The sequence below is a fragment of the Cricetulus griseus genome, chromosome 4 (assembly GCF_003668045.3).
Source record: "Cricetulus griseus strain 17A/GY chromosome 4, alternate assembly CriGri-PICRH-1.0, whole genome shotgun sequence".
Lineage (NCBI taxonomy): Eukaryota > Metazoa > Chordata > Mammalia > Rodentia > Cricetidae > Cricetulus > Cricetulus griseus.
The window spans coordinates 180,038,510-181,191,942 of record NC_048597.1 but is presented as its reverse complement, the minus strand read 5'-3'; the positions used below and the strand labels follow the sequence as shown (position 1 = coordinate 181,191,942).

General features: G+C 43.1%; 3 protein-coding genes and 2 long non-coding RNA genes across 8 annotated transcripts; 2 read left to right on the top strand and 3 right to left on the bottom strand.

Annotated features, from left to right (window-relative positions):
* Nucleotides 1-141,084: 141,084 nt before the first annotated feature.
* Anxa2 (annexin A2) lies at nt 141,085-181,793 on the bottom strand. Its single transcript, XM_027411254.2, has 13 exons — nt 181,686-181,793; nt 169,790-169,850; nt 165,983-166,082; nt 156,674-156,768; nt 152,915-153,028; nt 149,787-149,877; nt 149,097-149,176; nt 147,870-147,929; nt 146,430-146,523; nt 145,334-145,429; nt 144,829-144,887; nt 142,851-142,973; nt 141,085-141,435 (listed from the first exon to the last, which is right to left on the bottom strand). The coding sequence occupies exons 2-13, from the start codon at nt 169,835-169,837 to the stop codon at nt 141,376-141,378; spliced, it is 1,020 nt and encodes a 339-aa protein (XP_027267055.1). The 5' UTR covers nt 169,838-169,850; nt 181,686-181,793; the 3' UTR covers nt 141,085-141,375.
* A 7,826-nt stretch (nt 181,794-189,619) lies between these two features.
* On the top strand, nt 189,620-216,822 carry LOC118237904. Its single transcript, XR_004769638.1, has 4 exons — nt 189,620-189,691; nt 214,108-214,240; nt 215,003-215,066; nt 215,609-216,822. It is a non-coding gene; the product is annotated as an uncharacterized LOC118237904 (long non-coding RNA).
* Nucleotides 202,233-240,169, bottom strand: Ice2 (interactor of little elongation complex ELL subunit 2). Of its 3 annotated transcripts, none has more exons than XM_027411255.2 (16): nt 240,022-240,169; nt 238,995-239,127; nt 237,723-237,827; nt 229,068-229,317; nt 227,417-227,536; nt 225,206-225,343; nt 224,597-224,713; nt 224,218-224,377; nt 222,998-223,179; nt 219,760-220,726; nt 219,042-219,217; nt 215,118-215,247; nt 210,398-210,482; nt 209,217-209,267; nt 207,477-207,735; nt 202,233-203,272 (listed from the first exon to the last, which is right to left on the bottom strand). In XM_027411255.2, exons 2-16 carry the CDS (start codon nt 239,033-239,035, stop codon nt 203,144-203,146), a joined length of 2,910 nt encoding a protein of 969 aa, XP_027267056.1. In that variant the 5' UTR covers nt 239,036-239,127; nt 240,022-240,169; the 3' UTR covers nt 202,233-203,143. The 3 variants fall into 3 exon arrangements, 2 of the variants coding, with proteins under 2 accessions (XP_027267056.1, XP_027267057.1); XM_027411256.2 differs by having other exon boundaries at nt 240,090-240,164; XR_003484572.2 differs by lacking the exons at nt 202,233-203,272; nt 215,118-215,247 and having other exon boundaries at nt 207,644-207,735.
* A 20,530-nt stretch (nt 240,170-260,699) lies between these two features.
* Nucleotides 260,700-987,328, bottom strand: Rora (RAR related orphan receptor A). 2 transcript variants are annotated; one of them, XM_035444448.1, is made up of 11 exons: nt 987,163-987,328; nt 445,687-445,716; nt 290,884-290,969; nt 278,529-278,670; nt 275,695-276,090; nt 270,152-270,273; nt 268,265-268,397; nt 267,346-267,453; nt 265,873-265,983; nt 264,531-264,643; nt 260,700-262,687 (listed from the first exon to the last, which is right to left on the bottom strand). In XM_035444448.1, the coding sequence occupies exons 1-11, from the start codon at nt 987,326-987,328 to the stop codon at nt 262,523-262,525; spliced, it is 1,572 nt and encodes a 523-aa protein (XP_035300339.1). In that variant the 3' UTR covers nt 260,700-262,522. The 2 variants fall into 2 exon arrangements, with proteins under 2 accessions (XP_035300339.1, XP_035300340.1); XM_035444449.1 differs by lacking the exons at nt 260,700-262,687; nt 264,531-264,643; nt 265,873-265,983; ... (5 more) ...; nt 290,884-290,969; nt 445,687-445,716 and adding an exon at nt 978,052-978,095.
* LOC118237905 lies at nt 287,225-287,957 on the top strand. Its single transcript, XR_004769883.1, has 2 exons — nt 287,225-287,353; nt 287,745-287,957. It is a non-coding gene; the product is annotated as an uncharacterized LOC118237905 (long non-coding RNA).
* Nucleotides 987,329-1,153,433: the final 166,105 nt, after the last annotated feature.

Here is a 1,153,433-nt window from a genome sequence, read left to right as displayed (position 1 = left end):
GAATTAAAAAGAAAACAAAAATAGAATTACTTTGAATTGCAAGGTGGGTTCCCTTCTGTCATCCGCCTTTTCTTCAGTGTCGGCAGTTTCTCCTTGACAGAAACCATGAATTCATTTCTAACAAGCCCCGTGGAATCTCTGCCAGTTCTGGCCGCTTCAGAGATCAGTAACAGGAAAGAAATGTGCAAACGGCATGGCGGGCGGGCCGGTGCCGGGTTCTCCTTTTGAGTCTTCTCAAAATGCTGTGTCATCATCTTTCAACCGTAAACACACTGGCTCTTTTAGCGTTTCCAGTGAGATCCTCTCCGTGGCCCCCGTGCTACCCACTGCTTGTTCATTACCCAACAGCCTAGACTTTCAGCAAATCCACAATTTCAAAACCCAAACAAACCACAGTTAAATCTGAAACCCAGGCAACACATAATGAACTTTAAATGTCAATTTTAATGAACTTGAAACCACCCATTGCCTGGGATGGGCTGTCCCTCTTTTGATGTGTTGTTGAGCAATTGACTTTGTGGCTAACACCTTGCATTTGCAGTTTGAATGGAGGTGGGAGTTTCCTTTAATGAGTCCTTTTGACAACAGTCCTCTGCCTGTATGCCCAGGCACACACTGCAAATGTCACTATGAACACGCTCATGGGATTTTATGACTATATGTGAATCATTCATTCATTCATTCATTCATTCAAAGACAGTGTTTCCTGTAGCCCACCCAGGTTGGCCTTGAAGTCACTCTATAGCCACAAATGACCCTGAACTTCTGATCCTCCTCCTGCCTCTAGTTCCCAAATGTTGGGATTATAAATCTGCACTACTATTCTGGTCTTTTGTTTTGTTTTTCCATTGCTGAGGATCCAATCAAGAGCTCCAAGCATGCATTTTATCAACTGTACTCACATCCCTGGCCTCTATATGATTACAAATCTGAAAAGAGCATGCATGACCTTCCCTGCAGCAGGTCATCTCTTTCCATTTCCTTAGAAATCATAATTTGTGATGAGATCACCGAGACCTTTGAACACACTGACACTCTTCAACATAGGATCACTGATGAGGCCCCTTGACATGTCCCTTCCCTGCATTTGTAAGATGATCGAACAGGACGCCTAAGTGACAGGGTTGTCATAAAGTTGAATGATTGTAAGTGTGAATTGTGTGGAACATGGGCCAGTCCACAGGATCACCCCGCACATTCCTATCATATTTAGACGTGGTCTTGCACATATAAAGAACTTCAAGAGACATCATGATAGAATACAGAGGTGCTGCTCAACAGGTTTACAGCTGTGGGATATGCATATATAGGCCATAACTTGTAGTACAATTGTGTGTGTGTGTGTGTGAGTGCGTGTGTGTGTGTGTGTGTGTGTGTCTGTGTGTGTGTGTGTGTGTGTGTGTGTGTGTGCGCGTGTGTTGCAGATATGTGTGTTCTGATGCTCATACCTGTATGTGTGCCCAGAGGCCAGAGGAAGACTTTGGGTGTCCCATTTTTTTCTTTATAACTCCAAGACAAGAGTTCCTTGCTGCGTCTGGAGCTAGGCTGATGACCAGCAAGCCCCACTAATCACCCTGTCTCCACTCTGACCTGCAGTGCTGTGGTTACAGGGCATGTGGCCAGCCCAGCTTTTTACATGGATAGGAGATTTGAACTCATGTCTCCAGGCTTGGAAAGCAAGCACTTACCCACTGAGGTAGTGGTTCCCAGACCAAATCACTCAGCTTTTATCTGAAATTCAAATTTAGTACCTTGTGCTCATCTATGGAAACTCAGTGTTAGTGCTGGGTACTGCTGGACCTATCTGGCTCCTGTTTTTTTTTTTTCTCCAGTCTTCGGGATTCAAGCAAAGAGAAGAAGGTTAGCAGTGGCGTGTCACAGTGAAGGTCTTACTGATGCCCTTCACATGGGAGAGACAGAAAGTTTCCACTTTCACCGTGGACGTCCTTGAGGTGTTGTGGCATGCCAGTCAGCGCAACCTGCACGGGCTGATAACTCAGAAGCTATGATGCTCTTGTTTATGGCTCTTTCACCTCCACGGACGTTTTTACTTGACTAATTCACTGTTTCAAACCAGCCTGAGGTGGGGGTGGGGGGTGGGGCAAGAAATCATTCAAACTAAGTGCTACTCTGAAGTTCCGTTGCTTGGCTGGAAAACCGCAGATAAATTGATGGCTGCAAATGGTCTGAAACTTGAATGATTCTTTTTCCACTTCAACTAAATCTATTGAGCACACCCAAATAATTTAAAAGCGCTGAAAATAAGCAGTATCGGGGATTAATGAAAGCAATATGCTCAGTCTGTTGCATTTATTATTTTTAAATTATAGGGCTCCCACTTGAAGAAATGCAGCGAGGTTGAAACGAAGCAATTTTGTTGTTAAATATTGTCGTTTAGAAGAAAATGCCCGGGACCCTGGAACTGAAATTGTCCATGCTGCTGCTGCTGCTTTCTGTTGATCCTTAGTTCTGTTTCTTTTCTTCCTTTCTTCTTTCCTTCCTTTTTAAATAAATGTATTTAGTTATTTTACATCCTGGCCACAGTTTCCCCTCCCTCTTCTCCTCCCAGTCTCCACCCCCATTTCTCCTCTGTTCCTATTCCCCCATCCCCTCCTCCTTTGTTTCTGTTTAGGAAAGGGCAGGTCTCCTATGCATATCAACAGAACATGGCATATTAAGCTGCAGTGAGACTAAGCACCTCCCCATGTATTAAGGTTGAGCAAGGCAACCCAATATGAGGAATAGGGTGCCAAAAGTCTGTAGAAGAGTTGGAGACAACCCCTGTTCCCACTGTTAGGAATCCCACAAGAGGAACAAGCTACTCAACTAACTGTAACATATATGCAAAGTGCCTAGGTCAGTGCCATGCAGGCTCCCTGGCTCTCCATTCAGTCTCTGTGAGCCCCTATGAACTCAGGTTTGTTGATTCTGTGAGTTTTCTTGTGTCCTTGACCCCTCTGGCTCCTACACTCCCGTCTCATCCTCTACTCCAAGAGTCCCCAAACTCTGCCTAATGTTGGGCTGTGGGTTTGTATCTGTTTCTATCAGTCGCTGGATGACACCTCTCTGATGACAATTGGGGCAGGCACCAGTCTGGTCACAGGAGATAGCCAATTCACACTACCTATCTGCCATTGCAAGGAGTCTAAGCTGGGGTCTTCCTTGTAGAGTCCTGGGGGAATTCCCTTGCACTAGGTTTTTACCTGACCCCCAAATGCACTCCCCTTTCCAATAATTTCCTTCAATATTCTCTCCTCCCCAACCTGGCGCCTGATGGCTCATGTTCCCATTCCCACAAGCCCCAGTCCGCTCAAGAAATCTCTTCTAGTTCCCAGATCCTCAGTTATTTTCAAGTGCACAAGAAACACAAGCATAGGAATAGGAAAACCTCTGTGATCCCATGGGGAATTAACTAGGGCAATGATGTGTGGACCATGGGGGTGCAGGAAAACTGAGGTGGCTTGCAGACCCCTGGAAAATTTTTTTTTTTTTAATCAGTATGTGAGCTTAAATGTAATACTCTGAAGACAAAGTAAGGTCTAGTCATGCAGCCAGGAAGATGGGGCTTGTTTGTGTTTGGGGAATGCTCTAATTTCATTCCATTGCTGTAGCAGATTCCAAGATCAAAAGCAACTTAGGGAAGGAAGGGGTTAGTTGAGCTTACAGGTCACAGTCCATCACTGAAATAAGCCAGGGCAGGAACTCAAGCAGCAACTTGAAGGGATTGCTGCTTGCTGGTTCACTGACCCATGCTTAGAAAGCTGTCACGCACATTCCAGGACCACTTACTTGTTCAGGGAATGCTGCTGCCCACAGTGGACTACCCCATTTCCACACCACACTCACATCAGTTAGCAATCAAGACAATTCCCATCACTAGACAAGCCTACAGGCCGATCTGTTCTAGGCAATTCTTCTCTTAGATGACTCTGGGCTGTGTCAAATAGGAAGTCAAAAGAAACTAGAATAAGAAGGTTTAAAAACTTACAACAGTTTATGTCAAATATTGAAAACGGTGTGGAAGGAAAATGGGTTTTGGAGCTGTGTGAATTTAGGCAATTTGCTCATCCTGAGGTTGGGGTTTGTTTCTTGAAAAATGAGTGAGCAAGAGGTAGGAGGGCACAGCTACAGAGAATTTATACTAATGACTCCTGAGGAGCAGAGACAGGAACTATTTATTGTTCTTTTATTATTATTTTTCTGCTCTATTTTTAGAAATGAAAATAAACAAAGTTAAAGCTGCCAGATAAAATAAAGCATTCCTAGTTACATTTTAGGTAATGAAAATAAATGCTGTGGCCTGGGTGATGCCTCAATTGGTAAAGAGCTTGCCATGCAAGCACGAGGACCCAAGTTCAATCCCTCAAACCAGCATGAAAAAATGTCCACACACAATAGGGCAGGCTTGCAATCCTGGATCTGAGAAAGTGGAGACGAGAGGATCCCTGAGGTTCACTGGCCAGACAGCCTAACCCAAGCTCCAGGCCAGTGAGAAACCCTGTTTCACAAAGACAAGGTAGGGGGCTAGAGAGACAGCTCTTTGGGTAAAGGTACTTGCAACCAAGCCTGACTTCAATCCCAAGACCCACATTACAGGGGTGGGGAGGCAGACTTTTGACCTCCACACATGTGCCGTGGCAACTAATACAAAAATTAATAAAAGCTGGATGGCACATGAAAACACAAGGTTGACCTCTGGTCTCCACATGCACACCCCCCCACACACACACACAAACACACACAAGTAAGTCTATACAAACGAACATACACATTCATATACACACATATACACTCACATACAGATATCAAAAATAGGTGATTTTTGTGTCTCTTATATGTTACTGATATGTTACTGTCTAATTTCTAAACATAAAGATGTTCTACACATAGAGGACATAATACACTAATAAATAGTCCTTGTTGCTTATTTGAAATTGAGTCTGAACTGAGCATCAGCTGCAAACAAAAGGCTCTTTCCAGGAAGGCTGTTGAAATTTTAAGATTCAAATTTTCCTGCTTAATGAACCTTTTGTAATTCTGGGGTTTCTTTAAAAAATATTTTCTTTAAAAATTTGTGCCATTAACAATTTTAATTTAAGGAAAGGGTATGCCTCCTGTATTTTTGGGGCATTTCTGTTAGGGACAGAGTTCTATACATGTGAGGCCAACTGAAGTCTGACCTCATCTGGAAAACGTGAGCATCAGGGACAGCCAGCGTGCTTCAGTGATCCTGTGACTCAGGTCTCAGGATGATCCATGGGCATGTCTGTGTGGGATTGTGTTGACTGCCTTAATTGATGCAGAAGACCCAGCCTGAGAGTGGGCAGTGCCATTCCCTGGTTTGGGGTTCCACATTCTATTAAGAGTAGAGAAAGCTAGTTGGGCACTAAGCATGCATGCATATTCATTCACTCTGCTCTCAACTATGGGTGTGATGTAACTGGCTGTCTCAAGCTCCTGCAGCTGTGACTTCTCCACAATGATGTAGTATATAATTTGGAACCAAGAGCTAAAATAAGCCCTTTCATCCCTAGGTTACCTATAGTTGGGTATCCTTGGTACACTGATCACAGCAACAGTAATAGAACTCCAGCATTCTCTAAAAGTGATGACTAACGAGGATGTTACTTGTAAGTGTGATGGAAAGGGGAAAGGTGAAGAGTGAAGGCTATTTTCAGTGGCAGGGGATGGGAGGGATGAAGGTGGTGTCAATGTTTGAGATCTGATTAGGGTCTTCAGTGAAGCTACATAGCATGCCACACAGACATCTAGAGGAAAACATAACAAGAGCAAATCATTATTGCCCAGAAATACCCAGAAACTTAACTGTGGTTTTAACAAGCCAGTCTACCTGGAAAAGTTTGTCCATCCTCATGTGGCCCCCAGTCTCTCACTGTCAGATCCATCCCAAATACTGCTGGCAAGGCTAACTTGTATGTGTTGAGATCTCAAAGGGCCATTGGAGCCTCTTCTCCTTGGGAGCAAACACCACCCACAGCCACTGGCTTCATCTAATAGAGAGTTAAGGAACCAATGACATCCTGCAGTGCCCTGAGGGTGAAACTAAGCCCAGTACTGCTCAGCTCACTTCCTCCGACTCTGATGCTTCATAGTCTCTCGGTTCTTTTCTTCATTTCTACTCCCTGCTCTTTACTATAGTAAATAGCCACCAAATTCCCTCCCTCTGAGTGGCTGCATAGAAGCTGATGGCTGGCATGAGGCTGTATTTTCTGTTACCAGGCAGTGTGAGTAACTTGGTTAAGATGACCTTGAAGAGAAGTGGCACTTGTTGAAAATCTGCTTAAAATGCACCTTCACTGATTTTCTAATTCCTTCAAAATTTCCTTCCCCTAGGTCTCCTGAAAGTGATTTCAAGAAATCCACAGAATTATTTCAAATTATTTGTTCGTAGGATAGCACAACATTAGAGCTGTACTTGGTAACTGCATCTCACTTTTAGGTAGGATAACATCTTTTCATTGAGAGCTTTTTTGCTTTCTGTTTTTCCTTTTTTCTTTCTTTCTTTCTTTCTTTCTTTCTTCCTTCCTTCCTTCCATCCTTCCTTCCTTCCTGCCCTCCTTCCTGTTTTTCTTCCAAGTCTAGCCCAAGCTGGCTTTGAACTCATTATGTAGCCAGGTATGATGCTGAGTTTACTATGTAGCTAAGAGTGACCTGTTTCTTTTGCCTTCACCTCCTGAATGCTGGAGTCACAGCTGCACACCACCACACCCAGTTTTATGCAGTCCTGGGGATGGAACCCAGGGGTTCATGCATGCTATGTAAGCACCCTACGAACTGAGCTACAGCCCCAACACATGTTTATATTATTTCCTTTTGTATAAAACATAAATATTAACTGTGATTTGAATGCATTATACTCTACATATCCAGTGCTCTAAAGGTCTTGCATTTCTTTTAAGTTCTCACTCCTTGCAGATATTTCATCACTGTGGAGGTGAGTACAACACATCTGAGGACATTGTTCCTGTTCCATCCCTACCAGAAGTAGCCATGGTGTTCCCAAGATTCTGGGTATAACAACTCTATGATGGAGTTTCTGCAAGTTTGATGTGAACAAGTAAAGAGCTAGGAAAAAATGTTCCTGGAACTTGCTGTCCAAGACCTGTAGGTCCCATCTTGATGGTTTTCCAGAAAGTTTCAGGGCCATTTCCCAAACTACTAGACACATAAGAGTTTGCTAATGGGAGAGGCTTATGAAAGCTAGAAATTTCCCACACAGAGTCCTTTGAACTGTTGAGCATAGAGAACAGAGAGGGTATCCTTCCATTTTGGTCACTAGCCAAGAGCTACAGCTTAGATCACAAATGTCCCCTAAAGGCCTGTATGCTCAAAGATGGTTGCCAGGATGACACTATTGGGAAATGGTGGGAACTTTAGGAGCTGAGGTATGGTAGGGGTCTACATGTCATTAAAGGGGGCTGGAGGAGCCTGATCCTCCTGAGTTTGCTTCCTGACCCTGAGCCTCATTATGAGCTGCCTCCATAATAGATGCCCTGCCCCAGGTCAGAAAGATACACTAGTCAATCATGGCTGGACCTTCTGCATCCATGAGCCAAAACAAACCTTTTCTCTCTTTAAGTTAACTACCCTGGTTAATTTGTTATAGTGACAGAAGGCCAACCTGTAGTGATATTTTGTTTGTAACCTAACAAAGTTTGCCTGAAGATCAAAGTGCTGAGCTAAGCCACTAGTTAGCCACACACCCACTACCCCACTAGTTAGCCATAGAGGACTGGCAGTGGTGCCCACACCTTTAATATCAGCACTCAGGAGACAGAGGCAGATGGATCTCTGAGAGTTCAAGGCCACCCTGGCCTACATGAGAGTGAATCAGTCTAAAAGAGAAACAGAGCTCACACCTTTGATCTCAGAACTTGGGATGACATGCCTTTAATCCCAGAACTAGAGAGGAATATAAAGCAGGAGCTCAGTGCAGCCTCAGAGAGTCTGAGGTTTGGTGGAGAGCATTGCAGTCTGTAGTCACTCTGAGGACTGGATCACCTACCCCGGCTTTGGTCTAAGTCTTGGTAGAGGTGAGAACTCTTTAGGGGCTTGGCTGCTTTGCTTTTCTGATCTTCAGTTTGAGCCCCAAAATCCGTCTCTGGATTTTTATTAATCCTGCTACACCAACCAACGTCAGTCACCCTTCAGGCAGGTGAGGCCTGCTCTTCTTTTCACTAAGATCTGCCCTTTTACCTCCTTTCTATAGATCCTCAGTTACAGCGTCTACCATTCTATCACCCTGGAGGAATATAACTTGCAGTATAGAAATTGGTCTGGTCTAGCAGGCTTGTTCTATCTGGAAGACTAACTTTAAAAAAAAAAAAACCTTTATACCCCTCAACTATGCTATACTTAAAGCAGCTTCTTTTATTGTTTTATTAATAAAAGTGGTGGAGAGTCAGATATGAGGGTAAAAGCTGATAGACCCACAGAGTGATGGAGAAAAAAATCAGTGACCTCTACTCTCCATGTTTTCCACTCAAAAGGGTGGCGCATCTCCTTTGGGCCCTACTTATTCCTCTTGTGTGTCGGTCTATCTCCTCTGAGTAGGCCAGAAAACTCTATGGTTTCTCTCCAGCCAGCTGAATGTGCACCCCGCCCTCTGAACCAAGACCCGACTCCATTGGTGGTCTCAGAGCAGCAACACAAACAAATCTCCCGAAACATATACTACATTAAATAAGCAACAATTTCTCGTTGTAGTTATCTACCTTAGAATTTTTTGATGGGAAAGGTAAATTCCTACCAAATGCTACACTGTGATATTGAGAAGGAATTCCAACTTCTCAAAAGTTGTTTCTTATGACCACAACCACCACCACCACAACCCAGAAAACCCAAACATCAGCAATGGTCCTATTGTCCCCCTCAAAACTAACTCAGGATTTTAAAAGGGTAATTTCCTAAGTGCAAATACCACGAAAGAAAAATGTGTTTATTAGTAAAGAAAAATCCAGCTTCCTCTCCGTACTGTTCAGTTATCCTTCTCATTTCTTAATAGTCCTACATTCATAAAAGGCCAAAGGACTCTGACCTTGCCAAGCTAACTGAGCAGGAAAAGGCAATCATGTGTATAAGGTTGTCACCCACCCCACAAATTATGATAAAATATACCTCAGCATCAGGGAAAAGAGTTGCATTTCTCGGGTGACATCCACAGTGGTACTTTAAGGATTTGAATAGAACAGCAATTTATTTCACACTAACGTGTTTTATGGCTATCATCAAGCATGATGTCTTCAGAGGCTGAAGAGTGATGTTTTTATGAACTTGGACTCCTGGCTGCATTGTCTCTGCAGCTCAGAAATGATCTCTCCATCTTCTTAAAAATTTCTCCTCCTCACCTCCTGCCTTTGCTCCTTTTTTTTTTTTAAAGTAAAAGGAAAATGGGGGGGGGGGATAAAATGAATCCACATCAGACAAAGGGCACCCGAACAGCTCTCCAGCCCTGCATAGTTTCGGAATGAATGATTATCTGGCTAATTAGTGAAATAAATAATAATAATTGCCTGTCCCTCCTCATTAGAGCCCTTAATAGCAAATGGAACCCCAGTGCTGAGCTCCAGAGAGCTGGTTTAAAACATAGGACTTAACTCTGAGTTGAGGAAACGAGACACAACTCTACACTGCAGACATCCACGTGGGAATGCTACACTCAGGGGGCCAAGACAGACTGGAGACTCCGAGATCTGCAAGGCAGGTGGCTTGGGCTGGAGAAGGAACCCTGATATCTTCCTTCTCCATTAAGAATTTTATTATGTTCTGAACATCCAAGAAGTAACAGACAGCTGAGGGTGATGGCTCACACCTTTAGTCCCAGCACTCCGGAGACAGAGGCAAGTGGATCTCTATGAGTTCAAGACCAGCCTGGTCTACAGAGTGAGTTCCAGGACAGGCTCCAAAGCTACAGAAAAACCCTGTCTCAAAAACAAAACAAAACAAGACAGAATAGACCTTGGGAACAGAGTATGGGCAGACTCTCAATAGTCTAAGATGTATCCTACAGTGCCCATGTTCTTAGAGTCTGGTTCAGCCCACTGCAGCATTTCCTTCCAGTGAGCATCTGAAGATGCCCAGCAACTCTTAAGTTCTGGATTCTAGCCCAGAGTCCACGGTGCTCATCTGGATTCTCAGTGACTCTTCCAAGTACCCACTACTGAAGACCTTCTGCTGCGGCTAAGAACGGGTTAGGCTGGGCCGCTCAGGGCATCGGGCATGCCTTTGCCCAGTGGAGAAGAATCAAGAAACATCATCACCACCACCACCACCTCCCACACATGTATACCCATAATCAAAATTAAACGCCTTAAAATAGTTCCCAGTTCCCTGTTAAGAGAAGCATGTTCTTCAGTCACTAAAGACCAGCCTGAACTCAGAAACAGGACCCACTTGGAAAGATATGCGTTCACCCAGACACTTATTTTCAGAACAAAGTTTTCAGAGTTGTAGGCGTTTCAAAGGATTCAGGGTGCACAGGGAGACAGCAGCTGACAACACAGGAAGGAAAGTGCAGCAAAGACAGAGGTGATGCTACGAGAAGAAATTCAGAGGGGTGAAAGGCTAGCCTGGGACCTGAATCTTCAGGAAAAGAAATGGATGGTGTTGGTAGATCCTGTAGCACCTCGTCTCTCCTTCCATCTAAGTCGTGAATGAAGATTTATGGGAGGCTCCATGCACTCGAGGTCCCATGTGGACCTCGGCGTACCTTCATTTTCTCTTGTCATGCACATGAGAAAGATGGGAAAGAAAAGATATTTTTCTACCTTGGTTTGCCTTGACGTGGTCCCTGGGGAGGGAAAGCAAGACAGCACGCTAGGAAGACCTGACAGCGGCCTAAAGCGTGGGTGCAGGCTGGGTTCATGTGTAAGTGATAGAAGTTTGCGGTTGACTTTTTCCTGTTTTGTACTCCTAGAGCTGGTGATGTCCAAGCTCAAGGTGCAGGGAGGATCTGGTGTCTGGTGAGGGCTGCTCTCTGCTCCATGATGGTACTTTGTCCTTTGTCGCTGTATGCTCACATTATAAAAGAACAAACATCTTTGTGTGTGTGTGTGTGTGTGTGTGTGTGTGTGTGTGTGTGTGTGTGTGCATGCACTGTGTGTGTGTGTGTGTGTCTCACATTGTAAAAGAACAAACAGATCTTGTCCACTTTGTGTGTACATTCGAGCACACACACACACACACACACACACACACACACACACACACACACACAGTGTGCAAGCAGAGGTATGCCACAGCTTAGAGGACAACTTCCTAGGTGTTGGCTCTCCTTGAATGAGGTATAGTCTCTCTTGTTTCTGCCACTGACGCCCCTGTCTCCACTCCCATCTTGCTACTGGAGTGCTGGTATCACAGATGTATGCCACCGCACTGGGCTTTTAGTGTGACCTAGAGGCATGGAACTCAGTTCATCAGCTTTATGTGACAAGAGCTCTTATCTGCCCAGCCAGGTCCATAGTATTCTCAATGGACTCTGCCTCTGAGATCCACCTCACTCTGATGGAATCACTCCCTTTACTAACTTGACCTTTGACCTTGGCCACACCCCTGCATTGACCTTGTCTGGAGTCCTTCCCACCTGCAACAATTTGTCATCAGAGGCTTGCCCAGCTCTGGGCCAGCCCAGCCATGGATCAAATTTAAGTTTTCCACAGCTTGACCTCAGAGTTTATGTGTTTTAAAGCATTGTCTTTCCATTCCCTACCAGTGAAAGAGACTTAGCCATGATTTTATGAACCAAAATGCAAACAAGTTTAGGGCAAGACCTTCTGTCTTCAAGGGAATGGCCGTGATTTTCTACATCCTAGGATGTATTGACTACAGATTCATAACATCTATTTGGGGAGAAAGCAAAATAGTATATTGGGTATATTAAGCATGATCTTATGAATATTAAAGACATCAAGGAACTGGGGCTATAGCACAGTTGATAAATGAAATATTTTGCCTTGTTGTATAAAGCAAGTTCTGTTATATAGCTTAGGTTGGCTTCCAACTTGTGATTCTCCTGTCTCAGCATCCAAAGAGTTGGGATTTCAGGCCTGCAGTGCTACTATGTCTAGTTAGGAATGTTTGTCTTAAAGTGAATTTTTAAATTAAGAAAATTTAATAGTGTCCCTCACTTACCTTCCTGTTGTGAACTAAGATTCTGGTCCCTTCCCTTTGGTATAGCCTGCTCAGTATATTGTATTAAATAGCCATGACTCTAAAGTATGGACAGCTTCAAATATTACGTATTTAACACAAATATGACTTGGAACCAGAATTAGCCTCAATCTCCCTGGTGTTTTTTACACCATCACACACATACCCCTGGGCCATGAGAAGTCTGTCTGGGTACTTTTTCCATGAGATTTCCTGTCCATAGCTCCCTAAACATAAATTATACCTGCAGGAGATTCTTCTGACCATGGTGACAGCAGCAGAAACATGAGCTTTAGACTCGAGGCTGGAGGTTGATGTCAGAAATTGAATCTAACCAAATGACAGCCCAATTTGGTGTATGGACCCTCCCTAGCAGAAATTTCCTAGCAGAAAATAACAAAACATGAATACACTGCCTAATTAACTATTTCAGAGAATCTAATGAGAAGCCTCCACTGCCTGCCCTGATTACCATGTGGCAGCATCCACAGATGCTCAGAAATCTAAGGGCATTAAATTCTCAGGCCTTCACTACAGTTATTTTCTACTCCCTGTGTGGACTTGCCCAGGAAATGAGACTTAATGAGTCCCAGTCCTTCCTGGGAATCACGGGCGAGCTCGTTAGCCTGTTGTCAGGTTCCTACCTACTGGATGTCCACAGTATGACTAGGATTCCCTTTGAGTAAAATATGTCACCGAAAGGGAGAACCCCAAAGAGCATGGTGTGTGAATGTTGTGGACCAGGGGCTGTATAATCACACTTATATGTTGGGAGGCATCTGATACAGAAGGTAGGAGAACAATGAAACAGCCTTCCCCAGCAATGGTGTTGGGAAGTAGATGACACTTCACCACACAGAAATGGGTTTGATGTTTATACATTCACAGTCCTTCCAAATGTTCCCAGATGCCCAGGCTAAGGAAAGAGGGGATGGCAGAAGGAAAGAGTCATGATTCTTAGGATTCGCCAGATTGGAGAGTTCCCAAACATGCTTCCGTGGGTTTCACCAAGGCCTCCTCTCTCACAGCCACCACCAGTTCACTCCTGATTCCCTGGGAAGGGAAGCTCAGATGGAAGCCTCAAGGCCATCCTAGAAGTCAGGTGGGCTTACCTGGCAATGACATCACCCACAGAGTAAGAGTGACATTAGTGGTCTTCAACAGAAGTCATCCTGCAACTTTCTAGGCTTTCTGAATGGTCACTCTTAATTCCCTATAAATATGGAGAGATGGTGCCACTCCAACATGGCTGAGTGTTACAGCCAGGGGGATCAGTGGCAGCCCCTGAGGAATGTCTTCTGAGTTGAGCATGAGCTCTGAGACCTGTTTGGACAACACTAAATTCCAAGAGAACCTTAATTTAAATAAATATTGTTCTACACACACACACACCTTGAATTACAATTTCAGAGAGTTCTCAAATACTTTAATTCTCAAATATTCTAATCGTATTTTAGACTTTCTTTGGGGTCCCTGAACCTAAAATCAACCTTCAGATCTAGACTATGGTGTCACAAGCTGTAATAGAGTGGACTAAGTGCCAGGCATACTTCCATCTAAGTCAATGCCTTTGACAATAACAATAACATCTATTGTTATTCCCGATAATAAAGGTAGAGAACACACTGCCCCAGTAGTAAGGGGTGTTTGGGCTAGAACTCCAAAGAGTGTGGCTCTGGAATCCTGTGCTCTGACCTAGGACAGTGTTCTATTTACAACCTATTGTAAACACAAGTTCTCAGGAAGATGGTCACACCCGTGTAAAGATTTTACAAGACTGACAGACTTATGTCTTCTGTGGAATTGAAATGTGGCATGCCGGGAGCTGGATTACCTTCAGCCACCATTAGCCCCATTATTAGCCATTCATTGTCCACTTCTGAGTATGACCCAGCATCCATTCTTATGCCCATTTGGTAGTATCCTTTTTGGAAACTATGCATAGACCTCTTAGTTTCCATTAGCACCAACGTTAAGGCTATCACTAACTAACATCTGAGGCCTACAACAGACTGCCCACTTGGCTATGGGACCCTACCCGATGTTTCCCTCAATACCGTTTTAAAGTGCCTTGAGGGCTAGTGTGACCGCTTAGTAGGTGAAGGTGCCCACCACTAAGCCTGAAAACCTGAATTCAATTTTCAGGTACCATTTGCACATTCAAGTAAATAAATATGTAGATGTAATAAGATTTTAAAATACAGATTTCATGAAGCTGTTACCACATTGGAACATGGCATTTGCGGTAGCCTGAATCTGTGTTCCCTGACTGCAGTCACTCATATTTGGTTCCAAAATAAACTGTCCCTTACTCCCTTTGAGGAGAGGGTAGTCTTTTTGCTCGACAATATTTTTTCTTTAAAGCATGTTCAGTCCTAGCTTTTTATTTAATCCGGTAACTAGCTCCCAGGACTTAGACGTGGTGGCGAGTTCCACTTTGATGGGTAACAAGGGCATTTGCAACATGGCACAAGAGACTTACACTTTGAGCTGTTCAGACAATGAAATCACAGTTGATGAAATTAAAAATGAAAAGCCACAACTCCGACTCAAGCCGCTCCCCTGCATTAGCCACAGTTTGGGAGCTCTGGGAGCATTTCTGAATCTTTCTTCACAAAGGACCACTGCCTTGAGGGTGAAGTCAGCATGCAGGTGTTCTGAAGCCATGTGCCACTTCCAGCAGACACCTGGCCTCCTGTGGTTTACACAGCAGAGTTTTGCTTCTACAAAGAAGAAGGCATGGAGGGATGAGCGGGAAGGAAAGGTGTGCATCTGTCTGCAGAGACTAAAAGTGCAGCATGCACGTGACCATGCCAGACCTTGGATGCAATGCTTTATCTTTCCACGGAGCTCTAAATCTAACTAACATGTAAAACACTGTAAATGTTTGAACCACTCTCTCTGAATTCTATCTCATTCTTGAGTGATTGACTGGGCTGTGATTAATTCACAGGGGCCATGTCCCTCCTCATAGTCCCTGTCACCCATCCTTCACTATCATTTATTGACTCCTTGTCTTGGCTAACTGTCTGAGAGAAAGGAGGCAGCCCAGACCACCTCTAAAATGACACCAAAATGCTGGGGAAACTGCACAAGCTTTTCCAAGATGCAGCAGACCTTGTAAGAACTAACAAAGAAAGGCACTTCTCCTGCCTCAAGGGCTAGAAAAAAAAAAGAGGTGCCAGGGCTGCCATCTTGTCTGGTGAGCAAGGGGGGAAGGGTGGATAATAGAGATTCTAATGGCAAGAAACTGGGCCAAAGCACCCAGCTATCAAAAGGAAGATGGAGCAGAGCCTCTGCTGGGACCAATGGGAAAGTCAAGATTCTAGAAGACGTGTGGAAGTGTGGTGGTTTGAATGAGAGTGGCCCCCACAGGCTCATAGATTTGAATGCTTGGTCACCAGGGAGCAGCACTGTTTGAAAGGATTAGAAGGTGTGGCCTTGTTGGAGAAAGTGTGTCACTAGGGGTGGGCTTTGAGGTTTCAAGAGCCCAAGACAGGCCCAGTGGCGCTCTCTCCTTCCTGCCTGCGGATCTGGATCCGCAGCTGAAGTCTCAGCTACTCACTTCTCTGGCACCATATCTGCCTGCATGTCACCATGCTCCCTGCCATGCTCACAATGGCTATGCCTCTGAAACTGGAAGGCAGCCCCCAAAAATGCTTTCCTTTTTGTAAGAGCTGCTTTTGTCATGGTGTCTCCTCACAGCAATAGAACAGTGACTAAGACAGGAAGACATAAGCAACTTCAGCATTCTCCAGCTCCATGTGGTAAAAAGTCTGCTACAGGAGATCAAACCCCAAGCTTGCCGGGGTAGAGTATAGAACCCAAATTCACTATTAGAAAACTACACCGAAGGAATAAAATAAAAATTGATGGCAAGCCTACATATCCACTAAGGTGTCCAGCATAAGAAAATGCAAAACTACTCCAGAAACCTTTTCACAACCTTAGGAATGCGAGACCCTGAAGATATGGAAAATCTTGCTGAAAGGAAGCTTATAATTGAAAGTAAATGAAAAGTCCAAGAGGAAACAAGCCCAGTAACAGACTCAGGATGGGATGTAGCTCAGAGGCAGAGCACTTACCCAACATTCACCAGGTTACAGGGTCATTAGCCAGTACAGCGTGTTGAGAGGAGAGACAGGAAGCAGCCATGGGGGAGAGGAGAGAAGGAGCAGATAAAATAAGGAGGTTACAGGACTGGGAAGATGGGTCAGTGGTTAAGAGCACTGGTTGCTCTCCCAGAGGACCCAGGTTCAATTCCCAGCACCCACATGGCAGCTCATAACTGTCTGAAACTCCAGTTCCAAGGGATCTGACAAGGTATACATGCAGGCAAAACACCAATGCACATAAAAACAGATAAGTCTTTTTTTTTTTTAAGAGGCTGAGAACTGAAGACAGTAGAAAAATCTGAAGCAGGCAATAAAGGTATACATGTTTAAACTATTTAAGAGGTAAAGACTGGAGAGACAACTCTACTGTTGCTATTCCATAGGACCCGAGTTTAGTTCCCAGAACCCATGACAGGTAGGTGGCTCACACTCCTAAGAGGATCTGACATCCCGTCTGGCCTCTGTGGGCACTGCACACACACATACACTGAAACAGATACAAAATACGCTTACATAAATATAAAATAAAGGCACTATAAGGAATCCTTATAAAGAAATTATAGGGAATGATGCAAGAACCAAGATACTGCAAAATAAAAAAAAAAATAGATTTGTAAAAGAATGACCTGCTTCTGGAAATTAAACAAAAAATAACATAACTGAAATGAAAAACTAAATTAATGATGTGTTCCATTTCCAAGTTCCTATAACAAAATACCACAAGCAGGGTACCTTAGAACAACAGAATCATATGTCCCATCTAGTTCTAGAGGCTACTTCTCTGAAATTGAGGTATTGGCAAGGTGACACTGCCCATGAAGCTCCCTAGAGGAGGGGTTCTTCTTTGTCCCTCATAGCAAGCACACTTTGACTTGTGACAGTCTCTGGCCTTGGCAGAGCACTCTGAACACTCCCCTGGTCCCCTCCCTGGCTCTCCCTCTGGGTGTGTGTCTACGTTTAAATTTCTCTTGATGATGAGTACACCCCATCACAGTTGGTGAAGGCCCATACCAACCTCATTTTAATTTGATTACCTCTATATACAAAAGCCTATTTCCAAATAAGGCCACATTCTGAGGGGCTGAGGGTGAGTTAGATCTTCAATGTATCTTCTTTTGGAAGTTACAATTTGACTCATAACACACGCTATAAAAAAATGTGGCATTTTGAGCAATCTATTAGTCAGTCATGAAAAGAATGACATCTTGATGAACCTAGACAACTTTATGTCAGGTGTGTATTCATGTGCCTGTCTGTCTGCATGGGCGTCATGTGCGTGCAGTTGACTGAGGAGGCCAGATAAGGGCAACTGATCCCCCTGGAGTCACAGATGGGTATGAATTACCTATTCAATGCGAGTACTCTGAAGAGCAGCCATTGCTCTTAACTGCCGAGCCATCTCTCCAGCTCTGATATTAAATTTTGACCTTGAGAATCAATATTAAAATTCAATGATCGCTAAGAGATAAGGGATAATGTATAACTGTAGTGTAAGTGGGGAAAGAGGTGAAGGTATAAAACAAGCAGTCCTTTGAAATGAAGCCAAAACGGGATGGTGGAGGGTGGCAAGAAATAACAGAGCAAGCATGGTGGTGTGCACCTTTAATCCTAGCCCTGGGGAGGCAGAGGCAGGAGGATCTCTGTGATTTCTGGCCCAGCATGGTTTAGAGTGTGAGTTCCAGGACAGTGAGGACTACTTAGACAGACCTTGTCTTAAAAAAAAAAAAAAAAAGTGATGAGGGTGTATTGAAACAAACAAGATGAGATGCAAGATGGTTGGGAGGAAGCTCAATGAAATCACATTTAAGCTGTGAAATTTAACTGAACCAAAGTGGCCAATTAAAGGGAAATATTCTGCAGGGTTTGATAGTTCAGTTATGTGCCCATCAGAAGAGTCAAGTTTGAAATGCAATACGATACAAAATTAAAATGAAAGGGTGAAAAAAGATCTACTGTCAATGAAAATGAACGCCTTTAACCCAAGTGCTCAGGAGCCAGAGGCAGGCAGATCTCTGTGAGGTCAAGGTCACCCTAGTCTACATAGCAGTTTCAGACCAGCCAGAGGCATGTAATTAAACCCTGTCTCAAAAACATAATTTAGTTTAAAAAAATATTAAGGCTATAAAGGGGGAAAGATCTTTGGAGGAGTTAAGAGGGGTCATTAGTTTTTAACAAAGACAAGAAGTGGATCATGGGAAGCAACTTGGTGACAAAGATTGGATGACGAAAGCACATTTTGTCATACCGAACGAAGCAAATCATATAAGAAATGGATAAACTCTTTACAATGCAGGAGAGTGTGGGCCTACCTGTTTTAGATAAGTAAGGCTAGCCAAGGCTCACACTTCATCTCTGCAAACCACAGTTGTCTGTCTTCTGCCAAACTGGACTTTAGATCCGACGTATCCCCCGAGTCCCAGCAAATACCCAAAGATAGCCAATACTCAGCTAAATAGATGGAAAGCTACAAGCTCTGGGCAAGCACACAGCCTAGAAAGCTTGTGCTAATAATTCATTACTGATAGTGGAGACTTCCCTTTTAACAAGCACAACTATTACAAATGGAATAATTAATGAAGACATAATATAATGGATTGAGAAAAACAGAAAAAGAAAACTATGTCACTGTCCTTCCTCTGCAGTATTTATGAGAGGCCAGGTTCATTTCTTAAATTATTAACTTACTGTGTAAGCTAACTGGAAGATTACTTATATTCATTCTAAATGAGGGGAAATTTACCTAAAAAGATTAAGACTCATAAACAGAATTTGCTTTCACTCTTCACTGAGACGATAGCAGCAATGTCGCCCCCTAGTGGCAGAACCCAGCAACCTACCGTGACCCCGAGGAAGTTTTCTGAACTATGGGTCATTTTCCTAGCAAAAGCATTAAATATAGGCCACAGATTGTGGTAAGTGTGTGGTCAGTGTCTGTTATTAATGCCATTTCCATCATTACCATTTGCATTATGCTCAAGCCCATTGCTAAGTGTCTCTGAGGCAGGTAGCCATTTCCACGTTGAAGGTCAGACCCCACAGAATGGTAATGCATACCTAAGGAACAATCTTCAGCCACGTTTCTCAGAAGGGACAGTGGGACCCTCAGCCACTGTCTTCCTGGACTTGCTATCACACTGCACAAAGAACACCTTGAAGATCAATAATGCTGCCCTGGAAAACAGCCATGGGTACACCCCCTAGTACTCTGTGGCACGGTCACATGACTACTGGCCACAGAAAGTAAGGCAGGTCTCAGTACAATGCAAAAGATGCTGGTGTGTGTGTGTGTGTGTGTGTGTGACAGCTGAAAGTATGTAACGGCATGTTAAAAACAAACTCAAGCCTGATTTCACCATTAGGGCTTCTCTCAAATTGAATGCTATCATCTATAGGGGGCAGGAAGCAATTTTATTATTTCCAGTCTTAAAAAATTTGGGTTTCAGTGGGCAGTGGTGCCACACACCTTTAATTCCAGCACCCTGGAATTAAAGGCAGGAGGATCTCCGTGAGTTCAAGGCCAGCCTGGTCTACAGAGCTAGTTCTAGGACAGCCAGAGAAACCCTGTCTTGAAAAAAAAAATTGGGTGTCAAACTGAACTTGCTGAGAAGGCCTGATATACAGTGTCCAGGTTCGAGTTTCAATTCAAGATCCCCTGGCAGGTGACTGCCACTCAGTCTCTTTACGGATTGGCAGCTTCAGGACCCTGCACATCTTAGCTGGTACATGAAATACCATGGTGTGCAGGTGGGGGGCATTTCTACTTAGTTGTTTTTGACACTGTTATGTGGCTTTTAGACTGATCAGGAATTCTTAACTAGCTAGTCTGCATCTCCTTTCTAAAGACAACCTAGTGGTCTGAGACACACAGACCTTAAAACTTCTTGTTGTCAGTACTGACCTTTTGGACTTTTCATAAAAGGAAATTATCAGCATAAATGGAAACAGCCAGCTGTTAACCAATCTGGTTATTTTGATGGTTTTGAATATTGCTGATAATTAAAACCTGTATGAGCCACCTGTTGTAATCTACAAGAATAGCCAAAATAGAAGAAATGTATAACACTAAGTGTTGGCAAGGGTGTGAAGCTTCTGAACTCACAACTGCTCATGGAAGTATCTGGAAGTTTCTTAAACACCTACCCTATGATCAAATAAGCTCACTCCTTCACACTTAGGATAAAAGAAAATATCTCCCACAAAGCACTTATACAGATATGGCAAAGGCTTTCAACATTTCATGCAGGTTGGGTTTTCAGCTGGTTATTTTACAGTGCATACGATTGAAATCCTTATTTTATTCTGAGTTATGTGCGTGCGTGTGTGTGTGTGTGTGTGTGTGTGTGTGTGTGTGTGTGTGTGTATGTGTGTGCGTGTGCGCGCATGTGCGCACGTGAGTACAGTACCCAAAAATGCCAGAAGGAGGTGTTAGATCTCCTAGAACAAAAATTACAGGAGGGGGTGAGCTGCCATGTGGCTCAGGAAACCAAACTTGCATTTCCTGCAAGGGCGGTAAGTGCTCTTTACCACTGACTCATCAACCAAGTCCCTACTTTTAGTATTGAATCCAGGAAATATTCCTAGGGTTAGGAAGACTCTATTTTCTTCCAGCAGTTTCAGGATGTTAGCTTTGGTCATGACCCATTTAGATTTAACAAAAACATTGGCTTATAAATGTTCACAGCAACTTCATTCATAGCGGCTGCAAACTGTAACTAACGCCAAACAAGAAAATGGATTGATTCAGGGAGATAGCTCCAGGTAGCAGAAACAGAAAGAGCAGCTGACACACATACCAACTTGAGTGCATCTCAAAAACACAATATTGAGCAAAAAGAGCACACTCACTGTGTGTGGAGTGCTCAGCCATAAGTGGGGCACTGATATCAACCCCCTATTTGTTCTGGAACATCTCAGAAGAGAGCGCAAAAGGATGTAAAAGCCAGAGGTTGGAGAAGACTGCTCTGAAGTTCTGTCTTCCAGACATATGTGCATTGCACCCATGAACTTACTGCAGTTATGGTTACTGACACTAGATCTGCACAAGATTAAGCCAACAAAAGCAGTGAAGAATCCAGCAGGAAAGCATTAACTGGATCCAGTGAGCTACCTTAAAAAGTGGGGTGGGAGCATGGTGGGGTGTTGGGTAGTGTCCAGGTGGAGTGGGAAGGAGTTGAGGGTTAGATAAGATCCAGACACATTGTTTGCAGGGATGAAACTGTCAAAGAATAAATAAAACATGGTTTTAAAGAGTAGACCCAAAAAATACAGTGTAATTTCCCACTTACCTCAAGTTTAAGAAGTAGATCCAATGGTGGACATGACAACAGTGGTCACCAGGGCAGAGAACAGGGCATATATATTGGAATGAGTATGGAGGACAGTCTAGATGAACATATCGTAAAGCTTGCTTCAAGCAGTGGTGACACAGAAGTTCACTTGTTACAATACAATCTACACACTTAATAGCTGTATGTAAAGCACGCCTCAATTAAAAAATAACTGCTAATCCTAATTCTGAAATTGCTGTGATTAGCATTTTTTTTTTAAATAATTCTCTCAGTGTGGGAATGTGTGCTCCACAGCTTCAGCATGGAGGTCGTAGAACTTTGGGGAATGAATTCTCACCTTCTGCCTTGAGGCAGGGGTTCTCTTGTTTCTGTTTTACTGCCAACCCCCTGTATTTCCCAGGGATTCTCCCAGCTCCACCTCCCATCTCACTGTAGGAGTCCTGGGATTACAGATGTTAGCTACCACATTTGGCTTTTTGTGGGTTCCAGGGATCCAAATCCCGCAAGCACCTTTACTCACTAAGCCATCTCACCATCCATGTCAGGAGAAATTTAACCCACCAAAACCACTTTCCAAGCACAAAGACTAATCTAGAAATGAAGTGAAGGTCTTTGGAGTGTGGGAGGTCTTATCCATGTATAATATTGTCAGGGACAATCTGTAGAGCAGTGAGATAAAAATTAAGGTGGGTGCAGTTACAAAATAAGTAGGGGGGATGTGCTGAGCCCTTTGCAATACTCCTCTTGAAAAATGATTACTAGGGAGTTCTTGAGTCTCTGCCACTTACCCTCGATAGGAATAGTTAAGTGATAACAAGCAGCGTCCATATTTTTAATTAACTTACCACTAAATGGTTTTATTTTCAAAGCAGGGGCACCAGCCTGATCACAGATCTCATTTTGAATTCTGTATTCTCAATTCATTCTTTATCCACACGCTCTTGGTTTATGATTTTACTAATTTCTTCATTTGAATGATGGCCTTGCGGTCAACAGTGGGCGATATATTTTTCTTATATAAATTTTAAATACAAAGGCAAATGGCATGGAAAAATTAGAATGGATAGCTTTGGGATCCCAGTGGTTAGGTGTCATAGGCAAACACTGTGCTCTTGACTTTAACCTGCGGGTTCCACTTCACAAGGGTTGTATTTTTCATACATCATGGGTTTTTATAAATTTACTATCCAATCCAGCAGCCCTACTTTGTTCACAAAATATAAGCAAAACAAATATGTCAGGGTAATGATGCCAGGAGTCTCCCTTATTGAAAAGAGCAGTTTATTAATACCTTATTGCTACAAGCTAGGTCTTATTATCATCTTGGGTCATTTAGAATCTTATTAGGTATTCTGCTGGTGGATGGGTAATCCTGTGATAAATTCTTTGGCGTGTCCTTCACAGTTGTCATAGCAGGACCATAAACGGCATTTATAACTACCTCGCCTAGAGGAAGTAGCTGACAATGGTCTGCTTAGCATGCAGGAAATATTCAGATCGTCAGGGGCTGGTTAGACACCAACCCACAGGAGACCCTGGAAAGTTTAATGCAGCACAGGTTATTCTGGAGACTTTCCCCTTCGAAAAAGGCACCAGGCCAGGGATGCAGGGACCAAAACCCATTTGGAAGCCACAGTTGATTTCTTCCTGGCTGGTCAAGCAGACAGCAGAGGGAGGTCAAAGCAAGGGTGTTTTATTCCTGAAGGGCTGTTCAGATCTTTGCTCTCAAACACCAGACCAAAGTACCTGTTATTTTATGTTGAGTGATTTAATTTCACAAACAAATCTGTGATTTTTTTTCCTGTATTGATGTCTGGCATCTAATCAGTACATCGAATGAGAAGATGAATCTAAAGGGACTGAAGATTAAGCTGGGTGTTGATGGGCTCACACCTTTGATCCCAGCACTCAGGAGGCAGAGGCAGGTGGGTCTCCATGAGTTTGAGGCCAGGCTGGTCTACAGAGTGAGTTCTAGGACAGCCAGAGCTTTTACATAGAGAAAACTGTCTTGAAATACAAACAAACAAAAAAGAAAAAAAAGAAAGAAAAAGAATGTAATTCCTAGCATAAGCTACCTTGTTCTAAGAAAATTATAGATTTTCAACACTTCTGCAAATCCCCCCCCCAGTGTGTGTGTGTGGGGTGTGTGTGTGTGTGTGTGTGTGTGTGTGTGTGTGTGTGTGTGTGTTCTTAAGTAACTGTGGTTGTGGATACATTCATGCAAACCCACCACTGCTATTCCCAGCACAACCCACCTAAGGGGAAAACAAGACAGGGAGCACCCTCTCAGACCAACACACACTTCACAGTAACTCACAATTAATTTCTTTTAATTCTTTAACAACTCCGGGCTTTTATTAAAAATGGCTGGCTTTGTCTAGAATGTTCTTGCTCTTTTTTTTTTTTTTTCATCTCCCAAGGATGACCTAAGTTAGATCCCTATACAAGGAAACAGAAACAAGGATTTCCAAGGTAATTTTAGACAGGGAAGGGAGTGGCTGTGAACCAGGGAGAAGGAAGATCAGACTATAGGACTATTGAACGGCAGTTTTGCCAGCTGATGGTCAAGCCCTGGGAATCTGCAAGAGAGGGAGACAGGAATCTGGGGTCTTTATCTACTTACTCTCCTTGGTCATTGCTTGTGAGCTGATAGCAATGTATGTCTAGCTAGAGCCTCCAGCTTGCTAATGAAAGAAAACCTCGAGTCATTCGGACAACTGGGTTGGCAGGGTTGGAGGGGTCAAAGTCAAGGAGCTGTAGAAGGCGCACTGATGGTGTCCACTCTGCAGACCGTGTCCCCCAATCTTCAAGGTTAAATAGAGTGCTGTTTTCTCTATAAAAGCTTCCTTGATCACCTAATTCCAAGTTAGATAGATGGTCCTTCATGCTTTATTATAGCCTGTCTTTGCCTCTATCCTGTACATTCCTTTGGGGAGGGGAGACACCTATCTTGACCAGCAGAAGTCTCCACGAATTGAAGAAACCCATCACATTCATATATTCCACAAGTGCCATGAATAAAACCCAGATTCACTGCTCTTAATTTCTGAGCCATCTCTTCAACCCATGTTTGTTTGTTTGCTTGGTTAAAAAAAGAAAGAAAGAAAGAAAGAAACCTCACTCCAAAATTCATACAACTAAATCACCAGGATGGGTACCCTAAGATGATCTGTGTACAACATGAAGCTGTACAAGTTGGGTGTGCTCCCAGTGGGGTTGGGGGTATCTTAGGCTATATAGTTAAGAATGAAGGTTCAGGTGCTCATGCCTTTGTCTTGCAACTGAAGACCTGAATTCAGAGCCTCAGAACACAAATAAAAAGCTATGTATATCACAGGCCTGTAATTCCAGCAATAGCAAGATGAGAGGTGGGCACAGGAAGATCCCCCAAAACTCTAAGGCTAACTAGCTTGGCCTAACATGGCAAAGTTCAGGCCAAGGAAATCTCTACCTCACACAAAAGGAAGAGGGCACCCAAGACAACCTTGACTCCCACATGGAACCAGGCATGTATATACACTAACACCCACATGAGCACACCTACCTGCTACACACACACACACACACACACACACACACACACACACACACACACAAATAAGTTGAAAAATGATGAAAGTTAGAGAATAAAGAAAATGAATATTCATATGACAAATATTAAGTTCTGGGTAAATATGTGCTTTGAGCAATGTTTGATAAATGTTTTATTTGTTCAGAAAACACCACACACAAGACCCAGATCTCTTGATGCACGAGTGTGACCCAGTCCTTTCTTTAGGGATCTCACAGCCAAATGGGTTTGAAATTCACCTGCCACCCACATTTCCAGGAAGACTGGTCCCACCACAGTCATTCTGTCAATTCCTGCCAATTCCCATACACCCTCGCTTCCCTTTCCAAGGCAGCAGGACCTATCTTCATCTTGATAAGCAAGCACATGTAATTCAAACACATTTCCATCAGCAGCACAAGGGTAATCTGCTTCTTCTTGCACCGAACATAGAAAAAGCCTACTACATTTGCCCAGGGGTTCCTGGACACCCATCACCCCAGCCCCGTACAATGTGCTGGTCCACACTGAATGAATGAGTCTCTGCCGCTGAGAAGATCAGTTGCTCCCATAATTCCCAGAGAGCGAATGAGCACTCTTGCTGATTGATAGACTTCGAAGCAGCCAATTAGAGCTTAAACTGTCTAATTAAGCCCAAGAAGGAGCCATTGACTCCATGAATCCCGAGGCCTGCTAACTTTACCTATGCAACAGAATGAGGTCAGGTGCATATCTGCCCTGGAATAACCAGTAATAGCAGAGCAAAGCACTGTGCCAATGTAAGCCACTCAGGGAATGCTAACAAGAGTAAGCAAAGGATACATCTGTGGTGCAAGAGGAAAAGGCGAGGCCTGTCTGCATAACACAACCTCTTTACAACCATCTCTCAAGTGAACATTTCTGAATAGCCCTTGCTGTGTCAATAACAGAGTAAATGTGTGTGTCAGCGTGCATGTGAATGGGTGGCAGGGAGGGAGGGAGGGAGGGAGGGAGGGAGGGGAGGGAGGGAGGGAGGGAGGGAGGGAGGGAGGGAGAATCACAAGTCAGGTGTGCAGGTTGGATTTTTGTCAGTTTGCTACAAGCTTAGGCCATCTGGGAGACAGACTCTCAAGAGAGAAAATGTTGCCATCAGACTGTCCTGAAACAAGTCTATGGAGCATTTTCTTGAATGAAGATTGAGATGGGAGGGCCCAGCCTACAGTAGCCAGTGCTACCCCTGGGCTCCTAAGATGTATAAGAAAGGTAGCTAGGCAAGTCATGTGGGGCAAACCAGTCAGCAGAGTCTCCCACGGTCTCTGCTTCAGTTCCTGCTTTGCTTGAGTTTGTGCTCCGAGTCCCCTCAGTGACAGACTGTGGCTGAGACACATAAGCCAGCAAACCCTTTCCTCCACACGTTTTGCTTTGACACAACCACGGAAAGCACACTAATGCACCGGGTTCACTGACTACACTACAGCCGTTGACGCAGCTCTGCTGTCCCAGTTTAGCCACGGTTTACAATCTCTTCAAGTCATCTCCTCATTCTTACAGGACCACCATGCTCGCCCCCATTTGTTTCCTCCTCTCTGAACAACACAGCTTCTCACCTCGGAAGCCCGTGGCATCCCTCCTCCTGAAGGGACAATGCCAGGAGACATGTCACTGGTTTTCTTTAAAACCAGCGGGCTCATTTCTGACCGCACTCAAATGTGCTTACCCCAAACATTCCTTCTGCACTACAGAAAAGCAGCTGAGTGTGGTACTTCATGCCTGTGATCCCAATGCCTGGGTGGTTGAGGTAGGAGGATTGCCATGAGTCTGAGGCTAGCACAGGCTATAGAGTGAGTTGTAGGCCAGCTTGGGGTACAATATGTACACCCTGTTTCAACAAAGAAAACAAATAAAGCCATAGTAAGAATGTAAAAAAGAAAAGGGGAGGGAAGGAAAAGGGAAAGAAACGGTAAAATGAAAAGTACACCAACTACCCAATGTTGGAACCACATGCCCAGCCAAGCACAAACGTTCTAAGCTTGGCTGCACACAGAGACATGCATCACCCCAGTCTCTTCCTTCAGCTACAGTGGTACTGATCCTGAGATCATATTTAGCAAAGAGGCATTTTAAGAAAGTCAGCATGAGAAAGAGAGAGAGAAAAAAACCTTCTCAGGTATGTGTATGTTATTAATCATAATTAAGGCAGATTTGACAGCTTCAGAGCCGGTGAGTTCCTTTCTCTGACATCAAACTCCTAAAGGAATACTTGTGCTATCAACTTCACTGCTCTCCACCTGTAATACCCATGTCTAGACGAGGGCTTAGAGAACCCTGAGCTTTCACGGTTTCTGGTTGCCCCGATTGCTGACACTGAGGAAGCAGTAGCACAGACCTGCCTGGGACAGAGCTCAGGGAGTCAGACACGGGCTCTGTGCACACCCTGGGAACACACATGGCTCATTCCAGAATGCATTTCCATTGAAGGGGCATCCTTTGACATAGCTAGTTTTTGCCAGTATGGGTAGCTTCTGCCCTTGTGCTTCCCCGTTCAGTGGGGAAGGGAGCATTCAGTCCCTGGGGTGGTGGCATCCTCCCCTGAGAATCGAGCAACGGGAATGGATGCTTATCATGAAATGGGCTCATTCCCATAAAGCCAAATGGGAGATGGCTTCTACTCCATCACACCCCATTTCACAAATTCTCTTGCAAGATGACACTTGCTTTGCATCTCAGGAGGAGCCAGTGCCAGGCAGGGCTTGGAGTCTTCAAAAACAACTCCAAATATTCAAGCTGAAGATTGTCTAGTGGCCACAAGCATCAGCAGCTGCTTTCTTGTACTCACTGGGGAAAGTTTGGCCTGTGCTAGGGAAACATCCTGCTCACCTCCAGCTATTGACTTCCAGGGAAGACAGCAGCTGGATAAGACCTTTGTCTGTTTGGGGCCCTATTTAATTAATGGCAAAGGTGTCTGTACAGTTCTCAAACAGACCATTTCCACTCAGAAGATGGCCAACCATGGGCATTCTCACATCCGTCTTTTTTCTCTATTTCTCTGTTTTTCTGTCACTTCTCTTCTCTTTTCTCCTTTCTCTCCTTCCTGATAGTTTCTTCTCCATGCTCTTGCCTTTTTCACTCTCTCCTGTCTCTTTGTCTTAATTTTGCCCATAGCAATCTAGAGGTGGGATCTGGGTGTGCCACGCTTAGCTGCAACCTCAGGTGGAGACAGATTAATTTCCTTCACCTTGGTAGGACAGCCTGCCCCCTCACCAAAAAAACAAAAAACAAAAAACAAAAAACAAAAAACAAAAAAACAAAAAAAACAAAAACAAAAACAAAACAAAACAAGTGACTCATCTATGACCAGTTTCTGCCTTACCTAACTTGACATGAGACAACGGCAGACATTCAGTAACTCTTTGGCACGTTAAACCAGCCACTGCTGCTGATTTTGGGTTTTATTGTTTATTCTTGGCCATAGCTCATCTTAGTGAGACCCCCTGGGACTCGGCAATTAGCTTGGAGACGGCACTTTGATAAGCAGCAGTAATTAATGGCGTAAAACACAGTTAGCCTGCTTCTGAGGGCTTGTCTGGCGCATCTAGGTCTTCCTGCTTAAAATTCGTGTTTAAAACACAGATGTTACTTCTTTTAGAAAAACCACCGATCACAAACTGTTAATGTTAGCCCACTACCACACAATAGGAAGCGATGGCTCTTGGATGTGTTACAGTGACACAGGAATGACAGTGCCGGAGGCAGTCTTTCCAACCTCACACAGACAATGTGCAACTCGAGAATTCACACCCTTCCTTCACAATAGGCAAAACTGTAAAGCAGGACCCCACCAACTGCTGAATGAAAAGTTAAATAAAATTATGCTTATTATTATTATTTTTTTCTTTCTGAGACCTCATTTAAACATGGCCTAGGAAAGGAAAACAAGGGGCACACTATATTGGACATGTTCAATTTGTCATGAACCAAATGGAAAAACAGTTGCAGGTTCTCCGGTAGGAGAGATTTTGATGTGAGCTTCCCTTTAAACATATCATGACATTCATTTTCTTTCATTAGATAAGACTCACCTTAGTCTTGGTGACTGACCCCCTGTCTCCACACAGGAGAGGTGTGGGGAGTGAAGGTTAGGAAAGAGGAATGGGTTTCTGAACAGTCTCTCCTCTCTCCATAGGAGAAATTTTATTTTATTTTTAATTTGTGTATGGGTGGGGGCTGGTACACCTGAGACTTTCATGGAAGGGGCAGGAACAAGAGCTGTCTCACCCCCAACTGAAATCCCACACTCAGGGTTCAGTCATCACCCTCAAGAGCCCTATGTTTAAGAACCCAATTGGTTTTCTTCCTTCTTTCATCTTCCCCTCCCACCCTCTTAATTTTCCTTCCTTTCCTTTTGAAAATTCTTTCTATTTTGAATTTTTGAGACAGGGTCTTACTATGCAGTCCAAGTTGGACTTCAGCTTGCTCCATGGCCCAGGAAGGCCTTGAACTCCCAACCCTGTCTCTGCCACAGGGAATGATGGGATCACAGACACACACCGCCATACATGGCTCTGATAAATTTCCTAAAGCATGATTTTCCAACCTCTCCCCCCACCCCCCAGTGTGTGCGATCTCAACCAGGTCATGGATGCCATCTACAGTGGAAGGTGCTTTCCACCTCAGTTAATGGACTTAAGGTGACCCTCCATGGGCATGCTCCAAGCCTGTCTCCCAGCTGCCTCAAGAACCTTTCTAATGGACAATTAGCACTGTCACTAGCAGGCTTCTGATTTTCTTTTTGTTCTTGTTTTCAAATGATTACCAGTAGAAGAGTGGTAGGAATAGGCAAAGGACCCTCCAAAGAAACTTTAAGACATTCATTCATTCATTCATTCATTCAACAAACATCTTCTGGGCTCCTATTAAGCAATCGGTCTCTGGGTCTACAGGAGATATGCTGGGGAACAAAAGATTTCCACCTTCATGTAATCTGCCTGAGGATGAGAAAACCATGTGATACAAAACGATTATTCAAACCAGTCAAGCACAGACTGCCAAGTGCTTGTTACGAGGGACAGAAACCCAAAAAGGAGACTGTGAAAGAGAACAGATATTGGGTGGAGCTTAAAGCTGAATCATTAATAAAAGGTGAATGGGCCTAGGGGTGAGGATGCAAGGATAACAAGGTAAAGAGAGGGGAGGAGGGATGGGACTGGGGGCAGCTCTTCTGTGTCAGAACATCAAGGGCCAAGAGGCAGGACCTTAGCCAAGAGGTGGACCACTGAGCCACCAAGGGCCTTGTGGGCTGTCCTAGAGATCTTGTTCTGAAGACAAATTTGAAGTTGTTGAAACACTTGTGATTACTGATGTTCAGGGTCTAATTGAGTTTTTGGACCAGCCTATCACATGGAGGGAAATGTAAGCACAGGTGTGGCAAGGCCAGTGACAACAGGTTTTGAGGTGTGGTTTCCAGACCACTGGCTGACTTGGGAGATAGGGTAAGAGGGAGTCAGAGAGACATGAGTTCACTGGCATGTGCCTCACTTCAGGGAAGAAGCTGATGGGGGGCAGAAGGGAACAGCCTTGAGACCTCAGTGGTGACATAGGAGTTGCCTTGCCCATTCTCTCTGTGTCCTGGAGGAGGCTGCCCTGCAAAATGCCAGTGAGTATGGAAAGAAGTTTCATATATGAAGACCCCCTAGTGCTGTTCCTTTATACTATGTGAATATATGTCACTGTGATGGTTTAATAAAGAAGCTGATTGACCAATAGCTGAACAGAATACCGTTAGGCAGGAGAGCCAGACTAGGAGAAAGAAGGGAAGAGTTTGGAGTTGTCAGTAGATACAGAGAGAAGCCCGAAGGGCAAGTCATACTGGAAAAAAAGTACCAAGCCATGTGGCAAAGCATAGATAAGAAATATGGGTTAATTTAAATGTAAGTGTTAGCTAGTAACAAGTCTGAGCTATTGGTGAAGCATTTGTAATTAATACTATATCCCTGTGTGGTAATTTGGGAGCAGACATTTGGGGTATTGAGGTCAAAAGACCTATTTTAACCCCAGCAACTTTGTGATACTGTTACCAGTTATGGTTTCCTTATGCTAATGAAGAAAAACAAAAAAGCATTTGAAACCATCTTTCACAAGCCCACTGTCTCCCATTCACCATTGTTGTGGCTGAATACTGCTCTCCTCTTAGCTGAGCTTCCTTATCCTCACAGTCTCTTCCTTCCAACATGTCTGTTTCAGGGAGTAAGCATGAGTTTTGACATTCGGTGATATTGCTTGACACTTAATAGGACACTACAGGAAATTATTTTAATGATTTAAAATAAAAACAATGTATAATTCCACTGAGGTGAGATGGTATTAGTTAACATTTTGATCTGTAGTCTTTTCTATTTTGATACCTATCATCTTTCAATATTCTCCATAGAAAATTATATAAATGTGTGTGTGTGAGCACATGTAAAATCTTTTAGGTCCACTTTTGAACAACGAGCAAAATGGATGGAAAACAAATTTACAAAGCTGAGTGTGGTGGTGCACACCTTTAATCCCAGCACCCAGCAGGCAGAGGCAGGCTGATCTCTGAGTTTAAAGCTAGCCTAGTCTACAGAGTTTCAGGACAGCCAGGGTTACATAAAGAAACCCTGTCTCAATCCCCCCCAAATTGATTTATAGATAGTAGATAATAGATTGGTGAATGATAGATTGATAAGTTATGTATTTGATAATGATAAACAGGTAACTAGATAGACAATAGACAATAGATGATAAATAGGTAACAGATTGATAGATGATAGAAAGGTAAATGGTATATTGATAGATGAATAATAGATGATAGATTGACAGAGGGTAAATTGAATGATCACTAGGTACATAGACAATAGTTGGGGATAGATAGATAGATGATAGATAGATAGATAGATAGATAGATCACTTGATTTTCCATGAGTTTTCAGCACTAAATAATTTAAATCCTAGGCTGCATTATTGACAATCTCAAAATTGTTTCTTTCTAACAATTTCTATCAATAAATAATGCTCTTGCTTGCTCAGTCAGGAACTATTGTTTGGTTGAGTGGTAAATGATGCCTCAGAAGTGTTGGGACCCGGTCCCTCTACCTTGTGTCTTGAGAGTATTCTAGGTGATGGAAGACTAGCTACAGGTACAAAGCTAGCATTCCCATGGTCATGCCACGTGCCGCAGACCACACAGAACATTACATTTTAAATTGTTTATATATGAACACCTGATTGCTAGTGGAAATGGCAAATCTCTCAGCTTTCTTGTTTCTAGTAGCAATATGGGAAAAAGAAAGAAAGGAAGGGAGGAAGGGAGGGATGAGTGAAGGAAAAAAGGAAGGAAGGAAAGAAGGGAGGTAGGAAGAAAGACAGACAGAAAGAAAGAAAGAAAGAAAGAAAGAAAGAAGCCACTCCCAGTTAGAGCAAGATAAATTCTGTTCACTTTTAATTGCAAACTAATCTGACTTCAGTTACCAAAGGAAAAGCATAAGCAAAAGCTATTACCATTGGGACTACCTGGTGTGAGAACCTCTCATAGCCATGCCTAGAGCAGGTGCCACTCAGACCTTGTGAACTAAAAACCACCACCAGGTCTGATGGCGCACGCCTTTAATCCCAGCACTCTGGGTGCAGAGGCAGGCAGATCTCTGTGAGTTCAAGTTCCAGGACAGCTAGGGCTGTTACACTATCACACAGAGAAACCCTGACTGGAACTACCCCCTCCCCCCCCCACACACACACACGCCAAAAAACCCATGACTAAGCTGCCTTGTAATCAGATGTGCAACCTTGTCTAACTTTCTCCTGTGATGATGACTGACATTGCACTAAAAGTGCAATCAGTATCTGCAGTCAAATGCTCTACCCTGAGTCATCCATCCCCCAAACACAATATGTAATAGCTCACCTCGTCTACATAGTTGGTGCAGCCACATCGATGAGGCCATCTGGTACTGGAACTCATAGATATGTGTGGTAGTCCTGCTGTCCCCACGCCTAAACTGCAGAAACATATTCAAAAACTGGCACAGTTCTGAAGTAGGAGAGACAAAGGGTTCCATTGCTCCACCCTCCAGTGTACCCCTCCTTTTCACTCTTCTCTTTCCTTCTTCCTTCCCTTGTTTACCTGGGCTCAACATTTTCAGAGTTGTCCACTGAGACTGATGCAGTATTTTTAATTATTAAGTAATTCCTCCCATAGCCTATTGGTGTATACAGACCAAACTGTATTCTGGACTTTGCACAAAATCATCCAGTTCTCTATCTTTAATGTACTCAGGAAAGAATTTCTACTGTAATATTAGCTCAGTTCCATCTACGACACTTAAAAAAACACTTAATTTATAATTTTCTGTATATGTAGAATGGAGGAAGTCCTGAGTGGGTGTGCTGTTGGTATGGGCACAGTCATATCAAGGACCCAATGCCTCAGACCCACTCAGACCCCGGGAGAGGCGGGGCCTTCCTTGGTGAGGCTTGGGGAAACTGGCAAAGCCTTCTTTTGGTTCCATCACAAATGAGGAAAGCATATGTAGACACCAGCAACCACTAACTCCTACTCCTGGGCGACTGCAGCTTGAGCCTGTTCCCCCTACAGAGACTAGCTAAACCCGCCTCCTTGTTTGGCTGTATACAATAACCCTGCCTCCTTGAGTCAGATGTCTGAAATTTTGGAGTTGCTGTTGCTGTTGCAGTTGGTTTCCCCCATCAAACGGCGTCCGGGACCAAGCCATTCAAGACTTGCCAGCACCTGACACAGTGCACATGCTGACATCAGAGGACAACTCGCAAAAGTCCATTTTTCCTCTACCACCCTCCCAAGGATCAAACTCAGAATATTAGGCTTGTTGCAAGCACCCTGACCCATTGAGCCATCTCACCAGTCCATCCAGTTACCAACATTTTATTGAGCATTTAACTTACATAAACAGTATTACGGATAACTAGAACCCCCAGAGAAAAAAAAGGACAAATGCACTCTCCTGACCCTCCCAGTTTAGGACAGGCTTCTTAAACTTTTTCCACTGGTGACTCTTTCTGGCCAAGGAATTTTTACACAACCCTGATATGCAGATATAAAAAATGCAAAAATCAGACATAAGTCACACAGGATTGTTTTTAAAAAATTATTTGCTATACACATACTTTTACTGTTTATTAGATATGAAGGCAAATTTGCATAAGAATGAGGTGGATATACTTGTTTATTTTTACATAGAAACTGAAAAGCTGGAAAGGTAGCTCAGTGGCTAAGAGCACTGGCTGCTCTTCTGGGGGACTCAATTTCCAGCACCCATATCATGTAGCTTACAACCAACTGTAACTCCAACTCCAGGGGATCTGATGCCCCTTTCTGGCTGTTGTTGGAATTACACTTACATGTGCACAAACCCATACCCCACACACTTAAATAAAAATAGATATTTAAAAATTAAATATTGGGTGAATACTTAATACTGCAATATACAGTACATCTTTGATATTTTTGAAGTTGATAAATATTTTGATTTATAATCATCACTGCTGGGAATGCTACCTTAATTTATCATCACTGCTGGGAACTCCACCTTAATTAAACCCATAGTATAAAATGGAAGGTATACATTTAGGACCATTTCAGAAATTGGAAATTCTGTCCTAATCCAAAGTCAAAGTTCACTTAACATTTTAAAAATGAAGCCTATCACAACTCAAATAGCAGCTTTTGCAGTCAAGCATTCTAACATGATATAATCCAGAGACACACTCATCAGATATTTGCATGAGGAAGAATATGATTGTGTGGGAGTAGTAGAAGTCTTTGCCCTCCATTATTATAGACCATCATGTTTCTGTAGAGAGAAGAAAGCTTTGCGTATGGGGCAAAGGCACACAACTCATAGCATACGTTAGTTTTGAATCTGAGCAGAGCTGTTTCAGGCAGCACTGGTTTGCCTGGAACAGAGAGATGGCATTCACAATGTGAGTGCGTACTGGGTGTTCAGAAGCAAGGCTGCAGTGACAATTCTCCGTGAGACCTGGACCAGTGCTGCAGTGGCAATGCACAGTGTGACCTGGACCAGTGCTGCCAGAAGAATCTCAAGAATCACCTCCCCCCATTGTTGTTTTCAGTTTCCAAGTTTCAACCACTAAGTATTCGGATACTTTTTACTGTTGCTGAATGTTCCATATACCCCACATTCAGTTATGCCACCCCAAGGGTTAAAACCCTCACAAACACCACCTTAAGTTACACCACTCCTAGGGTGTCACACCTTCACAAATGCCGCTTTCCATCCTACAGGGTAACAACCTCACAAACCCCACAACCAATTACACTACCCCTGTGGTCACACCCCCACAGTGTAGGAGGCTGTGTTTCAGTAAATTCCTCATACATTTTTATTGCGATAGAATGAGACATGATCTGAATGTCTAAAAATTGAGTGTTTAGTTTCTGATTCACGGTACCTGTGGCTTTCCGAGGAATCTCTCATATGGGCACCTCTGATAATCGAATGTATGACGTGCTTTCAGAAGTGTCTGTCTAGTCCCCAGCTTCCTCTTCAGCGGCCCATATACTCACACACATCCCCTTAAAAGGACTAATGCATTTAAGAAAGTGGATAGAATAACAGAGAATGCTGGTAAACTCCAACGTGTGTTTCTATCCAGGATTCAAATACAAATTTCAGACCTAACACCTACAGAATTGAAATGGAGATTTTAATGAGTTGATCACAATACTAGATATAGCTAAAGAGAAGCCTGAAGAAGTGGAAAAATAACATCCACAAAAATAACATCAGAATACAGATTAAAGGTCAAAGTTAGAAAAAATTAAAACTATTATATGTACAATGATTTTACTGATGAAATTATAAAATTACTAAAAGACAGAGAAAGATAAAAATAAAGAATAGTGAATGGATATGGGGGAAAATTCACTATCACAAATATGTCACTTCCTGCAAAATTCTTTAACCTCAAAGTTAAAGAATGTATGTCTATATATCTGTGTGCATGTCTGTCTGTGTGTATGTGAATGTGTCTATGTATGTTTGTACGTGTATGTGTGTATATGTGTGTGCATGTCTGTCTGTGTGTGATGTATTTGCATGTACCTGTGTGTGATCTGAGACATTGACTCTATAACTCACATGGACATGAGAACTATGAATCAGCTAAAACAATCTCAAAACTGGAAGACTGGGTAATTTACCTTACCAGTTTTGAATACTTATTAGAAAGTGAGGCTTGGGGAACTTCTATAATAAATAAAAATATGATATGGCTTGGGGAAAAATAAATACTGCAATAAAACATGATAGATACATACATGAGAGCCTGGAGATGTAAAAAGAGATTAGACACTGAATGGCTAGAATACCTAGCCAGCCACATGGGAGACACAGTATTTGTTTATGTCACAAGTTGCATTATGCACAAAGTTAAGTTCATTAAAAACTAAATATAAAAAATAAGCTTCCAAGCCAGGCAGAGTGGCTCATGACTTTAATCCCAGCATGAGTTTGAGTCCAGCCTGGTCTACAGCAAATTGTAGGGCAGCCAGAGCTAAGTACTGAGATCTTATCTTGAAGACAAAAAAAGAAAAGAAAAACAAATTTCCAGATAGGGGAAAAAACATGTAGGAGAAAAGCCCTTTTTAGGATCTAAAGCTATAGAAGGAACTGCTTTTAAAAAATGCACGAGAATGAATTATATTGACGGAGACTGAGTATGAGAAAGCCTCTGTTTAGTAGAAATATCATCAGCAAACTTGAAAGACATAACCAATGTTAGTAGGAAATTCTTATAAGGCACAGAACTGATACAGAATGAATATATAAGACTCGGTAGCCAGGCGTTAGTGTCACACGCCTTTAATCCCAGCACTCGGGAGGCAGAGGCAGGTGGATCCCTGTGAGTTCGAGGCCAGCCTGGTCTCCAGAGCGAGTGCCAGCATAGGCTCCAAAGCTATACAGAGAAACCCTGTCTCGAAAAACAAAAAACAAAAAACAAAAAACAAAACAAAAAAAAAAACTCGGTTGTAGCTCAGTGGTAGAGTGCTTGCCCAGCCTGTGCAAGACAGCTACAAACTGGAAATGAATGTCATGAAGAAAAATGAGTGTGAGGACTGGCATGGGTCTGCAGAAAGCTAAGCCTGAGATAAGACCTCTTTTTTTTTTAAGAAAAATGTATGAGGAGCTAGGGCTTCAGATCATTGGTAGAATGCTTGTCCGTTATGTACAAAGCCCTGGGCTTGAATTCCAGCACTGCAGAAAGGGGGGGAAAGCACCTAAAATGACAGTAGTTGGGATAACATCTGCCAAATTCTGTGAAGCTAGACTCAGATCTATTTTTATGAAAGAGATGCCGTTAAACTGAGATCACAAGTTGGAGAGCTTTGCACATTATAAAATAGTAAGGAATTTTGTACAGTTCACAGGCTGGAAGCCTGCATTTGAGTAGCAGGACTGAGAATGCCGATACTATTTTCTAACATTTACTGAGTGCTCAGCGTGCATCAGGTGCCATCCCTGGCTTGATCTCCTTAAAAACTCCTTGCAAAGATTCCATCAGGGCATTAATACCATTTTGCGTAGAAGATCAAATATGTGACTTTTTGAGGCAGGATCTTACTATGTAACCCTGGCTGGTCTAGGACTTGCTGTGCAGACCAGGTTGGCCTTAAATTCTGAGATCTGCCTGTAACACATTTAAATACTGTAGCCCTGGCTGGTCTAGGACTTGCTGTGCAGACAAGGCTGGCCTTAAATTCTGAGATCTACCTGTAACACATTTAAATACCTAATTAATTAATTGAGGCAAAGTCTCACATAGTCCACACTGGCATCAGCTTGCTACATAGTGGGGGATGCTGTTATTCTCATCCTTCTTTTCAGGCCTGGACTACCATCCCTGGTTTTATGATGCTCTGGGAACTGAACGAAGGCCTCATGTTTCCCAGGCAAGTACCCTATAAACTGAATCACATCCCTAGGCCCTACAGGGGCCCCATGTAGATAAATTTGAAAGAAGAAGAAGAAGAAAAAAAAAAAACAAAAAAAAAGTTCAGGTCAGACTCATGGAGTTCTGAATCACCACCTCCATGTGTCAAGTGAGGTGGTAGCCAGGACTTACGGTGAAGCAGAAAGAAAGTCGGTGGAAATTTCTTGCTGGACCGCATGGGGAGTGCTCGATGCCCCCGCCACAGGCTCCTGATGATAGAACTTTAGTTGCTGAACATGAAGATAATTTCAGCACCCTACAATTATGTGCCTAATTAAAATTAAGAAATTAGAACACAGTTAAAAGGAATAATATTTTGCTCACAGCTAATTTCATTAAAGTATTAATGAATGGGGCTCTTTTTATGGCCAGAGGGCAACCACTTTCTGCAGAGTACTTCCAGGCGAGCTAATTTATTCATGCATGTGAAACAGTCCAATGAGAAATGAGGGAGCCGACAACTGCTGGTCCTAATTAAAATATTTAAAACATCATGTCTATTTTCTTCCATCTAGCCAAATACGTAAGCGGGAGCCAGCGTGGTGCCAATTAGCATGGAGAAAGCAAACACAAACACCCACGGTTTCTGATTAAAATGCACATTATTGCACCATGCAATATATTGTTCCGCACATATATGTAAATGTTTAATTAACCTGCATCTAAATCTCAGTCACATTCAAAAATCGATACTTTAATTCCCAAACAAGTGGCAGTCTGTGTAGGGAGACACTGACTTATTTATCACAGTCCTTTATTCAAACCTAATTTGAAGCTGCGTGTTGGAGCATCTCTTAAGGGGAAGGGTGGGAGGAGAGACGGGTTGGCGGACTCCTTCAGACCACAGCGAGATTGTTAGTCGCCAAAGACTTGCGAGAGGAACGAGGTTAGCCTCAGGTGATATGAAATTTTTCATTAATAATGCAGGGAGAAGTCTGGACCCAAAACCATTTGTCAGCCTGGACATCATCAACAATAACCACACACACACACACACACACACACACACACACACACACACACACACACACACACACTTCCCTTTGTTAACTGGAGATCCATCTGTCAAGCCAACTGAGACATCCTTTCGGTGGGACCTTGATGGAGGGAAATGCTGAGAACTCTGAGAAGTCGGGGCTTTGAGAGCATCAGAGTATTCATTTAGAACCCTCTCCATATGTCAAAAGCCATGCTACCCTGAGAGTTAGCATTCTCACTGCTTCTGTCCCCAAGTGTTGGTACATCTGCTACTTTTAACCTGACAATCCGTGAAACAAGGTGGTGAAGTGACATGGGACCCAGAACTTGAGCCCATTTCCTTCAGCTCCAGAATCATTCTAACTAACAGCCTTAAACAGAGATTAATGTCCCACTTAAATAGAACAATGGCAGCAAATTTGTTTTTAAAGACAGGTCTCAAGTAGCCCTGGCTGGTTAAACTCATTATGTAACTGAGAAGGACCGTTCGATCCTCCTGCCTCCACTTCCCAAGTGTTAATATTACAGGTGTGCACCACCACACTTGTTAATGCAGTGTTGGGGACCTAACCCAGAGCTTCGTGCGTGCTAGGCAAGCACTCTTCCTGCAGAGCTACAACCCTACCTGAACATAATAAATTCTTAAGAAAACTACTTGTTAACCTGTTTATCTATTAAAATGATTTCTTCTTAGCCTTTTGAGCATTTTTATTTTGCAAAGTAGGTGGAATAAGAATATATTGTACATACCGAGTAGTGGTAGTTCATACCTTTAATCCCAGCACTTGGGAGGCAGAGGCACGCAGATGTCTGTGAGTTCGAGACCAGTCTGGTCTACAAAGAGAGTTCCAGGACACACTACAAAGCCACACAGAGAAACCCTGTCTCAAAATAACAACAACAACAAGAATATATTGTACAGAATTTTCTCTTTGTAGGTTTTCTTCTTATCTGCAGCAATGTTCTGATGAAGACCTGGAGCACACCATTGTGACCTTGACCTCCAACCATTGCTCATTCCACAGCCCTGGCAGTCAACTTTGATGACAATACCAGGGAAAGTTACAAGTCTAAACAGGAGTGAGACTGTTCCCGAAACTGCCAGCAAGAACACAGGGTGGAAATTTCAGCCAGGAGTCAGGCTGAGGGTGCACCAAGCAGAGCTGAAATCAGAAAGTGAGACCTTTAGGAAGGGGGTGTTGTCTTCCAGTGACCACAGGTGTTGGGTTCTTTCCCCCAGTCCTCCTTACCTGGAAAGGGCATCACTGTTTCCCAAAAATGATCCAGGACAAGGGAGAGCCAATGAATGAGCCAGTATAAAAGTACTTGGATCATACTGTATTTGTTCTCTCTCTCTCTCTCTCTCTCTCTCTCTCTCTCTCTCTCTCTCTCTCTCTGTGTGTGTGTGTGTGTGTGTGTGTGTGTGTGTGTGTGCATGTGGTGTGTGTTTGGGGAGGGGGACCCAGAAGTCAATCCTGGGTGAGCCATCCACATCTTGCTTTTTGAGATACCAGTTTTTCACAGGCATGGGCTCACTGATTAGACTCAACTGGCTGGACAGTAAGCCCTGGAATCTGCCTGTCTCGACCACTCCAGTGGTAGAATGACAAGAATGTGCCACCATTCTGTATTCTTTATTTTATTTTTAATGTGTATGGGCATTTGACTGAATGTATATTTGAGCATATGTGCATGCCTGGTGCCATTGAAGACCAGAAGAGGGCATTGGATCCCCCAGAACTGGAGTTACAGGCAGTTAGTTGTGAGCCGTCACATGGGTGCTGGGAATCAAACTAGGGTCCTCTGAAAGAGCAGCCAGAGCTCTTACCCACTGAGTCACCTCTCCAGCCTCCGCCTCCACTGTATTGTCACTGCTCCTTTGTTGATTTCTGGCACTAGGTTGAGCCTTATTGCCTGATAATGTTTCAATTCCAGTGTCTGTTCATTCTCTGTGTCTGTTTGGAGTTGATGCTCAGTTAATGTTGGATGGTGAGGTTGATCACACGTTAGTGACAATATGTGTTAGGCATAAAGCTGTGCACGGAGCACTATTTAATACTCACAACTACAGTAGATCAAAACTATTGTTTGACCATGCTGAAAATTAAACTGCAAAAGTGACTAGCTTTGGAATCCAGTGTTGTGAACTAATAAATTAGAAAGAAAAGACACACTGCTGTGATCAAAGCTAAGCCCAGGCCCTAAGTACTATTCTTTTACAAAGCAGCAAAATGAGGGTGGCAGTGTTCTCAGTTAGGGAATGAGGCAAATATCCCAAGTGGAGGAACATATAAAACATACTGGATGGGTGGTGGAGAGATGGCTCTCTCGTTAAGAACATTTACTGCTCTTCCAGAGGACCTGAGTTCACTTGACTCCCAGAACCCACATCAGGTGGCTCACAACCCCCTGTAACTTCAGCTCTAGGGGATCCAACTCATCCAGACTCTGTGGGTACCTGCACTCATGTGTACATACACACACACACACACACACACACACACACACACACACACACACACACACACACACGGTATCCACTGAAGGGCGAGAATTCAGAAGCCAGAGAGCTCAGGTCAGGATGTAGAGGCATACACAACACTCAACTCTCAAGATGTTGATCTGAGTCATTGTATCTACAAGAAATGTAGATGCTCATGTCTGTGAAGAGGTTGGGCGGGAAGAAGGGACAGCAAGAATAAGGTGCATCCCAGAGGTCAACAGTTTCTTTGTTCCCATTTGTAAACAGATGTACACTCAGAAAGACTGGCTCAGACAAAGTGTAGATATATATAGTCACAGAATGGAGTGTTGAGAGTCATTGGATAGACACTGGTCCTCTCTCACATGCCCACTTTGAGTCACTGTCTAAATCATCAGTAGAGTCATCGTGGGCTCCTGCAACTTGTTAGCGAAGGAGAGCTGTGGGCATGTAGGTTACACATCAGTTTGCAGGTGTGTATACGGGTGCCTATACACATATGTGAGGCCAGAGGTCCACTCTGGGTGTCCTACATGGCTCTCAACTTTATTTTATTTTTTTTTGAAGTAGTCCTTCACTTAACCTGGAGTTCACCAAGTCAGCTAGACTGGCTTGGGTCATTGAGCCCCATGGATTCTCCAGTCTCTCTCCAGCACTGGTAGTACAGGTGCAAGCTCCCACAACCAGCTTTTTGCATGGGTTCCAGGAATCTGAACTCAGGTCCTTGTTTGCACAGCAAGCACGTGACTAAGACCCTCTCTAATCCCTCTATCTTTGTGGCAGGTATTAAACCTTTGCACAGGCTAAGCATGCATGCTGCCACTAAGATAGATCTCAGCCCCAAATTATCTTCTCAAAGACAAAGTGTCCTGCACATTGGTGGGTTGTTGATTTCATCCTGTGTTGCAGGAAACAGTGGGGTTTTCATATTCTTATTATTGAGTTCATTTCAAAGAGATGGCTAACGTTCCATTATTTTTACCCCTTATATTTTATCTGTCCTCTGTTTAATTTCTCAGTTTCTTAAATCTGAAGTCATTCAGCAATCTAATTGTAAATACATTTTCTTATAATACAACAACATGGAAGTTAGGATTTCAAACATTGGATACAGTAGGGGCCAGAATGAAATAACTTTATATTTCAAAGGATATGTTTTTAAATTGTTCAGGAGGTTTTTTTTTTTTTATTGAAAATAGATTTTTCTCTATAATATTTCTTGATTATAAATTCCCTTCCCTCTACTCCTCCCAGTTCCTTCCTGCCTCCCCTCCCATCCATATCCACCCTTTTCCCATCTCTCATTAGAAAACAAACAGGCTTTTAAGGGATAATAATAAAATATAATATAATAAGGTAGAACGAAAACTAACACATTGGAATAGGACAAAGCAAACAAACAGAAAGAGCCCAAGAAAAGGCACAAAAAGAGATATAGACACAGAGACCCACTCATTCACACACTCAGGAATCCCATAACATCACTAAACTGGAAGCCATAATATTTATGCAAAGGACATATGGGATAAAAAGAGAGAATATGTATATATATAAATATGTATTATATAAATATGTGTTATATAGACTAAAAGTTAAAAGTAAGATAGAATAAAATCAAAGCCCTGGCATGACATTATCAAACAAGAAACCTCCAAAGATGTCATTGAGCTTGTTTTCTGTTGGCATCTATAGATGCACCATATGGTCTACCCTTAAGAGTAGTTTTTCTCCCCAGTGGGACTCCCTTGTAGAAAACTAAATTTTTATTTTCAAGTGATATCAATTGGAGATTGCTTCTGGGCTAGGGTTGGGGGCTTGTATCTACTTCTCCTTTCAGTTCTAGGACCCCAAAAGATTTGTTTTTCATTCTCTTTCCATAGGCAAGTTAGACTTCCTGAAGGTTTCATTTTTAAGATACAAAAAGCAATGGAACAGATCTCCAAGACAAAGCCTGTATTTTTATGCCTCTTTAGTCATACAAACATTAGTCCTCTGGAACTGGAGTCACTATTCTAAATATAAGCCTACTGTTTTCCCAGGATGCAGATAGGCTGTTGTCATAGATCCTCACAGTAATGAACAACTCCTCAATATTTAATAAGGCTGGCATTCCTGTCCCCAGGCAGAGAGCTGAGACAGTTGGTAGCCAGCCACTAACTGACCATTAAAATACAGAATCTTTCTTTCAAATGTACTTCCCAAACAGGTTGCCTCACCTGCAGTGGAGCCCGAGTGCTACCCTCTGCAGGGAGGTGGCCTGAGGAGAAGATGCAAGAACAGTCAGCCAGCTGGCTTAATATTCAAAAGTGCTTTCAACACGTAATCCAGTTTTGTGGCAGGGTTTTTCAAAGCTCTTCTCTCTGCTGTGCTCTTAGCACCAAAAAGTGCCAAACCTGTAGAAGTGAGGAGACTAAGCCATGGGTTCTGCAAACACAGAAGGGATCTGTGGTCTGGGGGCGGGCGGAATGTGCTGCTGCAGCTGGTATGATGCTTTCCTGTGCGCCCAAGACCCTGAGTGGGCTCCCCAGCACCACATATATACTGGACATGGTGTCCCACACTTATAGTGTCAGCACCGAGGAGATGAGCGCAGGAAGATCAGAAGTTCAAGGTCATCTTGGGCTACAGAGCTAGTTCAAGGCAGTCTGGCCTACGAGAGACCTTTTCCCCAAATAAACAGTTAAATAAGAGTCCTGCTTTTGGAATTGTGTGTTTCCCTTCTGTTTATGTTTATTTTCCCATGGCAGTGTTTGGAGCTGCCTTGTGTGTAGATGCATACCCCATTAACAATAACTCTCAATAACTGGCTCAAGACCTCATTGATTCAGAATAGTAATATTGGAGCATTTTAGGCTTTAATGGCCTTTTAGTTTTTAATTCAAGGAACAAAAGAAAAAAGAAGCTAGTGCTAATGGTATTGCATGGAAATCGAGGGAATCATTAATACAATTAGATCGTTATTTTTTCTGAACAACAAAAGCTATCATGAGTTCCCCTTGTTCTTATTAAGAAAAAAATGTTCGGCTATAACTATAATTCCAGGCTAATACAAATTTCCCACGATCTCATTAAGCATACAGTTTAAAATTATTTTTAATTAAAAGATTTAACAATTCTATTTATTTATTCATGGGGTGATGGAATGCATTGCTATTGCATGTGTATGGAGGTCAGAGGACAACATAAGGGAACTGGCTCTCTCGTTCCACCATATGGGGGGTCCTAGGGACCAAATGCAAGTCCTCAAACTTGCCGGTAAGTGCCTTTAACTCCTGAGACAGCTCACTGGTCCCAGTTTATAGACTCTTGAGCAGGCTTTCCCAAAATTCTTGTCACCATTTTTTCGCTCTTTTGACAACAGTAGAAAGTCTTGTACTGGGGTGGGAGCCACCCTTCACACGGAAACAGCAGGAAATGAACCCTGACTTCAACCTTTAAGTAGCAATTTCAAGCCACGTGGTAGCTTTTTCTAATTTTCAAAAAAGATTATTTTATTTTATGTATGTCTCTGTGTCCATATGTATGTGGGTGTATGTATGTAGCTGTATTATGTGGTTGTATGTGCGTATGAGAGCAAAGGTGCCTGCAGAAGTCAAATGAGGGCACAAGATATCCCGGAGCTGGCGGTATATGAACTTGGGAGCTGCCTGATGTGGGTGCTGGGAACCAAACTCAGGTCTTCTGCAAGAACAGTACAGGTTCTTAACCATGGAGCAATCTCTCTAGCTCCTGCTTTTAATATTTGGAAAAATTACATAACATTTTAAATAAAAGCTGTATTAATTTACAGTCCTGCCAATAGGGTATATAGGTTCCAATTTTTCTGTCAGCCCACCATTCCAATGGGTGTGAGCTAATAGTGTGCTGTGGCTTGGTCACCATAGCCATGATGATAACTTCCCACGTACCCTTAGGGTCATTTGTATGTCATCTCTGAAAAATGACTGTTCAAGTCTTCTGCCACTTTTGAAAGATGTGTTTATTATTCTCATAGGTATGTATCTGTGTGAATGTATGTGTGCCAAATGCATGCAGTGCCCTCAGAGGTCAGAAGAGGGCACTGGATTCTCTGGAGCTGGAGCCACAGCCAGTTGTGACTAGGTAGTGTGGGTGCTGGGAACTCTGTGTAGGTCTTCCATAAGAGCAGTAAGCACTTTGAATGCTTATATCTCCAGTACCTTTGATATATTTTTTTAAATCACATTAAAAAAGAAAAACCGTATCTGTTTTGCATGTTGGTCTTCTGTCGGGTAAATCGTTGGCAAATGTTTTTTCCCATGCCAGTCTGCCAATTCGCTCCTTCAACTGTTTCCTTTGCCATTTGAGGTGGTTCCCCCATCTCTGTTTTTGGTTGTGTGCTCTGTGTTATTTGAACTCAGATCTCAGAAATCATCACCAAACCCTAGAAACTCTTTCTCTGAGGATTCTTGAGCTCCTTGAGGACTATGACCACTGCAGGGTTACAGTGAATCTTTGGTCCTTCCTGGGGTGACTTTTGTGTGAGGACTAACATGTGGGAGCTAACTATGGTAGTTTGGATGAGCGTAGTCTCCCATAGGATCATGTCTGTGAGCATGTGGTCCCAGGTAATGTCAGTATTTGGGGAAGTTATGGAAAATTTTAGGACAGGATCAGTAGGTGGCCTTTGAAGATTTATTGCCTCACCCCACACCAGTTCTCTCTCTCTCTCTCTCTCTCTCTCTCTCTCTCTCTCTGTCACTCTCTCTCTCTTTTCTCCCCTCTCTCTGTCTCTGACTCCCTCTCCTTCCTGGGTATGTGGCTGAGATGTACAATCTAAAGCACCAGCATCATCTAAATAAGTAACCTTTTTTGTATATTCATGATATGATAGGCATGAGTTTGAAAGTTTTATATGTATTAGGTCATTCAGATGGCATAAGACCCCAAGATGTAGGTGTGACTGTTACTCCCATACAGTGTGGAGGCTGAGGCTTGTGACTACTCAGTAATGAACCTGCAGGGCTGGGATTCAAACCCTGGCAGATCTGAAGCTGGAGCCCGTATCCTTCAAGAAGCCAGAAAAGTCCCACTGTCCAACAGGAGAGACAGAAGAGCTAGTCTCACAACCCGATCCTCGGGTAATTATCTGTTACTCTCCACTGTATGCAGGGTTTCTCTTAAGAGAAGAAGAAGAAGAAGAAGAAGAAGAAGAAGAAGAAGAAGAAGAAGAAGAAGAAGAAGAAGAAGAAGAAGAAGAAGCAGCTGAGGATCAGCCAGTAAAGGACTTGACAGGCCAAGCATGAGAACCAGAGTTTAAATCCCCAGCAACCATGTAAATGTCCAGGGGGCATGAAGACCCTCCTGTAATTTTGGTGGGAGGGAAGCAGAGTTAAGAAACACAAAAGCACACTGGCTAGTTGGAGTAACCCAAATCAGTGTACTCTTGGTGGGAGTGGGTGACCCTGCCTCTGTACATAAAGGTGAGAGACTGAGAAAGACATCCAGCATCAACCTCTTGCCTCCACCCAATCATACAGGCACATCATGTGCACCCACAAACACACGCTCACCCATACATATGTAAAAAGCACACAGACACCACACATGGAATTTTTTAGCTAAGAAAACGAAATGAAAGAATGAGGCTGAAGAGCAAGAGCAGAGAGCAAGGCAGGCTGGCTTTCACGATGTAAGAAAAGTATGTGGAGAATTCAGATTAGTTCATCAAAAGGTCAAAAGGGACTTTTTCTCCCTTTTGAGAAGATAAAGATGAAATGAGTGAGCAAGCCCCAAGGCTAACGAATAATTAGAAACACGTTCCACAGCTAATTGACGAGTCTAGGCTCAAGACAGGGCTAGAAGTCTCTTGGAGAGCCACTGCAGAGCAGGACACATAGAGGGCCCCTGGCTCACACTCAGTGACTTGTCAGCAATTGACAACCAGAGCAGTGACTTCATTAACCAAAGTCCTAGAGAGTTCTTTAGAACGGCAAAAGCTCCCGGCTAGAGTTCCATCTTTATAAGCGACCTGCCAAGCACATTGCCACTGGTTGCATAGATAGGGGGATGCTGGGAGTACAAGGGCCTCCCACCACACTCAGCATATTTATTTATTTATTTAGGTTTTTTTTTTTTTTGCTTTGTTTTGTTTTATTGTTGTTTGTATGTTTGAGACAGGGTTTCTCTGTGTAGCCCTGGCTGTCCTGGAGCTCACTCTGTAGACCAGGCTGGCCTCAAACTCACATAGATCCTCCTGCCTCTGCTTCTAGGGTGCTGGGACTAAAGGTGTGCACCACCATGCCCAGGACACAGCTTTTTAAATATTAACTCATTTACATATAATGTTGTATAAGAAACTGAAGCCAGTTTACTCAAGGCCCAGTTGCCCTGGCCCCAGAGCCCAGGCCAGCCCGCCCAGCTGCATGAACATTTGCAGAAGGCACTTCTTCCCTGAGCCAAGCCTGCCTCAATGCCCAGAGACTGCTGGCAGAGAGACACCTGACTCACTGACTCCCTGTGCTTCCTCATCTCACCCCCTCCCCCAAGGGGTGTCCAAGCAGGGTAACCCGCAACATAATGTATTTGTTGTTATAGTTGAATTTATAACTTTTTTTGGGGGGGAGGGGAACATGATCTGTCAATTAATACCCAGGTTGCACTTCAATTTGTGATTCTCCTGCATCAGCTTCCCTAGTGCTGAGGTTACAGGGGTGTGTTAACCTCTGTGTGTTTCATTTTTATTAATTATTTGAGAATCTCATACATGTTTTGGCCATATTCTTCTCCCTCTCCCAACTCTTCCCACACTCACCCCTACTTCTCTACCCATCCAACTTGGTGTTTTGTTCTCTTCTGTTTTTCCATCAAGACCAATTTAGGCTGCCCAAATATTCTTGGATATGTAGTCTTCCATTGGAGTATGGTCCATGAACCAGGGGCTATCCTCTTACAGAAAACCATCCCCCCCCCTTTCCTAGAAGCTAACAATTGCCAACAGCTCTATGGCTACAGGAGGGACTTGGGGACCAGCTCACCTCTACATGCTGGGAGTTCATATGTGCAGATGCCCAGTGTGTCCTTTGTAGTCATCCATTGCCTCTGGATCTTATATTAATTCTGCCTCATCTTCCATAGTGACTGCTGAGCCTCAGGAGCAGGGGGTGTGGCACATACATTCCATTTAGATAGAACACGGTTTTGGTGGCAACAAATGAAAGGATCAGAAGGAAAGACAAGACATAGATGGCATGGACGACGGTACCCTCCTGATCACTCAGCAAATAGGAAATGCAAGAGAAGACTTACTTTAAGCCTATAGACACTGTCCTCTGGTCATTTGCCACTTTGCCAGCTTATAAAATGCACTGCCAGCTGGGCAGTGGTGGTTTACACCTTTAATCCCAGTACTCGGGAGGCAGAGGCAGGCGGATGTCTGTGAGTTGGAGACCAGCCTGGTCTACAAAGAGCTAGTTCCAGGACAGCCTCCAAAGCCACAGAGAAACCCTGCCTCGAAACCACCCCCCAAAATACACTGCCTTGATTTTGTTACTCCCCAAGATGTGGGAGTCTCTGTTTTTCACTTTTGAACTCCCAGAGTCTCTGTTTCCCAAGCTATAAAATGGGAATTTTGTTTCATTTTGTCTGTTTTATTTTTCTTCTCTTTCTTTTTTTTTGTTTTTTGTTTTTTCGAGGGTTTCTCTGTGGCTTTGGAGGCTGTCCTGGAACTAGCTCTTGTAGACCAGGCTGGTCTTGAACTCACATAGATCAGCCTGCCTCTGCCTCTGGAGTGCTGGGATTAAAGGCGTGTGCTACCACCGCCAGGCTTTTTGTTCTGTGTGTGTGTGTGTGTGTGTGTGTGTGTGTGTGTGTGTGTGTGTGTGTGTGTGTGTGTGTTTTATTTTTCAAGACAGGGTTTTTCTGCGTAGCTCCTCTGGCTGTCCTGGAACTCACTCCGTAAACCAGGTTGGCCTCAAACTCTTGGAGATCCACCTGTTTCTGCCTCCTGAGTGCACTGCCCGGCTAAAATGGGAATTTTAACAGCCATGCCTCATAAGGTTTTGTGTTGATCAGCAGAAACTGAACAAGTTCATGTATACAAGGAATACAATGGTTAAGAGCACTGGCTGCTTTTGCAGGAGGACCTGGGTTTAGTTCCCAGCTGCAAGTGTTACAGCTCGGGAGGAAAAGGTATTCTGACTGGTGGGGAAGTCAGGCTATACCTGAAGCTGGGTTCCAGTGGGGGATGGTCTCCCCGCAGCCTGTGGCAATTCTGCTCCTCTCCAAGAGAGAGCCTTTTTACAGCTGAGCTCTACTCCACTCCCCCAAGGGAAATTCTCAGCTCTAGCCCAAGTCTCAGCTCCAGCCCAAGTTGTTACCACCTCCTTTGCTTCGCTCTGCTAAGGGGGAAACCCCCACAGCAGAAATGTAGCAATCTGCCCTGGCTCTGGTGAAAAGTTGTTACCACAGTCTTCTCTGTTCCCCTAAGGGAGTTTCCCAGCAGAGGTGTGAGTTGCTTCTCTGCTCCACTCTGCAAAGAGAGTTTCTCAGCAGAGATTCTGCTTCATGCTGGTGAAAGAAGATCTTTACCCAAAACTCTTTCAAGAGATTTAATTTGGGAAAGAGGAATCCAGGAGAGTGGTTGCTTATGTCAGGGTGAAGAAGGACAGCAGCCTACTGAAAAGGTACAGGGCTTATACAGGGCTTCTTAGGGGCAGAGTTTTCCAGGGAGAAGATTTTCAGGAAGGGAATTAGTCAGATTCCAATCTCCTTGAGCTTAGACAAACTCAAATTGGCTAGATCTCATGCTCAGGGATTGGTTGGTTTTTTGTTCAGGGATTGGTTAGTTTTGTGCTCAGTAGGTCAGGAGCAGATTGGCTCTGGTTCCAGAGCCAAAGTGTGTTTCTTTGGCTCCTGTTTCAGGGTCAGGGTGTATTTCTTTGCTTCTGGTTTCACGGCTAAAGTGTGTTTCTTTCAATGGCTCTGGTTTCAGAGTCAGGATGTGTTTCTTTGACTGGCCTTTTTACCCTACACCAGTGCACACACCACAGCCCCTAACTATCTGTAATTCCAGTTTTAGCAGATCTGATGCCCTCTTCTGACTTCTGCAGGCACAGCATACATACGAGATACATATACATACACACAAGAAAACACTCATGCATACAAAATAAAAAATAAATCTTTAAAGAATAAAGCAATGAGAACAGTAAGCATCTTACTCTGAAGAAAAATTGGACTTTTGTTCTGTCCCAGGAATATAGGGAGGCTTGCCCCAAGGTCGCATACTTGTTCTGGGAGACAAACAGAGAAGGAAGCAATACTCTGAGTCACAGAAGAGGGATCATGTCAGCACACTGAATGACTTTTAGAGTAGCCAGAGCTAGGTGCTCCAAGAGAGTGAGTTTGTTTAGAGAAGGTCTCATTATGTAGCCCTGGCCACCTCAAACTCACAGAGATCTACCTGCCTTTGCCTCCCAAATGCTGTGATTAAAAGCATGTGCCATCATGCCTGTGGCTCCAAGATTGTTTACAAGATGAAATCTTTGCAACTTGGGGTGTAGCTCAGTGTCATTACACTTGCTTGGCATTCATGAAGCCTTGGATTTGCTCCCCAGCACACATTAAATTATTAATTAATTTATTTATAATGAAGTCTTTGTTTTTGGAGGCTTTTGTTTGTTTTGTTTTGGTTTTCAAGATAGTGTTTCTTTGTGTAACAGCTCTGGCTGTACTGGAACTCATTTTGGAGACCAGGCTGGCCTCAACTCACAGAGATCTGTCTGTCTTTGCCTCCCAAGTACTGATATTAAAGGCGTGTGCCACCACTGCCTGTCTTTTAATAATGTATTTTAAGTATCAGAGCAGATGTTACAGGTTTAATCATAGTTCTAAATTAATTACCAGTGGCATGATATTTTTGTAAAAACTAACAAGACTCTAAAATACAGAGTTAAAGATTCTCAATTTAAATTCCAGTTCCAGGAGCTGGAGATTTAGCTCAGGGATAGAACAGATACCTAGAATATATATGTTCCTGGGTTTGGTTCTAAGCACTGAAAACCATAAATAAATAAATAAATGTTTCAAATCCATTCCCTACCAATATTGTAACTTTGAATTGAGTAATTTAACTTCTGCATACTTCATTACTATTACTGTTGTTATTTCCTTTTTGAGACAAGGTCTTACTATGTAGCCCAGGCTAGCCTCCAACACATGCTCCTTTAACTTCCCAAGAGCTGGCATTTCAGGTGTGCACCACCATATCTGATACAAACTGGGACAGCATTGCAACACATTTCATATGGTTGCTATAGAGATGAAATGGTGGGATGTACACAAAAGTGCTTTGTAAACTAGAAGATTGCTGTTATAATTATTACTAACTGTGGGGTGTGGAGGGAGAATAAAGAAGTAGAGAAGAAGAAAACGGGAAGAAGACTACACCTACTCAAGCGTTTGCTGAGGTGTCTGGCAGCCAGGAGAAGCAGCCATGAGGCTGGAGAAGAAGTTCTGAGCTATGCAGGACGCTGCAGCTAGCTGGCCAGAGTGGACACGGTGTGGTGGTTACCACTGTCAATATGATAAGATTTAAAATCAACATGGAAACAGATCTTTGGCTATATCTGTGAGTAGGATTTTAAAATGGGTGCACTGAGTTGAGAAGACTCACTGTCACTGTGCGTCACCTCATGTCACCTCATGGGCTGGGGTCCAGGACTGAATAAGGCGGAAGCAAGCTGCATATAGACATTCATTTTTCTCTGCTTCCTTATTGTGAACACAGTATCACTGATCATCTCAAGTCCCTGCTGCCATGATGGACTACACCCTCAAACCCTTCTTTCCTTCCTTCCTTCCTTCCTTCCTTCCTTCCTTCCTTCCTTCCGTCACTCTTATCAAGTATTTTGTGCCAGTAACATATAACTGACTCACACACAGAGGTTTGGGATAATTCAAGCTCTATCCAGTGAGTCCATTCCTCAGTTTCCTTATTCTCTGGTTTTGTAACCTCATCCAAACTCTGGGCATATTATTTGGGGGAAAGTATCTGTGGTGATCTGAATAGGAATGGCCCCTTAGGCATATACTTGAGTGCTTAGTCATCGAGGAGTAACACTACTTGAGAAAGATTAGGAGTTGTGGACTTGTTGGAGTAGGTGTGGCCTTGTTAGAGGACATGTGTCTTCCCGGTGGGCTTTGAGGTTTCAAAAGCCCGGGTCAGGACAGTGGCTCTTTCCGCCTGCTGCCTATACATCCAGGTATAGAGCTCTCAGCTTCTTCTGCAGCACCATGTCTTCCTGAGTGCTACTATGCTCCATGATAATGGACTAAATGCCCGAAACTGAGCAAGCCCCAATTAAATTCTTTTAGTTTTGTTTTGTTTTGTTTTTGGTTTTCAAGACAGGGTTTCTCTGTGCAGCACTGGCTATTCTGGAGCTTGCTTTGTAAACCAGATCTCAAACTTGGAGATTTGTCTTCCTCTAACTCCCAAATGCTGGATTAAAGGCATGCACCACCACACCCAACTGCTTTCTTTTATTAAGAGTTGCCATGGTCAGGTCATGTGTCTCTTGACAGTAATAGAACAGAGACCAAGACAGTATCCTTCCTGTCTGTAAGTACTGCCACCAGAATCATCTGTCCCCTCAGTTTCACTCCCTGCAGCTTCAGAGACTGCCTACTGTAGTCTTGGAGGACCACAGGTAGGCCACCTACCTGCAATGTCTGCAATCTGTTGTTTTTCATTACCACAACCCCACCTGGGGAGGTCCAGCCAAGCAGCACCAACCAAGCCACAAGAAGGGCCAATCTGAGCTTGCCAGTGGACAAAGAAAGGGAGTGGTGTCTGCAAAGCCATAGCATGGGGGAAGACAGTGCCATCAAAGAACCCAGGGCACTAGAAAAGGCAAGAAGTGATCTGGACAGGGAGGAGCGGACAGCAACAGTGTAGCAAGGTTGGCCTATGTCCTGGACAGTGGAAGACCCTTGCTGATGTAGGGTCACGACACAAGCTGTCTAAGAGGTCACCCTGCCATGGAATAGTAGAAAGAAGAGTGGAGGCTGGGGCAGTAGAGACAGATGCCAGGCATCTGAAGAGCCTGTGAGGAGGACTGAACCCCATGCCAGTGCAGCTTATCAAAAAGAGGACTCAAGAGCCCTCTAAGAGAAAAAAGTCAGCAAGACTCAGAGACTAGCTACCTACAGGAAAGAGAAGCCAAGAGTACATGCACAGAGTTGCACGGCTAGCCACACTATCATCTCCCTCCACGCAAGGAACCCATCCCCATTCATGGTCACTCCTCATTCTCTCAACCCTCACAGCGCCAGAAACTCCATAACCCAGGGTGCATGCCTGTTTTAGGCATTTTGAATCAATAGACTCACACACAATCTGGTCACTTACGCCTGGCATCTCTCTCTTAGACATGTTCTGCAAGTTCATCCATGTTGTAGCATGGCTTGGTGTCTGAGTCCTCTCATTGCTAAGTGAGGAATATTCCACATCCTACTTAATGGACTTTTGAGTTGTTTTCATCTTTGGGTCATTCTGAAGCCTGATACTAATGATTCTGGAACAAGTTTTTGATCACTTGTTTTCAATTTAAAAAAATTACAAGTGAACCTAATTGTATAAAATAATGGTTTCCTTGTAATGTTCTTATCCATATATACAATGTACTTTGATCACATTTGTCCCAGTTGTCCCTTCACCCTACTTCCTCCATGTCCTGGTTCCCTTGCTACCCAATTCTATTCCCATAATGTCTTTATTTTATTTTATTTTTTTTGTCCATCTAGAACACATACAACCCTTGTCTTTTCTAGTTTGGCTTATTTCACTTAACATAACAATCTCTAGTTCCATCCATTCTTCTACAAATGACCTGACTTTGTCCTCAATAGCCAAGTGTGGTGGTCTGAATAAGAATGGTCCCCATAGGCTCATATATTTGAGTGCTTAGTCACCAGGGAGTGGCACTATTTGAAAGGATTAGAAGGTTCTGGAAGCATGACCTTGTTGGAAGAAGTATGTCAATAAGGATGGGCTTTGAGGCTTCAAAAGGTCAAGCCAGGCACAGCTTTAACTCTTTAGCCTGTGGGCCAGGATATAGCTCCCAGCCACTGCTCCAGTACCATGCACGCCACCATGCTCCCTGCCATGATAAGGGACTAAGCCTATGAAATTGTAAGCAAGTCTCCAGTTGAATGTTTTCCTTTATAAGAGTTGCCTTGGTCATTGTGTCTCTTCACAGCAACACAACACTGACTAAGACACCAAGCTACACTCCACTATGTATATGAATTATTTTCTTTATCTGCTCATCCACTGAAAGTCACCTGGGTTGATTCTGTAACTTGGCTACTGTGAACAGTGCTGCCGTAAGCAAGGATGAGTTGCATCTCTGAGTTGTGTTGACTTAGCATCCTTCAGTAGACATCCTGGTAGTAGACAGCTGGAATCACTCTGTGACTATTTGCTGCGCTGTGCAGAAGCTTCTCCACAATCCTGCTTATTAATTCTTGCTATTATATCCTGACCTGGTATTTAAAGATTTATTTATTATATATGTGAGAGCATGTATTTCATGTGCATGTAATTGTGTATGCATGGGTGTGCAGGTACCTGTGCACATTTTCACAGGCCAGAGGAGAGCATCAGCTGTCATCTCCTAGCACTCTGCCTTTTCCTTTGAGTCAGGGTCTCTCTCAGAACCTAAAGTCCTGTTTTCTCAATTACCTTGGAAACTAGAAAGCAATAGCAATCCCCTTATCTCTCCCCTTATTGGAGCTGGGGTTACAGGAATTTGAAGGATGCTTGGGAAACTACTCTCTGGGCCCCCAGAACATATTTAACAAGGCTCTGGGAATAATATGGACACAGGAAAAAATAAGTATAATAAGGCTCTCACATATAATTCATAACTTATGTGTGATGGGCCAAAGGGATTGTTTTCAAGCATCACAGTTGACAGTCATCAAGGACATACAGCCACACTGAGGGACCAGAACATCAAATGACACCATTTGGCTAAATGAGGTACATGTGGAGAGTTCTTTACAGAAAAGAAGAGGTTATTGCTGTTGTTTTGCTTTGCTTTTCCTTGGGAGATGCTGGGGATCAAACCTGGGGCCTCCATGCATGCCAGGCAAGTGCTCTACAACAGTGAAACACACTCAGCTCCAAAGGCTATGGTCTGACAACTTCTAGATGTTGACAATCACAACTGAAGAAAATATTACAGACATACTATGAAACATTTCCCCCTATTGGGATCATTTTCACAGATTTGGGAGAAAATAGTTGTTCTTATGAAGAACCTGATTATTAAAATTTTCAGTGGGGGTTGGAGAGATGTTCCCCACAGCTCACAACCATTTATAACTCTAGTTCCAGCCTGACCTCTGTTGGGCATTACATGCACAAGGTGCACACACAAACACTGCCCTTCCTGCTTCTACTTCAATCATCACCCCCGAAAGCAAGCAAGAAAATCACAGACCTGGAGTTCTCTTTACTTTGTGTGACTCTTTCCCTTCTCCTGTGTTGTTTTCTTTTGGTATATATGTGCTCACTTGTGTGTTCGAGGTCCCTTGCTCATGCATGCAGCTGTGGAGCCCAGGAACCAATATCAGCTGTCTGCCTCTATTATTTCCTATCTTATGTTTTGAGGCAGGGCCTCTCACTAAACCTGAAGCTACTAGCTTTGACTAGACCAGTGGAGCAGCAAGCTTCCATGATCTTCCTTGTCTCTGCCTTCTCCTAGCACTGGGGTTGCAGACACACTGCCATGCCTGGCCTTTACATAGGTGCTGGGGATCCTAACTCAGGCTCCACCCCATACACCCCCACACCCCCATGCTCACAAAGCAAGTACTTTACCCACTGAGCCGTCTCCCCCCACTCTTAATGCCACTCTTCACTGTTCAGCCATTCCCCAGGTATCGTTCTTGTTACAACTTGGACCAACTTCCTCTTGAGACTCTATTACTAGACTCCTGGGTAGAAAGCATCTGCCTTTACCAAACTCCACTCAGCCATCAAAACCCAAAAATCTATCAGGCAACCTTCTCCCTCAGAACAAAAGGGCCACTGTGATATTTCCCACTCTCTTCTCATGGGTTTGAAATTATACACAGCAGTGTCAAAGGTAAGGCATTTCTGGAGGTTTTTTTCTTTTTATTACAGTTCTGAGTGTTTTGTTGTGGTTTTTCCCCCCTTTTCTTTTCAGTTTCCTTTGCTACTGTGGCTCTATTTTTGTGGCCTACAGCAATCACTTTAGACTTTTTAGACGCGTCCGGATAGAGATAGATGACACAAGCGATCTACTTATCTTCCTTTCCCATCACCAATAAAAGTGACAGCCCACCTAATTAGGCCTAATAAAGTCGCTGCGGGAAGAGTGGTGCTGCAGCGATCTAAGGAGGGGTGGCATTGACCTGAAGATACAGGGGCTGCCTTAAGGCCTTGCTGCTGTTGCCTCAGCCCCAGCTCCCTCCATCTCTGCTCATGCCATATTCAAATGTGAGGAGCATGTTTTTCTCCTCAATTCTTAGATCAAGAACAAAAAAAAAGTCCTATCTAATCAAAAAAGGCACTGACAATTTTTCAACCCCACATTAAAAGCAAAGAGTCATTCGGAACCGTGCACTCCATATTCTATTTTATAATATTACTTTAAGCTATTGCTTTGAATCTCAGACATTTCTTTGTTAAGAAGGAAAATCAAAAATTCATCAGAAGAAGTTCCTTTTTTTTTCCTTCCGACCCTTCTCATTTTTTTTTCTTTGAGGGTTAGCATGGGGTTTGGAGCTGGAACCAACATTTGTAGAAGTTAGGGGTCCTTAAGCAATTATTAGCGATGAGAGTTTGACATGCCTGAGAGTTGTCAACAACCGCTTTAAACAAAGTGGAGGGAAGAGAAATAAACGGTGCTCTCAGCAAAATTAATATACAGGCCTGCAAATTAATGATGCGGTGTATCTTTTCAACAAGGGGAGAAATCTGAACTTTGCATGAAACGGCATTTTAAGTACCGGCTTTGCAAAAATTATCAGATTGTCAAAGGGCATCAAAGTGAATAGGTCCCAACTATTCATAATATTTTCACATATGTTAAATGCAAAATTTATCTTACTTTATTTGACGGTTCTGTAGCAATTATTTAAAGATATTAGGAAGGGGAAATGTCCCTGGTCTAAAGAACCAGCACTACTGCTCTGTGGCTTTTGTTGTAAGAAACATGAGTCCCCACCCCCAACCTTGACTGCTCTCTCTCTCTCTCCCTCTCTCTCTCTCTCTCTCTCTCTCTCTCCAGTACTTAACACTACTACTACTTAACTCATGCATTCTACCTCACTCTCTCTCTCTCACTTTTCTTTCTTTCTTCTTTCTTTTTTTTTTTTTTTTTTGGTTTTTCAAGACAGGGTTTCTCTGTATAGCCTTGGCTGTCCTGTCCTGGAACTCTGTAGATAAGGCTGGCCTCAAACTCAGAGATCTGCCTGCCTCTGCTTCCCAAGTGTTGGGATTAAAGGCGTGCACCACCACCCAACCCTCCATTTTATTTTTTGAGATAAGATCTCTCACTGAATCTGGACTTTACCAGTTGGCTAGGCTGGCTGGCCAGGGGAGTTTACCAGTTGGCTAGGCTGGCTGGCTATGAGATCCAGAGACATAGTTATGGTGGTTAGTTTTTTTGATGTTTGTTTTTCATCTTGAAACAAGCTAGAGTCATCTGGGAGGAGGAACCTCAATTGAAAAATGACTCCATCAGACTGGCCTGGAGGCAAATCGGTGGGGACATATTATTAATTCATATTTGATTGATATGGGAGGGCCTAGACCTCTGTGGTTGGTGTCACCTCTGGGCTGGTGGTACTGAAAGAAAGTTGAGCAAGCCATAGAGAGCAAGCCAATAAGCAGCACCCCTCCCTGGTTCCTGCCCAACTTCCCTCCATGTTAGACTGTAAGAACTGAACAGCAACAGAAAGCCACTGAGCAGAAACACTGAGTTACAATTGCTGTGCCTGGCAGTTCGTTACATGGGCGCCGGAGATCCCAGCTCAGGTCTTACCCTTCACTGACTGAGCCATCTCTCCAGCTCCCATTCATATATTTGCTTATATGCAAATAAGTTCTCTCAATCATTATTTCTTCTCCATACAAAGTGAAGCCATGTTCTTCCCACCTTGCCTGCCTTGCACAGTTTGTTGTCCATCCCAGACCCACCCTCTGCTGTGTTTTCTACACAAGAGAAGGCTGCAGAACAGTCACAACCACTGCCCCTGGAGCACCCCTCGGTGTTATGTATGGTGACATATTCAGCTCACAGGAGTTCATTTTAGTACTATGGCTAGTCCATTGAAAAAGCTGGGGATTTGTTTGTTTTGCTTTTGTTGTTGTTTGGTTTTTTGGTTGTTTGTTTTTTGGTTGGTTTATATATTTTAACTACTAAGGGAAACTTAAGAAGTTAAGTCATTTGTACAAAACTGCATAACCAGTAAGCTTCCCAACTGAATTAATGCAGCTATTCAGTAAATCTATTAGGAAATATTTTAATTAAACATGGACAGTCTTTCCAATTAGAAGCCAAGGGGTCTCATTTCAGCGTGGTGTCGTCACTGGTACATCTCTGGGGCTGGACATGATTACTGCCATCTGAATCACAGACATGAGATCCACAGGAGGTCAGGTCTCCTATGAGTCCCTCAGGGAGGGAGGGAGGAGGTTCCTGAGGTTATAGAAGTGGTAAACAATTGCTGTGTTGAGTAGATTCTGCAGCTGTGTGGCTGCCTTAAGGTGTTCAGGGGGTCTCCTGGTGATATAGCTGTGTGGTTCGCCCATGGTCCTCCTGTAAGTAACCTTAGGAGACTCTTGTTCACCCAACAGAATCCAGGTAGAATTCTACCTTGGGCAAATGGAAAGACCACCCCCACCATCAGCACCCAGAAAAGTGATACAGTATTCTCAAAGGCATAGGCCTTAATGAGTTTCTCATGTCTAGTTTTCAGTGTGCTCCATCATAGCATGTCCCCTTTCTTGCTGCACAGACTCTCTGCTTCCCTGTGGTGGCCAGAAATCTTCTGCGGATGAATCAGGATCACAATTCACCCCATCCCAACTCTCTTCTCTCTGCTCTTGAATTTGCATCAAAGGTCAAGTGATCCCTTGCCAGGTTTAGTTCAAGAACCCACAAAAAGGTTTTAAAGCTTCTGCCACAGGAGGGAATATGAATGTGTTACTTTGCTGGGTCTAACAATCTTAGCCAGAAGCAATTTGAGAGCTGTTTTGGTATTTGGTTGATTTCAGAATGTGTGGGCATGCCTTTGAGCTTTGAAAATCTCCATACTAACTCACAAAAGGAATCCTTCTGTCCAATCTGAGGCCTATCTGCAATTGGGTGAGTGTCCTCAGATATCCTCAGTCACCACTTGTCATTCAACCCCACTCCTCCCAGAAAGGGGTCACAACCCACAGTTTGAGAATCACTGCTTTAATCCCTAGTCCTATGTGTTGATTACTTTTATGTCACCTTGATACAAGAATCATTTGGAGAGCAGAAAGCTCGAGTGGGAGAATGCCTCTGTCAGACTGGCCTGTATGCAAGTCAATGAGGCATTTTCTTGATGGATGATTGATCTGAGAAGGCTGTTTATTATTGGTGGTGCCACCCTTGGGCTGGTAGTCCTGGTGGCTATAAGAAAGCAGGCTGAGCAAACCATGAGAGCAAGCCAATAAGAAGCACTGGCCCATGGCCTTTCTGTCTGTTCCAGCCTCCAGGTTCTTGCCTTGAGTTCATGTCCTGACTTTATGGACTACAACTGTAAGTGGAAATAAACCCTTTTATCCCCAAGCCACTTTTGGTTGTGGTATTTTGTTACAGCAGCAGAAACCTTACCCAAGCCTCTATTCTTTATTCCTCATGCTATTTATTCATTTTTGTATACAATGTGACTAACACAGAACCAAGGATGAGCAAATACCACTAAGGCAGCAAACTGAGAAATCCTATTGCTCAGTGCTGATTTTCCCCTGCCTGGGGGAGTGTCATTTTTTGATCCTCAGCTCTCCTGGTCATTTATGGCAATATATTAGAAGGTCATACCCATTGTCCAGAAGGCTTTACAGTTCCTGTCTAGTCAGAGACTTCAAGTCTCAAGTCTTCTCTCCATTGTCATCTACTACCTGGATTTCTGTCTATTTCACAGTCCATCTTCCCAGAGGTACCTATACTTATATCTCTCTCATGCTCCAGTTAGATGTGGCCCGGCTGACTCTTAGCTCTGTGACCTTAGCCTCTCCAAGCCTTGATCCCCTTGTGTGTAAGACAGTTCTCACTTCCAGGCTGGACAAATTGCTTTGTCAGTGTGCTGTGCAAGCCTGAGAAGCCAAGTTCAGATCCCCAGAATCCACATAAAAGCCAGGTGACACAGGGAAGAGACAACTGATCCCTGGAGCTCATTGACCAGCCAACTCAGCCAAATTCATGAACTCCACATTCAGTGGGGGAAATCCTGTCTCAGCAAATAATATGAAGAGTGATTGAGGAAAACATCTGGCATTACCCCACACACGTATACATACATGCATGTACACCCACAAATATATAGTCACTCACCCAAAAATGCACATGTTTCACACACATGTACACATACATGCATGTGCACCCACAAATATGTATTCAATCACCCAGACATGCACATGTTTACACACATGTACACGGGGTGGGGGGAGCAAGGGAGAGAGATTGATTCTCTGAATTGCTTCAAGATTTAAATGAGATGACCATAGTAAAGCATGTAAGCATCCTTTCAACAAGTATCCACTCTCATCCTCAGTGCTGGGCATGACAGAAATGAACTAAAACGGCATAGACTCTGTCTGCTGCACTCCTGTATCTCCCCACTTCCTTTTAGATGTTTCAATAAGCCCTTTGCTCTGGGGCCAGCACATTACCTCCATGCCTGTGAACTTGAAGAAGGAGAATGTGTTGGTTAGTTTCAGTATCAACTTGACACAACTGAGAATCACCAGGGAAGAGTCTCAAGGCACTGCCTCCATCAGGTTGGCCTGCAGGGTTTCCTAGGAGGGATGCTTCTTCACTGGGTCAAGTAAGGTGGAAAGACCCACTCTGAATGGCAATGACATTTCATGGGCCGGGCCCTGAACTGTATAGGGGGATAAATGAGCTACAAGCACATGTCTGCTCTTAACCGTTGCTGTAATGACATCAAATATCTTACACTTGTGCCGCTGTGACTTCCTCACAGCAAAGACTGAATTGTGAGCTAAAATAACCTGCTTTCCCTAAGTAGCTGTTTATCAGAGTATTTCATCGCAGCAACAGAAACAAAGCTAAAACAAATGGCTTGAGGTCAACAATGTAGATGAAAGCGCTGTGGGTGTGGATGTGGGCTCACAAGCACATGCCCACATTCACACCCCCACACACACTCACACTCACTTTTGGCACACACTCTCACACACATGCACACACACTTAAACACACACACACACACATGCACACATACTCTCTCACACACTTGCATACACACTTTCACACACATATGCACACACTTTCACACACTCACACACGTGCACACACACTCACACAGATGCACACACACACTCACACACATATGCACACACACTTTCACACACACATGCACACACACATACCACATTCACACATACTCTCACACATACCAATCAATCAGATAAGCAAATGACATAGACAGCAAGCATCTTTTTCTTTGCTCACTGAGCACAGAGTAATATCTGCAGATAGTTCCCAGTACCATCTCTCCATTTTGGGATGAACTTGCAAATTCCACCAGAAACTGGTGCATGCAAGTTTCCCAGCTCTTCAGAACTGCCTCCTCCCCCTCTGTGCTGAGTCCATAAACATCTGTGCCATCTCTACAAGGTAGCAGTAAGTTTCCCTTGAGCCAACCTGTGCCTGGTGCACACTGTCACCATGTCCTATGTCTAGAAATTCCTGATCGCACCTGCTGCAGAGTGGGCACACGAAAATATTTCCTGGTGCGTGCTGAAAGAGTCACCCAGAGCAATGGCTAGGCTGGGCTCCCAGGAGGGCAGTTCACTGTGGTGGGCCTCCCTGGCAACCTTCCCTGTTTTCTTTCTTAAGATCTCTATAAGCAAATAGAAAATGCTAACCATAGCAAATTCCAGCACGAACATTTAGGCATGCGGCAATTAGGTTATCTCTCAGTTATTTATTTCTGCGGCTTGTTATTAGCTCTGTGCTGAATATTATTCTAATTATGTCAGCCCAATCAGCAGTATTGCATGTCCAGGCTCATTTCCATTAGTCTGAGATTTGTCTTTCACACTGTGATACTAATTCAATGAGACATCAAACATTGCAATCGACCCCGATGCCGAGGTCAGGCAGCTCTGCCCTTCCACTCTGTTAGCACTCGGGTGTAATTGTGTTGTCACTCCCTGCATGACAGATAGGATCGGGGTGACCATCGGAGCACAAATGAGCAACGCACCCATATATTATTTTGTTCTGTAATATCAATATGTGTTTATTCAGTGCTAGGGTGAGCCAACTTGAAACAGTCATTTTCATACGGTTGGGTAGACTTCTCTACTCCAAAGCAATTCTTCTGAACATCTGGTAGACATTCAGTGGAATTTGATTCTGGAAATGAAAAGAAAAAGAAATGATAAGAAATGCAACCATGGAGTCTCAAAATTCAGAGGGTAAAAAAAATACAGGAAAAGAAGTAAGGGAATGGAGGGAGGGAGGGAGGAAGGGAGGAAGAGAGGGAGGAAGGGAGGGAGGGAGAAGGCAACTTTCCTTTCTCCTTTGAATGCTTTTGCAAAAACTCTTTGATGGATGCTCTATTAAATGGCTGAAAAATCAAGATGCAGCCCGCAGTACTTAAACAAATATAAACTTGACCCAGGGGTGGCTGGAGTTGTTGATCTCTGTGACTCTGCCTTTGAAAGTCAGGAAATTAGCAAACAGTGAAAATGAAGGATTGTTTTGCTCAATTTGCCTGCTTCGTTTTTTATCTCCAGGATAGTGTATGTCCTCCATAAATGAATCTCATTGCTAAGATTCCAACAGAGCAGTGATAGATCATGGCTCCTGTCATGTGACAGACACTTGCTGCACAACTGGAATTGAATATTAGTATAATAGTGTCATCCACAGTGTCTCATTTTATTTTATATGTGTATGTATATACATGTGTATATGTTCCTGAGTGCATGTGCACATGTGCCTGTGGTGTATAAGTGCATAAGGAGGCCAGAAGTCATGCAGAGTTCAGAGGTCAATGGCACATGTCTTCTTCAATCACTCTCTACCTTAACAGTGGAAATGGAGTCTCTTGCCGAACCTGGAACTCACTAATTAGATAGACTGACTTGACCAATGAGATCTGGGATCTGCCTGTCTCTGCCTCCCCAGCACTAGGGTTACTGGTGTGTGCCTCTGCCTGGCTTTTACATGGTTGCTGGGGACTGAACTCGGGTCCTCATGCTCACATGATGGGCACTTTACTAATTGAGCCATCTCTCCTGCCTCTTATTTCACTTAACAAAAGTATGTGTATGAGTGTTTTGCTTGCATGTAGGTTTGTGTATGCTTGGTGCTAACAAAGGCCAGAAGGGGGCATTGGATTCCCTGGAACTGGAGTTACAGATGGTTGTAAGCTACCAGGGAGATGCTGGGAATTGAACCCGGGTTTCCCCAGAAGAGCAGCCGGTGTTCTTAACCACTGAACCATCTCTCCAGCCTCTCATTTCTCTTTTTTTTTATTTTTTTGATAATTTCATACATGTTGTTACCATATTCAACCCCACTTCCTTTCACATTTTAGTATGTCAAGAGCAACTAAGCTTGGTGAGCTGTCACAGTCGTCATGACGGGATTAGAATCTCTGCTTTTCTGTGAGTACCTCTTTTTGTTATCCCCAGTATCAAGGGAAAAACTTGACCTGAAGAAGTTGCCCTGCTAGCTCAAGATCTCCATGTATGCCCAAGAGCAAAACCAAAGCAAGAGTTCTAGATCCCTGCATGGTCATGAACAGCTCCAGAGCCACAAGCCACCTGCCAATATCCTTAAGTGGCCTGGAGTTTGGGTCACCTCTATCGTGGTGCCATCCCTATGCAGAATCTGTTTCAGACTTGGCGCCAGCACATTCCATCGAGCCTGTGCTTGGCAGGCTGCCCAGATTGGCTTATCTATCTTCTCCAAGTCATAAACTTCTTAAACGAATGCTTGCGTGTGCAAACCTCTGCATTGAGAGAGAAGAGGAGGATAAATTATCCCTAACCTCTGCTGACAGGTTCAATGAATTAAACCCACGTATATTAATTGGAAAAGTGTTCTTTATAAATATAGATAAACTGTAAGAGACACCGTTAAGTATTTTCTAATAGCTTTTGTTAAACTTAACTCACCTATGTTTTAAATGAACATTAGATGTACTTTGGTTCTATTGATCTTACCATTTTAAATACAGGCACATGCCAGGCTTAATGGTCCACACCTATAATCCCAGTGCTCTGGAGGCTTAGGAAGGAGGATAGCAAGTTCAAGGCCACCTTGGGCTGTGTCTAAACTTTCCTTTAATTAAACAAATGAAGACATCTATTTCAGTTCACTCAGGAGTAGCTAGCTGAGGGCTTCTTATCCTCTATTTGGGCCTCATGCTACATAGAACCATAGGAAATGCAGGTTTCATCACAGCTTAGCACTGAGCTGGTGAGATGGTCCAGCAGGCAGAGTTCTTGCCACCAAACCTGATAGCATGCATTTGAACCCCAAGACCACATGATGAAGGAGAGAACCAACTCTTCCAAACTGTGGTCTGATCCCTACATGTGAGTACAGCATGCACACATGTGCACATACACACTTACTAATGATAAACTAATACACACACATATATATATTTAAAGTGAGTGTTATCACAGTATAAGATACAACTCCGATAACCCATTCTACCATGGTAGGAAGTTGAACTTTTAATTTTGATAAATTAGGGCAAAAAAAAAAAAAACCCTAAAGCAAATTCTCAAATAAGAATGTGATGTCATGAGTACTCTTTGAGTGTCTGAATTTGGGAAAGGGAGATGATCCTTAGGCACTCTAGGAATTGATTGACATGTCATACCTGGTCTGCAGAGGAACAGCACAATAGACTTTGGTTCTCGTAGATTAAAACTGTGGAGTCTGGAGAGATGGCCGGTCAGTAGAGTGCTTGCTATGCAAGCACAAGGCTGAGTTCAATCCCTCGAACCAGTGTTTGAAAGAAAAAAGCTGAGTGTGTTTGCATACATTTGTAATTCCAGTACTGGGGAGGCTGAGTCAAGTAGAGCCCTGTCTCAAAGACATGAAGGCTTTGTACCTAAGGAATGGCCCACACATATACATGAGCAAACACACACACACACACACACACACACACACACACACACACACACACACACACACACACACACACACACGAATTAGGATGGAGAGGAAGTAAAAAAAAAAAGATGAAGACTTGAGAGACAAGCACAAACCTCCATAGCCCCTTGTGATGTGGACAGGAGCAGCAAGTGGTCCCTCCAATCTAACATGAGTCTGTGGCGTCTTCAACAAACTGTGCTAGCTGGTCCTGTCTCTGACCACAGCTTTGCAAAGTAGAAGAGGCTGAGCTCCCATTTGCTGATCACTGAGTGGGAAGAGTTGCTGCTGTGCCCAGCCACTGTGTGCATGTGAGCGAGCTCTGAGGATAGTGAACAAGCAAGCTCACCCTCACCAATGTGTCCTTCCATCAAAGAGCAGTATTCACCAGTTTGTTCCAGTTCTACTCTGATAATACAGAAAGGAGAATGAAAGAAAGAGGCTGAAGGCAAAGAAACCCTCACAGACAAGACACCAGAGACATCTATGATGTGCCCAACCTTGGTGCCTTCCTAGAAGAAAAAAAAAATCAAAATGCCAGACAAATGATTTAGTGAATGACTTCCAGATTTTCAGGATAGGCACAGAAAGATAAGAAAAAGATCATCTGTCCAGAATACAAGCTGCAGAAGTAGAAGTTTGTTTATGTGCCCCTCCCATCTGCAAAAGATGCCTGCAGCCTCTGATGAATAGACATAGTAATTGGCACTGCTGGATAGAAATGACACTCTCAACTCAACCTTTTTTACGGAATCCTGCATGTCACTCAGGGAAGAATGGGATATATGCAGTGCCCTTGAGCTTCATGGTGACCCAGGGGTCACAGAAGCCAAGGACAATTATAGCAACTAGCAAAGCAGGAGAGACCCAAGACCAAGGGTCATTTTTAAGCTTGAGAACAATTGCAAAATAACCACAATTTTCTCTATGGACATCTGACCACAGGGCAAATTGTTTAAATCCACACAAGCCAGAAGATGAGAGATGTTGGGGAATGGCAGTACTGAGAGACAACTGTGTTTAAAACTCTGACAATGAAAAATAAATAGAAGTAAAAAGAATTTTATTTCACTGGCTTATGAGGATATAACCCTGTGAGTAATATCCAAGGCTATTCAGCATTCACATGCCAGGTCAGGAGACATTACCAATTCTGGAATTCAAGAATACTGTCACATACCTCTGACCCCAGTTCTTGGGAGGTTGAAGCAAAAAGAAACACTAGTTCAAAGCCAACGTAAGCTGGAGAGTGAGTTCCAGGGCAGCCTGAATAGCACAACAAGAGAGATCTTGTTTCAAAAACATCAAAAACAAAAACCAAAACTAGGACATTTCAAAACAGAAATGTCTGGCTTGTGATACAGCTCTGCAGGTAGGCACCTGCCTAGCAAGCAGGGAGCGTGGCTTCTACCCTCGGCACAGCATAAACAGGTGGAAATCCAGCATCTGGGAGGTGGAGGCAGGAGGATAAGAAGTTCAAGGTCATCTTCAACTACATAGCAAGTTTGAGGAAAGCCTGGGCTACATGAGAGACGGCTAAAAAGAAAGAGGGTCAGGATGAAAGGCAGTCAGGGAAGAAATATCATCAGTTTTCGGCTTGCTTTTCAGATATTTTTATCTATAAAATATCTGAGAACCCTAATCAAGCTAAGGATAACTAAGCTGGGTGTTCCCGAGGTCCTCTCTGAAGTTGGTTCTGCTGACAGGAAAACCATGGGCCTTACCTTCCATTCCAATTTGTACTGCATTCATCTACAACCCATATAAGGAAGGTGACCTGGTTTCCTAGCTCAGTGCATATTTGACGCCAGAAACTACAATCTGTGAAGTGTTAGTGGCAGCAGCACAAAGGTGGGGACCAAAAGCCTTCCGCAGAAACAGGAGAACCACGAGGACCCAATGCAAAATTTCTTGAAAATCATAGTGTGGCATTATTAAAACTGTTTTGTGCATGTCCCCCAGTTCTTGGCACAGAGATCCAAAACCCCTTGGAATTTCCTGAATGACAGGTATATGACAGGTAATGACCATCTGTTATGGTTTTCCAACTTCACGTGAGTCTACTTTCGTGAGGTAACTTAACTCCCAGGGTGGGGTTCCTAGATACCATCTGGAGATTTGTTGTTATAAAGATCCAACATGGCACTAGAGGGGGAAAAGTTTCAGCATCTCTGTCCTCTGGGATGGGAGAGGTTGTTGACTGAATGATAAAACTAGTGAGCCAGGGCTTTCAGAGTTTGATGCCTATTTAATACGCTGAGGTGCCCAGACAGGGTGAGGAAGCTCTTTCCCAATTCTGCCCATGTACCACTTCTTTTTATCTATTGCTGATCTATATCCTGTACAGAGTGTAGGGAACTAAACCCAGAGCCTGTGTATGCCGAGTAAGAACTCTGTCAGTGAGCTATACTGTTAGTGATTTATACCTTTATCATAAACCTGTACTTAAAGGGCCTTCCTGAATTCTGAGTGCCTGGGGGGGGGGGCATCAGACTGAGGAGGAGGAGTCCCGAGAACTTTATAGTGGGTCAGGCAGAACCTGTATTTGCACAGTTTCAGCGGGTGTCTGAGGTGGGGGCAGTCTTGTGAGGCCGAGCCTCTAAACTGTTGGTTCATGTATAAGTGTCTGAACTGAGCCTTGTATACCCAGCTGGTGTCACATAGTCAGGAACATCAAGCGACATCCAGTGCAAGGGAAAGATCTTTACACACCTCAATAAAATACACCTCAGAATTTTACAGTGTAAGATGGTGGCAAAGATGGCTCAGCAGTTAAGAGCGCTCTGTTCCCAGCACTCACACTGGGAAGTTCCTAACCACCTGTCATTCCAATTCCCAGGGATCCAGCACTCTCTTTTTTCGAGGAAAAAGATGAGCTGGCTTATCAACGAAAGAATCAATGGTGTCTGATCTACTCCAATTCATGAGAAAGGAAAATGTAAAATATGCCCCATAGATTTATACTCTTGTTTACAAAATCAAAGTTTTGAGAGTTCAAAAGTGCTGTTTTGTTATTTGAAAAAATCATTTATAGGCCTTCGTTCACCTTATTTTCCCATGGCTCCAGGATCCTGTGGCTCCTGTCATGGCATTCCTGAGAAACAGGGGAGCACCAGGAGAGGAATGTTCCACCCCCGCCTTTGAGGATGCTACAATCCAGTATATTCCACAAGGGAAAGTTTGGAGAGACCAGCATCATCGTTGGTAAAGTCACATTGGTAAAACAAGAACCTAGGCCAGGCCAGAGACTATCCCAGGAATCACCTACAGCAAACTTGGTGGCATCTAGGTAGAGGGTTCTTTGGAAAGAACCACAGAGGGTAAAGGTAGTGAGCAGGAGGGTCTAGGGACCTGGAGGGCACCTAACCCTTTCTGGCTCAATCCTCAGGCCAATATCATCCCCAGTTTTCTTGCCTTCTCTCAAACACTGCTGCAAACTTGTTTGAAACCCATTGACTATTTTACCTACTTCCATCCATTTACAATGCCCCAAATCTTTCATGGGCTCAGTGACATTTCCCTAATTCTCAAGTCTGTCTCCTCATAGACAGGAGATCCTCATGGAGACACTAAAACAGAATTCCTAGGATGGCTATGAAGATTCAGTAACATCGTATGTGTAAAGGACATGGTGGAAAGTATGTGCTCAATCCATTTCACATAGAGGGATACTCCCTCAGCCTAGACACTTGGGGAGGGCCTAGACCCTGTCCCAAAGGATATGACCGATTCTGAAGATGCCCCATGGAAGACCTCATTCTCTCTGGGGAGCAGAATTGGTATGGGATAGTTGGGGGGGGGGAGGCAGGGAAAAGGGGGAGGGAAAGGGAACTATGATTGACATGTAAAACAATCTTGTTTCTAATTTAAATTAAAAATGGAGAGAAAAAAAAGAAAGTATGTGCTCAATTAAAGAATGGCATCATCACATATATCCTGGCTTGGTTTCTGTTGTTGTGTCTGAACCATGGCCAGAACAACCTGGGAAGGGAAGGATTGGCTTGGCTTACACATCCTGATCATAACTCCACACTGGGACAAGTCAGGGCAGGAAGTGAAGCAGTAGCACAGGCAGGAACCATGGTGCACTTGTGCTAACAGGCTTGCTCCCTCAGGCTTTCTCGGCTTCCTTTCTTATACATTCCAGATCCACATGCCTAGGAATGGCACTTCCTGTAGAGGGCTTGGTCTCAATTAGTAATTAAGAAAATGCCCCCAGACATATTCCAATCCAATGGAAGCAGTTCCTCAATTAAGATTCCCCCCTTTCAAGGTAGGCCTAAGCTTGTATCAAGTTGACAAAACTATCCAACACGGTATACAACCACTTCAAGACCAGGGACTTGGGCAGATAAATGTCAGGCAGCCCCTCTGGGGGTCACTGTTGTGACAACTCTGATGACAAACCAAAGTTTAATTCCACTGAAGTTCACTCTAGGGATCCAATGGGTTCCTCAGGTTTTGCATAGAGAGCATGAGTGAAGGATTGCTGGAAGGAGTGTGGATAACCTAAAGCAGCCTCCCTGGAACGTCTCCACCCCACACAGATAGTAGCTTCCCCATAGCCCTTCATTGAGCCTCCCCATTCCCAGAGGCATGGGCAATTAGAGCAGAATTTTACACAAATGGCCAAGAGGAGCAGCTGGGTACTCAGGCAAGAATCCAATGACCCACCTTCCGTGAGGGACTGCCAACAGTTCTCAGACTCAACTGTGATTGACACTTGCAAGAGGGCACAGCTGATACAAGGAAGATGGTGGTTGTTTGGCTTGCAGAACCTTGTTCTGCAACAATCACTTTAGTGTCATCATTGTTCTTCATCTTGTTACTTGGGTACCATTTCAGTGTCTCCCAACAGGAGCTCCTGTGGCTTAGGGCTTGGACATTTAAATGCCTTGCACATGGGCATTTAAACTGAGAAACCCCTCCCCCCTCCTCCGATAAGCTCATGCATTTAAACTCTTGATGGTACTGTTTGAAGAGGTTATGGAAACTTTAGAGGGTGCAGCCTTGCTGAAAAAAGTATATCACTTGGGACTGGCTTTTCATTTTTGCTTTTGGGTTTTTGTTGTCGTTTGTTTGATTCATTTTTCAAAGACAGGATTTCTCGGTGTAGCTTTGGAGCCTGTCCTGGAACTCGTTCTATGGACTATGCTGGCCTCGAACTCACAGAGATCTGCCTGACTCTGCCTCCTGAGTGCTGGAATTACAGGCATGTGCCACCAATACCCAGCTGGGACTGGCTTTAAGAAGTTATTGTCTTACCCCACTTCAAGTTAGCTCTCTCTGGTTTCTGCATGTGGTTGAAGATGTGGTTTCCTAGTTCTCTGCTCCAGCTCCCTGCTGCCATGCATCTCTGACATTATGGACTCTCCCTCTGAAACCATAAGCCCAAATAAACTATTTGGGATGCTTAATTTTATTATTATTATTATTATTATTATTATTATTATTATTATTATTATTATTTCTAATTTGAAATAAGCCAGGGTCATCTGGGAAGAGAGAACCCTAGTTGAGAAAACTCCTCCATAAGGTTGGCCTGTAGACAAGTCTATGGAGCATTTTCTTGATTAATGATTAATGTGGGAGGATCAGCACACTGTGGACGGTGCCACCCTTGAGTGCTACAAGAAAACTGGCTGAGTAAATAAATCATGGGTGCAAGCCAGTAAGCAGTGATCCTCCATGGCTGATGCTTGAGTTCTCTCCACCCCTCACCATGTTCCTGCCTTGACTCTCTTCAATAATTGGACTGTGACCTGCAAGCCAAATAAACCCTTTCCTCATCATGTTGTCTTTTGTCATTGTCTTTGACACACAAACAAAGTAACTGACACACCTGCTTTCCATCTCTTTTCTCACTAGACTGGACTCTCTAGATGTTGTCTCATCTGAGTATGTTGGACACAGACCATCTGTTCTACAACTCACTATGCCTGAGCTGATAAACAGTAGTGAACACTACAACAGCTGCTAGAATCATCAACAAGCAATTGTACATTCAGAATTTCATTTAGTCCTTACAATTACCATGTAAGAATACTCATCATGATCCCCATCTCAAAAGGCAAAGGAGAAGATAGAGGCCTAGGACCCAGAATGACTTGCCTCCCATGCCAGGTAGGGCTGATAGTTTTGGCATCAGTAACATCCCTGTCTGGTTCACTGGCATTCAACAGAGGGCATCCACCCTTCACTTGAAGGGCCACTAAAGCACGCACCTGTCATGCAGTGTCCACTCTGCAGAGATTCACCCTGCAATCATAGCATCTCCCTGCAATCATAGCATCTATCAGCTCTCATGTCCCTCCCAGCAACTCTTTCTTACCTTATTGATAGCAAGCTTCATTCCAACACAGGTCAGGAAAGTCAGGTGACATAGCAAAGTTAACATTTAAGCTAAAAAGAGACCAGAGATAATGTGATCCACAAAGCTTAATTATCCACTATCTGTTCTTTCTTTATTTTTGAGGGTCTCCTGTAGCCTACCTCAAACTCATTATGTAGCTGAGGATGACCTTGAACTTCTAACCCTTCTGCCCCCACCTCCAAAGTACTCTGATTATAGGAATGTGCCACCACACCAGTTATAGGATGTTGGGGATTGAACAGAAAAGTAAAGCAATGGCAAATGAGGTGATGCCATGCTGGCACCAACCAAAAGATGCTGCAGTAAGAACCCATAACAGAGAATACATATCTGTGGGGTATTCAGCTGCAAGTGGGGCAACCATATTAACTCTGCCCCTCAGGCTTGGGAACCATCCTAGAAAAGCATGTAGAAAGATTGTGATAGCCACAGGTCCAGGAGGACCAGAGCAAAATAGTCTCTTCAGGACATGACAGGACCACTGCTCTCATGAACTCCCAGCAGCACAATATCAAGCCAGCCAATGTTCTAACATGAAGGGAAAGGGGGCTCTTGAGCCCCTGCCTCTGAGGAGTTATTGACAGTTTATGCCCATGAGTATATAGGTAGACAAATTGGACTTGGTAGGTTTTACACACACACATACACACACACACACACACACACACACACACACACACACACACCACATGAATTTGGAAGGGGTGGGTGGATCTGGGAGTATTTAGGGGAGATAGATATGATCAAAATACATTGTATGAAGTTCTCAAATAGTTAAAATATTTTTTAAAGATGCTGCTATAGTATTTACAATAATATCTGACAAATTCAACTTCAGGGAAAGAAAATTACCAAGATGAAAAGAACATGTATGTACCTCACAACACAGTTTCAAAAATGGCAAACTTCAGTAAAAGCAGGAAAGTTCCCTAACATAATTGGCAATTTCATAACACCTATCCCCCGAAACTGAGAGATCTCCAGATAGAAAGTCCGGCTATAGCTAAGCTGGACAGCGCCACCATTATAATGGAAACTTACAGAATGTCTCATCGAACAGTCAGTACTTGTTTTCAAGCAGACTACAATGACCACATTTCAGGTAATAAAACACTCCTGAAATTAAAAAAAATACAATAATAATCAGGGGTGGAAAGATGACTCATCTGATAATAGTGCTTGCTGTTCTTCCAGTTGGTCCAAGTTCAGTTCTGAGCTCCCATTTCAGATGGTTCACAACCACCTGAAACTCCAGAGCCAGGAGATCCAACATCCTCTTGTGGCCATCATATGTATTGCATCTCTCTCTCTCTCTCTCTCTCTCTCTCTCTCTCTCTCTCTCTCTCTCACTAAAAAGTAAAATTCATAAAGCATGTTCTTTAATCATATAAAGTGTTTTCAACATTGCTGCTTGCAATGACCTACATGAACCTGAAAAGCACTATGCTAATGGAACAAGGGACACATTGCAAGTGAGGTATATCACTCCATATTTTTAAAACCCAGCAAAAATGAGAAGAAAATGGGATTCATTGGATAGAAAAAGGGATAAGAGAGGATAATGAGGGAAACATGATTAAAGTATACTATATACACATATATGTGAAATTGTGAAAGGATAAATAAATAGGAAAAGAAAAATATTCAACCTAGAAAGCATTCATCTTGGTCTGGAGACAGGAAAGGGAGAGTTAGTCTTGACTGCAAATTGACACAGGGAACTTTACAGGGCAAGGGGAACATCTAAATCATGGTTCATAATTATTCTAGTTAGCTTTCCTAGTGCTGTGATAAAGGCATCTTGGCAGGAAAGGGTTTATTTCAGCTTGCAGGTTAAAGTCTATCATTGAGGGAAGCCAGGAAAGGAACTCAAGGCAGGAACTGGGAGGCACCTGGGAGGTGCTCATATGGCTACTCTCTGAGTGAGTCCTGGGCAGCCTTGGCTTGCCTCTCTGGAACTAGAAGGCCAATAGCTCACAAGGAAGCAGTCTGGTAGGGGAGGAGGAAGCAAAACATGAAGAGCTCAGTTCCCACTTCATCCTGTCATTCACTTTCTCAGTGAGTCACACCCTCCATCCCTTCCAGAGACCAAGGATGAAGGTTGCTCACTGGCTTGCTTCCAGGATCACACTCTACTAGCTTTCCTAGACAGCTCAAGCACAACTGCCTAGGGATGACACTGCCCATAGTGGGCTGGACCTTCCTACATAATTAGCAGCAAGAAAATGCCCTGCATACATGGCCATGGCCAGTCGAATGGAGGGAATTCTTTAATTCCTTCAACTCAGGGGGGTCCCTCTTTCCATAGTGTCAAGTTGACAACTAAGATTAGCCATCTAAAGTCATTCAGTTGTTTTGTGTTAGAGAAATATATCTCAGTGAAACTTTTTAAAGAAACACTGGAAGAAATTTCTGGTGGAGAGAGACAAAACTATTATCTAGTGTTAGATAACCAGGATGAGAGTCTTGAGAGTACAGACTTTAGCTACTTGAGGAAATTTTCCTTCTATAGAAAACTGCAAGCATTCCTCTGGGCTGAGAAAAGGATAAGACTGAATTTTTAAATAAAACAAGACAAAATATTTTAAGTATATTTTTAAAAAAACATCTGCAGCTGGCTCTGGTGATGCACACCTTTAATCCCAGGACTTGGGAGGCAGAAATAGATGGATCTCTCTGAGGTTGAGGCTAGCCTGGTCTACAAAGTGAGTTCCAGGAGAGCCAAGATTATTACACAGAGAAACCCTCTCTCAAAAAACGAAATAAAGCCCTGCATTATACAGGTATTCTAAAAACAAAAACAAAACAACAAAAAGCTGCCACTATGAATTCATTTCCCAGGAGAATGCTTTTCATTCCCAGGAGATCCTTGAAGCTCAAGGCTCTTTACTATGAGTCACAAGAGATAGTAAAGATTTGGGGCTGGAGATGTAGCTCAGTTGGTAGAACGTTTGCCTTGCATGCCTGAAGCCCTTGGTTTAGTCCTCAGCATCACATAAAAGAAAAATACTGAAGATGATTAACACTTGCCTGGTATCCCAGCATTTGGGAGATTAGGAGTTCAAGGTCATCCTTAATTACAGAGCAAGTTTGAGGTCATCCTAGAACACATGAGAGTTTGTCTTTAAAAAGATTGATAGGTAGAAAGATTTAAAAAAAAAATGGTGTCTTTCCTCAACATCCTGGAAAGACCATCATTGCAGAGGCAGGAAAGCACACTTAGAGCAATCAGCAGGTATCAGATACTGAGCACAAAGATATCTACAGCAGGTGATAGAGACAACTCCATGGAAGTGAATCACAGGAGTTGTTACCATCTACTAGGATTCAAATGTGCTGTGTACTATAGTTGCCTGGAGTATTCCTCTCACCCGGAATGCTGCCGTTTCAAACCTGATAGTAGGTAGTCCCTCAGTTGGCTGACATCAGCTTGCTAGCAGCTAATATCCATCAAGTGCTTCCACAGAAGCAAAAACAAAATCAGAGCCTTTGGGGACCATTTAGATGCAGATCATTTGGGGATGTCCTAGCTGCACAATGCCTTCTGCCTTGGATTTCACTCATTTCTAGCATCCCTATGAGACCGGAAAGTGAAAGTATTGATGGATTTTAAGAGCTTGCTGTAATGACAGAATCACAATTGCATTTTTTTTTTCTTTACCTTTCCTCCATTCGCAGTCTTTCCTGCTATTCTGGGAATTTTCTGAACGATGAAATCACAGTGAACTATTTTATCTCAATGCCGAGGAAAAAAAACTAAGGAATTTTAAAAGGTGCTGTTGGCAGGGCAATTCCTTCTGCGTGTTCAGTTAGTTTGAACAAATCTGCCATCAATATTTTCTCATTTGCAGCGGACTTAATCAGAAAGAATAAGGAGAGCTGTGTTTCCAGGGGTTCTGAGTCATGCAGCCTCTCCTCCCTGACTGACTCTCTTTTCCTCGCTCCACTCTTTAATGAATTTGATTTCAAGAGGTTTGAAGACACAGTAGATAGAGAGGCGCTGACAGATAATTTGCTTCTATGCGGCCTCTCCGTTCTTTGGGGACAGACTCGGAAAGCTTTGCTCCTTTAATTCCTCATCACGTGGTGACCCACCTCCCCAACTAGGACTAAATGACCTGCTGATAGCTGATCGTCACTCAGGCTTGGTGCTTCAGTCTGCACAAAACTCCTGATTCTTGATAGAGGATTTGAGATAGAACCCCTAGAAATCAGACGAAAACAGCTCCACGGAAACGCTTTTTTCTTGCATAGTGATTTCCCATGAAAATTAATAAAAACTCACGTCTGTTGCCCTGTTCGTTCAACTTCTAATTAGCACACACCGTCTGACCTCATTATTCCCGGTACCTCAATCTCGCTTTTTATCAAACAAATCAACTTCTGAGCCCTTTGCAAAAAAAACACTTCCCGGATGCCTGGAGGTGTTCAAAGAACCAAAGCTAGTGGCTGCCAGAATATTCCTTTTTTTATTTTTTATTTTTTTTGGCTATGGAGAAAATATGCTGCAGTGGTATAATTTAAACCCTTCCTGTTCCCCGATTCCCTTCTGAACATTGCTCCATGTTATTTTCTGTCACACAATAATCTCGGAACCTGAAATTCAACGGGAGACTGTTTCGCCTTCTCTCTCTCTCTCTCTCTCTCTCTCTCTCTCTCTCTCTCTCTCTCTCTCTCTCTCTCTTTCTCTCGTATTTCTTCAAAAGCCACCCAGTGTCATTCTTACCTCCAAACTCAATATGAAGTCACATGCGGCTCCCACAATGCTCTCAGGGCCTTCGAAATGTGTGTTAGTATCTTAAGTGAGGGCTAGCTAGGGAAATGACTTAGTGGAGAAACCGAAGCATGCGAAGTGCAAACGTGAGGCCCTGGGTTTAATCTCTAGAGCCTGTGCGAGGGTGCCAGAAGAGGAAGAGGGGGAGAAGGAAGAGAAGAGGAAGGAGGAGGAGAGGGAGGAGGAAGAAGGGGAGAGAAATTAATTGTGACATTAGGTTGATGCTTACATGTACTCCATATCAGATGATGAATCAATAACTCAGAGGGGAGTGGCAGGAACGTCAGTAGAATGGTGCCACTATTCTCAGACGGAAACCAGCTAAGAGACTGAGGAAAACCTTTTCTAATGCAGCATCTTTTACGGGATCAGTTAATGACAAATGCTGAGTCTATAAGGATCGTTTAATGTACAATGATTTGGCATCGGAGGGAAATATTCTCTAGCATCTTTATGAGGGCTGAGAGTGTAACCCAAGAAACACTAGGTGCCTTTGTGTACAGTTTATAGTGCCAGATGTTCTATAATCAATACTAATACTTAACAAACTGTTAAAACTCATGCAAAAATTCATTATAAATATACCATTATTTTTCTTTTTTCTTCAAGTTCTGTTCCCAGTTCATCTTTTACACGTGTTCTGGAGATTTGAACTCAAGACCTCATATTTGGATGACCTATTGAGCCACCTCCCCAGCCCAAGTTGGGTATTTAGTTGTTTTTAATATTCTGTGAACATGTTCTGTCATGGTTTTCGTCTCTGTATCAGCAGATTTTCTGGTGAATATTCATTACCTGCTCATGTTTGTAGCTAATCCTCTTTCTTTTTAAGTAGTTAATTTTTTTTTGTTGCTTTATGTTCATTGGTGTTTTGCCTGCATTCATGTCTGTGTGAGGGTGCCATATCCCCTGGGATTGGAATTCCAGACAACCGTCAGCTGCCATATGGGTGCTGGGAATCAAACCTAGGTCCTCCGGAAGACCCACCAGTGTTCTTAACCACTGAGCCATCTCCCCAGCCCAGCTTTTATATTTTATCTATTTATGCATATGTGTGTGTGTGTGTGTGTGTGTGTGTGTGTATGCGTGTGTTGATGTCCATGTGTGTATGATGTGTGCAGTATCATAACAACATTATATGAACTTTTTTATAATGGACCAGCTCAGAGAGTAGAGGGTGCATGTCAACACCATAGAATAACTCTCTCCGCTAGACAGAAAGTTTTTATCTCATGAGAGTAGAGAAAAGGGTGTTGAACTAAAAACCACCAGGTAGAGTTGATGGTAAATGTAAATATGTGAAGCCGGGACCTCACCAGAGCCTTTCTTCAGGTGGTTTATAGCACACCTTCTTAAACTGTGGGTCAATGCCCTACTGCGGCTCCTGTACAGCTAAATATGGAAAGTGCAAAACTCTTGACAACAGTAAATCATCAGAGATACCAAAATAATAAACTAAAATAACAAGTAGCATTTCATACTTTCCCACTGTCCGTCCTCAGCACAACATTGTCAAATTGTAACAGCTTTTGCTTGGTTTTTGTAGACAGGATCTCACTGGGTAGCCCTGGTTGGCCTGAAACTCACAAAGATTCACCTGAGTGAATCTCCTTTGTGCTGGGATTAAAGTGTGTGCCGCCCAGCCCAGCCCAAATTACAATTTAGATTGTATTGCTATAGTGTTTGCTTTTTAAAGAGGGTTTTTTGGATTGTTGACTTGGTTTCATTAAAAAAAATCATTAAGTGTTGAAGATATGCTACACCCTGCTGTATCAAACACTCAGCCAAGATTTATGAAAATAAGCACATTCTCCCTTAAAAATGGCAAAATTATGTCTACCAAATAATTGTTAAAATAAGTTTCTATATGATTTATCACTAGCAAGTGTTTGGCTTGTTTAACTATTTTTATGTACCTGTATGTTATGGATTGTGTAAAAATTACTCAAGAGATAAGAGGACACTAGATGGAGAAGGTTTGAAGTCAAGGAGAAACCCAGGGAGAATACAGGGAGATGATTCTGTAGTGGGTCTCAGAGAGGACAGAAATGGATCCCCACATCACTGTGACACTCTGATGTCATCCCCATGTCACTGTGACACCCTGATGTCATCCCCACATCACTGTGACTCCCTGATGTCATTCCCATGTCACTGTGACACCCTGATGTCATCCCCATGTCACTGTGACACCCTGATGTCTCAACACTGTCATCCTAACATCAAGTTTAGAGTCAAGACTACTCGTGTCCCAATAGGATTTTTAGTTCCCATTTGGATCCAGGCAGGCTGGAACCCACGGACTGCGTAGCTGACAGGTCATATACCTCACAGGGTTCTTGAGGTTAGGATTTGTATTTGTGACTTGTCACTGTAACAAGACAAGTTTGGTTCACAGTGTGAAGGTACAGGACACCCTGGTGGGAAAGGTATAGTGACAGGAACAAAAGGCCGCTGGTCACATTCCATCCAAGGGCAGGGCAGGAGCAGATAGCAATGAATGCTGGTACTCAGCTTCCTTTCCCTTTATAATGCAGTGGAGGACCCCAGAGCATGGACGGGACACCCACATTTAGGGTCAGTCTTCTACTTTACTTAACCTAATCTAGTGAATCCCTCATAGACATGCACACAGAGAGACTCACTTCGAGGATGAGTCCAAATCCAATCAAGTTGATAATCATAGTGAAACATCAGAGTTCCAGAACCAGCAAGTCCGCAGATACGGAGAGGATGCTACCATGCCTTCCCTGCATGCTCTCTTATCTCTTCCTATGAGAGAGTAGCCCTCATGCATCAGAGCCCCACTGTGTCGACTCATTTAACCTTAACTGCCTCCTTAGAGACACCAATTCCAAACACAGGCCCAAGGAGCTGTCAAGGCTTCACTATAGAGATTGTAGGTTAACACAAATGTCCAATCCATCACAGCGCTGCGAACACTGACAAACCAATGACAGAGTGGCTGGTACATGGACAGTGATGGTCAGTCATCAACTCTCTCATTGGACTCCTTCATCTCTGAGTGGACTCAGTAAGAAGCTGTGTCTAGCACAATGGAGTTGGGAAGAAGTTTCAGGTACAGGACATTTAGCTCCAGAGTTTAGGAACCCATTCTTTCTGTGGGTAGTAGTACACCTTTCTGAGTTTTAAATCTATCTTGTCCTATAAAATGGGTGCAGAGCTGAATGTAGGGGTGCTGAACATAGTTTTCTTTCCACATGTTCCATGTTAAGGCAATATTCTAAACCATCTATCAGTCCGTAGTATACTCTCTCTATACCTCTCTATATACCATATATATATATATATATATATATATATATATATATATATTCTTCATTCCTTAATCCTTAAGCCCAGGAAGGCAGATAACAGATTTATACCAGAATGAGTAAGCATTCCAGAATGACCTCAGCAGAACCTGCAAATTCTCCTCCATCCACCATGACAACCCCTCCAAGAGACCACTACTCATGTGCTTTCTTTGCCTTCCTGCCATCTGCCTGTAGGTCTTAGAAAGGAAACCCTCACCCTTCAGCAGAGCCAGCTCTGAACAGTGAACGTATGTGAGATATGTTGTCCCTTTGTTTGCTGCTGACAGGCGTAAAGAACAACTTTCACTGCTGATAATAATGGTTCATTTATCACATCCAGCCGAGGCTGACCTCTGGGCGTCCCAGCCCCTCCATCACCTTCACACCTGCTCAGGCTAATTGTTAGAGCCAAGTGTAAATGAAAATCAACTGGGCTAATAATGAATGGAGCCCATTACTCGCAACAGCACATTGCTTTACGAAGGTTTATCAAGAAACATTATAACCAGCACTCTGGTCACAGTTCCCTGTTTTATAGATGAGAAAGAGTGAGCAAACAAGAGCTGACCAGCCAATGAACACAAGCTCTGAGACTGCTGACCAAACACAAGGAAGGCATCAACTACTTGACTTCCATGATAACCATCCTGTGTTTACCCAAACCCACCAATATACCAAAAATATAAAAAAGTTGAAGATATTTCCTCAGTGTTGTCATCTGTTTATATAAGCAAATGAGATCATTAGTGAATGTGAAGACCTTAATTAAAATGCTAATCTCATGCTTCCACCAAAACCATTTTTCAAGGCGTTCGTCTCCATGGCTTCTCCATCTGATGTCACCCAGTCTGGGACTGCTCGGCCACTCCCATCTGAAAATGGACCTAGCTCCCAGGTGATAGAGATGAAGCCCCATGAATTAGGGTTCTCTAGAACAGAACAGAACAGAACTGATGGAATGAGGGGTGTGCGTGTGGGTATATATTAAATCAGTTTCTTTCAAAATAGTAGTAACAGTCGAGAACCCAGTAGCTGTCCAGACCATGACGCTAGGTGCCTGTAAAGTCCCAATCTGGCACCCAGAACATGGAGGGTTCCTGGAGAGTCACTGTCCTCAGTAAGGAAGCCTGGGAATGCTATTTCTGTCAATGAAGGAATCAGCCTCCGCCACTGCAACAGGGTGAATCAACTCAGAACCCAACAGAAGACCAAGGCTGCAAAAGGAGCTTATCTTCCTTCTGCCCTGCCACTTTTTATCTGGGCTCCTACCAGAAGGTGTCATTCACCTTGAAGTGGGTCTCCCTACATCAGTTCCTCAAGTGAGGCTCCCTACTCAATTGAAATTTGTGGCAAGTTGACTTAAAGCCAACCATCCATACCTCTGAGCTCATTCAAGGCAGCTGAGTCCTTCTGAGGGGCAGCTGTCAGAGCATCAGGACACATTAACTGTAATTTGAAGTTACAACCCTGAGTGAGGGGGGAGAAACCCCCATCACAAATTGAAATGTATTTTGGGACCGTGATGGTTAAAATTAATTATCAACTTGACTGCATGTAGACTCTCCATGGGTGTGTTTGAGGGGTTTCTAGATTACATTAACTAAAGGGGGAAGAACCACCCTAAACGTGTGTGGCACCATTCCATGGCCTGGTGTCTTAGCTACTTTTATTTTGCCATGACAAAACATCATGGCCAACGCCACTTAAAAAGCATTTAATTTAGGGCTCACAGTTCCAGAGGGTTAGAGTCCATGACCACCATGGTGGAGAGCATGGCAACAAGCAGGCCTAACGCTGGAGCCGTAGCTGGGAGCTTACATGTTGAGACAACAACCACAAGACGGACGGACAGACAGACAGACAGACCGACAGACAGACAGACAGACAGACAGACAGACAGACAGACAGACAACTAACCTGGAATGGTGTGGACTTTTGAAACCTCAAAGCTCTCTCCCAGTGATACCTCCTCCAATAAGGCCGCATCTCCTAATCCTTCTGAAACAGTTCCACTAACTGGAGACCAAGCATTCAAATACATGAGCCTATGGGAGTCATTCTCATTCAAACACCACAGGAGCAGTCTGGACTGAATGAAAAGGAAAAAAGGAGCTGAGCAGTAACATTTATCTGTCTGCTGACTGTGAATGTAATGTGACCAGCTGTCTTCTGCAAATATTCCTTCCCCATCATGACGGGCTATGTCCCCTGCAACCATGAGTTCACTTCCTTCCTTAAGTTTGTGGTGTCAAGTATTTTATTATCACAGCAACAAGACAAGCAACTAGCCACAGAGTCTATTTTATTTTTTCTCTTAATTGATCTTTCCCCGAGATTATTTTTTATTAGTTCAAATTGGAAACAAGGCTGCTTCACATGTCAATCCCTTCTCCCTCCCCTCCCCTCCCCTCCCCCCAACCCCACACCAACCCCCCACCTCATCCCCCCTCTGCTCCCCAGGGAAGGTAAGGCCCTCTTTGGGGGGTTCCCCAAAGTCTATCATTTCATTCTAGGCTGGGCCTAGGCCCTCCTTCATGTGTCCAGGCTGAGAGAGCATCCCTCCATGTGGGATGGGCTCCCAAAGTCCCTTCTTATACCAGGAGTAAATACTGATCCACTACCAGGGGCCCCATAGAGTGCCGAGGCCTCCTCATTGACATCCACATTCAGGGGTCTGGATCAGTCCCGTGCTGGCCTCCCAGACAGCAGTCTGGGGTCCATGTGCTCCCAGGGTCTATTTTAAAAGTGTTTGAATGTTATATATGTTCACCTTGATGTGTCCTATGCTTCCATTCTAAGTCATAAGATCGGGAGAACTATTCTATTCACCCCCCAGAAAATGCACTGATAGGAGGAGGCATTATTAGCTTCTTAGGTCTGAGCATGCACTTGGTCCTGTGTGGTGTGTGTGCTTGTGTGTGTGCACATGTGTGTGCATCTGTGTAGGCGGAGACCAGAGGGTGACTTCAGGGTCTGCTCAATCTCTCTCTACAGCACTTCTTTGGAGAGTCTCTCACTGAACCTGTAGCTCACTGATTGGTTGGACTGGTTGGTCAGCAAGCCCCAGGGATCTTCCCATCTGTCTCCCCACCACTGAGATTAAGAATGAGCATGTGCTTTGCATGTTTTTTTTTTTTTTCTGAGTGATGCTCTGTACTTACAGACACACATGAACATTACAAGAGACCTCTGTGATTGTGCACATAATAAAAGTCATTCTGTGTCAGGTCTGAGTTGCCGGCTTATACAACGCAAATAACTGGGTGCCACCTAAGCAGGGCAGGTAACCTCAAACACTTAACCTTTTGATGATTTGGCAGGGAATGACCCTGGAGTTTGCTGAAGAGTCCATGGCTTTGCATGGGCAAGATCTTGTTTTATTGACAGACTAGCAGGGGCCACCTTGCTTCTCCCCATTTCACAGCACCTCTTCTATAGATATCCTAGCCAGCGACCTCTACACCATCCACTTAATTCGTCTTAGAGTTTTGAGGGCACCATTTCAAATGCATGCTTCCCAGAATCTCCTGGGAATGCAGAAAGCCAGGGAAATGAGAAGAAAGCCTCAACATAACAAAAACAACTGGTTTCAGAGGAAAAATGTATGAACTAGTGCTTTGAAAAAAGGGGGTGGGACATGGAGAGTCCATGTTCAAATAAAACTGAAAACAACTAGATTAAATTATATCACGGGAAGAGGGGGAAGGGAGCTAGGAGAATGAGAAGGGGAGAAGAAGAGGACATGAGGGAGCAGAAAGTATGAGTCAGGGGAAGAATACATGATAACAAGAATGGAGATATCATAATAGAGGGAGACATTTTTGGTTTACAGAGAAATCAGGCACTAGGGAAATGTCTGGAGATCTACAAAGATGACACCAGCTAACTATCTCAGCAACAGAGGAGAGGCTACCATAAATGCCCTCCCCTGATTATGAGATTGATGACTGACTTATATGCCTTCATCCAGCAGCTGGTGGAAGTAGAAGCAGACACCTATAACTATTCACCAAACTGATAAACCCAGATGCAGAGAAGGACCAGTGAAGAGCACAGAGGTCCAGACCACACTGGTGAAACACACAGAAACAAGTGACCTGAACATCTGGGAACTCTTGCTCCCCAGTCTGATAGCTGGAATACCAGCATGGGACTGATCTAGACCCCAGAAACATGGGTTTCTGTGAGGAAACCTCAGAAATCTATGGGACCTCCTGTAGAAGCCCAGTATTTATCCCTAGCATAGGTGTGGACTTTGGGAGCCCATTCCATATAGAGGAATACTCCCTGAGCCAAGACACATGGGGGTGGGCCTAGGCCCTATCCCAAAGGATATGAAAGACTCTGATGACACCCTATGGAAGGCCTCACCATCCAGGTGGAGCAGAAAAGATATGTGACAGATGTTTTAATTGGGGGGGGGTAGGGTGGGAGAAGGGAACTGGGATTGTCATGTAAAACAATCCTGTTTCTAATTCAGATTTAAAAAGTTGGAAAAAAGAATTCTTTTTTAAAAATAGAGTATCTTTTAATTACTATCTGACAATTTTATACATACAATGTATTCTGATCATCTCTACCCCAACTCCTCCCACTCCTCCATGGGACCTCCAACATTTCCCCCTCCCCTTCATGTTTTCTCCATTATTTTTATAACCCCATGAGTCTGGTTAGTGCTGTCTGTTGAGATGTTGACTGATCCTGATTGGATCTCATGCAGGTAACTATGGCTGCAGTGAGTTCATATGTTTGATGGCCATGCCTTGTCCAGAAGGCAGCATGTCACAGACAGAGTCCTCTTTTGAATGCAGGACTTCTTACACCAAATTAACGCTATCCGTCTTCTTTTAACTTACCTTAGTGTGGACTCCTCATTTCAAAGACAAATACCTGTTGTGGTTTAAAAGAGAAATACTCCCCATGGTCTCAGGCATTGGAACACTTGATCCCCAGTTGGTGGTGCTGTTTAGGGAGGTTTAGGTGGAAGAGGCTTGCTGGAGAAAGAATGGTTAGATTAGGGGCAGGCTTGGAGAGTGAGATGCCTCACCTACTTCCAGTTTGCATTCTCTGCTTCATGCTTGTGGTTTAGATGTGAGCTCTCAGTTTTCTGGTTCCTGCTGCTTGCTGACATGTCTCCCAATATGATAGATTTTCATCCCTCTGGGACCATAGGCCAAAATAAATTCCTTCTTATATAAGTTGCTTTGACCATGTTGATTTTATCATAGCAATAGAAAATTAACTAATACAGCTAAGGATGTGCCAAATAACAATATTCAACAGAAAAAAAAAAAACAACAACTAAGGAGCTCTGCTTTCAAAGGCCTGTCCAAACAGAACATGCACACTGCTGCTGGAGGGAAAAATCATTCATTCATTCATTTGTTCATTCATTTATGTTTCTGAAGTAAAGAAAGAATAAAGTAGTTGCTGGATTCATTTACATCCTTGAGAGAGATGATTTGGGATGGCTTGGGATTTTGTAGTTGCTAGTGATTACTGCAATAAGTATGCATAACAAGTAATTTCCACATCTCAGACACTTGCTAAACACTTTTTTATCAATCTTGACTGACTGGGATACTTTGACTTCAGGAAGTTGGTCAAATGCAGGTGTGTTCCAAATACTTCTCATCCCATGCTTCAGTGTAGTCCTGTAATCCCCAGGACTTTCAGGCATAGCAGTGTATTCCTGCAATCCCAGACCTCGGGAGGTAGAAACAAGCTGATCAGGATTCAAGGTCAAACTTGATTACACAAGGATTTAAAGGATAGCCTGGGATATAAGAGACTGTCGCAAGAGAAGACAAAGGAGGTGAAAAGATGGGGAAAAGAAAGAAATTTGCTAAACCTTGAGCTATGGAGATGGTTCTGGTGTTTAAGTGTTTGCTCTACAATCACCATAACCCAAGTTGATCCCTGGCACCCACATAAGAGCCAGAGCAGAAGTATAGTGCCTGTAACCCCAGCACTGGGGGAGCAGACACCAGTAGATCATAAGGGTTGGGAGAGGCTTGCTGGCTAGCTAGCCGAGCCAAAACATGCACACACAAAAAAATTAAAAAGGAAAAGTAATTTCCAAACTATTATCCATTTTCCATTGGCCAAGGCAGATCATGTGGTTAAGCCAGCATTGGTTGGCATGGGAAGTTGGTTTGTTTTTTGGTTTTTGTTTTTTTTTAGATTTTTTATTTATTTATTGTGTATACAACATTCTACTTCCATGTATATCTGCACACCAGAAGAAGGAACCAGATCTCATTACAGATGTTTGTGAGCCACCATGTGGTTGCTGGGAATTGAAATCAGGACCTCTGGAAGAGCAGTCAGTGCTCTTAACCTCTGAACCATCTCTCCAGCCCCAGCATGGGAAGTTTACTCTACTCACCTAGAAGCCATGGGAAGTAAGAAAAAGGGAGGAAACAAGCTAAGCAAACTGCCTATCACACAGATCAGGGACTCAAATCCAGTATTTGACCACCTGAGGGAGTATAATCACATTTCTATTTTCTTTAAATAAAAAAAGTCCTGGTTAATAATTGAAACATGCAAATGATTAGGCTTGACAATAAGAATATAACTCCATTTCTGTCCTTTCTTCTTGCTTTGGACATGGGAGGGGGGATAAATCATAGTCAATATTTAGGTGTACTAATCCAATTTAGCATACAACAGTGCCTTTCAGTTGATTCCTGGGTAAACATCTGAACATCAACCACATAGTTAAGATTATATAAGCACATATACATTTTATATTCAATATAGCAAAGAACCTTAAATGGCAGATTAAAACTAGGGCTGAAAGGTGGCTCAATGGTTAAGAGCCCTACTGCTCTTCCAGAAGACCCAAGTTCAATTCCCAGCATTCACATCGGCCGACTCACAACTGTGTATGACCCCAGCTCCAGGAGAACTGATGCTCTTTTCCTGATATCCACAGGCATCTGCACACACACACACACACACACACACACACACACACACACACACACAGAGAGAGAGAGAGAGAGAGAGAGAGAGAGAGAGAGAGAGAGAGAGACATAAAACATAATTCTAAACAGCAAAACGGTTGTATTCTCAGTTTTGTGAGTAAGTTCAGTGACAGTTTACCTGAATCTTGTAGATGGCCACTGCCAAGATCAGATGTGTGCCGTGGAACAATCTTTTTGTGCAATATGAATATGTATTACTCTCATTGGTTAATAAAGTGCTGATTGGCCGATAGCTTGGCAGGATTTTCAGGGCAGAGAGAATGCTGGGAAGAAGAGGGGCAGAGTTGGAAGAGTCACCAGCCAGATACAGAGCGAGTTGGACATGCAAAATGGAATAGAGGTAAAAGTCATGAGTCTTGGGGGCAGCACATAGATGAATGTAAATGGGTTAAGTTGTAAGAGCTAGTTAGTAAGAAGCCTAAGCTATTGAGCATTTATAATTAATATTAAGTTTCGGTGTGGTTATTTGGGAGCCAGCTGATGAGACAGAGCTGGCTGATGGTCCCCATGAGAAACTCTACCTACAGCTGTGTTTGTTAGTTTTATGTCAGCGTGACACAACTAGAGTCACTTGAGGAAAAGAAACTTCAACTGAGAAAATGACTCCATAAGGTTTTCCTGTAGGCAAGTCTGTGGTGCATTTTCTTAATGGTGACTGATGTGGGTGGGTTATATACACAGCCCATTGTGAGTAATGCCACTCCTGGGCTGGTGGTCCTGGGTTCTGTAAAAAAGGCAGGCTGAGCCCATGAGGAACAAGTGAGCAAGCAACACCCCTCCATAGTTCTGCTTTAGTTGCTGCTTTGAGTGTCCTGCCTCCAGATTCCTGCCCTGACTTCCCTCAGGAATGGAGTATGACCTGAGAGTTGTAAGATGAAATAAACCCTTTCTTCCCCAAGTTGCTTTTGGTCATGGTGTTTTATAGAAACTCTAAGATATCAGCTTCTCATCTGAACGTTCAGCTCAGAAATGACCCCCTTCAAACCTCATTCACTTTGTCTACAGGGTCCCCGTTCTTACTGACATGGGACTTGTGACCCCTAGCTTCTTCAAACCACAATGAGAGGACAACATCATAGCAATTTTAGAAAGATGGAATCTTACTTGATATGATGCAGTTGTCGGGATGCCTGGCTCTGTTGCTTAGAAATAAGTCACAGATCAGAGATAAGTCACATACAAAAGAGGAATCTTATGGAATGGCAGGAGGCAGTCACTGAGGCATCCATAGAGCCTGCCTATCGCAAGCAGAAACCTAATAGATGTGCTATATCCGTCCTACTTTGCCCCGCCCTTCCTAGTAGAAAGCCCCTCTCCTCCATTCATGTTCTAGAACTGCATCCATGCTTAGATGACCTTAGGCTCCCAGGCCAATTATGTAATCACATGTTATTCTAGGTCTTCCCAGGAAAGGGAACTTCCTCATTCTAACCAGTGACACTCAGTCATTGAGTATTCAATGTCACTAACCACCAGAAAAAAAAATGAGAGATCATTCTAGTCAGAAAAGGTACAAGTACCAATTACTAGACTGTCATGATTTATGCTTGTACCTGATGGGACCAACATAAGTCAAGTTGGTTATGCATGAAAACACAGCCCTTGACTGACAAGAGCAGAAGCTTATGACTCTGCCACATCTACCCTGTGCCAAGGCAGTCAGTCAACTCCAAGGGGACAGACATCAGTCAAATAAATGACTTGGCAGCCTAAATATTTAACAACTAGGTGATGACTGGAATTTTGGCTATTCCATCAGTCATACAGGCATGATTCCAGAAAGAAAATAATGCAGAGTGTGATTTCTCTTTTTGTAGGAGTCATTCATTCACAAATGTTTGTCAAATGCCTCTTCTATTGTAGCTACTCTGATTAGTGTTTGGAATACAAAGAGGAAAGCCTTCAATCACATCAGGGCGGAAGAGTACTTGTTAAACCCTTTCTTTCTCATCTTATCTGTACCTCTAGGCATTTTGCTTAGTGGTCATTGGCCCATAACCCTCAGAGCACAGTGACCTGCTCTGTTACTATTTTAATCCTAATATTTGACCCAAATTTGCTTTACTGCTGCAAAATCTAAATATTTTATATGTCTTATTAGCTCCAAATAATAATTGGCTCCACAGAAAAATGACAGCTTTCTATTTGGGTGGGTGCAATCAAAAGTATTTGCTATGGTACCTATCTCAACTTCTAAGGTTAAGAAAACTGTTTTGAAAACATCTGAAAGCCAAAGACCAACTAAAACAAACGTAGGCAGGCTCGACAGGAACAAAATCACACATAAATAGGAAATGCCACCCAGAGAGAGACAACCTTGGATAACTGGGCTGCTTTCCTCTGTAGTCTTTCTATAGGTAATTTTACAATCCCCATGGCTTTGATGTGCCAAAGCCTTAGACAGCAAACTTACTTTTACAATCATTTGTCATAGGCTTGGGATTGGGAGGGGTGGAATAAACTCTTGACAAACACCAAGGACTCCTTTAGTCTTAACTCCCCTTTATTGTCAAGGACTCCTTTATTCTAATGCAGTAACTTCAGGAAACTTCCCTTTTCAAGGATTCCTTTTCAAGCACAATCAATAATCTACAATCAGCTTTGTAATCTCTTCAGGAGGCAGAACCTTATCTGCTTTGGAGTTCTGAAGATAAAATGGATAGTGGAATTCCTACAGTAAAAAGACTAAAAAATTTCCATTTGTTTGTTATTAATGGAATTGTTAAATGTCTGCCTCATGTTTGCTATTTAGTGGGATGCCAATGACTACTCATTAAAATTACTGTTAATTTCAGAAACTAAGAGCTCAAATGGGTTTTAAGATGTAAAACAAACTTATGTATATGAATATTTGCCTGAATGCATGTATGTACCACTTGCATGCCTGGTGCCTGTGGAAGCCAGAAGAGGGCATCAGATCCCTTGGAGCTGGAGCTGTAAGCCACATGTAGGTGCTGGGAACCAAACATGGGTCCTCTGCAAGAGCAGTCAGTCTCTTTGTCACTCACTGAGCATCTCTCCGGGCCCTGAAATGGACCTAAAGCACAACTGTTTCATCCCCAAACAGCTTGATCGTCTTAGAGACATCTATGCTAAGTGGCTGTTCAGCCTTTGCCAAAACAGCTCCAGGGGGCCAGGGTGCTCAGCACCTTTAAAGAGGGTGCATCCCATCTTCTCACAACATTACCAAAGTCTCTTCCTTACTCTCATCAGTTTTACCCTATAGTTTTCATCCATGATGACCCTAGTGATAGTCCTGAGTTTCCTAAAGGACAAGTCTAATCCCGTCCCATGACATTCTCTAAATGCTTGGCATCTGCTACTGAATCCTGAGAGCGCTCTTCCAAAGATGTCCCATTCCTCAGAACATGACATTTGTTCTCTCGAGTCTCCTATCAGTGGGCTGCAACTACAATTTTGTAAAAACAGTTATTCTTGGTGGGGAGTACTGGAGAGCTGTCTCAGAGAGTAAAGTGGTTGTCGAGAAGTGTGAGAATTTGAATTCAGGTCCCAGGACCCATATAAAATCTGGGTATGTGGAGACAGTTCTCTGCGGCTGCTGGCCAGCCAGCCTCACCCAGTGAGTGGACTCCAGGTTCAGTGAGAGGCCCTTTCTCAAGTAATGAGGTGGAGAGCAATTTAGGAAGATAGGCAACTTCAACGCTCGCCTCCACATGTGTGTGCACATGTATGCACGTGGACTTGCTGCTAGTCCATGCACAAGTATGAACAGACACACATATTCCCCCAGACAAGATTTTATAATGAATAAGACAAGATAAATTACATAGCAATTGTGCCTGGAATTGAGTATCTTGCTATTTTGTGACCCAACCTGGGAAAGAAAAATTCCCCAGAGGATTTTGCACTGTGAGGGTCACCTACCCCAGAATCCATGGTGGGTTAAAGGCTGAGAACTAGTGCTTTGATATGCCCCAGTTTCTTTTTAAAATATGAGATAACCAGAACTGAATCTAAGAACTACGAATTCTTTTTATCAGGCTGTCACAGACTTGTTCATCAAATCAAAACTTGCTGCTTTTCCTATTGTTCAGGGCTTGGCAAAAACCTTACCCCCTACATAAAGCTCTGTACTGAAAGGGCTAACATCTGAATTTCCAAGGTGTTCCCTTTGGATGCAGGCCTAGGCTAGACTCTAAACCAGGAGTTCTCAACTTGTGGGTCGTGACCCCTTCTGGAGTCAAATGACCCTTTCATAGTCACCCCAAATCACCAGAAAACAGAGATATTTACATTACTATTCATAACAGTAGCAAAATTACAGTTATGAAGTAGCAACAAAAATCATTTTATGGTTGGGGTAACACCACACATGAGGAATTGTATTAAAGGGTCTCAGCATTAGAAAAGTTGAGCACCAGTGCCTAAGCTTTTCCACTCTCAGTCACAGGCCCTTGGCCAGTACACCTGACCTTTTTGACACCAGCCTCCTAAGGTATGAGACAGAATTTCCTCTATCTCACTGGGCAGCTCAGTGTTTCCCATATAGAAGTTGGTAATGTGAACTTATTACCTTAAAAAAATTCTGTCCTAAACTGTGTTCAGAATATTGGTTGCTAAGCTTTTCAAAGAGACTACACCCAGATTTTGGGGCCAGGAAAAAAGATCAGTGGAGATTTTAGCTTGCTTTTTGTTTGATCGGATAAACACTATAACTAAAAGCAACTTGGTGGAGTAAAGTGTTTATCTGGCTTATACTTCCAGGTCACAATCCCTCACTGAGGGAACTCAGGGAAGAAACTTGAGATAGGAACCATGGAGGAAGTGGAAGAGTGCTTCTTTGGGGTTCCCTCTCAGGCTCTTGCTCAGTTAGCTTTGTTATACAGCCCTGGTCCAGCTGCTTAGGGCCCTTCCACATCCATCATCAGCTCTGATGGTCTTCCATGGAAATGGCCACAGGTCACTCTAATCTGTGCAATTCCGCAATTGAGATTCCCTCAGGTGACTGTATGCTTCCCTTCACCTCCTCTGAGACAAAAAGAATCTAAGGGGCTAGGTGGATAAAGTGATTGGTATGCAAGCTTGAGGAGCTGACTTTGACCCCAAGAACCCACATTGAAAAAGATAAAACAAAAACAAACAAACAAAATGAAGCTGGGTTTGGTGGCACTTGTTTATAATTCCAATCCTGGAGAGGCAGAGGTTAAGAGAACCCTTGGAGTCTGCCTGCCAACCTGCCTAGCCAAATTGGCAAGTACCAAGACAGTAAGAAATCCTGTCTCAGAAAACAGGGTGGATGGTGTCCTGAGGAATGACAACTGAGATTGACCTCTGGCTTCCAGACACGTACACACTCATACACATGTACATAAAACATATGTATATATATATATATATATGCATGTATGTGTGTATATGATATTTTTAAAATGAGAGGATCTAGGACTTTTTTTTTTTTGGGATCTAGGACTTCTTGTTCAACCATCCTCTCTCTCTCCACAAGCTCAACCGAATGTACTAGCCTCAATGTCTGGCTTGGAGGGAACGGAGAGCAGTAGGGGCTTGAGATGAAGTGAGATATTCCATTTGACCTCAAGACTGAGCCACGTGTACCCTGGCCTGATAGTGTTTCCTGAATTGCATCTCTAGCCCTGGTTTCTCTCCTGAACTTCAGATCACAACCACCCTATGCTGTTCCTGCCACCCAAACCTCCTGCAAACATCGCAGTTCAGTTCCCCACAAACTACACTCCCAGGGTTCCCCAGATTTGCCTCTCCACTTGTCTTGCCTAGGCCCACATCTAGCAAAAAACAAAATGCCTCCCTGCATAAATATAACAAGGCAAAATTTTGAATCTTGGGCTCGCATGTGTACACACATCGTCAAAGATTCTGGCAGGCTTACTTGGAGACTTTAAAAGCCTAGAACATAATAAGAGAACCCCTTGCCCCCTTGTTTTTGCCTCAAAGCAGGCTGTCAGCCCACTTTCAACAACATGTACTTTCTTCACCTGGTGAATCAATACTCCCTCCCTCCTATAGATGGCTCAGCAGTTAAGAGCACTGGCTGTTCTTCCAGAGGATCTGGTTTCAATTCCAGGCACCCACATGGCAGCTCACAACTTTCTGTAACTCCAGTTCCAGGTGATCTAAGACAGATATACATGAAGGCAAAACACCAGTGCACATGAAACAAAAATAAGTCTCTTTTTAAAAAGTAAAAACAACATGAATCTGGAGGGTAGGGAGATGGCTCAGTGGGTAAAGCGCTTGCTGCAGAATCATGAGGACCTGAGTTCAGATCCCCAGCAAACGTGTAAAAAGTCAACTGGGTGGTATGAGCCTGTGGGTGACGTGCTGAGGACAGAGGTGGGCCCATGAGGCAGCATAGCTGGCTAGTCACTCTAGTCCAAACTACAAGCCCCAAATTCAATGGGAAATTTTGTCTCAAAACAATAATAACAACAACAAAATGGAAAGTGATAGAGGAAGACACCTGATGTAGACCCCTGAACTCCACACCTGCACACATAGGCAAGCTCACACACACATAGAACACTACACAGAAGAAAACACGGATCATCTAAGGAACAATTTGCTAATAATATGACCAGAGATTAGTGGAGTACATATGGGAGCACCATTTCACACATGAAACACAGGTGTCTTTATAGATGTGCAGAGGTGGCACTCACAAAATTCAAGAAGGATGCTATCATTCATTTTCCTCTTGAAACATGCCATGATGCTGTAATGAATCCAATGGGACACCGATGGTTTAGGTCCCAGCACTGGCACTCATTATCGATTCCAGCAGGCAACACAAGCACTAATATTAACTATGGTTTTTAGCCTTTGGAGTTGCGGAGATGAACCTAGCATCCTGCAGACCAAACACTAATGCTAATACAAGAGAAACTTTCTGGGAAAAAAAAAAGGCAGCCGTATCTAAGAGACCTGTCAACACCAGGGTCAGAAGTGAAGGAATAACTAGGAAAGAGCTGAAATCAAAGGCTCGTCGCTGCCTCCCCTGCCCACTCTGTTCCGTGGGTGCCCATGGTGGTCACAGTTCCCTCAACAATATTTATAATGAAGGCACCAACGCTGCAGATGTCAGCCCTGATTATTCATGAAGCTTTCTCCTGCTCAGATCCACCCCGGGGCTAACAGTAAAAGTACCTGATTCCCAATTCTCAGACAGAGAAGCCTACTGAGCTTGAAAGGGGAGCTAACTAATAAAGTTTGCATATCCCTAAGAAAAATAGCACAGACGGAAGAAGAAAAAGAATGGCAAGATTAAACAAAAACAGTCATCTCGGGTGGAAAATGATAAAAATTTTAAAAGGCAAGAACTTAAATCTATTTTCATTTTTTCCTCTCCCTCCTTTTTAATGTCCCCATTCATTTACATTTCAGTGTAAACCATTTGGAAAGAACAGCTGTCTCATCTGCTGGCTGAAGCGCTAAGGGTTTTTGCACATTTGCTGGCTGTGGGATACTGTCAAGGTCTGTTCTTGAGAAGGCTCTGGTAACTTTAAATTGTGGTGAAGGCAGAGACGGAGCTTTGTCTCTCTGATTCTATTAGGTGGGCTAGTCACCAAGGCTCACTTGGAACTCTCATTTGGGCTATCTATATTGAATCCGTAGTCCCAGGCTAGCAATGGGACCTAAACCCAGGATCCCTGGCCACATGGCTCTATGGCCAAGTCACTCAGTTGAGCATTCCTCTTGTGATGTCAATTTGACAGGTTCTGGAATCACCTAGGAAATAAACATTTGGACATGTTTGTGATAGAGTCTGTGGAGAGGTTTGACTAAGACCAGAAGACCCACCCTGAAGGTGGATGACACAGTTCCATGGGCTGGTGGTCCAGACTAAAACCAGGAGAGAGATGAGCACCAGTATCTCTGCTTCCTGGCTGCAGATGCAATGTAACAAGCAGCCACACACATACATACACATCTCATCCCAGACATTAAAACTAGGGCAGTCCAAGGACTTCTTCCCAGGCAGGTATGCCCACGGTAGCCACAGAGAGTAACACAACTTTTACTCATATCAACTATGCCAAGTCTCTGTTTAATTACTCAGCTGACAAGACCCATTGTGGGTACCACAAAGCAGGTGCTGTGATTTCTACCCAAGGCTCCCAATGAAGCACTTGGACTTGTAGCAGTATCTAACCAGAAGACAAGACTACCAGAGCAGGCATTACCAGAGATCTATTGAGATAAGAGTAGGTGAGAAAACCCCATTGCTTTAAACAGGCCAGCATGCACTTACTGTGGATGTACCCATAGAGGGTACGCTCCACACTCAGCTGTTCACATCATATCCAGCGTTAACAATGGGTACCTCACAGTAGCCTACACCTCTAGTTCCAGTGGCTTTGACATCCTAATCAGTCACCTGTATTCAATTGCGTCCACATGAACATATCCCCCACACATGCACATGCATAATTAAAAATTAATTTTTTAAAGTATCAGAGTTAAAGATAGATCTTTTTAAACTATCACACAAAGAGCAAGATATGGTAATTGCACACCTTTAATCAATACTAGGAAGGTAAACAGATCTCTGTTAGTTCGAGGCCAACCCAGTTTACATATTGAGTTCCAAGACAGCCAGAGCTAATAATGAGATCCTGTCTCAATATAGACATACATCTATACATACAATATCTCATTCAGAAAAAAAGTAAAATAAAAAAGAATGAAATAGCATGCAAGATGTTTGTGACTCCATAAAAAGACCAAACATCCATGTTATTGGCATACCTGAAGCAGAAGAAATAAAAGCTAAGGGTAAAGAAAACATGCTGAAAAAATAATAGCAGAAAAATTCTCTAATTTTGGGAAGACATGGGGATCCAGGTATAGGAAGGCCCATAGAACCATAAACAGGCATGATGAAGGAATATCTTCCATATCACATGTTACAAACTGTCAACAGTACAAGACTGTATATATGTCTCCAAGGGATGGTGACCATACTCAGTCCTCACTCCCCTCTCTGTCCCCTCCCACTCCTGCAGTTCCTCTTATTCCCTCCTCCAATTATTTCCCCTCCTGCTTTCCTATCTTTTGTGTGTCTCCCTCCAGGCTGTCATAGCTGTCATATGTTCATGACGACAGTGCCATATCATTTCAGAAAACAGCATTTCACAGCACTCCTCTCCATTCTTGGGTCTGACATTTTTTCCACCCCCTCTTCCAAGATGTTCCTTGAGCCTGGGAGGGAGTGATATAGATGTCTCATTTAGGACTGAGCACTTATCAGTTGCATATTCTCAGCACTTTGAGACTTAAAAGTAATAATAGTAACAATTGAAAGTCTACTGTTGAAATTATACACGTCTAAGACCTTTGGTCTGTATATTAAGTAACTAGGGTGGTTTCAAAGAAAATGGCCCCAAAGGGAGTGGCACTATTAGGAGGTGTGGTCTTGCTGGAGTGGGTGTGGTCTTGTTGGAGGAAGTGTGTCATTGAGGAGGAGGGCTTTGAGGTCTCATATACACACAATTTACTGCCTGGTATCTTAGACCACTTCCTGTTGCCTGCAAGATGTGTCTGCACACTGCCATGTCCCACAATGATGATAATGGACTAAACTTCTGAATGTAAGTGAGCCATACCAACTAAATGTTTTCCTTTGTAAGAGTTGCCAAGGCCACGGTGTCTCTTCACCGCAAAAGAAACCCTAACAAATACAGTAACTAACACCACAAATCGCCTCCCATGCTTATCTGTTATCCCTCCTCCTCTGCATCTTCCCTCCTGAATTTTCTGCCAAAACTGGTCTTCATAGAACCCTTTGTAGTTTTATCGTGGAAGGTCACATGGTTGGAATCACATTGTATGTGGCTTTTCAGACTCTCTTATTTCATTTCACAGCATGCACACAAACAAGGTCTTCCATATTGATGGTTGGTTGGTTTTGTAGAGTGACACCTCAATTTTATTGTTGCTTAAAATAAATTCTCAACTATAATCACAATATAGCACTATTATCTTCTGGTCTCTGCATTCAGGATGAAAAGTCAGCCATCTGTCTTATTTTGTGTGGATACTAACTCCTTCCCTCCATCACTCCTTTCTCTCTCTCTGTCTCTGTCTCTGTCTCTCTCTCTCTCTCTCTCTGTTTTGTTTTTCTCTTTGTGTTTAACTTTATTCTGAGGATCCCAGGTTTGATTTGGAATTTATTCTTGCTTTAATATCTTTCTTCCTCTAAGCTTTGAATAATTTCACTTCTATCTTGAAGTTTACTGATCATTTCTTCTTCCATCTAAAACACTGTTAACTTCCTGCGTTCAGGGCTGGAAGGTGGGTCCAAAGTTAAGAGCATTTGTTGCTCTTGGAGAGGAACCAGGTTCATTTCCCAGCATGCACATCAGGTGGCTCACAATTGCCTCTAACTCTGGCTCTGGGAGATTCAACATCCTCTTCTGCTCTGCTCTCCACAAACACCCGGACACATGCACATATATACACTCATGCACACACAAATAAATAAACCTTTACATCTTTTTCATTTTAGTTATTATGTGTGTGTGTGTGTGTGTGTGTGTGTGTGTGTGTGTGTGTGTTGAGCTGTCCTGGAACTCACTCTGTAGACCAGGTTGGCCTTGAACTCACAGAGATCCTGCCTCTGCCTCCTGAGTGCTGGGATTAAAGGTGTGCACCATCACCCAGCCTCATTTCAATTATTATAAATTTGTTTGGATAATTTCCATACAATGAACTGGTAATATTTCATTCTCCAATAAGATTTTTGATTTTGTCACTTTCATTTTAAAATGTAACAACCACAGGAAAATTTAAAATTAACTGTGGTTATTGTTTTTACTGAACCCAGGCCTAGCACATGCTAAACAAATGCTCTATCACTAAGCATCATCCCCAACCATTAAAATTGTTCTATTTTTAAAGTTTTAGGGGCTGGGGAGATGATCAGTGATTAAGAGTGTGTGATGCTCTTCCAGAGGACCTGGGTTTGGCTCTCAGTTCCCACATCAGGGCATTAACAACTGCCAGCTCCAGGAGGAGTAACACCAGCTCCAGGAGAGGTAACATGAGCTCCAGGAGGGGTAACAACAGCTCCAGGAAGAGTAACACCAGCTCCTGGAGGTTCAACATCTTCACCTCACCTTATAGGCACCTACACTCATATAGTGAGGGTTGGGGAGATGTCTCAGTGGTTAATGGGTTTGCCATGCAAATGGGAGGACCAGAAGTTGGAATCTCAGGACCCACATAAATGCCAGGTGAGTGTGGTGGCCTGCCTGTGATTCCTGCCTCAGAAGGAAGGAATAGGGAATCCCCACAGCAAGCTGGCTAGCAAGACTAGACCTATGCATGAACTCTGGGTTTGATTGAGAGACCCCGGCTCAATAAATCAGGTGGAAGAGCATTGAGGACGATTCTCAAGATCAACTTTGGGCCACCACACGCACAGGCATACAGGTACATGTACATCCATTCATATGTGCTCCTATACACATGAAAAAACTATGAATATACCACATGCACATAGTGCGCAAACACACACACACGAAAAGTAGAAAAAGAAAAATGCAAATTAAAAATTTATGTCAACAAATTGACAGTAAAATGACTAACAATATCACAATGAACAGTGCTAATGGGAACATGGATTGCTTTTATTCCAATGCACTTTGGAGAGCAATAGTATAAAATTGGAGCCATGTATAGTATAATGCAAAGTCCAACTGCCTCTAGATATGGTTTATATTTGAGAAGAGTTCACTTTTTGGTAGCAATTGGCCTAACAGCTAAAAACTTAGAAATAATTTCAAAATTCATCAATGAAAGAACTGTTTAAAAATTATAGATTTAGTAATATATGACATAGTAGTTCAAATACTCAGTCATCCATTTGCAGATCACCTTAGACAAATTTTAAAAACTAAATATTGATTTGAAAAAAAGGATTTGGTTGTTTTAAAATAAAGTTTAAATGCCAACTGTTACATATGCTCAGAGGCACATGAATATGCAGTTAAACGTATAAAATAATGCACACATTGATAATCACAAAATTGGAATAGAATTTGCTTCTGAGAGGAAAATAATTGAGATCGAGGACTTGGGAGATGGTTCAGTGGTTAAGAGCATATACAGCACTTACAAAAGACCAGAGTTCGGTTCCCAGGCCCCATGCCTCATGGCTCACAGCTGCCTGTAACTCCAGCTCCAGGGCTTTCAATGCCCTCTTCCTGTCTTAGGGGGCACCCCACCCACATGAACATACCCACATACACAAAATCTTAAATTAAATCTCTAAAAAATTGAGATGCATTTTTAGCTGAAAATGTAATATCCTATTACTCAAAAAAAAAAAAAATGAGGATGGCATGAGGCATTTGGTTGGATGTATTTTAAAGTTTGTTTGACAAGGTTTGGCTGAGTAGCCCAAACTGGCCACATCCCTTGGGCTCCCAAACTCTGTGATTATGGGTGTGCTCCACTACACCCAACATCACAATTATTCTGGGTTGTGATCATAGCCTTTAGTGGCCAAGCCATCTCTCCAGCTCAGCACTACAGTTATATGTGATAAAAGTGAGTGTCTTAGTTAGGATTTCTGGTGCTGTGATAAAACACCATGGCAAAAAGCAACTTGGGAAGAAACGAGCTAATTTGACTTTACAGTTCCTCATCACAATCCATCACTTGAAGGGACTCAGAGCAGGAACCTGGGGTCAGGAACTGATGAAGAAACCATGGAGGATGCTGCTTATCAGTTTGTTCCTCATGACTTGTTCAGCCTGCCTTTTTATACAACCCAGGACCACCAGCCAGGGATGGCATCACCTACAGTGAGCCAGGCTCTTCCACATCAATCATCAATCAGTAATATGAACTGCAAGCTTGCCAGCAGGCCAATCTGGTTGGGCCATTTTCTCAATTGAGGGTCCCTCTTCTCAGATGTCTCTAGTTTATGTCAAGTTGGCAAAAACTCTCTGGCACAGGGAAGATATCAATATCCATGCCAAGTGTGTTTCTTCTATCAAAGACACTGATTAGTTGGCTACCATATCGATAGAGATTTAAAACTTCTTCAGGGTTGACAAGATGGATGATTCTCTGTGTTTGTGCTCCGTGAACTGGGGGTCTAGGGCTCTCTGGGGTTTAGTGGAAAGCTCTGCCATCTTCATCCCAGCATCTCCATCTCTAGGTCTACCACCCTATCACTGTAGCTCTGCCACCCTCCTTCACATGTCAGGACACGCAGTGGAAGGAGAATGCTATTTAGGAGAGTTGTATATATGGGTTACTTTTCTCCTTGCTGTGAGGAAAATACCTGAGGAAAAAGCCTTACAGAAGGAAGTGTTTATTTATGGCTTACATTTAGAGATGGCAGCCCACCACACTAGGGAGAGCATGGTGGCAGGAGCTTGAGATGGCTGGTCACATTACATCTACAATCAGGAAGCAGAGAGAGAGAGATGAGGCTGGTGTTCAGCTTGCTTTCTCCATTCTATTCAGTCCAATCCTCCAGTCCATGGGATGATGCCATCATGCTTAGGGTTTTCCCACTTCCATTAACCTAGTCCAGAAACTCCCTCATAAACATGCCCATAGTTTTTTTTTGTTGTTGTTGTTTGTTTTGTTTTGTTTTGTTTTTGGTGGTGGTGGGGGGAATGGTATCTCTAAGTCCTATAAGCTTGGCAATCAATAGTAACCATTACAGTGTGCTTCACAGTTTTAAAGTCAAGATTGGAAATCAGCACACTTCTCTGCTTCTTACATCTCACTGGCTAGATTCTCGATATTTGAGTATATTGCACAAGGCACAGTCAAAAATACAAGTACCTGGGTAGGAAGCCACATGCCCAGCTGAACTCTACAGTTCAGTTTTCACGGGAGGATGAGAAGAATGGATAGGGCTGGACTCCCGTAGCTTCTGCTGCAAGATGGGTTAGATGCATCCAGAGCAATCATGCATGGGGAGCTTGCCTCGAGCTTGGCATCGGGCCCAACACAGAGCCGCTTGCCTCTCAGAGCTTCCTGAGCGCTAAGCTTGCTCACCTCCCTTTTACAAGCACCTTTCCGGACACTGTGAGATGCGAGGGGTCAAAGGCACTGAAATGGTGGCAGATGTGGTTTCATTTGTGCTTCAGGGAGGGCTTGTGGGTCAGCCAAGGAAGCCTGGGAGACTTCTGTATCATCTTTGCTTGTTACACAGAGTAGGTGACCCTGAGACTGAGGCCCCAAGATAGAAACAACAGTGCACTCACAGGGACAAGAAGATTTTGATCAAAAGGTATCAAAGATGTTTTAAAAACAGCTGACACAATATTTTCTTGGAAACAAGGTTCAATGTGGCTATGAATTAGCAAGACAGTGAGCCACAGAGAAAACAGGACAAGGTAAGAGGAGGAAGGGTTATGGGGAGAATTCATTCATGCAGAACAATTGGGCAATGTCAGTCAAACTTTATGCTGTCATAGAGAAGCTACTACCAATGTCTGAACAGGGGACAGTTTAGATTTTCTAGATCATTCTAAGCCCTTGGAACATCTTAGCTCACTCATCTCAGCCCTTGGAGCAGTGGTTCTCAACCTTCATAATGCTGCGACCCTTCAATACAGTTCCACAGTTTTGGTGACTCCCCAACCATAACATTATATTCATTGCTACTTCATATCTGTAATTTTGCTACTGTTCTGAATGGTAATGTAAATATCTGATATGCAGGCTATGATGTGTGACCCCTGTGAAAGGGTCATTTGACCACCAAAGGAGTTGAGATCCATAGGTTGAGAAGTCCTGTTTTAAGGGCTGGGGGTGTTTCTCAGTGTAAAGGGTAAAGGGCTTACCTAGCCTGCACAAAACTATCCATCCCCAGTACCACATAAACTGGGTGTGGTGGTGCACACCTGTAATCTCAGCATTCAGCAGAGGTGACCAACAAACACCATGTTGGATTCAGAGTCCTAAAGCCCAAACTTTTCTCCACTTTCCCTTGTATGCCCCACTTCAGTTCTCAGTTTCTGACCTGAATAGAGTGTCTTTAAGGACCAGTATGTCTTTCTGCTTCCTCAGTTTAGAGTGGCTGTTTTGCCACTCCATGACAGTCAGGAATAGGGTCCCCAGTCTGGGCTCTCTCAGTAGTTAGCTGTTCTGTGATTATACAATATCAGTGATAGCACAGTGCTGGGAGTGCAATCTAGTTGAACCTCATACTGATAGAGCAAGGTCAGTCTGAAGGGAAGACCTCTGGGCCGGGCACCAGTTCTGTGCCTGATTCTGTCACCCTAGCAGTTCTATGAGACCATCAAAGCCCTGTCAAATAGAACTGCTCTAGTCAATGAATGACAAAAGTCAACTCAGCTTGTGGGTGTGTGTGGGGGTGGGGTTGGGGAGTGTGTCCATGAGTGCACAGAGGAATAGGTGTCTTCCTCTACTACCTTCTGACTCATTGCCTTGAGACAGGGTCTCTCACTGAACCAAGCTCAGTTGCCTGGACAGAGAGCACTTGGGATCATCCTGTCTCTAACCCCCGAAGCTGGAGTTTCAGGCACGTGCAGCCGTAATTGGCCTTTTAATGTGATGCTAGCAATTTGATCTCAGATCCTCATGCTCATAGAGCAAACAAACACCCTTATCCACTGAGTCATCTCCCCAGACCCCTAAACTTAACTTTTAAAAGAAGATCCTGGAAAACTAGATCCTGAGCATGAGGAATCAAATTTCCTAATGTCTCTTTAGCAAAACATATCTGAATCCATTTTCCACAGAAGTGGTTACCAACTTAAATAAAACAGGCAATGTAATCTCCCAGTGATTCTTCTATCCCACAGGAGCTTCCGTGATCTTTCATCCTGTAGTTCCTATATGTGTGGCAGTTTCCCTATACAAGTATCTTTGTAGGCATGCTACTTTATAATCCATGCTAATCTATGTCTTTTCAGACCTATGACATAAAACTAAAAACAGCTTACTGGCAGCACCCTTCATTTTGACACGTCACTCCCAGGAGGAAGTACACAGGGCTACTCTCCCAAAGTTTTGTCCCCACACAAGTATGTTATTTAATATTTTTCAGTATCTGTAAGCTCCATGTCTGAATGAGGCACCACTGTGTCTTCAGTGTCTCCAACAGTACAAACCCTCAATGGGGATGGAATAATACTTACACATGGAGATTCAAAGAGTGAAAAAACAACAAACAAACAAAACAAAACCCAGAACTATTTCAGCAGCATGAGTTAATGTCAAAGATCTTTCCTGCATACAAGTTACACAATGAAAAACCAGATTCCTTTGTGAGTGTATGTGTATGTGTGTATATATGTTAATGTGTTTAGGTATACATGTGTGCATATGGAGGCCAGAAGACAACCACTGTTCTCAGCTCCCAGGTGCCATTCATTCACCTTGTTTTTAGTTTATTTTTATTTTTTATGTGGATGGGTGTCTGTGCACCTTGTATGTGTCTGGTGCCTGCAGAGGCCAGAGAATATATTGGATTCCCTGAGACTGAAATTAAAGATGGTTATTAAATAGTATGGTAAATGACACCACGTTCATTTACCTTGTTTTAGGAGACATGGTCTTTCACTGCCTTGGAGCTGGGCAAGGAAGCTAGGTTGCCTGGATAACAAATCCGTGGGATCTACCTGTCTCCACCCCAAGTAAGCAAGGTCTGCCATGCCTAGCTTATTTCATGTGGGTCTGGGGATTGAACTCAGGTCCTTGTGCTTACAATACAAAAATTTTACAGAGTCATTCCCCCACCCCAGAATATAATTACTTTCTCACTAGTAAAATTGCAAAAGTCCATCCTGTCTGATGTTTCCAAACAAATGCAACAGAGACTGATAGTTACCTGCCTAGCACAGCAGCAATCAGCAAAATAATGTTTTCAGTTTCTGTACATTTTCCTTATGAATAGTCCAGGCTGGGTGTGGTAGCACACGCCTTTGATCCCACACTCAGGAGGCAGAAGAGGGTGGATCATCGTGAGTTTGAGGCCAGCTTGGTCTACATAGTAAGCTTCAGGACAGTCAGGGCTACATAGAGAAACCCTGTCTCAAAATAAACAAGTAATTGTGGTGATACATTGTTTATGTTCTAATAAAGCTTGCCTGAAGATCAGAAAAGCAAAGCAGTCAACCACTAGAGAGCTCTTACCTCTATGAAATCTTTAAACTGAAAAGAGAGAGTTTCTGTCTCATCCCACCTTATATTCCTCTCTAGTGCTGGAGACTGAATGCCCAAGACTGAATAATGAATGCCACATGAGACCCTGAGCTCCTGTCTTATATACCTCTCTAGTGCTGGGATTAAAGGTGTGTATCACCACTGCTTGACCTCTATGGCTGTGACTAGTTTTGCACTCTGATTTTCAGACAAGCTTTATTAGATCATAAACAATGCATCACCACAGGTGAATAAAACAAAAAGCAAGTTTTTCAGAAGAGAACATTGCATCCCTACCCTCTATTCCCTTTTCTCCTATCTGTATTAATTTCTTAACTGAAAAAAAATACATATTGTTAAAATTCAAGCAAATGTTTGTATGCCTGTGGCATGATAAAATGACGGCTTGTTTGTCTCTCAATAGGTGGAAGAGGGTGGGTATATTTGGAGAATGTGGCCAGAATAGAGGAAAACAAATCCTATCAATCTTTGAGGTAGTTTTTGCCAGTTTCCTTACAGAGTCCACAATTTTGTTTTTCTGGTAGTGAAGAATTTAAATAAAATGAGTTGTAGAAACTGGATTGGAGTTTGAAATTTCTACTGCTTTTCCTTTCTGGTTCTCAAACTTCTTTGTTCAAAATATTTTTCTTTGTTTAAACTTGTGTGGAAGTAGAAGCCATGCTTTGGAGCAGCCAGGTCCCAGAGGAGACAGGCAGATGCTATGTGAGGGCTGTCTGAATTTTCTACAAAACACGTCAGTCATGATATGAAACATAAACTCTAGAATTCAGATCTATTCCTGAAAACTCACTCTATCTATCTATCTATCTATCTATCTATCTATCTACTATCTATCTATTCATCTACCTACAGAGTTATGTGTATATTTCTGCCTCGTATGAATAAAAGATACCCACTTATAAATGATGGACTCCAACCCAGTTTTCATCCAAATGTGTGACAATAGCTGAGGAAGAATGCAGAATGACACACTCCAAGCACTCTCACTTGTGCAGTGTGCTCAGGTGTGGTTCAAGGTGTAAGACATGGTTCAAGGTGCTCAGGTATGGCTCAAGGTGTAAGACTAGACAAATGCCAATTTTATTGACTTCTTGGGTGAAAATCATTTCCTCAAAGTTCTGATACCCAACGTTGATGGCACAAGAACATGGACTGTTCAAAGAGGTTTTGTGGTTGTTTTGTTTTGTTTTTCTAAAAATATCTGCTTTGAAGCTGAGATGGCTAAGACTCCTGCCCTTCCTTCTGGAGGCATGCCTTAAAGATACTTGGAGATACTGGACTATGGATGTTTGTACCCCACTTAACAGCAACCTCAAGATGGGTGGAGGGACGAGGAGTCATGGGAAATAGAAAGTTAGGGACTGCAGTGAGTAGTTCAGTGAGTAAAGTGCTCAGATCCCCAGAACCATGGTAAATAAAAAAAGCCAGGTATGGTGTGGCACATACTCATAACCCCAGAGCTGGAGAAATGGAAGCAGACAGACCCCTGGAGCGAGCCAGCCAACCAGCCTAGACTATTTTGATGAGCCCAAGCCATTTATAAACCTTATTTCAAGAAACAAGGTGTGGGGCTGGAAAGATGGCTCAGTGGTTAAGAGCACTGGCTGCTCTTCCAGAGGACCCAGGTTCAATTCCCAGCACCTACATGGTGGCTCACACCTGTCTGTAACTCCAGTTCCAGAGGATCTGACAACCTCATACATACATACATACATACATACATACATACATACATACATACACACAGGCACTACACCAGTGTTCATAAAATACATATATCTTTAAAAGAAGGAAAGAAAGACAAGAAGAAAGAAAGAAAGAAAGAAAGAAAGAAAGGAAGAAGAAAAATGAGCAAGAAAGGAGATGGATGGCTCTGAGGAATTGTACCTGACAGTGGCTCTGACACAGAGAGACAGAGAGACAGACCAAGGCACACGGAGAGAGACACACAGAGAGACATTCATACGTAAGAAGAGAGAAGAGGGGTCCTGAGAAGCTGACTACAAAAAGAGAAAGGATGGGGACTTCCAGATGGCTAACTTCTTAGCACCCTTCAGCCTGAGAGGATGGAGGATAAGAATGGGGAATGTGGAGAGTGGTAGACATGGTATGAACTGAGTTTGTTCTGGTGATGCTGGAACTTGGAAGTTGAGAAAGAGTCAGGATGTCAACAGCGCTGACATGTTTAAGATAGAACACAATCTCCCACTGCAAAGCCATCTGGTAAATTCATTCCCTCAACTCCCATCCCCTTCATGCCTCTGCCACTTAAAATGTGAGCACTTCAGTTACACAGCTGTAACTGAAGTCACAGGCAGAGTCACAAGAAATAAGATTCCATTCGAGAGCCTCGTGTTACTTTCCTGCTGTCGCTTAAGGAGAGTGTTCCTGAAATATAAACACACACACTCTCCTGCCTAAAGCATAGTGTCTCATTTGTCCCTCCCAAGAGGGTCCTTTTTCTTCACTTAACAAGAAATACTAAAGCTCAAGAGGGGTTTTTGGTGACTATGGGCATTGTTGGTGAATGGGGCTTGCTTTTGAAGGTACATGTGGGCACCAGAGGTCAACTCAAGGTGTCACTTCTCAGGTACTATCTACTTTGTTCCTTTGAGACAGGTTTTCTCACTGAGATATGGGGTATGTAGATTTGGTTAATCTGGCTGATCAGGTAGCCTCAGGGGATCCTTCTGTTTCTACCTCCCCAAGGGCTACCACATCTGGCTTTCTACATGGATCTTAGGAATCAAACTCAGGTCCTCCTCACACTGTGTGGCAAGGACTTTCCTGACTGAGCCACACCTCACCCCGTATGGACCTAGCCTATAAAACGCATTGAAAGGAGAGCAGCTATTGGAAGAGTGGTAAGACTCATGGCACTGAGATGGGTGGTCTTAGACATGAGTTAAGAATTTAACTGTCACTCAAGCGAACTGCCAGTTGTCTTGGTATTGAGTAGCCTGATTCAGTTATATAGATCCACATCTAATTTCCTCTCAGTTGGAAATTGACAGGAAATCCAAAATTGGGTAATTACAGACTCAGTGGATTTTGTCATTTGATGTGGGTTACAAGCAACTGCAGTTCTCACCTATTACTACCTGCAGTCCTCGGTTCTAAGTGAAGACTCACCTATCCAAAGTATTCAGAGCACACAACAAGAAGGAATCCAAGCCCTCATTTCTCTTGAGTTTCAAAGAGAATAAGCTAGTACCTGCCACCAATGTAGCTCTTGTTTATAGAGCAGAAGAAAAGATCCTGCAAAGTTCAGTCACAGAAAGTCCAATTCAATATTGATCCAGCCCGTTGGACAGTGGACAACTTAGGTCAACCACCTTCCAGGTCTTTGTTACCACCTCAAAAGCTGATTGGTCACAGGGCGTTGGTGGTGTATGCCTTTAATCCCAGCACTCAGGAGGCAGAGACAGGCGTATCTCTGTGAGTTCGAGGCCAGCCTGGTCTCCAGAGCGAGTGCCAAGATAGGCTCCAACACCTCCCCCCCAAAAAAGTTGACTGGTCACCAGTGTTTCCTAAGAGCTAAGTGTCCAAGGTAGTGTGGCCTCCAAAGACACCAAAGAGTAGTGGAGAATCAGGAAAGCCTCTTGCCAGATGCGGTTGGACCAGGAGAACAGTAGCCATCTGCATCTCTCCCGCAGGACTGATGAGGCAGAGGTGGGCAGGATGCATTCAGAACAACAACAACAAAACCCAGCTTATCTCCCTCAACCTAAACACAAATGAGTGAGAAATTCAGGGGGGTACCCTTAAAATTCTTAAGCAACTGAATAGGCATATAAAACCAACAGTATAAAAAGGTGTCCTGCCTCAGCCTTACTGAGCTCTGTCTGACCTTATAAGATCAAAAGCAGCACTACATTCTCAACTACTCTTCAACTTAATGGAATCAGCCCCTAATTTGACTAAGGTCTTTGTTTTCTTACTCTCTCAATATGAGCCCCCACTTTAACTGTCCTTCCAAGACAGGGATATGTGTTTGTCTCCTCTTCTCAATTTCAAACTGTTTTCTTCCATCTTACAGCTCTCTCCACCTCAAATCACTGAGCATGAACATGTGTGTATGAGTGAGTGAGTGCATGTGCGCACATGTGTGTGTGTGTGTTCAAGTGTGTCCTTGGTAAGCATTCCTCCTTTGATGCTGGGGAGATGGCTTAGACAGTGAAGAGTTTGGCACTCAGCAAGAAAACCTAAGTTCAGATCCCAGCACCCGCATAAAAAAGCTGGGTGTGGTGACACTGCACTGGGCAGGCAGAGACAGGAGGATTCTTGAAGTGCCAATCTTGCTGAATTGATCAACTACACACACACACACACACACACTCACACTCACACACACACACACACACACACACACACACACACACACACACACACGAATGCCCCCTTTGGTATGAGCTATACTTTTACAACAAAAACTCTCAGAGCTTCACTAACTACACTCTTTTCTCCAAGATAGTCAGCTTGCTTTGCAAGAAGAAGTTACTGTATGCCGGACGTCTCTGAGTTCACAAGTTCGGGATGCCCAGCGCCTCTCCTGGCCTTGGCCCAGTCGGAAGAGCCTATGCCCCTGTTCTCTGATGCTAGTGAGCTCTGCTACCCCTGATAAACAGACAGATAGGCTGCAAAAAAAGAAAAAGCAAACTCACCCACCTAATCAAACACAATAAACCATGCACATCACTGTGCTCAGATCAGAAGCATTTAATAAATGCTATATATCTTATTTCAGTGGGTTTATTGTTCTACACCAGGCAATATTCATCAGTGGATCACTCTACAATTATTAAATCTCATCAAGGAAGCGTCTACACTCTTGGTTTTCCTTGGCAGAAATAAATTCATTGTTTAATATATGTGTGGGTACAAATTAATTCTTCTCCCTCTCGATGACTCCTGCCCTAGAGAGCCCCATTGAACATACATCATACAGAGATCCTAAAATAGCACTGTGTTTTAGCACTTATTAAAAGCATCCTTTATAAGGATGGGTATTCAATAGCCTGAGCCAAAGTGAGAGCAATGATGCAACTATCTTATGAAGAGAGTTTAACAAGAGAATATCTAGCCCGAGAATGAGCAGGTGAGATAGCTCAGTAGTTAAGGGCACTTGCCACCAAGCCTAATGGCTTGAGTTCTGTTACCTAGACCAACATGACTGAAGCAGAGAACCAACTACAGCACTTTATCATCTGGCCCTCATATGCATGTTATGATAAGTGTATGCATTTGTGCACACATACACACATAGCAGATAGAGAAAAATACAACAACAAACACAAAATTAAGTATCCACACAGATGCTTATTTGAAAGAGGTATGTTCAAGCAAAGAGTCCTGAAACTCAAGCTTTATGGATTTCACAGTAACTCTGCTTCACTTCCTGAAAATTGTCCAAAGAAGTGCTTTCTACCTGCTGACCTGGTATATGGGAAAGCCAGTTAGTCTTCACATTGGCCTTCTGAGAAAAGCACAGTTACTTGAACCTTGCCTGAGGGCTGAACAATGGCTCCCTACTCCAGAGAGGGCACTAGTGACTAGCCAAGCAGACCACACCTGTCTTACTTAGCCAACCAATGAGGTTATTGTGTTTCCTTACAGGAGCATGGATGCCCTCAAAACCACCACATCCCTGAGAAGTCTCACCTGGCATGGATGATGACTTCCCCATGCCACATAGATGGAGTTCCTCGGCTAACTTTCCACCCTCTATATACTCTATGGAGCTGGGAGGGAAGTGCAGGATGGAGTGCCTGGTGAATTTCAGGGGGAAGAGGCTCTCCACCCACTCCTGTGGTGAGGGAAGGCCAACACTCAACAGGCCTGATCTTAGTGACTCGATCTACTGATGATTGCAGCTGCTCTGATAAGGTGGGTAATGGTTGTACTCTGTCTCAGAGGACGATGGCACCCCACAGCAGCCATGGCTACCAGCTTCATTCTACAGTTAAGGATACAGTCCCAGAGAAGGTGAGCAATTTGTCCAGGGTCACAGAGCCACAGAAGGCAGAATCAGGACCATTTGCAGCAACCAATGCTGCCTCCTGAAACACACAGCCTTCTAGTCTGTCTTCTGTCCCCTCTCACCATTATTTTTAGTCCATCTTAAGTTTCATCAGGAAAAGAGGCATGGATTTAAGAGTGTTGATTTTTTTTTTTAACTTTTAAATGAACACCGTTTTGAACCCCGAAGTTACATGGCAGACATTCTGCCATTAGGACTTAGGTTTTCAAACTCAATCCACCCAAACTAAATGAGCTTCTTCATCAGCCTCGGCCAAATGGGTTTCAAGTGGCTGAAGGTTATAGTGCTGGCCATGGGGTTCTCAAAATCACTACGTTGGGATTATTTCCAATGTCAAACTGGTACTTAACAGGCAAGAGCTAAGAATCTGACTTGATTTATTTCAGAGTACAATCCTTCCCAAGCTAAGGTATTATTCTATAATTCCTCACATTACCAAGAAGTGTCATCAAACAGAAAATAAAGATATTTTTCACATCCTTAAGTAATTCAAAAAAATTGGGGATGATCCTTCTAATGTGGAAGGCTCACAATAAAGTTGCTCACTTTCAATGGGAGCGTTAACTTCCTTAAGCCACAGAGCCTCAAGTAGGGTGAAGTGGGTAATTTGACAAATGGACCCTCAGAGGTAGAAAGAGTAAAGGCACCAACGCATGCTCCAAAATCATTCAAAACTTTAAATCCTCAAAGAATAGTGCAAGTTAATGAATTAATTGAGTTAAGAGTGTTGGCCAAATATGCCCTTGTGTACAGCACACAGTATGGCTACAACAGGAGACCTGCTATATATTTCAAGAAAGAGAAAGCTCCAAGATTGGCTTGTCCACCAATGTCTGGATATTCAAAGCAATTAAGAAACGTGTCATTTGTTTGAAAATTACCATCAATTTGTTGGAGGCCAGCAAGAGATGGCAAGATGGCTCAGTGGTGTATGTTGAATAGGACTAACTTCCCAGGCAAACAGCCACCATTTACATGAGTTCAGCAGTGTCAGCTTGCAGAAGATCATTGCAGCTGGACTTGCTGAGTGTTGACTCTCCCTTACCGAAGGAGGGGCACCCTCACTCCAGTATTCAGCTACTCCTCCCAAAAAATTATAGACAATTCTACTATAATTGTGAATGGCCTCAGGGGCTTGTGGAGGAGCAGATATCAAGGTCAAAAGTGGCAGAGAGTCTGAGCAATTGTGTCAACTTAGACTTCCTCTTCTCATTTCTAACAAGCCTTCCATCTGGCTCCTCATCTTCCAGCAGTGGTTCTCAATCTTCCTAATGCTGCAACCCTTTAATAGAGTTCCTCATGTTGTGTTGACCCCAAGCATAAGATTATCTTCATTGCTACTTTGTAACTATATTTTTGCTACTGTTGTGAATCATAATGTCAGTATCTATGTTTCTGGATGGTCTTAGGTGACCCCTGTGAAAGAGTCATTTGACGCCCCCAAAGGAATTTTGACCCACAAGTTGAGAATCATTGTCTTAAACAAATATAGATTACCCCACTCCCATAAATATAAAGCATAAAACATCAAAAGGCTCAACAACCAATGCAACAACCAAATGCAACATGTGTGAAGTTGAAAGATACCTTTGGCCAATAGAAAAAAAGTGAGCTATAGGTTTGTCATAAGATGGTATTTAGATATAATCAATATTGTGTCTTAACTACCATAAAATAATTATAGCTTATCCCACTGAAATAAACATGGTATGAGTCACTAATGCAATCTTTCTGCAGAAAGTCACTGCCAATTGACATCATGGCCATGGACCTACACAATCCGGAAAAACCCCATTCACATCCACTGCACAGATATTACTTTCTCTTATGCAAACTGTGCCCAAACAAAAAAGTTAGGGACCAAGGAGATGACTCATACAGTAAAGTGTGGCCATGCAAGCATGAAGACCTGAGCTTGGAGCGCCAGCTCTACACAGAAGTGGAGTGCCAACATTTTGTACCTGTAGTCCCAGCACTCAGGGAAGCATCCTAGGGCTTTCTGACCACCTAGTCTAGCTGAATTATCAAGATCCAGGCTTTAATAAAGCCTTGTCTCAAAAAATACAGTGCAGGACTGGGGAAGTGGCCCAGTGGTTAATGTGCTTGCCACACACACACATGAGGACCAAAAGTTTGCATCTCCAGAACCCACATAAATGCTAAGTGAGCATGGTGGCTTGCCTTCAACTTCAACTTTAGGGGGGCATAAACAAGGGATCCCCATAGCAAGCTAGCTAGTGAGACTAGCTGTATCAGCAAGCTATGGGTTTGATTGACAGATTCTGCCTCAATGAATAAGGTGGAAGAATTGAAGATGATTGTTGACATCAATCTTGGGACTCTACATGTATACACATGTGCCCATAGATACACCACACACATGGAAATAAAACCAAGAAAAAATAATGGGGAGACTGATAGTGGAAGACACCTGACATTAAGCTTTGGCCTCCATATACACTCATGCACACACATATGTACACACCCACAAATTTGCACATATAAACACACACACACACACACACACACACACACACACACACACACATACACATGCCTGCTTGAGGCAAGAGACCATAACAGTGAAGGAATTCCAGTCTTGCCATGTGTCAAGTTACTTGGAACATGTATCTTAAAATATTAGGAGAGGACTGGGGGCCAAAAGGAGACAGGACTTGCTCTCAGTTGTGCAAAAGATTTCCATGTGAACACACTAGCTGTTCCTGTGCAGTTCTCAGAATTGAAACATAAGCCAACCCTAGATGTAGCTGCTAAAAATGGTTGGTTACCCTATACCACCTAGTTTCCCTGAGTCAAACACAGTGCTAAGAACTATTCATTATCCCAATAAACCATCACTGCCACCCTAAATAACAAATTGTCATCACCAATAAGCAGATTTAAGTTGGAGCACAGATGATTACCCAAATTAGCCTTTCCTCTGAGAAGGGGACTGTCAAGTGCTTTTGTCACCGCACTTGAGAAAGTAACACACCAAAGTATCTGCAAGGAGGACAAATACTTGAGCCTCTGGGTGCTTTCTTTCTGGTCTTTGATAAAGGAAAAATGTTGGGGCCAATGTGTACTTAAAGGTGCAAGTGTCCTCCAGGCCTTATGTGAAACTTCAGGTGAAGGTATGGTCCCCCTGACTCCTTCAGAACTGTACCCCAATGCTAGCACCCAACAGAGGGGCAGTTTCAGGACCCCATTCTTCCCACTCCAAGCTGTTGTGGCTCCATTTGTAGTTATTAAGAGAGGGAGCAGGTCAAACAGCCCCAGCCTCTTATGCATTCTAAATGGACTTAGCTCCCCAAACTCTACCAGTATCCAGGCATGCTTGGAAAAATAAATAAATTATACCCCGTAAAAATACCTCTGGGATAATTTTGGATATTTAAGATGTGTTATGCCATCAAGTTTTGTAAAATCACCTAGTGTCCAACCTGGCAACATCTTCCTGCTTTTGTATGGGTTCTTCAACCTAATGAACATGCTCCTAAAGGTGTGCTTCCTTCTTTTCTTTCTTTCTTTCTTTCTTTCTTTCTTTCTTTCTTTCTTTCTTTCTTTATTTCTTCCTTCTTTCATCTTAGAGTCTTGCTGTAGAGATCTGACCCCTGGTATTCACTATTATTAGCCCAGGCTGACCTCAAATGTCTTACCTTCCTGCCAGAGACCCACAAGTGCCAAGATTACCACACACACACACACACACACACACACACACACACACACTTTAAGATGCATTTTTGATAGGAGATGGAAGAGGGGAAGAGGAACAAAGAGGGAAGGGGATCTGGGGACTGGAGTGGGTGAGAGGACAGTGGAGTGGGAAATGGAAACCAGGAAACACACTCACGGGCCTTTGGAATGGGTGTGGGTGGCTCCCTGAAGACAAGTACTCATGGGATGACTTTCCCTGAAGGAGAGGAATGTAAAGTCTAGTTCTGCCTCAGCAAGCTCTGAAAGGTGAAGGGTACAGATGCCACTCACAGCCCTGTCCCTTCCTCGCTCTTTGCTTAGAGACAACACCCGGAAGGACGGGGCACTTTATAGTAAAAGGGGATCTCAAACACAAAGATCAATTTCTCTCCAAACCCCACCCCATCAGCTGCCTCTGCATGGGGAATGCATGGTGCTGGCCTACAGCCCTGTCCCAAAAGGACTTCCATTTGCTGAATGGTTCTTCTGGAAGGGTCACCCAACAATAGCAAAAGACTCAAAAATCCAACACAAGCAAGAATCCTTCTCCAAGCAGTTTGTCCAAGTTCCCCGGCAGGAGACAGGTGTTCCCTTCCACTTAAACAACAACAATTTGTTTTACTTTGATGGGTCCTCCTGAATAATGGTTTCGTCATTAAACATCTGGCTTCTTCTTAGCAGATTAGGCCTCCAATGAGGAAAGTGTGTTTATGATTCTAATTTGAAACACAGCACATTAATATGCTGATTCTCATCATGTTTGCCTTAACCTGTTTGGAGAAATTATGACTACAAATATCTTGTACACAACACCTCTAACCACCAGCTTGTACAAACAACATGCGAGCGGGAGCCACCTCATCCAGACGATCGGAAGCACTTCAGAGGCGCCCGTGATTAGCACGTTGGCCGGAAGCCATATTTTACACATAAACTCAGCATCTGTGCCTGCGATGCCTTCCCAGTTTAACAGACCCACCTCTGCTGTTCCTAATAAGAGCATGCGAAGGAGCCAGATGGTCTGTGGGGAAGAGTTCTGCCTTTTCCTGAGCTAGGCACACAGGAGGGAGGGAGCCTGAGTCGGCTGCAAGTCAGATTTCCTCAGGCTCCAGATTCCTGCAATGTGGTGTGTAAACAGTCAACCAACGGATAAAAATGAGGGTGCTATTCATTATTCATGCCTGGCACCTTGCCATCTCCTGCTCCCTTGAGCACTGTCTGCCTGTAGGGGCAGGGAGAGCATCTGAAGTGGGCAGGGCCAACCGGGACCAAAGATTCTGCAGGCTCAGCGCTCCTGACCCATGGAGGAGCTGAGGTGCTCACTTCTGGTCTAATAGTGTTACCAGGGAATTGAGGGTCCCTTTTGTAGGTTCTCAGTTTCCTTCACAAAATAATTTAAAATGGGCTCGGGAGGAAGCACAGGGCACATTTTGTTAGAGTTTGAGAGAAAAGTAACATGGAGGGCAAACTGCTAAAGCCCAGAGGGAGGAGATGGAGATGTGGACCAGAGAACTATGCCTTTAGAGTTAAGGTCTAAAAAAGCAAGAATGTTCAGCAATGGCGATGGTGGTCCAGGGGTGGGTGGGGTGGGGGAGGTTCTAATCGGAGAAGGAGAAAGATAGATCAGGGTGTTAGGGAAACACACTCAGGATTTTAACTGGTCTTTTAAATAGAGGCACAAGCTGGGTGTGGTGGAGCATGCCTTTCATCTCAGCTCTTGGGAGCAGAGGCAGGAGGATCTCTGTGCATTCCAGGACAGCCTGGTCTGCATAGTGAGCTCCAAGTGAGCCAGTGAGACCATGTCTCAAAGTAAAACAAAACAAACAGGCTTGTAAGTTCGAGATATGCTTTCAGACACCTAACTGCACCCAACTGCATGTGAGAACATGTGGCCAATTACAAGGAATGGCTCCCAGGTCCCCAAAAGAATTCAGTTTTAGAGCTGGACAAAGAGAGGGAGAGAGAGAGATCACTCAATTAGCAAGCATAAGGACCTGAGTTTGGTCCCAGAACCCATTTTTAAAATCTGGGCATAGTGACATATGCTTGTAATCCCAGCACTGGGAGGTAGTGAAGGCAGGAGGATCTCTGAGACAGAAGTGATGTCCTTCAGTGGCCACAGCAAACCTCTGCTAACTTCATGAGTCCTGCACTCCAGACCAGGAAATAGGGTCAGGCTAAGTCTAAAGCTTGGTCAAGGTCATCTCAAAACAGCTAGAAACAGAATTCAAACCCAGGTCACTGGGCATCAGCTGTAATGACCACATCTGCCTGACTTTACATCCCGGGAAGTAAAGATTTTTATAGCCACCAAGAACCAGAAGTGATCACCGGGAACACATAGATATGTAAAGGCAGGTGGGACAAGAGGATTCTAGTGAACTGGGGATTTGGTATTGCAATTTAACCTAAACATTGGTGGTTTAGTAACTTGTCCTCTTGCTGTGACAACATGCCTTACAAGATCAACTTAAGGAAGGGTTTATTTGTTTATTGTTCTATTATTCTATGTGTGGGGAGTTTTGTACATGGTGCATGTATGTCTGTGCACCATGTACAGAGGCCAGACGAGGGCATCAGATTCTCTGGAACTGAAGTTACAGGCAGTTGTGAGCAGCATGCGGGTGCTGGGTATTGAATCTGGTCCTCTGGAAGAGCAGTCAGTGCTCTTAACCTCTGAGCCATGTCTCCAGGAAGGGTTTGTTTTGACTCACAGTCTGAGGGTGCAGTCCATCATGGTAGGGAAGGCATAGCAGCAGGAGGCTGAGGCTGCTGGGCACACCCATTAGTCAGGTAGCAGAAATGGATGCTGATGCTCAACTCACTTTCTCCTTGTCACTCAGTTCAGGACCCCAGCTCATGGGATGGTGCTGCCCACAGCTAGTGTGGGTCTTCCCTCCTCAGTTAACAATCTAGAAACTCCCTCACAGACATGCCCGGAAAGTCTCCTCAGTGATTCTAGATCCTGTCAAGTTGACAGACAATAGCTGCCATCACAATTGGGTAGTGTTATGGTAAATCTTTCCGCCAAAAGCCACCGAGCCCCACCGCCATATGTGAGCTTTACGCCAGCTGCCCGCCCGAGTTAGGCCCAAATGAATACACAGAAACTTGTATTAGGTTTAATGCTGTTTGGCCAATGACCAGGATTCCTCATCTGTTAGCTCAGTTTCAATTATCATACATCTATATGTTTTATAAGACTTATCTTATCGGACGCCTTGTTGGCGTCCTCCCTTGCCAGTGGATTACATCCTGCAGCTGGAGGAGGAAGGGGAAAAAAGGGACCCTTCCTGTTTCTCCTTTGCTTAAATATGAGTCTCCTTGCCATGTCATTTCCTGTCTGGATCATCACTTCTCTACTACATTTCCCAGAATCCTCTTTGACTCCTAGTCCTGCCTAACTTGCCGTGTCATTGGCCAAACAGTATTTTATTTAACAATCAATAAGATAAACATACACAGAAGTACTTTCCCCATCATCTCCTCTTTTCTGTCTAAATAAAAAGAAGGGTAACTTATCTTTTATAATAACTGAAGAAAACTATAACCATAACTATCTGTCTTCAACTCTATCAAAGACCACAGAAGGATAATATATAAACTCTAGAATTGACAGGACATCTCACTACCTGGACAGTCACCCAAAGTTCCTCTGTAACGTTGGGGCATCCATCTTCAGCCCATAGGCCACAGTGTGTCTGGCACACTTCTCCATTTCAAACAGGAACCCTTCAGTAGTGTCTTGTTTTGTAAGTTCAGCAGTCAATTTTTGTGGGTCCTGTATGTCCAGTTTATACAGCAACAAACAGCCCAGGTAAGAGAAGTTTCTTGCTCAAATGGCTAATCTTGCTATGTTGAAAGCAAACTCCATAACGAGTTTCTTCGATGCCCATCCTCCTTTCTGACGTAATTGGTGTGCCAGGAGCAGTTGTGTCTCACTGCCAAGATAAACCCTAAACCATTTAAATGTCATATTTCTGTAGGTCTTTGAAAGGTTTGAAGAATACCTAACCATCTCAAATACATCTCTGTAAATCTAGAAAACCTAACTAACCTAATTATAAGTTCTGACTATTATAGGTAAAAGATCTGTATAAACACAATACCTAAACAAGAGGAGACATATACATATCACAAAATTGACCTTAAAGTTGTATCAATAAATGAAAATATATACCAATGTAAAGTATTCATTCCTATATCCTATTCCCCTTTTTTTCTTTAAAAAGAGATTTCCTATTATTTATGGTTGAGATTGGAAGGAGGTGTTCAGGCTTGGACACCTCTTTCAGATGACTTTAGGGTTTAGTTAAAATAGATAGTTAGGATGTGACATAAACAGATTGTTGTATCTTCTTATATTTTACCTTTATGATTGTTAATTTTGGATACTTTACACTGTTAAGTTTTAATTCTCTTTTAGACTAAAAGGGGAATTGTAGGGGAAGCTATAGCCATGCCTACTTAGGGGCTTGCAAGGGCGTGGTCAGGGTGACGTAAGTAAGACTTTCAGGGGACTGCATTTCTCTTTCGGTTTCACTTTTGTACTTGCTGGACAGACTGCTGCCACACCAGCTGGCTAGGTTGCTCTGTAAGTAAGTCTTTTCCCTATTAAATACCCTTGTATTTCTACCTGACTCTGTATTGGTAATTTCCCACTCTAGGGTAGTATTGCAGAAGACTATGGGAGTAGGAATTAACTCAGAAAGAAAGCCTTCCAGGCCTTCAGTAATAAAACTGAACATGCTGGACTCCCTTAGGAGCAGGGTATAATTGAGGGGTCATTTGCTCCTAGAACTAAAGAGCACAAGGGAATAGATATAAACCAAGAGTCAGGTTAGATTTATAAGAATCAATACTAACTTTGGATCTCAAGTATGGAGGTCAATGGATCAATAACTTCCTGACACTTCTTCAGTGCTGGGCTGCAGAAAGAATGTCCAACTAGAATTTAAAATATTTCGTTCCAGTTGTTGTGTATGTGTGTGGTGCATACGTATGTGCCTTCAGTAGTTGTGTGTATGTGTGTGCATGTGTGCATGCCTGCATGTTGAAGTCAGATGTAGGTGTCCGGCGTCTTTCCTAAATGGTTCTTTGTCTTTATTTGTTGAGCAAGGTCTCTCACTGAACCAGGAGCTCATTGATTCAGCTAGCACTGTTGGCCAAGGAGATCTAAGGATCTGTACGTATCTGTTGGGGATCAGTACTTGTCACCATGCCCAGATGCTGACCTGGGTTCTGGGGATCTAAACTCTTGTCCTCTGGTTTGTACAGCAGTCATTTACTGAATGGCAGAGCCATCTCCTCAGCCCAGCTGGAAACACATAGTCAAATCTCTCTCAGAGGCAAATAAGATGTTAAGAAATCAAAATAGATTTTTTTGAAAAACTTGTGGCCTTTAGAAAATGTGTAGTGCAGGGTGGTGGTGGTGCATGCCTTTAATCCCAGCACTCGGAAGGCAGAGGCAGGCTAATCTCTGTGAATTCGAGACCCACCTGGTCTACAAAAGCTAGTTCCAGGGCAGCCTCCAAAGTCACAGGGAAACCCACCCCCCCCAAAAAAAAGAAGAAAATGTGTCGGAACCACAGTAGTTTAACAGCTTAACCTTGTATACATGTTCTATAAATGTCAGAGCCTGTGCAAAGGTGCCACATCCACGACAGGGTGTTCTGAATCTACAGTCAGGGGCCAGTATTTCTAGGTGACCACCAGCACTGGCTCCATGGACTGTGCCTATGCTGTCCCCCAGTGGCTTCATGGGCTGTGCCTGTGCTGTCCCTCTGTGGCTTCATTGGGTTATACCTGTACTGTGCCCAAGTGGGTTCATAGTGGGGACACCTATGCTGTCCCCCAGGCTTTGCTGCTACCTCCAAACTCCAAGATCATTGGTAAAGTGGCCCAGCATCTCCATTTTACACCAAATCGTTTGAGCCCTATACCAGAGCTGGCACATAGCCCTGTGCTCAGCATCCCGAGCATAGTAAGAAAACAAGTGACCTTCTCGAGGAGTTCCAAGCACCTGGATTACTTTGGAAGCAAAGCCTTCAAAACAAACAGGACCCCATTCCTTGATACAGTGTTGGATTGGAAGCTGCAAAGATGAAAGCTATTTATCCCCTGGTGAGGCCTTAGATTGCTTGCTCAGACACATACAAACACACACACACACACACACACACACACACACACACACACACACACACCATATGTGCACACCTCTATGGACTCAAGGATCTCTTGATTCTGAGCTGAAAAAGAGGTGTTCCTGGACCCCAACAGATGCTTGTGGCATGTCCCCTTGTTTCTGCCATGGACAAATGAGGACCTACGATATAGCTTCCTCTGAGGAAACATTCCCAGAGCAGCAATGCTGTGTCTGCACAGCTTGGGTCCTGGAACACTCTGCCTGGGGCAACAAGGGAACTAAGAAAAGACAGACACACATTCAGAAAAGCTGGGATCTTGCAAGTTTCAGTGTGTTTATTATGTTCAGGTGAACAAGGAGCCAGGGGTATTACATACAGATAAACAAAGAGGCAGGGTTAGTACAGACAGCTGAACAAGGAGGCGGGGTCAGTACATAGAGCTGAACTTTGGGGTTAATCTTGGTAGGAGCAGTCTCTGTGGGGGAGCAGTCTTCAGGCCATAAACATCGGGTGGGGGAGGAGTTGTGGTGGACAATTTCAGCAAACACTGCACATCCACCCCCAGGGACCAGAGAAAGGTTTTGCCACTCCTCTGACTCACCTGGGGAAAGCTTTGCTACTCCCATAAATCTGAGGCATTGAGCCCTTGCCATGACCGGTTCCAACTTGACAATAAACATTGACCCAGGACTTCTCTCACTCCCTACACAGTGGCCTTGAAGTCTCTTAGGGTCAGATCCTGGTCAAACTGTAGAATCTCAGAGCAGGGGAGACTGCTCAGTGGGTGAGATGCTCGGTCAAGCATGAGAACAGGAGTGTGATCCCAGAGTGTGATCCCTGGACCTCACTAGCTAGCCAGTCTAACCTGGTCAGTGAGTTCCAGGTTCTTCAAGAGAACTTGACTCAGAAGAGAAGGGGGAGGAGCCAAAGAGATGGTTCTGTCCAAAGTGCAAACACCAGGGCCTGGTGATGCACAACTGCTAATGGTAAAGACAGGAGGGGTCCCAGAGCTTGTTGGACAGTGAGTCTGGGTTCAGTGAGGGCTAGTCTCAAAGAGTAAGGTAGAGAGAGTGGAAGGCTTTCAAGGCAGACCTCTGGCCTCCATATGCACGTACAACAGTGCACACATACAAATACACAAATACATGCGCACACACAATAAAGTGCAGAATGATAGAGAGATGCTTGACATCAACGTCTGACCTCCACACATCGCATGCATGAACACAAGAAATGACACTCACCCACCTCAGATCTCCTGCATCAGAAACTCCGGAGGTGGCCCAGCACTCCAGGTTTTAACTAGGCCACCAGCAGACTGTAATCCAAGCACTAAAATCTGAGAGCCGCTGCACCAAATTATCCAATAATCACTTTGCAATGCGTTTAGTCTTTCTTTCCTTGTCCCCTTTCCCCCTTCCTATAGAGACCATGTTGAGGGGAAGCTGGTGAGCCTGCCTCCCTCCTGCATCACACCCCCACCCCCGACCCCATACCACAGTGACTATTCCCAAAGATCAGACTCTGTTCCCTGCAACAGTCTACTTGCTTCTCAGACTCTGATTTTGTCTGCTCATTGGAGACACAGTGTGGCCACCGTCCCTGGTGAACAAACCGCCCATCTGAATGTGTCAAGCACCTGATTCATTTAGACTCATCCCCATTGCTTCATGTCAGCCTCAGAAGCCCTGTGATAGTCTTAATCTAAACAGCTGAGTTAATACCTCAGATAAAAGGCGCTCAGGGTGTGGGTGAGCCTCTGTACATGACCCACAGAGGGAAGCCTGTTGAACACGCACATAAAGGGACAGGAATTGGAGGCAGCTGGCCAAACCTTTTCACCCTTTGAACACTCTGTCCGTTAAAGCATAAACCCATCCCTTGACCTGACAAAATACCACTTTATGTCCTTTACTCCACATTTTATCTTTTATAGCCAATAAAACACTTAAAAATTACAAATCAATTCTGCTGCTAAATGATAATAAATTGACTGCTGCCCCAACATAAATGTCACTGGAAATTCTTGAAAGGGCGGCCTCCCTCTGTTGGCGCCTGGGGCTGCTTATCAAAGATTAGAATTAAAGCCGAGTTTAGGACAGTGCTGCCATTCACAGTCTGCACAGTCAGATCACAAAGTGACTCCCCTTGCTCTTCCCAATCTCTTCCTCAGAAACAACAAAGACCAAGAGGGAGAAAAAGTATTTCCTGGGCACCAAAAAGAAAAGCCACGTTTTGTTAAATTGATTCAAGTATGATATTTTCTGGGGGAGGGGTGTTGTGCGTATATTCGTGTTCGTGTATGTTTGTGTGTGTGCGCACGCGCATGTCTGTATACCCGCAGGAGCCAGAGGCCAGAGAAAGAATGTCTTCCTCCATCAAGCCACCCTTCTCCCAGCCACCCTTCTCCCCGACTCCACTGAGACAGGGTCTCCTGAACCTGGGCTTACTGATTGGCTAGATTGGCTGGTCAGCCAGTCCTGGGGATCGAGCCTAAGGTCTCCGTGGCCCCTGCCCCCAACACTAGGATTACAGGTGTATGCCACCACATTGGGCTTTTATTTTTAAATATATGCTGGAGATTTGAACATCCTCATGCTTGTATAGTAGCCACTTTCCAGACTGAGCCATCCCTCCCCAGCCCATCTTTTAGCTTTGGGTGTAATTGACAGTCACTGAGTGGTCCTGGTGTCTGGCAAGAGCTTTCTGACTGCATGGTAACATGGTGGAGAGACATCCCATGTGAAATAACCTAGTATATTGGCTCTGCTCTCCTCTTACAAAGCCATAAATGCTGTCATAGTGGCCTTGATCTCACAACACCACCTTACTACTTCCCAAAGCCCCACCCCACCTCCAAACAACAGCATAGGAGTTTGAGGATCAAATGTCTAACACATAGAGTTCTAGAAGACATATCCAACCCCTAGCATCAATTTTGTAGATTAAAATTTCCTCCCCATTTTTCATGTATATGGGTTGGTGCATATATATTTTTTGCATGTGTGCGGCATACACGTGTTAGTATTACCTATCAACAACTGTTATCTCTTAGCTATATTCCTTCTACTCCTTTGAATATACACATATTTCTAAACAAAAGCACACTAACTTGAACTTTTCTTACCAATAATCGTATGCATAAATGTATTTATAGAATATTGAATGCACCTCTGGTTTATCATAGTAATGAGTGCTTATTATTCTTCTGTAGATACATAGTTCCCTGAAGAACTGCCCTCCACTCTTGGCTCTCTGGGCCCCTTCCAGTGATTTTGGTGATCATAAACATCACAATATCTCTATTCACACTCGTATCACTACTAATGCAGAGTGGCTCCCTAGGAGCGGAGGTATGAGACCAGACATCTACACATGTTTAAGGCTTGACACCTACTCTCAAGCAGCCTTTCAGAGAGATTGAATCACAACGCCACCATTATCTCTCATCTTCATCCTCACTTCATGATGTCAGGTTTAATTCTTTGCACTTAGCATTTTAAAATTTCAACGCACCCTTTGTGATAGTTCATATCCATTGTCTACTTGGCAGGATCTAGACTCTCCTAGGAGACAAATCTCTGGACGTGTCTGGGAGGAAGCTTCTAATCTGTATTAACTGAGGATGGATGACCCACTGTCACAGTGGGCAGTGCCACCCTGTGAGCTGGGGTGTGGGTGTGTCTGGGAGGGAGCTACTAGACTGTTTACTGAGGACGGAGCATCTGTCTTAACTGCGGGCAGCACCATTCCCATTGGCTGCGATCCTGGGCAGAATAAAACGAGAAGGTGGGTGAGCAACATCACTCATCTCTTGCTGCTTCCTGACTTCAGATGCAATGTGACCAGCTGCTTCCTGCCCCTGAGGCCATGATGGACTGAACCTTCAAACTGAGCAGAAACAAGCCCTTCCTTCCTTGGCTTGCCTGTGTTGTATTACCGAAATGAGAGCGGTGACTCAATGCACCATTGACTTAGCCGAAGTTTTCTGCAGCAGCTGCCTTGGAAGCGGTCAGGACACCCACAGACCCTGACTTTTGAGTTGTCCCATAATCCTAGTAGGGGTTTGGGACTCTGGTGCTTCCCACAAAATCACCTACAGGTTGGGTCAAAATGCTGATTCAAGTTCCGAAGCTCTCTGATGGGCCGAGATACTTCATCTAACAAACTCCAGGAGCCACAAATGTGGCTCAGAGATCTTGATTGTCTTCTCACCAGCTCCTCTCAGTCCCCAGAATAGGCCTCTATTTCGCTGACAGCTGCCTCCATAGAGGTGCCACGCAGAATCAAAATGAGTGCCCTGCCCACTCCTTGCATTGTCTTATACTACTCACCGTGTTCCAACGGGCCTCCATTTCCCCATCTGTGAAATGTAATGAAAAGCACGGAATACCCGGCCTTGATGCCCTCCCCATCCCCATCAGGAAGGGATGCTCTCCCTGCCCAAATGGAACTCGGTGCCACCTAAGTCCCTTCTTCAGAAATGCTTTCTTCCCATTTTAAGCTCCCACTTTAGCATATTTGAAACAGTCACCAAGCTTTGATTCCTAAGCATATTTTTAAAAAGCGTCACATGCTCTTCAGCTAAAAGGAATACCTTCTTTCCAGAGGCTCCCACAAAATTGGGAGGCCTATGTGTCTCACATTGGACTGGAACTAGACATACTGATCAACTCACATAACCTCCCAAAACGTAAAGATAAATAAATGCAGTAAACTAGCCAACATCATCCACTTTGAATTTGTTTAATGAGAGAGCTGTGCCTGTGTGCCACGTGTGTGTGTGTGTGTGTGTGTGTGTGTGTGTGTGTGTAGGGGGACAACTTGTGACTTTCAGGAGTCATTTCTCTCCTCCACTATGTGGTTCCTGGGGATTGACCGCAAGTCTTCAGCCTTGGCGGCAAGCCCCTCTCACCTCCCACTCTCAATATTCCTTCTGCATATTCTGCAGACCCCTGTCATTCCACGAGTCCCTGAGCTCCTTGTGTTTTGAGCTGCTTGCCATTCTCTGCTCTCCAATTTCAAGAGGCCCCAACCAAGACTGGTTTCTCGGAAGAGCAACTAACACAATTCCCCACCATCACCACGAAGCTTGCTGATCAATAAGAGAACAAATCCCACCTTACTAGGTCCTGTTTGATGTTAAGATTTCAGTTGCATAACGCTGGCTCCTCAGGAGAGGAGCCAAGTTACCTTATGAAAATAAATTAGGCAAGCACCCAGTCAAAAAAGAAAATGGATTTGCAACCCCTAGAATGTTCCAGAGCCCCAAAAGTGGCCTGCAAGCCAAACAAAGGCAAAGGTTCTTTCTCTGCCTCCTCTGCTCCTTTATACTTTATCTTTCTCTCTATCTGCAGTAGAGCAAACACCCGTTCTCTCCACAAACATTAGTGTATTCTCCTGTTAGAGGTGGCTTAATTCCGATGCCTGTTACAGTTTGTGTCTATCGGACTCTGAGCAGAAGCGGGAAGGCCTGTGAGGAGCTTCGTGGTCGGCAGTCTGTCAGTTGTGATCACATCAAGATGGATAGATACCTCCTCAGGACCGGCGTGGAGCATCGCACCCTTCCTCCCCCCTTTGCCCAGAGAGCCTCCACAGGGATTACATTATTACCCAAGCTTCCTGGACTCACTCCAGATGCAGATCGCTAACCCGGCTCCAAGGGAAACTTTAAAAGGTGACAGGAAATAGACCTTCAGCAGAGCTGGTTGAAAAAAAAAAAGAAAGAAAGAAAAGAAAAAGAAAAAAAGCCACATAATAACCTTTGCGGAGTTTAACTCCGTCTTAGATACCCATAAATAGACCAGCTTTCAGGAACTAAGAACTAATCCTACAGCGATAATACAAAGACCGTCTCTCATTCCCCAGGACCGTGCAGATTGCTTCAAGAATCACGAGAGAAATCTCTCCGACTCCTTAAGCTTTGTAATTCATTTCCCAGCACCCGCTCAAGAAACCTCATTAATTTAGGTGGCCTTTTTGCTGTACATTGGAGGCACGCAAATATTTGGTATTTTTACCCAAGGTCAGAGTTGTAGGGAAAAAAATTAATTTCTCATTTTCAGAAGGGATTATGAACATGAAACATTGTGACAGTAACACGTGTCCATTACCTGATTTCTCTCTCTCTCTCTCTCTCTCTCTCTCTCTCTCTCTTAGATACCCATAAATAGACCAGCTCTCTCTCTCACACACACACACACACACACAGAGAGAGAGAGAGAGAGAGAGAGAGAGAGAGAGAGCATGCAGAATACATGAAGATAAGATTGAATGAAAAAAAGAGAGAGGCTTTTTATAAAAACAGTGGGTTTTCTGTAGCCCCTTCTCAACACTCCAATCAAACACAAGATGGAAGAGCTTTGATTGGGGAGGAAAAAGAAACCCTTTGAACATCCATGGGCATGTGCTGTGTGTAATTACTTCACCTAGATTTAGCTCTCTGAATTATCAAGTCTCTGGATGGAAGCAACACAGCCACCATTGAGCTGGGTTCACAATGGTCCCTAAAGGAGCTGGGACTTCAAAGGTGGCTCAATGGCTGTTTTCCGTTCTTCATTATAGCCGGTACCCGAATACCTGAACTAAACAAGCCACTCTGCCTAATTAAACGGGATCTCTTCCTCTCTATTAAAAATTTAGAAGTGCCAGCTGGGCATAAACATGTCACCAGAGAAGGTGGAGGGGGAGACCCTCTTGATACTGGTCAATAACAGGCTTAACCTCCTCTAAGTAAAGCCATGGTCAGAATAGTGCCTGGGGACATAAATTATTCTAATTACTTTATTATCAGCAAAAAAAACAAACAAAAAACCTGTTTAGATGTAAAAGGTGTCTATTTTCCACAATTATGCCCACAAGAACCCATCAAGATATATAGGGGGAAGCTGCAGGGAGAGGGGTCTTTACTCTGGATACCAGCATATAACTTGTGTCCCACTTGTTTCTTCAATTTTCCATGTCCCCAAAGCGATGACAGCATTTTCTGCCATGGCCCTATCAGATTAGATAGCAAGGGATTGTTTTGTTTCCTTTTAAATATTTTTATCATAGTCCTACACTTAGCATTCTTAAAGAGATAATCCATAAAAGTCTTCTTTGAAAACGGAATTTCTCTCAATGTGTTTTGCCTTTGTATTGTTTTGCTTTGTGGTTAAAGCAAGGAGGGTTTGCAAAGCGCTTGCCCTTTTCTTTTTAAACTGGTGGAAGGATTACAAAGTCCTTCCAGCTCATCAAAGTAGTTTGACTTGCACTCGGGGCTCACTGACCAGTCTCCCCACCTCCTAAAAGAGTCAGATGGTTTTTGTTTGAAACAATATTTGTGACATGAAGGTTGTTCATTATACAACCAGCTGGAAACTGTAGAAACTGAAATGTTTGACTGAAACTTTTCAGTTGAGATGTTTTGTTGGAGTGCCCTCTTGTGGCCAGGCTTCGTCAACGCAACTTCTAGCCCACATTCCTTTTTGGAACACCCTGAATGGGTATAAACATAAATATTTAGAGGGGACTTTGACATCACATCTGTTTATCAAAACAACAGTACTATGTCCCCATCAGGAGCCTATGACTTCCCCAGCCACAGGCTCTTGGCTTGGTTTACAGTACCAGGCATGGCTCTCTTTTGAAGAGGACCTCAAATACAATCAGAAAGCAGCCTGGTTACCCCCCTAATTATCAAGCCATTGGGCTCCTCTTCCATTTTTCAAAATATGCTGTAAAATATATTTCACTGAAACAAACAGATATGTTTGAGAGTTCTTAAATGTATGTGAACATTTAAAATGTACAAGCAAAATTTCCACGGAGCAGAGAGTGGTTTGAAAACAGAAAGTTTGCTCCCATCCCCAAGTGTCTTTCAGCACAGGGGGATACCTCCCATACCCTGGCTCAACATCACTGTCAGATACCAGTAGTGGGATTCATATAGAACAACTGCCAGTGGGCTGAACAGTGTTGGCATCCCTGCCTGAGGCCCCCAGAATGCTGTAAAATCTTGTCCCTGATGGGTAAATCCTTGATGGTTACTGTCCTTATCTAAAATGTGTTTCTCTTTGAGACCCTCTCACAATGAGATGCAAGAATTCCAGTGAGAGAAAAATATTGAGCTTGTTATGCTGGGTTGTGGTGGCACACACCTTTAATCCCAACACTTGGGAGGCAGAGGCAGGCAGATCTCTGTGAGTTCAAGGCCAACTTGGTCTACAGAATTTCAGGACAGCCAGGGCTATACCTGTTGTTATTTTTGTTTAAGTTTAAAAATATAAAAGAAACATGCAAAAGATGGGGTGCAGAAACAAGAGATACATTAGCCATGGGGTTTATTAAAGGGGGGAGAGGAAGGCAAGAGAAAGAAGTAAGAGAGAGAAGAGAGCAAAGAGAAGAGGGTGTCAGAGTAGAAGAAGAGAGCAAAGAGAGCCTAAGTGGGCAGGGGTCTGTCTTTTAAAGGGGTCCTTTACACCTGCGTACAGACTTAGTTCCCATGGAACCCTGGGCTGACCAGGGTACTGCCTGAGTGGATTCTGCCAGGTAACAGGGCCAGGCCAGCGTAATGCCTGAACCTTTCAATATCCTGTTTCAAAGATTAAAAAAAGTTTGTTATGTTAGAATGTTTTCATAGTTTGTTGACTATATAAAACATAATATTCTAAGAAAAATCTTCTGAAATAATTTTTATTCTTCAGTGTTCACTAAAAAACAAGGTTATCTGGAGAGATTGTTGCATTTTTCCAGGAATCCTGGATTAAGAAATGAATACATTTTGAAATCACTATGATTATCATTTATAGAATTTTTTTTCTTTGAGATAATGAAATAAGGATTCAATTAATACTTTTAATCTTATACTGTTTAAATTACTAATTTCAGCATTTAAAAGTGTAACAATGTTTTTCATTCACATAAGAAATTAAAAGCTCAATGATTTTTTTTGAGGCAGGGTCTCCATGTAACCCAGGTTGGCCTCAAACTCACTAAGTAGCCAAGGATGGCCTTGAACTTCTTATCTTTCCACTCCCATCTCCTGAGTGCTGGGATTACAGCCTGGGCCATACCTAGTATATGTGATGCTACAAGGTTCACAAGGTGAGCCCACGGTTTGGTGCATGCCAGGCAGAGCATCTACCAGCTGAGCTACCCTTCTAAGCTACACATAAAATTCTAGATCTTAAGAAGACTTTAAACTATAATTTTCAAACTTGTCATTTTGTAAGTTTTAAAAACAGAACAGTTGAGAGCCAGTTCAAAGTGGATAGGGGCTTATCCAAGGGCCGGATGGAAAGTCACAAACAGGCTTGTCCCTCTCTCTCTCTCTCTCTCTCTCTCTCTCTCTCTCTCTCTCTCTCTCTCCTCTCTGTGTGTGTACAGAGCTTCCACACGTGGGTACACGCATGCATGTGGGACACCAGGTATGACCCTCAATGGCATTCCTTAGAAAGCACTGCCCCCTTGCTTTTTGAGACAGTGTCTCTCCCTGGCCGGAAACTCACTAATTACTTTAGCTGATAGGCCAGCAAGCCCCAGAGATCTGTCTATCTTTATGTGTCTCCACCTTCCCAGTGCTGGGATTACTGCCACCACGCCCACATTCTTAGTTTTAATTCTGAGGAATGAACTCAGGTCTTCAAGCTTACACAAATGTTTTACTGACAGACTCTTTCTTTATAATAATAAGCATATTCTTAAGATAAGAGGAACAACATTAGAAAACCTTTAAGAATCCTCCATGCAAAACTGAAGATAAAGCACCCTCTTTGGAAGTTTCTGGAACTCTTATTCCATGCCTGTTCATGCCAGCCATAGTCCTTATGGAATTACAAAATGTAAAGATGAGATGTTTGCCCTTAGAACCACAGTACACCTCAGAAACTGACATCATAGTTATTCAGAATAATTTTCAGTCACTTAAGAGAAGTCCACAGACTTTGTGGTAGGTTTTTGAAAAGTCTGAACAAAGTCCCTTGATGAGTTGCCCTCAAATCTTCAGCTGATCTATGGCTATGGTCATTCTCCACTTATCCACAAGGTGGCATTTGCTTTATTGTAAATTCATCTTTCCTTCTCCAAGAAGTGACTTTCCCAGGCTCAGAACAAATGGAATTGTGAACTGTAGAGAGATGGTCTCATGGACCTCTGTGCTAGTATCCTAACATCACATGTATGATAATCTGCTCTACCTCTCCAAACATGAGCGTGTGACAAGGTGGGCAGCTGTGAAAGTCAAGTGTGTGTGTGTGTGTGTGGGGGGGGTGTTCATGTGTGTCTGCGAGTGTGTATTTTGGTGTGGGGTTATATGTATGTGTGTGGGTTTGCATATGTGCATGTGTGTATGTTAGTGTGTGCATGTTTATGTGTGTTAGTATGTGTGTGTGTGTGTGTGTGTGTGTGTGAGAGAGAGAGAGAGAGAGAGTACTTGTATGTGAGTTTGCATGTATATTTGTGTGTGTGTGTGTGTGTGTGTGTGTGTGTGTGTGTGTGTGTGTGTGTTGTGGTATGTGTTTATATGTTTGTGTATTCTAGTCTCTGTGTGTGCTGATGTATGTGTGTTTGCAGTGAAAGAGTAAGCAAGAAACAAGGCTTGCATTAAGCCCAGACTTTAAAAGCCTTCTTTGCCATATATGTCACATATGAATTCAACAAATCATGGCCAAGGTGATGCCACTGTTCATGGCCCTGCCACAGCCCTAAGAAAAAGCACCTCACAGGGTCAGCTTTATTCTGGCTCACAGTTTCAGGGGGTTTCTGTCTGCCGTAGTGGAGGAGGCATGGGGATGTTTGTGGCTGTGGGGACGTGATGTGGAGATGGTGATATTATGGAAGACTAAAAACACAGGGAGAGAAGGGAATATGACCTTGGCTCCAAAGGCCAACTGCAGAGCTTCATGCCACAAGCGAAACCTCACCCTCTACAGTTCTCACAGCCTTCAAAATGCCACCACTAACAGGGAGCCAGGTGTTAGTGACGTGAGTTTGTGAAGGACATTTCAGATTCAAACCAGATGTTTCTCCAAGCTCGGGGATCCACAGTAAACTTTGAACTCCCTGATGACAACATCCTAAGACACTTGTCTACTCCATTCCCAGCTCCGTTCTACACCTTAAAACCTATAAATTATTTCAATTTCATTTTATGTGCATGAGTGTCTCACTTGCATGTATGTCTGTGCACCATGCGGAAGCCATACAAACATATTGGATTCTCTGAAACTAGAGTTAACAGTTGGCTATGAGTTGCCATGTGGGTGCTGGGAATTGAACCCAGGTCCTCTGCAAGAGAGACCAGTGCTCCTAACCTCAGAGCCATCTCTCCAGCCTCTACTCCTTGAATTTTATAATTAATTTTGTTTCGTTTCTTTTTTGAGGTAGGGTCTTTGAGGTAGGGTCTTTCTATATTGCACAGGCTGACCTTCATTCAACTCATAGGCTTGTGTGACCCTGTTGCCTCAGCCTCTTGAGCAGCTGGGACTGTGGGTGTACATCATCTCCTGGGGCTTACAGCTAATGTTTGGAAATCTACTTGAACCGTTAAAAGACGTAAGCTGTAATGGGTTATAGCTAGGGAAGTTCCTACCATTGAAAGCAACGGCCACCCCCACAGTCAGACTTCACTGATACATTTCTTCCTGGCTGGTTTCTCTGTGTCACAGAGCTGGCTTGGCTACAGGTCAGCCATAGAAGAGGGTCTGTTGAAGGACAGTTGGTGACCATCCTAAACACAGTCCCACTCCGTAAAATGACATTTCAGTCATATCTAATGATGCTCCATAAGGTTATATATTACTGGCTCACAATATTATACATTACCTAGTGACATTGCGTGTGTCATGGTTTGTACCATCTAGTGTTTGCAGTGACAAAATTCACCTAATGATGCATTTTCTATAACACCCCTAATGATTAATCTTTAAAATACTTTAGAATTATTTTATGTGTACGAGCGTTTTATCTTCATGTATCCATATGTATTGTGTACATGCCTGGTACCTCAGGAGGCCAGAAGAAGGTGTTGGAGCCCCTGGAACTGGAGTTAGAATGTGAGTCCTGGGATTCAAAGCCAGGTTCCCTTCAAGAATAGCCAGTGCTTTTAACCCTAAGCCCTAAGCCCAATGATGATTAATCTTTATTGTTTACTTGATTTGATTCAGAATCACCATGGAAACCTTTGTTTGGGGATGTCTGCCCAGGGACAATCTAGATTAAGTTCATTGAAATTGGTGGCACTCTGAAATATGGGTGGTGCCATTCCCTAGGCTGAGATCTTGAACTGAATACAAAAGAAAAAGTGAGCTGAGCACAAGCATCTCTCTCTCTCTCTCTCTCTCTCTCTCTCTCTCTCTCTCTCTCTCTCTCTCTCCCCCCCCCATCTGTCTCCGTCTGTCTCCCTCTGTCTCCTGAAGACATATACAAAGTGTCCAGCTACCTCAGCTCCTGCCTCCATGCCTTCGCACAAACCTGTCTTCTCTCTGTCAGGCACTTTGTTACAACAGTAACTATTACATTAGCCCCACCATTAAATGACACATGACTATACTAAGTTCATTACTTCACTGTGGTTTTAAGAGTTCAAGAGAGCCCACTTGAACCCCAGCTTTTACACATTCCATAATTAAAGACAATGCTTTCACACCAAGTTCAAGGTAAGGCCAACCATGTAGACTTACCTCTGGGAAAGTTGTTCAGGCTATGCGATGGTTAATTTTAATCATCAACTTGATACAATCCATAATCACCCAGGAAAGAGAGTCTCAGTGAAAGACTATCTAGATTTATGTTAGGGCCTGTGGGTACGTCTATGAGTATGAGGGGATAGGCTCAATTACATTAATCAATGTGAGAAGACCCAGCCCACTCTGGGTGGCACCATTCCCTAGGCAGATGGCTTTGGGACAGTGTAAAAATAGAGAAAGCAAGTGAAGAATGAACAAGGAAGTGAGCATGTTTACATTCATTGCTCTCGGCTCTTAGCTATGGATGCAACATGAGTAGATTTCCCTGACTTGATCTCCCCACCATGTTGACCTATAACTTGGAATTGTATATTTATGTAAACCCTTTCCCCCCTAAGTTGCCTTTTGTCTGGGTATTTTATCACAGCAACATAAATAAAGCTAGAATAGGCCAGCCAGCCAAACCAAACCAAAGGTTGATATTGATAGTGTTGGTATTTGTAATGTGTTTTTTTCAAAACCAGGGCCAAACCCAGGTCCTTGTGAACCTTAGGTAAGCTATCTACCCCACAGCCATGATCCCAGCTCCCCCTCTTTTTGTTGACTTTTGAGACAGTTTCACTGTAGTGCAGGCTAGCCTGAACTCACTATTATAGCCCAGGCTGCCCTGGCACTCAAGATGCTCCTGCCTACCCCGATGGCTGGCATTTCAAATGTGTGCCACCATGCCAGGCATTCAAGACTTAAAAAGCATCCTGATGGCCCTGAAAGGAGATTGTGCAGGAGGGATGTTGAGGGGACTCACACTCATTCCTGACCATGCCCCAGTTTTGCTCAGAACTCAACATAGAAAGCTTTCAGAGCAGGAGGCTCTCCCGGCCTCTGTGTACCACCACCAGGATGCCATACAAAGAGGCTCTCTCACCCCCTCACTCTAGTGTGAGGAACTAGGCTAAGCATCCTGATTAGGAATGCATGGCTAGGGCCAGCACAAATGCAAAAGAGGGCATTGGAGGGGGGAGGGGAGAGTAGGCTCCTCTCTCAGGAAACCTGCTGACGAGGGAGATGCTTCAGTCTTTCTACAGAAATGCTGCCTTCCGTGGACAAAATTCCAGCCACAATCAAGTTAATTGAATGCACAAATGTAATATTTTTTTCCGGGGCACCTCTGACTTAACGCCTGGTGAGATGGTGTCTTTCGCATATATTTACAAAAGCTTTTCTTCACTCGACAACGTCGGTTCAGATTGCTTATAGATGCTGAGATAGCAAGTCACTCTTCTAATGTAATGAGATAAGTCATCTCTATAAACTTTGCTTGCTCAAATGTATGTGAGTAAAAGGGATCAGGCTGCACGCTTTTCTCAATAAATAGAACGAGCGACTAGGGCTTGATGGCTATAGCATGTTCTGCCTCATTGCTATGAGATGTTTTAAAGTGTTCCCTTCCCTTCTCTCTTCTCTCTTTCTCTCCCCTCCCCTCCCCTCCCCTTCCCTTTCTTCTCCTGCCCCTTTTATCCCTTGCACCAGAGTCTTCATTCTGGTCATTGATAGAAAAGGGGGTAAAAGAAATAAACTATATATCAAGCCATGCGGAGAAGCCTAGACGCTCGAGTCCTTGGAAGGCGCAAGACTGATGTAAAGGATTTTGGTCCTCAACTCATTTTTCTTCCTAAACATAGCTACCTACTTTGTAAGCCTAGTCCCCCCTGCTTTAGCTATCCATACTGATGATTTGCATGCTGGGAACTACATGTTTTGAGGAAGATTCTTACACATCATTGTTTGTCCATTGCCCACTGATCAAGAAACCAAGGCGGAAATGGGAACATCGGGGTCCCCCCATCAGCTGCCCGTTAAGATTTGTCTCTTACTTTTTATGTAGCCTATTTATTATCTTACTTAATTTTTAGCCCCAGGCTCGTATCGAACTCTCCATGAAGCTGACAATAACCTTGAACTTCTAATTCTCCTGCTTCCACCTTCTAAGTGCTGACAAAACAGATGTGAACCACCATGCCCATTATACACAGTGCTAGGAATCAAGCCCAAGGCTTTCTGAATGCTAGGGCAATCCCCTACCACTTGAGGCCCATCCCTTGCCTTGTTTTCTTGCTTTTTTATCTGGTGGCCTAGAACCTAGGGGAAAAAAACCTAACCGATCATTCTATACAGACCTTGGGCGTTACAGTGTAGATCTATCATGTCTGGACACTCAGACTGTGCACCACACAACTTCATGGGTGAATATATGCGCATGGGTTCTGATGTATAGAGCATGTTAAGTTGTGTAACATGACAGTCCTGGCTCACATACAATTAAGGGGTGGGGAAAAACCATACACTTACTCACATGGTCAGAGTACAACACATTTTCGTGATACATCCATTGCCATTTATGCCTCAAATAATAAAATTAAACTTTTTGTTGTGATCAGCTGACAAAATACTAAAACTTACGTGGACTGGCTGGTCTTGTGTGTCAACTTGACGCAAGCTAGAGTCATCAGAGAGGAAAGAGCCTCAGCTGAGGGAATGCCTCCATGAGCTCCAGCTGTAAGGCATTTTCTTAATTAATGATCAATGGAGAAGGGCCCAGCCCATTGTGAGTGGTACCATCCTTGGGCTGGTAGTCCTGGGTTCTCTAAGAAAGCAGGTTGGGCAAGCCAGGGGAAGCAAGTCAGTAAGCAGCACCCCTCCATGGCCTCTGCATCAGCTCCTGGCTCCGGGATCCTGCCCTGTTTTAGTTCCTATCCGAATTTCCTTTGATGATGAACAGCAATGTAGAAGTATAAGCCAAATAGTGGGGCAGTGGTGGTGGCTCACGCCTTTGATCCCAGCACTCGGGGGGCAGAGGCAGGCAGATCTCTGTGAGTTCCAGGCCAGCCTGGTCTACAGAGTGAGTGCCAAGACAGCCAGAGCTGTTACACAGAGAAACCCTGTTTCAAAACAAACAAAACAAAACAAAGGAAGTATAAGCCAAATAAACTCTTCCCTCCCCAACTTGCCTTTTGGCCATTGTGTATGTCATAGCAATAGAAACCCTAAGCAAGACACTACCAGACAACTTTCCCTGTCTCTTTGCAAAAATGCAGTTGTTTGAAAGAGTATGCCAATCTCCAGACGGTGGCTTTTGCTTCAAGAGAGGCTTTGGGCACATTGCCTGAGAAGAACAGGCTAGAATCTGGAAGAAATGGAGACAGAACTCCAACAGCCTTAACTATGAATTAAGACACCAGACAACCACAGCTCATAACAGAAGGCAAGCAGGTTTCAACCAGTTCTTGGGAGCCCTTCCTGGTCAGTCTACCTTCTGGAATTTCTCTCACACTTGCAGGAGGGTCAGGGCCAGCAGACTAGAGGCCATGCTGTTCTGGTCCCCCTGAGTCTGGCCGTCCCTTCATCCTGCTGTCTCACAACCTGGCAGCCTGAAGCTTATTTTCTGGAGAGAATAGAGCGAGCTGTGCACTTGGGCAGAAACACTGCCATTGCAGCCTCTGCCCGGCCCTCTCAACTCACAGTTCAGCACAATAATTTGGGGTTAAAGAGAGAGGTCCTATTTCTTATGCATTTCCTTGAACTCTGCCCCTAAGTACACAGAGAAGTGGATTTGGGGATTCTGGGCTCGGATTCTAATGTGCTGGGAGATTATTTGATCAAACAGTTTACATTTGTGTAACCTGTTATTGGTAAGATATCTTAGTGGCCTTCGATATGGCTTTATGGGCCCGTCATGACCCAGGAGCCACACTCCATCTGAATTTCCATCTCAAGTTTGACCAAGGGTCATGGCAGCAAGCCAATCAGCTCACAGACACATTTAGTTTGCTCAACACGGTTGAGGCTGCTGTCATTGCCTTAATTGCACTTGAATTCCCGGGGCAGAGCAGGTGGCATCCATATTTCCAGACTCCCTGATTCTATCCACGGTTCATCTCACACACATGTTCTGTGCCTGGCTAGTACTGCAGACGATTGGGCACAACCTTTGGCAGACAGGTGTCTCCTGGTAGGAAAGTACAGTAAGGGGCTTGGGAGCAGGGGAGGGCCACCTTCTGTTTGGGGACAGTACTGATATAAACTGCTCTCAACAGGACCCTGGGCAAGCAGTCTATGGCCACGGTGTTCACATGTTTGAGTACAGATGGTGATATAAAAACACATATGCTCATCTTACACAGCCCATTCATGCAAGACCTGCCAGAGACCATGGACTCTAGGGAGGGCCGCTAGCTGGCCATTCAAAGGAGTGGGGTGGGGAGAGGAACACATTGAATCCTCATTGTATAGTGAACCATTGTGTTACCAAAGCAAAGTCTAAATAAACTTTCTCTTTATTTGCTCTTAGTTGACTAAAAAATCATAAATTCAAGCTGGTAGGATTGTAAACTAGTCCAGAGTCACTACGGAAGTCAAAAGCTCCTCAGAAATACAAACAATGGATCTTCCATGTGCCTCCATTCTGCCACTCCTGGGTGTTCCCCCCAAATGCTCCGAGTCAATGTATTCCAGAGGTACTTGCGCATCAGCATTGACGGCAGCACAAGTCACAGTGAAGAAATTATGGAAATAACCTAGGTGCCCAGAAATAGGAGAATGGATAAGGCAATGTGGTTTACATACACAGTGACTTTTTTTCCAGCCATAAAAAGAGAACAAAATCGTGTCATTTGCAGAAAAATGAGAGCAAGTGTAGGTGATGATATTAGGTGAACCAAGCCAGTCCGAGAAATGACAAATGTCATTTTGTTTTCATTTAAACATTGATGGTTTTCTCTCATTTGTGGCTCCTAGGTTTATACATTCACAAAAAAAGTTCACTTGTGCATATATTAAGTGAAAGAAGCAAAACTGTCTAGGGGAGAAGGGGGATCAGTGGGAGAGGGAGGAAGAGAGAGGAGGGAAGGAGGAGGTATGAGAAGGAGTGTGTTCAACGTAAAATATATACGTATAAAAGCTTAAAAATAAATTTTAGAAAGCCATTGATTTGAAGGCCATACAGTTAGACTATGCATCGCTTGCCTTCCATTAGCCTTGTATAGCGAGCTGGGCGATGACAACAGTTATCTAGGTTACTTTCCAGGGACTCTCAGGCCACTCTTGCTGAAAATGTTGATCTCTCACTGAGACCTTCAGAGGTTCCATAGGTGACAGGAACACAAGGAAAAGGCTTTGACATCTGTCTTCATGTTTATCTGTCTCCTCTGGGCCTTAACCATTGGGCTGCAGAATGAATGAAGGCACAAAGCCATGACAGAAGCACAAAGAGGGTAGCATTAAGGAATTACAGAGATAAGACTGTGGGTAGGTAGCTGAGCTGTTCAGCGGTGGTGGAATGTTTGATTAGCATGCATGGAGAGCTGAGTTTGTTTGATCCCCAGTATGGGGGGTACATGGTTGGTTTTAAATGGCAACTTGCCACTACTTGGACTCAGCTGAGTGGGAGCATCAATTTAGAAACCATCTGGACCAGGTTTACTTGTTAGAATCTGTGGGGGAGTCTCTTGATTGCTTTAATTAATGTGAGAGTGTCCACATGTGGGCAGCACCTTCTAGTAGCAGCCAAGACCAAAAAAGATATAGGAGCAGGAAGGTTATCAGCTTTTTGCTGCTTGGCCTTTCTGGAGTTGGTCTACCCCATGCTTTGGCAGCGGTGACAGTGGCGATGGCGGCGGCTGCTGCTGCTGCTGCTGCTGCTGGGGATGGGGATGAGACTGCTGCTGGTCCCTTCACTGATATTAGAACCAGCTGATGATGGTGATGAGAATGATCCCTTCACTGACACTAAAGCCAGCTTTTCCAGACTTCCAACTGATGACCAGCAGCTCTCTAGGAACCCTCCAGGCCTCCAGTGTCATATTGGGTCTGCTGAGGCACCCAGCCCCATAAATTGAACAACTACCAGGTTTTGGACCTTTCAGGTTTGAGATATCTGTTGGAATATTTTGATTCTGTTGTGTAAGCTGATTTAATAAATCATCAAATTTATTTATTATTTTTAAATATAAATTCATTCTATCAGTTCTGCCCCTCGAGAGGACCCTAACTAATGCTGGGGAAGGGCCAGACATGATTATTCATGTAACTCCTTCCCCCTAGAGCTGGACTGCTGTGCCAGCACAGACTCCCACTCTTCCATTCTTTGGGGAACTGAATAAAGCTTGCTCTTCTGTCACCCAGTCTCCTGTGTCATTGACTTTACCAAGTGGCAGCAGAAATGACCATTAATTGGGTTGCAGTTGGACCTTTTACCAGTTGCATGAATGGCCTGTCCATCAAATGTATGAGCCACTGGAATCTGTATGGAGGGCCTCCTCCTAGCTGTGAAACCTCATCAGAGACTTTGGGGTCCAGATCAAATATTTTCTTCTTCTTGCCATCTACCTCAGTCCTTCCCAGAAAGAAGTTTCCTTTCTCCCTATGCTCCCAATCTCCTCTGGCTAGCCTAGCCCTGCTGTATAAACACACTTGTTGCAGCCTGACTCACTGGCAGACAAGCAGGCTCTAGGGGTTGGGATTGAATGCAACTTATTTTTATAAGTCTAAAGACTCCCAGAGCATTTGCAACATTGGCTACAGAATGCAGGCTGGGGACTCAGCTTATTAGGCGAGTGCCTGCTGTTAGCATGTATGAAGCCCTGGGTTCAATCCCCAGCATTGCATACATGAGGCATGGCGGTACATGCCTGTAATCCCAGCACTTGGGAACTGGAGGTAGAAAGTCAACCTAGGCAGCGGAGTGAGTCTCTACAAAAATAAACAAACAATGAGATGGACTAGAGAGATGGCTCAGGACTTAAGAGCACATGCTGCTCTTGCAGAGGACCTGAGCTCAGTTCCCAGCATCTGCACCAGATGGCTCACAACTGCCTGGACTCCGGCTCCAGGGGGTCTGATGTCCTCTTCTGGCCTCTTCAGGTACCTACACTTACACTCACACACATACAAAGGCACCTACGCATATACATAAAAAACACATTAAACATAAAAATAAATCTTTTAAAAGTAGCAAAAACCAACCAAACAAACACACCATAACAACCAAAGAAAACCCAGAATATCCCACACCATCTCAGACTTCTCTCTAGTTTGTGGTCACCTCAGATCCTTGCTTTCATCTACTTCACTGGGACCTTGCCCCCCTGGCCCTCTCACCTATAGGCATGTGGAGCAGCCCCAAAGATACTTCCATTAGAGTGCAAATGTTCTATTTCCACCAGAGTGGGTACTGAGCTTTTGAAATATGGACAGAGTGACCAAAGTGATTGTTTTCTTTATTGTGGGCTAGCAATCAAACAGGGCTCCTGCACACCTGTGTTGTAGGACGCTGTCTTCCAACATGGCCAGGCCTTTGCCCACTTGAACTCTCAGCAGCTGCGATGCCTTGCTCAGTAACAGTCCCCTATGAAGCAGGGAAAGACTTGTGATCCCTCCTGTTCTCCAGAATGTACACATCATTACTGTGTTGATGGGTAAGTGTGGGGAGAAGTGTATTGCCCACCAAGCCCTCTCTTGAGGATATATAAGACAATTGTTGCTGGGAGGGGCACTTTCTTCACTGATGCTCCTGTTAGTAACCCTCAAACCATGTTCTTTTAAGTAACCCTAACTAAGCTCATTGGTTCACCAAGTTAGCCTGGGATGGAATCATTTCATTGGTGTGTCCCCAGCCTGCATTTCATTGTGTGAATAAAGTGTTTATTGTTCCCAAGGAAAAGTATACATAGAACCAGGTGACTGCTTAGAGTCCTTGGCTAAGAACTCAGTTTGGAACTGTGTATAATTTAAGTTCACTCATCCTTTAAAAGCCTTGTCTGTACAGTGGCTACCAGAGGAGGGAGATCGGTTCTAGAACTTTCTTCCTCTAGGGGCAGCCTCCCTGGGTGGACAATCAAATCCCAAGCATGTTTGGTTTCTGAACAGTGGCATGCGAAGCGAAGGCAATGGCACTCTTGTTTCTAAAGTAAAAATGGTTTATTCACGACACATTACATAAGAGGCGAAGTGTCTCATGTCACAGACGGTACAGCCAACTCCCTGGAATGTTCATTTCTTTGGCATAAAGGAGAGGGAAAGGGAAAGCCAGGCTATGCTAGGGCAGCTAAGATAGGGGATGGGTCTGCGGCTCTATTGTCATTTCATAGGGAGGCGCTCCGGGTCCATTAGTGGCAAGCTGATTCTCTAGGACATTAGGTGGGCACACAGGCAGGGCCACTTCTGGGTGATCCACTATGCTGAGCCCTTCAGTCATCTCCACCGCACAGGTACAGTAGTGCCTTCTGATAGTCACCCTTGGTGTCTTGCTGCAAGTGGCCAGAAAGAAAAAAGAATTACAGTGTCAGAAAAAAAAGAACAGATTCCACAGCAGCCTGCCATAGCCTTGCCAAGCTATGACAATGTTGCAGGCCCGCACAGTGTACCATGGCCCTGGTCCTCTGGAGGGCAGTGGAAAATGTACTTCAAGTCCTCCCATGATTGCAAGGGTGGAGAATGTACCCTTCACTGCATCCCCCCTTTTCTCCTGCACCTTCACCTTCCTGCAGAGGAAGGGGTGGACCCTCAGCTGCCTCTCTTTGAAGTCTTGTGGATTCTTAAGGTCACATGCAAATAGTGAAGTGAGGAAATAACTTCTAAGAAGAGTCTAACTGTCCCCAGCTTTAAACATGTGCCCTAAGAAGTCCGGACATGCTGACTCTCTCTACAGTTGTCTTTGGTGACCAAATGTCAGGAAGGGGAATTGCAGCCTGGCCTGGTAGTGCATACCCATGAGCACTACCTGGGAGGGTGAGGCAGGAGGATCCCAAGTTCAAGGCCAGTTCAGACATCTTAGTAAGAACTCTTCTCAAAGTGAAGAGGGAGGAAGATAGTTTACACTGTAACGTGCTTTCCTCTCAAGCTTGGGGCCTGAGTTCAATCTTAAAAAGCCAGAGCTTATGATGCACACTGGAATGCCAGTGCTGGGGACAGACAGAGAAGGACCTTTGGGGTTCACTAGCCAGCCAGCCTCACTCAGCCAGTGAGCTCCAAGTCTCAGTGAGAAATTCTGTCTCAACAGACAAGGTGGACAGTTCCTGAGGACTGATACCAGAGGTTGACACTGGCCTTCACATGCTCATGCACACTCACACCCACACAGATACACATACCAAATTTTTTTTTAAAAAAATGAAAAAGCTGGGGATGCTAGTTCAGTAGTAGAGTGATTGCTTAGAATATGCACAGCTTAAGCTCCACTCCTGGTATAAACCCTGTGGGAACACTGGGAATTCTCCATCCTTCCAAAATGCACAGCCACAAGGCTGACTGAAGAGGTGGGAGCACTGGGAGCACAGACTGTCAGGTCTTCCTGAGGGTCTTCAAGAAGCAGCAGTACCACAGAAGACAAAAAGTCTTCGGACTCCATTGTCACCAAGTCTTGTAGGATTGGTAACGTGAACACCAATGGCCACTGTACAGAGGCTCATGTGGGAAATGTATAATCCTGCTCTGAACCTACAGAGTCCACGACAAATCATAAAGATTGTCTTCAATATAAATCCCTGGTGCATGGTGCCCAGCATCTATTCTCTACAAAATGAGAAAACAGAATGTCACCACTGTGTCACTGTTCTCTCCAGGCACCTCCACCTGCCCAGACATACCACACACACACACACACACACACACACACACACACACACCATGTCTGGTGGAGCCAGCTCAGTGCCATAGGCCTTACCTGGATGTAGTAGTAGAGGGACTTGCCATATTTCCTCTTGAATTCAGATCTGATCTTCAACATGTCCACTTCACTGCGGGAGACCATGATTCTGATCAGGACCTTGTCACGAGTTCCCTTGCCCTGAAAGTCAAATTGATCATCCAAGTTAAGTTCCCTGACAATGTTATTATAAAAAGCACATACCACATTCTTCTGGTTCTTATGTGGTTGTTCTTTTTTTTTTTCAAATTGATTTCTATTTTTAAAATTTGAGTGTGTGTGTGTGTGGGGGGGGGTTCTCTAGAGACCAGGAAAGTGTCAGATACCCTGGAGCTGGAGTTCTAGATGGTTGTGAGCTGTCCAACGTGGTGCTGGGGGTCAAACCCAGCTCTTCTACAAGAGCAGCAGGTGCTCTCTTTTTTTGTTTGTTTTTTTGGTTTTTTTTTGTTGTTTTGTTTTTCGAGACAGGGTTTCCCTGTGGCTTTAGAGTCTGTCCTGGCACTCACTCTGGAGACCAGGCTGGCCTCGAACTCATGGAGATCCGCCTGCCTCTGTCTCCCGAGTGCTGGGATTAAAGGCGTGCACCACCAACACCCGGCACAGCAGGTGCTCTTAATGTCTGTGCTATCTCTCCAGCCTCATCTATGTGGTCTTTGGTGCTGTTGCCTTTCAAGACTAAAAACACAGTAGTGAAACTATTCCCTTGACAAAGATCAGCATCTTGGATTTCCAAGCACATTGGAATTTTTAAAGATTTATTTTAAATTTTCTAAGTATGTGTATGCAGGGGAGCACGTATGTGTACACACAGGGGCCAGAAGAGGGCGTCAGAGCTCCTGTAGTTGGAGTTTCAGGAGCCTAGGAATGACTCAGAATAGATGCTAGGAACTAAATTCAGATCCTCTACAGGAGCAATATGTGCTCTTAGCTGCTGAGCTGTCTCTCCAGCCAGCACAGAAGTCAGCTCTGTGCTTAGGAGGGCCAGCCTGCAAGTTTGCACATGCAACAAAGGGCTACTGACACTGAAGGATGCAGACAGGAAGGGCCAGCATGCTGTTTCCAGGGCTCTATAGGAATGCATGGAATAGCCTGCACTGAGGAAATTGTTATCTGTGACATACAAAACAAAACAAAAACAATAACAATAACCAAAAAAAAAAAAAAGAAAGAAAGAAAGAAAAGAAAAGAAAAAAGGAGGAGGGCGGCATGGACAAGGGAGATACTCTAGAGAGGGAAAGCAAAGGCCTGGAAAGCAGAGCACTGTGGGATTTTTTGAGGAATGGGCTGGTCTGGGCAGTCCATGCGGGAAGAACACACAGCTATAGACCCGCTATGTGACTACATGCTAGCTGAGGCACCTGGGGCTCCAGCTTCCTTTCTCATCAAGAAGGTAAAAATGGAAGCCCCTCAGGGTTTCCTGCCAGGGCTTGAGGGAGGGAACTGAAAAGCTGTTGCATAGTACCTTCGGATGGTCTCTCGAATCCTGTTTGATTTTATCCTGGGGATAACAGGAGGCCATCACTGAAACCCCCGGCAGGACTTAGACACCATTGTCACCTAACCCTTTCCCACCGGTGACACTTCCTTCTGGAGCTGCATCACACATACTTAAACAGTTGGGCGAAGGTGGATGGGTGATTCTCACCTACCGTATACAATCTCAGCTAGCTAGCATGCGTCTGTCAGATACTGGGGACCCTTCCTATAAACCAGCAGGTCTCAACCAGTGGGCCGACATCCCTTTGGGGTTCAGGTATCAGATATGCTGCATGTCAGGTGTTTACATTATGATTCATAACAGTAGCATATTACAGTTATGAAGTAGCAACGAAAATAACTATGGTTGGGGGTCACCACAGCATGAGGAAGTGTATTAAAGGGTCGCATTAGGAAGGTTGAGAACCACTGCTCTAGACACTAATCAAGAAGATTCCATTTGAGCCCAAACAGAAGAGGAACCTACTGGAGATGGGGCCTCTGGGTCAGCCACCCTTACCTTCATGGAGTCATACAGCCGGTCAGCAAAGTACAGAGGCTTGTTCTGAATGCACTGGACTGTGGAGAGAAGAGACAGTGTCGGGTGAGTGAGGCTGCTTGCCTCTCTCGCAATGAGGGAGATGATGCCCTGGCTCCACGACACTGACCAGAATGGGCCTGTCACATGGATGCAGAATGCAGAAGGCTAAGGAATACTGTCCTGCGCACACTAAGTTCTGTCCACTGTGGTATTTGCAATCACGAGATGTGGAGGACAGTGACAACCCAGTGTATAGATGAGCTTCCCCACGATAGTCCTCTCTTCTCCCCCTTGACTTTGTCCTCCCTGGCAACTCTTTGCTCTGTCTGGTTTCACATCTTCACATCTATAGTCAATCCTAAAACTCTCCAAGGCATGCTGGAAAGCCACCATACCGCCCAAGTCTCCTGGAAGTAAGAAGATGGCCCTTCATTCTTCCTGTTTCTGTCCTCTCTTCCAGGAAGGAGAGTCAACACTTGCTTACCCAGGTTCAGGAAGGCATTTTCCAAGTCTCCTTTGACCTCCTTCTTGATGCTCTCCAGCATGTCATAAGGGCTGTAGTTCTTGTACCTTTCAAACACTAAAAAAAAAAAAAAAAAGCAACAAGTAACATCAGAAGTGTTAGGCAAAGCTGTGCTGACCTACTTATGACCTACTTAATTATACACCATGATAAACAACAACAAACAAACAAACAGAAAATACAACACACACACACACACACACACACACACACACACAACAACAACAATAACAATACTCCCTGAAGGTGATCATAGATGCCAGTAGTTAGAGGTCACTCTGGTAGACCAGAGCTGAATTGCACCTTCCCTGCTAGAGGACCCAGGTCTAGCTCCCACCCCTAATGGCTCTGCGTAGGCCACAGAAGGTGACCATCTCCATTCTCTCTGACAGGAAGCCATCTATCTGGATATCATGAGAAACAGCATAGCTGGTTATGTCCTCTACTACATAGCAAGATCAAGTGTCCCTCCAATAAAAATAAAATCAGCAAGAGATAGGGAGAAGGTTCAGTTGACAACATGCTTGTCTTGCAAGCATGAGGACTTATGTTCAACCCTCAAAACCCATGTTAAAAAAAAAAAAAAAAAAAAGAGCCAAGCATAGTGGTGTATGCTTGCCATCCCAGTGCTGGGAAGGCTGTGGCAGGAAGACAGGTAATCTCTGGCCAGGCTGCCTAGCCTCAATATTGAACTCCAGGTGAATTCAAAACCAAAACAAAACAGGGAGAATAGCTCCTAAGGTGTGATAGCTAAGGTTTACCTCTGGCTCCCACATGCACTCCACACACGCGCACCCATATGAACACACACACACACACAAACACACACACACACACACACACACACACACACACACACACGCTAACATCAAATACAGAACAGATATGGAGACACAGGATCCAGAATAAGGAAGAAGGCCAAATGATTTGATAAAAGAAAAAGGGAGAGCCAAGTGGAGAATGAGCCTTGTTCCCGGACATCTAAGCCTCAGTGTAGCCTGCACCTATGCCATCCAAGAGCCTCCAGGCACTGAGGTCTCCCTGGCACAGCACCCACCTTTCTGGAGGTGGCACACACTGCGCTCAGTCATGATGCTGATCCACTTGGGAACGTCGGTTCCTTTCCTTTTCACCCCGGCATCATAGAGCTCCTGTGAGAGATGCAGGCAAAAAGTTAACCACACAACCCCAAGCAAGTGTTAATCAAAAGTCCGTTCCAGGGGCTGAGAGATGACTCAGAGGTTAAGAGCACTGGCTGCTCTTCAGAGGTCCTGAGTTTGATTCCCAGCAGCCACATGGCCGTCACAACCATCTGTAATGAGATCTGGTGCCCTCTTCTGTCATGTATGCATACATGCAGGCAGAACACTGTGTACATTAAAAAAATAAAATAAAAAGCCCATTCCAAGTGACAAGTGAGCACACAAGCCCATACTGCAGGTGTGAGCCCCAATGTACCACTTGGTGTACTCCAACTTTTGGCTTCATGGGGCCACACTGGAGCTATCTTCCTAGATCACAAAGCCACTTCCAGCACTTATTAGAAACGTTTCTCGAATACTGGAAACACTCTGCAGTCTACAGAGTACTTTAAGACTGAAGTACATGGTTTTGTCTGCAGCTTTATGATATGCTTTGAGATAACCCAACTGGTAGCCCTCTAAGTAAGGCACACCTAGTTCACAGCTATCTAAACCAGCTTTATGAGGAAGGGGCAAGCCTCTGTCAACTTTACCTGTCCCCACCGAGTGGAGCAGGGAGCTTCCCTGTCCTGCTTGTGCCTCCTCCACCTGCTCCATTCCCTACTAGCTTACTGTCAGGACCTAGCATTTCCGTGCTTGCAAAGCCTGAATGAGCCAATGGGAGCTGGCTACAGACCTGGCAATTGACATCAGCCTTACAAGTATGGTTCCCAGAAGTAGACACAAACCTCACATTCCCAGATGGGTTTCAAAAGGGCCATCACTCCCTTGTAAGGGACATTACTTAGTTCTACCCCTCCCACCGTTATGGGTTGGATTCATGGACTCACTTCTAATAATCAGAGTATGACAAGAGTACCAGTGTGTGACACTTGGGACTCAGCCATAAAAACATAGGGGCTTCTGGCTCCCTCTTAAACCACTCACTCAGGGAAAGCCAGCCACCATATTGTTAGGACATTCAAGCAGCCCCGTGGAGGCCTGTGCTTCTGGAGAAATGCTGCCATCTCTTGCCAACAGTAAGTCACCCATGAACCACATAGGGACGGTCCCTTAGACCCAGTCACACTCTCAGGACCTGTAGCCCCAACCAACATCTTGTCTACAACCTCATGTGAGAGCTTGAGCCCAAACATCTGGCCAATCCAGTCCCCAGGCCTGACCCAGAGAACCTGAGAGATAACAAATATTAGTTTGGGGTTATTCATTGTATATAAATAAATGGTTATGTGGGATACAACCCCCTTCAAATGCACAGGCCATGTAAAAATTCAGCCAAGAAGCTTGGCACATACCCGGGCATCCTGGTCAATCAGTTCATAGTCAATGACCGAACCATCCTCTGCTCTTCGGCCCTAGAGGAAAAGAACCAGGAAGACGGTCAGACCTAGCTCTTTGTGCTTTAAAGGCTGGAGGTGTTTCCTCTCCAACTCAGGTGAGCTGCATAGCTTTGTTCCCGAACAAACACCATATACAGTTTTTCTCATGTTAATCTAGACAAGGTCAAGGAAGAGCAAGATCATCAGAGAAGGAAGTGGGTACACCATGCCTCACCATTGTCAGCCATCCCCCTAGGTGCCCAATCTTGAGTAGGCATCTCAGAATTCTCTGAGCTACACCCCTGAGAAGCTGAAGCCACTTTAATTTCTCCCCCAAACTGTGTGTGCTGGTAAAATGCAAGACCACCGAGAGCGCCATGAGGATGTGCTGTGCAGACAAGGGAAAAGTCTTGCAGAGAGCAGTCGGCCGGCTTGCAGGTGAGTGACACACCACCCAGAGGGGACACAGAACAGAAGGACAGAATCACAGCGATGAAGATGAACACTGACATGCCCAGGTGGTAGGGCTTTCTGGAAGGGTGCAGCAACAATGAGTTTTGGTCAAGGAAGCAAATGATGCAAGTGGATTCTAAAAAGACCCAGGGACTGTGGTGCCCACACAGGGGCAAATGAAGACAAGAGAGCCACAGAGTTGTCACTGTCATGGAGGTGTCAGTGGGCTAGGCTGCAACACACTCCTGGGTCATTTGCCTGAGAGAAGAATCCCCTTCCTTTGACAGGCAGGTGTTCAGGAGCATGCTGGTCAGAACTGGAGATCCACAGGAGACACGCCTCGCACCCATGTGAGTGCGCTAACATTAGCAAAGAGCCCACAAAGGCCCACGCACAGGCAAACATTTGCACACACAAAAAAAGGTGAGTAAGGTCACTTTAGTGGGTTTGGTGTGGCCACATGTAGAGGCAAAGTGACATTCCTTGAGTCACTCAGTGAAGGTTAACACAGAAATCCAGGCCAGAGCTTGGGAGCTGCCCACCCCTCCCCTGGTCCCGGAGTCCAGTTGTCCACACGGTTCTGCAGGATAAGAAATCCTATTAACAAAATGACAGCTCTGCAGAGGACGAATGCAACAGAATTTCTGAGCAGGCACGAGGATTTAGTTAATTCCCTCCCCAGTATAGAAGAAGCTGTGCCTGCTGTGGAAGGAAGAAAAAGGGGGAGCGGGGAGAGACTGAGAGACCAACCTTTGCAAGGGCGACCATCAGCTTTCGGAAGTCACCAGATGTGTCAGAAATGATATCCTTCTCCAGATCGGTCTTGTACACTGAGAAAACAACACATCGGGCCTAATGCTTCCCACTGGTACACCCAACTACCAACCCCAACCAGCTCTCACCCACCAAGTTTCAGAAAGCAGGCATTGATGTGCTAGTGTGGAAACAAACTATTCCTGGGTCCCCATCTGAGGAGGAAGTCTCTAGAAGGATGTTCACTCCCATGAGATCAGAGTTAGGATCACTGTCAGTGCCAACAAACAAGTCTAAATCAAACCCAGGGGTCCTTGGGCTCTCTTTAATCAGCCAACTCTTTTCTAGTTAAAATACTGTTTCTCAAGCTGGAGAGATGGCTCAGCAGATAAAAGTGCTTGGGGCCACATTTGAAGAGCAGGAGGATAGAAGCAGCTGCTTTAGGGGTTGTCCTCTGACCTCTGTATGTGTGTATAACGTGGTACATATGTGCTTGTAATCCCAGTGATGGGGAGGCAGACAGAGGGCATCCCTGGGACTCACTGGCCAGCCAGCCTAGCCTAATTGGTGAGCTCCAGAGGTTTAGTCACACACACACACACACACACACACACACACACACACACACACACTGAGGTGGGGGGAGCAGCTGGGCTAAGAGAATGGACCCCAGAACAGGCTACTCACTTTCCTTGTACACTCTGTTAATCTCCTGCAGCTCCTGGTTGGTTCTGGAGCAGATGATCTCGATGAGGGAGTCTTCATCAGTCCCCAGGCCCTAGGAAGCAAGAAGCCCAGACATCAGCAGCCTTCCTCCCGCTCAGCCTAGTGCAAACACATGGCTTTGTTAGCACCATCCCCCTGCTACATCCCTCTTGCATAGTCCGTGCTCTACTCCTGCAGCACTAAATAAGGCTGGTTTTTATGTCACATCACCAGATCCCAAGGCAGTGTAAGTGGCACATCTATGTCCAACTATCTTTTTAAAAAAATGAATGAGAAGAGACAGCCTTAGATATCCCATAGTGCTAGGGGAGGCCGTGGGCTCCTGCTTGCCGTTTGTCTTTGCTAGTCTCCATCACAGTCACCTGCTGCTTTAATAAACAGGAAATAGTTGTCTTCACCGGACAAGAAATGGTATGTGGTCACCATCAGGCAGCTGCCATAGACTAGAACATCTACTTAGCAGAGAAAGGCTCTGTCAGAGTAAAAATTCGTCTCTCTTCTTTGAAATGCAAAAATGGCTCAATGGTAAAAAATGCATCGTGTGACTTCCATGTTTGCTTGATTTTAGTGAAGGAAAAGGGAATAACAAAAGCGCCAAATAAACCAAGACACCAGTGCTTTATTAGGAAATGAGAGTGAGATACTTGGGTTTAATTTATACACTGTTGAGCTCGCTGGAGAGCTTGAAAGGACTCCATGAAACATGTATTTCAAAGCTGGCTTCCTGATCAAAGTTAAGGCTTAATAACCAGGGTCTTCTAGTACTTGTCTTCATGAATATAGAGGTACCACTTTGAACTAAGTAGAATTACAGCTGTTTAAAATGTAAATCAATTACAAGGTGTTAATACAATAAGAAAGGTACTTATCCACATGAAAAGTGTGTCAGCTATTAATTAAACTTATTAGAGTGTATGTGCCCCTTTAAAACGTGCCTTGTATAATCTAAGCTAAGCCCCGGGTTAATAGTTAATTTTGAATTTTAGTCGTAATCTAATCTTTGACTCTTCTCCCAGAGTTTTTAATCATGATTTTTCACAGGTTCCAGCAAAACCCCAAATTCTTCCCTTGTCAGCGAAAAATCTGCATGGCAACTCCAAATGGGTATTCTGAGATGACCACCAAGCATCTGAATATTTCCAGGGAGAGGCAGTTTTTTTCCAAAGATGACAGGAATGTGAACTGACACTAAGGTGTGTGCCAGGAGAAATGCTGTGTCCTGACACTGAAGGAAAGGGAGATGCCCATACAGTATCTCTCCTCTCATCACCAGTATCGGAGAATTCGAATAGGGTTTTATCTCTACTTTCAAAGGTGACCTTGGCCCAAGCTTTCTACAGCTCACCCATAATCTTACCACAGGGGTATTTTCTCCTGTGATATATGGCAAGACACCACCACTGGTGTTGTCCGAAGTGAACAGATTTTTGTTGTTTGTTTGTTTGTTTGTTTTTTAGAAAGCACTGTTTTAATTAATGTCACTTTAAGATTTGTGTATTTCAGCAGAGTTACTCAACCGGGATAGCTAATGGAAAAGCTGGCATCAGGTCAAAGATGGCACAGTTAAAGCACCTATCGTTGGGTTCAGTTACTTAGATTAGTGGAGTGACTGACAGCTCACACAGGTCTGCTTCAAGTCAATAAGACCTAATAACAGATACCAGGGAAGTGATATGAATCACAGCTAAGTGGATTCTTGACAAAAATAAGATGAACTGATATGAGTGTTGATGGCTAAAGAAACCTAGGCAAGATTGGCTCACACATGGCTACAAAGGTCCAAAGATTTGGCCCTCTCAGGAATGTTACTTTCATCAAGCTCTTGTTGACGTGAAACTACACCCTTCCTTCCTTCCTTCCTTCCTTCCTTCCTTCCTTCCTTCCTTCCTTCCTTCCTTCCTTCCTTCCTTCCTTCTTTCCTACCTTCCTATAGGGTCTCATGTATCCCACCAGGCCTTAAATTCCCTACATAGCCAAGGATGACCTTGGACTTCTGATCCCCCTGCCTCCACATGGGATTATTAGCATGCATCCCATGCCTAGTTTCGACATTCTAGGTTCTATTCTTACTGATATCTCCCCCTGCAATACAGCCTACCTAGGATAGTCAAGCCAAGCCTGCACAAATAAACTGAGCGCCACTGGAGCTATGCTGATGAACTGAAGAAAGAGACATTTAACAAGTCCTACAGTGGCTCTGTGCTATCAAGTCCAGGGTTCTGGTGAGGCCCTGTATGTGAAGGGGCCTCATTCCCAGTGTGTTCTGGGCAAAGGATGACAACTCAACTGTGTGTGATGGATGGCTTCCCCTCACTACAGATGCCTTACCTAGCTGGGCCAGCAGAGGGCAGCATCAGATTATCCAAACGTGTCACAAGCACACAAAAAGGGGCCCTGAGTGTTGCTGTATTGGACATTTATATAGCTCTTTCATTGAAGTAATATTGTGTAGTTTAGGTGGGCACAAAAATCCAAGGGTGCTTCTAAACTAGAATTTACTAATTTAGCCTCCAATCCCATGTTCAAAACAGCTTTGCAAAATCAAAACTTAGATAACATTACACCTTGCCAAAGCTTTCTACTGAGTGCAGGTGCCATTTCCAACCTGAAAATCGAGCCCTACCTACCCTACTGCTGATTTGGGGCCCAAATCTGAATTTTGGACCAGGACTGGATGGGGGAAAGTCAGAGGAAGTGGCACCAGGAGGGCCTGGGCAGAATCTGCAAGCTTTGCTAAACAAAAGCTGTTTTTCTTTCTCCTTAACACCCCATATATCCTCTTAAAGAGGAAGTGTAATCAAGGAAGCAGTTTCCCAAAAGACATTCCAATCGCCCAGGTGCCGAGTCTGAGCAGCTGCTAACTGGCTTCTCAGCATCAGGAAATTTTATTGCAGTCTTTAAAAAAAAAAAAAAAAAAGGAGAGAAATTGAAATATTTTTGGTTCAAATCCTGACAACTTATAGCATTGGGGGGAAAATGACTTCAAATAAGAATTCAACACAACTGACAATCACCTAATTACACTAAAAAAGCTGTAATCCACATCCATTAATGGGAAAGTTGGCAGATGACATCCCACATGTGTTTACCTTCATGGAGGCCTTCAGTTCAGAAGCGTCGTATTGGGCAGGTGTCTTCAATAGGCCCAAAATCACCGACTCCAGGTGGCCAGATAAGGCTGACTTCAGCGCTGACGGAAGCTCCTGCAAAAGGGAGATGTTTGAGAGCCACACTTACCACCAATACACACTTTAAAACCGGTGAGACAGACATAAGACATCTCTGTCTAAAAAAGCAGGCTGTGGAGGCTTCGAGCACTCTGTGGTCTGGGGAGAACTTCCTCCCCTACATTCCCTTCATCAGACCAAGAGGTCAGAAACAGCATTGTAACAAAACCCATTAATATCCAGGCTGATCACTAGCCGGAAACCGGTGTAGCATAACAGTTCCCCAGAGAGCTACAAGCAGGACTTCACAGTACCATGGGGACACCCTGTGGGAGACAGAGCACTTTCCAAGGTCAATGTCTAGCTGAAAAGAAGTGTGGTAGAAAGAATAGTAGAGCCCACCAAGGCTACTGAGATCCGAGGGAAGGTGTTTATGAAGTTTCTCTAGGGTGGGGCCTTAGAGCCTGCAGAAGGAACCAGATGTTCTAGCAGGGCGGGGAGTGGGGCCGAGCCTTCCCTGTGTAAAACACTGTACCTCACTCACATTGAGCCATCTACTCCTCCAAATTGGGGTGGTGTTAATGAATAGGATGTGAACTCCAGCCCCCTAGAGTCCCCTTTGACTCCCAGCTGAATATTATTTCTTAGGGATGCTACTATCATTGTGAACATACAATTTTAGTAAAGTCAGAGGTCTGAGGCAACGCTTATATATGTAGACAGATATCCTTAATTCCGGGTGGCTCTTAAAGATATTTTCTTGGGATTGGACATCTTGCCAGGTATAGGTACTGAATAGCTGAATTGAACTGAACGGAACTGCAATTGTTTGTCTCTGTCTCTGTCTCTGTCTCTGTCTCTGTCTCTGCCTCTGTCTCTGTCTCCCTCCCTGTGTGTGTGTGTGTGTGTGTGTGTGTGTGTGTATGTGTGTGTGTGTTTGTGTGTTCATGTATGATGGCACACATGTATGTAAAGGTCACAAAACAAGCTTAGCCGTCATTCCTCAGGTGCCCTCCACTCTCTGTTTGAAATAGGGTTTGTCATTGGCCTGAAACTTGTCCATGTAGGCTGGCTGGTGTACAGTTCCTGGGGATCCACCTGTCCTGCCTCTAGAGGTGGTATGTAGCCTGCTTTAGAGACAGTCTTTCCAAACCCACATGTGTCAAGTACGCCACCTGATGGAGGTCTGAGAAAGCATTGGGACCAGCTCATTCACCATCTTTCTCTGGCTTCTGCTGTCCTAAACATGCATGGGTGGTAGGAGGGTCTTTCTAAAACAACACATAGCAATTATAATGGCAGCCTTCCAAATTGGAACCCTGAGGTTAAGTGATCCCAACTTAGTCTGTCCTTGATACTTCCTGCCACTTTATCTCAGCACAAACGAAAATCCCAGAGGGGATTAATAAGAGAACAGTTGTCCTCTGTATAGAAAAACCTCATGTCTAGTACTGGTTTAGATGTGCAAAGCACAAAATCCAAACTTCCTTCCTCCTCATGGACCTCTTTTGCTAGCTGTGCCAAGATCTGCACCTGACTACCCTGGCAGGGTCAGTCTGCATCCCACTAGAGTCAGGTTCTCAACCTTCCTAATGCTGTGACCCTTTAATACAGTTCCTCATGTTGTAGTTACTGCAACCATAAAAGTATTCTCCTTGCTTCTTCATAACTTTAATTTTGCTACTGTTATGAGTCATAAGTAAATATCTGTGTTTTCTGATGGGATCATGACCCACAGGTTGAGAACTGCTCCCCTAGACTAGACCTTGACAAACAATGCATCTGGGGGAAAAAAATGCTAGCACATCCTTCAGAAATGGCCTCAAACAGTTGTGGCATCTTTCTGTGACAGATAATCATTCTGGGCCACCAAGAGTCATCAGGACAGTAGGTTTTTCCTAGCACGTGGCAATGCCTGTGTTTTTGCTGACCCTTCTCATGACTCTGGTAATATCTTTACTCCAGCAGGCTATGAAGGAAGGATCTGTGTTCTCCAGCTACCGAATGCGAAATCAAGCTCTGTTTATGAGCACAGTTCCAAGACCACACTGAACGAGCAGTTATTTCCTACTGTCTAGTTCCTGTTCCAACAGGAACTTGGCTCTCCCAGCTCTCAGATCCTCTGGGAAAGCTAGAGACATAAACCAGTCCCCTCTGTGCTTCACTGCAGATTAATACAAGTCTAATGGAAGAAGAATTTTAATGCATGTGGGGTGAAGGGAGTCAGCTGTTTTCCTATTTATGTCCTTTCCAACTGCTCCAGAGCATGGAGGAGGGAGCTACAGCCAGGCTTGACCTGTAACTCCCAGGACCTGGTGGTCAGGTCAACTCCTGGAACACACAGTCTCTCTGGCTCCCTTTCAGGTCGCCTCTACTGTGGCCTCAAGTAAGACAGGAGCTGCACGAAGCCAGTCTTAATGACACCGTCCAAGAATAAATGGAAAGCTTTTAATAGTAAAAAAGTTAAAAAAAAATTAAGTGGCACATCCTTAAAAATAAAATTTCCCGATGCTGCAGCAAAATAAGACGAACAAGTGAGAGCTGCTTATAAACCACTGGTGGACCGGCAAAGGAGAAAACACACAAAGACTCCTTAAATAGCAGGATTGGGGCACACTAATGATAGGGGGAAGGACCACAGCAAGTCCAACAGCCAGAATGGTTTGAAGAAGCCAAGCATGTTATTTATTTATTTATTTATTTATTTATTTATTTATTTATTATTGTGTGTGTGCATACGTTAATGTGCGCATGTGTGTTTGCATGTGAAGGTAAGAGGTTGATGTTTGTTTCTTTCCTTAATTGAGCTCCATCTGGTTTTTGAGACAGGATCCATCACTGAACTCAGAGCTCTCTGAATCAGCTAGACTGATTGTCCAGAGAGCCCCAAAAATCCTCCTGTCTAGTCTCCATTGCACTGGGGTTACAATGACAAGACAGTGTATGTAGCTTTTTTTTTTAAACGTGGATGCTGGGTATTCAACTCAGATCCTCATGCTTGAGTGGCAAGCACTTTACCAACTGAGTTGTCTCCCCAGCCCTTCAGTGTAAGTGAGAAGATTCTGTTAGGATCAATGCCCAGCAGAGGAAACCATCCTAAAATTAAGTTCACAGCATCTGGTGAAGAAGCATGAGAAGCCAATAGAGGAAATGAGTTGCTAACGTATAAAGTATTAAGCACAATACCCGATGCAAAGTAAGCACTGGACAAGTGGTACCATTGCCAATATTCCTTTGGTCTATTCCAGAATGTCTCCCTCATGTGCTCCAAGGTGTTGCCTTTATGTTCCAGCTCCCATAGGTGTACCTGTGTGAGTAGCAACCCTCACAAGGATGTAAGAGGGGCACCTTGGACATCCAAAAGTTCAAGAAGGCTCTTTTTGGTTAAAGAAGAGCCACAGTTCACAGAAAGAATGTTGGGGGTGGGGGGATGGCTCAGCAGGTAATGGTGCTAGATGTAAAAAGGCCAGATGTGGTAGCACACAGCTGTAACCCAAACATTTCTGTGACAAGATGGAAAATGAAGACAGGAGAATCACTGGGAAGCTCCAGAGCCTACCACCTTGGAGTATGCAGGGTGACACAAACAAGGGACACACACACACACAACTAAGAACAGAACAGGCAATATCTGAGGACATAATTCAGCAAGGCCCGCCCTCCACCCCAACAGTCCTGTACCTTTTTGGTCCTTCTCTGATAGGCGAAGGCAATGTCCTGTCTCTGTGCATTGCTGCGGTTAGTCAGAATGTTGACAATGGTGACCTCATCCACTCCTGTGGAGAATCAGTTGTGAAAAGTTACACCACCACACTCCCCTACTTTAAGGCACTTTTATACAGTGAACTCCATGTGTTTTTTTCCGCACCCAATACTAGGATGTCAAGAGCAGCTCTTCTCTCTTCCCTACCCAACACAGATCCTCTCATTGCCCTCTTTCCCAGAAAGCCTTAGACCTCAGGCCTCAACCCTTTAAATATTTGTACTTAAAAAGCTATTTTGTTCATGAATTGGTTCCTGAAATCAACCGTGGGAGGTTTGTGTGTGGGACTCTGGCAGCCAGATGGATTGAACAACAAAGATTTAGGAGGATTTTAAATGAAGGTCCCCAAATTGCCACTTAACTGCTGAGAATTAATAGACAGAACCTTCAAAATGAATTAATAGAGACAATTATTTATATTTATTGCAAGATTATGGCTGTATAAATGGCTAGGTATAATTTCTATAATTATACCAGCTGTCATGACAAACGAGTCAGGCTTAATATGGCAGTTATAGTTTAATAGCTTAATTGATTAATAGAACTACACTTATTGAAGACGAGATTGTCTCACAAGGAAAATACACATCCTGTGCCTTCAATCTTCAATAGGTGACTTTAATAATCAATTTTACAACTGTATTAAAAAAGAGTAAGTGTTTTAATCTAAATTAAATCTAAATTGGGAGTTTTGAAGTGCCACCCAAATGTTTCAGTACCTATTTTAATTGGAACATGTGTATTTACAAAGATAAGCAATGCCTAGTGGTATCTGAAAGTTTCCAATTTTATATCAGAAATATTCCTCACATGTCATTTAAGTCAGGAAAGCTCAGTTTTGAGGATTCAGGCAGAGAGAAGGCTCTCTCCTGTGTGACTACGAACTTTGTTTAATAAAATGAAAGTCTTTGCTGTAACTGGGTAGGTAATTCTGGAGTCTCCGAGCTCACAAGGTCACTCCCAGACTGCACACAGCTTGTCTTTCAGGAAGTCAGAGGCATCCCAGAGCACTCAGGAATCCAGAACTATGATGTCTGGGGGCAAAACCAAGAGCAGATGGACAGGGGACTCATCTTAGTGCTTCATGGGTTTTAAAAAGTTACAATTTCCTGGGTATAAAAATAAAGGTGTGGGCTGGAGAGATGCTCAACGGGTAGGAGCATTGACTGCTTTTCCCAAGGACCTAGGTTGAACTCCCAACACCAATATGGCAGTTCACAACTGCATATAACTCTAGTTTCAGGGGACCCAAAACTTCCCATGGCAAAACACTAATGCACATTGAAAAATAACAATAAAATAAAAAATAAAGATGACTTAAAATTTTTATATACTCATTTCAAAGTGAGGCCACACCTATAAACATACTAACATATTAACAAATGTCTCTGACCAACTTAGATTTTTAGAGTAGTCTGTAAACACAGTGTCTGTAAACCCTACTGCTAGACCCTGGGTCAGCTCTGAGGATGCTGGTGTCACCCCTTATTTCCAATAAGGGGCTGATTAAATATCCTTTTGTCCACTTATGGGAACACTATGTGGTCATTTAAAATTACAGCATAGATGTAGTGTCTGATCTGGGGAAAATACTCAACATACAATCAAAAGCATGGATTGTAAACCAGTGGGCCCAGTATAATCTGATTTTTATTTAGTTCTTCATTTTGTTTTCTTTCTGCGACAGGGTTTCACTATTTAGACCCAGCTAGCCTCAAACTCACCATTCCTCAAAAAACAAAAAGCAAAACCAAAAAAATAAATAAAAAGTAATATGTGTCTGTTTATTTGACAGGATCTAGAAGGATGTTTATCGAAGTTCAGCAGTGATCATCTAAGGAGTGAGATAATTAATATACTTGCAAAATTCATCATAATGGCTGTATGGGGGGATGGTAAAATACACCATGAATGTTTCACAGTCCTTGAACTAGATCAACCAATGACATCACTTCAGAAGACACTGAGCATGATGTGGCATGGATCTATAATCTCAGCACTTCAGAGGTTGATGCAGGAGGATTGCTGGTTTGGAGTCAGCCTAAGTCATATATCAAGGCTTTCAAACTACTAGGAAATGGGGGAAAAGAGATGCATGCCTATTTTTCTTCTATAGATGGGCAGTCCAAAGCTCAGACTGGGGCCCAGGGCTGCATCAGTGACCTTCGGAAATGTTGGCTCCTGTGAGTTGCACTCTCCATTTGCTCAAGCTAAGAACACTGGAGAAAGACCTGCAGCTCCACATTGAAGCTCTGACAGAACCTAACATTAACCTACATTTGCATGTTATTAGGAATGGCAGTAGATTTAGGCAAAGAGTCTTTAAGGTTAGAAGCCAGAATGTGACCCTTGGCTGATCAGTACTGAAATCCCAGAACACAGTACTAAAATCTCTGTCCCAAGCAAGTAATATGGCTCAGGGGATAATGGCAATTGCTGCCAAACTTGATGATCAGAATTCGAGCCTTGGAGCAACCCACATGGATCAAGAGGACTGACTCCCAAAAGTTGTCTTCTGGCCTCCACATGTGCACCTCAGCACTCTTTCATAGTAAATCAATCAACCAATCAATGCAAACAACAAAACTCCTCAGTCCCCACCAGGGACTTCCTAGGAAGTCCTAATGGGGACTTCCTAGGAACCCAGAAAGCAGCATGTTCACACCACTCCCAGATAACACCTTCTGTGAGGCTCACTGACAAAGATGGGTGAACAAGGCCTGGGAATGGAAATCTACCACTGTGCTGCACTTTTACACCATCGCCTGCTTCCAGGAGGCAGAGGGCTGACTGCAATCTTTGGGAAGGAAATACTTACTTTTCTCTAAACAACCCAGGCAAGAAATAACACCCAGAGGGAGATAGCTACACAAACTGTGATCCCAGCTCTCGGGCAACAAAAGAGCGTTTCTCGTTTCTTTCCACAGCCCTGTATCCAGTTAGCCAAACTTGAGTCAGTTTAGTCTTTAGGAAGTTACTAAACCTGGATCCTCTGCAAGGACAGCAAGCATTAGTAACTGCTGAGCCCCACTCGGGTGATCTTTCTAAAATTATAAAACATACTCCAACCTTAGAAGTTAAAGTTGCCTAAGACTGGGAAAGAAAGAACACATGGATACAGGTTAGAGGTTAAGCATGTATTCCTTGGATGAAAATGGTTAGCTAATCTAATCATCTACATATATCCAGTATTCCAACTAAAGACATGGAGCAGGTCAGTCATTGTCCCTGTCAACCTAAGGAAGGGCTTTGCTAAATGACAGCTCTAAGAAGGCATGATGGACAGCTGGGCTCCAGCAGTGACCTTAGGGGGGGTTGGGTCTTTTCACCCATCCACCTTATTTTATAAGCATTAAAAAATTCCAAGTAGATGGGCAGTGATGGCACATGCCTTTAATCCCAGCACTTGGGAGGCAGAGGCAGGCGGATCTCTATGAGTTCAAGGCCAGCCTGGTCTACAGAGTGAGACTCAGGACAGCCAAGGCTACACAGAGAAACCCTGACTCTGAAAAACCAAAAAAAAAAAAAAAAAAAAAAAAAGAGAAAGAAAGAAAAGAAAAAAGTTTCAAATGTTGGCTGAATTCAAACCCACAAAGCCTGACATTCTCGCTCCCCTCCCCTCCCCTCCTCTCTGTGGGTAGAAATCCCAAGTCTGCTCCAGCGCACTCCTGCATTCCATGGAAAATGTGTGTCTCCACTGTCCGTGGCAAGGAACCAAGAACCATTTGGAACAGGATGCTGACTCACAGCAGCAGACATGCTGACTGCACAAAGAGTGGATTTCGTTTGTTTGATGAGGGCTCAAGAGGCCTCGGGACAGGAGCTGTCTTGGGACAGGAAAGAAAAGGAAACCTGCCTTGTCCAGGCCACCAGGGGTGGGGGGCAGGTGGGGGACCACAGCTCAGATAGCTTGGTATTTTTGGCTTAGAAGAAATCATCTAAGTCTTAAGTATGCCGCAGAGAGGACGGGGCCAGGGACCCAGGGACCCAGGGTTACTATTACAGTTAATAGTACCCACTAGTCAGGATCTAGATCACCTAGGCGACAAGCTTCCGGGAATGTCTGTGAAGGATCATCTGGATAGGGTTAACTGAGGTAGGAAGACCCACTGTAAATGTGGGCAGCACCGCCCCGTGTATAAATGGAGAAAGTGAGCTGAGCACCGACATTTGTCTCTCTCTCTGCTTCATGGCTGTGGGTACAATGCAGCCAGCAGCCGCCTTCACCACCAAGATGGACCATACCCTCCAACTGTGAGCCAAATAAACTCTCCTTCCCTTAAAATGCTCTTGTCAGTTATTTTGACCCAGGAATGAGAAAAATAACTGACACAGGAGGCCTCTGCATGAGCAGCAGCAACAGAGGCGACATTCTGCAAAGTGTCTGGGACTCAGGCCTGTATGATCTGGAGACACACTGCTTCTCTCCCTGGCCTGGTGTTCGCAGACATAAAACAGGGGCCATCATAAAATGTATTTTGCTAGAACATAAAAAAGACTTGAGTGAATGATAGGAGGCAAGTCCTTCCCTCAGCTTCTCTGACACAGACCTACCCCCGGCCTGGATTCAATTATTGGCCTATGAAAACACAGGGCAGAGAGAAGACAGGACCATGTTTGCTCATGGCTCCCAGGGGATTAACAGTACACTTTCAAGGTAAACTATGGAAGCTCCTCAAGCCCTGGGAGAGAACATATATCTACAGGGTAGGGGCTGAAGAGCATCAGGCCTCTGAGGTGTGGTATAACTATGAGGCATGGACACTTCAAGGACAACCTAGCTAAGTACCCAAGAAGGCATTTTAACCCAGAGACTAAACTTCTGTTCCCACTCTCTTCTAATGCCACCCTGGTTAAATTTCTTAGAAAGGACCTAAGGGCTAGTCTACTTTGTTATAGGCAAGGGATGCACTAATGATCTAGAACCAGGGCTAGGGCTGTAGCTTGCCTAGCATACGTGAAGTCCAGAGTTTGGAATCAAGCACCACATAACCCTGTGTTGTGGCGCATACCTGTAATCCTAGCACTTGGGAAGTGGAAACTGGAGGTTTAGAAGTTTAAAGCCATCCTTGACTACAGAGTAAGTTCTAGGCTAGCCTGGGATACAAGAGACCCTGACTTAATCAATGAAGTCCTTCTAATGCTCAGAGAATAACCTAGTATGTTTCTAAAATTCCATGTAGTACCAGCAGGAAAACACAAAGAAGCAAATTCAATCATAAATGAAGTACCTAGGGTCCTTTTCATGCCCTGACACTCCAGTCACCTCATGGAACAGGAAAGGACAAACCTGGACACTGCAATAGAAACCAGCAGGCCCACTCTTCACTCAAACCATCATGCAGATGCCAGATGCCAGATAAGAATCTGGTTTCTTCTGCTGTTTCTGGGTGAAACTGGTATTTGGATTTCCTTAGTGCACAGAAGGGCATTCTTACAAAGAAGAAAGGGCTGAGGAGAGGCAACCAATGCCAGCAATGAAAGGGCACTGGGGACTCCTTCCCCTGAGTTTTCCAGCCACCTGGTACCTACACAGCTATGCAGACAATGCCCTTAGAGAGGAAAGCTGTGCTCAGGAGTGAAAGCAACTGAGACTCAACAGGGGCCTTGTCTGCCTCTGAGAACAGCTGTAAGATGAGGTTCAGTTTGCAGTGACCCTCAAGCCCAAGAGGGAGGCCTCTACAAAGGAAAGAGTGGACAGGTTTCCTTCTAGCAGAATGAGAGGGCCCTGCGGCCAATGAGTTTCTCATGGGTGTGCCCCAGAGCAGCAGGGTTTTCTTCAATCTTTGCCTCCCTGATCTTAGAAGTAAGAGCTACTCCCCAGCCAGTATACCTCCTGGCACTCTCAGAGAGTATACTCTCTTAATTGGTCCGCTCAGCTACTTGCATCCCATTCCAGGTATGCAAGTGAAACCAAATTTACTGGTCCTGGCTCACTTTCCAGGGCACAGGAGGGTGGCCTTGCGGCCTTGCTGGAAATCTTAGATGGCTCTATTTTAAAATATAAGAGAAAAGAAGTGCAGAAACTCACTTCTATAGTTGGGCTCACTCATGAGGAGGGGGGGCCTCACCCTTCCGGAGAACACAAATACTGCTCAAATCAAAACTGGCAATAATAGAGCAACTCTGGGCCCTCCCCTCTGCAGACGCCAAAGCTGCTCAGATTCATTGGCACCAATGCTAACTCCAGGGCTGTGCTGTTGCTAATTACCATCTATTTCATGGAGTTGAGATTCATCCTTTTCTAATTTAGCTGACTTTCCTTTCTAGTTATTTGGACCCATATGGTAAACCATCCCCAGCTGTGTTGAACATTCCATAGTATATATTTAACCCAAGGCCATTCTAGACCAAGAGACTACTACAGATCAAGTTTCAGAAACCTCTTGTTAATTAAGCAATGTTACTACTTTTGCAAGGCTTAACTCAGCTTCTAACTAGACATAAATTACATGAAGTATTGCACGGTCTACCTCAGGCCAAACAGTAAACACAAGACAACCTTGCACTGGGTTTAGGTAATGCAAGGAAAACGTATTCAATATTCCTCTGACTAGAAACAAAGCTGACTCATGAGAGTAAGCTAAATTCAGCTGGTGAAAATGGATTAAAGCTCATGGGGACCATTCTGTCTTTCGGGTGACACCAGACTCTCTAATGAACATTTGCTGTCTGTCCCCCAAATGCATCTGTGCTCTCTCTGTGTGTGCTCTATTATTCGAGTTGTTACCTCCTCACACAATCTCATGGTCCTGAGCATCTTTAAAAGGTTAAGAGGGCTGGAGAGATGGCTCAGCAGTTAAGAGCAGTGGCTGCTCTTCCAGAGGACCCGGGTTCAATTCCTAGCACCCACATGACAGCTCACAAAGACATACATGTAGGCAAAACTCCAATGTACAGAAAATAAAAATAAGTAAAAAATTTAAAAGGTTAATAAATAAAACCACTTAAGAAAAGACAGATCTAGACGTTAATAAGTATAACAGTGTGACAACAACTATGATGGAGGCATGACGTGGGAACATAGGAGGCAAGGGGGTGACCAACTCTACACAGCTGTAATCCCAGTAATGGGGAGACCAGGGGAAGAGGATCAATATCTTGGGCTATCCTGGGCTACACTGCAAGACCATGAAGGGGGGAGGGAGGGCAAAGAAGGGGCCACTAAAGTAGAGCCATGCTTGGCAAATGTTAATACTGAAGTCATATACTTGTGGAGTTGCAAAAGCAGAGGCACCATCTGCTAAGTGACACAGTGTGGAATAGGAGATGAAGCTAAGAAAGAAAAACTATAACAGAAGCAGCAGGGAAGCCCATTTTAAAAGTAGCCACCATAATGCGCAAAGATGAACTCTCACAGGTGATGGGAGAAGGGATGGAGTAGACTTACCAGGGTAGAGCCATATCCAGATCTCTGCCCACTCTGCCCCTCCTAATCACTGTCCTCATGCCAAGTGTCCACCCATGCCCAGTCCTCATGTCCAATAGCAACTATTCAGTTCCAGGCAGTGTGTCCTGCCTCCTCCTCCCCTTGCTTTTACTAGCCTGCAAGAGCCCAGCTCACCTTGTCTGTGTCAGGCACAAGGTTACTAGGGAGCAGACAGCCCTGGTTTGTGTCTCTATGGACATTCAAGGTTTACCCTGTTTCCTTTGATGTCAAGACGATGATGCCCGATCCTGATAAAGCATCTGAGATGAAGGTGTTCAGGAGTGTCTTAATCACTCCAGATTCCTCATTATCTAAGTGGTGTTACTTATCTGAAATATCAGGGGCATGTTCTTAATGAACTTGTCCTGCCTGTCTCCAGAAAGACAACGCATAACCATCATGGAAAATTTGGAAAACACAGAAACAGAATATATTGAAAACACAAGAATCAATAATTCATAATTTCATAAGTCAGTTACTAGTACCTTTGGGTTTTTTCCCTTTTTGAGTAAAAATTGTAGCCTTCATAATAGCATATAGTATACTATAGTTCATTGACATTTTCCTGTACAACTAATGAGTTTAAGGTGAATGAATGGTTAAAGTGAGCATATTAAATTGTCAATATTGATAGTTAAACATCTGGAAAATACACTTAAGACAACACTTGTTCAATCTTTTATTGCAAAGGAGCACCAGACTTAAGAAAACTGTTATTTACTAAAACCAATAGGCGCACAAAAAACTAAATGACAGCATGGCCCCAACTGCAGCCATGAGCACTGATGCTGGGAGTTGGGTGGGATAAAGGAAGAAGAAACAGGTGCCCTCGCTAATGCTGCACCACAGCTGTGATGCATATCTTATGGCAACAGGGTCAGACTGGTTTTAGGGAATAAATAGTCTAAGACAAAGGGATGGATCTAATCCTAACTGCTGGGTGTTGTGACATGGGTTGTGGATGGACTTGGAAGGACTATGATCAAATCCAAGCCTGAACCAAGGCCAACAGTCACCAAGCATGTTAACTAACCCTCCTCAGTGTCATATGTAAATTGGGAATGGCACAACATGGCATCAGAAATTAATCTGAAGGTCAGCTAATCCAGAAGCTCCAGAATGGCTCAATGCACTATCAGCTCATCATAAGCACCTAATAATATTGGCGAAGACAACCACAACATGGTGGTGGTGGTGATGTCAGCCACGCGGGCCCACACAGGAATGTGGGAGCCCATGTCCCAGCCCTCCGGGCCTTCCTGCTTGGGAACTACAGTGTTTTTCTGCTGACTTGGAGAAGGGCCTAGAAGTATTTTTATTAACGTGAGCATTTTAGCTGTGGCCAGAGTTCATCTGTGCAATCTTTACATTCCAGTGGGCTAAGAGCTTTCTCACGCAGGGATAAAAAGCACCTTTGTGCTAAGCTTGTAAAAGACACCATCTTTGTCAAATGAGTTAACTATTAACCTCTAGGGTGTTTCTGCAAAGGTATATGGAGAAATCATAAGAATCACATGCCCAGTGGTGAAAGAGGGATTGTTTTAAGAAAGTAGATTATATGTAGTGTGTGTGTATGTGAGTGTGTGTGTACATGTTTTAAGGCAGCAATTTTTTTCCTCTTAGGGGTGTGTGTGTGTGTATGTGTGTATAGGTGTAGGTGTAGGTGTGTGTACAAGAGAGTGGTGCCTGAATAGGGCATCTGATACTGATACTCTGGAGCTGGAATCACAGGTGGTTGTGAACCGGCTACACTATAAGTTCAAGGCCACCCTGACAAGAAGACAGGTATAGGGCCTACCTTTGGTCTTGACAGCCGTCTCGATGTTCAGAGCGTCCCTCTCAGCATCAAAGTTGGTGTAGGGTTTGACTGACCCATAGGCACTTGGGGGTGTGGAGTGCTGCGATGAGAGCACAAACACACTCAGATAACACACTGCAAGTCCTCTCAATGAAAGAATGCCCCTGAACCCAGATTCCAATGTTTCTCGTAATAATTCTAACCACTTTCGTGATAAGTAAATAGGTGTTTACAGGCTACCACACTCCAGTTGTCTTTTTTTATATTAGGTTTTTTGTGATACTGGGAATACAGCTCAATTGGTGGAGTACTTGCCTAATGTAGACTAAGCCCTGACTGTCATCTCCCAGCACCACATAAACTGGGCCTGGTAGCCCATACCTATAATCCTAACACCCTGGAAATAGAAGCAGGACGATCAGAAGTTCAAAGTCATCCTCAGCTACATTATAAGTTTGAGACCAACTTTGGCTACAAGAGACCAGCCCCCCCCCCAAAAAAAAAGGAAGAAAGAAAAATTTTACTTTTCCACAGAGTTGTTTTTCACTAGTTTAGACCATACTGTGCTTGTACTCTGCATTTTACTTGTAGTAGGAGCTTCAAAACAGAAGGCACCAAGCTAGAGACCTGAGACCAGCATCTATGCAAGTTTCTGAAGAGAAAGAAACTGGTCTAGCAAGAATTTGAACTAAGTCAAAACTGTGGAAATGTCTGAAAGATAGCATGCACTGCCAAGTGTTACTACAGGCCTGGGCTGCCAAGATCCACACTCTTTAAACAGGGAATGCAGGACTGGGGATGGGTCAGTTGGTGGAATGTTTGCCCCGAGTGCATGAAGCCCTGAGTTTGATCCTCAGCAGTATGAGTGAGGGATGGTAATCCCAGCGCTGGGGAGGTGGAGGCAATCGAATCAGAAGTTCAAAGTTATTCTTAGCTACATGGCAAGTTTCAGGCTAGCCTGAGATACATGAAGCCCTGACTCCCCTCGCCCCCCCCCAAAAAAACAAATAAACAAACAAGCTAATGACAGCGCTCATCCCTATGCCTCTATGGGTTGTGCAAGGGAAGGGACTTCCTCCAGGCGTATGCTGTGACTACCTTTATGGCACCAAGGTGGGCGAGAGCCAGCCCACATCCTCTTTACTGTGACAAGTTCCTGTTCTTCTCCCTTCTCCCTTCTCCTCAGTGCTCTCCTCTGCCTCCTCCAGGATGCCCTTGCCTGCTGCTCCGCCTGGCACATTTTCCTTACTGTCTTTTAAATGTCCTTCCTCTTTGGATGCCTGTCGGAGGCCACCACTTTCCTGTGCTGATGAACTGGACTCTCTGCCCATCCACCCCCAAGACAATGGCCTACTTCTCTATCCATTCTCTCTTCTATGCATTTAAATTCCCTCTTCTTGTGAACTGTTTCTGCAGGGATAGCCTGCCCCCAAATGAGAGGCTAACAATGGGTATGAATGATGTGACTTTGACTGGTGAATGGTCCTGAACCATGTACCACTGATGTATCTCCTACATGGTGGTGCTTCACCGAGCAATGCCCCATATCACAGCCTCCCTGGTACATACAACGGGTGATGGTGACACATGATGGTGACCAACCTCAGGGTAGCTTCCAATGGTATCACTGTGGTGATAGCAATGATCTGCTCACCCACAGGTTTCCTGAGCCAGCCCAGTACCCACACCATTGGGTTTCCTTACTAGTAAGGTGACACAAGGAAGCAACTGAGATCCACACTCCCCAGTGTCCCTGGGAGAAAACTAGAACTTTAAGTTCAGGGTCAGACACCTGTTAAATGGGGCCAAATGGTAAATCTAGTTCATATTTATAGTTCTGAAACACAAATGCATGATCTAAGTTTGCCTTGCCCAATTTCACCACTTTCAGCCATGCTCAACCTTGCGGCATAACATAACTATCTACAAAGTTCATGCTCAAAAATGAGGCAATTGAGTTACAAAATAATGTCCCCTAGTATTTTAAGTAAGTTTATACTTTTGTGGTGGGCCCCATCTATACCTATCTTGGGATACATATGGCCTATGCGATTGTCGGTTGGGCACCGGTGGCTCAGGTAAGGGAACACTCTGGGAAGATTGATGAAGTGATGCAGCATACATGAAGACAATTTCAAGCAAAGTGCTTCCTGGAAACGTGTTTTATATTTATTCTTGTTAGCTACAGAAAAAAGTGGGCAGGAATGTAAGGAAAATTTTTTTCTGATTCTTAACAGGGCAGGCAGCTGGCCATGTGCCCACAACATGCACACGGCTCACTGGTCAGGGGATATGTTGTCATCATTAAGTGAGTGGCAGAAAGGTGGGTGTGGTCCTGTGGTTACTCTAGAAACATAAAGAAATGGCTAATCAGGTGCCTATAAAATCCATTTGTCTGAAAATTAAGTTATTGGGTAAAAGTGATCTTTCCTTTGCTTACAATAATGGGCAATATAGGGTGTTTTCCAGTTTAGTCTCATCTCTCCACACCTACTCCTAGGGTAGAGTAACTTCAAAAGCTGACAAAATAGCTCTCTTACAAACCCTTTATTTGAAGGGTCTAAACTTGATACATAGCCAAGGATGACTCTGAGCTTTGAATCCTACTGCCTCCCTGTCTCAAGCGCTGCAATTACAGATGTGCACACCTGGTTTCTGCAGTACTGTGGATGGAACCTATGGCTTCACACCAGCTAAGCTTAGGCATATACTCTGCCAGTCTGGCCACTGTCATAGCGACTTCTCATGAAACTTCATACCAAGAACAATCTAATCATCAAAGACATTAGATAAAATCTGTTAGAGAAACAAATTATATAACAGTAAGACTTGTCTAGGTCCTAACAGCAAGCCAAGTTCCAAGACAGGGAAGATTTAAATGAGGAAATAACAAAAAGGCTTTAATATTCCACACAGTCTGTGTTCAGGCAGGCCCAGTCATTTGCACATTAAGAGAGCAGGTGCCACAGACAACAAAGAGTGGCTTGTACACATGGCCCAAGTTGTCACCTATCTTTTGAGTGGCTCTTTAAAAGACAAATTTTACTTCTGAGCTTCCTCATAGACAAAATAAAACAATGACAAAGCCCTATGATTAATTATATAATTATTCTTTTTTAAAAAGATACATTCTGTTTTATTTTGTAGAAAAGCTTTCCCGGGTGCTATATTAAACAGAAAAGGAGAGGCTTGTGAGACCCCACTCTAACTGAGGAAGTACTGTAGTTGATGGCTGCTTTGAGAGAGAATTGCTTTTCTTTGGGGGGACGTGGTCACTGGCAGGTTATCCATAGTCCAGTGGATGCAGACTCATGCACACATGGGCAGCAGTAATTGGACTCAGGGAATTAATAATAATAATAACAACAATAACAATAATGCTGCCATAGGCCATTGCCTAGAAGAATATTCCAGATATTCTAAGAAGCCTAAAAGACACTGGAATTCTTTTTTGACGTGGCTGAAGCTTCTGATAAACAAAATATCAGGACTTGACATTAAAAACTCACATGTCACCAAAGCAATAATTACCACTCATGGAGTAAGTCTGACAGAACACAATTCCAGCTATTTCCTTCTCCATGAGGCTATCTCATTCGATGCCAAAAAATGTTTTAGCACCATGACATTTATTTCAAATGAAACTGCTAGGAACAGTTAAAGCAATGAGTAACTGGGGCGCAGTGGAGACAACTAATAATGACTGAATTATGGCCCCATTTTCCTTGTGTATACAGGGAGATCGTAGCACAGTTCAACAGATGTCCAATTCATAAAATCACACAAAGTGAGAGACTGGATACTTACATCGCCCTCCAAGCTGAGCTTGCACAGGATTTCGTGGACAGTAGACATTTTGAAAAAGAAGCTGAAAAAAAAAAAAAAAAGACATACAAAGTCTTTAAAAGGCAGCTTTCTTTCCCCCAAGCACAGCAACTCATCACTAACGTCTGCTTGGACCATTGAACCTGAGGCTGTTAAAGCAAGCATTTTTTCAAGCATGCAATTCTCAATCTTATCATTGAGAAAATTAAAGCTTAGAGATGGGTGCCTTAGGTTGGGGATGGATTACTAAGCTAGTCTGTCTCTTGCTCTGGTTAAACAGGACCTGGAGGGTCTGGTCTGTGAATGCCAAACCTAAAAGCTTCCTGTGACAAACACCACTCATTCAAACAGGGATTGGGTTTTTCCATCAAAAGCAATAAACATATCGAAACTGCCATTACTTGTGTGTCGCTCTCAAGTGACTCCGAATAGTAAGAAGCACATGAACTGGGATCAACACTGGCTCCATGTCAGCCTGATCCCCAAATAAAACTTTAATATTAGCCTACAACCATTTCCTCCAGTGATACTCACAAGATGCTTGGGCTAGGTGATGAGTTCAAACATAACATGCATGCCTTATGAGCATAAGGACCTTAGTTTGACCCCCAGAATCCACATGAAAAAGTCTGGGAGATGGGGGACCCAAGCACACAAATATGCACACAGGTAAACACATGCAAAGAGAGTATTAAACTGTTTATAAAATGCAAATAGACCAACTTTTGATATGAACACATCTCACTGAGGGCTGACCTTGCATTTAAGATTAAGAGCAGTTGCTATGTCATCATCTTCCATAGAATACATGTTATCAGTCGGAGCTGCCATACTGATGAATGGCCTTTCCCTGTGTGTGGACTAAGTTGTTGGCGTTGATAGTCCCAAATGCCTACCTAGCCCCCACCACCAAGAGTGACTCCTGCTGAGACAAGACAGGTCATTCTTCATAATCACCCTAAAGAAGAACACAGCACACAGCCACCTCCCCAAAAGGTTGCCAACAGTATTTGCATTAGCAGTGCCGGAATTAAACTCTCTATTTTCTTCATGGGGCTCGATTTGCCTAGATGTTTTCATAAAACTGCTTTGAAGACAATATATGACACAGCCATTTGGCAACTTACAGGAATACTCTGAACTAAGTGAATTCTAGGCTGTGGGAGGTGGGAGGTCAGGGAGAGAGAGTCACCTTTATTTGTGGTCAGGATGTACTTTTGAAAGATGCTCACTGCCCCTCCCTCAAGCCTTTTAAGCCAGGCAAAAAGGAAGGTCACCAAAATCATTTGAATCACCTCCACTCTGTCAGCTCCCTCACTGCCTCTTCTCCCTTGTGTGTCCCCTGTATGTCCCCTGTGTGTCCGTGCCATTCTTCATGGTAAAAAGTCTAGCTCTATCAGTACATTGTGGTTCATCAAAAAAAAAAAAAAGCCTATTATTTAGTGCTAAAAAGTTCTCAATCCCAACAGAAGACACAGTGGAGCTTCAAATGCACATTACCAAGCGAGAGGAGGTGGCCTGAAAGGCTGCACATGGTTGATTCCAGTTACAGAGCATTCTAGAAGAGGCAACTCTGTGGAGGTAATGAGATGGTGAATGGTTGCCAAGGTTGGAGAAGACAAAAAGGTGTAGCACAGTGTGTGTGGTGTGTGTGTGTGTGTGTGTGTGTGTGTGTGTGTGTGTGTGTGTGTGGTATGTATGGGTATACTAGTGCGTGTGCACACACACTTGTCAATGGCATGCATGTGTTGTGTTGTGTGTGTGTGTGTGTGTGTGTGTGTGTGTGTGGTATGTATGGGTATACTAGTGCGTGTGCACACACACTTGTCAATGGCATGCATGTGTTGTGTGTGTGTGTGTGTCTACAGAGGCATGAAGAGGTTGTTGGATACCCTAGAACTGGAGTTCAGGTGATTGTAAAGCATTGATGTAGGTCCTGGGAACCGAGCTCAGGTCCTCAGTAAGAACAACGGAGCTCTTAACCTCTAAGCTCTCCCCAGTCTTTTCACCTGTTGCTATTATTATTGTTGCTGTTGTTGTTGTTGTTGTTCTGTATTTACTTGTGCGTGTATATGCACACGTGCGTGCTATGGCATGCAAGAAGAGGACAACTTGTGCGAGTTGGTTCTCTCCTCCCATCATGTGGATGATCACGTTTGGTGGCGAGTGTTTGTTACCTACGCCATCTCACTGGCCCTTTATTGATGTTTAATGTGACTACTAGAAAATTCGACATTGAATGTGCTCCTCACATTCTGTGTCTACATAGAATGAATGGAAACTAGCACTCAACATATGAGCACTGGTCTAAAAGAATTCCAGAAGGACGCAGTCCAATCTCACCCCCAAAGCCTCTTCCTCAGCCTATTCAGACATCTTCCTTGGCGGAGCATCTCTCCATTCTACCTGGGCCTAAACCTGCCAGGGGCTCCCATCAGATTCACTTGGCCTAAGAGTTTCCAGAGCAGATAAGAGCAGGTATTCTCTGCTTTGCAGGTTTCCAGTGTAAAGAATTAAAATGCAAAGCAGAATGAAACAAATGAAAACCGCCACCTGACCGCCCAAGTGGCACAGTTGTGTCCACTAACACAGTAAGGATACAACTCCATGTATAGCCAATGAGGCTCCTCCCCCAGCTCTGCTGTGCAGGCGATTTGTGCCACACAGCACAGCAGGATTTTATTGAGTTGTTCTTCCAATCTGTCTTCCCAGCTCTGAGTGCTGCTTTGCAGACAGCTGCCCACATGGAGCCCTCCCCCCAGTACTGTTCAGATCAAAGACAACCTGATGTACCACTTTACACTCTCTGTTCTTGTTAATTCTTCTCCCACAGCCTCGGCACCTTGAGAGGACAAATAAGAGGGATTTTTTGGTGCCCCACAAATCTTGCTTTTTGTGCCAGCATTTATAATCATCTGTTCTTTCATCAGCTTGGTCTTCCCTACTGCTACCAACTCAATCCCCCATCTGATCTTGTCAGATAGTTAGAAATCAAGGCCAGTTCTTCCTCTACCTCCAACAGAACACAGCCTTCAAAGATTAGCATCAGGACCCAGCCACAACTCCCTCTATCCATTCCCCACAAAAGATTCATGCTTAACGTGTTCCTTGACTTAGCTTTCTCCAAGCAAATAGGTTTATTTTCTCTCTGGCTCCTGTCCTTCTTACTCCTCCCCTCTACACACACACACACACACACACACACCACTTAAAACAGGGTGTCATGGAGCTTGGGAGATGCTCAGTGGATAAAGGGATGTCTACACAGGTATAAGGATCAGAGTTCAGATCCCTAGCACCTGTAATCCCAGTGCTCGTGTGGCAGAAACAGGAGATCCCTTGAGTAAGATGGCTAGTCTAGCTAAATGGGAGAGCTCTCCCTTCCTCAGGAGATCCTGTCCCAGTTAATGAAAATGGAACACAATCAAGAAAACAGTGATATCAAACTCTGAACTCCATGTGCATGTACACATATATTCGTGTATGTGTATCCATACCTGCACACAAATGCATAAGCAGCCATACCTGCACCCTCATGTATGCACACACATGTATACACACCATACAATGACAAAAAGTCAGGATGTCACTATGTAGCCCAGGCTGGCTTCAAACTCACAATCTTCTTGCCTGGGATTACAGGTGTGTTTGGCCACTCCTGGCTCTCACTATATTTTATGGCACTCTGTGCATTCCTCAAGCCACCACTACTTTAGCATTGCTCCGATAAGGTCGGAAGAGCCCCCACTCCACACAGCTCTCCCTAGCCTTTCTATGGGAATTCCTTCATGCATTCAACATTGAGTGCTCTCCACTTGTAAAGCATTGAAATAGCACATTGTTACATATGACTCCAAGCCAGAAGTATACTTTGCCTCACTTCATCTACCAAGGCTCAGATCCCTATATAAATGAAAAATACATTATTTCCACCAACGAGGTGACAGACTTTGTGTGTGTGTGTGTGTGTGTGTGTGTGTGTGTGTGTGTGTGTGTGTGTGTGTGTGTGTGTGTGTGTGTGTGTGTGTGTGTGTGTGTGTGTGTGTGTATTCAAATGTACCTGTTTGTTCATGCAGGTGTACTAGAAAGCTCATGCATCTGTGTGTAAACAAAGAAACCAGAAGAGGACACTGGTCCCTGCTCTACCACTCTCCATCTTTTCCTTTTGAAGCAGGGTCTCTCTCCTGGCACCTGAAGCTTTCGTGATCTGGAGTAAGCTGAAAGTCAGCAATGCAGACATCCTTCTGTTCCCACCCACTTAAGAACTGGGGCACCTGGTTTGCTACCTTTCTGCTGAGATTTGAAGTCCCGTCCTTATTGCACAGCAAGCACTCTTTACCACTTAGCCATCTCTCCCGCCCCCAAACATGCACTTAAGAACAGTTTTTAGTATAAGTCACATTTATATTACAATCTTTCTGCACCAAAAAATCAAAAACATCATAATAACCCCAAAGTCACAGAGACCGACAAGCAATATCTAAGTGCCTATACCCATAAATATTTCCTAGCTCATGCAAGTTTAATGGCAACCTTATTTTAGCTTAGAAATAAAATACAACCTTTGCTTCTCCACTTCATCCAATCTCCTGGCTGTGCAGTTTCTCTGAACAGGGCCGATTAGTTGCTAGAACAAACAGCGAGTGCTGCCTCTCACCAAGACTACTAAAAAGTTTGACTACTGAGAATGGGACAGTGTGTTGTGACTCTTGGGGTCAGAAAAGGCCTTTGCAGGGGCTGGAGAGATGGCTCAGAGGTTAAGAACACCGACTGCTCTTCCAGAGGTCCTAAGTTCAATTCCCAGCAACTACATGGTGGCTCTCAACTATCATCCTCATTTGACACTGCTATAGATAGATGCACATTTTTAACAGTTCACATGAATAAAGACTTTGATGCTGGAAAAAAAAAAGGCCTTTGCAGTGCTGGTGAGATTTGTAGACCCTGGCAATAGGTCATCCACAGACTCAGAGTACATGAACACTCAGACCGCACTCAAGGGATGGAAAATCTTTGCTGTTGACTTGAGTGGATTTGGATTAACCATGGAAACACACCTCTGGGTGATTCTGTGAAGGATTTCCTAGTTTAGGGTCATTAAAATGGGAAGACCTGTCTTAAATGTGAATGGTACCATGCCATGAGCTTTTGTCATAGACTGTATTAATAAAAAATAATAAAAGACAGTATGCTGAGAACTGGCATTCATATCTTTCTGCTTCCTGACTGTATATGCAATGTGACCAGGTACTTCTCAAGCTCCTGCCGCCGCCATACCTTCCCTGCTATTATGGACTATACACACTTAAACTGTAAGCTGAAATAAGCCCCTCATCCTTCAAGGTGCCTGTAGTAAGGTATTTGGTCACAGCAAGCAGAAAAGTAACTAACACACCACCTGTATGAGAGACACTTGAGACTACTAGCCATGGTCCACAGCAGGGTAGGGCTACAACCCAGGACCTTTGAGTCCTCTGCCTTTGCCCTTTAGATCTCACCCCAGTGGCTCTTCAATGGAGAGATTAGGTCACAAAGATAAAGGAAGCAGAGTGGCTCAGTCTAGGTCCTAATGGCGAGGCCTCTCTGTGTAGGCTGAGAGGAGTGAGTCAGCAGCTAGAGGAACATGTCAGGGGTGGAGGGAGTAGAGGACTGGAGAGGGATACATCCCCAGTGTACCTCAAGAATACAAAGGCACAGGTTTGTTAGGAAGCCATGTCCATGTCGTGATCCCAAAACCCAGGCACCTGAATGAATGGAGAAAAGTTAAGTTTGGCTACAGAAATGGTGGAAGGTGTGAGAGCCAACGTGATTAGACTCAATACTCCTATTTACCTGTTCACCAAAAGACAAGATTTAAAAGGGGGAGTGGGCTACGAAAGCCAGGAGTGAAGGGACATGCCTACAATCCCAGCTCTTAGGAGGTGGAGGTGGGAGGAGAAGGATCATCCTTGGCTACATACTGAGTTTGAGGCTAGCCTGGGCTACATGAGATCCTGGCTTTAAAAACAAACAAACAAGCAAACATTAGTCGCTGTGCCATGTAAGAGGACTAACTCCTTGACTCCACAATGTAAAATTTGGATTGCCTTCAGAGCAGAGCACTCTCTTTTTGGCACTGGGCCCCCCAGATTTATATCTCTTCCTAGCACCACGGCCTCACCCAGCTGACCAACTAGTCTCAACCTGCATACCAGAAAGAACTATCAGGTGAGCCATCTGTTGGCAAGAACACTCTATGCCAGAGCCTTGCCTCCCAGGGCAGGCTGGGACCTGGCTACCCTGTGAACAGAGCCCTTTCTCAGGCAGATGTTTCTGGTTAAGAAAATAAACCAGCCCAGTCCAGGGAGACTCCCAAAGTCACACCCCACTCCAGCCAATCTGAAGTAGCTCCCCACATTGGTGGGAAAACAGGTACTGCCCTAGCTCCTCCCTAAATGAAGGGAATAGACTGTCTCCTGTGGCCTTGAAAACAATAAATGAGACTTAACCTGCTGGCACAAGGCTCTCAGAAGACAAAGCTTGACAGTAATGGAATCTGTGGAGCAGTTGTAAGGCCAGTCATTTACATGTAGCAGATAATCTGTTTTACAAATAATTTACGGTTTTTGTCTTTTAAAAAACCGAATAACTAGATATTATATTATTGTTTTGTTTAAAAAAAAAAAAAAAAACGCAGTTACAACAATGACCAAAAAGTACAAATGAAGTTGTTTAAAACCTCTCTGCTGCAAAAGGAAAAGTGAAACACAAACGTTTTCAAATTAAAAGTCCAAGAAAGGATCTCACAGGCAATGCTGTAAACAGCAAAAATACATTTCACTGAAGCAAAAAAAAAAAAAAAAAAAAAAAAAAAAAAAAAAAAAAAAAAAAAAAAAGCTAGTTCCAGAAAGCCCAGATATTAATTTGCACCAAAAAAAAAAAAAAAAAAAAAAAAAAAAAAACCCAAAAAACAAAAACCAAAAAATCCCAAGAGCTTGTTGGGACAGAGCTGGTCTGTAGAGAATCCAACCCAGCAGTTTCAGAGACACACCCACTTGGAGAGTAGTTGAAAAAACACAGCATGTTGTTGGGTTACCCCAAAACAGATGCCTAGCAACCACAATGAACCAATCATGGATTGGAATGACTCCAAACCAGGATTTTAAAGTCAAAACGGGTGAGGGTAGGAATGTGGAGGGCTGGGTTTCCCTACCACAGCCCTTTCTTCCTTACTGTAGTTCCTGGACACCACAGTGTACAAACTATATTGGGATTTTAAACAAAAAATGCATGAGTCGATGGAGGAGGGAGTTCCCACTGTACCCCACCCTCCACCCTCTAAATCATCTTTAGTTAACAGAACCTTCTTGAAGGCTCATACTTTCCCCCTTAGTTTTATGATTCTGATTAATGCTTGAGTCACAGGGCCAAGTCAAGCCCCGGGATTCCTGGAATTCTGCCCATGGCCTTGATCAGACTCAGCAAGAGGCCCCTGCAGCGTTTGCTCTAGCCTGTCCCTCTGGCTTTCTGATCTGAACCAATATTTGTTTGCAAGCTACAGATACTAGCACTTCTTGGTTTGGGAGCCCCTCCTGATAGATTTGGAGTGGGTGGGAAGAGACCAGCATGGAAGAATGATGTCATTTGGCATGAGACACGTTCAGGGTTGGGAAATGCAGCCTGAGCATCTATAATTCAATCTCAGTGTCTTATGGCCCACATATTAGGCTTCCAACAGGGCTCAGCTGCCAGAAAAAAGGTTCAAGCTCAAGACAATTCCCCACACTCTGAACCTACCTCTCAGTTGAAGTTTGCTATTTCTTCTTTCTCTCCCTTCCCCTCCCCTTCTCTGTCTTTAGACAAGGTCTTACCTTTAGCATAGACTAGCTTCAGTCTCATTAAGTAGCCAAGGATGATCTTGAACTTGTAATCCTCTTGCCTCTCAATTTAATATGGTGCTAAGGAAGGGACCCAAGACTTGTACATGTTAGGCAAGGACTCTACCCACTGAGCCACACTATCAGTCCTTCAATAGTGTTTTTGCACAAATGCACACTCACACATGCCCTCTTCACACAAGTCAGGATAGACCACTAGCTCTTCTCTCAGCATGCTCAGGACTATTTTTCCCTCTACCAGGAGCATGCCATCTTGATCAGTGGGCATCTAAACAAGACTTCAAGCTATGGAGAATCATAACAGATATCACCTTTCTCAAACACCCTCCTTACCCAGCCCTCCTGATATTCTTTGTGTATTTGTGAAATACCAGAGTTGAGTGTTCAGAGGACACCTTCTACACTGCCCAACCATGGGACTTGTGTCTTATTCTTTTGTACTGACCATTGGTCTGACAGTACCTGGAATATAGTAGGTGGTTCAATGGCAAGTTGTGGCTCATACACTGGGTCTTTCTGTTTTAGGTCTACTTCATTGTTTTCCAACATAGTCTCCTTTCTCAGTTTCCTTTCTTTACCTAAGACTGAATGTTTAAAATCCTGGCCCAGTTCCACCCATTCAGATCTGGGAGCTCCCATTTCCAGACTCTGAACATCTTCATAGCTTGGCAGATCATGTTAGGACAGCCTCTTCCCGTTTGTTATAAGCAGCTGGTACTCAGCCCCATCTCCACATTATCTGGATGGACAGCATGGGAACCACAGCATCCACAGGAACAAGCAGAGAGCCAGAAGGCAAAGAGGTAGTCCAAGGGAGGCAGAAGAACCACGTAGTCATGTAATTCCTCTGAGCTGTGAGTGTCCTCTGGGTGTGACCAGGAGACAAAGGGCATATACAAATGGTTCCATGTCATGGCCACTCCTTGTGGTCAGAGTTGTCTGGTCTGATTTTAAACTCAGACCTCTTGGGTGCTGCAGATGAGTACCCTACAAAGACCTGCGCTCAGATGATTTAAGAGGGTCAATGTGCTCCCTAATGGGAACATCTGGAAATCATATCAATGGAACCACCCAGAATCATAAGTCCCCGCAACAACACGGATGGGGACTGCCTCTGGTAACAAAAGAAAAAACATGCCAGACTGTGAATGGGTGGAAAGAATTTCTGTTAAGGACTGGAATTTCCTCTCTGGATGGCAGGCCCACAGCTAGAGAAGGGTGTGGCTTGGGGGGGGTGGTTATTTGTAGGTGCAGAAAAAGAGAACAGCCAACTTCTACTCAAGTCTCCCAGTTGATTGTGAAGAACAGGTTAAATCCAGTTTATTTAGACACCTCTTTGGGATAAGCTCAGCTCCATGTCTAGGTCTGTGAAACAACTGTATAGAAGCTGGGAATGGAGACCCAGCTGGTTTTGTGAGTAAATATTAGTTTAGGAAAATACAAAATGTCAAATCAAATTGCTATCTCTACAATTAACACACGTATCTTTTCTTTTTTTTTCTTTCCCTAAAAGATTCAAAATCTGAAAGGCAAGGGCTGTGTTTGTATGTACAAGCACACAGTGAACGAATATGCATGCATGTGTGTCTAGTCTACTACTGTATCCTCAGTACCATAACTGTGATTGGGACACAGTGGGTACGTAAAAGACAGTTTGTAAGACAAATGGATGCTGAAAGCAGCCCACAGTGCCTGGGACTCCTTTTGTAACACACCCACTCTCCCCAGATGAAACAGGTCTGGCACCCAGCACAAGCCAAGAATTAGAGCCAAAGTTCCCATCAACCCTCACACACATTAATGCAGGCCCAAAGGTGCAGAGAGAGATGAGAGTTCTCAAAAATCAATAGCAATTTAGGAGAGTGCCTGTCTTGCCAGGAAAACTACTTAAATCGGAACTTAGTCAGGAAGCCAGTGGCCAAGACTGCATGTGTAATGCCAATCAATAGGGTATTTTAATAACTCAAAGACACAGGATGTGAAACATTGAGAGGCACCAGTCCAAACCCAAGCTCTCAGTCAAAGCCTTAAGTGCTGCCTGGCTAGTTAGCAAAACTTCCTGAACTTCTCTCTCTACCACACCAAACAGGAAACCCTCAACAGAAAGGTGCGCACCTAGGAGGTTGCCCCTGCTGCAGCAGAGGCGACGGGCTCTTCTAAAGAAACCCCGGGATCTAAGGTGAGCAGTGGACTCAGTGGAAGAGGACGGGGCTCTGCCCTGATCTCATCTGCCATCTTCAGGTTCCCTGACTCAGACCCACAGGCTTTGGCTGGGCGCAGCACACACTGAAATGAAGAGGAAGTGGGTGTGGAGGAGGGGCCGCTCAAGTGTCCAAAGCCAACGTAACACATCAAGGGACACAGACCGCAAGAAGGTGGCAGGGAAGCAGGAAAAAGAAACCAGAGAAGGGGGCAAAGACACAAGTTTTCAATTAACACGATTTAATCAAATCTATATTTAAAACTAAACGGAGAAAACCCTGAAAACCGCATCAGTGATTTATTATTCCTACCCATGGACCACCCCTCGCCCTCCCATCTTGTATCCTGCTCCTTGCCATTAGGCAGCACTCAGATACAGTGCAAATTAATTAATTGGGGTGGGGGAGTGTGCTAGCATGGGTTTCCAAACTCCTTCTATAGTGTTCCTGGGGGAGAGCCGGGAAGTGGCTTCCCAGTCCAAGTTGCAGACTCATCTGATAATACCCCTGTATGTTAAAGGCTGAGGACCTTGGATTCCAAGAGTTTATGGTTGTTGTTAAGGGCTGGGACTGAATATGGCAAATTACTACACAAATGAATAACTTTCTGGTTATTCTGGTTCTGGGAATAAAAGCCTGGATCTTGTGTGTCTTAGTGGGGTACTCTACCAATGAGCTAGATCAGCTCTCCGTTTTGTTTGTTTGTTTTTTGAGACGGGGGTCAGGGGGAGGATGGTGTCTCACTTTGTAGCTCAGGCTGGATTCAAACTCAGGATCTTGCTGCCTCGGTCTTCCGAGTTTTGAGATTACCGCTATGTCTCAAGTAACAGCTTTTTGTTTTCTTTTATATTTGTACAACGCTGTGTTTTCAGTGTGCTTTACTTATCTATTTTTGAATGAACTTGTTTTCGGAAATCTTCAATAACTCAGTGTGGGTGGAGCTAAGAACAAGGGTTCGGAAACCACTTTTATAGATAAAGAAACTTCTGGAGCCACAGCCCTCCATGCCAGCATTGGAACCTGGGGCTCAGGAGCCACGCCCTTTTCTATAGACTCTGTCAATTGACTCATGGTGGCTTCAGTGCAGTCAAGGCAACTTTCTCTACTGAACCACCCGGGGATACTTCTTTCTGCACACGTTCCAGGGCGGCAAACTCCTCAGAAAGAATAGGGTCTGAGGTCGCTGTCCTACCAAACAATCTAGAGTTCGCGACAAAGACTGAGCTGAGATTGTTTTGTGTAAAGGAGGGCACCAAGAACTCAAGACTTGAAGTTCTGGTGCCGCCGCCCCCGCCCTCGCCCGGTTCCCCGCGCCGACTTCACAAATTTACGTTTGTCAGTAGCAAAGAAATACACCTGAAATTGCAGGAGTTATGGTTCAGAGTGAGAGGACGACGCAGTTCGGAAGGCGGAGGGGAAAAGTCCACAGATGTCTCACTGTTGGGCTGCAGGCTCCCCAGCGGCCACACCCAGTCCCCCGTTGGCACCTAGCACCTCTGGAATGCCGAGCCCCTCGGTTCCCCGCCCCACACAGGGTCTCCCTGCTTCTCAGGGGACCTCAAGGGGAAGCACAGTCTCCTCCACCTCTGCCCTGCACCCCCCCCAGGCGTGGTATGCAAAGAGACGTGTCACGACCCCACACGGGACACTTTGCAACTCTGTGGCAGGACGCGTAGATCGCCCAAGGGGATGGATCCTTCTTGGTGCCTCCCAGGGTCCCCGTCGTCGGAGCCTGCCCGCTCCCGGTTCAACACCGAAACCCCGAGGCCATAGCGGATGACCGGGCCGCGCCCCACTTACCTGGGCCGGGCGCCTAGCGCTGAAAGCCTCCCCAGAAGCCGAGCGGCCCGGCTGGGCTGGGTGGGGCTTTTATACCCGCCCCATCCTCCCTGCGTAAAGCCGCCACGCCTCCCCTCCCCTCCCCGGCCTGTGCCCACCCTGCTCCGGGTGACTCACCCTCTCTGGAACGCCGCCCAGTCCCGGCCCTGCCCTACGTGACAGCCTCACCACCTTCCCAGGCCCATCAAGCCTCCACCTCCCTACCCCCCTTACTCCTAGGGTATTGGGCCCAGTGGTCAGCCTGGCCCTCGGCTGTTAAGATTTCAGCAGACTGGCTTGCCCAATCCACTTCTTCTTTTGTTTATAGGCTTCTAGATGTCGAGGTAATGGAGGGTAGAATTGTTTCAAGACACACATACTTGGATTCCCCTGAGTTAGGCTGTTGGCACCCAGCTCTCCATGACCGTCTGCAAACATATTAGTTTAACCTCTGGTCACCAGATGGAGGAGCATGGGGTGGGCGGTTTATTTGAAACGACCTAGAGAGCCTAATGGGCCTAGGAAACTGCATGAAGGCCTCCAAGCAGTCAGGGAGACTCAGAGGTAAGGCACCCCCCCCCCACCCAGGTGCCTCCTTCCCCCAGACAGCAGCACTTCAGAGCACTCTACAAGACCTCCTACCGTCTTTCCTAATTGTAGATTATTAGGGTTTTGTTTTTCTCATTCCCTTGACCAATTGCTTCTCTGGGTTTTATTTTATTTTTTCATTTTTTCCTAGCCTGATTTTCAGGGGCAGTCACACGGACAATGCAGGAGTGAACTATGTCTGTGTGTGACTGCCCATACTGCATCAAACCTCAGGCTAACAGAAGAATCCAGAACACCTTTCACACTGGGTCTTTAAGCTGCACATTTCACCTCTCTCTCTTTTCTCCTGGTCCTAATGGTTCTTTATCATCTCTCCCATCTATTTGTGTGAGCCTGTAGTTCACATGTGGAAGCCAACCAGATGTCAGCCTCAGGGACGCTGTTCCTCAGGAGTTATTTGAGACAAGGTGCCTGGAGCTCACAAATTAGGTTTAGACTGGCTGGTTAGTAACCATTTTACCTGCCTGAATTGAGGATGGAACTCAGGTTCCTTTGCTTTGGCCACAAGCTCTTTACCAGCTGAGCTATCTTCTCAGCCCTGCTCCCAACTGACTACAACATCTGTTTATACTTTGTACTCCTCTCTCAGTTCATTCCGAGGATAGCAGGATAGCCAGGGAAAGAGATGCTCAGTACTGTGCTTACTGTCACATAGCCAGTTAGCTGTGAAGTCAGCCCCAACTGGGGTCCCAACATCCAGCTCAGGCTCTAGGTTGCCCAGCCTTGCCACTAGAAGTTACATGTGAGCCCCAGCAGAATAACAAGTAGAAAAAAGGACATTATCACTTTTGATACAATGTTTGATTTACATTCACAGCTCTTCATTATGGACAGCTTTAAAGACAAAAACCATGTTTATCTATCACTGGGTGTGAACGCCTTGGAACAGAAGAAGATTCAGGCACACAGTATCAAAAAGCAGTTGTCTGCCTCTGAGTTATTTCTCCACCCAGCCCCACAGGCCACATACTCCTGCTTGTGTGTGGGAGGGTGGGAGGTCCTCCACCGGAAATGACACTTAGCTGACATCATGCGAAATGTATAAAAGTCACCGAACAGCCAAAAGAATTTCTGGCTTATCCTGGACATCTGGCAAAGCTTAATGTATGTGGCCAGGCTTCATTGACATCCTGTTCAACTTTTCGGTGTCCTCAATCAAAAAAAGAGGCAGTTAGAAGTCACACTTGGCTATTTCTGAGGAATGTGAGACTGGTTCTGCTAGTATGAAGGACTTCTGAATCTCCATCCACAGATTGTCTTATTTGTTTCTTTGAAGCATCTCCCTCTACTTTGCACATGGCAGACTGCCGTGGGTTAAACACTGAAGAAGTCTTAGAGTGAATCCCTGAGGGACCATGTCATGTCTTTCTGGAGTCTTAACATATTTCAACATATTTCAACTTTTGATTTTATGTGTATGGGTGTTTTGGCTTCGTATATATATCTGCAGATCACATGCTTGTCTGGTGCCATTAGAGGCAAGAAGAGGGTTTCACATCCCCTGGAAGTGGAATTATAGATGTTTTGATCCACTGTGTGGGTGCTGAGAATCAAACCTGACTCCTCTGGAGAACAAGCCAGTGCCTTTTTTATGGTTTTTTTTGTTTGTTTGTTTGTTTGTTTTTGTTTTTGGAGACAGGGTTTCTCTGTGTAGCTTTGGAGCCTATCCTGGCACTCACTCTGGAGACCAGGCTGGCCTCGAACTCACAGAGATCCACCTGCCTCTGCCTCCCAAGTGCTGGGATTAAAGGTGTGCGCCACCAATGCCCGGCAAGCCAGTGCTCTTAACCACTGAGCCATTTCTCTGGTCCCCTGGAGTCTTAAGATGCATATGGTATATGGCCACGTCCATGTTTTCATTTTTATCCTGAAACTACTTCTTAATTGGAAATCACTAGCTATAATTCTGCTTGGGAGCAAAAAGATCTCTTCTTATGTTCGTTTTTCTTCTTGTCCTATCTCCTTGGCATGCTACATTCTGTCTGGAATCTCATTGGTTCTGATGTTAGTTCATCGGACACATGCTTTATCAAAAGCCAGTTTGAGGGGACTCTTACTGATACACAGTCAGGATAATTTGGAAATCAAATTGACCATTGTTAGGCAACAATTGTATTATATTGAATCCACAAAGAGGTTAAATGGGTGGTGGTGGTGGTGGGTGGGTAAAGTGCCTGCCTTAAAAGTACAAGGGCTAGAATTAAACCCCCAGAATCCACATTAAAAAGCTGATGGTGGTGTCTGTTCTTGTGATCCCAGCATCAGGGAGTTGAAGGGATGGAGAATGGGGGTTGGGGTAGACACAGGTCCTTGGGGTTCTCTGGCCAGTCAGCCTACACTACTTGGCCAGTTTCTGGCCACTGGTTGATTCTGTCTCAAAAGGGTGTCTGAGGAACTGTAATAGAGGTTGTCCTCTAGTCTTTATGCACAGATGTGCACATAAAAACACACACTCACACATATACACACACTCACACACTTACATAGACACTCATCATAAGATCTCAGACAGATCTTGTTAAACTTGTGTCATCACCTAAGCCACACAGAGGCAGCCACATGGTCAAACCACACTTTCTACTTTGTTTTGAGATACATTCAGAAACATTTGCAAGAAACATCTGTGGGACACCAGTGTCCCCAAACATCACAGATCCTTACTTCCCCCACTAATTTGTTGCAAATCAGCCAGAATGATCTTCCTAAAAGGCATTTCAGGGATTTTTGAGTTTATTTGGTGTAGGGCATTAGTTGTTTTTTGAAGCAGGGTCCTGGTTATCCGTGGCTGGCCTTGAAATCACAGTTGAGGATGGCCTGGCCCCTGATCTTCCTGTCTATAGTGCTTTGGAGCTGGCCTTACAGGCATGCACTACCACCTTTGCCTTTTTATGGTGCCAGGATTGAACCTAGGCTTCATTAGCACCAGGCAAGAGCTCTATCTACTGAGCTACATGCCCAGCCCTCTAAGACACAACTCTAATAATATGAGCCATGTTTCTGACATCCTTTCCCTTACATCTGAGGATTATGCCAGGATTCAGGCTCAGACTATGCACACCTCTCTTCCCTGTGCTCTAGGGAACTCGAACTGTGCCTCGAACTCACAGAGATCCGCCTGCCTCTGACTCCCGAGTGCTGGGATTAAAGGCATGTGCCACCAAATGCCCGGCCAACTAAATTTTTTGAAAGATGTATTTCATCTTTCAATGTGTTAAGATTATTCTTAGTCTCAAAAAACAAAACAAAACAAAACAAAAAACCCCAAAAAACAAAAACAAAAAAAATCATTCTTAGGTCAGGTCACAGGGGTGCTTCCTGAGCCAAAGACAACCTAGTTCTTGTCTTTCTCTTTTTAAAAAAATATTTTATTTTATATGTAAGGGTGTTTTGCCTGCATGTATATCTGTGTATCACATACATACTTGATACACGTGGAGACCATAAGAAAGTGTTGGATCCCCCTGGAACTGGATGGCCAGCCTTGTGGGTACTAAGAAATCAGACCTGAGTTCTCTGGAAGAACAGCCAGTCAGTGTTCTTAAACTACTGAGCCATCTCTTCAGCCCCAGCAGCTTAGTGAACTTAGTGAACTCAGTTGAGGGAAGTCAGTATTGGGAACTAAGTGCTCTATCCCTGAGCTAGCTATCTCTTCACTGCAGATCAGATTGGCAAGTCAAAGGATGAACATCACAAGTCCTATCAGCCACTTTCATTTTTTGACCCAACATTATTTTGTATTTGTATTTGCATACAGACATTTAGGGAACACTCAGATACTAAAAAAAAAATTATAACTAGGTGGTGGTGATGCATTCCTTTAATCCCAGCACTAAGGAAGCAGAGGAAGATGGATCTCTGTGAGTTCGAGGCCAGCCTTGTCTACAGAGCAAGTTCCAGGGCAGCCAGAGCTGCTACACAAACACTGTTTCAAAAACCATAACAAATTTATCATTATTATGTGTGGGAGTGTAAGGTGTGTGTATGGGTGTGCAAGCCACATATGTGGTGGTCAGGGGACAACTATGTAGTGTCAGTTCTCTCTTTGCACCTTTTTGTTTTGTTTTGTTTTTTGATTTTCAAGACAGGGTTTCTCTGTGTAGCTTTGGAGCCTATCCTGGCATTCACTCTGGAGACCAAGCTGGCCTAGAACTCACAGAGATCCACCTGCCTCTGCCTCCGGAGTGCTGGGATTAAAGGTGTGTGCCACCAACGCCCAACTTCTTTGCACCTTTTCATTGGGTTCAGGGATTAAACTCAGGTCTCCAGGCTTACACAGCAAGCACCTTCACCCACTGAGCCATCTTATCACCATTCAAATCTTTCTAATGGAATTGTATGCATACATAAGAAAGCCCAATTATTAAGAAAAACATCTCTAGATAAAGGACAGATGAGAGCACCCCAGCATTCTCTGCTGACAAAGAAAACACTGCAAAATTAGGAAATGTAAAATATGGCAAAAATCTTACCTGAGGTTGATTCTCTACTGGTAATTTATGATTAGACCATTAAGGCAGGGTGTATACATCTAGAGTTTATGAAGAACACAAGTGTATGCTGGGCAAGTGAATATAACAAGATAATGGGTGGCATGAAGTTTATGGGTAGGGTAGAACTGGTACATTTAGTCCCATAACCCTTGTATTGTTTGTATTGTATCTTTATCTATGGTACTATGCATGTGTGCCAGGCTTCACTCAGACTAGGATCTGCAAAGTCTTCTTCATAAAGCCCTGCCCCTGGCCAGTGTGGGACTCCTAAGAAGTGCCTCCATATGAAGGAACCGACTTGGATGGAATGGACTGTGGTGGGTACTGGAAACCATGGACTTGGAGTGGGGAAAAAAGCATCATATTCTCCTGTAGCTTTAAACATACATCCTTAATGTGCACTGTGTAATACATTTAGGTGTAGTGAACTTGTACATACACATTCACACTGTTGCATAGAAACAAGTGTTATTTATTCGTTGAAAAGGCCAGGTATTTTTCTAAGTGAAAGTGCTTTGAATAATTAAACTCTATCATAACAAATAGATCAATAGATCAGTTTTTTTAAAAGTATAATTAGTCTTCCTCTTTTTTGGGTTCCTTTTCTGCTCAAACCACAGGAAAGAGCATCCTTTGTGTTAGTAAAGATAATTGACCCTTCACCTACATGAATTCCATATCCAGGTGTTCAAACATCTGCTCACTGAAAACCTTTAAAAATGAATCACATGTCTGTATTGAACATGTACATTCTTCCTTAACAAAACACTATGACAACTACTTACAGGGTGTTCACCTTACAAATGCAAATATCACACCATTTTTATTTAATTTCATTTTCATTTCTCTAGTTTCAAGACATGGTGTTAAATGACATCCAAGTGGGATTGAGCTAGTCTTTGTTCAGCCTTCAGTGCCTCAGATGAAGCAGCGCTGAACCCCGGGAGATCAAGGACACCATCTTACAAAGTTAGAACAAGACACCGTTTGAAGTCAAAATGTGTACATGGATCATAGGGTACAGACACCAGCTCTAAAGAAGGCAACTGAACAAGGGGATCTAGCACCAAAGTCATCTGTTGAAAGAAAGTAGAGTGGTAAAGACAGGTTCTTCTTTCTTTTATGTTACTGACTGAGAGTGTGAGTCTAGCAAGGGACCAGAGTAGGCAGTAGCTACTTGGATGCCATCAATGAAGCATGGGGCCACTCCTGGCTGGTCAACTGGCATTGTCAGGGGTGGAATGCTAGCCACTAGAATGGAAACAAATGGGTCCAGTTTCAACCCAGGCTGTTCCCCAGCCTCTAGGATTTCTTCCTTTGGCTTTCTCCAGGTTTTTATAATCAGTGATGACCTTATTTATGATGAACAAAAGACTGGAAGATCTCAGCATCGACAACTATAGTTTCAAACACTGTGTTCACGACAACAGCATCTGCCCCCAACTTCAGTGGTAGACAAGGTTGGGATCCACCAACATCATATAATGGCTTCCCATAGCTCTTTCTGTTTCTCCCATTTGTTTCCAGGCACTGACCTCATTCTGGAGTCAAAAGTATCAGACATGGCAGGGAAATGAACCCCAGATAGTCTATCACTGGGTCCTTTGAGGGAGTTCTGGTTATAGGAACTACCAGGTAGGTTGATGTGCTCGTGGATCAGAATGGTACTCCAACCTCAGACTTGGGGCTGAGGCTATAGTTGCATTAGTGACCACACAAGTGTCTACATCCAGAAGCCAGAAAACCCCTCACTGGGAATGTCACCTTCCAGAGTGGCTACACTATATGCATATGTAATCTGTCCTACAGCATCGCACAGGCTTGGCTGTGTAGGAACCTAAATCCTAGTTGACCAGCATGACTTCACTATGCTTTGGGGAAAACTAGGTATCTCAGTGTGGTCAAAGATCTGGGCTAGTGTTAATGTATCAGTTAGACTTCCTAACCCAGAACCACAGACTGGTTCTCAGGGTAACCTGTGGTGGCCTAGAATCCTCACATGTAAATCTGTCTCCATGCCCTCATCAATGCCTGCCCAATGACTCTGCACTTCTTTGGTCCACTCTGTTCTGTCTCTGGGTCTAGTCTACAGTGCTCTCCTTTGTCATTTTAAAGACAGGATTTGAGCATCTTCAGGTTTTGTTACCCATGGAAAGGGCTCTCTGGAACTCATTCCCATTGGAAACCAAGGACTTACTAAGTACAAAAAAAGTTAATGCTTTAGTTCAAACTCTTTGGACTATAGAACCTCCAACATGGTTTTAGACACTATATTGTTTAAATGTGTATCTGTGATTAAGCAATGTTTTTTAAGCCAAATGAAGTAGGATAAAGATTTATTACTATTATTATTATTATTGTTAGAGACAGAGTCTCTCTACATAGTCTTGGCTGTCTTGGAATTCACTACGTAGACCAGGCTGGCCTTGAATTCACAGAGATTCACCGGCCTCTGTCTCCTAGGTGTTGAGATTAAAGGCTTGTGCCACCATGCCCAGTGGACACAGAATTATTAAAAATAACAGCAGAGATCTGTTAAATACCCTTAATGTACTAAATTCCTAGTAATATGTGATGTACCTGTGTGAATATAGGTAGATAACTAGAGACAGGAACATATCCTGGAGATACATGCTATCACCATCCATAGGGTGGGCAGGGAGGGCAGGGAAGAGTGGAGCCCTATTTTGTTACTCACAAGACCAGAACTGATGCAGAGTCTAAAAGAGGATGCAGGAAACTAAGGTGGAGCTTGGCTAGACACCAACGGAAGCCAAGGGCACTGCGATCCATCAAAATGTAAAGGGGAGGGTAGAACGGAAACAGGAGGTGAAACTAAGGCTCCACAGCTGGAAGAAGAGAGAAACTGCCAGAAGGGAAGTCAGGAAGGTAGGGTTAGGTTTCGGGTGGGCTAAGGGGGGCTTCACCTGCTCCTGTGATGCCCACTGAGGGTGGCAGAGGTCAGGCCTAGAATAGATCACTGGTATGGATACAAAGTCAACTCCGCCATTCTTCAGACAACAGAACCATGAGAGAACAAGGAAGAAGTGGAGATTTGGGGAGGAAGGGGTGAGTGAGGGAAAGCCCAGGAAGGTGGATACTGTGAGGCTACTGCACAGAGGGACGAGGGTGGTTCCTACCCTGTGTACATCTGGAGTTTCTCACCTTCTCAATGTTAGTCTCTCAGAATCTGGGAACAATACATTTTGGCCCAGGTTACCTCTAAGTTCCTTATAAGCTCCTAAATTAATAGCTATGCAAAGATAGTCTCAAGTTTTCTAAGACTGTTAAATCAATCACTGAATGATTCATGATCTAGTGTTATTACTCAGGCAACTGAACTTCAGTTCCATCCTTTTGCATGCCAGCATCTGCTTTTCTGGGGCACCGGGGATGCCTGACTGCTTTCTAAGTGGGTGGGTCTCGGGACTGTGGTTGAAGCCAAGGGCAAAGTAATGGGTAAGCTGTTCACTCGACCCTAGCTGCATCTCTTCTCTTCTCTTCTCTTCTCTTCTCTTCTCTTCTCTTCTCTTCTCTTCTCTTCTCTTCTCTTCTCTTCTCTTCTCTTCTCTTCTCTTCTCGTGGTCATCCCCACATTCCAGGGCTCCACTCCCAGATCTGGAGACTGGCCAGATGATCTCACTGGTCTTTCCCAACTGTGGTTTCTATGATTCATCAGCTATAGCAACTAGGGTGGGGTCAAAAATACAACTCCAGTCTCAGGTTATGCAGCCCAAAAGGAAGGACTCAAAAAAAAAAAAAACCTGTTAGGATTAGAGAATTTTTCTTATCAAAAGTTTTTTGTTTGATTTTGGTTTTGTTTTTTGGGGTAGCGTTTCTCTGTGTAGCCCTGGCTGTCCTAGAACTCACTCTGTAGACCAGGCTGGCCTTAAACTCAAAGAGATCTATTTGCCTCTGTCTGAGTATTGTGATTAAAGGCAGGTGCCACCACACTTGGCCTTTATCAAAAGTTTTATAAACATTTTTCTATGAAAGTTGAAAAAAAAGCTTATCCTGTGACAGATGAAAACATACTTGGGCGGGGTGGTGGTGGCACATGCCTTTAATCCCAGCACTCGGAGCTACAAGAGCTAGTTCCAGGACAGGCTCGAAACCCTGTCTCAAAAAAAACCAAAACCAAACAAAAAGAAAAACGAAAACATATTTTGGTTTTAATCTCCCACAGCCCCCCCCCAAAGAAAAGCTGTCAGGATAAATCTGGTTCTAATGCTCAAGAACTCCTGGGATGGGTTCATCCAATGTTATAACATTAGGCTCCACTAAGTGCCAGGCCCTAGGCAGAGTTGTGCAACAGATGGGAACAGGAAATGCTTCCTACACAAGGTCTCATGAAAGAAAAAAAATTATAGGTTGGTTGGTAACTGTATCAGAAACACAAGTACTCCAAGAACACGGGAGGAAAAGACCAGCCCTGTGAGGAGCAGTTAACCATTAGAGAAAGGCAAGGCACTCCTTTTGAGCCAATGCTTCAGTTACTCTTAATTCTTTGAAGTGATTGCACAACATAAAAGTAAAAAAGGAAATAGAATACACACCCATGCATTCTGGACAGGCAGGAAGTGGCCGGGTAGAGGTGTGACTTTATTTTTACACAACCCATCCTGAATAAAGGCTGGTGGCAATGTCAGTCACTAGGGATATAATTGATCACTCCATTGTGAGGCTCTCCTCCTCTACTTAAGTATTTCTGTCAAAAGCAAATCTTGGTCATTGAAGTGGAATTTTGAGGAAAAGCTAACGGTCATTCCCAGCCAAGGCTGATGACTAAGAGGGCAAAGTTTAACAGGATAGAAAACCAGCCGGTTGGGGTTAAAGGTATACAAAGCCACAGCCAGGCCCTTAGTTGAGGACACTAATTTATGAATGCAGTATGATTGCTTTTCTTGTTTTAACTTTGATATGAGGTTCAAAGTAGAGATCTATCAGTCCAATTAAGCTTTTTATGGTTGCTGATACACTAAATAATTTAAAAAATGAGCAATATTGTTTAAAAAGTCACTAGTTTAGAAGGAAGGATAAAGTAAAAAATTTAAGGGCTGAAGTGGACTCTTCAGTGGTGACTGACTATTTATGGATGATGAGCTGACACAGCAAAAGACTCTCAAAAATCAACACTCCAAGGTATGAATAGGGGTGCACACCTATTCATAGTAGGTGCGGTAGATGTAGTAGTGCCATTTTCAGTCAAATACGCAGGCTAGCTAGGGGCTCTATACATAGCTAAGGATGACCTTAAACTTCTGGTTCTCCTGCTTCAATGTCCTCAGTACTGGGGTTACATACAGGCTTGTGTCACCATGCCCAATCAAACCAGGGGCATCATACATGCTAGGTGGGTGCTCTACCAGTTGCTCTACATTCTCAAATGTCAATTATTGTTTTTTTAAATTTATTTATCTTTACTTTGTGTGTATGTTTTCCCCTAAATATATATGTATGTATACCTCATGCATGCCTGTTGAATCCCCTGGAATTGGGATTACAGATGGTTGCAAGCCACTGTATAGTGCTAGGAATCGAACTTGGGTCCTCTGCAAGAGCAACACATGTTCTTAACTGCTGAGCCATCCCTCCAGCCTGAGCTATCATTTCTTAAGTGATTTTCTTGAGAAGTCAACGGTCTTTTTCCAGAGTCTCTTCAAATGATGCACCTGGAGGCGAATTCTCCACAGAGGAAGTGTGGAAAGGAACCCTCCTTTATTTAGCTCTACGCTGTCAAGTAAGCATAGACATCTGATGTGCTCACGGGAAGGCTGTGGGACTCACCGCCCTCCCATTTACCCATCTCTCTCCAGTACATTCGCCACTGAACTTCGAAGACAGGGCCTGGCTGCATTCCCACAAATATGGCAGGTTTGGTTGGCACTAAAGACACAGGGAAAGAGTGATCACTGTGATTTACACCATAAAGCAGCCTCCTAATGCTTCCCTCAGACTTCCTCATTCCCAACCTGTCCCCATCTCTTGATTCTCCTTAGGGAAGGTCAGCCATATTGCCTACTCTATTCCCACCTCTCATGAAAAGCTTTGGACTAACCCCATGTCATCAGAAGCTCCCACAGTATTTCCTACACAAGTTTGCCTAGCATATCCTCTCTCCTTCCCTGTAGGTGAGGCCTACCATTCCAACAGCTCACGTGTATCTATTCCTTGGCAGTGTCTGTTGTATCTCCCAGCCTGAAATTTCCAAAATGCCTTTCAAAGTTTAGCCCCAATGGTAGTACCCCTCGCTGATTCAATCTGACATTATCTCACATCTATCTACACAGTGACTTGTCACCTAAAAGGAACTTTCCAATCCATTATTTATTATTAAGTGGCTACTGTAGCCTGTAGAATACACTGGAAAGGCATTACTATGAGGACTTTAGGGATTAAAAAGAGCCAGGCTTGAAGAGAGAAGGGATGAATCATATCCAACGGTAGGGGTTGAATGTTAACATTAGAACTACTCCCAACCACTCTCCCCACCTCTCCCTTCTGTCCAACAATTGCCAGCTGGGGGTGGGGTTGGGGGGTGGGGAGAGAGCTCAGTTGGTAAAAATGACTGCTGTGCAATCCCCGGAACCTATGTGTAAAAAAAAAAAAAAAAAAAAAAAAAAAAAAACCTGGGTGTGGTAGTGAATTTGTAATCCTGTAGAGAAATGGAGACAGACAGATAGACAGATCTCTGGGTCTTAGCTTAGATGATCTAGAGAGCTCCAGACTCAGTAAGCGACCCTGTCTCAAAAAATAAGGTGGAGAAAAACTGAAAGATTGACCTTTGGCCTCCCTCCCTTCTTCTTCTTCTTCTTCTTCTTCTTCTTCTTCTTCTTCTTCTTCTTCTTCTTCTTCTTCTTCTTCTTCTTCTTCTTCTTCTTCTCTCTCTCTCTCTCTCTCTCTCTCTCTCTCTCCCTCCCTCCCTCCCTCCCTCCCTCCCTTCTTCCCTCCTCCCACCCCTCTCCTTTCTGGGCTGTCTACCTCAAAGCTCATCCTCTCATATTTCTTCACCCCTCAAAGTTATAGCTGACAGCCTCAGCCTGCTGGATGTGAATTAGTTGGAGCACTGGCTGCTGGGAGGCAGAAGGCTTGGCTGTCAGCAAACTCAGCACTCCCCTGGATACAGAATGACATTTTGGCCTGAGGCACTTACTAAGTTACACAGTCCTGGCTCCTTATGAGTAAAAGTTTCCAGGCACTAGGGTGTAGCATTAAAAAGAGCCACACTGAATTAGGAACCGACCGACCACTCTATTAGCTTCCCCACACACCCTGGGATGCAGAGATGGTCAAGGCTAATGCTCTGTGATTTCATAACTTCCTTCGGCTTTCTTGCTGTACTCTGAAGCCCATAATTCATTGTGCAACTGTATGAGATTGTAGGTTGGAACAGGACAGAAGGGACTATCAGCTGCCTGCAGAGGCACGGGGGAGTTAGAATTCTCATCACTTTTGGTGGGGCAAAGGGCAGACATACTTACAAAATGCATTCTGTTATTTTACCTTAGAGTCAGAGTGTAGTATTGTTGGAGCCCTAGACTATGTAGCTAAAACTAAGACACTAATTCCACAATACAATACACAAACTAAATGTAAAATACACTACATTTAAAAAGGCTGTGTACTACATGCATGCAACATGCAGTGCCTTTGAAAGCCAGAAGAAGGGTTACATATCCTGGAACTGGAGCTAAAGACATTTGTGAGCTGCCATGTTAGAGCTGGAAATTGAACCTGGGTCTCTGGAAGAGCAGCCGAGAGCTCTTAACCAGGAGTCTTCTTTCTAGTCGAATACATTTTATTTCTTAGTTGTAGAAGAATATTAACTCTCTCAGCCAATAAAGCAAACAGCTCTTAAAGCCATCATTGAATCTAATCTATTTACTTTCTAACCTCTATTATTGAAAGTGCATTCAGTGCCTCCCAAATGATCAGTTTTTAATTGTATGTAATTATGGAGTATCATCTCATAGTTTTGAATCATGTACATATTATGCAATGTTCAAACTGGGTGAGTATATCTGGCTCCTTAAGCATTTAACATTTCTTTGAAATTAAACTGTTTGAAATCTCCTCTTTGACCTTGTTGGAATCTACAGCGTATTGTCTTTGCCTGTTGTGACTCTTTGGAGCAGCAGTTCATTTCTCCTTTCCCATTTCTCCTTACCCATTGATCAGCCCTTTCTCACTTTTTGTTGAAACCCTCAGAGACAAAGGTGAATATTGCTTCACGGAGAATTATAGTCAGTAAAACTGGTGCTGGACACAATACTGTCTTTATTTATTGGAGTCCTAACTAATAGATGGGAATTGGAAAAAAAAAAAAAAAGGTTCCTGTTTAAAGTGTGTATCAGCAGTTTAGGTTGGATGGAGGTCTGTGGAAAGACCAGTTTGCAAGCGTACTCACTGACGCTGAGAACACTTCTGTGCCAGTGGTGAGGCTCTGAGAGCGGAATGGAAGAACAGGTGTGATCTCAGCAGCCCAGGGACAGTAGTTGTGCTTTTGGCTCTTGGTGTTGGTGTTACAGGGAGAAGCAGAGGCCATGGATTCAAGTCCAGACAAGCTTTGAGGTTGAGAGGAATGTTTTGAAGAGGTTTCACAATATGTTATCTCCCAACTGTTGAATTTAACCGGAATCTTCATTTTTGCTTCTTCTCCTTTTTTTGGAGGCAGGGTCCCATTGTGTGGCCCAGGCTGATTCTGAATCATGTTTTTCATGCCTCAGTCTCCCATGGGCTGCTGGGATTGTGGATGACATGTTCCACCACACATAATCTTCTGTTGCTCTTAGGGGAGGTAGGCCAACATAAAGTGAATTAGTATTGTAAAAATGTGTCTTGTTAAGACTTTCTTAAGTGTGTGTATGTCTTCTTCTGGGTTTGTGCTGGTAAGTGCTGGTGCCTGTGGCAATCAGAGGAGGATGTCAGATCTCTTGGAGCTGGAATTATAGGAGGTTTTGAGTGGCCTGATATGGGTGCCGGGAACCTAACTCAGGTCCTCTGCAAGAGCAGTACAGGTTTATTGAGCCATCTCTTCAGTTCCTGGAACTATATATTCTTTTTTGACGGATGACAACTGTGACCTTCAGTTTCTTTCTCAGTGCCCAGCTGCCCATAGAGTTGAGTCCAAACATCAAAAAGGTAGGAATAATGAAGATTAGAAACAGCTTACTGTCCACCAACAGATGAATGGATAAAGATAACATAGCACACATACACAATACAATAGGTGTGGTCAATTCCCCCAAGTGTCATGGCAGCCAAAGAACAGGGGAGACCAGATGGGTAGGTATATGGGGACAGTTGAAGGAGTGAGTCTTTCCAAATGGAACCTTCATAAGTAGTATCATATCTTGACCTTCTCCAATTGTCTTATAGACCTTTCCAGGGGCTCCCAACTAGTCTTTACCAGTACTGACTGCTAAATTCCTCAGTGTGCCTACCCTTCCACATACCACTCCGTACCTCTCTGCTCTCTATGCTCTCCTTCCTCACCACTCAGCTCTCAGCTTGCTGTACTGCTGCTGTTCCACATCAAGAAATCTGTAGATGGCTAAGTCTAATAGCATCCCCCCTCATTAATTTTCCCTGAATCCCTTGACAATGTAAATAGCACCTTTCAAAAAGATCTACTCTGCAATAACCCTAAATTCATACAAACACTGTAGAAATACATGTAAGTATACACATTGTTGTGGTGTACCTGACATCAACCCTGCCTGCTACCATTTTCACACCTAAATTTGTAAAGAAGTTACAGATACCATGTCTCATATCAGTGTATATATATGTATATATATACACATATATATACACATACACACACACACATATATTTACTTCCCGAGTATAGGGCACTGTCTGGCATCATAATGTTAAAATGAAATTAGCCTTTACCTACCATTATTCACTAACCAACATGCTTCAAAAGTTAGGCTGTTCCAATGATACCTCCATTAGACCAGGAACCAAGTTCAAACCATAGTCATGAGTCACATTTAGCTAGTGTCCACAAGCAAAAACAGATCAAGTTTGGGTGGTTTGACAGAAAATGGCCCCCAAAGGGAGTGGCACTACCAGGAGCTGTGGCTTTGTTGGAGGAAGTATGTGGGCTTTGAGGTCTCCTTTCCTCAAGTTTTGTTCAGTGACACTCTGTCTACTTCCTGCTGCTTGCATATCAACATGTAGTAGCTCCTTCAGCATCACTTCTGCCTGCATGCCACCATGCTTCCTGACATGACAATAATGGATTGAACCTCTGAAACTGTAACTCACTACCTTAATTAAATGTTTTCCTTTATAAGAGTTACCGTGGTCCTAGTGTCTCTTCACAGTAATAGAAACCCTTACTAAGACAACAGTCTTCCTCTGTCTTTCACAGGAAAGATAGTATTCCTGAAAATCTCCAACAACTTATCTTATAGACTGCCTCTGGTTTGGGTTCTCTGAGTGTCTCTCATGATGAACACCTTTATGCCAGGAAGATGCCACATTACTGACACTGTACTTTCTCCTGGTGCAAACTAAGAAACACACCTGCTATGTTCCTGTCTCTACTAGTGACTACCTTCTGTTCTGTCTTAGGACAGTTTCTGTTATGTTTAACTCTTAAGTAAACTGATAAACACACTATAGCCACCAAATCATAAACAATTTTCAGGGTGATTCTTTAAATAAGACTATGTAATTGTTCCTATTTATCACCAAACTCTCACTACTTTAATATCTGTTGACTGCTAAATTACTCTAGCAATTACGAATGGGTGATTTTTCTAACTGTCATTCTGTTTGTTGGTTGGCCTACTGTAGAACTGAATGTCCCCTCCTGTTTGTTTATTCATTTATGGTCAGTGTGGACTCTTGAATATACTATTTTACTCAGAAGGTTGCAGATGATTACCATAGTCATTTAATATTCAAATTTTCTTAGACCTGGGACTCCGTTCAGCTAGCCCTGCATCCTGATATGCTCCTGCCATTCTAAGAGCATTTTCTCTTCTTTTTTTGAAAACTTTAAAAAAAAATTTATTATGTATACAATGTTCTGCCTGCATATATGCTTGCATGCCGAAGAGGGCATCAGATCTCATTGTAGATGGTTATGAGACACCATGTGGTTGCCAGGAGGTGAACTCAGGACCTTTGATAGAGCAGCCAGTGCTCTTAACTTCTGAGCATTTTCTAATGCAACCAAAATGTCCACTTTTCCCTGCTATTTTTTCTCTTATTCATTTCTGCTGATCCATCTTGCCCTTTGCTCCAATTTCAATCACCACAGATACACTAGTGACTCTGAAATCTGTATTGATGTGGCTTCTAGCTTGAGCTCAAATCTTTAAGACATAAGTAATTTCTATCTTAGATTTAATGCGTTGACAGTAACTGACATCTTTTGAATCAGGGTCCTGATGTGCAGCCCATGTTGACCTCAAACTCATAAACCCTCCTGTCTTAGCTTCCCATGTGCTAAGACAGTAATTCCTTGTTTAAAGTCTTTTCTTTCTACACATTAAGTCTAATTCTTTTACTCCCCCTAAATGTGTTCATGGCATGCATGGTGTTTTAAAAATAGATTCATACCTATAATCTACCATAACAACTGTACTGGCCAGATATGGCCACTAGAGCAATAATGGTACAAATGCTATAGGAATAACCAACTATTGTCTGACTGGATTTAAGTTCCACTCCATTAGGTAGAACCCATACCTGCCACTATTAATGGGGTCAAGAACCTATGGCTAGATAAATCACAGGCCCTAATCTACCATTATTCTGCTAAATGGTTATAGTATACTATATAAAAAGACTCCTAATGACTTACTGCTAAAGCCATAGAGTGATGCGCCTTTCCACCCTCATCAGAGAAGCTACTTCTTGTAGCAGATGGCAATGAACACAGCTGGTGCAGAGCATAGCAATCACTCATTCCTAAATGGGATGCTTATAACATACCTTTCCCTACAAGGTAATGGGGGATGGTCTTATGTATAAATGTTTCTCTGATTGGTTGATGAATAAAACACTGATTGGCCAGTAGCCAGGCAGGAAGGATAGGCGGGCTACCAGACTAGAATTCTGGAGAGAGGAGAGAGGAAGAAGCTGCCAAAGAGATACCATGTAGCTGTCGGGAAGATAGGACGCCGGACCACTCTCTGGTAAAATAAGACCACATGGAATACTTAGATGAACAGTTAATAACTAAAAGAGATAGCCAATAAGAAGCCTCAGCCATTGGCCAAACAGTTTATAAATTATGATTAAGTCTCTTTGTGTTCATTTGGGGCTGAAGGGCAGCCGGACCAGGCAGAACAGAAACTTGTCTTCAACAAGGCTCAAGGATCTTCATGGAAAAGTGGGTAGAAAGTCTTTAAGAGTCATATTGGTGACCAACTGAAAGGAAACAATCCTTTCTAGACACAACAAGGCAGATGTACATATGAACTATCACAGAGATTGTGATAGCATACACAAGAGCTACAAAAGCTCAAGCCAGACAAATCCCAGCATGGTTGAGTGGAGGTGGGAATGAAGTCCTATCCCTAAAATTATTATTGTGCTACTGACAACTAATAGCTGCTGGGAGAGGGAGTCAGTTGGTAGGTTGACCATGTTCTAGGGTAGGCAGATAACCAAGAGTAGCTGGATAACACAAATTGGAATTGATATGCTTATAAACCAAAAACAAACAAAAGATCCAAAGTTGAGTATGTAGGGAAGTGGGGTGAATCTAGGAAGAGTTGGGAGAGGGGGAGTGAATATGAGCAAAACATACTATGAAATTCTCAATTAATAAGCATTACTTAAATTAATGGGTTCACATAGTCTTTGTGTATTTCTTCCCTCACAGAACTGGCATTTGAGACTGGATTTAGTGACTTATTTCTAGCCAAGAGAATATGGCAAAAGTCAGTGCTTGAGCTCTGGGACACCGTCACTTCCTTGTTGCTCCTTTCTGGGGCTGCTAATGTTAGGGTGTGCAGGCTATGGTACTGTGAAGAATTTGGGTTGTGCTACACAGCAGTCCAGACAAAAAGCAACAGAAGAACCAAGGCCTTCCACCTACATACAAGTGTGTGAACCTTGGCTTGGAGGAAGTGGATGTCTCCAGCCAACAATAGGACTGTAGCTACAGAAGAGCCCTCAAACCTAGGGCGGCAGGCTGAGCTGCACCTGGACTCTGGTCTTTGGTATTTAGGCATGTCATATTAAGTGACTAACACTCAGCAACAAAGCATTTAAAGCCAGAGTTCAGGGAGTAGAAACAGCTGAAGCAACAGTGTGCTTCCTTCTCTTTCTAACCACACTTTTATTTTTTTCCAGTGAATAACACCATCATTCTCCCAGCATTACAATGCTTCTAGGCAAGCTGTACCTGACTGACAGTGCTGACTTGTTAATTCAGGACCGTTCAAAATTTCAAATCCTACTTAACAACATTAAACTTTTCTGCAGTGCATTCTGTAGACTAATGCTGACAAAAAGCCCTTTTCAGACAAACACTTGATCACATTATTTGTTAAACTTCACTACAGGTTTTCAAGTTGTGTGGGATAGGATTCCAGTATTAGAATTGCAGTTTGCTCGGTTATCTCCATGTTCACAGCCTAGGCTCTGGCTACCTTTCACATTTTCATATTCTGCAGCTATCCTTCTCTAACTCCAATTCATTAAAAAATAATAATAATAACCAGCTGAAGTTTTAGTTCAGAAACCCCTTAACTACCACGACTTGGCTATGTGCTATGTCTTTTTATTTTCTTTTTGTAGTGGTAGGGATGGGATTCAGGATCTGAAGTATAGGCAAGCTCTCTACCACTGAACTACATATCCCCAGCCCAAGATGACGTCTAAAAATTACTTTATCAGAGCACTCACCACACAAATTCCTCTACTAGCATGTACACCTACAAGGAAAAGAAAAATCTAATTTGAGACAGAGTTTCATGTAGCCATCTATCCTTGATATCTATTTATTTCTTCATTCCTGAATATAACACGTATCTATTGACCATGGCAACTATACTATACTATACTATACTATACTATACTATACTATACTAGGTATTGTAATTTAATGATGAACTAATATGCCCCTCTCCTTCCACAGCTTATTGTCTACTGTCACATAAACAATATCGTGAGGTCTGAATGTGACAAGAGGACAATGGTGACCTAATGGCATTTCATGACATAATGCTATAGCCAAATTCTTGAACTTGTTTTCTAAGGTGTTTATATAATTATACTTTCACACAAAAGAATAAATGAGCCAGGTTGAGGTTCATAATGTCCTAATATCTCTTTTTCTTTCTATGCATCTAAACAGAACCTTTCGTCACAGGCATGCCAGGCAAGTACTCTAATACTGAATTAACCCCCAGCTTGAAAAAACAAAAAACAAAAAAACAAAAAACAACAAAAACTTTGCTATAGCATCATCAACATTACTACCTTGCTTAAAAATTCTTTATGCTAAAAACCAACAATAAAAGAAACCATCAAATATATTGTTCAGCACAGTCGAAAACCAGCTCCATGCGTTCAGAATTGTTCACAGGTTTGATAATTAGAAAAATAGTCACTTGTAGACAGAGGAAGCAAGGTAAAGCATTTGACATTCAGACTGCAGCAAACATTGACCAGCCTTGGAAAAGAACTAATTCCAAAGGGATTCCCTACCCCACACTTCCAGGTTGAATGTCAGATGAGTCACAACTAAAATATTTCTGGATACATGCATAAGTGACAAAGTTTATGGAGGAAAGCTAAGTGTTTTAAAGGGGGAATAGCAGGTTGAAGAAATGATGTATTAAAATTCATACAGTAGCTGGACATGGTGGCATACACCTTTAATCCCAGCACTCAGGAGGCACTCATGTGATTTCTGTGTGCCAGGACAGCCAGAGCTATGCATAGACTCTGTCTCAAATTTAAAAACAAAAACAAAAACAAAAAAATCCACACAGTAATGTGTACTAATAATTTAGGCAACCAATCTCTCAGAAAAATCAATTCAAAACAAAACTTGATAGCAGAAGATAAAAATTTCAGTTTAAAATATTTTAGAGGATTTGGGTCTTATTTTTAATTAAGAGAATTTTATTTTATGGGTATGTATATGTAATGTATATACATTATACCACATACATGCAGTGCCCATGGAGGCCTGAATAGGTCATCTGATCCCATGGAACTGGAGTTATAGATGGTTGTGGGCAACCATGGAATTGGGAATCAAACCTGGGTCCTCTGCAATAAGCCCTTTCTCTAGACCCTGATTTTTGGGTATAATTTCCATGAACACACACACACACACACACACACACACACACACACAAACATGCACCCACGCACACTACATTCCCTAAAAACAACATGAAAATTGCCTTTGGATTACAAATCTCGTATGTCTGAGATGGCAAACACATTTCTGATACTTTTAGTGTTTATTAAAAAATAGGTAACAAAAAATGAACAAGTCTGTCCCCTCAAACCCAAACTGGCCATACCCACTGCTGATGCTGCTTTCTGAATGAATCAGGATAAATGAGAAAAGAAAAAAGAAAAACAAAATCCTAGGCTTAATGGCACCTAAATCATGCCTGATAGAATGATCAAGCTTTTTTCCTGGAATGCCTGAATCATTTTGTCTTTGCTTTCGGCAGTGTTTCACCACACTCAGATGGAATTTGTGCCAAGTTTTAGAGGCACTTTTACCAAAGTTGTCACACCACAGAATGCTAGTGTTTTTGTAAAACACATGTGTGGTTGCCTAGCAGAAAAATATTAATTTGCTACTTTTCAGAGATAGGGATTTATTTTCCTTGTTTTTACTTCTGGTGTCCACAATAGAATTTCAACGGGTTTTCAAAAGCAACAACAGTAGTGCTAATACTGACAAAAATGGGCTGTAAACAATGTGCACAGCTGTTTCTAACAGTGGCAATGTTTAACCCTTTAGACTAGGCTCATTAGACTGGAAATACAGTCAAATTATTAACTTAATACCTGACAGTTCCTAAGATTGCAAGTGGTTTTCCTACCTGTGATTGTTAGAAAAGCGTACTATAAAAATATTTTTCTTATTCAGTTCACAGCCACGTAAATGGAGCATTTTAGATTCTCCATGCACCAGAGATGAGGAAGGACACTAAGTTCTGCTGTCACTGCCCTTCCCGAAGTTGGTAGGTTTCCAAGGCACTTTGTAAGAACTCCAGGAGAGCAAGGGGGAACACTCTTCTTGCTATCTGACTTTTCGGGCACATTTCCCCTAAAAGTTCAACATTAAACACTGTTACAGATGGTTTTTCTGAAACTTCATTTTCCACGGTCCAGTCCTTACGTTATTTTCCTTTTATTCCCAGCCACTCCTTCATTTTCAACTTGCTGAACAGGCAGGCAACTACTTTTGGTTTCCATGGAAACTGGATTCCTGTGGCTATGGGTAGGCATTCTTGTCCCACCAACCTAAGAGATAGAGGAAGAGCAGAACAACTTAATACATTCACAACATGCCTGCACACAAACAACCCTGCATCATTTACACAGAGACTCTCAATTTGGGAATGACCTTTTGTAAGTTTTTAAGTCCCAGCCATGTGGCTATTTAAGAAGGTTTAATCTGACCCAGTTTTAAAAGCATTAAACTTCTGGTAACAATGAGGAAAGAAGCTGGAACAGGGCTTGGCTGTAAACTGCTGTTGCATTTGCAAGATGCTGAAAGGTGAAATTAGAAAGCGAGGGAAGGCCAGACCTTTTGCGAAAGTGTGAAGTTCTGTGGGAGGGCAAGGAAGAAAGGAGAAATGTGAGGATAGGGAGAGGAAACACAAAGGGTAGAAAGACAAAGGGAGGACAGAGAGTAAGACGGCAAGGCAAGGAGATAAGATGGTGGAAGAGACAAAGAGTAAGAAAGAGTTTAAAAAGTAAGAAATTAAAAAAATGTGCAAGGAAAGAAGGGGAGAAACAAGAGAAGAAAGAAAACTGAGGATGGAAGGAGAAAAGGACATCAACAGAATCAGGGAAGGGAAGAGGAGATGGGCATAGTTAATAGTAACATCAGCTTCCCTCATGCCTGCTCCAACTTGCACCTAGGTCCTAAAACCTCAGAAAGAGGAAAGGCCTGCTAATCAGAGTCCTAGCTAAAAAGAAGACTTGGAAATGCTGTTACCTTCCTGGTCACTTAGAGACCTCACAGGGGACAAAAGTTGTACAGCCTGTGACCATTTCCACAAAGCTGCCTGTAGTGACCTTAGGTTCCCCTAGCCACCTCACAAAGGCAGTGTTTCTGTACATCCCATGCAGTCAATCCTGCAGATGGGAAGGTAAGGGCGGTGGTGATTCAAACTCACTCTCTCACAGTCTAGCTCAACAATCAAAGTGCTAGTACTGTGGTTCACTAAGAATGTAGTACCAGAATCTAGTGTCTCTACTTTCTCCTAGAGCTTTTAGGATTTGCTTTTAAATTACATGACTAGAATGGGGGCAAACCAGAGCTTTAGTCAGTCAGCCTGTCTATTAGTCTCTGATGCTCATGTCTTATATGACCAATATGCACTGATTCTCAGACACCTGTCAGTCCCCCAACTGAGTATTTTTCCTGAAGGTACTCATTAACTGGGCTTTTGAGAGAGACAAATACTCTGAAAACTGTGAGTGTTCAGTAAATGTCTATTATGGAAGCTATAGTGGTGAAGCTACAGTAGGAGGAAGAAGTGGATCTACTGGAGTATGCAACAGGGTTGAAGACTGCAGGCCCTGTCCAGGGATGAGGATTTGGTTCAAGAGAACTAGGGATGGAAGATCACACCAAAGAGAAGCTATACCAGAAGATATGCAGACAGCTGTTGCACACAGGCTTTGGCTTCCCAGTTTTCAGAAAGCTCTGATCTTTCCGCATATCTGCTAAGGCTAGAACCCCACAGGTGCTGAGCTTGGTTGGAATTATTAAAGTTCTGTTCCCATGGCCCAGCTAGGAAGGCAGCAGGGAGGTGACATCAGGATAGAGAACTGCATGGTATAAACAATCCTATCCAATGTGAACAACAATTGACAAAAATCAACAACTAAAATGTCCTAAGAATTTGTAGGAAAAGTTATTTCTTAAAAGGGCTTTGGGATGTTTACTGACTAATTGGGTATAATAGAGAAAGGAAAAAAGAACAATGTTCAAGTAACACACACATGCATCTCTGACAGGCTAGCTGTGGCAGGAGGAATTCTGCTGACTTTGAAAACACTCCAAGGCACACTGGTTATCCAAATGTCTATGTCCCCAGTGCTGGGCTATGCAAGTGTCTGGTCCCAGATAAACTCAGAGCATGTGTGCCTGCACTGGACACTGTCTAGTGATACCCATGGCTGAACTGTTAGAATGTATATTTATGTGTTCAAATCCTTAGTACACAGAATTTCTCTTTGCCCAAATGAAATTTCTTGTTACACTGCAGCACATTTAGACCACTCTACTGAAAAAGTTAAATCTTCCAAGTATTTCTAAGGCATAAACATTCAATGTTTGGAGTCAGTCTATACCGGAAAAGTATAACAGTATCACTCACTTCTTTTAGAAACACCCTGTGTAAATGTTTTCTTCAACTTAATGTTGTTCAGTGCCAAGGTATTAAACCATTCATTTTCACCAAAAAGGAATGAGACATCCCCATACAGAATTATATGTTATAGTTGACAGACTATAATTAGTGTTTCTAAATTAAAAGAAAACTGTCCTCAAAGAATACAGATTTTCAAAAACATTTTCAATTATTTTTAAGTTACTTAAGAAATTTCTTAGATCATAAAAATGACTACTTCAGAGTATTTAGAAACTAGAAATAGTCACCAAAACTGAAGATAGTGTTAACTTTCTCCATTTTTTTCATTTTCTCAACTAGTTCGTCATGTTTATATTTTCTTGTCAAAGTTTACTAGGAATGGGAAAGATGTTTCAGGGTGAAATGCCTGCTTAGCATGCACAGGGCCTGGCTTCAATCTCCAGCACCAAAATATTGACAAATAAATAGAACAATTTTTACAAATTGGGTGGAGAACTGAACAACATGTATAATTCTAGCCAATGTGAACAACAAAAACAACACCAACAATTAAAGTCCTTGGGATTTACAGGAAAAGCTATTTTCTCAAAAGGGTTTGGAGACATTTACAGACTACTTGGGCATAACAGAGAAAGGAAGAGAGAAGAGAGTGTTCACAGGAAACACACGTGCATCTATCAGAGCTCCTAGGGAACAGTACAGAGATTAAAAAACTCAGTAATTTGAGTCAAAGGTGTTGGGCAACAGGGCAGGAAAATACACTGTGTTTTTGGTCACTGGACATTTAGGTTCATTTGTAGACAGCAAAATTCTTCCTACAACTAAGTTCAAACTAAAACTGATTACAAGACATAACATGACATAAAGACTGGGTGGCATGATAGAAGGATATCATAGCGAGTACCTGCAGCTGTGGCTTCAAATTCCAGGTTAAAAAAAAAAAAAAAAAAAAAAAAACTACTCAGCCGGGTGTGATAATGCAAGCCTTTTAATCCCAGCACTTGAGAGGCAGAGGCAGATGGATCTCTACGAATTCAAGGCCAGCCTGGACTACAAAGTGAGTTTCAGGACAGCCAGGGCAACACAGAGAAACTGGTCTTCAAGAACAAAAAAAAAAGAAAGAAAGAAAGAAAAATGCGACTCTACTGACATTTCCAGAAGGATTTTTATAATGAATGTAACATTAATAGTAATTCAATAAACCCTAAATTATAAAATACTTATCATAATACAATTTAGTTCTTAATATTTTACTGTATTTTTAATAAGCCACTTCACTCACTAATTACTAATACTTGTCTTTAAATTTTTCACCATATTACTAATAATTTTTAATTATATCATAATTTTATAACATGGACTTTTTTTGCAAATTGCCTCAATTGTTTAATGGAAGATGATATACATAAAGAAGAACTAAGAGAAGACAAGTTTGCTTTGGACAGAAACCAGGCACTAAACTTTGTGGATGCATCATTCATGCACACATACAGCAAGTTAGCAGAGATTTCTTTAGCTGATTTATTTTATTTTTTTATTTTTATTTGAATTATAAACAAGATTGAATTACATGACAATCCCAGTTCCCTTCTCCCTCCCTTCCTCCCCTACCACCCCCGCAACTAAAACCTTACCTTATCACATATCCTTTCTTCTAATCTACAACTGACTCAACCTTTCTGCTCCCTCATGACCTCTGCATCCTTCCTCTTCTTCCCTTCTCATTCTCGTAGCTCCCTCCCCCCTCTTCCCATGCTCTCAATTTGCTCAGGGGGTCGTGACCCTTCCCCCTTCTCCAGGGGACAAAGTTCGTCTCTTTTAGGGTCCTCCTTGTTTACTAGTTTCTCTGGCAGTGTGGACTGTAGGCTGGTAATCCCTTACTCTATGTCTAAAAGCCACATATGAGTGAGTACATATCATGTTTGTCTTTTTGTGATTAGGTTACTTTCTTTAGCTGATTTATAAAACTTATAAAAGGGGAAGTTCTACTTACAACATAGACATAGGTTTTGGATGCTGGATGGTTACCAGGGTAAATGTAGATATTCATTGAAGAGAGTCAGAGAAAAAGATAGTAATCAACAACCAAATAGGATATTAATTGAAAAAAAAGAACATACCTTTGGTTGTGCTGCAGGGCGCAGTGATTTAGGAGGAAAAGTACAAGGTATCCGCCCATGATGGATGTGATATGGTAACAGGTAACTGGGATCTAATGGAACCCAAGGAACGGAGAGACTGGAAGGTACTCCAGGAAGGTCACAATGTGCTTTATGCAGATTATATGCTGTCCTAGTAACTTTTCCATCTGAAGTTTTGTAGATCAGGAGTGAAGAATCTTCTGCTGCATGAGACAGCAAGTAGGACCCGTCCTGCAAGCTGCATCCAACACAGGAATTCAACTCACGGGCTTATAGTGCTAATCTTCCCATATTCTCCGAACCCCACAGAGCAAAACTGAGCTACCACAGGAAGGGCATGCCACTTCTGAAAGCATTTCAGGGCCAGTAAAAGAAAAGATTCCAGAAGCCTTTAAAACTACTTTATACTCTTCTGACAACCAATGTTACCGTTTTCATTCCAAAATTCAGAAATATCTGACCATTTCCTTTTCACTATTGTATCAATTTGTAAATGTCAGTCATTTAATGGAAAAACAATCCATTTAACTCTCTAATCCATAATATACTCCAACCATACATTTCATTCATTCAACATTGTACTTAGTTTCTAATAGGTAAGAGAACAGAGACACAAAAGATAATGTGACATGTCCAGGACTCTAAAGTGTCAGAAACAAGTGAGGGAACATGTAGGAAGGATGTAGAAATAGCAGCAGGCTTATGTGTTTAATAGTAACTGTCGTTTTGCCCCACTATCCACCTTCATATTAAATCCTTCACACAAGGTTTCAAGCTTAGCTCCAAATTGGGCAAAAGAAACACGAGAGATGCTAAGCAATCTGTCCATAGTAGGGCTTCAATCAGACCCAGCTTTATGGTTTGCACACAGGTCAGAGCCTCAACCACAATCCTCTATTAACACAATAATTGATGATGGCCAATCTACTACATATTTATTTATTTATTTATTTGTTTGTTTGTTTATCTATTTGCCTACTAGAAAGCTTCAAGGGATTCAATGTATCACCATAAAGAACAAAAGGCACATGGACAGTGGACCCTGTTTTCTTAGGAACACACAGCCTCTAGGCCAAAGTGGCAAAGAGAACAGTTCTTTTCCACATTATTAAAATGAAGATGATTGGCTTTAGCTATATAGATCTGCCTACAAACATAACAAGCTACATTTTCACTAACTTTTAAAACTGAAAGGAACTGGTGTTGACAAAGGAGGTCCAGAGAATTATTATTAGCTTCTAGGGAGGCTTTTCCCTCTCTCATATCACTTTCATATACAGAGGCCAATGATTATTTGGTAGAGAGAAAATATAACATTTCAAATATTGAGTTTCTAATTAATGAAACTCATGTATCTTAGAAGATTGACAGTTTGAGATCAGACTGGGCTATTGCAGTAAGGCTCTTTGTGTGTGTGTGTGTGTGTGTGTGTGTGTGTGTGTGTGTGTGTGTAAGAGAGAGAGAGAGACAGAGAGAGAGAGAGAGAGAGAGAGAGAGAGAGAGAGAGAAATATGAACAAAACAAATACATTTGGAATTTCATTACGGACAGACATTATCATGTTATCTTTCACTCAAATTTTGAGAATTTTTAACTCTGATAAGACACTTGTATACTTCTGGTTTTTTCATCTATCTCTAACAACATATTGACAAAGCTTCTAATAATTTTCAGCAAAGAAAAACAAAATATCTATGCCAAATACCCCAAAGTACTTACCTACATAATTTCTTTAGAATGTGTTGGAGTATGTTAAATAAACTTGAAATCCTATTAAACAGAAGAAACTGATGTGAAATTAAACTTAAACAAACCAAACAAACAAACCTAGAAAGCAAAGCATCACCAATAATATGTATGAGCAGCAGGCTAATAATGCAGAATAAGGACCAGCAAGTAGACTATGCTTAGATTCCTTCTTTTCATGTTCATGAAGTATTTGGCTCTGTGTTAGAGCAGTTATACTCATATAATTAAAAATACCCAAATAACATAAAACTATAGAACAGTTGTATTCAGTTGCCAAGAAAACTGACTGAATGCATGTGCAATGACAGAGAAGTACAGAGTGAGGACAGACTAGCCAAAGGGAAAGCAGAGTATTTTTCTAGGTATTTCATTGGTGCTTCATTACATATAAATTTATTTCCATTATTTTTCTTTAAAAAAAGAGTTTCATTGTGAGAAGTGAAGCAAAGGCCTAGTTAGTAATGCCATGACTTTTCTATGCACACATATAAAGCAGTTCTTACAGAATGGACACTAGTGTAAGCAGAGTTCAAGTTTGACTGTTCCCCCACAGAGCTGTGCCAAGCAAGCGAAGCTTTGTAGATAACAGAGGTGACTTTAGCATATGAACTACAAAGGTTGTGCTCTATCTCAGCCTGTGCTGGAGTGAGCACTCTCAGACCCAACTTCTCTGTACATGAAATGCTACCACAAGCCTTCATGATAAAATGAGATAATTTACATATACTATTTTCCCTCACAATGAGGTCCTCAGAGTTCTGATGACCACTTGCTTAGTTATGTCTAACATTTGGCAGGATGGGCAAATTTTCATAAGTCTGGCTTCTGAAAGTCCAATCAGTCATGTAATCCCAATGTCTGAGAGTATGTGGCTGTCTCATCCTTCCCCTCTACACAGGGCTAGAATGATTCCTTTCCTGCACTTTAAATACAACACATTCTCTGGCTGTAGCCTCGTTTGTCTGAAGTGGGAAGACATGTTATTAGCAGTATGTTTCTTTGCAGATGGAGGTAAATAATGTAAATTGGGTTGTGGAGACTCAAGATCTTGAAAGTAATCAACACCTTCACTGTTTAGAGGTAAAAGAAAATCCAAGATCACATTACAGGAGTGAAGTCTTTTCAGTGCCCACCACAAAGTACTTCCTTACTTGAGTGCTGCAAGTTTTTCTTTTAATTCTTCTGAGGTGATTTCTTCTAGCAAGAAAAGCTTTGAAGTAAATGCGTCAATATGCCCTAAAAGAAAACATTGAACTTAAAGAAATCCAAGTCACTGTCTTTGTAAAACAAATCAAAAAGTTAACTAGTCTCTCTACGTAAAAAGATGATTTTACACATTTTTAACAACTATAAAGGGCTTTGTATTTAAAAGGATATATATATATATATGTCTTACTAGCTATCGAGTAAACCTGAATTTACAATGATATAAAATACAAATTATGGCACATATTCATTTTAAAATATTTGAATATAGGAAAGTTTACACATTAATTTAAGATCATAAACTGCTCAACCATTGTTGCTTCCGGTTCCCACTAAAGCTGCATCTTCATGATTGTAAAAGGGAAGCATGTACTCACCAGGTAAATAAGCAGTTAAAAATCAAATCTGTGGACTGGGCATGCTCAAAGTCTCAAAGACACATTATTATAAAACTTAACTGTAAAAATACAGATTATTTTTAATGGGAGGCAAAGGCAGGTGAATCTCTGTGAGTTCGAAGCCAGTATGGTCTACAGAGTTCCTGGACAGGCTCCAAAGCTACACAGACAAACCCTGTCTCAAACAAACAAACAAACAAACAAACAAACACCAAAAATAAATAGATTATTTTTAATTAAAGCAATCATAAATGCTTCTGTGAGTAAAGCAATCTATTTAAAGTCTTATTTCCTTGCATGCCTGATATAAATCTATAATTTATAAACAAAATCCCAAACATTATATCCTTAAAATGACATTTCTGTCGGAGAAAGTAACGTGTATATTTTAAATCAAAATAGGCTGACACACACTGAGGTGCTATAATGTACAAGTGACAGAGGAGATCCCTGAGGCATATGGTTGGGTTAACAGGAAGACCATGCTACTACTACTGTATGAAGATTAAAAACATTACAGTGCAACAGTAACACCCACCAATACTGAAAATAATGTTTTAGATTTATTTATATTTTTAACTCCTAATATTTTATTGTCAAAACAAATTACTTAGGAAGTAGGATTAGTCACTGGGACTACAAAAATTGCATATAGTTTAATATTTTATTTCCATATCTAGCCTACTTTAATATCATTTGCTTTATGCTCAAAGAAGTTAATTAGAAACATTTTTACCAGATGTCTTCTCTCTAACACAACATATCCATCTGTTTCCACAGCCACTTGTTATTTCTTATGCCAACTTTAGTTTCACCTCTCCATTTCTAGTGCTCATTATATGTGACATTTCTAATAATAAAGACATTTTAATGGTTTAATAGCTATAGAAAGAGGATATTAAATGCAATAATGCATTTTTGATGTTTATTACATAAGCCTTTGAGACTATTAATAGCACTTACCTTTTTTTAAGAAAAAATTCAACAAGTATGTAGTATAGTACCCAGCAAATAGTTTGTCAAAGAACTAACTACAGAGTCCTGTCCTAAGTTCTATGAAGGCTTACTTGCTCAAGGAGGCAACTCCCAACACTGGAGCTATCTAACCTGAGGGCTCAAGTGAGTTCTTTCAGTGCCTGAGATACTTGTCTCCTCAGCCCTTGGGGCACTTGAGCCAGATCTGAGACATGAAAGCTCTTACCATTGTCCTTCAGTCCTAAGCAATCTTCTTTTTGTAGATCATACTTTAAGATGAGGTACAGTTGGGAGGCACTGCTTTAGGTAGCAGAAATTAAGCCTTTACGATCACGCATCATTTATACATAATCCATACATATGTAGTTCTAGCTTTACATGCAGTACAAGTTTGTAGAAACGATTACACAGGCTGAAATCATGTATTTCAATGATAAATGGGAAATTTTACAGTTACTTCACTATTTTTACATGTTTTATCAAAATAAATTCTCCATCAATGTAAGTATTTAGAGAAATAAAATATAAAATATATGCATTCAGTATACTGCAATTCAAAACATCAAAAACAGCATGCTTCTACACTTTCCAAAAAGTCTTACCAGAAGCTGCCTTTTCACACAGCTTCCAACAGAGAAATACTTTTCCCCACTGTGGCAACTGTCATACTCTTATCTAAGTCAGGATCAACTTCCATAATAATCCAAGCACTCCTTTCAATTAAAACCTTATACAGGTGTTACTTTATCTTTGATGTCACACCACTGTTCAATAGGTTAGTCATTACCAAGTTCTCTGGCAGTGACTGAAGAGTCTCTTGAGCAGTGACAGTGTCAACATTCCCAGGCAGCTATTTCTTCTATAGCTCCATGCAAGTTTGACTACAATTTCATTTTCAACAACATTACCTTTTGTGGGTTTTCTGTTCAATTCTGGCCAATTCTTTATTTTCATTATTTATCCTCATAAAATCTCAAATGGCTGACCATGGGAAGACAAGGAGGCACCACACTACACATTTGATTTCTGTACACGAACTAGTAAGAGGTACACAGTGACTGATCAATGCAGACTAAAAGAGGGGACACAGGCAGTCACTGCTCATGTATGTCTGTAATCTACTTCATAATTAGTGGACTGAGGAACTGGCAGTGAAGTTTATATGTAATATTTACTCTTAATATACTGCCACAACAGAGGTCACGCTTGTAAGAACTATGTAAAGTGAGGACTGACTGAATGCCAACTCTATGGATTTGATAAATGTAACACTGGACAGTAGAGAAGTAGTGATGAGACTACAGGTTTTCTTAAAGGAGTAACTCTTAAGGGTTTTAATGGGCAAAAGACACTGTAATCTAGACAAGGAGGTTTATATATAACAAAACAAGCAAGCAAAAAAAAACCCCAAAACAAAAAACCAAACAAGTATGTTTATTCAGCCAAAGACTGTGAGCTATGGTGGTTCTCAGAATGCCCTAGACAAGCTGTGTTATTATCTGAGATTGTGTTAGAAACATAAAAATCCAGGTCCCATTCTGTATTACTCAATCAGACACTCTAGGACTAGTGCTAGCAATCTTCAGTTTAACAAGCTCTTCAAATGATTTCATTGAGCATTCTTCTTAAGAGTACTATAATACTTTTAAACTCCTAATACTGATGGATTGTGTGTGTGTGTGTGTGTGTGTGTGTGTGTGTGTGTGTGTGTGTGTGTGTGTGTGTGTGTGTGTGTGTTTTTGAAACAGGGCTTCTCTGTGTAACAGCCTTGGTTAGCCTGGAACTCACTTAGTAGACCAGCCTGCCTCTTCCTCTCAGGCGCTGGGATTAAAGGCGTGCACCACCATGCCCTGTCTGATGAGTACTTACTCAGCATTTGAATGTCTGCTCCTAGGTTATGGGTGCAGCTCAGAGGCACAGTGCTTACCTACCACTCACAGGTCCTGGGGTTCGTCCCCAGCACCAAGACAACAAGAAAGGGGTATACCATTAGTATCTACATTAAAATAAACCCAAAGTCCTCAACAACTCATGTCCTTCAATAGTGTCACAGAAACCATATGCATTATCCTGTCACTTGAAACTGAAAGGCGTATGTATCAATGAGCAGGTCTTTAGGCTAGTTAGACACTATTTAGGACCTGTAAAAAGTTCTTAGGTGAAGTAGTCATACAACTGATAGCAATTTTATCTGTTAAACAGTACATTGGAAAATGAGTCTGCATCATCTATCAGTATTGTAAAAAGTTCACTGATAAGTTAAAAAAAATCTTTTCCTCAAGTGGATGTAAATGCTTACATGAAGGCTGTGGAGTGAAGGCTTTGGAGGAACATTAGAATCCTGATTACTGATGGAAGCTATTAAAATGAATGTCTGGCTGTGTCTGACAATGGAGGAGAGCCCTAAAACATTAGGTAAGTGTGGCAGGCAGCACAGGACCAACTCCAGCATTAGGGAGGCTGAGGCAGGATTGCAAATTTGAGGCCACCCAGATGATATATATATATATATATATATATATATATATATATATATATATATATATATATATATACAACCTCCCCAAATATTGATTAATCAGAATGGGGGCAAATTTTCAAATAAATAAGCACTGTTTCTAGATCAGGCAAGAGAGATACAGAGCACTCACTATACACAGAGCATAATGCTTGTACCAGAACATACAGATCTCTACCAGGCTCTGACTTTAAAATGCTTACTGTCTGGGAGGAAAAAGGGATGGCCTAAGAAAGAACAGTAATGTAGGAAGTAACAAACAAGTAAAGACAACACATTTAGAGATCAAAAAAAGGAAAAGACTGAGGGAGATGGGAGCCCGGCAGGGCAGACAGATCAATATTGTATTGATCTCTATTGGTGCAGAGTCCAAGACAAGGGATGACAGAGATGTTCAGTATGTAGCATTCCAATGTGAAAGAACAATATGAACAGTAAGAGCAAGAAACTTGCCATGTGAAGCATGTTAACTATTCAAGACCCTGGCAACAACATTCAAATCCCTGCTAATTCCCTTCTGCTCAAAACTTCAAAACCAAAATAAAGATGTTCCAAGATGAGACTTCTAAGACAACATCATTAAAATTCTAAGAAAATTATAAAATATATGTAAATCAATTTAGTAACAACCAATACTCCCTGTCACTGTTTTACTACAGAGTCAGCATAATCAGAGGAAAACAAAAAAGGACAAAATGGAAGTATGTACAGCTGAATTTAAAGGTAAATATTTAAAGGGAATTACAAAGGGGAAGAGGACTCCTATAGACTCACCAACATAAAACGAGCAGTTGGAATGCAATAAACTTTCAGTCCAGAAGCGACAGAGCTCGCTTTCAGTCAGAGCTTCAACTCCATAACAACCTTGATACTCTACTTTTGGTAGCACGTAAACTGGAAATTGCTGTAATGCAAAATTGCATTTTGTCAAAGCTCTAGATCTAATCTACACATATACTCCAAGGTACACAAGTGCCCACAGACCATACATATATACAATAAATCAAAACCCAAACAAAAACAAAATTTACTACTCATAGAAAATACATTTGCCTATATAGCCAACAGTTTTCAAATATTTGCAGGAAATTTAATTTTATTTATTTTGTACAATGTAGGTTTTTGACAGGAAGATATGTATACATTTGTCTCTGGGAGTAGACTCAGGAAGTAGAGGGTGGATAAGGGACTCCTCACCACCACCCTCATCTCTAACACAGACAGACAAACTCCCCACATACTGCATCATGTTTCCTCTCTGCCAGATAATGTGATTCACAAGCAGACTCCTTGGGACTCCAGCACATGCAATTGTTCTAGGTCCAGAGCTAAATGCTAGAAGGCAGTGACTAGCACCTCTCAAAAGAAAAGAAAAAGGACCCTCCCCACTTTGGACATCAGTCACTCAGCAGCTGCTTTTCTTCCTAAGAATGAGTATGAATACCTGCTAGAACAACTGTGGATGTTACTATCTTTACAACACAATCTTCCAAGCACTAAGCATATGACAAATTATCCATTCAGAGCTTACTGGTCAGGATATCAAGCAGATGGAGTAAGACAACTATCCCCATTACTAGTCTAAGGGTGGATGTGCAAGCAAGTACCTACTTGTGGAATACTGTAGCAACCATGTTATGTACAAAAGTGCTCATATACCATTTATATACACAATAAATCAATACCCAAACAAAAGCCTTAAGCCTCATGTCAGAGAGCTAAGTCATATGTTCAGTGGCATAGTTGATGATTGATTGAAGAAAAGGAAAAGAACAGGTGATGCAAAGGGAAGATGAACATCTTTCTGTATCTTAAATGGATTACAGTGTTAATTTATGCATGGAAAATATACTTCAAGACACAGACAGTTTTGGTTTTTTGAGGGAAATGTGATTTTCTTTGATATAAAACTAAGTATTACATCTGACTTTATTTCTGTATGTATTCTACTGCCATCTCCAGGAGGCCATGAGAAGGGCCTGGATTTTTCTTTTCCTTAGTGTCAACAATTGGAGTGTAAATCACAATCAAGATTTGTGATATAAGTTACTTATTCCCCTTGAAGGGCAGCTGTAGTCTGTGCTGCCCAAGTGAAAGCTGTTCTTGTTTCTTTTTGCATAAATCTCCTAAACCCTTGTGTACTTTCCTAAAAAAATAATTCATGGCTAGAGTCTTCTCTTCAGTACCACTAAGTGACTTCTATTCTTAACATATTACACCTTTAAGCAAGCTTTTTAAAAAACACCTATAATGCCAACATATTTGGGTAACTAGATGTAAACCTGTTAACCATTTTAGAATGCAGTACTTGGGATATGTAGCTAACTGGGACAGTCAAGAGCTAGTAGCCATCCAGTTGGCCTGGATTTCATAGTTCTGCACAGAACTGGTAAGCTCCAGCTTTGTCTTGGTTCACATCAATCTCTTCACTGTTGTTCCCTCAAACTGGCTGCTATTTTAAGTTCTCTCCTAATAGGCAGCTTTGTAGACAATTTTTTTTTGGTGGGTGGGGTGGAGGGGGTAGCCTTTTTGGGACAGGGGCTGTAGCCCAGGCTGGCCTGGAACTTACTATGTACAGCAGCTGGCTTCAACTTCTGACAATCCTTCTGCCTCAGCCTCCCAAGTGCTGGGATTATTATTCAGCAGAGTTTTGTTGAAGAAATAAGGTATCAACAACAACATAAAACTGAAGAATTAAGAAAAAATCAGAGATGATATTCTTGAACACCAGGAGTTAGCTTTGCAAACTTGAAAACCTTGTCAGAACAAGCTGGCTCGTAGGGAAGAAATATTGCAAGGATACATTCTGAAATGACTGTTTTTCAAACCAGTGTGGATACTAACTTCCCTCTAAAATTCCTTACAAGATTCCCAGACATCATCCCTCAAGTCTTCTCACCTATTTACTGAGTTTCTGTGGTGCTAACATTTAAGAAAGAGAAATGGGACATAATTCCAGGAGCATACATTATAGAATGGGAATTATACCATTTGTACTAAACCACCACATATAATGAACAACAGATGCAAGGGACAAGCACTCCTTGAAAAACTTTCAAGCTTTACTACTGACAGTCAGAAATATAAGACTTCTATTTAGATAGTCTTTGGGGCTCAATTGTTTTGACATCTTGATGAATAATTTTCTCCTAGATAGTTATAGCTTGGCATTTATAAATTTCACTTTCTGAGTGAATGACAATGATCCTTACCAAATTGTCGTGGTCAAAAATTAAACTGGTGTCCAGAACTTCCCTGGGCTATTTTTACTTAGCAGATACTTACATCAACAATTTTTGAGTATATATATATGAAAAGAAAAAGACAAAGTGGTATGGGTACACAAGGTAGAATGTGAAAGAAATGAAGCTGACTACAAAAAATGATAGCACAAATAAGTATAGAAATAAGACTTAAAAACAAAACAACAAAAATCAGGGCTGGAGAGATGGATGGTTCAGTAGTTAACAGCATTGGCTGCTCTTCCAGAGGATCCGGGTGGGTTTGATTCCCAGCACCCACGTGGTAGCTCACAAATGTCTGTAACTCTAGTTCCAAGGGACCCAATGCCCTCTTTTAGCATTTATGGGCACCAGGTACATACAATTGGTGCACACAAACATGCAGGGAAAACACTCATGCACATAAAATAAAAAAGAACACAATTTAAGAAGTTCTCTTGGGGGCTAGAGAGATGGCTTAGAGATTAAGAGCACTGGCTGCTCTTCCAAAGGTCCTGAGTTCAATTCCCAGCAACCACATGGTGGCTCACAACCACCTATGTATGATGAGATCTGGTGCCCTTTTTTGGCCTGCAGGGATACATGCAGGCAGAAAACTGTATACATAATAAACAAATCTTAAAACAACAACAACAAAAAAGTTCTCTTGGCCTGGTGAAATGGCTCCATGGGTCAGGTGCTTCCCACCAAGCCCCATGACCTGAGCTCCACCCTAGGAACCCACAGGATAGAAGGAGAGAACCAATTTCCAAAAGTTGTCCTCTGACCTCCAAGCCTTCATGCAAATATGTATATGCATGCATACCACACACACACTTCTCTCTCTCTCAATAAATAGTAGTTTCAAAAAGAATTCCTTTTAAGAAACAATAAAAGACAAGTCAGTACCTCTTAGCAATCAGCTAAAACAAAAGCTTCTCTTTATTTTCCAGTATCTACAATCACATGACAGAGTGCCAAGTGTCCTAAAAGAGCACCTCAGTTGCAGAAGGGATAGCAGAAACTGTAACAATCATTTGCTTCTTTTGCTGAGACTTTATATCACGCCCTAAGAGGAGCCACAGGGGAAAGACAGCAGAGACTGGCACCCTAGCAGCCCTGACACTCTGGGATTCTTTTAAAGCTTCTATTTCTAAAAGATGTTGAGAAATGTCTCAGGGTAAAGAAAGGGCTCATAGGTGACAAGGAAATGCAAAGTCACACATACACCGGCTATAAATGCTAGTCTGGTCAAATCAATCTGCATAATGCTTTTTCTAGAGTTCACATGAACTACTTAAGGTGGTTACCAGCATTTATGATGACGGTGTATGTATTTTATTAAACTTGATTTCAACATCTTATTAAAAGAATTTTACCCAGAAAAACTATAGGAGTGAGATTTTGTTAGAATGCCATGTTCAGTATTTGGGATTATAACTCACACTGCCACATCACAACTTCTCAGATAACTTACTCTTCTGATCTTCTTGCGTTTTTTGGAGCGTGGTCTTGTCTCTATCCTCTGGACGCTGCACCGTACAAGTAACAACAGGTCATGTAGGCTGAACAACTTGTACACAAAATTTCCTTCTTGTGGAGCTATATATTCTGATGTATCTTCAACATAGTCTTGAAGTTCATATGGCAATCCTTTAAAAACATTCCTCATTACCATTCACCAATAGGCTACCTGTTTATGCATTGTAATCTGGAATACAACAACTCAGTAACTCTCTTTGTGACTGTCAATTCTCCACCTTGGGCCATATTTACTTAAAGAATTGCAGTAGAGAGCTGCAACCAGAGTTTTAAAAATCTTTCACTTTTCATGCATACCTCTATGAGCACTAGGCAAAGTATGCACCAGGGTGATAAGCACCAAGAAGACAGATAGAGGGGTATTGTCACACACATTCTGTAGTCTACTACAGAAGGTACAGAAGGTCTCGATGGGTCAATGTTTATGATCCCCTCCATCAGCACAGTAGCCTTTGGGTTATAGTACCTGTGTGTATAGCTACAAATTGGGGAGATATACAAAGAGGACACAGTGGAAGCAGAAATAATGACTAACAGACTGAAATGTCAGTGACTGGGTAAAAATTACAAAATGGGTTACAATAGTATGAAAGAACGGAGAAAAGCTAAGGAAAAGGAATAGATAAACTGGTAAGTTCTTGATATTCACTTACTTCCTTTAGGCTTCTGAAACGCAGAAGGCCAACTAGATTTTGGCCAGTTAGAGGCATCTGAAGTAGCAGAGGATTGATCAGAAGCAGATGGCTGTTTAGATTCTTCTGAATTAATTAAGGGCAACTCAGGCACTTTCCTGGAAACTGGCTTTAAAAGCTCATCCTGCATTTTTAGAATTTCTCCAACTGGATCAAATTTTTTATAGACTCTTTTGATAGGTTTCTTTAAAACACAAGACTCTTCAGAAACAGTAGTAGTGGTCTGGTTCTCCACAGAAGCCTGTGCTGAAAAATTTGGACTTGCAGGTCTAGAACCCACATCAGCTGTCTTTCCATCACTATTACTTTTACTTTCTGTATCAATGATTAAACAGTCCTCATCTGTATCACTACCACAAGAAAGCCCTTTCTCAGTTTCAGCTATTTCTGATGAGGTAGCTGTTTTGTTGGCATTGTCTACATTCCCTTGAACACTTGGGCTTTCATCATTGGTACAAAGTATGCCTACATTGCTTTCTTTAGAGATTCCATCAGATGTTTTAAGTACTTCATTATCTTGTGTTAAAGATTTTGCACTGGCACTTCGAACCTTATCACCACATGATTCAAGTCCCTGATCATCTTTATTTTTGCACTCTTCAGGACCACTTTCCACACCAGAGAATAGCTGCTTCTCCTTCTGTAATTGTTTCATCAGAATCTGGCATAAGCTTCTAGAATCATCAGTAATGTTTGGTGTAGCTGGAACCTCAGGAGTAGCTGGTGCCACAGGTGCAGGTGCTATTTTGGGGGCTGTGTGGACATCTGTCAAGATGCGTACAGAGGAGTCACTTTCTGAACTTGGTGACTTGGATGGACTAGTGGTAGTTACTCCAAAGGTTTCAAGTTCTGTGACATCATCATCAAAATCCAGATCCGAATTTTCCAGAGTCTCAATTTTTCGGCACTCATTAGCTTCAGCGGATATCTTGGAAGAAAATTATTAGGGGAAAGATCAGGCCATAGTTACCTAATTCTTAGTGCCCTTATCCCTGGTCATGTTTTTAAACATCATAGGTCATGTTTTTAAAAGAAGAAAAATGGGGCTAGGAAGATGTCTCAGTGAGTAAAAGGATTTCTATTCAAGCACACAACCTGAGTCTGGATCTCCAGCACCCAAGTAAAAGCCAGACATGGTAATTGATGTGTGCCAACAAATCCAGTGTTATGAGAGGGGACAGGAGTACAATTAAAACTCTCTAATCATATTTACTATCCTCAGGCCTTATTGGTCCTGAATTTAAAATGGCCCCATTTCCTGTCCATCTCTCTTTTTCTTTATGTATTCTGGTTTTCTCCATAATATTTATCAGGACTTGCTACTTCTGCTGCTGCATATTCAATATGTGTCATCTACTACAATGTAAGTGCTGAGAGAAGCCAGGCTGCATTCTTATTTACCCATCCTCAGCACACAGAACAGAATCTACACAGTAAATATTTGTAGAATGGATTATTTCCTATGAAAAAAAATGTTTCACTTTAATAATCATAGAAAAATTATCTTTATATACCATTAAAATTAGTATTTATAACATGCTTGCCACTCTAATGCTTTGTATGTTATAAATTGAAACCACGATTAAGTTAATGTCATACCCAATTTACAGATGGCCTCTGATGAGAACATTTATTCTCTGCTCAGTTTTGAATTACATAGTACTGTTAATTATCATTGTCTCCTTGTGTTACAGAACCACACCAACCCTCACTTCTGTCTCACTGTGACTCTGTACCTGTTAGCTAATCTCTTACAAGCCTTTTTACTGCCCTTCTCAGCTTCTGTGACCACTGCTCTGCTGTCCACTTCTATGAGCTTATTTTTTAGATGTCACATTATAAAGTGAAGTCACAGGTCTTTCTGTGATGGCTTATTTCATTTAACATTTTGATCTTCAGGGACTGAAAATGCTACTGACAGCATTTTCCTCTCCTTAAAGGTTTACTAGTATCTCAATGTATTCATATACCTCATTTTCTTGATCTAGTTGCCCACTAATGGACACAGAATGATTCCATATCTGGGCTACTGTGCATAGTGCTGCAATCAATATAGAGGCACAAAGGTCTAAGTGCTTTTGGCTTGCTGTTTTCTTTGAAATACATGTTTACTGGGCAGTTGCTGGAACACCTGGCAGTCTTATTTTTAAGGAAAGTCCTGTATTGGCCGAGCTAATCTGCATTCTGAACAAGCACTCCACAACCTCCTCTGTATTTGTCTTTTTAACCTGTTACTTATAAATTCTGAGATGGGTCTCACAAGTACTGCCTCAGCTTCCCAAGTATTAGGGTTGGCAATACGACCCACATGACGAGCTAGCACTTGTCATGTATCCTTTTTGTTATTTCCACTCTTACTAAGAGAAGATGATACCTCATTGTGGTATTTGTGTGTATATATGTGGGTGTGTGGCACTCAAAGGTTTAGGCCAAATGTCTTCTTCCTCAGTCACTTGCCACCTTATTTTTTGAGACAGAGACTCTCACTAAACCTAAAGTTCACTGTTCAGCTAGGCTAGCTGGCCAATGAGCTCTAAAGATCCACCTGTTCTCTCCATGGGCCTACAAGCATGCCCAGTTGTACCTGCTTCTTATGTGGGTGCTAGGCATCTGAACCCAGACCCTCAGGTTTCTCCAGCAAGCCCTTTACAGAATGAGCCATCTCCTTTGTTCTTTATGTTTTTAATTTGCATTTCCATGACAATTAGTGACAGTGAACATTCTTTCACATATTTGTCAACTGTTTATATATTATGTTTCAGAAAACATATTCTCAGATCACTGTCCCAATTTTTAAATTATTTTTTAGGTAAGGCGGTTAGAGATGACTCAGTGGTTAAGAGCCCTTGCTGCACTTCCAGAGGTCCAGGTTCAGTTCCTAGCACCCATAGCAGGTGGCTCAAGATAGCTTGTAACTCAAGCTCCAGGGGATCTGATGTCTTTGGCATCTGAGTATACCTGCACTCACATTTACATATATACATGCAGGTACACAAATCTACATATGATTAAATATAAAACTTTAAAAAATTTTAAATGATACATAAAAACTGGAGTATTAATCACACATCATGTAATGTTTCAAAAATGTATATTAAAGACTATTTTAACTAGGAAGCTTAGAGACTCCCAATATAAGTTTATGCTCCAAAAGGATAAACAAGTGGATTCTAAGCAAAGGAGAAAAAGTGTTACATACATCCATCTCAGAGGTGTACTCTTCAGGTTTGTCCATAAAGACTGCAGAGACTGGGACAGATGTGTTTTTTGATATCACATGTTTTAATGGAACTTCATGGAAGATTTGATTTCTTTCTCTCATTGTCATTTGCTTTCGGGGAAGTGGTGAATTAATATAAATTACTTTAACTGGTTTGGAACCTTAAAACAGAAAGAGAAGCAAGTAGTGATTAGTATCTGGTAGCTTTATTTAAATAAAAAAGGAAAAAGATGTATGGCAGAAGGATCACTACACAAGACAGGACAGGGCAGTGGTGCCATGGCTCCTGCATCTGCCCCTCTTGTACTACATGTCTTTAAGTCCCTTAAGTACTAAAGGACAAGAGGACCCATCCAGCAGGAGAAATGTGTTCTAACAATGTTTAAAGGTTTCTGGGCTTTAAAGCTGTACTGCTAGTATATTATTTCTTTGTTCTTTAAGGAACTTGCAATTTATACTTTTACAAGAGATCATATATAACTGGTTTTTTTTGTTGTTTTTTTTTTTTTTTTTTTTGTGAGACAGGGTTTCTCTGTGGCTTTGAAGACCGTCCTGGAACTCACTCTGTAGACCAGGCTGGCCTTGAACTCACAGATCCACCTGTCTCTGCCTCCCGAGTGTTGGGACTAAAGGTGTGCACCACCACCGCCCAGCAAGATTACATATAACTCTTAACTTGTAGTTCTGTTTAGTCTTTATAAATGAATATTCAGTCTTTCATTTATATACTTATGTTTAATATTATTCTGGAGGATAAAATGGTCAAATATGAATCAAATAATACAGGAATTTATGTGCAGAGGATAGCCTCTGTCAATATACTTTAATTCTAGTTCCCAATAACAGACAACAAAGTCCTGGAAATTTGTGCCCTGCAAACTGTCTAATAAAGTGATGCATTCCTTCATCCCAGTGACAAACAGTTGCACATCTTCCATATATTTCTGGCCACCCTGAGTAAAAATTTCTTCTCTATGTCTTGCTCCCTGACATAACTGCAGGTACCATAGGTCTCAGCAGTCTGTTCTACTGCAACTTTAGAGCAAGAAAAGCTCTACTGAGTTTAAATGTCAGATTCTCATTCTCCTTAAACAAAGATGGAGATCTGTGTGTGGCACACAGCCATCTATGTCTGCACAGCTGAAATGAGGTAATTCCAGTCCTTCTGAGTACATTATCTGGCATACCAAATCACAAACCTTCCACAGCTATCATCTGCACACACACTGGGATTTCCCATTGCTCCTTGTAGCTTGGTCCATGGTTATTGAGCAAGGTGAATAATGCTTGGCTAGTCAGAGCTATCTGCGGATGGTATCTTGAAACAAGTTTCTCTGCATTCGGGTCTTTACTAATATCCTGAAAAACAATTGTGTTCTGTATTATGATTTATGCTTCATAAATAAACAAAACAATGCACACCTTATTGTCTAGGTCACTCACAACATTTCCACCGCAAACTAACGAGGAGGAGAGACTGTCTTGGAAAGGATATTAGAATAACCAGGCCACACATCTTTTGTGCAGTACAATTATTAGGATTATTTTAAATTTTAATGAAAGCCACTTCTGACTTACGTAGTGCAAAGCTTCAGCTTTCTGCTGTGGAGTCTCAATGGAAGACATGTCATCTTTTGAAAGCTGCAACTTCACAGGCATTGAGGGAAATGCTGTTTTTACAAACTTCGCACTGCCCTAAATAAGTGGAAAATAAATGTTACTGTGAAAGCCTTAATGTATTTTTCTTGCAACAAAGGAAACTAAACTGAAATCAAATGTCAATCTTAGAACCTCCTTAACCCAAGATATTCATTCATGGTTTTGCTTAATAACCATGAGCAACAATTTTGTAATTGCTATTGACCCTAAAAGGTCCAGAGGCGTCTCCTGAAATCCTCCTGCCACTTTTGGAGTTTCACTTTTTTTAAATGAAGCATAAATCACAACACAGAAGAATGGAAGTGCTAAAATATCCTTTCCATATACTTATTTCTCAAATATTTGTGAATAATTTTTCTTTAAATGGAGTTCCTGTTTTGAGAAATATTAAGGAAAGTAGGAAGAAAAAAAAGTCAAGAAACAAAATTAGTAGCAGTATTTTAAAAACATAAGTTATTGCATTTGTATTATGTATCCCAAAAGTTTAAACACAGTGTCTACATGAGACATTCACAGAATAAACCTTACCAAAACAAGAAGAGTCTTTTCTAACTTCAGTCCCATCTCCACTTTGAAGGGAAAGAATCCCATTAGGCTGGTGACTTCATGGAGAGTATAAAATTCTGGGTACTTTTTCACTTGTTCAATGCAAGCTCTTAGAGTTTGCTGTGAAACAGAAAATAAGAACTACTCATTTGTATTATACCTCCCTAACAAATATGCTTTGGTTACATATAAACATAAATTTATTAATTGCAAAGTTGGATCCATTTCACTCATCCTCTCTTCCAATAATCCACACATTCTGTGTATTTTCTATTTGATTTACTCTCAGTTTTCATAACAAATTTTAACCTAATTTCCTAAAATAGTGATATTTAATAACACTAAAATTAGTGATCTTATTAAAATTTAAAATTAAATAGAGAAGACTTAAGGTATTTCCAATGCTTCTTAGGAAGCTGACAAAAGAAATGAAGCCACATGAAAATTTCTGCACAATGTATAACAGTAAAAGCAACAACTGAAGCTGGGGCTGGCTGCATATGCACATGTCCATAATCCCAGTACTCAGAAAATAGAGGCAGGAGGGTCAATAGTTCAAGACCAGCCTGGAATACATGATAACCTGCTAAGTATTTATGTGTCTTCTCCAATTTCCAAAATATTAATGGCTTACCAGGAAATGTAGTTGGGAAGGAAATATTGATAGTTTTACCCAAGAAAAACATATATTTGTGATAACATTTAGGTAGCTCAGAGGAACAGAGCCATCACTGAGGAAGTTTTGATAATTTTAAAAGCATACACATGTGTTGTCTTCTAAGGTACCTGTCATCTTTTGTCAGTGGATGGTACCTAAACCTTTTAGGATATATTTTATTTTTCAGGCAGGCTCTCACTGTGTAGTTCTGGCTGGACTTGTTTAACTAACTATGTAGATCAGGCTGGCCTGGAACTCAGGGAGCTACCTGCTTCTGCCTCCCAAGTGCTGGGATTAAAGGCATGTACTATCACAACCAGCTAGGATGCATTTTAGATCACAGAAACTCTAACTTTCTATCTATATCCCCTCCTTCTACATAGGTATAAAATGCTTCGAATCACAAATCAATAACTAGGGCAGTACATCTTGTGTGTGTGTGTGTGTGTGTGTGTGTGTGTGTGTGTGTGTGTGTGTGTGTGTGTGTAGGAGGGCAGAGAGAGGCAGGGGGTAGGAGAGAGACATTGGAGAAGTCCGCTCTCTCCTTCTACCATGTGGGTTAGTCCCCAGCATGGAAATCAGGTAGTCAGGCTTGGTGCAAGTGCCTTTAGTGGCTGAGCCACATCTTGTAGTTCCATATCCCATTCCTTTTCCTAGCACACACACCCTGTTGTGTTTAACACTTTCTTCTTCCATCTACACACCTTAGTGCTATTCAAGATGTCACTCATAACTACTGCAGGTGTGGGCTGAAACAGAAAAGCTGCTTTAAAATTCTCAGTGAGCTATATATACTTATTGGTACAGCCTCTTTCCTCCCTGTCTGTAGTTCTATCAAGTGCACACCTCTGATGTTTAAGTTCTGTCATGGGCATTGTAAGAATTCAACAAACAAAAGGAACTAATATATAAGCACCAAGTAGCAAGGTCCATCCTGGTTAGTTATCAGCAAATCTTAGTGAAACCGCACAGGATGTTACAGAGCTTGCAACTGCATTTACTTAGCTCTCGTAAAAGAAAAAGAAAGAAAGAAAGAAAGAAAGAAAGGAAGGAAGGAAGGAAGGAAGGAAGGAAGGAAGGAAGGAAGGAAGGAAGGAAGAAAGGAAGGAAGAAAGGAAGAAAGACCCCTGAAACGTTTACATGGCACCACAGTGCATTATGTTTTCTTAAGTATGACAGTGTACCTTCACCTGTGGGTCAACTTTCAGTTTCTGTTCCTGCTATCAAAGAATGAAAAGACTGATGGAAAATTCCAGAAACAAGAAATTTCTAAGTTCTAAACAGTGAATAATTTCAAGTAGCACATTAAAGCCCCGTAGCCCTGTGCTACCCAGCTCTGTCTACACAAATCGTTTCCTTGGTAGCAACCAAGCTGTCACGAGTTCTACTATTTCACACACTAAGTAGTACACTGGCCTCTGTGTAACAAAACTGCTAAAGATGATGGTTCCCTAAGCTGCAGTGTCTTCTTCATACACTATAGAAATGCTATTCTTATTTATTGCTCAGCAGTTTATGTAAATGTGATCTTTTACCTCTGTGAAGAGACGGGCCTCATCAGAGAGCATATTATAATCCTGTGCACACTTCTTTGCAGAATTCTGCAAAAACTTTAGGAATTCATTAACTTCTTCATTCACATGTTTTTTCATATCCTTAAAAAAAGTACACATATTTAAAAAAGGTTCACTAAAAATATTGGCTCCTCAATTGCTGCCCTAACAATATGAACTTCAAAGAGTAAAACATCAAATCCAGAGAGGAAACCACAAAGAAAATAATTTTAAAGTCACCAAATAATGATAAACTTATTAAAAACTCTAGGGAAGAAGGCTGAAGAAATGGTTCAGTGGCTAAGGGCACTGGCTGCTTTAATACCCAGTAACCACATGGTAGCTCACAACCATCTGTAATGGGATCTAATGCCCTTTTCTGGTCTGTGTGAAGACAGGTCACTCACATACAATAAATAAATATATTTTTAAAAGCTCTAGGGCATAGTTTACTGGAACCTTGGGTTTAGCATTGTGTAAGGCATGGGTTCAATCCCATGCATGTACAGGTACATGTACACACACACACACACACACACACACACACACACACACACACACACACCACAAATGCATTAAAAACTCCACAGAAGCACTTGAGACACAGAGGTGGGCAGAACTCTGTGAGTTTGAGGCCAGACAGGTTGGCAAGGTAAGTTCCAGGATAGCCAGGACTATTATACAGAGAAACCCTGTCTTGAAAAGAAAACAAACAAACAAACAAACAAACAAACAACAAAAAACTCCACAGAAATAGAAAAACAAATGACCAAAATTACAATATATGTGTAGGAAATTCTGCTTTCTATTTTTTAAAAAGATAAACATCTAAGGGAGAAATGAGCAAACTGTACATCTAGGAGAGTTATAGAACTACAAATGCTTATTGCTGGGTGTGGTGGCACACTCCTACAACCTTGGTACTCTGGAGGTGATGCAGGATTAGTTGTTCAGTCACCCTTGGCTATCAATGATTGCAGACAACTTGGGATATGTAAGTCACTGTTCCAAAACAAAACAGTAAGAAAAAAATAGAAAACAATGCTTTATAAGTACATGGAAGACGTTTGTTTTCATTGGTATTCAATATATTTATTTAGGTAAAACAAGAAATCACCCATTTCCTCATATGCAACAAAGGCCAAAGAAGAGAGAACAATGTCTAATGTTGGTGAAGGTACCTTCAAAACCTCTTAGAGTGGTATAAACAAATAATTCAAACCTTTTGAAGAACAATTTATCCATCCCTAACTACAGACCAAAACTTTAAAAACTCGTGCAGCATTTGATCTTAAAATTTTATTTAAAAAAAACTTCATTTAAAGAATCTATCTTAAAATAACAATTACAGGGACAAACAAAACAAAACATCTTGTTAGGATGTAAAGTGACCTGGAGTAAGGCCTCTGCACAGCAGAGCAAGTGCCAGAACTACACACAAAATCAACAGGAGAGTTAAGGTGTCAACACTTTAAAGTCCTTACTTTCCCATTTCTGTAAATATGACTGTATCTAATAGGAAGAGAAGTAAATAACAAATTAACAATGACAAAGACAAATGAAAGGAAATGTAAAATAGAATTATTTCCTGATTCTTGGTATTTTTACTGAAATGGATAAAAAGAATACATACCAAATACTGCAAGAATTCATTTGTATTTGTTCCAACAGCTTTGGAACTTGAGGGGATCTTTGCATATTTAGCCAACAAATCCACATAAGCTCTCTGCTCTCTCTGTGAGAACCGAGAGAAACGAGGATAAGGAACTCTTGGTTTTGGAAGGAGAATCATCCCAACTTTTTCCTTTGCTTGAGTTGCTGAACTAACTGCAGGCTCATTTTCTACAGAACTTGCTGAGACATTCAAATTTTCCCCTATACGTCTGGAAAAAAAATACAATTTACAAATATGTGCTTTTCACATGAAGATTACTATCATGAAACTTATGATTCCCAATCAAAAGGGAGAATAATATGGCATGATTAACAGTAACTTCTGGATTATTATCTAACTCTGCCACCTGCATTTTGATGTTCAGTCATTTAGTGTAAATTAAGTATTCTGCATGAAAAGACCTCATTGCAGGCTTACCTTCAGCCACCTGATGGAGAGAAGGAGAGGCACACTTCAACCAGCTATTCTATCTGGAACTTCCCCTTTTACTAAAAGGGGAAATTATTCTTGTGAATTATACTAACATTTATTTATTGCAATGCTATTTGGCTTTTAATGCTTAATTTCTTCTGTAAGGTGCATCAGTTAATATGGTGAACAAAGGACATTAAGAACAGAATAAAACGGGGTCACACACTTGAAGTTAATTAATTCATTGAGATTCTAAATTTTCTGGTTTCCACTGATTATCTCAGAACTTAAAATTCCAATAACTGTTTTTACATTTTATGGAAGCAGTAGTGATTTTAGAAAGACTGGACAATCCCCTATCTGTCACGTATATGGCTAAATCCACAGAAAAGTCCCTATGTTTTTTAATGGAAGCGGAGAAAAAAAAATTACAGCATATCCAAAAGGTGTGTTCAAAGAGAAGGCAACAAGTATTAGCAGTCAGAGAGCCTGATATTAGACTTGTTTGTAAAATGACACCCCCCAACTAAAAAAGTCACCTTACTATATCTAGTAAGACATACAATTATAGAGTACTCTCTTGTTCATAAATTTATCTTTGTTATTCAGTCATTTTCGTCTACAATTTCAGTAAGAGAATAGAAATCTATCAAAAAACTCTACTTCCTTGGTCTCTACAACTCTGATTTCCACCATGTCATTGATTCTTTAACTTGGCTCCAAATTAAACAATGATAATTCATGGAAGAAAGGAAATTAATGAGAAAGATGGATGTCTACTGACTTATTCACTAATATTCATTGATATTTATAATTTCTGGTGTATGCTATGCCCAAGAGCTTTAACCAGCAGATTACAGTACAATCTTCAAGTGCCAGGATCTTAAACTAATGGTTTGACAAATGAAAGAAAATCACATCCATATAAAACTATATCATACACACACACACACACACACATATACACATTTATACATATATATGCATAATCATAATGATATTAGGTTTCCAAAATATATTAACTAAATAGCTGGTTGAGAAGAATGGTCTGGAGACCATGGATTAAGAGTGAGAGACAGAAGGGAACAATGGTCGCAATCATGACAGTATTACTTTCCTTATGGCATTCATTTCTTTAAGCCAGTTGCAGCATCTAACTCATCACCAGAGGGAAAGGTTGGCCATAATTTGGAGGAATACTGGATGCTCAGAACATATGACAGTTTCACACAACTTGTAAAGGTCCTTTACAATTCTGATTTGCTATTACTTTGATACCACATCTTATTTTTTTCTATGATTATTGCTTAGTATGCTTTATTCTGCTCTTAATATAGACTTGTTCATTTTAGAATTTGGTGCTGAGAACTGAATCAGGGACCTCTAATAGGCTGTACACATGCCACACCCACTGTAACTGGACCATCTTCCCAATCATTGCACCTTCTGTTGCAGTGATGTCTATGCACAGATGCACTACACACTGCAGGGTAGATATTGTTCTCCTTTTATTTCACATTATGTATTTAAGACATCATGCTATTTTTAAGTTATGTTTCTGGCAACTAGCTATCAATCTCATTTTAGGCTAATAAAGGAAGTACATTAGTTCTAAAAAATATTTGCTATAAAAAATATGAAGGTTTGGACCTTATTGATAAGACTGGGAACTACTAATTTATAATACTATAATAAATATGATATAAATTCCAAAGTCTGAAAATATTATTTTAGAAGAGGGTAAGGAGCTTCCTCCCTCAAATAAAGCAAAATTATTTCAAAACACTCTCAGAGATAAACTATGAATGAAAAACTCAACAAATAGCTAATCAGTTAATGGGAAGAGAATTTTGGGAATTAAAATTGGGATGTTTAGGCTGACTCCAGAAATACACGCAAGAGAACACATACTTAGCTCAAAGTTTCTCCGATAACTGTATAAAAATAAGCTCATTTTAGGTTAACAAAATGAATATTAACTGCTGATCTTGGTAAAAATGTATTACAGCAAATTGATTTCTCACTAGAATATGTCTTGAGAGCTATTCAAACCTAACAGTATTGTGTCCGCAACTCTTAACAATCCTGCTTCACAGCTGTCTCTCTGAATATGAGAACATGTCTGTCCTCCTGGCACAAACTGGCAAATTTAATTAAGCTGCTGCAGCAACGAGATGCTGACTCAGATATGCCCGAGCAGGAATGTCAAGACATTCTAGCCGCTTAAATTGGCTACACGCAGCACAGAAGGAAACAGCAGCACATCAAGATCATTTTCAAGTGCAGCGCTGTCAAAATCTTCATCAGGTGCAGCCCCGAGTACCCAATAGCACTACCTACACACTATACCACTGCATTTTATTTCAGCTGATAGTTTCAAGTTTCTGCCTTCATTTTGTCAACTACCATTTTCCTTTTTACTTCAAGTTGCTATGAAATAAAGGAATGTTCCAAACTGTGAGTTTGCTAGACACTAAGTTGACTAGTTTGGCAGTTGCTTTAAAATCCACATTTGGAAATGATACTTCTGGGCTCCACCTCAAAGTCTACATCAATCTTGGACTTAAGTTTTCTTTCACATTAATCAGGTCACAGCAACTATTTCTCCTCATCATATTCAGAACAATTCAGTATCATGTTGGCTTAAAACTCAATTATAAAGATCTGTAACTAAAATGCTTAATTTTAAATAAAGGCAAGTGTTTATTTCTACATAAACAGCTCTTCCATACTGACTTTCTACTCTATTCACAGGAACTTCTACCGTTGCACTACTCTGGTGGCCCTTTCATCTTACACACATGTATGGAGTTAAAGCAGTCTAGTGAATGCTTTTTATACTAAAGTTAAGAGTAAAATGCCCAGCCAGGCATTGGTGGCCCATGCCTTTAATCCCAGCACTGGGAGGCAGAGACAGAGGCAGATGGATCTCTGTGAGTTCGAGACCAGCCTGGTCTACAAGAGCTAGTTCCAGGACAGCCTCCAAAGCCACAGAGAAACCCTGTCTCAAAAAAGCAAACAAACAAAAATAATAAAAAATAAATAAAATGCCCTTTGCTGATGTAATGAGGTTGAATAAAAAAGTCACAGTCCTGAAATCAACACAATTAAAGGTATTTCTTTCCAGCATGCTAGAGAACACAAAAATCACTGTATATTATGGATAATAATGAAAAATGTTATTTTTTCCAACAAGCAAAGTTCTAAATAACTGAACCCTAAATCAGTTCCTTGATGAAACAAACAAAAAATCTAGTAACACATATCAATACTTTGTGCTTCTCTTTCACATTAAAATGCAAATTATACTAATAAACTGTGCTATATTTTAAGAAATCTAAAGACAGGAAAGCATATTCTAATAAAAAGATTTTAGGTGTTTTGTTGTTGTTGTTTTTCTAAAGCTAACTGCCAGAAAAAAATATCCCCTCCTTTATATAGCTCATGCCTAAGAAATGCTGAGCAAAACTATACTTGCAAAGAAGCATTCAGTAAAAAGCAGTGATAGAATGAAGACTAACATTAAAGCCAGGCATGGTGGCCACACCTGCAATCCTAGAACTCAAGAGGCAGATGCAGAAAGATGAGATCAGATGGGTCTAAAGAGTGAGCTTGGGCTAGCCAGAGTTACATGAGGAAATCTTGTCTCAAAAAGAAAAAAAGAGAGAGATAAAGTCAGAAATTTGTATCTGAAATGATGAAGGCTAAGACAAAAATTCCAATGGAATTTTATGCAACTGTTAAAAGAAATCAGAATATCTACTAGAAAATGGAGGCAACTAGAAATCATTCTGTTAAGCAAAATAAGCCATACTAAGAGAAACAAATGATGGTCTTACATTCAAAACTTTATATATTTGTGTTCAACTTAACTGGATCATGGAGGAGAGGAAGAGATTTTTAAGCCAGGTGGGAAATCCAGAGAATAACGGATTACATGCAGTAAGAAAACAAAGGGTTATTATCTGGGGAAAAAGGGAAACCGCTTAGGGAGTAGGGAGAACGTGGGTAGAAGGAATGAATGAGAACACAGAATAATGGAATATATGAAGATACCACACTGGAACCCATTATTTTTGTATGCTAGACTAAAACATTAACAAAAGGTGGGGGAGGGGGGAGTAAGCCCACAAATCAAACTAAAGGGTTTAGGAAATAGGAAAGGTGCTGAGAAGAGGGAGATCAGAGAGCTTTTTAATAATCTCTCTCCTTACAAGGCACATGTACTCCTTACAGATGCTTAGAATCATTCCTGGAGGAAGGAGGAAGCTTCCAACAGTTGGAATGAGAAAACAGGATGCTGGGAGAGAGCATGCAGCAGACGGAGCCCCGTGTTTCTTGGTGCCTCTGTCATTGCCTGGTCTGCCCTCATGAATCCTAAAAGGGACTGGAGAGATGGCTCACTGGTTAATAGCACTGGCTGCTATTGTAGAAGGCCCAGGTTCAATTTCTACCACTCATATAGTAGCTCACAATTGTCTGTAACTCCAGTTCCAGGGGATCTGGTATTCTCTCCTGGTATCCACTGGCACTGTACATACCCACACACATTTAAAAAAAAAAAAAAGTATCAAAAGCCTTGGAGAGAGGACCTTAGAAAACTAACATGTCAATTTACATTTATGGGTCCAGTGATTTTGAAACTTTTCCTGATATCATAATATATATAAATTGAAATATTAAATGGGTGAAAATTGAAAAAAAAAAAGAGCACTATGCTACTTTAAGGGAAGGAGCACAAATGTTAGCAGTTCACTTTGAAAGCCAACCAAAGAAGGTGTAATGACACACAAGAGGGTTAAAAGCAGATGAACAAGTGAATTTAATATGATGTTAACAGAATCCAAGAACTGGGTATAATGGTAGTCCCCACCAAATTTGTAATTCTGCAGTATGTTTGATTTTTTTCTCTACAACAATGTTCTTCCAAAAGTTATGTGATTGAGTTTCTACTTAGCTTGTCCAGACTTAGTTTTGCTCTATTATGAGTGAGGATATGAACAAGGTGCCATCTAGTCCCCAGATTTTCATTCCCTGTTCCTCTGTGACTCTACAGTGTAACAGTTGTGACTTGGTATAGACACAGGCAAAGTGACACTGCTGCCTGTGGCTCCAAAGCAGGTGCTGATGTATGAGTTACCGAAATTTGTTTTGAAACCAACCGCCTGTTAACGTAATTGTGTGGGTATTTTCCTGGATTATGGGACATTGGGACTCTGTTCTCAGGCATCACACAGTCTAGTCCACTTGTCCTAAACTGAGCACTTGTGTGTAGATCTTCCTGAGCCTCAGTTGGCTACTTGAAACTCAAGTTAGTCTGTCAGAGATCCTGGTGTGATTTATATGTTTAACCAATTGACATTAAGGAGACGACTGCTATCAATCCTTTTTCAAGATTTTTGTTATAGACTCTGGGCTGTGGGAATTTTTTTCTTTGGGAAAATAAAGCCAATGGTTGAACACATAATTGCTCCTGACTTTTCTCTACTCAGAGTACATTATTCTTAGTCATGACTGGGTTTTGTGCTCACTGTTGGGTATGGTGCCATCATCTCAGGGTTGTGCCAGGTGGCACAGTCATTGCTAGATGTCAGGCTTAGTTATCATTTGTATTATTGCCTACTCATGATCAGTGTTCTAAGTAGCTAACTGGTGGCTTACTGGATTACTGCCTTTTTTTTGTGGAGCCATTGTTGGAGATTTTTGTTGAGTCTCTAGCAATTTTGCTGAATTATTATAGAACAATTTTGCTAAGTCATCTTTTGGAAATTTTGTTAAGCCATCTTTGGGCAATTTTTTCCAGATTCACCACCTGGAATTTCTGCTGAGTTGTCATAGAGCACTTTTCTCAAGTCACCCTTTGGGTTTTACTGAGCCACAATTTAGCATTTTGCTGAGAGTCTTATGTAGGGTATCTATAGCTGTGATAAAACATCATGACTAAAAGCAACTTGAGGAGGAAAGGGTTTATTTCAAGCTTACAGTTTCATATCACAGTTCATCACTGAGGCAAATCAAAGCACAAACTCAAAGAGGACAGGAACCTGGAAGCAGAAACTGATTCAGAGGCCATGGAGGACATCTGCTTACTGGCTTGCTCCTCATGACTGTTCAGACTACCTTCTTATAGCACCTAATCCCAGGGGTACCATAGCCCACAGTTGAGTTGGCTCTCCCACATCAATCATCAATCAAGAAAACACACCACAGGCTGCCCATAAGCCAATTTGGTGGGGGCATTTTCTCAATGGAGGTCTCCTCTTCCAAAATGACTCTAACCTGTATCAAAATGACATTTAACTGGCCAATACACTGAATTACTTGGGCTTTTGCTGGGCTATCCACTCGGTGTGTTTGCTGACCCATTGTTTGGTGGTTTTGCTGGGTCACCACTAAGCATTTCTGTTGAATCCTTAGGCATTTGTGTGGAGTCACTTGAGAATGTTCTGGTATATCATTTCTGGGCACTGTGCTGAGTCAGCACTTCCCTGGCTCTGGCTGCTTCCCTTGAAATTTTGCAGGCAATAACTTGGGATGTCAAGTTAGTTTAGGACCCTTGGCAATTCTCTGGGGCTACGGTTTGAGCATATCACCAGACCAACTCCAGACTATTTCTCCTTTGACCTTATGAGTATTTCAGATAAAAAGTAAAGAATGTTGATAAAATTATATGGTTTAAATAATCAAAGGTACTAAATAATTGGAAAGTTTTATGAAATTAGTCATCTCCAGGAAATGATAAAATTTGTTGAAAACAAAATCCACAGATGCATACATATATGGATCTATCAAAATAAATACACATATATGCCTTAGCTAAGAATCTATGATCTAGATATGTAAGGCATGGTACCATAACTCCTATTATATAAAAAAGAAGAGCGTTTTGATGTGCATAGTACAAGGCACTCAAACACACACATTTATTATAAAAACTAAGTCAAGTCCATAGTAGCATCCTTGATTCTCAGTGGTTTGGATTTAAAAGTCGAGGTTAAGAGTACATCAGTACTTCTAAAAAGCTTAAAAGTATGTCTAATGATCAGGCACTGTGAGATGATGGCAAAAGAATCTGAGAACTACTACAAAAACCAGAAGACTGGAGAGAAAACTGAGGGGAAGAGTTCCACAGTCACTGATAATGCCAGAGAAGTTTGATAAACTTTTTCCTGTTTTTTAATTCACCTGCTGATTTGCCTTTTCATCGAGAAGTCTTATCTACCTGCAGTTAAAATAATTATTGCTGTGGAAGGACCATCACTGTTGTGTTAATATTTTCTATATGCCTTACATAAATTTTATCCCTCACTTCATGTCAACATATATACACCTCTAAAGTAGTGTAAGTCAAATGAAAGAAGAGGTAACAGAAAGGAATGGGAAAAGGACTATTTAAAACAGAAATTTCAGTATATTCAAATGTTGATCAAAATGACTGAAAGCAAGATAAAATGAAGATAGAAGATAAGTAGGATAATTGACTGAAAGAACACCGAGAAGGCAGAAGAAAGATGAGCAGATTCAGTCCTTTCACTGTGAAAGCTAACAAGGTCACACCAGAGCTAAACTCCTTTAGAGGGGCTCCCTAGCTCCACATCTCTGATCTCCAGAGTAACCCACAATCCAACAGACACAGTCAATCAAAAAGGGAAAAGGAGCTGCTACAGGCATGTGAGCATGAAGAGCTGAAATTATTGCTGAGTAGTCATTTTTATACCACAGAAGACAAAATTTCTTTTGACTTGGTACCATCTATTAAAGTATAAAATATGCACATAGTCTGACTAAATTCATATGACTTTATCATATAGAAATAATTGCAAAATTTAAAAAAAGTTCTCACAGGACTTGCTATAGAAACTAAAGGCATATATATAAAGAGTAGGCAATTATTAATTAAGATTAAGAGGAAATATATGTATGCACGGAAACAAATACAAAACACTGATATTTAATGATAAAAGTAAATCAAAGTTTTATGGTGTTCTGAAGTAATTACAGCTACGATCTCATTTTGTGTGTACAAACATACAGCCATGTATGGAAAAAAGTAAATATCAAAATGTTATCAGTAGCTTCCTTCTATTTTCTATTTTTCACATTTTTATAATTTGAATGTTTACTAATATAAATAGTCATAAAATTTTAGCTATCAGAAAAACAGCAATGAAATGTGAAAATAAATAACCAAATGAACATTACCTGTTAGACAAAATATAGAGTTCTTTTAAACTTGGAGCCATGGAATGATCTTTATAATTTTCTGGAGAGAAAAATGCTTTAAGGCCATTTTTTGGTGTAACATCCCTGTGAAATAAAGTAATTTATTTGCACTTGAAAATTCAAAACTCTCATGTTAGACAAAGAAGCATAATGCTACAACTGTAATTTAGGACCTCTACCCCAGCTTTTCCCAGACAATCGCCCCTAGTCAGTTTAAATTCATGTGCCAGATCCTGTGTTTAGATGTTTTATTTCTTGGATAGCTTTAAGCTTGGGGCAGTATGAAATCCTCAAACTTCAACAATCTGTCTTCCTATAATACACAATTAAACCTCAGAAATTGAACACTAAAGATGAACAGAATGAAGCATAAGCAAGGGTCTGTCAGAGACAAAGCTCATCTCAGGCCATGAATGGTAATGTGAAAGTGTTTGCTGACAAAAGTGGCTCACCGAGCTGTTGTTTCATGTACTACTGTGCCAAGTGAAAACACTGGCTACCCTGTTTATTGTTAACTTTATTTGACTTTGTTCAATGGAGTAAATGACAGAGTTTGTTAAAACTACCTCCAAAGTGATGAGTTTTATAACATTAAAATTAGCTTGGCACTAATACAGCCAATGCAAATGACAGAAAAAAATTGAAAATACTGAGATTAATTAATCTAGGGAGGACACTGATCAGTAGGACTCCGTGGGAAGAAAGAGCTTCAAGGTCTTTAATGCTACAAAATCATTTTTTGTTTCACAGTGCCAGGGGTGTGCAGGAGTATCTGCACAGCATTGAATAAACATGTTATAGTACTAGCATGGATCTTAAATGATTCAATAGAGGCTGGGCATGATGACACACACCTGTAATTCAGCACCAGGATGCAGAGGCAGGTGGATCTTTCTGAGTTAAAGGCCAGCCTGATCTCCATAGTGAGTTTCAGGCCAGCCAGGCCTACATAGGCAAAGGTTACACAGAGAGATCCTTTTCAATCCCCACCTGCTCCAGAAAAGCCCATTATAATTGAGACTGACATGTTATGGTCAATGCTGCTTGAGTAAAGGAATTAAAAACTGAAAATGTTGAGAACAATTTCAGCACCTCTCTCCCACAAAGGACTTGGTATATGAATAGGGCAAATTCTGAGACCCAGAAAAAGAATTTTTTTAAAAACCTCTCAAGCCAGAAATCTTCCCTTCCTATGATACCCACTGTCCCTGTCTCACTCCTCCAAGTGCATTAGGAAGAGGTCCGACTCACCAGTTCAGCTTTGGTTCACTCATGGTTATGCTAGAGCTCATCTTCCTAGATTTCTCCTTCACTCTAGCCCACAATATTTCGGCCTGGCATCCAAGAGAGTGAGGATCGGATCCTTCCTAGAATCTACATTCAACTGAAAAACAAAAAACAAAAGGTCAAGATCAAACCTAGATTATTAACTTGGGTGAGCAAGAACCTTTGCTTAACATCTACCCTCAACTGACTAAAACAAAACAAATAGCAGAACACTGCCACGATTCTTTGGAGCTAAGATGACACAGGAGGAGTCATTTTCTTTAATTCATGCAAGGAGTGTTACTGAGACATTAGCTGAGTTTAACAGGAACCCAAACCAGAAAGGTGTTCTCGAATCATTTACACCATGGCAGACCTGTGTCTTAGCTTTCCCTTACTCCCTTAGCACCATTTTAAATCTTGTTTCCATCTCCTCCAGTCATATGCTGTTATGGGGGAGATCCTGACACACATTGCACAGAAGAAGCTCTCTGGCTCCCAAGGACCTTCTATCAAAGAGAACTTTGCACTTATGAGACTCAGGCGCTGGCAATTGAAGAGAACAATTCATCAGATACACAACTCAAGCTGCAGCTTGATTTCTCCACATTGGGTGCTTGTCCTGTGAGAGCTTGATAGAGTTAAGAATCAAATGCAGGAATTGGGCCTCTGGGCACCTGTGAGGTCTCATGGGCTTCCTTCTCAACCTAGCTACCTCACGTTTCCCCTTGCAGTGGGGCTGAGGGGGAGGGGACAGGACGGTGAGCGCCGAGAGAACTGAGGGAAGGCAAAGAAGAGAAAAGTATCGGCGAAGGTAAGGAGACCAGTGAAGAAAGCCGCTCGGGGCCTGTGAGGGAAGCCGCCGAGGAAACCATGTGAGGAAAGCTTCCAAAGAAGGCCTGTGAGGAAAGCCCGGTGAGGCGCTGCCTCAGACCAGCGCCGCCATGTTCCCTCTCCCGCCCCTCGCGTCCCCGGCGAGCCCGAGTCCGCGCGCAGCTGCCTTTCCGCCCACCTCAGGGTCCCAAGCTGCTCTGGCCCGGGGAAAAGCCGACCCTTCTACACAAGCTTTGCCGAACTCACTGCTGCGCGCCTAAGACTGCCTCATTTAAAGGCCCCCGAGGGCGCCAGCACGGCCGCGCGTGATGACGTCACGCGGGCGCCGCGGGAGGGGCTTGTGTGCGAATCCACAGAGAGGACGGGCCACATAGACTTGTCTGTGACCACAGGCTTCCCAAATTCTGATCCTGACTCTTAATTCGTTCCTTTGTGTGTGTGTTTGTTTCAGAGATGGGGGTCTCAAGTAGGCCAGGTTGACCTTAAACACCTTATGTAACAGCTAAGGATGACCTTGATCTTCTCATCCTCCGGCCTCCACATCCTGAGTGTTGGGATTACAGACATACACCACCAAACATATATGGTGTTGGAAAGGGAACCTAGACCTTCAGGGTGCCAGGCAAGCACTCTGTCAAATTATATATTCAGCCTTTTTCATACATACATGGGGGAAGGTATAAATAAGACAAAGAATGAAGCTGTATTTAGCATGCTACTCAAAACATAGTAGGTCCTCATTACACTCAAATTCTCCATTCTACTCACTGTCTCAATTTAGATAGATGCCAATGTCTGCTAGGAGTCCTCTCATGTTTCTTACTAGTCTTGCTGCAATTCATAAAAGATGTATTGAGTTATAATTTGTGTCTGGTATTGAGTTCACAAAGGACCAAGACTAAATACTGTTTTTTTTTCCCCCAAGAACTTTTGATTTGGGGGATTCTAAAGTCATCTTGATTAAATGAAACAAAAAGAAAATGTTGAACTACTTAAAAACTACTTAAAAGAAGTGTTAATGGACTGGAGAGAGGCATCAGTAGTTAAGAGTGTTTGTTGCTGCTCTGACAGAGGACTCAAGTTTAGTTCCCAGCACCCACATCAGGTGGCACACAAACATTTGTAATCCAGCTCCAGGGGATATGGCACCTCCTGCTGACCTCTGTGGGTACCCACACACATGTGGCATACACCCAGAAGCACTTGAATAAAAATAAATCTTATGTTTGTTTGTTTTGTTTTGTTTTTTGAGACAGGGTTTCTCTGTGTAGCTTTGGAGGCTATCCTGGCACTCACTCTGTAGACCAGGCTGACCTCGAACTCACAGAGATCTGCCTGCCTCTGTTTCCCTAGTGCTGGGATTAAAAGCATGTGCCACCGACACCCAGCAAAAATAAATCTTCTAAGACAAGGTGTTAGGGACTTGGATTATAAATATCCCCTGAAGGTTATATGCTAAGGGCTTGGTCACCAAGCCTGTGGAGTTACCAGGATATGACAGGTTCTTTAAGAGGCAGATTCTAGCCAGGAGGTGGTAGCACACACCTTTAATCCCAGCACTTGGGGAGGCAGAGGCAGACGAATCTCTGTAAGTTTGAGGCCACGCTGGTCTACAAAACCAAAACAAAACAAAACCAAAAACAAAAAAGAGGTGAATTCTGCTTGAATTTAGGTCATTGAGCACATATGCTTTGTGTTTGGTGTTGAGTACATAGGGAACCAAGTCTGAATACTGAGTTTTCTAGAACTTTTGAGCATTGGGAGTCAGTGACAGAGACATTGGGTTTTAGCTCCCTTTCCCCCTCTTTTTTGGTTCTTGATTACTACCAGGAGGTGCATAATTGTGGACTGCCATGGGCTTTCCGACACTGTTTCACCACAGGCCCAGTAATGAGTCAAATGACAACAGACTGAAAGCATGAGGTGAATACAGACTTTTCCTCTATTATATCACAGTGACAGGAATCTAACACAAAGGTGCAAAGAAGATGTTTTGTGAACTCAGAGGAGGGAAATTGCTAGTTTGAGGGACTGAAAGTGTCTTTGAATAAAGACTTGTATTTGTTGTCATGGGATGAAACATTTTTGCTTTCTGCACACTTGATCTTTTGCCTTACAGACCAAAGAGCAATGGATCAAACTGATCTTGAACTGAAACCTCAAAATATGAAAGTCTTTCCCCCTTTTAAGTTGTTTGTGTCTAGTATTTTGTCATAGTGATAGATAATTTAACATAAACTGTTGTTAAGAATCCAGATTAGTACCATTATGCTCTGGCCTGGTGTACCTGAATTCTGGTAAGGGCAAGATGGCATTTAGAATGGCACCTTTTTAGGATCAGAAACCACTTTGGATATTGTCCCACATAATCCTTCTGTTTGCATAAGTCCAGGCAGTGAGCTCACCTTTCAACATCGTATGACCAGTGAACTAAAACTAAAAATCCAGTCTCATGATTTCTGCCATCTGTTAGACACTGAATGTTTACAGCCCTACCCATTCATATGTTGAAATCTTTTTGTTTTTGTTTCTTTTTTGAGACAGGGTTTCTCTGTGTAGCTTTGGAACCTGTCCTGGCACTCACTCAGTAGACCCGGGTGACCTCAAACTCACAGAGAATTGCCTAACTCTGCCTCCCCAGTACTGGGATTAAAGGCTTGAGCCACCACTGCCTGGCTCATATGTTGGAAGACTTAACCTGCAGTGTGATGGTTATGTGCAGTGAGGACTACGGGAAGTAATTAGGTATAGTTGGGAAATTCTGTATAGCCTATAAGAAAAAGAAAACAGACAAGAAAGATATCCATCTTCACCATGTGATAACATAGCAGGAAAGTAGCCATTTGCAGACCAAGATCCTACTTGGCCAGTAGCTGGGCCTGGAATTCCCAAATGTCTGAGGAAAAATTATTTATCTCCCCACTCCCCAGAAGTCTGGGTCTCTCTCTCTCTCTCTCTCTCTCTCTCTCTCTCTCTATATATATATATATATATATATATATATATATATATTCAGAGACCAGGTTGGGTGAAGCTTGTGTTTCTCCTGACTCAGCTACCCAAGTACCAGGATTATAGGCCTCTACTGCTCATACTCCCTACTCCTTCCTTGTACCTAACATTATTACTTATTATTGGTTTATTCATTTTATATATTTTCCAGAGATGTGTCCAATTTTTCCTACATTTTTCCATTTGTTAGCGTGGTTATAAAATACTTTTTAATGTTACTATGAACTTCTGTGATATCAGCTGAAGTATGTGCTCTCTCTTTCAATGTAACTGAATCTTGCCTCTTCCATTTGCTTGAAATATCTTTTCTATCCTTTAATTTTTGTTGCTGCCTTTACTGGTGTTGGGAGTTTCTCATAGGCAGCAGATGTTGGTGGGTTTTGTTTCTTTTGTTGTTGTTTTGAGACAGGGTCTCACTGTGTAGCCAAGGCTCATAGTCTCACTATGTAATCTCAAACTTGCTATGTAGCCAGGATAGCCCTGAACTCACAATCCTTCTGCCTCAACCTCTCAAGCTCTAGGGTTATAGGCATAGAAATACATTACCATACTCCAATAGCCTGTATGCTTTAATTGGAGATTTAGTCTACTCTCCTTCAAAGTTTTTATTGAAAGATCCAGGGTTATGGTCGCCATTTTGTTGATTTTCCTCTAGTTGTTTTGAGTACTTTTTGTTTCCCTTTTACTCATCTTTGTGATATGATGGTTCATTGTACTGACAATGTTGGATTGTGTATCTCTTTTGTGTATCTTCTTTCTTTCACTTCTGAATACCCCATTGTAAGGCTGGTTTGGTAATTCTGAATTTCCTCAGTTTTTGCTTATCTTGGAAGATCTTTGTTTCCCCTTCACTTCTGAAGGATAGCTTTGCTGAGTATAGTAATCTTGATTGGCAGTTGTTTTCTTTTACAACTTGAAATATGTCATTCTGTGCTCTCTTTGCCTTCAGGGCTTTTGCTGAGAAATCTCTTAATCTAATGGGACTGCTATGAAATGTGATTTAGCATTTTGTAGATTGTATAGCACCTTTTTTGTTAGTACTTTGATGTTTGTTGATTATTATTGTTGTTGTTGTCCCAGGGATTTAAACCAAGACCTTATGTATGCTAGTAGCCAGGCACTCTAGTACTGAGCTCTAGTCCTAGCTTGTTGTAGCTTGTCTTTGTCGGGCTTCAGTTGGATCCAGTCTACTTGCCCTGTTGGTACCTGAAAGGGGGAGTGTAGATTGAGAAATGGCTGGTAAAGACACTAAGAAAAAGACAGAGACACGGTATAGAGTCAGAAGGGCAATCCAGTGACTACTGAATGCCCCAAGTTTATTCTTCACCGTTTTTATATACCCCAATGGAAAAGGGAAACATGGTATCATGTATATAAAACTAACATATTTTCTTCCTTAATTTTCCAAGCATTTGGTAACCATACCTTAGATTTAATTTCTCATTATCAGGCTTTGAAGGTCAAGAGTAACCACACCTCAGACCAAGTCTGTTGTTATTTAGATAAGATACCCAAGGCCAAGATCAAACATCCTACTGTAGCCACTGCTTAGATCTTTCTTTAGGTCTTATGACTTACTAAGGACAGTTTTGAACTCTCTGATCTTGAGCCGAGATGAAGTAGAACCATTTTTATGCACCCTGACACTAGTGCTGGCCTATCCTTTTGTCAGTGTGGTTATGTAATCGTGAGGACCCTTTCAGGTCATGTCTTTTGGGGGTTCCAGAAGTCTTCTGTGCATGGATGACCATGCCTTTCTGAGGCTAGGGAAGGAAGTTTTCTGTTAGTATTTTATTTGATGGGTTTTCTACACCCTTAGACTTTATTCTTTGGCTTGGGTATGGCAATGATAGAAACGTTTGTTTATTCAATGGTGTCCCCTAAATTTTGAATGCTCTTCTTTTTCTTTCTGCTTTGTCTGAATTTGGTATTTTGAAAGATCTGTCTATAAGTTCTCATATTCTAAAAATGAATGAATACATACATAAATAAAAAGTTCTCATATTCTCTCTCCCAGTGTTGTGCCCAAATTCTGAATCCCCAAATCACGAAGAGACCCAATCTAATGCAAAAGCAAAGAGTTTTTAATTAATTAATGAGTTAACTGTATTAACTCAGGTCCTCTGTCCAACACAATGAGTGGAGGGAGAAGGACCCAGAGGAACCATGGGGCAGGGAATTTATTGGGATAGAGCAAGGGGAGTGTCTGGGGTCCACAACAGTCTGAGGATTGGTGCACTTCTGAGCTTGGGTAACCTGTCCTATGTTGATTGGCCAGCTGCAGCTGCAGGTAGGTTCCTATGGCCGATAGGCCCTCCCAAGGCGGTTGCTATGCTCTGCACTCCACTGATACTGTAAAGCACATCCAAAGCCTGACAGCTAACTTCAGATTGATTCCTTGCTACATGGAGGGCAAGGTTGGGGGCTCAGCACATTTTCCTGAGTCAGAGGTCTACCTCTTGCTGGGTCTTTTCTGCAGCCTGTTATGACTGCCAAAGCAGGGGGCTAAATGAGGGTCTGGTCCCTTCATCAGTTGATGTGCTCTGTAGGTGAGCACAAAATTTCAGATGAATTTTCTAAAAGATACTTATTTTTTAAATATTTGTTTTGGGTTTGTTTTATTTTATGTTTATAGATGTTTTGCCTGTGTGTATGTCTGTGCACCATTTATGTATTGTACCTGTGGGGCATCAGAAGACTGCATAATATTCCCTGGAACTAGAGTTATGGTTGGTTGTATATCACCATGTACATACTTGAACAAGTGCTCTGAACTGCTGAGCCATCTCTATAGCCATTATTCACTTTTATCTTATTTTTTATATGTATGTTTGTCATGCACACTCGTGTGTGTGTGTGTGTGTGTGTGTGTGTGTGTGTGTGTGTGTGTGTGTGTGTGCTATATACATGCAGTGTCTTCAGATGCCAGAGGAGGGTGTTGGATGCCCTGCAACTGGAGTTACAGATGGGTGTCAGCCACCGATGAGTGCTCAGAACTGAACTCAGGTCCTCTGCAAGAGCAGCCAGTGAGTGCTCTTAACCACTGAGCCAACCACTGAGCCATCTCTAACCCTCAATTGAACTTTTTTTTAAAAATTAGACTCATTACTCATTTTCAGCATTTCTATTTGGTTCTTGTTCAGAACCGGTTTTCACTGATTTTTCCTTCCTATTTCATAATGTCTTTCTAGTTCCACTCAATGGTTTATCCAAGTTCTCTGGGACTCTGAGCTTTTCAAAACTCTTCTTTTTGCTGTGCTAGTATCTAGTCCTCTCAAAAGCACATGATTGGTCAAGGTCAGGGACAACTGTTCTGTGGGTGTGACTAAGGAGCAGGATGTCAAATCCTACCTACCAGTGCATGTATGGTCACGGGAAGTACTTTTCTTGCCTCAGTTCTCTGGTCTGTCTGTCTCTTTCTCTCTTTCCTTTCTATTTATTGTTTCAGACAAGGTCTCAGTCTGTAGCCTGCTGGCTAGACTGATACTCAGTTTAAAGCTCAAGCTGGCCTCAAATTTACAATCCTCCTGCCTCAGCCTTCTAAATGTTGGGGTTACAGGGAGGCTTCTACATACTGAATAGTCTCTTCAGGGAGCAGATGGGGTGTGGCCAAAGTTTCTTCCCAGGCAGTGTATACAGGTATCTGACAGCCAGGCCCAGCTGTTGCCTCTGTTGCTTAGCCCACTCCTTTGGGGATTGGGACCACAGACTTTTATCCCTGTCTTTTATGTGTCAGATTGATGAAAGGGAGCTAGGGGTGGTAAGAGCTGTGTAGCTAAGTGCGTTCAGGCCGGGCACTGGTATGAAACCTCATGAGACTGGCTACACTGCTGGTCTTGAAGACAAGCTCTTGGATGTCCATTTCTTTGGTTGTTCCCCAACCAATGGTAACAGTGGTCCCACAGAGAGCAAGCAGCTGTCCCCTCTATAATGACATGATTATTACCATTTTGAAGCAGAGCTTCTGTGATCACCAGCAGATGACTATCTCTAGATTGGACCTATTAACTTCCTAAGGTGGATGGGGGGGATGGGCAGCAACTCATGTTGCCCCACCTCTCCTGAGGTTCTATAAGTCCTAAGCAATTGCTGAGGCAAGACGTTCTGTGGACTAGCTGTTCCCTGGTGCTGTGGAGGACTTCCTCATGATCCAGCTGCCTTTATCATCTGATCCTGTAAAGTCCCACCAATGAACTCATGGGTCCACCAAGGTATAGTTGGATGGAATCCCTTCTTTGATTTTCTGTGTATATTAAAAATAGACTCCCTAGGAAAAGTCCCACAGGAATCATGCTAGGCGGTTGTGACAGAGTCACTTGGTCACTCCAAGATTGGTGTTTTTTAGTCTGCTGTGACTGTCTCTTCCATTCTTTCCCTGCTGAGGGGATGCTCCCCAACCCAGCTTGGAGTGGCCAAGGCCAGGGTATATATTTTGTTTCTCTATCTGTGGCTCTTAAAGAGTCCCTTTCCTCCTGCTGATTTCCAGAGTCTGCCCCCCTCCCACCCTGGCTACACCCTGTGTACTCACTGTGTACCAGGAACACCTCATGCTTTGGTGTCTCCTCTGTGGAGGAGCAGGTGAGTGCTGGGGTCCTTTATTAGGCATTTTGCTTGGATGGGATCTTGAAGGATGAGGACAGAATGTGTTTCAGCTGTGTAAAAGCCCAGAGCAGTGTGAAACAGCGTTGAATGTGGGGGAGGAAAGAAAAGTGGTTGTCTTATGGAGGGGGACAGGGAGAAGACTACTAGAGTGGAAAGGGACTTGGAGCAAGGTGTGTCTTTAACAACTAATTCTTGAGCTGTAATCTACATAATCCCTTCATTTTAACTGTATTATTATGGGACTTTAGTGAATGTATAGGGCTTTGCAACCACCAACACTACCTAGTTTTAGGACAGTTTCATTACCCAGACTTTTGTTTTTGGTTGGTTTTTTTTTTTTTTTTTTTTTTTTTTTGGGTGTGTGTGTGTGTGTGTGTGTGTGTGTGTGTGTGTGTGTCCAGTAGCAGTCAATACTTTCTATCCTTAGCCCTATGACAACTATGAATTCCATCTTTACATATTCACCCTGCCCGGACATTTTATATAAACAGAATCATACAACATGATTTTCTGTGTGGACACTCCAGATATCTGGGTTGGATAGAATATCCGGGTTTTAGGCTTTGTCCATGCTGCTGTATGTTTAGTAGTTCATTCCTTTTTGTAGGTGCATAGTAGTTCACTTATAGACATATCCAGATGTACTTATTCAACATTTGATGACTGTTTAGGGGAGGTTTCCTCTTGGTGAGATTATGGTTTTTTTTTTTTTGGTTTTTATTTTTTTTGGTTTTTCGAGACAGGGTTTCTCTGTGTAGCTTTGGAGCCTATCCTGGCACTCGCTCTGGAGACCAGGTTGGCCTCGAACTCAGAGATCCGCCTGCCTCTGCCTCCCGAGTGCTAGGATTAATCCTCTTGGTGAGATTATGAAGAATGTGGCTATGAACATTGAGACACAGTCCTTGTGAAGTCTTTGTGTTCTTGTTTTGCTTGAGTAAATACCTAGGAGTAGAATTGTTTACTAGTAATGAGAAATTATCTGAGTAATTCCCTAAGGATTTGGTAGAGCATTTCCCAAGTTGATTGTACTATTGTTGTCTCTAGATTTTTAGGCCAAGAAAACTTTGTGTTTTCTATTTCTGCAAAACTTCGAGAGAGACTCCTAAGTTGAGTGAGCCAATTCAACTTTGGAATGATTATCAAAAGTGAATATTTGTTTTGAGTTTGCACAATGTTTTATTGGGCCAGAATTTTGATGGCAGTTTTTACTATGTATGTATTTCTTCTCGAAGACCAAATCAAGATAGAAATATACTTTCCCCTTGACCTCACCAGTTCTCAGGCATTTTTCTAACCCTTCAGCTAATGAGCTTCCTTTGCTAATGTGGAGTGAACTTGGCCTTGGGAATTTATAGTTTGATAACCACTTCACTAAGTGAATTACCTCAGGAGTCACTAGTCATTCATAAGGTACTCTGCATGTGACAATCCAGAAATAGTTCTTGAACAAAGAGGTTTGGTTTAGAAACTTGAGGAAATGTTGCTAGTAGCATTTTGCTTAAATTTGGCTTTTCAGTAATGATGGCATTTTAAGTGGGGAGGGAGTCATCCTCCATCAGGAAACAACACAGCACCATGGCTTAGTATATGCAGAAAATAGCCTCAAAGCCTGCAGATTTTCCTACTTAGTGGTTAATGTTTTCTCTAGGACGTTTCACTATGTTCTATATTACATGGGCCCTGAGCTGAACAAAAGAGACCCCTAAAATAACTCCTCATTGGAATAGTGAGCTTTTCTGGGCAAACCTAAATATCTCAGAGAAGTTGATTGCAGCGGATAATTTCAAGTAGAGAATTAAAATTTTCCTCTTTGCTTTAGCATTCAGTGTGTATTTTACTAGAGGAATAGGAGAGGAAGGTACAAGTTGCCGTTATGGGGCTAGTTCACAATCATAATTAATTTGGTGTGAGGCCAGTAGTAAAATAATTGTCTTCTAAGTAAAAAACAACTGATAAAGCAACTTCTCCCCAAAGGGAGAGTTATATTAGGGTTAGAAACATGGACCCAGAAGTCCCCCCACGTGAACAGCAACACATGGTTCCTGAGAGGTGACACACATTTCATTGGAATCAATTATTTCACTTTCCGAGGAAAGAAAATTCAGAATAAAATTAAATTCAGAGACACAAATTTAACTGTTTCTAACATCAGAAGTCATTGACTCCAGAGCAGAGGAAAATGCTTAGGCCACAGCTGGTACTAATCTCTGAGCAAGGGGCCTCTGCACCTGGGGATGGGGGGGGGACTGGCTGGCAGAGGGAGGCTTTGGCGTGATTCTTCAGGGGTTTAGGATAAATCTTTTAACAAAATGCCCTCCTTTTACAGTTGTAGTAGGTACAAAATAATTGTCCATGTTTATGGAATACAGTGTGACATTTGGGTAAAAGTAAGTTAGCATCCAGTCAAACTAGTAAGCATCTCCATCATTTTAAAATTTGCTCATTTGTGTTGGGAACAGTCAAAATCCTCTTTTCTTTCTTTTGAAACACATAGCACGTGTAGTGTTGTTGTTCTACTATGTAATATAACATTAGCCTGTCAGAACTTCATCTTCCTATCTAAAGGGATTTTGGGACCCATTATTAATGCTCTCTACTCTTTTTGTGTGTATATGGGGGTGGTGTTTTGAGACGGGGTTTCTCTGTGTAACATCTCTGGCTGTCCTAGAACTCATTTTGTAGACCAGGCTAGCCTTGAACTCACAAAGATTTGCCTGCCTCTGCCTCTTGAGTGCTGGGAATAAGAGTGTGGGCCACTAGGTCAGGCTTTCCTCTCTACTTTATCACTTGTTGTTTACTGGTGACCTTAATAGCCCTTTTTGGGCTGTGGAGTTGTCAGGACTAGATCAGTCTCCAGTTCTGTGTTCATGAAAAGAAGGTGCCAAAGGACTAAGCTGCACTGAGCGTAGTAGGGGTCTCCCTGTCACCATGAACTCAGCCTGGTATTTTTTTTTTTCAGGCTTGTTGGGAGAAACTGAGACTTCTGTCCCTGCTCATTTGATTGGAATGCACATTAAATTTCTACATTGTAATGCTTCTCAGCTTCATTTGTCTCAAGAAAAAAGCTTGATAATTCCAACCAGAAACTAAAACACTGTTGTGAGCTGGTCTTATGTAATGGCTGGTTGTCAGTGACTGCTGCTTTCTTTCCTAGAGTCTACTACTGATGTGACATTTGCTCTCCTTTCTGATTTCCCTGTGTGATCATTATGATGAGGATTCTAAGAAATTCTTTTTATATTCCCATCTAAGTGCTCTCAGGGACACCGAGCAAGCAAGTTCAAGAGCCAGTAGTGACTAGAATTATTATTCTAAGCAGAAGAAATTTAGGTATGGATTTGGACAAGGCCTAGAGGTGATGTGACATATTACAGATTTTCAACTCTTTTCATTATCTCTCAATTTCCTGGGACACCAGAAGTGAGCACTTGTAACTGTACTGGGTAGTTATGTATGATGGTGTCATATGCATGACCTTTTCTTCTCCCTTAAGTATTTGGGAATAAAAAAAATGGGGAATGATTTCCTTACATGAAGCAAACTTTTAGACAAACTCAGATATATATGGAAGAACTCTCACTTATAAAAAGATGCTTGGGCAGTGAAGTGTGCATACATAGAGCAAAATACCAAGACAGTTGCTTTTATTCTGACTTTAGACTATCTTAAAATATGGTCAGATATGGCAGTGCATAGGTGTAGTCACAGCTGAAATAGGAGGACTGCAGTGAGCTCAAGATGAGTCTGGGACAAATAATGTGGAAAACAAACAAACAAACAAAAACAAAACAAAACCCCCAAAAACAAACCGACAAACTTAAAAGGGAGGGAGATAAAGTGCTTGCTGCTTCAGCATAAGGGCCCGAGTTTGATCCCTAATACCAACATAAAATTCCAGATGTGGTGGCCCACATTTGTTATTTCATTGATGGGGAGGCAGGGACAGAGACTCCCTGGAACTTTCAGGCCAGTCAGCCTGGCCCACTTCATGAGTCCCAGATCCCTGCATGAGATCTTGTCTCAATAAAGCTAGATGGACAACTCTTGAGGAATACATACACACACACTCTCAGACTCCCTAAAAGTTTTTGGCATTATTTTAAAAAGAATCCACGGTAACTTTGTTAAACCATTAAAGTGGTTTGCTACTTATCATGTGTTCAATCCATGGTTCACCCAAAAGTAAGTAATCTCCTGAAGGGAAGCCTGGGGTAGGCAGTGGCAGTGCAGGTCAAATCAAGCTTTAAATCTTTGCTATCCTTTAATCTCAGCACTTGGGAGAGGCAGGTGGATCTCTGTGAGTTCGAGACCAGCCTGGTCTACAAAGTGGGTTCCAGGCCAGAGAGGGCTGTTACATAGAGAAACCCTGTCTCGAAAAACAAACAAAGAAAATCTTTGGCATCTTTTTAACCATTCCATCACAGTGGCTTCTAAAGCAACGATGAAAGTATGATGAACATTCACAACTTCTCCCTGCACTTAGGGTTGCTATCATTAGTCAGACCTGGATACTTCTTGAAGACCAGGGGGCTCAACCCTTCTTTCCAACAGCAACTACTAATCCCTAGCCATTATCTTCGAGTTAGCACTTCTTCATGGGCTGTGGTGTTTTGGAAGAGAATGGCCCCCAAAGGTTCATATATTTGCATGCTCAGTCTCCAGTTCAATGAACTGTTTGGGAAGTATTAGGTGTGGCCTTATTGGAGTGGATGTGCCCATATTGGAGGAGGTTTGTTGCTAGGGGTTTCTAAAGCCCATGGCAGACCCAATGTGTCTCTTTGCCTGCTGCCTGTGGATCAGAATGTGAAGCTTTTGGCTGTTGCTCCAGTGCTATGCCTGTCTGCTTCTTCTCATGATGGTAATGAGCTAGCCCTATGAAACTGTAAGCAAGCTCCCAGTTAAATGCTTTCTTTCTTTCTTCTTTCTTTCTTTCTTTGTTTTTTTTTTTTTTATTGTAAGAGTTGCCTTGGTCCTGGTGCCTCTTCACAATAATAGAACAGTGACTAAAATGTGTTCCCCTGGCTAAGAGGGTAGCTCGCACTGTCCTGCTATCTATTTTTTCCCTTGCAGAATGGAAGTGAATTCACATCTTCTTTTTTAATTACCACGATTGGTGTGCCTGAGACTTGTAACATCAACAACTACCTGGAGCTTTTGAAAATGCAGATTCTGATTTACCATGTCTTGGTAAATAATAAGACTCTTATATTTTCAACTTATTTTTATTTTATGTGTATGAGTGCCTGCTTGAATACATGTGTACCACATGCGTGTTTGGTGTTCACGGAGACCAGAATACGGATGCTCTGGAATTGGAGTTATAGACATTTCTAAGCTGCTGTATGGGTGCTGAGAACTAAATCTAGATCCTCTTCTAGAGCAGCTAGTGCTTTTAACCACTGAGCTATCGTAACAGTCCAGGTGGTGCCACTGTTGGTTACTGGTCTGCTGGCCTTATTGATTATCAAGGTTCACTAGAAGACCATTCACAAGAGGGGAGATATAATTAGAAAAGTATACAGTGCCACTCAGTAGGGAAGGAAGAAATGCAAAAACAAGTGTTCCATTAGAAGCTGAAGTTTTATTATAGGATAAGAGCACACAAAGCACATCTAAAATTGATGTGTTCAATGCACTTTTAATAAAGGTACTGTAATGTTAAAGGTACAGTTGCTAAGTACAATATAACAACATCCATATTAGAATGAAAATTGGAGTATTTAAAAGACAACATTAAATCTCTCTTTTTTTACAGCTTGTATTTACAAAATGAATCAAAATATTTTTTCTTTAAATCCAGGATTCAATAAAATAAACAGCTGGGACTAAGGAGTCTACTACTGTAGAGAGAGGATTGAAAAGAAAACCCAATGTCAGTGAGAAGTGGGATGAGCCTCTAGTAAAGATCATTAGCAAAGTTTCAGGTCCATACTATGGTTTTAGGAATCCCATAAATGGTTTGCATTTCTAGTGTGACAGAAAAAGAAGCTTTACATCCTGTACACAAAAGAGACAGCATCTTATTTATAGGTTCGGCATCACTGCTTCCAAACTTTCACGACTACTTACAGCAGGCCAGGCTTGTCACTTGTAGAGTTGTGTGACATTTGTGTGCTTGATCCTGGAGACCCACACACAATTAGACTCAGCATTTCATGCCCTCCAAAAGGACAATGTGACCTGTAGATTTGGTTATAGAATTGTTAACTGTATGACTATGCATGTTTTATCAGTTTTTGCCAAAACACTCAGAGTGGGGAGTGCTTTAATTGTGGGCACACTTGTCATTTTAAACAGTTATCAAATGCTGACATGTGCTGGCCATGTGCAAGTAGAAAGAGATAAGATTTCTACCCTAGGGAAGCTTGGGATACTAAACTGAGCAAAAATCAACCAATCATCCAATCAATCAACCAAACAAACAAAAAATGTTTCAATCTTTCTTCAAGCTAGACAGTTAAGGAATGGCATGATTGCATTAAAAGAGGTTTCTCCCTAAATTGTATCAAATTCAATTTAAAAGATCAGTTGTTAGCATTAGCTTTCATTAACCACCTGATTACATTTATAATCAAGGGAACAGCAATAAAAATGGAAAATATCCAGAATGGTGGCTAAGTATGTATTGTGATGCGTGGGATCCACTAATTGTGACTCGAGAAGTTATCACCTTCAGTTACAAAAAGTGCAGTAAACAGAAACATTTGCTCTATATTTATAAATTGCTCAAAAATCTTTGCTAAAGATCTTACAAATTCAGTAATATTACAGAACAATTCTAATCAATATTTAAGAAGGCTAATTACATCCTTAGTTAGATATTTGATGTACAACTTTGACAATGCCAATCAGTCTTGGGAAAGAGGTCCAAGAGTTAACAAAGGTCCTCCACTCAGTTCACAGAACTGGTTGCAGCCATAATAAAGCATCATCCCTTGTTGAATTTGGAGTGTAGCCCAATGCATATGTCCATATCTCATGAGGGGGAAGGCTGACGGTGATATCAATCCTCTATGAATATTCTACATATTAGCTATACAAGGAATTAATGTACATTTCAGTCACGTGCCAATTACAGAGTTCCTCAGTAAGGCAAGAAAGGATTTCTCCACTAAATGAGATTGTTGCTTTGGGGTCAAGGCCTGTCAAATTATTTTTCAGCTCAAGAGATGTGATGTAAAGCTGAGCAATACACTTAAATAAATGGTAGCGGTTTTTCATGTCCATATTTATGAACAAACTCACCCACTAGATGTCAAATATCCATATTAAGGATGTAATTTTATCCTAATTAAATACACTCTAGAATAATTTATATAATGATATTATGTATTTAAAGAGAAAAGCATGTCCCAAATCCGGCACTCTGATACAGTTGCCAGTTGGGTACAGGTAGATATATATATATATATATATTTATATATGTATATATATACAAATATATAGTTATACTCAGTGAAATTAACAAGACCCAAAGGTGGTTTTGTCTAGGAATAAAAGGGATATTTTTTTTTTGTTCACAAAAGTAACATATCTAGCACCACACATCAGAAAAACACAAAAATAGCACACTCTAGTTCTAAACAGCTATGTCTAAAATAGATTATATAGTAAAACCAGTATTACACAGCATATTGTGGATTTGATAAACAGATAAATATTTGCACTGAGTAGGCTGTTTATAATATAACATCTTCTTATCTATACAGAACGAAAGCCAGAAAGTTAACTGTATAGAGGTGTGCAGAACAACATTAAATATTATGACTCAAAAGCAGGGGTGAAGGTAATTTGAAAGAAGAGTAGGAGAGAATGTGTACAGGCCATTACAAGTTCTTAAGTTAATAGTAAATAAGGACTCTGTTGCTTGAGTTGAAGAAAGCAGTAAACAAGAGATTGCATTTACATGCAGATGTCTAAAATTTGCAGTTTTTAAAGTCTATGCACAAAAGTCATTTGTTTTATTGCTTGACATTCAGTTATGGCTAGATTATTTAACCTATTATTTTTTTGTACTTTGGAAACAAGTATATTGTTAAAGGTGCCATAAAAATGGACAACATTGAAAACGGTTTGTAAATAAACCACCCAACACTGCAGTTCTTTACAGATTAAAAGCCTTGTCTGGGGTTTGTCATAAGTTCAATACATTTAAACTGGGAAAATATGTTGTAGCTTGAAGCCTCCCATTGGCCCAAACATCCAATACAAAAACACATCTCCACAAAAGGAGCAGGCAGACAATACAGGTACATTTAAAGAAGCAGCCAGTTAATGTCCTACTGTCTAAAACATTCACCACTGTTGTAGATGAGATTTCAAACCACTGTGGATAAGCAGAGAATTGAGGATTCAGGAAGATGTGTACAGTACATACGGATCGTGTGTGTGTGTGTGTGTGTGTGTGTGTGTGTGTGTGTGTGTGTGTGTGTGTAATCATATTCACTATATTGCTCAAGAAATTTCTGCAGTTAAGTATGCAATGTGTTCAGTGATCGTCTTAGAAGTAGTGACTCCTCCACACAAGTCATAATGAATGAGAAAGGAATCATACATGAACACCAGAGAAAAGCCAGTTATTCTAGGAGAACAACATAATGACATGCATAGCACATAAAGCTAACAGCAAACTGTCATTAGCTTCTAGAAGGATCAAAGAAAAAGCATAGGACAGCTTATGGGGCAAAACACACTGCAGGTAAACAGAGAACACTTCCAAACATTCATCTCCACTCTCCACACTAGACCCCTGGGAAAAGGTGGTTTCTATTTGGATTAAATATCCGGTCACCCATTTACAAGTAAGTAAGCGACTGAATAGTGTTTATTGCTCTAAGTTCTGAGGGTTTTGTGTGGTTGAACATGCTCTGCCCCTATTCATGGTGGCTTCCTAGTATGAAGCCACCTTCCTGATATGAAGCAGCCTTCCTGCTTGTTTAAAAAAAATATTTTGTGAGTGTCACAAGCTGATCGCACACATGTATGCATGGGCACAGGAAGCACACAGTCAGGAGTGCAACCAATCACCTTTGAAGACATTGATAGTTGGCCTTCTCAATCAATTAAAAGTCAACAGCAATGGGAAGTCCCATTTATCAAAACTGGTGGAAACATTTCATGCATTAGTGTTCAGGGAACAGAATGAAGACCATCAAGACAGAAAATAGCAGTCGATTAGTATTTGATTGTTGGAACTGCTTTTCTGATCCACAGTACAAGGCTGCCCTTGTGGGGTTCTACAATACAACTTTGTGAATAAGAGGTGGCCCTGTGATGGTATCTAAAAATGTCTATCACATATGCACACATATATATGGATGGAGAGAGAAAAAGAGAGGAGGGAGATTTCAGTCTCCTTCTACACTCAAAGTGTGAGGCGGTTTTGTCACCTGATGGACAGGGACAGGTTTCCCATACCAAGTTCTCTTACAGCAGTAAGAAGCTATGTAACTCTGCCAAGCATGTATTATGGGGCAGGAGACTCAGAATCATTAGCTACCCTGAGCTGACTTTTACGGGAAGTGGGGTATGAGAATGAGAACAGAACTATGGTTCAGAACTGGATGGAGATGTGGTCTGTCATGAAGGGACTCGTCTGTCTTCAAATGTCAGTTCTTGCAAGAAAACAAACAAATAACCCCACAAACCAAAACAGCTAGAGATGTAGGATAGGAGTTGTTTTGCATAACAGGAGTTTGCTCCTGGAGGAGAATGCAGGGAAAAACAAAAACAAAAACAAAAAACAACCCAAAAAAACAACAGCAACAAAAATCAATTTGTTTTCTAGCTCTGAAAGACTCTCTGATGCTGCTGCCCATTTCACTGATAGGCCTTACTGCTGGTTTAAAAAAGTGAATTCATAACATAGAATTTGAAACTGTATTTGGGCAGTGGTGGTGCACACCTCTAATTCCAGCACTAGGAGGAAGAGACAGGTTAATCTCTGTGAGTTTGAAGCCAGCCTGGTATAGAGTGAGTTCCAGGACAGGCTCCAAAGCTACACAGAGAAACCCTGTCTAGAAAACAAAAAGAATTTGAAACTGTTTAAAATTTAAATTATGTTTCCCATTTTTTTTTTTAATTATTAGGGAAACAGCAAATGGGCTGCAGTTTGCTCCTTGACTGGTCTATCACTTCTGAATTCATCTTTCATACACACTGGTAGAACTTCACACTGCCTCAGGAGTTACAAAGAATTCTGAAACACAGGAATTTTGAACTCAACAAAATGAGACAGTGAAGAGTTCACACAGACAGACAGACAGACACACACATATACACACTTCTCTACAGTTCACTTGTGCCTTGGAGGGATAGAATTATCATCATTCTTTCTAACAGTAAGAACACATTTTGTCCCAGTCCACTGGCCACCCTGTTTAAGAGTTTTAGAAGATCCCTGAGCACAGTGTTTCTGACTCTCAGCCCCAACTCCAGACAACAGGGCTCTGTCCTTGACACCAAGATGGATTGTCATTCACAGTAAGTCAATCATAAGGTGCGTTATTTTTCCCCTTTCGTTTTCCACCAGTCAGCACAAAGAACTGTCAGAAAATAGCTTTTTATTATTATTAATAATAATAAATGTTATTTGAAAATAATAGTACTGGAAAGACATGACTCAAACAATCGGTGTTTGAAACAGTGGCTTTAGGCTGATTATCTGGCTGCCTCTCAACAATAACAAGTGATTCGATCGACATTCCTTAGCCAAAAACAAAAAGGAAAATAAGCCCCAAAACAAACAAAAAACCAAAACAAACCCAACAACTGTACAAATATGTGTTTTTCCCTGAGGGATCAAAGTACACCCGCAAGTGCTCTATGTACAGATATTGCACTAGGTAGGAATTAAAGACGTGTGCAAAAAAGCAACAAGGAGAGACGCTTGCATTCTACTGAAACCTCCTCAACAAGGCTTCTTCTAAGTTGCTTTGCATTTTGGAATGTCGGAACACAAACAGCCATCCCTTAGTCTAAAACTAAAAACACATACATCTACTATGGCACATTCAATGAAATAAAAAGTTTTCCAAAGACAGATAGGCAAATTCCATCAAGAAAATAATACAAAGTTTGTTTGTTTGTATTTTTTTTTTTAGAAAATTACATTACTTTCTTTCTTTGTTTCACATTACAAAATCTTTTTTTTCTTTACACAAATCACATTTTATTGCAGGAATATTTCTAGTGCCATCAAATATTTATAGAAGGGTTAAAAAAATAGAAGTCTCTCTAGAGTGGTCCAGACAAGGCTTTGTATAGAATAAATCTTTTTTTTTCCATCTTCTAGTTTTGATTTATGTATTTTGAATACATTTTCTTTTCCATTGACACTTAGTAGCCTAGAAGCGGTCTAACACACGCATATCATACACATAAAAGCCACACACACACAGGCAAATACACTCTTTCCTCCCCTGACCCTCAGCCCACCCCCATCCACTCACAGAGATCTGGTATCCACTCGCTAAAGAACAACCAAACTTAGAAGCAGTGTCTTAGGTCATGTTTTCCTAAAGTTAGGAAGGGTGAATCAGGATGTGAAAGACTTTGGGAAAAAAAAATCAATGGAATTAACACAAATTAGAATGGTGAATGCTTAAAAAAACAAACAAACTAACAAACAAAAAAAACTAAACCCATAGCCTTAGCACAATTTGTGATCTGTCCACAAAGTGCTTTCAACTGCACTTCGGATTTCATGGTGGCCAAGGCCAGTTTCTCCTGATGTTGTTGGATCATTTGAGTATCATAGTAACAACATTCAGATTTTGTACAAAAGTCTCATTTACCTTCTGTAAAAAATAGTTATCTGACGGCATTCTAGCAGCTGAGCACACAATACTGTTCAGTCCCCAGGAGACTGTCGAGGCTTTAAGTTCAGGCAACTTTAATGCAATGAACTATTAAGCTTCATGATTCTGTGTCATTGACCATCTTGTGACATATCACACAAGCGGTTCTCACAATAAGGAAGAAAAGAAAAATGCCAAAGGTTTTACATCCTGTTCTGGACTCCCTGTGACTCTCCACTTAGGTGCAAATCATAGTCAGTTGTCCCTCAGTTTCTCAGAGCTCGTCCATCTCTATGGCTCCATCCCTATGATGTCAGAGGATTTTGCTCTGAAAGCCTACTTCCTGCTTTTCTTTCAGGAACACCTGGAAACAGCATCACACCACTAGCCCCTGCTGTTTGTAAAAGCAATGTCGCCACGGCATGGTACTGAGACCGGAGTTTTCTTGTGTTTGTTTTGCATTAGGTACATGCAGAATCCTTTCTGGGAAAATGAATTTCTCTGAAGTTCAATGTCACCTTCTCTCTCACCCTTAGAGAGGTTCAATCAGCTTGTCTTATTCACAGGTGGACACTGGAATTCGGTTTAGTTGCTCTTTAGTGCGCTAGCACCTGAGGCTGGTCATATGCAGAAAGCTTTGGTTAAAAAGAAGTTAATATACTTTACTAAAACCATCCCCAAATTTAGTGAATCTGAACCAAAAAAGAAAGGAAAAACGAAAACCAAACCTCACACCATTCCCTCACACAGGAGAAACAACAGGAAAAAAAGGGCAAATAAATAACAAAACTGTACTCTTTTCAGAATATAAATACTATTAATCTTTAAAGGAACTATGCTTAAATAAAATTTTGATTTACCCCTTCTTGCCCAATATAAATACTATATGCTGACAGCTAACCTCTCTATATAAACACATAAAATTTTCTATGCTTGTAAGAAATTTAAGTAAATATTGCTCTCCTGTTTATGATTAAACCCTTACTATGTCTCTGGAAAAAAAAAAAAACAAAGATCAGATGTCATTTAGGCTTCACCCATACATTTCTGTACAAATATTTCCTTCCTACTTTCCAAGTCCCTTAGTAAATAAGGCAGAAAGTCAGTGAAGTTGAAAATTGTGAAGTACTCTGGGAAGCTGGCCCTGGTAAACCCATCCTATGGACATCAGCAGGAACAGAAATGTTGGCAAAAGATTCTAGAAGGACCCTAGTAGCAGAGGAGGCTATTGGATGTATAGGATTTTGAAGAAGCACCCAACTTTGTGCCATGGAAGATGTTCCCTTTTCCTTACAGATACGGTCTTTGAGGCCAGACCAGTATCTTGTGACCAAAGTCATTTCCCAAATGCCTCCTAATTTCTCAAAAGGGCACTTGTTTTAAAGGATTTATTGATTTTTTCTATGTCCGTCTCTCTCATTGTGTGTGTGTGTGTGTGTGTGTGTGTGTGTGTGTGTGTGTGTGTGTACTCACACCCATGCCCACACCCACAGAGGCCAATAGGGAACACTGGTATCTTGGAGCTGGAGTTACAGGCTCTTTTGAGCTGCATGATCTGATTGCTGGGTTCCAGGCTTTGGTCCTTTGATAGAGCAATAGTGCTTTTGACCATTGAGCCATCATCTTTCTAGTCTCAGGGCATTTGCTTTCAAAACATGCACACCTATGAACATGAGACTGTTCCTTCCTCTGCTCACTGGGGATTATTTTTAAATGCAAATTTAATCAAGATTACCTCAATATTTCTTACCTGAACACAAAAGCCAAACTATTTTCTAAATATTTAAAAAAATAAATTACAGTCCACAGTTTTCTAGTGAAGGATAAACACACGAGAAAATGTCTGCAGCTGGCATCACCTTCACTCTGAAGGCTTATTTTAAATACAGGAACCAGGTTCAACACTGCCTCCCTCCCTCTTCATCCACTGTCTACCCAATATGGACAGCAGCATTTCTAGAATCTCGGACAGCTAGTCTAGGGTCAGTTTTCTCTGAGATGAATTCTTAGGGCTCCTGATGCCAAGAACATAAGGCATTCAATGACTGTGGGGAGTGTGTTTGCTCCACATAGAGTCTTTGGGTGCTTCTAAATAAGAGCTACAGTCCAATAAACATTCTGGTTACTAATATGTTCTAAGCATCAGAATTCCGAGTTGATACTGTGTCCCTGTGACTACTGAATTATGTCAAATGAAAATCTCTCCTCCTTCACTTCCCAAAGGTGGCATCTTAAAAACTTAAAAAAATGCACATATGGTTTAAGCCCACAGCACCAGATACTCTTTTGACTCTGTATGAAGCATAAACACACCCATTCTTAATTGCATGCAAAACAAAGTATGATCCGTTAATTCCAAATTTACAGGTGGGAAAAGAAATTCAACATGTTGATTTCTGGATATGACCAGCCAGTCTTTCAAAAGTAATTTTTTTTTTGTTTTTTGTTTTTCTTTTTTTGTAAACAGCAGCATAAATACCTCCCGACGTACCTTCCAAGCCTTCTCAGCTAAACTTGTGTTTCTGGTGTACATGCGACACGGCGACAGTGAACACGCTAGCATTTAATTTAAAGAAAACAAAAGGTGCAAAACGGAAAGTGCCTTATCAATTCAACAGGAAAAGCTACGCCAGTCACTACATTTTATATTAATTAAAACAATATATAAACAATATCTCTTTAGCTATATATAGTCTTCATGCCCATTTACCCTGTGTAATATATTATAATGCTATTGTTGCGAGCGCTATGGATCCCCTTTTCACGCCATCCCGCTGACCGGCAATAATCGGTGAGAGAAACAAAATCTTCCTTCATGACACAGAAAAGCAAGCTGTGCAAAGTAACGCTGCAACCCCCGCTATGCATCCCGGGGTCACCGATTACTGCTGGACTCTGTTGTTACCCGTAAGAGTCTGTGGGCAGTGAGCTATAAGAAAAGGGACTTCTCTGACTGTAGTACCCTCCACTTGCAGAGGTCAACCGCTTTAGAAGTCGAGACAGAAAAGGGTCCGTATCTGTAGGCATAGTGGAAACCATATGCATGAGCAAAACAAGTTTAGCTTTTATTGGTTCTCATTGTTTTCCCTCTGTGCCTGAACCCCGATCACCACAAGATGTCTGTGCAGTGTGTTGGCGCTCCAGGGCTGTGCAGGGCCATAGAAAGTGTCTCAGTTAATTTTGTCTTCGTTGTCATTGTTTTATTTCCTTTTTTTTTTTCTTTCATGTTTGTACTTCAGTTGTTCTAGAAGTGCTCGGGTACTACATTTACCCATCAATTTGCATTGCTGGCTCAAATTCTGAAGTGAACAATTCCTTGTATAATGGAGGAAAATGGAGTCGCACAATGTCTGGGTATATTGCTTTAAATGCCATTAGCTTTTCTGTATGTCGTCCACATAAGGCTCTTAACGTAGACACCTTGCATATTAGCTGTAAGCAGGAGAAAGGACAGGATGTCAGGGGAGGGCAGTCATAAGAGTGAAAATCAAGGACTCAGGATGACTTCCACAACATTGCTCATCATGGCGAAGACACATTTACTGCTGCTTAAGCCTCCAGTGAGGGGGCAGGGAGAGATAGATAGAGGTCCTATAGTAGGACACTTGGAATACACCAGATGCATTTTGAATATGAATAACTTAACTCAAAGAGGTATTCATATGCAAATTTGCCCCCCCCCCATATCCCCAGAGCCCAGGTGAGGTTCTGGGCTCCTCCCTAATCCAGAGTGCACCATCTGGAGCCCTCCTGGCTGTCTCAGTGGGAAAACAAGAAGTTTGCTCACAGAGAAGTAGGTGAGTGGCAGTCCGGGTTAGAAAGGGCACTACAGCTAGAAAGAGGAGTACCTATTATACACAGTATACAGAATGAGTGTAAGTCAATTGCTTTTTGTTTTTAGAATGCCATTTATTTATCTCAACTCTGTGTGTGTGCAAGTATGTTTATATGCTATGTGTGTGTATGGGCAAATTCTCGGAGTCAGTTCTCTTCTTCCACCATGTGGGTCCTGTGGGGGGGTCAAACTCAGATCAACTGGCTAGTGTCTTGAGCCTCTTAGCCATTCACCAGACCAAATGAGTAAGTGCTAGGGGTGATTTTCTTCCAAAGAATGAGCTTTTTCTACACTAAGGGTCTCAGCGAATGAAAGTCTAGCAGATGAAGGTAACAGCAGTGACTTGCAGAGATGTTTGTAAACCCTGCTGCACTACACAAAGGCAAGGCGTCTCATGGTTGCAGATCAGAGTCACTGTCACTAGGCAACAGCTTCACCAGATCCTGTTGAGTCAGGGTCTCTCTGATGGCCTTATCCTTGAGCAGCTGGGGTCTCCCCTTTCCCTCTTGCTCACTGGCCACGTACAAAATCAAAAACCAATTTCAACACTCTGACCTCCCCAAACCATCAGGAAAACAAGAGAAGAAATCTGGAAGGAAACCCAAGCACTAAATGTTCCACATCACCTTCTTGCAAACTACAATATAGCAACTGAGCAAAGAATGGAAATGGATGCTTTTCTAACATCAGAAGCAACAGCACTAAGAGATTTAGCGTATGTTTTAGCTGTAAAAGATAATCATCAAAAATGAAGCCTCATGCTTTTAATAGAGCACAGAAATAAGAAAGTGATAAGACACAAAAACAATTTATTGCTGATAACTAATGAATTTAAGAGAACCGATATTAGAATGTATGGTTATCGTTTTCTTAATCCTTTTCTGCTTCCTCCTTCTAAATTCAAAGGTCCTCCACTTTACATCAGTGCATCATGTTGACCCTACTTTATGCTTATGTTTAAAGAACAGGAAGAGGTTCCTGAAAGGGCTCGTTCTTTAAGGGGAAAAAAAGTCTTCCTGGGGCTGGAAAAATAGCTCAGTGATGAAGAGCACATACTCCTCTTGCAGAGGACCAGAGTTCAGTTCCCAGCTTGAAAGTTTACCAGGTCACAACTGCCTCTAACTTCAGTTCCAGATGATCTGATGCCCTCTTCTGGACTCTCTGAACACTTGCATGACACCCCCCCCCATACACATAATTAACATCTAATAAGTGATGTTTTCCCAGATTGCTGTATTACTGCAGGAAAGTCTGTGATCAATTATAATAAATAGAGTTTAACCTGAGTAATTTTTGGTCCAACAGAATTTTCTGAGTGAGTGGCTTATGTCATGCTGATACTTTCTGGGACTGGCCATGTGACTTCTAAAGACATCCGTAAGCAAGTTTTGTGCCAGAAGATAGTTCAGGCCAGGTCAGCTGGACCCCTCTGGATCTTACCTTTGTCAGAATTCCATCTTCTCGGTGGTTCTTCTGTAGGACATGTTGAAGAGCTAGCTGGATTTTCTGTTGCAGTTTTTCTATTTTTACCTTTTCCTGCAGCCAGGAGCGATCTAAACATGAACAGCTGAGACTCAGTGCCATTCCTTCAACACAGCATCAGACCCTTGTTCCTCCTGACTAAAAGCATTGGTTACTATGCTCTAATGTGTGTTTATAGTTCTGGGAGGGAGGGAGGGTGCTCTTCCTCTACATTAGGGCCAAAGTCAAAAGAATGCACACAAACCCACAATGCCCCACCCTCCCCAAGCTTTCTTGATAGTTCTTTTGCAGGCACTATCCCACCTGTCCTGCTGGCCTTCCTGGAAATGTAAAATTGCTTTTTAATCGAGGGCAACTCAAACTTTTGTCAATAGAATTTCAAATGACTACAGGGTTGTTAATTTAGGAACATCTTTGTGTGAGCATTCCAAGTAGAGGATTGTTCTCCAAGAGGCAGACCTACTGGGAAAGTAGGTTGGAGGCAGATAGAATGTGGACGGCAGAGTTTACAAAGGCATGTTGTCTTCGAGGCTGGCATCAAGAAGAGCAACCCTATTCTATGAAATCCTCTGTCTTGGTATGTGGAGTTAGTGCTGGCTAAGGTTTTATTAAGCTATAACTTCTTACAGTTTTTATCTGCATAGCATGAGGTCTCTTCCTTCCCCCTCTGTGTGTGTGTGTGTTTGTCCCTGTTTGTGCTTGAGAGAGGAATACAAGTGTACACACATGTTTGTAGAAACCAGAGGAAGACATTAGGTGTCTTATTCTGTTACTTTCTACTGTATTCCCCTGAGATAGAGCTTGGAGCTAGTCTGGCAGCCAGCAAATGCCATCAGTCCTCCAGGCACCTTCCTAATGCTGAGATTACTCTTACTCGTGTGTGACTGTGCCCAACCTTTTTTTTTTTTTTTTTTTTTTTTAAATGTGGGTGCTGAAATCTGAACTCAGGTCCTCACACTTGGGTAGCAAGTGCTCTTACCCACTGAGTCATCCCTTCAGTCCCATAAGGTCTTTAGAAAAGACCTTTGTATGTGTTTATGTAAAGAGGTTATTCTTTGAGAAACTTTAAATAAGTTTAAATGGTTACAGCACGAGAGGCCAGGGATGGTAGGCTTTTCCATTTTTGCTTCATTTCACATATGAGTTATATTCTTTCCATTATTTTAACACTTATTCATTGAAAAATCTCATGCTCTTGGGAGCTCCTCAAATATTGGATAACACATAAAAGTTCTGTGCCTTGTGAAAACATTCTTTACTTGGACATGTCAGACACTTGTATTTTGCTTGGTTTTCTTACCTGCTGACATCAGTACAAATGCAGAAAATAATGCGATTTCATCTTCAGTCAGGTGCATAGAACACAAACTCTTTCCAAATTCAAACACAAAGCTAATGAAGTCTTCACAACCTATAATTAAAATAAAGGAAGTTTAGGGTGTCAGTGGTTATCCTAGGAGAGGAATATAGAACAAGGTGAAGAGAGATGTGGACACTGGAGATGAGATGAGATAGTAAAAGCATCTCTTAGTTGAGTAGTTTGAAGTGTTAAAAGAGAAATTGGCTTAGCTAACATCACCATCACTGGTACCAACATCCTCTTGTACCACTAGCATTGTTACCATCATCACAGAGTATTATCACCACTCTCATCATCATCCTATCCACCACCATCTGCTTCACATCAAGAACACACCAATCCCATCATCATCTACAACAAGGAGAGAGAACATCTCACCTGTGATTCCTAGGCAGATAACTACTTGAACAACATTCTTAGTGTTTCCTCAGGTTTCAAAACAGCCCCATGAGGGGCATGTTATCATTAGCATTCCCATTTTAGGGCTCAGGAAACAGGGACTTAACAGAGATAGTGTACTCATGGTCACAACCTGACATTCAAAGCCAGGTTGTCTGACTTTAGAACCCTCGTTTTGAATGAACAGGGTCTAATGGCTATTGGCTAACTGCAATGCCCTATTGATACTTGGTTCCATACTGGTGGTGTAGTTATTGTAACTATTCCTCGAATTGAATTCAATGTGAAAGTCCACTAAAACAACAATTCAACTCACCCATGATAAGTTTTGTTTCTGTTGTATTAGTTTTGTCAGTTGGTTACTATTTGTAAGTGGCAGTGGGCTGTGTGCTGCCCTTAGATAAGCCTCCTGCCACTCATGGTTAAAATAAGCCATTCACCATGTCTTAGGTTCCCTTTGTTTCTCCTTAGTGGCAACATTCTGATTATTAAATTACAGAAACCCAAAAGGACTTATTTATAATGCATACGTCATTGTTTTCTTTGGATCTATTGGACTTTTCCATGTTTCCATTTCCTTTTCGTAAATGGTTACAGCACGAGAGGCCAGGGATGGTAGGCTTTTCCATTTTTGCTTCATTTCACATATGAGTTATATTCTTTCCATTATTTTAACACTTATTCATTGAAAAATCTCATTTATTGGAACTTGGAAGGGGAACAGAAAAGTCATGTAATAACTCACCCAATGACCAACCTACATCAGAGTTTACATGTGAGGTAGACAATAACTCACTCAGTGACTAACCTACAAATGAACTTGAGTTTGTATATGATGTAGACAAAGGTACTTGCTGCATAAGGACTATTTTATAGCAAATAGCTACATATAGTAAGATAGGTGTACCACCCTTTAATTTGGGTTTGTTCATTTTGTGGAACAAGAGCTTCCATTCAGCCACATCCTTGAACATGACCCCCATTTACAGAGACAACAGCGTGAGATTTCCTTACCTAAGGATTTGAAGACATCAGGGCTGGCATACTTCCCATCAAAGTACACGGTGTTGTTCTGAGAGTCAAAGGCACGGCACATCCTGATAAACACCACCTCCAGAGAGCCTGCATGGGGAATCATTTCTTAGCATTCCACCAATCTTAGTTCCTTTCTGAGGTGCTAACACAGAGGCCTTCCTGAGATGGCACAGTGGCTGAGTGCAGGGCAGCTAGTCTTATCAGTCACACCAGCCATCTGTCCAAGGGACAGAAGAAATGACGACTGGCTCACATCTCAGTGTAAAGTTTTAAAGTGGCTTGGGAAACATTATTCATATTTATTTGAACAATTAGCGTAGGAATGACTCATTGAGTTCATAAATGTCTTCCCAAAGCTAAGCATTAGAGCCTGAGGGTGATGGTAAGATTTGGGATGCAAATATTCCCCAGTGTAACCTTCCTCCCAGAGGAATAGGAAAATGGAGGGAATGCTTCCTGAACATCTTTTTTTTTTTTTTAAATAAAATATATGTATATACACACACACAAACACAAATAACTTGATATGTATGGGTGTTTTGCCTCCATGTATATATGTGTGCACCATGTACGTGCCTGGTGTCTGTGGAGATCAGAAGATATTAGAATCCTTGGAAGTGTAGCTATGGATGGTGGTGAGCCTCCATGTGGGTGTTGGGAAATTGAACCTAGGTCCTCTGCAAGAGCAGCCAGTGCTCTTAACCACTGAGCCATCTCTTCAACCCCTCTGAACATATCTTTAAAATGTTTTTATAAAAAGGGTTCAGTTACTGCGAAGCAAACCCTGAGCTATTATCACTGAGAAAACGGCTTCGACACATTCCTTAGCAAGCATTTCTTTAACAAGCGGGTGAAAACAGCTGGAAGCGACATCAGGATTCACTTGCAGAGCACATACCTGCTTTTAGAAGCACAATTTGATCATTTTGACACAGCTCCATAAATCCATCAATGCGTTTGGCAAACTCCACCACATACTGGATTGCTTCTGTAATCTTGATGGCACACAACTGCCACATCACCTCTCTCTGCTGTGAAAGAGGGAGATGCATTAACATAAGACTAGCTGGGAACCCTAGTGCAGCTAGCTTCACGCTTCCTAGTTGGTAAAAAGCTTTCTTTGGAAATGGGTTAAAAAAAGATTATAGGATTAAAAAAAAATAGCCTCTGTTATTTAGGTTATGAAAGCCTGCTTCCATATCCTTTCTGCCTCCCGAGATTCCTCCCTTACTGTTGGAAGGCAATTGAATGGGGGTGGTGAAGTTGAGGGGTAGAAAGTGAGGGGTATTATGAATATATGGGGCCAGCAGCTAAACACAAGTCAGGAGAGCAGTATACATCACTGCTGGAACTGTGGGCTCCACAGCAAGTGGAGGATTTTTTTTTAAACAGTTCATTTATTTTAGGGAGTTTAACCTATACTTTACTGGGGGCAGAGGGAAGGAAAAGGGTGTCAAGTACATTTTATTTTATCTGTACCTGCCGAGCTAGATGTTTGATGGCATCCTTGTTTCATATATTTATTCGAATTATCTTCTATTCAGAAATGACATCCAAACTCTTGAGGCTTCCCAGCCAGTAGGCATAAGTGGAGCTGAGGCAGAAGCTCTATTTCACAAGGCTTGCTGGCTCTCATTACATTGCTGGCTCTCCTTTAAGGCTTGGGTGTTGGGGGTGACTTTGAACTCAGAGGCAGACTAAGTGAGCTCGCTGTTGCTCTTCCCATCCTCCCACTCATCACAGTGTCCTGGAGCTTTTGCTTTGCTCATCTGCTCTTCCACTACACCCTGTGGTTTAAAGTTGTTTCTAACAGTATGATGGGGAACAAACCCTGGAGTTGAGTCTCATGGGGACATGGTCCTGATGCTCTCAAAGTGCAGCCATAGCCAGGGTATGATGGTTTTCTCCTCAGTGCCAGTGAAGGGGAGGATATACCACCATCATCTACATGGTCCTTTCCCAGTCCGACTTTCTACCATCACTGGCAAAAGCCACCACAGCTCTTCCCAAAGGCAAAATGGATAACTACCATTACCTTACCTTTAGCTTATCCTCCCACTTTAGTGGCCATTGATCAGTGTCATAGAGATAAAAGCAAATAGGGTCAGCACCTGCCAGGCTCATCTTTGGTCCTGAACAATTACAGCCAGACCTTCCAAAACCTCATTATTCTCCTTTTAAAATTTTTATTTTAAAAATTTTTTTAGGTAGGTGTGTGTGTGTGTGTGTGTGTGTGTGTGTGTGTGTGTGTGTGTGTGTGCATGATGAAGCTGGAGTTAACAGGTGAGCTACCTGATGTGGGTCTTGGGAATCAAATCCAGATCCTCTGGAAGAGTAGCAAGTGCTCTTAGCCACTGAACCATCTCTCCAGCATCCCAAGCCCTGTCCTTGTTCACAATCCCTAACCAACTCCTTGTTAACCTAGAAGCACACAGCATGGGGCTGATTATTTTCACCAGTTCTTAGACCTCAAAATCTTCTGTTGCATCATAATAAATCCTGGCTCATGGAGACTAGCTTTTGGAAGCTGCCTGATGTAGTCTCCCACTGGCATACAGAGGTACTTATAAAACACAATGTGTTCCTGTTGAACTGTGTCATCCACCAGCATCTGAGGAAGACAACAAAGCCTTGAGCCTGTGATCAGCGCTGGTCCTTAAGCAGAGATTAGAGATCTGGTGCAAGACAGTCTGCCTTCTGTCTGTTTGCACTCTTGAATGAATGCCTTCCTCCAACCCCCTTCTCAATGTTGTCTCAATGGGAAGAGAAATTCCTCCCACTCTACCTTGTTCTGGTAGTTCTCAATCTCCTCCTGCAGGAAGGTCTGCCATGTTATCTGCTGGAGTTCTTCCCGTAAGTACTGGCAAGTTTCCAGATGGGATTTGGATATGTTCTGTGCAAGGTGTTCTGGGGAAAAAAATGAGAGGTCACAACCATGAACAGGAACCAGTAACTCTTTTGCTCATATCATTTGCCTTAAAAAGTAACTCCTGTAAAGCACTGTGCCGACAAGTTTTGGTTTCCTTTGCATAGCTAAGCAAGCAAACTGGAGCTCTTCTGTATTTGGGCACAGTAGGATGGAGGAGGAAGGCTTTGCAAAGCCAACACTGACTGCATAAAGCGTATTGGAATCAGAGACCTTGATGACCTTGACCTTGTCTTAGGCTTTCTACCAGTGTCTGGAGATGAACACTGATTGCCTTAAGTAGGGAGGAAAATGATTGACAGCTGCTTCTTTACATTTTATGATAGCCTGACAAAAGTGGCTCTTGAAAACCCAGGATGTTATATAAATGTGTGTCTGTGTGAGTTTATATATTAAACTTTTAATTTTGCATTTGTGTACATGTTTTGAGTGTCTTCCTCAATTGCTCTCTTCCTCCCCAGTGCTGTGCTTACACCATGGCCAGGGATAGAACTCAGGTCTTCATGCTGAAATGGCAAGCACTTTATTGATTGAAACATCTCACCAGCTTTAACGGTGACAACTGGCCATTACCTTTGACTTTCTAGCAAACATCGGGACAAGCATCGCTGAGGCACACAAACAGATTATGTATTAGTTTGGTGAAAAGAGGACTGTCTGTGTCCACATCTTTCTTTGCCTTGCTACTTCTGAGATGTATGGCCCTGGCAAGTTATTTAGCCTCCCTGTGCTTTGCTCTCCTCCTTGGTAAAACGAGGAAAATAGCACCTGTTCATAGGGCTGCCATATGGAACAAATCACAATTAGAACAGGGAGCATCACATACTGATGTGATTGGTTGTTAGACTGTGTATGGTGCTTGGTATCTTGGGACCTAGAAAGACTGGAACAGGAGGACCAGGTAGACAGCTGCTAAAAATCTAGATAGGAGAGATTGTGTGTGAAGCAGGACAGTAACCCATGTTAGGGAACGAAGGATGACTCAAATGTTTAAAAAACAGGCTATGATAGTACATGTCTGTACCTTGAATTTTGGGGTGGAGGCAGGAGTACGGACATGTATTTGAGGCTAGGCTGCTCTACACATAAGGTTCTAGGTTGGCATGTCTACATAGCAAGGCCCTGCCTAAAAACATGTATTGGAAATAATTGATAGGAGTTTATCAATATCAAATGCTGAGAAATATAACCACATTCCCAGGATCTTGAGTCCAGGGCAAGGATAACAAAGAATGCAAGGCTGGTGCCAACAGTGACAGAGCCTGCTTGCTTATAAACATGCTATGTCAGCCTTCAAACAGAAGGAGACATGTTTGTCTGAAAACAGCAAGTTCACCTAAATGCAATCTGAAACCAGAGTTTCCTTGGAGACGCTAACATAATAAATCCTAACAGCCCTGTCTGGCAATACACAGGTACCAGAGCAGTCTGGATAAGTAGTACTTAAAAAAAATATTGAATGTAAACAAAAGAAAACACTTCAAGGAGGCAGACCTGAGGAGAAGCAGAGAAGCCAGCTCATTAAGATAAAAAGAATGGGTGCTTTTGGAAAGCAGAAAATTAATGCTTAGATAAAAAGGTCTTGCTATGGAGGACAGTGTCTAGACTATACACCAAGTTGAGTGTATTTTTTAAAATGAGGCTCAGGAGGTCCTACAGGTCTCACACTCCACTCTCCCTTATGTCTTTCCAGTTATTATGGTCAACACTTGTTTCAGGTTGTCTTAACAAATGTTACTGAGAACCAGGTATGGTGCCACATGCCTGTAATCCCAGCACTTGGGAGGCTGAGACAGTTAGATTGCAATGAGTTCAAGCCCATGTAGTGAGTTCAGGGGTATGGAGTGAAAACCTGTCTCAAATTTTATCCAGAGCTGAGGACACAGCTCAGAGGCAGAGTGCTTGTTTGTCATGCTCACAACCCCGTGTTTGATCCCCAGCACTTGCAAAATGGTTCATGGACACATGGACCTAGGTGGGACTTTCACAACAGCCAATAGGGAGAGACAACGGCTAACGCAGTGCACACAGTAGGCCAGCAGGGGGCAGCAGTTACATTCCGACCAACTGTTCAGACAGGGTTTCTGATCCCAGTTCATAATAGATCTGACAAGGCTAATATTTTTAAGACCCTTCACAATTTCTAAATGTCCCTTTCAGTAAAGGAGAGTTTAATGAGGTCGCATAAAACCTAAGAAGTCAGTGAGGCTCTCAGACCAGGTAGGGGACAGTGATGTAGATCTGTTTAACCTTGGGAGTTAGGAGACAAGCTTTCTGTGCAAAGTTCATCCAATCAGGTGAGTTATTTTCCTTGCTTTGTGATACAAGTGAACCACTGCAGTACTGTCTGGGTGCCCGGTGTGCTCTACCCACTGCCTTTGGGCAGCACGTGGCTATGGATAGCTATGGATACAGCACAATGCAATATGGTAAGCTTACTTCCAAACAAAACAAAATGGCAAGAAAATCTCCGTTTTAAACTTGTATTAGGCTGTGTGGGTTACAACATTCAAACTCCTCACAGGGAAGTCCTGACTGCTAAGATTTTCTCTCAGACTCTCAGGGTAGGATAGAACTCTAGACATCATCTGGGCTGAACACACCATATTTTTTATAGATACATCAACAATTAAAATTTACACATCACTTGCTGTGTGCAGACCCAAAGGGGTTACATCTCTTTTGAATATATACACATATATGCAAAAGATGAAGGAAAGAGACAGTACTGTCCTCATTTCTTTGGCTAGTCACCTGAGCCACTGTGGTTAAGTAATTTTCCCAGGGTGTTAGAGTTGTTCAGGGGCAGAGCTCTGATGCAGACATCATCTGACTTCAGAGTTTGTGCTAACCTTTATACACATGTGAATGCACAGGACAGATAGTTGCTGCTTGCAGGCTATGTGGCTCAGAGGGGGTTGTGCAACCAACAGCAAAGCTGGGACCACAACCCACATAAGCTGACTTCTTGTCTCACTGTACCTATTTTGTCAGCCATCTCTTGCAATAAGGCGCTAACAGTTACTGTAGCAAACCCAGCTAGCACTTTCTATAAAACAAACCTTGGTTGGTTCTCTGGAATGTATGATTCAGGCACGAATTGAATGCCAAGGGCAAGATTTCCTAGCCAAGGATGAAGACCTGTTCTGCTCAAAACACCGTGGGTATAATTCTTGAAAGATGGGATTGGCTAGTGTGTAATTTAATTTGCTTAAATTCAGATGACAAAGTTTAGCCTACAAGGAGGTCAGGAGTTTTTGTTAGAAAGGTTCATAGGGAGTAGGCTGTGAGGTAGCTATGAGGTAGCTTTGAAGAGGGGTCATCCAGTCTTCGCCACTTTTATGCCACATTTAACTTCCTTGAACTACCCTGCCATACAAATGGGATAGGGAATATCCTTTCTGGGAGAATTCTAATTTGGTTTTGAGTTTGGTTCTATTTGAGACAATTCATCCTGGAAAATGTTATAACCCATGACTCCCAGACCCTCTGGGAGGTGACCAGTGTAGGTCTGTCTGTCTAGAGACTTGAGGGCACCAGCTCAGCAATTTTTAGCCTCATTCAGGTATTTGTGCACTTTTAGCCACAATACCATATGCACAGGTAATGCTTTGACTTGCTCCTTTGGATCTGTTTTGGTTGAATATCTGGCAGGCAAACAGGCAGGTTCACTGTCCCTGTGGTGGAGCGGCAGCAGGCCTGGGGTGAGTCAGGTCACTGCGTGGGGACTTGTCGGCTTTCAATCAAACCCTTATTCATTTTTGAAAATTTAATTTTCATTACAGTTTTGCTACAGCCAACCAAGATTCAATGACCAAAAAAAAAAAAAAAAAAGTTTTTTTGTTCTAGTTTTGGGGAAAGAAATTAAAAAAAAAAAATGAAACCTACCTCTGCTCAGCATGACTTCTAGTTCAGAGGTGTCTCTCCTAATCAAAGGAGCAGCGGTGCACCTCTGGTGCTGCGCAGTGCTTCAAGAGCAGCCTTAACATGCCAAGCTCCCGAGGATTTAAATTTAGATCCATAAAGAGATGCTTGTGTAAAAACTGTAAAGAACATTCAAGTTGTTCTATTTGGAGATGTCTGACTGGAAATATAAATTTTTACTTGAAAGGGACGTTTTATGGGGTGTAGAGGTGGAGGCACCATCTAAAGAACACGGCCTTTATGGCTATGAACCGAGGATTTCTGTGCTCAAGTCGGACCCGCTGGCTCTTTACCGCCCCAGGTCCTAGTCGTAGCTCACTGGGCTCGGCAGCAGCTAATTGAAATACCCCAAAGGACTGTAATAACCCCGGGTGCAGAAACACCAGGAACAGCAGATCATTTGAAAACTGTAAAGGCTCATATCAAAGTTTCTCTAATAATAGCACTGTATTTAAAAAATTGATTAAATATAGCTTAGAGTGTTAGCATAACACTCATGAAGGGAAAGTTTCCATGATCTGTGCCATTGGTGTTTCTAGGTCATCATCTCTCAGGAAGCAAACAATAAGGAGGTGTGTGTTTGTTATTTTGACAAAGTGAGCCCTGTATGAAATCTCATCAGTTTTGCCACCATTGGCCATCTTCAAAACATTTTGGCAAGTTCAGAGGTAAGTCACCTCAGGCATTTACAATTCACACCAGTGCAGCAAAGCTTGACTACCTGAGGGGCCCACCAGATGGGTCATCCCCCAACTGGTAGCAGTTGGTTACTGGAGTTCACAGATATTGGTCCACAGTGATTTAAAAAAAAAAAAATCTCCAAAAAGAGCTAATAAACCTATTTTTATTGTAAGTGTTCAAGTTGAGCAGAGAGACTGTGGTAGAGAGAATGGTCAACAGGCACAAGGTATCACAAGGAGCCAATTGGGGTGTGCTGCTCCATAGCAGGGTGGCTCAGATAACGGCAATGTGGACTTCCCTTTGAAAAAGCTGGAAAGGAATGTTCTCAATGCTCACTGTAAATCAATGCTAAGTGTCCCAAGTGACAGTGCTAAATGCCCTTAGTTGATTATTATACCATGTGTATAGTTGTTACATGTCAATTAAGAATATAAAAATTTTAGTAACCAATTTAAAAATACAAAAATATATCAATGGCTCAGATTTGGTTAGTGGACTCTGTATATGTGCGTGACCTTAGGCACAAAGCAATACCCGCAGTGTAAGTGAATAGCTGCTCTGTCTGAGTGGCCTTCCCTTGTGCTTATGTGTTCTTTGGGATATAGGCTGCTTACATACAACCTGTCAAGTTCCTGAGCATTGCATTTACTGCAGACACCATAGCAACAATCAAACAGCAAGGCTGGCAGCAAAGGTGGAGGGGAAATCCCATCCATCAGAAGACAGTCCCTTGTACCCCTTTACTTCACAGGGCAGGCCCAGAGCAAGCCAGAGGCAGCATGCACACCCGCTATTACCTAGTTCTGCCATGGATACGGTTGGGGAAGTCTCTCCATTGGTAAAGGAGCAGTAGGGGAAGAAGCCAGATGCTGGTGTGTAGTCACATATGGGTTCAGGTTTGATCCCATTGATGTCCAGTCCCGACTGGTCTGGAGAGGGCTGGATGTCTAGGTAGAAGCTGCTGACTGCAGAGTCGGCCTTGCTGCCCTCAGGGGTGTGCCCGTCCATGTAGGTGCTGAGGTCGTCATGCAGTTCTGTCAGCCCATTGGCCGAGATGTTGTAGGTAGGCGTCAGCGGCTCAGCCTCCCCAGGCTGCTGCTGGTGGTCTCGCTGTTGCTGCTGCATCCGGTGCTTCTGCACCTCGGCATATAAGCTGTCTCTCTGCTTCTTGGACATCCGGCCAAACTTGACAGCTGGAAGAGAGAAAGCAAAGCGGACCTTGAGCCAGGCAGTGTTACCCTTTCCCAAGCTTTCAGGCTTCTAGAAAATCTCAGAGCAGGTCAGCACAAAGGCAGATCACCCACAAGCAAGGACAGGCTTCCTCATGTGTCCCCAATATACCCCAGGCAAACTTCCTATTGTTTTTTTTTGCAGTCTTATCCCCTTAGACTCACTGAGGATATAATGTTTTGTTTTGTTTCCCGGCCCCCCTTTTGAGACAGGGTCTCACTGAGGAACCCAGACTGGCCTCGAACTGCTGATCATCTTGCCTCTGCCTCCTGATTGTTGGGATTACAGGCATACTCTACCAAGACTGGCTCTGAGGTGTAGTGTAATGGGTTTGTTCATTCTATGCCACGTGGTCTGGCCCAGACCCGCCTCTTACTTTGCAGCATTTGGATAGACAGACAGAGGTGCAAAGACTCATGGGGCATGCTGAAGGTAGAAGCCTCATCCTTTACTAAGTGTTCTCTTCTGTCCACAAGAACGAAGTTCTTCCTGGTTGACCAGATGGACCTGGGGCTTTATGGTGAGGCTGTCTAGAATTTGCAGAATTGTGTGTCTGAATCTGCCTGACTTCTGAGGCCTCCTGGTAGTTGTGGGCTTGTCTTTATTTTCTTTTTGGAGACGGGGTCATTTCACTGTGTGCCCAGGCTGTCTCTGAACTCCCAGGTGCAAGGGGCCATTCTCTCTGCCTCCCAAGTACCTAAGGCCCACAGCCCTGGGTATGAACTGGGTATGGTTGCTCGGAAATCATTTAGCCTCAGATGACAAAGAACAACAGAGGGCAAACCCTGTAAGCAAAGGGGCTGTGTTTGCAGCACTTCTCCTCAGGATTGGTCCTCATATGGAAAGCTGGCAGGGTTGCAGCAGCTTGCCAGTTCACTATCTCAGGTGTTTCTCCTGAAATACTCATCTAGATCACAGGCAATGTTTTCCTGGTTTGAATTCTCCCACAGAGATTCTTTTTCCCTCCTTGCCTAGGCACTCTACACATGTAGCCTCCGCTGGAGGGGGATTTGGCTCTCCTAATTGATTGTAGTTAAATTGATTCCTGATTGGGGGGATGAACTCATTTATTTCACCATTGTCAGAGTGACATGAGGGGCAGAAGGCAGGGGAGATGAAGATGAAGTTGGGAACCGAGAGCCCACTCCACTGACCAGCTGGTGGACTCTTCTTACCAGAGGAGGAGGTCCGGTCCCTTCTACAGAGGGACAGAGTAGAACAGCAGCAACCTGGGAGCTTCCACAGCTCAGATGGGGCTGGATGCCAAACAGGCATTTAATTTTATAAAGCTCTGAATATATTTTCTTCCTCACAACAACCTATACTATTTTATGTACATACACATGAAGCCTTCCCGAAGGCATTTAATTTGTGGAGTGACAAAGAATATTTTGGAACACCCCCTGGATAAAACTTTTGGAACTCTGTGTAATTATGGTTTGGCTTTTGTCTTAATAAAATGGCAGTTGTATCCAGTGAGGGGGATAAGAAGGACCAGCACTCAGTTTTAACTTACAGGTTGATAAGAGCCATAGCCAACTGTCACTCTTATGCTGTAGGAAGACAAATTTACTGTTGGTTCTGAGATTCCTGTTTCCTAATGGCAAAAGTGTGATCCCTCTAGCAGTGCAGAGAGACTCACAGGATATGTAGTGAATATGAACCTGAGCCTGGGTGGCTCCACAGAGTCCTAAGAACTTAGCTGATGGTGGGAAGCACAGGCTGATGCTCCACCCAAGGAGATCTTTGGAGACAGTCCGCTAGTGTACTTGGAAAAGTCCTTAAAGTGGACCTGCTGCACTTCCTGCCCAGTTCCATGCAGAACTGTCCCGAATCCTGGCGTCTTTTGGTGCACTTAAGATAGTTTCAGGGAAGATCGTGAGATGCTCTGTAATTGGACAGTGGCCCATTTCTAGTCCTGATGCCTTCTCTTAATGAAAAAGGACGTTTACCACCAAGCCTCACTTTGCACTACTTTCACATGTTCGGAAGGTGCAAATGTTTGACGTTGGCAGGTGATTCAGACGACCCAGTTACCGTAAGAACTATTTCCTGCTAAATGCCAGTAGACTTACTATCGTTACATCTACTTGATTTGTCCTGGCTTGGGTTTCCTGCGGGAGGCATGTTTATGAAAGCCTTCAGAAGACACATACCTGTAGTTTCTGAAATGGTGGCAACCTGAAGGTTTTCTGACTACAAGACACTTCTCTGCCTACCCCCATGAGCTAGTCAGCTGACTCCAGGAGATCGGGATAAAGGAAGTGCTGTGGATTGCATAAACCTGCCAGAGGGACCTGGGAAGGCTGAGAGGGCTTCCCCTGATGGAGCAGTACCCATTTCAGGAGTGCATGCTTGCCCAGCCCCATGCGTTTGCCCACTCCAGCTGTGAGAGGCTCACCATCACGAGACATCCCTACGGCAAGGCATTTCTGCAGTCGACAGTGCTGGCAGCGGTTTCTGCTGGTTCGGTCGATCAAACAGTTCTTCTGACGGGGACAGGAGTAGGTGGCATTGCTCTGCTGACTTCTCCTGAAAAAGCCCTGTGATTCAGTTATAAATACGGAACAGGTTAGTGTCCGTTCCAGCGGTGATACCAAAGGCCGTGGACTAAGCACTGAGCACCACTAAATTAATATTTAATGGAGGGTTAAGCTTGGAGCAGAATTGTCCAGGAGATCATTAATGAAATTAAAGTCACTTCTTTTTCTATGAGTAAAATTAACCCCCAGGGTGTAATCCTCTATCCCTTACACATGCAAAACTTCCTTTAACTTTCACCCAGTTGACTGTGTAAACGACACATGATCTGGCTGATCAAACAAAGCAGTGTGCTTGCTGGAAGGATTTGTCTTTAACCTATATCTCTAAAATACCCTTTTTTAGAGGTGTACACACAAGTGTGTATGCTGTGGAGGGCAGAAGATGACGTCAGGTGTCCTGCTCTTGCTCTCACTCTCTATCTTATTCATTGAGACAGGGTCTCACTGTACCTGGGAATAGACTGTCACGTCTCAAGCCCTGCTGATCCTCCCATCTCTGTCTCCCACAGTGCTGGAGTGTCAGGTGCCCATGGCTGTGCCTGGCTTTTTGTGAGAGTGCTGGGGATTCAATGTAGGTTCTCACGCTTGTGCAGCAAGCTCTCTAACCCACAAAGGCATCTAGCTCTCCAGCCTCTGAAACACTTTCTTGGTAAAATAAACATTTCTCCAGGCTTTCCAAAGTTAAGGAAAACATGGTTCCATTCAGCTCGCTGCAGTCTGGATGTGCTACGGTATGCTCTGGTGTTGGTGTTTTCTCTCTGCCACTCGAGTCTCTGACCATTTAGGCATCTCTCATCCCTAAGTCTGAACCTGTTGGTGCAAACAGTTAGATGACACTTGGATTGACTACTTTAAAGATCAGTTGCACTGGGAATTCTCCATCCTAAATGGTTGAGAATCAGCAGTTTAGAATCATGGCCTTTAGGCTTTGACAGGTCCGGCATGGTGATCATCAGTTTCTCATTTGTGTCGAGTGCTGTCATGGAAATGAGAGGGTGTGCAAAGACATGAGGGAGCTGCTGACCCCAAGGATGTGTTTTTTTTGCTTGTGTGTTTATTAACTCCCTGATTTTCAGTATTGGGACTGAAATGTGCAAGCAAGCTTTCCTTTAGTGATTATTAGCAGGAACCCACAAGCTCCTCACAGGTACAGTATTTCCACGATCACTTACTTGAAAATGTGCTCTAATCTGCCATAGATTTTTCATGCCCTACTTAGAAGCATATTTCTTCACTTCCAAATACATAGCGGAGGCATTGAGGGCATATGTATATGCACACATATATGCATGCACATATATATCTATATAGAGATATACATACGCACACATACACACATAGACATATATTTTTTCAATGGCATTGTAAGCTGGGCAAAAAAAAAAAAAAAACCCCAAAAGAAAAGGTAAGGAATTGTTTGTGTGAAGCAGAGCCACAAGGGATATATGAGAAAGAATGGCCATCTTCAGAGCTTTCTTTAATGATAAAAACAGATGACTCCAACCAAGGGGACATTGGTGGGGCGAGGAGTAAAGAAAGGATGGACAAGGTAATGTCAAAAACAGTGATTATATCTTCAGCCAACAGATTTTTCCAGAGGCCAATATGTCTACAGTATTAGGATTGTTAAGGACAGAAACAAAATGTGCTCATCCTGTAAGTCAGGAATCTTTTTTTTTTTTTTTTTAATGTTTTTTTTCAAGACAGGGTTTCTCTGTGTAGCTTTGGAGCCTGTCCTGGAACTCGCTCTGTAGACCAGGCTGGCCTCGAACTCACAGAGATCTGCCTGCCTCTGCCTCTCGAGTGCTGGGATTAAAGGCGTGTGCCACCAACGCTCGGTAAGTCAGGAATCTTTTAAGGAATAAGCATTAAAGGAACAACAGAAAAATGGTACAAAGATTCATCCAGAAGAAAGCTCTTGAGAGCACTAAATGCCCAAAGTGACTGACGAGTTCTAGTACATACTCACCCATTGGAGTTGGGCGACCACTGAAAATCATGTTTCAAAAATAGGGTTAATATAGAAAGGCGATAAAATGGGCTAAAGAACTAAGCCCAGGGCAATCTGGTTTGCAGGTGAGAGAGCATCATATTTGATGTAGAAGAAATGAAGGAAAATTATGCCTCCAAATGAAAAGAATTGCTGGTTTTGCCTAGTAGGCCCATGAGAGACTCTGTCTTTCTCTTTGCTTTCTTATTATTTCTCTATAGGTGGCAGGCATGCAAGGTATTCGGAATCCACTGCCATTGGTCTCATGTGCTGCTTTGGTGATGACTGGGGTCTGTGTGAGCCAAGTCACATAAGTTAGATGCATATGAGCTCAACTCTTTTAACCTGCCTTGTAGCAAGGCCAGTGTCTTTTGGAAAGCAGTCCCTTGTCAAAATATTTGAAGTCCTGTGTGAGTGTGTGTGTGTGTGTGTGTGTGTGTGTGTGTGTGTGTGTGTGTGTGTGTGTGGGCGCGCGCGTGTGTGCACCTGTGTGTGGTCCTTGATAAAAAGGGAATGAGCAAAAGTTTTCTTAGAATTTACCAGAAAGAAGTCAAGAAAAAATATTTTAAACATACCAAGAAGTCACCTGCATGGTTGTTCATTTCAGTCTCTGTCTGTGAGCTGAGTGTTTATCGCTTTCCTGAGACGCAGCCACTGTCCACCCCCTCTGCTTCTTTCATGGGGATTTTAAAAAGGGGTTTTATCTTATTTATTTGTGTGAAGAGTAAAGGTACTGAAGCCTCTCGAGATGGGGTGACTTGCTTAAAATCCCACATCCAGCATGACAGGAAGTCAGGAGAACACTCTTGTCCCTTTTGTTTCCCCACTTGCACAATTTGTTAAAAGAACCTTCTCCCAAGCCATTCTCACAGAGGCCCACCATTAAACGAGTGTCCCAATCCAAGGCACGCACTTATAAAGCAGCAGGACTGATCGATCGACTCTGAAATTAACATTTTCCTTTAGACTCGTTCCTTCAGTTGGACTAGGCTGCCACTACCCAGGCATCTTATCAAATCGTGGTCTCTAACTGCAGCTGGGGTAGGAGTCACATGAGGAATCCACCTCTGAAATCCATCCCCCCTTCCCTTTCTGCCCAGAAGTAGCATGTCTCCTTTGGTTATCTTCCCTACCTCACCCATATTATGGTCACTTGGGCTCATTCATAGAGTGAATGGCAATGAAACTCCAGGCAAGGTCTCAGAGTCACCCTCATTAAGGACATCTGAGGAAACCAGACCATGAATTGCAAGGACAATTGATGCAGTATTCTATGTATCTAGGGTTGGAAGAGTGGCACCAATCCTTGAGCTCACGACTGGCTTCCAAACTGTCTGCTCATATGTGGCAGTTGGGAAGGGTTTAGGCAGGCCAGCCAGCAGACACACCTCCCGTTTTGAGTCCATCAAACACATGCCTGCTTAGCAGCTGGGAGATGGCAGAGCTGAGAACCAGGAAGAGGCCACTCTCTTGGATGGAGACAACAGAGGCCCGTCTCAAGAACATATATCCTCTTCCCTTGGGGAGGGGTCCAGTGCAGCTTTCTAGGCAAAGGCTGAGGAGGCTGCCCTGACTCAGCCAAACTGAACTTCACAGTTTCAGAAAGAGTGAGGCCTTTCCCTTCTCCTGTGTGTGTTGCCTATGCATATTTTGCTCATCGAGGGCTGTCCACCTTGTTTCTTGTTTTTGAGATTGGGTCTCTCACTGGAACCTAGAACTCATGATTAGTCCAGGCCCGAGTGCCTGTCTCCACCTGTCTCCCCGTGTCTCCATGGGGATTTCAAGTGCATGCATGCAATCACACCTGGCTTTTAAGATGGGATTGAACTCAGATCCTTGTGTTTACATTGCAAATGCTTCATCAAGCTATCTCCTTAGCCCTTGCCTTCTTAAAAACAAACAAACAAACAAACAAACAAAATGCTTCAGTATTCCTTAGGGGATTTGTTTTGTTTTTGTTTTTCGAGACAGGGTTTCTCTGTGTAGCTTTGTAGATCAGGCTGGCCTCGAATTCACAGAGATCCACCTACCACTGGTGCTGGGATTAAAGGCTTGTGCCACCACCACTTGACTCCTTGGGGCATTTCTAAGCAGTTTATATGTTTAGGAAGTTATGGGGTAAAATAAGTAGAGCTTTAGAATATATAGGAGAGAGAAGAATTAGAAGTGAGAAGGAAACAGTAGAAAGCTTAGTAGGTTCCTCCTTTCTTAATGCAGAAGTAGCATGTTTCTTAGGGAGAAGCAGGAATTTGCTTGGAGGCGTCCTCGAGAAGGTCCCTCTGTGACGTGAGTTCCTGACACTGAGCAGACTGTGACAATGCTTTGAGCTTGAGTATTCGAGTCAAGGCTGGGCAAAAAAGACATTAACTACATCATTGTTCAATTTTACTAGTACCAAAAGGTATGTTAGAACACAGAGAGGTTCCATTCTAGATGTGGTGTGCTTGAGTGAAGTCACCATTATCTATTTACCTATGGTAGGAAATGCTTCAATTGTAGTTGGATCTTTCTTTGGGCCACCCACAAGATAAAGGAGACTTATTAATTATGAAAGCTTGGCCTTAGCTTAGGCTTGTTTTTAAATAGTTCTTACAACTTTAATTTACCCATTGCTATTAATCTATGTTCTGTCACATTCTGACCATCTTGCTTCCTCCATGTTTCCTTGCACACCAAGACTCATCTCCAAATTCCTATCTCTCTTCCCAGAAGTCCTGCCTATCTATTGGCTCTTCAGCTCTTTGTTAAACCAATCACAGCAATATATTTATAGTGTATAAATATTCCACAACTTTGGGTTGTGGCACACTACCACCACCTAGTGGCTATATGCTGCTACGCAGCCCTTCAAAATAAACACCAATAGGCCTTCCATGTTGGAAGGAAGTTGTGAGATTATCAGGCACTGAAGCCCTCAACAGGTGGCATGATGGAATCACCCATGCAGGTTTTAACAATGCACCATAGATCCTTTACCTTTAAGGATACAATTCATGCAAACTCACAAGTTTGAGCAATATGAAATAGTTACACCCATAATGTCCTACTAACATGACTACCTAAACATGAGCTAAATGACGGTAACAATAAGACATGCTAACATGGACAGCAGAAAGCCCAAGAGGCTTCAACTCTACACAAAGGACTATAGGCAACCAAAGAATGCTGAGAGGAGAATGGTCTTCTCCAGGGACAAGCATAATTGGTTACCCGATACTAAATAGATAGCTCCCGGAACACATACATACAAGTAACTTACAGACTGAGCAGGTTGTATTTAGGAGGTGTGTGTGTGTGTGTGTGTGTGTGTGTAAAACAGCAATTAATGAAAAAAGAGGCCACGAATGTGAAAGAATAAGGAAGGGTATATGGGGTGGTCTGCAGTGAGGAAAGGGAAGGGGAAATGATTTAGCTATATTATTATCTCAAAATAAAAAAATATGTATATAAACATTCCTGGTGTCAGTTGTACACTTGAATGTAGTGTCTTGGAGGCTAGAAGAGGGCATCTGATCCCCTGGAACTAGAGTTTTCAGGGGGTGCTAAGCCACTTGACATGGGTCCTGGAAACTGAACTCTGGTTCTCTAGGTTGCTCTAAACTGCTGAGCCATCTCCAGCCCCATGTTGCCTTGTATTTAAAGTTCATTTTTTTGAGTTTTATTTATGATACCTGCTTACTATTCTTTGGACGTATCTATTCCCTGGAACTTTTCAGAAGACATTATGGTTATATATACTGAATGTGACCATTGGGTGGGAGACTTTACTCTACTCCCTGGCTTAGGCCTGGTGCCCGGTGTTCAGGAGAAAGCTCATATCTAGACTCAAGAGCTGCATGCTAAATGTCAGGAAATTCATTCAATCCAGTGATTAAACCTATCCATCATGAAAAGACATTTATTAGTATGTGTGCTGTTGAGTATGTCGGAAGGGTGGCAACAGTTGGAGATACTAAAGTACTGGTTATTTCTTCCTGACTTTCTAGCAAAGCTGTGCCCGGGGTAGCTTGCAATACCTCATGGTGGAGTATTTCTACCATGGAAACTGGTGAGCTTGGTTGATTGCTACTGCTTTTGGTGGCTGTCTAAATTGAAAAGGTCACACAGAAAGTGACCTCAGTGCAGACTGAATGAGAGAGTATGTCATAACTATGGCCATGAACTTGGGGATAGCATAGAAAAGTGGAAGTATTCATCCAGAATTTGAAAGTTGCTAAATGATTCAGCAAAGTTGTTCACATCTTCACTGACAAAGATGTGAAGTTCCAAAATGGGTCTCTGTTGTCTCACTTTCTTATTCATATATGGAGATGAAATTATCAACCCAAATTCACATTGAAACTATAGACTTCCTTCAGCTGCATCCTCTCTCATTTCCTCCATCCAAACCTGGATACACACTCACCTAAGACCCAGAGCTGGAATCTTCCCTCCCTCTCATCCTCCTAGTGCTGGAGTCCTCTCTGCCTATCAGTCTCCCAGTGCTGGAGTCCTCCCTGCCTCTCAGTCCCTCAGTGCTAGAGTTCTCTCTGCCCATCAGTCCCCCAGTGCTGGAGTCCCCCCTGCCTCTAATCCCCCCAGTGCTGGAGTCCTCCCTGCCTCTCAGTCCCTCAGTGTTTCACCCTCATAATAACTAATGGACACCTGTCCAGGCATCTCTCTCCCAGACTCAATCCTCTTCCCAAAGTCACACACAGACTAAGCTAAACTACTATGTTCTAGTTCCCCAAATGGCCTCTGTCCCTACCGTAGCCTGGAAACTCATAATCTACTTTTATCCCCTGCCCCCCATTTTCTCTGGGACCTTCTCTGAGCCAGCCTGTCCCAGGCATATTCCTACTCTGCCTTTATCCCTCTAACTGTGTTATTTCTGTCTCAACGCCTTCTTTGTTCAAAATAGCTAATTTGTTTAATTTGTGGGGAGGGTGGACCCCAGTAACAGTCATATTTTGAGCATGCTTCTAGGTGCTGTGTAGGACACTTGGTTAACTGTACGTAAAGTAGCAATTTGCATATCTGTTTTATGGACATGTTTAAAGTTCAGAGAGATTTAGCTATATGGTCAAGACATCACAACAAGCAGATGACATGAGGTGCCAGATTTGGGTTCCTGATTATAGGTGCAGACTTTTTTTTTTTTTTTTTTTTTTTGTGGTGGGTGTCCCAAAGGTCAACCTTGGATATCAATCTTCAAGAGCTGTGTACAGGATGTGTTATTGGGAATCAAACTTGTATAGCAAGCATTTCACTGATGAAGACATCTCCCCATTTCAGGTCACAGAAATATGAAAGGCCGGTTGAAAAAAAAAAAAAAAGGCCCCTACCTGCTTCTCAGATCTGTAGCAAAAGTTACTGATAATGATCAAATCAAGGATGACACAGGGTCTCAACTGCTGCATTTCTACATAGCTGGGGAAGCTAGTTTGCCATATCTACTTCATAAAAATCTTTGAAATACGAGGGTTATTAATGGCTTGGCCCAAGCATGTGGGCTGGATGGACACTGAACTATAGGTCGGTGGGGAGGTACTCAGGAGTCTTGCTCTTGGGGCAGGGGTGTCTCTTCCTACTTGGGGCTGCTTCTCCATGAAGCACAGGCTGCAATACTGATCGGATGTTTGGTCTTTTGACAATTTTCACGTAATGAATTGATTCCTACAGTTCATTAACATACCCACTTCCACTTCTGTGTACACATATGTCTTAATTAGCTGCTCATTGGCTGTTTAATTACAAGAAAACAGCTGACAGCTGCCTTGCGGAATTCTAATGGCAGACTCTTTGGAATGGCTACACATTTGCTTTTTGACAACCGAGATTTATTCATGACTCTGAGTTATCCTGGGTGCTCCTATGCCTGCCCAAAGCATTGCATTTTGAAATTCAACTGAAAATTGGAAACCCAGAAGACTTTACAAGTGGGTTCTACGTCTGCCTTTTGCTTTATTTCTGGGGCTGGAAAGAGCCTCGTCCTCCATGTAAAAAGATGCCCTGTGTCCCAATTTTATTTATCCTGGGAACTTTCTTTTGGGAATGTTCAGAAGGGTGAGGATGAGTGTGGGTAGAAAGTGGAGAAGCAGGACAATGGGAGAAAGATGTTAGCTGTCAGTTTTACTCGGGGTAAAGAAAGGTTATCCATAGACTGAAGTCAGCAAGAGGAAGATGCCAAGAAAGTGTCTCCATAGACCAGGCTGGCCTCAAACTCAGAGATCCACCTGCCTCTGCCTCCTGAGTGTGTGCTGGGATTAAAGTGTTTGCTACCATGTCCTGGCTTGAGGCTCAGGTTCTTTTTTTTTTTTTTTCCCCTGAGGCAGCAGCAAGGTTTCTCTGTGGCTTTGGAGGCTGTCCTGGAACTGGCCCTTGTAGACCAGGCTGGCCTCGAACTCACAGAGATCTGCCTGCCTCTGTCTCCCGAGTGCTGGGATTAAAGGCGTGTGCCACCAACGCCCAGCTGAGGCTCAGGTTCTTTAGACAGCCTCATATGTACCAGTTAGCTGGTGTACAGGTCCCCTTCCCAGGGAAACTTTCTTCCATAGATAATGACCCACCTCTTCATGGACCTATGTGTACCAATGAGCTCTGACCAGAAGCTGACCCAGGTCACTTGTTTTTGTGGCACCGGAGATTGAACCAGAAGTACTCCATCCACCTTATCACCTATACATGGCAGAATGGAAAACTTTGATGGCTGAAGTAACAGTTTCCTTCCCCAAATGTAATTTTCATTTTAAAAGGCTGAACTCTGATCCAGGACTGGGCATTTTAAAGCATTAGAAATAAAAATATTGAGTATGAAAATATTCATCTTGAAAACTAGACAGAACTAGTTAAAGCGTCGTTGCTTTTTACAATGGAATAACAACAAATAGAATTCACAAAGAGCTATTTGGGTCTAAAGGGAACATTGGTTAAGTTTCTTGCCAGCCAAGCACATACAAAGCTTCACGTACTTTGACAATTTCCTCAGAGGGAAGAAAGGGGAGAAAGGGGGGAAAGGGAAGAAAGGGGGGAAAGGGGAGAAAGGGGAGAAAAGTATCTGTTACATACTCTAAAACCTTCCTAAAGTTTTTTTTTTTCTTTCCAGAATGTGTTTATGACATGATGACTGCAAATTTCCCTGTTATTGGCTGGAAGAGGACATTTCACATGGGACACCATCCTAGCTATAAGTCATTAATGAGTCTCAGATAAATGAATCATACATGGTAAATACATGATGATGAAATGTATATACATATATATATATAATGATTTATATGTGTGTATATAATACACTCCCCTCTCCTCATTGCATATATGTAATGTGGTTTTCCCTCTTATGTCTAATTATATTGTCAGAAAGAAAATAGTCATGGTGGGATCACCTCCACCTGGTTAAGATTTGATAACTGATGACAGTGGCAGAAGTCTCTTGACTTCCCTGTAACTAGGGATAGAATTGTTACAATCAGAAACTACAATATAGAATGGTGTACCGTCCATCACTGAGTAAATCACAGTCTAGTGGTTTAGTGGCCTTCATTGTGGGAAGCCACCTGAGCAGAGGAGCAGAACCAACAGCTGAAAGCCATTTCTGCACGGAGGTGTCACATGGACAGGATTTGGAAGGGATTCCAGATAATAGGATCGTAACTGCTATTAGCCTTACTGTTTTTATTTATTTTCTTCAGAATAAACACTGGGCCTTAGAATGTAGAGTGCGCTTGTGTAAATGCATTGGTACTCTATCAATTCAGGTTTTACTGAATAGCCTGGTATCAATGGGCCTTCCAAATTGCTAAGGTACAGCACATAAGTCACCCTGAATTTCATATTTCCAGATATCGTACATCAGTCAGTTCAACACAGAGAAGCACAAGGCACAGCTGACAGACAGAGGAAGTGTTGAGTTTCTTGGGCAGAATAAAAGAACCAAGGTGGTATAAACACCTGGGTGATAACGGCATGCACAGAAGTCAGATTTGCTGAGGAACACAACAGAGCAGACACTGTAGGGTGAGAGATGCTATAGGGATGACAGAGGCCCCCAGTGCTTCTACCAAAAGGACATAGCTTTGGGGACACAGAGGCTGAAGTTGAGACAGCAGTCACAGACAGGTCATTTGCATAGCTAGGTTAATGTGTGATCTTTCTTTTCATGTGTGGGTGGCAGGGGACATGCAGAGGCCAGAGGACATTGGGGGTCTTTCTCTATTGCTCTTATTGCCTGAGACAGACTCTCACTGAATTTGAAGTTCACTTTTTCAGCTAGGGTGGCTGGCAAGTGAACTCTCAGGATCTGCCCGGTTCTATCCCACCAGTGCCCGGTTACAGAATACACAGCCACGAGCAACCTTTTGATTCTTTTCAACATAGAAGCTAGGTCCTTAAAAAAAAGCAAAAAGCAAGTGATGTTACACACTAAGCCTTTTCTCCAGCCCCAATTATTTCATTTTTAAAAGAATTTATTTCAGAGAGGCCAGATTAAGAAAGAAAAGGGTATAGGGTTTGTGTTGTTGTTGTTTTGTTTTTTAAATAAATCCACTACCATGAAGCCTTTACTACACAGATGAATAATTCAAAATTCCCCTCAAGTAACAAGTTCCCCACTTCTACAAGGTGGGTGGCCTTTTAAAGTACAAAAGGATTTGGTGATATGCAAAAGTCCCAAGCTTTGGACAAGTGAGGTGGCTTAGTGGGTAAAGGGACTTGCCACCAAGACTGATGACCTGATTTCCTGGAACCCACATGGTGGAAGGAAAGAACTGACTCCTGCAAGTTGTCGCTGACCTCCACATGCATGCCACGGCACCCAACCGCTACCTTCCTGCCCCAAATAAATACATGTAATAATTAAATAATTAAAATAAATAATTAAAAAAATTCCAGACTCACTAACCTGAAGTCTAGATGATGTATTTACACATATGTAAATCAGCAAACAATATTATGATTGGCAGTGAGAGGAAGACTTTGAAAAATTATGAGGCTAATCTCCCCCAAATCTCTCAGCCATTACATATGTCTGTAGGTGATTTTCTATATTATGGCACAATACATCCTTGCTTTCACTAAAGGAATGCAAACAAAATTCACAGATTCCACCCCCCCATCTTAAAATGCCTCAGGACTAATTTGGGTCTCTTAGGCCGTTTGCACCAAATAACATTTTTCCTACTCATTTTGTGCTGTAATTTTAACCATATCTCTAACTCTTCCCATACCAGCAGAAGAATTTAAATCTTAATCAATGGAAATTTGCATAAGTTGGGGGGGGAGTGGTCTTGGAATGACTAAGCATCTCTGTCTTCCATTCTCACAGTAAGCCTGTTCTGTGTCCCTGGCCCCAAGTTCACATCATACAAATGGTCACAGTAGCAATAATGAAGATGCTGTTTATTCAAATGACTCTTTTCTGTACTATGAGCTTTTATTTAAAAGCACCTTTTATTCTTGGAATAGTCCTAACAGGTAGGAAGGGCAGGTTTCATGAATACTTCATGGATGGAGCTGAGTCATTAAAAGGCTAAAATGTGTCTCAAACAAGGTGGGCAAGTGGTACCAGGAGTGGAGCTCAGTTCTACAATTTGGCCAGGTATACTAACATCTGGATACCAACAGAAAGACTTAGTCACATCCATGTGAAACTTTTTTGAAGTACCTTCTCGTATATCCGATAAGACGGCAACGGCAATGTGTGTGTCGGGGGGGGGGGGGGGAGGGGAGGCATGAACATGCACCAATGGAGGCCAGAATAGGATGTCAGTGTCTTCTTATGTAGCTCCCTGCCTTATTCCCTTGAGATAGGGTCTTACACTGAACCCTGACATCACTGTTGCAGCTAGCTAGTCTAGTTGGCCAGTAAGCTGCTGAGATCTCTACCCCAGAAACCTGGGAAACAGGCATGAGTGGCCACTCCTGGACTTCTCACATGGGCACCAGGGATTTGTATTCAGGCCCTCATCCCTGCACATGGACTGCCATTAGCCCTAGAGGTATCTCATCAGTGTGATAGATTCTGGTTCCTTGCTCTTTATTCTCCTGACACGTTGAAGGAAGGTAGCAGTAAAGCACATGTAACTGCAGTAATTATAATTGGACATCACAGTACTGACCGAACCCTGTCGTCATCACTCAGAATCTCAAGGAGTTGAATTTTTAGGAAGACTGGAAGTAAAAAATAGAAATGGCCAAGATGTCCCATAACATGAATAGAAACAACAACAACAATTAAAACAGCTTACCTTGCAGCCTTCACACGTAATGACACCATAATGGATTCCTGACGATTTGTCTCCACAGATCTTGCATGGAATAATTTCAATTTGAGCTGCAACAGAAGCATGCAACCAGTTAATTACATTTTCTTTTAAACACCTTATAAAAGCGTTCCCCGATCAGCATTTGTATAGTGAAAACTAATAACCTGCTAAACATTATCCTGCATTAACTATTCATTGCTGAACTGTGAGGGTCCCCCTAGAGCCCTGGACTAAATTATGGCTGCTCGTTATATAATAGCTTTCGGGTTATTAAAATGGGTCATTTGAGAAGGTGTTTAAGAGCCCACAAGAAGACTGGAATCAGCATTTCAAAGGCTTCCAGAACTGGAGAGTTCGCAGTTTGGGCCTCAGAGCAAAGCAGATACCAAAATGTGTCCCCTCCCACCCCATCTCATTTTCCATCATTATTTTTAAAAGGTCATAAATCTGTCTTGGCTGAGCATGTGGCTCTTGACTTGTAGAGAAAAATACACCTCAAAAAAGTCAGGTCTACTTAGGAAAATGATTCAATTCAAAATATTAATAAGTTACATATGATAGGAAGGGCTCCTTACTCAATCCTTTAAAAGAATTAATATAGTTGCCATGAGTTCAAAATTAGTTCATCTTTGTAAGCCAAACCTTTCAGCCATGAAGTTAATATCCTGTCTGAATTTAATCATGATGAATTTTGCCAAGCAGGAGAAGTTGCTTGTAAAATTTTTTTATGATAGAAATTGATTTTTATTTTTTGGTGCAGCATTGCATGTATTTTTATACAATTGATTATTTAAAGCTGCTTGCCTCTGGAAAACCAAATGATTGAGATATGACACCAGAGTCCTGGGTAGGCATCTATTCATCTCTAAATAAACACACTGTATTTCCAGCAGAGTCAGAAAAAGCAGAATTAAGAACAGAAATATGCAGAATAGAATAGGCGGGTCAAAAAAACAATCCCACATTTAACTCATCTCTTCAATAGGACTTATATATGGATTCATAGAGACCAAGACTGATCTGCAATGATGGTGATGACTCTGTTTACCTAGAATGTTCCATTATGCTACATTTACATTCCAAAGTTTTCACCACTGGTTATCACCATAGCACATTATCTACCAAGTTACACATTCAGACAGAATAGCAAGTGTCCTAGTCAACTTCATTTTATGCAGGTATTTGTCTAGGTAGCTTTATCCCTCCCATAAAGCAAACGGTCACATCCAGGGACTCTGTTGCATGAGGTATGCCATAAACACACACACACACACACACACACACACACACAGAGAGAGAGAGAGGGGGGGGGACCTTCTCTCTTCTAATATCCAGGGATATTTCCAGTGATGTAGTGCCATATCCAAATACATGAAGTTCCTGGATTAAAACTCATTATAAACTATGCAGCCTGCTAACCCCCTTCCAAGAAAATGAACACAAGTGTTATAGTCACTTCAGCTATTCTAGAAGGAAGATCCTTTCCCTATATATTTTTTCAGCACTGCATCCCATGCTTGTTCACTCAAGATTTAGTTGTGTATGTGTGTGGGTTTGTGCATGTGACAGCAGAGCCTACCTAGGTCACCAGGTTCCCTGTATCTGGAGTTGTCACAGGTTGAGTCACCACAGGTGCCAGGAACCCAACTCAGGTCCTTTTGGAAGAGCAGTAAGCACTCTTAACAACTGAGGCATCTCTCCTGACCAGATTTAGAGGTTGTCCAAAATCATCTGGAGGCCTACTGCCTCATAATGATGCTACTGCAACTTAGGATGTTTAGAGTTGTGTTAATAAGAATCCCATTTCCAGGCTTGCCTTGCTTGACTTCCTTTTGAGGGATATAGTATAAGGCCTCATATTGAGCTTTCCTCTCAATATCTTCACTAAAGGCATGGGAAAAGAAGTTTGCACCACCAGGCAGAGTTATGCTTAATGCTTTGCAGACAAGTGGCAGAGAGAAAGGCATCTAAAGTGTGCCCACAGTTCTAACCAGGATTTTCCCACATGCATGAACTAGTCTATAATGACAACTGGCTGCCTACACCCTGACTTGTGAGGAAGAGAATAATTAGGTGACACTACTCAGTCCACCTATTAAACAGAATTTATCTGTGAAATAAAGACAGTCAACCAGGAGCTGCCTTCTGCCCCTGCGCCACTTCAAACTATCACTGAAATGACACGAGCAGACCTCTTCACCCCCACCTCCCAGCCCAGTGTATATCAGCATTAGAACCGCTTGAGGCAGACTGAGCAGCAATCACTCATCTTCAACTTGGGCCTTTGGAGAACCATCTTCAGGGCATAGAAGTTCAATGGGTGGACCACCTGCCTTGCAAGCAGAGGACTGGAGTTCAGATCTCCAGCACCCTCTTAAATGCTTGGTGGGCATGGCAGCTAGTCTGTAATTTCAGTGCTTAGGAGGCAGAGACAGGAGAGTTTCCAGAGCAAGCTGGCTATCCAGATCAGCTGCCTTGGTGAGTGCTAGGTTCAATGCAAAGTCATGCCTCAACAGATGGAGAGTGGCTACAACAGACATACATGTAACATACATGTGCACCCACACAGATGCAAAACAACAAAATCATTTTCAGTCTGTCTTAAAGATGGGAGATATGTCCATTAGTTCTGTATAAGAATCTGAAGGTCCTGGGCAGGCTATCTAGTGAAATACTAGTAACATTACCCGAATCAAGTAGGTATGTGACCGCTGCTGCTGTTCTCAGGGGTGGACCAGGAATTAAAACCAAAAGCGGGACTTCAGAGAATATCCAAAATGCTTATAAAGGACTCCAGTAATGCTTTAAATTACATACAGGGAGGTCTGGTGGTATACTCACGATAGGGGGAGGAGCTAGAAGTATTATCCCGGCCTTAACACCATCACTCATGGCCTGGATGGGGAAGGGCAGCAAATAATGACAGTGCAGACTCAGGCAGCTGGTATTGCTGGGTCGGGCTGGGGGCCTGAGTCAGGCTTTGGCACCCTTGGTCTTCAGTCTTGCATAAGTTCAGGTCTTTCAGATCTCAAGGCTATCCAAACCCAAGCTGATTGCACAAGTTTAACAGAGGCCACAAAGCTAAGAATGAGACTCACTTGTCTGTCCATGATGGGGCCATTGCCTTAGACCTTTGTTTCATCATGATGTGCTCAGCCCCAGTGGGCAATGCAGGCTAAAGAATCAGAATAAGTGTCTCCAGGAACTTCACAGGTGGGGACTGGAAGGGTCTCTTCAGAGCAATGTTCAGCTCGTCTGTTTGGTTGGATTAAACTGCTGTGCTAGCTGTGACAAAAAATGCACCTGCTCCTACAGTAAGTCCTTTGAATGTCATCTGATCACATGTGTTGACATTCCCACAGCAAACATTTGCAACTGGGAGCAAGGCACTTACTCATCTCCCCATTCAATTCCCTCAGCATGCAGAAGCCCCAGCCCTACTTACACTCAATTGACAGACTCAAATGAATCAGAGAGAAGAAAATCATAGTCAGTGCCTCTCAGATATTTCAAAGGATGGTGGCTTTGTCACATCAATTTAAGTTTTCACTTCAATAGGAAAGATAAGAATCCCTTTGCCTGGCATCTTTGTAGCATTTCCATTCTCAACCAGGAAGCACTGTCTTCCCCAGTTAGTACTCTCTCCACACAAATGGTATATCTTAACCCCTGTATCTACTACATACATGAACGTGGCCAGCCTTCCAAAGCATCATCTCGGTCAGACACCACCATGGATGAAAATCACAAGTACACAGACTAAACTGGAGCACAGGTGCATTTCTCCCAGCCAGTACTCATTGAGCAGTAGACCACTGGAAGCCAGATGTGTCTGTACAGTCCCAGATTAGCCTTCCAATGAACAATCTTGCTATGAAAACTTCTCATTTGCTCACACATTTTTTTCTCAGCCCCATTGCCTGAATAATTTGTTCTTGTGCACTCTAAGTAATTCAGACAGGATCTCCACCCTTGCAGAGGCCAATTTCTAGAGCTGACAAGGACAGTAGGAAGCCTGAGAGTGCCAGCATGCCAACTGATCACATGATTCTTGAGCTGGGTGGTCACTTAGCACTGTAGTGGTCACTTAGCACAATACACACACACACACACACACACACAGATTTTTATTTCTTTTTTTTTTTTGATGCAAACAGCACGAGGCTTTATTATAGTTGTTTAACGAGCTAACCCCATGTTAGCTCAGGCCTTCCATCCATCCACCATGGCGGATGGCTAGGAAAGACAGCTCGAAGAGTCTGCATAGAGATCTTATAGAGCAGCATAAGGGGAGTGTCTAATCTACAGGAGAGACAGCCATCAGTTCCTCCTATGGGTGAAAAGACTATTTAACAGCAAATGTGACACTGGGGCCTGCAAGGTGGCTCAGAGGTAAAAGCCTGTGACACCAAATCTGATCACTTGCATCTGGCCCCTAGGACCCACATGGAAGGTGAGAACTGATTCCTGCACAAAATAATAAAACAATTTCTCATCATACTGCCCTGCCAAGCTAAACACTCTGAACAACAATCAATGAGCATGAATTGGGTACACAATCATTGATGGAGGACCAAGTGACACCTTCTCAGTAATTGGATAAGCCTACATGCTTACATGTTCCTAAGCCTACATAGGAACTCACGTCATTAGTACTTCCTGGGAATTATCTGCCTAACAAGTAGCTGAAAGTTACCATTCACATTTTGGGCTAACTTCCCCATTTTGCAGAATTCCAGATAGAATGTTTGACCTTCCAGTGACTAACCTCAGATTTACCAATTCTTAAGCCTAGGTAAATTAGTTAACCCCTCTGATCCCAGCTTCCTAGTTGAAGATTTGCTGGTATAGTGTATGAACGGCAGCCTCTCTGAGTTGTTTCCATGGGGTCATTTTTTTACTTGTGTCGTCTTCAGGCACATACCACTTGGTTCTTAGACTTCGCATTTGATAACTACTAGTTGTTATTATTGTTGTTGATAAGGAGTCCTGCCTTATAGTGGAATGAAATTCTTTCCTCTGGTGTCTAAGCTCTTTGCGAAGTGGGGATAGAGAAAAGCCGCTTATTTTCTAAGGATGGTGGAAGGCAGTTCATGCAGCACCACACACACCAGTGCTTAGCTGCATCACAGTGTATATCACAGACAGTAGTGGGGTATTGGTGGTTTTTCTGTTGGTTCATAGAAAAACAAATGAGCACAACATATAGAACTGGCTCATGCCAATCATTTTCCATTGTAGCTCATTTGTATACCATACTGTTTGTGGGTACACGTACACATGCATGCATGTGCACGTGGTAGCTAAAGGGTTATATTGGGTGTCTTCCCTCATGACTCTACTTTATTTTTTGAGATCAGGGTTTTCACTGAACCTGGAACTTACCAACATGGCTAGACCTTGAACCCAGGCATGTCTGTCTCCATCTCCCTGCCACACCTAGTTTTTTTTTTTTTTTTTCCTGAGTACTGGTGACTGAACTCAGGTTCTCATTCTCTTGAGGACCGAGTTATCCTCTCAACACCTATATTGTCTTGAATTGGACTATATGTGTTTGGGGTGACTTCTGGCTTGCCAGGAAAATGGCCAGGGACCAGACCATGGGTGCGGTTCTGATGCTATATCTGTCACACATGTGGATGTCAATCAATTTTGCTTGTATTGCAAAACAAAAAAAAAATGGCAAAAATCTGCTTGAAAAGGAACTCTCATTTGTACAAATTTGTTAAGGTAGTTTTTCTTCCTGGAAGGCTGAGCATGTGGAGGACATTTTCCTTGCTCTGTTACATATTTCTCTAATATTTGAATTTTTTTCACAACCAGCATGTATTACTTTTGTAAGCAGAAAAACCAATAAAGATTAAAAAGAAAAACCCTAAGGCGTTTGATTTTATTTTCAGTCAAATGGCTGAGTCCTTTGTGGATTAGTCACTGTATTTTATCCCCAGTTTAAAACTGCTGGGGTATTAAAGGCTCCTGCAGCCTCCCACAGGGTGGTGCACAGCAGCGTGGACTGTGTGTTAAGGCTGGCTGGTCCATAGCCTCTGAGGCTTCACCTTGTTGCCTGGGACGCCTTTGGAAAAACTTCAGGTTTCTGCAATATTCCTCCCTCTGGTTTCAGGACCTCCAAAGTTGGTTGTGCAGGTTGCACCCTGCCTAGGGGAGTCCAGCTGAGAAAGGGAAGGTCCATGCTCCAGCTGGACCTGAGGCCTGCTGAGGAGGCCTCTTCTGATTGGTCCGCTCAGATGAGCTCATTTTATTGTTCAAACCATCACTTCTGGTGGCGACCTCATCCACAGTGTTACAACTTCCAGAGAGCTTGGCATGAGTGTAATACAGGGGAAGGTCAGGAGCCCAGTAGTGACTATGTGGTCCCTCCTGCCTGGCCCATTCTTGAAGTTCTGGGCACTCTCCTTTTGTCTCTATGGTGGGAAGAGAGCATTCTGTCACCCTGGACCTGTGGCTTGGAATACAGTGTGGCTCTGTTCCCTGGCCCCCTGCATGTGCCACAGTCCAGCTGCACTCTCAGAAAACTCATAATCAACTTGTTTTGCCATTGTGTCTACTAAATATATGCTGCTCAGAATGCTAGCTTCCCCCCCCAGAAGACAAGCTTTTCTTCCCTTGATTTTGGATTCTTTCATGACAGTACTGAAATCATTGCCACACATCACCAAAACAATTAGACCCCTAATTAGGAAAGTCCTACCCCCTCAAAACCCATTCCATAAGCAGCCCCATCGTCATTTTCTGGCAGCAGTAATGACAACCGAGAGTTACAGAGCTCTGGGCGGTTTTGAAAGTTTTTGACCTCATTAGCTTGTTTTGACTTCCATGCGCATAGCATCCCCAAAGGGGGCAACTGTTAGCATCCCCATTCTACAGACAGGGAAGGAAAGCCTCGGGAGGGTCACATGAAATCTTCATGTTTAAATATCCCAGAGTTTCATATACATGCATGCATGCAGACAGACAAGTAAGACAGACACACAAATAATACACGAGGTATCTTTTTCCTGTTCTGCTTTATTAGACACTGTGGATTTGTTACTAGTGGGCTGCAGATCTCAAGAACAAATGACACCATGGAGAAAGAGCCACAGAGCCATCCAGCCAAGAAGAGATGGTGCCAGCCCTGCCAACCTGTCCTCAACACCTGACTCCCTGGGTGGCCCTAGATAAGTCACTTACACCTCTACTTCCTCCACCTATAAAAAGGGACTACGTCTTACCTCCCAGGCAGTGGTGGTAAATGAATGCCTTTAACCCTCTTTGAAGATGAAAAAACCTATATAAACAGGAAGCTTTGGGAAGCTTGGCATATCACTGTTGGCAAGAACCGGGACGCCATGCCCTCACTGCCCACAACAGGTCCACCACAAAGAATCAAAGTGCATGGTGCTATAATTTGCACCTATGAACCAGACATACGTTAAGTTTTAAGCCCTTCATTTCTTGAGGACTGATGGGTTTGGGCATTGCTATGATAGTCTCCACCTGAAAGAAAAAGGCCCTTCAGATGGAAAAGTCACAGCAAAGTCATTGAGCCACAGTATTTAAATAGGGCTAGACCAGTCATTTGGGAACACCATTGATGCTATGACGCCCACTTGGTAAACACAGTACATGTTCATGAGATCTTCAGACATCCCAAGGTTCAGTATTAAGGCTTTTTTTAAATTGACTTAAATGACCCCCCCCCATTAAGCTACAAAGAAGCAAAGACATGTTTTTTTTCCTGTGCCCTTGTCCCTGAAGACCTAAATTTTATCCGTTAATGAAAGGAGTGTGTTTGTATGTGGTGCTGGGGAGCAAACGCAGGGCCTGTGGTGAATGGCAGGTAAGCACTCTGTGATAGGCCTATGTCTTCAGTCCATGAAGTCACTTCTTAAAAACGTCACACTGACTGAGGTTTCCCTTGGAGCTTAGCAGCTTTTAAAAATAATTTTTAAAGAGATAATTGTAAATATCCATTAAATACATAGAGTCACAGGCAGGCAGGCAGGCAGGCAGACAGACATAGATACACACAGACACACTCTGCCTCAAACAACAAAGATTACAAAGTATAATTAAAACTGAGCGCAAGTGGACATTTTGGAACTTGGACTATTTTGTGTGCAGTTTAGGTGGAGAAGAGTTAAGGGAGTAGGCCAGAATGTCCTAGAATGAATTCGGAGAAAGCTGAGCTAGTTGAGTATGCAGGAAGTCTCTAAAGAATAAGGAAGCCAGGCCCAGCTTCTCATGTGGTTTTCTGTGAAGATGCTGGTAGTTCTGACAATGGGGACAGAACGTTAATCCCTTGTGATGTTTCCATCCCAACCTGATTAAGCTTTCCTGAGAAACCGACTCCCATTCTCTGATGCATCTGTGTCTTTGCTAAAAGCCAAATCCAGATGAGCCTGCTCATCTCTAGATGGGGAAATTCTATCCAACGAGAAAGGAATCACATTTGCCGTGGAGGGGAGTACAAGAAGGCTTTGATTTTTAGACCCAAGTCTCTCTAGAATTCTCCATCTATATAGTCATACACAAAGTGTCTAAATTTAAAGTAATTGTCTCCTTAACCTCTTCTGGTAACTCCCTAGTTACCAGTGAAACTCTGGGCAACATGACTTGACCAGCAAAAAGAAAATACTTCCTAAGATGTCATTCTGCTCATGAACTGGGCCAAATGCTGAGTAATCCCCCCACCCCAGACAATGTCACTAAGATCACAAATACAAACTCTTTTTTCTTGTTTCCCCAAATCTTATCCCCTTCAACCACAGAGTGCATCTGTGGCTATGAATCTGTGGTGTTAATTGAAATTAGAGACTAAGGAAAAGGTCAAGAAACATTCTGTCAGAACTCCCAGTTGGAGTGAAGCTTCTTTGAAGACTTTCTAACGAACTAGAAGATTCTAGAATCAAATGTATGTGTATACACACATATATTTCCCCAGTATATCGTTCTTGAAGATTTTCTAGGTCTCTAGGGTGAAGAACATTTAGAAAACTCCAACTGAATCTCCTGGTGTGGGTTAAATGTTATTTCATATCATCAGGAAAAACAATCCATTTCATTTATTGGTTAGACTCTCTGCTCAAGGGAGATTCCAGATAGCTTATTTTTAAACAGGTGCCCCTCATATGCTACTAGATGCAAATGTCACCTGTCTGAAGCCGCATCTAATCTTTTTCTGAGATCAACCTTATTCTAGATATAAAGTTCTCCCCTCTCCTCCAGTAAGAACACTCACACCACATTTAGGTTAAGTCTTCCTTCCAGCTGAGGGCAAGGGGTCAGTTGCCTGCCATCGTCATTCAGAATCGGTTTCTTCACGACAGCAGAGAAGAATGTCTTTAGAGACCAAACCCAATCTAGAAATCTTATCTAGTTTCTGCCCAACCAGACACATCAGAATTAAGAATTACTCTCACTGCACTTCATGACATAATCTTTCCTTATACAATTACAGAATCTCACACGCACAAGCTCAAGAGAAAGCCCTTCCGGTTTTTTTTTTTTTTTTTTTTTTTTTTTCAGCTCCTGCCTCATTCCACCTGCCTGTGTAGACTGCAAGCTAGATCCACTTTATAATCGTAGTATTCCCAGTTGGAAGCTTCTTAAATAATGGCCACATATATAATGCTATGAAAAGAACATACCAGGTGATTCAACTCCAAGGACAAACAGGGGGGAACAACCCACAAATCTGTGGACATAGAAATGGGTTTAAAAATAACTGGGGTGTTTGTTTAAGCCTAGTTGCTCCATGGCTTTTTGAGTGTGGCCCCTGGAGACACATGGCACCAGAGTGTACTAAGCACATAATTCTGAACAGTCTGTCTGCTGAAAAGGCCAGAGTCTCCTGCCTGAAAAGTCAACCATTGATTGCTAATTCTAGCTACCCACTTTCCATGATCTCTTCTCACCAAAACCAGATGGATGAAGTAAGATGTGTGGAACTGGGTCAAAGTCACCAAGAATTCAGGTTAAGTCACGCAAATGTACCCGGCAAATAAGTCTGTTGTTTCTTTCCATGACCTTGAGTGGTTTTGGACGAGCAGTGGCTGCTTCTTGTACAGCAGATGATGTCAGTTAGGAAATATGCTCCAACCAAATAAACCCTGGATTCATTATGAAAAGTTGGAAAAAAACATGTAACTTTAAGCCTTGAAAATGCATTTACCTCCCCGCTTTGCATCAAGCCACAGGAGACTAGAAAGACAGCCTTCACCACTTACATGGTCATGGGACATAGAACCACAAGAACTTAAACTTTGAAGGCCCACAGATTGTGAACGGGTGAGGATGAAGGAGAGGACTGGCCAAGGTCATCTCTGTGTTCCACCTTCACACTGTTTCTCTATATTCCTAGGGGAGTTGCACAATAGATAGAGAAGGGTCTGTTTTTGTTAAAACTCACAAGCAAGAATTTATGCTTGCTAGAATCAGGTGTAGATTTTAAGCTGTGTAAGATCATGGGCTGGGATGTAGCTCAGTTGGCAGGGTGTTTGCCTAGCATGCATGAAGCCCTAGGCACTATCCCCAGCACTGCATAAACTGGGCATGGTGGCACATCCTTATAAGCCTAGCATTTGGGAAGTGTAGGCAGTGGGGTTAGGAGTTCAAGTCTATTCTTTATTACATACCAAGTTTAAGACCAGCAGGGCTATGTAAGACCCCACCTCAATAAAAAAGACTGTAAGACAGATGACAGATTTCACCAATTCTCTAGTACTTCCAACTTCTAGGACATAGTAACATCTGAACACTACATCTGACAAGTTCAAATACACCATAGACGTATTTCTGGATTACAATCCAATAGTGATTTTTTCCTTCCTTTCTCCTTCGTTCCTCCCTTCTTTCCTCTATTTTGAGACAGATAGGGACACACTATGCAGCCTTGGAACTCACTATTGCAGAATAGGCTGGTCTCAAACTCACAGCAGGTTAAAGGTGTGTGCCAAACCATCCATGGTGTTTCTTAGATAGTAGTCTTCATTGTGCATTCTAAGGACAACCCATACAGCCAGGAATGGGAACAGTCAGAAAAACAACAGAAGCATCTCTATGCTGTCTCTGAATGCACTCTGAAAACTTGGACCAAGAGACAGTTCCATTGTTAACTGTAAAACACGAACTCAGGGAGAGGATAGATAGCAGTATTTGCCAAGAGCTGAAGTCCAGTTGTTTCTTTCACCATTCCTGAAGAAAAAGAGCAAAAACTGCTGGCTTTTTCTTGACTGGCAAGGGAAATCTAGAAAAAGGCAGTAGAGCTGGTGGGATTCGGGTAGGTTCTAGAAGACAGGAGGGAAATAAATATTCAGAGCTGGGGGCGAGGGTAGGTACTGGTGAGACAGGAAGGGAATGGACGAGTGGACCAGGCAAGGATCTGTCAGATTCCTTTTAACAAGCGATGACATCCGAGCATGAATCCACATACTGTAATACCTTATAAACATCATTTTTCTAGTAAAAAGAACTGTTTTCTTGGAGCTTTGCCTTGAAAAGCTATGTGTGTGTGCGTATGTGTGTGCACGCATGCGTGTGGGAGTGCGCACAGGATGCACATTACAGGAGAAACAGGTATCATCCTCAGGCATGTCACCCATTCCTTTAGGGACAGTATTTGTCTCTGAATCTGGAACTCACTGATTTGGCTAGATTAGCTGGCCAGCAAGTTCCAGGGATCCTCCTGACTCTTCCTCCCCAGCACTGGAGTTAAGGGAAATGCCTCCATGCCTGGCAATCTTACATAATTGCTGTGGATTGAACTCCGGTTCTCTGAGGCAAGCCTTTTGCTGACCAAAATACCCTTCCAGCCTTTGGCTGCTTTTAAGTCCCGCACATGAATGAGGCATGAACACAGTAAGACGCAGAGACACTAAAGTAAGAAACAGGACACTGTCCTTTCTGTCCTACATAAGGCGCTCCTTTTGCCTGTGAAGACAAACACTTCAAATGACACCTTGGCCATCCTGCACATGTCCCTGTCAACTATCTAATATTGGCCATGTGGGTATTTGTCGTTGAAGATAGCTTGAGTGTGACCTATTCCCTCAGAAGTGACTTCTAATTTGCAGTGAAAGTGGGCCATTCACACACGTAGGTACTTCAGGATGGCAAGGCTTGGAATGTGTTTTCCTATCCACTGCAGCACTTTCCACACAGGATGGAAACACTTCTGACTGTTAACAGCTGCTATGGGTGCAGTGTACCATCACAGCCAAAGCTGTGAACAGCAAGTCTCAATACCAGTGGCTGCTGCCATCTTGTTTCACTACATGACCTCCCCCCCCCAACTCTCCCCCTATACCTCACAAATGCACACTACATCTATCTATCACATCCAATACTGCACCTGTTCATCACACACTCACACTACATAGGTGCACCACCCACACATGTGCACACACACACACACACACACACACACACACACACACACACACACACACACACACACAAACCCATCTAGCTGTAAGTCTCATTACCCCCATGCTAGGCAGCTGTGTCAGGGACATGAACTGGGCTAAAGAGCCCACTAAAACAGTTCATCTTGTATCACTAGCTTCCACTCCAGATTAAACTCCAGCTTCTCTTCATGTAAATGAGCAATACAAGCGAAAGTTATTTTTAGAGGAGAAGGTAAAGGATGGAAATTTAAATTCACAAACTCTATAGCCTGAGGTGGAGTCTCTGTCCTGTATCTTCCTAGCTATGTGAACTTAAGCATTTCATGAAGCCCTGTGTGTTTCCCCATGTTCCAAACAATTTCTACCTCAGTAGTATGGTATATACAGGCAAAGGGTCCTGTAGCATGAGGGTCTTGTACATAGCAAGTGCTCGGTGAGCATTAGCTATGAGCATCATCTTGGCCTGTCTGTTAAGGATGGTAAATGTGGCAGTGAAGCTAGAATGGAGGGAACCTTGGGGAAATGACAAGGGACAATTCATTATTTCTTTCTGTTTAGTGGCTTTATTGTGAATGCCTAGACCTATCGAGATATAACCCTCAACAGGCACAAAAACATCAAAAGAAACCGACATTTCTTTCTAGAGCTGGCATCCCGGAGAAGATGAGAGCAGAGGAAGCAGGGTAGAGGCCCCACTCACTGCACACTATGGTCAAGTGGAGAGATGGCTGAGCAGCAGGGTAAGAGACACTCATAGGCCCCTGTGACCTAAGAACCATTTATCAGATACTTGGACTAGAGAGTGGCCATCTTTCCCCAGGACTTGGACTATAGCTTTAGGCTAGATGGGCAGCTGGATATGATGATGACAAAGTGAGCTGAAGTCTCATCTCCTCAACACAGGGATGTCTTTCTGTGGTGAGCCCTAGTAGGTGTCACCCACTGAGGGAAAGGGGCAGTAGAAGAGAGGAAGTGGAAAGAGTGTGGCCAATTTCATTGTCTTGGGCTTCAAAAGGGAATACTTTGAGACGTTCCCCCTCAAGCCTCTAAGTCCAAGTTCTGGCAGAATACACAGTGGAGCTAGAACACTGTTTCTATATAACCAGGCCCTCTTGTCTTGCCTACTTTTCACCTTTGTATATATGACTATTTCTATGTGCATGTGGAGGCCAGATGACATTGACTGGAGTTTCTCAGAGACAGGTCTCTCTGTGGCCTGGAAATTAACAACTAGGATAGGCTTAGCTGGCCAGTAAACCATAGAGATCTCCGTCTCTGCCTCTCCAGCAATGGGATTATAAAGAAAGTGTCACAATGCGTGGCTTTTAAAATATAAGTTCTGGGGTTCAAATTCCAAGGCAAACAATCCACTGATGACACTATCTCCCCAGTCTTTCCTTGCCTTGTTTAAAAAATATTTACTGCTCTCAGTGATTCCTTTTAATGCCATAGCCTGTTCCGGTAGGGAGGGTAGGGAGACACGGGTTAATGCAAGACTAAGGCAACAGTTGCAAATCCAAATGCTACACCAGGATTTTGCTCAGATTTTTGTGTCTTTGAGAGTCTGCCGCATGCTATAAATCAGTAGAGACAATACTCACTGTAGGGTACATTAGTGATGCACATACACTGTTGCACACTTTTCAAAACAAACTTACTCATCTGCAGAGCATCTTAGGGTCTCAAGCTGCATTGTATCCACCCACAAAAAAAATATTAGATTTGGAAGGCCAACGCCTGTCCGCCCACAGAAATAATGTCCAAGGGAGCCTCCTGCAGCATCACAATAGCATGAGCCCCTGGATCACAGACTTTTGTCTTAGATGCTGAGGAGTGAATATTGTGGTGGCTATGGGCAGCTCGCTGTGCCGCATGCCCTGGTTATTCAATATTATTCAAAGATACCCAATACCACCACCACCACAAACAATTCCCAGAAATGGAGTTCAAGAAGGGTTAATGCCCCCCCAAAATAATCATCTAAATGAGTGTATACATGTTCAAATTCAAATTCTGAGTGTGATGGGAGTTTTTCAAATATGTAACCTTTGGTATGTTAGCTTTAAATTTCAGCCACAGCTCCAGCAGTCTGACTAATCATAAGAAGTGTGGGCATCACCTACTATGAATGAAAAGTCATTTAAAACATCCGGGATGTATTTGTTGGAGAGAAAGTGGTATATAGATGGAGTGTGAAGTGGATAAGAGAGGGCAACGGGGGTGAATATAATCAAAATATGTGTGTGTGTGTGTGTGTGTGTGTGTGTGTGTGTGTGTGTGTGTGTGTGTGCGCGCACGCACGCGTGCACGCACACGGAACTGTCAAATAATAAAAGAAACGTTTTAGAAAAGAAAAGCACTCAAAGTATGTCATGAAGGTAAAGTCTGATCCATTCCCAGCCTCCAAACTAAATAGTAATATTTGGATTAAAGCCAATGTTTTGTTCTCGGGATCAGCCTTTTGAGATGTGAACTGATGGCTTTGCTCTGGAATTTAGCACAGTTGGTAGCAAAGCTGACAGTTCACACTGGTCTGTTGCAGACACTTCCTGAGAGCAGATCACTGTAGCCCAAGAGGAAGATCAGCTTTCCCACTGGGGTCTATTGAAATAAACACTGCTAAGCTCTTGGGCAGGGTAAGTACTTTCAGAGAGAAGCTTTTGTTCTTCCTTTCCTCATCTTTGACTTTTGCATGCTGCTAATTAGTTTACAAATGCACACACACACGCACACACGCACGCATGCACGCACGCGCGCGTGAGCGCGGCTTCAAACTTTCTATGTACTGAAGATGGTTTTGAACTGGTCCCTAAACCGTTGACTCCACCTGCTGAATTTCCTTATTACATAGGCTATTGTGCCTGGTTTATGCAGTGCTGGGGATCACATCTGGGTCTTCATGCATGTTAGGCAGGCACTGTGCCAGCTGAGCTCCAGCTCCAGCCCATTTACAAATGTTCTTTGAGAATGGCTCTCAAACTTCAAGGTCAAGTGCAAAAAACCCTATGCTTATAATGGTATGGAGGGAGAAATAGTCACAGCAATGGCTTCTTTCAATGATTGAAAATATGGGGTTTTACAATGTATCCTTCCAGGAGTTTCCTTTAAAGGGGCTTGAAGCAGTAGTTGAGATGGAGAAAACTGCTTTTTGAAGGCAGTGAGCAGTCTGTCTTAGGATAACCTGAGTAAGGGGTTAAGGGTTTCTGGAACCCTTGGTACCAGACACCAGAGTTCTTGACCCATCTCCTAACATGACTAACTGCCGACTCCATCACTGTTTTGATGCCACAGCCCACTTTTTATTCAATTGTAACAATAACAAAAAATGTGGAACAAGGATTCTTTAACAGAAAAAAAAAAAAAAAGGGGAGACTCCAGGGCTCACAACAAACTCCACAAGCCAGGGGGTTATTATTAAGACTACGAATTGGATTCGGTATCAAGTGTCATTTGAATTAATGTAGGTTGTGTCTACCGAGAAAACAGCTGCTAAACTGGGGAGATTAGTCACAAATTCTTTAACCATGTGTCTAAATGGCCAGTGGGCCTTTGGGTTTGAGATCACAAGTGCAGCCCAGAGGATGACTTTTCCAGGAATATCGTCATTTGTCCCAGTCTAACATGGCCATTTTTCCTCTCCTGCAGCAAGCTCAAATAGTCCCCAGGACCCCCCCCCCCTCACCTGACATGCTTCCTCCATTTTGTGAGACAAATTCTCATTGTAGGGCAGGCTAACCCTGAACTCCTGATCTTCCTGTCTCTACCTCTGGAGTGCTGGGTTTTCAGGCATGGACTACTATACTAGGCTCAACTCAAAGGCATGGCTAGTCCATTTGAGTCTCTCTAAACATATCTACCCACAAGGAGGAATAAAACCATGGCAGTTCCACAGGACTTCAGCATCAGTGGTATAGCCGAGTTTTATACCACACCACCGTTGGCACTGTCTCCCATACCAAAACGAGGACTGAGCTTTAATGTACTCCATTGACACAGCCACAGAAAACTTTGAAATATTTCTTATGTAATCACTGAGTGCCAGAGAGATGAGAAGACCATGGCTACTTCCCAGTCTTTCCCTCTCCCCCTGAAAAGGAAAATAGCCTGGGGACCCCCCCTTTGGCTATTGATATTAACTTTTTCCAGGGCATTAATGACTGGTTGTTCTTGAGTATCATGTCCACTTCTCCAGCCACTGTGGAGAAAAGACCAAGACATTTCAGAAGGAGGTGGAGGCAATTCCAGTAAGATTGCTCACCAATTTTTTGGCAGTGCTGGCATTATTGGCACAGATGTTTGGCTGTCCCGGTTGGTTGACTGCTTTGAAGGGACAAAGTTCATGGGAAGGGGTGCTTCCTGGTACATTTGTTAAAATAAAAATTGCCCCTGTTACCTAATAACATACGGAGCTTGGGGTGCAATACTGTATGGTATTTTATTTCTCCTGACAATACTGCTCAATGAGGGTGGACTTAGTGGAAATTCTGATTTTGTTACCCATTGCCACTGATTAAAAGACATTTTCTGATGTCATGCTCTGAAACAAACCAACTTGTTTGCTGAAACTACCTCCACACAAATTAGAAAATTATATGACGGCGAGTTTCTACAGCCTGCAGCTGGGGACACAGGTTATTACGACAAGCAGTCGTCGGCAGGGTTTCTGGTTTCGCAGTAAAAGAAGATGACTTGAAAGGACTCAGTGGTTTTGATGTTCTTCTGAAATGAAAACCCTTCGTGAGGGCATAGCATTGGGTTGTCATTAATGTCAGCCATGCGAAAACACTGTCTCCATGGAAGCTACAGCCATCTCCCTGCGAAGACCATGACTTTCCACTCGAGGGCATGTGGGGCCCTGCACTAGTACTTCTCCAGGGACTCCTTGAACAATGCATTCTAAAAAACCACACAAACAGCTTGAAAACCATATTTTTATGCCACTTTGGGGATCGAGCCCAATGCCCTGCTCATGTTAGACAAGTGGTCTACCCCAGCCCCAGGCCCATAACATTTCAGCACATTTAGGCTACCAGTTTATTTTAAAGTCATTCAGTAATGCTCATGGAGGATGTGCCCCTCTCTGAGAACCTCTTTACGGTAATGGCAACGTCCTCAAGCTTTAGAAGGCAAGAAGTATACATATAACCTTCAAACATGCATCATCATATCAGCTCAAAAATAATACAGATAAAAATGCTGTCATAGCCTAGTAGCTTTCCATTGCTCTCATTGAACCTCTTGATGTGCAGAGATTAGTAAGATCTTGTTGAGAAGGTAAGGCAGAGCTGTAGCTTCTGTTGATGTGTTTGATGATAGACAGCACTTTTGATGTTCCGAGTCTGTTGCCTGACTACATCATAAACACAACAAATTACAGTACTTCATCTGAGAACTGGGAAAGAAGGAAGCATGGTAGGCAGTGTGGACTTAGTGGGATAGTATTAAACACACAGCTGACTTGTGTTCTATGGAATCGAGTTGGGCCCAAGAAAGAGAAAATAAAGGTATATTATTTGGTAGGAAGTACACTAGGGTGGTGTTTGCATGTTTTCCTCTTCTGTTAACACACAAACACACACACACACACACACACACACACACACACACACACACGGAGAAGGAGAGCAAGAGAGCTATTCTTCTTTTATTCCTTGTCTATAACAAATAAAAAGCACCAGGATAAACATAGTGAATATGTGCTGTTAATTTGGGGGTTTTAACACTATAAGAACAAGTTGCCAAAATGTAGTAGAGCTCACCTTTCAATTTTCCAAGATACAACATATTTATACTTCCTTACAGTGACAGTAGAATTACTTTTGTATTGAAATGTTCTTTGTTCAATTTCTTTTAAAACATTTAACTCAGACTTTCCATGTAGCTCAGGCAAATTTCAAACTGAAACTCTTGATCCTCCAGTCTCAGCCTCTTGAGTATGAGGGTTCCAGGTGTATACTCCATGGCCAACATTACAACAGCCTTTAAACACTAAGGTGAATTTTCACTGAAAGACTGCCTGGCACTACGTCAGGGATGGTGATACTTATTATGGCATTTACCCCCCAAAAATTCACTCCTTGTTTGTGCTTTCAAATTATAAATTCAAATTGCAACATCATGATCCACCCTACTCTTTTCCAAACTCTGGGAAATTAAAAATCTATATTTTGGTCTTTGTATTAGAAAATAAAGAAAATAGCTACTAAGCAGGCCCAGTGTTTCATGTAGAAAGTCTGTAGGCCAGAGATCAACTTTTTATTTTGGCATTTTTAGGCACTATTTTACATGTCCCCCTATTTTTTATTGATAGGGGGTCTTTTCACAGGCCTGCACTTTGCCATTAATCTAGCCTGGCAGGCCAGGGAGCCCCAGGAAGGGACCTACCTGTCTTCACCTCCCCAGTTGTGTCATTACAAGTGCTGGCCACCAAGCGCAGCTCTTTTACATGGGTTCTGGGGATTGAACTTGAGTCCTCATACTAATACGAGAATCACTTTACCAGCCAAGCCACCTCCTCAGCCCAGCACACTTATTTTCTTGATGATATTTACTTTCCTCGAGGACGTTCAGAAAACATGTAAATATTGTCGCATGGAGGATGACTTCTAAAAGAAGTGACACGGATAAAAGTACCCTCCTTCTGAAGTAACAAGTTCGAGTACTGAATGGCTGAACTCACAGCTCCAAACTAAGATGCCCTCAGTCCAAAATAATTGTACCATCATGTAAAATCACCACCACACTCACAGAAAACAAAAACAGCATCTGGCAGAGGCTTGCTGGCTTGCCTGCTCCTTCTGTGACTCTGTGAGGAGTTTCTTGTGTGGACCCCATGTTCTTCACCACACCAAAGCAACCCAGTTTAGAAGAATATCAAGTCAGCCAGGAATTGGTGTCTCATCTTTCAAGTTACTGCAAGGGGATTTCACAAGACTCCGTAAGTGAAAGCAATTTACTCATAGCTGTGTAGGGCATATTCGACACATTTAATATAACCACGTAGACTACAGTCACAGTTTATTGTCAGCCTCTGGAAACTACTGATCCTTTGCAGCCTTATCTGTTGTCTTGGCAATCTTACGTCTTTTAAGGGAACGGAAATATATCCTGCATAATAACTTTACCACTCTGACCTCAGTACAGAGAAAAATGACAGATAAGAAGAGGCCAGTGATTTATGCAAGCAAGTGATTTGGTGCACAGTCCCACATCTTGGTCAGCAGAAGTGGCTGACATAATTAAAAGTGGCTGGGTTCCCACGGCTTAGGGAATGTGGGCTAGGAGTATAGCACAGTGGCAAAGCATTACCTAGTGTGCACCAAGCCTGGGATCCATCCCCAGCACTGACTGTCTTCAGGAAGGGAAGGTAAAAAGCCTTGAACAGATCTGTCCCCACTGTCCACAGTGACCTCATGCAATCTTGAAACCACTTTGGGTGAGAAGATGGAGGCAGGGGATCTGCCTGGAGTAAACCATAGTTTAAGGTTTAATGTGCTCTAAAGAGCAGAAGTGACCCTTTCAAACCATCCAATTCTAGATCTTTCAGGACCTCTGAGATTACCCAGTTAAACTCCATGTTCCTGAGAGTGAAGAGATAACTCAGCAGGTAGGAAGGAGGGTTTGCTATACAAGCATGAATCCAGGGGTTCAGATCCTGGCAACCATGTAATAATTTCAGTGTGGGCCCATGCATACCTGGTGTTGCTGTGTTATGTTGTCTTGACATAAGCTAGAGAAAGCAGGCTGAGCAAGCCATGGTGAGCAGCACCCTTCCATGGCCTCTGCATCAGCTCCTGACTTTCCCGGTTTCTGCCCTGTTTGAGTTCTTGTCCTGAGTTCCTTTGATGATGAACAGTGATATGCAAAGATAAGCTAAATAAACCCTTTCCTCCCCAACTTGCCTTTTGGTCGTGGTGTTTCATTGCAGCAGTAGAAACCCCAACTAAGACACTTGTAATCCCAGCACCAAGGGGGATGGAGACAGGAGAATGGCTGGACTTGCTAGGCTGCCAGCTGAAAAAAATGTGAGCTTTGGGGTCAGGGTGCAACTCAGAGAGTGATAGAAGAGAACCTAGCGCCCTCCCATGACCTCTATAAGTACATACATGTGCATGATCACATACACGTGTGCACACATGCATACACACTAAACAAAACAGTCCTTTACTCTTCAGCCAAGGCAACTGAGGCTTAGAGAGGTAAAAGGATGTCCCAAGATTCTCAAGCTGGGGTTACACCGATATGGGGCCACCACACACATCTTCTTGCTCATCTTCCATTGGTTTATCCCATCATCCTCATTTCACCAAGCCCAGGTGAACAGACCCAGCTCACATGGGAGGACGGAGCAGAGACTCATTTTCCTGGTATTTAGTCAAACCTTGGAACCTATAGGCCTTCGAATTTGAGGGCAAGAAGCACAGGACTGTTCATGGTTCATAGTGGTGAAGTTAGGGAGAGACTATGAGCTTTGGACATCAGGTAGAACAGCTGGGGATGGGCAGAGTTAATGGGAGAAAAGAGAAAGAGAAGCCCACACTGAAACCAGTATCCTATTCCTGGTCCATCTCATTCCTCCCCACAGCACACTGCAGACACACCCAGAGATTGAGAAGTGCTACTTGCCTTTTATAGTCTCTCTTAATATCCATCCTCCATATCCCTGGCCCTCTCACCACAGGTCACCTGCTGTGAGTATCTGGATTCATTTGTAATGACATGTATCACCTCATGAAGTCTCTGGGGGTGGGGTAGGGTTGGGGGAAGGTTAGAGTGTCAGATGTTCAGAGTAGAGACCTGTCTTCTTCATGTTATGTGTTAGTGTCTAACACATGGGTGCCCAAAGCAAGGTAGAAGTTAGTGAATCCTATTGACTGCTTCCTGCTTGTGAGTGTGGTCCAGAGCAGAAAGAAAGGGTTAATGTAGACATCCAAAGGCACTATCACTTCTTGCATGGAAATTGAACAGGAAGAATCAAATGTGTTCCTAATGTCCTAGGCAAGCCTCTATTCTGAATGACAGTATTCATTTTAGCCAGCAGCCCAAAGAAGCCAAAGGGTTTCACAAGACCAAAAGAAAAGGCTAGAGTAGGCACTGGAGATACAGTTCAGCAGCTAAGAGCATTAGCTACACTACTGTGAAGGCTGGAGTTCAGGTCCTACCATCTCTGTAACAAGCCAGGTGCCCAATGCACAGCTGTAACCCAGATCCAAGAGGCGTGTTGACACAAGGATCTCTGGGACTTGCTGGCTTCTGGCCTAGCTCTAGATTCAAGGAGAGACCCTGCCACCCCTCCTGGCCTCCACACCTACACACAGGTTTCTCTCTCTCTCTCTCTCTCTCTCTCTCTCTCTCTCTCTCTCTCTCTCTCTCTCTCTCTCTCACACACACACACACACAAATCTTTCTAAAAGGCTAGGGAAAGAAGCTGGAGAGGTGGCTTAGTAGTTAAAAGTGCTTGCTGTTCTTCCAGAGGACCTGAGTTCAGTTCCCAGTAACTACATCAGGTGACTCACAACCACTTATGACTCCAGCTCCGCAGGATCTGATGCCCTCTTCTAGCCACACATACATCTACTCATAAATAAATAATACATATTTTTAAAACGGTATTTTGAGAGATGGGAATAAGGTTGGGTTTTCACAGTAAGGAAGCTTCCAACTATTCCTCTGAGATCTGGGGTTTGGGCAGATGCTCCTATGTATGCTGTTAGTTAAAAAGGGGTCACCTCAGAGGTAGAGGGTCCTGGGTCCCATGCTAAATCTATGACTTTTTGTGATCATACTCATGTTATTTAACCTTCCCCATGCTTACTTCTTAATTGGTGTCATGGAGATAACAGAAAAGACTTGACAGGGTGATGAGACTCGAGACTCAAGTGACTGGTGTACAGTGGGAACTACTTGCTCCCATGATGTGAGCTCGCTACTGTATTTTTATCTGCTCTCAGATAAGGCTCAATAATCAAAGTTAATCTCCATCTGCTTTTCTGAACTAGGAATTACCGCTTAATCCCGGGATTACTTGAAGGTCAAGATGGCAAGTGGGTTTCAGTTTATCTTTCCAAGTTGGATGGCTTTCCAGCGTGTGCTAGTTGAGAGAAACTGTGCTGCAATCGATTATAATGTCTGTCGAGGGTGTGCAGCCAGGGTTCTAATATTAGAATAGGTAAGCCTCTGGGATGTTGCAGAGATGAGCAGCTATTTTAATATTTAAAAAAAATACATGGAGAGGGATGGCCTTAAAGTCATGTGGCTTGGGTTCCAATTTTAGTCCACAGGTGACTGATGAGGGGGCCTGGGAGCTGCCAGCTCTGAGCATGCCACTTTGGCATGAGGGTTATTTTGAGGTGGAGGCAAGTAAAGGCAGCAGATGCAGGAAAAAAGCCTCTCCACCTTGGGCAGGACAGAGGCTTCTCTTTGGGAAGGTGCCCTTCCTCGGCCATCTCCTTTCAGGCAGAGGTAGCAACTTATCCCTGGAAGTGGGCTCTGGCTTAGATCTGCAAAAACAAGTTCCACTGAAATAGCCCTCAATTCCCTGCATTCTACATAGCCACTTCCCACAGCTCTGACGACCTGTGTCTTGTCATCTCTCTGCAAGCTTGCCACTCTTCATTAAAATAGCACCTAAGCCGCCAGGTCTGACGGTACCTTTGGGTTCTACCTTCTCTTTCACTTCATTTCATCTGCCTACAAGCCTCTTCCCTTCCCGGAGGCAGACATACCAGAGAAGTTTTTTTTTTTTTTTTTTCCCATTGAGTCAGTTTTCTAATTTATTTTATAGGAACAGACATTGAACATAAGATGGTAGAGGGAACGGTATTGATTCCATTGTTTGCTTTTCCCTGGTGTTGCAGAAGCCACTGTAATATTATTTTTTATTTTATTTTTTTTGTTTTAAGGAACTTCTACTCCATGAAGTCAGTTCTTACTTAAATCCTGCGATGACTTACCAATACTGGTTAAAAAAAAGAAAAAAAAAAGCTGCAAGTAAAATAGAGAGAGAACTACACAGAGAAGAGAACCTCAGATCAAGGGTATATAGTTGTTGAAATTACTTGAAGGAAAACTAAAAGCAGAAACCTGCCATACAGAGAGTCAGAATTCAGTGTTTTCTGTCTTCATTCAAAGAGCCTAACTATTCCTATCAATGACAAATATATTTGAAACGAGAAGAAAAATGACAGCATTTTTGGCAGGAAAAAAACTCATCCAGCACTGAGTGAAACCTCCTAAGAAAGACAAGACTGCTGTGAATGCGACAGCTCTTTAATAACCCAGGCACCATTTAAAAATAGCTGGAATTAATTACAGGGCTAATGACCCATTGAAAGGCTTATTTAAATACCAAAGCCAGCGCCCAAACAATCATGGAAAAAAAATATGGTTTAAAAGGGACTTTAGAATACAGAAACCAAGAACAGCGATAAAGTACACATTATCTTAGGACACTTGGTGCCCCACTGAGAGATACCGAGGATGTGAGACACTCAAGGGAGTTCTCATACTGGGTAAGAGAAACTGCAGGGCACAAATAGAAAGACAGGATGGTATGTGGGGTCACCTGCTTGGAAAAAAGGGCCTCTCCAGTATGCAAATGTTTCCTCATTACCAAGGTCTGCCCCCCATTTTGACTGTCACCAGTCATTTCAATTTATTTTATTACATTTGTGATTTTATTTTTGAGGCAGGGTCTCAGGTAACCCAGGCCAGTCTCCAACCCTTAAAAATTTCAATAACGTTACTCATTTTTCTGTGTGTGTTACATGTGGTAGACATCAGAGGACAAATTGGAATTGCTTCTTTCCTTCCACCATGAACACAGGTTGTTAGGTTTAGTGGCAGTCATCTTTACTTGCTAAGCCATCTTGCTGGCCCAACTTTGAACTTCAGATTTTCCTGCTTGCACCTCCCAAGTGCTGGGATTACAGGCACGCATTACCATTCTTGGTTTTATGTGGTGCTGGAGATTGAACTTGGGGCTTCATGCATGCTAAGCAAGTACTATACCAACCGAACTACCTTCCCAGCCTCCCTAGCCATTCTTAATATGCTATAGTAGAAAATTAAAAATTTCACAGAGAGGAACATATATATTTTAATAAGTCTCAGTGGCTATTTTAGAACTGCATTATATCCATGAGTTTCCTGTGCCTTAGTCCTCAGTGCCTTGCGTCTGCACCATCATAACCCAACAAGGAAGTGATAATCTTCCTTGTGTCCTACTTGCCAGGGATATCGCTGCTCTTCTTGATGTCTATCTGTTCCTGAATACTCTTTTTGTAAGCAGTATGCTGGCAACACACTAGGTGGCCAGAGCTTGGAAAGTTTTTTGACTCCATTCATGCTACTGGTTACACTCTCTTGTCCTTGTCCACTACAACTTAGATGTATGCAATCTCCTTGTTGATTGGCTAAGTTAACCCGTCATGGACCCAAAGCTTCCAAAAGCCCTTGAGAGCTCAAGGTGGAGAAGTGTGGTGGGAGGGAGGCGCCCTTGACATAGATTGGCTTCAAGGAGCAAATATAAATTTCAGTATAAATTGCTGTTCACAAAAAACGCTTTTAAACCAGCAATTATTTATACTGTACTACTGAAGAGACCCTATAATTACTCTGAAAGCGCTTGCCAATGTCTACTTGGTTTCATAATTGCCAACACTGCCTTGTTCAAAAGAATCCAAGGCTAGGTTGAAATTCTGTTTGGTACTAGGTTAGTGTTTGAAAACCAGCAGTGGCTGAGGGGGGCAGTAAAGTAGAAAGAAATAGGCCTCAAACTCACAGACAGGAAGAGCGGGAAAGAAGTGGATGGATATTTGGCTCACATTGATACAAGTTTTCTTGATTCCCTTTCTCAGAAACACTGTAATCTGCTGGGTAAATGATTTTAAGGAAACTTTTTAAAAAATGCCCTAAGTGGCAGCTATCTGAATGAAGAATAGTCCATCAATCTGTCTACCTCTTTTCCTTTTGCCTGGAAAAGATTCTTCTGCTTCCGGCCTCTGTCAATAATTCTGTGTGGATCTGGGTAAGTTACACATCTAAGAACACTCCCCCATCCCCCCAATACAGGCTACTGACTTTGCTGACATATTTTCTGAGTTTCTTTGTTACACACATCTCAACTTAAAACAGTAGTCACTCTGCTTCCTGTCAAAGCACAGAGAGCAGAGAAATTTCTTGTTCTTTGTAAAAGTGTTTGGGCTGTCTAACATTGAGGGGTGGGAAAGGGTGACATCTCTTTTCTTTCATGTACCCCCATCTTCTTTTCATGAACATTGTGTGTGTGTGCGTGAGAGAGAGAGAGAGAGAGACAGAGAGAGAGAGAGAGAGAGAGAGAGAGAGAGAGAGAGAGAGAGAGAGAGAGAGAGAGAAACACAGGCACCTAAACATTTTGAGGGATCAAACTGGGTCCTCATTCTTGAGAGGCAACACACTTAACCAAATGAACCACCTCCTCCTATAAACCTGTTCAGCTATTGACAAAGGGCTCTGTGTCCCCTACTTATCTTTTGATGAAAATACATAGTTAAAAATATACTCTTGAGGTTGACTAGATGGCTACTCTAAAAACAAAGTACTGTGGGTAGTTCACAAATAGAAATGTGGAGGAGAAAAATCTAGCCTGAGTAAGAGCTTGTGAATGCCCAACTTTCTCTCCCTCACCCCCATTTCTACTCCATCCTTTCCCTTTGATAAATACCCTGTGGAAAAGAAGAAAGCCAAGGCAGAGATCTAAAGATAAGTTTTGATAACCACTTGTCCAGATATCCTAGGGAAATGTTCTTTCTCAGTCTGCAGGTGAAGGCATTGCCATCGAATGCCCTTATGTTTCTGAGAAAGTGTGAAAGGAGGACCTGTCTGTGGGCCATAAAAGTCAGTACCTCTGGGACTCAGGAGATATGAGCCCTGCCCCACAAAGAAATTGGCTACAAGTGAGGTTTCCCATGTCTGCATGCTCACAACTTCCCTTTTTGTTCATCATGTCAGGAGTCCGATCTTGGTTCAAAGACACCTCAAAAAGTCTTCGAAAAATGAAGACAGGCTGTCAATCCCATAAATGTTTCTCCTCCACTCAAACATACCCAGTTATACTTCCTTATCTTCCGTTTGGAAAGTACAACCCTGCTAGTCTCCTTCCCCAACTCAGTGAGGATTGACAATGGCCGATTTATAGGAAAGCGTAATTCTGCAGAGCATGTCACACAACACCTGATTGATATTCAGTAAGTATTGATGACACAGCACCAAAACCAATTCCAACCATCCAGCCAACCCCACAGTCACTGGTATTGTTTTCTTCGTTATGGAGAAGAAACTTCTCCAACTCGTCACTGGCTGGAGTAGTTTTCTCCCATCTCTGCTCTTTTTGCTTAATATTCATGGATTCTGGGCAAGTTGAGCTTCAAGTTGCCATGGAAGAAGAGTAGTGCCATCTCTCTAGCCTCATACCCAAAGTGACCCACTTTCTTTAATGAAGAAAGAGCTAGAATGCCCACAACTATTATGGTTATCTGGGAGCTAGAGGGTTGAACTCTGTGAGAGGATGTGTCCGATAACACTCTTGCCATGCCCTCATTTAGAAACAGAAGAAACCACAGGGTGAAACAAGGTTTGTTAGCACTTGCCTGTAATCCTAGCCATTCAAGACCATCTGCAACTACATCGTGAGTTCCAGGCCAGCACAGGCTACATGAGACTCTCTCTTAACAAACTTACATGGTGGAAGTTACATGAGAGAGAAAAGGCAAGGGAAGGGAATGCCGTATTTTGGCCAAATTCCCTTTGTACTCTTATGTAATAAACCACAACCTCTGCTTGGATGGGCAGGCAATACTGTTACAACCTCTGGGGTCCTGGGTCAGAATTGGCCAAGTGACAAGGGTACTAGAGAAATATCCTGCCAACCATGAACAAGCAAGTGATGATCTGGGGGGAGCCTTTTGAAGAATACAATGCAGTAAGTCCTCCTGTCTTTAAATACCTTTCTGACTGCCAAGCACTTCACAGGCTCACACCTCATCTGGCCAGAGCTTCAACAAGGGCTAGCCTCAACTCAATAGGAAGCAGAAGATGACCTTGACTTTGTGTTGTTCCTGTCTCTACCTCCTCAGAGCTAGGGTTTCTGAGGTTCATGATCATTCCTGTTGTTTGTGGTGGAGGAGATAGAACCCATGGCTTGGTCATACTAAACAAGCACTCTTCCAACTGAGCTACACCCAGAGTCCCACTTTACTCAATTTCTTGAGGATGAAGAATCATTATAACTTATTTTAAGACTTACTTGAAACTTACTGAAGGAAGTATAAGGCAATTCTAAAGGTTGTAGTAGACCTGGGGTCTTCTAAGAGACAAATGGACATGGCTCCAACACTGAGTAACTGTAGTCTGCTATCCTTTTCACCCTATACAGTTGCTTCTCCCACTTGAGCAGTTTAGGAGTTCTTTTCCTTCAGTCATGTGAGATCTGCTCTTGGTCCTCCCTCTACTGACTGGAAATGAGTATTTTACACACACACACACACACACACACACACACACACACACACACATATATATATATATATATATATATATATATATATATATATATATATATATTTCTAGCAATTGAGCCCAGGGCCTCTGAGCTACACCCAATCCCAATATTTTGTCTTAAGAATTAACTATGTGCTTGGAACTCAACCAAGTTGCTGAGCTTGTCAGGGAAAGCTGGGTAGAAAGCCACTATGAATAGGATGTCTTGGATCTAAAGTGACTTCCTGCGAATCAGGTGTATCATCTGTAGTGCTTGAACTTGGATGCTATTCTGGCAGCATGGAACCTGTTTGCTTATGTCCTAAGTCCTCGGCTAGATCCTGGTAGAAGAGGTTAAAGGAGGATAGATAAGGGCTTGCCATATTAGGACAATGGAACCATCTAGCAAACAAAATGTAACTGACAGATTATTATTCTTTAACAGCCCAGGGGATGTATGATGAACCTGTGACAATCACCTTTCTGTTAGTCATATAATTCCTTGATAATGATCAGAAACACATTTAATTTGACAAAACTTCCTATTTCTTCTCCATGCTTTTAAATAGATACATTTTAAGATCTATTTATTTTTTATTGGTGTGTGTGTGTGTGTGTGTGTGTGTGTGTGTGTGTGTGTGTGTGTGTGTGTATACCTGCTTGTCTATATGTGCACCATGTATGTGCAGTGCCTGTAGAAGTCAAAAGAGGGTGTCAGACCCCATTGAATGGGAGTTACAGGTAACAGTGAGTAGCAATGTGGGTGCCGGGAATGGAAATGAGGTCCTCTGCAAGAGCAGCAAGTGCTCCTAACTTCAGAGCCATCTCTCTAACATCAAACTGCAGATACATCTTTTTTTTTCCCCTGAGACAGGGTTTCTCTGTATTGCTTTGGAGGTTGTCCTGGAACTTGCTCTGTACATCAGGCTGGCCTCGAACTCACAGAGATCTGCCTGCCTCTGCCTCCCAAGTGCTGGGACTAAAGGTGTGAGCCACCAACACCCGGCACTCCAAATACATCTTAAAGAATGTCAAATCTCTGTAACATTTCTTTAAGCCAAGCAAAACTCCATGCTCCTCAAAAGACTCCAAAACCAAATATATCTAATCTCATAAATTTGTTCTTCATTTTGTCATGTTTAATCTTGACTTTTGTTTTCTTTCCTTCTTGATTATACAGTTAAGATGGAGTATAGTTGTTGTTCAGTAAGAAAGCAACTTAATTTACACCAAGAAGCTGGTGAGGGGTTTGAATTTATGATTTCATGTTATTTTGGGCCCAAGCCAAGCCACCACGTATAGCCTATATTTGACAATGTTTTTTTTTTTAAAAAAGAAAATAAAAAGCTGATAGGAGCCACCCTTCCTTGCTTTCTATAAGACCACATCCCAGCTAGAAGTCTCTAGAAAATTCTCATCTCAAGTAAGTTTAGTTGAAAAGGATCAGGAAGCCAACAAAGGTGGCCTACTTACATGCAACTACTTACCATTTTTAAGGCATCCAGTAACCAGGACACATGTCTGAAGGGTTTGTTTTGTTTTGCTCTTTCCTGGGGGAGAGGGGCTCCACTGCTTATTTATGTACTTTCTGAAGTGTGAGTAACCAGGGCAACATATCACCACCACAGGGTTATACTTCAAACCCTTAATATCTTCTTCACACAGCAGCACAGTCAACAGCCACTATAATTTTGTTTTGAATATGCAGAATCTCTTGATCTAAATGACTTCTTTATACTCTTGCTTGGGTAATCTGTACATCTTCCTTTTGCAGCAAATACTAATAAAATTTAACTGTAACTTTATCCCTTTCCCCGCTTCATGTTTAGATATCATATAGGTTTGCTGAAACAAATTTAAAATTTTTGAAAAGTATAAAGAAAAAAAGCACATCATCTTTACTGCTGGTGCTAATCAAAGCTTTAAAAATGTATGTATGCCTGCACACACACACACACACCCATGAACACCCACAGGGTGGTAGAGACACTCTATAATATAAAATCTTAAATAATATGTTATAAACAATAAATATAAAACATGGTAAGTTTCAATTTATATTTTTTAAATGTTGGAGAATGCAAACTGATAATTGAGGACTAATTATGATTTCAATGTGGAGCCCCTTAACTTCAAAAAGTACACAAGAATTTCATGCAACGTTGTAGGAAACTTGAGAGGATGCTTTAACCACAAGATGGCTCCCAAGGCTTTTGGACTCCCTTCCACAATGTAATAGATTCTGAATTGCAAAGCAGCAATACACTTTTTAAAGGGGCCATTAACCCAGAAGGAAAGTAAATTTCAATCCCAAACCACAGCCATAGGAGCGGACAGTCTCTCACAGGGAGACAAGCCAGCCCAGCAAAGAGAACCAAAAAGAAATGGTATTTTAATATCCAGACAGAGCCCCCGGTACCTAAACAAACCACAAGCACTTTTCCAGCACCCACAAAGAGCAAGATTCTGACCATGCAAATACCAGGGCATGTGCCTGGCAACTGGACAGCCTCTTAGTCCTCTTGGCCTCACCAGACACCTCCGTTTCCCCTGTGGAATCCCACTCCCGATATGTTGGCTGAGTGTAGAATAGCAGGCAGGAATACTGAATAGCTGTCACACTTCATGAAAATGGAAGTTGACCTTGGGGAGTTTCAGGAGAGATACTTCTGACAGATTTCAGTAACTACCATGGTCAAAAACTCCCAGGGTTCTCTGTCTGCCGTCTCACAGAGGCTTGGTTAAGCCTCAGTTTCTTTATTAGAAGTGTGGAGATTTTAACACCCACTTCACTGCTTGGTATGGAAAAATACTTGATACTCAACAATGGAATGGTCCATGTTGTGGCCTGGGGGACAGAGGACTCCTGGCAGACCACAGATCTTACCAGGAAATGGGTGCCCACAGTGGTCCAAGTCATGGCTTTTCCTGTGTGGCTATATCACAGACAATCTTAATCAGAGGTCACTGTGCTAGGTCACCGTGGTTCACTCTTAGTGGTCACTGGGAGATTTGTTCTGATGCAGAAAGTACACACGCAATGGCTGTGGCTTACATACTTGCTTTTAAGCAAGCATGGCTCTCAGTGTGCAAAGGTCATCAGCCCCATTTTCTACAGACCTCTCTATCCATCTCTCTTTGTTCTCTAATGCCCAGCCTTCTGCCCACCCTGACTTGAACATGTATGTCATAGCACACACTTGACATCTGAAAAACATCCATGTTACAACCAGGCATAGATATAGAGACATGGTTGTCAGGCTGGGGGTGGGAGGCAGGTGTTAGATGCTTCCACTCAAATCATGGTTCTCACACAGAAGGCTGTGTGGCCTTCTTCAGATCATGAACCCCTCTGGGCCTTAATCCCTCCTCTTCTTTAAAGCACAGACAATAATGGTTCTTACTTTTAAAGTTGTTGACAGTTACATATCATATTTGTTGATTGCTTAGCCCAGTGTCTGGCATGTAGAAATGATGCAAGGAATGAGTGACTATCAGCTGTGTTGCTATGGTTACCGACTGTACCTGAATGTGATGTTTTTCACCTTTGGCCACCAAATAAGATCTTCCTGTGGAACTTTTATTTTTTTATTATTACATTATATATATATGTGTGTGTGTGTGTGTGTGTGTGTGTGTGTGTGTGTGTGTGTGTGTGAATGCCTGCATGACACATGTATGGAGATCAGAGGATAGATTATAGGAGCTGTGTTCTGTCCTTCCACCCTTCCACCATGTGGGGTCCTGGGGATTGAACTCAGGTAATCAGGTTTGGCAGCAAGTACCTTTACCTGCTGAGGTATCTTGCTGGCCCCTTTGGAGCTATTTTTACTGGCTTTGATGACAATCTGGAGAGAGCTATCCAAATACCACTTACGTGAAAACTGGGCAACTGAAGGCACAGCATACCACTTTCCTGCATGTGAAACCTGCAGGGCTGTGGGAATTCTGATCTTTTGGTTGTGTTAAGAACAATTCTCGGGCTGGAGAGATGGCTCATTGGTTAAGAGCACTGACTGCTCTTCCAGAGTTCCTGAGTTCAATTCCCAGCAACCGCATGGTGGCTCACAACCATCCATTATGAGATCTGGTGCCCTCTTCTGGTGTGCAGATATACATGGAAGCAGAATGTTGTACAGAAAATATATAAATAAAAATCTTTAAAAAAAAAAAAAAAGAACAATTCTCTAACTAGGAAAATGGGGGCTGGGTAGACTAGGCTGCCCAGCAACTGTGGTATCCCAACAGTGGTGTCCCATGAGCTCCCGAATACTATCTATCCTGTTCTAGACGTATCTCAGCAAAGAGATAGAATGTTCTTAAAACCTCAGCCTCCCCATTCATCCCTCAGCACTCAGAGGGACACTGTCTTCTTTTTGCACAGGCTGTTTTAGAGGGACAATAGAAGTTTTAACAGAGGGTGACACAATTTGATTGCGATACAATGGATGTATTACCAAGAATTATTCTGTAGGGAAAATCCACAGATAAGCACTTGCTTTTCTTCATCTTCATTTTTAAATTATCAAAGGAAGGGGGAGTTGGGAGAACGTAGCTTGATGGAAGAGGTAGTGCCTAGCATGGGGGAGGTCCTGGAGTTCCATTCTCTAGTACCATGAAAAATTTGCAATTGGTTAATTAAAAAAAAAAAATCTAGCACTCGGCTCCTGGAGTTCTGTTGAAGAGAGGGAGGAGGGATCATATGAACAAGGAGGGGGGGTTGTCAAGAGCAGGATGGGGAAAACCACAGAGACAGCTGACCCAAGCTAGTGGGAGCTCACGGACTATGGACTGACAGCTGGGGAACCTCCATAGGAATAAACTAGATCCTTTGAATATAGGTGACAATTATGTGACTTGATCTGTTTCGGGGTGGGGGGGTGCCCTGGCAGTGGTACCAGAACCTATTCCAGGTGCATGAACTGGATTTTTGGAACCCATTCCCTGTGGTGGGATACCTTGCTTAGCCGTGATACAGGGGAAGGGGGCTTGGTCCTACCTCAACTTGGTATGCCAGACTTTGTTGACTCCCCAAGGAAGGCCTTACCCCCTCTGAAGAGTGGAAAGGGGATGGAAAGGGGGAGGCAGGGAGGCAGGAGAAGGGGAGAGAGGGGGAATTGGGGTTAGCATGTAAAATAAAAAATAAATTTTAAAAAATTACAGGCTACTTTCTTGCAAGTAGAGGTTAAGTGCTCCTATTAGCTGCTGGTTTTTGATTGTGTTGAGGGCAGCAACAGGGATTCCACAGCTGTGATGCATGTGTGCACCTTACATATAATCTGTTTGATGGGCTCAGTAGCAGGCAGGCTTTTCAGAATAATGAAGCAAACTGCACTTGTTCTGTGTCTCTCTATCAATGGAGCATTTGTATTGGGCCATGAACCTCTACCAGTGTTACCCACAGCCACCTCTGTCCCCTTCACGATGGACTTTCTCCAGGTGGATCTGTTTCATGTTCAATGAGTAACAAAGATAGTTTTTAATGGATTAGATAGAGGGCAACAGCCACATCTGAAAGCATACCCTAATGGAGCTAACTTAATTAGCCATGTCACCTACACACAACCTGGATTATAGTAAAGCTCAATTTGGCTCAAATATATTTAGAGACCACCTGTTTTTTTTCTTCTTTTTTTAATTAGGCAATTATGATGTGTCCTGAATTGAGAAAGTCAACACTCCTCAAACAACTATTTAAATACTTAAGGAAAATGAATTGTGCTTGGATTCAAGCCAGATATTTGATGGGTTCATAAAATGTCACTTACCTCCTGGCTTGAAAACAGAAGTTAACTCTAATACAAGTTTCTTGCCCACCTACCAAACCCTTGATGTCGATGGGTTGTGAAGTAAGCACTGGGGTAATATGATGCCAAATTAATCAGAGGGGTCTGTAATTAACACACACTCATATGCACACTGTAAAAACAGGGCAACAAGGAAAGTCTTCCTATTAGGCTGTGTGATCAAGAAGTAATTAGTTAATGTCTATATGGCTCAAGTATATATAAATGAAATGGATGGTTATTATAATTATGGAGAGCCCAGTTCAAAATCCACTTCAAGTTCAAAGAATAGTAATTTATAGATCTAAGTACAGACGCAAATATTTAACTCTGTAAAAATGCTTATTCTAGGACCATTCCAGGTATTTAATAAGTATGCTCATGGCTAAGATCTCACTTCTTTTTTCTCTCTTAATAAAGGATTTTAGGTGGTACAAAAATGCCTAATTCCATCATTAGCTTTTAAAATTATTTTAATTTTAAAATTGCTTATAGGAAGGGAAAACAGAAATGTTGGTGTTTCATGTAGAAACTTGGCTAATCACAGTGCATAGTGGTAAGCAGTTATGGGACTGAGGTATAAACACTCTGAAAGCTAAGTCTGGGTGGAAAATGGAGTGATAAAAATGTGTTTTCCTAGCCACCAGCTTTAGATATTACTGGACATTCACGAGGCAACTAGCTTAGCACATACTAACAACCTATAAAGACCACAGTCCCACAATACACCAAACCAGACTAGTTTCAAACTGTATTCAGGAGGGTAATTTGCCATCTGTTCTAAGCCATCAAGAAGGAATGTCACCATTCTATTGTGAGCAAGTGCTGAGATGGACAGTGGGAAGTTAAACAGAGATCCAAGTAGAAACACATGTGGTATATTCAAAGACAGCCTGGCTGGGTCTATAGGAAAGTGTAAGAGAAGTAAAAGGCTCACAGTGAGGAGAGAAGGCAGGGGGTCAGGTGGGAGACAACAGCTCTAAAGGGTCCTGAGCACTTGTTAAGGAGTCTGAACTTACTTACTACCTCACTTCAAGGATTTAGAACAAAAAGAGCTAAGTGTAGATCCCCATGTTGTTAAGGCTGATGTATGTGACCTGTCCAATGTTTAACTGCACAATCTCAACAATGATAAAGACACAACAGGATGAAACAGCCATAACCACTAATCAGGTTTCATAAGTCAATTATGAATCTCAAAAAATGTTTCTAATAATTAATAACCAGGGTGATTCACAATCAAGTTCAAACTGACATTCTCTTAAAACAAAATGGGAGCAAAGCTTGCTGCAGGTAGACCAGTTATCCTAGATGTTGTCAGTGGGTCAGAGCCATGGGCTGGGGCTCTCTCATCAGCATGTCTGTTGTTCAAAGGCCCAGGCACTTCCTTTGTCCATCACCCTCACTTCACCTGCCTAGGGGCACTGAGCATTTGTGTTTGTGTCTTCTCTAATAGCAACATGCCCTCTTTCACTTCTAGTCCTGACTACTATGGCATGCAACATGCCTCTCCCTTCTTTTGCTAATGCAATGCTTTTACTATGTCCCTCATGCCTATAAGATTCCTATACCTAAAACTAAAGATGAGGGCTGGGAAGATGGCACAGTCAGTAAATTATTTGCTTTGTAAGCATGAGGACCTGAGTTTAATTACCCAATACCCACGTAAAAAAAGGGGGGGGCATACATGGTGGTTCATGCTTATATTCCTGGCACTAATGAAGAAGAAACAGAAGGAATCCTGGGGTTTGCTGGCCAGTTAGCTTAGCCAACTTGGTGGACTCCAGGCCAATTATTCTATTTCCAAACATACAAGGTGGTTGGTACCTATGGCCTTTGCATGCACTTGCATACACCTGTACACACAAAGAAAATGAACATGAACACTTTAACAGTACTAAGGATGGAACCAGGGCCTCACACATCCTAAAGTTCCCACTGCCACTTTGGCCTCATGTACTTTTTGGATCTGCCAGGGTAAGTGTTGCCCCTGATAATGGGAGGTAGCCTCAGACAGAGGTACCAAATGAAGTCCCAGAGGCTTCTCTTACTTGAGAGAACCTTGAGCATTTCCAGAAATGCATGATGACATGGCAGCTCCTCTTTGCTCTCTATATCTGGTAGACTTGGGAGGAAGGATGAGTTTTATACATCTTCCCTGAGGACTTGAACCCCTCACACATCCAGTCAGCTTCCTAGTGCAGTGTGAGACTGCCCCTCAGAAAGAACGAAGTTCCTTCTCTCCAATGTGTCTTGCATACGAAGTCATGACTAGCTACTAATACCCAGGAGGTAGAGCAGGCACAGATCTGAGAATATGCCGGATGGAGTTGCAGGGAACCTCCATAGTTCACTTCTGCAGCCTGCAGGCATAGAGCTCATCTATGGATTCCTTTCACTTTCCTTGTAGTGGAAGTTGATCTTGAATCTAAGTATCACCCTAGCATGGCTTCTGTGAGAGGGAAGAGCAGGGAGCTGCTGAATGACAGAGATGAAGTGGGTAAAAGTTGGCCGAGGAGTTTTGATATATTTCATGCGGATTTCAGTTCAGATGGTTTTGCGTCAAAAAAACAATTTCAAGACTCTGGTACTTCCTGGGGTGTAAAATCAATGGTGGATGACGTACTTTACAAGAGGCATTTTTGTGGTTAGTGTCTTTTCACACCTTTCTTCTGGCACTTAGAATCTAATCATTTCTCTGTGGTAAGAGGCATTAGCTATAGGAAACTGATTGAATTCAATTAATCAATGAAAGTGATTTGCTCATCTTGCTCCCCTTCTCAGAAAAACAAAACAAAACAAAACAGAAAACCCGAGGACTGTTAGCTCCAGGCGTGAGTCCTCTGACAGATGCTCAGACAGTATGTGCTCACTATGGCTTAGCTAAAGACAACAGTGGTTGTGGTCCTTATAATGATGCCAGGGTGTAATAAAAGTGCAAACAAGACAATAGCAAACACACAGTACAATAGGTGCCCTCATTCACCAAATCTTGAGTAAATGAAATATCAGTTATTCCCCTCAAACAAAGATCAGTTTACAGGAATCACAGCTCAAAGGGAGAGATGGCTTGAACAGGGGAAAGATGAACAATATGGGATTCGGGATGAGGACAAGGAAGGTTTTGAGTAAGTTAAACCTCCTGACTGACAAAGAACCTACAGAGAGCAGAGCCAGGCAACTGAAGCATCCTTTTATTCGGAACTCAATGGAAGCTATTCAAGCCAATATGGTTTGATTTAGCAGATATTAACTGCAGCTAAAGACATGCAAATTGAATGCGTCAGCGAAAGGAGAGCAAGATAAACAGGAGAAACCCACACTGGCTAAGAAAGGAGAAGAAAACAGAGATTGGCATTTAAAGAGCAGATGGAAAGGATATGACAACCCAGAGAAAGGGAAGATGTGTACCTGAGACACAGAAGGGAGGGGAAGGGACATGGAGGGGACAAACCCAGCGGTGTCCCCCCTCCTCCACCTCTTAAGAGAGGAGACAGTTGAGTCGGGGCGTAGGTCACGTACACACAACACAGGCAAATGCTTATCAGGTAACTCAATGTACATTCAAAACTTCCTTCCATTCTAGATGCAACTTCAGATTTTATGCTATGTTGTATTAATGTGTTCTGGTCCTTTGGAAATGATTAACCACAAACAGCTTTCATGGTAAGTCTCCAACAGCTATTCGTTTAGAAGTCTCCATGAACCTGACCCCATACCCCTGACACAGGTTGTCATCACACAATCAATTAGAAGGTCATGGTACAGTAGCTGGGCCACTGCACTGAGAGTCAAGAGACCAAAGTTCCAAAATTGACTCTGCTGCTAAGTGGTGATGCTAAGCCAGCCACTTAACCTTTCTGAGCTCCTCTTTCCTCTCAAGTCACAGAAGTGACTTGGACTAGATAACTGTCAGGACCCGCTTATGAGACAGGAAGGACGAATATTACCATATTATTATGCATTTTACCTAGTCTCTTTTCTGCCCTGAATGGCCCAGTGTTGGACGGCTGATAATTTTGTTACCCCTCTTTTCTTTCTCTCTTCATTTTGCCAATACTACCTATGTAATTGATTCTGGATCTGTTTGCCCATTGGTATCATCAGAAGGTGATGATTACTATTCTTGTTAGTGTTTTTCTTGGGTGTGGGGGCAAGGGGAGGGATGTCACTGAGTCTCCTATGAAAGACCAGCAGCTGACAGTAAGGGGTACATTTTCATGATGCTCAGAAAGAAGGGACATGATTCCGTTGGCTTCTCTGACACAGTTCTGAGTTCACTAAAATTTTTACTTGAGGGGTTTCCTCTGTTTTCCTATGCCTTTAAAGACTACATTAATTAATGCCATCATATACATGGGTCTTCTGCTGGATTTTTTTCTCCCACTTTTCTACTAAATAAAAACAGTCTAAGTCAGGTGGTGGTGGCGCACACCTTTAAACCTTGCACTTGGGAGGCAGAGGCAGGTGAATCTCTGTGAGTTCGAGGCCAGCCTGGTCTACAAAGCTACACAGAGAAACCCTGTCTCAAAAAACAAAACAAAAAAGGTCTAATTTTTCCACGAAACTGTATAATCTAGGGGTGGGGGCAGCTGGAGAGGTGGTTTAATCGGTAAGAGTGCTTGCTGGCACTAGAATGAGGGCCTGATTCAGATCCCAGCACCTACATAAAAGCTGGGCATGGCCATCTATGTATCTGTAATGCTAGCGCCATGGGGCAAAGAGAAAGGATTTCTGGGGCTTGCTGAACACCAGGCTAGCTCCAGGTTCAGTGAGAGACCCTGTCTCAAAGGACTAAAGCTAGAGACAGAACAAGACACCAGACCAGATGTACTTACATACCCATGTACAACATATACTATTCACATACAACATACATGTACCACACTCATATAAGTACACACACAAATGTATAACATAATGACCAGTGTTACACAGGACTAACATGACACTTGCACCTGTGGACTACAGTATTGCCCTGACATTCTTAGTGCTATGTACAGAGAAGTATGAGCTATTGATAGACCGTGGCAGAGAAATGAGGGGACCCTGATTCTAGTCTTTAACCTTCCACTAAATCAACCTGGGCTTGGCCTTTAATCTCCCATCTGCTTCAGTTAGCTCACACTGCTAGATGCCATCTATGGTCTACAGTTCGAATACTGTACACAATGCCCAGGTGGCTAGGAGGCTGTTGCATTTGAGCTGTCCCTTTTTACAACGAAGAGTCTACTCTCAACTGGGGAATCATCAAACTCACTCGTCAGAACAGCATGCCTGCACATTAACCCATGTTACCACTGTCCCATGACTCCTTTAACAAGTCCATGGGAAAGGGAGGGATGTCAGGCAATTCACATAAAAGGACAAGATAGCCAACACACACCAGTTATCTAGAGGTAGAGAACACATGAGAAATCCCCCATCCCAGCACTCCTGATGAGAGGAGGCCTGAGCGTGACTTTCCTTGCAGGGAATCCCACAGATCTGTAGACAAGAGGCTGGGTGTGTACAACCTCACCTCTTCTGTCTCCCAGACTTGACTTCAGTGGTTTCCCAGACTTGACTGCAGGGGTTTCTTAACTGGACATAATCGAGGGGCCTTAAACACAGAAGGCAGCTCAGTCAGTGGGGACGAGCTGATTCACTTGACAGAAGATGCTTTAGCTCTCACAGTGCTTTTGAATTTTAGAGTATTGGTAGCAATATCTGAACTGAAAACCAAACTATTCCAAAGTCCATTAATTATGCCCATTCTCAGCTTTCAGGCTTGAGAATATTGCAGATTAATAATGTTCAATCAATATAATCCATGGTGTTTCGTGGGCTTGTGACTGTTTTACCTAGCTGTTTTACTCAGTCATTGGTAGGAAGAGGAAGGAAAAGTGACATCTTTAGTTATATGCCTGTGCGCACATGTATGGGTGCATGCGCATGCGCGCGCGCACACACACACACACACACACACACACACACACACACACACACACACACACACACACTACATACAAACTATGCCTATGCTAAACCATATTTTTAAAAGCCAACTACCCTCAACACATTAACATATCTCATCTGTGAAATAACTGGGAGCCAATAATGTCATGGAAACCTTGAGCAGACCAGCATGGATACAGTCAGGGAACCAGACCCTTTCCATTCTGGCTAAATTTGCCTAGTTCCAGGTATTTACCTGGATAACCCAGAAAAGAAACAACCTGAGAGGCAGCTGGCAACAATGCTTTTTCCCCAATTCGGACCTAAGTCCTGACTAACATGTATTAAATTACCAAGCCTATCTTTAAATAAATGCGTGCTGTAGCAGCACCGATTCAAATAGCAATCTTCAATGTCATAATTATACCGGCTGCGACACAGCACAGCCAAGATCGTATTTTTATTTTAACAAGCCCCAGTAAGTGCATGAGTGTGGGCTGAGCTTTTTGCTCGATAGTCGATACTTGAAAGCTGGCTCCAACCTTTAATTTACGCCTTTGCTTGTAGCACCCACAGGGCTACGGGGGTTTCTAGAATCAAAGCTGCACTGCTCCAGCCTTTCATGGCCTTGCTTCTGCAAGCAGTGTGATTGAACTATGGCTCCGTAGAAACTTGTTTTCCCTCCTTCTGGCAGTGCAAGGCAAAACACTACTGCCCCATTCATCTCTGGTGGCACCATAATGAAGTCCTGGAATCAATTTATAATAAGCAAAGTGCAAAAAAAAAAAAATCCACTGAAAGAGTCAATGGTAAGTGCCTTTTATGCATTTCTTGACAGCACACAGGGGGTGGGGGTGGGTGGAGCATGGGTAGTGATACCCAAATAATACCAGAGAAGGGTCCCCGAAGCTTTTTATTCCCTCCAAAATGATGACGCAAAAGGAAGCCACCAAGTACATCTGATTGTACTAAGTGATTCTGTGTGCCTTAAAAATGTTTGGCAATCTCCCTCAGAATGTACCCATCACTCTGAAACCAAAGAACACCACCCTTGAGAGTGACAGCAAGGGCTTTTCACAGTTTGAACCCTGCAGCCACCTCTGGACCACCTTGTTTCCAGCGGTCCCTAGATAGGCACACTGAACTTCTGGCTGTCCCCCAAATTGCTAATTGTCCACCCCTTGAGAGTTTCCATCAGCTCGCTCCTTTGTTGGGAGTAATCTTTCCTTGCATCAAAGCTCGGCTTAGCCTCTACCTCTTCCAGGAAGCTGCAGCTAGGCCTTTGGTCTATCAGGACTCCTGTGTGCTATGCCCTACCATGAACTGTGTGTGTCCCTCTGGGCAGCATTTACTCTTATTTTGAATCTTTGCTGCCCCAGGCCCTTGCTATCCCTTTATAATTATTAGCACATATTGCATGCTTAATTCATTTGTTTGTATTTAGTGTCCACTGACATGTTCAGAAAGAACCGTAGCACATACACGGAGATGGGAACAAATGTATTTTGTGACATGCTAGGAGTGCTGGGTGAGGACAGCAGAGGGGTCAGCCCCATCTAGGGAGTCAGACGGATGAAGCCTCCAGCTGCAATTGCGTGCTGACTTGAGATCCTGGGCAAGCTGTTCTGCCTTTCTGAGTCCTAGCTTCCTCCTCTGTAAAAACGGAGACGAGAGGCATCACTATTAAATGTGGTAATTCATCTCACAGTGCCTGACCTGGAGGAAACATTTTATAAACCATGAGCAGAGAACTTGGATGCTGACTTCCATATCAGGGTTGTGATCCCATAGAATTAGATGCTTCTTGGGTTCTAATAGGTGAGAATCATCATCCAAGCTATCCCATTGGCTCCCACCTGACCAGATCACCTATGCAGGAGACAGGCCTGGGTTCAAGTGCAATGTGTGTCAGTTGAGATGGGCTTGGACAAAGTTATTCCCTTAACTTCAACCTTGAGTGTGTGATACACACTGTGGACCCTGTGTGACAGGATGATGACATTTATCACAACATTATGCCTACTGTATACAAATTCAGTGTCTATTAGATGTGAGATATATCAAGTATCTTTCATATGTGTGCCCTTCTTTCCAAGTTCTTTACCAGGTAGATACTGTTCTCTTTATTCCTCAGGTCAAAGAGACAGCCAGAGATCTGGAGAGATGGGCCCACTTGATTTCCTCTGCATGTAGTCAGAAGCAATTGTGTCCTCAGCTAAGCCAGAAGAGCACTAAGAAGCCCCAAAAGAGGGGTGATCACTTTCAAAACAAGGCCCAGTTTGCTATGGATAGCTCTGCCTGTGCTAGAACCTTCAGTGAGAGCTAGAAAGTGCCCAGACATCATCACACTACAGAAGACCTTCTGGTTCCCAAGGCAACATCACCGAACAATCTCATTTTTCCCCTTCCATATCCACCTCATCATTTCATTTAGGAGTCAGTGTCTACAGGGTTTACACAAGGCCTAAATGTAAAGGAAGACAGTCTTTGGTGCCTTGACTTTCCCCACAGCAAGGTTGCAAATTCCACTTTACCTTGTGAAGAGGAAGTGTGAAGAATTGGGAATAAACAAAAAGTTTGTTCCAGCATGGAGGTACGAGAGACTTAGGAGCTCTACCCGATAGCCTAGGAGCTACTGGCAGCTGAGTGCTTCTAGGAGAGTCAGTTTTAATAGTGCAGTCCCTGGTTGCTAGATCGTGCTCCAGAGGATGGACCCATGCCTATTTGTATGTGGGCAGCACAAATCAGACTGGGTGGATCATAAAAACATGCTTATATTAAGAAGACATGAAGCTAGGAGGGGTTTGGGGTGCGAAGTGGATCTAGGAGGAGTTAGGGATAAGATAAAAATATAATGTATGCATACATGAAATTCTCAAAGAATAAAAATATTATAGTTGTAAAAAAGTGTGTGTACCCTCCCTGGGGAGCAGAAAGGATATGTGACAGGTAGGGTTTTAGTTGGGGGGTGGTGGTAGGGGAGGAGGGGAGGGAACCGGGATTGACATGTAAAACAATCTTGTTTTTAATTCAAATTAAAAAAAAAAAGAAAAGAAAGAAAAGGCAAAAAAAAAGTGTGTGTAAAATGACTGAAAAATCCCTAAGCTGAGTCTGTTCTCAGTTCCAAAAAAATATGTATATATTAGTACTTTCTTATTCTTCCCTTTTGATTAAACTCTATATCAAAATGCAACATGAAGCCAATGAGATGGCTCAGCAGGTAAAAGTACTTTGCCACACAATCCTGATGACCTGAGTTCAATTCCTGGGACCCACATAAAGGTTGAAGGAGAGAACTGACTCCACAGAGTTTTCTTTATCCTCCACATGTGCACCATGGCATGTGCATCCTCCAGTAATAATAATAAAATAATACTAATACACAGAGAATCAGGTAAAATTATGAATACAACCATGATGAATATTCTGAGCGAACATCCACAGGGGAAAATAATGCCCTTTGGTTTTTGGCAGTTTTCTTTGCCTGGTCAAAACTACTAAATACTATACAACTTAGTATATAAAACCTATCATTTTAAGTCAGCAGTCAGGACAATGCCAGGAATTTAATAAAATACAATGTTTTAAAAGCATAAGAATCCATTTGATTTGTTATTTTCAAAGAGGGAAAGCTGAATGTTTCATTTTATTTTTTTAATTTTCTTGTTTTTGTCATTTGTGTGTGTGACACACACATGCATGCACACAAGGGGCCAAGCATGCAGGTGCCCTCAGAAGCCAGAAGATGGCATCAGACCTGGAGTTAGAGTTACACTTGGTTGGAGCTCCCCAGTGTGGGAACCAAACTGGGGTCCTCTGTAAGAGCAGCAAGTGCCCTTAACTGCTGAGCCATCTCTCCACCCCCTTGCTTTCTCTTTAGCTAGTAAAAGATGTGTTGTTGTTTCTCTAACCTTTAAAGAGTCAGGCTTGCCTCAGCTTCACCTCCCCACAGCCTTCAGGGATTTGGAGGACAACAGAGTTAGCTTTGCTTCCCTTCCACTTGGCCTCATCCCTCACCCATACAGAACCTCAGCACTCTTTCTTCCCAGCCCTCCTGATTTGGGGGAAGGGCTTTCTCATGGCCAGCCTGGCTGGGGCCATTGCACAATCTCTGTTTATACAAGTGAGTGTGCCCAGCCTCTATCTTTAATTGGCCAATAAAACCAAGCCGAGGAGCAAGGCATCCCAACACCAAGACCCATCAGGCGCCAGAGGCATCCAGTTATCTCCTAGTTATTGGCATCAGGTGCCAAACACATCTGCTCTCCACAGTAGCCTTTGCATCAGAAGCCAGTGAGAACACAAGACCCCCTGTGCCTCTTCCTTAATAATAACAAAGAGGCAATGGCCCAGACACAGAGGGCAGTGTACACATCTCTGTGTCAGATGCCAAAAAAGTGATTATAAAATTACGAACAAATATTAGGCATTGCTTTCTAGCTGCATGCTCTTTTCCCCCAAGAGATTTCAGGGAAGGTTGGGCTTTCATGCATTTAATTAGAGTAATGGACCAGATTCTGCCAAGTGTATCTGGAGCTAGATGAGGGCTCAGCCTTCTTGTCACACTCTAGGTGCCAACAGATACTTGGGCTGACTGTTTCCTAATGGAGAAGGTCTGAGGGAGGGTGACTGACGGCTCTTCCGAAGGGGGCCATTGAACAGTGATAACATTCACCAAAGTAGCCACAGTAGTGGCAGAAGTCTCACAGCTCCCAGAAGTTGGGACAGTACTATTTATTAGTGGAAGCAACTGTTCAAAATAGCATTTCTTCCATGTAAGTTCAAAGCAAACAGGAAAACAGGAGGGATTCATCAGTGCTGATCTTGCTAATGTAGGTTGTAGAAAGTTACAGATAAACCACAATGTTTCCATAAACCACCATTTTATAGTGGATCTCTGCTGGATCAGTAAAACAAAAAACACAGAAAATATATTAATGGCAACTGTGGCTTTCCATTGCCATCAACAGTGGGATGTTATTGTGGAGCATAAATTCGTATTTGGAAGTGTCTTCTTTAATGAATTATTCAAACTTATCTGAAGAATCTGTCTACATGTAATTTCTTCTACGCCCACCTTGGACTCTGCCACAAATTCTTTTTCTTGGAGTAAACTGTAGCACATTGGGTTTCTGGGTCCTTTAATACTTTGTTTTATTTTGTTTTTGTTTTTCGAGACAGGTTTTCTCTGTGTAGCTTTGTAGACCAGCCTGGCCTTGAACTTACAGAGATCCGTCCACCTCTGTTCTCCAGTATTGAGATTAAAGGTGTGTTGCACCACCACCTGGCCTTCCTTTTATACTCTAAAAAGCCACAGGGAGCTTTTGTTTCTCTGGGTTGTATATCAGTAACTACCACATTACAAAGGAAGATTGGAAAAATTTACTTGTCACGCATTCAAAGAAATACTCCACCAGAATTTATTAAAAAAAAAATTCCAAAGCTCTATTTTTTTTCTTATTTTTCATAAATCTTTTTCATCTGTGGATTCTCATGGCTATTTCTCTTCCATTCAATATATTGTGTGATGTTCTCTTGAGGGAATGTGTGAGAGAAGAAAATCTGGCCACACACAGATAAGTGACTGGCCAAATGAAAGGTTACTTTATTGTTAATAGTCTTCAAACTCACGAACGTGCACATGCATGCACACCCATACACAAGGAGGTGGGGTGCGAGGATGTTTCACATAGCCCAGGCTGGCCTCAAACTCACTCTGTAGCCAAGGATGACCTTGTACTTCTGATCCTCCTGCCTCCACCTTAGTGCTGGGATCAAGTTGTATAGCACCATGCTCTACTCTCCACCATCCTGGGAAAGGGCTTCCTATGCATTAAGTGGGTATGCTACCAACTGAGCTATATAAATGGCCTCTGCCAGGCAATTTTAAATGTTCTATTATGCTTCACAGACTGAACAAGTGGGAATTTTCCCTTTTTTGTTCATGTTGTTTGTTTTGAGAGAGGATTTCACTCTGGAGACCAGGCTGGCCTCAAACTGATGACAAACTTCCTGCCTTGCAAGTGCTCAGTTGAGAGGTGGGAACCCGCCACTCCCAGCAAGTCATTAATTAGAATATGGATCTTGAAACCACACCAGTGACTTGACGCTCTGCTCATTTCAAATCAGTTGCTATATCTTGTCCTGTGGCTGAGCCTCGAAGCCTCGAACGGTTTTGTAATCCTATGCATTGGTTTCACAGAGACGGTTGGTTCACTGAGTTCTGTAGTTTTCCTAAGTGGTGACACATCTCTTTATCGGATGCGATCATCTCAAGGGCTCATCATGGTTAGCTCCCTGCCCCCACCATCAGTGCAGCTCCTAAAGTATCAGGTCGATCGTAATGTTAGACACAAATATTCCAAACCTGTCATTTCTGCATGCAAGCCTGAACTTATTGACAATAAACACAGCTGGCTGTTCTCCTCCACACAACAGACACTTGGTACACTTCACAGAGACTGTGACACATAGCCAAGTCTGAATAACCACAGCCAGCTATTCTGTCAAGCACAAGGACTTCCATGTACGAAGTACCAAGTAAGCTCTCAAGGCAGACAAGGGCATGACACTTCTCCTCAGAGACAGAATGGTGGCTCAGAGTGAAGCCAAAGATCTATAAAGAACACTCAGAAGGCATGCACTCAGTGGTCAAAACTGAAGTGGCTTGGCAGTAAAGGCATTTGCCATTCGAGTCTAGAGACCTGAGTTGGAGGAGACAGGTGATTCTACAAAGTTGTTCTCCGACCTTCATAGGTGAGCAACGGAGCATACTATACCACCCTTTGCACCCATATCATAAACACCCACCACCACCCACCACCCACAATAACAATACAAAAAGAATCTTAATTGGAGGTTAGTATTTTTTGTACTGCCTCATCAAAGCATTTTTAAGTAAAAGTGGCACTGAATATTGCTTTTTATTAACACCAAGTGCCCAATAATGAAGGAGTCTCCACAGCAACTGGCACAAAGAATGTCACAGCCTGGACCCAGACTGCATCCAGCAGTTTTGTCTTCCAATGTGGCCCACCATTTGGTGCAGGAGCTCAATAAGGCACAAAGAGCAAAAACACTGTCTTAACATTTTCATGAAAGTCCCTTTAATCCCTTAGAGCCCATTGGAGGAGCCTGGGAAGCCTCTGAGACCCCTGGGTCACACACTGAGGGCCACTGTAAGGACAGAGACAATAAAATCCCAAAGCACTCTAATCTGCTCAAGGCTCCTGTCCTGGTAGAGTTGGGGGTTAAGAAGATTTAAAAGGTTTAGTTTAATTCTGTCTCCACCCACCTGTCCTCTCTGCTTTTACTTACTTATTAAAAAAAATTCTATTATGGCAATTCAGTATAAATTTTGTGTTACAAAACAGAATCTGGTGAGATGTCTCAGTAGGTAGAAATGCTGGTGTTGGAAGTCTTATGGACTTGAGGTGGACACCTAGAAGCAGCAGTGAAAAGGAAAAGCTGACTGGTACACCAATGGTGTCTGTGTACACACACACACACACACACACACACACACACACACACACACACACACATACACACACACACACATCCATGGAAACATCGAGAATCTGTACAGCTGATTTCATTTGCATTGCTAAGAAAGGAAGCTACTACTCCGTGCTATTGAAAAATTGTTAAAGCATCATGAGTTAAAAAATAAAGGCTACTTCAGCTCCTGCTCACAACCCCACCTTTAGCCCTTTCACATTATGGATACCTGGGGTGCATTCTTACCAGTGTCTTCAAAAATAATGGGGTGCCCTAATTCAGCCAAATGCAAATGAATACTCCCCTAAAGAGGCCTTATTATAATTTCCAGCCCTTGATGTTGACATAATCCCTATAGTTCCCTAACTTCTTGCTTTCTAACTTCTGTTTACTGATGCGCTGCTTCTGCCAGCTCAGTATAGCATCAATTAGTAACACTGTGTGTTGATTAAGTTTCCCCGGAGCCCCGAGAAAGCTGCTTTGTATTTATTAATGACTGCACTGGGCACTACTATTTTTCAATAGCATTTAAAAAGGAGTAAATTACTGAAGCTAACTATAAAAGCATCTCAAATTTCAAAGGCAAGGGGAAAAAAAAGAGAAAAAAAAACGAGCATATTATTTCAAACCACCCCGATACTTGCATGGCTGGTTTTATGTCCAATGTAATATTGAAGGGGTGTGAGTCTTCAGTTCTTGACTCTTGCTGTAACCTCAGCATTTCGGAATACACATGACTTGAGTTAGGGAGCAGAGACATAGACCAGGTGATTAATTAAGAGCCGGTTTAACAGGTCTAAATTTCATTATCAAACACACAGACTTACACACACACACACACACACACACACACACACACACACACACACACACACACACACACCACACACACCTACCTGTTAGGTACCACACACCTGATTCATCAAGACTCCACTCACAAGGTTAACTAGAGGGGGGGCACAGAAAGAGAGAGGGAGAGAGAGGGAGGGAGAGGGAGAGAGAGGGAAGAGAGAGGGAGAGAGAGAGAGAGAAGAGATGGGGTGGCTCCACAAGTTGAGGTCCCATTTTATGTTGTCGAGAGTAATTCAACAACAGACTACAAGTTCACCCAATTGAAACTGTCCTAATTGGTGGGGAATTCCATGTAGCATATTAGGTGAAATTGGGGGTGCCCACCCTGGCACAGAGCTTACTACCCGTAGGAAGCTGGAGAGAATCCCAATCTGTCCTGTGATGAATCTTTCCTAAGCAAATGTCAAGTGAGATGAACGAATAAAGTTCTCATTTTATATTTCCCATCGCTTAGAACACGAGGATCTGTAAGCCGCTGCCCCAACAACAACAACAAAAAACTGTCTTCCATTCACGAAACCCCCCCCTTCAGCCCCCCCCCCAGCCCCAGGGATCTGGCTATGAGGTATAGCATACCTCAGTGCACTCCCTTTGTCTTCAGCTCCCCCTTTGATGTGCAAGTCACTGGCGGAGTAAACTGTGATGGCTTTGATGTTGAACTTGGAGACTTTATTGTTAACTAGCATGCCTACAAGGAGAGCCGCCAGTCACTTCTCACATCTGAACAACCATGTTCCTTTACGGCCCCTCTTTTACAAGCATCAAATCCTTAAATACATGTTTTCCCCACTGCTGCTGATTACCGTGCTATCTGTGGTGGGGGAGGGCTGTGCCCAAATATAATTGTAGCACCCACGTTTTTTCTGTAAACACCCCGAGGCATCATCAGATGGCTGGTAACCAAACTTCTTCAACAAGAGAAGCTTAAGTGCAAAACAGATTTCTAGCAAATAAAAACACTCGAGCCATCTTAACAGTCAAAAAAACGATTTCAGTCAGTATTCTCCTAAGCAGCCATTTGAAATGACACAGAAACGTCTAAGCCACTTCAAAAGAGTTTGAGGAGGCAACAGCAGCAGGGGGCTTCGAGAGGCTGCCAAAAGTTTGAACCCTCTTAACTCAATGGTAATCAACTTTGTTTCTCTGCAGTGGTGGAAACAGGAAACTTCTGTTAGAAGATTTTGCTGGATAGAAGCCTTGATTTCCCCATAAGTTTCTATCCAACCAGAGAGCAGGCAATATGAACATCTTTAAAGATCTTTGAAGATTTGACTCGAATTCATGTGCCAACTCCAATCAGATTTTCTTTTCACACTTTGTTTTAATCACTCCCGGAAATGTCGACTATCACCCCCCTCCAAAAAACAAAACAAAAAAACAAACAGCAAGTACACTTAAGGCGCTGACATCACACTGTGGTGGTTTCTAACAGACCCTTCTCTTTCTCATCAACATCGCAATGAAACCCAAGTTCTTAGGCATGCTGGACCTCGGATGAAGTAGGAGAGGATCTTCTGCATGCTAGAGCTTAGTTCTGGTGTTTTCCTTTCACGAAAGGATGGTACAGGAGACACACTGTTTCTGCCTGCTAATCAATGCAAACATGTTCGGAGATACTTTATTTCTTCGGGATTTGGAGCTTTAGTGTCCAGGCAGGAATACAATTACTGTGGGATACAGTGGTTAAGACTTTACCAGTTTTCATTTTTCAGCCACTCCCCGCCCCTAGGTTTCAACTCAACCATCAAAAATGGAAAAGGCTTTGGGCTAGAAATTGATAAAAACAGGGCTGTAATTTGCCAGAACTAAGTCTGGGCATATTTGTTAATATTAATGAAAGCCTGCTTGTTTTAAAATGTATTTAAATAGCTGGTATAGCAATTACCTCTCTCTACCTTAGAATTTTCACTTCCAAAAGGAGCTGGTTAGCCGATTGAAGTATGTTGAGCAATTATGGCTGGGGACAGGGAATAGAGAAGTCAGGAGGCTTCTAGAAGTTTGCCTTTCCCACTTCTTGAACTAGACACCAGTCCACCTTTCAACTGTAACAGAAACATTTTCAGAAAAATGGAGCTCTGGGGGGGGTGGGGTGGGGAACATGGGAGGATGGGATGGCGAGGGAATGGGGGGATGGATATAAATATGAGTGCCTCTAAAATTAAAAAATAATAATTAAAGAAAAAATAATGGAGCTCTAAAAAAGACCTTGACAGCTGTCAATCGGAACTTTCTAATTTTACAAACAGGGAAAGAATGCTAGTGAAAAACCTTCCAGTTACCATGCAACAGATCTGGACTGGAACCCATGTCTTCATCTTCTCCCGCCTCCCTTGACACACTGGGGCTTTCCACTCCTCAGCACTGTGTAGCAACACTGGGGACCAGATGACTCATGACAAAAATAAAGGTGTTGAACTTGAGCGATTTCTCAATCAGAATCATCTGCACAGCTTAAAATTTACCAACAGTCTCGATCCACCAATGTCATTAGATCAAGATCATCAGAATCTCAAATAGCACATGCTCCCTCACGTTCTCGAGGGCATGTGGACATTCGCGCACGAGGACACACACACACACACACACACACACACACACACACACACACACACACACACACATACACTTTAAAAATATATTTTTGGGGGTTGGAGAGATGGCTCAGTGGTTAAGAGCACTGGCTGTTCTTTCAGAGGACCTGGGTTCAGTTCTCAGCATCCACATGGCAGCTCACAACTGTCTATGATCCCAGTTCCAGGGAATCTGATACCTTCACACCAAAGCACATAAAATAAATTATTAATGAATATAAAAAATAGAAGAACTTTTAAAAAATTACTTTTAAGCATGTGTCTTGTGTGTGGGTATGTACACCTGAGTACACGAGGCCAGACGAGGGTGTTGGATCTCCTGGAGCTAGAGTTTCAGTTGGTTGTAAGCCACCTGACAGGAGTGCTTGGAACAGAACTCAGATCCTCTGTAAGAGCAGTAAGTAATGGTCTCTAATCCATAGAGCCTATATGTTTTGAAAGCTCCGTCTAGTCTAATATACTGACAATATTGGGTGCTGAGAGACCAGCTGGCCTCTGGGCTCCCGTCTAGGCCTATTGCAGGACATTTAGCAAGGGTTGGGAAAGCTCTGTGATTCAGCTCTCCCATGCTCATCCATGAAGCCATCATATTCGTGTCAGACCGGCTAAGCTACTGCAGTTACCTATATGAAGGCAGTCAGTCTGTTTACTTAAGCATCACCCACCAAGGGCATTGACTACATATGTCATGGTCACCACTGTCCCCACAGCCCACAGCACTGAAGTTGCCACAAGCAATGGGGTATTGCACAACCACTTCCCAGGGTCGGAGTACGTTGGAGTGTTGTCTGCCTCCATGCCACTCAGGGTCCAACTTTTACTGGCTTTGCCGGATGAGAACTCACTCCACACAAAAGGCAGGGTGTCTGGTTATTGAAATCAGAGACAGGGTGTCTGGTTATTTAGATTCAGCGGTAGGGTGTCTGGTTATTTGGAGTCTGAGGTAGGTAGGGTGTCTGGTTATTTGGAATTGGCTCCCTTAAGCCCTATCTCCCAGCTTGGCCACTGCAGACACATTCAGATGATGCTCATACCTGAGAAAGGTCCTTTTGTTAATAGGAAATGCTGGGGAGTTTGAAAGGTAGGGAATCTTTACTTTGTTGCTAAAAAGAAATAAAAATATAAAAAGGCAACATGGAAAAGACATTGCTGTTTCCATTGTAATTGGCCTGGACTTTGTGGCAGACTCCCCCGCTTGCTCCTCCATCCGGGAGATACAGTTCCCAGGACACACAGGCCTGGGAGATACAGTTCCCAGCACACACAGGGCCAGGAGATACAGTCCCCAGCACACACAGGGCTGGAGTCAATGTTGCAAACAGAGGCCAGAGCTCCAGATAGTGTCATTCAGAAAAAGGAGTACAGAACTTTGTCGCTGTCACAGGCACCTCTATCGGCTACCTAAACTGCCACAGGACCCTCTCCTAATTGGGTCATTTGGGGTTAGGAGATCTGGGGGTAACATTTTACCCACTTCCTCCTGCACACTTGTGGAAAGCGAGGCCACAGAAAACTGTTTCAAGTGTGGGTCTTACTGAAGTGATGGAGAAATCCCTCACTCTGGGTACTCATCTCTGGCTCTTTTCAGCAGGATCAAGGGATGCCTATGTTTGCCCAATGATTCACACTGCTGGAGCCTTGCTTTCTTTGCTTAGTTAGGAGGTGATGATTGACAGTATCTAGGAACCACTGAGGGAGTAGAGCACCTCACAGCCCACCCCAGCTCTGAGAGCTTAGGACACAAGGGTGTAACAAATTGAGGCCCAAGGATGCCTGCATCAGAAACACCCAGGATGCTGATTAAATCCACCCTCTGTGCCCCACCCCACTTGACTCCATCAGGCCATCTGTAGGTGGGACCCATTAATCTGCCTGTTACAGACTTAAGTTAGGAGTTTTACTCCAAGGTTTGGGAACCAGTCTTAGGGAGGATCATTAAATAGATATTTCATAGTTAACTCTTCGATTACTTGAAAGCAAACCATGTTCACACATAAATGCAAGAGTTGGCCTTCTCCAATTATATTAATGTTCCATGGGATTGCTGTCTCCTTGGTTTTGAATGACATGTACCTTTGAGAAACTACAAACTCAAGAACCGAAAAGCATCAACACCAGTCTTCCCTGGTTAACTTCGGCTACCAACATCTTGATGTATTTTAAAATGCTGATTCATGACCTGAGACACCCGATTGACAGGAAAGGCTTGATCCTGACTATAAAAGCATACAGGTAGCACCAGAATGATCTAGCATACAGGAGACGCTTAAGAAATGTCTGAAATAAATATTTATGTTTGCACTGTGCTCTGCAGAAATCAGAAGTGAGAAATGAAGATAATAATCTATGGGAAAACAAACAAACAAACAAAACAACCAGCAAACAGTATAAGGATCACACTTCTGGGTGGCGCACTTTGAAAAAAAACAATTTGCTTCAATAACTGATCTCAACCTAACCACAAGTCCTCACTTCTGAACCACGACCTTATTTTTAAGATCAAAGAGCCAAAACAGCAGTTTCTTTGGCCCCCACCCCCATCCTTTCTTCTTCTTGTTGCCTTGTTTTTCATGAATAGTTCCAGTCACCTCTTTCTAGTAGTAGCAAGCCAGACCCGTAAGTCGGGCAGCATCTTTCTTTCATCTTGGTTACCTCAGCTATTACAGCTCAGGTCCAAAACTACGAGCAATGAAAATCCTACCCCAGCTTGTGTTCTTACAACGCTAGGATGCACCTTCATGGAAAGGCATTGCAGCGGAAAAAAATCAGTACTGCTGTGCCTCTGGCTCCTCCACAGAGGTGAGATTGTTTCATGGTTGACACGAAAAGCCAAACTCAAAGTTCACCAAAGACCATACCCATTACACAAATGAATTCTTTCCTCTGATTCTATACTGAGTGCTTTTATGTTTGTTGTTATTTTTGTTTGTCTGTTTTTGAGCCCTGTCTTTTGTTTTAGGAGCTGGCCTCAAACTCTCCTATGTAGCCGAGGATCTCCTTAAATTTTCGATCCTACTGCCTGTACCTCATTATGCTTGGATTACTGGAGTGTACCAACACATTTGCTTTATGCAGTTTGGGGGCTTGAACATAGACAGGCCTTCTGCATCCTAGCCAAGCACTCTACTAACTGAATGAATTAAACCACCCGAGTCTTCATAAACCAAGGAGCTAACAGTTTCTGTACCCATGTTTAAAATTGTTTTGATGCCAAAAAGACCATCAGTGATTCTAATTTTTGAGTTTTTCTTTCTTTTCTTTTCTTTTTTTTTTTCTGAAAAGATCTTAACTTGAACAATGCTGGATCTCATTGACCTATTTTTTTTTTTAAAGAAAAATCAAGGGTGGAGAATAGAACAGAAGTTAAAATTTTCTGACAAAACAAAGATTTTTATACAAGTCTTAACTGCTCACAAACCAAATGCCACTCAAATCTAGTACGGATCAGTGTTAGAAACAAGCTTTAATAGCGCTTAAGTTTCTTTAAAATGTCCCTTACTTGTCCATTATCTAATAAGTCGTTTCTAATAACTGCATAGGAGAATGAATTACACTTTTGAATCTGGTGAAGAATGCCTCACAGTGGTTGAGAAAATATTCACAACCTTTGACCTTTTCCATTAGCCTGATGGGAATTTCATTGCACGAACATGGCTTTTGCCTGTCATGAGCAAGTATCCACTAGAGGGCAGCCTTATCTCAGATGTGATACAGCTTTGGCAAAGAAAAAAAAAAAAAGAGCTCATAAGAGCTTGTAATGTTCTTATAATTATTTTTGTGACATATTTTATTCTCCTGGATAGTTTAAATAATCAACATAAGTCAAATAATTTACCCATAAGACCCTACTTTTACAAATTACAAAGATTGCCACAAGGACTGATCCGCAGTTAATAGTGCCTTCTTTTATACCTTAGCATGTTTGAAACAAAGTGGTTTTTTGTTTTTTTTTTTTTTAATCTCTAAGTCATATTTTCCTTTTTCCTATGTGGTGAGTTAAGCACCAAGTCAGCCATATCATACCCGGCACCTGGATCTTATTCTTGGCATCCGAATTTCAAGTGTTTCTACCCAAACTGAGGTGCGTTCGGGGAAGAAACTGACTAAGACTGTAAGAAGGTTGAACCATGAACTTGGAGTGAGAGGGAAGAGAAAGGGACAGCAGAGATTAGATGTGCTCGTTTCTGCTAGTTTTCAAACAGCATCTTCAGTTCCAAGGATGAATTATACGAGTCCCATGAGCACTGTGAAGTGGGCTCAGAGCCACAGGACAAGGCAGTGAGGTCCGCTTGATAGGAAATGATTTTTCTAATATAAGTGGAGTTAAGTGACCGCTGGAGATACTGAGCTCCCCATCACAGGGGGTGTTCAAGCATAACATTCATGTCACAGGAATATTGTGGAGAACACCCACTGGTTGATGTGATGTTTAATCTGAGTGACTTAAATGGTCCAGCTCTCCCCGAGCCTCTGAAATGACAGTACATCTCAATCCAGTAGCTGCAAAGGTTAAGTGCCTGCCCAGCAAGAAGGGAGCGTCTGCACCTCTTTGAGAAAACGCCTGTTTCTGCTGATGTGAAAGACACCGAGTTTCTAAACGGTATGTAACAATGTTCCTTGGCTATCAACACAGCCATGCTTGCAGCACTGCTCACCAGCATTTGGCCATATGAGGCATATTAAAATAAGCAGACACAATGATAAACCCTTTCCCTAAAGATCAATGGGACAGACATACAAATCTTTGGTTGGATTCTGTCCTAAAGGTGACTCCTTGCCCAGGTCAGCTGAACTTCATGATGCTGGTCTACATTTAGGAAAGTCTAGCTTAGGTTTCACCCAGATCTTAATACCAAGCAGGCTTAATGAAAATCATGAACAGCAATGAGAAGCAAATAAGAATAACCCCATTTGTACCAAATTGATTTTATTAAAGAGTAATTTAAAGATATTAGGCTCAAGCAAAGCATTACATAATTGAATCTATTCTTCTCCCCACCCCCATATAAATGGCAGACTTCTCATTTATACTAACTAGAAGCAAAGTTATGTACAGGACATTTTAATAGATTCCTTCTGGGGTGGCAAGAAGATGGTGGGACTCAATGGCCTGGTCCAAGCTGTACCAGGTATCAGCTGGAAGAAATTGGCTATGGCACACGAACCTGAGCGAGCTTCATTTTCTTCAACTCAAATGCACGGGGATCATCAGACTACATAAACAGAAGTGTGTGAAAGACACCAAGTGCAGGCTTAATGTATGCAGATTGATACACTGTCCCTATTGGCTTGGAAAATGCCTAGTCAACTTCAGAGGGAAGTCAGAAACTGACAGAAGAAAAGCCCTGGCAGGGAGTAATCTCAGCCTTGCTTTTTATCCCCATGAGCGCAGAGGTTTAAGTTATGCTATCTCATAACCTGACAGGGGCTAACATTTCACTTGAAAAAGAAAATCTAGAAACAATACTTCAAGTGCCTCTTCGCTCCATGAACTCTCATTTAGACCTCTTCTCTAGGCCTAGCACTCTTGACAGTTTACGGGAAAAGGCTGCTCTGTCATGTCACCCACAATACTGATGGCGACAGAGAGCTCAGACTTTGAATCTCTCCATCCGCCAGTCCAAGGACCAGAATGAATGGGAAGGATACTCCAGGAGTAGCTAGATGGAGCAGAGATTCTGTCTGTCACTCCTCAAAGGGTCAGTGTGTGGACATGGAAACATTATCAAACTTGATGTCACAGGTGAATGTTTAAAAATATTTTTTAAATTAGAAAATAGAAAAATATAAAAAATAGTGTACCTTCTGGCTTGGTGGGATTAAAAAGATTATGTTTTTTAATGGTTAAATATGAAACATATAGACTAAAGCAGCCTTGATTTTTCTGCAATAAAAACTGTATTTAGAAAACAGAAAAAAATCCATCTTTCTTTTTTCTTTTGGTGCTAAGGGTCCTGTACATTACAGGCTAATACTCTACCAGCAGAGCTATACTCCAGGCCTGCACAAAACATCTCTATTACAAAGTATGCCCAGACAACATATTCTATACAAGGAACTTTTTTGGTGGTGAAAACTGAATTCCACATCTACTCTAGAAGATTTGCGTATACATACATACATACATACATACATACATACATACATACATACATCTACCCACCCATATCTCCACCAAATTAACTTTAATAAATGGCTCTTTCTAAATATTATCTTCTTAGGAACCACAGAGCTGGTTACAAAGAGGATAGATGCTCCCCCAGATGTTTGGCAAGATCTGTTTACTGATCTTGCCCAGTGGTATTGTGATCCATTGGGATGGAAAGGTGGGAGAAAGGGGACTAGAGAACGATGAATAAATTTACAGGTATTCTACTAAGCATTAAAAAAAAGAAAATCAGGACTTAAACTTCACAGTATATATTTGTTTAGGTATTGTATTGCTTTCTACCTGGGTGATGTTTACAACATCATAGTGCTCAGCTCCACTGACGGCCAAGCAGCTGACAGGACTGCACTGTTGTTGTTGTGCATGTCCTGTGACATGATTAAAATACAGAGCATTGAGAGGCTGCCTATGAAAACTGCACTTAGGTATCATCCCATGGAGAATCAAGGCTCCCCTTACACCGATGCACAAATCCGGACCTTCTGTCTTTCATTATTTTTAGTATTGATTTATTATCTCTATATACATGTGAGCATGTGCTTCCCATGGCACACATGTGAAGGTCAAACTTGTGGAAGTTGGTTCCTTTCTTCCACTCTGTGGGATTCAGGGTCAGAACTCAGGTCCTCAGACTTAACAGCAAGTGCCCTTACCCAATGAACCATCTCTCAGGCCCCAGACCTACTGTCTTCCAAATCCTCTTTATGAGAGAGAAAAAAACAAAACAAAACAAAACAACAATAACAAAAAACAGAACAACACTTGGCTCGGCAGTGGTAGCCATTTGAATTTTTGCTTTTCAAGGTCTACCCATCACTTTCTCACAGTTCTATCCATCAAAGGTCCCCTAAGTGGGATACAAATCCCAGGTAAGAGCTACCACAGGAATGATACTTAAACTGAGGCAATGAACGGAATGCAACTTTCACATGTAAAAACAAAAGCTAAATTCTTCCAGACTGTTCAAGTTGAGTGTGACAAATCACCAATATAGAGAATTTTCAAAGGTTTAAGGTGTCTCATATCTGTATGATGAACTGAAGGAAGGATCCATGACGGGATGGAGACTCACACCGGAGCCCTCAGCTGTACAAGTCCCTTTACACAAACAGAGGCTGCAGAGCCATACAGTATCAACTGCCCCAGCTCCAAGTCTTTTAGCACTCAGTGAACAGCCAGTAGCACTTGGCCCATGCACTTTCATGATGACCAGAACAAGTACCCCTTGCCTCTATAATGAATATCATCCCTACTCTTTCCCTGTGCCCAAGGAGCAATTGGAATGGTAGTGGGAATTTGTTGTTAATTAACAAACAAACAAACACTGAAGGATGAGATGAAAATTGCTCAAACTCAAGGTTATTACTTCCTAGCATGGAACCACTTTAAGCCTAAACTAATTTGACAAGTGACACAGAGAAAGGATTTCCTTCTTTGGCGAGTTCAAAAAGGCCTGATTTAATGATGTTTAAGAAACATCATTAAATCAGGCAACAAAGAGTATGTCTCCCTTTTATAGTGGCTTGTTCTCTCATCCTCTGTTCACAGGCATCTACACACCAGAAAGCTATACTATGAAGAAGAGCCTTTCTGTTTTGCACGAAGAATCTAATTATGAAAACTCTTGCATATGGAACCAATTTAACTATTAAAACCAAGAGGCAGCAGGGAAGTATTTAATATGATTCCGGGCCAGTTTTTTTCCCCTCCCTTAAATCTGATATGGAAACATTTACGGCATTCCTTGCTTTCCCACAAACTATTTTTCTTCAGTTAAATTTTGCACCAAAGCAAGTCAATTCTGTTAAGACACTAGACTGTAGAGATGCTGAAACTGAAACTCTCTAATTCCCATCGTCACCCCCCCCCCCAGGCCTTGAGTTTTAAGGAAAACGTCACAGCTAGGAGTAATAAGCTACGTTTTTTTTTCTTTCTTTATGACAATACTATCAATCTAGGAATCTATTATTTTACAGAATCTATTACTTTATGGCAGCCAGAGGATGCTCCCAAGAATGGTTTGTGCGTGTGTGTGTGTGTGGGGGGGAGGTGTTGAGGGAGAATGCGGAGGATCTCAGCGTTTTATCACAGGGAGGGTTTGGCTAGAACTTCCTAAAAAAACAAAACAAAAACCCAAAACAAAACCCCACCAGCCTCAAATAACACCACCAAAAGATATTTCCTTAACGTTTGGGGGGTTTGCTGTTCAGTAGGAGGAAAGGCAATTAAAAAGTCTCTTCTCAGCTTCTCACCTTCCTCCCAATCAACACAAATGTAAACAGAATGGACTAGGATCATCGCCCATCCTTCCCAAACAGCAAATTCTGTTTCTTTAAACTTAAGGAGGCGAGGGAATGAAATTTAGCTGGTTTCACGGCTTCGGAAGTCAGTTTTCACTTAACAGGTTTAATGAAAGGAAGCAGTACTAAGGTTTTCTTTTGGGGAGGGGAAACAGATTTCTTTTACATAATAAGAAATCTCAACACCTTTCCTTCGCCAATATTTCACACACTTAAGTTCACGGGAAGCTCTCCCCTCTTTTGCTATACCAGTCACATATTATAAAAGTGATTCAATCTCGCTTCCCTCAAGTGGTAGGGGAAAGGCACTACTAAATTTGCCGTGGGCGCATCCTACAGAACGATTTCATCGCACACCGCCAGCTCATCTCAGCGTCCTGAATGCTTCGACCTGTTAATAATTAATTAAAGATGCCACCCAATCTCCAGTGAAAAACACGGTGATCTGAAAGTAAACCCAGCGCAGCTACGGTACCGGTGTCCTTCATCCTGGATTGCAACAATAAAACAATCTCCAATGTAGCAAGCCTTTAAAGAGCACCAGGTCGCCCGCGCTGGTAGGCAAAACCCCCGCAAGGCGTTCGGGGTGCGCACAGTTGTTGCCCCTGAGAACAGCCGTCACTGTGCCACAGACAGATGGAGCTTTAAATCCCCAAGCCGGGCGACGGGGCCTGCACACTGCTTGGGCAGATTATCCGCCCGTGAGGACCCAGCAGGCGCAGGATCGCGCAGAGTGCTGCGGGCTGAGTCTTTGCAGAGCCATCTGCAATGGTCGAAGTGTGTGTCTCGGTTTCTCCCTGCGGCACAAACAACTTCCTGCGCACCTCCAAACTTTGTTTCCATCACAAACTTCCCTGACTTGCCTGGGCTTCTTCCCGCCTCACCTTGAGGCACCTGAAGCCAGCCGTCCCGCCAAACCATTTTCCTTTCCACCTTACTACTCAGTTCTAGACACCAGATCCGGGAGGAAGGCCCGGGGCGAGGAGGCTTGACCGCAGCTAACCTGTGCCCGTAGGCCCTCGCCGCAGTCTAATCTTGGTCTCTGCCCGCCAATCCCGTAGGCTGGTCGGGTTGTCTCCCTACATCCATGCACAAACCTAAGTGTCTAGCTGGGGCGCGCTGCGGCCCGGGCTGCGGCCGAGGGCTTCTTGGCACGTTCGGGGCGCGGGGCTGGCTCCGGCCCGCGCGCTTTCGGAAGTGGCGGCGTCCAGGGGACTCAGCGCTAAGCTGCTGCACTTCCCCAACCCGCTGGCCGCTCGGGAGCTCCGGCGCTCGGGCGCTCCGAGCCGCAGAGGGTAGGGTGGCCGTGCGGAGCTCGGACGCCAGGCCTGGAACGCTAAGCCAGTCCCGGCGATGACACCACCAGCGTTCGCAAGCAGGGCCCGGCCTGGCCGCCGCTCCTCCCCCAACATAGGCCAGAGTTGTCCCGGGGTGCGGGCCCTGAGGACCCAGTGTGGACGTCCCCAGCTTCCTCCCTGTTGCCAGACCCTCCCGGCGCATGCCAAGCTCTGAGTCTCTCCGCAAACTTTCTTTGCGGAGCCCCGCCGAGTGCCGGGCGCACCCAGGCGAGTGACAGCGGCTACGGAGACGCCAGAGGGGCGACCGGGCCCCTGCGTCTAGCTCCCCCGACCCGATGCAGGCCGATCCCTCCTCTGGGCTCCAGTGGCGACGCCGAGGTGGCCCCGGAGGCCCCGTTGGGTTCCAGTAGCTGCCCCCAGGCTGTACGTGCGCTCGGGCAGGCGCGCCCACCCCTCCCCCTGCGTGCCCTCCTCCCCGCCCCCCGGAGCCGCCAGTCCACCCGAGTCCCGGCGGGCCACCCGGAGCTCACCTTTCATCGCTGCGATCACAAAATACATCCTTTACGCCGCGGTGCGGAGAGCGCAGGGAGAGCCGACCGTCCGACCCCGGAGCCCCCTCTCGCCGCCGCCGCCCGAGCCACAGCAGCAGCTGCCGCAGCTGCCCGCCCGCCGAGAGCCATCCCGAGCCATAAGAGGCTCCATGTGACCGGCTGACATCACGGCCGCCGCTCTGTTTACACCGCGCCCCTCCGCTTCCTCCCGGGGCGGGAGCGAGAGGCAGGAGGCGGGTGCGCCCGAGCGCCGCGCCCCGCCCCCGCGGGCAGGTGACCGCGAGCGGCCCACCCCGACACGGTGCTGCCCTCCTGCGTTCCCGGGGGCCTGCACCGAGGTCCCTTGTCACCTCCTCAGTTGCCGATCACCTGTGGCGGCCGGAAGCTCTCTACCAAGCCTCTGACCACTTTCCACACGCCCACCCCCCTGCTCAGCTGAGCACCCCGAAGCCACTCTACATTCTGTCCCGGAACCTTTCTCGGTGACAAATGCACCTGACGGTGGGCCCCAAAGAAGCTTTTGATTTGGGGGAGCTTCAGGGTCCCTCAAATCCCAGAGCACACACACACACACACGCCCCGCACTGACACCGGTACTGGAGAGGAGCCAGGAACCCCTAAGACTTTTAGGACTTATCCAGCTCACAGCATCCAAGGTCTTGGTTCCCTGCTGCACACTCCCGCAGCATGCCACATTCAAGACCACCTGTACATGGAAGACTAGACAACCATGTCTGCTAAATGAGCTCCAGGTGACAGGCAATTTGAGCCACCCATTCCCGTCCAGAACTCTCCAGAAAACCCACCTCCAAGTGGAAAGGGCACTAGTTTTCTAACCTCAAAGATGAGACGTTGTATTTTAAACAGAAGATACAACAAACCATTAACAGTACCATTCAATTACAACTGCGATTTAATTCCCTCCAATGTTTGAAACTTTTTTTTATTGGATATATGGAAACGTAAATCAAGGCTTTATTTTTGTCCCCAGATGAATCTCTTTACAATGAATTTCAAGACTACTTACCGGGAGTCTGCTTTACTTAGAACGTTGGCAAGCATGCCTACAGTATTGAGCACAAGAAGGAAAAGAATCTACTAAGCCAAGTTTGCTTATCTGCTGTTGTTCTTTTGAGACACCTTCCCCCCCTTCCTGATGACCAAACACGAAGGATTCTAGTATTTCTCTTCCCATATAACCAAGCTGCCCTTGACCCTGTGTTGGGCCCATAATTTAGAACATTTGCAGACATCCAGCCCTGCAGCAAACAAAGATTCAGATCTGCCCACTCCCCACCCTCCCAAACCCATTTCAAGGAAAAATAATTAAGTTTCTCAAACATTTACACAGTGTTGGGACTGGAATGGTCAGAAAACTTTGTTGCCTTTCAGTCAAGCATTGGCCTAAGAAAAACGTTTGATTTCAGACACATCCATCCCCAAGTAGGTGTTTTTTTCCTTTAGAATTTTTTTTGACATGAAACCACAAAAAATAAGAAGAGACAGGATAAGAACGTGAAGCCAGGACCTACCCATCTTAACTCAGCTGTCCAGCCATAGTGAAGTGGACAAGGGTTACAAAGGAAATCAGCCATACCCACTGTAATGTTTACAATTATGAAATGAAATCACACCATGTTCCCATGATGCAACTCCATCTCCCAATGAGGCAACGCCCCATTCTTCAAATTTGGTTCTGGGTTTTCCTTGTGCTGACAATGTTATAAGAAGAGTGCCACCAAACTATCCTGGTGGTGGGTTCTGAGTGTGTTTTTCTTTCCTTTGTATTGTTAAAGAAGGAAAATACAATCGTAGAGGGCATGCTCACAGGTTCTGTACAATGCAAGTGCATCTTGATATACAGCTGAAAATTCACCATGTTGCTTTAAAACAGTATCTTGCTTCAGATAAGAATGCTTTGAAAATAACCAAATCCATTAGCTCTAGCCTGCCTGCCAGACATCTGACTCCAAGGTAAATAGTCTTACATCACTAGTAATCGGTTATTTCCAGGCCATTTCAAATGAAATCAGTAATGAGGAATGACATGTGAGGTGACATGGACTCCCACAATTACAAACAGGCTGATCTTTCCTCCTATAGAGAGGTCCTCAATAGAAACAGAACCTCATCATACTTATTTAAAACATTTACACATTCATTCAACAAAGACATTTCCAGGATAATGTAATACTGACCTTGCCCTTTGGAAATGTATTGCTCTCACATCCTACAACTAATGAGCAGCAGAATTCAGATATTAAGTCTTAACCTTCCTGGGTGGCTAGATGTTATTTGTAATACATGCCTCTATTACATATCGTCAGCTTTTAACCCAAGGGAGATAATTGTTCTTTATAGTAACAGGTTTATAAAACATTTGGAAATAAAAATGAGAGGCTTTTTTAAAAATGTGACCCATAGAACAAATTTTCTATGGAATTATAAGTCTTTGACAAAACAAATCAGTTTGTTTAGCTTTCTTCAAGAAAATAAATTGGAACCACAAATGATGCATTCTCTATAAATTTCACACTCTAAATTAAAATACTGTCCTATAGAGACACAGCACAATATTAAAACATTACAAGTATACAGGAATAATTGGATTTTATTAAATAAATGCAGTGGGGTACCTACTATGAGTGAAATGGTTTTAAGAAATATATTATCTGTGTCCTTTTAAATGAGTGGTCTGAAAGGGAAAAAAAAGAATAATATTGCTTACAAGAAGGCAATTCCATAGGATGGGAATTCTTTCCTGCTATTAGGAGAATGTTACACAGGAACTTTCAAAGATTCATGTAGGGTAATCTCATGAAAAAGGGTTAAAATGGTCTATAGTCACATGCAACTCACCTTGGAGTTTACAGATGGCTACAGACTTTCCTGGGTTCCCATTGTGCTTAATCACACTGGATATGGCACTTGGGAGGAAATGGAGACCCACTGTAGATACCAGATTGTCCCAAAACACCCATGGCCAGAGTCTGGTGTATTTCTGCAGGGATCTGGGGTGAAATATCACCAGGAAGTTGTCAATCCCTCACAGGACAAACTCATCAATCTAGAGGCTCATGACTGCCACAGATGCTGAGATAGCAATGGACAAGGTCTCAGTCCTAAATAAGTCATTCATACTATTCCCTCTAAGTTTCAAAGAACATTTGTAGAATGAGAGTGAAAAGAATGTAAGACAGGGAAAAGATCAGTGAAGTCCTATTCTCTTGACACCTGTCAACATGTACAAGAACTCACAGCAGCTGCAATTGCTTGCATTGGGCTTCCAAGATAGGGGGCTTTTCAACAATCATCTTTGGGTGTGGATGAGCTCAAGAGACCCTCCCTTTACTCTAGGAGAGGGGGAATCACTGTCTTCAGTTGTATACCTGCTGGTGAACCTGCCAAAATCTAATGGATAATTCTGATCTTAAGGCCACACAGATGGCCTCAGTCAAATCCAGAAGGACACAAACAAAAGAAAAAGACAGTAGTGTGGAGACTACTAGGGATGGGAAGGGAAGGCCGGACAACTGGGGAAAGGAGGGAGATGAGAGATGGGGGGACAAGAGCAAGCAATGCATCATATACATGCATAAAATCACCAAAGAACAAATTTAATTAAAAATGATTCTTAGCTTTTTGAGATTTGGATTTTTACCACACAGAGGTCTAATCATATGGTATATCACACCCAAGCATGCAGATAAGGCTTTTGGGGAGAATAGCAAACCAGTGGGCTGAGGAATTTGCCCCAATTCTTCAAGATCCCAGAACAAGATGATTTCAATATTTGCCGATACATGTCAATAGGAGCATTTTGGTGTTTTCTTCTCCCCTCTCTCTTTTACAGGTTGATAATTCCATTCATTTCACTTTAGCTGAACAGAAAGAGGTCACACAAAGGTTAATGTAGTCCTATGCACTTGTTTCAGCTGGATCCTTGCTCACCCTGCACTGGATTCTTCAGGAGCTGGACAATTCTGGCCAAAACAGAGCCATGGGATCAGCTTTCTGAAAGACCAACAGGGCCAGCAAGACTACACGGGAAGCTGCAGAGTAGGCATCCTTTCCCCTATTTAGATCAGGGCCTTGCTAACTTGAGAATCTAGAAGGCTCCAGGGTCTCACAAAATAACATTTTATAGATAACACTGGAGAGATCCAGGAATCAAAGGTAAGAGATGGAATCCTTGATTTATCTTGTTTATGAGTGTTAAGAAGAAGGGGTGAACCTTGTCTGTCTTGCTCACTATTTTAAGACCAAAGTAGAGGAATATTTAAATACACAAATATGTTATCCAGGAAATTTGGTGAAACACAGTATTTTTGGTGACAAAAGATGCCTTCAGTTTTAGACATACACACTTACTTACTTCTGATAACTGACCACAATTATTGATTATCTATTTCATGCCTGGAACTGTATTCTAGAACCCACAGAGAACAAGGCAATTACTTTGGTCTCGAGAAGTGTACCAATGAGATGGATGACCTTTGCTCTAAAACCCTAGAGAAGTCAGTCATATCCCTGAGTGGGCCTGCACTCTCCAGCACAAGCTCAGTATCTGGGTGAGCTTGCCCACTAGCACTGGATGGATGGCTATGGACCACTCCTGTGAGGAATAGATCACTGAGGTGAGTGGGTTGGATGGAAGCAGGCAGTGCTTCATCGACTTTGGGATTTCTGGAGCCAAATATTTCATATGGCTATTAGGAAATTCAGAGATTTGGCTTGTGTTTTGTAACCATTACAATGAGGAAAAGGTTGAAGTTCACTGGCAGGCAGAGATGACCAGCCTCCACAGACTACGTAGGTAGCAGGTAGCAGGTGCTTCACCACACATACATACATCTGCTAAGGTGGCAAGCAAGGAGAAGCAAACTGGAGGCAAGAAGGCCTCTATCCCATTAGGTTCCCAGGGGTGTCTTCACTACACATCTAAGCTGGGAGAATAGGCCATGTGTGAAACAAAATCTTTCTTCCTTCCTTCCTTCCTTCCTTCCTTCCTTCCTTCCTTCCTTTCTTCTTTCCTTCCTTCTTCTTTCTTTCTTAGGGTTAGCATACAAAGTAATGAGTTTTGGTGTGATGTTTGTACACACAAGCCACTGCACTTTGTTCTCAATTGTCCATATCTCCCACTGCTCTTTTTTGGTACCCCTGCCCACCCTTTGGCTGTTTCCTTTCCTCTCCCTAAGCAGCCCCCCTCTATTTTCTAATCACATATAGTCTCTCTCTCCCTCCCTCCCTCCTCCTCCCCCTCCCTCCCTCCCCCTCCCTCCCTTCTTCTCTCCTCTCTCTCTCTCTCTCTCTCTCTCTCTCTCTCTCTCTCTCTAATACAGGAAATACAAGTGGGCTAAGAACTGAGAATTCTAGGACATAGTATTCCATGCACCCCCCACTTCTTTCTGTGATGCCTCCAACAAGTCATGTCACCTCCCAGGACCAAGGTCTGTCCCCTGTGGAATGAGGGAGTAACATAGACATCAATGGGCTTTATCACCACAGCCATTCATGTTTTGGGAGCACATCATTCCTTTCTCTGTGTTGAGCTTTTTCTGCGCACTTCTCCGAGGAACCTGCTTCACTTCCTAACCTTTCTTACAGCAGAAAGAGCTTTGGCAGTCGATAGAGAAGTTGGGCTCAAAACCAGGCTGCATCCTACTCAGCAGTTGAGTGATCTTGAGCAAAGCCTTGTTTCATCACATGTGAAGTAAGGACAGTAGAGTCCTGTAGGGTCATAAGGCAGATTAACTTAAATAATACAAAGAAAGGTCAGAGCTCTAGCACTTAGGACAGAACCATCCGCCTCCACCCTACTAATTCCAGTATTTTTTCAAGGTCTGATCATTTATCTGTTCCTCTTAAGGACTGACTTTTGACTGGACTCTCAGAAGTAGAAGCTCTCAGCCAGGGTGCCCATGTCTGCAGTCTCCTCCTCACTTTTCTTCGTGCATTGTTTCTTCAGAGCAGAGCACTGGGGTTTGTGTTGCAGGATGTGTGGAGTAACAGGATGCTGACTCTTGGCTCTGTTGGTCCTGGCCTTCTTCCTTTCTTTGTTTAATGGTTTTCTGATAACATATTGGTCGACATCATCTTCTTTAGAGAGAGTGAAAAGTTTTAGGATTCTGCTAGCTCTTTTGAGTCCATCCACCAAGGCACAGTTGTATCTGTCAGTTCCAGAATATACTTCTTATCCTCCTCTTGCTCTTCCTCCTTTTTTCTTTCTTTCTTTCTTTGTTTTTTTTTTTTTGACAATAACCTAGTTGAGAACACTCAGATTGGCATCCACATGCTTCCTGAACAGACCCATTTTTCCTCTCTCCAGTTCTCCTTGGTCTATAACAAGATTTCCCCTAACTCAACAGCAGACACACTGCTGTGGATCAAGATACCTTGCTTCATGGGAATACCTTTTTGTTGTCCCTCCATTATCAGACCACATACCCTTTCTTCTCTTCACCTAGAGCACCAGAAGCTATGTCTGTGGCCATGCATGGCTCATAGAAAGTACTAAGTCTGAGTTCATCACCTACGTCATTGAGTTTCGGACAGCTGGTGGCCTCATCTTGATGCAGCCAAATGCCTAGGAGGTGCCACAGAAGAGAGCTAATTCCCTTATTTTAACAAACATATAACCTATACCAACTCAAAACACTGATCCTTAGTAAAGATTTGTTGAAAAGGGATTGGCATGCACTTCTGTTCTCTACAAAGTTGAAGCTATGTGCTTATGTAAAATAGTATCTATTGGGGCCACAGAATACAGTGCTTACCATGCAAGCACAGGGACCTGAGTTCAGATCCCCAGCATCCATGTAAAAGCTGGGTATGGCAGCATGTAGTTCCAGTACCGTGGGAGACAAAGACAGGAGGATCCCTAGAGCTTGTAGGCTAATCAGTTTAGCTGAATTGGCAAGCTCCGGGGTCAGTGAGAGACTACCTCAGAGAAACAAGGTGGAGAGCCACTGAGGAAGACATGCTATGTCAAGTTCTGGCCTTCACATGCACACACCCACATGTGAATGTGCACCTGTGCACACAAACATGTACACACACAGAGAAACATTAAGTGCTTATTAAGCAACTGCTATGTAGGTAGTAGGGAATACAAAAATTAGCTACTGCTTGGCCTAAGAGGACTGTGGTCAGGCAAGCTTCTCACCTTTCTTTTTCTGTAAGAGAGCAAGCTCCCCCATGATGAGTAAAAAAAAATCTCTATGCATAGCTATTGCTAGGACTAGAGAGTGAAGGAGAAAGAGAAGGACTTTATGATGTCCTTTAAGGAGTCCAAGATCCAGCAGGAAATCAAATGAGGATGATTGTGATGCTATAATGTAAGACAGAATGCATGATGTTTACTCTAAGTGTTCTGGAGATCAAGCCTCTGTTAGTCAAGAATGAGGTAGGTGGAAGCCGGAGAGATGGTTGAGTGGTTAAGAGTACCTGGTGGTTTTGTAGAGTTCCTTGGTTTTCCAGCTCATAAACAGTGTGTGGGTAGTTCACCACTGCCTCTACCTCCATGTATAGGGGATCCAGTGCCTTCTTCTGGCCTCTGAGGGAGCTGCAAACACATGAGACACAGCCAAGCAGGCACGTGCGCATGTGCATAGAGTAAAATAAATTAAAAAGAACAAGAGAGATTAATGTGTACAGAGCTATTTTTTTGAGACTTCCTGAGGAAGGTGCCATCTAGGCTAGACCTTGAAGTCTGGCTCAAATCTTGCTAGAAATAGGAATGAAAGGGTTCCAGATTGCTGATAATAGTATAGAGAAAAGGCAAAGGGGCAACAGATCTAAAGGTTCAGAGTAGCACACACTATAAAACAGAGAGGAGGAAAAGTCTAAACAATGGGGCCATAGCTGCATCTCCTGCCTCCCCTTTACGTGCCCCGCACTGAGCTCTTCAAACTATAGATGCTCAGCAGAACAAGGAGGCACACACTGAAATCCCAGCACTCCGGAGGCAGAAGGAGGTTCAGACATTCAAGGCTATCCTTGGTTATGGTGTGAGTTCAAGACCAACCTGAGCAACACAAGGCTCTATAAAAACCAAGACAAACAAAAATTAAAAATCAAACTGTATCTATTCATGGAATGTGTTTGGGGTGTGTGGGGGAGGGTCAGGGCATAAGAAGAAACCATGCTTAAGAAAACCGGTGTTTTCTTCCCTTGCTTGTGTTGTAGTCTTATTACAAGGATTAACGTTGGTTTGGTAGTCATAAGGTTAAACTGTGCTTAGTAAAACACACAGAGCTTACGTGCACATGGAGGAAAAGTAAAATAGAAAGTGGTGTTGTTTCCCCAAAGCTCAGCAGGGCATTCGAGGATGAATAAGGTAAATTGAGTGTTACTTGATTTTTGTATCTCATCCTTTTCACTCCTATTAATATAGATGCTTCCTGGAAGGGCTGTATCTTATTTTTAAAAAGCTCTGGCCATATATAAATACAAAATAGTGGAGAAAAGATAAGCAATTACAGACAGTTTCCCCTATTTTTGTCATGAGTGATCAAGCCCACAGAGTCACGTGGGTTTTGCTGGGAAATCCAAGTTCTGAAGTGAGGAACTTTCCAGGAGCAAATGCTGTCATTATTTTGCTTTCACAGACAAAATATGTTCCTGTTCAGTCAAGCGGAGTAATCAATTATTCTGCATTATGAAATCCTCATTTTATATCTATTGACATTTCAGACAATTGTGCCGTATGTCAATAGCAGTTTGGATGCTCATATCTAAGCCCCAGCTTACAGCATGGGACTCATCCAGGCTGACAGTGTTCTACTGCAGCTTCTTCTCCCTCCCAGAAGCCCATCTATTATTTATGCCTAAGCCCAGTGCAGTGCAAGTGTGAGCCGGGGCAAACTCCAGTGGTTATTTTTGTCTTAATAAAAAAAAACGTCAAAGTCTTCTAACTATGTTTAACCTGTATTAAAAGATAATCACTACACTCCTCTTGAATTGAAAAATTATCCCTATGTATTGGAAGATGAGGATGACCAAATTAGGCAATTTATTCACATCTGGGTTCTAGTATCCAGTGTGTGGACACAATCTTGTGTCTCCCCCACAACAAAGATAAGTATATGGAATTGCAATGGCTTTTTCCCTTCCTCCCTCCCTCCCTCCCTCTCTCCCTCTCTCCCTCTTTCTCTCTCTTTCTCTGTGTAGGTACACATGCACGTGTGTGTGTGTGTGTGTGTGTGTGTGTGTGTGTGTGTGTTTGTGTACAAGCAGGCTAGAGGCTGATGATGTTAGGTGTCTTTCTCTACTGCTTTCCACCTTAATTTTAGAGCCAGGGTCTTTCACTGAACTTGGAGCTCACCATTGGCTATCCTGTTTGGCTAGGGAGCCCCAGGGATCTTCTTGTCTCCAACTCTCTCCCTGGAGCTGGGATTATAACGCAGAACTGATCCATCTCCCCAGACCTTCAAAATGACTTTGGATGAAGATTCAATTCCACTACTGTTGCTTCCATTTCCTCTCCTGCTGGCTGACCATTTCCTGGGATTTCCTGTGTAGCAGACATGCATTTTTCTTTCAAAATTCTTTTCATCAAAGTACATTCTGGGTATTTTTTTCTATGCTTCTTTTACAGACAAGGGAAGTTAAGGAACAAAGAAATGGAGTGACATGTCCTAGAATACAGAATCACTATTTAAGCAAATTCTACACATATGGATTCTAAGTTGTTCACTCACTATGCCACAATGCTCAAATAATTTATCATTTGTTTTCCTTTCATTCAGAACTACTTAGCAATTTTTAAAATAGCAAGCTGACTTCTCCAGGAATCAAAAATGGCCACTCTAATTCCATCTAGGCATGGGTGCAAGGAATTCTTTTATCACCAGCTCCTGTAATGGAGCAGGGTTAGCATGTGTCATCATGAATTATTGCACAATTTAGTAAATTATTTAATTACTACTAATGAAGAAACATTCTGTACACAATTGTAATTACCTTGTTTGGAAACAATATTACCATTTGTATATTTAAGGAACACTTGCTGCAAATTAACTCTTGAGGGGAGTTTATACCTTTTTCCATTTTGGAACATACAGCTCTACATAATTGGATGTTACATGTAGTCTTAAGGAAATTCAAAATTACAAACACCAACAGTAGCATTTCTAAAAGTTTCCAAATGCAACAAATGTGTTACAAATGTAGAAAATAGTAATTTTATAGTTCGTGCTATTATACAGAAATCATATCAAACAAAGCCCTTTGCTGGCTTCTGCATTAGCAAATGGAAACACCGCAGTTCTTTGCAACATGTGGCATAAGATCTTATCTTATCCACCTACTCTAATACATGGTTTGGGGCACATACCCATCTTAAGCAGAGCCCTGAGTTTTCAGAGTGCTTTAAGTAAAATTCTTGTCTGCGTTTATTAAGTGGCTGTGGTACGTGTGATTATCACAAGTGTCATTTGTACAAAACAAAAGTACACATAGAGAGTTAAGGTCTTCTGACATCACAAAGTAAAATGTAAAGTAATTGTTAAAATGCTGTGCTACAGGCTGGACCTGTTGGTGCATCTGCTGCATTATGGAGAAATGACTGATATACATTACTGAATTTGCTTCTAAGGCTTGGGAGTAATGACAGTTTCAGACAGCCAAGCTTGCCCATTATCCCAAAGGTTAGGTACACCTTGTATGGTGAAACTGAGTTTCATAAACTCAACGGTGATGGTGAGTTCATTTACGACATCCTCACTCCTTGAAATATAACTGAGTTAATGGAGCAAAGCCATCATAAACAAGGAAGAATAGAAAACAACAGTAACTCTTTGATTATGTGGTGGGTCTCTCTGGCTTTCAAGGACATGGACAGCTAAACCATCCATGTCTGACAATTGCCCATGGTTAAATAACCACACACAAGGAAGATAAGCAATATCGTCATATTTTTTCTGATGTCTTCTTTTCTCTATGGCCTCAAGGTCAAACTGCCATTTGACAGGGCAGTTCCAGTCATGAAAGAGTTCTATCCTCTGATAAATAATGTACTTTTTTTTTTCTTTTTTGGAATCACAGTCAACTGTGCAGATTTCAGTGCTTGTCAAAGAGCCTGTATATATTCTGTGTCATCACACGAGATCTGGACATTGCAAAACAAGAGGAAAGAAAATGTCTTTGTGTGTTCAGAGGAATCAGCACTTAACTCACCATGTAACATCAAATATTATGCAGTGTTTGTTTTACACTTACAGTATTTTATCAGCTAGAATGACAGGCAAAGACCTGGAATTCCCCCCTTGCTTTCATGAGTTACTGTGGCAAATTAGAAACACTGTATTTTGATTCATGCTTCAGATGGAGTTTTGATAAAGGCATTTAAGGGCACAGCCACCGATACAGTCAAGATCCCTTTCTCTCAGTACTCCTGTATACCTCTCTGCATTCAATGTGTCCTTCTATTCAGAATTCTGGAAACTGGAGCTCCATTTTTTTCTGTATGTTTTTTTGCTTCTAAAAAGGGAGATATAGCTAGCTCAACCAGTAAGGTTCTTGCTTCACACACACAAGGACCCTGGTTCGATCCCTAGAGTCCACATTTTAAAAGTCAGGTGCAGTGGAACGTATTTATAATCCCAGCCTAAGGGAGGCAGAGGAAGAGATGGGAGAATCCCTAGGGTTCACTGCACAGCCAGCCTAGTCTAATTGGATATGTCCATGGTATTTGAGGAATGATAGTGAGATTGTTCTCTGGCCTTTACATGCAGGAGCATAATCTGCAGGTGCCTATATACATACACAAATAGGTAGGTGCACACACACACACACACACACACACACACACACACACACACACACACACACGGTGTATAGCATGAAGTCTTTTGACTTTGATCATTCCATATTTGAGATTTATCCCATAAGGCTTACTATATCAACAACAACCCCCATGTCTTATTGAAGAAAGTTGATTATTCCTTCCCCAGAAGAAGAGGAATGTTTTCCAATCTTCTTTGGAACCACAGTTTAATCTGTTGTAAACATTCACATTGGTGTGTTAATGTACATTTTTTACTTCATTTATCTAGCAATGGTGGGTCATACAGGAGTGCTGCATACATTTCATAGAAGCAATGCCTAGTGCTTGCTAGAGTGGCTGTGTTATTTTGCATTCCAACCAGTGATGTGGGCATGCCAATTGCTCTGTATGCACACCAACACTTGTAGCTATCTGATATTTATCCATGCATTGTCGCTCTGGTTATTTGTTATAGCTATATTTAACAAAGTCAGCAGAAATGCTAACTATGGAATCATCTTGCCCAGAGAAAATGTGGGGTTATCCTTCTGCCAGTTGTTGCTCATAGCATTTTTGCCAAATGGTGAAAATATAACCATGTTTTATTTGTGGTTCTATTTAAAGTCACCCTATTTAATGCATTCTGTTGGCTCCTTATATTGAACTCATAGCCAGCAGTACCATGAGTCCTGGATTTGTGGCTGAAGGGAGCTTTGAGAGCACATGGAGTTTACTCTATAAGCATATCACTGGCCTTCCTGCACTTAGGAGCCCCAGACAGCTTTTTGGTGATCATCACACTGCCAGCAGTTTCAAACAGTGAGATCATCAACAAAAAGCACAAGGATTAGACAAATGTAGTGTCTTTGGAAAAGGCCCATTTGTTTATAGTCCGAGAGATGAAATAAGGAGGGAGAGTGTTGCCTTGGTTGACCTCAGCTGGAAACGAGAACCTCACAATTGGACGCCCTGCATAGCTGCTTGCCTGCCCATGCCCACAAAACCAGCACTGACTTGGGGGGTCACAAATAAATGGTAATGCTCGTTAAAATTCATAAACATAAAACTCATCAATAATGAAAATAGATTATTCTACTTCTCCATTTATTTTGTCACTCTGTGCTCTCAGTTTCAATGCTATTGTCTTTGGAAGGTCATGGAGAAACCCCAGAGTCTCCCATTTGCAACCTGCTCATTTTGTAAACCCGATTCTTCACCTTTGTTTTTTGTTTTTGTTTGCTTTTAATTTTACCTTGTTCTTTCTCTAGTGTCATTGTCTTTTCAAAAATTAATCTGTGTGTGTATGTGTGTACACATGTACAATCATGTGTAGACACACATGCATGCATGTGTGGATGTGCCATCAGAGGATAACATACTAGAGTAGTTCTCTCTTTTCATCATACAGGTCTCTGGGATTGAACTCGGGTTGTCAGGCTTGACGGCAGGTGCCTTTACCCACTCAGTCTCATTCACCCTGTTTTTTGGTAATCATTTGTGCTTTTATCTCTAGCATCAGGGAGAACGCTGTCTGTCTTAGGCTCTTTTGTATTGTCAGTCATGCCAACATTTACCATAGTGTCTGGCACATGCAGTTGCTGGGTAAATATTTGCCCACTAAGCAAATGTCTTGCTGAAATTGGAACACATGATAGAAAGAGTGCTGGGGCTGGGATTGGAAAATCTGGATTCCCATCCTGGTCTTAACACTGACTGGTTGTATGGCTGTGAGTTTCAGTTTCCTCACCTATAAAACTGAAAAAAAAAATGAACCTATCTCTGATAATGGGTTTTGGAAAGACCTAAAGAGTCAGTTAGTGGACTCGAATCTTAGAATCTGGCACGCTGTTGGTGTCTGATCATCATCTCATCAGGATAGATTATAAGCTAAAGTTAGAAGTTCGTACCAAAGTAAACAATGCAAAATATATCAACCAGTAGTGTGAACAGTGAACTGATGTGGGCATCTGGGTAACATCATGTACTGCTACAGTAGATCCAGGGATTCTGAAGGCCTCAGAGAAAGTGTCCATTGAAAAGTAGACATTTTGTTTCTCAGACACTTGCTGTGTGCTGTATGATCAGCATACCAGATCATGTCATCCTGAGAATGAATAGCAAAGACTCCAGGCTCTGTTAGCCTTCAAAATTCAGTATTGGCACCATTTTCTAACAATGTAGCACCAAGACGGTCTGAATTACAATAAGCTGGTAATTTATTCTATTTCAAAAACATTTGTTGAATGTTTAAAAGTGATGCTTCAAACACATCAGTTTGTCCTCTCTGGAAATACGATCTTTTTTTTTTCTCTCTCTCAAGAATTCCTAAAATACATATTTAATTAATAAACATATCATGCTTCTATCTGAAATGGTTTCTGATGTATTCCTTAAAATTCCAAGGCAATGGTGGCTTAGTGAGAGATGGCTTAGTGGTTAAAAGCACTTGCAGCTCTACTGAAGGTCCTGAGTTCAATTTCCAGCACCCACATGGCAGCTCACAACTGTCTGGTACCTTCTTCTGGTTTGCAGATGTACACCCAGACAAAGTACCCACAAACACAAAATACAGGACTAAACGAAATTAAAAAAATGCTCTTTAACAAAAAAGATTTCAAGGCAATGAAACATAAGTGATTTATGCGGAGTGGCCTCACTCTGCCTGTGTGTTCCTAAGGTAAATGAAACGACATTAAGTCTACATGGTGGCAGGTCAGAGACAAAATCCATCACTCAGTGGTTACTTCACTCAAAATTTATACCAATGATTGCCTTACAACATCATGATGATCAGATGTGATTAAGTGACATTCCTTAAGATCATGGGTCTTTAGAAGACTCAAAACAAGATGAGTCACTGGCAGAAGAAAGGAAGGGCAGGGAGAGAAAGAGAGAGATGATGATGACTGTGCATTTGATCACACAGCAAAAGAGATCCATAAGGGTGGCTGTCTACAAAACTCACATTGCTTCGTAACTTACATTTATAGGAACTTTTCCAGAGACAACCCCCCCTCCATATGCACCCCTGAAACTCACAGGTTCTCATCAGGAAGCAAACGACAGGTCTGAATCAAACCTGGCATTTAAAACATCACCTGCTGGCAGGCATGCTCCTGGAATATTCTGCAGAGGTACAATTGCCTCCCATTATTTCACAGCTATTTTAAATGCTCCTGGATGAGGCTACTGAATTACTTGTCAGTGAGCAGGAAAAAACGTTATGTCATCCCTTCTGCAAATTCCTTCCCGGATAACAAAATGTTTGGGATCATTCTAATAGAATCAAGCATAATTTAAGAAAAACAAGTTGTTTTTCACTTTACAGCTTTCAGTTTGAGCTAGGGGAATGAGTCTAACACACGGCAGCTGGGCTGTGACTCACAAAACCTTGGAATTCGGGCCAAAGTGAGTATTTCCTGGTTGAGTCTGATATGCTTTGTGCATCCCTGGTGGGGCCCAGCGGGTATTGAATAAATGCTATTGTTGGGAGAAATGAATGAATGAATGAAAGCATGTCTAATAATGACCTATGGATTCTTACATCAGCAGAAGATTCCCATAGGAAAGTTAAACTGTATTTGGAATTTGTGTCTGTGAATAATTCTATTTTCATCTCTTCGGCGATTTAAAAAAATCATTTATGCTCAGTGTGGACTTTCTTGATTTTTTTTTAAAACCCAAGGTGTGAAAAACATACAAGTGTTTTCCAGAACAGGAAAAGCAATTATAGTTCTTAGAAAGCTACGTTGGTATATGGCGTGTGTGTGATGATAATTTTAAGTTTCCTTCAGGGATATTTCTGGGAGCAGCATTGGGTGAGACGCTGGGAGAGGTTTGGAAAAGGAAGTGAAAAGAATCTGGTTCTTCCGCCCTAAACACTGTCATCAGATTCAGAGAAGGCATCCCGTTTTCAGTGTGTGCACAGGTAAATTCCAAGGTTAAGTAAATTACAACTGCGCTCAGAGAAGTACAAATAACTGTGATAAAACCTTCCATAATTAGAGACATCTCACATAAAAGCCTTCTACATGCAATGTAGAAGAAAATGAAGACAAAATGGCCCAAAGATGAAAAAGAAAGAAACAAATATGGACAATGTTACAAAGACACCCACTAAAATCTGAGAGACTGAGATCAAGCCGTGTGCTTCAAAAGCAAGCTTCCGGCAGTCCAGGACTGCTTTCCTGTCTGGAAGACAGACCTGAAAGACATGCTGTCTGGAAGTTGAGCATACAAAAGATAATAGAGAAGAAGCCTTGCAGGAAGAGCTGAAACCTTTGCAATTAAGGGCAGAGAAAAATACAGGATAAATTACCAACAGAAGAGATTTCATAAAAAGACAAAAAGGGAGACATAAGGAATTAAAAACTATGGCAGGACAGGCTCACTTAGTGTAGGAGCCAGCTATCAGCCACACCTTGGGTATCTTGAGGACATCTTGTGTTACAGCATACTGTGAAGGCCATAATAATTAATGTTTATAATAGCTTTGAATTATTAAGAATGACAGCACACGAGGACAGGGACTTACATAATATATTTTGAAAACCTCCCCTGCAAAATAAAAGTGAAGTTGTTTAAGCATTTATACAGACATGCTCCAGAAAATTAATTTACAAGGAAATAGCTCAATTCTTCTTAATTGTTTACAGAATTAGTGTATGTGCCTGTAACAATAACCCTTATTACTTAAGACCTTACAATCAGGGGTTTGGCTATTTAAGATTTATTAAGCAATGTCCCAAGGTTTACTGGCAGAAGGAAGAGTTTTACTTAGTAGGACACCTGTGTGACACACAGTGTTTTTATTCAATTCTAACATTTACCAAATATTGATAAAACAAAATGGTCCAAACACCCCTCCACTTCTTTTCAGAGTTGTGTTTTCTGGATAACTCAGAGTTATGGTTTAAATATGGCTCTTTCTATTAAGACAGTTGTCATTGCTATTCTGTCTCTGCATTATGTTGAACTTGCCAGCCTTCTAGAGAAGAAAAGGTTAGCAGTAAGGGGAAATTCAGTGAAAAACAGGAGCAGGAAAACTTCAGCATAACTTGGCAACTGTTTCCTTTCAGTGCAAATGAGGTTACAGGTTTGCCAAAGGAGGCTTTATACACACATACACATGATAGTGATGCCTTTTTCAGTGGCTATAGCTATTCATTAAAGTAAAACAACAACAACAAAACAAAAAACCAAACCAAACAAACAAAAAACCTGCTATCCTGTTGGCAAGGCATCTGGCACACGATCATGAAAACCAGCTAATTTGTGGGAGGCCTGGAAACTGCCATCTCCCCATCTGCCAGATGACAGCCACTTTGTGCAGACACCACAATGGTCTGCAAAGTATCCTAGACTCGTGCTCAGGTACTCTGGGCTTCTGTCTCTTGTACTCCATAGAGTGTTCGGGCTCCAGAATAATGATGCTTTTCTGTAGTGAAATCTCTGTGGCTACTCCCTACCCCACTCCCCCCCCCCCGCAACTTCCCATAGAATTTTTAAATTCTTGATGTTTTCACAATGCTTTCCATAGGAAGAATGTAGAAAAAGCTAGGCTGGAGCATAGATGCTCAGGAAGAGGCAGGGAGAGGTGGAGCCCCTTCCTCCAAGGCCTTTTGACTCAGACAGGGTCGTACACTAATGGGAAAGCTGGGATTCGAACATGAGTTCTTGACATTGCCTCTATTGGAACATGAACTTTGTGTTGTTTGATGTATTTGTAGTGACACCCAGGTGGACAGACTAAGCAAAGTTACCTACTATAGGTCTTTTGAAAGTGACATATGAAGGTCACTTCCTGTTTTTCCAAAGATGCTTTTGTTGGTAATATATCTCCCTTTTTGTGTATACATTTTTATGTCATCTATTCATTCCCACCATAGAGATAATTTATATGGCCCTTTAGCAGCATGCTACCAATAAATCAGCAATTGGGTTTTAATTTATCGAGAGCCCTAATAGTCTCCAGAAATCAGATCATATGACCTGCTACATAAACCAGGCCTGGATATTTGATGGTCACTTTATGGTCTTTCAATCTTTCAGGTCACAGAGATATGGGGACAAAGGGGCTTCTGTAATAGTGAAACAAGAAATTAATATTTCCAAGTGAAATCCATTTTAATCATAAAAACACCTTTTAATAGTTTATTCTCCTGAATATGGTGGCACACACCTTTAATTCTAGCACTCAGAAGGCAGAAGTTGGATCTCTGTGAGCTTGAGGACAGCCTGATCTACAGAGTGAATTCCAGGACAGCAAAGGCTGTTACAGAGAAACTCTGTCTTAGCACACACACACACACACACACACACACACACACACACACACACACACACACACACACGGGAAAAAAAAAGGAGGGCTTCCTGGCATTAAGCCTAAAGCAAACCTGTGTTTACAGCTAAAGGATGATCACTTGGCTTTTTGGCTTCACGCACACTATTTTAACACTTTCTCCTTGGTATGAAATACTGGGAGTTAGCCCAGTCAGTAAAATGCCTGCTGTGCAAGCAAGAGGACCTGAGTTCGGGCCTTCAGCCTCCCAGGTAAAAATCAGAGAGTGATGGCATATGCAGATGTCAGCCATGGGAGAATCAGATAGGAGGAACCCTGGGGCTCACTGGCTGGCCAGTCTAGCCAATTAGTGAGCTTCAGGTTCAGTGAGAGATTCTAACTAAAAACAAAACAACACAAAAACATGTAAAGCAATGAGGAATACATCTTTCATTGCCCTAGCCTCTACATACAGGCACACCTACATATATGAGTATTTCTTCATGTGTGCACACACACCTGAACCTAGTCAAAAGAATAGTAACAATCTATACTATTTTCAAATTATACTTTTATACAATTAAATTATTTAGCACAAGAGATTTTGAAATAAAACACGTGAATTATTCAATTAGTCAGAATAATATGTACTATTCATGGCATGGATTTTAGATGAGAACAGCACGGTAGTTTGCGAAGGACTTAGATAAAGTCTCAGGTAGGGTGCCAGGAAGCCTCGGACTAAAACACTCAAAGTCTGATGTCTGCTCCATGATTTGGTCATTTGGTCACAATGAGGAAAGAGACAGTAAAAAGTCATTTGTGGAAAGTGCCTGCGATGGAGATGAGGTGGCCTCCCTTTCATTATCTGCCATGATCAGAGATGAAACTATTTCTAAAAGTACCAGCCATGCCAGAAACTCCTGCATCTCATCCCCAAATGGGAAGACACTGAAGAGGTTGATAAAAATGAAATTGTGGCACACTAATTCTTATCACGGCACCAAAGTAGCAGCCTGAAGAGGGGCCCCACTGTTGCCTGATGAAAAGCCCCAATGGAGGACTACCCACGGAGGCAGTCAGGGCCCAGAAGGGAGGGAATGGCCTCATCTTCAGAGGCCTGAATGGCCAGATTCTCTCAAATGAATAGATAACACTGTGGCAGAAAAGGCAGCAGAGATGAAAGCAGAAGCCATCGAAAACAGAAGAACGGAGGGAAACCTTCAAAGGGGTGAAAAATAACAAAAGTCCAGGGACTGATGTGATCAGCACCCAAATGCTAAAACTGCAGCTCCAGGGAGCTGTTTGAAGCTGCTAAAGAGAAGTAATACAATCTGGAATGAACAGAAATTGTCATCAAACGGAACGCAAGGGCCACCGAGGGACCTTAAGGAAGGGCAACCTATGGGAATCGGAGCCCTGCAAAGAGCTCACTTGGCAAAGTTCCTTTGAACACCTCAATCATTCTGAAGTGTTGTGTAAAACACACACACACACACACACTCACGAACACACACACACACACACACACACACACACACACACACACACACACTCCAGGATCTGTAGGCATTTTGCTGGAGGTGCCCGTCAAAAGTCTTCAATAATTCCAGGCAATGACAAGCTATTGGATCTTCCACTCTGAGGAGCAGGGGCAAAGAACAGACGAAGGTTTCATCAAAGCTACCTCTAATCTTTCTACCACATCTGCAATGTCCATCTCACCAGGGGTGACCTCCTGCATGACCTTTGTAAGAGATGTGTTCTTTGGTTTTGTCTGGGTTGCGGTTTAATTCAGCAGGAAGCAGGGCCATGGCCGGGAACCAAGAGTACAAAGAAAATTGCAGCAAGGAGGCAAAACACGCTGGTGTGATCGACAATAAGCTAGATGAAATAAATGACTAACTGTATCTTATGAGACCAGCAGAACAAAAAATACAATCGGATGGATTATCAGCTTCAGGTCTCATTTCCCATCACGATTACCAAGTAGGTGATGACAGAGATGGCACAATTGAACAACAGCTTACGTACACACACACACACACACACACACACACACACACACACACACACACACCATACCACACACTCACTCACACACAGATACACATGGAGGGGAGGGCAATGGGGAGAGTGGGAAGAAGATTAAACTGGAGAGTTTTCATTTTTAAGAGTTGGGTCCAATCTGGGTCAGCCATCTGAATAAAAGCTTTAAATTTCACTTAAAGAAATGGCTTGCAGAGATTTCAAAAACTATCCTGTCTTAATGTAAATAACTGTTGATAATCCCTCAAGTCTGAGGTTCAGATAATGTGGAAAAACTTAGAAGGCTATCAAAAGTTTGTAGACAAAGCTAAGGAGTCCTGGCATGGGACATTTCTAAGGAGGCCTTGTCAAAGGAAATTCACGTTCTGAGATAAATATAATGTCTCTCCCTACACTGTTGTCCTCACTCTGGTGAGACAGACAGCCAGGAATGGAAAATTCCTTCATCTTGAATGGATTTAACCTCTCAGATGTCCAAGAAGAGTCCCCATTTCAGGAGTGACTGAAGCTTGGTTTCAATTTCTTCTGTCTCTAAATATTGGCTTGGCATTCCAGATCTTTCTGTGTTTCCAGCCAGTACCAGAATAAGGGACCAGAGGAGGAAAGAGAGAGTCAATCCACCCCCCTTCCTCCACCATGCTAACTTCCCTGAGAGGCTTCCATTTATCAGTGCTCCCCATGATTCCATTCTGCATTTCCCTTTTCTTTGTATAGGTAGAAAACAAAATCACCACCTGTCTCTACTTCAAAGAATCTTTAGTTTGAAAAGGAAAAAAAAATGGATGGAATCTTCTTTGCATGAAGGGTCTGGAGTGTCCCGGACACATAGTAGGTGCTCAAGAAACATGACCCGAAGGGCAGGGTGCACTTGCTGTCAGAGCTGGCCAGAGTCTGGGACACAAGCTGCTTTGGGAAGCATGATGAAGAGACCCGCCTTTCTGGCAGAGCCATCCCATTCTTTCATCACTGTCCTCAAAGATATCACTGATGTTGGTCCTCTGGTTTCGCTCTTTTTTCGTCTGACTGGACTAACTGAGTCTACTCTGCTCACTAGCTGCCACTTCAGAATCCTGTCATGCAGAGGAAGGCCAAAGGACATTTCCCCCTAAGTCCTTTTAACTTCCCGGCATTCCGTTTTTTCAACCCCACATTAAAGGTGCTCACGTTTCAGCCTAGTCCCACCAGCCAATGGGTGGCCTCAAGTTAGACTAGGCAGGACTTCTGTCGGGGGGCTTCCCCTGTTGGGCACGGGAGAAGGAACCCAGAGAAATGTTCCTTCCAACTCACTTTCTCATCTTTTCCCCTTGGATGCCATCCCTGACGACTCTGAGATCAGATACGTTAGAAACTAACAGACAACAGATGTCTATAGAGGGCCACCGTGGGCCAGCGAGACCCATGCCCTGCAGGTTCTCAAAAGGACAAATCTCCTTTTCCTTTGGCATTTCCCCCACCTCACTGTCCCCACCCAACACTCCATCGACTTATAATCCATCAAAGACTGGATGCTATGCTTTTTCTCTTCCAAGACAAGACCTAATAACTGGAAAATCCAAAATAACGTCTCCTGGTCTTGACACACTCCTCCAAGCCTCAACTAAGCCCTGGCAGAAACTGGTGTGAGCATGCCCAGTGGAAGTCTGTGGAAGAGCCATCACTTGGAACTCCTTTGGAGAACAAATCCCCTGGAATGTTCCTGAACTGTGACCCTTTGTAGATGGCTGGGCATCATCAAGTACAGTCCAGCACCTTGATATCCTGGGCAGTCTGGCATCAGAGCCACCTGTTTGGAAGACGGGAGACACTCTTGTGCCAATAAGCATCTCTTGCTCTTCCCAGTGGGACAGTACTTTGTGGAAACATGAAATTAGTTTATATTTTAAGGGCTCTGGAATTATAAATTTCAAGCAGAGGGCAAAATAATCCTTGAGCATTCTCCCTAGAGGCTCGATCTGCAACCCTTCAGAAGGGTTTAATAGACATTATTTTATTTTTGTTCAGGGTGACCTCTCTGATTATTGTGTAAAATAACCCTTATTTTATTTTTCTTCTTAACACAGTACAATTTTAAAAAGAAATTTCCTCAGGAAGAAAACCTTAATCATGTGTCACTTAGCTTTAAGACCACAGCTCAGACACTATTATCTTTGAAATCCTACTTTAAAAAATACATGTGTAAGTGAAGGTGATTATAAATCTTCTCAAAGTCAGTACAACAAATGTGTTGCATAAGTCACTCCAATTCAATTAAGAGAAACGGGTCAGATGCTAAAATACTAGTAAAATCAATTAGAGTAATAAGTCCCCTGTTGATGGCCTCTCTCATAGTATTTGAATGCATTTACATTTGTTTCTTTGTGTGTCAGAGACCACAAAACCCTCTCAGATCCCTTTTCTTTGTCACATGTGTCTATGGAGCCCCTTGGAAATGACATGTCTTCTTATTTAGCAAATAATTTCAAAGAAAAAAGTTGGGTGTTCAATTGCCAATGCTGTGGGGTCAGGTCCTAGTTTGAATCTCCTTTGTCACTTGTCAGGTGGGTTTTAATCTCTCCAAGCCTCAGTTTCCCCATCTCTAACGAAGGGCTACTGTACCTTCCCCACACAGCTACATACCACTTCTCCCTCACAGACACCTCTCTGTAAAATGTCCTCCAGGGTCCCAGGCATTCACTGGCATTCTGGATTTCTTTTTAAAAAACAAATCCAAAAGTTACTGAAATGAAAGAGGAGAGATGGCCATAGAGTTCAAATTTGTTGTCTAGATTTGGGGTGAAGATCAAGGTTACAAGGACATGTGAAAAAATGTCAAAGAAAATGACTTTTTCCCTTCATCCCTTGTTTAGTGATGGGACATTCCCTCAGAAAAAAAAAAGTCTCAGACAGGGCAAGAGTCTTTTGGGGAAGGTACCATGGGACAGGAAATTTGCTATGGTAACTTTGAAATACTTTTCTTCAGACAGGCAGATGATGTCTACCAAGGAGGACTGCACCAGGAAAAAAAACACAACATTGACCCTATGCTACCATTGCCAAGACATAAAAGTAACATATATCTATTATAGGATGAGAAAACTAGATTCTTTTTGGTCAATTCATCAGTAAATGGGTACTTTGATCTCCCCAACAGTCATTGGTCATTCTTAAAATGAACTTTGATTTAGATAGAGAATAAGGAATTCTGTGAACTATCCTTCTACATCCATGGACTAGTTGGCTCAGAAGGTAGGTCTGTCAGGGATGGAAGCCAACTGGTTCATGGAGAACACTTCCCACCTAGCAGCAGGGCGAGGAGCCAGTGTTGATTGACAGGAAGAGGAAGGCAGCCCAGGCCTGGAGGCTGGGTCACTGGCTGATGGAGCTGACTTGGAGCCAGTAGTTGTAGAAAGAAGAGGGCAAGAGATGAAAAATACATGGAAACAAGAAAGGTAGTGGCATTTTGTTCCACCAATAGACTTGAGGTAATGGCCTTAGGGTGTGGCTTAGGTGTGTGGATGTGATCCCTTACAAGGAAGAGGAGGGGCCACTCTCGGGCTCTCTCTTGGGTTGTGGTCTTCTGCCAAAGAATGTCCCAGAAGCTAGGTAAGGAAGTAAAAATGTTCCCTTTGGGGGCTTTGGCTGACTATGGAGGATCAGTAAGGGGTTTGTTCTTTTGGCATACCTGTGTGCATTTTTGGAAAAGAACACAAAAGAGGCACCCGTGGGGTTCACTAGTGAGGAGGCCCTGACAAAGCATTCAAGAGTTTGGGACAGAGCCCACCAATAATTTGTTTTGCAAAGATATGACTTCTGTGCTTGGTTTCATTGGACTTTGTGGGAGAGTGGGGCTGCCTGGCTCAGCAGAAAGAACAGGGTCTATCCAGATTGGACAGACTAAGGCTCAAGCCTACTTCTGTCACTCTGATCATGTGAGCTATACAAGTTGCTTAATATCTGAAACTCAGCTTTCTCAATGGAAGCAGGATCTTTGATACTGATAGTTATCAGGAGGTTTGGTGACATTATACACACAGCGACTCCCACACATGCTTACATACGCATAAAATGCCTCGAATCTAGTGAGCACTCAAAATAGAGTATATCTCATGGTCCTGCAGGGAGCCGACAGATACAAACTCTCATCCTAAGATAAGAATGACTGAAGTTACAGACTGACTCCATCCTGGAAAGAAGAGAGTAGCCTCCCCAGTGAGCTGAGAATGTCAAAGGTGTGGTGAAAACTGCACGATGCCCTATGGCCACTTGTGTTCCAGCACATGGTTTTAGATTAGCCCCTCAAACCTAGTCCTATCCATCCTTTTCATCCTCACGTGGAAGCCAGTGGCTGAGCTGGTGGCTCTGATAGTTGTGTGTTGAATACAGTAATACTTCATGCTTACAACATTCAGGGTGAGGAGATAAAGATAAAGGGGCACATGGACTTCATGCTTACATTTGGGGTCAGGAGATATAGATAAAGGGGCAGATGGTGGCTTCTATTCTCTGCTGAGCACTGAGACTGACTCTTTCTAAGTTCCAAAGGTTTGCCTATCTCATATAGGAGCCAGAAATAGTAAGGATAATACCCGCCCACCCCCCCAACCCCTGAGCCTGTATCTCTAGCCCTCACCTTGTAAAACAAGAAAGAAAACGTGCTCCTGACAGAGGCAGGGGATAGGGCTCAGGGCTTATCGGACCTTGAAAAAGCAGATGACATTGCCCTAAGGGTTCCAGCAGCAGCAGGGAGGAGAAGGGACAAAATGGGATTTGCCTTCACCCAGCAAGACCTCCGAGAAACAATCTCTGGTACATGAAGGAAGAATGTGTGCTCAAGATAGCCAAGGCCCAGGGACACTGCTCCCGCCAACCAGGCTCATAAGGAAACTGTTTATGTTTTCGGCTTGCCAAAATCTCTGAGTGTTGCTGAAACCTGTTTGTCCTGAACTCCTAACAACACATGGCAACCAGTTCTCTAGATGACAAACCCTTCTGTTAATGAGCAAGAAACGAATCAGACCAGCCCTGGAAACCCTTAGCTGCCTGGAGTAGAATGATGGCTTTCCCCTTCTCCATCTGCCCCGTGTGCCTGCTGCCTTCATATGTGGGCAGCCCAGGATTTATGGCCCCATGTCATTTGTGTTTCTTTCCTGCCCAATGTGCTGTCACTACAAGGAAAGGCAATATGACTCAGTATGAAGAGAGTTAGAAAATAGATAAAACTTTATAAATGTGCTTACAGATACATTCAAGACACTTTATATCTGGTTTAATGTATGCAGGTACACCTGCAAACACAAAAGTAATTGTGTTCTGGGTCTTCATACCATTGATCAAACACTGTGGGTGCTTCTTCAGGGTGTGGCTGCGAAGCCACCTCAGTATGTGTGAGCCATCTTGCTCTCCCATCTCACTCAACTTGCCTTTTTGTGACAACTTGTCTGTTATACTTTTCAGGTATCCTTTCATTTTCATGAGAGCCACTGCTATTAGTGAGGATTAAGAAATTCCAATTGTGTCTGTGTGTTTTTTTTTTTTTTTTTTTGTGTGTGTGTGTGTGTGTGTTGCACATGGGCAGGCTAGAGGCTGGTGTTAGGTGTCTTCTTTTATTCTCCACTTTATTTTCTCTACTTCTCTCAGAATCTGGAGCGTGCTGATTGGCCAGGCTAGCTGGCCAGTGAGATCTGCTTGTCTCTGTGTCTCAGTGCTGGGTAGGGATGTATGCCTTCATACTCAGCTTTTTATGTGGGTGCTGGAAATCCAAACCGAGGGCTTCGTGCTTACATATCAAGAACTTTACCACTCAAGCCATCTCCTTAGTCCTGTTTGCTGGTTTACTGGTGTCTTTTGTAAACAGGAAGTTAGAAAATGTCCCTTGTAGTCCCTATAAAGGTTCAGTAACATGATGAGCTTGGAAGAGAAGCACAGGGGTGTTGGAGGTGGGGATCAGGAGGCATTTCCAAGGGAACAGGGTTTAAGAGATCTGAGCTTGAACGCAAAATGGATCTCATACATGTCAGAGCTACACTTCAGAGGAAGAGCAAGGGAAACAAGGCCAGTCAGAAAATTAATTTTCTGTAAGAAGTTTGCCTTTTGTACAAACATGAACGACCGTGCCATGGCCCCATTCTTTGACTGGGGAACCTTCCACCAAGTTCAGCCCTGAAAATCCAGAGGCTTACACAGTCCTGGGTATGGCTGCAAGAAATGCCCCCCTACTAGAGGGCCAGCACTGTGTGCACCTCGGTAGGTAACTGGGTGGGTTTTCATGGAAAATAACTTGAAGATGGGCAGGATTTTTTACTGTGACAGACAACAATGCTTTTGCAAAAAACCATTTTACTCTGTATATTTGAGGCATGCCACACAGCAGGACAAGATTTTCACACACACACCCACGTGGGGTAAAATGGTTGCTGTGGGGAAAATGAGCACACCCATCCTCTCAGTTACCATTCTTTCATCCTGTGGCAAAACAGCTGTAATCTACGTACTGGCAAAAATCTTGTAGTAACAGTACATCGTTATTAGCTATGGTCTACAGACAATGCGCTTTGGCCAGGACTTTCACAATACAAAATTGCTTCCAAGAACAAAGAAAAAACCCACAACAAGGCTAGGGATATGGCTTCGTAGTGTTTGCTGTGCAAGCAAAAGGCTGAGACTTGGATCCAAGCTAAATGTTGCCTGGGTGGGGCAGCCCACCTGTAATTCAGAACTCAGAAGAAGGGAATCCTGAAGGAAGGTGGCTACCAAGACTAGCCATATTAGTAAATTCTAGGTTCAGTGGAAGACCCAGCCTCAATGAATAAAATGAGAGTAACTGAGGAAGACTGCAGACATCAGCCTCTGGCCTCTATGTAAACATGCATGTATACCCACACTTATTTATGTGCCTATACACATGCGAACATACACAGACACACCCCAATTCACTACATACACACCATACAACACCACACCACACACACACACAAACACACACCACACATACACACACACACACACACACACACAGAGAGAGAGAGAGAGAGAGAGAGAGAGAGAGAGAGAGAGAGAGAGACATACAAAGACACACACACACAAATGCGTGCACATGCATGCACACACCATCAATCCTGTATTAATCCTGACTTTTATGTCTAAAGTGGTACCTGGACAAGTAACATCAGTGGTGCTCAATAGATATTTAAGATGTCGCTAGATGAAAATATCAGGAGACAGAGTGCCTGCTCCATTTATCCTTCTCAAACTTCAGCTTGCTCTAAAATGCATGGACACAGCTTTCCATGTATTCATTTTCTTCATGATGTTCTATATAATTAAGTAATATGCTCTCTCTCCTTTTGGGATGAAAAGAAAAATACTTGGCTGGGCATGGTGGCATACACCTTTAATCCCAGCACTAGGGAGATAGAGGCAGGTAGATCTCTGTGAGTACAAGGCCAGCCTGGTCTACACAGAGTTCCAGGAGAGCCAATGCCACATAGGAAGACCCTGTGTCAAAAAACAAAAAATCACCAAACAAAGTTTATTTTCTCATTTCAAGATAGCAGGAAGTCATCTCTCTGGTAAGTTTTACCTTTAAAAAGAACTCCTTCCTCCCTCACCCATACAATTCTTCTTCTGAACATGCCTATACTGTGGAAATGGATCACTTCTTTAGAATTTTTCTCTACTCAGCATTCTTTCCCCAAATCTTGCTGCTCTATTGTGTCGGAAGCCCCTGCAGTATTTTCCCTGACCTGTTCCAACACCCCCAGTTGCCATATGCCCAAAGGTGCTCAGCTTAAATATTGAATAGTCTTCAAGACTAGGAGTTTCCAGCTCAAAACAAAACCTGGCAGGCCTCCTCCTGGGGGACTCTGAGACCTTCTTTACCCCAACTACTCTCCCAAAGGTTAAATCTTGTTCCTGGCAAGCATGGTCACACTAATGCACTCTACACAGACTGTCTCTCCTTGTGGCTCACTAAGCCCTAATTGCAATCATGCCGGACCAAAGCTGCTTACCGTAAAGTCTCCTAATGAAAAGTGCACTGCTGAATTCAATGCCCAGTAATGGCTTCTTTGATTTAAAGCATGATTGTGGCAATAAAACAATGACAAAAACTGACAACATTCTCTGAAGACCACATTCTGACTTCCTCCTGTTGAGGGTTGAGTTTAACGTTACTAACCCTCATGACATCTTTTGAGCAATTTGTGGATAAAATATCTTGAAGCTACAGAGTCACCTATATTCAGAGATAACAAAGCATAGAGACTCACTTTGGAATCTGTGATCAGCAGAACCAAGTTTTGTTTTGTTATAACTTTTAATTCTTTTTCATGAGACTATTATAGGGGCCTGAGGCAATGGCTCAGCCAGTAACAGCTGTTTGCTGTGCAAGAAGACCTACTTTAAATCCTCAGTACCGTGTAAAAGCTGGACAGGCAGCCCATGCCAGTGACCTCAGTGTTGGGAGGGGAGATAGGTGGATCCTAGAAGCTTGCTGCCCATATAGCCTAGCCTGAACGGTAAGCTTTACCTTCACTGTCTCAAAAAATAAGGTGGAGGGTAATAAAGGAAGACACAGCACCGGATGCCTTCCCTGGTCCTCACATATATATATATATATATAATATATATATATATATATATAGCATATATGTGTACCTGCACACACAGGTGCACATAGACCAGATACCACATACACAAAGAAAGAGAGAAGAGAGGGAGGGGGAGAGGGAGAAAGAGAGAGAGATGGAGAGGGAGGGAGAAAGGAGAGGGAGAGGATTGCAGGCACCACCTAAGAAACCAGTATTCCCAGGACCTCAGTCACAATAACTACCTGTCCCTAACTGTGTCTCATGTCATGGAAACCGCGAAAACAAGCTGAAGTTCTGCCTGCTCCCTTTCATTTTTGCCTTTATTTCAATGCTCAAAAAAAAAAAAAAGTTTTCATACAACCAGGTTTACCACGACATGTTCATAGATATCTGCTCATGCCTTTCTGTATCTTGACCTTACCATAGAGAACTCTCAGGGACTGCAGCACAAGAATGACTCATTTTGACCCCCTTCGTTGTGACTCAGGAACTAGCAGAGCAACAAGAAAGCATCCTGCCAGGTAGGGTAATAGGATGAAGGCTTAGAACCGCCGGCATTCCTTCTGGGACTTCCAGGAGGTTGGGCAGCACTCTTGCCCGTGTTTGTCTCTGCAGAATTGAAGCTGCCACGCACAGGCGGGTCCTCTTTGTTCACTTATCCAAAGTGGATTCGATTTTCTGAGAGAGCTCTGTCTACTTCAGTAGCCTTCCCTAACCATTCCTCATCCTTAAGCCCCTGGCCCCCTTTCCCTCTAAAACCCAAAGGTGCCAGGGTCAGTATCTCTCACTTTCTCCGTAAAATGTTTCATCCCTTAACCAAATTCTATTGTTTTTAGAGCAGGCGATGTTCCCTTAACTCCCCTGGAGTCCCCCTATTATCCAGCACACAGGGAATACTAAGCCTTCTTTTTTGATTCACATACTGACACTAGTGTCAGATGGAAAATAAGGTAGGTACAGGTAGAAACAGGAAAAGGAAAGAAAATACATTTCAGCTCATCCAGGGCAGGGATCTTGTCTCACCTCTTAAGTGACTGTGACTTTGTGTGTTTCAGTTTCCTGATCCCAAAAGTTGAAATAACAATACCACCTACTCCCTAGGCTGTTAGGAGGATTAAAGAGTCCACATTTGTCAAGCAGTTAGAGAAGTGCTAGGGAGCCTGCAAATACTACGTAAGCATTTTCAAAAGAAAACAAAAATTAAATAGCAGGGTAAGGCCCACAGGGCTACCGAACCAGCGCAGTACTGGGCTAGTCTGTGCTGGGCTTTGGGACACATGCACCAGGGACCTAGGGACCGGCTGGCAGAAGAGGAGACACAACACTTGGAGACAGTACTTCGGTCTGGTTTGAAGGCCCTGGGAGTTACCAGGTCCTACCAAGAGCTGGATTCCATCGGAGAGCTTCCCGGGCTAGGCTGTGGCTTCTCGGGTTAGCCCAGGGAGGAGCAGTTGCTGGGCACACTGGCGCCAGGCCTAGGGTGGCTGCAGCAGGGATGAGGGGACAGCCCTGAGCCCCGCCTCCTGCCTGGCTGCCTAGAGCCTCACGGAAAGTTACTGCGTGCTAACGTGGCAGGAGCTCTGGGCTGCCAAGGGCTGCTGTGCTTGCTGGGATCACAGGCAAGGCCCTGGGCCCAGTCTAGTTTCCACACGTCGTCCCCTGCACACAACTGTATTCTCTCCTCAGTTACAAGATTTGGGGGTGAAAGGAGTCAAAGATATTTGAGTGGCAGTAAGGAAGGAGCCCAAATCTTTGTCCTAGGATGTCCCCTTTCTCTCTCCACCACATGAGCTTTGATACTTTCATCCGACAAACTTTCCAAAAATCCTCTGAAGTTCAGCTCACCAGAAGCTTCTGTTTGTTTATTTGCTGACCTGTTTTTCATTCGTTCATTCATTCATTTTTGAAGCAGGGTCTCATGTAGCCCAAGCTGGCCCTGAATTTTCTCTGTAGCTGAGAATGACATTGAGTTTTGGATCCACCTCCTGAGGACAGAAACTGCAGACCGACCCGTTTTCCTTGGTGCTGGGTATGGAACCGGAGGATTCAGAAATGCTAGGCAAGCACTCTACCAACTGAGCTCTGCCCCCAGCCCCCTGACTCATTTCTAGGAAACAGCTTCTAAACACCAATTATCTGCCATCTGCCCAGCAAGGCCCCGAAGGTCTGAGAAAACTCGCGGTGCCATGCACAGACACAGTGAATGGCATCTAGAAGACATGAAGGGCTACAACATCAGTACACGCAGCGAGCTGCAGGGCGAGAATTATTTCTACCAGGTGGGGACAGCAGGCTGCACAGGCTTGCAGGGGGGTCTTGTTAGAGCAGAGCTTTGAAGAATGACTCCAGTAAGGGGGTCACCAGGTGAACAAGTGGCCTAATTAGGCTGTGGAGCACATTTATTATCTGTCCCACACCTGCTTTTTCAAGAAGGCTTTAAAAATACAGAAGCAGACAGTGGGCTAAAGAACAGCATTGTATCAACGCCACCTTCCCTGAATATGATCATTGTACTCTGGGGAGGGAGAGAAATACCTAGAAAAATCTACACAGAAAAGATGGCAGAGGGGAATGATCCCCTGCCTACAGGACCCCAGTGTGTGTGTGTGTGTGTGTGTGTGTGTGTGTGTGTGTGTGTGTGTGTTCACACTAGTGCATACACACATATACACACCATCTCTATGAAATATTAATGTTACAGTGTATCTACGTGCCAGGTGAGTGGGCTAAAAAAAAATGAGTAGACACATCAAAAATCTTGTGACTATGTTTAAAGAATCCATGGGAATTATTTGTACTACATTTGCAAATTTTTAGTAAGTTTGGAGTTATGCTAACACACAAAAAAAATTTACTATGCTAGAGAATAGCACCGTGAAAAAAATTGACAAACATGTTTAAAGTGTGACTAGGGGTGGCATTGTCAGTAAAGCGTCTGCTATGCACGCATGGGTACCTAAGTTTGGATTCCCATAGAAAGCCAGGTAAAAACCAGGCATGACGGCCCACATCTGTAACTCTAGTGCTGGAGGGTGGAGAAGGTGGATCCAAGATGCTCATTGACCAATCAGTCTAGCCATATGGATGAGCCTCAGAGTCAGGGAGAGACCCTGTTTCAATAAATAAAGTAGAGAGTGGTTGAGGAAGTCACCTGAGTTTTGACCTCTGGCTCCCATAAACACATTTACCTGCATCTGTACACATGTGCCCGCATGCATGTCTGTGTGCACCCACACACATTTAAAGTACAAAGAACACTGCATCATCAGTACAAGGCAGTCTCTTGCCAGTACTCTGAGAACTAGCAACATCCAGGCAACAAGACATTAGTCTCAAGCACCCCAAGGGATGCCTGTCTCTTGAGCACCCCTCTTTACTTCTCCACTCTTCCTTCTATTCCCAGACCTTGAGATTGGTAGGCTGAAACTGTCAAGACTTCAACAAAACCTGCAAGAAGCTAGTCTGCGAGAGTTCTAGAGAGAGAGGGACCAAGGGATGCAGCTTGCATCCTCACAGTAGGGGCATCCTTGGAATGTAGAAGATGCAGTCCCACACAGGGTGGGCAGTCAGCTCAGTAGGATTGGGAACTAGCAGACAGTTCTGCAGTACTTGATTAGGATGTATTATGAACATCAGAAACCAGGGCTGGAGAGAGAGAGCTGGTTCAACAGGTAAGTGCTTGTATTGGTCTTAGAGAAGACCAGAACCTACATTGGGTGGTTCACAACAGCTCCAGAGGACCTCATACCATCTTCTAGACTCTCCAGGTTCCTGAACTCACATGTGTCTATATCCACCCCCATACATAAATGTATAATTAGAAATCAAGTAAATCTCTAAAAGTTAAAATGGAAAATTGTAACAGCTGCTGCTTGGTGTTTTCAGATGCTTGAGAGACATTTGCTACTTAATGTTGGAATTAAATTAATTCACCTCAACATCTCCAAGTCATAGATACTATTCATATTCCCATATTCCAGATGAGTGAATGAAGTTCCATATAGCCAATAGCAAAATCATCCCAAGTAGTCTCACTCGAAAGCCTAGGCTCTTGCTTGTAAAATTATACTGCTCTAGGCCCTGGTAAAACTTTATGTGCAGATGGACAAAGAATTTCTCAAACTGCAGAGCGGGAGTAAATGGAGCATGATTAGATAGAGTAGCAGGATGCCAGGGATGTTTATTTGTCTTTTGGTGACCAGTGTCATTTGTCTAACAATTTACCAAAAAGCTCAACTATTGGTCTGTCCTTTGTGGTCTCCCAGAAACAGTGTGAGATATGTGTGCCTAACATGGAGTCTTTGTCACCCAATAACTACAGCTTTGCTGTGCCTTGTCGTCTAAATCTGAAATAGGAGATTATGTTGGCTAACATTGTTGCCACTCACATCCTTGCTCCAAGGCTGAAATTCTTCCAGGAGTGGTTGGTGTAGGATACTAGGGTATAATTTCTGGCGCACTGGAAACAGTGGGAAGAAATAAGGTAAGATGAGTATCAAGGGCTAGGAAGATGGCTGGGTGGTTAAGAACACCCGCTGAATAAGCATGAAGGCTGGGCTTGAACTTCCATGTAAAAAGCTAGGCGTGGCTGCACCTGCCAATAAGACCAGCAATGGGGGACAGAGATAAGGGGATCCGGAACTCACTGTCCAGTCAGCATCACCGACTTCTGACACACTGAGAGACTCTGTCTCAAGGCACTAACATGGAGAACATTAGAGGGGGAAACCTAATCTTCCCCCTCTGGGCTGCTCATGCATGTTTATGGGTACTTGCAAACAGACAGACAGACAGACAGACAGACAGACAGACAGACACACACACACACACACACACACACACACACACACACACACACACACGGGAGAGGTAGAGATAGAGAGACAAGGATAGGAGGTCCTAAAACAGCACCCTTAGAGGTGATATCAAGCATTGTACATAAGGCTGGGTTTTATTTATCTTTTCTTTTCTTAGGCTGTGTTTTCTACCCACAGGTATTGTTTGACACTGGAAGGCTACATGAAGTCTGAATTAAGGTTTTGTTTTTAAGTTTTCTTTCCTTTTAATGTCTTTCCTACCCTTTCTGTTTCTCCTCTCCTTCTTCCTTCCCCTTTTTAACCAGGGCACTGGGATTCCTTTGCCATATTGATCCATTTTCTCTGATAGTAAATACTAGTAAGACTCCAACTGGGGAACGTCAAATCCTTTATGTTCAGGGACATTGCCACTTCCGCCATCTGACCCCCCTGGCACATCCACAGACCAACATCTTTTCTGTTTGCTGCTTACCTGTGATGACCACTCACTGGAAATGTGTCCATGGAAAGGGACACCCTTGGGCTAACCGAAGGATAGCATCAGTGTGAACCCTGGGCTGGCTGGGTGCTGCTTTCTTCTTTACCTTTCAGACCATCTGGATGGCAGCTAGGCTTTCATTTTGTGCATTGTTTGTTTATGTTCAATGGTACTTTGGGGGAACACCAAGAGGACAGTGAAGAAATGTGCTTTGACGTCGCGGGCAAGTCGACTTTGTAAATACTCAGAATTGCCAACTCTTATCAGCTCTGGTGCCATTTCCCTTAGCATCATCAGAGCTTTGGAAAAAGTAACCAAGAATTGGGTCCCAGCCCGCCGACAGCAGCAGCTGCTTTGGGAAAGATTAAGAAACCCTCCACACCAACAGATGTAGGATTTAGTGCAAACACATGCTCAAGGACTACTGTCCATCTTTTTTTTTTTTCCAAACTGAAACTATCAAAGGCCAAAACCAGTTGCATTATGGGAAGAAAATAAAGAATTTATTTTTAAAAACCAAACTCCAGCAGAAGGGGCAGGCAATTGTTTGTGGGGACATGAACATATATACAGAGAGACTTACACATACTTCACTGTAACGAATGTTACCACCAATCCATTTTCCCACTATTCTAGCTGCTCACATTTAGGAAATTATCCTAAGTATCTATTTGTTTATGTACAAAATGGTACATGTTCAAGGATATTCTGTCTGTACTTACACAGCCTGGGAGCAACTTAAAAGTGGATTAGTAGAAGACTGAAAGCTGATAGTGAAGCCATAAAGTGGAAAATCATACAAGTGTTAGCAAAAGCAATGCATTTCTACATGGACTCTGATGGAATGATTGCCAACAATTAATGGAATTAATTATTAATTATTAATGGAAAGAAATCAAGAAATATAATACTATATAAACACATACATAATCAATATATAATCAAATTTATCCTGCTATATAGCCATATGATCAATTTCTGGGAAGCTGCATAGAAATTGTAACTGTGATGGTAGTGAAAATGATCAAAGTATGTACATGTATAAAAATTCATGCTATTAAAAAAGAAAGGAAAAAAGATGGCTCTGTGGGTAAATTGCTTGCCACACAACATGAAGACTTGACTTCAGTCTTGTGTTCCCTAGCACCCACGGAGAAATCTGGGCATGATGGTGTGCCCCTGGAATCTCAGCACTGGTGAAACTGAGACAGGAGGATCTGTAAGGCTCATTAGTCAGCCTGCCTACTGAATGGGTGAGTTCCCAGTACAGTGAGACACCTTGACTCAAAAAATAGAGTGGAGAGTGACAGAGGAGGAAGGCAACATTGACCTCTGGCCTCCACCTGTACATGTGTACACAGGGACACACAGATGGATACACACTAATAAAAAGAGAAGAAAAAGAGAGATCATTGTATACTCCAGCTACGTCTTACTCAGAAATGAGTGTGATGCTCTCACGCATCACAGTAGGAAGATGAACTCTGAACCCGGGGTGGGGAGATGGTTGTCGGTGAATATGATGCATTCCCAGAGCCCTCCATGTCTTTCCTGCTCACCAAAGCCTGGCTCCCAGAGCCCATGCTGCCTTGGAGATAGAGATGACACTATGTATTCCCTGCCTGGTCCATCCCATCTCTGTTCTGAGCATGTCCCCAGTTCCCCACAACTAAATCCAGGTGAGTAGGCTTATTTGAACTAACCCTCTCCAAATCAAGGATCCTCTGAGCTGTGACAGACACTGTCACACACATTTAATGCAGGGGCTTTCCCTGCTGTACTGACAGGAAAATAAGGAAAAGAGTCCCTGGGGCTCAAGGTCCTCATTAGACTGTACCAAACACAGTTGATACACATCTGATTGGGGACAATATTGGGATTACAGGCTCTTTCTTTTCCCTTTCCACTCTTTCTCTCTTTCCATTTTAAAAAAGGGATTTCATTATTAACTATGGTGTATGTGTGGGGTGGGACGGGGGGGGCACAGAAGAAAGCATTAGATCCCCTAGAGATGGAGGGGGTTGTGAGCTGCCGGGTGTGGCTATCGGGAACCAAACTTGGGTCCTCTGCAAGAGCAGCATGTGCTCTTAACCATTCTCTTCTCCTCCTTTCCTTTTGTCGTTTGCATAAGGAATCTAGACTCACCAAGCTAGAAGGTTACTGCAAGGATACATATGGGGGAATATGCCTTATACAGTATTCGTGGGAATTTAGTAAGGACAGGGAAACAATATTCTTAAGAATAAAGTTGGTGGTGCCAACGATAGTGCTTAGGGCTTTGTGTAGATGTTCTTCCTTTACCCACACCATCCCACAAGGCTGCTGTGGTTATTACCCACATTTCCCAAGATAGTTGGGCTTGGATGGGTCACTGGGCTCATGAAACAGGAGATCCAGGCTATTATCTGTTTTCTTTTAAAAATGAATTTGTTGATTTCTTTCTTTCTTTCTTTCTTTCTTTCTTTCTTTCTTTCTTTCTTTCTTTCTTTCTTTCTTTCTTTCTCTCTCTCTCTCTCTCTCTCTCTCTCTCTGTGTGTGTGTATGTGTGTGGTGTGTGTGTGTGTGTGTGTGTGTGTGTGTGTGTGTGTGTGTGTGTGTGTGTGCGCCTACTTGTCTGTATGTGCACCAGGTGTGCACAGTGCTGTTGGAGGCCAAAATAAGGCAAGAGATGCCTTGTAACTTGAGGTATTGGTGGTTGTGAGCTGCCTGATATGGGCAGCTGGAAACTGAACTCACATCCTCTGCAAGAGTATCAAGTTTAGAGCCATCTCTTCAGCCCTATCAGCTGCTTCTTGGTCTTTTTTCTCAAGGAATTCTTATCTCTGGGTGCCTGCTGTGCTCTCTATATCTGCTTCTCTGTCCATCCAGTCACTGAATGGCTTGGTTGTTATCCTGATGGCACTGGCTGCTGCATGATGCTCTGTAATAGAGTTTCCATCTCCATCTCGCCTCTCTGCTTAAGCTACATTCTAACTAGCCCCTCCTCTTAGACCTGTTCAAACTCCCCTGAGAGAACCAGAGAGTCCATCTTTGTGTTGGACACCAGTCACATGTGAAGTCATCTCCTAACCCACAAGTCAACTGTCCCGGGCTCCTGCTTTGTCACCCATGGCTGAAGAGCATTCAGGCTACTTGGGCTGGTCTTTCCCCTCCTTCCTTGAGGATGTTCTGGGATACTGGGGCACTTAAATCAACAGAATCCAGTGCCTTTTCTCAGGGGTATCTATTTTCCAGCAACTTCAATCACCTGTAGCCTTGAGTCAGGCAGACATTGTGGCCCTTTCAGCCAAGAGACCGTGAGTCATAGCTGATTATAGTGTTTTGCCTTAGCCCTTCAGTTACTTTATCATAGTGACTCAAGTCCATGATTTTTCCTGGGTTTCTGTACCTCTAGAATCTGTGCCTTGTCCCTGGGAATTGTGGAATCTAAGGTAATCAAACAGCCCCAAAAGATGGTAGACCATTGAGGGAGAGAGTCCTGGTAGGTCCTGATGAGAGGGCCTACATATTAGCCCATAGGACAACAGGATCCTAGCAAAAATACAGCCAGCCCTCTACAATGTCTGTCTGAACTTGAAGATCCAACTAATTGAATCCAAACATTTGAAAAAAAAATACATGTGTATGCGTATACACAAGAGTTTTCCTTGTCATGGTTCTTTACACAGCATGAAAACCATTTCCTTCACTGAACTTGGTATCAGAAACAACCTAGAAAGGATTTAAAGTATATAGGAGAGGGGCCAGTGAGATGGTTCAGAGGGTATTTGCCACTAAACCTGAGGACCTGAATTCAGTCCCCAGGACTCTTTTCTTTCTTCTTTTCTTTGAATACTGAATTGCATAAGAGGTTTTCATGACTTTTCAACTGTCATTTTCTAAGTCTCAGTTAGCCTTTTTAAGGCTTGCCTTCTACATTCTTCAAGCTCCTATTAATCCTTCAAAACCCAGCCTAGGCATTGCCCTCTCCAGTGACTCCTTCTCTATATCTGAGGCAATCATGCCCTTCCTTTGGGCTACTTTTGTACTTACTTATACATTCCTATTGTTGCCTTTATCAGGCTATATTACAAATATTTATTTTGATTGTGTATTCTCTGTTAAACATAAGCTTATAAAGGGCAAGGACTATGCCTTATGAATGTCTTTACTTATATTTAGTTTTAATAAAAGTATCTTTAATTGCTGATAATCGTTGCTAAAGCACGGGGATCATGAGGCCCCATTCCTCCCTGAGTCTCTCTAGGCAGTTAGTGGTTGCTGAGGGAGGGAGAGACATTTTATTCAGTAGTGTAGACACTGGTGTAATTGCCATGCTCCTGTAAATGACCTCTTACCCATGCTCCTGTAAGCAATGCTAAAGAAGCTTATTGGATAACCAAAATCAAATGAATGTATGAATGGATAATATGAAAGCAGCAGGTGTCTCACCGAGAAGAGGCTAAGACAATCAGCAGGAGTGGGAGGGGGACAAGAAAGGGTTCTGAGGCATGAATATGATCAAGCTACATTAAATATACATGTGAAAATGCCATAATGAAACCCATTAATAGATACTGGCATATATAACTCATATATGCCAGTAAAAATCTTCAAAAAAGTATCTTAGGGCTGGGTGTGGTGGAGTACACCTTTAATCCCAGTGATCGTGAAGCTGAGGCATGCAGATCTCTTAGAGTTCCAGGCCCGTCTCATCTACATAGTGAATTGTAGATCAACCAGGTTTACAGTCAGACCAAGTCAAGAACAAAAACAAATAAACAACCAAAATATCTTAGGGTAGTTTTGGATTTACAGAGAAGTTGCAAAAATAGCACAGACCTCCTTCATGGCTTCACTGTGGTGTTATCACCTTGCTCTGCTGCAGTAACACCACCACACCGGGGCATCCACTGCTTATTACACTTTAAAATCTACTTAGCCTTTGCTGGTTTTTAACCTCCTGCCATTTTCCTGTTCTAAGACACCGCCGGGGTCCTATGCAACATCTGCCCTCCTGTCTCCTCAGCTTGCTCTGGGCTGTGACAGTTTCTTGGACTTGCTGTAGTTCTGACAACATTGGCAGCGCTGAGTCATGCTGGTGGGTGAGTGGTCCGATGGTGCCCAGTTTGTCTGCTGTTTGTTCATCATGAAGCAGCAACATTGAGCTAACTCCCTAGCTGGCACTGCATGTGCCACCCACCACAGGTCAGACACCAACTGATGTGCCCTGCACTGTAGAGAATGTATTTCTTCAGCACCACTAGCAGGAGAACCAGGGTGGATGACCTTCCCAAGGGGAAGTATGAACTTCAAGTCCCAGAAAGATCTTCCACCCAGCTGGGCAATAAAAGACAATATGCAACCATGTGTCCGAAGAGGGGAACTGAGAGAAAGACCCATGGCAGCAGGGGGCATGTTTGTCAGTGTGAGCAGGTGACCAGCAGGTAGGTGAGTGGCACCTATGTGACTGGAGAGTCCGGAAGGTAGAGAGGCTGAGAGAAGTCTTGTTCACTTCTCAAACCCACTGACTTCTCTGTTCTCAGGCTGTGTTCACAGTCTGAAAAGCAAGACACTTCCTCTTATGGCGATTTTCTCATTTTTGTTTTATGTGTATGGGTGTTTTGCTTACATGAATTTACAGGTACCACCTGCATGCAGTACCCTTGGAGGCCAGAAGGGTGCATCATATCTGGAACTGGAGTTACAGATGGTTGGGAGCCACATACGGGTGCTGAGAACTGATGTAGGATTTTCTGTAGGAGCAGTTCAGTGAATTTAATGACTGAGACATCTCTCCAGGTCTTGAGCTTTCATTTCCCATTCTTGACATCGTGACTTAACTGTGGCCCCACAGACCCATCTTATCTAAAGTACCAATGATCATCACTGCTCACAGCATCCAATTTATTTCTTTCACAGCTTTTGCCAGGGATTTTAACAATGGCTGCCTTGTTTCTTTATTGTGTGTCTCCCCAGGGAGTGTCTAAGATCCTTCGGGGCAGGTGGTGCGCTTCTGATGCATCCATAGAGCATACACTAGGCCCTAAGTTATCTTGTTGATAGGTTGAGTGAGTTGATATTAAGACCGAGAAGATATGAGAGAGAGAGAGAGAGACAGGAAGAGATGAGATCCACTGATGTAAGCCATACTGAAATGGAGCAAGCATGAACCTGGTAGGCAGCTGGGACCCAGCCAGGTCACCAGACAAATCACAAGAGTGTCAGGTCATCCCAAACAGGGTGGCATAATTTGGGCAAAGGCCAGCAATGTCCTAGGTGTAGGCCTCTCAGAGGTACAGGTCATCCAGTAATTTTCCATCTTGAGTTAAAAAAAGAGCTTCCTCAAAGACCAAGAGGTTGGGGGCAACAGGGGTCAAGTAGGTGGCAAGGGTTATAGGAGGATCTGTCTATGTTAACACCAAGGCCCATGAGTACAGTAAGACAAAAGCTCCGGGAAGGCAAGAGTTGTTCCTAGTTTGACTTCCCTGATGTTGCCACGAACCCAAGAAGAGAAAGGAATGTTACTGGACGATTCTGAATCAGCAAGGAGAAAAGGAGGACCCATGGGTTTGCTATCGAGGTCAGTAATAGAAAATGAAAGCCATTGTACAAGGAGACCCAGTGCAATGCAAGGGTTGGCTCCAGAACTGAGGATGTAGAGATCCCCTTAGAAATAGTAATCCTTGGGCTTGGGAGGTGACTCAGTTCATAAAGTGCTGCACAAGTATGAGGAATTGCTTGGATCCCCAGAACACACGTATACTTGGATGTAGTAATCTGTGATCTCAGAGCTCCTCCTCTGAGATGGGAGGCAGAGACTGGACCAGCTCCAGAAGCTTTTAGGCCAACCTGGTGTCTGAAGCACTGAGCAAGAAGAGATCCTGTGCAAATGAGGTGGACACCAAGGTTGCTCTGTGACCTCCACATGTGTGCTATGCATGCATGCATGCAAGTTTCTCTCTCTCTCTCTCTCTCTCTCTCTCTCTCTCTCTCTTTTTCCAAACACACACACACACACACACACACACACACACACACACACACACACAAAGTATCATCTTTTCACCATACTCTAACCAGTCACAAAGGGCAGAATCAGTTTGTGAATTATATTTTCCCATCCAACTGCAGTTTCAAAAGGCAATTTTGCTAGAGAATCTAACAGGGAAGCACCCATTGGGGCAAAGCTTGGTGAAAAGAAAAAGAAACAACTCAGGAAGAGCAGCCAGCCCAGCTCTGTACAGCCATGTAAATGATTAGGATGCTTGAATGCTTCTGAGTTTTCATCCAACCCGGAGGAGCAGCTTTGTAAAAGAAAGGAAACAATGACTTGTATGTATGGGAGTCCAGGTCGGGGGTACCCTCCAGAATGGTTCACTAGGCCCCTGGAAAAGGCCAATCATGTGATCCAACCGATCTTCCCAGGACAGGATAGGTGGGGGTGGGGCACGGAAGGCATGAAGAACGGCTGCTTTTAGACACCTGGAGGTCAGAACTAGAGGTCAGGGAGTATGTGACTTTATTTCTAATCCACGGTCTTTAATCCTCTGGGGGTGAATGAGCCCTGTGTGTAGCTCAGGGATTGTTCTTTTCTACTTCCTTAGTGACTTGGCTTTGCAGCCCTTGGAGTCCAATTCCTTCATGATGTTCTGGCAGCAATATGACCTCCCCAATGTCACTGTGAGAGATGGCATTTGAGTCAGGGTGAAACTTCCCCACACAGTTTTCTTCTTCTCTCAGTCCCAAGTATCTCAGGATAGTCAGTTAGTTGACTGACTACCAAAAATAAGGGGGGGGGTTTAGTGCCTCATTTTAATTTTCATTCTCATTTATTTTAGTAAATAAACACTGCTTACCCTTCTGACCCAGACACACATTTTGTAACAACCTCGATGTGATTGGGGGAAAATAAACATAGGTAGATAGATAGATATATGATGGATATATGATGGGCATATATATACATATATATGATAGATGATAGATAGATAGATAGATGATAGATAGGTAGATGATAGATGGATAGATAGATAGATAGATAGATAGATAGATAGATAGAGGAAACAAAACAAACAGGCTGGGGCAATGGTTCAGTGGATAAAGCACTTGCCACACAAGTGGTAAGATCAGAATTCAGATCTCTAGAACCCATATAAAAGCTTTCCAGGTATGGAAGCTGTTTATAATCCAAGCACTCAGGAGGCAGAGAGTGGGCATCCTTGGAGCAAGTTGGCCAACTAAAGCAGTCACAATCAGTTAGCTCTGAGTTCACTGAGAGACCCTGCCTCAATTAATAAAATGGACAGCGATTAAAGAAGTCACTTGATGTCAACTTCAGGCCTCCATATTCATACATGTGCATGTATACCCACACATACACATATGCCCACACACATATGTGAACACGCTTACACACCACAAACATACACATAAAATTTTTAAAAATCACATTTCCAGACATATATGAAATGCACACTGAGTGTCTGACCTAGACTTTTGCTTTCTTGCCAAACTCCAGTTTACATCAGTCTATTTCCGGAACAGACAAATAGGTGTCCATTTTGTAAATGCAAAGCCATCTTCCTGTAAATATTTGCTCAGCAGTCAGGGTCCCACTCAACAGTTTCATTATTACTTTTCTGTGCTAAGGTAGCAAACCCTTCATCTGCCAGGTTGGATGGTTAGACAGAGGGCGTGAGAAAAGAAGAGGGCTTTTAACTTTGTATGAGTTTTAACATCAGAAAAACAAAGCAAAGAACAAGTGTATTGGCCATGTGCCCAGTGCAGCTAAGGGCTCCTGGATCCTGGCTTTCCTCCCTGCTTCCCACCCACAGACTTTCAAGTCCTGAAATTTGGTGTGGGTTGAGGCAAGTTGCTGGGGAGCACCTGTACACCAGTTTGGAAGTGGGCCGTGGAGGTGACCAGACACACTGGTCATTAACACCCTCTCAAGATAGGCCAACTGGGGAAAAGTTAGCCTGCTTTACCGGATTCAATAGAAGGCTCTGATACAATTTTATCTGAACCCAAGAACCTAAACATTTCACATTTGCATAAGAAAACTAGACAACTCAAAGATGGCTGGAATGCTGTCATTTGCTGTGGGTCCACAGGGGCTCATTTCAGATTTTACTACCCAGGGAATTTCCAAAGGGTGAGACAGTCCTGGGTGCAAAACACACACTCCCAGGTTACATTTGCATTTCAGATAAAAAGGCCGTGATTTGTTTTTAGTATGAGCACGATGTAAATATGAGGCAGGGCATTTTTATTCCCTGCTAACTGACAAGGAAGCTGTTCAGCAGTCAATGATAATCCAGGTTTTTTTTCCTCCCTTGCTTCCTTCTTTTTTTTTTTTTGACCTTTAAGGGGCTTAATTCTAAGAACCTCATTAGAGGTTAGAGATGACTGAAGAGCGCTGGGCGTCCCATTTATCATTAGCTGAAGAACGAGTTTTGGTGGGGGAGGATCTGATACTTTGGACTAAACAGGGTGGTGATTATCTGCACCCCGCCCCCACCCCATCGGCATATAGTTAGAATTAGCAGTAGATGGATGGGGTCCAGAGTTTTGATTTTGCAGACCAGTAAAATGTTAAAGAAAAAGAAGATAAAATCATGAGATGGTCAATATTCAGATGCCAAGGTTAAATTTGATTTAATAGAGATACTTTAAAAAACACAATGAGATAGAAAACCAGCTGCCATATTCATTACCACTCACTCATAATGAAAACAACATTTAAATACTCTCACATTCTTACAATAAGGGATAATGTTTCTTAAATCAAGCTGGCAGCCTTACAATGTGTTGCCTTCATTTTTGTATAAACATCTAGGTAATCTGGTGCTGGCCCCAGGGGTAAGATCACTCAGACAGGCAGGACTCTCATTGTACCTGTCCAATGACAGTAGCAAGATTATACCATTACGAAATCCCTTTTGAGACAGGGTCTCATGTAGCCCAGATTGCATTCAACTCACTAAGTAGCCAAGAGCGGCCTTGAACTTCTGATTCTCTTGCTTCTGCCTCCACAATGTTGGGTGAGGCACAACACTCAGTTCCCTGCAGTCCTGGGGATCGAAATCAGGGCTTTGTGCATGCTAAGCAGGCAGTATCAACTGAGCTACAGCCCCAACACCATTGTATATACTTGAGGAGAAAATTGTAGCACCTCTTCCAAGCAAAGAAAGAGAATATAGACCTGAGGAGCTTTGGATTTCGGTGACCTTCTGAGAACACCCAATTTAATTATTTTATTTTTTAAAAAGCCTTTTTATTACTCTAAATTATGTATGTATGTGTGTGTCTGTGTGTGGATGTGAGCACTGTGGAGGCCAGAAGAAGGCATTGCTCCCCCTGGGGCTGGAGTTATAGGTGGGAATGGAACTTGGGTCCCCTGCAAGGGCACTTCAATACTTTATGTTTGAGGCGTGTGTTATTCATATGGACATGGAGTGCATCTTCTCACCAATCACAAAGTCTGTCCTTAACATAGGAGTAAAAGTCTCTGCTTAGCTTCTTTGGAAGGTAGCTCTGTCTGAATTCCTTGTTTAGATCTGTGGGAAACGGATGCTTTGGGAACTGGATAATGTGAACCGGGCTTCGGTGGCCCCCTCCATAGGAGAGTGCAGAGGTCTTTCAAAGAGCAGGTAATTAAGCCTCCTGGCACCTGTGAGCTGGCAGGATGTGTGACCCCAGCTGAGAGGAGTTAGGCATTTGCCAAAAGGAGGTAGCCTAGCTTAGAGAAAGTCCTCAGAGTTCAGGTTCTCATTCACCCTTCCCATTTTCCATAAGGGGAAGTGTTGGTGTGAAGACAGAGAATTGCCTAAAATAGCTAAGTAAGTAACAGAAACCACGGTTAAAATCAATTGCCCAAGCCAAGGCTTCTACGAGCCTTTTCAGCTCTATTCCAACCAGAGAAACACAAAACAAAGGCAATTTTACCATCAAAACTTGAATGGAAATTTGAATTTAAATGGTATGGCGGAAAATCAAATGTTGTTTACCAATGACCCTAAATCCTTTCTTGTAGTCCTCAGGGTTATACCACAGGAAGAACATATCACTTTCAAGGGTTCTTTGGAACAAGGAACTGTCAGATATGTCTATATACACACTCAAAGGTGTGTATGTCGATGTATGCTTTAAGACCCTGAGTAACAGGCCCAACCTTTTATAAAAAGAATCTCCAAATGAGGATGTAGGGTGGGAGCCTTTCCACTGTATCATTCATTCTTTTTCTGTAATGATGGAGTTTAGATATAATTTCAATATTTTATGACTTTCTGAATGGAATAAAAGCAAAGGCACAAAATATATACACACTCATTAAAAACATTATTCTCAATGGTGGGCACATGCCTGCAATCCTAGTATTCGAGAGGCTGAGGCAGGAGGATTATAAACTGAAGGCAATTCGAGGCTACTCGGGACTGTCTTAACCAATCAAAACAAACCACAACAGAACAAAACAGCAATGGATCACTTCCCATTGTATTTTAGCGAGGCCATTTAATGTCCCCTAGTGCTGAAAGTCCTCTGTTGGCTGGATCTGCTCTCAATGACCTAAGTAACTAGGTATTAGTTGGAGACTCCAGACATCTGTCTTCTGAGGAAGGTTGAGTTACAAATTCTTTTAGCCTCTCAAGAACCACTATTCAATCTCAGCTTGCTTTCCTTTCTCTTTCTCTCTCCGTTTGCTCTCCTACTACTGATAGGATTTCCCCCCAGGCTCATCGGAACAGGAGACAGCCTTTGGCTTTGGTTCCAGAGCTGCATTTCACACAAAGTCAACTTCTGCTTTGGGTAGTTGATAAACATCTCACTAACTAATTTCTTGCTGTTTCTGAGTGATTAACATTTTGGCTAGCAAATACAGAGCCCTTCAGACACTGTTCCCCTCCCACACAACAAGTCAGCTAATGAAACCGGCCTTCCATCTGCTTTTAATAGCCTCAGTCACCTGGGCCCAGCTGCCACCCCCATGACTCTGCACATCCATGTGCTGCCTCAGGCCAGGCAGGAGGATGAAGATGACCTAGGCCCTCCAGTTGCAATTTCAGATGGCTGTTAGGGTATGCGCTTCCCATAGATTTTTCTGCCTAACCACCAAATTAGAAGATAATGTGCTATTTTTACTTATATTTTTAGTGGAAAGAACGTTAAACTTTAGGGTGATGGTAGCATATTGCTGAATGATGTGTTTTAGTCTGACTAGAATACATTAAACTTTTTGGTGGAAAGAAGGGAAGAAAGGTGAACACTGAAGAAAAAATTTTTTTCTTCAATTGTTAAATTTAAAAACCTAGATTGGCCTAGCTCCTGGGTTTCTGGGTAGTAAAAAGATATAGCCATATTTAATAGTATAATTATTAGACTGTAGATGTTACTTTTTGGAACAAAGTAGTTCTTTTTTTAAGTATGCACATTTATGTACAGTTGGGTATGTTCATGTATATGTGGAGACCAGAGGTCATTCTTCTGGTGCTACCTGCTTTGCTTTGTTAAGGCAAGGTCTCTCACTGGCTTGGAACTTGTCAAGTAGGCTAGGCTGACTAGCTAGTGAGCCCCAGGGCCCTATCTTGGCCTTCCTAGTCATGAGATTACAGTGGATGCCTGCTTCCTTTTCTGCTCCTTCCTTCCTTCCTTCCTTCCTTCCTTCCTTCCTTCCTTCCTTCCTTCCTTCCTTCCTTCCTTGCTTTCCTTCTCTCTTTCATGTGGATTTAGGGGATTGAACTCAGGTCCTTTGATTCACACACTAAGCACTTTACTGACCTAGCTATCTCCCTGGCTCTGATTTTAATCGTATTTGTGTCTTTTGAGTGAAAATGTGTTTTGTGCAAACCAAATGATGGTGCATACTTTAAAGGGGAAAACATGTCAGGAGGCTTTTTCAGAAGCACTTAGGGGTCCTTGGACAGAACAGCTTTCATCCAAGGTTGCACCAAGGCCTGAAAGAAAGGAATCAGAGCCTGGGGGGCCTTTCATTTCCTTAGAAACAAGCTTAGGCAGTTAGGATGGACAAACTGGACAGAGCACACTCTATCTTCTGTGTCTGATTTCAGGAAAAAGGAAACACTCCTCTCTGGGCTTGGCTAGACAACAGCCATCCCCAGGCCCAGTCAACACCTAGCTTTGGCTGGTCAGCTGCAGATCTGCCTGTACCCAAGGTTGCATGGATGCTAAGGTTTAGTGAGTCTGTCTCTTTGCATTGATCTTTTTCAAACATTTTGCATCTCTTAAATGAACTCCCTAAGTTTATGTAGTCTGCAGAATTTTTTAAAAAGTATTTCTTGCCAGGCATATTAAAATCCATATACTTAGATTTTTTTCTCTCTCTGTGTATGTATGTGTATATACATGTGTGTGTGTATTTATGTGTACACATGCATGGAGACCAGAGGTCAACACTGAGTGTCATTCCTTAGGTACTGTTCACCTTCCTTTTTTTTATATTTTTAAAATTTTAATTAGAAAGAAGATTATTTTACATGTCAATCCCGGGTCCCTCTCCCTCCCCTCCTCTTCTGCCAACCCCACCCCAATTAACACCCTACCTATCCCATACCCTTTCTGCTCCCCAGGGAGTGTGACGCCTTCTGTAGGGGGTCTTCAAAGTCTGTCATATCCTTTGGGATAGGGCCTAGGCCAACCCCCTTGTGTCTAGGCTCAGGGAGTATCCCTCCATGTGGGATGGGCTCCCAGAGTCAATTCCTATGCTAGGGATAAGTACTGATCCACTACAAGGGGCTCCATAGATTTCCAAGGTCTCCTCACTGACATCCACAATCAGGGGGTATGGATCAGTTCCATGCTGGTTTCCCAGCTATCAGTCTGGGGACCAAGAGCTCTCTTTTGTTCAGGTCAGCTGTTTCTGTGGGTTTCACCAGCCTGGTCTGGACCCCTATGCTCATCAGTCCTCCCATGCAACTGGATTTCAGTTCAGTTCACGGTTTAGCTGTGGGTATCTTCTTCTACTTCCATCAGCTGCTGGATGAAGGCTATACGATGGCATATGAATTAGTCATCAATCTCATTATCAGGAGAAAACCTTGGACCCATACACAACAGGAAAGGAAGAGACATCACCTTCCATTTTGGGACAGTGTCTGTCACCGACCTGAAGCTTTCTCATTTGGCTGGACTGGCCAGCCATCCTCCTGTCTCCAGCACACCAGCATTGGGATCACAACAAGACTGGGATATCGCACCCAGAATGTTTATGCGGGTCCTGGGCTCTAACACAGGTCTTCATGCCTGCACAGCAAACACTGGCTACTGAGCCTTGTTCCCAGGTGTACTTGGATTTTCATTGTATCTCTGTCTATTGAGTGACCTGTTTTGTGCAGCTAGAATGAAATGATGTGTACATATTCAACAGTAGCCACCACTTCTAAAAGAAGAGGAGCTGGAGAACCTGGTCCTGTCCTTAAAGAGCCTTCCCTTCCCTGTCTAGGACAGGAGATATGAGTGTTAGGATCCAAACTTGGTTCCTGGGCAAGAGTAGCAAGTACTCTTAACCCCTCTCCAGCTCCAGCATTTTATTCTTATCAGCAAAGGACTGAGATAGTTGTGTATACAGGATTTCACACACTGCTGTTTGTTCAAGGTATTTCCTCAGGCATTTTAAAATTCTTTAAATATATGTATTACTTTTTGACGAGATCCATTGTCTGTAGAGTGGGATGGCCATACAATAAATGTATTCTTTTGAGAGAACTTGTTTGGAGGTTCTAGGAGGGAGGCACAGTTATTGGGGTGCCCCTGACTGAAGACCTGTCCTCCTTGAGAAAAGAAGGCCATCCTCAGAGGTGTGAAGGGGGAAAGGGGACACCACATAGGAGGCCAACCAGATCAGTTGAATCTACCTTGGCCATCAATAAGGTGACCCTGGAGATTAATTGGGTGACACTGTTGGAGCCAGATCACCCCCACATTCTATTATTAATTTTTCTTGGGGCTGGACCCTGGTTTAAATATCATTTTAATGGAAGAGTAGTTTTCCATTTTAGGACATAATTCAATAGTTTGCCCAGTATCTGTCCCTTAGAGTGCTTACAACTTATAGCTGCTTATAAGTAGTTCCTAAATAAACATGTTTTTCTATGTATGCATATTACCATTCATTTGTAATTGTTTACTTAATAGCATTCTGGAAGAAGAATCCCCACTTTGAAGAGTGCTTAGGTCCTCAGGACCTGAATGCAGATCACCAGGGATGTTGCTTTCTTCATTTTTGACATGGTATTAGAATGACTTCCTGAAGTGCCTGCTGAATTGATGGATGTTTAAATACCATCAGTACCTTGTTGGTTGCTGGATACTTAACCCTGTGGTTCCTGTAGGGCTGAGTGGCATTTTGTAGATTAACTAGTTACTTGTATTTTCTCTTTATTGTGTTGTCACCTTTGTCTATTTTTTATTCTTTTACAGAAATATTTTAAATATAAATATCATTTACTTTGTACCTTTTGTTTTGAAATATGCATCTTCTAATTTTTCTCTTTCTTTTTTTTCCTTGATGTGGTAGAAATTGAAGCTAGGAATTCATGCATGGAAGTCAAATATTCTATCATTTAGCTATTTGAATTCTTAGCTCCTATTCTCTTACTTCTTAAAAAGTATTTATTATTATTATTATTATTATTATTATTATTATTAGCTTGTGAAGGGTGGTGTGTGTGGTATGTGTGTAGTTTATGGGTGAGAGAGTGTGGGCATATGTGTGCCACAGCCTGTGTCAGAAGACATATTTCAGGAATGGGTTCCTAACTTCCATCATGTGGGATCTGGGGATTGAACTCGGGTCATTAGGCTTAGTGGCAAGTGCCTTTGTCTACTGAGCCCTTTGGTTGACCCCTGATTTTTATAATCATATTTTACACATAGAAAATATATTTTTCTTTCAGTCTACTAACCTTCAGTCCAGGGTTTCTTTTATTTCTTAAGGCACAAGCAATCTGTGCCCATCTCGATGTATATGCAGAAATATATTCTATTTATTTGTTTAAACTTTTTTAGTGTGAACAGGACTTAGTTTGTTACAAGATAATAAGGAAATCTTATCCCCGCCCCCTTGACTCTATTTGTGGGGCTTTCTTTAATATTTTACCAATTTCTTTGCTGATTCTTTTATTTCTTGTTTCCCCAATTCTAATCCTTTTCTTTTCTTTCTTTTTTCCCCCTTCAGCTATTCTTATCCTGGCTTCTTTCAACTTAAAAGGTGGCCAAGATAACATTCTGGAAGAGTGTCTCAAATGACAAGAGAAAGAAAATCTTGCATTCAAAGTTTTAGGTCTTGGGTGGAAATGATCCACTGTGGGCTCTTGTGTCATGGCAGGGTGGAGTTCCTGCTATGGCACAGAAAATCAGAAAGGCCTTTCTTGATATTTGTAGGAACAGTAATATAAAGGAGAATTAGGAATCTCTCAGCCCCTCTTAAGAAAAGAGCAACTCCAGCCAGGAGATATTTAATGTTAAAAGATCATTGCTACTTTATGTTCCTGGACACCTGGAAGGCATCGGCCCAGGTATCTGTAGAAAATAGACAGAAGCTGTCATGAAATAGAGAATGAGAGGAAGACTGAATCTCAGCATCCCTGTGGGAGCCGTGCAGTGTGGTCAGTGCACCCAACCTGTCTCCAGAGCCGTCATCAGTTCACATCTTAGTGACGGGGCCACAAGAACCTTTTCCTTGTTCTAACACATTTTGATTTGCTTCTGTTTAACTTATGAAATGAATTATTTAAAACTTTGAAGCAAAATGTATATTTTTCTCTTTCTTCATACAAAACTCACCTTATTAGAAGAGATTTTTGAAAACAAACAAACAAACAAACCCAAAAAAACTAGACAGTACATTTCTAAGTGCTTTTCCTCTGCATAAGATTTAACTCAGAAATTGGGTGGGGACTGGAAGACTCGGGAAAACAGCAACAACAATGACAATAACTCCAAACCACCACTTTTTCAAATCTCTATTTCTGAAATTATTGGGAAAGCCTTTGCAGTCACCCTCTTCCCTGATGACAAGGGCTGATCTAGCTTGCATGTCAGAAAGTAAAGGGCTGGAAATAACTTTTTATTGCAAATCATTGATTTTATTTCTTGCAAATCCCCCTGGTGTGTGTGTGTGTGTGTGTGTGTGTGTGTGTGTGTGTGTGTGTGTGTGTTACACTGCACGTTGCTTTACTATCTGGTGATTCCCATTTTCCTTTAGTGGTTCCCCCACCCCTCCTTACACTTCTTTAATCATTCAGGTTTTCATTAGTTGCTCATTGTCTCTGCCCATGCCTGGGCAGTATACTATATCTTGTTTTGTCTGGCTCGAGCAAAGCTAAACTATAACTCATCCCAAAAGCCAATGTAAGGATAGGCTATGGGCAGCCTCTGTGTTGATGATTTTGGCATAGTAAGCACTTGGTAACATCTGCTTTTTTTTTTTTTTTTTTGTCTGCACAGCTCACCCCAGCACACTTGGTCATCTATGGTTTTAAACCTTAGGCCACCCATTACATTTCTTTCTCATGCCACATTGCAATAAAACCCAAGTTCGGTGCCTGGCAATTAACACATAAGCAAGCAATAGACCATTTTCCCCTAAATCTTTCATGCTTGATTTCCTTTCTTAGAATAATAATAATTTTAAAAAGCCATCAAGGCACCTATGGGACTAGCTAGTCTCTTCAATCAAAGAGAGAGCTCTTGTGTGTGTAGTGTGTGTGTGAGTGCTGGAGAGGGAGCATTTAACTTGTGAAGCATTTCTGCTGTACAAAGGTGGTCCATGTACTATTGGAGCATGGCTCCCAGTAGATACCCCTGTGCAATGGGGGAAGCTGCTTTCCGCTCAGAGACTGTCAAGGCCAATGTGCCTTTCAGTAGATGGTAAGATTTTTCAACATTGAAACTGGAAAAAAAAATTGAGCTGGACAGATCTTCACCACTGCTACTTCTGCTAAATATAGAAAAGTTGTCATGGGGTTGTACAAGCAATTTCCTGCTACAGCAACTAGGGAAGGGAGGTGGGTTCAGGGCCTCATGTCCCTGCCAGTTAAAGTATGTGGGACTGAGCTGTGCCTGGCTCCATGTTGTGAGGATGTGGGGGAAGGGGGTGGAAGAGTAAGGAGAGAATTTAGGATTGGTTCATGATGACAGGCTGGAAGGAATCTGCCCTTGGTGATCACATCTGCTAAGAGCCTATTGGACATTTATAGGTTAGAGGAAGAGGCAGACACCCCTCCCCAGGAGTCTGTGCTCACAGTTCCTTCTCTGCTGCTTTGGGGAACATCTTGATACAGTAGAAATGGGGTGGAAGATACAACATTTAATATTTCTGGGCTTCTGTCTCAGCTTTACTACCCCATAATTAATTTTTTTTTTCATCTAGTGAGACAGGGTCTTGTAGTACAGCCTAGGTTGGTCTGGCATTCCCGACCATCCTGTCTCAGATTCCTGAATGTTGTATGTAATACTCTGTCTGGTACCCCCAAGTTTGATTTGGAGTGGACTACTTAACTTCTTGGAGCCTGGGGATCCTTACACATAAAATATAGGCAAAAGACTATTTTTCCTAGGAGCTGCCTTAGGATGAATTTTAGGATCAAAGTTCATGATATTACTAAGTACTCCATATTTGTTGGCATCAATTGCAAATTCTCTTCTTTTAGGTAAATCATTTTAGTCCTTTGGACTTTAATTGCTTATCTCTTAGAAAGTTCTAATGGTTCTAGCTTAAGGAGATATCTGGAATTTACCAAATTTTCTCTATTCCCATTGTTGCCAATCAAAGCCACCACCATTCCTCACTAGGCCGTTGCAAGACCTTCCTACTCTGTTTCTGTCTTTCCTTTATCCATCTCAACATAGCAGAAGAGATGTTCTTTAAAACTGTAAATGAAGGGGCAGGCAAGAGTACTCAGTGGGTTAAGGAGCTTGCTACCAAGCCTGACAAACTAAGTTCGATCCCCACAATCCACATGGTGGAAGGAGAGAACTGACTTCCATAAGTGGTTATTTGAACACACACACACACACACACACACACACACACACACACACACACACACACACACACACACACAGACTGTTAGTCATATTCCACTCCCTTCTCAGCCTACAACCCTCTGATAGCTTTTAAATGCCATGGTTCCAACCCAGTACCCTGTGCTTGTTGAGTGACAGCTGTGCCCCTGAGCCACCAGTCCCTTCTTACTAAACTTAGAATATAATCCCAATGCCTTTTGACATCCTCCAAAACTCCTTGTAACTCAAGCCTTCCTCACTATTGCCTCTCTGGCCACATTCTTACATTAATTATTCTTTCCAGAGGCTGTAGCCTTTTCCCAATCCTGTTATGCAAACCACATTTCTGTTCAGTCTCAGGTCCCTTCCACTTGCTATTTCCTTGACTTAGTTCAAGCTTCTTCCAGATTCTCCTAGAGTTGAAAGCTCTTTAACACATAGGTCAAGTTCAGCTGTCACATAAAATTTATCTTCCTTGACCCAGCCCCTCACTGTCAGATCCTAATGCCATTTGCTACTCAGTAACATTATCTTCTGTGCCTCTTATCTGCTCATTTTGTATTCCTTCTTGGGAATGTAAGCTCTAAGAAGAAGGCTCTGTTTGTTTGTGAATACACTTGGAACAATAGCCATGGCAGGGCTAGCAATGGGAAGAACGTGTTTGGTGACCAGATTCTGAATAAATATGTAAAATGGAATGATGATCTCTTCCTGAAGGTTGGTGACTGGCTTTGAAAATCATCTGTGTCCTTCCCATGCTTAAAGAGACTTGAACGGAAAGAGAACCCTGAGACAAGTTTAAGACAATGATCTTAGGACATCCTCAGATTCTCAGTGTGCAGGAATTCACTGTAACTGTGCCAAGTGGACATGCTTCCACTATCTGTCTTCTTGAATAAAAAGACAGTGGAGTCTCGTGTACACATCAAGGATCGTATGTATATGGATGGGTCCCTAAACATTTCAATGTTTTATTTTGGTAATAAGCAGCAGCTAGGGTCTGTGAGCAATTCTGTTCACAGTTTTCTTGGAGTCCTGGGTCTTCACAATCTTGGCAAGGAAAGTGATCCACAAGTCTAGCACAGCTCTGTGAGAAATGGTGCAGGTAGTGTGGCCTCTCTAAAGAGTGCTGTCAGCCCAGGACTTCTTCACTCAGCACATCTGAGTGCTGGTAACACTTCTGGGCTGGGATGGAAGATAACCACTGTGAAGGCCACTGAGCCATATCTCAGGGAAGAAAGAGAAATCAGGAATAGAAAGAACAGAAGAGAGCTTTCAGGGAAGGAGGCTGTGAAGTCCTGAGGGTTGTTGAAAATTTCCTTCTCTTTTAGCAAATGCTATTGGCCTCACCTCAGGTGATTATTTGGAATTTACAAATTTTTGAAACCACAAATTGCTTGATGATCCCTGGAACAAGCCTAGAGCCAAGGAATACAAATGAAGGGCAAATTTTGGCTCAGTTGGGGAGGGGGATGGAGTTGGAGGAGTCTGTCCTTGTTCCCGAGTAAAGCCATGCTTGAAAACAGTATGATGCACAAACGCTGTCTCTAACATGTAACTTTGATGCAGGCAATTTCAAATCAGCAATGATCTTTCTATGACGATTCTCGCTCTGGTAGGTGGGTAATAGATATTTCTGGAATATGAAGTCTCTTCATACCTTCATACCTTCTAGGATGGCTCATGAGATCCAGTATTATATGAGTTGTCTCAGACAGCATTCTTTCTAAAATACCATGTGTAGGATTGATGAATCTGGTACTGATAAGGACTTAAAGTTTTGAATTTCAAAAGATAGCCTTGTATCTCCTGGACCTGTGGTTTTATATTTGGACCCGGAAGCAAAGTACTGGAAGAATGGATCAGGAAGGCAAGAACAGCCCTGGATGCAGGAATAAGTAAAGTTATACAGAACTGAAAACTGCATCAGATTGCCTTGCCATCTGCAGCTTAGCAGTAGTCTCTCCAGCAGGGCTGGCTAGAAACTCCAGGCAGAAGCTAAGCCTCCTCAGGACACCCCAGCCTGACCATTCTTCTCTCCTGTTCCTTCCTCTGCCTCTCATTAGAATTCCTAGGAGCCTTTGAATGCTTAGCATGAAAATGAGCCCATTTTATTTTTGGACTGCAAAGAGGCAGCCTTGAGGGGACTCACTGTGTTGCTTTTAGCAGCTAAACAATAAGGTGTGAAATCATTTACTGGCTGTTCTAGAATGAGAAGGAAAAACAGCTGAGAAGGAAGGTTCAGGACAGTGTGTGGCAACTTGGAGGCCACCTCGTGACTGGGGTTTCTCTGAGATTTCTTCAGTAACCAAAGTAGCGTTGGGAATTTTTCTCACCTTCCCTGGAAATTACTAGAACAGCATGGAAGCTACCAAGATTTCTTTTCCCATGTTGCCTTAAAACAAAACAAAACCAACAATAAATTTTGGGAAGGGACCAGTTTGAGAGGGTGCCTTAAAACCCCTAATAATTTCCCATACAGAAAAGGTTTAGAGAGGAAGAGAACATTTTTACCAAGCTTTGAAAAACCAAGCACAGCCCGGAAGTGCTTCTACAGGCAGGTATGCAGCTTAAACACAGCCCTTCAGCCTTGAGAGATAGGCCCAAGCAATAAAGACCTTGTGAAATCCGAGGTATTCACCTTAGGCTCACAGCATTCATGGGGTGGCACTTCCTTTTGGGGGCCACCTGAGGGCCTCAATTACTTAAAGGAGCATATTCTGAAATGTCTTCATGAGCAGTGAAATGCTTTTTAATTTTTGAAAATGATTTTTGTTTATTTTGTATGTGTGTATGGTATGTGTACCATCACATGATGGTGTGAGGGTGGGCACACCTGTAGGGGACACTCTAGTAGGGGACATAGGAGGATGCTAGACTCCTTTCTCCCTCACTCTCTGCTTTACTCCCTGAGACAGGCATTTATAGAGGCCAGAGCTAGGCTGGTGGCTAGCAAGCTCCATTAATCTTTCCATCTCTAGCCCCCACAGCCCTGGGTTACAGGTACATGCATAGCCATGTCTGGATCTTTATCTGGGTGATGGAACCCAAACTCAGGTCCTCATGCATGAGCAGCAAGCACTCTTAAACATGGAGCCATCTCTCCAGCCTTAAGAAACTTCACTTTCAATGGACATCGTGGATACAGTCTTTTTTTTTTATGCAACTATAGAATCTTTAAATAAAAGTTTTATATAATATACTAAACATGTTGTTTTAAAAAATCAGAAGTTGAGTTTGTAGCTCAGCTGATAGAGCTTTTGACTACCATAGACAGCTCTGGGCTCAGTCACCAGCACTACATAGAACTGGGTGTGATGGTGCACACCTGTGATTCCCAGTGCTCTGGAGGTGGGGACAGGAGAATGGGAAGTTCATGGTCATTCTTAGCTGCACTGTGAATCTGAGATCACCTTGGGTTACATTTGATCCTACCTCAATACTCTCTCTCTCTCTCTCTCAAAAATATAATACCAGAGAGACTTGGAAAATATACATCTCTATTGACAAGATTTCTTAGTTATTTACAAATAGACCAATCTACTTGAACTCTTTTGGGAAAAAATCCAATGCCATTGTGCACACTTCCTATTTCACTCTCCTTTCTTCCTTTTCTTAAAGTGGGCCATGTTGGGCAGCAGCTGTGTATCTTTCCACTGTGGCCTCTGTGCAGCTGTGACTACATAGCCACTTGAATTAATGAGCATGGCCTCTGGAGTACTTAGGAGTCTGACTTCAGTCACTCTGACTCCAGGTCCACTGCCTTGTCTAAAAGTAGGCCACCAGAGGCCTGTCTTATTATGACAGAAGCTAAGCCTCTTTTCTCTTTCTTTCTTTCTTTCTTTCTTTCTTTCTTTCTTTCTTTCTTTCTTTCTTTCTTTTTTAAAGATTTTATTTATTATATATACAACATTCTGCTTCCATGTATATCTGCACACCAGAAGAGGGCACCAGATCTCATAACGGATGGTTGTAAGCCACCATGTGGTTGCTGGGAATTGAACTCAGAACCTCTGGAAGAGCAGTCGGTGCTCTTAAACTCTGAGCCATCTCTCCAGCCCGCTAAACCTCTTTTCATGACACTCAAGGTCAGAACTGCAGCATCAAAAAACAGCAAGATGGGGGGATCATTTTGAAAGCACAACTGATATTCATGTCTCATAGAACACACCATGTCGATCTCTCACTGGTGACTGCCAGGGATGATCTTATATGTAGGATGGACAAACAGATGGAAACCAATACAACCTCAACATTTTCTTGGGAGATGAGCAACCTTTTTTGTGTAGGAAAATTCCCTGGGGTTATGGGTCATAGGAAGCCAGAGACAGTTGAGCTGAGGATGACTATAGAGTGACAGAGGAGAAAGGAGAGGACAAGAGAAGAAAACAAAAGAAAAAGATGGAGGGGACAAAAAAGGAAAAGACAATAAGGAGGCAGAGATCATGCAACAAAGGGGCTGTAGGGGAAACATCTCTGGTGCTTCAATCACTAGGCCCTCCTCACTGCAAGACCTCTGCAGAGCATTCTGAAGAAATCTGCCTGTCTGTGAAAGAAAGCTTTGTTTCCTAGTCATCTGTTACTTTTCTTATTACTGTGATCAAACATAGGACCAAAGCAACCAGGCTTCATTTTGGTCCCAAGTTTAATGGTACAGTGGATCATGACAGAGAAGGCATGGCAATGAGAGCATGTCTCAGCTGGTCACATTGCATCTCCAGTCAGGAAGAAGAGACAGATGAATGCTGGCTCAGCTTATTTCTTCCTTTTCATATAGTCTGGCATCCCAGACCGTGCATGGCGAGGCTGAGCCACCACCCTCACTCACACTGAGGGTGAGTCTTCCTACTTTTTAAAACAGTCTAGAAAACCCCTCACAGACAGGCTGAGGGGTCTGTCTATTAGGTGATTCTCGGCCCTGTCAAGTTGACTATCAGTATAGCCTATCTGATCAGTCTCTTGTCTCCACCCAGCATAGTGTTCAGCATAATCTGTCTCAGTGAGCACTGGGGATTAAAGACAATGCCACAAAGGAAAAGAGGTTTTATTTTATTTTGTTTTATTTTATTTTTTTAACAAAGGGCTGGATTCTTAAGTAAGTATTTCGACACATAAACACATGCACATACATACATAATGCGTGCGCGCACACACACACACACACACACACACACACACACACACACACACACACACGTACTTTTGGTTGCAGTGTTTTTTTGTTGTTGTTTGGTTTTTTCCACAGTAACAGGAAGCAAACTATGGCAGTACCTCTCTCTCATACTTTCAAACCTAGGAATTCTCCGAGACCCTGTCAAGGCCTTGGCTCTCTGTGTGACCTGAGAAACTACAGGGATGTACACCTCAAAGGACGTTGCTATGACATTTTCTGTGTTCTAATCACAGAGGCAGCTTCAAGAACCTGAACTCAGTGATCACTGGAGTGTTGAGGGCTGTTGTAAAGTTTTACATGCTGTAGATTCTGGACGATATGACACCAGATGACAGGGAGAGACACTTGAATTGCAACTCCTCAAATGATCTTTTCCACTATTCCCAGCGAGGAAACTCCTGCTCATATTCAGCATATTCAGATTCAAAGTCACCATAGCTGTGTGTATGGTGGCACTGGCAGCACACCCCTACAATCCCAGTACTCAAGAGGCTGAGGCAGGATTGCTGCAAATCCTAGGCCAGCCCAGGTTGCATAGTGGTCTCATAAAACCAAAACAACAACCAGCAAAGAGGTCAGTTTATCCATGGAGCTTTTTCTGACTCCTCAGGAAGGGAAACTTTTCCTCTTCTGAGCTTTCCTATTTCTCGATGCATGGGCATTTCTGTTATAGTTCATGACATATGTTATCACATGCTGTCTTGATCCTTAATACAAGGGAGTGTTCATAGTGCCACCTTGAATCCCCAGTGCCCAGAGAGACAGACTGTAACTTTGTTGAATAAAATCTGAGCACACATGTTACAAAGGGGAAATCAAAGAGTGGGTGTGCTATTTCAGAAACAGCAACTGCCATACCCAAGCCTCTCCCTCTGTCTTCCAATAATTTTGTGACAATGTTTTTTTTTTTTTGTTTTTTTTTTTTTTTTTTTTTTCCCTGGGACCAGGTATTGATTTGGAAGAATCCATTGCTCCTCCGAAACAAAAAACAATGTAATAATCGCTTGTTTGTTTCTTTACTTCCTGCGCCAAGGTCCCAGTGACGAGGCTGGATTGCACATGGGGTGTGGGTGTCAGAAACTGGAAAGCCTCATCCTGCCTGGCCTGTCTGGCTCGTATGCTTGGGTAAGTCACATAACTCCGACAGGACTCCGTTTCCTCACCCAGTGGTAATGACTGGCTTCCCAGGGTGGCTGTGGCACTTAATTAAGGAGTGAGAAGGAGACAGACTAGAAATCACAGCATCCATGCAAGCATGTTCTTCCACATTCAGCATATGAATGTTTTTGAACCAGGTAACTTATGGTAGGAAATATTTATGATGGAACAAGAATCTAGCAAAGTGTAATTAGCTATTTTCATTTAACATGATTTGAGGAGTATGGACTTGAAAATGGACTATGTGGTTGTTCCATTTGTTCTAGTACATTCCATGGCCATGGCTGCTAATGTTCTATGGATGGTGTAGTAACTCCTAGGCTCTGTTTCTCAGGTTACAAGGACTTTCTCTATGGTTCCTTCATGCTTTGACTGCTGTGAGGGCTCAAATTTCTTCCCTCGGTTTCTGCACTCCCAAGCCATGTTCAGATTCAGAGTCAGTGGATGTCATACAAGTTGGGAGGTAAACCTCTGGGGACTTGAACCAGGAGAGACAGAACCTTGTAAAGCCCTCAAAGCTGTGTTTATTATTCTGGAAGACCTCGGTGTGATCACTTAGCAGGTTCATTGCTAACTGTCTGCCACATAAACTGAGCAAAGGGCCAGTGGTCCTGAGGCCGGAGTGGAAGGGCAAGAAAGGAAGGAAACCAAGTGAAAACAGTGGGTTGGGCTACCACCTTCAAATCCTTATCAGCACTGTGGTATTTTCTGTGTTTTGATCAGAGAGGCATTTCCAAAGACCAAAGCTTTTCAAAAAGAGAAATACCATAACACATCAGACCCAAAAGGTATTTGAAAACATCACATGTGGTGTTTTTGAAAGAGAGGTCCACTGGTGTGGCCAACCATTATTTAAATAGAGCCTGTTTGTGCTTATGCCCACTCTCACTGGACATGACCAGGGAATCATTCTCAGCCTACCACAGCTGTCCTCAGGACCTGTGGGCTCATACCCCAGAGGCAGGTGGGTTGGCCTTGGGGATTAGGTGAGGAGGAGGAAGAAAGAGGCGGATATTGCTGTTTGCCAGGGCAGGTGGCTTTGAGAGAGGTGTGTGGTCACCAAGGGTTATTTAATGGGGATGGAGAGCAGAGGCCAAAGAGGATGACTTTGCAGGAGGCAGATGCAGGAAGAGGCCAGCACAATAGGCTGCTGTCTCATTTGCGTACAGGTGAAGCTGTAGGTGTTCCGAACACAGCCCTAAAGGAAGCTGGGTAAATTAAAACGTTCATATGTACTAAGCTGTATTACGCTCAATTTTTTGTGTGCATTAGTAGTGCATGTGGAACATGTGTGAGCATACATATGGAGGCCGGAAGCTGACACTGGGTATTTTCCTCTGTCACTCTCCACCATACATTTGAGGCAGGGTCTCTCGCTGATCCTGAAGCTCACTGATTCCGCCAGACTAGCTGGTCAGCATGTTCCAAAGATCTTCCTGTCCTTGCCTCCGCAGCTCCCCATTCTACTTTAAACAAGTAAAAGCACTCAAGCTTCCTGGCCTTAGTAGAACATGGCGATGGATGTGGACTTTGTTAGGATCAGGGGTGTCATGGGCCAAGGCTGGTGAAGTTTTATCTGAAATTCAAGAGATAAGGAGTATACAGGATTTCAGATATTTTGGGCATATTTGCACACACACACACACACACACACACACACACACACACACACACACACACACGTAATTCTGCACAGCATTTTTAGTGTGCTTGCCTTTTCATCTCAGTGAGGTCAGATGTGGAATCCTAGATGTGGCATCCTGTGCTCCAACAGTTTTGGGTTTTGGGGGGTGGGGTTAGGGATGCTCAGTCCATATCATTTCTGAACTTCATTTGTTCTTATCTTTTATGACTTCATTTTTGAGATTAACTTAGTGTATGTGGTAAACAACACAATAGGGTTTTTTTTTCTGGACATCAGAGGACAACTTGCTAGAGTTCCTTCTAGCATGTGGATCTTGGGGATCCAATGAAGGTTATCTGGCTTGGCAGGGAAATTGAGCCTTTGGTGTATGTAGATTTGTTTTCTTTGCAAATTCTGGCCAGCAAAATATTAGGCTTAAGTTCATACCTTTTTTAATTATGGGAAAACATGGAAACTTTTTTTTGTGTGTGCACAGGGTAAATTTTTGTAAAAGGACTAATGCAGAAAAATTCACCATATACAGCAAACACAGAAACCAGGTAGTTACAGCCCACAGGGAGACAAATACAGCAAGTTCTAATAAGGGCAGATATACTGAAACATGTTTGTCATGAAATACGGCCTTTTCCATTCCCTGAAAACCAGCCTCTCTAGGAAGAGAATCTTCCCCCTTTTACCTTGGAAAGGGTTCTTATTTTGAAGTATCATTGGTCTGCTCTGATGATGAAAACAAGAGACCAAGCAAGCATTCTTTATACCCTGTAGACATCCTGACCCTTTAGATGGCAAAGGGAAGAAGCTCTCAGCAATCCCTGGTGTAGCTGTACTGAGCCAGTGGATTTGGAGGAGCTGAACAAGGTAACTCTAAAGCACACTTACTGCTTAGTCTTGCTCGGATCAGGGTGCAAGCCTGTTGCCAACCACTGAAGAATGCTTCCTCAATCCGCATCCCACTCTGAGGTCAATGACATCACAGGTGCTTTTGGCCAGGAAACACTGGTAATCTCAGAAGCAAATGGGACTGCCAAGTTCAAGTTGCCATGACTCTGAACATGGTACACCAATTCCCACTCCAAGTCAGAGCCTGCAACTCTCGTGGCTGTTCAGCCAAGGGCTCTGTTGGTGCCATTCTGACTCACACACACTGGCTACGGTTGTGGAGCAGGTGAAGGACTTAAGTGTCACTAAGTTGGTTTCCAGTTGCTTCCAGGAAAAAAAAAAGACCATGGCACACAGAATTCTTACTCCTAACACATGACACTTTTCTCCTATGTTCATAGGAGAGAGAGAGAGACAGACAGAGAGAGAGAGAGAGAGAGAGAGAGAGAGAGAGAGAGAGAGAGAGAGAGAGAGAGGAGAGAAGGCTTTGAATGCAATGTCTATACTTTGACACAACAGAAAGCTAGGGACATCAGGGACTCACCTTACACAGTATGGAGTGTGGGGGATAGAGAGACACTACATAATAATCAAACCAAACCACTTTCTGTATAACTGAAAACTCTGCCGAGCACCTTAGCCCTGACATGCCATGTGTGACTCTGCCAACTTCAAAACATTCTGTTTTAGTTGTTGTCAATCAGCCTGACACTGAGGGCTGGTTTTATGGTGTTGATAAACATCTACCAGAAAGGAGGCCAAAAGGAAAGACTTCATATCTACCCTCTGCAGAAGATCTGATTGCTCCTGACCCCGCCCCCACCTTGCCCCTGGGCATTTCCCCCTGCTCTGGACTAGCTGTTTGAACCAGTCTCCAGTCCCACCAAAAGTACTGGGGTAGCAAATTCATCTTGACGAAGTCAGCCTCTGTATCTTGGCTTTCTTTTCTTTTTACATTTCCAGTGATCATTTATTTTGACTTTATGCACTCCCTCCTCCAGCTGGGATTGAATCTCCAGTGCATAAACTAAACCTAGAAATTTCTGGTCACACATTTTGAGGTATGCATCATTGACAGACTCCCGGAGGTGAGCTCAGTCCCCAGCACTAGCCACATCCTTTATCTTTTGGGTCCCAGGAGTTAGCAGAAGCTTTATCTTGATGATGAAATCGTCTTTAGAAGTGGGTGCTGGGGTTCAGAGAGCGAGCATCGAGCATTACTGAAAAAACACATTTTCCTTTTAAGCAGAGAAGCAGACAATCTTGCACTAAAGAGCCTCAAAAAAAAAAAAAAAAAAAGTTGAGCAGCCACAAAACAAACAAACACTCAGTGCACAGGCTTCAGGAAGCTTCCAGAAGATCAAAGAAGCCTTTCTCTATTGAGGTTGCTCAGGAACATGTCTGGCTTCTCCCGCCTGGGCTCTCCGGCCCGCTGATGGCTTTTCCGTATCCACCTCAGGAGGGCATTCCAACTTCAGCTTACTTACAAAGTGGCCTCAGAGAAGGAGGACCAAGAACTGCCATCCCAGGCTGGGGATGGGGGCAGGGCAGAGCATACATGATTGAAGCACTCCTGTCTGAAGTTGTTTCCAGGCAAGGTTCAAGTTCAGACTGCTACACTAACTTTGAGACAGGTAATTCAGACATAGGGGCTGGGCTTGGGGGTGGGGGGCATGCAAGGAAATTGCACACAGAGAAGGTGAGAAGGCATTCTCGGTGTTAGTGGCCCTTGGGAGAGGAAGAGGAGAGGTGACTGTCCCTTCCTGTGAGTTGAAACCAGGAATCAGCTGATTTGTGGGACCCTAGGGAGGAGTCTGCTATTTTCCTCTCAGGCCCTTAGGGAGGAGAATCTGTGCTGGTTGGATTTTTATGCAAATTATCTTCCCAAATAAAGGAGGAAGTGTGCCAGCCCCTTGCTAAAAAGAAGTATTCTAGTTTTAGAAATCAATGTATATTCCAATCCCTAAGAAGTGATCATTTACGTTTGCCACAAGGGTTTTTGGATGGTATTTTTAATCCCCATTTGATAGATTAGAAAATCGAGACTCGGTGGTTACAGCACAGGCTCCAAGTTATAGAACAGGGAGCAGCAAGAACTAAGACTCCATGGCTGTGCTTTCTGCAACATGCCATGGCAGCTGTGGACTGCAACCTCTTAGCCACCACTGTTGTCATCAGTAGGAATAGAGAGGAACTTGTGGAATGGAACACTGAAGGCCTACAGTTGGGGAGGGAATAGGAGTTGCCGGCAGTTACTAGGGCCCTATCTTTCCATGGAAATAAACAGGAGTTTTCTCTGAAACATATGTGTTGGGACTTGCTGGTGAAGCTGAAGTCACACCCTGCAAGTTCACCTCAGAGAACCAAGAAATGAGAAAGCTGCTGTCTCCGGAAGTGTCCAGTATGAAGAACGAACATCTAGGCCAGTCAAAAAGGGCACAGTTGCTTGCCTGTGAGGAAAGTCTTCTGGAGATCAACCCCACTCCAGCAAGGACAATTCCACAAGCCTACTTTTGTTTAGATACTCTTCTGGATGCATGGCTCACAGTATCAGTACCTACTTGGCAGACTCTGAGCTCAGAATGGTGGCTGTTTGTTGCTGGACTACTGCTTATGGCTGCCTGGCAGATTCTCCTGCTTTTTCTGCTATGATGTAATAGATTTGGGTTACCCAAAATAGGAAACTGTTTCCTATGATATAAAACCCATCTGTACCCTCCCAGCCCCCACCAATGCAAATCCTTTTCCTCACCACATAGAAGACCTCCATTCCTGAAGGCTTCTGAAAGCTTCTCTGCAATGGGTACCAGCTTCCCACACCCTCCTCCCCCACCTATCTTTTGTTAAAGTTGATATAACATATCTATAAAGTCAACTATTCCTTTCAGAGTCTTGAATAGCCATTTTAGTCACCTAAATCGGAGGGAGATAAATTTACAGTCCACTTTAGGTTTATGTGGGAACCATAAATATCAGGCTTGAGCCCCGAGGGCTAGAATTTCATGGACCATTAAGCATGTCACCAGGTGGAAAGCTGTCAATAGCTGGATGTGAGTTACATAGAGATAACCACAGTCAGCTTGGCTTGTTTGGAAAGTACAGCGCTGATTGAGAGGGATGTCTTTTTAACTCACTCCATCGCTCATACACCAGTTTCCCCCTCCCTCCCCTGAACAGACATTTGCTCCATTTCTTCTAGTTTGTCCCTCGGGCCAGAGAGCCAGCAGCCTTCACCCCTCCTCTCCCCCAGCATGAAAAGTTAGTGACACATGGTAAGAACAGGAGATCTGCAACAAATCAGACCTAGATTTCAGCCATTGCTTTGCTGTCCGACAGCTACGAAATAGTGTGTAAGTCACTCAGTCTATTTTAGCTTCAGTTTGTCCAGCTTTAAAATTATTAAGGATAATTAATAGTCTAAGGAAGGCATGGAGAGGGGGGTGACACAAAGGACGAGAGTGTAGGAGGCTAGATTGCCTAGTGAGCAGACAGAATAACTTCAGAAAAGACAGACTGCTTCTCAAATAGGGTGGGGTGGCTTAACAAAGGAGATCACAAGTTTTATGAGTTAACTGGGTGCAGGTTGGTAGGTCCTGGGAAGAGATGGGAGTGTCTAACACACACTGGAAAGTTCCTTGGTCATCTTGATGATTCTGCATTTGACATATATGCCCTTCCAGAAAAGCTGTGATAAGTCCTCTCAAAATCCCCTCAAAATAACACATTTTTTCCCTCACATTCATTTCCCTCCTAGAAAACCAATCCCATCCATGGTTTTTCTCCCCTGTAATTAGATGGTAGAGAGGCACATTTCCATTGAGTGCATAGAACATATTAACTATTTTGAAACACTTAACATTTAATACAAACCACATGGCTGCAGTTTTAATTACTTCCCACAACACAAACAGGTCAATTTTTAGCAAAAAGCAAAGTGATCCATTCTTCCCCCTGCATTTCCCCCTCCCTTCCATTGTTTCTCTGTTTGACCTGCTCAGTGGTATGGTCCTGTCTTGCCCTGCCCTGTGCTACTCGAGCCTCTGGCACCTGTCAATCAAAACGATGGCAGACTTTGATGCTCATCCAAGTTTCCAACAACAGGGCTCAGTTCATAATCACCAGAGTTCAGCCAGGAAGCCTGATCCGGGTGACCCTGGGTTTTGCCCCTGCAGTGTTACATTGCAGGCTTTCATTTCTGCAGGTTCTGAACTACTTTGAAAGTGAATTTTCTAGCATGCCAGGGGAAATGACCTGTGATCCTGCAGACAAATCTCAACTGATTGGCAAAGCCCAAACTCTTGATCCAGCGTGGGTTTGCTTGGGAAATCGGTGCCATGCATGAATTATAGCAGAGGGTCATGCTCTGAGACAATGTATGTCTCTCTCTGTGTGTGTGCCTGCCTTCCTGTGTATTTGAACATATATATGATATCAAACAAAATGGACACTTACAAAGTGATATTTTCTTTGTGTGTATGTCCTTATGTATTCACATGTGTGTGTGTGTGTAGGTTAGAGGTCAGTCTTGAGCACTATTCCTCAGAAAACTGTCCTTCTTGATTTTAATTAATTAGTTAAAAATTTTAAGATTTATTTATTTTTATGTGTATGGGTGTTTTGCCTGCCTGTATGTCTATGTACCGCATGTATGCCTGGTGCCCACAAAGGCCAAAAAAGGGCACTGGATCCCCCTAGAACTAGAGTTACAGATAGTTGTGAGCCACCATGTGGATACTGGGAATTGACCTGGGTCCTCTGGAAGAATAGTAAGTACTCTTAACTAAAGAGCCATTTCTCCATCCCTTCATCTCTCTTTTTCTTTTTGAGACACATCTCTCATTGGCCTGGAACTCACAGTTTTCATAGGCTGGTGGGACAGCAAGCTCCAGAGATCTGACTGTCCCTGTCCCCCTAGCCCCAGCACTGGGATTACAAGTATCTGCCATATGCCTGGATTTATATACATCCCCAGGATACATACATATATATATATGTATGTATCCTGGGGATTGAACTCAGATCCTGAATACTTGCATAGTAAGCACTTTACTGAGTCATCTCCATGGCTCCCCTAAAATTTAACCAAGAGCAGCTTTTAGTGGGAATGGGGCCACAGAATATGAAGAGGCTTCACAAAAAGGGAGGGGTAAGACTGGGGAGGCCTTTGGGGCTGGAGAGATGGCTCAGTCATAGGAGCATTCGCTGCTCTTGCAGAGGATCCAAGTTTGGTTCCCAGCACTCATGTGGCAACTTGCAACCATCCGTAATTCCAGTTCCAGGGGATCTGACACTCTCTTCTGGCCTCTATGGGCACTGTCATACACTCAGACAAAATGCTCACGTGCATGACACACGCTCATCATAAAGCCACCATCACTGTCACCTGCACATTGGCCAGCCACTGCAGCACCTGTGTTCAAGTATCCCCAAGACTCTACAATCCACATGTCACACAGGGTGCTCAGAAAGACCTCATTACTTGTAGGTGATAGAAACCGAGGAGAAGTACATGACAATTTCCTTGAAACTCCTGGGGTTTTCAAGACACAGTCCTTTTACCAGGGGTTTCTCAGTTTTGAGTCCAATCACACCTGCATCTTGGGTTCTACTGAGCTACCTAGTCTCAATCTTGGCCTCTAATGTGTTTCTTGCTGTGTGGCAGATTCCTTCCCTTCTGTCTTGGCATTCTTATTTACCCTAAAGCATTGTGTCTCAGTTTTGAAATTCTCAAACATTTAAGAGGCTTATGGGCAGTCAAACCCTGAACAAGAGGAAGAACCCTGCCAGGTGACCCCAGTCTGTGAAGCCAAATTTCCCTTAAGGTCATGACTTCTCCTCTCTGCAAGCTACAGCTTTGGGGGATTGGGATTTCAGATGCCTGTCACCTTAATCCCAGGAAACTGTGGTATACAGATTCACTGACCAGCATCATTTACAGGCCAAGGATGGGGAGGTGTGATTGTTTCCATCTTTTGCAAAACTCTGATCTTTTTGTGCTGAACTACAGAGAATGCAATGGCTTAGGCTTACAGCCTGAAATGTTTGGTGGCACAGTTAACTTTCTGTTGGAGAGGTAGAATTTTATAAGGGAAAGATTTATTTTTAGCCCTGACACAATTTGAATGTAACAGACGTCACCAGATTTTATTTTTTTACTGTACGCATTCATTTCCTCTGAAACTGGATGATTTAGGATAAAGCACCAGAAGCAAACAAATAGAATCCTACCCCATTTGTTCTTTGCTGTGAAACCAGAAATACACATGCCTTTGTTGCAGGGGGGCTGAAAATGCCACCATGTAGTACCCCACCCCACTTGTGAATATGTTATCTGATGCAAAGGGACCTTGGGGATCTTGAAACATATTATTCTAGATTATTGATATGCTTATAAGAGGGAAAGGAAGCAAAAGGCTGAAAGATACACTGTGTACACAGAATGGATGGTATCAGCTCTGAAGATAGAGGAGGGGGCCACGAGGGAAGGAACACAGTGGTCTTTACAATGAAGAGACAAGAGGCTGCTAGACCCTCTAAAGGAACTTATCCTCTTGTCAACTTGGTGTCACCCAATGAAATTGACTTGGGACTTAATAAAGAGCTGAATTAGAGTCACAGAACCCACAGGAAAAGCCAGGCATAGTGGCTGGCATTTGGAATGCTCTCTCACCCAGGCTGACTAGCAGAACACAGGGCCCAGTGAGAGACCTTGTCTCAGGAGATAGGCAGCTAATCCTGACAGACAACACCTGCGGTTGCCCTCCAGCCTTCACACACATGCATGCCTGTGCACCTGCATGTGTGCAACCCCTTCCCAACCACATACACAGAAAAAGAATTGTGTGCGAAGTCCAAGCTTGTGATAATTTGTTATAGACATAGTAGATAATTATGTTTATCACACATTCCTTCTTTTGCAGTTACCATAACACTGGTCAGAGAACGTAGACTCTTAAATGATACTTTTTGAATACCCGGAAAATGTGAAGGAATAAAACTACGAGAATGGAGTCTCTCAGTTTCATGCCAGTATTTTTTACTTTAAACTTCGTTCTGCTTTTTTGAGGTCTTAGAATGTGTCTTAAGGCTGAGAAGGGAACAGATTCTAGGCTGTCGATGGCACAGCCCTGGCATTTAGGAAGCTCTGCATGAGCTCTTCTGGTCCAGCAAGCTCTTTCTGGAAGCAGATGAAGCTCACAGGGTTGCTTCAGGAGCACCTATGCTGCACTATCAAGGACTCAAAGCTTCAGGGAGAGCAGAAAGACAGAGACAATACTAGCTCCTTGAAATCACCTTGTTGTGTGAAGTAGGCACTCAACAAGTAAATTCTGGGACGAGGAAGAACGCAACCTCCACCCGGCCCCACATATACACACAACTCAGAGGTCGAGTGCCTATCCAGCATGTGCAAAGCCCTGGGGTAATGCTCAGTAGTGTAAACAAACAAACAACCATAGAATGATTGGCATTCAGAACAAACATACAGAAAGATGAACCCACTACACCCAAAGTTTTCCACAATAGATCGGTTTCTCTACCACCTCGAACCCCTCTGCCTCCCCGGATGCTAATTTTGATCCGATTTTACTCACAGATTTGACACAGCAAGGAAACACACTCCTAGCCTCAGGCATAGACACAGCAACACTTAGGCATTCACATATACTTTTGGGGTAGGCCTTACAGCCCAAGAGTGATGCACACCATGCCTCTTGCAACTCTCACTTACTCGATTTGTGAACTTGTTCTGGTCTTTTAATTTAAGACAAAATAGATTAAACCATTCTGGTTGATTGAAGAGGAGGGCCCCTAAGGAACTTAATACTTAATGGTTGTATTAGTGATTTACAGTAACTTTTCATTCAAAATTCTTTCAGATGTATAATGGGAGGCTTAAAAAAATCAATATCTTCTACCAAACTGGAGAAATTGGATGATCCAGTTTTGAAACATAGGAACAGGCAAAAAAAAAATTGATGATGAAGACTGAAATAGCTCTAGCTCTCTGAAATCAAGACATGGGGGTAGGGTTATCAGAATCAAAATTTAGGAGGGAAGAGGCTTGGGTCCAGGCAAACAGGTCTGTATGGAGAATCCCCCAAATCATATAGCCAGTAGATAGATAATAAAGGACCAGGGCTCAGGACCACTGAGGCCCCAGTCTGCTTCTTGTTTTCTTTAAGTAAATGTCTCCCCTACATTTTCTTTTTCATTTCTTGTGTGTGTGTGTGTGTGTGTTGTACATACATACACTTGGCAAGCATGTGTGTATCTCTGTGTGTGTGCCTTCACATGTGTATGTGTGCACGGGGAGGCAAAAGGTTGATGTGGAGAATCACCCTCTAGTGCTCTTCCCCTTACTCAATGAGGCAGCCTCTCTCAATCAAACCAAGGACTCAGTTAGTCTCATTAGTTAGACATGGTTAGTCTCATTAGACGCTTGGTCTTGAGATTCCATCTTTGTCTTCACAGGCTGGAACTGCAGGCAGCCTGCCACACCTACTCAGCATTTATGTGGGTTATAGGGATCTGAACTCCACTGAGCCATTTCCCTAGTCCTTGCTGTGTGTGTATGTATGTATGCATGTATGCATGCATGCATGCATGCATGCATGTATGTGTGGGAGTGAGGCGTACATGCCATAGCATGTGTTTGGAGGTCAGAGGACAACTATTTGAGGGAGTCAGTTCCTTCCTTCTACCATTTGAGTCGCAGGGATCATACTCCGTTTGTCAAGCTTGGCAACTTTACCCACTGAACCATCTTATTGCCCCCCCCCCACTCTTTCTGTTCCGTGCTAAGGGCACAACCCAAGTCCTTGAGCATGTTAAGCAAGAAGTCTTTCATTGTGCTACATGGCCATCCCCACTCCTTTTTAACCTCAGCCTCTAGGGGCTGGTATACAAGTATGTTCCACATGCTCACCTTGTTTTGTTTCATTAGATGGCCCAAAGAGCTTGTAGGCACACAAAAATAAACAGACACTCATGTCACCTTCAAAGTGTTTGCAATCTACTAGAGAGCAAGGTAGCTAGGAGATCCATCTGAAAACAGAGAGAGTGGTAAATGGATCATACACCACAAAAGATACACAAAAAGGAGTCTTGAAATCACTCTGCCTTGAGCTCTCTTTTTCACTTTTTTTTTTTTAAAAAAAAACAACTGTAATCAAACCCGTGAAATAGGAAATTCCTTCCTTTTTGCAGAATTTCTTGAAACTCGGTTCTCAGAATATCACTGAGTTTGGATTGCACCCCACACCACATCTGAGTATCCAATTGGAAAAGATAAACAACATAGCTTGACCACACACAATGCAGTTCGGATGGGATCCGCTGGACAGGTATGTCACTATCTGCCCAGGCGAGCCAAACCAAATGAGGCGCTGAGTCAAAAAGGAAGGGAATAGTGAAATATAAAGCCATAGGCCAGCGCCCCGGGAGGCTGAGAGACCGTTATTAAAATACCACACTCAAGCTGGGATAGAGAAAAGCCCTCGGTTTGGGGCTCAACTACAAAGTCTTCCCAGAGAGGTTATTGCCCACCAGAGACTGTCTTCTTGGTATAATTAGAAGAAAAGGGCCATTGAATAGTGGGATTTGTGAGCAATTCGGGTCCTGTGTCTGCAGTGCTGGTCGCTCGCAGGATTGGCTGTGCGGGTTGGGACACAGCACCTCGGATATTCGAAACCACAAACCCCTAGGGTTTCCTGAACAAAGTCAAAGGCCTTGCCTTCAGATCCGCAGGTCAGAGGTTGGCTCATGAAAGAAAGGCCTAGGTGAGCGCCAAAGCTGCCGGTGAATTCATCTCCTCCTCCTGACCGTCCCCTCCTCCTCGGTTCATTTTGGACGGGGCACCTTAGTGGGTCTAACAATTTTTCTCCCAACACTCCTTAGAAATAGCCCTCTCTGTGACAACTGCCAGGCAGGAAAGTTCTGGACAGTGGCACAGAAAATAATCCCATAAAGGAAACCGGGGAAGCAAATTCTTTTAATCCTCTGGTTGACTACATTTGAGGGCCCCCAAACCCAGTTCTAGAGAAGTAGAACAGAGTTTGGCCCTTTAAGACCTTCTCCGTGGGAGCCAGAAGTGGCATGTATGTCCTTTCCTGTTTTCATCTGCCGTATTACAGTACTTACAGTACAGTTGTAAGTGAACTAGGAGGAATATTTCTCAAGAATAAAAGGAGTTACTTAGGAGAGGACACTTGCTATATAAGTCTGAGGACCAGAGTTTGAATCTCAGGTAAAAGCCAGGCATGGGCACATACATCTGGAATCTCAGTGTTCCCATGGCAAGATGGGAGGTGAAAACCAGAGGATTCTGGGAAGTTCACAGGTCAGCTAGTCCAGTGTGTGTGTCAGTGAACAAAGAGACTCTGCCGTAAACAAGGTGAAAGTGAAGGCATCTGATTTCATTGCCCTCTGATTTCATGGGCAGTAGCATGGCTGGGGTGAGAGGGCAGACAGAAGGGAATGAGGTGGAGTGCTCAGGGTGAAATATACACTGTGCTCTGAACGTTTGTGGACCACAGCATGGACGCCCTGTCTGCTCTCTCTCCACACCTCTTGTGCTTCAAACATTACTAGCCCATCTTCATCCATAGCCATCTCCAGGGGCTCACAGTGGTGTGTGGGGAAGTAGGACCCACACGGAGTGCTTATATCGCACACCTATGCACTTTTCTGTCTTTCTGGCTTGCCTTGGAGGGATGGAGGAGGAAGAAGAGGAGAGGGGGGAGGAGGAAGAAAGAAAGACAAAAAGAAAATAAAAGCATGACACAGTGTTCTGATTTATGATACATATTAAATGAACATCAGTAAGTCACTAGGACCAGGGGGATTCCTGAATTAATAAATGAAATTATTCCTTTATTTTCCTTATTATTCCATAATTTTGAATGACAGGCAGGAGAAAGAGGGCTCATTTGTAGGGGGCTGGTTACCCTATAGACTCCACTAACAGGACAAAACCTTTCAGTAGGTTTTGATTTCTCCATCTGTTTGTACAAGTACATTTTATTTTATTTTAAGTAGAGGGGTGATCTTTGAAAAATTCTTAAAAAATGTTTTTCCACCAATTGTAGAATATTAGTGTAAATGTCAGCCTAGTCCTCTACTTGATCTGTGAGTGGCTGGTATATGTAAAGAGGCAGCATTTTGGCTAATTTTGTGCTTAAAGGGTTTTTTGGTTACAATGCTAAGCAGGATTCATCTTTCCATTTCAAGGAAATTGTCCATATTTTCCCGTGGCATTTATCATTTCAATATCAAGAGACAATAGGTCTCTTGGAGAGATGTTAAAGAAGTGCCCGACGGTCTTTATACAACCACTTAGCTATGTTCACCCGTTTGAGCATTGACTGCCATTTGAGCCTATTGACCTGTCCCTGACGGAAAGTTCATGTAAGCCAGGGGAAACCATGCTGGGACCCTGTTTCATGGCTGTAGCAAGAACAGAATTAGAGACATCACTCTGGGACTTCTCAACTACTTGGAAATAGTGTCTGATAAAGAAAAAGTTTATCTGGGGCCACACGGCCCAGAATGAACACCCGCCATGCAGTCACTGGTCTGGATTTAGAAAACTGAGTTGTTCCCCAGAGTGGTAGGCTGTTAATGAGTGTTTTAAAGGACAAGCTGCAGGTAGCCTGAGGGAGTGGGAAAGGACCCAAGTTTGGAGGGTTCTGGAAGCAAATGGATCTGGCTCAGAAGAGGACAGTACACCTCCCTGAAAAAGTGTCCTCAGTCACATAAGGGATGTGAGGGCTACCAGATTAACCCCGTCCACTCAATACTCTAATGTCAGCTTTTGTGACCATACAGACACTGAAAATACGCTAAACAAATGCAAAGGAGGTGGCTATGCAAGTCTGACCGCTTGAGTTTGATCCATGGAACCTACTTTAAAAAGTCCGATTCTATCATTGCTTATCTGTAACCCCAGCACTTGACAGATATATGGGAGATGAAGAGAGGAAGAATCTCCCAGAAACTCATGGGACAGACAGCTAACCTGGCTACAGAGCACAGCAACAGAAACAAGGTGAAAGACTTTGCCTCAGCAAGGTAGAAGGCAAGAGCAAATTGCCACACATGTGCCTTCACACACACACACACACACACACACACACACACACACACACACACACACACACACACACACAGTTGCCTGAATCCACATACACAGACAAGTAAGTAAAAACATGTTTAAAAGATTCCAAAACAGGATTATATGAAGACTTATACCCATTTGCTACTAGAAATGAAGGTCAGGAAACCTTATTATAAAAAGGAATTTTTAACTGGGCACATATTCATGTAATTCCAACACTTGGGAGAATGAGGCATGAAGACCATGAGTTTCAGTTCAGCTTGGACTATAGAGTGAGAAACTACCTCAAATAAAATACAATTAAAAAGTGAAAAAGCAATTTTTCTTGCTTGTTTGCTAATGATCAACACACACTCTGTAAATTGATGTGTGCATTGTGGGCATCTAAGAGGTCATTGTTAATGTCTATTATTTTTTTTTTTGAGACAGGGTTTTACTATGTAGCTCTGGCTTGGAACTCACTATGTAGACAAGACTGGTCTCAAACTCACAGAGATCCACCTCTCTCTGCCTCCTGAGTGTTAGGATTAAAGCCTGTGTCACCACACCAGGCTCAGTTTTAACGTCTTAAATTCATTTTCAACTCTTTCTCACTAAAGAGCCATGAATTGCCCAAAGTGCTCAAGCCTCAGGGGTAAAATTAGCAAGGAAGTACAAAGGAAACTTACCCCAAAATCTCAGGATCATAACAAACTGGGCTGCACAATCCCCCTAACTTTCTACCTACCACTACCCAGATAACTCTAGTTTCATTCATTCCCAGGCCCTTCCCAACACACTCTATATTCTGGAGGAGTTTAGAGTCAATCTCCCAGACGATGCGATTTCAACCCTAATTCCCAGGGTTGAAATCACACACTCATTGATAATTTGTTTTTGAGAACAACCACTGGCCATCATTACAAACATATCACTGCTAAGACATACTTATTGCTATCAAGTATAACACTAGCCTGCATTCAGATTCCATCCATCATCTAATTTTATTTCCCCCTTTCAGTTATTGGCTTAAATTAGTATCTAAGCAACGCACCCAGTTCTCACCATCTTTTAACTATTTCGTCCAGATGCCAATATTTCTTAGGTCCAGATGAGGCCAGCTTTATTAACACTAAATATTCGATGATTTGAGATGTTTTACTCTATAAAACAGATATGGATTCATTAAAGGCACAGAACTAGAAGAATTATCTATCAAGCAGCACTTGTAGCTGTTTCCTAAATATAACATGTCAGTGATTCTTACAACTTTAGCTGAGTACCCCCCAAAACATGTGTTCAACTTAGCATTGTCTGTGGAAAAAAAATCTGATGAACTCTTAACAGCTTTGACTTTACCAGTGGATAAAAGCTGCCTTTCCTAGAGTATTGAGCAGCTCAAGGACAAAACCAGGATTGTGAGTTGTAACTTTACTGGGGGGGGCACCAACTGACTGACCAGGGACTGTGGCACAATCTAAGTCAGTTTACAGTGCAGGCATTAGCTACAAGGCCCACACTGGCTTTGGCTTGGACGTTTCAGAGAGGAAGTCCAACTCTTCTCCACCCGGACTCTTCCGTAATAGTAATACATCAGGCAAGCACCATGACTCATTTCTTGAAATCCTGTTTTATAACACCAGGCTATGTTTTGTTTTGTAACACACACCAGAAGGAAATGCATACATACATACATACATACATACATACATACATACATACATACATACATACATACTACTTAGAAACCAAACCCAAGCTTTGCTTCTGGGCACTTGGGATCAAGATCTCAGGATATCACAGTGTCTCCTGGCTCCAAGGACAGGGACAGAGGCCCCATCCCATTCTTTGAGAAGAATGGGAGGCTTTCCAAAGTTACACGTTTCATGGAAACAGAAGCATTTTCAGACTTGTGTTTTCTTGGACACCTGCCTAGTGGCTGGGCTCCATAAGGGTGTGTAATTGACAGACATGTGAATCACTCACAGAAATCCTGGCACACACACACACAAGCACACACGGAAGTTTATATACTTTTCCCCCCCAAAACTGTCCACTCCTCCCCAAAAGTTAAGGAGCCAATTCTCCCTGTTCATTGAAAAATAGCAATTGCTTTATAGTTTTGGTTCATTAGCTTCCTTTCTATGCATGTATAAAAGCATTCATGTAAATTGCACTCTCAGCATGAGTGGTAAAGCAGAAGCTCCCTTGCACAATGCCTGCAATATTCGATCAGATGGGTGGGGTTGAGCGTACTCTGTGTGATGGTAGATTAGATGGCTTGCTTGATATTGGATGTGTGGGATTCCTCTTCCCTGAGTGAGACTCAGGGATTTTGCCCCCTTGAAAAGCTGCTGTGTTCCGGGGCCCTTGTGATGGTAATACCCAGGGTAGACTGATCCAGCTGCCAGTACCATCCAGAACAGCTTGGGAATTCCTTTCCCAGGGCCTCAGACACATGGAGCTCCAAAAAGAAAGGCTAGGGGATTTTCCCAGGGAGCAGCTGTTGGAACGATGATGCTCTCAGCCCAGGCAAAGCGTTCTACAATCCGTGAGTTAGTTCTCTTTGAATAAAGGACAGGACCATCTGAATGGGCACTGCTATCACCCTGAGAATGTCGCTCTCTTTGCAAGGCAGAGGTACGGAAACGCAACACTAGAAACTCACAGAAGGTTTCATTCCATTGAGATCAACCCTGATTCCATCTGAACCCTAGAGGTTCAGACATTGAAATTTCAGCACCCGTGAAACTGGAAGCCTTTGTCCCTGACCTGGCCGGCATCTGGGGCTTCTGGTCCCTGAGGAAATAGGCATATTTTGGACTATGTAAATCACAGGTATATCTGAAAACAAACAAACAAACAAGCTCTGGCTTCATAATATTGTATTTGTGGGGCTGGTGAGATAGATCAGCAGGTAAAAAAAAAAAAAATGCTTGCTTCAAAAGACTGAAGATTTGTGTTTGATCCTCCAAACACTCCCTGGAAGGAGAGAATATGACTCCTGAAAGTTATCCCTGCCTCCACCCCCAAAATAATAAATACAATTTAAAGTTGTAAAAGGAATGCTGGGGAAAAGTGTTAGAATCATAGGGAAAGAGAAACACTCCATTAGATAATTCTTTGTGAAGATAGAGTGGGTTTATTTTCTTGTTGTGGGGTCTGAATTCTAAGAAGTCAAATGTCACTAAATTACAGGCTATGTCAGAATTTTGCCAAACAAAACTTAAGACTTATCACAACTTTGTCACCAAGTATGGCTGAGAGGCTTGCTCAACAAGACAAGCAAAGGACACGATCAGCAGCTTTCAATAGCTCTCATCTGACAGTCATAGCTGCTCCCACACTCAGTTCTGGATTTATTTATGAGAAACTACTAAACAAAGGAGCTAGACCCTCACAAACCACTAAACAGAAAGGCTATATCCATGTGTGGGATCTGTAAAGAATGCTTTTGGTGGTTTATCTGAATCACAGGACAGCAGTAGACAGACAGACAGAACATGCAGCATGTGTGGCTAGTTCTTTATAGTTGTTCTTTGTTCTTGTGTGAATCCATTTTACAGGAGCCCCACTAATCCGACATGTGTTATTTATTTTTTTACAATTGAGAAAAACGTGTTAACACTCTGGAATGTCCATGTGTACAGAAAGAAAACATTTTATGGGCTTGTACATATATGATTTATAATGCATACATCCAGCACCAGTGAGCCTAATGAAAACCACTTATTCAACAGGAAAAAAATCTTTTTAATTCAGCATTTTTTGACTTGGGTATGCTGTTATTCCGAGGCTATGCATATGCTGCATTCACACAAGCCTTAGCTAAGCAATGAAATGTGTGCCATCTCAACTAAAGGCAGATAGTTTTCAGGGCCATTTTGGCCCTCGGTAGTGAGTACATGGTGTGCTACCCAGGTCCCCATTCTCCCAGCAACCAGAATGTTCATTGCAAAGGGTGCAGGCTGAGTTGCCCCCTCTGGACGTTATCCTTGGCTAAGGTTTTGGGCCTCCCTGTGTACAGCTGGCATCCACGCATGGCTGTTGCACAGTGAAGGGTGCATCCATCTTGCATCTATCGGGAACCACATCTGATCTTCCCCGCCACCTTCTGAATCTAGGTTGTCACAGCATGGCATCTGGGTCCTCCCACCCCATTTCTCCCATTCCTCACAGGCATTGTTCCTAAGAGCACACCCTCAAATTTTAGAGTTTCAGCATCTCTTCTCCAAGGAATTCCATGCAGGACACACCCATTTATTTAAAGATGTTGGGAATTGTAATGCCTTTTAAATGCGATTCTGATAGAACCTCCTTGGTTCAGGCTGAAGTAGACCCAGCTCAATGCTGATGTCAGCATGGTTGCTTTTAGACACTTTCCAAGCCTGGAACTGTACTGTGGGCTCCATGTATGGCTATCATACACAATGCAAAGCTCTGCTGCTCTGTTTGCATTTCATTGCATGCTATCTCCCTTCCAGAACTTTCTCTTATAAACTGTGACTCTGGGATAGAATGACTGCCAACTCACTGACCACTAGAGCAGTTTAAGCACTGGGAGAAACAGTGAAAATAGGACCCACATGGGCCATTGTGTTCATGAGAAATCTAACCTAAGAGAAACACATCAACAGGCTCTCAGGTATAGTAATTTAGGGCAATAAAAACATATTCTTCTAAGTGATACTGTCCCCGAGTGACTCCCATAATGAAAACGAGAACATCTTCCCGTCTTTCAAATCACCCCAGTTATAGGCAGGATTAGGTAACTAACTCCCGCAATCAGGCCATGGCAAGTGCTTTTAGTGTCCACCCATCAGGAGTTGGCTTTAGGGGTGGGTGGTGCCTTGAAATGCGGAGGGGACGGTGGTGATGGTTTGTGTGTATGTCTCTCTGTGTGTATGTGTGTACATATGCTCACACTTGAGTGTGATTTGAGAACAAGTGTTTCCTATTCAGCCTTGAGATCTCTAGATTGGGCTACCTTCTACAACAGTCTTTACCTTGCTTGCACGTTGCCCTGTGAAACTGTAGCAGACAGTGGGAATGGCCTGGAGACCATTCTTCTCACTGTGAGTTAGACTCCATCTCAGAAAGCAGAGGAAGGGATGAGAGAGGGTACCACAGACAGCAACTACCCAAAATTTAACGTTGTAAGCCACAGAGATCAACTTGCTTTCTCGTGCTCATTTTTCCTGCTAATATGTATCTAATGAGAGAGGAATTACTAAAAAGCTGAGAAAACCTGAATTCACATCTTCTATGAAGAGACTGACTTTATGTGACAGGCCCAAAAACCACTTATTCTCCTCTTACAGTAACTGCAAAGTGCTTTTTGACCTTGGAATGAAAAAAAAATCAGCGTTAAGAAAGAATTGGTTAGGTCATTGCCTAAGGAGGCATAAAGGCCACCAGGAAATAAATTAAAATTAAAATAGATTCTTTTATTGGGTCATGTCTCATTCTCTCATTTATAAGCAAGGTTTCCACTCAAGGAATTGATCCTGCAGGGGATAATTTGGTTCCTCTTGTTTTCTTGGTTCAAGGAAAAGTTATAAACAGAAGTAGGGAGGGAAGATACACAAGGTGCTTAAAGAATATTTTAAAAAGAATCCCAAGGAAGAAGCCACAGGAACTGGTTGTACAAGGCCACTCATGAGGTGGACAATTTGTTTTCTTCTGTTTGGTGTGTGTGTGTGTGTGTGTGTGTGTGTGTGTGTGTGTGTGTGCCCATGCGCGTGCATTGGAACAAGTGTGTGGTTCATGTATGATATGTATACATGTTGTGTTTGGGTGCACACACTTCTGCACATGTGCGAGTCCAAAAGTAGATATCAGTTGTCCTGATCTATCATTCAAGCCACAGTGATCCTCCTGTACTAACCCTTCACCCCCACAGTAATGGGGATTGCACATAGTCAGGCCTGGATTCTTCATTTGGGTGCTGGGATCTGAAGTCAGGTCATTCTGCTTGCACCCAGGAGCCATGGTCTCCCCCACTAAGCCATTTCTCCAGCCTTAACAACACCTTTAAAACCACCAGTGTCTGCTAAATCAAGACAGCTTGCATATAAGCTACACTGGATAGACAGGAGAATGTTAGCTACATGTTCTGACCTTGAACAGTAAAATTCTTTCCAGAATTTACCCTGACATTCAATTAAGTAATCTGGGGGTTATCAGAGCATCCACTTCAGAAATGGCTTAACATTTTTGGATCGCTTTTTCCTCTACAGACCAGACAAAGATAGACAATTTCCCTTGACAGAATACTCTACCTCCCATTCTTGGAAAGGCCAGCCAACTCTCTAATAGGAAGCTTCCTCCTTCACAGAAACACAGGTAGTGATGGGAATGAGCATGTTGCTTTATCTTGCAAATCAGATCACTTTGTCACTTGAAACTTCTCACCAATGATAAAAAAAAAAAAAAAAAAAAAAAAAAACATGCTTAAGAGGTCACTCCCTTCCCCTAGAATAATAATTGTAATAGCACAGTTCATCTTTTTTTTTCCAGTTTTTAAAATATATTTGAATTACAAAAACAAGACTGAATGACATGACAATCCCAGTTCCCCGAGAAGGATTTTTTAGGATCTTTGGAACCTCAGGATGAGACTGTGACTTCACTATGGTGACACTGAACACTTCAAAGCAATGAGCTCTAAGACTAAGGCTACAGAGTCTTTGGGCGGTAGCATTCCTATCCACAGTAAGAACATGTAAATTTGAAAACGCTGTTTCAAGTAATAGGCCCATTGTTTCTCAAAGTGACAAAGCTCTTACTATTTGTTCTAAATGTATGGGCAGAGGGTCCCGTCATAAAGTTGATTGTGTATGAAGATATACGCACACAAACACACTTATTTCTAATAACACACATATATTCTAATCTTCTTTTGTTCCCCCCCTTGTTTTTCTACATTTGCACATGAGCATACCACAGGATACTTGTAGAGACATTGTTGCATACCTTTGTGTTTGTTTTGTGACATGGTATCACTATATAGACTTGGTTGGTCTGGAGCTCACTACGTAGACCCTGATGGCCTTGAACTTACAGAGATACACCGGTCTCTGCCCCCTCACGTGTATAATGAAAGGCATGTGCCAGCATGCCTAGCCAGAACAATTTCCCCCCTTCCTTCTTGCTTATCTTCACTCGGGAGACGGAAGCAGCAATTGCTAAATGTAAGGATGTTTTAAAAGTTTCTGGTCTCAGAGAAGACAATTAAGTCAATTTGTGTTCATTTCTTTCTCCTTGCAAAATTAATTGTATTGTGTGTATCTGGGGTTCCTAATATGGCGTTCTGGCATTCTTGGAGAGTAAAATGTTTACTACACTGATGAAGTTACCTGAGGCCCATTCCTCACACACACTCATTCTGAGCATAATCAGACAGGACTGATCCCTGCAGTTGGAAGATGTACATGGGTGCCTCTCGCTTTGGTGTTCTCCAGCATGAACACTGCCAGCCACATCTCAACACCCTATAGATTTACTGTCTGACAAGCCTACCATGAGGAGAATGTTTCAGGCCGAGTCTGTCACTAACAACTTTTTATGGCTTTTGCTTTCTTGTGCTGCTTGTTGAGAATGCTGGCCACTGGGATGCCATGTCAGAGGCAGTGGTGAACCCTGCAGACAACTGCTTCATCATTCTTTATGTTACATAAACTAGAGAACAGACAAAAGACAGGCTGATGGACAATGTAAACACCCCAGATCCTGTTTATCTCCTAACTGCTATGTATATAAAGAAGTTAGAAATGTTTACAGTGTAGCCAACATGGAGTATGATACAATTTTTATAAGCATGTGTATGTATGTATGTATGTATGTATGTATGAATGTATGTATGCATGCATATTCCCAGGTCTGCAGCTGCATATGTATTCATATATGTAGTAGTCAGAAGTCAACCTTAGGCATCGTTCATTCATTAGGCATTACTTGAAACCTATCAAGTAGGATAGGCTGGTTAGCCAGGGAGCCCCAGGGGTCCCCTGTTTCTTTCTCCCCAGGGCTGGGATTATAAACCTGTACCCGTCCCACCTCATCTTTATTATTACTTGAATCTTCTTTATGATTATCCCTTATGGCAGGAAAGTGGTCAGTTAATAGGAGAAATCAGAGACCAAAGAGACAAGATCACCAGAAATCACTGTTTTGGTTGAGTTGGGGCTGGATTGACAGCAGCATCTCTTAGCCACTCTGCTCTCCTGGGGACTTCTGACAGTCTGGTTTCCAGGCAGACTAACATGTCCTCAATTGGCAGAGATCAATTCGATTCCCGAGCCTGCCCGACAAGCTAAGGTACCAATAATGCCTTGCACAGTGTGTTAAGGGACATAATCAAGTGGATAGGGACTCATGTCGGTTAGACTTTGTCTCCTTAAAAATCAAGAGTGCCCGTGGTAACAGGGAAGTTTTAACAAGGAGGAAAACCCTAGACAGTTGTCTCTAGGTTCTTTGCTACCGCTTCAAGGACAACCAGGAAAAGAACTGCTATTTGAGGCAACTTCATTATAAAATCATTTTTAATAAGCAATCTTAACAAAGAGAGGGAACGCTCTTGTGGAGAAGCCCTCCAGGGACCCACAGGCTGCCCACTTAAGTTATTAGGAAGTTTCACACAAGGGACCAAACAGCTATTTCATTGGCCTCGGGGGACAGAGTTTAGTTTTCACCTCATCTCTAGGGGCGCTGGTGTTATCCCGTCTAAGTACAGCATAGACGGATAGCAATCCGCTATGACAATGCCCCAACTTGGTGGGGAGGGGAAATGGATTTTCAGTTTTGTCAACACAAAAAGACATGATGTAAGGGCGACCAATAAATGAACTCAATATACTTGGTGATGCCTAAAGGAAGAGTTGGGGGACACACCTTGCTGGGACCTTTCTATTCGTTAAGAGGAACCATAGAAATCCATTTTAGGCAAAGGAAGAAATACCTACTGTGAGAAAAGACTGTAGTTTCCCCTATTTTTTCAGTTGTTTGAGGGAAAGATTCTTCGTAATGAAAAGGGACTAACCAACTGCATTTTCCTTCATCTACCTAAGATGTGAGCAAGATGTGGAATTTGGGGTTCAAATTTTTATCAAGCTATTTGTAGCTGAGTTAAAAGGGCTAGAGAGACACAGGTTCCTGGTGTATCACAGGAGCCCTGGCCAATTAGCCCTGGGATGAAAGCAAGTAAGGAGAACCATTAGCCACGGAATTCAAAGTGCATATGCATTTTTTTAAGCTTCAGGGCTCATTCCATGCCTCGGATTTTAATGACATGGCAAGAACTGGCCTTACAATTAGACCTTATAGCTGGGGAGACAGAGCAAAAGGGAACAACTTTCTCTACTGTCGGAGTCACCCCATCTGCATAGGTTGAAATCTTTCTGCCCAGGAAGCATCTCTCCCTATAGCCTGTCACAGGAATGGGCAGAAGAGGAGCTTCTAGCTAAGGATTGGGGTTTTATCTGGGCTCAGAGAAGGAGATGAGACACAAAACATCTGATTCAGATGATGCTAAGTGACAAGACAGGAAAACAATGTTCCCAGGTCTCAAATTTTCCCTATGCATTCTGGAGCTCCTCATCATCCATGAGAGAAAGGAAACATCCATGTCTTTCTATTGTCCATCTCTTCTTTTGTAACAGTTGACTCCAACCACATGGGTCCACCACATTGTTCTCAGAGCCATCAACTGACCTAGTGATCGTGCCTATGGCCATGGTTTTAGATAGAACTTGGGTCATCGCCAGTGAGCTGAACCCACAAGATGTTAAAACAGAGTATGTAAATGCAAACTCAGTTCTGCATTTTCTTGCAGTACTTTTGTTATAAAAAATCCCTCAAATCAGGGTGGTGGGGAAGCAAGAGGTGCTAGGGAGACAGTCAATCACTAAAGTGCTGGCCTCACAAACATGAGGCCCCGAACTCAATCCATAGAAGTCAAATAAAAAAGCCAGACATAGTGGCATATGCTCCCAGTGCTGGGGAGGCAGAGACCCACAAATCCCTGGAGCTTGCTGGCAAGTCAACCGTGCCTACTTGGTAAAATCCAGGCTAATGAGATAGTCTTAAAAAATCAAGGCAAGTGGTGCTTAAGGAAGAAGGACCAAGGTTATCCAACACACACACACACACACACACACACACACACACACACACACACACACACACACACACAGAGAGAGAGAGAGAGAGAGAGAGAGAGAGAGAGAGAGAGAGAGAGAGAGAGAGTCTTCAAAAGGAGGTGGTTTTTCTCCTGCAGAGTAAGCTGTTAGACATGGAGGGGAATGGGTGGACTCTACATGGGGTCTCATGCAGTTCTAGGCACAGATTAGGAAACCTAGTAAACCTGCCTCTTTCCTACCCCTGCTCTGCAGCCTGCCAGCCTTCCTTAGGTTCTGCTATTAAATTTCAGGATTTTTCTGTCATAAAATCTTTTCATCCCCAAAGTAAAAATTGAAAATGAAAGGTATATCCATTAATGTCCTTTACTGAATCTAAACCACAATCTATCACATTTTAGCACCTTTATTTGATAGCTTATTTATTTATTTGTTTACCAGTTGTTTGTTTGCTTGAGACAGGGTCTCACTAGGCACCCTGGCCTGGCCTGGAACTATAACCCCATCCAGGTTTGCTTCACACTGTTAAAAATCTGTCTCCTTCTCTCAGCCCTCTAAGTCCTTGGACCAAAGGTATGTGTCACAATGCCTGGCTCAACTTTCTTTTTAATAGTTACAGTTAGCTGTTGACTAAGACATTAAAAGCTATAATTAATGCTTAGGTGGTCAACACAATAAAAGACAAAGTAGCCATTTTTGCTATATAGGAGAAACATTTGCCCAAAGATGGAAGTTGAGCAAATAGAGAACATTCCATTGGGAGGTAGGTACCTTGGGCTGTCAAAGGCAAGAGGGGAATCAGCTTGGGAATAAAACCTTAGTTGCAACAATGTGCAGAGACAGGCAGCAATTGTAATTAAAACTTACTGTAAAGTTTTAGTGTAATTGTTTACATTAATATAGAGTGGAGGCATTCTTCACATGTCAAGCACATCAGAATCTCTACCTCTGCAGCATTTTCATTCCTGGCCTGCAGATATTACCACCCAGATCAAACCCTAAATTCAGGTAGGATTAAGCATCAGCAAAAATCTAGTTGCTATCTTTAAAGAAAAGATTTAATCTCCGTGTGTGTGTGTGTGTGTGTGTGTGTGTGTGTGTGTGTGTGTGTGTGTGTGTGTGTGTTGATGTTCACAGAGGCCAGGAGGGGAACTATCTGCTCACCTGGAGCTAGACTTATAGGCAGATATGAGTTGCTCAATATGGGTTTTTGGAAACCAAACTCCAGTCCTCTGTAAGAGCAGCAAATGCTCTTAATCAGTGAGCCATCTCCCCAACCCTGTAGCTGCTTATCTTTCAGATACAGTCCACTCCCTGCATTCTGTCTTGCAGTCCTGTTTGCTTGGTTGGGTTAGGCTTCAAGGAAACCACAGTGTGCTGAATCACACTATCTGGTCATTGAATGGTAAGCACCAACTATCAGATTGAACTGGAAACAAAATAAAACAAAACAAAACAAAACAAAAAACGCATACTATACAAGGCACTGACCACAATGAAAGGCTCTGCTTCGGCAGAAGATCAATTCATGCCATCAGCCATGTACATGGCTAGTGGCTGGGGCTTTAGATATCCTAGAAGCATAGGAGCCTCAGAAGAGCTGTTACTATCATGGGATCAGCTTAGTTGTATGAACAGCGATATTGAATGTTCAGCATCTTTGACGGATCAAGTTAGGATGTTAAACAGATGATACATGATCCTTTTAATGTAGGAAAGCTGGATAGTTGCCAGCAGATCATCTTAGTTAGATGAACTTTCCCATACAGCAGGAATAACATTCTTCTGTCTTGAAATAAGTCGATTCTTCAAGTGGAAAAGCCTATCTATCAACACAATGTGTGTATATATATATATATATATATATATATGCCACAACAATGGCACCAAACCCAGGGGCCTACAAGATGGCTCAGCAGGTAAAGGATATTGTTTCATAGTCTAACAACTTGGGTTCAAACTCCAGATCTTCAAAGGTGGATGGTGAGAAATGATTGTACAAAGTTGTACTCCAATGTCTACATGCGTGCCATGGCATACATGCCTGCACACAGACATCACATGCATGCACATACATAATAACAATGAAAAACTAAAATAGAGAATGACTAAAAAATAAAATAAAACCTCAAACAGTTGTAGCAATAACTATATTGTGCTTGGCTTTCTTTTCTGCTGTAGAGTGGGAGAAACACTCTAATGAAACCAGTTGATTTTAGAACGCTTTGCCTTTAAATCCTATGTCCTTGGGGCATGCTAGTATATGTGTCTTAGTTTCCATCTTTGAAGCAGGAATGGTATAATGCCTACATTACAAAGCCATGGCCATGACAAAACACATGAGGATTTTTAAAGTACTCTAAAAAAGGCCTCTCACCAAATGGTTCAAAGGATGAACCACTGCCCACACTAGAGATGCCATTGTGGCTCTCCCATACACAGAAACGGGCAGTCTCATCTGTTTCTGAGTCTGGGCTCTGCCCATGACCAGCTGGGCGAGTAAACAAGTTTTTTGACTCCTTTAAGCTAAGTGATTCATTCTTTGGATACATTTTCATATCTGAAACTTGTTGCAAGGGCGAAAGCCAATGGAGCTCATGAGAAGATGAGAGGAGATAATGACAGCCAGCATTAAACACAATGTATAGAGTCTGGGCAGTGCCTTGTCCATGGTACACACCACTATTGCCTACAACTGTAGGCACTTCTGCTTTCACTGTTGTGTTGTTCTCACTGTTGAATCAAAGGTAACAAAGGCTTCTATAGTAGATAACTAGCCTCTCTCTTTCTCTCCTGCCCCATTTCCTCTTTCATACAGACATCTGCTGTACATATTTGTGTGGGTCTGTGTGCATGTATGTGAGGACGCCAAAGGTCAAGACCACATATCTTCCTTGGCCTCTCCCCATTTACTATTTGAGACAGGGTTTCTCATTAAACCAGGAGATCATCAGTTTGGTCCTCCTGCCTCTGCCTTTCCTCCACCAGGACTATAGGTGTGATTGCCATACCTGTGTTTTTTGTTTGTTTGCTTTTCTTTCTAACACACGTGTTCTTGTGCTTTCATGGAAAGCACTCTGCCCACATAGCTTCCAACACAGTCCCCAGATCTTTCTTGGAGTTCAGCCTAATCACGAAGAAGAGCTTATTAACTGTGTAATAAATCTATCAATCATAAAATAATCATATTATTTTATAGGTCAGATAATTTTGTTTTCTGGAAGAATTTTAAAGAGTCAATTACTACCTCCCCACACCCTTGGAACCTATGTTATGTATGAGACAGTGTCCTTATTAAGTTTTTGTCAATGTGAGATGAACTAGGGTCATCTAGGAAGGGAAAATTTTAATTGAGAAAATGCCTCCAATGGATTGGCTTATAGATAAGTCTGTGGGACACATTTTTGATTAGTGATTGATGTGGGAAGGACCAGGCCATTGTGGGCAATGCCTCTCTGGGACAGTTGGTCCTAGAGTATACAAAAAAAGTAAGTTGAACAAGCCATGGGGAGCAAGTCAGAAGCAGCCTTTCTCCATGGCTTCTGCTACAAATCCTGCCTCCAGATTCCTGCCTTGGTATGCCTCCCTGACTTCCATCATGGTTGACTGTGAATGGGACATGTAAGCAAACACACCCTTTCTTCCCTAAGTTGTTTGGGTCATGGCGTTTATCAAAGCAATAGAAGGCAAACTTGGATGGGAAGGAACACAAAAAACTTCTATTCTAAAGTCAGTTCATGAATCTGGAGTCTACTAACAAAGAAAAAAGAGCATCAGGAGGCCTAGGTGGAAACACTTAGTGGGTATAGCTCTGTGTAGAGCTTTTGACAGCTGATGGAAATGCTGAACTTTCAGCTTTTCTGTGGAGTTCACAGGTCCTCACCCTGAAGTTGGATTTTAAGACTATGAAAACTGTCTGCCTTGGGCGAACCCCCAGGGCCAAGTACAGTCCATTTATTTTTAACATGATGGGCCATAGAACAGCTTAGGAGGGTGTAGCTGTAGCCACACAGACCAACTCTAAACAATGAAATCGTTTCCAGACTCTATGCCAGACACTTGGCTTCTTCCACCTAATCACTCTTGAAGGGAGTAGGTAGGTATTGTTCAGGCTGAGAACAAAGGAAGATGAACACCAGGAACAGTTGCTAGGGTCCCAGGTGAAATAACTGAATTTACGTGGTTGTTCCCAGATGTTTGGAGCACAGCATCCAAATCTTGTATAGAAGACCTCTAATTCTTTTCTTTTCTCCTACACGCCAGCTAAACTTGCTTTCTGGTCAGAGTGGAATCTTCTGGAATAGGTGTACCTGATATTTGCATCTTAAGTTGTTTCCTGTGACTATGCCCCTGCTCTCCTTGTCTTAGCCCACCTCTGTCTCTCATTCTATGGAGTCTTTGAGAGCAAAGGACTTGCCAGCATGAGCAGGCAGCCCTGTGAGGCATGAACATTTGCATTTTGGTCACGTCCCATTGTCATCAAGCTTTATATTGGGATAGCTAATAGCTCTAGCAATGAACCTTCCGGTTACTTTATGAGCATGAATTTAAGGCTTTTCTGGATTATTTGTCAGTGAGCCAAGTGATGAGAATAGAGGCCCACTAAAAGAAGGCTCATGTCTGTCTTAATGTCCTAATGACCCTGCCAGCACTTGAAATTATAATTGCTGTGAGTCAAATGGGTTGCCAACGTAACCTACAAACTCTTTCACCAAAGCACCCTCCAGTAGTCTTGCAGGAGTGGTGCCTGGGTTTTATTGGACTGCGAGTGAGCCTCACGTTCAAGGTTGTTGAGAATCTACAATCAAAGAGTGGCTTCCAGGAATGGAAAACAAATTAGCAAACAAGCCTTTTCTGCTTCTTGGTTCTTCTGAGTAGATAGTAACAAATGTGACAAATTGGTGGGATTATTTTGTGGGGTTCACAAAGACCCAAGGAGAGAAGATTGAGGCCTCTCATATTCTTCAAGTCAAATTCAAAGCCACATCTCTGGGGATTAAAAAGGGAACACAGGGCTGGGGAGTTGTATCAGTGATTAGGAGCATTGTTGCTCTTGCAGAGGACCTAGAGCACCCAGTAGTGGATTCCCAGCACACATACGGCAGCTTACAACCATCTGTTAACTGCAGTCCTGGGGGACCTGAAGCCATCTTCTGACCATCATGGGCATGAGGCATACACGTGGTATATATATATATATATATATACATATATATATATATATATATGTATATGTATATGTATATGTATATGTATATGTATATGTATATGTATATGTATGCAGACAAAACACTCAACATCTCAAACATATAAAATAATAAACTATAGATAAATTGAAAAGGTGAATACATTAATTTGTACTATTTTAAATGACTGCAATAAACATTTTTAAAGGGACATAAAAGATAGCACCTAAAAGTAATATTCATATTTGTGCTAAAATATTTTGACTGCCGAGAGTCAGAATCTATAAATAATACAGTGCTTTAATTATTTACTTTAGGTGTTAGCCTGTTACAACCAAACATAAAAAGATGTACTAACTTATCTGCTAGTAGCAATTTGTGTTAATACTAAAATATTTTTGGAATATTTGGGTATAATATTTCTGTTGATATTGGGGGAGGAGGTTGTGTGGAAAATTGACAAATCAGTTTGAGATTAAAAAGGCACACTTTTTTGACTGCTCACCATTGAGTCACCTATACTTCCTGGACATTTGTATTTTTCTGTGTATAAATGAAAGAGGCAGGACAGGCTTAGGTGGAAAGAATAAGAAATACAACTAAAGAAACGCCAGTGCTCAGGTATCATTGGTACAATCTCAGGGCCTTCTATATATCCTCTGGGCCTGCCTTATGGTGGCTTTTTGGTGTCCATTTAGTGACAATTCTGTGATGTTAATCTTCACAGCAGCTGGAAAGAATGGTTTGTTGCAAGTTTTCTTTTTCTTTTAAATTCTCATGTATGTGAATGGGTATGTTTCTCTCTATGTATGTATCTGCCATGTGAATCAGGTATCCATGGAGTCCAGAAGAGGGTGTTGGATTCCCTGGAGCTGGAGTTATAGTATGGATTCTGGGAACCAAACTTGGGTCCTCTGGAAGAGCAGAGCAGCCAGTGCTCTTAACCACTGAGCCATCTCTTGAAACTCCCTTCGAATTTCAGGTTTATTGGCTCAGTATTTGTCCTTGTGTAATATTTTATTAAATACAGAACTATCCAAGCAGAATTAGATTCAGAAGTCAGGAGTGAATGACCAGTTGTCCTTGACAATTAAAAAACCAAATAGCAGTTGATTCCAAGAAGAAGAAGAAGAAAAAAAACACTGATCTTATTCACTCAGTATTATTTCATCAGGAAAAGAAACCAGAACACTCCCTTGAACACGCAAAGTGCAAGCACTCTTGCAAGTGTCTAACCAGATCCGTATGCTATGTAATCACCATGAAAATGAAATTGAAATTCCACACCACAGTGTGAAATTGATCTAATGTCCCTGTCCCACAAATAAAGATGTTTTTTCATGTTCACATTCGAACATGAAACCTAACAGCATCATTTCCTATCAAAAATTGAAAAACATTACAGATGCAAGAATTTCTTAACCAATTTGGGCATGATGACTTAGCATGAGAAACCCCTGAGCTTTAACTTCTCCCCCTGAGCCAGCCAGTCAAACATTTAGGCATCCTTCAGTGCTTGGGAGAACCTGGCTTTCTAAGGACTATGCCCAGAGACTTCCTGGAGGCTAGTAATTTCATGTCCTTTCATGAAATGTATGGCTCAATTTGCCCCAAACCATGGTGTACATGTGTGTATGTCATGTATGCTCACACAGTCTGAGTGTCATAATTATTCAGGTTCACTTTATAGTTCTTGCAACTCAGAGTGGTGCACATGACACACTGGTCTTATAATATATTTGGCAACTATACATATTAATTTGTAAGCTGAACAATTTGTTTTAAGGGCAGTTAGAAAGCTCAGATTGAAATCACTAATTCAGGGTGACTTGAGTTGTCAACTATTATATAGTCAAGGCTTGACCAAGGTTTCCAGAACCCTGGCTAAAAATGAAAACTTTGAGTCAGTACAGAAATGACTTCATATACTTCACTGGTAGTGAAGAAACTTCTTGAAGAACAGATGTCAAGAGGAGTTAAGAGGAGCTGAAATTTAACATCTTGAAAAAAGAAAAAAGAAAACCCGCAAAGCACATTAGGATGGTTCCATTTTCAAGGAAGAAATCATTTGGGGGATGGCTATTAGAGAAAGAACTGATTGATTTTCTTTTCCTGCATACATTGTAGACCCAGGCTAAGATCAGAAACATAAAGGGCTATCTGTCAAGCTGGGTGACAAAAACAATCTATGTTTCCAAGGCACAGAGGACTTCCACATTCATGCATCTCAAAGAGTGAAATCTCTCCTGACATTCATAATCCTGTGTTCACTGCCTGAGCACTATTCTTTCCAACTTGTCATGGGGATATTTTATTTTGGGGCATCTCCCCCACTTAGAAAAGTTAAATATCATCTTGCCCTTCCCAAAACATCCTGACATCATCTGACCTCAATCTTTCAGTCAAGACACTTGTGAGCTTTGAGTTTTTCTACAGGTACTTCATGCTTGATGTCTTCCAGGGTATCTAACCTGTAACTCGCAGGCCCCATGAAATCCAGGATCGCTATAAATGAGGCCCAATACAAACTCACAAACTTACTTAAAACATTATGATAATAGCTCAGTTGAATTGTGAGGTTTTTCAAGTGTGAACTCTGTAGATGACAATGTCATGTAATGGTGTCAGAAGGTCGGACACCAGAGTGACTCTCAAGGTTAGAAAGAAACTACCATTATGGCTATAACTCTTAAGGTTGAGAGAGATGAAATTCTCCAAGCTTTTGCCGAAAGGCCTACCTGGTTAAATTGCCTGATATTAAAGTATAATTCCCCACCCCTCACTGGTCACCACTCTTATGCTATCCCCTAAATCCCTCCATGAACTTCTATATAGGCCCATAAGTTATTTTCAGTGATGGCAATATCTTGAATGTCTTTATAGATGGACTGTCTATACAATGCCAACAACTGTGGCCTCTGCTTTCTGTGATGTCATCAATTGAGGTATGATCTTCATTTCTATGGAGCTGAACTGGGTTCTTTGGTCTGCTTATCTAAGAGCCAATCCACAATACAAACTGTCTGTAGCTTTCTGTATATGGCTAGGTGGCCAGAGGTCCACACCCCAAACCACCATAAACAGTAGGCACAATCAGCAGCCCCTGCTTGGGAGAGGCCCAGGACGGAGCTAGCAGAAAGACTGGATTACTTACCACCTCTAGAGTGGGTCCCTCCAGGCCAGGGACGAGCTCATGGGCAAGGCTGTGCAAGGAAGCTCTCTGTACCATGCCTGCCCTGCGGATATACAGAGGACTTCAGTGGCCTGCGCTGTCAATCTCTCAGTCAGCATGAGCTCAATTATGCACCGACAACAGCAAGAACAACAAGAACAACGACAGAACAACCCCCAAAAACTAAGGGTCACAGACTAGCCTGATTGAGGTGGGGCACAGAGACTGCAACTGTGGAGGTGCCATCCTGACCATACACCACCTAGCTTGGGCTGGAACTTTCATGGTATTTCAAACAAGCATTCCATGGAGACCCATGAGAGCCACATGGAGGAAATGCAAGACTGGGCCCTAAATGTCAGGCAGCTTCTCATTGCAAGAGACTTCTTTTACTTTAAAAAATAAAAATTTTAATTTCTTATATTTTTCTCTTCTACAAATACAGAAAGACAGACAGACAAACCCAAGAGCAGAGTTTGAGAATCAACTGAGGCACAAGCGAAACTATTTTGATGTTACATAGATATTGCTCCCCCCCCCTCAATGATTCACGTGGAACTAAAAAAAAATGTAAAAAGTTGAATGAAGAAAAATGTGGGGCTATATCCTTGTCATTCCTCTGCCGTGCCAAAAATAGATTCAATGCTGCTGGACTTGGGAAGATGCCCAAACATATCTCATAGGTAGCACGTATCTGTGGTCTAAAATACTCATCAAATTCTAAAGACTCTATTCGTTCAAAGGCCTAAACAATATGCTGGTCAGCTACAGCGAAGGTTGACTGCTTGCATCAGCAGTACAGTGTTTCATCCTGAAGTCCAAGGCTCAGTCAAACATCCCTGCTCCGATTACATATCACAGCACCTTACACTGACATGAGTTGGTAAGTTTATGGTGGAATCTGAGTGAGGCAGTTGATGAAGGCGATTGACCCTGAGAAGTGGGATGAATACAGAGCATAGACCCAGCACACAGTTCCACACCACACTATCAATGCCAGTTACCGGGGCCCCCACGGACCATTCCATGGTTGTGCAACAGCGCCTCTATCCCCCTCAGTATCTCTGCTCCACAGACATAAGAACAAAACAACCTCATCTGTGAGCTAGTGGCAAGGAAAAGGAGAGAGAAGCTTAAAAGAAATCAGGGTTTTCTGAAACTCTTCTAAGAAGGATCCAGAGTAAGAGACAAACAGTAAGTAATTGATCCTCCTGGCTAGGTTTTGTGGCATCTCTATAGGTTCGTGGCTTGGAACACCAGAATTCACCAGCTTATGCCTGACCTTGCTCATCAACACACACTCAGTACAAACAGGTGGAGATGTGCCAAATCCGACCACTACAGGTTGAAAATATGACCACTATTGACCATGGAAACATTGGTTTATGTTCGAAGGGCCACAGCAGCCAGACATATGCGAATTCCAACTCTTCCGAAAACTTGGGACAGAAACAAAATGCATTACTTACATGTGTGTGTCTTCTTCGTCACCGAGATCCCTGGAAGAGAAGAGACAGAGAGACAAAGGTCAAGAGAGGTTCTGTGAGAGTCTCTGTGGTCATAGGTCATGCAGTGTGGGCTTGAAACATGTCACCTTCAGTCAGTGACAGAGCTGGGATTGATCACAGGACATACTCCAAAGCCTCGAATTGTAAAGGGAGCTTACCCTCTCTCTTATGAACTAACTGCATGGTTGATAGCTCAGTCAGCACCATGCTTGTCTTGCAAACACAAGAGTTCAATCCCCCAGAATCCATGTTATAAAATAATTAGTTTTATTGGTGCATGTTTGTAATCCCATTGCTGAGGAGGCAGATGAAGGCGCACCACGTTCCTGGAGCTTGCTATCCATCCAGGCTAGCTCATTTGGTGAATTTCAAGCCAATGAGAAACTATCTCCAAAATAAAAGTGGGTGTGCCTGAGGAACCCTACCTGAGGTTGTCCTCTGACCGCCACATACACATGCATATACATGGGCCTGCACATACGTGAGCACCCCCACTCAGGCATGCATACACATGCACTCACACACAAGGCGACGGCCCAGGCAGTAGTGAAACAGCATGAAGAAGATGAGAAAAAGCTCATTGCTTCATTGTCAATATGGGAGGGGGAAATCATGTTAATAGGCAGAAAGAAGGCACAAGAGAGCAATGTCAAAGGATTAATTTGGCACAGCCATTGATCTTGAGTTTCTTTTTAGTGAAAATATTCCTTCCTGCTTACTTTTTTTTTTTTTTTTTTTTTTTTGGTTTTTCGAGACAGGGTTTCTCTGTGGCTTTGGAGGCTGTCCTGGAACTAGCTCTTGCAGACCAGGCTGGTCTTGAACTCACAGAGATCCATCTGCTTCTGCCTCCCGTGTGCTGGGATTAAAGGCGTGCACCACCAATGCCCTCAAAGCATAGCTTTTTATGGTGAAGAAAAATGCAACCACACACACACACACACACACACACACACACACACACACACACACACAAAGAGACAATGTTATTTATGTGTCTGTATTTGTTAAAGCATAGGGGAATGATAGCCTGCTCTCTACAAATAGCATCGATGTGTACGGTGGGAACACAGAGGATGCATGAGTCAGCAACTTGGATGTTCCCAAGATGATTGATGGGTGACAGGTGACAAGTGGAACTAAGTAGTAGCTGGCAAATGGCACCCGACAGAGAGGATGGCCATAAGCTTCAATGCAAGCAGTTCTAGCTCCATTGCACAGTATGGAAGCTTTGAACAGCTCTTATGCTTCAGCCTTCTAGGGAGACATTCTCAGGCATAAACTGACTCAAAGCAATCATACTGTTGAAAACATTTAACTTGTGACTAAGAACTGTGGTAAACCTTGAATTTTTTTCTTTCAAGTTATTAAGAGAACTATTTAACCCTCCCCTGGAAAGTAAAAGTAGCTGGAAAATTTGGCACCCTGGAGCATTGGACCTATTACTTAACTATGGAACATGTCGTTCGGGGAGGAGATCTGTTATGAAAACCCTTGGTAGGCATTAAGGGAAAAAAGTTTCAAAGTTGAGAGCCAAGACCAAAATCACACACTTGCTTCTCCGAAGTTTTCCAAAGGCCTTATTTAAGGAAGCTGAAATTACATAGCCCAATTCAAATTTACCCGCCCCCCCCAGCCCTCTTATGGAGGAAAATGAGACTGTTGTTTTTCATTGTGTTTACTTTGGCTTTTCAAAGTGAAGGGAGATCCTTCTGTGAAGACCCTGAGAGACTTTCCAAGGGAACTACAGAAGTGTTCTAGAAGTTTCAGAAGCCTCGTTTATCCTAGGAAAGCCCCTCTCCCCCCAAAGCAGCAGTGAGTGGCTCTTAAAACTTGAATATGATTTGTGACTCCAGCTCATGACACCAGCACCAATAAATGGCCACATTAGTGCCTTTTCAGCATTACTGGAGATGCAAGCATGCTCTCCTTAGGAAATGGCACCTTCTGGAAAATCACTTTGAAGAGAAAGTGCCTAGGCTGTCACTCCTGATTATTCAGCCCCCCACACACAATTGGATTGAATGCAACCCCAAACAGACCTATCTATATTCGCTGAGTGTGGAACTCTTTTTCTCCTGACACTCCAAGGCCTGATGAAAATCCCACTGCGTTGGGTTTTCTACTTAAAGTTATTATTCAGCGTGGTACCGTGTTCTCATCAAATTTTTTCATGATGATTACACTCATAATAGATTTTGAATCTCTTTCCAGGAAAGCTGCCTGATCCGGGAGGTTGGGAGGTTTCGGTAGCAGGCACGGAGCACATCTGTCTCTTGAGAGAAAGCATATCTTCGTCTTCAAAATGGCTCAAACTCTTGGTCTTGTAGTTTTGTGATACTGCCAATTAACAGTCTATATAGGCCAGCGGAGGGTATGCCAATGTTGGGATTGCTAAAGGTAGCAGAGAAAATACAGAACACCAGAACTTGCACTATGAACTTCTTTCTCTTACATTTACATTTTACTGAGCAGTGTGTATTCTATTTGTCAACTCCAATCTATATAAATGTAATCCTATATTACATTATCTTTTACAATGAAGATATACTAGCTAATCAAAGGGAGAAGAGCATAGAGCCACACTTCCTCTCAAAAGCAATATGTTTTTTAAAAGCACCAGTCATATTTCTGGCACTCTAACTGGGTATAGTAGATTCTTGTTGTTTTTACGAAGGAGCTATTTTGAAGACAGAATTCTGTTTCCCTAGAAAAGGCAAACAAAAGCAACAGTGTAAACTCATGAAAGATAAATTCAAGGGAATAATTAGAAGATTTATAAAACTCCCTTTGTCCTCCTCACTTGGAAAAAAAAATAATCATCTTGACCCTGAAGATGTCTTGAACTTGTCCCTCTTCTTTCTCTATGGGACTTGTGATACTTTATATTTACAACTCTACAGACATAAAAAAGGAAAAAGAAGATGATTTCTGTATTTCACAGAAACCACAGCCCAGGGAAACTTAATTAGCATATTTAAAATTTCTCTGCAGAAGTTAATGCTTGATGAGAAATGTGCCCAAGGCAAGTCTTTAAGACCTTGGTGTAGATAGGACCTCTAAAAAGTGTGTCAACAGGAGGTCTATGCTCTCAAATATGTCCTTAGAAGTGAGCTGTGTAAATGGTTTAAGCCTATGGGAAGAGTATTTAAACCCTGTCTTCAGCTTATTTAAACCAAGCCCCAGCTAAGGTTTGGGGGAGACAGTGAAACACACAAAGAAACTCCAGTCTCACCCACTGGAAGGCAAACTTAATCTAGAATATTTAGAAGAAAGGGACCGTTCTGCAGGGATTCCATTTGCTCCCATCTCCCTTGTATCACTGACAGCCAGCTAGGCATTCTGCTTTTGTTACTTCCCGCCCTTTTTTTAGTCTCCTGGCAGGAAAGTCTTTTCTTAAGTTTGTGGAGATTTAGTTTCTTGTCTTCCTCTCTCAGAACCGGGCTCATCCTCAAAGGTCACACAACAGTCCCACAATGCCAATCCTTCCTATTAAGGAAAGGGGAAAGACCTTGGAGGTGGGGCAGGGGAGTTCTTATCTAAATCTAGGGTGGGCAGCAGCAGCAGAAGGAATCCTTGGAAGAATTATACTTCCCCAAAGAAGATAATATTTAGTATTAAGAATGTAAAGAATGTATTTTACCCAAGATTAGAAGATTAAGTTTCTTCAAAGCCGTTCTTACAAGAGCTGGATCTAGCCCACCTGTTCCTGACTTTTGGCTGAGAGATCTTGGGCAAATCATCAACACTCTCTGGACCTGAATTTCTCCATGGAGAATACAGATAATCTTTGTAATACTCAAAACATTGCTGTGATGATTCAAACAAAACCAGAGCTTTGATAAACTGCGAAGTCTGATATTAAATTTAATTCATTTTGGTAAAGAATAAATAACCATATATCATTCTTTAAAATTTATATTTTCATTTTATATATTTTGCCTGCATGTATGTCTGTGCATGTAGTGCCTGTAGAGGCCAAAAAAGGGTATTAGATCCCTGAGACCTAGAATTAAAAATGACTGTGACCTACTATGTAGGTGCTGGGAATTGAACCAGTGTCCTCTGGAAGAACAGTCAATGCTCTTATCGCTCCAGCTTTACACACTTACTATTATTATTATTATTATTATTATTATTATTATTATTATTATATTGTAAAAAGGGAAAAGGGGACGGGGGAGACCAGCCTCCTGGGACAGGAGCAGGAAAAGAGGAAAGAGAGAGAGGGAGAGAAGGAGGGAGGGAAAGAGGAACAGACAATCAAAGAGGGAGAGAATGAGAGCCACACGGTACTATTTTAACAAAATGGAATTATCACATGCCACTGAGAGCTAATAACAGCTGCCTTCCTGTCATCCCTGTGTTTGATACTGACTCAGGGTCCATGACTTCCATTGTTTGTGGTTGGAAGAAAGCATGGGATAGACAAGCAAGCTCCATGAGGCAAAGAGAACTTTCTGGTAGAAAAAACACCATGTTGATTCTCTTCTCTGTTCAGTTCAGGGAAGCTACTCACAGCTGATGGGGTAGGTGAAGGATGTTGATCACCACCTCCAAAGGATGACCAAAGGCCTGGCTGCTGTGAAGGGCTTTGTTTACTTGCAGATGATTAAAATAAAGCCAAGGTCATGCCTCAGAGTCTCACAAACAGGCAGAGCAAAGGTCTCTGCAGACAGAAACTTTATGGAGGGGTGGGGAATGGTGGCATGACTCCTCTTCCAAACACAAAAGTTTCACAACCCTGAATCCAGAGTGACCTCAGTGACAGCCTGGGCTACCTGCTCAGTGTGTCTGGACTTAGTTTTCTTATGTATAAAATACAGTAGTGGAACTATTCTCCGACTTGTTATTGGATGAACAGTTCCTTGCTCTGCCTCTAAACTACTGCACCAAACCATCTCTTCTAAGCAGCAGGCTGTCCTGTTGGACCTGTTTTGAGGAAATCAGAGGCATTCATAATCAAAGACAAGCCCCTGGAACATTTTTCTCTTTCCTTTAAAAACCAAAGAGAAAAGAAGGCTATGTTCACAGGAGGTTACATCAGTGAGAGAGGCACTTCTCGTGGGGCTATCTTTTAAAGTTATCTGGGCTTGCAAAAGGGGAAGGTCCTAGGCTCCTTATGTTTTTCCTAGAGTCATTTGTGCACACTCACATGTTCACACACAGACATAGAATAAACACAGAACTTTTGTCATATTGTCAATTACTCTAAATTGCTATGTGGAAATGCCCCAGGTGTGTGTGTGTGTGTGTGTGTGTGTGTGTGTGCGCGTTTAAGTTGGATGACACCCAAGGAACCTTCCACGTTTTTCCCCCCTGGGCAGGGTCTCTCACCATCCTTGAACTCAAGCCTAGTTAGTGGCTTGGCTGGCTGGCCAGTGAGCTTCAGAGATCCAGTTACCTGTCCTTGCCTCCTCAGTGCTTAGATTCTAAGCAAGTGTCACCTTGCCTCTTGTGTTTGTTTGTTTGTTTTAAAGTACAGATTCTGGGAGATAGGACCCAAGTCCTCCTGCTTGCATGAAACCTCTCCCAAGCCCCAGGGCTGTAGTTTCAAATTAGGGACTTAAATCCTTAAAACAAAGAGAAAAAAAAAATCCCACCAATACCCTAAAATCAAAGTACAGCTTCCAGTATCATAAGCTTGCATGACTCAATTTAGCCAACCACATTTCAAGGTAAATCAAAGGAAATGTCATGAAAATACCACAAATTTGTCACTGTCAAGCTTATCAGTGGAGAAAAATTTCAGAGTTCTAAACTCATGGAGGAGAGTGCTTCAGGAATGTAATCTGATATTTCCAATCTTGCCCAATCTTAGACCAATTAACTTCCCTGATGGGCTTCTTGAAGGCAGTTGTCTAGGTACAGAGGTGTTTGCTCTGTAAGAGCCAGCATCTCCTCCCCAACCCCCCCCCCCCACCCCATAATGGCAAATTCCTAAAGGGACATTTGCAGAGGCCTGACATGCTGGGCAAGGGCTTGCTCAGGGGGGGACACTCCATTGTCACCTAGTCAGCATTCAGCCTTGTGCTATCTCTGGTCCTCTTGCAATTATCCAACACCACCAAGTCAGGGGTACCTAACTGCGGCTACTTTTGTGTTAAATATCAAAATAAGCAAACACACTAGAGCAAGCAATGCCTAAACATGGAGTAAAGCGATTCTCTTTTCTTTTAGTCTTACTTCTTCCAACACACCCACATTCCTATGTTCCAGGTGACTGTGGCAGAGAGGAGATAATCAGAGTGAAAATCCAGGATTTAAATGGCCCAAGTCCAACACTGCACTAGTTTCTCTTTGCACACTGCTGGTTTTAATTATAAGAAAACAGTGGCCCCAGATTCAATGACATGTGCAGGATTGAGTCTCCCTCAGTACATGGGAGGGATATGTTTTACTTGTTGTCAAAACGTGACATCTTGAGTAAACGACTTAACTTCTTTCAGCCTCTGGGTCCTTAATAAAAAGAGGACAGGGTCGGGGTTGTGGCTCGGCAACCAGAGCTTGGATGAGGCCCCATGTTTGACCCTCTGAACTGCAAAAGAGGGTGGTGGTAAACACTGAGTGTTTGGAACCACTGAAGATGGTTCACCTGGGACACGGTGCACAGGGCCAGTTTCCTGCTAAAGATGTTTCTAATTACATACAGGGTGTGAATATATTCTGTACTAAACAGAAGGCTGCCCCTTGGGCAGATGCAGGCATGCCCATCAGGGATCGGCTGTTAAGCAGGTGTCTAATCTGGGTAGCCAGTGCCTGAGGTCTTAGACAAATTTCATCAAACAAAGCTGGAAGCACTTAGCCTGGTGTGTCCTATCAACCCACACACTACAGAGGCTGCAGACTCCCCCTTAATCCTCCTTCACTGTGATTCAGGAAAGGAGGAAGCCAGCCTCAAAAAGCCACATTCTACAGGCAGCAATTGAACATTCATTAAGAACTAAGACACACCATCCACCTGCCCCCGCCATTTTGAATAGCCAACAATTGTTTCACAAAGAAAAAGATCTTACTTTGTGCTAACCCCTCTGTCCCTCCCACTCCATCTAGAGCTGGCAGACTGAGCTTGCTGGGTTCTACATGGTCAAGGAGAAAAGCACACAGATGAGGGAAATCAGGATACAGCCCAGGAAGAGGCTGGCCAAACAGAAACTATGTTACAGAATGCTGTCCTTGTCTAGGACAGAAGAACTATTAATCAGTACATGATAATCAGTACATCTTAACTGAAAGTGCTCCAAGTAATCTCTAGACTTTGTTTCAGAAATTCTTAATGGACATTAATGCTTAGAGTTCACTCAAAAGAGGAATAAATTACGTGTCAGGGTTGCAGGGACCAAGGGCATCAGGCAGAAGGCATCAAAGCATTTAGCAATGTTGCGACAACCAAATTTTTTATAATTGCATAAAAAGCCCTTAAAATCATTTAGAAGTACTAATTATCAACATTAATAATATTTTAATGTGAAGTTTCTTTCATGTTAGGATAGAGCCTAGGGTAAGCCGTTTTGGTAAGAATATTTCAACTCTTCGACCAACCAAGGTGTTTTCTTAGCCATGAAAACAATTCCACTTTAGTGTGAAAATGGTTGTGGGAATGAGGAGTTCTTTTTTCTGTTTTTGAATTAAAACATATTGTGTGTGTTGTGTTTGTGTGTGTGTGTGTGAGAGAGAGAGAGGGGGGGAAGGGAGAGAGAGAGGGAGAGAGGGAGAGGGAGAGAGAGAGAGAGAGAGGAGAGAGAGAGAGAGAGAGAGAGAGAGAGAGAGAGAGAGAGAGAGAGAGAGAGAGAGATCTTCTGTCTTTGGGTCAGATTTCCTGATTTATGGCCAGAAGCATCTTTTAATTTTGGTCAGGCAGACCAGAGGTATGCCTTCTTTCAAGTCTTGTCTCTATCTTTAACAAAAGAGTTCCAAAGGACAAAGCAGGTCACATTCCAGGGCACACAGGCCATTGGTCTCTCTGGGAAAGAAATCTGTGAATCTTATAAACTCCTCTGAGGAATGACTACTCATTATGAAAAGTCCATGCTGGAGGTGAGTGGTTTCTCCTGGTTGTACCAAATGCATGATTAGCACAGGAGATAGTGATAATAATTAGATCTTTATTCATCAAGGAGGATTTACTTTCATGCAGTTTGTATGTGAGAAATGGACCCATCCAGAAGGTCTTACTCAGTTGGTGTACATTTGACCTCAGAGCTTTTGGCAGGGATATGAACTGAAACGATCAATGCTTCCCATGTAACCTGGAACTGATGTGAGTTTGTGTGTGTGTGGTGGGGAGAGGGTACATGAACACACACATCACACATGTGGGAATCAGGAGACAACCTTAGGATCTAATCTTCAAATACTTTATATTTTAGGTTTGAGTGAGAGATCCTCGAAGACCTGGAACTTCACCATGTCGGTCAGGTTAGTTGGCCTGTGAGCTTCCAATAGATCCTACCAGGGGTCCCTTCTGCTTCCAGCCCCCATACTGCCATTTCTAGGACCATTTCTCACCAGGCTTTAAGACTGAACTCAGTTTGTCAGGCTTAGCAGCAAATGTATTTACCTGCTGACCTATCTGCCAGCTCTGCACTTGGCTTCCTGTGAGGGTTCTGGGTTCTGGGGATCAGAACTTGGGTCCTCTTACTTGCTGGGCAAGTGCTGTTTTGACCGAGCCATCTCTCCACCTCCCATAATTGATAAGCTTTATCATATAAATTACATTTTAATTTAACAGTAGAATTTATGATACATTTTTTTCCTTTGGAAAATGCTTTACTTTAGGGACTTCTGGGATCTCTTAAATCTGTTTCTCTTTGACAGTCACAGGCAGGCACAGACTTGAGCCATTTGTGGCTGACTCACCAGAATGCTGTCAGCAGGAGGCTAGAGTTTCGACCCCTTATAACCAGCTATCAGAACTGGTTAGATAAGGATAACCCAAACATTATGGAGGAAGTCAGATACTGCACATCAATACATTATACAGACAAGCAAGCTAAACTACAGCTCACAGGGCATGGGTCCTGGTCTGCATACCATGCCAAGGCAGGTGAAGATGGAAGAAACGTGACCCCCATACCAGCGTCTGCTGCTGATGGTAGGAACTGGAGACCAAGCAATTGCTGGCTATACCTCAAACTGCCTAAAAAAAGAGAAGAGAATCTGACAAGGTAGAAACAAGGCCAATTGGCTCTAAATTTGGAGGAAATGATCTCCACAGTCAGAATAGATGAGAGAAGAGATCAGGATCCAGTGCAGTTACTGACAAGTCAAAAAAAAAGGAGAGGGCTTCAGTATTCCAGAATATATTGGAAAGCAAGAATTGAACACAGAATTTTTAAAAATGCCGACATTAGCTAGCCTAAGGACAGAGAAAGACCATGTCTAAAAAACAAATAAACAAAATGAGCAAGCAAACCTACAACTCCAAAACACATAAAAAAAGTCAACATGGTAACTATTTTTGAAGAAGAAAGATGATAAAACACACCATATGAAAACATCAATAATTCAGCCATAAATTGAATTCAGTCATAAAGTGAACAGTTTGTAGTGTTCACTCTGTTTAACTATAGGATTTTAGGCAAGCTGCTTGAATTGTCCATTGCTGGGAAATAATTTAGGAAAAGAAGGAGGGTATTTAACATTTAAAAAATTTTAAAATGTGTGTGTGTATATACCCCTGCATACTCATGCCGGTACTCAGGGAAGCCAGAAAAGTGCATTGGATCCTCAGGTCCTCAGGAGCTATAGTTACAGGCATTTGTGAGCTGCCCAATGTGGGTGCTGGGAATGGACTTTAGTCCTCTGCCAAAACCTCGGTCTCTGTGGTGGTTTGAATTAGAATGGCTGCTATAGGCTCATGTGTTTGAATACTTTATTCCCAGTTGGTGGAACTGCTTGAGAAGGACTGGAGGTGTGGCCTTGTTGGTGACTATTTGTGTCACTGGGGGTGGGTTTTGAGGTTTCAGAAGCCCAGGACATTTCCAGTTATCTCTCTCTGCTTTATGGTTGTTGACCAAGACAGAAATACTCAGCTACTGCTCTAGCCCCATGCCTGCCTACTTGCCACCATACCTACTGCATAGTGGTCATGGGCTCTAACATTCTGCAACCATGAACCTCCAAATTAAATGCCTTCTTTTATAATTTATGCTTATAAATGGTATCTCTTCACAGCAATAGAAAAGTAACTAAAACGACAGCTGGGTTATTTCTCCAGCTCCAGGGTATTTTTTTTTTCATGAATTTGAATTTGTCAGATTAGGTGCGCAAACTCTTTCCCCCATCTGAATGAGGAGTTCTTAGCTTTGCCAATTACTTGATGGGAAGTTCTAGTTCAAACATCTAACTCTTCTATGCCTTAGTTTCCCCATCCCTAACTGAGGAGGGAAAAGATTGATTTCTTTTATTCTAAAATTCTGCCACTAGAAATACAGACCAACTAAGCCAGTCACAGTGACACATTCCAGCAATCTCAGCACAAGTTAGAGGCTAGTCTAAACTATAATGAGGTCTTCTTAAAAAAAAAAGACAAGAAAAGTGAACACAAAGAAATGTAGCCATATTGATTAATCTTTGGTTCATGACACACACAGATCTTTCTATCACACCATCATTGATTTTAGTGATACATCAGGCATTAGCCACATCAATGTCAACAAAGACGATGACTTAGGTTGAGTAAGTCTATGTTATGGGATCCTCTAACATCACAAACATGAATACCAGAGAAAGATGTTCTAATAGCATGAAGTAAGGGAAAAAGAAAATGCCAAAGACTAATCTTTGTCAAAAAAGAACATGCACATTAAAAAGACAAATTGAAAATATGTGCACTAAATTAATGAGAGTGGTTTTCCGTAAGTGGAAGGAAATAATGGGTTACTTTTTCATTGCTTTGTCTATATTTTCTAAAATTTCTATAATCAAGCTATATAAATAAAATTTTAATCATAAGAAGGAAGTTACTATGAAAACACCCATCTCAAAGGGCTATTGGGAGGATAAAATGAAATAATGAATGGGAACACTTATTTAAAATTGTTTTGTTTTCTTTTGTTTTTATTATTGCAGGTATCTCTTTGTGAGACCCATGAGTTCCCATGGCAACTGCTAATTGCACTCTTGACCTTTCCTAGGGAACTCTGTATGCTGTGAAGAAAAAGGGCTATGACAGAGATAGCTCCTTTCATGAGGTCTATGCTATAGACTCTAAATTGATGTGTGATCAGGTTAATAGTTATCCTAACCAGACTTTACACGTAAAACACAAGCCCTGCATAACTCAGTATGTTCTATGCAGTGCTCTGGAATGCAGGTAGCAGAGACCTAGACACTGAGGTCAGACAGCTCTTGACCCCTGATGATCTATCAGACTGAAGTCTCCTAACATCCCCAGGCATACTGCAACACTGTGGCCTGCCACACCCAAGGGGAGCACAGAACAGGAAAGCCAATTTGTGGATGTGGCAGATCTAGAAGGCAAAACACAGTGATAATCAAAAGGCCTTCCTTAGTGGCCTTGAAAAGGAACAAGGGAGAAAGAGAGCAGCTTTTAATTTACACAGGATGCACTGGGAAATTCTGAATGAAACAAAAGGATGATTGGGGGGAGATGGGGGAAGGACACAGTGTATCCAAAACTTTGCTAAATACTGATTGGATATTGGTGTATGATAGTTCACCTACTGTTGACTTGGTGTGTGTTTGTGTGTGTGTGTGTGTGTGTGTGTGTGTGTGTGTGTGTGTGTGTGTGTGTTTAGGATGGTTACATAGCACCAGACATCCTCCTCTATTGTTCTCTACCTTATTTTCAGAGACAAGATCTCTCATTGAATCTGGATTTCACAGATTGGCTAGACTGGCTAGAAAGCAATGCCCCCCTGGGGATCCTCCTGTCTGCCTCTCCAGACCTGGACTTACAAATGTGTAGCATGACACCTGGCTTCGTAGGTTCTGGGAATCTCAGACTGAGAAAACAGTGTACTGGCTCAGCTGATGGCTTTCTTTTCAACCGGTCTCATTTAGTTCACACTTGTCTCAAAGTCACCATACAGTCAAGGATGACCTTTAACTTCTGATTCTCCAGTCTCCACTTCCCAATTGCAGTGATTACATGTGTGTGCCACCCTCCCCACCCCACCCTCAGGACTGAACTCAGGGCTTTGTGCTAGTGAAGCAAGTAGTCCACCAATCCAGCTGCATCCCTAGCTCCTGAAATTTTCTAACAGAAAGACAATTCTAGCTAGAAAGGAAACTGTGAAGTTGAGTCTCACTCCTGGGAAGCGTGAACGATTCCTGCCTGAACCATGGATACATGAGTAGAATTTCCTCAGCAACTGAAGAAGGTGTCACTAGAGCAGGTGTCAATACCTTGGGAAGTAGTTGTAGATACACCTTGCACGTAGCATTCATTTAAGTGTAGAAGAGATGGCTCAACTTGTAAAGGTACATACATGAAGCTAAACCTGAAGAGTAGAGTTCAATCTCCAGGAGCCATATGGTAGAAGGAGACAACCAACTATAGTTGTTCTCTGATCTCTATACATGTGCCATGGCATGTACACATGTGCATGTACACACACACACACACACACACACACACACACACACACACACACTTTAAAGGAATGTTCATTTAATTTTATTGATGAAAAGTATTTAATCTCTTCCTTCCTCCCCCTTTAAATTCCTGTTTGCAATGAGGACTTAATCTTTCCAATCACGACATTGTCATCTAGGATAGGTTTTAGGAATATAGCTTGATTTGTACTGGAATTTGTTATGTCCCAGGGAAAGAAGCATGAAACCGCAAGGAGGGGGGATAAAAACCCAAAAAACCCAGAAATGCGATTTTCAGAATGTGTCCCTGTCACTCGGGGATGCGTGACCACAATGTCCCCTGGAAACATCTTGATTTTCCTACTTGTGTTCCAAGGCTGCTGCCACATGACCTAAGAACTTCCAATAATCTTTAAGTGATGACGCTGATTCTGTCCCTCTTGACACAGATGAAACCCATGCCTCAGTTTCCAAGGTAACAACCTAGAAAACCAGTCATCCCGGAGGCCAGAACTGGTAAAGCTGGAAGGCTTCGAACCCAGACGCATGGAACACTCCAGCTAAGTCAGGTTCCTTCCCACCATGAATGCTTCCCTTAACAGTCATACATACGTCACATCATGTTCAAAAGGGTGCTTTAAACACAGCTTTAAAAGCAACAGGGATGGAGCAGGCAAACATTCAGGACTTTATCTCCAGTAATGAAAGCAGAAATGACCCACCGGAGCAACTGTGACTCTGCCAGAAGTCTCAATAACAGAGCCAGCCAGCCTCAGATAGCAGGTGTGTCACCAGGCATGGCTTCTGTGACCACTGGGCTGTAGATGAGCCGCTGAGCCACAAAGAACTCCTCCATCGCTTTTGCACCAATAAAACTCTGATTATTATTATATATGATGCTGACTCTTGGAGCTTACTGTATGGCTTCATTTTATAATAGTTTTATAATGACAGTAAGATACTGTACAGGTAAGATTGTCGACTTGGCTAGAGTGCCACCTTTTCTTGTGGTGACATTGTAAGGACAAGCCTCCTTCATCTGAAGGAGATGACTGACCTCTTCTAATGGGAACAATTCATTTAGCCTGTACTCCAAATGCAACTAAAGAGCAAAGAGGAAAAGGGAAGTATCATGCACTGGGTGGGTCCTGTGGGAACCGGTCCTCCCAGCTGGCCCTCCCAATACTTGATTCATTGACCAGAGTTCTACTCTCTTTCTGCTTAGGAAAAAGGACATTCCAGAGAAATTAAGTTAACTATTAGCCAAATCCCCACAAGCTGCTGCCTTGGATTACATAACAACTCTGTAATTCCAGCAGCTAAGAACGGGAAGACAGCATTTTCTCATTTTCTCAGATCTCTCTCTCTTTCTCTCTCTCCCTCCTTCCTTTTCTCCCCCTCTCTCCCCCTCCTCTTGCCCTCTGTCTTCCTCTCTCTCCTCCTCTCTTTCTGTCTCTCCTTCCATCATCCTCTCTATTTCTCTCAACCTCTCTCCCCTCTCTGTCTCTCTCTTTCTCTTTCTCTCTCTCTGTCCCTTTCTTTCTCTCATGCACACACACATGCATATATATGCTTGTCTACAGTGTCATTCCTTAGGTGCTGTCTGCTTCTTAAAATGTATTTATTTATTGTGTATGTGCATGGGTATGTGAGTGTACTTACATATGTAAGTGCCATGGTGTGGACTTGTGTGTATGTGTGTGAGAGGCTAGCTTGCAGGAGTTTTTTCTCTCTTTCCACTATGTGGGTCCCTAGGACTGAACTCAGGTCATCACACAGGTATCCTTATTCACTAAGCCACCTCACTGGCCTTGCTTAGCTTTGAAGGACAGTCACATAGGATGGGAGTTAGTCCAGGAAGCTAGACAGCTGGCCAGTGAGCCTTAGGAGTGTCCCCAGTGTTTGCCTTCCCAGCTCTAGGATTACAGGCATGTGGCACCCCACCTCGCTTCTTTATGTGGGTGCTGGAAATCAAACTCGAGCCCTCATGCTTGCACTTTACTGAATGAGCCATCCTCAGCTACTTTTCCCAGATTCCTTTCAGGTTTCCCGCCTTTCCACTCTGTCTGGCCTTTTCCCAGCTGCAGCTCCCTCTGCCTTAAGCAGTCTAAGAGGTTCTGATCCTGGGCTTTTATAGAGCTGTGAGGTGCATCTGCTTACACTGTGTGACAGCCTGATTTCACAAAATACTTGATTTCTGTGACTCTCAGTCGAAGCCATAGAACATTCTCAGAGCCCAAACTCTAGAAGGTGCACTGGTGATCATTAATGCACCAGACTGCTCTTCCAAGACCACAAAACACATTATTTCTGCTGCAAAAGAAAACACTGAGGGGGAGTGAGGGCAAAGGTCAGACCTGGCTTTCCTAAAATAGAGAGAGCCAGTAAGGCCAAAGAGGCAGCTTCACTCCCCAGGGATTGAATCTGGATTCCTTGGGTTCCCAATTGAATCGATGTAACATGAGACAGAGCTCTCTTTAATCTGAGACCATAGGTAAATATGACCTGCTTCTGGCATGGAGAACTTGCGCAGAAAATGGGTTCCTGGGGTCTCTAAGGGTTTGTACCAGGATAAAAGTGGGTGATCTCTCAGTTTCTAGGGGTGGCTGAATATGTCTCATATCAGATACTTTCACTTGGGAGCAGCTGCCAGGCTGCAAAGGGTGAAGACTTCCTCTCCAGTGAATTACCAGAAATATGTACCAGCATGGCACTTTCTGAAGCATTTTGCATTAGAAATTATAACTCTGTTTATGACCATTCTTTATAGCAAATTAGAAACACAGACCGTGAGAGCTACAGACCCCTCAATGCATTGTTCCAAAGTGGATATTGAAAGTGAAATTAGGGATGTGGAGATGGCTCAGTTGGTCAAGTGCTGGTCATGCAAGCATGATGACCTGAATTTGATCCCAGTCCTCACATAAAGAAGCCAAGCATGGTGATGCAGGTCTGTCATATCAGCACTGGAGAGACAGAGGCAGGAGGATCCCTGAGGCTCAGCCTAACTGAATCAGTCAGCTGCAGGATTTATGCAATAGCTTGTCTTAAAATATAAGGTGGCAAGCAATTGAGCAAGACACATTATACTCACCTCTGACCTCCATAATCTTGTGTATATAATGCTCTTGCACACCTATGTGCACATACATGAGCAAATACAAAAACAAACACACCATGATGAATCCTGCTGTTCTTATTACTCAACCTACAGATCTGTCTGTACTTTTCTTTTTGAGAAAGATGATCCACTCACAACACATTTTCCCATCTGGATAAAGCACGGGTGCTCTTGAGTTCCTGAAATCAGGCCCACTGCTCTGTAGAGTCTATACAAGCATTACCCTGGAGAGAGATCCACATCTAATTTTTTATACTCTCCTCCAATTTTCTAAGTTATTTTTGTTATTTCAAAATCCAGCTCTTTATAATAAATTTATAGGGTGCCTGGGGGAAACTCCATTCATATTCCATGGTATCTCATTCACGGCTCCTCCAGGATAGAAACATGGATATACCCTGCCATCAGCTGGCAGTGCTCCTACTTGTGAAGTTGCTGTATAGTAATGATAAATAAATTCCCATGGGGACACACAATACTTGGGGAGAAAGACCTATAGAGTAAGAAGCAGGGGCACTTCATTGCATTAGGAACACCTGGGCTTCATGCAAAGAGCCCAGTGCTGCAGTCACCAACTGGTGACACCTTACATTGCAGAAATTGTCATAAAGCATAGCATGTTCAACTGATTTTTAAAAAATAATAATTTTTTTTATTTGTGTGTGCGTACCAAATGTATACAGTTATCTGAGGAGGGCAGAAGAAGGTGTTAGATTCTCCAGTGCCAGTGTTATAGGTGGTTGTGAGCTGTCTGTTATGGTTGCTGGGAGCTGAACTTGGTCCTCTGTTAGAGCAGCAAGTGTTGTTATCACCAGGGGCATCTCTTCAGTCCTTCGTGTGATTAGTGCACGCTTCATGCTTAAGCCCAGCATCAGTCCCCATTTCCTCTTTCTTCCCAAAGCATCATCTACATGCCCAGCAAGTCTTGAAAAAGGGAGAGCATGTGGAATCCATTGTCCAGCATCCAGGCAATCATTTAACAATGAACTGGTAGGAGCTGGAGAGATCACTCAGAGGTTAAGAGCACTGACTGCGCTTTCAGAGGTCCTGAGTTCAATTCCCAGCAACCACATGGTGGCTCACAACCATCCTTTATAAGATCTGGTGCCCTCTTCTGGTGTGCAGATATACATGGAAGCAGAATGTTGTATACATAATAAATAAATAAAATCTTCAAACAAAACAAAACAGTAAGGTATATCCTGCCCTTACTGAGCATTCTCAGTCCAACCATGCATCTTTATGACTCCCCTTGCCACAATCACTGCTACTCTGTGGGATCTTTAGAGCATCCTTCATCAGTGATGTGCTTATTCAAAGGGGGAGTGAAGCTGCTCCAGGGGAAGAGGACAGGAGGGTGGCCTCTGAGCCGCACTAGCCACACCCCCAACCCTTGGCCTCATTAGGGCAGAGGTAAGAGGAGGATCTTCCAAGGAGCTCTTGCCTTCCTGACAGAACAGGGAGTCCAACTCACTTCTCGAGGTCTTGGGGACAGAATGTAACTTATATCCAGTTCTAGTATGTGGAGAGAGCAAGAGACATTTCAGTCTGAAGAACAAGGGAAAGCTTCAGGCTTTTCTCCGCTGTGTCCTGGTAAAAATTCCTTCACTGTGAGGCTGTATCTGAAACCACAAGGAACTCATCCAATGAAGAAAGGCACCTGGCTCCTCAGTCAGAACATTTTCCCCAAATGTTCTATGTCTGTAGGGACTTCTGATTTTTTTAAAGTGGTCTCCTATTTCTGCTGCCAAGAATTCTCTTCATTTCTACCTTTTCTTTTTTTCTTGACTGGGCTAGTTCCCATGGATCCATCAAGATTCAGTGAAGGCTTTGTCTATGCCTTTACACACAGGGCATGTTATTTGTTCATGTGAAGTTCACCCACATGCTAACTTGATGGGCTCTGTTGTGCAGGTGAGATGCAGCCCAAGAGCATCAGTAAATGGTTGGGTAGGACCATGTTTCACTCCCTAATCCACAAGGTCTGGTGCAGGCCCGCATCCATACATAGGGAAGGGGTAACTTTTCTAAACCACCGTGCACTCTTTATCTGTGTACCCCTCCTTACCTTCACCATCTTCTCTTCCAGAGGTTATAGAATACCATTTGTTGGATAATCAAAAGTGCCTTCAAAGGCTGGAGAGGTAGCTCAGTTATTCAGGTGCTTGCTGAGCAAGGCTACTGACAAGTTCAAAACCCTCCACCATTGCTACACACACACACACACACACACACACACACACAGAGAGAGAGAGAGAGAGAGAGAGAGAGAGAGAGAGAGAGAAGAGAGAGAGAGAGAATAAAGTGCTTTCAGTAAACATATGGCTCTTGGTAAGAACACTGTCTATACTAAAGCCTAAACTCTACATGGTCAGTCTGACATGAGGAGGCAGGGGCATGAACTGACATGAACTAATGGGGACTCAAGAATTATCCAGGCAATGGTGGAAAGGATAACCCAAAAGCCCTTCCCCTAAAATGAGATTGATGACTTCTCTTTATGCCATCCTAGAGCCCTCACCCAGTGGCTGAAGGAAGCAGAGACAGACATCCACAGATATACACTGAGCTGAAATCAGAAATTTAGTTGAAGAGAGGGAGGAATGAAGAACGAAGGGGTCTGTACCAGGTTGGAGAAACCCACAGGAACAGTTGACCTGAACAAGGCAGAGCACATCGACCCCAGATGCTGTCGGGGAGGCCAGTACAAGACTGATCCAGACCCCTGAACATGGATGTCAATAAGGAGGCCTCTGCACTCCAGGGAGCCTCTGGTGGTGGATTAGTATTTTTCCCTGGTGCAAGAAGGGACTTTGAGAGCCCATCCCATGTGAAGGGTTACACTCTGGCCCTGGACACATGGGGAAGGGCCCAGGACCAGCATAGGAAGACTTGGTGGACTTTGCAGAGCCCCCGTTGAGGGCCCTACCCTGCCTGGGGAGTGGTGGGTGGATGGGGTGGGGGGTAGGCTGGGGGTGGGGAAGGAGGGTTGGGGGTGAGGGGAGGGAGAAGGAGAAGGAGAAGGAGAAGGAGAAGGAGAAGGAGAAGGAGAAGGAGAAGGAGAAGGAGAAGGGACTTGAAATAAGCTTGTTCCCTAACTAGAACTAATAAAATAAAATAAAAAAAAGAATTAGTCAGGACAAGTTGCATTAAGTGAGACCGTATCACAAAGAGGCCCATAGGGAAACCTCTACCTGAGACCCAGCTTCTTGAATGTTTGGGGACAGTGGGTAAAATGTTGAGAACCTTCTAGTGTGCTTCCTTCCTCTCCATCCCTTGAAGGTAAAGAGGTTTCATGCTCATTCACTTACTCACTCGCTGTCTTTAGAACCCACTCCACGCAGAGCCCCGGCAGCCCTCCTCTCTGCCGCACACTCCTTGCATTTCTTTGACCCCGGCTCAGCACAGGCTTCTCCTGGGGCCTGTCCTTGTATACTCAGACCATTTTTGAAAGGTGCCCCATCCTTCTGTATGGTTGATGTGCTCAGCGTTGACCTCAGAAGTCTGACAAGAAGACTGATGAGGCAGCCCTGGGAGGAGCTTCAAGGTCACCAACTGATGCTCTATCAGTCTCTGGCATTCTGAAGGCCAGGGGACTCTCTAGGATGACGCCAGCTGCACAGAAAGGTCATATCATGATTCTTAGATCACTCCTGAGAAGCATACACTGGCCAAACCCTGTGCAGGTTAGCCTCAGAAGAATGTCTTAAAAGACTGGTGAGGGGAAGGGGAAGGGCTCATGGACCATGACTTAAGTTTCTAGTCTAGACCATCTCAGACAACCAATATGCAGTTAAAGCAACACTTGCTAGCTATGGTCCACTGGACAAGGCCCTTTTCGCCTCACAGCTTCAGGCAGCTGTAAAATGGAAGGTGCCCTTCTTATAAAGATGTGACCTGGATTCAGTGATCTTAGGTATAGAAGCTACTAACAAGAACCAGGATGAGGGAACTGCTTTCTGGAGATGCACATAAGGTCAGAAAAAAATAGATCATGTATAGGATAGCATCACTGTTAACTGTCTTTATCAAGAATTTATCCTGATTAACTATAATAATTCCCGTGCTGGTGACTGTTACACATGTACTAAGCTCCTAAAACATGTTAGCTCCTTAGCTGACTGCAATGAGACTCTTTTACGATGCTGAATTTAAGACTTTTTTTCTTTTCTTTTCCTTTTGAGATGGAGGGGTGTCTTACATGTCCCCAACTGGCCTCAAACTTACTGTGTTAGTTTTGTCAACTTGACACAAGCTAGAGTCATCTGGGAAGAAGGAGCATAAGCTGAGAAAATACCCCCATCAGTTAGCCTGTAGGTAATAGGCCTGTGGGGCATCTTCTTGATTGATGATTGGGTGGAAGAGCCTAGCCCATTGTGGTTGGTGCCACCCCTGGGGCAGGTGGTCTTGGGGTATTTAAGAAAGCAGGGCTGAGTGAGAAATGGGTAAGCAAGCCAAACACATCATCTCATCCCTCTGTGGTTTCTTGTTTAGTTCCTGCCTCCAGGTTCCTGCCTTGAGTTCCTGCTCTGCCTTCCATCAGTGATGGAGTGTGAACAGAGAGTGGCAAGCTGAAATAAAGCCTTTCCCCTCCACGTTGCTTTTGGTCATGATGTTTATAAAAGCAATGGAGAGCAAACTAAGAAAATGAGCTTGAACTTCTGATCCTCTTCATAAGTGCTAGGGGTATATTTACCAAACATTATGCCCTTTCCTTGTTGTTTTTGCTTCTTTTTTTGAGACAGGGTCTCACTATGTAGACCAGCCTGGCCTTAAACTCATAAAAAAATCCATCTTCCTCTGCATTCTGAGTACTGGAATTAAAGGCATGTGCTACCATGTGCAGCTTCTTGATCCTTTTATAGAGTGCTGGGTTGGGACTCAGGGCCTTTCACATGCTAGACAAGTACTCTATCCACCTAGTAACATTGCCAGCTCTTAAGATTTATTCATGGAGGCTGACCTTGACTCAGTCTGCTTAGAAGGAAGCCCTCTACTTCCATGGCCACCTTGTTTGGAGCAGGCCCTTTCCTCTCCCAGCACTCATTCAGAATATCTGTGGCAATGCTGTGGAATATTCCAACACGTCCTCTTGACCTCTATCCATAAACAGCTTTCCTCACAAAGAGATGTTCCGAGTTTAGGAGCCTTGCTATTTTCAACAAAGAATTAATTGCAAAGTAATTAAGTTTAGAGCAGGGGAATAGATGAACCCTGTCTATCATAAAGGGACAGTGTGAATGGTGACATAATGAAGTGATGCTTTAGATGAACACACACACACACACACACACACACACACACACACACACACACACACACACACACAAAATCTCTTTTCTAAAGTGCACAAAGAAACCTCCCATCACTTATATTGACAAGATAAATCTAAGCTGCTTAAAGAAGCCCTTAATTTTTCTCTCATTAAGTTGCAGGGTTAAGGACTTTACTCTCGATGCCCATGGGAGCAATGTTAGCTTTTCACCTTGGGAACTTCCTCAGAGGACCTAACCCCACTGACAAATACAGAACTAAGACATTCTGGCCACATCCTCAACTTTCTCCTCTGCCTACAGAATGGACAAAGAGTGCCAAGGGGATGCATGTGTCCCTCCCTTTGCCTCAGAGACCCAGAATTCATGATTAATCAGCCATGGCAATGGGGTAGGGGAGTGTGGCTGAGTCGGTGACAGTGGCAAGCAGGTTTTACCACTGGAGCTTGGAGGCTTAATCTGCTTATTGGCGATAATACTGATGCCGCCCAGTTGTCCCAGGGACTGAGGAGTTGGCATCTCTTATCACGTTAGTTATCTTTTCTGACAGCGGCAGTGGGGAAGGCACAGGAGAAGTCTATGGGGCAAGATGCTCTCACCATCCCTGCATTCTGATGACTGCAATTCATTGCCAAACACCCTGTATTTGTGTTTGAAACACAGTACTTGGTTTTATTAAAAAAATATGAGCACTTAAAAATAAAAGAAGAGTAAAGGACAAAGGAATGAAGAAAGCGAAGAAGCAAATGGAAAGATCAGAATGAGATGCATAAAAATATTAATTTTTAGAGCAACTGGCATAGTTTTCTTTAATAGTGTGTATAATAAAATAACCTTGACTTTTGACAACTGAAGATACCTTTAGAGAAACATCAATTCTAATAAGTGTGTTAAAAGCCCTGCCTGCCCTCAAAGAATTTTACTTTGGACTTTAGGCAGCATAGCTGTATGATGGAAACCATGACTCCAAGTTCATCTGGGCAAAGGGTAACATTTGGGTGTTTTTAGAAGCTATGTACATGCTTCCTTCCCTCTGATGTCTCTTCAAGGCTTCAGCCTGGAGGTAAGTTGTGGGAGGGGCCATGGCTGTGTGTGGTTGCAAGGAAAGAGGATGTTCTTGCCCTGTCTTTCCATCACACCCATCTCTACCCACAAACAGGCTTGTCACACTACCTACATGACTCCCTAAAGATGCCTGGGGCATGTTCTTACAGGGTGGGGACAAGAGGCTGAGATACAAATGAAAAAAAAAATCAAAACAATCTGCAGGCCTCTTATCAGCTGTTTCCTTTCCCTTGCTCCTAGATACACAGACATGGAAGGTTTTGCTTAAATGTCTCCGAAGTAGAGTCTTCCCCAAGACAAGAACTTGAAACAGATGACTAAGAATGCATGGGGAGAATGAGATAGGACTTGTCACCCATGCTTCGTGTCTATCATCTATTCAACAGGGCCCTAAGTCAAGACTATTAGGGACCAGCACAATAGGCCTTGTGGGCTACCCATTTAGGTCTACATCGTGTCTGCCCTTTGGTGTAGCAAAATGGTGGCTTGAAGTTTTTCCCATCAGCATCCTGGACTCACAGGGTTCTGGGTGCTGAAGGAGTAAGTGTGTGACATCACATTGCTGTTCATACTGAGCTCCATGACATCTTTCTCTGTGTGCATTCAATGGGTCATGATTTGACTTCCTGAGCAACTCTGGGTGACTTCAGGAGGCTGGCAGCACGCTTTGTGAACCCATGGAGGCATGGCCGAGTTTTCTCCCTAAAGCTCTGGATGACTCACTTCAAGCTCTCAAGGGTTCAGTGAGACAGTTCAGTGGGTGAAGGCTCTTGCCTCCAAGTCCCAGGAGCTAAGTTTAATACCTGGAACCTACATGGTGGCAGGAGAGAATCAATTTCTCCAATTTGTCTTCTGACCTCCACAAGGGGCCTGTGGTGTGTGCACACTCCAGAATACCACAAGTACACACACACTAAATAAAAAAAAATATGGACGTTCTCAGGTTTTTTTTTAGTTTTCCTTTCCCCATTCTTATTATAATATTTATGTGTCCCTCTCCTAAAGAAAGAGAATTAAGAAAGAACAAATCATTCCCCATCTACACATTGATGACACGCCTTCATATCCTTGTATCAAATGATCCACAGGGCATACCAGTTGGTTTTTATCTGAAGACTAATGTTGCTTCAAATCCCAAATAAGGAATTGTGACACAAAGTGGAAAATGAAGCACAGTTAGCAGAACGCTGGTTTGATTTTTTTTTTTTTTGAAATTTCTGTGGATTGGAGTTTGGATTTAAAACTTTCCACTCATAACTTACATTATCAATTTGTAAAAATATGGCCACATGTATGTTGGGAAGGACATCCTTGTGACTTCTGAACAGTTGCTTAACTACAGTGTGATTTAATCAAAGGACCCAACAACCACAGGGGCAAAAGGCCACAGAATGAACAGACAAAGACATGCAGTGCTGTCTTTAGCATGCAATTATCACACACCCGAGGCAAGGGCATTGGTTGAAATCAGAAAGCAGTCAATACGGCAGGACCTATTTTCTTTGGTAACTGAGTCCCCATAGAACAAGCTTCCAGAATGATGCTTCAAGTGAGAACTTTATTCAATTTCCTTTTACTAATCCACAAATTCCTCCCTTTAAAACCATGTTCTTGTTTTGTTTTCAGATGAGGCTACTGCATAGCCCTGGCTGGCCTGGAATTCATTGCTTAGACCACACTGGCCTCAAATCCATAGAGATTCACCTGTCTCTGTCTCCTGAGTGCTGGAATTAAAGGTGTGTATTAACATACCTGGCCCTTTAAAAAGTAAAAACAAAACAAAACAAAAACAAAAACAAACAAACAAAAAAACAAGGGGCAAAGGACCTGCTAAGCAAGCATGAGGACCAGAGTTCAGATCCCCAGGCTCCACTTCATAAAAAACTGGCTGTGGCTATGTGAGTCTGTGAGGGGAGGTAGATAGGACATCTTTAGAGCTCACTGGTCAATTAGTCTAGCCAATTGGTGAGCTCCAGGTTCAATACAAAACCCTGTATCAATATAGAGTGATAGAGAAGGAGGGCTAGCATTCATCTCTGGCCTCACATGCCCATGTAGAAGTGAGTACATCCCTCCCTTCACACACACACACACACACACACAGACATACACACACACACACACACAGACACACACACACACACACACACACAGACACTCACACGGAAGAGAGAGAGAGAGAGAGAGAGAGAGAGAGAGAGATTGAGAGTATATTCTGTTTTGTAGACTTAAGAATTAGGCAGCCAGGAGATAATTTCTCCAAAGGGATGATCATTTATTTGCTTAATGATCCTTCAAGGACCTAATAAGCATCACCCTGCTTAGAAATAATAATACTTTGCATTTATGTAGAATTTTTCTCCAAGGAGAGCCAAGTATATTACAGATCCACCTAATTAATCTTCCTGAGGTCCCCAGGTGGAAAGAGGTGAGAGGTCTTATGTGTCTTGGGTGAGGCAGTGGAGCTATAGAAAGCATAGTGAGAGGGTACGCGGTAGGGATATAGGTCTCTGTGACCTCAGAGCACTTAGTAATCTCATTGACGAAGAGTCAGTCAACTCTGATGTTCATTGCCAAATGAACAAAGGGACAGGATTTATGGCTGAGCGCTCTGCCTCTCTACCCTCTCCCCCTCATTGGGTTCATCAAGTGTGGGCTTAGTGGGGATGCCAGCAAAGAAACCCACAGCTCCTGACTCTCCGCTTGGTTGTCTCTGAAGCACCAATGATACGGGTAACTCAGATTTTCCATTTCTCACTTGACCCACTGCCTTCAAGTAGCACGTCAGCGCTTGGCTATAGTTTCCTCCTAAGTTTGGTCAGCTGAATAATGTGGCTTTGTGTGAAGTATTTTTTGGAAGGGGAGAGAGCATAGTGAGAAGGGTCCTCCTTGATTGGATAGTCTGTTTTCATAGCTTTTGCCTGTCAAGGCAGCCAGAGACAGGCTAGAAGCCTACATCCTCTGTATCAAGAGAGATCTAAACCTGGCAGGATCTACCCTGCTGCCTGGAGCATGGCCTCTATTCATTTTAAAACATTCCATTGGCTGAAATATGTGTCCCATGGTTGCGAACTCATCTCAGAGACAGAAGCCGATAGCAAGGTCTTGATCAATAACTGATGAGCAGGAAGAGGTATTTGCACAGTATGAGAAAGCTCCCCAAAAATAAATAAGTAAAGCCTAAGTCACACTTTCTGAACTTGACAGTCTTGTGCTGGGACATGAGAACTTTGATAAAATCACATTCTCAAAAGATCTAATCCCTATGAGAAAACTGAGTCATTTAATAAACTGATTCTGGGGTGAACTACATCTTCTGAGCTGTTGTGGTAAGAACTCATTTCTGATTCTTTCTGGCTTAGCTCAAGTGAAGTTGTCATTTGTTGTATTGATGATGCTAAGGTCACTACTTGTTTAGAAAACATAGGTATACAGTGGATGTTGGGGGAGGCAGCACTTTGTTTGACCTGAGGATTTACTAAGCCAGTTGGATGGTCCTTGGGTGGTTGAGTCTTCCCTCCCCCTCTCTTACCTTCCCTCCCTCCCTCCATCCTCCCCTCCCCTCCGTCTCTTCTATTCTCTCTCCCTTTCCCTCTTTCCTCTACTTTCTTTCCCCTAATCATCCTCATTGTCTAAATAACAAAATGTCACCAGCTTCCCATATAGGTGGCACTTGATGGTGACTTAGTTTTACACATTGAGCATCTTTGTCATTTGTGTCTAGGTGTGTCTCACAGTGGGTGGGAGAGACACTCAGAAATAGCTTCTATTGTCGAAGGCTGTGGTGGAATGCTCCATAATGTTTGCGCAGCATTCCTTCACTTAACTCTCCAGACTCCCTGTTACATTCTGACATCTCCTCTTCCCTCCCAAGCCTTTCAATTCCCCACACATACACCCTCCCCACTCCTAGACTATAGCAGCAAAGTGTGGCTAAGTCTGTTTGGTATTAGAGTTCGACTTATTTATATCTTGGAGCTCCAGCTTGTTTATGTGGTAGATTGCTGAGAAGGAAGTGAATCAGGAGTTCTATCTGCTAACAGGGCATCCAGGGGTCAGCCTGAAAACAAGTCCTGATGATAAGGTAGAACCCACACTCCACAGAAAGCTATATTCCAGCTCTCAGACACCACAGGCCTTGTAGGGACAAAGCCTTGATGTCACACCAGGGCAGTTGGCAAAGGGCCTGTGAGTAGGTAGCACGGAACACCATCATATAATGCTCCAATAGCTCAATGAGCTCCATATAATCCCATTCTTGAACTGCCTCCATTTAAGTTATTTCTTTTTCTAGCAGCAGTAATTAATAGCTCTTCTTATTCATTGAGTTTTTACTATATACCAGATATTTTACATGTAGCTGTCATTTAATTCTACAACATAAGAGATTGTATTATTCTCATTTCATTAAAAAAAAAGAAACAAAAAGAAGTGAAATCTCATAGCTTATAAACAACAGGCTGAGTATGAAAAGCCAGGCTCATCGGGAGTCTGATGTCTCAAGTTCTTTGAGTTGCCCAGCCTCAAAAGGCTTTGTTGAGATCAAGGCTGGGTGGGAGGGGGTGGGGCCAAGGGGGGGTTCTGGTGAAGTGGCAAGAAGTAAGTAAATTGGTAGTTTTGTCTCGATTCTAGGCTCATGGCACTCCAAGATTTGTGTAGTAGAATGGCCACTGGACTCTGATCCGGGTTCTGCCACTCTAGACAAAGCTCTACCCTGCCTTAAACTTGGGCTTGGGAAGACACCCTTAATGTTAAGAACTGGTTATATGAACGAATAGGACACATACCATGTGTGCAGTGGTTTGAATGAGAATGTCCTCCATGGGTTCTGGTGTTTGAATACTTGGAGTCCAGTTGGTAGCACTGTTTGGGAAGGTTTAGGAGGTATAGGCTTGCTGGAGAAAGCATGTCACTGGTAATGGGCTTTGAGAGTTTTAAAGGGTCACTCCACTTCCAGTTCACTTTCTCTGCTTTGTGCTTGTGGTTGAGGGTGTGAGCTCTTAGCTTCTTGCTTTGATCACCATACCTGCTTGCTGCCATGCTTTTCCACCATAGTGCATTCTTATAATGGAACTATAAGCTCAAATAATGGTTCCTTCTATAAAGTTGCCTTGGTCATTGCATTTTATTACAGTAATAGAAAAGCAACTAACATAAAATGTTGAGTCAGTTCTGGAATGGAATACCAGTTCTGCCCCAAGCAGTGGGAAGACTGAGAAGCATTCTGGATGGCCCCTGGGGTGCCTTGGAAAAGCAGGGATTTTCCTATAATCATGGTCTCAACTATAGAAGAAGTGAGGGCCTTTCAAAGCCATACTCCTCTAGAGACAGGATGCACATATGATTCTCAGCAAGACTCCCTCCATCTCCAAGCACTGGAGGTGGGAAGCCAGTGCAACAGGAAAGAGGCTCTATGCTGAGCATTGCCCTCTGCTAGAAAGTGAGGTGTAGAGACTAAAATTTCCAGGCTTGTTTTTCTCAGCATCATATAAGGGATTTTCCAGCCAACTCAACCCTTGCAGTACAATTTGGATAAATGTAGCCCAAAGAAGAGTTTCTCTCTAAAAGATGGACTATCCCTGTCACTCCTCTGGACAGCTCCCAACACAGTCTACATGTCCTTTAGGATGTCTCTTATTTCACCCAGAGAGTCATTGATACCCATTCCTCATTCCCACTTCGAAATTGCATACTGATTCATCTTTTTTCCTTAAATGCCAACTTTGTTTTCTGCCCAAACAGCTGCCAAACACAGTGCTGGCAATATATATATATATATATTAAAGAAATGAATATGCAATGAACACATGTCAAAAAGTTGCTGACAGTACTCAAGAAGATGGACAGCTTAAGGCAGCAGTTACTTAGAAGCCAACTGGATGCTAACAGATAACATAAGGTAAATGCTATTGCCCGTTGCTGTGTCCCACCTTCCATGTACACACACCAGCAATGCAAACTATTCTTCAGTGTGTGTGTGTGGCGCTATAGTGAGGAACACCTATAGGAGGATGTCCTAATGATAGCTAGTTTTGCTCCATCCATCCCTCTTTGGCTCCTTGCTTTATCTTCTTACTCTGCTTTCTCCTTTTGCCTTGAAACCATCTAGCTCAAGAGTAGTAGGGAGACTTCTGGGTCAGATAATGTCTCCACTATTTAGCCCTCCAAACTTTTCAAATGTTTGTAGCAATGCACTTTTGTACCCACAACATAGTAGAAAGAACCAACACTGAAAACATGTTTCCTGAAACAAATTATAATAAAACAGCAAATTCCTTAGCCTTCCCACGCTTGCACTCAAGATGCTGTAAATTATAATACAATGGAGTGGGTTCAGTTCTCTTTTCTGTCACAGCACAACAAGACTATTTTGGGGATGTGCAGCCTAAGACACTGATTGTTTCCTTAGAAATGAAACATATTGGAATGTCAGTGATGATATATTTTTCTACTTTGAGTATGGGAAGTGATGTTTGTTATCATAGAATCACTGACTGGTATTTTCACATGGAACTCGGATCTTACACAGGACCTGGTGGACTTGAGAGATGATGAGTATTCCAGGGGTGAGAGTGCAGACCTCCCTCAAGATCTGTTTGTGCCACAAATGTTTTCCTAGCACTTTAATTTTCGTGTGTGTGTGTGTGTGTGTGTGTGTGTGTGTGTGTGTGTGTGTGTGTGTGTATCATGTGGGAATGTGTGTGTATTCATGCATGTGTGTACACATGTATGTATGTGTCTGTGAATGTGTGTGTTTTGAGTGTAAGCATGTGTGCACGTGTGTGTGTGTGTGTGTGTGTGTGTGTGTGTGTGTGTGTGTGTGTGTATGTGTGTATACTTATGCATGGAGACCAGAGAACAACTTTTATGTCATTATCAGTAAAGCTGTCCATTCCTTTGAGAGACAGGGTCTCTCCTTGACCTGAAACTCACCTGTTAGGCTAGAATGTCTTCATCTCTGTCTCTCCAGCATTGTGACCTCATCTGAACACCACTACACCTGCCATGCTATCTAGTGTGAGATAGGACATGTCTAATATCCCAGTATATCCAAAGCTGAGGCAGGGGGATCCTAAATGTCAGTCCAACCTGGATTATATAGCCAGACCCTGCCATAAAACAAAGATAAACTAAACTAAACTAAACTAAACTGAAGCATATTGCATTGAACACCCAGTTGTGTCCTTTAAAAACAATTATCTATCTGTCTATCTATCTATCTATCTATCTATCTATCTATCTATCTATATAAACTTATTGATTGATTGGTTGTGTGCACATAACACATGTGTATGCCAGACAAAAACTTGAGGGAACCAGTTCACTCCTTCCACCATGTAAGCCCCAGGGATCAAACATAGGCCCTTCAGCTTGGTGGCAAGTGCCTTTATCTGCTGGGACATCTTGCCAGCCCTGTATCTACCTTTTCTTGAATACAGAGAATATAACAATTCAAGGCTGATGTTCCTTTGTCATGTGAATAGAGCTGACCTGATGAAATTCCACTATCTTTCACATACACACTTTCCAGTCCATACAAGGTGCACTGCTCTCCACACCAAGGCAGAAGTGGGGTCATGTGTCAGTTGTCATGTACCATCAGGTCTGTGTGGGGCTTAGGGTTCTTTTGATTTGTCTTTTTAATATGCATCCAGCTAGGCTTAGGTATCTACCTAGGTAAATATGCCATTATTTATAGTGAAGGACCCCAGCGTACCACACATGATGGATGGGACCCAATTTTAGCCCAGGCAGTTTTTGAGAAGGCTGGAAGGCTAACTTCCCTTCTTCACACACAGGACCATCTCTGTCCCTCAGGGCCCTAGGCAGCTTTTTAGGATTGCTGGTATCAGCAGCTTCCTTCCTCAGCTACGGGGCTTCCCGGGCAGCCAGCATTAAGGACTTGACACTTTGTGAAAACTCAGGTTGCCCTTCAGTTAGCTGCTCACTTAGGACAAGTCTAGGCGCAAAAGATCTAAGTTGAGACTCTCATCTCTTCAGTGGGAAGCTGGGGGCTCTCTGCTTATAGCTACAAGGCCTTTTCCCTACTCAACAGTCATGGTAGATACTCTGAACCTGGAGGAAACACGGAAAGCCCAACAGTGTAGGTTATATTTATCAGCAAGGCAAACAGATTTTTCATTTCCTGCTCCTTTTATTATTTTTTCAGGCTGTGGCCAGGACCTCTCTGGCAATGAAAGATTACACTAAATTGTTCTAAATGATGGAGGAAGAGGGCTGCCATTAATATCATCTTCCACAAGAAAATGAACACGGCAAAGCCAGCTCTCCGTGCTGCAGACCCCTTGGGAGGATGAGCCCTGTGACCTAGGGGAACTTGCAGCCTTTCCTCACTTCAATTCAAGACCCAGAGGTCCCTTGACAAGAGGAAATGGCTTCTTGGCTCCTCCTCTCTCCCCTTCACCCACCAAGAAAACCAAAGGCGCCTTTTATCAGTTTGGCAAAGAGACAAAGGGAATGTTTAATTCTGTACTTAAAATTCTTGGTTCCTCCAGTTGGCATTCTCAGAGAACCCTGAATGGATATTTGTAGAGGTTTTTGAAACTGAGACTAAACAGCAGCCAGGAGGAGGGAGAGGTCCAAAAGGAAAGGAACATTTTGAAATCCACTCCCCCATCCATTCCAAGTCCTTGCTCTGTCTCCTCCAGATCCCTGTCTTCTCTGCAGGAGCAGGCACATTTCCCCAGGAGGGAGGCTGATGCAATGCCCCCAGGCGGACTCTGTTCACATCTCAGTCCGTCCTAAGCAGCTGGGAAGATGTGAATAAGTACCAGAAGCAAGGCAGCCTCCAGGAAAGAGAGCTGAGTCACAGTTCCCAATTCTGGAACTTTCCACATAGCAAGGGCTTTCAATGTGTAAGAGTTGCTATGATCTTTTATATATACACATTTTTGTATGCAAGTGTGCAGGTGTCAGCACAGGTGTATGTTCATTTGGAGGCTGGAGATCCATTTCAGATGTCTTCCTCAATCACCTTTTTAAAAAACAGAGTTTCTACCTGTGAATCTGGCTGATTCACAAGGCAGGGATCCTCCTGTTTCAATCTCCTATTGGTGGGACCAAAACTACGAACACCATGCTTGGCTTTTTATGTGAGTGCCCAGGATCTGAACTCATGTCCTCATATTTGGGCAGCAAGCACTTTGCTGACTGAGTTATCTTCTTGGCCCTCAGTAACGAGCATTTTAGTATTTGGGGAAAACCTTTGATTTGGAAGACACAAGTTTTACAACAGGATGTGCAGTACAGGGTAACAGCAGCCAGCTGGTGGGCTGTGGATGCCTGGTTTTTCAAACTAAAGTTTCCAAAGCTCTAGTCCAGTCTCAATGAGTGAGCATCTCCAATTTCCCCTGGGAATCCGAAAGCGACAGAATTTGCCCCTTCTTAATACCCACTCTGTTTAATAACTTACTTTTCTTACAGTGTAGCAAGTTTGTGTGTTCATGGATAGGGATCTTGGGATGTTAAAATGGGTTTCTGATGATGGATAAAAGTAATATAATACATGTACACACATATACATACATGCACATGCATGCAATGAAGCTTTCAATCATAAAGAAGTCACTAGGTTTGCAGGAAAATTGATAAAGCTAGAGAGCATTATGTTAAGTGAAATAAGCTAGTCTTAGCAGGGCCAGCCTTGTGTGTTTTGCTTCATACAAGGAAAACAGAGAGGGAGAGGAAGAGGGACAGGGAGAATGGACTGTGAAAGTAGGAGGGAATGAATGGGAGGGCAACTGTGGGGTGGTGTCTTAGTTAGCTTTAAATGTCAATTTGACACAGCCCGGAGTCATTTGAGGAAAACCTCCATCGAGGGATTGTCCAAATCAGAATAGCCTGTGGGTATATCTTTGAGGGACTGTCTTGATTGTCAATTGATGTAGGCAGTCCAGGATAGCTGAGCATGGGTGTGAATGAACCAGAGAGCAGTATTCCTCCATGGTTTTTACTTCAGGTTCCTCCCTTGATTTCCCTCAATGATAGGCTGGGACCTAGAAGCATAAAATGAAATCTACCCTTTCCTCCTCTAAGTTGCTTTTTTTTTGTTTTTTGGTCAGAATGCTTTTCCTAGCAACAGATTGAAACTGGAACAGGTGGGAAAGAGAGTAGAGGGCAAGGGAGGACAAAGGGGAAGGCAACCATGGTCAAAGTACAATGTAAGCATGAGTGGTACCGTCAAAGCAGAATGTGCCAATATGAACAACTTGTAGGACTGAATAACTATAGTGAGAGATGGGAGCAGATGCAAAAGGAGGCCATCACTGCATTCAAAATGTGACTTTATTCTGTATATGGAGTAATGGTGGTCTCACGACAGAAGGTCAGCAGAGGCATCTACACAGGCATGATGCCCTGATCTTGTGAACTGCAGGGATCTGACCCAAGCTGTTTGCCCAGTTAAAGCCCAGAATCCAATTATTACTGACTTGTCATCACTGGGCTTTGCATTTTCAGGAAGCTCTCTCTGATAGCTGGATTGGTTGCCTATGTTGATGTCAAATGTCAGGTTTTGCCACCCTTTCTGATTCTAGTTATTTCTAGCAAGAGAGGAACAGTTCTGTGGAGACACAGAATGTCTTATGGTTTTTGTAGTACACTTAGAAAGGCAAGTCCTTGACCATGCCTCCTGACATGGTATCATTTCCACCTGGAAGCCCGACAAGGAGAAGGAATCCAGTGAGCAAGGTCATGGGGAAACAAAGAAGGAGATGGAATTTAGCAGTGGAGGTTTGAAACTAAACAAGCAGAACTTTCTTTCCCCAAAGTGATACAGATGGGTGGCCTATAGTAACCTCTGTGTTTTGTCTACCTGCCTGCAAAGCTTCCTAGGAACAGACAAGTGACAAATTATTACAGTAACACAAAGATCTCCACTTCAGACCTCCACACGGGTTATGTGGTGGCCTGGACAGATCATCCTTGGAGACTTTGTAAAGAGACTAGAAGACACCTCAGCAAATAGCTCAACAAAAACTATGACTATTCATTCCTTAAGCTTTGTGTTCAAGTCAATTGTGAGCATTGTTTTGCACATTGAAAAACAAAACAAAGCAAAACAAAACCATATTTTTAGAGAGACAACACAATAAAATGACTGTTTTTGTGCATTCCAAACAGTGGGGTTTCTAATAATGTCATAGGCTAGCTTGTTTTTTATTAAGCCCATAATTGTGTACTTAGGTGCAAACCAATGCATGGTGCAAAAACAATCTAGGAGGGCTGGAGATACGGCCCAGTTGATAAGAGAAACCTGGGTTTGATTCCCAACATCTACAAGATGGCTCATAACTGTGTGTAACTCCATTTCCAGGAGATCTGACATCTTCTTTTGGTCCCCGTGTACACTGCACACGTATGATGCACAGACATACATACAGGCCAAATATCTATATACATTTTTTTAAATTAAAAGATAAAACATTCTAGGGCCAGTGAGATGGCTCATTGGGTAGAGCTGTTTTCCATATAAGCCTAGTGACCAGAATTCAATCCAAGAAGCCCATACCAAAGTGGGAAGAGAGAATTGACTCTAGAAAGTTGTCAAGCGACTTTCACAGACATGCCACGGCACACACACTCATCATTCCCATCATCATCATCATCATTATCATCGTTGTCGTCATCATCATTGTCCTTGTAACGATAACAACAACAGCAACATCACCAATCCAAAATGTTTGCTAAGGAAACAAATCCATTTCCTAGTTCATGCCACTAGTCATGACATGACATCCACAGCTGGAAGAAAATCTGACATACTTTTTAAAGATTAAAAAAATAAAAAGATTCTCCCTCTGAAGCTAATGCAGAATTATCCAGAAATGATCTTACATGTGCTTGAATTACCCAGTCAGCAGATTTGGTCACCATTTCCTACCAGCCTCTAGGATGGCACTTCTCAAACTCTGATGCTCAGATGAATCATCCCAAGATCTTGTTAAAACTGTGAACTCCACTCAGGTCCGGGACAGGTGCTGAGACTATATTTCTAAGGTTGCCGAAGAAGCCCAGACTTCCAGTCCGTGGGTTAAATCTTCAACAGCAGGATTCTAGACCAAGAGCACTTCTCAGCAGGGGCAGAAGTGGGCCACAGGCAGTCATAGCAAGCACTGCAGCTTCTCTAGACTTGATTCCTCCTTCAGAACCAGCCCCCTTCCCTCTTTTCTGGGTGTACATGCAGTTACTAACCTATAGGGGCAGCCTGTTGCACTGGCTCTGTAAACATGCTCCGGTTTGAAATTCAACAATGTCACTCCTAGACTGTGAGTGCGATTTTTGATCCGCACCTGTAATATGGGACCAAGGGACCCACCCATGTTCTTGTTAGTGGAGATGAATGAGAGACTGTGCAGTATCTAATACAGCCAAATAGCCACAAGCCTTCTTCTCTCCCGACTTTAAAGTGCCACACAGACTGGCACAGTGATTAAAGTGCTTGCCACAGGAATCCAGTGTCCAAGAGGCCAATGAAGAGGCAAAGAATAAGGAGGGAAACAGAATTCCAGTGGTGGAGGTCTGAACACTCAGAAATTTTCCACAAGTGGACTGCCCAGAACCCATATAAATACTGGCATAGCAGTGTACATATCTACAAGCCCAGACAGAATTCCTAAAGTGAGATAGGAAGCGGGGGGCAGGAGAATTGCTGGAAATTCCTGGGCTGGTTAGTCTGATGTACATGGCAGAGATTTACAGGAGAGACCCTATCTCCTACAAGTTAGAAAGGTAGGACCAATGCCACGACTGTCCTGACCTCCACACATGCATCATGGCTTGTACATGGCTACATGTGTGTGTGCACCTGTATGCACATATACACATTTAGGAATGCATGTGTACATGTGAGCACACACACAGACACACACGGAGGAAAAATAACCACATAGGTGGTTCATGTATGAGCTATGTAGCACAGACTTAAGGAAGGCATAGGACTTCTAATTTCTAAATCACACAAAGAAAATTCTTTACTTCTCTACTATTTCATGTACCCTGATTTTCACACATGCATGCACATGCATGTACACACACACACACACACACACACACACACACACACACACAGCAGGCAGGTTGGAAAGTAAGCTGTAACCTTCCTCTTTTGGTAGTAAGTGGTAAAGAACTATTGTTTCCTGTGTTCTGTCATCTCTTGCCCCGTTAATTAATTCACTTGCTCCTTTTTACTGAGCTCCTGCTATATGACAGGCACACACCAGCCATTTGAGGGAAGCCTTCAAAGCAATCTGATTAGGTGAATTTTAGGTTAAAAAAAAACCTGGATAATTGATCAAAATGCTGCATTTTCATTTCACTGTTTGAAGTTCTCTCAGCGGGCCTTTCACTTTAGTAAAATGCTGTCCCTGTGACAGAGCTAGCAGAAGGAAAACTGGTTAGCTGTACTGTTCAACAGTCGTCTGGATATCATGAGGCAGGGTTTTTGTTCATTGGTCACTTATGGATTTTTCTAATGTGCTCATTTCTCATCTCTTCTTGTGATGAGAGCACCCTACCTTTGGATTTTCTGTGTGTGTGCATGTGTGCTGTGGAACTCAAGGTGCATGGGACAGCAGAGCAGTCAGGTATAATCAAGGAAAAGATGAAGGTCACGCTTTTACAAAGCAACTTCTGTAAACCCAAGGAAGTTAGATTCAGAAGTTGAAGAGGTTAAACAAATCCCCCAAAGAGGGTTTTCAAGATAAACGTGAACCCAATGTGCATGTCTTTGGTCTAATCACATCGAAATACTGGTTGCTTCTTAAGTTCAACCTTTCTGTAAAATGTGCCACTCCACTGCAGATGTTTTGAACAGAATCTGAGCGAGGAGATGGGTGAGAACTTGCTACACAAAGCTAGGGTAGCAGGGAGCTCATCTACCAGTTCACATCCTGTGCTCCTAACCGATGAGCAAACCTCCTCAGAAAGAGTTGGGGACCTCATTAGGATGTGGAAGAAGGAGCCCTCAAAGGCACATGGAGACAATGTATCTTCCACTGAGAAGAATCAAAAGGAACCGGAGGAATGTTTACTGCAAGAAAATAATCCTTTTTGTCTCAAAGTTGGAGAATCCCCAATGATCTACAATGCTGAGTCATTACCCAGGCCAGGTTTCTGTTGAGCACGGAAGTACTCTCAGAAGGAATTCTGAGGTCCATAGTCAAGGACAGATACTTTCAAGAAGATAACCAGCTGTGTGAGCGCTTGTGCATCTGTGTATTTGTGTGTGTGCACATGCATGCTTATGTGTATGTGAATGTATGTGCACCTGTGTGTATACGCATGGATGTGTGCCTCTATGTGTTAAGCACATATCTGTGTGTACATATGCATGTGTGTGTTGCAGTACATGTGTGTATTTGTATGTGCATATATGAATGTGTATGCAGGCATTGCATATGTATGTGTATTTTATGTGTATGTGCTTTCATGTGCATACATGTATGCATGTATGTATCTGAATGTATACAAGCATGGGTGTGATTGTATTGCATGCAAAAATGCAAAATTGTGTTGTAGCATATGCGCAGTGGAAGTGTGTACATATGTGTATGCATGTGTTGGGTACATATGTGTATATTTGCATATGTATGCATATGTGCTTGTATGTACAATATCTGTGTGCTTGTGCTATATGTATACTTGTGTGTGCGCATGCGCATACTTGTATGTATGTGTTAACGTGAGCTATTCCTGAGGGATGGCTAACAGCCCACTTCAGGCTGTGGAAAGATCTCATGAGCACTGTCCAGTTAGCATCCCATGCTTTTCTTCTTTGTTTGGTTCTTCATTTGATAAATGAACTGTGAAGTTGAAAATCAGTTGCACACTGCACCGTATTAAGGAATTATTAACTCTAAGTGTGATAATGGTGCTGTGGTCATTTAAAAGCCTTATGAAAAGATCTGCCTCAGAGCATCTAGAGCTGAGACAGACTATGTGAGGTTTCCACTAGGATGTTCTAGCAAGATTAACGAATGTGCATATGTGGGAATCAAGGACGGATGCAGTAAAATGGTAAAAATGTGGGTGAGAAGCAGAATGAGGAGTGCACTGAAAGACAGCATTTTCCTCTCAACCCTGGAGTATTTTGGAAGATTTCACAATAAAGAAAAAAAAACAAACCAAAAACAAAAACAAAAAGCAACAATCTAACTTCTAATAAACAAGTTTTTTTTTTTTTTTTTTTTTTTTTTAAAGCACTAAGATAGTCGACTTGACATTCTGACTTCTGTAGTGGAATGTGAGGGAGAGGTGCAAAAACCAGAGCAATAATTAATAGCCAATCCTGCTTGCATGCCATTAACCACAGCATCTGCTGCGAACATCTTAATTTAAAGAGTTGGGGTTTGGGGAATCGTGGGTCTGCAAAAAGCTACGCCCTGCTGCTGCTCCACAGAGCGGTGCATAGCAGACCTTAAATTTTTAAACACAGCTTTCATGTTTTCGAGAGCTGAAAAGCCTTTGAAAAGCCAGCTTGTTAGGAAATTCACCTTGCAGAATTCCTACTTCAAGGATTGGTGGAGGTGCTTGGGTCTGGGCAGTTTTGATTTGGGGATGGTGGGGTGGTTCACAGGTAGAAGGCATGTGTTGTATGCTCCAGAGAGACCATTGCTGGGTGTTTGTGGCATAGCTACATTGCATTCATAGCTTTCAGAAATGTAAAATGTACTAAGTTATTAGAGGAGCATTTATATTCCATAATCTTCCCACTTGGGCAGTTTCTTGTCCCTATTCCAGGCTCTGGGGAGGGAGATCGAGAGAGTAGAATGAGAGACAGAGAAACAGACACACACACACACACACACACACACACACACACACACACACCACACACACACACAGAGAGAGAGAGAGAGAGAGAGAGAGAGAGAGAGAGAGAGAGAGAGAGAGAGAGAGAGACTGAACACTGCAGGAACCAGTGGCCTAAAACGCATGCAGCCTTCTTATTGCATGTGACCATAAAACCCAGATGCTTCTTCTATGACAGAAGAACAACCCCTCATACCTACAAAAGGTTATCTAGAATCCCTCATACTCAGGGTACCTGAGCACATGGGCTGTTAGTAGGACAGCTTGTCTGAAAGGTCCTCATCACTCCTTGCACCCTTACATGTCTCTTCCAGGTATTTGTTACTTGTTTTGTTGTCAGGACAAAAAACATGACAAAAGCAATTTAAGGCAGGGAGTGTTTGGGGGTCTGTCACGGTCCATCATGTTGAGAAGGCATGCCATCAGGAGAGCATGATTGCTGGTCATACCATATTGCATGTCCGGAAGAAAAGCAAGAAGAAGAGTGGTGCTTTCTCCTTCGTTCTGCCTTTTAATTCAGTCTAGGACCACAGTCTATAGGATGATGGTGTCACCCATTATCAGGGTGGGTCTTAACCTCTTCTGTTAAACCTCTCTGGAAACATACAGATATGCCCAGAACTGTGTCTTCCAGGTGATTCCAAGTCCAACCAAGCTGGGAAAGAAGAGGGACCATCATCCCCTCCATTTTCTTTTTGAGATAATGTCTCATATTGCCCAGGCTGGCCCCAAACTCACAATACAGCTGAGGATGACCTGGAACTTCCTATCTTCTGTCCCAAGAGATTATAGGCTGGTTTACATGGTTTTGGGGACTGAACTCAGAACTCCATGTATGTTAGGCAAACACCTAACAACCAAGCCACACACCCCATCATCTTCTATCAGTGGCAGAGCTAACAATCCCCTGGGTACCTGCCTCCATTCATGTGTTTTCTCTCTCTCCACTTAGAGACTCTGCAGTCATGACTAAGTTTGTGCCCAGACTCTGCAGTTATGACTAAGTTAGTGCGAGTCTTGGTATTCGATCATCGAATCCCATGAACTTGAGAACACCTGCATCCAGATTGAACTTGACAGAAATGAAGCTATCTGGCTGCACAGAGCAAGGTCTCCTATTAATTTCTTGAATTGATCTTGGTAATAATATAATCTGGTCCAGGAAAGCACAGGTCTTTACTCATAGCATCCAATTTGAATTTTTTCAACAATACTCTCAATTGCCTGTAAGAATGACTAATAACCAATGTCTGTAATTTCCCAGAGTTTGTGGGTATGACTTTGATGGCTGTCTTCGTGTCTGAATCAGCTATATATTTCATCTGGGGGCTTGCAAGTGTTTTCAGACACAATTTAACTGAAACCCCTAGTTTTCGGTTCAACTGGGACAACTTTGTGGTACTCACAAACTTCCTTCCTCCCGCCCGCACACTGGAGGGTCTCCCTGTAGGCTGCTCCCCCCAACCCCCACGCAGCATACACCATCCATCAAACAAATAGAAAAGCCAGAAACTTCCAACTGCAATCAATACAACCACCTTTCCTAGGGAGGCTGTGCCTTCATTGTGAAGGTCACACAATGAGTCAGGCCAAAGGAGAAGCAGATGCCACAGGGGTTCTTTGACTGGTCTCAGAGAGAAATCAGCATCACCAGAAAAATGACCTCATTAAGCTGAACTAATTGTCCCATGGGTGGGAGAAGACAGGCCAAATTAACCGAAAATTTGGAATGATCAAAACACAGTTTTGCTATCTTATATATGATCCCAAGAGCTGGATAAACACATGTGCTAGTGTATGTTCTGAGTCACAGCCAGATAAGAAGACATTAAACCCTAACCCTGAAGAGGGAGATGATGCTTATGCAGTCATGCTCTGGCTTATGACCTAACATAGACTTCGTTTTGGTAGATACTTAGATATTTGTACAAGACAGGTTCTACTATGTAGAAATCACAGCACGAAGTGACACAGTGAAGACAGGCACTATAGTCTCTGTGTGTGGGGGGGGGGCGTTATGCACATGTGTGCATGTGTTTGTATGTGTGGATGTGTCTACCTGTGCATGTGAATGTGTAGGCCGGAGGTTGACTCTGGGGGTCTTCTCCCATCACTCTTTACTGCGTATAGTGTCTCTCACTGAACATGGAGCTTACTGTCTGGCTGGTCAGGGAGTTGTGTGTTCTTCTGCACTCCTCTCCTAGCATCTGGGTTACAACTACATGCTTTTGCACCAGATGCTTTCTTTGCCTGGGTTCTGGGGATCCAAACTCAGGTCTTCGTGTTTCCATAGCAAGGGGTTTATCCACTGTGCTCTCTCCCCAGAATCTTAAATAGCTACCTCTTAAGTGCTAATAAACTTGCAGGAAAAAAGAACTGCTAGAAATTATATTTATACTCTCCATATTACAAGCCGGTGATTCATCTTACTGCAACACTCACCATGTGAGGCACACAGTCAGCTCTCATCTATATTCACTGGCTAATCCAGTCATTTTGTTGTAGATTGACCTAGCTGCTGGAGACTAAATAATACAGTTCCTCAATCTTCCTGAAGACTTATCAAATTATCTATCTATCTATCTATCTATCTATCTATCTATCTATCTATCTATCTATCTATCTTTGTTCTCCCTCTTGGCTCTATTCTCTTTCCTCTTAGTTTGCTAGGTATCACTTGCTAAGTTCTAAAATTCAAGGTAAATTCTATGTGTCATCAGTAGGGAACATCACTAACATGGACAATTTCCTCTTGCCACTCTGTCACCTCCTGACTTCCTGGCCTGGAGGTCCTGCCCATTTCTATTTGCCCCTGCGGCTCCCTGCTGTTGCTCACGGCCTTGAACTAACTTTTCTGTGGGCCTGTGCCTGCACGGCATGCCAGATCCCTCAAGCAAGGCTGGACTTTGGTCATTGCTGGCCAGCCCTGTCCTGTGGTCATTCAGAAAGAATGCTGGAAATGAGGGCCACACCCTCAGCCCATGTGGCCCTTCTGTCTCCAATGAACATTTCTGCTCATCGCTCTTTCTCAATTTTCTCTGTCTCACAAACAATATTATCTCCCAGCGAAGTGGTCAGGGGACAGTAGAACAGGTAGCCAAAAGCTCTAGATGTGACTTTCCCATTGAGTTTAAGTTCTCACCAATCTCAGCAAAGAAACAAAACTAACATGCAAGAAGCTCTGAGCCACCTGGGTTACCTGTCAGGCTGTGGAGATCTGCAGTGACCTGCAGTTACTTGCATTTCACCATTTCATTGATGATATAATAATCCATTGATGTTCTCTTAGAGCACAAAGCCTCTTACCACAGGAACAGAGCTAAAGCAGATAATACCAAGACTAGATGTAATGAAAAAGCTTAACAATTAGACACCAACCAATTAGCAATAGCAGCTTCACTTAGTTGGGAGCAGTGGTTCTCAACCTTCCTAATGCTATGACCCTTCGATCCAGTTCCTCATATTGTGGTGACCCTCAACCATCAAATTACTACAGTGCTACTTCATATCTGTCATTTTGCTACTGTTATGAATCATAATGTTAAATATCTGATGTGAAGGATATCTAATATTCGACTCACAGGTTGAAAACCACTGGTTTAGAGGGAGAGAGGTTGGTAGGTGTGCTGCAAAAAGTATAAGGCCAAGGATCATTTGCTCCCAGAAAACTGCGATTTGACAAGTGTGTCACTCTGTCAATTCATTCCATATCAGGCACATATACACACAATGGTCATTTTCCTTGAAAATTCATGTGCAAATTCTATTTTCTTTGCAAATTTTCTCACTCAGGTTAGCTTGGGGGGATGAGGAAAAGTGAAGAAAAAAGAAAGTTAAACTAGCTGGACATATTTTTATGTCTCCTTAAATAACCCGGACATGAACTATGACAGAGGACCTGAAGCTATTGTTTTCCTATTTCTTATTCCGTCATGGATGTTTTAGTTTTTGATGGCGTCTTAAACTGACAAAATATATTCAGTGCTGAAAGTGTACAATTTTATCTGATGCTTCACCGCTTCTATTCTAAATGCCTATTCTAACTGTATAAAAGTTGATTAAGTTTCACAGACTTTGGATCTGGTTAATTCAGGTGCAGTATTTTAAATCTATTTGCAAGTGTTTTTTTTTATAGTAAGTGTATAAAATTAAAGAAATGAGATGAATGAAAGATCCCTAGCAAATTAGTTCTTGCTCAGGGTACAGGGCTATCTACAAGACCAAGGACCCTCCCCACCTTGAATGTGTGCATTCATCTATTTCTTTAAAAAATTTTACCCAGTGCTTACTATATGCAGGATCTCACTCTCAGGGCTTAGAGGTTTCAGGAAAGACTGTTGGTGCACAAGGGAAAGTCTGGAGACAGTGCAGGTGTCAGGGAGCCCCCTGAGACTAGCCACCAGAGACTAGCTAGAAGTGACCTGAGCCTTTGATGGTGCCTGACCACTTAGTGAAAGTCTAAAGGTGCTCCTTTTCTCAGGGCACAGCAGATGTGCCCAATCTGACAGCATGAGATTTCCTTATCCCTCCTTCATTTTATTATACCTACCCTTATTTTCTTTCCACATTGATTCATTCATCGAGTTTTAAATCTCGTGACTTTATGTATTATTAGAAGCGATGCCATTTCTTACTTCAGAAGTAAACAGGTTTAATTCTTTTTAATTAATTTGTTTCTATTTTATGTGCATTGGTTGTTGGGGCCCCTGGAAATGGAGTTACAGAGAGTTGTGGGTTGTCACGTGGGTGCTAGGAATTGAACCCAGGTCCTTAAAGAATGCATTACCTAGATACGTCATAAGGAACCCAGGTGGTAACTTTTATTTTCAGATGGGGAGGGGTTCACTGAAGGTGTATGTCCCAGATACCATCCAAGAACCCCTCTTCATGACTCTAAATATTTTTTTTTTGAGATCAGTATAATTCTTCTCTCCAGCATACTTGAAGAAAATGAAGCTCCGAGAGTGTGCAAGCCTGATAATAAGGGCAGATCTGGAAGCCACACAATTATTGTGAATGGACTGCAGTGCTGTGGGTCTGTGGGTGGAATAGAATCCCTTGCTTAATGTTTAACTTACGGTTTGTTTTGATGTATGTTTAACTTACAGTTTGTTTGTTTTGAAGTATTCTACTTCGTCTTTGGGACTTAAACACAAGTCCCATCTTCTTTGCAGTCTCTCCCTGACCCCATCAGAGACCCCCACCCCATGCTAGTGTATGTCTCTGAAGGGTGGGTGATACCTGAAGCACAGGCTGTGGCCTTCTGCCTCTCGAAGTATCAGTGGCTAGAGCATGCATGAGTCATGGCAGATGCTAATAAAACTTGGCGTGGTTTGGTGGAATGAACAGGTCCTCCATCATTTTCTCATAGGCACTGTACTTAGAACCTTCCCTGAGAGCCATACTCAAACTGCCACTCCTCATGCTGATTTATGTTTTTTTAATTATTTATTTTTATTCGTGTGTGTGTGTGTGTGTGTGTGTGTGTGTGTGTGTGTGTGTGTGTGTGTGTGTGTGTGCCTGCATGTATGTCTATATACCACTTACCATATCAGGTATCTGTGAAGGGCACAAGGGGATGCTAGACCCTTTGAAAAGGAGTTACAGATGGTTATGAGCTGCCATGTGGGTGCTGGGAATTGAACCTGGGTCCTCTGTAAGGACAGCTAGTGCTCTTAACTACTGAGTCATCTCTCCAGCCATGATGTTGACTTATTTCATGACAGCTCTATAGCTTCATCAGCCCATTTGGATAGTTTCTGAATGATACTCCTAAAACCAAATAGTTACATGCAGTTAGCCTTTGCCAAACAGAAATGAAGCATGTCTTGCTGGAGAATAAGGGCTTTCCACTCAGTGAACCACAGTCCAAACTGAATGTTTGCCCTCCCTCACCTTCTCTAACTGGTCTTTTCCTTCTTCTGTTTTCTATGCTCCTATTTATTTACTTAATGTGTGATTTACTCACGTGTGTCCTTGAGCCCAACAGTTGTTTATCTCTCACACTGTCCACTTATACACAGTCCCATGCTTCTGTCTCCTGGGGAAATTTCTTCACAGGAAACCATAGTGACTTGCGCCTTTTAGGATCCTTCCCACAGTCTCACTCAAGGACTGGTTCCATGGCAAGCCAGAAAGCTATGGGAATCATTAAGGATCACACACCCTCAGAGGAATCTAGTATCTTATACTCAGTCACTCATATGGGAGATGGAAGGAGACTGTAAGTAAGAATCTAGGAAGAACTGGAAAGGCTCTGGTCAAGCAGGAACAGTCAGGAAGGCAGGGGTTATGGATGATGGTGGAGAGGGTGAGGGTAGTGAATGGTGTGTGTGTGTGTGTGTGTGTGTGTGTGTGTGTGTGAGTGAAGGGTTCATATTTCCAATATTATAATCCAGGCTAAATGTTTTACGCACTTGATTTTATTTAATTATTATGACAACCCTCAAATACTGACTCAATCATTCTTTATTTAACTATCAGGAGGCTTCTGGAATGTGTGTAACCCAGCCAGGTTCACACAGTTAGCAGATGGTGGGACTAAAATCTGACTCTCCAACTTTTCTTTCTTCCTCTATATGGCTCCAAGAATTACTTCATTCTTTTGCTTGCTGTCCTCTTTACACAAAACAGGTGTATGTGGTGTTTACATGTGATGAGTGGTGTGTGTGTGTGTGTGTGTGTGTGTGTGTGTGTGTGTGTGTATGTGTGCATGCCCAGCCCAGGTAATTGCATGTCCTGCTCTATCACTATTTGCTTTCTTCCTATTGGACAGAGTCTCTCATAGAACCTGGAGCTCAAAGCTTTTTGTCTAGGTGGGTTGGTCAGTAAGTTCTAAGGCTTCTCCTATCTCCACCCTCTGCAGCTCTGGATGCACAGGCACAAGTGACCACACATGACTGTTACGTAGTTGCTGGGGATCTGAACTGAGGTCTCCTTGCTTGTGTAGCAAGTGCTCTTACCCTCTGAGCCATTCCTATAAGCCCTTTGCTCACTCCTAGTCTTAACTGCATGAATTGGCCAGAAGGACCTCTCACTTTAGGTTCAGAAGAAAGGGGAGTAAAGCCAGAGATGGGACTGTAACAGAGGTTGAGCCTTTTGTATATTAGCTTGGGAAGGCAAGGTGGAAAGTTCACATTTCTGCTTCTCTTGGGACTGTAAGAGAGAAGAAGGTAAACGTTCCCAGCAGGGTCACCGATGGCCAGTATTGTGTGTCTACTGTGTTACAGGACAGTCTGCCAAGTCTCAGAACCGAACTGGGCAAGTTCATATGGTGTGTGTGGGTGGGGGTGGGGGGCTTCCACTGAGAGGAAAGTTGGCTGAGGGAGGAGGGCTGGCTTATCATTTTGTGCCTGCTGGAAAGTCAGAAGCCCATCATCTCTTCAAAGCCTACACTGAGACAGGCCCTCAGTCTTGCTTAGGACAGGGCCCAGCCTGGAACCTCCTCTGCAGGTGGCTCCCTTGGGGCTGAAGATGCCCTGCTGTGTCTGGGGGCAGGGGGAGCTTCTGATGTTCAGGGAGATGAAAACAGTCTTTGGGCAAGCAGGGGGTTAATAGCTCATAAAATAAAACCCTCTAACACAAAAATGTTATTTTAATTGTATTACATTGAGGAGCCCTGAGGGTCGTGGGGTAGATAATCAAAAAGGACAAGGAGGAAATTAAAAAAGGGAAGAAGGCAATCAAAAAGGCCATTTAGGAGAGCCCCTTAATCCTCCATAGAAAGAACACTAATTATACCACAGAACCTCCTTATAATTAACCCTGATATAAAGTGCCTTTTCTGAGCAGTAATAACTTCCATATTCGCAATCGTTTTGATCGCAAACTCACAAACAGTGGCTCTGGCTCTCACAGGTTGGCTGGGCTCCTTCTCCAGCCAGCCTGAAGATCACCCTGCCATCCACTGGCACAAAGACAAACAGGTCTGCACTCCACTAACACTTGCCTGCCTGCTTTCACTTTATTGCTTCCTTGGCAGGAATGGCATGCAACACCACCACCCTCATGCCTCCCTTCCCTGCCTTGTCATTACTTCCCTCTTGCAGCCTTTCCGAGGAGCTGGGCTATGCTCTTGAAGCAAACCCCATTGAATTCCCAACAAAGCTCCCAGATGCAGACAACCAGACTCAAATCCATTCAAAATAAGAGCCTCCACGTTCCTCTTTGAACAGCGGATCCTATCTGAACCCAAGCTTCCCAACTGTCAACTAGGAAACTTCAGGAGCAAAACAAACCAACAAGAGGAGGCAGACAGCAATGGATTCAGGTGTCTAGGACTGTGCTGGAGAGAAAGCATAAAAGCAAAGCCATGGGGACCAGTGAGTACTGAGAAGGGCCCAGGGCAGACTGTTGGTGACTTTTTCTTTCTTTTCCGATAGGCTGAAAGTGAAAACAATCCACCTCTGTCCTCACATGAACCTGCCATTGCTCTTATCCCACCTGTAAGAGAAAGCTGCATCTCTGATCCCATGAGATCTCTGGTGAGATAGTCTCAATGGGGCCCCTGCCTGCCAAGTGAAACTCTAGGAGAGGTGCAGGTCACTGGTGACATTCAAGGTGTGTGTGTCCTGGGGGCATCTGTCTCCGAAGCCTGCACTCTTAGACCTGTGTTTATGCCCTCCCTGCAAAGTCACAACTTTGAAAGGACAGCCTTTTCACAACGACCACATCTCTCACTTTACTTGGAGATGGGGGAGCCAAGGCTAGCAGAGCACCCGGCCAGTGATTTTCCTCTGTATCAACAGAGAAAATGCCAAAAGAATTTTTCCACTTTCTCTTGCTTGCTATTGGAACTCAGACCTCATTTCTGTGTCCCATCTGGGTGATTATTTTTTTAATGCAGAATGTAGCAAGATAAAAAAGGATGCTTCCTTTCTTACTTTTTAAAACCAGAATCTGTAATCCAGAGACAAATACTCCCTGTCATTCAGTAACATGAGTTAAAGATGGACAATGTGCCCACCCACCTTGGACCAGGCAGTACATAGTAGGACCTTTACTGCCCCGGCTTTTGTAAGGGCTAGATTGTTCTTATTAAATGATCTATTTGCTTGAACAGAAAGTTATACCTCATTAATACACACAAACACAGGATGGTGGTTCATTTCCGCACTGTAACATATCACTGCTAAACAAGTCACCTCATCCAAGACATGTACAGGCATACAATGCATTTAGTAAGTACTGTTTGCTAGGCAGTCATGTTAGCCAGGTGGTGGTGGCACTTGGAGGCAGAGGCAGGCTAATCTCTGTGAGTTTAAGACCAGCCTAGTCTACAGAGCTGGCTCTAAGACAGCCACAGGTAACAGAAAAGCCCTGTCTCCAAAAACAAAATTAACAAACAAAAATCTGTGTTAACTCTTGTAATTCATTCATTTACACAACTATATGTGAAACACTATTCATCATTCACCCCCAAAGAGGAGGCAGGCACAGACTCTGCCCTCAAGAACTTATAGACTGACAGTGATATGTAATTAGAATGTGAGGGGTAGATTTAAACATACAAAGTGAGAAAGTTGTTCCCTAAGCTCTCTCCTTGAAAGATGCCATGTGAATAGAGCCAGCATTTTGCTAGCTCCCTGAGGGGCTTTCCTTCTGGGTTAATGTTTGTCAGCATGGCAGGAGCCAGTAGCCAACAGAAAGAAAGAGAGAAGACTGTGACAGATTCTAGATTCTGACTCTACTTCCCATTTTTGTTGTGAGCTGAGGATCCTCACTTTGGACTCCTGATGGGGAATGTACTATGTAAGTTTATCTTATTGACTGTTAAATAAAATACTGTTTGGCCAATGAAACGGCAAGTTAGGCAGGACTAGGAGTCAAAGAGGATTCTGGGAAATGTAGTAGAGAAGTGATGATCCAGACAGGAAATGACATAGCAAGGAAACTCACAGCTTTTGGCGGAAAGATTTATCATAACAGGCTCCCTCTCAGATTTCTCCAGCCCATACACTAGATAATTCTTGAGTTTTCTGTCCCATCAAAACACTAAGTCATGGAAGTGACTGCCAATGCCACTGAGGAGATGTGGTGGTAACTGGAAAGGCTTTATCCTCCATCCATATACACTTTAGTGGGGTCTACAAGGGGATGAGTCTTTAACTAAAGAAGCTGGTCAGGAGTCCTTGATAGGAATCCCACATTGGCTACTCCCTATAGTAAAGGTAGGCAAACTCGTTTAGATATTGGGCTTCCACCTTCTTCTTGGTAAAATTCAACAGTGGCTGTCTGACAATGTGTGAGCCTGTAATATCCAGTTCAAAGCTCCAAGAAGTTGGACAAAGGCATCTTTTAAAAGTTTTAATACTTACTTAATTATGTATATGTGTTGTTTGTGTGTGCCTATGTGCATGTGAGTTCAGGTACCCATGAAGGTGTGTGTGCACACATGGAGGTCAGAGAACAATTTAGCAGGAGTTAGTTCTCTCCACCATGTGGGTCCCTGGATTAAACTCAAGTCGTCAGGCCTGGTAGCAAGCACCCTTATCCACCCTTATCCACTGAGCCATCCTGTGCGCCCAGGGACAGGATTTTCTAACCTCTGGGTAACCTCGTCTTTAAAACCAGACACTAACACTAGATTTAGTTTCAACATTTAAATAAAAAATGATTAGATTTCTTCTCTTCTTATGACATCAAGAAACAGCAATATGAGCAACACTGAATCATAGTGGCCATTGTGTGAACTTTATATTTATTATATATATTATGTTTATATTTAGCTTATATATTATATCTATTCATATATCATATTATACACATAATTTATTAGATATGCATTATATACATCATACATGTATATAATATAATAATGCAATACTAACATGGTGTATATAATTAAATATAATATATAATTATATACAATATATTGTATTATTTATAAATACAAAAATAATACATATTACTTTTTATTTTTCACCTCACTAGAATAAATAAAACCAAAAAGAAACACTTCTTATAGTCACTGGTTTCATGTGAGTTGATATGGAATGGGATCTGAAGTGGACGATCCTGCAAGGTCTTCCTCTGCAATAAAAGATTGTACATGTCCATCTTCTGAGAGTCCATGTTCTGAGTGCCTGCAGGACTCATGGAGATGTCTGTTAGCAGCTGGCTCCTGCTACTGACCATAAGAAATGCTGTCATTAGGGCTGGGGAGAAGGCTTAGTGGTTGAGAGTACTTGTTGCCCTTGTAGAGGGCCTGGTTTTAGTTCCCAGTACCCACATGGTGGATCATAACCTCTTGTAAGTCCAGTTCCAGGGCTCCAGCACCCTCATCTGGTCTCCTTGATCACTGAATGCATGCATTACACTTACATATAGGTAGGCAAACACACACATGAAATAAAAAATTTAAATGCCATTTGCCTCTGAATATTTTACTATGGCTCAATGGTCTTAAACTTTTAAGGATTAAACTATGTTGTGGTTATCTTCTAATTCATGCAAACTATTCTTACCTTAAACTACTAAATGTAATAGATGCTAGCTGTCAGTAATTAAAAAGATGTGCATAGTACACATAACAAAACCCAGAAATCTCTTTTTATTTCTCCCACGTCTCCCCCCTCTTGTCTCTTGCAAGGTAAACTTTTAGATAAAACTTCTAGGGTACTTTTGAAGTTTCAAATATCTTCTTCAATATGTTTACGTGTGTGCATTCACTTGTGTTTTCTTTGACGATATTCTACACAATCTCTGCATGTTACTTTTTAACCACTGAACACAGAAGAAACAGAAAAGCGCATTATAATCTGAATTTTATGTCACCACAAAAATCCCAAGTCGTCCAGACTGCTCTTGAAGTCATGGCCCAGACGAGCATTGCCTTCATGATCCTTCTGCCACAGCCATTTTGCTAATGGGGATTGCAGCCATGTATTTCAACCCTACCAGATATTTCTTGCTAAATATGTGACATACACTGAGGTTCCAGTAAGTGGAGAACCCAGGCTTGCTAAGCAATGGGAATATGGGCACTTGAGCATTGACAAAAAAAGGTCGAGGTGGGCTCTAGGCTTCCAGTTGCAACAGCAGAAGCTCATCCTACCACCTAGATGTTCCTCTTAAACAGATGTTCTAGGACTAAACGACAACTTTGGGGGATGCTATCCTTCCCAGAAAATGTGATTTGAGTGGAGCACAGTAAGTATTTCTGTTCAGAGAGGCCTCTCAGACAGGGGCAGAGAAACTATGCTAAGGGGAGAACTCAGAGGAAAATAAGCCACGGTTGCAGATTTGCTGAAGAATCACCTGCCAAGAAATGGTACCAATGGCTAAGAGCAAATTCTAACTTCAAATAATATTTTTTTTGTTATGTATCCCAGACTGCCCTCTGCTCCCTATGTAGCCAAGGATAACCTTGAACTTCTGATCCTCCTGTCTTCACCTCCAGAGTGCTGGGATTACAAGATGTATATCATCATGCCCAGTCTTTGGTATAGACAGTTGAACCCGGGGCTTCTTGTATGCCACACAAGCACTCTACCCAGTGAGTGCCAAATAACTATCTTCTTATTTTCCATCCTTTTTTCTAAGGTATCTGGTTTTTCTTAGACTCTAATGGAGGCAGAATGGAACAAGCACAGTCATACCCCGACCCGAGGCTTAGGGTGAACATCACTTATCAATTGTGGTCCTCTTGCCCATTGAACCAGGACTCATCCTCTAATTTCTTTGGCACTCAGCACTCCAGGCAGTTACCACCAACTGACTATACTTGGTGACATCCAGCTTGTCATCTGGTCTTGGGAATCACCAAGACCATTATTACCAACCATGAATTGGTATTTGAATTTCATAAGTCAATTTGAATTGCATAAGCCTAAAGTTGCTGTCTGGATTCTTTCTCAGCCAAGTGTCTGCCAAGGAGGCCACAACCCAGGGAAAAAGGGCCGTCCCTCTAAGCCATTGCACTAGGATCCTTTCACACTGACTAGAAGCTCTGAGTAGGTGAAGGTTTTGCCTCCCCAGAGTTTGAAGGAGCCTTCAAAGGAATCGGAAAAAAAAAGTATAATGTGCAGTTTTTGTTTGTATGGTTGATTTATTGTTGTTTTGTTTTTTTGTCTTTTTGGTATTTTTTGTAGGGTCTATAAACAGTATCCCAGACAGGCCTTTGCTACTCACTATGTGACCCTGGCTGTCCTCGGCTTCCTAAGTGCTAGGATTATTAGCATGAGTTACCATCCCAGCCTACAACATAAAGTGCCAGCAAATATCAAAGAAGGCAGATTCCACCCAGACAAGGATGTTAGTTTATATATGCCAGCAGAGTAGACAGTAGGTGAGGATGAGCTAGTGCCTTCCAAGTTCCTGAGAGGTGGCAGAGGGATGGGCAGTATAGAAATTGGATCAAGATTATTCCCACCCACCCCTGTGGCAGTTCTTAGCAAGCAGCCAGCCTCCTGAGTCCTCTGCTCACCAGAAAATCTACCAGCTTGTTTTGGGAAGTTTAGGAGAGTTTCAGTGTGAAGGGTATACTTCTTAGAAGAATAAAGGAAACACACACACACACACACACACACACACACACACACACACACACACACACACACACCACTATCATCTCCCCCAGGTTTAATCCCATTTAGTTAGTTGGGTTTAACTTCCAAGAGAAGACTGAGAGTGAGCCAATACCTCTTATCTGAGGGTATATTTCTGTTCTCTCTCTCTCTCTCTCTCTCTCTCTCTCTCTCTCTCTCTCTCTCTCTTTCTTTCTCTCTCTCCCTCCCCCTCTCTCTCTTCCCCTTAAGCCCAGATATCCTTATCACTTACCCCCTCCCCATTCTAATGCACCTTAAACATGAACACTTATACACACCTATACTCACACACACACACACACACACACACACACACACACTTATAGGTGTGCATATGCACCTGTACACACCCTCTCACACACACACCTTCTTTGTTATCAGTTCCCAAAGAAGCAGACCCTCTCCCTCTGCACTCCTACTATCCTAAACAAAAAATGGCCTGCATTTGATAGAAATCTCCTTTGTCTAAAGGGACAGTCTCATAAACACGAGGCCCTGGGGACTGTGTGGCAAATAAGCTCACACCTGCTCCTCTGCTGGCCCCTTTATTGCCTAGATGGGATTAGCCTGCTCCTCTAGAGGAATTGTGGCTCAGGACTTTTATAAGCAGTGGACTCAATTATGCCTCTTATGAGCTCCCTAAACTTGGAAATAGAGCTACATAGGGAAATGAATTAGTCAAAGTCCCCTGCAACCTCCTCTTTCTCACACTTCTCCACCTGGCTTTCTTGGGGTGATTTCTTTGCAATACTGAGACTGCCAACTGTGGTAACCATAAACAGGGGTCTGTATTGAGAGAAAAAGAAGAAAATGAGGGAACAAATGCTAGTCCTAGCTATTCTGGGAATGGTTAGTATATGGATGAATCCCTGTGGCAAGTAGGGTGCCTATGTGGCTACTAAAAATACAATAGAGAAAGTAGTCCTGCTGTGAGATTTGAAGGAAATAACACATCTCATTGATCTTCAGATTTTAGTTACAATGAAAATAGTAATGCCCCCAGTGTTGGGGATCTCCTGAGGGTATCCTCTACAGAATGAGTAGTAACAAGGAAAAAGATGACCACTGGAAAGCAGAGATAGGCACACATTTTACAGTCTTCTAGAAGTGAAATTCATCTGAAATCTGCCTAAATTTACAAATACATAAAAGGAAATCAAGGGTGTGTGAGTGTGTGAAAATCAAGTCTGGCCATGAACGCTGACAGAAAAGTGTGGGGCGGGGGTTACAGAGACCCATATGAGCAGCATCTCTAGAGATTTTTGAGGCCTGGGATCTAATGCACTGTTCCCCGTGGCTAGGAAGCTGGCCAATCTGTGTGCACCCAGTTATCCGTACCTGGATGGGAATGAGGGAGGAAAGGAAACAGAAAAAGGAGAAGCAGACAACAAGAAGAAAGAACATGGGATGGTGATGGAGCAGATTTGTTGACCCTTCAAAATATCCCAGTCCCCGGGGTAAATAGCTGTGCTGCTTAGCCTGAGTTTCAGTGTTGAGTTCCAGATACAGTCTGTTTGCCATGGTCCCTAAACCAAGTTTCTCCCAGAATTATCTTCAAGCCAGCAGCCTTAGTGCTACCTGGGAAACTTGCTAGAAGTGCAAACTTGGGCCCTCAGTCAGACCCACCAAATCAGAGACCTAGGGATGGGTTTGAACTAGCTCTCTAAGTGATTCTGACCTCTGATAAAGATTGAGAATTACTTCCCTAAATGCTAGCCAATTACCACATCTGGAATTCCCTGAAAGAAACAGCTGGAGACTGCCCTCTTCTTAAGCAAGCACAGGAGTGTTCTGGTTTTATACATCAGTGTTGGCATCTCCGGGGATTTGAGGCTGTCTTCACCTCTGTGAAGGGCAGAAGCAAGGTTTTCAGTCTGAGGGGCTGAGGGCTGGTCTGTGCTCATAGGAGAGGCACAGATTGGAAGGTCCCACTGCTGGTGATCACTGGATCCTGACTTCACCTTGTGCCAAACATCTCCATCTCCATTTTCAAACACTTCAAGAAAATTTTCCACAATTTCAGAAATATTCTTATACCTTAGTAATATGCTGCAGAGGGGTCCAGGCTACTCTTCCTAAAGACCATTCAGTACCACCTATAATGTCCTGGTAATTGTGTAGTCTCTTTGAGGTGACAGATGAGACCAGAAACCTCTGTGACACTTCTGCCAATGGCTAACTAAGATGTATGCTCTCATTTTCTAACATATCAACCAGATGTTTGTTTCTACTTTGCCATTATTGTTTCATTTTCTCTGCTGTGAACACACGGACCTAACAGGCAGATAACCGCAGGCAGCACAGTTGGGTATAAAAGGGAGTTATTTAACCGTGTTATTTAAGGTGGGCACCTTATCCATGCAAGGCTAAGGCAGTTTACAAAAGCAGAGCTCTGAGGTGGAAAGCATCAGAGAGAAAAACAACAGCCCTTGACATCTCTTCAGAGGCAAGAAAGACGCTGAGTCACTGAGCCTGCAACTGGAGAGAAGGCAAATATATCACAGAACAAAGGAGAAACCTCCACCCTGGGTCACAGGGCATCTGCCTCAGAGATGTTCACCAACACAGAAAGATTTGTTGCTTGTGATAAAAGACATCTGTGACAAGACATTCTGAACAAAGCATCCTCTGACCCCTAACTAAACATAGCTCACTTTGTAAAAGGTTGATTTTATATAATATTGTCAAACACTATTTTTGCAGCTCTTTTAAAGAGAGCAGGACCAGCAGGTATTATTAAATCTGTGGCAGCCATCATTCTAATCTGTGCCCTGGGAAAGCACGTGAGACTGATACCTACTCCCCTCACCCAATTTGCTACTTGGGGATGGAAATGAATGCTATTTAATTAAAATAAAACCAGTCCCACTACTGAGATCCTATGGTCTTTAGAAGGATGCTAAGCATCTTAAGGTGAGGGGAGAGAAAGAAAAGTCAAACAACACAAATACTTTAAATAGGTATTTAGAGTCACACTCATGTACAGAAGAGACATGAGAGACAGAGCTTTGGGACCAAAATGCTTATGTCTAGAAGGGGCAATGTGTAGCCCAATGTGGCAGAAGAAACCACAGAAGAAATGAGCTTGGCTCCAGTGGGTAGAATGTCACGAGGTGGTTTTGGTAGAAAACACAATCATAGTGACACAATGGGTCCAAGCAGCAGTGTTCTGGGGATAATGTCCTGGGAAGTAGCCAAGTCTCACTCAGGAAGAACAATCCAGCATTAGAGAGACACAGAGTGACTCAGCCATCAAACTCAAGTTCACTCTCCATCCTCGGTTCTAAACGCAGGAGGTCATAAGCATCCATTTGCTTCCCGAAAGAGCAGTGCCTTTCTTGGCACAGCTGCGCCCCCCCCCAACTATCTTGCTTGCCCTTTACCTAAGGACTCAGTGAAGGCTGGGACAGACCATGAGAGTCTGAGTCTGGGGGAGGTGCTGTACAGGTGGTAAGGACAGGGTACTGTAAATAAGGACATTAAGCTGAGTTTGTGTCTATCATGTAACATAGTGATTTGTGGCTCATTTCCATCTCTCTTGGTACATCAGGTCTACTAGGTAAACCACCTCAGCGTCTGTTCCCCTTGCCCAGCACAAAGCCTTGCACAGGGCAGGCATTCATGCTTGAAGCTGCACAGTAGTGAGAAATTGAGGCAGGGACAGGAATCCTGCAATGCTTTTATTAATCGCTCCTCCTCCTTTTGGGGAAGGCATTATGGACCCCATTTTTTCTGCAGCTTTTCCTAAATGTCTCACCACGTCCGTGCACTTTGAAACCTAAACTCTTGCAGGGGCTTTATCCAGAGCTTTGTGCCACACTCAATTTGTAAGGGGAATGTGTTTGGTGAGTAACAAAACAATGGTGTCAATCCTGAGGTCCTTACTGTAGCATATCATTCTTGTAATCAGATTGAAGAGGCCTTCAGAGGTGATGACGGTGTCTTCTGCTGCTCTGTAACTTCCTGGGGTCCACTCCCCTGTTCACCAACTGTTAAAATTGCAGAATGGTGTTCTCTTTCAAACACCACCAACAAAGACCAATCCAAAGAACGCAAACAACATTCCCCAGAGGACAGACCCTGGCCCAGCCACACTTGGAACATGCCTCCTGCACCAACTGAACTTGCAAGTGTGGATCTGTAACAAGCCCTCCACTGGATCTGGTTCTTAAGATTGATTTAGAGGCACCTGTGAATTTGACCTTGACCTCCTGTTTATTGCAGTTTGTCAGCTTGTTCTGTCTATGGGACAGGACAAGGGGCTCTGGGGGATTGAGCTAGTTGATTTAGCACCACACAAGGTCAAGTCCTAATTAGTAAATCTGCCCAGAGTTGCTGCCTTCTGTAAGGATTCTAGCTGGTCCATTTTGAGGGCTTTTCACTGAGTAATAGTATGATGGTTACAAGTGCAAGTGTGGCGCATATAATTTCTAGTGTATTGGGTTGTGACTAAGTCATCCATCCTTTGAAAGTGAAGAGGGAGTGATGGCTGAGAAGACAGACCTACTGGGAGGTGGGGGAGGGAACACAGGCCTAGCTTCAAGCTCTACCTTTTTGTTTTAGGGAAGCAGCAGATCCTCAAGGGAAAACTGAAGCCATGATGGATGGATTCCGTACTTCAGCGAGATCAGAGCATCAGGGCTGGCAAGGTGGCTCTGCAAGTACAGGCAACTGCTGTTAAGCCTGAATACCTGAGTTCAATCTCCTGGACCCACAAGGTGGAAGGAGAGAAATGACTCCTGGAAATTGTCCTCTGACCTCCACACATACTCTGTGTCATTTGGGACCAGGCTCCCAACAAAATAAATTTTAACATGCAATTCAAGAAAATGAAAATAAAAAAGATTAGAGCTTTGTAAGGATCAGATTGAGATATTCTGGGACCAAATGCAAAACAATTCTTTGATAGGAAGGATGAGGATTACCCTGGCCCGAGGATGGTCTATTTGCTATTCTTTAGATGCCTAAGTTGAATCCCTCAACCACTTGTCCCAAGACTTTCCACCTTTTCTAAATTAATTCAGTGCTTTAGGGATGCATCACAGATTTATGAGGGACAGGATACTTCTGCATTCATGAGCCTCTTACCCCTTTAATTACAGAAACATTTTCTGACTGCATCCGTAGGGATTGTAGAGATGGTTCCACAGCACATGCTTGATCTACAAGTATGAGGGCCTGACTTCAATCTCCAGAAACCATGTGACAAAGCTAGCCATTATGGTGCATGCTGGGAGTCCCAATACTGGGGAGGTAAAGACAGCCTACTCTACTTCTTGAACTCCAGGCCAGTGAGAGACCCTGTCTCTTAAAACAAAACAAAACAAAACAACCAAAAAACAAAAAACAAAAAAACAAAACAAAACAAAACAAGGTAGACAGCACTAGAAGAACACCTGAGGTTGGCTTGGCTTCTGGTCTTCACACACTTGCATACACACACACACACACACACACACACACACACACACACACACACCATTTTATGGTTGACTTTGTATATAAATACAACACAGGCTGAGTTGCATTTTAACAGTAACTTTTCCTTGAGATTTAAAATCAAAGTTTGGTTGGTCCCCTAAAAGTAATGCATTTGCTGGGGTCACTGTAACAACATACCCAAAGGCAGACATCTTAAATATCAAAAATGTATTTCCTCTGCACATATCTAAGCTTCGAGTTCAAGGGGGAGTCTTGGTGGAGCCATGCTCTCCTGGAAGGCAGTTGGGAGGGTTCTGTTCTAAGTTTTCTGAGTTTTGGGGTAGTGAAAGTTGAACTCTAAACTCTAAACTTGGTGTTGCATTCTTCCTACATGCATGTCAGTCTTGAGATGGCCCCCTTTCTACAGTGATGAGAGCCCACTCTACTATGATCTGACCTCATTTTTACATAACTACTTGTACTAAGTGGCCTGGTTCTAAATACTGTCATATCCTGAGGTATTAGGGATCATAATGTTTGCGTATCTATTTGGGGACATAACTCAATGCATAACTGGGCCCTGGCCTGGTCATAATGGGTAGCTTGCCCCTACGAAGCCTCTTCTAGGATTCTTCAGGTGGCAGGGAAGTCTTAAGGGGCAGGTGGTAACGAGAAAAGGGTAATTTCTTTCTTGGTTTTTGTGTTTGCTACAGAAAAGGCTTGATAATTCAAGCACACCTCATGGAAGATTTATTACCAGCCAATTCATCCAGAGGAAAAGTTAACCTCTCACGAGTCCCTACTTTACACAGGTCCAACAAGAACATTAAGAACACACCTTTAATCCCAGTACTCAGGAGGCAGAGGCAGGAGGATCTCTGTGAGTTTGAGGCCAGCTTGGTCTACAGAGTGAGTTTCAGGCCAGCCAGGGCTACATAGAAAAACTCTGTCTCTGAAAAAAAAAAAAAGGAAAAAAAGGAAAAAAAAAAAAAAGAACACTGACCCTGAGCAAACCTGTCCCAGGGTCCCACTCTGTCCAATCTATGCACTCCATTCTGATTGTTTATCTGCTCCCCACTTCCTCCCAAGTCCTCCCTGGAACTAAGGAAAGAGTCTCCCTTTTACTCCATCTCTCTTACACTTTCTTCTCCATGCTACCTTTTCTTCCCCTCTATCATTCCCCTGCCTTTCCCCTAGATCTTAAGTGATGACAAAACACACAGTGAGAGAATAGAAATCTGTCTCCCCTGACAACAGCTTCCCCTCACCTCACCCGACTCCTCTCTTCTTTATTGGACCAGAGAGAAAGAAAGCAGGGGAAACCAAAGGGACACCCGAGATTACCAGTCTCCTTTTTCTGTTTCCTTTTTCAAGGTACTATCAGTCAGTGCAACAAAGGCCTCTGGATTCTTTCTCAGTCTCTGGCTCAATACTTTCATTCCCAAAGGAGCCTCTAAACCCAAACGATGTGTGGGCTAGCCTTCTGTTTCCTTCCACTGCACCCCAGTTCAGAAGAGAAAAAAATCAGTTCATACAAAAACAAACAAATAAACAAAAGAACAGCTGAATAAAAGTGCCACATCCTGAGAGAACACAGAGTGAGAGGTGAGGACAGTCTGTGAACATTGCCTGTCCTTTTAAATTGCAAGAGCTTCGGTTCATTTGGAGACACACAGTCTGTCTGGCCAAGCCATTCAGAGTCCTACATGTGAACATGATTCTAAGGTGTTGTTAAAGGCAGCAGTGACAAATGGTGGTCAAGCAGTGTGGAAAGCTGATTGTCTGTGAGACTGTTGTCTATGAGCAGGCTGGAGTAAATAGGCCCTGGCTTCTAGGGTATACATGTAGAGGGTGAGTGGGAAGCACCCTGGGAAGAGTTCTTCTCTCTGCATTAATGACATTAAGAGCAGTGGTGCACTGTGGTGCCTATGCCTTAAGTTTCTGTCAGCTGAAAAATCAAATGGCATTTCTAAGCATATGTGCAAGCTGAAGGGATGGATTTCTTTTACCTGTGTACTTACAAAATATTTTAGTATCTGCTTGGGAGTGATGCTGGTGGTGTACACCTGTGTACAGGATTGGGTGTTTGTGTACATACGTGGAGGCTAGGGGGTGATGCTGGCTGTCTTCCTCTATCAGTCTCCACTTTATATTTTGAGACTACCTCAACCTGGAGCTCATGATTTGGCCAGACTAGGTGGTCAGGGAGCTTCAGAGATCCTCCTGTCTCTGCCTCCTCAGTGCTAGGCTTACAGATTCTTGCCACCACACCCAGGTTTTCATGTGAGTGCCGAGGATCCAAACCCTGGGCCTCATGTGTGCAAATACTTCACTGGCTGAGCATCTCCTAGTCCCTAACTACCCTCCTCTAAGAAGAGCCTCCATGTCAGAGATGTGGTTCTGTGACCTGATAGAAGAGGTCAGCACAATCCTATTGGCCAGACCCTGCTTCCTGCAGAACCTACCTGACAGAGCAATCACGCACCAGGTGTGAAAGCAGAATGAGAGACAATCTAGGCTGCATCTCAAGCTCACCCTCGTTTCCTACATGACATCCAGCAATTAAAAAAGCACAAGCCCTAGGCTTCTTGGTCAGACAGGGAAACTAGTGGTCTAGAATGAACAGCCAAGGATGACCTCAAAAATCCTTTCCAAATGTCTTCATTGACCCATCATACACAACACTGACCACAGGCAAGTCCTACAAGTGGGGAAACAGAAGCTCAAGCAACCAGCAGTTCTGATTACTAGCCATGCCAGAAACTTCCGGGGACACAGAGAACACAGGCATAATATCTCAGTAGTGCCCCATAATTCCTTACAGCAGTCTGGTACCCCTGCCTTAGGAAGGAGACCCTGGACCCCCCATGGGAACACCACGTTTGTCTCTTCTTCTATGAGCTTGACTCTTTGAAGTTCCAAATATATATGCGGTCACAGGCTAACTGTCTTTTTGTGCTTCTTATTTCATTTAAAACAATGTCTCCCAGGTTCACTCACATGGTTGCAAGTGGTAGGATTCCCTGTTTAGTATAATAGAATATATACACCACGTTCCCCTCTGTGCGTGAATACCACTTCTTTGTCTATCCATCACTGATGGACACGTAGGCTGCCTCTAGGACACTGACTCTGTGATTCAGGCAAAAATGAAACTGAACAAAACTCCTGAGAAGAGAAAGCAGCTTGTCATCTGTTGGTGCTGCTAATACTCCTCCCATGAAGAGTCATTTCTGCAATGCAGGGGAACCCTTAAGCTGGACTAAGAACATATCCTTTATACTTGAAATGGGAAATGAAGTTCCATTCCATTATCGATTCACAGTAGACACTAATGATCTCAACAGAGGCTGGGTCATTAGTCTGAGAGAATGACTGAGGATGACACATGCTCAGCAAAGGCATGGTAAACCAATCTGCCTCCCTGTGTCCACATAGTACAGGTTCAAGTCTAGCCCCAAATTTAGAACAAGTGTATACCAAGAATAACTTCTGCATTAGAGGGGCGCTGTCCCTTCCGTCATACACCCACCAGGTGCTTTTCTTTGTGTCCTCCCCACTAGGACACATACGGCATTGCTTCTATTTGATCCTGGGCCTTAGAATCCCAATCAGAACAGAGTATTGGGGAATAAAGGGAAATAAAGAATAAAGAAGCCAAACCCACTTGATTGGTTTACATAGAAAATTCCAGATTCATGGGAGGGGAAATACTAAATCTGTAAGATAAGGACTAGGTGAGGAAAATCAGGGGGTACCAGGTCTGAGAAGAGGTGGGCATGATCAAGGCTCCAGTATGTCTGGTAGTTGCCAAAGAGACGAAACAGATCTTTCAGAGAACCTGCTGGAAGGTGGAGATGGAACTCTTCTATGGACATTTTCTAAGGACCAACAATAGATAGAAATTGCTTGACAGTGTTTCTGGAATTGAATATGTTTTCCTTTGGAAGTGACAACTGTGTGAACACTGGAGACATGAGGCAGCTGTTTTATTGTTGAGACAGTGTCTTGTGTAGCCAAGCTGGCCTTAAATCTGCTACACAGTTGAAGATAATCTTGAATGTCTGATCTTCCTGCCTCCACTTCTCAACAGTGTTGGGATTGCAAACATGTACCACCACACCTGGTTTGTGTGATGCAGGGGATGGAATTGAGGGCTTTGTGTATTCGAGGCAAGTGCTCTACCAACGAGCTATATTGTAGCCTAACAGCTCCATTTTTATACAAGTGACATGCCAATACCTGTGTGTTTGCTGTGGGCTCTCAGTTTCTGGAGATTAGGGACCCATATCTACATAGCCCATTTAATTATGTTCAGGAAGTTTTCTTATCATAGATCAAACAGTTCTGAATCAGGAAGTTAAATTGTTGAATTTGAGTCCCTGCTCTCCCTCTTTCTTGCGGTTCGGCTCAATGTCAATTAACTTTCCCCAAACCAGGGTGCTCATGAGTAAACCAGAGACAACAATGACATCTGCCTGAACATTGGATCTCTGTGAGGCTCAGGTGACAGAAGAGCATGAGGAACCATGCTGAGCCACCCACACCATGATTTCTATGGCTTCCTCTGATGTTCTGGTGCTCACAGTCACTGTTCTAACTGGTGGCTTGCAGGCTTCCAGACTGATCCGCCTAGGGCTAATACTGTCTTTCCTGCTATGTTCTCCGAGTTGGGAGCCAGAGGAGAAATAAAGTCAGTCCCAGGAAACCTACTGGGAACAGGACAACTTCTCCACCTCACGTCATCCAGAGCTGATTCAATGGAAATGCTGGAGGGTGTTATGGGTGCAGGCCATAGCTCCCCAGAGTCTGGCCAATGCCCAGCCACCGCGCCCTGTGCTGGGGTGACTTCACTAGCTGGCTTGCATTTCAGTGGACAGCTCTTTGTGAAAGGCCATCTTGTGACTCTTCCTAGGAGTGCTTCATTCACACTGGCTGAACTTCTTTCCTCTTTAGCTCAACATTAACTCTACTCAGTCCAAGACAGCCCAAAAGAATCAGAACCACACAGTGATGAGTCCAGGACCCACATACTTCTGAGATGTGGCTAGGTGAGTTTCCAACTCCAGCACCCTCTTCACTCACAGAGGTGATGGTAAGGAAAGATCCAAGAGCCTGTGATGATCTTCTGAGTTCTCTTCCTATAGACACAATCCCTCCAAAGATCTATGTTACCCTATGGAAAGGAGGCCAGGCAGATCTCTGCTTCATGGTACAGGATTATAGTCTTTCTTTTTGGTTTAAGTAGTTGAGACTATAAGTTTTTTTGTTGTTGTTGTTCTGGCATTCTTCTGGTTTCTCTCTCTCCTCTCTCTCCTCTCTCTCCTCTCTCTCCTCTCTCTCCTCTCTCTCTCTCTCTATTTCTCTCTCTCCTCTCTTTCTCTCTCCTCTCTCCCTCCCTCTCTCTCTCCTCTCTCCCTCCCCGCTCTCTCTCTCCTTCTCTCTCTCCTCTCCTCTCCTCTCTCTCTCTCCTCCCTCCCTCTCTCCTCTCTCTATGAGGCAAGCGTCTACATCACAGATTTTCCTAAGAGACAGCTCAGAGTCTGAGAAACAAGGGAAGCAGCCTGCTTTCTTTGGCCTTGGCATGGCCAGCTCTGCCCTCATCTGGTGCCAGGCCAGCAAAAGCTGAGTCCAGCTCAGCACCAGGAGCTTGAATGGAGACACAGGCAACTGTTTCCCACTTTCCTGGCTGCCTCAGTACATCTGTCTTGTCAGCCTGTGTCTAAACCTCTTGAGCATTTCCAGCTGCCGAGTCCCGCCTGCGGACACGGTGACATTTGGTTTCTGTTAAAATACAACCTATCAGTATGTTCGTTCACCTGCTTCATTTTTCCCCCTCCTTGTAAAAATAAGGCCAGGCAGAGGTGGTCAAAACCTGCTGCGGCAGACCTGGAGACTTCCCATTCTGCTCCAGTGACTTCACGACTTGGCTTGCTTCTGCTGGGTCCTCTGAAGCCACTTGATTTCCTGTGTAGTTCCAGCACTCAGCCAAGAAGAATGTACAGTATGAAAAAAATGTGGATCACCCTCAATTGCAGACCCTCTGGAAAAAATATAATATCTGGAGGGCTTTTAAATAAAAGAAATAATTACAACCTGCTGAGTGCCTCACAGAATCTATGAAACTTGACCTTTTCCAAAATATCATAGTATTTCCTGTGGCTTCTGTAGGCTAAGCCTTCATGGATTTATAAGTATGTGTCCAACACAGTCCCATGGGCTCCATTTTTTTTTTAAAATCCAAAAGTCAGATTTGAAAAGCATATAAATACATCCCTTTGGAAGCTAGCAACTCAAAAGGTGTTAAGTCAAAACCCAGCTGGAAGACTATAGGTTGGCAACTGTCAGGAGTGGTGGACCACGTGGGATGTTTTTTTCTTTTTCCTTTTTTTCCTTTAATGAATGGAAGCTTGATTTTCCAGCTTGTTGCCCAGTTCCTGACTGTCAGAATCTGAACACATTGGGTGTGCCCTGCCCAAGCGACCAAGCGAATGGCCACAGGTTCTGACTGTGCTATGGGTGGAGTGCATTTAAGAGCCTCAAGAGCCATACACGATGCCTTCAGAATTCCCTGTGTAAACATAGTTAAAAGCTGGAAAGAGCAAGGGAGAAAGTGCTGTGACCTGAAAGTACCCACGATCGAAGATCCAGACTCTTGCTTTCCTGGCCAGAGACAAAACAGAAACTTCCTGAAAGAGAAACTTGAGGAGATAGAAGCATCCACTGACTTCTCTGGAGAAAAGCCTCTGAGCTTGCATTTGCTGGGCATGGACGCCTGCTAAGCCAAGAGCTGGTAGCAAAGATGATAGGGAGGAGGGATGATTAACTGCATACCTAAGTCCAGTAAACCGCCTCAAACATAGGGTCATTAAAATATCTTACTCTCAGCGGTTTGGAAAGCAAGGCAGATCTTTTTTATTTTATTTATTTCTTTTCCATGCATGTCTGCCTTCCTATATGTGGGGTGCATGTATGGGCACATGTATGTGGCTGCCAGTAGGCAACCGCAGTGTTGATCCTTATTGTCTTGCTTTTTGAGACAGGGTCTCTCACTGGTCTAGGACTTGCTAATTAAGCTGTATTACTTGCCAGCAAGCTCCAGACACCTCCCTGTCACTGCCTCCCCATTGCAAAGATTATATAAGTATGCATCACCAAGCCCAGCCTTAAAAAAAGAAAAACAAACAAAGCCCATGAGTTCTGGGGACAGAACACAGGTCCTCAAGCTTGCATGGAAAGTATTTTGCCTAATCTGAACTACTCTCCCTTAATAGTTTAGATTTCTTTTTTCAAACTTATGCTCTACATTGCCCATTTTTTTTAGTTAAACCCTAGAAGTCAGGGACCTAGTGTCCACTAAGGATGAATTGGAATCCCATGAAGAATCATTAGAATTACCCCCCAGTGAAGCGGTAAGTATCAACTCACAGACCCATGATAGTTTGCATCAACCTTGAACACACTGTGAACCGGCTCCTGTGGGTCCTCAAACCCCCCTGGTTACTGATTTTCATCCTTTCCTCCTCAATGGGAAGAAGGACTCACTATTGAAACTCAGCAACAGCTCGGTCTGACAAGGTTTCTCTCCTTTTTAGCCATTTTAAAACATAGCAGGTCATATTAGGAATATATATGTATACACATGAACGTATATGCATGCAGCAACAATGAGTGGAAAAAGAGGGCAGGAATTTGAAAGAGAACAAGGAGGAGTATATGGGAGGGTTTGAAGGGGAGATAGGGAAGGGGTAAATGGTGCCATATTATACTCTCAAACATAAAAGGAATAATCAAAACATTTTAAACATTTATGTGATTGTGTATGTTGCATGCCTATGAGCCTGTGGCTGCACACACCTGTGGGTGCGCATGCGGATGACGTCAGAGTAGGATGTCAAATATCTTCCTCTACCACTTTCTACAGGGTCTCTCACAGAACAGGAAGTTAAGTTTCAACTGGGCTTCTAGCCAGGGAGTTACCGAAATTCGTGTGTTTGCAGCCCTCAAGGCTAAGGTTATAAGCTCTTGCATGCCTGGCTTTTTTTTTTTTCCTGGACTCTGGCATTTGAACTTGGGTCCTCATGCTTGCTGAACAAGGGCTGCTTACCTACTGAGCCATCTCCCTGGCCCCTAGATCCTCATGGTCAGACTAAAACTTAGCCAATGACTTTATATCCCTGAGAAACCAATAAAGTAATTTCTGTTAAGGAGAAAAGAGCTAACTATGGCCCATCTTCCAGATAACAGCAATGCTTAAAACCCCAAAGCACAGTGAAAAATAAAAAGCTGGAATCCTTGGATTCAAGGCAAGTTCGTGAGGGAGATATTTTTAATTGGAAGATGAGATGTTCAACACTCCTTATCCATCAGCTTCAAAGAAGCAATAGAAAAGTCCCTGAGAGATAACATGTACAAATAGCCCATTTCTCTGTGTGGTGGAGAGCTGAGCAAATGAAACTAGAGCAAAGATAAAGGGGAAGGCTTACTACATCTTAAAGTGTGTGCATGTGTGGTGTGTTTGTGGGTGCGTGTGTTGTGTGTGTGGTATGTGTGTGTAACCACCTGTGTCACATCATTCAGGTGGAGGGCAAAGGACAAATTGCAGGAGCCTGGTCCTCTCCTTGTAATACCATGTGGTTTCCAGATACTGTATTCAGGCCATCAGGCTTGGCAGCAGGCACTTTTATCCACTGAGCCATCTTACCAACCCATATACTTTTTAAAATGTTGTTTATTCAACTTTGACTTGGTAAGTACAGAAATGCCCCCTCCCTCCCCACTAGCTATGGGAATAATCTAGGGCCTTGCCTGTGCTAATAAGGAATCTTCTGCTGAGTTACACCCCCAACTGCTACAAATACTTTAATATGTGAAAAAAATGTTGAAGATGCCCCAGTCACCTGCCACAGACATTTTATACACTCCCTGTGGTTTGGGTTGCCTTCTCCATCTGATGACCTTGGAATAGATGAGGCATCACTCAGCATTGGAGCTGTAAAAATAACTGGACTGTGGACAAGAAAAGGTTGTCTCAGACACACAGCAAGTGGCTTCTTAGGGACACAGGTAAGCATCACAGAGTAGAATTTGCAAATGGGTCCCGGCAAACTCCTGGAAGAAGCGTTCCAGCTCCCAGGAAGCCTCAAATCAAGCAAGCAGGGTTTATTATTCCACACCTCCTCTTTAGGGATCTGATTCTTAGGAAAGCAACTCAGGAACAACAACAACAAAAAAATCATCTTCTTTGTTTCTAGGACTTGGCCTTTTGTTTTATAATTAATATAGATTCCCACCCAATGCATAAATTTTTAAAGTGTCATTTATATTGCATTGCCCACTTGTTAAAGTTTAAAATGCTGCAAATAGCCAAGAGTCTGTGCTTTTGTTACAAGCAAACTTGTTCACCTTTAGTCTTAATGTCTGGGAAAGAGTAGCATCAGTGAACTTCTGGGTCAGCGTTGGGCTCCATGCATAGGCCTTGCCATTATGAAGGAAGAGCACAGAATCTGCTTTTGAGGAAGAGCCTGGCTTGAGGTGTGTATATACAAGCGATGGGCTGAAATGGGGTGTCTGTAAGCGTATACATAGAGCATATGGAAACAGATGAGAAAATTCCCCTAAATACAGGTACAGTTAGCAGATCTTGTGCACATCTGATCAGAAATCCCCAAAATGAAAGGCTTGGAAACCCAAAACTGTCTGACCATTGATAGGACATTCAAATGCTTCTAGACTTAAGTGCATTCCAGGGTTTGGATTTTCAGATTAGGGATACTCGACTGGTGATATCCATACAACTGTCCCCAGATATAAAAAAAAAACTCTGAAGGCTGAAATATTTGTGGTCCTAAGTATTTCAGATAAGGGATGCTCAACCTAAAGACTCTTGAAGACATAGGATGTTTAAGTTATTATCTTCAGACACAGGGAATGAGGCCAAAGACCTGAGCCTTGCTTCTGTATGTGATGTTTAACTTTAATTGGCAACTAGATACGACCTGGGAAGACAGTCCTAACAAGGGATTGTCTATATTAAGTTGACCTATTGGTATGTTTAGGCCATTATGGGTGGCACCATTCCCTAAGAAGGGGTTTCGGAACTGTATGAGAATGGAGAAATGTAGCTGAGCACAAGCAGTAAGCAAGCATGCATTTGTTACTCTCTGATCTTGACCATGGATATGATGTGACTGGCTGTTTGAAGTTTCTGCCTTGACTTATCTACAATGACAGGCTGGGACTGTAGGCTGAAATAAACCTCTTTGCCCCCTAAATTGCTTTTTGTCACACTGTTTTATCACAGCAAAGGAAATAAAACTGAAACAATATAATTGGGCTTCTAACCCTTCCCTTAGACCAACTTGCTCCAGAGAAGGAGTCAGCTTGAATAGTTTTATATTCAGGTCTTTGAGGTTCTCAGTTTTCTTCCTTACTTTGCTCATTACCCTTTAGTTCCCAGTCTCTCAATCATGACCTGAGTCTGTAATGATTTCAAAGTGTTGAGGGGTTGTAATCCAGGTAGCAGATGGGGACGCTGGGGCAGGTTTTTTTTTTTTTTTTTTTTTTTTTTTTTTTGTTGTGTGTGTGTGTGTGTGTGTGTGTGTGTGTGTGTGTGATTAGAAAGGGGACTTCTTTGATTTTACAGAGGAGAGGAGCCACTTGCAGTTTCCATCACAGGAGAATTCTGGTTATCTGCTGAAATATTCCTGGGCCACTTTAATCAAGCTCTGAGAAGCTGTCAATACTCTTTTTTCAAATATATATATATTTCAAATATATATAATATCTGCCTATCTACATCCCTAAGCCTATCTATATATCTATATCTAATCTATATCTAGTCTCACTATGTAGCCCTGGCAGTCTTACTAAGTTCAGGCTGGTCTTGAACTCATAGCAGTCTCTGGAGTGCTGGGATTTCAGGTATACATTACCATACCCTGGTTAGTGAGTATTCTTAGGCTTTCAGGGCTGGGGGCTGTACTCAGTGGTAGAATACTTGTCTAGTATGTAGAAAGTCCCAGGCTGGCCTTCCAGTACTGGAAAAAGGAAACTATTATTAAACTTAGTAAACATAAGAATTACCCAAAGAGCCTGTAAAAACTCACATTCCTATGGGTAACTCTAAGAGACCCTGACTTAGAAGCTGTGGGGAGTATGGAGTTCCAGGTTCCTGAAATTTTCTGCCCACGATTCTTTCGATTGGAAACAGCTTCGGGAGCCATCTCTTAAGATCTTTCTTCACTGAACCGCAGCCTTGTGTGAATTATAACCTATATTTTCACATAGAGTCTATGCCATAGACCATTTCTATTATGAAAATATTTACTGTCAGTAAAACTTTGAGTGTGTGTGTTTCCTACAATCTCATTTGCACCATTAATTCTTCTTGCAAATTATATCTATGAAATGTGGATGTAAAAGTTCACACAGCTTGGACAAGATCGAACTGCCACAAATTGCCATAAACAGTGATGAAATGTGAACTAACAAGATTTCTGTGAAAGCTGGCTTTTTTTCTAACTAATACTCTGTGATGGGGAGAGTTAAGAAATATAGTCAAATATTGACCTCTCAGCTATTTTCAGAGGCTAAAGTAAAGCAAGGAAAACTAGAGTGGATGGCCAATTTAGGTAACCTTTGCCCTAATGGACAAAGTTTTCAGGATACAGCCTGTGTAGACTGGAATTATCCAGATAAATGTGTCAGAGTACCTGGTTGTACTTTCAGACAATGTCCTGTGCTTCAACAATCTGATAGAGAAATCTGGCACTGTGATTCTAGGTGTCTGAAGATTTAAATAACAACAATCACAAACAAAAATATGGAACACCAATCAAGCCTTTACTATTTGCCAAATATTTTATATTCCTTAGTTCAAAGTGTCCCTACAATATGCCTTGGAAGAGATACCATTGTCAACTCCACTTAGGGATAACAGACTTACAGTTCAAAGAAGGTTAAGTAGCCTTCACACAGCAAAAGACTGACACAGTCTGACTGAAGCCTAGCATCCCAGGCTGTGCTGCCCCAGAGAAAAGAAGGGCTCACTAGATACACCACACTAGTCTCTTCAACCAGTAGTTCCTTTGCACTGGGAATCAACAAGCCAGCTAAAATGCTCAGGCTGAAAAGATCGTGCTGAAAAAGGCAGTGCATGGAATAGAATTGTCCAGACCGTTTTCTTTAAGTATGTTCAATATATTCTTACAAACATAGTGTCTGACCTGATTGCAGGGAATTACTCAGTCCTATTGGGATCTGGTAACCGAAGCTAGGTTCACATCCCATCAGAGGTAGCAGCCACTTGCGGAGACTATTTCTATGTACACCAGAATGAGGTGAGAGGTAAAAGAGAGCTGTGTGGCCATCTATCTAATGTGAATTGGGCATTTAGAAAATAAGTTTAGAAATCAATTGTCTTATTTTATTTGAAAAAAAAAACTTGTATATCACCCAGGGAAGGCAAATAAAAGAGGCATTGAGAACCACAGTCATTGTTTCAAAAAAAGGGGGAGGAGAGGGACTGTGCCAACACTTGGGTTGCACGGACCATAACTTTACCATCTATGTCCTGTGGGCAAAGCAATCTAAGCCCCCAAAACAAACCCACCTATGGGTGACAAGCAAAGACTCAAGCCTCGTATTTCTTCTCCATGGGTGTGGCCCTTGTTTCTTACACAAGAGGGTCACTTTCTTTCTCTATGGAGATTCAACCCTTGGAAGGCATTTCAAGTCAGGCAGTGGTCAACACAGAGAAGAAACAAAGGGAGTATCGTAGATCCTTGGATGAGAGTCCCACCTTACCCATGGCAAGGACACAACTCCCTGAAGCTCACCTATGGTTTAAATGGATCAGCCTACTTCCACAGTGGTTTTTAGGCCTGGAGAAGATGGCACAGTGGGTAAAGAGCTAGTTATGCAAGCACGAAGATCTGAGTTTAGATGACTATACCCACACAAAAGCCAGGCACCATGGCATGAGGCTACAGTCTCCAAGGCTGGAGCAACAGTGATAAGAGGACCCCTGGGGTTCCATGGCTAGACAATCTAGCTGAATCAGTGAACTCCAGGTTCAATGAAGGACTATGTCTTAAAAATAAGGTGGGAAAATAACCCAATGTTGACTTCTGTCCTCCACATGTACACACACACCCACACACCCCTCCAGCCGTGCCCTCCCCAACACACAAAACATTGTAGATCACACTGAGACACACAGTCCAAGGTAAGAGCAGAACCATATTTCACTTAACTGGGAAGAGAATTTGGGGGAAGGGAAACAGAAACACAGCATGTCGTAGGAGCTGTAAATTTTGAGCTTCTTCGGGACCCATAGCTCCTGGTCAAGCAGCATCTCAGCTGGACTTGCTGAGAGAATAAAGAGGAAGCAGAGGAGGCAATGGGATAGTTCAAGGAGAGTCAGACAGGTGGATACAAAGAAAGAACTTCGGACCAAGAGAAAAGAGCGTCATAGAAAGGTAGGCACAGAAAGAAATTGCAGACACCCACGAACCTGCCGCTACCCAGACACCCCAGCTCCCCTCACTTCCTACTCCATCGGAAGCACTGATTTCATATCTCTTGGAGGCACAGTATGTGAAGCAGGGACGTGTGAGAGGAAAGTGTGGCGAGGGTTGTTTTGCATCTCCCAATAATAGCGTTTCAATTCGGTACCTAAATAAACAATCTATTTTAGTGGCTCCCCTTTGATATCTCGAATGTTCCCTTCTGTTATTTCTGGCAGCTCTCAGTCCTGTGATGTGATTAGAGGGGACGATCACACTTACATAACAGCATCAAATTAATTTGCCGCCGAGAACAACGGCGGTAGGCAATCACTATAGCTCTCTGATGGGCCCCCGCCCCCACCCGCCTACAGTTGATTTAAGTGACATCAGGGGATTAGCGTGAAGTCGGTCAGTAGAGCGATGCTGGGAAAACAACCAAAACATCCAGTCTGACCTTGTAAACGAAAGAGGAGCACAATAAATAAGAAAGGTTCTGTCTCCAGGCCTGGTGTAGGAGCCACAGTGAGTCACCACCAACCCAGCAAGCACACTTCCGGTGTCCAGAGAACGAAACTTTGAGAAGTCTATTTTCTGAAGCTATGCACCGCAGACCAAGGGTGGTCTAAACTGAAGATGTCTGGGATCTAGATTTTTTTCTTTGCTTTTCCTTATGACCCCTTTAAATGAAACATTTAAAAGTTGCCTTGGCTTTTTACTCTAGAAGCCCTGGCAATAAAAATAGAGACAAATATTGTTTCCGGTTTTCTAAACTACGTGACAACAGCTCAGAAAAATGCAATCCAGGAGCCTGCCAAAGGCCAGAGGTTTACAACGGAGGGTGTTGGTGATGTGGGGGTTTGGGGTGGGGGACAGACCCATGCTCATTCTGTTCATAGCTCTTGTCCAACGCCAACCTCAGAGAGTCATTTTAATTTTCTGAGCGTTGGCTTTCTTATACAGGAAGGTAGATATTACATCACCTCTTTCGTTTCTCTTAAACGATTGGTTTTTACCCATCCTTTCATTTTGTCCAGCCAGCCAGCCAACAGATACTTAATCTCTAAAAGCTGGGAATATCTGCTGAAGTGGTCTCAGCCCCCAAGTGCTCAGGTCCCAGTAGGGGGTAGAAATTAAAATAGTTACCTTGCCTGGAGGGGTCTGGGTAAGCCCTTGACCTCACCACACTTCATCCATTATTGCTGTTAAGTTTCACAACCAAGGCTGGGAAGATGCTCTGTGAGTAAAGTGCTTGCTGTGCAAATATGAGCATCTGAGCTCAGATCCCCAGTACCCACATAAAAACCTCAGTGTGGGGCTGTGTGTCAGAGAAAAGAGCATCCCTGGTGTGTTTTGGCCAGCCAGTCTAGCCTGCTTGGTGAGCTCCAGGGAAATGAGAGGCCTCATCTCAAAGGATGGGAATGGTGGGCCTAAGGATGACCTCTGAGGTCGTCCTTTGCCCCTTCTACATACACTGAAAAATTAAACCCCACAACCACACTGAGAGCAGAGGTCTCAGTCACCCCTACTTTACAGTCGAGGAAACATGACAGAGCCATTATGTAGCTCTGTCAATTCATGTTAGCAAATGAAGATGCTAGAATTCAAACCGTTACTCAAGGAATCTACCTGTACTCATCCTCCATTATAAGGAGAGATGTGCTAAATGTTCCCAGCTGTGGCTAGAACTGAACCATCATGCCACCTAAAATTGAAAGGTTTGTTAACTAATTCACTGATTAAGTTGTCTGACTCCCCCCCCCCCAACACACACACAGTAGTTTTTTGGCCAAGGCAAATAGCAGATTTCTGAAATGACAGTAATTCTGAAGACTGCAGTGCATCCTAGAATTAGTGAGGAGAGGCTCCAGGCACCTAAAGATGCTTAAGCCTCTCATACAAGACATTTTAGACTACTGCTAGTGCCTGCTACATGAACGTGATGCTAAATTGTGTAAGCAAAAAATATAAGAAGTAAGGGTTGGTATGTGTTCAGGACATATACAATCCTTCCTCTCAAGACTTCCTTCCTTCCTTCCTTCCTTCCTTCCTTCCTTCCTTCCTTCCTTCCTTTCTTCCTTTATTGGTATTTTGCTTGTATGTATGTCTGTGCGAGGGTGTTGGATTCTGTGGTGAGCTGCCACGTGGGTCCTCTGGAAGAGCTGTCAGTGCTTTTAGCCACTGAGCCATCTCTCCAGCACCCCTACCCCCAATATTTTCAATCCACGATTGGCTGAATCTGTGAGTGCAACAACTTCAGCTTGTGCAGGGACAACTGCATTTGAAGACTTTTAAAAAGTATATGGTGTATGTAGTGTGTGTGTTTATGTACGTAGATGTGTGCATGTTTGTGCCACAGTACACACAGAGAAGTCAGAGGGCAGCCTCAGTGTCAGTTCTCATTTTCCATGTTGTTGGAAGCAGGGTTTCTTGTTGGCTGCCACACAAGCCAGGCTAGTTGGCCTGCTAGATTCTGGGGATTCTTCTGTCTCTGCCTCAAGTCTCACTGCAAGAGTCTTGTGATTACAGATGACTTTACATGGGTACCAGGGTCTGGATTCTGGGCCTCTTTACCTATTGAACTGTCTTTCCAGCTGCTTATTTGAAGACTTTCAGCACAAAGATTCAGAATTACCCCTACCTCTCTTGTCACCCATTGCAATCTCTTTGTCATGAGAAAATATTAATATGAGAAAATTTGGTGTTGCTCTTATCTAATTTGGCCTCTAGTGAATTTCACAGATGTGTTGACTAATAGTGGTCAGATGTTCTTGATTTTTCTGATTAGAAATAAAGTAAATGGGAAAAATCACATTTTTATTTTACCCCAAAACACAAGGTTTCCCTGCCCAGTTGTGTTAGCAGATTGGTCTGGTTCTGTTTCAACACAGAATTAAATACCAGCCCACAGTTTAATATTTGTTTGGTTTCCAAACTCCAAGCATGCTACTGGATGTCATTTAAAAGTGTGTTTTAGGAATTGTCATTACTTACATAATTAAAGTAAATCAAATCATGTGCATCACTTGTTAGATGGAACTCATTCAAAATTTATTATTATAATCTATGAATATTAGTAAATATTGTATTCAATTAATTTTGCAATGAAACTTTTAATATATACTTATCTTAAATGGCATATATTAAAAAACATTAAATTATTTCACTTTCCTTGTACATGCAAAATGATCAGATGATTAAAAATTTTCATAAAAAAATTAGTGTAAGATGAGCTCACAGATTTAAAAACCGTGGAGAAATGCTGCTGTAGACTCTAGGTTTGTGCCTTCATCTTACCTCTGTGCTTTTCTTGAAGATAGATGTACCTCTCAATGCACTGTCTGTCCTTCCTCTCTTCTGTATTTTTAATATTTCCCCCAGTCTTTAAAACTCCCCAGGGCTTTGAGTTCTGCATAGGGGACTAGTAATCCTAAACACTATCAAGAAACTCTCCATCTTTGTTTTGTGTGTGTGTGTGTGTGTGTGTGTGTGTGTGTGTGTGTGTGTGTGTGTGTGTTCATGGAGGCCAGAGCTCAACCTTGGCTGTCATTCCCCAGGAGCCATCCACCTTACATTTTGAAACAGTGTCTCTCATTGGCCTGGATCTCATCTCACCAAGAACACTAGGCTGGTTGGTTCGAGAGTCTTGGAGATCTGCCTATCTCTACCCAGTGCTGGGATTATAAAGCAGCACTTCCATGCCAGGCAGTTTCACACTGGCTCTGGGGATTGAACTCAGGTCGTCATGCCTGAAAAGCAAACACTTCGCTGACTGAGCCATCTTCCCAGCCCTAGCCCCATCTTTTGCTTAAGCTGTAATCTTACACAGTGACATTTCTGGAAAGATGAACTTTTAGCTATCGTCTCTTCCTTGAGGCTTCATCCTACCTGCTTCTGCCTAGAAAGCGGCACAGCTGGCTGAGTCCTGTCATTCAGGAGTCCTCGGAGACTGACCAAACTGCTGAAGTGCCCTTCCAACCCCTCTCTACCACATTCCCTTCCTGTGATGTATTTATTACACCCTGACTTTTCCTTGGTGCTCCAAAGGAGAGAGCATTGCCTGTTTACTGCGGTGACTCCGGAGCGTAAGAGGGTGCCTGGCTCTCTGAGAGTGTGCTGGTCATGAAAGCTTAAATGTTTGCTCTGAGCCTTTCCACCCTTCTTTTCTACCCTCCCTCCCCCCAATCCGAGTTATCACTGCCACTCTTGGAACTCTAGTGCCATTTCTATGGGGTGGCTAATACAGACCATCTCATGTCACTCAGATAGACACCTCTTGCTCTCTTCAAGGTAACCTAGTCCTTGTGTGCACTGCACTTCAGGCAGGGTCTGTAAGTTGACAGAGATGTCACTCCACAGGCTGCACTTTGTTCCTCTGAACCATGCACCAGTGACTTCCCAGATTTATCTGCAGCACCGGAGTCTTCTGACATCTTTTTCAAACACCTTCCAGATGTTTCCACTTGTATCTCTACTGTCTAACATAGATTGAGGACACAGTGGGTACTCAATAAATGCTCTGTGTGGTGAGAGGCTATGTATTCAGTGACACTAGCCCCTCTCATAGTCTCCCCATGCCTGCCAGGTACAAAAGCGAGACTCGCCTATTTTGTGCTTCTCCTCTTTCAAGGTTGCAGTGGCCATTTGCCAGGTTGTGAGCACAGTAACCTGTTTGTAACACATTCTGTGTTTTGGTCAACAGCTTCGAAATTTCACCCTTTAGTTCCTGGGAACTGTTGGGCGGATGCCATCAAGCCCCAGTGATTATTTTGCACCTTGAGTGTCATTCTAGGACATCTTGTCCATTCATCTCAACTTGTTCCAGGCCTTTAGACTTCTCTGTTTTCAAGAACAATTAGGGGGAGGGGAGGAGTTTTCCTTTTCATCTCTATGGCAGCAGAGAGTGCAAAGGGTAGGCCATGATTCTCTCAAAGACTTTTGCTCATTGTTAGAGTGGTCATGAGTGAGTCCAGCTGATCCATTTCCCTCCTTTTCTCCCTGCCATTGGCAGGTACACTTAAAACTGTGCTTTCTGATTGGTACACCAGTATGTCCAACATTTATGATACTGCAACATAATACAGTTGTTTACAGTTGAGAACCATGTGGTTGAGTTACAGGGGAAAAATGCTAAAAGAATTCATGTTTTAATTAAGTCTATGATTTCATGTTAGACTGTGTTCAGAGCTATCCTGGGTTACATGCAGACAGTGGGTCACAGGTTAGACACGAATGGGCCCCAGAAGCTAGACAAAGTCATTCTCAAGTGACCTGTACTAGCACTCTGCTAATTAAATGTAATAAAATTATAGCTGATAATACAAATGGATTAATGAGGTTTCATAGCCACCAGTTTCTTTATTCTTCTTTAAAACCCCCAAAAGGCTGATAGGGCAGGCTAGATAGGGACCATTTGACAGATAGAGACACTGAAATTCAGAGTTGTTTAGAAACTTGTCCCCCATATTGCAAGTTCAAGGCTGAGCTGGGATGAGAAACGGTCCTTACAGTCTTAATCCAGTGGATTTTCTCCTTACTATACTATGATTTAGTTAAGCTGAAACCATCTGTACTCACTCAAAGGCTACATGAACCTTCATCAGGACTTTGGAAAATAACTGATCAACATCCCTCTGTGGTTTGATCCACATGCTATTATGACTTCATGTAACAAAAATTCACTCTGCTAAGAAATATGTCTCCAGGAAGGCCTGAGAGGACCCACAGGATCTAGCACTACAGAGGCCAGTAGGAACTCTGTGGGAAGGCCAATGTCACATGACACACACACACACACACACACACACACACACACACACACACAGAGAGAGAGCCTTATTTCAATTCTTTAAGCCCTCTGAAAGTGGGCATCACTTAGGAGGCCTGGGTAGTTTATGGGACCTCTAATAGTGGAACCAGTATTTATCCCTAGTGCACAAATGGATTTTGGGAGCGCATTCTCTATGGAGGGATACTATTTCAGCCCGATACTTGGAGGAGGGCTTAGGCCCTCCCCCAAATGATGTGACAGACTTTGATGATTTCCCCTATGGAAGGCCTCACTATCCTTGAGGAGTGGGTAAGGGGTGGGTTGAGGGGGTCGGTGGGGTCATGGGAGGATGGGAGGGAGAGGGAATGGGGAATTGATATGTAAAATAAGATTGTTTCTAATTTTTAACAAAGATCCCACTGGGCTTCCTCTTGAATCTTACTGCAGGACCCTTAACTGGAACACAGGGCAAGGCGAACCTAGTAAGGAATTCACCAAACATGGAGATAAGCGTAGCCTTGAGTCTGCAGCGATCACAGTTCTCATGAGGAAGCCAGGCCACTGGAAGGGGGACCCAGCAGCATCCTGTCTTTAGGATCACATTTTGCTTGCAACCGCAGCTCCAGACCCAGAACACTGGCCGTCTCAGATTTACCCCTAAACACAAAGAAATCTACTTCTAATGCAATCTGACATCGTCCTACTCTCTGATTAACCACTTCTGGGTATGCCTCAGTGAAGTTCTTGCCAAATGGTGCCCCATGAATCACAATGCCTGCCAACCTCATTCCTCTTTCTACCTCTTCTTTCCCCAAATTTTAGTGCTGGTTGAGGCAATCTGCTGAGGGAGGATTTCACCCTATCAGAAGCAAAATTTTAGGGAACAATTGTTGACTATCCTACTTCCTCTCTCAAGGAAGTAGAAAATAATTTGTTTATTTAATACTACCTTAGATTTGACTATCATGCAGTAACTCAGGGTTTTTTTTTTTTTTGCGTGTGTGTGTGTGTGTGTGTGTGTGTGTGTGTGTGTGTGTGTGTGTGTGTATGAGCATGCATGCCTGCATGTGGAGCTAGAGCTAGCCCTTTAGTGTCTTCCTCAGTCATTATTCCCCTTCTTTTTGAAACAAAGTTTCTTCACTGAACCTAGAACTCTCTAAGTCAGTGAGGCTGGTTGACCAGCAAGCCCCAAAGATCCTCTTGCCTCCACCTCCCCAGCACTGGGATTACAAGTACCACCATATCTGGCCTTTTTACATGGATTCTGGGGATTGAATTCAGGTACTCATTCTTGTGTAGCAAGACCTTTACTAACCAAGCCATCTCTTCAACCCAATAACTAAGTAGTTAAACATGTTTAAGTGTGTATATGTGTTTTATAGTTCCAGATTTGAAACCCAAATTTGAAAGTTTAATCTTTTTAAAACATGGTTTCAATTTGCTTCATTACAAGCTCTCTGAGATTTAATTCTTTTTTCTTCTCCTAATGAGGGGGAGTTCAATGTGGGCTAAGCATCCTCTGGTACCCAGCTGATCATCACCCACATTAGGAGTGTTTGTTCATGAAAGGGGCCGTGGTATGGGACTAAGGAAGGATTTCCTTGCTCTGTTAATTGACTTGGAATAATTCATTAGCCGATACTTTGGGTTGTGAATTTCTCTGGCAAATCCCAGGTCACCCTGACTTTCCGTGTAAAGAGAGTGGTTTGGTCCTTGTATGAGAAGTTCGGGAGGATGGATTAAAGCCCCCTAACTACCGTTACCCTTCCATAGGGGAGCTTGTTAATAAAGAGCTCTTCGAAGCCTTTCCTTTGTACAGACACTGCATGAATATTTATGGGAATATTCCATCTGCAAACAGCATTAAAATGTAAACAGAGCGTACCAAGAAATGGGAAGGCCATTTTCACCTGACACATAGCGATGCTGTGAAAATGCAGGGGTTTCTGTCCCCAGTAAGTGCTGCAGAGCAGCAAAGAGAGAAGCCATTTGCCTGACAAGCCAGGGGGCTAAAGATCCTGGAGTTTAAGGCTTAATCAAGCCTTCTGGGTCATTGGATCTTATGCACATTATCTACATGCATGGGGACCTGGTATTTGTAACCACTAGGGTTAGTCTGTGAAGCTGCTGGGTTTGTAAATCAAAACTCAGTTCAACATCAGAATTGTAATATGGTTCTATGTCAATGTGGGCTGCTCCAAGTTTTTGGTGGCCCTTCTAATTTCAGACACATGAGGTGGCTTCAGAGATGGGATTGTGATTTGCAGGCTCCAGTCAGCACGAAGAAGAGTATGGGAGGCAGGAGAGAGAGGATCTGGGGAAAAAAAAACAAAAAACAAAAACCTCCCCCAAGACCAACATCTGTGGACTCCACGGGCAGCAATGTGATTCTTTTTGTATAGCAGAATAGAGGATATGGGCTGGAAATTGTTGTGCTCACAAACAAAACAAAGCAAAACAAAAACAAACCAAAAAAACAACAACAAAAACCCCCACTTACCAATTTGTGCATGCACACGTGTGTGCCTCCCCCCCACGATCTTAGGTCTTATGCATCCCAGGCTGATTTTGAACTTCTGATCCTCCTATCTCCCACCTCCCAAGTATTAAAATTGTAGACCTATGCCACTACAACTGCTCCTCTGCTGTGCTGGGGATGGAACGAGGGCTCTGGGCTTGCTAGGCTACCTGAGCTACATCCCCAGCCCCATGCTTGTGTGTGGTTAATTCTAAACCTCTGGCACCCATCACAGGTGCGTTAGCAATTTTCAAAGGATTAGTATACAATAAAATACTCCCAACAAGAAAACCACCCAGAACGTAGTGAGTCACCCTTTGATGATTAAGAAGGAGCTTTAGGATTCTGTCCTGCCTTCGGGTCAGTGACACAAACCTCAATTAGTTTATGGTGAGTGTGTGGAAGAGCTTGTTTATTCTGAGTGCTGGTTGAGAAAGTTTTGGACAATCCCCTTTCATAATGTTGAAAAGTAATCATCTTCCACCCCAGGCCTTTGATGGCTGTTGTTTTCATCCCCAAATATTGCTTCTATTCTTTACAGAGATGATACTTTTTATCAGCGCAGAGATATGCCGGTAGGTCTGGCTATAATCCTATCTTCTCTTGAGCCATTTCTGGTATAGACTTCTGTTTCCTCCCTGGCCATTTAGATACATCCATAAATTCACATTGCTATCTGGGAAGTCTGGCCTGACAAAGCCAACAAAACTACTTTTTACAAATATGAACCAGGTGGTACATTTGTATACTTTGCTTATTCCAAATGTTTCTGAGAGCAAGAAGTGGGGTGGTCCATTGTATTCAAGGGAATCTAGCTTAATTTGGGTGTCTCCCTTCTTGCAGACCATGGAGGTTAATAATAAAGAAAAAGAAAGCAGGGCTGAAGCATAGCTCACTACTTGCCTAACACTCTAACACTCATAAAGCCAGAGCTTTGTTCCACAGCAACACACACACACACACACACACACACACACACACACACACACACACACACACACACACACAGGGAGCATGCACACAGGGGAAGGGGGGATTGAGAGAGAGAGAGAGAGAGAGAGAGAGAGAGAGAGAGAGAGAGAGAGAGAGAGAGAGAAACAGACAGACAGACAGACTAGTCCTTTCTTGGGCACTTTTAGAAAATAAATTAATCCAAAACATCTGTATGATTTCTTTTATTAAGAACTCAGGTATCTAGAATGTAAGGAGTAAACTTACATTTGGAAACATAAATTTCTAGCAAAAAAAAAGCCATTACATGATGAATAAAAAAGCCAATCAAATGGCAACAAACCAAACTCAAGCAGGTGGCTGTCTGAAGCCTCATTTTCTCCGAGTGATGTTTTTTTTGGCTTTCAGTGACAAATGGGACTCCTGTGTGAGCCTCATCCATGGTTTCCAAAGCAGGTCTACCCTACATGAGAGGGTGCCAGGCAGGTGGAGGTTTCAGAGATGTTCAGCTCTACCTGGATTTACTCAAAAAAAACTTGTAGATTTTTGTGTGACTTTAAGTCTGTATGTTGGGAAACATATATCACCTACGCATAGAGAAGTGCTACCTAGACAATGAAAGACTGATGTGCTGGCAGGCTTGGGCATTGCCCAGTCTAAGTGTAAATGTCACTGAAAATGTAGATGGGATGGGACACGTCACTGTACCTGTGGCTGTGTACGACTAAGGAGTGCACTATGGGATGGGGAGACCAGATCAGTTGATAAGCTGAGGATCTGAGTTCCACCCTCTAGAACCCAACTTTAAAACAAAATAAGAAAAGCTTGCGTGTAGTGGCACATACTTGTCATCCAAGGCTGGGGACATGGAGACAGGCAGATCCCTAAGGAGTTACCCTAGCCTAGCTGGCAAGTTCCAGGGTCCTGTGAGACCCTGTCTTAAAATCACAAACAAGTGGATCGCACTTAAGGAATGATACTTGGTTTATTCTTTGGCCTCTGCATCTGTGTGCTTGTACGTTACCACCACTATTATAAATGTATGTGCACACACTCATGGGAATCACATTAGATTTGGAGCAATTGTGGTTTTGCAACTACAGCTTGTTACAGATACCAGTTTAATACCATCTAAGTGCTACCCTGAAATTATGTCTCTGGGAGGGATGCTGTGGGTCTTTGGTAAACTACGGCTGCTTCTGCTCTTTCTCTGTTAGACATGGCCTAATGGGTTTAGAAAATGACATTCAAGATGCCGCTTTGCCAATTAGAACTTCCGCCCCCTGATTCTTGAGCATGCTTGATTGTGTGCTCGTTTTATTAAGTTGTTTTGAGTGCTGCAAGTCTCTTAACCTTCACATAGACCCATTTTCATAAAAATAAATTAATTAATAAATGTTTGCAGAAAAGAGATAACCAGGTGATAACTGGGGAAAAGGCATTTGATTTCAAGTGAGAGTCCTATTCATTTTTTAGAACGTACAAATTTTACCAAGTCACTGACACAAAGACGGGCTGCTGATTCTGCAAACTAACTGATTAGGAAAATCACATAGGTAATTTCCCCCAATTCCTTGATAATAAACAGCATACTGCTGAGAGGGAAAGATGACCAGCGTCATTTTGCCAGGGTTGGGTCTTATGTGTAAGTCACTTTTGGAAGGAAGGACTAAACAACATTGTTTAGATGACTCCACTGCCCAGCAACATGGTCCTTGGGTTAACTGATCCAAGTTTAAGATCATTGTCTCCTGTGAGAAAAATTATTTTGTGTAACAAGACTTTCTCAGTGACAAGATCCTCAGCTTTCTTCAGAAAGTTTTCCGAGTTTAAGCGGTTGCACACAGCAGGGTAAACTCTTGATGCGATCAAAGGCAGGGCAGAGACAAGTGACACTGCTGCCAGCCAGTGCTCCTCAAGAGCACTGTCAACCCCAACTGTAACCCACCAGATGGTTTCGTATGAACCGATCAGTATGAACACAAGCTTGCCTCTGGACACATGGCTGGGGAAACAGCCAGAGGGTAGTTCCCCAATCCTCTCGCTCACTTTCAAAATGTTTTCCATAAACTACATTGTTTGCCCATTCAGGCATGCAGTTAGTTCTCCTCAGACCTGCCCTTTCCTTTTGAGACCATCCACATGTGTTTTCCAACCTCTGGGGGCTTTTATTTTCTGCTTCCCACCTTCTCACTACAGTGCCAATCAGCACTCCCACCTCCACTCCCCTGCACCCCCTCCACCCTCCCTCCACAAGGGCTCTGTGAGACTTCTCCCTTTGTGATTGGCATCTCATTAATGAAGAAGGGCTGGTGTCTCTCTCATTACAGTTGTGGTGAGTGAGAGGACCTCAGAACTAATTTACTTGCTCTCACAAGGGAAGACACTTGTCTCCATCAAGAATTTAACTTCCCTTCTGCCTGTGGCAATAAAAGAGCCCGTTTTGTTTTAACATTAATAAGGTGAGAGAATAGACAATTTCCAAAAGAAATTAAGAAAGGCAAGAGGGTAGGTGCTAGCCTGTGGAAGTTTCCCTCAAGCAGGTCTGATGGTGGAGTTCAGCAGGGGACGTTTGCTTTAGTAACATATGGACGACAGAAAAAAACAAAACAAAACAAAACAAAAATACAAGCAGGCAAACTGAGAAGTCCACAAAGTAGAGAGTCAGGAGTAAGAAGCAGGAGCTGTGGGTCCAGTCCTGAGTCCCAAGCCCTTCCATGACCTTGGACAAGTCTTTGAGTTTTGTCTGGTCCTCAGTTTTATTATCAGTAAACTAAGAGGATTGAAGAAAGTGGTCCCTGAGGGTTCTCTCAGATCTAAGATTTTAATATTCTTTCTATAAATGGAACTCTGGACTATTTCAAACTTTCCCCCCCTGTTTGCAGTGAGTTTTTATCTCTGGCAACAAATTAGAAATTCCTCCAGAATTAAAGAGCATGGAATGGAAATTATTTGGCTTCCCAGCTGAAAAGGTCAACTAGATTCAGAAATGTACTCTGGGCCCGCACCGTCTGCGTGGAAACCTAATTAGAGATCATACTTCATTGGCTAAAAGGGATCAAACTTATCCTGGCTTTCATCTGGATATGTATTTTTTTTTTAAAAAAAATTACTCTAAGTTACTAATTCATTTATCTTCCCACTTACAGGAAGTTCCACCCATTGATAAAGCTATGCCCTGACACCACTGCCTGCATAAAACACCTTCTTCTCCACCACCGCCCTCCCTTACCATCCCATCCCATCCCTTTTTCACACTGGGCTTTAAATGCCCTTCTATGTTAGAAGGCCATAAAAAAAAAAAAAAAACATTAAAACTGTGTTCTCCATTTAGCTGGAGATGTTTCCTGCATGTGGCATCAGAAACCTTTCTCCTTGGTTGGTAGCATGGCTGAGAGGTCAGTCTAGAGCAGTGGTGCTCAACCCTCCTAATGCTACAACCCTTTAATCAGACCCTCATGGTATGGTGACCTGCAACCTGAAAATTATTTTTGTTGCTACTTCATAACTGTCATTTTGCTACTGCTAGGAATCATACTGTGTTTTCCGAGGGTCTTAGGCAACTCCTGTGAAAGGGCTCTGACCCACAGGTTGAGAACTGCTGGTCTAGAGTGTTTCATGCCCCAAAGACAGCAACCTGTGTTGGTTTGGTTTGGCCTCAGCTTGAATGTCAGTAACAAGTTTTCCTATGGGTGACAGAGTAGTTGAGGTGACAGAGTAGTTGAGGATCAGAAGTGCCCACATTAGGGGTCTGTATGGTTTTCTATTGGGAAGATTCTAGAATACATGGTATGTTTTTAGTGCATGGAGGGGGGTTAGGCATAGGCACACACACATGTGTGTCCATGCGTGTAGAGGCCAGAGGTCAATGTTAGGTGTCTTCCTGTATGTCCTTCTGCCTTAATTTTTATCTAGTTATTCTCATTTATTTTGAGACAGAGTATCTTACTGAACCTAGAGTTTGCCAATTCAGTTAGGCTGGCTGGCCTCAGAGAGCAACCCGTCCCCACAACTCCCCTGCTGGGATTACAGATGTGCACCACCGCACCCAGATTCTTCTCTGAGTGCTGGGAATCAAAGCCCAGGTCCATTTGCTTGTGTAACAAACACTTTACCCATGGACCCACCTCCCCAGGCCTTTCATGCTACCTTTTCCTCCCTCCTGTCCTCTCTCCATTCCTCCCTCCCTCCTTCAAGCTATCTTGGCCTCCATTCTCCCCTCACATGCAGGCTATTTGTGAAAGAGAGCTTTGGTTCATGTTAACTCTTGGACGTCTCACCTATTTTAGGCCCAGGGTCTCTTGCTCCCAAGATCTCCCACTAAGCCAGCTGGAAACAAGTCCAGCATGTACCCAAAGAGTCTGGCCCTGAAGCCCCGAGGATGAGCTCAGAATCATGGTCTGTCACTCCCCAACAGGATTCTACCTCCTTCTACCTGTTCCTAAGCATTGCCTCCAGGCATGGACAGCCTCTCCTCCTTCTTATAGGTTCTGAATGAAATTAAAGCTAATCCTCTCTGGCTTGGTTAGGTCTTGTGTAAGATTCCCACACCCCACAATCAATGTGCTGTTAGAAGAGATAGCCAAGCTACCACACCTCCTACAACATTAGCAAGAGGAGCCCTTTTTTTTTTTTTTCATTGTAAGAGACAACTTTGAAGTCCTGACTCACAGAAGCCCCCTTCTCAAATCTTACCTATGCCTTCTCATTGCCAGGACATTGGTATCGACTGTTAAAAGCAAAATGGGGAAGGATAGGCGAGGCCTTTGTGAATAAACAGGAGAAACAGGAGACCTCTGGGTTTGCAATTCATGATTTCAACAGACCAAGGTGGCTCTGCTTCATTTATGGGAAGGAGATGGGAGTTGAGACATGATCTAACTATGTGTAGCTCAGGCTGGCCTGGAACTGAAGGTCCTCTTACCTCATTTTTTGGAATGCGAGAATGACAGCTGTGTGTCCCCGCATTGGCCCCTGCTTCATTTCTACCTGAACTGTGGTTGCAAACACACACACACACACACACACACACACACACACACACACACCTGCACATACACACATATGTACACATTCATTTCTCTCATTTCTACCTGAACTGTTGTTGCAAACACACACACACAAACACACACACACCTGCACATACACACATATGTACAAACACACAACCTGCACATACACACATATGTATACACACTCATCTCCACACAACACACACACACACACACAAACACACACACACACACACACACACACACACACACACACACACACACACACACACTCATACACATGTGCTGGGACAAACTCCTCAGCATTACTATTTTCCTCCTAGTAACTAAGAAGCAGCGATAGAGAATCAAAGAGAAAACAGGCCAGAGCTGGGGACCAGTTTTCAGGTCATCCTTTGCTTCCTAAAAGGAGAAATTTGCCTGCAGTGTCTATAATTTAGAAAGCTTTAATGAATGGCTTCTAATTTATTTATTACTCATAGAAAGTTGTAAACACCCCTCCCTAAGCCATTATGAAATAATCTGGGCAGGAGTCAAATGGTTCAGACATCTAGCACATTTAACTGGGCTGTTGTTGGACATAGTTCTGATCTATGAGTCTAATTTATCTCCTTCTTCCTTACATAGGGTTGTGTGTGAGCTTTCAGCCTCTCTCTCTCTCTCTCTCTCTCTCTCTCTCTCTCTCTCTCTCACTGTGTGTGTGTGTGTGTGTGTGTGTGTGTGTGTGTGTGTGTGTGTGTGTGTGTGCCTACACGGGCATGCATGTGCACATGTGTGAATTCACTTAAGATAGTAAAAAGACATCTTAGCTATGTCTTCGTCTCTTTTGCAGACTGCCAGCATGATAGGAGACTCCAAAATTAGTAAAAAAAAATCAATAAATAAAAAGAAAATAAAACCAATTAAACAACAAAAAGGGGCATCAGCAGAATATACAAGCTGGATAGTCAAACAGAATTGTTTGAAATGCCTCAGCCTGCTTTCAAAGAGCTTCCTGCAGTCGAGCCCAAACACCCAGACAGGTAGACTGCTGGGAGATATGTAGGCGATGCCTGCTGCCTGCCCCTTAGATGGTGAGGAGCATTTGAAAGCATCAAAGTTTCCCGTATAGATGAGTGTACATTTATCCCTGTGGCTGTGATCTCTGCACTCGCCTATTGTAACTTGCTGTTTAATAGCTTGGCAAACCTTGCCCCTCACAGACTGTAGGCTTTCCCCCCCTTAAGGATCCGTTTCTCTCCCTGGAGAGCCTCACTGGGGCTGAGTTTTGAAAAGTTTTCCTTTCCTGGGCTTGTGCGAAGATATGGGGTCACTCTTTGAATTTGGCACTGTTGGATACCTCACTTGTTGGTTGGCTTTTCCTCACTCCTGGTGCTGGTATCTGCATGTGGCCAGTTGGTGCTCTCCAAGCAGGAGGCATGTGTTAGGAACCAGCCCAGCTAAGAACCAGGAGCAACCTCAGCCTTGCCATGTACAGGCCCATCACTCCATAGAAAAGGAGATCAAAGGTCTCTGCCTGGCTGCCCACAGGTCCTGTATGAACCACAGACATGGACTGCCCAGATTCTGCTATATTCTCAATTTCTGATCACAAATGTCGGGGAGACTTCAGATAGAAATTTATATTTCCAGTTTCTCAGCAATCTGAAATATGCCATTATGTGGTGCCTCTTGCCCCAAACAGCCTATTGCAAACTGGACTGGGTTCCTCCTTCCTATCATGGGGTCCCTTCAATTTGGCTCTCTTTATACCTCTGTGTTATGTCCTGGGCCACTGGGCTTTTGGGTCTGTGACCTATGTGAAGGGCATCACACACAAAAGCAAATAATAATTGATAAACTTAGAGGATACAGCTGTTGTGTCCCATTAACTTTCAGGACAACACAAGGGTAGGATTACAACACCCTGTGGAGAAATTGAAGTCCTAGAATTTTAAGTGCCTTGCTCAATTCCTGCTGCTCATGAGTGGGTAAGTCAGTCACTGAAGCTTGAGCTATCTGTGCCATTTCCAGTCAGAAACATGAAGGAGCACCAGCAGCACCCCAGAACACACAGTCCATTTTCCTGCTCAACTCACTGTAGTCTGGTCATGCTGAGCCCCAGATATTGAGTCCCTTTTTTTTGTTTGTTTGTTTGCATATTCTGTGGCCCTGTCTATTGGGATTTTTCCCCAACTTCACTCCTATGCCCAAAAGTGCCTCACCTTGAAAGGTCCCATTTACTTGTAAGCCTCTGTGTGAAGATTCCTGAACCCCCAAGTCTGTAATTCTGACTTTGGCACCTCTAGAGCTATGTCTGTGTTCCAGTCATAGGAGAAGCTCCTGGCATGCCACCACCAGTTCCTTAAGGGCAGGCTCTGTCTCAAGTATCCCTCAATCCTGGTCCTAGCCCTGACAGACAGGAAATAATCACTGCTGGGTGGGCTACTCAGTGGAAGGACCTGAACCACCTTCTTGTCAGGATGTCCTTGGGAAGTGCAATTGGATTGGAAGAGTGAATCCCACCAGTGTTACCACTGGGTTCCTTGTACCTGGAACTCACCCTCACTTGTCCAGCATGCTTTCTGGTTAATGAGACTTTGTCACTCACTCCTCTTTTACTAGATGACAGCACAGTCGTAAGTTCTACAAAGAGCTTTGGATACAGTGGCACCCACCTATAATTTCAGCACACTGGAGGTAGAGGCAGGGTTATCAGGTGCTGAAGGTCATCCTCAATTACATAGTGAGTTCAAGCCCAACCTAGGATACATGAGACTCTTTCTCAAAGTAACAATAACAGTAAAAGAACAACAACAAAATAACACACACACACACACACACACACACACACACACACACACACACACACACACGCACCCCAGCCCAACAAAACAAGTAAAACAAAAAATTAAAACAACACAAGACACTTGCCCCATCCAGACCTAGTAAAGAAAAATGGCCATATGTGAACTGCATGATCAGCAAGGAGCTGTGAAATTAATAAGACATGAATAATCACACAAGACCTGATGGATCCGCCTGAAAGGATGGGCTTAGGTGTACACCTGGAGGTGAGAGGAGCTGATGACCCACTGGCCAGGCATCAATTGAACTTTCAGTTTTTATTCTCCACCCCCGCACAATTGTTGAAAGTGTAAAATAATTGCCTCTGCAGCTAGCTACTGAAGGCATCATTAAAAAACAAAAGTACAGAGGCTCGTGAGTGTGGAATGAAGCAAACCAGGGGCCAGCTCGATTGAATGCAAAATGATAAAAACTAAGCTAGGTGCTCTGGCTGGCAGAAGTGCAGACAACCATAATAAAATAGATTTTTATTCTTTCTAATGAACCTATCACATACAGAATATGAGAAAGCACTGCCCAGGTGGGAGGGAGGAGCTGACTTTGGCAATGAAACCATGTCTTCTTTTAAAGTGATTATTTCAAGACACAAGAAGGTGGAGGCTGAGGGACACACATGGAGAGGGCAAGTCAATCAGCCCGTTTTCATTTCTCATTTCTATCACATCGTCACAGAGTGCACACGGCAGGTATGGGGCTTTCTAACATGTGAGCAGGGAAGATGGCTTGTGTGAGAAATGTCACTCATCCTAATCAGGCAATGATGCCCTGTTTAAGATGGGAGAATGAACAAAATCGAATTTTTGAATTATTTTTCCCAGTGTGAACGTAGCAGTAGGGAAAAAAAGGCCATTTCCTTCCCTTAATCTCAGATTCTTAACTGTTAGCCCTGGGAAGTAAAGTACAAAGAGAAATTAACTTCCATGATAAATATTTAAGAAAAACACCCTTTAATTGAGTTAGAGGGAAAGTAAATGTGCCAACTGATATTTGAGATAACTGTCTTGATAAGTTCTTTGCAGACATAATAGCAGACTGAAAACCTGCCCATGGTTTTTATCTCTCCTTGTTATTCACCAAGCTTAGGCATTTTTCACAGAGAGCATCAAGACTCAGAAATACCTTGATGAAGTTGCAAAAAAGAAAAGGACCCCTATTTGGCTGAACCTTGTGAGCTGACACAGGCACCTGTAAGCCAGGATAATTACAGATTCTGTGCAACTTTGGCTAGGGTTTAGGGGATCATCTTGGACTAATAAACTGTCCTTGAACATCCTAGTCACTAGGTAACTAAACACCGCTGGCATCACCCTGGATCCTGCTTTCTAGTCTTGTTACAGAAGCTTATGCCATGGGCTTGCTTCAGATGCTCAGTGTCTACACAATCACCTTGAAAATTCAATATGAGGAATGGTTTATATTAAACCCAATCAGACCACCTTCTCTGCTTTAGGTGCTTCTCTGATCAGCCTGGGACTTTCTTCTCTAAGGATCTGAAACCCATTGTCTCTCCGCTCCTGTCCCACCCCTTGTGGTTTTTCTTGCTTCTTTCATTTTTTTCCCCCGTGTGTGCTGACTCTCTCATTCCTCTTCTACTAAATTATGCTCTATTATTTCCAGAGCCTGAAGAACCCACAGCTGAAGCATCACTCCTAACCTTATTTTGTATTCCTAGCATGTGCTACGACCTGTTTTGAGTTTTATTTGCCGCCAAGTTGCTGACACAGCTCCAATTCTGTTTTCATATTTTGATTGGGTGGGAGTGTTCATTACTGTGGGTACCAGGCGAGGGGAAGAAAGTCATTTTCACAAGGCACAATTTACACCTTCGTTAAAGGGCTTTTTTGTTTCTGAATGCTCTGCCCATTTGAATTCTAAACACTACAAATGTTCAAACATATTACTTTTTTTGCTCGTAGAAAAAAGTTTTAATGAAAATTATAGTGTTCCTATAATTGTCCTCCTTAGGCTCTTTATGTCATGCTCATGATGGTTCATCTCCCTTTGTGTCTTCTGACTGACCAGCATGTTGGTAGGTATGGAAAGCCTAGAAGTCAGGGGCTTCTAAGAACTGATGCTTTCAAAGCCAGGTTCAGATCTGCAGTCATCAGCCTTTTTGGGGACACCCACTTCATTTGGGACCTGGAATGCATGGTTCACGGCAGGCTTCTCTCTTAGAAGCAGAGAATTCATTCACTTTAGGAGCAGGAAACCCCTTAAGGGAACACAGGTTTCCACAGAGCATTCCCATTAATGCACTGCAGGGAGGAGGGGGTCACAGTTCTGATCTGTGCTTTGGGGACAAGTGAGCTTGAGGGACTCCTCAACTATAAACCATCATGTGCTCCAGACTCAGGACTGTCAGATGAAACAGGAGAGATCCCATTGCATTTGAGGTTCAGAGAAATAACAATTATTTTGTGTAAATCCCATATAATATTTGAGACATAGTTATTTTTTTTAAAAAAAATATATATTTATTTCTTTGGAATGCAGACCTAACAGCCCATCTCATATTTCTGTTTGGTGATTCTGGTGACCTTTTGCATGGTATGAAGGATACAGGTGGTAACACCAGAGGCAGGTTTGATGTTTTCTGTAGTTTTTAGGCCGTATTTTCTATGTGTCCAGGGTGCCTAACTTGGTGTCCTCAGCAAGCATGGTCTGTTCTTCATCTTGCTCATCTCTGCTTCTTCTCTCCCTGGGTTACTCAAGGCTGCTTCTTCTGGGAAGCCTTCTGGAATACCCAGCCCCAAGCAATGGCTTGCTCCTATGAAGAGCCCAGGAACTCCCGTGTGGACCATTCATCAGTGCCATTGCAGTTCCTCCTGGCAGTTGCATTAGTCATTCCACCTGCATCCTGCATTCGTCCCAGAAGGACACAAGCTCTTAGATAGCGGTCACCTTGCCTGATGGCCCCTTATGCGCTCTGCAGAGTCCAGCACTAGGCCTTTTATATGGTTGGTAATCATGAGGATTCCGGTGATTTAAAAGCCAACTCATGGGCAGGGGATATGGCTCCCTTGATGGAATTCTTGCATAGCATGCACTACACCTTAAATTAGAATACCAGCACTAAAGAACCAGGCAGGGAGTACATGCCTGTATGCCCAGTAGTAGGGAGGCAGAGGCCAGATGATCAGAAGTTCAAGGCTACCCTCAGCTGAGTAGGTAGAGGCCAGCCTGAGCTACATGACACTTTGTCTCAAATAAGTAAAGAAAAAATCATACGTGAACATGAAAGGTGACTATTGATTGTTACCAAGCTGCTCTTTTCCTCCTGCCACTTTAGCTTTTTCCAGCAAGGAAAGAAGATGGGTCAGGGCTTCCTCCATAATGTGAGCACAGGAGAGTCACATATATACACTGGCTCAGACATCCGATGACCAGTGCGGGAGCTAGACTCATTTCTTGTGGGTCCACAAATACAGAATGAAAATTCTGATGGGGTGGGGTGGAAGGCACTTGAGAAGAGGGCCCGAGAAGAGGGCCTGGTGCTTCCTCATTCAAGGATCATGGAGATTTACTTTTGTATACACCCTCTTGCAAAAATGTAGGCAGGCTGCGGCCAAAGTGCATTCCCAATGAAGGCATGAATACAGAATAAATTTCTCTAAAGTACGTACTATTTAAAACCAGGTGCTGAATTTCCTAATGAGAATTCTGGGGTTGAAAGCAGCATCAGCTCTTTCAATCACAGTGAATAAGGTGGGACTTAAAAGTGACAGTTGGGGAGAGAGGCAGCTGCTAAGCATCTGGCAGAATCCTCCTAGTTACCTGGGGTTCTATGTCACGGCCACTGGGAATTTCCGTTTGCTAACCATCTTGCATGGTGGTCTGGATCCCAGGAGGAATGAGTTTCTAGAAGGAAAACTACAGAGAAATGGCACAGGCATTATGTTTCTTTGAAAAGTTTAAATTTGTTTTCTTGTCCAAAGATGGATATCTACACCTTGTGTGAGGAGTCACGGTGTGAATCAGGATTTTTAGATCAGGTTGTAGGTGCTAGAGAGATGGCCCAGTGGTTAAGAATACTCGTTACTCTCGAAGAGTACCGGGATTCAATACCCAGCACCTACATTGTGGCTCACAACCATCTGTAACTACCCTTTTCCAAGGCATCCAACTTCCTCATTTGGCCTCCACAAACCCCACATGCATATGGTGCACTACTATACCTGCAGACAAAACACTCATCCACATGAAGTAAAAATAAATAAATAAAACTAGGACACAGTGGAAAAGCCTGCCATTTACACATCACCTTAGGAACTTGGTTTCCCCATTTGCTCAGTTGCTCTGCCATAAAGATAGTGGGGTGTCCATTGACCTGCATGCACATCTGGGGTCTGTATTAACCTCCCAGCCTTGCCTAGCACTCCCATCAAAAACCTTTATCACCACTGGCTCTGCCGTCCAGCCATGTTCGCTCTTCTCCCACACCCACATTCCAGGCTCAATTAGTAGAATCCCAGTTTTATACCCACACTACAGCAGCACATTAAACTGTCCTCGATTAAGCCCTGGATTAGCATGTGCCCAGACTTTATCTTAATTGCCGATTAAGAGTAATCCCTCCAGGGAATTCTCTGGAGCTGCTTTCTTACCAGGAGGGGTGACTCATTACATATTTGGGGTTACCAGGGCCACTTAGTGTCTTTTGATGAACATGGAGGGCCCTCAATTCTCTGGCCTTTGAGGAAGAGACTTTTTATTGCTCTCTGACAGTCTCCCTAGACAGCTCATTTGCACCCGAAGGTCGGGGTTGAGGGGGATAAAACTTTGATCCATCTTGACAAGTATGGAATACAGGCTTCAGCAGAAGCTTGGCTTGCTGTATCTATGGTGAGCTCTGGCTTGGAGAAGGATATTCTCCACACAATCTGTGATGGGTTATTGTTCATAGTGTATACTTACAGGATCCTCTCTCTCTCTCTCTCTCTCTCTCTCTCTCTCTCTCTCTCTCTCTCTCTCTCTCTCTCTCTCTCTCTCCCTCTTTCTGGCTAGAAATAATTTGCTGGCTGAACCATTTGAGAATTGGGTACACATAGCATGTTCCTTAAGTCTAAATACTCCAGCATAAATTCCTCCCAAATTGCTAGCTCTGTCGTCGATTTTTTTATGATCGCTGATGGATAAGTGCATAACAATATATTCAATAATGAGAAGTGTAGAATATAATGTGAAGCTCCACAGCTTCAGAACAGCTATTTAACAGTGTAGTAGTTCACTGAGACCTATAGATTTCAATCTGCTTAGTGTGTGTGTGTGTGTGTGTGTGTGTGTGTGTGTGTGTGTGTTATTTGTAAAGCTTTATATAATAAAGTTCATAAAAATTTTAAAGAGTAGTTCTGTTGTTTTATATTAAGTTTACATTGGGACACTGTTTTTATTAATCCACTAATACTGATTTCCTTTGAAATCACATCAAGAAGCACCCCTGGTGTGCAACAAGTTCTAGTTTCCGGAGCCAGTGAGATGATTTGGTGGATAAAGGTGCTTGCAACAACTATGCCTGACAACCTGAGTTCAGTCCCCGGGTCCTACATGGTGGAAGGAGAGAAGCGGCTTGTGGGAATTGTCCTCTGACAGCCACACCTATGGTCATGTACACACACACACACACACACACACACACACACACACACACACACACACACACACACACACACACACACACACACACACACACACACACACACACACACACATACACACACACACACATACACACACACACACACACACACACACACACACACACACACACATACACACACATACACACACACACATACACACACACACACATACACACACACACACACATACACACACACACACACACACACACACACACACACACACACACACACACACATACACACATACACACACACACACACACACACACACACACACACACACACACACACACACACACACACACACACACACACACAGAGGCGCGCTTTATAAATAGGAGATGTGGTTATCACAGTGATGGGATAGTAAAAGAACTCTCTTACAGACATGAGGCTGAAGAAGGAGGTACAACTTAGTGAAGGTCACCAGGGACACTAGAGTCCAAACTCAGGGTACTGAGTCAACTTAGGTCCACCATATAGGTAAGCACATAAAATCCCAAGATCAGTGGGAGGGCAGGGCCGCCTCCCCTATGGACATAGTCAATAGACTTACATTCTGTTGGGTCAGACAGTTCTGAGGTTTTAGGGGAGTGCTTGGTATTTCCATATAAAAAGGCTTAATGATACAGCAGCAACAGTTCATCCAAACACATCTTTTCTGCCAGATTGAAGATTCCAATTGTTTATGAAGTACTGCATGGCCATCCAGGGAGTGAAAATCAGGTGTAAAGTCAGAGTACATACAAATCCCATGAAAGTCACTTAAGTGAGACAAGGATAAAGACCTGATTCAGAGTTGAAGAACTGATTAACATTTACAGGGAAAGTTTCTGAAGTTTCGTGTGTGTGTGTGTGTGTGTGTGTGTGTGTGTGTGTGTGTGTGTGTGTACATGTGTGCAAACACTCTAGTGTACATATACACATGGAAGGCAGAAATCAACCTGAAGTGTTGTTCCTCAGGTTTTTTGAGACAGGGGTCTTCTCATTGGCTTGAAGTTGACTAATTGGGCTAGGCTGTGGAGACAGCAAACCCCGGGGATCCACCTGCCCTTGTCCCCCCAACACTGGGATTATAACCAAGTACCATCTGCTGGTCTTTCTTAATGTGGGTTCTGGTGGTTAGACTCGGTCTTCATGCTCACAAGAGAAGCACTTTACTGAATGAAGTATCTCCCTAGTCTACTTCTGGAGATTTCAAATAGGACATTTCTCTGCTTCCTAACCCAAGGAGCCTAAGCTCACTATTGCTCTGGATTTCACCCAGGTGTATGGGTTAGCTGAGTTTGTGTGGAGTTTATCAGGGTGAAGGCCATCTTAACAGTCACTGTCAAATATGATGGCCCATTTTATGCTGTCTCTATCTCAGATCCTGTCCTAATTCATTAGCATTCTTCCTGGTGTTCCTAAGGACTCCTTCTCAGGTGACTGTATTACTGCTTCTAGTAGAGAGAAAAGTTGCAAGCATAAAGTGGGCTGCTCACCTACCTCCCTGCCCTCCCTCACTGAGCCACTGTCTTCATAGCATCTGAGAAGTAGCCAGAGATGCTTCAATATCTAGGTCACTCAAAGGCCTCACTGTCTTCAGCATTCTTTTCACTAAAGACCTGAGCTGTGCCTCCTTTGTTGCAATGCCTCTGAATGGACAGAAGTCGTTTGTGAGCTCTTTCTAGAACATTCCAATCTGGCCCCTCCTGTGGTGATCTTATTTTCTTCCTAAAGCTGACATAAGAATTGAGGATGAAAGCTTTCTCTTAGTAAAACCCACATGATAACCACCATATTTCTTAGATTCTATTACAAAACACTACCGGCTTTAAGTGGAAATCTGAGAATTTAGGGTAAATTACAGTATGAATTCATGATCACACAAAGCATTCTGTCAACTTCCTTTGTGATGGATATTTGGAATCTGTTAGTATAACCCCCAAAGATGTTTGTCCTGAAGCAAGTTCTCTGTGGGACCAGAGACAAGTCACACCCCTGAAGCTTCTCAGCTATGAATCACATGACCACCCAGTACAGTTTCCTTTCCTGCCTCTTCTTCGAGCCCTTCTCCTGTGAGTTCTCTCCATTTGTAATGGGCTCCCAGGATAGCTGCCTTCAGCCTTAGCATAAGCATGAGTGTAAATGGATGGGATTTCCACATTATTCTGGTCCAAGCTGCAAATGATGAGCTTCCCCACCGAGCCCCGACGGCGGTATTTCTAGGCTTTAACTGGATGGGGGCTCACTTCGTTAATAGAATTCTCTCTTCAGTTGTTTGACTATGTTAATGTTGCTAGATGGGGTGAGGAGGTAGGCCCAATTTTCCTATATGTAAGTCATTTTCAAATGTGTGTGTGTGGGTTCTGTTGAGCAGATCTGCTTTTTTTTTTTTTTTTTCCTATAAAAGCTTTGCAATTACCATTTTCTTTTTCCTCTTTATAAAAGCTAGTATCTTGCTAGGCATGCCGCCAGCAGTATTTAGGTTTAGTATTAGTAAATTCTTCTTGGATATTTCTGGTATTGGCTTCAAGACATTTTAAACTCCTTTTACATTTTGCTCATATTGTTCCCTCAGTATTCATGACTCATGGTATACAAACACACACACACACACACACACACACACACACACACACACACACACACACATTCATTTATGCCTACCTTGGATCACATCTGAGCCACCATATTCCCTAGGGGGACACAGTGGTCTCTCTTCCTATTAATGAACAGTATGTTGTTTCTGATTTGTAGAGGACTTAATTTAATAAACACAGCAAGATGAATATGCTTATGGGACATCAAACCTCTTTAGGTTTCAAATTACTGACTTAGAAGAATTGTCTTGTGAAGCACGAGGTCCTCTCACAGCTGGGTCATTATGGAATATGATGTGGCATGGGAACAGGAGCCTACCTTGGGCTTTGGCTCCTTCTGCCCCCTGATTCCATCTCGCTATCCCTAAGTGCCCAAGGAAGCATCAGATGTGCAGACCTCAGCAATGTCTGTGCGAACTAGTTCAGTGAAAACTCTGTGGCTTAGTCTATCGCTAATTCAATGGGAACTCAAAACTTCGTTGAAGGGAAAGTTATTTTGCTGGCTCAGTTAGAACTCAGTTTAGACAGCACCAGACATCATGACAATTGACTAGATGGAGACAAAAGGGCTCATGACCTACCTGCGGTAGTGTCTCACTGCCTTCCTCTTTCTCCCTTGCTACTCTTATAGAGTCCTTCAGACTAAAATCCATGTTCCTGGCTCCACTTCTCCCACTCCTGTCATGGATAGAGGAGTATAGCCCAGAGTCAGACTCAGCTGGGAACCATCCACATTTCAGTGTGAGTTTACAAGGACCAGCCGCAGGATGTCTCCTTCGCTAGCTATTCCCCAGTCCAGACACTTTCCCTACCTGAATCCATGTCAGACATTACTACTCGATCACAGAATTCTTGGCAATTAATATGGAGCACAGCTCCCAAGTCATTCACCACAGAACTTCAAGCAGTCACTACCAATCAAATAGGAGTTCAAAGGTGAGCTAAGTTTTATGGACATGCCTGGGTAAGCACTGATAGCTGAGGTTTGAATCCCAGCTCCAATCCTTAAAATCACCACGACTTTGGTCAAATTTATTGTGTGCCTCAGTTTCACTCCCTGTAAAATGAGGAGAATAATGGTGTCTTTCTCATATGATTGTTTTATGAAATGAGTAAATAGTATAATATGCTAAACACAGTATCTGTTATACATCAAAAGGGAGACACAAATGTATGAGTATTGTGCATGTTGTTGAAATCAATGTGCCCAAATAATATACCCGTTATAGTATATGGGCCACATCCCTCCATCTTGATCAGTCACATGGTGAGGTAATTTTCTTCAAGAGAGGAAAGGAATAGAAGAGAACCACTCTTGCAGATGTCAAAGACTGGTGGGAGATGAAGGCCTGGAAGGTCAGTGACCTTGGCCACTGTTGTGTTGTGTGCTAGGAAGGCAGAAAGGAAGGAACATCAAAGACTAGGAAAGCAGGTTGTATGTGAGGGCATGAACTTTTCTGCAAACCAAACAAGGATAGGCACAGGACAACACAGCAAAGCACAGACCCCCGCCTGAAGACAGAATGCAACTAAGCTGAGCCACAGAATGAAGTCTGGGGCCCAGTTCCGGTTGAGTGGGTTGAGTTATTGTGGGTCCCTGGATTTGTTTTCCTTTTCGTGTGAGAATATGTGAATGTGTGTTTGCATGTACATATGTGCACACAGGGGTGTGTGTGTGTGTGTGTGTGTGAGTGTGTGCTCATGCACATTGGGTGCATATGCATAAGGGGGGGCCAAGGTTGATGTCCAGAATCATCCTGGATCACTCTTCCACCTCATTCATTGAGGCAGGGTCTCTCAGTCAAACCCAGAGCTCTCCCAGATGTCTGGTTTTTCTATGAATTTGCTCTGAGATCCCCTGTCTGTGCTTCCTGAGGCTGGAATTACAGGCAGACCCTCCATGGCCACCTGATATTTACAAGGTTCAGGGGTTCTGAACTCTGGTCCTAAGTCTTGGATGCTAAGCATATAACTATTCCACCACCCCACCCCCACATGCATGAACATGGGAGCTTTTAGTTGTGTTATCCACAACCTAGTTGCCAGACCAGTAACACCAGTGAGCAGGAATGCCAGTGAGCACCAGTTCGGGGTATATGCAGTCCTGCCCGAGCCACTCTGTTTAACCGGAAGCCTGCATCCCTCTGTCTATTCCCACCACTCCTGCTGCCCAGAAATTCAGCATACACTTGACTTACTGTTCTGTTACCATCTGTAAGTTTTCTCAGAGGGAATAGAAATCCTCAAAGATACAGACGTGGGTCCATCTTGCTGAATTAATCCCTGGGACCTGGATTGGTGCTTAGTTAGCATCAGGTGCTGATCAAACACTAACTAGAGGGACAAGAGCACGATGTTCATCGCACAAGCAGCCCTTACCCTCTGAAGACTGAGTCCATTGTGAATGCAGCAAACACAAAGCAACAGCAACATGAAAACAAAAGGGAAACAACCAGTGGGACTCAGTCCTCTGAAACAGCCTGCAATGCTATAAGTTAAGGGGAAGTCAGAAAGCAAAACCAGAGCCAGGCCATAGAGACAGGAAAGCACTGCAGTAGAAACCAAAGGGAGTGTGCTGGTGTTGCCCCAAATTCACCGGCCTGGTAACCAGGAGGCCCTGGCTGAAGTCTCAGCTTTGTTTAAATTGGCTGTGTGACCTTAAGCATGCTACTATGCCTTTCTGTGCCTCAGTCCTCCATCTAAGTTAAGTGATTCAATTCAAATAGGAAATGACTACTCATTTCACCACTTCAGTTTCAAAAGTGGCTAAAATTTGACCTCATTCTGCTTGATAGTAAGATGCTAAAATAGTCGAGTACCAAGGTTTGATCCTTAGCAGGAGAGAACTTAAAATTGAATGCCCTGGGCTGGCAAAATGGCTCAGCAGATAAAGCACCCCCCTACCAACCCCGATAACTGGACCTGGACTGTGGGACCCACACAATGGAACAAGAATTGACTCCTGCAAGCTATTACCCTCTTATTTCCAAACTTGTACTCTCTCTCTCTCTCTCTCTCTCTCTCTCTCTCTCTCTCTCTCTCTCTCACACACACACACACACACACACACACACACACATATCCACTTCTGTCTCCTGCTTCTCTAGTCCCAGAAGGCTGCAATCCCTGGGTGCACCCCCTCCATTTAAATATCCTTATTCAGCTGATCAGGAATTTAAACCAAGAGGTGGGTTAGTGGGAGCCCCACAAGCTGTAGAGGCCAGGTGCATACCTCTAATAACCACGTAGGAGACCCAGGAATCAAGCAGCTATCTCACTTGCTCGGGGAATGAGCAAAATACCAATAGCTGAGGGCATATTGAACTGCTGAGCCAGGGGTGCACGGATGCTACTTCAAATGGCTTAGGAAGCATTGCCGAGGCGTAAGTGGGTTACCACAGCCTTACAAAAGCACATCTGGAGGGGCTGTTGGCTCTCATGCATCCATGAATATTGAACCCAGGGAAGGAAATTGACTAGCTGTTTAATCCAATAGTCAATATGTACTCCTGTTGTATAGACCCCATTGAATTAAAACTCAAGCCTTCACCTCCCGAGAGAATAATTCAACTCAACTGTGTGGGCCTTGTAGATGCGCATCATAGCTAGCGGTTTCTTCGTTGGGAGGGGCTGGTCAGTGCTCCCAGATCAAAGTGGCTAATAAGTTTTTGATCTGACTTATTGAAGAACTGAATCAGGCTTGTTATCTTTTTGAGTTACAATGTTTCTCTAATGAAATTTGGTTATTGTGAACACCCACCTCTCATGCTGAAGACACTGTACCTCTGTTTCCTCATCCAAATGGAAAGGCTAAACACCCCTAGCTCTAAAGAGTCACTTTCTCCACAGGGGCTCTCAGCTGTGACCTAATCCAGACCACAGCCTGATGATTCGACTATAGAAAACTGTCTATTATTGGCTACCTTACTACTGAGAGAAAATGGGCTAAATTAGCAGAGCTACCAATGAAATTATACTGATTATTCCTTTTAAAGTATGTGCGTGCATGTATGTGTATGTTCCAGTGCTTGCATACATGTGTGCTTGTGGTGTGGAAGCCAGGACAACCTCAGGTGTCTTCCTCGGGTACTGTGCACCTTAGTTTTGAAATATGGTCTCTCAACAGTCTGGAGCTTGTGCATTTTTCTAGACTGGCTAGGCCCAAGCATCTGCCTGCCTGTGTCTCTGCAGAACTGGAATCACTGGTGTGGGCCACAAAGCCAGGCTGCCTTACACACATTCTGGGGAGCAAACCCAGGTCCTCACTCTTGCACAACAAATACTTTACCAACTGAGCCATCTCCCCAGTCTCTAATGCTTTACACCAAAACCCTTCAGCCTTAGAGTTGACTCTATTGGTGACTTAATAAAGGCCAAGGGGTCAAGAGCTGAATTTTCTGAGAACTGATACACTTTTTAAAGCCAAGAACAGAGTCCCCCACCCTGGCCCTTCTCCCTTTGGAGGATAACTTCTGCCTTTCCCGGCTAATCCCTCATTCTTCTTGCTTCCTGGTCCTTCGTCTAGGGCCTTATAAAGAACATCCTGGCTACTGGTGGGAGGGTTGTCATGCTTGGGGCACTGGCATCAGACTTACTACATTTTCCCTTTCTGCAGGAGGAGGAGGAGGATCTGGAAGGTCCCCTTTGAGTTTCAGGTTCAGACATTGCCCAAAACTCAAAGCAAAAAAAATGATATAGACTTAATAACAACTTCCAGGGAAGCCTTTTCAAGTTCAAAGTGGACTGTAAACATTAATTAATCAATTCCTTCTCTCAACATTGTGTGAGGTATGAATTAGTTCCATTTTATAGATGGGAATGGCTAGGTAAGGAACTCCTGTAGCTTGCTTCAAGCCCACATAGACTGTAACCTAGAAAGACAGGAGCAAGTTGGATTTCTGTGCTTCCCTTGTACAGAAAAACTAATGAAAGCCCCATCACCATTATAGAAACTGGAAGTGAGTGTCTTTGTCTACCTGCAGTGGTCAGTATGCCCCCACCATTCTTGACTCCATTTTGATCTTTTAGCCTCAGTTTTCTGGTCTCAAGGGATTGCCTTCTTTCAAGGTAACCAAGTGGAGTGGCTCTGGATAGGCCATCTGAAGGTCCAGACCTTCCTGCTAATTGACATGAGTCCCTGAGATTTACCTAGGTTTTTTACCAGTCTAACAGGGATGACATCTGCCAACACAGCCACTCACTGCATATGCAGCTGGATAGGTGGTCAGGAATGTATAAGCATGAATGCTGTTTGGTTCAAGTATCAAAGGAGTACACACACACACCCACACCCACACACACACACACACACACACACACACACACACACACACACACACACACACGAAGAATGGGGGAGGCTAACATGCCAACCTTTTGTATAGATTTTCATTATGTACATTAGTTTTGTAGGGTTGGGGAGGACCTGAGTTTGGATTCTGAGTACCCATATAAAAAGCTGAATGTGGTGGGTGATATGTGCCTAGAACTCCAGTGCTGAAGAAGAGAGGCAGATGGGTCCCTATAAACAGCTGTCCCAGATGATGGATCAGTGAACTTCAGATTCAGTGAGAGAGCCTGTCTCAAAAATTAAGGTCCAGAGTCCTAGTAAGGACATTTGGTCTTGATCTCTGATTTCCATGTATGTGTACACACGTGTGTGTGTGTGTGTGTGTGTGTGTGTGTGTGTGTGTGTGTGTGCATACACATGTGCACAACAACTCAGACACATACATAAACTACACACATCTCCACAAGGCCTGAAGTTTCAAAAATTAAATTAGTTTACTAATATTAGCAATTTATATCTCTTTTATAAAAAGCACGCTGCTGATCACGTTATAGCCAACTGTACAAAGTTTTTCTTTTGTTTTAGATAATTCTAGCCTTGGAGACGTCCATGATCTGGAAATGGTTCTACCTTTTTCCTAGGAATTGCCTGAACCTGATAAGCTTGGATATCCTATCCATGGGTTGAAACGTCATGGCATGGTCAATTGAGACCTGGGTGCATTTATCTTTGTGGCTCACTTGCACAGGGAAGGTGGCCGCAGCTAAAGTGCTGTGACACTCAAATTTCAACCTTGCTGGTCCATAACATCTGGAAATGTGTTCTCGCAAATGCATCGGGCTTGCAAGCAAGTCTTTATATATCCCAGGAGCAGCACTCACACTTTGCAGAACACACCTGAAATGGTGTTAGGTGTGAAGACACAGGGAGGAGCTACAGCTGAGAACATAAGGAATATAGAAGAATTTGGAGATAAACAGAGGGACGAAGTTTGCCTTTCTGTTTTTATTGCATGAAGGGAGTGGACAGGTTTAGCCTGGCAGATCTCAACCCTAGCTCCTTATCAGGGTCACTTTGGAGAATCGGGAATCAAACAACGGTCTCTCTGGCACAGAGAACATAAAATAGTAACATGTGACTGCATTTGCCTTCTCCAGAATCAGAGGGTGGCCAACTGTGATGCCCAGACAGGCCTGAGAACCTGGGACTGGTTTAGAGAGCAGAGCACAGAGGGTGAACACATGGTATGTGAGATATTGAGATATACAGTGGGTCAGAGTCTATGCAAGAGACAATCCCTTAGGAAAGAATCAGCTTTGTTTTTCCCTGGGAAGTTGTTTGTAGTCAGCATTGCTGTTCATTTAGGGATTTGACTTTATTTGTGGTTTTCATGTGAGAAACTATTTCAAAACAGGGTGTCTTCACTATCATTTTTTTATTGACATTGGCTCAAAATAATTTGCCTGATGGATGAGTCAAAATGAGATAGATCATGGTCCTCAAAATACATGAAAATGGAAAGAATATTGAAACACAATAAAACAAAAACTGTGCTGCTTTATGGGCTTCTACATACAGGAACCGTAGTCCATTCAGTCAAGTGACTTTGCTGAGGGAACTAGCAGCAATCAATGATGTAGTCATGTCCCTGAAGGGAAATGCCACCTGACTTAGGTTTAAAAGGCTTAAGCGACAAGAAAGAAACAACAACAAAAACACCCAGAGATTTTTGATTTGTGTCTTACACAGGTCATGCCATCCTGCACAGGCTTTCCATTTTACAACTTACTGTACCTGCTCCAACCTTTTATTAGATGGATTCTCTCATCATGACCATTTCACGGATGAAGAGCCTGAGTCTGAGAAAGCTTAAGTCACTTCTCAAAAACTATAAAACTAGGGGCTTGGGGAGATAGCTCAGTGGGTGAAGTGTTTACTACAAAATCAAGAGGACCAAAAGAGTTTGGATCTCCAGCACCCAAATCAAAGCTGGGCAGGAGTGGTGAGCCATCTGTCAACCCAGGGCTGGGGAGTTTCCCTACCCCCCAAAACTTAGAGCTAGACTAACCTAATTCACGTTCAGTGAGAGACCAGCTTTAGTAAATAATATAGAGCATGATTGAGGAAGATGCCTGATGACATCAACCTTTAGGCTCCATGCATATACATAGCTGCACGCACATGCCCCTCCTCCATGCAAACATACATACACATGCACATACAACACACAAACAAATGCACAAACAGGTCCCCAAACCAGCAAAGAGGAGAGCTGAGTCTTTTGGATGCATCAGGCCACACTTTTAAGCCATCGCATTCTGCTGCTTAAGTGTGTAGAAAGTCTTGGGGACAGAGTTCTGGATGTGGGGTACTCAGGATGGCTGGTTGTGCTGGAGTGGACTGGGGACAGTTGAGCACAGCTTTTTCTTCACCCAGGAGCACTGCTCCAGTGAACGCAGAATGTGTTTAGCTGTCAACATTGAGGTTGGGGACTCCCTTGAACTTGCATGTCCCAGCAGCCTGGGCAGCTTTTCTGGCTAGCATCTTTAAAACCACACCCATGAGGGATAAGAGAAACACAAGCAGCTGGAGCTTTGCATGCTAGGACTTCACCTGGTACCTGAGGAACCACTGGCTTTTGTTCCCTGAGGCAGGACCATGCCTGGCTAGTTCCCTGGTGTTTCTGGTGTTTCTACAGCTTGGAGAGGCCCACAGAGTCCAGTCTAGAGGGTTTCGTGACTCAAGTCGGTTGCTTCTCATTGTGCTCCTCCCAGGCAAGTGCAGGGAAGGAGAATGAAGGCAGCTTTCCACAGCTCAGTGGGCTGAACAAGCCAGCAACTTGGCCATGATGTCAAGTCAGTTATATAAGCCCTGGCTGCCTGCCTCCCTGGCGGGGGAGGGGAGGGAGAGGAGCAGGAAAGGCCTTATTAGCATTTCGATAAGAAAATAGACAGAAAGTTTGCTGTCTTGAGAGCCTGGAGCCCTGTGCTTCCTATCTCATTCCACAGTTTTCAAGCCCTCACTTGCGCACTAGGGGAACAGGGCTGGGGCTTTCAGGCCCTACTTTATTAAGACTTAAAACAAGCCCTCTCTAGCAATATGGTTCAGTTGATGGTGTGTTTGTCTAGCAGGCAGGCAGCATGGGATTCTGTAACCCAGCCGGGAGAACAGAGGCAGGAGGATCAGAAGTTCAAGGTCATCCTTGACTACATAGCAGGCTTGAGGTCAGCCTGAGCTACATGAGACTCTCTCTCAAGACAAAACAAATAAACACAAAAACAACAAAATGCCCCTCTTCTGCATGTCTTCAGAAGACCAATGCCTAAGGACACAGGAAAATCGAAATGAAGGAGAAAATCCAGGGATGAGGACAGGCACCATTGTGCATTACAGCCAGACTTTCACTTCTGAAGCAAGTGGAAAGCCCAGAGCCCAGGACTCCCACCAGCTCCTTCAAAGCTCTCAATAAGGACAACAGAAGAACAAAGCACCCTCATGGGGTCCTTTACTTTGCAGATCTCTCTCTTTGAGTCCCAAGAGTGACAGTCACATATTTGTTTTTAGATGGGACGGTGGCCATAAGGATATCCTGTCACAGAAATCAACTTAAGTTGTACAGTAGAGACTCCCCACCATACCTGCCACCACCCTCCCAGCCAAAAGAAGGAATCTTTCCATTTCTGCATCCATCTGCACAAATGTGACCCTGAGACATCTCTCATGAGTAGCCCTAGATGAGTGAACTTGTGGGGAAATGCTCATTCCTGCTCATAATAAAAGGTAAAAATTAACACCATATTTGGGAGATGATTTTTTTTTTATTTTGTCTTCTAAAAAAATAAAAAATACCCTTAACTCTGGTCAGGCTGCATTGAACCTGGGAGACTTAGGCTGTAAATCTGCATAATTCTTCACCAAAGAAACACCCTGCTTTGTAACAGGAGTCAGAAGATTCACTCACCTTGACTCAGTAATCCTTCTCTTGGGGATTTATACTAAAGAAACCATCTGACAAGCCAAAAGCTATACAAACTGCAGTCCTGTTGTTGCTGATCAACTTTGATCTCCTTCATTCCCCCCCCCCTCTCTCCCTCACACACACTGCTATAAGGAGCCCAATGTTTAGTAACTGAGGATGGATTAACAAATTATGGTGTGTTGACAATGGATGTTACATAGCCACTAAGGTAGAAAAGACACAGGGAACAAATTTTAGACTAGTGTCACCAGGATGATAGGATTTACATGAAAGAATATCTTCCTTGATGTGTTTTAACATATAAAAGAAACCATATTATAAAGAAGTTCCAGGAGGCTTTTGGATGACTATGTTCCTTTCCATATCATCCAGGCAAAGGGGCTTTTTAAAATTTTTAAAATCAAATTTTAATTGGGGAATTTAAAATTATACACTTATTTTATGCCATACAAGGCTTTGAAATACATATTCATTGTGGAATAGATAAACTGAGCTAATTAACACAGACATTGTATCATATATATATATATATATATATATATATATATATATGTATACACACGAATCATATGTATGGGTGTGTATACGTGTGCACACATGTGTGCAGGTACATGTGTGGAGGTTGCCTGTGGAGACATGAGGATAACCTTGGTGTTGAATGGTCAAGCACCATTCATTGACTCGTAGAGTAGCCTGGCTAGTGGGTGAGCCCCAGAAATCCTCTTGCCTCTGCCTCCCCAGCACAGTTTTTTGGATTACAAGTACATGCCATTACACCCAGGTGTGTCCTTTATGTTGTTATTTTGTTTTGTTTTAATGTGGCTTCTGGAGGACCGATCTCAGCTTCTCATGTTTGCATGGTAGGCACATTCCTAACTAAGCCATCTCCTTGTTTATGATGGTGAGAACACTTAACACACTCAAGGAGCTTCCTCCAGGGACTATGCAGATGAAGAGAGGATTGTTTAGATCATGCAGGAAGGTGGAGGGGCCTTAATCCCCATGCCCATGACTCCCATGTGTGCCACTGGAGTCTCAGTCCCAGTGCCCATGACTCCCCATGAGACCATCTGAGTCTCAACTTTGGAGAGAATGGTTTTCAGTTTTTTAAGTAGGGTGACTTTCAGAGGTGCTGCCACAAACCCACACTAGCCACACAAGTTCCTGTCTATTTCCAGTGGGTCCTGATAAAACCCCCAGTGCCAGGGTTCCAGAAACTTCCAGATGGACAACCCACGTGTTACCATCCTGAAACTCAGGAACCTCAACTTATCTGGAAAAGATGACAAAGGAAGGAGATTTCTTTCTTTTCTTAAAACAGTATCTTTTTTGTAAAGATATGACAATGAGCCTGTGAAGTGATCAAAATCTAGTATATACAGACATGCATGAAAAGATCCTGAAGGGAGTTTTTATGTGTGATGTTTAACTCATCCCCAAATTGCTCATGATGTATGGTCAGACCAAGTGAAGCCGCCCCTTTGAATTCCAGTAGGCTCGATTCTCAGTCAGTGAGGCCAGGGGCCAGGGAACGGAGGGGCAGACCCAGGACTTTTTTGATTGTTTTATTTCCTACTGGGGGAAGTAAGTAAGGATAGCAGAATGGCTTGATCAGGCTAAATATATTCAAAAGCCAGAATACGAACTTTCTATTTTCTTGGTGTTAGAATTCTGTCCTTTTGGGGAAAGGTGGTAAAAAAAGAGATTGAGTTACCTTCTGATTTGTATCACTGCATAACAAAACCCAGGAGCCCTCAGCTGTCCCTGATGATTTTGAGGTCACACTGGTTCATTCAATAAATTCTCTGTGAATCCCAGTCTCATAGGCAGGTGGCCATTCCTCTTGGATCACACCAAACATCTGAGAGTACCTGATGCACATCCTGGTTCTGTCAACGTGACATCTGTGTGATGTTACCACTTGCCTTTCTGCTCTTCTAAGGGATGGGATGGGATCCTTCCTCCCATCCCTTTAGTGGAGAGGTCTTTCACAGCCCAGGCTAGCTTCTAACTCTATATGTAGCCAAGGATGACCTTGAACTCTAGAGTCTTTCTTTCTTTCTACCCCTGCAGGCAGTTACCATCATGTCTGGTTCATATATTGCAGAGCACAGAACTCAGGGCTTATCACCTGATCTCTATCCCCAGGTCCAACCCCTTTCTACAAAGCAGAAATCCATCTTGGCTTCCATAAGTTAGAAATGCCCCCTCTGCCCTCTGCCTCCCACAAGCATCTGAGCTGTTCCTTGACTTCTGAAAAAGTCTACATTTATGATTCTTTGATTCAATGTTCCCCATCCTAGTCTCTATATGTATGCTTCTCAGACTTACACGTCACCATACTCCCGGTCCTGGCTAGAAGGGATCACCAAGCAAAGGCCAGATGCCCCCAATTCAAAGAAGCAGAGGGCCAGAGGCGGCTGTCAGCATGCTTCAGTTAAAGACGGAATCAAACACAAACAGCATCTGCTTGCCTTCTGCTTGTGATTATTGTGTTTGACAAGATAACCTGTACCCACATGTACATTCATTACTGAGCTTCTGAAATGATTTCCTTTGTCTGCTTGAATGTAGGCGCTTTGAATGAACAGTTTCGGTGTCTGAGTGAAGCATGTGAAAGCTAACAGCATCGAGAGTGTTCTAACAGGCTCGAGTCACAGCCTGAATGGCCTACTGGAGACTCTAGGAGAGAGGTTCCGTATACTTTCTTCCTGGAGTCACTGAGGCAGACAAAGGAGGGACTGTGGGTCTTCATTTGGCAGTGAGAAATATTTTAAAGAAATACAGAGGTAAACAGAGAAGGGGTTTGCATTTTCATTGCTCCTAAGTGGGAGCATAAAGAGGAAAGAAAAGAGCTGGAACTGCCTGGACAATCCCGCATATTTTCTCAACAAACTCAGCTGTAAATTGAGGCCCAGAGAAAGGTCTGAGTTGTTACTGTCTTAGCTTAGGGGCTTCCAGGAAAGCCCCATCTCTACTTCTCAACTTGCTCCTGGCACACTTTTTCCTGAGTTTCTGGACTCTGGCTACCCAATTCCTCAAATACAAAACCCTTCATCTTTTCATGGAGCCTCTGAACCCAGCTTGGTACCAGTTGCGTCCCTGTAGTTCCCCCCTTCCACTTTGAGGACTATGTATTTTCAGGAGATGTATCATTCAGTGAGTCATTGTTGTTACTTTACATTTCTTTGCTGACTATTTGATGAACTATGTCTCCAGAAGACCTTAAAATCCTTTATATCCTATCCCAGTCCCTCACATGGCAGGGGCTGAGAAATTACTGGTTGAGCACGAAATGAACACAGTGGCCAAAATCTCTGACAAATAATGTCATCAAAATGCAAGTGTTAAAAACAAGGCACATTGGCAGGCACTGTGGAATATGTAAAAAGACATGATCCCAGGTCTCTGTGGGTGATATCAGCTAGAGATACCATTTACACACACACACACACACACACACACACACACACACACACACACACACACACACACACCACCACCACCACCACCGAGGTAGAAAGTTGGGCTGTACCCAGCATTTGTGGATCCAGCATGTTATAGATGTTATACATTGTTTTGGGCTAGGCCCTAGAGGTCTCTGCTCTTGCTTTTCCCTCTTTGTCATATGGTTTCCTTATTGGTGTGTTAGGTAATAAAGCCAGAGGACAGAAATGAAAATGCTTTGAGAAGATAAATACAGGTCACACTTGCCACCACTAGCTACCTACCTACTTAGCTAACCCTATGGAATCCTGGCCTGGCCTTTATTAGCTAATCATGTTGGGAACCTTGATAAAACACAGCTTGCTCCCTAAGAGCAGACTAAGTTAGTGTCACAGTGCTCTGGCAAGTCTTCTGCCACTAAGGCCACCCCAGGAGGACAATAAGTTAGGTGGCCTCCCAGAAATAGAGATCCTGATCAAGTATGTATCAAACAGAGGCAAGGAATGGGGCCGATAGGGTGGGAGAAGTATGTGCTGGTGTGTGTGTGTCCTACTGTGAACCAGCATGGCAGGTGTCCTGAGCTCTGTGGTTTCTCTGATGACTCCTGAGTCCTTCTCACTTGTGATAGACAGACACACAGGAAGTCCCCTCCCTCCTTGCTACATGCATGCCCCTGCCCACATCCACTCTACTGCCTATTAGCTATGCAAATGAGGAAAACTCTCCTGAAGTCTCAGCTTGTGGTAAACACTCAGCAACTAGTTGGGCAGTAACTTGGCAAGTACATGATAATGGAGTGAGGATGCCACCTTTCCCAGGATGGGGTCAGCTACTCCAGATCCACTGACCAGAAGCCAGGAAAGCCTTGCTAGTACTATTTTGTTTGCTTGCTTTTTAGTTGTAAGTTAAAGTCTCCTGTAGCCCAGGCCAGCCTTGAACTTCTGATCCTCCTGTCTCCACGTCTCTCAATGTCAATATTGCAGGCTGAGGAGGACAGTGAGAACTAAATATGTCTTTAGCATGTCCCTTGGAAATGGAGGGGACACAGCCTACACTAGTGGCTAAGTACTTATTTCTTTAAGAGAAATGCCAGTTAAAGAAAGCCTAGCCTACCTCTGTCTCTTGACTAAGTCTACAGTGTGTATTGAGTACCTAAATATGACATGCCCTGTGCTTTGACTCTCTCAAGGAGCTGTTTGCTGATTGATTAAGAGGCACAGCTGCCCTTGGGCAGCCTTATCAACACAGCATACAAAAAAGACTATCAATATTACCTTTGTGTGTATGTGTATGAGTGTGTGTTCATGAACATGTATATGTGTGTATGTGTATGAGTGTGTGTGTTCATGAATGTGTGTGTGTTCATGACTGTGTGTATTGTGTGTATATGTGTATGAGTGTGTGTGTTCATGACTGTGTGTATCGTGTTCATGAATATGTATTTGTGTGTGTATGTGCTCATGACTGTGTGTATGTGTGTGTATGTATGTATATGAATGTATGAGTTCATGAATGTGTGTAGGCCAGAGGACAATCTCAGCTGATGTTTTATTAAAGTCCTATCCCCTTTGGTGGGTTTTCTTTTTGTTTGTTTGAGACAAATTCTGTCCTTGGCCTGGATGTCCTTGGCCTCAGGGATAATCTGGTCTCTGTATGTGCCACCACATCTGGCTTTAATCCCGGCATTTGAGAAGAAGAGGCAGTCAAATCTCTGAGTTCAAGGCTAGCCTGGTCTACAAAGAAAGTTTCAGGACAGCTAGAAACCTGTCTCAAAAAAAATAATAATAAAATTAAATGAAAATTAAAAATAATAAATAAAATCACAACTATTTTATCTATCTATCATCTATCGTCTATTATCTATCTATCTATCTATCTATCTATCTATCTATCTATCTATCTATCTATCTATCTATCTGTAGGAGGAAGCATTTGTGGTGGTCAGAAGACAACTGGTGGAAATTAGTTCTCTTTCTATCATGTATGTCTCAGGTTGTCAGGCTCAATAGCCAGTGCCTCTACTGGCTGAGTCATCTCACCAACTCATGTCTGCCTTCTTTCCTTCCTTCCTTCTTTCCTTTCTTCCTTCCTTCCTTCCTTCCTTCCTTCCTTCCTTCCTTCCTTCCTTCCTTCCTTCCTTCCTTCCTTCCTTTCTCCCTCCCTTCCTTTCTATAGGTTCTTGGGGACCAAACTCAGTGCTTATGCTTGTAAGCCAAACAGTTTAGTCTCTGGGCAACCTTGCCAGCTACATCAGTCCATTCATTTATCTTTCAACAAATACTACGAGGGACAGACTATGCTGCCCTTGCCAGGCACTGGGGCTACAATGGAGGGCTGACAGTCCGGGCCACACCCTCCTGGTACTCACAGTCTAATGGGAGAAGGACATGCACAGAGTCAGTCATAAATCCGGGAAGTGCTATAAAGGGTAAGTACATGATGTCTGAAGAGAGACCACCTAGGGACCTGATCTGGTCTGGAAGACAGAAGCAGCCTGGGCCAGCATGTGGCACTGGAGCTGAGACAGAAGGATGCTCAGCAGCGGGTGAGGTCCAGGGGCTGCAAGTGAGGACAGCTAGGGCTTTCCAGGTGAGGGAACATTGAGCACATTCTACATTCCACTGGCATTCATGCAGGCCTGTATTGGCAGTGTCCGCCCTGGGGCCCTCAGTGAAGTGGAAGACACATGCTGGCCTCTGGGTTCGGATAACTGTAGTGAGATGGGCTTCATTCATGGCTGGGCAGGGGGTGCTTCCCTGTAAGTGGGAAAGGCATGTGCAGAGGCAAAGAGAAGAGCGCCCTGGGTGTTTTTGTTAGAAGCTAGGGCTACTCAGTCCTCTAGCCTGACTGACATTCAGGGCGGTGCCTAGCCGCTCCTCTGACTCCTCTTTTCTCCACCAATGGCTATGAGGTTGCAACCAAAAGGAAGCTGCCTCAGCAAATGCTGACACACGACACACGCATTTTGCAGTGAGCTGAAAGTGCCCTGCTGGGCCTGGCTGGGCCTGTACCTCCCTCATTTTTCTCCTCGGGCAGATCCAGTCATCAGCACCATAAGGGTGATTGCTTAAGGAGGTTCCCTTCCCTGCCTTAGTACTCTGAGCCTGCTCTTGCCCAGTCTCCCTGGCTTCCTCGGTCTAGCTGAACCTGCTGCTGTCTGAGGGTCAGAACACTCCTTCCAGGAGAAAGCCCCTGGCCCACTTAATAGCACTTTCCCTCTGCCTGTCTAATTAACTCCGTCACTGTATCTGCAGTCAGATAAAATGCTCATTTCACACCACATTAATTTTTATCAGCTGAACATTAAGCAACACAAAGCTATCTATGCTTGGTTTAATTTACATACTGACAGACCTACAAAGCGTGTTACCCACAGTGGCTGCGAAGCAAATAAGCAGAACCAGCATCAAACAGGGCTCTTCAAAATGAAATATTGATTTGTAAGGCTGACAGGAGAGGAGGGCTGGAGGGATGGCGGGAAGAAACAAGTGTTGGAGGGCTTGCTTCCCTTGAAGAACAATTATCACTGTAGTCACTGTTAGGTTCCCCCAAAGGCTGAGCATAAGGGCCAGCTGGAGTCTGTGGCCTAGGGGATCCTTGGGAGCATAGGCCCCAGTCTATGTAGTTCCCTAGAAACGGCATCTCTACACCTTGTCATCTGCTGCTTTCCAAGTAGAAGAATGTGCTCCGTAGCAAAGCGCTACGGATGTGCACACTGGTATACATGTATACATCATGAAGCAATGAGATATCTCACTCTGGAATTTCACTCTCACTGTTTCTGTAGTAGAGCATTCCTCCTCCCTAGTTCCTCAGCATTTTTAGGGATCATTTCCTCCAGGAGGCATTCCCGGATTACTTGCCTTCCTCAAAAATATGGACTCAGAACTTCAAGGACTGGGTCTATATTGTGCCCACCCCCCACACTCTTTAACAGTCTACACACACATGTCTTTCTTTCACTAGCTGTGAGCTCCTTGCAGGAGAGAGTTTGGATTTGGGATAGCAGAAGCTTCTGAAAGTGGGAGGAATTACCTTAGGAAAAAAAATTGAGGGCCTAGGATGTAGCTCAGTAGACAGGGTGCCAGCCTAGCATGCAAGAAGTCCTTGGTTTAATTTCCAGCTGTTACACCAGCACTCTTGCTGAGGAATTTCTGAGGATCAGAAGTTCAAGGTTATCCTCAGATGGATATGGAGTTAAGGCCAAGTTGAACTATGTGAGATCTTGCCACAAAACAAATGAAAAATATCTAACATTTTCATGTATCACAGAACAGTATGACTACCAGAAAATGCTACTCGAAATACTCTCATTGAAGAATCTTTAAATTTAAGATGTATCAGCTTTGTGTGTCTACTTCCAGTCTTTTGGACAATAAGAGCATGTGTGTACACATGCACACACAATTATATATACAATTATCTGATAAGTATACATGGGGCTGGAGTCTGTCCAGGGAGTCTCCTGCAAGAACCCCACCAGCCTAGGAGGGACTACAGATACAACAGGAGCCAGAATTGATTTCTAAGAGTTGAATTTCTTCACATGAGAACTTATGAGCCAAGAAAGGAAGCTGTGGTGCCTTCACCCCAGGCCAAATGGCAGTGGCTCCTGGAAGTCAGGCTGTAGTCCTGTGGCAGACCTGTTGACTTGAAAATTCAAAGTCCTGGACACTTGTGACTATCAGTGGAGTGGGGCTTGTCCATCTGCATTTTAAACATGAATTCCCATTCACAACCTTACAGCAAACTATCTATAAGCACACTCTGAGAGATACTGGCTCAAAGGCCAGCATCAATGTGGAGAGGAGGAACTCTGGGGAAGATGGGTGGAAGGGCACAATGGTTTGAATATGAGATGCTCCTCTTCAGGCTCATGTTTTCAGTGTTAGTTCTGTGGCTGGCACTATTTGGGGAAGCTGTGCTACCAAAATCGTGGGAGTAGGTCACAGGGTAGGGCTTAGAAGGTTAAATCCTGTTTGTTTCTTGCCCCTTGCTCTCTGCTTGCTGGCCCTCCATGATGTAAAAAGCTACAGTCACAGGCTCCTATCTTCATGAACCAAGATTCTCTTCCATGCTTCCCATATCATGATGGACTGAAAACCTCTCAAAGTATGAACCAAAATAAATCTTTTTCTTTTTAAGTTGTCTGTCAGTTTTCTGTTGCTGTGATAAAATACCCAGACCAAAAGCAACTTACAAGAGAGGGCTTATTTTGGCTTACGGTTGCAGAGGGATAGGGGTCAACATGGCAGTGAAGTCAGGGTGGCAGCAGCCTGAAGCCAACTGGTCACATTTTACCCAGAAGCAGAGAAGGAATATAGGCAATGAGGCCAGGCTATAAGATTTCAATGCCCATATGACAATATAGCCCAATGACATATTTTCTCCAGCAAGGGTCTACCTCCTACAAGGCCTATAATTGTCCCAAACAGCACCATCAACTGGGGATCAAGTGGTCAAACACTTGGGTCTATGGGGGACATTTGTCATTCTAATCCAAATAGGTATTAAGGTCACAGCAGGGCAAAAGTAACTCACATGGAGGGTTGGTAAAAAGCTGCCTTTTCTTTGAGAAGCAAGGCTACACCTTGAACTTGATGCAGCATTGTGTCAAAGGGGAGACTCTGCTCTGGGAAGCATCCTGTTGGAGTTAACAGGAAGTAGAGGAAGAATGGATTGTGAGGTTGAGAACAGTCCTTATACTCATGAATCTTAACTGGTAGATATTTCCCACTGAGCTCTTCCCTAATCTCAGCAGCCAATGCAGGCTGGAAGCTTTCTGCTGAGCTAAGAATTTCAAATGATAACCCCTGGATTGTAATATATGGCTCTCTTGTCCTCATTTTACATGGCTCCCATTGAAAGAAACTCCAGGGCTGGTTGTTTCACAACAGTGCATGACAGAGCATGCACTCATTCCAGAGTTGCCATAGGTATGTTGCTTTCAATAACAGCTTTGCATGTGCTGTCTGCTCAGAGGCATCTGTGACCCCCGGAAACATTTAAAAGCCAAGAGGCTGGGGAGAGGGTTCAGTGGACAGAGTACCTGCTGTGTAAGTGTGAGGACCTGAGTCCAGATTTCTAGCACTCACTTAGATATTGGGTGGGTATGGTGGCTCACCTGTAAATCTCGGAGCTCAGGAGGCCAAGTACAAGCCAGTCAGCTAGTCTAGCCAAAGTGGCCAGCTCCAGGCTCAGGGAGCTCCCCGCCACAGTAAATAAAGCGGAGAGAAGAAAGACATCTGATGTCAGTCTCTGGCCTCCACAGGCATGCACACATGTGTACTTGTGCACAAGCACACACTTGTGATACATTCATTCAAACATGCATGCACAGTTGCATATACCCACAAAAAATTTAAACAGAAGTTCTTAATCTAGGGCCTTCTTTTGTTTGATGTTTTTTTCTCCTTCTTCTTCTTGTTTGTTTCATGGTGTTTCATGTTTAGTAGGAAGTCAATGCAATTGGAGCTTTGGTATTAAAAAAGCATGTTGCCTTTAGAATCAAAAGCCCATGGAACTCATTGTGGAATTCCATCCAGGCTGAAGTTGGAGCTTTATGTCCAAGCCTTTTGGGTTTCGATAAGTCCCTGCATCATTTTCCTCAATGGCAGTAAGGAATTTTGTTATTAGTTCCACTCTCTCATGACTGATGGAGGCAAAGCATTTAGGTTTTATTTTTGAGATAGGCTCTCACATAGCCCAGGCTATCTCAGAACTCACTAGCTAACTGAAGATGACTTTCAGCTTCTGATTCTCCTGCCTCTAACTCCTACATTCTGGGGTTCATCCCACAGTTTTGTGCATGCTAGGCTAACTTTCTATCAACTGAGCTACATCCTGAGTTGGAATTTTGAAATTTTAAATGTGAATATGAGGGGTATTGGTTTCATTAATGTTCTATTAACCAGTAGTTAAGATATCCACACAAAATGATTTTAAAAGTTGTTGAAAGCATTGAAATGCAACCCAAAGCAAACAAATTGTAAGCATCAGATAGTGAAAAGCAGTGCCCCCACCTTGCATAATTAACCAACCAATCAATCAATTAGCCTCTGCATCTGATACATTCCCCAGTTGGATTTTGTTCCCCATGAACTTGAACATCAGAAGGAAAAATCCAGGCTTGGTGGAAGATGAAGAAAGTAAGGACTCTGGTGACAGGGAGAGTCTTTAGCTCTTGTTGGTCACATGGAACATGGGTGGAGTTTGAGTTCACACAAGTTAACATGCTACCAAAAAGACAGTGTCTTTAGAGGAACGTAATAGAAGCTAGAGTCTCTCTGTCAACTGTTTGTATTACTTAGTATCCAAGCAAGTCATTATCAATAGTCAAAGAAAGAGAGCATAAAACCATTAACATGACAGATGGCAATCAGCAGAAACCAACCCATTGTACTCTGAGAAAAAGTTAACTGATGAAGACTTCCAAAGAGATGCTATAGATATGTTTGAGAAACTGAAGAACACATAGACATGATAAATGAGCAGGATGTAACCTCTGTGAGAAATAGACATTTTTAAAATGAACCATGCAGACATCCTATGGTATTAAAAAATAATATGCTAAAATCACTGTATGTTTTTAACAGCATATTGAAGATGACAGAATATTCAATATATTTGAATGGAAAGTGTTCTATATTAAGAGATGGAGAGGGAGAGAGAGAGAGAGAGAGAGAGAGAGAGAGAGAGAGAGAGAGAGAGAGAGAGAGAGAGAGAGAGAGAATTGGTAAAAGTGAACAAAACTAGTGTCCTGGGAACCTCAGGTCATCAAATGGCCTTGTTGCACAAATCTGATGACTTGAGTTAGATCCCCAGAACCTATATTAAGGTCGCAGGAGAGAACTGACTCCACACAGTTGTCCTGTGGAATCCACACATGTACTGTGGCATCCATGTATGTACTGTGGTATCCATACAAGAACAATATGTAAACTTTTAAGGAGAGAAGAATTTGGAATATAGTCGAAGGAATGGCTGTACAGTCCCAAGAACCTCAACACATCCCAAGTTGGGTAATTACAAAGAAAACTACATCTAGGCACACCATAGTCAAGTTCTCTGAAATCTAAAGAGAAAGAGAAAATCTTTGAAGAAACCAGAGAAGACAGGTTGAATACAAGAAAACACCAATGAGATCAAGAGTTGACATCTCTCAGCTGTCAACAAAAGCTGAGAGAGGAGGAGATGGAGTTACTAAAGTATAAGCAAAAAATAATACACTATCAACTCAGAATTTCTGTCTTCAAAAACAAAGGCAGAGTTGTTTTTATATTATACTCTCCTAGTTAGTTTTTATTATCAGTACGACACAATCTAGAGTCACCTGAGAAGAGAGAACCCCAGGATGAATAATTTTCTCCATCAGACTGGCCTGTGGTCATGTCTATAAGGGATTGTTCTGACTGGTGACTAACATGGGAGGTCCAAGCCCACAGTAGGTAGTACCATTCCCTAGGCAGATGGGTCTCAGCTGAAAGCTAGGGAGTGAGCCAGAAAAAGAGCCAGTGAGCAGAGGTGCTCCATCGTTTGTGATTTGAGTTCCTTCCCTGTTCCCTCAAGATGGATCATGCCCTGAAAGTATGAAATGATATTAACCCTTTCCTCCCCAAGTTGCTTTTGGTCAGAATGTTTGATTACAGCCATAGAAAAGCAGCTAGAGCACAGCCCCGAGGAGATCTATACTAAGAGATGGGATAAAAAGTTAGCTGTCATTAATTTTTTTCCCCAATGCATCGTAACTTTATACAACATAGTCATATTTTACCCTAGGTTATCAAACCCTAAACTTAGAAAAAAAATTAAAAATAGAAGAAAGATATTTTTAAAAAATGGAAAAGAAAACTTGGATATATTACCTAGCTGTGTGACCATGCACAAAAAGTTAACTTCTCTATGGTTGTTTTTCTGTTTATAAAATAGAAAGATATATTAAACTTAAGTTCCTTTTGGCCCACATATATCATGATCCTAAATGATATGACACTTATTGGGAAGTAGGCATGTGTGTGCCACAGTGTATATGTGGAGGTCAGAGGACAACTTGCAGAAGTCTGTTTACTTTTCTACCATGTGTGTCGTGGGGATTGAACTCAGATCATCAGGCTTGGCTGCAAGTGCTTTTACCACTGAGACATCTTGTTGGCCTACCTACTGTGAGTCTACAATAGCAGTATGTTAGAAATAGTCTCCAGCCGGGCGTTGGTGGTGCACGCCTTTAATCCCAGCACTTGGGAGGCAGAGGCAGGTGGATCTCTGTGAGTTCAAGACCAGCCTGGTCTACAAGAGCTAGTTCCAGGACAGCCTCCAAAGCCACAGAGAAACCCTGTCTCGGAAAAAAAAAAAAGAAGAAATAGTCTCCATTTATTTTAATTTATCCTTATATATCAGACAAGCACAAAAGCTCAAGAACTAGTGAATCTCAGAAGGGTCCTAGATCCACCCCATACCCTTCTGTGCCTCATCAATGGAAAATAACCCTTAATACACGCCCACAGACCACATGATCCAGAGAGATAGATGGTAATGCCTGCCCTTTCTTTGCAAAGCTCGATGCAGGGGAAGATGAAGTGGTTTTGTTATCTTGATTGTCAGGCTACCTTTCACGTGTGTGAGACATTGATGCTGGACGCTAGCTTCTTAGTCATCTTCAGCACGGAAGAACTGTCACTACACCACATCAGAACACGCTTGGCCAAGTGCAGAAGTTCACTGTATGCAGCCAGCCGAGTGAAGAGTGTGCAGAGGGAGCCGGAGCCCCCAGGACCAAGAGCAGTTCATTAGCTATTCTGTGACTGTGTGGCTCACCTTGGGGAAACCTCTCAGAACCTTCAAAGAGCTTTCTGGTGATCTGCCACAGAGAGAGACTCATGCCAGGCTAGACCCCAAGGCTTGTTGGCCACCAAATTCTGCCAGCTTGCCGGGGGTGGAGTAGCTGTCCTCAATGCTGATGCTCTGTGACATTTCAGTCACACAACCTTTCCCTCCCATTTTCCCTGTGACTTGGCTGCACTCAGTGGGCACTGCGAAGTTCTGTAGTTAGTACCTGCAGACAGAGTCCTGTGAAGACCTGAGCTTCAGCCACCTATGTGAGTTGCCAGGCAAAAGAGAGAAAGACCCAGATTATTCTGTGACAGGGGCTTCCCACAGCCACTGAATGAGTTATGCAAGACTTCCCCCATTCTGCAGAGAAGACCTTAACTCCTTACTGCACAGCAAAGGACTGGCATCCTTTAGGAAGAGCCAAGCATCTCCTGGTTCTCACAATGACCAGAGTGTGTATACCGGGCTCAGAGCAGCCTCGGCATGAAGCAGTTGTCAGCCCCATCCATCCTTGTTCTTCCTTCTCTATGAGAAGCCACTGAGGCCCTAATGGGTAGAGGGGCCTGCCTACACAGACAGGTGTTGCTGAAAGTTCCAGGCTTTTCTGAAGAGCTAGGCTGATCTTCTGCTGTGATGCACTGGAGACTTGAAAATCACCCACATGGCAAAAAGAAGCTAAGATAGGCATCATCAGGTCTAAAGCCCCCATGGAGCCCAGAGTACGAGTAAGGTGGCTGATCCGATCTGTGGAGCTGGAAATCTGGCTTTAAAGGGGGGCTTAATAGAATTTAAAAGGTTTTGCTCACTGATATTTGACCAAGTTAAATATGTGTGAGCCCTGAGCAATGAAGTTAGTGCCCAATCTCTCCTCTTCCCTCCCCCTTCTCTTCTCTCATAGACACATACATATATGTAGTGCGCATAACCCATATATTTATTGCATATATAGGGCAACTAGATAAATATATCAAGGCTGAGGATATGAGTCCCTTGGTAAACTGGTTGCCTCACAAGAGTAAAGACCTGCATACCATCTCTAGAACACGAATGAGTTTGTGATTCCATGGAGTTCCAGAGACAGGAGATTGAGACAGGTTGGCCTGTCTGGCTAAATTGGTGAGTTTTAGGCTAGTGAGAGACCATTCCCCAAAACAAACAAAACAAAAACCCAAGCAGAATGGCTTCTGAGAAAGGATACCTGAAGCTGACCTCTGGCCTCTACACACATGCACACATAAGCACCCCCCCTCCCGCACAACAACAGGTGTACATGCACAATGATTCTAAACAAATAAGGAATATTTTTCTAAAACTTGCAGGTGTCCCTTGTCACTCAGCTTTATACACACACACACACACACACACACACACACACACACACACACACACACACATATATATAATATATATATATATATATATATATATATTTGAGACAAGGTCTCATTAGGTAGCTGTGACTGACCTAGAACTTGCTGTGAAGACCAAGCTAGCCTCCTGAGTGCTGGGATTAAAGGTGTGTGACCCCACATTTCTTTTAAGCAGAAGCCAGGTTGATGTACAACATATATGGGATGAGGACCCCACAGTTGGAGGACTGCTTCGTGCCTCTGAAGGTCTGGGGAAGGGGTAAGCTACTTCCCCTTGCTGAGCCCTGGTTTTCTTCTGCAAATCAGGGGTCTATCTGTTTAGGGTGGACTGTACCTGCCTCACAGGGTTATCCTGAACATGAGACAATCTATGTAATGGACCAACAAAGATGTCTATTTATTGCTCAATAGAAAGACTTCTCTGTGTGTGTTTCTTTACAGACATAAAGACATCAGAGTCTTGCAGTGTGGTGGTCTGTTCATGCTCACAGAGAGTTGACATACAGGAGTGGTCTAAGGGAGAAGAGAATGACCTTCCCCCAGCAAGATTCGTCTCCATCCCCTCTTGACCCCAAGCTCCTTCTGACCTCCATGCCTTGGTTCCATCTCAGAAGCATGTTCAAATCTCTCCTCCTCTTTGAGGTCTGCTTTTAGTTCATTCTCTCTGCATACTATTATCTGTGAAATTAATTTTTTTTCAGAAAAGGTCTCCTGTAGCTCAGGCTGGCCTTAAAGTTGGTATTTAGCCGAGGATGCCCTCAAGCTTCTTCTGATCCTCCTGCCTCTACCTTCAGAGTAAGGAATGGGATCACAGGTGTGCACCACCACTCTGGTTTATGCAGTTATGGGAATTGAACCCAGTGATTCATGCATGATCCAAGTCCCTGACATTGATAAACATACTTACTCTGAAGTGTTTAATTAGAATCAAAGTTTTCCTGGACATCAGTTAGCCAGGACACTGATAAGGCCTTTCCTCACCAATGAGGAATTAGTGGGGAAAAAGAGACTTCCTGGAGATTTCTCCAAAATGGGTTATGGGCAGTCCCTTCTGGCTGGCCAGTCTGAAATACTGTCCTAAGACATCTGAGGCTCTAAGGCAAGGGCTGCTGTGAGCTGGTATTTCCCTATAACAGTGAGATGTTGGTTCACAGCCATTTAAAACAGTTCCCCTTCTGGTTCACTCATGTGGACTATTTATATGTGTGTGTGTGTGTGTGTGTGTGTGTGTGTGTGTGTGTGTGTGTGTGTGTGTGTGTGTATTCATGTATGTGGGTACATGTATGCATGTGCACATGTGTGTCTGTGCATGTGGAGGCCAGAGGTTACTTCAACTGTCATTCCTCAAGCCCTGTTCACCTTTTGTTTGAGGCAGTGTCTGTTTGAAGCAGTGTTTCCCATTGGCGTGGAGCTCACCAAACAAGCCACCCTGGTTGGTTAGAGACACCCAGGGACCCACCTTCTCTGCCTCTCCAGATCACACCATCATGCCTGGTATTTTAAGATAGACTCTGGGGATCAAACTCAGGCCCTGACACTTGCCAGGCAAACACTTTACTGACTGAGCCATCTCCCTAACCCTGGATTACTTATTTATATAATTCACTTATACTCGGCATTGACCACAAAGCAAGGGGAGATGGGCCAGCTCTTAAGGGAAGAGCGGGTGGCCAGAAGGTCCCACCACTAAGACACAAAGCATCTCACATCTCACAATGATTCACACTCAAACTGAGAGACAGCTGTCATTTCATTTGACTTGTCTCATTTCCTTTGCAGTCTGGTGTTCTATGAAACCAGCCTGGGCAGGGAGATTGTGAAAACAAAGGGGTAGATAAGGAGGGAGGGCCAGAGGAAGAGACTGACATCTCAGTCTAGAACTGATCAACTTCTGTGGGATATCCTTATTTGAGTGTCACTCTCCAACTCTCTCTTCTGTCCCATGCTTCTATCACTGGGAGTCTTTTCAAAACACTGCTAGGGTTGGATGGACAATATTTGATGCTGCCAGGAGGTAGTGGTCCTCAGACATTAATAGGGATGCCACTATCTTGGAGAGACCTGGAAGCAGTAGCCTTGTTTAGAGGCCTCTCTCTAGTCCTACCCCGGGGCTACAGGGACCTGTTCGAGTCTCCTCCCAACCTATTACAACAGCCATGCTGCATACCTCAAATTGGCTACAACAAACACATGTGCACCACAGAAATGGGCAAATACCACAAGCCAGAGATTTTATTTTTACTTATTTAAAAAAGTTTAGTGTGTGTGTGTGTGTGTGTGTGTGTGTGTGTGTGTGTGTGTGTGTGTGTGTCCTCACGCGAGTGTGCCAGAGGTCAACCTCAGGCATTGCCCTTCAGGGTGCTGGTTATTTAAAACCTATGTACTGTGTTTGTTACTATCAGGGAGTGGGGTGTGTCACAGGATATGTGTGGTGGTCAGAGGACAACTTTTGTGGAGCCTGTTCTCTCCTTTGCCCTTTACGTGGGTTCCAGGGATAGAACTCAGGTTACCAGGCTTGTGTGGCAAGCACCTTTATCCAGTGAGCTATTTCACCAGCCCCACATTGTTTGTTTGTAAAAAGGTTTCTTTCTGTCCTGGAACTCATCAATTAGGCTAGGTTGCCTGGCAAGCCAACAAAACCCAGGGATCTGCCTGCCACTGCCTCCCCAGTGCTGGAATTACAAGTATGTGTCACCATGCCTGACTTTTAAAAGCGGATTCTGGGGAACCAACTCAGGTCCTCATAGTACTTTACCAGCTGAGCCATCTCTTCTTCTCTGCCCTTTTTCTCTGGTAGAGCCAACTGTTAAACACTTGCCAGATAATAATGTGTACATGACACGTATTTGTTAGATACACAAAGGGAGTGTAAAGACAGTTGCATTGAATTCAGCCAGCTTCAACACTTGTCTGGCTCCATTCTGGGATTAGCTGTGAAGTTCAGATGGTAGTGCCAGGAGGGCCAACTTAAAATGAAATCTCTTTGGTAATAGTACCTCTGACTCAAGTCTGGTGGAAAGTTATCAACTTTGGAAACCCTCAAGGAACAGGCAAGTACCTCACATCATCTCTCATTTCTTTTGATGTTCAAAAGAGAACTATCTGAAATGCCAGGACAGAGCGGCAAGAGGAAGGATGCCAGGCTCACGGGGCGCAGTCACGTACAGCCGCTCCCCTTGGTGACCTCAGAGAGAGAGAGTAACTTTCTCTGAGTCTGGGTTTTCTATGGTGTAAACTAGTCAATGACACCTTCTCTGGCTATCCCTGGGGAGACCTCCCGAAACCTCTCAAGCTCCTATTCATTCTCCAAGGCCCAGTTTGATGCTCTCCCCCTGCGAGGGTCCCCTTCACCCTTCACCCTTCACTCTTCACCCTTCACCCTTCACCCTTCACCCTCCACACTTCACCTTTCACTTTCTTTCTCCCAGCATTCACTGTGTTGGGTCAGTTAGCTCTTCTTGGTGTAATGCCTCTAGTTACTTTGATTTTCATTATTTTTATGGTGCTTGGTATGCAGTACTTGAGGGCTGAGTGCTTATGAAAATACATTGGGTGGAAAGCAGTTATAGACTGTGGCTACCATAGTTATGAAGGGCAGACTTCACAGTGGAGGGGCACACTACCGACTACCTCGAGAACTACCCTTCTAGGGCAATAGGAATGGACCCTGTCCAAGCATTTAAACCACTGGCACTGCAGTTTCAAGGGGAGCCAAGCACCTGCAGTTTCAGGGGAAAAGGAAGCTATTGGGATACAGTGTTCTTCTGAACGGCAAGCTTGCCTCTCCTCCTGTCAGTGTGTCCCAACTGCTTGATCCAGGATTTCGAACCCTCCCTGCCCACAGGCTCTGAGGTAAGAAGATTATATAAGGGATGAATGCAGCCTCCATTTGTTTTAATAAAAGAAACAGCCCATTTAAAGAAACATGGACTTTAGCGGCTTGGAGATTTCTCACTGAGTGAGACTCAGGGGCTGTGCAATACAAAACAGCTGTCTAGAGAATAGCCAGTTTTTCCTCTTTAAAACATTCTGGAAAATTTGCCCTGTCCCCATGCCAAGATGAAAAAATGAAAACCAGAAGGGCTGTTTGGAATGTCTCTTCATTTTACAGACTACTTTAATGCTTAATGTTTTTAAAGACAGAAGCTCTGCTTTTAACAGGCCTGGAGCAGTCAGTGGAGAGGCCTGCCACCGTGTGGGATTTGTGAGCAGATGCCCCCCTACCCCCCGACAGGGGGTGGGGGACTCTCCATCTCAGATAGATTTCACAGCTGCCTGCAGGCACCTTAGGTTACAGGAATTTCCTAAGAAAATATCAACAAACTGGCCTGCCTTGGAAAACTCGACTGCATATCCTACAGCGTATTTGTCTGGTGATAAAGATGGTAATGAAGGTGGTGCTGATGCTGCTGGTGGTAGTAGGAAGAGCGATGATGGTCACGAGGGTGGTGATAGTGATGATGGTGATGATGATGATGCTTATGGTGGCAATTATGGCTGTGATGGTAATTGTGGTAACAGCGATGACTGTGAGTGTGGTCATGGTCGTGGTGATGGTGGTGATAGTGATGATGGTGATAGCAGTGATGATATAAAAGGCTGTTTTCATACTGATACAATGATTACACTAGCTAGATAGGCAATGCATGACTAATGCTACATATATGGAAGATGAATGCTGGCTTCAGATTTAATTCCTGGCCATGGATGTCCAGCACCAGACCCCAAAGGGGTTTTAGGATGGTGGCAGTGGCACATAGTGGATGGGGAGGAGCAAGACTATAAGGAGAGGGGTTAGGAGAAGGCATAGGTGCTGGATCCCCAAGAATCATACTCTGCTCCTGCATTCTGCTGAGGTCAGATCACATGATCAAGGGTCATCATGGGATGATGCAAGGATCAAGTGGTAAGGAAGGGCACATTGTATGGTAGACACTACAAGAGTGACAGTCACAAACTCTTCATCATTATTTCAAACTTTACAGAGGAGCACCTGCCCCGAGAAGATATGAAGTCCATTTATTCTCTATGATTCTGCCCGGGTGGGAATTTTCTCCTCAAATAGTTCACATGGCTTTCTCCCTCTCCCGCCCCCCCTGCAGGGACTAAGCAAAAGGCAATCAGATGAAGCATCTAGCCTCCACATTCAGAGGAAAATCCCAAATCTGATGAGGCATAAGGTGTAGGTGTGTGTGTGTGTGTGTGTGTGTGTGTGTGTGTGTGTGTGTGTGTGTGTGTGATGAATCTGGTGGCTACTTCTTTTGCTCTTTACTTTTAAAACACCACTCACCTGCTGTTGACAAACCACCTTTGTCTTTTTTAGATATTTCTGTATCTACAGAGATGAAAATCTTTGCCCAGATTCAATAAGGCAGGAAATCAATGAAGGTTTTCATTTTCTGTTCAGCCCCCAAAGACAAGATGCTGACAGAAGCCTAAGTAAAGGTGTGGAGAAGATGCCTGGGAGCTTCTATCTGAGTTCTGTGTTCTCCAAAAACTAAAACAGGAACGAATGACCTCACTTGCACTGCTGCACTATGTCAAACCCAAATGCTTCCCCCCTTGTTTTATTAAAAATTTTTAAAAGCCATGCCGTTCTGATTAATATGGACAACTTCAACAAAAGAAAGACACCTTAATCTTTTAAAGACAGCCCCAACCAAACCTAACAGTTTGGGTTTTAAATGGCTACATTGAAATATTTCTTTCTCTATTCATTTCCAAACCTGGGCCATAAATCACCCTTATGAACACAATGGCCTGTGCCTGTGGCAATTTATCATTTGGATAATGTCACCTGGTCAGGTGTGCGTTAATTTATGCCTCAAATTAGGACTCAAGTTGGCTGGAATCTTCTCTTTCATCTGCACACCCAGAGCAGCAACTCCTCTGGACCAAAATGCATCCCCAGGGCAGGAAGGAGCCATGCCATTCTTTTCTCTTATAGAGGCAGAGGAAAGGGTCGGAAGAAAGCCAGGCTCTGACAGCCAGCTTCTGTTAAAGGATGCAGCATAAGGAGGAATGCTTGCTACAGTCAAATGGAAAGAAGAAACATGCAACACCCTCTCCTCTCTGTGTATGTGTGTCTGTGGCTGGACAGGCACACATATGTGTTCACTTGTACATGGAGACCAGAGGATCACCTCAGGTGTCATTCTCCAGCCATTGTCCACCTTGCTTTCTTTTAAAAGTAGGATTTATTTTTATTTTTAGGTGTATGAATGTTTTCCTACAGTATGCATGTGCATCATATGCAGACCTGTGCCAACCATTTCCTGAGAAGGGTGTTGATTTTCCTAGAACTAGAGCTAGAGAGGGCTGTGAGCTACCATATAGGTGCTGGAAACTGAGTCTTGGTCCTCTAGAAGAGCATTGAGTACTCTTAACCACTGAGTCTCCTCTTCAGCCCTCACCTTGCTTTTTGAGCCAGCATCTCTCATTGGTCTGGAATTCACAGAGTAAGCTAGGGTGGCCAGTGAGCAAATCCCACAGATCACCTGTGTCCACCTCCCCAGAACTGATCTTACAATTGACACTATACCCAGATTCTTTTAAGGGTTCTGGGGATCAAGCTCAGGTATAATACTTGCAAGGCAAGCACATCTCAGATGGAGACATCTCACCAATCCATGTGTGCCAACTTTTTGACTCTTCAAGGAAGATCAAGTTAACTGACAGTGAGACAGAGGGGCTCACAGTACCCAGGAGGTGACATCTCAGAGGGGCACTGAGGACAGGGTGGCTGTGCTGAACTGGATTCCTTGCTTTTCTGCTACTTTCTGCCACCTTGATTGAGTCATAATACCTCTTTGGGCTTCAGTTTCTTTCGTGGTAAGAGACAAAGCATCTAAGATCTTTCTTCTCCAACACTCTACAACCTCCACTCAAGCAATTGCTCATTAGTGTAGCTGGTTTATTCCAACACACATCTACTCATTATCAGCTATCACATCATAATTTTTTAATATAACTCTCTCATTTAATCACTCCTACAGCCTCTGCAGTCTACCTTAACCTTGTCCATTTAGAAAATAAGGGGCAGAAGCTTCTGAGGGAGCATGCACAAGGCCATATTGGAAGAATAGAATCTCAAAGCAAGCATCCTCTAAATCCCCAATTCACACTGCTGAATGAGTGAGCTCATGAATGGGGGTTATTTCAACTCTGGCAGCATAGGTCTAATTGCTCATACATTGATTAAGATCCGTGATAAGCTGAGAGAAGCTAGAAATGTTTCTGAATTTCCACAAGCAAGGGATGTGACTACAAAATTACATATGTATGTAATTCAACGATCGATTTCAAGAGTCACACACACAAATTAATTTGCTTGCAAATTAGCCAGGGTGCATGTGTTTTAGTTGTGCAACCAGACACTCTTTCTCAGTTACTATGCATGTGATCCTGACTCTTTAATAGTCTCTTTAAACAGAAGAAACCAGAAGCCTAAAATAAAGATTGTGCCTGCCTTCTGCTCCTCTTCCTGCTTCTTCTCTTCTTCTTCCTTCTCCCTGCTTCCTCCTCCTACTTCTTTTTCAATATAGTCATTTAGTCTTTCACGGTGCACCTTTAAAATAACTTATGCCAAGCCCATGCCCATCACAGGGAAAAGACTTTCCAGGCATGGATTTAAATGCTCTGGTTTTTGTTTGGTTCAGGGAGTGAAGATGGTAAAACCTCTTGGATCCAGAATGATGAATCACTGCCTCCATCAGTCACTTTCCCAGCCTCTCTGTCCCCTCGACTCCTTCTCCAAGCAGCCACCACCTCTTACCATTATGCCACTCTCCTGCCTGGCCAGGTAACACTTGCCAGAAGATGACTTCATCATGCCCAGGAACTCTGACAACAGTCCAAAGAGAGGCCTGTCATTTAAACCATAAACAATTTCCGGCCAGGCTGAGGGACCCAAACAGAATCTTAGCAAAGGTCAGAGAGTAAGAAAGGTGGCTACTGCTGCAATGGAAAACCTGGGCTTCTACGCCTGGACTTAGGAAGGATATCTAGCTAGAGGGAGGAGCAGGGAGACAGAAGGGCCTGCTTTTACTGAGTATTCAGTCTTGAGAAAGTTATTTACCCTCTCTGATTCTGTTTCTACTATAACTTTGAAAAATATTCAGCCTCAACTCATTGAGTTGGAATATTCTGAGCATTGATGTTAGACAGACAGTTGTTAATAATTAAGCTACAATGGCTGATATTAAATTATTTTATTGATATGAAATTATGTGGCAGGTCTGATATCCTTGTACGTTAGCAAACATTCTAGAACTCAACAGACTTCTCTTACTCTGGCCAGATGTATTGTATATCATAGCAGTGTGTGTGTGTGTGTGTGTGTGTGAGAGAGAGAGAGAGAGAGAGAGAGAGAGAGAGAGAGAGAGAGAGAGAGAGAGAGAATCAGCCAGCAAGCCAGCCAGCCAGAGATGGGGACACACGAGGGGGGGGGTAGAGATGAGGGGGTTGGTGCTTGTCAGAGGACAATGTTGTGTCTTGGGTTCTCTTCTTCCACCTTAATGTGTGTCCCAGAGATCAAACTTGTTGTCAGGCTTGCTCAGCAAGCATCTTTGCTCTCTGAGCCATCTCACCAGTTCATAGCACAGCATTTAGAAGGACATAGATGAGGCTTGCATTCTAGCTCTGATTTTGCCATTGAATGGATGAGGCAAATTAGATTCCCAGGAGCCAATGTACAGTTCTGTCAAGTATATACATGGATGCCTTCTAGAAGCCTCTTGATATTTCTATAATGTGGTATCTTTTGCAGTACCCACTGCTCAATACCAACTGTCAACACAAGTGATGGAGGTTTATATTTCAGGGGTCCAGGACCATTTCCCTTGGGAGCAGAATTCTCTCTCTCTCTCTCTCTCTCTCTCTCTCTCTCTCTCTCTCTCTCTCTCTCTCTCTCTGGCTCCTTCTCCTCCAGGACCAGGAAGGGTCGGGGACACTGAGGACTGTTGTAACACCTCTCTCCTGTGTGCCCCAGCTAATTTCTCTGCATTTCTAATAAGTATTTTGGGCGGTGACATGCTGCTTTGAAACTTACTTTCCATTGGGGAAGTTGGATCTGTCAGAAGTCATCTAACTCTACTGCTTTTGATTTCTTGGTGAGAGCCCAAGAGGGAAAAATAAGTAAGGGTTGAACAAAAATTCTTCAGGGCAGAGGAAAGCACTTACTTGGAGGCTGGTAATGAGCCTGAGCACAAAGCACCCACTGCAGGCTTGCCTGTGAGGAGTCTGTCCTGTCACCCATGTGCAACAGCAGCACATGGCAGCAAGTAGGCCAGGTCAGGATGGTGTGGGCAAACCACCTCCTACGTGTCTTCTTAAAGGCCTCTTTCACTATGACCTATAACTCCCATCAGTGTCCCTAAATGGGAGCTTCCAAGTGGTGTGTCCTGTCTTTGCTCTCAGGGAGTTGCCATGAGCATGAGAACAACTTTGGATATCTGGAAGTGATGAGTGACACACAGTGGTTTCATCCTTGGATTCCCATAACAACATTGCAAATAACACAGCATAGGCACCGTTATGTCCATTTTATATATGGGGAAACTGCCATGCTTCTAAAGACAAGCAGGTGACAGCTGTGCTAGGACCCGAGTACCTTCCTTGCCCCTTTTCATTATTCAGAGCATATCTCACTGGCTAAAGGAGAAAAGTTCAGGCTTGAAGGAGGGAGTCAAGGAGGGAGTGGTCCCAGTGTGAGGAACACTAGATTTCAGGTGGATTCTCTCCTGAGTTGGTAGGACTATGGATACACCACTTAACTTCTATGCCATCTCTGAGTTCTAGATTTAACCCCATGCTTCAGATAACAAAGCTGACCCAGGAATATAGGATAGGAAACTGCCTATACCGGTGGCCTGAATGGCCACAACTTGTAGAAATGGGTATGTGCCTCATAGTTTTGTGCCTCATTTTAATTACTAATTTTTGAGGCACGGCCTGTGGTAGCCTGGTCAGGGCTGTAATTTGCTATGTAATGGAGGGTGATGTACAACTCCTGATCTTCCTGCCTCCACTTGTCAGTTGCTGGGACTATAAATATGAACCACTGTGTTCTGTTTTAGAATTGCTGTATATCAAACAAGTTTTTGTGAAGGTCAAGAAAATGTTGTAGCTATCAAGATATCTCCCTAGTGCAATTATAGTGTGTGTGTGTGTGTGTGTGTGTGTGTGTGTGTGTGTGTGTGTGCTTGGGGGGACATGCCCATGTTGTGCATGGTGGATACTCATGTACTTGTGATATGGTGGCCAGAGATTGATATTGGGTATCTTCCTCAAAGGCTCTTTACCTTACGTTTTAAGAAGGATCTCTCACAGAAGCACATCAATTTGTTTAGGTTGGCTGGTTAACCAGCTCTAGGGAATCAGCTTGTCTCTGTCTCCAGTGCTGGGATTCCAGATGCATGCCACCATGCCAAGGTTTACATGGGTGCCAGAGATCTGAACATAGGTCCTTATGTTCGCACAGCACAGAAACACTTTACCAACCGAGACATCTTCCTTGGCTCCAATTCTTTTCAAAAATACCTTTGTTTTTCAAAGCCATGACCCCACATTAATGTGAAGAGACAGTTGTACAAAGCTCCACAGATAAGCTCACAGCCTTTGTCTGCATTTCTCATGCCCCTAGGGCAAGCTCTCTCCCTTTCCTCAGCAGCTGCTCCTGATATTTACCTTCACATCATTAAATAACAGGCTCTGACTTTTCTGTTTTAGGCTTGGTCTACTGACCACCCATAGTCTTTCTTTTAGGTACTTCCAACTTCACCACTTACATGGGCTTTTCCTGCCCTCTCCCTTCCCTCCATATCCTGCCAGTGCAAGTCTGTCTGCCTTGGGGTTGGATTCATAGTCTGCAATTCTGTTTTTATGAGAAGGTCAACACTGTCCACTGCTGCATCCTTCTGTATGTCACAATTCTCACAGTTCCTACATAGTGCTATGCTTTGCCTGGACCTAATAACTCACTGGATTTTTTTTCTGGCTTAGGTTTTTTTTATATACTTACCACTTACTCATGCCCCAAATTCTCTCTGAGCTAAGTCTCCCTGCATCCAAATGTACTGCACGTTCTAGCAATTTCACCTTCTCTAAGCATGGTCATATCCTTTTGGATCTTATCCAGTATTAACTATTTTTTTCTTCTTCTAGTTATAATGTCTCTGTTTCTAATCCTGGGGGCTCATCTGATTGTGCTGTGTTGGTTTCTTTATTTTATTGTTGCTTGTTTTCTGTGATTTTGTTTATTTTTATGTTATGTGTATGGGTCTTTTGTCTGCATGCTTATCTGTGTAGCACGTGTGTGTCTGGTGTCCATGGAACTGAAGTTACAGATAGTTGTGAGCTGCCATGTGGGTATTGGAAATTGAACCAGGATCCTCTGGAAAAACAGTCAGTGTTCATAACTGCTGAGCCATTTCTCCAGCTCTAGCTTGCTTGGTTTATAAAACTCCTCTTTTTATTGGCTTACATCAGTTTGGAAGCCATGTCCTTCAGTAGTCTTCCGAGAAACTGCATGTGAGAAGTAAAGCTTTGGAATGTATTTGTTCTAACTTTACATGCTACTGACAGTTTTGTTGGGTATAGAATTCTGCACTGTCAATCACTTTCCCATAGGCCAATGGTGACCTTGCTTCTGAGCCCATTGGACTCACACTGCTCCTGAGAGGTCTTATGCCAGTCCCACTGATGATACTTCGTATCAGTTTTCTACTGCTCTTTGTAAACCAAGGGTCTTCTTATCCTTGGTGTTTTTAAGCTGCATAATGATTCTGGCTTCCCATGGATCTACAATGGCCATGTGAGAGATTTAGTGGGAATCTTTAATATGGAGAAACTATCTGGGAATGACTCTTGAAATATTTTATCCTTTCCATCCTCCACCCTTTGCTTTTCATTTCTATAAATTTTAATTTATTGCAGATCTTCCTCTTTTTTCTGAGCCAGGGTGTCATGTGCTATCAGAGGCTAGCCTCTAACTCATTATGTAGCTGAAGATGACTTTCAGCTCTTGGTCCTCCTGCCTCCAATTATCTGAGTGCTGGGATTACAAGTGTGCACTACCCACATCTGGTTTATATAGTGCTGGAGATTGAACCTAGGGCTTCATGTATACTAGACAATCATTCTACCAAGTGAGCTCCAGCCCCAGGCCTTGGTTATTATCTCTGAATTGCCTATTTAAAGGTCAGTCACTATCTTTTCTTATGACTGTACCATCTTAACTTGTCTTCCTGTGTTTGTGAAAGACCAGACATTTCCCCTCACCCCTCCCTAATTCAGCCTCTTTCTTGTCATAGTTTGCTTCCTTTATTTGCTGCCTTAAGAACAGTATTCTTTGTATTTCAGGTTATATGCCAGCCATTCCTAGTTATTGACTTCTACTGAGGAGTACAGTATTAAGAAGATGGGTGATTTCTGGACACAAAAGAGGGGTTCCCACACTGATTAGATCATTTCCTTAGGGAGTTCCATGGCCAGGGTGTTTGGTATTTTATTTCTCTTGGACTGATCTTAAAAGATTCCTGTTCCTGATTAGAAGTACACATGTGGCTATTATTATGCTAAAGAAATATCCAAGGAAGAGAAAATGGAGGATCCTTCAGTGAAACATCTGAACATATTCCCTTTGTGTTTTCTTGTTTTGAATTAACACTGGAGCTCTTTAAGAATGAGTTTAAATATAGAGTGAAGCTCTTGGGTTGAGGGAGAGAGACACACTTTACAAAGGGACAATATCCTGCCATGAAGACAGGAACATACTCTGAGCATCACAGTTTTCATGGGTCCCTAATCTAGAGGGACAGCTTGACACCAGCCAAAGGATGGGGAAGTTTAGGTGAGAATGGGACAGTTTCCCCTCAGGGATCTGGGCTCAAACTGCTACTGAAAACAGACTTGTAGTGAACAACCTAGGGTTCAATCCCCAGAACTATATAAACCAGATATGGGGGCAAACAACTGTAATCCTAGTACTAAGGCTGGAGGCTGGATGACCAAGAACTCAAAGTCATTCTCAGCTACATAGTGAATTGGAGACTAGCTGTTGCCACTACATGAGACCCTGTCTCAAAAAAGAAAAAGAAAGAGAAAGAGCTCTTTTAGGCTTCCTACTCCATCTTCAGAGGTTACAGGTGGTACCAGACCCTGAACCTTTGAGACAATGTGGTTTGTGATATCTTCAGCTTGTTCCAGTGCTGGCTTGAAATTCAGCCTTCTTGACTCCGATAAGTCTTGATTCCATCAGCTTTCAAACTTCTAAGATGCTGTAACTGATGATGGAGTCTCTCCCATTCTTTTTGGCCTGGTGGTCTATTTGCTAAAAAAGACTTTAAAACAGGATAAGACTGCATACATTATCTTTAATCTCTAGAAAGTAGCACAGTTACCGTGATTTCTCATCGAGAATGTCAAAGCTCAGAAGATTGACTCATCACATTCAAGATCACTCAGTGAGGTGGGCACAGAAGTGGCCCTTAAGCTTACTTGCACATGTGATTGACTCTGGCTTTTTCTGTAGATCTCTTTGGTACACACTGGATATTCTGCACTGCCCAGTTTCATGCTACAGGGGAAAACAAGTTCTTGGAACTTAAGTAACCTATAATCTATTTGGATTAGAAAGGCATGCTGTACTTTATAAAACAAACTGTGAAAATTATGAGAGAGTATATAATTAGGGACAAAGATAGCTCTTACAGTCCACAGGGGGAATTCTAGGTAAAGGAGAGCTGTTTTTTAAATGGTCCCTGAACTATTACAATGTCACATGTCCCTGGCTACTCCTTTTGCTCAAAAAGTCTTTTCTCTTAGTTCTCAGCCCAATAATTTTCTTTCCTGTCCAGACAAAATGCTGCCTCTCCCACAAAACCTTTTCCTGCTCCCCAAGTATGTTCCACATTCATGATGGTACATTCTGCACATGTCATTTCTGTCCCAGAGAACAAATCCCATGGTAAGGATGATGGGCTTGGTTGGAGACAGGAAAGGTGAAGAGGGATACATAGCCTCATTATCTCTTCCAGCCTGGAGCTCCATGGTAGGAGCAGTCAGCCTTGTTCTGCTTTGGGTCTCCAGTGTCTGGGGTTTTTCCTGACATAGACTTAAAGGGTCATGAAATGAAAACAAATCAGTAGTGACAAGGGAAGATAGTGCAGCCTACTAGTGTAGTTGCATAAGTGTTTCTTCTAACCTCTTGTCTCCCCCCCCCCCCGCATGCATGTGTGTGTGTTCGTGTGTGTGTGTGTGTGTGTGTGTGTGTGTGTGTGTGTGTGTGCATGTGTGTTTTCATGTGTATGACTGAAAATATGTTTACACCACAATGTAAATATGCAGTCAAAGGACAATCCCAGAGGTAGCTCTCACCTTCCACCTTGTATGAGGCAGGATCTCTCTTTTGTTGTTTGTTGTTTTGTACATCAGTTTAGCAGGCCCATCTTCTGAAGATGGCCTATTTACAACACTTTGTACCATCACTTGAATTAAGGATGCATGCTATACCACAAGGCTTTTACATGGCTTCTAGATATTCAAACTCAGGTTCTCAGGCTTGCAAAGCAAGCAGTTCACTTACTTGGTAATCTAGAATTTTGGAGGCATGACACCAGAGGAGAAACAGATGCAGAGGGAGATAGGGTAGCTCTGCATTGCCAGGTGCTTAGGAATTGTTGGGGTTCATACCGGACTGTACCAGACAGAACCAGTCGAAACTGGTCAGAACTGGTCTGAATGGGTCTGAAACAGACTGAAACGGTAGGAACTGGGCACTTTGGACATCCTCCATGGGCACAAAATTATGTTATTACTCGTAATAATAATAATAGTTTCCACTAATAATTCTACGTTATTACTGCACTTAAGGAATTGTATTAGAGGCCTTCTGGAGCAAGTTTAATACCCATAAATGTCTCTAGATGGTAAAACAAGAGAGCATCGTACAGTGATTATGGTTTGTCTTCCATTTCAAAACTACCCATTGAAACCCTCTGCAGAGTCCTTTAGCAGTGCCTGGCCAACAGGGACCTCTTTTTATCTCAATTATCCTCATGCCCACTGAAACTACCACACTTTAGCAAAGTGGCTTGCTAGCAAGGCTTCCATGTGAGCCTCCAAGGCCCACGGTATAAGCATGAAAGACATTCACATAGGAATAAGAGGAGGACCCAGCCTCTTGCAGCCAGAGCAAGGTACCCATGTCCCAGACTTCAGGTCCACTCTTATTTGTCATGCCTTTTCAAACACACTGTTCTCAGCTTGATAAGGTGCCTTATCTCACCCCCAGTATCTCCTTCTTCAGTTTGGGCAGAAGCCACTCCCAGGGCTCATATGTACCAAACCCAGAGAGACTCCAATCCATTTCAATCTTCTGGATTTGCCCAAGTGCCTCTGCCCACTGGTATAGTGAGTCAAAGACATTCTCCAGGGCGGCACACAGTAGGTGCTTCTTCAGTATGTTGAATGAATAAATGGATTTCCTCTGTTTCCTTCTTCTTCTTTATTCCCTTATACACTATCTTCCAGCCTGAGTACTAATGCTTCCTTATCCACCCTCATCACTGGTGACCAAAATAGATGAAGGAAGAAAAGAAGCAGGTTCTCAAATGGATAGAAATTCTGTGGGAAAGGGGGATTAGGAATGGGACTCAGTGAGATGGGAGGAAGGAATCTAGTGAAAGGGGAGTTCTGAGGCAAAATCCAGGAACAGGGTTTCATATGGGATACAGGAAATGAAGCTGTCCTCAAGTTTTCATTCTTAAGGAAACATTCCTCGCCAGAGGAAAGGTATGGGAAGGAGACACCAGTCATGATTCTGTCCAAGCTTTGCCTTCTCTGTTCCTTCCATTCCCTCTCCTCAACAGGAAGTTGAGCCACATGTAACTGAGGATGATACAGAAGGCCCCAGAAACAGAGTACGTTGTTCAAGATCACACTGCCAAGTGGAAAGGCCCCAAAGGAAACTTGAGTAGGGTCTGAACCCAGAGTTGCCTGTATTAATGACTTTTCTGTTGTTGTGATAAAACACCATAACCAGAAACAACTTAAGGAAGAAAGGGTTCACTTTAGCTTTACAGTTCCATCGTGGCAGACAAGGCAAAAGAATTTTGCAGGAGCACAAAATTCACTCCACACAACAGAAGCCGAGAAAACAGGGAGTATGGCAGGGCTATTAATCCCCAGCAACACATTTCCTCCAACAAGGCTCTACCCCATAAAGGTTCTGTAACCTCTTCAAACACATGGCCCTATGGGGACATCTCCACTCAACCTGCAACACTGCCATTGAGTGGTGTGGTGGAATGTCATTCATTTGGGACTCTGGGGCTCCCAAAACTCTCTTGGGGATAGATAGGTAGTTAAATTAGTAGAATAATTTTACCTTGGAAACAAGACTTGGGCTTCCTCATCCTAACATCACATAAAACTGTGTGGTGGTACATGTCTGTAATCCCAGGACTTGGGAGGCAGAGGTGAGAGGATCAGAAATTCAAAGCCATATCTTCTTCTACACACCCAAGGCTAGCCTGGTTCATATAAAGACCTTGTCTGCAACACCCCTCCCCTTAACTTCTAGAGAGCAAAACAAGAAAGGGGCATATCTTTGAAGCAGGAACCAACCTTAGTGCCCAGTGAGGTATTAAGCACTGAAGTTAAGAGCAGTTTGTTGCTTTTGTATGAAAAAAAAATCCTACGTCATCATTAGGAACACAAATTGAGCAGATTTTCCTTGGCTCTTGGTTCTGCTTTCCTAAGATTAAGTGTGTGTCTCAGAGCCTGTCTGTGTACATAGGCCCAGCAAGAAGGCTGCTAAGTCCTTGTCACGGCAAGATTTTCCACCCAGTCTGGGCCAGGCAGACATAACTGTACTTAAGGACTTTTGCAAACCTGCCAAAGGAAGGACACCAGGCAAGCTGAAGACCACCTGATCCACCCTCATGTGCCTTCTGCAGAGGCTGTGGGACACCCATGAGAAGAGTTCCCCAGTCCCAATGGCTTCTAACATCTGACTGACTCAATCTCACTCTCTGGATTTCTATATCTACATCTGGATTTCTATATCTTCCTTCCTTTGGGGCACATGGTTCAAAAGAAGACTCTGGAGCAGGGGGAGCAACGGTCTCATCTTTGATTTACAAGATCTCTGATTTACATGATCTTCCCTGACAGCAATTCCATTTCCACTATAATAAGAAGGTAGAGTCTGCCAACTAACAAGAATTTTCAGGACTAAGTTCTGATGCTGTCCAGTGGGTTTTTGTTTTTGTTTTCAAACTCTGATGTACAAGAAGAAGAGCAGGAAGAAGTTTATTGTTAAGTCACACAACACAGACTCATTCAGGGTGCTATTGGTTGAGGCCTGGGAACATTTCGAGAGCCACGTTGGACAACCAGTAATACCACGTTTCTCTTACAAACACCAGGTAACTCGAGCTTCCTTCATCCCAGGGCCTGTCTTTGTAAAAGGAAGAGAGAGAGAACTAAAATCTCTCCCAGATTCAATCAGAAAATGCAAATGAGGTCAAGTTTCTTACAGGCTTGTGAGATTTCCCTAGAGAAATTTCCACAGCGTCTCGACTGTGGCTGTTGCCCTTTAGAGGCTGAGACTTGTCTGTGGAGTCCAGAGAGCTCTGTGCAAGCTCCTTCCTCTCTCTTCTGCAGCTGGGTGAGCAGTTGAATTCCATTATGGGGCTTCCTGAAAATACCAGCCAAGGTCTAATCACACACACACACACACACATACACACACACACACACACACACACACACACACACACACACCATCTACACATGGGTGGAATCAGGAATCTGTAGCCAGCCTCTGCCCTGTCTAATTCTTCTGTATTAATATCAGGCCACAGGACCCTTAAATTCTTTAGCAGATGCCTGTTTGCTTCTGGGACTAGCAATTCTACCCCTTCCATTTTAAATGAGAGGAATCTCTTTCATGAAGCCCTTCAGTCCCACTGTCCAATGAGAAATGTGAATGGTGGAAGGATGGGGTTCATTCCATGGGTGCCGCATATGCCAGTCTTCTAGTGGGCCACTGAAGTCTATAATCTTCCTTACTAGCTTGCCATTGGGAAACTAGAAGTTAGAGACAGGCTGACAAAAGACACTGCAACCAGCACACCCAGCTCCGCCTCCCAGCCACCCGAGGGTGCTTCCGAGAATTTAGAAGGTTTCTTTCACTCCTCGCAGGTTCTAGCATGTACTTCAAAAGTCTCCTTTTTTTTTTCCCACCCAGAGATAGATGAACACTGCTGATCAGAGCTCTCTGATGGTTCCCTTCAGTATGAAAAGACTGCAAAGGATCGGAAACTAGCTTTCCGAGAGTTGTGGGGGATATGCTATCGCTGGCCCCTCTCCCCTCATGTTAGAAGGCTTTAAGAAAACAGAAGTCTGGGTCATTGAATCAATGTCCCACACACTCATGGCAGAGGGTGGATGGGAACAAGGCTTGCACTGCATGAAGAGGGTGAAGATGTGAGGTCAAATTAGGGAATGCACTTTTCTGTAAAAACTGTATGAATTCTTTTTACGCTGAATCTTCACCTGCTAGCCAATGGCTTTCAAAGTGAGAATGGGATGGTGGGGGTGGGGGCAGCAAGTGAATGAGGCTCCCCTGAAACTTTGAGGACAGTGACACAATTCCCCTCACCTGTCAAAACTCACCGTCTGGAGGCTCCAATTTGGTTACTAACTGAATCTTCATACACACAAACCTGTTCCCCATCTTTCTCCCCTCTTTCCCTTCCTATTTCCTTCCTTTATGAAGCAGGGCCTCATTGCAGCCCAGGTTGTCCTGAACTCATTATATCACTGAGAATGACCTTGGGCTTCTGAGCCTCCTTTCTACCTCCACAATGATGGAGATTCCATTTGTCTGGTTTAGGCAGAGCTGAACATCCAAGCTACCAGCTGAGCCACACTCCCAGCTCCCACTTCTCTGCTTTTGAAGCAAGCCTTCCCTCTACCACAGTCTTTCAACATGCAGTCACTTGCCTCAGATGCTGGGGCCACGGCGAGGCTTGCTAGAATGCAGGTTCCCAAGCTCTGACCTGAAGGAGGAAGGATGTCACTCAAGAACCTTTGCAGGAGATTGTGGGTGTCTGATCTCCAAGCCTCCCTCCCCCTCTCCATCTCAGCTCTGCTCTTCTATGGAAGAGGGCATTGGCTAGTATTGTGGCTGCTCCACTGGCAGGGTGCACCTCACCTCTACCAAGCATCACCATTACCTGTTACTGGCTACAGGGCCTAGGACTGCAGCCAGGCCTGGATCCTTCTACTTGTTGGCAAGGCTAATTGGCAATGTCAGTGATCTGCCTTGTGCCCTCCAGGCACCCAGGTCACTGGTATGTGTGTGCAATCCTTCCAGCCAGCCCCTCCCCCTTTACTGAAACCTCTATTTTTTACCTCCATACTGCCTGTCCATCCCTTTTGGGGCCCAACTATGGCCTCCTTGGCTGCTTGGGATGAAGGCATCTGTTCTCCATGCTGGCATTTTTCTGCCTTCCCAAAGGTGGGGTACCCATGAAGACACTAGTCTTTTATTCCTCACTCTTTGCACCCAGAGTGGCAACTCACCTAACTTCACCTCCTGCCCCTTGAAGAACCACTCCCTCCTCTCTATGGCCCAAAGGCTTGGAACACACTTCTGTGGGTTCAGATCCAATTTAATGACTTGTACCCACCTCTCCACCCTGCCTAAGTTATAAGCTCTATGACGCCAAGTTCTATGCCTTACTCATATTAGCATCCCTAGCAACCAGTGTGGGGCTTGGCCATACCAGCATAAACACTGAAGGAGGGGCTACTGTTTGGCAGGCACCAAGCTGGGGCAGTATGCCACTTTGATGCAATACCTACCATGTCACTTTATCCTCATAAGAGCTCTACAAGATCTGCACTATTATCAGTCCCATTTGAATAAATGAGAGCAGAGAGGGAAGGCACAGGGCTTAGGGGACCTGACCAAAATCACATTGTTGTAAGTTGTCAGTTTAAGCTGGAATCCAGGGAGCCAGACTCCCAAGATTGTAGTTTGCTGAATAAAAGAAATATAGACCAGTGAATAGGTCTCAATGCCCACAGAAATACTACATCTTAGAACTCACAACAAGCAGACAGTATTAGGTACAAATTATGATTTGAGTGTTGGAGACACAGAGGGCTTGAGAACTGAATGCAGCATGCAGCAGCGAATGAAATTGTGGGTGTAAATCCCAGCAGAGAAGAGGTGTCCTAGGTAAAAACAGAAGTCTGCCACCCACTGTCTGGGTGAGCTAGCTGGGTCCTTTACCCTCTTTCTTACTCAGCGATAACAACAGAATTGATCATGTTGTTTTACTGTCTGGATTAAATCAGATCATAGAAGGCTCCTGGAACCGTTCCCAGTGTGTATCAACTGCTCTCTGAATGCTCTGGGGACTGGTAGAGTCACCACATCAGGGGCTGAAAATAGTCTCAGAATCTCAAGTCCTACTTTACTCTGGAGGAAGAATCCGGAGTATCATTTTCATATTGATTTTTATAACTGGAATTGCTAGAATATGATCTAGAAAAAGCAGCTCAGCCAACTTCCTAGTCAGTCAGTCAAATTCCTCCTTTTCCCAATGTGGAAGTCTCAGCCCAAAGAATCAGACCCCTCTCTGATCTCAGCAACATTGAGAGTGAATGAGGGTCTCTGGGCTTCAGCTATGAAGCATAGGTCCACTAGTCCCCAACTCTTATGTCCTCATCTTCCTAGCTAGGAACAGAGTCTATGCTCTACGATTTAAGCTCAGTAGCAGCATTCCTCACTGGAGCTCAAATTCAAGGCAAGCAGGTCCATCAAGATCCAGTGCTCTCATGTGACAGGTGGGTAGAATTACAGAATCTTGGATTGCAACTGGGGATTTAGGAGATCCATCCCAGAAGAAAGCACGAGTACCCCTACCATACTGATTGCTGAGCAGTGAATCATCTCTGGGGCAGGTCTTTATGCCGGGGTCTGTACACACGGGCACTCAGGGATCAACACCACCCTTCTAGGCACATCTGGCTTCCATCTCTGTTGTTCTCTTTAACACCCTCCCCTAAGCCTGTGGTCATAAAGCACCTTTAGAAATGCTGAGGCCAGAGCCCAAACTAACTAAACCTCCAGGTTCTGGCCAGGCATCAAGATTTTAATTTCTGAGGTGATTGTGACCCATCAGGCAAGGGCACTGCCCTACATCTAAGCAGCCTCATTCAGGAAATGGTTGAAATGCCAAATTCTCCACCAGGCTTGCACACTTTGTGAGTTTCCATGACAAAGAAAGATACAAAATTCTACCTTTGTTCTTTTAGTATCCCTTGCTCTCCTTCTAGTTCGCTTTTGTTGCTGGCGATAAATACTGTGACCAAAAGCAACTTGGCGAGGGAAGGGGCATCACAGCTTCCCTTCCACATTACAGTCTAACATTGAGGGATGTCAGGGCAATAACTCAAGCAGGCGCAGAGCAGGGAACCATGGGGGAAAGCTGCTTCCTGGCTTGCTCAGCTTCCCTTCTTATACAGCCTAGGCCTACCTGCCAAGGATGGTATGGCCCAGGCCCTCCCATGTTAATCATCAATCAAGAAAATGCTAAATAGACATGTTGCTAGGCCAGTCTGATATCCTCTCTCCGGGTACGTCAAGGTTTGTGTCAAGTTGACAAAAACTATGATACTTCCTCTATCATTCCAGTCTTAAGGGACAGCTTCCTAAATGCAGACTCTAGCTTCTAGGGCCTCAGCGCACACCACAGGATGGAAACTCAATGAATATATTCAAGAAATGAACAGTGCATGTGTGCATTGTACATCTAAATAGGTGAGGTGGATATATTATTGAAATTTTGACTTTTCAGAATTTATTGTTATGACCTAATAGAGATGAGCTATCAATACATAAGCCAAATTTTGTCTTCCCCAGAAATAAGAAAGTCTAAATAATGGTAGTAAGTAAATACATAAATAAGTAAACAGACAAAAAGAGTAGATACTGACAGCAACCCCCCCCCCCAGGAAAAAAAAAGTTAATGTAACTACTTTGCCAAAAGGAGTGCATTTGCCTAAATAATAGGACTGTTTCCTTAGGTCAAAATCCTGAATACTTATTAAATTGTACTGAGTGGGAGGGCAGCATATTAATAAGGTTTTTTTTTTTGTGAGAAATAAAGAAGTTCATGACAATGTTTTCTGACCTTTGAATTTACTGGAAAACAGCTTGGCTCACTGGTAAGGAATCACAGGTCTGTTAAGGAAGTCACCAGAGACTGTCCCTAACATGCAGGCATGTCCAGTGCTTGGGTCAATGGGTACTTGACAGATCAGCTATAAGGCTATCCAAGGAAAAAAATGACAGAGGGAAGGAGTATTGTAGGTCGGCAGAATCAGGATGGGGAGATACTGTTCTCTCAAGTAGGCTTTGGGGAATTAATTCAGTCAACGTTTCCCGCCCCCCCCCCCCCCGGTCCTGACGTGGAAACAGCCCTCATCTATGAAGTCAAGACAAACTTTGCTCTTGGATATCTTTGGGGGGTTCAAATGAGGAGACACAATTATCTCTGTGAACTCTGAATACAGCTTTGCTGACAGAGTCCAACTGGCTCGTTTTACAGACATCTTCCCTTGTAAAAAGAATCCCACCATGCCAGCAACCAGGGTGTTACATTCAATAATAAAATCCATGTTAAAACACTCAGTGTGTTAGCAAGCATATGCTGCAGTCATTAGACCAGATGAGTGAGATTTAGTCCAATCCTGCCATTTAATAGCTCCATGAACTTTGGCAAATTACATCAGGTGGCATTGCTCTGTTTCCCCATCTGTGCAATGGGACACATAGGACTACCTCCATCATAGTATTGTGTCTGTGCAGAGTATGTGAAGGAACTGAATAAAGTTTCCTAACAGACACCCCATAAGAAGGCATACTTAGCAAACTTTCTATAGAAACCAAGACCATGTTCACTACTGTGAATTTTTTTTTAAAAAAAACACAATTGTTTTCTTGTTTTAATTATGTGTATATATGTATGTTGGGGTATGTGCACGTGGGTGTAGGTGCCTGTAAATACCAGCAGAATCAGTTCCCTGGAGCTAGAGATATAGGCAATGGTGAGCTGCCTGATATGGGTGCAGGGAACCAAGATGGGTTCCTCCAGAAGAGCAGTATACTCTCTTAACCACTGACCTAAGTCTCTCTCCAGACCCCAAGTAATATGTGATCTTATTCAAAAGATATTACCAGTACATTATAACTGCTAAGGAGAGAACAACAGTGGATAAAATAACTATGTCTATGGAGAATTTCACAGTAGTGACCTCAGGGGTGGAACATAAAGCATCATAAAGACACTCCACATGGGCTAAATAATGCTATGTAGCCAGGAACTTGGGGATCTGACTAGTGCTGATACCTGAGAATTAATTAGCTTCAATGATTAGAGCTTGATACTTAGGAGAGTTCAGAGGTCAACCTATTTTGAAACAGTGATCTCCCTCTGGTGACATGGCCACAGGCATATGTTGTTAAGTTTTCCACACTTACCATGCAGAACTGGAAGAGTGTTATGGGGATGGCTTGTCACAATCCACACTGTGAAACATATCCCAAGTATCTATGTCCACACCATGAATGCTTGGACACAGTGTTGATGTGACTGGCAGAGGGACCAGTGTAAGGTGTAGCTGTGCTGTGGTAGTCACTGTGAATTAATAACTGTGTTGATGATTCATTGGAGACTGAGGATGAACCACAATAAAGCTCTCTCCCAGTTTCATTCAGGACGTTTGTCTGAATCACTGACATTCCTTGGGAGCTTTGATTCAAGGTGGCCTCGTTTAGGAAGCACAAGGCAAGGAACCAGAGGCATGACAGTGGAACCCTAGCCTAATCTGTGGGCACCAAGCAGTAGGCTGCCACCCTGTCTTAAGAATCTGTTCAGGCAGGGGTATGTGCTGCTCTCAGGGACCAGGATTGGTAAAAGGAAAGAACAGCACCTCACAGAATGAGCTTTCTACCACGGAAAAATATGAGAATTGGATTAACTAATTTCTGAGAGTGTATTCATGTCTTGATTTGGGAATTAATGATTAGCTTTGAGAGATGTAATTTAAACATAACCTGTCTGATTCTTGGGCAAAACAAACAACTTTCATATGAGATGATGGGAGGATTCTCCTCACTCTTTTGTGTTCCTTAAAATTTACCATTATGGATATAGCTCTCTGTGTTTCAAAGCCTTTGGGATTCTTTTAAGAAATATTAATTTTTAAAAAATGTGTGATTGTGGTGTGTGTGTGAGAGAGAGAGACAGAGAGACAGAAAGAGAGACAGAGAGACAGACAGAGAGAGACAGAGAGAGAGAGAGAGAGAGAGAGAGAGAGAGAGAGAGAGAGAGAGAGAGAGAGAGAGAGAGAGAGAGATGTGTGTGTTCAGGAGCCTACAGAGACTGGAGGCATCAGATCTACCAGGACCTGAAGTTACAGGTTGTTTTGAATCACTCAACCTGGATGCATTCAGGTCCTCTGAAAGAGCAGCTCATGCTCTTAACTGCTGAGCCGTCTCCCCCTCCTGGCTTTTGCACTGTGAAGAGTGTTCTATTAGAAGGCAGACCATTTTGGAACGTCCACTTGCTCTTACCTCGGAGGCAGGACCAAGTGGTTAGATTATTTTCTAAATATGACAAGTGGGAATGGATTGTTGGATGTGACAGCATGAAATCCCATAGTACCTGAGAGGAGAGGGACATGTCTCAGTCAGCTGCACAAATCCTGTCCCAGGCCAGCTGTGGGCTGGTGCAGCTAAACATTATTTCTAAATAGAGAACACCTCTAACCTGATTACTATGGACTCAAGGGCAGCTTTTGAACTTGGGTCCCAGGGGCTGAAGGCTGAAGCAATCCCCTGCTCTCCAGAGGACAGTCTCTAGGCCTGCAGCTGCCTCTCTCTGACACTTAGAAGACCATTTAGGAACCAGGGCAAACACTGCCAGGCTGCATGAAGGCAGCCCTGCTGCAAGGCTGCTGCTGTAACCCTGCTGCAAGGCTGCGGCTGCACCACTTCCAGGCTTTATGCCTTTTTTAAGCACTTGATTTAAATGAAGAAAGAAATTGGCTTATATTTTTAGAAGCTCCTGCTACTAAAACTCATTTGACAAAAGTGCCAAAGGGACAGTTAAGTCTGACTATGATTTTTTTTCCCATGGAGGAGGAGGGTATAATTCATCTGAAAATGGCTGGTACTTTCCTGGCCTGGGGACACTATCCTACCTACTCCCCTCCCCCCTTTTTTTCTTAAAGATGTACTCTTGTTTTCCCCTCCCCATCAAACATCAAGCTGAAGCTATTTATCATCCTTAGCTTTAGTTTTCAAGCACTAATCGAACTCCAGGATGGAAATCTCACTTCAGAAATGCCACCAGCTTCAACCACACTATGGAAGAAGAGGCACTTAATTGGGTGGGTAGGACGGCCTCCCATGTACTAGTAGAAAGAAAGTACTTTGCAGGGGTGGGAGAAAAAAAAACAGTCCATAAAGTGTATTTCCATGCATTGAGCCTTAACTCAAAGTGTACGGCTTCAAGCACGTTTACTGCTCCTTCCCAAATCTTTCCTTCTTTTCCTTTTTGTTAAGACAGGGTCTCATGTAGCTCAGCCTGGCCTTGAACTTTCTGTGTGTGGGGGGAAGATGACCTTGAGCTCTTTTTTTTAATAAAGATTTTATTTATTATGCATACAACCTTTTATTTAATATGTATACAACATTCTGCTTCCATGTATATCTGCACACCAGAAGAGGGCACCAGATCTCATAAGGGATGGTTGTGAGCCACCATGTAGTTGCTGGGAATTGAACTCAGGAACTCTGGAAGAGTAGCCAGTGCTCTTAACCTCTGAGCCATCTCTGCAGCCCCAACCTTGAATTCTTAATTCTCCCGCCCTCTACTTCTTGAGTGTGCACTGAAGCACTGGGCTTGTACACTGCAACCATTTCAACACCTAATGTTTCTATTGTGGTTTGCCTTAGTACTTCCCTGAGATTGCCTCTGTAATAGCTATGGAGAGAATTATTTTTCATTTGTTTGTTGTTCAAGGTTAAGACATTTGTCTATCAGAAAACTCTGACAACATGTATTAGTAATAGACATGAATTATATTAATACACAGTATATTACATTAATTATATGTTACTTAGAAAAATAACAGGTTAGCCCACGCTATTATTGACATAAAAGGCTTCAGCTTGTCCAAGTGAAATCTTGAATGGGAGTTTGGAGGGGTTAGGGACTGGGAAGCAAGCATGTTGTGGTAGGGATGGGGGTAAAGATAAAGTGTTTGCCTAGTATTCAGGAAGACCTGGGTTTGATCCCTGAACTCATACCACTGAGAAAGGTGGTTCACACCTGTAATCCTGGCACTTGAATAGAGGAGGAAGGGGTTCAAGGTCATTTTTGGCTCTGCATTGAATTGGAGGTCCAGCCTAGAATGCAGGAGAGAGTGTCTGAAACAAAAATATGCTTGCCCACCTGCCGTTTGGAAGTTTTCCCCTGGAAGTGCAAGATCATGAAAGATAATCATATTTCCAGAGCACAGTCTGAGAAAAACGTGTTTTATATATAGTGCCCTTGAACTAATTCTAAAGGCTGTTCTCCAGCCACTGTGCATGGCTAGGCTCCGGGGAGGACTAGATGCAAGACTATCAGTCCGTCTTCCCACTGCAGTACCATAGATCCTCTGGGAAGAAAGGGGCTCCAGAGGAACTGATTTGGGGAGAAGCTCTCTGTCCTAGTCCACTGGAAGAGGCCATGTCCTAGTGTGATAATTGCACCCCCCTGAGGTTTGGGGTTAACCGGTTGTTCATCATTGCTGCTTCAGCCTTTCAGCATTCTTGAACACTCCTCTGCAGCAGCCAGAACACTAATACCCCTACTGTTGTATATGCTTTATCCCTGATAGTGTTGGCTGGCTCACTTAATACCAGAGGAAGTAAGACAGCTTTATGTCCATTCAGAAAACAGTACTATTTTTTTCTTTTAAGATTTTCATGATTTATTCTTATTTTTTATGTGTATGAGTATTTGCCTGCATGGATGTATGTGCCCCATGTGTGTACTTGATGTTCAAAGAAGCCAGAAGAGAGGACATTGGGTTCCCTGGAGCTGGAGTTACATGCAGTTGTGTGCCACCTGACATGGGTTCTGGTATTCATACCCAGGTCTTCTGCAAGAGCAGCCTGTGCCCTTAGCCACTGAACTGTCTCTCCAGCCTCACCAGTACAAGTGTGAGCTGGGATTTCATGGTTCAGGGGGAAGAATGGATGATATCCAGGAGTTGTAGGGTGTGAACAGGGAGCTAATAGCCCTTGCCAGCAGGGGGAAAGCTTTGATTAGGGGACAGATATTTAGACATTTCTAGAATGAGAATCTAAGGTGGGCAGGGGAGGAGAGATGAGGGCAAACTAGCTAGGCTCAGTGACAGTAAGTGGTCTGCTACCTTCTCGTGTCTTCCTCAGGTAGTTTGTAAAGGACATTGGGTGATGATCAGCCTGCAGAGTACTATATGAAAGAACCACCCCCCGGACACAGCCCCCCTGTAGCCATGGACCCTGAAGAGGAGGCTCCTGGGAGGCCAGTGGCAGAGACCATGCAGAGACTTGATCACAAGCCCAGGGAGGCAGGGATGAAAGGGAAGCCTCTCTTAATAGCTCCTCTAAGGACCACTTTACGTTTCCCTTCCTTCTCTTCTTCCCGATTCCCATTGATTTTGATTCCCTCTCATGTTCTGACAACCCTTGCCACCAGCAGTTGCTCTATACTCCCCCTAACCTCTGGAAAGGTACAGGATTCATTTGCATTCATTGTGGTCTCAGGGCAGCTCATTTACTTTCATCTTGCAATATCCAAATGGTTACTCATTTATTTAGCTCATTCAAGGATTTCCAGGCTTTCTGTATAGATGGTATTAGGCACTGTCCCCCACTCCTCAGACTCACAAATCCTGTATGTTCCACAGGGGTAGTGCAATGGAGAGTAAGGCGCAGCACTTAGTAACAATCTCCCAAGAGGAAAATGCCATCCCTTTAGCCCAACTTGGCCCAGGCTGCACCTTCGTGGATCCCCACTTAGATTATTGCCAGGATGGGGCCTTCCTAGGGCCTTCACAGCAGGAATCTTCATCTTCCTTAGCATGTATCTGTGCCTTAGAGCAGATGAAATTCTGTGGATCAGTGTCTCTGGGGCCCTAGTCTATTAGTCAGCCTCTGTCTGTCTGTCTGTCTGTCTGTCTGTCTGTCTGTCTGTCTGTCTGTCTGTCTCTCTCTCTCTCTCTGTCTGTCTCTGTCTCTGTCTCTGTCTCTGTCTCTCTCTCTCTCTCTCTCTCTCTCTCTCTCTCTCTCTGTGTGTGTGTGTGTGTGTGTGTGTGTGTGTCTGTCTGTCTGTCTGTCTGTCTAATGGGAAAGGCTCTCTTCAGTCACTGCATCAGTCAGGGAGCAGTGGCCAGTGGGGATGGAAGCAGTCATTACCAGACTGCAGATGACACCTCACAGGTACAGGTTCTCTCTGTGTCCTTAGGCTCTGCCTTCTCCAATTCAACCAACCCTGGATGGAAAACACAGTAAGGCCTTAGATGGATAACTTTGCATGAAATGTGCAGACTTACTCTTGGGTCATTATTCCCTATTCAACACGGTAGAACAATTTACACAGCGTTTATAGTCCATCTGGTATTAGAAGTGATTGAGTGTTGATTTAAAGCACATGGGAGCATGTGTGTCTATTAGATACAAATGGCACTGCTTTATATGAGAGACTTGAGTGTGAAGGGATTTGTGTTCTTGCTCAGTATGACTCTGACACCAAGAAATGATTATATGAACTTCCACCCCCACCATGGGCCCAGTCTACCAACAAAGAATTCTCATCTCCCCAGAGCCCTGAGATAATAAGGATGAAAATGGAAAGACATCGAAAATCTGAAGGTCTCTAAACATGACTTTTTCCAGGTCATCTGTTTCTAACACAGCCCAAGCAGCCCAGGACAGCACATGGAAAGATCTGGTCAGTTCTTCCATGAGCTGTTGTCATTTATGAAGCAATCAACCAAAAGGGCAGGGCACAGACACTGGAGGTACATGCCATGGGACTCGGCTGACATTTTATTTTTTTAAAAAAGGTTTATTTTATTTTAAGTTCACACAAGTGTTTGTCTGTGTATGAGTATGTGCATGTGTGAGCACAGGCCCCATAGAGGCCAGAAGAGCATGTTAAATCCCCACTAGCTAGAGATACTAGGGGTTGTGAGCTGTGTGATGTAGGTGCTGGGAACCAAATGTGAGTTTTCATCTAGAGCAGTGTATGCTCTTAACTGATGAGCCATCATCTCTCGAGCCCGTCTGCTATCATTTTAGAAGATTTCCTTCTAGTCTTTTGTTCTTTATCCAGAAATTGGTAAAACTGGAATTATTCTATCCCTGCAGTTTTAGATTTTTATTTTTTCCCACCTAACACTGTATTATGTCATTAAGTAATCTTTGAAAATGTTATCCCGATGGCTGTGTAAATTATACTATAGCTCTTTACTTCTTAATTAGTGCAAATATATTGTCTTTAATACCTCCCCAACCACTGCCTAGCCACAAGAATTCCCAGGCTTTTGTGACTGTCTTAGTGGCTGATGCTGACAGAAAGCCTTCATGACTTGATAAAGCCTTCCAGGCAAGTAAAGTCACTGCCTGTATGGGTGCATCTTCATCTTTTCCCTCCTCAGACATCTGAAATTCACACGAGCAGACTAATGCCTCTGGAATGTTTATTCTCTGAAAGCTGGAAGCTCCAGGGTATACAAGAAAACAGCACAGAATATGATGGGAAACACATGGCAAGTGTCTGGTTGATTCAAGAAAAATTCAAGATTTACAAGGGCATGAGGGAACCACACCTCAGGTTTTCTCCTAATGAAGACTGAGTTTTCAAACATTGCCATATTCTTTTCTCTTCTGGGTCTCATCCTGCCCTGATAACATGATTTTTGTCCCAGAAACAAGACCATCAACAAGGTAGACATAGTCCATCTGGTTTGGGGTGCTTAGTTTGGAAAACCACTCCAGCATGGACCACAGCAGAGGCCAGATAGCATATCTGCAATGTAGAGCTGGATGCCCTTATGACTCCCCAGTATACACTGGTTCATCCCTTCTGATATGCCAGCTGGACTGTTGACATTACCTTCCTGTGGACCAGGACACAAAGCAGATTCTTCCCTATGAATGGAATTCTCATTAGCCAGTTAAATGAGGGTAAGATTGGCCAAATCCTCAAGGTTTCTATAGTGGAGTTTTCTAGAGCCCACAGTCAAACACCTTTGATAATACTTAAATATGGAATCCTAGGTCTGAAGATTTACCTCTACCTTATTTGGTAGTTTGGAAGGGAGACCCTCCAGTCTTCATAACTCTTGAACTCAAAGCTATCTGACAATGTGCTAGAGTGTGCATTCCCATGTCTGGCCATGGTGGTGTGTTGCAACCAACAGTGGAGGTGTTTTAAAACATGCCTGTGCTATTTGATACTTTTGAAAAAGAAACTAGCAGTGTCCAAGGCTGTCTGCATTAAATACTACTCTCAGATGTGCCTCTTGAACTGAGAAAAGAGAGACCTGCAGCCAGTATAGTAGGAGATACATAGATCACATAGCCTAACATTTTGGTATAGTATTTGCAGAACTTCTGTGACTGACATTAAGCAGCAATTTTTGTAAACAATGTTTTCTTTCACCAAAGAAGATTTGAATATTATTAGAGACAGTTATAACCAAATATGTATCACTCCCTTCTTCCATAGGAAGAAAGACTTTAACTGTGTACATGCCAAAATGATGTTATATTATATTAACTATATTACATATGCCTATATTTTCCCAGCCTCCTTTGCAGCTAGTTATAACCCTGTGAGCAAACTGTAGCAAACATATCAATGAAGGAGGTGTGCACATTTCCGGCCCTAGAACTCAGGTGAAAATTGATTCCCAACTCCTCTAGTTTGTCAGGGGACTTTCCTTATTTTATCATTGAAAGTTCTACACCCTGGGAAGTCCCCTAGTTCTGGGCAAAAGTGGGATGTTGTTTACCTGTCTCTTTGCTTTCCTCTTTCTTTAGTCTAGTTCCTGGAACATGAGCCATCTTGGAAATGCAGATGATGGTAAAGCTTAGGAATCAGGGAACTGAAACCTCCCCCTGCCGACAAAGCATGGCTATCCCGGAAGCTCAGATCTCATTGTCATTGCCAATCAACTTCTGTTTTGGTTAAATGACTAGATTTTGGGGTTTCCAGTATATTCTTGGATAGCCAAACCCTCATGTATCTAATTTCATTCATTTATCTCTCTGATGAAGATAAAAGTACAGGAGGAAGAGTTGCTCATAATTTCAACATGCCAGGGGTGGGTATCTTACTAAAGGTTATCTATGAGGCTGCATTAAAGGGAAAAATTGAATTAAAGTTCAGATCTTTACCTAGATCCTCCCTCCCAGGTTTTCTCTGCCCTATGTCTCCCGCCCTTCAGTTTTCTGCTCCTTTCTGACTTTCTCGCCATGTCTTTACTGGAGACTGCTGGGTCGTTATCTCTGTTGCCCTCTAGCTATAGGTCTATAATTTTTCTTATGATGACCAAACCCATCAAGCACCACCTCTTTTTACCATGTTTGATTATGATAATTGTGGCCTCTTCTAAAATCTGGTGACATCTGTATACATTTGATATTTAATTACAAGTGTGTCCATGTGTGTGTGCACACGTGCATTCGTATGTGTGTACATGTCCCCCATCATATGCTTAAGTCTTGCATCTCTAGAAAGACTCTAATACCCAGGGATGGAGGCAGAATGGTTGAGAGAACATGGCTTAGGAGACAGAGGGTCCACATTCAAGTCCAAGGTCTAACATGGGTTGCTTGGGTGGTATTGAATACAGGTTTCCTTCTTTATACATTGGAGTGATGACAACATCTCCTCTATGATGTTGTGACAACGAGATGCCATAAGAGACACTATCAGCCATCAAACACTACAGCTGTTGTGAGGTTTTGTGAAATATGCCCTTTCTCTAATCTTTCACCACACACCTAGCCTGCTCACTACTGGGCCGGGGATGGCTCCATGACTCTTCAGAGTGCATAAACAGGAAACAGCGAAGATGACACACCTCAAATATGAAAAGATTGCAAAGAATACAGTGCTGTCTGGACATCTCTATAATGCAAAGAAGGCAAAAGTTAGAGGGGATATGTCACACTAAGATCAGACTTCAGTTTCTACTTAGGAGTGGCTTTAAGATCTAGGCTAGTAATTAATATATGGACATCAGATCTGTCCACACTAGACATGCAGGGTCAGTTCCTAAGAACAGTGCCACCACCTTTCTCAGTGTCAACTCTGCATGTTCCTAACCTCCACAAGAATAGGACTAGAAATCACAAAGGCTTTACATATGTTTTATGTCAGGAAGGAAATGGCTTCTACTCAGCAAGCTGCAAGGACACTTGCTATTTCCAGGACTCTAGTCTTTAGCAGATTATGGAGGTGATAACATTCATCTTGAGACCACCTATTAATGGAATGATTTGTGTGAGCCATTCCATGAGGCCTTTGGGAAGGCACCATTTGAAGAACAAAAGCAACTGGGGAAGAACATGCAAGAGCCCAGATTACAAACTCAGGCACGGCCACAGAGGAAGGCCACCTCTTCATTTGCCTTGGGAAACAGCAGCATAGTGTCTTGACATATCTGCCCCCTGGTCATGTTCCGGGCAACACCCAATGTTTTAGGCCCCTCTTCCTCGCTTGCCTTTGTTCCCCTCACCTTACAAGGGTACAATTTTACCAGTAGAATTTTTTTTTCCAGAAATAGGAGCCAATAAGCTCACCATCCTTGAGGGAGAATATCTTGGTACTTAATATTTCCCGAAAGTTCAAGTTTCATTTTCAACCTAGGGAATGGAGGTATAATTGTGGAACTCAACTGTCTCCACAGACAGGATGGAAACGGTATCCTGCAGGGAAACCATACCAGAGGGGCTGAGGACCAGAGGTAACTTCAGAATAGCATCAGCTAGCTGCTAGTTTCACAGTATCCACACAGAGGGGGACCAGAATCCTGCACACAAATTGCTCTGATCAAATTTAGGGGCCCTAAAGGAGATTAGGCTTGGCTTAAAAGCTCTTGGGCTACAAGTTAATAAGAATTTTAATAAAAACGGAAAGCATAGCCCTGGGCCTGCTGCAGTAGCTCTCTAGGTTGCTGGTATTCTATCAGTCAATCGTATAATCTTCTTTGGTGTGAGGGTAAGTGAAAACCATGTGGGCCAAAGGAAATTTCAAAGACGGAACCTGTGAGAACATCACCAGTTCTCCAAGAGGCCTTCAGGACTTTAGAAAGATCTGAATATGAGGTCTTCCAGTACCAACAACCTATGCCAACGCTCTTCAAATGACAAAGCCATTTTAGCATGCAGTTAGCAGTCAAGACAACCAGGGAGTTCAGGTTATCCTCACCTATTTTACAGGTGAAAAGCCTGATACTAATGAACAGGAAGGGTGAAGCCAGGTCCTCTGATTGGCACTGCCGAGTCACTGTGGTGTTATGTGCTAAGTCACTGTTGTGTTCTACTCCGCTCATCATCCTCAGACCCAACCTTGTAGATGACTACCCTGTGCTATCAGATTCACTCCTAAAGGCTGGAAAAAGTTATTAAAACAGCTTTCCTTCCAAAATATCAGGACTGGAGAGATAGATCAGTCTATAAAATGCTTGCTATTCAAGGATGAAGATCTGAGTTTGATTGCCAGAACAGACACTATGTTTGTATTTCCAGGGCTAGGGAGGCAGAGACAGGTAGCTCTCTGGAGCTCACTGGTTGGTCAGTCTAGCTTCATCTGCAAAATATGTCAGTGAGAGACTCTGTACTTCTTGGCCTATTTTCATTAGAAAGACTCAAATCCTATGAGAGTCAAGAAACAATACCAAGAATGGTACCAAATGCTTATATCCTCTCTCTTAGATCTCTTTGAAGATGATGAGGGGTGGGTCTTTGAAGATGCCTAGGGATAGGCCTGTTTTTATGGTTATCTCTGATGACCACAGCTAATATGTTTTTATTTTTTCCCAAATACATGGCATTCAACTGCAAGTATCATCTATAGTCGTGTTCCTTTTAGACAGCACATGCTGGTGTCAGTGTCAAACATGGAAAATGGCTGTCCCTGTCTGGAACAGCAGCAGGACCTGAAGTATCATTCATGGTTCCCATTGGCCCATGCTACTTATAATGTGGACCAAGAGAAGAGTAAATCCATCCTGATCTTCACTTTGGTGTACCCACGACGGAATGAGAAGAGATCTAAAGTGTGGCCCCACCTGTACTAACATCTCTGCTCTTTCTTTGTGCCATAATTTCCTCTTCCCCACATGCCCCTGAGTGATGGCCACATTGGCTACCTGGATCAACAGACTGGAGTCACACACTCCCTGCTTCCTGTAGCACTAAACACGTCCTCTAGAGCAAAGCTCCCCCCCACCCCCCGCTCTGCCCTCATTCTCTCAGGTCTCCCGAAAGACTTGTATGCACAAGCCCGGTGGGGACTCCAGATATACCAATTTTAGACTCAGACTCATGACCTTGTTGCACACCCTACTCCCTCCTGGATCTCCACCTCAGCTGGAGATACCCCACTTCCATCTTAGCTGGAAAGCTGTGGGGGATCTCTCTACAAGCTGCCTTGATATGACATGAACATGGTTCATGTTTATTGGTCACAGAGTTATCCAGGGTTCATGTGCCAATGAATTCCTTATCAGTCCCACCTACATCGGCCTTCCTACCAAAGCAATCCTGGGTCAGGCCCTCTGGGTCTCTCAGTTAGCGAAGGCAATAGCTATATGCTAGGATCCACTACAGTTAGTGATGCTACTAAAAAGTGAAAGTGAATTTCCTACTGAAAAAATCCATCAGTGGCTCTCTGACCTCATGCTCATGCCCAAAGTGCCAGCCTTGCTTGACCTCTAAGAATACCACTAGCCTGGTCTTTTCCCTTTCTGCCCTAGATGGAGACCAGAACAGAGCACAGATACAGCAAGTTAGAGGCAGTCTTAGCATTCATCCTCTTCCTTTTGATAGTTTATTTTTAATTCTGAAAAACTATGTGGTCTATGTGTAAATATGGACACCTGAGTGAAGATGCTCATGGAAACCAGAAAGGGGGATCAGTTCCCCTGAAGCTGGGCTTACAGGGGGTTAAGAGCCTATGTGACATGGATGCTAAGAATCTAACTTGGGTCCTCCAGAAGAACAGTAAAGGCTCTCAGAATCTGAGCCACTTCTCCATTCCCTTGTTCTTGTTTTCCTACTTGGAGCACCTGATCCTAAAATTAATTCTTGTTACTTTCCTATCCCATATTCATATCTGTCAATTTGTCATCATAGAAAAAAACTAAGGAAAAAAAAAAGAGCAGGTTATGATTGAGGTGATTCCAGACAGGAGATTGGGCTTGGCAAATACAAGCTCCTTCCCAGGTGGGGCCACAGCAATTACCATGTCAAACCAGTGCACGTATATCAATCAATGCGCCCTGCATGCTGCCAGCCTCACTCCTCCTTGTACACACCAGTGTAGGCTTGGCAGAAGGTACTGCAAGTTCAGCACACGAAAAACAAAAGCCAAGAGAACTGATGCCTCCTTCTGGTCCTTCCATGGATGCCTGCCACAAGCAGGGAGATGTGCCCATTCCATGCCATGCCTCACATCTCACTCTGGCCTGTGGCCTTGCCTCTGGCCTCCCTGCTAACCGCAATGATAGTGTACCCCTCTAGATAGCTGGCTGAGGGTGCAGTCTTCATTGTCTTCAATTGCTTTGAAGTCAGATAGAGCCCAACGGAACAAGTTAGTATCTGATCATTTTTCTCTTGATGCCAAAAACCCTGAGTCTGGGAAATCTTTGGGAGTAACCAAGATGTTGGCTTTGTACAAAGAAACAAGGCATTGTGAAGTTCTGCCCGAAGGACTGACTTTCTCCTCCACCTCTGCGCTCTCGTTGCCAGTACAGGAGCCAGCAGAGAACACGTTCAAAATGCTTGAGATGCAGCCTCATGAATCAGTAGCCTTGATCTTATCCTGGAGATGGAGCCAAGGTTGTGAGATGTTGTGCTCACTACCTATGCTGATCTCTGAGATATTCCAGCACCCTTACAGGCTTCAGGATGATCTAGGCTCATGCTCTATCCATCCTATAGACTTGCTGTCCTATCCCAACCCTCTAGCACATGGTTCTTCTAGTCCCATAGAAGGCCAGCCACATAACAACAACCCTATAAACCAGGTGTCATCTGTTTATCATTGCTGGTTGAAAATTAGCCCCCACCTGCCAGGATAAGTCCTGCTTCTGCATGGAGGGTCCAAAGTTCTCACTTCTAAAGTTACACACAAGTAACCAGAGCTAACCTTGTTGTGGCTGGTGTTTTCCTCTAACTGGCTGCAAAGCATCAAGCATCTGATGGGGACAAACTTATCTAGCTGTTTCTAAAATCCATATGTCTGGCAGGGGGTACGAAGAAGCATTTGGGTCCTTGCCCTACTGGTCAGGGTGTACTTGCCCTACTGGTCAGGGTTTTTTGCCCATGCAGAAAAACATCAGCTCTTTGATGTCAGTTGTCAGCTTTGGAGTCAGACCCTTGTGGTCGAGGGATGTTATCTTGTCTCTGTGCAGGATCAGAGGTGATCTGAAACCTCAGACATGAAGGCCTATTTTTCTGGAATTTTCCTGTAGAAAAAAAGCATGGCAGGGAGGTGGCAGTCTGTTCACTCACACCCCACCCCTGCACTATACATATTTTACATACTCCCTTAGCCCTGTAGATGCTAAAGTTGCAGCCAGATTGAAACTTCCTCCTGTCCTAGTCAATGCCATTAAACCACAATCACTCCAAAAAGCTTAAGGACTTGCAGCTGTCATTTAGGAGATGGGACAGTTTTCTTCCCCATTGCAAGGGAGTACTTAATTTCCTACCTGCTCATCCTGGACAGCCCTTCCTCAACACAAGCCCATGAAGTGCTCCATGTCAGGTATTATGGGGACAGTACAGCCTCCCTTTAATGAACATATGGACCAAGCCTAAACATCATTATGTTTTTGAAGATGGTAACTACAGAATTATTGACTCTGTATGTGTCAATCTGGTTTTTATTTGTATTTTTTAACTTAATTCACCAAGTTAACCTAAAAATTAAGTTTCAGCTAAGCATCTTTCTTTGAAATATTTGGAACCAGCAGTGTTTCAGATTTTGGAATTTTTTTCTTGGGCATTTTGGAAATTTTTAATATTTTATCAATAGCCATGTATTGGTATCAATCTCAATAGAGAATTGGGCCTAAGTCTAAATATGAAACTCATTTATTATCAAATACCTTTTATTCACAGCTTAAAGGCAAAGATTTTTCAATTATATGTAAACTGTGTGAGTGTGGCTTGTGCCTGTGAGTACAGGAGGGCAATTTAACACAACGCTTTAAATAACTTTCTACATGAAACAATAGGACTTGGTATTGGTATAGTGTTGTGAAAACCTTTTCTACTTGTTATGTCATTGCTTAGAAAGATTTGGGTTTTGAGCATTTGTCTCAGTTTTTGCATTAGGGATCCTCCAGCTATAATGTCTCCTGGGAATCGTGGAGAGATTCATTAACTTGCTCACGGTGAGTGTGTAGAGTGACTCTGCCATTCCAGAGAAAGCCATGCACCATGCTGTGAGACTGGCCCCTAGGAAAGCCCTAAGCTAGCAGACAGGTGATAGAAAAATTATCCCAGGGCTGGGAACTGGCTGAGGAAGCAAAGTACTTGCTACACAGGGGTGAGGACCTGAGTTCAGATCCCCAAAAATCATGAACAACTGGACTTGGTGTCATGCATTTGTCATCGCAGCACTCCCAAGTGAGATGAGAGGTGGAGACCACAGAGTCTCCAGAAGCTTTCAGACCATCTAGAGCAGAGTACACAGCACCGAATAAGAGACCCTGCTTTAAACAAGGTAGGAGGTGAGAGGACAGACCTGAGGTTACCCTCTGGATTCCATACATACCCATGGCATATGTGCACCCGCACTCACACACATGAACACATAATCAAACCCCTCCACACAGTTTTAAAAAGCCCCAATCAGGGATTCCTATGGGTCTTATATCACCAGCTCTGATGATCTAGCTGCTTTTCCTTCAGCAAATATATTTTAAAAGGTGAGTGGAGTGCCCAGACTGGAAGAAGAAGAGCTATGAGACAGCTACTATTGTGGGTAACGGGTCAGAGTAGAGACTGTACAGGGAGTCATTCCTGCTGGGACACAACGCAATGCATGCAGATGTGCTAATGAGAAAGGGCTCTGTGTACAGTGGTCCTGAGGTCATCCTCAGTTGGAAAAGGAGCTTGGGTCTCCAGTAGGTAGAACTGTCTCTGGGGTAAACCACTATATGAGCTTAGGGGCTTTGCCATCCTCGGATAGTTCTGCTTGGGAGCTAAGGGAGGCTGCTTGCTAGAGATGAAGACAAATGTCTTTCCTCTTCCGTCTGGTTCTCTGCCCTGACAACCTCAGCTTCTGATGCAAAAGGCAAATGCATACCCCTGCTGGGGCCTTCGGGTTGGTCCTGAGCTGGTGGAGAGCAAGTCCCTCAGTTCATAGGCAACATTGCCCAGCTCTGTCCAGATACAACTAAGCTCTTGCACTTTACCAAGAAGTCTCTGTAACCTCAAATCCTCTGAAACTATCAGCTCCCAGATGCCATGCTTTAGACCTGAGAGAGTGGGTTGTTCTGGAGGCCTCCAAATTCGCTTGTGGACAGATGCGTGGTAACAGCTTTCCTCTTCTGAAAGGGCCACACACATAGGTGTGGCCATGGCTGGCAGGTGGAGCCCATGGGATCAGCTAGCACAACATCTGAAAGCTTTTTTCTCTCCACATTCCAGGAACTTGGGTTCACAGTCCAGTTTGTGTCCAGGGGAACACATGAACACTGTCCCCAGAAGCCAGAATATGATCCCTGTGACCCAGCAGCCGGCCTCACAGGATACTTGTCTGCTCTGTGCTAATAGCTCTGGAAGCCTCATCAGCAGGAATCTAGCAGTGACTTGTCTTTTGTTTGTTTGTTTGTGTGTGTGTGTGTGTGGTTTTTTTTTTGTTGTTGTTGTTGTTTTTGTATTTTAAAGCCACCACTCTCTCTCAAAGCTAAGATGAGCAAGTCAAGGTTAGCAATGCATGGCCTGTTACACCTCAGGGGCAGGGAGTGGGGGAGTCACACCTAACCTCCTTCCTTGATGGCAGAAGCATCTTCTGGAAGCCTGAGGGTCTAGGACTTAAAGGTAAGATGATGTACTAAATTTCAGCAGAGCCAAGAAAAGCAGCTTTCCCCTGCACTCCTGGGTTTCACTCTAGTCTCACTCTACAGCTGACCCAGTTCAAACTCCAGATCATCCAAGGTGACCATGAACTCCCCAGAACCCATTAGATGGATACATGGAGCCTTCACCCACTTCCCAAGGTCGGACACCTTGAGGAATCAAAGGCTGAGTGACTGCAGGAGAGAGTTATCTAAGCTACAAGCTGCCTCCAGCCAACCATGGGTTAACTAGCTTTGTCTAGGGAGAGACATATTTCCTCCCTCTCTGTGTCTCCCTGTCTCTCTCTCTCACTCTGCCCCCCCAAATCTCCTGTCTCTGGGGTGTTTTTAGTTCTGGAGAAGGAAACACTTAACTTGGCTTCTGACATTACAAAGAAAATGAAAAGCCTCTCTGAAAAATACTGTGAAGTATTTCTGGGGTTTAAAAAAGAGGTGAAAAGAACGTGGCTGGTTGGTCCCTTCTAGAGAGTAGGCTTCCTTTAGAAAGGGAGGGGACTGCAAAGGGTAGATTTAATCCTGAGACTATGAATGGACTCACACCAACATAATCTCCTCCGTCGGTTTGTTTTCTTAACTCATTTTTAGTTTAACCCTGACCAACCCATTTCTACTTAGTAGGAAAATATAAGACATCTACCATTCCGTGACAGTGTAAAACCTATCTCTAACACTCTTTTAGGAGAAAAGTCAGTAAATGCACCAAGTAGCAACCTAGACATGAAATCCAAGAGCCAGTATGGTTGCTCTGTCCCAGGAAAGCACAGCACTGCTCTGCCTCTCCCTCACACTTCATCAGCCCAGGGCAATGTCACCATTGGTACACATCCAAAGAATAGCATTGGTTCCTTCTTCCTCCCTGTGGTCGCCAATCACTGCTCACTAGCCACCTTCCTTTGTCACGAATCTGGTTTTTCCATCCTGTTCCTTCCACCACCTCCCTGGGTCCAGAGTCTACTTGCCTTGGACAGTGACCCAGCTTCCTTGCCAACATTCTTTCTTTATGCCAATGCTCCTCCAAGTGATGACAGGTGACAATTTCCCCAAACACCAATTTCTTTAATGCCATTCCCTGCTGGAATAGCTACAGCTAAAGAATAAAGTCCAAATGTCTGGTTTGGCAGACAGAAACTTCTATATTTCCACTGTAACTTACTTTTCTAGATACTAAAAGCAATAAGATACCTTTCAAGGTACCATTTATAGACTGCTTGTTCCACACCAGGTTATCAAGGGGGGTGACGGGGGGATGCTGTTTCTCACAGGAGTCCTGGTAAGTTAGACCTATTGTACTTCACAGGTAGGATAGTGACTATTGAAGACTATAGGCAGAGAGGAAGTGACTGTAGAAGGCTACACAGTGAGTTGGCAGGCAGTGGAAAGCTGAAGCAGTGCTACCCATTGGCCTTCCCCCTGCCCTTCTTGTCCAACCTGCTTTGAGTAGCCCCCTCCATAACTCACCGTGTTCCCTAGGAAACCTCAAACCACATTAGACAGTATGCTGCTCAGTCTTTCCTGCCAATGAGACACAACTCAGAACACCTGAGAAGGGAATCTCCACGGAGGGCTGGCCAGCTCAGGTTGGCCTATGGAGCCTGACGTTGATTGTCAATCCAGGTGGAAAATCTCACCCCGAATGTGGCAGAACCAATTCACAGGCTGAGACCTGAGCTGTGTAAAATGAAGAGAAGAAGCTGAGTGCAGCAGCAGGCAGGTAGCATGAGTGTGTTCATTTCTCTCTGTGCTCGACTGTGGATGTGATGTGATGGACTAAGCCGCCTGCCTTGATTTCCCCACACGAATGGACTGGAACCTGGAATCGTAAGCCCAGCAAGCCCTCACTCCCCTCAGCTGCTTTCTGTCAGGGCATTATTCACAGAAACAGAAGGCAAACTAGGACAGGTGACAATGTGACCCCTCCTCCAACCCCTCCAGCTAGAAACAGAGTGATTAAAGGAGACTCAGCTGGAGTCTGCTCATGGAGCCAGGCACTTTAGGCCTCCAGCTGCACTTGCTGGGTGACAGTGGGAGGAGGACTCTGAGTTGGCTGCTCATCTGAGCTGTAAGTCCCTGACCACTTCCTGCAACAGCTCCAGCTCTGCCTACCCCTTCATCTACCTGCACCCCCATGAAACTCCATTCCTAGGTTGAGATCCCCAAATGTCCAAACTCAATAACAGCTCAGCCCAGAGCTAGGTCCTGACTCCCTCTCTCTGCTCCTTTTGTTTATGTTGTAAGTAGGAAGGGAAAGGACAAGGCTCATTGGACCCCCTGGTGATTTTTTTTTTATCTTCCTTGCTCAAAACACATACAGAAAAAAAAAAAACAAAAAACAAAACAAAACAAAAAAAAAAAAACAATCCCAGTACTGTCAAGTTCAGGTCAGATGTTTAGCCTCATTCTCTCTGGCATACATGCATGAAAGAGGCTAGGAGGATACAGATACAGTATCAGGATGTTGGGAATCATCTCATCAGGTTCCCTCCTCCTGCATGAGGAAATGAGAGACTGGAAAGAAGTATGTGTCACAAATGAGATGGCTAGAATCTGTCAAGATCACAGTTCCACATCTTCAAACAGAGCTATTTCCCCTCCCCAAGGCCATGCAGCTCCAGCCATTCCCACCCATGTTCTATCGTAGGTTTCATAGTCAAGGGTCTATCAGTTCCTCAAGGGATCCAAGAGGTACTCTGTCACCCTGCCAATGCTTTTTCTTCTCTTTCTTTCTTATGGTTACTTTTCTTTTCCAGTGGTGGGCAGGGGTCAAGGATACATTTAAGATGAACACTCTGAGGAACCAAGGTTGGGGAACTGGCAGGGCTGGGTGATGTGTGAAGGGGTAGACAAGGCTGAGTCACAACCATGGAACAGTGAGCAGGCTGGACAAAGGGCCCCCAGATCTCCTTTGGGTATTCTGGGGTCTCTGATGAGCTCATTGGATCAAATCTTAAAGCACACACCAAGTGCTAAATACCCCAGGAAAATAACACAAATCCCCATGCCAGAGAGCCTGGCAAGCTCTGTGCAGCCTGACCCTGAGCCAGCCGCCCTGCTCAGGACACAAACAGTCCCCATAGCCCCAGCTTCATAAGCTTCTTTTTTTTCCTTCTGCTGGGAACATTTTCTCCATTTTTTTTTTTATGCGGCAAGCTTGTTCTGCACTTTGAAGGTGGGGTTGAAATGCCTCTTCCTTTTTACAGTGTCTTTTCTATTCCCCTTCATCTGTCTTCCCACATAACTCTGCTCCTGGTATTTCCTTGGTCCTTCCTGAATTAGACTCTAGATGTTTGTCATCTGCCTGCCCCCGCCTCTGCGACTTTATTGACAGTCTGTCAAGGACAGTTGCTCAATTGTAGTCACCTTTGTACTTTGAGTGGTCAGTTCCTGGAATAGAGCGGGAATGAAGGAATGGGCATCTTCGAAACTTAGAAAAAAATATATATCTAAATCAGGCAAACTGCGCTTCAAATTCCCCAGAGAAAATGTCCAGTAAGGCTCACTCTTTAAGCACAACAGCAGAGCCTCCCTGAGTGACCAGTTTCTGTTATAGATTAATGACTGAAGTGCTTTTGGGTGAGCAGCTGCTCTGAACAAGCCCCCCACACACGCCCAGTGCCCACATTTACATGGCCATGCACACCCAGCAGCTTAGAAGGAGCTTGGAGTGCCATGGAGAGGTGCAGCCCAGAAGATAAGATCACCATGTTGCAGAAAGAAGTGAACCACGTGATCATGTGGGTAACCCCAGGCACAGATGACACCCTCTTCAGGGCCCCACTCCAATCTAACCGCATCATCTTTTCATGAAGCAAATGTGAAGAAAAGCACCATTCTAACAATTACCAAAAGGGTGGTTTCATGCCTACCAGCTTTGATGGTATCAACACCATGGACTCCAGGGCTACACTTGGGGAAGCAATTCTCTGAGATAAGGAGATGGACTATCTGCTCAAGAGAATGTGCAGGAAGTGAAGGTAGCCAGGCAACACATAACGAAACAGTTTGTGGCCGATGAGCCACCTAAATCAAAGTGTCCCCAGGCAGCATCAGTTGTGTAAGCAGAGGAAACTGAGACACCCTATCTCAGAGGGAAGATGCTGTGGGTGCCAGAGAGTGTGGGTATCCACTGAGCAACATGGCTAAAGTGAAATTCACAGCTCCTCCAGCTGTGGCTGACACCTGCAAAGAAAAGAAAGGTTGCAAAGGTGAGGTGGCTTCCCATGCAGTGGCCTTGAAGTCCCTTTCTGGGTGGCTCTGCCTGCTGTGTGAAGTCACTGGCTGAATGAATGGCCTTCACAATGTTGCACTGAGAGGATGGGTAGTGACAGCTCAGGGTGGCCTGGAAAGAGGCTGAACTCAGCTTTCTTAAGCCCTTGACATAGCTGGGTGCCCAACTTTCTGAACCATCACCAGTGATGGCATTTTTCTTCTGGAAGCTTTGATCATGCCTTTTCCATGTTTTCTGCAATGCAATGTCTTCCATATTTTTTTTTATTCAAGCAAACTTTTATATTTGAGCAGGTTTGGGGGGCTTTTTATCATCATCATTATTATATTTATTTGGTGTGTGTGTGTGTGTGTGTGTGTGTGTGTGTGTGTGTGTGTGTGTGTGTGTGTGTGTGTGTGCCATAGTGTGCATGTGAAGCCCGGAGGGAGTCAGTGGTTCTCTTCTTCCACGATGTGGGCCCCAGGGATTGAGTTCAAGCCATCTGACTTGGTAGTGGGTGTCTTTACCCACTAAGCTATCTTGCCAGCCCCTTCAAGCAATCTTTATAAGGTTCTCCAATGCCCTTAGAACTATACAATATGACAGCTGAGGCTTAGGTCCCAGGCTGCACTGATACAAAGATGTGCTTGAATTCTAAGCTCTGGCATTAGTCAATGCTCTTTGAGTTTGGTTAAGTCACTTAAGCTAAGTTTCAAGGCATCTCCACATTCAGTTTGCTGTAGAAATAGGAGGTCACTCATGGCAAGTTCTTAGCATGGTCCACACAAAGCCAGTGTGTGGAAAGGAGAGTCATGGAGAGGCGCTTGCTACATGGAGCTACTGTACTGTACAATGGATCAAAGAGAATCCCGAGGCCCAGAGAGTTTAAGTGTTTTGTCCTAAGCAAAGAAGTCTTGGGTAGTCAGTAGCTATCAAATCTGCTAGACAATGACTGAATCAGAGATGTCAGTACTCATAACTGGTTCAGTTCACGGTAGAATTGAAGTTCATTCATCCCAGAAACAGAGCTTGGCCCACTATATTATAATGGTGTTAATCACTACATAATACATACATACATACATACATACATACATACATACATACATACATATTCTACTCTACAGAAAAGTGTGATCTGGTACTTCTTGGGTCTGCTGAAAGACTATAGCACCCCAAAGAGTGGAAAATTCTGTTTAATCTGCTATTTTCCAAAGCTGCAGGGATCTGTACCACAGATGCCATGCCACCATGCCTCTACTACTCTGGAAAACTCACCCAAGAAAGGGTCATCCTGCTGTATTCCCTGAAGGAAACATTCCTTTCATTTTAGAATGCAGATAGAGATTGTTCCAGAATTCTGGGATGTTAATTAGAATCACTGATAATTTGGCTGACTGCACAGCCCCAAGGCATTCACAGAAGGTCCCTCTGCCCTTATATAGTAGAGCTTCATACTGTCTCTTGTTCCTCTTTGGGGTGTGTGTGTGTGTGTATGTGTGTGTGTGTGTGTGTGTGTGTGTGTATACATGTTTCTATATATAGATACATCTATATATGTATGTATGTATCTATCTATTTGTCTATAAACACACATATATTTGTACATGTGAGTGTATGTCTGCATAGAGGTCAGAGGTCAACAATGGGTATCTTCCTTGATTACTCTCCACCTTAGTTTAGATGTTGGATGTCTCACTGACCTGGAGCTCACTATTGACTATGTTTGTTGGTCAATACACTTTAGGGATCTGCTCATCTCCTCACTTCCCAACAAAGTTCTTGGGTTACAGGCATGCACCACTGTGCCTGGCTTTTTCTGTGATTTCTGGGGATCCAAACCCAAATGCCCATGCTTTCACAGCAAGCATTTTACCAACTGGAGGGAGCTAAATCTTCATTCACCTTGCTCTTGTTTGTGTGTGCACATACACGCAGAAGTCAAAAGACAATCTTGGGAATTGTTTCTCAGAAGCAGATCACACTTTAAATTTTAAGATAAGGTCTCTATTAGACTAGAATTTCCCAGGTTGGCTTCTTGTTGTTTTTATATGGATTCTGGGGCTCTGTGTTTGCAAGACAAGCAGATTATAGAGTGAGCCATCTATATAGTCCAAGCTGGCTTTTGACAGTACTGTTTTGACATCAGGGCCTAGACACTAGCCCCTCTAACCCATTATCTGAATGAACCTCAGGGCTAGACTTTATTCCAGAAGGCATGTGTATTGCCAAGATCAGGCTGCCTCTAGATAGGACATTCTAATAAACTTGGTGTTGTTTTTACTGCCCTGTACAGTACTGAATACACTTCTCATAAAATAGCCTTTATGTAAACCACCATGACCTAAATTCAGATCTTTATTTTCTATTTCATAAGCTCTTCTAATATCACTGAAATCAGAATGGATGTACATGATGTTCTCTTGGTGCTGAGCTTCTGGGACTAAACTCTGTGCTTAATATTAGGGTCACAGCAAGAGCTTAAGAAAGTGTGGGTACAAGAATATATACTTCCAGGATATACTTCCTACTCTGCAACTGATACTGTCTCATTGTTTCACGACTTTGAGTTACATTAGTATAATGACTTGAATAAATTGTCTTGACTACAAAAATTGGGAAAAGCCAGGCTGTGGCCAGAACTCCCTTAGGAGAATTAAACTGTAAAAGACAAAGGTGAACATGAAGATCCATTAAAAGAACAAAGACAGTGTTTTAGTTGTTTGTTTGATATTCCAAAGCAAGGGTCTGTCTACCAGGGTTGGGACTGGAACCCTGTTTACCTTGGCAGGAAACATCCTTTTCTTGAATCTGCCTGTCCACTTTCTACTTCCTGTGACCTAAGTCAGAGCACCTGGGGAGAATGGCTAACAATGGGGACAGGTGGCCCCTATTCTCTGGGACACTCTGCTGCTGATAACTTCTTTGGACACTTCTTGAACAAATTCTTTACAGGATGCAGAGAATAGTATATAGATGTGTGGTGTTCAAAAAAGTAGCTACCATGCACACATGTGGCTATTGAGCACATGAGGGCTAGTTCAAACTGAAGTGTGCTTTAGATGGTGTGAAAGTGTTAAAAAAATAGGTAAAATAGCTTTTAAAAGTGTTCCATATTGAACGTATGTAGAAATGAATACAATTTAGATCTTCTGGGTTAAGTAAAACAGTTCATTGAGACTTATAATAGCGGGTTAGATTCTTAAAATGTAGTTGCTGGAACATAATACATACATACATACATACATACATACATACATATGTATATATATGTGTGTATGTATATATACATATATATATAGATCTATCTAATATATTATCTATCTAATATCATCTATTTCTCTATCTTTCTATCTATCTATCTATCTATCTATCTATCTATCTACCTATCACTTATGTACCTCTCAAACAACCATCTATCTTCTCATTTATTAATTTTTTTTGAGACAGGGTCTCATGCAGCCCAGGCTCCCCTTAAACTTGATATGTATATAAGGATGACCTTAAATCTTTCTTCTGAAACCCCTCAAGTGATGAAATTACAGACATATGTCACCATGTCTGGTTTATGAACAAATGGCTTTATGCATGCCAGGCAGGCATTCTACCAATTGAACTGCACCCCCAACCCCCTAGAGCATTTTAAATGACACACGTAGCTTACATTATGCTTTGACTAGACTGTACTGACTGCACAGTGATCACAAAATTACCAGAAAAATCACTTCTATCTCAGTATAGATTAATCAGAGAAAATACAACTCTGAGCATTCCAGCACAATGAGCATGAGATCTATACCCTTCCGTTGGGTCCTGAACACTGTGGGTCTTTCCTTATTTAGCCCCCTCTGCTCACTCACTTTGTCATGGTCTCTCTTCCCAGAACCTCCAGGCTTTTCCAGGACCACCATTTTGTAGACCATTCTCCTCATTTAGGTTTCATTTCCAATATCATCATAACAGGGAGAAGTCCCTGTTACCTTCCATGATGGGCAGAACAATGCCACTGCAAAGAGGGCTATTTTCCAGTCCTTGAAAGTTTGACTATGTGATCTTACATGGAGGAAGAGACTTTCCAAGAATGTATAAGTATTTTGAGACTTGAAAACTATCCCTGATTATCAAAGTGAACCCAAAATGATCATAGGGAAAAGACGGAGGCAGGAGAATCAGGGATGGAGATGCCACAACACAGCAGAGGTTGGAGAAATACAAAGCCACAAAACAAAGACATTCAGGTGAACTCCAGGATAGAAAAGGCAAGAGCATGAAATATTTCCTGGAGCTCAAGAAGTCCTTTCAATCCACTTTAGACTCTTGATCTGCAGAATTGTAAGATAACACACAAGGCATGCTTCTAGGCCAGACATGTGAGGTAATTTCTTATATAAGATCATATATCTCTCAGTCCGAATGTTAACCATGCAATCATCAAGCACTCTAGCCTACACTCTTCAGTTGTTATTTTTGTAGCCTGTTTCTGTACCATACAGTATCTAATGGTTTGTTTGTGTGATGATTATTTTATGTTTCCCCTGATTAGAATGTAAGCTTCCCCATGCAGAAGCCTCCTCAGTTGTATGTCTTTACACACTCTGTTTTATTACTTGACACAGCTGGTGCCTATTTGTCTGAATAAATGGTTGTATGGATGGACAGATGGAATTGGCTACTTGAAAGATTCATTTTGCTCTAAGTGGAAATCATCTGAAAACTGCTGAAAGAAACCAGAATACCTACTGTATATGGTGAGTTTTAACGGTGCTGCTGAGATAAAGAGAAACAGAGCTGGGAAGATGGCTTGGTGGGTTTAAGACCTGAATTTACATCTTCAGCACCCATGTCAAAAACCAGGCATGATGGTGGACACTTTAATCCTAATGATAGAGGGGCAGAGAGAGATAGATCCCCAGGACCAATGGCCAGCTGCCTTCACCAAAACAATGAACTTCATGTTCAGTGAGAGATTCTGTCTCAAAAATTAAGGTAGAGGAAGACACATGACATGGGTCTCCAGTCTCCACAAATGCACACCTCACATACAATTGTGCAAACATGCACATGTACACAAGTACACATATAGATTATGATTATCCTCAGCACAGACAGACAAGCATGAGTATATGATGCAAGGGAGGCCAGTGTGAGGTCAAATGAGTGGTGGGATTGGGTCTTAGCAGCAAGACGACAGTAACTCAGTCCTCAGGACAGCAAGGGCCTATCTTTAGGCTTTGCACATTTCTGTGGGAGTAGATACTCCTGTGATGATGGATGCCAGGCTACCAGCATGACAACTTCAGTGAAGGTGGGGTTAGAAAACGACACGCATAGCAAGTGTGATGGTTTGTCTTCACCATCAACTTACAGGACTTAAATGGAAACACGTACCTGGGTATATTTATGAGGCTGCTTCCAGAAAGACTTAACAGAGAAAGAAAGACTCACCATGAATGAGGGTGGTACCATTCTGAGGGAAAAGGTTCTGGACTGAACAAAAGGGAGAAAGTGGGCCTCATAACAGCATTCATCTCTCTCTGCCTCTGATTGCAGATGCACTGTGACCAGCTGCCTCATGCTCCTGCTACCGTGCCATCCCAGGCATGACGGGTGATAGCCTCAGCCTGTGAGCCACAATAAACCTTCCCTTCTTTAGGTTGCTTTATTGGCTAATTTGCCACAGCAATCAGGAAAGTTACTCATACAACAGAGCCTTTCTGATGCTCTGGGCTTTAGATGGAGATAGAAGAGTTAAACGAAGGCTGTGGATGGTCCAAGGAGAGTGGGTGAAAATGGAAGATACTGGTTCCTTCAGGGCTGGTGAGATGAGGTCTCAACGGCTCTTGTCATTTGGGTTTTCTGTTATTGAGTTGGGCAGAAATAAGCCACTATCCAGAGGGAATGCCTTGAGAAATGCAGAGGCAGAGGTTCTGATGGTGAGGTTTTCCAACATATTGTTCATCTTAGAGAATCTGGATTATCGCTAAGAGCTGAGGCCATGAGAGCCTACAGAGGAGCTGGAACCAATTACAGGTCCAGGATGCTGTTTTCACTTATTCTGCCTTTCACACATCTGGTTGGGTACTATATGCAAATTTCCACCATCCCACCATAAAGATGAGCAAAAAGTGAACTTGGAATGAACTTCAGAGTATCCCTCCCTGAAGTCCCCCTCCTCATCCAGGAGCGATTCCACTAACATGTAAGTCAGATTCTAAGAGTAGCCATTATGACTTCATTGTGATATTCAGGGGCTGTGGAAGATCAGAAAGGTCCTTCATTAAAATTCCTAATGTTTCCACTGTTTCCTAGGTGAGTGACACTGGGGGAGGTATTTGAATTCTCTAGGCTTTAGGTCCCTCATCTCTAAAATGGGAACAATAATGGTATCCTCAGATGGGGTTTGAGACCATTACCTGATGTGCGTGAGATGCCCAGCCACATGTCTGCCTCATAGTACACGCTCAATCCATGTGAGCAGGGATGGCCAGGATTGTGTTTTTCGTTTTGTTTTGTTTTGTTTTTTGTTTTCTTTTTCCCTCCTTGGGGTTTTGCCAGGCAGAAGGAAGGCTAATTTCTCAGCAAGTCACTTCCTGTCATCTACAGTCACCTGTCCATTGTCTTGTTCTGAGCATCCAGATTCCTGGTTCAATCTCCTCTCAGGCCCACACTACCCCTGTTGATCACTTCAAGAGCACACATTCATTGTGTGGGGTGAGATGTTTTCCTCACACTGGGTGTGTTTCAATGAAGGACATGGCTGAGCCATTATGTGGATACAGCCACAACAATGGAAACAAGAAAGCTTTCTGAAAAGCACCAAAGGGGAAAAAAAAGAGCTTTTTTTTTTTTTTATCTGAATGGCTATTATTTTCCATTCTTTTCTCCCCACACAAAGCACCAGAGCACATCTCATTCAGTCTGGTGCTGAGTGAGTGGGTGTGGAGATGCTCACAAACAAAGGCAATAACACATTGCACTTGTCCAGGGTCCTTGTGAAGCACTCTGTGAGGTGGACCGAGCTTCCCTGCTCACAGTGCCTGTATCGTTGCAAACAAAACTGTGGGTAGACAGACATACATAAAACCATGCATATCCCTTGGTGTAGCTATATAGCAATGTATGAACATAGACTGCAGCTCAAGTTGGTGGAACACAAATGCATAGCATTCTTTTAAGACTGTGGTATTTTGTGGGTCCCTTCAACAATCTTAGGTGCCAGTGGCACTGCCTTAGAGATGAGGTTCTGTTTGAACCTGATGGCTCTATTCTGCCAACACATCATGGTCCTCAGGTACATGTGTCAAAGGCTTAGCTGAGCACTTGCCAGCCACAGACTAGGGGCAAGGCTACCTGGGGTACTGCTGTGCTCCATGTTACAGATCAGAACATCTGAAAGTTGGCGGTACTCAAATCCTCTAGATCTCAGAATCACCAAATAAGTCATATGATTTAAAGCAAAAACCATCATCTCCTACTCTGGGTTTTCTGAAAATAAAAATCAATTCTGAGTATGGGAAGGGAGTAAATATTGGCATTCTGCAAACTGCCTTTTATTAAGAACAATTAGGTAGCTTGGGTTTACTGTAGTGTGTGTGTGTGTGTGTGTGTGTGTGTGTGTGTGTGTGTGTACATGTACAGTGTATTTATTTTACTGCAATCGTTTTCTTTTCTTCTGCTTTTGTTAACATGACTTCCCTGTCAAGTGGGTGCAGGTTCTGAGAATGTCCCTTCTGGACCATCAATCAAGCTATTCTGAGGAAGAAGGAAGTGCCCATGATGAGGCCTCTGCTCCCTCGGGGCCAGGATGTGACTACCACACTCCTCCTTGAAAGCCTCTCTCTGAGCCTGCTTGCATTCACAGTACAGATGGTTTCCTGAGTGAGCTGAGGAATGTGCAGTGGTGCTGTGGTGATTTACCACTCCCAACCCCTGTCAGGGCCTGTCAGAGGGACACCATGCCATTGTTTGTGTCTCACTTTGATGAGCCTATATGATACAGCCAGCAGGGAGCTGTGCTCAAGAGCAATCCATTGGATAGCCATTGTGTTTCTTGCCCTGTGAAGTGAGTGATTCAGGCTAACTGTAGTCTGGGTTTGGGGTTCCAGAAATCTCCTTACCCTTCTCTACATGGTGCTGCATGGCTAACATTAGTAGCCTGGCTCCCTACTCAACAGGTAGGTGTGACCCCGACACTGATCCTGGATCTGGGAAATGACTATAAGGTTGAACTTTCATGTTTGTTATGACAATTAAGTAAAACAATATGAAAATCACCTACTACAGAGCCCAGCATATCGTGATTGCTTATGAAATGTCCTTGGATGTTCCATATTTGGATATTGGCTAGCTCTGACTGCATCTTTGGAATAGGCTAGCCTCATCAATAGTAGGGAATGGAATAAAGGATGCTGGGTGAGTCTGTAGCAAGTATTCCACAAACCCAATGGGAGTGGAATAAATGGCTTCCAGGGCTGTGGTTCCATTTAGACAGCAATAAAATACACCATGGGCCATGTAGGACAAAGGCTCGCTTCTGCTAGCAGCATTTTCCCTGAAGGTATCCAGTCATATCCTTTGTGTCTGTAACTGTGGCAATTAATAATGACCCCCAGCTTAGCATGGAGAGCATCCCTTTATGACGAGAGCCAGTCACACACAACCTTTCTACTTAGGAGTTCTGGGTGGGGGATAACCAGGAAGACTCACACCATACACTTGCTTCCAATTAAAAATATAGACTGTGGCAAAGTCGAATGACTGTCACAGAAAAGAAAGTGCTGCCACCCACTCTTGGCCTAAAGGTCACTATGCCACAGCCTTGGTCATTATCCCCAGCTGCAAAGGTCAGGGGCTGTCTGCACGACTGGGGAGTAGGTAGGCTTTCATGAGGCCTCAAAATGACTGTCACCGTGACACCCAAAATGGTGACAAGCTCTTGGTAGAGAATGATAATAGAGAAAGGGAGGAACAGTAACCTTTTCTGCCGTCTCTCCTGTCGGCTCCATGAAGCAGAGTCACAAGCATAAAACGAGGAGTTTCCACATTCTACAAAAGACTACAAGACGGCTTACTTAATTGGGTACGTAACAAATGGCTAGACTGTCGCCAACAAGAAGACATCAAAGAGAAAAGAGAAAGTCGTGATTAAAACATCTCAGGACAGCACCTTGTGTTTGAAACTTGGTTCACAATACACCTAGGCTGGCAGTATTTAAAATCATGGGGAACTGGCCAAGTGATTACATGAATCTTTCTATCATCATGGCCCAGCAAGGGTAACCACTCTCTTATCTCAGCTGTTGAATTCCAGTTTCAACATAGAAAAGACTGAGAATAAAGGCGGACATCAAGCCAGACCTGTATTTAAAGCCCAGTTCTCACCCATGTGTGTGATCCCACAGTTGTTTGTGCTTTTGGAAATTAACGGTTTTAAGTTATAGTCATTGATTCATTTGTGTATATGTGTGTAGGGTCCATGGAGCATGTGTAGCCATCAGAGGACAGTTTTGGGGAACCATGTGGTTCTGGGGGATCAAACTCAGTTCATCAAGCTTGATGGCAAGTGCCTTTACCTGCTGAGTTATTTCACTGACCCAAGGAAATGGAATGATTTTAATACCTACTGCATACTGTCCCAGTGAAGATTAAGTGGGAAAAGTATTTTACAAAGAATTGGCTCTGAGAGAAATATAAACCTGAAGGATAACATTATTATTAGTCAGTTACAATATAGACTTTGAGATGATTGCTACCATTTCTAACTCCAAGGAGTATTTTTTCCTCCTTAAAACTTTCAAGAGAGGCCAGCAAGATGGCTTAGGGGGTAAAGACCACTGACCTCCAAACATGATGACCTGACCTTGGTCCCTAAAACATATGAAAAGATGGGAGGAGAGAACTGACTCTACCAAATTGTCCTTTGATCTCCACACACATGCTCCAGGGCTCACTCTGTGTGTTAGTCTGTCTCTCCTACCCTCCTCCACTCCTCCTCTCTCTTCCTCTCATATACACACACAATGGCAAGAAAATTAAATTTTAAGAAACTTTCAAAGAAGATTTTTCTTGCTGTTGATGATAATTATAGTTTACAAAATGCTATACACAAAACAATCTAGGTGGGATGACACATCAAACATTACTAAAAAAAACCAACAAAACATAAAATAAGACCTACCACATGTGCATAAACATATGGCTGAATATGGCCTTGAGTGGGTATCAGGAACAAAATTAGCAATTTTTAACAAATCTACTAAGCTTCCTAGCAACAGAAACACATAAACAACAAATACTTAAGATGATTATTGCTAAAAGCGCTGTAACGTTAGGTTCTATCAGTCCCTCCAAGCATGCTACAGGCATTTGACATTTTCCATTTATTTAAGTAACGGAGAATTTGATGTTTAAACCTTCAAAGTAGAACACATAGTTAAGGGCGCTGAATCGATGGTTCAATGGTTAAGACCACCAACTGTTCTTCCAGAGGGCCTGGGTTACATTCCTAGCACCCAGATGATGACTCACAACCATCTTTAACTCCAGTTCCAGAGGTTCCAACATCCTCTTCTGGCTTCTGTAGACACCAGGAACACAGTGTACAGATATACATGCAGTCAAAATACCCACCCATACACATACATTCTAAATAAATAAATAAATAAATAAATATACATTTTTCAAAATATAACAAAGGTAATTCACAGTATGCATATTTTGGCTATTTTTTTTATCATCTTGATACAAACTAGAGACATCTGAGAAGAGGGAACCTCAAATGAGAAAAATGCCTCTACCAGATGTCCAATAGGCAAGTATGTAGGGCAGTTTCTTGATTGGTGATCAATGTGGGAAGGTCCAGCTCACTGTGGGCAGTGCCATTCCAGGGTAGTTGGGTGTATAGGAAAGCAAACTGAGCAAGGTAGGAGGAACAAGCCACTAGGCAGCATTCCTCCATGTCTTCTGCTTTAGTTTCTGCCTCCAGATTCCTCATCTGCTTAAGTTATTGTCTTGGATTTCTTCAATGATGAATTGTGATTTTTGAATGTAAGCCAAATAAAAAACTTTCCTCCTCAAGTTGCTTTTGATCATAGTCTTTATCACAACAATAGAAAGTAAATGAAGACTATGTGTTTCATTCTTCTCTAAAAGGAAACCAACTACAGCATCAGTGACACTTCCAATGGAGAAGCACCCAACATAGCACTCAGATCCAGGTTTGACACTGGTAGACTGGTCTGGACATGATGCTGGTAGTAATTTGAATATCCTGCAATACCTCAGAGCAGCTGACTCAGGCGTGGAGTCTGGGGGCCCGCTGAAGACAGTGTTTTTTTTTTCTATGTGGCTGACCACAGGGATGGTACATTTGACAGTGTCTGCTTTATTAGTCTGCCCGTCTCTCATTGCAAGGCATAGCTATGGGGTAAGATGTGGAGGAGCTGTAGACTTTCAAGTATCCCAGAGCACCTTGTGTCAAAGGAGTGAGATGTCTCCTGGCTTCTCATGTTGTAAACCAGAGCAAGTTGGTTTAGCAGGGCAGCTCAAGCTTAGAATCACCTTTTATGGTCATATGGAAACCACAAGACAGACCATACAGGCGCCTACAGAACTTCTGATTCACTCCCATGCTGCTGTTCTTTGTGGCTATGAAGCTATGCTGAGCACGGACGAGATCCTTTTCCTATGGCATCTAGAGACCCCCTCCCACTACTTCTCCTCTCAAGACTGTCCATTAGTGGGCTTCAGATCATTGTGTTGCTGTGAGATTCAGCAAGGGGTCATTGCCAAGAAAATTAAGAATCCCACCTGGCCAGACTGGTCAGATTTAGTTGTATTATAAGGACAGTAAACACAGGGGGCAGTTATATTTTGTTCAGTTTACGTTACTCTGTGAGTCTTTCGTTGTACAGAGAGAATTTGTTTCTGATTCTGAGGGTCATATGTGTGCTGTGTTTTGCCTTATTGTTTAAACTTTTACAACAAAACAAAAATCTAGGCATGGTGTTTCATGCCTGTAATCTAACCCTTGGACCCCTGAGTCAGGATGATACATTGCAAGTTCAAAGTCAACCTGCTACACATAGGGACTCTCCCTTAAAAACAAATCAACCTGAGAGATTGCTTAATTGTCAGAGATAGTACTGTTCTTCCAGGTGAACAGAGTTCAGTCCCAGCACCCATGTTGGGAGGCTTTCAACTACCTATAATTCCAGCTCCAGGGTGATCTGGTACCTCTGGCCTCTGGGGACAGCTACACTCCTGTGCAGATACCCACATCCCCATACACACATCTACACATTAGTTGCAGAACAGGAATAAATCTTAAAGAGATACCAACCAACCAATCAGCCAACCAGCCAACCCACCAATCAACCAACCAAAGTCATTCTTGCACTAAGCTGAACTAAGCCCACACCAAGGGAAGCTTTGAAGACAATTCCTTATGCAGTCAATTGGAAATTGTGATAAAGAGCTTGGGAGTTAGAAATTTCAGCAATAACACTGGATGGATTTCTACTATTAAAATGGTAAATGGGACTATGATGCTTGGTCCTCATCAGCCACAGCTTTTGATAGGTTTAAAGAGCATCGATTAATGCTGGGAATATGATGAAGTCAGTAGATAAATAAGATACAGAGAGAAATCACCTTCCAGGTGTACATCTGAGGCCATGGATACCATCATTGTACACTTTGCCTCTCAAGGGGGAAGCCTTCTAATGCTTCTCTTACCACTCAAGGGCTTCTCTCTCAGCTTTGACACTCAATGCTATCCTCTTTGGGCAGGTCTCCCTTATACCAGGAAGTCACTTGCTATGATTTGAGGCCTGGCATCAGAACTCCTAATAGGAGGAGTGGCTGGCACCCAACACCAATTTAGAGAACCAATGATTTTTTTAAAAAGAAGTAAAAGAGGTTTTAGTTATCAAAATATTAGCAGGACAAACAAACAAGAGCTTAGGAAAGTCCCTGATGCAGGCTTGAAAATTCTTTGTAAAATTGGATGATCTGAGAGCTAAGCTAGAGGACCAACAGGTTCTGGAAACTGTAAGTTTACTTTAAAAGGACAGGTCAGAAAGCACTGGCTCTTTTCCAGCCAGAGAAAACTTCCTGGATATCAGCATTCTAGATGGTGTTTCCTGTGGAAGAACCTGGCTCAGTCTAGAAATGTGACAATCAAGACAGAGAGGGAGGAGGGGATATGTTCTGGGTGCAGGTTAGCTTAGAGGTGTCATGTGACCCAGAATACATGTGGATAAGCTCTCAGCAAGTCTACCAAAAGAAAAGGGAAGAGGAGGCATAGAGAACAATAGAAATATGAAGACAATTTTGCTCCTGACATCCAGGTAGGAAATTAGGAGACTAAGTCAATGGAACTCCATCATTGCTTGATCTGTTCATCCATTCTTTGATAAGCATTTTCCAGGGGGAAGAAACGATATGTGGCTAGAGCCTTTAGGGAGATTACAAATTTGATGGACCAGCCAGAGAAATATTGAGACACCATTGTTATGGTGGGATATGGCCATGAACAGAAGAAACTGAGAGACAAATGATCAAAGCATGAGTGCAGACATGTGATATCTCAGATATGTGATGTCAGGAAATGTATCCTAGGTCACATGGCACTTTGTGAAGCTTGGCGTGTGCTAAGGAGTGGCCATCTAGACTGCAGGGGGAGATATTCCAGAGGGGAAGCTACCATAGAGAAGGAACTTATCTCAGGTGATGCACCCCAGATGAAGATATAGCAGCCTCCAAACATGTGAGTTACACATCTAAGGAGTCAGTGACCTATTCACAACACTATTTAAAATATTGTGTATGCACTGAACGTGTACAGACATTTTATCTTGTTATCATTTCCTGAGCCAACACAGTGTAACAACTATTTAGATAGCATTTGCATTGCATGAAGCATTGTAAGTAACCTTGCAGATGATTTAAATTATTAAACTTATGTGCATAAGTTTTACATGGTTACTGGACCAACTGGCACAAGAGATTTGAGCATCTTCAGATGTTGGTATTGTGGGGGTCCAGAAACACTGCCCCACAGACAACTCTAATGTGTCATAAATGAATCTCTGTGCTCTTCACCTTCAAAACTCCTCTGCACAAGGCACTAGGCTTTGGCACAGGGCCAGAAACATATATCAGCCAAAGGTTACTGATGTCAGTGTCTAGGGGTCTGGTGTTGTTTCAGTGCAAACAGAGGAACTGGCATTAAGATACAATATTTTAGCTTGTAGCTGAGTTACATGGTCCACCTGGCTGTGCAAATGCCCTGAAGAATGGCACATAGGTGCCCTCTCCCAGCTAACCCCACCATGGTAGAACAAACTAAATTGCTTTGAAAAGGACATTGATGGCTATAGTGCAGCACAGGGTTCAATATAATTAAACCCAATGGTGAGCACTGAATAGACGCTAGAAGCAAAACTCTTTGGTTTCTGGGGCAAAGTGGCAGCATCAAGACCATTAGAGCTAGGAGGATATTTGGCAGATCACAGATACTCACCTTTGCTTCACAAATGAGAAAACGGGCTACACGAGGAGTGAAGCAGGAGGCTGCACAAGGCCTCTGAGACCAGACACACTGGGTTTGCATCCCAAGTTTAAACTTCACTGACTTGAGGAATTTGCTTTAACTATTGAGCCTCAGCTTCTTCTTTGAAGACTAGGCTGAAGCCTTTGCTAGGCCTGCCATTGCTCACTGCCTAATGTCACTATGTGGAGTTTACACACTGTTTACAGCCTGGCCTGGATTTCTCTGAGCCTCAGTTGTTCTATTTGCAAATGAGGATCAGATGCAAGTACCTGCCTGAAAAGTTGACTAGGATGGATGGAGGGTGAAACCCAGGCCAGTTTCTTAGCAAGATGACACTGTTCTGGCATTTTGACTGGTTAGAGTCTCATCTCTGGGTGGAAGGAACAACAGGATGGGATGAAGTAACACAGGACAGGAGAGGAAGAAACCTGGGTCGGGGGAGGAGTTTGACCAGCTGCCTGGGTTCATTTTATTCATTCTGAATTTTAGATTGACTAAGAAACAATGGGAAAAATGCAAAGCAGAAGCCCAACCCCCATTCTGGCCAGTGTGTAAGGAACAGAAGATGAGGCACCAAGAAGAACCAGTATGAGAGCATGGAGTTGTTCTTGACTTCTGCCTCCTGATGCCTTCAGCCCAGAGCACCACCACAGTCCAGTATCCAGCACTCTAATTAAGTCGAACATCAGAAAGAAAGCCTAGGGCCCTCAGGTGGGAGCAGTTGCTTATTGCCACAGGAATGTCTTATGCTTTCCTCTGATTCATTATTTTTTTTCTGGGGGCTTGGGGATGAATGGGTGATTTGTCAGCTATCTGCTGCCACAGGAAAGATGTTCCAATTGTGTGTGTTCTTTCTTGACCTAGGCGCTGGATTCTGCCTGAGACATTCTTTGCTCACTTCCTCCCCTTCTCACCTACTTCTCATCTCTAAGACCTATCCCAGACTCTCCCCAGGTTCACTCCTCTTGGTCTCACCATTAGTCCCTGTGGGGTGGCTACTGTTGGTCGGTCGGTCGGTCTGTCTGTCTGTCTGTCTGTCTGTCTGTCTGTCTGTCTGTCTGTCTTTTAAGGGTGATGACTTCTTCATCAGCTCATCTTTTGTTAATTACACTGTGCACAGAGCTTTGCCCCTGGGGTCTTTGCTGCTCAAAATGTGGTCATAGCCACCAGTATCAGCACCACTGTGGCCTTGTGACAGCTACAGAATCTCAAGGTAGCTCCAGATATAGTATATCGGATTTTCCATGTAATGCGGTTCCTGGGTGATTTATGGCTGCATAGATGTGTCAGCCTCTGTTCTGGGAAGGTGATTCAGCCAGGAAAGCACTTGCTTTGCAAGTGTGAGGACCTGAGTTTGGGCCGCATATAAAAGCCCAGGTGTGATGGTGCACACTTGGGATCTCATTGCTTATGAGAAGGCAGGTGGAGGCAGGTGGATCTCTGGCGCTCCCTGGCCAGCTAGCCTAGCATACTTGGTGAAGTTCCAGGCCCAGGAGAGATGCTGTCCCAGATAAAAAGTGGAAGGGACCCGAGGAATGACACTGTAGTACACGTGCATCTTAAACAGGAACATGAATGCATGCACAGACACATACACAGTGTGAGCTTCCCTGGAACAGGGTGGGGTGGGAGGACATAATTGACATCTGTGTGCTTCACACAGCTAGGCCAGTGGCTTCTATTGAATCTGCTCTTCCGCCTGAACAGAGGGAAGTCTGAGAAATCGCAAATGTCACACTTCTGTCCTTAGCCCTGTCATGGATTCTTGGCATGAAGTCCCCATAGCTCAAGACTGTTTCTAAGTACCTACCACCCACATCTATACTTTCAAAGAAACCTCAGCTGGACCTGGAACAGAACTGGCTGTGCCAAGGCACCTGAGGGTGTTGCATCCAAAATGGGCTGGCCCTTGTGGAAACTTGGCAAGACCAGAAATGTCTCTAGTCTATCCTCTTGAGCATCCCAGCTTAGTGTTGTAAATTCAGTGATCTAGATGGAGAGGTGGGAAAGGAGTTACAATAACTACCAAGCCTTCTGACAGGGACAGAAAAAGCAATCTGTGCTCAAACCATTCTAAACCTGATAACTGTTGACTGTCATTGGTCATAAAACCATTCTTGGTCAACAAGCAGGAGAGCACAGTCATGGCTGTAACTGCAGGCATACACCTTGCTCGTCAATGGAAAGTCTAAATATGTACACTAAAACCAAAGGTTATGAGATACTTGACTCTCTTAAGGCTGTGGCAATCCTCATCTTCTAGGAACAAAGTGTGCCAGTCAAACTTTTGGACAAAAGTACAGGGTAGCTGTCCCTGTGTTCATCATAAATAGTATGCAGTGTGTTGGCCCATTAATATGGCTGATTTTATTTATTTATTTGTTTGTTTATTTGTTTATTTATTGTGTGTGTATGGTGGGGGAGGCCAGACAACTTTTGGGAGATGGTTCTATCCCTTCAGTATATGGATTCCAGGGATGAGAGTCAAGTCAGCATTAGCAGCCTTCACATCTCCCTCACCCATACAAAGGCTGGGTTCTTTGCTAGTGTTTGAGAGAAAGCCATAGCCTGAGTTATGGCTCTGCTCTAGAGGACTGCAACTCAACTACGGAACAGCCACCCACAGCCATAGTCCAGAGAGGCTTGGCGATATCATTGAAACCCATGGCGGAAAAGAAAGCAAAACGCATAGTCAGTCTATCGTGCTCAGCTGGGGTTCTTAAAACCCGGGATATAAAAAAGGTCTACAAGTCAAACATTTAAGATACTAAATCATAAGCTTATTATAAAGTAATTCTTTCATTCATATGAAGGTATACTGTTTATTAAGGATGAAAGTTAAATTTTCATACTAGTGAGATGAATGTGGTTTTTTTTGCACAGTTAAATCCTGGCTGCTGAATATCTGATGCTGCAGGGCAAAGTATCTTTAATGCTTTCCAGAGGTGATCATAGTTTGGATTTTGTAATCAGTACTGAGAGCATCAATTCTCAAAACAAGATAGGTAAAATGTCAAAAGGGTGCTCAAGCCCATTTCAGAAATTGTGGAAAATTCTGTCCTAGTCTCAAGCTAAAATTCACTAAATAATTTTTTTTCACAAACTCAAGTCAGGAATCCAAACAGCAGTTTTTAAAATCAAACATTCTAATCTAATGCAGTCTAATGTTATATTTAATCTGATACTCTGCTGAGGGAAAGGGATAGGAAAATATTACACTCTTTGCTTTCCGCAATTCGGTCATTACATCACTTAAGGGCAGAGGACTCTGTAAATACCTGCCAATTCATGACATGCAGAAGTCTTGACTCTGAGCTGACATGTTTAGCCTGTGATAGGCAGGTATCAATGTTAGGGGATTCACAGGGATGACCCCAACTAAGAATCCAGGCAGTGGTGGAGAGGATGCCCTTCCCCTATAATGAGGTTGATGCCTACCTTGGTTAGCATTCCTAGAGCCTTCATCCAGTAGCTGTTCGAAGCAGAAGCAGGCACCCACAGCTAAGCACTGAACCATACTACTGGAATCCAGTTGTGGAGAGGGAGGAGAGATGAGCAAAGGGGGAAAGATGGCACTGGAAAAATCTGCAGAAACAGTGGACCTGACCTACTGATAGCATGGAGACCCTAGTCATAAAGCTGGGGAACCAGCATTGGACCAAACCAAGCCCTCTGAATGTGGGTGCCAGCTAGGAGGCCAAGACAGTCTATAGGACCTCTAACAGTGGAGCCAGTCTTTATCCCTAGAGCACAAATGGACTTTGGGAGCCCATTCCCTATGGAGGGATACTATTGCAGCCCAGATACAGCAAGGAGAGCCTAGGCCCTCCCCCAAATGATATGATGGACTTTGAAGGTCCCCTGTGGAGGGCCTCACCATCCCTGGGGAGGAGTTGGGGGGTGGGTTGAGGGGGTTGGTGGGGAACATGGAAGGATGGGAGGGCAAGGGAATGGGGAAATGGATATGTAAATATGAGTAGTAATTAAAGAATAAAAAAAAGTCAAATCTTAAAATACCTGCTATACATATCTTCAACCACTGCACACTTTGAAGGTGCTTACTGTGTGCTAGGGGAAGTATTGGGCAGTGAGGATTATTTCCCCTCGTGACCTTTTAAAATATTTAATCATCCTCTACAGTGTCCCAGAATTATCTCTTTGAGCCTCTGTGGTCCCAGCAGGAACCGACAGTCCCATTAACCAGAAACATGAGAGACGTCCTATAGTATATAGTAGAGGAACCTTAATGGATCATGTCTCAATTTCATCTCCAAAAAAGACTCCTGGCTGTTACTGAGGATGTCAACAAGCAGACCAGACCCTCAACATATCATTCACAGGCACACCCTTATTGGATTAGAGGGTACACAAGGGACTCACATGCAAATCACATCTGATAAAGTGCACCAATCTATTATGTAAGCAAGATAGTGGAGGTGGCTTAGTGTCAGTCACAGTTCTTGAGACTTCTGTAAATCAAATCCCACCAGCAGGATCTGGGGCCTGTTTGCCCACCCACCTCCTTTTGGTTTTCAGTATACTTTCATAAATGTTCTGCCATTGGTTTCTTAGTAATTCTGGAGGTCTTCAGGACTCATCAGCGGACAGGACAGGTACATAGAGTTGAGATGAGGACTCCTCTATGGCTCATGTGCTGGGTGCAACAAAAGTCCACCATTTTTCACTTTTAAAGTGTTAAAAATACTTTTTTGAAATTCCAAGAGGGGAGGAGGCATCTCTCTAAACTGACTTTTTCTTTATGTAATGTGACTTTCTGTCTCCCGGTGTGCTGGGTTCTCTTCCATCTGAGTGTCCCCTGCAGAAAGCTGTGCCACGCAGATGTGAGGGGACAGTGGATCTAAAGGAATTCCAGGTCACCAGGCTCTCCTCGGTACCTGTGTCAAACACTCCTCAAAATAGGCCCTTTGTTTAGGAAGGAAGGAAAAAGAATTCATGGAGGTGGTCAATTTCAAGTTCAAATTATATGCACTAGGGGTTTTATCTGAGCTCCTGCTGATGAATATCGTGACTTCCATTAGCATCAAGGGGACCAGCATGTGATAGGAAGCCGGCACTCTGACTATAAGCTGTGTACAAATATTTGACCGCTTTCACCTCTCTCTTTAGAATCCCTCTAACCCAGTGGACTCTCCATTATTCAAAGGCAACCTTTGATATTTTTCACTCCTCCTCCCAAGGTTACCTCCTGTGGGCAACAGCATCCCCTTCTCTGTGAAGGTCAAGGCAACAGGAAAGACAAAGAGCTCAGAGCAACTCAGAACTGTTTGTCTGCTAGAATTCTCAACTTGGAGATTATATGGATATGTACATGCATATATGGGCCAGGAAAATACTTCACTATATGGCTCAGTGTGCATGCATGCATGCTCATGTGTGTTCAGGTTCAAATGTGTATAAAGATTTGTGCACACATGTGTGTACATGCATGTGGGCCAAGGCCAGAGGACAAGCTCCAGTGTTGCTTTTCAGTTTGCTATCTACCTTTCTCTTCAGAGTCTCTCACTGGCCTGGAAGTAGCCAAGTGAGGTAGGCTTCGTGATTTCAGAGCCTGATGGATCCACCTGTTTCTATCCTCCTCGGGCTAGAATGCATGTGTATATATGGGCAAGGAATATACCCCTCTATAGGTACTATGTATTAAACCCAGGTCCTCACACTTGCAAAGCAAGTACTTTAGTGATGGGGCCATCCTCTCAGCCTGTAAATATTTAGTCTCATTTAGTTAATCGTCAAGGAAGCCAGTGAGCCAACATGGAGAAGCCTTAGCTCAGGTTACAGCAGTATAGCAGATGCCAGAACAGCAGCCATCACATCCCCTTTTGCCAAACTGTCTCAATCCCAGAACCTAAAAGACAGTGTGTCTTTTAGGGGGGATGGATATTGGAAAAGAAACAGTTGTGTGTGATTCCCTGTTGGTCCACTAGAGTCCTAACAGGCCAGTACGTTTCCCCAGAGCTCTCCCAAAGCAGCTATTTAAAGGGAGAGGGAGAACTGCACAGGCTTTTACTGGATTCTGAGGTCGGAGCCTTAATTAGAGTCACAATCATACCATACGTCTATTTGTGTAACTGTTCAATTAGGGGGATGATAGCTGGGACACAGATCTTAACGAGCTTTTAGTGCCATGGTGCTTCATGACGGCCTGTTTTTTTGTTTTGTTTTGTTTTTTGTTTTTTGGGTTATTGTTATCATTAGGCTTCAAGTAGGCTTTTTCCTTCTGCTGTCCAATTACCTGGGGCTCTCTTCCGACAGTCTGAGAGCAAGATGAAGTCTTTGTGTATGGAATCCTGGGCATCCCAAGAAGCTGCTTTTCCTTATTGTCTTCAGGATTAATGTGTAAGCAGTTCTTTGTTTCTATGCCTGGATCTATCATCCCTGTGAATACTGGCCTCGTAGGACCAATGTCTTACAACTAACAATTTGGAAGATGAAGTAACTGCTTCAGTGTAGCACAAGAGTGACAGAACTGGGGTTGGCACCAGGTGATCTGATTGTCCTGAAGCAAGACTGCCAGAATAGCCATATATGTTATGGTCAAGTAAAATACAGCATAAGGAAGACCAGGAATCTAACTGGACTAATGATTGCCATTAACAAACAAGCATGGGGCTGGGAAGGTGGGTAATCACTCTCCATGCAAGCATGAGGACTTCAGTTTGAACTGACAGCACTCATATTAAAAGCCAGATGTGGCCACATGCAAACAGCCCTGTGACCCCAGTGTTGTGGGGGTCTGAGGCATGAGGATTACTGGGCTTGCTGAATACCAATATCTGGCTCCAGATTCAGGGAGAGATCTTTTCTGAAGGGAATATGATAGAGAGTGATAGAGTAAAAAACCTGACATCTTACTGTGGCAAAATTGAATAAACACACACACACACACACACACACACACACACACACACACACACACATTCTTAGAGGTACACACATACTATACACAAAGCCATTCCTCTTCAAAGACATATGTGGCATCTCAATTAAAGAGGTATTTCACTTCATTTTTCTCTGCCCCTCATTCCTTAGATATGGATGCTCTTAAGGTAATGTTTACTTTCGGTGGTATAGAAAAGGAATAGTACTCCAGTACATTTTGGTGAATTATAAAAACCCGTGGTTGTAAATCCCACTCAATGCTGGCTTTCTCTTTGCTTTGGAAAACCAAGCTTTCCTCAGTTTCCTCATATGCAAAATAAGCACAAAAGGATTGCAGGAACGATTAGATGAAGTAATCCAGCTAGACTCCTGAGTGGAGCATTTGGCAGAGAGTCAACCCCAATCAATATTAGCTGCTTTTGTCTTCATTCTTTTCATTATCAGGAAGGACAGCCAGCAGCTCTCCTGTGCCAACGAGTTGGGATCACTTTTATATTTTTGCAGCAGGAGTGGAGAGGTTCGCTTAGTGTGTAGGGGGTGCTGTAAGAGCCAATATTTTGAGATGATTAAAAAGAAGAAGAAAATTAATGTCAGAGCCTGGAAAATGACTGTTGAGACAAAACAATTATTCTATTATAAATTAATAATGCAATTCATTTATGATATTGGGTGTTTGAAGCATGAAGTACCCGAAAATCTTTCTTTCCAAACCCATTTCTCTCTCAGGATAAATTTAAGGGTAGTGTCATGTTTTGAAAAATGTTGTTTTATTAGCTATAATTTTTCTTGGTTCCAGTGGGGACCTAGTGACAGTCCAACACAGCAAATGTCCTTCATGTTGCCACCCCCATCCTGTTTTGTTTTGTTGTTGTTGTTGTTGTCTTTTACATCAAAGCCAAGCTATCCTGGGACAACTAGGACTGTGATTTATTTGTCCTGTGGCCAGAAGGTTCCATGTAGGTGAAAATGGAGGTTTTGGCTATTGGAAGAGAAACAGAAATGAGCCCTGAAGATTGGCTTACTTTATTAGTGGAGGGACTATAGTAAATAACTATCATTCTACATACTAAACACGTGTTAATTCTGGGTTACTGGTGTCCCTTAAAGACAAGGATTTAACATGGAGTCTACCAGCAAGGATAAAGACAGGTGCTCTATAAGAGAACAAAGCTTGCTGGATACTCCCAGGGCCAGGCTTGGAGCTAGAGTCAGTAGGACCCTGTGTCCACCAGTTCTGTATTCAAGGGTTCCACACCTGGAGGTTCAACGAACTGCAATTGGAAAACTATTTCAGAACAAATCCATCTGTATTGATAAAGAGTCTTCCTGTCATTCACTCCCTAAACACTGCGTAAGCAACATAACAAGTGCTTACATAATGTCCACAATGCATTTGGGAACAAAAATACAGGCTAGAGCTGGTGAAGGGAAGGCATGCACAGGCTACTGGTGAACAACACCCTATGTACAGAAGAGCCTTGACAGCCTGAGGATTTTGGCATGCATGGGATTCTTGGAGCCAATCTTTCAGAAATCCTCAAGGCTGGCTGTACTTGGTTGTTTATTTATTTATTATTCATGTAGTTATTGCAACAGTCTAGGAAGGTGTGGGTTCGGTAAGTTCTGTAAACATGTTCGGAGTCAGAGAGCACCAAGATTCATCATCACTGGGATCTAGTCCAAGTTGGAGCTGATTCAATAAGAGGATGGTGCTGCTAACATGGCAGAAACTGTTTTATCCTGCCTTTCCCTTTGTAGAAAAAGACCAGGCATCCACTTTCACAAGGAAAAGGATGCAATGCTGATGAAGTGAGAGGCTAGAGACACTCAAGAGGGACACTCGGGAGTTTAAATCCCACTTCTTTCAAGCACACTCTGCTTCTTAGGGAGGTACCTAGAAGACGGAGAAGGCAGACAGTTCTGATGGCTCTTCCTTGGGGCTGGCTATCAGGGATTCCAGAGTTAGGACCTGCTTTTGGATATGCTCTGTGCACCTGACTCTTGGGCTCTCTTTCATCTCAATTTCCTTGTCTCTCTAGTGAAGCCACTGGACTGAAAGAACCCAAGGTCCATTTCAATTCAAAAATGCCATGATGCTATTATCTGTGTGCTCAGATAAGTGGAAGTATATAGCCTCTGGCTTATTAATATTAACTGGGGCAAATGAGTGAAATTAGTTTAGGAAAAGAGCCCCTGTGGTGTTGTGTTTGCTTGCTTGCAGCTGACTCTGTCTTAGAAGACTCACTCTGCACATTGATAATGGAGTTGCTTGGGGCTCCTCATGTATAACCCAAGAACACCTTGCCACTACACTTCCTATTAGGTACCAAGAGTGTGGGCCCTGAAGACATAGGAAACTGAGGTACGACACAATTTTAAAGGAAGGGAGAAATCATCTCAGTCATGCTTTGCCTGGCATCTTTCATCTATCCTTTTCCAGGGCTTGTTCAGTCCCACTCAGTTCAAAGCCCCATTCTTCCAAAAAAGAGCTCCCTTGTGTCTCAATCAAAGGAATGGGCTGGTGCTCTGGACCACAGAAGAGTCCTGTTGGCCACATTCATTCTGTGTCATTCTTAATGTCTGCCTCAGTGCCAGGGGCTCTAATGAAGATCCTTTCTGACAACACAATAGTGTTTTATCTTTGAGAACTGCTATGTGATGATGAGAATCATGTATATTAAAATATGAAGTGATAGACTATGCTAAATAAATAACAACATATATTTGGTTCTCATCCATTACTGGCATTGAGTTTCTAAAACCCTCAGTTTCCTAAGTGGTAAGAACAACGCGGTGAAAGGAGATCATGTTTGGTTACCTTGCTGCTAATGAGGTGACTATTGGAAAGCTTGAAGGGCTTAGAGGCTAGTTGCCAGGGGAACCAACCAAGTGATGCAGGGGTAGAGCTCCAAGCATCATGCCTGACCTCATAGAGGGCTGTGGGATTGGAAGCTGCAGTAAACCCAATGGCCAAGTCTATATGATGAAAAACTATCACACACACACACACACACACACACACACACACACACACACACACACACACACCCGAATTCCCAATGGGAAAAAAATCAAAAATCTTCCAGGCTACCAAAAACAGGAGAAGCATGGAGGATGACCTGCCAGAAAAGCCATGGTGCTATGTGCCTCTTTCCCCAAGCCCTACTGACTGCATGCTTCCAATCTTTGTCTGAGTAGCACCAGCATATAACACACAAGTCCTCCATATGTAGTTTATTTTCCTAAGTTCCTTAATAACTTCTAGCCAATGATCTAATCCATGAGGGAATTGGGCAAAGCCTGGATTCCCAGCTGGTCAGGCAGAAATGAATGTGACAGCCTGGGTTTGGATTATATTAGAATCAAATTGCTCCTTCGGCCATGTGGGTCTTGGAGGTCAAACTCATCCGAGAGTTCTTTTGCCAAAGAGCCACCTCACTAGCCCTGGATAGTATATTTGTAATTCTGTCACTAGAGTTTTCAATTTGATCTATAATTTCTGTGATTCCAGACTTTTGGTCTTAATTATATTTTACTATTATAGCATATCAAGAGTTTTCCTGTATTTGTTCCAAATGTTTCTAGAAATAAGACAGAATATAAGTGATACAAGTCAAGCTCACTAGGTCTTTGGAAGGCATAGTCTTCTCTACCTGGCTTTAATTTTTCAGAATCTGCCTTCTTGTGTGCTAAAGTATGTTGTCCTATAAGTAAAGGCTCGTGGATCCTATCATTGTTGGCATCTAGGGATACACTAAAGGAATACACAGGCTGACTCACTTAAACCCTGGCTCCTTTATCTGTGAAATGGGAGTCATGGGATCGCCCTTTGAAATTCTTGTGAATTATGTAAGTCAGCATGTGTCATGCAGCTAAGCCCTTAGCACAGCCAGCCTTTAAGTGAGCAACTGAAAAGAGTGGCTGTTTTTATTAAAGAGGACTATTTGTTTATTAAATATTAATTATGCAATGGATGTTGTTTTATTGGCTTATGTTCACTTCAAACCCGACTGTTCTCTTTTGTTAGCAAGCTTTCCATCATCAAGAGACTCATAGACTAGTCTGTGGACCAGTGCTGCCTGTGTTGCTGCTGTGCCGCAGGCTCAAACTGCAGATGAAGACTCAACTAAGTAGATGTATGCTTCCTTCTGAGCCCCAAAGTCATGATACTTTGGTTTCTCACCCATTATAGTTGGGATATGTCTCTGTTAAAAATAGGAGCTTGGGAATTGGTAAAATTGGTAAAAAATGGGACCTTAAAGAGGGGATTGGGTTAGGAGTCTCTGCCCACACTAAAACAGTGCTGTTAACCCAGGAGTGGGCTAGCTGCCATGGGGGTGGGCCTCTGACACAGAGAAGTTAAATTTCTCCCTCCTCTCCTGTGCTCTCACTCTCTTGCCTATCTTCTTCTCCTATGAGAGGAAGCAACATGGCCTTCCCAACTTCCAGAGCCATGAGAAATATATTTTTTAGCACTATACAGCACACAGTTCCAGGTGTTTTATTACAGCAGCACAAAACAGACGAAGACAAAATCCCTCCATTTGGAGGTAGCATAAAGTGCATTAGGGGTGAAAAGAATAAAACTATGGAATCCCTTTCTCTTTCATATGTATATTTCACTCAGGACCTTATCAATTGGATAGTAAAGGATTTTCCAGGGAGAAACACATAGGAGGAAGATAATATAGAAAGTGTCTAATCACACTTCATGCCTTCCAATCTATAGATGACTGAAGAGCTACTTTCACTGTGGCTTCCCAAATGCAGGTTGGCCACCTGATCGTTCCCATTAAGGTACAGTTGGCAGACATCAAACAAGGAGGTTACCAGGCACACACAGAACACTTGAGTTTTCTTCCTGTCAACCTCAGACAGAATAACTCCAAGAAACTCTACCATAGTGGTGACCTTCAGAATATAAGACATCTGAAAAAGAGAACACATCAGCTCCCTATATTTTGGCTTAGAATAGCTATACCATTGTACCCTTCTGTTCTAGTTTCATTGCTGTTCATGTAATAAAATAGCAAGATAAAAAGCAAGGGAAGAAAGGACACAGTTTATCTGACTTAAACAATTCCAGTTTATAGCCTGTTATTTCAGGAAAGTCAAGGCAGAAACTCAAGCACTAGTCACATTAAGTACATGTGTGCTACATCCTTGCTTCCTTGCTAGTTTTCTTCATATTACATAACTCAGTGACCAGCCTATGAAATGCTGTTGCCCCTAATGGTCTCAGTATTACCAATTAAAAATCAAGATATTCCCCCATAGACATGCTCATATGCCAATCTGAGCTAGAAAACTAAGACTATTTTCCCAAGGTGGTTCTAGGTTGTGTCAAGGTGACAGTTGAAACTAACCAGTTCAGTTCCCATCGTAACTATGGAAATACTATTTTCCGATGTCCTTAGTCAAAAAAAATGGTCAGATATCAGAATAGAGCTGAACGAATAGGTGGCAAATGTCAGAGATATAGAACCCATCAGTTGATTTGTAAGGGTAGGCTTTTATTACCATGAAAATTTCAGGGGTGTCACTCACATGACCAATAACACAAAGTATCCTGGGGTATCTCATCAGGGAAGAAATGATCATCTCAATAATATGCTTTCAGCTTACACTATGGGCCCAGTCACCACTTGCTAGAGTCATGATTGACAACCTCTTGTTTACAGAGTCTCTCGAAAGGTGGTTGAACAGCTCAGGTGTCAGCCAGTGTCCGCCATGTGGCTGGCCACATACTAAGTACTATAAATATTTGTTCAAAGTTTCAAGTTACCCCAGCTGTTCCCGAGTCATGGCTTTCTCAAAGCCTTTAAAGAAGAGGCTTCCCTGACTTCCAGGAAATCAAAAAGAGCTAGTGGCAACTGTAGGTGGCTTTCCTCTTGGAAAACCATTAGATGGACAAAGCATTATGTAAATAATGCCCTAAAAAATGGTTTCCTCCTGCTCTTGGATCCTTCTGAATTTTTAAGGTGTTTCTTTTCATCTGTCCTCCATACCTAGATCCGGGGGGGGGGGTAAGCAAGCTGACCAGGAGCCTAGACAGTAAGTTCACAGCAACATCCAGGGAATGAGATTTGGGATTCTCTGTCTTTCTGGTTTGCCCGTCTGGCTTCCCTCCCTCACTGTTGAAAGCTAATCAGGGTTGATTAGGTCAAAGAAAAGATCTCCATAAAGTGGTCTTTGCAATGACAGTATTAGGATTCAATCAGACTTCCTACCAAGGCTTTCTAATATTCATGAAGTGATAATATGCAAGGCCAGGCTTATTCTTTCATGGACCGCAATTGGCTACAGATTCCAGGTGCTATTTATTGAACTATCTACTATCCACTGTTATATCTCAAGTATCAGGCCAAGTACTATGGGGGCTTTTGAAGGGTAAAGTAAACATATGCTCATGACACAAACACTATATGAGGGAGAGACTGAGTATTTAATTATATAATGAAGAAGCAAGGACATCTGTGAATGATAGACAGAGATTTTGGAGAGGGCAATAATATCCTTATTCTAAAGGCTTCTAGTTCATACGATAGCCGTTGATGGGTGTGATCAGTAGTTCTTGATTCTCAACTTGATTGTATTGAGACACTCCTGTGAGATTTATAAAGCAGGATTGTCTGAGATGATATTTCCACAGATAACTCAGTAAGAGCCAGAGAGAGGCCTTTCCTGAATGTAGGTGGCACTGTCCAAAGGGCTGACGACTGAGCTGGCACCGAAGGAGAAGGAAGAGGAAGCCCACTTTTGCAGTCATTCTCATTTCTACTTGAGATGAGGATGGCAATCGTGCTCTGTCCCACTCTTCCCCCATGATACTCTGCCTCACCACAGGTCCAGAGGATAGCAGCTGGAAGATCACGGGCTAAACTTTGTAAGCAAGTATTTCCTCTGTTTAAGTTGTTCTTTCAGGTGTTTGTCACAGCGACAAAACTAAACTAACACAATGGCTTTAAAAACCTTGGCCTCAAAGGATGGGGGCAGGTATGTGGCAGTGTGGCAACAATGGCAGAGCAGTGCAGAGGAGGTTTGTGTGTGTGTGTGTGTGTGTGTGTGTGTGTGTGTGTTTAGACCAGAGAACAATCTCAGATGTTACTCCTGAGGCACCCTCTACTTACTCTTTGAGATAGGCTCTCTCATTGGTTAGACCCTCATCATGGTGGCTAGGACCAATGCTAGCAAACTTTCACAGATCTGCTTGTCCCCACCTCCCATCTCACCATCGCTGAGATTACAAGCATGCACCACTGCACCTGGCTTTTTATGTGGTTTACTTGAGTTTAGACACCCAAACTCAAATCTTTCACTCACTGAGCTACCTCCATAGCCCAGGATAGGGTATTTGTCTAGCAAATATCTATGTACCAGAAACTAACGAGACCCTTTGCCATGGTTAGGAAGGCACTGCATCCAAATGTGTGTGATGAGGCCCTAGACCCTTTACCAGGAATCCACTTAGTGTCACAACAGCATTAGAACTCTTCCTTCTTTTCTTCCTTCCTTCCTTCCTTCCTTCCTTCCTTCCTTCCTTCCTTCCTTCCTTCCTTCCTTTCCTGTTTTTCTCCGAAAGTATCTCTTATAGGCCAGGTTAGCCTTGAAATTCTGATTCTCCTGCCTCTGCCTCCCAAGTGCTGCAACTACAGGCATGCCTAGCAATGATAAAGATCTAAAACAACACTGCAATGTTCAGTTGCTTTCTACGCTCATTTGGAGGCACACCACAGATGACTGCTTGCCAGAAAATTCCAAGTCTGCAAACCCAGACATGATCCTCCTTTCTGCACAGCGAGGACATCAACTGGGAATGGCCTCAGAGCGCATCTCAACCTGCATGGGAACCATAATTATGCGGGACTTCAGGGCACAATAGGCCAGGCCTACAAAGGGAGTCAGGGTAAAGAGATTCAGGCATCAGAAATTTTGCATACTTTCCCAAATTACATTCCTGCTGCAGATCAAAGTTGTGTTTTGGTCATTTTTTTTTCCTTTTTGCCTCCCTCAAACCACACCAAAGCACACACATGTACGCTAAACTCTTGAAAGGTGCTTAGAATGTATTTGGTAATTTTCCTGTTAAATTTAGAATTTGGTTTACAAAGCCTAAGGTGCACCAAATAATGACCTTCCTTGAACCTTTTCCCCAGCAAACAAAGGCTTGCTAGAGGACCAAAGGGCTGAATCTACATGAGGTTTAAGGCCGTTTACCTGCGTCATTCTTTGCAAGAGCCGTGGACAGCCAGACCAATAACGCTGCTCATCAAACAAGCCTCACCTATTTAGATTCTGGCACTGTCCCTTCTCATGGAACCCACTCACCTCAGGAGAGGAGGGAGGAAAGGCCTTTCCATCCCAGTGGCTATGAAGATCTTCTACTTGAGAAGGAAGGCCTGGGGCTCAGGAGATGGCTCAGTGGGGAGCAGTCAGGACCTGATTTTGAATATCAGAACCCAGCCAAATGTGCAGCACAAGTGCCTGTAATCATTGTGTAATCATTGATGAGATGGACAGTGGAGACAGAAGAATTCCCCAGAAACTTGAGTGCCAGTTAGCCTAGTGTACAGAGTGAAAGCAAAAATCACCTTGTCTTAAGCAAGGTAGAAGGAAAGAACCTACAGCAGAAGTTGTCCTCTGACCTTCGCACACATGTCATATAATCCATAACTCACACATAGGCATACATACTCAGAGAAACACAGACAGACAGACGGACACACCACATACATACACATTTTTAAAGGGAAGACTTTTTAAGAGTCTTTTTCAAATATAGCAATAGTTCTTTCACCTCCCATTTCTCCAGGCTTAAAGTGTCTTATGTGGCATATTGAGGTTTTATATGTAGTTGCCTGGGATCAAAGGAACTAAATGTAATGGAATGTCCTGGATTGGACACTGGAGCAGGAGAGGGACTATTAATGTAAATAACCAAACAACTGGTAAAGTCTAAATAAAGTCTGGATTTTTGTTAACAGTGACCTTCCAAGGCTTACTTATTTCTGAGACTTGCTGAATGATTTGTGGCTATGTTGTTGGCATTAGAGGAGGTGCTATGAAGTGCATGGGAATTTGCTTTGCTATCTTGGCAATGGCAAGAAAATTTGGAAATAACTTTAAAGCAAGAATTTACTACACCTCTTCCCCTCCTATGGGTCCCTTGCTAGTCCCATGGTCTACACTATATTCATGCCAAGTAAATACACACACATAACAATTAGAAGCTATCGTCTGCCTACAAGAGATGGTACAGAACATTTGTCTTTTTAAGTCGCCTCACTTAACATTTTCTAGTTTCATCCATCTTTCCTAGTTTCTTCTCAGTTTTCAGGTTTTGTATCCATTGTAAAGTCTTCTCAGATTCTTGTCTGACCGCTTGGAGATCCCAATTACACCTGATACTCAGCACTGACCTCTGAATCTGCCATCATCCCTGGCTGTCTTCCTAAAACGCCGCATATCAGACTGTGAATTTGTACTTGCAAAGGTTATGTGTGTGGTGTGTGCCTGTGTGTGTGTGCATGAACACGCATGTGTGTTGGATTGTGTGTGTGCACATGTGTGTATGACTGTGTTGGCATTGTGTGCCTCTGTGTGTGCATGTGTGTGTGTGTGTGTGTGTGTGTGTGTGTGTGTGTGTGTGTGTGTATTCATTCTCTGTATCTTGATTTCTGAGTCAAAGTAGGCTTGAGGAATAAATGGATAAATGAATGGTCACACCACTGATCTCTGTTCCATGAGTGTGCATGAGCTCCTGAGAGGGTTGCAGAACCTGCTATGGAACAACAATGCTATTTCTAGCAGAATAATTTCCAAGTGTGTGCACATGACGTGTAGTGAGCTCATAATGCTTAGCAATATCAGGGACATGTACAGAGCACTTTGAAGGATGACACAGTGAGAGTGACAGTGTTTTATGACTAAGTATCAGATAATGAACGAAAATTAATTAATTCACCTCTAAGGGATACATAACTAGAAGAACTGGGGGGGAGGGTAGCTGCCATAGTGATGATACTTCTAAGTTTATTCTTGAATAAAAAGTACTCTCCACTGAACCACTCCCACCTCCAATTAGCAATATTAGCTCCATTAAATTGTGATAACCAGAGACACCCAACTGATGTTTTAAATTTCCCTCCCACAATATCTTGTGGAACTAAAGGTGAATTTTGTAGGTAATGGTGGGTGTAAGGTATAGTGGAATTTATCTTTCACGAAGGAATTTCACAAAAGGGGTAGAGAATGCCAAGTTGCCCATGCCTGATTTGTGGCATAGGTATCCACTAGCTTTACCAAACCCACCTAAAACAGCCCAGTTTTCAATAATGACATCAATTTTACCAAATAGGAAAGAGGAGAAGAAGAAGAAGAAGAAGAAGAAGAAGAAGAAGAAGAAGAAGAAGAAGAAGAAGAAGAAGGAGAAGGAGAAGGAGAAGGAGAAGGAGAAGGAGAAGGAGAAGGAGAAGGAGAAGGAGAAGGAGAAGAAGAAGAGGAGGAGGAGGAGGAAGAGGAAGAGGAAGAGGAGGAGGAGGAAGAAAAGAAAGAAAGAAAGGAAGGAAGAAAGGAAGGAAGGAAGGATCTCAAACAACTGTTTGTCTTACATCTGGTATTACCCATCCTGTGGTTAATGCTCAATAAAACTGATGACAATCTCATTTTATGCCCTGGTTCTTCATAAAACTGATATGCTCAATCATCACAGTGTATAGTGTTTTTTCTTCCAGAGTGAAGCTGGGTTCACAGTGACATAGATGAAAACCTTATAAAGAAGGATTTTCTTTTATTCTTTAACATATGCTCTTTAGTATTTATTTTGTATTTGTTTTTTTGGGGGGGGGCGAGACAAGGCTCACAAAAGAGTGTTTGAGGGAGCTGGTTCTCTCTTATCATGAAGGTCCTGGGGACTGAACTCAGGTCATCAGCTTGTGGCAAGCACCTTGACCCACTGAGTCATCTCACTGGCCAAAATTACATGTTTATAAACATGAAATAGCACAAGATAATAAGCACAAAAGAGGCCTTACATTCCAGCTCAGGGGTTAGAGATGGTAAACAAACATGAGGGAAGTCAATGTTTTGGCTCCCTGCCTAGACTGTCCCGTCCAATCTCAACCACCCCCACCCCACTGTGATGTAATCCCCATGTGGAACACAGGTAGTAGGGTACATGGCTTTCCAATAAGACTTTATTCATATGAGCACTTGTGGGACAGACTTGTCCTATAGGCCACAATTTGCACTCATGTTTAGATAACTTAAATAACATCTATCAGAGCATGTTGCTCACAATAAACTTGTAACAAATCCTATTTGATCACCAGAACAATGACAACAAGAACAAATACCAAGGCTCAAGCAGGGGTGAACTGACTTGCATAGGGTCTCATGGGTAAAGTGTCAGGATAAAAACCGAGTCAGCCACTCACTAGCCACACTCTTCAGGGAAATGAGCCTTCCCTAACCTGCTTGCAAAGATGTGTCCACCATTGTCCTGGCGATGTGTCAGATGGTGATGCTGCAGTGGGAATTTCCCATGGGAGAGCAGAGAATGGAGTCTGTGATGGAGACCTACAGTGGCTGGAAGAAGCCAGTCCTCAGACACACGAATGAAGCCAAGTTCTCAGTACATTTACTGGGGAACAAGAAGCTCTGAGGAAGTTGAATGTTTTGGCTTCTTCTACCTGGTGGCAGGCTATGGAAGGCCACCCAGTGAGCTCTGTAGGATATTATTTTTCATGGTAATTATTTTCAACCTTTTTGCTTGTTTAACTTAGGGATCGAGTTCTCCTAAAATTCCTTTGAAGACCACAGTTGTTCAGTGGATTTAATGTAACTTTTCCTTAGGGAAAGAGAAAAAACCAGAGCTGGGAGAGCCAAGGCTTTTAATGTCCGCGCCCTTTGGGAAGCCCACATATTTCTACTGTTTCAAGTATACCAAGCTGCAGCAGCCGCAACGCTCTCGCAAGGAACTTGGAGCTAATGAGTTGTGAATGTGACAGCTAGAGTATGGAGAATTAATTTCCTGTGCTGAGTCTCCGCCCTTTAGGATGGGCTTTTTCCAAGCTTGGTACTTTCTGGGCTCTATCATTTGTGGGTTTCCATGGGAAAAGGGAAGGCTGGAAGACCACCACACTGTTGGAGTGGGCCGAATTCTTCTGACAAGTGATTTTGCTGACTTGAGACATCTGGGTCACATTGGGCTCCAATCTGATTTTAAGATCTTTCTTCCCAGGCCAAAGACAATGTTCTCCTTGGAAGTCCTAGATACCGCTGTGCTGGAGCCCACACATGCCATCTTTTCATTGCTTTAAGCCATTGTTATCAGATTGAGGCAATGTGAGCTGCTTTGTAACCTCAGTCTACCTATAAAAGGATGTGTCCTGCTTGTTGATGCTTTATTCGGATGGGTTTTTTTTTTTTCTGAAGTCCTTTGGATGATTTTTATATGATCACGTTGAGGAAGTTTTAAAAAGAAATTCCATCCCTATTATTTTTCTTTTAAAATCACGTGTCCATGGGTCTCTGAGTGCATGTGCCTGTGGAGGCCAGAAGAGGGCTTCAGATTCCCTGGAGTTGTCCTTAAGGGAAGTTGTGAGCTATCCAACATGAATGAGGGGATCCAGACACTGGTGGCGCCATCTCTAGAGACCTCAATTAGACATTTATTTATTAACTTCACAGGGGATGTATCCTGCGCCTGGCTGTTGTTTAGTTTATGATGCCACATCAACATAGTTTTCTCTTTAAGAAAGAAATCTGGTTACAATCCAACGTGATAAATGCTGCTTTAGAGGTGTTTACAATAGTGAGAGGGACACTTTTTAAAAGACAGAAAATCTCAATCAAGGGTGAGAACTAATTCACCAAGGGAGATAAACATGAAGCAAACAGCACACTGACCGTGTGAGAAACTCAAATACAGGTGCTGAAATTTCTTAGGGCCTTATACACTCTTATTAAAAATTAAAAGTTCATGTTTCTCTCAATGGCTTTCAGTATGGTAAGTTATTATTCTTCTTGTATGTCTTAGTTTTCACAGGATATAGTATAGTTTCTTATAAGAATATAACAATAAGATTAATTAAGTTGTCATTATGATATTCTTTTTAAATTTATCTTTAATTATGATGCACATATCTGTGTGTATACACATGAGTGCAGGTACCCATGAAAGATAGAAGAGGGAATTGAGAGTACTGGCTGATTTTGCAAAGGACCTGCGTTCAGTTCCCAGCACTCACATGATAGCTTAAAACTGTCTGTAATTCTAGTTCTGGGGATCTGATGCCTTTTTCTGATCTTCTTGGGAAATGCATTCACATGGTACACAGACATAAAAGCAGGAAAAACACCCAGACATGTAAAATTTAAAAGAGGAGGAGGAAGAAGAAGAAGAAGTTGTTGATGTTTTGTTTCTAGAGGTGCAATGGTTTGGATGAAAATGTTGCCCGTGGGTTCAGGTTGGTTGCACTGTTTGGGGAGGTCATGAGGCAGTTATGGAGCGGTGCAGGAAGTACTTCACTGCAGGTAGGCTTTGAAATACTGCCAGTTAACTCTCTCTGCTTTGTGTTTGTGGTTGAAGGTGTGATCTCTCAGCTTCCAGATTCAGCTGCCTGCAGTCATGGCTCCCTCTCCATTATAGACTCTCAGTCGAGAACCTTAAGCCCAAATGAAATCTTTCTTCCTTAAGTTATCTTTGGTCATGATATTTTGTTACAGCAAAAGAAAAGTAATACATGCAGAGGACATAAAGGTACTGAAATGACCTCATAAAAGAGTCATATAAAAAAATCTCAAGAACTGGCATAGCTCTACTACAAACAAACCAACTCAAAAAGGGTTAAAGGACTTAAATAGATGTTTCTCCAGGAGGACACATAAAAGGCCAATCCTCAGCATCATTACTAATTATTTAAATAATGATCACAGTGAACATTCAGTGGTTAAGAGTACTTACTGCTCTTGCAGAGAACCAGAGTCTGGTTCCTAGTACCCATACAGTGGCTTTCGAGTGCCTGCTATTCCAATGGGGTGGGGTGTTGTCAGATGCCCCCTTCTGGCCTCCATGGTCACTGCACTCATAGGTGCACATACTACTACAAAGATATACACATACATACACAATGAAAGATGAATATTTAAAATGGAAAGAGAAATAACTAAGCATGAGTAAAATTGAATAAAAATACCAAAAGCTACTGTAAAACTCATGAATTCATTCCACAATGACAACTCCCCCAACCACTTAAGACAACATTCTCTGAGTTTCTAGTGCTTGCTACTTCAGAAGTGTAAGTAAAATAAATAAAGAAAACCCAGCAGTCAGAGCAGTGAAAGCAGCCTTCACTTTCATACTACGGAATTATGTCTGAATGTATCCATGATTTCTTCTCTTTGCAGATAATGGTAAAATTGCCTAAATCATACACCAGCAGTGCTCTAATGAGACACGATTTGTATTCATTTCTATTCAAGGAAAACGAAATGTGTCAAACACCCTACTTCAAACATCTTTCCATAGTACACACACGTTAAAAACACACACACTCTGCTGCAGTGAGTTTGGGCTGGGAAAGAATCAAGTAGGCGGAAGGCTATATTAAGTGAATAAATAGACTTTCCTAATGTTACGGGAATGGAGTTAATGTCCCCTCACTGGCTTGCATGCTCTTAGGGTACAGTGAACACTGTGGACTCCGTGTCATCTTGTGGGTGGATGGTAGGACTCAGAAAGAAAGTCAGAACTCACAGCCAGGACACATGTTCTAACCCTTTTGGTGCTTCAGAGGTCTGCTAGTCAACTTCTAAATACTATGTCAAAACCCTCCCTGAAGCTAGACCCTTCCCTGAGCTCACTCTTGTGTTACCCTTCTCAGGTGTGTTGCAGATTTCTGCTGGTGCATAGCCTTCGTCTGCAAACGTAAACCCTAAAGACACAGCCCCAAGTTCATGTTACCATGGTGACCTACTGTGTTCACTTTTCCCTGTGGAGTTCCTTGCACCCAGAGATCATGCCCTTTCCCTAAGTCACTGTAGCAGCTTGGTTCAAAGAAAATTCCACAGCATAGCCCTCCCACCAGGTACCCGTGATATGTGTTTGCTTTTACAGTCTTTGTTTCTCAGTGTATTAATTTGAACTCCAGATCCATGGTGTATCTGCTTGCAAGCATTAATATAGGTTTGAGGATAAGACTTGAAGACCATCAATAACCCAGCAGCTCTTGGAGTCATCTCCCTGGCCTTCACCTTCCTGGCTTTCAGTGCCTCTCTTGCCCAATTTTAATATGATAGGCTCAATCTGTGTCACTGTGTGAAGGAAATATAACTTTCATCTCCATAAAATCACAGCTTTGAACAATTGCATATGTCTCTGCAGGGAGGCAGGTAAGTTCCCTGGTCAAAAGCAAGGGTCCTGGGTGAAAGGTTCAGGCATTACACTGGCCTTTCCCTGTTACCTGGCAAAATCCACTCAGGCAGTGCCCCGATCAGCCCAGGGTTCCATGGGAACTAAGTCTGCATGCAGGTGTAAAGGACCCGTTTAAAAGACAGACCCCTGCCCACTTACACTCTCTTTGCTCTCTTCTCTTCTCTTCTCTTCTCTTCTCTTCTCTTCTCTTCTCTTCTCTTCTCTTTTCTTCTTTTCTCTCTCTTCTCTTTACTCTCTCTCATCTCTCCCACTCCCATTCCTGCTCTCACTCCCCTGCCTGTAATAAACTATGGTTAATGTATCTCTTGTTCTCACATCTCATCTTGAGCCCTTTTTTATATTTTTAAACTTAAACAAGAGAACAACACTGGGGCCACACTACTTGGCTGAATGCTGGCTCCCTATAGTAACCAGTCAGGTGGCTTTGCATAATTTTTATCTTTTTTCCCCATTTTCTCTCTGATCCTCAGTTTGTTCCTCAGTAGAATAGGGATAATTATAGTATGTACATTATACTATGCACATTATAGTATGTACATTATTATGGGGCTGTCAGGTTGAATGTATGAGCTTTAGGACAGAATCAGGGGCATAGTAAACACTCAGAAATGTTAGCTGCTACTGTTGTTCGGAGAAGGAAAAAGCAAACAGCTATAAAAAACAATGAAAGGCTAACACAACAAATGTATGTGCCATTTAGTATATCACTGTGTTACTTATGTGATCTGAAACATTTTTCCTACCTTCCCCAAACACCCTAAAACAGTTTTTGTGATTATTTTGATTGCACAAATGATTGGTGAAAAGTCCCTTTACAAAGAACGTGAGGTGACATTGGTGATCATCAGACATGATCCCATCAGTAGGATCTGTCTCGAATACACTGGGAGAGCGGGGGTTTGAGTTAGTGGTCTAGAAAGTTCGGTCTATTAAAAAGAAAAGTTTGTTGTCGCTGTTTATAAAAAAAAATGCAAGCCTTGGCCTCTCTATGTGCTCCTTTAGAATACTGTGTCTCAGAGCAAGCACACAGGCTGGTCCTCTATGGGCATGGCAGCTGGGTCGCTAGAGTGTGCTTTGAAGCCCATTAGAGACTGCACCCAGAGTCACCTTAGAATAAAATATAGAGAAGACTTCATCTCTCTGGAATGAAGATGCTTTCTTTGGATCAATCTCACCTTAGTTAACCCTCTGGTTCCCTAGACATTTTTGAGATTTCCTTGAACACCAACCCCCCTTGCAGGTTAAGTATATGAATGTCCATCTTCCATCCAGCTTTCCCTTGGCACGTGTCACCGTGCCCTTCACTGGGTTACCCTCTGTCCTGACATTTAAGTGGTGATTTCAGTTGTTTGTGTAGGTTTAAAAAAATTATTGAATTTTAGCAGCTTCATGTGAATCAATCTTTTGTTATGGCTGTTAGTGTCTCGGTTTGCTGTAGATGGGTTCAACACTCTGGCAAAGTAGATTGAGTTTGGGGAACACAAAAAAACAAAAACAAAAAACAAATTGCCTGACTTTTTATAAATATTGAAATTAGGGAACAGAAAGATGAAATGGGCCAGATACAAGTCTGCCAATGGGGTTGTTTTCATTTTCTCAGTTTTATTTAATTTTTCTTAATGTGGGGGAGATACTCATCCATTAAACAAACCTTAGTATTTCTGCTTCTCCAGCACCTCAGCCTCCCTGCCCTCATGCTTTGTTAACCTCCAAGGCAACTCCTTAAGTTGGCAACCATTTGAAAACAACCCACTTAAAGAAATGCCAGCCTCAGGACCTGTGTCCTGCCTGCATGGCCCTCAGCCTCACAGTGTCCTTTTCATGTTGTCAGCCTGGCCTCTGCTTTTGTGGATGGACCATTCTGTCTTTCCAGTGAGAACTCCAGACTCACTCCCATGACCACAAAACTCTACCCTTCCTGCATTTCTGAGCTGGACCAACCACTGCTGGAGAGGTGGACTTCACCAGAGATGCCAGTCAGTCCTTGGAGATCCATGTCACCCCATCCTTGCTCTCAACGGCTTTTCTTAACCGACTCAGCTCTTCTGAAATACCCTTTGCCTCCATTGCAACAAATGTCATTTTTCCCTAGTAAAACTCAGCAACATCGCTTAGTAAGGCAAGATGGAGTTTACTCTATCAGACTAGCATCACAGGTGAATCTTTCAAAAGACGAGATGGCCACTCTGGCACTTCAGGCTATTATTGCTAACAAACATCCAGGCTTTCATTTACCACATAAACAGCAGAGAAGGGGGAGGAGAGGGAGAGGGAGAGGGAGGGGAGTGAGAGGGAAGGAGAGGGAGACAGAGACAGAGAGAGACACAGAGACTGAAAGAGAAAGTGTTGGAAAAAGAGGGTAACTCTTTTTCTGAACAACAGTTGCATTAAAAACCACTCAAGAAGGAAATAACACATCCAGCCAGGGGGCCATGCACCAAAGGGAGTTAGCATTTGAAGCCTTTGTAATATCTTCACCTGTTTCCTCTTGCTCACCACAGGACTGATGAAAAAGAAAGAGGAAAAATATGTTTATTAAAAAAAAGGAGGCCCATTCAATAATTCGCCACTTTATTGGCTTCCAACCTGACTATCCCAAAAGAAATGTAATTTCCTCCACGCCCACCACATACAGAGGCCTGACACTTAACTATGGTGTTCAGTATTGTCTTGCCGTGTGTGTCCGGAACTGTGCCCAGCAGGATACCCACAATAGTTATCTCAAGTGGTACCTTTTCCTTCATTGGCCTTGTCATTCCTGTCTCTACCATCTCTCTATGGCTGCAGTGTGAAGCAAGCCAGCAAACACTCCAAGTTTAATTTTGTTACAAACACCATAGTTTACAAGATGGGAAATTTTCTTTGCAGCCTAGAAACAATGATTCTCAATCAGGGGCAATTTTGCCCTTGTTTCATTTCCCTCCACCCTGGAGTGGCAGTATTCGAAAACATTTTTGATAGTTATAGTTAAAAGTGGGAAATGCCATCTACTTCAACAGGGATCAATAAGGACAGGGATGCCCCTACATCTCTGCAATGAGTGCTGGGGTCCAGAGACTTTGGTTTAAGTAAAACCTAGTTGTAAACATCTATCAGGCAGAAGTTCAGGAGAAAAAGTGGGTGACATAATTTACTCATCAGTTGATCTGGGGGCATCTCAGTACAGCAAAGGTTTAGCTGCTTCAGATATGTGTGCTTTAGATACAATCCAAGCAGGTAAACAGCCTGGAAAGACACACATAAACATAACCTATGACCACTGCCAAATGTGGATAGCTGGCATTGTCACTACAGGCCCTGGTATGTCCAATCTAGATTCTTCTTAACTTTACAAAAAATGTATACTGCTTTGATTAAAGCACATAAGAAATTATATGTAAAATATAGTACAACCAAGCTTGACTAACTGATATTTTTTTAATGCCAAAAGTATGTATGACTACACTTCCATTACTGGTACGATAGAGATAGGCAAGTGATAAGCTAGAAATCCTCCTAGACAGCAACCTGATAACATACAGAATTAAAATGTCCTTCTACCAACCTACTAACAATTTTGTAAGATATTCAGTCCACAGAATGAAAGTATGTCAAGGGTTCATGTACACGGATATAAAATATTGTGGGAAAAATACACTAGTATTCTATGTTGTTTTCTGGTGCTGTGCTAAAGATTATAACCAAAGGAAACTTGGGAAGGATAGGGTTTATTTGGCTTACATGTCAAGGTCACAATCTATGAATGGGGGAGATCAGGGCAGGAGCTACAGTAGGAACTGAAGCAGAAAAGATAAAAGAGAACTGCTTACTGGCTTTCTCAGCTACCTTTCTTACCCATCAGCTTAGGGATGGTGCTGCCCACAGTGGGCTAGTCCCTCTTCCATACATTAGCAACTAAGAATAGGCCCCCCCAAGAAAAGGTCCCATAATACTCCAATGCAGACTGTTCCTCAATTGAGGTTCTCTAGTCCCAGGAGTGTCACACCAACAACTTATGCGAAGTAGCTATAGAAAGTATAAGAATAGGGGCCTGAGAGATGGCTCAGCCATTACAAGCACTTGCTGCTCTTCCAGAGGACCAGAGTTTAGTTCTCAGAACCCATGTCTGGTGGTTCCTAATCACCTATAAATCCAGCTCTGGGGGATCTGATGTCTCTTCTGGACACTGCAGGCACCCATGTCCTCATGCATAAAAATACTCACATACATATAAAATACCTTAAAAATAATTCAGAGAAAATGTAAAAAGAACATAGGACTATTTAAGTAGACAAAGGAGAAAAAAAGGATGCAGCAGAAAAAAAAATATAGGAGGACATTTAGGGTTTAGGAAACTCATTCCTAGGCAACTAAGAAACTTAAATGGCACAGCTACCAAGGACCCACAATATGAAGTTCTCTGTAATCCACAGGGCCAGCAGAAGTCCTTGGTCACAACTGGTTTTCTCTTTCAGCAGTTTTCCCTCATTTGAGATTTTTTTTCTTTCCCACTGCTAACACCAGTAGCTACAAAACAACAGAGAAGCCATACATCAACAGATTTGTGTGGCCAGAGGCTCCAGGAGCCACAGCAGTATTGTGGCAACCATGAAGGCTAGTGTGCTTTTCAACTGACTGTGCACCGGTGAGTGACAAACGGAATAAAGAGCTGTGCTGTGCCCAACATAGAACAGAAGAAAGCATCCTAAAGAGAATGTGTGTGTGGGATAGGAGGAGAGGAAGACGAAGAAAATAGCACAGACATGAGAGGCCAGCTTCTGGAACAATCGTAAAAGACCAGTGAATGAGATCCTCACATCCTTTGTAAGCATTTTCCCCTTTTCATAAATGCCTCTCTGGGATCACAACCCTAAAAAAAAGAATCTGGGTTTTTCTTGGAATTGTGGGGTGGTATCCCTATGTCACCGAGGTTAAAAAAAAAAAAAAAGCCAGCTTACAGTGATTTTTGTAACTCTGACTATCTGCAGCCAAGAAATAAACAAATATAAAAATATAAAACCACATGTATGCTTGGAACAAGAAAAGAAGAGTGAAGGCAAAGGAGGGGTGTGTGTACATGAACGGTCTATTTAGAAAGCAAGGCCCAGGGCACAGCAGTAACTACAGTGGATTGGAACTGCAGTCACAGAGTGGTATGTAGTTTATTGGTCTAGATCTCTTTGCCCAAACTTGGTCTCTTCTGCCAGCTTTACCTCCCCGAAACTTTGGGGAATATTTCTATTCAGAGAAAAAGTACCCTTCCTTGTAGGGGAAGCTGTAGCCGTTAATTTTGGATACTTTACACTGTTAAGTATTAATCCTCTTGTAGACTAAAAGGGGAATTGTAGGGGAAGCTGTAGCCACGCCTACTTAGGGGCTGGCTACAGGTGTGCCTGACCATGCTTGCCAGGGTGTGGTCAGGGTGACATAGAGTGAGGCTTTCAGGGGACTGTGTTTCTCTTTCAGTTTCATTTTTTGTACTTGCGGTACATACTGCTGCCACGCCGGCTGGCTAGGTTGCTCTGTAAGTAAGGCTTTTCCCTATTAAATACCCTTATATTTCTACCTGACTCTGTATTGGTAATTTCCCACTCTACTTCCTCCCCTTCCCATTAGAGAGCTAGCTCAAGATAGACATGGCTCCTGCAGGCAAGCCAGTCTCAGGATTCTCATCCTTCTGGAGCACAGGTTTTAGGGACATGGGGGAAAGGTGATTTAGTGCACAAGGAGAAAAAGTATGGTTGAAAGGATAAAAGGCTACAAAAATAAAAGTCGTTCCCTGCATCATTTGGTCCATGGCAAGCTCTGTCTTGAGAAGCAGTCTTTTTGCTTGAGCCTATGGAAAGAAACCGATGTAGGTTAAAGATGGCTGTACACCCTTACGTGTTCCTTTCTGTGATGAGAGGAATGATTTCCACCTGCCAGGGAAGCTGGGTCAGCCTCTGTTTCTTTGATCAACAGAACATAGGGTAAGAGTAACTATGGTCCTCTAGGACCTTTAAGAAGACTGGCAGCCTGAAGTCAAATGAGGGGACCACTTGAAGATGACTAACAATGCTTGGACACGGAGAATACTGAACAGCCAATGTTCAGCTGTCCCTATCCAGCTCTCAGGCCATAAAGAAAGCCACCTGACATTCTTCAGATCAGTTAGATGTTGTGATGGTTAGGGTTAACTATCAGCTTGACAGAGTCTAGAATCACTGGAAGATGGGCATCTGGGCATGCAGTCACTGCTATGTGCAAAAGTAAAGCACAGGGCATAGTAGGCGGCTCACAGGGAGAGACTTCCATAGAGGTCATCCTCTCCACCTACCCCAGGAAGTTTCTCCACTTCTTCATTTCCTGGTTAGTCTGACTTTTCCTAGGGAATCATTGCCCTCCTGTCCTATTGTTGGTTCTACTTATATCTCCACCTGATTCATTATTAGACCCTCAGAAAATAGAAGGCATTGTGTGTGTGTATGTGTGTGTGTGTGTGTGCACGCGCGCGCACGCATGTGTTCAAATGTAGTATATGCAAGTTTGCCTATATGTGGGTGCACATGTGTGAGGGTGCATGTGCACATGTGTTCATGTGGAGGTCAGAGGCCACTGTCTGTCTGGTGTCTTCCTCCATCACTCTCCACCTTACATATTAAAACAGGGTCTCTCACCTGAACCCAGAGTTTGCCAATTCAGCTAGCCCAAGCTTGTTCTAGGGGTCCCCTGCTTCTGCCTCCCCAGTGCTAGGATTACAGACAGGATGCCATAGACACCCAGCATTGACATGGGTACTGGGGAACTGACCCCAGTCCTTACATTGCAGCCAGTGTTGAGCCATCTCCCCAGCCCCAGATGGAAGGCATCCTTCAAAGAGTGTAAGCTGATATTCAAACAGTCCTTAACTGGATGGAGACAGACTTTGGGATCATGGGTACCACATTTCCCATGTAACATCAGATGATACAGTCAGGCAAAAGGCAAATCACTAAAACCTCCAGAACATCAACAACCAGGATGGAAGAAGATGGAGACGGGTCCGAGGACTGATGCAGGAAAGGACAGACCTGGAGTTTCATTTAACAGTGGACAAAAATGAGCAGGTGAAGTCCCTGTTGTACAAGTTACTGCCTTTCCCTGTCCTGCAGCCAGGGGTAGAGACAGGAACTGGGCATCCAAAACTATACAGACAACATCTTTAATCAAGTACAGAAACATCCCATATGAGAGGCCCAAATACCATGTGTGAGATCCTGTGGAACCTTTCCTTGTCCTTACTTATGTTAACCCTTCTTACAGACAAGGCCTGTTAATTGCCACCAGTTATAATGCTGGATGTCAATTCCCCCTGCAAAATCTGCCATGCCATTTGCTCCACAAATACAGATGACTTTGTCTTCTACCTGAAGTTGGAGATCATGCCTGTTAACAGTCATGAAGGGAAAATAATCTTTCTTGCATACACAATTATAGGGACCATGGGGAGATTAAAAGAGAGTCTAACTGAAGCTATTGCTGGAATTACTATGTCCTCTTCCAGGTTTTACAGCTAAAACATCCTTCTTGGATAGCTAGGTGTCCCTCTAAAATGGTTTGGCATACCCCCTCTAAGTGCTTTTGGCATAGACTTAGATGATGAGGGAGAGAACTTTAAAATCCCTCCATTTGCAGAGGACCAGAGGAGGCTAGTGGTGACCACACTGAAACCTGACAGCATGACTCCCCACCCCACTCTTGCTCATGGGCTACAGAATTGATTGTCTTCCTCCATAGTTCTGATGTTTTCTGCAGCTGGGTTGTTTTGCATCAGACCTTTCTAAATGAAGCCAGGGGATGCCAGGTAAACACTGCCTTGGACCTATCAGGAGAACACAATGACAATGACTAAAACATCTCAAGGCTTGAGAAAGATCACAGTCAGTGAAGTATTTGCCTTGCAAGAAGAAACAGAGTTCGATCCCAGAACCCAGGTTTTTGTTTTGTTTTGTTTTGTTTGTTTGTTTTTAAAGCTGAACATGGTAGTACCTGATTATAACCTTAGTACTGAGGAGGTGGAATCCATTAGATCCCTGGGGGTTTCTAGCCAGCCAGCCTAACCTACTTGGTAAAATTCAGGCCAGTGAAAGATTTGGTCTCAAAAAATTGGTGGATGGCACTAGAGAAATTATCCCAACCAAGGTTGTCCTCTGGCTTCTGCATATTCATATATGCACATATATGCACAGATGGCCACACATACGTGCACATCTGCTTGCATAAGGATACCCACACACCCAGAGAGAGAGAGAGAGAGAGAGAGAGAGAGAGAGAGAGAGAGATACAGACAGACAAAAGCAGACTGACAGACAGAGTGTGTGTGTTTCAAGTGTGTTTCTGCGTCCATTCTCCTAATCAGATGTGAAGCCTGTGAGAACAGCAACATTTCACAGCTTTAAAAGAAGATGATTTGGCCACTTGTTAAGATGCCCTTTTGTTCTTGCTTCGGCTCTCACCCTGTCCCTTATGTCATGGTAAAAGGAAGCCAAATTGGGTCCCTACAGGGATTTCTAGTGTCAGGATTATGGAAGACCTTTCATAGGATTAAGGCCAAGTTCATGGAACCAAGCTGTTTTGTATTTTATAGATAAGACAAAGATGAGGAGAAAGAGCATCTCAACATGCATGCTGGATGTGGCTCTCAGAACATCTATTTCTTTCTTTGTGGCCACACCATGGTGGCTATTTAGCATTGGGTAGATAGAGGGTAGGAGGGAGCTTATAAAAATGGCCTAGTCTTTGGCACAGGGTTGCACGAGAATGAAAGGTGGTTTGTCCCAAAGTAGTAGCTGAACTGTGGAGCGATACTTGGCTGTGGAGCTGTGCTCTACGGAAACACTTCTCCATGACCTCTAGAGTGCCTGGTCTAGGCAAGCAATGGGAGGGGGAGTTCCAGGACAGTTCTTACATTCCTAAAAATCATGTCTAGTCATGGTATCTGAAAGGATGGCAAGTGAGGGATCAACAAAGAAACACTAAAAATCATGTCTTCTTAGCTAAAGAAAGGCAGCCATATATAACCTAGCCTCAGGAACAAGAAAGGCCCAAGGGGGTCTTGCTGCATCCATGCCTTGCTCCTTGCACCTCTAGGCTCCAGCTACTGCCTGTGCTGACCTAGTGTGCACCCTGTCAAAGACGCCAGCCTCCTCTAAGCAAGGGTCTTCTTGCTCTATAGACTCCAAGTGACTATTTCAAGGCCACAGCAGGGTAGACCTATGCCTGTCAGGTCTGAACACCCCACCTCCAGGATGAACTGAAGCAAGGGTAGCAGACTAACTAGAGATTGTTCTTTCACGGTCATGATGTGGCAGAGTTACACGGGGTGAAGCAGGGCAAGGAAGACCATGCATACATATATACACGAATGTACACACATAGACACACATCCATATACACGAATGGACACACGTATACACTCAGCTGACAATTGTACCAGGGTAGGCAGCTAAATAACTAAAGCCACAGTAGTAGTCTCATGACCCTCCTTGTGACATTTCTTTTGTCCAGTGTCTCTCTCTCTTCCTTGCCGTTTCCAGCTCTCGTCATAATCCTCTTTCTCTTTAAAAGTTCAGGCAGAAGCTGGTCAGTCAGCAGGAGCCCAGGACAGAAGAGCTATCGGCACCCCCTATGATATGAGCATACTCTTTAGGTCTTGCTCTGAAGTGTGGGGCTCTGAGGGGACAGGGCAGGATCCAATGCATCTTTCAGCTCAGAAAATCAGCTCTGTGCAATGTATATACAGCTGCCAGAATCCATAGAGGCTCAAACTGAGAAATGCTGAAAGATGCTCACAATGAGAGATGCTGAAGGATGCTCACACTGAGGGATGCTGAAGGATACTCACACTGAGAGATGCTGAAGGCTGCTCACACTGAGGGATGCTGAAAGAGAGAGATATCTTAGAGGAACTTTCCTGGCTTTCCCTGTCAGCCCCAGGCCAACCTTTGTCTCCGACCACATCCTACACCTTCTCACCCCTCCCATGATCCTGGCCTGAAACTATTTCTCTCTGAACCACAAACTCCTCCAAGCAGGAAGGAGACTCTGGTTGCTCCATTCAGCATCCTGCATAGAGAGGGGTTGCTTAGTGACCCCAGAGGTTCAGGCATGCTTCTATTGCAGAGGAGACACATGGGCCTTATATAGAATGACAGGGAAGAAGATAGAGAGAGAGGGATAAAGCAACTGCCATCAAGTACCCTCCTCTGCTGATGCTCCTCTCAGACCCTAGGGAAGATGGATTCTGCCTTGCAACCTTGTTGGACCAGGCTAGAAAAATTGCTGATCAGGGAGGGGGTGAGATGCAAAGGTATCTGAAGGCAAAGGTAGGCATTTGAGGTGTGGGCCAGTGGACCAGGAGAGTCAGAAGCCTGAGTGAGCTGGACAAGAGCCTTGCTGTGTGGTTGGGAAGTTTGGGAGGTGAGTGCTGGAGCTGAGGTTTGGGATTTAGAATTTGGTTTGGTTCCATTCTGCAGGCACCAACACAGAATCTACAAAATGCAACAGATCAGAAGAGGGCTAACACATTTCCACCTTGTCCCCTTTGCCTACTAGCAGAGTTAACCTTTTACTAATGAAGTCATGCACAGATACCAACATGCCATGCCACTGGTAATATAAATCACAACAACCCTTTCAGATGGCAAGGGAGGCAAAATACTTTAAAATATAAGAAGCTTACTTCTGAGACCTGGCAATGACTTATAAAGAGCTGGAGATTATAAAATAGCATCCAGTTATTTCCCAATTTTGAAAATAGACGAAAATGCATTATACATATGTACACATGCTCTGGAAGGTTCTCTGCTCAAGGCAGGTCCTATTAAAATTCGCCAGCTCCATCTTTGCATACTAAGCACCTCAGAGGTTGGCGTCATATTTTCCAAGGGTTTGTACACATTTGTATCTCTGAACTGCATTAGTTCTGTTTAAAGTCACCTGATGGAGAACCACAGGCAATTTCAAGGTCCTCTATTCTAACCCCCTTATTTTGCACTGGGGAAAATTGAAAGCTCAATGAGTTTTTCTCAAATTAACAGTGGAGCGCTACATTTTTCTAAAAAGTCTCCCTAATGCCACTGTTTAACTGCAACCCATGCCAAGACCTCTTGGAAAAATGCAAGATGCAAGTCTTAAATAAGAAAGAAATTGCATGCTTGCCATCCAGGGCGGAGACATGTGTCCTCACCATCCTCGGTCTTCTCTTGCTCCACGGCCCCAGCAGCAGAGGTATGAATGTATGAGATAAGGGGGTGAGGCTAGGGGTAGAACCTATGTGCTGGTGTGCATGGCACCATCTATGCTCACCCTGTTCTGGGTCCCTGCCTGGGGAGAGAAGAGAGCAACGGTGACCAGGTGTGGCCGAGGGCTTTTTTGCGTAAGTCATTTTACTGATGCTGGGATGGTGGGCAAGGTCTTCCATGTTGCAGTAATCCTGGATTATAAATAATTTAGCATATTTCTTTGTAAACTACAGTCTGGAATCCTCACAAATAAGAAAAGGATTAACTTTTTAGAGGCACTGACTCTTGGGACTTCGAGTTCAAGGCAGAACAATGCTTGCCGTGGTAATTCCATCTATTTTAAGATCACAAACCCATAGCACATTGAAACCAGAGCAGAAGATATTAGCTCAGTGCTGTCTCTGAAGTGCCCAATAGTGAGACCAGAAGGCTTTCAAAGGGAATTAAGTAGAGAGAGAAAGCTCCCTGTTAATGTCCAGATCACAAGGAAACAGCTGAATAGGATCCTCAGTGCTCCGTGGGAAGGGACCCACATCACAGCTCATGTTCAAAACAGGGGGGGATGTCTCGGGAAGATCAAGGACCTTGGATTCCACTGTCAGAGCCAGCTGCCTGCCCATTAGAGCCTCAAAAAGACCCTCTGCCATGTGGGAGCCAATAGGAACCCACAAATGAGACCATTTTTCTGCTTGTAGCTGGTCCCTATATTATCAGATAGAAACTATCATCATGCAATATTTCCCAAGCACCTTTGATGTACACTTCATATCTGATGTGTGTGCACGCACATATGCATGTTGGTATGCATATAGAGTGTATGTACATGCATGTGTGTATAACCATGTGTAATGCAATCGAAGAGGCCAGGGTTGGGGGATGAACAGTAAGATATGCTCACAAAGCTGAGAAGCCAAATGGGGAAATTCTCAGCATGAAGAAGAGATAGAATTTAAGGAGATAGGGTTCAGCACCTGACAGACAGGTCACCGAGCAGAGGTCAGGGGAGGAAGTGCATCCAGCCCAGGGAGAGTCAGAGCCAGGAACAAATGGAGCCAGGCTTCGAGAGGTAGAGGCACACTTGGGGATCATCAGCCAGCTGGCATGTATCGGGGCGGAAGGGCACGAAGGGCTGGAGGGCCACATCCAATATTGGCCTCTAGGGTCCTCCTTGGTCTGGATTCTGCAGATCTTTCGAGCCTTGTCAACCAGTATTCCCTTCAAGCCTCTCCACTGGAAAAGCAGCATGGCCCTTTCTTCTTGCCTTCTTTTAATTCTATGTCAGAGAATTCTTTCCCTTTTGAAAAAATAATCTCATTTTTCATGGTATGGCTTTGTACTTACCTCTTCCAGGAAGGCCCCCTTGCTGGCTAAAACTTTGGGCTTGTTCAGAACCATTCCAGTGTGTGGTGATGGTATTGTGCCAATTTCCATAGAGGATGACCAAGAAATTTCATATCAAAGGTCAGGTCCGAGCAGTAAAAGTTCCTGTCTATTTGAAGTTTACTGAGAATGACTCTAAGGCCATCTATTAGGGAGGGATGCCATTTAAGGTTATGGGTCTCAGGTCCACCATTGGAACTAAGGCCAGTGTCCTCATGAGACAGATGACAAATCTAGGCCTGTGTGGCTGAGAAATCACTTGCCCAGTGTTAGGGTGCCAGCGTAGGAATTCCAGGCTTTGTGATTTTTTTTTCCTTAGACAGGGTCTCACTGCATAGCCCTGCCTATCCTAGAACTTGCTATGTAGGTCAAGCAGGCCTCAAACTCACAGAGATCTTTCCTGATACTGCCTTTCTAGTGCTGGGATTAAAGGCATGCACCACCACACCCAGCCTCATTTGGCGATTCTTAACTACATGTGCCTTTTAAAATAAGATTCCCTAAGATTCTATAAAACTCATAACACAGTCTTAGCTTTACTCCCCCATATGTCCCTGCAGTCAGGCTGGTTTCCGGTTAATGCTGGTGGCATTGCTGTTACTGAGTTAAAAATGATGAGCTCCAAGCTGACTCCCTCTACATCAGAACTCGTGGTGGGAACTGAAGAGAACTTCTCTGTCTTGGGCAGGGAATAGAGGAAGTTGAAGCCACCATTCCTAGTTCCATCCTTCACCCCTTACTTTCCCTGGTGGTTAATATTGTTAACCTAGAGTCACCAAAGAGACAAGTCTGTGGGTGCACCCATGAGGGCCTGCTGGCTTACATTAATATTAACTGAGGTGGATGATCTGCCATAGATTTGGGCATTTAAACGAGAAAGCAAGCGAGGACCAACATTCCTCAAGCGAGGACCAACATTCCTCTCTGTGTTTTCTGAGGGCAAACACAATGTGACAATCCACCTCACATCTCTACAGCCATGCCTTCCCCACCACAATAAACTGTATCCATGAGCCAAAATAAGCCCCTGCTTCCTTAAGTTGCTATCCTCCCTTGGGTGTTTTCTTACAGCAAGGAGAAAGTAACTGCTAGAAGCTGCAAACTGAAACGTCCTGAGAATGGTTTCCTTAGATAAAGTCTTTCCTGGTCTTACTGTGAGAGGAATTTTCCAGTGGGTTCCAATTTCGGGAGTCCTCAAGTTATACAGACTGGAAGGAAAGCTGGCAGTCTCCCAGGCTGACAACTTGGCCATGATCTGTTAAAGTAGCATGAAGCACAAAGCATTTCTCTGCCTGCCCCATCCTGCACCACTTCACCCCCACTCCAGCTTTTTCGGAATCACCCATTTGGAGATTACAAAGAGTTAACCATCAATCTCCTGAGCTTGCAAAGGGACACTGGTCCTTTTAGGTTGTTTGGCAAAAGGGATGGCAGAGAATCACCAGAGTGTCCTCTGTTATATCGACAAATGTCCTACTTCATCAGGTTACCCAAGGACGCCATACCAAGCAAAGGTGTGTGAATTCCCAGGATGGGAACTGATGTCAGGGCCTTCCCTAAACCCCTATCCCAGGATGCTCAGCAGCAATTAGTAGCAGTGTCCTCAGCTTCACCTCCACTGTGTTTTTAGCAGCTCGGTTTCCGCAGAGGACAAGACAAGAGGGAATGGGATTCAGTGGCTGGCCCTGATTTTTCCAAGGGAACAGGTTTAAATATTTGCATTCCTGGGCTCTCTAAAGAGTTTCTGAACTTCCAAAGCCCCTTTTCTTCCTCCATGCTCGTGTGTGTGTGTGTGTGTGTGTGTGTGTGTGTGTGTGTGTGTGTGTGCGCATGCGTGAGTGTGTGGGCATACCTGCCCATGCTTGTGCAGGCTAGAGGTTATCATTGGGATATCTTTCTCAATTGCTCTCCACCTTTTTTTTTTTTTTTTTTGAGGCAGGGTCTCTCACTGATATTACCATTTCATCTGCATTGATTGGCTAGCCAGCGAGTCCTTAGGATCTGTCTGTCTCTGTGTCCATTGCTGAGGTTAGGGCACACACCACCACCATAGCTGGTTTTTGTGTGGGTGCTGGGGATCTGAACTCAGGTCCTCCTGCTTGCAGTGCTAGCACTTTAGCGCTTGAACCATCTTCCCAGGTCCTCTCCTTACTTTGTAATCATCTTTGGGCACCTGCCTAACCCTTCCATAAGAGAAGTTTATAGATGAATTTATAGAAGCTAGTTTATAGATGAATTTCTAAGAAGCTAAAAAGGGAAAAAGGAGAATCACCCTTCCCCTGGTGTGTGTGTGTGTGTGTGTGTGTGTGTGTGTGTGTGTGTGTGTGTGTGTGTGAAGCTCTGCAAGAAAGAGGCTCCTAAGAGAATAGGAGACATATAGGAAAAGGATATGGATGACAGAATCTTAGGGGACCTGTTCTACTGCTCTTGTGCATCAGAACATGGGAGAGGGATCTTACTTAGAATCACAAATTCTAAAGCTGAAAGAGCACCTGGGGTCACCTGGCCTAACCTCTTCTATCTCATAAATAAAGAAACAAAAAGTCAGAAATGCTAATAGGTGTGCCAAGGTTTGCAGCTTGGGAAGAGAAAGTCAGGACCTGTCTGCATCTCCATGGCTTTCCCTATTCCCCGGTGTCTGCTATTTTCATTGCCACAAAGCCATCTGGAACCAGTACAGGCTATGGCATCCCATGTCACCCCTAGAAACATCTCACCATGTTCCTCTCCTCTGAATAATGAATTCCATGGCCACCTGCTTTTTCTAAAGTTATCACCACTGGCCAAATGGGCACAGTTCTTCCTGGGACAGACTTGCTCTGTTGTATGTAAAACTGGACAAAGCAACTACACTGATCTTTTTCTTTCTTTCTTTCTTTCTTTCTTTCTTTCTTTCTTTCTTTCTTTCTTTCTTTCTTTCTTTCTTTCTCTCTCTCTCTCTTTCTTTCTTCCTCTCTCTCTCTCTCTCTCTCTCTCTCTCTCTCTCTCTCTCTCTCTCTCTCTCTCTCTCTCTGTCTTTCTCTCAGCACCTCATAGACAAGAGGATTAAAGAGGGCAGCTTTTAAAAGACTTCTCCAGAAGCATTTTAAATGCAATATGTTAATGCTTGTCTGAAGTTTGGTACACTTTCATAAAAAGTTATCAGTCTTGCCCCCCACCCTAACAACACTCCTGTAACTGACATGGTTTATTGAAATTAACAATCAAAGTCAATACAGTCATAAATTATAGCCAGAAACCTAATTTTGCAGACAAAGTGTTTGAAGTCCTAAATCAAGATGGGCTGTGGAATCACAAATGTGGGTGTGTTTGAGGGAGGAGAGACTGGTAATTTTGGAGAATGGTTCCTTGGTGGTATTTTTCCTCAAGATAGGTGAGGAAGGAATGTGCCCACAGTGTGAACTTCAGGCTTTGAGAATGCAGGGGATATGGGAGGGGTGCTTCTTACATTTTCCAGTCCATAGATCTAGAGTTCAGGGGATCAGCAGTTCCTCCCCCAACTCTGTGTGTGTGTGTGTGTGTGTGTGTGTGTGTGTGTGTGTGTGTGTGTCTGTACGTACATATGTATGGCATATGTATGTGTGCATGTGAAGGCTAGAGGTTGATATCATATACCTTTGTCAATCTTTCTTCATCGCAGTTTTGAGATAGGATCTCTCACTAAACCTGGAGATTTCTGATTCAGCTGGACTGACTGTCCAGTAAGCCCCACCCCAGGGAACCTCCAGTCTCTGCCTCTAGAGCTGGGATTGCTGCCATGCCTATGACACTTATCTGAGTTCTACAGGATTGAACTCAGGTCCTCATGCTTGTATACCAAACACTTTACCAAATGAGGCATCTCCTCACTCCTAGGAACTAGCATTTCTAACAGGTTCCCAAGTGTGGTGCTGATGCTGCTCATTTTGGGACCACACTCTGAAAAACACTGGATTGGAAAGATACCTTTAAGCCTCTGCTGGTGTGGGACTTAATTAAAATGTGGAAGACAAGATGTGAGGTCAAATTTGAAAATCCCTTCATAACACAGCAGGCAGTGGGAAAGAAAGCCACACAGACATGAGGCCCTGTTGTCATAGCATCAAGGGGTCCCTTTCACAGGGAGGTGAGCTATGCACTCTGGCTGCCATTGTCACCTCTGAAAATATAATGCCGAGCTGAGCAAAAGCAAACACCAGGAGGCTTAAAAAAATGAGGGGTCCCTGTGCTCCTTCCTCAAGCAGGGGGAAACGGCTTTATGTAGAGAAAGTGCTGTATAAATGGAAAGTAGGGCTCCATTTCCCCAAGCCTGAGTCAAAGAATCTGCTGAGAAGGCCACATGACACATGGAATAAAATCCAGGTCCCTGATACCCAGAGGCGAGAGAGAGAGAGAGAGAGAGAGAGAGAGAGAGAGAGAGAGAGAGAGAGAGAGAGAGAGAGGGAATATCCGAGGAAATCCTGAGATTCTTGACTTTCTACGGTAAACAGTTGTGATTGGATTCGCTTGCTATTTTGGAGCATGTATCAAGTTCATTAGTGGACATCCAATAAGAAGAAAGGGATGAAGAAAAAGGTTCTGGAGGACAAATCAGTAATTGCTACTTGAGAGCAAAGCAAAGTTCCTGAGAAAAATCTTTTACAAAGGCCCTGTCAAAACAAGTCACTTAAGGATTAGTGGGAGCTAAATCCTCCGTCAGAGAGATTTCTCTCAACAGTCCTAAATGGGTTTTAGTATCGGAAAATCTTAGAAAATACATACCACCCCCCACCCCTACCCCAAGCCCCTGCCAGAATGGTTCTTTCAATTGCCTGGCATCTTGTGGGAGACTAGCGTTTCCTTAGGCTGTGGCTTGCTGGGGGAAAATGAAATAAAATAAAATCAACGCTATCCTCTGCAGTAGTGGTGGTGGCTGGAAAGGAATGGTCAAATGTTTTTGTTGGGAAAGCCGGCCTCTTTTCTCTTTCAGCAGTTTCCGTCTGGGCTATCAGTACTCAGCCGTGATAACTTGAAACTCGGCAGCAGCTTCCGTCTTTACTTCCATTCATTCTGGACTCTTTCTGGAAGATTTAGCTAATCACTTTGTTTTTAGGTGAGGGCAGGAGCTGAAACCTCTCATTGAAAATATTTAGGTGATTATTTTTTTTTTAATTGAGAAGAAGAACGAGCATAGGGTAACATATGTGCTTTATCGGTGGCTGTCTTGCAAGACTGCACATTTTCATTCTGCTGGACACAGGTCATTTTAGTTCCCCATGTTAACATCATCTTTGGGCCCTAGCTTCTATTTCTTAAGCTGTGGAGTCTTTGGTACTGGCTTATGGACACCCATCTCTGTTCCTTAAGCTAGTTCGTACAAAGGACCGACCCGCTGGTTCAGTGTGTAAAAGTATTCTGATACCTATTCCCACAAGAGGGTGATCTGGTAAGAGATTTTCATGTCAGTCTGCCAGATGGGTCACCCTCCATTGTCCCACCCAAACCCCTTAGCTTTGGTCATAGCTCAGACCTCTATTTTAAACATCACTTGTGCTACTTCTTGGAAATCAAACATACTGTTAATTAATGAATTAATTAATTTGGAGACAGGGTCTCATTATGTAATCCTGGCAGGCCTAGATAGACCAGGGCAGCCATGAACCCCTGGACAATCCTCCTGCCTCTGCCTCCTGAGTACTGAGATTATAGCCTCGAACTGTCATATTTAGGGAGTGAGACACTTATCAAAAGCTCCATCTGTGAGCAAGGATTGAGCCTCTCCGCATGCACTTGATTTGTTTATAAATTTTCCAGCCTCCAGTAGATCTGTTAAAAACAGCCATTCCCGGGTACATGTATTTCTCTTAACATATGTGAGTCTTAATGACAGAACAGGAATCAAGGCTTAGAAGTAAACACAGGAAATTGTTCCTTAGAGGCTCTGCTATGATGAGTGCCTATGTGTGAACTTGTATCTGTGTATCTGTAGATAAGCACATCCTCAAGCATTTTCTTTCCCAGTCTACCTTAAGCTTAAAACCCTGCCCCTGAAATATTGTTCAGATGCGGAGAATCTATGAATGCTCTTTAGATTAAATGATTCCAAGAGACAACCCATTAAATCAATTTAATTAGCAAGGTCCCAGAATTCAGCATGTCTTTCATTTTTGCTTCCATGGCAAGATAATTTAGCTTAGGGGACTTTACAGACCTGAGTTGGAGTTTGAAAACTGTTTGCTTTGAGGGTAGAGTTCAATCCTGCAAATTCCATTTCTCATGGGCAGGCTGGACCGGGCATGTGAGACTGCGATAGACGGTCCTGCTAAGAATCCAAAGAGACAAGAGAAATACAGGTCCTAACAGGAAGGAAGGACTCACTGAGAAGCGCGCGCGCGCGCGTGTGTGTGTGTGTGTGCGCGCGCGCGTGCGCGCACGCATCTATAGCTGTGAATGTGTATGCATTTGCATGTGTGCCTGTATATATTCATGCATATGTTTGTAAGTATATGTCTCTGTATATTTGTGCATGTGTTGATGCATGTGTGTGAGCTTGTATGTATCTGTATATATGTATACATATGAACATGTGTGTGCATAGGTATGTGTATGTGTGTACTCACCTGCATATATGTTTAAGTGTGTAAGTATGCTTGAGTACATATGTTTGTGTATATATCTATGTGCATATGTGTATGTATGTATGTATGTATGTGTTAGTGTGTGTGAGAATGTATGTGTGTATCTGTAGATGTGTGTAGGTAGGTGTGTGTATATAAATGTGTATGTGTATGTGCACATGTCTATGTGTGCATGTGTGTGCCTGTTGCCTGTAGGAATGCCCTTATGTGTAGGCACATGTATGTGTCTATGTGTATGTATTGTACATGTGCGTGTTGCTTAAGCAACAGGGGTTCTGCTGTGTGGAGGAAACAGTCAGCCAAAGGAGAGAGATGACCAGAAAGGACCAGGAAGAGCAGCCTTTTGCCTGCCCACTCATGGGCACATAAGCAGACTGACCTGTAATTTCACAAGTTTCACTCCAGGTGTGCCTGATTAGACTGTAAGTCAGAGCGGTGCTGGCTGTCTCAATGGGGCTTCTGAAGAGCTTTGCCTGTGGGATTAATGAGTAATCAGGATGTACCTCAGAAGCCTCCCTTCACCAAAGAGCAAGTTAAACATTTGCATCAAATCCTCTCCTTGCAGAGGGAGGGCAGATGGGTCTGAGATGAGTGCGCAGAGGAAAGTGTGACCCGTTTTTTTTGACAGGTTCTGAAACCCAGAGCACCTATTTGGGGGTGAAAATGAGAGTTTCCTTCAGTTTGATTTACCATCAATGGATATTTTTCTTTTACACGTCCACTTAAGGGACTCACTACAGCTAAACACAGATTTTTTTTTCTGACCCACAGATTTTGCATGAGAGGCTGCAGAGATGGTTCAGCAGTTCAGAAGCACCTGCTGCTCTTGCAGAGGACCCGGGTTTGGTTCTCAGTACCCACAAGGCTGCTCATAACCGTCTGTAACTCTAGTTCCAGGGGATTCAATGCCCTCTTCTGACCTCCTAGGAAAGCAGGCCTGCACATGGTGCACATACATCCATGCAACCAAAATACTCATGTACATAAAATAAAATAAAGAGAACTTAAAAAGTATGTGTACGTCCATGTGCTTCTCTGTGTGTGCATGTACCTGTGGCAGCCAGAGGAAAACATGGGGTCATTGCTCAGACACCATCCATCTTATTGTTTGACCCAGAGCTCAACAAGTAGAGTTGGCTGGGTAGCCTGTGAACCCTGGGGATCTGCCTGTCTCTGCTTCTCCAGCCATGGGAATACAAGCATACATTATCATCATATGTTACTTTGTTTTTCTTAAAAATGTAAACTCTGAGAATTGAACACATGACCTCGTGCTTGCCTGAGCCATCTCCCCAGCCCTTGACCCTCAATTTGAGGCATTTGCATTTCCAAATGATTCATGCTCTTTCTCTGAAGTTCTTAGGAACTCTGACTCGAAGGGATGGACCTGGAAAGTGTTGTCTATGGAGAGAGCCCTCTCATACTGTGAAGCAGCAAAACCCTGTCCAGGATCTGTCTCCCCCGGGAAGAGCTGACGGATACAAATCTTAGCACCAATTCATTCACTTTAGTCTCCACAAGCTTCCTGTTAGATTGCAGAGTCCGGCAATAGGGCAAAGTGAAACTGTGCCCATGATAAAGATAGGAAGACCATGAGAGAAAGATGGAAGAGGTCCGTGTGTAACTAGAACCAGGACTGGATGTCACTTTCAGCTCTACTGCTTCTTCTCCTTTCCTGGAGTAGCTCAAATGATAAGGTGGGATAAGCAGTAGAAGTCAAGGAAATGTATGGCTGGGAAAGAGCCACATTGGGTATTTAGCCCCTACAATGTGCTAGGACTTCACGCCCACAGATTCATCAATACATAAGAGCACAATGACATGGGACTATCTTGTCTCCTTCACGGGCCAAAAAAGAGGACATTAGGACCAGATGCATGTTGGGAAATGATGGCACTAAGATTAAAACTGAATTCTGAGGACTCTGAAGAATGCCTGGGATGAGGTTGGAAGATCTCTAGGCTTTGGAGCCTTCTGTCTGACACTAGTGCAGGCTTAGTTCTAGGTTTGGGGATCAGAACTAAACCAAACAGGCTAGCTCTGTTTTTACAGCCCAGCTTCCCTAGGGGGTTGACAGGGTAAGGACTGAACCAGTAGAAAGTAAGCCAGTATCTCCTGGTTTTGTTTGGTTGCATTGTTAGGAAATATCCCATGCTCTGGAGTGGAGAAGTGCTCCAAGAGAAACTGCTCAAAGACACTGTGCAGAGGTCCCTCTAGCCTGTGGTTTTCAGGAAGCAGATAGAAGGGGATTGGAGATAATATATGCTCTTGGTAGGTGTTCTCCAGAGCTTCCAATAACATCCAGCAAACTTTTGCCCAGTAATTGGCCTTCATGCATCGGGAAATTAGCATTGGACCCAGGTAAGATCCTCCCTAGAGAAGCAAGGGCCAGTATGTCCTCTCTGGCAATGAACACTTTTTCTCTTTATGCCACATTAGAACTCCCACCCCAGGGAGGCCAAGGAACTTAACATAGGGATCCTTGGAGCCATCAAAAGCAGCGGGTCGTGATCAGTCAACTCATATGACGCACATGGACATGGGCCTTTCACTGCTCTTATCTTATTGATGCATAGTGCAGATGGGAAATGACATGATTATTACATTCATGAAGAAGAAAAAGGGGAAATCCAGGGTAGTAACTAGGTGACAAGTTAGCAGTAAAAGGTAAGTAACCCAGACAGGGAGTTTCCTGAGCACGTTTAAGTCCGTACTGCTCAGCTGTGCATCTTCGGAGGCTCTGCCTTCAAGTTAGGTTGACAGACATTTCACCCAGTGTCTGAGAGTCTACACGAGCCACGTCTGACCATTGCATGTGTAGGGACATCAACAGAGAGCCTCTGAAGAGCAAGACTCAGCCTACTACCCACAGCGAGTCCTCACACTTCAGACTAAATGCTCGACCAAGTAAGCCCAGATTAAACAGGGCTTTATCGAGTAGAGTCTGGGTAATCTCTGCGTCAACAAAATCTGGGGAATGTGTGTGCAGAATATCCATTTTACAAATGTCAGGCCACAAAGTCAAACTCTTTTTTGAGAGTCTGTTAAGGACTCTCTAATCCAGCTAATATAGGAGGCTGGTGGTGCTCAGTCAGGCTGCTTTCCAACCTGAACCCGCTTTGCCCCATGCAAAGACCAGCAAAGCACGGTTTCTGCAACATTACTGGAGTTATTTCCAATAGGAACAATGTTGGCATTGGTGTGAATGGAAAGCACCTTGTCTAGATGGCTCTAGTGACTGGTGTGGGTGCCAAAGAGCACACATTCTCACAACCACAACACAACTGACTTTATGTGTCATACTTTAACTTGGTTCAGTACAAACTACAAAGTTCAAGCTTAAAAGGGCCATTTCTAGTTAGAGAAGTAGAAGGTTTTAGATGATCCTGTTTTGTCATTAAGGAAAGATAAAGTATTAAAATGTCTACTGTGGGTGCTGAGGAGTCAACACAGTAGATGTTTAAGAGTCCTTGCTACACAAGCATGGGGACCTAAGTTTGAATCTTAGGCCCCACACAGAAACTGGCATGGGCACATATACACACCTATAACCCCAGAGCTGCGGATGGTCATGACAGAAAAATTGCTGGGGCTTGCTAGCCACCAGCCTAGCTTCAGATGTGATCAGAGATCCTATCTCATCCTATCTCAAGGGAATCAGGTAGAGAGTGATAGAACAAGAACCTGACATTCCCTCTGGCCTCTGCACAAGTGCTCACCTACACACAGGTGTTCATACACCACACACACACACACACACACACACACACACACACACACACAGAGAGAGAGAGAGAGAGAGAGAGAGAGAGAGAGAGAGAGAGAGACATGAATTTGCTAACAAGTCAATGAAACATAGCCACAAAATAGTCAACACAGGCAGATAAGGTATGGAGTCTGTAAGACACATGGATTGTTACAGGCATCAGAAAATGACACCTTCTAGATTTATGTTGAAGCACATGGCTGGCTATTTTCATACTGCTATCAGAATAGTCCAGTGTGCTAGTGGCTGAGGCTTAATCTGCCTGAGCCATATGGAGTCACTTACACAGATGTATGATTTGGGCCAAGTATCTTATTCCACAAACACTCCATATAGGAAACATGTATAGCTCCACACAGGTTTTTGTAGATATAAACATTTAAAGGATCTGATCATGATATGCACTACATGCTAAAACTATTCCTGTCTTCTTCCCTTATGTCAGAAAAAAGCTTAGGTATACATGTTTGACATTTAATGTTTGGCAATAAAGTCATACCTATATAGAGTGGCCTATAACAAATGCTTCAAGAATTTTATTCCCACAATGAACACTGATTATTTACCTTTTGGGAAATTTCCGAACATTTTTTGGTTCATGATATCCTTCATGATTTATTTTCTTTTTTTAATAGCCACATATCACAAAGGAACACTTAATCATTCTCTTTATTTATTCATTAAACCCAAATAATACATTATGTTTTCATATCCATACAATTTAATAGGTTTTTGAAAAAATAACATATACAAACTAAAGGAAACTCCCTTAACTTATTGTTGAATAGTCACAAGTACTTACTAATGAGCCACATGCCTGGTTGGTGCCACACAGCTTTCTTAAACCTTGGTATCACACTGGAAATCCCCACCCTCATTTCCTACTCCATACTGATTTTTGGGGGTCCCACTTGGACACTACAGCGATTGCCAAAACCACCAGTTTTGCATTGTTGTAACATTGCTGAATGTGGAGGTCTCCAACAGTGAAAGTGTGAGCCACCTTGAGCTGGTGGTTCACATGAGCATGACAGATGTCAAGAATCACTGTTTCCCTCCACTATTTAAATATTTCCTGGCACCCCTCTGAGTCTGCTGTAAGACACAGGGGGCTTATTGCCTGGGAACCAGGAGACTAATCAACAAAAATGAGTCACATTCTTCTTCTATGTCACTGTTTGAGAAATATGAATGAGACCATCCCAGACATAAGCCTGAATCACAATGACTTGCTGGCATGGCACCTGAACTCATTTTTTCCATCTCTTTTTTTTCCAGTCTTTAATATGCCTTACTTTTTTTTTTAAGTGTGTGTGCACAAACATGAGGAGGGATGGCAGAGCTTGACATTTAGTATCCTAAGTAGTTTTCCATCTTATTTTTGATACAGGGTCTCTCATCTGGAGCTTGTTGGTTTGGTTTGATTGGATGGCCAACAAGCCTCAAGGATCCTCGAGAGCTGGGGTCATACACACACACACACACACACACACACACAAAAAAAAAAAAAAAAAAAAAAAAAAAAAAAAAAAAAAAAAAAAAAAAAAAAAAAAAAAAAAAAAAGCCTAACAACGGTGTGGTCAGATAGACTTTGAATATTTTGGAGATTCCGACAAATGCTTGCTCATCTCAGCAGTGGGATTAGGCAAAGGTCACAGCACAGCTGCATGCTTAGCTTATCAGGTGCTCCATCTCATGAATAGATATTTCTGGACTTTGTCAGCTTCCTGTCCATACATTTCAGATAAGGAAGAGAATGTCTTTTACACATGGGACCAAACATCCTACCTGTGAGTCTGCTGTTCTGAACTTAGATGCTGGTCAAGAGAAGCACCGGGATCACCCTGTTCCTTCTCAAACTCCATTCTTGGTCATTTTATAGGTATAGTACAGTTAAAAGAGTGTTAGCCTTGATCAAAAAGAGGCACAGAGACCGTGGACTGGTCACTTTTCTCATTGCTATGACACAATACCTAGCAAAAGGAACTTAAGGAAAGAAGAAGAACCTAAGGAAAGAGTCTGTTTGGCTCAAAGGTCAAAGACATAGTAGTGAGGATGGCACAGTAGTAGGAGCAGGAGACAGCGGGCCACAGTTCACCCACAGACAGCAAGCAGAGAGACGAGTGTTGGTGCTCAGCTCACTGTGTCTTTTTCATTCAGGACACAAGCCCAGGGCATGGTGCCACTCCATTCTCACTCTTTTCCTGGGTTAACCTAATCTAGAAACTCCCTCATAGACAGGTCCAGAGGCTTGTTTCCATGGTGATGCTAGATCCTGCCAAGCTGGTGATCAGTGGTTCCCATCACAGAGAGAGAAGATGGGACAGAGAGATGCTGGTCAACACTTCCTGGTTCCCTTGGAGGAAAGAAGCTTGATTTGTGGCCTCCGCCATCTCTATTACAGATATACAAGTACTCCCACCATGGATGAATGATGTCATTGAGTTCAGAGTTTCTTAAGAAGCAGTTGTGATCTGGCTTCACCTCTGAGCAGAGGCTTTCCTCCTCTTCCTCTCCTTCATCTTTCTCCTCTCCGCTTCTTTTTTTTTTTTTTTCCACATAGGGCTTCATTCATCCTGTGCTGGCCTTGAACTTGCTACGGAGTTGCTATAAGACAGACTTTGAATTTCTAATCCTCTTGCTTCTACCTCCTAAGTGCTAGGATTAGAGCGGTTGCACCTGGCTTATGCAGTGCTGACAAACAGATCCAGGGATTCATGAGAGGCAAGTGCACCACCAACTGAGCCACATCCCCAACCCCTTTCCATTTCTTCTATGACAGCCTGTGGAATGTTCTGAGTCAGGGATATATGTGCTTCAACCCTTGGCTCAAGTTTCTTATGTATCCTAATTAAAATTGTTTTCCTGGTCCACAAAATAAAGTTGGAGATAGAGTGAGAGAGGATAGAGGAGGAGGAGGAGGAGGAGGAGGAGGAGGAGGAGGAGGAGGAGGAAGAGGAGGAGAGAAAGAGGGAGAGAACACACCTTGGAGAAAAAAAATGGGCCAGGCCAAAGCACTTGGTATAGGAGTAGGAGATGTCTTCCTCTATGTGGAGGGAATACTGTCTCAATCTTTCTTCCTCAACAATCTATGTGGAGGTGGCACATCAGTAAAATCAAGTTCACAAACATTCAGCAGGCATCTACCCAAGGCCCATGTTTATCTTACTTGTTCTGGAGGGTCCAAAGAGAAGCCAAAGCTGACTCTGACCATAAAGCAGTGAATCCAGAGACATAGGAGGCTAACTGTATGAAAAGCCCACCTCTGCCTTTTCTCATCATGATGCACATTTGCCTTCCTAAAGGGAACCATTTGCAGAGCCTGATGAGAATGGGTATTTCCACTGCTGGCTGCGTTTCAGGATCCCATTGGCCAATTGGCACAAAGCTTTAAAGGAGATACCTTCAGGAGGTTCCTATCACCATGTTAATCAGTCATTCTGGGAGTATTGGTTCTGTATGCTTTACATCAGCTTCCTTGGCCTCTCTAGGCCCCAGACACAGTATACAGGACTGATTTTCCAGAGTCTGTTTCATGTTGAAATGCAACTGGGAAACCAGTTTTACCCCCTCCCACCCCCAACTCTTTTTCCAGGAGGCAAATGCTGACTGCATTTGGGCCATCCCCATGCAAAGACATAGAGGAGTGCATACATTATTTGGAATAAACAGAAATACAATGGTTATTACAAGGATGATTGCCCTCCCAGGAACCGTGAGTTTAGAATGTCATTGCCCTAAAAACAATGAAAGTTCAATAATAATTGTACCAAGGTTTTGTATATTCTAGACTCTGGGTGTGAGGGGTGTGAGTGACTGACAAAACTTGTGTTTTCAATGAGGAGTCCTCTGAGCAGTCACTGGACACTGATGCCTTTAGTAAGGTGCAGACAACATGTATCTGCAGTAACATAATGTTTGAAATAAGCCAAAGGCTAAGCATGGGCAGCCTTACCCTTCTTAGGTATATCCTGGTCTTTCCCTTACAAGGTTCACCTTGATGATATAGGGAACCACCAGAACACAACTGAGTTTCAGATGCATTGTGGGTGGAAGAAGATGACACTATTTTCTTGGTGGCCTAGAAGCTCCCAGTGATGAAGGTAAACTCAATTATAGCAAGATGGGGGTTTAGATATGTATAGGCACACTCAGAGGCTGAGGAGAGCATCCATAAGTCAGGAGACAAATTGCAAAGGAGAGTGACTGGGAGACAGTCCAACAGTGCCAATCATTCCTCACATGCAGAATTCTCACTCACTAGGTGCTCTCTTTCAATGTAAGGGTGCTATCACCTTCTTCTGGGGGATTTGCAGGCCATAGGAAGAAGAGGGATATATGGATGAACTGGATGAACCAAAATAAATCTTGCATCAAATTCTAGTGTGTCAGTGTCTAAGCTATGTATGGTTTGCTCACACATGAGCACAGTAGCTGTTCCACAGTGGAAACAAAAGGCAGGGCAGGTTGGGGCTCAAGGGAAGTAGGCCCACATGTCATAGTCAAGAAAAATAGCGGTGATGTGGTTTGGGGTGACCAAGACCAATGGGGATGACATGAGGAGAGCTCAGAAAATCAGCAGAATTCAAGTACTAAACATACATGGAGTACCCCTTGCTCTTCAGGAACCTGAAAGAGCACCAAGGTTGGTTGAGATGCCTTGGTGAGGGCAAGAGGTTCCAGGCTAAAGGACACACATTGACATCCATGGGTTGGACAAGTGTGGAATTATCTTAGTTTAGAAATCAACATAAATCCCTCTCTTCTTTAAGATGTCATGCAGTCTTAGCTCTGTTACATCCCTGATCTTGGAGTTAGTGGGCAACCAAGGTCTTCCTAGACAGTAGGGGGACATATAGTAAATTCCATGTTTTTTTCTTGAGCAGCCCAGTTCCTAGTCTGCATTGGTAGGTACATGCTAAGTACCATGATTTATGTGTGTGTTGTGGGTGGGGGGGTGCTGAGGCTGGAGGGATGGCTCAGTAGTTAAAAGAAGTTGCTATCCTTGCAGAAGACCTGAGTTTGAATCACGGCACCTACATGATGGTTTATAACCACTTGTAACTACAACTCCAGGGGACCCAGTGCCTCTCACACATACACATAATTAAGAAAATAAAATTTAATCTTTAAAAAATGTAATTCTTAAAGCATGTCAAAGACAGCTCATTAGATTAACTCTTCCCCCCATGTATGCGTTGTTTCACTTTTTATTTTTTCAAGCAGGGACCACTGTGCTTTCTTTCAAGTGACAAGAACTATGACAGCTGCTCTATAAGGTATTCAACAGTTAATTAAGACACGAGTGTCATCGCTGAGCTCTTTTGTGTTTCGTGGGAAGCCGTTGCTAAACAGATGAAAGTGGGTCTGAGGCAAGCGAGGGGTAGCGTAACTATTATTTCAATTAATAAATAGCTCTAAAAGAGAAGGAAGCGATAAAGGCCTCAGAGCGCCTGGATCTGCCCCGGTTCTGTCAGGAAAATTAAACAGAGCACGGGTGATCGCTCAGGCTTCTGCTGAAGAGATCCAGGCGACTTGGGTCACCTGTGCTGAGTAAGTTCCTGGCTGCCTGGTTCTTGGGGCACCCCCTAGTGACATCTTGGTGTACCCTCCCACATCCATTTCCTGCTACAGAGGGAATAGGTAGAGAATTCACCTTTTTCTTCCAACCCACAATCGCCACTTTATTTCCTGCCCCCTTCTATCAAAGAAGCCCTAACATGGATTTCCACACAAATATCAGGGAAGCGTTTATAAATATTTCAGAGCTGTTTCATAAATAAATAAGCAAATCTACAAAAAGACTTCTTTTAATGAGATCTTGGCTGTGGTCTCTGCCTTTTATTTGAGCATCATTAAAACCAGTTGGGGAGTTTTTTTTTTTTTTTCCACCGGACTCTTTTGGGGGGTTTCATAACATATGAACATGCTTGCTATGTGTCTCTGAAATGCGAAGCCTTCTCTTTGACAGATTAGGCAGCACCAGCTCAAGGGAATACTTTTACTCTTTTTAAAGTAAATACTAGTCAACAGCAACGGAACGGACAAAAACCTTCTTGCTGTCTAATTGCACCGTAGATGCTCATACACCCAGCAGAATTTTCCTCTAGATAGAACAAAATTAACTACCAGAGACTGGGCTGGTAAATTATCACCGACTCTCTATTCAAATGTAATTAACACAAAGTGCCAACTAGCACATGTATGTTCAAAGATCTTTTTCTCTAAGTGTGATTTTTAAAAAACAAGGTCTGGGGCCTGTACTGCCCATGCCCAACACCTCAAGACAAAGATCTGCATGGGGAATCCAGCCGGTAGGGAGGTGGGCCTGGCAGTTATTAGGGAACCTCCCCTCCTCTGACTTGTTGTGTATAGTTTCTTTTCTACCAATTAGTGTCCTCTGTTGTTTCTTTGGAAGTGTCAGGAATAACTAGACTATCTCAGAGACAAACAAATGACTGAATGTAGCGTAGCCAGCAAATGTAGTAGCCAGTGCTAGCCAAACCAGATGTTTTTCAGGTAGCTAGCTTACCAGCTGCCTGAAGCAGGGATATCATGGGTATTTACTTTAGTTAATCAGAATCAATATTTTGATTGTGCATTGGGATTTTTTATTGTTTGTATGTGTATACATACCTGTCTGTGAAGGTCAGAGGTTGATATGTCGGGTATCTCTAACTATAGCTCTTCACCTTTTTTTCTTTTTCCAAGACAATTCTCTCACTAACCTGCACTCAGCAATCTGGCTTGGCCAGTTGACTAGCAAGTGCTAGAGGCCTACCAGTGTCCACCTCCCCAGTGCCAGAATCATAAGCATGAGCTGAAACACTCAGTTTGTTTTAGGGTTTGAACTTGGGTCCTCATGCTTTCAAGGAAAGCACTTTACCGACTGAGCCAGTTCTCCAGCCCTCCAATAATGTGGGCTCTTAATGTGTGAATTCTTTAGAAAGACCCATACATGGAAACCTCTTCTTAGAACTTGACCAGAAAGTTCCTCATAGACCCTAGGGGACCAAGTTGTTACAAAGCCATTTCTTGAGGGTACAGAGTAGAAGATATATGCTTTGAGTGTTCTTTCAGGATATTTAGCATCTCTGGTGGCCAAAAGACTTGATTGCTCATGCTACACAGAGTATCACATGTCAGTTGGCAAATCCAGCATTTTGTGCAGAGGTCTGTGGGAAGCTACTGCAGCCAATAGTAACACGTATGGGACTCAAGTGCCACAATCCCACAGTGATCGACTCTGGCCAGAGACCCCACTCGAGCTGCATAGTTAACAGGGCAATTCTTCCAAGAGGCATTCCCTTGAGCCCTTTCATTCTGATTCCTTGATTCTGACCTTGAACCTTTGCCTGGGGTCTATCTGGATGATTGGAGCTCCCCACCTCCCCCCTGACACACACATGGTGGCATGTATTTCCTGTGGCTTTTTCCATGGCTCATATATGTCTTCTCAGTAGAGTTTCCCTCTGGTCTGCCTGTTCCTGACTCAGGGACAGCTCTAAAGAGAGCTCACTTCTACACTCAGGTCCATTGTACTTGGGGGTAGGTGAGTGTGTGAGCATCCCAGGATGTCCAGAAATCTTATTCAGATATTACCTCTGTGTGAACATGCTTTCTTTTGGTTCAGAATGAACTCCAAGAAACAAACCAACAACAAAACTACTAATCAAAATGGGAATACAAATATTGAACGTATTCTTTCTCTTAGAAAATGTCCTATACCCACCTCTGTCCCAGCAGTCCTAACGATTTAGAGAGAGAAGGTACCTCTGGAGAGACTGAATAAGGATAATACCAAATTTTAAAATCAGTAGAAAATGAGTACAGGGGTAGGCGGCACTATTATTGAGGCTAAAAATAGGTCTTAGAAGCTACAGTCAATGGGAAGACCAGGAGAGGCGTCTCTCTTTTCAGATGTACTGAAGTCTCGCATCCTTCAGGAGTCATTTTCTCCAGAGGTTTCAATTATAACACTTTGGATTCAATAGTCATTTCTATTGTGGTCTCTCCCCTCGTCACTGCCCCAGGAATGCAGGCTGAACACTGAGCTTATTACCCATACAGAGAGCTTGGTTCTGCCAACCAGATACTGTGCCAGATGCCAAGAACTGGGGCAATTATACCCAGTGTGCTGCCTGGTGTACTGAATATGGGAATTATTTTAAAATCTCCTTTAAAATATTTTTTAGATTTATTTGTGTGTGTGTGTGTGTGTGTGTGTGTGTGTGTGTGTTCATGTAGGAGTGTGTGCACTTTGGTGTGTGCAGGTGGGTGGACGAATACATGTGGCCATGTATATATGCATGTGGAGAACAGAGAGTAATCTTGGGTGTCATTCCTCAGTATTAGCCACCTCTTTTTGGAGACAGGGTCTCTCACTGATGTGGAACTTGTAAAGTAAGCTACTCTTGCTGGCCAGTGAGCCCCAGGGGTCCTTCTGTCACCACCTTTCCAGGATTACAACTGCAGACCCATGACTACCAGCATTTAAAAAACAAAAAACAAAACAAACAAACAAAAAAAACAAAACACCAGGGTTCTCTAGACTGAACCTGTGTTTGCTTGGTAAGCATTTTGTCTTATCAACTGAGCCCTCTCCCTGACCCTTTATTTTTTATGTCTCATTTTTTCTTCCCCCTCCACCTGAAAGTTCCAATAGACAGATAACCCCAGGGCTTCAGAGAAAGGATGCACCCACACACACATACACACACACAGTCAGGTAGGTGTGTCTGTCTAGACTGCTATTCCTCCACAGTGAACCTCCTTGGGGAGGGGAGGAAAAGGGGATCTTCTCACCATGTTCACCTCAAGGCAAGCTGAATCCTGTCCTGAGACCCTCTGCTGTCATCTACTCTACCCACTCATTCTCCACATGGTACGTGTGTGTGTGTGTGTGTGTGTGTGTGTGTGTGTGTGTGTGTGTGTGTGTTGGGGGCGGGAAACATACTGCACTGGTTCATCCCTAATCCTAGTATCAGGATGGACCAGGACAGTAAGTCCTGAGAGTCCACCTGCGTTGGGCTCCACTGCAGCCTTCATGCTCATGATCTCCACAGACCTGAGGCCAAAGTGCTCAGCTAAAACAAAGAGGTCTCACCAATCTCCCAAACCTAGTGATCTCCACCAGCCTTGGGGACTAGATACTAGAAACTTGGTGGCTAACAGAAGTCTCTGTCAGTGGTAAATCCAGGAGAGATATTTACCATTGTCTCCATCTTCTCTCCGTGTAGCCTTTACAGAAACATTTCCCCAGAGATGGAAATGCTCTGAGAAAACATGCAGGAAATAGTCCCAGAATTTTTATAAAGGATACATGGATGAAGCCATGCCACTTTTTCTCATGTGACAGAGAAATAGAGGATGAGAACAGCGAGGGTGGGTAGTCAGGTTTGGGGACAGAATCCTGGCTTGGACTTCTGGCTCCTAATTCAGAGTTCTTACCTCCACATGGGGTCTTATTTCTTGTTTGATTCCTAGAGCTGCCTGGCCAGGCAGGAGTGAAAGGCCAAGATTCAGCACGCCTCCTGCTTTTCTGTAAAGGGACCTGGAATGTGCTCTTATTTGTTTATTTTCCCCTCCTTATTTCAGTTCAGGCATTTTTGTCTCTTAAAAGCAGCTAACCCTTCATGGCAGAGGTGATGTAGAAATCTACCCATCAAGGAAGCCAGAGGAGCCAGCTTCCTGTGGAAAAATCTATGTTTGCCCTTCAGCCTCGTAATTGAGTTGCAAAGGGGAAAAAATAAAAGAGTTTTCTAGCTGTGTGCAGCGATCATTCCACAACAGGCCAATAAAAAGCAAGTGGTGGTTCTGTCCATGGGATGTCTAGCTCTGTAGTCAGATCCACAAGGCAAAACAAGGCCTGGGCTATTACCAACAAATGATTACACTCTGGGTTGCATTGAACACACCAGATATTTGAACTTCCTAGACTAATTGGAAGGTCCAACATGTCAGTGTTGCTATTTCCTTATCTGGATTCTCTGAACCACTGTGGAAATAAACTCTGGATCTTAAAAATGCTGGCTTCCAGAAAGTGTCATGGTGTGTGTGTGTGTGTGTGTACACAAACGCATATCTATGAGTGAGAGTACTTCCATGCTGAGAGATCAGGGCAATCACAGGTGTTAGTCATCTTTAATCTTGTCTGAGAAAAGATCTCTTGCTGTTCTTTGCTACATTCCTCAGGCTACCTGGCTTTCAAGCTTTTGGGGATTTGGTCTCTCCTGCCCATCTCACTGTAGAAGCATTGAGATTACAAATGTGCAATACTGTATACAGCTTTATGTGGCTTATGATGATCCAAACTCAAGATTTTACACATGGGTGACAAGTAGTGCCTTATACATTGAGCCATCCCCAGCCTATGCCCCATGTTTCTTTTCTTTTTTTTTTTTTTTAAATTTGAATTAGAAACAAGATTGTTTTACAGGTCAATCCCAGTTCCCTCTCCCTCCCCTCCTCCCCTACAACTCTCCCCCCAACTAAAATCCTACCTATCATATATCCTTTCTGCTCCCCCTGGAGGGTGAGGCCTTCCATAGGGTGTCATCAGAGTCTATTGTGTCCTTTGGGATAGGGCCTAGGCCCACCCCCGTGTGTCTTGGCTCAGGGAGTATCTCTCTATGTGGAATGATGCCCCATGTTTTTAACTGAAGATATTAAGACTGTAATTAATTAATTGTACATGTATGTATTTCTATGTGGAGGGGAAGTGGAGACCACAATGTGCCAAGAAGATCAAAGAGCAACTTGTAGGTGTAGGTTCTCTTTTTCTATCACGTACATGCCTCAGATCAAACTCAGGTCATCAGACTTGGCAGCAGCTGGCTCTAAAATACAAATATTAACTACAGGTGAGTAACTTAGGAGCCTATGCCCTGATCTGCCATTGGATAGGCACATCCTTTAGATATGTATTAGCTACATTAATAAATAACTAAGTAGAGTAGGCTAGCTGGCCAGTGAGTCCCAGTGTCTGACCATCTCCACCTATGCAAGCATCATGGTTCCTGGCTTTTCTATATGGATTCTAGGGCTTGAACTCAGATCCTCATGCTTACACACATGCGACTGACCAGCTGAACCATTTCGTCGGCCCCACAGAGATGCTTTTAAAAATTCTAAGAGCAACATTGTGGCAACCACTCTGTTTCACTTCTGTTCTTTTTAGTCATGTTGATAATGACATGTTCACAGACACAGAAGGTCTTTGGGTTTCTTCATTTAAAAAATATTATTTTAGGAGTTGGAGAGATGGCTCAGAGGTTAAGCGCACTTGATGCTATTGCAGAGGACCTGGGTTCAGTTTCTAGCACCCATATGCTGCCTCACAACCATCTATAACCCCAGTTCTAGGGGATCCAATGTCCTCTTCTAACCTCCAATACAGCACTTATGTGGTTCACATATATACATAATATGAAACAATTAAATACAAGCATTATTTGAGAGAGGGTCTTACGTATCCCAGACTGGCCTCAAAATTTCTTTGTAGACAGATTGATCCTGAATTTCTGATCCTTCCCAGACCTTGATTTCTCAAGTTCTGGGGACTCAGGTGTGCACCATCATGCTGGTTAAAGTGGCACTGGGGATCAAAGCCAGAGCTTCCTTCATGCTAGGCAAGCACGCTCAGTTAAGCTATACCCACAGCCTTATACACACTGCCTTTATGAATGTTCAGCTGTCTTTATGGTGACAGTAAGCTCCAAGCTCTGCTCCTGGAATATCTATTCACTACTAGACAGAAGACACAGCTGGACCAGTTTTGCAGCATACCCGCTGCTCCCAAAGCCATTTACATGGCTGTGCCTATGAACACAGGGCCAGCCCAGTCTTTCACCACCATTGGGCGGGTGGTCTGATTTTACTGGCAGATAATAGATGCTTGCCTTTCTGTTGTGATTTCTAGGTTCTCAGAGGGAAAACCCTGCTTCTACAACTCCCCTCCTCTATGTCTTCCTCTAAGGTTTTAAATCCCTTGCATGGGGATTAAACAAATCACCCTGCATTGAGAGACAGATTTAAAATACAAACATAAGAAATAGTTGATTCAGGGCAACGGACTCCTTCCATGATGAGTGAGTGAAACAGTGCATATTCATTTGGGAAGCCAGATGGGGCAAGAAAGGTTTCAGTTAACTCTTAGGAAGGTCGCAGAGACTGGGCAAGGGGAAACGAGCCTATCAGGAGCCCTGAAAACAGTCCATTACTTTGCTTAAGGCACAGCCTGATAAACCCTCTAGACTCCAGAGAGATACTTAGACGATCCATTAAGAGATGCGATTTAAATTTTTCAGAGCAGCTTTCCAGAGGCACAATTTATTCATCACAAAATCCACATGCATAAGTGTGCGATGTAATGACTTTTACCAAATTTACAGAGTGGTCAAACCGTGGTCAATATTTAGTATTAGAAACAAGTTCAATTTGAAGAGCTGATATCAAGCAAAGGAAATACGACTCTCCCTGTCCATCCCTACACTTTAGGTAGGATTTCTACACTCCAGATGCCCCCCTACATGAGCTTCACCAAGCCTGCCCTGGCTCTGAGCAACTGTGAGCTGGAAGCTCAGAAACCCACCACCAATTGATTCCTAGCCTCCAAGTCAACTTTCTGGAAAGTCACTTGGAGCTCCTGGGCCACCTCTGGTTTGCAGAGCCAGGAGACCAAGTGTGTAGCTGGCTTCTACCCCAGCCTTCTTCACCACTCCTCTTTGGAAAGCCTGGAGGAAATTTAACACCTGGGCATTCCATGCTGGCTGCTGAGTCTCCTCATTGTTTCTATACTTCTTGGAGATACTCAGCAAAACCACCCCACCCCACCCCACCCACACACACCAAAGCCATGTGATAGTGGCTGGGCTGTCGTTTCATCTCAGGGTGCTAAGTGACCTATCCCATTCGAGGTCTTTCTGTGTCACAGGAGTCAAGTGGAAAACAGAAAAATAAAAGCCCTATTTTAAGGCCAAGGAGAGAACAAAGCCACTGCTGCGCTTTGTTGACGTTTGTTAGCAGTCGCCTGGGTAAAGAATAGCTATGAGCAAATATTTGCTTGAGTGTAGAACCCGCTTAAATACTCCAGAGTTCCTTTCTAGGGTCAAAGTCACAGTGGTGGAGTGAGATCAACTGGGGGTCTGAGCAGGACATTTGAGGCGCCACGCATACCATTCTCTCTCCTGAAAACCACTGTTTTCATTTGTCCATTTTAGTCAGTGTTTACATTTGTGTGCAGGTGGAGGCAGGCAGATGATAACCTCACATCAAACATGTTTTTTTTTTTCCCCTTTTCTTTCCTGTTGGTTCTTTTGAAACAGTTTTTCAGGGTCTCCCTATGTAGCCTCAAATTCACAATCCCCCATCTCTGCTTTCTGAATACTGGGACTATTGTCATGCACCATCATACTTAGATGGCACATGACTTGTAGCACTTTCTATGGTGAGGCAAATTCTTTTTCTGACATAGAAATACAGGAGTCTCTAGCCGCTATGGGGCTTCATACCTTGAATGAAGTTAGTGGGGTTGAAGAAGCACACTTTAAAATTTACAAGTTTTTGTTTACTTTGAGCTTACATATAAACAGGCTCACAGGGCCTCCTCCGAGTGACAGAAAGGGGGCTTTGGCTCTAAGAAACATTGAAAGAAGAAGGGGTACAGTGTAGGAATCTATCTTAAGCCAAGGAAAGCTCATCTCTCTGCCACTTACTAATTCGGGGGTCAAGCCCAAGACAGTGAGCTATCTCAAACCTCAATTTTTTTCTTCGGACAAATGGAGGTGATACCGACTGCCTCTCAAATATACGGTGACCATTAAGTAAGATAAAGCACCCAGCACATTACCTACCACATACCAAGGGCTCCAGATGTGAAGGCTATTAGAAAGGGCCAGGTATTAGCCCTGGAAGGGCTGTTTGTTGCTCTGAGTAACTCAGTGTTTTGCCCATCAACATGTTTACATCTAAAATAGAATGGAAGGAAGATAGGTTTTTCCATCCACTGGGTGGGGACCAAAGAGGGAGGAGGAGGAATGGAGGACAGGCAGTTTTGCCTAGTTGACATTTTTCTGAAGGCTGTCCCTGAAGGTGTCCTTTGATTGATTGTGTCAAATTGCACAAGATCTAGACAGATAGATATTCAGATTCTCCTAGATGCATCTGCATTGGATTAACCCTTTCAGTCTCACAAGGGAGACCTAACCGGCCAGGGAGTACACCAGAGGCACCAATCACCACTTGACTCACGATTCTCTAGACACAAAGGACAAGTCCTCAATGTCCTACGCCACTGCAAAAATAGCCCGAAATGTCAGGGTGGCACCTTCTGTACTACTTGAGTTTTATTTTTGAGTTAAGAAAAATGAATATAAAGTTCCTGCAGAAGCTACTCCTCAACTTCCTTTGTCCCCAAATATGCCCATGTGTCATAATTTGCATCAGACCTACCTTAAGAAGCAGCTTCCTCGCCAACCAAGCACTTATCGTTTAGAATCACTCTAAGAATGTTAAACAACCACACTATATACCACATACAATTAAATCAGAGAGGCTGAGTGAGGGGCCCTGGGCAGGGGGTGACAGAGGGTGACTGTGAAGGTAGTGTGATATCAGAAGCAAGGGCTTCCCGGGAGAGCGCTACATGGAAACTCAGGCGTTCATTGCTTCCAGCCAGGAACCATCCCCTCCACCCAAGGGCTGATAAAATCCTGCTGAGGCTTCACTTAACTCAGAGCTGCTTATTGCAAAGAGAAAGTTTCTCAACCACCGTCCTCCTTAATAATAACCATCTCTACATTGTTAGTGTTATCAAGGAAATTCTCCCATCCAACTGGCGACAGGAGAGGGCATTGCTTAAAAGCAAACCTTGAAGAATTAGAAAACTGGCTTTCTGTGTCCAGAATCCCTCCACAGAGAAGAGAGTGGCCGCCTTGACTTCTGCACACTGCCACCTGGTGGGGTCTGGTCTCAACTTCATGGCTTAGGCCTCATCCTTGAGCTCTGGTCCCCTCCCCCAACTGCATGTCATTTAGGAAAATGTCATGTTTTTTCAATCCAATTTACGGGTGCCTTCCCCATCGATCAGGCCTCCTTCTCCTCCTTCTTCCTCCCATCTTAATGTAATTATTGCTTTCACATGGCAAAGCCATTTTATGTAATAGCTTTGTTTGTTACTATGGTTACAAGTTTTGTGGCACTTTGGGATATAAATCTGTCATCAGTCAGGAAGCAGCTTTGTATTCATTAAGGTGCGGTCTCAGGCACGTCGGGGGGGAGTGAGTCCTCGATTCTAAGGAAAGTGGCCTTTCTTGGCTTAATAAACCTGAAAGTTCCTCCAAGCCTGACTTAACACTGATGGAAAGTTGCTGGAGTCACTCCAATGTATCCCCCAGACTAATCCCACCTGAGTGAGGCACCCTGAGACACTCTTTCTGGGAGAAAGTAGAAGTCAGCTGTGATTCAGGGTCAAAAGCCCTTGCTTTGTTCAATGGCAGTTTTTCTTGGTCAAGGGAGTTCTGGCTGTGGATTACCCAGTTGCTGGCTAGGGTTCAGCATCCCTCCCAGCTTGGCAGTCTCTGGGTGCAATTCCTCCCTCTCATGAAGCTGAAGCGTCACTTATTTCTGGAGGGAAACAGTCCCATAATCTCTTCAGAAGATGGCAAAAGTTCAATCCTAGGTTTCGTGTGCCATCCTCTCTCGACAAAGCATGACGGTGTGTCTATGATTTGACAGGGTTTTATACCCAGCTGAGTCAGACCCAGCTGTTGGTATAGAAGTCGAATGGCCTCCTAGTGACAGCCAACAATAGCTAAACTTGCTGTTTATGTAGCATGTGTCCATGTAGACCCCTCAGCTAATCCTGCTGACTCTGGTGGAAAATATGCTGCCGACTCCTGGCATTGCTCCCATTTTGCAGAGGGGGAAACTGAGGCTCAGATGGACTGAACACTTTCTCAGAATCACACAAACCAGTGTGTTTTGGGGATTTTGTTGCCTGTGGACTCTGAGTAGTTTACATTCTCAGGAGCCCGAGATGCCAGCTTAATAGAGTCACACTTAGCAGGTTCAAACAGCCAAGATGGAAAGAGAAGAAAAGCAGACTGGTCTCTGGTCTTCACCAAGGCCCTCCAGCTTCAGCTGTTCTCCCGAGGCTCTGAGAGACAGCTGTGGGCCTGGCAGCCCACCTGTGAATTTCCAGTACTACTGACTGGCAAGCCACTCCATTACAGTTCATTATCATAAAGCAGGTACGTATTTATTTATATGACACATAGGGCAGGGTGATCTGCACTTATATAATTTCATGGTAATTACAACTGGAATTACTTGTGGAAACCTGGCATCCTGAGTTCGATGCATCCTGCCCCTTAGAATTAGCCACTGACGACACGTGTCCTGTGGCCTTTTGAGAAAAAGTTATTATGTAAGGGACTTGGTTTTGCATTCCTGGTGGATTGAAAGGCGGGAGCCCTGGTGATATCAGGAATCTTCTTTAATTTTTATTTTCTTGGCAGGTGAGGATGTTGCTGTGCAGGTTTGTCCTGTCCTGATGCCTGGTGGCAGGGAGGGGACATGAAAGAGATGTGTGTGCTTCAGCAGAGGACACAGGCCCAGGGAAGGCCCGGGGGTGTACCAGGCTGGCCTCACAACAGTGAAGGATGACTAAGATGCTGAGCAGAGTGTGGAAGCTAAGAGTCTTTGTGCGGGGGCTCTGTCAGGGTGGGGAAGCTTAGGATGCTTTGGATTGTCTGGTTTTCTGCCTGACCTTCTGCTCTCTGGGGCTGGGAGAGTACAAGCTACAGACTAGAGGCCGAAGCAGAGGAGAAGTGACTGCCACACAGCAATGCTGCCACAGAGCCATGCAGCTCTGCCTGCATGGATTGGCATGTACCACTGCAGGTACCCCACCACAAACCCAGTCAAACAGAATCCACCCTTATCCATTCTTCAGCAGCCCTTGAAAGGACAAGCCTCTATGTGATAGCTCTTGCTACCCATTCTCACTGTACATCATCACTGATGGCTCCTGTTCCCCTTTTTCAGGGTGCATCACCAGATATTAGAGCACAGGGCCCCCCACAATGGGGCGCTGGGAATGTGGGGAGCTCAGGACTCACTGTCTCTTTGCACTGCAGTTCTTTCTGAACTGCTTTCATTCTTTTACAGAGGAGTGGAGAGCCCAGAAGGGATGAACGACTGGCCTAAAGATCCCATAGCAGATAAACGATGGAGCCAGGCCTGGACTCCACATTGGTCACCTCTGAATGACAATTAGCAAAGCTGTTCACAGGGATGTGAACAGAGGCCTAAAATGTTCATCTTTTACCTAGCGAACACCTCTATACAGAGACTACTGACTACTGTGTGAAATTCCTCCCGGAGAGAGAGAGAGAGAGAGAGAGAGAGAGAGAGAGAGAGAGAGAGAGAGAGAGAGAGAGAGAGAGAGAGAGACTGTAGTCTATATAGATTCCCCTTCCTTCCTACTGTGGGGCTAATAGCTCGAATTTTCCCGAGGCAGAAGTTTTTACAATCATATTCGCATCCTCACTTGGCCCTGCCTATGTTTTATATAAGCATTTTGGATCTTATGTACTGGAATTTGGGGTAGAAGGTTTCTGGATGGAGGGAGAGATGCCAGCCAAGCAATCAAAAGACATCTGTCTTAACTCTGACTATGAGGTTGGCATCTGACCTCCACACCTAAGCTCACCTCTGGCTTCTGGATAGATGTGACTAAACACAAGTACTTCACACATGCCTACAACTTATATACACAATATTGGTACTAACAGGGCTGCTGCATATAAATCACCCCCTTCTCTGAATTCAACACAGGGCAAGCACTCCATTTAAAGCCATCCACTATTGAAACAATTTTAAAACTTCATGCAAAGTCCTGGATCTGTACACAACTAAAGAGAACAGCAGAATATCGGAGCAAGCACCCAAGGACACATCTCCTTGCCTTGATCATTGTCGAACTCCTGCTGATTTTGCTTGAGCTATCCTGCCATATCTCTCTCTCTCAAAAAAAAATGCAGCCTTTAAAGACACAGATGTCTATCCATTTATATATATAACTTCACATCACTAAGAAACAACTTCATAAAAACATAATAAAAAATCAGTGGTTGCTAGGAGTTTGTGAAGAGGGAGGGGTGAACAGGTGGAGCACAGGGGACTTTTAGGGTGGTGACACCACTCTGTGTCGTATAGACAGGAGACACACACCAGAGGACATTGATCTAAAACCATGAATGTACACCACCAAGTGTGGACATGAATGTGAGCTGTAGCCTTGGGGTGACTATGATGTCTCAGTGTAGATTTGCTGGTTGTAAAGAGAGACAGTCGTCCTCAGGCACAGATGATAACAATAGGGAAGGTAGGGGTGGGTGGGAAGTCTCTAGCTGTTGCTCACTTTTGCTATGCACGTAAGACTACTCTAAATATAAAGTCTAAAACACACCATCACAACACCATTATCATCACACACTGCCTCAACTTACCATGTTTCTCAGCTAACTCACAAAAGCCCTTTAACTTAGGAACAGGCAACAACTCTTGGCTCCCCCTGTGTTCCATTCATTTTTTGGGGGGGCTTTGTTTTGTTTTGTTTTGTTCTGAGATGGGGTCTCATGTAGCTCAGGCTGACCACAGAACTTCCTGTGTCATGGAGAATGACTTTGAACTCCTGACACTCCTGTCTCCGAGAGCTGGGACTACATGCAGATCATCAAACCCACCGACCTTTTACATGGGCACTGGAGCTCATGCTTACGTGCCACCTGAGCCATCTCCTCAGCCAGACAGAAGACATTTTAATGAGTAGTCCCACAAAGGCAGACAAAATGTGGCATCCGGTCTCAACAGTTTGCAAGAAATGCATGCTTGAAGTTCTTACAGATATTAGTGTAAAAGGTTGAAGGCAAGACTTGCTGTCTTTTCCCTATGCTCCAATACATGTTTTCATCCAGAGCATAGATGCTGCCCTCTGGGGTCTAAAGAAAGACAGAATTCTACACCAAGGTAGCATTTTCCATTGCACAGATTCCTGCAAAAGCTGACTCCAAAGCTCCTGAGATGCATCCAAAGTTCTTCCCCAGGAGGGGACTGACACCTGGCAAAGATGGAAGACATTTGTGAATAACGGTGGATAGAGATATTGGTCTTTCCCAACCTTAAAAGAAGAGCCCACAGTTCTAAAATGTATTTACTTTATTTACTACTCTGTCCAATTGAGCCATCTACTAATTTGCATCTCAGGATCCATTGCTACACAAAGAGTCTTTGTGAATGGAGTAAGGACATTTTACTTTGTCGGTTGCCTCATGGCCTCAGTGTCTACCCTGGCCCCACCAGAGATCAGAGTGGAACACCCCATCCCGAACAGCCAGCATGCACACTCCCTTCAAACTCACCCAACAACATGCCATCTGTTAGATGCAGCTCAACTAAGTTGCTCTAGAGTTAGGGTGTGCAGGGGTTCAGCAGGCTTCTCCTGGCCCCTTAGTCCTGTTGTAAGCAGAGCTGTGACAAATGGCCATCATGGCTTGATGGCACAGGGCACCACAGGAAGAGGAACACTCAGGTAAGGACAGCCCACTGAAACTCACTGAGTGCAAGAAACTCATTTTGGTTCTTGCTCCCTTCTCTTTCAAGGAATCCTAAGTCCCCATGTGACAGCTGAACCTGTTAGCTGATGGCTTTTCTGGGGCTTAAGGTTTGAACTGAATCTGGTTCTGGAAGGATGTAAGGGAGGACTTAAGTTTCATTTCTTCAGCCCACTTACTGGAGATGGAGCTCACACTGGGATGAGCATTCTTTTACTTTGAAAGAACTTTCTTATTGTGTCACTGTTACCAGTACCAGTACATGCTTGTACAATAAGCAAGGAAACATGGGGTAAAACAAAGAAGAAAATGAATGTCACTACAGCCATGTTAAATTATAAAGACATTAAGACTGGCAAGATGTCTCAGTGGCTAAAAGTGTATACTACTCTTATGGAAGACCTGAGTTTGTTTCTTAGTATCCATGTTAGGGGGCTCACAACCACCTGTAACTCCAGCTCCCATAGATCAAATGGCACTGACCTCCAAGAACACCTGCATACACACACACACACACACACACACACACACACACACACACACCTAAAAATAATAGAAGTAAATCTTAAACAAATAAATTATAAAGCTTTCTAGCTATTATTTTTGAGATAGGGTCTTGCTCTGTGGCCCAACCTGGCTTTGTGCTCATGATATACAAATATTACTAAATATATTTTAGATGCCTCTAATCACATTTCTACCCATTGGATTTAATGGAATTCCATTCTGTTTCTAGTGGAATATAATTCCATTTTGTTCTAATGCAACAGCAATTATACTCCATCCTATTTTATCATAGTGGAGTAGAATACATACATTTTGCCATGCTTTTAATTTACTAGAGTGGTAAGTTTCTTATTTAAGAGAATTCTCAGTGATAAAAAAAACTTAAAATAATGAAAAGAATATTTTTTTTAGATACAACAGATAGCTATGTCAGGACCTTATTCTGGCATAGGGGCCTCCTTAACTACAAACTTTTCTCCACTGGCCTTTCACAGACTGTGACATACACAAGCAGGGGCCTACAAAAGGCAGCCCTGGGAAAAAATGGATCATGAAGTTAGAAAACCTGCTGTCACAGCCCAACTCAGTTTTCTATTAGACTCGGTTCAAGGCAGCCAGCTCTTCCATCTTCAGACACTGCATAAATTAGCAAGGCACAGATCCTCACTGGAATTAACTATGGAGGCTCTTATACATGGGTAGCCCCAGGAGGCATCCAGGTAAGATGGGTACCATTCTCTTAACTATGACCATAGAGAGGTGAGGGGTGATGTTCACACAGAGGACACTTTGCAAGAGCAAACAGGTAATACAACAAAGGAGCAAGAGTCCCCATCACATCCAGGCAAGGGTATCCATTTCAGCTGTAATCCTAGAAATTTGTCTTCCAGCTTCTAAGTCTCAGAACACCTAAGTATCCAGCATGCCACCTTCACAGTGTTTATCTCCTCTAAAAATGATCAACTTCCATGTGAGCATTTTCAATGTTCCCACATTTAAATCAAAAGAAGACATGCTAGATGGTAGCACCCAGCCTAGACTTGTCAAGTTACACACTGTTTGGGACCACAGAGTATGACTTGTTTCCCTTCATACACCTCCCTGGCCCGTGGTCTTGATGACACAATATCTATCATATAGACTTTAGTGCCCACATGACTGGCTGTCCTTAGAGTAGGGTCATGGCCATCCTGAGATTCAAGTGGAGCTCTGTCCCAGTGGTCTACTTTTAGGAGAACTACTCTCCATCCAGTGTGAAAGTGCTCTGCTCTCTGGCCAGCTGAGTTTCTCCACTAGGAATATAAGCAGGTCAGATCGAATGACTGTCAGAGTCCACTCTTATTCCTATTCTGTTTGGGTTCTGTTTGGCACCGTGTGTGTGTGTGTGTGTGTGTGTGTGTGTGTGTGTGTGTGTGAGAGAGAGAGAGAGAGAGAGAGAGAGAGAGAGAGAGAGAGCACCTGTGTGATGTTAGGTGTACCACGTTACTGTATGGTGTCCCTGGACACAACAGGGAATTGGATGTCCCTGGATCTCGAGTTACAGATGGCTATGAGTCACCTGACATGGGTGCTAGAAACTGAACTTGGTCCTCCAGAGGAGCAGTAAGTTCTCCTAATTCTGGGACATTTTTCCAGCCCAAAGCATGGGTTCTTCGTGGTATCTATTGAGTAAGCAAATGGTAAAGAAAGGGCCAGGAGCTCCATTTGCCCTGAACGGAAACTCCAGAAGGTAATTTATATTTTTCTTAAAATCTTGAGGCTTTGTCTCATTTTATCTTTCAAACAGAAGTCTTGGCACACAGACAGAATGAAAGTAATGGAATTGTGTGGAGTAAGATGACCAAATGTTTCTCTGAGGAAATAAACACATGAGGTCCTTCTGTCATTCCATTTATGAATGAGATTGTTCTTCTAGATAGAACCTTCCAGAAGGCTAGAGCAAAGGGGAAGCACCTTGCACTTTAAATGAGAGCCTTTTGTAGCATATTCATGGACCACAGTGACATCCTGGAGAAGCAGCCTCTTATACACAGCTGGAAACATGACCTCTCCCAATATCGTCAAATAAAGTAGAATTTACTCAAGGAGACTATCCTTCAAGTGCCTCATCCAGGAATTAACTTAACCCCTAAGTTACTGAGAATAGCCAGCTCCTGGAAACACTACCAGAATTCTAGATTAGAAGTTCATGGAAGCCAACAACACATCCACAATATGGTGTTTTTCTACCCACTCCCTCTTGGAATCCAATGCATGACAGGAGCCCAGGAAATGCAGCACACTAAATCAATAGCTAATAACAAGAAGTGGACATGTTAAACCAAGACAATAGGAGTGGAGAAAATCTGCTTTTCTTTTCTTAGGCCTTTTGAAACTACAAAAGATGGCTGGGTTGATGGCTCAGGTGGCCAGTACATGCTTGGAATACAAACCCCGAGGAAATAGAGACAGACAGGTCTCTGGGAATTACTGGCAAGCTCCAGGTTGAGTGAGTGACCCTGTCTCAAAAGCCAAGGTGGGAAACTCTGTGGCTGTCCTCCAGCCTCCACTTGCACAGGCACACACATGCATGTGAACATGCTTACACATACACATAGTAAGTAAAACAAAACAACATCGGAGAAGAATAACATAAGGCTTTGAGGTTCTCTACTCCAACGAGCTCATTTCAAAAGGGAAGACACCAAAGTTTAGGGATCACATGAGCTCCCCAAAGTGACACAACAAGCCTGTGGGGGAAGCTAGGACTATGCCTGAGCCTTCCTACAGTTTTCACTTGCCCATGCTGACATGCTAGGATAGTCAAACATGATACCAGCAATACAGCACCGAATCTAGGCACTTACTCCTCTAGACGGCTCCAAGAAGCATATGGGCTGGGAGTAGGACAGGGGGGTGTGGGTTGTGGGGTCATCATCCCCATTGATAACTACCTGTGTTTCCATTTTTTTCTTTTATTAATCTTGAATTGTTTGGTGAAGAGTGTCCTCGAGTCAAGAAGCTGGACAAAGTCTCCCTCCCCCTCTTTCCCTCCTTTGTTCTTTTCTTTGAGCTGGGTCCACTGGAGGAGCATTGTATGGTTCCCCTGCTGGGTCTACAAGGCCCCTTTTCGGTTCAATTAATGAGCCATAAATAACCCAATGAAGGTGTCAACAAAGAGGGTAATTTATCATCCCTTGTCAGGAAGGTGAGCCTTGCCGAGGCAAACGCTCATTCACAGTCTGGTGCAACATGTTAAGATTTATTCCTGTCCAGGTCCCTCCTTCTCCAGACCCCCCTTTCCCAAACCAAAATTTATCTTCCACAGGAATCCTCACAGGTGCCCTGCGCTGACAAATAAGCTATGAAGTCTGGTATTCATCACTGGTTGGGCTTTGTTGGGGAGGAAGGCAGCAGGAAATAAATTTATTTTAGAGAGAACGTACTTATGATTCAAACATGCTCAAGGGGAGCGGTGAGGTTATTTCCATCCTCCGGGTTCTGGAGAAGGAGAGAGGAAGCTAGGGAAGGAAAGCCTCTTTCTTCTTTATTGACTATGCCTTGGAGGAACCAGGGCTTCACTGAGTGTGCCCTTGGCTGCCAGTGTAGATGCTCATCAGGTTCATTTGAAAGCCTGGCTTGGGAAATTTTGCACTGGAGTGAGAGAGCCAGAAGCCTCTGAGATGCTCAGTAGCTATATCAAGTTGTCCAGGTTCACCACCTAACTCCTGGCCCTTCTAAGAGTACTGTATCTTGAAATGGGTGCATGTAACAGCCATCTGGAAGAGCTTGCTAAGACACACATCTCTCAGACTCTCCACTCTCCCTACTCCCATCCCCAGGAGGCTCTCGAAAGCTTTTCCAGTATTCTATTGAGTCTCCAACGATCCATGTGGACTTTCCATAAGGAAGTAATATTTAGTGCATATAGCAACTAGCCACAGTGGCTCTTGAGCACTTGAAATGTGGCTAGTACAAGAGGAACTGTAGGCTGGGGACATGGCTCCTCAATAAAACACCTTGCCACGCAAGCAAGAGGGACCTGAGTTTGAATTCCCCAGACCCTACATAGAAACTGGGCATGCTGGAAACACTTGTCATTTCAGCACTGGCAGTTGGGGTGGAGACAGTTTTCCTGGAGCTCACTGACCAGCCAACTGGCCAGTTGGTAAACTTTGGATTAATTGAAAGACCCTGTATCAAAAAAGTAAGGTAGAAAATGGTAGAGGAAGACCTTGACCTCTCTCCTCATGCAACCTTGACCTCTCTCCTCATGCAACTGAATATACTCATAAAATTAAGAGAAGTAACTAGGTTTCTTAATGTCATTAAATTTCAATAAGTCAGCTCAATGTAGCTGTGAAGCTAGTTGTCTGCATCTTGGACAGTGCAGGTTTCAACTGTCAGTCGTATTATGGACTTGTGGGGAGCCTGGATGAAATCAAACACTCACAGTAGGGCTCCAGATCCATGCCTTCTCCCACCTCCTCTTATTTTCCTAGCTGTGAATGCCACAAGCCCTTGGGCCATGCCCTTGCCAGTCAATTCTATAGAGGAGGATAGCATGTTTTCCTCTCCCACCGCCATTCCCAGTGTTTCCACAAGTAGACGTGAGGATTTGATTCTCTAGGCACCTATCAGGCAGGACTGTGAGGGGTGTATGGGAATAAGATGTAGTCATAACTCCTTTCTACATCCTTCTATCCTTCCCAACACATGGAGAGAAGGGAAATGATGTGCCACCGGGTGGTCAGTCAGAAGTGACCCACCACCAGCATGAGACAATGAAGGAAATCACCTGGGAAGTTGTGGTGCCAGGCATGCCCTAGATCACCTAGCTTACCTGAACACTTCTAGACACGAGCCCATCCTGCCCTCAGAGGAGTAAGTGAGACAACCTCACAGTGGGTTGTGCTTCATTCACAGAGAACTTAAGACACCAAGGTTCTTCAAGAGACCAAGCCACCTTTTACCTCACACCTTCCTATATTGACAGGGGATCCAACTCTACAGTGGCATAGTGTGACTGTCATCATTTACTCCTAACCTGTTGAGTTCATCTGTTCCTTGAGGAAAGATGGCCACCTGTTCGTCTCTAAGTCTAAGCCCTAGTCTAGTGGCTGACTCTGGGAGATTCAAATAGAATATATAGACATGGAGTAGCCTCATATGAGCCTAGGTTGGGCCCTCAAGGTCTTGCTTAGGGCTTGAGTCAGGTAAGAGAGTAGTTCCTAACCTAAGACCAGAGTTTGCTCTCCTAGGGTAAAAGGCATGACTCTCCATCTTCACAAATCTGTGAAAGGGACTCACCCATACAAACACATTTCAAACACTCACATGTTTTTAAAATATTAAATATATTTAAGTAATTTACTCTGTGCGCCTTCTTGTGTGGTACAGTGCATATGCATGCATGCATGTCTTCTGTGCATGTATAGAAATCAGAGGGTGATTTGCAGGACTCAGTTCTTTCCATTCAAGAGAAGTGTCTAACTGCAGTAACAGACCATTCCAAGTCAATCAATGGGGCCAGATAGACCCAAGTGCATAGTTACCACACAAGGTGAACTGCCAACTGTCCAGAGGCCTAGAGACCCTGACCTAGACAGCAAGGGGCATCACACAGGCCTCCATCTAACCCCTGCCACCACCTGTCACCTGAACTTGACCCTCCCTACTGAAGCTCTTCCCCTTGCTCTTCCGGTGGCTCTCAAGGAAGTGGGCTTTCCAACCTTTAACCACCAGGGACAGCAGAGGAGAGGCGTAGGGCTCCATCTTCCCAAGCTAAAACATACCAGTCTGCCAGTCTCCCAGACTCCAGGAATCCTTCAAGTCTTCAGCATTGATTCCTCTCCTCATCCAATGGCCTGTTTCACCTCCAGAAATAAGTGCTGGTACCAAACCTCATGTACCGCATGCCAAGACTTAATGCTCCAGAGACTTGCACAGTGCCAAGAATGCCTCTCCCCACACAGAGGCTTCTGTAGGAGTGAGTGTGCCTTCTTAGCTTCCAGCCCCTAGCTTCCACTCCAGAACCAGGTGGAAGATGAGACACAGCCTAAGGAGGAGATTCTAACCTTCTCTGCACTCCTCTGCCTTAGATAAAGTTAGCTCAGCCTCTGCACAGCGGCTGAGTACACCAGTCAAATATTGATTTCTTTCTAATAAGCTCAGTGCCAGGATGCCTTGTGAAACTACTGCACTGACTTGGTGCTCCAACTGTATGGAACCAAAAATCTAGATGGTACAATACAGGGTTACTACACACAAATAAGTAAATAAATGCAATAAATAAAAAATTAAACCGTGGGGAGAGAGACAACCGTATTATCAGTGTGTTTTGAATTCACCTTGAGAAGATGTTCTGATGTTCTCCAAGATTGTTATTGTTGAAGGTGAAGACTTGATGAAGTGAAACTTCTTGAAAAAGCAGTAAATAAAGCCATGAGAGATGGAGGGGACATTAGTAGAGTTGAACCTAATTCTGTTCCCACCAGGAGACTAAGGCATGCAGCAGGATGGGGAAGGCACATGTTTGTAAACTCTCTTTTAGTTGAGACCACACCTTGGCCACTCTTGAGATTTTCTAAAGAAACTTCCATTCCATCCAATTTATTCAGAGACAGGAAACCAAGTAACAGGTGAGTCTCACATGTTTACGTGGCATCCCTCAGTACCATGTATCTCCATGAAGAGCATGGAAACAATTTCCATGCTGCAAGTTTGAGATGTACAACTTGAGTTTGCCTGGAGCTATGGCATGGTGAACTGTGAGGCACCCTTCAGATCTTGCAAGCTACCGCCATTTGTCAGGGTGGGTAACTGGTTGGGAAACCTCACAGGAAACGACAGCTTTTGCAAATGACTCAGTAGGTGGTTCGGCCTCTTGTGACTCAGAACCAAGCCCATGGCCCAACCCAATGCCAAAACTCCTTGGAATGGTTGTGATGCTCCTAGCCTGGCTGGCATGTGACACTGAGGGCCTCTTGTGTTCACCTGCTGAGAGACAAATGTCTTTCCTGAAAACTATTGAAGATTGTGGACCAGAATTGCAGGAAAGTTTATTCAGTTACCAGTCTTGCTTTCCTTAAATCTCTAGAGAATGTTTTGTTTTGAAATAGTTTCATGTAGCCCAGGCCTGCCTTCAACTCTATGTATGGAGGATTACCTTAAACTCTTCCTACATTTACTTCCTAGTACTGAGAATAGGCATATGACACCATACTCAGTGTGTGTGGTATTGGGCTTCATGAATACAAGACAAGCATTCTAGCAACTGATCTACATTCCAAGCCCCACTGAAGATTTTTGATACGTTCCCTGTCATGCAACCTGCCTGTGGTGATATCTTGCTTGTACAAATAAAGCCCTCCTCCATACCTATTGGCTTTCACCCATCTCCCACAGTCATGAACTTACAGATGCAAACTTCCTAGTTCTCCCTTTGTTTCTGCTGCTCCCTGGATCAATGTCTCTGAGCAAGTCTCCTGCCAAGGATATCTAGTGACATCAACCACAATTTTAACATCTGTCCCATTCTTCATCAGACTTACTCCTAACTCCCATAGAATGTTGTCCAAACTTCTTGTCTTGGTGAAAGCATTCTAATCTATCCTCATAGATCCAATTTTCTCCATTACTCTACTTACAGCCTAGGTTCTGGGCAATTTAGATTGATCCCACATTGCCCCCTCTGTGCGTTATTTACTCTCCCTTGTACCCTTTCAATCTCCTTTACTTAAGAAGCCTCTTCTCTGTCTCCTGAGATTCCACTGATCAGTCTTCCAGGCCTGGAACACTGTCTTCCTCTTCTTTCAGGCATGCCCACTCTTTTCTTGTTTCCTGACATAGTATCTGGTTAGTAACTTCCTATTGACATAAACCATTCTATTCCTAACAGTAGGCATTTGTAGGGGTAATGGTTCTTGTCCTTCTGGAATGTTCCTTAGGGAAGGGCTAGGGGTAGGTAGGCATGAGGAGATATGTTCTTTCCTATGTCCCACCATTCCAGAGTATACAAATTTGTACTAACGAGCAAACGGGTGAAATTGGAAAATCTAGATGGATGTTCTCAAATTCTCTCCAGCTGTGAAGTTTCATCCCAGAGGTGGCTGCACATCAGTAATACAAGCCAGACCAGCCACAAGCTTTTCAGAGGCACTGGTGTGATACATTCTGCTGGCCATGGGCTGTCTTTGGGTGTGTGCAGGCAGACTCACACAAACCAGATGTGCATCTACTTAGAAAGGGCCCAGAGAGGCTGGCCTCCCTCATTTCTCAATGTGATGAGAGGTTCCCTGGAGCCTTGCAGCTCACAGTTGTTCTGGAAAAAAAAAATCCACTTAGCATAGCCCAAGCTCTGGCTCCTTAGCATATGCATGGCAGGGGAGGGTTATGGTGCCTTGTTGGCAGTAAGCCAGGAGGAGAGCTAAGGTTTGGCTTGGCTGTGCTCAGTAAGCAGGCTAGATCCTAACAAGGTCCCTGCCTGTTAACAAAGCTGTTGTCTGACTTATGCAGGAGGTACTGTCCAGAGCCTGCCTCCTACTGGACCAGTAGATGCTAAATACAGTGGAGGTCATGAGGCAGACATTGCTAAAGTTTTCCTTCCCAGTGCCCTGAAGAGACAGCTATTTTCAAACTTAGCAAGGACCAGGGTATTTTGGAGGCTTTCTTCAAACTCTAGAGTGTCTGACTCAGAACTTTTGGGCAAGGATAAAAAATTTATATATCATACTCAGATGATGCTGTCCTGGCTTGTCAAAGGCTCCCCACTCTGTAAACCATGATACCAGGTACCTCAAGAAAAGGAAAGTGAGTGAAGATATGAGAAGCATCACCCTGTCTCCTGACTCTGGCCCCATGAAAATTAATACCTTGGATTGAAGAGATGGGCCAGTTGGTAACCTGCTTGCCTTATAAACATGAGGACCTGAGTTCGATCCTCAGAACCCACATTTAAAAGCCAGGGGAGAGTTGGACTTCTGGGGCATGCTGGTTAGCCTACGAGGCAAGGTCCAGGCCAGTGAGGTATGATCTCAAAAAAGGGTACACTTAGGAGATAATACCAAGGATGACCTCTGGCTTTCACACTAATTTGAACACACACACACACACACACACACACACACACACACACACACACACACACACACACACAGAGAGAGAGGAGAGAGAGAGAGAGAGAGAGAGAGAGAGAGAGAGTAGGGAAAAATCAGTTCCCTACTTTGCCACAGAAACAATCTTTCTTTTATGCTGTTGGCTCCACTGTCTATTTCTCACCTAGAACAAAACAAAACAAAACAAAAAAAAAACAAAAAAAAAACTTCAACTGTACAGCCAAGCTTGACTTGACTAAGTCCTAACTATGTGCCAGGTACTGTTCTAAACCCTTAACACATTATTAGCTCATTTAATCCACATAATTCTATGCAATGGGTACCACAATTATCCCCATTTTAGAAATAATAAATCCCACAGGGGGCCCTTAGGAAATATTTTCTGAATGAATGAATAAAGGAAGGCTCGGGAAGCATTTAGACCATTTAGCATGTCCTACAGAAGCCTGCTTCCATGCCAAGGGAAGCCATCAGAAAGTGAAGAACTGGCTTGTCAACCAGTTGTTTGTTCCTGTACGACACCAAATAACCCATGTGCCTGCCATTGGCTGCCTGCTCTGGCTCTGTGTAGACATCTTCTCCCTGGGAGGGGAGCCAGAGTTAATCTCTCACAAAGGGTGGTTTAATAATAACCAGACACTGGAGTCGAACAGAAAGGAACAGTGTGATCCCGCACAACCCCAGGAAAAATGGACTATTCGGGCTCACGATGTACGCACTGCCAACTAGGGAGGGCCCCTGGGGCTGCCTGAGGTTTCTTAATTTTTATTCTAAAAATAGCCCAAGCAGGTGTCCCTCCTGGTTATCCCCAAATGCACCAGCACAAGCATCTACAGATGCCTATCACTCTGAAACAACACTAACACTCCCATTGGAATGGAAACCAGGTCATCTCTGAAAGGCTATAAATGGACAGCCCCTCTCTTGTCTATTACTTATTAATGTTTCCCGCCTTTTGCTCAACCAGCCTTGAGGCCCAAACAGAGAAACACACCCTACATAAAGTTACCAATACAAATAAATAAAACATCAGACTCAAACTGGTAGCATTCTCTTTCCCTTCTAGAGCCGGGTGGACGGCGCCTGCTAGATGTTATGCACAGTGATCCTCAAAGGGCAGCCCTTGGAGAGCTAAGGGATGCGTTCTTCCCAGAAGCCACTCATCTTTGCCTCTGCTGAAGATTGTTCTTTGCCTCTGCGATGGATGGAGTGAGGTGATCACAGAGTGATTCTGAACCCGAGTCCCTTGGAGTTGGGCAAAGCACAGCTGACAGTGCTGATGAAGAGCCTCTCCATACAATATGCATGCTCTGTGACCACCCAGCCTCAAGAGTCACCATGGAAATACCCGCCATGGAGAAACATGTGAGAGAGAAAAATCAGCAGAGTCCCTCCATAAAGTTCCTCAGAGAACTTCATGTAATTATGCAGGATCCAAGCCTAACTGATGTGACACTGGAATCTATCACTCCAGGAAGCCCCTGTGACACTGGCTTCTATTGCTCCAGGGAGCCCCTCTGGGTCAAGCGGAGAGCCATGCCCAAAGTAGTAGTATTCCCTCTGCCTTCCCCTGGCTACTCACAAACAGTTCTTGCTTCATCACAACAAAGTCTTGCCAAGGTCTCATCTTAGCCCAACCTATTGTGAGGCAACCTGAGGGCTGTTCTAATGGTGTCATTTGTAGCACAAGGGTACTCTCTACAACTCACCAGGATGGAGAAACACAGGGAACCCTTACACCTGTCAGGCGTTCTGTCTCAAAGAAAAGCCAGCACCTCTTCTTCCCACAGTGGCTACAGAAGGGAGAAGCTTAGCCTGCCCCACAGTGCAGAAGGCAGCACCCAAGCTGTTGTAGATTTAATGAGAAATGGTGCTCAGTGGTTGAGTATTTAAACACTTGGGCCCCAGGTGGTGGTACTGTTTGGGGAGGTGGTATAGCCTTGCTGGAGGAAGTCCATCACTAGGTGTGGGCTTTGCGAGTTTCTATTCTCACCCCACTTCCAGTTGAATGTCTCCGATTCATGCTTGCAGTCGAAGATATGATCTTGCAGCTTCCTGATGCCATGCCTCCCTTGCCATTAGGGACCCTCCTTCAAGAATGGTAAGTCCAAATAAAATTCCTTTATCCTTACATTGCTTTTGGTCATAGCATTTTGTCACAGGGATGGAAAATTAATAATATACCTATTCACCTCAACCAATTCCCACCAGAAACTATGTAGAATGTCTGACAAGGTCTGCTATGCTTCATCAATGGACACTGCATGGGTCCTTGTCCTCAATGTTTCATCTTTTTTATTGCAAAGAGTTAAATGCCTCTAAAAATTAAAATAAAGAATGAATGCCTCTTATGTTAGTCAAGACAATAAATAGTCCATAATGGTGAAATATGCAACACAGGCATTTTGGTGGGCAGAAGAGGTGCTAAAAGCTCCAGATGCTGAGCACCGCATGTCTGAAACCACTCAAATCAAGTCACTTCCATGCATAGAAAATACTTCCACCATGAGCTATGGTTATTGCAGGGGAGTTATTTTAGTGGCAACAACTGCAAATATTTACTGATTGTGAGCCTGGCACCCTGCAGAATGCTTGGGGTGGATTGGCTCGTCTCATGCTAACAACTTTATGAAGAATATTCCATCATGACAGCCCTATAGAAACTGTGGCACATAGCTGCCAAGTGGCAAAGCTGGAATCTGAACTCATGAAGTTTGGGAGCAGCATCCAGACTGCCCCTCCTCTACCACTTAACTCTTTGCTGAGCCTACTGCAATCTAGAAAGCCAGCTTAGGAATCTGAGCTTTTTTCCTCCCCTAGAAATCAGCACAGCATTGACTATTGCCGAAGAGTTATCCTTCTCTGAGTAATTATTATTGTTCATCTCATAAGGCCTTCATCTTGGTGTGAAAGCCTTCACCCTCATTTGGTTGAAAAGCTAAGTAAGGTCTTTCATTCTTGAGGAAACTCTGCCTTAAGTTACCAAGCAGCACAGGAAAGGCTGGCCAGAGGTTTCCTGAACCCAGTGTGCCTAATTGATTCAAAACCTTAAAGATTCTAGTGCCCATGTATTGAGAGAAAGGAATATGTGGTTGATCCTTAGAATGCATCCATGGGAATGATTCCTCAAACCGTCTGAACTTCCACTTGGGTCTATCTAGCACAACAGTGTCTGGTATCAGCAGCAGCAGTCAGGTACAACTGGAAGAGTCCTAAGCCAGATCACTTGGTCTGAAGCCCCAGGGCCAACCAGTGCTATCATGCGAATGACCTTGAGAGAATTAACCCAGACACTCATATCATCTAAGTCACCATCAGTCAAGCAGGGAAGGGAATGTTTATACTAACATGACACAAAATATCATGCTTCAGAGGTTCATGGTAAGGATAAAGCAAGATAATTTATGTAAATCTCATTTATTCATTAGCAAAAGTGGCCCAAGATAACTTTCCTTGATGGTTCATTATGCTCCAGGAACCCCACAGCAGGGATAGTATCCTGCCATTCCCAGGTGAGGAACAGGAAGGGAAGGCTCAAAGAGAAAGACATGACAGAGCCGGGTGTTGGTGGCACACACCTTTAATCCCAGCACTCGGGAAGCAGAGGCAGGCGGATCTCTGTGAGTTTGAGGCCAGCCTGGTCTCCAGAGTGAGTGCCAGGATAGGCTCCAAAGCTACACAGAGAAACCCTGTCTGGAGAAAAAAAAAGACATGACAGAAGCAGAATTTTCATCTGGATTGTTCTGGCTCATAATTTCTTAATAGAGCTGACAATATGCTGTGATGGTATGGTGAATATTTATTGTAATTTGACAAAATCCAGAATCACCTAGGGAAGATAAAATTCTAAAGGTTGGGGCAAAGGCTAATTCAAAAGAAAAAAGTAAGCTAAGCACCAGCATTCCTGTCTCCTGACTGTGTAGCAGTGTGACCACCTGTCTCATGTTTCAGCCCCTGTGACTTCCCACCATGACGAGTTGTTTCCTCAAACCATGAGCCAAAAGAAACCCTTATTTCTTTGTTTTCCTTGAATTGCCTCTGCCAGGTATTTTTGTCCTAGCAGTATGTAAAGTGACCAAACCCATCCCACAATGGAGGAGGGTGTCTGAGTTAGGGTTTCTATTGTTTCAGTGAAACACCATGACCAAAAGCAATGGCACAGGGACGAAAGGATTTATTTGCCTTACATTTCCTTCATCATTGAAGGAAGTCAGGACAGGACTTCAAACAGGATAGGAACCTGGATTCAGGAGCTGAGGCAGAAGCCTTGGAGGGGTGCTGCTTACTAGCTTGCTCCTCAAGGCTTGCTTAGTCTGCTTTCTTATATAACCCAGGACCACCATCCCAGGGATGGCAGCACTCACAACGGTCTGCCACCTCCCCAATCATCAATTACAAAAATGCCTTACAGACTTGCCCACAATCTGATCTTATGGAGGCATTTGCTTATTTGAGGTTGCTTCCTTGTGTCAAGTTGACATAAAAATACCTAGCACAAGGGACAAAATTAGTTCTTGGGAACAAAACTAAAAGATTGCCATTTTTATGTACAAAGTGCAGAGGAATACATACACACTACATAATCACAAACAAATCCACACGGGCATAAACACACATCGTGTCTGTGAAATTAAAAGTTCATCAAGAGGGCAGTTAGAGAAAAAAAAAAAACAATGTCTAAGAAGATTCCTTAGTAGGCAGAATTAAAAACAAAACAAACAAACACTTGAGAAAGTGTTCCCCAGAAAAACAAGCACTAGTACTGTAAAGTTGAGCACCTACAATGGAAGGCTGTGTGCTATGTTCCAATGTGCCCCAGAGGAGGTGGAAGCCATTTTGGATGGTTCATCTTAGGGGTGTTCAAAGAATTCCAATACATTCACATTTAAATTATAAGGAGTATCTTCAGCCACTCAGTAGGAATGCTATGTCTCCCATTCTTTACCCTGGATTCATCAATTTAAATCAACATGTCTAAATTTAGAGGTATGAAATGTCATTTTATGAATGATAATTGGTATGTTTAGAGCCAATGAGTACAAATATGCCTAGGTCTCCTAATGGGACTTGAATTGCATTTCTTTAAGCTATCAAAAAAAAAACCCCTAACATTTTTGTCAATAAACTCCATACTGTTTCTTTAAAAATAAGTTGTACGTGTGTCCAAATGTGTGCATGTCCAAATATGTGTGTGAAGGTACACAGGCCTGTGTGTAAGAAGAGGGTATCCAGTAGCCTTCCTTAGCACTTTCTTAGAGGCAGGATCTCTCCCTGAACCTGGTCTCTTGCTGTCTCAGTAAGCTGAAAGTCAGTGAGTCCCAGAAATCTTCCTGCCTCTGCCCTCATCAAACAGAGGGTCACAGGCATGCACGGGACACCCAGCTATCTTTGTGAGTACTGAGATCTAAACTTTGGTCCTTGCATTTGTACAGCAAGTGCTCTTAACCACTGAGCTATCTCTCTAATCCTTGACATCCTGTTTCCTAAATAACAAAGCCACTTAACAGTCCAGCCACCAGCTTCTCAGGCTATTACCCCTCACTCCACTTTTCTTGCTATATCTTGCTCTCTCCTTTGATGAGTACTCCTGCCTAGACACTGTAGCTTATGGTACCACTTTGAACTCTTCAACCCTCCCTTTCCACTTGGTTCTCAGCACTTTCCAAGTGTGTCCATGGCAATTCACCTACTGGTTCACTTATTCTTTCATGAATTCATCCATCCATTCATCTTACAACATTCAAAACTAATCAACTCTCTTTCCACAATGAGCCAGGCATTCTTACAATGCCATGGCCCTCCTCTCTCTCTGATATGGTTTTTTATTGCCCAAATTCTCTACTGGGTAGAAGTGGCTGGAGAAGAGGACACACATCCACCAGAGACTTCATTCTGCACACAGCACCTTTGAGGAGTTCTGACCAAAGATCAGCAGGGATGCATGTGCTCACTTGCATGCCAGGCCAGGCTGGTCCTGAGGTAGCTGGGGTAATCAATCCAGTTGCCATAGCGGCTGTAAGTGTTCATTTACCACTACGAGACCTGCAGAAGTCATATATAATGCCTTTCGCCAGCGGGAGCAGTGCCAGCTGCAGCACAGGGCGGCATGTTGGCCATCCGTCACCACTCTCCTCTACAACCTTTTGTTCACTGCTCATTATGGTGAATTATAACAGAGGACAGCACATATTTCAGGACAGTCTCTTCTTCTCATGTTGTTCCAAGTCAGCTGGACCAGCCCCATGCCCACATAATCTTTCAGAAAGGAACAGTGTCACCCATTAGATGTTCCTTGCCCCAGCACTTCCAATGACTGGAACCAGAGTGTGAGCACATTCCTATGAGGCAGGATGAAAAACCATCCCACTTTATCTAATATAAATACTGGATACTGCATTTCCTTGCTCTCCGCCATATCCCCGAGGCCTGTAGTGAAGGCAAATTACATTAGAACATCCTAAATATGTCATTATGCCAGTTTTGGGCCCTGGCTTTGCTTCTCCATTGTAAGCAGATAGCTTCCAGAGTCACAAGCGATTAGATTAGGTTAGCATGTCCATACCACCAGCAGGCTTTGAAAATATGTCATTGTAAATGTGAAAGTATCTGTCTAAGATTATTAAAGTTAGAGGCTGAAGATGGGTATGGAAGTATGCATTTGTAACCCCAGCGCTGGGGAGGCAGAGACAGTAGGATCCCTGAGGCTGTGTATTAGTTTCTTTTCTAGTTCTGTGATAAAACACCATAACCAAAGCAACTCATAAGAGACAGAGTTTAATTGGATTTAGGGTTTCAGAGAGTTAGAGTCCATGATGGAGGGGTGAAGGTATAGCAGAGGGTGGTTGGAGAAGCAGTTCAGATCTTACATTTTGATCCACAAGTAGGAGTCAGAGAGCACCCTGGGACTGGTGAAAGTCTCTTGAAATCTTAAAGCTAGACCCCAGTGACAAATTTACAACAAGGCCACACTTCCCATCCTTCCCAAACAGTTCCATCATCTGGAGACCATGTATTCAAACATATAAGTTTATAGGGACAGTTCTCATTCAAATCACAGGCGCTTTGGCCATAGTCTAGCTGAATCAATAAGCTCCAGGTCTCAGGGAGAGAGTGTTTGTCTCAAAAAATACTGTGGGTGGCTTCTGAGGAATGAATGATACCCAAGGTTGAGGTCTGGCTTCCATGCTGCTCTTTCCAACAACCAGGGTTTGGTTCCCAGTACTCACACCAGATGGCTCATAAAATGTCCATAATCTCAGATCAAGGGCAATCCAACACCATCTTCTGACCTCCTCAGGCATCTACACACACTTGTGTATGCACAAACACACATACACACATATACACACACATAAAAATATTAAAAACAAAACGAACAAGTGTGCTGACTAAGAAGATAGCTGAGAGTCTCAAATTAGAAGCCACCCAAACAGCTATCAACTCGTAAGCAGAATAGAAACTCATGCGCAAGCTCATATAATGGACTACAGTCCATTAAAAGAAATGACATGTTCATACATGTAAATGTATGAATGAATCTTAAAATTCTTATGCTAAATGAGAGAAATAGAATGCAAAGGCTATCTATATGTTGCAATTTCATTGATAGAAAATTCTAGAAAAGGCAAAATACAGTGACACTGAGCAGATCGATGGCTGCCAGACACTGTGGGGATGGGGGAGGGAATTAAGAGCAAAGAGGCTCAAGGGAGCTTTTGTGGTAAGGAAAATGCTCCATATATTTACCCTATGGGAGATAGTTATATGACTGCATGCAATTGGTATAATTCATCTTATAGGCACATATAATAAATGGATTTTATTACATGCAGACAATCCTTTCAGAAATGGAAACAGAGCAAAAGAGAAAAGTCTCCACTGAGGGATATGATCTTGGCTTTCCCTCCAAGGTACCAGATGCACTAGGAGAGAGGTGTGTGGGCATCACATATGAAAAGAAGTTACACGCAGGTAAAAATGAGAAAGCTAACCATGTAAGCCTGAACTGGGAGACTAGAGAATATAAATCTCTAGTGGAGGGTGACCAGTCATTACTTGCATCAGCTTGAGGACTGTCAGCCCTGTCAGGTTCAGCCCAGCTTCTGGCTAATTCAAGTGGGATCGAAGAAACCGTACAAAGCAGGTTGTAGGTTGCAGGGAAGTGGTTTAACCGTCTCAAACTTCAGGGATTTTTTGTTCTTAAAATAGGTAAGTTTGGCATGAACACTTTTGTATGATACAGCATGCCTGAACTTTAATGTCTTAGGGGCTGAGGAGAAAGCCCGGTGGTATATTGGTAAACTGCTTGTTTTGTAAGTACAAGGACCTGAATTTAATTCCCAGAATTAACACATAAGCCAGGCATGGATCTATGCACTTGTAATCCCAGTTCTGGGGAAAGAGAGACAGGAGTAAACCTGGAGCTTATGTGCCAGTTAGCCTAGACTAATCAGTGAATGCTAGATCCCAGGTCCCAGGTAGAGATAGCCTCCCCTGACAGACAGGGACACACAGTAAGATCTTCAATCACTTTTCATTTTGTCATTTTCTGATTCCCCTTGGCTCTTGGGATCACTAAGTCAGATCTGGCTGGACCCAGGACCATCATTCTGTGGGTTGAAGAGAAGGGGAATAAGACACTTGAAAAAAGTACAGACCTCACTAGGTCACACTTCTGTGGATTTCTTTGCCTGGACAGCCATGGCTGGCAGGCCACCACCCTAAGATACTCTCAGAAGATCTCTGGGGACTCAGCTGGTTATTTTTAGTCTGTTGGTGAGTGCTCACTTTGTAGTCTCAGAAAACTTTCAGATTCCAGGATGATGAATTTTTGATCTTGATTTTTTATTCAATTATGAGTCATTCCACATGTTAGCGTTAACAACCCCAAACCTCCCTCTCCACGGTGATGCAGCTTTTTCATCTCTTCAAAGATCCCAGAGGTGAGGAAGAGTTTTAAACATTTGCCCTTGACAAGAAAAGATGCAAGAACCGGATACTTGTGACTGGTATTTCTGTTAACACTAAGAAACAGTGTTTTTTTTTTTTTTTTTCTTCAGAACTTTGCAAAGGTAAGGACAGACTTTGCTTCACTCATAAGAGTGAAGACTTACTGTCTTTAAGTCAGTGGTTCTCAACCTGGGGGTCACCACCCCCTTGGGAATCCAATGACCTTCACAGGGTCACCTATCAAATACCCTGCATATCTGATATTAATATTATAATTTATAATAGTAGCACAATCACAGTTACAAAGTAGCAACAAATAAATTTATGGTTGGGGGTCCCCCAACATGAGGAACTGTATTAAAGGGTCACAGCATTAGGAAAGTTGAGAACCCCTGCTTTAAGCAAATTCTCTCTTCCTGAAAGTCTGAATAAAAACTTAATCTAGGGACCAGCCAGATGGCTCAGAAGGTAAAAGTGTTTGCCAACAAGCCCACAGCTCTGAGTTTGATCCCCAGAACCCACATGGTGGGATGAGAGAACGGACTCTTACAAGCTGTCCTCTGACCTCCACATGTGTGCACTGTGACATATGTGTTCCCATACACAGACACATATACTATGAAATGACTCAAAACTTAATAAGAAATGTAAAAACAGCCATCTACATAATCTTTGGAGGATTCTTCTCAATATTTTGAAAATTTGCATTCCCCCACCTCCCACCATGATGGATCTGGCTGGAAACTAGAATATCAGCAAAAGCCATAGATGATCACAAAAAGGACTAGCTACATTGTTTGTCAACAATGGGGTGGGATTCCCGCACACAGTGTGCAGCTTTCAGATGTGGACATTGAATAATCTCACTGAGCTCACACCTCAAGCCCAAAGAAACCTAAACTGTAAACTGCTAGCTGGAACAGAAAGCCATCCAGGGTATAGGGAATCTCCAGTCAGCGCTCTCTACTCTGCTGCTCACTGCCAACCATGAGGATCAGGTTTCTGTTTCCACTTCTAGTCTCAGGGCTCATTATCTGTGTTAGGCATGGCATTCTGCTGTTGTTTGTCCAGGGATAAGAAGTGTGTGTTTAGGTTCTCGTATCTTATACTTAACTTCACATTGGGGATCTACCCTCAGGCAGACATTCATGTGAGCAGGGAGCTGTAATCAGTTTAGGAGATTATTGCTTGACAGTATTCCTGTTCCCAGTGATAATTAGAGCAGGCTGAGCTATTAGAATGTTACCTGCATACACACGTAGATGCCTTTTCTTTCTCCCTGATCTCCTTATCACCCCTTCAGAAAACACAGTCTTTCATCTTTAGGTTTCCATGCAAAGTTGTTACTTCAGCATGTCCCGAGATGGTGAGACTGCCTACAGGAAGCTAAGCATGTGAGATGGAATAAGATATAGCTCTAAGCTGGCCCTGCTGCCCTCATGCATTCTACAACACACAAGGTCACACAGTCCTGTTAGAAATGAAGTAACAGCCTCTTGAAGGTCAAATTTATTCAATTTACTTTTGCTAAGGTCTTTGCCGAATGTCTGGGGAACACGCTCCTACTTTGGGCATGCCTTCTTTTTTTGTAATGATCTCCCCCAGATCAAAAAAGCTGGACACAAGGACCCTATGTCTGGTTCTGCTGGAATCTTGCTCGAACTCAAGTTCAAGTGGCTATATACAGCAGACCTGTCTGATTTTGAGCTCTGTCCTCAAGTGAGGGATGTAGGAAGAAAGGCTACTTTGCTGTGATGTGGGGAACACTGAGGCAGAGCAGAAGATTTCCAGGTTCATGGGATATTTTAAAAGGGTGCCACCATGTGCAATTAGCATTTAACCTCAAAACCATCTTTCCTTTATTCCCCCAATTAAAAGTTAGCTTGGGAATGTCACTTCCAGCCAGATTCAGTCTTGTTCTGGCTCTCCTCAGCACCCTTCTGAGACACTCTGGTTCTTTGGGACAATCAAGGTCATACTTAAAAAGAGATGTTATTTCTTGATCAAGGTTCCAGGAGGATCACCTTTTCAGTGGGAAGGTTCTGCCACCATTTTAGAAGGCTGTTGCAGTGAGACTGAGGGTGTAGGGTTAGGGGAGGGGTGCACAAAGTGCTGTTCCTCATAGGCCTATGTCACAAATGCAAGCAGAAGACTCAAAAGGGGGGCAGACAAAGAAACTGGAACTTGAGGATAAAGACAGCATTCCTGGACTGGGGGAGGTGGTTCAGCCTCCGCCTGGTAGATAGCTTGTGCTCAAGCATGAGGACCTAGGTCAGATCTCCAGAACCCAAGTCTTAACTGAGCATAACCATACTTGCTTGTAATCCCAGGGCTTGTGGGTAGAAACCAGAGGATCAGAGGGCTTGCTGACTTCCCAGATAGGCAAGTTCAGTGTTAGTTAAAGAAGTAAGATGGACAGTGATAAAGAAAGACACTGAACATCCTTTTCTGGCCTCTGTGTATGTATGCACACAGGCATGTCTAACACACACACACACACACACACACACACACACACACACACACACACACACACACGCATGGGCACGTGCACAGCTCTCATGCTCTCCAGGAATAAATGAAAAAGCCAAGAGCAAATAGTCTGATCTGGTTCTAGAGCAGAGAAAGCCAGCAGCTGATTGGCTCCAGAGCCCAGGTGAGGTGGGGAGTGTTGAATGCAACAGGCCAATCCACCAACTTGGGGCTGGAGCAGAGAGACCAGGGTCAGCTCCTTGGCTATCCAATGGTAATGCAAACACCAGATCATAAAACATAGGTATTGGGGGGAAAGACAGGAATCTTTGTCTCTTCTTTTTAAGAGAGTTATGTATTCCAGTGCTGATTTGGTATCTCAGGGGACTGACTGAATAGGAACCCTTGCATGCAGGTGGGAGCCACACGGAATCTTTTAGAAGAGAAAGTGGGAACAACCCTTGAACAAATTGGCACAGGAGAACGATTCCTGAACATCACGCCAGAAGCACAGACACTGAGGTCTGCAATTAATAAATGGGACCTCCTGAAACTGAGAAGCTTCTGTAAGGCAAAGGACACAGTCAGTAAGACAAAACGACCACCCACAGAATGGGAAAAAATCTTCACCAGCCCCACATCTGACAGAGGACTGATTTCCAAAATATACAAGGAGCTCAAGAAGCTAGCCACCAAAACACCATACAATGAAATTAAAAAGTGGGGTGCAGAACTAAACAGAGATTTTTCAACAGAGGAATCTGAAATGGCTGAAAGACACTTAAGAAAGTGCTCAAAATCCTTGGCCATCAGAGAAATGCAACTCAAAACAACTCTGAGATACCACCTCACACCTGTCAGAATGGCTAAAATCAAAAATACCAATGACAACCTATGCTGGAGAGGTTGTGGAGAAGAAGGAACACTCCTCCATTGCTGGTGGGAGTGTGAACTTGTAAGACCACTTTGGAAATCAGTATGGCGGTTGCTCAGAAAAATGGGAATCAATCTACCTCAAGATCCAGCCATTCCTCTCTTGGGTATATACCCAAATACTGCTTGTCCATACAACAAGGACATATGTTCAACCATGTTCATAGCAGCATTGTTTGTAATAGCCAGAACCTGGAAGCAACCTAGATGCCCCTCAACTGAAGAATGGAAAGAGAAAATGTGGTACATTTATACAATAACTGGCCAGCTGAGGAGGTGGCTCTCAGCCAGGTGGCAGTGTCTCTGCTAGTTATTGTGAGGGAGCACTGTCATAGGGTCACTGCTATAGACTGGGAGTGGAGAGAACACAAAAACACCAAGTCTTTCTGGACTGCAGCTACCTCAACTATGGCTCCACAGAAGAAGCAACATCTGTGATCTCTCTCTCTCTCTCTCTCTCTCTCTCTCTCTCTCTCTCTCTCTCTCTCTCTCTCTCTCTGTGTGTGTGTGTGTGTGTGTGTGTGTGTGTGTGTGTTCAACGGTACACAAGGCACTGAACGAATAAAACATTTTCTTGTGATACAAATGCAATGAACATACACTTAAAAGAAAGGAACTCATAATTTCCTTTCCCCCATATCAGAGTCATTGCTGGAAAGCAAGGTTACAACCCCATTCATTTCTTCAGTCACTCAACAAATAGCACCTAGACCTGGAGGGATGGCTCCATGGTTAGAACACTTGCTGCTCTCACAGAAGACCCAGCTCCAGCTCCATGGTATCCCATATCCTCTTCTGAGTCTTCTCGGTCAACTGCAGTCATGTGCACATGCCCACACACAGACACACATGTACACACAAGTAATAATAAAAAACCCTTAGAAAACAGTAACTAAAAATAGATGTGGTTCCTAAGTAGTGCTTGTATGTGCCAGAGTTACACAAAATCAAATAATCGGTTTCACTGTGACACACTTTAAATAATTATCTTTTAATTCTTTAATTACTAGTCGTATTTACATTTCCATCCTCCCATTCCCTTGCCCTCCCATGCTCCCCACCAACCTCCCCCAACCCATCCCCTAACTCCTCCCCAGGGATAGTGAGGCCCTCCACCAAGGACCTTCAAAGTCTGTCATATTGTTTGGAGGAGGGCCTAGGCCCTCCTTGATGTATCTGAGCTGCAATAGTATCCCCCCATAGGGAATGGGCTCCCAAAGTCCATTTGTGCTCTAGGGTTAAAGACTGGCTCCAACTCCCATAGGCTGTCTTGGCCTCCTAGCTGGCACCCACATTCAGAGGGCTTGGTTTGTTCCAATGCTCTTTCCACAGCTTTATGACTAGGTTATCCATGCTCTCACTAGGTCAGGTCAACTGTTTCTTTGGGTTTCTGCAGTACCGTCTTGGCTTCTTTGCTCATCCCTCCTCCCTCTCCACAAATGGATTCCAGGAGTATGGTTCAGTGCTTAGCTGTGGGTGCCTGTTTCTGCTTCCAACAGCTACTGGATGAAGGCTCTAGGAATGGTAACCAAGGTAGACTCCAATCTCATTATAGGGGAAGGGCATCAATGGCATTTTCTCCACCACTGCTTGGATTCTTAGTTGGGATCATCCCTGTGGATCCCCTAACATTTCCCCTGTGCCAGATCTCTCTCCATACCTGTGCTGTCTTCCTCTATCAAGGCATTTCCTAAAACAAGAGGACTAAATAATTATTTTTAAATTTTATTTATGTGTATATGTTTGTATGTGTGTATGCAATGTGTGTATAGGAACCCCCAGAGGCCAGAAGACAGTGTTGGATCCCTTGGAGTTGGGGTAACAGGTGATTGTGAACCTCCCAATATGGGTGCTGGTAACCAAACTCTGGCTCTATGGAAGAACAGCAAGAGCGGCTGCTGAGTCATCTCTCCAGCCCCCCCCCCCTGCCACACACACCCTGACATGTTTTTAAGTGCATACAATCTTATCTGCACTTCCTCTGTCTTCTCTTGCCCACCGACACCTTCCTATCATCACACTTGGAATAGTGCCATTTCTAATTCCAATGTCTTTGTCTTTTAAGAATCTAGATTCTGCAAACAAGACTAAGCATGTAGTATGTGTGGTTTTGAACCTGCCTCACTTCACTTAACATAGAGTCTCTGGTTGCATTCATCGTCCTGTACGCACATCATTTCAATCTTTGTTAAAGCTGAACAAGAGTCCACTGTTTATATCATGTATGCATGTACAAATATGCATCACATTTTTCTTGACTCATTTCTCTGTTGATGGCATCTGGGATGATTCTATTTTTTTAGTGGATAACTCAGCAAGAAACATGAATGTGTAGGAGTCTCTGTGGTACGTGGGCTTAAAATTTGACTAAATATCCAAGAGCATTATGACTTGGTCAAATGGTAGCTCTATTTTAGTTTTTGGTGACTCCCTTTACAGATTCCTATAATAGTGGCCTCACCAGTTGACACCCCTACTGGCAGGGAATAAGGGTTCCTCTTTCCCCACATCTTCGCCAGCCTTTGTTGTCATTTGTTTTCTTCATCATAGTCATTCTGACTGCTTTACAGCTAAGTTCTTTACAACTTCCACATATTCTTCCCCACACAAGGTAAAAAGAGGCTCTCCAATCCTAAGCTTCCAAGAAACCATGACACCCAACACTGGTAAACTAGTGGAGTCTAGAACCTGTTTATACTGGCTCTTCGTTTCAGTGGATCCAGGTGGTAGGAACTTGTATCTTAATTGGAGCAGGAAGAATAAGAATAGAGGCTTACCTGTCAGAACTATTCCAGAGGTGGGGAAACGGGATTGATAATGGCAGTTAACAAAGCAGCTAGAATTAAGTTTAAGTATATTCTCATCAGCCAGTGAGAACACACCCTAGCAATCTTTCTAAGCTGACACTGAAAGACTGTCTTCCATTCTCCCACTCAGCAACATCTCCAAAGTCCCTAGCATGTGTCAGCTACTCTGCTATACTTGGGGTACACACACCCTGAAGAGGTATCCTTTACTTAGGAAAGTGGCAGTCTGACAGGGCAAAGTAGCTAGTAGCCAGGCTGGCCAGGTTTGTAATGGACACAGGAGAAGTTGCCAATCCTAACCACACATGTCTTTTCAGGTTGGACTGCTCACAGTCAAGACTCTCAACACAGAGCTGTAGGGGAAATAAAATCTCTGATGGTGAAAGTAAACTACCCAGTGTCCTCTCCTTGTCCCTTGAACACCTGGTATAAACGCGCATACACACACACACACACACACACACACACACACGCACGCACGCTCGCACTCACACACGCATGCGCACACACACACACAAACACATGCATTATGTCACCTTCACAGCTCTGTAGATTGCATCTGGACACAAGTGGCAATGCTGAGGCCTCACTACTTCTCACAGCAGGGAGCAGGAACTGACTGAGAGGATGTGTTCTAACCTAGGCCTTATGTCCGCTGCCTTTCCCCACTTGCTGCTGATCCCCTCGTGGGGTGTCGGAAATGGCTCTGACACCCTCCTACACACTTTCATATTCCAGGTTCCACCCTTCTCCTCTTTACATCTTCATCTGCGCTTGGTTTATAAGCGAAACCAGCCGACGAAGCTTCGCCTCGTGCCATCTGTTCTGTGTCACAAACACTGCTTTTGCAAACAGGATGAAACAGGCCTTTCAGGACTATCAAAACTTGCAGGAGCATTTCCAGCTTATGTGTGTGTGTAGGGGGGTGGTGGGACATAATTTTATAAGACATAATGTGATCATTAATACTGATTGTCAACTTGATAGATCTAGAGTCACCTAGGAGACCATCACTAGTTATGCCTGTCTGTCAATTTCCAGGTAAGATTAACTAAGAAGATTCACCCTAACTGTCCTGGACTGCAGAGATGTGTGTGTTTGTGTGTGTGTGTGTGTGTGTGTGTGTGTGTGTGTGTGTGTGAGAGAGAGAGAGAGAGAGAGAGAGAAGAGAGAGAGAGAGAGAGAGAGAGAGATGGGCGAGAGGAAGATACAGAGACACAGAGAAAAGGAGGGAGGGAGAGATGGAGGAAGGCAGGCAGGGAGGGCTGGATGGAGGGAAGACACTGAACACCATCATTCACTGCTCTCTGCTTCTTGACCAGCCTACAGTGTGACCAGATACTTCACACTCCTGCTACACTGCTTTTGTCCACAGGATAGACTGTATCTTCAAACCCTGAGCCCCAATAAGCCTTTCCTGTCTTTAGTTGCTTTGCCAGGTATTTGGTTACAGCAAAAAGACAAGTAACTCATATACAGGGTCTCGTTCTGTGCCAAGGCTAGTCTTGAACTTACTGCATCCTGCTGCCTCTGCTTTCCCAAATATTAGGATTGCAAAAGAAGCTAAATCTTAATTAAAATAAGTCTCTGGGCATATTCAAAGAGAAACGTCTTGGAAACATAAGTATAAGATCTGAAACCTTCTACAAGGTGATGGTGAGCCCTTTCAGTGGAAAGTGTGTTTGGGGAGAAGGGTACTGTCTTAGTGCCCAGTGGATGTGGTACCCATCACCCAATAAATATGTGGAGTTTCTACTGGAGTTAAGTAGAGGGTCCAACCTTGCTGCAGAAAAACATCTAGAAGAAATCTTAACCCTACAAGTTGCAGTGAGACCCCATCTCGTCATGATCCAGGACTTGCCTCCTGAGCTTTGCCAGCTTTCCTAGGTCTCATTCAGCAATTGTCACACCCACTGCTGGATGGTGAGTGACAGGGTTGCCTTCATTTCTCTTTACATCTGATTAGAAGGACAAATTTGGATTCTGTATGCAATTATAGCCTAAACTGGGGACCTGGGGATGTGTCTCCAATTATCTCTTGTTTTGACTTAAAATAGTTATATGGATTTCATATCTTTTTAAAAAGGGACCATCCTGATTTAAAGCTGGGTATGGTGGTGCATTCTTGCAAGCTCAACACTCCAGAAGATGAGGCAGGAGGATTGTGAGTCTAAGGTCATGTTGGTCTACACAGCCAGATGGTATCTGAAAGAAACAAGTGCTGGGATGATGGTGCAGTTAATAAAAGCACTTGCCTCATGAACGTGAAGACCTGAGTCACAACCCTAGGATCTGCCAAACCTGGGCAAGTCACCCTGTAATCCCAGGGATGATGAGATGGGAGGTGGGGACAGGCAGATCCCTGGGACTGTCTGGCCAGCCAGCCTAGCCTACAAGGTGAAGTTACATGCCAATAAGAGATCCTGTCTCAAACAAAAAGTGGAAGGAGACTAAGGATTGACATATGAGGCCATCCTCTGACCTCTACAAATATAACACACACACACACACACACACACACACACACACACACACACATACACACACATACCTATCTTGATTTGTATACATTATTACAGATTTATTGAATTCTCATTTTAAATAAATAATCAACATTATTAAATAAGATAATCCACTAACACACACAAAGTATTCAGCCTACAGTAATTGTACAGTGTCTACAGCTTTCAAACTTGTTTTCAGTCCCTCTGCTTTTTTTTTTTTCTTTTTTCCTGAGAAAAGGACAGTTTATAGACACAGGCTATCCAAAGAGGTCAGAGGAAGAGGAAAATTGCAATAAATGGCAGGACCACTCTTGAGCAGGATGCTGTATTATTGAAACAGTTACAAAATAATAAACAACATTGTAATCGGGCACAATTTTAACAAGATTGCTTTAGCTTATTTTGTGTTCTTTCTTGTTAGGTAATTTCCCCAGCAGGTTGGTAACAGAAAAGAAACAGGGGAGGCAGAGTCTCTGGATGGAAATTTAATAGCGTGATGCTCAGAGGTGAATAAAATTATTTCTCTTATTTTGATCACGCCTGACCCACAGTATCAACTCAATAAGAGCTCTTTCAATCAAATTATTATTACAATAGCTTGTTGCTTTTCCATACAGCAGTAATGACTTGCATCCGTAGAAGGCTTCGTAACTTACAGAGCACATTTTTCACAGAGTACCATTTAATCCATATGGTACTCCCAAAAGGTAGACATTAATTTCTTCATTTTACAGATCAGAAAGCAGAAGAGGCCCGGGTACGTTCGATCATTTGCCCAAGGTCAAAAATCACTCACCGAGCTCTGACCTGATAGGAAAGTATGGCAGTTCAAAAGAAAACTGGTCTTTCAGGGGAGAAGGTAAAGCCTGGTAGTTTAGCATAAGGGCTTTGAACTCCCAGGACCTGAGTTCATATTGCAGATGAGCTGTGCAAACCTCTGGCCTTGCACCAGTCACTGGGCCTCCAGTGCCTTGGCTTTCTCCTATGTCTGGGCAAAGCAATAAGAGCCACTTTGTTACACTAGTTTTCTAGGATGACTTGTTTAAAATGTCTGCCATCTGATGAGCATGGGTCTAAAGAACTCAATAGAGCATAGGCATCGGGGCTGGAGAGGTATCTTAGCAGCTGAGAGCACTTGCTGCTCTTTCAGAGGACATTTCAGTTCCCAGAACTCACAATGGGTGGCTCACAACTGCCTGTAACTCTAGCTCCAGGGGAGCTGAGGTCTCTTCTGACCTCCGCTGGCACATGCATATATGTAAGCAGATACATCACACACAGAGACACACAGAGACACAAATAAAATAAAATCTTAAGAGTCTTTTTAAAATGTAGAAGCTATCTTTCCTAAATGCTGTCCTGGACAGAACAGACTCAATGGGTCTCATGTCCCTTTGATTAGCTCGGTACTATCCAGTCTATCTTAAACAGGAGCGGTAACTGTGAGTCAGGAGCATGGTTCAAACACCCAGAGTCCTGGGTGTGAGTCCTGGCTCTGTTCTTTAACTTTGAAGTCATGAGCAAGTTCGTGGACCAGTGTCTACGCCTGTGAAATGGGGTCGTAACTCTGGTTTTATCAGCGTCTCGATGCTGCTGTGGGAGTGTGAAGTTTGAGGAGCCAGCACCGTGTAGCTCACCTGTGCCGCCATTCACGCACGCACACACTCATTGATCCATACCTTGTTGGCAGCGTGCCTCCACTGTGTCAGGCAGTGTGCTAAACACAAGTGACTCAGACACGATCAGGAGAGTGGGAGAGACAGATATGTAGAGTGAGCAATGACTGTACAGTGATACAAATTCAAGCAGGCATTATTATAATGTGCCAATTACTGCAATAGACCGAAATAGATTGTGGGGGCTACAAGAAAAAAAAAATGTGAATTCAGCTCATGCCGGCACTGCAGAGAAAAGACTAACATTCTCTCAACAGCCACATTTAGGAACTTTGCCAAGCAAGGCAGGTGAGAACTCCATTGTCCCTGTCATCTTTCTTCTGCAGGGAAGAGCTGCTGGATACAGGAGGCCTCATTAGCTGTTTCCCTCTGTTCCACCACCAGACCCACCTCTATGGCTACACAAGGCAACAGCAGGCCCAGGGACCCAGGGTTTAATTTTGTTCCTGTAAGTAGATTCTTATGGAAGACCCACTGTGTGACAGCCATTGTGTCTGGTAAACAAAGAAAAGCCCTCTAAGCTCTGCTTCAGGGAGGAGGACAGAGTCACACAGTGGTCAATCTGGAATAACAGACTTATGGTTGAGAGGCGGGCAAGCAAAGAGCTCAGTGCTTAAGTGGAAAAATGACCATTTCACCTTCATGAAGGAGAACACAGGAAGTGATGCCTCATCTCATTCTTTTTTAAAAATAACTTATTTTATTTCATGTGCATTGGTATTCTGCCTACATGTATGCCTGTGTGAGGGTGTTGGGTACCCTGGAACTAGAGTTATAGACAGTTGTGAGCTGCCATGTGGGTGCTGGGAATTGAACTCAGGTTCTCTGGAAGATCAGCCAGTGCTCTTAACCACTGAGCCATCTTTCCAGGTCCCTGATGTCATTTTGTTTTTTGTTTGTTTTTGTTTTATAAGACAGGGTTTCTCTGTGTAGCTTTGGAGCCTATCCTGGCACTCACTCTGTAGACCAGGCTGGCCTCAAACTCAGAGATCCGGCTGCCTCTGCCTCCTAAGTGTTGGGATTAAAGGCGTGCACCACCAACGCCCAGTCCCAGATGTCAATCTTATAGGATACTTTATTTATTTATTTATTTATTTATTTATTTATTTATTTATTTGTAAAGGAAGACTAGTATTCAAACAGATCTATGGAACATGTTTGACTCCCAAATCTTCACCCCACCACTATCCTGTATTAGTTACTTTACCCATTGCTTTGACAGAACAAGGCTAAAGAGAGGTTTATTTTGGCTCAGGGTTTCCAAGATAAGAGTCCATGCTGGCCAGGAGGTCATGGCAGAATACACCACTTCTGCTTGTTTACATGATGAGTCAGCAGGCAGATGGCATTTGAAGTGAGCTTCGGCTATAGCTCTCAAGTGCACCCCTGGTGGCATCCTACTGCCAGCCGTTCCCCGGGTCTATAAAGGTTCTATGCCCTACCAGGCAGCATCACCATCTGACCAAGTATTCAAAGACGTGAGTCCCTGGGGGATATTCCACATTCAAACCACAACACCCTTCCTTGTCCAGGACTCTGTGAAAAGGAAAAAAAAAAACAAACCCAGCTTTTCAACAACTCCTTGAAATCATCTGTCTACTTTATTTCTCCAATATGATAAATAAATTATTCAGCAGCTTGACTATGGGAACATGCAAATCTAAAATCTGAGCTAGAATTCCAGTAGGCAAAGGCTCATATCTCATTACAGAAGATGTTTGATAAATATTAATGTTCCTAAATGGTGACAGCCGAGGCATCATACAAAAGATGTCCGTGGCAGATTAAACAGCAGGCTCAAATTGCCTGAGCCCCTGTGTACATGGAAGAGCACATCCCATTTCATCTGGATGAGAAACTACCCTGCAGAGCCATTCAGGATTCAGTAGATGACTTGGTATATCACCTCTTTGCCAAATACACCAAGACTCTCCAAAACATTATTTATGACCTAGCTGGCTTGGCGAACTGGTAGAGAGAGAGAGCGCAAGGTAAGGAATCAGTAATATCTGACCTAATATAAACTTTGCCTCTACCAGTGAATACCAATTGGCCTTTGGGAAATGCTTAAGAAACCTCTTATAGGCTAGATAATTCCATTACACCAAATGTTCTCATTCAACCTGGTTATTTCCAAATGTTCTAGAATCCCATCCTCATTCTACCAACAAGGAAACTGAGGCATGGAGAAACTATTTATCTTATTAAAGGCCAATTGATTAAGACTTAGAAATTGTTGCTGTGGTAAATAAATGAGAAAAATATATAAAACGCTATGTAGAAAATTATATATAAGTAATCATGGCAAACATAGCTATCATTAAGAAAAAACTGCCTTCTATTCACAAAATGCATTGTTTGAAAAGTATAGTGAGGAGAAGAAGGTTCCTGATTGTTAGCTGGGATGTGACAACGGCTAGACATTCATTTAGCAGATTTGAATAGCTACAGAGCTCAGAGACACAATGGCCCTGGTGCTTTTGAAATAGAGAGATAAGAATAACAGCCCCTGACAACCTTCCAACAAGTAAGAACATCAAAACTCTTCAAATACCACCCACATCTGTAAATAGGTGTAGTTAGCATTTTCCTTGCTCACAGGCCCTTATGAATGCATCCCCAGGAAAATAATCCATGGAAGTTTTGTATATGTGTGTGTTCATATGTGGGTGCAAACACATTTCTGTACATGCATGCAGAGCCATAATACAAACTCAGCTATCATTCCTCAGCCATACTCATTATAATATTTTTTAAAGATTAAAACAGATTTTTTTTTTATGTGTGACTAGCTGTACATGTGTGTGTGTACCACATGTGTGCAGTGCCCAAGGAGGCCAGAAGAGGGTGTTGAGTCGCCTGGAACTTGAGTTGCAGACAGTTGTGGGGCACCATGTGGGTGTTGGGAACTGAACGAAGTCCTCTGCAAGAGCAGTAGGTGTTTTCAACCACTGAGTCATCTCTCCAGCTCTCCAAATTTCTTCCTTGCTTCCTTCCTTCCTTCCTTCCTTCCTTCCTTCCTTCCTTCCTTCCTTTCTTTCCTTCCCCCTCCCTCCCTTCCTTTTATTCTTTTAGACAGTGTTTGTCCCTGGCTTGAAACTCACTGATTAGGCTAGATTAGCTAGCCAATGAGTCCCAGGGACCCTCTGTCTGTGCCTGCCCAAAGCTAACACTGACAAGCACGCACCACACCTGGCTTTTATCACATGGGTTGTGGGGATGCAACAAATTCAGGTACAATATTTGAAGGCAAGTATTTTACTAAATAAGTCATCCCCCAGCCCTTTGAATAGAATAATTGAAATTGTAAAAACCATAAACATTCCGATCTTGTTTAGCAGTCACTTCTATAGGGCAAATTGTATAAGATAAAAAGGAATGGAGACCTTTTATATTCCTATGTCTACCTGACAGAGAACATATTATATAAAGTAAATTACATATTCTATAGCCACATAACTCTGTATAACAAGAATGATGAATAAATATGTTGACCCAAAAAGGGTCAAATGCAATCAAAAAAGTCATTTCCCTGAGACATCCAATCAATGGTGAAATGGTGCTACAGCCTCCCTGACGTGAATTCTGGAGACTAAAAGAATGGCTTGGAGCCTCTCCAGTCCAACCTTGAACTCCATTGCCTTGTTATAGTTATATGATAAGGTATTAGGCCTGGCTGATGTCCTAGACTTAAACAGAACACCTGTGTTGCCATGATCCTTAACATAGAAAGGTTATTAAAAAAACAATAGTATACCCTGTCCCATAAATATAGTTTATGCTTAATCCCTTACTTGAACCACCACAGTGCTAATGACAGCATATTAAAGATTGAAAAATCCAGACAGACTTGTCAGTATCCTTAAAGCCATTACTTCTACTTTGGGTGGACCATGAAATGTAACACCTTTAAGCATCTTGAGGAACTAGTAGGACACACTTTAAGGAACAGTGGATTAAGTCATGGTTAATGTTCCTTCTGCTATCCCATCCCATAATACCCCAGAAAAGGGTTCATCCTACCCTCCAGGTTGGTACTAGAAGGGTCAAGGTCAAGAAACCCTCTCTCAACATCTCTGTCGCCAACACTTCAGCCTCCCTCTACTGAGGACTGGGTGAGCTGCAAGGTCCATGGGAGAAGAGGTACTCACCACACTTTCCCTAACCAGTAAAGATTTTTAAATGTCTCTTAGAAACCCTCCAAGTAAAGGGAGATGAGGGAGGAAAATGCCTGAAGTTAGGTTTTGAAGTTTTTGACAATTTTCCAATTTGTACATCCAACTGACTTCATCTCTCTCCAACTGCAGGTAAAACTCTATGGGATTTTTCAGTCCTTTTCTGGTCTATAGGAACACATTAAAGGTAAATCCCTATCATAAAGGCATTAGCTTGTGGCTGAGGAGGTGTCTAGGATGATCCCCTTATGGCATCCTCCTGGAAAGACAACTTCTGAGACAATTAAAGGAGCCAATTGCTTTACCCATCCTCTTAGAAAAGAGTAGGAGATGCCACTGCACCTTAAGTATCCACCAACTCCATCACACACTTGCCCATCTAGAGAAAAATAAGATGCCTTCTTAGTATTCACCTTTAACCCCAGCACTTGGGAGGTAGAGGCAGGAGGATCTCTGTGTGTTCAAGGCCAGCCAGGGCTATATAAAGAGTTCTAGGTCATCCAGGGCTAATGAAGTTACTCTGCAGCTAGTAGCTGTGTGCCTTGCAAGGAGGACTTGACATATCCTTGAAGCAATCCATCAGATACATGGTTCCCACTTGAGACCCTCTTCCAAAATAAAATGTTTTAAAAAGAGAAGGAAAAAATATCCCGGGGGCTTTGCCCCAGTGGAATAGCTGGTTAGATGACTATCTGCTTGATCTGCTTGTGGCCAGGAAATGGAGACTGAGGTAACCAGGAAGTAGAATGGCAACTATACAAATTTTCCCTTAAAATTCATTTTCACTATTATAGCCTTGTGTGATGATTTGAATAAGAATGCCCCCATCAGCTCATATATTTGAACACTCAGTTCCCAGTTGATGGAACTGTTTGAGAAGGATTAGAAGTGGTGGACTTGAAGGAGGTATGTCACTGAGGGCAGGGTTGGAGGTTTCAAAATCTCTCAACATTCCAGTGTGACCCCTCCTCCCTCTGCTTCCCACTTAGGGATCAAAATGAGAGACCTCAGCTGTTCTTGTCACCATACCTCTCCTCTGCCACCTGAAATTGTAAGCCCAATTTAATGCGTTCATAAGTTGCTTTGGTCATGGTGTTTCATCGCAGCAACAGAACAGTAACTAATACACCTTTCATACACATATCTCCCTTAAAAATAATCCATTTTTTTTCTCACCTCACCAATGGCAACTGCCTCTGGAGGTGTCATCTGGCTGGCCAAAGGTTGGTATCCCTGTCTTCCTTCTAGATTCCAGTGCAGCCTCTTCATTTTAGAAGGTTCTACCCTTGGATCTCACTGTGTTCTCCACCATGGTAATCACATCGCTGTTTTATCTGTGTGTCTTGCAGAGCATATTTGGCATAACTTTGAAGCAATCCACCAGACAGATACTATTGTTCTTACCCAGTTTACTACTGGGGAAACTGGAGGACAAAGAGTCTAGTGATTTGCCCGAGATCACACAGATTGTTGTGAGTAGAGCTGGGACAGCAGCCAAGATGACATGTCTGGAGTCTCTATCCCCAAGTGTCCATTTACAGAGCTTTTATTCATCTTTTTCCTCTGTGTGACCATTCCATCAGGGGTGCCCACAAACCGCACTTCCTTCAGGAAGTGCATTCTGAGAGTTCTTGGCATCCTCAGCCTCTGCTCTTCTACAGGTCCACCACCCCATTCCCCATTTCTTTTCTAATTGCTGTGTCATGCTAATTTTTGTGCATATGGATTCTGGCTGGACTCAAGGTCACATGAAATCAAAGACCAGACAAATGATTACATCTCTTGCTGCTCCAGTGCCATGCACTGTAGGTGTCAGTAACATCACCAGAAACATGTTCACAGGGAATTTTAATCTTAGGTCTACGGCTTCCTACATGGGAGCTACAGACAAGGTGAATGCTTGAAGGCAGATTCGACAAAGAAATAGCCAAGTATGGTGGCACAAATGTATAATCTCAGCACTGGAAAGGCTAAGGTAAGAGTAGCTATAAAAAGGCCAACCTGGGCTACATTAACCTGCAAAAAATTATAAGATTTACAAATATTGAAATATAAATAAATGTTTATTTTTCATAGGTATATGACTAGACTAAAAAAAAATTATTTTGTTAATGTCACAAAGGAAAGTCCATGGCTACTTAGGCCCAAGATGTGAAGAGGACCAAGGTTTCAGTGAGCTTCTTGGCTATGAATGTGCTAAAGGGAAGGAAAAAGAAGGAGAGAAAGAACTATTGTAGCTTAATGGTTTAATCTAAAGATATATGTTGTCAACCTAGTCAGTTGCTAGAGGCCCCAAGAACTGTTGGCACAAGCCAGTCTAGGCACATGCTAACACAATGGGCCATGTAACAAGTCACAGGCCTGTACTGAAGGAAGAGTGCAAGGTTCTCATCAGGCCTTCACTCCCTGGGGTCCCAGCCCCTAAACAATAATGGATACTACCCCTCATAAGCCACTGACATACACAAAAATTGGGGAGATTGTAGGTAAACCCATGCAAGGTTCTGGCATTTGGCCCAAAACAAATGAAGAGCATATTTGGCAAGGACAGGAAGGGGGTACTGGGTGCTGACCAAGGGCAGCTTCTTCTTATTGTGATCAAGAGGAGGCAGGAGTGGGGAGAAAGGGATGCTTTGAATTTTGAATTGCTTTTCTGGATTTTTTTTTTTTTTTTTTTTTTTTTTTTTTTTTTTTTGCAGTGGGACTTTCTTCTTTGATGTTTTCAATTATCACAGTTGAAGTGATTACATTCCTGGCACCTCTAACCAACAGCCAAAGAAGTTCAGTGTTTCCTGTCCTGGCTAGAAAATGAGCTGGCAGGGGACTGACTGAGGCTATAGCCTGTCCTCTTTGTCTGAGGCTGCCTTTAGTTCACCCTGCCCCCACCTTTCTCACTGCCAGAGGAATGAGAGATTAGTGCAGAGGGATGGAAGGAAATGATTTCCACTTCAACATGGGAGGTGAAAACCAGTGACCCAGAAGGTCTCTGACAGCATGGAAAATCCTGGACTCATCTTAAATCATCCCTACCTGTCCAAAAAGGATGACAGAGCAGAGAAGCTGTTCTTCTCTGAGAGTAGCCTGTGAGCATGACAGTTGCAGTCCTGAAGCTCTAGAGTTGGTTGGAGGACTCTGCATCCATGGGTTTTATTCTGGTTGTTTCTGAGCTGTCTTAGCCATGAAACAAACAGTTTGGCTGATACAATATACATCTGAACATGAATGTTGATGTTCCCTGACAAACCACAGCCCTCAGGAGCCAGGGATTTCAATACTCATCAGAAAGGTCACAATAGGATCATGGTCCTCTCTGGAAGGACTTACAAGTCACACCCACAAAATGTAAGAGTTGTCCAGAAGTGAGAGATAAAGGAATAGAAAATAGCAGACGGCAGGTAAGATGCAAGCTCAAAGGAAGTTAAGCACTTGTGTGAGGTTGAGAAGGCAGCATCACTGTGGGCTACAGAAATCAGCTTGAAGGGAAGTAGTTTGAGAAGATGCAGCTCACTTCCCTGCTCCCACTTGTCTGACACCAGGGAGTAGCAGTCATCCCTTGAGCCACATGCTCAGATGCATATCATGCATGACCTCATCTACATTTCAAACTCCAAGACAAACCCAAGGATGCCCCATTCACATTCCAAAGAAATGGAAGCTTCCACAGGGTCAACGATTCGCCCCCCAAGCATTGCTGTCAATAGATAGGTAGCAGCTCATTCTGATGCTGTATTCTTAACTCCAATAGGACAAGGGAGTTAGACTATAAACCACAACAGTCTGACTTAGGTTTGGGGGTTATGCGGAGGCCATTTCTAAATTGTGGCAGAAGTGTGGGGGCATATGAGATTATACAAAACATCTTCTATGGGCTGAGAATGTAGGTCAGTTAGAGTGCTTGCTTGACATGCAGAATCGCTGGGTTCCATTCCCAGGACTGCACAAACCAGGAGTAATGATATATACCTGTAATGCTAGCATTCAAGAGGTGGAGGTAGGCAGATCATACATTCAAGGTCATACACATAAACAGCAAGTTTGAGGCAAGTCTGGGCTTCCTGAGATCCTGTCTAAAAACAAACAAAATCTATCAGCTTGAAGAATTATGAAGGCTGACAGTGGGGATCAAGTTTGGAGGGTGTCTAAAGAGGTCTATATTACTCCCCTGTGAACCTGCATCCCTTAGTCACTTCTGGCTGGCAGTGGGAAGGAAGCCAGTCTCATTCAAGGTCTGAACCCCCAGCTTCCTGGGAGGTAACCAGCTTGTAAAGATTTTGTACTCCTTACCAGTTCTTCCCCCACTGCCAATTCCTCGGCTCCTAGCTTACCCTCCTCTACTTCACCCAAATTGCTTTCTGAAAGCTACCATCTCCATGTTGATGCTAGCAAGCTGTACAGGTTACAAAACTTAGTGACAATAGTCCACTTTGATCATTATGCCTGCACACTGGAGAAACTGGCAGACAGGTGTGGATCTCAGCCTCGGTTTGAAGCAAGGGGGTAGCCAACCCACACATCTCAGCTGTAACAAGATCCCTTGCCTGGGCCCTCTTGGCCTAGCCAGTAAAGGGGAAGGTTCATTAGTGGGTGGTTTAAGGTCAGAGACTAGTATCAAATGATTATTTACTCTTCACTTGGGGGAATGAAGAGGCAAGAGGAGCAAAGTGGAATTAGCACCTACTCTTTGAAAGTAGCACTCTCTCCCCTTGTTTCATATTTTCACTCCCTGAGAGACAGCATTACTTCACTTAAAAGACTGAGAAAGCAGAGCCAACATGTCTTAGCAACTTCCCTACAGCCTCAAAGCTAGTCTGCTGAACATTAGATTTCCAAGAGAAGTCTGTGAGGCTCCCATTCCTCTACTTGGAACATAGCCTTCTGGGGCTCAGGGGCTTCTTGTAGAGCAGGTATTAGTGTGGCTATTTGTCTGAGGTGTGGTCCTAGTCAAAGAGGGTACCCATAGGCTCACCTTTTCTTCCCCATGTAGGGATCTGACTTGAGTCTAACTGGAACTCTTCTGAGAACCCCCGGGGTAAAGGAAAGATGTCCCGTGTGCAGGAAGCTCTGGGGAATGAGCCTGGAGTCACAAAGGGGAAGGACTGGGGTCAGAGTCCAGGGGGAGGAGATCATCCCAACATTTTTTGCCATTGCATTCCCCATGAACTCACATCTAAGTTCTCTGGAGGGAAATGGGAATTAAATGGCCAGCAAGAGTCAGACTTGGTGGTATCGCTTGAAATCCAAGCTACTTGGGAGACTAAGGGCAAGTTCAGGCCAGCCTGGGCAACAGAACGAGAACCTATCTTGTGAAAATAAAGACCAATAAGTGAGCTGGGGAATACAGATGAGTGGAGGGAGCACTTGCTTAGCGTATGTGAGGCCTTAGATTCAGTCTCCAGGCCTCACAGAAAATAAGCAATAGAAAGTTCTGGAGTCTGAGGAACGTTGATGTTCATCTCTGGCCTCCACACAAACATGAGTCCACACACACACACACACACACACACACACACACACACACACACACACACACACACTCTGTTCATTCCCCCCATCTAAAAGTGCCTCATAAGTCAGGCCAGCCCTGATGAAGGCCTTTGTAAGCCAAAGGGATTAGTCCACCACTGGGCCTCACATCCTGTGGCAATTGTCATGCCTTTTGACCCCCACCAATGCACCCTGTCACCCACAGATGTCAGCAGCGCTTACTCTGCGTCTTTGAGAGCATACCCCACCCTTCCTTCTCAGCTTCATTTTTCAACACTCTGTCACAGATCATCCCACTCACAGCACAGGAATGGAGAAGCATCCCGTGTTCATCTAGATGGCTTCTCTCACCACCTACCCGGATTTCTGATGCTGTCTCTAGAGCCATCAGCAGTCGGGGCACAAGGCCAGATGACAAATTAGTAATGGTGTCTACCCACTGGACTTAAAACTCTAAATCCCAGCATTAAGGAAATGCCAGAGTATGTAATTACAAGGAGTCCTTCGCTTGAAGTCTTTAGTACATCTGAGAGAAAGGAGAATTAGCCCAACGTGAAGCCATTTGTTTCTTTGTAAAACAAGACAATTCAATAAACATGACATCAAGGAGAAGTGATCCTCCGGGGAGGGCAGAGGCCTCTTCTATACTGATGAAGTTATTAAGATGCAAGCAGTATTCTATGCTGAGTTTTCTGATTTCAACACCTATTGTTTCCTCCCAAGAACTGCTTTTTTCCTTTTCCCCTTCCTCTTCCTCTCTCTCCCACTCCCCCTCACCCTCCCTCTCCCCCCTCCATCTTTCCCTCCCTCCTCCCCCCTCCTTCTCTATTAACACTCATGCTTTCCTTCCTCCCATCTCAAAACCTGACCAACCACCTATCTCACACTTCTGGCCTGGTTACTCACCCTCCCTAGTAAGGCTAATCCAGACATAGATGGCATTTAATAAATGCATAAGTAACAATGCACATAGACTCATATATATGCATTGTTTGCTGGGGCTGCTGTAGCCAATTACCCTAGACTTGGTGGCTTAAGCGTAGGAAACATATCATCTCATAGCTCTGGAGACTAGCAGTCAGAGAGGATCTCCTTTGCATCTTCTGAGAGGTGTGCATGAAAGTTCTCTGGCTTGGGGTGGCTCATTTTCCCTTGTCTCCTATCAGTGTCCTCCCTCAGAACATATGTGTGTCCTCATTCCCTTCTAAAGTGACATCAGTCATTCTGGATAAGGGCCCACCTCATTCACTTCATTGTCATTTCATTACCTCTTTAAAGCCCTGGCTCTTTAAAGCTATGGCTCAGTGGATAAGGTGATTACTACCCAAGCACGAGGACCAGAGTTCAGATCCCCAGAAACCATATAAAATCCATGCAGCCATGGCAGCCACCTGTTGTCACAGTTCTCAAGAGGCAGACATGGAACCTTTGGGGCAAACTGGCGATACAGACTAGCTGAAATTAGCAAGTTCCAGTTAGCAAGGACTTTGTCTTAGTCAATAAAGTGGAGAGAAATTTAAAAAGGCACCCAATGTCAACTTTGGGTGTCTACACAGCTCTCTCTCTCTCTCTCTCTCTCTCTCTCTCTCTCTCTCTCTCATACACATTCATTAGCACACATATGCTCACACACTTGTCAACACTCATATACACATATATACCACACACATATACAAAATTTAAAATGAAGGAAAGAACCTAATCTCTAACTGTGGTTGCATTTCAAGGGTTTTAAGGACTCACAAATGGATTCTGAGGGGGGCACAATTCACCCCATAACAATAGTCTATATCAGTGACTCTAGTTTTGAGAAGAGGGATCATATCCGGCCAGATATTACAAGATCCACAAAAGTTAATCATTTCTATTTCCACAAAACTAAATAATTAAGTTACTTAACACTTAAAAGCTATAAGCACCAAGAAATACAGGAGCTTTCTTAGGAGCCACTGCCCTTACCTAGAACAATATCTAGCACATGGCACATGCCAGGTATGTCCTAAGTATCCAAGGATCAATAAAAAAACTAGAAAGTTATACACTGGATGGGTTGACATCTCTCTGATCTTCCAGAGACCTGCCTTGCCTTTCAAAACATCCCAAACTTGGCTTCCTTGGTAAGAAGTAATACTTCAAGCCTACCAAATAGGCTCTAAATATGTTCATCAGCCAAAACAGTGAACATACCATGGCCATCCAGTTGGCAGTCAAAGGTACTACATGAATGTGGTCAAATTGAATTCTGATTATGTGGTTTACCTAAGAAAGTAAAGCAACTGGAAGCTGAAGCTGAAGCTCTTCATGGGCAAGCAGCTCTGCAAAGCCACAAACCCAGCACCATACCTTTAGGATATACTCTACACTTCCCCTAGCTCAGCAGATTTATCCTAGAGATCCTCAGGCAGTGCATCCCATAAAATGATTCTCTGTAGCTCCAACTTGGACCAGCTCCTTATTTTCAACAGGGTATGGATAATAGTTCTAGTGGCAAGCAGAAACTCAGGCTAAAAATCTCTCAACATACTCATTACTGAAGAAGGTTCTTGCTACATATTTTACCTTTCTATTGTGTACATGTGTGCATGCATGCATTTGTGCATATAGGTATGTGTGTATGTTGCATACACACATGCACACACATATATATACACAGAAACATACAAAAATACACATACATATATCTGAATGGACAGCTAGCTGAAGTTATGTTTATAGAATGTGATTTCAGTACACTTCTAGGAGTATTCTTATTTATTTGTTTTTTAATATTTTAATTCTTCAAGAATTTTATATAATATATTTTGATCATACTCACTCCCCAACTCCTCTCTGATCTACCTCCACTTTCCCATCCAACCGCAAACTTTGTGTCCTCTTTTTTTTATATATAATTTTTTAAACTCATCCACTCCAATTTATGCTACCCATATATTCCCGTGTGTGGGGCCATCCACTACTCATGGTTGACCCAGGAGCCACGCTCTTAGCAAACAAAACAAAACAAAACAAAACAAAAAACAGAATCTCCCTCACCCAAAAGTCATCAACTGCCCAGGGCTCCTATTTTATTTATTTTTTTAATTATACAGATATCTGAATATCTTACTGTTATATGCCCATGTGAAAAAGATCACAGAGGCTATGAGATGACATTGGATGCTTTGGAGCCAGAATTACAGGGGGTTGTGAGCTGCCAGGGTGGGTGCTGGGAACCAAACTCAGGTCTTCTGGCTAATCACTGAGCCATCTCCCCAGTTCCCAGGCTACTTAAAAATATTTCCCTGAGCCTCAAGTTCATCACCCCTTTCTTGCCATCAAGAAAGCAAGGTGACTTGGGAGTTGGTATCAACATCACATGACCCCAGCAAATGGAAGTAGGTGAGACAGGGGCAGAGTAGTTCTCCCGAGCCTTCTTGTGACTTTAATTACGACATACGCCTTTCCATCCAAATGACCGATGGCCTGTAATCTGCCGTTGCTGGTGCTTTGGCACACACCAGCAGAACGCCACTCATTTGTGGTCCCCCTGCTGAAAGCTCAGCTATCCAGGTGCTACAGGAAACAGACTCTGGCATTTGAGCAGCTTCCAGGGTGGGTCATCCATAAAAGTTTAATTTTCTCAAAGTATGCAGTGAGGTGCTTTTCCTGAATGAGATGGCTTCTGGCTCATCAACATATTGATGCGAGTAAATAGAAGGAGGGTCTGTAAGTCAGGAATCTAATCAGCTACCATCCAGTCCATCTGGTTTAATTAGGGAGCCCAGCAGCTCACAGGCACCTTTCAGTAAAAGCCCCCAGAAGATGCTCCAAAGAAGGCAGGGTGCTTCCTTCTGTGTGTGATTTCAAATATATGTGGTTTCCCCTCCCTCCACAGAGCCCTTTACTATACTCACATCAGAGAACTAGTCTGAGACAAATCCCTGCCTGCCTCTAAAGGGTGTGCAAATGAAAGCCAATGTGGCTTAGGTAGGTACCACCAAATAGCAAGGCTGGTCACTTCAAGCACTTTATAAGCACCAATTACCCAAGTATGCAATGCTCAGGAAGGTTTCAACAATTCCAGATCCCAACTGTGCTAGTTCAGGGACCATCTTTGAAAAGAGGCCAGTGGTTCCAATAGTCCAGGCTCACAATGGAGTCACTCCTGAAATTCAGCAACTATGGAAGCCTGGGTACCTTCCCTCGACATTGTGATTGTATCTTGCTCTGTATGAAAATGCCCTATTTGTATGAATGTAATTTTAGAATTTCAAACATGCAGTTTCATGCAGAGTATAAATATGTTTTAAAATCCCTGAACTAACTGGGAGTGACTTGTTGACTTGATATTCTATCACTCCTGTCACAGAAGGCAAGAAGATTCAGCTACATAACTGCAATACAACCATGAGGACCAGCAGTCACCAGGAACATTATGGTCATTTTACTAAAGGAAACCAGGGTCTTAATAACAAGAAATCTTGCTACAATTACAATCAGTTTTTGTTTAACTTTACCTTATTATGATTTCTTTTACATGGAGTATTTTGCAGCCTAGGCTTCCCTTGAACCTATTATTATTTTTTTGGTTTTCTTTTTTTTTATTAAGCTTTTTGGAAAAAATAAATTGTGTTTAGTTATTTTTAAAATTGTTTTAATTAATTTATTTTTTATATTCCAACCCCAGTTCCCCTCCCTTTTTCTCCTACTGCTCCCCCCACTACCCCCTACATCCCATCTGCTCCTTGGAGAGGGTAAGGCCTCCCCTAGGAAGTCTAAGTCTGTCCCATCACCTTGTTGAGGTAGCACCAAGGCATCTCTCCACTCTCACACCCCTGTATCTAAGCTGAGCAAGGTATCTCTCCATATAGAATGGGCTCCACTAAGTCAGCTTGTGCTACAGTATTAGATCTTGGACCCACTGAAAGTGGCCTCATATATTGTCCCAGCCACGCCATTGTCACCTATATTAAGGGAGTCTAGTTCAGTCTTAAGAGGTTCCCCATTTGACAGACCCGAGTCAGTGATCTCTCACTAACTCCAGTCAGCTGATTCTGTGGGTTTCCTCATCATGGTCTTGACTCCTTTGTTCATATTATCGCTCCTCCCTCACTTTGATTGTACTCCAGGAGCTTTGGCCCATTGGTTAGTTGTGGATTTCTGCATCTGCTTCCATCTGTTTCTGGAAAAGGGTTCTAGCTTCTCTGAGGTTATGGATTGTAGACTAGGATAATGTCTTGTATCCACTTATGGGTGAGTACATACTATATTTGTCTTTCTGGTTTGGGGTTACCTCACTCAGGATGTTTTTTTCTAGTTCTGTCCATTCAAACTACCAAATAATCCAATTAAAAAATGGGGTAGAGATCTAAACAGAGAATTCTCAACAGAACAATCTCAAATGGTGGAAGACACTTAAGGAAATGGTCAACATCCTTAGTCATCAGGGAATGCAATTCAAAACCACTCTGAGATTCTGTCTTACACCCATCAAAATGACTAAGATCAAAAGCACTAATAATAGCTTATACTGGAGGGAATGTGGAGAAAGGGGAACATTCCTCCATTGCTGGTGAGAGTGCAAAATTGTACAGCCACTGTGGAAATCAGTATGGCAATTTCTCAGAAAATTAGGGATCAACTTACCTCAAGACCCTGCAATACCATGGTTGGGTACATACCCAAAGAAGACACATTTACACCACAAGGACATTTGCTCAACTATGGTCATAGTAACATTATTTGTAATAGCCAGATCTTGGAAACAACCTAGATGCCCCTCAACTGAAAAACTGATAAAGAAAATGTGTTATATTTACACAATGGAGTACTACTCAGCGTTAAAAAACAATGACATTCTAAAATTCAAAGGCATATGGACAGAACTTTTTTTTTTTTTAACAAAACAAGGTTTCTCTGTGGAACCCTAGCTGTCTGGAACTCACTTTGTAGATCAGGCTGGCCTTGAACTCACAGAGATCTGCCTGTGCTGGGATTAAAGGTATTTGCTACCACAAGTGGTTTTTATCCGATGCTCTGGATCCAACCCGGAGCCTTGTGCATGTGAACTAATTACCCTGCCAACCCACTGAGTCACATCCCCACAAGCTGCCTTCAAGTGTTTTCAAGTAGAAACAGCTCCTCAGACCTCTCTATACTCTCAGAAGCTTGTCACATTTGAAGATCACAACACTAGACGTTTAAAACATGTCCTCAATTTAGATTCATATATTATTTCCTCATGACTTGATTTCAGTTAGCACCTAGGACAGGACCATGGCAGTAGTGACATGGAGTCATCATTGGTGTGTGTTGTGTGTGTGTGTGTATGTGTGTGTGTGTATGTGTGCTGTACATTTGTAGATATTTATGGCTGTGTGTACAAGTCAGAGGTTGAAATCATGTGTTTTACTCTATCACCCTCTACCTTCTTGAGACAGGGTGTCTCACTGAACCTGAACCTGATGGATTCATGAAAAATGCTGGCCAGTAAGGCCAAGGGATCTCTCTCTCTCTCTCTCTCTCTCTCTCTCTCTCTCTCTCTCTCTCTCTCTCTCTGCCTCCACAGTTCTAGGATTACATGGCCCACCACCCATGGTTTCTTATGTAGATGCCGGGGTACCTGAGCAGGTACCTCGGGTTCTCCCGCTAATGTGGTAACACACTTTTGCAGCTGAGTCATCCTCTGGCTCATAGCATCTTCTTATTTCATCCTTGAAAGCAGCCTTGTGGTTTCTGAACCTCCCATTGCCACTGATGTTTACTTTGTTACTTGATGATGATAGTGACTGCCTGACTTCTCTACTGTAAATTTAGTCATAGGTCAGGGACACTGATTGGATGGCTCAGTGGGCAAAGGTACTTGCCGTCAAGTCTGGCCACCTGAGTTCAATCCCCAGGACACACATGGTAGAAGGAAGGGACTGACTTTTACAAGTTGTCCCCTGGCCTCCACATGTGTATCCCCCATAGAAAATAAATTAATTTTTAAAATTTAGCTATTTTATTTTTGTAATATGTAAATCATTTGTGTATGTACAACAAAGTGCTTTGAAATTATGTAGTATACTGCTTGTCCTCAAATTTTCAGTTTACGCATTAGGTAACATATTTCAGGTGAACTCACTGTTTCTGATTTTGTCCAAATGGTTGTAATATATCATGATCATGATTTATTGGTGGTCAGTGTAGCCTGAAGCTTCCCTTTGAGTCTAATATTCTAATGTGCAACCAAGGTTGAGAAGGGTTAGTAGAGCAAGACATCACTCTCAATGGACTAGGGTACCAGGCAGAAGCCTCAGAAAACTGCAAGACCCTCAGTGTTGTTGGTGGACAGAATGGTGCAGAGATACTGGATACTGTCTTCAGGGTTCATTTGAACCAAGGCCACCCCATCATTGTTGCCACACCATGGCTCCTATCCTACACTAAGAAATAACTGGATGCATCCTGGTGGCATTCTGTGCATGTATTATGTGCATGTGCACATCTGTGCATGTATGTGTTTATGTGCATGTTTATGTATGTTCGTGTGTGCATATATGTGTGTATGCATGTGTGCATCTGTGTGTAGGCATGTATGTATGTGTACATGTGCATGTGTGTGTGTATGTGTGTGGGTATGTGTAGTGGGGAGGGGTCTTTGAGGAAAGGTAGCTGACAACCCGACTCTGAAAAGATGCTATTTTCTTATTGTGGGCTTTATACTTTTACCCACTGCCTCCATCAATTCTTACACAGCATTTTTTACTCATTTCTTGGCTGTCCTTATTCCCAGGGCCTCTAAGGAAGTGGTTAAAGGAAGTGTTTAGGGTGGGGTCCTACCTAAGCTGATAGGATTAGTATCCTTCCTGGAGACATCAGAGCTCACCCACCCTCACTATCTACCAGGGTACAGAAGTCACATATGCATATAGTCAAATGGCAGTTGCCAACAGACCCCCAGAAGTTTCAGAATGATACCCACCTTGTTGGAACCTTGAACTTGGACTTCCAAAACCAAGAGAAAGGATGCCTTGTTCTTAGTAAATGCTTCCTCAGTACCAGCCATTTCTATTATTTTAACTTTTCTCAGACATGCCTTACACATTCCAATTTTCTACCTTTCTTCATAACTTTAGTTCCCCCAAAAATCTAAGTAAGTCTCTATAGCCAGCCAATGACTAACCCCAGAGATATAGGTAACAGTGTTAGGCCATGGGTGGAGACTCTGCCCACTGCTGGCCTTGGGGAAGCTGCTCTTGCTTGTGTCTGTAATGAAGGGGCTGGTTCACACGAGCAAATGGGGACTTGGTTTGGAGCCTGTCACTCAGTGCTGGCTGCTGAGAAAATGACTAACTCATGGTATTAGCTACAATAATCCTCCACGCTCCCCCTGGTTTACTGAATTCCAAGGTAATATAGTCAACTTCTTAATAATTAGCTAAGGCCCTCCAAATATAGATCTCCTTTTCACCTCTGGATTATCAGAGATATTTCCTCTCCTCTGCGATGGATTAAAGGACTCCCAAAAGTTAAAGGAGGCTGGAGATGGCTCAGTGGTTAAAAAGGCTTGCTGTCCTTCTAGAGACCAGAGTTGGATTCTCAGTGCCCAAATAGGGCAGCTTAACCATCTGTAACTCTAGTGCCAGGGGATCTGTTGCCCTCTCCTAGTCTCCGAGGGCACCTGAACTAATGTATACATGTTCACACATGCTCACACATGCACATAAAGAAGTCAAGTCTGGGGATACAGTTCAGTTGGTAAAGTGTTTTTTCAGCATTTGTGAGGCCTTGGGTTTGATTGCCAGCACTGTACAAACTGGGCCTCAGGGTTCGCACTTGTAATCCCAGCCACTCAGGAGGTAGAGGCCTGCTGCCTCCAAGTTACTTACTTTTTTGTTGCTATAATAAAACACCACACAGGTGAAGCAGAGAAAGTTAACTGGAAGGAGGTTGAGATTATATACTCTTGAAGCCCACCCAATACCAGTGACATACTTCTTCCATCAAGGCCACACCTCCTGAATTTCCCCAAACAGTACCATCAACTGGGGCCAAGTGTTGAAATACCCAATCTTATGGAGGCATTTGTCATTCAAACCACCAGACCCACCCTTTCACATATTGGAGTTTTACCGCTACTGTGGCTGCATTTGGTCACAGGGCCTCTGAGAAAGTGCTTAAAAGCTAAAGAAGTGTACAAGGTGGGCCGTAACCTGATGATATCGGCATCCTTATAAGAGACAACAGTGTCTATTCCCTCAGAAGTGCTAGGTCATTCCTGGCTATGAAAGGAGCTCAAGGACAATTTGGGCTACATAAAATTGTGTCTCAATAAAAAGGGAGTGTCAGGTGGAAGAAGGAATTTTAAAGCAATGAAGAAAACAATGGAAGAGCCTCAGTGTGTTCCTTTGAAGTTCAGATGCAAAGGGATTGGGAAAGCCCCAGTAAAGTCTCGACTTAAAGCAAGAGTTCCATCATGCTTAAAGGAACTAAACATTGCCTCTCTTTGGAGATATAGACAGATAGGGAATTTCTTCTATTTGGGAAGAACTAGAAGCAGGGATCAAAGGGAACCTTGAATCTCACCATGTCTACATCTAAGTACTGATAGGAACAGCCTGTCCCATGTTAGGAAAACACACTAGCTTAGGGAAGGAGTGGCCTTCCTTGATTTCTCAAGATGTCCTCTTCCATTTAGATGTTCAAGGATGTCACTGAGAGACAGTGATTTCTTTGGGGGTAAGGATTGCTGCCTCACAGCTTCTTGCCTGGGTCATCAGGTTCTAGCACAAAGCACTTGCATACTCAGCTCTCTGGACCCATGGGTCTCAAACTGCAGGGGAAAGCTGGGCACACCCAGGCCTGTAGACAACAGATGCTCAGCTTGCCATAGACACACAAGGCACTTTCTCCTTTCCATCAGGATGTTCCTTTATACTTTTGGGATTATTTCCCTCATTCCATTTTAGCTCTCCCGTTTCTTCTTCTCCATCATCATTACCCACTCCTCTTTGTGTGTGTGTGTGTGTGTGTGTAGTGTGTGTGTGTGTGTGTGTGTGTGTGTGTGTGTGTGTGTGTGTGTGTGTGTGAGACAGGTTCTCTCTATATGGCCCTGGCTTTCCTGGAACTCATTATGTAGACTAGCCTGGCCTTGAACTCACAGAGATCTGTCTGCCTCTGCCACCTGAGTCCTGGGATTAAATGTATGTACTACCAGCTCCCCTTCATGTGCCACCACTGCCTGGCTCCCCTTCATCACTCTTGACCCCAGCAGCAGCTTTTCTATTTCTAAGCACCAAACTCACTCTTTCTCCTTCCTTCAAAGCTTCCCTGCAAACTTCTTTTTTAAATGGTTCCTCAAGTCAGGGTTTTCTCTGTGTAACAGCTCTGCGGGTCCTAGAACTCGCTTGGTAGTCCAGGCTGGTCTGGAACTTATTGATATCCACTTGCCTCTGCCTCCCAAGTGCTGGGATTAAAGGCATGCACCACCACCACCACCACCCAGTTCCCTGCAAACTTCTTCAAGTCCTGTAAGCACAGTGTCTGATCCCCAAGAAGAGAAGTCAGTCACTCACCAAGAGCTCCTACTCTCGTTCCTGTGGCCAGCAAGAACTTATAGAAGAGTGTGCTCTACAATTCACGACAGAACTTGCTCTCACCAGGCTGAAGAGCAACCACGTGCCTCCTGGCACCAGCCCTCCTAGCCTTGTCCCCTGGAACCTGCAACTTCGATGGTCTTTGAGTCCTCTAGGCCACAGAGGAACAGGAAGGGCAGGAGAGGGGAGCAAGCAGGGGTGAGGCCCTCCACTCCTGCATCAAAGGCACATTCTCTGCTTTCATCTTCCTTCCAGCCAGGCTTCTGCAAAAGACTCCAGTAGGAATCAAATGCTTTTGTTGCTGAAATATTTTGCAAGCCAATGGAATGGTAGGGGGGAGTCAAAGTTAGTCAAACCAGTTGAATGGTAGCAAACTTTCCTTTTTAATATGTCAGACAAAACTGATTCCTAAAAGATGTCCTGTAATTTCCATGGGTGCACACTGACACATGGAGACACACAGACACAGATACACACACACATAGATACACAGACACAGACAGACAGATACACTTTCATTCTCTCTCTCTCTCTCTCTCTCTCTCTCTCTCTCTCTCTCTCTCTCTCTCCAAACAAAGATGAATAGTGCATTGTCTTGGTTTAAATTCTTTTCTAATACTGGCTGTGTAGCCCTGGGAAATTCGTTTGACCTCTCTCAAGTCCATTTTCCACCTGTAAAATGGGAACAGTAATATTCTTACTTGCTTCCTAAGGAATTTTTTTTGGAGGGGGAGCAGTGTTTGGAGCAAGTCTAAATGTGCTCATATCTATTAACATCTCAGCTTAGTACTGGGCACAGAGCATATCCTCACAAGATCTGCTATTCTTAAGTTATAATGCTGGGATCGTTGCCCTCCAACCCACGGGGCTGCTCCAGTACAATGCCCTATGCTCAGCAAAGAATCTTTCTTTCTTCAGTGACCAGAGAAGGAGACCCTGCTTTGTCGGATAGTGAGAGCTTCCTACAATCGCCCAGAGACTCCTGGGAACTGAGTAGGATGTGGAGTGGAGGGGATCTGGGCCTCTGCTCTTAAGGGGAACACAAATAAAAGCCATGTGTATGTTGGTGTGTGAGTAAGTTGAAAGAAGGGTTTATTGGAAAGTTCCAGAAAGAACTGATGTTGAAACAAGAAGGAAGGCCAGGGTCAGGGATTCATTTGATGTCAGAACAGGATCTGGGTGCTGTTTCCCATCAGTGGAGATGTGCAGCCAGAGGCACGATGTGGCGTTCCTTGTCGTTGATGGTGGCAAAGCTCCTGGGTGGAGGAGCAGGCCTGTAGCTGAATATATGGTGTTGTCGGGAGTGTGTGCGGTGTATGTGTATACATGTCTAAATGCGTGTAGAAGGCCAGGGTCAACCTCAATACACTCGTTCCTCATGCACCATCTACCCTGGTTTTCTGGACAGGCTCTCTCTCTCTAGCCTGAGGCTTACCAATTGGGTTAGTCTGGTTGGCTGGCCAACAAGCCCCAAGAACTTGCCTGTTTCTACCTGCCTAGTGCTGGGGTTCCACGTGCTCACCACCAAGGACAGCATTTTAGTGTGGGTTCTGGAGACTGAACTCGGGTCCTCACGTTTGAACTACTCAAACACTTTATCGATGGGGTCATCTTCCAGCCCTGGGTTCCAGCTCCTGTCTCCCTATCCAGGGACTGTTGACTTTTTTTCTTAGCACCTGCTCAAATGCACTGCCACCCAGTAGGCTTCATACAACTTGAAAGGGTTTGTGAGGGTCACACAGGGTAGCTGGGCAGCCTTGGCCCACTGCTGGGAAAATGCTCTGATTTCCAAGCCTGCGGCCTCAAAGCGTAGCCTGCAGTAGTCCCGTCTCACCTCCTACTAAAAATGTGTTCTCTGAAACATGTAACAGCACTGACCTCTACCAGACGGCACATCCCAGCTGGTAGCATTATTCAACTTACAACAGAAGTTGCCCTTCAGACCCTTGCAGCCAGGCCCAGGGAGGAGGTGACATTGTCAGGGCTGGGCCTTAGGAAGAACAAAGAGAAGAGTCACCTTGGCACTGAGGATCTGGGAACTGCTGTGGCTCAACCAGGCCTTGTGCAATCATCCCCTTCTGGACCAGGGCTGCAGACAGGAGAGGCTGCCTCTGGACCAGCCAATTAAGCCCCTGAGTGGGGCTGCAGTGTCTCATACATGGAACCCCTATTAGCAATTAGACCACAGAGGATAACTTTATGTGGGATTTATTTTTAGTACAGTGTCAACCTTTTCATTCTGGACAAACCTTTTGTACCTAGTGCACACCCAAGTTGTAGGACATTGCATTTCCAGCTTCTTAATTGACTTCATTAGTTAGGGAGCAGCACTCTGAGTCCCCGGGGGTAAGTCAGCAGATGAAGGCTAACTTGGAGAAAGTCGGCTGTCCACTTATGAGGAAGGATGCCCATCCCCATGCCCCCTTCCTAGCCACAGAGAACCTGTGTCAGGGAACATTGAGGTCTCCTTGGTAGTTACCCCATCATTCATCTGCTAATGTCTGCTAATGACCTTGGAATGTTTCCTGTCTTCCCAGGTTTTTACTAAGGGAGGTGTGGTAGGAAGTAGGGAGACCATGTCTTGATATAAATCCCAACCACTATTCCTACTCTCACTCCTTTAACCTCAAGCTTCTTGTATATATGTATAACACACACACACACACACACACACACACACACACACACACACACACACACACACACATCTGTAGTCAGTAGTTATCTCTTGTGAAGAGCAGGAAGTAGGCTAAGGAAAGAGTGACTGACCTGGGGTGAGAACAGAAGCCATACCTTGAGACAGGGTCTCAGGTAGCCTAGGCTGGCAGGAAACTCACTGTGCAGCTGTCGATCACCCTGCCTCTACTTCCCTACTATACCATCAGGCTTGGTTTATGTAGTGTTGGGGATCGAACTCAGGGCTTTGCGAGTGTAAGGCAGATACTCCATCAACTGAACCTCAGTCCCCTTAATGGATGTCATTCACTCTGCAAATTGCCTTTGTAGTTTCTGAGGAGCAAAATTACAAAAGATTGATGGTCCTGTTTGGGAATGTCATACCTCTGAAGGCTTCATTGGTCCATGTGTGTTGAATCTCCTTGGAAGGAGAAAGTAGGAAGGAATCCCAGATAAGGTCACAGGAACAGATTAGTGGCAGCATTTCATGGTTTAAGTGTCAGCTCTGCCCTAGTCTAGGGGCCTGAAGGAGGGCATTTCACTGCCAGTTTGAGGTTAGTTAGGATCTAGCCAGTAGAAAAAGGAAGTTGGCTGTCTTAGCTATTAGGAAAAAAATAGGGAAAGGCTAGGACCACATCCTGGGACAGGTAGGCAGTGCTTGTCTGCCTGGACTTAGAGAACAAGTATTGGCCTAGAGAATTACACTCCAGGAAAAGGAGGCTAAGGCCTGACTGCAGAGAGCCTGTACTCCACAGAGGGGAGTGGCTAACTTTTTCAGTGGTTGAGCAGAGTTGGGAAGCCCTGGGCTTCAGTGAAGGGGGAGGTAATGGGAGGCACACAGCACAGGCCTTCTGCTGTGAGAATGGAGGTAAGACGGGGAAGGAGGGGTGCACGCAGAGGCCCTGCAAGGTTGTTGGAAGCTGCTGTGTGGAGAGGACCCCAGGGAGTCAATAACCTGTGCAGAGAACACTGCAGGTATAAATAACTATCATCTATCAAAGCAGATCATGTGGAGAAATGAGAAGCCTTTTACAGTGCCATGAGACAAAGTCAGCACACAATGACTTGGGTTTCCTGGAAGGCGGTCCAAGAAGGCCTCCTTTCCTTCTAGGCTGAACTGGCTTTGGGGCCCTCTGCCTTCATGTGCGTGGAGTGGGGACAGCAGTCTGGATGTCTGAGGAGTCAGAGCCTCAAGAGTGGATGGAAATGACTGACCATGTTCCAAGCTGGGCACAGAAACCGTGGCAGCCTTAATAGATCCCCTTATTCTTTCTTGTCCTTCCTTCCTTCCTTCCTTCCTTCCTTCCTTCCTTCCTTCCTTCCTTCCTTCCTTCCTCCCTCCCTCCCTCCCTTGAGACAGGGTCTCACTAGATGAGTCTAGCCTTGAAGTTGCTACATAGTGAGGATTACTTTGAACTTCTTTCTCCTCCTCTGTTCTGGGATCATAGGCATGCTCTATGACTCCTGGTTTATTCCATGTTGGAGACTGAGCCCTGGGCTTCCTGTGTGCTAGATGGGCATTCTACCAGCAGAGCTACATGCCATCCCAATTCTTACATACCTATGTCTGTGTTCTTATATTCTTACTTTCTTTTTGACCACTTACCACTGAACACACGTCCACACACATGCACCAGCCATGGTTCAGTTATATCTCAGGTAAAAGGTCAGACCTGACATAAGTGAGGTCTTATGGAGGCTTTTATTTAGAGAGGTTTTGGTTTTGATTTTTTTGTCTTTTCAAGATAGGGTTTCTTTGTATTGCTTTGGAGCCTGTCCTGGAACTCGTTCTGTAGAACAGGCTGGCTTCGAACTCATAGAGATCTGGCTGCCTCTGCCTCTCAAGTGCTGGGATTAAAGGCGTGAGCCACCAACACCCGGCTTGAGAGTTTTGGATCCCATAATACCCATCTCTTCTCCTAATTCATCAGCTTGGGCTAGCCTGGGTGGAGAGCTCACATTGGTAATTAAACTATTTTTCTGGACCGTGCAAAGCAAACTCTCTCTCTCTCTCTCTCTCTCTCTCTCTCTCTCTCTCTCTCTCTCTTTCTCTGCCACTCCCTCCCTCCATTATTCCTCCCTCCCTCCCCTTCCCCCTCCTTTGTACTTAGCATTTTATCCTGTGCAAAATTTGTAGCACATCAAAACTTTAAACAGAAGTGGTTTGAGGAGACATCCATTACTTGTTCCTGATGTTACAGGAAAGTTTCCAGTCTTTCTCAGTTAAGTACAATGTGCCTATGTGTTTTCATGGATGAACATTGGCAGGTTGAGGAAATGCCCCTTTGTATCGCTTGCTGAATCCTTTTTTTTTTTTTTTAACTCAGGAACAGATGCTGTTTTTGGTCAAATGCCTTTTCTGCATCTATGGTCATGTGGGCTACCCCACACCCACATCTTATTCTATTGGTGTGTGTGCTGCAACTGATGCCTCTTCAGACGTTGAATTGACCTTACATTCCCCTTAGGTATCATCTGGCCCTCCTAACATACCACTGGATTCTATTTGCTAGCATTGCGCTGGTAATTTTTGTACTTTTGTTCATTTTGGCACTGGAGATTGAATCCAGAACTTCACACTTGCTAGCTGAGTGCTCTATCACTAGCCCTTAACTGCTCAGTAAACAAACAGAACAACAGTAACCCTTCTGAAGGTAAGATCAAGGGATGTTGTGCTCTGTCCTGCACCTGACTCCGCAGTGCACTCAGGCCTTGAATCTGTGATCTTCCTGCCTCAGCCTCCTGAATAGTGACATTCTATGCTTGCAGACCTGGCTCATTTTCTACTTTATTAATTTTTTTTTTCCAGACAGGGTTTCTTTGTGTAGCTTTGTAGACCAGGTTGGCCTGGAACTCACAGAGATCCGCCTGCCTCTGCCTCGTGAGTGCTGGGATTAAAGGTGTGTACCACCACAACCTGGTTTTTATTAATTTTTTAAAAGACTAGATATAAATCCTTTTACAATACTTGATAGAATTAATTGGTAAACTAATTGTGGCCTTTGTTTGAAATTTTTTTACTGTTAATCAAAGTATTTCCCTCTTATCACTAGTAACTAGTAACTTAGAGTTTTGCTTTTTTGTTCTTGATTGCTATAGGTAAATGTTTGCCAATTATGTTACTCTTTTCAAAGAAACAACTGTTGGTTTTGTTGATTAAAAAAAATCATTCTCTGTTCTTTATACTATTGATCTCCAGTCTTTATTATTCCTTCTTTATGTGCACACAGGGTGAAATTGTTCACCCTTTTCTAGTGACTTAAGAAGAAAATGGGTAGGTTATTGATTTGAGTTTGTTTTTGTTTAATGTGGGTCAGGTTTCCTAGTGACAAACTGTCATTTTGATTTATCTGGGAATTTCCTAATCTCATCATCATTTTTTTTTGATGGATAGTTTGCCAGATCCAAAGGTCTTGATAGACCTTTTGTTTACTGAGCACTTTGAATACCACTCAGCTCTCCTGGGGCCTACAGTTCAAGGTAAACAGTGAGTTGTTGATCTTACTGTCTTATGTTTAGTTCCCTTTTATTGCTTTCCTGATTATGTTTGTCTTTGGTTCTTAACATTTGATTATGATGCATCCCAGTGTAGACACTTTTGGGTTTACCTCACTTGTAAATTGATATTTTTTATTCATTGTGAGACATACCATTTACAAACAATAACTTTCCCCCACTCTTGTCTCCTCCTGGGAATCTGTGGCCTCGGTGGCCTTTGACCTCCTTTGTTAAACCCCTACTCTTTCTTCCCATTCTACCAGCTGGATAGCCTCTGTTTTCTTCCTGGGAATTTCAGGTTTGCTAATTCTTTCTTTTGTGTGTTCACATCTGTTGCGCTTCCTCTTTCGTTTTACTTTGTTTCTCAAGCCCATAGCTTGTATTTATTTACTCTAATGTCTAGCTACTACTCTCTCTCTCTCTCTCTCTCTCTCTCTCTAAATAGATATAAATATACTTTTATATTTATCTAAAATTTATAAATAAATAGATATAGATATTTATAAATAGAATTCTATTCTAAATAGATATGAGTATGAAATATATTGATATGTTTTATATCTATATATTTTATATAGAGATATTTATATATCTATAATTTTAGGTTATATATAAATAAAATTTAAATATAAATAGATATTTATATCTATACCTATATTCATATATATACACACATTTTAAATGCTTTCCTTTGGTTACTTTAATATATTTAGGATAGCTGAATTAAAGTCTCCATGTATAAATCAAAACATTTTAGCTTCCTTGAGAAAGCTGCTTGGTATTTTTCCTGGCAGATCACACGTGTTTTGTGTGTGCTTTTTGGATTGCTTTTGTCAGTTCAGGCATGTCAAATATCCTAATGTGGCCCTGCTGAAAACCAGACTCTCCTTTCTCCTGGTTGTGCACAGTGAGACGGACATCCAGAAGTGAGAGCCTGGGGCCTCCCTGGGTCTTTTCCTTCGCCAGGGTTTGCTGGGTGGTGTTTTATTTGTGTTGTTTTCTTAGTTGCAGTTTGCCTGTGGACTCCCCTGGACTATGAGCATAAGGTTTCTGTTCTTTACTATTCTTAGCCACTGAAATCCATGCTTTCTTAGCTGAAAAACCAACTTAGATGTGGAGAAAGAGCTCCTTGGCACCATCGTTATCCAGCTGTTGCTCATTCTTGACAATGGCTTGGTGTATTTCGAGGTGCATACCTCAAATCATCAGCTAGGCAGAAGCTGTGCCTTTACCTCTGCTTCCCAGTTGTGCATGGCCTGAAGGTCATTCAAATGCCAGTTTGGGGGCCTTTTTTGGTCTTAAGCACAGGACAAGCCCTGCCCTGAGAATGACCTTCAACACTATCAAGAGCACATAGAAGCTTCCCATAGCACCACTCTTCCAGCGTCTTTCCCCAGTTGCTATCCACTGACTGAGGTAGAGAGCATGAACATATCATCATGTATATGTGTTAGATCACGCTCCCCAGGGAGCAGCTAAGCCCTACACAACTTCCAGGACAGGAGACACTTTTGAGTGGATCCTCACAGGGCCACCGGGGGATCAAATGAGAATGATTTGTAATAAAAGTCCATTCTGCTCTCCCAGACACTTGCACTAGGACCATGTCACTGTTCTTTTCAAGTGACATGCTGATGTCACTTGATGCTACTGATGCTGAGTAGGAGAGAAGATGGTGAGGTTAGGTCAGTGAGGACACCTCAAGGTTTGCTCTCATGAAGCACTGACTGGTTCTCTTCTTTCTCTTTAATAAATTCTTGTTGCTTCAAGCCTTTGGCAAGATTCTATGGTTTGCAAGGAGATAATTCTGGTAATTACTATCCATATTTTCCCCTTGCTTTTATGAATGGGTGGAGTAGTTGTTATTTTAATTTTTCCCCCATAAAGAGTTACCACCTAACTTTTCTGGACTTTATGAAGGTCTATCTACCTTCACACTCCTTGAAGAAGTCCATTCACATATTAAATAACAAAATCAAAACTCCATTATGCATTTATTACTGAAGCAGACAAGGCATAGCATTAAAAGCTATCACTGGGAATATTTTAGCAAAATGGAACAAAAGGTAGACAGGACGCTCAGGCATGAGTTTCTCACATGTGATTCTGTTCTGCTTCAGTCTGCCAGTCCATAGAACACTCTGACAAGATAATCATGAACGAGATGTTTACAGCTCCTTAGATCAGGAAACTACAGTTTTCTAAAAGGTAGAGATTTACAGTATCAAGTATAATATGATTAAAGAGAGGTTGGAGAACGTTGAGTACAAGATAGATGTTGATGCCATTAAAAATAACATTAATAACAGCAATTCATTGCTATTAGCAATAATGGTACTAATTATTTTAATTTCTAAAAATTAGCATCATCATCATCATCATTACTGACAGTTACCTACTTTGAAGATCCAACTGTAGGAAGTGGGGAATATGGACACAGAAATACATACTGTAGTTAATCCACAACAACCTACACAGTAATGCATCCTGGGGAATGAGACACTGTATGGCATTAGTGATTCGAAAAGTTCAACCTAGGGACAAGAACTGCCTTGAAAGACTGAAGCTGTGGATTTGAGACAAGATAAGCAAAGAAATCAGACGACTAACTAGAAACCTCTGGCACTTTGATAATAGGGCACATACCCTTAAAAAGGGAAGAGCTGTACCTCTTCAGTAATAAATCTAGGCTCCTGTTTTCATTTTCTCTTAATTTTTCTGTCATTTAATTCCAGTTTATAATTTTTATAACATGATTTTTTTGGGGGGATTTGGGGATTCTGTTAGAAAGGAATCAATTCACCAGTAGAAACAGTTTGAGAAATACTAGTTTGGACAATCAACACTGGTTTGGGGTGGGGGTAGCTTTAGGCTGAATATCTTGTTTGTAATTAGAGGGACAGAGAGATCATGATTGACTGGGGGGGTAGAGTGAGATTTATGGAAGAGGTGTGAGTTTGCATAGCTAAGAATCAAGTAGAAGAAAATTCTAGAACTACGTTTCCAAAATAATGGAAAAATGAAAAGACTGCAAATTTTCTTCAGTTTTGTGTCACTGTCCTGTGACTACAGAAGCATTTTTCCATGGGGCTGGAGAGATGGCTTAACAGTTAAGAGTCCTTGCTGCTCTTGCACAGCACCCAGCTTCAGTCCTAATACCACTTCTGGAGGCCTATTACTGCCTCTCATTCCAGATGAAGGGAATCTGACGCCAGCATACACATAGTGCAAATGAACTTACACAGGCTCTTCCCCAAACACAAATAATTTTTGAAGTAACAAGTTAATCTTTTTTGAAAAAAAAAATAAACCCTTTCCATTATAAGTGAGATCAGGAAGTGGATTAAAAAAACAAAAAAACTTTTAATTTCCCTCTTGGCTTTGACAGTTCTTAAGGAAGAGATTTAGATTTTAAGCAGTCTGATCAGTAGTAACTTTAAGCGAAGGAGAAACTATCCTTAGTTTTCTCATTTTTCAAAATTAGGTAGAAAAGCTTGCTCCTGCTTAAGGGAAAGAATTAAATTAAAATGTTTAGCACTGAGAATCATCGGCAATATCTGATCCAAAATGAGAAAAATGAATCCTCTTAAAGATTTAGTGACTGTTTTCAAAATCTGAGGCTCTTGCTTAGAAATTGGTTACAGCATTTGAGAAATGAACTTCACATTAAGGTGTGCAGAGGCTTCACCCTGACACAGTTTATTTAAATCAAAGAGTTCTCTACAGTCATGTATCTTGAACGAAGCTTTGAAGAAACACTTTGGAAGAGGCTGAAAACCCCATGACTAATATATCATGTGAGGTGCAGACACCCAGACCCTAAGGAGTTAGCATATCCTGGTGACCCATGAAGTTCATAAATAGATTGGACTTATTACACAGGCTCCTGGACAAAGGCAATGTGTTCCCTGATCCCTAACCCAATGCATGTCTTTTTAAAAAAAGTTATTAATTACTACTATTGGACAAAGGTACAGTCTAATTTGGGGCACTTGCCTTTCAAGATCTGGAACAATGAGGCCATGCTCTCATCACTGGCCAAAGTTGTAGGTGACCACATCAAGGCAGCACAGAGAAGGATAAGGCTAGTTAAGAATCTGGGGGCTGTCTTTCGACACTGGAGCTTCAGGCATGGCTCACCTGGTGGCAGAAGCTGGGAGGCAAGATGAAGGTTCCCATTAAAGTGCAACTTCACCCAGACATACACTGGGTCTTTGAAAGGCTCTCAAAGTGCTTAGAACTCAGGGCACATCACAGGCTATGGCTGTTGTTATTGACCTGCCTCTCACTGTGGGAAACTCTCAAAGCTGGTGATGGAGAGGTCTGGTCGAGCCAGCCATGTTGCATAAGCAGGGAATGATTCCCAGGTTTTTCCTGAAATATCTGCTCTATCTTAGCTTAGGGGGTTGAGGCACCGCCTGAAATCACAAGAGACTGATTTAGTACAATCCTCAGAGTGTGGGATTCAGTTACTTGTGACACTTAGAAGCTCCAAATGTTCCCTAAGTGAAGGATAAACCACCATCTCCCCTGACTATAATCACATGAAAATGGGTAAGACTGGGAGGAGGCGGGGGTGGCTCAGGGGTAGTGCATGCTGTACAAGCATGAGTACCTGAGATGAATCTCTAGCCTCCATATAAAAAGGCATGGTGTGGTGGTGCATACCTGGAACCCCAGCACTGGAAAAATGGAGACAAGAGGATTCTGGGGACCCAGGGGAAGCCTGTATAGCTGAAAATGAAAGCTCCAGGATGGATCTCACCAAATAAAATGGAGTGCAATAGAGGAAGAAAGTCAGTGTTAATCTCGTTCCTTTTCAGATGTACACACATGTGTAGACATAGACAGACAGACAGACAGACAGACAGACAGACAGACAGACAGGCACGCACACATGCACGCACACACACACACACACACACACCACCATCACCACCACTAATAAATGGGCAGGATCATCTGGGAAGTATGCTGTGGTTATCTGGTAAAAAATGATGCTCAGGACAGAACTCAGGATTGAGCACATGGAGACATGATGTCCTACTGCCCCATCACTGATAGAGGCTTATAGCTCCCCAGCACCGGTCATTCTCACCTCTATGTTTATGACCCTCCTTCCCCTTTGCCCAGAGGATGGTCTACCCAATCACAGCTGTTGAAAATAAACTCATCACCTGTCTAGTTCCTTTCATTCTTTGAGACTCAATGCCAATCCTACCAAAACAGTGCTGGGGGATGGAAAAATCACAGGTTTTAATGTTGATTGGGCCAGAGGTGAATATAATTTCTTAGCTTCTCAGCATTACAGATGTTTCACTAAAAATGTTGAGTTACCACAAGGACTGACATGATTAAAAATGGTGGACATTATAATATAATGGCTCCTGCCATCTACAGGTGACTTTCTCCTGTAGAAACCCAGACCTGTGTTCTTCAGGGTATGTGTGACCTGTAAACTACTACAGGGGTTTCAGGCTTGCCATCCCAGAATACTTGAGGACAATGAGATACCCCCCTTTCCAAAGCAGAAAATCCATCACTCTCAGTGTCCACCTAGAGGCCATTTTGGTTACTTTGATTTTGTTTTCCAAAGGGCCCTTTGGGAAATATCCTGGGAAGAGGATAATTCCATTCAAAAGAAATTAAGGCTGAGATCTAGAGGCTACCTGTCTGAGACCATGAAGTCACTGTGGCCATGACCCCAGGTCTTCTTTAGAAGCAGATGCTCTCTACACAGCAGGTTATCAAGTGCATGCACAGACTGACTGACTTGATGTGTTTAGCTCACAGCTTCAGTCAAATTGCCCATGCATCTTTGCCCACTGTCCCTGTTCCAGGATGTTCTAATCCACTCAGGCTCAGCTTTTACCCTTACCTAAGTCCCAGGGCAGTTAGCTGACCAACTTTTATGGGGAAACTGTATTTGTTCCTTTTTCTCATTGCTGGAACAAAATCCTTGACAAAAGAAACTTAAGGAATGAAGGATTTATTTTGCTGAAAGGTTGTTTGTCCAGCTGGCAAGGCATGATGGCAGGAGCATGAGCTGGCCAATGACATTGAATCCACAGTTAGGAAACAGAGCAATGATAGTTGGTGCCCAGCTAACTCTCTCCTTTTTATTCAGTATGGTAGCCCCACCCATGGGATGGGGCCATCCCCATTCATGGTGGCTCTTCCATTTCCAGTTAAACCTCTCTAGAAACATGCCCCAGACACACCCAGAGGTGTGTTTCCATGGTAATTCATAAAGCTGTTGGGCGGACAATGAAGATTAACCGTGATAAGAACTAAGCAGTAGACTGGCAAATGAGATTGCAAACCAAACTCAAAGCTGGTCTGGTAGGAGGAGGACCGGAGGGAGAGGCAATCTCAAGGCTGATGACAGATTACCTCATCCCAGCAACTGGAAGAAATATTCATTCCTCTCAGCTTGGAAAATCAGAAGCAGACATCACCACCATCAGTCATTTCATGCTAAAGGCAGGGGAGTCCCATTCGGTGTTTCTGGACTTCATGGGTCAGAAGCCAGCGACTCCCACTCAGTTCCGGAAATGACTTTCAGCCCATGAGTGTGCCCTTTGTGGGGTTTGTTGTTCTAGTCCCCTTCCTTTGGAAGGAGTACAGAAAAATCATAGACAAGGGCAGAACACTTGCCTCCTGACCAACACCCATCCACCAAGAAATCCTCTGCAGCTAGAGTAATAGAATCATGCCTTGGTGTTCCCAGGGAAATGCTGGCCCAGGATGAAGCACTATGATGGTGTGGCTGCCTCCTCCATGTCCACTCCCACCCCTGCAGTGACTCCATGGTGTGTCAGGCCACCTAGAGCACTCTTGGGAACATAAATATGTAATCAAACACACTTTGTCCACAGTGGCCATCACAAACGTAGTTGTAGCTACCCAGCAACCTTTGTATCCCGGCCTCCATCACTCCCACCTGCCTTTTAGTTGGAAGTACTATGATGTCCCTCTTGCATACTCAAAGAAAGATGGAATCATGGGGAAGTGGAAAGGGACATTGAGCATAATGGGATTTAAAAAAAGGGGGGGTGCGGTAACCTTGGAGAACCAACTATCTATATTACTGGTTTAACACTAATAACCTTCAGAAAGGTGTTCTTTTTTCAATTTCAATTTAATTTTATTCTTATAGAAGTTGAATTCTCTAAGCATACAATCATTTTAAAGTACATGGTTGAGGCTGGGGTGGTAACACAGTACTAAAATACCTGCTCTGCAGGCACAAGGACCTAGATTCAATCCCCAGAAGACACTTTTCAAACAAAAAGCCAGTCATGGTGACACATGGGTGTAATCCTAGCACTGAGGAGGCACAGACAAGTGGATCCCTGACCAGTCATCTTAGTCTATGTGGCAAGTGCCAAGTCAGTTGAGAGACCTCGTCCAAAAAGAAAGGTGAACAGTGTCCAGAGGAATTCTTCCCAAGGGTGACCACACACATGTACATCCATATGCACACAACTAAAACTGCACAATTCTGTGTCACCCAGGGCACCATCATTGTACAATCAGCTCCTTATAGGCTTAAAAATAATGCAAGTATAAAGTGTCCCCTGCTCTAGTCCCCTCTCCTGTCATCTCCTAGTAACCAGCAGGCTGATTTATCTGGATATGCAGAAACCAACAATCACATGCTATGTCCACCTTGCCTTCAGCTTCTTTCACTGAAGCTACGGCGTGACACTTATCCTCTCTGTGACCGGCATTAATAATACTTCACTCTTCAAAGCTGAAGCTGATTCCACCATGTCTGTCACCTCTTGGCCATCTGTGTATCAGCCGAAGGAACCGTGTCTGCGTCTTGCTTTTGTGAGTGATGCCACTGTACCCATCCCTGCAAACCTTTCTGTGTGGACACAAACACATCTGTTCATCTCTGTCGCATACACACCATGGGGAGAACCGGTGCTTTCAGCCTGTTGGGAGACGTGGAAACTGAGGGCAAGGGTAAGGCTCCTGCCCAGGTCTCTTAGCCTGCTAATGGTAAGGCCAAGATTAGAACCCAGCCTTCAGACTCTCAGATCCCAATCTACATCCTATGGCCCCTGGAGTTGCTTGAGCTAAAATTCACCAAATAATTATTTTTTTGTAAGAGATTACCAACTTCTAACCTCAACTCCAACAGCCCGGGGTCGTGTGATTAATTGTGCTAATGTGAACTCATGGATCCAGTAGTTTCATTTGGCGCCTGCTGAGATCTGAGATTTCTGTTTCCCAGGCAAATCAATAGCAACAGACTCTATCTTGTTAGATCAAATATAACTTCTGTTCTACGAAGCTCTGCTTATGCCCTAATGCAGAGTTTATGTACTGGGGGGCTTAATGAGATAATAAATGAAACTTTAACTTAACAATTAATAGTATAAAAGCATTAGGATACTTTGGAATTAGAAGGCTTGCATGTGATTTTTTTTTAACTAGCCATTTTTGAAAGATACAATTATACTTGTTTCATACAGTGATTGGGAAGCAACTCACTCATTTAAGAGGTGAAAATGGGTAAACTTCTACTCTAGTGCTCTTTGCAACGAACCATAGAGACAAAATAAAAAGTAAACAATAATCCAGAGCCCTACAAACCATTGACAAATGGTGTGACTCTATCAACACCATTATTTCTGGATTAGAGATGGCTGATCAAATAGCCAATGCCTTATCCCCAACACAGGTCAGGAATGGAGGCTGGTGAGGTTAAGAAGAACTTGGGTTGCTGCTGAAGGAAGCAATAGGCAAACTGTGTACAACGTACAATTATAGAGCTATTATTTCCTCACACACCTGTACATGCATTCTTGTCTACCCGAACCTGAACAGCCACACCCACATCGGGAGGTAGTCCTCCCAACAGAGCTACAAGGGCCATTATTTTAATGTGCACTTACACACCATATGGAAGTTACTGGTACTGGAAAGTAGGAAGCTGAAAAGAATCTTGAAATAGGGTGCTGACATGAGCAAGCTTACAAACCTTTGGTCTGCTTAGCTCCAGTGAGGTACTGAAGACTAAGCAAAGGTTGGCCTCTTGTCTCTACATCCCAGGCTGTCCATATCCAGGCTGTATTTATTGAAATGGCTAACAACTGCTGTGTGAATTAGCATGAGTCAAATTGTTCATTTTCATTCTTTCGGTAATGACTAGATGCGAACTGTAAAAGGGAAATTGTTCAAAAGGAATGTAAAATAAAACCCAGTCCCCTGAAAAGAAAACAAGGACTTCTGGTTCTGACAGCATTGCAGTGTTCTCAGGGTGAGAGGGAAGAAGGCAGGACTCCATAGAGTAGACTGATTTCTAGACCAGCACCAAAGGAAAACCCCAAAGTCCAGTAGAGACTGTTGAATGCCTGAACTGATGAATGAGTGGAGCATGTGCCATGGAAAAAGCAAAGAAGGTAGGATTTACTTTAAAACTGTAGTCTGGGTGAGGGAATTCGTGTGTTTTCTTTACTTTTCCTTTCCTTCTCCTCTCTTCCTCCGTCCTTCCTTCCTTCTTTCCTGTCTGTCTTCTTTGGGGAAGGTCAGGGTCTCATGTAGCCCAAAATGACCTTACACTTGCTATGCAGCAGAGGACAACCTTGAACTCCTAATCCCCCCACCCCACCTCCCAAGCACTAGGATTACACAGCTCCAGTTTACTGGTCAAGTACTCCAATAATTAAGCTGCATCCCTTCTCCTCAGCTTGGATATTCATGGATGTTTTAGGTACAAGATTGTGGAGGACAAAGGAGGGAATTCCTAGGCCATTCAGACACACATAATGTATACTGACATGGCAGATGTATTTGAAGTCCCAAAAACTTTAAGAGATTTATATCTCACTAATATCACATATAAGATTTTTTTTTTGGTACAAATGGTTCCAATGATGAAAACAAATGGAATAACAGGAGTATGAAGTCTTAAAAAATGTAAAATGTCATTAAAAATGATAAGCCAAACAAATACACCAAACAAGCCAACCAAAACCATCAGTCATAGCCTAAATGTCTAACAAAAGATAAAAATTTATCGTAAGTGAAAAAAAAAAAATCAAATCTTCTAGCCTCAGGAAAAACAGGTGCAATCTACTGTTAAGTGAAGAAGGTCAGTATAAAACTATTATAAGTAGGGACTGGAGAGATGGCTCCATGGCTAAGAGCACCGGCTGCTCACATAGAAAACCAGATTTCAATTTCCAGAACCCATATGGTGCCTCACAAGTTCCTGTTACTCCAGCTCCAGAGAATGTTACGCCCTCTTCTGGCCTCCACAGGGACTGCAGTCATATGCACATAACGACACACAGACATATATGCACACACACAATCTCTTTAAATAGTATAAGTGCTATAATGCATGCTTTAAATGTAACTTTAGCAATAACAGACTTTCAAACAAGGAGCCAATGGGAACGAGATGGGCTGTGAGTTTGGGATACAGGAGAGGAGAGGAAGGCAAGGAAAGTGGGTGGAAATGTGGCTCTGAAGAGTTATGCATTCTTCTGGTTAAGAACGGAGCTGTGATGAAGTGAGCATAAGCCTTAGAGATTTTAATTAAAATGCATGGGGCTTCTGCTGCTGAGGGCTGTTAGCCTCTCAGCTTCTAGGAAGAAGACACCAGAGGATGTATCACTTGAAAACTTATGCTTTAATAAAATACACATCTCTACACAAAGAAACATGGGGACTGCCGACTGGGGAAGGAAGGATAAACTTAATAATGCCAAATGCATGTAAATCACAGCCTCACCAGAAGGTTTAATCTAAACCCACTAATCCCACAACAAATTGGTCAACCATCTGCAAGCATGTGCCTGGAGGGGGAAAAAAGAGACCTTGTAGTAGTCGAATGCTACTGTGACTAGCCTAGCTCATAGACTTCCACAGATCAAATTTGTCAGACCCAACGTCAAACTGGAGAGTATAACACAGCCTTCTAGAACAGTCCAGATACCCAGAGCAGCTGGTTTGGGCAAGCCTTTCTGATATCCGTACCTTAACGTTGGCCTCTCTTTCTGCCAGCCATCCATCTCAGTCAGCTGCAGGGTGAAGAGCCATCACGGATGGTATGGTTCCCATGAGTGTGCAGACAAAACACATTATATGCCCATGGAGAAACACTCCCCTTGCCCATGACAGATTTAAAACTGCTGCAGCCGTGTTGGTCTTCCAGTGTTGGACTGGATGTGGGACACATGTTTGTAATTCATCTGACAGCTCTCTGACAGCTTGGCATCAATAAAATATTTCCATAGAAAACAAAAGAAGATGTCACAGAACTGCTAAGAGAGAGAATCATATAAGTTGTGGGGCCAGGGGGCGGGAGGGAAAACCCTTTTTAGCTTAAGATGACTTCCGTTGTACAGAAGGACACAGTTGAGGCTGGAGAGATGGCTCAGTGCTTAAGAGCACTCAGTGCTCTTGCAGAGGACCTGAGTTCAGTTCCCAGTTCCCAGTACCCATAAAAGGTGGTTCATGACTGCCTGTTACTCCAGATTCAGGGGACTTGGTACTTTCTTCTGGCCTTTGGGGGCACCTGTACTCATATGCACAAACACATAATTTCAAATAAAAATAAATCTTAGAAAAATAAAATTAAAAGTAAGTGCACAGATAGGTCAGAATTCCCAAGTAGAATTCATTCAGCTCACCTTGTCAGTCACGCATAACCATGATGTATCTTTTAAAACTAAGACAGATTGACATCGGTACACTAATATTAAACTATAGAATTCACTGGCACTTCCTAGATTTTCCTATCGATGTCTTTTTTTTTTTTTCTAGAATCCATCTGGAACAACATCTGCCATTGACTCAGTCATTTCTTTTGTAGAACATTCTCCCCACCCTGCTCCCAACCCCCAGTCATTGTGTTCCTTTGCCTTTACCTGTGTAAAAAGCTGGCCTGGTTGCATGCAATCCCTGTAATGCTAGGCAGAGATGAGTGGATTCTACGAACTCACTGGCCAGGAAGAATAGATGAAACAGCTTCTGCTTCAATGAGAGAGCCTGTCTCAAAGAAGTAAGGTGAAAAACAATAGAAGAAGATGCTCAGCACCCTACTCTGGCTTCCCCCTGAGCAAAATACACATCAGCATCACCCATATGCATACACAATAAAAAATAAAATAGCCAAGACCCATGAAAGGAAAAACAATGCTTTTGTCACCTTCCACTGACATAAGCTCTGTAGAGTTGCTTGGTAACACTTGAGTCAACCAAGAAATCAATCTGAGGGCAAAAGAAAATTCAGTGTTTTGTCTAAGTCCAGACTGAACAAACAAGCTTATTTACAAAATCTGTAAGAGAGGTCAGTAAAGGTCATTCTCTAACTCAGGCATCATTGACAGAATTGAGCAGCGTGATCCTAATGGGGAAGGCCTGAAGGCACCTTGTTTCTTCTCATGTTCTGAAGATTCCGAGACCACAAGCTTTTGGCTGAAGCCTTTAGTCTCATCAAATTTTGGGCAATCGCTCACTGAGAGATCTTTTGCCTCAACTTCCTGAGTGCACCATCATACTAGCTAGGGGAAGTTTTCTTTAAAGGAACTTCACTTCACTGGTTTGTGCATTACAACAAAGTCCCAGTGAAGGAGTCATTTGTAAACCACATTGACTCACTGCTAGGGAGGCTGGAAGCCTAGTATGAACATTCTAGATCTTTGCCATAGTGCATGTCTTACTGCACCAAGGCTGAGTGAAAAGATTAAGGGAACAAGTGGAAGGGGACCCAAGCTAAGCTTTTGTCAGGAACCCATAACAGCAATGATGGCATCAATCTAGTCATGACCATTTAAAGGACCCACTTTTACTGGGGAGTATACGTGTGTGAAGGATGCATAAGGGTACCAATGATGGTTAATACTGATTATCAGTTTGACAGGATGAAGAATCACTGAAGGGATGCCTCAGAGCATGTCTGTGGCTACAATGTGACCAGCTGCCTCAAGCTTCTACAGCCATAACTTCCTGCTGCATCCTCAACCCAAGAGCCCAAAGAAACCCTTCTTTCCTTAAGTGGCTTTTGTTAGGTATGTTGTCATAGCAGTGGGGAAAGTAGCTAATACTGATTGAGCTACTTAAACTATAGTAGATGGAATGATGTCAAATCCACTCTTCCTTCAGGTCAGCAGATCCGCATACCTTTCTCAAGCATCAAGCTTATGCTCTGTTTATGACATATGCTCTGTTTATGACAACTGGTTCGGGATCCCCAGGAGAATGGTGTCTAGGTCCATCACCCTGTCTTGTCTCCATCTCTGGAGGTTCTGGATCCTTCCATAATTTCAATGGTACTGGACAGCACAGAATCACACCATCCTGCCCCAAACCTACAGGAACACAGCCCACGAAAGGTGTCTTACACATGCCAGGATCCACACATGAAGTAGTCCAAGGGGAAGAGGATGCTGGGTGTGTCCTGATGTGAGTCTGTGATTGGGATAAAGACATCTCCACACACCATACATTGGCATCATTGGTGCTCTGATTTATGTAGTCAGGGGTCTGGGTGAATTTTCAGGGCTCCTTGAAGGAGCCAACTTCATCACCCTTTTGAGGACCCTTCATTTTAGCAAGTGTGGTTATTCCACTGGGGCTTCAGAATGTCAAGAGCCAGACGCTTTAAAAGGGAGAGAAAGAGAAGGGAAGGAGGAAGTGGGGTAAGAAAGGCCTAATTAGGAGGGAGGAGTATCTCTCTGCAGACAGGTCACTGGAAGGATGCCAGGGGCTCTTGCCACATAAAGGAAAAGATTGTTATAAAAAGAGTTTTTAAATAAAGAACACAACGAAGAAGGGGGCACGGCAGTGGAGCCTGGGAGGGGCGGGGCGGAGAATAGGGAAATGAAGAAGAATAATGACTTGAAAGTGTCTTTTTTTCTTCCTGGTTCTCTGCTTTCCTTTCTACAGATGCTCAGCTGAGCCAGTGCAGCTGGCTTCCTGACAAATGTGGGGAAATCAGCCAATTTGAGCTGGTTGTTAGCGGTCCAGCGACAGAGGCGCCGATACATGGGGGGAGGCGCTGATTCCAGTACAGGAGTTGATTTTCTTGGCTTGCCTGGGGATTGTTGGCCTACATGTAGGGTCTCTTGGTCTTCCGAATCTTGCCAACCTGGCTCTACCTTTTGACTCTGCTATGCTATGATAGATGTGACCTTTGAAAAGGAACCTTCTCCTGTGGCATTTTCTCATTCCTCATCCTCCCACTGACAAGCTCCCCTTCCTTCAACTGATGGGGCTTTCTTCCCCCACCAGGCCAGTAGTCTATGGTACAAGTACCCTGCCCCCCAGCCTCGCCATCCTAGGTCTCATGGCCCAGTTCAAGCCCTCCTAGATGGCCTGAATGTCTACTTCTTTTCAAATCCGTGCTGTATATACTTTGGGGGCTTCCCCACAAGATGGTGAAGCCTTCTGGGTAATTCCTAACACCAATGAGCATGCCAAACATTCATGTCCCCACAAACATTCATGTCCCCACAGTGAAAAAGAGTGCACTTCTGGCCATTCACTCTAAGAAAAGCAATCAATACTTGGAGTCAAGTTCAAAGTGAGAGCCATTTGCCTACTTACCACACTTTGTCCTTTACATCATTTGATAATGAAATAAAGAGAACCAACATTAGGCATGAAGATATCAAGGAGAGCCCTTCTGCAAGGGGGAGCATCTAGAGGGCTGGCAGCATTCCATCTCTTGCTTAATGTAGTGCTTATAAAGACATAGACAGTTGTCCAAACTCATTGCAATGCACACTTCATATCTCACTGGGATATTTATTTGGATGTTAATTATATCTGCACAAAGGTTTGAGAATTTAAGGGCTTAGATTCCAGCAACACTGAGGTCTGCAGCAGCATAGTCCTGAAGGCAGATACTTGGAAAACACACAGGAGACACACACCTTCGGAGACACACACCTTCGGTTGCTGTATCAGATATCTTATGGAAAAGATACTTTCAAACAATTCAAGTCATTCCAAACTACCCATAAATTAAATTTAGCAACTGACAAAATACAGGGTAGGTTCAAAAGGTTTATATAGGAGGAGGAGGAAAGTAATGCAACTAATTATTAGACTAGATTATTATTCTTGCATGAGCTTGTGGTGTGTGTGTGTGTGTGTGTGTGTGTGTGTGTGTGTGTGTGTGTGCGTGTGTGTGTGTACACTAAGGATCAACTCAGGTCTTTGTGTCTTCAAGACAAGCACTTTATCAACTATCTCCCTAGCACTTTAAACCTGTTATTAAGTCCACAGTAAAAAAGTATGATTCAGGGGCTTGAGAGATGGCTCAGCAGTTAAGAGCACTTACTTCTCTGGCATAGGACCCAGGTTCCTTTCCCAGCACCCACACTGCAGCTCACAACCCTCTGTAACTCCAGTTCCAGGGGATCCAATGCCCTCTTCTGACCTCTGCAGGCTCCTGTGTGTACTTGGCATGCATTTGAATACACTCAGACACATACATACACGTAACAGTGAAATAAATATTTTCTTAATGATGTTCAGAAAAGGAAAATAGCTTATTGACAGACATTCACTGGTTTTGTATGCCAGACATGAGTCTTCAGGATCTCTCTCTCCTCCCCAACCCCATGTGTGCTTTATTTATTTTAAATGACATCCTCTACTAAAAATATTAAAGCAAATACAATAGTCATAACTTTCACCAGTTTTCTAGAAAGCAATACCTTTATTAAAATTAAAATCATCTCCCAAAAAGATGCTTTTCCAAGAATGACTGCTGCTCAAATAAGTGTGTATTTAAAAAATAGACAATCCAGTGTGAGACAAGCACTCAATGTTTATCTTCTTAAAATGCACTTATAGATAAGTTCTGTGTAATAGTTTGGCTTTAAAAAATCAAATTCATATTTCCTGCTACCCCAGTTTTCCATCCCTGGAACGGAAGACTCTGGGTGACATTTTTATTATCACAAATTCTCACTTCCTCTCCTTTGGATGTTAATGTTTCCTTCAACTCCAGTGGCTGGACGATTCTCCCTCTTCTCCATAACTTTGAGAAATGCCAGAGAAAAGGTGGAAGGAGCCACAATATCATGGAAACCACTTATAATGCTAAATTGAAGATCATATTCTTGTTTATGTTGTCAGTACACAGTCCATGGAAAGAATGAGGCATGGTATTCAGATGGTGTTATAATGGTGTAGCCCCCAACAGACACACCGAAGAGAAGCTTGCAGCACATGTGTAGAATTAATGAGACCTACTGGGTGTTGCTCTCCAGTGATATCTCAGAATCTTATAGAAGAGTTTAGATGCTCAAGTTGGTTCTCTTGTCTTTGTGGGACCCTTTTTGACGAAAATCCCTTCCTCGTGTGCTTTCCTTCAATATAAGAGGGCAAGATTTTTCAATCTAGTAGACCCTACGCTCCCCCCTGAGCTTACCCCAGCTCTGTGGCTGGTGCCTGTGCAGAGCCTTTGCCTACACTGGAAAGCCCTTGACACACTGGAGATGAGTATGACAAAGCTTAGCTCATCCCATTGTGAGAGAACCAGGAGAATGAGGAACCACAATTCCTCAGGGAAAGAATGGGCAGATGGGAGATGTTGCCACTTCCAATCTGTGGGGAGGCCAACTTTTGGACAAGCTGCGGATAGTAATACTAGGCTGATTTCAGGGGGCTTTGGAGATTCGGACTCTGACAAGCAACCATACTGGATTCTGCTATAGTTACTTACACTCTCCAGAGTTACAAGGGAGAGAGAGAGAGAGAGAGAGAGAGAGAGAGAGAGAGAGAGAGAGAGAGAGAGATTCAAAGTCACCATGTGGTTGTTACCAAGAAGATGTTTTTGTAAGTAGTTGAATTCTTTTTCAAATTAAATCTTCTACAGACCCCTGGTATGAAAAATAATTTAAATTGAGAAATGGGCAGCTGAGCAATTAAAACCCCTCACTGTTTGATGGGAAAAAATTATTCTCAGAGCTTACAGGGCTCTACTAGAATACTTTGTGAGGATTCCCAGGGCATATGTGTGAAGATTGGGTTCGCAAATATACAGGGGCAACTCACTGCCACAAAGGCATGTTCCACCACAGGAACTCACACCCCAGAGTTTCTTTTCCATGCACACCAGAGTGCCATTTCCTTATAGTTTACACACATGAATGCTATTCCTCCTTTGAGGTCCAGGAACTCACATGTGCATACCACACAGGTAGGTGTGTGCACATGGCGAAAGGTGGAAGATATGTTGCATGTGTATGCTTTCTTTCTTTCCTCCCATACATGCTGGGGCCTGAGCCAGCCCAGCCCCTGCTGCAGTCTCAGGACTTCCTGCCCATCTGTCTGTGAGGGCTGAGGGCTCATTTGTGCATGTGGGCCAGAAGGGAAAGGGGGCCTTACACTGCTGGGGGATGGTGGTTCTGCTTCCTGCCAGCCTCCCAGCAGCCCCCACCTTCTTAGTACAGAGGACAATGCAACCTGGCTGGTGGCCATTCTGAGTAGATTTTGGAAGTAAATTCTAACCAGACTTTGTATGCTAAAATAAAACAAAAACAGCTGAATTCCAGACAAAAACTTACTCTGCTCCTTCCCTCCCCCAGAAGGCATCAGAATAGAACTTCCTTGAGCCTGCCAGAGAGATGTTCTGCACACCAGCATCCACTGCTAAGAGCAGATCAACAGCTGGAAAGGCAAACCTACTTTTTTTTTAAGTGTTAACATTTTATAGTTTAAATCACTTAACAGATGTAAAATTATGGGATATACTTAGCATTAGTTTTTTTTAAATTATTAACTAAAGAATATCTTTCTGGAAAACACATCTGATGGTTAGAATTTCTTGATGATGATGACAAGAATTGAAAACATGTTCATTTTTATTAAACGAAAATCTTCTTTCTACCAAACCACACTTTCACCAGCTTAGCCTGTGGCTTATACAGGTTGACCTAAGACTAATTGGGCATTTTGAGGCATTAAATATACAGATCTCAAAGCCTAGGAACAGGTTGTCTTAGTGACCAGTCAAGAAGTGCAAACAGAAAGATGTGAGATGCTAAAACAGGGATTGACATCAGACTCAAGAAAACATTCCAGAATAGAAACAATAGTGAGTCAGGGTAAGACAAGGCCTGTGACATCAAAGACTGTTCAAGGGTGCAGCTCAAAGGTGATGATGCTGGGGCTAATTGGGACAGATAATGGTAGGCACTACCCTCTGATGGGGTAAAGTAGGGGACAAAGTAGAAGAGGAATAGACAACTGGCTGATGAATGACAGATCTGGTGGGGAGAGATGGGTGCAATTTGGGTGACTGGTTATGAACAGAGAAAGGGAAAGGCCACCAGGACTGCTGTTAAATACACTGCCAAACTTTTATGAGAGGTTTAGGGATATGAGGCAAAACAGAAGAATGCCATGTAGTCCTCTGGAAGCCAGGGACTTAGGAGGCCTGGAGGGACTATCAGTTATGTACCATATAAATATATTATAAGATTCTCCTGTTTCCTCATCTTCAGTTTGAAGTTTGCAGTAGATGGCTTTGGAACTTAAGATAATTATTTAAAGGATCAAACTAAAAGCCAAAGCAAAACCTTTCACAATGGAGAAACACATGAATTGCCAGCATGCTGTATCTTGGCTTTCCTTGCAGACAAAAGCTCTGTGCTATGGTTTCTAGCAGGTTCTCCCAGCATCTGACTCTGATCTGCCTGATCATCAAATGCAATCCCTTTGTCTATCAATGCTGGGCTAAAGATGAACAATGCCCAGCCATCAAGTAGTGGAGGAAACAATGCTTTTGAAACTGAATAATGAGCCTAGGGAAAGAGAAGACTATGTTCTAGAAAAATCTTAATAAGTCATCTTTGAGCTCAGCATCACTTTTGGAAACAGCGTGCCAATAATGAATCCACTTCCTGGCTGTGTAGGATTGGGCTGTAAGAGGCTGACAAAGCATTTGAAGTTGACGTCTTAGAGTCAAAGAAGGAAGTCAGCATTGTGGTGCACTAGTCAGCTTTCAGGCAAGTTAACTCTTTCTATGCATCTAGCATCTCCATTAGGGGAGGGAAACAGGTACCTGTCTGTATGACAACAGATCCGAATCTTTGAAGGCAGAGTACTCAAGATAGGCTCACTATCTCTCACCACCAGGAACAGCTCATGCTTCTTTTTTTGCTTGGAGCGCTGGTCCTAACTCTCAGCTCTCATTTCTTTCAGGATGCAGAATCAGAATGTGGGACTTGGAACAACAGAGCCTATAAGCCACCTCAGAACAGTTCAGAAGCAAGGTAGGAAGGGATGGAAAACAGCCCAAGCAGCATCCCATTGTGATGTCAGCCATATTTCTTCCACATGGCAAGTTTCATTTTGTTTAATTTAACAATAAACTCATTATATTAACTCAATTCAATAGAAGCAGCAGGGGGATTTCTCCTAATTTAATCCTGGGCTTGGAGGAGCCTTGCTCAGTGCTAAAACAATGCCATCCAGAGATTAAAGGGCTTGTAGCATATTGAAGGAAGGGAATACAGTAGTGTTTTGGAAGGCAGCCTATCAGGGAATTAGTGACCCACTGGCCCAGAGCTCACTTTATCCAAAGCATCTTCCAGCTGGAGATCTAATCTTCTGCAAGCAAGTCATTCCCCACCAGCTTCCCAATGTCACCAAACTGGCTTTCTATAAGACACTCAAAAATACAAGGATGTAAGTGGCTAACAATCTTATCCATCATCATGACAGACTATAATATGTGCACTCTCCCCCACTCTGAAAACAAAAAGGTGTTTCTGATTACTAGCCATTTTAAGAAAAAGTCTCCACCTTGCAGAATAATGCTTGAGGGGCAGTGGAGGCTGTAATAGCTGGCTGATCTCTTTTGAGATCTAGGAATTCCAAATCCACACAGTACACACACACACAATGGCTAGAGACCAGACAATGCTTTTTGTACCCAGCTGGCAAGGAGAACAAACAAACTCATTAATTAGGGTCCCGCTGGTGCTGTATTGAAAAAATCTATGAATGCAGGCTTCCTCTAGGACTGCAGCTGGGAGAGGCAGACTTGTGAAACTCATCAGAGATACCCTAGATTCATATTCGCCTCCCTTCGATACTTACCGAAGGCCCAGTGACCATATGGTCTTGCTTGTGTCTGTGATAGGCAGGCTAATAGCCACCTAACTAACCCAGCCACCTTTTCAAGTTCCATTCCAAAACAGAATGTAGTTGAATCTGATGAAAATATCTGAAATCTGAGAAAAGGTGCTGACAACAATTCTAACTCACTTCAGCACTGTGGCTCTGGCTAAGAAGGCTTGGCGTTTGTCCTGGTAGGAGGAATACAAGATGTTCTGAACTTGGATGAGAAGGAAGGCACAGGACCGGTGCATGCCAAATATCCTGGTTCTCTCTCTCTCTCTCTCCTTCCCTCCATCTCTCCCTCCCTTCCTCCTGTTTTCCCTCCCCCCAGAAATCTTTCTCTTTGTCAAAAAATACAATTAAAAAACACAATTCGAGGATAAAGACAAATGGTAGGAGGAAGATAATGTCCCACAATATGGATCCCAGAGTGAAGGAATCTTAAGCAAGATGGCAATTCAACACTGGCAAGATGAAAAAAATCCTTTTTGGCCTCTGGGTTGGCAAAGGAGTCATTATTTACTCCTTATTACACATCTGCTTTCATTATTAATAGAATTTACATCTTGTCCTAGCAGTATGTAATGCAAGAGAGAGGAGACAGAAATACAGAGAGACACACACAGAGAGACAGAAAGAGAGAGACAGAGGGAAAGGCCACATCCATACCATATCAATAACAGAAAAGAATGTCTTATTAGGAGACTCTTTAAGCTTAAGACATAGCCTCATCTTTCCCCTCTAAAAATAATCCTGTGACCTTTTGCATTCTCCAGGCCATATGTATTTTGGCAACGTCCAGAGTCCCAAGGCACATCAGGCAGAGTGAGAGCTGAGGGTTGTCTGGCCCAGGTCCCTGGAGCTAAGAAGTACACCTGTCAGAAAAGCAGCAGGCAGATTCAAAGAGAAGAGTCCATAGGGACCTGGAGGGCACCGTGTGCCCCACTGTCCCTGTCAGTGGCTGATTAAACCTCCTTTGCATGCATACTCACTTTAGGAAAGCTAGACTTGAGCATTAGACCTTCTACCACACAAACACTGGATTCAGACATAGAGTTGAGAGTAAACACCAGTAATGCAGGAAGAACAAACATCTGTGTGCAACACACTGTTAGATTTTGTTTAATCTAAAGAAATAAAGAGTATCAAACATCACTTACAATCAAAGAAATGCAAACTAAGGTGCCTTACACTCTTTAAAACGTATCCAATTAGCAAAGATGAAAAAGGCAGATAATACTGATGTTGATGAGGGTTTATGCAAACTGGCACTCTCCCTGTCTGTTCAGAGTTGGAATATAAATTGATCATCTTTGTGGAATTGAAGTAGGCAGAATGTTGCAGATGCTGTGTGTGTCTGTGCATTCTGCTGCAACGATGCCTGGGGCAGCAGCTCATCCAGTCCCGCATTTGCAGTAGCTGTTCCTCACAGCATTGAAGCAAGTTGTCAGAGGCAACCCCAAACAGGGAGGCTCCCCCCACAAGTGTACCCCAAACAGGACTATTGCTTAGTTTTTTGTGGGGTATTCACACATAATTAAAACACTTGCTTATAGCAGTGTGGGAGTCGGGGTGGGGTGGGATGGGTGGGAGATAGTTAGGAAATGTTTCCAAAGCTAAATTCAAGAGAGATCTATCTATGCTAGAAGTTTAGAAGAGGCCACCACTCCAATTCAAGTGGCTGGATAAAGCAAAACCTCTCTTCCAATCAGAATGGCACACAAAGTGGAGGACCAAGACAGGAAGGAGGGTGGGGAGGGGCACTTGGTCTTTATTCTGACACAGTGGTGACTGTGTCTTTTCTTTATTGGCTGGAGTCCCCCCTCCCATAGTCTTTTGCAATTAGCTAGTTTTAAGAGATTCAGATCAAAAGAAATGAATGAAATAGGGAAAGGATTAGTCATTTAAGTTGCTTAAGTTCCCAGAAGGCAGCAGGACCTTTGAGTAAACAAAAAAGGTGTGTTTAGGGGTAGTGTTGGGGGTTGGGGTGGGGTTAAAGCCTTTCTATAAAGGTTTTACAAGGTGTGTGTGGGGAGATAAAAAAGTTTTGACTTCCTTGTCCTAAATGAAAGTTTTACAGTGTTTGTCAGAAAAGTGTTGTGGAGTATCATTTTAAGGTGTGTTAGCTTTGTTCATGCTGTGGAACATTTGTTTTAATGATGCAAAGATGTGTTGCATTTCTTTATGTTGCTTTTGTTTCACTCTGTGAAGCTATGTTACTTTGCCTGTCTAAAACACCCAATGGTCTAGCAAATGGCCAATAGCAAGGCAGGAGAAAGGATAGGCAGGGCTAGGAGGCAAAGAGAACAAATAGGAGGAGAAATCTGGGGTGGGGAGGGAAGAAGGAAAGATAGAAGAAGAAGAGGAGAACTCAGGTACCAGCCACCCAGCTACACAGCAAGCTACCGAGTAAAAGGGAAAGTAAGATTTACAGAAGTAAGAGAAAGACAAAAGTCCAGAGGCAAAAGATAGATGGAATAATTTAAGATAAGAAAATCTGGCTAGAAACAAGTCAAGCTCAGACTGGGCATTCATAAGTAAGAATAAGTCTCCTCCATGTGTTTATTTGGGAGCTGGGTGGTACTTGCCCTAAAAAACAAAACAAAACAGAAACCCAAAGACTAATATGTAATATTTTTATATTTATATCTCTATATGTATCTGCATCATCGTCCCATACTGAATTCTAAGCACTTAGCTAACTGTGCTCAAATTAATACATTTAACCCAACAAACCCATGAAGCATATATACATATCACACATGCACACATAAACACACACAGAGACATGTAATTTTTACAATGAAACTGGAAAATAGGGAAATGAACAATAAACCAAGGCATGTTTTTTGGTCTACCACAGGATCCCTCTCTTGGCCATAAATTTATGTGTGTTTGTGTACACATGTGCTTACAGATGAATAGCCTCTAAAATACTCAACATCATCTCTTAGGTAAGTTTAGAAAATTTTAAATACTGTTTTACTTTGTGGCTTGTATGCGAGGATATGTATTTTTTTTTTTTTTTTTGTGACTGAGGGTGGGTGCAATTACTTCTTTTGGTTTGCTGATTGTCTTCTCACCTCTTGGGATGGATGAAGTATCACAGGGGGAGAGCTTAGCTAGTGGACACATTTTCCTGATCTTCCAATTCCTAACTCCAAGCCTCTGTGCATTCCGTTCCTTGGTCTTGGGAAAGTGTTTCTTTCCCTGTTAGAGTGGTCTTCAAACCAGAACATGCGGCTCTAGAAATATCAACCAAAGGCCTTTCTTGGAGTGCTTGCATCCTGAATTTTAGGGGAAGGAAAGCACTCCCCAGTCCTTGCCTACCTTCATGAAAACTCTGCTCATCAAAATTAAAAGTGAAATCTGTCTTCCTGCAGCTACACTGCAGTCAAGCTCTATGCTAACATTCACATTCAGGAGTGGTATGGTTCTCTCGGGGATTCTGAAAGATGTGTTCATTGAAAACTAGAATCAGACTTTCTCTGATACAAAATAAATCTGACTTGGCTGGTTGATTAAATCGTGAAGATAATTAGGGCATGGTTTCTATGCCCTCAATGCACTAAATCTGCAGATACAAGGTTCAATGAATATGTATTTAAGGAAGATGATAAAAGCATTTTCCATAATTATGTAGCAGCATTGTCAGACAAGCAAAGGCTGAATGAAATGGCCAGTTTATCTAGATCACCAATATTTTAGGGCAGATTCATGTTAAACAATGACTTACTATATGGGAAAGTGCTAATTTTTAGTGTCGTGATATTTTGTTAATGTTTGTGATACACTTTAAACAATTTTTATTTTTATGTATATTTCCATGCATGCATATATGTGAACCATGTGCATACCTTGTGTCCAAGGAGGCCAAGAGAGAATGTTGGATCCTCTCTGGAGTTCCAGGTGGTTGTGAGCTGCCATATGGCTGCTTGGAACTAAACTTCAGTCCTCTGCAAGAGTAGCAAGTGCTCCTAACTACTAAACCATCTCTCCATCCCTGTGCTATTCCTTTTTGATGTAAATTCAGAAAAATAAATTACTCTAATGAATGATTAGTGAGTGCTTCTGGAAACCAGGTGTGTAATCCATCATATTCTTTGGGATCAGACACCTGTCAGGCACAGCATTAAGGGACAGACAAAGGATGTACTTTGCTTATGTTTCAGAGGACTTGGTCCATGGCTAGTAGATCCCACCTGCTTGGATAAAACTTCAAGTGGCAATACAGGGATGGTGGGGAGATTCTCTACCACATGGTAGAAGTCAGAGCAATGGCGGCATTGGCGATCCATTGCCATCCTCAAAGGGCATGGTGTTCTCAAGAGACCTCACCATTCCTCCTGCACCCACAGACCAGGAGTCCATGTAGTTTCTAAGGGAGCAGGTGCTGAAGAGCACAGGAATGAAAGTGCAGGTCAGTTCTGAGGACAAGAGCCTTGGCAGACATCCAGCTGTTTTCCTGACTCCTAACATGTAAGTATGGCTGATTAACAGCAGGTAGGGGGAACCAAACCCTCCCTGCAGTTTATAGCTACAGCCTGGGAACTGACACGATCATTTGCAAGAAAGGACAAAACCCTACAGGGAAAACGACTTCCCTTTCATCTACATCGGGATTATATAGCTTTGGGCTGCTTTCTACATGTTGTATTATATGAAAAGTACTCCATGGCACTAACAAAGTATACCAAGCCACAAACAATGGCAAAGACCTGCACACAAATGTGGCTAAAGTGTGACAGGAACATATTGCTGCCATTCCCTGCTGTCTCTGACCAGGCCAAGTCCAGGGACAAGAGCTCATGTCATGCACTTAGAAAGACCAGGGGCAAAGAAAGGGCTTGCCAGCTCTCAGCATCTCCCTCAGATGAGTCTTGGTTTCTGCATCTCTTAAGTGAAGTTCAAAACAGACTTTCTTCCCAAGACTGCTGTGAGTGGCAAATTAGAATATGGATCTGACAGAATGTTATATGCCACCGGTGATTCATCCCTTTGAATCCTGAAAGCTTTTCAACGCTAACACTTTTGGAAGAAGAAGCTTCACAAGGTGTTCTCCGTCCCACGCTCTGTCCGGATGCTGTCTTTCTTGAAGCCCATTTGGGTGAAAGGATGGGTGGGGAGAATAGCCACCAATGTGACTAACAAGGAGAAAAACTAGATTACAGGAAGAATATATAAGTCCAAAAATGCTTCAAGTTTGCAGCCCTGGATTCACTGTGATAGAACATCCTTGCTATTACTTACACACACACACACACACACACACACACACACACACACACACACACCACACACACACACACGCACGCACGCACGCACACACACACACACACACACACACACACACACACACACACACACACACACCTTCTCTCAAATGAACAGATCCAAGAGTTTATTCTTCCGCTATTAAGAGGGTGGAACCAAGCCTACTTTGGGGCTTAGAATGGGGTCTTTGGGTACTGATCCGGTTTAGACAGTCATGGGATTAGAGATCTAGAGGCAGAACCCTGGTGTCTTCCTAAGAGAGGCAGGAAGTGGCCTCAAAAACACATACATTCTTTGCACTGGCTATGTGCTGCTTGTGACATCAAGATATCACCAGAACCGAGCAAGATGTCAACACCATGCTCTTGGATGTCTCAAAGTATGACTCGGTCACTGTCTTTCCTTTATAGACTCAGATACTTTCTTAAAACAGTGAAAACTCTTAAAAAGCTGAGAAACACAGTTCTGGGCACAGCCCTCTTCTTAAATGATCACATGTGACTCAATGTAGACAGTTACGCCAAGACAAAAGATGTCTCTACTTTGGTTCATCTTCATAACTGGGGCAAGAACAATAAATCAAGTCTATTCACACCAAGACAAATCACTGATTTATGTCAAATGGATGTCTTAATGAAGCTATTAATGGCCAAGAGTAATGAAAAAAATGTGATTGATCCTGAAGATATTTAGACCCCACAAATCCAGAGCCACAATCCAAGATGACAACACTTTCTACAGCTGACTATGCAATGCTCAGTTCACCCTGATATGGTACATTGTTAGCCCTGACATTATCATCCTGGGCCATCAACACATAAAGAGATGCACATCCATTCATTTGCTATTGACGTCCATGGCATTGGATACGGATTCCAACAGTATCAATATAGTATTTCTCCATAGGGAATAAAGACCAAGACAGGACATGGGTACTTACAGAGATTTGGCTACAGCTTTGGAGGAAACAATTGGGTCTTAAAATTCTCTGCACATGAAAATGAAAAACACAACTAATAAAGGGTCCTGTTTCCTTTTAGTCTCTGCCCCCAACTGCACTGCTTCATTTTAAACATATGCTTAACTGCTACTTTTTATTAAACTCAGATTTAGGAAGAGAGAAACAAGCTAGCAGCATGTGCTTTGGGTTATACACTAACTGGGCCCTGTCAGATGGTGAGTCACAAAGGAAAGACACTGGCAGAGGAGAATTCAGTATCAGTCTAGCTTATAAAAATGTCTGCCTGTGGGGAAGAATCACTTCTGTTTGAGAAAAGATGGAAAACTTTCCCATAGAGACTTTGCAGGGAACACTGAACTGTGAACTGAATGGCCTCGTGGAGAGGCTGTAGTACCATAGTCATCCCCCTTAGAATATCCATCTGCACATACCCCACACTCTGTGCTGGGCTCATCAGAGTCTGATGAAAAGTAGTACCCTGGTAATATTAGGGGCCTGGGTTATGAGCAGTACACAGTAAGAAGGCTCCATGACTTCAGAGCCCAGAGCTGAGATTATTGGCCTCTGACAGCCAAAGAACTCACCCCTGTGCTGTTTAGTTTTTACTGTCAACCTGACACATCGTAGAGTCACCTGGGAAGAAAGAACTACTACTGAAAAATTTCCTAGATTACACTGGCCCGTGGGCATGTCTAGGGAAACTTGTTTTGCTTGCTTATTAATGCTGGAGGGTCCAGCCCACTGTAGGCAGTACTATCCCTTGGGCAGGTGGTCCTGAGCCATTTAAGAAAACCAGCTAACATGATCCAGCTAGAGAATGAGCCAGGAAGCTATTTCCCTGTATGGTTTCTGATTCATTTCCTGCCTTGACTTCCCTTAATGGTGGACAGTAACTTGGAAGTATAAGCCAAATACAACTCCTCAAGTCCAAGTTATTTTTGGTCAGAGTTTTATCACAGCAACAGAAGATAACTTGAACACTCCCTAGAGTTCTTCCCCTTTCTGCTTACACCAATAAACCCAGTTTCTAGGTGTGTGTGTGTGGGGGGGGTGTTCAATCACCTCCACACACTTGTGCCTTTTAAATACTTTATAGAGCTTTTATGATTTTCCTTATACAATATAAACGGACCTGAAGGTTCAGTGAGCACTGTAGGCTCTGCAAGTGGGGGCGAGAGTAAGCACTTAAACCCAGAGTCCCTGTTCTAAACCCAGCTGTCCACTTGCCACAGCAATACTTCTGGCTTCATCATTTTGTATTTTTCTCCTTCTCCTCACACCATCTATATCATCTATCATATTGACCTCCATCATCTGTCTTTTTTTTTTAAAATAGTATCTACTATCTTACTAATCTGTTTTTCTTAGGTCCTATAGTTGGAGGTACTTTTCTGTTGCTGTGATAAAATACTCTGAGCAAGGTAACTTATAAGAAAAAAACATTTCATTGTGCACAAACCATTTCACCGTTCCAGAGGACTAGAGTTCATGGTGACAAAGTGAAAACATGGAGGCAGGAAAGTTGAGGGCTCACATCTGGATCCACAACTGGGAAGCAGAGAGCATGTAAGAGAAGGCCAAGTCTGCCCTCAGTGACACAGCTCCTCCAACAAGACCACATCTCCTCATAGTTTTCCAAATAGTTTCACCAACTAGGGACCAAGTGTTCAAGCCTGTGATTGTATGCCAGCCATTCTCATTCAAGTCACCAAAAAGTATTCAAGTTTCTGGGTTCTAAGACAAGAGAGAAGATTTGAGAAAGAATTCTCATGATGGCCTGAAACTTCACATTATTAAGAACACCAGAACAACAGAATTTTGACATTTGTTGTTTATTTTTTCATTTTAATTTTTAAAATGATGTGTATGTCTGTGAGTGGGCATGTGCACATGAGTACAGGTTTCCACAGAAGCCTGAGGCAGCAGATCCCTTGGATCTTGAGTGACAGGTAGTTGTGAGCTGACTCTTGTGGAGGCTAGGCACTGAACACGCATCTTTTGCAAGAGCAGCAAACCCTCTTAATGGCTGAGCCATCTACCAGTCTTTTTTGAAGTGCATGCACCTGATTTACTTTAGGTACACATTAGAGTCCGTAGTCAGAAATAAAAGCATAATCTAAATGGGAAAGGAGAGTAGCATTTCCTTTGAATTTCTCAAGGAGATACTAGGAAAAATATCTTCAACTGGAAGTCTATCTGAAAGAGGTTTTCTACAACAAAGAACAAGAATACTTGAAGAAGAAAAAGCAAAAGGAGTCAGCTACTTAACAACTGTCAAGCACACTGACTCACTCTTGCCATCGCTTGGGAGCTGGCACGTGATTCTTATTGATAGCCTGTAACCCCAATCAGCGTAGGCTTAACCAAGCTTGTTACAAGTGCCCACTTAGGGATTCCCTGGGTACACAGAAGCAAATGCTCTTCATCCACAGTTCGGATCATGGAGCCTTGTAGAGAATGATGCACTCACTTCCAGGGAGCCTGCCCTCTGACTTCTCCAGGTCTCCCTTCTATCAGAAGGGTACCTATGAAGCCCGTTGCATGGTGCTATGTTTTGGTGCTATGGTTTGCATGGTGCTATGGTTTGGATATAAAGCATAACACCAAAGGCTGTATGCTGAAGGCCTTGTCCTCTGCTGGTAGGTCCAGTTACTGAGAGATGTTGGGATCATGGGAGCTCAGAATTGGTCAAGGGATTAGTACCTATGGATTTGTGCATTACTGGAAGTGTGGGACCTAGCTGAAGAGATAAGTCACTTGGAGCTTGCCTTTGAGGGGCATATCATGTGCATGGCTCTTTCCTCCCTCTCTGCTTCCTGGCCATGAGAAAGGGAGCAGCTCTGCATCACCATAGCCTTCTACAGTGATGTTCTGTCTCACAACAGGTACAGAAACCATGAAGCCAGCCATCACGAACTGAAACCTCCACAACCAAATAAGTCTTTTTATTAAGTGAACTTTTCTCTCAGGTATTTTGACATGGGAATGAAAAACCAATTGAAAAACAGGACGCACAGGTCTATCCAACAACCAAGGGATCAAGTGCTTCCACTTCCCAGAGATGCCCAAGAAGGGGCCCTTCACTCACAGCTCACAGAAAGCCCAATTCTGATGAGCTGTCTCCACCATTCTTACTATGAGCCTAAAAGCCTCAGCATCTCTAACACTCATGTGTGATCAGAGCACTTGGTTCACAAGATTGTTTGGAGGACTTTTTTCTTTTTTGACATGGAACACCACTGACCAAGGATTTTCAGATTCCTGTTGGCCAACAGGCACAGAGTCCTGGCTTAGACTGAAGCAGGGCGGGGGGGGGGGGGGGGGCTCTGTCCAAGCATCCAGGCTACAGGCCATTTCCCATAGATTCTAATGGATATGTTGATGAATTCAAAGGGCGAGGTGGTCTGTTTACAGATGGCTTATGCAGGGACCATGCTCCCCATGATGGGCTCAGTGGGGGTGCTCAGCCTCACAGGGATCAGCAGGGGCAGCAGGAAGAATCTGAACAAGAAGATGGATCTGGATGTACAGTGAATTTGACTGACAATATTAATGTCCCCCACCTGTTCCTATGGGACACCCCAATTATACTATGTCTGTTGACAGCCTTCTACTCTACCCTTCTGGCCTCATGATCACTAAGTTGTTCCCCTGCCTTTTAACTTTTCTAGCCTATGCTAAGTAAAACTCAGCTCCAACAAAATGAATGTACAAATGTATTAGTAAACTACCTTATCCACTTCCTTCAAGGATAGAAATGCAGTCCTTCATATGAAATCAACCTGTCTCCAAAAGATTCTTTAATAGTTGAAAATTCAGACCAGCAAATAAATGTTTTCCTTTTCTCTCTCCTTCTCTTCCTCTCTCCCTTCCTCCTGCCCCTTTTTTGCTCCCTTGCTTGCTTGCTTGTTTCCTGTGGTGAAGACTAAATCCAAGGTCTCACACATACCAGAGAATAGCTCTACCATTGGGAATGGTATCCCTCAGTCCTTGAATGTTTCTGACAACACACCCTTTCTCAAATGCCTGGTAGATACTGTTTACTACACCAGGTTGTTGTCAAGTCCCTTGATTCATACACTCCAAATTTAATTCCAGCTACAAGCTACTGACAGACTCCTGAGATGATAAATGTATGGAAATCTCTATGGAAATACATGATAAGCATAGTGTGTTGAGCAACAGAGTACCTACCACCCAGAGAAAGAGAACTCTAGTCCCAGGGCCCATCACTAAGTCACCTGGACAAGTCACCATGCTTTTCTGAGTTCCACATTCCTCACCTGTGTCATGGAGATTGTGTGCATTCATTTTCACAGGTGTGAGTAATACTTTCATAGTTTCATGTGTAGATTCCACATATGAAATGTGCACATGTGTGTCTTCTTTCATATTTCAATATTCATAATGATATGCATTCATGTTTGCCTCATGATTTGGGAACTAATTCTGGCTCATCACTTCTTCTTATAAAGTTTCATTGGGTGACAGTTGTACTTATTTGTTGTGGCACCAGTTCTGGCTGCTTCTGTGACCTACAACAACACAGTAGAGTGACAGAGAGTATGTGGCCCGCCAAGCTAAACACATTTAACTCTCTAGCCCTTTACAGAAAAGCTTTGCTGACTCCTGCCCTCCACGATGGTGGTGAGAAACCAGGATTCCTGACCTGGAAATGCTCTGTAAACTGCAAATGTTTACGGAAAATGTAAATCTTCCTTATTGCCTTAAGATGTTTCTAGGCCATGAGTACATTCCTTAGGCTGTAGTGTACTACTCTCAGCACAGCAATCCCAAATGCCATGCATGAGTTTTTTGCCTGGTTTGAATTTCTCGGACTGCTTTTTCCCTGCTTTTTGGACTTGTTTAAGTTTCTCCTAATCATTTTTTTCTTTTAAATCTTAATTACTGTATAACACACAGAAAGAGTGGCTATTTCTCATTCTTGAGCAAAATCAGAGTTAACATAGCTAAGAACCAAGTTGACTTTTTAACTCGCAACTCTATATTATAGTCTATAATGAAATGTACTTGGTCAAGCGGAAAGAACACAGTTCAAAGCTAGTTAAGTCATCGACTAACTGAACACTTGAGAGACTTACTTAACCTGCCTGTACCACAACTTCCACATCTATAAAATGAAGAAGCAAACTTCAGGGAGCTAGTGAGCTAGTGCCCATAGGTGACAACAGCAAAGCTAGAAGCTAGAACTTGGGCAAGCTGCCTGGCTTGTTCCTAGTAGGTCCTCAGGTCACAGATGCATGTTACTCATGTCAACAGCCAAGAGGCTTTCCTGCCACAAAAGTGTCCAGGTAAGTTTAGTCTGGGAGGCCATGCCCTGGACATTGCATCCTACCTTCTACTTGTCCCTATTGCTCTTCAGCTTGCCTTTGATAGATTGAGGTCACTCTGACTTCTATTCATGTCTTCTTAGGACTTTAGAATTTATGCCTTTCCCAATATGTATTCTGTGAATCTCATTTCCAAACGATGAAAGAACAAGAGAAAACACAGGTTAACTAGGGTCATGAGGCCATCTGTTTAAGACAAAATTAAGTATAGATTGGACACGTTTATTCTAAGCCCAATATGATGAAATACTTCGACGATAAGCACAAAGCAGGGAGCAAATTCCATTTTCTGATCTATTTTTCACTCCACATTGCTAGCAGAGACCAGGCCAAGGGGCTAGGAAGACAAATGGGTGGCCATGATCAACAGCCTGGCTAAGCACAAGGAATGGGATTTATTGCCCCAGAAAGCTCTCATGGGTTTTCCAGCACTCCTGCCTTACCAAGGTTTGTTTTGAGATTGTTTTTAATCAGAGATATTTTAATCTGTTAAAATCTCATTTTTTCACCCTCTGATTCATTTTCTGCATCTTCCTCTGGCATCTGATTTTCAGCACTTACAGTCAGCACTGGATCTCCCCCATAGCCTGAAGCTCCTCAAACTATCAAAAAGTAAGATGTAAGTACCTCATTAATTACTTCCATCAAGAGAATGAGTGTGTCTATCAGTAAATAGGGAACTTGCAGGCAATATCTGTGCAAAACGGACTTACCATGCCTGGGTGTTGGAACCCTCCCACCTAAGACCATTCTCAGTCACAGAAGACCAGGAAACCCTGCTGATGGATTCTATTTTAATCCAAGGATTTGGGGAGAGAGTTTTCTTCCAGATAAGGATTAGTTGTTGTTGCTGTTGTTTTAATCCTTCCCGTCTTGACGTTTGGAAAACCAGTTACAAATGCACATCAAAAAGTAAAAAGCCTTGATCAGCATTGTGGGAAGCTTCTAAATAGCACTAATAAAGCTGTACTTGGAAGTAGAGATATTAAGTAAAAAACATTTTAAGTAAAGAAACATTAGCTGTATTGAAGTGGGCAGAACAGAATATTTGGTAAATGGCTTTTTTTTCTGTGACCACCTCTGGTTTTCCAACAATACAGGGTGGTGGTCTGAATGAGAATTTATCCAAGGGTCTGTTTCTAGTACAATGCATACAGTTTACATGAACTATGGAGAACCCAGGGGAAGAGTAGGCCAAGATTAGGAGGACAGAGCTTAAATCATACCATCCGACTCCAGGAACAAGTAGAGATTTCTGGAGGCTGGGTACTACAAAGGGACTGTAGATGGAAAACAAGAGAACTCTGCACATTTCTTAGTATCCCAAGTAGGAGTTACTTAACTTCCTGCAGGTTCAGTGCCCTGGCCTCTAAAATGGTAGTGAACTTAACATGGCTCTGCAGGTGTAAGCAGAACTTACATGTACAAATGCCCAGCTGCTGCTGTGGTATTGAAGATGCCCCAGCTGATACTGTGGTTGCTACCACTGCTGTTCTCATGGCATTTCATCCTTAGTCACTGTGGAAGAGTGGTCTCCCAGGGCATGCCAACAAAGGCTTCCATGGGCTCACAGTTTCAAAAAATAGCAAGATCTGACTCTTGGCATTGTAGATCTCCAAGACCAGGCAGATGTGTGTCATGGCTCTTAGATGTGTTTGTTTAGAATTGCTTGCAAGGAACTTTCCTTGTGTTCTCCAATACAAGTAGTAGGTTCCAAGACCCCCAGAGAGTCTACTCCTCACCAGCAGGTTTGTTGCATCCTGGTACTGATGAGTGATGCCCAGAAAGGCCGTCCAAAGGTTTGGAGCCATAAAGGGTAAAGAATGGAAGATGATGACAAAATGGTAGGGAGTGTCACCAAGCAGGTTAAAGCATAAGAACATCCTTGAAAACCCAGAGCACAAGGCAGGAAGCAGCTCATTCCAAGGGGATGAGACAATCCCCCGGTGAACGTTCAATTTTAAAGGAAAATGGCCCAGATAAGCCGGAGACTCATTAAATGAGACCTGGAAATAAGGTTGCCCCACATAGACTCATCTGAAGACACATGAATGAATGAATAAGGACATGAATGAACACTTTGATTGCAAGGCTATCCCCTCTTCTGTAAAACATGTCATCAAGCTCTCACTGTGACTGCCACTGATTATTATTATGGATAAAATTATAAATAACATCAATAAAAACATCAGTCAGGTCACTCTCTCTCAAGTTTGAATACATCACATAATTCAGATTCTTCCAATGACTATATTCTTGTTTGTTGATTTAACCTTAAGTGGTTTATGGGAACAAATCAGTTACACACATGGGCAATACCACAGAATGTAGGGCAGATTTGGTGTTGTTGTGGACACTTGCATGCTTTTTCTGAATACTTTGCTGTCCATGGTAGTGGCTAAAAGTGATTGTTACAAGAGGCATGGCTAACTTTTTATGTAAATGAGATGCAAATGTATGCAACAGTATCTTTAATGCAGATGTAGCAGAAAGTATTAAGATATGCTGAGAGCCTAATTAGGTCCTACATCAAAAACTATATATAAACTTGACTCCACTGTCTCAAGAACACAAATTGAGTTGAGAAATCCCAGTTTGCAAGCTTAAAAAAAAAGGCAGTACATATATATTTTAAATCACGGTTGGCTCCTTTCTTCTCCTTTCTCCAGCACTGAACACTTAAAAGGATGAGCTTGGACAGATATTGCAGCTCTGGGGAGTGGTGGGTGGGAAATGAACAAGTTTCTTTCTAGCAAAAACCAGGAAGCAAGGAAAGAAAATGAGCTACAAGTCTCCCCACCTCCCACGATGCCCTGGCCTCACCTCACCCCCCAAAAAGGCAAAACAAAGCTGTCTTGGGCTTTCTGACTTCATATTAAAAGTGACAACTTTCCAGAAAGCATATTTTTGCATTTATTTCCATTTCTAACCTTCATGGAGACAAACATATGTCCCTTCTTTTTCTAACTGGTGCCACAGCGAAGCTTTACCATGAAATACAGCTCCAATTAGGCTCCATGTTAAGTGTTCTTACGGGTTTACCATCACCTGAGGGGCAACGGGGTTTCAAAGGAAACAAACAGCTTAGACACATTCACGTTCAGACCTGTATAATAGAAGAGAGTCTATTGCTTCCTCAGAAAGCTGGTCAAAAAATTCAAATAAATGCCTTCACTATTTATTAAAAAAAAATCAAATAACTGCCTTTGCCATTGAGTACTGTGGCCCCCAAAGAACTCTGTGTGGAATGATTTGTTAGTCCATTATTTTCATGCTGTATATAATATAGCAGAAAAGTGATCAGGTTGACTATAATCCAGGTGTTCATTAACTCAGGGGGGCCTTGACCTGGCATTCCTCAGTGAAGTACAGGAGGTTTAAAGTTGGGGCAGCCAGGGGCCTCACTTTGGTTATAGCTGTGAACTAGACCAGCTAAGACAGGTAGAGAGTAAGAGTCTGGGTGGACGCTATGGTGCTTTTCTTCTCCTATTAGCATTCAGGATTGCTTTGGGAATCAAGGGGTGGGCAAAGGAAGCAGAGACAGATAATTATAGGAATAGCTCATAAAGGTATGGAGTCACTGGTCTCTGCATCGTGAGGATATATACTTGTATCCTCCATCAAATATTTCTACCACGTGGATACTCAGAGGCATTTGTTCGTTGTTACTGCTGCTCATGTTAGCTACTTTTCTGCTGCTGTGATAAAACACCCTGCCCAAAGCAATTCATAGAAGAGAAGAGTTCCTTTTGGCTGATGATTCCAGAGGGTTAAGAGTCCATACCAGCAGGGATAGCATGGCAGCAGGCAGCAGGCATGGTAGCAGAAACAGGAAGCTGAGATCTCTAATCTTGACGCAGAAGCACAAAGCAAAAAGAGTGAACTAGAAACGGTGTCAGGCTTTTATTCTCACCCCCTGCCCCATGATATATCTCCTCCAGCAAGATCTTCCCAAACTAATGGGACCAATGTTCAGACACCAGCGACTACAAGGGACACCACCCTGCTGTTCTTTATGGTTTGGGAGATAGGATCTCATGTAGCCCAGGCTATCTTCTCACTTGTTATATAGCTAAGGATGACCTTGAACTTCCAATCCTCCTGGCTACTTTCCAAGTCCAGGAATTAATTACAGGTGGACACTAATTACAGGTAGTGATATTTACATATATATATATATGCATATATGTAGACACTGAGCTCGCAGCACACATGCACATCAGCACCTCTTTCCATGGATAAGTACATATGTACATAGTAAGATACTGATATCAAAGTAAGCACACATGTAAAACACATAGGTGCATGTGCCAATGTGAATGATTCAAATATATATATATATATATATATATATATATATATATATATATCCATGAACATGTAATTTGTATTTATACACATGTATGCACATCTGTGTATACCAGAATACTCACTAAATGGACATGCATCTGAACCAATTAACCTGTGCTCTTTGCAAGACTGAGTAACTGAAATAGCCCAAGACAAAATCTGTGTCCAGGCTGAGGGGCCAGCACAAACAGAATTTATTGAGCTCGGTTCCCCCTTGACTTTTCTTCCATCTTATCTAATACACACTGTGAAAGGAAGAATCTTTTTTAGTTCTGCTAAGATCCCCAAATGCTCTTAACATCTCCAAAGCTCTCTAATACAAAAGGGCCCAGTGGCTGCGAGGCACAGAAGCCGCACTGGCTTCACAGCTCCCGGAGCATGCCCAGTGGAATAGATTACACGCCGCGCCAGCGCAGCTCCTCTGAAATTGATATTGCCGGCATCACTCGCCCCAAATTTCTAACAGTGTCATGATAACCCTATTTGTTCTCAGGCTTTGTTGCCTAGATTTTAAAGTGACAAAAATGTCCCCATGTCTGTCCTTCATCATGCCCTTCCTTTAAGGTGGGGAGGGTTCTTCCCCTGGGCAGCTTCTTCTGTGCAGTAATTCTTGGTGATATTTGCCAGTCACTCATCAGGTACAGAGTAAATTCTGTCTGTTAACTTACATATGTCTGTACAATTATAAGAAACAAGACTGGTAGGCTGGGAAGATGGCTCAGTGGGTAAAGTGTATCCAATGGAAACATGAGGACCTCAGTCTGAACAAATCCCCAGCATCCACATAAAAACCAGGCACAAAAGTGGTGATAGTCTGTACCTGTAGTCTCAACTCTGGATGTGAACATGGGTAGATCCCAGGAACTTATAGGGCCAGGCAGCATAGCTGAATCCATGAGCTCCAGGCTCAGATGTCTCAAAAACTGCGGTAGAGAGCGATGGAAGAAGATGTCTGATGTTGGACTCTGACCTCTACACATACATATGAGTGAATGCACTAGTACACACATACATGCAAATGTGCACATGTGCATACACCACACACATGTACATACACATACAAAAGAAATAAGATAGGCACTCCAGTTAGAGGGAAGTGACAAACTTAGTCTTAGTTCTAGAGAGTTGAGTGCCTATGACAACTGGCAGAAATGCTAAGAGGAGGGAAGGTTATTATAGATAGAACTGACTAGAGACAAGGTGGCCCATGCCATGAATTTCACCAGCATCCCTCTCAAAATAGGAGGCATCGGGTCAACTTCAAGTCCCTGACAATGTCTTCTAGAATGTTGTGCACCTTGTTTCTCCTCTTTCCCACTATCCTGAGGACATCTAACCCTTTTGATATGATTACTCATGGCAATTTGATCATCTTGTCCAAGGGCTGTCAATCACTCTCCATATTGCTGCTCACTCCTGATTCTTCTTTATTCACTTGTCAAAGTAGATCTCTGATGCTGACACCTAGCATAGCTCATGTCCAACTTACTGTCTTCTGGCCATTCTCCCCTCTCTTTCTCTACCAATGCCATTTGTCTTCTTCACCACTGAAAGAATTGATAATTTCTCAGAGGCCCCACTTGTGCACTCTGAGGAGCTGATAGACAATATGACCAAAAGTCTTCTGCAATGTGCCTGTGAAGTTAGCTTTGAATACTACATTTTCCCTTTAAATCCCCCTGAAGCTGGTGTCAGAGTTCTATAATGCTGGCATGTCTCATTCCTTTCCCTCTCTTTGGCTCCTACCTGAAGTCATCACCCAAGAATCACTTTCATATAGTTTTTTTTTTACACCTGTTTTCTGCAGCTCACCCTGTCTCCAACCACTAAAATTCAGGGCCTCCCATCTGAACCCCAGGATAAAAGACCTCCCTTCACCCCAACAGCAGTACCGGACATGCACAGCCTGAGACAGATGAGGAGGGCTTTGATACAGTAGTACTCTGGATTCGGACTCCACCCTTCTAGGTCCCAAACTTATACCTCTAAGCCACGAAAGAGGTGAGTTTTACTGGTAACAATACTGCCTCTGCACAGTGATACCCGCCAAGCTTCACCCCCATGACTACATCTCAGATGCAACCCAAGACTTTGCTCTCAGAGATGTTGAGACAAAAATATCGACCAAAGGCCCTTCACAGCTCTATTCGAAGTTTCAGGCTACGGCAATTAGATTGTGGAGACTGCTCTAATCCATCACAGAGCACAGAGCCAGAGTTTTCCCCTAAAGAATAACTCAAACCACATTAGCCCCAAGCTAAGGAAGCTTCAAGGGCACCCCAGTATGTTCTGAGGACTTCTTAGACTCCCTCACCTATCTTTTCAATGTCCTTAGAAACACACTCTTGTACTAGTAAGGTCATTTTTGTGCCTAGTACTCAGGAAGAGGTTCATTGCAAGGATCAGAAACTTACTGGCACTGTAGAACTCTGGAGTTAGGTGGCTTCCTTTGTTCCTTGAATGGCAATAGGAAATGAAGATCCTGAGTCATAGTGGGTTATGTCTTGGTTTTCCTCCCAAGAAAGAAGATCAGGTACTGTAGATACAGCTTAATGGGTGAGATTCCTTGTTATAGAAGCATATAGATCTGCGTTTGAATTCCCATCACCCATAGGAAGGAATAAAAAGCCATCACAAAATGCATGTCTGTAACCCCCAGGGCAATGGAGGTAGAGACACGATTACTCAGATTTGCTAGCTGCTAGCCAATCTCCAGGTTCAGTGAGAGAATCTATTATGAAATTGTCCTTTTGGTAGAAGGGATAGAATAGGATGTGTGATATTCTACACACACATATACCCCACATCATACAAGGAACATACACATCACACAAGGGACACAAAAGGAACACACACATCATACAAGGAACACACACACACACACACACACACACACACACACACACACACACACACACACACACACACACACACGGAAGAGAGAGATTACCAACAATAGCTGCAGGCATCTCAACCATAGTGGGTGGGCATGGGAGAAGATGGTACAGGGAAAAACCTACTTAAGTGGCCCACTCTATACCTTATTATTCTTAATCACACCACGTGGCTGCAGCAGGGATGCTATGGCAATATTCTCTTTTGGCCTCTACATCAGTGATTGACAAGGAAAAAGTGTGCTTTATAAATGATTTCCCTAAGTAGACCCTAGATCTCACTGCCTAAATGTAGACTGCCCTTCCTTCCTGAACCTGGCTCTCTTTAACTGACTGCGGCTAGCACTAAGTACTTACTTGCTGCAGGCCAATCAATGTTCTGTGTGCATTGTATAGACATTAATTCTTTATCTTTACAGCACTTAAGTCATAGTCCTGTGACACCACCTCCACAGTATGGAGAGAAGTTCAAACATGGGCAGTCTAACTCTGCCTTCTAAACTTCCAGCCATAACATAATCCTGCTTGACAAAGAGCAGTTCAAGCGCACCCTCTATCCTAACGGGTAACTTCAAAAAGATTTGCTTATGTGTATCTGTGTATGTACATATGTGTATATGTGGGTGCCTGTGAACATGTACAGAGGCTAGAAGATAGAGATGGGGTGTCCTTCTCTCTGTTCTTTTGATGCAACATCTCCCCAGGACCCAGGGGCTTGTATATCTGAGGCTATAAGCCAGAAATCGACAGTATTCCTCTTGTCTCCACTACCCCCGGAGATAGGGTTCCAGGCATACACAGGATGCCTAGCTTGTTGCATGCAATCTTCCTTTCCTTCTTCTTCATACCCTCCAGTCTTTGTATGTCTAGAGGTAGGGCAATAATGTCATCACCTGAGGGCATGTCTGAGGGAAATACAAACACAATTAATAAACACATCAGGAAAAGATACTGTGCTGGGCAAACTGGGAAGTATAGACACACTGCATGCCCCTGGTAAGGTGTCTGGATATGAATCACAAGGCATAGTGCTAGTGGGATGGTACTATGAGAGTGAGGCTGTACCTCAGTGATGTACATGGCCCCTGGTATATTCATTCATATGCTCCTCTGCCTGGCATAGGTAAACAACCTTGGTGGGGTAGTATATGCTGACCCAAGGCAGTCTTGAGAGGTGGGCAGGGGATTGCATGACTAGCATATGTGAGGGACTAGAAGACTCAGGTCATCATTGTATCACTGGTATTCAAATATCAGGCCAGTCACTTGAGGTCTCTATGACTTGGGGCAGAGCATTTCACTCTACTTACCCCCATCAATAAGTGTCATAATAAAAATCTTCACTTTCTGGGATGGTTGGAACTGCAATGTGAACTAATGCATGAAGAACGTCTGACACAGACCGGCAAAGCTAGTTGGTAGCCCTATATAGCTGCTAAAATGTGTGTGCATACATAGACGTTAAAGTGTGAAGATTAATGAAGGTGGGTGAAAATGTGCACATAGCCATGGAATTTGCCCAGACATTGTAGAAAGATACAATTGGACTCTAAGTGTGCCTGCTGGGGTTCACCTCATGGGTGCTGGCATTGTTCTCATGCTTTCAGAAACAATTCAGATTTGTTGCCACTTACATTTTCATACCAATACTGTCAGTGGCACTGTCCATCAGCACGGTGTGGCTGTATCTGCTATTGACTCAGCAAGGCAGAAACTCTCATGCTATCTGAATATCCCATGTATCAGTAACTAGCTTTGGCAATAAACTGAACTTAGTGCAAAGAATGAGTAGATGGGATCATACTTATAATCCTACTATGAAAGACAAGGCGCCATTAGCAATGTCTGTCTCCTTATTTCCAAGTTGAGTAACATTGTAACCCTTGAGACTCATGATAGATAATATACAGACTTAAGAGACATGCTCAACTGACCAGTTGATTAATTCCATCCTATTCTATATTTGTGTTTCAGCTGTCTAGACAAGGGTAGGAGAAAATGTTACATGGAACAAAAGTCCAAGTTTGCAACCTAACTTGGGCTCCTCAGGAAAAGACAACAGAGGGGCAGAATTCCTCCCACTGGTAACTAATTTTTGAGAATAGCTAAACAAGGGCCAATAATATAGTTCAGTGGGTAAAGGTGCCTGCCTTCAGACCTGATGACCTGAGTTCAATCCCTGAACCTGCCTACATGATGAAAGAAGAAAACCAACTCCTACAAATTATCCTCTGACCTACACATGTACTGGAGCATGCATGCACATGCACACATACATGTACATACATACACACACACACACACATAATAAGCAAATTTAAAAATTAAATTTAAATTAAAAAGAAATGACAAATACTCAACTTCTATGGGTTATGAAAAGGTAGAATGGCCTCAGAATGAGTTATAACCCTCTAAGATATGAAACCTGCATGGGGAAATATTTCCACTACGTTCCAGATAAAGCTTTGTACCTTTGTGTCTAAGAAGATTTGGTGTTCCATTACTGCGGGTAAATGCTAAAAAAAACAAAACAAAACAAAAGAACCAACAACAACAACAAACTGTCTAAAAGATGCACCTTCATTCAGCATAATCCCAACACCAACCCCTTCCTCTTCATGATTCTGATGAATTTCACTGTACTTCCCTCAGCAGCTGGATAACTCCCGGGGGCCTAAAACAAAATAACAACAACAACAACAAAAACACAAAACACAAAGGATTCAATTTGTAAACACTGGTACACTGAGTCATGGCATCTTCCTACTGACTTGGATGAGCTTTGATGGGAATGTCCAGTTACCCTGCCCAAAGGACTGTTACAGTATGGGTCTCTACAGAGCATATAGAGGAAAAAATAAATAAACTAACAGAAGAGCCATGAGAAAAAAAAATGAATGTTAGCAGCTGATTAGATGCCTGGCCCTGTCTGAGGTTTACAAAATATTTATACTTGTTTAATATGCACAAACCCCAATGAGAAATTGCAGTTTCAGCTTGGGTTTCTAGCAAACTCCACAACGAAAATACCTATATAGCAGGAGCAAATAAGTTGACATTAAAATTACATCAATAGCATTGATTCCACCGGATTTCCCTATATATACCTTTTAGATTAAATTTTTGTTTTTTTATGGTCGACTTTTAATTTTCACATGGTTGTGAAATCTCCCCATTGTTTAAGATCTCCTACCAAAGGCTAGATCTTAGTTTCCTCAATCAGGCAGCCAGGATATGAACTAAATATATAATTTAGGATATAAATTTATGACTGCAAAGTAGCAACATGGATAAAACAAGACTGTTTCAGGTTTAAGACACTGTAGAGCAGTGATTCTCAACCTTCCTAATACTACCATCCTTTAATACAGTTCCTCATGTTGTGTTGACCCCAACCATAAAATTATTTTATTGCTAGTTCAAAACTGTAATTTTGCTACTGTTATGAATTGTAATGTAAATATCTGATATTCAGGATATCTGATATGGGACCCCTGTGAAAGGGTCTTTTAACCTTAAAAGGATCATGACACACAGATTGAGAACCACTGCTCCAGAATACTCTAGATATTTATTTAGCATAGGAATGTACATCGGGACAAGATGAGTAAGCTCTGCATAGATTTCTCAAACCATAGTATATGTCTCAATCCACGAAGAAGGCTCATTATCCCATGATATGTTCTTCTACAAGACTTTGCAGGACCCAGAGCACTCCTGTCCCTTAAGGGATTGCTGAGCCTAGTTCCCAGCCCCTGGTTGTGAATCAATGCACCTGAAAATTACCTCTTCACAAACAGTGGGGCAAACCCTGCTCACTTCTGAGAGCTGCTTCCTTTGAGCTCTTCCCTCAAACTCTTAGGATGCTAAAAAAAAAATGAGCTTCATAAAAATTTTAGAGTAAAAGTAGGAGAGAGAATATAGGAGGACAGAGGGCATCCTGTAGCCACTGGGTTGAAGATCCCAGACTCTGAAAGGTCCCTGGGTTGACCATTAGAATCCCAAAGAGCCATCAGAGTCTTAAAGAAGGAATCTGGTTCTATGTAAGTCAAGCTTATTAACGTCAAGAATGCAGAAAATTAAGCGAAGAAAACAGTTTGGACAGGAAAATCCTCCCTGCTACCTTTTACTAAATTGGTGTGGGAGACCCTGCCTAGGGCTGCCTCTGTGCACATAACTTGGTGCGGAATTCTTTCAGGGCCCACGGTAATGTTCCTTGCCATGTATTTGAATTAACCAGACCCAGAGGATGAAACTTTCAAATTAAACACATTCCTTAAGGATTCCAGCCTCATTGTGTATGCACCAAGGAAACACAACATCTCCTAAAAATAATACACACAGAGAGAAGCGCATTTTCCACCAACATTAAAGTAGAATATGAGTTATGACCCAGCTCATGGGAATAGACGTTTGATTACATGCAAAACGGAGCTTTCGTAAATAGCATCCGTCTTTGTGAGCTACCACAATCATTACCGACCATTTAATTTTGCTTCCTAGCAACTCATCCATCATAGTTAGAAACCATTCACTTTCAGTCTCCCCTCCCCCCATCCCACCTTCCGATTCAGGAGGCACCAAATTTTATCAGGTTCATCATTCCAGTGATGTAGATGACTAACCTAGCAGCCAAGGAGTTCATGAGATTATTAGATTTGCAAAAGCAGATGCTGCTTTGAACATGGTCTTCTGGAGAACTGCTAGAAGCAGAGCTACAATGGCAAATTTTCTGTTTGCTCTCTGTACAAAGGAATCATGAAAATGTGTTTCAGCCTTGGGGTTTGGGTACATTAGAGCAAAGTAACTTTCCCATATACTTGCCATTTCCTGTGCCCTTTGTAGTTAGCATTTGACACTCCTGAATGAAGCATCATCAAGGCCAGTTGCTGTATGTCCTGTTTGATGCATTACCTCATAAAAAGTGAAATTGGTGGCTCTCACAAATTCTTACAAAACAATGAGAACGGCTTGTCCAGAAACTGAAACTCATTCTTAGAAAGCAACTGTCAGAACATCTGTAGTCTACTATGACAGTCTGCTGTTGCAAGCATTTTAGTAGCCCAGGGACGTGGGGAATGCTGATGTGAGTTCGTTCCCAGCACCTACATTAGGCAGCTCACAACTAATCTGTAACTTCAGTTCCAGGGGATCAACACTCTCTTCTGGCTTCTAGGGGCACATGACACACATGCCATGCACACAAACCTACATGTTAATGAGAATAACAAAACAGACATAGGAGGTACCCATGGAAGGCAACCTCTTGTGCTTGGGGACAGTTATAGATCATATATCAGAACAATGACTTCAACATTTAAATGGAGACCTGACCTCATAAACTGTGGTGATCTGTCCCCTAGAATTTGAACTGCAGTTAAAAGTGAGGAATTTTGATGGCTACCAGAAATCTTTGACTTTTTGCATTATGAGAAGGAAGTTAGAAAGGCTAGGGCCTGCAAACATGTCACCCTCCATGCAACAGCATCAGTGTATCTGATAAGCAATGAGCTAACCTGGGCTAAACTAAAGAAGCATGCTAGTCTTTCCTATTGACTAGGAGCCAGGTGTGGGCAAGTGTCTAACCCTAGTCATTAGTATTCATTCCTATTCGCCAAGAGTACCCATTGATTCCACACTCCCCCAAATGAAGAGCATTCTGGATGACAGCCAAGTTCCTGGTTCTCATAAATATTTTAGCATCCTCATATTCAGTTTTCTCTTGTCTGGGCCAGAAGGAAACCTAGCTGGGGAGGCTGGCCAAAACTTTATAATACTGCAGCCACTCATTCACAAGGGAATTCGGAAGTAGAAGGAATGAAAGAGGAAGAGGCTTCATGTATCCATTGCTCTTACTTTCTGTCCAGCATTGGCTTCTAGTTCTATTTGTTTTATTTCATTTGATTTTTAACTATACTAGTGAGACTGTTAGGTTTACTCTCATTTAAAAAAATTAAAACAAAATCAGGGCTCAGAGAAAGAAACACTCTTAACTAATTGATGGTGGAATCCAGGCGTGTGGAGCTTTTAGGCTGAACACTTACACTCTCAATGCTGTCGCCGCAACGTTTGTTTGTTTTTAATTTAGGCAGCAATTCTAACAGCATTCACTCTTCCACTCCAACTGTGTTCTTAAAACTTTCCAGCTAAAAGGAGACCCAAATCTGCCCAAGTGGACAGGTGGGAGCTCGACTGTGGTAGTTAACATGGGATTGGTGGACAGAGAGTATGTGGCACAAAGGCCAAGCCATTCTCTCCCTGAGCCTCAAGGGGGCTCAGCTGCAAAACTGCAACAGGTGACACCTGGCAGGTGAATGAGAGAATCCATGTCTTCACCAACCCAAAACCCATGAGAAATGCCTACAGTCAGTATTCCAGAAAAGGTTATTACAAAAAGCCACAACCCAGGCAAAAAGATAGTAATGGCAAAGAAGAAACTTTTCTGAATTTTTGCTTTTGTTTCCAAACACTGATGGACACAGGGAGGAGGTAACTTATTTCTCTTTTCATGTGACAGTGGCTGAGCTCTTCCAACAGATAAGCTGTGCCCAGTGGGGTTTGCAATAGGTTCATTTCAGCATGGTCCTCCACTTTTGCCTCTTATGTTTACATCTCCATTTGTTTAACCTAACTCAATATATATATATATATATATATATATATATATATATATATATATGTTTTACTAGAAAATGCAATGGGTTAAAGACTGCTGGAGTCAAGAGGAACAGAGAGCTAGTTGCTTGTGGAGGACCCTTCCCATTCACAGTGAGCAGGCCACACGCCAAGGAAAGTCAAAGGGTTCCGATATCCAGCCTGCTAAAACAGTCTTGCTTTAATGAGCAGAATTAGGATTAAGTCATTCAGCACATATCTAGAGCCCTGCTGTATGCAGGGCCCTGTGTTAGGTGCTGGGACGATGGCCTTATCCAAAACAGACAAAGCCTGTCCGCTGCTCTACTTCATAGTCTGCCAGAAGACACCAGCTTTAAGATGGGCCAAGAACCCTGCACATAAAGGTAAAACTGAACACACGAACAGTGTTACTAAGGAGAGAACACCACAACAAGGAAGACACAGGTAGGTTAGGGAAATGTCTGAGAAAGGGATGCCTGATTCAAGGCCAGGAGACAGACCCAAACGTCTATCCACTGGCAAATGGGTAAATAAAAAAGGGGTACAACTGCATAATGGAGTACAAGCCGACCACAAAAGAGAGATGGAGTGTTGATTAGTGCTACAATGTGGAGGAAACTCTCAGCGAAGCTGTGTGGTTTGCTCACACAGAATGTCTTGAACAGGAAGATCTATAGGAGGACAAAGTACACAGTTGATTGTCTAGGGCAGGATATAGGGGATAGTGGGTGGTGGCAAAGGGCCAAGGCTGAAGAGTGACTGTGGGCACGTGACAGGTCACTTTGTGGAGTGAAGAAAATATTCTTAAGTGTATTCAGGGTTGTTTATGATGATACACCATTGTGAACACACTGGGAACAGTGAGTTGTATAATTTAATGAATTTTCTGAAATGAACACCATAGCCCTACAAAGCTAGTGAATAATACCAGGGAATTGATAAGCTGAGAGACCAAGGTCCTTAGAAGGAGCATCAAAAGCACAATGGGGAAGGTCATAGAGAGGGTAGCCTTGAGGGCTCTCCTTGAGGAGAGCTGGCTGAGGCTCCATGGGGTTGCATATCTGTATTAATGCATGGTCTGTCCTAAGCACCAGTGGAATCCAATGAAGGTCTTAAGGGGGCAGTAGGAAGAGGAGCAGCAATTGCCCCGCGAGAAGCTCATTCTTGGTTCTGAGGAGCCAGCTCAGTTGATACAATGCTTGTCACACAGTGTGAGCACCAGAGTTCAATCCCCAGAACCCATGTTAAGAAGGAAAAAACAATAAAGAAAACAAGGTACAGAACTCACCTGACTACAGTGACTACCAGTGCTGGAGAGGCAGAGAGCACTGGGCCCATGGAGCTCACTGGTCAAGGAGCCAACCAAACTGGTGAACTCTAGGCTAGTGACCCTGTCTCAAAAAATGAACAGGCCCATAAAAAAAGGTGATAGTGCCTATCTATGGAAGGACAGCTGAGGCTCTGGTTTACACACACACACACACACACACACACACACACACACACACACACCACACACACACACACACACACAGAGAGAGAGAGAGAGAGAGAGAGAGAGAGAGAGAGAGAGACAGACAGACAGACAGACAGACAGACAGACAGACAGACAGACAGACAGAGATTCTTTACATTTCTATAACAGACAGCCTTTGCTTTATGGTATCTGGTTATCAGTACTTTTTTCAAGCCCTTAAACGACAATTACAGAACATTTGAAGATATACCCTAAAACTTACAAAAGTGTTCAGTTCAGAGTATGTGTGTTGAGGATTTTGAAAACCCCATAGTTTTTGAGTCCCCGCATGTCATCAGCTACAAGTGGATATTTCATGATTTATCTCATGTGACAGGTCACAGTAAGAATGGAGGCACACTAAAAATATGCTAAACTGCCCTTAGGCTGTGTGTATAAGGTGTATATAAAATGTAAATGAATTTTGTTTAGGTTTGGATCCTATCCTCAAGATAGCTCATTATTTAATGCCGAAATCCCCAAAACCAAAATGAAATCTTGTGTGTGTCTGAAATACTTTTGGCTGCAAGCACTTTGGATAGTGGACACTCCTCTGTAACACACACACACACACACACACACACACACACACACACACACATTTCGTTTGAACTAAAAGAATAATCATACTTTGCATAAAATGTCATTGGAATAAGTGGCTCTTTAATAAATAACTTCTGAACTAAATTAAATTTATTTCCTAATTTTTAGCCTCTTGACAACCTTTGAGCAATGGGCAAGGACAAAGAAAGTAATTGTATAATAATATGAAATCTAAAGTATTATTAGGTAGCTGAAACTAGAAAGCATCTTTTCTAGAAACCTAACTCAGTGAGACGATAAGGTGTGAACTGCTCTCTTTCTCATTTTGATGTGTGGGTGAAGGAGGCCCCTATCTCTCATTCTCATCTAGGCACTCTGGTGCTCACAACAGATAATGCCTCCAGTTCATTTATTTGAGTTGGTTCTATTATGCTCTACACCCAGTGGGGACCTTTCTGTGGTCTAGTTTTAACTCAGATATATATTGGAACTGACAGTTGACTTAGCTCAGCAAGTAACCAACTTCCTGGAATAGTGTCACTCAAGTCATGAAATGTGGTGTGGCTATGTGTGTTTTCTAGATTTTCACATATGAGGCATTAACACTCTTTTCAGCAGGGCTGGGGAGATGGCTCGATGGCCGAAACACTTGCTGTTCAAGCCTCACAACTTGGGTGTGGATCCTCAGAACACACATAAAATCCAGCACGGCAGCTCACATCTGTGATCCTTGGGTTCTATGTCACATGGCAGGGGAGGGGAGGCAGAGGCAAGAATGGAAAGAAACACAGGGCAGCCAGCCTGGTTTTTGTGGCAGTGAGTCATGAGAGACCCTAACCCAAACAAGGTGGGGGGTAAGGATTGATTTGGGAAGTTATCCCTGATCTCCACACTAATGCTGTGGTACATGTGTGTCCACATTCATGAGCACACACATACATATACAAACACAGATCATACACATATAATATACACCCGTGTCATATATGCACTCATTGCACACAAATCACATAGGTACTTCACAGACATACAAAATACATACATGTCATCCAAACATACACATCATACACACAAAAACTCAGTAAATTCAGGTTGGGGACAAGATCAGAGCTCTATCTACTCCTGCATAGGTGTCACAATGTATTGTTATGTGAAATGATACAAAATATGTGCTATAGTATGAAAGGTGGGAAGGAGGGAGACCTATTAACGTGTGCCCAGTATATGCTTATGATCAGCAGCGACAAATGCATGAGAGGGTAAGTCAGTTACTTCTTGTTTCTCAGGATGGGGGCTGAGCCTCAGAAACAGTTAGAAGCCAGTGTATCTGTGTGTATCTATGTGTGTGCACGTGTGCGTGTACCTATGTGTGTGTGTGTGTGTGTGTGTGTGTGTGTGTGTGTGTGTGTGTGTGTGTATGTGTGTGCACATGTGCATGTGTGTGTGCCTGCCTGTATGCATGTGGTTTCTCTGTGTGTGCAAGTATCCGTATGTATGAGTACGTGTACAGATGGGTAAGCGTGTGTGTGTGTGTGTGTGTGTGTGTGTGTGTGTGTGCGCGCACATGTGGAGGCCAAAGATCAACATCAAATGCTGTTCCTGCTGAGCCATTGGTCTTGTATTTTGAGACTCTCTCACTGGCTGGGTCTATCTGGTTGGACCAGGATGTCTGGCTGCCTAGCTTGTCCCAGGAAGCCTCCTGTCTTCACCTCTCTCTCTAGCACAGGGATCACAAGTGCACAGTACTATGCTCCATTTTTATGGGGTTGAAATTTTGAGGGGTTGGAATTTGGGGTCCTTATGCTCACACTTTAGAGGCTGAGCCACCTTGTAGGCCTAGATGGCATCACATATAGAAAACTCTACACCGATGGTTATATATGATACAGAGATGTTCAGAGTGTTGCTCAAAAGCACTTACCTCCATCTGAATAACTGGAAGAAGTTTTACCTCCCATGGGTCCTGCCGAGAATAGTCATTTCAATCTCTGATTACCTGGCAAGGTTTGTCTCTTAAACAGTATCTTTTTGTGTCATGGGGGAGTATGCTGTGAAAGGACAGACGTCACATAAGCTGTGTACATATAACTCAGAAATGATCTATCCACAACGACACTAGTTAACTGAGTAGTTGGCAACATCACATGTAGAACGCTTGAGGTACTTGGAATTACAAAGACAGCCTTCCAAGAAGTTCACACCATATTTAAGCAGTCATGGCTACCACTTTTCTGGAGTCTAGGCTACAAAATGTGGCCAAGTTGTATCAAAAGTAATGCATAGTGGACTGAAGAACAGAGTCCTCCCCAACACATATGTACACATGCAGTGTATATATGTACACACACACACACACACACACACACACACATGAATCCTATGGACAAACATTCATGTGCTTTTGTGCATGATAATGAGTCCATGCAAGAGTTGGTTAAGCTTGTAATCTAGGAAAAAGAATCAAAAGTCAATTGCTAAGAAAACCAGAAGCCCCAGAAAAATCTACAGCAAGAATATTAGCTGGATTTTGTAAACAGACTATTTTCTAGGAAAACATCATTTTTACACATATCAGGTTAACTACAACATATTACCAAAATTAATCTCACCTACTTCCTTTAGTCTTATGTAGTTCTGTGGAGAGTTCATATCTAGGATAATGCTGTCCCATACCAGTGAATTGTGTGCTGGTTTAATCCTGAAAAGGCTAACTGTTAAAACATATGAACTACTTGGGGAAGAAGTGATGATGGCTATAAAGGCCTATGCTTACAATCCTGAACTCAGGATGCTGAGGCAAGAAGACTCCAGAAAGGCCAGTTTAGAGTATACCCTGCCACAGGCCAGCAAGCAGGAAAGAAAAGGGAAGGAAGGAAGGAAGGAAAGAAGGAAGGAAGGAAGGAAAGAAGGAAGGAAGGTTGGCTAGTTTTAGGAATGGATTAAAAAGGGACAGTAAGTATACAGAATTACATGGAATAAAAGAGAGGGGGAAGTGTGTTGGGAATTATATTTTAGATGCTGATTTTTTTAAAGGTGTGTGTGTGTGTGTGTGTGTGTGTGTGTGTGTGTGTGTGTGTGTGTGTGTTTATACAGTCTGTGTGTAGGTGCCCATGAAGGTCAGAAAGTGGGTGTCAGATTCCTTGGAACTTGAGTTTTAGGCATTTGTGAGTAGCCCATTGTGGATGCTGGGATCCTAAGGTAGAGCAATGCACACTCTTAACCACTGAGCTATATCTCCAGCCCCTAGACTAGGAGCCTTTGTTTATTTGACTGCACAAAGTAATCTTCAAAAGACTTCTAGCAGCATGTGTCAGTCAAGTTTCCTCCTGATTCCCAGGGCAGAGTCTAGTGAGAGTGTACACAGAAGTGACTTATGGGCAATTCGGATGGCTCTGTCTGTCTGATTGTTCGAATGATCACTTATGAATGATAATTATAGCTCATTGTTGTTCCCTCTGCATAAACAACCCTTGGTATCCATCCAACATATCACAGATCACTGGCCAGGGAATATTTATGTGATATTCACAGACTGAAGAAAACCACAGGGGTGTGCAGCAGGAAGACTTTGACCAATCGCTCATTTTTCATGTTGGAACATACTCAAAATCTGCATCCAAGTGACATCCTGTGCCCCTTTTAAATTCTGAGATGCAGGTACCATTTGAAATATTTCTCAAGTTCAAGGGACACAGCTTTTCTCTTTTAAAACAGAAATGTTCTGGTGGAGCCTACTGACAACACAAACCCCAAGGGAAAAACCTACTGGGAGAAATAAGACTTCATATTCAAAGGACATTTAGAAGTTAGCCAAGAACAATAATGTCAAACCAAGAAAGAGGAGGAGGCCAAGACTTTAGAACCCAGAGACTGAACTTTCTGGAGATATACAAACAAAAGTTAAATTTGGAAGAATTTGACTCTGAAGTTAGCATCCCCAGAAAAAAAAACAATAGAAAATATTTAAGTATGTGCATATGTTTGTACACAAACAGAAAGAGATACAAACAGACTGTAATGAGTGTGGTAGACTTTAATTATCTTTGTACAGTAATTGGGAATGGTTTTGTTCTGATTTATTCCATAACGCTTACTGTGTTCTGTTAACAACGAATGTTTCCCCCTCACAGCCCATAATAGGAGGCTTTTATTGCATACTTTTTCTCACATCTGCTTCTCATCTAATGACCATTGTTCTGGTCTGTCAGAGTGAGAGGCTACACAACTTTCCAAATCTGCAAGATTAAGCAAATATTTTGACAATGCCTAGATTTTTCTCCCTCTCTTCTTTTTAACAGAATAAATTAAAATTGCAGGGGGGGGGAGAAAAAGAAAGAATTTTTATTTAATCATCCATGAGGGAAGTTCTGAATGGAAAGACAATAAAGAGCTGAGCAGACAGTGACACAGACTTCTTGGGGCAAAGTACATTGTGCAATTTTCTTTGCCACGTAATTTGAGAGTCCTAAGAACCACGTCTGAATCACACTGAGGCATTCATAAGAAGCACTCCTGAGCTACAGGGAAGTTATGGGCGGCTGGGCTAATCCACCTTGGGAAGGCCACAACAGCGATGGGCCTCTATAATAAAACGGAGGCCTTAGGCTCATCTTCCAAGATCCTCTAGCCTTCACACATGATCATATAACCACACATGCACCTACACATATACTCACTATGCTATGGAACAATCCTCAGCCCCACAAATTGCATCATTACCAGGATGATGGCTATTCCCACTGAGAATGGGAGAACATTCAAGACCAGGTAAAGTTCTATGAGACCTGGGCAAAAAAGAAAGAGTTCAGATGAAGGGACATAGGAAGAACTTATTCACAATGAGCACTCATTTGCTCTATTAGCAACGCAGGAGGAGGCATAAGCTAAACAAGGCCAGCAGACAATGAAAATGGATGCAAAGAATGGATAGTGGCCCTGGTCTCTGAGAAATTCTAGTTTCAAAATGACAGTGGCTGCCCTTCAGTGCAACTCAGAAAACAAGTTAAAAAAAAAAAGATAACTCAAAAGACATAGCAAGGTGAGTCCTAAGTCCAAGTTAACCCTGGAGATATAAGCCTCTTAGAAGGTTCAGTCAGCGAGTCACTCTGTGGAAGCTGCAGTGAACTAGCCAGAGAAAACTCCTGTAGGGAGGTTTCAGGAGGATCCAGAATTCTGTCAGAGAGAAAAAGGAAGAAGAGATAGCCACAATGGGGTCGCAGAAGTTAGGGAAGAGGAGACAGTGACTCCTGGCGGCTTCTTGTCTCTCAGGCTTACATTTACTTGAGGGAGGAAAATACAAGGTAGGCTTTGCACTTCAGAAAGGTCAAGGGCAAGTCAGTAAAGTTCATGGGCAACCCCACTGAATGTGGGTGGGAGTCCTGGCAGCCAGCAGCTGGACACTCCCTTCACTGACTGGGCTACTGACACTGTCTGCAGGGCCCTTCGTGGGAGCGAGTCTGTGACTTTTAATGAGCTTCTCTGGAGGGTTCTTTGGACTCTGCCATCAAGCTGTCACTCTACCAAAAGGCCTGAAATTTCTTTTGAAAAATGTGTTTGTGTTCCAGTTTCTGGTATGTTCTAAACTTAGGTAGCACAGAGAAGGAACAAAAGGCCTGAGGCCTTGACTTAAATGTAGAAGACTTAAGGAGTGGGCTTCCCCACGGCAGAAAGCTAAGGAGTTGTGGATGTTATAGTCTCAATTCCTATGCCCATGCTATTCTCAAAAACAAAGGAACAGATAAAAAAAAAAAAAAGCAAAAACAAATAGCCAAACCAAAAAATCCTTGGGCTTGAGATGGCTCAGCTATGAGTATTTGCTGCTCACAGAGGGCAATCTGATTTAGGTTCCAGCACCCACATTGGGTAGCTCTCAAATGCCGGTAACTCTAGATCTAAGGATCTGATGCCCTCCTCTGGCCTCCACAGGCACCTGCACAGACATGTGCACACATATTCACAAAGACAAAAGCGCACACACACATATAAAAATAAAATGTAAAAACATTCTGGTTGGTAGTAGGTCTCAGAGTATTTGTGTAGTCACCACACTTTCTAGAGCAGATGGTTCAGAAATTAAACTTTGAGAAAATACTTTTATGGCCTGGGATTCTAAAAAATCTAGAGTTTAATCTCTTCAAACACACACACACACATACACACACACACACACACACACACACACACACACACACACACACACACCTGCATGAAATCCTATTTTGTCTGGAGGCAATGTGATAGATGATTTAGCTATAGGATGGAAAACCAGGCTACAGGGGTTCAAATTCCAGCCGGACTGCATCCTAACTAGGGAACCTAACATGCAACCTAGGGAAATGACTTAACTACTCTCTGCATCGTCTTCCTTATGTTCTACACAGACTGTGGTAGTGATGGGTAAGAATTGGAACACACATACCTAGTGTGGTGCCAGGTATGCAGTAAGTGCTCCCAAAACATTAGCCACTATTAAGCATGAATCTACCCAAAAACACTTTCAATGAGTGAACCCAATTTAGGAGGAAGGAGAAACACAGTGAAGCACAAGCATCAACTGGAATCCTTCTTATTGGCTGTCCTCTCATTGCTCTATCAGCACTGTTCACAAGGCTGTATGGACATCCTATACAATATGAGCTTCCTGTAGCATAATACTTCCTAACAACCCTCTTGAGTGCAGACCTAGCTTCCAAAGAATAGGCAAAGCAAATGAACTGCCAGGCACAAGACCCACCACCTCCCCTTGTAGGGATCCAATTAAACACCAGTCTGGAAGAGATGATCCTGCAGTACAGATCCAATTCATTGGATGCAAGAAGCATTTTATTGAGCCCCTGTGGTATATCAAGAGATCTGAGAGATGCTGAGGACGATGCAAAGAGAAACAAGAAGATGAGACTCGGTCCACAAGGAGGCCGTAATCTAGAGGGAGGAAGAGGCAAACTTTAAGGCAAGATCTCCTGGGATGAACACAGTAATAAAAGATGGAAGAACACCACGGGAAGGGGAGGCAAGAGTGGTTAACTCTGGTGGGGGCAGTTTGGAAAGCTTCTCTGACAAGCAGACAGAGCAAGCATTGCCAGAGATCAATAAAGTCAGCCTGTGAAATGGTTAATGGCTTTTTCTTTCACAGAAACAACCCAGAGATGCCTGTGGGACCAACCCCGACTCTGCATGAACGGGCGTGTGCTTAAGATGTGATTAGTGTTTATTGTAGCAGTAATGCATCACATTTTGAAACACAAGGACATATGTGTGTCTGTGATCTCCATCCTCCTCAAAGAGAGAAGGGATACTGTACCACTTTTCAAACGCATGCCACTCAAGTGAGCAGCAAGGTAAGAACAGCAAACTTCTGTTGGCTCAAAGTGCACAGAAGACTTGCAACTGTTTCAAGTGGCAAAACAGCAGCATCAAAAGGTTTAGTTGGCAATGTGCTTGCCAGGCAAGAATGAGGACCTGAGTTTGAGTCCCAGAACCACATGTCCCAGTTACCTTTATCTGTCAACTTGACAGGGTCTCCAGTCACTTGGGACAGCATTCCACGGGGGAGTGTCTTAATTATTAATTAATGCAGGAGGGCCAAGCCAGGTGGCTCTGGGCTGTGTTAAAGATAGGTAAGCATAGACTCGTGAGAAAGAGCCAGCAAGCAATGTTCCTCCATGCTTTCTGCATCAACTTACTGCCTTGACTTCCCTCAATGAAGGACTGTGCATATGTCCACACACATGCATACATACACACACATAGACACACACAAACATGTTCATACACAAGTTTCTTATTGTTTGATGTGTGTGGAGTGGAGTGTGTGTGTGTGTGTGTGTGTGTGTGTGTGTTTCTGTCTGATTTTATCTCTAATAATTTCTGCAGGCCAGCACAGGAAACAGGTATTGATCATAATAAACCACCACACCCACAGACACCTGCTCCAGCAGGTTGTGGTCTCCATGGAAACCCTCCAATAGAACCGATCTGAATTCAATTTCAGGAGTAATGAGAGCAGATAACTTCACACTCAATCAATCACTGTCAGCCACTGTTATCAGCCAATCAGTCATAATGTCACTCAGCCACCCTCTCCACACACTTCTTTTACATTGTGGTCAGATGAAAATGTTCTGACAGCCAGAAGCAATGTGATCAAATTGGCTCTTCGTTCCTGGCAAGGTGCCAATGACAGGGGGCAACACACTGTGTTTGCAAAGACAATAAACAGATAAGCCAACCAAACCACACTGGGAGTGGAATATTCTGGATGGCGACTTCAATGATTACTAATGATGCAGAAGAAAGGGATGGACTTTGAGTGCAAAGGTCCCTGTTGTTTCATCTCCATAGTTAACTAGGACTAAGAAAATAAGGTGCAGTAGAGAGGTTAAAATAAACAACAAAGCTACAGAGCACACTGACAGAAAACCCCAAACTAAAACTCCAGCTTCCTCCTTGTCCAGGAGGTAAAGCTGCTGTCATTCAAGGATACTTTTTTTGAAACAAAAGAGTAGAGATACATGAAGTGTGGGTTCTAGTCCTGCATGGGATCCCAGGGCCTGTGGAAATCTCAGAGACATGTGGGGATGTGTGCTCTGAGGCCAGCAAAAACCTCTTGCTGAACACCACACAATCCTGACTTTGAAGGAGCCAACACAACTTTCCATTTATACCCAGATATTAGATTCCTGGTATAAAGTGGCAGTTTTTGATGAGTTGAGGGTAGGATTATCAAAAACAGAGGGATTGATTTCCCTAAAAATGCAGGGTGGGTGGAGGTGAAACTTGATGGGGAATAAAAGATCTGTTCCTGAAAAAAAAAAAAAAAAAACAACCCACAATTGAAGCTCTTGTCAACCTCAGCCAGAAGATAAGTCACTTTGGAGTTCTGGAGGATGTCATGTGGTGTTCTGGAGTCAGGTGGAGGGTTCAGCTATAACACAGGCCCAGGTCTAGGAATCCCAGGTCACTCTGTATTTCCAGTGGGGTTTTTGTCTGTCTGTCTATCTGTCTGTCTGTCTCTGTCACTCTCTCTCTCTCTCTCTCTCTCTCTCTCTCTCTCTCTCTCTCTCTGTGTGTGTTGTGTGTGTGTGTGTGTGTGTGTGTGTGTGTGTGTGTGTGTGTGCATTATTGGAGATGGAACATGCAAGGCATGGTACACACTATACAAGTGCCCACGGTTGAGCTGTGGCCCTACCCTCTTGAATTTTGAGGCAGTCTCCCTAAGCAGCTCACTGTAGCCATGAACCCATGAGCCTTCTGCCTCAGCCTCTTTGAGGAGCTGGCATTATAGCTGTGCTCCATACCCCCACCAGGCCTGAGCAATCTTAACTGTAGTAGTGCCTTGCCCATTGCTCAGAGACAGTTGTCTGGGTGTCCATCTTTCCTGATAAAATAGTATCTTAGTAGTGTTCAGGCCTCAGTAGCGCTGAGAAACTTGAAAGTGATCACAAGTGCAGATTCCCACAGTGGCACCTCCAAAACCACCCTGTGCAAGGAGCATGGCTGTTCAGCAAAGGGACCTGGAATTCTGCCATAGACTCTCTGCCAGTCACTTTTGGAAAACATTGGTGACCAATGTTGTTGGGTAGAAGCTTTGGATTTTTTTCTTCCTTGTGGTTTTTCTAGTGACATCTATCCCATAACTTTTTTCTACTTCATAAATCATGTTTTATTGCCTGCATCACAAGAGCATAAGATTAAGCCTATGACCACAGGCTTATGCCTGGATGATAGTCTTCTCTTGGCTGGAAGCAGGCTTTACTTTCCACAGCAGGAGGCAATCAAGGCACCCTCATCTAGTCCTCTGACATCTGTCTCATGTAGCTGAGATACAAAACCAAAGCAAGGAGATGAATTTGAACTCCAGCCATGGGGCAGTGTGGGTGCCCTGGCAGCTTTAATGTTAGCCTGTGGCTTCTTCCCTCCTATCTACTACTGTGACCAGGACTCTTTTTGCCGTCTTGCAAAGTATTCAAGCCTTCTGTTTCTATCTACTGATCTTTCCTCATCTTCCCTTCTTAGCTCAATTAATGTCTCTGACATGCATGATGCAGGACATCTGATAGGCCTTGGAGGGTAAGTGATGACAAGCATACCAGGTAACTAAGTCACACACTTGAAGAGAATGGACATAGGCATGGATTCACTAAGATGTCCCAAGAACATGGCACTGTGCCTGGCACAGACCAAGGCCTCAGTGAGTATTTGTGGAGTAGATGAAATCTAGATACCAAACAAGTAAAATCTCTCAGTCTGGATATTGTCTAAATGACAGAATGTAGAGCCTCAGTGTGTGTGTGAAACTACAAACACTCATTCATACAAGCTTCTTATTGACAAATGTCATGGCTAGGGTATTGTTTACTTCACAAAGCAGAACGAGACTGCTCTGTAGTACGGGCTATCATAACTGTCCCCAGTTCATTCCACTGTTGCTGTGACTTATGTGGAAATGCTACTGGAAGCTAAAATACCTCATAGAGAAAAATGGATGAGTGGAGGGGTAGGAGGAGAACTTGATGGAGAGGGTGAGCAACAAGCCCATAATCACATTCAGCAACAGATCCGGGGATGCCTGCAAAACCGAGACAACGTGGGTAAAGTATTTGCTGCACAGCTGTGAGGACTATCGTTTAATCCCCATCTGAAAACCCAGGTACAGTAGTGCATTCCTTCAGTCCCTAGAAGGGGGTCAGGGACAGAGACAGCAAGATCCCTGGGCTCCCCTGCTAGCCAGTCTAGCCCAATCAGTCAGCTCCAAGATCAAAAATAAAGGTAGATAGCACCTAAGGAAGCCAAGGTTATCCTCTGGCATAGTCAAGTTTGTCTTCTCTACATTCATATAAACACAGGGTTGCATGTATTCACACATACTTGTATTCCTGTACACAAGTAACAGACACAGGCATACATACTCAACATTTACAAATAAACAGAGACAATCTGAAATGTCCTCTTTGTTGTCACAACCAACATTGTCGAAGTCCCACAGATTACTCAGTGATGTGAGGTGGCATCCCTGGGAAGTATACTGATCTTGTAGGTGGGTGGGCCAAAAAAAAAACCCAACTTTCAAATGTCCAGGAGGCTAAGACAATGGAGGAGAGATGAGCTCAGGAGTGACTGGGGATGCTTTCCATCCCTTAGAAGAAGGCTCGAGAGCCCGGAGAGCCAGAGAGGGAGAGGAGAGAAATGAATGTGGGCAGAGTATCTGTTGAGAAGCCTGGCCACCTCACCACATATAGGACCCTCTTTGCAGCTTTCAACATTCCTAGCAAACACAAACCAGCATTCTGATTTTATAGATGTGAGAGCCAGAGCTCAGAGCAGTCCATGCTAACAACAGTCCATGCTAACAAACAGCTAACCAACAACACCCTCACTATAGTAACTGCAAATGTTGACTAGGGGCTTGATGCCAGCAAGTGTAGTGCTAGTGTTCACTAGTAACTTTCACTCCAGTTAGAGGTGGCACCTCTACTCCTGTTCTGAGAATACAGAGCAGAGTGGCTTAGAACCTGGCTCAGGAGTCCGGCAGAGCTGAGGCTGGGACCTCTGGCTCCTTAATCTCATACCCACCCTTCCTTTATAACAGATCTGTGACCTGTTCTATCACTGCAAATCATGTTTTTGTTATAGATACAAGCATACCACAGTGTCATAATTAAAGTGATCATGTAATTCACTTTCCAAACTTCTACTCACCTGGGAGCGATGAGGATGCTCTTAGCAACTACCCAAGGGTAATAGTAATAATTCAAATCTGCTCCAGGAAATCAACACACACACACACACACACACACACACACACACACACACACACACACACACACACACTAAATGTGGTTCCTGCCCTATGTATGCTGGTAAGATCATCTGGACTACAGTTGTGAAAATAAGTCCTAACACAGAGTGAGCCCGCCCCTCTTCCCACCTCAAGAGTGGCTAGCCCTGGCTTTACCTAACACATTTTCTTTAACTTGTTTTCTCCCCAAAGACTGTGCATAATTGGTCAGCCACGAGAGATTAATTTGTACTTAGCTGGCTGAGCAGCTGCGCGATAACTCAATAGCGGATGGCTCTGGACTGGCAGCTTCTCTCCCGGGCCTTCCTACTCTTGCTTGCCATCCTTCCACCTTAGCCTGCTCCTCTGGGGATTGCTAGTCACGCTCTTCATGTACTTCATTTGTGCTTGCCTGAGGAGTCAGAGCTGTGCTTGCAAGCTTTTCCAGAAACATATTATTTGGGAGATGAAAAAAAGTAACAAAGAGATCCAGTCTCCCATTCACTAGTTCAGGAAAGAGGATGTCAGGGTAGTGAGGGCAGAGAAGTGGGCAGGGCAAGAGACCTAGAACTTTTGTATTCATTAGGTTTTTCATTGCTGTAACAAAATAACCTAAGGAAAAAAGGGTTGATTATGGCTCCCAGTTGGATGGTATAGTCCATCACAGTGGGAAGCACATAGTATCAGGAGTGAGGCACCGCTACATCCACTGTCAAGAAAAGGGGTTTATTAATTCTGGTGCTTACCTTGCCTTTAAAAAAAAATTCCATGTAGGATCCCAGCCCATAGAATGGTGCTACTTACATTTAACATGAGTCTGCCTATCTTAATTAACACAATCTAGAAATGCCCTCACAGACATGCTCAGATGTTTTGTCTCCTAGGTGATTTCTAGGTATTTTTTCAAGTTAACAAGCATCATTAACCATAAAAACCATCATTCTGTTCACACTGTTTCTAGATATAGTCAGGCTGGGGAAACCAGCTTGGGAGACCAGCTGAGGGAGTGGCAAGAATGATGACAGTGCTTTTGACAATGATGGTGGTGGTGGTGGTGGTTGTGGTGGTGGTGGTGGTGGTGGTGGTGGTGGTGGTGGTGGTGAAGACAGTAATAACAATGATGGTGACAGGGATGTTGTTGATGGTGAAGATGGTGGTAAGGATGCTGAGACAATGATGGTGTTGATGATGGTATGAATAACAGCAACACCAACTTCTCAAGGATTCACAATTTAATATTCTCTCAACCTGGACAGCAAGCATAACTATCACTGTGGAGCCTGAGAAACAGAGAAACTGAGACTCACAGGAGGCAAAACATCTTCCCAAAGTCCAACCTAGGCAAACTGACCCCAGAGATAATACTTATCCATGGTCCTGGGCACTCAAGGTATAAGCCAACTTCACCGCCACACATACACAGAGTACAGGGTAGAGGTGGTGCACACCTCCTTCCTCACCTCCTGATCCTCCTGGAGAAAATGCTGTCCTGCTAAGAACTTAGTGAAAACGAAACTTGTAACTAAGTACCAAGAGAGGTACCAAATAAGCATTAACTGTCATCATGGCAACACCTCCTCAGCTCTACAGAATGCAACAATTCTAACAGAGCAACTCAACTCTTAGACCCCAAGCCCAGAATCATGGCCAATTCCAGATAACCAGAGAAACATGTCATGGCGCACATTCATGTGTTTTCCCAGGACTGTTTTGTGTGATGACTTCCAATGCCCCATCCACACACCTAAAGAACCTTCTAAAGTGTAACCAGAAGCACCAAGGACCAATAGTGGGGAATCCTCAGAAGATAAGAAAGAAAATAATTTGATTATTTTAAGCATCCCCACCCCAAGTCATATAACCCAGTATAACTTCTCTGATGGTTCTTTCTTCCTCTCCTCTACCAGTCCACCAAGCAAACAAGAGAGTATACTGCTACACACAGGACAGGACATGATGCTAAGAACTAGGTTGTGTTCAAAGGTTTTAATATCAGAAAGAACCATGAAGGTGAACCATAAACTTCGGGCCCCCCAAAAACAGTGAGTTTTCAAGCAATTTAATCTTAGGTTGTGATGGAGGAGAAAATGTGACTTAGACCTCAGCCACTGGTTTAGAGCTGGGAATTTCATTTCAGTATTCACAGGGGTATGGGACATCATCTGGTCTTGCACTTTTGTGTTTAAATATGCTCCTCTAGCAAGGAGACCATGTGGCCCTGAGCTAGAGTGTCAGTCCTTTCGGTGGCCCCTTCTGCTTCTCTCAAGTTTTGCTCAAGTCACCCACAATGAGTCAGGAAGTCAGACTGCATGAGCACATGCCCATGTGAGGCCACTGAGAATCTGGGATGTGTCCACATACAAAGTAAAACACAGGTTCATGCCAAGTGGTACCAGGCTGTAAATATCCAAAGGACTGCATTCAGAAGACATGTTAATGCAGTGTTTTGAATACACTTGCATAAAACAACAAATCTTTAAAATGAATTCCATGTATTTTTTCATTTTTAAATTTAATTTTGTGTGGTGTGTGTGTGTGTGTTTGTGTGTGTGTGTGTGTGTGTGTGTGTGTGTGTGTGTGTGTGTGTGTGTGTGTATGTTCACATGAGTGGGAGCCCAGGTGGGTGAATGCCCATATACAACATATATATGCATGTGTAGAGGCCTACAGTTAACATTAGATTTCTTACTCTACCACTGTCAACCTTATTTACTGAGGCAATGTCTGGCTGAACCTATAGCTTGCCAATTTGGTCAAGATAGCTAGCCTGCCCTGGGAATTCCCTGTCTGTGCCTCCAGAGCACTGGTATACAGATGAGATTCCATGCCTGCCTGGAATTTTTTAATATGGTTTGTGGAGACTCAAACTCTGATCTTCACACTTGCATGGCATACAGTTTATCCATGGAACCATGTCTCCAGCCATTCTTGCTTTAAATATGACCTAAAAATATTTAAGACCATGTATGTGCCTGTGATGCATGACCCATGCCATGTTTCCCCCTGGGCAGCACTGGTTGCGACTCTTCCCAACACTGATGTGTTCTGTGGAAGCACTGCTGCTTGGAGGGGAACTTGATAGGGATTCGGAATCTCAGGCCCACCCAGGCCTGCTACAACAGCATCTGCATTTTAATAGCCTGCCAATATGTCAATAGTCAAGTTCAAGAAACACTGCCCAAGGAACCATCACTTGGTGAGGAGGAGTCACCTGAGAAGTATTTGTCTAATGAATAAACCAGTTGTGTCTAGGAAGTTGCTATACACCAGACCCTTGGAAAACGGCTCTGCCCTGTGCTGTTTTTTTTTAAAGTCATTAATATTGACGTTCTTGCCAGATTAATCACTTTTCATTTTAGCAGCCTATAGAATCAGTCCTTGGGAGAATGTAGTCCTTGAATGTATGAGAACAGGTTAGAACTCAGAATCTGGAATCCTATGTCCTCCCCACACCCATTGGTTATAAATATCAAGCTATAAGTACATGGATAGGTGATGTTTATGAAGTGGAGGGCATGAGGTCTCTCAAGGTTACAGAGGCAAAAACAGGCTGAGACCAGAATAGAAATGGGGAAGGAGGATGCAATGGACCAGTGGCTTCTCCTGGGATCCTTGGTACCCAAAGCATCTGAGGAGGAACAGGGAGAACACAGGAGAAGATGTCAGAGCAGGGCAGACAGCGGAGACAAAAGCCAGGCCAAGGCTGAAAGGAAGGCTGAGCTGCAGGCATAGCGAAGGGTCTGACACATCAAAGATCTGACAGGGGTTGGTTTGCATCAACACTCCATGTCAGTCCTTCCTAGACCAAAAATCTCCAGCAGAGACAGATTGTCTGGCCATTGTTCTGATTTTTAAATTATAAGCAAAGACTTGAAGAAAAAGATGGTATGGTGCCTAGAATGGTCCTGAAAACTGTATCTGTCTCCCTAGTAGTGGATTCCTGCATCTCAACATCCACCAATCAACATCACAGCATAGGGAGAGTTGGGAGGATGGTGGGGACAGGCAGAAGAAACAGCAGAACTGGAGGTATCAGGGAGCCAGAGGAGATGGGACTTGAGGGAGAATCCTGGTCCAAAAGCTGGTTGTGGGTGGGAAAAGGGGTGGAGTCTGGGAAAGGTCTGTCTTGGATTCATTTCTCTTTCAATTAACAGGTGGAAGGAGAGGAGTCACAGTCAGCCCCCATCATCTTCCTTATTCTTTCCCATTCTGGCAAAATGCTGTCAATACTCCATTAACTGTTACAAACCCTAAGGATCGACCTTCCCAGGGAGCTTAGGGAAAAAGCTGGCAGGTTTTGGTTAGCTGATAAGCCTCTCATGGAATGGAAGGAGAAACTGGTCTTCAGGAGCAATATGGCCTACTCACCTGCCTTGCTGCCATGTAGGAAAAGATTGGCATTCTATCTGTGTGAGCTGCAGAGGGTATATTCAGGGTAGTCATGGGGATGGGAGAAACGCAGGGACCTTTGTCAGGCGCTGCTCAATTCTGTTAAAGAATATCAACAAAACCATTGGTGAGTATCACATAGGGCTGAAGGGAAAGGAGCCAGTAAGATGGGCATATGGATTCCAACAAGCCCTCCACAGAGGGCAAAGGACAGCCTCTCCTCCTGTCAAGTCCAGGTCAAGTTCTTCTAGCTTGGAGACTTCTTGGGTGAAAAACAAGTGCTCTCACAAGAAGTCAGAGCCAGCCCCCTGCCAAGCAGCACAGTGTGTCAGGCAGAAGTGATATCCGCAGGCTTAAGACTTCTCTCTGAATATCTGTTGCTCAAGATGGCAGCCTCAGTGCTCCCACTGTAAGACTGGATCTCTCACTGGTCTGGGACCCACTGTTAATCACTAGGCTGGTGGGCCAGCAAGCCCTAAGGGTCCTCCTATCTCCTCCTTACCAATGCTAGAATCACAATCATATACCACCACACTGGGCTTTTTAAAAATGGATTCTGAGGAACACTATCAGTCCTCCATACTTGAACATCAAGCACTTACTGACAGCCACCTCCCCGGCTCCCCAGTCAGGTCTTCATTTCTTATATTCAGGGGCCACTAACCATACTCTGGGCACCTCTGATGTGAGCCCTGTGGTGACATTTCCATTTGTCCTATAAGGCATGTGGTTGAGGAGAAGTACCACAGACATAATTGAGTGGTTAGAGGGTCTTCTATGATGCTATCACACAAAGGGCTCTAAAAGTCATCATATCATGTCTGGCATTCAGGGACCTGAACTTCCTTCTAGTTTCCTGGCACATGGTTTATGTACCCGGAAGAAGTGTTTCCAACAAAGTACAATGTGACAACAGAACTGCTGAGGGACCTATTTGTAGCTTGACATTTTTATTTTCCTCTTGTGTTTGGTGTGTGAGAAGGGGTACAAGTACCCATGCATAGATGTGTGGAGACCAGGAGTCAACTCCAGAGTCTTCCTCCATCATTCTCCACCTAATTTGATCTCTCACCATCTAGACTGCCTGACGGTCTCAGGGACCCTCCTGTCTCTGCCTCCTAGCATACAGATTACATTTACACCAATGTACCTGGCTTTTTACATTAGTGCTGGAGATTTGAACCCAGGACCTCATGCTTGTGCCTCCTAGACCCATCTCCTGAGTTTTGAACTATTTCAAAGGAAGACTGCTCTGTTCTTTCTCTTCTCACATTTTTCCCTAGCAAGGAAAAACAATAAGCTTGGATTTCTACAAGTATAAAAGAATAAAATGCCTCTAGAGGGCCTGGTAACATCCGCTTTTGCTTTTATGTGTTCTCTTTTATGCTCTCGGGGCAAACAGAAAACGGCCTTCGGGTGTCTCTCACCTTCTTATGAAGAAATAAATCAAAATGAAGATATTGATAATACTCTTTTCCCCCACACACAAAAAATCAAATAAACAAATCAGTGAAAAACTTTGAGGTCTCTGTTTCCTTTTCCAGGAATGAACTGGCCCAATAAGGACTCTTGCTCCCACAGTAATAGAATGAGCCACTTTAGAAAGTCCCAAAAGGCAGCAGATCGCCCAGTTTTTTTAGCCAGCATTTAAATGGGGCTTTGGGAAACACACACACACCTAAAAGAGGCTAACCAGCATGCTCAGGATTGAAGTACATTCATCTTCTCACTGAAATCCCAGTAATGCTGACAATAGAGTGAGATTAAGCCATCCTGCTGGCTAAATTCTATACAGGTCCCCTCGGTGTCCCCAGCCAGAAGCCCAGTGATAGCTGGTCCCTTGCTTATCCAATTTCACTTACCCGAGTGGCCACTTTAGCCCAGGACATGGGAGCTGAACACTGTGTCCTGGTTTCCTGTTTCCAAGTAGCTGGGCCACAGAGACACAAGCTCCACAAGGCCACAGAGGCGGGGTTGGGGACACATTTGTGAAGCAGATTGTCCACCTTTGGTGAAGAGTCATAAAGAAAGAAGACCCTTGTTCATGGGTCCCCGCACTATAACCTCTGTCCTGGACACCCATGAGTATCCACCCTGGCTCCCACAGCCAAGCTGGTTTGATTATTGTGCTCACAGGACCACCTGCAGGCACACACAATTTTCAAAATTCCTTAAGTTCAGGACTAAAGTTGACTGAGACGTCAATCAGATCAGGATTTATCCAATGCCTCTGACATATGAGTGGAATCCCAGCAGGAGAGACTCTCTCTCTCTCTCTCTCTTTCTCTCTCTCTCCCTCCCTCTCTCTTTCTTCCCCCCTCTGTATATGTGCACACGCCTATGCCTGTGTATGTGCAAGCTCGCATGTATACAGGTATGTGTGTATATGTGAGAACATGTGTTCATGCAGGGGACAGACCTTGGTGGCATAGAGATTACAGACACAAGGCACCAAGCCCAGCTTTTTTCTGTTTCAGTTCTAGGGATTGAACTCAGGTTTTCATGCTTGCATGACAAACACTTTGCTGACTGCTCTTTCTCCCTAGCTCCAAATGGAAGTTCTAAGTAGAAGCTGGCAGAGAGTAGAAGGTGTGAGGTTCCGTGGAGGTCTCCATTTTTCAATCGCCCAGCACTCATGAGCAGTGACACCTAAATCTGGCCTTGGAACTGGCTTTGAACCTCTCCCATACTACCCTCCACTTCTGTTTTCCACTCCATCCCTTGGTCTTTATTTCTAAAAGTTTACCACTGAGGTGGCCTTTCTGAACAGTGCCTCTGGGGGAACCCTGGTAGGGCTACATCCTGCTGAAGCTAGACAGATGTAACATGACAGTTCAGAGTTTGGGGAAAACTCAAAGAGTGTCCTTGCCACTATTTTCTTGCTTTCTGGAGAAACAATTGCATGTTTCTGATGATATAAATGGGTGTCATGGAAAGCTGGCACAGCAGCTGAGGAGACAGATATATCAAGCCACAGAGCTCCAAACAAATCCCATTTAGGCTGAAGCTCCATCCAGAGCTGAGCCTGGGGAGTGAGCTTCTCTACCATCACCCTGCTCACATGTGATGCACAAGGCTGGCCCCGATCAGGTCCTGAGTGCTTTCAGTAACACAGAAGAAGATGCTTCAGACATCGATCATCATACAAGCCCATGTCTTCAGACCACAGTTTTAAAAGTGTCATTAAGAAATACATCAGGTTCGGTCTTCTGGAGTGCACAAATCCAGCATCTCTAACTGCTGATCTACAGGTGGTTCATTAATCAAAATGCTTCCAAACCAATTTCCATGCTGGCAGTGGCTTGGAGACTGTAGATTAAACAAAGTTAAAAGCGTCTTGAAGCAGCAGGACTTCTCAGAGCTTTTAATAAGGTAACGAGTGCTGAGAGGTTAAAGACATCCAAACCAGTACCGAGCCCACTCACTTGACTGGACCGCAAAATCCACATTAAGGAACCATATGCATCTTTGTCACCTCTCATAACTGAGGTTGAAAACCACTCACTGTCTGTGAAGTCTAATGCAGCTACTGCATTTTTTTTAAACATTTCTTTTATTTTTAATTATGTGCAAGTCTGTGATGGTGTGTATCATATGCTCAAAGCATCAAATGTAAATGCCGTAAATAGCAAGAACTTGAGTCCTTTAACCAAAGCAGTGGGCCATTGCTACACTCGGAATACTTTATTCTCAGTGTGTGTTTTTCCAGAAGGGGGTCGGCAGTGCAGCCAGGTGGCAGGATAGGTGCTTTGCATGCACAAGACCCCAGGTTTGAGCCTGAGCAGTGCTCATCAGTAAGAAAGATTTCTTACAAACTTCTAAAGCCTTGAGAGTCTCCCCTGGGTTAGTAGGCCATGTTGGCAGCTCAATCAGTAATTCTCTTAAAGCGCTTTGATGATCATGATGGTTAATGTCATCCTCATGGCAGGATCTAGACTCTCCTAGGAGGCAAACCTCTGGCCTGTCTGGGAGGGAGTTTCTAGACTGGATTAATTGAGGCTGAATTAATGCCTGTGACTGTGTCACCATCCCATGGGTGAGGGTGCTGGACTACTTAAGAAAGAGAAAGTGAGCTAGCACACTGCTCAAGTTTCTGCTCTCATGACTTCCTCACCAGGACAGACTGTATCCTAAAGCCATGAGCCAATAAAACCCCCTTCTTTCCAAAATTACTTCTACTGTTTTGCTGTAACAATTCAAAACATGGCGAAGACAGCAATGGACCAGAAAGGCATTGTCATATATCTGATCTATGTCTTCAGGAACTTTTGAAAGTACACATATGCAAAAGAACACAAGGCTCAGACAGCTGGAGTGCCAGCAAGTGCTGTAAACCCTGGCTTTTTAGACTGTGGGAAAATAAACTGAAAACCCAGAAGGTAATGAATCCATAGTGCCTCTGACAGTGTTAGCCAATGTTAATCACATGACCTCACTACAGTCTTTGTTTTGAAGCCACAATGTCTGTGCATCTTACTGTGTGTGACCTCACACCATTCAGAGCAAAATGGCCTGAAACACTTGGACTCAGATTCAAAACTACTGTACGTTATGACTGCAGTGTTTTTAGTGTACAGGGCAAACTTTTTGCTCTTAGAGAAACACCATGTTTTAGTACCAAAAATAGAGATTCAATATTTTCCCTATCATTTCTCAGAATATAAGTATTAAATTAGTAAGTTTTGGGATCATATGTGTTAGAATGTTTGACTTAAAAAAGAATTTCTGCTTGAGTTGATGACTAAAGTTTCATTAAAATATAGTCACTAAATGAATTACTGTTTGGGATTCAGGCAGGATTTCTAGCAATTTCTAAAATAGTCCGAAACATTCTCTTTCACTTTTGTCTACATATTTATGTGAGGAGTAGCATGTTGATGATTACAAAACCAAAATACACAACAATTCTGATAGACAGTGAAGATTCTCCATGTCCTGCATTATCAAGCACACAGCCTAGACTCAATTCTTTAGGTAAAAATAGATAAGAACATCCGTCTCATTGCTATGCAAATTTATGCAAATATGCTTTACTCTTCAATAAATGATAAAATTGTATGCATACCCAATAATTCTTTTTTGGTTTTGTTTGTGGTCAGTTCTCATGGAGCCCAGGCTAGCCTCAAACTTGCTATGTAGCCAAGGATAACCTCGAACATCTGATCCTCTTGCCTCCACCTCCAGAGTGCCAGATCACAGACTTGTACGACCACCTCTGGTTTTTACTCAGTACCGGGGATGGAATCCAGGGCTTTGTGCATGTTAGGCAATCACTCTACTAACCGAGCTACATGCTCAGCCCCACAAGAATTATTTTAAAATAAAAGTTTTTTTTTATGATTTCCCATCAGTAAATGTTTGGTCTGCATACCTATTTTATATGGCTGTGCATCCAGGGTCAGCTATAAAATGTCCTTGGTTGGAAATGGGTTGTGATTGAAGAAGTTTAGGGAACCCTACTCTAAGCAATAATAGGAAGCAACAGGCTTATAGATAGAACACAGGGGTCAGGGTGAGCAAAATTCACATGGGATTAGACACACAGAGCAGGGATCCGAATTGGCTTCGATGCTTTCTGCCATGAGGACATCATGATTGACTTTTCCAATGGAACTCTTAAGTGCCAGGCACCATCCCAGTTGTTTCATATGAAGAATTCCTATGGCGCCATAGTTGCCACTATTACTGCAGGTCATGCCTGATGAAATCCAGACTTGAGTTGATTAAGTTATCAAAATAAAACACACACTCAATAAAGTCATGAACAAGAACCAAAACAACCAAGTTGGACAGAGGGCTATCAGTGGATCCTGCTTGGGGAAATGACTTGACTTCTGCATGTCCCCAGAGGTAACAGGCAACTAGGGACAACCATCTCACATAGGTGTCAATGAAAGTTAAATCCTTTGGGTTTGGGAACTCACTTCATGCTTTTGGATTGTAATGATTAAACTTGGTTCAACTTGACTGGCTCCTTTGACTGCAGTGTGAAGTCTCACCCTAAATGTGTAAAGCCCCAGTAACAGCCCAGATTAAAAAGGAGGATGGACTGGTTTTTGCCTGTTTGCCTTCATGTTGTGCTGACAGACTCATCTATCCTAGTGGCATCTTGCTGCTGCTACTGTTGGTGCCATTCTTTGCTATCATCAGAACGCAGGTGTTTTTTTTGTTTGTTTGTTTTATTTTGTTTTTGTTTTTGGCTTTTCAACATGCATTAAAGACCAATGGATCTCCAAGAAACTTCCAGGCTTCAGGGCCAGACTGGAACAGGAGGCACCTGGCATTTGAACTGAGCAACTGCTGGGTTTTCAGTCTCCCTGGTGTGAATGCTGCTATTGTTGACTACCTAGGCCTTATTGTATGAATCAAGTAAATCCCCATATTTACTGTATCAGTTCTGTTCTTCATAAGAACTCTGATTGATATATTGGCTAACTACTCCACAAAATACCATAGCACCCAGCTGGCAATGAGGCTGGACCATTCCAGAGGTCTTCCTCAGAAGAGGAAGGCTCTTCTGAATTGGGGATGGCAAGATGCCCAAGGGGTGGTAGGAGCATGGTGCCTGTGTAAATAAAAAGTTGAATTGTCATTACAACTGGCAAAGGATAAGGGAGGAACTTTTAAATGTTTGTCACATATATTGGGGTAGGAATTATGAACTGGTGGAGGAGTTGAACAGAGCCATCCCCTTGGGACATACTGACTACAATTTAAAAGCTTGATGTTTACTTAGCAGTGGTCTGGGCAGGAAGGATGTTGGCAGGCAGGTGCTTACAGTGGTAGATAAGACTGGATCAATCCCAGGATGCTCTCTGCTAATGAAATCCTCCTCAACTTGACCTGTGTCATCACCTTCTGAACCAGGATTCCTTCAGGCACATGATCAAGACATCCTGTGGCAGTTACAAGCGTGGCTTTAGAAGAATAATACACCAGGGCAGTTATGCCACCTAGTGATGCCTGGCTGTACTGTTCTCATCCTGATGACAGTGGCAAAGGCTTCAGGGAGGCTCTTAGTCTTTGCTGCTCTGGGGCAGCCTATCCATGGGCTGGTCGGAAATCTTGGACTTGGCTTTGAAGTATTTCTGGAGGCTGCACCGACCATTTCCTCAAGCTGTAAAGGACATGGGTAACTTCACACCAAGAGGGAGGAGGCTGAATCTCCAGTACTCAGTGTTAAAGAATATGAAGTCCATACTTTTCAACCTGCCTCCAGGCCAAGATGAGATGGGATTTGTACCTTTGCTCATATCCTATTATGATGTCAACTAGCTGTTTCCTCCCCCCTCGCTTCCTCCTTTCTCTTTTACTTTATTTCCTTCCTTTCTGTTTCCTTTTTCCCTATTTTCTTCTTCCCTCCTCTCTCTCTCTCTCTCTCTCTCTCTCTCTCTCTCTCTCTCTCTCTCTCTCTCTCTGTGTGTGTGTGTGTGTGTGTGTGTGTGTGTGTGTGTATGTGCATCTGTATGTACAGGTTAATCTCTAGTGTCACTCTTCAAGTGCTTTCACCCTATTTTTTGAGGCAGGGTCTCTCATTGGCTTGGACCTCATCAGTTACGGCTAGATTGACTGGTCAGTGAGCCCCAGAGATCCTCCTATCTCCACCTCCCTGACACTGGGATTGCAAGCACATGTACCACCACACTTGGGTTTGTAAACCAGGGTTCTGGGGATCAAGCTCAGGTCCTCTTGCTTGTGGGGCTCCTCAGCTCAGTTTAGCATGTAACCTGAAGTCCTGGGCCTTCTGCATCTGTCATCTCCCTCCCCAAGCAGAAGTGCTCTCACCAGCGCACAGCAAGCAGCTTTCACAGGATGTCTGTCCTCCAGCGCAGTGGCATTAGTACTAATACAAGTGTAGCTCTTGAACCCATTCTAGTGCACATCTCATTGACTGGAACAGTGAGGAATAGGAGGGTATTTTAAGTCAGAGGAATGCTGAGAGGAAACTGATAAAATGCATGAAGTGCTTTTGTTTGGTTTTTGTGCTCTCTCTCTCTCTCTCTCTCTCTCTCTCTCTCTCTCTCTCTCTCCTTCCTCTCCCTCTCTCTCCCTTCCTCTCCCTCTCCCTCTCCCCATCTCAGATTTTTTGGGAGAATGTGAGTTGAGTATCTAGAACATCAACATCTGGGGTGGCTGTGTATCATGGAGACTGCAGGAGTAGCATGTGCTCGCACATTTAGGTCTCTGTGTGTGATGCATGCACAGAGATGAGACGATGATGACATCAGATATGCCGCTCTATTACTGTCTGCCACATTCCCTTGAGATAGGGTCTCTCACTGAATCTGCAGCTAGGCTTGTGGCCTGCAAGTCTCAGCAATCCTCCTGTCTCCACACCCATTCCTAGCTTCTTTGGATGCTGTTGATTTGAAGTCAGGCTTCCTCGTACATGTACAGCAAATGCTGAGCCATCTTCTCAACCCCTAACACTGCTTTCTACCAAGCTCCTGAAGTGAATAGTGACTCTGAGCTTTTCTATAGACAGAAAGCCTTAGTCTAGGGTTTCAGAAATTGGATTTGCTCCATCAGATCAAAGATGGTGTGCTTGGACATGTCAGTACTTGCTCTGTTGGAAGTATTTCAGATTGCAGAGCACACACTTTCTTGTTCTGTTGGGGAGGGGAGCATATTGTGAGTTCCCCTTGTTGGTTGACTTTGCTAGAGAGCTGTGTATTTCCTATGTGTGGTGCATGTGTGTGCATGTTCACATGTGTCCAGTGTCATCCTTTATCTCTGTCCACATTTTTATTGATTTATTTAGAGATAGGGTCTCACTGTGTAGCCATAGGTGGCCTGACACTTACTATGTAGACCAGGCTGACCTCAAGCTCACAAAGACCTGTCTGCCTCTGCCTCCTGAGTCCTGAGGCAGGATCTCACACTGAATCTGGAACTCAAGGACTGGGTAGGCTGGTCAGCCAATGAACTGTGGGAATCCACCTGTCTCTGTAGCCCTAGCTCTGGGGTTGCATATGCAAGCAGCAGGGCATGGCTTTTGACATGGACCCTCAGGGTGCAAACTCAGGAACCTCGCTTGTTTAACAAGCACTTTGCCAGCTGAGCCACCTCTCCATCCTACCAGAATTGTTGACTAACTTTATATAGTGTATCCAACAAAACGGGAGCAAAACATGTGGTGCCTTATGGGAAAACCTGCAGCCTCTACCCCACCCACATAGCTGGGGACCTGCTTGAGAACTGTGGAAACAATATTCTACATGTTCCTTTCCCATTAATATGCAAGAGGCATCTCTCTCTAATCCCCTAAGGAACCTCTGGGGCTAAACTGTAGGGGAATATAAATAGTCCCCTACGGGGGGGAGGCTCATTTCACAATCCTTAATTTCTTTTTCTGCTCCAAGTTTCAGCCAAACCCACCCCTCCCACTTTTGCCCTCCTAACAACCAATCCTTTAGTCCCAAATCACTTGGTTTTCACCCAAAGCCAATAATCTTGATTCCCATATTTTAAGATGTTCATTGCAAAGAACTCTGACTGTTCACATACAGCTGTCAGCTGCAAAAACATTTTTTTTAAATACAAAAATCTGGCTTTGGTCCCCCTCCCCATGAGGCTGGATGGTGGCCTAGTGATTCATGCTGACTCCAGACCCTCGGGATCTAGATTCCCTTTGCTCACCCCGCTCACCCCATCCCAGATGTACTTAAGTATAGCCCAGGTAACCCTCCAATGCAGAGAAAGCTCAGGGGTAAAGCCGTATCCAGCTCTGCTTAGCTACCACATGGCTCTGACGGGTCACTCATGCATGGACTCTGTGCTGACTCTCATGCTTCTTCTGTCACCGCTGGCTGTGGATCTGGTAACCAGAGAAAAGCAGAGACCCAAGGAAAGAGGCAGAGCATCAGCCTCAAAGTCAAAAATGCATATTCTTCCAGAATGTCTCCTGAAAACAAAATTCTTCTCCTCTTTCAAGAAGCCACAGACAGACCACACAGCTGACGGTTATTTTTGTTGCCAGTAGAATAAAGGTGACTTAGTCTTCATTTGTCCCCTTAGCAATTGTTCCTTTAGCAGAATGTATGTGTTATGACATTTCTTAGGGATGGTGTCCTTCAGAAAAAACATTCAATCCTCACGAAAAACCAAGTAGGAGACATTTTATTTTGGCCATTTTTGGCAAATCTGAATATTCCTTTTCCTTAAATGGAATCTTTTCAAGATCAAATAGACCCCATTTCATTTTTGCCTCAAAGCTGCTGGATGGTGGGTAGGATTGGAAAACTGTACTTTGTCTCAAGAATTTGGGTTGAGAATGAAGATGGGACTGAGAGGCAGGCCTGCAAAGGCAGGTGATTGGGTGCTGCCGGTATCTCCATCCTGAGTGGTTGCTCTTACACATACCCATGCTATGATAGAAGGGAGAGGAGAGGGCAGGAGGGGAAGCATTTTTTGCTAAGAGCTTTTGTTTTCCAAGCAAGTGTTCTCACACATATGCAGCAGCATCCGTTAATACAGACAGGCTTCCCATCCCAAGAAGCAAACAGATCTGTTGTCCTCTCTTAGTGAGTTGGAAACCAGAGAACAATAAAAGCAGTGTGGAAGATAAGGGCCAGGGTTGGAACTCAAAACCTGGTCAGGCACAACGGGAGCAGGTGTGCCATCCAGCTACTTCAGGGGCTGAGATAGATGAATCTCAGGTTCAAGGCCAGTCTGCACAACTTAACTCCAAGATGGAAAATAAATAACCAGCAGGCTGGGGGTAGGCTTGCATGGTAGAATGACCGTCTTAGCATGTGTGAGACTGTAGGCTGAATCTCCGGCACCAAGACAACAATAACACACTCCACAGACCTTGTAGCTCCCACACTCACTGAGGTGTAGAAAATACTGGACCTTCTCATTTAGAAACCAAGGAAGACTACCCAGTGTCCAATTAAGTCTTGTTGATGAGTGTATTTTCTTTCCTATCAGTGAGCATATTATTTTGAACACTCTAATGACTTTTACAGAGTGGGGCCAGATGAGCAGTATAGGTTTGACTCCATCGAACAAGACAGTCTTTACAAGCAGAAAAGTCCCTGAGCTCTTTCAGTGCAACAGTGGCTACCCCATCGCCCCCCACTTAACATTCATGTGCCTACAGCAGTCTTGTACATACCTGAGCTCACCCAAAAGGTGGCTAAGGATGCCACATGATCATCTCCTTCAGTTGCTTCATTTTGAACCAGAAGCCTGAATCCACCCTTTCTCTGGAGAAATTTGACACCGGTATCTTTTAAGTGCTGGTTCTCACCAGCCCCTTCCCTACATCAGCAATTTATGAGGCAAATGTGCATGACTTTACAAAGTGACCAGGGCCAGTGTGAGAACTGGTATTTCTTCTGCAGCTAATATTTAGAGTGCCTTGCCCTGTGTAGCAGAAAATCACTTCTTCCAAAGGAAAAAAAAAATGCTGGCTATGCTTGCCCTACCAATCATGCTGGCCACAGCTTGCAGACTTGGCTAATAAAGGTGTTTCAGGTATCAAGTTCATCTCCTGGGTCAGGTTTAGGTTCACTAGACAAACTTACCTTAGAAATAAAGATGGGTTTCAATTTTTTTTTCATTTGGAAGCCACAGAGATGGCTGAATTGGTTAAATTCTTTGTTCCAAAAGCATCAGAACCTGAGCTGGAATTGGCAATGACCAAATAAAACTGCCAAGTATGGTGGCACAGGTCTATAACCATAGTGCTGGCGGTAGGGGGACAGGTAGATTCCTGGAACTCATTGGCTGCCAAACTTAGCTGAATCCATGAGCTTGAGGTTTTGTGAGAGATCCTTCTCCCAAAAACATGAGGCAGAAACCAATTGAGGAAAAAGAAAAAAAAAAGAAACCAATTGAGGTAGACATCTCACTTTGACTCCCTTCACAAGCACATGCCAAGGGAGCATGCATCCTCATATTCATGTATATCCATGCACACACACACACACACACACACACACACACACACACACACACACACACACACACACACACACACTTGTTCACACACACATCAGAATTGCTTCAAAACATACAGGCAAAAAGTCACGATTCCCCCCGCACTTTGATCACATACCCAAATGCCTTTCCTGTATTTGAAGGACCACCTCAGCAGAAGCAGGGAATGTCACTGCTAATGTCCACAGGCAACAAATGGAGCCAGCATGGTCTGAGAAGTGTTTTTTGTAGAAAAAAAAAATGGCTTTGAATAATTAACCACAGTGCCTGTCCTCTGTTCCTCACTGGCAGCTTAATGTTTCCTGACAGGTGAGATTCCTTCACAGGAGGCTGCAGCTCCAGTTTGTTCAAGGTAACTGCTGCTATTGCAAAGCAGATTTTCATTAAACACACCACCCCCTAAAATCCCTGCTCTTACTAGGAAAGAAACCCACCATAGTGAGCATCAGTTTTCAACTCAAAGGAATAAAAATTCATCTATCATTTACTGTTGTCACTGAAAAAAGTGATTCTTCGAAATAAAACTAATCAAGAAAGTAAAAAGCTAGAAAATGGCAGCAGAGGGGTGGACACCAGGGCTTGGCTGGAATCCACCAATCAGCGCTATGTGACAGGCAATAGCATGTGTGTGTGTGTGTGTGTGGGGGGGTGCAGGCCAAATTACAACCTCTGGTATCATCCTTCAGGTTCCTTCTACTTTTATTTTTAGACAGAGTCACTCAATGCCTGGAACTCACCACACGCAGACTGACTGACTAGTGAGCCCCAAGGATCCACCTGTCTACACATCCCACCTCTTGGATTATACGTATGCATCACCATGCCTGACTTTCAAGTGGTTTTAAGGATTGAACTCAGGTCATTGTACTTTAGGAAGGACTTTGCTAGCTTAGCTATCTGACCAGCCCTAGGTATTCACATCCTTTATTTAAATTATTTTCTTTATTTTATTTTCTGTGGGGTACATATGTGTTCCTGTGTGTGTGCCTGCAGGAGGGAAGGGCTATCACCGGTGCAGATGAATGTGGAGGTCAGGGGTCAATGCCAATTATCACCTTCAATTCTTTCCACCTCATTTTCTGAGCCAGGTTATCTCACTGAACCAAGAGCTTATTGCACTGTATAGGAGCCCTGATCATGTGCTCTAGGGTTCTACCTATCTCACTGTGGTGGTTTGAATAAAACTGGGTCCCATAGACCTGTAGGGAGTGGCACTATTGGGAGGTGTGGCCTTGTTGGAGGTCACTGGGAGGTATGTCACTGGGTTTTGAAGTCTCAGATGCTAAAGCCATGCCCACTGTGGCATTCTCTTCCCGCTGCCTACAGATATGGAGAGAGAACTCTCAGCTCCTTCTCCAACTTCATGTCTGCCTGTGTGCCACCATGTTTTCCACCATGACATTAATGGACTGAAACTGTAAACCAACCCAGTTAAATGTTTTCCTTTATAAGAGTTGTTATGGTCATGGTGTCTCTTCAGAGCAATAAAACCCTAACTAAAACACTTGCCCTACCCGGTATTGGGTTTACAGATGTTCTCCCTCTAGGGCTTTTTGCATGGATGGGCTCTGGGGATCTAAACTCAGGTCCTCACAGTGCACAGCAGACACTTTGCCAGTGAGACTCCTCCCCAGCCATGAGAGGCTAATGTCACAGGAAGAGATGGAGGTCTGGACAGGCTAAGTATCATGGTCAAAGGGAAACAGCAACAGCAACTTCAGCAGCAGCAACAACAACAACAGAACCTCTTGAGCAGAAATATCAGAATTCCTATCTGAGATGATCTCGACCCCAGCTACCTTCCACTGTCAGTATCTCAAACTGAAGGAAGTAAAGTAACAAAACTAAGGACTCTTCAGAGGTGAGGAATTAACCAGACTTTGGGTAAATATGTGTTTTGCAGCCATCAGTTCCACCACAATGTGATGAAACTGGCTTTCCTCAAAGCCAAAGACACCAGATGGACCATCTTTCAATCTGGTGTTTTTCTCATCTAAATACAGTCCCAGAAACCAAAACAAATAGAAACACAAAGCCATCAAATATATATATATATATATATATATATATATATATATATATCTCAATATGTATATATATGAGCAATCTCTAGCTTGGAATAAACATCAAAGAATGGAAGAGTTACTAAAACAAGCCCCAGAGAAGATGATAAAAAAGACAGATGTCCATCTTGTTCCCTTCTGCAAATAGTCACTGCTTCTGCTGAGTGGGTACGTAATCCCAGATGTGATTGTTCAAGGGGCTTCTGACAATTTGGCCCACACAACCTTCACATTTGTGTTCCCTCTTGATTCCTGATTGCCTTGAAGGTGTGCACATTTAATGATCTATGTTTGACAAGACTAAGAATTAACCTTTGAGTGTGTCTTTCACAGTCAATGTGAAACAGCAGAGCAGCGATGCTGTGACATTTTGGGTGGGTGAGCTCATCGAAGAAGCCCACCTTCTGCTCTCTCCCCCAAACACCCAAGGGTATCTCAGCCTGCCAGGTCTCCTTAGAAATGACAGGCAGATGAGACAGTAGGGAGCCTCAGCAAACTCAAGATGGCCTTCACAAAATGAAGGTATTCCAGCACACTTCAAATCCAATCTTCTGCACAGCATTGTGCAGGCAACAAAGAGGAAACATGAGATAAAAGGCAGGTAAAGGGCATGCTATTTCTGACTATCAAGCCTTCAGTTGCTCACACATGGGCATTGGACTTCTAGCCACCCCACAATTCGATCTTCCTGACAGCATTTCTCACAGGGATTATCACATCAGGGATTTTCTGTTGTGAAGGCAAGTGCCTTGAACACCTCTGTAGATGCCATGAAGCAGTTTTATGCTGAAAAGTAAGGGGGAATTTGGTGTCTGTAGGTAATTGTGCATATAATAATAATGGAAACCAACATAGTATGTTCACTCCACCGTTCCTTTCTTCTCATGCCCCTATAGTAAGTACATGATGGACACCTTTGAAGCAGAGGTCTTCAAAAGTACTCCAATCTCCCAAAAGCCCCTCTCTCTACTTCATTTATTAGAAAACTTGGGGGTGGAGAAACCACACAAAAACACCAGCCTCTGAGTATCTCACCTAGGTTAACTGAAGAGCAGTAATAAAGTTAGAGAGATAATGTGAGCTCTGGGGCTCTGAAATGAGCCTGTTTCTTTAAGAATCCATCCTTCCTGGGCAATAAGTAAATGCAATTCCTGCAACAGAACACTATGGGCAAAGAAGTCTGATGGAGAGGCATCAGGCCTGAAAGGCTTGAGAGCTAATTCAAACCTGGGTATGATGGTATCCCTATAGCCTAGAATCCTCATACTCCAGCACTCGGGAGGTAGAAGTGGCAGGATCATGAGTTCAAAGCTATCCTCAGATATGCACATGGAGGTCAGAGGACAGCTACCAGGAGTCATCTCTTTTCTTCCACTACATGGGACCCAGGCATTGAACTCAAGTTGTCGGGCTTGGCAGCAAGCATCTTTACTCACTGAGCCATCTTACTGGTGCAGGAAGAGGTAATTTTTTTTCTTCATGATGAGCTACTGCCATAGCCTGATAGTACATAGTTATTATCACAGTACCTTTCTTCTAAGATATTTTAGTGTATTGATTCCTCTTCAGTGGACAGGAGAACACTGAAGCTCTGAGAAAAACGTGCTCCTCAGAGAAAAGATAAATATACCTGTTGGTGAACCTCGGGGGACTGCCCCCATCAGGGTAGCAGAAGAGGAAAGAGGAGGGAAAGGAGAGGGGGAAAGGAGGCAGAGGGGGATATGAGGAGAGAATGGAGGAGGGAAAGGGAAGGGGAAGAAAGGGAAGAGGAGGGAATGAAGGGAGAGAGAATAGAAAGGGGAGGAGGGAGTGAATAAGGGAGAATGCTCTATTTCCCATTTATTTCAATAGAGCATGCACAACCAAGACTCCTGCCTACAGAATAAAAACCCCTAAGAAGCAGGCCAGCTGGGCCATCTGCAGCACACCCTCCCTACAAGATGTTCCCTGAGCAGCTTCCAGTGAGGCTCAGCCAGCCAAGATTGTATTATTGAATTGTGACCCTCTCATTTTCTTCCCCCTGCCTACCAAAGAGTCATTAGACTCATTTATTTAAAAACAATTATCTAAGAAATTATAGATGTTTCTAGAAGAATATGGGTTCAAAGGCATCATCTTCTCTCCATACAAGAAACGCTTTGAGGTTCGAGGTACACTACCACAGTCTCTATCTACATGAACTTTTCCTACTACTGGGAAGCCCAAGTTCATGATTTCCTGCTGCTTGTGTGCTACAGTAAAACAGACCCCCTCAGTTTTCTTTACCTAACCTGCCCCCTACACAGGGATGCTCCTGAACATGAGAATAAGAAAGATAGTATCCAGAATGGGAGGAGATGTAAATGAAATTCAAAACTCATGTTTGGATAGCCAGCAGCTCTAATTTAAAAAAAAAAAAAAAGGATGGCTACTTGGGGTTATAAAATAATCCTTCAAAATGGATCAAAACATATAGCATTTTATTTCACAATATATAGTTCTTCAGGACAAGTGCTTCCAAAGCCTTGGTTCCACAGAGGTATGGAGGCATCTCTGTTGCTTGTCACCCTCGCTCTCTAGTCCAAAAGGCGGTCCCAGGTCTCAGGAAATACTTGGTGAGTGAAACTGTAAGCTGAGCCTTCACATGGAGTGACAGATTCCCCAGGCTTCCCTGGCACCTGGCATCCTGCCATGCAAAAGTGAGCACCTGGTAACATCCCCAGCACCCTGGCATCCAGGCTCCTATTTCACATGCTCCTCTTGGCTCACCTCTCTTCCCCTCTTCATTTGGTTCCAGCTTAAGTCAGTACACCACAGGAGCTTGCTTCTCCCTGGCCTGGTCCCCAGTGGTTGCCATGACAACACCCCCTCAGAGTAGGCACTGGATGCAGGCCTTCTATAGTACAACTCCAGGCAGGCAGGAGTATGGGTGACCCTGAGGCCCACAGCAGGGGAGATGGAGAAGATCCCAGCCACCCTTGGGGGCATCTTTCCTGTCAGTTTCTCAGGGATACTGTGGACCCCCCACTGGACTTTCTGCTTCCTCATGCCAAGGAACACATGGGGAAAGCAGCTTGGGATGCTTCAGTGGCCAGACCACCACATTCTTTTTATTGATGGAGGCTAGAATCCAGCTTCAAAGCCAATGAAAATGTGCTTAGATCCAAAAGCAGGTGTCCTGAATGACTTCAGGAGGAAGGGCTCTGTTCCTTCCCCCTGGAACCTGGCATCATAGAATGGGTGGGTGGTGGCTACCTGCCTGTGAAACTCATGTCTGCCATGTGCTGGCATGAAGCAGGCATGGCATGAGTGGGCCACAGAATAAGAACATACAACACCTTCTGGCCTTCCCCTTTTCCCAAAATTGAATTCTGAGGCTTGACATATTCTTAGACAACAGCCCCAAAGCATTTTATGGTTGATTCTTCCCTAGATAAATTAAAATGAATTCAGGTTAACATAGCCTCATTCAAATTCCAAGAGATAAGGGGAAATTTAAACTAGTGTGTTGGTTGCTGAGCACAGATCTGAAAAGGTGTAGGACGCTATGCATCTTTTTTATCAGCACCTGATATACAGTTACTGAGCTAAAAAGAAACACGATTGATAAGGCCAATAGCTGACCCAAAGGCCACTGCTATTCTTGTGTATATGTGGGTTTTTTTTTTGTGTGTGTGTGTGTGTATCTTCACATATGAGTGTGGGTACATGGGGGCTGTGGCATGTGTGTGGACCTAAGAACATGTAGCATCAGTCTTTGCCTTCCATCGTATTTGAGGCAGGGTCTATCCTTATACAACACACTGTATGCCAGGCTAGCCAGCTGAAGAACATCTAAGAAGTCTGCTGTCTCTGCCTTGCATGCTGTCATAGGCATGTGATGGGGAATGTCCTTCTGTGTATGTTTATCTTATTGGTTGTTGAATAAAGTACTGTTGGCCAATGAAGAAGCAAGTTAGGCAGGACTAGGAGTCAAGGAGGATTCTGGGAAATGTAGTAAAGAAGTATAGTGATCCAGGTAGGAAGTGACATAGCAGGGAGACTCAGAATTTAAGCAAGGGCAATAAGGAAGTCATCTCTGTTTCTCTCTTGCTCTTCCTCTTCCTCTCTGTGGAGTTGCCATGTAACAGCCAAGAAGACAAGACACAAGGCCTGAGTCCTCCATAAGTCTTATGATTATGGTTGATAATTAAGACTGAGATAGCAGATGAGAAATCCTAGTCATTGGCCAAGCAGCATTTGTATCTAATATAAGTCTTTGTGTATTATTTGGGGCCTTAACGTGGTGGGCCAAACTTGGGCAGAACATGTGGCAGCAGGTCTCGGGTGGCTTCGGTGGAAAGTTTTATCATTATAGGCATGCTGGGATCATACATGAACACATGAACATACCACATGTGATTTTATGCAGATTCAGAGGATCTGATTTCTAAGGTCCTTAGGCTTGCATGGCAAGTGCTGTATTCACTGAGCCTTTTCTCCTACTCCATTGCCAATTTTACCAAGCATTCTTTCCTCAGAACACAAGACTTTGCCTTCATGGGGACCAAGGCCTGTGCCCAAACACAGGGCTTTGCACAGTATCTATCCAAACTGACAGGGCTAAGCAATCCCAGAGGAGGACCTGAGAGGAATGTTGACAGATAGGGAATGAAGCCAAAAAGAGAGAGCAGGGGAGAGTAGCAGGAAAGGGGGACAGATTGGAAAATGGCTCAGAGAGTTTTCGTCCACTGTTTCTGAGGAGAGCAGCTTCACGGAGTCCCCAAAATACTTGACTGCTGTGTGCATATTAATTTATGTATTCAGTGTGCAGGGCATCCTACGTACAGTGACTGATGGTGGTGGCACTATCTCCTCTCCCAGGTGCACAGAGACACACCAGGACCTCCATGTCCATGTGGGAAAGTCACCTCCACCCTGAAGTGGGAGTGCTTACAGGCTCTCAACACTCCCTACCAAGAGCAGATGATGAAGTACCTGGTGGGGGGAGGCATCCCATTTCACATGGGCATCATCTCTAATTTGTTATGCTAATTTGAATATGATAGAATTTACAATTTGAAAGTATCACCTGAGATTAAGATCCACAGCACTAAAATAAAAAGAAAAGAAAAATGACAACCGATTTTAATAGCTGGAGACACAGCATGGTTTGTAAAGTGTTAGAAACATAAGCATAAAGACCTGTACTCTATGTGAAAAGTTGGGTGTATGCTTGTAACCCCAGTTCTGGGGAGGCAGAGTAGGGGTTTCTGTGGCTTGCTGATCAGCAATCCTCACATAATTGGTGAGCTTCAGGCCAATGAGAGGTTCTGTCTTAAGGGAGGGATATTCCTGAGGATGACATTCCAGGTGTGTGTGTGTGCACATGTGGGTGGACACACACACACACACACACACACACACACCAATGTTAAAATAAATGATGGTGATGTAATATGTAAAGAATGAGGCCCTGAAACACACATGGTTTTCCTACTGCTTAGTGATCTGCAGGACACAGCCACAAGTACCAGGCTGGCAATGTGCACCAATCAAAATATGCATGTTCATGTCACCCATAGCCACATACCTGCCTCAACTTAAGGACTGAGGGGATCTCATCTCTTCTCTCTGTGAGGCCTCTGGTGACTAAGAAGCCAGGTCCCAAGGAAAACTTGGACTCTCTTCACTATAGGTAGCATACTTTCTATGAAGTAAACCTTATGCAAAGCTGCTGGAACTGTTTACAGAAACACCTTGATGTGGTCTGTTGAGAACACACTAGAAGATTAAAAGTAACCTAAATTACGGCGTTCCCCTGAACTTGATGAAAATGTTATCTCACACTAGCTAAATAGTAGGTGGCTCATGGTTATCTGACCCTGTAGCTATACAAAAGGCCTCAGCACACCAGCATGATCAAATGCAGTGGAGGATGAAATAACATCCTGGAAAGATCTGGAAGGAATCTTGGGTCTCCTGTTCACTAGTTGTATATCCTTAGAAACATCCCTAAAAGTTTCTACAGACTCCACATTTTCATCTTTCAGATGGAGTGATGATGGGGACCATGGGGACAAATGGAAAACTAAAATGTACAAAGTGATGAGAAAACAGCCCTGCACACAGTATGTGCTCAATTAAGAGTTGCCACTGTTATCAGGACAGACTATAAATATTAAATGATGGCATTTCAACTTGCCTTTTTCCTTTTTTTGAGATAAGGTCTCACATAGTCTAAGCTAGTATCTGACAATGACATAGAACACAGGTATGTTCGCCTCCCAAGGGCTGAGATTATAAGTGGCACCATTGCAAGGGACAGAACCTAGGGCCTCGTGGATAGATTAGAAAAGCACTCTAACAACTGGGCTACATCCACAATTTCTAGCTTTTCAACTTGAAAAAACCTGAATCTGGTTTCCTGAGAAAATAAATTGGTGCTATGGCATAAAATGCAAGTGAGTGTGACTCCGTAACCATAAATGCTGGGAAGGCAAATTCTAATGCTCAGTTCCTCTCTGTGTCCTGTGCTATGGCACTGCCTGCCACACCTCTCTTTGACACATATGTCCCAGCTGACATCTCAGCTCCTTGCAGTCATGACATTCTTGAGTCATCCCCAAAGAGCAGTGACAGTGGTAAAAGTCAACACAGAACATTTCATAGGCCATAGTTAGGGGACAGAGAGATAGGGTGTGTTTACCACATTGTGTAATTAGCTCTGCACCTCTGAGAAAAGAGTGCCAATGGGTACCAAACACAATCTCATCTCTTTTTGAAGGGGGAAGATACCAATTCATATCACATCACTGAGAAGAATAACCACAATTCATTTAGTTACTTTCTACCCAAGATGTGTATAAGGTGACTTTAGTGTGCACCTCCTCAGGGCCAAATATTTCAGCATTTCTTAATTTTTGCAATGCCCTGAAATGTAAAGACACCTTTAAGAGGCCCACTCTCATTAACCTTAAAGAATTCTGGGAGGCCACATTTCAAAGTCAGGCTGTATATAACTCAGGTTCACTATGTACACACTTGGAGGGCTTGTTAAACATGCAGGCTAATCCTCTCTATCGATTCTGTGATTCTATCTGAAGGACAAGGATGTACTGGTTTTTCTAAAAGATTTCTCTAACATCAGTGGTCCACACTGCAAAAAATAATCTTTGATAATCAACATGGAGAGCCTGCAGGTGGCTGAGGGACCACCACGCTATGAATTAAGATACCTCATCATCAGGTAGCAAGAGAAGCTACTACCCAAAATTCTCAATCATTTCCATGGCCTAGAAGTAGAATCTTAGGATGTCTAAGGTCTGAGACAGCTAAGTGAGAAGTAACACTCCCCAAGTTCTTCCATCCCAGCCCATCTTACTGAATCCAATGCTATTTCATTGCCTTGAGCTGCTCTGTCTTCCCCAACTTCTCCCCTAACACAATCTAGCACAAATCCTTCAGTGTTCCCAGTACATCAAACATGAAAAATGGCTGAATTTTAGAGAAAAACATCCCAGGTCTCAGTAAAGTATCTGTATGGATATAAATTTCAAAAGTTGACTTCAATTGACATGCTAGGAAAAAATGTGCCCACTGATGCAAAGCTGGCATGACTGGTATGGGAGTAACCAACCTTATGGCACATGAGAGAAATCATGCTTGATACTGGAAGCACGGTTAAAAGCCCATGGCTGGGTAGGGCATAAGCCCTAGGTCTGGGCTACATGAGACTTTGTCTCAATAAAAAGCCAATACATACATACATACATACATACATACATACATACATATGTGGGAGTGGGTTTAGTCCTGTCATCACTATTAATTTAGGAAGTCATATTTAAGGAAGCATTGAGGGAAGGGATGATATTGCCCTGATTTCTGTGTATATGGCTAAAGACTGATCCCATATACCTCCAGTTACAATAAGTATTGACGACTGATCTTTGCATTAGTCTGCATTTATAAACTCTTTTTCATTTTAACCTATCATTTTATTCAAAGTGCTCTAGTCAAACTGTATCATTATAGTTATAAAATGAAATGCTGATGATACTGGCGATGGTGAGGGTGACAATGGCCATTCACGAAAGACTGTCACAAGCTTTCAGAAGTACAGTGTTCCAAGTTGTAATCTCACCTCATGTATCTTGAAGCTACTGAAAGATTTTCAGGTAATAAAATTGGGTTAGCTGAATGTCCACAGTCAGAAAAACTCGAGAGAAGCAAGCATTCGGACACAATGTTCTTGTTCAGGTCACTGTGGCACCTCCCTCAAAGCCTATGTAGAGCTACTGCTGCTCTATTTGGGGGACAAGCCCAGGTTCACTCCATGCCTCTCTATAATCTTATAGCTTCTCAATCCACCTGGACTCATCTTTCTAAATAAGAAGCAAAAATGTATTTCTTTACCCCAACCTGGCAATATCTCAAATCTGCTGGCTAATTTAATTATCCATCAGATACTTTTTGGTTTTCAGGCTGCTCATGTGTGCCAGTCCATGTGTAGAATGTATAACAGATGGGCAGACAGGTGCTTTTGGTTGTGATTCTAATACCACCCAGTTACACTCAGCATTTGGTCTTCCTTCTTGACCAAAACAATGTCTTTGTCAAAGCCATGTAGAAAATGCCTGAGGTGACTTAAAGGCCCATTTACTGAGTTGTCATCTGTAAGTCTAGCTCCCCATCTCCAAAAGTAATTTGAATTATTTTGTCCAAGGTGCAGTCATGAGTGTGTGTGTGTGTGTGTGTGTGTGTGTGTGTGTGTGTGTGTGTGTGTGTTGAGCATACTTGACCCACTCTTAGAAAGATACTAAGTTTCACTACTCAATCATTACATAAAAGTATTACTTTGGACCAGCCCTAACAAAGTCTCCGGCCTACATTGTTTATAGTACACTAAGTATCTGACTACTTACTGTTCCCTGATTCTGAGAGAGTCTCCACCCAGTGGAGACTGACAGCATTCACCTTTTCTCTGATAGCATTCACAACACTTGGACTTGGAAGAGGAACCTGGAAATTTTCACTATGACAACTGCATTCATTTTTCAAATTCTCTTGATGTATCAATTGTGCTCATCTTTGATGTCATAGGCTTGACTTGAGAATCCACTGATACAATTCTACAGTGAGGCAGAGGAGGTGGCTGTGCTGTTATCCTATAAATATGGGTTATTCATTTAGTGTACATAGATCAAGCACAGAAGACTGGAATTCCTCTGTCCACAAGGAGAGTCTCAGCTATGGTGGATGACTGCATTCACCCAAGTAAGCGTAACCCTATTGTTGACATTTAACCCAAGACATGCAAGTCACCCAATGAAACAGCAAACATTGTATCAGGCACATGAATAGTACAAGCCATCCCTCCACTGGAAAGAGACAGAAGGATGAAATTTTTAAAATAAGATGAAATTAGTCTGATAATGCCAAACCACTGAAAGCAATCTGTGGCCATCCCCCTAACAGTATACACAGTATATACAGACACTAAATACGCTATATACAATGTAAGATCAGTCTTTATTATCCCTGCCCTCTAATCCTACACCCTCTTACCAGCGATACTGACATGTATCTCTTTTGCTCCCATTCAGAGTGATATGCAATGGCAAAAGCCACCATGCATGGAACAAGGCTATTTGCTAGTATTGTTTATTTAATGGTATGCCTTGAGCCTCAAGTAAATGAGAGAGAGAGAGAGAGAGAGAGAGAGAGAGAGAGAGAGAGAGAGAGAGAGAGATATTCACCAACCAGTTGTGAAACCAAACATGCGCAGGATCCCAATACTTATCCAAAGGCTCAATTTGTAGCTGTGTGTCCTTAAAAACAGACTAGATGATTGCTCAGAGGAACCAAATGGTAAGAAGTGTCAGCTCTTTCCAAACTGAGGTAACCAAGAAAAGGGTTTTACAAAATAAAACTGGGTGGAGGGTCTAAGATGCAGGGGAAGTAGTGGCATACCAGACTAGAGAAAAGCAAGAAGAAATGTCAGGAAGGGCAACACATTAGTTTAGCAAAGTTACAATGAGAGAGGGCAGAAACAAATAAAAGAAAGGATGTAGGGTCCAGGGAAAGAGGAAGGGGCGAGTGGAAACAGCTGGAATTGCTCAGCTGTGTCAACATTCGGCTGCTTGGCAGATTGACTAGCAAAGTGTCATCTGAAACCAATTACATTCCCAAAACCCCACGGACCCAGTTCATAACATTGATTAATCCACATTGTGAAAAAGTCCCCAAGCAAAACTAGACCAGCTGTCAGCCCTTGGAGCTCAAAAAGGAGAAGAAAAAAAGATAAATAAAGCCAGCATTGCTTAAGGGGGGAAAAAAAAGAGGAAAAAAGAAAAATGCCTTCTGAAATGTTGAGACTTTCCAAAGGTGTGTCTTCTGAAATAGAAGATGGATTTTTAGCAAGACTCCACCCGAGTCCTTTTTTTTTTCTTTCCAAAACTGACTATAATTAGAAAAGCCTGGGTCACGTTAAAATAAACTCAAAGTCCATTCCCAAGCAGAACACAATGGCTCCAAGTTTTGATGCTATGTCCTTTCACTCCCTCCAGGGAGAGATACCAAGGTCTTAATTCTCAGATATGATTTTGCTCTTGTTGTTCTAAATGCATTCATCTATTCACACTGAATCAATGAAATGTAATTATATTTCATACATTTCTTTCTTGTGTGTGTTCATGTGTGTGCACACTGGGCATGCACATTGACATGTGGGGGGCTAGAGGTCAATATTGAGTGTCCTCTTTAATCACCTTCAACCTTCTTTTTCTGAGAAAGGACCTCTCTGTGACTTGGTGAGGCTGGCTGGCCAGCAAGCTCTAGGAATCCTCCTGTCTCTTGCTTCCAGAGCTGTGTGCCTCCCTGCCTAGCTGTAGGTGTTGGCGAGTCCCCTCAGGTTCTCAGGCATACATTGCAAGTACTCTACCCAGGGACCTGACTCCTAAGCATCATATATTTCCTCTAAAATCTTTTTATACCTTTTGTTCTGTTTGCACAGGGGTGTAAGCATTCACCATGTCCTGGATTTGTGACTCAGTCAACAAGTGTTTACCACACTCTTTGGATGTGTAAAATTACTTGTGCAGAGCCCAGGAAGCACTCACATATACCATTGGACCTACACAGTACCCCATGTCCTCTCCTGCTCTCTAGAAAAACCGCTGATCAGAAGATGGCAGGATGTGTGGGAAGCCCTTGGTCCTGCTGCTGAAGCAGGAGCAACTAGGACTCCAGCTGCTGGGTTTTGTAAAGGAGACCTGATGGTACCTATGCAGCCTTGGCATCCTCTCTGAGAAGGCTCTATTTCTGTGAACTCTGGCCTCAAGTCCCCACTGAGAGGCTGCAGTGTTGTGGGGACTCTTTCGTAGGTGGGATGGCTTTTTCATAGAAATAAATGACATACTTCCTCGTTTGTTCATTCAGTCTGCAAACATTTATCAAATGCAGACTTAGTATCAAGCAGTGGCCTACAACCAAGGAAAACTATGAATTACAGCAAGCTCGTACTTCTTGTTATGATTTTAGAACATGGAACAGTCAAAACAATGGAGGTGATATTGCTTGCATTTTTCTTATTTATACTTCTCTAAGAATCCTCAGGTTTCAAAGGTGATAGTCATAAGTCTGGAGTGGAACCATCTGTGCCAACAGGTACCTATGTCTACAACTTCTAATAATTATTTTTTCCCAAGGGAGAGTTTGAGATGTGGTTTTGCTTGAATATCTCTAGCTAGCCTCAAACTCACCAACCTCCTGCATCAGCCTCTCCACTGCCTGAATCACAGATGTGCAACACCATGTCTGTCATATAAAACATTGTACTCTGAATATTATAGACAAGTGAACTGATGCCCACAAAAGCTTAGTGAGCTGCCCTGGGCTGTGTAACCAGAAAATACTACAGTCTTACGGAAGTCCAGGGCTGTTCCATACCTGACTCCGTACTCTGTAAAATTGCAGGGGGCTGGAGAGATGGCTCAGTTGTTAAGAACAATTACTGTTCTTACAGAGATTCAGTCCATTTCCTCACCCCCAGCACACACACACAGAAATAAATAAAAGTAAATCTTTAAAATGCTCCGATATATCATGCTTGACACAGGCTTTCCTGGGCCTGCTGCCGGGTCTCAAAGCATGCAAAATATATTTCCTACTGGGAAATGCATTCAAAGTTAGCAAGAAACTGGATGAAATTGGACTCTAAGAATATAAGTGGTTTATATATTTGGACTGCATTCTAGGTTTGCTTTTGCTTCCTCCACTGTAAATGCCCCATAACTAATCTAGTGGCCCCCTCTGTGGAAATGTCACCCTGTTGCTTCAAATGTTATGAACTGAAATATGCCTTTGACAAATTGATCTTTTTCCTTCTCTATACTTTTATGTCCATGGCTCATGGTAAAGACCAATTTGAGCTGTATGAGGTTATTACATACTCACATCATCCAAACCTTACTTATCATGGGTAGGTTCAGCCCTGTATTTGAAAAGAGAAAGAGAAAAAACACAGCCCACAAATCACTGTGCATGTTAAGAAATATAGGCTGATTTTTTTTTCAAGTCCATGTTCAGAATTGGAAGATCAAAGCTAATAACAAAAAAAGTTACTTTGGAGGTAAGAAAGACTTCTCCAAATAGTAGCAGCAGCTTCAGATTTTAGTGTTAAGTCTGTAATGATTGTTCAGAGAAAGGGTTGGGGAGGGCAGGAGAAAGAGGTAATGAAAGAATGTAGAGATGGGCTTATGGGAGGAGACTGGAATACCATCAGAAACAACAATAGAGGCTGAGGAGATTGCTTGGTGGTTAAAGCATTTGGCATCCAAGTGTGGGGACTAGAGTTGGGATTCCCAGAAACCTTGATAAATACTGGGTTGGTGTGGTGGCCAGCTGTAATTCCAGCCTCAGAAGACTAAGACAGGATTCCCACAAAAAAAAATGGCTATTAAGATTAGCTGGAGTGACTAGGTTTGATGGAGAGACCCTGCCTCAGTGAATAAGGTGGAAGAGTGATGGGGGATGACACTTGATATCAACCCTGTGTGTCCACATGCATACACACACACAAACACTTAAGCATATACATACATGTGCATGCACCCACATGCATGTGCCCACAAACATGTATACACACCAAAACACAGACACGAAAAATGGCAAAAGAAAACAACTCGAGTCTCTAGATGATTTCACTAATTCTTTCTTCTAGTATTCTCACCCTGGAGGATATTTATAATTATTGTTTTTTAAATGTTCATGATGTCACAGAGAAAGAACACCAATTGCTCCCAACAGAACTCTTAACTACAGTATGTGTTAAGAAGAGCAAATTACTGTTTATATACACCAACAGGATTGTAAATGAAGGCAAGAACATTACAAATTAGACTGGGTTGAAAGCAAGCCAAGGCAATGCCATCTCTTTTCACCAAAAGACCTGGACCCTTTGCCTCATGCTGGTCCTTCCCTAGACACTGGTGCTGATACAGACATTGGCCTGCAAGGAGATTAGTGAGCTTATGGATATATTGTTGTGATTTTAGTATGTGATATTATCAGAACCATGTGGGCAAAGTTGTCTACATTCCCCTTATCCAAGCTACTTTATGAGTTTTAAATAGAGACAACATTTGTGACAATAAACTGTGTGTGTCCAGGACATTGATATTCTAAAGTAAGAGTTCTATATTCAACAGAGAAAAGTGAAACTTAAAAGAACGGAGGTGAAGTTCTGTATAAGTTGGAGTCTTTCTCTGTACACTTCATTTTAACAAAATGACTACTCATTGAATTGCTTTTTAGATAGTAAACATTGCTTATTTTGTAAATTCTAACCTTATTCACAGAAAACAATTATGTGTGGACTGAGAGTTGAGACTCACCTGTAGAGGTACATATGGCCCTGTGGAAAAGCAAGGGACAGTGTGGGCTCTACCTCATTGGTTGAGTTTTTTTTAAGGGTCCACACCCAGAACAAGGCACAGTCTTCAATATAAATGTTAATGTTATAGTAAGTGTTCAATGTCTCCAACCCACCAGCATTCTAGGAGAAGTGAATTCCAGGAACTGAGGTCTGAACACACCAAGGGTAGTTTGGTAGCAAAGAGGATTTCATATATCAATCCTTTCCTATCCCCTCTGGGCACCACCGAATGTACACATTCTCAAAAGGACTTTGGACAAACAGGGAATGCATGTGTGTTCTGCAAGGAAAATGGCCAAGGCACCCTCTCTTGTTTTGGGGCTACAAACCGCTCAGGCGGTTCCATGAGATTCACAAACCAAAAGATTTGGTTTGGATGTGAGGCAAGACAGGAAGGAGGAGAGCAGTAGTGCCCCTGGGGAAAAGGGGTCCTCACTATTGCAGCTTTATTATAAACCAAAGCATTCAACAAGGTGTGGGGACCATGAATGAGATGCATCTTGAGAGCATGGCTTTATCTGGTGGGGGTGACATTGAAGGGTGTCTAGTCCCACCTCCCCACAGCACCATCTGTCACTGCTCAGTGGCTCCAATTATCAAAAGGCATGAACTGCCTGGGAAGAGCACGCTTGCTTACACTGATTCTGTGACCTATTTCAACCCAAGGGGGTTCCAATGCTTTGGGCCCAGAGAGAAAGGAAAATGGACTCATGCAGCACTAAGGAGACACCAGGACTGAGGCGCTTATCCTGGCCCTTGGGGTATTAGATTTGAAGGCAGGTAAACATTCAAAACGGGTGTACACACTGGCTTTTTGAGTGAATTCCCTGATTGATGTGGTGTGTCACTCAATCTTCAGCTTAGGGACCACAGTAGCATCACTGCAATTCTCTAAAGAAAAAGACAGAAAAACATGCAGCCTTTAGTAGCTATAGTTTTGGACAGTGGGTTTTAGGAGACTGCAGTGCTTTGGGACTGAGACCAGGACTTCTGATGTGCTGTCAGCTTTTCCACCAGGGCACACTACATCCCTGGATGTTGGTGTTTCTTTCCTTTGAAATAGCATCTTGCTGTGTAGCCCAGGATGACCTCGAACTTGTATTCTTTCTGACTTCATCTCTCAAGATAACAGATGTGCAGCACCACACCCGGCCCACCCTTGGCATTTTAAACTCAGTAAACTCTACCTGTTCAATGGCCTCCAGAGGACTCAAAAGTGACTCAAAACTCCAGCCACCTTTGGTAATTCATCCACTCACCCTGAGCTCACTTCCTTTGGGTGCAGGCCTTTTCCTGTATGAAGACTTATTTGCACTTAACCTTGATATTGGTCTTCTCGGATTCCTTCTGCTCTGTCTTCCACCTTTCAAATTGCCTTGGCACTGCCAGTGCAGACACTGAGCTAACCAGCTGCCCACATCTGCCACCACTAAGTGCCATCCCTGGCCAGAATTAAGGCAACAGCCATGTCTATTGATGTCAAATACTTGTCAGGTAGCCTTCAGGTTCTTGCCTGCATGTGGTCCTCACACTGTGGTCCTGGTAATAGTTAGGGTTCAGGCTGTTTGTGGAAGGCTGGCTGAGTAACTGAGTCTCAGGCTGGAGAAGAGAGGTCTTCTTTAGGTTGGCCTGACTCAGCCAAAGTCCTGTTACTTCTCTCCAGAGAAGCCTCAGAGAGTGTTACAAGTGCGTTCTCACATACATGCATGCAAATGTGTCAATAAATCAATAAAGTCTTTTGCTTATGCTGAGCTATGATTCTAAGTGCTGGACCACCTTCAATCATTCTAGAGGCAAAATGAGTCTTACTTTTGGGCCAAGTTCCAAAAAGTCCCCCTATCTCAATAGAGCAGAACGTCCTAGGAATGAGACAGGGCAGATAAAATTATCTCTGTTTGTGAGATGGGAAAACTCAGGTCCAGTTGAGTTTAATGAGGTTAATGGGTTTCCCCAGAGTCTCCAAGCTACTGGAGCAGAGAGCTACGCATTGACCTGAGTCTTCCTGGTCTAACCTTCTCACCACATCACAGCTTCTCAGATGTTGAGCAAGAATTAGTGTCCTTCCCTTCCTGGCCATGCATACTCAGTGGAGAAGCAAGGAGACATTCAGGTCAAGGGAAGAACTACACCACTGCATACCTGCCCCATATGGTCTTGATGAATTACATGCCTTCTGGAGCTGCTAAGCCCATTACGGACTTAGACCAGTAATCCTGGCACATGAGTATACACCAGCAAAACTTGAATGGTTTGGACCCCACAGCTGAGGGTAGGTCAAAGAATATTTATTTGTTTGTTCATCCATTGTGTACAGGTGGGTATAAGTGGGTATATGTGCATATTTGCTTGTGGAAGGGTGTGTGTGTGTGTGTGTGTGTGTGTGTGTGTGTGTGTGTGTGTGTGTGTGTGTATTGTGGTGCATGTACACATAGGTGTACCTGTGTGTGAAAACCTGAGGTCAACCTCTGGTATCATTACTAAGGTACTACCAACCTTATTTTTTGAGATGGCTTCTCTTACTGAACCTGGAGCTCATCAAACAAGTTAGTATTATTGGCCAATGAGCTTTCAGGGATCTGTCTCTAACCCACCCTGTCCCGAAGTTAAGAGCAAGTATTACATACGAGGCCCTTCATAGGGGTGCTAGGGATTGAACACAGGTCATCAAGCCTGTACTTTATCCAGTGAGCTATCTCACCAGCCCCAGGATGCACATTTTAAATACATTCTCAGTTGCTGCTTCTACTGACATTGCTGCTGCTGCTGCTGCTGCTGCTGCTGCTGCTGCTGCTGCTGCTGCTGCTGCTGGGGTGGGCATTTTGAGCACACTGGTGAAGCACTGACACTCGGTGGCTTTTCTCTTCCCAGAGTGTCGTTTATTACTCCACATGTGGCAGATGTACTTATGGAGCAAACAGTTAAGTAAGGAGGACATCCCTTGATCATCACAACAAAAATATTTAAGCAGCTTCTGTCATCAGCTCTGTTAGAGACCCGGCAGTATCCGCGAGATAAAAGCCCCTGCCCTCTAGGAACAGAGAAACTAAAGATAGACACCATTCATGTGGCCTAGCGCAGAGAGATAAGGCTGCCATTTTCTGATTAGAGTAAATCCCACAGAATAAAACAAAAGGCTTACAGCAGAGACTGTGAGGTTCCTTGGGAGGGCTCTGAAGTTTGCACATTTTAATTTGCCGTGATAGCATCATCAGGCTGTGGATCATGGCACAGACATTACAATTGTATTTAAACATAATTCTAAAGTCAGCTTGTGTCACTCAACCCAATGGTGGATGGGTCCCTCCACTGCCATCTAGTAGCTCTGACAGGCAGGCAGGCAGGCCTGGTTGCAGAAGGCAGCTCCCACCCGTTTTCAAGGCCTGTGACTTGCAGCATCAAGGATCTGTGAACTGTTTGGCTAAGCAGAGGAATAGTAGGGTAATGATCATCTTTCATTCTACCCCCTCCCTTGCTTGTTCAAAGCAAAAAGCCCATAATTGCTTCTTGAATTACACACAAGTGGGCCGTTGACTGGGGCTGTAATTCAGCCCGGGGAAGCAAGGAAAACACTAAAACAGACTCTGTCAAGGCAGTGTCTATCTTAAACGGAGGGGGGCAGTGTGGAGGTATCAGTGGGCGAAGGGGCTCCTTTGAATGGAGAGCAAACTTTCTCAAAGCACACCTGGAGGCATTGGCAGCACCTGAAGCCATCTTTAACTGTAGTTGGAGCCAGGTGCCATCCAGAGGCCTCTTCTATAGGAAGGGAGAATGAGATGGAGGGAGGGCTAGAAATCATTTTAGAAAAATACCACAGATAGGTGGCTCAGCCATCATGAACGCTTGCTGTTCTCCCAGAGGACCTAAGCTAGGTTCCCAGGACCCAGTTGGGCAGCTTACAACCACCTGTAACTCTAGTCCAAGGGATCTGAGGGCCTCTTCTGGCTTCTATAGGCACCCGTACTCACGTGGTATTCACTCAGACACACGCTTGTATACATAAATAAAAATACATTTTTTAAGGACACCACAGAATGTGTATGCTGACAAAGCCCTGTCCCTAATGCAAAAGTATTCTAGAATCGTTGCTAGACCTCTTACCATCTTGTTCCATCCATGCAAAAAAAAAAAAGAGTTTTATTTTATGCATTTGTTTTTGAGATACTGGGAGAGCAAACCCAGGAGCCTGGTGCATGCTAGCCAAGCACTCAATCACTGAGCTATATCCCCTGCCCCTCAGAAAATAAGGCCTAAAGAAGATAAAGAGACTGCAAGACTCAAGTGATGGTAGTGAAGTTGTCTTTGCATTCACAACTGTCAGACTTCAGGATTTGAGAACTCTCTCTCCCTCTCCTATATATATATATATATATATATATATATATATATATATATATAGTGTGTGTGTGTGTGTGTGTGTGTGTGTGTGTGTGTGTGTGTGTGTATGTGTATATGTATATGTATATGTATATGTATATGTATATGTATATGTATATATCTCACATGCATGCTCACATTGATGAGCCCAAGAAGTGTCCTGTCTTTTACTTACCTTATTTCCCATGTTGGGCTCAATAATGAACAGCAGCAGGTGTTCAGTGGTCACTTTTTTAGAAGAGGAATGAATGGGTACAAGCGGATAACATGTGGGAACCTGCATAACTCTGCCATTAGTAAAGATGGGCATGACTCAAAGTGGCATCAAATTCTGCTGGCCTATCTTAGGCCTGGTGTCATAAAATCTCTGGATACCAAGCAGGCATGGTTACTGTGTCATGCTGAGGCCTTTCCACCACATCAGCTGCTTGTTGTTTGTCTGCTCGAGATGGGTCCAGAGGACACAATGTGGCCTGGTTTGCTCTCTCTGAGTAAGATCACCATTGCTAGATATGAGAGTGAAGGTGGCAGCCATTCAGATGTGTACACCAACGCTGGGCATAAATAAACGTGGAAAGAATTCAGGTCAGTTAACCATTAGTAACAGTATCTTCCTCCTTTCCTGGGAGCTGATGCAGACTAGGGTTTCATCCCTACCCCTACACATAAAGAGACAGGGACAAGACTGCAGCATCTAGAATTACAACCGTTTTGTGAACTTTTCCCTCAACCCCCAGTTTGGCCCCTGCCTCTCCCCCTGGATCTGTAGACATTCCATACAGGAAGAAAGTAATAAAGCGAGCAATCACAGGCGTGATAAAAACTCCACTCTTCAAAGCTCCCTGCATTGTCCCAAAGTCCATGTATTTCTGGGAGGCACCATGGAGAGACCTGCACCTGTCACCTCTGGCACAGTGGGGAACCAAGGTGCTGACCCCCAAGAGGTGTTCTCTAAAGGCCCACAGGCACAGGGCCATTTCATCCTCTCTCCCTGGGAGAGCTTCCCTGAGGGCACACAGATACCTGAAAAGGATAACTTCCTTGCTCCTTGCTGCTTCAAATATAGGAGTGCTTATAACCTTTAGGGGTTTATATTTGGAAAAGGGAGATGGACTGGATATAGCTTGTAGAAAGGCAGGAGGGTGAGTCATTTTATAAATTAGTTACAGGCTTAGCAACACACACATTTTATAAATTAGTTACAGGCTTAGTAACACACACACACACACACACACACACACACACACACACACACACACACTTAGATTGTTGAATATGGTTGGTTTTAGGGACAGTATTTCTTGGTATATCTTACCTTCCTTGACTGTCTGTCACTTTTCACAGCAAACTACAGCAGGCACAGAAACCTCCCAGAAGACTAGGATTACTGGGATTTATATGCATTCATCAGTAAGAATTAGCTCTGCCAACAGTCATGGGAATATTCTAGAAAACAGGCAGACAGCAGACCCATCTATAGCATTTCAAGTTTATCACTTACCAATCATTTTCAAAACTTGGGCTTAAGACACACTCACTTCCTAGGTCAGCTGGGACCTCTGTGTGTGGCACACTTGGGGACAGGCTATCTATCCCCTCTTAGTAGTAACTGAACTCTTTCTGGATCCTCATGGGGACTAACTTGATGCCAGTTGAAGGTGGGTTTAAAGAAGTCACAAATACCCAAATAAGGAATTAATGAGTATTTATTTGGGGAGCACTCACACAATGATGGTAAATAACCATGGTGGTCTTCCTGCTCCTGGGGATGCAGCCTCTGCCCTTCACGATAATTCAGGATGCTCTGGCCACAACCCAAGAGAGCGAGTCAGCCCCTCCTCTTTCTTATAAGGGGTCACATCCACACACCTGAAGCCAGGCCCTAAGGTGTGCCATCCCAAGTCCACTGGCAGAACAAGATGCCACTACACTTTTCCTTTTTGTCTAAATAAGAGGGTTTTGAACCTGATACAAAAACTATATGCAATGATAACAAATATCAAGTATGGTCCAGAAGAAAGAAAGGTAAAAAAAAAAACATAAATTTATATCTACAATCAGCAAGAGCAACAGTAAGCATGAAACACATACTAAATGTCCAGTCCAAGGGCAATGGTATAAAACAGAGATCATTCCAATAACTATCCATGCCCTAAAGTGTGGCCACCACCCCAAGTCCACTGGTGGAACAAGATGGCACCACATCAAGTAAAGTCCTTCAGGAAAGAGTTACATCAGCCTCTTTGAATGTTATGTCCTATTTATAAATAAATCCCCAATCAGTAATTTCTTTAGGTTTCTTGTAGCTAGGGAATTCTAGAATTCCAAGAGAAGCAGTAAAATACAAATATAGTAATTTTTTCAATTGAATAACAAGCCAAAGAATCCTCAAGAAGTGTGGTTGAATTAGCTTGGAAGAGTTGAAACAAGTATCTAACTGTAGTCCAATCCATACCTTCCAAGGAGGGAAAAATGGTAGATCCCAGATAAATTCCCTGGACAAGACAAGATAACCAGGTTGGGATGGAAGGGCTCCTGTTCTCATATGGAGTTCTGTTCCAAACAAAACCTCCCTTTCTGGCTTGCTGGTGAGCCTGCATCTGATACATAAAAGCATCCCTCTCAAAAAGTGATGAATTGCTGTGAGCACTACATCTGGCAGATAGGGGAGCAGAACCTAACCGGTCTGCAGGGTTTTTCTCTCAACACCTACAACGTACATGCAGGAAGCAATGCCCATCCCTGAAGGTGACATGGCCTCCCTTTCCCATCTGGGGAGAACTTCTCAATGGGCCCTACCAGCTGCCCTCACAGTGACCATGTTATTAAAATTCCAGGCAGAATCCAAAGCAGGAGATGAATGTTACTGAACAGCAAGTTCCTGGTTCCAGGAGGTATCAAACAAAGGACAGGTTGACTTGTTCCTTCCGGTTGTTGGGGAACCAAGCAGTAGTCTCCTAACCAAAAGCCTCCATGCTCACTGACTTACTGGAATGGAGTAATTCATTCCAAAGCTGAGGCTGGAAATCTATGTCCAAATGTCCAACATATTTTCTAAAATCCTTCCGTTCAGGAAAAGCCCAATTTAAACAGACCCAAATAACCCCAGCACACACTGCGGTGACCACCACAGCTGTTCTGGTGTTTGCTCATCTGAGGAGGATTCTGTTGTTCCCTGGTGCTGAGGCAGAGGGATTAGAAGAGGGGGAAATAGCCCCCTCCGAACACACTTGTACCCACTTCTCCAAACACTGCGATAGAGGTAACACACTCTTTCCCAAGAAAACAAGTGTCTTCATGTGAGACAAACAGAAGTTTGGCGCTATGGCTGTATATGAAGTACCCCCCTCACTGGCTCAGGTTTTAAATACTTGGTCCCCAAATGGTGGCACTATTTAGGGAAATATAATCTACCTAGAAGAAGTAGGTTCCTGAGGGCGGGACCTTGGATTCATGTATTATCCCTGGCTACTTCCTGTCTTGCTTTCTGCTTCCTGGTCAGCTATGAAGTAAACAATGCTTCAATACATGTCCCCCACCACGATGTTCTGTTCAAACTGATAGAGCCAAGTGACTGTGGATTAACCCCTCTGAAGCCATGCATACAAATAAATTGAATCTTTGTTGAAGTCCTTTCTACATTATCCACAGGAAAGACAAATGTAACTAACACACACATGAGAAAACAGAGATCTTGCTGGTTGAACAAATACAACCACATGAAGGAAAACGGAAAGCACAAGAACTGGGCTGGAAGTGAGTTATTTCAGACACAAACCTTGGGGACCCTGGCTTTGTTTTTCCCTGCCCTTTTTTGTCTAGTAAGACCAGGACTCAGTTAGGGAGACAGTGAGAGGGCAGCACTCCCCTGTAGGGGGCATTCCCTCACAGTCAAGAGGATGGAAAGGGCAAGCAAGAGGCCAAGGAAGCTTCCTCACAGCACACTGGCCGTGTAAGCCATTCTCCTCACTTGGGTTCTCTCTGCCAAGCCTGTCAATGAAGCCTGACATATTTGACTCTGGTCTATTTAGTCCTTCCTGGGCCTGTTGGAAAAGCACAAGGCTCCTCTGGATGCCATTAACCATACTTGGACAGTCACTCGGCACATCAGGGAAGGACCTAGGTGCAGACTGCACACAATCCAGATACAATCCCATTTTGTTGCTGGGGAAAGCCAGCTACCATCTTTCTTCCTGAGCTTTTTCTGGAGCTGGAGCTGGACTTGTGAGATGGCTTAGTGGGTGAAGGTACTTTGCTGCCAAACCTGATGATGATCCTAATTTGATCCTTGGGACCCACATGGTAGGAGAGAAATGACTACAACAAGCTGTCCTCTGACCTCCACATGAGTGCCATGGCATGGGCACCCACCACACATACATACATAATACATACATACATACATACATACATACACACACACACTAAACAAACAAATAAATAAACACAAAACAGAAGTTGGAAAGGTGGCTAAGAGGACTGGAGTCTATTTCCTAGCACCCAGTGGTTCACAACTACCGTTAACTTAAAATGCAGGGGATCCAATGCTTTCTTTTAGCCTCCATGGGCACCTAAACGCACACATGCATACATATACACTAACACAGCCACACATATGCATACACAGAGATAATATAAAAACTAATGGCATAGAGCTGGATTATCTGACTTTTATGAGAGGTATCTACATATGGGGAAGTCTCCACATTTGCCCTGGGACTTGCTCAGTCTTCCCCGAAGGTCAGCAGCATCTCTGTGTGTGAGGGTGTTTGTGCACATGCGCCTCTCTCATTTCTAAATTCCAAGCCTTCCATTGCCAGTTTGAGATCTCTTGGCAGAACCTCCAAGTGTTCTCAGTAACAGATGCCTGGAGGAGAGGGAAGCTATGAGTTCTGAAACAGAGCAATGCACCAAGTCGACGAGGCAGCTGTTCGGCTCTGTCACCGTGTATACCACTTCACCAAAAGTGTTTAGGAAACAGATCATTCTGGAATCCAAACCACCTATTAAAAATGCAGGCCCTTTCTGTTCCACCCATCTTCTTTGATTTCTCCCTGTGTTGTTTGTTTTCTGCCATGAGTCTCAGCAATCTGTTTATGTTGTGTGTGCACACGTGCCTGTGCGCTCGGGGCGTGTGTGTGTGTGTGTGTGTGTGTGTGTGTGTGTGTGTGTGTGTGTGTGTGTGTGTGTGTTATGTGTATGTTTCCCTCTCCAGCCTTGCTATATTATCCCCAAGTGACTCTAAATCCTCACTTTTAATTCTCATGACCACATGATGAAGGGCTCTGCTCTCCTACCTGCTCCTATCCCCTGCTGATGAGCTCTGCTAGGGGACACTCTTAGGCTCCTTCAGGGAAGGGGCCTTCCATTTGAAAGAATTCTGCAGGGACCTGTGAAAAGAGGCTGTTCGTGCAAACAGGAAAGACCAAGGCCACAAGCCTTTCTGTGACTCCTCTGACTATAGTCTATACAAACCCTGGTCCATACTCAACCTTCTTTTCAAGGCCCCTAGTTCCCCACAGTCCACTCACAGAAGTACCGAAGCTAGCAAAGAACTGCTTGGTTATCAAAGAGCTACCTTCTACCAGCTGTTTGATGGTGGGCAAATCACCCACCCTAATTTGCCCTCAATATCCATAATGATTTAAAAACTGGTTCAGGTGTGTCTAACCTTTTTGCATCAAGATATAATATTGCCATCTACACAGGCCCTGTTCAAGAACCACACAATTGAGTGGTTACTAAAAAGAAAAAGAATTTTAGTATTTTAAATAAGTTTAGGATCTTGTGTTGGCCTGTACACTCAGCCATGCTGTGGTGTATGTGTCTAACAGGTCATTGGCTGGACACTCCTGGGAGATGGATTTGGCTGGATAAGGCTGGTAGTAGTAGTCTCAACCTTGATTATATATAAAAGATTATTTTTAAAAACTATTTAAAGAGATTTATTCACTTGTATTTTCTATTACTGTTTTGCTTGGGTATATATCTGTACACCATATGGAAGATCAGGCAGTGTTCTTTACCACAGAGCCATCTCTCCAGACCAAAGTTCCCATTTCTAAGATGCTCCTTGTGGATGCTCATGATGTAATCTGGGGATCACACCAAGAACACCTTACCCAGGGAAGCTTTGACCTCTACTGGCCACTGCTCTATGCCTAATGTGGTGATGAGCTATGAAAACCATTTGATTCTGACCATAAGAAAAAATTCTGCAAGTTGCCAAAAAACGTGATGGAGCTTTGCCCTTCCCTCCCAGGTTTTCCCTTGTCCCCATCTTCTGAATCAATTATCTGCTAAGATAAGCAAGACAGGCATAGGAGAGGGGAGTTAACTTGACTTAACTTTCAGCTATAAGTAGTTGCTACACACAGGACCGTCTTCATGTGGCCAAGTAGGGATCTATAGGTGCTATGTGCCCAGGTTGCTAGCCCAGGTCCTGGTTGGCTGACTGCATCAGTCACTGGGGCTAGTGCAATATGGACTGGGCCGTCTCACAGACTGATAAAAGACCACAAACTACAACTCCGTAGTGGTAGAAAAGCGGCACTAACTTTGCGATATTTACTTTGTTCAAACTGTAACAGTAGAAGCCTTTCTGCCATTTGGAAGCTACCATCCAACAAATATTTGCAAAATCGTGCCTTAGACTATTCTCACAGTCAGGCAGCCTGGTGTGAAACTAAATGCCCATTGGAGGATGCAGAATGATGTCGCAAAAGGAATTGTGATTCTAAGCTCCTGCCCTCAGGTGTGTAAGGACTTGGGCCCAATCTCAATTTTTACTTACCTAAATGCAAAAGCTCATGACAATCCATAGTATTAGAGAATATATAATCCATAGTATTAATGAAGGACAGGGGAAATGCTCAGTGAATGAAGTGCCTTCCACACAAGCATGAGGACCCAAGTTCAGATGCCCAGCACTTACGTTAAAAGCCAGGTGTGGAAAGGTACAGATGTTATCCCAGCCCTGGGGAATGGAAACAGAAAGGAACCCTGGAGCTAGCTGGTCTATCAACCTAGTTGGGTTGGTAAGCTCCTGGTTCAGTGAGAAACACGATCTCAACACATAAGTCTGGGGAAATGGCTCAGTCAGTGGTAAAAGTGCTCACTACTCTCGCAGAGGAACCAGGTTTGATTGCCAGCATCCAAATGGCAGCTACAACTGCTATGTAACTGCAGCTCCATGGAATTAGACATCCTCTTCTGAACTCTGACAGTACCTGTACACTCTTGTACATACACCACACACAGACAGACACATATATATGTAATTTAAAAATAGTAAATGTAAGAATTTTATTTCAATGAAGCCATGCTCATTTCCTTATACATTGTTTCCACTCTACACTGATGGTAGTCAGTAATTGCTAAGGAAATTACATAAGTTGCAAAGCCTAAAGAGTTGGCTTTTTAGCTCAGAAAGGCTTCATAAACCCAACTTGAATAATAGAAAAAGAAATACCAGTGATTTAGGCCTTGATATGTGACATATTAATCACAAACTCCAAACAATTAACATAAAAATTAATTCTCAGATTTGTTGGCCCCAAGCCCTGTCTACCAGTGTCAAAACATATTCCTTTCCCCAGGCTCTCTGTGGGGTCTTCAAACATAAAATAATGATGCCTTGCCATTTGCTTCACAAATTTTGAGGGGCCTATTTCACCCGAAAGCTACAATCAATTTAAGCACTGAAAATTTATCCACTAAGAAATAAGAGGGAAGACCACAATAACCATGAGTTCCTGCATACAATTTGAGTCACATAAAAACAACATATGAGGAGAGGGGGAATGGGATCCTAAGAAGCCATAAGTCTGCAGCTGGCAGATAAAATGGCATCCCAGATAATCACATTCAATTGTCACTAATGTTAATATATGTCGGCAACATTGGAGTGCCGCGCACCAGAGGTTAGCTTTACTGCCCATGTGCAGATGTTTGCAGTTCTGCATCTCTGCCATAACCCCATGGGGTGGTATTTTCATGTGCTCCGTATGAATTTATGGCCAGGGAGCCGTAAATGTTACAGTTCCTCAAACCTTTTGGCTTGTGGAGATTGTCACAGCGCTTGTAAAGTAGAGGGGTGCAGATGTCTTCTGTTAGCAAGCCATTTCTAGGCCAGCTCGGGGTTGCAGACATCCTTACTTTCAAAACTGCAGCATTACCAAGCCCTCAGTGGGCCAGGTTCTAGGCTAGGCTCAAGGCTTTTACAAGTGGGCTGTGCATACACTATGCCATGGTTAGTTTTAGAAGCAAGCCAATGACCAGACAAATGAGAAGGCCAAAAACAAACAAACAAACAAAGAGCTTGAAGAAATTGTCTTGCAGAGCTCATGTCTGAACCATGACTTTAAAGCCCAGGACAAAATTATAAGCAATGTAAAGGATATTTGTGTCCATAGGTGCCTATCTGCATGTGTGTGAGCACATTTGTGTATGGTTATGTGTGCATAAATGTCCATGGGTACCTATCTTTATGTTTGTCCCTCCCCTCTGTGTACATATGTGTATATATGTTTGGGTACGTGTGTCTATCCACGGGTACTTACCTGTATCTGTATGCATGTACACATATGTATGTATTGTGTGTGTGTGACTCCATGGGTAGCTATCTATGTTTGTCTGTGTGTACATGTGTTGATCATGCAAGTACATTATATTCAAGAAAGACCAAAGTCACAATATCTAGAAATGAAACAGCTTGCTCCAGAAGGGGCCTGGAGTTTAGTGTTAGTGAAACATAAAATGGCAAGGCTGGGGGAACAGACTACATAGTACAGAAAGAACACAGGTTTGGGGGAAAAGGTAGAATTTGGTTAAATTCTGACTCCATCATCTACTAGAAGTGTGGCCCTAGAAGGCTGCTAAGTCCCCACAAAGTTCCTGGTTCTCATTGGGAAAGTGTGCCTTGGAGGGTCAACATGAGGACAAAGTAGGGACATAGCAGGATCTTGAGAGCACCATGGGTGAGAACTAGCAAGCAAGCAACCAGCCCCCAAGGGGAAAGATACTCTGTATAATGAGAAAAATGGTTTTTGTTGTTATTGTTTACAATTCTGTATATAGCTCCTTCCATGAGCACTAATGGTGACAAGTGACATTTATGAAAAAACCTCAAGGAACAGCACAAGCTCTTCAACCTCCATTTCTGTGTCACCACCAGGCAGGCAAACCAGTGACAAACATAGTTGGCTCTGCTCCACAGAGAGAGCCAACAAGAGGACTCTTCCCCAAGCTCCAAACCGCACACAAGCTCTGTTCACCTCACCTGCCCTCAGCACTGTGGAGGTGGGGGCACACTTTCCCTGAGAGGGACACAAAACCCACTGTGTCACACTGGGAACCACACAACAGATGCAGAACCTCCTTCAAGACATGTGAGTCAGCTCTGCAAACAGCAGAAGGACAGCATCTAGAATTTTCTGTTATCAGGAGCTCCCTGCTTTCTCTACGTGGGAAGGAAATATTCCTAAGGACTGTGCATAAACTGCCCCCCCCCCAAAGTCTGGGAAAGGATTCCAGGGCCTGCTTGCCACTGCATGGCAAACACCTTATTGACGGAGTCATCTCCCCAGCCCTGGGCCTTCATATTTTCTAACTTTTCATGGAGGGGTTGCGATAGTCTAAAGGGTCCCAGGGCTTCGTTTTCTCTGCAAGTTTGTTCAGTGGAGCTAAACAAAAGTAACCCACTTGCTAATCTGGTGTCCTTTGAGGAATCTTAAAATACACCCCAGCCTGCAGTATAGAGTCCTCAAAAATCCTGCTATTTGGTGATTTTCAGATCAAGGATTGGAGGCTTTAAAAATAAAATGGACTGACTGTATAACCTGGAAATATGTGGCCATTAGCTCATTATCATCTGCATAAAGCACACTGTCCCACAAGTCAGCAGTAGACTAGGTAATTTTGGCTGGGGCAGAACGGGTCTTAATCTCTCACCCAGCAAGGTTACAGCAGTCATAACAGTATATGTTGAAGAAATGGCTGAGCTCCGGGTAAAGCAGGGGAGAAGGCGGTGAGATGACAAGACTCCCAGGTCAGGAGTCCACAGCTACCAGGGATGTCACTTCACCTCTGTCTGATACCTTTCCTATTTACAGAATTTACCATCTCCACACACAGTCATCTGTGAGTCCAAGAAGAAAAGGGAAGCCCCGTGGCTATATCTTTTCCCTGCTATTACCTAAAACTGCACAGTTACATTTATGCTGCCTCTCCTCCTGCAAACTCACAAGGTAACATCTGTTTCCAAGACAGATGTTTGCGCCAGAACACTCTTCTGCTCATTAATGCTTTTCTGGTTAACATCTAACTATCCTACTCATTAGTTCTTAATAATACTTTTTGTATCTGAGCCATGCCCAAGATGCTCTCTTCAGAGCTCTGCCATTATTGCCGCTTCTGGTGCTGTTGAATTAGCGCTGCTGAATAAAGGGAAAAGTAAAAATAAGCCCCTTGAAGAGGGCTGCTGTGTGTCGGAGCTCTGTCTTTGCGAACTGAAACAAGCTGAAATCAATTAAAAGTGTATGTTGAGAGAATGCGTCTCAGCTGCCTAATTGCACCACCTCTGCTTCGGGGCCAAAGTTTGACTCTCTGCCAAATTGCCATCAAGAATGGGCAGCCATCAGCCACTGCTATACTGCCACTGTTGGAACACAACTAATGAAGGAAGCCAGATGCATTCTGGGACCTGGTGCACAGAGGCTCCACATCCCAGAAATGGTCCTCTACTGCAGGGCTCTACCAGCACACTCCAGGGCTCTCCATGATAAGGGTTCCAAGACAGAATATTTTACTCCACCTAGGGGTCTTCAGTCTGACCACTTTAATAGAAACATTTACCCTAGATAATTCACCCACCAGCAACTTCTCACACCAAGAATTCACTCAAGAACTGTAGAACCAATGCACCTTTTTACTGAGTTTCCAATGCACATGGGAAGGCTAGTTCTTTTTATGTCATTCATCATTAGTAACTTGAGTGCAGTTCCAGGAGCTACAGTGAATAGAAAACTAATAGAAAGCTACAGTGAATAAAGTTCGGTATCTTCTGACTTGTTCTACAGTACCACGGATGATGTCTCTGAAACACTCTCAACAACTACCTTTTAAGGTCTATTTTTGTTTATGTGTAGGTGTGAACATGTGGGTACAGATGTCTATGAAGGCCAGAAGAGGGCGTTAGAACTCCTGGAGCTGGAGATGCAGGTGGTTGTGAGCCACCCAACTTGGGTGCTGGGGACTGGAAGAGCCAAAGAACACTCTTAACCCCTGATCTATCTCTTTAGCCCCGAACACTATTTTAGAAAATAATTATCATGTTAATGTTTTAAGAAGCTAACATCACTGTGAAAACAGTTGAAGAGACCAAGATACAAACAAAACTAAAGTTGATTTATACAATAAGAAATACACATACATACATACATACATACATACATACATACATACATACATAAATACATACATACATATCCTTCAAGTAACGTGGGCCAGAACAATGTACTGTTTGGGGACCAAGAGAAAGGATGCTTAATAAATCATCAATGATAGTTTCCATGGTGACAACAGAGATATAGTCACCATATTGTTTATCTTTGTGTGACCATCCCCTACTGGGAAAAGCTAATTACAAGGACCTTGGTCATAAGCAAATATAAAAGTCACTTAAGCCTTTAGGCTTAGGAGATTGTCAAGTATGAGAAAATTTGAAACTTAATCAAGTCCAGAAAGCTTTCAGTATGTAGAATTCACTGTACCAGGCATTTCTCAGACCCCATGAACTCCCATGCAAGTCTAGAGAGTGCTCTTGTGCTTTTTATAGAAGGTTCTTTCTGCCTAAGCGGCTGCCTTTCAGCAAAGATTACTTGGCAAACACTGCTTTATCAAGTATAAATCAGATATGCTACTCTGAAATCTAAACCCACAAAGAATATGTCCTGTAATACCCCATAAAAATGAAAAATAGAAATACTACACTATCACTGCCAAAAGCAATAGAAAAACTATGAATGAAAACGATTGCTGGGCGTGTCTTCTGTGAGATGTCATTTAAATAACCTCCCTTTTACTTGAATCTCTACTATTAGAGAGGCTTACATGTTGCAAAATGAAATAAGAAGATTGCTTATGATGAAATTAAAATGTTATGAACTGCCCTGGGTGTTGCTGGCATTATGGAAAAAAAAATGGTGAGGACTAACCACAGTCACATTCTCCTTCAGTCGACAGATCCCATCTGAGGGTTAGAAGCAGTGTGCCAAGAGAATTGTGAGGAAATGGGGGCTCTCCCGACCTCCTCTCTTTAAATGAACCCTGGAGAATCCAGGGTGGTATGTGTGTGAATCACACAACACGTATAGATCAAGTAGGCCATTTTCTCTCCTAGCCTTCTGACATACTTCCCTGCCTCAGCCATCAGAAACCTCCTTCTTGCCCCTGGAGTTTTTCTGTGAAGCTCCTGAATTAACTCTGTTCAGACAGACTGAGCCCTAGTGTTTCCTATGACTAAGGTCACAATGCTCAGCTTCCCCACAAAGGGTAAAGAGAACACAAGACAGCAACATCTTCCATCTTCCATGCTTGTCTTAAAACTCAAGAAGGGGACCCAGTACCTTTCCTGTGACAGTGCTCCCTTCCACATAATGGGTCAGGGGCCATAGAGACCATCTTGCATTCAGGACTGAAGGGCTTGTACTGAGTGGCCATCTGCCAAGAGCACCAGTCAGATGAGTGATACAGCCAGATTCAAGGCTACAGAGTGTTATCACCTAGGCCTAAAGAAGCAAGTAATGGGACCTCTGGGAGCCAGTGAGTTTCTTGTGAGGTTACAGGGTAGATGCTGAGGTATTTTAGTAATTATCATAGCAAGGTGTTTACCAAAATTAACTTGATAAGCAATTGATTAAGAAAATGTAAACACTTTTAAAAAGTCTTTTTTGTTGTTGTTTTTCGTTTGTTTGTTTGTTTGTTTTGGTTTTTTGAGACAGGGTTTCTCTGTGTAGCTTTGGAGCCTATCCTGGCACGCACTCTGGAGACCAGGCTGGCCTTGAACTCATAGAGATCCGCCTGCCTCTGCCTCCTGAGTGCTGGGATTAAAGGTGTGTGCCATGCATAGAAATAACAACATACCAAAACATGCCCTAATAAATTTATTTAATTTATTTATTTGTATTTTTTTTCTTTCTGAGACAGAGTTTCTCTGTGGCTTTGGAGGCTGACCTGGAACTAGCTCTTGTTGACCAGGCAGGCCTCGAACTCACAGAGATAGGCCTGCCTCTGCCTCCCGAGTGCTGGGATTAAAGGCGTGTGCCACCACAGCCCAGCAACCCAATCATTTTAAAGACTTATTATATATGTTTGCCATACATATGTGGGCTCTCAAAGGGCCCAAAAGAGGGTGTCAGAAGCCCTGGAGCTGGAATTACAGAGGGTTGTGAGCCTCCTAAAGTGGGTGCTGGAAACTGAACTCTGGTTGTTTGGAAGAGCAGCAAATGCTCTTAACCACTGAGCCATCTCCCAGTCCGTGCACTAATTATTATAAGTGAGGCAATATATAAGACCAGTGATACAAAGATTAAATTTTTTAAAAGATTACACTAAATGTGGCCAGTGGCTACCTATATGAAGTTACTTTGTAAACATCAACCCAGACTGAGGGATTGGGCTGGTAACAAATTCCAGTCTCAATTTCACAAAGAAGAGCATAAAACAGCACAAAATCTAAGCAAGTATACAAAATTTTAAAACTTACCAACTAGAGTGTAAACATCTTTGATTTACAAATGCAGCACATTCTTTTTTTAAGCGTATCTTCTACAGATCCTGAAAGCATGCCAGCTAACACATAGCATGCATGCATGAGGTGGAGGCTCAGCTGTCCCCCTCTTTGCTTCAGGATGAAACTCACAGTTGCCCTCAACAAGTTCCCATGAACCTCTGGGATACATACCACTCCCCCAAAGTCAGGAAAACCACCAATCTGGTCCATCTTTCACATTGAACAGTTGGGCTCCAGAATCATAAAATGAACCCCCAAAATCTGGATAACTACTTGTGCTCCTCCCACACACACACCCCTCTCTCTCTCTCTCTCTCTGTGTGTGTGGTGTGTGTGTGTGTGTGTGTGTGTGTGTGTGTGTGTGTGTGTGTGTGTAGATTAGAGGTTGATGTAGAGTGTTTTCTCCGATTACATTTTTAAACCGGAGTTTCTCACTGAACTTAGAGCTTATGAATTCAGCTAGACTGGTCTTCAGGGATTCTCCTGCCTCCGCCTTCCCAGGGTTGGGATTAGAGACAGTGGCCACAGCATAGGCTTTTACATGGTAGCTGAGACTGAACTCAGGTTCCCAAGCTTGGGTAGTAAGCACTTACTGACTTGAGTCATCTCCTAAGCTCCCTCCTTGTGCTGTTTCTGTCATAACTACCAAGAGGTTTAAAGTGATGGGCCATGGACCACAGGGAAAAATCCACATTTGTTCACAATTGGGAGGAGGGAGAGCAACAAGTGCTTGGTTCTTCCTGGTGAATGATAGAGGTGAGATATTTTACATCAGGAAAATGAAACCCTGTGGGATCAGCACCCTGCCAGGGCCCATTCTCCCATGGGACAGCCTACAGCAGAGGGATGAGGGCTCTCAGAAGGCTTTCTGTGGGTTTGAGGAATGGCTATGTATACCAGTGTCCCTTATGGAGCTCTATACCTACTTGGGAGAAGTAGACATTGGGTATATTTCATATCGGGTACTCTATAAGTATATGTAACAATGTAGCCTGGGGTAAATCCAAGGACATTTTGTTCTTCACCAGAGACTGACAAGCTCATTTAATGGCAACATCTCATAGTCCACAAGAAAATGCTGAGTCTCACTTACAGGCATAGTGAAATTTTGGCAAAGTGAGCCAAACAGAGCTGGCAGCTATTTTAGACCTGCATATTTTAATACTGTGCATCTATATTTTTTCTTAACAAAAGAGATGAAACTTTCTGTCCCAACAAAGTCCTTGTGAAAAAGGCTATGATCCCCCCCACCACACACACACACACACACCACAGTTCAGAGATAGACAAACTCACTCCTGGAGCTAAAGGGAAAGCCATCTGCCTTATACCCAGTGGTTGGGGGCTCAACCAAAGAGCTTACATGGTCATCAAAAACACAGCCTCTGATATTTAGGCTAAATGATTCAGAGTCATTACAGTCGGTTCTTGGTCCACCTCAGAAGGACACCTGGATAAATGCACACTGGGGACACATGACTTGTGGGCTTCCCTGAGTAAGTTAATCCGTGACTGGCTTAAATTCCCTGATTTTACTTACACCCTGGTCTTCAGTTTCCTCCTTAAGGTTGGTGGTTCAAGAAGCATTTTACAGGAGAATTCACCCAACATGTGTTCTTACAAAGCACTCTCCACAAAATAAAAATTACACCCATGCCACTTAAACAGTCTTCCTCATTTTTTTTTTTTTTTGTATTTCCTTTCCACTTTCACATTTTCTTCTCCCCTTTGAATGGATTTTAAGTTGTGACACTGACATCCTTGGGGAAAAGTCCTGTCTGTTTATGTACAGAGTGCACAAAAGATGCCCAGTCATGCAGAGGTAGTCCAGGGAGGGGCTTGGAAGATGGTAAGAACAAAGTAAGCCTGAGTACCTGGTTCTCAGAACTTTGGGTCTGTGTTATACCCTTGTCGACTTCCTGCTGAGACTGGCCCATCAGTCAGGCCTCTTTGAAATAGCAGGGAGCTATTTCCTAAACCAGTTAGTTCATTAGGAGTTGGATTTGAATATGCAGCAGATTCCCACTGCATCCACTAGATGCCATGGAAGAAGTTCTTCCTGGACTCTAAGCTCTTTCTCACAGCGACCTCATGGTTCAGAGATGGGTCTTCCATGACTGGTGCTAACCTATGGCTTCAATTTCACCTCCCGCCAACCATCTGTATCCCAGCAACACTAAACATTGTTCTTTTCTTTGTCCCCAAAATGTCCTTCTCCAGATGTCCCTCTGACTTGAAAGCCCAGCCATGCCTTGGCCAGAGCTCTGCCCTGTACCCACCAGCCTGGTTGATCATTCTTTCTAGGGAACCCCAATGCTTTGGAGGGACTTCCAGGCCAACCCTGATCGAATGTAGGTCATCACTTGTGTCAAGCCAGGCCCTCCCTTTGGTCTACAATGCTAAGGAAGTGAAGTGCCAAGCAAGCACACCGTGATCAAAAATCACATGTATGAAAATAGAGGCTGGTCTATTCTTTTGATCCAGGAAAACAGATCATGAAGAGTGGTGGGTGAGAGATAAGGCAAAGGCCTATACTTGCAAAGTAGTTAGAAGCTGGCAAGTATCTCATGGCTCTCCGTAGAGGAACAAGTAAATAACATGTTTGCACTGTGGGCAACTAGTCACTCGTTAGTAGGATCAGGAAGATCTGCTGCAGACAAATGAGTCATCAGGAGAAAAACATTCCCCAAAAAACAATTAAGAGGGATCTTTAAAAAGTAACTATTACCTCTAAGTAGGTAACCCTGGGAATATGATTTGTAATTTTCAATTTTTTCATTTTACTCAGTTTGTGAAGTACTCAGGTTTTTGAAATTCAAAATGAACTAAAATACTGTCCCTTCTGATGGAACTGGACTCTGAACCCCCCCAGTTCAAAGCCATGTAGCTAATGCAATGATCTATAGTGGACCCAGACAGATCCCTGCAAAGCAATGACAACACTGACAGTGGTCTGTGAATGCACAGGACATACTTCTGTCATGCTCTCAGATTGGCTTCTCTGCTTCAACACTCTGGCTGACTCTCTTCTGTTAGCCTGGCATACAGATTTGAGTTTTTTCAACTCAATAAATATTTATTGGGCATCTCCCACGCAGAAAGCATATGTGCATAGAAATGGAGTAAAAAAAAAAAAAAGGCATGTGGGTAATAAGAGGTGTCTACACCCCAGAAAACACTCCTACTCTCCTTTGAGACCAGAAGGACTTTAAAAATAAACAAATAAATAAAAAGAACACAAGAAAAGGGAAAGCCAAAGGAGAGGAAGGGAAGGGCAGAAATTGGACAACGTTGGAGGAAGTGAGGTCATAATGAGGAACCTAGAAAAAAGAGGAAAGACTGGCAGGAAAAGCAAGAGAGAAAAGGATATTTGCCTTCCGGGCTTCTCACGTGCAAGGTGTTGGTTAAACACTAGCAATGGTGACTTTCTCAGTTCCATGCTGTCACAGTCATGTCCACAGGAGGATCTCGGCGAGTCTATCTTTGAACAGATACAATAAAATTCTCAACTAGACCAAGAAAGGCCTGGCAAGCGGAGCATCTTTTATTGCATGATACTTGGGGTTTTGCATTCTAAAACACCTTAATCTGAGCTAGATATCACTTTATGAGTCTTAACCTACAAGGACTCACATTTCTGACTATATCCTATATCCTTCTAAATATAGGATCATCTCAGTGCAAGCGGCTTTGGTGTTTTTATTCTGCCTCACAATGGAGAAAGACAATTCTGGAAACAGAAACTTCTAGTAGTCAAGACTTAATATTTGCAAGACTAGGGACTGGAACTTGGGTCTTCAGCTTCACAGATGACCCAGACAAGGACTGCTTTTCTCCTCAACACTAAACAGGGACATGTGGGGTGATCTGAGCAAAACCTTGCCTTACAAACAGGAACTAGTAAGCATGTTTGGAAAATTCCTATTTGTTTCGCTAGCTCTGAGCAAGCTTAAGTACTCTTGATCACCGTTATTGGAATGCCTGAGCCTTTCAAATAATAAGTACTATTTGAGAGCAATTGTTACTTTACCCGTGAATTAAGATCATAAGTCTTTTGTTTAAAATGCGATTGTGTGTTCAGCTGAGCACTTCCCAAGGTTCAGGCCTTAATTCCCTCGCAGGCAACTTACGCTTCGCTGAAATTTTTCATTTGCAAATTAGGTTCATTTATGGCAGAAAATGGAAAGTCACGATCAGACGGACCCAGAAATGGGGCCATCCTTTACCTAGAAGGAACAATTAGCAGAACTATCTGTGGGGAAATTTTATCATTCTTGCATTGTCGATTTTACAGAGTATCAAAGAATCCATGTGAAAACCACAAGAACACAGCCATTAAAGTGCATCATAGTGAACTCCTCACAGCATAGGTAGTGTGGAGAGAGAGTGACAGGTGCCCTGCTGACCATTAGGTCAGGATAACACCATAACGGGTTTCCTCTGGTGTTTCTTCGAATGTAAAGAATATGGTCCCAAGCCCTGGCAAAAGGCACGTACTGCTTTGGTAGCAGTCTCTGGTTTCCAGAACAAATATGTCTTGACCTAAGACATAGGCCACAAAGAGGTGGACTGTGACATTGGGCACAAGCCCATCTTGAGCTGAGTGGCATTTTCCCTGATGTTGCTCCTGAGACTCTATGGCAACAGACCAAACCATAACCACCTGGGTCATGAGAAGCAGTCAGTCCCACTGGAGAGTGGAGCCCTGAAGTCTGTTTGGGCTCTCAGCACAGCGTGTGGACCCATTGGAGAGTGGAGGACCTGCTGTGGTCTACTTTGGCTCCCAGCACAGCTTGAGGACCAAGACCCACTCACTGATGCCTGCTCCCCACTTCCTGCTTTGCCTTGGCCACAGTTTTCTAGAAAATTGTTGTCATCCTTTCCAAAAGCAACAAGACACCTGACTACAAAGGACTAGACCAAACTGCCAGATGAGGGCCCCTCCAAAATGCTTTTGATAAGACTAATGAGGACTTACTAAGAGACGACCCCGGTCTTGACCCTAGTGGTCAAGAACTTCACTAGGAGCCCACAGAAGCAGCACTGGTAATACCAGTTCACTGCTGACCTGGGCCTCCACACCACCACACAGCAAAGCAAGCTTCCAGCCTCTCCCAGCTGGATTGTATCATTAGTAATCATTGCCTCTCCTCCAGCTGTTGCCATCTAAGGACACAAGATACACTATTCACAACTGACTAGGCCTTCGAATTCCTGACTGGGCAACTGGTAATAACACACCTCCCTAGGTGCAGGGACTTGCCCAGAGGCATTGTGGTAACAGTGTGGTAATTAACTAGACTGGAAGCTCCACAGGGGTGTGGCTTTTTGTGGTGTCCCCAAATACCTAGGAGGCATCTAGGAAATAACAGGCACTCATTAAACATTTGTTGGAGTCTTAAAAAAAAAAGTTTCACTGGAATGACAGGCATCCTATTGATAATACCATACTCCATGATATGGCATGGTTCCCATTCACAATTTCCCAGTAATGTAAGGTCTGAGTTGGCTTTTTGTGTCACCGACCTGTAGATGCAGATATCCCTGGAGATGTCTTCCAAGTTCTCAGCTAGAGGGCAATCTGTATCTGTCCCCCACTGAAGAACCAGGTGGACAGCAGCTTTCTTGAACCATTTAGCTATTTCATTCACCATGTTTATTTTATTCTCAAATTAGGAAAGACAAAAGGAGAACGGAAAGGGAAGTTGATGGTAAACCTAACACTGCAGATTAAACATAGTAACAAAACATAGTCAACTGTTTACTCAAAGAAAGTTAACACCAGGGGCTATTACTTGGCTCAGTGGGTAGGAGAGCTTTCTTCAACTGAGTTCAAATCCCCAGCACCCAGGGACAATGTCTACCATTGCTCCTGTGAACCTGTGACCCTAGTGCCTTGAGCAGGGCAGAGCAGAGGTGGGAGTGTGGCTGGGGTTAGCTACCTGCTACCCTAGCTCCAGGTAGGGTGACAGACTCTGTCCCAAAAGGGCAAAGGGTGGCAGAGCAGGATATCTGACATCCTCCTCTGGCCTCAGAATGTACACACATGCACACACATGTACATTTGTGCAAACACACACACACACACACACACACACACACACACACACACACACCTACAACAATCAACCAAAAGACTTCCTTCAACACTATGTACCATGTTTAGCTTTGACTGTTTTGAGTTTGAGTGAATTGAATCCATTTTTGGTGGTAACTCCCTCAGGAAACATTCCTTCTAAACCTGCATTTTGAGAAATGAAGTTAATGGACCAGAAGGAGCTTATTGTGAAATACTCATCAACTCAGGAGATCAAGTTGAAGCCCTTCTACCCTAAGGTGAGTGAAACTCGATTGCTGGGCGCTCTCGTAGTAGCTACCCAAAGGTCATCCTTCTAGCATTGAAGGGAGTTCTTAAAATAGTACACTTGGCTTCACACTGTTATCCTTCACCATACATAATTTAAAAAAGAAGGAAACACATTGGACACTAACCCAATAAAATCAACAGTAAGATTATAAGAACAGAATTCAGAAAGAGCCTGCTGTGTTCTCCTCTCACCCACACCCATTTAGCAAGTGGCCAACCTTTAAATTACTCTAAATCCACTTACCACAGCATTGCTGATTGATGTTTGTTTGTCTGTTTTTTGGAGAAAGTGTCTCATGTAGCCCAGGCTGACCTTGAACTTGAGATCTTCCTGCCTTCACCCCCCATTAGTGCTGGCATTATAGGGATGCACCATGCCCATCATGCTGCTTTATGCCATGCTGGAGATCAAGTACGAAGCCTTGTGCTTGGTAAACAAGCACACTACTAACTAAGCAATGTCCAGGTACTAACAGAACACTTTGGAAAGCTGGGAGATAAAGAAGGGTTCTGCATGAATGATTTTCCTTCTCTACTTCCCACCCCACCCCCCATGCTATCTACAGCTCAGGGAGCCTTTGGACAAGGCTCTGCTCCCTAAATGAGACAATGAAACATTCCTGTTCTCCATAGCTCTGGTTCTTGATATTTCTTATCAGTTACAACATTATCTACTTCATTAGATTGGCCCTTATCTTAACACTCCTTACTGCTCAGGCTAATAATGTCTTTTGCAGGAGGTTTGGGAATGGTTAATCACATGCCCTTTGGGTGGATTCTCATCAGCTCCAATGTGGGAAATGGACAACAAATAGTCTACCTGTGACCTCAGCCACCTTGTTGTCTCCACAATAACACTTAATTGTCTCTCGGTGTGGTGACTTGTGCCTGAAATTCCAGCACTCAGAAAGCTGAGGCAGGAGAACTGTTGTGAGTTTGAGGTAACTTGTCTGAACTACATGGTAAGTGGGAAGGCAGCCTGGACTACAAAGTGAGACCTGAATATGCCAGCAAAGGAGAGAGATGTGTGTGCACGTGCACGGTCCTGGAAGTTGCTCCTGTGACTAACCCCTCACCCAGGCTTCAGGAAATAACTCTAAATTCTCCAATTCACCAAGCTAGTCTTGGCTGGAATCTTTTCTTCAGTCCATAGCTGGTATCCCATCTGGAGTGAATAGATGGTCAGTTGTCACCTCAGGAAAAGTTCACAACATCTACAGACTCCGTTCCCAACTCCATACCCTCAGTTCTGCCTAGGACTGGCCCAGCCACACAGATGTACCCTCTACCTTCCTGGCTTCCCCCAGCAATCCTTTCTTCCTTCAGAATGGCAATGAAAGTTTGCTTAGCATTACACATTCTGCCTGGTTTTAGAAGCCACGGAGGAAGACATGGGGCCCCCCAAGCTTTACTTCTAGCTCCCTCTGTTCTGGACTCCACAGCACATCAGAGAATGTCCTGATACCCAATTTCCCTTTTCTGTGGCCCCTGCTGTCAAAAGCACAGCTTTGTTTTTCTGGTGAATGGATCCAGATTCTTCCTTGGTGTGCCCACCACTTCCTGTTTCTGCTGGAGTCACAACCAGTACCCAACCAACCCATGCTTCTCCAGCTGAATTTCACACACTATGAGGTGAACTTAGTTACTCTTGCATCATATAGCATTCCTCTGGACCTTTGCCTGCTTGGTCCTGCTTCTCTCTAGAGAACAGTATTTTATAAAATCAGATTCCTTTCAGAAAATGTACTATTCTCTCTGTCTCTCTCTCAGGGTGTGTGCCTGTGTGTGTTGTATATGTATGTGAGCATGTAGGCATATGCCATGCTATTTGAGTGCATGAGTGGGTACATGCCCACAGGGACTTCCTCTATTGTCCAGTGTCTTTCTCTATTTCTCAGACAGGGGCTCTCAGTAAGCCTCAAACTAACAGCTTCAGATAGGCTGGCTGGCCAGTGAGCTATCAGGATCTATCTGTCTCTGCCCCCCAAAGCTAGGGTTACAAGCACAAGTAGCCATACCCAGCTTTGTTGTATCTGGAGTGCTGGGGACTTGATCTCAGGTCCTCGTGTATGTAGAGCAATAACTATAATCTACTGAGCCACCTCCCCTACTCCAATTGCATGATATTCTAAGGCTCCAGCAAAAGAACCCCTTCTTGTATTTAAAGGCCATTATATATGTGTAATATGAACATTTCTTAATTTTGAATGTTCAGTGGGTCAAAGCTAGACTAAAAGTACTGAGTGCTTGGGGCTGGAGAGATGGCTCAGCAGTTAAGAGTACCAACTGCTCTTTCAGAGGACCCAGATTCAATTTCCAGTACCTACATGGCAGTTCACAACTGTATGTAACTCCAATTCCAGGGGACCAGGGTTTAATTCCCAGCACCCACATGGAAACTCAAAACTGTCTGTAACTCCAGTTCCAGGGGACCTGACACCCTCACGCTGACATAAATACAGGCAAAATACTAATGCTCATAAAATAAAAATAAGTAAAAAAATATTTAAAAAGTACTGAGTTCTTCCTGTGTGCTTGGAGGGAGATATCTTTATAAAAGTTGTCTTTATGTAATTACCCGTGTTACCAAAATCCTTCCATTAAAGGTGGTGGGTAGATAACTCTACCTCATGGGCTCTGAATAGGGGTCAAGTCCACAGTGATTAGTCATAGCATTGCAGACAACCCTGGGATGGACTGAGGAATTTTGCAGTGGAAGTCAAGAAGAACATGCAGCAGACTGCAATGGGGGGAGGGGAAACATGTGGCAAAGATGTGTGACCTGGACTCTGTGGATGACTGATCTATGGGAGTTAAAGAGTTAACCAGACAGGACACCAGGACATGGTGATCCAGACCCTCTTGGCTCCTCCCTTTCCCACTCCCCCAGTCCAGATAAATGGAGGGATGAGGGTGGAATGATGTCCACTTTCCTGTGGTAAACCTCAAACTGAGGCTTTCTCCAGGCTGACCCCTAATCAGAGTCCACCCCACATCAAGCTGAGTTTGCAACCCAACCACCACATCACCATGTCACCAACCACACTTTCCCAATGTTGACCATATGGACACTGGGAGAGGGCAGGACACTGTGGAGTGGTGCTGCTGGTGTTGGTATGGCCCCAGCAGTAGTGTGTGCACAAGCTTCTATAATTCTCAAGACATCCATCAGCAGTGTCCCGGCAACCATTAGACAAAGAGCAGACCAGGCTTATTTGCATGCAAGTGGAGGCCTTCCCCATTGCTCCATCTACATAGCAGAATGTGTGCTGGAGCTTGGACTTCAAAAGCCCTCTCTAGGCACCTTAAGGGTTATGGCCACAAAAGGGAAAAAGCAACAAACTCAAGAGGCCCCAGGGAAACTGTGTCCTATAAGGCAGCATAACACAGTAAAAGTCTAATTTAAAACAGAAGTCCTGCCCTCACATTTAGCCTCCATGCTCACTCTTCCTATGTCCTTGGCCAAGACACTTAAATGCTCTGACTTTCTCTCTTAAAATGGAAAAAGGCATATCTACAAGGCCATTATGAAACTCAAGCACAATAACTGAACACAACAGGGAAATATCTTCCCTTCTTTGATATTCATACTATGCCAACCACAGAACGATTCACCAATGTTTATAATTTCCTGGGGACAGATGTGCACCCAGGGCTCATAGACCATTCCCTGACAGGAGAACGATGCATCTGAGATAAGCAGACTGCATTTGGGAGGTTAGGAAAAGGACCATCTCTCCTCCGTGACTCCCTTGTCAGCTGCCCGGGTATCCTCCTTGAAAAAGCAGTATTCCTCTCACGGTTGGCTATGCACAAAATAGCCTTCTGTTCTCCGGTAACATCAGAGCACCTTCATGCTATGCAGACAGGTCATTCTTATTACAATCAACCCCTCTACTTGTAGGCTCTCACAGTTTGGAAAGGGACATCTGTCTCAAGCTCTTGTCCTTTCTAGGTAGTGTCCCAGCTTGCAACTACAACAGGAAGATGGCAATCCTGAGTTTTTCCTTTAGTAGATGAAAGATCAGGGTTTGGTCCCTAGTGGCTTTCAAACTTCTCTTCATGCCCCTCATCATCATTTCTTATCATCTAAGAATTATCCAACCGCCTGTTAGGTAAAGACCATCATCTTCCAATAGTCTGCAAGATCCTCATACTTAATTCTCCCTTCTTTTTCCTCATTGATCTTGCCTCTCATTCCATTTCATCACACTTAGGCCCACTGGAGACTACCCATCCTGGAATCTTCCAATAGGTCCAGTTGGTCCTACCTTAGGGCCTTTACATGTACTGTTCTTCCCATGAGTGTCTTATTTGTACCTAATTATGCTTTATTCATCTCTTTGGGTCATTACTCAAAAGTTATTCCCTTAAACTAAGGAGGATCTTGCCTTCTTGCTCAGAATAAAAGATTCATGAGTACAGAAGCAATGTATAATTTCCTCTGAGGCATAACTTTGCATGTAATATTTGCTCAATAACTGGGTTTATTTATTTATGTCATAATTTATCATGTCAATGTTTCCCTTTGACATTGTGTACTATCGGAAGTCTTCCAGGACCCTCTGTAATTCTACCTAATCATCCAACTCTAGGAATAAGCAAGTTTCCTTTGGGTCACTTCCTCTACTCAATGTTCCCAAGGTCACTGTCTAAGGCAGTAGTTTGATCTTTGGCCTGGACCTGAAATGGCATCTTTTCTTTCTTCTGCCTATGAAGTTCTAGTTATTTGAGTAGGTTTATAAGGTACTTCTGATGTAGCATAACACAATAAGAAGTGTGTAACTTAGAACTAGAGTCCAGGGCTCACACCTAGCTTCCACAGTGCAGCCTGTCTGGAAAGTTCCATGCCAATAAAGAGACCCTATCTCAAAAATCAAAACAACAATAGCAACAAAATAACAAGGTAAATGATGTTTCTATATATGATGACTCAAATTTGTCCTCTGAGCACATGCACCTGCATAGATGTGGATGCTAAGAACAGGGAGTTTACATAGCAAGCATCATCAAGCCTATATATAAAACATACATAAGAAATCCATAGACAAAAATGACTGACCCTTGCTTATCTGGGCTCCAGGAACTGCACAGAGCAGGCATGGGGAAAGCCTTAGGCACAGATGTTGGAAAGGCGGGTGGCTCTGTGAATGCCTCTCTCACAGCCTAGTGCTTTTTGAGTATATGACTTTTCTTAGTTCACCACCACTACCCATACTCAAGGGGAATGTCTTCTTATTTTCAAAGACAGGAACTCCATTTCTATTACTATGTGTTCCTGGTACAACAATCCTTTGTCCTCACATGTGAGAACCTAGAAACCACACACACACACACACACACACACACACACACACACACACACACACACACACACACATATTTTTATTTGAATTAAACTAGAGTTCCCAAAAGTGTCTCAAGCATAGAGAAGGAGGAAAAAGACTTTATGGGATAAATGTTTTGTGTTGGATCCTCCATTCAGGAGGATCCTTTAAATCCTACTAAGCCCCAAAGAAGGGACTAAGTCTTCCTGGAACCTGTCCTTGCACTCCCCGGACCCTCAGCCATCTCTCTGAGCACAGTGACCAGCAGCCAGCATCTGTCTACCCTTGCTTTGGCTACACTCATTGCCTGAGTGGGCAGCCACTTAATTTTTTTTCTGAAATCAGGGGCATATTCACTCCCTGTGTCCAATGAACTGGAATCACCCCTGTTCTGCTGGTTCCACACACACACACCCATCAAGCAAAATCCAAACACACAGGACATTGCTGATAGAAAACACAGACCCTTTTTGCATGACTGCCTACTCACCACAAATTCACAAAGATATCAGCATGCAAGTGAGACCACCCTTGAAAAGGGAAGGGGGCAGTCTCGCCACTAGATACAAAACCATTGTACATTTTTTTTTAAGGGAAGTCCACTCTTTTGCTTCCATTTCCACAACAGTCTTGATTCTTTTGCTCTAGCAAAGTAAATTATTCCTCACCTTGGGCAAGTTGGAAGAAACGTGAGAAAATTATATTAAATCAGACATCCTTGAGATCAAAATAGATCGGAACAGGGGTCTCTCTTTGCTGAAAATAGTTCTTCAAAGAGAAAGCAAAAGAGCTTAAGGGAAGAAAAAGTTGTCAAACACCCTCCAGCACTTTCCAGGCACCTAAGATCTACCAACTATTGATATGTTAATTACTGCCTGCTTTTATCTGGGATAGGTGTTTGCTGGTCAGGGGCTGCTGCCCTGTGGCACTTGAAACCTCAGGAAGGCAATTTCATTTCTAATGTCTGGAAAACATTAGAAAATGCTTTCTTTCCTCTGTTTCAGAATGGTTACTTCCCGTGGCTAGCAAGGAAGCCTTGGTAATATCACAAAGTTGGTCACCAAATTCCAGAGAGTATAGATCCATTCAGTCTCCAGTCAGCCAATTCTCCATCCAAACAGGAAGTAGCTTCTGAAGACAAATAAGGAATAAGTCAGGATTTTAATAAATGGCCAGCTGCCTCTGGAATGCGACATTTCTAGAGAAGATTCTTGGCAGTAACCACCCACTTCAGGATCCACTCAAACCCTGTAAAGCCCTTAGTGCTGAAACATCTTCTTGGAGCCTACATACTTTCCCAAGGGACTGTTGATTGCTGCTGATTCTGTTCCAGGAAAGATGTCTTTTCCAGGTTCTTCAAACTTCTCCAACCAATCAGGAAACTTCATGCAAAGCAAAGCAAAGCATTTAAAAGCTCAAAGTTGAATCTAAACTCTGAAAAGAGTCTAAGGAGTATATTGTGTGCTTGAATTAAGTCAACGTGACTTTGTGTTAACATTTTGTGCTTTCTTTTCTCAAGGGCATTTCAAGGGCAACATTATAATTCAGAGAACGTTTTCCCCCTTTTCTTGAACAGATATCTCCTAACTTTGACTTGGCTGAATGCTTGGTTTTATAAATAAAGATTTATTAGCACAATAGCATACCCATTTTCTGACGTATCGTCTAGGGTTGCTTTCTTCTTATAGCAGCAGGCGAGTTGAGCAGCTGAGTATTACCAAAGACTGAAACGCTTGCAAATCCAAAAATATTTGCTCTCTGACCATTGACATAACAAAAATGTATAGGAAAAGCTAATGGGCCTTTTGTTAGCACTGAAACATCACTACACATTGTCAGCAATACTCAGCTAAGGCCCAAGGGGAACACTTTGGCTCTCTTATAAACTGAAGTTGGCTCTCACATGAATAATTCCACAGTGGCCATTAGGAAGACCTCAAAGAGCCTTAATCACCTTGCTGTAGAATCTAATTTGACAATAGCTTTTAGCTACTACTCCTGTTGGGCCATCCCATGTGACACACTCCACCTAAATACCACAAATGTGTTCTTACTGCCTGCAAATAAAAAGCATGACACAACAGCACCATAGTGTAACGAAGTCAGCAGAGCCCACAGGCACTGCTCTAAGCATGCTTCATACATGATTACAGAAGGAAGATGTAAAATGCATGAGGGAGGGGTTGGTTCAATTCCGAATCTCTTGAGTTTAGAATGGAGGCTAGCACATTGTAACTCCTCAATTAATATTTGACGAATGGGTAGGAGTTGGTTCTCGAAAAGACACCATGGGGGAAGGAGGAACTGAGAGACATAGCTCAGTGGTAGAGCACAAGCTTAGGATGCTCCAGGCCTGGGACTCCGTCCCTAAGATCAAAAGCAAGTAAGCCAACAAACGCTCAGCTTGTCCTGGTGTTAGACAAAGTGGCAAGTGGATTATTTGAAACCTGGGTGGTTTTGATCTCATGATATCATCCCACCTCTATTAACACACAGTTCAGCCAGGAAACCCTCTTCTAAGCCCATCTCATTTTCAATTAAATAAGGACCCTTTGGCAATGATCTAACTAACTCTAACCTGATTAAACGGGAGGCCTTTATTGGGGAGTGATTTACTTAGCTCTGTGCTAGAAACTGCAGGCTTTGGAAGAAAAGAGGGATGTGATTTGCCGGAAGCACGTGCAGTATGAATGGTCAAAGCATAACTCTGAAAGACAGGCGTTCACATCCTGCTCCATCACACCCTTTCTGCTAACCTTGGCTGAGATTTTTAATCTCCAAGTGCCTCAGTTTCCCATGTGCTGATGGAAGGCAAATCTAGCTAAGCAGGCTGTGACCCAGTAACAGTGACTGACACATAGGAAGTGTTGGCATGCACCCGTGGGCAATTATTATTGAAATGAACTAGCACGTTCATTCCATTCTGTGATTGGTAGATGACAGTCTGAGTTGCTAAGGGCTGATGGCTGATGATCTACACGATCTACACTCTTCTCCCAGTTCTTCCCTTGGCTGGTTTTTACCCATTGTTTATGTCTAAGCTTCAGTGACATGGTCCCCCACCTCACCACCCTCCAACGAGGTCTATCATTCAATCCAGCATTCGTGACATGTGAGCATCACTTTCAAAACCTGCCTTTCCATCATGCTTACCTCTACATCAGGCCACCCTATGTGTGGAGTCCCTTGTTTCTGTCTTATCTCCCAAATATGGCTGCTTCACAGATGACAGACCTCCACAAAGGCCTGGAGACTGGATAGCTGGGCACAGGGCAGGTCCAGAGGAAGGAGAGTGCCCTAAGGGGGAACAGTCTGCATACTGGTAAGGTCAGAGGTAGAGGGAGTCTGAGTGGGAGTAGGACATGCCTAGCTGAGCCATCTTTTAAGCTTGAGGAAAACAACAGCCTGTGAATTCTGGGTTGCAAAGAACAAAGTTTGTCCTCAAGACTCACACCATTGTTTTAGGGATTAGGGAGGAAGCTGAGCCAGGTCCTCTGCTGAGAGAAAAATGGATCTTCAGACAAGGATTCCTATTTGCCAGGGCACAATTCCATCCTGGTTGATGACAATAGACAGAGCAAGGGACAAGGGATGTGGCTGAATTGGCAGAGTGCTTTCCCAGCATGCATAAAACCCTGAGTCTGGTCCACCGAACTGCATGAACTGCTATCATAGTGCATATCGGTAATCCCACACTGGAAGTAAAGGCAGGAGCATCAGAGTTCAAAGTCATCCTTGGCTACATAGTGAGTTTGAAGCCAGCATAGCCTTCATGAAAACCTGTCTCAAAACAAAACAAACAAAGAAACCAATTATTTGGCATACATATAGCTTTACCACTTATTATAGATGAAAACGAATCTGCAAACTAATGAGATAAATATGTATATCTACTTTTACCTAAAGACCCCGTCTCAGTGAACAAAGGACTGCCATGGCACATCCACCATAAAGGAAGGAGACCTTGGTGCAGAAGTATATTTTCCATCTAACATTGGTCTGAAGATGGAAGGTGGTACTGCAGAATACATCCTCACTTCTATTCATTCACTCTACCACGGATCTTGTTATTGCTATTCTTATAAAGTTCCTGTACACAGAAGCTCATGATCACCTCCTTCTGCCCCCTAATGAGCAAGTGTTACCTTTGGAAAACCTTGCTCTTACTTAAGCATGGGGTATGTCTTCCCTCTTTCCCTCAGGAAATTATCAAGTACACAGTCTGCAGAGACCATAAACTTCCTCTCTATCTGTCTCTCAGAGATAGGAAGTCTTTAAAAAGTGGGAAAGAGTTGCTCTTCACATATAATGCAGACGAGTGAGGTTTATAAAAGGCAAAGATAAACACACACACACACACACACACACACACACAAACATACTCCTTCAACAGCACACCTGCCATTAAGAAAATTCATGGAGAGGATTATGAGTCTTAAATATGCTCTGCATAGTCAGCCATTTACTCTGTGGTCCAATACATCTAATATTTCCTGCGTATTGGTTGGCTCATTCATTCCTCAGTTCATTCCATTCAGCCAGTTGTTGAGGTGCACCCCGTGTGAGGCACCTCTTCACCATGGGAAGTTGAGCTGAGAGAATTAGAGAGACAGTGATGAGAGTTTGTCAGTTTCCAAACAGCTTTTGCCACAAACCAGTTGTGCCTCCTTGGAAGGTCAGGATTTGCAGCAAACCTGCCAAGCCTCTCTCAGACATTTAGCCATAGACTCTGCCAGCCCAAATCTAAAGTGTGGAGTCTGGGTTTTTAAATAGCCTTTTATTCTTCCTTTGTGTTTTACAGAAGCATCATTTTGTGGTGGTCTGGGGGGTTTAGGAACTGGATCCTGACCTGGGGAGGGGAGGTTGGGGAGCCCCATTCACGGGAAGATAACAAGTAGCATCCTGCTAATCAAGCTAACAGGAAATCCCAGTATTTCCACCTGGAAAGAAAGCAAGGGGTAATGGGAAAGGGCTTTCCCAGAGCAGGCAGCATTTTGAGCCTAGCCTAACAGGATGAGAAAAGATTCAGAGGCAAAAACAGGAGAGAAAGGGGAGAGAGGTCTGTGAGGCAGTTGAGGGCAGAAAGAACAGGGTTCATACAGAGTACCATGTATGGATTTAAAGTTCAGTAAGCAAGGGGCAGTGGTTAATAAGGCAGTAACATTGGCCAACATTTACTGAACACACTTATGGGAATTAAGCTCGGCAATCCAAACATAGGGAAATTCTCACATTTGTTCCTTCATTATTACCTTCAGAGAAATGGTTTCCAGACAGATAGGGATATTCAATATGAGGTGAAGGGACATAAGGCAAGGCCTTCAGGCACACAGGGAGAGGGGAGACAGATGTCTGTCAGGGGCAGCAGGCCACCAGTCCCATGCATGTCTCCTAGTGATGGTGTTGTCTTGCAGGGCCTAGATCTGGTTTGTAAATATTACCTTAAACAATGAGGATAATGCTGTCTTGCAAATTCTTTCAAAACTGGTAGAAGACCAAGGCTGAGTAGGCAGGTGAACAAGAAGCATGAGATTTTTCTGCTCAGCAAGGCCCTAGGAGCAGCAGCCCATTTTAGTAGTCCTGGGGAAAGCTCAGCTGAGCCATATTGCCTCTGGCTTCTTCTATAAGCAGCTCCCTGGAACAGACTAATGAAATAGAGACTTTAATCTAACCCTACAGGATGCGTGTTCTGCTTTGACCAATCAGTACAAAAAGGCTGCAATTGCTTTTAAGCAAGTGTGGTGTGATTTGTATAGCTAAGTCAGGCCTCGATGCCTCAAGGGATGACAATCTGAGGTCAAAAGAGGCAGTGACGGTCAGAAGAAGATCTATGGAGGTCCTGACCCGAAGCTTGAAAATGTGGACAGGATCCTGACGACAGTGTGGAGCTAATTCAGATTGGAGATTCATGTTGGAGATTCTTTGCCTGCATAAATAACATTCTTTGGCTCAGCAGAATAATATTGAAGGAAATGACAAATTTATTCATGTGGTCCTAGGTCACAACCCTAAGAATATAAAGAGAGAGGGAGGGAGAAAAGGAGGGAGGGAGGAAGAAAGACAAAAGACAGATGAAATAATTGACCCAGTTCTCTCTCACTCAGCTGCCCCCAGAGCCTGCATCATTGCCAGCTCTTGCAGACACAACCTTAAAAGTTTTCACCAATGAACTTCTGAACCTGTGTTAAAAATTCTACACAGACAGAGGTTAAGCTAGCTCAGAGGTTAAGAGCTCTTGTACACCTGAGTTCAGTTCCCAGCACCCACATTAGGCAGCTGGCAACCAGCTGCAACTCGAGCTCCAGAGCATCTGATGCCCTCTTGTGGCCTCTGCCCTCACCCATAACCAGCTGTACATACACACAAACATATACACATATGCATAAACAAAACAAATGAAATGACTATAAAACTTATACAGAGAAATGGCTCGGTGGTTAAGAACACTTGCTGCTTTTACAGGAGGACCCAGGTTCAGTTTCCAGTACCCCCATGACTTCTCAAAACCATAGGTCCTTTCCCAGCCTCTGTGGGTACCAGACATGGATGTGGTGCACATACATACATGCAGGCAAATATTCATACACAGAAGATAAATCTAAAAGTAAATGTATAAAAATTACAAAAAGACAGACACACACAGACCCTACATGCACACCCATGCACAGTCGCCTTTTCTTGAGATGCATAAAAAGACACATTTGGGCCAGCCTACCCACCAGTCTCAAGGACTTTCACAATATCTAGGGCCATAAAATCAAAGACCCAAAGTTATTGTGGTAAAGTTGGCCTTCATTGCCAAAGCCAAGACTACAGACAGAATTCGATGTGGCAGCCATGAATAGCTGTTCTTTGAGGGCCAAAATCATGATATTCAATGTTTTTCCATCTGAAACTAGGAACATTATTCCCTACAGCCCGAAACTGTTTCCTGATCCACGAAGCTGAATTCCTACGCCAGCAATATGGTCTCCACACAAGCCCTTAAAAACAGAAATGTCACTTGGAAAAGTCCTCATTTAAGCCAACAAAGCTTTAAGTTTAGACTGAACTGTGAAGATGAATACTTGGCTCACCACAGAGGCAACTGGAGGGACATTAAAACACACTCAACAGGAAACTGATGTCATTGCCTTGCCTATCCAGTGTCATCTCCCCTAAACCCGAGTGAACTCTGGAGAAAGTGAGAAAGAGATGAGATTTCAGCTTGCTCCTGTGGCTGGTGTAGACTTTCCCATCAAATCTAGTGATTCAGCTTTAAAAATCTTAATGGACAAAAAGGCTAGATAACCAGCGCTTCTAATACATGGCCCATGAAGGAGACAGCAGCCACATCAACAGGATCTTAGCATGCTAGATGCTGCTGTGAGAGACTGGCTTCCCATGCAAATCCATTGCTGTATCCTTATTTCCCAATGTTTGTTGTGTAGTGATTGAAAGAGGGTGGGTATTAACAGTCCCATCAAATATTCTTATAGTCCATGTTCCTAGAGTTGAGTGATACTCCCATAAAAATGATTTAGTAAATCCTGGACTCTGACATCCGGGGATGAAATTGCTTATACAGTCAGATATCCAGCATGGACAGTGAGCTCATTCATCTGTTCTTGTCATGTCAATCTCCCCAAGAAATTTCACCCTCCTGGTTGAAAGGCCAATGACTGACCACACAGACACAAGGAGAATGCACCTAGGGTCTTTGCCACATGATATTAAATATTACATAAATGACCACATGGTTGAAGTTATGGCTTCACTTATTAATTAAAAGCTCTGACAAGCTTCTTAGTGGCGCTTTGAAATCAATAGCTGGGTGTGCACATGTAGCTCCAGTTGGCAGAGAGCTGGTCTAGCAGGCATGAAGCTCTGTGTTGGATCTTTAGCAGCATATAAACTAGGTGTGGTGTCACCAGACTGAAGTCCCAGCACTTGGGAGGTGGAGGCAGGAGGATGAGGATATTCTCAGCTACAGAGTATGTCTGGGGCCAGTCTGAGATATATTAGACCTTCTCTAAAGTTTTTAAAAAAATTAACAAGAAACATTTTAAATTACAAATCCCAAGAGTACCTATACTTCTCTGAAAAATGACAGTACCGCACATATTATATGTGTAGAATATAGTTAGCTGTGGTGGGAGGTGTCTGGATTCACATTCCTTAGTGATAACTCAAAATGTTAGCAATTCCATCACCCTTGGCCTTGACATTGTGGGTCTTGCACAAAGAAGACACTCCTGCTTTTCTAATTCTAGAGTGCATGAGAGAGCTGGTTTTCAACTCCTCTAATTTGGCACCTTTTACTGGGAACTGATCCACCATGAAGGCTTTGTAATGGATGTTGCAGAAAAACAAAAATATGGACCACATTCAAGGACACCATTTAAATCGAAAACACACAAGAGAACTCTTACAAACCACTACCTTTAAAGGAAGCCTGGCTAACTTTAAAGCCAGGACATACGATCTCAGATAACCAGCACCCCATGCTTGCTGGCGTCAGCCCTGCTGGTTCTGACCATGAGATTTCCAAAACAGACTACCTCCCAGAATACACTGCTGCAACTTCAGAGTAGAAGGTGGGTTCTCTTTATCAGAGAGCAATGGCGTGGCTAAAGAGACTCCTTTCCATCCAGAGGTACCAGTGCCACAAACCACACGTTCCTGCAGATGCTCTACTTAGGGTGTGGTGGGGTTTGAGAGATTCAAGTTGTCCCCAAAGAGCCATGGGCAGGAGAAGGAGGTTTTGGCATATGGCTTTCTACAGCCAAGAAGCCTCAGACTACATGGACCCCAGCATGAAACAACCTAGTAATAATCATCCAAGGAAGACTTAGGAGATGGAAGCTGGAAAGATATGGTCTGTGAGGTGAGGCAAGAGTTGGTGTGGGGCTGAAGGGTAGGAATCTTCACATGTAAGGAAATGAGAGTCTACCCCATGCAGGAGACGACACAGCAGCAGCAGAGACACTCCTGGTTACTTTTATGCTTGATGTGATTGGGTTCCTGACAAGGAGCCATACAAGGAAGAAAGGCTTTATTTTGGTTTATAGCTTGAGGGGGCAGACTCCATCAGGGTGGGGAAGGCACAAATAGGAGTGTGCGACACTTGGCATCTGCAGAAAGGAAGCAGAGAAAGGATATCAGTGCTCAGCTCACTTTCTCCTTAAAGTAGGGCCTACATTACCCTCGAAGAAAAAGACATCACAGTTGAAGGGCCCCAGCCCTCTTCTAGGTACCTCACACAGTCACCTATCTATCACTGGACACTCTGGTTTAGGACAGAACAGGCATTCCTGTGAAGGGAACCTATAGTGGATCACAATGGAGTCAGAACTAGATTGATCACAGATAGCTGATTAAGAAAGTACTCACGCAACTGTCCGCTCAGCCAGGCGGGAGAGGGAAAAGAGGGCCGCATGCGTGCCTCCTTGATATTTAAAGCCTTGCAACATCACTCTGACCACGCCCAAATGGCGACACCTGTGCCAGCCTCCAAGTGGGCGTGGTCAGCATTTCCCCCCTTCAGGAACTGATTCAACAAGGTAGTAAAACCAGAGAAATGACTCAGATCACAACAAATAAGTCTGGAACCAGCACAGTGGAGAACATGCAGCTCAAACACGGTGCTCATTCTGTGGAGGAAAATGGGGAGGCCCCAGAAGTCAAGCAGTTAGTTCCCTGGGCCCCAACAGCTGGAATCTGTAGCTCTGTATGTCTCAGGCTCTACCCATGAAACACTGCATAAAGCTAAGGGAGGAAAAGTCTCCTAAGCATTTGTAAATAGAAAAGCTATAACTAAGCTGCTCCTGGGTCCCCAGGAGCACTAACTTCTTATGTGATCAATGCTTCTCGAATTGCAAGGTGTCCAGGTGGGGAAGTTCATTTACCCCCTGTCTGGCAGAAGTTCACTTAAGGGAGTGATTTCTTTCCTCCCAGGCTCTCATCTTGCCCATTATTCAGAGTGAGTTGCCTCCTGGTGTGCTGTCAAAATACATCAGCTTCAAAGACAAACACACACCTTTCCATCTGAGGCCAAGATAGTTTACTGTATAATTTATGATAATGTTAAGCTGTTTCTCAGAAATGGTAATGGGGCCACTTTCTTTTTTCTTCTTCTTCATAGATGGGTAATTCTCAGAAAGGCAGTTGGATGTGAAAAGTTGCATTAAAAAAAAAAAAACAACAACATAAACTGCCTGTGCCAACAAATCTGATTAAAACAAAACAGAATTCCAGCGGATTGCAGGCACGAGAAATCCCATTAGTGGCAAGAAGTAAATCCAAAGTAGAAACCATCTAAGAAGGCTGCTCACATAACTGTTAGTGGCCTGTGATTTGGTGAAGTCCCCACTCACAGGCTTGTTTATATTTTAATGTACAGATAGGAATGACTAAAGAGCCCTTTGCTTTCACCCAAGCTTTTTCTGCTCTTACCTACTCCTGAATTTATTGTCTACTCATTTTTTTAAATTAAATTTTATTTTGTTAACCTTTATGTGTGTGGGTGTTTTGCCTGAATGTATGTATGTGTACCAGGTGCATTCAATTCATGGTGTGTGTAGAGGTCAGAAGAGGGCATTGGATTTCCTGCAGCTGGAGTTACAGATAGTTATGAGGCACCATATGGGTGGTAGGAACTGAACCCAAGTCTTTTAGAAGAGTACTTAGTACTCAACTGCTGAGCTGTCTCTCCAGCCCCTGTCTATTCATCTCAGTACAATACAGTATGCATAGGTATCTCCCAAAGCAAATTCTCTCCTACTAAAAATACTTTACCATCCAGCAGTCAACCTTTTACTCATTTCCAGAAATTTCTAACTTTGATTTGAAATAGAAATGCCTTCATCGTATCTTTTGTCCTCTATAGAATTGTTTTGACTACTAAATGCATTTGAGGAACTTGCTCCCAGACTTCGGGAAGTTGGGTTTTAAAATCACTTGACTCTTTCAAAGTCAATACTTGATAAAAGGAAAATAGTCAAGAGTTGCAGTTAAACTGTAGCACTGGGGCTTCTGAAATTCCAAACGTTCTATTTTGAAGTCTTGGACTCATCAAAGAAAGTATGGAAGCATTCCAAATCTAACCTGCTGTAAAATACAATAACAGTAAATCCATTTTAACGTAAAACATTTCAAAAGTCTGAAATGAAACAGCTAGAAAAATAGACAAAAGAAAGTGTAGATGCCTTCATGCTTGCCCCAAGGCACCTGGTCTCTAGTCTCTCTTTCTGCTTGGTAACCCTAAAAGCTCATTCATTGTTTCTCCCATCCATTCATTTTTCTCATGCAATAAAGACACTGTAACTTCAAGGGCAAGGAACCAGGCTGGGCAAATACTAGAATATGGTCTCTCTTCTCAATGAGCCCAGAGCCAAGGGGAGATACAGCAATGCAGATTATTATACAGTGTGGTGTCAGTGTTAGTACAACCTCACAGAGAGAAGGAAGAATGAGGGCCTAGGGCTTAAATGAAAGGAAGTGATGCTTCTTGTGGGCCCAGACTCCTGCCCTGTTTCCTCTGGCTGGGTCCTTTTGAGTCTCCCTAAAAAAGTTCCCCGTGAAATGAACTGAAATCCCAGAGAGGTGGTTGGGGATTATTTTCCATGGTGAGGTCTGGAAAGCTATAGGATAATGAATGAATTCTTTTGTGCCTTTGATTGTTAGTTAAAAAACAAACAAAAAAATTTAGAGGAGACCTTTCAAAATTCCACTCTTAGTTAACTTTCTCAATCTCATTTGCAACTTTTGAGGACTTAAAACAGAAGAGTTTTGTCACTCCATTGCACAGGTTCAGGAATATACATACGGGGAGGGGCGGGGTCCAGACACCCAGAGAAAGCTTGTAGAGGGAGCACCCAGTGAAACTTCATCAAGAACACCTGGAGTCCTAGGGGCAAAAGGTGAAGAGAGGGCACCCCTACCATCACCCTCTGAAGTGCCCATTCCCCTGCAGAAGAAGAAAGGAGAGATGGTTTTCTCTATTACTTTTTCACCTATAAAATCAAGTCAGAAAGAAGCCAAACCCACACTGAAAACTCTCCAAATGTATTTTGAAACAACTGTTTTCTCTGTCACTTCCTTAGGTAGACAGATCAGATTTCCAGGCTCAGCTCATCTCTCCCTGTGAAATGAGGGTAACACTTTACCAGCTTATTTAAAACATGAAGTTGAGGTGCAAGAGGAAAAGAAAAAGAAGAGCAATGCATGAGGGTTGGGGACCTTGGAGAATGCTATAAAGATGGGATATAAGCATGTCACACATCAGATTAAGATAATTTGGGGTGGGGGCATTGTGGAATGCTCTATGTAAACAAAGAAACAAAGAAGGGTGGTTGCCCAAAGAAAGGCTGGCTTCCTGAAAACAGTCTCAGAGGTAACTGTCCCCCCACCCCACATAGGTAACTGTTCATCAGGACTTGTCCGTGTGTGTGTGTGTGTGTGTGTGTGTGTGTGTGTGTGTGTGTGTGTGTGTAGTCTGGGCAATTTACAGCAGGATGGCCAGGGTGTGCCAGTATTGAGGCTGGTTATTCACATACTTAATGTGCTGGCTCTGTGACTATGAAAATAAAGTGACAACCAAGCTTTACACCCATAGTTCCTACCCACTGGATTGCTCAGTATGAGAGACCAAGGTCAACAAGTAAAAGGGGTACAAATGCAAGGGACACCAGAAGGTGAGGGACAGAAGTTCTGTGAGACTGGGGTGATGGAGAAAGTATGACAGAATGCATGATGAATTTAGAGAAGGGAGGAAAAGTCAGTGTGGACAGCCATGTGCTCAGGATGGGCCCTCAACCCTAGATGCCCATCAGTATCACTTAGAGAAAAATCTACAGATGGAAAGAATCCTGTATTTGGATATGGAAGTGTTAGGCCTAGGGTTATTCTGATGTTATATGTCAAAATCCCTTAAGCTTCAGTCTGAGGTTTGAGTACCATACTGTCTTAAAAGAATTATTTTTTTATTGTATGGGTATGATTGTTTGCCTCCATGAATGAATGTTTCATGTACATGCAGTAACTGCCAGAGGCCAGAAGAGGGAGTTGGACTATCTGGGGCTGGAGTTCTAAAAGGTTGTGAGCCCCCATTTGGATGCTGGGAACCAAACCACAGACCTCTGCAAGAGCAACAAAAAAGGCTCTTAACTACAAACCACCTCTCTAGCCCTACATTCTACTGTTTTGCCTCTGCCTCCTGAGTGCTGGGATTAAAGGCGTGCGCCACCAATGCCCGGCTATATTCCACTGTTTTAAATCAAACCTAAATGCAGACTCCATCCACCAGTCAAGTCCGACTTTGGCAGGTATAAAGAGGGGAAGGTCACTGTCACAGGGGAAGATTATCTTGGTTGCCATCTGTTTTGGTTTTGTTTATATCCGCTCACTTAAATGCAATATATTGTGTGTGTGCTTACACACACACACACACACACACACACACACACACACACACACACTTGCGTATGGATGCCATCCTTAGTCAATTTCTACTTTGGTTTTTGTTATTGTTGTTTGCTTGTTTTTTGAAACAGAGTCTCTCAATTTTACCGGGAATTCCCCAGTTGAGCTAGGCTGGCTGGTCAGTGAGCCTCAGGGATCCATCTGCCTCTACCTCCCCATGGTTAACATTGTCAGTGCATACCACCATATCTGAATTTTTAAATGTCAGTTCTGGGGTTCAAACTGGTGTCTCCATGCTTACAAGTGTTGTATCAACTAAGCCATCTCCCTAGGCCCTAAAGCATTATATTCTACTATCTGCTAAAGAGATTGAATAAAAATAACTAAAATATAATGAGGGTTTTGTTAGAGCGCTTTAAAACAATACCATTGATTCTAATCCCTCAGGACACCATATAAGGTAAACTAAGTCACAGGGATCCTATCCTACAGAGGAGGGAACTTGGGCTCAGAGAGGGTCCTCTCTTGGCCCAGGGCAGAGTGTTAGCAGGAAACAGCTGAGGGCTGTGTGCAGTGCAGGGACATGCATATCTCCTGAGGGATCCATGCAGCTACATCCTTTCTGAAGGGAAATTACTAAATACCATCACATAACTTTGAGAGCCCACTCCCCACTGTGATTGGAGCTCTAACAATGTCTAAAAGACGGAGCCTCCGCTGCTACGGGAACAATTTCTGCAACCCAGAAAGTCTGAAGTCAGCAATGATTAAATTGCCCCTTGAAAGGCTTAGCCACTTGCACGTCTCTTTGTCTTTGGGGTCTCGTCTCAGCAATTCGTTTCAGTTTCCGTGTGTACCAGAACCTCAAATCTGTCATGCTGAGGTGAGAAGAGATGCCCTCCTAACAAGACCCTGGGCAAGGCTGGGGCTGTCTGCCACCCCCACTTTCAGGGAGCCACATTCTTCATGAGCAGGTAACGAAGCTCACAGGAGCAAAAGGAAACTGTACAAAAGCAGAAAATGACAATTCAGACCATGAGACCAGAGAGTGATGGCAGTAAAGAAAACCCTCAAAGCCCTCAGCAATGAAGCAGCCAACAGAGAAAGGATGATGCCTGATAAAAAGGCCCAAGTAGAAGGGATAATAAGGACCCCTATATACATACTGCAAGCTATAAAATTATGGTGGCATTAAAAGTGATAATATCATAATGTCATTGCGAGTGTGTGTATATGAGATCCTGGACAATATAAGATGGGTCACTTCAGCATACGGCTAATACTGTCTAGAAACACCAGGGAAATAAGAACCGCATGTAAGAGGAAAATATTTGCTTGGTATTTCTGGATCACCTCTCTTGCTGTTTGCAAAAGAGTAACCAGGGTTTCCGGCTGACGGCTCAGCAGTTCTGTGCCCTCGGAGAACTTCTGTCTCTCTCCAGCCGGCCTCTGCTGCTGCTGCTGCTGCTGCTGGAAAGTTAGCAAGATATTATTCCCTGTTATTCTTCATTTCTCTGCTCTATGCTGGCAGTCTTACAATGGGCAATGGTCGGTAGGCTCTGTTCCACTGTGGGGGAGAACAGGAACTAGGCAAAGCATCTTAAAGAAGGGCAGTTTGGGAAAACAGTATGCTGGCCATTATTCCATACAACCCAGAGGAACACAGAACAAGGATGTGCTGGGTAGTGTCTATTGCAAACTTCTGCTTTTAAACAGGAGGGAACCAGGATCTGGGGCAGAGCGGTGAGTTCCATGAAGCTCCACTGGCTTCATGGCAGATCTGCCAAAACCTTAGCTCCAGTTAACACAAAGCTTTATCACATGGAAGATGTGCTCTCACAGCTACACTATAAAGAGGCTGGGAATGTGCCTCAATTAATAGAATGCTTGCCCAGCATCCACAAAGCCCTGAGTTTTAATCCCAGCCTTGCATAAACCAAGTGTGAGCAACACATTCCTGCAATCCTAACACTTGGGAGGTAGAGACAGGGGGATCAGAATTTCCAGGTCATTCTCAACTACATAGGAACTTGGAGGCTAGTCTGGGCCATGTAAGACTCTGTTTTAAACAAAACATAACCTAATAACTAAAACAAATAGATACCATGTCACAGGTATCCCCTTTCTCATATGAAATCAGACTATGAGAATGGATAATATTTTTTTTTCTCCTCCCTAAGCGCACATGGTTAGTAAGGGACAAGTCTTGGATTTGGTGATTGGAATCCTTTAGAGTTCACAAAACTGTCTCCCATACCAGGTATATGGTTAAAAGGCAAAGGTGCCTGTCACTGCATCATTCCCCAAGTTTGGCCATTCTTCTCTGTTCACACCCCAGACAAGGCCTGTGTGCTCCTGAGTGAAATACATCCCAGGAGCTCCAGGCACACTTGTAATGAGAAAATTGAGACAAAGGGCTGGGGGTGTTTGGCCCGGCAAGAAGCTATATTACAAAGGTTCGCCGCTTTCACATTCATTTGCACACTTTTCCTCATAAGAAAATTAGGCTTTAATGTAACCTCAATTTCAACCTTGTTGCTTTATCGCCTAAAGCCCATTAAAGAGCTATTTCCCAGGGCCGGGAACTTATGATTGGAGGTCAGAAGGCTGGGGTTTTAATCGACTGGTGATGGAACTTCCTTCCAGGGGCTTCTGTCTTTTGTCTTTTCTCTGTCCTGGCCTAGGCCCAGCCACAGGGGTAGGAGTGGGAGGGGTTGTGGAATGGGGAGGGGCTGTTGTGTGGGCAGTGACAATTCTTCCTTAACACACCAAAGCCAAGGGCTCTTAACTGCCCTTGTTGGAAGATGGGGAAAACAGAAACACATGTCACAGAGGCATGGCTACAGCCTAAGACCTGACCATGGGAAACAAAGAAGAGTGAACACCATCTTGCCCCCATCTCCCGTCCCCTGGTCTCAACCTAGTGGGTCTGACTATGTAGCCCTGCCTGTGCTGGAACTCACTCTGTAGACCAGGCTAACCTTGAACTCACAGAGATCTGTCTGCCTCTGCCTCTCAAGTGCTGGGATTAAAGTTATGTGTGTCACCGTGTGTGTCCAGCACTAAACTTGTCATTTTGTTTGTGTCAGGGATCCCATGAAGAACACCTAAAGAGTTTCCTGTGGCCCTAAACCATTCATTCTCAAGCTTTCTCGGGTAAATTGTGTTGAATGTTCTAGTCAATTGCCTTGAGACCAGGAGGGAGAGTGTCTATAAAAGGTGCAGATGCCTGGCTTTCCAGTCCCTCCAGAGAGTCTGACATAGCTTGTCTGGCATGGGACAGGGGTGCTGTAATTCTGGAAGTCTCTCATCCCCTTGGGTGATATTGATCTTACAGGCTGATTGGATAAACACTATGCTAGTCTACACAGGCAGATTCCACAGCATGGTCTAGCCTCTGCAATGTCTTCCTACCCTCTATGTCCCCACCAGCGACAGACCAAAAAAAGGGGGAAGAATGGGAGAAGGTTGTCCCTCCCTTTCCAGGCACTCAACACTTGCAGGTGACATGCTGATGTGGAGCTTTTCATTTTTGGCTATCCACCAGCCTCTAACTCTCAGCTTATTTTACTAAACAAAGTTCTTAACCAGGCTTCAGCCTTGGGTTATCCAGGCAAACAGCCACTGGGAGCCAGAGGGAGGGTTCTTTTTACCTCCGCACTCACCCCACCTCTTTCTTTCCAAGTAGACTTGCTTGGCTATTCCCCCAGGCCAGCCCCCACTCCAAACCTCTCATCCCATTTTGCAGTCACAGCTCGGCCTCCATTTAGGTATCCATTCCTTTTCCTTTAAGCTGTTCCCTTATCAGGGCCCAGAGATAATGCAACAAGGGGGAAAAATACTATTTTTATATTCAGATGGGTATAGAATGTAATAATTCATGCTGTTGGGTTTTGTTTCCTATATATTTGGACCCTGACTGCACGCTACCTCCAGGCATGAACAAAATGGATACCCTGGGAGGTATCAGAGAGGCGAAGACCTGTGATTCATGCCAATTCCAGCACCTTCTCTGCCAGCCTCAGCCCCAGAGAGGAGTGTGGATTAGTCTCCCAGTCCCAGCCTCTTGGGAAGAAAGGCAGGCAAACCCGGGCCCTAAAGGTGAAACAGATCCTGGGTGTGCAGCACAGAAACCACAGAGAAGGATAGCTATTGCTTCTGCTGAGTGATTCTTTAAAAGCTACATCTTGTCTGGATTCAAACAGTTATTTTTTTTTTTTCTCATAACCTTCGTCTAACACCTTTATTCCTCACATCTTGTCTGGTCATAAGGAACTCCATCCTAGCCTACCCCTTGCTGCCTTGGAGCCTTGTAAGGAACTCTCAACAGGAATGAGCCCAGCTCTGGGCCTCAGTTTCCCCTGCTGATAAGAAGACACAGTTTACTGGAGGTGGGCTAGTCTTCCACACAAACTCACATAGCTATAACTGGAACCCTTTCTTATCCCATCACATTCCTCAAGCTGTTTTTGTAGCTTTTAGAGTATTATCATCCCCATAGCTCCCCTCAGACAATCTGTCCTCATTTACCCCTGCAGGAAGAGGGAAGTATGTGGTTTTTTTCTTGGAGAGGATCAAAAGAATATTGTTCTTTTCAATTTTTTTTTTGGGGGGGGATTGTCAACTCTTCCTGTTATGGTGGTAATGAAATCAAATTGGCTGTAAGACTGCCTCTTTTTTTTTTAATCCATTAAATGTCATATTTTACATTTATTAACATTAATATTCCTATCAAAAGCCAATTACCATAGCATTAAGCGATCTGCCATCTTAGGAGGGCAAAAGAGGTAGGACACTAGTCTTCCCCCATGCTGATGTCAGCTGAATGAGTCCTCCTATTTATCACTCCTCGTATTTCAGGCAATAAGGAGGGAGCACTCTACAAACCAGGGCTGGTGCGGCTGTTCACCTCCTGAGAGGTTAGGGCCTGCTGTTCTGCTTTGATGAGAAATGTGTCTCTGCTGGGACTCTCACAGGCATGTCACCGGTGTTCTACAGAGTAGATGGATAAGTAGTCTATTGTCAAATGCATACTGATTTCAGCTCAGATCAAACCGATCCAATCAAGGTGATTGGCAGGTCACAATGGACACTGTAAGGTGAACTTTCATCTTAGATACCTCCTTTGAAAAAACTTAGATGGCAAAAGTAAATTTATTCTGTGCTTTTAATTATTTTTTCCTATGAATGGATACATTCTTTTTTTTTTAAATCAACCTTGCTTCTAATTGCTTTGTTTAGTAAATAATATCGGGAGTCTACGTGTGTGTGTTTGTGTGTGTGGGGGTCTATCCTTCCAGTTTTGAGTCAGAGAGCTAAAGAGACGTGTCAGTGGCTGAAGTTCTTGCACAAAAGCATGAAGGCATGAGTTAGAGTTCCCGGAGGCCGCATAAGAAATCTGGGTGCAGGAACACACCCTGTCATCCCAGTGCTTCTACTGAGATGGAAAGAGGAGACAGGAGAATCCCTGCAAGCTCTTGGGCCTGCTTGTCTGCATACAGTGCTTGAACCCAAGATTCAAGGGTGTTGTCGTCGTCATCTGACTTCCATACTCACACAGCAGCATCCATGCACAGCACTGCCACCACACAAATAGAATTGCTAGCAGGAATGAAACTAAATCACCCAATTCCAGCAGAGGCCCTATTGAAATTTTATTAAGATTTTGTATTTTATGTGTATGTTTGACCTGCATGTATGTGTATGCACCATGTGGGTGCAATGCTTGTGGAGCCCAAAAGAGGGCAGTAGATCCCCATGAACTGGAGCTACAGAAGGTTGTCAACCATCCTGTGGATACTGGGAAGCAAACCCTGATCCTCTGCAAAAGCAGCACAAGCACTCTTAACCTTCAAGCAACCTCTCCATCCCCTAGCAAATGCTTTTTAATTGAAGTAGCCTCAGTTCCATGAGCTCATCTTTAAAAATGAGTACACTTAAACAGCAGGGAAACATCTACTTTTAAACCCATGGGGTAACACCAGTTGACACAAGGATTAACATGGTGATCTCTTTGGAAACACCCACTACATTAAGTTATAGGTGTGCAGCTGTGCACTTGGTGCTGGGAAGATGTCTGGTTACTTCTCTTTCAACAGCACTTCTGCTGGGTACGTAAGACATTGAACTTGGCTAATATGAGTGTCCTTCAGTCAACAGCCATACCTGGAAACCCTATGTCATCTCAAACATCTCCTCCAGCTTTACAGAAATATCAATAGCACATAATCAATACAACTGATCAGTGTCCAGTGTCATGTTCTGACATATTTACATGCTTTAAAGTGATGGAATAAAGCTAATTAGCATGTCTATCACTACACACACATATACCCTATTTATTTAAAATTCTTTGGTGGTAAGGTCATTAAAATCTACTATAGCAATGTTTGTGTCCAAAGTACATTATTATCAATTACACTCATTGTGCTGTGCAATAGGTATCTAGAATGCCTTCATTCTAACAAAATCTGAGTCTTATTATCACCCCTTTTTCTCACTCTCTCCTATCTATTATTAGTTATTTTTACTTGTGTCTTGTGTGTGTGTGTGTGTGTGTGTGTGTGTGTGTGTGAGAGAGAGAGAGAGAGAGAGAGAGAGAGAGAGAGAGAGAGAGAGAAAGTAAGAGAGAGAAAGAGAGAAAGAGATTCTCATGTAAGGCAGGCCAGTTTCAAACTCACTATACAGCCAAAGGTGACTTTGTACCTCTGATTCTCCTGCTACCTCTGTAGTGCTGGCATTACCTGCACCATGGCCACAGCCCTGGAAATCAAAGCCAGCCCCTCCTGCATGCTAGGGAAGCCCTCTGCAAACCAAACCCCACATCTTATATTGTTTTTCATACTAACATACGAGGACTGTGAAGACTGATACTTGTGGAATTATCAATAATCGAGACATCTGAAGTCATTGTGTCTCATCAACTGCTCTAGAGGCAGATCTGTTAAGTGTCTTAAATAGTAGCTATCTAACTAATCATCAGTGTATCCTCTGCTCTAGGTAAGTGTGCCTGACCCATTTTACAATGACAGAATTAAGACTTCAGGACACAGAAACATTTCCCTAGGACTCCATGACACACTGTCCATGCCCTGCCCTCTAACCTGTGCAGCTGGGGTGAGGCACAGAGAAATGCAAACACTAACAATTAAAGCGACTTTGGGTGTTAAGTTAATAAACTAAGGCAAACAACAACACTATTGTGCGTTTTATTCTTCCAATATATTTTTGGCGGAGAACAAATTGCCCTGGGAGAGGTACTGTATAATTTCATTTGGAGCATCGTCCTTCTGGTAAAAGCAAACTGAAACACACACACTAAAATCTGATAGCAATTAAAATCCAATTATAAATATATTACTATATTAGACACCTACTCAGAAACCATCCAGCAGGGGACCTTCTTGGAAAGGCAGTGAGAGTGTCACAGTCTTCAAACTGCTTCCACATGAACTTTTGGCTGTGCCCCCTGACCTTAAGTGTGTGTTAAACAATGCTTGGTAGCCTTTCTCCAAGAGGGAAAAGATTCGACTTACGTCACATGATGGAGTGACTTTAATAATGCTATTATGAATTTATTCTGGAAGATGACGTGTGAGGAATATTAAAACCTCTTAAAAGATTATTAAACAAATTAAACATATCTGGAGGTATTCAGGAGGTGGGTTTCTGTGTGGTTAGGGAGCACAGGTTTACAAGGAATGTCACTCTGCAGCTTCACACCTTTTAGGTTCCCTGTTCAAAGGATCTGAAGTTTGACTGGCTTGAAATGATTAGCAGGTGTTTATCAGAAGAAATCGGGTGTTTCTCTGGGTTTGGGGTATAGCTCACAAATAGGTGTACATATCTTTAATCCTGGTACTCAGGAAGTAGAGGCAGGAGGATCAGAAGTTCAAGGTCATCCTCAACCTTGGCTATGTAATGAGTTAAAGCTTAAATAAACAAAGGAACAAATAAATTGGCAGTCTGCCCCTCCAACTGCAGCTTCTCTTTTCTTACATGCATTACAAACCAAATAAATAACCTTTTTAAAGGTACAGAATGTCTGTGACCCAGTGTTTTCCTTCTTGTTACCTTCTAGAAGATATGCATGGCTGGCATTTATGGTGATTTCCTTTAATTTGACAGAACATTTCCATGACAGAGCTCAGGTTTCCCATATTTTCCAACAGTTGTCCTTAAATGCGTTTGTCACTGTGAGCCAGGGTCATCCGGATAAATCATCAGTGAAGCTCCCTGCACCTGCCCAGCTCTCAAGAGAGCACACAGGCCTGGGGCGGGCTCTGGATAGTTTTAATTTATACAAATGTCCAAGAGCCAGCCGTGGGACTCCCACTGTTTTGTTTTAAGTGTCTGGCATGGACTATGATTCCACACCATGTGCACCTACTTCTTACAGCCAGAGACAAGTGCTAATTAATCTACCTAATTATGAAGCCACTGAAAGAGGCTTACCCATAAGACTCTAAATCTGGAAGAAACAAACAAACAAATAAACAAACAAAAAAAAAAAACAGGAAGAGGAAAGGGGGGTATGACTTTGGTAACACACTGAGATATAATTCCAACAGTCAGCTTATATATCTTCCCACTCAAGTTGGACAGATTCATGATTTCCCCTAGACCATCACTGTGCCTCCGTGTGTGTGTGTGTGTGTGTGTGTGTGTGTGTGTGTGTGTGTGTGTGTGTACTTCTTCACAAATCTCTATTTGAAAATCGCCATATAAAAATGATTAAAAGACTGAGAACTATTACCTTATTTTTATTTTTTAAGTGAGTGCGCGCGCGCGCATGTGCGCGCGCGCGCGCACACACACACACACACACACACACACACACACACAGACAGACACACACACACAGTATATAAACTTAAGATCAGTCCCTTGAAATGTGCAAGACCCCAAATGATGCCGTAATTCAAGCATGCTCTTGTTTGCAGTTAAGCACTTTAGGGGCCAGTCAGTAGAATTCCCTGGGCATCCATACAAATGAATATAATTACAGATACCATGAGCACAGACCTAGTAGGCTGCTGATTATGGCTGATAACTCAGGGACACTGGGATAGCGAATTCCTGGGGTGTGCCATTGATTTGGTCCCAGAAACTCTTTTGTCTTAGTGGCTTTGAGGAAGGGCTGGGATGCTTTCTCCAGTTCTTGGTTGCCAGGGACACGTGTGAAACGTGTGTGTGTGTGTGTGTGTGTGTGTGTGTGTGTGTGTGTGTGTGTGTGTGAGAGAGAGAGAGAGAGAGAGAGAGAGAGAGAGAGAGAGAGAAGGGACAGGGCTATCTATGAATTTCCTCCAGGGAAAACGATGATTGAAAGGGATGGGAATGATCCAACACTGGAAATACACCCCAAGAGAAAGAAAGTGGGATGATAAAGGCAGTCGGGCAGAGAGATGGCTCACCCTGCTCCACACATAGCTTTCATGGCACATAGGAAACTGCCTCCTCTATAGCAGAATGGGTCGGCCTTGGCCCCTTCCCTTTCATGCATGCCCTTAGCCCTTTACAAAATAATAACTCAGTGTCACGAATTAAAAGAGATGAAAGAATTTTAGATGAATAATTTAGGAATTCACACGTCTCCTTAACACTAAATGACTTTCCAGCTGGGCAGAAAATCAAATCCTGCATCTGGAGATTGTACAAGTCAGGGGGAAAATACTGCCACATTTTATCTGGCTCCTGTTTGGAAGATGCTTTCCTCACTTCTAGATACTGACCTCCTAGGTATGGTGTGTCAAGAAGTGAAGAAATTGGGTACCACTGCTGATTTGAAGATAAAGAAAGGAGGGGGTGGGGATATAAGAGGAAGGGAGTGAGGGAGGAAGAGAGGGAGGGAGGGAGGGAAAATATAATAAAATACCCGATGATTTCAAATGGCATTGTTTTCTAGAAAACATTGTAAGTAAAAGAGGGCAGACACAAGCTACATCATTTATCGCAAATAACATGAAGAACCAAATGTATAGAGACAGAAGGCAAAGGGTGGTTGCAGGGACCGAGTCAGGAATTATGGAGAGTACACTGCAGGGTTCAGGTTTTCTGTTCAGGGGGTGAACAATTCTGGAAACGAACAGAATGTGGCAATCATTGTATAGCACTGCAGAAAACGTGTTTCAGGATGAAGTTGATATTAGGTGTCTTCTTCCTTTAAAAACCACTTGAGCCAGTGAAGTGACTCAGCCAATAAACTTGCCACCAAGACTGAGGATCTGAATTTGATCCCCAGGACCCACCTGATGGAAATAGAGAACAGATTCGGGCAAATTCTCCTCTGCCTGCCACAAGGGCATTGTGGTGCATATGCCCACGTATGTGCACTAAATAAATGAAAATGCAAAAACAAATGTGACAAGGTGAGAGTTGGGGACGTAGCTCACTCAGTGGCTGAGTGCCTGTTTACCACACATGGATCCCTGATTTCAATCCCCTTCTCTACAGAAGAGGGGAAACATGTGGGGAGGGGGGGTGAGGGAGGGAAAAGCAAAAGGGGAAAGAAAAGAGAAAGAAATGATGCTCAGTGACTATATGCTCAGCATCTACAAGGCCTTGGGTTATACACCCAGTGGTGGTGGTGGTGGTGGTGGGACTGACAAGTAAATAAAAGGATCCAAAGTTCCGGGCACTTCCCTAAGGTCCTCAGGGCTTTAGGAGACACTAAAGGAGAGAGAGACAAAAACTCCTGTCTGCACCTGCCTGTCTTCTCACCTTCAGCTTCTACTCTTGAGGTCTTGTCTGCAACTTAAGGAGACTCAGACTGGGAGCAGAAAAACCTGGGGACAGGCTACCTCTTCTCCTCCCTCTCCTACAGGAGAATCCAACCTAGTAGGTGACCCAAGTGAGCTAAGAAGGCTTCTAGAGCATCCCATTGCCCCAGAGTCCCTCTGAACCATGCTAAACTGGAACTGGTGATGTATGCTATTTTCTGCTTATTGGGGAGAGTAGAAGGAAGACAGAAGGGAATGGGAGAAAAAAGGGGAACCGATATCCTTAGAAGTCCCCTTGGTTCTCTTTTTGTTTTTCTTCTATTTTTTGAGACAGGGTTTTTCTATGTAGCCTTTGCTATCCTGGAACTCTCTTTGTAGACCAGGCTGGCCTCAGATCCACAAAGATCCACCTGCCTCTGCCTCTGGAATGCTGGGATTAAAGGCGTGTGCCACCACCACCCAGTTGCCTCCTTGCTGTTTATTGTCCAAGGAATCTCTCTACTACCTGTTGATCCCACAGCTCACCACTCTAAGGACATATGACACCATCAGATAGGATGGTATTGCCACTAAAATGTGATGGCCATCCCTTCATAAAATGCAGGTCACTTATGCTTGCTTTGGAAGGCATATGATAAATTCACATATTGTAGGTGATGATGTTGTTTGGATACACTTAATTTGAGAACCATAGGAGGCATAAAGATCTGTAAGAAGCACATTCTACAGGTAGAAATTAAGAGAAAATCCAAGGAGGTCAGGATCCAAATAGACTACTTCATGGTGGGTTTGGGGATTGTTGTTCATGAAACTCGGGTTCCCAGTTGAAAAAAAAAAATCCAAGAAAGCAACTCATTCTCGTTCAGCCTTGATTACTTTTTCTGAAAATGGAGACTAATATATCTAAGCATAAAGTGATGCAAGATTAATTGAGGACAAGACAAGTAAAGTGTTCAGCATAGTGCTTGGAGCCTAGGTATTCAGTACCTGAAGTTATTGTTGGCATGATCATTGCTAAAATATACTCTAGAATTGGCTTGCCCTGTAATTTTTTCTTTGTGTTTAAAAGTGTGTACAGTTGAATGCTGGGGGACATGGGGAAATGAGAGAGGATGAAGTGAAGGGGAAGGAAGAGGAAAGAGATGAAGAGGGGGTGAAGGAGACTTCAAAATTAAAGGTGGAAGCCACAGCAGCCAATGTCATTCTTCACAGTCCATTCCATCATCATTAACACCCAGTTATGCTTTACAAATAGTTCTTCCACACTGGTGAAGCCCAGATCCTCTGTGTCATATATAAAAGCATTCCTAATACTCCATGTATGCAAATGCCATGAGCTGCACACTTGTGCCATGCAGAGTATCCGCCTACAAATGACCCTCCACTACAGCAGTAAGACAAAATACAGAACTCAGGGTGGACCTCCCACTCAGAGTGGTTGGTACTGTTGGCAAAAGGTTCCCTTTGGGTGTCACCTGTGCTCCTGACAATCAGCAATATTCCTGGCTTTTTTTTCCCCCATGGGAGCCTATTTCAATAACTTGTACAGTAGCCTGTTCCTGCTCAAAACTCAGCAAAAAAAAAAAAAGCTCAATATTTAATGTGTATGTTTTAATGTGTATGTGTCCACTAAAATTCAATCAGTTGCTATCTTGCAAATTTCCAAATTGTTTAAATCTGGAATCACTATCCAAAAGACTTCTGGGTAATTGAAGCAGCACTTGTGAGGGCAAGATGACATCAGGGTTTTCCTGGGAAACATATCGGCAGTCTTTTCGGAAGTTACATGTTTGCATATAGGGGTGAAGGGATAATGGCTTGGTGGGGATGCACTCAAGGAGAATATAGAAAATTCTGACCACTGCACTCACCAGAAAATCCTGACCTAGAATTGGGAGTAGATGCTGTGACCCAGGGGACCTGGGACATGTCTGTTTGAGTTGCATCCTCTCTGACCACTCCCTACTGCCTCCCTCTCTCCCTCCTCCTTCTCATCCTTATCTTTTGAAAGTAGGAATCATATTTGTATTGGCGCCTTTAAATGGGGGGGGAATTTATTCCCTAATATCTCTATTTTTGGTATAAAATGGGAGCACACATTCTCTGAAATGAGTAATAGAGAGTGATTTACAAAAACTCTGCCATTCCAGAAAAGAACATTCAACACATCTTCATTTCCCTAAAGCGTAACCACATTAAATGCTGGTATCTACACATGCCAAAAGGAAATTATTAAGGTTTAATTTCTCATTGTGGATGTTTGGGTGATCAGTAAACCATGACCCCCATCATGACAAAAGAGGACCATTCAGCAGAGTATCTTCCTAGAGTGTCATTGTGCTTCTAAATTTTCCTTCTATAGCCAAGAAAATATAAATCACCCTTGTCCCAATTTGAAAGCCATCAACTATCCCTATTCTGACTGTTTTCCTTCTTTCTAATTTTATTTTTAATTAGCAATCTCATGATAGTCCGATAAATAATGTCAAAAGATGAATAATGAAAACATAAATTCCAACACACTATAATTACAATTTAAAAAAAAAACCTACCAACAACACGGAGGTGCAAAAACTCAGGACTTGTTCTTTAACAAATATAAACACAAACAGGATTTCCTTTTCATATCGTTTCAACATCTGTGATGGCAGGACTACTGTTAGAGGACATGTGGACTAAACCACTTTGCCTCTGCTTCAGAATGAAGGTCAAACTGCACTGCAGGCAGGGAACCCAGGCCACATGTTGGGTATCACTGTTCATTTAATACACTTACATGCCTGACCTGTATAAATATGAGCTGTTTCTGCCTTTGACTATTTCATAAATACAAAGAACCAACCCCTCCCACTGCAAAAACAGAACAAAACAAAACAACAACAAAATCCCCTCCTGCTCTATACATTGTTGTATCAAAACAAAATACTCAGGCCTGTGCAATCTGGCAGTAAATAAAAATAGCCTGCTTTTTTATTAGCTGCATCCAACTATGGGAACATAATAGCTTAATAATAACTGAATGTGCCTCAAAAGGTAGAGTCTCCATAACTAAAGCTGAAGATGGTAGAGGATGTGATGGAAACAACAGCTTTGGTCATTATCCACAAGAAGGGTATTCTTTTTCAAAGTGAAAAATAATTAAAGAAAATACTTATCCAAACTAAAATATGTCCAGTAACAGTATATGTTTCTCCACAGTAACTGCTAATGTCCCCATAACACTTTCCTAAACCTTCTAACAAATGTGGGCAGGTATAAATTTTGTTAGACATAAGGGGATCTCTGCAGTAAGTTAAAGACAAAAGATTAAATGCACCCTTTGACTTGTTTACATAACCCTCTTCTGGAAAAAATAAAACAAACTAAAGATGACCTAGAGCACAAAACATCTATGCCAACAGCCTAGAGAGCAGGAGGATCTGTAGTGTCAGGCAAGGACAGAGAGAGAGTGGGCCACTAGTCAGAACACCAGGGTAAGCAGGTACAGACAGATGTTCAGTGGTTCCTGAGGGTCCTCTCAGCCAAGACCACATATACATATGAAGTCATTCTGTAAACAATTCTATCTCATAATATAGCCACGTGATGAAATTTACTGGATCTCCTGGTATCACATGCAAGGATCCTTTTCAAGTTCTACCCTGGAGCATGGCTTAGGCGCCATCCCCTTACCCTTTTGGAAACCTACCCTTCTCCTACAGGTATCTGCAGAAGCAATAAAGATAAATTTCTCACTGTCACACTTTATACTCATGCTCCCTAGTACCCCTGTCTTATAAATATTTCACCAAAGGATATCTGGAAGGGAAGGCCAAGTGTGATTGTTAAAGCCATGGTCTGGTTTCTTTCATGATACAGATTATCTGTTGCAGGCCTGGTAGGAGGGTTACTGGTTCAATAACTATGAGTTACTAAGAAAGTATCCCCAAGCATCTTCCATCCAGCATGAGACCTTGCACTTGGCACTCACAATGAGCCAGCCTGGATTTTCAGGACCTATCCTAAAACATTTCAATAAGCATACTGTGGAAGGTTATTTTCTCTCTAATAGTAAAACTAATAATAGGAAAATTAATTGTCTAAGAAATATACATCAAAAGCTCTCCCATTTTTGAAAGTAGCTTTAAATACATATTTAACCAAATCATGTTTATGTTATCTGTATGCAATAGCTCCATCCTGTCCTTGGCTTTTCAGAGCATACATGAAAGCCAATGGTCTGGGTTAATAACCAGCAACTTTTTTTTCCCTCTCATATAATACATTCTGATGAGTTTCCCCTCCCTCCACTTCTCCCAGTTACCCCACCTCCACTCTCTCCCAAATCCATTCCCTCCCACCCCTGCCTTCCCGAGGAAAGAGCAGGCCTCCCAGGGACATCAATTGAGCATGGTACAAGATTTAATAAGACCAGATACAAACCCCAACATCAAGACTGGGTGAGGAAACCCAGTAGGAGGAAAGGGGTTCCAAGAGCAGGCAAAAGAGTCAGAGACTCCGCTACTTCCATATTGAGCATCCTCCCAAAACACCAAGCCAACAACCAAAACTGCATGCAGAGCACCTAATGTAGACCCATGCAGGCTTCACAATTGCTGTCTGAGTCTTGTGAGGCTCCATGAACCCTGCTTAGTTGATTCCACTAACCAGCTAATTTTTAAAGATTGAAGCACCATTGAGGGACTGACAATGACCCAAAGGACAAGATAACCAGTGCTCAGACCAGCAGACACTGAAAATTAATGAGGAGGCACTCCAATTTGCTTACAAACTCCCAAAATATGGCAAGAATTCATCAAATAGTGAAAGGAGCCAACATCATTTTGTTCAACTTTAATACTTAGCAAATAAAGAGAAAAAAATTCAAATAGTATCTTGGATTTAGAAATGACTCTGTTCTCCTAAGGGTTCAGAGTTCAGTTCCCAGAACCCACATCAGGTGGCTCACACCTGTAACTCCAGCTCCATGGGATCTGATGCCTTTTTCTGACTTTAGAAGGTAGACACACTCATAGAGACATGGCATACCCACACACAAACAAACATAAATAAAAACTAAAATTCATCTTTAAAAATAGTATCTTCATTTCTTTTTAATCTGCAATGAAGTAGACCAAACGCACTGTGGTCAATGTCCTTGGTCCCGCAATGGGCCAGAAGCACCTATGGTGGGAACCTGCTGACCTTTAACCCCAGAGCTCATGGCACTGGGCATTTCTTGTGGGCAGGCTGTTACTGAAGATGCAAGCTGAAGTCATTAAAATGTACAAAACATAGGCACCTGCCCTTTATTTTTTATGTCAATACAGAGTTATTTTTCTTCTTGATATAGTTTTGTTTTTGCCAAATGTTCCTGTTAAATGTTTGCTTTAACAATTTTTTTTACTGTTACCTGCTTCTATCATAACTTTGGAGAAATAATATGATATTTTCCACTTACAGCAAGTGCAGACACAGCCTACTGATGAAGCCTATCTTGTTCCCCAAAGGGTGAGAATAATACCCAAGTGTGAGAGAGAATTTTCTCATGCTTGGATGCTATTCTCTCATTTGTAATCTCAGAGACTTGTTTTGCCACATTGTTAAAACACACACACACACACACACACACACACACACACACACACACACACACACACACACACACTCCTACCAGCAAATCCTAAATCCATGCAGCTAGATGTCTAATTCTTGAGCCAATGCAAAGCTTTCTTGAAAGACACCAGGAAATCAGAGAGCAGGCCAATTAGAACAATCGGGGTAGGAGGGGGACAGTGAACTGAATTACAGTTACACATATAACTGGCCAGTTACAAAGGCCAGTAGAACCGACAATGGGTACCTAGTGACACTGGGACTCAAACCACACATATGATCTTACATCAAAACAAATAGAGAACCACCCCTCAGAACAGCGCTAAGCTGAATTTAGCATTTTAAAATTTGAAATGTATGCTTACATTCACGGCATGCTTGCTGAATAATCAATTTGCATTGTGTTAAATTAATATAGTAATGGATAGCTATAAAATCACTCATTTCATACATTAAATTTAATGATAAAATAATAGGTAATAATAGGTTGACCATTTTAATATAAATATCAATCAGTAAATGCATTCAAAAATAATGAATAACTTCAGGCATCCCATTTCTGGGGTGACAATCTTCAAGGAGAACCATATAAATTGGGAAGTCATTCTCCATCACGATAAGTTAATTAGTCTAGAAAGAGACACACAAGGGGCTCTTAACCTTCAGTATAGGTCTGCAGCAGGCTTCTCTGGACTTTATTTATATTGAGTAATTTGGGAAATTAAATATGATATTACCTTCATTTTGGCATGCTATTTCCAAATCATTGACTTTTATGGTTAAAGGAAATTGCTAACACCCATGCTTGGAACAGGACCAGAACAAAGGTGGTAAGTTCTTGGTGAGCCAAGAAAGTGAGAAACATATGTATTTGGTATTTAAGATTCATTTGGATTTTTAAATTCAACAACATGATTTATTTTTACTTGTTTTTCCCCCCTCTCTAATTATCTATGTGCATGAGACAGTTTTTTTTTTAAAGAAGTACTTTAAAAAAGTGACTCACATAGACGTGGGATGGAGCTAGATGGTTCTGCATGTGCTGAATGAGCTGTGAAAAACGATTTTCAGAGAGCAGACTTTCTACATACAGAAACTCAACTGCTGCAGGTTGGCCAGCATGAACTCCCAGGGAAAGAGGACCACCCAGAAGAGGCTCAGTGTGCAATGCTTGCTTGCTTTAAAAGGGGAATCTCTGGAAATCTTTTGATGAGGTGTGTAAGTTTTTAATACTCAAGAAATCCAAGTCTTTCAAGCATCCACCCAAGTCCCTTCAAAATGCTATTAGCAGGACACCTCCCACGCACAGAAATCTGTGATCATGAAAAATGCAAGGAGGGACTTGCTCTGTGCCTTCTTGGTTACATTCAAGAGGACCTTAGGGCCCCCAAGATGCTATATAGTGCTTTGGTTGATGGAGGAATTCTAGCCAAGCCTCCCCATGAAATAAATGTTTAGCCAATGCTAGTCTTAACAAAGCTGAAGGTTTGGGCTTTGTAAACTATGAAGTTCTTGCTTTAGCATGCCAAAAAACTACAAGTGGAGATACAGCAGGTGTACTGCCCTGAACTCAGGAAAACCATAGCATCATGAATGACCCACCAATCTCCAGGGTTCCATGCAACACAGTTTGGGGAACACTTACCTAACATAACAGATTTGAAGAACCAGCCTATTTTGTATGAAGAGAGCCAGATATCTTACTTTATCATGAAATGAAAGCACATCAAGAAGAAATAAGTGAATGTAATTAATTCATAAGCATTAGCTTGGGACAAAAGGAAGGGGGAGTTGACATGACTTTTTTTTATGCTTTTATAGAAAGTTTTTTGGGTTTTAGTTGAGGAACCCTTAGCAGAATTCAACCAGGACTCCTTCAAATTAGTTACTGGATGGTCACCTGAGGTTTTAAGTGACTGTACTCTCCCTGGGGATTCCAGAGCATTGGGAGGGTCAGATAGTCCTCTTTACAGGGGATCTTTCAGATGAAACCTTTATTCCCCAGCCTCTTAATGGAACCCCAGATCCAGGCCATGGACCAACAAGTCCCTGCCCACCTGTCTTGGGGAACATGGAGATGGAAAAAGGCTAATATTGTATAGGTGAAAAGGATCCCCCTCACAAGAGCTAGATGTGGGGGCTCACGCCTGACAGTCTAGTCTTTGAGAGGCTGGGACAGGAGGACTGGAGTGAGTTTGAGGCCAGCTTGGGCTAAGCTCTATCTCAAAAAGAAAAAAAAATAAATTACAATAAAAACAATGAAAGATGCTTTCCCTGAAAGCTTTCTTTAACCTGAAATTCTAGTTCCATCTCTACGGTTTTCTTTAAAAATACAACTAAAGGGTTAGTGGGACAGTTGCGTAGCTAAAAGCACTTTCTGCTCTTGTAGTGGACCTGTATGCAATTCCCAGCATCCACATTAGACAGTCCACAGTAACTTCAGTGACTCCAGTTCCAGGGGGTCTGATGCCCTCTTTTGGCTTCCAAGGTCATCAAGCATGCAAGTGGTGCCCAGACATACATTGGGCAAAACACTCATATACATAAACCATTCAAAATGTAAACTATAACTACGGAGATGAGGGCTAGGAATAATGCTACCTTATTGGAAGCTCTTCCTGCTCCAGAAAGTTCTGCTGGGTGCTGGAGGCCACCATTTGGCACTTCTTAGACTTCATTTGCACGTTCTCAGTTATTTTGCTATAAATGTAACCACCGGTATGCACATACATTCACAGTACACTGAGTCTACAATGCCAAACTGAGGTTTATTTTTTCTTCTTTTTTTTACAATAATTTTTTTTTTAGTTTTTGAAATCATAATATAATTACATCACTTCACTTTTCCTCTCCTCCCTCCAACCTCTTCCACGTATCTCCCCTTAATCTCTCTCTGGTTCATGCAATTATTGTTACATATAATCTGTAACTTCAGTTCAGGGCTTCCAAGGGCACCCAACATTTATGTGGTGCATGTGCAGACAAAACATTCATCCACACAAAACAATCTGGGGGAGAGAAAATTTCCCCCAAGGATGTCAGCTGTCTCATTATTGCAGTGCCCTCTCATGTTCCCAAATGCAGAGGCCAAGGAAGAAAAGTTAGGCCTGGTTTTGCTTGCTTTATATTTAGGCAGAAAGCTATGCACAGAACAGAACACCCTCAGCAACACCACGGTTCCCTTAATGCCTTTTGGCAGGGATGTTTTTCAAGTAGGTTAAAGAACTGTGCTGCCTGCTACTTAACACACTAACATGTGATGTAGGTGTGTATAACTAATACTTTCCCCTGGAAAGCCAACTCACCCTCAAATATCCAGTATCTGCCTCGGCAGTAGGTATGGGGAGGTGGAAAGGTGAGGAGGTAGGCAAAGCGTGAGGACTGGAGTGAAGGTCTCCAGAGCATCTATCTGTAATCCCAATATATCTGCAGTGAAATGGAGAGGGGGGCATAGAGACAGGATAATCCCCCGGGGGCCAAGGAGCCTGCCATAAGCAGTGGTGAATAACAAGAGATCTGACCTCCAATAAGGTGGAAGTCAAGGTCTGATACTTAAGATTGTCCTTAGACCTACACACACACACCTTTGGTGTCACCTCCCAGATGTGGCCCTTCAATGGCTATCTGCTTAAACCTCTTAATAAAAAGCAATGGAAGTGGAAGCAACAGGTCCCACAGTGTCGGTGTAATGGGCAGAAGAGACGAAGGTCTGACCTAGGTGGGACACACCAGTCAACTAGACAGCTACCCAGTCAGTTTTCTGTCCTTTTTGTCTTTCCCACAGTGTTAAGAACCAAGCCAGGGGTCCTTGCATATATTGAACAGAATCTCTACCACTGGACCTCCAGTCTCTCTGCTCAGTTTCATGCTTTTTGGATGGTTGGCTTACTTTTGTTTTTTTTGAGGTAGGGTCAGTCTCACTATAAAATCCCAGATGACCCAAAACTCTCAACATAGACCAGGCTAGCATTCAGTGTGCTTCAGTCTTCCAAGAGCTGGGATTAGCAATGTGATTCACCACACTCAGCTTTTATACTCTTTCTCTGCTCTATGTTATACGCTTGTCGAAAAATTGGAGTGAACACTTGAAATAAGAAAGGTGGGGAATGGATATTGTAGCATGTACCCTGCAATCTTGCCAGGCAGGAGGGCGAGAAGAAGGATCAGAAGTTCAAGGAGTTTAAGGCCAGCCCTGGCTACATGAGGTTCCAACTCAAAAAAGAGAGGAATTTGGTGCTTGGTTCAGGGATCAAATGTGAGTGTAGGTCTTAGCAAATACCAGTCATTGTGAAGTTACAGATGGAAGCAAAGGAAACTCAGAGCAGCAAGGTTTCGTCTTGGCAGTATCCTAGGGCTCAGCCCTCTGAAAGCCTGGACTGCGGCACTGGTGAACTATGGGCAGGGGAAAGGAAGGAGAGACTACTGTATATTCATATTTCAGGGATATTTTTAGTCTTGTGTTTTTGACGTGTGAGCTGCCAACACAAGATACACCAAACACGTCCCTAACTCCCTCAAACCAAATAAATAAATGAAAAGAGAGGCTGCTTAAACCCTTGACAAGCGGCTTGTCAAGAAAAGCTGTTTTTCACACAAGAAACCTCCTTCAGAACCCTAAATCCTGCTGCATTCTGTTCTATTTGCAGCATCCTTATCTGTTAGCATCATAACAGGAAAGTGTAAATTGGACCCCCCTCAAAAAAATCCCATTTTATTTTTAAAGCCAAAATGTGATCAAGGAGTTTGCCTGCTTTCCAGAACATTGCATTCCCATGTTAGAGAAGTGTTACAGGTTTTACAAAAGGAATGTGCTATTGACTCTTGGTGTTAATACTGCATGCAGTGAGCTAGTAGAAATGGGTGAAGTTTTCTACCCATGTTAGGAGTAAATGTTTTTAGTGACCGAATGAGTGTGGAATCAAGAACTTAAAATTTAGAGGGAAAAAATGTATCAGAACAACCTGGAACTGAGGCAAGTTGAAGCCCATCCAACGGTTGTTATAGAATTGTTTGTCCAGATGTAAACCTCCACAGAATTTCTGAGGAGTAGGGCAGGGAGACCCAGAGGGAAGAAGAAAATCTAAGCATTAGTGGAACGACTCAATTTAATCTCACTGTCCAGCATAAGGAAGAAGTGGAGAGGAAGACAGTATACTTTTCATTAATTTTTATTTAATGTGTACAGATATTTTGCCTGCACTGTGAACCACATGCATTCATTCAGTGCCTGTGGAGTTACAGATGATTGTGAGCCACCATGTGGATGCTGTGAATTGAACCTGAGTCAACAAAAGGGCAGCCAATGCTCTTAACCACTTTGGAAAAAGCGCAAACATCTCCAGGGATATAAGCTTGTTGGGGCTGACTATATAAGGATCAGACTGACCCAAACTATAGTGGTCAGAGTTTGAGATGTAACTCTCTCTTCCAGGCACCCAAGGTCCCCAAGAGGGTGCCTTCTAGATCATTGCCCACCACTTTGGGTTTTGAGTCTCATCAAGGGATCCTATCTATCTATCTATCTATCTATCTATCTATCTATCTATCTATCTATATCTATATCTATATCTATCTATCTATCTATCTATCTATCTATATATATATATATATATATATATCAGAGAAGATGCCTTGCTTGGCCTTTCATGGGACCAATGCTTCTTTGGCAATGAAGTATCTCTTAAAAAGGAGGACTGAGTGAGGAAGGAGAATCCTGAAACCTTCAGGGGTGAGAGGTCACGTGAACCTTGGGCTGAGTGAAAAAGAAGAACAAGAGGCCAACCATGGGGACTGCTTCCAAGCAAAGGTGACAAGGAAATGGAAGAAGACTAAGACAGCTTTCAGCTGTTTGCATCTTACCATAGAAGGACTGTGTGAATATTGCAAGACATATTCATTTCACAGCCCACACCACATGGACATGCATTTCACAGCCTATACTATATAGATATGTGTTTTGTGGTCCATACCACATAGACATGTATTTCATGGTATAAACCATATAGGCAATCTATAAAGTTTTGTGGGAATTTTTGTTTGTTTGTTTGTTTTTGCTACTGTTACCACCTTAAATATCTCCAAGTTTTTGTCTATGGATCCCCAGAGCATTTCAGCTGACTCCCATGACTGCCTGCTTTCCCATAGCAGGTGCTCGCACAGTTTTTAGCAATTCTGACATCCCCCAATTGCTCCAGAATACAGTTCTTGGCCCTTCTCTTCCCTTTACAGTTTGACTATGACAGATTCAATTTTGACAGTTATTACCTATAACTCATTAAATATTTTCCTCAACAATCATGTAGGGAGGCTCAAAATATACACCAGCAATCAACTGCTCTGTGCAGATCCACAGACAAATGCTTGAATATGCATTTAGGAAAGAATGCATACAAGTCCAAGGCATTTTTTTCCAAAACAGCCAAGACTCCAATTTCAAACCTGACAAAAATAACTCAAGAAAGAAAATCTAGATCGATCAATCTAACTTAAAACATAATGATGTAAAAATATTAACTCAAAAGCAGTAGAGAAAAAATTCTCAAGTGCAATAATAACATCTATCAAACAAATGCTGATAATTATAGGGATACCAGGATCAAGGACAGGAATAGTCCTTTCATAATTCATTATCTCAATAGGCTAATAAAGGAGAAAGATTCTGTAATTACTCAAAATACATCTGATAAAAATAAGCAAGTTGATGGAGAAATGGCTCAGCAGTTAGGAGCACTGGCCACTCTTCCATAGGACCCAGGTTTGATTCCCAGAACTCAGATGGCAGTTCATAACCTTCTGTGACTACAGTTCCAGGGTCTCTGACACCCTCTTCTGGCCTTCAAGAGCACCAGGCATGTACGTAGTGCACAGATAGGCATACAGGTAAAACAATTACAACAAAATGAATTTAGAAATTTGGCTGTGAATAGAAAATTAAAATCTTTGACTAGTTTATAATGTGAAAAAGAAAAACATAAACTATCTTATCTCAAGATCCCAAAGCATGGGCTAAGGACATAGCTCAGTTAGTTGTTTATCTTGCAAACATGTGAGTTCAATTTCTAGAACTTTTTTTTTAAGGCCGGATATAGTGGTTCACACTTGTAATATCAGCAATGGGGAGACAGAGAGAGTCATATGTCTGTGGTTTGCTGTCTAGCTAGGCAGACCAACTCAGCAAGTTCTAGGCAGTTGAGATCCTGTCTGGGGAAACAAGGTGGATGGCTCCTAAGGAATGATGCCTGAGGCTGTCTTTCCTCTTGCCCCTTCAGAAATGCACGTGTGCAAATACACCCACATACACATGTGTAACACACACACACACACACACACAGAGAGAGAGAGAGAGAGAGAGAGAGAGAGAGAGAGAGAGAGTTACCTTAAGGTTTCCACATAAGAAATAGTCTCATTAAGAGATTGTCATGAAGAATAAAAATTGGAAAGCAGCAAAAGTAGTGTGTGTGTGTGTGTGTGTGTGTGTGTGTGTGTGTGTGTGTGTGTATAACTAAAGCATCAGAGGTAATCCACTAAAAATGAGTGGAGACATTAGAACAAAAATAAGCTCTGGGTTACAGAACTAGCATACAAAATGCAAATTCAAATCAGAGGAAAGATACTATGAACCAGAGCAAAAGGGCATATATTCTCAATAAATGAATTTAAGAAACACACAATTGACACATGCAAACCCATCAAAATATTACAGAGATGCACCATAGATGGCAAATTAATGGAAAGCCATTGCTCTTAGATGGGCAAGAGTCCTCATGAAAATGTCATTTACTCCCACACTACTCTACAAATCTAACATGATTCCAATAAAAATGCTTTGAAATTTGGAAAAATCAATTCTAAAAGGCAAATGAAAAACTGAACCTTTGAGAAAAGACAGGGAAATTCTGAAGTGTGGAGTTATTAGCCCCACTGGGCATTAAAACATACTATAAAGCTAAGATAATTAGAATAGTTTGTTACTAGAGAAACAATAATGAGGAAAAATGAAGCCAAAAATCTCTCAGAAATAGACATAATGCATATAGAAATTTATTACACAATAAAGTAGGCACTTTAGATGTGGTAGAAAGATAAATTATCTAATAAATACATTGGTACACTTGGCCAGTTATGGGGTGTGTATGGATAATGCCAGTTCCAGTCTCGAGTCTCACATCTGGATAAGCCCCAGCAGACTCCAAAATTAAGCATAAAAATGAAGACTTTCGAAAACAAAAGAGAAGATTGGACAGTGAGGTGAGGGTGGGGAAGAACCCCAAATAATACTCCAAGCACAAGGATGCCTCTATTGAGTTAAGAATCAAAACCCAAATGGCACCAAATCAAACAATGAAATGTGAGAGGGGAAGGGATAAATCTACCCTGTATTTCTAAGTTTTGAAAGGAAAGAATACTAACAACAAAGTGAAAGGCAGAACATAAAGAGGCAAACACACTAACAACTCGAATGTTAGACAAAAGTCCAGTTTCCCTTGAACAGATTTCTTCTAAAGCATTCCAGGTTGGGCCACTCTGGGTTGGAATGGGAGGGTTAGTAGTCTACCTTGGGCTCCCTGGAAAACTTTTGAGCTGCAAGAGAGTGTGCCTGTTGGTTGGACAGTGTCTCAGCATCAGCACCTATAGGAAGGAAAGGATGAGGACGAGTCCACAGCACGGCAGTGATGAAATCCAAGCCTCGGCAGCCTCCCCCTAGAGGCCCTGGAGCTGTGATGGCACTCTGTGTTGTCCCAGTGTGGAAACTGGGCCTTGGCCATTCTAATCCCACACAGACTAGAACTCAGATGATAGCCTCTTGAAGAAAGAAGGGGAGAGTGCAACTAGAGGGCTGTCTTTAGTGGAAGCAGCTCAGGAGACAGAGGGTTGGCTCCTGATACCCCCATGTGTAAGAGGAGGGAATGGGAGCTTGGGCTTCAAGAATGGCCTGGGCCCCTCAAGCTTTAACTACTGCTAGAAAGAAATGGTGGATAGAAAAAAAGAAGTGGCAGAATAATACACAGCTCAGCTTCATTTCCAACCAATAAAATGTTCATAGTCAGCTCCATGTCCCACTGAATAAGCAAAGAAAACTGGCTGCCAGCACATAGCTAACACTCATGCTGGTAAATGCCTTGGATGGGAAGTGCTAGACTCTTTCAGGTCTATTTGAAACTTCCTCCCACACTGAAAGTTCATGTATCTTTTGACCTGGCATCTCCACTTCTAGGAACCATTCCTTAGGTGAATTCACACGTTTCCCAAATACACATTATAGCCATTAATGGTGACTACCCTGAAAGCCTAGAAGCAGAAGGCGGGCAGGGGATGAGAGTTCTACTCTATTTTTTTTTTTACCACACTGAATATTTTGCTCATCAGCTGAAGGATTAGGGGAGCTGCCCAGCCATTATTTCTTGGTGTAGATTGAATTTGGCTATATAATGGAAACCCACATTTGTACCAAGAACTTAATGTGGAAAAATGAGACAAAATTTGTGGATAAAAATGCAGAATAAATGAAGGACAGATCTCATCTCTCAAATGTCTGAAACTTGGAGTTATGGAATAGCAGGAACTTGGAGCATGTTGTAATTATCTAACACACCTGTTACTCAATGAGACTAGTCAAGGCCTCTAAAAATTAGAGCAGAGCAAATGGCAGGAATCTTCTAGAAACTATCATTTTAGAAGTTGTATTTATTACTTTTAGTCAAGTGTATACGTGTGGGTCTGTGCATGTGTTTGGTGCTGCCTTGGAGGCCAGAGGCCTCAGATTCCTGAAGCTGAAATTACAGGTGATTATGGTTACGTGACAGGTTCTAGGAAAACCATTAGGCATTCTTAACTGCCCAGTCATCTCTCAAGCCCTAGAAACTATCCTAACTGTAAGGAACAAGAAGGAAAGATAAGCTCGTTTAAATGTATGTAGGTATGCATGTGTCTCTGTGCCAATGTATATATGTGTGTAACTGTGTTTATGGATGTGTGTTCATCTATATGTATGTATATATGCGTGTGTGTTTGTTGTGTGCACAATTGTGTGTATCTGCGTGTGCATGTATGTATGCATGTGTGTGTGTTGTCTGGATATGTGAATGTGTGTATATAAGTATGCATGTATCTTGTGTGTATGTGTGTGCATGCCTGTATTCCTGCATATGTGTGACATCTATCTGTGTATATGTGTATGCATTTGTACATGGGAATATGAACATGCATTTGTGTCTGTGTATGTATGCATACACTCATGAATATGTCTTTGTGTGTATGTGCGTGTGAGAGTGTACATGTGTGTACATAATACATATATGTCTGTATATTTGTTCATGCATGTATATCTGTTCCTCTATGTGCATGTGCATATATCTATCTGGCATGTGTAGCCTTGAGTATATAAGTATGCATGTATCTGTGTGTATATGTATTCAAATGTGCATATGTGTGTCTGTGTCTCTGTGGATGCATACACATGCCTGTCTGTCAAGGATCTTTCACCTGGATAGCCTTGCTGTGACCCAGAGTAAGATGCCATTTGCCTCTACTCTGAGGATGGTGTTTATCATTTTGCCCAGACCCTTCAATAGAAAGCATTGTTTCCCACTGCTGACCATCTGCTGCCATCCACATGAAGGAGTTACATAAGTCTCCACCAGTTGCTGAACTTCACAAGTGTCCCCTCCCCCAAACCCACTAATTAATTGTTGCAACTCTAAACCTCTGAGAAGAAGAAAGTAATCTAAATGTGCCTCCCTCCCTCTGATGCACACACCACAGGGCAACTTTCCGGAATCCTCCAGAAAACGGATGTGGCTCAGCAATAGTTAAAGATGGATTTCTTGTGCCTCTTGCACATTTACATAATTGATTCGCTGGATAATGTACTCTGCTTCCTTATTTAATAAACATGTTAATGATTTCAGACAATTACTCAAAACTGCCTACAAGTGTCTGCCTAAGAAAAGCAACAAAAAATAATTAAAATGAAAATACACACCAAAAGGCACATCCTTCATATCACATTACACCAGATATTAAGTCAATATGTCACCCTGTCACCAGTCACTTGCTACCTGCTGTTATACATTTATTCAAATTCTAATGTATTAGCTGAGGCTGAGACATTGGTGAGACACCCAAGCGGGTGAGCACACAGTGAGGGAATAAACCTGGCACTCTGCTGGGGTACAGGCAATGAAATAGCAGAAAAGGGGGGGGCGTGATAAAACACAGGGCAGAAACAGAAGGTTGGTGCAGATGCCTTTATAAAGCAAAGCCTCTTCAGGCTATGCCTAGTGGGGGGGGGCACTCACAGGAAAACTAAATGGATCCCATCTCCTCTGTAACATTGGAGCACCATGCAGACCAGCATCCCAACAGGTCCACTGCTGCAGACACCTTGTTTGATCCAGCCATTTTCATGTTACCTTATTTTATCCCTCCAGAACATTCACACGAGTCAGCCAAAAGCTACAGCTTGAGTCACACAAAACTATGGACATTTCAATTCCCAAGAGAACCAGGAGGTAATGAGTGACACCCAGTGACCTTGTGTGCTGGGTAGCATGATTCCAGTCCCCATGGAGCCTGGCCAAGACCACTCGAACTTGGTGCTTTCAGCTCCTGACAGACACCTAAGCTGTTTGGACTCAGTGGGTTCTAGATATCTTCCTGGACTCCAGGAAGAAGGGTTGCCTGCCAGGTACAACAAGATGCTGTAGGAATATGGAAGTTACCAGCCCTTGCTAGAAGTTAGCAGATTCTGGCTCATGAAACACCAGATCCATACCACTCATATGACAATCAGGGGTGAAGAAGAAAGATTGGAACTTTTTGAGAAGAAATCAGATCTTCCATCAGGAAATTTGCTGGAAAGGACACAGGAAGATGAGTGAGGAACCAGGGGCTCTCTTGGCCTAGAATTATCCTTTTTTATTTAAAATCCCAAGCATTTTGGGTAGAGACCATCCATCATATCATAATAACATAGGTCAGTAGTGAGGGTGTGTGTGTGTGTGTGTGTGTGTGTGTGTGAGAGAGAGAGAGAGAGAGAGAGAGAGAGAGAGAGAGAGACAGAGAGACAGAGAGAGAGAGAGAAAGAGAGAGAGAGAGAGTACACTTTAGATTTTTGTCTTCTCTTTCACTATAATAACCCAACTTGTTCAGCTGTTGTCATGTGGAGGAAATTAGAACAAACAAGAACAGTTAATTCAGAACCACCCAAAGAAATAGGTACTTAACTAGGAGGCTACTGAATTGACAGGGAACTTAAAATAACAGGTGGCACAGTCTAGCTAGACTCCCAGCTCAGCTTTGTGCATGGTGGATATTGGGTTTCAGGTGCCAAAGGTATCTTGAAACTGAGGTATTAAGAGACCAGCTCTGAGTTCTTGGCTTAATGCTTTGTTTTTCCACATATTGAATGATCCTCCAGACTACAGAAGAAGCAAAGGGTCATGCTGTCACCTGTCCACTGTGAGAACCTTGCTTCCTAGTCTTCTGAGACACACCCAAGCCAGGAAGCATGATGGGCCAACAGAGTCACTCCTATAAAATATTACCAAAAGAAGCTAAGGAGATGACTTGGTGGGTAAAAGTGGTCAATGTGCAAGCTTGGGGACCTGAGTTCAAATTCTCAGCACCCCCATAAAACGCCAGGAATCCCGATGAATGTCTGTAACACCAGACCAGTGCTGAGAGGTGCAGAAACTGCAGGATCCCTGGGCTCAAATGCTGGCCAGTCTAGCCAAATTAGTGAGTTCCAGATTCAGTGAGAGACACTATCTCAAATACGAGGAGGAGACTAAGAAAGACATGGAGCATAGACTTCTGATTTCCATGTTTCCATGCACCTGTACAGGCAATGGTCTACACACACACACACACACACACACACACACACACACACACACACACACACACTCCTAAAAAAAGAAAAACCTGATAAACTAATTTATTTTGACCCTTCTCCCCAAAGAAAGAATAACACAAACAGGGTAGGGTGGGACTACTTGATGTTAATAGCATTCTTGCAAGGTCATGGCCAATTCCTTCTGGTCATGAAGAGAAGCAGATAAAACCCTGATGAATTGTTCAGTATTTTTAAGAAGCCCTTTACACAGCAGCTCAGAAGTTAATTTAAAATAATAATGGGATCTGTGACCTGACAATTCCAAGAGGAAAGGAGTCTTAAATGATCTCTTACATGGACAAAAATCTACTCAGGTGATTTATTTCTTGTGACCTGTTTTGAAAGGCAGGTAGCTCACCGCCCTCATACAGAGCATGCTGCGACTGAGAGCAGCTTCATGCACAGATAGGCCCAGGACAAGGGCTCCTCTGCCACATCTGCCAGAGCTCCCCAGACAACTGGATCTACAACCCTTGATGTTTCCAACAATGAGCTGTATCTCAGCTCCCCATTGGGGTGTGACATTCAGGGGGAAGTGTAACTCAGGGATTAGGTTCTTCATCGAGTCACCTGCCATTCCCATACTGTCTTCTACAGAAGAAACTGCTACACCACCAACTTCCCTGACAAGTTCAACACTATCTGGATGACCATGATGGCATCTGTTACAAAGACCTGTACAGCCTATGAGAAAGGGATTTACTATACAACTGTCTGCTAAACAACCCGCTAGTGGTCCTCCTATTCTTTCATCTCCATGGCAACTGTATCCTTAAGCTTGGACACCCAAGACTTTCCTCTTTCCTACAGAGAACCTATCAGACAAGTTTCTCATCAAAAGATCCCCATCACTACAACGAGACAAGAACTAGACCCACTGCTAGCATGCCTTTCTCTACAAATCATTTCCTTTTTATTCATCCGTTGCCTTTCTTATTGGATCCCCAGAGAGGATTTGAAGGAACTTACAAGAAAGGACAGACATGCCATTAATCAGTGCTGAAGCAAAGAGGAAGCAACTGTGCTAAGTTCATGATGATTAATATAACGGTTGAGATTCCATGGGGACCCCAGCCAGGAGCTTCCAGGCAGCCACAACAAAAGGGAAAGCGCTGGTGAAGAATGGCTACCTGTTTCTCATTGTCAGAAATGACAAAGAACAAGATACCCCCATGGAGGAAGGCTTCAGAGCAGCTTGCAAAGTGCTGTCTTGGGAAGGCCACATCCCTGGATGAGAATGCCCACTTCTCTTTCATACTCACTATAATCACACTGTGCCATGGCATCTTTATTTTCTTAATTGTCTAAAAACAGGACCTGGATTAGGATTCAAGAATTTTGGTGAGATGCCAAGTTCCTAGTTCCACCATAACTAACCATAGAAATGGTCTTATCTTTCTAGGAACAAAAGAAAGAAAGAAAAAAAAAGATGACAGGAATCAAGGGCAGTTCTTTCCAACTACTATTTTATTATTATTATTATTATTTTAAAGATTTTGTGTGATACACACAGTCTAGAGAGATAGCTCAGTCAGTAAAGTGCTTGCCACTTAATCATGAGGACCAGAGTCTAATCCCCAGAATCCACATAAAAAGCCAGATGTGGTGGTATGTACTTGTAACCCAGCACTGGGGAGGCAGAGACAGGACGATTCCAGGGCTCATTAGCCAGCAGGCCTAGCTTATTTGGCAAGTTCCAGACCACATGAGAGGATGGCTCCCGAAGAACGACACCCGAGACAGACCTCTGGTTTGTTTTCACACCTGTACATGTGACCACACAGGCACACAAAGAGAAACACAGAAATATCATACATAGTAAAAGTTCTTTATATATGAAGATCTGGGGCTAACATTCTCCTGCACTTTAACTTTTTTTTTCTTGAGACAGGGTTTCTCTGTGTAGCTTCAGAGCCTGTCCCAGAACTCACTCTTTGGACTAGGCTGGCCTCGAACTCACAGAAATCCACCTGGTTCTGCCTTCTGAGTGCTGGGCTTAAAGGTATGTGCCACCACCACCCAGCTTAACTCAACTCTTAATTTTGTATCACTTGGACTTAGCTTCTGAAAACCTCACACAACCCAACAGTATAGATCTATGTAGCAGTAACTCACACTTGATGAGGGCCAGTCTACCATGTTTCTAGAAGCAAAGTAAAACTAGCAGAAGGTCACATGGGAAGCACTGGACATCCCCAACTATTTGTTTTTTTTCTGACCTTGCAAAGCTCTATATTCATTGCCATTCTCAAAAAGGGGGCATGCAATTTAAAAGGAATTATCGTACAGCCGTCGTCTGCACACAGATGAACACACGCAGATAATGTGTGCATACAAACAAGACCGTCTCATCAATTCGGTTCCCATTCTGTGACCTCCTTCACCCCTCCCCACGCTAACACAATTATGTCTAACAGCCTCCGTTTAAACCCAAAGCCAAAAGAAAGCATCCCTAATGAAACACAATTTCAAATTAGAGTCAAATCTGTCTCCTAGACCAAAATATACAAAAAAGGCTCTTGCTTGTATTTTTAAACTTCATGTGACTTATTTAAAGATTCAAGGTTTTCACTGAAAGGAGGCAGAGATGACTAAACTTTCATTTAGGCTAAACAGTAACGCAGGCAGAATTTGGGCTCATTTGGGTTCCTTTTAATCCTCTTCAGTGCTGCTTATGGAAACCGACATGACCCAGAGAGCCATACTTCCCTTGTACCGTATGTAAAAGGCCAAGGGACTAACAAAATATTGCTTTTAGTAAAACTGTCATTTTTCTACCTGTAAATTGAAATTTGTAATTATTCCACTGCTTTCCTTTTTATTATATTGAGTTGAACAGAGCCAAGCCTGTTGAGATTTTGCTTTCTGAAGGAGAAAGACTCAACTCCCTAGGCAGTAGAATACAAGGGGCAGGGTGGCAGTCAAGCAGAAAAATTCTGTTACTCCTTAGCCATTCCTAGCAGGTATGACCTACAGATTACACTTGTGGTTCTTTATTGTTTTAATGTATATGGTGTGTGTACCTTCTTATTTAAATGTGCACCACCTGAGTGCAGTGCTCACAGAGGCCAGAAGAGGGCAGATCCTCTGGAACTGAAGTTACAGATGATTATGAAATGCCATGTGGGTGCTGGAAACTGAATCCAGGTCCTCTACAAGAGCAGCAAGTGCTCTTAACTACTGAGCAATCTCTATTACTTTAATACCAATTGTGGTCTATAATTTCTTTATAATACATGAAGAGAGATGATATGATTTGACAACACAAAACCCAAATCATATATGTGCATATACACTCACATAGATACACACAAATAAGTAAGTAAATAAATAAATACTCCTGAAAAATCCAAAGTCTAACACCTATTTCATGATAAAACTTACCAGGCATTCTTGTCAAATCCATCAGTTATTTATTAAATGCCTGCTGCATGTGGAGTGCTATTAATGCAAGAGTAAACCATTGAGCAAAACATGGGTTCTGGATTCTGCCCCTCTGTGGTAGATGCACCAATAAAACATTGCCTGAACTGCACTCTCTATGCCTTATGTTAAGATGTCCACTGTGCTTTGAAACTGCATAAGAGCTATCTATCAACATAACTGGTGAAAACTCCAGGGCTATTTCACTCACCACAGCCCAGCAGCTTCTCTCTTCTCTAACTATAAAAAAAATGAAAAATAAATAAATAAAACCACTCTACACTCTTCTCACCCATCCATCCCTTTCCAAATACCCTGGTGAATAAGGAAGAACCAGGAATAAAAAGTAGCAGAAAATGAAGTGTTATAAACATATTCAAGGCAGGAATTTTTCCTCCTGAAATTAACACTTAAAACTCACATTCTCTTACACCTCCTGAGCTCCTAAATCAGAGAAATGGCTGAATTTCTGGCCAGCTCTCAATGACAGAAAGTGCTCAGTAGACATTGTCAATCAGTAGTCCCAAGGAAGGTAAAACAGACCCATTAGGCATTGTTCAGTCATTCATCAGCCAGTCAGTCATCAGTCCGTCAGTCAACAAGCATCTAGTTCAGCCTCCTCTTGTGTGCTTAAGCAGCACTTGAGGTGCTGAGGCAGGCGCTTAGTAGACACATCAAAAACCTCCTTTCTTATTGGTCTCTCACTTATGCAGAAATGGTCAGCCAAGGAAACAGTTTTATCTGGCATCTGTCTACATAGACACTCAACAAACCACATAGATATTTACTAGGTCATCAGTTCATACCAGGTGCCAGGTTGGGCTAGAGGAAGACCAATTTTAGATGCAAGAACTTAGAGGTACATCAGCAGGTCATGGTACAATGGTGACGTGGTCTAAAACATTGCGTAATGAGGGGTGGTGGGGATCCCTCTTGTTCTAGGGAGAGGTACGTAAAAATGTGCCAGGTGACAGAGGGAGAGAAGATGCCCTATGAGAATGACAGCAGAGAAGGACACACAAGAATGCAGAGAGGAATGGAGCCCACCCCACCCCACCCCCACACACAGGGAGACCTGAATCTCAGAATCTCGATGGAGGATTTCAAAAGATCAGGGAGGCACTTCCAAGGCCCTTGGTCTCAATGCCAGGTCCAGGAGTTTTCCCATCGCCCTGGCAATGTGGTGAGAAGCCCATTTCTTGTTCAAATATTTATACTGCATTTTATCCTTCAATGATTTTTGTTTCTATTTTTCAAGACGGGGGGGTTTCTCTGTATGTCCTGGAACTTGCTCTGTAGACCAGGCTGGCCCCCAACTCACAGAGATCCACCTGCCTCTGCCTCCCAAGTGCTGGGATTAAAGGTGTGCGCCACCACCACCAGGTTCTTCAACAATTAAAAAATATCTTCTTGTGTGTACATGATGTGTGTAAGCATGTTTGCGTATGCGAAATTGTGCAAACATACACCACAGTCTCTTTGTAGAGGTCAGAGGACAATCTTAAACATCAGTTTACTTCTCACCGATTTGGGGGACCAGTTCTTTTATTGTCCATTCCTGAGTATACCAGGGTCCTAGCCCATGAATTCCATAGGATTCTCCCAACACTATTTCTTGTCCTGATGCAGGGGCACTGAGACTACAGGTGCATGCTCCCATGTATAGCTTTACCCACTGTGGTGGTTTGAATAGGAATGGCTCCCACAGACTCAGGTGTTTGAATGCATGGTCACTAGGGAGTGACCCTATTAAGAGGTCTGGCCTTGGCCTAGTTGGAGGAGGGTGTGTCACTGAGGGTGGGCTTTGAGGTCTCAGAAGCTTAAGTCGCTTCCTGCTGCCTATGGATCCAGATGTAGAACTCTCGGTTCCTCCAGCACCGTGTCTGCCTGCATGCTACCATGCTTCCCATCACAGACAATAATGGACTAAACTTCTGAAGCTGTAAGCCAGCCCCAGTGAAATGTTTTCCTTTAAAGGAGTTGCTGTGGTGATGGTGTCTTTTCACAGCAATAGAAGCCCTAACTAAGCCAGCCCATGCTCTAAGAATCTGAACTCAGGTCCTCATACTTGCTAAGCAAATGTTTTACCTCAGAGTCATGTCTCAAGTCCAGCCTTCTGTCAGTGCTCTGATCTCCCTCTAGCCCCCAGATGGGTGAGAAGAACTTTGCTAATTATTATAGGAAAGGAGATGTAGTTGCAACTGGCACAGACTGGATGGACCCCAACACATCCAGAAAGACAAGCAGTGTCTTCTTCCAGTCACCTCACCCAGAGAGCAGCTGCTCACTCACCAGTGGGGCCAGGGAGACTCAGTGGGCCTGTCAGCTGATAAGGAGCTTTATTGCCTCGCTGAGTACCTCATACTCCAGTTAGTAATTATAGGGCATCGGCTCAAAGGCTTGGCTCCATAATTTTCATTAATTGATTTGCACAGGGAAATGGGCATTACATACCCTATGAAGTTTCTTCCAGCTCTTAAACTTGATGGCTTTTCTCTATAGTGACATGCATCAAAATCAGTATGACCTTGTGCACTCTGGACTGTGGGTTCTACTCTCGGTCTCTCTTTTTAGTTGTTAAACACCTGGAGCAGCACAGTGTTATGCAAAGGGAGATAATGACAAAGGAGGCCCCATTTAGGGCAGGATACAGCCATTATCACTCAGGCTATCTGTTCCCAGGAAACAGATTTTCTGAGGCCAGTCCACTTCTTAGTCACTTAGACCCCTTGCCTGTGGTGACCTCATTTGGCCCAGTGACATGAAGCAAGTGCTTCTGTTAGACTAGATCTCAAATGTTTCTGTCACCCAGGCACCTCATAATTCCTCAGAACCCATCTCACCTCCTAATTCCAAGGCATTATTAATTTGCCCCCAACCCTTTTTTTCTTGGTGAAGTCCAGCTTTCAAACTATCTACAGGTCATTCCAAAGCTCTCCTCCACAAGACACCACTCTGGAGTCTTTGGTAATTTTTCTATTAATACACCCTATTTATGTTACAGAAAGGGAGACCAGAAAAGGGCTGAGACAAGTAGTGGCTCACCAGGCAAGCTGATTCAATAATGATAAACCAAGCCTTTGAGACCACTCATCAGTTGGTCATCTTCAAGGCAGCTTCCACTGACTCTCAGATCCATACACCTTCTGGGACCCAGGCTCTCAAGGTGGAAATGAATGACTAAGACACTGTGAGTCATAGCAACCAATACCAATCAAAATTTAAAGCAAAAGGGCTTGAGAATATCATTGCAGAAGAAGACAACAGGTAACCCATCATTTCAGATGTACCATGCCCTGCTTTTGACTAAAAATAGCACAAAATATACAGGCTTCAATTAACTGAGTTTACTTCCTATATTAAATGTGACCATGTAATAGAGCCTCTCTCGAAGCCATGCATTCTGGTGTGTTTCTTCAAACAGAAAAGGGAAATAGTGCTGGGAGGGCTATAATGTAGTTCAGTTAGTAGAGCATTTGCCTAGCATGTGAAGCACCTGAGTTGGGTGGTAAATATCTGTAGTTCCAGGATTTAGGAGACAGATGCAGGAGGATTAGAAGTTCAAGGCCATCCTTGGCTACACTGTAAGTTCAAGACCAGACTAGGCTACAAAAGACTCTGTCAAAAAAAGATACACAGAGAGAGAGAGAGAGAGAGAGAGAGAGAGAGAGAGAGAGAGAGAGAGAGAGAGAGAGAGAGAGAGAGAGAGAGAGAGAGAGAGAGAGAGAGAGAGAGAAGAGGTGAGACAGAGAATATGCCATAAATTGGTATTGAGACTAGAGAACCCATTTTGTCTGCTACTCAGTGGGATGTTTCCTGGATAGAAATGGTCTCAACTGTGTCAGCTGACAGAAAACACACATTGAGATATGAAAGTAATAACAGTCCCGCCTCTGGCACTATGGGAGGGAGGTCAGTCTGGACAAGAAGTCTTTCTTTGGGCACATTAGTCATGCATGACATCTCACTTCTCTGGCTTGCCATGTTAGAGGAAATGTGTCTTCCTCAGGCAGAAACTTCAAGCTTGGCACCATACAAAGCCAACTCAAGAGAAGACAGAAGTTTCTAAACTGGGAAGGAACAAAAAGGGTGAGCAAAAGAGAAATTTGGATTGTTAGTGAAGAAGAGTGGGTTAGTATCCTGGCCCTTGGGGATCTGTGGCCTAGGGCATGAGAAGAGCTTTGGAAGAATCCTGCAGCTATTGAATAGCAGACACCATTCAGATGGGAAAGGCTGGGCAACATTCACCTGAGTGGCGCTTGACAAAAGCTGTCTCATCATCAGCTGTGAGGGGAAACACCTTCACCACTCACTCCAATAATATTAATTACCCAACAGCAGCAGAAAATTGACAAAGGAGAATGATGTGTTTAGAGCCATCAGCTGCAGTGAGTCACTGGACCCAGAGACAGGATTTATTCAGGCCCCTCCCAACAGCAATGCCTTCTAGTCCCCAGAACCCTGGTTAATGAAGCTACACCCTGGTGCTTTAACCAAGCCAGAGCAGTAACGAATGGGCCTGGTATGGGTATGCATTCTGTGCCACGTTCTGAATTCTGGAAAACAGAACTGATGATACAAATAGACCTCTCAGAACCAAGGTACAGGATGTGGATCCAGCTGCAACCAGTCACACTTCCCCCTCATGACTTTTCTGGAAGAAACTTTTGCATAAGAAATAAAAAATCTCATGAGATGCTCAAAAGCCAAAGGACTGTTCTCGACCATCACTGAGATGTCAAGCAGGGAAAACAATTAGGTGGGGCAATCAGAAGAGATGTGTTCAAGATATTTAAATATCTGCTCTTGCCATTTTTAGGATAATTCTAGAGCGTTGTTTGTTTGTTTTATTTATCTATTTTTTTTCAAATGGCAGAACACCAAGACAGCTGCTTGGAACCAAGCAGAAAGGCAGAAACAAGGAGAAGTTTCCTTCTCCCTCCCCAAGGCCAACACCCCCTACAGTCTGAGTCATAAATAGGTCCTGGAAGAACCAGCTCCATGGAAGCTTCTGGCTCCTCTCTGCTATCTTCCCCTAGGGACTGGAGAGATGGCGCCAGAGAACAGCCCAGCAGGAGTTTGTGGGAGTGAAAAGTGGCCCTGTTGCCCAGAGCCCTGGGAGGCAGATGTGGTCTAGGAAGGGGGAAATGTTAGTAGCTGTGGTATTCTAAAAGCCATCATTTGGGCTAGTAGATGAATGAAGCCAAGGCTTGGGCCACAAAGAGCCCAGTAATCTGTGTCCTTTTCCACACACCCCACTTTATAGATAACGTGAAATCTGCTTGTCAAAGTCATGTGCCTATGGCTTAGGACTAGCCCATATTACAGATTTGCATGGGTGTATGTGTCCATGTTCCTATGTGTATATGTGTACATGCATGAGGTCAGAGGTCAGTATCAGATGGCCTTCTCAGTCACTTCCTCACCTTATTGTTTTGAGGCAGGGTTTCTCAGTGAGTCTGGAGCTCACTAATTAGGTAGTGCTCTCTGGCCAGTGAGTCCTAGGCATTCTCCTGCTTCTGCTTGCTGGTGTCGGGATTACAGGTGTGCACACTGGGCTGGTATTGAACTCATGTCCTCACGCTTATGTGGCAAACATTTTACCTACCCAAGTCATCTTTCCAGCCCTGAAGATTTGTTCCTATAAAAGAATTTTCCAGCATGTAAGATATGCATAGTGAAGAGTCAGCTTAAGGTTGTTTATCTTTCTGTGAGGAATGGTGAGAGGTGTGTTTGTAGTGAGTAGCCCTGGTGGTGGTGTAATCAGGGCCTCTAGCTCCTTCTAAATCACCCACACTATAGTATGATCAATACATTTCAAGGTAGAGCATCATTTATCCTTTCCCAAGCTTCAGAAAACCAAAAGGAAGAAAAAAAATTGTTACATGGAATAGCAACAGAATAGTTAATTAAGTTAGCACCTGGCACATGGAACTCAGTACATATTTGGGATATAAATCAATGGCCAAATCCAAGTACTTTGGCCAAATGGGAATAGATGAAAATATCAGAAACATTAGGATCTGACTCCTCCCAAGGCAACAAAATCAGCCCTTTTGGCATAAATATAAATAATGTCATGAACACATGTAGGGATGCTAGCCCAGAGGCAGTTGTCTACAGGATAGGACAACCATAGAACTGTGTGCCACTGGGTAAGTATGCTATCCCCCCTGTGCTTTGTCTATAAAGGAAATGTCCTTTTCTTTTAAGCAGCTATTTGTGTAAACTAAGTGATATAGTAAGTATACAATAAAATTGCTAAGATAAATTTCTAGACACTTGATGTTTGGCAGATAGTGTTACATAATGTATCTGTATCTCAGGATACTTCATCCCCACCTTTAATGCTCCACTGTTTTGTTTGTTTGTTTGTTTGTTTTTCCCAATAATAAAGATGCAAGACTCATGTGATGTCATAGGCCCCAGGGATACACAGAGGAGACAAATAGCCCTCCCTGTGCCATGCTAATATCTCTCATTTATGCACATGTATTAAAGGCCTTGGATGACCTTTGCCTCTAGTCTACAGTGATAGTTAACACTGCTTGTCAACCTGACAGAATTTAGAATCGCCAAGAAGACAAACTTCTGAGAGCATCTGAGAAGGAAGTTTCTAGATTAGGCTAACTGAGGTAGAAACATCCACCCTGAATGCATATGGCATCATTCTATAGACTTAGGTTTTAGACTGAATACAAAGGAGAAAGCAAATTGAGGTCCAGCCTTACCTCTCTCTGCTTCCCCAAGTACAGATGCAATGTGACCATCTGCCTCATGCTCCTGCTACGGTAATGCCCCAGCCAAGAAGGATAGTGAGCCAAAATCAACCCTTCCTTACTTAAGTTGCTTTGTCCCAAATGTTGTCACAGCAACAGGGAAAGTAACTAGTCCCAGCTTAGATAGTGATTGCCACACAGTTGCTAATTAGTGGATGAGTAAATGCACACATGGTGGAAAAGATAGATGGGAAGTAACAATCTCCTCCCTACACTAGATCAGTAGAACCCATTACCATGTAGAGCATCCTAAAAGCAGCAGCCAGTCTCTGGGGTGGGTACATGTTTCCTTTCAGAGACAAGTCTCAAGTCCTAGAGAGCAAGAAAAACTAGCTTGTTGAGAACTTACCCGATTTCCTTTCCCAAGAGTTAGCCATGACCACTCTCCCAAACAGAGTTGTTCACATGTCAGGCTCAGAGGCTAAAGCTTTGTCCAGAGTGTGGGATGAGCAACTCCAGCTCCACAGATGCGATCCCCAGAGTGTCTGGAGTGACAGTGTGGCCTTTTCCACTCCTCCAGATGGAGGGAAAAGGCATAAGCCTCCGACTTGGCTTAGCAAAAGGCCTGACCATGTCTTCCTCATTGATGCATCCTGCTGGAGATGAGCCAGGACATGTCCGCAAGCCCCCCTCCACATTTCTTAGACTTAGTAAGGGGTTGGGCAATCTGCAATATTTCTCCTTTGGGGAAACTAACCTTGGCAAAGACATGTTACTATTATTTTTATATTACATTTGTTGGTTTATTTTGGGTGTAGTGATGGGGACTCATGTATCTCACAATACAAACGTGGAAGTCAAGTGACAATTTGAAAGAGTCAGTTATCTATTCCCCACCATGTGGAATAGGATCAAACTCAACTTACCAGGCTTGGTGGCAAGTGCCTTTACCTACTGAGGCATCTTGCCAGTCCCCCACACACCACACATTATTTTTAACCTACCTTATGTCCACATGTTCACACAGCTCACTACTTGGCTACATGGCTCACTACTGCAGGTGGTGGTCTGCTTGTACTGAGTAAACAATTCTTGAGAACTTGCTATGGACCAAGCATGTCCTGGTTCTTCACAAATATCTTCACTCTGTCCCCAGGCTGCTGATGTGGGAAGAGAGGAAGAAAGAGCTCCTGTGAAAGAGCTTTCAAGTCAGCTGAAGACTGTGCACTTCAGAGAACAAGGGCTGCATCCTACCACACTTCCCTGTCATCCAAGGACAGAGGTAGGGATGGAATAAAGAGGATGAAAGGGGAAGGGGCATTCTCAATAATACATCCCCATGTACAGTGACCCCCTGTAACCAAGGACAGGATGTCATACGAAGGACACAACCCACTGCAGGAAGATCTTTCCTCAGATTCTACCTTAGCCATCCTAGGACCTCAGCAACTGGCAGGTGTGGAGTGCCATGTATAAATAGACAAGGAGGTGCAGATAAATACAGCTAGATAGCTATAAATAGGCAAACCAAGGCCTCTGATTCAGGAACCACCTCTTACCCTTTGTTAATTGAAAAATCACCAGCTCTCACAGATCCTCCTACACAAGATGAAAGGGTGACTTAGCCCACGTCACAGTTCCTTGAATGAAAGCCACACCCCCTAAGACACTGCTGGCTTCATAAGGAAGTAACTCACTTTTCCTCTTTACCCATCTCCCTGGCTTAGCATCGTGAGACATTAAATCGCCATTTGACCTAGAAGATAGAAATCTCACCCTGGAAGTGCACCTCTCCTTTTCTTCTTCATCACTTACAGCAATCCCTGTCTTCTTCCATCAGGGCCCCTTGTCAAAAGCTGGTGGTTATTGCATGCTAATTTCACCCACAAATACCTGATCTGAATTCAAAGTAATTAGCAGATCGGGTAACCTGAGAGATGCTGATCTTTTTTTATAACCACAAAAAAGCTTGTCACGAAGGATATTTTAGTTCAAGAACATTTCCAATCAGGAAACTTCACATCATGTTCCAAAATACCACCCTGCCTCGCATTGGTACATCTAGGCGGCGTGCCCGCTGGAGGTAATGGTGTGTGTTCTTGGGACCACACTGCATCTGAAGGTGCCCTAGCAATAAGGTATATATTGAGTACATACCACCAGCTTAGGCAGCTGTCCATATAGAGGGACCAGCTTCAACTAAACTCTTCTAATGAGGTTTAACTTTCTATTGTGAATGAAAAGTGCTTCATTGAGCAGGAACTAGTGTGTCTACTGAGAATTTTCATTTTGGAAGGACCTAAAGATGGGAGCACTTAAATGATATAAGACACAATTAATGGGATTTTCAAAGATGGCTGCCTTGATAAAGTGTTTCCCATGCCAGAATGAGGACCCAAGTTCAAGTACCCAGCACTCACACAGACCCCTGGATGTGGTACCTTACATCCAGTGCTGGGGAGATGAAGACAAGAGCATCATTGAAGCTTGCTGGCTAGCCAGCTTAGCCAAATTGGTTAAGTCCTGGGTTCAGTGAGAGACTCTGCCTCATAAAATACAATGGAGAGCAATATAAGAAAAATACCTGATGTCACTATCTGGCCTCTACACTGATGTTCCACACATGGACACACACACACACACACACACACACACACACACACACACACACACACACTACCCAATTCTGAAAATATAATACTTACAGAAGAGCCTCTAAGATGATCCATACCAGTTCCTTCTTTGATCACCAACCCTGTGACCTCAGTTGCCATGTCTATAAAATGGGAATGCTGATACATGTTCATATCAAAGGGTTGTTGGGAAGAATAAAAGATGATGTGTAAGTCTATCAATACCCTACAGTAACCATTACATCACAGACAGATATTACTAACCCAAGAACTGCACTTGCAGTTAGCTCAAACAACAAACAGTAATTCAAAAACTATGCAAGCCTGTCTGCAGTGACTCAATCCGACGAAGTTGTGTCTTCTTCATAGATCCTAGCTTGTTGAATGCTTAGCCTCAGGTGACAGATGTAACCCATCTATAAGATGAGGAAGATGACTCTCGTAAATTTACAAGTTCACATGCTATTACCCACTCCTCAAGTCATCGTTGCTTTAATGTCGAACTGTACTTCATAATGTAAAATCATATTGTTGACCTTTAATAGCCTGTAGATAAATTCCTTCTTAGTTTTTCTAATACATGCAAACCCCCTTAGAAAAACAGCATTCTATAGATACGATGTATGGAAAGACAGTGGGTAAAGGGCCATAGCCTGGTGCTTGCTCTGTTTCTACTCCTCTGAAATTCAGAAACGTGTAGGAGGGGCCAACCCTGACAGGGGACGTTGTCCCTGGTGTGGAGGGAGAGGCTCAGTATGTGCTATTGGAGAGCTGTCAAGGGAAAGATGGAGAATTATGAGTGGGCAAAGGAAACAGAGTCAACTTAGGTAAGGACACTGCTCAGCTCTGCACCCTCCTCCTTCATTTTTGAGATAGGACCTCTCATGGATCCTGGTGCTCACTGGTTGGCCAGACTGGCAGCCCAGTGAGTTCTAAGGAGCTGCCTGTCTCTAGCACTGGGACCATAGGCTCAAACTGCCACACCTGGCTTTTTATGTGGGTAATGAGGATCTGAACCCAGGTTCCCATGCTTGCATAGCAGACACTTTACTCACAGAACCAACACACAGCCATCTCTCCAGACCCCTACCCTAGTGATTCAATTAACAATGTTTACAAATTAATAGGATTCTAGATCTGGCTTGTTACACCAGCTGCCTCCTTTCATGGTGAAACATTCGGAGGGCTCTGAGGTTTTGTGGTCTCAGTTAGTTAATGAGAGAGCTGAAAGCTCAAGGGACTGGTCAGACACACTCCAAGGCCTCTTGTCTACAAGCTCCTTAGGATGTTTGCTACACCTCTTCCCAGGATCCACTACTGGATACTTACACATCGCCAAGACAAAGTCACTGAAACCGAGGAATCATGCAGAATGCAGAATTGATATGTTTCCTTTAATAGAGTCACAACAGGCCCTCCCTCCATGTATCACCCCCTACGCTCGGCAGAGTAACTCATCACACACAGGGACTCCATGTACATTGGGTGATCAGTCAATGAATAAGTGAATCAGGGTCAATGGCTGCAAGTGACAGTGTGAACCCACTCAGCATTGTTTCTGTAACCCATCCATGCCCCCAGACCATACTGAAATTCTACCTATGCTATTTTCCTTTAACTACCAGTCTATTTTCCTATCTGCATTTACATGTACTTGACTACATCTCTTGTGCTTTCGTATCAGTATATTGAACCATGGAAGGTGACTCAGGAATGAAACAGGTAAAAGAAACCATGACTGTCAGTGTTCTAATAGGTATCACTTGGTCAGGATATACGGCATCTAGACCTGTGAATTGTGTTAGCACAGGGAATCTATCTATGTCTACTCAGAGGCAATACAGCATACCAAAAGCCAGAAATCCCTCCCTGTAAGGGCTGTAAAGGATTCTAGAATGTATAAAATTAGTTAAGGCAAGGAAATAGTACTAACCAATAACCCATAGGTATGAACCTAATCTTCAAGTCAAAACAATTCCAGATGTGTACTCTCTATTCTTGGGGTGGGGGTGTGTGCTGAGGGAAGATGCCAGATATTGAGGCCAGATGTGTGTGGAACATTGCAGGCAGGTAGTATAAAAGCATAAAAGAAAGATATACAGAAATAGAGAAAGATAAAAGCCCAGAGGCAAAAGGTAGACAGGATGATTTAAGTTAAGAAAAGCTGGCTAGAAACAAGCCAAGCTAAGGCCAGGTACTCATAAGAAAGAACAAGCCTCAGTGTGATTATTTGGGATTTGGGTGCCCCACACACACACAAATGAGCAAAGAATAAAACAACAACTACACTACACTGATGATGAGGTTTCCTTAGAGCTTCAGAGGCACTTTTGACATCCATTCTTTTCAGGCATCCTCAGACCCTGAGTAGCTAGCTGGGATGTGGGTACCATTCAGATGGGGTTAACAGGCTAGATGTCAGATCAGCTAGGGAGGTTGGGGGTGGAGAAGTAGCAAAATTGAAAGGCAAGTCAAGTCAGCTTTTCCCGAAATAATCAGCTGTGACTGCTACTGTCACAATTTATACAACACTAAATAACACACCTGATTTAAGGAGGTCCTGCCCAGGGAAAAGGCAAGAAGAAAGTTCTAACTAGGGTACCATGCAGAACTCTGCTGAATCCCTGCAAGCTTCCATTCTCCTTATGCAGGTTCTGTGAGTCTGTACAAACTGGCTCTGCCTAGACCCCCCACCACCACACAGAGCAGGGAAAGCTACATGTCCTTGCTCCATCTCAGACATGGATCTCACATATTCTGGATCGGTAAAGCCTGGAGGAATACTTCTTTCTGTTCTATGTCTGCAGATTCAATGCAGTGCCCCATTAAAAGCTAAGGAAAATGAGAAGCATAAAGAATGCTATTTAGAAAATTAGGAGCAATATGGAGGAATAGCAGAAATCTACAGTTGAGCTGAGTAATTACAGAACCCTTTCCAGGAAGTCCTCCTCCCCAAATCCCGTGTGCCAACCAGCACCAAGGCATGTCTTGTTTACTGCTTACACACATAGGAACATGCAATACCCAAGAATAGTCACAGCTATTCTGTGCCAATGAAAACTGGGTTTCTTGTGAACATCAGAGGACTCCCATAAAGACAGATGGGGAGTCTTGCCTATGTCACCCTGCACTAAAACCCCCTAGCCAGCACCCCAAATTCCTTGACAACCTCTGAGAATCCTGCTCCTCTCTATGAGCGGTAGCCTCATCCCAAGCTCCAAAGAATAAACTGCTGTCATTGTGCCATACAATACTTGTGTGTTGTCAAAATAATGGTTTCATTCCTTCACCTTCTTGCCGCTTCTGCCGAGGAAGCAGCTCCCCATGTCAGTACCATGCCAGGTACTGAGTGGCACGAGTCAGCCTTCCACGGCTCTCAGCCAGGAAAATGCTACCAACTGAAAATTTGATTGTGGATGAGGCTCTCACTGTCATCTGTTGGGGTAATTTCTTGCTAGAATGACAGCCCTATCTTCTCTGCTGTTCAAAAGTGGCTGTGTGTATCCTGGTCCTCTCTGCCTCAGGAGCATTTGTGTGGTTTTATAGAGGCAATGCCTCAATACAGTCTGATCCTTTATTGGATTACTTCTTTGATTCCGTGTCTTTACTGCAGACTGATGCCACAGGAGTAGTTTTGAACCTTTACCCCAAATAAATACCACTTCAAACTCCAACATGCAAAATAGATCACACATGTGCAATCTTACCCCCACCCTGGAGAAACCTGGGGGTTCTGTGGGTTAAAAGGAAACATAGGTCAATGAGGGGAAGTGGGGATCAGCAAGCAGAAAGTTGGGGTACATCATCTCATGTTAAACCTGGAAGTTGAAAATGCTCAGTTCATTCTTTGTCACACAAGTTCAGCTCAAATACTGAAGTCACAATTAACATTTACATTAAACTATGCAGATAAATGAGGCACTGATTGAATCCCACAATTATTCTCCATAGTTTATAGTGTTTTGTTTGTTTGTTTGTTCATTTTTTAAATTCACAGATAAAATATATGAAGGCAAGAAATGTAAGTAACTTCTATAAGGTCACATAGACTTAAGCATCAGAGTCTTCCGCAAGCCCGAGGTGGGGCTCTGAAACCACTCTCTGTCTATGCTAGGCTGCCTTCACATTCAAGCTCTCAAATGCCTGTGATTGGGAATGAGGTAAGACTGCACGGCCTGCCCAACAGGAGGCTGCTCAGTACATGGAGAAGAACTACGGCAAACAGAAAGTCAGAGGCCTTTTCTATTTTAAAATGGAAACACTTTGAACACTGTTTACTTACGAGCTCCTGAGGACCTTGACAAACAGATACCCTCTGTCCTGTCAGCGCATTTGACATGTTAGCTGGACCAATTTCCATGGAATACCTATTAATGTGTATGTGCACTAGCAAGTCCCTTGGCATAATAGAATAACTCACCACGCTGGTCTTTCTGGTGCTGGTGTGAAACAGAGAGTCCAGGATTATGAGCAGAAAGAGACAGAAAAGGAGAAGGAATGGGAGGAAGAGAGGGAGGGGAGAGGGAGAAGAGGAGAGGGGAAAGGAAAGGAATAGCAGGGAGAGAGGAGGAAAGAAAATAAGAGTCAACCTTATGCATCACTGAGACTTTTCTAAAGAAATTAAATGTCCTTGGGCAGGAGAAATGGCTTGTGGGCTAAAAAGCACATACTGCTCTTGCAGAAGCCCTGAGTCTGTTCCCAGCACCCACGTTGGAAGACTCTCTAGGATCTGTAACTCCAGACCAGGGAATCTGATGCCTTCTCCTGCACCTGCATGCATGTAGAAAGTTTGGCCCTAAGGCATCGTGATGTTTCAAAAGAACACATCTAAAACCAAGCTGTAAAGAAAAAGAATGCATGACCTTAGAGAGGTCACCATTCCCAAAGTGACAGTAGAGGTGAAGCCAGAGGCAGGCCCTGACCTTGAGACTCCCAGCACAGTGCTCACTCGACCACACTAACACATTGTGTCTATGAGCTGTTCTGCCTGCGTGAATGCTGTGCCTTTTCCCCCACAGCCTCCTCCCCAGCACACATGGCTCTGAACCCAGCCTGTCCCCCTCTTCTTAAGAATACCCCTCCCTCGATTTACAAGAGAGAGCCACAAAGAATCCACAGTTGTCAATTGTGTCCGATTGGACACAGTGACAAAAGTAAGTCACCGAATCGGCCACAGCTCTGTTCCAGATGCAGCCCTTGTAATGACAGTGAGTCAGGCTGCAGAATCAGCTGAAAAGAGAACTTTTGTAAGAATCACTGCTCACTTGCTTCTTAGCAGTTAAGTCTGCTAGACATCAACCTGCCAGGGATTCTTTAAAAAGTCTTTTTATCCCTTCATTACCAGTCTCAAAGCTGTTGAGTCTTCTCAACTTCCAGCTGGACTCACAGAGCTGTGTATTCCTGGAGATAATTTTTTTCTATCTGCTATATTTGAATGATTTTGAGTTCCTCAAAGCAGCAATGCCTACATCACTAAGACATCCAGATAAATATGAAATATTCAGTTCTTATGCAGATATTTATAGACTTTTAGAACTCTCAGGGGAGGCAGACAACTTGACTAGGATCTTTCTTTCCTTCCCTTTTTCCTTCTTTCTTCTTCTTCTTCTTCTTCTTCTTCTTCTTCTTCTTCTTCTTCTTCTTCTTCTTCTCCTTCTCCTTCTCCTTCTCCTTCTCCTTCTCTTTCTTCTCCTTCTCCTTCTTCTTCCTTCTCCTTCTTTGCTTTGATAAAAGTTTTTGTACAGCTTGTGCTCTGCCTAAACCTTTCTGAGTCTCAAGTTTAGACCTACAATTTGGCCATGTGACCACCAGGTGGCGATAGCATGTCACAACCAAAGACCAATCAAGCTGGGGTCAGGGAGCTTTCTCACACTTCCTGTGTCGGAGTGTGTGTGTGTGTGTGTGTGAATCTTAAACACAATCCCCATTTGCTTTTTTCCTGTATTTAGGGAGCTACTTTCTACATAGTATCTCCACTACTATCTCTAGGTTATGGCCTTCTTAGTCAGCACCAAGATTTTATTTCAGTTATCTACCTTGGAGAATTTCATACATATATAGACTATATTTTGATTATATCTACCCCATTCCTTCCTTCCAACTTATCTCCAAACCCTTCCCTTCCCCACACCTCTTTCCAAACCATCATTCTCTCTCTCCTGGCTCTCTCCCTTTATAACTTATTGAGTCCAATTAATGCTACCCTTATGTGCATGGATATCTGCACATCACTGAAGCATGGGCAGCCTACAAGAGGCCACACCCCTTAAGAAAATCAACTCTCCCTGCCCAACAGCCATCAACTGCACAAAGCTCTCAGCTGGGGGTGGAGGGTCTCCTGAGATCCTCTCCCATCCGTTCTGGAATGCTGATTGGTCTGACTTTATAGCACTAAGTTTCAAACCTGGCATTCAGACTAACTACACACACACACACACACACACACACACACACACACACACACACACACACACCTAGCAGCCCGTTTTTACAGCTGCTCCATAAACCATGTTTCACGTGCAAACCAGTCCTAACAGTTCCTGCCTCTGCCCATTACACACTTGCTCCACTGATATCATCTGCTTTTATTCATCTTTGAAGTCCCCCTTAGTGATGACATGCCCTCTGCTGGACAGTGCTAATCGGATAATGACTCTAAGAGCTGGCTCACATGCTGTAACATAGGTCATTCTGCTGTTGCTGCTGGTGACCAGACAATGTCTTTCTTATCTAGCTCAAAAGCCCCCACCTCCCCGCTTTGAGGGACCAGAGCCTGGTGACCTATTGGCTTGCCCTCATTCTGTGCATCAAGACTGTCCCAGGCCAGCCCCACTCTCAGCTGTATACTCTTTCAGGGTAGAAATCAAGTGTATGATTCTCATCCCCATATCTCCAATATCCTCAAGCCCTCCTCCCACCCAGGAATTGTTCTCAGGGTGGGAAAGTTGAGACAGGACAGCTTTAAGGAGGTCATAGATTTTCCCCACCCCTGCAAGTAGAAGCAGTGTCTGTGTCCTCATTTCAGATAAGAACCCTTGTTGCTGCTGCCACTGTTGGGTTAGTGTTTGGGGGTGAACCCCAGGAAGGAAGTGACCTACTCATACTTATGTAATGCTCATCTACCCCCATCTACTCTGTTTACCTTTTAGTCCTCATAGTTGCTAACATCACCTGATTAGTCCTACTCAGCAGAGGGGGTGGGGCCACCTTCTCACTAGGGCCTGTGTTTTCACCTCTGCTGCCCCTCCAGAAAGGGACCTGGGCTTTCCTGGTTGTATCTTTAGAAGAGAGGCTTCTATTTCCTTTGCCTCTTCAACTCAGCCAAGCCAAGAAATACAATACAAAACCCAGAATAGCACCTTTGGATAAGAGGCGCCGGAGAAAAAGAAGTCCTTCAAAAGACAGACAGCTGGGCAGGGAAGATGGTTCAGTGGGTAAATAAAGTGTTTGCCTTTATTTGCAAGGAGGAGGCCCTGAGTTAGAGCCCTAGAACCTAAATTCAAAACAAAAAGATCAGCGGGGGTGGGGGGGTGGGGGGTGGGAGGGTGGGGGTGCATGCCTTTAATCCCAGCACTCTGGAGGCAGAGGCAGATGTGTCTCTGTGAGTTCAAGGCCAACCTGGTCTACAAACTGAGTTCCAGGACAGCCTCCAAAGCCACAGCGAAACCCTGTCTCGAAACCCACCCAAAAAAGATCCCGGTATGTTGTTACACACTTGTAATCCCAGCACCAGAGAGGCAGAAACACGCAGACCCATTGGGCTCACTAAAGTGAGTTACGGGAAATTGAAAGGTCTGTTTCAAAAAGCAAGGCTGACAGCATCTGAGGGACAAGAACTATGGCTGTCCTCTGACAGTTACATGTACAAGTACCTGCAGACAGACACACAGACATGTGTAAGCATGTGCACATGTTGATAGGGCGCGCACATGCACCACACACACACACACACACACACACACACACACACACACACACGGCGGGGGAGGGGGCTGGACCTCCAAACATCAAGTCATCAACTACAGGTCCATGACATAGCCTCCCAGGGCTCAGAGCCTCAAGCTCACTCAGGTGGCATTGCTCAGCTGTGACCTGAAAGGCTGAAGGGCGTGCATATTACCATATCTTGCAACAGCTGTTGATGAAGATTTCAAGTTCTGCTCAGGGGACCAGTTTCAGTGAGGCGCATTTTATGAGAACAATATGTATTGTAGACATATGAATATATTTTCATGAAAAAATGGGGGGGGCAAAAACTGGAAGAGTGTTCCTCTAAAACAGATGAATATTTAATACGCTGGGGGCTTATCTTTAAGAGAGAGAAAAAAATACCCTCTGCAATTTTACATGCCTCCTCCAATAATCATCCCCTAGATGAAAAATGACGAACAGCACAGCCACCCATATAAATGCCATGTATTTCATTATTCCCTTCTTAGGGTGATACAAAGACCAGCTGAGACATGAAGCATCGTGAAAACATGAATTAGCAACTATAAATAGCATATTTAAAGCAGGAGGCCATCTAAAACCGGTCGGTTTAATACAAGCTGCCGAGACAAGTCTAGGGAATTGATCAGTTGGGAGGGAAACCCAGGCCGTGTGGGGAGAAGCAGAAACACAGCCAAGGGAAGCTTGCAAGAGGAGCTCCCAAAATAGGGTGAAGGTAGATGATGCTGACCTCCAAGGGGCTCCCTGGAGGAGCAAGTCTACTTTTGGTTGACCCTTGTCACCCCAAGAGGGACCAATTCGCAGACTGCTTATCACCACTATTTTTAGCTCCTTGGCAATATAACCCGGTACAATGGGAAAAACGCCCAAAGTAAATACAGTCTCTCATTTGATTCTTCTCCTGGCAAGTAATTTTCTATTATTTTCTGTTAGAACTATTTCCAGGATAAATCATGCTCCAGGGGCAGAGCTTAAGTCGGAGAGCCCTCTAAGGAGTACATATTCCAGACTGAGGGCGGGGAGGAGGGAAAGAGAGGAGAGCGGCTGAGCTGTGCTGCCTGCTTGGATGCTAGGTCCAAGCAAGGCCTTTGAGAAACCTGTCCACACTCTAACCGCTAAGCTTCTGCTGCTGTTTGGCTTTCCTCTGAGTACCGCTCCGAAACACTGCTGCATGTAGCTATTTAGCATTACGTCTCTGTGAGATGGCTTAACATCAGTAACGGTTCTCGGAGCCTTCTTTCTTCCCTGCACTGATGTGGATTTTCTGTCTTCGTCTTAGCCCTAGGAGGGAGGAAGCGCTATTAATATCACCCCTATGTTAGTGTTTTAAAGCTTCATTCTTTTATTTTTAATTATGGGGGACAAGGGGTACATATGAGTGCAGGTGCCCAGAGAAGCCTGGGACATCGAATTTCCATGGAGCTGGAGTTACAGGCAATTTTTGAGCCTCCTGATTTGGGTGCTGGGAATGCGACTCCCGTAAGAGCACTATGCACTCTTATCCACTGGATTATCTCTCCAGCCCTTCATTCCCATTTTAGGAGCGGGTAAGATTACAAGGGCTCAGCATTTTATAACTGGGAGGTAGGAGAATGAGGCCCAAACTGCATGTAGCCCAGCTGGTGGAGAGTGTTTGCCTCCATGCATGGAGCCCTGAGATCGAACCTCAGTACTCAATAAACCCGGCATGGTGACTCACACCCAGCATTCTTGAGGCAGAAATGAAAGGACTCAGATTTCAAAGCCAATCTCAGCTACAAGGTGATTTTGAGGCCAGCATAAGCTCCACGAGACCCTGTCTTAACCTGTATCCATAGCTCACATCCCCTGGATAGTGCCACTCAGGATCTTCCAAGTCATCCAGCTGTGCTCATGCAATCCTAGACCAAAGAAAGACCCACTGCACTAGCTAAAAGCTTATGAAAGACAAAGGCATAATAATTAGCATTAGAGTTTTTGAAACACCTACAATAACTCCAAGAGTCCCATTAGGGTCTTCATGGAGTGCTGGCTGGCTGCCCTTGACCTCTCACAGGGGACTGTTGACCTGGAACCTCCTGAACATCACTTACAAAGTGAACTGTCCAGATCTGCACAAAAATAGCCTGTTCGAAATATTGCAGGATACTCTGGGATTTGAAGTCAAGTGAAGGTAAAACACTAGATGACATTCAGGACTTTTTGAGTCTGCCTCCCTACCTGGCTTATGCAGTGATGTGATGGCGAGCAAAGCCAGGGCTCTGTGTGCGCTAGGCAAGTGATCTCTCTACCCACTGAGTGACAGACCCAGCACTCAAAACTCTTCTGAAATTTCTCTCTGTGTGTCCCCCCACTCTTTTTCTCTCCCCTGTTTTCATGCCCATCTTCCAGAAAGTGTTCTGCACAATGAGCAAATCAGTAAGAGAGGGACTGAGAGCCCCCAGGAAAGTATTACTGGCAGGAAGTTGTGGGAACAAGTTCATTCTATTCTCGACCGCTCCAACATCATCTTAATCTCCTAGGGTGACAGCCATTCCCTAAGCATGCCATCTACTTTCAGCTTTATACTACTGCTCAGGCCTATTCCCCAGCGTGACATGCAGGATACGTACTTTTCTCCCAGGCTAGTGCAAAGGCCTCTGGGAAGCTGAACCCGCTGTCTGCTTTTAGAATTTGTCACGTCCCACTGCCCCAAGCACTCGGCTTGGATTCAGCCTTCCATCCAAGATGAGATGTGACTCCAAGTCTCACTCTGCAGAAAGTAAGCTCAGTGAGATAGGCCTGGTTCTCACAAACCTGTTCTCCCCCAGCTCTGTTCGGAGGCTCTGGTGATAGAAGCCTCTTAATAGGGATTAGCAGGTTTAATTTCTTACTGGCAACCAGGAGCAGCCAATGTGCTGGAAAGAGACTTCTCTCTTGCCTGACAGACAGTGCCACTGGCAAGAGAGAGGGAAAGCAAGAGAAAGGAGAGGGAGATGGATAAGGAGAGAGAGAGGGAGACAAGGAGAGAGGGATAGAGGAAGAGAGGAAGAAAGGGAAAGAGGAAGGGAGATGCACACAAATTAGAAATGATATTTCACTTTCTGCTTTCAAATGCAATCACAGATTAATATCACTCAAATGGGTGTCTGGAGCCAGTCTGTCACTGCAGTCCAATTTGCCATCACCAACTCCGACTGATGTTTTCAATGTAGAATTAATAATTAAGTGATACATAATAGTGTGTGTTACTTTCCATTAATTTTTTAAGTTAGCATACACAGTGATGGGTTTTATGGCATTTTTCATACATCTTTGTCATTCTCTTTTGTTCTTATTCCTCTCCTTCTTGCATCCCCTACCATACCCCTTTATCCTCTCTTACTTGCCCCTTTCTTCATCTTCTCACGTGATCCTCCATCATTCTTTCATGACCAAGTATTTTAATACTTGGATTTGTCTTTATTAGTAAGTACTCCCATACCAGAACTGTCGCCAAGACCTCTTGGGCCTGGTTTCAGCTTCCTTCTTGGCCATCCAACTGGACACTTCTCTGCATCTGTTCTCCAGGGACCTACTCACTGATTGGTAGCTGGCACTTCTTGAGCAGGGTCAGAAGCCTCCACTGTCTGCATACTATGTAGTTCTCAAGGGTGACTCGATCACCAATTTTACAAAACTGTGCTCAGAGAGTTTAAATAACTTGCCCACAACATCACAGTGAAAATATCTGAAGTTTGAAACCAAATCTGCCAGACTGCAAAGCTCATGTTTTGAAGTGCTCTATCATTTAAAAAGAAAAATAGGGCTGGAGAGATGGCTCAGCGGTTAAGAGCACTGACTGTTCTTCCAGAGGTCCTGAGTTCAATTCCCAGCAACCACATGGTGGCTCACAACCACCTTGAATGAGATCTGGTGCCTTCTGTTGGCATGCAGGCAGAAGGCTGTATATACAATAAATAAATAAAATCTTAAAAAAATACTTAAAACATAATTTAGCCCGGCGTTGGTGGCACACGCCTTTAATCCCAGCACTCAGGAGGCAGAGGCAGGCAGATCTCTGTGAGTTCCAGGCCAGCCTGGTCTCCAGAGTGAGTGCCAGGATAGGCTCCAAAGCTACACAGAGAAATCCTGTCTCAATAAACCAAAAAAAAAAAAAAAAAAAAAAAAAAAGAAAGAAAAGAAAAAAGAAAGAAAGAAAAGAAAAAGAAAACAAGAAAAAATAGACCTTTGGAATTTTACATGGTTTAAACAACAATTTTACAGCACAAGAACAATCCGTGCACAACAGGATTTTAGAGGACAAAACTTTGCGTTGTGAAAGCTTGTCCTGTCGATCACTCAGAGGTCATCAGGCAACTGTGGGTGTCTGCAATTAGTGCTTCTAATTGAAGGTGCAGCGAGAGAGCTGTGTCCGTGGTCCTGAAAAACCTGATTCAAATTCAAAAACAAGAATAATGGCTGCCTACCTCAGTCTCCACTGGGCAAAGGGCCCAAGCTGCCTCCCAAGGGTAGTATCTCACTGGCTTTGCAAGATGGAAGGGCAAAGGAGTTATGCCATATTTCATCCTCTCATCCTGAAGATGGTGAAACTGGGATTCAGGGAAGTTCGAAGCTTGTCCAGGTTCACACAACCAATGAAAACAAAGCAAACCCCCACGCTTTTTGTTCCAAGACAGCCTTGCCTTTATTTAAAGTCATTTTAAAAATATATATTAAAATCATCATAGCAGTGAGACATTACAGGCTAATTAACAACTCGGTCTCTTATCTTACCCCAAGCCTGTGCTCTCCTTGACCCCACCAGCTTCAGCCTCTATTTCCCAAACACACCCCCAAGCCTACAATATATGCACAACGCTTTTCTGCAAACAGCAGAGTACACATTTATTTTGAAACTTTTATGGCTGAGCATGTGTGGAACAGATAAAATATCCCAGATAAAATATCTAGTTCTTTCTTAACAAACGCTGCCTAATGCACCCTTGGTACAGCAAAGATGTGCGATGCATTTAAGCATCCCTTCTCATGAGTGAGACAGTTGGGCATTTCCTATGCACCCTGCTCCCACTAAGAAATCAACTTTGATACCAGAGTGTCCCCTCTCTCATTTATCTGTCTGTCTATTTATCTATAAAGATGGGGTCTCATGTAGGCCCCGGATGACCCCGAACTCATCATGCAGCAGAGGATGACCTCACATTTCTAATCCTTGTTCCTCTGTCACCCCAGAACTGGGATTGGAGGCATCTGTCCCTATAGCCAGCTTATGCAGTGCTAGAGAGCAAACCCTGGGCTTTGTGTATGGTAGGTGAACACTCCACCAATGAGGCCGTGTCTCCAGTCCTCTCTCATTTGTATGAAATGATAAATATACATTGCCTGACACGATATCTAGGGTGAAGTAAACATTTAATAAAAATGACTACTGGAATTATTGTTGTCAGAATTATGGGTATTAAAAGAGACGCAAAGATTTTAATATAAATGTCAACATTTATATCTTGACCTGTTGTTAACATGTTACCAGGCTCTTTAACACTTGGCAGCCATGTTATTAGATGTCTGCTCCCATACGGGAGGGGAGGGAAGTTGGCAAAGTCAAAGAGAACAGAATTGAGAACGAAGTTAAAGAGAATTGGTCAGTTTTGGCTGGACACTGATGGTTAAAGATTTGAAAGACAGTGAATGCATCTTTCCCTACTAGTGTTGATAGGTGGCCTCCTGTGGACTGCTGGAAGGAACTCTAGTGTCTAAATACATACCCCAGCACTAACAACCAAGGCGCCTTCCAGCCAAGAAGAGGAGGGCTTAGTGGCTAGAAAAGGGAGACATGCCAAGCAAGAGCAAGAGGAGTTAGAGGAGAATGAAATAGGGAAAAGTGGACTATGTCTAGAGTTCCTATCTAAATGGTACCCATAGGTGTGGGGTTCTCACACTGTTCTTTTGTATCCTTGAACATGCCTGGAACCTATGCTGTCTCCACACTCCAGCCTATGTTTTGGAACAGGCACTTTATAAACCACAGTACTAATACTACAAACAAGTGAACCCAAGACTAATTTGAAGTTAAACACATGTTCACAACTATGTGAAAAATACTGCTGTCAGCACCCAGCCCCAGTCTAATCATTCAATTCCTCTTCCATTCTAATGGGAATCTGAGTGTTGCAAATCAGTGCAGGGAAAGCAGCAGCATAAAAGGGGTTTTTAAAGTGAAACAAGAAAGAAAGGAGAAAGTGAGGCAGAGAAAAAATGATGGAATGAAGAAAGGAGGGGAGAATCCTCTATATTTTTTCAGATTTTTTTTTATTTGTGTGTGTGTGAGAGAGAGAGGGGGAAGGGGTGGGAGATGTCTTTCTGTTTGCTGTGAATATATGTTTCTCTTATTGGTTGATTAATAAAGTTGTTTCAGCCAATGGACAGGCAGGATTTAGCTATGCAGGAAATCCAAACAGGGATAGAGAAAGGGAGTACATGGAGTCAGAGAGATGCCATGTAGTTGCCAAGGAAGAAAGAGACCTGGACATCACCAATAAGCTCAAGACCACGTGGGGATACACAAATTAATAAAAATGGGTTAATTATTAAGAGAGAGCTAGCCAATAAGGAGCCTGGGCCATCAGCCAAACAGTTTATAATTCATATAAGTCTCTATGTGTTTATTTTGGGACTAACCAGCTGTGGGACTGGGTAGTACAGAAACTTACATCCACATTTCTGTCTGTCTGTCTGTCTGTCTGTCTGTCTGTCTGTCTGTCTCTATGTATGTATGTATGTATGTATGTATGTATGTATGTATGTATGTATGTATGTATACATCCATGCAGGTGCTCACACAGGCCAGTAGAGGGCATCAAATCCCCTGGAGCTGCAGTTAGAGGCAAATGTAAGAGGCAAGCTAAAGGCGTTGTAAACTGCACTTGGGACCTCTGCAAGAGCAAAAAGCACTCCTAACAGCTGAGCCACATCTCCAGCTTCCCTCTCTATTTTTAAAAAAATTAGAACCTTAAGAAAAATTCCAAATTCTACATTGGAAAGTGTGTTGAAAATATTCTGATTCTCTATTAATGACATTTTTTAAAAAAGAGCAATGAACTAATGTGTGATTTTCAAATTCTTTGATTCTGAATTCATTCAGTTATAAAGCTGGCTTATTGCTTTAAGAGCTAGATACATTCTTGGGTTTTTTTTTTAACATGATGCAAAATATTCAGTTGTAGGCCAAGAATCCCAAACCAGCCAGCAGAAGGCAAGGGAAATGTGATGCAGCAGCTTTCAAGTTGAAATATTCCAGTCCAAGGAAATTAAAAGTCTTTCATCTTTTTTCCCCAGTTAACTTTTAAAACATTTACAATACACTGCCCTAAATATTTCAAAATACAATTTGAAAGTGATCAAATTCCATTTTATGAGCTGAAGGGTACAGATAAATATATCAGTTTTATTAGAATCCTCATATCCATTTGTTTCATGGATATTGGGAAATCATGTAGTGTTGTGTCTAATAAAAAGCTTCTAAAATATCAGGTGAAAAGCTTTTGGATACTTGGATTAATTCAACTCTAAAACAGAACTCTAAAATGTTCTCTAAAGAGATAACTTACCCTGCCTGGAGAAACTACAAAAGAGAACGCTTTTCAGGGCACATACACTCAGCACTAGCCAGGGAATCCATGAACCAGTTTAAATTAGTTAATATAGACAAACAACCTGCTTGGACTGGAGAGACAGCTCAATATGGAAGAATGCTTGCTACTTAATCATGGGGATCCTGAATTCAAATCCCTAGAACTCACATAAATAGGCTGAGAATGGTCACAGACATGCCTGTAACAACAGCACTGTGGGAGGGAGGGAGACTTGAGGCCAGCCTCGCTCCCGGTTCAGTGAGATACTTGACTCAAAGGAATAAGGCAGAGAATGACAAGGGATGACACTCAAAATCCTACTCTGGCTGCTGCACATGTACATGGGTGCAGGCAGGCACCCCACACACATATGTGCGTATCAGAGAGAGAAGTCTACTTGTAGTGAACAAACAATAAACTACCTGTTACTCCCTCTAAAGAGGATGATATCACTTCTGATCTCTCTCTCTCTCTCTCTCTCTCTCTCTCTCTCTCTCTCTCTCTCTCTCTCTGTGTGTGTGTGTGTGGTGTGTGTGTGTGTGTGTGTGTGTGTGTGTGTGTGTGTGTGTGTGTTTGGTTTAGTTGCACTCAGGGCCTGGGCCACACTAAGCAAGCAAATACTCTAGCAGTGAGCTACATTTCCTAGTCCCTGAGACTTCTTTTAATGATGCAGAAACACGGTGGTCTTTCTTACCCATTCTTTTAATGTTTTCAAATGACTGTTCCTCAATTTACATGTTTTTCTTTAGGTATAAAGAAAACCTAAATGCACACAGTCTCTTTCTTTGCATGGATTAAAAGCAAAGCGAATGCAGTTCCAAGAGTTACCATGAGACTAATCTGTCCCCGTGTAAATACACACAGCAAAAGTCATCAAGCTGTTTCCTCCTCCCTTCCCAACTCCACATGTCAGTCTGTCCACTCCACAGAGAACAAGGGCAGCATAGCACTCCCCCCAAGTGTGGAAATGGTCCCCTGGGGTCCTCAAGACTCTTTAAAGGAAACCCAGGAGGTCACACTATTTCCATAATAACAACCCTTGTCATAAGAAGTGGCCTTCTGCAGAGGCCACAGAATGTGATATGTCACAACAAGTAGATTAGCACCACATGGTTGGAGATCCTACCGCCTTCTTTTGAGCCACATATAAAAGATACTAGCAAAAGCAAAGAAAATAAATAAATAAATAAATAAATAAATAAATAAAGCGTGCAGTCTTCTGTTTTGTTGTGGAAAGCAGTAATTTTTTTCATTACTATGTTATTTATGCTAAACTCCAAGGGGCTTCTGATTTTAAAATAAATATACGCTTTAAGATTTTCTCCCTTTCCGGCTCTAAGATGGCAAGGATCAATGAGTATAACCCACAAAAGCAAAAGGTCGTTAATATCCTCAATGATTTCTGGGAGTACAAAGGCTTCTTGAACCAAAATATTTGACGATCGGTTTAGCATAATGTCTGACACTACTCAGGGTGGTGTAGCATAGGAACATACAGATTGCTTCAGAGAGCTAACAATGCTTTCTAAATATGGAAGTGACTGCAGAGTTCAGATAGACAGGGTCAGAAAAGATGAGCTGTCTCAGATTCCACGAACCTGGTTGTTTAATATGGGGGAAAGGATGATTAGATAATAAAACTCTATAAATTCATAATTATTGTATTTTTAAAAATGCCCAGTATGTCTGGGGCTGTGGTTGAGTTGGTAGAGCACTTCCTAACACGCATGGAGCCCTGTGTTTGATCCCCAGATCCTCAACACCATGTAAATGAGGCAAGAGGACACACCTATATATAATAGCAGCACTTGGGAGAGGCAAGAGGATCAGATGTTCAAGGTCAACCTCAGCTAGAGATCGAATATGAGGCCAACCTGGGCACGTGAGACTCTGTCTCACGGCAGGAGAATGGGATTTAAGGGTAAGCAAGCAGCGCAGGCAGCCCATCTGAGCATTCCTTCAGGTTGAGTCTAATTATCCAACCCATTGCCACTCCTGTGCCATTTAAAGATAATAAATGAATGAATGAATGAATGAATGAATGAATGAATGAATAAATAAAAACACTTGAGTTTAGACAGTCTGTCCTTTAAAGGGTTTTCTGAGCTTTAATGTGCAGGTTAATTGACCAGTGCACTCTTCTACATGGCTGAGCGCTCATAACCCCAACTGTCAGTTCATGTGTCTCATGGTCCTAGCTAGCGTTCACGCCCTTCACCCAATTTTTTTCTTCTAATGTCTTATCTACTTTTGCAAGTAAAGTACACTACAGATAACAGCTCCTCCAGAACATGTCCTTGAGTTCTTTCCTTCCCGGGTTAGTTAAAATCCCTGTGTTTGTCTGAGCTCCATCTAACCTCATCCACCACACACAGGTCCAAGTCAGCATCCTGATGACATTATTCCTTCCTGTTCACCCCCTTCTAGGCTAGTGGTACCTTGAAAGCAGGGTCCATGCCATATCCATCTGTATCAGCTACCTGTCTCATTGCTGGAATAAAATGCCAGACAAATGCAACTTAAAGGATTCCAAGGAATACAGTCCTGGGATGTATGGTAGCAGGAGCAGGAGCTGGCTGGCCACAATGGATAGGGGAGCAATGACTACCGGTGCCTAGCTTGCATCCTCCATCTTATTCAGTCTGGGACCACAGTCCATGGAATAGTACCACCCATATTTAGGATGAGTCTCCTGATTCACTACTCTATAATCTCTATACATGCTGAGAGACCTGCTTCTGTAATCTCATCAAATGGACAATCAAAACTAACCACACCACTTCTTATCCTCAATACCTAGAATACCACCTCTGTACCTAGCACACCACAACCTATGAAAACACCATGAACACCTTTAAAATCCACAAAATCTAGCCAGTTATGCAACACACACATAGAAGAAAAATGAAATTAAGTATAACACAATGGAGCATGAAGGTAGTGATGAGGTCCAGCAGTGAGTCCTTGGGTGTCCATGTTAGTCTTTCCACATCTAAAAAGGAAGTCCTTAGACAGCCCCTTTCTCAAAGGCTCTCTTGAAAAACATTTAGTTGGTATCATTTTTGCTTTATTTACTTACTTTTTATTTATTAGCATTCGTGTGTGTGTGTGTGTGTGTGTGTGTGTGTGTATGCAGAGACACATATGTCACCTTTCACATGTGGAGCCAGAGGCCATCTTTCAGGAGTAGGTCCTCACCTCCTGGCTTGCTGAAGCAATCTCTCTCTCTCTCTCTCTCTCTCTCTCTCTCTCTCTCTCTCTCTCTCTCTCTCTCTCTCTCTGTCTCATTTCTGCTGCCACATTGCTTATTCCAGGCTAGCAGGGCCATGAGCTTCGGGCTGTCTCCAGTTTCTACATCTCTTCTAGCCACGGGCGTGCTGGGATTACAGATGCACTCCACAGCACCTAGATTTTTCATATTGGTTCTGGGGATGGAACTCAGGTCATCAGACTTGCACAGCAAGCACTTTAAACTCTGAACTCCTTATATCCCTAACGCCTCACCCTCAGCCTTTCATTCCTATCATATCTGAAAGGATACAAATTGCACATGTTAGTGGCAAAGGAAATTACACAATGGCAAACACTCAAGAGGCAAAATGTATAATAAAGTATGCACATGATATGATATGATATGACATAGATTTAAAGGTTGATTATCAGAAAAGGACCAGAGAATGGGGACAAAGCAAGAAGCTGGAATGGTTATGTAATGTCAAGGCAGGTTCTTGGTGGCCACCCTTTAAAAGACATATGCCCATTAGCAAAAACACGTGTTTTCATTAGCACAACAGAAGAATTCTGCAGGCCTAGGATTAGCTTTGGCAAAGGCATGGGTATAAACTAAGCCATTTCCATGTTCGTCCTGGCCATATGGTAGGAACTGAGATGTTGCCCAGAATCTAGCATGGCCGAGATGAGTGCATACTCCAAAAGAGGAGAAATACCAGGAGTCTGGTAGATGCCTGAGATTAGATAGCTAAAGGCAATCTGATCTCATGAACTTCTCCAGAGGGCAAAGGTCACCAAGCATAAAGAGCTTGCCCAGCCCAACACCATTCTAATCTAATTAGATGTGATCCTTCTGTCAGACACTGAGAACACCAATTTACCTCTCATTCATCAAACTGGTTCAAACCTCCCTTATCAGCTATCTCATTTATCAAACACTCCAGGGTCTATAATACCCAGACAATTCTTTCTATCTGTTCTCCTTATACTATGATAATTTAGTTTTCCTCACTAGGGGTAAAGTCTTAGCCTAGGGAAATCTCACCGCAGAACCTGGAACTTTAGAGCTGAATGACACTGACTAATCTGACCTTGACCACATTAAGGAAACTGAGGCCCAGAGAACTCAAGTCCCTGGCCTGAGGTCTCACAGTTCAATAGTGTCAAGAAAAGACTACCTTCAGGCCTTCCTTCCTTCACTCCATGTGGTTTCCCAGAGGTTACTGAGGGGAGGAGTGGGTCAGTTGTTTGTGCCAGGGCAAGGGGGCCCTGTACAAGCTTAGAGGAGACAGTATCCTTCCCCAGCCTTGATATAACACCCTCAAGAGTTGGCCTATCACTGAGGGCAAACAATGACTGTACAGTGAATTAAGTCTCACAGATGCACCATTGATAGGTGCTCAAGTTTCATGTCATCAGAAATGGGTTGAGTTGAATTCTGACACAAGGCACTGATGATAGGATGAATTAGGGAGGGGGTTTCATCCCAATGTTTTTAAAAGGATCTACAGCCACCATTAGCCATGAGAAAAATACCAGAAAATAGAGTACCTTCTCTTAGGTACCTGGCTAGTACTCTTCACGGGGGAGGGGGACAGATTATAAAAACAAAGAAAGCCCAGGGACTGTCCCAGGTTGGAGGTGACAAAGGAGGTAACCTGAATGCCACATGGAGTCATGGATTAAATTCTAGAACAGAGAAGGACTGTGATTGTATGGTAAGAGAAATCTGAAGTAGGTCTATAATTCACATGGTAGTTTTGGGACCGTGTTAAGTTTTTATTTCTGCATCTGTGGTAATGGGGATGTCACCTTCATGGGGGAGCTTGTTATAAATACACAGGACCTCTCAGTCCTAGCTGGGTGACTGCTCTGCACATCTAAAATTGTTTGACTTTAATAAATAAAGAAAAACAGAGGGGCCTTGTGGACTGACAGGAGACAGCTAAAGGTCCTGTCCTCTCTTGGCCTCCTGTTAGAGACATTCAGTTAGCCTCCCCTCTTTTTTTCAAAAGCAGTTTCCACAAGCTCTTTCTTCTCGTGCATCTTGATGATCTACAAATCTTTTAATAGCACAGAGCATGGAGAATTGCCATCCCTATGAACAGCACCCAGCCCCCTTTTTCCCACAGAGTAAATGCTCAACAAACATTCTGCCAAAGGTGTTGGGAAGATAACTCGGTAATGTGGCTTACCATACCAGCTTGAGGACCCAAGGTGGATCTTCAGCGTGTGTGTGTGTGTGTGTGTGTGTGTGTGTGTGTGTGTGTGTGTGTCAGGTGTGGGAGCACACACCTGTAGTCCCCAACACTGAGGTCAGGATACAATGATCCCTGGAAATACTTGGTCAACTAGCCTAGTTCAAATTGGTGAGCTCTGTATTCAGCAAGGGACTCTATTGTAACAAATTATGGTAAAGAGTGAGTGAGAAAAACACCCAGTGTTGACCTCGGTCTCTGCACTAATAAGTGCAAACACATGCATATGAATACACACATGTACACACACACACACACACACACACACACACACACACACACACACACACACACACACACTTCTGATCTCCAAAATTAATTAAATCCAATATCCAATAGCCTCAGGTTCCCCCCTCCCATGCCTTTGTTCCCCACAACTTTGTCAGATGTATGTATTCTGACTAGCCTTGTTTATCATAGGAATACCCAGAGATAAAGACAGCTCCTTTGTTCACATATCAATGTCCCAAGACAACGCTCTTCCTCCTCTCTGGGACAGGACTGGCTGGGAACCATCTCCGGTGAGGCCCAGCTTCCCTGTCCATGGAACTCACGAACACACCTCAGAACAGTTGGAGTCAGTAACACACCTGCTACCTGCATTCTGCTGTGCATCAAAATCTGCACCATTTCCTCATTCCTCAATTAAAACACATGGGCTGTGTTTGCACCCACAGTTCTCTCCCTGAACACAGCACGCAACAAACACACAGCCTTCCTCAGAAGAAAAGCTGTGCTCTGCCGTAGCCTGGCCCTCCACTTCCTTCTCAGGATAGAAATGTGCCCAACCATCTGCCCAGACTTCATGAACCTCGTCACCACCTCCAGGAAGCCTCCCCCAGACAACTGCCATGTTCCCTTTAAACAACTCTCTGTCTCCTTGCAAGTAATAGCATCCTGCCCTGAGGTACCCACATTCCCAGGAAATGACTCTGCTTTGGGACCTCTAACACTAGAGTTTAATTGATCTACGCCCCTGACCATACCCAGAGCTCTTCAAAAGCAATAGCTTTGCTCTATTTATTGTATACTCTCAGGCCATAGGAGAGCATGTGTCACCCAGCTGGCCACAGTGAGCTCACTGAGTCAAAGAACAGGGTCAATGCCAGTCTTCATGCCCTACTATCCAGGTACTTTGCAAGGAGGTAGATGTGTCAGATGTGCAGCCAGCAGCAGCAGCCACCTGTAGTCAGTGAATGCAGGCCACAAAGCCCCCGGTCCGGCAGGTCCTTTGCCTTGTAACTAGGAACTCTTACCATTCGGTCTTTCTGTAAATGAAGCCTTGGCATACTGCTGAAGCATGAAGTGGTTATCTGCTGATCCTGTGACTTCCTGGGCCACTGCAGCAGACTGCATGATTCCTAGCCTCCAGTTCTGTTGATCCCATCTTCCTCCCCTCCCTTTGAGTATTAATGCTCAAAAGAAGGACAAAAAAATGAACTTAGGCAAGCAGACCAGCTGGATCCCTAGTGACTCTGGCTTACTCTAGTGTAAAGAAGCCAAGACATCCTCCCAGCTCTCTCCAGCTTCTCTGCCAACTCTCATCCACATGGCTGTTCTTGACGACATGTGATGTTGACAAAGCCTGATGATGGACCCTGACCTATACTAGGGGAATCACTATCTCACTGGTTCCCCACACAAGAAACGTAAGATTTGTCAATCACTGCTGGCTCCCTCCCTGGCTCCCATCCAGGTAAAATTCTCCTGTTATTGGTCAATTATTGACAATGCTATTGACCAGCCACTGAAATTACTTTAAATTTCCTCTCATCCCTTTTGGTGGTGGCTCAAGTTTCAGCCTTCATCAGTTCCACTTTGGATTAGGACAAGGCCCTTTCAGGTCTATCTTGAGCCCACTCCATACTGCAAGCTCAGGATAGATCTGTAGTATCTGTTCTTTAGCAGGATCAGTCCATCCCCAGATGGAGTGGTCTGCAGTCACCCCTTTCTCTCCAATCTCTTCCCTGGACCATCTATCTTATCCTTCATAAACTCCTAAATGTCCTTCACTGCCGGGCTCTAGAGCAACACTGCTTAACCTTCACCACTCAAAAACCTCATTTTGCATAACTTAATATTTAATATAAAGGGCCAGCCTCAGTGGCTCCTCCTAGGAGCTGGAGAATTGCTCATCTCTGGGTACCCTGCTGAGCACAGTTACTCTGTTAAAGTCAATTATGTAACTCAGAGTTTAAGTTGTCTCCTGTATGCATGTTGTATTTGGTTGGATTGCAAGCATCTCCTGGCTTGTGTTGCCAAACCCAGGCTCCTGCATGCAGAAGTCGTCTTAAAGATGTGTTGTCTCAGGACTGAAGAGCAGTCTATTCCAGAGAATGAAGGCACTTGGACTATCTTCCTTGCTTCAGACTCTACCAAGCCTCAGAAGCAGCTGGGAAACTTGTCAAAAGTGCAGACATGGAGGAGGAGACGATTTCTTCCATGGTGTAGCTTTTGGCAAGTTGCTTGTGCTTCTGTATACAGCCCCTCACAAGCGTGCCTATAGAAGCAACCCCATGTAAGCATACTAGGTCACCAAAAAAGGAGGGACATAAAGTAGAAAAGATACTAATTGAGCAGAAGAAAGAGATCAGTGGGAGGGGGACAAGAGAGGGTAATGGGGGGGTAGATATGTTCACAATAAATTATGGTTCTCTATGCAAATTTCATAATGAAACATTATCATGTATAATTAATGTATGCTAATGAAAACTTTTAAGAAAAATCCACATTGCTCACTGCCCCCTGCAGATTCTGATTCAGAAAGACTCAAGAGAGTTCTAGAAACACCAGTGCCCTAGGTCACCCTCCAGAAGCTCCCCAAAGATAGCAACCATTCCTTCATTGTGTGAGTCTGGTACACTCCTGTATCCTGTTGGTCCCTGAAGCTTCTGCCCTGTGGGGTCAGAGGTCAAAGGTGAGGACCCAATCACTAATGAAGAGAAAGTTCGTGGAGGTGTCTCTCGGGGCTCGACACCAGAGCTAGGAGGCAGCTGAGAGGCAGCTGCAGCTGGAGAACACACGGATTCCTTATCTGTGCTCTTTGAAATGCCAGTGAGTTTGAAAGGCACTTTGTCCAATTAGAAGTGTGGGGAAATATCCATCCTGTCCATGACAAAGATGAAGCACTTCTTTCAAAAGTACTGGTGGCAGCCTGCCAGCTCTCAGAAGTCCAAGGATTCCACACGGAGCCAGCAGTTATTAATTAGTTTTATTAGTGGCAGTTCCTTAATGCAAAATGACAGAGGGAAGAGAGAGAATGTCCCCATCACTACCAAAATACAAATTGTCCAGATTTAGGATGTGCTTGTTGTTTCCCGAACTTGCACAGGCTACCTACCTGGCCCTAGTGGGGAATGGAGAAGGCAGAGGAGCACCTTGCTACCAAATTCTGGACTACTAATGGACTGACCAAGAGCCTTGAGTACTTACCCCAGCTAACTCTCCAGGAGACAATCCACTGGTTTTTAATTATCAAGGAGGAAGTGCAGAGCTCTGAGGGGAAGCTGGGGAGGGCTAATGGTGAGGACAGGAAGGGGACAGGACCCAATCTCATCGGTAAACAAGTCCTCTATGAGGAGCAATGGCTTCCTCAGAGAACCACATGGGGCTGCCCTGCTGAGAGTTAGTCTTCCACTGTCAACCTGTGTTTTATGACCATTAATCACATTTGTATTTATAAGCACTAAGACAGGATAATCAAATCTCACGCTTCAAAGCATATGTTTATCACCACAGGCATAAGAAGGAGGTGGAGGGGAGTTTACATGTCTGCTCTGTTGGCAGGAGCTTCGACCTATCTGGTGGCTTCCCCAGAAGCACCCTGGGGGTAGGGGTGGGGGGCTGAGGAACATTCTGCAAGGGAGAGGACAGAACTGCCTTGTACCTTGCAGTTGTTAATGTTTCTACCTCTTTCTATGTGGGCCATAGGAATTTAAAAGACAGCCTCTCCTCGGTGTTCTCCCAACAAATCCTTCCCCTCCCTATCCCAAGACTCTCTAGAACTTCCTCCTCTTCCTGCAACACAGCATCCATGACAGGCTCAGTGTAATGTCCCCTCCTGGTGCCTTCTCTCTTCATAGTTTGTAGGCTTCGTGTGGGTTTCTTGTATCCTACCCTTTGAAGAGGTTTCCTAATCAACACACCTTAGGGATCTTTCTCCTAGCCTGAAAGATGAAAAAGAAATTGTTTTCCATACATGCAAAGTCGGACAGTAAGAGTTTTAGGCTCAGCACGCACTGTGGTGTCTCTAAGGGAGATACTCTACTTTGCCTGTCATGACTGCACAGGTAATATGGATGGGTGTATGTTCTAATACATATTAACAACAACAACAACAACAACAAACAGGTAATAGAAGGCTGTTGAGATGGCTTAGTGGTTAAGATCACCGACTGTTTCTCCAGAGGACCAGAGTTATAAGCACATGTAATTCTGGTTTCAGGGCATCTGACTCCCCCTTCTGGCCTCCTTGGTCACAGGCACTGACGTGGTGCACAGACATGCATGCAGGCAAACCACATACAATAAAAACAAAAACAAAACAAAACAAAACAAAACCAGGTGGTGGGTTGTCTACGTTTGACCACAGAGACTTAATTTGTTGAACTTTCTCGAAAGAAAAGACCTAGGTCAAGACCTGGGCACCAAATACAGAACTGGCAGAATATTTGAACAGTTCTGACAATGTGGATGAACCAACCAATTACCAACAACCAGTCTTGTTGGAGCAACTTTCAGTTCTCAGATAACCCTTACCCTACCTCACAATATCTGCCTCACAGAACTGGGAAGTAGTCATCAAGGGAAAGAACAGAATGACCCAAGTCTTTTCAGAACACTATGATGAGGAAAAGACAGGGAAGGAAAGCAGGTCCTATGAATTCAGCAAAAAAAGAGGCTTGGGAGCATTGGATGCCATGTGTCTGTCTCTAGGAGATCCTCTCATGTAGCTTCAAAAAATGTACGTGAATCAGGGTAGCCTTGCCTGTTCCTCAGGTAAGCAGGTGCAATGCCTCCCTCCACAGACTGTTTGTTCCCATCAAGGAAGGGGACTCTGCTGAGTTTGCTCATAGAATAGTGTGTTTTGCATGGTTTATGATATGTAAAGCCATGTACAAGCTCAACTGAAATGAGCCTCTCATCCTATAAGTTGAGGCCTACCTTTAAACACCTGAATATGACTTGCTGAGGTAAAAAAGTCAGGAGAGATAAATTACATAAAGATTTTAAGGAGTAACTTATATATAATCTTATATATAATTTATATATAGTGTAAATTTACATGTAATTTATAGAAGGTATAAATAAGTTTGTATATACGAATTCTTTTTTTCTCACTGGTTTCTCTTAAAAATTCTTGTTTTGATTTTTCAATAGCTTATGCTCGGATTCTTCACCCTTTAATGGAGAAATTAGTGGTCTACAAATGAAGACTTAGTCCATCAGGGGGCTAGTTCATGCATGTTGGGTTTTGTGGGAAGCAGTGTCGTGTGGAGGATGGGACATTATCTTGGGTGTGGAAAGTACCGTGGCTAAAGTGCTGGCTCTGCTGCTGTGGCTTTGGGCAGTGCTCTGAACCTGTTTCCTAATCTAAAAATAGGGCCAGTGGCACTCTCCTTACACACTCAGCAGGCAGGGTGGGAACAGCATACGTGATGCCTCTAGTATAACTCTTGGTGCAGTACATGCTCAATAACTGTTAGCTGCTTCATTATTTTGCAAACTCATAGATTATTCTTAAAGAGACAGCATACTCAGCCTGCCATCTCTCTTTTTGTACCAAAGCAAAATAAAATCAGAACTCAGTTCTGTTCAAGAATCCACCTAACCAATGAGAGACAGCTCCTTTCTTTATTATGTACATACACCCCAGCACTCCCCAGGGCTGGCTGCTATTCTTCTTAGGCAAAACCAATGCTTTGATGAACAGACTGGCTGCGTTTAAAATATGCATCTACTCCCCTATCATTCCTTCTAGTGGGCTAGAAACCATGGCTGTTTATCTGGCCTCTTTCTGAAAACAGCAAAACTGCAAGATGACCCTCCTGCAAACACTGGCCACCAGGAACCCAAGGATATTAATCCCACATACAACTCTGCCCATCAAGATAGCTTCAGTGATTGTAATTCATATATATATATATGTAATATATATATGTAATATATATGTAATTCATATATATATATATGGTGATTAAAGACTATACCATGAAAATTACACCAAAAGATGCTACCAATGATATAATAAAATTATGCTAGTTTGCTTTATAATATTAAAAAAAAAGATAGCTTCAGCGAGGTCCAAGATGCTAGTGGATTCTTAGGTACTCTGCTTTCCTGCACTCTTGTGGACTTCATCCATTCTGAAAATTGATTAGAAACAAGAACATGTAAAACTTGGGGCTGCAGAGTGTTCCTGCAGGTATGAATAGGAAATGCAGTCCCCATTGAGGGCTCACTGCTCTCTGAAAAGGCTGCCCAGAAAGGTCCAGGATCAGCCTAACCCATGCTTAATGGTGCACAAGTCATGTTAAATTAGCAGCCAGGGAGGTGTGCAGTTTGCTGGGTAGTTCTCCATCTAGCATGCTGCTGTGTACAAGAGGTCATGTCAACATGGATCCCTCTCAACCAACCCATGGCTGTTTAAGTCAGAGAAATCCTGCAGTCCCAGCAACTATGACTTATTGAAGAGGAGAATAAGATCAGAGGGCTTGACCATTAGCCTTTAATTCCTCTCCTTACCATAAAATAGTCACTCTAGGAATGACTGTGCGGTGTTTTTAAAGTGACATGTTCTATTGGCTTATGCTTAAAAGCAAATGACTCGGGGTCACTAGTAACCAAGCTACTAGGGTCCCAGGATATGTGACTTGGGGAAGAAAATCTAAGTGACTAACAACAATGACAATGATGTATCTACTGATACCACTCAAGACTGACAGGGATCCCCATCTCCAGCAAAGACATACCTACTGAAAAAACAAGTAGGTACAATGCTCTATGACTGAGAACTTCTGTGTAGTTCAGTATGGGGCCTAACCTTACCACCTGGAAGCACTCCAAATAGAGGTGCTTGCCACAGTCACTAGCATCATCACTCGCTGAGATACAAAGCCACTCAGACAGTGGTTCAGTCTATTGTTTCTCCTAAGTTATCAAGGAACAAGTATTTCTGGGATGGATGAATGATTGATGCATCCCATTGCCCACTTGCATCCCAATCCGCCATGTTCAGCTCTGAGGGTATGGGATTTGGGGAGCAGAGATGAAGTTAACCTCCAGTCTCTGAAACTTTGGATACGGGAGAGCTGGGCCAAGTCGTGTAACACTCACAGTCTGTAGTTTATAGTCTTTTAAAAGAAGAGCTACCCCTTGCTCACTGGGCAGTGGTGAGGCCAGACACACCAGTGAGGTAAATGGCAGCTGGAAGGGTGTTTGCAAATGTCAGTCGCTGCTGTCACTATTATTCATCACTGTAATCCTTGTTGGGAATCCTTCAACACCTCTCTTTTAGACCCTCCCACAGTACCTCTCCTGTATTTTTTCATTCTCCAGTGAAAACTACTGATTCCAGCTGTGTCATTCTTTATACAAACTGCTGATTCCCACCCTGTCACTTCATCCCATTGTGCTGAAGTGCTCATGTCTTCATTTCATTGTCCTATCTTCATTCTATTTCATATACATTATATACACTCACAAGATAATAATATCCTTCTAGAACCTAGTGTGTGCTACACAAGAAACAGCACAAGACCCTGGCTGGCTACCAACTGCACTATTCTAATCCATTCCAGAGAGTTACGAGATGAAAGTGGAGTCGCATGACTCAGATGATTCATATAGAGAAGTTATACTTTTCCTCTTGGATATTTGTGTGTGTGTTGTGTGTGTGTGTGTGTGTGTGTGTGTGTGTGTGTGTGTGTGTGTGTGTGTGTGTTTGTACATGTGTGCATTTGTGTGTACATGAGCTTGTAGAGGCAAGAGGCTGACATCAAATATCTTCCTCAGCTGTTTTCCACTTTATTTTTTGAAGCAGGGTCTCTCACTCTGAAGCTTGTCAAGTAGGCTTATCTGACTGACCAGCAAGCCCAGGTTCTCTCTGCCTCTCCAGCACTAGGATTACAGGTGTGCACTGCATATACATGCTGGGATTTAATTCAGGTTCCCAATGCTTTTGCAGTAGTTACGTTAACAACTAAGCCCTCTCCCCAGGCTCTTCTCATGGGTCTCCTAACGCAGATACTCTCTGCCTATGAACAGAAATGAACCAACCCAGAAATGGGTTGCTGGAGCCATCCTTTCCTGAAATTTAATCTGTCCCTTACATCTTCTAATCATGAGAGCCCATTACTGTGCATGTTTGCATAAGACAGTTTGAATTCCACTGTTCTTGTCTAAACTGACGACTGTGGCAGTCACAACATTTCAATTCTGTTACCTGGAGTAATTACAATCCCTCTTCACTCTCCACAGTCACCATTGCAGAGTTCGGGGTTCTAAGAGAGGGCCAAAGTTGAGTGCAATGTGCTTGTCTATAACCCCAGCTACTCAAGATGCCAAGGCAGGAGGATAACAAATTTAAGGTCAGCTGGGGCCCATAGAGAGTTTTAGACCAGTCTATACAAATGTGGCAAGACTCTGTTTCAAAATTAAAAGCAACAGGGACTGTGGTGTAGTACGGTGACATGCCCAGGGCACTAAACAGAAAATGGCCGAGTTCAATATATTTCCCCTGTCAAGTGTCAATGTTCTACTTCCACCACATGTCACCCAGGAACACAGCTACCCTTAGTGAGTGACACTGTTCATGAGGAAAGGTCACTGGTTTACTGTTGTTGGGTTTTCTCTGAACTGACTTAGCTGGAAGTTCTCCAGTGATTTCTCATAGCCTTGGGGAGTGTGGTTTTAGAATCTGCCCTTCACTCGTCTAGAGGAAAGGCCAAGACTTATGGTGAATGGCCTATGGGAAGTGCACCGTGGCCAGTGTGAATCAAAAAGATGGTTCCAATCTCATAACTACTCTTTATGCCATTCTAGAGCCCTCATCCAGTGGCTGATGGAAGCAGAGACAGACATCCACAGATATACACTGAGCTGAAATCTGGAATTTAGTTGAAGAGAGGGAGGAATGAAGAGCAAAGGGGTCTGTACCAAGTTGGAGAAACCCACAGAAACAGCTGGCCTGAATAAGGGAGAGCAAATCGGCCCCAGATGCTGTCGGGGAGGCCAGTACAAGACTGATCCAGACCCCTGAACATGGATGTCAATGAGGAGGAGGCCTCTGCACTCCAGGGAGCCTCTGGTAGTGGATTAGTATCTTTTCCCTGGCGTAAGAAGGAACTTTGAGAGCCCATCCCACATGAAGGGATACACTCTGGCCCTGGACACATGGGGAAGGGCCCAGGCCCAGCACAGGAAGATTTGGTGGACTTTGCAGAGCCCCTGTTGAGGGCCCTACCCTGCCTGGGGAGTGGTGGGTGGATGGGGTGGGGGGTAGGTTGGGGGTGGGGGAGGAGAGATGGGGGTGAGGGGAAGGAGAGGGTGGGACTTACATGTGAAACAAGCTTGTTTCCTAACTTGAACTCATAAAAAAAATTTAAAAAAAGAAAAAAAAAAGATGGTTCCAAGTTCTAGAGCAGAAGGAATGCTGAATGCCTCTGCAAGACATGTACCTTGTGTCCTTCCGAGTTCCCAAGGAAGAAAGCAATGTGCACACTGGAGGAGAGCAGATGAGAATAGTCCCGATCTATTGCTTATTCTCCCATTGGCTTGAAAAATGTAGCAATGCCTGCAGACCACACTGAAAGCAGAATTCTCTAAGTTCAGGCTCACTAACAAGAGTGCTCATCCTTCTCTTCTGGCTAATATTTGAAAATGCAACCTGGATGAGAACATTTCAACATTGCCTGAGTATCACTCCATCAGAACCTAGGGCAGTGGAGGTTGTTGGGTAAGAAGAGTATTTGTAAAGCGCAGGTTGGAGCCATACTTTCAGGGTTCATATTCCAGCAATACAATTAGCAGCTGTGTGACCTCGGGCAAGTTAATTAACCTCACTCAGATAACCGTGTACTTCTGCCATACATGCCTCATCCCACGACCTCACGGAAGGGTGCTGAGAATTAAATCTGACAATGTAGTGCCAATCAATACAAAAGCCCCCAAAACACCGAGCTTTTTGATGCTGCTGCTATTAATAACCATGTTATCAATGTAACTTAATTTGATCACTTGGGGTTCTTCTGTAAGATGCTCATGCCTGTAGGAGCTATAGATGTTATCGGTATGGCCACTTCTATCACTAAACAGCCCCAGGGGTGTTTTACTTTTTAAATGATTTCTTTAATTCTCTCAGCTATTAGAGTCCACAGTTGTCATGAGCCTGGATGTACAGTCCACTTCCCATTTACAATACAGCAGAGCTTGTGACACAGCAAATGTCCTCTATCAAGCAATGCAGTCCCTTGACCACTAGAGGGCTACTCGTTACAACAGGGGTTAGAGCCATGGTAGGCTACCCCATAAGTTTGAAACCATTCTCTTACTGTTGTAGTTTTCTCTGACCTGACATTTGATGTTTGTTATCCACAGTGGCAGTCCAATCTACACTTAAGAGCACCTAACCCACAAGTTATCCTACACAAACCAGCACTCCCAAATACATATACTCATTGCTTCCCAAACAGGCTTCTGGTTCCGGGATCTCTGTGCCTCTACACGCACAGTTTGCAATTGCCCTCAGCATCCCCCCCCCCCCAACTTCTAACTGTCTGTCTAGCTGCCTGAGTTCTGTTCTGCCTTCAACAGCAGCCAAGGCCTACCTCTTTAGAATATTGACTAGGGACACTCCCTCCTTTAATTCACTGAGTTCTTTGTGTATAGCATGGTCTGTTCAACACATCACAGCCAGTCTTGGACATTTCTGGTACTGTGACTTCATAACTTTATAAACTCATCACCCATGTGAGATGTCTGTGCCTCATCCACTGGGCTGTGTATGTAACCAGATGAGGTCACATGTGTTTTGGAACACCACACGGAGGCCCCAAAACAGCATTAGGGAGGTCTGAGCATTTAATGAGAATTGTATTGTTTTGAGCATGATTCATTTTGATGAAAAAGCCCATTAGATAGAAATTCCTAAACTTGTAGAATTTGAGACTCAAGAGGAAAAAAAAAAAGACTCGGTCAAGGCAGCACTGCTGGCCAGTCCCAAAACCCACCATTCAGATGATCCCAGTCTGACCCAAGTCCACATCTTTTTGCCCCATTATTTCACACCCATCCAACCTTGCAAGCAGTAACAGCTATTTAGGGATTACATGAACTACCAACCAAACCTCAGAGCTCCAGGGCCTCTGTGTGAACCAAGCCCTTCAGGTAGGCAGCTCCCCAAAAAGCCAGGGTTCCCAAAGCCCTTATGGTTTCAATGTGAAATGTCCCTCTCAGGCTCGCTCATGTGTTTAAACATTTGGTCCCTAGCTGTTGCTGCCCATTTGGGAAAACTGTGGAATCTTCAGAAGGTGGAGCCTCTCTGAAGGAAGTGGGTCCCTGGGAGAGGGTCATGAAGCTTTATACCCTGGCCCTATTTCCTGTCTCTTTGTTTCCTTACTGTCAATGCCATGTGCCCTCTACCCTTCTGCTCCTAATGCCACAATGTGATAATCCCCTCAAACTGTAAGCCAGAACAAACTTTCCTCCCTTCAGTTGCCCCTGGTCACATACATGCCCACAGCAATAAGGAAAGTAGCTGCTCTGATGGCCTTCTTCCCTATATTCTAGAAGCCACTAGAATACCATCTGCTACCATCCATACCAGCTGCTGACCTAGGAGCCATGAGAACCAAGACGCTGTTAAAGGGTCCTGGATACAATGCATGCATTTTCCCTCCCAGCAGCTTTGGTATTCCAGTGCTATGAAAATTCATTTGGCTGCAGCATTATGAAATGTACCACAAACAACTGGATTTCATTTCCAGCAGCATAAATTAACAAATTGTACGTGTGCACGGAGCATCTGCTAACCTAATAATTAAGATATTAAAAAGTCACCTAATGGCACCAGCATTGAGATAATAGGATAATTGTTAACAGTGCTTTAAGAAAATAAAATAAAGACACACCATCCAGTCATCTATGCAGCTCCCCAGATGGAGGACTGATTTCTGGTGGGGGGACTTTGGGGATGGTGTTTGGATTAGCACTGTGCAAAAAGCAACCACTGCTGTTATGTAACCAAACCCTGCACATACAGTTGTCAGTCTGGGTAAATTTAACTCTGCAGGTTGAAGGCAGAGCTTGCTTGCCAGAGAAGAGCTTAAAAACTAAAGATAATTTAAAGACATAGTGCCCTGTAGACCACAGAGAACGCTAACTTGGGGGAGATGATGAAAGCAGCCAGTAAGCTTTCCTGGGCCACACTGGGGCATCAGCCTCCCCCTCCCCATAATAGCCAGTTTGAAAACAATGAAAACTGACAAGAACATGGTTGTTCAATTACAAAGCTGTCTGCGTTTTCCCTCTCCCTGCATGGCAATAAAGGCACTTAGGGAACCTAATGTGCCTCAGAAGGAAAGCGCTGAAACCTAGAATCAGGGGAAGGCTTTAATAACAGGTTGCTTTGCACAGAGAGAGAGAGAGAGAGAGAGAGAGAGAGAGAGAGAGAGAGAGAGAGAGAGAGAGAGAGAGAGAGAGAGAAGATCTAGGCAAGGCTTGACTGCTTCGGTGGCATGGAGAAAGCTGGCAGAGGCAGGACCCTGCCCCGTGTGCCAGCACCATGTTTGCAGGGATCAGCTCGGGAGGAGCTCCTTTACCTCTCAGCATTTCCTGTTTGTCAAGCACACCAGCTCTCCTCCCTCTTCTGTTACCACAGATTCATTAAAGGCAGGAAATACCTGTGTAGGTAGATCTGCTTTTTAATAGATTTTGCCAGGTGAGGCTGATGGAAAACATTCCCAGGAAAGTGTCAAGATGTCAAAAAGTATCAGTCCAGTGGATCATATCACCCGGACTCATGCCTAGCCGGCAGAACTCATCATGAGGCAGGTGCCCTGGTCACTAGACAAGGAGCAAAGCTGGTGGAGACCAGGAACTCCTACTTAGAAAGTGTGTGCATATCTCCTACCCTACAGTGAGGAGTTTAAACAAAAAAGAATTCCACTCACACATCACTCATGAAGGGAAGACCCCAGTGAGGGCAAGGGAAGACTGGCAGTTGAATTAGAGGTTTTTCCTTTGTGTAAGAGGGAGGCAGAATTTGCAAGAATGAGAATAGATTTGAAGAGGGTTCAAATGACCCAGAGCATCTCAAAGACTTTGCACCTTGTTGTGTAAATGCACCAGGAACAGGATAGGAGAGAGTGAGCAGGGAACTTGCCTCAGGCAAATAATCTCAGGGGATGCCAAAAAGACTCAGCAGTCAAGATACACAGCACTCTAGTGGAGTAGTTTAAAAATTAGTATAAATGGAGGGGGGAAGGTGATGAGCAAATTACCCAGAGTATATGTAAAGAGAATAGCAGGATATGATTAAGGAACCAGAAAGATTATTTCTTTTGAGAAATGGGTTCAAGGCTGGAGAGATGGCTCATTTGGTAAACTGTTTGCTGTGCAAGCATGAGGCCCTGAGTTCAATCCCAGCACACAAGTATAAATCTGGAAACCTGTAATTCCAGTACTGAAGGAGGAAGCAGGAGGCTCCTTGGGGCTCAACAACTAGAAAATGGGGAGTTCAGTGACAAAACTGACAAAATTAAGATGGGGATGATTGAAGAAGGCACATGGCATTAACCTCTGGCATTCACAAATGCACGTGTGTGTGTGTGTGTGTGTGTGTGTGTGTGTGTGTGTGTGTGTGTGTGTGTGTCTATGTGTGTGTGTGTGCGTGTGTGTTTAAATGTCATAAAAGAGTGGGTCCAATGGCCCCAGAAACCAGATGAACATGCATAAGGAAAATGTTCTCTGAATCCTGAAAATCCTACACACAGAAAAACTGACAATTAGTCTCCAAGCAGCAGAAGAAAGAAAAATCGCCTTGGGACCCCTGAAGCTTAGCTGGAGTCCCCAGCTCCTGCCCCTCCTCCAGGCCTCCCAGCCAGTGCTGCTGCCTGGGTGATTGGCTTCCCCTATGAAGGGCCTCAAGCTCAAAACCCGATTTCTCCAGGAGCTGAGCAGTTCAGAAGCGCCTTAGTCACACAGACAGAAGGTAAAAGTGTATTCCGAGCAAACTACTGGACTGAGGTGGAGTTTATCAAAGCAATTACAGTGAGACGTTCTGGGCAGGGGAGGGATGTAATCATGTATGACAGGGATTATCAAAACTGCTTACACAGGGAATCAGGAAACTGATAACAAGCTGACAATGGCCTCTACCTGACTGAGGGATTCCAGGCTCCGCTCCCCCAGGCTTGTCAAACAGAAAACACAGCAGCGGTTGAACTGGGCCTAGCTGCTAGGTCCTGGGCACACTGAGAGAAAGCTGATGATGGCCTTCAGGTGGAGCAGAGGAATCTTGAAGGATCTTCTTTGGGTAGTCTCAGCTGGCCCCATTTGCAGGAGCTATGAAGCTCTCTCATACTGCTCAAAAGCATATTCATTGGTTTTCACCTTAGATGCTACAGAATTCCAGTAGTAAGTTGGGGGACCAAGGAAATAGGGAAAATCTATCTTCCTTCCTTCCTTCCCTTTTTGTGTATGTGCTGTGGTATGCATGCATTCATGTATATATGTTCATATGTATATATATGTATGTGGAGGCCAAAGGTCAACTGTGGAGTTCATCCCTCAGTTCACCTTGGTTTTTGAGATAGGCTCTCTCTGTGCCCCAGAGATCATCAATAGGCTAAGGTGGCTGAGCAGAAAGCTTTAGGAAATTGCTTGTCCCAGCCTCCCTAAAGCTTAGATTATAAGTCTGAATGAACTACCGTACCTGGCTTTTCACCAAGGTGCTAGAGATTGGCCTGGGGTCCTTCTGCTGGCACAGCAGGTGCCTTACCAACGGAGCCATCTCCAAACCCCTGGCATAAGAAAATCTTTGGGGAATAAAAAGAGACCTAAAGAAATCAGGGCTTACACAATATGGCAAGGACTAGAGTCTGTCAATGCTACCCAGAGGCACTCTGTAGTTTTGAGTAAAGGGCTTTCTGAGCACTGGCCTAGAAAGCTGCTGGGCAGGGGTTAGGTGGGCAAGGGGGGTGTTCCCTAATAACAGAAGTGCACATGTACTGAGATGGTCTCTGCCTTCTTCGGATTGGGAGGTCATCAGGGTAGACATAGGTATGTGGAGTAGGGTCATGTCATAACCCAAATAAGAGAGCAATGCATTAACTTTCTGGAACACAGAGTCACTGCAGGATACATGAAGCCCAGAGCAGATGCAAACTGCAGGAGATATAGCTAATGAATCACAGACAGACAGCACACTGAAATAGAGGCCCTAAATAAAGCAGCCGACCTGGAAAAGGAAACAAATACCTACATTTGCAAGGAGGAGCTGCCTCCTCTCTCCTCCTCCTCTTCCTCCTCCTCATACTCTCTCCCTCCTCTCTCTGCACCATGTTTTTCTTTCACCATGTGGCGCTGGCAAAAACCCTTCCGAGTTCAGCTGACTCGGGACCTGGACCCAGCTTCAACTTCATCAAAGCCAGAGACAGCAGTGATTTGCATCGAGTTCAATGCTGTCCTTTTGGCAGTTGTTGCACTTAATTGAGTGAAAAAAACTGTCAGTCTAAGGCCCCAGTCCCAAGGTAAATTCACTCTGAACTAACCATCTGCCAGGACTTCTCCCAGGGTACTCCACACTTACCATCCAGAGAATCTGATTCACAGCCTCATAATTAGATCATTCCTGAATTCAATTGACGGTCCCAGGGAAAAGAAAAATGCAAAGTGTATTTGGAGATCAGAAAGCAGAAACTAACTTGTCTTAACAAATGCCAGACTACGTATTTTCTTCCCTGAGATAGACTGGCACAAAGAATGACTTTCCTCAACAATTCCTTCACAGCGGTCGCTATCTTCCATGCCACCTTCAGGATTCCCATTTGGGCTTTTGTTTAGAAAGATGAGTCATGTCTTGAAAGCCACTCAAACAAACACAGAGAATGGACCCAGTGCCCAGGCAAGACCAGAACCCACTGAGCAATCTTATCAAATGCTGAGAGGGCAGGCCTACAGTATATGTCTGCCAATCTGCTGCTTATTCACAAATAAAGTATTGGGGGCTGGGGGTGAGCTCAGTTAATAATGAGAACTTGAATTTGATCTCCAGAACTCACACTTTAAAAAATTCATGCATGATGGAGGACTCTTATAATCCCACTAATGGGGAGGAAGACAGGAGTATCCCCAGAGTTCACTGTCCCCTCATGGGTCAGCCTAGCCTACCTGTGGAGTTCCAGGCCACAAAAAGGGAGGCAATGAAGGAAAGGAGGGAGGGAGGGAGGGGAAGAGGGAAGGAGGGAGGGAGGGAGGGAAAGAGGGAGAAAGGGAGGGGGAAACAGTGGATGGTGCCTCAGAAAGGACACCTTAAAAATATCCTCTAGATAGCAAGGGCCAAGAGCCTTGCTCTCCCAGCTGGACCTTCCATTCTAGGGTCTACCCTGCCCCTGTCACTCTACAGTTCTTGGAACAAAGGGTACTTCCAGACAGGTGGAAACACCAATATAAGACCACAGTATTTTTGTTTTTATGTTTTTAACCTGGAAAGAACAATTTTGGGTGAACTCCTTATCAGTAAAAAATATTATTGTTGCTCTCTGAAAAAAAAAAGTATCCTCTAGCTTCCACAAGCAAGAGCACACACATGCACATATACCCACCCATACATGCAGACACATGTGAAAATAAACAAATGTTAACAGCTGGCTGTTTCTTCCATCACATGGTAGCCAGCTTTTCTGGAAAAGCTGAGAGAGGGATCTAATAACTCCTACAGAGATATTCCTGTGGCCAGGGCCTCAGTGATATGCAACTTGACTACAAATCAAGTGGGAAGAGAGGCCATTCTTTTAGTCTACACGTTAGCCCCACTCCATTCCATGTAGTAGCTGTGACAAGCTTCCGGTCTAATCCGTCTCACAGGTACACCACTACATGAGGTCTTTCAAGGGACTATTTCTGAAGTAGCTGAAGGGTTAAAGGCTTCTTCCGGGATGACATCTGCTTATCGCATTGCTGATGAGGCACAGGAATGGAGGCCAGAGACTGTGCATGGAGCCTTCTCCAATCACGAGTGAAAAAGATGAATTTAACACAAAACAGAATGAGCCCATTTCATTATTACACAAATATGCCGTGTCTTAGTTAGGGTGCTGTTGCTGTGAAGAGACACCATGACCACAGCAACTCTTATAAACAAAACATATCATTGAAGTGGTTCACCTAGAGTTTCAGAGGTTCAGTCCATTATCATCACGGCGGGGAGCATGATGGCATGGAGGTTGACATGGTGCAGGAGCTGAGAGTGCTACATCTTGCAGGCAACAGGAAGTCGACTGATTCATTGGGCAGTATCTGAGCATAAGAAACCTCAAAGCCCACTCCCACAATGAAAGCCATTCCCACTCCAAGGAAGCCACGCCTCCTAAAAGTACCACTCCCTTTGAATTTATAGGGACCAAATACATCCAAACTACCACATACAGGTTAAGTACTTCAGTCATATCCATATTTGGAATGTACACTACCTTTATATCACAGGATAGGGGACATTTTTCCAACCCAGGATACACAGGACATCCTGGAGAAAAACTTTTGAAGACTGTGCAATCCAAAATCAAAACTGCATAAGAAGTAAACCCAGTATATATTTGACAGTTCAGTTACCTAAATTATGCCCAGAGAACTTCACATGGTTATGATGTGAGCATGAGGGCTTCACAAAGTAAGCAAGTCTATAATTATTTAGGAGAGTTTTGAAGATACAAAATGGCATATAGTGAAATAATAAGATACTAAGATAAAATTTAAAAAAATAATTCTAGGAAAGACAAAAATAGAACTGGGAGCCATAGCTCAGTGGTATAGTGTTTGCATAATACAAACAAGGACCTAGGTTGCATCCTCAGGACTGAAAAGAAAACCTAACATATATTACAACTATTTAAAACATGACCAAAAAGAATATATTTGTCACTCTTCATGTGTGTGACATATAACTGAAGCTGGTGTCATAGATGCTGGAGTTGGAGCTTTTCTTTTTCTTTCTTTTTTATTTTTCTTTTTTTTTTCAGTGCTACGATTGCTCCTGGCTTTCTGTAGGCCAGACAGGTGCTCCTCCACCAACCAGCATCCTCTACTCCAGCACTGTCTGGGTGCAGGCTAGTGTCCATATGAGTGCACTCATATAAAAGCAACATCCCTTCAGTGCACAGATATTAAATGATTATCTAAAAAAAAAGTCAGTCAGTTTAAACCCTAGATTAGATAAAGATGACTGGGTTCAGAAAGAGGACCGAGGAAAGCATCCAGAAGGTCACAGGGAAACAAAGGTTAGCAGTGTGTGTGTGTGTGTGTGTGTGTGTGTGTGTGTGTGTGTGTGTGTAAAATGAAAGAGGAGTTAAATGGAATTTTTTTTTATGTGGACAACTGGAGTCTTAGAAAAAGAGAAAAGAGGCATGGCTAAGAATGTTCCAGATTCAAAGGAGAGTGGGAGCCCCCAGAAAGGATAAGCACATCAAATCCTGAATGAGATACATAAATTCATGCCTAACCATATCATGATGACCCTGCAGAACACCGAAGAAAAATACAATCTTAAAGCAAGCAGGAAGACAAATTACCTACGAAGGAGTGAGGATCTGACTGACAGCAAACTTATCATCCACAACAGCGGGTGCCGCCTACTGGTCAAGGGCCATTGCCAAGCTCTTGACTAGAGGGAATGAATTTTGTTCAAAATGATTGTCAAGAGAAGACTCTCCCACACACACTGTGCCCTTTAGTGTTACAAGTATACTTCATTTCTTCCACGAAATTTTATTGAGCACCTACTGTGTGCTAGGTAGGTATAATAAAGCTAATGGAGGATTCATGGGAAGAGCCAATGAGACAGGCCATGGTAAAATGGGATTATATTTGCATGACTCTGGTGTGTGTATGTGTGTGTGTGTGTGTGTGTGTTTCTTTTTGAGACAGGATCTTGCATATCCCAGAATAGCCTCACATATGCTATGTAGCTGAAGATCACTGATTTTGAACTTCTGATCCTGCCACCACCTTCAGAATACTGGGATCACAGGCATGTGTCACCACTCCTGGTTTATGTTGTACCATGACGCAAACCCAAGGCCTCCTCCTGCACACAAGGCAGGGCACACTAAGTGCTCTACTAAGTGAGCCCTAGCCTCAGCCCCAATGCAGGGCTTTAAGAAAAGAGGTGATCCAGGAGATCTGCATTAATCAAGGGCACTTTGGCAAGGGTGTCCATGTCAGCATGTCAGTGTGGACAGCAATGTTCCATCGGATGCCCTGGAGCTCCTCATTGTGGTGAGATGAACAGCCTTCAGCTCTTCACACCCAAAGACAGAGAGCAAGAGGGGAAAACTGTCTGAGCAAGTGGAAGAAAAATACCCATAAAAACCTGGCTGGCCAAATCCTGCAGGGAACATTTTCCAATCAGTCCCAAGGTTTACAGCTGAGCTGAAGAAGGAACAGGAAAGTTCTCCCAGGCCCAGCTGAACATTCTGTCCTGGCTTTTCAGTCTAAAAGCTTTAGTGTGCCAGTCAGCACTGTTGCTGCTCTGGTGGTGCTCAGCCTCCTCTGAGCCAAATCTGTCCGCAGAACAGCACTGTGCAGCCCCAGAGATGGGCGTTTGCTAGTCATCCTGACCTTCCGGAAAGAGGCAGCAAGCTCACAGAGTCTGGCTGACTAAAGCCACACCTCCACCAAAGCCAAGTTCAGCAACTTCTCTGCTATCAGGTCCTGATGGGGTTGCTGAGCACTGAGCTGCTGGGGCAGTTCTGAAGAAGCAGTCCCTGTGTCCACATCCTTAATATTCAGAGCCCACAGCTCGAGCGTCTGCAAAGCCACAGTCACAGGTTGTTCTCAGTGTTCAGTTAAAGTGACTTGTTCGAAGGCATGCAGGGATTTCTCCTGCAAGGCCAGAATCATGTTTTATCTAGGTGGCCAGAAGTCTGCCAAGATGGTGAGGAGGAAAGTTAAGTCTCAAGCAGTCCTCAGGAAGGAGGTATCTCAGGCCAGGGAAGGACAACAGGGAGACCTAAGGAATAAAGGGGACATCTGCCACCGGAAGATGAAGAAGCTGAGCTGAATGCCCACACAGATGTCTTCCACCTCTGAAGATGAAGAAGGCGAAAAGGAGCCTGGGAGACCAGAGCTATTATGTAGACATACAAGATGCTCACCAGAAGGGGACAGACAGGTAGACAGTGAGACAGTAAGAACTTGTCCCATGCCTGAGAGCAATAGTATGGACTCAGACTAACCTGGTCCTCAGTCTTTTACCCACAATACAGAGACTATAACTCTTCCTCCTAGGAACACAGACAGAGCTGGAAGGACTGTGCTTTGAGTTCCCAGTACCCAGAATATAGGAAATGAGGAATAAGTGGGCCATCGTAAGGATGGGACCCTATCAGATCTCAGATCACACACTGCACTAAAGGATTATTGTTTTCATAAACACATCACACACAGAGGACATGGGAAGTATGTGATTTCATCTATGGAATCTCAGCCCTTTATAGGAGTAAAGACATGGCTGGGGAGGGGAGCAAGAGCGAGGACTGAGGTGAGCGTGTGTGTAAGGTGATAGTGTGTGTATGGATGCTTGTTTGTTTATTATTTGTACAGGGTCTATGGAACTCTGTTTAGCTGAGGATGAACTTCAGATCTTCCTAGCTTCACTTCCCAAGTGCTAGGATTACAGACATATGCTATACAAGACAAAGGTCTCTCTCTCTCTCTCTCTCTCTCTCTCTCTCTCTCTGTGTGTGTGTGTGTGTGTGTGTGTGTGTGTGTGTGTGTGTGTGTGTGTGTGTGTGTGTGTGTGTGTAAGCCCTCCAGCAACAGTGTCAAGAAGGGCTATGGATACTACCATATTCATTAATATTGTGTGCTGGGCTTACCTACAAAGCTAAGAATAAGCACAACACTGTTCGAGCAAGCATCCCTGGGAATTGTGATATCAGCTCAAAGTACCCATCCTCAGGGTCTCCCAGCTCAGGCAGAGGCTCCTACACATCCTCCTCCTCCCAGTGATGTGCTGGGATGATATGCTCACAACCAAGAGAGGACACGAGCTTCTTCCTCCTCCTCTCCCAGCAAACAGGCCCCCAGCATATCTCTTCTAATGAGTTCCTTCCTGGCAAAGAGAAGAAAACGTTCCCTTTTTCAAACTGTGGGAGAGAAAAAAACGAGATGCAATCATGCCTGCTCCTCTGGACAGCCTGGCAGCACACAGCCAACTCTACCCACAGTATCCCAAGGCTTCAGAAGAGCCACAGGGAGGTACTCATGCTTACTGGAATGTCCAGGTTTTCTCTCTCTCATCAATTCCCCTACATGGATGCTTTCTCAGGAGGCAGAACAGGGTATGCTAAAGTACACTTCCACCACTGGGAATAGTAAACAGTCTAACTTTTAAATCCCAAAGAAATTTCTGATACTGTTTACAATTATCATGCTCAATAAAACTGCAATGGGTGCCTGCTTTTCATAGGGTAAAGCCTCTTAAGCAGCTGGGAAGCGTCTCTCTCTCTCTCTCTCTCTCTCTCTCTCTCTCTCTCTCTCTCTCTCTCTGTGTGTGTGTGTGTGTGTGTGTGTGTGTGTGTACAAATAGCGCATATGTACAGTACATATATAACTAACGTATGCATACCATATTTATTTCCAGAGCTGGGAATGTATCTCAGTTTGTACACTGCTTGTCTAGCACAGACAAGGCCCTGGGTTTGATTCCCAGAACCACATAAATGAGAAATAGTAGAATACATTTGTAATCACATCACCCAGGAGGAAGAGGTAGGAAAATCAGAAGTTTTGTGTCATCATCAGCTATATAGTGAGTTCAAGGCCAGTCTGGGCTACAAGAGACCTTGGTTAGAGAAAAAAGAAAAAAAGAAAGAAGGCAGGGAGGGAGGGAAGGAGGGATGGAGGGAGTTAGGAACGAAGGAAGGAAGGAAGGAAGGAAGGAAGGAAGGAAGGAAGGAAGGACGGAAAAATATTCAAACATGTGCCTATCCATTCTACCTGTTAGGTTCAACCTTCCTGAAATTTACAATGAAGCCTGATTACAAAACACACAAATTGATGCAAAGCTGTGTAGTCATAAGCGCAATGATCCAGATGTCATAGCCCATGCCCTTGAAAGGTCTTAAATAGTTAAAACCACCAAATTCTAGTCTTTCCCACAAGAGAAGGCATAGGCTAAAGGCCTTGGCTTTGTCTAAAAGACATCTTAAGAGTTCTTTGCAGGTACAGACAAGTCTGTCATAAGGATGGGCAAACCTGAGAATAGAACATGAAGAAAAAGAAGTCCATCAGTTATGGAGGGATGAGCAAAGTGGCAAATCCATTCAATGGAATACTGGTCACTCAGAAAAAGGGAAGAGTTCAGCAACTACAATGTGAAAATCTGAAGCTGTTGGATGAGAGATGTATAGCCATTAAAGTCTACATGAATATTTAAAAATCTGAAAAGCCTAGATTTGGGGCTCTTTGGGTAAAGGATATTCAACCTATATTAATACATTCTATGGCATAGATAAGTCCTAAAAGTACTATGCCCAGTGAAATAAGTCAGACATAAAGACTACATTTTTATATAATTCAATTTCAGTGAAATGTCTAGAAAAGGTAAGTTGAAAGTAATGGCGGTAGCAGACCAGGTCGTGGGATAACAAGGGATATGACCGGATCTTTTGATGTGATGTGAGTGTCTGAGTAGACTGAGGCAGAGGTTGTAAACCTATGAATTTACTAAAATATCATGACATCACTCTTAAGAGGGAGAGATTTTTTAAAATTTTTTCTCTTTTTATTATTATTATTATTATTATTATTATTATTATTATTATTATTATTAATTCAAGTTAGGGAACAGGCTTGTTTCACATGTAATTCCCCTCTCCCTCTCCCTCCCCTCACCCCCATTCCTTCTCCCCCACCTCCAACCTACCCCCCACCCCATCCACCCACCACTCCCCAGGCAGGGTAGGGCCCCCAACCGGGGCTCCACCAAGTCCACCAAATCTTCCTGTGCTGGGCCTAGGTCCCTCCCCATGTGTTCAGAGACAGAGTGCATCCCTTCAAGTGGGATGGGCTCTCGAAGTCCCACACACACACCAGGGCAAAACGGCAGTCCACCTCCGGAGGCTCCCAGGAGTGCAGGGGCCTCCCCATTGGCATCCATGATCAGGGGGCTGGATTAGTCCTGTACTGGCAAGAGGGAGAGATTTTAAACTGTTCCCCAACAATGACTGAAAGAAAGCACTAATGTTCTGTGGTTCTGTAAATAAGTGGGCACCCAGTCACAGGGTCACAGACTGTCAGAGCTGTCAGGAAGTCACACCTTGGCACATCTCTGAACTCTGGAAGAGGTGGGCCCTCTTGGGGAAAAGACACTGACTCAGGGCCACTTACAAGAAAGAGTTACACTCTGATGGAAACGCAGGTGTCCTGAGTACTTGTCCTATGTACCCTCGGCATTTGCTTTGGTTCATTTTGCATTACAACACTCTGAGCATCAGGGACACACAAACAGATGTACCTGAATCAAAGCTACATTTCTGGAATATATACCCCATTCTGGGTAACTTGTGACTCAGTTATTCTCAGCTTACCCCAGTGCTTTCAGATTTCAGTCTCTTGTCCTCTCAGAGGTTTCAACCAAAGTCTCTTCCCTGACCCTAAAGATGCACGGGTGAGGACTTGTAGCAGCTGAGTCCACTCCAAGAGGTTCACAGCTTCATTCACCCTACTGCAAATTCCCTAATTCAGGTCCAGCCTCGGGCTTGACAATCTAACAGAAATGTAAAATAGATTCTCCATTTGCCACAAAATTAAAATGCAATCCAATTAGGCAGAATACAAAGGAACTCGTCACCAAATTACTGGGAAAAAAATAAAAAATAAATAAATAAATCTCATACTCCAATTTAAAACAAATGATAATATAACCTCAATTAGCTTGGGATTCGCTGACAGATCTCAAATGATACAGGATCATGATGAGAAAATACTCTGCTACTTAAACAAATGGGGAAGAACCAACATTTTGGAAACAACTCAATCACCCTGGAAAATTATGTGTGTGCTTCAAGCATTGGCCAACATATGACCTAAAAGTTTATGGTCCTCACAAATATCTGTGTTTCAGCTGTAGACCCCAGGGCATTAGCAAATGAGGCCTTTGAGAGCTAACTAGGACCGGATGAAGTCATTGGTCTTCCAGCCTATCAGAATAGGATCACTATTCTTCTAAGTGGGAGGGAGGGACAGGGGGCAGTTGGTGAAGGGATTGCCATGCAAGCACAAGGACCTAAGATCCTAGAAATCCCCGTAAATCCATTAGAAGGATAGGTATAGTGTCTTGCATCTGTAATCCCTGGGCTAGGGAAGCAGACATGGGGGTCCCTGGAGCTGCTGAGCAGCCAACCTAGATTACCTGAGAGCCTGAGAGCTCCAGGTCAGTGAGGAGACCCTGTCTCAAAATCAAGGTGGACGGCTGCTAGGGAATGACACCTAAGGCTGACTTCATGTCTGTACACGTGGATCTGCACATAGATGAACAGACACACAAACAACAAAAATAAAAATAACAAGAGGAAGAGTCCCCTCAGCTTCCCATCCCAACCATGTGACAACCAAACGAGGAGGTGGCTACTGCCAAGCAAGGAAGCTTGAAATCTATGACTGGTCAAGAAAATAAATGTTGTTTTAGCCACCAGCCTGTGGCATTTTGTTATAGCAGCTGAGCTGAGAGAGTCAACCACCTACCGACCTCCTTTGTGGGTCTGTAGCTCTCTTTAACTCGCTGAAGTGAGCCAGTTTAGGTGATTGCACAAGAACCCTTCCTTGGGAAGGGTCCATTACTGCGGAATACAGGAAGAATTGTTCAATCCCTCGTGCTGCATGTTGCAGGGGCCACTTGTGTGCCGACTTATTTATGCATGTACAGTCTATCTCCCGATGTTTTCGCCTTGGCACTGAGTGAAAATGAAAATAGAACTGCATATTTAGCTCAACTTCCCTGTTGCAGATCCAGGCCCTAACTTCTGAAAATGTACCTCCGCCTCAAAACGGTGCCTCTCCTCACACTGCCTCTCTCCTCAGGGGTTTGTATACTCAGAGGTCTGGCAGATGATTGATTCCATGATCTTGGAGGCTCCCTGCAAGAAGCAAATAATGCCTTCTCTGGAAATTCTGGAAAACCATGGGACTAACAAGGGAGGGAGGGCTTCACTGTCCAGTGCATGGAGAGGTTCAGACATTAAGTACCTAAACAGCCTCACATGCTTGAGAGGCTCAAAGAGCCGGGGGATTAGAAGGGTTCTGGCCAGTTTTTCTTTCTCCGACAAAGCCCAGCTTCCTTCCCTCTTTCACCTCAGTTACTCCAAAGAACTCTTTAGTTCATATCTAATGTGGGGTGAAAATTAGCAGTGAGGAGATTTATCTAAGCACTAATGTGAGACTGTTTGTGGTGGAAACAAAGACTCTGTTTCAAGTCAAGGAGGTTAACCCCATGTCCATCATTACAGAATAAAATAGTGCAACCCCCAAACGACACAACCTCTAAATTATCAAATCCCAATTTCCCCAAATAACTCCGTTTACCTAGCTTGTGGAAGAAAGCAGGCAAGAACGAGAGTGCTGAAAGCATATCCATGTAGCTTAAATCCATAAAATCCATAAACACTTTCATCTCAGAGAGAGAAAGAGAGGAGAAAGAAAAAAAGAGGAGGAGGAAGCAGGTGATTCACACCTGGAATCCCAGCATTAGGAAACTGAGGCAGAGGGATTGCTACAAAGTTGAGGTCAGCCTGGGCTACCTAGTAACTTGCAAGCCAGCCTAAGTTAGGATGAGCCCCCACTAAAATAAATAAATAAATAAATAGTAAATACATGTTTGAAGGAAAAATAAATATTTGCACTTAAAGTTTAAACAGCAAATAAAAGACATTCTCCTCTACATTGCACTATGCTAAGACAACTCATCTTCCAGTGCTAAGAGTCACTGGGATCTTGTGTGTGTGTGTGTGTGTGTGTGTGTGTGTGTGTGTTTAAGATTTTTTTGTTCACTTGTTTTTTGCAGATTTTTCTTTATTTGAATTAGAAACAAGATTGTTTTGCATGTCAATCCCAGTTCCCTCTCCCTCCCCTCCTCCCCTACAACCCCCTCCCAACTAAAACCCTACTTATCACATATCCTTTCTGCTCCCCAGGGAGGGTGAGGCCTTCCATGGGGGTTTCATCAGAGTCTATCATAGCCTTTGGCATAGGGCCTAGTCCCACCCCCATGGAGACACTGGGATCTTAAACAGAAACCTCCAGTGCTCCTCAAGCTGACACAGGACCCTCAAGGACACAGCCCAGCCTACCCTCCCTCACCAAGAGCCACACTTCTAGTCTAGCCTCTCAGCACCCCAGGGCCTGGCCCTCAGCCTTCACTAGCTTATGGGATGATGGCCAGGGAGAGAAGTCATACTGAGAGCTCCCCAAGGTGCTTCTCCGGTGACTAGCCGGTGAGATTTCATCCTGCGTGGGGTTAGCTTTGTCCAGTGAGGCAAAGGAGGCCCTTGGCCTAGGTTGAGACTGAATTCTGTTTAGGTTTCCTTGGGGCTCAATTATAAACAGCCCAAAGAAAGGCTCTGCTGTCCTGAAGGGCACCTTTCAAGAGAGAGAGAGAAAAATAGAACACTCTCCTAACAAAAGGGGACTGTTTGGTCACTGGTGTCCTGAGCAGGGTCTAGTGTATGACCTGGAGGCTTTCTGCAAAGTTAAAAAGCAGAGCAGAAAACAACAGGAAAGGAGTGACCTCCCCCCCCCCACCCCCATCGCCTTCTGCAGACCCTCTTGCCTCACAGAAGTGCCAACAGATAAAATATAAACCCCTTTGAAGAAAACTCCAGCTCCAGCTCGGCTTTCAGGTATTAGAAGACACCGGCTTCCCAAGGCCTCCCCACTGTCAGATCAAACACACCCACATGCTATTTCCCTGGTATCTGCCTGGTTTCCCCCCACACCATAAAAAACAGGCTTTCCCTTTAATCTACTTAGCACACTGTGGGCAAAGGCCTCTAATTTCATAGCACAGAGATAACACAAGTAACTCATGTGACACATTAGTGGATATGGATGGGAGGATGTTCAGTCAGGACTCACTGAAAACAATAATGCATTCCAGAAGGCCGTGGTATGGCTTTCCACAAGGCTAACCCCTCCTGGCAGTAACTGGAGTTAAGATTAGGGTCACCCAATTAGTGTACAGCTTGTTTGAACTCCACAGCTCCCCTAATCACACAACACTTTCCTAGTCCCTTCTGGGATTCACCAGGACCAACTTTCTGCCAGGACTCCCAGAAACTGCTGCCTACCTTAAAAGACCCTGGAAAACAGAGGCAGGGTGAAGATTCGGTTGGTAAGATGCTTGCCATTCAAGCATGAACCATGTACCAGAGCATGGTGATACAGGCTTGTAATCTCAGGGCTGGGAAGGTGGGGACAGGCAAATCCCTGTAGCTCACTGGGGTTAGCCTAACCCAGTCCTAGACTCAAGCTCCAAGGCAGTGAGTGATAGCACTGTTTAAAAGAACTAGGTGGATGGCATGTGAGAACCAACAGCTGGGTTGTCATCTAGTCTGCAAATATGTGTACACATGCATGTGCGTGTGCGCGCGCATGCGCGCGCACACACACACACACACACACACAGGGCTGGGGGCGGGCGGGGAGACCCTCAAAAACATTAATTGTCCAAACCACACAGCAATGGAGACCTCGCTAAAATCACACCTAATATTGTTTGCCTGGCCAATATACTTGTGTGTTTCTCTTTCTCTTTTGGACCAACCATAAAAGAAACATTCCCATTGAGTGTGTCCCCTGGCTAGATCCATCCTTTGAAGGTCTCACACCCTTTCCCAGGCTCCCCTTTCAACTTTCTCTCCCACACAGCCATTCTCCCCAGGCATCCCAGAGACCTCTGCAAAGCTGCTATTCATCCCACTTCTCCATCCTTGAGGCTCAGCCAATGCAAGGCAGATTCCCTGTAGAGACAGGATAAATCAATGCTGGGCTGTGAAGGAAGTCTAAGGAGGTGTGGAGGGAGGCAGCTACTCCTCACTCATCAACTAGGCATCAGGAAGGGATCACCATAGAAGCAAAATAAACTCAAAGGCAACTTGACCATGACACTGTCTTTACAAACATCCTGGCTGTATCCAAGTACAGGGGAGAAACTCCAGTTTCTATTTTGTGCACTGACTGTAATGCATGTGCACACAGGTGTAGAGGCCAGGGGCTGATGTCAGATGTCCTCTTCTAACCATCTCCAAGTAATTTCTCACTGATCCTGGAGCTCAATGATTCATTTAAACAGGCTGGCCAGAAAGCTTGGGAACTACAGGCAGCCAGTGCCACAGGTTTTACAGAGCTGCTTGGATCAGAACTCCATTTCTCATGCTTGTGAAAAGAACCTTTAACTCACTGAGCCATCTCCCCAGCTCCTGCACCTTCAGTATTTTAAAGAAACCTCTCTCCCTTTCTTAACTACACAAGTCTTCAACTTCCCAGCCAGTCACATGCATTTGGACCCTAGACCTCTCAGTAATAAAGATTCAATCTTCCAAGCTCCTTGGAAAAAAACAAAAACAAAAACAAACAAACGCTGCCCAGAGCTAGGCTTCTTGTCTCCAGCATAGCCTACCTAAGTTTCCATCAGCTGGCCTTCACAGATCGATCTGCAGTCCTGTTGCTGGCATCCTGAGGGTGCTCAATGAGTTCAGGAATGAACAGCTCAGAGATATGAGACCACATATATTGGCGAAAATCTACAACCCTTGCCCCCGAGAGACTGAGCCCCATGGGAAGGTAAGCATGGCTGAAGCAACAAACTTCGAATTCACTGTGGACTGTAACTAATGAGCCAGCAAAGCAGAGTGCATTTGCTACTAGGAAAATAATCATGGAAAAGGCCAATTAATAAAGAGATGTTGTCAAGCTCTGTGGTAATTTTCATTATAACATTTTATTAGGCACAAGATGATATTGATATTTTTTCAAGGAAGATTGCAATAAATTTCTCCACTAACTATATTCTTAATCCAGATGCCAGACATTGATGCTGTCTTCCCTCTGGTTTGAATCCTTCAGGAGTTTAAAATCAACATTGTTGATTTCAGATACAGGGACTGTGCAGTTATTTATGAAGCAAATTTGCTTCCGATAATTTGGTCATGAGAGTAAGCATTCTATCTATGAAAGTTAAGTGTGTCCTAAGCTAAATAAAAATCTCAGTTACCCAGATAAGGTCTTTCTGGGGTGCCAGATTAGCAGAGGGCAGAGCTGATAGTGCTGCCTAAGCAAAACCCAGGAGTGAAGGCAGTGAGAGATTTCTCCATGCCCCTGGTCATAGTGTCCCAGAACTTCTGAGTCCCTTAGAACTGAGAGATGGACACCTTGGAGACAGCAACCCAGAGTACACATAGACCAGGAAGTTTTAAGACCTCTCTGGAGATATTAGCCTAGGGATTGAAACCATATTTACTCCCATGCACACTGGTAAAGCCCCACTAGCAAAGCCAGGCCCCCAGGGCTAAGGGAGACAGTCACAAGAACCTACTCACTTAGGCTCTTTAATTGGTATGTCCCAATGGGGAAGTCATATTGAATTCTGTCTCCCTAGATCCTATTTCTGATCTCAGGGTTTGGCTATGACTTCATGCACAAAAATATGTTTCTATCTTTGTGCTATGAAAATTGTGGCACTTTTCTTGGGGGGCAGATGACAAAGGAAAATGACCAACATTCCTGAGCTCTGGGATGCCTCATTTTCAAATGGAGACTCTCAGGGAATCAAAGTTCTCCAGTGTGACAATAAGGATTGAAGGGGCTGGTGTCGTTACTAGCTTAACCTGCAGTAACAGATCATCTAGCCTGGCTCAGGTTTGCTAATGGCAATACAGCCAAGTATTTCATGCCAGTACTATCTACCATCTTCTCACTCTGCTTGACACATATGTATGTGTGCATGTGCCTATATGTATTTGTATATAAACATATACATATGTATATAATTGACACACATTTGTATGCCTGAATGTGTGTATATGTTACTATATAATGCAATGTGGTAATATATACATATATACATTTTATTTTTGTTTCCTGACTATATCATAAGACTTCTCTTAGTTACTGTTTCTTAAATATCAGCTACTCTGTGTGTGTGTGTGTGTGTGTGTGTGTGTGTATGTGTGTGTGTGAGAGAGAGAGAAAGCTATGTGTTGTAATCTACACTATCACTAACACAAATTAGACAAAATAGATGGTTAACTGTGTAATTCACTTTACAATGGAACAGTTATTACAGCATTACTCTATTTTCATTACCACTGAATATTAGAATCAGCTTCCAAACGTTTGAATGAAGAAATAAAACCACCTAATCACAGTGCCAATTAATTCTGTAAAAGTCACACAGTGTATCAAGCCCAAACCACCCTGGCAGAGAGATGGGATTCTGCTCCCCACACACTTCCTCGAGCACGCTGTGCCTCTGTCTCCTCTGCCCTTTGACCTATTCTAGTCCAATTATAAGCAAAACCAATAAAACACCCTTGGCAAGTGTAATTGATTCTCCAAGAAAAGATTCTATAATCCATGGGCACACCCTCTGCACCTGTTAAGATTGCTTTCCTGTGTTTACCCAGTGTCACTGTGGTGCCCATCACTCTTTCTCACGCTGCTTGCTCATCAACTGTGCTACTGTAACATGATTGCAAACAGGTTGTGAGTCTTTGAGAGCATTGCTTTCCAAGTGCATGTAAGTGATTAGATTAGAATCTAAAGACTCAGCAGTCAGTCACAGAGTGGAACATTACAGAAGAACAAGTTGAATGGAACCCTTGCAGACAGGAAGGAGACAGTGAGGAAAGGGGAGGGAAGGGTGAGGAATTAATGAGACATGAAGCAACAGAAAGCATCAGAGGATGGCCAGTGGGAAAGATGGAAATATCCTAGCTGGATGCCCGGAGCAGGGCAAAAGCCAGTGGGGACCATGGGAGGAATAGAGGTATGGGGAGGAAATAGGTAGGCATGGACTTGCTTGTGGTTCAGGAGAAGGTCTGGGAGGTAACACTGGAGAATGCTATTGATTAGGTAAAGAAGCACAACTCCAGTCACATGTCCTCTCTTGGCAGATCCAGCCCATGTTGGGCCAGCTGAATGATAGGAGCTGGATCCAGTCCAGAAAGAGAACTGGCATAAGGAAGATGTCAGGATATCCACCGAAGCCCCTGGGATTCATGCTCATTCCACAGAACCAAGCAGGGGATGCTTCAGGCAAAGGGAGCCAAAGACCCAAGTAGGAGACGGAGAGGTGCAAGGGGACCTGCCAACACTGTGTTGGCCATCATCACCACCACCACCAGAGCCAAACACACCATTCCCCAGATCTCCTGGCAGGCACTTGGCAAGCAATATCACAAGATCATCCCAGCAAGGCTGGCAACACCACCCTCCCGAGTCTTCAACTTTGTGAACTTACCTAGGACATAGTTAGCACAGGGCACACCTCCACCTTTACTCCGTCATTCACTTCCAGCAGGCTCACGACAAACCAGTTATATGTACTCGGTCTCAAAATGTGACCAATTACAGCCTGAGATGAACAAGACTGGATTAGCCCTGATGGTGGAATGGAGGGAAACAATGCGTCCAATAGAGGCAGATATGGAAAAATGAGAGCAGCTGGGACCAAACCTTGCCAAAGCACAAGAAAACTGAAGATGGACGTGAAGTTGAGGAGCACTGAGCTGGTTAAGGAGGGAAACAGACACTGTGTGGGGCAATGTGGAAAAGGATACCTGCAGAGCTAACAGGGATCTACTTTATTTAAGACATTGTAAAGTGGTAAAAGTATAAGCTGTGCTCCTGGTCATATGGAGAACAGGCTCACAGCAAGGAAATAACACTGGTGATGAAGAAATAAAAGAACCGGGAGAAGTGGTCACATGATGGCCAAATGAACCCTTGGTCCATGCAACCAGAATCTGAAAACAAAAACAAAAACAAAAACAAAAACAAACAAAAAAAACAACAACAAAAAAAAAACGGGGATCTAGGGGACTATATAGAGGTGAGAAGGTGGGTGATCACCTACACTGATCATGGAAGGTCTGAGAAGAAGAGATGAGAACACAAGACAGGGAAAGGGGTGTGAGGAGGGAAGAGAAAGACATTTAAGATATAGAGGTCAAACGGGTCAAGTGTAAAACATGCCAGGAGGAAAACCATCTGGAGTGTCCAGTCTGCGGTAACAGTGAGACACATCTACACCAGAATGGAGCATTCAACAAGGCAGGAATCCAGCTTCCTTGTTGCCTGCTTCAGAGCCAAACACAGTGTCTGACACTAAGTTCCTAGGAAGCATTTGTTGAATTAAAGAAAAGCCACCCTAGGGTTGGGGAAATGGCTCAGTAATTAAGGACACTGCCGGCTTTGGTAGAGGTTCTGGGTTCAATTCCCTACACCTACATGGTAGCTCACAACTGTCTGTAACTCCAGTTCCAGAGGACTTGATGCCTCACTCTGGATACCAGACACACATGTAGTACATAGATATGCATGCAGACATTCATATGCATAAAATAAAAGAAATGCGACCTTGTGCTCTCACACAAGTATGTCTGCTCTAAGCCACCCAGAGGGAAATCCCAGAATTTGTATTCTCAGCCAGTCTAAGGCAGATGCACTCATACATGTAATAGGGTAATAACAAGTGTATGCTTAAAATGGTATCAAGATATGGTATGATTATAATAATGAGTATTTATATTATTTGTCCTCCTCCAGATCATAATGAGCAGAACCTGGAGCTCCATTTGAGTTCCTTCCCCATCCCCTCCTATACCAAAGCCCCAGAATGTCTCTGTCTACCTCTCACCCGGGACAATTCTCTTGACACTTGCAAGGAACACCTCCTAAATACATAATAAAGCTAATACTAAGGGCTATAATGTATATTTTAAGTAAGAAAACAAAATTAACAGTGAAGCTCAGATAAATGAAAGTGCTTTATGTGAAAGCTTTTTTCTGTGTGTACATGTGTACATATATGTATGCATACTCATCTGTGCATGTGTATTCCTACACACACATACAAGTGTGTGTGTGTGTTTGTGTGTGCATATAACTGGCTTATAATTTGCTTATTTCGTTGCACAACAGGCTGTATATATTTCAAGGGCCAAGGAGTTCCTAAACCTAACCCCCCCTAAATCAAGTTGAATGTGGAATGAGACCATCAAAAGGTCTTGCTCTTTAGAAGAGTAAACCTGATGGACCCTGAAACATCATGAAATTCTATGTAAGACACTGAGTTCAAAACAAGACCCTTTAATTCACTCCCAATTTCACAACACATCATTTTTTTTTAACCACAAAAAGATTTATTTTTTTCCTACTACAAAAATTGTACATTCATAATTCAGGAACCTCAGAAAAGGAAAAATAAAAACAAGCCAGATAACCCCACCACCTATACCTGACCATTTTATTATTTCATTTTAGTTTGTGGGTCCAAGTCCATTTACTGATTCAACTGTATTTCCTATGTACATATATACATGAATGCACACACTGTAACTTTTTACAAAAAAATGATACAATTCTCTGTACACTACAGTGAACCATGTGATTTTTCATTTGAAACAAATCATATACTTTACCGGTGTTAAGAACACCCTCCCGGCACCCAGACTCATGTTTCCAAGACTCCGGAAACATGGGGCAGAAAAGAACATAAGGGCTGGAGGATGGGAGGATGCTGTGAAATGCTGTCTTCTGGACCTGACAAGGCTACTGAACTCAAGAACTCACAGCAGCTGTGCTTACCTGCACAAGACCCATGCAAGATCAAGCCAGCCAAAAATTTCAGCATGAAATAGGGAGGGACTCCCAAGGCCCCAGCCCTAGCTGAGCAGCTAGCTAATGGCTGCTTGGGGAGGAAGAGTCACATTTAATTTTTCAAATATTCTTTTGAAGTTATGATATTTGATTGTCATTCCCCCCTTCTCTTTTATCCCCTTCAAACCCTTCCTTGCACCACTACCCCACTCCCACTCTCTTTCAAATGAGAGTCTTTTTTTCCTTAGGAGTATGGCCATTGAAAAGTTGCCCAGGCCCTTGTGCATATGAACAACACCAACTGGACTCTGGGGTTAAATAAATAAACACATCAATAATTTTTTTAAAAAAGAAATAATTTTCTACTGTGGTGATTTTTTTTTTGAAGGCCTTGTAGTATTCTATTTGCAGATCTGGTCTTGAAAAGAGCTCTATCAAGAGCACAGCCTGAGCCTCAGCGCTCAGGAAGGACCTGGCTAGGCAGAAACACTGCTCATTGTAAGCCTGGCTATGCCTGCTCCAGTGGGTGCTCAGGAGCAGGTGCTCAACTCTATGTCCCATGCTTCACTTTCCATGGAATCAGAACATGAGACTCAGGCACTGTGTACTTTAATTATAATAAGTGTATTTTATTATAAATAATTAATGTGATAAATACCCATTTTAATTAGTGATAAAAGTGCCCAGGGAGATTAAAAATAAGACCTACCCCACTACAGATGTGTGGTTCACATAACTCAGACTGACCTTGATGACCATGTAGTATACATTTAAATGTCCTCAGGGTAATTTTCCTGGAGGGTAGTGACCTGGTATTCTTTCTCCAGGGACTTTTGAGGACCTGCACATGAGTGGGAAGGGCATGAGATGAGTGAGCAGAAGATCTAGGCTGTAGTCACATCCTAACTGTTGCCTGGGAACGTAATCGCAGACACATCACAGGCTTGCAGGTGCATCAGCTTCACTGTTGGGGTGGGAGTTCTCCGGATACCTTCTCACGCTAACATTTTGCCTAACGAAATAAGGGTAGTGGCAGCGTGAGTAGTGTGCAATGGATAGCCCCACACTCAGGTCCAAAGGCAAGCTTCAGAAGGCTCAGGAAGTCCTTCAGCAAAGTTTCCATTCTCCATTCTCCGAGTGGCTCTGTGGGGTCTTGAGAAATCACACTGAACTCACCCTGTCTCTGGCTGTCATCTCGGACACTGTGAAATGTTACACTATCTGGGTTAAGGGCTCGGGTTCTGCACACAGCCTAGGCTCCCACATCCTGTCCTTTCATGCTGTCCCCAATTGTGAGAGAGAAACTGAGTGAGGTAACATAAATTAGCAACTTCATACTTGACACATCAGCCAGCCCATTCCAAGCACTATCAGAGGAATCATTCTTGATGATCAAATTATTTCATCTGGCTTAGATTTTCCTGATACTTCATTACCTGGACAATTGAAAGTTATGGGCAGTTCGCCCTCCCAGCTGCCCTACACTTTTAGAGAGAATATCCTTGGCACACCATTGTCCCTGTAGAGCACAGACTGTATCATGACTTGTTCATCATCCTCTGATTCCCCAATTGGAAATTGAAAATGAAAAGAGATGCAGTTTATTTAAGAGGTCTCAGGCCCAATAAGCATACGTGGTTCCTCTGTGACTGGGTGTTTCAAGATCCACTCATATCCACTCGCTTATTCCTGTCCATGACTGCCATGGCTCCTAGGGGATGACAGAGGCCCTCTGCTTCTGGAAGTTCAGGATCACATCTGGCTGCCTTTTCTCCGTCTTTGTCCATTTCTTCAGATTGCTCTAAAACTAATTGGAAGAGTCAATAAGCACACCCACCGATTCCCTCAATGCACCAGGAAGCTGCTCTCTCTGCCCTTCAGACTGGCACTCAAAAGCTGTCTGTTTTTCTGAGTATTCCCATACCTGCCTTTGTGAATTGGCATTCTCGACAAGTTCGTCATAACTTCTCAAAGTGTCAGCGTGCCTCTTTTCATTGTCCTTGTTAAAGATAATTTAAAATTTCACAGTCAATGCCAACTTCCTTCTCTTCACCATGCAGTGTCTCTGTCCCTGCTTTCCACAGCCTCCAATTCCCAGCCCCAGATGGGCATCTAAGCCTCTTTTTACATGACCCCCCTCCCCTATTTCCCCATTCTTTTCCCACCCACCAAAATACCTCACCCAGTGAAACACACTTTAGCTTGTGGGTTCTCGTTCCTTCACTTCGGCGAGACATGTCTGTGCTTAGAGACTGTAAAATCACCTTCAGGAAAGAAGCATATAGTATGGGCTGTCAATCAATCAGAACAAGGCAGGAAAAATGGCATCCTGTGCAGCTCCTGGCCCTGCTACATATATTTAGGCTTGGGGGAGATCAAGGTGATTTCTTTTACACAACTGGAAATTCATAGTTGTGTCTTTGGTTTGGCTATAAGCTCAACACCACAAGAGTTAATAGCCCAGAATGCTGAAGATGGTGTTAATGTACCTCATCCTGCATTCAGACATTGGCCTCTGGGTTTTTTGTCCCCACCCCTTTTCTGGAAATTTCATTTTGATTCTGTGCAAGCTCCCTGTTTACCCTTGGTGATATTCTTTGCCTATAAACCAAGTCAACTGATTTTTCTATTCTATAATTTCTAGTCCCATATCAAGTTTGACAGATGGATTTTCAGCCTGCTTCTCTTTCCCCCTGTGAAGCACAGACCCACACGTCACCATTCCTGTCACGTGTACAATTCCATCAAGTTTCAGAGTGTCATTTATACACAATTTTATTTCTTCTTCTTTCACACACGCCTACCACTTACGTACAGCGACTCACTATATTCATATTTCATAAACTCCATCAGTATTCAGTCAAATCCTCCCCCGAAGTAAGCTAGGTATTTTTAACAGTGCATACCTCTTTCATAGGCTTGAGGATCTAACACTAAGTGGTGCCCTTTCCTTGTATCTCAGAGGACTTCATCTACTGTGACCCATGCCTACATGTAGAAACTTCTTTCTTACTTCAGAACAGTTTAAGGCAATTTGTATCACAAGTGCCACCACCTAATGACATAGCTAAGATAACTCCACCAGAGAGGAAACACAGCCTCTGTACCATGAAGCTTCTGTCTCACTCCCAGCCTCCAGTGGAAGATTCAGGGGAAAATGGATAGAAATTTACCCTGAGATATCCTGGGGTCCTTCTCCATCTTTGAAGGTGTGGGAAACCTATACTCTGAGCATCCATGAGTACAGGGCTCCTCAGCTAGCCACCAAGAACCAGGTTTTGTAGATAAACCCTAGGAAATAGCAATGCCTCTGCTATCATTAATGCATCATCTCATACAACATGGTAAGACAATTTATAATAATCTCATGTTATGAAAGCCATAAAAATCTGTTGTGGGGAGGGACAGTTCCTCCCTCAACAGGGGATTGTTCCCTGTAATTCCTTTCAGAATTAACATGGAAGAGCTGGGGCCCAAAGCCAGTCTTCTTACAGTAAGTTGTGGTGCCTTCATTCTTCATCATACCCTCCTCTTCTATTATAATAACTTCTTTAAACAATCCCCTTGGTGCCTTTACAAAAAACAGTCCATTGATGATGATGATGATGATGATGATGATGATGATGATGATGATAGGCTATCATAACAGGAGAATGAGAAGGGGAGAAGAGGAGGGGTGAGGAAGACATGATGGGGCAGGGAGGTTGAGTTGGAGGAAGAACAGAAGAGAGCAAGATTAGAGATGATATAATAGAGGGAGATATTATAGGCTTAAAGAGAAATCAGGCACTAGGGAAATGTCTGGAGAGCTACAAAGATGACACAAACTAACAATCTAAGCAACAGAGGAGAGGTTACCTTAAATGCCCTCCCCTGATAATGAGATTGATGACTAACTTATATGCCATCCCAGAGCCTTCATCCAGCAGCTGGTGGAAGTAGAAGCAGACACCCACAGCTAAAACTTGAACTGAACTGGAATCCAGTTGCAGAGAAGAACTGATGAGCAAAGGGGTCTACACTAGGCTGGTGAAACCCACAGAAACAGCTGACCTGAAGAAGGGAGAGCTCTTGGTTCCCAGACTGATAGCTGGGAAACCAGCATGGGACTGATCCAGACTCCATGAATGTGGGTGTCAGTGAGGAGACCTCAGAAATCTATGGGGCCCCTTGTAGTGGATCAGTACTTATCCCTAGCATAGGAATGGACTTTGGAAGCCCATCCCATGTGGAGGGATACTTCCTGAGCCTAGACACAAGGGGGTGGGCCTAGGCCCTATCCCAAAGGATATGACCGACTCTGAATACCCCCTATGGAAGATCTCACCCTCCCTGGGGAGCAGAAAGGGTATGGGATAGGTAGGGAGTTAGTTGGGGGGGGCAGGGAAGGAGGGGTAGGGAGAGGGAACTGAGATTGACATGTAAAATAATCTTTCTAATTCAAATAAAAAAATAATAAAAAAGAATCCAAACAGATACATCAGAAGCAGCAGAAAATTATCAATGACTAACATTAAGTCAAGTGTGATGATGCTGAGGAAGCCAACTCTGTGGTTCAAAAACGCCTCCCAAAAGCCACAGTTTGGAAAGGACTTCCTCTGGGGGCCTCTAAATGTTTTTTCCTGCAAACTTGAACCCTGAAGCTTCCTAACATTCCAGGTGCATAAGACCCCTACCAAAGAGATGCTCCCAACATCCCCAAAGGAATGGTTAAGTTAGTGGTGAGTTAGTAAGTTAGTTAAGTTAGTAATAGTAGTTTCCACCCCTATTACATGAGAGGAAGCCAATTACAGGACTTGTAAACAGGATTGCCTCCCTGGATATTTCAAGATTTTGTACCTTCTCTAATTCTAGAGCAGTGGTTCTCAGTCTATGGGTGTCAGACCCTTTGTGTTGCTTGTCAGATATCCTTCATATCAGATATTTAGGATTCATAACAATAATGAAACTACAGTTAAGAAGTAGCAAAGAAAAGAACTTTATGGTTGGGGTTACCACAACATGAGTAACTGTATTGAAGGTTGGCACTATTAGGAAGAGTGAGAACCACTATTCTATGGGAAGAAGTAAGAAAGACTTTAGCAGACAACTGTAATCCAACCACTCAGGAAACTGAGGCAGGAGGATAACCTGAGACTCCATCCCAAATATGCAAACAAATAATAAACAAACAAAAAGATTTTAGATTCTGGCTGACAACTTCCTATAAAAACCTCCATTAACCCAGAACGAATAATTGCATTTCTGACTTGCTACTTGTAACAGGGAAAACAAGGAAGCAAATAGTCCTCCAGAGGATTTTACAGGAAAAACAAACAAACAAAAAACAAAATAAAAATGATCCAGGTAGGATCAAGACAGATGTCGGCCAGTCTCCCCATTTTTCAGTTCTGTAAAATACAATCAGAATTCATACTCAGAACCATGACCCCACAACACCACCAGGCTCTGAAATTCCAAGGAAAGATTCAATTTCCTCCCTGACGTGTTCTCTAGGTCAGGAAAGGGAACCACACAGCTAAACAACTTACTCAAAAAGGAAAAGACAAAAAACAAAGACAAAAAAACACATGGGGTTAATCTAGTGTCGGATAAAAAAAAAATCAATTCATTAGCAGCACCTTGGTACCCTCAGAGAAAAACCATGATTTATTATACAGCAGCCAAGACTCAGACACTGATCATGTAGGTGATGTTTAAGCATTAAACCAAAAATTACACAATTATATTAATATATAGACTAAAACATAGTTGAAAAGTTTTAACAGCTTAATTCTAACCAACATTTCCCATGATGAATTTGGCATAGAATAAATATGAGACAGAGAGACAGGGAGTCAGAAGAGGAGGAAAGAAGAGGGCCACCAGCCCAAATCCAGAGCAAGGGAGATTTTTAGAACTGGAAATATATTCTATATTCTAGGTTAGTGTATGTCCTGGTAGCTGATGCCCTTTCAAGTGACTCTCCTTTCTCTAGGAGAAGTTATAACCAGCCTGATTGGTGGATCAGAGATCTCCATGAGGGAGTAGAAGATACCTACTTCAGAGACCTGCCCATGATCTCAGTGGTGACACAGAGTGAGGGACAGTAGATGTCATATTAGGACATAAACACACATACACTCGTACACACACAGGTCTGCACGCACGCACACACACACACACACACACACACACACACACACACACCTCTAAAATGCAGTTTTGTGTTTTGCCTCTTGAGACTCAGAAGTTCCCACAGAAGATAAGAAGGAACATGAAGATCAGAGTGGGAAGATGCACAGGGAAAGGAGGGGAACTCGGAAAAAGTAACCTATGTTGTGAAAATCCACAGCACATGGGGGCTGGGGAGCCAGCTCAGTTGGTAAAGTGCCCAGAACCCACGTACAAAATCCAGGGGTGGACGCACAGACATGTAACCCCAGCACTGGGGAGGCTGAAACAGGTGGGTCCCTGAGGTTCACTGGCCAACCAGCCTAGCAGAATCATTGAACTTTAAGTCCAGTGAAAGACCCTATCTCAAAAATAAAGTAGAGGGCAATTTAGGAAGACACCTGACATTGACTTACCCGTGACCCCACATGCACACACATTCATGCACGCACACAGTAATATGTTTTAAAGTGAGTTCATGTTATGTGAATATAATGGCCATTAACATCCAACTCAGTGAGTTTTCCCAATGTCACATCACAAATTCTGAAATGCAAAATGGGGACTTTGGATCCCTCTGTCTGACACTGACCTGAGGCTGACCCATGCTGACTTGCATTCCAAGGGTTAACTTCAGACATAGTTGACTTTGTTTCCAAAAGTGATTAAGCTGTCTCCACAAGTCCTCTGGACATGTTCATCCACAGACATAGATAGCTCTGGGTATTAACATCCTTGCACCTCTCCATCCCATGTTCAGAGTCTGCCTGACATCAAGGGGCTGTTCGACCCCACCCCACACCCCCTCCCCACACACAGAGCTATGTGCCCTGAATAGTCACGGGAGAAGTGTTGTCAGAGCCCAGCTCCTGGACAGGCATCAGACACACTTCAGAGTCAGAAAGAGACATTTTCTAAAGCCCAGGGCTCATTGCAATGCCAATGGGTTTTGGAAAACAGAGGAAGGGTGTACTATAAGTGTTTTAGCCACTTAGGGCTTGAATTCTAGATTAATAATTCAATTCTTTGTAAGAAATTAGGATAAAGCAACAGAAAGGTTATCCTAACTATCATAAAATGCATTTTCTAAAATTATCCCATTGCATTTTAAAGGTATAATTATAAATGTTTTTATGAGCAATTTACCAGAAAATTACAGTCCCTTAGTGTTTTTTTTTTTTTTTTTTTTTTCATCCCATCCCTCTGGGAAAAGATTTTCCTCCCAGCCAGGGAAACTATCATTTAATCCCTATAGAGGGCAGGGGCCATGCCAGCAAAGGTGACCTGAAAATTCATCTCTAGAAAAGATGCCATATTGCTAGGTAAGAGAATCTTCTAGAAAGTGAATCAGCAGGGACTGGTGAGAAGAAGGGAGGGGGTGCACTTCCAAAGTGGAGGGGTTATGCAGTTCCAGCATTCCTCTAAGTTGCAGAGCCATGCAGGCCCTGTTAATTGATTTTTAAGTCACTCTGAGCAGAGCTTCCAGGGGGTTGTCCCTCACTCCCACCCAGCTTTTCAGAATTCATGCCATCCTTTGGTTTCGATTTTTCTCTTAGGTTGGCCAGCCCTAAAAGCCTTGCACACCAGCACTGCGAACCCAGGCCGTGGTGCACAGTCCTGTGAGGGTAACTTTCAGTGGAGTACAGTATGTAAGCTTCTGGCATGCATATAATTTGGAGATTCTGGGGAAAGGTTTCTAACACCAGTTGTGCCACTATGCTCACAGGTCCCTAAAGTCCCCCAAAGCCTTGTTGAATTAAAGATTTACAGTAGTTTTTTTTTTTTTTCTTGCCGTGTTGCGTCTTGTCTGTTTTTTATTTTCTTCTACCACTTTCCCGGTGGTACCGGAAAGATGGGAGCTGAATGGCACCAGCCATCATTAATACTTTCTAGAAAATGCAAGGGTTTCATTAAGACCGCTACTACCATTCCCTTGGAGTTGGAAGGAACACAGGCAGATCAACTTCCAGATTATAAAACCACACATCTGATTTTGAAAGCCCAGGCACTGAAGGCCTCTAATCCATTCATACTTAGATTACCAGGACATAGGAATTTAGCAATAGCCTCAAATCTACCCAGGTAATATCCCATGAGGTCACATCAATGTCATGAGAATATACCTGCAATTTCTGTAGGCTCCAAGCATCTGCTGCCTGGCTGGGAACAAGCCCCCAAGGCCCAGAGGAAAACACCTCTCAAGTCAGAAAGCTTCCCTTAACACGGGGAACTCCACTAACCCTTCTGAGGTGGAAGGGGCTAATTGTGTGTGGGGGGGTGATGTTTGCTTTGCCTTTTGAGCCTGTGCCTTTATGTTTTAAGTATTTAAGAGGCATAATCACCTAGTGTGTAGGTTAATTTCTTTCTGATATTGTAATTTATGCAACATTAATATGGGATGCCGGCTCCAATTTTCTTATGCTTACACTCCGGGAGCCGAGTTGCATATTCTGCCAACTCCATTACATCATCTAAAAACCCAAACATTTCCCATTTGCACATCACTCTCAACTACCCAGCGTACTTACACAGTAGTCTCTCTTTTTCTCCCGAGTGCGCTCTCTCTCTCTCTCTCTCTCTCTCTCTCTCTCTCTCTCTCTCTCTCTCTCTCTCTCACACACACACACACACACACACACACACACACACACACACACACACACAAGATTGGCACCCCTGAGAAGTAGATGCTACATCTGAGGTCAAGGTCTGCAACTGCAAGTAATTCCTGGAAGATATTACTACTGCTGTGCTGGCTAAAGGATGCCTCCATGTCTGACCTTCCTTTTTTTCCATTCAGACTGTTATGTAACCTAGAGCCTGCGTGCAGGATCTGAGTTGAGTGTCTGGGCCTTACTTCCCCCTTCCCAATAAATCTCCTTGGAGAAACAGACAGTTTTTTTCTTCTTCAAAGAACGGGGGTGGGGGGGGGGGCTCTAGGGGGTAAAGGGATATGGGTCAGCAGGTCATCCTGTTAGATGAACACTGCTTCTGTTTTGGTTCCTTGGAGCTTTTCGGGCGAGGGAGGGGGGGACTACCAAATTCCCCAGCTTTATATAATTTGAAGTAACAGCAAGTTACAGATTTGTAGTCGGTTCTGCAGCCTGCCGCCCCATCTATTGCAAGAACACACCTTCTGGCAGGAATGACACCTGAAGATGTTAATAAAGCAGGGAAGGTGGGGAGGGGCTAAAGGAAGAGGAAAAGTACAAACCAGAAATTAGAGCTGCTTCCTGGATACCCTGCACCCCCTTCTAGAAAAAAAAAAAAAGCCTCTAAACACATGAAGGGGATTTTCTCCAGCGTTTCTGATTAACCCTGTTACATAACCCGCTTGCATTCCAAATCTCCAGCTCTAAATAGACTCTTTGCAGCCAAAAGCTCTGCACACAAACTCTCAGAGCTGGTGGCCGGTTGTGGCCACCCCCCACCTCAAGCCTTCAACCCCTTTTCTGTACGTCCTGGTCCTTGCCAGCCCCATTCCTCCGGTTCAAACCGAGCCTCAGCGCAGTCACTCTTCGGCAATCGCCTTTAATTAAATGCCCCCCCCCCCCAGGCATATGTCATCCTGATGGCTTTTACTGTACTCGAATTCCGTGAATGGGAAAGTGCCCGGACAGGGGGTGTGGCTAAGGTGGGGCGGGAGGGGGGAATACTGTAAAACAGCCAGCACAGGATCAGCCATGTTCCTACCTCCAACTAGCAAGCACATCGGAGAGCAAGGGAACGGCTCTGAGTCCCTCCTTTGCCTTTCCCCAGGCCCCCTAGCCGCCAGATCCTGTTTGGAGAGAACCTGTAGGTCCCAAGCCCCGCGGTGGTTCACAGGAGCCCGCTTCCTCCGGAGTGACAGGCGTGATTTATACATTATTTACAACAGTAATTAAAGCTGCAGCTTCCTCCTGCTCTTTGCAAACTCCCGGAGCATTCAAATAAATAATCCCCTACCCCCGAAGCAGGAGGTGGGGAAAATCCCACAGCAGGCTCTGACACCTTTAAGAAAGGAGTCCGCTTTCCAGATCAGGCCACTTTAGGAAAAGGGCAAGAGGGGAGCAAGCACCCTTGTCTCCCCAGGTGCCCTCCTTCACACACTCCAGACACCAACACGAAATGAACCAATGACCCAGCGTGGGCAGCCTCGTCAGTCCTGGCCCAGCAGCACTCAACTCTGATCACCCCCAGGTTCCCGCAGAAACGCTGGGCATCGCGGCGAGGGGAGGATTCCCAGAGCAGAAATAAGTTTAGGTGCTTTTCTCAGCGTTCTCTCTATGTTTGTTTGCTGTCACAGCCTCTCCCTCCGATCCCGCGTGAAGCGCCCCATTTCACGGCCGCCCTCCCTCGGCGCGGTGTACACGCCCCCTGCCAGCCTCTTCCAAGGCTCTGGGCTCCGAACCCCTGGCTACAAAGTTGCGCTTCTTCCCCTCGCCGCGCCAGCCCGGCAACTCCATAGTATCCAGCGCGCCGGGACCCTGATTTCATCTGGCTCCTCCAAACCCACCTCCAGAGCTCCAAAGAAGAAGCTGCCCGCGTCGCCCCCTCTTAGCCCCGGGAGCGCCCCCTTTCAGTCCCTAGAGACTTCTAGGTCTCTCACTCCTCTCGAGCCCCTAACCGTTCATGGGAGAGGAAGGACTCGAACACCCGCCCCGACTCCTGCTGGGGGGAGGTGTATGTGAGAAACTGTCAAGATCAGAAAAGGTAACCGTGGAAGCGAGTATCCACAAACAGACCCCATCCCCCTTCTTAAAAGGACACTACCGCTTTAAAAGTTTCTTTCCCCCACTCCCCCGTCTCGGTTTCTTTGTGGTGGGGGGGAAATCGTATTTAATTTGGACAGCTCGTCTTTGCAGAAAATAAAACATGCAATCAAGAGGGACTTGGTGTTGGAGTCGCCTGACTGTCAACGCTCCTGTCCGTCCCTGTCCCCCCTCGCCCTCTCCTGCAAGCCCAGCACTGGCTTGCAAAAGTTTGCAACATTTGTGGGGGCCCGCGGGGGGAGGGGCAGGGGTGCCGGCTGCTCAGGGCACCTCGACAGGCTCTCTGGCGCGCGCACACGTCCCAGGGACCCCGCGTCTCGCCTGCTCCCCCCGGGCGCGCGCTCCCCCGGGGCGCCCGGTCCCCTCCGGGCTCGGCGCACTGCTCCCGCCGCCCCCCTGCCAGGAGCCCGGTCGCAGCGTCTCCTACCTCGGCTGGAGCTCGCGTAGCTCTGCCTGCGACCCGCGCCCGGCGCCTCGCTCTTGCGGCCCGCGTCCTGGGTCAGCGGGGTCTCCCTGGAGCTAGCGGCCGCCTCCGAGCCGCTGCTGCCCGGCTCGCTGGCGGCGGGGTCGGGGGCTGCCGGAGCTGACTCCATGTTTTTTTTCCCAATGTAGAGATCGGCGGAGATGGCGAGCTCCGAGACTCCCTCTATCTTCTGTTTTCAGAGCGACTCTATGGTACCAAAAAAAAAAAAAAAAAAAAAAAAAAAAAAAAAAAAAAAAAAAGGAAAAGGAGACGGGCGAGAGCAGGAGGGACCCAGCCAGGCGAGAGCGCGAGCGAGCGCGCGAGTGGCGGTGGACGTGTGCGGCCGAGAGGGGACGCGAGGCGGGTCTGGCCACAGGCAGCGCTAGCGAGAGCGTCTCCAGCCGGCCCCCGCACCCACACTCCACACCCTCCAGACCCCAGACCGGGAGCCACACAAGGCTGCCAAATTTGGGAGGTGGGGAAAAGAGAGGGAGGAGAAAGAGGGGGTGTCTCCTGCGCCCCGATCCTCCCTCTCTTCTTTAAACCAGCGACAGAAATGAACGGTCGGCGACGTGTGGCTCTGTCTACTTTTTGAGATTCCCTCGGGGGCAGTAACTCCGTGTCCCCTATCCGCAGCCAGCTTGGGAGGAGGAGACAAATCCGGTTATCCGTGTTGGGGCACTTGCTGGTAACTGCAGCTCGCTGCAAGCCTGGTCCAAGGTTGGGGAAAAACCAAAAGCTATTTAGAAGCTGATTGACACCCCCTCGAAGGAGGAAGGTGGGACGAGGAATGTGGCGTCTTTTACTTTGGGATGGGACAGTCTGGGGTTTCCAGCCTTAGGGTCTAAAATAAATTTTGTGATTGTAGGATGCATATGGCCAGCCAGTAACTAATGTTATGGAAAGAGGTCTCTTTTAACTCTTCTGCAGTTTTTCTCCGTGAAGGACCCAGAAACAATTTGGCAGTGCACTATTTTGTGAAGCAAACTTCGGCCAGTTTAGTGAAGGACTCTCTGAGCCTATGAAAGGGGCCTAGCTGCGTGTGAACTCTTCTGTGCCTGCTAGTTTTCTATTCCCACTGGTACTTTTGATATTAAATGCACAGGCTCATCCATAGCAGACAGACATCCTGGAGAGGTATTAATAACGTCTGGATAATAAAAAAAATCCAGATAATTAACGAGTCTTATCTTTATAAGGCATGATTCTGCACTTCCCTTCCCTTGGAGCTCACCCATTTACTAGCTGATGCTCAAAGAAAGCTGAGAATTAAGTCTGTGTGCCTCCACCCCAAACTCCAGTACAAAGTACCAATAGTAATGGGATGGCTAGTGAATATCCGAATATGGAAAGCTGGCCTCTCTGTCTCAATAGTGAAGCCACCATTTCCTTTTATTTCCAAAGACTCCGATGAAATCAGCCCATTTTTACACCCTCCACCTTCCTTCCAAAAAGCCTGAAATTTTTGACAACACAAATATTATTATGTACCAGAAGGTGGCAAAAATATGTGTGCTTCAGGGGGGTGACTGGGAGGGGGAGAACTGGGGAACATTGCACTTTTGCTGATTTTCTGGTTTTGAAAACTGCTTTTTTAACAAAAGAGAAAGAGAAATCTAGCTAAAGAGTTTAAGACCCACCTACCCCCCCCAACACACACACACACACACACACACACACACACACACACACACACACACACACACCCTGCAAGTTGTTATTGATTACTTGTGTTAATTGGATTAACACTCAGGGTGATCTTTGCCATGGACTATATCCCTCAGCCCAGCTGAGGTCCCTTAGTCCATTCTCCAGCTGATCTAGATGGGATGTGAAGGGTTCTGACACCTTCATCTGGGTTCTGCAAGGATCTTTGGTGTTAGCCTGTTCTTTGGTGCCTGTACACAATGCTATAATTGTCTACTCTCTCTCTCTCAAATCAGATGTGTGGCTTCCCCAGACACCAAAGCAGATTTTCTGAGCAGCCTTCACTCTCAGAATTTACTATTGGTTAGCCTGTTGCTGGTATTCTTGCAGCAACTGACCTAGCATGGTCACATTTGACTTTTCTAAGTAAACAAATGCTTCAAAGTACACAGCTTAATAGACAACTTCCTCTGGGACAGACAGTCTCAAAATACATCTGCTGGTTGTTTTACAATACTGTTTTTAATTTTTAAATTTTAACTTGAAATGGAATTACATCATGCTCTGGTCCATATCCTTACTCCAGTTCCTCCTAGTTACCTTCCCTCCCACCCCCTCCAAGTTGACAGCCTTTTTTTTTTAATCTTTGATTATATTTGTTGCATACATATGCATGTGTGTATGCACAAATAAATAGAACCATGTGTGTGTATGCACAAATAAATAGAACTCGATGAGTCCATTTTTGTTGTTTGTTTGTATATGGTTTCAAAGCTGACCACTCTGCATCAGACAACCAATTAAGGGGCTCATCCCTGAAGAGGCTTTTCCCAGAAGTCAATAGCACGTCCCTTGTTACTGCTATTGTTCTGGTTTTGTTTAGCCATTTCTACGAGAGACTGCTTAACAGCAGACTTCCTGCTCTTCTTTCGGCCTCCTCTTCCGCAATGTTCCCTGAGCCATGGATACAGAAGCTGTGATTTAGATGTACCCACTGGTGCTGGCCTCCCCAAGATCTGCCTTATGTCTGGTTTTCTATGTAGGTTTCCAGTTGCTGTGAGAAGTTTCTGTGATGAAGCCTGCACCAGCTACAGTTATCTGTTGGTATAAGGATGAAATCTAGAATGTAGTTATGAATTATGCTGGTGTAGCAAAGTGGTAGCAGAAGATTCTGGTTATTCAGTTGGTTCCTTTATGGTTCTCCTTCAACCTGAAATAGGTCACTCCAGAAACATCTTCCAGAAAAGAAAGGGCAGGGAGACCCTGCTGGCATTCATCAGTTAAGATAAATGCAGATCTCTGAGAGTTTAAGGCAAGACTGGTCTCCTTAGTGAGTTCCAGGCTAGCCAGGGTGGCATAGTGAAACCCTGTTTCAAAACAAAAAGAAACATTGACATTGACTCTGCTCCCTTCAGAGAAAGATCCCAGAGTGGGTGGGGGCAAATTTCTCCTAACTCAACACAAGTTTCTGCTTCTGCAATTTGAAACAATCAGGAACTCGAGTGCTGTCCCCCAGGGGAAAAACAAGAATGAGCTAGACACATTCTTGGCTGTCAATCACTGTTACTAGAGTATCAATCACCTGGATTGTAGAAGCATTTGAAACTGGAAGAGCACAGTGATTGGGATTATATTCTTTCATTTCCTGGTGTCCCTTTCTGATTACTAATTAAGACTCTCAGTTTCCCAAATATTTGGAGAGACAGGCGTCTCCTTTAGACCCTGCTCATTGACAAAGGGCAACAATGTTTGCTTTAAAGGGATTATTTTTCCTTATACTCTGTTCTCTGATAGGCTCTTTCTCAGAAAAACTTTCTCTGCAGAAGAGATAAGTCTAAGTCCATGTTTCGCTTAACTGTTTCTTCTCCCCCACCGGCCCCCATCCACGAGTCCAGGACCTCCTCTCCAATCACCTCTCCTGATGGGATGGTGACACAGCTTTCTTCCATGCTAAGGTAGTAACAGAAAACCTCAGAGTTCATTTAGAGACCTCTCACACTACAGTTCGTAACTGTCCCCATCCTAATGTATTTATGAGGTTCTTTCAACTCTTGGCCCTGACATCTGCACCCCCTTTTTGTTGTATCTATTCAGTATCAGACACTATTGCTCCCCCAAACCATCACAGTAACCTTCCCAATAACTGGCCTCCAGTCTTTTAACCACTGGAATCCATTCATTCTAGATAGCACTGCCAAGTTAATTACCCTGAACTACAAGCTCTCATTTCCCACCATGTCACTCCCATACTTACAAGACTTTAATGGCTCCCCATTGCCTATCCAATTAGCTACTAACTAGTCAACAAGGTATTCACAGCTCTACCTCACTTATCTTGGCACTCCTACACCAAGGATGGAAAGCAGATCTCATCTCAGGTTGGTTGGAAAGGTGTGGGCTGGGATTGATGAATGCTGTCTCCCATGGGCGGAAGGATAGGAAGTGTGACACGCATGCGAGTTTGAGTTTGCCAAACTACCTTACGTAATTCCTATAAGACAGGTTCAGTCTTCAAGCCAGGGTGGGCAATGTTGCCTCCTCCTTCCTCTTTTGTGTGTTCAGATGACATGTCTATGTCTCTTTCCTCTGCGTGCCTTCCCTGTCTCCCAGGCTCTCTATTTACTGACATCAACCTTCACTTCAAGCTGCAGTTGCACACTGATATTTGACCTGTCTCAGGGCTTCTTTTGATCTATTGCTACAGGGTCTCTTGTAGTCCAGGCTGGCCCCAGACTCCAGAATGACCTTGAACTTCTGATCCTCCTAGCTCCACCTCCTAGGATGACTGGTATTCACCACCACACCAGATTTATGTAGAGTTAGGTGCTGAACCCAGGAATTCATCTAGCCAAATTCTCTGCCAACTGAACCATGTCCCCAACTGTACTTTGCTGTCTTTGTACATTTAAATACTTAAAAATGTGTCCCTTTAAAAAGTCTTTATGCTTTTAAATGACTAGTTTAAAATGTGTCCTTTGACAGTTTTATACATGTTAATCAGATCCACTTCCCAACTCTCCTCTCCCATTAACTCCCCCACAGACCTCTTCCCAACAAGTTTGCTTTCAAACTTCATGCCCTTTTCTTCCTTTAAAAGCTCAACTGATGCCAGTTAGTGCCCCTGATATGTACGTGGGGGCAACCCACCAGTAGCCACACCCTGATGAAGAATGACTCTTACTCCTCAGTAGCCATCAACTACCAATAGCTCCTCAGTTACAGGAGAAATTCATAAAGCCACATTAATCGGGAGCTTCCTTCTAATACCCATGCTGGAGTGTTAGTTGGCTTGATCTTGGACTGGTAACCATAGCTGCTATGAGCTCATAAGTTCAATAGCAAGGTCAAGTCCCGAATAGAGCATTAGGCAGCATTCTTCCCCATCCTCCAGCTCTTACATTCTTCCCACCCCATCTTCCATGATGTTTCCCCAGCCTTGTGGTACCCAAGTTGCAGTACCTAGGTGAGCCCCTCTTAAGACATTTAATATTGTCTTCATAGGTATTCCAGGATTGTCTGAACATTTACCTTCGCTGGTAGATGGTAGCAGTTCTTGAAGATAATATTCATGCCCTTGTACACAGTAGGTTGTCATTAGAGTTAGAGGTTTGGGGAATGGAATTGAACTAATCACAAACTACCATGTCCACACAATGATCCTATTACACAACAAGAATGAGAGGCTGAGTATTTCAACTTTCAATCACATGGAATAAGCCTTTCCTTCCTGGATAAAAGATTAGCTGACATGTATGGGCTGTTAAAATTTATATATGCAAAAAGTTGACAGTTATTTGTCTTGCATTTCTTGGAGAGAGAGGAGAGAATGAAAACGAAGGCAGTATATAGCAGAATTTCCTTGGGCACACAGAGCTTTCTACAACACTCACAAGAACAAAGGAAACAGAGAATTAAACCTGAGTGCCTAGACAACACGTTTCCTTCCTTTCTAAACAGCTTCAAGAAAGTGAAGCAGAGCATATGCTGAATTCGAATTTAAGGAAAATGTAGTCCTGCTCTTGGGCAATTTTGCCTCCTGCTCTTGTAGACAGTGTGGTCCATATCCAGGTTCACAACAGCCCTTGGGCTAACCCCAGAAAGCAATGTGTGGACTGGATATCCTTGTTACTAATGTAATCTGTCTGCCCGACCCCAAGCCTCATGTTTTAATACTTGGTCTCCAGCTAGTGATACTATTTTTGAGAGACCTTTGAATGTTGGAGAGGTGAGGTCTACCTGGAGGAAGTCGGTCACTAAGCTAGAGCTTAGTTATAGCTTTGAAAGCTATAATGGACACCTACTACCTGTTGTGTTTCTCTGCTTCCAGATCAGCTATCATGCAAACAGCTTCTATCTCACAGTCCCGCTGCCACTCTTCCTTCCTGGGGTTAATGGCCTGAAACCCTGAGTTAAAATATAACTCCCTGATAAAAGAATGCTTATTTCAGGTGTATTAGTGCAAGTGACAGAAAACACAATCTTCTGGGTGGTCAGGGCAAACCCAAGTACTGCAGACACTAAGAGGTTAAAAAAGGAAATAAATGGAAGCCTGCAGTGTCTGCTTGGGATGACTGTACTGATCCCACTGTACCAATGAGGAAACTAAAATACCAAGAAGTGACTTTGTCATGGCAACCCAATTGACCAGGGACATTTATTAACTTTATAGAGATTGGTTGTTGACATGACAATGGCTTAGAGATGTTGGGTTAAATAAAAGTATATCATTGAATTATACTTAATTTCATCTCTTTCACCTTTATTTAAAATCTGACCAATAGGAACTGGAGAGAGGCACTTTTTGTTCTTGCAGATGGCCCAGGTTCACTTCCCAGTACCCATATGGTGGCTCACAACTATCTGTCACTCCAGTTCCAGGAAATCCAGTATCCCCTTCTGTCTTCTGAGGGCAGCCACCATGCACCTGCTGTATACATGCATTTAGGCAAAACACCGATACACATAAAAAAAATTAAAAACTGAAGTCTGAACTCTAGAACATTTAAATTACTGTGTGATTGACATTCTAGATATATAAGCCAAGCCAGGGTAGTGTGGACTGTCTCTGGTACATAGTAGGTATGTTAGCATTCTATTAAGAGTCACTGTGAGGGCTCAGCTATAGTCACCCCTGGGTCAGAGTTAACACCCATCTTCTCAGTTCTTAAAGCACTAATTATGCTCCTGCTGTTTGCAAGGCATTGAGCTGGGTGCTAAGAGCAGGAGAGGCCAAGCTCCTGTGACCTGAAGGGAAGGTGAGACCTTAAAGCAGCAGAGTTCACGGCCTCCCTTAGCATCACTCAGGGTTGAGGCTGAGGTCAATCAATTAGTAATTGTCCTCAGGGCATGTGGCAAGGAGGGATGGGTCCTGGACAGCTAAAGTTCCCTTTGACAGGTTCTGGATCCAAAACTGTGTAGTTCCAGAAGAGGAAAGCCTTTGACAGTGGGTTGCTACTCTTCCCCTGGTGAAGAGAATTTACTGTGTGTATGTGTGTCCATTTCTGGACTGCCTATTCTGTTCCCTTGATCCATTTGTCTGTACTTTGCCAAATACTCCACAGTCTTGATGACTGTAGTTTGGAACTGGATTTTTAATTTCATGTCATTGTAATTAAGGGAATGTGATGGCCCCATGTAGCTAATGGTCATTGTATTTGACAGTGCAGACTGCTAGTTTCAATCTTTATTCTTGCACCTTCTAAGCCTTCTTCTCATGGATATTCATTCATTGATATTTAGCTTCTATAAAATTATTTTTTAAAAAAATACATGAAAGATACAGTAGGCGATTCTAAGATGAATCAAACAGATCATCTGTCCTCTAAAAGGACATAAGACAAGTTCAGATGCATCTGAGCATTAAGAAGTGAGTTAATCAGGGTCAAGGTGTGGCTCAGTTGGCAGAATGTTTGACTAGCATACATGAGGCTCTGGGTTCTATTCCCAGCACTGTAAAAACCATGGTTTGGTGCTGTATGCCCATAATATTCACATTTAGGAAGTGGAGTCAGGAAGATCAGAAATTCATGGGCAACCTCGGCTACATAGTGAGTTCCGGGTAAGCCTGGGCTCCCTTGGACCTTATCTCCAAAACAAACAATCAAATCAGCATTCAATACCACAGAATAGGTTTAAGTAAAGGGTCTGAGAAGAGGCCAGTGTGTTGGGGAATATTAGTTGAAGATGTGTTACATTTGTTTATGCTGTTGGAACATTTGTTTAGTGATGCAAAGATGTGTTGCATTCTTTTATGTTGCATTTGTTTAATTCTGTAAAGCTGTGTTACTTTGCCTGTCTAAAACACAGTGATTGGTCTAATAAAGAGCTGAATGGCCAATAGCTAGGCAGCAGAAAGGATAGGCAGGGCTGACATGCAGAGAGAATAAATAAATCTGGAGAGAGAGAAGAAGGGTGAGGAGCAAAAAATGGAGAAGGAAGAAAGGATGCCAGGAACTAGCCAACCAACCACACAACCAGCCACAGAGTAAGAAGTAAAGAAAGGTATGTAGAATAAAGAAAGGTAAAATCCCAGAGGCAAAATGTAGAAGAAGAGAAACAGGATAATTTAAGCTAAGAAAAGCTGGCTAGAAATAAGCCAAGCTAAGGCCAGACACTCATCAAGAAAAATAAGTCTCTGTATTTATTTGAGGGCTGGGTGGCAGGTCCCCAAGGGGTAAAAACAAACAAACACAAAACAAAATTGAAAAACAGCTACAACAGTGTGTGTTAAACTTTCTTGAAAAGCATTTCATGATTGGCATCAAAGAAGAATAATATGAAGTCGAGAAGTTAGTAGGTTATTAAAAGGATGAGCTTTTTATAAGATGATTTGAGGCAGCTGGATGTTTTTATTCTCCAGGTTCGTGTTAGTTATCAGCTTGACAGATTCTAAAATCATCAGGGATAGGGACCCCTGGGCACACTTTGGAGGGATTATTATCTTGATTACTTGAATTAGCATGGGAAGACCTGCCCACTGTGGGTGGTACCATTTCCTGGACAAGCAGACTTTGTAAGACAAAGAATGGGAGCTGGGCACTCAGGCACCCACCCCTAGCTCTCTGCTTCTTTATTGTGGAGATAAAGCTGCTTCAGGCTCTTACTGGTGTGATGCCACACTCAAGGACCACCTGTAAATTGAACTGTGACCTGAAGTGAATCCTTTCTCCCTTATGTTGCTTTTTTTTCCAGAATATTTTATATAGCAACAGAAAAGAAGCTAAGACACTGGGTGAGCATCACCATAGAATTGTTAACACACACACACACACACACACACACACACACACACACACACACACACACTTTTCTACTGAAGTACAGAGGAATTCTCCTTGGGCAAGGGATCTATCTCCTTCACCTAGGTCAGTGGATATCAGCTTAGAAATGCAGATTCTCAGGTCTCAGCCAGACTCTATGAGAGATCAAGAGTTGGATACAGTCCTGAAATCTAGGCCTGCAACAAGACTTTGTCTGTTCTTGGTAAATGTTTGTAGAAACACTGTCGTAGGTCCAAGGGCATCTGAACCAGAAAAACCCTGATGTAGACACAGGAACCCTCTAGGAACACACGAGGAACCTGCTACTAGGATACCTTACCATTTAGGTGGTAATTGCATAGAAATGGCTTTGAAAATCCTTTTTTTAGGGAAAGATTTGGATAGAGATAGAATATAAAACTGTTTTTTTTAAAGGCCGGGTGAGGATGGGGGGATTGTCAAGCTTACCTGGGGCACTAATGAAACACACGGTATCACTTTTGCTTTGGAGAAGCTATCTATTAAGGTAGAAGCCTGTGTGAAATTAAGAAATCAGTAAGACACATCAGAAGGGTTACAAAGACTGAAGCTCTTATCCCAAAGTCTACATTGGGAGAGCCATTATAGGTCAAACTTACCTTTAGAAACATTGCAATGAGGGATTCTGTCCCCCCTCTCCCTACTAAAACATTCCTTCACCTGAAATGGACTGACTATCTCCTTACAGTCTAACCTGAGTATTTAAAAGATATATATATATATATATATATATATATATATATATACATATAGATATATGGATATAGATATATAGATATATATCTCCAAAGGGGCCAGTAGAGGGTGTGCCAAACATCTTTTGGAGCTGGAGTTGGAGACACGGGCTGCCGGGAACTGAACTCTGGTCCTCAATAAGGACAGAAAGCACTGTTAATTGTTGAGTCATTTCTTCAGCTGTCATGACATTTTAAAATGTTTTAGTTACCTCAAATACTTGTCTGTATAATGTCATGTTCATGTCTCTGGGGATGCATTCATGTGTTCAAGTGCGTTTACAACCATGTGCAAGCCAGAAGACACAGTGTTATTCTTAGACACTGTCTATCCTTCTCCTCGCCTCTCCCTTTTTCTTAATATCCTCCCCTTTTCCCCTTTTGAAAATAGGGTTTCTCACTGGCCTGGAGCTCACCACTTACCTGGCCAGCAAGCCTGTCTCTGCCTCCCGAGAATTGGGACCAAACTCAGGTTGACATGCCTGCAATGCAACTTTTTTGTTTGTTTGTTTGTTTTACTCCAATTGAGCTATGTCCTCAGTCTGCAGCCAATAATTCTTAAACAAAAACAAAAATGTTGCCCATCATATTCAACACCCCACAAGCTCATCTGCTTGCATCCTAAGCCCTGCCCCCTCCCCTGCCAGGTGTGTGTTGGGGGTTGTTCTTAGGGGTGGTTGATTCCATTTTCTTATTTCTGTATCTCTCTTGCCCCCCCCTTTTTGTATAGTGGTTTACTGAAGCATTCATTTCTCATAGTAAAAAGGGATTGCACTCAGGAGCAAGGTCATCTTCCAGTTAGACTTCACCACTCATCACTTTGTGGTATTCCACTGGTCAAAAGACACCTTGTGGCTTAATCCAGAATCAAGGGCTAGAGAAGTCATTTGTGCTTATTTTGAGGCATTGCCACCACCATGAGTTCAGGGACACCACAGCTTTAGGAGAAGAGGACCCAGTGGTAGGGGGTAGTGGTTTGAAAGAAGAAAGCTCCCATAGGCTCATAGGGAGTGTCACTATTAGGAAGTGTGACCTTATTGGAGTAATCACATGGGAAGTTATAGAAAGTACTGGTGCCTGTCCCACGCCCAGAATTTCAGGTCTAATTGGCTTGGGGTACAACCTAGGCAGGGGCATAGGGAAAGCTCCTTAGGTATTCTGTTGAGTACCTGCCTGCCAAGTCTGAGAATCAACATTGTTCATCCAAAAGGTATCAAGGAGCTCACACCATGACATGGCCAGGTAGTCAAGGCGGATCTTGAACTCCTGAATCTCCTGCCTCTACTTCAGAAATTCTGGGATTATGATTATGGTTATTATTGTTTTTATTTTAATTCTGGGATTATAATTAAGTACCACCATGCCTATCTTATTCATTGCTGGCAATGGAACGAAGGGCTTTGTGCAGGCTGTACTCTGGCAACTGAGCTGTGTCCTCAGCCTCTCAAATGCTATTGATTAAACAAACATAACTTGGAGCACTGCTTTGGGGAGGAGCCTTTCCCCATTCATTTTCAGAGCTCCTTCTCTTTTAAGACCCGGGATAATGAAAGCACATTACTAAGTCAGATGTAATTTCATTTCTCTCTGGGGAGCAGCTTCAGGTCAGATTCATGAAAAATATCATTAGGCATGTTCTTAGAGTTGAATTTTAATGAATGCTGGTGACTGTGTTTGTTTCTTATCTGTTGCCAAAGAGAAGAAACCATCGAGGTATTCATGGTTCCATAGCTCAATTTTTGGAGAACTGGAGACTCTTTCTACAATATCAGGAGGTAGTAGTGATGACGGAGTGATTTCCTCAAGCCCTCTGAAATTGCCTTTAATTGCCTGAAAAATACTTGGTGCTACAGAAGACAAGATGTTGGGCTGTGGCTGTAGCTCACTTGAGTGCTTGCCTGACACACACAAAGCCCTGGGCTTGATTCCCAGAACTGTACAAACCAGGAGTGATGGCACATACCTGTAATCCCCACATTCCTGATGTGAAGACAGGAGGGTCAGACATTCAAGGCCATCTTTGGTCACAAAGTGTGTTCAAGACCCACCTGGGATACATAAGACCCTGTATCAAAAACAAAAGAATGTTGAAGGGTGTTGTGTTTCAAGAGATGGCTAAAATCGTGTAGCTTTAGTACTCTGTATTTCACACTTTATAGATGTATGCACCTTAGAGATGCTATCCTTCCCCACCCCTCCCTTTCTTTTCTCCATACCCCTTCCCTCTCTCTGTTCCTTCTTTTCTTCTTCCTTCTCTCCTTCTCTCCTTCCTTCTGCCCTCCTGCTCTCCCTTTCCCCCAGTACCTTCTGGAATTCCAGGTTCTGTGCATACATAGAAGTTCTATGAACATTATAAAGGTTCATTAAACTAATTTTGAGAACAGTATAAAGATTTCTTCCTGGCAAGTTGTTTTCTGTTATCTGGTTGGTAAATCCATCTCAGAGCAGAGACAAAACAAGACCTTCACCATCCTTTGTAAGCCAGGCTTTCTCCCAGGGGGCAGCTGCCACTTCCAGACCTCAGAAAAGTTGCAGTTTAAGCTAGCACTTATCCCATCACTACTTTTGTTTTGCTTCACAGCTTTCCATCGGGATCTTTGTAAAACCTCTGTATGATACCCCCAAAACTATTGCATTGCATCCAATTTCCTGATTGTTTATCTCTGAGAAGCAAAACATGTCTGCCTTTACATTTATTGATGTTTTTGTTTACTTGTGGGCGTGTGTGAGTGTGCTCACACTATGGCATGTGTATGTCCCTTCTAGGGCAACTGTGGAAGTCTGGCCTCTCCTTTTACAGTGTGGGTTGTGAGGATCAAACCAAGGTCATCAGGCTTCACAACAAAGCACCTTTACCTAAGCCATCTCACTGGCCGGGACAAATAATCCCTTAAGGACCCGATTCTGCTTTAGAAAATCACCAGGTTCTTTTGAGAGATCCTCTAGACATGGTGAGAGAGCAGCAGCATCCGCAGTTTCCCTGAGTGCTGTCTGGTTCATAGAAAAGCTCATTCATTGGGGAAAGAGAAGATAAATCTTCAGTTTGCATATTATTTCCCTTCTCAATTGACGGCTGGCTGTCAGGATGTGTGAGATTCTGAATAACCAATCAAACCATTAATTTTTGGGTGAAATTCCAGGATGGGTGGCTAATTAGCAATGTCTAATCAGCAATGCATATGCTGATTTGGGGGAGGGGAACTGCCTGTACTGCCATAAAAATGTTGCTGTCTAGGAAGAGGGGCAAAGCATCTGTCCCATCCATGAGTCACACAGAACATACTGGATGCACCACGAAGTCAGTAACATTCAGCTTGACGCCTATTTCACATCCAAAAGTTAGATCTACAAATATTTTCATCCTTGGGACATGTTGTCACAATAAAGAGAAGAAAGCCTTGGGTCTATGCAGCTGTCACCCTTCATTTTGTTCTGGAATGATGACATGACCAAAAAGGATACACTGATGGGCTCTTACTCATCAACCAGCTTAGTGTGGTGGGAGCAGGAGTTGGGGTAGGGGTGGAGGACACAGGTGGTGGTACTGACAACAAAAAGCTATATGATTTTGAAGAGGTTATTGAACATCTCTGGGTTTCAACTCCACACTCCTGCCTCCATCCCTGGCCCCTGCAATTTAAGTTAACTTCCTCATGAAAGTGCAGTCGGACTGGAGAGATGGCTCAGGCAGTAACTTGCTTGCTGTGCAAGCACTAGGACCTGAGTTCCATCCCCAGAACCCACATAAAATAGCCCTGGAGAAGGCGGGGAAGTTTCTAGTGTGTAAGAGACATGCATTCTTTATTTCTCAGCACCGGCCTCTCTGGCCATTCAGGAAGCAGTGAGTAACAAGAAGCTCTAACACCAACTCCTTTCTAAACCTCAGTAGATTCTTTAACGTGATGCATACTGTGCCATCACAGAGCAGGTGCAGTGAGGAGCCCAGCTTTACAGATGGGTAAAGTGAGGCAAAGAGGCAAAAAGCCTAGAAAGAGAGGAGGTAAGATTTAAACTAGACTTATTAGCAAGGCATGTTCAACCTTCTCCTCATTGCAACAGGAAGTTGCAAAGTACAAAGTTCAAGCTTAACTACTATGCAAATGAGTTAGCAAAACTATCACAAAGAAATCTCAGAGATGAGGCCTCCAGCTTATAATGTTTCCTATGTGGTGGTGGCGCACACCTTTAATCCCAGTACTCAGGAGGCAGAGGCATGTGGATTTCTGTGTGTTCAAGCGCAGCCTGGTCTACAAAGCTACATAGAGAAACCCTGTCTCAAACAAACAAACAAACAAACAAACAAACAAATAAAATAACTGGAAGCAAGGCCTTACCATAAGGAAAAATAACAGGAAAATACCTAGATGCAGTGAGATAGACAAGAGAGGGATGCATTGTGGGTAAAACCCCTGGAAACACAGTCAAGGAAGGGCTCGTAGTATTTGGAATCATAGCAGAACAGGAGCAGGTAGCACAGAAAGCCTCCTGGGGCAGGAAGGTCCCTAGAGAAGTGATGCTCACCCACAGGAAAGGCTGCACCCCAGGGCTGTGCTTAGTCCAACACTCTCAGCAGCAGCCCCTAAGGAGATGGGAGGAGAAGAGAAAAGCAAGGAGACGCCTCATTGTCCCCATATCCTACTCTCAGCTGTCCACACATTGGGGCAAGAATTCTTGGAGTGCATTCCTTAATGGAAAGGAAGGTTCTCTACAGATGTGCGCTGTCTGTGGAAGTCACCGGGGTACTATTTGGCAAATTGCTGCTGCAAAACAGTGGATGGTACCCTGGTGGCCTCCTAGACTGATTGGATCCCTAAAAGTGTTTAATTTATCTCTGGGGGAAACGTACACCCTGGGAAAATCTGGTTAAATGTATAAATGAATCTTCTAACCAGCCAAGATGGAAGATATAAAATCATAAAGCCAGAAGGCAGGCACTTCCCAAGAGCAACAGGTGTATCTCCCTCCAGACAGAAGCTCACTGCAGTCTCTTGCAGGATACCTCTGCTGCTTTTAATAGGCCTTCAAGAAGAAGGTTCCAGACTGGCATGCTACCCTGTAACCTTGAAGTTTTTTTGTTCATCTGGCAGAAATCCCTGCAGTGGGAACCAGGGCTCATTTCAACCCTCTCAGTTCCCAGGGGAATGGAGGATACGAACAGCAGCTTCCTCTGAATCCAGTCTCCTCAGGCTCGTGGCAGGATCGGGAGCTTTGGGGGTTAAGAATCACTATAAGAACCTCCCTTCTCCTCTGTGGCAAATGAATCCCCCCTCCCAACTGTACACTTTCTATAGAATCTCCATCCTGACAGACTAAGGTACACGTATTGTGGTAGCAGCCGTCTCATGCTCAGAGACCCTCACAGCTAAGCTGTGTCAGCTGCAGTGTCCACTGTGGGTCAGCAGGAGCTCTGCCCTTCAGTTGCTCCCAGTCATTACAGGTCACCGGGCCAGGGGGAAATCACGTGTGGACTCCAGCTTCTAGTTTTGGAGGTGACCCTTGTCACTTCTGTCCGAATTGCCTGACCTGAAGTTGAGCCACAAAAGCACATCCAATTCAAGGGAGCAGAGAAAGACAGTTGTAACATATCCCCTCAAAGGCGGCATGGACAATGGTTGGTAGAGCAACACCAAATATAAACTATAATTAATAATTAATTAAAGAAACCCTCGTGTGGGGATTTCTTTAAGATGGGTTTTCTATATATTCCTCAGAGTACAAGAAGGAACAATCAGTTATATGTCTGTCTCTCTGTCTCTGTCTCTCTCTCTCTCTCAGTGTGTGTATATGTGTGTGTGTGTGGGCGCGCGCATGTGTACATGTACATACATGTGTTCCGAAATTGAGGCTTCCATTCAGATAACCTGGTTCTCAGCCTGTGCCATGTCAGATCATATGCGGCGAATTGGAGGCACAAATACAAATTAGCAATTGCAATTGAGACTAATGAACTTAAAAGCCCATGAAGGAGATAGTCAAGTTAATAAACACAGTTATTATAAAATATTACAATGGCCAAGTGCACAGACTTTGGAATAGGAATAAAAAAAACAAATCTCATTTGCACCCTCCTCATGGCTTGTCTGTAGTCACAGAGCATATGAGAGTCAAAGCAGAAAACCCATGGGGAGCATTGCATTGGTTACCTTTTTAGTTTGACAGAAGAAGGAATTATGTTGACTCATGTTTCAGGGGATGCAGTCGATCAGTCAAGAAGCCAAGGCCATAGGCAACCTTTTCCCTAGCAACAGAAGCTTCTGACAGAATTTTCTCTGCTCAGTGTCCTAATCAGGAAGCAGTTTGTGCTAAAAGAGGGTCCTAGTTGTAACTCTGAAGTCTTGTCCCCAGTGACCTACTTCCCCAGTCAGGCCTCATCTAAAGATTTCATAACCTCTGAAGGCAAGATGCCACCTACAGCTGAACCAAAGGGTCAAAACCAAGAACATCTAGGGACATTTTATATTGAAACTCCAGCAAACATTTGTGGCACATATTCATCATCCTGTTCAAGGGACATGTTCTTATCCCAGGGGCCCAGGGGAGCCCTGGATTGGAAGCAGCAAGGACAGTTTCCTGAAGAAAGGACTTCTGGTTGTGTTTCAGTAGGAAAATGGGAGTTAAGCAATGAAAGAAGGAAGCTAGAGCTCTTCTCTTTGGGAAAAGTGAAAACCAACCAAGCAATCAACCACTACCACCAACAAAACCCAACCAGGGGTGGTCTAAATCAGAAGCAGAGTATCCTGGGCCGTACTCCAACCTTGATACTTGGAAGTGGTGTTACCTGAGTGACTAATTTTACCTCTCCAAGCCTCCATTTCCCAAAGCATTCATCAATGGTTTATAAGGACAATGCCATTCTATACCATATTGGATTGACTCTGGTGGCAATGAAGGATAGCTTCCTCCTGCAGGGAAGGCTTTCTGCGCATACTACAATGTCACCCATGCCTCAGTTTCACAAGCCTGGAACATTCACTTGCTCTCTCCACATTTGTGAGTTGAAGAGAAAATCAGATTCTTAGGCTAGGATTGGGGACATGGAAGGAGTGGTACATTTGTCTTGAGTCTTAGGTGCTAGCTGGGCTCCTTGGTTACAAAGGAAGGTAATTGATTTATTGCTCTCACTAAAGTTAAGAGACTGTAGTTGGTGCCAGATGAAAATTAAATAATTAGCAAGGAATATTCACTTCTAGCATCCTCAGCCAACTGCCTCTTTCTCCATAAAGATGGCCCCCAGGAGAACAGCAAAGAATGAAACTGCAATTAAATAAGAGTATAAACTTTGCAGAGAGGCTGTCGGGCAAGACTCAGGGCTTGACTGAATCCCAGTCAAGATCATCCACCTCTCATGGTGTGCTCCAAGGAAAAAGTGTTGTGTATTCCCCAGGTGCATCCATTCTTTTTTCTTTTTTCTTTCGAGACAGGGTTTCTCTGTATTGTTTTGGAGGCTGTCCTGGAACTTGCTTTGTAGACCAGGCTGGCCTCAAACTCACAGAGATCCTCCTGCCTCTACCTCCTGAGTGCTGGGATTAAAGGCGTGTGCCACCAATGCCCAGTGGTGCATCCATTCTTAAGGCACAAGAAGTCAAAGAAAAAAGGTTCTTCTAAAGTTGTCTAGGAAGGCAACTGTTAAAGGAAACATCCCCAGGAGTGTGATGTTTCCTTTAGGGATCCAAAGTCATCAAGAGGCTAGCATCCAAAGGACATAGTGAGGAATATGTTTACTTTGGATTATCTGGCCATTGAGATATCTTGGCAGTAAAGGTGCTTGCCACCAAGCCTGATGACCTGAGTTCAATCCAGGGTGAGAGGAGAGAAGTGACTCCTGTAAGTTGTCCTCTGTCCTCCATATACACTCTGTTGCACAAGATAAATATAAGTAAAAACATAAAAAAACAAATAAACTAACATTTCAGAGTTACCACTGTCAGGCCTGAACAGGGAAATAAATACCCCTGCACAAACATTTATTTACCTTGTTCTAGGCCCTGTGTCAGAGTCCTGTGGCTGTAACACTGAATAAAACATAACTCTTCCTTGTGTTATATTCCTCTGTATAACTGAGATTAGACTCAGCTTCAAATAACAAGAATCCAAAATTAAAAATGAAAACCACATCTTACACTAGTTAAAACATAATTCTGTTTCTTGGGTTACCCACTTCATGAAATCAGGGACCAGACTCCATGTTCCCCATTCATCTGCTCTCTTAAACATGATGCCATACATTCCAATACAGGTTGCTTGGATCCCACCCTCACATCCATACCCTGCTGAGCCACGAGAAGCAGAAGTAACCCACCTTTTCCTTTAGTATTAGTTCACAAGGTCAAGATACTTCCTAGCTCCTAGGCTAAATATCTGTCAGGTGTTCATTTTACTCAAGTGCTCATGGAGTGAGTCAAGAATTTAGAGCTTAGTTTCTAAGAAAGAAGGTGGGAACTGATGCAGATGGATAAATAATTGCTTTGCTGTCCATTAGAAAGCTGACTTTGCTGTGTTTCCATTTCTGCAGTGTTTACAATCAGATCACCGAAGCAGACATTCTCCTCCAGTAGGAAGACTGAGTACTGAGCACACACTGTGACTCATGGGAAAGTTTGCCTTGATGGCTTCCCTTCAGATTCCTAACAGCTAAAAATCCTATAAAAAATGCATGGCAGAGGGGCTTTGCCCTGCCTCAACTTAATGTGCCAGACTTTGTTGACTGTTCATGGGAGCCCTTACTATGAGGAGGAGTGGACAGGGGTGGGAGTTTGAGGGGAGGCAAGGGGTGTGGGAGGGAGAACTGAGGTTGGAATGTAAAGTGAAACTTAAAAAATAAATTATATATAAATTATGTATATATGTAGTATATATATATATCAGGAGGCAGTCTATACAGTAATGCAAGGGCTAGAGAGATGACTTAGTAGTTAAGACCACTAGTTACTCTTGCAAGAAGACCCATAGTTCGGTTCCCAGCATTCACATGGCAGCTCACACCAGTCTGTAACTCCAGTTCTAGGGGATCCAAAACACTATTCTGGCCTCTGTGGATGCTTATATGCACATGGTGTCCACATATTCACACCCCCTTTCTCTCTAATTTCAAGGATGTTCCTCTGGGGGATATTAATAGTTTAAACTCTTGGAAGAAAAGAAACTTCAATATTTACCTCATGCTATCTATAAAAACAAATCACATAGAGATTAAAAAGAAAATATAAGAAATCAGGAGTGTTTTCCATAATTAAACTTAAGATTCCACATATTTAATCTAGTGGAAGAGAGGGGTCATAACCAGACATCACACACATATACACAAATATATGCAATGACACCACAGCCAGAGAAGGCAATTAGGAAATACATTAAATATATATACACATGTATGTCTCTATATAATACAAGTATAGGATTATCCTTAATAGAAAAAGATAAACACTCTACAATGAGAAATGACTAAAGCAATACACATAATATTTACATTTAATTTATGTGAATTCAAACAGTTCAAAAGGAAAGGAAATCACAATAAAAATGGGGACTGCTCACCTCACTGTCCTACTCACCAGGCTTATGGTAGAGAGACACAGGTGATGGTTTTTGAGTGTGAAATGTCCCCCAAAGACAGGTGTGTTTGGACACTTGGTCACCAGCTGGGGCCAGTATTAGGCAAGGCTGTGCAACATTTAGGTGCTGGAGCTTTGCTAGGAAAAGTGGGTCACTGGGGCAGGTCTTGAGATATTTATAGCCCCGCCCTGTTTCCTGTTCATGAGCTGAGGATGCAATGTGAACTGGGCCCAGATGTCCCTGTCACCATGCCCTTCCCTGCCTGCTGCCATGCCTTTTCAGCCATGATGGACAGTAGCCCTCTGAACCTGTAAGCCACAAGGAACCCCTTTTCTCTTAAGTTGCCCTTGTCAGGATTGTTTCTCACAGTCAATGGGAAGGAAACTAAGACTAATGGGGACCTGCCTCTTGTATGCCCTGCAAGGGACCGAGGAAGGATCTTAAAGTCGTCCAGACTTGATTCAACTTCATGCTTTATGCTTGAACTTAAAAATTTAAGAGCACATGTGCAGTGCAACATCTTCACACAGAATTGGAGAGGTGTATAATTTGTCAGTCACAGCTGATGAGAAATCTGAGTTGATGAAGGATTCCGTGTGTGTGTGTGTGTGTGTGTGTGTGTGTGTGTGTGTGTGTGTGTGTGTGTGTTGAGGGGGAATGTATACAGAGGCTCAAGTACAACCTCGAATATCATTCCTTAGGAGCCATTCACTATGGTTTTTGAGGGTCTCTCATTGGCTCAAGACTCTCAAATAGCCTAGGTTGGCTGTGTGGGGATCTGCCTGTCTCTACCTACCCAGTGTAGAGATTATAAGTGGGTTTTTTGTTTTTGTTTTTTGTTTTTTTTTGCATGGACACCAGGTGTTGAACTCAAATTCTCATGCTTATACAGCAAGTACTTTGTCGGCCAAGACAGTTCCCTAGCCCCAGGTTTATTGATGGACATGTAGCAATTGGTGAACTTCAACAACCTAGGAGACATGAGAGAACTATAGCTTGTCCCATAGACATGGACAGAGTGCAAAAATGTTGGGTGAAGAGTTATTGCCCAACTTTAATTCCAAATAGATTGGTGTGCTAGCTGGCCATAACTAAGCACCATGATTTGCAGCTCAGTGTGTGGCCTTATGAATCTATAAACATGGGCACTCAATTTTGTGGCTGGTCTCCTTCAGTCTTCATGGCTTTGGAGGAAAAATAATTAAGACAATTCTGTCTCTACATATTTAAAATCTGAGTTCAGTTTGGATTTTCTAGACATCTAATTACAATGTTAGTGTCAATGTCATTCTTGCATCTTGGTTAGGCTGCACTAAACTTGTATTATTCCATCCTAAATGGCTTAATCGTTTTTTTTTTCAACAAATATTTTGTGTTTGAATGTTTTTCCTGTATGTATGTCTGTAAACCACATGTGTGTCTGGTATACATGGAGGCAAGAAGGTGTTGAATTCTCTGGTACTGGAGTTACACATGGTTGTGAGTTGCCATGTGGTTGCTGGGAATCAAACCCAGGTCCTCTGCAAGAAAACAAGTGCCTTAAACCACTGTGCAATCTCTCCAGCCCCTTGGCTAACTTAAGATAATCAATTTAGATAGTAATGATTTAAAATGATTTGTTCTTGCAAGGGCTCTTATAGTATAGGATGGCCTTGAACTTGAAATATAGTGGAAGATGACCTTGATTTCCTGATCCTCCTGCCTCTACCTCCTGCTGGGATTATAAGTGTGTACCACCAAACCTGTTTATGCATTGGTGGAGATGGAACTCTGGGCCTTGTGCACACTAGAAGAACACATCCCCAATCTTGGCGAAAACATTTCAATATCTCCCATATATATATATATAAAATTTGTTTGTGAATGTTTCATGTACTGTTATATTCACAGGAAAATGAAACAATCAAGGAGAACCCCAAGAGAAGATTGCATAGTCCCTCGAAGAAGGGGATGGGGACAAGAACCCCTGACCAAAGTGGGAGCTGGGGTGGGGTTGGGGGAAGGAAGGAGGTAGGAAGGGAAGAAGGGGAGGAGGGAAGGAAAACAAGAGGACTGAGACAGGGGAGGAATAGAGGAGGGCAAGAAAGGAGATGCCTTGATAGAGGAATACAGTACAAGTTTGGAGAGAGGTCTGGCATAGGGAAAATGTTAGGGGATTCATAGGGATGACCCCAACTAAGAAGCCAGACAGTGGTGGAGAGGATGCCATTCCCCTATAATGAGATTGATGCCTACCTTGGTTAGCATTCCTATAGCCTTCATCCAGTAGCTGTTTGAAGCAGAAATAGGCACCCACAGCTAAGCACTGAACCATACTACTGGAATCCAGTTGTGGAGAGGGAGGTGGAATGAGCAAAGGAGTCAAGACAGTGCTGCAGAAACCCACAGAAACAGTTGACCTGACCTAGTGAGAGCATGGAGACCCTAGTTATAAAGCTGGGGAAACAGCATTGGACCTAACCAAGCCCTCTGAATGTGGGTGCCAGCTAGGAGGCCAAGGCAGTCTATGGAACCTCTAACAGTGGAGCCAGTCTTTATCCCTAGAGCACAAATGGACTTTTGGAGCCCATTGCCTATGGAGGGATACTATTGCAGCCCAGATACAGCAAGGAGAGCCTATGTCCTCCCCTAAATGATATGATGGACATCGAAGGTCCCTGGTGGAGGGCCTCACTATTCCTGCGGAGGAGTTGGCAGGTAGGTTGGGGAGAGTTTGTGGGGAACATGGGAGGATGGGAGGGCAAGGGAATTGAGGGGATGGATATGTAAATATGAGTAGTAATTAAAGAATTTTTAAAAAAGAATTCTAAAGTCACTGACAAATACCAACCTTGATGGAATGACACAAATCAAAATAACCAAATAATAAAGGCCAAACATGAACAAGGTGATATCCAGAGTGAACAGAATGCGTGAGTCTCTATGTGCTGGGGCATGTGTATGGACAATGTGAGTCTTTCACACAGTGACAGAAGGAAAGAAGAGATAGGATGATAAAAAAAAAAAAAACAGTCTGACAGTGAGATTTGATTGAGCCAGGCATCCATTCCTCTGTTCTAAGTGTTTTGCCTGATACAAAACTGCCACAGAGTAGAGTCGGAAACCACCACTTAAACCAAGAACACAATTTCTTTAAACATAGCAGGACCTCTAGTAAGCTTATATTTATCATAATCAGCACAGATTCTTGTTTTTCACCATGAAATTGATGAACATTATTGTTGAAGGCAAAAGAGACCCCAGGGTACTGAAGTGGCTTCCAAAGTCTTGCTCTTCGCAGTCAAAACAGGAAGCATCAGTCTTGAGATGCTCCAGAGAAGGTCCTCAGTGACACACATTGCAGAGTAGGAAGACAGCTATTGGTGAGATGAGACAGGTGGCAGGACATAGACATGCTACTGTACAATGAGAAGGAATACTATGCTCTTTAAAACGGTATCTCAGTGAGCCCAGAGTAAGGCTAGCTGCCAGCAAGCCCCAGCCTTCCTATCGCCTCCATCCACCATATAGGGACTTGAGAGGCAGTGTGGAGCTCCTAATCTTGCTGCTGATAATTCAAACATGCAAAGCAAGTGGTCTTATACTCTAAGCTCAACCCCATGATTTCATTTCTCTTTTGGATTGCTCTGTTGCCTTTGTCACAAATTAAACAAATTTCAGTAGAACTCCCCAAGGTGTTTCTAAGATGAATGTAAAAGCTCAAGCCTTCAAACTTATAACAAGAAACATAAGAGAATACTTTTGTAAGCTAGCTAGAGGAAATTTTCTAAAGACATAGTTTGTGGGCTTGGGATGGGGCTTCATTAGTAGAATATTTTCCCAGCATTCATGGAGTTCTGTGTTTGATCCCAGAGCTACATAAATCAGGTGTGGTGGTACACACTTGCAATCCCAGCACATGGAGGGTAGAGGTAGGAAGATCAGAAGCTCGAAGTCATCCTTGGGTATACAATGAATTCAAGGCCAACCTGGACTACATGAGGAGAGAGAGGGAGAGAGAGAGGGAGAGAGAAAGAGAGAGAACTGTTTACAATAATCCTAAAAGAAGTAGTAGGTGGGTCAGAATTTATTACAATACATATCTCTGCTCAATAACAGACACTTTTGAGAATCTGAACCGACACAGACCAGGAGAAAATATTCCTAATACTGATCATAAAACTGTGGTATCTGGAGATATTGTAAAATTTCCTAGAAGCTAATAATAAAATCATTCGGTATCTAAGGAGTGATTATCGTATTTTACTGAGGGAAATATGCAAATGCTAATGAGATCATGAATATGAGTTATGTGTCATCATCAATTTTTAAAGCAAACTAAAGTCATCATAACAGGGCACTATAAAAGCACAATGTATTTCCATTTTTGCTAATTTTTAAAATTATGTGTATATGTGTGGATGCATACACATGAGTGTAAGTGTCTGTGAGGCCAGAAAAGGGCCTCAGATTCATCTGGAGCTGGAGTTACAGGTTGTTGTGAGCTACCTAATGCAGGTGCTGGGAATTGAACTCAGATATTTTGCAAGAGTGCTCTGCACTCTTAATCACTGAGCCATCTTCCCAGCACCCACTGTATTTCTTTCTTAAACTGACAGCATCAAATGCTGGCCAGAATGTGAAGCAATTAAGACTTCAGTGTATCGCTGATGGCCTGTAAATGTCTTCAATCAATTTGAAAAAAAATTGAGAGTTCCTTTGAAAAGTACACAAACCTTGACCTGAAGATCTGGACCATCTACCTGTAGACATTTAATAAAGAAAAACGAAAGCACATATCCACAAAAGAAGTTTCTGCCAGAATGGCAATAGAAACCTACAACTGGTCAAAATGCTTCGAATAAGTGACTCTGATGACTGTCCTAGCCCCAATGGTGACATCTACAATGCAACATCATACACCTGAGGCTCAGGGAACATTGTAGAAGAGAGGCCTGAAAGATTGGAAGAGCTAGAAGACCAGGAGGTTGTCTTTGAGATTACATCTTTTAGATATGACAGGGAAGCTGTCAACAATATGGCTGCCTAAACAAGAGTTGCACAATGATTACAGTAGTAGACATGTCAACATGGATGGGAAAATCTTAAAAGGGCTCCGTCTCCAGAGGAAGAGCTACAGGAAGCCAATAGCTTCTGTGAGAGGGAGAATCAGTTTCTCTGGGGATATGCCCCCTGATCTGTTATCTAATCCCAAATGGTCAGATCCAACTAGTACACGTAAGAGGAGTGTTACATGGTCTCAGTAGGCATCTCTATGAACCAGTAATAAGAAAAGCAGATGAGAAGGACTGGGGAGTCATTGAAGGTGTTGGAGCAGGAGGGGTGGGAGGGATGTAAATACTGAGCACATTCAAGAAATTCTCAAAAATTTAAAAACCTGGCATTAACATCCGGCACCCTACGCCTGCTTAATTGCATACACCTGAGAGAATGAGAAACATTGGGATACATAGAAGGACCTTCTGAACTTAGATGTAAAGGGAGCAAAATCAGGAATCCATTTGCTGCAGTCCCCTGAGTAGAAACACTCAACCTTCTGGATTTTTAATGCAATTTGTTCACAGACTCAACCCATCTGAAGAAGGAAAGTGGCTTTCCATGGGAGAATCTCTTTGTAATGTCTCTGTCCATCTCCCCGGCCAGGACAGCTTGTCAGGACTACCAAACAACTGCTTTCATTCCTGACAGCCTGGTACTGTAAATTTGGATTTTCTAATGTAATGACTATGAAGAGTAAACAGAAAAGTCGACGAGGGATAGAACACGGCCCTTGGCTCAAGTTATCTGTCAGATAGTAATACAGTCTTAGCCCAGGTTCCCTGGAAAATAGAGCCAAGGGCAAAGGATTATCTGTTAACACCTTAGTGGGAAATGTAATCCTGCGGAATTAAGAGTGAGGGAAATGGGGAATTGATTAAGGGAAAGGAGTGAGATCAAATACAAGGGAAGGCATTGCTGAGATGCCCAAATCGCATACCAAATACAGCAGTCACTCATTCTTACAGAATTACCATAGCAGAGACAGTGTGCCATGTCTTCAGATCAACCCTGGGAGTGGGTGGGCAGGGGGGAAGGGCATGAAACTGGGAATTCCATCTAGCAGGTCTCTGCTTCCCTCCCTCTTCTCTGTCTACAGGTCCCCTGGAGGGCGGTTCTCCTTCCAATATTGCATCATCTAGACTTTGCAAGGCAGAGCTGGGAGAGACTTGATGATTTAATCTGTATGTTAGTTTTGAATTATAATTTTTAAGTATAGACTGATCATCTTTGGCTATTAAGAACAGTCTTTAAGTATTATTTTGTATTCAAAACTCAAAAGAGTAGAGCTGAAGTTCCCAGGGCTCCATAAGGAAGATTTCCTAAGTCATATGGTTTATTGCAAGGAAGGTACCGCAAGACACATTTTTAGTTATTTGCTTTTTATATATGTTCCAAAAGGAACAAAGACAATGATAGTAACTGTGACATTGAGAGAGCGAGAGAGCAGGCCATTTAACCGACACTCCATCATGGGCAAACTGATGCTCATTAAGGGTCACTCTGAGATGTCAAGTGGTGAATTTTCATGTATTTCTTTGGAGTGCAATTTATTGTTGTTTTTGTTTATTTCACTTGATAACTAATATCTTTCTTTACTTTCTCAAAAATCTCAGCTAACATCTCTTCTATCCTGGTTTTTCAACTTTCCATCTTGAAACATACAACATACAACAACACATGCACATACAAACACACACACACACACACACACACACACACACACACACACACACACACACACACACACACACACGTCAATATATTGATCTGTGATTCCTAAGTTCACTTTCATATCTGCTTGCCTTCTTTTTCCCTTTCTACTCTGAAGCTTTGGTAAGTTGTCAGTGGTCTCTCTAGTCATTACTTCTGTCTTCAGCAGCAGCCTTCAGTCTGATGGTTTCATTTTTTCAGAGTTCCCTTCATAGTGCTTTGCCACTTCTTTACTGTTTATATGGTTGCTGTCACACTTTTATCTCTTTAGATAGCTTAAACACATTAATCTAGACATTTTCAGAACCCTTTATGGTTTCTACTAAAGTCTTTTGCACGGGGAGAACCTTTTACACTTTAGTTTTTCCCATGGATTTTGACATGTCGCATTCTAAGAATATATATATATTCTTTTGTTTTCACTCAATCTATAAAAGTTTAGTGGCACTTTTGTCAGAGTCCCTCAGTGAAACACTGATAAGCTCATAAGACTTGGTGTGTGCATCTCTGTGTGCATGTATGCAGGTGTGTGTACCAGAGGTCAATCTCAATTTTATTTTTTGATGGGAGGAGGGTGCAGGATTTCTCACTGAGTCCAGGGAGCTCATGGATTCAGCTAGATTAGCTGGACAATGTTTCAGGGATCCATTTGTCTCTACCCTCTTCTCTTTAGTACTGGGTTTACAGATGTACCACCATGTCTTTTCTTTTACAGAGGTGCTTTTGATCTGAATTCTGGTCCAAATATTTGCACACCAGACACTTTACTGACTGAGCTGTGTCCCCAACTCTGATAAACTTATTCTTCAATCACCTATCCATTCAACTCAATACAACCTATGGAATTAGGCTGTGGTCTAGGGCTTCTTTATTGTGGAAGAGCCTTTCCGAAGAGCCTATTCGACAATGTGAGTTTAAATGTGACCTGTTGCTATAAGATGGTGTTCAGTCATCTTCCTGGGGGGTGAACATTAGCTGCCTTTGTCACTGCAAGTGGGTGTGTTGGACTCTGTTCTTTAGGATGAGCTCTAAGCACCTCTGTCTGCATATTTCAGAAATTTATGCTTAAATTTCTCTCTGGGTATGTATGACCCACAGAAGTGTTTGATTGTTCAATGACAAATATTTATAACTATTCACTGTTTTCATTTTGAGTATAATGTCAAATCCCAATATATTGAGGAAGTTAAAATTTCAATATAAATAAGTATTATTCTGTTTATATTATTCTGTGTATTGGAGACAGACTTTTTCTTTAACCTTTTCAAAGATATATACCTTTAAAAATGGGAGGTTAATTTTTAGATTAAGTTCCAAGGCAGTAATTAAGCATATGTTAAAAAAAATTCCATCACAGTATTACTTGAAAACAAACAGAAAAATACCTAAATGGTCAAGAATGGAGAGCAATTAACTAGATTACACACACAATGAACCCCCAAATATTAAATGTGGTTATGTAGATATATATGTCGATGAGAAATTAGTAACAGCTTATTGATTAAATGGACAATTTATACAACACTTCACTCAATGTGTGCCTATGAGTACATGTGTATACAAACACACATGTATTATATATATGTATATATGTGTACATATGGAAATTGTGAAGTATTGACCACTCATGATAACAGAAATATAGTTGATTACAATTTCCTTTAAGTCAAGTGTGTTGTTCTCTGCCTATAATTCCAACACTTGGGCAGTGGAGACAGAAGGATTGGAGTTCAAGGCCAGCCTGATCTACCTAAGACACTATCTCATAAAACAAAAGTTATTAAAAATGTTTCCTTTTACAGAATACTGGCCTGTTTCTTTCTTATTTTCTTTTTAACTAACTGAAGTTTCTCTTGTTAGACATTCTGTTTTACATTTCCATACCTGTTTAATAGGAATAACCAAAGTGTAGTTGCTAATCTTGGTTGTCAACTTGACTACATCTGGGATTAACTAAAATCCAAGCAGCTGGGAAGACATGTGAGGGCCTTTTCTCCATTACCTTATTCCAGATGGAAGATACACCCTAAATCTGGATCATCTGAAGTCAGAAGGCCTATCCCAAATCTGAACCCCACCTCTGGTGGCATCCACATAAAAAGACAAATTTGTTTGCCAACACTCTCATTGCTAACTTCATCTATCCTGAGCCATTCCTTCACTGGTGTTAGAACCTACTTTTTCAGGATTCCAAAATGCATTGAAAACTGCCATCTCTCTAGGATTTCCCTGAGAGAAATCAGATCATCAGATTAGGGCTTCATAGAAAGCCAGTTTCTTGGATTGAATGACTACTGGATTCTTGACTTTTCCAACAGGAGACAGCATTGTGGGACTACTAGGATCACAGCCTGTGAGTCACTATAATACGTTCCTTCTTAATATATAGATGAGAGAGAGAGAGAGAGAGAGAGAGAGAGAGAGAGAGAGAGAGAGAGAGAGAAAACAAAGGCAGGCAGATGCAGAGACTTTGGACTTTGAAACTATTAGAACTGAAATATTATGGAGACTTTTGAAGTTGTATTAAGTACATTTTTGTATTATGATATGGCTATAAGCCAAAGAGTGGAATGTGATGGTTTGAATGAAAATGGCTCCTTTAGGCTCACATATTTGAAGGCTTGGTCTCTGGTTGTTGGAACTATTTTGGTCAGGATCAGGAGGTGTGGCCTTGTTGAAGAAGGTGTGTCATTGGCCAAGGCCAGTCTATCTCTTTCTCTTCTACCGCTGGTGAACAAGATGTAAGCGCTCAGCTGATGCTCCAAGGCCATGCCTGCCTGCCTTTGCCATGTTCCCTGCCATGATGGGCATAGATTCACCCTCTGAAACTGTAAGCAAAACCTCAATTAAATGCTTTCTTTTGTAAGTTGTCTTGGCCATGGTGTCTCTTTACCGCAGTAGAACAATAACTAAGACATACAGCAAGCTCTACATAGGAGTGGAGATTAAATGAGATCTTCCATGCCCATCATGTCCACACACACATCATCCACCCAAAAGCTTAAAAAGATAACTTTGCAAAGGAGCTGGTGATGAATATTTCCTGTCCTTCACTCGAGATGTAGGAATTGAAGAGGCCAAATCAGGAGTTGAAAGGTGACAGCAAGCATCACATGCTCTGATAAAGAAGTAAGGGGGTGTGAAACATAAGAGGGGGAGGGAAGGGAGAATACACAGGAAGTAAGTATTCTGTAGGTTACAAATGGTGACAAGTGACATAATCTAAATTTTAAGAGGGAATCCAAGATGCTATAGGATTAAAATGTGTTATAAGTGTTAAAATGTCATAATAAGGCTCAAATCCTTTATAATGTTTCAGAAACCCAGAAAATACAACAAAATATCCCCATAATTAGAAGTAAGATATGGCAAAGTCATATATCTATGGCTACATTTTATAGCATACATATAATTTTAAGGAAATTTCAGTAGACCCTTAGAAACAGGATAGTTACAAAGACCCATGGAATGCTTCAGATTTACTGTAAATAAAGATGCTTTTCAAGTGCTATTATGAAGGAATATTGCTAACATAGAATTTTTAAGTGTTAACTACAATGTTTGCAAGTCATGCTGTTATGGTTTGAATGTGGTATGTCCCCCAGCAGGCATTGAAACCGGATCCCTAGCTGGAGCTGCTCTTCTGAGAGGTGCTAGAAACATTAGGAAGTGCAGCTTAGCTGGAGAAACGAAGCCACTCAGGAGTGTGCTTGGGGGTTCTATGCTTTAAAAAATATTTAATTTTTAATTATTGTATGGTGTGTATGGTGTGTGTGTGTGTGTGTGTGTGTGTGTGTGTGTGTGAGAGAGAGAGAGAGAGAGAGAGAGAGAGAGAGAGAGACGAGAGAGAGAGAAGAGAGAAAGAGAGAGACAGAGAGAAAGAGAGAGAGAGAGAGAGAGAGAGAGAGAGAGAGAGAGAGAGAGAGAGGAGAGAGAAAGTACATGACATTAGACCCCCTGGAGCCACCTGATGTGGGTGCTGAGACCTGCACTCCAGTCTCCTGCAAGAGCAGTATGTGCTCTGGAGCTGAGACACCTCTCCAGCCCTTCAAAAAATTCAGTCTTAGTTTAAAAGAACTCTTAAGGAAATATGAATTAATGGATAGTACCTAAATATATCAAGAGGCATGTAAAATTGATTATTGATTAAAATCCCTTAAGATGCAGTCCTGAATGCCATGATCCTTACTATTGAAATGAGGAAAGTTCAAAATCTCCAAATATCTAAAATTCTCCAAGTCACATCCTCTCAAATAAAAATTCTGAATGATAAAATCTTGAAGAGCAAGAATCCTAAAAATATGATAAGCATGGCAGGTGGGGGGTGGGTGGGATGCTGGGTCAGGAAGGTTATATAACAGGGATAAACAGTGAATTGTGGGGAAGGAATTGGTCATGGCACACGGCGATGATGAGCAATTTGGTCTAAAATGCTTCATTTGTCTGCATTGGCATTCTTTCCAGATGAGAAAATTCCAGAAGCTCTTAATGAATTCAAACCACATTTGCCTGGAGAAGCCAGAGTTGTTAACGCCTGGCTCCCAGGTCATGATGTGCATGGTAGGCTGATCAGGAAGATACTTACGCAACAGTGCTATTTAACCACTCTGTTCTTTTAGCCAGTTTTGTGGTCTGTGTACAAGTGCCTACGGAATGGATTTCTGAGATTCAAGCACAACACAGAACGTGGCACTGGAGATGGGTAATTTTAACTGGGTATGCACTGGTGGGGACATAGTGGATTGTAGAATTTCATAATGTAGAGGCATGTAGAAAATCAACTTGAATGTATCTTGTAAAAATCAGCTTTTATTGAGATGTGTCTTCGAAGTATAATTATTCCTGAGTCCACTACCCACAGTTTATCCTTCCTCATCATCAAATACTTACCCTTTCTCATTCCCCTTTCTGCATACTATACTGCACCTGTGTGTGCATTTATCTATCTCTCTGTATGTGTGTATATGTTTTATTTTAGACTAGGAACCATATATGAGGGACAAGAGTCATGAAAGAGGATGTAAAGCTAGTTGTTGTCATTGATTTTTCCTCTTTGGTGGCAGATAAGCACATAAAAGTATAATAGATGATGAAAACATAAAATCCAAGGTGAAACTCCACCCTTTCTGAATGGCTATTCTAACTGAATAGAAGTTCATTGAGATGTGTAGATATTGGGTCTGGCTAATCTCAATGTGCAATGTCTTTAATTTGAAAGTCCTTTATGATAATGCTTTAATTACTACAAAATATGTAAGTCATGGTCCTGAGAGTTGTCAGGCTCCTAGGATGGACTACTTCTGTGTACTTTTCACCTGTCAATTTCACTCCCTAGTATTTTGTTATTTTTTTCTCCTCTTTTTTTCATCTACCCCATCCACACTATTTTAAACTGGCTGCATTATCTCTACAGGTCCCCATGCTGGGTGCTTCATTTTTGCCTCATTGACAGTACTGGAATGCATAAGGTATACTGGGGGCACTTAGAGCCTTAGAATTTCATAAGGTATACTGGGGGCACTTAGAGCCTTAGAATTTGTATTTGACCTATTTTATTAAATAAATTCAATAAAAATTCATTATCACCACATTGACTTTGTAGGAAACAATGTGCCTATCGTTGTGAACACAGAACTTTTTACTTGGTGGGGAGAACCTTTTGCCCATCTGTTTTCTGGAAAGGTAAGAACTCAAGATCTCAGCTCTTTGGTTCACTGTGTATGCAGGGTGAATCCAGTGTGGTTTTGGTCCATTTCATCATAAGGCTTCAGTCACCCATCAGTGTATTCCAGATGACCACAGTTACAAAGCTGGGAGCTTTATGCTTGTTATAGTGTGCTCGTTATTATTGCCCAGTTTATTGCCTAAAATGGCTTATGAAATAAGATCTATCAAATAGATGAAATATCTGTTATAATTTGTGTCAACTCTATAATAACATGGAAATAATGGTAAGCAGAAAAAATGTAAGAACATTCCAACTAGTGTCCATGTGAATATAGACACTGAGTGTGTAGATGCTTGAAGCAACCAGAAGGCCTTGGCTTGCTTGGATCTAGAGTTATAAGTCATTGTGAGTCACCTGATGTAGGTTCTAGGAACTAAACTTGGATCCGATCCACGTTAGTAAGTATTCTGAGCTGCTGAGCCATCTCTCCAACCCCCTAGATTAGAATGTAGGATGTACTATTTTTAGCAGTGAAATGATATGTACTAAGTTGGTGTATGGAAAAATAAGTGACTTACAAAAATGATAAGATGTTGGGTCATTATTTTCCTATTTTAATTAGGGAAATCTGTGTGCTATCAAACTGTTGGGAAATTAGCTAGTATAATTCTGAATTCATACTGACAGGGCTTAAGGATTCACCAGGGTGAAAACCCCGAGCTTCTGAGGTTTATAATTAAGACTAAAAGGGCCAGTTTTATATAGCATCACAAAAGAAGAGGTAATCCGCCAGTCTCTCCATCTTGCTGGGTACCCTGATACTGCCCCTCAGACTCAAGCATTCACACTGGTGTCCAGTAAGCTCCAAAAAAAGAGGACTGCCTCCAACAACTCCTGGGCCTGGGCCAAGACAAGAGATGGAGGCTCAACTATCTGGTTTACTAAATACTTAAAAGGCTTGATTATTTCATGAACATTTCAATCAAGTGTGTTTTGACAAATGATAGAACTTAAAAATATGTGCAAAGTCATGGATTATATACACAGATGATCAAAGACAGTTATGTTTAATTATTAAAGGTTTCTGGGATCAGTTGAGAGGCTCTCTATGAATAGTAAAATACTGTTTAAAACAATAATAAAATACTGCTGGGTGAGGAGGCACATGCCTGTAATCCCAGCACCTGGGAGACAGAGATAGGAGGATCTAGAATCTGAGGTCACCCTGTTATATACAGGAAGTTCCAGGACAGCCAGGCTATACAGTGACACCTAGTCTCAAAACAAAAACTAAAATGATAGTCAAACAAACAAACAAGCCTATGCCAGCACCAAAATCAAATGAAAATGCTGAACTTCATATTTTAGACATCTTTATATATCAATGCCATAATTATTTTCCTAGCTTTTATTTGCACACCATTATGCATAATATCATAAATTATATAATATAGATGATGTATAATTCATTATGGAAATTTCAACTTCAGTCATGTTCCATGACAGTGTTGCTTAGAAGGGTTTATGCAATGCAGTCAATTGTACAAAATTTGAACACAATTGAACCAAAAATATACATGAAATTGGTATAAAAGATGGGAGTGGGAAAAAGTAGTCCCCAAGCAAATATTTCCATCAGATGGGCTTTGATGTGGCAGTGCATTCTGGGGACAGAATGGCTGATACCACTCCTCCCAAGCTGACAGGCACTGGTTGTCCGTGTTGTGGGTCATCCATATCCATTCATGGTCCTTTCCACTCTGTGTTTCTCAGCAGCTCTATAAATACAGGAAATCAATTTAGCAGAGGGGGATGCCCAGATGGACAGCTCCTCTCATTTATTTTGACATTAACTCTGTTCTATGTGAATTAAAGTAATGAGCACTTTAAGGTGAAGCGAGGCTGTTTTTATATTTCATTTGAGTAATTGAAAGTGTAAAATGGACCCTGTGGCAGGTGAGCAGCTCCAGATTGCTTCAGTTTCTAAATTTTCTAGGAAAGGATTAGAGAATATCTTCCCTCTCATAGGGCACAACAACTAAAGAATAGAAGCCACTGTGATAGGTAATGTGGTGTGTGTGTGTGTGTGTGTGTGTGTGTGTGTGTGTGTGTGTGTGTGTGTGCATGTATTTCTTGGCCATCATTTTCACATCTGCTGGGGAGTTAAAGACTGGATATTCATACTTTTAGATTCTTACTCAGAAGAAAATTTCCATAAACAACAATCAGGTTCCCAGGCTCAAACTGATTGACTTTAAAGTTAACCACTGACCTCAAGAAAGGAGCTGATTAGCAAATCCTGTGGGGATGAAGACATGCATCAAGTGTTCAAGGCTTACTGGCTGTTTTATTTTTCTTAATGTTACTGTGTTACTGTGATAAATACCAGAACCAAAAAACAACTTGGAAAGGAAATGGTGTATTTCATTTTATCTTTGCAGGTCACAGTCCATCTTTGAAGAATGTCAGGGTAGGAACTCAGGGCAGGTACCCGGAGGCAGGAGCCATGGAGGAATGCTGTACAGTGTCTTTCTCCTGGCCCATATCCAGCAGCTTTCTTATACAGCCCAGGCTCACATGCCTAGGGATGGCACTGCCCACAGTGGGTTGCACTCTCCTACATCAATTAGCAATCAAGAATATGCCTAGCAAGCATGCTCATAGACCAATCTGATCTAAGGAGGTAATCCTCCATTTGAAACTCCCTCTGATGACTGTGGGCTGTGTCAAGTTGATAACTGAAGATAATTAGAATACCTGTCATGTGGATGTGTGGGTTTTTTCCACTTCTCTGAGTCTTTCCTCTGTAGATAGAACAAGGGAGGTATTTTCTGTGGAATAAATACTTTGGGATTCTCTTTCCACTTTAACATCTCCTAGAGGGTTGGCTTCTTTCAATAAGAGTGAGAACTGATTATTTTGGGAATTGGTGATTGTTTTCACCCAAAGCCATTGCCTCTAGGAACAGAGAGACAATGGGGACAAGCATTCTGTTCTTCCATCCTGGGCTCAGCCAGAGGCCCAATGTCTTCTTCACACAGAAATCCTTGGCATGAAAAGATGCTCAGTGTGAATCGTTACAAGAGAAAAGAAATACAGGGCAAACATTAGCAGCGATCGTCAGCCTTGACAGGAGGGGATGACAGAGACACCTAGAGCAAAGGGAGTTGGGAAGATGATTTCCTGGAACCCGAGTCACTCTGTTTTCACAGCTGCTCACTCAGACATCATGGATGGTGGGTAGGGAAGGATTCAGACTTTTCAAGAAACACACTCACATTTGCACAGCGTGTCATACAGGGACAGACAACCAGAAGGCATAGTGACAGGCAGTTGTGATTACTGAGGGTTGTAGATATAATCTGGTCTCCTCTTCTCCATCTTGTCACACTGCCCACTTCTTTCCTGCTTCCTAGCTGCCGGGCATGTTTGGATTTCCTTTCTTCTGTCTTCACATTTTGTTTGACAGACAGCATTGCACATGGAAACCAGCAGGATTCAAATGGTTAACCCTGAGCAGAGTCTACACAGTGTCAATATTTAGAGTGGCGCTGTTTGACCGAGGGCGGCTTCTCCCTCTGAGTAATTACTCTGTATGTGGATTCTCAGTTTTCATAAAGGAAACTTGGCTTGCTAGCTATTACATATACCAAATGAAGCCTAAGCTTGTGTAAATGTTGAAAAGTGAATTAAAATTGCTGCTTGCGATAGGCCTTCTATGATTTAGTGTGGTTTGGGAGGCAACTGTTCCTGGGTCAATTGCCACAAAAGAAAACATTAGCATTGCCACACGGCAACCATGTCACACACTGTTCCATTAGTCAGAAAGATGGAGACGGTCCTGGACTCACTTCACGCACTCCCTTTCTGCACACACAGAGTGTCCCAATCTTAACTTGGGTGCCAGTAATTCACATGATAGATGTGTCCTCAGAAGTATGATACATGTTCACTGAATGTTGACAGTAAAAGTTGGGAATGGTTACATCCCTCGGGACACACTCCAAGGTTTTCTAGTACTGAGAAGAAGAGCTTTCAAGATTTCAGAGGATGTTGGTAAAGGCCACAGTAGTGCATGTTATATTGGCTGTCACTTGCTGTTTAAACTATCTGAGAGCATGCTATATTGGCTCTGGCTGTTGGGATGCACACCCCAGCTCATTTCAGAGCTAAACATGCCTGTCTCAAGGCGTCTCAGGATGGGATGGGCTCCCTGACTGGGACAGGAAGGGCAAAACAGTCAAAGAGCAAAGACATTATGTTCTTGAGAACAGTGAGAAGGCAAAGCACTTCCCGAAGGCCCTGCTATTGTTTATATCATGATATAAAAGCACCCACTTTGAACAAGGGAAGCCATGGAGAGAAAGCTCACCCGGGAACTCCAGCTGACTGCCTCAGTTTCCTCAGTTGGTTTCTGCTGTACTTTGTGAGCATCAGATTTGATAATGTCATCTCTATCCCTTGCTATTTGTTCTTCTACAGGGAAGCCACACTCCAGGAGACATCTGCACTACCCTGGACTCTGTCTGCTGGGAACACAGCTGACTGCCTTAAAGGGTCTTTTCCACTTGGTTTCTGCTGCCTGTTTTGAGCTGTGGATTTGATGTTTTGCTCTCTACTTTCACTTGCCAATTATTCTTTTATGTTGACTTGCTGTACTTTACAAACTCACTCATTCAAATCCCACCACACATTACCCTCCAGACTATGCAGAGTAGCCTCTCTGGCCAACACCTATCACGGTGTCTAAAGTCCCTGTGTCCTTAAATTTGCTGTAACTCTGTAAGAGCCATCCAGTCTCACTGCAGATCGCTACTAAGGAAAAAAAAAGTGACACAGTGTTAATCCAAGTTAATGTGACTTTAGTCCCGAGGCGAATAAAGAAAAAGATAGATGGTAAACAGCGAGGCTTTTAGAAGAAATGGCAAGTGAAATGTGGGAACAATTATTTTGAATATGGCAGATTAGGTACCTAATCTACTGAAGTTAAGAGAGCGCTCAGTGCTAATGCACAGGCAGAAACTACTTTGCTGGATTAACCTTTTTTGTTTTCCCCACAATGATTACTGTATGTCTTTCTGACCCCAGCCTGGCCCTGGTCCCAAAGCCTCAAGATCATCAAACTTGTGTCAAAAGCATCTCCTACCATCAACCACAGCACTTGGACCAGAAACTGATCTCATGTAGGAAATGCCTGTTATGTATTTATTTGATGCCTGACCATCCTTTTCCTCTAGTAGGGACAGGGAGACACATCTGACTGTATCCCTGCTTTCCAGGAGTTCGTGTTCTGATAAGGATGCCACCAGACCCTAATGATAAACTCATCTCTGTGCCCTTAGTGGAAACTGAGAAACTGGCCCCTATTTTTTGGTACTGACAGGGTTCTGTTGAGGATGGGTCTGTTCTGGGACATGATCTAATTTCAGGAGATGAGATGAGGCAGGGATGGATCAGTGGCAAGGCTATCGGGATTGAATGAATGGAACAAGACACCAGAATAAATTTGAGTTCCAGACAAATGAGCAGGAATCCAAGTGTTCTCTGAAATTCACATTTTTTTTTTCGAGACAGGGTTTCTCTGTGGCTTGGAGCCTGTCTTGGAACTAGCTCTGGTAGATCAGGCTGGTCTCGATCTCAGAGAGATCTGCCTGCCTCTGCCTCCTGAGTGCTGGGATTAAAGATGTGTGCCACTACCACCAACTGTCCTGAAATTCACATTTAGCTAAGACTCCAGCATCATATGTGGCAAAACTCTTGGGGAAAAGCTCACTTTGCAGCTTTAATTGTTCAGTATTTTACCAAAGAATGAGGCAATGTCAAGGTTAGAAGAGGCTTTCTCAGGGCATCCAAGGCTGGGGCTGCATTGGCCTTCCTGTTGCTGCTGTTACTGGTTTTAGTTGTTTGATTTTTCTTGTTCTTTTTTTTTGTTTTTGTTTTTGTTTGTTTGTTTGTTTGTTTTTTTCGAGACAGGGTTTCTCTGTGTAGCTTTGGAGCCTATCCTGGCACTCGCTCTGGAGACCAGGCTGGCCTTGAACTCACAGAGATCTGCCCGCCTCTGCTTCCCAAGTGCTGGCATTAAAGGAGTGCGCCACCAATGCCTGGCTCTTGTTGTTCTTTAATGATATATATTTTTTAAAGGTTATGTGTGTGTATGTGTCTCTGTATAGATTTGTGTATATGAATATGAGTGCCTATGGAGCTCAGAAGAGGGCATTGCATCCCCTGGAGCCTGGTTACAGGTGTGACCTACCTGGCCTGGTGGTGCTGGGAACTCAACTTGGAACCTCTGAAAAAGAAGTAAGCAGCCTTAACCATTGAGTCATCTCTCCAGCCCTTGTTTTGTTTTTGAGACAGGGTCTTACACTGTAGCCCTGTTGGCCTCAGACTCCTAATCCTCCAGCCAACCTGGAGGGCTATCACCACAGTCAGCTCTGGAGTTAGGTTCTGAGACTGAGACTGAGGCTCTTGTTATTCACAGTACAGCCAGCCCCCATTCTAGCAACATCCATACCACTAGAGAGTTTTCTGGGAAAATAAACTCATACATCCTTCTCCAGACTGAGAAACTCAGAATCTGCATTTTGAAAAGATTTCTAGATAGTTCGTGCACACATTAATGTCTGCAAAGCTCTAGTGAAGGTGGAAAAGAGCAAGAAATGTTATCTATCTCATCAGAACATCTATGTATCCCATAACACATACTTTCCATGTACATAATGATATTTATACTTGAAAAGATGTGCAAACACCTGCAATGACGTGGTCTTCTAAGAAGAAACCAACCACTTTCTCAAGCCCACATTTCACACAGCCTCAACAGTATCTTGTATAGATACTCTTCCTGTCATTACAGAAATCAAAGAAGACCTGCCAATCTTACTTTGGAGGAAATACATTCCCAGGCCTGGGAAAGCCCAGCCCTTTGTCTCAATTCCTTATTTTTATAGATTCTGCCTGTGGTTCTCCACCTAACCCTCAGCAGCAGAATCTTTATTGCCACTGACAAATCAGGTTCTTGATCAACTCCCCAAATCCCTGTGGGACACACAGGAGAATCACCTTGGTGAATGAAAATAAAGGAGTTAATAAAAGGGGGGACTTGCCTGCTCCTAGGTATGGTGGAGGTTTATTGTAGATATAAGGCAGAGCAGAGACATCAGGGAGAGTCCAGAGTAAACACAACCAGGCCATGTGATGAGAGACAGAGACAGGAGAGGGGAGAGTCAGGAGACCAAAAGACCAGGAGGATAAAAAGTAAAAAGGATTGGTGTTCCAAAATGGCTGGATTATATGGGGAAAAGCAGCTGAGGAAAGGGCAGCCCAGCCCCTGGGATGGAGAGTTCAGGGTAGAGGGCAGGTGTGACAGCAAGGGGGACCCTGTAACAGGTGGAGACCAAGGAATGCTGGGAGAACCTAGTGACCAGGTTGGCTTTGATAGGCAACTTAGCTATTTATCTTGGGTTTAAAAACTAATACTCAGGTGGAAAAGTGATCTGCCCACTCTCACTGCTGTCTCTGTTTACAGCTTTTCCCACAGGCATCTATGTCATCAGTCAATAAAAGGTCCCAGAATGAGGACAACATTGGTTACTATGGTTGGCCCGCCATCAGTATCCCAGTGCTTGGCTCTGGACTTCCTAGGTACCAGTTTCCAAATGCTAGCTTCTAAGAAAATAGAAATATAATCATATAGTTTTCTGTATCTTCCCATGATTCATAGCATAGCATTCCCACATAAAATATGTTTACTCAGTTCTACACACACTGATTAACATGGTGCTGTACGGCACTAAGTAGACCATTTTAATCTTGTTGGCTAAGACAAACTTAAATTATAAGACTTTTGTTGTACTCCTTGTAACAGCACATCATCAGTGAAGAATGCTTTCAAAATATAAAAAGAGCAGGGATAAGGATGACATATATGCTGAGAGCAAAGGATTTATACCACACTTAAAGGACATAAAAATGAACCTAGAACCATGGTAGTGTACACATTTGAATTCCAGGATGAGGATTGCTGTTGGGATATTCTTTTCCCTAGGTATTTAGTAGTGTATCCCAGTACTCTAAGGACACATAATTAAATGCAATAAGTCAGCTAATCACTGTAATGAAAACACTGCTGCAAATGCTATTGGACATATGGACTGGTGTCCTGGTTTCCAAGGCAGGGCTCTGTCACATAGAAAGCTGTGGCTTCCTCAGTGTCTAAGTAGGACACCTAGAATGTCCATGGTCATTCATCTATTCATTTATTCAATAGATATGTATTGATTGACTTAGAAATGTCTGATGCTCTGGTAAATCTTCAATACACTGTAAGCAATCCTCCACCAAATTCACATTCTAAACGCCATGCAAGAAATAGCAAAGACTGGGGGAAACATATGGTTGGAACACAACACAAAGCCTAGGCCACTTTGGAATTAGAACAACGCAAAACAAGAGCAGTTCTAAAAAAAATACTAAAATACTAACATAGTTAAGAGACACACTAAACTGCAGAAAGGCTGATACATCAGTAGATGTTCATTAAATACACTGCTTATTGAATAGGTAGTCTTAATCACCTCAAAGAGGGTGATGGCTGCTTGGTAGATGTGGGTATAAGGTATAAGGGCAGATAATAAAGCATGGAAGGATGCTAAATTCTAGACAAGGGGCCCTGGCCATGGAGGACTGTGCTAATAGCACTTCCAGGGATGATTTTGGTCATGGTCTCAAGAGGAAGAACAGAGTGTGTGGGTTTGTTGCTTCCACAAGAGGATCTTGAGATGGGGATCACAGGGCACCCAGTACACTGACAGGTGAATGCAGGAAGTTCATTGAGGGGGTGAAATAAGAGGGCATTTCTTCACTTTGCTAAGTGCAATCAACAAACATTATCACTTTGGGGAACTGGGTCAGCTCTGGTGGATTCTGGATAAGTAGAGGGTCACCCTTGGGGTACCTATCCCTTGGCTTATCTCATCTTATTTGCACACCCACCACTGCCTCTTAGAAGGCAAAACAAATCCCCAGTCAGAGATATGCAGGAAGTAATTACTCAGGTCGCAGGATAATTAGGTAGGTTGAGAGTATTCAATCAGGGAATCCTACGTGGTCTGCCCATGGGCAAATAGGGAGTGAACACAGAGGGCCAAATGGACCCTTGTACTCAGGGTTGCATTCCTCCATGGCTTGCTACAAAAGCACCTCGGTGCAATTGAACCAGCTTCTGTTCCATGCATCCAAACTAGCATTTTTGAAACTTATGAATTACCTATGAATTGATGAGGCTGATGTGAGACAAGAATAGTGATTCATGAACTTGGTATAAGAGTCATTTGCATAACTGAGCCTTTGTGATAAAGAAAAGCTGATTAGAAAGGAGTGACCACCTCCCAGTGAGTGTGTTTGTAGGGAGTGTGCAGGGCAACGAGAAGACCCAGACTTCAGAACCAAGCATTGCAAGCCCTGCATCCAAGTGGGTTATAAGGTACAGTCTTTACCCAGAAGGAGTTCCCAACTCCTCTGGGACTGTAGTAGTTTTTAATTCTTGTGACCTCCCAATATCTGACATAACCAACTTAAAGGAAGAAAGGGTCATTCGGGCTCATGGTTTCAGAAGGCTCAGTCCTTAGTGGCTGGGAAGTGGTGAAGCAGCTCATGGTGACAAGGGTGTGTGAAGAAGGTTGCTCATATCACAACTGACCAGGGGGCTTTTCTTGATCTCCAGTAGTTACCCTGCCCATTTATTCTGTTCAGGCCTTCGTCACAGGGAAACACCCTCACAAACATACTTAGAGGTATCCACAGTTCTAAATTCAGTCGTGCTGACAACAATGAGTAGCCATTGCAGAGGGTCAGGGAAGAGATAGTGAAGCTACATCCTGAAAGAGGTGGTGGTAACAGCCAGCTGTGTAGAGAGTGAAAGAGACACCTAGGGGAATAAATATGTGAGGACCCAGGATGAACTTGCAATACTGAAGATATGCTCCTACCACACACAGATCACTAAGATTCCCCAGAATTTAAGGCTTTGGCATAAGAAAACAGAACATGAGGATCCCAGAAATTTAAGTCCTGAGAGAACCAGCTGCAGCCCCGAGGTTAACCCCCAGACCCATCTCTGCATCATGAAGAGCTCACCTGGCTGTAAGCACTGGCTGGAGAATGGTGCCAGCCCCTCCTGTCTCTGGGTTCAGCGTCCTGCCTTGACCTTGCTTATCAGATCAGGTAGGAATCTGAGGTTCTCCTCACTGCATGCGGTCATCACATTTCCCATGGCGCTTTCCATGAGAGGCCCAGGCTGCTTCCCTGGCGGTTCTCCAGGTAGGTAATTATCTTGCCTCCTGTTCTAACCCCTCTGTGGTTTCGGTTGTAGGAGAGAGCCTTCTTCATTCCCACGTGATCGACTGCTGGTGCCTAAAGGCTTCGTTCCAGAAATCTGTTACCTTCTGCCCCACAGCTTGGCTGCCATTCACGGGTGGGAGAGGATGTCTGAGGACAACTTGGCCATGTCTGTCCTTACTAAGAGAATAGAGAATTGGGACTAATTTCCTGATCAATTGAATATCACATGTAACTCCCCCAGTGCCCCTGCTGACCTCATTTTAAAAAGACGAAAACCTGAATTGTTCAGGAGAAAGTAAAACAATCCCAATTCAAAATGACTACCATAAAGCCTATATTCTTTAGCCTCGCTGTAGGGGCATACTGCTTGGGTAAAGTAGCTGGTAATAAATATGATGGTCAAATTTTCTGCCTTTGACATATCTGAGAACAGGATATCTGAGTTGAGATGAAAATAGAAAAGCTGTTTATATAACTCCAGGACTGGAGGGATTTCCAACTTCAGATATTTTGAATTTTGAAATATTTGCAAATATAGATTGAGATGTTTTGGGATTGGGAGCCTAGCCTAAGCACAAAATTTATTTGCATTTCATATATACCTTATGCGCACTGTACGAAATTGTCCAAATATGAAGGTGATTTTGTACAATACTTACATCACAGCTGCACTCTGCACTCTGGTAATGACCCACTGCATGAGGTCAGGGGAGGAACCTTCTGTCTGTGGTATTATGGTGGCCCCCAAATGGTCTGGATTTTGAAACACATTAGCTTTTAGATTTGAGAACTATATATGCATAACCTGTACACTTATCATGTAAGTATGTAAGTATTGCCTCTTTATCATCTATGTATTATCCATGTATAATCTGCTTATCTATTTTATGTACCCATCGCCAATCATTTATCATCTATGTAGCTACTCACCTACCTATCTCTATTATCAATGTATTATCTATCATATCTGTATTATCTATAGTCCCATTATTTATCATCTATTATCTGTATATACATATATATATATATATATAATGTATCTATATCTATTATCTGTCTCTACATGTCCATTTACATACCTACCACACCAATCATCTGTCACTATTGCATCATAGTCTCTCATCTCCTGTAATGCATTAGTGTGTGGCTGTCAGCATTTAACTTGGATACCAATGTTCTTGGTTTAGGCAGGCAAGAAATAGTTTCTGAGTACCTAAAACTGCTCGTCCATGTGACCTGGGAGATGTTAAGACATGCTAAGGTCATACATGCCTCTGGCCTCCATTCACATCTAAGATGTAATATAGCCAGATAGAACCAGCTCTGAAAACGGCCCTGTATCAGTTCTGGTGCTGATTCCTCTATGGCCCCAAACAATCTTTCTAATCTGCCTCTTTGCCACCTGTAAAATTCAGGCTATAATGTTTGTTCTCATGATGAATTCAAAGAGTAATAGATTCCACCAGGTGCTAAAAAGTCTATCACCCAGTAAGCTCCATGTGTGTTTGCATTCAGTACTTTTCTAAAAGTCACCAGATGTGCATATAAAACATGACCCATTGCTAGTGGGTAAGCCCAGGCCTCATTAACCCCCAGCATCATAGTGAAGGTCTGGTGCTGTGCAGCCATGTAGATGTTAATTCAGACATTTGTTCCTGTAGCTAGACAAACCTGGACTAGAACCCCAGCTTAGTTTAGTTTCTTGTACGTTCTATGATCCTAGACAAACTGAAGTGACCTCTCTGAGTCTTGGTGTCTTCCTGATGTGTAGAATATATTTCTACTAGTAATGTGATCACACAGCACTTGCCACCAAGAAAACATGGAGCAGGGCTGGAGAGATGTCTCAGTGGTTAAGAGTACATATAGCTCTCCAGAGGGTTTCAACACCCAAATCAGGTAGCTCACAACTGCCTGTAACTCCAGCTCTGGGGGAGATAATGCCCTCTTTTGGCCTCTGGTTGCAAATGCACTCATTTGCAAATACCCACATAGAGACACATAATACTAAAAAAAATAAATCATGGAATAAATCACTACTAGAATAAAACAAAAGCAGAGTGTTTGATTATTTAGTTATAACAATTACTCAAAGGAACTTTTAAATTATTGCCAGTTTAAATGGTGTTGTCTGGGCTGGTGAAATGGCATAGTGGGTAAATGAGCTTGCTACCAAGCCTACATACCTGACTTTGATCTGTGGGACCTACATAGCAGAAAGAGAGAACCAACTCACAAAAACTGTCCTCCACTTCCATGTGTGCACCCTGGAATTCATGTACACACACACACACACACACACACACACACACACACACACACACACACGAGAGAGAGAGAGAGAGAGAGAGAGAGAGAGAGAGAGAGAGAGAGAGAGAGGTGGTTTGAATAAGAATGTCCCCCATAGGCCCATGTATTTGAATGCTTAGTCGTCAGGGAGTGGCACTGCTTGAGAAGGATTATGAGGTGTGGCCTTGTTGGAGGAAGTGTGCCACTGTGGGTGAGGGCTTTGAGGTTTCAAGAGCTGAAGTCAAACCCAGTAGCTCACTTTTCCTGCTGCCTGCTGAGTTGGATATAGAACTTTCAGCTACTTCTCCAGCACCATGCTTGCCTGCAGGATGCCATGCTCCCTGCCATGATGATAATGGACTAAACCTCTAAACTCTAAGCAAGTTCTAATGAAATGTTTTCTTTTACAAAGGTTCCCACAGGCCGGGCGTTGGTGGCGCATGCCTTTAATCCCAGCACTCGGGAGGCAGAGGTAGGCAGATCTCTGTCAGTTCGAGGCCAGGCTGGTCTCCAGAGTGAGTGCCAGGATATGCTCCAAAGCTACACAGAGAAACCCTGTCTGGAAAAAACCAAAAAAAAAAAAAAAAAAAAAGAGTCCCCAGAGATGTGGTGTCTCTTCACATCAATAGAACACTGAGTAACACACACACACACACACACACATACACACACACACACACACACACACACACACACACACACACCTACATACACAGAGACAAGGGAGAAAAGTTCTAACCCCACTAATGACAGCCTTCACAGGTACCAGCTTTTGAATACTTATGGTGTCCTAGGTACTGCACAGAGCAATTCACATACCTGTGTGGTTCAGTTCCTCACAACTGTTCAGAAGTTTCTTTCTAGAAATACTCAAGCCTCAAGATAGCCTTATAATGTGACTGTTGATCTCTTTTACAGACCAGGAGATACAGCTCTGAAAGGCTGTTTTGACAGACACATCGTTAATACATGTTAACAGGCTAACACATCAGGTCAAATCCAGTAGAACCTGGACCAGAAAACGTGGACCCACATTCCAGTGGTCATTGGTGAGTTAGCTTTGTAATATATAGCATGCTGTAAACCTGATGTGGGCTATGAAAATTCCTTTCATTATTTTGCGATTCTTTATAGCAAATAAAAGTATAATGGGTGCCTGCTTTCTTTTATACTTGTGTATTTAAAATATTATAAGATAATTTAATATTTGGGTAATAACACAATGACTTCTTTCCACTAGAGAAGCTGATGTGGTTCTCAGGTTTGGGAAATATTGATGAATGCAAGCTTTTTATCTTTTATCTGATTCATCTTTTTATCTCAATTCTACAAGATTTATAACCATTGAAAAAGAATTCGAGATAACCCACTGGGAGGGGAAGGGCTTGGAGATGGTGGGATTTTTTACTAGCTTTGAAAGAAGGTTAGAATTCAGAATGTGAATGACACCTGGCTACAACCCCCACTACCCAGGTGATTTTATTTTTATATTTAATTTTTTTTATTAGGATATCTTTTTTTTTGTCTTTTATCATCCAACACAGCTGCACGAGTTTGAGAAAAAAAATACACAGAACCACTGAAGAATTCTTGAGGTCTCCTCACACAATTTCTCTCCTTACTAAAATTTGTTGTAGTCTTTATTTTACTCTTATGGTTCAGAGTCTGCAGAGGTGGGTTCTAATAATGGTAGAATTGTTTATGAACACTTTAAACTATCCCACCTCTCTCTCCCTCCCCTCTCTTTTCCCTCTTTCCTTTTTTCCTTCACTCCCTTTGGAAACAGGATTTTGCTGTGTAGTTCAGACTAGTCTGGAGTTCACTATGTAGCCCAGGCTAGCCTTAGACTCAAGTTCTGCTTCTGCCCCCGAGTAGAGTGCCATGAATACGTCTAAATGCCACCATTCCTGTTTCTTGATTTTGTTGTTAGTTACTGGAAACAGGGCTTCCAACCTGATAGGCAAATGCTCTACTACTGAGCTCACCATCTATCCTTCCTTAAAGTCATCTACTACACATCATCTTGGATTAAGTAAAGAAATACAAGGTGCTTATAGTCTTCTATCTTATTCTCCATTTTCAAAATTGAAAGACAATCCACACACCATAAGTTTACCACTTAAAGTGTATAATCCAGAATTTTTGTTTTTGTTATTTTGGGTGACAAAGACCATGAGCAATTTCAGAACATTTTCATCATCCAAAACACCCATTTCTAGGGCTGGAGCAACATTATGTTACTAAAATGTTTGTCTTGCAAGCATGAGGGCCTGAGTCAGTTCCCCAGGACCCATCTTAAACATAAACGTAAACAAAACAAAATAAACTGGAATAGTGGTGTGTGCTTCTAACCCCAGCTTTGATGATATGGAGATCAGTGGATCTCTCTGGTTCAATAGCCAACCTGCCTGGTCTACTTGGTTCTAAGTCAGTGAGAGACTCTGCCTCAAATAAACAGGGAGAATGTCACTGCAGGAAACAACAGCCGAGCCCATCCTTTGGTTTCTGTGTGTGTGTGTGTGTGTGTGTGTGTGTGTGTGTGTGTGTGTGTGTGTGTGTGTGTGTGTGTATACATGTACACATGCACAAATCATTTTGAGAAGTCTTTAAACATTGATAATCATCCCTCCCTTGCCCACCCCAACCTCTCATCTCCATCTCTCAACCACTCACACTCAGACAAGCACTATTACTTTCTGCTTGTATACATTTGTAGACTTTACATGTAAATCTCTGGATACCTTTCTCCTATTCCTCCTATCTAACCATAGTTAAATATACTTTAATCAGCATCTACACATTGTATGTTCCCTCTTGTTCAGCCTCTGGTCACCACCATTCCTCGATCTACTTCTATGACATCAATATTTTGAAATTCCACATTGCAGAAGCTTATGTACTATTGTACTTCTGTGCCTGGCTCATTTAACATTCTATTCTACCGGCTCACCCACGTTGTTCCACATAGTGAACATTTATCTTGTTTATGACTTTATTTTCCCATTGTGTGTATACAATTGTCTTAGTTATTGCTGTGATAAAATACCTTGACCATTAACAACTTGGGGAGCAAAGGGTTTATTTCACTTATACTTCTACATCAAGTTCATTATAGAAAGAATTCAGGGCAAGATTTGAAGCAGAGTAGAACCTGGAGGCAAGAGTTAATGCAGAGGCCATAGAGGAGAGTTACTTACTGGCTTACCCCTCCTGCCTTGCTCGGTTTGTGGTTTGTTTTCTTATGCACCCAAGAACAACTTGCCCACTACCCAAAATAGGCTGGGGCCTCCCACATCAATCATCAGTCAAGAAAATACCTTTACAGTCTTGCCTACAGGCCAATCCTATGGAAGCATTTTCTTGATTCATATTTCTTCTTTCCAGATGACTCTATCTTGTGTGAAAACAACATAAAACCAGCCAGCACACTATGTTGTCTTATTCACTCTTCATCTTAAGGACAATTAGGTTGATTCCACACCTCTACTACTATGAATATATCCAGGTGTGACTCAGTGGATTATATGCTAGTGCCATTTTCAGTATTTTGAGGAATTGCCATGCTTTTCAAATAGCTGTATTAATTTATATTCCCACTAACAGTATGCAAATGTTGAATTGTCTCTCTATCCCTGTTGGGATTTTTTTTCACCTTTCTCACTTTGAATAATCGCCACACTAGCACATATGAGATGCTCTCTCTTTGTGGATTTGATTTGTATTTCCATGAATGATCAGGGGTGTTGAGCATTTCGCCATATGCTTGTTGGCTACTCCTATACTCCCACATCTTTAGAAATACGTCTACTTAGGTCTTTGCCCATTTTAAAAATAGGATTGCCTGTTTTCTTGCTATGGAGTTGTTTGTGTTTCTTATGAATTTTAATTAATCCCTTTTCAGATGTATAGTTTGCCAGTGTTTTCTCCTATTCTGTATCTTTTTATCTTCACTGTTTTGGTTATTTCTTTTGCTGTACATAAGCTTTTGGTCGTGTGTAATCTCATTTGTCTGTTTTTCCTATTGAAATCATAGCCAAAAGGAAAACGTTATTACATAGCTTATTTTTTATATTTTCCTTTAAAAAAGTGTTATCTCAGAATTGAATTTTAAAGATAATTTTTTAATTGTTTGTCTGTGTGTGGGTGTGCACAGCCAAGTGTATGTGTCCATGGAGGCTAGAAAAGGGTGTTGGATTCCCAGGAGCTGCAGTTGTGAGTTACCTAATATGAAACCTGGGAACTGAATTCAGCTCTTCTGAAAGAGCAGTGTGTGGTCTTACCCACTGAGCTAACTGTCCAGCCCTTCCTTTATGCTTTTTACCAGCGGTTTTACAATCTCAGGTCATACATCTAAGTCTTTAATTCATTTTGAGAGGGTTTATTCTTTATCTTGAAGAAGTTCATCTTTCTGCATATAGATAGACAGTTTTAATCTGTCTGGGATAAACAGTCCCAAGACTGTTTATTGAAGAGATTATCTTTTCTCCATTGTGTGTTTGGGGGATTGTGCAGGCTAGTTTTATGTCAGCTTGACACAAGATAGAGTCGTCTAAAAGAAGGGAACCTCAATTTAAAAAACGCATCCATAAAATTCAACCATAGGGTATTTTCTTAATTACTGTTTGGTGAAGGAGGGCCCATCTCATTTTGGGTAGTGCCATCCCTATTTGTAGTATTGGGTTCTATAAGGAAAATGGACTAAACAAGTTACAATGAGCAAACCAGTATGCAGTACCTACCCCTCCGTGGCTCCTGCATCAGCTCCTGCCTCCATATTCTTGCCCTGTTTTGAGTTTCTGTTCTGACTTTCTTCAAAAATGAACACTGATTTGAAAGAGAAAGTCAAAAAACCCTCTTTCTCTCCAAGTTCCTTTTAGTCATGATGTTTCATCACAGCAATAGTGACTCTAACAAAGCATGCATCTTAAAAAAAAAAAAAAACACCTTGGTTGTTTGTAAATGGCTTAATTTTGTTGCCCTGGCCTGTCTATCTGGCTTTACCATGCTCTTTTGGTCACTATAGTTTTGTAGTATGTTTTGAAGTCAGTTAATATAATAATTCCTGTATTCCCCCACCTCCTTCAAGATTGTTTTGACTATTTGAGCTTTTTATAGTTCTATGCAAATTTTGTGGTTATTTTTGTAGTCCTTAATAACTGCCATTAGTGCTTTAGGAGACACATTGAATATGTGTATCACTCTGGAAGTAATAAATTAACAAATGTATCTTCCTAATTCATGAACACAGAGTATCTTACTATTAATTTGTGTCTTTTTCAATGTCTTTTAAAATTTTTCAGCATTGAGGTATTTAATTTCCTTCAGAGCTATCGTTGTCTTTTCCCAGATCATACTGAAAACACATCTTCCTTTTCTCATGTCCTCTTCATGTAAGCTGTGTGCTTGTCACACAAGTCCTTCATTATTGAGTCTTAGTCCTTTCAGGTGTATTTTTAAGGTTCATTTATTTTTATCGTGTGTGTGTGTGTGTGTGTGTGTGTGTGTGTGTGTGTGTGTGTATACATATGGCCTCCATGAATGTCTGTGCCCCACCTGTGTGCAGTACCCATGGAGGCAGAAAAGAGCATCAGAGCCTCTGGTACTTGGTTTACAGACAGTCATGAGCCATTATGAGGGTGCTGGGAACCCAGCCCAAGTCCACTGCAAGAGCAACAAAATCTCAATCACTCAGCCCCCTCTGCAGTCCTGCCCCCATTTTTTGAGAGTTTTAACATTTGCAACAACTGAAAGAATATGATCACTTCTGTCCCCAGTCTCTGTGATTTTTAGGTTGTTTTTCTCACCTAGATGATTAGAAGGGCATCCTTCTTTCTGCATGGCTCTAAGTGGAGCTGAGAGCCTGCTTAAAAAGGAGATACTTTCCAAATAGAGCAGGACTGGTCTTTGGCTGGAAAAGATGCAGCTAGGTAGAGGATAGGGAGAGAGCTCTTTGCCAGAGAGGTGCCAAATACAGCAGAGAAGAGAAATAGTACACAGGCTTTATATTTATATATTGTAAACAGAGCCAGGGCCTGAAGTGGGAGGATTGTGGGAGAGAATGAGACACAATCAGAACCACTCAGCTGTTGGCCCTGAACACATATGCAGCATTTGGACCCTAGATAGTGGGGATGGGCATGGGTATTGTCTACCTTTGCGTAGGAGATCACTATGATTTTGAAAGCATGCTAATATCAACCTAGAGAATGACTACACTTACTAGACTGTAAAGAACATTGGCTAAGTGCAACTGGACAGAGAGAGGTTAAGCAAATCAAGTAAGGCCGTTGGTTTGTTACCACCTTTCTTCTTCCACAGGTAATGGCGATTTTGACATTTCCCTCAAAGGGATGCTGGTGAACTCTAAGCAGGTCTGGCTAAAGCCCCAGCCTGGCTCATGGCTGCCTACATTTTGGTTAGATTCATAAAGATAACAGAAAATTCTTAATATTGCTCACACTTCCTGCTGGCATAGCTCAGGCCTACTGCATCCCACTGGGACCAAAACTACACTGTTCCCGCACGTACATTTTTGACAGTACTGGGCAATAGCTTGTTCAGCGAGAGTCTTCCCAGGGTAGCTACTGCAATCAACTTTCTCACTTTGGGTTTCTACTGTAAAGAACCTGTCTGAATGTCTCATGCAGAGAATTCAATTTATATCATCCAAATAGGTGGAAAGTAAAGTATACCCCACTGGCTCCTGGGGTTGGAAGCAGTCACCATATTTACTTACCTTCCCTGTTTTCCTGGTTTCTGGGGGAAAATGAATTGAAATTCATTTTATAATTAAAAAACCACTAATAGGAAACGTCAGTGAGAAGAAGCAATTAGTTAAAGCATTATTTAAGGTTATAGTACACCCCAGCTATCAAAACTTACTCTAGTAATTTTTTTTACCCATTATTAAAGGCTTAAGTATTTACCAATAACTGAAAATACAACTGGGGTTGCTTAGACGCTCCTCTAGGGAGCAATTCCCTGACAGGATTTCCTGACCAAATACTTCAAATGATGTCATAGGTTCTGAAGATAAATGTTTAACTTTCCAACCAACATAGTCTCTACCTTGTTCTGTGAGCACCTTGTTGTATGTTGGTTCATTTTAATTTGAAAGTACCTGTTCTATTTAGTGCACAGTGATTGGAGCTACAGAAAACTGCAAGAAAGTTGTGTGTGTGTGTGTGTGTGTGTGTGTGTGTGTGTGTGTGTGTGTGTGTGTGTGTGCCTTCAGTTCTTTTTCCTTAATGACCAGATAACTGGCCATTAGTAACAGCAAGGGCTTTTATGCCATAATTTGATATCTTTATATTTTAATTTATTTTTTACTCATACATATGTATCAGTGTGTGTATTTATGTGTAGGTGCCTTCAGAGCCCAGGAAAAGTCATCATATTCTTTGTCGTTGCAGTTACAGGTGGGCATGAGATGCCCAACCATGAAGTGAGTGCTGGGAACAAAACTCATGTCCTCTATATGAACAGCAAGTGCTTTTAACTTCCAAGCCATCTCTCCAGATTCCGAATTTGATCTGTTACTCCCATGTGAATAGTCAAGGGACTCTTTGAAATACATAGTAGTTAGAGGCATTGCTATCTATATCCAGTGAAGGAAGAAGAGTCATTTGGCCTAGAGAGCTTTGATTACTTATTCCAAGGATTACTTATTGATGGAACAAGAACTAAGCCATGAGGTTCTGGAAATACAGAAGAATGTTCTATCTTCTAATGGCAGGATTTTTAGTTCTAGCACACAACCAGCTCCCTTGTGCTACAGCAGCAGTAGCCTTTGGTGGTAAAGATATTTGGATGTATAGATCTTCTAAGCTGGAATATGTCTTCCTAAATTTCATCAAAACCTCAGGTCTCATGGATGTGCCAGATGTGGTGGTGCACATCTGCAATACCAGCTTCTTGGGTGAAATCAGCAGGCTACCAATTCAAAGTCTGCCTGGACACCAGAGTAAGTTTGATGTCAGCTTTAGGCAATTTATGAGATATTTTTTTAAATAAAAATGTTTGGAAAGAGCTGAGGACATTGCTCAGTTGTAACTAGCTTGTATTAAGACCTTCATCCAACCCCCAGAACTGTAAGCAAAACAGGAAAAACATTAAAATTAATAAAATAAAAATATGGAACCATAAAAACATATCTTAAGTATGCTTAATATATACATATATAAACACATACACTCAGTAAAACCATACTAACAAACTGAAGCTAGATAGGGTTGTCACAAAGGGTATTTAAAAAGAAAAGTATTGTTAGATATAAAAATATTATCTATACAATGGTAAGTTCTGTAGTTCAATAGCAAGCTACTCTTCTCAATTTTAGCACTAAAAATAAAAAGTTACAGGAGATTTAAATATATAATTTATTATAATGATACCTCTTACATTAGAATTGAGTAAGAATATAGAACATTTGAACAATACCATCAATATGCTTAATATAATAGATAGAATTAGAATCTGTGTCAAGCAACTGTGATTTAAATTATCTCATGCATGGAGAAATCATTTATGGAAACTGACCTTGGAACATGTCTTGTAAATCAGGACCAATAAATTATAATATATTCCAAACAAATGATATCATATGGATAACATTTCTGAGTAAATTACAAATAGCTTAGAAATCACTATGAAAAAAGAGAAACTACTAAATACTTGCATTATGAAAATCCTCTCTCTAAATAATTCATAGGTCAAGAAATACATCTGGAAGAACAATTTAAATATTTAGGGACAAATACTAATGGATATAATGTACAGGGTGTAGTAACAGGGGCATTCATATAAAATTTCATACCTTAGATACCTATTCATACCTTAAATACTTCTTTCATGAAAAAAATCAGTGAGCCAATAGCCCAACAAATAGAATTAGAAAACACAATAAAAATAATGTATATACTAACTTCCATTCTTTTTGTAATTTTCATGTATGGGTGTTTTGCCTACATGTATGTCTATGCACGAAGTGCATGCCTGGAGCCCATGAAGGCCAGAAGAGGGTGTCACACACGGGAAATAAATGGAAGGTGCAAAGGTCAGACCCTGGAGAAATTAGAAACTGCAGTTGGAAGTTAGGTCTGGAGATAGGGAAGGTGGGTGGGGTTTGAGGAATCTTGAGCTCAAAGGCATAGAAAGGGCAGAGGGTGAGTCAAATTCCCAAGCAGTTTCCCTCAGGTCTTGCAGCCAGGGAGGTGTCAGGTTTGGAACAGAGACTGGCATTTGCTAGCTGAATGCTTCACTAGATGCTTTGGTTGTAGAGAAAGACAAGGGCTCTAGGCACCTGATATTATGTGGGGAGCTAGGCAACAGGTAGGCTTCCAGCAGAGACATCTGATGGAAAGCTGAGGGATCAGAACTATGCCAGATGACTAAAAGCAGGTTGGAAATACAGATCCCAAACTGAATCCCTGGCTCCACCCGTACTTTACTCAGTATGACCATAGAAAATAAAATTTCTTTTGGGAGATAGGCTCACCCGGAGCCTTTCCAAACATGCAAAAATCACACAGAATATGCAAAATTCAATAAAAAATTTCACAGATGTTTGGGAACAGAACCAAATGGACAAAACCAAGTGACCAATAAAGACTCTAGTAATAATCTCATACGTCAAGACAGTGTGATTTCACACTCCCCAACCATACCTCACATAGAAGAAAAGACAGAATATTTTCGCTGAAGGATATAGCATAGACTTATTGAGAAAGCTTTATAAAGTTTAATCATTGAAGTGGAAAATATAAAAATATATCTGTTTCATAGTCTGACATAGTAAAAGAAAGAGTTAGTGAACAAGTAGTATAGGTAAGCACAGCAATTTATGAGAGGTTCAATATAAAAAAAAAGTCAACTGCATTATATTTGTGAACATCTGCTCTGACTGAACTCATGTGCACCCCCCACCACACACAATTAAAATAGTATAAACAAATCTTTAATAAAAGTTACTGATGTCATCATCCACATGCAAAAGCAAAAATGTGTAAAAGGAGTTCTTAATTGGCCTAAATAATAAAAACCCAGAGTTAGATATAGAGGAAAATGCTGAGAGATGACAGAAGAAGGAGCAAGACAGAGCTACCTTTATCTCACCTGGTTAGCTTCCCGGTGGAAAAGAGAGTGAGTTCCTGTTTTTTCCGGCTTATATCCCCTCTCTGCCCAGCCATCTCATTTCCTGTCTATTTGTGTAGACCTCAAGGCCTCTATGATTAGCTAGTGGCAAGCTCCATCCTCTGATCTTCAGACAAGCTTTATTTGTACAAGCAAGACATAACCACAAAAATGAAATGGAACCCTCATTTTACACTGTTCTCCAAAACAGAATGTAGGTAGAATTACAAGTTATTTTTTTAGAGCCAAACTTTTATCTTTTGAAGGATAGTAATTTTTGAATTCATGTGAAAATAAGTCTTACCAAGAAAAATAAGCACAAAAACTGAGAGACTTGATTATGTTAAGGTGGATATTTCTGTATACCAAAAGTCACCGATAAAAAAGTGAATGACAGATCTCAGACAGGGAGGAGACATCCCCAGTGGTACCACTCAGTCCTAACTAGCAGGGTGCTATCTCTGAAGCACTCTCTCAATCAAGAAGGTACCAGAAAAGGATGCTCAAATGTGAAAGCAAGAAAAGCAGAACTAGGGAAACAAGACACAAGTGAAAGCTGAGAGGAGCGACAACTTCAAAATGGAAACTGTTAATAGGCCGAGAACCCTGGAATTGATGGCAGGGTGAGATGGTATTTATAACTGGTGGGAGGGTGAAGTCTTTGTAAGTGTAGAAAGCAGTTTGATAAAATCAATTAAGCTAACAATGTAGATTTCTGATTATCCAACAATTCCTTTTCCTAGATATTTTTTTCTGCAAGAATTCTTGCACATGTGGGCAAGTTAGCTTGTAAAAGAAAGCTGATAACAGCATTTTGGGTAATTGCAAAAAAAAAAAAAAAAAAGAAAAAAAGAAAAGAGAGGGGGACAAACCTAAACACGCATAAATGGCAGAATAAATCATTAAACTTTGTAACATTCATACCATCGGATGTGACACAGAGTTGAACAGAGATCCAGTCACAATATGGCCAGATAAAAGTGTAATTAAAAACAAAAGTACCACCAGATGCTGTGTGTGACATTATCTTAAACATTTAAAAATACATGAAGCAACAGAGCATATAACTTAGAGGAACACACACATATTTAAGGAACCCAAACTCACCAGATTCAGTAGTGTCTATCTCTGGGAGTGATGTGAGAAGTGACAGTAATTGGGACTGGAGAGATAGATGGGGCCTTCAAAAACATTTGGCCAGCCGGCCATGGTGGCATACGCCTTTAATCCCAGTACTCGGGAGGCAGAGGCAGCCAGATCTCTGTGAATTCGAGATCAGCCTGGTTTACAAGAGCTAGTTCCAGAACAGCCTACAAAGCCACAGAGAAACCCTGTCTCAAAAAACAAACAAACAAGCAAAAAACAAAACAAAAACAAAACAAAACAAGAAAACATTTGGCCATAGAGATACCAATCACATGACCCTTTATACCTATGTTCTTGAGACAGGGTCTCTCTACCTAGCCATGGCTATTCTGGAGCTCAATATGTAGATCAGGCTGGCACTGAACCCACAGAGATCCACCTGCTCTGCCTCCCTATGTTGGGATTATAGGCATGTTCCATCATATCTGGCTGACCCTTTATACATATTTATACCTCAAGTATTTTGCTCCAGAACAATGTTGTGATGACCTCGAACTGAAAGAACTTATAGGTCAGAAGCAAGTGCAAACATTTAAAGATGATTTCTACAACCCAGGGCACTACCAAGAAGCATGTGGAAGGTGGCTGCTGAGCCTAAGCTAAAGATAGCACCCAAGAAATCCACCCCCAGAGAAAAGACTCAGCAATACAACAAATAGAAGAATTCACAACCAAAGAGCTATGAAGAACAGCACTTTTTGAAAGACTTCAGAAATAATTCATTTAAAAATGGTCAACAGAAAGTAGTCAATGGATTTGATGTCAGAAGATGTAAACAGAGGAAGCCAATGTAAAAATAAGCATAGATCCTAGAAGCAGTAAGGTTTGTTATCATAACTATAGACTCAGTGGACCACATCAAAAGTGACAAAGACTCAAGAGGATGTAGAAGTCCACCACCAGACACTCTAAGAGTCTGTACAGCAGGACCAAGGTGTCCCTGAACACCAAATGTTCATCAGTGGGTTGCAGCCTCAGCCCACTTGGAGGAGTACAGTATGCCCTTTTTGTCTATCCACTTGACAATTTCAGACATACCTAGTCAGTCTTGTGATGATGTGATCCAATCCCTGGAATGAATCTCTTCAAATGTCTTTGCCACTGTTTCTATATCCCTGAGCAAACCCTGACTGACACAGTAAATGAATTAAATTCCTATTGTTGTTGGAGAAGACTGTCATGTTAAGGTTAGCACAAACAAAAATGCTCTTTGTGAGCAACACAGCTGAGACATAAGATAGAATGGGGAGATGCACAGTGGTGGGGAGAGAGCCCATAATGAACAAGGCAAGCATATTGCTAATCTTGAAACTCAAACATCAGTGGACCAAGATTTCTCTCAGTGAGTTATTAATTAATTAATTCAATCTCTCTCTGTATATATATTATGTATATATGTGTTTGGTGGTACGTGGTTATGTGGATATGTACAATCCATGAAGCACATGTAAAGGTCAGAGGGTGACCTCTTGTGTTGGTCCTCACAGTCCACTTTGTTTGAGACAGGGTCTCTTGTTGCTGCTGTCTATGCCAGGATAGCTGGCCCATGAGCTTCTGAGATTCTCCTGTCTCTATTTCTCATCTTGCCATAGAAGTGCTGGGATTACAAATGTATACTACCTTGCTTGGCTGTGTGTGAGCTCTGAAGATCCAAACTCAGGTCCTCAGGCTTGACAAGCACTTTACCTCCCGAGCCTTTGCACACGCCTGGTGTTTTATTTTCCTTTATGGATTTACCCTACAAGTGGTACAAAAATGTTTAGACTCGAGGCTCAAAGGAATGGCTGTGGGATTTCTTATTTCTTCTAGGAGAAACCATACCTCTTGTCTATTCTTAAACCTGTCATGGCTTCAATTGACAAACGGGAGACTGGACTGTTCTTAGAGGCGGAAACTCTTAAACCTATTATCTGAATTTTTCTCAGCAAACCGTTCTGAAAATTTCAGTATTTTGTCTCCAGCTTTCCTATCTAGTAATCCTTAGGTAACATCATAGATTTGGGGAGAGTGACTGAAATTGCAGAAATAGTACCAATGATAAAAATAGCAATAATACCAACAGCAACTCCTAAAATAAAAAATCTGTTCAGTCTACTTTGAAGCTTTCTGAAAATTGGCTTTGTTTCTCTAAAGTTGTAGCAGTCTTATTTCCCCGTTCTGAAATGCAGTGACTTAGAAACATGAGACTGTTGAATTACTATATGTGGGAAACCCTCCAAACGCCTCCCTTATGTTTTGACTGGCCCCTAAATAGTTTGGTAATATTTTGCTGCTTTGCTTACAGCACACCTATAGAGGAGAGATTCTTAACTAGAACTGCAAATTGACTTCACACAGGCTCTTGAATATGAAGTCCTGAGGGTAGTACATACGTTTTCCCGGAAGCATGTCTGTACTGGGGACATTTATAGTTTTTTTTAAACGTGTAAGGGTGTCATATATGCATACACATATCTGGTGTGTGTGTGTGTGTGTGTGTGTGTGTGTGTGTGTGTGTGTGTGTGTGTGGTGCTTGAGGAGGCCAGAAGAGGGCATATGATTCCCTGGGACTGAAGTTAACGATGGTAAAGTTGTCATGTGTGTGCTAGTAATTGAGCCTGGGTCCTCTGCAAGAGCAGCCAGTACTCTTAACTATTGAGCAGTCTCTCCAGCCCCCAACTTAGAGGAATTTTAAAACAAGTCTCTTAAAACTCTAGAAGCTCAGAACTTGTGGTCTGAAGGTCCAGTAACTGAGCTACAGGTTGTGTTCATTTTGGCCTGGTCCTGAACAGAATGCTTTCTGTGATGGAGGAGGCTCCAAGCTGACATGGATGAAACATCAGTTGGAGTTAGGTTCTACTCTGAAATTATATTAACTTTGAAGCAGTCACTCACCTGCTCTTGATCTGTTTGTTCATTATTCATAGGGACTAGACCATCCTTCTTTGTATAGACTAGATTAGCTCTTTCAAGACTAAAATAAGGGTGTAAACACACTTTGAATTATGCCTAACATCTCAACAAGGCCTGCTGCTTGGCCATGTGTTGTTTCACTGTTTCTTTCTTATTCTTCCTCTATTCTGACTCTCTTAAAATATTTTTAATTAAAAATTAATTAAAATAAAATTATGTCATTCCCCTTCCTTTTACATCTACTTTAATGTCTTCCATGTCCCCTCTCTTCAACCTTTCTTATGCCCCTCCCTCTCAAATTGATGGTCTCTTTGTTTATTATTGTTACACACACACACACACACACACACACACACACACACACATATATATATATCCTGCTGAGTTCACTTAGTACTGCTTGTGTGAATATGATTCAGGGCTGAACACTTTGTATTAGATAACCAATTAGAGTGCTCATCCCTGGAAGAGACTGATTCTCTCTCAAACATCATCAGTTGCCTGGCGTTCTTTGTCTGGAAAAAGTTATGAGATTTTTTTCCCTCCTATTCTGCCTTAGCATGTCTATTGGTGCTTTCATCAGGCAGGTCCTATTGAGGCAGCCATATGTTGAGGTACCGTGGATGTACTTTCCTGTCATTTCTAGGAGACACAATCTCATAGCAGACTTCCTGGTCCTCTAGCTCCTATAATCTTTCTGTACCTAGTGATGTTTCCTGTACCTTAGGTGTGGTAGCTGTGTTGTAGAGGTGCCTGTTGTGGCTGAGCATCCCATGATTAGTCGATCTCTGCATTATGAGCATTTGTGGCTTCCTGTAATCATCTCAGTTTGTTGCAAAGACAGACATTTTAGGAGCATGAGATTCACTTGCCTGCCTTGGCTCTATATCCTCTGCCTTCCCACCATGTCTTCTAGGAACTGCAGTGGGAAGGATACTAGACCAGGGATCACTTCAAGAATTAGCTTCTAAGAGAGGGATAGTAACACTTGGCTTTTATAGAGTGCGTTATGGTTATTTTTAATTTTAACATTACATTTATTCAGGGGAGAACCTACTCCTATTACTCTGCTAATGGGACAGAGTATTAAACGGAGCCCTAATGACTTCTCATTATACCATAGATTAGTGCATCTATGCCTTTCGTTTCTTTTTAAGATACATTGTAGAAAGTGCTGTATTTCATCAGCACAGATCCAAGGAGAAGTTCTCACTACACACATTTTATTTCCCTTGGAAATCAAGGCACAGAATGATCAGGAGTCCAAGGTCAATTGAGGGGTATATGTAAGAATAGGGTTTGGTGGAGGTGACATTATTTGATCACACAGAGAGCAGATATATATCAACAAAAGTGACATCCCTTTTCCCCTGTACAACAACCTCACAAGAACTGCCTGCCTGCCTCCATGCCTGTTCTCAGTGCTCAGTCGGGCTTTGACCTTGCTGAGTCTCTCTCTGCTGACTCTGCTCAGACTCCTTCAACTTGATTCATTCTGGCCCCAGTGGGCCCTTCTTGGGGAAAGGCCCATCTGGGCATGTTCAATACATTCCCCTGTCAAGCTGGAGAAAGAGCTGCCCTTGCAGAATGAGGAAACTTCCAACAGGCCTCTGGGCAGAAGTCAGCTCATGATTTTGAGAACAGCACCTAACCTGAACATCAATTAACAAGACTGTTGCATATTGTATCACAAACACTGCTACATACATTTTCATACTTGTTTATGACAATAGGTTCTATGGGCCAGCAAGTTGCTTAACTTTTGAACTAGCCTTGTGCACAAACACTTTGTATACATTTATGGAGATATGTTCTGGTTTGCTCTTCTGATGCTGTGATAAAACACTTGACCAAAGACAACTTGGGCAGGAAAGGATTTATTCGGCTTATACTTTCGAGTCATAATCCATCACTGAGGGACTTCAGGAACCTAGAGGCAGGAACCATGAAGGAAGGCTGCTTACCGGCTTGCTGACTCCCAGGTTTACTTTAGGCTACCCTTTTTATACAGTCCATGCCTGTCTGTCTAGGGATTGTACTGCCTAAACTGGAATGGACCCTTCTACATCAATAGGTATTCAAGGAAATTTGCCATAGTCTTAGCCATGAGACAATCTGGCCAAGGGGCAATTCCTCAGTTGATATTCTTTTCCCCATGGTTTATCAAGTTAACAACCAAGATTAGCCATCACAAGATCCTACTACATGTCCAGTGTTTATGGAAAATAAAGAGTTGGAAGGTTTTTTACAGAGTGTTATGTTCAGTAGTTGGAGGAGAGACTAAGTCACCTTAGCACCATATTGGATAGTCTGCAAGGACATGACATCAGAATCTACAGGGTCCATGCTCATGGACTACACATGTGACTGACAAAACAAAACTCTTGAAAAAAATCATAATATTTTAAGTAAGTTTATAATTTCACATTGGTTGATGGTGGTGTAAGCCAAGTCCCTCCCCTAAGTTGCTTTTAGTCAGAGTGGTTCATCACAGCCACAGAAAAGCAAGCCAGGACACATATAATGTTCTGGAAGGGAGGGCTAATCATGGGGAAGGTTGTGCTTGTACGAGGCGAGGGAACACATAGCCATCTCTTTATTTCCTGCTCTGCTTCTTAAAATTTAAATTTGTTACTTGAGAATTTTAAACCCGAGAGCTGAAGTAAAGTAGTTACATCATTTCTTTGCCCTCCCCTCAACTCTCCCCATGTCTCAGTTTCCTTGTGAACCCAACCCTTCTCAAACAAAGCAATCCTCCTCCAACCAAACACACATCAAAACCTGAAGTTTCACAGAGCAGGGACCCTTGCTCACTGCCAAATTCCCAGCTCCTATTTCAGGGTGATGCTTCATAGATATTTTTTGATGAGTTGAGTGGTGGATTCTGTTTGGATCAAAGGAGTTTGGTGTCTCCTTAGAGAGACACTGGATGACCATTAGAGAGAAGAAAATAAGCCAACAAGGTGTGAAGCCATGGAAGTGAGTAGATGCCTGAGGGACATGAGAAGGTTTTTGGTGGCTAGACAAAAGTAAGAGTCAGGGACAAAATCAGTGACAGTTGTTGAACAATGGGGTCTTCATTATGATATACACAGAAGAGAAAGCCAGATGGACTAGAAGAAATTACCAAAAAAATAATAATAACACAATGGGATAGAGACTAATATGACTGAGGGGAGTTCTTTGTGAAGTTTGGGAGCTTACACAGTGCTGTACCCTATGAAAGGTGGTGCTCTGCATCCCCAGAAGAGGGGGGACCTTAAACAGACGTCAGAGCTGGTGACAGATGGTCAGTGAGACAGGCTGGGTTGCCATCGAATCAATCTTTTGGGAGGTGGTAGCAGCTAAGATGGAGAGAGGGACCCAGTCATTGGATCTGAGGCAGGCAGGACCATGGCAGCAGCCAACACTGTAATTGTGCATCATACAATCCAGAATTCTAGGCTCGGCAGTACATCCTGTCCCTCTCCTTGCCCAAGCAGTGTGTGTACACAGATAATCTCAACCGTCCGATAAGGGCTTTAAGCACAGAAATGGGTCCCCAATGATGAACTGCTAATGAGAAATGAATTTTGGTTCTTAATAGATAGCTAATACTTTGAATCTCCATTTTAGGTCTCCAAGGTCAACCCTCTTTCCACTATGCCAAACTATGTCCTTGACTGTATATACATTCACAGCATCAACTGGACTTACATTTGGGCACTCAGAACCCTGCCCCCAAACAATAGAAAAGGCTATACAATTTTCTTTGGGTTATGTGCATTGAACACAGAGACACTGAGTACGTGTGTGTGTGTGTGTGTGTGTGTGTTGTGTGTGTGTAAGATTCCTGGGAAGTGAATAGTGTATTCAGGAAGGGAAGGAGCAATGAAACATCAATGATGGTCATGGTCCAGCTGAAGAATGTGACTCAACAAGTAGTGGGGATGAGGAAGGGTACCCTGCAATAATGAGTTTGAGTTGTATTGGGATTGTCCTAACAAATCCCATTGAACTTTGCATCTTATAACAGTAGAGATTAAGATTTTCATGGTTCTGGAGAAGTCTTCAATGAGTGTCTGCGCTGCTCTAGAGGAGGCACTAGGAAAGCATCCTCCCTTGTCCCTCGCAGCTTCAAGTGGCTTCCTGAATCCTTCACTGTTTCTTGGTTTGCTGCTTTGTCACTCTAGTTTCTTTCCTTTACTGGCAGCTTCTTAGAGGGATACTCACCATTCCAGTCGAGGCCTATCTCAACCCAGAATACCACTTCTGAATGAAAGCCACTGCTCCTGCAAGGAGCTTAGTTCTAAGTAATGTTACATACTGGGGTTCCAGGTGGGTTTCAATTCTTAGAGGACACCAATAACTACACCAATAACTACAGCACAAATGGTCTCACCGATCCTTTCTATAGATGGTACAACTTACAATGTGGTTGCAAGAGCCTGCTTCTTCATATAAGTCTAGCTCTTAACTCAAATGCAGCTAGGTCTGCAAAGCACCCTTCCTGTATCCTCTTAGCCCTCCTTACCAATGGCTACCACCATCCTGTCTCAGGGATGACTGAGATGCCCAAACACGTAACTCTTTTGGGTGTTTTCTTTTTTCCATCCCCATCTTATTTGTTCATTTTACATTGTAAGCAAGAGAATGTTGTTCTCCTCTCTCACATAGTTGGCTTCTGCCGCCGATTAGCAAGAGAATGTTGTTCTCCTCTCTCACATGGTTGGCTTCTGCAGCCGATGTACCGCACTCCCGTTTCTATTTTAAAGCTGCGCACGCATCTGTAAGAAGATGGGAGAGTGTTATGTAATACCTACCATTTTTGTCAAGACCTCATCTCACCCCATTGCCTGGCACAGGAGGAAGTTACTGGTGTGAAATTTGCTGCTTTTTTTTTCTTAAGGTGAAGCACTTATTCAGATGGATTTCATACCTCACATTCATAAGCAGGTCCATTTTTAAAGGACTATAAGTACCGTGCTAATGAAAGATGAAATGCACATCTGTTTCCTGTATAGGAACCAGTGAGATTTACACAACTATGTCTGAATATTCTGCTTCTTGCCTTTAGAAGTACTTTAAAGAGGTGCCTGGGAGGGAGGCGGGCACTCTGATCAACAGAAATGTCATAGGGAAGGGACACTGATCAGGAATATTTCCCCCCCTAACGGGTTGGGATGTTAAAGTGTTAGAACATTTGGCGCTTGTCATCTGGGCTATTCCAGTTTATAAATGAGAGCTACAACCGCCCCAGGGGGCTTCAGGAAGGGAAAAATGACTTCAGTAAAGTATTTCTTTGTTAGAATCAGAGATTTTTGAGAGCTGAGGTGGGGTAGTCAGAGAGACCTGGGGCTGGGATTTGAGCTAGGGCTGCAGGATCAGTCATGGCCAGGGCCAGGGCCTGAGAGGCCACACAGGGAAGCAATATCATGGAGACGAGAGTGTGGGGGAGCTCTAGGAGGGAGCCTGTCTCTGATAATGTCATCAGCAGGATGTAACATCAGCCCAGAATGGCATGTTCTACCTAGTGCAGAGTGTCATCTGACTGAGGTCCACAGACAGGAGAGTTCGTATTCAGAAGGCCTGGCATTGGTTATTTGGGTCCAACATCATGGGAAACTGAGGTCGGAAAGAACTGAAAGCAAGATGGCTAAGCTCTGCAGATGTTCCAGCCTAGGTGCAGGAAGATAGTAAAGAGATTTCAGCAGTCACGTAAATTATACTATCTGTTGAAAGTATGGGTGATGCATCCTGTTCTAGGTGAATATTTTCTCTCCAAAGCCTAGATCAGCTGGTACCTTAGAAAGTGTCTCTGCAGATGTGGCGGTATGGTCATTGTAGACCAGGGTAAGTCCTAAAGCCTACAAGTGGGGGGCCTTACAAGGAAGTCATGTGAAACACGCTGGGAAGCAGTCTACCTGAAGACAGGTAGAACCTGGAATGATGCTGCCACCAGCCAAAGAAACCAAGGGTTGATGGAACCCACTAGAAACCAGACAGGGGAATGGAGGGTAGCAGTGCTGTGGAGAAATCTGATTTGGCATCAGTCTTTGCTACTTCTGAGCCTATGTGTCCTATAACCTCAGGACTGGAATCTTGGGGGCCTGAACAGCTTGCTATTATATTTTGGTATGCTTTGACATATTGAAAAAAGTGGACTTACATTTTAAAGCCCTGGATTATGTTATGACTTATTCAAGTATTCATTTAGCATGTATTTATATTGCTTTGGATACAGAGCAGACTTTGAATTGGGCCCCAGGGAGACAATGATCCTTCTGTAACATTGAGGAGCCACTGATTAGAGACATGTCCACAGACTAGATTCCCATGAAGTAATGTTTACAGAGGAGTCTGAAAGTCCCAGTGAGGTAAATAAAAGGCATTCAAGAGGATCTCAGGAAAACAAGGAGGAGTCCTCCAAAGTGACACCTACACAGGGCCTTGGAGGGAGCCAGGTGTGGAAGGTGACCATGCTGGAGCAGAGGCAGGATGCACTAAGGAGTGGAGGCTCATACTGGCATTTGTGGAGACATACAATGAGCCTGGGTGACCAGCACAAAACGTACAAAGAGGGCAAGAGTAGAGACATACACAGAGAGGTAGGTGGTCAGGACACTTGAAGAGTTTAAACAATATGTTGATAGTGAGAAGCTGTGATGAATTTGAGCAGAATGGCATGGTCAGAATCCCAGTGAGAGAGGTGCTGTCATGATTAATATATTCCACTGTGTAGAAGCAGGCCAGTGGGACCAGGAAGGAATGGTTTGGAGAAGCTCTTAAGAGGTTGGAGAGTTGCCTCAGAGGTTACAAGTGCTTACTGGTTTTTAAGAAACTGGTTGGCATTCAGCACCCATGTCCAGTAGCTCACAAATGACTGCAACTCCACTTTCAGGGCATAGGCCAACCCCTTCTGGTCTCCACGGGCAAATATACTCATTTACACATACAAAGATGCACATACACATAATTACAAACAAAGTAAATTAATCTTTAAAAAAATCTGGGGAAGTCAGCCCCTTTCCCACATGTTAACTTTTCAAGATTATATACATTGCTTCATTTCCTTTTCTATTTTTATCCTCCCCCACCCCCCGCCCCAGCCCATGAGACACTCTTGCATAGGTCAGAGTGGCCTGGAACTCTCTATGCACATATCAGCAGGATATAATGTGATGTTACAGCAAAGTCCAGAGTGGGGTGTTCTATCTAGTGCAAGTATCATCTGAACAGTAGAGGGTAGGAAGCTGACAAAGGACTAGCTTGGCCTTGAACACCTGATCCCATGGATTGCTAGGATCGTAGGTGTAAACCACCGTGACTAGCTAAACGGCTTCATTTTTTGAGTCCTAGGTTGATGACAATCACATATCAGTATATTAAAGTTGTCAAATGATTAAACTAGGTCCCTAGTGGGTCAAGGTTTCACAACTTTATTTTGAACCCGTAATTCCCAGGCTTCGGTATACTTGCTGTAATAATTGTGGATGTGTATGCCTTGCACCTCAAAGATGGGGGCCCAGGGAAATCTGTAAATACCAAACAATTCTATACACTGATTAAGAAATTTGAAATGTGGTTCTTTCAAAAGTCCAGGTTTTAAATACTTACATTCTCTTTCTAAAATATATAATTATGTTCCCTATTCACATAATTTTTATCCATTTTAAAAAGTGAGCATATAACTGTCACTTTCATTGCTGGATACTGGCAGACTTGGCTTTACCTAGCAGATGTGTTCCTGAAAATTTTACTTGTAAATTGATTTCAAAATGAGTTAAATCATATTCCACTCACACCAGGGAGATGCATTTCAAAGAATTCTCTGCTTGTGACTTCTTTGGTAACATTAATAATCATTCTTGCTTTTTTTTCCCAGAAAGGATCAATATGAACTTATCAAAGTTGGGTGGTAGTGATCTATATGAAAATATACTTGTTTGCATGTTAAACACACCAAGAGGTGACTTCATCACATGGTCACCTAGACTAAGTAGCAATCTCTCTGCTTGCTGCTGGTGGGTCATGCTTTTTGATACCCCATCCATTGTAATTTATGGCATTCTCCCACCCAATGTGTCACATTAACGTTGCATTAATCTTCTTTATCCTCATCAGAGATCCAGTCTCAGCAATGACATGAGATCGATTTGCTTGTACAATATGATATCCTATGAGACAATAAATCATGAACTTTCTGTTTAGCATCTAGTCAGCATCTAATTGCATTTTGATTTGTGATTTGTTTCTTGATGCGCTACCGGAGTGCTGAGAATTGAACATGGGAAGTTGGGTGAGTCATCTTTGTCTAATTATAACTTGTAATCATAAAACAGAACGTTAATCTGCTGAGTGATGCAGATCAATACTAAAAAATTTGCAGACGGGAAAGAACTCCAGTCACTTAGATTTACAATTGTTGCTATTTATAAAGCACCTACTATGTTCTGGCAGCCATATTTAGTGCTTTACTTTTATTTCCTGTCCCAGTCCTAAAAGATAGAATTTCTCATTTTTCCAACAGGGGAATGCAAGCCCAGGCAATACTAAGCCACTTGTTCTCACCTCCCCAGCTGGTACATGTAAGCCTTGAGCTCATGTCTGCAGCAAGTGCTCTGGATTCCAGACTTGCCTAAGCATCTAACTCACCTTGGTAATGAGGTTCCTTGTGGAAGGTCTTGTGGGTCCCAGCCTTGCCCAAACCTCCAATTCATTTTGGTATTGGGGTTCCTTGTACAGCACAGAGGGGGATTGTTCGTTTACCTTCAAGGCCCCTTCTGAGTCCTGCCATTTTCAATAAAGCTTCCAGAAGGCCCTGGGCTACTTTTAAACAGCCTGGCATGCCACCTCACCTCCCCATAGTCAATGAACCCGAACTTGAAATCCAAGAATAGCTAAACTTCCACTTGGGTCCCAAGAGCCATTTCACTTACCGAAATACTCACCACACTACCATCCAATTACTATGTAAAACACCTTGGGAGACCATTAATACAAAAGGTTATATATTCTAAAACCCAAATGTCATTTTGTATTAGACATTTTCTTAAGGGCTACTTATCTCAGGATGAATTCCAAGAATGAGTGCTTAATAATTATTTTGCATTTAAACAACCTACTTATGAATTCCAGGGATACACTGTGTCACAGTACGGCTGCAGCAGGATACAGCAATTATTATAAATGCCTGGCAGATTAACTGCTACAGTCTTGCAGGCTGACAAAATGACACATCTGGATCAGATCGCTGGTAGGTCATCAGACAAAATCCTCCCTTCACTTCCACCCCTCACCCAGAAAACAGAGTAACACAAAGCAATTCTTAACCCAGTGGGATATAATGTAAGCCACACCAGAATCTGAACTATTGGGCCAGATGCAGTTCTTCCTTTGGTGAACTGTAATCCCAAACCATCTCTTAGTATACATCCCTCTGGGGGCATAGAAACCCCCTCTGCAGCAAGCCAGGAACCCAAAGGACCTGCTGCAGACACTAGTTCAAGGTTCATCCAATACACCCCTCACCTTTGGAGAGAAAGGGAGTTGTGAAAGTTTCTCCTATAGTCTAGGTTGGCCTTAAACTTGCTATGTCACTGAGGATAAACTTGAACTCTCTTGATCCTCCTGCCTCTATCTCCTAAGTGCTGGAATTAATAGACTTGTACTGCCACACTCAGCTCTAGAAGCCAAGGTATTGTTTATGTGTGTGTGTGGGGGGGAGGGTTATGTGATTGTGTACTTGTACCTATGTGTGCGTGAAGGCCAGAGGTCAACTTTCCACCTTATTTTTTGAGACAAAGTCTCACTAAATCTGGGGATTGCCTATTTGGTTATACTGTTAACAAGCCTTAGGGACCCACCTATCTCTGCCTCTCCAGAACTGAGATTGCAGATGTATAACACCAAGCTCAGCTTGTCCCATGGATGCTGAGGAATGAACCTCAGGCCATCATGCTTGGACAGCAAGTATTTTATCATCTCCTAGTTTCCAAGAGCCCAAAAGCTTTACATAGATGCCTTGTATATTTGACTAACAAGTCACCTAAGCCATAAAAATTTAGAAGTCTATTTATATTTATAAGGATATTTTTAAAATAGGAGGAAATAGGGTTTATATTGAAATGTATGTCTCTCTCTCTCTCTCTCTCTCTCTCTCTCTCTCTCTCTCTGTGTGTGTGTGTGTGTGTGTGTGTCTATCTGTCTGTTTGTCTATTAATGCAGGGGTAGGAGGAAAAGTTCACTTAACCTCTCAGGATCCCAGCTAGCCAAGCCCCATGCAGTTTTAATAAGTAGTCACTTGGTGATGAACATTTAACAGTCTCATTAAATCATAATTTAAAAGATTTTTTTGGTCCCAAACAAATAAAGCTCTGCTCAGTTCTAATAAGGATCCTTGGAGCAGCTGCTTTGTGCTACAGAATGTGTAATGACCTTATAATTGTATTAGATGTGGCATGGAAATGTTTATGTTTCCCCTCTAGTCTGAAATGTGCTAAATAACAGAAGCCAAAGAACAGAGATTCATTATGAATTCCAAGTGCTTCAAGGGCTGTGTGTCTAGAGCTTGTGGGGGTTGGAGTGTTTGGTGAAATTCCTAATAGACACTGGGCTGGGCTGGACCAGCCCCAGGCAGGCACACTGGTTTTCCTTTCCCATATTCCATGGTGTCCTGCCCTTCCCTCAAACACCCAGACACCTGCCTGGATGCTTAGGCTTTGCATAAAGCCTGCATTTGCTGATCATGGAGTCCCATAGGGAAGGATGCAGAATTCAGAAGGCCAACATTTGCATTGATTTTTCTCTAGTGTAGGAGTTGCTGTTATCTATGAATTCCCCTTGAGACCCAGGAAGTAGAGCTGCATGAATTCTTTCTACGGGCTTCTCTTTAGGTTTGGCCTATGGCAAGCACCAAGGGCATAAAGTCTGGTACACCTTTGGTTTTCAGATTCCTTTCTGGGGAGTTACCATGGGACCTGTTAGTTCCCCTATGGCAGATTTCAGTTCCATGACAAGGCCCTGCCCTCCTGGCTCTTTGTCTGAAGAGTCTGGAAAATGCTGGCTTCTCTAGTTCCCCTTATCCTAAGAGTGGTAATACACCCTGCTACACAGAGCCATAGGATGACTCTTCAAGGAATACACTTGGAGGGCTGCTCCACCACCAGCCAAAACATAAAAAAGACAATGAAAGCTACATCTGTCGTATTGCCTATCTCTATGATGTTTTCCAGACTGTTCCTACCATGGCCAAGTTCAAGCTACCCATGTGGTGTCACTCAAGATAGAACTGGGCAGGATTCTGTACAAACAGCTGTGCATAAGACAGTGGAGCTGACTGCTGCACACCGCTGCTTCTTTACAGTCTGCACACACCTTCGTAAACAGTCTCTTTCAATCCCCCTGTTCTGCAGTGGGGTAAGATCTATTACATTGCTTATTCTAACCTAGTCATCTGTTTCCCACTCCAGCCTGATTACCACACTCCTCCTTGAGACACTGGGCTTTGTGTACTTACACACCTGCAGTGATGGGGAGGCATCTCTGGGGCAGCATTGTTCATCCTGCACCATCTCACACCACCAGAGGCTCTCCAACAGATGACAGGAGTAGAAAGCCTTCTGGTCCTGTACTTGCTACCCAATGATGCCTCTGGTTTCATTCCAAGGTGTCAGCAGTTGAGCTTTTCTATCTCCCATCAAAAGTCTATTTTACAAGAGACCTACTACAGTGAAGGGTAGGTTCAGACTATCCCATCCCATAATACAAGGTTGGCTGCCTAAGGAGTCCATTCCTGCTCAAGTTCGGAATGGTTCCTCTCATCCACTCACTGCCCCTGGGCACTCCTCTGTGATCTTCCCCATTTTCACTCCTCATACTACTGATAGACTCTGTTTTAGGGTGGGTGGCCAAATGGGTGTTGGTCTTCCTTTTCCTTTCAGAATCACTAGATCACTAGTTTTTATTAGTAGTAGTAATATTGCTAATTATTTAGTCTTCTCAAGTGAAATTAATGTTTCTACCTAATTTTCTCCTGTAAGAAAACACAATGGTTGAACAGACAGGATGGAATATCCTGGGATGGCTCACACATGAAAAATATCTTGCTTATTCCCTTTGGGATTCATACTAAAGCGTTATTATCATGACTCTTGTTTCTGGTTACAACAATGCTTAACATTTATTGAGTGCTCACTATGTGTAAGGGACATATCCATCTTCCCTGCAAACCTAGTATTCATCAGAAAGCAATGGTCATATTTACCAGTTTGTGAAAAACTGAGGAGTGTTTAACCAAAGAGTTATTTATTCCCAATCAAGAGAACCAGCTAGGTATGATGCAATGGGCATAAGCTACCAGCAACTGGAAAGGGCATGGGGAGGCACTGGTGTTCTCTGAATACACAGATATGGGCTATGTCTTGGAAGGAAGCTGTCAGCTCCAGAAGTCAAGATTTCTGAGGGCTACAGATGCTTCCAAGATGAATGCCTCAGTGAGGATGAAATGTGGGAGGGTACCCTGTCCCCTTTCTGTTGGCTGTGGAATACTCCTTTACACTTTGTGAATATATGCCACTGTGATTGTTTTAATAAAGAAGCTGACTGGCCAATAGCTGAACAGCACAAGGTTAGGAGAAGAACCAAATAATAATAATAATAATAATAATAATAATAATAATAATAATAATATAAGAATACTGGGAAGAAGGGCAGAGTCAGAGGAGTCAAGAGGGATAAAGAAAGAAGCAAGATGAATGTCCCATGTTGAAAGAAGGTACCACCACATGGCAGAGGGTATATAAGAAATAGGGATTAATTGAAATGTAAGAGTTAGCTAGTAACAAGCCTGAGCTATTAGCTGATGATTTGTAATTAATATTAAGCCCCTGTGTGGTTACTTGGGAGCAGCTTGTGGGACAGAAACTTCTGCCTACAGTTGGATGAGTTACAAAAGAACTAAGAAGACAGAAGAGTCAATGAACCTCATCTTCCTGGATTCAGAGCACAGCAAAGAATCCACTGAAATGGACTGCCAATCCACCTGCCAATGATTGGGATTTTTATGTTCCATCTTAGACTCACAAACATGTTACAGTTGTGGAAATAGGAACATGAGTTAACTTTTCAGAATATCACCCAAAAGTCTCATCCTGAGCAGGATGACTACAGCCTTCCATGATAGAATCAATGGGTGGGTAGTTTCCATTTGTTCATAATACTTTTGCTCCTTGGGGCCATAGAAACCAAGTGGAGATCCTCTCCCACCTAGTAGCCATCAGTAGGGTCAAAGGCTGTTGCTCAGTTGAATTTCAACCCACTCTGCTTCTATGTGCTTCTCCCCCCTCCTCTCCCCTCCCCTCCCCTCCCCTCCTCCCCTTCCCTTCCCTCTAATGATGATGTTTGGGTTGTGTTTCCTGACCTTATATTTTCCTTGACTCAATCTTATGTGTACCTTTCTCAGAGAAGGAAACACCCTTAGGAAATTCCTTCTCTTCTTAGATATAGGTAGTCAGAAGAGGGCATGGTTTTGGAGAAAGCTTAGGTCTACAACTCCCCCACCCCAAGAAAAGGGCAAATATTAACTCTTCAAATAGACTTTATCTACTAAGGCAACAGAATGTTGTATATTCTCGGATGACATAACTTTAATGGATTAAAACTTCCTTAGAATGATAACTAAGGTCACTTAAAAACCTTCACAATTGGCCTGACAAGCCGTCTCACTCATACAATAGTGGCATAAATGGCATAGAAGTAACCAACAACTTTGTGATTGGATTTAATTCCCACTCTGTAAGATGAAACCCATACCTGGTACCATTATGGGGGTAAAGAACCTGTGGCTATACAGGTCATAGGCTCTAGGGGATAACTCATTACTATTATTTTGTCAAGTATCAAGCCAACTTTTAATGACTTATTGATATGCAAATAGATCAGTGTATTTCTCAACTCTAATCACAGAAGCTTGCTTTTGTAGTAGAAAGAAATTAACACTGGGACCTATAATTGGTAAAGGTATAGAGAATTAAAGACCATGGGATGCAGAATTCTAAATTGGGCATCAATATTATGCCCCTACCCTCTTCCCAAGACTCAGGGATGATTTCAAAAGAGGATCTGGAAAGAGTGTAAGAACCAGAAGTGGTGGATGATTATAAAGACACAGTGAACACAGCCTGGAAGTTACACATAGGAACTCACAGCTCAAGCAAAACAAAACCCCAGCATCCAGATGAGAGGCAGACACAAAATCCTAACTTTAGCTGAGGAGCTATTGGTAATTGATAGCTTCTGGAAGAGGAAGAATCAGTTCTTATTAAAGGTATGGCCCTGGTAAGTTGACTACCATACTACAGTGGGTGGCCACACTCCCAAAAACATATGGGAAGTTCAAATTGGACTCAACGAGAGAGAGAGAGAGAGAGAGAGAGAGAGAGAGAGAGAGAGAGAGAGAGAGATTGTATAAAATCTTCAAAGTACTAAAAATTAAAGTTGAACTTCCTGGAAATGTTTCTGTATCTACCACCATTGGCAGCCTCTTACATTAGTATGTTATGTTTTTGTTTTTGTTTTTGTTTTTTGAAGCGACCAGGCATTGATCACAGAATGCAGTGCCAAACAGAGAGTTTCCCCTGTTTCTGTGCATTCCTCATTTTCTAAGCCAGGGAGAACAATGGAAAGGATCTTTTCTTTATGTCTTGATTTATAGGAAGTCCCACATCATTTACTCATGAGCCAGTTTCAGTAAATTACTTTAGGTCTTCTGTTGCTATCCCTTATCCTCATTTTAATTGTCATTAAATAAATGCCTTTGAGAGATGTGTGTGTGTGTGTGTGTGTGTGTGTGTGTGTGTGTGTGTGTGTGTGTAGGCCAAAGGTGGACATCAAGTGTCCTTTGCCATCACTCTCTACTTCAATTTTTGAGATAGCATCTCTCACTGAATGTGAAGCTCACCTGTTCAGTCTGACTAGTTAGTCAGCAAGCCCCATGGATTCTCTTGTTTCTGCTTCCCAGTACTGGAATTAGAGTCATGTCTAGCTTTTATGTGTATACTGGCTTTTGAACTCAGATCCTTGCATCGAGAACAGTTTACAGTAAGCCTTCTCCCTAGAGCCTTTTTTATTCCATGTTAACAACAGTAATAGTCACTTCTATGTCTGGTAAGTTAATAAAGTGATACTCATTTTCTCTTTTCTAAAATTTTGTTGTGTGTATGCATGTATGTCTGGGGGGTATGTGTATGGACATGCAGTTGTCCCTGGAGACCGGAAGAGGGCATTAGATCACCCTGGTGCTGGAGTTACAGGTGGTCCTGAGCTGCTCAATACAAGGTCTGGAAACCAAACTTAGGTTTTCAAGAGCAGTCTGTGCTTATCATTGCTGAACCATCTCTCCAGCCCCCATTTTCTTTTTTGAAGCCTGGTAGTAACCTTTTGAGGTCTGCTATATTGCTGTTACTGATGTTTTAAAATGCCATTCAGATGGGTGAACTAATTTATCCCCTGTCACCCAGTTTGCAAAGAGTATACCATGCAGATAGCAGACAAAACAATGTTTTATAATATTGGTTTCAGTCACACTCACTTTACTTTGGTCAAATTACCTCCTCTAGTCATCTACTTCCCTGAGCATTTGTGTTCTCATGTCTAAAGTGGGCCTAAAGCTTGTACCGACCTCATGGGACTTTTCTAAAATTACAAGCAAGATGTCTCAGAAAAGCATTTTGAATAACTGTACTTAGTGGGACCCCAATAAATGTTCATTTTTATAATACTTAATTCTTTACCACCTTTAGTTTCCTGAAGGGTGGCATTCTTTACAACAACTCGTTTATCTTTTGGATATTATAACTATATTATGATCAAACTGCAACTAATTGTTTCCTGATTGTTTTAATGTCCAACTCTCATATTAATTCATAACCCAAAGGACTCTTGGGTTATACAACATAATTATGAAGTATTGCAGGCCATGAGATGGTTTCAGACACATCCACATGCCACCAAGGAATGGTCTGTGTCAGTCAGCACCTAGGGGAGGGCCTACTATATCTGACAGGTGCTTTTGCTCTACACCTGCACAACCCTCCTCTGGTGACTCCCTCATGGCAGCTGCTGTTCCAGAGTCTCTCTGGCAGAGCCCATTCCTCCCTGGAAGACACTCCAGTTCAGGCCCCACAAATGAAGAAAGGAAATTTGGCAAACTCCTTTCCTTTCTGATCTCTTCCCTTAGCCATATATAAAGGTTCACCAAGCTTTCTAAATGTCACTATTTGACCCCCAAACCAATGTACTCCTCCAAAGGAAAACAGTCTAAAGGATCCAAGGACTGGAAATGCTCCCACTTTGGGTGAGTCCCATACCATATGCTGTTCTCTGGGGCAGCAGATAGGGGTGTGAGAATGGAAATATCTGATCTTCTCTTCTTGCTTCCTGACAATTGAGAACACAAAGAGGAAATATGGAAATTAAATGGGAAGCAACTTTGTAGTATTTGATAGCTGGGGTGGAGTGGAAAGGAAAAAGTGAGGAAATGTTTTTTGTTTTTTTGTTTTTTGTTTTGTTTTTTGAGACAGGGTTTCTCTGTGTAGCTTTGGAGCCTATCCTGTCACTCGCTCTGGAAACCAGGCTGGCCTCAGACTCACAGAGATCCACCTGCCTCTGCCTCCCGAGTGCTGGGATTAAAGGTGTGCGCCACCAACGCCTGGCGGAAATGTTGCATTTTACAAAGCATTACATCAAACATTATCTTTCACTCCGGGCAATAGCAATGTCAACTTGACAGGATCTAGACTCACCTCTGGGTGTGTGTAGGAAACAAGCCTCTGGGCATGTGTGGGATCTTTCTGGATTGAGTTCATTGAGGCAGGAAGAACCATCCTGAAAGTGGAAGCACCATTCCATGGGCTTGAATCCTGGACACAACGTCATCACTTGCCTCACACCCCTGCCACTATGCCCTCACCATGGTGATGAACTGTAACCTTGAACTATGAGCCAAGACACAACCTTCCTTAAACATTGTTCTCCTGGATATTTGGTTCCAAAACAGAAAAGTAACTAATCTGTGTTCCCATGACAGACTTGGAGAAAGATATATCACAAGTCTTACTTGTCACTGCGTTTCTATTGCTGCGATGAAACACAATGACCAAGGAAACTTATCAAAGGAAGGGTTTATTTAGGCTCATGTCTGTAGACGAATGAGTCTATCATGGTGAGGAGGAAGCAAGCATGTTGGCAGGAGCAGAAAGGTGGGCCCTCACATCTTGATCTGTGAGCACCAAGCAGAGAGAACAAGCTAGAAATGGTGTGAGGCCCACCTCTAGTGACATTACTTTCTCCCGTCTAAGGATCCAAGCCTTCCCAAATAGTAATTCACATTACTAAGCCTCCCCAAATAGTGCCACCAACTGAGACCAAGCGTTCAAATATCAAAGACTACAGTGGAGATTTCTTACTCACATGGCCATACCACCCTTTCCCTTGAAGGAGGATGTAGCTTCTCAGAGATGATAGGCTGGAGAGTTAAAGCCTGGAATTCCTCCCATTACAACGCCAGCTTCTCCAATAGCTCAGGCCATCATTCAATTTTCCCGAGTTGAATGTAGTACAATGCAAACCTCACAGACCCACTCTTCTCACTTTCTAAGGCTTCAGTGATGGAAAGCACACAAGTGGCCCAGTGGTGAGACACTTTTGGAACCACCTGGTTAAGCTTTTGACATGGTGGCCTTAACTTTCAAACTGCATGTCATTCGGTTCACTGGCTTCACACCCTTGGAATCCCATCAGTCCCTCTGAGGTCTGGAACGGTACCTCATTTCATAACTGTGTGACTGAATTTCATGGCTCTGCAGGTTTTGTTCCCTTGGGTACCTTGGCCTGTTGAATGGCATGTTATCTCCCAAGCAATGGGTCACAGGCCCATCAAACCTGAAAGGCCATGCAGGCCTCCTGAGAGGCTCAGTAGAGAATACCAGTGGCCCTCAAGCTTCAGTGTGTATTAGAATTATCTAGAAGGCATATTGAAGTACAAGTGCCAGTCCCAACCCTGGAGTTTCTTGTTTAGTAGGTGGAGACTAAGAGTTTATATTCCTAACAAGCTCTTTGTATGTGTACAGCAGATTGTATGCATAGACATCCATGTGTGTACATGTTCATGTGAGTCTTCATATGTATATGTGTGCTTGTGGGTGTGGGTTTATGTGAGTGTGCATGCGTGTGTGTGGAAGCCAGGGCTTGACATTTTATATCTTCCTCAGTCACCTATCTATGTCATTTTATGCTTTGAATGTTTATTTCTATTTATGTATCTATGTATTTGTATAGCTATGTATGGATGTCTGTGGAGGCCAGAAGGTAGCTTTGGGTCCCTGGATCTGGGATTCCAGGCAGGTGGAAGATGTCTGATGTGGGTGCTGAGATCTGAACTCCTGTCCTCTGCAAGGGCAGCAGGTACTCTTAACCATTGAAGCATCATGTGTCTAAACCTAGCCCTGACTGATTCATGAACCCCAGGCATCCTCCTGTCTCTTCCTTTCTAGTGTTGGGATTACAGACAGGCACATACCATCATGCCCAGCCATGCCTGACAAGTTCTACTGTGATGATTTTGAGGGTCTTAAGAACCACACCGGAGAATCTTTAAAAGGAAGACAAAATGAGCTTTGGCATTCCTCCTTTTGGCAGGATCCCATCCCCACTTTGTGGGTAAGTCACTAGATCTGGAGTTTTGCCTTCCTTACTTTTAAACTGGGGACAGTGGTACCATTCATTGGCGGCTGAAAATACTGAGTAGTCCATGTATAAGCAGAGGCCTGCTCTTTGCTCCCTGAGTCCCCAGTTCCCTGTGTTCCTGCCTACAGCAGAACTCACCTTTTTCCCAGAGACTTCCACTCTAGGAATCCCTGCTGGATCAGTATCACTAGGTAACTGGAGTCTGGATGAGGTTATGCTAAAGACACGAAATAGGGATCCTCTCCCACACCTCCAAGCTGACTGTTTGAAATCCTTCCTTTATTCTACTGTCCTCTCAGCATCCCCCTTTGGCAATTTGGCCTCATTATTTTTTAAAATTATTATATGTATTTATTTTTGTGTATGTGTATAGGTAGGTATTCATGGTGTGTATATGGGGAAGGTGTGCTACAGTACACATGTGGAAGTCAGAGGACAAATTGTAGGAGCCCACTCTCTCCCACTATGAGGGCTCCGGGAATTAAACTCAGGCTGTCAGGCTACACAGCAACTGCCTTTGTGCCCTGTGATGTCCACTGGCCCCTTTGCCATATTGTTTTATACAAACTCTGAGAGTACACAGTTATACAGTGTCAGCAGATACTTCCTTTCGACTGTCCCCTACTTTAACTTCTCCTAAATTTAAGGAGGCAAAGCCATGCAACTTTTCCTTAGGCTTCCCCTAACACCACCATAACTGTAAATCAAGGTGCCTTGAGTTCAGGTCAGATCATGCTCCATGCTGGGACAGCTCCTCACTGTCTTCTGTGACTTGAGCTTGTCTTTGGCTACTTGGCCTGTGTCATAAGCCAGTGACTTGTCAGATTAGCCCTTCAGTCTTCTCTCAATAAAACGAATATTGTATTACTTTTCTCATTGCTATAACCATACACCCCACAAAATCAACATAAAGAGGAAGATATTATTTTGGTTCACAGCTCAAGGGCGCAGGTCATTACAGCAGGGAACTCATGGTGGCAGGAACATGAGACAGCTGGTCACAGTGCATCCTGTCAGGAAGCACAGCAACAAATTCTTTTGTCAAGTTCATTTTCTCCTTTAACTGATTCTGGGACCCCAGCTTATGGAATGATGCCAACCACATTCAGGGTAAGTCGATACTCCATCATTAAGCCCAGTCTAGAAAGTCTCTCACACATGAGCAGATGTTTGTTTCCAAGGTGATTCTAGATCCTGTTGGGTTGGTGATCAATATTAACTCCGCTATTAAGTTGTTGTATTGCTGTTCTCTCAAGTGATAGGAAAGAAGGAAAACTCTCATTCACTGGGGCTCTTCAGCCACGGCTCCAGCCTCTCCTACTCTCTTCTGGTGGATATTTCTCCCTGTATCTGATTGCTCATTGTGAGGAGTGGTCCTCACCCTCTGTCCCACAGAGTACTTAATGTCTGTAAGGCACTCTGGAGTGAGCCCCAAAAGTGTGGCATTGAAGGACCCTGAGAGTTAGTGTCCACTCTCCAAGGTGCCCTAGCATCTTTTCCTACAAATCCAGAGATCCCAGTCAGATAGCCCTTTCTGGGTACCTCTACCAAGAAGATGAACATCTGCTGTTTCTGGTGCCATTCACTTCCTCCTCTCAGCAAAGCTTGCTTTTCTGCCCCTTTACCTATTTGTGACTTAAAGTGATGTTTCTGATACAAGTCATCCTGTCTTCCATCCCGAGGGTTTTCATTACTACCTTTCTTAGCTTCTTTAGTTCAAATTTGCCTTCGCCGGAAGCAAGACCTATGGGATTTCTAGTCCTGGCTCCACCAGAAAGTGAGGTGTGATCTTCCATCTTCATGCTTGTCTATCATTTGAGTTGATTCTACTCAGTTCCAGTTTTCAAACCACACTAAAAATATTCCAGTCTCAGAGTTCCCTGCCACCGCATTCCCCAAAGGAAGGAAAACATAAAGGTATTTTCTCCCTCTGAGGAAGGAGGGAGACTGTCTGGGAAGTCTGTCCATTGTTAGGGGCTCTTACATGTCCCTGGCTGTGACCTAACTTTGACATGGGGCCTGTGTTTACTCCTAGGTTGGATGTAGTCAGCTTCCTATAAATCTCCATTATCTACCTCTAAGCTTGCTTAGCCCTTCCCTCTAACTACCCCTGTATCATATTCTTGTTGGAGTGTGAAAAGCTGAGGCTCTGGGTCCAGAAAACTTACAAGTTCAAACGTGCTGTGTTTAGAAAGACTGTGACACCCATATGAGCATATGCCCTTGTCAGAAAGGAATCAAAAAATATGGCTTAGAAAGGACAGAGTAAATTAATGTACCCATGGAGCCTGTTGCAACATACCCTGTGTGTGTGTGTGTGTGTGTGTGTGTGTGTGTGTGTGTGTGTGTGTGTGTGTGCGTGTGCACAGCTTTCAGGATTTGGCTCTCTCCTTCCACCGTGTGAGTTCCAGAGATAGAAATAGAACTCAGGTCATCAGCATTAGTAGCAAGATCCTGTCCAGCCTTCCCCATGCCCCCAATTCTAGACCTCCTCCCCAGCTCCTTTCTTCCTAGGTTTCAGCCCAAGTCAAGCCAATACTGACAGTCTGGACACCATGGATAGAGTGGATAGGACACACTTTTATCAGTCTTACTCCAAGGAGGCAGCTCTGCCTCCACATCCAAGTTGTTGTCACATTAATCATAGGCCAACTGGGAGTCTGCTATTTACTCTTGTGTCACTTCCTCCAAGATTCGATTACTGTAATTGCCTATTGACTGTGTGCTCTGCCGGCTTCCACACCAGCTCCAGCTGTCAGGGTCAGGAGCAGGGGGCAGCCTGCATCATCCTGAAAGGGGGCACTTCCAACACACAGGGATAACGGGATTGCATCTTGTCCATCCATCACCCCCAAGCCCTTGATTTACGTGCCAACCCTGAGATAGCTCCTATCCTATATGCTTTCTGGTCTTATTCTGTGTCCCTGGTCAAGCATATCTCTGGACTTTCTCCATGGATTTTGTGATAAATCTTGCCCATTACAATTATCCAAGGTTACAGTGAGTCTTGTTTAAAAAACGTTTGTTTTCATTCCCAATTGTCTGAGGCCCTGGCTTTATTATGTTGTTTTTTTTTTAATTTTAAGATTTTTGCTTGTCCCATGCTGCTTTAAATTGATTTTTATGAATCATTTGGCTCCTCTACTGATTTTTCCATTTACTTTCATTACTGTTTTCGTGGGTTGGGGGAGGTGGTGGCCAGCGGCTGTCGATTGCTTTACTTTTTTAGTCGACCAAGTCCTGGTGCTTGCACTTGAGCCTCACAGAGGGGCTGTCTGCAGCCTTCCATTTCCCACAGTACAGAAATCGGTTTGAAAAAGAGGTGATTTAATTCCTGCTATTTGAGGAGCGAGTGCCCTGCTCAACATCCCTGCTGCTACTTCAGTCTCAACTTTGCACAAGTCATCCTGAAGCTCAGCTGTCCTCTAGACCCGAATTTAGTCTAAATCACTGCCAGCCACTGTGATGGTGCAGGGCGAATCTCTTCCATCATCTAGTTCTTAAATGAAAAGTGCCTCCTCGCTGCCCATTTGATGGAGGGTAATGAGCTGCTGTTTCTACAAGATTACTTACCTGATGAGTCAGGAGGACTCAATTGGGAAGAGCCAGGCGGGACCCCAGAGCCTCTGGCTGAGTGTTTCTGGGGGACTGAGCTAGCATTTCTATAGAGAGCAAGCAATTCTGTCTCTCCCTTTCAGCCCCAATAAGTTAATGTGGCTCTTTGTCCTCATAAAACACTCCTGGCAATGCACTCCCTTCCCACTGCTTAGAGCAGTCAGCTGCTAATTTGAGCATCTACCAGAATCACCCGATGGCACTGTTAATGCATAGGGTCCTGGGTCTCATTCCTAGACTTCTTCACTGGGGAGGACTAGGCTGAGGACAGGAGATTCCAATTCTCAGCCATTTTCCAGGTGCTGCTTTTGCTACTGCTGCTGGAGGAGGAGGCCCAGATAACGGACATGGATGGATAACCACTGGCTCGGAGTGTAGAAAGCCAGTGGCCATTGCACATAAACACACTCTCTCCTGTGTGAACCTTCCTGCCATGGCTGCCATATTATCATTAGGATGTAGCTTAGTCTTTCATTTGGAAAGTGTGTGCCTGTTACACTAAGTCCCTAGTATTCTTGTGAGCAGAACAGTACCACCCACTCATCACCTTTGCTGTTACTGTGGACTCTCCCGAAATGAGATGTGCCAGGCCCTGACTTGCTGGTCCAGTTCACCCCAAGTCATTCAAGTTCTTTGTGTGCATGTGGGTGTATATGTATATGCATATGTATGTATATGTATATGTATATGTATATGTATATGTATATGTATATGTATATTCAATGGTAGCTGGTTACAAATGTGTGTTAGAGCATGTAAAGGCCAGAGATAAACCTCAGGTGTTGTTCTTCAAAATATCAACCTCTCTCCTTCCTTGCTTGCTTTTTTGCCTTTATTCGTCCTCCTTCTCCTCTTTTTAGCCCCCTTTCTTTCCTCCCTTTCTCCCCCCTCTCTCCTTCCCTCTCTCTCTCTTTTATTTCCAGGGGCTCTTACTGGGCTGGAGCTCACTAATTTACCTAGCAGCCAGACTGGCTAGTCAGTAAACCCCAGAGATCTGAATATCTTCATCTCCCAAGTGATGGAATTAATAATCATAATTCTCAGGGCCACAATAATAAAGAATCCTGGGGACTGGAGAGATGACTCAATTTACTGCTCTTGCAGAGGACCTATGTTTGATCCCAGAACCATGTTGGACAGCTCACAACTCCCTATAACTCCAGCTTGAGGGGATTCAATGCCTTCCTCTACATCCTGTGGCTGCTGTGGGAAAACACATATGTGGCATGTACACACACACACACACACACACAGAGAGAGAGAGAGAGAGAGAGAGAGAGAGAGAGAGAGAGAGACAGAGAGAGACAGAGAGAGAGAGACAGAGAGACAGAGAGACAGAGACAGAGAGACAGAGAGACAGAGAGAGACTGAGAGAGATATAAAAACTTTGGGAAAGGATTCTGCTGCCTAGGCTTGAAATTATGCATTATTCTTTGATCCCCGTTTTTCTGTCACAGGACAATTCTTCTTTTACAGGTTTCTGCGACCCCTTGCATGACATCACTTTAATAGTCTTCTCATATAAATCCATCTACTCTTTAGAAGCAAACACTAAAATGAAGATTCATGAACAGTAAACAAATTTATAGTCTCCTCTTAACTACAGTTTGCTTTCTGTGGTTTTAGTTACTCACAGTCAAGCATGGCCTAGAAATGTTACATGGGAATTTTCAAGGAAAAGCAATTCATAGATAGTTAAAATGCATTGATCTATGAGTTTCTTGAACATAAGGCAGTCAGTTCTGACAACTGACATGATTACTATATGACTAATGGTTATACAACATGGATATTATGGAAAAGGGGTGAATATGCATCCAGGTAACATGGAGTACATAGTAAGAGATTTGGTTATACTACCTAGAAAAGCTCCTTAAAGGTCAGTGACAGTATAATGCTATAATGCAATGCTTACATCATTTATTTACCTCACTTCATCCTATCAACTACGTATTATTCTCTGTATAATCTCATATTATCCCAAGAAAGAGGAATATGGTAAGATATGGAAAGAGAGAGATATAGAGATAACAATTTTCATACTTTTAATATAGCTACTATTATAGTTATCTGTCTTATTTTGTAATTGTTAATCTTTTGTTGTACTTAATATAAAAATCAAACTTTGGGGGCTCAGGGGCTAAGTGCACTTGGTGCTTTTCCAGAGGACCTGGGTTTGGCTTTAGCATCTGCATATCTACTCACAATCATATGCATTTCCAATGATAGAGGGATACAACACCCTCTTCCGGATTCCAAGGGCATTGTACACATGTTGTAAACATGCATGCATGCAGATAAACACTCATTAAACACAAATAGGTTAAAATTAAATTTTTATCACATGAGCATATGGGATTGCTACTATCCAAATTTCAGGAATCTCCTGGGAGTCTTGGAATGTGTTCTGAGAATAAGGGGGATATAAAGCTAAATTCCTGATAGAAATTGTTAAGAGTATGTGGGAAACAAGACAGGAAAACAGAAGACCAAGTCAAGATGAGCTTTGGTGCAAAGTACCCATGTAAGCCTGATCCTGTAGGAGCTCCAGAACCCACACATAGCACCTTAGAGTATATGACAACTGGAGGCCAGTGAACTGGGCTTTAACATATCCACACTGTCAATCATTGGCCAATGGCTACTCCCAAAGGATGTCTGTCCCCAACATTTTCATCAGTCTGCTTGTTTTGTTACAGTTACTCCTATACCCCAAAGGCAAAGACATCTGAATAAAACCATAGTTGTGAGATGTTAGAAGCAAGGCCCACAAAATATGGAAGGGCAAGTTGAGGGGTGTCCACAGAGAAGTGAAAAGGGATCAAATTACAGAGGGTGATAGTGGCTTCCCAAATACGTTCTTGGTCCAGTCTTTATGTGGGGCATTAATGCTCTTTGAGGCAATGAATCTTATATCATCTCTACTTTCTGCCTCTGTGACAAAATATTCTTGCAAAAGCAACACAGAAAGAGGGGGGCATTTTACTCATGATTCTAGTCACATTCCATCGCAGTCAAGGAGGCAGGAACTTGAAGTGACTGGTCACATCACACCCACAGGTAAGAGCAAAGATTAATGGATTAAGGCACACATACCCATACTCAACTTGCTTTCTTTACTTTTATACATGCCATATTCTCCTGCCTAGGGAATTGTGTCATTCACATAGGACAAGTCCCCCCACTGTAATTAGTGTAATCAAGATAACCTTTACCTCTTAAAAAAAGAACAACTTCTTGAAGAATGGGCTACCTAGCATCCCCTTGAATATCACTAAACCGTCATGGAAGAATACCCATTCTGCTGCCGAAGCTTCTATTTATGTTCCTGACATTTCAGTTCTAGTTGGATCTTTTTGAGAAATGCACTGAAGATACCTTCTTGCTACCTTACACAACACAACTTTAACCATAGGATATCCTTAGGACTTTGCCTTCACAACTTCCCCTATAAAGCTCATCCATAGAGATAAGTAGAAGGAACAGAATCATTCTAAGCATGACCCTAGGAATCTGCTAGAGATACTCAGAAGGTACTGCTGGCATCATGAACACAAAGTCTTCAGCACATGTAACTGGATACCAGAGGATATGAAAATTTCCCATACCATGGATCATGAGGACCCTTTAAACTGACATTATATTCATGAATGTCACAGGACTCCTTCTCTACCAAAAATCAGACAAGGTCATAATTTCATGGTTGGGGTCACCACAACATGAGTAGCTTAATTAAAGGGTGGCAGCATTAGAAAGGTTGAGAACCACATCTCCAGTCTCTCACTCTCCTTATTGATAACATCTCAGAGTCTCTGAACTTTATTGCACAGCTCTGCCCACTTACTGAATACTGCTCTGTTTGAGTGTGAGCAGGCCCTTGTGGGATCGTGTGTTTGAACACTTGGGTTCCAGCTGATGGTATAGATTGGACAAGCTGTAGGAGTTAGAGCCTTGATGGAATATGTAGGGCACTGGGGATGGGCCCTGAAGTTTTATAGCCTGGATCCACTTCTGGTTTAGTCTTTGTTTCGTGACTGTGGCTCTAATGTGACCAGCTACCTCCCTGCTCTAGCAGCCAACCCTTCCTGCTCCCTGCCATGATGGGCTGTATCCTCTTGAACTGTAAGCCACAACAAACTCTTCCTCTCTTAAGTTTCTCATTGTAATTTGTTTAGTCACAACAGTGATTAAAGTAGCAGGTACAAACATATAATTATGCCAGTCATTGTGCAGTCACCATGACACTAGCAAATGGTATGCAAACTGGAGGACTTTCTAGTTCAGAACTTTATGCTGAGGGAGGCATTGTTCTCATTGTTTGGCTATGTGACCTGCAGGTGTGTCCCAAGACCATGTTTAGGCTTTACCTAACTTCCAATATGAAGCTTTTTACTTTGTTGTTCCTATGCGTGAGTTTCCTCATATGGCCAGGTACAGGAACATCATGGGCAACTGGAGGCAGCAATCGCCATATCTTCATGAAAATTAATTCTATCCTGACTTAAAGGTCTCATGACAGGACCTGACATTCTACAAGGGGAAGTGACTTTGTTTGTAAGATCCCTGCTAGGGCTGTGTGTATAGAGTGCGTGCTTAGCAAGTGTGAAGCCCTGTTTACTTTGAGGCCTCACTGTCAGTGAGGGTTAGAAGGTCCAGTGTTTATGACTTGACCCAACATGGCCACTGTAGTGTGATGCAGGACAGGTGCTGATGATCCCCATTTAGAGATGAAGACACACTCTCTGGTTTGCCACGATGCACACTTCTTCCTTATGTGTAGTATATCAAGGGAAGGCGGCCCTGGTCCTCTTCTTGAATGTTTTCAGGTGACTTTTGTATCCCCCATTCCCAAGCAACATGCTGGCTCAATGAAGGAAGATCAGGGGAAACATTTAAAGTAAACTCAGGTGATCATTTAGATTTTCATTGGCTGGACTTCTTTCATAATGTCCCCACTATGTTTTTTTTTTTTTTTTAAGGGACATTTGGTTATCTAACAGTTAAAATAATTCTGTAAGAGAATTGGAGATGAATACTCAGCAGTAACTAGACTGTCCACATAAAGGCAGAATGGCAGGGAACTTATATGGGCTTCATATTGGGATGAGCGCTCACTTGAGCAGCTAAGCAATGAACAGCCATGATTGCAATGGGTCTGTTTCCTGTGCGTTTGTTCATCTGTATTAAATCCAAGCAGACCCCCATCCTGGGAATTGGTATCAGGGGTATTTTAAGGTGGGAATGATTTTGATTTTCAAGAATGCAAAAGACTTTTCTGCTAGGGGGCTGTTCCTACTGTCCTGGAAAGGGGTGAGGTGTGGAGAGGAGGGAGGGGGAGGAGGGGGAGGGGAGGTGGGAGGAGGGGAGGGAGGGGAGGGGAGGAGAGGAGAGGGAGAGGAGGGAGGAGGGGAGGAGGAGGGAGAGGAGGAGGAGGGGAGGAGGGGAGGAGGGGAGGAGGGGTACTTCCAGCAAAGGAAAGGACATCAGAAGAGGAAGGAAGAAGTGTGGCCAGAAGCAGGGCATTTGGCGCTGGGTTGGGAAAGCAAAGTCAAGGCAGGTGTGCAGGAATGACTATGCAAAGACAGAAAGATAATCAAATCCCATTTCCCAGAGTTCTCTTCCTGCATTCTCACATGCCAGCTCTGCCCCATCTGTCTCCCGCCTTCCATGGTTCTTCTGAGGCAGCATTGTCACATCTCTCCTTTACCTGTCTGTATTTGCTGGAATCCAGGCCTAGTTCAGGGTCACCTTTCACTGTGAGAATTTCTTCATATTCCCATTGCTCTGAGGTCTAGTTTCTTTAACTCTTTGCAAACCAAGCATCTTGAGTGGCAGGGCAGAGACCAGCATCGCTTATCATTTGCACCTCTCCCTCCAGCTAGTAGCTTACCTCAGCAGATGCTGCTGACAGAGGGAATGCTTTGTGCACCAATTATCTCATATGAAAATTCCTTGTCTCTTTCAATTAAATACCTTTGACAGAAACAGCAGAACAATGCAATTCCGTTTATCCCAAAATATTCAGCAAAGTGCTAGGTAATCACAGTAGCCAAACCTAATGAGGGTGTGTCATGTGTTTGGCCCTGAACTATGCTTTCTGTGGGCATTAACTCATTTAATTCCCATCATAATGCTGAGAGGTAGCCATTCCATTTTACAAATAAGGAAACTGAGACTTAAAGAGGGCCAGTCACTTGTCAAAGACCATAGTAAACTTGAGGAGCATAGTTCAAATGCAGGCCATCCTTACCCTTAACCACTTTTGCACATGTCCTTGCAGTCACTAAGACACTGACAAATTGGATGTGAGCTGGAGGGCTTTCCAGTTGAGTACCCCTAAGGTCCCTTGCCCAGGAAGATATTGTTCTTCTAGTCTGGCCATGAGGCCTACAGGTGTGACCTTTTAGTGTAGTAGTCTATGCTAGCTAGTCTTTGAAAGGTCTTGATATAAACTGGTCTATTTTCATCTTTTAAAAAAAATTTGAGGGCCTTTTTGAGAGTTTTGTACAATGTGTTTTGGTCATATTCACTGTCATCCACCAACTCCTCCCATGTCCAAGTTGCTACTTCTCTACCCAAACTTTGTATCCTCTTCATTAAAAATTTTTAATTTTATGTACCTGTGTATATATATGCCACATGTGTACATGTGTCCCTAGAGGCCAAAAGAGGGTGTCGGATTCTCTAGAGTGAAGTCATGAGTGATTGTTAGTTGCCTGGCATGGGTGCTGGGAACCAAACTCGGGTCCTCTGAAGATCAGCAAGAGCACTTATCTCTCTCCAGCCCTTTCATCTTAAAGAATAGCTCCAAATCTAGAATGTGGGACTAGAGGGATGGCTCAGTGGACAAAGCACTTGCTGTGAAAACATGGAGACTAGAGTTTGGATGCTGAGCATCCATAGAATACCAGGTGTGGCTGTTCAAGCCTGTGATCCCTGTGCTGGCAGGGGTGGGGTGGAGGGCAGAAACAGGCACATCTTTAAGGCTTGCTGACAAGCTAGTGAGGCTGAAAGGATGAGCTCCAGGTTCAGTGAAACACCCTGTCTTTAAAAAATACTATCAAAGAGCTGCAAAAGAAGACACCTGAAGCTCACCTCTGGCCTCTCCACATGTGTGTATATGAGAATGCACCTGAACACCCATAACCACACACAACAAACACAATGAAATAAAATGCAGCACACTTTGTTACAAAGCTCATGTTTAGCAGCGAGCCATAGTCATTTCCTGTTCCTCAGACTTCATCTGAAAATTGAATAGAAAATTTTCGTCCTTCTCGGGCTGCCTTTGGGCTTTCATAAAAGCTACAGGAAGCACAGAGTCTGATCAGGGCTTCCAACCGGGTTCTTCCTCTTCTGAAGGTGAAGTGGAAACTGGGCAGGTATCCAAATGCTTTACCAAACCAGCTAATGCTACTAGAGACTCCCTAGAAACCATTAGGGCTCACAAAGCCCCGCAAACACAGGGAGACCTGGGCTGCTCATTAAAAGAGGAAACAGGAAGTCAGCATCAAAGAACAAGTCTTTGGATGAGGTGTTCATGTGACATTCATGAATCATCCCTGAAGAGTGGGCACAAAGAGTGTCCTTTGCTTCCAGGCTTGTTATGTCCCTGCTGCACCCCATGTGGTCGTGTGGTGTTTGTTAAGCCTGCCCTTTGTGCAGCTCCCTGAGTCTCCCCAGAAATGCAAGATAGCAGCAAAGTCCCTTTGTGGGGCGCAGAGGTGAATTTTTCTCCCTGTTGTCTATTTGTATGTTTACAAATGAGTAATGAGGTCAATTTGGGACAAGCACGTTTTGTGCCATAGTTTGGACAGATGTGCAGAGCCTCTGGAAAGCACAGCTGCTTGATCCAAGTGGTGGCTCTCGCCAAAAGTACTAAATGTTCAAAGGAGATGTGTCACCAGGGGTGCTCAGAGGAACCCACTGGCCATCAGGAAATCTGCCTGTAATGAGTCATTCCAACATGTGGACACTTGAAGTAGCTTTCTCCAAGTACAAGCACAGAGACAGCTTAATCATTTACAAATACTTTATTATCACAGATGTCAATCTTCATTCTATTGTTTTTGTTTGTTTTTAGGTGTGTGTGTATATGTATGCTCCATATGTTCATATGTGTGTATATTTGCACATAGAGGGCAAAGCAAGATTGGCTGTGATTTCTACTTTGCTTTTTGTGACAGGGTCCCTCATTGGTCCTTGGCTCAGTGATTTGGGAAGGCTAGCTGGCCAGTGAGCACCCAGGAATCTGTCTGTCTCAACCTTCCCAGAGCTGGCTGGACTTAACAAGTGCACAAGACCAGATCTGTTTTATTTTCATGAGTCCTGGGGTTCAAACTCCTCATGCTTGCAAGGCAGGCACTTTACTGACTGAGCTCTCACCCTGTCCGTTTTTTAAAACCAGGCATTACTCAGGTTTTCAACTTTGCTCTAAATATCAATGTGACTTTGTCCTATTGCTAAGGGACACAGACTGACATGGAATAGAGAAGATAGTTTAGTGAATATAGCTCACACCATAACCATCATGGGCTGACTAACTGCAAAGTTCCTGAGCTACCACACTGGAGAGGTCCAGGCAGCCTATCCCCAATGCATTACAGTGCTGATGTTTCTATCCAAAAGGTAACAGCCATGAATGACAATATTGGTTGCAGTTAGGGGCTATTGTTGTAGCTGTTTGTGTTGTTGCTATCACAACTATGCTTGCAGGATCATTTCTTCCCCTCATGGATTTTTTTTTGTACACTTCTGTTGCTTTGCCATACTAAAACCAGAAGGATGGCTCATGAAACACACATATTCTTAATGTTTCTAGAAGATTCTAAGTCACCTCTTAAAAAAACAGCTCTGCAGCAGTGTTCAACAAGTCATTGTTTCCCTATGTCTTTCTTGTATTTGGTGTTGTCAGGCATTTTATATCTGCCTATCCAATGGTACAGTCTTGTTTTATGCTTCTCTACTCTGATCATACATAATGCTAAACATTATTATATTTACATATTTATATATTTACATTTTTATTACACTCATTTAGAGCATGGAGGAGAATATATGTACTTGTGTGGGTGTGTGCAAGCCACAGCACTGGAGTCAAGGTTGGAAGGCAATTTGTGGAAGTCGGTTATTCCCCTCTATTGTGCAGGTCCTAGGGATTGAACTCAGGATGTCAAGCTCGGTAACAAGCACCTTCATCTGATGAGCCATCTCATGAGCCCATGCACATTAAAAAACAAAAACAAAAACAAAAAAAAAAACCTTTGTGATCTCTAGTCTCTGAAATGTCTTCATTAGCTTTGCTAGGTTTCTTCTGTTGGGTAGTTGTTCTTATTCTCTTTGAGTTCTGAGTATCAGTGTTTTCAAAGTTATATGCATATAGTTTATGAGTAGTGTGTCTCATGGTTTGTTTTCATAGTCTTTACTGGATTTTTTTTTTTTAACAGCTAAATTCTGTTAGTGCAGTGACATTTCAACACAGCACGTGTTGTGTTGTGTTTGTTTTCTCCTTCCTCATCCCATGTCATACTGGTTCCCTTACATATTTTCTGATAGAAGACAAAGTGGTTTTCTCCCCTGACATTTAAATAGTTATCTTTTTAAGATTTAGTAATACATATTGTGAGACAGGAGTGCAACTTCCTTTTTTCTGTATGGATAGAAGTCGTGTCTGTGCTTCCAACATTCTAGACAGTGTATTTGTCCCCTCTGACCTGTAATGTTATTTTTACACATTAGTCTTCCTATTTGGGGACCTCCATTTCTGCACTCTATGTTTGTCCATTGGGCTATGTGCTCATCTCTCTGTTGACAAACCACTGAATCATTAATATGCCTTCATATAGCCTGTTGGTACCAGGTAGGCAATGACAGACCTTATTCTCTTTCCACAAGTTGTACTGACCACTCTCTGGGACCTCATAAACATTTGAATGCACTTGTAAAGCTCTCAAAAGTTCCCTGGGGTTTTGATCAACTATCTTTGTATCTGTAGATTAATTTGTTATCACATAGCATATAAGAGCTACTCAGCTTCTATAGCACAGGAATGTGGCATAACTTTGAATTAATTCACACCACATTTAAAAATATTTATTTTACTTTTATTGTATGTGTGTGTCTGTGTGCGTGTCTGCCATGTGGGTTCAGGTACCCAAAGAGACCAGAAGAAGGCATTGGATTCCCCTGGAGCCGGACTTATAGGGAGCTGTGAACTGCCCAATGTAGGTGCTGGGAAGCAAAGAGGTCCTCTGTAAGAGCAGCACACACTCTTGGCTCCGCAGTCACCTCTCCAGCCCTCCTACCATCTTTTATGTAGGTCAGTGTTTTGCCTTTAATCGAATTCAATCATCACATATTGAAATTAGTACAAGTTACTTGAGAGTTTGCTAATATTGTTAGTAAAATTGTTAATTCCATTTAATTTAGGAATGGCTGCTTATTATACATAGGACATACTGGTTATGTCCCAAATTTAGTCAGCCAGGAGCATACAAGCTATGTAAATACAGTTACATTAAGTGATTCTTTATAATCTGTGACATTGGCATGTTTTTGTCTTTAATTTCTTAGCCAGATGTGAAACAATTTTATGCTTATTTATTCTTTAGTTTGGATTTCAACATGTTTGGTAGTATATTTTTCAAACATCATTAGTTAGATATAAATTTGTATGTCTATTGTCATAAGACATAGAATAATTTGTAGAGCTTCCTATATTTTTCTTTCTCAACTTCATTTACTTGTAGGTTTTTAAAAATTAAAGTTATAAATGCATGCAGTTTGGGGAATAATATAGTTTCTCTTAAGTGTGTTACCACTACCAAAACAAGTCCACTAAGCGCCCTTCATCCAAAGCATCCATATCCCAAGATTATACTCCTGAGTTGTTCTCAGATTTTCAGTTCTAGTAATGTATTGATTTCCTGCCACATGGGAGAAGGATTTATCTTTCTTTCCTTCCCTTGCTCTTGCACACATATGGGCTTCTTTCTAGTTCCCCAGTGTCCTGGGATAGTGGTTCATGTTGGTATTTTTTTTTTTATAGACTGTGTAAGTGGTATTCAAAACTGAGGTCATATCTCCCTTTTTGATTTTACTTTAAGTAAAGAATGATGGTGGTTGCTTTTTTTTGTTTGTTTGTTTAGCCTTTGTGTTTCTGGCATTTTGCACTAACATATTTTCATGGGTATATTCCCAACAATTATTCTGGGTGTTTGGTATGCTTTTTTTCAACCTGGAAACTCAATTTATCACCTCTGGGGAATTTTCTTGAATTATGTCATTGGTGACTTCTTTTGATAAAACTTCTTTTATTCTAGAGTTTTCATGTGTTGGGTCTCTGGAATGAACTTTCCATTTCTCTTCGCCCCCATTAGTGATGACTAATTCAGGCCCAGTGGAACTCCTCATTAATTCTCTACAAGCCTCCTTTCAGAACAGTCTGATGTAGTGATTTTGTCAGTTTCAGTAAAGAAAAATGTTCTCCAAGAGACCTCTGCAGTTTTACAAAGGAGATGTCTCTGTTTGCTTGCAGATGGGATAGGTAAAGCCCAATAGTCTAGGTTTCCTTAATCATCATCTTGGGGTCCCCTCTGCTGCTTCCCTGTGCTACAGTTTACTCTCTTCTGGCTTCTCCATTTTTTCTGAGTGGATAAATGCTTTGCCATACTGCACAACCAAGAATACCTCTTCTCACTATCCTTGAATACCATCTTGGATCAGTCTGTAGTTCTAGGTTAGAAATCTATTCCTTTAGAATTCTGAAGGAAGGTGCATCTTAACACCCTAACACTTTACAACATTCACACTGAGGAATAAGAAGCTATTCTGGTCCCTATTTCTTCTAATAGGACTTCTCTCAGTCTCTTCTTGAAGTTTATGCTTTACTCATTGAGCTGAGCATTCTGGCATCATGCACTAACATTTAAATGGATATATTCACAACAATTTTTCTGGGTTTTGGTATGCTTATTTAACCTGGAAACATAAGATTCATCATTTCTGAGGAATTTTCTTGAATTATGTCAGTGGGGAATTCTTTTCATATAACTTCATTTATTTTAGAGTTTTCATGTGTTTGTTCTATGGGATGAACTACACAATATTCTCTCTCTCTCTCTCTCTCTCTCTCTCTCTCTCTCTCTCTCTTTCATTTTCACCCATCTTTTTCTTTACTTATCTTTGTAATCAATGGTTTTGATTTTCCTACTTAACTTTCCACGTATAGAGGGTTGGTAAAGATAGATGTTGTTCTATGATCTTTTTTAATAGCACACTTATCTTGTTGTATGATTGTGGTACCTTCTAATCTTTCTGAGGACTTCTATCATAGTATTTTGAACTTTCTATGCTGATTGGTCTCTGTCTTCTCCAGATTCCTGTTTAACATTTTAGAGATTCTCTTAAATCTCTGGTACTTTGACACCTTGCTTTTTAGGTTTAGATCTATCTTCTTGGATAGTTTGGAATTGCAATGCCCTTTCTAATATGGCATGATGCTTTTTCTTAACTGTCATTCTGAGATGGGAGCAGGGTTGAAGAGACAGGAGCACTCAGCATCAAATACGTAGTTTCTTTAATTGCCTCAGTTGCAGGACAGTAACTCAATGGATGATGTCCTCCAAACCATGTTGTTTGGCACTCTCTAGGCCTGTCCTGTAGGTAAGGAGAGGGACCATTGGATATAGAGAAGGATCTGGAAGTTGCCCACACTTCCAGCTCAATGTGTGTCCATCTCAGCTTCCTGGGGGAACAAATCTGGACAATTCCTGAGTCTTGCAGAGATCCTGTGAAATCAAATTGGCAGTTTCCTTTTCATGTTTACAATTGCTTTCCTTGGGTTGGCTAAGCTCTTTATGGCTGGCCCACATATTATCTATCCCCCAGAATCCTTGTGCTCTGTCACAATACTTGTAGTTGTAGTACTTGTAGTTGCCCCCAGTTCTATTTCATTTTGATCAGTCTTTTCTTGGGGAACCTCTGCATTTTTACTGCATTTAATTACTAATGAATATGATTGTCTTCAAGTTGTTTAGCATGCAACATGACATATTTTTCTTCTAATTTTTTATAAGCCCCTACAGCCCATTCTTCTGCCTTTTATCATTTGCCACAATGTACTTTACTTTCCTAGAAGTTGGCACCCATGAGAAACCACTAGCTCATTGTTAAATGACATATCTTCTGTGTCCTCATCAGCTATTGCTCAGTATTTTTGTGGAATGCATCACTTTTTTTTCCTGATCACTAATGTGTTATGAGCTGATGGCCAGTTAGATATTTACTGACTTACAATGATGATGGTACTGAGATGGATATGCCTTCACTCTAAAATGGCATTTCCCCCAGACATATTCCCTGTAACTCAAGTGTCACCAGAAATGGGATTAGGTATGGTTGAAAAATGTGGTAAAGAGTAGGGCTGATAATAACATAGGTTTCCTCAACACAGGATTTCTCAGAGTCTTAAAAATATTTCACATGTGGTTCACTATGGTCCAGATTCTCTTTTCCATAAAATACATGTTACTTTGTATGTAATGAACTTTGGAACAGGATGGTCTAATGTTTTGTTCAGTGGTTTTGCTTGATTTGGGTTTGGGTATTTCCCCATTGACATTGCCTGTATTTTAAAATGACTAAAATGCAGTCGCCAAGTTAGAACTACAAAATGTTAAATGGAATTCTCTTTTTTTAATAGCAAGAGAAACAGCAGCAAGGATAACTCCTGCCTTACACCAAGTTTCCTAACTGACTTCAGGTCTCTCAATGAAGACACGGAGTACCAGGCAATGCTTGTTTAGACCTCTATTTTGGGTTCAAGGGACACAGGTGTCAGGGAAAACTTAGAGGGCCAAGCTACTACAGGGAGACCCTAGAAGATCAAGTCCATGAGGAGGTATGCTTGACAGACAGGCTTCTTAAGCTTCTCCCAAGGAACTTGTGCCCTTATTCCTGAGATGTGAGATTGTAAGAACTGAGACATGAGCTGTGAGCAGCTGGGGACCAAGTCTAGACAGGAGGAGGATACAGAGTGTGACTCATGTAAGTGGCTTTGGGACTGGTTAGTGTTGGACTGTGGTTAAGAAATCAATTGGTTGACTGGTTTTTATAACAGTAACTGACTCAGGTAATAATATAACTTAAAAACTGAAATGCTTCTATTTCTACAAAATAGAAGAGGAACTTAGATCCCTAAAATGCTGAATGAGTTAAAAAGACATACAAATGAGTGACAGAAGCTATTGAAGAACCTCATTTGTTATAGCTTGGATGAACATTTTGTTCATCTGAAACCTTACTCTCCACCTTTTCTTATTTGGCATCCACAGGGTATACCTCACTAGGATATACCAACCATGGGTTCTCAAAACACTGTCACCTGTCAAGATGCTAATACAAAACGGTAGCAATTGAGGCCAGGGATTCTCCACTCTACCAGAAGTTTATGGTGGTGCCATGGACCTCTGACATATGACCTTCTTCAACAGAAGTGCTGCCTACCTGAAAAGTTGAAACGCCTATGAGTGGTGGCAAGCAAACTTAGTGTGCAGCATAAAGGAGTCGCCTCCTTGTGCTAGTTGGATCAGCAAACTGACTACAAGAAGTCACAGCAACCTGTGGGAGATTACCCTGCAGGGATGCTTCCAGATATGAGTTCCCAGGCAGTTGGTTTTGGAGCTTAACACAGCTGGCAGCTTCTTCTTCAGTTACTAGCTGCTGGACAGTTAAGGTAGACATATGGTCAGAAGGATGGACTTCTAGGCCTGACTACCTCCTCTTTCTTAGCTACCTGACTTTTGCAATCTTGGTTAATATAGGAGCCCCTAAGATCTGGATTTCTTCTGCTTCAGGAGACCAGATGAAACCTGTGTATGTTCTCTGGACTGTAAAAGCTTCCAGTTATACCCTTTAGGAGACCATTCTGTCTTCTAAATACCCAGAATGTTTTCTTCTTAAATGCAAGCCCAGATTACAGACAGCCACAATCTTCCAAAAAACCTCCTCCCTTACTGTCTGAGTTATTTATGTTGTGTGGCAAAATACTTGACAAAGTGGCTTAAGGAAGGAAGGGTTATTTTGGCTCATGGTTCTGGAGTACCATGCATCATGGTGGGGAAGCCATGGAGATAGGAGCTGCAGAATGCTGCGTCTCAACTTGCTTTCTTTTCTTCTAATCAGCCTATGGAATGGACCTGCCCACATTCATTGTAGGCTCTTCCATTTCAATTAACATCATCTAAAAACTCAAGCTCCCTTCTCCCACGATTGCTCACTCTGTGTGTTCACATCACTGTTACCACTTTTTAAAAAGAAAATGCAGAAACAATATGGCCCCTGAACAAAGATGTTTTTTATAAAACTATAAAATAAATACCCCGAGCATCACAGTCCTGAGCAACTCTCTTAAACATTACTCCCTGTTCCTCTTAATCTAGATAAGCTATATTTTATGTAGTAATATCAATGTATATAAACAATTCCACACTGTTCTTATTTATACATTCTTAAAATTTCTTCCCGATAATTTTTCTTAATATTGGTAGGCACTTGAGATTCTACAAACTTGATGAAACAGCATAGAAGGGTTCATTTATTTTTATGGGCATCATTTTACTAACCATCCTTGTGCTGGCTGTGTATAGTTCAGGCCAGTGCTGTGGCATTTCTCTTCATCTTGGGCTTTCGTAATGAGAAAGATGTCAAGAGGCATAAGAAGCAAGCATGAGAGACTAAGAACTGCAGGTCAAAACTCAACAAGCCAGAATTCTGGGGTGAGGTCTACAGAGTCAGAGGTTAAGGTGAAGGCAAGCAGGGAGGAACACATAGGGCTGTAAGGTCAAAACAGAGGGTCTGGGCGCTCAGGTGTTACAAGAAAAGCAATACTGTAGAAGATGGGGCATTTCCCTTCCTCAGAGGCTGTTTGCTTCCTGTCCCTTCATTCATCCTTCTTGATATGTCTAGGGGATTCTGGGGTCACCAGAGACAGGGGAGTCTCATAAGTGTCACTTGTGACTGAGATGATTTATGTATATTTGCTCTGTCCCTGACAAGACTGGAATTATAAGGATATATCCTAGAATACCAAATTTATGCCCTCCCAAGAGAACCTGTTCAAGAGTCCCTTCTGAACAGGGAACACAAAGAGATCCACTCTCTGTGATCAGCAGGTACCTGACTCCTGGGCAGCCTAAGGTCTTACAAAAGCCATACTGGCTTGTCTGATTTCTCTTTGCAAAGCTTTGCTATTTGGAGCCTGAGAGGCCATGGCTAGAGTATGATAGACTCTGTATGAAGTAGGGGGGGTCTGTTGGCCCTGATGAGGCATTAGCAATGGAGTTACAAGGCAATGGCAACTGAGTGTGGTGAAAGAGAAACAGTAGGCATGCTCATGGGAAGTCATCTCTCTGCATTCCCCCTCCAAGAACATCCTGTACCATCTCTCCTCTTCCAATTAAAGGTTGCTGAGACAAGGATCCTAACAGTGAAATCTCAATAAATACCCAGTTCCCCTGAGATGCCTGTGTGAAGTTGTCTTGATGTCACATCCTCAACACACAGGAAGTTTGGCAAAGAAAGAAAAAAAAAACCCAAAGAATTCTTTGCCCAATTTGACAGGTGGACAATGAAACCAATTAAGGAATGAGCTTCTGAATGGCTTTTGCCTTCAAGGTCAAAGCTTGACTCACTGGAACTTTGGCAGAGGTGTGCAGCCAGGAGAGAGAGAGAAATCATTCCTGAGGGTGACAGGCTTCTGAGCAGATGGTTAGTAAATCACGGTCCTGATGTGAAATATTGATGCTTTTTGGTGAGGGAAGATGTGGGTGAAATATTAGCCAAGTTAATCATGTAGAGTAGACTCCAGGAATCTACTGGTCACTGTCCATTCAAAATGAGAAAAGATCCTGACTGTAAGGAAAGGAACCATAAAACCAATTTAGAGACTCCAGGCAAGCCGGGATCAAAGGGAGTGAAAATCAAGGTAACATTTATACTTACAAAGGTCTCTAAGAAAGAACCTATCACTTGCAAATGGTCTATATATGGACCCTGTATGGGCATTCAGAAGGAGGATGCACACCCAAGATTGGTATTATTGGGTACCCTACACTGTCAGGATGGATCCCTAAATATATCCACAGCATTATCAACAATAACCATGTAATACAAAATGCGCAGAACTGAACCAGTTGTGGTCCAAAACCAAGTCTTTGATGATCAGCTATGGGTTGTGGGACACAGCTTAATTTGCCATTCAGTGTTGTTTCATTGAGGCGTATGATTCCTGCTCCTTTGAGTGGACTGCTCTTTCCCTGATAGCTTCTCATGGGGGTGGAATCAATCAAGATGGACCTGGGATGACTTTTTAGGGCAGATGCTTATGATCTGAAGAAAGTTATAGATGACTACAGGGAGGTTGACACCCAGTTCACAGATGGACATTTTCCTGGTCTGGGAATTGTAACAAGTCTTTCCGACACAGCCACCTGAACCCTGCCACCACATGGGCGCTTTCCGCCAGGCTGCCCACGATCTGCCTGCCACCATGTTAAGGTTCCAAGTAACACAGAGACTTATATTAGGTACAAATGCTGCTTGGCCAAGGACTAGGAGTTCTTATCTGCTAGCTCAGTCTTAATTATCAGCCATAACCATAAGACTTATCTTATGGTGGATGAAGGCGTAGAGTCCTGTCTTCCTGGTGGTTCCATGGTGACTCCACAGAGAAGAGGAGGAAGAGTAAGAGAGTGACTTCCTGTTTTGTCCCTGCTTATATATGAGTCTGCCTGCTATGTTACTTCCTGCCTGTATCACAAGACTTCTTTTTACTACATTTCCCAGAATCTTCCTTGACTCCCAGTCCCACCTATCTTGCTTTCCTATTGGTCAACAGTACTTTATTTATCAACCAATAACTCAAACACATACACAGAAGGACCTCCCCCATCAGGGGATGTCCCACAACATCCAGTGTACTAAGGTGAATCCTGCAGCCAGTCTTCGAGCACAGTTTAGATATAGTCCTACTCACACTTTCTCAATTCCTTATGAGGCATTTTTAACATCCAGTGTCTCAGTTCATCCTCGTAGTCACCTTGGCAAGGTATGAGTGAACAGACGAAGTTGTAATTCTGAGATGAATCCAATCACCCAAGCTTGCACAACCTGTTAATGGTGCCCCTGTGTTGCAAGTTATTATTGTAATATCGTGGGTATGTTCTTCCTAATACAGGGGTGCTCTTCCCACCATCCCTCAAAATTCTGCCTAGGATACTGACTTGGTGGGCTTCTCCAGCAGTTGAAGGAGGCAGTCATCACTTCCTCCCCCACAGTGTTCCCTAGGACCCAAACATCATAATGTAGGCAAATCACCCATGCCTCCTGTCCAACTGGCTGAGTAGGGCTGAAGTGCCCAGGTGGAGCTAGTGTCACAGATTGTGGATGATGCTCAGTAGAGCAAACCACTAGCTGACACCAACACTTCCATATCACTCACCCAATGAGGCATAGAACCTTTCCTATGAACCTCAGTTCCTCCCCTCCTGGCACTGAATAGTTAGTGGCCAAATCTGTGAAGCAGCCCCAAGCCGATCTTAATGAAATTAAACCCAGACTGGCAGCCCTAATACTCCCCAGCTGTTTTCTAGTGTGTGCCATTAGGATAATTGTGTCGGAGAACTGAGCGTGGAAGCTAAAGCAGTCATCTAGCTGGGGCCATTGGAAACTGCAGACAGCAGTTGATTAGGAGGGTAAGGAAATGTAAGGTGAACGTCGGGAGCAAAGGCAGGGGTGACAATGGGCGCAGACACAGTAGTGTCACTAGCTGGATACCATTCCTTTCTTAAGTTGTATGTGTTCTGAGTCATTCTTTTAGGAGTTCATCAGCTTATGTGTTAATGTGGATTCCTAATGGCCTGTTTTCATTGACTAAATAATCTAGAGTAAGAATCTCCAATGTAAGCCGGGCGTTGGTGGCACACACCTTTAATCCCAGCACTCAGGAGGCAGAGGTAGGCCGATCTCTGTGAGTTTGGGACAAGCCTGGTCTACAAGAGCTAGTTCTAGGACAGTCTCCAAAAAACCCTGTCTCAAAAAACCAAAAAAAAAAAAAAAGCATCTCCAACAGAGAACTGGAGGCACCAGGTGAAAAATGGCAGCATAAAAGAGGAAAATCTGGGTATGAATTGGGTATGAAGTAGAACCAGGAGTGTAGCCACCAGAGAGCACATGAAGGTGGCACACCAGTGGGGGTGGGAGATATTTGGTTCTTAAATTCCCAGCTCTCAACAGGTAGATGGAGAACAAAGAAAGAAAGCAGACTGAGATAATGGGACTGTGAAGACATTTCAGAGTAGTCACATAATTTAAAACACAAATAAACAAACACTATTAAAAGAATGCACATTATGCTCCTGAACTCACAGTTTCAGTCACTGATACATGCTCTCCACAATATTTGTCCTGTCAGCACCCTGTCACCAAAGGGAAGGAAGTCCTGGGTTTTATCCCCTCCTAAGGATCTATATGCAGCAAACTGTTGATGCAAGAGGGGCAGCGTTTTCTTCAGTGGGGTAGCCAATGGTAAGGTCACACTGTAGAAGGGTGACTGGCTGAGAAGAAGGGTAGGGGTGGGAAGAGGACAAAAGTGGGGCTAGGGGTAAATATTATCAAAATATGTACATGTATGCAAATATCATAGCAGAACACATCCTTATGTATAATGTATGTTGATTATGAACACAAAAGGTAAATTATTCTTTACATTTAGATCATACAAAGATGTCTCCCTCAGCCTTTGCTAGAGCATGTCACATGCTGCAATGAATGCCTTTCTCAACACTTTCTCATCATCTAGAGGTGATGAGGCTGTGTTCACAGCAATTACTGTGGCGGCTGGGAAAAGAAATCAAGCGTGACTCAAAAGTGTTCTTCTGGGGCAAGTGGGATGGAGTCCCATGTCTACCATTTGACTCTTCTGGCTGATTCAGAATTCCACCGTGGACAGCTTGGAGTCATAGAAAGGCTGTGTCTCTATAAGGAGGCTTCCTCTCGCCATTCCATAGTCCCATTTCCCTAAGCAGAGCTTGTGAATGTAGAGTCAGTGACTTAGAGATGGTTCAACAGCAGGAGTCTTGGTTGAGTGGAGCCCAGATGAGTTCATTGAAATCTAGGCTTAGTTGTTTAACAAGGACACAACTTGAATAAAAGCCACCTCCGCTCTACCCTCAGATGACTGAGCTTCAGGGACATTCTGAGTAGAAATAGGACTTCCTTGTCTAAAATGCTTTTTTAATTCTAGATCACTGAATGGCTGAGGTTTTTGTTGGATGGGAAAATACATGACACCATTGTAACTAACCTTCACCTCAGTTTAAAAACAAACAAACAAGCAAGCAAACAAACAAAAAACCTTGACAGAAATTCCAGAGAAATACTTTTTCTAGAAATGTTATTTGCAAGACACATGCTCCTCATCAATTTATTCAAATGTGTGGAACCTGTTCATACTACAGGGCATGTGTGCTAGGCAAACTTGTGTGAACAAAACACAGGATCCCACCCAAGTAGAGGCAGAAGACTAGTGGGAGGACTATTGCATCATGACCTAATCACATTTTATTGCCAGGTATCAATCTCCTCCATTTTTTCAACTTTTCACTCTTAATTTAATAGTTTCCATATTCTGGACATCATACAGAAATGTGATGATAAATGACATACATTAATTATAAAAGTTTTGTGTGCTAGGAGAGAAGTCACTAAGTTTGTTTATGGGAGAGAACAGGGTAATGGGCTGGGACTGTGTTGAAAAGTGGCAGGGAAATTTTATTCTTCATATAAAATTTTCAGAAAGGAGCTTTAAATATTGGTGAAGGAGGAAAGAATTATGGGTGGATGCAACAAAATGATTGCATTTTGCAGAATTAGTTTTTTGCCAAGCTCTTAGCTGAAAATGTCAACCATAGTCTTTGAGTTCACAATCATTATACATAACCTTTCTTCTTTATAGTAAATATTCAGCCAGGCTTGCAGTGTTTTCCTTCCCAGTTGTGATAAACTACCCTGACCAAAGCAGCTTAAGGGACAAAGGGCTTATTTGAGCTCATAGTTCCTAGGTGGGAAAGGCATAGCAGGAGAAACAGGAAGCTGGCTGATCACATTGCAATAACACTCAGAAAGCAAATAGTGAACAGGAAGTGAGGTCAGGACATAAAGTCTCAAGGCCAGCTCCAGTGATCCACTTCCTCCAGTAAGGATCCACTTCCTGAATATTCCACAATCTTCTCAAATAGCCAAGTGTTTGAATATATAAGCCTATGTGCATGTGTGTGGGTGTGGGGGTTCACATTCAAAGCAATGCAAATAATAAACCAGGTGACTTCTACATAAGATGTGCATTGTCTTGTCTTCTTTTATGTGGGATGCACACATCATGCTTACTCAGACCACACATCAAAATTTTGAGAAGCACACAATACAAAGAATGTCCTCAAGTGCAGGTGCTGCATCTTTTTGGAGGCTTCATATCCCAAGAAGAAACAGCCCAAATATTTGAACCACCAGTTTGCACACAACCTGTGCCTTCACAGAATTCTATGCCACACGGGGTATTTGAGTTGGAAGAGACTTAGAATTCAGCTCTGAGCCAACCTTGATTTAAATCAAGTTTTTCCTTTAGGGCAATGAAGACAAAGGAAGGCAGGTATCTAGAGTCAGTAAATTGAGCCCTTCCCTGCAAAGCTAGAACCAAAAAATGCTCTGGTCATCTTTACAGCAGCCACTATTGTTTCACAATATACTCCATAAACAGCGTGTGTGTGTGTGTGTGTGTGTGTGTGTGTGTGTGTGCGTGTGTGCGCGCGCTGGTGTAGGTGAGTGAGTGAGAGAATGCCAGGTATCATTCTTCAGGCATAGTCCATATTTTTTTTTCATTTCATGCATTTTGGTTTTGAGACAGGGCCCCTCATTGTCTGTTCTGTAATTCACCAAGTAGGTTAGGCTGGTAGTCCAGTGAGTCCCAGGGGTTTGCATGCACTACCACATCTGGCTTTTTTACACAGATTCTGGGAATGGGATTCATTTTACCAAATGAGATATTCCTCCAGCCCCAGTAAATGCTTTCTTTTCCTGATCATGCCAAGGTCCTAAAGCAGGGGCATTTCCTAACTCTGAATCCCATTTTCTCACAGTGTCAGCCCTTTGGCTCCAGGTAAAGCTGGATTCCAGTACCATCATGTCTCCCTTGCAAATATTTCCAGTTGTATCCCTTCTATCTTATTTATCAATCCCATTGCTCTGAGCTCAGCCTGCCCAGCCTGCGCCTGAGCTCTTCTATGTGGGTAGAAAAACACAGCAGTTGTGTCTGGCTCACTTTAAAAGTTCATTGTCTCTAGCCTCAAATGGACACTCAGTGCTGCCCAGCAGGCCCTTCATTTTTCTCCTATGGCCTCAATTCCCTAAGAAGACTATTTTATGTCTTCTTTCCCGAAACCTCCTCTATTCCTTCCTCCACTCTCAGATGATGACTTCTCATTTCATGGATAAAATTGAAAAATTATCTTCCCTTCAGCAAACCTGCAATCTTCATCAGGGCTCATCTTCCCCTCCTTGGCTTTGTTAAAATGGAAAAGTGCTCTTCAGCATCTCAGAGTCTGAATCCTTCCCACACTCCAACACCGCCCTGCTTGCTCTCCCCTCTCCAGCACCTGTCCCCTTCCTTCTTGCTGTATCAGCCTGACTGATAAACAAACATACTCTCCTGCCTGGTGGAATTTAGGGTTGCTTGGCGATGGACCCCAAGCTTGTTCTAGACAGGCTCTGTACCCCAACCCTTTCTCCAAGATGTCTTTAAAACAAAACAAAACAAAAAGTCTCAACCACTGTATCTCCCCATGTTCCTTTTGATTTTTCTCAGGAGCTCACAGAGAGGTCCACTCTCTGGCTCTACATCCCTTCTTACTCTATTGCTACTGTCCCCTCCTATTCCTAAATGATTTCTTTGGAAATACACAAGCTGAAGGTTCCAAAGCCCTTCCAGATGGCAAATCAAGCAGCAGTCATCTACTGTTTCCCGATACCATGGTACCTGCTTTCCCTTATCTGACATCACTGCAGACTTTAATGTGAGGGTTCAGTCATAGCTGTATTTTCTTTCCTCTTTTTGGGTCATCACATCTAGTCTGTTGGCTTATTGTGAGTTGGCTTTCCTGTTTATCAAAGAAATCTACATGTGTAGAGTTTAAAACACAATTAATACTGTTGACAACCTATCAATGCTAGTGTCTAAACATCAGACACATTGGATAAATGTTTGACTCCCTTTCTTTGCATGAAGTTGACTCCCATAGCTTCTAACTTCTGTTTCTCCCTAGCTGGGATCTCCCCAAAAGCTGATACTGTGGGGTTTCCTACATCAAGCTACCATGTCAAGTGAAATCTTTCTCCCTTGCTCTGTCTTAGTTTACAGACTCTTTAGTTGAAGGACATCCCTTTAATGATGAGTAGATAGGTGAAAATAGCTCATAGAATTTTTTTGTGTCAGACTCTAAGTATCTTTTTTACCTTGTTCAAGTCAATTAAGCCTTTTAAGATATGTGTGTATGTGTATATCTATGTTTGTGCATGTTTGTGTACATGTTCTGTATGTATGTGTGTATACACATGTCTGTGTGTGTATATACACAAGTATGTGTGTGTATGTGTATGCCTATGTTTGTGTGTGTATGTTCTTTGTGTATGTATGTGTGTATACATATATGTGTGTGTTTGCGTGTATGTGTGCGTGCGTGCGTGCGTGCGTGCGTGCGTGCGTGCGTGCGTGCGTGCGTGTGTGTGTGTGTGTGTGTGTGTGTGTGTGTGTGTGTGCATGTTGCGATGTGCATGTGCACAGAGACACCAGAGGAGGACATGAGTCCACTCCATCACTTTTCCCTTCTTATCCCCTTGACACAGCAACTAGGAAGGCAGGCAGCAGCCCTCATCAATCCTCCTATCTCTGTCTTCCTCCAGCCCCAGAGTTACAGATGTATGATAGCCTCTCCTTGCTTTTTAGATTGGATTTGGGATTTGAACTCAGGTACTGACACTTGTTCAACCAAACAGCACTTTCTCTGGTTTATCTCTCCAGACCAACTATTCAGAATTTTGAAGTTAATTCCATTTTCTTCCATGTTTCATAGGTTTTGTTAAGGTCAGCATTCCCTGGTTCTTTCTGCTTCCTATAGAGTGACTTTCTTCTGTGTGGAAGTTTCATGTTTTTTTTTTGTCTCTGGAGTTTAGAAACTTCACAATGGACTTTGCCATTTGCAGTTCTTTAAAATTCTTTGTGATAAGCACGGAATGGTCTTGTGTAAGCTGGAGACAAGCATTTTTAATTTGGGAAATTAAAAACAAAATCAAATTAGCTAATAGTTTGTTTCATGCATCAACCAACCTGTTACTTCTCTTCTCATTGCTATTTCATTGTGTTGAGCCATGATGCTACTTCCAATACATTTTCCTACTTTCCTATTTAATTTTAAAATGTGATTGCCAGATTACAATAAAAAGAATACAGATTTCTTTCTTTCTTTCTTTCTTTCTTTCTTTCTTTCTTTCTTTCTTTCCAGCACTCTATCTATGTTTCTTGGATAGCATGACACCATTCAAAGAATCTCAATTATTATTTGAGGGGGTTTTGCCCCTTTCAATTGTTTGTTTTGGTTTCCTCTTTAGTTTGGGAGACATTCTAAAAAGTCACTACTTATTGTTTGTAGACTCATTACATAATGAAAGCTGATTGCCAGATCTCTTGGCTTCCTGGGACTTGCTGGCTGGCATAATTTAATGTAGGTTGGACCCATTAAACAGGTATTTCTTCCCTTTCCCAAAATCTGTCAAGAGCTTTTCCATATTGGGGACATGGGCCATCAGGTTCCATCTGGAATCCACCCTGCCTGCCAGTACGCATCTGTACCTTAAGCCCACTTGCTTACCTTTTCCATCACTGACCACACAGTACCTCGGCACAGGACCTTTGTCTGATTGTCCAATACAAGTAAAACAGTTCCCAGGTTTATTTCCCTATCCCTATCCTCTGAACACAGCTAACCATTTACTCAGTGGAATTATGTATCACATGGCTGAGAAATTTCCTGGATCTTTTCTGTCATCTAATAACAGGTTCTGTGGGTATGAGCCATTTCTATTTCCTCTACACTATAGTTTCAAGACTTTGCATTCACATGTAGCATGCTCAATTAATATTTATCCAGTTGATGGGTGAAGGGATGGATGAGTAGGCAGGTGGATGAATTGAGATTCTAGTTTTGATCAGTCTCTTTATCTTTGTGACCTTAGGCAAGTCAGTTACCTTCAAATTTTGCCTTAATTAGCTTCTTCTGACTTAAAATGACACATCTTCCTCTACTGGAGAGGTATTTATAAGGTAAAAATTAATGAATAGATGTGTACGTGCTGAGTACAAAAAGATTTGGGGTGTTTTAAAGACTAGACATGACTCCACTTTTTTTTCTTTTCTTTTTCTTCTTTCCATATTGAAATCTTCATTTAACACTTCAGAGCTCTTGCCCCGTTAGCACCTTCTAAGTGGTGCTCTTAGTAAGAGTTCTTTTTAGATCCAAATTAACCAACCTCATCGATGTGATTCAAACAAGATATGCTGTACTCTGACTCCCAAGTGAGTCAAGTCATAAGCTGCTTCGACTTTCTGCTCTAGTTCAATGAAGGGAATTAACAACGTCAACACATGCTCCACTTCAAGTACAAACAAAGAAAGAAGAAAAGAAACTCCTGTTCATGCAGGAGGATTAAACTATCTCTATAATTGTACCATAGACATCTTTTCAAATTTTTCCCATTCAAAACTAATGATTCTTATTTTTTTTTTCTGGCAAGGATACAGCCAAAACAACATGTTTATTCATTGCTGATAGAAATGTAAATTGTAAATTGATATAATCCTTCTGGAAAGCTCTTTATAAATACATATTACATGCCTTAAAGGTATTTATATCTTTTGGTTCCAAAACTGTCCTTTTGAAATTATGCTAAGGAAATAATCTAAAATACAGAAAAATATAGTCTATAAAATGATTATTTCAGGTATTTCACAGAAAACTGAAAGTATTAGAAGCAACATAACCTTCCAATGACACATCAAGGTTAACTAAACCTTGGTGGACTATGATGTAGCTACAGAAGTCAAGATTCTTCTAGCTACAGGATCAGCACAAGGAAATGTTCATGGAACACAATGTATTGCCCAATGGTATGCACTCTGTTACTACTGATTTAAAAGCACTTAAAGTTTACACCTAACAAAACACATCCTATCTAAATGGTGAAATAATGGAGTGGTTATTGTTTTTCCATAAAGACTTGGGTGTTGGCCAATTTGTTAGTGGATCAGATGGTCTGTATTTCAGAGAAAGGATATAAGAGGAAAAAGCATGAAAGGAAACAGAGGAAATGGCTTTTATAAAATAAGCTTTTTTCTTGATACTTTCATACAAGTATACAATGAAATATGATCACCTACACTTCCCAATTCTCCCTCTACCCCCTTCATATCCCCCAGCATGTCTGCTCCCAACTTAATTTCTTCTCTTTCTTTCTTGATAAACACTGAGTCCAGTTCCACAGTAGGACCATCCACTGGACCATGAGAAACCTACTAGTGGTTCTCAAAAGAGAAATTTCTCTTCAGTAAGGCATGGAGCCTAGAAAGCACCTACCTTTGGGAAATCTGTCTGCATTGATTGTGTGCAGGTAACCACAGTTGCTGTCAGTTCAGAGTGCAAACCATGCCATGTCTAGAAGACAGCATTTCACAGGCAGAAATCACTGTTAATCAGATTTTGAACTTCCTCACATGAAAACACTGCTCCGAATTTTCTTACACTTCCTACAGAGTTTAACCTGAACCTGAGCACATGCCAAACCCAGAGAGGATTATCAAATTCAGAGCCCATTAGCCCTTTTTTGACTCTCAGTCTAGTCCTAGGCTCTTGAGTCCCCATGATGCAGGATGGAATGTTAATGAGGAGTCAAATAGGCTTTCTTTAAGAGTGTGTTATACAGCTGAAGAGTACAGCAGGTATATCTACCTTAGATGTCAGCAAACTTTTACTACAGGGCTAGAAAGTAAGATTTGTAAAACCCTGTGGACCAGGATCTCTCCATTGGAACTATTTCATTTTAGTAGCAGAATTAAAGTGCCCATTATTGAGCATGACCTTACTCGAATAAAACTTTATTTACACAAATAGTGGAGCCTTGATGATATTGATGTAGCTAATATGCCTTTGCCTCCATGTGCGTTTGATGCCTCCACTTGTCATCAATATTCAGTTAATGCCATATGCTTCCCAGGGCTCTTGCTAAGCAAATTTTACATATAATTTTCAACAACCTTGTAAAATTAAGTGTTATATTTTGTATCTCACAGATAGATAGGCAAGTAGATGTTCAGAGAAGTCACATAAATTGCCCAAGATTAGCCAACAAACTGAGGTTTCAGTTTCTGAATCCATCTTCTTTTCATTGAACCATACTGTGTGTGAGTAGCTGGCATAGGGGGGAGATGCATATGCATTTGGAAGCCAAATTGTTTGTCTTCCTTTCAACCCCCATCTTGTCTTTTGAAACAGGGTCTCTCACTGAACCTAGCAATTGCAGATTGGCTAGACTGGCTGGGTAAAGAGCTGCATCAGATCATCTCATCTATCTGCCCACCACTAGGGCTACAGACAGACCTGTGACAAAGCCCAGCTTTATACATTGGTGGTAGGGGCCCAAAAATTTCTGTGGGATATCTTGGCTTACATTTTACCTGGAATGCCTATGTCCATGGTCTTCTGCCTGCTGGCTTCTGTTTAGGAACACAGGCCCATCAAGGTTTGGATTCAACCAAAGAGCATCTTTGAGCCTATCTTTCCTCAGCTGTGAACCAGAAGTGCTTGGTTCACCACAGTCTTTGGAGTGCATCAGAATCACCCGGAGAACTGTTAAAGCCAGACGACTGAGTCCAAGGTCAGGGATTCCTGAGTCTGCCTCTTGGCCACAGAACAGCATTTATACTAAGTACCTAGGTGTTGCTTCTGGCCCAGTTGATTCTATTTTAAGAATCATTGTTCTAGACTATTCAATCTTCCCATTCCACATGGGCATTAATCTTCCTCAAAGAACATAACCTTCCATTGTTGACCATTGCTTATATAACTCGGGAAGCTATTTAAAGAAAGAAACTAAGCAGGTGATAGAACCTACCAATGACAGTAAATACTTAAAAAAAATGACGGACATTTAGATATATGCAAATATGTGTTCTTCCATTTGCAGTTCTCAGTGAGGCTCTACCAGGTATCATGGTTATATTTCTCCCTTTCTTAAGAGGATACTACCCAACTACCTGTTAAATTTTGAGTTCTTGTTTAGTATCAGTGCTTCTTTCTTTTGCTGTCCTGGTCTTGCTCAAGGAATCACTCAGCACATTAACTAATCAGGGAGCTGATTAAGAACAAAGAAATGTCTGTACACATGACAGTTTAATGGTGAATGCACAATGACCAAGAGTCTTGCCATGTGCAAGTAATATGTAGTCCTTTCATGGTAATAATTGAAGTCCTCCATCCTAAAGAGGGTGGGGACCATTTTGTAGTTTGAGGGGTGGCTCTCTAACCTATGCATCTCTTCTAGATTCTTTCCCCATCCCCATATTTTCTAACATTCAGATATGTTTAGCTCCTGCCCTTCACTTGAATGGCCTTCAGCTCAGGCTCACAGCCAACCTTGGTGGTCCTTCTGGCTTTATTCTTCCCCTCTTCCTTTCTGTTGCTTTGATGCCTTAGGCCAGTGTTCTCTTCAGACTCCTTTGCCTGCTGACAACAGAATAAAGCTTTGCAAAAGCCTGTTTTGCCTCCTCTAGTTTCAGATGTCTCCCGGGTGTACCTGTACCACACCTCCAGACCATGTGATGTATCCTAGACCTGCTAAGCACCTGTTGAATGATACTTACATGCTAGGCACCATGTTTATCACTGGAAGGCAGCTATGCCTGGCATGTGACATGTGCCCTAAGTTACACTTTGTGTTTGATGGCAGTCTGAGAACCTCAGCGTTGGAAATCCAGCTGTAGGAAACATTTATGGATCTTTTTATTACCATAACATTGCAGCTAATTAATTGCACTGATCATGATTTGAATTAGGGACAGTCCTATGTGCTATGAAGTGGGAGGGACTGAGATGGTGTGATTTTAGGGACTCCTTTTTGAAGGCCGACAAATTCTATTGACTTCTTGGACTGTGGTACAGACAATACAAATCACAAAAACTTAGAATTGCATTAATTCAGAGGCTGTTTTTTTGCCATTTAAGTGTTACAAAGAAATAGTACATATGTATAGTATATAGGTCAAAAAGACTGTCCATGGAAGAGAAGCATGAGAGGAGTATGATGCAATGTAGGCACATGAATCAGGGTTGAAGAGGCCAGCAAGCAGGTTTATTAAGGACTCATAGCCAGTTTTGTTTTACCTTGTGAGGACCAGATATCTGGCAGGAAAGTGAAGGTATAGACTATCAAAACTAAACTCAAACTTCAGTTCTGTGAGTTTAGACCAGGTTTTCTTTTAATGGTGTGACAGTTGTTGTGCTATGTGCTGTGGCATGTGCCCTTGTGTCTCTTGCTGAGGACACTTTTACTTAGTATTTCAAAATGAGTTTCAAAGGCTAGTCTAAAATCCTGTTGTAGGCTTGGCATGCTATGCCCACCTCTAATCCCAGCACTTGGGAAGCTGAAAGCTAGGGCAGGAGAAATGTGAGTTCAAGGCTCTCCTGGACTACATAGTGTGCTGCAGATCAATCTGGGCTACATAGTGAGACTCTATCTCAATAAAACAAGACAAAACAAAACCACCAAACAAAAAATCCCTCACCATATCTTAGTATAGTTCCACACGAACAATCTCCAAACTAAAACGTCAAGTCTCTGGGAAACCCAGAATATCAGCATGGAACTGGCAGCTTAATTTATAATTATCAACGTTCCAAACTAACTTTCTAAACTCATTGTGGAGAACTATTTTAGGCACTCAAAATTACAAAGATAATTTTCATAAAATGAACATTATAGATTTTATTACAAGGTGAATTCATGGAATGATGTAGTAAAGATAAGTAGAAAAATAGTACCTCTATATAAAAAGGTATATTTGGGATAGCAAAATCTCAAGACATGTTACAAGGGACATTTTTTTCTCTTAAATTTTAGTTATCTAAAGTTCTATGGATTGAATGTTGTGTGTGTTCTAAATTGAGACACTGAAATCTAATCCCCTATGTGTTTGTCCAGAGGTGTGGCCTATGAGAAATGATGAAGTTACAGGGGCCAATCTCCATGAAAGCGATTTGAGTCCTTACAGAGGATGTGTATGGAGATGAATTGTCCTTCTGGCAAGTGCTATGCCATCAATTAAAAATACATCCTTGTAAGATAGCAATATACTCTACTGCCTTGATCGTGGGCATGCTAGGCACAAGAACTATGAGCAATAACCTTGTCCTTGTGTACACTACCCACCTCAGTGACTTTGTTACCCTTGGCCAAATAGAGTAAGAAAGTTAGAAAGCATTGCCTACTGGCCAGAGTTTTTTCTCCTTGTCAAGACTGCAGCCCAACCATCTCCAGTTATAACTCTATTATTTTGAACACTTGGCTCCCAAGATCATTGAATGCCTCTGCTCAGGCTGAATGAACAACAAAAATCCAGGAGGATCAAACATTGGAGGTTTTTAATGAATTATGCTCGGTAGCACCTTCTATATCCACTCATGTTCTATTGGCTGGAACTGAGACACTGGCACATGAGTGGGAAGCTGGGAAATAGTGTTCCTGGTTGGGAGGAATTAGTAGATATATGAAAACCTGATATGCCACAGTGGGGGTCTTGAATTACATGCATGATAGGGTTCAAATGCATGTGTGTATCCATTTACATATAAATGTATAAGGTTCCCATCGTCTTAATGAAAGTTAAAGCTCTAAAGCAATGGATGTGGGATTTGAGTACCATGCTTGTTTGTACGGTGTTTACAGTCTTGCAAAACAACCGTGGACCCACTTTGAGAATGTGAAAAGATTCTAATGTCACAGACAGGTAAGGACTTACTTAGAGAGAAGAGTTACTGGTCTTCTGTGAGTTCTACCTCTCTCCTCCATCCCTTAAGCCTAGGAACAAGATTTCAGTAAATCTACTTGGAGGAACCCATTTTCTGTTCCCTAGAGAGAATGACTCATGACTGACAGTCTATAGAGAGAAATGCTAGGAAACAGCTAGCAGAATTACACCAGGAAGTCACTTCTCTTCTGATACGGGTCAGATTCAAAGGTCATGTGCCAGGAAGTGTTAGCGAGTAGCTTCTTCATACATTGCTTAAGAGGGGGCAGATGGTGAGACAAAAGAACCTCTGGAAAGCAAGTTAGAGATTATGGAAATAATAATAACATAGGAAAGCATCTTTAGAGACTAGTCACAGGAAACCCATCTTATTTCATGGTAAGAATTACAAGTAAGACAACTTCAGAAATCTGCTGGATGGGGAGATCTTCAGAACGCCTAAAGCTCCAAGAGAGGAAGAAAGAGCTCAAAAACTCACCAGGTCCCAATTGTATCAAGGTCAACTCATGACAGCCTTAGTCTTTTTCGTCCCCATGCTCTAATTTCACAGGACCAGAATCCAAGTGGAAACTCAGAGAAGAGATGGAAGCATGGCTGGAGAAACAAGAATTCCTTTCTTGTATGGTAGCTTCCCTACAGCTACCCAGGCAGGGGAGCAGGAAAGAAGGGGAAGGCTTTCTCTTTAAGGAAAGACTGAAGTGTTAGGTCATAACTCTTGACTGGACATTAATTATTGAGTATATGTATACCACATGCATGCAGTACCTATACAGGCCAGAGAAGGTGATGCATCCCCTGAAACTGGAATTACAGGCAGTTGTGAACCACCATGTACATACTGAGAATTGAATCCAGGTCCTCTGCCAAACCAGTACATGCTTTTAACCCCTGATCCATCTCTAACTTCACTCCCTCATTGTATTAAATGGCTAATTTCATCCCAGGGGGAGAGAATGGAGCATTAGTGTGCAGTGTAAGACTGTAATGTGTGACCCCAATAAAATAATTTCACACAAATATGTGAAAACAGTACACAATAACAACAACATGCTAACAATCATAATCTCTGAATAGTGGGATTATGGCCAAATTAGCTTCCTCTGTGTATGTTTCCCAAAGTTCTCTCAGTACATCAAATAATAAGCACAATGTACACATTGTACAGCAGGCACTAAATTATACATAACTATAAAATATTTTGTCACCTTGGATATTATAAGATGACTATTTCCTGGATTCTTAACCTCAAAATCATTGAGTTTAAAACCTGCCAGTATCTGATTTATGAGCATTAAGTCAGACATTAAGTCCATTTCAGAATCAGTCTTTGTCTTCAAGTGTCAAATTTAATGGAATGAAGTGATTATTTCTCATAGCATCTATCTCTCTCCTCTTTCTCTGTGAATATCTCTCTGTTATTTCTTTTGAAAATATTATGTGTGTGTGTGTGTGTGTGTGTGTGTGTGTGTGTGTGTGTGCATGCGCGAATGCGTGCGCACGCACATATGTGTGCAGATACTCATGATGACCAGAACACCCTCTTCAGGTCTCCTGGAGCTGGACTTACAAGTGGTTATCCACCACCTGATGTGTTGAGTACCAAACTCAGGTCTTCTGGAAGAGCTGAACAAGTTTTTAACTACTGAGCCATCTCTTCAGTCCTCTGTCATTTCTATATCTACTCTTTCCAAATCTTCATCCAAATTATCTGCATTAGAAGAGGAAATAACTGGCATTCACCTCCAACCCTACATTCTTCAGCAAGTGCTCCATGGTTCCTAGAGACAGACTCTTTTCCCTGGGACTCCTGCAGTGAGTGACATCTGGACCACACATTAACAAGTGGACATGCCCCATCTTATTTAGAGATGGACGTTACCCTTATCTCCTCAATAACATGGAAGGTTCCTGAAGCTGGAGTAGGTTTGTTGTTATTATAAACATGATCAAAATGAAGTCCCACAACACCAACAAAATATGAGAAAGACAGAGGTCAAATGAGTTTTCCAGACGCATTCAATTCCTAAAGGGCAGGGCTGGAATGATGGCTAAGGCATGCTGGCTTCTAATATCAACACAAACACATGGATAATGTTAATGTCATTTTGTTTGCAACACCCCAAGTCTGCAAACAATCCCGATGACTATAATCCAGATGGATAGATAACTACAATGTGGTATGTTACTCTACTCTAATACAAAGTGAGAGCTATACATATACAGACAACAGGGATGAACCTGGAAACTATTACCATGAGTGAAATATATCACATAGAAAAGACCTTCTTGTATGACTTTATTTTTGTGAAATGTTAAGAAAGAATTGGATTCTACAGACAAAGGTTTGGTGAGTAATGACTGGGACTGTGGACATAGGAAGGATTCATGAATCCATAATGGTAAAGAGAGAACTTGCTGGGCTGATGGGCTTTCTTAAGAGCTGGATTTTATGGGTAGTAGAGTCAATAACTTACTAAAACATTAGAGAGTATGTTATTGTGACTCCAGGAGAGGGGTTAAAAGTGAGTAGGCTTGGGCAGGAGATATGGCTCACTAAAGAGCATATATTGCTCTCACAGAGGACCCTAGTACATCTCCCAGCACCCATAGCAGGTGACTTACAACTGTCTGTAACTCCAGCTCCAGAGAAAACCAATGCCTGTGTGTCCTCCTGGGGTTCCTGCCTTGGCCATTGAACTCTTGGTCACATACCCACAATCAGACATACATGAATACATTAATTTAAAATGAAATGAATTAAAGAAATATTTTAAATGCCTATACTTACATCAAGTATATATTTGGAAAATGCATCCCTCTGTTCATGATATACCCACTATTTCCCAAATGTCCCGGTATTCCTTACCAGGCAGTTTTTGATCTTTCCATATCTTGTCTACGAAAAGATGGATGTACATATTGTCTATTCTAAATTTTATATAAGTGGAATTGCATAGTAATTTTCCTTTTCTGAGTTTATCACTCAGTGTGTTGTAAAGTATATAAATGTATACATCAGCAAGTAATTTCCTATTTCCTTAGGAGAATACAGCACAATTTATTCATCCATTCACCTAGAAGGTTGTGTTTTTTTCCAGTTTGGGACTCTGATGAATAATGACTCTTTGAACATTTACCTGCAAGATTAAGGGATGGCCCCTAACTTTGCTTATTTTCTACATTATTTGTTTTCTATTTCATTTACTCCTGCTGCTAGTTTTGTCATTTACTTTCTTCTGCTTATTTTGGGTGTAATTTGCTTTTAATTTCTAGCTTCTTAAGGAAGAAAATTAGACTGTTGATTACATACTTTGGTTCTAATATATACATTTAAGGTCATAACTTTCCTTTAAGCACAGTGCTGAATTTTACATATTATCTTTTTATTTAACTCTAGCTTGAAATTCTTATTTGACCTGTACTATATTTTTCATGCATAAGGGTATTTTTTAAAAGTATCCTTTATTTCTAGATATGGAACATTTGGGGTAGCTTGTTATTGATTTTGAATTTAATACTTTTATTATCAGATAATCATATTTTACAATTTATATAATTTGAAATACATTGAACCTCCTTTCATGGCTAGCCATAAAGGGATCTAGCATAGAGGGGAACTTGCTTAATGGAAAGATTCTCCTATACAGAAAACAAACAAACAAACCCAAAACTATACTGTGCATCTGGCTTTCCCTACCTAAAGAAGTCTATGGATACTTTCCAAGGTGAATATTAACTAAGAAGTGCAGCTACCCTGACTTTGGGGGAACACTTGACACCTGATCTGAATTGATATAAATAAGCAGAGACCCTAAATGCCATTGTCTATCGCTACTCAGAGTGGGGAATTCTGAAGGAACTGTCAGCCACTGGTGGGTGGAGGTTTACATTAGACAACTTCTACTCTAGGAGATTCAAAACTATGATCCTGCTGGAAGAAACCATTGCTCTGAAAATAGATTGACCTTCCTTACTTGTAATATTTCTACCAGAGCTATCATTCAGCCGCTTGTGGACGCCATGTTCCCCATCACAACCTTCAGCACAGTGTAGTGTCTATTGGAGAATCTATTCTACAGGGAATGTGACACAACCCTAGGTTCATGCTCATGGCCTACCATGTCCTCCATTTACCCCTCCAGTAACTGACCTGGTAAACTCTCAATCAACAACAAATATACAGAGGTGTTTCACCCATAGACAGGGGCTGTGGGACTGTGGTAAGGTTAGAAATGGCAGGGATTTCTCTGCAACTATTACCCTAGTGGTCTGCTAAATTTTTTCTTCCCCACATCCCCTTTCCCTCTTCCCTTCATTCCCCCAACCTCTTCTCTCTTGTTCTTGCATCAGAGCTCTCACCAGTCTTCACCCAGTAGGCACACTCCCATCCCTAGAAACTTTTCCCCATCCCATCCCTACAACTACAATCTGCTGCTCTAGGGGTTTGAGTGTCCCAGAGAGCAAGGCCTCCTAAGGAGCACAACAGTAGGTTCTGTTAGAGTGGAATAGGGGCCTGCCATCTGGGGATGCTGAAGCCAATGAACCAATAGGCAGAGAAAGGGTATTAAACCAACTGGAGTGGTTGAGCCTGACTACCAAGGAGTTAGGCTGTTATCACACAATAAGGGAAAGGAGGAGTACACGCACAATGTAAGACAACTTGCTTGCAGTCTCTTGTTCTTCCCTAACTCTCTGATTAAAGTAAATGGAAAACTACAAGTCAATATAGACAGAACTGCTTATGATGAAACCCCCATGGGAATAAAGGTCTGTGTCACTCACTAGACTAGGAGCTGGAAACAGCAGATATACTTGCCCAGTCAAAGGCAGTACAGAATGAGTAGTTCATGAAAATAATTATGAATGGCCCTGAGCACCAGGCCAGAGGCTGGTAGAAATGTGGCTAGAATTTGAAACAGCTTTCTTATTTTGATTTAAAATTAGGAGTACATCTATAAACAACTATTTTATCACTTAGTCTTCAAATTCTCTGTAGGAGAGAAGTAAAGTATAATAAATGAGGGATGAGACACATGTCTTTTAGTGCAGGTGTACGGCACAGGTGATGAACTCCCACAACATACATGAACACTTGTCTAGAGCATCCCTGAGGCATGTTTGCCTCAGTTTGTTTCCAATGTACTGAGATCCATTTTGGATCTCAGATCATAAGACAGTGTAGTTGAGTTGTTTCAAGTCACCAAGTGGCATGTGCTCTGTAACAGCATCAATGGGAAGCAAAAGCAGGAGAGTAGCGTGGTGTGGGAGGCAGGAAGGGTGCTAGGTGCTGATCTCTCTGATGGACTTCACCATGAGTGCGGCCCTCATTGGAATGATGTCTTGGATTTGAATTTATTAATCCTATTATCTGAGAAGAATTCTTAAGAGAAGAAGAACAGAGTGATGGAGGCAATTTTGTATCCTGATGTTTTGCCAGATCCTATCAGACAGGGAGAAATCTGCTTTCAATGGCTGGATCTCAGCACACCCACACAGTGGTGCTCTGGGGGAACCCCAACAGTCAGTCCCACTATTTTCTCCTCAGTGACTAAGTCTCAGTCCCCCTTCTGTGGACTCCACTGAGCTTCAATCTTTGGCTGCTGTAGCATTGCTTCTGCTCCATGGAAGGATGGTGGGGATTGGCAGGCCAAGAGCCAGGAAATCCCTTACTTCCTTGTCCCAGAACTTACACTCAATCTTTACCACTTCTCCCTTCATTCTGATCTTAAAACTCAGCACTACCAGTCAAAGCAGAAGCTCCCACTAACCTTTGTTCCCTTCCAGAAATAAGGTTCCTTTGTCATCATTGCTTCTTAGAGAAAGAGAGGAGAGTCATTCTATCTCCTTCTCTCTGGCAGAGTAACCAACCAGGCACTTTTTAAATTTAAGTTCCACAATCTCTACATGCAAATATGACTAAAGTCCTTCAAGTATGTACACAAACCAGGTTGACCCTAGATTGCTTCTTATGATGGAATGTATTTGTAATGTCAAACAGAAGGCAGATCAAGAGAAGTATATGTCTACATATAAATTGGCCAACATTAGTACCTGAGTATTCTGAATGCTGACTTCAGTTGACCACTGTTTCCTGGTGGTCTGTGTGCTCTGTCCCACCAGGTTTCTAAGTGCTATTATAGATTAAAACTGTAACATTCAAGGCTCTGGACCAAGGGTTTCATGCATTCTAAGTGTGTATGAATTTCTATTACCCTTGGGGCCTTGATAATGCACCAAAATGCCTGGAAATGTTTAGACACACCTACCTTCTTGTTGTCTCAATTGACTACACACACACACACACACACACACACAGAGAGAGAGAGAGAGAGAGAGAGAGAGAGAGAGAGAGAGATAAACAGAGAGAGAAACAGAGAAACAGAAAAACAGAGAAACAGAGAAACAGAGTGTGTGTGTGTGTGTGTGTGTGTGTGTGTGTGTGTGTGTGTGTGTGTGTGCTAGCTTGCTTTCTATTGCTGTTTAAACAACATGACCAAAATCAACCAGGAAGGAAAGGGTTTATTTCATTTCATTGCTTATACACCATCACTGAGAGAAACTAAAGCGAAAGCTCAAGGCAGGATTCTGGAAGCAGAATGGAAGGAACACACAGGCTTCTTCCTCATGGATAGCATAGTTTGCTTGCTTTTCTGTGTAACCAAAGATGACAGCACCCATAGTGGGTTGGACCCTTCCACATCAATCATTAGTTTTAAAAATTGCCTCTCACACATGTCTACAGACCTATCTGATGGAAGCATTGGCTCAATCAAGGCTATCTCTTCCCAAATGACTTTGACAGTGTGGAACTGACCAAAAAAATAACCAACATATATGCATATATGTGTATATTTATGTGTGTATGCATATGTGAATATATATATATATATATATATATATATATATATATATGTGTGTGTGTGTGTGTGTGTGTGTGTGTGTGTGTGTGTGTGTGTGTGTGTGAGAGAGAGAGAGAGAGAGAGAGAGAGAGAGAGAGAGAGAGAGAGAGAGATATGGTATCCATGGTGCATGTATATGCTTACACACATACATCCCATATATATGGCATGCGATGGCATACTTTTCAAGAAAGCAGGAAACAAATTTTTACCATTGCAACTAACACATTTATTTCATCCCAAGAGAGCCATTTGACTCCCCTGGGCCTCAGTTTCCCCACCTGAAAAGTGAAGTAATTAGACCTCATACTTTAAAACACATTCTAGCACTAATTGCCTGCTATTATCTAGATAATGAGGAAAAACACTGGCTAGAGGAGAAGAGATTCCTTAACTGTGACTCCTTACTGGGTAGGAAGGAAGGATCCTGGGCAACCCTGTATGTCAGCTGCCTCTGGAAATTCACAAAGAACCAAATGTGAAAATGGAATCATAGCAGCCTGGCTTACAGAAAGAAAACCTACCTATTGGCAGATACAAATCAATCAACTAAACCAAGTAATGAAGGACAACAAGAAGAATTCGGCCTGCACTTATGCATTTAATTCATTTTTACTATTGCAGCTTCTGTGCTGGTTATGGAGGGGGTTCAGTGGTAGTGAGCAACACAGCCATCACCTCCCACCCCTGTAAACCTTATATTCTAGTTTAGAAGAAGACCTCCATCATTCCAAGAGATGCTTAGAAATGATGGTAGATTTGATGAAGGAAAAGCACAGAACCAAGGCATGGGGTGGGGCAAACTTCCTGGAAGAGTCATTTGACAGAGGTCTGCATAGTGTATGAAAGTTCACCAAGGTCACGGTGTGAGAGTGGGGTAGCTTTAGAGATGATAGAGTTGTGGTGCTTTGGAGATATCCACATAGGGAGAGGTGCCGATTAGGGACTGGAGCTGCAGGTCCATGTGACAAGATGCCTGTCTGCTCTGCAATTAAAGGCAAGCAGGAAAGAGACAGGTGTCCCTCTACCACCAGAAGAAAGTCACTGAGATTAGAGGGAAGGCTAAGAATAACCCTTGAGGAGCCGACACACAAAAGAGTTAAGGGGAAGGAGGGAAAAATGACATGAGATGAAAGCTTAGCAAAGGAGGCCTCTGGGGGCCAAGGGGGTTGAGCATTCTGGAACGATGTGGCTGCCGTGGCTGAATACTGCAGAGAGCCACAAGAAAGAGGAGAATCTGGCCCACTGGATTCAAGGTCAGAGAGGTTACTGGGAGCTGGAGAAACTTGTTCAAGTGCAGAGACTCACAGAATATACCAGAGATATAGACAGGGAGGTGATACAATTCTTTTAAATAGTCTGAAAATGAATATGGAAATGTTGGGCTTAAAGAGATGCAAGGAAGAAGGGAGACTGGGAGCCAGCCAGCTCCTCCTATTTCGGTATTCACTGCACGGTTTGGAAGCTCTGGGGGGTGTCCCTGACCTTCTGACTCTGTCATTCCTCTGCCCATTCTCCTATTTATTCCATGCAGGGTAAAAGTAAGCGCGTGTCCCTTTAGAGACCTTACCATCGAGAGAGTTCAGCATTTGCTTACATTATCCACGCATCTGCCTTATGCAAACTGTGCTGCAAAGAGAGACACAAATAGGACGTGTCTGCTCCCTGCCTTTAGGAGTCGAGTCTAATGATACCAACTATACAGGCAACTCAGCACCTCAGACTTTGTTCATGCCCTGATGTCCATGGTAATAACTGCTGACCACAAGCCAAATATCTCCTCATTCCCCATGGAGCAGCAGTTCTCAGCATTCCTAATGCTGTTACCTTTTAATACAGTTCCTCATGTTGTGGAGACCTCCAACCATAAACTTATTTTCCTTACTAACTGTAATGTTGTTGCTGTTATGAAATGTAATGTAAATCTGATATGCAAGATATTGGATATGCCACCCCCAAAAAGGTTGAGACCCACAGATTGAGAACCACTGCTGTAGCGGGAATACTGGAGCCTAACATATGTTCTGGGTGATTAGGACTGTTGTGTCTGTTATCTATCACCACATCACCAATGATAACAAACTTAGTTCCTAAAACTACAGGTATCTATTCTCTCCCTGTAAGGGGGGGGGGGACCAGGAATGCAGTCAGAGCTTAGCTGGTTCCTCTCCTTTGGTGTCTCTCACAAACCTGCAGAAGGGTGTGGTCTCAGCTAAAGGCTCCACTGGATGGATTGCTTTCAAACATATATGACTACGTACAGGATCTGGCTTTTCCCAGGCTGTAAGATAGTCTGGATGTTAGTTCATTAGCCAGAGACCACCCTCAGCTCCTTGTTAAAGGGGCTAGATGAGGGGCAAGCTTGTTCCGTTAAAGCTCACAAACCAAGAAGGCAATAGCTCTAGGCTGCTGCAGGAACAAAGACACCACAGAACCTAATCATACAGCCATAGACAAGACACGCCGTTGCCCTTTGCTGTATTTTATGAACTAGAAGCAGATCGCAGATGAGGAGGGCTGTAGAGGCTTTAAGTGTGGGGAATGAGGGTCACTGTGGTTACCTCAGAAACTGCCAGCACAGGTGTTTGAAACCACCCTGAAGTGCAGGGTGAGCTCTAACTCATGAGTTTCTTTTTTCTCCACAGTGTACTTCCATTAACTGGATTTTGTCTCCTAGAATCCATTCAGTTTTCATGATCAGTTGGGCTCTGGTGCCTCCACTGTAAGATATAGCATTTTCCCTTCAGGCAAGGGGACTGGACCCATCTTTACTTGCTCGATCCCCATTTAACCTATGCCATCAGCACTGGCTGGATGGTAGCAGTGGCTTCTGTTCTTGTGTTGCTCACACCTTCCACTTGGGACCCCTACTCTGGAAGTACAAACTAGCTCAATTTCTTTCAAATGTAGTTCTGGGCTCTTGGTTCTTTCTTAGACTTAAAGGCCAGTTCAATTTCTGTACCCTGAGGCTCTGAGACCTTGTAGTCAACACTCTGGCTAGAAAAACTGCCCCATACATATCTCCTGTTCTATCCCATGCCTTACTGAGATAAAATTTATACTCCATATAGTTCACCATTTAAAACGTGCCATGCAGTGGCTTTTTAGTGTATCTCTTGAGTGGGATAACCATTATTAGAATTGATCTCAGAATTGATCTTTAACCCCAAAAGGAATTCTATAATCCATTAGCAGCCAATCCACAAACCTCAAACTCTAGAAATCCACCATTTTACTTCCTGTCTCTATAGATTTTCTTATTCTAGACATTTTAAATCAATGACATCACATTCACATAATAAGTGGCCTCTTCATTCACTCATTCATTGAGACAGGATCTCACTCTGAAGCCTCAAACTGGCCTCAAAACTCATCATGATTCTCTGCTTCAGCCTCCCAAGTGCTGGGATTGCAGGTATGAACCATTACTCCCAGGCAGTTTCTTCCATTTAATGTTTTCAAAGGTTATCAATTTTGTAGCATGTACTAGTATTTCATACTTATGTATCTGGAATGTAATCTTTGATACCTAATGCCAAAACGTATTACTAATATCCATGTGTAATATCAATGTACAAGGTAATACATGAATATGTCACATCTTTATTTAGGTATCCTGAATGGTGACTTGATGGGCACTTGTATATAAGCTTTTTATGAAGGGGTTTCCATTTCTCTTGGGCATATATACCAAGGACTAGAATAGCCATGTCATAAAGTGATTGTTTTTGACAGTGTGAAGATTTGCCAAATTGCTTACTAAAGCAACTACATTATTTCAAGTTTCCAGTTGCAGTGTAAGGGAGTTCTAGATATTTCTACATCACTGACAATATTACTGGTCTTCTTTATTACTTCTCCAGGTCATTATGAAGGCAGTGCTGGGTAGAATATAACTTGTTTGCTACTTTCAAGCAGAATTTTTAACTCTTAAATAATGGACACAGCAGCCCGTGGCCTCTGTTTGTTCTCTTGCTGTGGGGCACACATACTAGAACAGGGGAATAAAGGTATTTCTACTACAAAGGGCTTCTTTGCAAGAACTCAAGAGCTGCAGACTGGAGCTAAGCTAGGCCACTAGAAACAAAAGGCAAAGGATAGTGCAAAAGTTAATCTCAACTATCAACTTGATGAGATCTATGATGACCTGGAATGCCTATGAGAAGTTATCTTCTTTAGGGTATTTGAAACAGGAAGACCAGTCCATTTTGAGTGGCAAATCCCCTAGACTGGAAGCTGGAATCCTAGATTTGCCTGTCTATCTGTATGCCTAACCATTTATCTCTATTTAGCTATATCTATCTATCTATCTATCTATCTATCTATCTATCTATCTATCCATCCATCCATCCATCCATCCATCCATCCATCCCTCCCCCTTCCATCCATCCATTATCAATATATCTAAAGGTAGGGCTGGTGTGATGGCTAAGTGGATAAAGATGCTTGCTGAAAAAAGACTATCAACCTCAGTTATATTCCTGGTTCCCACATGATGGAAAGAGAGAATTGACTCTTGAAATTGGACTCTGACTTTCATACTAATGCATGCATGCACACTTATGCACACCCCCCACATTAATATACAAACATTTTAAAGGGAGGAAGTGAGCTGAACAAAATATCCATCCTCTGCTTCCTGGTTGTGATGGGATGCGATCAGCTACTTCAGGCTCCTGCTACCCTGTCTTTCTCACAATGATGATTGATACCTTTGTATTGTGAGCTGGAATAAACCCTTTCTCCCTTGGGTTGCTTTTGTCAGTGTACGTTACCATAGTAGCAAGGAAAACATTGATAACAGGTATTCACAAGTCAGGAAAGTTTAGCAGATAAATGCAGAGGCTTTGGAGTAACTCCATCTAAAGTTTCAGCACTATCTCTAGCCTTTATTGCGTCTGAGAACTGGGTAACTTTTAAAAATATTGTTGGTTCTGTCTCTGCAAAATAAGAGTAATCATACTATCTTTTTTAAGGGAGTCTGAGATTAAATGGGTTAATTCTAGACTCTCAGAAGAGTGCCTAGCTGAGAGGAAGTATTCCATAGTGGCCATCAATATTAGCAGATTCTATAAACACCAGAGGAAGCAGTCCCTCACAGATTTGGTTATCTCCTCATCTACATATATCTTCCCAATATTATGTCCAGGATCCTCCAAATCTTCTGGGAAGAGAGCAAGTCCCAAGTTTGCTGTCTTTCTGCTTGCTTGGCCTCCTTGGAGAAAGACCCTGCACAGCAATGCCAATGAGCCTTACTTTCATAGTCTGAATTCTCTGTCATTTGCATAAGGACACTCTGAGAATAGCTCATGCTTGAGCTGGGAAATCAGGGGAGGGTTCAAAATGCTAAAATTTGACCAAGTCTCCGCATGAAAAATAACAGCTTTAGGGAAAACCAGAAACATAACCCTCTTTTTCTTTCACTCTCAAAAATACATTGTGATGAATAATGCCCCAGGGTTGATGTATGCAAACTTCCACAGTGCTCATGGAGGTAATTGAATCCTCTATAATGATGGGCCAAGAAAAATAAAATAAAATAAGAAAAGACCCAGACAGACAAGGCTCAGAGACTGTGGATGGGCCCAGTCTGACTTTTAGCCCACAGCACCTGCAATTATTCTGCAGTGATTTTTATTTATCTACTTAGTGCTCCCACGAGGCAGGGAGAGAAAGAGAGAGAGCATGAGAGAGTGAGAACCTAGTAATAATTCAGCCCTCATGGTTAGGCAGAAAGCTCGAAATTGAAAAAGTTATTCAAATGGATAATGAAATGGGGCTAGGTTTCTAACATCCCCCTCTATGGGAAAATGGAATAAATTGTGGGACTCTGAAATGGCTCACATACTGTTTGTGATGGGATTACATACAAGTCATCTCAGAGTGAGGGCCAGATCCTAGGGTGAATGGCAGCCATTCCCACTGGCATGGAGAAGAATGACACTCCTGACTCAGTCTTGAGAAGGTCATTGTCACACACTAAGTGGTACCAGGTGCCCATCTGTGCTTTTCAGATCCTCACTGATGAGACTGGGAGATAGAACGAACCAGCTGTGGCCCTGGATTAAATGTTTTAAGCACAGTCAAACAAATCAGCATACATTCTCTGATACAACTTGGTTAAACAGAGAGCTTGAGAAAACGATAGATAGTCCTGACAATCCTAGTATTTGATGGAACTGTGATCACTCCCATGCCCCCTCCTCATTTATTGGGACTAGCAGCCTAAATTATTTTTCCATTGTAAAGAACTAACAGGAGATGGGTTGATCTTATGTCCACTATATAGTCCACCCACAATCACTGGCAAAATTCAAAGTGAATTTGGCAGGTACATGCAATTTCATTCACCATTCAGGGTAAGAAGTCATTGATGTCATCAGATCACCAGGAATAACTGAGGAGCAGTGGGGTATGGCAGTCAGGTGATGGAGCAGAGTTGTGGGTCTGAGGCTCCATACATTATCACTATATTTTTGTCCATATGGCTTTTATCCTTGGAATGCTGTCTCTCAGCTTCTGACACCTCAGAATCTAGAGCAGCAGGGTCCAGCAGGGCTTTCTGCTGTGAAAGAATGCTTTATGGTCTATGTCATCCAATATGGCTGTTACTGGTTACACTGGGTGATGGAACATTTGAAAAGTAACCAGCATGACTGAAGAAATGGATACATATTATTGAATTTAGCTTATTTTGATTTTAAAAGTACATGTGACTAGTAACCACCATATTAGGCAATAGGAAGCTATTCATCTACTCAATAGTCAAGAAAATTGGCCTTCTCCCTGTAATGTAGTAGTTTAAAGCCCATAGGTCAAGGTCAGGGAGGGAGACTATTTCCTACATGGGATCTTATGAGGTGTTCATGAGTGCTAAGATGCAGGAATCTCATTGCAGGAACAAATACTTGAAAAAAAAAAGGAACTCTAGTTAGGAAGGACTTATTTGGGACCATCGTTTCAAGAGACTGCAGCTCATCATGGCAGAGAACCTGTGGCTAGAGAGGAGAAGCTCACATCATGGTGGCTGGGAAGCAGAGGGGAAAAGATGACTATGATTGTCATGGACTTTCTTCATTTTCCCTTTCTATGTCCAAATGGGCTTCTAGGTGCCATACCAAGCTGTTAGGTGACTTCAAGCCAATCCAGTTGATATCAGAATTCACCATTGCCATGAGACAATGGAGATTTTAAGGGGGGAATGACAAAATGAACCAAACATCTAAGAAAATTGTGGTCTAGGTGTTTTACAGACACACACACGTGCACACACACACACTAAAAAATTTTATAATTTTATATAAATTCCATATATCTAAATACAAACATATATAATTTTATATAAATAAACATGTATAAAATGTATAATTTATTATATACAAACATATATGAAATGTTTTTCATAAATAAAATTTCATATATAATGTATAATTTCATGAACATTTATAGCCAGGTTATGGGGTTGGACTTTCAGACCCAGGTCTAGAAACAGCAATAACCAGAAGCTATGTGGGTCAGGACACTTTTGACCACCAAGAAAAGAATCCAGAGGTAAATGCTAAACAATAAGGGTGGTTGTTTCATGCTATAGTGAGTCGAGAGTTGCTATCACTCTGTGCTTTGATTGCTTTTCTCTAAATTCTAACAAACATTTCTTGAGGGGAGTTCATTTCATAATGAAGTTGAAACTTTGGTAAGTTAAATTACTTGTTCTAGTCATGCAGCAGAGACCAGACGTAGAAGCATAAAAGCTTGAGTACTAAAAGGAACTCAGTGTTGAGTGGTGTGAGGTTCATATTATGAAAAGGGATTTTAGTTTTTTGAGAAAGCATTAGCATAAGGTGATGGTTTATTATTTCCATTTTATCAGAGTCAGAATCCATAGTACTGAGATACTATACACATAGGTATCTCAATGACACAGCAGTCAACCTGCCAATGAGCCCCGTGTCCCAGATTAGAGACTTCTTGGCAGAATAGGAAAGATATCTTTTTGTAGATTTTATGCTTTCCAAAAGACAAACAATGCAGCCCATGATCTTTATTACACCATTCCTGGTGTCCATCTCAAGTGATCACTGAATACTCTCTGATGCCCCTTCCATCTCAGGTGATCACTGAGTACTCTCTGATGCCCCTTCCATCTCAGGTGATCACTGAGTACACTCTGATGCCCCTTCCATCTCAGGTGATCACTATTCGAATACTCTTTGATGCCCAACTCATTTCTTTCTCCCTATCATTTCAAAGGCTGTTGTTTTGTGACAATGCAGAGACAGTAAGGACCATGTAATAGATATAAAGCAAAGTGGAATGGCAGAACCAAGCATCTGTTGTCCACACCTCAGTGTTAAAGGTCAAGGAGAGTACTGACTGAATGTAGGGTGCAGTCTCAAATATTGTGCTATTTGGCCTTCTCATTTTAAGGTCTCAAACTGGATTTTATATCAAAAAGTAGCCCATAAATGGGTACAATGAATCCATATGCATGCTTGAAAAAGAGGAACTTTTAAAGGTATGCAGCTTCAGGCTTAGGCTATGGTGTTAATGTACTTGCCATGCAAACATGAAGACCTGAGTTGTAATCCCCGGTGCCCATATAAAAAGAACAGCAGGGGTGTGCATCTGGAATCTCACCTCTGGCAAGGAAGAGATATGATTATTATGATTATTATGGTTATGATTGGTCAGTCCAACTTGACAATCTGAGTTGTAGGTTCAGTGAGAGACCTGTCTCAAAAATTAGAATGGAACATGATTGCAAGTACGTATCTCCATGCACGTACCCCCACACATGTTCACACACACACAAACATACATCCACACATACAAGCACTCACACAGAAGAATGAAGTCAGTATATAACCAGTAAGGGGTGTTCTTTTCGGCAAGAGATAACTCTGTAATAAGAAGACATAAAATACATTCAATAGATAGATTGAAGCTTAGTTTAGCCTTTGTGATGTGACATTATTTTTTTCAGAGGATAATTATCCATTTATTATCTGTTTCCCATGCCATATGACACTGAGAAATTGATCAGCATCCATTCAAAATGTATGCCTTTGAGATGGAAAGAACTGCCAAGTATGGCTTAAATTGATAAAAAATAATTCCCAACATGATTAGAGTCACTTTGTTGTATCCCCTGCACAGCAGGTGGAGAATCCTTAGAGAGAATTAAAGAAAGGTTTAGGGAAAGCAGATCAGTGGAGAAAGATTAAATGTGTTTCAAAAGCACCCCAGAATGTATTTCAAATGACAGTCCTTCCACAAGCAATGTTAAACTGTTAGGACACACAAAAATTCAAGCCCTTTGTCCAAATACCTACCATATACACAGTAAGACATATAAACAAATGCACGTGCCCTTGTGGAACAGACTGTGCCTACAGAAGACACTTAGAAGTGACAATTGTAGCATGCCTATGTTATTTTTTTCTTTTTATCTTCACATTTAATCATGTAAGTTACACAGGAAAGCATTCTTATTGTAAAAGACTCCAACAACACAAAAGTATACAAAAGTGTGGAGATTGGGGTCTGAGGAGATGGCTCAGTACATAAAGCAGCTGTGGAACATGAGAGCATGGGGGGAGTTCAGATTCCCAGGGGGAGTTCAGATTCCCAGAATCCATTGGGAAGGTGTAGTGGCTGCTTGTAATTCCAACACTTGGGAAGCAGGGTGAGCAGGCTAACTGGACTAGCAGGCATTGGCCAAATCCAGGTCCAGCAAGAGGCCTGTACATGTACACACATGTGCATTCACACATAATATTACACATACATATACACACACAATAGCAGAAACAAAAACAAGAACAGAATTTGGTGGCACCACTGTAGGTCACAGCCTCCTTAGGAACCCCACCTCCATACCCACATGATCCACTTAGGTTTACTGGTGCAAAGTGTAGCATGCAGCCTTTGGTCCTCATCCTAGAAATATCCCCACACAGAGTCCCACCACTCCCATTTGTGTCTCTTACATGACGTTGTATTGTTCTCCTTCCTTCCCATAATAATATGTATTGGATATATTTCTGTGTTAGCTAATTTACACATACACACATTCACATGTGTGTATATATGTGTATGTATATGCATATATATATATATATAATTTCAAATGCCTGACACAGTATCTTTATGTATGTCTCTGTGTGCATATTTTATGCATAGGTATTCATATGTGTATGAATGCACACTGGTATGTGCACATGAGGTCAGAAGTCAAAAAACTATCTTAATGTATATACATCTTGTATATTGATACAACTTAGAATATTTTATTATATTGCACTTTACAGTTCTACCTCTAGTCAAGACATTTCAGTTCTATCTCTGTTATTGAGAATTATATATGTGTAGATAGTTACATTTTTTGAAGTCATTGTCCTGGTTAAATTATTTTGGGAAACTTCAGTTGTTGTACAACTATGTGTCTGAGAATTACAGACTATTACCACCCATGTTTCTTATCTAGAGATTAGTCAGACATAGATATTTGATCTTCAAACACTTCATAGACCTGCAGAATATAGCATTTAAATGTTTTAATATTAGTAATCCATTGACATGAGACAAAATTGCTCCTGATAGCACCAAGCTACTCCTGAGAAAATGTTGGGCACCAATGTCACTCCCTCTGGAGTTTATTCTCTGCTCAGGTAATGGCTTCTTGGGTAAAGAACTGCCCCCACCTCAACTGCAGACTTTGGACATGCTGTCCTACTGTGCTTGCAGGAAGTAAACTTAGAAGACTGCTAAACCTTGCCAAGTCAGGATAAGACAGCCTTTCTACCTCCCTGCTTCTGTGTTGGTCAGTCTGTTACTCTAGGCCTTAGCCCAAGCTGGTTGCCCCTACGCTGGTGTAAGACTTTGGGTGACTGTCCAGGTAGTCTGCTGTTCCTGTCTTCGCTGCACCTTTTGGAAGCTGCTCACCTGCACTTCCTGCCTACCCTAGTATTGTTATCCTCCTCCTCAGGTCTTCGATAAGGTTGAAGATTAGACTGTCAAGATGATTGTTCTCTCTTCCTAGATAGAAATAATATGTACAAGACTTCAACTTTCCAGCTTAGGACAACTCTATGGTAATCTCTGTTTTGCCTTTAGCCTAGGACTGGATATGTAGTTCTTGCCTTTTGCTCTAGTTGTTTCACTGGCGATAGGACTTACTTTTCCTTCTCCTAGAGCATACCTGATATTTGCTATCTTTCCATGTAGTTTTGTATTAAGAGTAAATCTTTTTCTTTAGAGGAAAAGGGGAATTGTAGTGAGATATCCACCCTGCCAGCATCTGTAGTGCTGACCACGCCCATTTGGGTGTGGTCACAGGTGCTGACCTGATGAAGAGTGAGTTTTAGGTCTGGGGTCCGGGCAAGTGACTCTCTCTTGTATCCTGTTGGTTCACAGGGAGCAGCCTGTGCGGGTCTTTAGAGGGGGAACCTGTGCCAGCCATCTGCTTCTTGTGTGACTTCTCCCCGAAATAAATTATATTTAACCTATATTTGAGCCTAGTCCCATGAATCATTATCTGTGCTTCTGCAGGTATCTATCATTATCTGCCTGTTTTCTTGAGACAAGGTCCTTCACTGAACTTGGTACTCATTCTTTTGCTAGATGAGTTGAGCAGCCAGCTCCAGTTCTACATATCTCCATTCCATTCCCAGTGCTGGTGCTGCAGGAATGAACCATGTTAAGCTTTTACAAGTGTGCTGGGGATCTGAACTCAGGTCTTCATCCTTGTGCAGCAAGTGCTTTACCCATGGATCCCTTGACAAAGTATCTTCTGTCATGGGTATTCTATTATTTATTTAACTGACATCTTTCTTATTAACATTTAACATATCTGCAGTGGTGTCTTCTAGCAAATATTCCAAAGAGGCTTGCTTTCTTGGTTTCCAACACATATTAGAGAAGATGTCATTTCTAGTCATCTTGTTTAAAGCTCCCTCCTGATTGTGATTGGAAAAGAAGTCTAGAAGGAACCAGTGAATAACAATTTTCCCCTATTGGCAGAACGCACACAGCCACTTGCCATGGCCTTCTTGATACACTGGCATTGTAACCAAAGGGATTTGGGGAGAGTGGGATGTTAGAGCTTCCCATCTCACATCAACACTTGCTGTTTGCTCCTTATAGGACATTGGGGGTCCCTCTCCTTATCTCAAAGTCCATAGGCTGACTCCATCCACACAGCACATAAATAGTAGTTGTTTCTGAATGGTGGGTTACTATGAGATATTTGTATATATGTGTGTCTACAATATATTTAGATGATTATTTAATTTATATGACTTATGCCATCAACAAATCTATGGGTATTATATACTAAAAATACAAGAGTAAGGAAATCAGAAAAGTGGTTGGGGAGATGGTTGATCAGGTAAGGAGTTCTTTGCTTTTGCAGAAGACTCAGATTTGGTTCCTGGTATCTCCAATGATGACTGATAACCTCCTGTAACTAGAACGCTAGAGTATCTAACATCCCATTTTGGTTCCATCCTGTTCCCCCACATACTCACGTAGTATATGCTGCATTTATACTCCCAGCTCTTATACACACCCATAGAATTTTAAAAATTAACAAATCAAAACTGTGAAGGTAATTTAAGAAAAACAGAAAATAAGGCAAATAACCAAGCATGAACCTAGAATTTAGATTTATTCAGGAAACCAAGATTTGTCACCTTATTTTTTTATGTAACATCAAGTATGTAACAATTTACAACATCATACATTACAATTAATTACCATCTAATAAATAAAAAATACTACTTAGTGACTACTATTCTTTTCTTTCTTTCTTTTTGGTTTTTCAAAACAGGGTTTCTTCGTGTTGCCTTGGCTGTCTTGGAACTAACTCTGTATGCCAGGCTGGCCTTGAACTCACAGAGACCCACCTGTCTCTACTTCCTGGGTGCTAAGATTTAAGGCATGTGCTACCATTGCCCAGTGTAACCACATTTCTTACAATCTGTAAATTACTTGTGTAAAACAAGCAATTACTCAACCCCTCTTAACATTAGTTTTTCTTTTTTGGTATACAAAAAGTGAGGATATCCCAATTTCACAGGCTAAGTGTGAAGATGCACGAGAGAATTCAAGATGGTTTACAGGAAGAACACAATGGTAGCTTGTGTAACACAGCAATAAAGGACGTTGACCTTGGCATCATCCAGACCTGGGATTGAATTCCTGCTTCTTTACTTATGAAAGTGACCTTATGGAAGTTGATTAAGTTCATATTCTCCATCAAATGAAGACAAGGTTAACCTCAGACTAGGATGACATGAACTAAATAATGTATCTTAGCATTAGAGCCCCCTCTCCATGCTGGAAAAATGCCCAGTAATTTTCAAGTGCTAAGTGTCCACCCCTTTCCATTTTCTTTCTGTATCAAAAATCACACTGCATGACTGCATGAGAAAAAAAAGAGGCTACTCAGGCTTGCTGCATTCTTTCTTCCAATGAATTTGGCACACATAAAATCTTCCATAGTAGCTGTAATAACTCAATGGAATTTCTATGTTTTCCAGTGTTGAAACAATTTCCCATAGAGCTCTGGTGTTTGTGCACATCTTCAAGTCAGAAGCACGGACAGACTTTAGTGACTGAGGTTTCCCTCCACATTACCTACCACACCACTCAGTGAATAGGAGAGCATGCTAAAAAGACAATGGGATAGGGATGCCATCCCAGATTCATAGATATGAAATTTGTGGCTCAGGAATCATTCAAAGTTGAGAGGCAGCCATTGGCCTTGTGTTCAGCTTTCCTAAGGATTTCATTCCTCTAAGGGTTCCATTCCTGCTCATTCATGATTGACTGGGATAAGCTATGCAAGAACAACCGTGCAGAAAGGGACTTTGCACTATAGTTTACTCTAGGAAATTTTAGATCTACATAAATACCAAACAGCAGATGTGAAAGAAAAACAAGGAACAAGAGCCATGGAAGCTGATGACATACCCATATGAAGACAACGGAGGCACCAGGAAGATTCATGGGAGAAAAACTTGCATGTTTTGTAGCCAGCAAAATTCTGGACAGTCTCTCCAAAAGGTGTGCGTATTTAGGATCTGAACCTGCATGTGCAGCCCCTGGACACTAGTTTTCAGAACAGACATTTCCATAGGTCAATGGAAATGACTCCTAACACATGCAATAGCTATCATCCACTAGAAACCTTGTACGTGCTTGGCATTGCTCTGGATGTTCCACAGGAACAATCTTGGATGATAAATTAATAGGCTTTCCCCCTTCTCCTTCTTTTTGTTTCTAACATTCTCATTATTAAATATGTGAAGCTTTCTCATTTTATTTTCTCATTTCTTTTACTTCTTAGTCTTCTTGTTCCTACCCTGCTATCATTTTAAAGTCCAATGATCAGACCCTTACGGTACTCCAATCATAAAACTTCCTTGAAAATGTGATTAGATCTGGGATCTCCAGGTGTGTCTAGAAGGGTGCTTCCAGAAAAGTTTAAGTAGAAAAGGGAAGACCTAAAGGAATGTGGCTGGCAGCATCCACGGTGCCTGGACTGAAGAAAAAGGATGCAGTGAGATGAATAGCAGCATTCATCTCTGTCTGCTTCCTGATTATGGCTGCATTGTGACCAGCCTCCTGGAGCTTCCATTGCTGTGCCTTCCTTCTCTGCCATGATGGTCTATAACCTTGAGCTATGAGACCAAGTAAGTATGTCCTTCCTTGAGCTGCATCTCATTAGGTATTAGTTCATGGCAATGAAAAAGGTCACTTTTAAGGAAGAAATCTTCCTTACAGCTTCACCAGGTCCCCTTGATTGTCCTCAATCTCTTTCTATGAAGTTAATGATCACTAAGATATGATGATCAATGGATTTTTGCCTTTCCCAAGGACTTCTGTATTAACACAGGCTGTACTAGGAGAAATATTTAAGCTTTTAACTCAATGCTGAGTATCAAATCATGGGCTGTGTGCTTGTTAGGCTAATGCTCTACCACTGAGCCACATCTTCAGCTTCCCTTAAGCAATTCTTCTAAGTGAGTAAATGAATCTCTAATGATATTACTTCAGGTAGAGATGCAAGATATTTTTGAAGGGCAAATGGATTTGCTAGACATTTGAAATTACATCTAAACCTAGGTCTCTACTAATTCAACCTCTTGGAAGACTGATGCCTTCTAGGTTCTTTAATCAACCCCTCTCTCCCTTCTGTGTTAAAATTCTATGACTACACATGGCCCATGGGCAGATGGGAACAATTTTCTTCACATACATAGACAGTGATTCTCTCCACTGTCAATGACATTTCTTTTTCCCCGTGGGATCCCTAGGAAATGAGAAAGCTGAGCTGTCCCCAGGGTGTGTTGAATTAGGCCAGTTGCTTAGTTTTCTTTCCTATTGGGGAATGAGTGGGATAATTGAGAAGGAGATGGTTGCATGGCACTCAGGTTTTGAATATGTGTGTCATACACACGCCAGGAACTATTGAAGGTCTTCTGACAGCAGTGTCTGGGCGATGTGTAGTTCGTTGGAGGAACAAATGAACTTGACATGGGGTATGAGGAGGAGCTTATATTTCCCCACCCATGACTGAGTTCCCAGAAGCTCTGAGAAATTCAGAGAACTTCCTTAGGACCCATTGCCTTCTCCAGAGAAAATCTCTTTGTTCTCACCTGCTCTGGATTCCTGGTTTCTCACCTGTTGTCCCTTCTTAGACCATGCCTTCTTTCTAGTGTCCTGTATATTAACAGCATTTTGGCTAACCTTTCACTTGGCTTTTGATTTTGATTTCACTCATGAATATTATCTCTTAGAGTTCTGTGCTATATAAACCCAAAATCAGTCTATGTCTTCTGTCCATTGCAGTCTTCTGAGATTTCAGTGTTGAGGATTCCTGTAGATGCTAGACAATTCTAGAATGGCTACTAAATACCTTGTTTTCTCTTGTAGCAAATAAGAGCTGTTTAGTCAAGTTATTAGTCAAAGTTATGACTAAAATGCTGCTTAAGCCATTGTCATACTGATTATTTTTCAAAATAAATCAGTCTTGTTCATCAGACAGATAAGAACAAAGAAGTCTTGACACAGATGTTACCCCAAACAAGATGTGGTGAGCTAGCCTTCTCAACTGGTAATACAAAGCTGAATCATGTAAGATTCAGAACAAGAGTATACACTAGCAATCAAAACAAAAAAGCCAGCTTCTGAGATGACCACAGTGGAAATGTGTACATCTCAGCTGGAGGGAGAAGTCCAGAACCAACCAATAGAATATGAAAATATCAGAGACTGAAGGTCAGCATTGAGCTATTGGGAGGTACTGTCAGCCACATTTTTTTAGAATGCTTACATCCTTGGTAACAGATGTATAGAGAGATGAGTGAATGAGCCAACCTTGTATAAAGTGATATGTAGTTGAAATATTCCTACGTTATAGGTTTTTACATCTTGGCATTAGAGATGAGTTGCTTTCCAGTTGTGTTTATATCAATTAGCTATTGCTGTGTAATGTTCAGTGGTTCAAAAACACTGTACACATTTATTTTTGCTTTATATAACAAACACTGTTATTCTAACATTCTTATTGTTCATGCCTCTGCAGTTTCCTGAGGACCAGTGAGTATGGGATTGACTTGACTAGGTGGCTCTGGGTTTACTCACCTGTCTGTGAGTAGACAGGCAGGAGACTGTTGGAGCCTAGGCTCTAGGCTGGGGTAGCTTAGCTTAGACCTACTCCATATGTTTCTTGTCTTTTCCCAACATAAGCCAGTTTCTCCAGCATGGTTTCACAGTTGGCCAGAAACGTAGCATAAACACATTCAGTTTCTTGAGGCCTCACCTGAGACAAGGGCAGTGTTATATCTGCCTTACTCTACTTAACAAAGCACATCTCATGGCTGCATCCAAGTCACGAGATAAGCTATAGCTTGTTTAGGGGGGCAGCATTGTAAGACATGGAGCACGTATAATACTCATTAAGTATTTAATAACTGTGAGTTACCTTTCATGAATCCCATGAACTAGAATACAGAAATCATCCAATACTGCTAAATACAGAAGCAACAGTGGCATTAGTAATTATTGTTAGACTACAGAATGGGAGATGCCAGTAATTCAGTTCAGTTTCTTATGAAAGTAAGATCACTAACAAAAAGATAAATGGCAAAGAGTCAGGATACAGGATGGGAAAAGAACTGAAAGTAATAACTCTCTGTACACATGAACCAGGTGCTCATCCTGGGCCTTAGATGGTGGGTGTATAATAAGTAGGCATTAACTGTCTTCTTCTATAGACAATGCACGATATTCCTGTTGGTCATTAGATTAACATCACAATTAAGTGGCAAACATATTCCAACTTGGGTCCATCTGGTTCTAATTTAAGCTCTTTTGGTGTTAAAAATAGTATTCAACCAAGCCCTTCACTTCAGCCCATTTTTATACACAGCATGCATGCAAACACATACAGAATGTTTGATATACAGTTTAGGAATTCAGAAAATAAAATTTAAATTAAAACATCTCTAATTTCACTATGTATTCTTCCTATTTCTATTTTTCCACAATCTTCTTGAGTCCATTAAAAAATATACCACTGCCATGGGGTGGGGGAGAGAACTGTGGTTGGAATGTAAAATGAAATAAAAAAATTAAAAAAATGGAAAAAGTACAAAAGCAGCAACAGCAGCAGTGCCAACATACAACCACTTTGAACCTTTATTTTTTCATTAATATAATATTCTGGGAAATTGTTTATTTTGTTTTTCATTGTGGGGGAATCAAACTCACTGTCTCTGAATTCTAAGAGAGTTATCTACTACTGAATTATGGCTCCAGAACTACCTTTATAATATTCTAGAAAGTTCACCATCCTGCATTGACCATTTTTTCCCTCTCATTTCCATACACACATACTGGTAGTGCTTGACACACCCTGACTTAAGTAAACAAGACATTCACAGCTTGGAAATATTCTCTTACTTAAAAATGTCCAACATCTTAGCATTAAATTTAATACTCAGCTATCAAGATGCCCTCTGGAGACTTTTTCAGATGGTTCTAATCATTCTATCATTGTCCATCCTGTGAAATGGGATACAACTAGAGCCGTGTTGTGGTTTGAGGTGAGGTGTTCCCTATGGTCTTCTGTGTTAAAACATTTGGTCCCAGCTGATGGCACTATTTGGGGAAGGTTGTAGAACCATTGGCTGAAGAAAATGAGTCTCTGGGGGCAGGCTGTGAGATTTATAGCCCAGCCATACTGCCTGTTGCATCTGTTTTCTGAGAGCAGATGCAGTGTGGTCAGCCAGCCTTCGGCTCCTACGTTATGCCTTCCCTGCCTGCTGCCATGTCTTTCCCACGACAGTGACCACATCTCTCTTAACTCTAAACCCTGAGTTGATTTAGTCACGATATTTTATCATAACAGCCAAGAAAGAAGTCAAGTCATGTGAGTTAGTGAGCAGACAGCCTTAATGTAAATTGAGCTCCATAGAATATATTCATGCAGGCAAATGTGCTTCTCTTTTATGCAAAGTCAAATCATGGCAGCTCTCATGGGTTGCCCCAATACAATTGCCAGAAAGGTGCCTTGCAAGTGCTCAGCAACTCAGTAGACATTTGAGAAGCAGTGGGATGATGGACCTTAGTCCCATTTTAGCAAGTCAAGAAAATATAAAGAATTTCTGGTGACCAGTGCCCTAACTAGTCTGTGAATGGTCCTCAGAACCACCTGTCAGTTGTAGCATGCTTCCTTTCTCTTCTCTCCACTAACCTTGTGTCAGTCTTGAGATTAGCGCAGATTCAGTCTCATGAGTGAACACAGCAGGATTATTTTTGCACTGATAATTTATGTGTGGCTTACGGAAAGGCAATTATGAAGAAGAGGACAGTGAAGCAAGTGTTAAGAGGTGTCAGTTCTGGTTCTGCTGAAAGTAACTAACCAACAGGGAGACATGGGGGAACATGTTTCCTTTTTTCTCAGCCATTTTCTTCACCAGTCAAGTTTTGGAATAACAAGTAACACTATAGCACTGGACAGTCCAGGTTCCAGTCCACATCAACACCGGAGTGCTATCTCATTTCTTCTCTTGCTTTCGTGTGTATGTGTGTGTGTGTGTGTGTGTGTGTGTGTGTGTGTGTGTGTGTGTGTGTGTACAGGTACATATACACAGGCCATACAGCTATCTGATATTCCCAATGAGTCCTTCTATCTCTGCTTCTCTACACTCAGATTTCCCATCAACTTGCTTAGAGTTTATGATCTCTACCTCTCTTCCTCAGAAGGCCAAAAAGAGTTGGTTCTTGTAAACTAATTTACACTTTAATTCTAACTAATGCCACATAATTCCAAGCAGTGGATTGTTGGTGTTTTGAACAACTATTTGATTCTATGAGGCATGTCCTTCTGACAAGTCACTAATGTTGACACCTTTCAAAGATTTCCCATTATAACCCACTCTATTAACCTGACAAATCAATGGTATCCTCATTGACGACTTATTTATGGACAACATCTCAAACTAATGGGAGGACAAATGCTGGAATTCTTTTTAGCCCTCCCATACTACTGTGAGTTCTTTACATGCTTCCATGTCAGAAAGTTGCACAGGATCACAGTAGATTCCATAGTAGCCAGACTGAAGCTTTACCAAGCAGTGATGCTTTGGTCAATCTCTACAATTTATACCTTCTCTCTAAAACAAGTAGAAATATCACATTAGAAAGACAATGCTTAACCATTAGTCCCCCCCCCCCGGATGTTAATTTTCCTGCAAGCATTAGAGGAAAGGGTTATTCTTTTACTTTTTAATTAGAAAAAAATATCAAATAGCTTTAATTCTAGAATGGACTTAGTTTGCCTGACTTTTGACACTCCTGTCAATTCTGAGCCCCAGGAATCTAGGGATCTGTGGCCAAGAGGAGTTGGAACCATGGGCAATACATTTATCTGATTGGCAGGTGCATTAAGCAGTTACCTCTAACATTGTGTGGCTTCCTTTGGGTTAACCAATCCAGGAAGATATTGATTTGTGGTCTTCAATACCAGGCAGACTATAGATAATATTTATACAGAGATTTTATCTATGCTTGTTGTCTCATTCAGATTTTACATCTATAGAGTCATGATAATAAGAAAGAAACAGATGGATATTTAGCTGTTTTGTTTGTTTGTTTGGTTGGTTGATTGAGACAGAGGTTCTCTATGTTGTCTTGGATGTCCCAGAACTAGCCCTGTAGACCAGGCTGGCCTCAAACTCACAGATTCATTTGACTCTACCTCCCAAGTGCTAGGATTAAAGGCCTATGCCACCACCATGCAAGCCTTTAATTCTCTTTTTTCTTGGATATTTAAATTCTTATAACCCATTACCTATCAATGTATAATCCTGTTATTAATAGTATAATAATAAGAATGATAACTCTTGGATATTTTGTGGCTGGTACCATATTGAGAGCTTTACTGTAATTATCTCACGGTCATCTCCCAAGACATGGGTTGTTATTATTCTCATTTAAAGATGAGAATTTAAGCTACCCAGCCAACAAATTGTAAAAGGACTGCTCATAAAGACAGTTTTATTTTGAGGAATAAAAACATTATATTTAAGGAATCCCCTAATATTGTACAGATAGTAAATTCTAGAGGTAAAAACTGAGTCTTCGTATGCCAATACATTGTTCATTTAATTATATCTAAAGTTGGATGATTCCTCTCTTGGAGAGTGCACTGAAATTCACTTGCTGGGAAAAGGAACAATGGATGTGAGTAGTGAGGATGTTGACAGGTGTTAGAGAACCAGAGATGCCCAGGCTCTTATACTCTCCTGGGGGGCTTCACTTAGGAATAAATAGATTTTGATTTCTCCCATACCATGAAAAGATCTCTATAGTGACCCCAAAAAGGAATTGCATGAGGTAAAGCCTGATGAAATCGTCTATTCCCAAATAATGTGTATCCTATAAAAGTGGCAGCTGGATAAAGCTCAACCATCAAAAAAACAAATATAGCTCTGATGGGTTTTGAGCACTTCTAGGAATCTCACTTTCTTACAAAATCCCAACATACCAAAGCAAGCCTATTGTGTAAGGAGGCATAAACAGACAAGGAAGAACAAACATGATGGGCAACAATAATTCTAGAACTCTGGAGGCCGAAAAGTAGGGAGTCAGTGGAAACTGAGCAGGTTGAGACCAATCTGAATGCATGACCTACTGACCCAAACTGCACTGTAGCACCAGACAGGCCCTCTACCACTGGAAGTCAAGAGATGGGAAGCCAAAGTTACAGGGCAGGGGGGAAAGGACAAATTTCTCCTACCCATTTCTCACTCTAGGTAGCACACTGGAAATGTAGAAGGCTGTTGTCTGGACATGAAAATAAATCTCCGGACATGGTTTGGGAAGACATAGTTGATCATATACCCAGGGTGGAGAATGCTCAACTCTCTTCTTTGGTTCAGCTTTGTGATTGCTCATGGCAAGATCTGTGCACAGACAAGATGTGAGGAGAGTCCTCCTACGAGTTGATGTAAACAGTTAGTAGGAACATAGTAAAATGCTCACATGACTCACTTAAACATTTATGTAGAGTTTGCTATAGTGGACATTAAATTCAGTCAACGATCTTCACAATCATGAACATAAGCAGGATTACCTAACAACTGAGGACAGTTTCTAATAGAATATAGTGACAAAATGTGAATTATTCATGAAAAATAAAGCAACAAATACATAATCAACTCTTACTAACATCCTTAGAATGGGCACTAGTGGGAAGAGAAAGGGTCAGGGAAAGTGGGTATGACCAAAGCACACAGTATAACTTTAACAGAAAGCATACCATTTCATACAATTAGTCAGCATTGATAGACTATTTCGTAAAGCCCCATAAAACTGGAGAGAAATAGTTAGGAAAGTGCAGCCTCGCATACACACCATTTATGGAAATTAAACATGTGATATCAGGGGTGAAAAATAATCAAAGTATTTTAGTAAGATCATTGAAGTTAGAGAATCAAGTAATACATATTTCAAAACTTATCAAATAGTTGTGAAGAGAAAAGAATAAATCTGGGACATGAACTAATCAATGAAATAATTCAAGAAAATCTACAACAGTGAAAATAAATATGTTTCTAGATCTGAAGGGCTGCTGGGGATGGTAGTGGGGAATGGACTCCCATCTACCATGAATGGGCCCCATTATCAAGAAATTTCATATCACTTCACTTCAAGAAAAGATGTCATAAACTGCCAGGGAAAATAAACAGGTGTACAAAAGGAAGAATGAAAATAACTTTATTTTTTAAAGATTATTTATTTCATTAATTTTACTAATTATACATATATATGTACATATGTATGTATGTATGTACTATGTGTGTATGTATGTGTGTGTGTATGTAGGCAGGTATGTGCCTGTGACATCAGCTACCTGTGGAGGCCAGAAAAGGGCACACAGAATCCCTTAAAGCGATCCAAGGTAGGTTCTGGAAACCAAACTCAGGTCCTCTGCAAGTCATTATTTGCTTTTAAGTGCTGAGCCATATCTCCAGAATAGCTTTATTTATAGATGGTACATAATAACTATACACATTGGCTGGGTGTAGTGTGATACTGTAACCTAAGTACATTGTGTAATAATCAAATAAGGGGGCTTGAATATCCACTGCCTCATGAAATGATTATTTCTTTGTGGTGGACATTTCTTCTTTTCCACACTTAGAATTATTCAACAAAATATTGCTAACTATAACCAACCTATGATGCATGAGATCACCAGAACTAGCTGACCAGCACCTCTTTACCCTCACTTCTTCTGCCTCCCTCCCTCCCCTGCCTTACTAACCACTATTCCACTTCCTACTTCTTTTAGAAAAAGAGAACTACTTGGTTATTTTTTAAATTTATTCTTTGATAATTTCATATATGTATACAACAAAATATGATAATTTCACTCCCTATTTCCCCCTAAAACTCCTGTCGGATCTTCCCAATATATCCCTCTTCTAACTTAATGTCTTCTTATTTTCATTTTAATAATTTCTTGTGTCCAGTTAGTACTCCTTATTTGTGCTCAGGAGTGGGCATGCACTGGAGCAAGAACAACATACCAGCATCCACACACCCATTGGAGTATAAGTCTCCTTCTCACAACTTTTAATAGTGCCTCAGTTAGGGATGGAGCCTCCTGAGCCATCCATGCTAGAGTGTTGACTGGCTTGATATTGTACAGGTCTTGAGCAAGGGAGTTCACAAGTGCAATAGCCACATCATGTCCAGAAGACAGCATTTCACGGTACCCTCTCCATCCTCTGGCTCTTTCAGTCTTCCTGTCTCCTCTTCTGAGATGTTCCCTTATCCTTGGCGGTGGTTGGGTATATGTGATAAAAATGTTCCATTTAGGGCCAGGCACCCAACAATCTCTTATGCAGAAGGAAGCTTCTCTGGCAGAGACTGAGAGCAATCCAGGTGGAGATATTCCAGGATAAAAATAGAAATAAATACATTTCTTGATATGACTCTGAAAATTGTATTGGAAAGCTTCTGGGGTGGGGGAATAGCAATGATACAAACTAACAATACTTAAAAAAAGGAAAAAAATACCAGCCAATCAATTTCGAAAATACAGAAGGCAAGGAGGAAGAAGAGGATGAGAACAAGAGGAGGAGGAGGAGGTGGAGGAGGAGGAAGAGGAGGAGGAGGAAGAGGAGGAGGAGGAAAAGAAGAAGGAAAGAAGAAGAAGAAGAAGAAGAAGAAGAAGAAGAAGAAGAAGAAGAAGAAGAAGAAGAAGAAGAAGAAGAAGAAGAAGAAGAAAATTGAACTATGAAGATGCAGTCAGAAATTATATTCTTATTAGGAACATGGTGGTATCAACAGTATTGATTTACTCAAAAACAATGGGGCCAGACAGGATAGAAGAGAAGGAGCTGAAACCCCATCTATCTTAATGGAAAGTCAGAGATTAGACTTAAAATTCATTAATCCAAAGAATGTTATATATGCATGTTATTTTGAAAGGTGTTGGCTTAAATGTTAAAAGAAAACAGTGAAAGAACAGTTAAACCCTGCCTCCATCAAGAGGAAGACTGAACAGTATGTGGAGCATGCTTGAAAGTGATGATGAGCCCTCCAAAAAGATTTGACCTTTAAACTCTTTGCTCTAGTCACTCTGATAAAACAAATATTCATCATGAAGTTCCAAGTGCAGCATGCAGAATGATACTGTCCCTTTGAAAACACCTCCACCCCATTGTGAGAGTCCTTCACACTCCCCTCCACACCTCTAGAATGTACTGAATTAGAAGAGCAATGCACTAAGTCCCATTCCTAAGCTTTAAAATGTGTCATCTATCCAAATTCATCTTTGGAAGTTTAACACTCTGAGCTTAAGTGACTCAGAGACAAGGAAGGGTCAATAATTTATTGTGTGTTAACCAGGCCTATAAACTCATGAAACAGAGTGAGCACAGTTTTGCTGAAATTACTACCAGATAACCTGAAGACAAATAAAAACATTAAATATTCATTTCCTTCTCCTGAGCACTAAGTGATCGTGGCTTTCTGATCTTAGAACCTCTGAGACTTTGTTGACAAATCATTTCATGTCCTCTGGGAAGATTTGAGAACATTTTTCTTCCTGCTTCCAAGGAGAGGAATCACGCTGGTGAGAAGCTTGCCTTGTGTGCACTTTATTTCTCTTTGCACTGGATGGATGCCCCTCCAAGGGCCCTGGCTCTGGGCCAACTTTGGATGGGTGAAGTATGACATAATTCTTGCTTTTACATCTGCTCATTTAGCAGTTTGCGCTCTGACATGTCATTTTCTGCTGGTCAGTCTGTAAGGGGTTGCTGTTGAAAGAGTCTCTCAGCATAAATACTGGCTACTATGTCTTCCTTCACCATACTCATTCCTCCCTTCTTTACCATTGTCCTGCTAGTCCATGTTGTCCATGGTTCACTTGTTATAACTCTCCTCATTAAGTACTTCTCTAATCTTGTGAATTGTATCAAATGTCCGCATTATTTTATTGGACTTAGGCTGTATGTTAATGAGCTGTACAGATTTGTTTCTTACATCTTTTTATTTGGGGGTTGTTGGGAGGGCATGCTATAGTGCCATTGTGGATGCCAAAAGGCAGCTTGCAGGAGTCAGTTCTTACCTTCGACTTCGTGGGTTCCAAGGATTTAACTAACGTCATCAGGCTTGGAAGCAATCATCTTTACCTGCTGAGCCATCTCTATGGCTCTGCAATCCTTTCATTGAGGTCTTTCCCTCTGTTGTTACATGTACAAGCTCAGTATTTTCTTCTGAGGTCTGCAACCTTCCATTTGCAGTTAGCTTTTCTCCTAGGTCTATCAAAACCTAAGAACCCTTCTACTTTTAGAGATACTGCTGTTGTTGGTGTCTTCTTTTGTTCCCATTGACTTCCTGGTCCTCTCTGGACTGTAATATGTTCCTGTCAATGACTCATTTTACCTTCTCCCAGTTCACACATTAGTTTGGGGACCCAGACTCTGTCTTTTTATTGGCATAGTTCTAAATTCCAAGTGTCTTCTTTTGGGTGATTTGTGGTGGATTTGTTCTCTAATCCTTGCTTTCAGTTTAGAATCCTGAGACAAACCTACAACTCCAGAGAAACCAAGGATGAGGAGAGTGTGTATAGTCCTGGGAAGCCAAGAGAGATGAGGAAGAATGAAGAGCCCTGGAGTTCCTGTCTGCCTCCAGCCCAGACCCTGACTGCTCAAAGCCATAAGGATACCATTCATTCCAACCAGGTAAAGGTCTCCAAACCAATTTTCCTGAATAATGCTCCCTTCTTAGAAATATGCTGTTTGTACAACTAAAATAAAGGGGAAAATAATGTCTGATTCTCAGAAGTCCTGTCTTCAGCCTCTGTGGACAGAGTATATGCCATTAGTAAAGCAGAGCCAAGTCTTCCTCTCTTAACCAGTTTACATATTCAAGACAGATTTACATATGTTGCTGATGGCATTTATTCACGCAGCCATTAAACATTTATTAAGTATCTATTAAGGTCCAGGTACTATGTATGGGGCTATCCTTTCAGATTATAATTCTGCAACACATATTTAGAATCAGTGCTATTTCCATATATTTTGTACCAGTAATATGACCCTTGGGAACTTTTCCTAAGGTAATTATTCATATGGAAAAGAGTAATATGTAAAAATATATATATATATATATAGCACTTAGTCTATAATAATTGAAGAACTAAAATGCCCAGTGGTGGAGGAATTAAGATAGTCATGGCATATTCATTTCATGAAAAGTAGATAAGATAAAGCATAGAAAATAGAAAAGAATATGTAAAATGATAGGGGCAAATTGAGAAGAAATTCCATGAGAATATGATGGCACCTATGTAAAAAGCATATATGTGATCAAATTTTCAGAAGCCAGAGAAAGATGTGAGCAGTGCTGGGGCTAGGTAGTTAGATTAAGCTCCTATTTTCCTTCTCAGGACATAATAGTTTCTTTAAGTCCTCCTTCCTCAGTTTCATATCTGCTACAGTGATTAAATATCCCAATGAAGTATGGGGAAAATAGGGTTTATCTTAGCTCACAATCCCAAGTTATAGTCCATAACCTGGTCATATCAGAGCCACAGTTACAAAAGAGGGGAATGAATCTATTCATGCTAACAGTCAGCTAGCTTTCTCTTCCCCTATATAGTCTAGGACCCAAGTTCAGGGAAAGGTGACAGTCACATTTAAGCTGGATCTCCCTACATCAATCAACACAGTCAGACAGTCTCCCACAGGCCATTGTCATCTAGACAGTTCTTTGTTGAGACTCCTCTTGTGATGCTGCATGTTGTCAGGTTGAGAAAGTGAACCATCACAGTGACTACAAATAGTGAGTTAGATGTGAGTATATCCTGAAAGTGGAATTCATGGCAGCCTTAATAATGTTAGACCTAAGATATCCTTGGACAATAGCGATAAGGAGTGAGAATCTCGGGGCCTGGTGAGATGTTCAGCCATCAGGAGCTCTTACTGCCCTTGCAGAAGACCAGAGTTTGGTTTCCAGCACCCAAGTCAGGTGGCTCACAACTCTCTGTAACTAGCTTCAGGGGATCCAGTGCCCTCTTCTGGCCTTGCTAGCGCCCACATGCATATGCATATCCATGGTTTAAAAAGTAATGGAATCTTGTATCATTCAATATGCAGGGCCACAGCCTCCATCCTTGCAGTGAGATAACTCCTTTCTTAAGCAGAAAGTCCACTAGTTTATGTTCCTGTCACTATTCTGTGGATCTTTTCTCCTTATGTGGTGCTTTCAAGACTTTAAACTCCATGGAGGTCATTAGTGATCACAGATAATTCTGATCAAAATAGATGACAAATTTCCTGAGTTTGCAGCTGAACCAGCCACTCAGTATCTCTGACCCTCACTCTCCTCCTCTGTAAAGCAGGGTTGAACACTGAGACCCTCTCACAGGGCCACAATGACAATGCTTACAAAAATTCCAGTAGTACACTTGCTTCTGGAGGCAGGCCTAGGGAATGTGAATATCCTGTCTCAAGGCTAAAAAGTCACCTGGGGCTGTGTGAGCCACTGTGCAAAGGAAGGAGACTGACAGGAGATGAGGTCTTTGTCTGTCCGTGCTTCTAGCTTAGCAGATACCAAGCTCAGCCCACTGCAGAGTGTGGCCTGTGATGGCAATGGGTGGGGTTCTTACAGCAGATCTCTGTCATGGTCACTTGGTCCCTTATTTTATCATCACAAAGGCAATATGTGTTTATGAAATGAAACTCAGAACTGAGTGAAAAATTGAAACTGACTACCCCCCAAAGTATCTCCTTGTAAAGAAAGGGCTGCTAACAGTTGGCGTTTCTCCTCCAGTTTTCCCAGCACAGAGAGGCGTTGGCAGGTTTTTAAACCCAACTGTAATTACACTGCACATAAAATTTTGCATCCTGAATTTTTCATTTAAATGTAGCAAATAAGCTGTTTTCATGCCATTTTGCAGTGTTCAGAGTCATTATTTTTAATGGCTACACAACATACTTGTTTGGAAACCATAAAGGCAGTGTGCAGGCATACACACTTTCCTTCTTTATTACATTTTTTAATTTTAAAAATTTGAGATTATAATATAATTATACCATTTCTCCCCTCCCTCCCTCCCTCAAACCCTTCCATATACAACCCCTCTTCTTCAAATTCTTGGCCTCTCTTTCCATCAATTGTTTCTGCATGCACTCACTGCCAGGGAGTCCCTGGTACAGTCTTCTCATCCTAGGAAGACCTATGAGTTTCCTGGGTAGCTAAGGGTAGACTTGAGTCCAAAACATTTCCTGGAAAGTGGAAGAAAGAAGGGAGTAGATATAAGAAATGAAGAAAAATGAAAGGCTGACATAAGAGCTGGGGATGCACAGCTGCAGGGTAGGAAGGTACAATGGAAAGGAGGAACTAGGGAGGGAAAAGATGAAGTGGGAAGAGGAGGAAAGAAGGAGAAAGAGAGGGAAGAAAGGGTGTTGAAAAGGGGAAGGGCACATGTGTTCAGAAAAAGCATGGTCCCCATAGGTACAAATAGAAGCTTTCCAAGGAAGATGGATCCCTGGAGTTCTTATCTCATGGGCTGCTTGCAAAGCATCATGACCTATGCATTGGGTTTCATATTTAATGCTGTGAACATTGGGCTTTTCAATAGTTATTATTGTGATCACATTTATAACATCCTTTCTTATAAATTCTCTGTGTCTCTATTTCTCTCTGTGGAGCGTGTGTGTGTGTGTGTGTGTGTGTGTGTGTGTGTGTGTGTGTGTGTGTGTGTGTGTGTGTGTGTTATGAGTTTAGTTACCAGTAGAGGTCAGAAGAGGGCATCAGATCCCCTGGAGCTGGGTATGTGTGCTGGGAACTGCATGAACATGAAGTAGTCTTAACCAGAGAGCCATCTCTCCAACCTCAGTGACATCCTTCTTCCTAAAGATGCCTTATTACCCCACTAAACAGATGAAGCATTTGACTGATCCTCTGTGTTTCTTAAGACAGTGCCCAATACATGGCACCCTTGAATCCTTCCTCCAGGGATTTCATTTTCTCCCTTCTTCATTTGGTGTCCTTGGCTGGAATCTACTGTCTCTTTCCAGTATTGTGCTTCTGTGGCCATAATCGAATTTCGAGTTATGTGGTCCATTAGACACATGCTGGCATTTTTACAGCTCTTGATGGGGAGTTGGGCCCCTGTTTCCTCCTGTTTGGAGGGAAGCATGTTTTTCTGGAAGGTCTGAAAGCCTCTCATCCAGCTGCCAGTTGATCAGCACTGCTGAGATGAGGGCCTTGAGTTTGGCTCTCCCCCAGTCTGCCCTGGGGACCATCTGTATTTTGTGAGCCTGGGACCTGCCATTGCCCACAGGACGGCTGTGAACATCAGAGGCCCTGGCAGCTAGTAAAGGCTGGAGCTGGATGTGAACAGCTTGCCCGAAAGCTGCCTCGTTCCATGATTTCACGAAGCCAAAATCTGTACCAGAGAGCCTTGGCAAGAAGACTCTCCCAATCAGTGGGGTTACAAAGCCCTGTTCCTGTAGCCAGGACTCTTCTCATGTCTCATGGATGGGACAGGGTTCCTTTCCCAATCTGGAAGTGAAATCTCTCTTCCCACAGAGACTCTGTGACTGGAGTTAGCAAGGGGCCTTTTAGAATAAGCAGCCTCCCCCATAAAATAAGGGTAAGGATTCCTGCTCAGCCTACCTTTCAGGTTTGTTATGAGCAAGTAGGGGTTAAAGCAGAGAACAAATGAAGTATCCTTCCGGGTTTCAGGGGGCATGCAACATTGGTGGAAAGGACCCTGGTTAGGGATCAGGAGCTGCAGGTTCACATTACACCCGTGCTAGTAGCTACAGCTTCCAATGTCTGTTTTCACCTTCTGTAAACCGTGCTAGCAAAGCCTGCATGAACAGATGATTTGCAAGAATTAGACGATGGGAATGTGTTAAGTAAGATATTCTGATGGCGAGGGAAGACCTGCATGGTCACCAGTATCAGAGAGGCTCACAGTGGTGCTGCAGACTGGATATTTGTACTCTGAGAACATTCCTGTCTTTTATGTGATTCTGTGAAGGGGTGGGGCCTGTAAGATTCCTTATAGTTGGATGAGAATGTCAGGTGTGTTCTCAAGATGGAAGTGATCCCTACCCTATGAGACGAGACACCAAGGAACTTGCTTGCTTTCCTGCCCTTCCTGTGTGAGGACACAGGGAGACTACATCCATCTACAAGGCAGAAAGGGGGCCCTCAACAGAGTCCAATCATATTGGCACCATGAGCTTGGGTCTGCAGACTCCAAAAAACATGAGAACATAACTTCATCTATAGTGTTCTACCTAATTGGTCTAAGAAACTCAGTGTAAGGCCCAGGTAAGATTCCTTTTCTTGCCCTGGAGTGTGGCTTGATTACATGTGCCTTACGACCAGCAAATACCCAAGACCCATGCCTTATAAGCAGGCAACATGTTTGCTTCTATGCAAAAGTTAAGGTGATAACCCAAATTCAGTGATCAAGTTTGATGAAGTATTAAAAATGAGAGCCTAGGATCTGGAGAGATGTTTTAGCAGATAATAGCATGGACTTGCTCTTGCAGAGGACCTCAGTTCAATTCCCAACACCCACATAAAGCATTTCATGACTGTAACTTCAGCTCCAGGGAGTCTTGTGTCCTCTTCTGTCCTCCAAGGATCCCCATATTCACAGATATAAATATTCCCCAAAGCATACACACATACACATAAGTAGATAATAAACTATTTTAAAAACTCTAATGCCAAAGAGAGCCAGAAATCTAATAAAATACCATAATTTTAAATGAAGATGTGAGCAGTCAGAGTTGTGCTAGGCCACACTAGAACCAAGGAGGTACAGTTAGTAATAACAATCTGGTTATTGGGGAAAATGATACTTTTATTTCACATGAATTCTGACTTTTAAAATATTACATTAAAATATTATATATGTTGATCACCACATATGGAGCCATCTGAAGTGTTGTACCCAAGACAAGACCTTCCTTGCTCAGCCCCAGCCAACACCCTCATGGTTTCATCCTATGGAGCCCTCCTGGCCCAATACCCTGCCACTATCTCCTCAGTCACAATGAAGATGCCCCATCTACAACCTCATTTCTCTGGGCTCTGGTCTTTTTCATCTCTACTGAATATAAATTATTGACAAGGGTCATTTCTCCCTTATGAAATCAGAATTGGGAAGAAAAAAAAAAGTGATCGGCAAAAAAGGGTAATGTCTGAAGCCCAAAGACTGAATCTCTCTTGCAATGGAATGCTAATTCCATTCAATAGTTACTTATTAAATGTCTAGAGGTCGTGTGCTTGCTTGGTACTGAGAACCAGCAGAGGAAGAGCCGCTGGCCCTGTTCTGAAGAGCTCAGAGTCACTGAGGATGCTGGGTAATGATAGTGCATGAAGGGGTGCCTCACATCAGTGTGGGTGAGAGCAGGAAAGAACTCTTTTCCTCAGAGTCAGGAAGCCTGCATGTGCAGGGCTGCTCTGGCTCCCATCAACACTCACTGGCTTCTTCTAAGTCCGCTTCCTACAGGCTTACTGCAGAGGAATCAGGGAAGAGTGTGTTAAATAGCAAACTCTACTCCTACAAGCTAGGCTGGCTTCTCTCTAGCTCATGTCCATATCCTTGTCTGTGATGAGTCTACTAGGACTCTCCCAGATAAGAAGGCTTCAGAACATCTAGCAGGAAACTTCCCACCACTATTTGCCCTGTGCACTGGAGTTCCTGTTCCATGAGACAGAGACAAAGAGAAGAAAAGACAAAGAAAAGAAAAATTAGCATTTTCACTAAAATAATATTATGTCTTAAAATAGTTTCTTTTGATAATAAAAAGTCAATCAATTCAGGGTTCAAACTCCCCAGTTTCTCTCCTTTCAGGGTGGCTCCCATAACTGTGGGGGACCTAGCTGAGCCAGGCACAGGAGTTAGTCTGGTGTGGATGAGAGGTCACATGTCTTCCACGGTCTCTAGGATCCCTGTTCTGGTTTCCACTAAGCTGTGTCTGAGTCTATCTGGTCTGGGTAGGCAGATGGCCCCTCTATTGATTGCATTAGCCCTTCCCCAATGGTATGTCCCTGTCCCCTCCTGTCCAAGAGCCTCTTTAGCAGGTTCTTTAGCCTGGGCATCTAGAAACAATCCTGTCACCAGCTAGCTTTATGGGGGGAAAAGTGTTCTGGAGGGTCAACAAAGACTAGATGGGCAGAGCATACAAGAGGTGGACGGGATGTGGACTTTTCTCTAGGCATGCTGGGAACCCTTAAAAGTTTTAAGTAGATCAGGACGGTACAGGTCTCATCATGAAAGGATCATGCTTGCTGCTCTTTGAGGATGTATTTGAGGGTGTGGGAGTAGAGGCAACACGGCTAAGGCCTAGACTAGACCAAATATGATGGCTGGCTGAACTGGGGTGGTGTCAAAGGGATTAGAGGTCTGTGTTAGAATGTGGCCTTGAAGGACTTGATGACTTGCTGATAATGAGTATTGGAGGAATAAAGGTGAGGTGTAAGAGAACAGAGGGCAGAGTAGATTGTTATGTCACTACTGAGATGAAGGAACGTAGGTTTGGAAAAGCTTTGGGCTAAGATGGGCCCCAGAGTTCGGTTGGGATATGTTAAGTTTGCATGGTTCTGAGAGTTCCCAGGGGAGGTGCTGAGCCAGCCTTTGGCAATGTGAGTTCAGAGAAGGTTGTTGGTATCACAGGCACAAGGCCAACACTTAAAACCATGACAATGAAAGCAGTAGTGGTACTAAGGACAACTAACTACAAGATAAATAAAGGTCTAGTAGAGGGTCCTTCTGTGTTTAGAGTTTGGGCAGATGTAGAAGGAGCAAAAGGCAGCAGGAAGAGAGTACACTAGGAAGTTTAGAGTTTGGGCAGATGTAGAAGGAGTGAAAGATAGCGGGAAGACAGTACACTAGGAATCAAGACAAATGTAGGCTCCAGGGGGATGTGTTCTGAGGGTGGCCATGGTAGGCTGTTCTGGGAGGTACTCCCTACTGTCCCTGGTAGACAAATACTTCTCCTTTATTCCCTAAATCTTCCCTTGGACACACCTCAAATTACAGGGTTAATGATCTGTCCCTCATCCTACCACATGAATAATTCCCTGTCATCCTTGAATTTCTTTCAGAGGTTGTCCAGAGTCTGGCCAAGTCAGTACAAAGAACGATTGCCAAAGTTAGGGGAGTTCCCATGGAGGCTATGATGAGCCATGCCTAGATGTCTCAGAGTGAGCAGCAGGCATGATGGAAACAGAGGTAGGACACTGGGGGAAGTCCTCCACCAGAGCAGTGTTTCTTTGGGGAACCAGGAGGGCCTTGCTGGAGTGTTGGCTTAAGCCAGCTGTTGGACCCCTGAGTCTTCTGAGTGTGGGATGAAGACATGAAGGCTGTTCTCTATCGAGCAAGGGGAACTAGGATTCTTCCTCAGCAACATACCAGAGCCTTCTCTACTGTTGTGAGAATTCCTTCCCTGGAGACATCAACAATGTCTTCCTCTTCCTCATAATGTTTCAACAACAAATGAAAGCATGATCTCAGAGAAATTCAAGCTGGGGAAATGAATGATTTCATGGCTTTACTTACAGAGAGTGGGTAATAAGTGGTTACTGCAGGAACATGAGTGACCCCAAAGCAGTCACACTGGAAAGTCAATACCTAGCATGATGGCTTCCATACAGCTGCATAGTTTGAGCCGTCTTCTTAATATACTCCAGCCCATATGCACTAACACCATCTGAGAGCCCAAGGCCTTGTGCAGTTAGGGCAGGACTGCATACAAATGGTGGAAAGGAGCAGCCAGAATCTCAGATGAGGATCCTTCGATTCTCCCCACTCCCTCCTTCTATGAGAGGATGTCAACAGTTAACAAGTCATCTCCTAATGGATGTTTGCAAACAGGTACAGCTGATGTGACGAAGATGGAGGCTGTTTGGCTCTGAGCGCTATTATGCTACCACAGGTACAGCTGGGAGATTAAGATTGCAGGGATAGGGCCCTGACTTCTCACTGAATCCCTATGACTGCAAAATGTCACTCATCTCGAGGAACAACCTCCTGCTTGGAGGCAGCAAAAGGTACTTCCTTGGGGTGTTAGGTTTTCAGGCAGTTTGGGGAATACTGGGATGCTTAGTCCTTCCACTGATCACACAGCCAATCACTTGAATTAACCACCACAATCTGAAATGTTTCTGTTTGCTGTTTTCAAGGTTAATTGCTAATATGGATCCAAACCCCTCAGCCAGCAAGCAGGGAAGAAAGAAGCCTATATGGCGAAACCACATCCCCTTCCTTCACCAGACCATCAATTCCTTTGAAGCATAGCCTAGGAGTGTCTCCACCACAAGTTGGCCCCAAGTAGAACACTATGAAGGGAGTAAGCCTGAGTAATATATACCGATATAAGGCTCAAATGGGAACAAAAGGGACTCGGGAATGAAGGTGAGCAAGACAGCAAACAAGTCTATGTGGGGCATTCGGCGCATGGCTCCAAATTAAATAGAGATGTTTTTTTTTTTTTTTTTTTTTTTTTTTTTTTTTTTTTTTTTTTTTTTTTTTTTTTTTTATTAATGAAGGGTTCAGAGCAGGAACTGTGAAATGGCTCCTGGCAGCAGCCTGCACATGCTCTGCTCTCTTTCACGATGCCACTATGTCTTGGACTTACACATTTTACTTGTACTGTGTTTATTATTTTTGTACAGAATTCCAAAGGAGAACACACACACACACACACACACACACACACACACACACACACACACACACACACCTCAAGAAAGAGAGGTGCCAGAAGGTCTTTGCAGAAATGGCTGCAGTAGAAAAAGGAAAGATTCATAATAGAATAGCTCACAATAAGGGCTAAGCCTTACTTCAGGAACAGTGGGGTGGTTAACAAAGGAAGTCCTAGGCTGGGGAAATAGCTCTTTGGGAAAAGCTCGTGTCACACAAACATGAAGATCTGAGTTCGATTACCAGAACACACATACAAAATGGAGTGAGTGAATAGTGGTGGGCCCTTGCAATCCCAGCACTGAGGAGGAGACAGGCAGATCCCCAGAGAGCTTAGCCAGCCTTACCTATTTGTCAAGTTCCAGGCCAGTGAAAGACTGTCTCAATAAATGAGGTGGAACATTCCTGAGAGAGACAGAGGGACTGTGTTTGTCCCTCTTTCTCTCCATGCAAACCATGTTCCTTACTGTTCATCTTCCCTCTATCCTCCCCAGCCTAAAAGAGCTGCCTCTTTCCTTTCCCCGAGCCATACGCCCCACCTCCCTCAATGCCCCCATCCTACCCCAACCCCCAGAAGGCTCTGCATCATAACAACCTTCCCCAAGCTGCTGACATTCCTGGTCTCCCTGCCTGGGCAGTGGTCTCACTCTCTGAACAGGAACACCTTGAGCTTGTCTAGCCTTGAAACGGAGCCTCCCCTCTGAGCACTGCATCTAGGAGAGCAACACTTCCAACCAGAGAGAAGGAAACCAGCTCAGTGGAAGCCTGCTTAGCATAGTCTACACATTGCCCACCTCCATTTGGAGTGACTGACACAGAAAGATTATTCATTTCTCCCCTTCCCTCCCAAGGCTCGGGATTATCCTGAAAGAGGAGATGGAGAAATTTTAAGAGGCAGGAGTCACACAAAACCATCACCAAACAGGGCTCCCCAGGCACGACAGGGTCATCTTACACATGAGCTTATACCAGCTGTGGTTAGCTGTACAAGACCTGCACAAGATCAAGCCCATCACAGTATAAGCATGGATCAGGAGAGCTGCATGGTCCACCTCTAGGTGAAGAGCTATTGACAGCTGATGGCTCCTAGGGAGGGGGAATCTTTTTTTTTTTTTTTTTCTGAGACAGGGTTTCTCTGTGTAGCTTTGGAGCCTATCCTGGCACTCACTCTGGAGACCAGGCTGGCCTCGAACTCACAGAGATCTGCCTGCCTCTGCCTCCCGAGTGCTGGGACTAAAGGTGTCCGGCTGGGAGAATCAATTTTATTTGAGGGCATGCCCTGCTAGGTTCACTTTGCTCCAGTGAATGGCCCCACAGCTACTGAGATATAGACAGCGCAAACTGGACTTGGTTGGTAGGTTATATATTTTAAAAAGGGACAAGAAGTTGGGAGGGAGTCGGAGTGGATCTAGTAGCAGTTAGGGGAGGAATAGGGGAAGAATATGATCAAAATACATTGTATTCATGTATGATATTCCCAAAGAATAAATAAAAATGTTATCATTTTAAAATGATAAAATTTCAAACCGTTAAAAATTCTTAGTTGTCATAGATACTTTCTGAAGTATTTATGCTAAAGTAGCAATGACAACTGATATTGATTTTAAAATTTCTAGAAAAGTGTGAATCTGTATAGAAAAGAAATCTATAAAATTAGATCAGCAAAATATTAATTACTGACACCTGATGTTAGACACATAATTTAATTCATTTTACCTGTCTTTCTTTTTCCTGAGACACTTTTTGTGAACTAGAGAGATTACTGGAGTTTTCTTTCTGATTTCCTCTAATCTCAGACTTCCTTCCTTCCCAGAGGTAACCGGTGTTTTGAATCTGCTGTTTCTACTTATGCTCATCATTTTCATATTATTAGACATGTAATTATAGTGCTACTACACACATGTGCTAAACAACATATAATTACTTTGCACAATTTTCTAAATTTATATAAATAGCATATCACACATTTTAAGAGACGTTTTGAGAGTTATTCCTGTTGACACATGGATAATTTTAATTCATTATTTTTAGGTGATGTAAAGTGTTCGAGACTAGCCATACCAGTGAGCTCTGGGCTTGCCTGAGAAATGCTGCCTCAGTGAATAAAGTAGAGAGGTGATTGAGGATGATTCCAACATCAACCCTGCATGCCTATATACGTGTGCCCACACACATGCAAAAGCATGATTCACTGGGTTAAATAAAAATAAAGAAATCACAAACTTGGGTGGGGGATGGTTGTCCTAGAGGGAGTTTGAGGTAGAGAGTGTATGATCAATGTATGTGCAATGTATATTGCACACATGTATGAAGTTTTCAAAGAATAAAATAAAATGCAAATCTCTCTCTCTCTCTCTCTCTCTCTCTCTCTCTCTCTCTCTCACACACACACACACACACACACACACTCAGGAATAAGAAGCAAGGTTGGCTTTAAGTTTTAGTTACCAAAAATAATACTATGATGGTCCTTTTAAATATCCTCCACATAGCAAGTGTAAAATTCCCTCTGGGATACTGAGCAGTTGTCTGGCTGATCTGTAAATTATAAGCAACTTCCTGTGTATGGGTCTTGCTAAATATTTAATAACAAAGTGGTGAAAACTTCTATACTTCTGCAGTGTGTGGGATTTTATATTTATACCCATACCTATACACACTAATATTTTAAGACTTTAAATTTTTGGTTAAGTAAATGATTGTGAAGTGGTATCCTGTTGTTTTAATTTGCAAATCCTCGGTAAATGGTGAGAGTGAAAATCTTTGCTTCTTACATATTTCCCCACTTGCATTAATGTTTCCTCAAATTGTGTCTCATCTTCAGCTTATCTTACCTATAACATTTTAAATTTCAATGTGTTTTACTTCCAAGATTACATATTCTTATCTCTGCTTTGTCTTTGGACATTATAAATATTCCCATTTTATTATTCATTTTTTCCTGTGTATACATGCGTGGAGTGTGCATATGTGTATATTTGTTTATGTGTGTGTGGCTTGCTTGTCTGTGTGCAGGTGTGTGTGCATATGGTGGCCAGAAGTGAAGTTCTGTATTTTTCTAAGGCGCTCTGCATCTTATTTATTTATTTATTTATTTATTTATTTTTAAAACAATGTCTCTGTCTCTGTCTCTGTCTCTGTCTCTGTCTCTGTCTCTGTCTCTCTCTCTCTCTCTCTCTCTGAACCTAGGGTTCAGCCAGCTCTAGGGATTAACCTGTCTCTACCTCTCTATCACTAGGATTACAGGCATGTGCCACCATTCCAGCATAGTATATGAATGCTGGGGATTTGAACTCAGGCCTCATGCTACATGGCAAGCATTTACCTACTGAGCCATCTCCCCAGCCACAAACATTCCTATTTTAAAGATTATATTGGCCTATTATATGATTAATTTTAAAGATTAGACTAATTTTAAAGATTTATTGATTTTTTAAATTTACAATAAATGAAGATTATGTATCAATTTAAAGATTAATTTTGAAGATGGTACTGGCATATTATATGATTATACTGGCATGTTGTATGTTTAATTTTGTTCAGAGTGGTATCATACTTTGAAGGTTGAATATTTATCTTCTGACTTTCGTATATTCCTTTGATGGATTTGGAATGCAAGCATGTATGTATGGAAGGGTCAGTGTAAATGGGAGACAGTTGGTTCATAGGGCTTCTTCCTCTTCTCTTGCTATATGCATATTCTCTTTACCCTAGAGATTGCCAGGGGCTTTTTCTTAGATTCCTGGGTTAGGTTTCACTAGAGCATCTAGAGATTCTTTACCAAGGTGATATTTGATCCTTGCAGATCCAACCCGAAGCTTGGTGAACAGTATCATATCCAGGAATGGTATAGTAGGTCATAGGGTAGGTTTATTTTTAGTTCCTAAGGAGCCTCAGTGCTGACTTTCACAGCCACTGGGATAGTTAACATTCCCACAGCAGTGTGCAATGGTTCCTTTTTGTCTACGTCCTCACCAGTATTTGCCCACATGAAGGACTTTAGAGGTTTGCTTTGATTCCTAAGACTTTATATCTTGCTGACTCCTAAACACTGACCTTCTTGTTGCTGACTTACATCATCTGCCTGGTGGTCGTTAGTGATCTTCCCATGTTTAGAAATGGAAAGCTATGCTGAACTTCTGGTTCTAAAGATGAGACTATGTAGACTAATAAGCCCTCCTTTCCCATTGGGTTTCTGTTCACAGTAAGAAGACTGAACTTTCTATCTCCAGTTCTAGATCCACCCAGGGGTTCTGCAGTATCCACCTTTCCTACCACCTCCTGGGCAGGGCTACTCTTTTCCCCTAGCTATCAGTTAATATTTACTCATCCACCTTTCAGCCAGAAATTTATCAAAATCTCTACTATATGGACTAGAGAGATGCTCGGGGATTAAGAACACTCCCAAATCTCTACTAGGCACCATGGACACATATGGAGCTCCATGCAGGCAAGAACTCATCTATATAAAACACAACTCCTACATCTATGGCTCAGAGAACATCACAGGAAAGTGGGGCAGAAAGATTGGAAGAGCCAGGGGACCAAGGAGTGTGCCCTGAGAGAGTAGGGACTACTTCACTTCGTTGCTTCTGATTTCTCTGGGAGACTCCCTGTTGTAGACTAGGTGGGCTGAACTTGTTCTGGCTGCTCCATGCCTTTCTTGCTTTATTTGTCTTAAAACTCCAAGTCTAAAATTATTTATAGCCTCATAACTGTCCAATATCCACTTCTAAATCCGTATGGTTAAAATTGCAACTGGAAGCAAAGGAACCTGTTATGCTGCCGTTTAATTAATAAAAGCAGAATTCTCGGTTTTCCTGCCATATGTATGTTTTTTGTTCAGCTCCGATGGAGGTGCTATCTCCTGAGCTGCTGTTAAACTTTAATAAGCTTTCTCCCAGTAAAGTGTGGATAACGTTGTAAAAGAGGACCTAAAACATATTTTCAAAAGAAAAACACAATCCTGAACCAGAAAAATGACTCAAAGGAAAAAGGGTGGTGGAGGAGAGCTACAGCGGTTCCTATAAACAAAACAAACCCATTGCTTTGGTGGTGTTGGGAAGAAGGCAAGAGCATCTTGCTTTCTGGGAGGAGAAAGCAAATCAATAAAGAGGTTATTGATGAGACTAGGTCCCGGATATTCCAAAATCTCCAGTATGAAGGGCCCCTACTCAGTCCTACCTCTACAGTGCCTTGCTGGTGGCCAAGTTCAGAATCCACACCATAGCACTGAACTGTATGGAGACCACTGGGCCCCATGACCTGCAATGGCCTTTGCAGCTCTAGCACCTCCTTTGTCTCACCTCCCATGCCTACTGGCAGCTACTTCTACTGACACTGCAGCAGTTTCATGGAACAATAAAACCTCACACTCCACCTACTCTATAGCAAGTTACCCTACTCTATAGCTTCCAGAATCTTTATAATAAACACAAGAAGAAGCCACTTCTGCTCAACTCAACCATGTTGCAAAACTAAGAAAATAGAAAAGGGCACACACACACACACACATGAGAGAGAGAGAGAGAGAGAGAGAGAGAGAGAGAGAGAGAGAGAGAGAGCACATTTTTTTGTGTTAGCCAACTACTCCTGGGCATGGAACTACTCTGGAGGGTGACACTCCATTGAAGAAAACTGATTTTCCCTCTCCCAGCAGGAATCAATTACCAAGTAGCTTGGTTAGGGGTGGGACTTTGTCTCGACTTCTGCTTCTCAGTGCTAAGACTTGGCCTGCTTTGAACTTATGCAGGCCTTCTATATGCTATTACAGTCTCTGAGATAATATATGTATCAGATCTATTGTCTCTGGATGATGATGTTGGAGTCATCCACCATCTCTGGCTCTTACAGTCTTGGTGAGGGTCTGGGAGGAGTTTGGGGGAGAGGAAAGAATATGATCAAATATATTGTATGTATGAAAAATGTGTGAATATTTTTAAATGAAATAAAATAGTTCTTTAAGAGTTTGAGGTAGGATGAAGATTTCCAGTCAAGCAAGACTAATCAAAGACATTTATTTTATCTCTCTCAAACAAAACTAAAGGAGTAGAACAGGTGTGTATGCCATCAATGGGCCAGAGATCTTATGAGAGCATTTTAGAAGGTGAAGACTAGAGGGAAGAGAATCCATGAAACATTTGTCCCTGCCCAGTGAGTTCTGAGAAAAGCAGCCAAGTCATGCTGTAGCCTCAGGAAAGATCTCAGACACCAGAGGCTCTGGTCTACTCTTGTACCCAGCAGAAGTACTGGGAACTTCTCAGCCTGAACCCTGATGGTTTGGGGATGGATGCCCCTTTGTTTTGGTTGCAGTCTATTCTGGATGAAGTTGAAGCTTCTACTCACTAGACATCCAGAAAGTCTCCAGACATCACCAGCTGAGAACCTGTCAACTAGGGAGCCCTCATCATCCCTCTGAGCCATGTATTCTATTGTCTAAGCTTCCCACCTCAGTAAGGAGCCAGAGGTTTATTCTGTGGAGATGATGGACACAGAGTGTCCAGGCTGATACCAGGAGATAGAAGCAGGCAGGGATATAATGACTTTAGTCTGAAAGCTTTGGGTCAGGTGAAGTCTTAGTTCAGATCCCTGCCCCTTACCCCACTCAGCAGCTCTGTATCAGCCCAGGAAGGGACCAAAGGGGTTTCCCTAAAGAAACGTCCCAAGGTCAGATGATATTCAAGAGTATTCCACAGATACAGTCAGATGTTCTCCAATCTGTGCAGGATCTGGGCCTGACTGAACACACAATATCTAAGAACATACATGTGCACACACAGATACACACATCACACAGATGAACACACACAGGGAATGCTTCCCTCCCTAATACAGATTGACAGTCAATGAGTATTTGTCAGATTTCACGATCACAACAAACAACCGGCAAATCCCAGCAGCATATGGCAGTATTTATTTCCTGCCCACTAGTCTGCAAGCTGGCTCTGACTTCGTATCGGTTGGGCTTTGGTTCAGTTGTGTTCAACTCCAACTGAAGAACCAATGTGGCCAAGCTGAAAGAGCCCCTCAGTACCTAATGCAATTAATTTTTTAAAACCCAGGCATGCACTGACCTGAATTTTCAGAAAGCTAGAAGGAAGAGAAAGTTCTAAAAGGTTTGAGGGTGGGTTGGGTATGCCTGTGCACGTGCAAACTGATAGGAATTGAAAGGCACTTGAGTGCTATCAGTAGCATTAGACTAGAGAAGGCAACTGGATCGTGCCTTCTAAGTGAGAAGGGGGAAGGGGGACCTGCTGAATTTACAGCTAAGTTCCCATCCTCAGACTAGAATAACTGTTTTCAGACATAGTAGGCCTCAAAGGTGCCCTCTCCACGGCCTTTCTCAGAAAAGTACTTGTGAATGAGCACACTCAAGGAAGCAGGTAGGGAGTAGGTGATGACTCAGCAGGCAGAGACTCCCAACATCAAGTCTGACAACTTGACTTCCATTTCTGTGATCCTCATAGTGGAATAAAGCAACTGACTCCCAGGAACTGTCCTCTGAATGCCACATCTGTATATGGCACTCACCTGCCTACACACACACACACACACACACACACACACACACACACACACACACACACACTTCTCTATATACTAATTAAATCCATAAGTAATATGTTACATTAGAGAGTAAACTGAAAAGAAGATGCAAAATCCAGAAGATACACTAAAGGATACCAGTGCTAGCAAAGGTAACACTTGACTAGCAACTGGTACCCACAGGGCAGACAGTTCATTGGAGCCGGAAAATGGAGGGGTCTGTACAGGATGAGGGAAGACAAACACAGCCTGTGGCTTCCAGGTATTTGTATTTGTTCTCCAAGGTAATTTGCTTATGTTCTGCATGCATTTTCTCCCTCATTCTTCCTTAGAGGTTGAAACATCTTTGGGGTCAATGGGATTCTGACCTATAGTCTAAACCCTTCTCTTTACAGATGACCCTCTTGGTACTTTGAACACTGTGTAAATGGCCTCCAAACTTCATTCTAGGGTAGATACAACCATCTTCTTGTGGGTCAGTGCTCTTGGTAGCAACTGTGCCAAAGGAGAGCAAGGCAATTATATGCAGCGGACATGGGGGAGATTCTGGAAGGGTAGATAGGTGGATTGAAGCCTTCTCAGAGGGCAAAGCCTTGAGTGGGAAGATAAGGAGTGGCTCTTTGTTAAAGTCCACTTCTGAGCACATTTATTAAAGCCCTCCAGGGAATTGTGTCACCCACAGTAGGCTGGGACCCCAAACATCAATTAACAATCTAGACAACCTTCCCCTGACATGGCCGCAGGCTCATCTAATCTTGGCAATGCCCCTTTGAAGCCTCTTAGATGACTGTAGGTTGACACTGAACTCTAAGCAGGACAGCCTTGTTGTGGAATAATCGTTTTGTACACTGTGAAGATCTGTCACTTGGATTGGCTTGAGAAAAATTTGAATGGCCAGTAGCTAGGCAGAACTTTTGGAGCAGTGAGGACACTGGGAAGAAGAAAGGGGTTGCCAGTAAGATGCAGAGGAAGTAGGGTATGTAGGAGGAGAGGTAACAGTCACACGAGACACTTGGCATGATGTAGATTAATAGTAATATGGGTTAATTTAAGTTATAAGAACTAGTTAGAAACAAGCCTAAGCTATAGGTCAAACTTTTATAATTAATAATAAGTCCGTTTTTGGTTATTTGGGAGCTGGCTGACAGGACAGAAAAAGACTCACTACACACCCTCCTTCCAGCAACACTTAGATAGGAAAGTGGCTGGCAAGGTTTTGGAGGTTTCCTATATGTTGCCTTATTTACTTTTGACAATTCCCCAAAGGATAGGTACTTAGTCATTTACAAGTGATGAAAGGAAAGCACATTACCAGAAACACAGTATTGCTTTGCCACAGTGCAAAGGCCTGCAGATAGATGCTAATTTAAGCTCCTGTTGATTTGAACATTTGAAACCTGAGGCACAGGCTTCTTTTGCAGGTCATTCCAGGACTCCCATGTCAAATGGGGATGAAAATGCGATGTAGACTGGCACTGTGCTGTGGTTTCGTCTCATAGGAATATTATGAAGACTTACGTGGAGACATGCATGATGAATTGACACAGCATCCATGCTATTATAGCTCACTTTTATAAGAGACAGTAACTTGAATGGCTACCTTTGATTATCAACTGGATTGGGCTGGTGGGCTGGGGTGTCTGAGAGAGCTCTTCCAAAGAGGACTGAGCAAAGGCAGAAGTCTTGCGATAAATGTAGGTGACATTATCATGAAGAGAAAGCCAGCTACTATAGGCACAGTCTCTTTCGCGCTCTCTCTCTCTCTCTCTCTCTCTCTCTCTCTCTCTCTCTCTCTCTCATCCCTTCCTTCCCTCCTTCCTTCTCTTCCCTGTCCTTCTCTTTTTTCCTTCTCTCTCCTCCCTCCACTTCTTCCTCCCCCTCTCCCTCCTGGCTACTATGGTGTAAGTGTTCTTCTCCATGTCGTCCCTACCACAATAGCTAAAATATATGACCCAAACAAGCCCTTTCCCCAGGAAGTCATCTCCCTCTGGTAATTGGCTGCAGCAATGAGAAAGCTGACTAACATGTTCAAACCATCAAGACTGGATTTCCAAATAATGGGCAGGTTTTTTTTTTTTTTTTTTTTTTTTTTTTTTTTTTTTTCTTCCTGAAACTCAACTTCCTCCCTTTATTTCGCCTCCCTGGTCATTTGGAACACCAAGCAGCTTGCTCAAGGTCATAACGCTATGCATTAGCAAAGCTGGGCTTTATACTCAACTCCATCCTTCCTCAAAGCTCTCTGTGTTTTCTGCACAGTCTGCTGGGTCTCGTTAGCTGATGGAGTGAGCAGTAGACAGGTAATACTGAGTAGAAGCATCAACACCAGAACGCAGGAAGAGGGAGAAAGACAGGTGGCAGGAGATGTAGTTAATGCGATGCTGCCTCAGATAGGGAGGAAAGCTGATCCATTAGCGGAACAGTCAGAGGGCAGCTCAGGTAGGAGCGGGGAGAAGGCAGTTGCTGAGACAGAGATAATACTGAGCTAGCTCCGGTAAGTAGGACATTATGATTGGCAGAAATGGATTTGAGTAGGGATGGTCTCAGGAGGGACACTTTACTCCCTCTTTAATGTCGTATGCTTTAACTCTTGGACTGATCTCAGCCAGACACTGAGAATTTTCCAGTTTGGAAAGTTTCAGTTTTCTTCTGCCACACACAATCTCCCTTTCACACTGTTATGGATTTTTGTGTGCAGGTGTGTGCATGCATGCAATTGCACGTGTGCTCATGTCTGTACAGACTGGAGAATACTCTCAAATATCTTTCCTCAGGTGCCATCTACCATGGATTTTTTTTTTTTACGACAGATCACCTGTGGCCTAGGGATCAATGCTTAGGCTGGGCTAGCTAACCAGGCAAGCTCCAGGGATCCACCTATTTCCATCTCTTCAGCAATGAGATCACAAGTACAAATGTGCGCCTTTTTACGTGGATCCTAAGGATCACACTCAGGTTCTCATGCTTTTGTGGCATGCACTTTATCCAGAGAGCCACCTCCTTAGTCTCCTGTTGGCACTTTCTATCTGTCTTCTAGACTCTATGATCTATGAAGACAGGAATTTTGTCTGTATAGCTCAGCCATGCTTAACCCAGTGGCTGTGACATTCTAGAGGAAGGAATGCAGCAAACAGAAAGAACATGATTATGTTTTAAATAATTATTCTATAACTGTGTCCCCAAAGACCAGAAGAATGAACTAAAACAATGAAAGAAGACATTAAAGATTCAAAAATAATTAGCTAATGTTTTGGTCTAGGAGTCAGAATGTGCAAGCCGGGAGGGTGCTCATCCCAGCACATGCCCACTTAATTTACTAGCTAAGTTCTTAAAGCCATAATCACCAAACACCTACAGAAGAAGCAGACATAATCCCCGCTTCTCTCCCAAAGCTACCCCCAGTCAAAACTAGAGAAAGAAACATAGTATCACAATGGAGACAGAGTCTGTAGCAGAGACAAAGAAGCAAAAGTGAAAACCAACAATCCATCCCATGATTATGGGTGAACATTTTATATTCACTCACTGGGTTCTCAGGAAATGTTAATTGTGAAACAGGAGAATCCAGACCAGTGGTTCTCAGCCTGTGGATTAAGACCCTATGGGGGTCACATATCAGATATCCTGCATATCAGATATTTACATTATGAATCATACCAGTAGCAAATTTCAGTTAAGAAGCAGCAAAGAAATAATTTTATGATTAGGGGTCACCACAATATGAGGAACTATATTAAAAGGTTGCAGTGTTAGGAAGGTTGAGAACCACTGATCTAGACCTTCCTCTTGAAGCATGGCAAGATGAAGCCAGAGTGTTACTTCTTGCAGTGGACTTGGGGAGGATTGGGGCTCAGTTACCAAGAAGCCAGTCCTGAGCAGTTCATACTAGCCCCATTTCTGATCCATGCTGGTGCTTTTCAAATTTGGGTTTAAGGATCTAGCTCAGAGCCAAACATGAAAGCAAACATCTGTGACCCTAGCACTCAGGAAATGGAAGCAGAAGACCAGGAGTTCAAGAACAGTCTGGGCTACACAGGGTGTTGAAGGTTAGATTGGGTAACATGACAATCTGTCTGAAAACAAAATCTATCTGTAGCAATAAAGAATTATCCCTTTTCATTTCTCCCCAAAATAGCCACAACACAAATAAATTTCAAACAACTTATCAAATATTTTCACCATCATTTTTTGTGATGTTTTTAGAACTGAAAAAAATTCATTACAAAGCAAACATGTGTTAAGGAAGCATTTCATAGTCATTTTTACTCATCCACTGACACAAGAGGACCTGGGAACCAGGGGCTGAAATGACTCATGCAGCACCAATCCAGCCTCCCATTTGGATGCTCTAGTCAGAAAGGGAGCAGGGTGAGAGAGAAGGGAAAGTTCTGAGTCTTCAGTGAAAGACCTGCTTCTGGAAACTATGGGATGGGAAGGAAAACCACATCTGAGATACATCATGCTCTTGTGAATGGCACTAGAAGGTTCCTTCTGGCTTGTCCTCACTGTGTGCATCGAAGAAAGGACTTGCATGACACCATAAGCACCAGAGCTTAGTGATGGGAAGATATGCCAGGTCTTTTGTAATGAGTAATTACAAATAGAGTTCACTTCATTCTTTAACACCAAAAGAAAATGGGCATGCAAAGTGCTTGGTCCCATGCATCCAAATGGCAAGAGTGGAGCCAGGTGATTTGAACTCTGTAGGTATGGCTTTATTTCATGGGCTTTTCTTTTTTTTAAAAAAAAGTGTGTGTGTGTGTGTGTGTGTGTGTATGCATGGTGTGTGTGTGTTTGTGTGTGTGTATTCATTATGTAGTGTGTGACGTCTGCATACCATGGTGCACATGTGAAAGCCAGTGGTCAACTTGCAGAAGTCCATTCTCTCCTTTCATCTTTACTTGAGTTGCAGGTTGGAACTCAGGTCACCACACTTGCACATCAAATATCTTCTCCTGCAGATACATTTGAGCCATTTCATCTGTGCCCTCGCGGCCTTTTCTACTTTCTTTTGTGTTATAGTATGTTCATCACATACCAACACTCAAGAATATGAT

Bases quoted from the DNA above. Each gene is read 5' to 3' on its own strand.
- Rora (XM_035444448.1), bottom strand. From the start codon at position 987,328: ATGGAGTCAGCTCCGGCAGCCCCCGACCCCGCCGCCAGCGAGCCGGGC. The intron at 276,091-278,528 runs GTGAGCCTCTCA...TCTCTCTTCCAG, and splicing joins CGTAGGGATGTCTCGTGATG to CTGTCAAGTTTGGCCGGATG. The intron at 262,688-264,530 runs GTAAGATCCAGA...TCCTGCTTACAG, and splicing joins AAGATGGAATTCTGACAAAG to CTAATATGCAAGGTGTCTAC.
- Ice2 (XM_027411255.2), bottom strand. From the start codon at position 239,035: ATGAGCTCTAGCATAACCATGAGTGAACCAAAGCTGAACTG. The intron at 224,378-224,596 runs GTAAGTCAGAAG...ATTGTTTTTCAG, and splicing joins AAGCTGAAGCTTTGCACTAC to GATATTAGTAAAGACCCGAA. The intron at 209,268-210,397 runs GTAAGGAAGTAC...TCTGTTTAATAG, and splicing joins GAAAAACTTGCAGCACTCAA to GATTTCAAGTTTATTTAACA.
- Anxa2 (XM_027411254.2), bottom strand. From the start codon at position 169,837: ATGTCTACTGTCCACGAAATCCTGTGCAAGCTCAGCTTGGAGGGCGAT. The intron at 153,029-156,673 runs GTACAGGACTGT...TCCCTTTTGCAG, and splicing joins ATCAGAGAAGGACCAAAAAG to GAGCTTCCGTCAGCGCTGAA. The intron at 149,177-149,786 runs GTGAGTAGCCTG...TTGTTTTCTCAG, and splicing joins TAACAGAGTGTACAAGGAAA to TGTACAAGACCGATCTGGAG.